The sequence below is a fragment of the Ochotona curzoniae genome, unplaced genomic scaffold (genome assembly GCF_017591425.1).
Source record: "Ochotona curzoniae isolate NIBS_2020 unplaced genomic scaffold, NIBS_Ocur_1.0 contig_2692, whole genome shotgun sequence".
Taxonomy (NCBI): Eukaryota; Metazoa; Chordata; class Mammalia; order Lagomorpha; family Ochotonidae; genus Ochotona; species Ochotona curzoniae.
Window position 1 is genome coordinate 851,955 of NW_024465556.1, and position 1,153,433 is coordinate 2,005,387.

At 40.2% G+C, this 1,153,433-nt stretch overlaps 13 protein-coding genes, 3 long non-coding RNA genes, 2 other non-coding genes and 2 pseudogenes across 30 annotated transcripts in view; 8 read left to right on the top strand and 12 right to left on the bottom strand.

The window, feature by feature from the left end:
- The first annotated feature begins 9,290 nt into the window (after positions 1 to 9,290).
- Positions 9,291 to 35,939, top strand: ANKRD22 (ankyrin repeat domain 22). 2 transcript variants are annotated; one of them, XM_040975758.1, is made up of 6 exons: positions 9,291 to 9,615; positions 26,327 to 26,518; positions 29,061 to 29,168; positions 32,094 to 32,171; positions 34,963 to 35,061; positions 35,367 to 35,939. In XM_040975758.1, exons 1-6 carry the CDS (start codon positions 9,595 to 9,597, stop codon positions 35,442 to 35,444), a joined length of 576 nt encoding a protein of 191 aa, XP_040831692.1. In that variant the 5' UTR covers positions 9,291 to 9,594; the 3' UTR covers positions 35,445 to 35,939. The 2 variants fall into 2 exon arrangements, with proteins under 2 accessions (XP_040831692.1, XP_040831693.1); XM_040975759.1 differs by lacking the exon at positions 9,291 to 9,615 and adding an exon at positions 18,560 to 18,843.
- Positions 35,940 to 37,574: 1,635 nt separating this feature from the next.
- On the bottom strand, positions 37,575 to 50,943 carry LIPM (lipase family member M). Its single transcript, XM_040975756.1, has 9 exons — positions 50,627 to 50,943; positions 47,951 to 48,068; positions 45,325 to 45,523; positions 44,394 to 44,503; positions 41,430 to 41,566; positions 41,146 to 41,292; positions 39,699 to 39,770; positions 38,854 to 38,925; positions 37,575 to 37,868 (listed from the first exon to the last, which is right to left on the bottom strand). The coding sequence occupies exons 1-9, from the start codon at positions 50,768 to 50,770 to the stop codon at positions 37,599 to 37,601; spliced, it is 1,269 nt and encodes a 422-aa protein (XP_040831690.1). The 5' UTR covers positions 50,771 to 50,943; the 3' UTR covers positions 37,575 to 37,598.
- A 14,057-nt stretch (positions 50,944 to 65,000) lies between these two features.
- Positions 65,001 to 80,774, bottom strand: LIPN (lipase family member N). The gene is made up of 9 exons (XM_040975757.1): positions 80,624 to 80,774; positions 79,936 to 80,053; positions 77,391 to 77,589; positions 74,784 to 74,893; positions 72,791 to 72,927; positions 70,887 to 71,033; positions 69,541 to 69,612; positions 68,987 to 69,058; positions 65,001 to 66,159 (listed from the first exon to the last, which is right to left on the bottom strand). The coding sequence occupies exons 1-9, from the start codon at positions 80,756 to 80,758 to the stop codon at positions 65,926 to 65,928; spliced, it is 1,224 nt and encodes a 407-aa protein (XP_040831691.1). The 5' UTR covers positions 80,759 to 80,774; the 3' UTR covers positions 65,001 to 65,925.
- Positions 80,775 to 91,991: 11,217 nt separating this feature from the next.
- LIPK (lipase family member K) lies at positions 91,992 to 115,088 on the bottom strand. The gene is made up of 9 exons (XM_040976037.1): positions 114,984 to 115,088; positions 112,603 to 112,720; positions 109,321 to 109,519; positions 107,976 to 108,085; positions 106,682 to 106,818; positions 101,073 to 101,219; positions 98,763 to 98,834; positions 95,935 to 96,006; positions 91,992 to 92,264 (listed from the first exon to the last, which is right to left on the bottom strand). Exons 1-9 carry the CDS (start codon positions 115,086 to 115,088, stop codon positions 91,992 to 91,994), a joined length of 1,233 nt encoding a protein of 410 aa, XP_040831971.1.
- Positions 110,649 to 110,755, top strand: LOC121153531. Its single transcript, XR_005883411.1, has one exon. It is a non-coding gene; the product is annotated as a U6 spliceosomal RNA (small nuclear RNA).
- An 8,996-nt stretch (positions 115,089 to 124,084) lies between the features above and the next one.
- Positions 124,085 to 146,647, top strand: LOC121153315. Its single transcript, XR_005883380.1, has 3 exons — positions 124,085 to 124,175; positions 141,527 to 141,711; positions 146,583 to 146,647. It is a non-coding gene; the product is annotated as an uncharacterized LOC121153315 (long non-coding RNA).
- Positions 135,980 to 147,380, bottom strand: LIPF (lipase F, gastric type). 2 transcript variants are annotated; one of them, XM_040975763.1, is made up of 9 exons: positions 147,276 to 147,380; positions 146,991 to 147,108; positions 145,972 to 146,071; positions 144,719 to 144,828; positions 142,327 to 142,463; positions 140,274 to 140,420; positions 138,579 to 138,650; positions 138,080 to 138,151; positions 135,980 to 136,216 (listed from the first exon to the last, which is right to left on the bottom strand). In XM_040975763.1, exons 1-9 carry the CDS (start codon positions 147,378 to 147,380, stop codon positions 135,980 to 135,982), a joined length of 1,098 nt encoding a protein of 365 aa, XP_040831697.1. The 2 variants fall into 2 exon arrangements, with proteins under 2 accessions (XP_040831697.1, XP_040831696.1); XM_040975762.1 differs by having other exon boundaries at positions 145,972 to 146,170.
- A 21,263-nt stretch (positions 147,381 to 168,643) lies between these two features.
- LIPJ (lipase family member J) lies at positions 168,644 to 194,272 on the bottom strand. Of its 2 annotated transcripts, XM_040975760.1 has the most exons (11): positions 194,154 to 194,272; positions 191,536 to 191,589; positions 186,925 to 187,036; positions 185,753 to 185,870; positions 181,299 to 181,497; positions 180,348 to 180,457; positions 179,350 to 179,486; positions 178,273 to 178,419; positions 177,048 to 177,119; positions 170,187 to 170,258; positions 168,644 to 168,941 (listed from the first exon to the last, which is right to left on the bottom strand). In XM_040975760.1, exons 3-11 carry the CDS (start codon positions 187,027 to 187,029, stop codon positions 168,708 to 168,710), a joined length of 1,194 nt encoding a protein of 397 aa, XP_040831694.1. In that variant the 5' UTR covers positions 187,030 to 187,036; positions 191,536 to 191,589; positions 194,154 to 194,272; the 3' UTR covers positions 168,644 to 168,707. The 2 variants fall into 2 exon arrangements, with proteins under 2 accessions (XP_040831694.1, XP_040831695.1); XM_040975761.1 differs by lacking the exons at positions 191,536 to 191,589; positions 194,154 to 194,272 and having other exon boundaries at positions 186,925 to 187,058.
- A 3,188-nt stretch (positions 194,273 to 197,460) lies between these two features.
- Positions 197,461 to 431,781, top strand: RNLS (renalase, FAD dependent amine oxidase). Its single transcript, XM_040975764.1, has 7 exons — positions 197,461 to 197,578; positions 198,602 to 198,707; positions 199,616 to 199,758; positions 210,152 to 210,310; positions 376,550 to 376,723; positions 405,803 to 405,978; positions 431,360 to 431,781. The coding sequence occupies exons 1-7, from the start codon at positions 197,461 to 197,463 to the stop codon at positions 431,510 to 431,512; spliced, it is 1,029 nt and encodes a 342-aa protein (XP_040831698.1). The 3' UTR covers positions 431,513 to 431,781.
- Positions 263,076 to 263,182, bottom strand: LOC121153533. Its single transcript, XR_005883413.1, has one exon. It is a non-coding gene; the product is annotated as a U6 spliceosomal RNA (small nuclear RNA).
- LOC121153317 lies at positions 290,720 to 678,073 on the bottom strand. 4 transcript variants are annotated; one of them, XR_005883383.1, is made up of 8 exons: positions 634,133 to 634,367; positions 631,404 to 631,489; positions 561,207 to 561,384; positions 472,619 to 472,761; positions 453,656 to 453,751; positions 304,326 to 304,408; positions 297,119 to 297,258; positions 290,720 to 290,916 (listed from the first exon to the last, which is right to left on the bottom strand). It is a non-coding gene; the product is annotated as an uncharacterized LOC121153317 (long non-coding RNA). The 4 variants fall into 4 exon arrangements; XR_005883384.1 differs by lacking the exon at positions 290,720 to 290,916 and adding an exon at positions 677,944 to 678,073 and having other exon boundaries at positions 296,809 to 297,258; positions 634,133 to 634,283; XR_005883382.1 differs by lacking the exon at positions 290,720 to 290,916 and adding an exon at positions 604,926 to 605,081 and having other exon boundaries at positions 296,809 to 297,258.
- A 56,935-nt stretch (positions 678,074 to 735,008) lies between these two features.
- PTEN (phosphatase and tensin homolog) lies at positions 735,009 to 817,332 on the bottom strand. Its single transcript, XM_040975765.1, has 9 exons — positions 816,165 to 817,332; positions 793,306 to 793,390; positions 773,339 to 773,383; positions 767,475 to 767,518; positions 765,214 to 765,452; positions 750,731 to 750,872; positions 745,118 to 745,284; positions 742,340 to 742,564; positions 735,009 to 738,479 (listed from the first exon to the last, which is right to left on the bottom strand). Exons 1-9 carry the CDS (start codon positions 816,241 to 816,243, stop codon positions 738,294 to 738,296), a joined length of 1,212 nt encoding a protein of 403 aa, XP_040831699.1. The 5' UTR covers positions 816,244 to 817,332; the 3' UTR covers positions 735,009 to 738,293.
- Positions 817,333 to 840,962: 23,630 nt separating this feature from the next.
- Positions 840,963 to 881,992, top strand: ATAD1 (ATPase family AAA domain containing 1). Of its 3 annotated transcripts, none has more exons than XM_040975771.1 (10): positions 840,963 to 841,147; positions 860,087 to 860,261; positions 864,084 to 864,182; positions 865,536 to 865,656; positions 869,558 to 869,758; positions 872,056 to 872,162; positions 874,378 to 874,467; positions 876,843 to 876,893; positions 878,589 to 878,722; positions 880,272 to 881,992. In XM_040975771.1, exons 2-10 carry the CDS (start codon positions 860,100 to 860,102, stop codon positions 880,390 to 880,392), a joined length of 1,086 nt encoding a protein of 361 aa, XP_040831705.1. In that variant the 5' UTR covers positions 840,963 to 841,147; positions 860,087 to 860,099; the 3' UTR covers positions 880,393 to 881,992. The 3 variants fall into 3 exon arrangements, with proteins under 3 accessions (XP_040831705.1, XP_040831706.1, XP_040831707.1); XM_040975772.1 differs by lacking the exon at positions 840,963 to 841,147 and adding an exon at positions 854,197 to 854,262; XM_040975773.1 differs by lacking the exon at positions 840,963 to 841,147 and adding an exon at positions 855,458 to 855,919.
- A 3,684-nt stretch (positions 881,993 to 885,676) lies between these two features.
- Positions 885,677 to 1,004,444, bottom strand: PAPSS2 (3'-phosphoadenosine 5'-phosphosulfate synthase 2). The gene is made up of 13 exons (XM_040976038.1): positions 1,004,334 to 1,004,444; positions 1,001,701 to 1,001,781; positions 909,603 to 909,717; positions 906,280 to 906,515; positions 904,873 to 905,011; positions 903,933 to 904,051; positions 903,692 to 903,805; positions 902,187 to 902,298; positions 894,584 to 894,789; positions 890,718 to 890,853; positions 889,483 to 889,751; positions 887,948 to 888,177; positions 885,677 to 887,370 (listed from the first exon to the last, which is right to left on the bottom strand). Exons 1-13 carry the CDS (start codon positions 1,004,442 to 1,004,444, stop codon positions 887,229 to 887,231), a joined length of 2,010 nt encoding a protein of 669 aa, XP_040831972.1. The 3' UTR covers positions 885,677 to 887,228.
- LOC121153529 lies at positions 983,308 to 983,438 on the bottom strand (annotated as a pseudogene).
- A 1,722-nt stretch (positions 1,004,445 to 1,006,166) lies between the features above and the next one.
- Positions 1,006,167 to 1,006,703, top strand: LOC121153322 (60S ribosomal protein L23a-like). The gene has a single exon (XM_040975774.1). The coding sequence runs from the start codon at positions 1,006,181 to 1,006,183 to the stop codon at positions 1,006,646 to 1,006,648; it is 468 nt and encodes a 155-aa protein (XP_040831708.1). The 5' UTR covers positions 1,006,167 to 1,006,180; the 3' UTR covers positions 1,006,649 to 1,006,703.
- Positions 1,006,704 to 1,036,153: 29,450 nt separating this feature from the next.
- On the bottom strand, positions 1,036,154 to 1,077,182 carry MINPP1 (multiple inositol-polyphosphate phosphatase 1). Of its 5 annotated transcripts, XM_040975770.1 has the most exons (6): positions 1,077,171 to 1,077,182; positions 1,070,835 to 1,070,841; positions 1,064,212 to 1,064,409; positions 1,058,143 to 1,058,240; positions 1,053,674 to 1,053,807; positions 1,036,154 to 1,037,499 (listed from the first exon to the last, which is right to left on the bottom strand). In XM_040975770.1, exons 3-6 carry the CDS (start codon positions 1,064,405 to 1,064,407, stop codon positions 1,037,103 to 1,037,105), a joined length of 825 nt encoding a protein of 274 aa, XP_040831704.1. In that variant the 5' UTR covers positions 1,064,408 to 1,064,409; positions 1,070,835 to 1,070,841; positions 1,077,171 to 1,077,182; the 3' UTR covers positions 1,036,154 to 1,037,102. The 5 variants fall into 5 exon arrangements, with proteins under 5 accessions (XP_040831704.1, XP_040831700.1, XP_040831703.1 ...); XM_040975766.1 differs by lacking the exons at positions 1,070,835 to 1,070,841; positions 1,077,171 to 1,077,182 and adding an exon at positions 1,067,418 to 1,068,152; XM_040975769.1 differs by lacking the exons at positions 1,070,835 to 1,070,841; positions 1,077,171 to 1,077,182 and adding an exon at positions 1,067,252 to 1,067,272.
- On the top strand, positions 1,074,199 to 1,115,642 carry LOC121153323. Its single transcript, XR_005883385.1, has 4 exons — positions 1,074,199 to 1,074,286; positions 1,078,197 to 1,078,273; positions 1,110,585 to 1,110,689; positions 1,115,303 to 1,115,642. It is a non-coding gene; the product is annotated as an uncharacterized LOC121153323 (long non-coding RNA).
- A 3,802-nt stretch (positions 1,115,643 to 1,119,444) lies between these two features.
- Positions 1,119,445 to 1,124,122, top strand: LOC121153449 (annotated as a pseudogene).
- A 28,875-nt stretch (positions 1,124,123 to 1,152,997) lies between these two features.
- LOC121153451 (basic proline-rich protein-like) overlaps positions 1,152,998 to 1,153,433 on the bottom strand; it is an 864-nt gene continuing 428 nt past the window's right edge. The window contains exon 1 of the mRNA XM_040976039.1: positions 1,152,998 to 1,153,433. This exon is cut by the window's right edge and continues 428 nt beyond it. Coding sequence (XP_040831973.1) covers positions 1,152,998 to 1,153,433 — 436 coding nt within the window.

Below are 1,153,433 nucleotides of genomic sequence, written 5' to 3' on the forward strand. Positions count from 1 at the left end.
GATTAATTTAAAATTTACTGTATATGGATGAAAGTCATTTTCCATTCAATTTTTGTTTATAGTTGTTTAAACTAATGTCCTTTTGCCTCTTTTTAAAGCTCTTTTTATTTTAAAGGCAGAAGTACAGAGAGAGAAAGAAGGAAAGAGAGACATGTTCCATCTGCTAGTTGCAAATGGATGCAACAGATGGAGTTAGGCTGGTCCAAAACCAGGAGCCAGGAGCTTCTTCCTTGCCTTCTGTGTGAGTGCAGATGCAAGGACTTGGGCCAATCACTTCTGCTTTCTTAGGCTATTAGCAGGGACCTGGATTGCAAGTACAGCATTCCAGACTTGAACCAGTGCCCACATGGCATATTGGTGTTGCAGATAGAGGCTTAACTTGCAACATCATAGCTCCAGCCCCAGGGTTTTTTTACATCTTAAACTTCTTTTTTTAAAAAAAGATTTATTTATTTTTATTGCCAAGTCAGAAATATGGAGAGGAGGAGAGACAGAAAGGAAGGCTTCCATCTGCCGAATCACTCTCCAAGTGGCTGCAATAGCCAGAGCTAAGCTGATCCAAAGCTAGGAGCCAGGAACCTCTTCTAGGTCTCCCAGGTGGGTTCAGGGTCCCAAGGCTTTGGGCCATACTCTACTACTTTCCCAGGCAACAAACAGGGAGCTGGATGGAAAACAGGACCACCAAAATTAGAACCAGTGCCCATATGGGATCCTGACACATTCAATGTGAGGACTTTAGGTACTAGACTATCATGCTGGGCCCACATGTTCAACTGTTTATTCAGTGAAATAAACTAAGCCTTTTTTGCTGTAATATAAATTTATAATATGGTATCTTGAGTCATGTTATAATAGATAAAGCTACCGCCTCTGATGCTGGGATCCCATATGGGCATCCGTTTGAGTTCTGGATGCTCCATTTCCAATCCATCTCCCTGGTCATGTGCCTCAGAAAACAGCAAGTGGCTTAAATCCTGGGGCTCCAACCCCCCTGTAGGAGACCTAGTTAAAGCTTTTGGCTCCCAGCGTCTGCCAAGCCACCCCTGATTGTTGCAGCCATTTTAGAGTAAACCAGTAGATAGAAGATTTCTCCTTCTCCTTCTAACCATCTCTGTAATGTTTCCTTCCAAATAAATACATCTTTAAAATTAAATATGTTATCTCTAAAACTAAAAATAGAAAAGGAGAGGGAAAGAGGATGGGAAGGAGACAGGAAGGGAGGAAGAGAATATTTTATTCTTACGGTTGTATCCATGAATTCTATAGAATCTGTTAAAAACTAATTAAACTTCAAATAAAAAATAATGAGACATGGGACACCAGATATCTAAAGATGCTTAGGTGAGCCTAGCTAAGCAAGGTCTGGAAACAGTGAAACCATGTGACAGCAAGAAATCTACTTGTCTCTAAGGACCACAGTGCTTTAAAGGGAAAAGCCTGCAGTTGCTTGGTGATAACAGGAGTATGCAGTAGTGTAGAGAAGGGTTTAGTACAGTAGTGTACTAATAGTGTACAATGGTGTAGAGTTTAATTCAGGCTAACCTGGGTTAAACTTTAGGCTGTGGCACTCGGCCCCTACCATAGAGAATTGCTGACTGTATTGAAGATGTTAACACATGTAAAACTCTTGGCATATTCCCTGGCTCAATAAGCACACTGTGTCTGTCTGAGGATGTCATGTGTATATATATTGTGTGTGTATAGCAAAATTTGGGGCCTATTTTTCTTATCTTGCAAGTTTTAAGGTTTTTATTCTGAAGATGAAAACATCAGTTGCAATCAGTTGGAATTAAACCCTTTTCATTGCACCTTTCTCTGGAACCTTGTGGCAGTTTTCCCAAACTGTCCCCCATGAAATGTAACTACCACAAATATTCTATTTACCTTTCATGTCTTTGAAGTGAATCAGAATATTCTACCCCAATTGGGACAAAGATTATTTTAGTATGAAGACATGTGATATTTAACCAATCCAGGAAACATCGAGGGGGCAGACTGCTTGGAGTTTCACATTTCTCACTAAAATAGCAACCTCTGGAAAGTTAAGACTCTGTAAAGTCTCTTCAGGGAGTATCTACTCCCAGAATGGAGAAATAAATAAAATCTACCCAAATCTCTTCAGGGGAGTTTCGTGGTCTTGAAAGAAATGGAAAGACCACATATGTCTATGGAAAAATATTTTAGAAAAATGTTCTTATTTCCTGGTTGTTCTCTTGAGAACTAATTGATCCTCCTCAAAAGTTCTTGCTCCTTTTAGGCTGTTCAAATGGTCTGTAAGCTACAAATTTGCTCTGCTTCCAGTTACTCTCCCTTCTGCGCCCCCTTGTGTACACACGAGGGATGTGTAAACAAAAATTTTTCTATCCTGTTAATCTGTCCTTTCCCGGTTGGATGTGCAAGCTCTGGGACTCAACATAAGCAGGTTGAGGAAATGGTTTTTCCCTGTCCTATGTGCTTTGTATCGATGTGTGCTGTCTTCCTACATGTTATAAAACTCTTTTCCTCCCCTTTATAACAGTTGTCATATCTTGGGGTAAAAAATATTACCCCTCAGAGAATGCATGACGCATCAGTTGAAGGAGGAGACTCATCCAAGTGCTGAACTAAGGAAGAAAGATGTAGTGCTGATGAAATTTAATAGATCAAAATTGTGATGCCAGGGCCCGGCGCGGTGGCGCAAGTGGTTAAGTCCTCGCCTTGCACGCCCGGGATCCCATATGGGCGCCGGTTCTAATCCCGGCAGCCCCGCTTCCCTTCCAGCTCCCTGCCTGTGGCCTGGGAAAGCAGTTGAGGACGGCCCAAAGCTTTGGGACCCTGCACCCGCGTGGGAGACCCGGAAGAGGCTCCTGGCTTCGGATCGGCATAGTATCGACCCGTTGCGGCTCACTTGGGGAGTGAATCATCGGATGGAAGATCTTCCTCTCTGTATCTCCTCTCTGTATATCCGCCTTTCCAATAAAAAATAATAAAAATAAATCTTTAAAAAAAAAAATTGTGATGCCAGAAATTCACACACAAACATTAACCTTTACTTCATGATTTATTTGCAATACAAACAAATAGGCTTCTCCCCAAATCTCCAGACTGAAACGTAGGCACAGCTGTTTCAAGCTGTTAAGGAGAGAACAGCTACTCCTTACACAACCTCATGACCTCACGTGAAGATTTAAAAAAGTCTCAAAAGCCCAAGGACACTTAAACATAAACATAAAATTGCGTTTACAGGTAGATAAAAATTGTCATTGTCTCCTCTTTTTTTTTTTTAAGATTTATTTATTTATTGGAAAGTCAGATATACAGAGAGGAGGAGAGACAGAGAGGAAGATCTTCCGTCTAATGATTCACTCCCCAAGTGAGCGCAAAGGCTGATGTTATGCCGATCCGAAGCCAGGATCCAGGAGCCTCTTCCGGGTCACCCACACGGGTGCAGGGTCACAAAGCTTTGGGCTGTCCTCAGCTGCTTTCCCAGGCCAGAAGCAGGGAGCTGGATGGGAAGTGGTGCAGCTGGGATTAGAACCAGCGCCATATGGGATCCCAGCATGTTCAAGGTGAGGACTTTAGCCGCTAGGCCACCGCGCTGGGCCCGTCATTGTCTCCTTTATGCTTTGTGTTGGAAAAAAAAAAAGTCCCCTTTTATCAAAATGACCCTGTATCTCCTGCTTCAGAATCATCTGGAATGCTGTTTAAATGCAGATCCCAAACTCTTAGCCTGGATATTTGGTTATTTACCTCTGATGTGGGTGTGGGGTGTGGGCAATTTATGTTTAGTAAGCTCCTGAGTTAGCAATAGCGTGGAGAAGGGAGTGATACTAACTGCAACACCAGGAAAAATGCCTAGAGGGATTCCTGGGTGCCAGACACCAAAAATTCCTGGCTATTCCAGGGAATTTGACCAGTACCTAATTTCTTCACACCATGAAAAGTAAGGGTCATACTACATGCAATTTTATTTTAGAAAGAAACATGTGTGGTATTTCTTATTCTTTAAATGCAATGCAGAATTCTTATATGTTACTTTCACTAGTGTTTTTTTCAAATATTATGTCACATGACAGAGTGTAACTTATAGGGCAAGACAGGTAAAATAGGAGAAAGAGGCAAAAGAACGTTGGAAAAAATCTCCTACTAGTGTGCCTGGTGGCCTCTGTCAAGTGCAGCTGTCTTATGCGATTTTTACATCTTTTTGATGATGCGTGAGTACTTTCGAAGTAATTTTCAGAGTGTCATGGCATAATATTTTATTTCGGTGAATTGGTCTGTTCCCTTGTTTTGGCAGGTTTGTGATCTAGGAAGAGAGAGATCTTTTGATTTGATAGTGTGGTAGATGATACTAATTCTTTCAAGTTCTGCCTTTATTCCGTGATAAATGGATGACTGCAAAGTTCTGGGCTTTATGAAGAACTGGGAACTAAGTTAGTTCCTAAAAAAGAAAGGGTAAGACTCTGGCCAGTAGAGGCTGCCAGCCGTGACCTTAACAACATTTTAGTTTAAAAACTAGAAAAGGGAGACAAGCCCTTCCCTCTCAACCTAACCCTTTACTGTTAGCAGAAAAGCCTGGTGGGTTCTTTCCTCAACTTAGTATAGAAATAAAAAGCCGGGAATCTGTTGCAGACAGAAAAGTTTATTTGCAAAGGGACCAGGTGAGCAGGGAAGGGAGGAGGAAGGGAAAGCACCTCCCGAGAGAAAGCCGGGCAGTGGGCTGCCTCCGAGGGAGAGAGACACCAAAGGTTTGAGGAAGGGTCTTGGGATTTTAAGCATTCCCTGACCCCTCCTTGCTGGGCGGGAACCTACAGGTAAGATGTTCCCCATTGGTGGACGCTTAATCAGTTAGTAAGTGAGTGGGCAATGCTGGTGCCGCCCACCTGAAGGTGTGGCCAAAGACCTCAGCAGGCCTGGATGGTCTCACTACTACAGAATCATTAACTACAAATGCTTGAGAGAGCATTTCACAGGCTCGATGTTCTGTTATGGGCTTCAGTGATCATCACAGATGATGGTCCACAGGAAACTGAGATATAGCATCTCTTTATTTAACACTAGGGTGCAAGGAATAAGAGACACCTGTAGTGAAAAATTTAAAGTAGCAGCACCCTCCATTCCAGGTCAGAGTTTTTAACTCACTGAACAATGTAACCTACGGGGTGGGATTTTAGCTTGGTGATGAAGTTGCTGGTTAAGTGCATGTCCCTTTGTGGAGTGTCTGGATTCAAGGTCTGACTCTGGGTTCCTGCTAACACAGAGCCTAAAAGGCAGTGATGACAGCTCAAGTAGGGTCTTGCCACTGCAGGACATACCTGGCATGTGCTGCTTGTGGCTCCTGAGCTTCCCCAACCCAGTCCTCTTTACTGGCTTTTGGGAATTGAGCAAGCGAGAGCTCCCTAATCTGTCCACCTGCCTGTCCAGTGCAGCACAGTTCTTCAAGAATAGAGTTCTTTTCCTTCTTACATATTTTTCCCTGAAGGTATATAAATAAGCTCCCTTGTCTCAAAGTTGTTAGGAGTCCCAAAAGTTAGGAAAAACAAGTTACAGCGTTCTGACGACTGTGGGGCCTTGAGCATGAGTTGTATTCCTTACGCTGTCATTAGAGAACATGGGGACAATTAGTATTGCAAGTACATGGTAGCGATTGGCATAGAAATAAAGCACACCATGGAATTAAGCATTGCATAAGTGCCAAGTGATTAAATGACCTATTTCACATTTAAATTGATACTGTCTGCATTTTTAGTAAGGGATGGCTAACACCATTTCCTCCAAGTTACCACAAATTTCTTTTTTTTCCCATTAAATGCAAAGTTGATTTGAATTTGATAAAAGTGTTTTAAGTCTTCTGAGTATGATAGTAAATTTAATTAAGACCTGGCCTGAAGAATCCCTGAGCAGACAGAGCCAGTTAGGCTTCTTACATAATCCTAACCTTGCTTGATTTGCAGACATACACAAAGTTGGAGAGGATTAATTGTGAGTTCATCAATTAAAAAAAATGAAACACAGGGCAAGCAATTAGGCACTGCCTGCTAACTCATACACCTGGGGACTTTCCCGCACGGCTGACGGTGTAAGGCTACTGGGTAAGTGTACAGTCCTTTTCTTAGCTCTGCTTCTGTGTTTTACCCGATACTTTGAAGAGCCATTGAACTGCTTTTGGTTGATGCTACCTAATTCTTGAGTCATTGTTTGCTTAAATAAACATTCTAAAATCTTGCTGCGTCTCATTTTTCCTTTTAAAAGGAGGAATGTGGAAACAATGGTCTTACCCACTTTCTTGTAGCTCTTGACCCTCTGTGTCCTAATCAACTATGTAAAGATCATCAGAATAAAATAATAATAATAAAAATAAAAGAGAAAAAAAGGTTTCCAACAGCAATTTTACTTAGTTTTTTTCTAGTCATTTTTACCTGTTTTTTTATGATTATGTTTATATAAGTTAAGAAGGTGCATGCCCATGTGGACCACTGATTAGGGTCCTTTCACCTTTAATTCCTATGTTGGTTTAGGCCAGGATTTCCCTTTTTCAGCCTTTTTTTCTTGCTTTTTTCTGGGCCAGAGGATTCTCTATTGTGAGAGGCCCTGCTTTACCCCAAAGGGTGTTTGGCAGCGTTCCTGGACTTCATCTCTCAGATACAGCGGCATGCTCCCATGCCTGATAGTGACTGCCAAAAATGTCTCCATTATCACCAAATGTCTTCAATTTTCAGTTAAATAACACTCAGCTTTTTCGTGTATGGATGTCCCTGAAATAGTTCAGAAATGTACTTGAAATCTGAATTTAATTGAATGTCTTGAGTTTTTGTTAGCTAAATCTGGAGGTGTTCCTGGGGCCGAGATCAACTCTGAGGAGACCCATTGGCCTAACACTGTCTTGCCAATTGTAATGTGTCAATTGTCTTTAGTATTGGTTTAACAGTCAACTCTACAATCCACTTTTTACAGTTATAATAAGTACTGTGTTTCTATTACCTGGTGCCACCAGGAAAGAAATGCAGAGTCCAATTAAAGAATTTAGCCCGGTTATGGGGAAAGAAGTTGCAGGAAGTTGACAGCATCCTTGGCTAACTGGCAGTGAAATGAAGGGCTGTATCCCTACAAATAAGTAAAAGCAGTTTACAAAAAGAGGCTGGAGTGGTTTACTAAAGATTTGCCTAGGTACCTAAGGTACTTGTTTTTCTAAGACACTAGGAAGGCAATCAAATCCTTCAGATGCAAAGGTCATGCAAAATCAAACCTAGTGGAAGAGCACGTGAGCTGCTGCAATCTGGTTGGGTATTACAGACTTCCCTTTCCTCCAACAGAGTTGGCTAGTGCTTGAACTCTTGAGCTCAGTGCTAAGTTCTTGCTAGAGTATGCCATCCTGGGTTGGAAAGCACAGTATGTCCATCAGTGAAGCAGGAGGAATTTCTCTCTATGCACAGGCATCAGATCCTAGTCTGTAACCTTTGATCACTAAAGAATCTTAATTTATTGGGACCATATCAGTTTGCTTGGATTGTTTGTTTCATGGGTGGACATGTGTATATGAATGAAGAGGGGAATAGATTAATTGTGGGAAAGTTTTAAACTTATTAGGTTTAGATACAATGTGGAAGTGGTATCATATAAAGTCTACAAAATGTTTATATTGTTTAAAAGATTTGGTGTATTAGCATGATTAACCAAATCTATTGTTGATTCAATTTAAACACTAGAATGACTCCTTTTAGACAGTGAATGATTGGTTTTAGACAGTGCATGATTTTTAGTGCAATGGAATGATTGATTTTAGATATTTTTAAAAGATTTTTAAATTTTTATTGGAAAGGCTGATATACAGAGAGAAGGAGATACAGAGAGGAAGATCCAAGTGGCTGCAGTAGCTGGAGCTGAGCTGAGCTTCCTCCAGATCTCCCACACAGGCACAGGGTCCCAAGGCTTTGGGCTATTATCGATTGCTTTTCCAGGCCACAGGCATGGAGCTGGATGGGAAATGGAGCAGCCAGGATTAGGACCAGTGCCCATATGAGATCCCAGCATGTGCAAGGCAAGGACTTAGTCACTAAGCTACTGCATCGGGCCCAGACATTTCTCTTGAAGATTTATATTTATTTGAAAGGCAGATTTTCTAAAGAGTAGAGATAGATTGAAGGTCTTCCATCTGCTAATTCACTCTCCAGATGGCCACAATGGCCAGAGCTGCGATGATCCCAAGCTGGGAGCCAGGCCTCTTCCAGACAGATCTCAAGGACTTGGGCCATCCTCCACTGCTTTCCCAGTCTCTTAGCAGGGAGCTAGATTGGAAGTGGAGCAGCCGGAACACAAACTGATGCTCACATTGGAAGCTCAGTGCCACAGGAAAGAAGGATTAACTTGCTGTGTGACTGCACCACCCAGACGCATTTTTATATATACTCACAAAGGGAGAGTGAGAAAGAAAGCAAGAGAGGAGAGAAGAGGAGAAAAGTTCCTGGTTACTCCATCAAGTACCTACAAAAGCCAGGACTTGGGCCAGGCCAATTTCTTACATGAGTGACAGGACCAATCACTCAGGGCGTCATCCTCTTATTCCTGGGAGTATTCGTAGGAATAGGAATCAGAAATGGGGAACCAGGACTTGAACCAGCATTCCAACAGGGGATGCTGACATTGAAAGTGGCAACTTGATCTTATGCACCATGACACTTGCTCCAAGACTTACAGTTTTGAAATGCAAGGATACAGAATACTTTGGCTTAATTTATACACCATATTGTAATATTTGAAACATCTTCAGGTTTATTATATTTGTAGCTAGAGAGTAAAATCTTGGTCATTAGGAATCAGGAAGAGCAAGGAGGAGGGGTTAAGAGGGTATTTGTGTAATGGTTAGCAGAATTCTCATGCTTTGTGACCCAGTGGGGTGAATACAGTTTACAGCAATTTATGATACATTTTGTAAAGGAATAGAAGACAGAAGTCTCACTTCACAACACGAAATTGTCATTTTTAGTGGCTTGGAAAAAATAACTATTCTGATGCTTTCACCTCACACTTTCTACGTGTGTGTTTTGAATTAACATATTGTATCCCATGAACAGATGTAGTTATTATGTGCTGATTAAAACTTTAAAATATTTTATTTCCTTGGTTTACAGGGATTTTTGTAAATGGCAGGGAAAGTATTACTTGTTGGGCTGAGAATTTTGAAAACTCTTTGCCAGACATATATAGGCTCTAGTCTTTCTCAATGGCACAGAAAACTGTATTTCAATTAGGAAATATCGTGAGAATAGTATCCTATTTTGAACCGGAGTCCTTCTCCCTTCCCCCAATATTAGTTCCCTGTTTTGTGCATGCTGCCACCGGCAGGGTAAACATGAGTCAGAAACCGGCTCCTTGGGGCTGTAACATTAGATGATACACCTCTTGGGTCATTACCCAGTAAACCAATGCCCTTCTTTGGGCTGGGCCCTCTGAAAGGTGTTGCTGCTGCCTGTGTAGCTGAAAGAGCGCTCACAAGGAACGAGACGGTTTGGGCTGTCGGGACCTTTCTCAACCAGGAAGGAATTTGACATTCATTAGAAATAAACTCTGGAAGATTCTAGAAGCTCTGGAAGTCAAGTCAGCCTGTGAAGGACCAGCATGGGAATCCTGTACTCTGAGGTATGGCCCCTGTCTGGGAGGAGGAGTCCCAAGGTGTTACAGCTGTTCAGACTTTTCAAAAGCAATTTCCTCTACTTGTGTCCTTTTCCTCTGCTTAACTTTCTGTGTTAGAGATAAGTTATTTAAAAAAAAAAAGGAGCAGCAGCAGCAGAGACTTGAATGTTAATCTTTTCGATGGGGAAAGAGAAAATTGTCACTAACTAGATTTTCTATTCATCTCAAAGACCGACAGTTTCTTCTGTGGGACCATGTGAACAGAGTAACCAGCCTTCTGGTGATGGTTAAAAAGGAAAATGACCTCTAGCAATGGCCAAGCTATCACCGTAGAGGAATGGGCTAAAACAATATGTTTGCAGTATGTTGAGTTTTTTTCACTTTTGATGTATTCAAAAATAGTTGAAATAACTTCTTGGAATCAAGCAGATTTTTAGTAGTTTTCAAAAGCATAAGAGAGTAACATCTAGCCTAAGTAAGTGCAAGAGGCGTAGCTGCCTCATTACTCATTACTTACTCTGCCGCCTCTGTGGTATAAGAACTCGTTAGTCTGCATTCCACCGCAGCTGTCCAAGGGCACCTCCATGGGTAGTTCTGAATTTCCAGTATTAAAGGCAATGTATTCCCAGTTATTTCCATTGGAAATGCACTGCTTGGCTTATCATTTTTAAGGTCTTGCTCAGTGCCTTTGGTATCAGGAAGAGATCCTGTTATGAAAATGACAGAAACGTGTAATGTTGTAAACTGCTGTTCCTGTAATTCTTACAGTTGAGATTGCTCAAGTGTCAGGGAGAAGAACTTATGTAAAATGCAGCTTCAAGAATCTTTAACTGGAGAGTCTGTGTCACTTGTCTTATGTAGGATCCAGAAACACTATACTAGCCTGGTGCTTTCAAGTTGTAGTGTGCACGTGGATTGCCTGAAGACCTTGTCAATTACAGACTGTGTTTTTGTGGGTGTAAGACAGAAGATAATGTATTTGAGTTCCCTGATGCTTTTACTGGTGGCCTATGGATTCCATGGTGAGTAGCCAGAAAGCCTTGGAAACAGCTTCATTGTATGGCAGTCTCAGGGTGGGTGTTTGGCTCAGCCATTGAACTGCTATGCAGGATGCGCACTGCCCATCCTGGAGTACCTGGGTATGAGACCTGCTGCTCTCTCTCATCTGTCTTCCTACTAATGCACACCCTGAGCGGCAGCAGATGGATCTAGTCCAGCTCAAGTCCACGGATCTTAGTCACCTGTGTGAGACATCAAGATGGAGTTCTGGGTTCCTGGCTTTGCCCTGGCCCAATTCTCGGTGTTAGGGGAAATTGGGGGTGGTGGTGGCAGTGAATCAGTGTATAGGAGATTCTCTGTCTCTCTCTGTCTGTGCCATCAGATAAATAAAATGATTTCTTATAAAGAAAAGTTTGGTAAAAGCAGTGCAGTTATGTATTGGTTGGTTGTTGCTTCATCAAATGATAAAGTTGAGCCAAGGGAAAGCAAGGCAATTGAAAGAATGTTGAATTCCTTCCAAGTATCAGTGAAAATATTTACACAAGTTTAAGGTGTGTTTAACTTTTTAGATGTATTAATAACTGAGTAACTTGGGATTTTTAAAATTAAATTCAAAAATGCAGCAACCACATACACACACATATACTCACACTTCTCTTAAAATGCTCTAACTTACCTGGAAGCTCATAGGTAATTATTTAACGCATGTAATTAGTAGTGGATCAAGGATAGTGGAAGATAATTGTTGAAATATATGGCATTGCCACAAAACCCAGTATCACAGGTGGGATCAGTCTTAGCTATACAATTTCATTCTGCTCAGCTTGTCCATTTACTGTACTACTAACCATATTCATGTGAAACACCTGGAAAGTCTTGGTCATTTCCAGCCATTTCTCCTGGGGCAAATGATTTCTTAACTGCAGAATTGTCAAATTTTTAATACTCACATTGTCAAATTTTTTATACCTAGACTGACATTGTTCATTGAGATAGGGATGTAAAGTGCTAGAGAGATGAGTTCTTTTCGATTAAAAGAATTTTTTTTTCTGTTTTTCTGTTGCATGTGGGAGTTATGTGTAAATTGGAAAAAAAGTATATAGTCTCAGCCCCAGGTTCAAATGCAGAAAGTAGGAACCCTTGCATCTATACTTTTAAAGTGATTGAAAGCTCTGGAATTATCTCTTAAATACTTGAACAGGGCTTACTCAGATATTGCAGGCCAGTCTCTTAGTGTTTCCTGCATGTAAGGACTGTGAGCCACTGGCCAACGAGGGGAAAGAAGCCTGCACCATCCCCGGTTCTGTGCTGCCTTGGAGAACTTGTTTGCCATAAATCTTAGTGAAATTCTGATTTCCACTTCTTGGAAATCTCATCTAGACCGGACTCTTAGTCTTATTTTTCCTTAGACCCTTGCATTGTTGACCATTATACAATCTCTGTCTCTCTAAATAAATACATATATTTATTTCAAAAAGAACCAGCTTTGGAGACAGTAGTTCTAGGTATAGTCCAGCTATAACAAACTGGAGTTTTAAACAAGACTGATTCATCTAAACTGTTGTTAGGCACATTTGTTCTTGTTTGTCCTTTCCCAGATGTTCACAGGAGCTGAAATCAGGGCACGATCTTGTTCCCTCTCGAAGGTGGCAGAGCTCAGGATTTGAGCGATCTCTGCTCTTCCCCAGGGTGTTTGTTATTAGGTACTCATATTGGAAGTGGAGCCAGGACTGAAACCGTAGTCTCCATTATGGGATGCAGGTATTCCAAGCAATTGCTTGCTCCTCAAATGGAGCATTTCGTAAAAATAATATAATAATTTAAACTTTTGGAAGATTAATGGGAAGAGTCTAGTTGTGAGAAGGACACACAAGACAAATACATTGAATCACACAACCTTGATCCTTTGGTAATGGATCCATTATCAGGTAACAGATTTAACACAGAGAAAAGGGCACGTGTCTCTGAGATGACTATTAAGAAGCACACAATATCCAGGGACAGCAATCAGGGTGAGCAGAGCTTCCTCGGAAAGCTGGGGCATCAGGGGAGGAAGGCAAGAACTGAGATGTTACTAAAAGGGAAGCATTACACCAAGGGGGAGGAAAGCCTAAAGTTTAGTTCTGATTGTTCCAGGAGCTCTGTAGGACTTTTCAGGACGTCGTTTAAGTTCTTGAGTCAGCTTGAAACTATTAAATAAGAGAGCTTATGTGGATCTGGTACAGCACTTAACATTATGCCATTCTGTGATAGTGAAACACAAAAGGCAAGGAGATTGAGAAAAAGGCCTCCCATAAAATCTTACCAGTTCAGTCTTCCTTGTTCATATATTTAACTCCTGCAAACATTTGACGTTCTACATGTAAAGAGTACCCAAGAGTCTCTGTTCCAGTTGATTTGCTAATTTGTTCTTGTGTACTATAGATAATTTTAGGAGGAAATGACTATTATATGAAAAGAAATCAGGACTGAAAATTGATATACACTTGTTCATTCCTTCACCCACCCATTTCTTTGCTCAGCAATATTTATTGAGCAAATACCATAGAGCAGGCATGTGCTAGTTCCTGATATATAATGTTAAATAACAGAGTGTTCCCTGGCCTCTAGGAGTTAATAATGTAAGCATATACATATAGATGTATATAGTAATTATACATGTAGTATACAGTATATATATAAATATAGACTGTATATATGCATGTATGTATAGAATTTAAATAGTAACTATCAACAGTGAAAGAATCAAGGCAGCATCATGAAAATGGGGCACATGTAAGAGGGATGAGGAGGAGTGTTTCTGTTTCACTAGATTTGACCTGGAAGGCTCCTGATGAGTAGTGACATTTGATCTGAGTCTGGTGAACTGAGTCTAGTCTTGGGAATCTTGGGGAAACAGTGTCCCAGACAGAGAGAATGTGTGTGTGTGTGTGTGTGTGTGTGTGTGTGTGTGTGTGTGTGTGTGTGTGTGTGTGGAAAGTAACACAAGTGAAGCTGGGCTTGAATAATTTAGGGAGTGGTGTATGAAGTTTGTCTGGGGTAAGATCAGTTTATCTAGGTGCAGAAAATAAGAGGCAGTATGGTCTCTGTGGAATTAAAAGACTAGTAAATCTTACTAAAATTTGTTGATACCCAGGGTTCTGCCTTACACTAGCCATTACGTGCGGTGTTAATTAGATGAGGAGACAGAGTGGACAGATGAATGGATAACATTTCAAGCTCCACTGGACATGTTATGTTAGAGAAATACATGAGACTACTGGGCAGTGATGGAAGTGCGATAGGGAAAGCTAGCTCCAAGGAGAGGTAAGAAGTAATAATTAGGAGGTATCTGCATATAGATGGTAATTAAACCATGGGAAATTATGAGTTCAGAAAGGCAGAAAATGAAGATCTAGAGGATACATGGTCATCACGGGAAGGTGTGGTTTTCCAAGAGAAATATGCGAATATTATAGGACAGTTGGAAGTCCTTCCTTGTTCTAGAAATGGAAACTTCTATCTATGAAGTTAGCTGATCAGCGCTGAGTGCATTCAGAGAGAAGAAATATGAATTTCCCTGGTTCTTTGCAATGATAGAGTGGACAAAATAGTTTGTTCCCTAGAAATTAGGCTTTTCTAAGAGAGGTATTACAATGGTAGTTAAGAAGCCAGCCTTTGGAGTAGGGCAGACAGGGCTTCAACTTTGTTTCTTTCTTTCTTGGAAAGTCAGATATATAGAGAGGACAAGACACAGAGAGGAAGACCTGTCCACTGGTTTACTCCCCAAGTGGTCGCAACAGCCGGAGCTGAGTTGATCTTCTTCCAGGTCTTCCACATGGGTGCAGGGTCAAGGCTTTGGGTTTTCCCAGGCCACAAGCAGGGAGCTAGATGGAAAGCAGGGCTGCCGGGATTAGAACTGGCACCTACATAGGATCCAGGCATGTGCAAGATGAGGACTTTAGCCACCAGGCTATCGCACCAGGCCCCAAATTTCATCTTCACTAACATCAGGGAGAAAGAGTAAGGGAATAACATCACTTGTCCTTCCACCCACAAGAAGCTTGTTTTCAAGGAAGAGAAAGTAATTTTATTTGAATATACCTCCTGGCAGCTATATGTATCATGCAATAGTAAACTTTCTAAGTTAGATTAAGCTAGGGTTTAATAGGTTCAAGAAATTCCATTTGGTTTTTCTTTCCCTACGTGGTTTTACAAAGGGCCATCTAGACTATTTGGATGAGAAAAGGCACAAATATATTCCTTTCTTTTAACATTTTATAAAATCTAAGCAGTCATATTTAATTAAAATCTTTTTGTTTTAAAAACCTCTTTATACATAGTTCCCCTACTCTTAAAAGCATTAAGGTCACAAATACCTTTTATTATTATTACTTTTAAGAAAAACATCTTAGGAGAGGAGAAGGGGAAATATTTTCTACTTTGGAGCCTGGAACATACTGCAACAAAATGGTTTGCATACTAACTAACCCAAAACTGAAGTTCTAAGCTTAAGGTGAGTGAGGATGAGGGCAAGAAACCCAGTGGCTCCAGGGCTGCTCTCCCGTGGACGCCAGGCTCCGACTGAGAAGCTGTGGTCCTTACACATTGGGATGAAGGGCTAGAGTGAGAAAAATTAACCTCAGTGTAAGACATAATAAAAACCACTTATCTGTATGTTATTGAAAGCACAAGTAAAAATAAGGCCAATGAAATTTCCTGTGAACAGGGATTGGTAAATGAGTATTCGCATATTCATATATTGGTAAATGAATATTCATATACTCATATATGATATATATACATACACATGCATACATATATATTATTACTACTTTTCAATGTGTGACATGTGTATGGTTGTCTTCATACGTTTACTTATATGCTACTCTGCTAACAGATTTTTTTAGATAAGACTTAGGGGATTTTAATGATTTTGCTAGATTGACCAAAGGCTGGGAAGGACTGTCACTGATTATCATGTAGGATGTGGGTATAAGTAGGTTTTTCCATCTTTGTAGCCCTAGAGCCTGTCATAGTCTTAACAAGTCCTGAGAATTCAAAGTCTGTTCAGCTGAACTGAAAAAAAAAATTAGCCAAGGACTGTAGAAACTTCCAGTGCTTTTGTGAATAAACTTTACTAGGGCTTAGTACATAGAGTTGCATGAAGGCTCAGAAAACCTTATGGGTTAGAATATTGACTCTTGAGTCAGATAGATCAGAGCATGAATTCTAGTTCTGCTACTTCCTGGCTAAAAATAATTTTCAGCCTCAGTGCCCTCATCTGTCTGGTGTGGTAACACTAGGCCTGCTTCAAGATAGCTAGAAAGCTTACATGAAGTGTTGCTGAGGTGCTTAGCCTTGTAGCTGTCTATACAAGCGGGATATTATTCCCGTTATTTATTATTTCTCTCCAAAGATGCCTTACACATTCATACTTAGTGCAAAAAAAGGTCAGTTGCGCCCACTGAGTGTTTGGAGACATAGGCTTTCTGAGAGTTCAAGTTTTGTATTCCTCTCCAGTTTAGTCTTGTTCAAAGTTGGGAAAGGCAGTGTGCAGAAATCTTGGGATAGTGCTGACAGCAAGAAGAAACTTCTTCCCTCTCTCTGGCCCCTGCAGACCCAGGAGAAAAACAAAAAACTGAAACATTTATCCCATCCACCTTGCTCCATACCTTGACCCTCCTTATGCTAATCAGAGCTCCACATGGGCATGCATCCCTCTAAACTCTGTAAGCAATATTAGATTTAAAATTAGGGCCCAGCGCGATGGCACAGTGGTTAAGGTCCTCGCCTTGCACACCCGGGATCCCATATGGGCGCCGGTTCTAATTCCCGGCAGCCCCGCTTCCCATCCAGCTCCCCGCCTGTGGCCCAGGAAAGCAGTCAAGGATGGCCCAAAGCTTTGGGACCCTGCACCTGCATGGGAGACCCGAAAGAGGCTCCTGGCTTCGGATTGGCTCAGCTCCAGCCGTTGTGGCCGCCTGGGGAGTGAATCATTGGATGGAAGCTCTTCCTCTCTGTCTCTCCTCTCTGTATATCCGCCTTTCCAATAAAATAAAAATAAATAAATAGATATAAAATTAAAAATTTTTGAAAAAGAAATCTTGGTGTGTTAAAAAGTAAACAGAAGCACAATAAAACTCTGTAAAGTGTTTACCGAGGAAGCAGTAGTTCACACATTGGAGATCAGCAAAGCAGAGATGGTTCGGGGACTGCTTGGAGGGAACCACAAAAGGAAGAGCAGAAAATGCTTGATTGTTCCCATCACATGGTTACCTTCTTTGGTTCATCCCACTGGAGAGTCTCTAAGAATATAGGTTGGCATGGAGTTTCAGATTTTTTTATTTTTATTTGGATATTTACAAGTGACGGCTCAAGCTTTGCTTAGGTTTGTAAATCAAGCTATGTTATAGTCACTTGCCGGCTCTCTATACTCAGCAGTTCTTCAAGCCTGGTCTCTGTTGCCTCAACGGGAATGCATGTCAGTTTCTCTTAAACTGGATGAAACTGGTTATACTCAGCTGGATTTTATGTGTGAAAGCTGGCTTTGCCTAATTGTTATTTCCATGACTTCTACATAGCAGCTTGAAATGAGCAGAATTGGAGCAATTCCATCAAGGAAACTGAAGCATGCCTCATGAAAGGTTTCTTCATCTCCCCTGCTTCAAGAGAACTCAGTGTTGTTCCACTGGGGAGCCTAGCACTGCTGCCCTTCTCAGTGCTCAAGTTACCTGTGGGCTGATGTGGTCAGGGAACATCAGGGCCTCTGATTCACTCGTTTCCAGCAGCCAGAAGCCATCCTTGCTCTACCCTGTCTCCCTGTCACAAAAGTGAAAGCTTTCTTAACTTCTGGCTTTCATCACTCTGACTTCAGAGTGTGGGATGTTCCAGAATCTGAGTGGTGTCAACAAGCTTCTTAAATCAGTGGTCATGGCTGAGTTATGAAACAGACTGGTTGGCCCCTGGGCCTTGATTTGGAGAACCTAGATCTCTGTCAAAGATTTCCCCAAGTGATAGTCATTAAAGAACAACAAAAATGAGGGAAAGCTGCTGTGCCACATTATTCTTGCTGCTCTCATCAGTCATTGCCGTACCACCACCCCGTTGTTCCACAGAAGTCACCGAGACAACTCAGCACTGAAGCATTTATTTGCCTACATGTTCAGGGTCTAGGCACAGCAGCAGGCTTCAGGGAGCTGGGAACCTTAGAGCATGCCAGGCCCAACTCCTTGCTGGATGACAGCTGAAAGACAGCAGTGTTGGTGGAAGGGTTGCAGAGCTTGCAGTGTCTGTGAGTTTCAGGAGGCACAACAGAACATGGAAGCCAAGTGACTGGGTGAAGACCAGCAACCCAACTTCTGTGCCGATTGATAGGATCGAGGTTTTCATGCATGTGCACCTTCAGATCACGCAGATTGGTTATACTGCATTTGGAGTCCAATTCTGACATTGTTCATTTTTTTAAAGATTTATTTTTTTATTGCAAAGTCAGATGTATGTAGAGAGGAGGAGAGAAAGTGAGAAATATCTTCCGTCTGATGATTCACTCCCCAAGTGACTGCAGTGGCCGGTGCTGTGCCGATCTGAAGCTAGGACCAGGAGCTCTTCTGGGTCTCCTGTGCAGGTGGCAGGGTCCCAAGGCTTTGGGCCGTCCTCGACTGCTTTCCCAGGCCACAAGCAGGGAGCTGGATGAAAAGTGAATCAGCTGGGACTAGAACCGGCCCCCATATGGGATCCCAGCACGTTCAAGGTGAGGACTTTACCCACTAGGCCACAGAGTTGGGCCCGACATTGTTCATTTTTAAGAACTAGTCACTACTGGTATTTGAGGTTAATTTGGATTTCCTCTTCTATACACAGATTGTTCACAACGTGTGGTCTAAGTAACAGTAATTGGTGACAATGAGAAATCCAACAGTCTTTTTGGTAGTAAGGTGGATGCATTAAATCCCATCCTGGCCACTTTGTTTTTTCTGTCGGTTCTCTTCCTGTAGCAGCTTCTGTCTTTTGCTTTCCGTTTTCTTCTTCCAGACACCTTCTTTTTTGAGATGTTGCAGTCATGATGTCCAGGGAGCCAGTGAAAATAGTAACTCTTCCTTAGGTTGGAGTCATGCCCAGCAGATCCGATGTGTAAAAACTCACAACTGAGCTGGAAAACATTCGTGAGCATTCGTTATTGCTGTGATCAGAATCCTGTGGGCTCTGGGATGGCTTTGTGCTAAAGTTTTCATGGGAATCATATGGTCTGAACCAGTATCTCTGCAAGTGGTTGCTTCTCCCACTCTTCCAGTTGCTTCTATTCATGTTTTTGTTTGGAAGCTCCTTTCTAGCTCCCATTACACCCATCTTGGCAAGCATAACTCTCAGAAAATGTTACAGGATGTTTTGGGTGGGTGTGGCAGAGTAGAAAGCACGGTATGAAGAACATAAGGGCAACAAGCAGGTAGCCCAGACACAGAAGTGAGGAACTGCTGGATCTGAGATGTGAGAGCAGGTAGAACTCCATGGTTAGCATGCATTTAGCCCATCAGGAGGGGCTGTGACAGTCAAACACTGCAGACAATCTACTCTCTAGGAGAGGAGGAACATTAGATGCAATTTCCATAATGAGATGTGCAATTTAAAGTGTTAAAGCCAAGTGCTGTGATAGAGTGTATCTGGGCTGGGAGACAGTCGTGTTAGGCTGTGGTGTGGGAAGACCCCTCTGAGGTGATTACAGGTGGGCTGCTGCTTAATGTGGCCTTAGCCAAAAGTTATCCGTGTAGCTCAACAAGCAATTGCAAAGATGTAAAGGTAGAAATGAACGTGGAATGCTCCAGAAATAGCTGTTATAGTATGAGCGAAGAGGAGAGGGATAGTTGAGGTTGGAATTCTCTGCTGGGCTATGTTGATCAATCCTGTATTGAAATTGCACAGAGCACAGATTTCGCAAGGAGTGTTTGCAGGTTAGTCCGTGTGAACACAGGCATACTGATGGAAAATATTACTTCTCAGTCTTTCCCCTCCTACCAATCTGTCCTCCTCTGGATCTTCACTGCAATTTGGCTTTTGCCAGGCATCATCGTACCTCCCTTGTGGTGGCCATGTCCTCACACCACTACCGCATTATGATCATGACTTCATTTATTAATTTAAATTTTTGCTTACGATCTTTTTTTCACCTTATCGCTTCTATCTGGCCCTCTATGGTCCATTTCCATTTTCCTGGAGTGCAATTTCTCATCCCTGTCCGTTTTCAGTGACCGCCATATCCACCAGACTTCATTCTGTTTTCTTGAAAACAATCTCTATCCTAAATGAGCCCCTCAACACAGCCATTCTTGACTCTCATCCTTGACAAGTTCATCTGTGACATCTCTTATCACAGCTCTGTGGCCAGCCACTTCACCTCTGAACCCGTGTATGCTGACTCTGTGTTGTTCCTCTCAGGCTTTCTGTTTGCTCATTTCTTTTTCCAACTCCGTTTGTCTCCCTCTGTTTTCCACATGGTGTTCGATAAGCCCTATTTCCACGGTAAACCACTTACTCTTCCTTACCTGACAGATATTTCTTAACCCTTTTTCTTTGCCCCTCAACACTTTCTGCATTTTCCAACCATAGATTTGTTGAAGAAACCCACAAACCTGTGCTGTATGCTGAGCCAACTGCAGAGTTTTACTGTATCTCTACAAGCTGATGCCTGAAGATACTGATTTTTTTGAGAAACAAGGTTTATTTATTTGAAGGCCAGAGTTGCAGACAGAGTTGCAAACAAAGAGGGAGAGAGATCTTTTATCCATTGGTTTACTCCTCAAATGTCCTCATCTCCCAGGCAGGTACAAGTCCCATGCATTTGGTCTATCCCCTGCTGCTTTCCCAGGCGTGTTAGCAGGGACCTGGATCGGAAGAGTACAGCTGCACCTTGAACAGGCGCCCATGTGGGATGCCAGTGCTGCAGACCATGACTTAAACCACTGTGCCACAGTGCAGACCCCAAGACATTTCACATTTTGGTTCATCTCACATAGACACTTTTAATTTTGACTGTCCCAAGTCTTCCCCCACGTGGAGGGAGAGGTAAAGCCTCATCTACCCTTCATCACATCTTCTCTGTCAATCATTCATTCATCTGTTTAAACACCAGTGTTGGAGCCAGTGCAATATACTCCCATCCCACATGTCTGTTCTTTCTGTTTTGCATTATCATTTAAGTCAGAATTGCCCTGTGTGGTAATGCAGATATTTGCATTTCTTTATATACTGTCACTCTCTTTGAGCAATTATCTAATTTTTTGTAACCACCCTCTCCAGCTTCATTGGCTCCTGACACTTTAATAATTATATGATTGAGGGCTTCTCATTATGAGTCAGATCTAAGCTGAGTGCTTCCTCTACCCAGTCACATTTAGTTCTTATTGTAACTGAATAAGAAAGGAGTGATTTTTAAATGAAGAAGGAAGCTGATACCAAGAGTTTAATAAATTGAGCAAATAGTATAGCTGTTAGGTGGTGGAGTATAACTTGGAATGTGGAAGGTTTGCTTCAGCAGCTGGCATGTATAACCACCTGAGAACAACATCTCATTTGGCAGAAGCCAGTTTGTGAATAGGCACCCCAATGGGATGCTGATGCCACAGGGCAGAGGGTTAGCTTTCTGTGCCACCATGACAGCCTCTCTGCCCCAAGAGATATTTTGAAGGCTGAAGTAGAGGCAGAACATATGCATTCAGAAGCAATGCCATTGATGTGACTCCTAGTCCTACTAGTTATGAGTTGAGTGACTTTGGGCAAGAAGTACAGTCTGGCATGATCTCTTTTTTTTTTTTTTTGCAAAATAGGTATAATCATATTACATAATTTACAGAATTGTGATGGCAAATGAAATAACTTAGTCCTCAGTAAATGTCAGCAGAACTTTGAATTTATTGATTGACGTAGCAAAAGTGTATTGAATGCCTGCTCTATGTCGGGCACTATGCTGGGTGCTGTGACAAACAGAGCGCTGGACAAGAACAGATGTAATTCCTGTCCTCTTGTAGCTTACCTTCTTGTTGGAGGGATGATTGCGGATGATACTGTCTTAGTCCATGTTTTGCTGCTAGACCTGAATAACACTGACCAGGTAATTTATGATGAAAAGGAGTTTATCAGCTGATAGTTCTGAAGAGTGGAAGTCCACCAATGAAAGGCTAGCACCTGGGCAGAGTCTTCCTGTAGTGTCATTCTATGGTGGGAGGGGCAAGGGCAAAGGAGGAGGGGAAGGGAAGAAAGAGGAGGCCAGACGTGTCCTTTAAAAAAATGATTTGGGAGGCAGAGGAACAGGGCTAAAAAGAGAGAGAAAGATTATGTGTGGAGTGGGAGATTAAGAAAAATAGTACTTCCATCTGCTCATTCTCCCGCAAATGCCTACCAGGGTCAGGGGTGGATCACAATGAAGCCAGGAACCTGGAACTCCTGGGTCTCACAGATGGGCGGCTGGGACCTAAATGCCTGAGCCATCATTCCCCACTTCCCAGGGTATACACTAGTAGGAAGATAGACTTGGAAGCAGAGTCAGCACTTGAACTCAAGCATTCTAATATGGGGTGAAGGTGTCACAGTGGCATCTTCACCACTGCACAGTAAACCAGCGGAGATCCAGTTTGCAGCTCATGAATTTGGGGGGATATATTCAAACCACAACAGACACACATTTATTTGGATACAGCTTGTGACCAAGGAAGTAGCAGAAGTTTCATTTGGGCACCAAAGAAGTTTCCAGCAGGGGCGTCACATGGGAGGTTGTGTTTTGTGGATGGACTGGAGCCTGATGGACGAGGCCAGGAGAGGTAAGACCAGTTAGGGTTACATTAGGATACAATTTTCCTGATGTAAGAAGGCACTGAGCTAGGGCGTTAACAGTAACGAGGGTCAGGGCGTTCTGAGAATTAGAGGATGATATCAGCTCAGTGTCCCCAATGCATTTTTTTCTAAGCCAGGATGCCTCTAAGTTATAGGAATTTCAGAGGATCAGAAAGGTTCATAATAAATTTATGAACAAATGGACGGCCCTTTCCCCCTTTTCTATTCTCTTAAGCTCTCCTTCCATCTTTTGCTGGTGCTTCCCTGACACTGGGTTTCCCCCTAGTGGATACAATATGTAATAGCAGGCTCTTTTAGCTGAGAAATTCACACGTGGAATAGCTTACATATTTCGACTGAGACAAGAATATGCTTTTCTGTGTTTGGATCTAAGAGACCGAGGCATGATGAAAGAAAATAGGCAAATAGTTTAGGTAATATTGCTCAAACAAAATTAAGACATTCTTAAAGGCTCCAAGTGATTCTTGCTGGAAAATATTCCACTTTTGCCTTTTCTCTCTTCAATTCACTTTCAGTAAAGTGTTCGAACATCCACAAAAGAAGGACCTTGGCTCTGTAAGTCCAGGCAAGGTAGGCAACATATTTAAGGGAAATGGCATGTGTGATGTATACAGAGTGGCAGGACAGTGGAGAACTTTAACCTCTGCCACTAACAGTTAATTGTTGTGGGGATGTGGGCTTTGTGCTGTCAAAAATCTCAATTTTTAAAGATAATCTTGAAAGCTAGACTATTATATAAACTACTCCAGTGTTCCAATTGTAATTCAGGTATCTGAGAAAAAAATAACAGCGTTATCAGAGTAATTGGTCTGCTCCCAAACATATCATCAGTATTAATCATTTCAAGTACATTCATGATTACAGTTTCACTGAAAGTCAATGAAATTTTCTAAAAAGAATAATGAAACTAGTCTTTCATGTAAAGATTAACCTATATAAGATGAAGGCTTGTATTCCTCTCCTGTAATTTTATTATTTGATCAAAATATTCTTGTTTTATCTTCATTTGTGTTCAAATATCTTTTACAAAATGACAGTATTCCTGCCAGTGGGTTTAATTGGCAAACATGAAGCGTTGATAACTGTTATTTTGCTGCATTTAGCTTTGTCTTACTTGTTATTAAGATCCAGATGAGGACCGTTCTGCTGAGACAGTGGTAGTTCATTGAAGGGTTTTAGGCACTTTCTGTGCTGAAATAGCCCTAGGCCTGAAGAGGAATGTGAAGGCTTGCTGGTTGAGATTAGAGTAGCAGGAATTCTAGAATGTGACGGCCTGACGTAGCTGTCTCCTCACTGCCTTATTCCGTGATTGAGAATGCTGAGACATACCGGGCGCAGAGTTGAGCATGGCTAACCAGTCACCAGCAGAGCTGCTATTCTGCTTCCTGTTTCTGATCCCAGCTACCTGTCGGTTCATGTGCCCTGGTTCTTTCTGTATCAGCCGGATTGTACCCTGCCACTCTGCCCCACCCAGTTGATGAGCGTCCTGTAAAACAGGAATACTTCAGGGCAATAGGAGAGGTGATTTGTCTAATTTTGCATTTTAAGTAAAATTTGAAACCTGTGTATCGGGTTTCATTTTGGGGTATGAAAGTTTGCCTCTGAGATGCTATAGGGTAGATCGTCCTTTAGTATGTTGTTTTCATGTATATGATAGTTCACTTATTTTTTTTTATCATCTCCTTTTTTTTAATTGTTATTAACATTGTATTATGTGATACAGTTTTATAGGCACTGGGGATTCCTCCCACCCCTCCCATACCCCTCCCCCCATGGTGGATTCCTCCACCTTGCTGCATAACCACAGTTCAAGTTCAGTTGAGATTCCTTCCTTGCAAGCATATACCTAGCATAAAGTCCAGTGTCTTATTGTCCAGATAAGTTCACTTATTGTGATGTTTGACTACATAAGAATACGAATTGTTTAGAAAATATGATCACTTCACTTTCTCCCCGGTCTGGCCCAGCTTCTACAGGAAAGGACATGCTTTAAACATTTTCTTAGTGTTTGTGTGTTATATTCTTTTTTTTTCTAGCACCTAACTCTGTGTGCCAGAGAGATTATAACTCCTTATTAAATTTAAAATGCTTAATAAGCATCAATAAGAAGTTAAATAAATTGAGCACTTCTATGGGCCAAGTATTATTCTACATAGCTTCTCAACATTACCAAAAAAAAAAGAAAAGAAAAGCCTCATTTTGTTGTCGTTTAGAAAAGTTCCACATTAGAATCTGTCTTCAACATTTGCTGCTTTCCCAGTACTGTGGTGCCCAGTGCGCTATTGTGAAGAATACACTGTGGAATCAGATGGATATACCCTGTGTTCCAGATGGAGCTGGAAGTCTGAACTGCAGTGATGACACACACTTGCCTCAAACTTCTCTGCTTCGTGGGAACCTGAGACATTTTCTAATTAATTAAGAAAAGGGTTGTGCTATGCCAGTTGTCGAAAAGGAGAAATTTAGTATTGGTACTTGAAAAAGACATCTTGGATACCATAAAGATTAAGTGACACCATAAGGATGAATTCACATAAGGAGTGGGGAAAGTATTTTATGTGGTCAAGACAGAGAATCAGACAGAAGGAATGGAATGATGGGCATTTTAATAGCAAAAATCCAGAGGGCTGGAACAGAGGGGGAAACCTGTCAGGATGAGGCTATCTGGCTTTGCAAAGCTCTTAAAATGCTTTCTGTACATATAACATAACCAAATGTGGCTATAGTTACCTAATAACTTATGTAGTTATTTGTATACTGTTCTAAGTCCTACCTTTCCCTCTGCGCTGACTCTGAATCCTGGGGCATCCAGGTATTGTTCTGTCACTTAGTATCATCTTAATCTTCGCCATATACATGCGTTTTCTGAATAGCCAGTCCATTAATGGACACAATACACAGTGGGGTGTGTGTGCGTGCGCTTAGTCAGATTGCTAGTACTTACTCCACTTACTCATGGAGTCATTTATCTGATAATTATTTCTGGATTCCAAGCAGTTTAGAAAAATCTAAGAGGTTCCTTCTTGGCTTAAGTTTGTTCTAGGCTTAAGGCTAAACAAAGCTGATAACCCTCAGATTTTAATTACTAAACAATATAGTGCAATTTAGAAATGCTTGTATTTTAAATTATTATGCAATGATTTTTAAAAATTTTTGTCATTTAATTTTACATAAATTTCTTTTTAAAAATTAGTTTTCTGGGTCCGGCTACGTGGCCTAGCGGTTTAAGTCCTCACCTTGAACGCGCCTGGGATCCCATATGGACACCGGTTCTAATCCTGGCAGCTCCGCTTCCCATCCAGCTTCATGCTTGTGGCCTGGGAAAGCAGTCGAGGACAGCCCAAAGCTTTGGTACCCTGCATCTGTGTGGGAAACCCGGAAAAAGTTCCTGACTCCTGACTTAGGATCGGCATAGCATCGGCCGTTGCACTCACTTGGGGAGTGAATCATCGGACAGAAGATCTTCCTCTCTGTCTCTCCTCCTTTCTGTATATCCGCCTTTCCAATAAATAAATCTTTTTTTAAAAATTAGCTTTCTTTATTCGAAAGGCAGAGAAACGTGGTAAGAAAAGGATAGGCAGGTATCTTTCCTCCAGGGCTTCACTCCACAAATTCCTGCCAACCAGACAGAGCTGGTTCAGGCTGAGAGCAGAAGCCGGTGCTCCATTTGAGTTTCCAGTGTGGGTGGAAGTAAGGAAGGGACACAGACACTTGAGACATCACCTACTGCTTGCCATCAGCACTAACAGGAAACTGGATGGGAAACAGAGGAGAAAATCCAGGCACATCTGCACGGGACATGGCTCTCCCAAGAGGTGGCCTGACCTGCTGCACCGTACGCTCGTTCTGCAATGACGAGTACATGTCAGAATGTGTTTGTTTTTTCTCTGCCCAGCCCATCTGCCAGGCAGCCTATCAGAATGACTTTGGTCAAGTGTGGCGGTGGGTGAAGGAGGACAACGGCTATGTCAATGTTCAAGATGGCTTTAATGGAGACACTCCCCTGATCTGTGCTTGCAGACGTGGGCACACAAGAATTGTGTCCTTCCTCTTAAAAAGAAATGCCGATGTGAACCTCAGAAATCAGGTAAGGCTGTTACATGTGTTGTGTGTGCAGTAGTTCAGAATTATTCCTTTCTTTTTGATCACTGAAAGTAATGAATTCCATTTCTCATTGATTGCAGCTCCTAATATTGACAATTTCTTTTTAAAATCTTGTTTTAGAGAGCCTGACACATACAATCCCATTTCCTAAAGTCAAAATGCAAAATAAAGCATCAATTCCTGCAGATATATTTTGTGATGAATTTTGTCTGTGAATCTGAGGAGGAAGGAAAGGTCCACTCATTTGGTGGGATGAAACTTTCTCTCCTGTCCTCTTTCTTCTCCTTCCTCTCTCCTCTTTCTTGCTATTTCAAAAGTAATGGGAAAGATTTCCATAAAAAGAAATAATGACTTTGTGATGCTATCCAATTGGATAGATCTTTTATTGAGTATGTTAATGTCCTGATCTTCAGAGAGTCCTGTAATAGGATAGTAGAATGCTAATGAGACATTTACCAAGGACAAGTAAGATCGTGGAATTGAGGCTTCTTAAATCTTCATGGGAAAGAATAAAGAATGTGTTTTAAAGACGTGATAGGAGCTTTCTCAGGATCAAGAAAGAGCAAGCTATGTATGTATTGTCCTGAATATCCTTGCAGAATCCCTTCTCAAGACCTTGCATCTACATCATAGCAAAAGCAAATAGTTAAATAGTAGGCATCAATTGTTGCTATTATTAGGAATTCCCTCTAGCCACTCTTGCGCATTGGATGAGAAAGCATGAAGAGCCCCACTTGTCCCTTCCAAGTCACTGTAAAGATGGCTCATTGCAAGTAACGGAGTATTATCAGAAAATTGGTCACTGCTGGACTTTCTTGCACATGTCTACTGTTTTCAGCTTCATTGAGCTTTCATACGTACCATCCTGTTCTGAATTTAATGTATAGGTATCTTGGTAGAATATGGCATGTATTCCTGGGAAGTAGCAGAGGAGCCAGGGATGTAGAGATATCTTGAGCAGCAGTGCCTGCCTGTGACTATGGAGTGGATGCCGATCATCGCTGTGCACATACTGTTGAGGGGGGAAAAGGGAGGGAGATGGGAGACGTGGAGGAGTGAGGGAAATGTGGGTGTCTTCTGGAAGATATGCCTATGCAGCACACGACATCTGTTCTCTATATTAATCTCATTTTTTAAGTGTTCTTTTACTGCAGCACAACTTGGCAGCACATTAGGAAAAGCATTAGTATTTTTTATACCTGGGATTTTAGTTTTTAGAAACATAAGCAAAAGACAAATTTAAGGATGTCGATAAAGCGTTGTGGGTGCAGATGTTCAGGCAACACTATTCATAAAAATGGGACTTTAGAAACATAAAATATCCTGTTGGTAAGGTTTGACTAAGTAAATTAGGATGGCTCCATTCAGTAGACATCAGTCTGGCCACTGTGCTCACAGGGAGAACTTCAACAACTTCTATTACTCTTATTTTTAGTTTTATTTTTCCACAGACTCTTTGAAGTGTCCTGGTGTATTTAAAAATATTGAACAACATGAGAAATGTACATGTTCTAAGTGTGCATTTCTTAGCTGAAGGAAAAAAGGCAAGGTATAATTTTGGATGTATACCGTGGTCCTGCATTTTAAATATTCCACATGTATATATTTAAGAAGAAAAAAAAGCAAACTGTCAACAGTTAACCCTGTCCTGTTTGATAATGGTTGATATCTCATTATATTGTTGGCTAGTTTTCAAAATTTACTTTAATATTTGGAAACATAAAGCATGTTCTACAGAAGAACAGTGTGTGACCCAAGTAGGGAATTGGTCTCCCTTTTTCTCACTTGCCTGCCTGCTCTTCCTACTGATTTGGCTGATGTTCCAATTATATTGTAACCTGGTTTGCATTATACTTAGTTGTACAAGATTCTCTCTACCTTTGATTATGAAGTTGTGGCAACCCCTTAACATCTGCCACTTGATAGCTAGTCACATATTTGAAAAATGTAATTATTTATATTCTTCTAAGACTGCCTATGCGCATGTAGGAATATGGGGAAAGTGCCAATGCATTACATTTTCCTTTAAACATAGCACAAAATGGATAATTGTGTACCATACATGATTAATATATAAGTATAGCTTTTCATACTCACCTCAATACTGAGCCTATATCTTAGTATACTGTTTCCCCCCAAAACTGAGTATGAGAATCAGTCTTTCGATGACTCAGAATGTCTGTCTCTTCTGTCATTTTTCAGTGGCTCTTCTTCAGCTTTTCTCTCTTACACTAGGTTGTGTTCAGTTGTTGATCACTAGGTACACGAATTTATTATTTAGGGATACCCCACAGAAGGAAGTGCAATGAGGAGCAAAATGTATTTACCCTGATTTGAAAATTATGGAATACATACATATATCAGGAAATTACATGATACCTAAATATCTATACAATTTTTATCTGTCCATTAAAAATGAAAAAAAAAATAAGAAAGAGCAAACTTCACTTTCCAGTTTATAATCTGAACGTATGGGATCTGAAATGCAATGTCCTATTAAGAAAAATCCTTTCCTTCATTTTTAGAAAGAGAGAACCTGCTTGCATTATGCGGTGAAGAAAAGGTTTACCTTTTTTGATTATCTGCTCATCATCCTCCTGATGCCTGTTCTGCTGATTGGGTACTTCCTCATGGTGAGTAGAGCAGTGGGGCACAGGGGAGACCGTGGGGGGAGCCAGGCATGACTCCTGACTTTCTGCCGGGTAAGATGTGAAGACATAGTAGAGGTTCCCAGAATACGTACAGATGTTACGATTGAAATAAAACAAGAAGAAAGGTAGCTAAAGCAGTTCACCAATGATAAAATAATCTTTGCAATGTTTATTTACAAAAGTAATTTAGATTGCTTCCCAGCCTTTTGGCTAAGATCAAGTATAAAAGCAATCTAGAGTTCAAAAATGCTACACATAAAAAAAAAAGCTAAAGAGATGGAGATGCTAATAATTCTGAATTGATTGGCACTTGCTGCATACTTTTACTGAAATACCACCCTACACCCATAAAGATGGGCAGTTTTACCTGGTAGTTAAAAATAAAAGGTAAAAAGAAGTCATAAAAAATTATTGTTCACTGAAAAATCACCTGAAGGAAGACAAAAGTTCTGTGTTAAAAAAAATTCTCTTCCTCCTGTGTCTCTCCTATATAAAGTAGAGGAGTATATTTTTTTTATATATTTCTCTGTCTGATTTTTAAGGGCACACCTTTTGTGAATTAAAAACATATTTCAAGAGTCACTTCTAGAAGCAAACACAAAAGATATTGAGATGTGAAACCCATCTTTCATCTTGATTGATTTATTCATGCTTGATAGCATCTTGCAGGCAATAATTTTCCTGAAGAAATATGGAGTTGGTGTGGCATTGCAGTCTGTTTATTTTTTATCTGCTTCAAAGTGACCAAGCATTTGAACCATCATCTACTGCCTCCCAGGCAGAAGGTATTAGTAAAGGTGATAGGAAGTAGAGTATTCTGCACTTGAACTCCAACATGGGGTGCCAGCGTTCCAGATTTAACCCACTGGGCCACAATGTCTGCCTCTGGCCACTTCCACTTTGGGGATGACTCAACAGGTGCCTAATTTACTCTGGCTGAATAACTCAGCTCCAGCCTTTTTTGTGCTGAAAGGAAGTGGACATTAGTTGACTTTTTTAGCATGAACTTTGGAACAAAGTCCACAAGTCGAAAATGCTACGTCTTTGGGTAGTAAATGTTACAGCTTTGGAGGAATTGTAATTAAATGTGAAAAATGCTGATTTTGATGATTGAGTTTATGGGAGTGATGAAAATTTTTAATTCACTAATAAATACATGATCTGCTTATAACTGTGAGGCGTTCTTAAAATTATTCTAAGTGTATATGGCACGTGTTCAGCCTAGCAGTTAAGATACCAATGAAGATTCTCCCACCTTATATCAGAGTACCTGGATTGAGTTCCTGGCTCTATCTACTGACTCCAGCTTCATGTTAATGTAGACCTTGCAAGCAGAGGTAATGGTTCAGGTGACTGATCTCCTGCCATTCATGTAGGGTATATGAATTCAGTTCCTGCCGTGGTCCAGACCCATCCCCAGCTACTGGCAATATTTGGAGAGTAAAATGGTAAATGGGTGATCTCTCCTACTCTCTTCATCTACTTCCCTCCCTCCTTCCCTGTCTCTCCTTCTTTTGCCCTCATTCGTGTGTGTGTGTGTGTACATGCCTTTCAAAATGAGAGAGATTAACTTTAAAGCCAAAATAATTTGTGGTGTCTTTAATAATATACAGCACTTGAATATCTGAGGAGAGAAGGAATCTGTCATCCATTTTTCAAGGAAAAAAAATACAGCTGTGATTAGAAAAGCTCACTCAGCATTTGTTGCCACACAATCTGTTAGAAGGTGGGAACTTGGGGAAGAATGACTGACTGCAATGAAGAAGCCATCTGACATGGCACAAATACCTCACTTATTGCCAGAGCTGGGAATTGTGAAGCTGTGAAAAATGAGGAAAAGGTGGCGTGAGAGGGACTATCAGCGAAAGAGCCAGTAATGCTTGAATTGCTTCTGAGAAGGGGATAGGAGAGACAGTTTGGAAGTTGACCCAGGGAGGATGCATAAGGAGAGAAGACACCTGAATGAGGCCTCCTGGGTGAGGAAGGGGCTGAACTTCAGACCTGCACCCCATGAGCAATATGCTTTGCTTACTCCACTAGTATTGGTGGAAAACTTCAACTGGCACTTGTTCAGAACCTCAAGGGCTTTGAAAGAATAAGTGCATTTTGCAGGTGTCCTAGCTTAAGTCATTTGTTGGTTTAATCCTTCAGCTTACTATTAATGGGACTGTTATGTGCCAGACACTGTGTCTGAAATACCCATAGTCCTTGCCCGTGTTAAAGTTAGGGATGGTGGGAAGAGTGATTAATCAAATGACAGCACCACATGTAGAGTGACCATGAAGCAGATGATACACAGAGAGGTGAGGGGTGAAGAAAGCCTTGGAAAAAGGGTGTCACTTGGTCAGGAAGGGTGGGAAATCTATCTCAGGTGGAGGAAAAGAGGCATGGATCGGGACTGCAGTGTGAAAGATGAATTTGCCAGGCCAAGTAGGAAGTGTCTTGACAGTAATTCTCTGCGACTGGAGAGCCCGATGGAAATCTAAATCTATTAAGGGCCTGTGCAACTAACGCCAGGGGAGCAGATGTAGACGGAGAGAAGGCGAGGGCTAGGGCCCAAGTAGGGGTTTGTGGGCCTTGATGAAGAGTTTATGGTTGTTCCCAGAGGAATTAGAGGTTACTGAAGAGTTTTGAGGCAAGAAGGGACAGACAAGTACTGTGACAACTGTCAACAATGTTTGGTTGGTCTAAGTTGGGGCCTGAGAACATGCATTTCTAACAGTGTCCGGGTACTGTTCTGTAAGCATACCCCGAGGACTGCAGCTCTCACTGGTATAAACGGGCTGACAAGGTGGAGAGAATTTTTAAAAGATGTACAGAAATGTCAGAATTAAAATTCAGTCTGTGGACACAAAATGAAGGAGATGCTTGCCAGTAAACTTCTCTTCCCCTTCCTGTGTATAACAGGTGTCAAAGACTAAGCAGAACGAGGCCCTGGTACGGATGCTACTTGATGCTGGTGTTGACGTTAACGCTACTGATTGTGTAAGTCTGCGTTTTTAGCCATTTTTATTAAAAGTCCCTAATGTGGTCCTTGCAGGTGATTTTTTTCGTCATCAGTAAGTTTGCTTTGATTTTACGTTTAGTTTTGTTTTTCACTGCCGTCAGGTGACCTTGAGATTCTCCATGTTCTTCCACTAAATTTAAATAAAAATCATTATTGATAATAGGACATGGCTCATAAAACTGGGCTTTACTGTTGGTGAGAAGTAAAGTCCAATACAAACTCTTGACAACAAAATGCCATTCTTATCACTTAAGAAATAGTGAAGTCACCACACCCAAATGTAACTGTAGGCATTCCAGTACTTATACAAGTTTGGCAAGTTACAAGCTTATTCTGCACTGTTTTCTCATCTATAAAATGGCAGTACTAATAGTATTCACTTTATAGGCCTGGCTTATGTGAAGCACTGTGCAGAGTGACTGGCAAACACTAGGACCGAATGTTAACAGCTGCTGCTGAAGCTAGATCCCAATCTGAGATTAGATTGGAACTCACTGATAAAAGATGCTTTCTTTATTAGCTAAAGATAGATAAGACAGGGAGCTAAAAATACCAAAACAACAACAACAACAACAAAAATGCCAGAACAGCGATAGTGTCAGCTGGCTTCTATCTGTATGCACTTCTCAGGCTTTGTTACACATGAACTCCTGCGCCCTCATGCATCTCCCCACTTCCATGACTATAATGGGTTAGAAGTTTACTTCCTTTTCTTGTGATGTTTTCCTTTATTAGGCTGATTGAATAAGATTTTAGATGACCAGTTCTTTATTTGAAAAGTGGGCATGCTGAAATTTGATTCCAAGAAAGAAGTATGGTATTTGTGATCCCTAATTCCTATGTACACGTCCCTTGGTGTGTGTAATGCCGTTGTTCTATAACAGGGAGTATGCCCCCATCCCTGTTCATTAACTACATGCTTTTATTTTTGTTCGTATTATCCCACTCAGATACAGGAAAGTAGTGGTATTTGTGCCTGTGTGTGTGAGAGAGCAAGGGAGACCATGAGAACACATTTATGAAATTGCAAATAGTACAGACTACCAGTATACATCATTATTCTTCTTGATACCTTTGAAAGGTATTCACAGATTAATAAAGATAAAACATTTAAAATGCATTTTCTTAATCTTTGCCTTTAGATTTGTGGATTTGAGATTATATCAGTAACTAAAACTTCTCTAGTATATTTTCCCAGTTATTTGTCTTTATCTTTAGGTAGAGATCTTACATTCCTATGCACACACACGTGAGCAAGTAGTGACACCATTTCTTCCAAAAAACACTTCTCAGATAAGAAGTATTGAGATTTAACTCTAAGTAATGCAGTGTTTTGTATTTTTTTGTAATTGTGTGTTATTTATTTTACATGGAAAAGGTCAAGGCCACATTTTCCAATTACTGTGCTGTCATTAAATAAAAATATGATCCCAGCTTTGTCTTACATGATGTTAGAAGACTGCTAATTTTGTTAGTGTTTTAATTCTTTTAGAGCTTTTCAAAAAGACTTTATTTATTTGAAAGACAAAGTTACACAGAGAAAGGGACAGTCAGAAATCTTCCCTCCGCTGGTTCATATGTCCAATGGCTGCAAAGGCTAGAGTGGGGCCAGGCCAAATCCAGGACTTAGGAGATTTTTCTGGGTCTCCCACTTGGCTCAGAGGCCTAAGGACTATTTTCCAAATGTGTATTACCAGGGAGCTGGGTTGGGAGTAGAACAGTAGGAACACAAACTAGTGCCCATGTAGGATGCTGCTGCAGCTGGCAACTTGACACACCACACAACAGTACCCAATTCTATAAGTCTTGACAGTCATGGATGTTATCTCTTCATTTAATGAAACCGTTCATTCTTGGCTGATTTTTGAAAGGCAAAAACAAAAACAAAAAACCTCTAACAAATATTCCAGCTATCAATTTTTGAACTATAATAAGTAAGTGCTTAAATTAATGTCAGAAGATTATATCTGCTACTTATAAATCATAATATGGACTCTAACAAACCAAATGTGAGTTTCTCAAGATGCTGTGAGGACAGCAATGTTCTCTAGTGAAATAAACATTTGCCTCTTCAGACTGTGAGGATTTTAATCAAGAACACCAGAGGATAATATTTGCAGAAAGTTCCATGTGGAAAAGAAACTAACAACATGTAGGCTGTGATTGCCTGTGTGCACCGAGTTCTACAGAGAAGCATGGCATAATTCAACATCAAACTTTTTATGAGTTGCATTCTCCAGTTTGGAACAGAAAATGATAAATGAAGATATTGACAGCTCATAGAGTATTAGTTCACATAAACCCCTAGGCAGAAAAGTGGACTTTTTATTTATATAAGGAGTGTGGAAGCAATAAGAGGAGGGCTCCTATCTACTCTTGAGATGTCAACATGGATCAGGACTGTAGCCAGAAGCCAGGAATTCTGTCCAGGTCTCTTGCATGCATGACAGGAGTCTAATTACCTGAGGCATCACCACCTTGTCTAGGTGTGCATTGGTAGGAATCTGGAGTCAAGAACCAGATCTGGAATCAAACCTAGGCCCCTGGATATGGGACACAAGGATCTTCCTGCAAGGCACAGTGCCCACTTCGAAGAGGAAAGCTTTTTAAGTCTAGGAACTAGAGGTGCTCATTGATAGTTCCCAGATTGTCTTGTTTGTCTATCTGTACGCTGCAAAGTGAAAAAACAAATGTGAGCTTCAGAAACCACAGGCTGTAGTTGCGGAGCTCCTGACTGATGAGCTGTGAGGTTGGCCTTTTCTGTTTCAGTACGGCTGCACTGCATTGCATTATGCCTGCGAAATGAAAAACCAGACTCTTATCCCTCTGCTCCTGGGAGCCCATGCAGACCCCACAATAAAGAATAAGGTAAGTTAATAAATGTGCAGAAAAACAAAAACAAAGGAAGAATTTGGGAGGCCCCAGGCTGGTGTCCTGCTGGCAGCATAGTTTTCTGGTTTAGGCCTTACAAACAAGTTAATTGTCTCTTATATTAATAACAGTAAAATTGTCCCCATTGAAGTTAGCAAATTGATTCTATTATTAGAATTGAATGGCATTTAAAGCCTTTACAAGCCTGAAGATTAATCAGTCTTGACAGTTGACCAGACCTTTCACATTGGCATTTGACCCTATTGGAAATAAACAGTTGTAACTTCTTCTTTTGTACTTAGCACGGTGAGAGCTCATTGGACATTGCACGGAGATTAAAATTTTCCCAGATTGAATTCATGCTAAGGAAAGCATCATGATGATCCGTGTGAACTCAAGAACGGGTCATAGGCAGAGCTGAAGAACTGGATTCTATCTCCACCTTGGACTGTTGGTCTCTGAGCTTCCCCACCTGGACACCGCAGTTTTTTAGGAATGATGATGGTTGCCATGGTTGTCTTCGAAGAGCCTTTTACTTATTGTGTGGTTTGCTCACTGGAGGTCACCACGGCCATAGTATTTCTAGAGGAGACATCAAACTTGTCGGAATCTCCATGCAGTCGAAAAGCAGATGTTTCAAAGTCGGTCACTTCTAAAGAAGAGGTTCAGAGTTACCTGAGAGACCCTGCCTTCTTCTGGCTTTATCACATTATCAAGGACTGTCTCTGCCACACCTTAGCAGGCAAGCTGTCCTTCAAGAGGAAGAGTCAAAGTGTGTACATTTGTGTAGAAGCATGTATGTTTGTGACTTCAGTGACTCACATGTAAATATTCTTTGCTGGAACAACTTCAATAAAAATGTCTCTCAGATGTTAGTGGTGGGTTGTTTGTGTACCACAGAATGGGCAAATATTACAGAATTCTCATATTTTTCACTTTTCAGAGAGCTTGTTTACCAGCAAATCGGTAGATATATTGATACCAGTTTACACATAAAAAGCCATCTTGATTTGAGTAAGACCTTGTAAGTATCAAAACACTTTTTAAAGAATATGTTTATGATCCTTTATAAAGGAGTTGGTAAACAAGTGTTTCTCATCTTTTCACTGATAACATTTAAGATAGTATTGTGGCATAATTGGTTAAGCCACTACTTGTGATGCCAGCATCCCATGTCAAAATGCTAGTTTGAGTCTCAGCCACTCTACTTCCAATTCACATTCCTGCAAAAGGTGGCCTAATCACCTGGGCCCCAGCTGTCCGTGTGCTTCAGCCTGACCTGGCCCTGGCCATAGCAGCCATATGGGAAGTGAACCACAGGATGAAAGATTTCCCTCTGTTTGTAAACTAAGCCACACAATATATGATAATAAATACAGTCTAAGAATGAAATATTTACTGTCTTTAAACAAAAGTCTAATAAACAGCAAAACCAGGAATATATTTTTAATTATATGCAGGCTCTTAAGGCACCTATTTTGTGAAGGAAATAGTAGACTTGTATTCTGATGACATTAAATGTATCTTAATAATTTATGTAAGATCCATTAACATTGAACTGAGTTTCTAGGTGACTTTGGGGAACCAAAAAAGAAAATACACACCTGTGTATCTTCAACAGTATGTGTTCAACTTAAACAAATGTATCTCTTGCTTTGTTTCAGAGCAGATTTTGCAAAATAATATGAAAATCACAGCTATTATTTTTGACCAATTGTAAAAATTGAACAATTTGCTAAATAAATAAGTTAGCATTTTGTAAATGAATTGGAAGGACTGCGTAACAGTAACTGTGAAGATCAGAGGATAAGCTACAGGATAATTTGCTTAATTGTCTTCATGGCTTTTAATTTTGGGAAGCATGAAAGAGAACCAGAAATGTCTAGTTATTAGTTTCCCAGCAACAGGCTGTATGTAGACTCTCAAACAAGACCGAACTGGAGCCTAGGTACTGACATGCATATCTTAATGCACTTAGGGGACAACTCACAAATATCCCACAACATTCTTTCAGTTAAGATCCAACTATGAAACTCAGTACTTTTTAGGATTTCATCCGTAATACACATTGCTTTTTATTGCTATGTTCAAAGCAGCTTGGCTTCCTGACATAAAATTGTGTCTTTATGGCAACAAGTAATATCTAGTTTGTTGTCAAAGTCAGCAACAATCCAGAGATTCAAGATCTTGCAGTCTGTGCCAATTTGCCATTTTATTTTACTGCTCCAAACATGGAAGTTTATGTGAACAGCATAGAGAATCTCTACATACTTCCTGGCTATCAGGTAAAATCTCTTCAAGGTGGTGGAATATAACGTAGCACCAGGCATCTGTGTTCATCCATTGAATGCTTCCACACCAATGAGGTAAATGTTGGTTGAGTCCCAAATGCAGAAGTTTGAAGAAATACTTCTGTCCTCTTTTTCACCAGCATGGTGGGCTTCCAGTATTAGACATCCTCCTTGCAATCTTCTATTCATGACCCTGGTCCTGTCTACCCTGAGGTTAGGAAGACTTGTCAGCCTCAGGTTGTTTCATGGTGTGACTTTGCACGTTCCCTCGGAAAGGTTGTTTTCTTCCTGTTGCATCAGATCTATGATTTCATTGTACATCCTGTCAGGAGCATCCAACCCCCAGATAAAATCTATGTGAGCCCATTCAGGGATGTTCTTGTGGTAGATGAGGTTGGTTACTTCCGAGAGCAGTGTTTTCACATCCTCTGGATTTGAGAGCCAGTCCTGGCCACCTGTCCACATTGCTGTAGGGACCGTCATATCGCTGACTTTGTATCGAATAGGAGTTGGCTGGAGAAATAGAACAGCTTTTAGTTCTGGGTAATAGTTGAACTTCCAAACTCATAATGGGCATTTTAAATAAAGATAAGGATTTTGATGGATATAGAAGTAGAACTACCTATATATACAATTAGCTGATAGCAGCAATTGAATTTGATCTGCAAGGGTATTGTATAATGTGTCTGATTTTCTAGCATTTTGTATCTAGACTTATGTGCAGGAGTGGATGTTAAGACTTATGGAATACTCTTTAAAGCCAAACTAGGCTGCATCTAGTCCACTCTCTCTGGTTTTGCTTATATGATCAGTGGTTATTTACACGCATATGTGCTAATTAACAATATTCAATAAAAATTTTACACTCAAAAGAGTGTACTTGTCCAAAAGAGGATACGTGTCCATTTCCCATTCTGCACACTTCTAATTTTATTACGTATTATTTTTCTGCAACTTAGGAATCACAGATTCACTGAATGTGTGTTCAGGAAAAAAACTTAAGAATCACATAATCCAGTCATTTTTAAGTTTTATGGATAAAATCTGAGGCCCGGAGAATCAGTGCAGCCAACTCACTCAAGTTTATAGTGTAGAAGCAAGGCTGGCACAGTCATCCTCATCCACTATCCCCTGTCCTTTATATGGTACCGTGAAACAACTGCCTCTCCACCATCTCTCTTTGTTTCTTTTAATACTAAAAGGATCCTTCTGAAATGCACCATGGACCACTGGCTTCCCCAGACGGAATCTTCCCTGTTTTGCTTCTGAGAAGCTGGTGCCTGTTCACAGAGCAGTGTCAGCTAGGGGAAAAGCCCCCTACTCTGTCATAGAAGCAGAGAAACCTCTTAACTAAGCTATGAAGCTCCCATTTTCAAATAAACTTAAATCTGAACTATCACTTTCTGCTTGATCACTCATGTTTTCTCACTCTAGAATGTGTGTTCCTCACAGATTTCCAAACAGTATATTCTCAGCAGTTGATAGTTGAGCGTCTCACCTGGTTGCCTTTCTCCAGATTCTTGGTCTCACTCCCCCAGTCAAATGCCCGGAGTTCTCCAGAACTCACTGCCTAAAAGGAAGCAAACATCTATGAGATAGTCCAAGATGTACCTAATTAAGAGTGTTGGTGGTAGACATGCTCATCAGGTCTGCCCTTGTGAGGGGTGCAGAGAGAAAAACTGTCGAAGCTTCTGTTTCATCTTGGGATGATATTTAAAAAGGTAGAAAAGTAAGGATGCGGGGGGGTCTTTGAAGGAGAAAGATCACCGAAATAATTTTTTACCACTCCAGGAAGTTCACCTATTTGGTACAATTAAAAGATTATAAAAGCAGAGCACCTCTGAAATTGTGCAATATGAAGATATCGGGTATTGGAGATCAAAGTTTAATCCAACTAAGAATACTTCAGTTTTGATCATACAATCTCAGATACTGTATAGCCATCACCTTACGTATGCCTTTTTTCTCCTGAGACTGCTGCCATAAAGAACTGCTGTGGAAATTCCTTTGTCCAATTAGGCCTACCCTAGTATTCTGGTTTCCACTTGATCAGGCTGCTGGAAAAACTGAAGAGTAGGTTGTTGAAATACTGTCTCCTCTTGCCAGTCCCCCTCAGGTGACCAGTGATGGATTGGGACTGTCTTAATGCACACATTTAAGAAGTCCCTTCCCCTCAGCTTCTGAGAAGTTTCAATGAGCTAGATTAAATTCAGTTGAAACAGCATTCACCAGATTATATTTAGTTTTAGCATAAATGCAAACGAACTCTTGGTTTGCCAAAGGACATCCTTTAGTATTTTAGCAAAATGTACATGTTTTTAGCGAACACTGCTTCATGCTTACCTGGCTCCAGTGAAGAATGTTTTGTACAGATGTTCCAGCAGGAGAATGGGCAACATACACATTTGCTCGACTCTGTAACAAAGTACGAGTGGTTTTTTGGGAAAACTCATAATATGTCATTCTTATCAAGGCAAAATCTCTAGGGAGTCTAAGAAAAGGGACCATTAATAAATTATCAGAAATTTTTAATGAAATGTTAATGTACAAGTAAATAACACTAAATATAACCCTGTGTTTTAGAATAGCTTCTCATTGGAGCTCTGACAACTTCTTTTAAAAAAGCTTACTGAAGTGGGTTCTAGAGATGATTCTGTATTAAAATCCTAGAACTACTATTTAATTTCTAGGTGATTTTGGACTGTTTATTCCACCAACTCTCAATGAACTAAAATGTAAAGTGGGGATATAGACCATTGTTGTCTCACCTACTTGTTATAAGGAACAATAATAGCCTGGCACATAGTAAATGGTTATTAGATGGTGCCTATAAGTCAAATTATTGACTGAAAAAGGAAGGAAAAGTTCTTCAGAAATGAGTATACATTACCCCGGCTGCTGAAAGTGATGCTGGCCGACTACCCTCCTTTGTCAGCCTTCTGTAGTGTTTGTCCCAGCTGCGAAGAGATCTCACCTAATGCCTCCCCTCTCAGTGATGTGGTCTGCATGAAGTGGTTAATTGATGTGGGGATAGAAAGACCCGATCTTCTTCCACCCTCCCAACTTGAAATAACTCTGAAGGGCAACCTATCCTCACACATTTTTGTAGGTTCAATTGAGGTTCCTACTGAGACTGCATCACAAGTTGAATTTCACATCTCCCAAAACCTGTTTCCTCCCATTCTTTAGGTATCATCGCAAGAACGGAACCCCAAATCACTCTGCATTTTAATCTCCATTCCAGATGGAGTGGTTCCCTAGAAACTCACTCAAGTCACCTCAGCTGTCAGTTAAGCCTGAGCCCAAGTGAAGCTCCCAAGAGATTTTGTCAATGAACTTAAACTTCAAACCTACAGGGCTTGTGTATACAAGGGATTAGAGACACATGCATAATAGTCTTTGTTGACAGCCATGTTCTGGTCACTTTTTTTTAAACTTCTTTAAAAATCTGATTTCAGATCTATTTTATTTTCTTCACTGCCATGAATACAGGAGTTTCTAAAACATCTATGGGAAATAAGTCTTATGAATCAGCTATGTATAGATTTCAGGTTTTTGCTTTAATTTCATTTTTCCACAAATGTTTTCAAGTACCCTCATGTAAGCTGTGACATTTAGTGCCATAATATGAACCTTGCCTCATGCTCATTCCCTCATTTCCTTACCATTTTGAAACCAGGGAGCACATCATTTCTCTATTTCCACTGATATCAGCATAGCTATAAGGGGTGGCATTCATAACCCTTGGCTTTGCCATAGAGTCTTGAGGAATCAGTAGATTCCTACTTACCATGTTCATGTTATTGGTGTTGAATCCTCCCAGAAGTAGGATGATATTGCTACAAATCTGGTCAAGAATCATCTGACCACAGAGGTAAATAACAAGTTGCCTGAGAAACCTGGTCTGATACAGAAATTCTTTTTTACCAAACAACCCCTGTAAAATACAAGGTGAAATGACAGACATGACATGATAGGTAGAAAAAGAAGTGCCTCATTTATAAATGTATGTTTAGGATATAGACCTGGAAGACTCTTCTATATATACATAGAATGATCTGCGGTACCTCATACCTTGATCATCATGTCTGGCAGCAACAAAAATTTGGTCCCAGGGCTTTTTGAATATTTGACAGTGGCAATTGGTGCTAAAGCAAAATACATTTTGATTTTCTTAGCCAGCTCTGGCATAGTAGAGAATGCAATAAATCCTACAAGAGAAGAAACATGTCAATATGGATATTGAATATAGTATAACTTATAAATTTTGCAATTAACTGTTACCAAGATTATTCAGTAACTATGTGTGATTACGCCTTAGTTCTCCTGTAAAATTTGATTGAGGGCAATGGTAAAAACTGTTCTGTGTTTCCTATGAAACCTAGCCATTTGCTTTTTTTAAATTATTATTTTATTTTGATAACCTTTACGTAATTGAATAGTGCAGAAAGTGTGTAGGGCTACAGGAAAGTTGGTAAGACCATTGTTTCCACAGCCATTTGCTTTTAAGTAGTAGATATTCATTGAAAAAAAAAAAAACTCAGAATTAAGGAAATTGCCTAGTTTGCTAGTAAGTTTGTTGAGATAACAAGGCTTTTGTTTCTTGACTCCCAACTCTTCAAGAACCCAAACTGTAACAGTTTAGCAGGCAGATTGTCCAATGAACTTTTTTTTAAAAATTTCTGTTGCACATTTGGTATGAGACCTTGGTTAAACAAGGGCGCTCCTAATGTGTATACCGAAAGTATTTCTTGAAATGCCACTCTTTGCAGGTGATGTATGTAGGACATAGTGGAGAAAAAGTCTGTTGCACAGAGGTATGGCCATTAGATTTGAAACATTGTATGCCTGTTTCACAAGAGCCTGTGTGCTTTTTACCTAGTCTAACATTTGCGGTTGCATGGGTAGGAGAGGAGGGCTAAGCAGAGAAAACTAGAATCACACAGTCTTGGTTGAGTTCCCTAGAGATGAGTGGGTTCTGAGAAGGCGCCTTTCCTGCCTTTGATTAGTTTTGGTAGCCACATGCAAAGGTGGGCCTCAAGATGATTTGTGTCCTCTTGCCCTCCCAATTATTGCACTGTAGGTCTGAGCTAGTAATATATGAAGCTAGGTCCATCTTAATTCCAAACATAATACAAATCCCCTCAAATGTCAAGATCTGAAAACTCTAGATCATGTTTTCCATTACTTCTAGATCATTACTTCTGCCATAAGAGAAGTTCAGGTTCTCCCTCTTACCAGCTCCATGGTTTATCAACTGAAGAATCCAAGAATCCTACTGGGTTTTTTTGTTTTTGTTTGTTTTGTTTTGCCTTTTCCCTCCTCTGAAATACTATCTAGCCTCATTGTTAACAGTTTAATTTTCATCTCTGATGAAATGGTTTGAGGAGAGACAAAATCTTTTAAAGGGCCTCTGAATATCATTAGAGTTGGACAGCCATATAACACCCTAACTATCTGTAAAGGGCAAAGTGAGAGTTTGACTGGAACTTGCTAATATTATTGAGAAAATAAGGAAATGAAAATGTAGACATTAAGTTTCATTTATTCTCTAGAAAAAAATTCATAAAAAATGAGCCACCTGAACTGACCCTTAGTTCCAACAGTCCTTCAGCACCTGGACTTCCTGATTAATAACTCAGTTTTATTTTTCACATAATGGGATTGTGACTGGTGGGAAAGTTCCACAGGAAATGAATCTTTGGCAGCAAAAAGAATACCCAAGTGGCTCCAATGTTATGTCTCCCCCAACAGATACTGACAATAGCATTATTATTTATGCAAACAAGAAAAGGAGAAGAATTAAAACAGTCAGCCACTCTGCTATGGCTGTCTACTTTGGAGTTAGGCTAGTTTCATATGGTAATCTACACGAGCTTTCTGCAAAACGAAAGTGGATCCAGTCCATATATAATTGAGTGTTTGCCAAGCATGTGTGCTTTGTGTCTCCAGTGTGTTTGCTAGCAGTAGACTATCAACTTGGAACACGGGAAGCTTCATTAGAAGATCTTACACAAATATGAGTTTTCTTGTTAAAATTATGACTTTCTTTTCTCTTGAAATTTGTCAGAATGAATACTCTCTTCCTTACTTCCTTGAGGACAGAACCTAAACCTCAGTTAGTTCAGGCATGTGGCCATTCTTCCTGGGGATGAAAAGCTAAAAATCATTAACTTAGCTTGAGGATAGCCTTTAGTCATCATTGTTGACTTCTGTAGACTCAGACTACCTGAAAGTCAGTCCCAAGACCAAATTGGCTGGGCAGTTTGTGTGTTGAGTAAATGGGGAAAAAAAATGTTCCTTGAATTAGTTAAAGCCAGTCTCTAGAAAACATAAGAAGCTCTTCTCAGTCCTCCCATGACCTTCCTTCATCCCAGTGTAAATCAAGCACCTTTTTTTCCCTAATGATTTTGGTCTGATACAGGGCGGCCAGGAAAGCCATGGTCTACACTCTCACCTCCCCATGAAAGTGCTCTGTATTCTGCAGGGACCATGCGTTAAGATCTCTGACAAATTCATCAAAAACAAAAGGATTTCAGCATATAATTCCAGACACTGGTGTTAGAATGTAAAGAGGAAGATCTGAGTGATATTTATACCAGATCTGTTTTGTATATGATAGTGCTATTTATTGATCACTTGTCATGAGGCAGACACTAAATTTGCATTTATTTATACTATGTGCTGGGAACTTCTCTTAAAACTCTGTTCGGATTTCTGCCATTGTAGAGCTCACATACATCATCATATGCATTAGACCAAACACCTGTACCACTTCTAAGAGGAAGATGAGGAAACTGAGGCTAGGGATGTACATAATTCCACAGGAATAGTTATCTTGTGTACTGCATAAGTCAAGGCAAGGCTCTTGCTCTTTCTACCACGCCCCAGGCCTCTCTCAATCCGGTTTCTCTTTCCTGTAGCCCCAACAGATAGTGAAAAGGAAACGGCCTGATCAGAGAGTAATGTGACATGAATGTTCTTAGGCATAATTTGTGTTTCTTCTGAGCATACAAACCTGCTTTTCTGTGAACCTACCCATGGTGGTTCCCTGTGAATAGCCAATATAATAGATATTTTCCTGGCCCGTTTTCTGCAAAATAAAGTTTATCACTGCAGGAAGGTCAAACCTAGCCATCTCATCATAACTACAAAGGGAAAAGAGAAAGTTAATGAACAATTATAATCAAGAACAGACAAAACCACCTTGAGGATTTACCTATAATCAATGCCTGAGTCAATCCTGATAGCATGCTTCTGTACCCCTTACATCACTCAGAACAGACTTGTTCCCACCCTGTAATGCTCACAGGGGTCTCAGGGCTCACAGGCTTTCAAAAATGGTAGTTTCTGCAGATGTTACCTCAGAGTGATGATCATCTTCAGTATTTATTGAGCACATGACCCACCTCCTGGTGGAAAGGCCCTGTTACACTGTTACCAGCAAAACTACAAGTCCATAAGATTCATTTACAGCAAAAGCACCAAGAGTACTGCAGGTACTCTTCTGTTATGGATATTAAAACAGGTTTAATGTCATTGGTAACTTAAAATACCAAAAATATTTTTCTGAGACCATTATGTGTCCAGTTGAAGGTCCCCAAAGCTTAATCATTTAATTTGTTTTAGTGCTGCCTGATCTCATCTCCTCTGGAGGTACTAGCCCTTGTCATTACTCATGGAAGAGTTAGCTCCAGGATAACCACCTACAGGTTAGTGGAATACCCTTTTCAAATTCCAATACCAATCACCCAACATCACCCCTCATTCTCATCTCACTTGCCAGACCCAAGCTTCTGTATGGGGAACTCAATATCCCTTATTCCTTCCCCCCAAAATGTAATTATTAAGAAAACTAGGTCAGAATATTGATGATATGACCTAAATGAATTACCCAGGAATCACAATTATTTACTCAATTCTCTCAAAGAGATTCCATTTCAACCTCACTTCTCTAGATTTCACATACCTGAAAGCCCAGAACTCATCCTGGTCTATGGAGAGTGTCTTGTGTTTCCGAGACCATGTATTTCCCCGGCTGTTCCCCATCCACACGTCAAAGCCAGCATCCGCCAGAATGAAGCCCAGGCTGTTGTTGGGTAGGTTGGAGATCCAATTGCTAGCATCTCCAAGTAGGCCATGCTGCAGTAATACCACAGGCCTGGCACCTGCAGAATTGATAACATTCCAACTATGTAAAAATGTTCTCTACCTTTCTTATTATCTCTTAATGTGCAGAAGCATTCCAATCAAGCAAAGCTATGATCAGATCTCCATTAAGATGCTTGATAGCTTAATTATTGTGGCTGGTTGCTTAACCTTTTAATACAAGAATTTCCTCAGAAGTAAAAAGGCATTTTTGCTCTGCTTACCAAGATAGATTTTAAGAAATAGATGATAAAATGCTTAGCAAAGAAACACTCAGTGAAATTCAACTTTACTTTTTTTTTAAAAAAAGATTTATTTATTTTTATTGTAAAGTCAGATATACAGAGAGAAGCAGATATACAGAGAGGAAGATCTTCCATCCGATGATTCACTCCCCAAGTGAACACAACGGCCAGTGCCATGCTGATCCAAAGCCAGGAGCCAGGAACTTCCTCCAGGTCTCTCATGCGGGTACAGGGTCCTAAGGCTTTGGACCGTCCTCGATTGCTTTCCCAGGCTACAAGCAGGGAGTTGGATGGGAAGTGGAGCTGCTGGGATTAGAACCAGTGCCCATCTGGGACCCCAGTGCATTCAAGGCGAGGACTTTATCCACTAGCCCACGCAGCCGGGCCCAACTTTACTAGTTTTTGTGTGTGTATGTAATTATTATTATTATTATTGGATTTTTCTGGTTTTCTCACAAAATATTGGAATTGCTCCAGGAGATAACATAGTATTATGATTAAGATGAATGAGTATCTATGATTTACAATTAAGATTTGTGACTATATAAATGGCCTTCATGTTAAAAGAACTCACAGCCAGATTGAGAATGCGCTAACTATTCAAATGCAAGCAAATCTGAACATCAAAATAAGTCGTAAGAGTAATGAATGATTGAATAATTTAAGAATCACTTCCTTGAAGACAGTGGGAGCTGCAGGAACAATATCAGCCACAAGAGGGAAGTATTTTGCACCAATTGGACCGAAAAGGCTGGTCCTGCTATTTTGAATAAGTTAACAACCAAGGAACGTTGCATTAAATATCTGATGAAATACTGGTTCAAGTGGAGAAGGGTAAGTTCAGAGGCACTAAGTTGGAGACATTATGGAAATATAAGTCATAGATGTGTAAAAAGAGTTAAAGGCCTTATAACCAAAAAGCTACAGGAATACAGTCTAAATAAAACAGTATGCCGAATCAGTGGTTCTAAGATCTTTCTGTCTTTGCTCCTCTCTGTATATCTGACTTTATAATAAAAAAGAAAAATAAAAAAAGAACATGGGATGTAATTGTGGATAGAATCTAATCTAAATGCAACATACTAACTAGACCTAACAGTTTTTTTGTGGGGAGGGCAAGTAAATTATTTAACCTTTGTGAGTGGCAGGTTTTTTAATCATGATTGATGCAAATAAAAGCATTCAAACTTTCACCCAGAAAATAAAAAGAACCCAGGAAATGATGGTATGTATACGCATGGCAGATGATGTAGTGGCCACTGTAAACAGACTGAAAAAGTAAAAGGAACACACTCAAATAGGAGATGGACACAATTTTAGTTAGTCATCAAGATTAATTTTTGAAACAACAGAAATAGCTGAAAAGTTTCATATGCAAAAGGTAGAATTATACAGATTAAGCAAACATGTACAAACAGGTTTTTAAAATGTACAAATAGATTCTGATTCTTAAAGAATTAACATCTTAGGGGTCTGGGCAAGATAGTCTAATGGCAAAAACTGCTCACTTTGAATGCACCGGGATCCAGCAGAGGTGCAGGTTCTAATCCCGGCAACCCTGCTTCCCATCCAGCTCCCTGCTTGTGGCCTGGGAAAGCAGATAAGGATGGGCCAAGTTGCACCCATGAGGGAGACCCAGTAGAGGCTCCTGGCTCCTGGCTTTGGATCAGTACAGCTCTGGTCATTGTGGCTGCTTGGGGAGTGAATCAACGGACAGCAGGATGGAAGATCTTCCTCCCTGTCTCTCCTCCTCTCTGTATGCCTGACTTTCCAATAAAAATAAATAAATCTTTTAAAAAAATTAACATCTTAAATCTTTGAATGTTGGGGTGTGCAGGGATGGGCACCAGGTGCTATACTTGAGTTTGTATTCTTCAGGATGAGTGATTGGTGTAGTTCACCCCAAAACTAGTAAGTGAATGTTCTACAGGATTTATGTTGGAAGGGTTTAGGGTAATGTCTTAAATTTTAGAAAGAGCCAAGAAATGGGTATTATTTTATGTTGACTTGAGATGAATGAAGGCTGTGGGGTGGTTTAGGACCATACTGATGTAGACTTTGTAGAACTGGCAGCATCCTTTGACATGACAAATGGAATCCAGTGTATACTAAGCACATAGGTCTGTTGTGCATAGTCAAGCCACAGTGGAGAGATAACAACAGGGAAAGTTGCCATGTTGGCATGATGTGAGATCAGCATACCTGCCTTCTTGGCTTGCAGTAAGCCTTGAGGGATTCTGTTGACAGAAAGGATATACCCATCTTCAGTTGTGACTTCGTATTCCTCACAGGGATACCCTTTGTGTTGGATGATCTCACTCTATGGAAAAAAATAAAACCATAAAATTTCCTTTGCATTCAGTTCTATATGTCTGTATTTTCGTTGATCCAGAAGTAAGCATAGATTTCTGGAGACTATAGACAAGAAATTCCTTGATTTTCATTAGCTAATCATGCTATCTTAGAAAAAATCAGTGAATGTCTCCAGAGCTCACTTTCATAATTTTAAATATGGAATCCGAAGAACAACCATGATTCTCCAAGTTTGGGCCCCGGCGTCAAATAATTAGTATTATTTGGGTATTTATAAGAAGTAAATATCATCATTGTCTTAGCAAACCAGCTAAGTCAGAAAATGTGAATACAAACCAACAATTTGTGATCTAAAAAACTCTTTAGGAGATCCTGATAGAATATTTGAGAGCCTCAAACCAGAAAAATTATTGTGAAAACTGAGTATGCATCAGGATCATCCATGGCATGTAAGCATATTAATTCCTACACCCTGTTTCAAGCTAGAGATCAAGTGGTTGCAATGCAACTCGTAGGGTGCCTATTCCAGAATAACTAATGACAGTCACGGGACTGAGCATTCTCCAAAGCCACAGACTGAAGAGCAGTGATTATTGTCATTTTCTAGGGTGAATATCCATAATACATTTGAGGAAAACTACAAAAAAATTACCAAAATAAACTTATCTTTTAATTCTATTTCCCAGAAGAAGTTTAAAGTTACTTCATATAATCTTTTTTACCTTTTGAAAATGGTGCGTTCTTAGCTATTTGTGCTATTCCATATACCGACCTATTTGCTCTTTTCTTAAGTAACTCTGATTCATTTTGTAGACTTCAGAAAAACCTTCCTAAGTGAGTTCGTTTTCTTTATTTTATGCTGTCTTATTTCAACTCTAATTACTCTTGCATGAAGTAATGAGTGCCTGCCTTTAAGCTCCATGAAATCCTGGTCTTTGATATTTTTAGATCTTCCTATAATATCAGTGCACAGCACAGTATAAGGGTTTTGTAGGTGCTCAATAAATACTTGATAATAAAAATCCATGTGTCCAGTTATATATTAAAGTATGAACTAGAGCATAATTAATATTTGTCAGTACATACAGTAAAACAAATCCAGACTCTGAGCCAGTTTTGTTACCATGTTACTGAATTTACACCACTAGTTACATGAATTTTCTATTTTACTTTGGCTTTCCATACTTAATTGCTCAACAGCAGAATCCAATTCTGTGGGACTTAGTGTTTGGGTTCCTGAAATCCCGAAAGTGTAGTGTTAGGAGATCCCAGTGCATGGCGCCTGGGAAATTTTCTTTCTTTCTGTCTGTCTGCAGATAAAGTGATTCTCTCACCAAAACAAATTAAAAAAAAAAAAAAAAGAAAACATAGGGATGAGTGTGGGACACTTTCAAGACCAGGAGAATAGTTCCCAAGTATCAACATCAATGAGGTAGCTGTCTGGAGAAACCATCAAAGACAGTCAATAAATGGAATGGTCAAAGCAATGCTGCTTTTAACACCATGCAGATACAAAATGTTTTTTTAATGGCTTGTAAGAATTTTTAGACCTATACAAGGGAGTTTCTGTGAAAATCTGTATGTGTGAATTTTGAAGTTCTCCTTTCTGTGAAAAAGTCTATGGAATGTGAATATTACATGCATTGTCTTACTCTTGTGGAGTTTGTCTCTCTTCCTTCTCGTCTGAGATTTTACTGTCTCATGCTTATAATTATACACAGTGTGTATGTATGCAGACCTGAATTTAAATTGTAACTCCACTGTGTACCAATGGTGTGGCATTGTTTAACTTGCTTGACCTCTTTAATTTCAGTTCCTTGGTTTGAAAAATGTTGAGTGATCCTATCCACTGCCTAGGGTACAAAACATGAAGAAATGAAACTAAATGAAATGAAACAAAATTAAGTAGATTATTTTCCTCTTTTATCAAAATGACTGCTTTGGTACAAGTGCTACCATGTGATGGTCATCACTAAAACCTAATTTAGAATTTGTAAATAATATCCTCTGCTGGAATGCACGATTCTCAAGGATACCTACTGAGACATAGCATCATGCCTTTATTGTACTCTGAAGAGTGTCTTTCTGGTCCCGCTCAGGGTTCTTTAACCATGAATCAACAGTTACTAGTCCGAAACACCACAAAAAGTATAGATTAGAAGGTGTAGGATGATACTTAAATGTGGATGACCTAATAGCAAGAAGTGAGATTGGCATCTTCACAACATAGAAGACAAAAGTGGAAATAATCATCATCTGGGGCTAAACATTTTTCAACTATTTTTCTGCTCGTACAGTGAGCTCCAGTGCTCAAGAAGAAAACGCATTGAAGTACAAAAGGATTACATCATGTTTCCAAGGTTACCGAATTTGTTTGAGGTGTTCAGGTCACCTAACAGCTAGTTTAGCATTCTTTCTAGTAAAGTAAATTGCTTTCTCATTACATTTTTCTGAACATCACAACTATGTATAAATATAATACCTAATGCAAATAAAACATATATGAAAACATTAACATGTAAGGCACTTCTTTCCCCCCAAATAGTATGGAAAATACTGACTTACAACATTCATGAAAGCTTCTGGGTCCACAGCTTTGGTTGGCATATGTCCCGAATTCACATTGCTTTGAAAGAAATACGCCACCAGAATCAGAAGCCACATCTCCACTCTGTGTGAAACAATCCATGCTCTTAAGATTTCTGACATGGTCCAACATGCGCATTTATTTTTTCTTGGCACGATAGCAACTACGTCTCAAGTCAGAGAAGGATTTGTGGGTTTAAAAACTCTTTCCTATGTTTTTCAGCTGTAATCCCTTCTCCAAATGTTCAAGAGACTTAAGTAAACTTGGTTGACAGGTACAGAAGGAAACCAAGTAGACTGGAGACACTGTCCAGGATGTCCCAATACCATCTGGCTCCTCCTCCTCCTCCCTCACACAACTTGTAATCACCCATCCTTTAGCTTTAAGGTGTGTAGAGCTTTCTCTGATGCAACCTGGAGTTTCATGAGTGTTTCACAGCTCATAAAGCCTCTGCTCTTCCACCAGCAGGTAGTTAGAACCACAAAGAATGTCTCTCCCCTCCCCCAACTCTAGTTTTTATCATTCTTTGACTAGCGCACCATACAGAAACTGCAGAAAGCATGGCAAATTTCCTTTGTCACCACCTAGGGTTTCAATAATCACTGTTCTTTGGAGTGAAGAACAAATGTAGTGATACATACTTTAACATAAAATGTTAACAATGTTAACAAAATTTGTATTGTGGAGTAGTTCTTCCATATTTAGCCTATTTCTGCTAGTTCAATCAAATAGATGTACATAAAGCTTCTATTGTGGATTATATCAATTATTTAATTTGAGAAGATGGTTAGGTGGATACCTGGTAATTCATCTGCATTAGCTAAGCTGGAGAGTTATTGAGTGGCAATCTAGTTGTTTTCAAGAACAGAAGGCTCCAGTTTAGTTAACTTTGAAGTGATGTTAGCAATTTGTTAGTCTACTAATAATAGAGCAGGCCAGGAGGGTATTTTTTTCTGTCATTCTTAGTGACGAATGTGTTAAAAATAACTGAAAAAATTCAATTGTTTCTCTTCTTTTACATGAACTCTTCAGAGCTGAACTAACAGCAGCCATCACGAGTTCAGATTTTGGAATGTGGTGGTGAAGGAGCTGAAACTGGAAAGATGAGTCTGTGAGAATGGATCTTCCCACATGACTCAGGCTCATCCACCTTGACTGGTTGGACAGGTGTGGAGTGGTACACCCACAGTCCTTATCTGACCAATCTGAATAGCCTCACTATTGTTGATGCTGCTGGAGAGGAGGGGTTTGACCTAATTAGAAGAGCAGGGAGAGCCCTGCTCTAAGCACCGGCTTGCTGTGTAGTTATACAAATGGGATTTCAGTAACAACCTTGCCACCCACCCACTATTGACCTTTTAGGATTTTAAATTGTTACATAGTTGGAAAAAGATAACTTCTCGTTCAATTTTGTTTTCAGAAATAAGAAGATGTGTTACATGACTTGCCCAACAAGGTGGAGCTGAATTAAAATTCAGGTACTTTTATTCATTGCATTACATTATAACCAGATGGGAAAATGTAATATTTCAAGTCTTCAATGCAGCACCTACCCTCAGAAAGCACTTATACTGGTCTCTGCAAATTATCTTTAGATCAAAGAGCTACATTTTGAATCAACATTAAATAAACATAATGTTCTCCACTGCAGAATTTGAGCAGTGACATTAGCAACCAACAGCCCATGGAAAGATCAAAAGCATTGTACACAGAAGACAGTTCCCTTTTCAGACTTCCAGCTTTGAGCAGTGCATCTGGAGCGATTTATCTCTCATTGTCTTTTAAAAAATGTGTACAAAGTTGGCAGATTTACTAATTTTCAGATACAGATTTAGGAGCATAGTGATTGCTTTTGCCCCCTCCTTCCTGTGTGCATTTCCCACCCACCTTTCTTCTTCCTTATTTTTTTCCTCCCTTATTTCTGCAATGGTATATTTTCATTTCACTTTGCAGTCACTGGCTGGACACTCCATTAGGTAAAGATATCAACACGTAGCAAAGAGAAAAAACAACTTACTATTCCTCGGGCATATCGGCAAAAATTGTAAACAGTAATTGAATCACAGGATGTCAGTGTTACTCCTATAGATTACATGATTTTTGTACTGTGTATTAGTTAACACAGGTGAGGGGAAGCATATTATAGTTGTCTTTTTGGGACTGGCTTTATTTATAAGTGGCTTATATCAAGGAATTCTGTGACCTGTTAAAATGGGTTTTTACCATTCCTATGCATAAATAAGTGTGATCCGAATACCCTTGCTCTTGAAGCTAAAAAAAAAAAATGTGGGGGGTGGGGAAGGGAGTGAATTAGAAATCAAAACACAGAAATCCAACAGGTCACTAAGGAGAAACTGAAAAAGAAATCAAACAGAAAATGAACCTCTGGCCCTAACATTGAGTGTAAAAATTGTAAAAACTGAAACCATAATGAAGTACTGTCTTCATCAATTTTCTGTTGATATAGCAGAATCCCTGATTCTGGATCACGTACAAAGAGATGAAGTTTATTTAGCTTGCTGTCCTGGAGCTTTGTCTGAGGTTGGATGGCCCTGTTTCTTCAGCCCTGCTGAGCGCCTCTTGGTGGATGGCATCTCAGTGATGGGAGTTTGTGTGACAGCAATCACAGGGCAAATAGAAAGTCAGCGAGTCTCAAGGGCCAACTTTGCTCTTCCTACCATCACTCCTCCTTGAAAGACCAGCACTAATCCCTTGTGACGCCTGAGTTCCCAGGGACTTAATTACTTAGCACTGGGCCCCACCTTTTCTTGAGGAAATTTCTGGTACAGACACAGCTGTGGTGATTTAAAGTTTCAAATTTATTTCTACAGTAGGTTTAAGTAATTCATAATGTGGTTTAAAGCTTTAATCATAGGCTTTACAGATTATTCAGTTCAATGTCACTTTTGCTTATTCATTTAAAATTATAAAATAAAGTAAGTTAATGAAGTTATAAAATGCATATTTGTGGCAAAATTTCAGAGTGAATCTATGTAGACGGAGCTACACATCCTACTTTTCTTCTGAAATATTCCTGTGAACAATTTTATGTTTATTTTTCAAGGCATTTTTCTATGTTTATATAATTACATAACTAGAAAAAATATGTGGTATTACTTATGTAGTAGATAATAAAATTGGCTGAGGCATCTTGGTTGTATGAGTATAGGTCTGAAGAAAAAAAATAAATCATGGGCACCTCATTATTTATTTATTTATTTATTTATTTATTTTTATTGGAAAGGCAGATGTACAGAGAGGAGGAGAGACAGAGAGGAAGATCTTCCATCCTATGATTCACTCCCCAAGTGACCACAATAGCTGGTGCTGTGCCAATCCAAAGCCAGGAGCCAGGAACTTCTTTCCGGGTCTCCCACACAGGTGCAGGGTCCCAAAGCTCTAGGCCATCCTCAACTGCTTTTCCAGGTCACAAGTAGGGAGTTGGATGGGAAGTGGAGCTGCCGGGATTAGAACTGGCGTCCATATGGGATCCGAGGTGCTTTCAAGGTGAGGACCTTAATCGCTACACTATCGCGCCGGGCCCCATCATTTATTTTTTAAATCAGTATTTTAAATCATTGCCTTTTGGTATCTTCTGACAAATTTCCCAAAAGTTATTTGTATAAGATTTAGGAGTTGCTGTCTCTTTTCTAAGCGAGAAAAACAAAAATGCAAACTGTCCTCAATATGTTAGGAACGAAGCTAGTTCATTTCTATGAGATGCTTCCCGTTCTCTAGGACACTGAAATACTTCATTCCTATTAGCGTTCAAACAGATCATTTGTTTCCCAGGACAATTTACTACACTAGTGTACTGTTTGTTCTTCAACAGGCCAGGTGGAACTGCAATTTTCAAACCTGACTTTACCTGTCACCATCAAGAACCTAATTGATAATGAGTTCAAGTCTGCCCAACTCAGGCTGTATATGCAATGTCTCCAGATTAGGAATCCAGAAATCTGTACTTTTACTAGGATAGCTGATTAATTCTGAGGGAGAGCTTGCATTGGGTCCATTGCTGTCCACACACACACACACACACACACACACACGCACGCACGCATGCACAGGCCCTACTGTTCCTGTAGGGTGAGATAGCTGAGTAACTCAGAGGCAAATTCTCCCAGATTTGCTCTTTCCTGAAGAGGGAATTGATCCCAGAAAGTGAAGACAGAATTTCCTTCATGTTACAGATTCCCCTGTGTGCACCAGCATTAACACTGTGGTAAAATGATGATTCATAATAATATGACCCCTTTCAGGCTTAAAATTTACAAGCGGAAACTAGGAGAGTTGAAAGCCTACACATGCCGGTTACTAATTTCCATGATGATAGTTTATGCTGATTCTATTTTCTTTCATCTCAAAGTGGATTTAAACATTCATTAAGCATCATAAAACCAATTTGACTTTCAGAAGCAAAGATAGCAAAGTGTAGAGAATAAGATCACCTCGGTTGGTCTGTCCGAGGCCAATCTGTCCTATTTTTGGAGGCATTTTCCTGCACCTATCATTTCCTGTGTACACATTATACATCAAATTGGAAAACATCAGTCCCCATATTTTCTCTAGCTTCTGCTAGAGACTTACATTACACATTCCTTTTCTGTCCTGTATAATTGAAGCTAATTGGAGTTGTTTAAAACTTTTGATTGTGTAATAATGATTATGTCTTCAGCTACTTATCTAGGATGATTTTACCATATCATGTGTGCCAAGTAAGAATGAAACACTAAAAAGTGTTGTTGAGGTGCATGTCACCAAATGGTGTTTTTTTGTAACCCATTTCTGCTTTTGGGGATCATCAGAAGTGCTTCAGCCTTAGTACTTTACTTCATAATGTATGATGACTAAATTTGTGTTTCATATGATAAACTTATACTGCTACTCATTTATTTTATGCATGTTAGAGACTAAGTTATTACTTGTTTAATTTCTTTTTGTTTCCAAAAATGTTCAAAAATCCTTGGGTGAGATGGTTTCTATAATCTGTTCCTCCTGTGACAGTTTATCCATGTCCTTACAAAGAAAATTGGACAGTATCTGCTTACATCATTACCTATTGTGGTATTTGAAATTTTGGTGTACATCATAGAGAAACTGCTGAACATTTTAATCTGGGAATACTAAGAGGACAGTCAGGCATGTGTGTCTTCTACACTGTGGGTTTAGAGTCTGTCAGAGAACAGCATGAAATACTCCAAACCTTTGTGTAGTGGATTGACTGATGGAGGGTGTCTGCCAAAGAAACTGAAATGCAGATGCTGTATCTGCCCTGGTTAACTGGGGACAAAGGTGTATAGAGGTTTAATTCTGCTGTCCTGCCCTGATTTTTAAAATGATCACATGATAGGGCTCTAATATGTCAAGGCTGGCAAAACTTGGCAGATGATCTAGATATTTTACAAATGTGACAGCTCAGGCACAGGTTAGGAAAACAGCCTGCCCAAATGTTTATGATCATCTTTGCATGTTGGTGGCAAAGGTAAGCAAGAGGCAATAGAGAATGAGAAGAAAATAGGGAACAGAAAGGAAACAGAAAAAAGAGATACTTTCTGTCACATCACTAGGATTTGGAGAATATCCCAGCAACATTCATCTGGCCTTTTAAAGTTTAAATAAGTGGCACAGTATTCAGAAATGCCACTGGTTTCAGTACATTTTGGCATTTGGATTGAGGTCTTGAGCTGTCTTCTACCTTTTCAGAGCGTATCTGCAGGCTGCCTCTTTCATCTTGTAACTAATTCTGGCTTCTATAGTTCCTAGAAGCCAATCCCCAGAGGTTCCTGTTTTGGGTGTTGATTTATTGTTCAGAGGAACTTTCCAAAAGGAAAAAAATACAGCTGATTCTTCATCTTGTTAATATACTCCAACAAAACAATCTAAGCAAACAACAACAACAAAATCAAGAAACTTTATGAGCAAGTTTTTAAAACAATACCCTTAGAGTTATAGAGGAAAATTGTACCCCATCAAACTTGTAATATACCAAATAAATAGAATAACAGATTAGAAAAAGACTCCAGCTGCCAATGAGTTCTTAAAATTTTTTCCTAGAACTGTTAGGAAAATTCTAACTGACCCTTAAAAACACAGTACCAGTTAGAGAGTCCCTCCTAGAAGAGATAATGGAGAAGAGTGGAATCCAACAAACCTATGTTCAAATCCAGCTCTACCTTTCACCAGGTAGGGTCCCTTTTAAAACTTTCCATTTGTTTCCATCTGAATGATAATAACGTAACAACAGCTTCCTTGCAAATAGCTGTAAAGCCTGAAAGGTTATACGTGATAAGCATAGCATAGCAGAGTGACTGGCACATCCAAGCTGTTTAACAGGTTGTTGCCATTAATAGTTATTATTACTAGAATGACTGTAAGTTTGTAGGCTTGTAATAGAAAATATTACAAATTAACCTGGTTATTTAGCAATTTTCTACCTCATTTTTTTTTCAGTAAAAATATATGGAGGGGCCCGGGACAAGTGATCTGAAGATTAGAATATGTTTTCAGTAGTTACAGTTTGCTGAACTACGTTTAGCTAAAGCTGCTATGCCTGGGACTTGGCTGTTGCAATCATCATAGATTTTGCTACGCCAGTACTTACTGAATGATCTGGATAAGCAAAGCAGAAATTTACCCTAATGTTCTACATACTGGTTACCTGCATTGGTTCAAGCATCCAGTCTGTTGTTTGCTGACTGTGCCATGAGACCTCTTTAAAACAGGCAGACTGTGAAATGACTTTTTACCACAAATATTGTCCTTCTACTCTCCCTTCCTACAATCTGGAAACAAAGACACAAGATCTTTTTTTTAACATTTATTTAAATATCCCTATGGGGAGTGAAGTTCCAAAACCACTTCTTCCCCATAAGGAATTCCATCATTTCCAGAGTGTAACATTCTCTTCTCTTTCTCTGTCACATGGGCAAGTCAATATAGGGGAACATGTTCTCTTTCTGATCCCAGAAAATACAAATACATATATTCATACATCTTTCCCACCACAAATATTAAAATCTATCTTGCCTCATTTTGTTCAACCAAACTTAGAATGAATTTCTTTCAAATATTCTACGTGAATTTTGATAAATCTCTGGTGTAAAATGTGCTAACATATAGAAAAGTTTATTCTTAACTCAAATTTATTTTGAAGAGTAACTTGTGCTTAACAAAAATAATTGCAGGGAAATATTGAAAAATTAGATATAACACTAATAGCCAAGTGAGTGAAAAGGTTACTCACTTTCTAAATTCATTTTTGCAGCAGAATATTATTTAGTCTTCACAAAGATATTGTGTAGAGTGATATAGACAATGAAAAAGTGTTCGTAATATGTTTATAAGGAAAGTGAAGGTTGGAAATCAATATTAATTGAATGATTTTTGAGTTATAAATGGATATGAGTAGAAATAGGAGAGGAGAAGTCTATCTTAATATTAGACACATAGGTTTCTCTGAATGGTGAGTAAAACCTTTTGTGTTGGCTTCTGTTGTATTAAACACTTTAGTTTTGGCAGTTAGACAAAAGCATTATAGATAATTATGTTCCGTCCAGGAAACTACTCTAAGCCGATTTTAGTCTAAGAAAAAAGCAATTAGTTTGAAAATAGAAGGAATCAGAAACATGACCCACCTCAGTGCAGAGTCCATTTTCTGAAGGACGGCTGCTTCAGGAATGGTGCCTGCTCAGATGTATGCTGGAGAATAAAGGTTTGGGCAGTTGAGGAAATGGGATGGTGTGAGCATGCAGAGCTTCCCCTGTAATCAGCCATCACTGTGACAACCAGCTTTACTGCCCTGAGCCAGATGTCTTCGGCAGTTGCTTTAATTTCTGGAGCTCATTTTTCCTGTTTGTCTAGTGGAGTTCATTGGGCTGCATGTGTGAAAATGCGCAGTGAGCCTGGGACTATGGAAGATTTTAGCTGACGTGTGGGCATGCTGTTAAATGACATTGAATCGCATGGTCTAAGTTTTAGTCTCCATATTAGCTTCCTAGTGCTGCCATACCACAAACTCAGTGGCTTAAAATAATTTATGGTTATTCTATTACATTTTACAGGTTATAGTACTACGGGCCAAGGTATCAGTGGTGCTGTATTCCTTCTGGTGATTTTATTGGGCAATCCATTTTCTTGTCTTTTTCAGATTCTGGAGACTGCCTGCTTTCCACTCCCACCTCTGGTTTGATTATAATCTCTTGGTTTTTGATTTTGTGATTACATTTAGCCTACTTAGTTAACGAGGCCAAACTCCCTACCTTAAGGCCTTTGACTTAATCATACGCACAAAGTTCTTTTGTGTATAAGATAGTATCCTCAGCTTTCCAAGAATAGGATATGAACACCCTAAAGAGGCTGTTGTCCATCCTACTTTTTGAGTGTGCTGCATGGAAAGTCTAGCCAGGGCTTATGTCTTTCTTCCTAGCATTTACTAATCTGACTTGCACACAAAAGACAGGCAGTTCTAAAAGTCAAGTGGTCTGACTTGACATTTTATTCTTGTAATGTTATTATGACCTTCAAGTTTTGGCAAGTTATATTTTCTCTCCTCTTCAATACTTGCAATTATGACATAAATTTTTAAGGGATTATTTTTTTATTTGATGGGCAGAGTTAGAGAGGGAGGAAGAAAGAGAGAGTGGAATCTTTTATCCACTGATTCATCCTCCAAATGGCCGTAATGGCCGCAGTGGGGCTGAGCAGAAGCTGGTAGCCAGAAGCTTCTTTTGGGCCGAGGACTTGAATCATCTTTCACTGTTTTCCCAGTCCTTTAGCGGGGAGCTGGATCAGAAGGGGAGCTGCTAGAGGCTTAAACTAGTGCACATACAGGATGATGGCACTGTAGACAGAGGTTTAGCTTGATATGCTGTGACACTGGCCCTGCATAACATTTTTTTTTTATTTTAAAAAGATTTGGTTTATTTTTTTAATTTGAAAGTCAAATTTACAGAGAGAAGAAGAGGCAGAGAGAAAGATCTTCCATTTGCTGGTTCACTCCCCAAGTGACTCCAATGACTGGAGCTGAGCTGATCCAAAGCTAGGAGCCAGGAGCTTCTTCTGGGCCTCTCGTGTGGGTGCAGGGTCCCAAGGCTTTGGGCCATCCTCTACTGCTTTCCCAGGCCGCAAGCAGGGAGCAGGAAGAGAAGTGGAGCAACTTGGATACAAACTGGCTCCCATATGGGATCCTAGCATATGCATAGTGAGAACTTTAGCCACGAGTTTATCATGCCAGGCCCCATACATTTTTTACACAAGTGTTTAAGTGAATGAATTGACTTTGAGTTTTTTAAACAGAAAATATGTCTGACATGCACATGTGATGCTGTGAGTGAGGAAAGTGAATGGCAACTATTCGGACAATATTACATGGTAGATACTACCCTGCTTCAATTTAGAGCAGAATCAAATGGTTGATGGTATGTGTGTTCTTCAGTTAGCTCTGCACAGGGAATGAAACTCCACTTCCTTTCTGCTGCTTTTGAGGATTGGTTCTGTATATAAATAGAGGGCAGACCGGTAAGAGAGGGCGATAACTTACTACAAGCTCTCTTCAAAAACAACAACAACAAAAAATCATTCATTTTACTCACAAATAACAGAATTAGTCAGAAGATTTCCATCTGACTACTTCTGTTATTTATTGGGCCCTGGCTTTGTACAAAATTTTTTGAAAGACTTACTAAGAGATAAAGTTAAGCTGTAGAACTCACATGGTCTATGCTAATGTACTACAAATAAGAGCAATTCAAGGAGTTAGGCACAGGGGAAAATTAGAAACAAAATGTAGGAAAATTCAAATATGGGTTTTTAAGCAGAAGATAGAATAGATGAAAACAGGGAAGCTCAAGGAATTCTTCCTGGTGAAGGTAGTTTTTTTTTGGGGGGGTGGGGGTGGGAGACTCTACAAGGAATGTCTCAAGAGGCATCTGAGAGTGAGAGCATCATCATTGCCAATGCTTAGTTTATCCCTTAATGTACAAACTACTTCCTAGACACTTGCTGGGGGATCGATATTTATGTATCATGCTAATTGTCTCAAGGTTTCGACACTGGCTTTCTTATACTCAAATTACATAAGTATAAACGGTTGCTCATAGTGACTCAGTTACTTTCCCAAGACCCCGTATTTTGCAGTTAGTAGATATTAGTTGTAAATGTTCCCAGATTACAGCATCGGTAAGCCTCCCTTGCAATAAGCTAATCTTAGTGACCTTTACCAATAATTGTTTCTTCCAGACTTGAGCTGATTCAGCTTTGCTTAAATGAATCCACTTAACCTGGAGTGAACCCATTCTTGTTGAGTCCCTTCTTTCTAGGTCTTACCCTGAATATTCCAACCATTAGATCTTTCTCAGATGGTGAAAGTTTCACATGAATACAGTAACTAAGAGTCACATGTGGGTGTTAAACTGAAGACTGAATTTTTCATTTGATTTGAATTTACTAAAATTTATGTAGACACATGAGGCTTGTGGATAATGTATTTTGGCCAGATCTAAACTATATGGGATATGAATTGACTTATGAAATACTTATAGTTTTAAAAAAATCATCCAACCCAACACTTCATTTTAGAGATGAGGAAAAATGAGAGCCAGAAAAAAAATTACTTCCTCAGGGTAAAACAAGATATTTCGGTAAATATCAGATCAAGTAAACTTGATTCCAAATGCATGATTGTCTCATGTTGGAGACAGGCATTATGGAGTTTAACATTTTTCAACCTATGTACTTGTTTTATGCTCTAGAAGAAAGGAATTCAGGGAAGAGAATCGTGTGGAGTAATTCGAGGACAATGTTTATATGCCTATGGAGACAAGGCAGCTGGTCTCCAAAAACTACTCAGGGAAGAGGTGATTGCCATTAAAGGCTGGCAAAAAAATGATGAAAAGCTGATGAAGATACAGTATCTTGTTGGGGAGTGCCCTGACATTTTAGATGAGCTAATGCTAAAAAGAAATACTGGGGAAAAATTCAATATTGAAATTAAAACAATACAGCAAAAATACAAGTAAAGATAAAAAGTGTTTTTCATATGAGACATTTACAATGCATAAACATCTACTCATATGTTATGCATCATAATGCATATATATAATTATTTTTAATCATAATTAGAATCTATGGAATTTTAAATTAAATAAATGGTGGTTTGAAAAAGCACCAAATTGATATAACTTTATGTTGTGACAAAAATGGAAGTAAGAATAGGTATTCACTGCAGTATAGTTTGGTTTTTTATATTTGTTTTCACTTTATTTGAAAGGGAGGAGAGAAAAACGGAGAGAGACAAAAAGAAAGAAAACCTTTGTAAGGCCAAAATAATTCAGTTCTTCCATGTTGGTGTGGAGGACACAAGTACCTCCCAGGTCTTTACTAGCAGGAAGCTGCTTGGAAGGGGAGCAGGTGGCACTCACACCCAAGACTGGGAAATGGGAAGACGGCCTCCCAAGTGGCCTAACTCCACCTCTCCATAGGTTTCTGGGGTTGAGATTTTTCTTTATAGAAATAAAATAGCATGCAGTACCCAAGAAAATTGGATAAGGTTTTTTTTTTAAAGTGCAAGAAAACTATACATAGTTTAAAATGCTGGAAGCTATAGAGCAAGTAATTGAATAACTGTTTTAGTGATCCTGAGAACAACTTAATTACTAAAACTGTAAATCAGAGAAAACAACATGAGAACTGTCACAGATATAGAGAAAATCAAAACCAGGTAGAGATGACAAGTTCCTTTATTTGTTTAGAAGATTAAATCAGGCACATAGAAACACCAATTGTGAAAAAGTATCCTACAAGAAAGGAGTCACTATAAAATTATGGTGAAGGGGAGGTGCCTTTACAAACATATGCTTGTTAAATATTTTTACTTTTATGGAGGAAACAAGACAAACCACAATAATATGAAATAAACAGAGAAGTAGAAAAATAATAATTGTCATAAAATAACATCAGGCTACTTACAAATATATAAATACAAAGACAACTTTAGACTGCTCAGGTATAATGCTAAATTTCACAAAACAATAGAAAAAATGACTCCAGAACTTTGTACTAAGAAGATATTTTGGCTTTTGGGTTAAACCATCGAGAAGGCATTTCTAGACCTACAGGGTCACTCAATGTTCAATTTCATTTACTGAATCAATTTCATTTACTGAAAACTAATACTTGAAAAAAACATACATACTTGTGGCTAAGGAATATGACAAAAAGTGGGAAAAAGTTCAATCTGGATAAACATAAACAACTATGGAGGCATGGATATGTATTATAACAATGCAAAAAAATCACTTAAAATATCTACTTAGTATCATACTATCCTTATAATTTTGTAATTTTGTATCAAGTATGTGTATTTTATTACAATATGAATAGGCACTTCATTGTAATCTTAAAGCATTCTCAGTTTCCAGTTATATGAATGACAAATTCATTCATATAATTGTCATATGGTCAGAAATTGTTGCCCTATCCCACACTGAACTGTTGGCTTTTGTTATCTCTGTTCCGAGCTTCTGTTCTCTGCTGCACACTGCTGGAGCCATGCTGTGGCTCACGCCAAGACCAGGAGTTCATGACTCATTGCAGAGCTTTCAGGGTTCTTTTTGTTGCAAACAGAACAGAGTGGCAAAATAGGGAAGATATTATTCAATCATACACATAATTTGATGAAGCTTATCAAGAGCATCTTCTATTCAAAACAAATCATCTTTCTTAGATCAGCTGATGATTTTTCTAGGAAAGCAATGCAGCCAAGATGGCAAACAAAGGTTCAAGGTACAGAGAGAAGGAAGGTGGACACCAGAATTCCTCCACAGACAGAAGTTAGGAGCGCTCTGGGTGTCAAGGGGCTGAGGGAGTAACATGAAACATTCTTGAATCTGTATTTCATAGAAATCATGCTATTTTTCAAAGAATTTACCTTTTTGTACCTGTAAAACAATGAAAATAGAAAAAAAAAAGTCCTGGAGATTTTATTTATGCTTGGGGTAAGATTTGCAATGATTACACAACATCGTACTGTTTATTTGGGTTGGCTCTCAGGCTGATGTGCTGATACTGATGAAGGTTTTGATGGGCTAAAGATCTGTCATACCTTGACAATGGCTGAAGGAAGTATTCTATAATCTGTTAGCACAGGAAAGCCAGAAGGCACTTTCACTCTATCCCAAAACATTTTTTAAATCATTATAATTGTAAAATGTAAAACCACATCCATGTTTCTAAGGTCTAAATAGCAAATTAAATCTTGAGTGGAAAATGGTGACGTGAGACACTCACAGTCTCTGTGGTCCCTGAAGATGTCAGCACAGGGAAGGAAATTAGTTTTGAATTGGACTAAGCAATTATTCAAATTAATCCATCAGAATTGAGGATTTTCCATTTTCATGTCACTTTGCTGAGCAATGATAAGTCCAAAGAAGTCAGAACTTGAAAGTTCAGAACAGTGGCTGAGTAGTTGAATAAATTGGCATATCCATACTTTGACTTTTCACTGCTGAGCAAGGTGACCTGAAGGTACAAAACCCTCCTTTCTGATGGGTTAATTTAAATTAAGCTGTAAAAAGAAGAAGAAGAGGAGGAGGGGGAGAGGGAGGAGGGGGAAGAGGGGAGGGAGAGGAGGAGGAAGAAGAAGAAGAAAACTTAATATTTGTAACAATTCAGATGTATTTCAAGGTGACCTTAAGGTACAAAACCCTCCTTTCTGATGGGTTAATTTAAATTAAGCTGTAAAGGAGGAGAAGGAGAAGAAGAAGAGTTAATGTTTGTAACAATTCAGATGTATCTCAAGGACATTACACTGAGTGAAAAAGCCCATATCAAAAGATCTCATTCTGCATGGTTCCATTTATGCAACGTTAGAGGAATGGAGAGCAGATTAGGGGTTGTTAGGGGTTCTTTTTGAGACCCATTCAAGGCATTGCATGAGAATAATTTCCTGTGTTATCCTCTAAGAGAGTCATCTAATCATTCAATATTACATGTATGATTGAGTACTATACATGATCTGAAATAGATAAAAATGATTTTTGAAGAAAATATGGATATTCAATTGATTTAATACCATTTAATGAGCACCCTATCCTTATGTACTGATGTGTTGTAGTATGAATTGTATTTTTAACTATGAATTACCATTATCGTATACTTATTAACTGCTTATAATTTATGGAAGTCTCAGGTGAAGGTGTCTTTATTTTGATTGTCAAGTTTTCTTCTGTAGGCAGTCATATAGCAGAATTACACTGTGCTACAGCAAACATGTATAAATTGCTTTCTCCTAGTCTTCTTCACTTTGGAGGTTTTTCTTATTAGTTTCTTATAAATAAGCTTCATACACGTAACTCAGTTCAGAAAAAGCATGGAATACATTTATTTAATGTGTAATTAAAATTAATGTCGAAATTAGTCTTTAATGAAACAAAATAATCACTACCATGTAAACAATTTTTTTGAAATATTTAAGAAATCATCCATCATTTAATACCCTGATGCAGCTAATTTTATTTTTATATGCTTCGGTCCTCATTGTGCTGAAGTGTTTTCTAAAGTTATACAGTTAGTTCATATTTGTGTATGAGTAAAATAATTCTACATTCTTCTTCATGTTTTTACATAGTATTATGAGTAGTTTCCCATATTGCTTCATGATTTTCATTGTGATCATTGCTCCGTATCAATGTGTGTCTATTAAATTGATGCATACTGGTGTTGAGGGCAGCCAGCAGCCTGTGCATCTGCCAGCAGGGCTGGGCAGGGTAGTGTCAGGTCTGTGAGTTCTGGATTATTGCGGATCCACTTGCTTGTAGAATATAGCAGGAAGGGATTACTCTGCCTCAGGAAACTTGGCCAGATTCAGTCTTCCCCCAGAATCCTTTCCCCACCATTTTCTATCAGTCTGGGTGATATTTTCCAAATAGGACAGTACTAAATTTCCTTTTTTAGGTAAAATCTTGGATGGTTTCCTATTACTTTTAGGATGAAGGAATAACATTGATAACATTTATATGCCAAATCTGACTTCTGCTTCCATCTTAGCTTAACTTTACACTGTTTTCATTTGTCAGTTTTTCATGAAATTTTCTAATGTTTCAAAGAAGTAAAAGATTGTTAAGTCAGCATTATGTCATGACAAGCAGTGAAGTATTCATATGATCTTAAACGGTATCAAGAGTGCTGGGGGCATCCTCGCTATTCATTGCTACTTCTTTTCAGAAAGAAACAAATGGACTTGCAAGAAATTTTTAACTGAAAAGTAGATGCATTACATTTAGTGATATTCCTTCATTAAAGCTATGATTTTACTATACATCCGTTGTGCAGCATCAAGACCCCAGACAAAATCAAAGTGGTTCCAATCTGGAATTAATTTGAAGTAACGAAGATTCCTGATTTGGGGAAGTATCCTGGTCACATCCCTGGGTGTGATAAGGATATCATGACCACCAGCCCAAATAGCAGTAGGCACATTCATGGTTGTCAAGTCATATAGTGGGGGATGGCTCTGTAAAAAAGAAATAGAGCACTTGTGAACAAGACCCTCGTAGCAACAACTGAGTTGGGATAAATAGAAAGGCTGCTTACTGAGCATCGGCTATGGTTCTCTCTGTGTTGAGTACCAAGTGAAATGGGGAAGAAGCTTGTATGGCTGCTTGCCTTCACAGAATTTATAAAAGAGGGAACAAGGCATAACAGCTAAACAAACATTTATAGCGTGTGCTAAATTCTATCAAATATTTCCAATAGATAGTGGAAGTAAAAGCAATAAAGAAATTATTCCCAGCTGGTAAATTCATATAAACAGGAGTCATTTGAAATGACTGCGGAGCTACCACTCACTGGGTTTGATTGAGATAGAGTGAGAGCTGCTGTGGGAGCAAGAAGTGTTTGCAGATCATGAATGTGAATGCCAAGCTTCCCATGTAACTTAAAAAAAAACCCAAAAAACAAAAAAGTTAAGGTTCCATAGCAGGATGTGAAGTTGGAGGTAAAGAGTCAAGATCTGAATATCAGGTAAAGGAATTTGGATAACTTTCAGAAGTTTGGGGAATTAGGCAGTGTTGTTTTACCAACAGCCATCTTATATCACCTACTTTGGGCAACGATTAGTAAGATGGTTTTAGGAAGAAGTAGATTGAATGTGAGTCCTAAAATTAAAAAAAAAAACACTAGGAAGTTAATATATGAATGGCTAAATTGAAACTATGGAAATCGCTAAATTCTTTAAAGAAGAAACAGAATTGTGAATAATTCTGGAGGAAGGCCAAAAATTCCAGAGTGATAAATGGAAGAGTGGTGGGATCAAAGGTAGCCATCAACCCAAAGGAAAAGTCAGAAAGCACTGCATGATGGAAGTTAAAGTGAGGCACATGAGTTCCAAGAAGGGAACAGTAGGATGCAACACGTGGAAGTCGACCATTGGATTTGTCAATCAAAAGCCATGCATAATACCAAATAGAGTAGCTATATGGAATGATCAAGACCAAAGCGGTAATTTTTAAGGTTCCAGAATGAGCAGAAGAGAAAAAGTTCTTTTAGATGTTGAAAAGCATTGCTAAAACTAAGGTGACAGAATGATACTTTGATTCAATTGATAGGTTAAAGGAAGTTTCATTCCCGTGTCTTTCATAAGAGGTAGGAGTGCACTTAAGATAATAAAATGATCCAGGAGGAGAGGGAGGTGGGAGGAGATGGGATGAGGAACACGGGAATGGGATAATTTGGAAAATAATAGGAACTTCATTTTCTAATACAGAAAGAAGGAATCCTGAATGAACCATTTCAAAGTAGTTAAGAGAAGCTTAAAATTTTCATTCATGCTACAGTTATTGAGTACATTATGTAGCAGATACACTGCTAAGTGTGAAAGGACTAGTGAAAAAAATGATAAAAGAATTCCCTACTGTAAGGAAGCTGACATAGGTTAATTCTGTTGTACTCAATCATACAGTGGGAACAGAGTTAGTGCTCAAAAATTAAGAAGAGTGCAAATCTCTGAGACAATTTTTTTTAAAGGAATGTGACAAAAGTTGGTTACATACAAATGAATAAAAAGCCCAAAACAAACTAAACAGGATTGGCCAGGAGCAGGATAGCACCAGCTACACTTCAACACGTTCGCATACCTTAGATATTGACACTCTCACATTGCTTAGAGCGTGACTGTGACTCAGAATAACGTATGTGTGTGTTGCTCCATTTTTAAAATGTAAACAACATATAATACGATCAATAAAAATAATGGAAGAAAAATAGAGCTCTTTACAGCTCTGTATTGATCCATCTCCTTCCTCCTTTCTTCCATTCTCTGAAAGTAACCACTTTGGCATTTGCAGATTATTTTCTTTCTGAGCTGTTCTAAACATTTCCAAATATGTGCTTGTATACAGTCAGAGGCAGAAGAAAATCTTTGGAGATAATAGAAAATGTTCTGTATCTGAATTATGGTAAAATTGTGCTAATGAATAATTTTTCAAAATGCATCAAAAACATAAAATTAGTTTTATATGTAAGGCATATCTTAAGTAATTAAAAATAAAGAACAAGTATAGTCTAACTTTTGTTGAATTTGGAGCTAGTAGAAATATTCCTCTAATAATTTAGTTCAGTACTATGAAATTAACCAGTGTGATTGACTGTTTTGATGCTCAGAAACAACTTAGTTGTTCTGTATTTGTACTAGTAGTGCCTTTGAAAAGATTAGTTTGATAAAAAGTTAGGGTAATATATTTATTTCATATTTAGACCTAACCTCTAACTATAAGAACAGAAAAGTGGTGGCAGGGATGAACAAACATATACTACTTAATAAATGTTCACATTTTGATATGTGAAGTTATTTGAAAAAAGATATTGTAAGCCTCATCTCAATGGTTTTGGTTAATATCTTTAAAACTGCCTTTGAAACCTCATTTTTTTTTCAGCTGAGTCAAGAAGTATTTATTTGTTTATTCTGTCAAGATTCTCATGAAACAATTTCCATTTTCATGTAGACATTAAAATTGTGTGAAGAAGTCTATCAGAATATCATTTACTTTTTTTCTAGAGTTATACACAAAATAGCAAAATCATTATATGAAAGAAGTATAATGCTAAAAATTCCAGCTAATACATCAATATGTATGCTAACATATCTAGTTATTTCTAGGCATACTCTTACGCTTCTTTTATTTCTAAAATTCAAATGAGTACAAGTTAAATTAGACGTCTTTTAAAAATCTCTATCTGTGCACATCCAAACCACCAATTTCCAGAAAGGATTCTTAGCATTCTCAAGTAGTTTGATTGTAATTTCTCAAAATCTCCATTCTGGAACCCGTTGAGTAGCTCACCTGATTGTAGTGGTGCATATTCTCAGCTTCACTTCCCCAGTCATAAGCTCTGAATTCATCAGATCTGTAAAGCTGAAATAAATGGTTTATAGGAAAGAAATTGCAACAGTAGGAATCATAACAGCTAACAGCAAATCTAAGAAAAATCCCATATACAGGTGATTTTTATGAAATTATCATTGTGAAAAATGGGGTCCCATTGAAAGGGGACAATGGTCTACCTCGGTTTAGAGGAAAAACAGCAAGATTCATTAGAAAAGTCTAATCCCATATATTTCCTATCAGGGGGAGTCTCCGCTCCCCTGAGACGTCTCAATGTATTTCTTTTCCTCCTGTAGGCCTATTTTACAAAGCTGGATGTAAGATGGGTTCATTTAGCTCACTCATTTGATCTGCACCATGGAGTCCTTTCTCTTAAAATTCAGAGAAATTTAAGCATAAATATGAAAACAATGACACCTTGAAAGCCAGTCACGAAGCTCCTTCCTGTGGGACTGTCAACAGGGCCAATTCTAACTTTGTATGAATAATGAAAATATTGACAAAGACTCCACCTGTTTTATATGCAGAATGTTCTGAACTGAAGATCCAGTGGGAGCATGTGCCATATATACATCCATTCGACTCTAGGAGAAACAAAACCATGTTAAACCAATGGCCACCCAATAAAATAATTGTGTTCTGAAAATGAGTAAACGAATGCTGAGGTTTTTGAGAGCCATGAGGCAGAATAATCTAGATAAATATGTATTTATGCCAGGTGCTACAATGTGAGTAAACCATGGGTTGACTACTGGAAAGGATTGTTTGAGACTAAACCTGCAACAGCTCTGAATCTGTAAGATTTGCTTATTTTGAAGAGGCTACAGCAATAGATAGGCATCAAGGATCAAAGCAAGTATGAGTGGAGGTGGTACATGTGCACTCTCAAAAATCAGTAGGGCAGAAAATCTGAAGGCTCTAAGGTTATTATCAAATTTATAGATTTAGACAAGTTACTTAAAATCTGTGAGTTTCTGGTTTTATTTATCAAAATAACTTACAAAACATCATATTACCAACCTGCTGAACTTTTGCAAAAGTAAATCTATAAGCCAATTCTTTTCAAATTATTCCAATCTTTGAAATAGTGATCATCACTCAATGTCTTGGATTATAATTAACCTAATCCCATAAGAAATCACTAAAAATCTACTTTATGACAAGCAGGCTTTGATCAATGGTTATTCAGAGATCTTAGTCTAACATAATATAGCCTCTAATAGAACAGAAGTGGTCTTGGCTGGTTGAGGACTGGTTTCTTGTAACTGGATTCACTGCAGCAGTCTTGTTGGCTGACCTTTGGAATATAATAGGACAATTTAACAGAACAAGGCTGCAAATGTAACCTCCCCTTTCTAATTGTTAAGTTCTCAATAACAGGAAATATAATTGATGAAACAGGACTGCTACTGCTTCATAGAAAGTGGATTCTACTGACCTTACATCGTGTTGTACATTTTCCAAGTAATGAGTTTTCTTTGAGATCATCATTACCCACAAAGGAAAGCTCATGAAATAAGTGCAATACTTGTATGAGCTTCTCTTCTTTTCCAGAATTTTGTTTTTCCACTAATGTATTCACACACAATATATTTACATTATATATACTAAGTTGTGGCTGACTGTGGACATGTGAGAAACTACCACCTACTCTAGAACATTCGGTTTCTCAACTTTAGCCCAATATAGAAGAATGAAGCATTCTTTTCTAGACTACTATCTTAGTATATTTCTGTTCATAGGAGATATCTGCCTTTAAGGTTTGGAATCCCGTATGAGTTAATATAATATAGTAGACATATCAGTATTAATTAAGGGAAAGTTAGAATTATCAAAAGGCACATTTGTTTATACATACCATATTCATATTTTTTGTATTAGCTCCAGCCCATAAGGATACAAATGTACTACATATCATCCATAGCATTTTATTATTGCAGATTTTAGTAGAAGGAATTTTCCCATTCTTAAATTCTAAAAAGAAACCTTTGGTACCAAAAAGAGCCTGTGAAAATAAATAAATAAATAAATAAATATATATATATTCTCAAGAACCATTCAGACTTTCATATTTTATAACTCATTCAGACTTGGGGGATATATTACTGTTGTATTTGCTGTTTTGATTAAATGAACAACTCATTCAGGAAGTGACTTACATGTCTATCTTCAAACAAGAAAGATCCCCACACATTATTCACATAGATTGTAATGATTCTAAACCTCAAATTTCTTCTCCACAGTGAAGCTCTCTTGTATTGTCTAATCAGTGATTGTCAATGTTTATGTCTCTCTGTTGGCAAGAAAGGTGCAACAATTTCTTCTTGAGGCTAAATATTACATTGATGAGGTAGGAAAAGCATAGTTTCCCATGTTGTCTGTGTGCACATTTGGCTTCCTATTACTGTCCCGGAATAGCTAGATCTCACACTGAAAAGCAGAGAATAAAATAGTAAAGGAAGAGTGTTACAGAGCACCAAGATTAGATAGAATCATCAGGACAGGGTGGTTAAAACTTGTGGGTCTTAAGAAAGGAACTTTGAAGGATGGTGTTGCTGTGCAGGTTAAGAAAGCTTGGGGCAGGGGAAAGCTACAATTGAAGTCTAGGCATGTCCGAGGGCAACTGAATAGGAAACAGCATGTGTTTTAAAGAGGCAGGGATTTTTGCCATAGGAAACCGGTAAGTTAAGAACATTGCTTGCCCTATGGCTCATCTAGGTAGAAAGGGAAATACAAATGAAATAGATGTAGTTACATTTAGATGAGTGTACCTATGAATTTAACAAATTAGCTTATTCATGTGTAGATGACATTCAGAACTTATGACAACACATTTTGATACAGAACTATTAGCCACACAAAAGGGAACCTACGTAATTTCTGCTTACAGTATACAATACATTAAGTCATAGCAAACCAATCATTAGGCCCTAAGGAAATTTTTCCTTGTGTTAGTTCTCAAATTATTATTTTTCCATTCCCGACACTCCACCCTAAACCATGGACTCATCTGCTTGTGTATGAATTATGGTGATACTCTAATTGGTCTTCATTTTGGCCCCAAACCATTTTTCCCAATACCCCTAATTAAAAAGGTAATTGTGGTAAAAATATTTTGGTCTGTAGCCATGACCTTCATAGAGAAATAAAAACAAACAAGAAAAGGTCACCTCTTTAATGGATAAAATTTCAAATTTGTTGTTGAAAAAAAAAAAACGGATCCTTTCTACCTTTGAAAAATCCCAAATGATTTTTTAATGAGTTCTTGGCTCTGAATTCTTAGCTTTAGTACCTTGTGGCAAGCTGTCCCTGAAAGGGGACAGATAAGTTATTACACTTATCTAGTGCCAGTGTCAGCAATGTCAATGATCATAAGAAACTTGAAAAGTATCTTTTCTTGGAGAGGGGGCATTGTGAATTCACCAAATTGTCCAATGATGCTGAAGAAGAGAGTTTGTGAGTAGACCATCTAGTGATCTGAGCTCAGTGAGAAATTCAGACATGTACTTGGCCCTGTTAGTGACCTAGAGTAGTAAATTGTGTATGGGACCTGTGGGTACTATGCACAGACCTTCACACATGAGTACACACACACACACACACACACACACACACACACACACACACACACACAGTCATAGAATGTTTCCTATAGATTCTGTACATTTCTTATTTCCCTTCATAAAAGATTGAAAAAATATTTCAATTTAATGATCCAAAATGCACTGTTTAGGTAAATTTTGGCTAAAAAGAGTAGCCTACCTTGATTATGGAATTTGGAAGCCGAAAAAAACTGGTGAAAATGCTTGTGGGATATTTGAATGAAACCACTGGTCCCAAGGCAAAATTCATTTTGATTCTTTGTGCCAGTTCAGGCATGGTGGAAAAGGCTACAAATCCTGAGAGAATGGGAAAGACAACCTTATAAAAACGAGAAATACTCAAACAATATTTCTACTAACAAAAATGGGGTTCTGTGTAACAGTTTTTGTTCCATTGAAGTGAATCTGGGGAAAAATCTGGAGGTTCTTGTGGGTTATTTTGCCAAGACAACAGCCTTCAAGTCCTTTCTAATTTCTTCATTTTCTCTTGTATTGTCAAACTGTATTTGCACTTCGTTGGAGGAGATGGAGTAGTCGGCAGTGAGCAGGGAAGCAGCAACTCTAGGCAACTTCACTTTGCAAGCAGGCGCTAAATGAAAAAATAGCTTAAATATTTGACTGAAAAAAATTGATAAAATGTTCTGAATTCTGTATTTGAAAATGTGTGGAGATGAATTTGGGGGGTGGTGGCCACACTCATTTGAGAGAGAGAGAGAGCTCTTCTGACATAGAGTGCCTTGGGGCTTGGGTTGTTGAATATCCTGCAAACAGTAGATCCTTCCCCTATATAAAAATTACTATATCTCAAATTCTTACTGAAAAATGCCATGATGACCCAAATGTATTCCAATTCTCTTTTTTTCATTGAGAACAAATACAAGAACAAACCTAAATCACAAGCAATTTTTCATATTCAGATCAAGTCTTTCTCATGTTACAAAGGATCATTAAAAAGTTCACAGAAAATGCATATAATGAAAAAAAAAACCACACATAGCTTTAAATTTTTTTCCACTGAAATAAATATCTTTTAATCACATTTTCACTTGAACTTCTTGAGGTATCTTTGTAAAAAGTCCCTCCAAAAATCAGTTCAGAGTGAGCCTGTTTGAATCTATGTCCTGCCTCTTAGTGCTAGGAGGCTTTGGTCAAGTCACTAATTTGTGTGGGCTTCTGTTTCCTCTGCTATCAGAAGGGGGCAATAGTAGAAGGGTTCGTGTTAAGGATGGCAGAAGATTTTTTTGGTTCCTACACAGAATGAGTACTCAATATCATATATGTGTGGTATAACTGCCTATCAATGGTTTTTGGATTTCCTGTTGGTTCTTAGATACTTTTTTAGTACATGCTTACTGTCTAATCTTCATGGTCTACTCAACCTTTAAACTGCCTATCCATATAAATTACTGATCAACGTTAAGTTTAGTGTTGACAATAGTGATAATAAAATTGTTAAGAATTTTTGATTTGTTGCATTTATAGTGCATTTTTACGTGGCTTACTCCCTTAAAGTTGGAATCTTTGCATTAGTATGAGTCCTTTAGACTTTTATTTGGAATTAGATTTTTTACTTCTTTCCATAAAAATTCTATGTAATTATTAAGTAATTTTTAAAGAAAAGAGGACAATTTTATCAAAAAAACTTTTAAAATTACAGAATAGTATTTATATTTAATTACTTTTCTATAAATATTAAGTCACATGCTAAATAAATAAGTAAACCCAGTTGATTTATTAAAGTAAGCTTTTGTGTAAAATTCATCAACATGTGGCCCTATCTTTCCTGTTTGATGAAATTTAACACTGTCACTTTTTATTTTATTTCAATCCGATTGGGCACTGACCAAAGTAGGGTTGATATATATTCATCATCCTTTGCAGTTTTGTTATGGTATTGGACTTCACTTTTGCAGCTTAGAAGGAAACTAGAAATTTGTCACTTAGGATGGCCTCTTCAGATTCATTTCACTTCTGGAAATTTTCATTGCTATTATTATTGTGCAGCTGTGAGATAAATGTTTGCCCAACAGAGTCTCAGAACTGCAGAATCACAGTCACTTAGCATATCATGGGGCATTTTACATAGCAGTTATTCTATTCCAGTTTACAGGGTGCTAGCAAGACTCTACCAATATTGAACCTTGCAGACATACCTATTGTAGTGCCAAGTGAATGTCCAATGAAATGCAGCTTCTGTTGACCAGTTTTATTTACAATGAAGTCTATTGTACTTGGGAGATCATATTTGGCCATTTCATCAAAACTGCAAAAATAAAAGAAAGACTTATAAATAAATATCTCTAAGTAGAAAACTCTAAACTTGCTCACTTTTTTACATGCAGAATTTTACATTACCTACACATTCGGTGTGTATTTTATTATTTATTCAATTAGGTGAATGTTAGAATAGCTTTTTCTTAATTTTCATAGCTTGTTTCTAATAACAGGAACTATTTCAAGACTTGTGGATACCACCAGAAGTTCAGCCTCCTTCTTTTCCCTTTTCATTGCTTGCCTTCCTTTCCCCTTCTTTTTCCTATTTAATTTGCATGGCTGGACTACTAATTCCCCAGTGGGATTTCGTGACTCTTAGGATAATATAATATAATATAATATAATATAATATAATATAATATAATATAATATAATATAATATAATATAATTAGATACTGTTTACAATCATGATCCTACCTGTGCTGTTACTTTTCATGTTACTTAAATGCTCAGAGCCCAAGTTTCTTACTTGAGAAATGACAGGGTAGTGCCTGCTCTACAGAGTTGCATTTGAGTTGATAATGTCAAAGAATGAGTTTGGTTCCTAGTAGACATTTAATAATGTGTTGATTTGTTTTGGGTTTCCATTGATATAAATACATATTCAACATATCCCCTCATTCCATACTGCCATTTCAGTTATATTTTAAAATGAGAAACTAAAAGGCCTGTAAAATAGTGGGTCAAGTCAAGTACCCATGAGCTACAGTTGTTTTTATTAAAGGACATGTGAAGCAATCTCTGAATTGGTACTTCTAAAATCAGAGACTTGCTGTAATGGCTGCAGGGGTGTGGAACGCCCAGCTGTTGGATCCTGTAAGTCCTGTAGAATCATTTGATCTGGCCTTGCCAAGGCAACAGCAGGTAGAACTTAAAATGCAATAAATATGTTTCAGGGTAATTTTTAAAGTTTAATAGATCTATTTTCATTATTTTAATTTAATTTAAATAAAAACATAATCTCAGGTTCATCATACTCCTTTTTCAAGGTTGCAGAATGAAATTTATTATCTTTTTGTTGTTTTTTATTAGTATAAACGGAATGAATTTTATGCATTCTATAGTTTCAAGAAGCTAATCTCACTTCTCTCACCCTTCTCTTCTCCCCCAAATCCCAGTCTCTCCTTCTCCTCTCTTCAACAGTTTTTGCTAAGAAAAAATTTTAATCCAGTCTATATTTGCAGACTTAATTCACTATAAATAATAACTTTGAACAAATTTGAAAAATACAATTCCACAGGCATATAAATAAGGGCTCAAAATAACAATCATATTCCTAAATCAACATTTCATTTCTATATGTTGTATTTTGTAGTCTATCTTAACTATCACATATTAGAGAAAATATATGAAATTTGTGTTTTTGAGACTGACTTATTTCACCAGACATAATGGCTTCCAATTGCATCCCTTTTGTTAAAAAAGACAGGATTTCACTGAAGATGATGATTTTGATTGTTGTTGTTATCCAATGTTGTTATCCAAATAGATTTTAGCAGTAAAAATGTTCTCCCCACCCCTGCAATTAAGGAATGTCCAAACTACCAGGAAAAACCAGTGACACAAATATTTACTGACCTTGACCCTTCTCTAGAGCTTTGATCCTAACAAATTTTTCTATCTCTTATCTGCTCTGAATATGTCAGTGAGTGCTGGATATTTCATTGCAATAATAAGCAGGTTTGCAAACCAATGGTTTAAGTCCCACGAATGAAGACTATTGCAGGCATCGGCCTATTCTCTGGTGCCAGCAGAAAAAAATGCCCTTTGAAAGAAGTTATCTCCATATCAAGAGGTTCTTCTTCCTTGCTTTTAGCCATGCTTCAAAAAACTCATATTAGAGTTTTCTTAGAAATAATATTCTGTACAACCGCAATCATAGTTTCTCTAAATACATAGTGCTGCTACGCATCAGCTTTGCAATACTGATTGGCCCTGCAAGAGATAAAATTTCTGGAAGTATTTACTAGAAGGATGGTAAGCTTCCTGAGGTGAGGCTTTGGGAATGTCACTGAATGCGCAGAACCTAGCTCAAGTATAGAGTGCATTGATAAATATTGGTTGAAGAAGATGTGTGAATTGGACACAGGGGTTTCCTGAATATTGCTTTGGGACATACCTATGTAGTATTACAGGTTCTTGTTGTGGCCTGATGGATAAAGTCACCACCTATTTGGGTGCCACTTTCAGTCCAGACTGAAAAGCTTCACTTCCAATCAATACTCCTTGCTAACATACCTGGGAAAGCAGCAGAGGAGAGCCCAGATGCTTGGGCCCCTGCACCCATGTGGCAGATCAGGAAGAAAAATGGTGAGAATCTGTAAAAATTAAAGCTGTTTTCTGTTTCTCTCCTTGGAGATGCTAGTAGAAATGCCGAGGAACTCCATATCACTCCATATACATTGTAATAATACCAGACACACTATTTTATTTATTTAAAGAAATTGTCCCAACCTTCATCTTATTTGTACTTATGTCAGTTTACCTAAAGGCCCAAAATGCCTCTTCATTGGCTGAGAGTGTCTTGTGTTTTCTTGACCAAGTGTTCCCCCGACTGTTTCCCATCCATACATCATAGCCTGCATCTGCTAGAAGGAATCCAAGGCTGCCATTGGCAAAATTCTCCAGCCAATAGGTGTTATCTGCAAACAGGGCATGCTGCAGGTACACAACTGGCCGGGGATCTGAAGCAGATGAATGGGGGAAAGAGACAATTTATGATAAATTGACTATGCCTGAAACATTATAGACCCCTACCCAGAACAAAAAGCCAAACAATATCCAATTTTCCTCTTGTTAACTTCCGTTTCTTGACTACATACTTTGGCACTAAGCAGATAGATTTTTATGCATTAACTTATTTGATTCTTAGAATTACTTTAAAATGCAGTTTTTAATAGAAGTAAAATTAAAAATAAATAAATAAATAAAATTAAATGCCGCATTTGTTTCAAAGAGCCTCATTTGATGGATGTGAAAACCAGACCTTACAATAACTAAGTAACCTTTCTAGGAGTCATCAGCTGGCGAAGCTCAGAGCAGCAATGAAAACTCAGCCCTGTCTTAAGCCAAAGCACATGCTTGTAACGTCCCCGTTCCCTGTCATGCATAGACAGTCACTGACTTAAGATGGTTTCACAAGAGATTTTCTGACTTCACCATGAGGTGAAATAGAGGTGCATTTGGTTGAAACAACACTTCCAATTTTGTATTTGCTAAGATCCTTTCCCACAATGCTAGACAGTGATAGTGGTCACAATGCCTGTTTATGAGAGCCTGAGAGTAAACAATAGACACTGTGTATTATGTTCCTAAGCCATGATGTTCAGTAGGTTAGGTAAGAGGTATTCTAACTATATTGGTATAATGGTTTATCAGGACATAAACCCCATTGGAGATCAAGGTGTGTTTGTGTACTGGCCATGGCCTACAAGAATGCAATATGTGTTGAAGGAGTCCTATTAGTTTTCCAGCAAAAAAGAGGAGGTGAATGCTAATGGGAACAACAGAGGCAAATGAATGAGGGAAAGAGACAACTTATGATAAATGGACTACACCTGAAACATTACTGAAACCTACCCAGAACAAAAAGCCAAACTATATTCATTTTTCCTCCTTTGTTTCTCTTCAAGCCTTGGCTCACCCGAGAGCATTTGAAAACTTCAGGAACCAGCTTATTGTCCCTCACCAGCTCCCAAATTTGGGAGGTGAGAGTATTCAGGCAAGTGGGAAGAACCAAGCTGATGATTCAGAAAGGTGCCCTAAATTAACAGCTAATAGCATAGGTTCTGGAGCCAGGTTGTTGAGCTTACATTCTGGTTCTGTCACTTGTATGTGTGTGACTTGGAGTCTGTTACGAGCTGTCATGATTGAATTTCATCATCTGTGAAATTGAGTCTTAGTGTTATCCATGTCATAGCACTGCTGGGAGCATTGGCTGACTTATAGTATTTAGAACTGCACCTTGTGGTGCAGTGGGTTAAGCTGCTGCTTGTGACACCTTGATCCCATGTCAGAGTACAAGTTCCAGTGCTGCCTTTTCTGCTTCCAATCCAGCTTTCAGATAATGCCCCTAGGAAGAGAGTGAAAAGTGGCCCAAGAACTTGGACCCTTGCCATCCTATGAGGAGACCATGATTGAATTCCTTCCGGTCACTATTTTTTTACCTCATCTTGGCCAACTGCAAATGTTGCAGACATCTGGGAGTTAATCAGTAGATAAAAGATCTGTCTCTCTCTCCACCCTCTCTCTCTGCCTTTGTTATTCTGCCTTTCAAGTAAATTTTTTAGAAATTGGTTTTAGTCCCAAATCTTTCTAAAATTGCCTTTCCAATAAAAATAAATAGATCCTCTTTTAAAAAAGAAATTCTTGGGCCCGGCGCGGTGGCGCAGTGGTTAAGCTTCGTGGTAAGCAATTGCTGTAAGTAATACCTCATTGAGCCTCGGTAGCTACTCTGCTAACTCTTATTTTTCCCTCTTCAGAGGCTGTGCCAAGAGTAGAATTCCCTGCTTTTGCATAGCTTTCCCTGTGTTCTAGGATTCAAGCCATGTTCAAACTAAGATCTTTCATTCTACAAACTGTGTCTTAAAGTGTATGTGAATGTCAAAGTTTTCATTCAGAAAAGCCATTGTCATTTCATATGCTTTTCCAACTAGAGGAGGGAAGCTTGATTTTAGAGAGAAGGTAGCTCATTGTCAACCTGATCCATCCCTGAAAATCTTTCAGCAGTAAGGAAATCCACTTTCCTGGAACACATAGAGTCAGTTATGAGATACCAATGTCGGCTGCACCCTGGCATTTACATTCTAGAAAGAAAGCCCACTTGTTTTTAGCAAGATCAGTCTTGCCTGTTGTATTTTTAGATTTTTTGTCTAGAAGGAAAAGAATAAGATTCCCTCTTAAATTTGTTAAATTAATCCAAATCTGATAAATCCGCCTTATTTTGTTAATACCGTCACTTTCTGGATAAGTAGGCAGCACTAAGTTTGAATGGTATACTCTCCTCCTTCCGAAGAAGGGCGTATCCGTACCTGTGCTCCCATGCTGACTTCTCCCGTGGGGAATTCTATTGATGCAGAGTATGTATCCGTCCTTGGTGGTGACATCATACTCCTCGCTGGGGTAGCCATTGTAGGTGATGATCTCACTCTGCCCAGTGGAAATAGAGGCACCAGTTGTACTTCACTGAAGGTTTGCACCGAGAGCCAGCACACAGCATCTGGTGTGTGCTAAGCAGAAGGAATTATTATGTGGAATCTCTAGCCCAAGGCAACTAAAATTGTTTTACAAAATGCCTTGATAAAAAGTAAATGGGACTTGAGAAAATATCTACTACCGGCAAATACTCGAGTCGTTCTTTGTGATACAGCTACTTTCTCAAGTCAGTTTTTTAAAATATATTCTTGTTGCTTTAAAGGTAATACAATTATAGTTCTAGACAATTGGAAGGCAGTCATCTATCATCCTAATGGCTTCATATTCTTAATATAAATTTAAAAGAGGAAGTGATGCTGTCAGTTAATTCTGCTTGCATTACTACATGTGTTTGTTATTCAACCAAAAGAGCAGATCTGCCTAGCTTGATTCTTACAGATGTAGTAAGTACCATTTTGCCTACTCTTTTATCTGACATGTTCTGCTGTCCAAAAGAGTCTTGATAATCTCACCACACCTTACTCCTGCTTCATTTGATGTTCTTTAGAATGTCTCATGACTTACAGTATTCATCCACACTTCAGGATTTACTTCATTTTCCAAATCAAAAAATCCATCAGCATTTAAAGTTCCACAAATCAAACAAGTTGTTGTTAAAAACAGCCACATCGTGAAAATGCCTGGCATAAAACATTTCATATTCACAGATTAATTTTTCATTCCTGTTGACTAATGAAATGAAAATAGCACCCTAATATTTGTACAACTCTCTGGGAAAACAGATAATACTATAAGGGGATAAATACAGTGAACAAATCGGAGTACGATTCATCTATGTTTGCACATAGAATTTACCTTGACAAAATCAAATTCTGAAAATCAAACGAATTTAATCTAACATGCAAGCTTGTTTTGGTCTCATTTTACTTGAAGTTTTCAATTATTTCGAGTATTTATTCACATAGGAGTTAGCGGAAATTGCCTAAACATTCAGAGGGCAAGTTGCTGTATCATATATCCATCCATCCCAGGAGCCCTCAAAGCAAAGAGTAACATACAGGTGACGCCTCCCTTAAAAAATAAATAAGCAGATAGGTATAATAATTTCATTAAATTTCCAGTGATGTGATCACTGGTCATGGACACTGTGGGTCAAATTTTGTCAATTTCAGTTTGCAATCCCCCATCCTTGCTGTGGTTCAAAATCTTGTCTCCTTAGGGGCTGGTCACCACCATAACTGTGTAAGTCTCTTTTGATGTGAATTTTGCAGTCAATCTGACTGAAGTTGAAGTGCAGCCTCACCAAGGAGAGGATCTTTAGCTTCAGGCTAGCTACTTATGAAATTTGTTTCTTAGGGTTTTCTTGTTAGTAAAATCATGCTAATACTTTGACTTGCTCATAAGGACACAGTGTGAATTAAGTGACAGAAAAGGTAGACACATTCAATGTATTTTAAGTTCCTAAATACTTTCACACTGTTTCTTAGTCTAAAAATAAATCAGAATAATATCAGAGAGTCTTTACTTAAACAAAGTAACATGGGGCTTATAAAAATACAGAATTCACTTTTGAAGCTAAGTAGCTTTCCATGTACTTACTATACAGTTGAAGGTGGCTGTATACCTGTGTAGATGTATTGCAGTTTAATTTAAAAGTAATAATTGAATCTATTCAATTCTTACTTTATGTTAAGCACTAGTCTAAATACTTCATATATGTTATTTAAACCTCAAAGAATAATACCAGTGTTGTGGCATAGCAAGTAAAACTGCCACTTGCAGTGCCAGCATCCCATATGGGCATTGGTTTAAAGACCCAGCTGTTTCACCTCCAGTAATTGTTTCCCTGCTAATGAGCATGGAAAAGCAGCAGAGGATGGCACAACTCCTTAAGCTCTTCATCCTTGTGGGAGACCTGGAAGAAACTCAGGCCTCTAGGCTTCAGATTGGCTCAGTTCCAGCCAATCTGAGTAAATGGAGAGAGTAAACTAGCCATTTGAAACAGATTCTCTCTCTCTCTCTCTTTCTGCTTTCCCCTCACTCTCTGCCTCTCTCCTTCCCCCCTTTCAATACCTCTGACTTTCAAACAGATAAATTATTTTTTTAAAGAAATAGCTCCATGAGCAATTTATACTCTTATTACCCTCATTCTATCAATGAAAACAGCAAGAGCTTAGAGAGATTTAAAACCTATCCACGGTCATAGAACCATCAAAAGACAGTTCCTGTATGAACAGGCAGGCAGTCCCACTTCAGAGTCCTGGCACCTGACTGCCATGCCCAGCCTGCCTCCCAGTTGTGATAAATGTCCATCTTACCCAGAAAGCTGAACTTCCCTTGCTCCTGAGGACTTCTGATTGACGAGGAACTTCTGAACTTTTGCTTTTGGCATCAGGCTAAAGAGTGAGAGATGGCTGTAGTGACAGTTACAAACTAGAGAGCTGAGAAACAGGAAGCTGGTGGAAATGAGGAAATTGTGGCCCGTGACACATCCAAGGCGTCTCCCTGACACAACAAATGCTATAATGCACCCGCAGTTACCAGTTGACTGAATCATTCAGTTTCCATTTAGTCTATGAGTACTGCAAGACGCTTCAGTGACATTTTCAAACCAATGTATCAGGCAGAGAAGTGAAAAGCATTCTGGATCCTAATGACAGAATCAGAAATAAGAGAATCTCCCTTCCCAACCTCACAGCAAAGCTAGGAGAATTAAATGAACAATGTATGTGAAAGTACCCATGTCAATCGTGTAGGGTGTAGGCATGTGTGTTTTTGTAACTCCACTGAGAAAATGATGTAATCCTGACTCTCAGCTAAAGCCAGAGGGAGTTTACAAATTGCATTGTGGTAGAGCACTGGTTCACATGCCAGAAGGGTTAAACCTGCTGTCTACCTAGGCTGCAACCATGTAGCGATTGCCTTAAACAATGTAGGAATGGGAGCCTGAAGAGATAATGATGGAAATTCTGTTCTAAACTTCACATGACATACTGATAAAGGAGGCACACGCACTTCAGTTTTCTACCTCTCTTTATATGCCCACGTAGTCTGCATCCTACCTGGATTTCTTCCATCTATCACATGAAGAACTGGAAAAACTAATTTGGTATCGACTACCGTATCAGAGTTTCAGTCTTTTAGTTTGGAGGTATTCTCAAATCATTTTAGAATGAAAGATAAATGCATTTGTCCAAATCTTAGAATCAGTCAAGGGGGAAACTTCATGTCAGTTAAGGGTGGAATGAAAGGAAGCAATGTGCTTACAGATACAGAGAAAATCCACATGTACTCCATAGTGTGCGATGAAAGACTTACTCATCTTTGTTCTGACAGTAGGGTAGCATGGCTGTGTGGACTTGCTTGGGATCACTCATGGCTTGTAACCTTGAAGCCAACCCTTTCTAACAAAACTTGAATGGACTTCTCACAGAAATTATGTTTCTATGAAGCATAATTTATTCTTCTTTGATTTCATAGAAATGGAATGCATGTAGTTCAACTTCTTGGGTCTTTATAGATTCTAGATTAGCCCATACCTCCAAAAATTTATATGCCATTCAATTATTATGCTCCTTTATCTGCCTTGAGGGTTAGCTCAATAATCTGAAGAATTTTTCTAATACTTCTGCTTTGTATAGAAATAAATCTGTATTAAACTATAGGTAGTCAAACTCTCCCACAAACTCTCTTTATAGAAATTTGCCATTATACTTAAGTATTCAGTACATAATAAATGTTGTATAGTGTTAAACATAACAGTAGTATTTATGTAATGTGTAACTGTCAAATAAATATACATGAATTTCAAACCTTCTTGAGTTGGACCACAAATATTGCTTTTATTTCATTTTCATGAACTTTGTAAATATCTATACATGATAGTATGCATTATTGTTATGTATGGTAATGGTTATGCTAAAATTAATAGGAGATAATTGGAACTTCTTCCTTGACCTAGTGAAAAACCAAATGATAGATCGTACTTTCTGGAAACTCAAAATTTTCCTATAAAATGATGATGTTAAAATGAGAAAAAGATCTTGGGAAAAATGAAAATTATGGAAAAATTTTTTAAAAGGACTGTGATATTTATGGTCTTTCTTTTTTAAATATAAGAGGCAGAAAGGGAAAAAGAGAGAGATATTCTATCCTCTTGTTCATGTCCCAAACGACCACAACGGCAGGATTGGTCCAGGACCAATAGCTGGGAGCCGTTAGCTCAAAGGCTGGCAGAAACTCAGTTACTTGGACTTTACGGTTGTTTCTCAGAGTTCACACTAGCAGAAAGCTGGAATCAGAGCAAGAACTTGGAATTCAATGCATATACTCTGGTGTGAGATGCAGGATTAAGTGCCTGCTTTGTAACATAATTTAATCCTAGAATCTTAATACAGCCTGAGCAAATGATTTAATGGTAACTTCCCTTTCAGTTATGAAGATGGCTGAACGAACATATATGTTTGAATAAAAGTATTGTCTATGTGAGTGGTTCTCCAATGTTCTAATTCAAAATGCATTTGTTATTTTAATATGCTAAACTGATTTATTATTTTTCTCAACTTCTGACTATGCTCTAAAGAGCAAATAATTTTTCCTCTGAAAGCAAGCCAAAGTTGAAAAGATTAGCTTGTAACCAACAAAATGAAAAATTATAAAAAACTTTTGTAAAAAGTAACTATTTGATGTCTCACACATTTGAGACAAATTTTATCCCAGATTAAAAAATTTAATATGGTCAGAATCCAAAATTTGTCCCTTACTAGAAAATATATCTAATCCATTTTGCGTCTCAAGATTCAAATAGGGATCAATAGAATGAGTGTGTATATATAAATATTTATGTATGTATATATATATTCCTAAAATGATTAATTAGCATACTTTGGCTTGAGGAGAACTTTAAATCACATGCTAAAATTTTAACTTTTTATTCATAAAGCAAGTTAGCACTGTTCATGTTCGTGTCAATATCCGTAATACCACAGCCATGTAATAAAGCAGTGTGACTGTGAAGAAAAGGCAGAAAAAGAAATGACAAGTAGTTTTGGAGATCATAAACATCCAAGATTTTAAAGGTCCTGAATCTTTCTAGTAGGCTAATAAAATGCAGAACCATCTCAATCCAACATGATCAAAGCATAGATGACTTAGATTTGAAGAAAAGTTGCCGTCCAAAGTTCTGGCAGCTGTCCTTGGTGACACCCATGTTCTGGAATGGCAGGGTCAAGACTGTTTTTGGCAAAGGTCAAAGCTTTGTGCAGAGGCAGAGGAAGGCCTGTAGCATTGAATAGAAGGAAAGTTACGCCATCTGTGTCTCTAAGCAGGTTCACCTGCTTGGTGCTTGCTTAATATTAAGAATTTGTAAATGACATTTTCCTGTAGCTCATTTTGTATTGAGTACTTTGCAGGGAGTTTATTCAACTAAAAGCTGTCTTTTTAAAATGTATAGTACATTTAACCAGGAGTTCAAGTTTATCTTATTTTAGATAGTTTTGATCTGTTCTTTTATGTCTACATAAGTTGTGATTGGAATGTGCACATTTCAGTGGCTGCTTTGTTATATAATCCTTATTTCCTCTTATTACCTAATAATCTATTTTTTAAACTGCAGTTCGATAATCTTCAAGTCTCATCGACAATCTTGAAAGTTGTCAAGTGATGTCAGCGTCAGAGCGGTTTAAGTTCATTCCTCACTAGTGACCATTACCACTGAAACTTTGCTGAGTGAGTCAGTGAATATGTGAATCAAGTTAGAATCACAGAGAATACAGCTTAAATGCTGGGTAATATTTGTAGTATTATGATTTAAAACTAAAATGAATTATTAATTCCTTATTGAGCACGTACTACATGTTAGGTGTTCCATTTGCTGTAATACCATCCAGTTAGTCTGGAACATCTTCTGTATGTCTTTACTCTCAATGGTGTTTTAAAGGAAATTGTTCTCAACATTTCCTACTGAGTCCAACAGAAAATAGGGCAGTTTAGTTTTTGACTAAATTGAATTGGATACACCATTATCTATAGATTGTTTGCTATGTTAATAAAATTGAAACTCATATCTTGATACTAGCTTTCTCCTATTAAGATTTACATCCTTGCATCTGCTGACCAACGCGACACAATCTGATAACTTTCACACAGCTCGATGTTCTTTTATTCCTCCAGGTACTTAAATATCTTGGTGATTCTAATATGTATTATTTATTTGAGAGGCAGATACAATGAGAGAGAGAGAGAGAAAAGGGGGAGAAAATATGTGTATGTTTTCCCATTTACTGATTCTTTTCCAAATGTTTGCAATACCAGGATTGGGCCTGGAAGGTAGGAACACAGCCCCGGCCTTCCAGGTACAATGAGGAATCCAGGTGCTTGAGCCATTGCCACTGCCTCCTCGGGTCTGTGCAGGTGGGCAGCCAGAGCCAAGAGTCAGAGCTGAACCCAGACACTTTGACATGAGACACAGGTAACCGAAAGCATCCCTACCATTAAGCCATTCCCATCCTGAGAAATCGGATAAATACAGAATTATTCACATTTTTCTGCTAATAAAACATTTTCTGTTTTATTCTTATCTCTGTATCAGCACTATCTAGCAGAAGTACAATGTGAACTACACATAAAAATGAAATTGGCTGATAGCTACATTAAAATGTTATAACAAAATAGGTACATTTTAATCATGTATTTTGGCTTAAATCCCGCCTGTCTCTTCAGGGTTTGCTTTTTTCTTTTTGCTTTTTGTGATGCAGTTCCATAGGTGCAGGGATCGCCCTTCCGCCACCTTCCCCTCCGATTCTACCTCCCAACGTCTTCTACATCATTACAGTAGTTTACTTCTTCATTCAATCAACAAGTTAAATGGTATAATTTTACCATGTAATCAGCATTATTGTCAGCAATACTTTCTGTTCTGTTTTCATCCTCATTTTTCTTTTTTTGGAAAGTCAGATAAACAGACTGGAGGAAAGACAGGGAGGAAGATCTTCCATCCAATGATTCACTCCCCAGTTGGCCACAACAGTTGCAGCTGAGCTCATCTGAAGCCAGGATCTTCTTCCAGGTTTCCCATGAGGCTGCAGGATCCCAAGGCTTTGGGCCATCTTTGACTGCTTTCCCAGGCTTCAAACAGGGAGCTGGATGGGAAGTGGAGCCTGCCAGGACATGAACTGATGCCCATCTGGGATGCTGGTGCATGCAAGATGAGGACTTTAGCTGCTAGGCTACTGCACTGGGCCCCATCCTAAATTTTTGGAACCTGGTGTCTGTAGTACATTGTGTGCCCATCTCAGTTAGAGCTGGCTGCATTGAAAGTGCTTGAGAGCCAGATCTGGGTGCTGGTGGGTGTGGGTGACAGTGCAACATTATCTATCAGTGCTGCGTCATTTAATTTTCTTTTTTTTTTTAAACCAGATTCTTATTTTTCAATATAGTACTCATGCTAAGTCTATAGCATGCATGACATATTTGACCTGAATTGAATATCTGGCAGATTTCCTACTGTCTGAATAAACAAGCATGTCATTTTGGGTGCTTGGTTTTTGTTCCTCAACTGAGAGTTGAGGCTTATTTGAGTCCAGAATAAGAAACCATTTGTATCAATAGTTACTGGCAGTGTTTTATCAAAAACACAACATGCACTAATGTTTTTAATGATAGTGTGTCTAGAAACAGAGCTTATTGGTAACGTGGCAGATAAAAGGTGAAAGTATTACTTAACATGTTTTTTTTTTGAAGACTTGGAGTTTTCTTGTAGAATGTCATTGAAATGGTTATACAGTCCTTTATGTGAAAGGCAGCTCCCTGGCTCTCGCTCTTCCGAGAAGGTTGACTGAGAAATCATAACAACAATGTATGTAGATCATGGCTTCCTTGAGAGTTTTAGCCTTGAGATCTTGAATATCATCCAAATTTGCATCTTGTGACCAAATCCCTGATCTGGAACTGAGAAAATGTCTGTGCTTTCCTAGTTTTGTGTTGTCAAATAGCCATGCAATAGTTTTGTCCAGTTTCATTTCTACATGGGTCATCTAAGTATTCTAAAATTAGATTCCCCGTTATACATTTAATGAATTCTCCATATTGCAGATTATGTTTTAAGCGCTCTCAAGATTAAAATCATCCAATCACTTTGCTTTAAAAGTCTTGTGAGTAGGTACAAAGGCTTAAAATCAGGCTCTTCCTACCTCTTTAAGCACATCTTGCCCTCCTTGCTTTCTTTCTCCCTGAGTTTTATTTTCTCTATTAAGCCCAGCTCCTTGCCACCTAAAATGATCCTTGCCTGTAACATCTGGCAGATGTTGGAAATTTCAGCCAAAATCTCTTGTCCTTGGAGAAGATGTGTCTGCACACCAGATGAGACTACACCTCCTTTTGCTAGACTCATCACAGTTATAATTAAATATTTAAATAGGTAAGGAGTTACAGAGTAGCCTGCCATTCTCATTAGTCATCGCTCTATAAACTCCTCTTGGGCAATAGCAGTGTCTACTCTGTTGTTCCTTTGTTTTGAATGCCTAGCTAGTTCTTGATAGACACAACATGATAATATAGGGATTAAGAGCTTGGGTACCAAAATAAAAAATTCTGTAATTCAGACAATAATTACTTCAGGCTGAGTTGCCCAATATTTCTAAAGTTAATAGTTCTAAATTTCACAGATGAGGTGAGAACAGCGTACTTTTAGAAGGCTATCATGAATATTAAATGATATAATTCATGAAAGTGCTTACACTCTTGTTCTCTGGCATTAGTGAGCTTGAATGATTGTGAATGTGAACTTTTATCAAATCATATACTTCCACAGTTTTGCTCCCTTCTCTGTACACCAGAAACATTATAGGGAAAATGTATGTGTGTCTTATTAAAAATGTGATACAGTTGTATTTGATAGTTATAGCTTCTGAGAAAAATTAATAGTGTTTTGGATTATGCTCTGCAGCCTCTCGTAAGAAGCAGCTGCATGACTCAACATGTGAAGTGCTGTTATTTCTGGGACACGAGACATGCGTGGCTGTCAGGATATGCCAGTCTGACATGGCACAGATGCCAAAGAAGTGTCCCCACCCCTGTGGAGACTTTTGCTTTACATCCAGCCAGCTTTTCTTTTCAAGGCTCAGAAATCCTTTAATCCCCTTTATGTCACATACCTGACCCTTTATTTATGCCAAGAAATTCTTAAGAAATAAGTTTTAGCCAAGCCATATTATATATTGTGACAGTATCCAAATTTCTAATCAAAGGCTTCACAACAGTGAGGAAACTCCCAGGTATTAAAGGACTATCTGTTGATCACAGACTGTGCTGGAATGATAGCGAATGCAATCATGAATGAGATAGCCATGGTCTCGGTCATCCTCCAAGGTCATTTGGGGGCCAAGTAATCCCTACACGGATTCTTTCCCTGTCTGACTTTCCATTGCTTCCTTTACAATTTACATTCTCCTCCTGTGGGGAAGGAGCTGAAAGGAAATACCTTTCAACTTTCTGTGATCTCATTCTTTGAGTTTCATAACTACCTTGTGTCTTAATTCATGGGCACTTATGTCCATTAAAATATGTTGTTAATTTTCACTTTTGTATAACTATATTGACACCTCAGCCACTACCTTATTTTTTAAAGATTTATTTATTTTACTTGGAAGTCAGAGTTACAGAGAGACAGAAGGAGAGGGAGATTTTCCATTGGCTTGTTCATGCCCCAAATGTCCATTATGGCCCAAATTGGTCTAGTTTCATGCTGGGGGCCAGGAGATTTTTCCAGGTCTCCCATGTGCGTACAGGGGCCAGAGGCCTTCAGCTGCTCTCTGCTGCTTTCCCAGGCCTTCAGCAGAGAGCAGAATGGGAAGTGGAGCAGCTGGGATTCAAACTGATGCCAACCTAGGATGCCAGTGCCACAGAGCTCTAGTATTCTATGCCACTGCATTGGCCATGACCACTAAATTAAAGCATATAGAAATGATTTGGGCAATTGCTAGAACATAGTTGTTCTAGTTGCTTGCTATGTGACCATGGGTACCATAGTTATTTCTGATACTTAGTTTCTTGAAATATAAGACAGGGATACTAATATATAACTCATAAACTATTGTGAGGACCCAGTGAGATAATATGTGCCTTATAGATAACTTGGCACACAGAAGTAATTCGATAAATACTGATTCCCTTGCCCCATGTACACAGTCAATACCCTTTTTGTTTTTACTATAGCTGATAGCATGGCAGTGGATAAAATATTGCAGATTATTTAACTGATTATCTGAATAAATGGAGAATAATTGATTAGCAAATACTATTATATTGGCAATATTGTACCATGAGAAGCTAAAAGGCATCATGGTTAATCAAGAGTTTTGGCCTCTGTCGTGGAATAGCTTTGGGTTCATACCTCTGCCACTTTAGAAAGTTATTAACTTTGCAGACTTTTACTCTTCTTGCTAATCAAATGGGAGAAGCACAAATTCCATCCACAAGACCGTTGTGAAAAAACAAGATAATGAACAGAAAACACTAAGATAGCGCTTTGTAAGTGCTAACTGCTTAAGAGCATTAAAAAGAGACTATTTTTGTTCACATTAAGATAAAATGTAACCAAGTCTCAGGATATCAAGATTAAGCAGGACTCTAAAACAGCGAAGAGAGAGGCAAAACGCTGAGCAAAACACCTAGCCTCAGTGACTTCTGGGTCCGTGTCAACTGGTCTAACACACGTGATTAGATGTCTGGAAAAATGGGGATGTGGGAAAGATTTGGAGAGATAATGGCGATCGTATTTCCAGCCATGATAAAAGCTAACACTGGCAGAAGTATAAAGCTCATTCAGTCTTAATCATAGTTCACATTAGAACCAAGTAAAATATTACTCAAATTATCAGGAATCATGGAAGGAAGACAAGAAAAGTATACAAAGTAGGAAGATGGGAATCTTCACACTTATCCGATATTATGCACGCCAGCATTTTTAAAGCACTGAGTCACCAAAAAATGAATATGAATCATGTCCACATAAAATTCTATTGTCAGGAGAAAATATCTTTTAGTGATGAAAGCAAAATGAAGATTTTTTTTTGTCTGTTTGAAGACAAGCAACTATATATATATACAGTCACTGATATAACCAATCACTGGCAGATGTGCAAAGCTGGAAATATTTGAGGAAGTTTACTAGGCCAAAGGGAAATAAGTGAAATAAGGAATAAGTTCTATCAAACTCTCAAATATAGAGAGAGCAATTATTATTCTCATTGCAAAATATTGATAATGCTCTTATGTCATTTTACATCTAGTCATAATAATGATAGAATTATAGTTTATATTGCTGTTAACAAACTACTATGAACTTAGCATCTCAAAACAACACACATTTTTTATTGCATCATTGTTTCTATGAGCCAGGAGCTCACAATTTCCACTTAGCCAGGTCTTCTGCTCAGGTTTTCATCAGATTGCAATTAAGGTATAGTGCAGGTTACTTTATCCATGTTAAGCTTTGCTACAAAAATAGCAGGCTTGTAAGTTTATTCCGGTTTGAAGTAGAATTTTTTTTTTCTGTGGCTGTGTGATGGGGTATCCGTTTTTTGTTTGTTTTGTTTGTTATCTGCTGGAAATCACCCTCACATCCTAGAATCCATGAGGAGTTCCTCACAAGACGGGTTTCAAAAATCTTTTTTTTTTTCATTAAGCTTTCAAGTAGAAGCACTTTTCTAGTCTGTGAAAACGGGTTGTATCATGTAGTGCACCTGGAGAGTGACCGCCCATCACCTTTGCCTTACCAAGGCTGTGGCATCTGTCTCCTTTACCAACGCTGTGGGTTAGTCGGAAATCTCAAGTTCTACTGACGCTCAAGGACAGAGGATCACACAAAGGCTTAGACAGTAGAGGGCAAAAAGATCACCTGGGATAATTGTGGTTTTTGTCCCATTTATTATTATCAAAATCCACTTGCTTGGAGAAAAAAATATTGACAATTTTGTGAATATTCCTTCATCAATCTGATTATGTCTTGGTAAATTTCCTGGGGTGCATCCATTCCCAGGTAAAAATCCACATGATTGTAGTATGGTATCATCTTGTAATAGATGAGGTTTGCAATTTTGGGCAGTAAAATCTCAATATCCTTGGGATCAGCCACAATATCCTGCCCGCCACTCCACACTGCTGTTGGAACTTCAATCTTAGTAACGTCATATGAAGGAGGTGTAGGCTAAACACATAAAAAAAGATTTTTCTTTAAGTCCTTAATGATAACTGTGTTACAGAAACAACATGAACTCTCAATGATTAAGCATTTCTATCGCCTGTCAAAAGTGTGCAGTCAGGATATAGTTATTATGATGTAATTATCACAATGTGAAAAACAATTGAAAACACTTTTGTACATGAATACGGATTGAATTTAAAAGACAGCCATTATATTCCTGATCCACTTTGGAGGAAAAGGGACAGATTCCTACAGGAAGAGGCTTATTATTTTATGAAAGATCCTCTTTCAGATAGCATTTTATTTGAAATAAAGTAAAATGTTGGATGGATAAGTGCCCCTTTCTAAACACAGAAATCTGTGCTTAACTAGCGAATGGCATAAGAGCATCCACAGACTTCTTCCAAAGCACTGACACCAATTCATGAAAACAAGTACTTGAAATGTGAAGTTAAAAAGAGCAGAGTATTATAGAGACTGAGTGGCTGCAATGCCAATTATTTCGTCGTAAGGAGTGAATTATTTTTCTATACTACATCTCTCTCAAGCTTTGGAATTAAATATGTATATTGTCTGTTTTTCTACTGGGAAAAAATTATAGAACCAGGAAGAACATGCCTCGTGTTTTCTCCAAAAATTCATATGTTGAAGTCCTTACTTCCAATGTGACTCTATTTGAAGATAAGCATTTAAAGGGATCATTAAAATGAAATCAAGCTCATAAAGGATGGAGTCCTAGCCCAATAGTGTTACACTGTAATAAAAAGAGGAAGTTTCACTTCTCTTTCCAGGAATGTACACCAAGTGAAGGAGTGACCACATATGAAGGAGGCAGTAGTCTGTAAGCCAGAAATGAGCTCCCATGGAACCTGAGTATGCTGAGGCCATGATGTTTTATAATGACAGCTCAAGCAAATTTATACACTGTAGTTTTCCAGGAGAGAAAATTTTGGGTGTTTTCATCTTCATGAGATGATGTATATTTGAGTTGGTAGATGATGTTTACCTTAACTGGAATGTTACATAATGTTTGCATGCACTGAGACATCACATGGTGCCCTATAAATACATACAATTTTATGTCACTTGAAAATATAAAATGAGAGTTGAAAAAATCAACAGATGGAGTTCATTATTCTTGAGAAATGATGTGTAGCAAAAACAGAGCTTGTTTTTCCTTTTTTCAAACTATGAATAAAATGACACTCATCACCACTTTCCCCAACACCCAAATACAAGATAATTAGCATCAAGATTAGGAGCAAGAGAAAACATGCACAAAGGTGTAGCACCTAATTAAACTGTGACCTTGGCCAGGGATGAGTTCGTTGGGGAGCTAGAAAAGTGCTCTGTAAGAGACCCTAAGTGACTGTGCACCTGGAGTACCATTAAAAGAGAGACATTCAAGCTCAGCACATTGGCATAGTCATTCTGGGCCTTACTGTCTTATATTACCGTGATTCTTTGAGACTTAGGATTAAATGACAAATGAGAACACGGAGCTTTTGAGAAGGTAGTATAAATGGCAGAGAAGTGAGTCAGTGCATGCCAAGGGAAGCTGGGATCTAGAATGCATGGTGAATGACCTCAAAAGCAAACTGGGAAATGTGGGGCCTGCCTCTCCTGGCTCTATAGTGGTTTTTTTTTTCAGTAGAACATAAAATATAGATATTTAATTGCAAATATTTTAAAGGATGTAGTATAGAAAAATAGGGCAACATAGAGGTAGCCACAAACATCAACAAGTTTTCAGGCATAACATTTATCTAAGGAACTCTTAAAATCAAAGAATCTGTACTCCAGTGATTTACTCAACTAAGGATGAAAGCGGTCATGTAGAAGAATCACAAAATATAAATGAAAATAAAGATTTGGATTCACATGGTTTTCAATAGCTTATGATTAAGACATTTTAAAATTTATTTTTAATTGACAAAATTTATATATGTATATATATATATGCATATATATTTATCTAGAAAGCTTATTTAAACTTACTTTCTTAGTAACACTTACTTATGGTTATGTTGGTAATTATACCTAACTAATGTTGCTATCAATTGTAGTTGTGACTGAGGCAATGCCTTTTAAGCATGAGTTTATTTGGTATTTGAGGTTTTCCTTTTTATCCTTGATAGGCCCCAAGGAAAAGATGCACAAATGAATCTGAATCATCATGTACTCAAGATTGTGGTTGAATCTCTAAGAAGAATGATTAAGCTGATGGCGTGATCTCTCATTCAAGCAGGTGAGTATCACTGGGCAGAGCCATCCTCTAAAAAGCCTTCCCTGGAGCCAGCATTTGGCAGAGTGGTTAAGATACCCTGTCGCTTACCAGGGCGCTGGGTTTCAACTTCCAGCTGTGGCTCCTGACCTTGGTTTCCTACCAATGCAGACATGAGGAACTAGCAGTGGTGGTTCATGTGTCTCAAAATTAATACAGGAAAAAAACCCAACTTTTTTCTAAAGTAGCTATGCAGTATACTCTTGCCAAGAAAAGTAATTCATTAATTACAACAGAAAATAGTACTTTGACACAGGTATGTGTCCACATCTACTTCTTTCACAAATAACTAAGCAGTTTAGAAGAAAAGACAAATTTCTTATCCATCATTAAGCATTCCTGCTTGTAGCTATCATGATGGCACTGAAAATTACCGATTAATATTTTCCAAATTTCCGTATCTCGGTATCATTGATGACTTCCCCTTCAGGTTGAACTCAGTCTGTCAGCTAGAAGCCAAAGTTTTGACTGAATTCTCTTACATACTAGGGGGAAAAAAGTAGCAAAGCACACTTCCCTTTAATACCAAATTGTTGCTCTTTAGGTTTTAATACATACTGTTGGGAGATATCCTGCCACTCCGTTTCCTGGCATATGGCACCTTCTCTTTCTGAAGGTGATGTTTCTGACTGCTCTATCTTTAATGATCTAGTTTTTAAGAAGTTGTAGTAGAGGTGAGGAATGGGCTGTGCAGTTAAGATGCCTCTTGGGACATCTCTTATTGGAATGCCTGGTTTCATGTCCCTCACTCTCAGTTCCAACTTCCTGCTATAGTACACCCTGGCAGCAGCAGGTGTTGGCCCAGATAGCTGTGCGGGAGACCAGGACTGAGTTAGATGGCCCAGTCAAAGCTGTTCCTGCTATTCAGAAAGTGAAATAGAAGGTGGCAGTCAGAATCTCTTTCTCTTCGTCTCTCTCTCGTCAGTCAAATAAATAAATATACTTTTAAGTTGTTAGTACATCGAATCTTGAAGAACTATCAGGAATCAGACCCAGACACATCATGGTGGGATACATGTATCTTGGGTCTAGGCAAAGTATCTTCCTCCATTTTTTCCCTGCCAATTTTTTTTTTTTTTTTGAGAAAAAAATAAGTGTAGTGGAAAAAGAATAGATTTAAAAGCCAGGAACCCCTAGGTGATTTTCTGTTTACATACTAGCCAATTAACTGGCCTGTCAGGCTCTGGAAAAATGGGAGTAATACTTACCTTGCAAAGTCACTTTAAGCATCATAAATAATGATATCGCACATGATAAGAACCCAACAAGTAGCGTGTGACAACAATAGTTACCCAGGGGGATGAATGGGAAGCAGTTGATGCTTAATAAGTTGGTACTATTTTTATTAGTTCATTTACAGGTAAGTTACTATGAAAAATTCCATTTTACCTGCTGGAAATGCAAGTTATTTTGATCAGGATTTCCCCAGTCAAAACCTTGGAACTGACCAGAATTAGCAACCTAAAATAAAATAAAAATAGCAAATACATTAATGTGATATAAGAAAATACTGTCCACCTAAAGATAACAGAAAGCAACTATATAAAGAAGATTGATATTGTGCTATGCTATTTAGGCAAATAAGGATAATTTCAATGAAGAATAATAAATCAAAAATCAAATAGCAGTCATGATAAGAACTTGCTATTAATTTGCAGAATTAGATGAAAAGTACCACCTTTCATTCTCTACCCAGTGAAAATCCTCAGACAGTAAAGTTTCAATGCCACATATAGAAGATTTTTGTGCTTTTTTCTTTCCTCTTTGGAAAATAAAAAACAGTATAATGGGGGTGACATGTTACGCTGCCACCTGCAAAGCTAGCACCGCGTAGGAGGACCTGTTCTTGTCCTGGCTGCACCAGTTCTGATCCAGCTCTATGATAATACACCGGGAGGCAGAGGACAATGTTCCAAGTGTTTGTGCTCCTGTCACCCATGTAAGAGACCTGGATGGAGGTTTAGGCTCCTGACTCTGGCCTGGTTCAGCCCTGGCATTGTGCGCCTTTTGAGAGTGAGCCAGAGAGTAGAAGACTTCTCTCCCTTTCTCTGTAACTCTGCCGTTCAAATAAATGAATAGATAATACATAGAAAATATTCTAAAAGTTTGCATGAGAGAAGTTGAACATCTTTAAAACTGTGCTGATTTGGTTGATATAAGTTATTATGACAATATATTCTATCCTTTAACAGTATTGTGGTTGAAAGGAATTTTCATCCCCTGAGTTCCCCTATTTCCTCCATGTGAGGCCTGCAGAGTCAGGTCAGGCTGCCTGCTGTGTCACAAGGCAGCCAGGGGCTGGGTGTCTGAGATGCACCCAGTCACTGGCGTGGCTTTCTGGTGTTTCGGCTTCAGAGATGAGGAGAGGAGCACTCACACTTCTAGGGTTTTCCTTTCCCGATGCTTGTCAGTCCTGCCTGTTGAGGAGGCAGATCATTTTCCCTCTTTCCTCCAAGCACTTTATTGATTTTTCATAGCCTACCCCCCCATGGATTTATTTTTCCCTTAGTTTGATGTTCACATTTTCTCTACTCATAGATTTAATCCTGGTTTTTTATTTTACAAATATTTTCAAACTGTTAAATCAGTCTTGAGACTAGAATACTGGACTTTGCACCATTTTTTTCCTACCAGTAATGTCAGTACACACAGGAGTGATGATCTCGTGACTGTAGCTGAGGAACTAAACTGCTCTTACAACGTGGGGGAAAACAGTGTGGGGAGAGGGAGATAGAGGAAAGGGGAATCTCTGAGCCTAAGCAACTGTGTCATGAAAAGTAAAGAATTAAAAAATATTTCACTATGATTTATGTTTATGGGCAGCAGTCTGTTTTTAAATTCTGTGTTCTTTGCAACAAGAAGCAGTAGAATGTGCTGGTTAAGAATTTGGTCTCAGGCCCGGCGCGATGGCCTAGTGGCTAAAGTCCTTGCCTTGAACGTGCTGGGATCCCATATGGGTGCTGATTTTAATCCCAGCAGCTCCACTTCCCATCCAGCTCCCTGCTTGTGGCCTGGGAAAGCAGTCGAGCATGGCCCAAAGCCTTGGGACCCTGCACCCGCATGGGAGTCCTGGAGGAAGTTCCTGGCTCCTGGCTTTGGATCGGCATAGCATCCAGCTGTTGTTGTCACTTGGGGAATGAATCATCAGATGGAAGATCTTCCTCTCTCTCTCCTCCTCTCTGTATATCTGACTTGCCAATAAAAATAAAGAAATCTTTAAAAAGAAAAAACAAATTTGGTATCTGTCATCAAAAGAACTTGGTTTGATTCCAGGTTTGGTGGCTGAAGCTTTGATAAAGGATAAGATATTTATGAGATGTGAATAATAACATTCTTTCCTTCAATTGTGAAACTTCAGGAAGGCCATGCATGAAAAACATACAGCACTTACTAATAGGTCTTTGATTCATATTACCACATGTTGGATATCTTATCCAAAATTTTGTGACCATAAGTTTCAGATTTCAAATTTAATAAGATATTAAGTTAAATGCAATCCCTAGAGATCTCAGATGTACTCAATCTTTCTGTACTCTTTCTGTCGTAGATAGACACATACACAGACCCAACATTTCACGTATGCATGTTTTGTTCTCTCTTTAAAGAGATGAAACTAAAACCAGTGGCCCAGAATAAAGGTAGAAGTTTCATAATGGAAGAATAAAAAAATAGATGCAAATGCAGAAAATTGTACCAGTTGAACTTGATTTATTTCTAATCTGTGAATGTTGAGTAAGAAATAAAACAAATAGATTATTAAATAAAACCAAAGATTTTAACTGAGGATAAAACATAACCTCCTAATCAATTTGAATCTTCCCCTAGCATTTAATTTGCTCTTAATAAAACATTCTTGCCACATTTTGAAACATCTCTTACACCAATTACAGCATGAACAGATCTTTCTGGAATAGGCTTATTATTTTATAAAAGGTTGTATCAGAGCTAAGGATTCCACAAGATTAGAAATGTGGGCCTTGCCTTGAAAGGGAACTGTGGAATAATCTAAGGTAGAGAACTTGACATAAGCAGAGAACAGGCTTTTAATTCCAACCTTAAGAACAAGGAGAACAGGATGGGGGAGAGAAATCAAAATGAGTCATGGCCGATTCCAGAACACCAGGGGGCAATGGCAGTTGCCTGCAGAAACCCCTGGGAGTGCTCCTCAGGGTCTTGCAGAGGTAGCAATGTGTCCATCAAGAATAGGAGGCATGTACCTGGGCCCAGTGCAGCATATTCTGAACAGATGTTCCCGCAAGGGTCTGTGAGAAATAAACATCCAAGCGACTCTGCAAAGAAATTGTTTTCTAGTGGTAAGTCATGTTATACCACAAGCAAGCACTGGAAGAAATTTGAATAGATTATTTTTATTCTTTCTTCTTTCTTCTTTTTTTTAGAAAAAGAAGTCACATGTCACACTCTTAGAAGATATAGTAACCAAAGTGCATCTTTTTAACAACTTTCTCCTGCCTCAGCTGTTTCTGTGTCTGAAGCAGTCTTCATCAAGCCCACAGAGGGCCTACCTACTAAAGACGGAAGGTAAGGCGTGCAGAGTACCTTTCCAGAGTTTTGTAGGTCCAGAAGAGCAGGCAGTTGAGATATAAAAACCTCAGTGAGCTATTATTTTCCCTTTGCTATGCCCCCAAAGACTTTCAGAACCAAATCCATCATTTGACACTGAACACAGACTTGAATGTTTCCTTTTGCTTTCTGATTTTAAAATGGGATAAATATTCTATGTAGTTCTTTGAAAGTTTGTAGGATATAATTTACCTGGCATATTTAAATTCAATCTGTATAAACTTACTTGATATATTGATATTTTAAATTCATTTTAATAATATAAGAGTTATTTTTCAACCCATGTGCATCAAAAACTTGAGAGTAGCGTACAGATTTAACTCCCATACACAGCAAGAATCTATATTCATAATTGACAGTAGAATTGATATTTTCATTTTAATTTACTTCTAGTTTATGTAATCTTATTTTTTTTCCTTCCTCTACTTGCTAACTCATATCAGAAAGTTAAGATTGTATCAGTGAAGTGAAAGATTATGCTATTGTATTGATTTGGGAAAAAATAATAAGGGGACAGATAGGAAGGGGAGGGGAACTCCCTATGCTTCCAATCCTATATGGTGAAAACTATTCATTTTATATAATTAAAGATAGGAATGAAAAAATATTGGCAAAAAAGAAATGTGACTACTCCACTTTCTGTCAGAATAAAATATACACTAGATTTCAAAAACTTAGTGTTTGAAAAAGAATGTGAAATATTGAATATTTTACACTGAATATACACTGAAAAAAAAAAGAGCAAGTGAAATATACTAAAAAGTAAAAGAAACAAAAAACAGAACACAAGAAAACTTCTTGTGACTCTAAGTACATAACCTGTTGTGAGCTATGTCAACTCTAAAATCAAGTTCTGAATATGTACATTTCTCCTGAAGTTTCATGAATGTTTTCATATTTCTGAATAGGTAACCCTGTATAGAACAGCAGGATGCTATCCTATTTCACAACCCAGCCCTTACTAGTAAGACAGCAGTGATCGATCTGGGCCTTTGGGAAATGATTAAACTAGATCATTAGATCTGAGTCCCCAGGACTGAGTGCTGGTGGCTGAATGCTGATGGTGATGCTGGAAGGAGACTGAAGAGACCCAGACCTGGACAGCTGTACTCCCAGGCTCTCCTGCGATGCCCCACCCCACCTCCGTGTTCCCCAGCAGAAGGCCATCACCGCATGAGGCACCTGGGTCTCGTACTTCCAGGACCTGGAGGCCCAATAAACCTCTTCCTTGTAGGTGAGCCTGTCTGAGACATTTCATAAGGGTGACAGAAGCCGACTGTCTTTAGCTCCCCAAACGTATTTCTACTCTCACTAGGAAGTAGACAGGGTTGTTTTTTTTTTTTTCTCTTTCCTCCATCTACTCTTCGAGTCAACTAGAAGTAACTAGGGAAATACAGTAGTTCAGTTCAGTTAGAAATGATGTCTGAGAACCCCCACATCGATCCCTCTCCTTATTCTTTGAAGCGACAATGTAGCAGGCACTGCGCAGTCCTCCCTCTGTCTCTTTGGCTTAAGGAATAAGTTTCACAAAGTAGCTACTTCGGAGATACTAGTATGTGGAAAATTGGTTTTAAAAATCCAGGTGCCTAGGATCTGTTTCTGAGCTGTTGCTTCAATGGGTCTCAGAGAGGGCTCAGTTACAGCAACATTAATCACAAAGGCTCAGCTTTAGCTTACGTGAAAAACTTTTCAGTGGTGGCACTTTAACCAACAGAAAGGATTGGTAAGATTTTCCTTTTTGTCAGTAAATCCTTCTTGCCAAACTCTCCCTGTAAAAGTTCGGATTCTTGGCCTTGATTGAAAACTATACCTGCACATACTGATAACAGTTCTAGGAACAACAACAACAACAAAATTGGTTTGACCTGTTTCCGTGCGATCCAGACTGGATTTTCATGACCTTTGACAGCAGAGTTGCTTTCCCAGACCCGACTACTTGTACATACCATGTTTAAGTTTTTTGCATTAAATCCAGCCAAGGCAAATAAGAAGTTGCTGCAAGCGCGATGGAATACCTTCCGGTTGCACACTTTGGTGGCGATGAACTGATCAAACTTGGTTTGAGAGCGGAACATTTTATCACCAAACAAAATCTGCAAAATCAATTTAAAATGCACCACTGAGTTTCACGATGTGGAGGTCAGGAATGGAGAATGAGTCATAACAAACGAGGACTGGGCAGCAGGTTATATGTGCTTCGTGCTGGTGTCCAGTGAAACCACAAAGTTTGCTTAAGTTTGCCAGTGAAGTCCTCTCAGTTAGTTCTTGGTACTTTTGCTCAAGAATTTTTGATTGAAGGTATTTTGGGCACCATTCCCCGCAGGAAGTTATTAAGGCTTTGGAGTAAGACCTGTGTGTAGGATCCTGGATTCTGTCTCTAACAAGTTAGGAAAATGTTCATTTTCTATTGTCTTAAATTTTCTCAAGTATAAAATGGTAACATTGATATCCAGTGAACAGAATTTTTATGCAATTAACAAGTCATTTTTGAAAGACATCTAGTGCCATGCAAGTATTTAAAAAACTGTAACTGTTATTAGAATTAGTGACTGATACAGACTTAATGAGCCATTCCTTTCAGAATCTTCTAATGAACTCCTTCTAGATACAAAAGTCTAACTCAAAGGTATGAATCTCTACCAGTGAGATTTCAGGCAATGTTGTAAGTTGAGTTTGTATTTTAAATTTTAGAAATTGTCAAACTCTGTTCATATAAATCCAAGTTTATTTTTATTGCACAATAGTTTTATAATCTTAAGGCAAAAAAGCTATATAAGAAGTTAAAAATGCATTTTTTAGTTCTTAAAACTTTTGGAAAAATCCACACAAGTATTCCCTGGAATGCTTTAATTGCAACTAAGAAACAATGCTAATTGACTTGTACAAGTTCTTCAATGTTACTGGGAAGCAGGAGCTAGTAGAGTTCTGCTAGGTGTAAGTATTCAGATGGCGAATCTGAAAATGACTGTATTTTACAGTCAAAAGCAAGAGAAGGAAAAAAGGAAGGAACAGAAAGATAAAAGAAGATGAGAGAACCACAGCATGTTCAGCTGTTCAGATAAGATGTTTTGATTCTTTACATCTGCAGAGTCATAAAAAAAAAATGATTCTCATTCTGGCATCTTCATGTGGTCGTAGTTACCAAGACGCTTGACTCAATTACCAGATCTAACTCACTTCTCAAACCTGAACTCTTCCCGTGTGTCTTTCACCATGAGAATTTATTAATAGCAGCAAAGACTCATTATGTGGACTTAACATTTCCTAAAATGTTGATATCTATTTGATGTCCTCAAGTATGACAACCTAAATAGATTATCATATGAATAAATAAATGAGGTAAGAGGTAAACTCTGATTTTAAACACTGAATATTTTTTATTTTCATTTGCCAAACCATTCTCATTCATCCTGTGCCTTTCAGAAAACCTACTTGAAAGGAAACATCCAGTACGTAGAAGTACTGAGCCAGCAAAACATGATGCTTAGATCCACTATCATGTTTTAGTTTTGTATTGATAGTTGCCTTTCCCAAATATGGGGTATAGCATTGTGATAAGTTCTGACTACATCACTCTTGTTCTATAACAATACACAAAACTCACAAAAACTACTGTAAATTTACTCAAGGATGAATCATTTCTCCTCACACAAACTGCAAGAAAAGACAGGGAAATCAGGCCAGCCAGGAGAGAGAATAGCAATCACATTGACCCGCAGCTGTAATTCCCTCTTGGTCCTGGAGGGGGCACGCTTGCTACACAGTATCAAATAAGCTTCCCTATTGGAGTTCTTTAGAAACTTGTCAGAATCAGAAAAGGCACTCTTCTGATGCATGGGCCCATGCCAGGGTGCATGTTTCGGCAAGCAGAATAGGGTTGACTTGACCTCTCAATAGCCTACGTAGAGAGGCACCCAGTGCATGTGTGCCTGGGGATCTGGGACTGAGTTCCTTCTACCTGATTCAACTTATCGTGTCTATGCCCTATATGAGTCAACTTACGAGACATAAAAGAACAGAAAGAAATGGTTTGTTGATGAAAAGAAAGTCTCTCTGGGACATTCTCTAAAATCATACAATGACTCAAAAAGCAATTCAATAAAATCTTAAAAACTAAAATCACATTGAGCATCTTTTCTGACTATACTGTAATAAAACTACAAATCAGTGACAAAAATTTTGGAAAGTTTAAAAACACATGTAAATTTGAAAACTCACTCCTGAAAAACCAATGAATCAATGAAGAAATTAAGAAGAAAAAAATTTTCATTAAAATAATTTAATTAAAATATTTAAAATCTTAATTTTGTGAAAATAAATGATAATTTAAAGATCAATATACCAAAACACATAGGATATCACCAAAGCAAACTAAATGGGAAGTTTGTAACAATTATGCCTACCTCAAAAAAAGCAGGAGGAGCCCAAATAATTTATTGTTGTCCCACAAAGATCTAAAAAAGATGACAACATACTGAAATGAAAAGGAATATACAGAAAGAAAAAAAGACCAGAGAATAAATATGTGAAATAGTGATTAAAGAAATACTTTAAAAATCAATGAACAGGCTTGCTATTTTCTTTAAAAAAAGATAAAATTGACAAACTTAACTAGACTAAAAAAAGAAGAAATCAGAGACAAAAAAGGAGATGTTTAGTTGATATCACACAAATGCAAAAGATTGTTAGAGACTGTTTTGAAAACTGCACACCAAGAAATCTGACAAGTCAGAATAGATAAATTCCTGGGCACACGTGCACACATAACCATGCATCCACATCTCTGTGCCCTGGCCTCTTTCCAAGGCTAAATCATTAGGAAATAGCAAGGCAGAACAATCACAAAATAACCAGTTCGGATCAAAGGAAATCTCAGAAGCAGATTGCTTCATGCTGAATTCTGCAAAACTTAAAGAAAAACTAATAGCAGTTGTCTTCAAATTATTCCAAAAAATAAAAAATAAAGAAGGAATTCTTCCAAATTCATTCTATAGAACCAGTGAAACCAGACGATCAACAATAAGACAATCTACATATATGTAGATATGCAAACCTATGTGAAAAAAATTCTCAGTGAAATGCTAACAAATCAAATCTAACAGCATATTAAGAATATTATCCATACTGATCAATTGAGATTTATTTCAAGGGGACAAGGATATTGCATATATGAAAATTAATGTGATATAGCAGGCTAAAAAAATTCTAAAATAATTTATCATTTCAATAGGTGAAGAAAATATGGGGTATTTTTTAACAATAATAAACACCTTTTCTTGATTAAAATATCAGGTGTAGAAGAAATGTACCTCAAAATAGCAAAAGTCATTTAAAAAATCCATAATTAGCATTATGTTGAATGGTGGAAAATTAGCAGTTTTCTCTCTAAATACTAGGGTAACACAGGGATTCCAATTTCATAAGTTTTATCTAAATACTATTAGAAGTTCTCACCACAAGAAAGAAATGAAATGCAAATTATAAAGAAAGAAAAAATTGTGGTTGCTTGCAGGTAACATAATCTTACACATAGGAAACCCCAAAAAGCTCGACTAAAAATCTATCAGAAAAGAATTTTCCATAAAACTCCACAAGCACAGGAAACACAAAAAATAGACATGTGGAATTACATCAAACTAAAAAGTGTCTGTGAAGAGACAACCTATGGAAAATATTCTTCTCATCTGATAAGTGATTAATATCCAGAATATAGAAGGAACTCAAGTGATTCAATAGCAAAGACACTCATAATCTACTTAAGAAATGAGCAAAAGACATTTCTCAAAATAATATGGTTATGGTTTGGGTGGTGAAGGTCTCTTGGGGTATATATGTTAGAAGCTTGGTCCCAAGATGGTGGGACGCAATGCGGGGTCCTCAGGTCATTAGGGTGCACTCTTGGAAGGGAGCTAAAAGTGAGAAAGTGGTTAAAGAATTCTGAGGTGGACCCAGCCACTCCCTCTGCTTCCTGGTTTGCTATGTAATCCTCCCCTGCATGCACTCCTACCATCTCTATCCATGGGCCTGCAAATCAGTGGGACTGCCTGCCTTTGGATTTGAATCCCCCAAACTCTGCTTTGGGTATTTCATTGTGATAATGAAAAGATGACTACTACAAAGACATATGATTGTCCAAGACATATTGAAAGATCCTCGGTATAAATGGTCACCATGGAAGTGCCAATCAAAACCACAGTGACGTATCGCCTCACTGCAGTTAGAATGATTATTATCAAAAAAGACAAAAGACAGCAGGACTATGAAAGATGTGGAGAAAAGGAAAGCCTTCTCCGCAAATCATTAACATAAAGAAACATTATGAAACATAGTATGGAGGTTCCTCAGGAAACTTTGAATAAAAATACCAAATAACTGAGCAATCTCATGACTGGCTATAGCTAAAAAGTAGGTAAAATTAATAATTCTGTTGAGAGACATCAAAACTCCCATGCTTCTTGCTGAACTATATGTGATAACTGAGTAATCAAAGAATCTAAGTAGTCATCAACAGATACATGGAGTGTGATAGAATATGCTTTCGCCATAAAAATATGAGATCCTGTCACTTACAACAACATGAATAGAATTCAAGGACCTTATGATAAATGAAATCAGTAAGTCAGACACTGAAAGACAAATACTGCTTGACTTCACTCAAATGTTGAATCTAAATCTTCATCTCAGAGAAACTGGGTTTGGAATAGTGAGCCCAAATTCAAATACCATCTCATCTAAAATGTCTGTGATTCCAACAGTTCCAAGTATTTTCATTTTTCTTTGAGTTGATCTAGAAATTTATTTCCTCTATCATTATGACACTGGAATTTCTATTAGGGATTAGCGAGTCATGTGCAATATTTCCTCCACTGGAAATATCATTTTTCTGTTGGAGTTAGAAAGGGAAGTATTTCTAAAATTAAAAAGTTGATCAAGTCATTTCTCTGCTAAATATTCTTCAGTGACTCACCACCATTAACAGAACAATGCATTAACTCCTTGACGTTATCTGTCCTGTATTAATTGTTCCATACACTATTCTTGTTTAAATCTGCTACTACTCTGACATACACTCAAATTTTCAGTTTTATCAACTGTTTGGAATGTCTTTTTATAGAGATAACTATATCCTGATGCCAGGATTTTAGAATAAGTTAACACCTAAGCATCAAGTAGCAAATCATAGTCATAGGATTTAAACACATGAAACCTGACTTCATTTAACAAACTCCACTACAATGTTCCTGAAAAATGAATGGTTCTAAGAGAAATTTAATCTACTAAACTTAACCAACCAATCAAATCAGCTTGGTTTAGTGTCCATTGAGGAATGGTACAAAGAAAAGGCTTCTAGACACAGCTAAAGACAACGGGGCACAATGGCATCCTTGTGAGCTTCTTAAACCCCGCTATTGAGATGGATTCCCCTCAGGAACCCCATGTTGATAGCTGGAACACCTATTATAGTCTCAGATATTTGTAAAACGCCTTTTGTTTCCTGAATTAAAAAGAATAGGAATTTTCGTGCTTAAAATTTAAACTCAAGGAAATCACCTACCTTGGCTACTCTTCTAGGGAGAGTTTTGAATTTCTGCAAAGGATTTTGAGAATATTTCAGTGTGATAACTGGAGCAAGTGCAAAATATATCTTAATCCTTTTAGCCAGTTCTGGATTTGTAGAGAATGCTACAAAAGCTAAAAGGAAAAAGAAATCAATTTATCCATTTATGGCAATTGGACATCGATTATATACATTTTAATTGGAACTAGAGGTATCCACATTGAAAACAAAACAAAAGCAATTTAGAGTTTGTAATGAGAAATTTCCGAATTTCTCAAGGGTGAAATTAGCTAACTCAAGACAAAGTGAGTTTCCTGTCTCTTGGGAGTACAAATTACTTGTACAAAGTGTTGAAAGGAGAGTTCACACACTCATTGTGGAGCATGTCTTCAACTCTAAGGACCTTTGCAGCCTAATAGTCTTTGGCCTGAGACAAGACTGGACTGTCAGCTTACCATTAACCAGTTACATGAAAGTCACTTCCCCTCTAGGAGTTATCTCAGTTTGTAACTACAGGCAACCAAATTCTTAAATGACGATGATTATGATACATGTATACACACATTCGTATCTGTAAGTATGAAATGTAAAGTGTTACTCGGCCCTATCCATCGTCAGAAAGGATTCTCACATTCAGCAATTTGTAAAGCAATAGCATAACATATTTATCACTTCTAACGAAACAATGAATGTAAGATGTGTCATACGGGATAGGCATGGAAGTGCCAAAAATCTAATAAGGATCAAAATACAGAAAACCAACTGGTGGGGAAAAAAATCTGGTATTGTGCAAGCTTCCACCTAAATGGAAAACAGTGAGTGGAACTGCCTCGAGGCATGACAGACATGATCCTGCTCCCATCTTGTTTATGCCTCCCTGGCACCAAACAAATTGCAGTGCATAAACACAGAGTTAAGTAATTGGCTTCTTTATTTTATCTTTCTTTCTGTTCTCCAGATTATGGGATCATCAAGGAAAGAATGAATATCCTGTTTGTCTCTGCTTCTCCAGCAGGTAAGCCAATGTCTTACAAATGTTTGTAGAACAGATCAGTGAGTAATTCTCTCTCAGTCTGATCTATCAACTCTTATATTTGGTGTAAGGAAAAATATTCCTATTGTTATATCCCTATTGCTATTGCTTTATTTACTCTTCAGACACCTGGCAGTGAAAATAGTTTTGCAATTAAAATACACAACGTAGGGACTGCAGAGAAATAATAAATAATGGTCTTCTTCCCACATGGAAGAAGAGTTTATGGTACACGGACTGCATCTTCTCCAAACATACCTATGGTGGTGCCCTGGGAGTGACCCACGTAGTACAGTTGCTCTTGTCCAGTTTTCTCTGTGATAAAATTGATTGTGGCTGGAAGGTCATATTTAGCCATCTCATCAAAACTGCCAAAAACAGCAACAGAGTTGGAAAAGACATCTTACTGTTAGTTCTATGATATCAATATATTCATTGTAGACATTTTGTTAGCTATAGCACTGGAGTTAAATCCTGGCATAGCACATCTACGCACATTTGGAGGATATCAACTTGACTGTAAGAAACAACACTCTTAAAAATTGAATCAGAAAAATAGGATTTGTAAAGCCTGTTGCTCCTAAGGCTGTGCATATTCCATACAGTCCCATAGTAGATTCACCAAACTCACATGAAAACAACAACAAAATTACTTGGAATCTTAATCTGTAAAACAGAATAATAAAGCAAGTCTCAATCTGTCTCCACTAAATCATAGTTTCCAGAGAAGTGTCTGGTAATCTGCATATGTATCATTGGCCTCAGGAGGTTTCAACCTTGTGCATATTTTAGGAAACACTCAGCAGCAGATCATCTTGTCATCTTCATTACTGCAATAACACAAGTGCACTGGGGTGTGGAATTAAGAAATGTCAGGCGGCTTCCAGAAAGAATACAGGAATGAGGTCAAGAAGAGAAAACATCGCTAGTGGCCTTGAAGGATGGATCTTGGCTTCTATGCAAGTGCATGTGTTTGTCCCTGTGACCAAGGAGGTCAACTCCTGAAGCCTCTGGCAGCATCATGCTCCTTTACCCTCTCTGAGATCACGACACACATGTATACAGAGCAAGAGCAGGAAGGAAGCAGAGGTCTGAAAACAGGTCTCAGTGCCCTAGGGAGGGCATTTCTGCTGAGCTGTGAACACCTGGATAGAGGAAGAGAATTTGAAAAGCAAGGGGGAAATCCAGCAGGTTCCTTTTTTTTAAAAATTAAGATTTACTTATTTTTATTGCCAAGTCAGATATTCAGAGAAGAGGCAAGACAGAGAGGAAGATCTTCTGTCTGATGATTCACTCCCCAGTGGCCACAAAGGCCAGAGCTGTGCCAATCCGAAGCCAGGAACCCGGAGCTTCTTCCAGATCTCCCACATGAGTGCAGGGTCCCAAGGCTTTGGGCCGTCCTCGACTGCTTCCCCAGGCCACAAGCAGGGAGCTGGATGGGAAGCGGGGCTGTCGGGATAAGAACCAGTGCCCATATAGGATCCTGGTGTGTACAAGGCGAGGACATTAGCCACTAGGCTACCATGCCAGGCCCATCCCACAGCAGTTTATGCATGTAAATGAGCCAGGTACACATTATATCCATTACCAAGGATCTCCTTACCTGAAAGCCCAGTATTCTGAAGACTTTGGTGACAATTTCAGATGTTTTCTGGACCAAGTATTCCCTCGGCTATTCCCTAACCACACATCATAACCATTATCTGCCAGAAGGAAAGCCAGGCTGTTGTTGGGCAGGTTGGAAATCCAATCAGTGGCTGATGAAATCATGCCATGCTGCAAATACACAGCAGGCCTGGGGTCTGCAAAAGACAGGCAGCAAGAGTTTATATCTAGACGTCCGCAGTATGCATACGAAAATTCTCTTTCCTGATTTCCTTAGTGTTGAAATGAAAATAATTGACAGAATTTGAACCCTGTCAAGTCTGGGATCTGATGCCCTCTGATCTACTTATTTGTTTTGTTTTTAAAGATTTTTTTTTATTGGAAAGTCAGACTTGCAGAGAGTAGGAGAGACAGAGAGAATAATTCTCCATCTGCTGGTTTACTCTGCAAGTGTTTGCAACAGCCAGAGCTGAGCTGATCTGAAGCCAGGAGTTAGGAGCCTCTGTTGGGTCTTCCACGTGGGTGCAGGGACCTAAGGCTTTGGGCTATCCTCAACTACTTTCCCAGGCCACAAGCAGGGGGCTGGATGGGAAGTGGAGCAGCTGGGATTAGAACCAGTGCCTACATGGGATCCCGGCACATGCAAGGTGAGAACTTTAGCCATTAGGCTACTGTGCCAGGCCCTGATCTATTTATTCCAACAAGTTATATATCTACTGTGTGCCATTCGTTTAATTTGTAAAACTATAACTACATATATTTACATTGTTTTATGTAGGTACTAGAGTCAGATTGCTTAAAAATCTATTCTGTTAACACTAATCCTTTTGTACCTTGGTTAACCCATCTGTATATCAAGAATAATAATATGCTTTCATAGGGAAGTTATAAGGATTTCATTGGAATTAGGACTCATAAAAGACTTCCCAACAAAACAAATATTGGCTCAATTATTCTATTAAGGTTTATAATATTAAATTTCTTAAGATTTTTATTAAAAATCTTAGAGGTTTTGTCAAAATAAGAAAAGCAATAATTAAAGTGCATTTTGAAAAATATTTACTGAAAACCAAGAGCAGTGTTATATTCTTCAGGCACTGACGCATTTTATTTCAACTGTTAGAAAGTAAAAATTAAGATTATGAGTAGAATTTTATAGAATAGAAAATTGTTAGCTTGTTATAAAAATCCTACTGTTCATGTAGAATTCAAACATTTTAATGAAGGGATAAAAAAAAATTAAGAAAGTGAGACACTGGTGTTGAAAAAGAAAGAAAAGGGGGGAAAGAATCCAGTTTTCATCTGTTGTATAAGTGATTTGTGACAGTGCTCACTTCGGCAGCACATATACTAAAATTGGAACAATACAGAGAAGATTAGCATGGCCCCTGCGCAAGGAGAACACGCAAATTCGTGAAGCGTTCCGTATTTTTTACTGCAAAAAATATGGAGGTATTCAATATGGGGGGAGGCTTTTTGGAAGGGTTGGGGGAATCCCAGAGGCTATGAAAATGTGTCATAAAATGAAATAAAAAAATAAATAAATAAAGGATTTATGATGCTGGGTTAGCACCTCGGCTTCCTAAGAAATCTGGGAGTGTGCAGGTTAAAGCAGGAGCTGGGAGAGTTGGCATGTTGTGTAAAGCAGGGAACGAGGAGTCATTACTAACTCCGTCACAGTGAGTTTCTGCCAGATAATCGTCTCAGCACAGCACCTCTCTCTTTTTCTGGTCTGAACCCGTGGGCATTTCATTGTGGACGCAGCTTGGCAGGTTCATTTTTTTAAATAAATAAGAGAAAAGTTCAGAGACCTTTTAAAGTTCTAGTGAGTGTTTTCAAAAGAAATGCAATTATTGTAAGAAATGCTGGCTCCAAAAAATTACCATTATTTCTCATTAAAAATTTTTTTTTCTTTCTTAATAATGAACTCTTGAGACATCTTGTTATGTAACACATCAAGGAAAATGAAGCAACTGGGATATGACACATAGAAACTGTCTCTGGTCAATGAATCACTCTTCTATATTTTTAAAATGGGGTGACGAGAGAGAAACACTCCCCCAAATGCCCTCAACATGCCAATGGTGGAACAATCTGAAGTTAGGAGCCTGGGACTCATTCTGGTCCTCTCACATGGCTGGCAGGGATCCAAGTACTTGAGCCATCCTTGCTACTTCCAAGGGTGCATATTAGTAGGAAGCTGAAATTAGAAGCAGAGGTTAGAATCAAAGCCAGCACTACGATATGGGATGCAGGCATCCCAAATGGCTTCTTAATTGCTGTCCCAGTACCTGTTGTGGAGTCATTCCTGTTTCCACAGATGCAGCTTCTATTGTAGGAGCCAGGAGTGACTCTGATACACTGTGAGCAGGGTACTGAGAGGGTCATCCTTACTGGCTTGTGTGGAGCATTGATTGTAAGTGGGTTACATACAGTCAGAAGGTAATCTAATAGTATAAGGTTCTATTTTTCAGACCCGGATTTGAGTACTGTTGAAGCTAAGAGGTGCTTTCGGATTAGACAGAGTCAGGAGGTGAAAGTGATAAGGCTTAGTGATTGGGTACATACGCAAAGTGAGGCAGAAGATGGTCATTCCCAGTTTTGTGGTTTTCAAAACTTGTTTCTGTATTTTGGAGAAGGACCAAGTAAACAATGAATATAAAGATGGTTTTCAGTTTCAAAGAATTATTCTAAATAAGTTAGGAGGTTGGAGTGATATTGATAGAGACACAGGAGACAGTTGAGACCTGAGGCAGCATAGCCAGAGACACAAAGGAGCAAGAATAGACGATTCAAACCTGACTTGTAAGCCTGATGTGCAGAGGGATGATGCCTGGAGCAAAATGGCCCCTGTACTCAAAAACAAAGCTGAGACAGTGAAAACCAGGCCGGAGGTGGTGACAGCTCCAGTTACCTAATTCCCAGCAATGGGAAGGTCACTGATGACTAACTGACATGTTTGCAAAAACTCTGTACACTTTCTTTATAACCCAGGGGATATAAACTCCTAGGTAACGTCTCCTTAATGGTTTTCCCACTATGAGAGCTTTCCTTTCCTTCCATCCTCTACTTGCCCCTCTTTGTTCATGCTCCACGTTCTTGGTGGTTGTGGCACAGGGACCCAAATGACCAGAACTGCAGATTCTGACAGCAGTATTTTCCTCCTTTGATAGAAGGGACTGTGACTTCTTTCAAAGCAAAAGCTGCCATACTGTTACCAAAACATTCAGACATCTCTGTTTTCAGTATTTCTTATTTCATAGCAAAGCAAAAGCCATACCTGGCTTCCGTTGGCATTCTTTTCCATGAGGAATCCTGTAAATTCCAAGGATATAACCATCTTGTGTCACAACATCGTACTTTTCATAAGGATAGCCCCAGTAAGAAATAATCTGACTCTAAAAAGTGGAAAGAGAAAAACATAGACTTTCATGATGTGACCTCTTTACTTTTACACATGGATTACATGTATACTTTAAATTGCAAACTAATGTGAACCCACCTATGTGTCAGAACAGTATACAGTGTAAAAAAAATGATGATTTGTTGAGAATTTCCAGAAGGAGTTGCATGTAAAGGCATGGGCAAATTACGGTGAGTTCACCCAGCATTCTTGTTTGTTTTAAGTGGTTGCTGGTTAGGCCTGTGGGACTGATAATATTAATGCACTCCAATTCTTCTCAGAATGCTTTAATATATGGTCAACTAATGAGAGAAGCTCCAGGAGGTTGCCAGTAATCTATGGCTAGTAACTAATAAGCTGTTATCAAACTTAGACCAGAAGAGAGAAGGGAGGAAACAGTACCAGAAGGAGAAAAACAACAGGTCACCTTAAAAGTGGCAGCTTGTCTAAGCTGACTTCCCAAAGATGGAAACAAGGCAGTGGAAAACTTGACCTCAGTCTCATTTCTATCCAGGTCTAGATCAAGGCTTTCATTTGTTGAAAAAAAACTGAACAAAAGGCCAAAGAAGCTTGGTGACCTAGAACTCACAGGCTGTCCATCTTGACAGAAAAAATATATAAAAGAGCAAAGAGTTGAAGGCACCAAGAGATGATTCCCGACCCACAGTTAAAGAAGGGAGAGGAATCTTGCACTCATTAATCATCTTGTATCTATAGGTTTCAAATGTCTTGTATGACTAATCTTTGCAAGAAGCCTTGGAGACGAAATTGCATTCATTTTACATTTTAGAAAACTGACATTCAGGGAGATGAATAAATAGTCCAAAATTATAGGAAGATTAAGGGCATGCTTAATGCTGAAATAAGTATAACCCCCAAACCTGTGCTCTTATCACAAGACTGAGCATCATACTGTGTCAGACCACAATGCATGTATACGTTATGGAGCTCCTTGTTGCCCAGACCCTGGAGAAGGACTGCAGGGCCCTGCGATCCTGCTCTTCCTCTTACTGTCTGTGTGCCTTGGTGTGCGTTCCCCAGCTTTCCTGTCTTTCTGATACTATTAGGGATAATACTGTAACCTCTGCATGCTTGTTGTTAGGATCCCATGCAAAATTTCATGAGAAGTGTCTGGCTCAAAATAAATGCTTGGGATTTTCATGATTATGCAAAGATGCAAAGCCAAGAAGCACTCAGACTAGAAAGGAAAGGAATGTGTGTGAATCTAAGAGGAAAAGGGAAAGTAGATTCAAGGAAACATGTTCATGGGTTAGGAGTTCATGACTGTGGGAGGAGACCGAGTACATACTGAGAACTGTGGAGAAAGGACCAACAAGACCCGCTAACTGACAGTTGCACTCTGAAATTCTGACATGAGCCCTGATGGGGATGAGTGTATCAACAGTGTAGGAGCCGGAGGTAAAGCTCATAGTGAATGTTTTGTCATTCGGCTTCTGTTTATTTGATTTGGGGGCAGAACTATGCCATCCCTCTCAGGGTATAAATTCCTGGGTGTTAAGACATTTTTGAATATAAGCAACAGAAAGCCACCATAGCTTGAAAATCTAAAAATAAACTTTTATAACTTACATAATGAAGATATTGATCCATAATAACTCAGAAGAACCCAAGGACATTTTCTAGAGATTGAGAGAATTCAGTCATGAACCTGCTGTTCAGGACATCCCCAATAGGTGGTAGCTCGTTCTACCAGGATATGGAATATAACTGTTCCAACTTTGGTTAAATTTGTCAACTCTGGGCCCAGTGCCATGGCCTAGCGGCTAAAGTCCTTGCCTTGAACGTGCTGGGATCCCATATGGGTGCTGGTTCTAATCCCAGCAGCTCCACTTCCCATCCAGCTCTCTGCTTGTGGCCTGAGAAAGCAGTCAAGGACAGCCCAAAGCCTTGGGACCCTGCACCTGCGTGGGAGACTTGGAGGAAATTCCTGGCTCCTGGCTTCGGATTGGTGCAGTACCAGCCATTGTGGTCACTTGGGGAGTAAATCATCGGATGGAAGACCTTCCTCTCTGTCTCTCTTCCTCTCTGTATATCTGACTTTGCAACAAAAATAAATAAATCTTTTAAAAAAAAATTGTCAACTCTTGGATTAGTTAGCTATCCCAAAGAGCAGAGGAAGATGCAAAGATATATAAATTATGGCACTAATTGAAAACTAGATAGAAACACAAATTTTGTCTAAAATTATGACAATTACTAAACCCTTACTGTATTTTACTACTTATTGAGTGACTTACAATATTCATCTTAGCTTCAGGATTTGTGGTGCTGCTTTTCTTACTGCTGCCTACTGGTCCATGAAGAAGTATTATCCAGCATGCTGCGGCTAAAAGCTGCCACATTTGGGGATCTTCCTGAGAAGGGAAATGTTGACAAATCGGGAGTCAGAGATATTCTACTGAGTGAAATCTGGTGCAATATTTTCATAGCACCATTCTGAAAGAGAGAAAAAAGTTTTTTTCTAAGTTGTATTTTAACCAATAATATACCAACTTATAATTACAAAAAGTATGAAATGGTGACTTTTTAGTAAGAAATACAGAGAAGGAAGAAAGGAAAAGAAAGAAGGAAGAAGGGATAAAAATGGGAGGAAAGGAAGGAAAAAAAAGAAGGAAGACCAATTCTTCAGTAGAAAAAAACTAAAAAAAAAAAAAAGAAAATATTGAAACAGATAATTCCTAGAAAAAGAAATATTATTAATAATAAGTTAGTAAAAAAGCATCTAAAATCTCTAGTTATCGAATAAATTGATTCTTTTTTTCTTATTGTGGAAATGAACACTGGTACAATCCTTAAAATAAGAAGTTTGTTAACATATCCCACAAATTCAATACTAATATCTTCATCAAATAATTTTATTTCCAGAAATCAATCTGAAACAAAAGTAATGTATATACAAGCACCATGTATAAAACTATTCTTTGTGATATATCTTTATATAGTGCAATTTCCCTAAATAAGGGATTTGTGAAATGAATCATGAGTACAGAAGAATGGGATATCAGTCATCCCATATTACATTTATGTATGAAGTATGAACATTTTTATTGTGCAATATTAAGTGAAACCAATACACAACAATATGCAATTAATTTGAACTCAGTGATGAGGCAAACTATAAATAGAAAGAACCTAAATAAATTTTAATTTTTTCTTATGTTTGGATGATAAATATTTGCATGATCTTATCCTCTTTTTATAGTAGTTCACATATGGTCTAAATTTTCTATATTTAGTATTACATTATGATAAAAAAACTTTTGAACATGAAATTTTAAATTATGAAAATTACAAGGGAAAATATCTAAGGTTAAAAACAGGCAATCCAATAATTTTGTGAAGAAAATGCAGAAGAAGACATTTATGTAGAGAACTCTCCACTTACTAGTAACAGCCACCACAAAAAGCAGATGGTCAAGTATGTTAGAAAATGCTGTCAGCTCTGTTCTGTAGGGAAAAAAAAAAATTTTTTTTTATATAATAATTTCATTCTTCTGGTATGAAAAGTTCCATAAATTCTCTGGGAGTTTTTCTAAAGTCATAACCTCTATTGATTACATGTATTAATGTATATTATTATTTAATTAACACATACAAAACTAGCTGTTAATATTAGCTTAATTATATATTAAATATCTAGGTATATATTAATATAATATGACATATCAGTTAATTTGTATTCATATAGCTTACTTCTGGTACATAATTTTGACAGTGATAAGAATACCACCCCTGGGCTTGACGCGGTAGCCTAGTGGCTAAAATCATCGCCTTGCATCCACTGGGATCTTATATGGGTACTGGGTTGAATCCCAGCAGTCCTGTTTTTCATCTAGCTCCCTGCTTGTGGCTTGGGAAAGCAGTGGAGGAAGCCCTAAAGCCTTGGGACCCTATACCCACTTGAGAGACCCAGGAGAGACTCCTGGCTCCTGGCTTTAAATTGCCTCAGTTCTGGCCGTTGCAGCCACTTGGCGAGTGAGTTAGCAGTGGATGGAGGATCTTCCTTTTTGTCTCTCCTCCTTTCTGTATATCTTACTTTCCAATAAAAATAAAGTGTAAAAAAAAATACCACCAGCAACAGCAATAATTGTTATGTACATTGTGATTATGCATTGAACACGGATTATGTTTCAAAAAATATGTCAGCCATACATTTTCTCATTTTATTCTCAAAATAATTTCAAGGAATAATAAGGGTCATCTGGGTGTACTTAAAATAAGACTAGATCTTACAGATGCCAAAAAGATAGTCAAGTTACTTGAGCACAAAGGAATTGTTTGTACGCTTTTTTCTCTTAACCACTCAGTCCTCTTGGAATAGATTTACTGGATCCCTCTGGCTGTCATGTGCCTGATTACTATATATTCAAAAATATATCATAGACCATAGGCATTATAATCATCATTAAAAGCAATGAGGACTTCTTTTTATAAAACATAACTGTTTATTTGAAAGAGAGGGAGAGAATTGGGGACAGAATTAGGGAGGGGTGAGGGAGGGAGCAGGAGAGGGCAGGGGAATGGGAGGGAAGGGGAGGTGGGGAGAGAGAAAGAGAAGGAAACAGAGAAATTTTCTATCAGTGGTTCATTACTCAGATGCTCCCTATGGGCTGGTTGGGGTCAGGCCAGAGCTGGAAATTGGAAACTTTATATATAGCTCCAACACAAGTGGTAAGAACACAGCTGCTTGATCCATGACTGCTACCTTCCAGAATCTACTTTACCAGAAAGGTGAAGTCAGGAGGCAGAACCAGGAATCAAGCCCACATGGGATAAATTCCTGCCTCTGACAGTAAGCTGCAGTATATTTTGAACCTTGATTACATCCTTAATCTGTGATTCTGTCTTAGGAGGAGGTAGGAAGATTTTATAGACTAGACCTTTTACCTCAATTAATATGAACTGAGATCCACTGGTTTCAGCCACTAACAGGTGAACCTGCAATCCAAGGCAAGAGAAAATCCAGTGCTTTTCTAAAATGGCCAAGCCAGGCAGCCTGTGGCATTTGTAATGGCTCTGGGGACCAGGTAAAGTTGCCAGTATGTATTCTGCTTGTAGAACTGGAGTCTAGCCCCTGGCACAGGGGCGCACTGGTTATTAAAGTCTGTCTTCTGCAGCATGGCAGAGAGCCCATCAGCTGCTTTTGCCCCATTCCCTGACTGGTTCTAGATATGGAAGGGTGACACACCCATAGAGACATGTCCTTATGTGTTCCATTTTGCCTGGAGTGACAGGCTGAATCCAAACAGGCTTTCTGTAGTTTGCTGTTATTAAGCATGTATTATCTGTTTTGTCCTATCTAAACCTCATGGTATTAACCATAATTGTTGAGTAGGTTTGCTTGAATCAGGTTCTTGTCTTTAATGACACTCTAAGAGTCCTTTTCTTTTTTCTGTTTCTATGACAGCTGTCTGGAGACTACTGCCCTCTCATGGGTACCATATTGACATCTTTATGGTTCACACTAATGTCTATAAAAATATTAAACCAAGAAAAGAGCAGACATTATAGTTGTTGGGAAAATCATAGTATTTTAAAATGAGATCCATAGTCACAAGTATCCATATTAAAGCAATATAGATTATATTTATTATATATTTATATAGAGAGAATGTAATGATTTATGGCTGCTTGCATTGTGGCATAATGGGTGAGACTGCTAGACTCTTTGCTGATAGCCTAGGAAAAGTAGTGGAAGATGGTCCAAATGTTGTATTGATATATCACTCTAAACCAGCATTTCACTCTGCTATACTGCAAGCCAGTGTCCCTGAAGATCTCTCTAAAAAGAACTTTGAGGTAAGCATGCTGAACCAAATGTGTGTGTGTGTGTGTTGCATATATGACTTGCTTGGAGAGTTACAGACCATATATATACATATGCTATATGCTAGTCTTAGAATCAAAATACTGTTGAACTTTGTTGAACATAGTTTCATTAGACCTTGGAATTTTATGGCTTGAATAGCACCAATGATATGTATTATGCCCCAAATTTTGTATATATAAAAAACTCAGTGGGGGAAATCTTGCCTTGATATTTCATTTACCTCCTTCCCCCAAAATTCAATATAATGAAAGACAGTCTAAAAAGATGCCAGTCATCTAAAATCAGAAATTCACCCTTTGTGGTCTGTGGTGGAGACAACTGCCACTGTCTTACAGAATGTGTTTACAAAAAAGACAGAATCAGAAATATGACCCCTTGTTAGATTCCTCCTTGTTCAAAAATCTCCTTTCTTCAGTAGTTGGCTTGGTTTTTTTTTCCACATAGATGCTGCAGCTATGGGGAAATATGAACCTTTTGAAAAAAGTTTTGCCTTACTACATTGTTAAATCTCTTACTGGATTTAAATAATTTACATCAAATGCAAGTGAAAATATGCAGGCAGCTCTCATATATAATGACTCTTTCACCAACAAATACACTCATGATAAAATCAAGGATACTAGTTTCTCAACAAAAAATATCGGAAATAATAGAAACTTTTATTCATCTTTTTCATTGTCCCATGATAGGAACTGTCAGGTTCAACAAGTAAATAATCAACTAGAGTGTATGTCATTGTGTGGACAGCATTCTTAATTAAGCTACATCCTCATTCTCAACTTAAATCTGAAATGGAAGTGAAAATTGGACTCATTATGTCAGCATTTAGAGCCCCAAAAGAGTTCTAGTGTGCTTTTGGTTGGAAAGCATACATGCGCACACACACACACACACACACACACACACACACACACACACACACACACACAGGTTTTACATATGGCTCTGTGATTATTCTTGGTTTACTCAATGGTGAAATAAAACCATGGTTCAATCCCTTAATGCTTCATGAAACTTTATGAGGAAAAATTCTAGCTGTGTTTTCCGGAGGCTACGGCGGCCTGTAGACTGGAGCTCTCTGGTTTTCAGCTGGTGATCTCACTGAAGTCGCACACTTTAGACACTTAATAATATTGCCTATCACTGTTGTCATTATTCCTGTAATTGTGTGACTTTTGACACTGGGTTTAATTTCCTCAAAGTTAATTTCACTACCCATTTCATGGGGGGGGCATAATAATAGTTACCTGCAAGACTAGTTCAAGATGATAGAAGATGCTGTGATATACCAGAAATAAATCAACTCTGCAGGACATATAGCAATGCTTGGCTCTGCTTACTGGTAGCTATTGTCATGCACCTTCTGTTGTAGAGGAATCCCTTCATAAACCTCATTTATAAACTTCTTAAAGCTGATATCCATATTTTGGTTTTTTTTGCCTGACATTTATAGCTTATCTGTGTTCCCTTTCCATTTTGGATATGGCACAATTACTTCAATTGAGTTGGGAAAAATGATACCATTGTTTCTTATCATTTAAACATAGTTGAGAATTTTCTTTTCTACTTATAATAATAATTTTCACTTTTGACTATACAGAGTAGCCCTCTTAATTTCTAATTTTTATATCAATAATATGCTTCATCATTATAATGATTATTTTCACATGGGAAGAAATGTCAGGTTAGAATTTAAACAAAAGCTATTTTACTCAGTATTCTTTTCATTGAAGCTTATTGCCTCTTGTGAAATTATTCCAAATATATTAATCGATGTTAGAACATTACTCAAAGTGTTGGTAGACTTTACAAAGTTTGGGCATAATATAACTCTTTGAAATACTAGAGTAGAAATTTCTCCTTAACATAATTGAGTACAGCATTTAAAGTGGAATGGGGCCCCCAACACAAGAATGTATCCAGCGCATGTAGGTATCCTGTCAATCAAATGAAAGAAATTCGGGCTAAATCTTGTGTGAACATACACATGAAATCTAAACATCATGCTTGACTTTTCACAGTTTACTAAGATATAAAAATTTCTATAAAAATGTTATGTATCTGTGAAAGGAACAAGGATAATATTAGTATAAGTAACCATATTCTCTCTCTTAACATTGACAGTGTGCTCTTCTGTTCTATCTTTTCTTTATTAATGAGCTCGGAAGGATAAAGATAAGAAATCTATGAGGAGAGAGAATGTGAGAAGAAGAAAGCAATTTCATGATAGATAATTATTTGAACAAAAGTATGAAAGATTCAAATTTATAATGACTCACTGTTACTTATATGATGATAAACAAACCACAAGTTCAGAGTCTCCTCCCCGTGAGGAAGGAAAAGACAGAAAGCAAGAAAAGTTGAAAAGGGAAAGAAAAGAAGGAAGGAAAGATGGAGGGAGAGAGGGTTGGAAGGTAAGAAAGGATCAGACATTGAATAATACAGATTTGGAAACCTAGCTACCATTTCTTTCCTGGTTTGATAGGCTGTGTTTGGACAATTTCCCCACGTTTAGCTGTTGGTAAGCAATGCTCCTACTGGATACAAAAGGCACTTAAGCCATGTTTCTTACTGAGGAATTAGCAGAAAAGTTTATGGCGTTTGTACATTCAGCTTATATTTATTCAGCAAAGCAAATAATACATCAGTGTTTTCCCAACTGTGCACAGATGTGGAATTAGAAGTTACTGGGGGTGAGTAAATGCCGAAGACAGAGGGCATATAATTTGGATCTTTATTTTCCTTTGTGTGATAAAACATGGGGCCCAAACTACATGTCTCTAACAGTTTACTTCATAAAGTGCTTTCTGGGATCCAAAGAGCTAACATTAAATTATATTTAAATAATGAAGGATTGTAAACTTCAAGAATAAAAAGTAGCCTGCATCTTCTTTATAGAAAGAGCTGAGAGCAGGAAGTGAATGTCACTTGCTATGTGCCTGAGCTCACTGAAACGCAGTGAAAAACCAAGACTCTTTGTGCCCCTTCAGTGAACATACGTGGGCAGGGGCAGAGAGACATTCTTAACAAAGTTGGTGTTTACAACCAAGGCTTAATAGAAGCTCTGAGAGCTTGTCCCTGGGTTAACTATTTAAATTAGCTGGATTACAAAACAGACGAATTCCACAATCAAACCTGTTCCCTATCTCCTCCTGTCTGCTCCTGTGCTTCTGTGTGAGAACTTTGGTGTTCTGGTTTCCAGCTCGACCGTTTGGTAGTCACATTCTTCTATCTCCATTCCATGTCTTCCATTCAAGGCTTTCTCTCTCTAATCATACTCATTCCTTCAGGTGTCTCTTCACAACTGCTTTCATATATTCTTCAGATGGAAAAGAAATACAAATCTATGTCTTAGTTATAATCTCACTTTACCTGACAGTTCAATCACGTCCACTTTGGGTCCAGTGCAATAGCCTATTGGCTAAATCCTCACCTTAGAATCACTGGGATCCCATATGGGTGCTGGTTCATGTCCGGCTGCTCCACCTCCCATTCAGCTACCTGCTTGTGGCCTGGGAAAGTAATAAAAAATGGCCCAAAGCCTTGAGACCCTGCATCTACATGGGAGACCCAGAAGAAGTTTCTGGCTTGGGATGGGCTCGGTTCCAGCCATTTCAGGCACTTAGGAAGTGAATTGGGATGGAAGATGTTTCTCTCTGTAAATTTAACTTTCCAATCAAAATAAATAAACCTTTAAAAAAAATCTACTTTGTTGTATTTTTTAAACTGTTACTATGGCATGCCTCTAAATGAAATCCTTCTTTTTGCTTTCCTCAATTCCTTTTTCATCATTTCAATTCTGGATTGTTCTGTTCAACATTATGAAAGCTAGAAACTTGATTTTGTTACATTCTCTGCTTTCTCTAAACTCTAACATCAATCTTACAAAATCAGGTTCTTCTTTCCAAGATTAGCAAACTGAATCCAACAGACATCAGAAACTGTGCAACTAATCAACTGGGCTTTGTCTCAGAGTTGCAAAGAAGGTACAATGCACACAAGTCAATAAGTGTAATAAAAAGCACCGGCAAAATGAAGAGCAAAAACCATGTTATCGTCTCAACAGACACAAAGAAATCATCAGATAGGATTCAGCATACCTTCAAGATAATTTTCAACCAATTAGGCTTAGACGCAACATACTCTAAATAAGAAATGCTCTCTTCCTCTCTGTCTTTCCTCCTCCCTGTATATCTAACTTACCAATTTAAAGAAATGACCCCGAGTGGTAACCTAGTGGTTAAAGTCTTCACCTTGCATGTTCTGGGATCCCACATGGGCTAAGGTTCTAATCCCAGTAGCTCCACTTCCCATCCAGCTCCCTGCTTGTGGCCTGCGTGGGAGACCCAGAAGAGGCTCCTGGCTTCTGGCTTCAGACTGACACGCACAGTTCCGGCTATTGAGGTCGCTTGGGGAATGAATCATTGGAGGGGTGATCTTCCTCTCTGTCTCTGCTCCTCTCCATATATCTAACTATCCAATTAAAATAATAATAATAATAATAATAATAATAATAATAATAATAATAATAATAACAAATGCTGTACACATGTCCCACACATCAGCAATATTATAATGAATGGAGAGAAGTTGAAAATATTTCCCTTAAGATGTGGAAAAAGACAAAGATGTCCATTTTCAGCAATCTTACTCAACATAGTATTGGAAGTCTTAGCAAGAGCAGTTAGAGAAGGAAAAAAAAAGAGCATTCAAAATCAGAAATGAGAAATTCAAAATATGTGTGGTTACAGATAATTTTAAGAGAAAGAGTATTGTTATAGACAAAGAGAGATATTTTATATCAATTCATCTGAAAGACAAGCCAGTCATTAAGAAAACAATCAATCCAAAATATGTTGGTGACTAATAATAGGATTTCAGACTATATGAGATTTCATGATCTCTTCCAGCTTTGATGGTGCTAGGCACCAGACAACAATACTCCCAAAAGAATGAGACTTGAACCCACTCAGTTCTTTGATAAGAGATCAGAAGGCCTCCTTCTGATGCAACCTCAATAATAATGCCTCACCCTGCCCTGCTCTCCTAACTGCTGCCCTGGTTTTCCGACTGTAACAAGCCGTTGAACCAGAATTTCTTTTTTTCCAAACAATAAAAGCTAGAAAAGTCACTCTTGCCCTTTTTTTTCCTGAAAGCCCTCCTTTCAGAAAGGTCACGCCACATATCTGCAAGGACAGAATGTTGCATAGAAAGGGGAAGAAAAATAGCAACAGACGGGCTATGCTTGCTTTCTCTACCCCGGTCTGTAGTATTACATCATACTTTTTTCTCCAGTCACATTTCTACATAGATGGTCCCTCATCAGTGTAATAATACAAATATGTATGTTTTCTTGGAACTTTAGGAATCCTCATTTTTGAAGGCTCTAATGTCATATAAAACTTAATCAAATAAATTTGCTATACTTGCTTTGCTTAATCTGTTTATTTTTTCTAATAGACTTGTTGGCCACATCTTTCATATTGAATGAGGAAAGATATCCCATCATTCCAGCCCCTGGAGTTTCCGGTCTTCTCCATGGGATATTGGGACACCTGCAAATGAGATCCTGGGACAACTGCCAAAAAACAAAGCCAAGGTAAATTTCTTTTTTTAACCAAAACCATCTTTTGTAGGTCTGTGCCTACACTTTATGGTAAATTTTGTGGGGGTGGGGGTTTATTTCTCCCTTTCTTAACTTTAATAGGAGAAAAGTATGTGAATGAACAAGTTGAAGAAGAGACTCTGTTGATTTTTTTTTTTTAATCAGGGATATGGGGAGAACAGGAATTCTCTTTTCTGATGCTTTGCATCCAAAATATGCTCTTTGTTTTGTTTGTCTCCATTTTTGTTGTTGTTTATTACAAAAAGGAGACTATAGGGCAAGAACACATATGGCTTTAGAGCCTACTATTTGAGCCAACCTCAAAGACTTGGAGTTCATGCTTCTGATCAGACCACAAAATTGGTCTGTATGGCCAACATTTGCCATGTAAAATTTGCTCAAGATCAAAACTGTATAATGTTTGTGTGCATCATCTTACTTTTATACCCTAAGAAGTTGTTTTTGTGAAGAAGTGAGAATTTTGACAGATCATATCTTGAACCCACTCTGAAAAAACTGGAAACTCAAAGGTTAAATAAGTGTCATTCTCTTTGTGGGACCATCCTAAGCTTTCAGGGTAATCTAAAGAAGTTCCATTTGCTATCTTAACTTTTGTTACCTGAGAAAGTTGAGTGCCAGAAAGGTCTGCCCAGTTGTCTGGGACTGGTAACACATCATATTTTTGTGGAAGACCGGAGACACCATCCACAAAACACTAATCTGTAGCACTCATGGCTTCAAGGATGTTTACCTACTTCCATTTGTTTCTGGGTATAATTATTTGGGATCACGGGTGTTGCATCTTTTACCACCTCTGCAGAAATTCCTTTTGATTTCATGTAAAGATTTATTCTGGGTCTGGAGAATTATCTCCTGCTTTTTTTTTTTCATGAAGAGACTTATTAGACGGGCTTACACAAGGGTAAATACATGATAGAAAAGCCTCGTTGTCAATGTCCAAACAGCCAGTTCTTTGATTTGGAAAGATTTATGTAGTTGGAAGAAAATTGAGAACTCTTACTTTAATTGTCCTGTTTGTAATTATGGAAAAATAAAACTAAAAGAGGGAAAATTTTTTAAGAAGCTTCTATAGTCAATTATCCGCTTAATTAGAATAGCAGGTTCTGGAAGCAGTCCAAGCACACACACAGAGAATGGATACACAACTTTGTTATATGTATGCAACAAAATGATACTCCGTGACATATTTGACAGTGTGGGAAAAAATATCACAATTACGATGAGAGAAAACAACTTAGTTCAAAATAATTCATTCCCAAGAATTCCACTTCTGTGAAGATTAACAACAGAGGGACTGAGTCCATAGGAATAGAAATAATACAAGTGGTTATTTGATGGAGAATCTTAATGTAAAATTATAGAAGCAACTCCTAACGTGATAGCGGTACTTGATGTCTTCATTGAAATTGTCAAGATTCATATGATCGTATGATTAAGAGTGGGGCATTTTGCCGAGGTGTTTATAACCTACTTAAGAACAGGAAAGCCGTGTTGCAAAGCAGGTGTGTTCTGGGATTACTAGGGCATAGATCAGCACAACTTATTTGAAGCCATATTACTTACTATATTTACTAGAAGTTCTAAATAACATTCATATCTTATGCCCCAGAAACTAAACTTCATAAATTTATACTAAGAAAATTAATTCCCATCTTGAAGATAGAGGAGAGCAGAGATTTTTTTGTAGAAGATTGGTTATATTCTTATCACTTACATAAAAAAATAAAATGAAAACATTTCAAGGAAAATTCAGTAAACTATAATCTTACAGATAAAACCATTGACTTGATAAAGGCCACGTAATTACCTTAGAACGTATTCATAATATTACATAAAATGGAAGCAGTGGTTTCTGGAAGGAGAACTAGATACAGTGCAATTCCTCACATTACAGAAATCAATGGCTTACAAAATGTAAAGAGTTTGAAAGAGTGGGATTCTGGTCCTTTGACTGCCATGTACACTATTTCAGTACAATTTCTGAAAATTTCTGGCTCCACGAAGGTTCTTATTTTTTAACTCTGCAAAGAAATATAATCTAACTCATTCCTTTTCTGGGGGATTGTGGTAGGTTACCAAAAAAAACAAACCAAAACAAACAAACAAAAAAAACAAATACAGGACTCCCTAATAAAGCAGCAGTTGGCAATATTGATATCCTCTTCCAAGGCAATTCACCTCTTCAAATCAGATAGTTTCAATTGTTTGCTTTAAAATACTTGAGTTGTTAGCAGTTAGATCACAAAAGTAGCTGGTGTTGAAGCACCATTATGTGATTTGTGACAAAGAGGATTTAGAGATTATTCAAAGAATTGAATGACATTAGGTAACCATGATTTCTTAGCACATATAGCCATTGTTAAACTGGGCAAAAATTGATGACATTTTTAGTTGTATTATGCTAATAATCATCATCATCAATGGATATATGAATTGATAGGAAGAGATCTATTCATATCATAAGGAATTATCACTACTGAAATTTTACTTTAATTGCATAATTGTATTCATTAAATGTTCAATAAGTTTATCATTCTTTGACTAATTATATGCTAATAAAAATGAAAATTAGGGCCCGGCGGGCACTATAGCTTAGTGGTTAAGGTCCTTGCCTTGAATGCACCAGGATCCCATATGGGCAACAGTTCTAATCCCTGCAGATCCACTTCCCAACCAGCTCCCAGCTTGTGGCCTGGGAAAGCAGTGGAGGATGGCCCAAAGCTTTGGGACCATGCACCACTTGGGAGACCCAAAAGAAGTTCCTGGCTCCTGGCTTTTGATCAGCTCAGCTCCAGCCGTTGCAGCCACTTGGGGAGTGAATCATCAGACAGAATATCTTTCCATCTGTCTCTCCTCCTCTCTGTACATCTGCCTTTCCAATAATAAATACATAAAAATAAATAAATCTTTTTTTAAAATGAGAATTAATTTAAAAATTAAAATGCAACCTATGGTAGCAGGAAAACAGTGATTTTTTAATGCATGTATACTTTTTGTAGCAAAGAAGAATTTATTCATCAATAAAGCAATAGCAAACAAGGGGATATACTATTTAGGATATATATCTGTGAAAATAGATGAAGCATCAAAGACCATCCAGGCCTGCTGAGGTCTTTGGCCACACCTTCAGGTGGGCGGCACCAGCGTTGCCCGCTCACTTACTAACTGATTAAGCGTCCACCAATGGGGAACATCTTACCTGTAAGTTCCCGCCCAGCAAGGAGGGGTCAGGGAATGCTTAAAATCCCAAGACCCTTCCTCAAACCTTTGGTGTCTCTCTCCCTCGGAGGCAGCCCACCGCCCGGCTTTCTCTTGGGAGGTGCTTTCCCTTCCTCCTCCCTTCCCTGCTCACCTGGTCCCTTTGCAAATAAACTTTTCTGTCTGCAACAGATTCCCGGCTTTTTATTTCTATACTAAGCTGAGGAAAGAACCCACCAGGCTTTTCTGGTAACACATCCATAGAAAAAAAGTGAAATAAGAATATGATCTTATGGATAAAAATTATAAAAGGTATAAAACTTAAGTATATTCAATGTGATATTTTCCCAATGGATAATATTAGATGTCAAGTGACTATTTTATTGAATTTAATACTAATCATAATAATTTTATTTTACATTGTTAATATTTACAAAGTGCCATAAAATAAGTCTTTAGAAACTATTTAAAATTGTAACAAAAATTTCTGTGTCAACTTTAAAATTTGTCAGTAGTTACAGAATTATTGAAAATTTGAACAATAAAATAAAAAATAGTTTTTATTCAGCAGATATATGAGTTAAGATTTGCTTTATAAATTTCTAAAAAAAAGATCTCGGTTCATAAAAACTGCTGGAAGTGTTAGTCCAAATGAAGGATTTGCTAGGTAGTTGTTTACAAATTAGAATGTTTTGGCACCTGACACACTTTTCTTTTTGCAAGGCATGTTCAATCAAAAAAATGATCTGGGCCTTAGAAAAATGTCGATTTTTGTCTTGTCCCTACGTTGGCTTCTTTTAGAAAGCCCTGGCACTCTTCACCTTTTACAAACAGAGACTCACATCACACAACCATAAGTAGTAATGCAGATCAGAACTAGGTGTAAGTTGCTTTTGCTTTTCTTCTTTGTGAGTGAAACACTTAGTGGATTAGAAAAAGTGAGGAGAGTGAGATTAGTCAGTGAATGAAAGCAGCTTCTTATTTAGTAGCAGCTCCAGGCTTACATTTGAGGAGTAAATATCTTTGCATTAGAGGAAGAAAAACTGGGCAGATCAGATAGGACCTTAAAATACATTAAGAGGACAATGGTTCTATGCGGCAAATCTAGAGTAGAAGCAGAAACACAAATTCTTAGGGTTAATTGGAAATAACATGTGCAAGGGAGAAAAGAAAAATGAATAGCAAACATTTAAAGGGTACTATAGTTCACATCTTTACCATAATATGAAGGACAAAGCACTTGTTCTCCAAATTATTATTATTTCAAATGTTTAAATAATAGAAAACAAACCAGAAACTTTTATTTTCCCTCTCCATTTCATTATAAAGTAAAAATATTAGACTTTTATTTTACATTATTAGTGAAGGGAAATAGAAATAAGTTGTATTGAAATGAAATAAAGCAAGTCCTATATTGCAGTCTTGAAATGTTGTTCCATATATTTTCAACCTGAAATGTTAAGCATGCTAAAACGACTAGTCTTTTTTTAAACATAAAGACTGGAGAAAGTTGCTTATTTGTACAAGTAGAAAACAAGGAATTGTTTTATAAAAACAAACCAACAACAACTACTGGATATATGAAATTAATGAGGAAATCTTCACTCTGTCTATGGGAATTTTACGCCATAAATTGAGCTCATCCCCATCTTCCTCCCTTCAGATGCAGAACTGCATTTTAGAGACATAGAGGAGCATGTTACTGACAAAATCATCCGCATTCACGCAAAACATTGTTTTCATCCCTCACTCCCTTGATCTTTTCATTATTGATAATTGTGTGTCTCTCAGAAAATATCAGAAAGGTGCTCACTCATAATTTCCAAAAGCATAGGTCACCAGCTCACCAGTCATTTAATTCACACTACCCTACAGACTTTTCTGCTGCTAAGAAAGAATATTGTGATCTAGGCTGTTGGAATAAGACAATAAAAAGCTTTCTTAAAAAGCTAATGAATTTTAAAAACATGAATCTGAAGTTATTTCTCAAACTCCTACAGGTACAACTGAAAACAAAGGTCCATGAAAATATCTAGTGCTAGATCCTCCTAGGCTCGAATCGTGACACTCGGTCTGTTCTCTAAATGCTAAAGTTTTCCAAAAGGAAAGACTCACCCTGACATACCTAGAAAACTCTAATATGACTTTACCACTTGGGGTAGTCACATTGTGCTCCTGCTATCTCTCGCTTCACGTGGTAGAGTAAAAACGCAATACCCCTCACCAGTATTCACCAAAGATTTCCCACGTCTCACTGACATTAGAACAATAGCTATTACCGGATCTCTTAAGTTTCTGAGTGATTGTCGTCAAGACCTTGTAGCTTCAGCTTGAGTCCAAGCTCTTCCAGAGACAGCTGTCAGTGGAACATGCTCTGTTTTAAACAGCTCAGAAGATGTCGCAATCAAGAGTTTCTCAACTGGAGGCCAATTAATCATGGCTTAAAATATGTCAAGTGCCGTGGGGGCAGTCTCGTTAGGCGAGTTCTCAGCCAATGACGGGAAAGACAGTGTTAATGGAACCTTCAGTCCTGGTCCTGCCAAGTCAGCCCTTGAGTTCTGTGCCTCGAGGTCAGAGGGATTGGAAGCCTTTCAGCAAAGTATAGACACTCCCTCCAGAAAATAGAAATGTGAACCCAGTCGTATAGGTTAAAAAAAGTTTCTAGTGCCCCCACTCAGTTCCAGCTGTCACTTTCCCAGTTATTGTTTTGACCTTTCTTTCTTCTATCTTGTTTTGTAGACTGAGTTTTAAAACATCAGGAAATGTAGGAAATTTTGTATTCAATCACACCTCTTCTACACAAATGGTCTCCTTCAAATCCACCAGAGAACTAAAGATGAAAATCCAGGCTCTTTATAGTTCTTCAATCTCTCTCTCTCTTTCTCTTTCTCTCTCTCTCTCTCTCTCTCTCTCTCACACACACACACACACACACACACAGACACACAGACACACACACACACACACACACACACACACACACACACACACACACACACAGTCAACTTCTACATCCGCAATCAGTGCAGGTTTAATACTAGAAAAATCATGAGGAATCTTGGCACTGAATACATTTCTATCTGTACTAGGGAATCGTAAGGAAAAATAACAAAGTTGTAGATCTGATTTGACAAATTGAAGCCAGGCTTTTAAAGTGATTCTTAAATTTCAATTTTCCACGTATACAAGTCCTCTGAAGGAGACTATCCCTGAACGGATTGTTGAAATTGCGACATTGGTTCAGATGATATGTACACACTCAGATCGCAGAAGAGAAATGACTGCAAACTCACCTCTATGAAAACTTGCTTCTAAGGTAGACAGTCAGAACTTAGTGGCATGAGGTCGATTTAAGCATATTTTAAAAGAAATATTTACTTATTTTTATTTGAAAGATTTACAGAGGGAAGCAGAGAGATCTGCCATCCACTGGTTCAGTTGGCTGGCTGAATGAACCTTCTGACGCTGGGAGGCGGAAGCCTCTTCTGAGTTTCCCATGTGGGTGGAAGATGGATGGGAAGTGGAGCAGCTGGGACTTGAACACCTGTCCATATGGGAGCCTGTACTTGTGGGCAAAGGAGGCCATGGCAATGGCCCCTAACTTAAACTTCTTTAAGTATCTTTAAGTTGTAGGTATTTGAAGACTAAGCCAGCAGAAGGATCTCTCTCTATTTCTTTCTTCCTCTCTTCCTCTCTCCCCACCTTGTCAGTCTGCCTTTAAAAAATATAAATTTTTAGATAAAATAAACAGGGAAAAAGCAATGTGCAAGAAAATCGGAAAATTCTGTGTAGAGAAAATTTAAACAAATTAAAATAATGCTTGAAGACAGTGTATAATTAGAACAATACTTTGATAAAAGATAATTTAGCAGTGCACTCATAGGAAACCCTATATGCTGTGTTCTTAGATTATTGAAGCACATTAGCTTTACAGATATTTCCAGATGAAATGAAAAACTTCATTGTGGAATGTAAATCATCAACCTAAACTCCAGAAGTAATAGAACACTTGAACTGATCTTAGAAGAAATGTGGAGGGCAATTAAAGATTTCTTCATGAAGAAAGCATTAGACCTGAAGAACTTATAAATTTAGAATTTTATCAGACTATCAGGGAAGAGAATTCCTTTGCTACACAAATGCAGAGCATAAAACAAATGACATTTTCCTAATGCTTCTGATAAGCCAGAATGATATTAAAAGTTTTTGAAATGCTGAAGTTAGTTACAAGCCCTGCTTACATGTAAATATTTATATACTAATATTTGCATGTTAATACTAAATAAAGTATTAGAAAGTAGGGTGCATTCTGACATTGCAAAGGTAGAATGATGCAACAGTCTTTTACAATAAAAACATACTTTAAAATTGGAACTTAACATAATAAAGGCTTGACTAAGATTTGTTCAAGAAGAATGGATTATTTCCCATCTGGTATTATAAAGATTAATTAAACATTTGGAACTAAATTAAGCTTTACCATATTTTAAATATTAAAAGAAATTCCCAGAGAATTAAAGATTCAAATATCAAGTGAATCAACGTAAAATTTTTTGAAAGTGGGTAAATTAAAAAAAAATTTAAAACATATCGATGACCGGATCCTGTGTAATAGCCTAGCAGCACCAGGATCCCACAAGGGTGCAGGTTCTAATCCCAGCAGCCCTGCTTCCCATCCAGCCTCCTGCTTGTAACCTAGCAAAGCAGTAGAGGATGGCCCAGAGCCTTGGGACCCTGCACCCACATGGGAGACCCAGAAAGAGGCTCTGGGCTCCTGGCCATCCTCCTGTGGGACTAAAAGCAGAATTCATGGTAATGAATCATTAATAGATGAAGGAATGCAAGATTTCAATATTTCTGTGTTTTTACAAATGCCAGGGAGCTTCAAAAGCAATTAATTTATCTGATGTTTTAAAATTTTATTTATGTAAAAACATCCAAAATCCGCATTACTTCAAATTACAAATTTAGGAGCATGGTGGTGCTTTTACTTTGAGAAGTAAGAATTAGGGTTGGCTTTGCTCCATTTCCTATCCAGCTGCCTGCTAATGATGTGGAAAAAGAAGCAGCAGATGGCGCCTACAACCCACGTGGGACATCAGGTGAAACCCTTGTTCCTGACTCCCACAGGCGACCATTTCAGCCATCTGGATACTAAGCCATCTGATAAAAGAGTTCTTTCTCTCCTTTGCCCCATTCTCCCCTCCCGCCATCATTGTCTCTCTATAACTCTTTCAAAGAAATAAATATATCTTTAAAAAATAGTTGAAATTAACGGGAAGTTTACAGCAGAACTTAGGTTAGAACTGACTTCTTGTACCATGTTCATGTTACTATGTTACAGTTTCAACCACAAGTCGTGAAGAATACTCTGTGTATATAAGTGCATGCATATAAAATTGTACCTGTAAAATTGTGAAAGCTGCATTGGAAAACATTCAGTAACATAAGTGAATTTAGGCATTTTCTTGACTGAGATTTTCACTTGTAAGGTGATTGGGATGTACAAGCTTTAAGAATGTCTTTGTCAACAGGGAAACTGGGTGTTGGTAATAAGAACCAAGTATTCTAAAATGTGTGCCTCAAACACAGCAATGAGCTGATGACTCGGGGCATCGGAACTTATGAGCAACTTAGTGTGCACAAAAGCATCTCTTGAGGGCAGCAAGAATAACCAGTTCTTTCCTTCTCGCCTTCTCATTTGGGCTACATAGTACAGAGAGCCCCATTCTTAACTGAACTTAACATCAACTGACTGTTGATGAATTATACCTGCAAAGTAATGCTATTTTTTAAACAAATTAAATTTGAATATTATTTATTAGAAAGTATTATTTATTTGCCCAGGCTGGGCAAAGCAGGAAGCTGGACTCAGGAGTGTTAACAGCATGCAAACCAGCACTCTGTCACGGGACGTGGCTGTCTTCACTGCTCAGCCAAATACCTGCCCCAGAAACATGGTGTGACAAAAGCAGATCACAATCACCTACTTTTGGTAACAAGGATGTAAAGGTTGTAGCTAAAGTACGCAACGTACAATATAGCTTCCGATCATTTATGGGTTATTAATTTGGTGACTTAAAATATTGGTCCATTTACGGATTGGAGTCGCTGAAACCCTGGTCGCACTGTTTTCCGTGAAACTGTAAATACATATTCATGGTTTCTCAACTTGGTAAATCGATATAATATTGCTAATTTTGAATTATTTTTTCTGGCTATCATCCCACCAAGTCATAAGCAAAGTACTAATTTTTCCATCCCCTCCGCATATAAAGTTCTCTAAGGCCTAATTCTTGGTGTTTTTCATTTTTAGATAGTCTTTTTTTTTCTTTCATTTTTTAAGTTTAATGACTTAACATACTTAGTGGACAAAGACGTGCATTGATTTTTAGCTAAGTGTCCCTGGTTAGAAGAAAAACACGAGCAGTCTCCAAATCTAACCTGCCCTCTAGTGGCAAGTCTGGGTGCTGCCATAGTTTCTAAGGCTTAAAATAAAATGGTTGTGGGGTTATTTTAAATAACAGAACTCCCTCCACCCCAAAGCATTATTTATTACATAGCCTACTCTGAATATTTATTGAATTTGCTTCATAAAAGTTCAATATTAGAACTGTAAGACCACAACACTGCAGGATTTGAGCCAATTGTAATATAACCACAAAGCATATTTCCTTATTAGTGGCATAGATTTCTAGATGTTTTGGTAATCTGAAATATCTAAATATTGTCTGGTCACTTGAGACTCAGGTTTGATTTTGAAAGATTATTACAACCGATAGAGGAAAGTATTTTTTAAGATTTATTTATTTTTGTTGCAAAGTCAGATATACAGAGAGGAGGAGAGACAGAGAGGAAGATCATCCGTCTGATGATTCACTCCCCAAGTGAGTGCAACAGCCGGTGCTGCGCCGATCCGAAGCTGGGAACCAGGAACTTCTTCTGGGTCTCCCACATGGGTGCAGGGTCCCAAATTTTTGGGCCGTCCTCGACTGCTTTCCCAGGCCACAAGCAGGGAGCTGGATGGGAAGTGGAGCTGCCAGGATTAGAACCGGCGCCTATATGGGATCCCGGCGCGCTCAAGGTGAGGACTTGAGCCACTAGACCGTGCTGCCAGGCCCCAGAGGAAAGTTTTAATCAGTGAAAAATATAAATGATAATAGATGATAGATGGATAGACAGACACTCGTACACAATCTTTATACAGTGCCTGGCGTCTGAACTCCAACCAATGCATCCTTTAGCTGTGAACTAAAGTGTCATTAACAACAGTATTATTTGTGAAACTTCTGTTTTAATTATTAAGATAATATCAAAGGTAGGGTACAAAGGACTATAGATAAAACCTACCACATTGTAATATGTGAGGATTGTCTCTATTAAGAGATATTGTAGTTACTTATAATTTGGAATTGTTTTTGATTTTGAGGCATAACCAAATGAAAGCAAGTCATTGTGCCAAGGAACACAGTCTGTTTAGCTGACTCAACATTATGACTCTCCAAGTAGGGATTCCTAACTAACAACATGGGTACCAGCTAGGAAGTTATTCAGAAAGCCAGTTCAGACTCACACCTGACCTGCTGAATCAGCAACACTGAGTTTTGCCTTCAGCAGTTTGTGTTAGAGCAGTAACAGTAAGATGATGTCAACAGGCTATCTCCCAGGGAGCTGCTTTGCTTCTCAGATCAGTTTTTGTTTTCCAGTAACTTTCCGTGAATGCTTACTCAGAAAGCAGCCATGTAATACAAAGGTGGGATCCTTCTCCAGGGTAGAGAACAGGTTTACTCCTGACTATTCTAATAAGTTAAAAAAAAAAAAGATGGGGTCATAGCTGTGGCACTGTGCATAAAGCTGTCACCTAAAACATCAGGATCCTACATGTGCACCGGTTTGAGAAGTTAGTGGGAATGGCTCTGGATCCTGCAGTTAGTTGCCAGCGTGGTGGCAATAATTGCAGAGTAGTTTACTTGCGTTTCATGTTTTGTGGTCAAAGCCCAAAAAGGTGAGAGGGCAGAGCCAGGGCAGTTACAGTAGGTACGTGCTTTATTACCCAACTTCCTGAATCCAGCTTGAGGTTACCTGTGGCTTCCCAACCTACCCTGGCTTTCCTTTCCTTGGGAAGTGAAAGTGAGATGACCTCATTTCAGTTAAATCTCAATTGGCTTTTTTGGTTTTTTTTCCCTGGGGTTAGCCATACAAAGAGCAAATAATAGCATCACTGTACTGATGGAGAGACTGAGTGTTCTGCCAGTACAAAGTGATTTAGTCAGAATGAAGCATGCCTAGGTGGAGTTAATATTCAGTCCCAGACTGGAAATGGAATATAGTGCTTGCAAGAAAAGTTTCACCTCCCTAGCAATAGGTTCTTTTTGGTGTTTCTAGATAACTTTCCAACTAAAAGAAATCAAAGTTCCTTATATTGGAAAAAAAAAATGAAAATGACCAGAGTTTTGTTCATGCAATATATTTCTAAAGTCAGAATTACAGACAGAAGTAAAAGATGTAACACATTACAGATCACTGTGTAGGAGAGAAGAATTTCAGGAAAATAAGGGGATGATTCTTAAAATCCAGAACTACTTATTATCTTTATCCATCATAGAAATCATTTCATTGTAGACTTCTTGAGGAGCATTCATTGCCCAGATAAAATCCAAGTGGTTATAAGGAAGGATCTCCTTGTGGTAAATCAGATTAGAGAGTTTCGGAAGCAAAAGGTCAACATCTTCAGGATCAGCCAACAAGTCTTGGCCGCCACTCCACACTGCAGTTGGCACGTTCATGGCTGTCACATTGTAGTAGGGAGGTGTGGGCTAAAAAGTATGAATAGGAAAAAATGTGAATTTCAGTAACCATGCTAGTAGGAGTTATTCTTTGATAGAAGGTGTGATGTTCCCTAACTCAGTTTGGTAAGCAGATTCTAACACTGTCCAGAGAAAGCCACTTTTGTCCACACAGGAAGGTGGATGCAATATGTTTTAGACTTAAATGTTTCTCAATTTTGATAGGCCTACCCAATCACCTGAGGATGCTATTCAAACAAAATAAGGATTCAGTACATTGGGGTAGTACCTGGCTATTCTGCATTTGTGATATTTTTGGCTGTTGATGTCATGTCCCAAACTACCCTATGAACAGCAAAGCTTTAGATAGCAATTCTTATAAGCTAAAAATTGGAATTTCAATTCAAGCTCCACAAAGTGGATTTGATTAATTTAAAGCTGTAATAAGTTTTATTTTTCTACGCAAACATTCTGAAGTGTGAACTCAAAAAGTAGTGAATTGTTTCTTTTGGCTTTGACTTAAAATAAACTTACTAGTAAAATCAGAAGATAGATCTGTCAGTTTAATTATTGAGCAATATTTGTTGAAAGCTTGTCTGATGTTGCTAAATGTTGTTTCTATGATTAGGAATCTTATCATAAACCCATTATTCCTCTTTCTGGAGAATCACCGTTAACACACGGATTTAAGGAGATTTATAAACAAGGGAGGAGAAAATCACTTCTAAAGGTCCTACCATCCAGATAATTGTTAGAATTTTTTAAGATTAGACTTTCAAGAATACTAATCCCACACGCTAAGCTTCCGTTTTGTACCTCCATGTAATAGTTTGCCATAGCAAAACATTTTCTGTCACATTTTAAAAAATATTTTAATACTTCCTGTTCCGTTTCCTCATATGAAGAAAGTCTTGGTGGTTGGGTCTTCCAAGGTCTCACTTGAGTGTCAAAGCTAATGCTCCCACTTAGAGGGAGGCTGAAACAAAGCTTTCTGGGCAAGGATTGGAGAAGGATTTGAGAAGGTATTTTCAAAAGAAATTTGGTCACATAGTGTTCTGAAAATCTCTTTAAAGACATCAGTAAGGTATTATAAAGGAGAAATAAGATCTCTGCACAAAGGATGTTGTTATGAAGACAAATTCCTTCCAACTTATGAGTCATAAAAAAGATGAAAGTTTGTAGAGTTGTTCAAGCATTACTTGGAGAAGAAAATAAAATTAGTAGTGGGTGAAAAGGAAGAAGATAGTATTTAAAAATAATGTCACTCGGATCCTTCTCTGGTCTGAATTTAGTCTCTTAAAAGGTGAAAGTTTACCTGGTTTCTTGAGTCCGGTAGAGAGATGAATAGAGTATTGCCCAAATTCATAGTGGCAGTTAACAGGATGAGCTGCAATGCTTAAGCATTTGGTGCCACAAGTATAAGGATTGCTTAACGTGCACCTGTTATTCCACAAGGCATCTGTCTGCTGCAAAATATTTCCAGCCTGCCCATGATGCAAACCCATGGTCTTTTCTTATTAAAAGAAATAGAGCAATGTGTCCCAGGAAAACCACTCCTCTGGCTGTCATTAGTGAACAGTGGTGTTTAACAAAACCCATGTCATGAACAGTTCAAATGACCAGTTTGCTGTACCAGTTAATGGCACTTCATACAGGAGGGAACAGTGTTCTGGGGGACTGGGATACTGGGGTGCTCTGTGTATTGGCGGTAGGTTGGTGATAACTTCTCACACAGGAAGGGTTTTTGGAGGGCAGCTTGAATCAGCAGCATGGCTTGGGTCCCATGAGAAAAGGAGCCTTCAACATTTCTTTACAAAACCTATACATAGGTATCATCATTGTCACATTTAACTTTCTGTTTTTCAAATCTAATGTCAACTTTATGTGCCTTACCTGATTGAAGTGTTCTATGTTCAGGACTGGGTTTCCCCAGTTATAAGCTTGAAAATTCCCAGATTTAACAGCCTAATGCAAAAACAACAACAAACAAAACCGCACAAACAGATTGAAATTCTCCTTATTAGATGAAAAATAAAACCAAACATTCCCATGTAGTTTGTTTTTAATTTAAGCAATTATTGGAAAATATTTTTCCCATTGTAAAATTTTTTTATTAAGCTTTTAGAATAAAGCATTTCTGCACATTTAAATGCAGCTCTGACTTAAACAATTTTTCCTCCATATCAGGTCATAAAAATCATCCATTCCTTTGCTATCAAAGCACTGATTTCCGTAACATTTACATGAATTGATTGTTTTTTTATGTAGCAGTCTTATGCCAAAGTCATTACCTGCCAGGAGTATTTGGTAGAGCATTTTAAGAATATGCTTTAGATAAATGCAAAGTGCTTAGGTCTCAGGAACAGGTTTAACAGGATTCGAGAAACGGTACCTGGGTCCAGTGGAGCATGTTCTGCACAGACGTTCCCGCTGGATTGTGTGCTACATACACGTCCAAGCGACTCTGGAAGCCACACACACAAATACATGTATGTACTTAGCTTCTCAAAAAATGCTGAGACCTAGGTTTCCTGATCCAGATTTAGGGGAAGGATATGAACAGTATAGCTGTATGTCACTGTAAAATTTCCAACGTACAGCTATATCTGTCATCTTCATTTTTAGCCACCCAATGATCACTCATCTCTATTTTATTAAAATGGAAAGTAGAGCTTAAGGTAGGCCGGAGAAGCCCAGTGTCCCACATTGAAGAGAGCAGAGTCAGAGTGTAAGTCTCTGAAATTCTTAAAATGTTAGTCTTCTGTACTTAGCACAATAGTCCAGCAAATTAAGTATTCTCACATTGCAAAGTCACAGAAATCTAATATATAGAAATTTATATATATATGAGTGTATATATTTTCAATTTTGTCCTCCTGCCAAGGGCCTTAATCCACCCTGCTTAGATCCCAGGTGGTAAACGTAAGCACCCTTTTGGGATTACACAGATTGATTCTTGGTGGGCTTCAGTGCCCCTGCATGAATGACCATGGACAAACCAACACATCAGTTCTTTTCGTAGGGAATTGGAACCGCTCTCCATATGATTTTCATGCAGAAAACATCTCTAATTCCCTATGGTTCTTGTGCCTCTAGTTTACTGTCATTTTCCCATAAAGCTCTCTCTCATTATGCAATACTGCTTTTTCTTCATACGATAAGGCCGATTTGTTCAACTTCCTCTACAAAATGACAAACATATCCAGACTCGTGGGGGACTTTTTTTTTTCACGGGGGGAACCAAAGAGTTTCTTCCTTCATAAAATATCCAGAGATAGTTACTATTGAGGGAAAAAACTGAAACCAGGAGCTTTATCTGTGTTTTCACCAGTGTTTGTAGATCTATACCTTCATTCCAACGCACTTGATTTTCTAAGGTATTCGAGAGCTTGTGACTAAACTGAGTTGTTGGACAGGGACAGTTGAAGATATGTAATAGTCACTTTTATTCTACGTGTTTTACATATATTGCCTCACTTGACTTTCACAATAAACCAAATGTTTTTGTGGATGAGGAAACTAAGATCAAAAGTTTTAAATAATTTACAAAGGTATGGTTTGGATTTAGGCTGACCTTAACTATGTACCAACCTCAACTAAATGCTAAATGACTGAAAATTTAAATTAAAAATAATTGAATACGGTTTTAGAAAAGCAATTTCTCTGAAATGTGCTTTTTGAAATTTATGGGAATGACAATCAGCATTTTGAATGCTTACAAGACTATTTGTTCAATGCCTAGTCTTTAAGTTTTTTCGCAAAAAAAGATCAAATACATGTTGCGTCCTTTCCTTCATAGAATTTAAATGTCACAGCAATTAGTTAACAGCTCACAAGGAAATCATGAGTCGGCTTTGTTTTTTTTCTGTCTGCTCTTAATTTAGCTCAGGGACAATGGAAGGGAGAGAGATGAAGAACAAAATTGAGAGCCGTGGCATGATTTTTTTCACACTCGCTCAGGTATCATAGACAGTTCCAGAGCTACTCCTAGATGTCACAAAATACTACTTCCACACATGATTGCTATTTTATAAAGTATTATTTCAATCAACAGCTGTTTGGAATATTCAGAAATGCAAATACAAACCATGTTCAAATTTTTGCTGTCAAAGCCACAAATGATAAATAAGGCGTTGCTGCAGATGGCATTCAGCGTCTCACGGGTACACACTTGCGTGGCGAGAAATTTGTCAAAGAAATTTTGTGGGAAGAATATTTTATCACCAAATATAGCCTGCAAAATACAAGCATCATTAGGTGGATTGCAGAATTCAGGCTTCAGAAATGATTCGTTCATTTTTCTAATGGGCTTCTGCAGATGCGATCAGGCTAGTGGTATTTTCTTATTCCTACATGCTGTTTCTTATTGAATCTCAGATTGAACTTTTGAAATACACAGAGCGGAGAGCAGTGTTGGGTGGGCACTGTCACCCTGCGAGCTGGACTGTCCACCACTGTCACCCTGCTAGCTGGACTGTCCACCGCGAGACAGTGTATGACACAGAGTTATCACCTCTCTTATGCCCATTATGGAATACATTGATAAAACCTGGCAGACTGCCACAGTTATGAGACATGCAATTTCAATCTTGAATTCTGAAAAGATCAGGGTGGAACATGTTGGTCTGAGCCATATTTTTAGCAGAATCTTTAGGGAAGCAGCTGGATTTAGTTGCTTAAGGATTAAAAAGATTTGCTACAAATGGTTTGGAGGAAAGGAGATATTTTATTATCTCCATTACACATATAAGGAAACATGAATTAATCAGTTGGTATCTTACACTAAGTAGAACTAAATCATGTAATCTGTAATCATGTGAATCATGTGATTCATGTAAGTCTGTAATCCCAAACCAAGTCTCTGCCTTGAGTTTGAATGCTTTTTGCCTTTTTCGTGCACTCTCTGAATTTCCTATTCAAAAATCTGGGTATAACGTGTACTGGATCAATTTACCAATAAAAACAAAACTAATCACAGAATTTTAGTCTTCAAAGAAAAGTTTTAAGTCAAGTTTGACTATAAGTACAGTCTCCTAGGCTTCAGATATATATTAACACAATGTGAAAAGAAATAGATAATTTAAAAGGGCAATAGTAATATTGTACTTTATACTGACTGGTTTTCCTCCAGGGTAGTGGTGTGTGTGTGTGTGTGTGTGTGCACATGCATGCATCTGCACTTGTGCATGGTGCTTTCAGTGATTGGAATCAGTGTACTAAGCATCAGAAAAAAAAAACAAAAGATATTTGGAGCAAGTGTTCAGCCCAGTTAGTTAGGAAACCTGAATCTCTATTGGAGCGCCGTGTGGTTTGAATCTTTTCTCCAACTCCTGACTCCAGATTCCTGCCAGTGAAGAGCTTGGGAGGCAGCAGTGATGACTGAAGGAACCTGGTTCCTGCCATCTGCCGTGGAGGCTGGGATTGGTTACCTACTTCTACCTGGTCCAGCTTCTGTAGGAATTTGGAGAGTGAGCCAACTGATGGGAGCATTCTCCTCTATCACCCACAATCTCTCAAACAAATAAGTAAGTAATAAATACATTTTTGAAAATATTGATCATTTTCTGCCAGCATGTCTATAGGATGAAACACTTAATACTTGTGGTTTTGAGATGAGTCCCTGTCACTGTCCCATGAAATCCCCATTGCAAGCGGAAGGAGCTTCTAGGGAAGGCAGGAGCGTTTGATGAGAAGCCTCAAGCCATTGGCTCACACAGCCATGCATTTCTTTTTTTCTCTGTCTCCCCTTCCCTTTCCATTTTTTTCCTTTTCTATTTCTAGTTTCTATAGCCCTCCTAGGTTAAGCTGCTTAATTAACAGTTTTGCTTTGTTTTTATTCCTGATCCCTTACACCAGTAGTGAAATTTCAACTGACAGTTATGAAATGTGAGCAAATGAAATAAAATATGAAGAAGCAAGACATTCATAAGCACAGCTAGTCTGCAGAAAGCTAGTCAAGAACAAACAAATGGGGCTCTCACAGATGGTACAGGGGATTTGATGAAGGTCATTGTTATTAAATTCATATATTGGTGAACAGAACCATTTTTTATGGTCTACCAGTTGTTCTATTGTCCTTCTGTGAATTTGAACTTATGAGCAACTAGATGTCTTATATTTAATGAAAGAGCGTCACATACCTTGAACATGGTTGGAGAAACGTATTTAAGTTTGTTTATAAGGCTCTTTGTGTACTTCACAGTGGCAACTGGAGCTAATGCATAAAAAGTTTTGATTCTTTCAGCCAGCTTGGGAATTGTAGAAAAAGCAATGAAACCTGAAATAAACAAGGAATCATTTAAAGGGAAAAAAACTCATATACATGTGTGTGTATGCTTGTGTGTGCAGGCACTTTTCTGTTTGCATGTGTGTGATATTATAAAAGCATGCATTGTGGCATTTTCACATGTATTTCACATGTATGATATTATCTTGGATCTACTGAGAGTGACATTTGACATAACCTGAAAATTTATGACTTTTCTTTGGTAACTGTAATCAGATTTGAGTATATTTATTTGATTTTTGATAATTTTTTTGTGTGAAACACAGCCAGAACTTAAATTTATAATAAGCTATTTAAAATTACTTTTTTCTGACCTTAGAAAATATACCACATTTTGGATAATAATGATCATAAGATATAGATTGTGACAAATGAAAATTCATTGTCATTTCATCACAATTAGATTATTAATACTTAACGTAAGTAGAATATGGAGTAGAAATTTTAGAAGTAGAAGTTTAAATTAAAACCAAACTGTATTTAAATTATGATTCTGTTGTTTATTAACCTTTTGATTTTGGATTAGTTATCAAATCTTAAAGAGCTTCTATTTCCTGCCTGAATTTTGGAGTTAGTAATGAGTACTACATTAGTTTTCTTTCTTTGTTTCTTGCTTTCTTCTTCTTCTTTTTTTTTTTTAACAACTTAAGGTGGCAAATCATGTAAAGAATTTACCATGATACCTTAAAAAAGCAGATATTTGATAGGTTAGTAACTAAGAAAATTCAAACATATATACCCAGTAAACACAGAGCGTTTGTCTGGAACTAATTGTTTATATGGGCAGTAATGTATTAGCAGACTAGGATAGCACCAAAATGTTAATAAGTTGGACTGTCTATAGTCAAACTACATAGAACAAGATGTTTCATTATTAGTAGTGACAAATCGATGAGTCTCAAAAATGACTTGAAGAAAAAACAAACAAAACCTTCCAGATAGGCTTGCATCTAGGCTCACTGGGTTAAACTAAGCAGTATGTGGTGCTTGCGTCCCTTAGAGGTGCTGGTTCTTGTCCCAGCTGCTCCACTTCTGTTCCTACTCCCTGCTAATGGCCTGGAAAAGGAGCAGAGCCTGGCCTAAGTGCTTCAGGCACTGCCATTCCGTTTACCAGAGGTAAAGCCCTGTGGATCCTGGCTTTGGCCTGGCCCAGCCATGACTGCTATGGCCGTCTGGGCAGTTAGGGAGTGACCAAGTGGATGAAGGATCTCTCTCTCTTTCTTTGTCCTGTGTAATTCTGCATTTCAAGTAAATAAGTACATACATACATACATCTTTAAAAAAAGAAGAAGAAACATGCTGACCCTGACCATGGATGGATCACTGCCACAGTCACAGCTGACATCATTACTGCATCCATGTCGCCATCATGTTCAGCATGGGTTATTGAACGAGTTCTCTAAGAGAGTCTGTATGCTCTCCTTTCCTTATTATTCAGCAACTAGAGGGATTCCATGACAAATGACTCAACTCCTCCATTCTAAATCCGTGTGGTTTCCTTCTGTACCCTGTGAAAGCAGATAGCCCTGCAGTACCAAAGAGTCCTGTGCAGTGTGCCCTCCTCAGCTTCTGTAATTAATACTCTCTCTCCTGCCCTCTCTTGGACTCATCCACATGGCTTTTTAGCATGCTAGGTATGCTCCAGCTTCAGATACTGTAAACTTTGTCTTCTCTCTTCCTGGTACTTCAGTCGGCGAGGCATATACACGCCCCATTCCCTCACCTCCTTCATCCCTTACTATCTAAAATCACAGCAGCCCTCGAGCAACCCCTGCTACTCTTCTTTGATTGGTTTTCTGTCCATAACATTGCCATTACCTATTATATTATATCTTTTACTTTATTTTTGTTATTTTCTTTGACTCGTCACACTAGAACGTAAATCACATGGATATTTTAATCTATCATATTTATTGCTATATATTTTGGACGCATCAAAGGCTCTCTATCGATGTGTTTGGGCAAACAGAATAAATTTAATATAGGAAATATATACTGCTGACAAGGGGTAAGAACACCTTAGTTGACATCTGAACCACATTATTGGTAACAACCCATATTAACTAGTACAAATTATTCGCCCATCAATACAAAACCAGTAAAACACATTTTCCCTGTGTCATTGGATTGCTGTAGACATTATCTTGTAGAATGAATGGAAAACAATGTGTCTACCTGTATGTCTGCCATAACCACTAGGAAGTGATCCACAATGGTTAAGCTATGGAGCCATCACCTATACTTACCAATGGTGGTGCCCTGGGAGTGACCCACGTAATACAGCTTTTCCTGTCCAGTTTTCTCAACAATGAAGTCGATTGTGGCTGGAAGATCGAATTTAGCCATTTCATCAAAGCTGCAAGAAAATAAAAGGCAGAGTAAAGTGGAACTCATTTCCTTAAAATCGTTTCTAAAAATTCAACATAATTCTAAATAAAGCCCCCTTTGAGATGTAGAAATGTAGATGCACTTTCTCTAAACGTTACTACTTAAGGACCATTAGTGAGTGATGAATGCCCTTTGGGATGGTTTCTTATAAACAACTGACATCATTTCTGAAGCTCAGCATTACAGCCGCAATTTAATCCAAACAAGGTATAAGGTAAAAATGATTTCTATCCCTGAAATGAAATGTCACATTTAATAAGCATTTATATGCCACATTCTGGGGCTGTTTAATACGAATTTTGCTCTTTTTTTCTTATTTTTCACAAATAAGCAAGAGTGGCTTTTTTAAAAAAATGAAAATGAATTATACAGCTCTCCAGTTTGAAACTTTTCAGTGGCTTCTCATTGCTTCTAGAATTTCCTCCAAGCATCACAGAGCACTCCCGGATTTGGGTCTGGCTAAATATCCTTCTTATCCTTCTACATTATCCCCTCTCGTTCTTCATTACACTCAAGATGCATAAATTTCCTCTCAGCTCCTGGAACTCTGAAACATTTTTGTGCGTCAACCAAAATCTCTTCTGTTCTACATCCCCATCACTACTTCCCAGAATAAGGCACAAGGTGCCCAGCAACAGGAGGTAGAATAAAAACGGCTTTCTTGGGATGGATGTTTGACCAAGAGATTAAGATGCTGTGTGGAATATTCACAACCAGCATTAAAAGATCTGGGTTCAAACCCAGATTCCACCTCTAGTTCACTTAAAAGTATGTATGTTGAGAGGCATCAGTGATTGCTCAAGGAGTTAGACCCCCTGCCACACACCTGGGAAGCACAGACTGAGTTGCTGACTCTCTGCTTTGGCCTTGTCCAACCCCTACTGCTGCAGACACTTGGGGAGTGAACCCACACATGGAGGCATTCTCTCTATTTATCTTGTTTATCTCTCTCTCTCCCCCCTTCCCACCTTCCTCCTCAAAAATAAAGACTTCCTTCTCCTGCTGAGGGTGTGATTGGTTTAAATGGCACCAGGTTGGAAGAAGGTGGATGACCAAGCTTTACAGCTCAATATTTGTTAATTGTCCATTTCAAATTAATCCCCTTCTTTACCTGAAAGCCCAAAATTCAACGGTGTCTGGTGAATAGTATATATTTCTTCTGGACCAAGTGTTTCCTCGGCTGTTCCCCAGCCACACATCATAGCCAGAATCTGCCAGAATAAAGGCCAAGCTGTTGTTGGGCAGGTTGGCGATCCAGTTTGAGGCTGAGGCAAGCAAGCCGTGCTGCAACAGTACAACAGGTCTCTGGCCTACAAAAGAAAATTGGTTCAAAACCTCATAAACGTGTTTCTTGTTTTAAGGTTGACATGAACTCAGAAGCAGGCTTTCATGTGACTAGAATTAAACACATCTGATTGAGTTGAACATTTTCACAATACTGTCTTAACTGTGCTAATGATTTTTCAGCTTATTGCTATCTCAGATGCCCAAACCTACAACCTACAATCTTGCAGTTTATATATATTCAATGTGGTGTATGCCAATTGTACTTTGGTAAATGATTGATAAACATAGCCAAAAAAATTTCAGCGTGATGTTATTAAAGTAGGCCATGAATAGAAAAGTCATGGGTAGCCTTTATTTTTCTTGAAATTCAAAATATTTCTATAATGAGAAAAAGAAATTCTTGTTGTATATCACAAACATCCTTTATCTATTTAGGAAATGAGCTTCAAAGTGCTCACCTATCCGTTCCATTGGAACATGGGCGCTGGCTACCACCTCCTGACACTCCAGGATTCAGGTAAGTTATGCGTTCTGTGAATAGCTTCTCTTAACTAGATTAGGTGCCTTCAGCAGTACAACTTGTATGGTTGTAGTATTGAGCTTATCATACATTATTATTGTTTTATATATCTTATTGACTTGATGATGTTCTCTTTGAAGACTGAAGGGATGACTTAGTTGTTGCATTTATAGAATAAGCAAATCTTATTCATTCTTTAGTAAGAAGTGAAAGGAGGGAATGAAACGATGGAGGAGTCAGCGAGGAAGGAGAGGGAAATTAGAAAGAAGGAAGATGAAAGAGTAAAAAGGAAAGAGAGGGAAAGGAGGAAGAGAAGCTTATACCTCTATTTCCTGAATTTTTCTTCCCATAAGGAATTCTGTTGACCTCAAGAATGTATCCGTCTTCAGTCACAACATCATATTTTTCACTTGGGTATCCCCAGTAGGAAATCATCTGGCTCTAGGCGAGAAAAAACCACAGCTTTGTTTTAGTTCCCCTTTTGAATCCATGTAATGGTATATTGATAATTATTTTTAATTCGTCACATAAAAGTTTAAATTCATCACAAGTCTGAATCATGGTACTATGTCTTAGTTTAAGAGATTTTGTTTTCCCCAGTAACTTACAATATTCATATGCACTTCAGGGCTTGTAGGTTCTAATTTTCCAAAGAGGCCATGTGTAACTCCCAGCACAGATAGCAATGTGGTCACTGGTAAAAGCACCCACATTTTGGGCTGACCTGAAACAAAAAAAAATAGTCCACCCCAAAGTTAACCTGTTTCACTAATGCAATGCTAATATTTTGCAGAAGCTTTCCTGTCATGCAAAGTAGAGCATGTTTGAGCCTGATTATATTCTGTTGAGCAATAAACTGTGGTGTGTGCATGTCAGCAGAAATCTAAATATCGAATATGTTTTCACTCTGTCTCTATTTGTTAAAGAACATTTCTCACTTGATTTTCAAACTGCATTGAAGGAATCTTAATTGGCAAAACATGTCTTCCAGTTGTCTGACATAACTTCCTATTTTTATGATGCCTTCTGTTTAAGACTTTTTGCCAACTTTTTGATAGCTCCCAAATGGGTTAGGGTATATGGTTATTTGACTTTTCTAGATTTGTCCTTCATATAACATGCATTTAAGTCTATTTTTAAAATAGATTTTTAAAAAGAACTATGATTTTTTAAGAAATGGTTTATAATAGCAATTTGACAAATATTTACTGATTTGAGGTTATTATGTGGATTTAGAACTGTAATTACTTGCTCAAAAAGTTACCATATTTAGAGTAATGTGTGAATTCAATTTTATGCAATTTATTTATTTATTTTGGCTGACATTATCATATTGAAATTACCTATGTATTTCTTTAGTTATAAAGCAACACAGGTCAAGTGCAGTAGAGCCTGTGACAAAAATGCGCTTGTTATATAATAAATGATTTTTTTTATATTGAAGATAGTCTAATTGATGATCCTACTAGATACAAAACCTCATAAAAGAAATGTATATTGGCTTCTGGGCAGGCAGTTGGCACAGCAGTGAAGAAGATACAACTTGGGTTATCAGCATGCCTGGATTTGAGCTCTGACTCCACTTTTGACTTCAATTTTCTAGTAGTGTGCACCCTGGGAAACAGCAGATAATGCCTAAGTATTTGGGCCCCTGCCATCCACAGGAGACACCTAGAATATGTGTTGTGCTCTTAGCTTCAGCCTGGTCTAGTTCCAGCTTGTTGTGGGCTTTTGGGCAGTGAACCAGAATATGGAAGATCTCTGTATGTCTGTTTCTACCTTTCAGGTGAATGAACAAATAGGCTTGCCTGCTTTAAAATTTATCCTCCTGTGGGTCAAGATATAGTCCTTGGCATAACTAGAGATTCTACACACACTCCAATTACTAGAATGGTTTTACTCTTCCCTTTAATTTTTACATTTTGAAAAAAAATATATTGATTAATTGAGAGAGAGATTTTTATCTGCTAGTTCACACTCTAGGTTGTAAACTGGACAGGACTGGCTGAGTTAGGCTGAAACCAGTAGCCAGGAGCTTTATCCCAGTCTTTCACAAGGGTAGCAGGAGCCCAAACACTTGGGGTATCTTCTACTGTCTTTCCCAGGTCATTAGTGGGGAGCTGCTATACAAGTTGAGCAGCCCAGGACATGAAGAGATGACCACATGGGACGCTGGTATTAAAGATGGTCACTTTGCTTACTACACTACAACAGGGAACCCCCAATTTTTTACTTTTTAATTGAAATTTCAACTTATAAATTTTTTTAAAGGGTTATTTCAATAGAACTTTACCCTTCTAACTCTGAAATGGCAATTGCTACTTGTTTCTTAGTAGAGGCAATAATTGATATTAGACACAAAACTTCTAAACATTCTTCTAAGTTGTCGTGAACTTCAAATTAGAGTATAAAGTTGATAGAAGAGTCTCAAGAGAAAAGTGATAATCTGTAGGGATTCCATATGAAGGACAATTTTGAATTCACTTTTAGTGTTTAATATATAGATTATTAAATAAAATTGTTGACTCTATGTTGGGAGCAATATTGGGAGATCACACAGAGAAAATTTTATAACTTATTTATTTGTATTTATTTGAAAGGCAGAGACAGTAGTTTTTCATTCAATAATCCATTTCCCAAATGCCACAATAGCTGGGGCTGTCTTGACCAGGTTCAATCCAAAAATTGTGTGTGTGTGAGAGAGAGAGAGAGAGAGAGAGAGAGAGAGAGAGAGAGAGCTCTTCCATCTATTGCTTCACTTGCCAAGCAGCCACAACAGCCAGGGCTGCACCAGCTCAGCCAGAAGCCAGTCACTTTATCCCAGTCTTCTGTATGAGTGTAGACCCAAGCACTTGGGCCATTTTCTAGTGTGAAACAACTGGGACACAAACTTTCACCCTTTGATGTGATGCTCGCATTACAAGAAATGGTTTAATCTGATATGCAACAATGCCAGCCCCTTCCTCCTTCAATTTATGATCTTACTTTCCTGCTAATACAGAACCTGGGATGCATCATTAAAAGCTTAAATAATTAAATCACTGTTATTCACGGGAGACCCAGATTACATTCTCAACTCTTGGCCTCAGAGTTAGCCCAGCTTCAGCCACTGTAGGCACCTGGAGAGCAAACCACCAGACACGGACTCCCTCTTATTCCATTTGTTTATCTGCCTCTCAAATAAATAAAGTATTTTGAATTTTTAAAAAAATTAACGTAACTAAGAATTTCATGTTCCTGAAAAGTATTAGTCACATTCTAGAGGAATAAGCTACACATTTTAAATGCACAGAATTATATAGATGAATATGCAACAAATAACAAAACCTTTACAATTGTAGCAATTAAGTTAAAAAACAATTTTCTCGCAGATGTTATACTTACAGCCTTCGCAGAAGAGTAGGATTAGGTGTCGCTGGAAATTTTCTATTTCGCTTAATGTCGCACTTGCTTCTTATATACAAAATCTTTAACAGCTGCCTGAATTACTCATCAGCTGATAAAATTATACTAGGATCTCAATATCTGGGCATCATCAAATGTTAAAAGGACAAACCTTAAAATCAAATACTGTTTTCTCTTTCACATAATATTTAATTCACACTTTTAATAAATATTGGCCAAAGGGGCTGTAATGATTGAAAATGGTTTAGGAAACAATAAATTGATTCTTGATAACTTAAATATATAAAACTGTTGATCCAAATGCACACAAATGAGTATATAACTTGGCTCTGAGCTAAAAGCATTCTTTAAAAATGTATTGCATGTGCAAATCAGACTAGAGGATTAAATAAGTGAATGTGATCAGCAGAGATTAGAGTTTTATTATGGTCTTTGACCATGGTTTCTAACTCTGTAGATAATGGCCTTCCCATATTCAAAGCCCAGCCCTTGACATTTAAAACATATCGGTTAGTGTTCTGTTCTTTGTAAAACATCTATTGGCTAGAGTTTGAATAACGTGAATGTGTTGATAAAGGGATTGTACAAATAAAAATTTTATTTCCAAGTATAATTGATTCACTTATAGTTCATTGTAAAAGAAAGAGAATTATATTTTGACTATAAAAATCATTTGTAGTTTATTTTTAGAAATCTCACTTTGGTTATTAGTACTTAAGTGCTGTTGAAATATTATATCCCAGAAATATTACATAAAAGATTACATATATTTATTACTGAAAAGAACAAAATGGTAAACTTTAAACTGACACATTGCCGTCAAGTCCCATAATAATACCCTGAGTGGAGTTACATCATTTGAATAAACTAGGAAAAGAATCTGTATATATCAAATACCATATGTATTTATGTATTTTTATATATTCAAGCCTCACATTCCCTCAACTCTGGTGGAGTGTTAATAAAAGCAGAAAAAGTTTCAAAAGGAAAGGTGGTGACACATTTTCCAAAGGATTGAGACAGAAGGGAAGCTTCTGTTGTCCTTATATGATTTGCATTAACTACCAGAAGGTATGATGTGAAGAAGCTTAGAGTTTCTTCACAAAGTACTCTCCAGAGACTTATGCAAGATGTTCTTCTTTTGGCTTTTTATTATTATAACAAAAATGACTTATAATCAGAATATTTGTAAGAAATGAAAATCATCCTAATAGGCTGAAAGAGGACTTGTTAATAGGGGATGGTGCAGACAAATGCTTGTAAATGCCTAAATCTATGACTCCCTAGGAATAAATCTGTCATTGTGTTTCTAGTTTTTTTTTTTTAAAAAGATGTATTTATTTTTATTTGAAAGTGGAGCCATGGAGAGAAAGGAGAGAGAAAGAGAAATATGTCCCATCTCCAAATGGTTCCAGTGGGCTGGAACTGGGTTGATAAAGAGCAAGGCGCCAGGAGCTTCTTCTGTGTCTCCCACATGTGTATAAGGACCCAAGGACTTGAGTCATCCTGCAGTGCTTTCCCAGCCCATGAGAAGGCAGCTGGATCAGAAGTGGAGCATCCAGAGCTTACCCTGGCACACATATGAAATGCTGGCAACAGAGTTGGAAACTTAGCCTGCTATGTGAGGGTGCCAGCCCCTAAGTTTTCTAGTTTTACACATACACTCATGCCCATGAGAGCTTTGTTTCTCTAATGTCATTTTCCCTTTTCCAAAACTCACTGTCTTCCACGGGTCTCAGCTGAACCAGTAGTTCCCATAGAAAAGCCATCTTGATGCATTTTCTAACCATTAATATTAGACTGGGGACTCCTTTCATTCATGCTGTGGAATCCTAGATTGACTTCTGTTTTTAGGACTGATCACTTGACAGGTCATTATGTCTCTTCATTTGGACACACATGCACATACACATGTACTTCTTAAAGTATATTATTTATATGATTATTTATTAATTTTCAACTACTTAAAAGATTTAGAGAAAATATCTCCCATGCGTTCCCTCTCTGCAACAGTTAGGGAGGACTGGAAAAGTACAAAGCCCAGAGCCTAGAACGCCATCTTCACGTCCCACCTGGATGGCGGAAGCCCAAGCTCCTGAACCATCATCTGTTGCTTTTCATGACACATTCGTGTGAAGCTTTAGTGGAAGCAAAGTAGCCAGATGGCAATTTAAGATTTGTGCGAGTTTTTTTTCATGGAAACTGTTTTGAGCCTTACATATATGGGACACATATTAACAAACAGCTTTGAGGTATTTAATATTTGGCACCTTAATTAGGCGAAATAAAAACACCGATCTAAAGTTGAGTCAGACTGTAGTGGTAAAAATCCAAGGGCAGAAGGAATGACTGGAAAGAGACACGGGCTTTGTGGTTCTGGGTAAGTCACTTAGTCACTGGGACTTTTTTTCATGTGATGAACCACATACTATAACAGCTATCTGATAGGTTTCTCATATGAAAGACCTGGTTGCTTTTGTGGCTCGCTACATTTAACTCAAGACTCCCTCTCACTTCAAATGCCCTCTCCTGTTTGAGTACTGTGTTGAGCACCTCTCTGTATTGCCTGGCAAGGTACGTGCACCTTTCCTCTGACTCCCGGTAGTTCCTGTACATTACTGAACTAGTAGTACTTTCTGTGTTTTTTATTTGTTTGTTTTAATGATTTATTTATTTATCTGAAAGGTAGAGTTATATATAGAGAAAAACAAAGAGTAAGTGTGACAGAGCAAAGAAGAGAGAGAAACAAAGAGACAGAATCTCCCATTCGCTCACTGTTCACTTCTCATGTGGCCACAGCAGAATGGACCAGGCCAAAACTGGGACGAGAGCTTTTTCCAGGTCTCACATGTGCGTGCAGAGGCCCAAATACTTGGGGCACCTTTCACTGCTTTCCCAGGTTGATTGTCAGTCAGCGGGATTGGAAATGGAGCAGCTAGGACTTAAACCGACATCCATGTAGGATGCCAGGATTACGGGTCATGGTTTAACTCACTATATCACAACAGTGGCCCCAACCTATACGTTCCGGTTCTCCCACATGGATCAGTCTCAAGTGTGCTAGCACTGCAGCCAGCAGCTAAGCCTGTTGTGGCACAACACTGGCCTTTAGGTTTAATTTTCTAGGAATTTATTCCTTTGAAAGAGGTGGCAAAACAAGAAGATGAAGACTTCCAGGGCCCAGCGGCGTGGCTTAGTGGCTAAACAGCTTGCCTTGAACGCACCAGGATCCTATATGGTCGCCGGTTCTAATCCCGGCTGCTCCACTTCCCATTCAGCTCTCTGCTTGTGGCCTGGGAAAGCAGTCGAGGACGGCCCAAAGCCTTGGGACCCTGCACCCATGTGGGAGACCCAGACGAAGTTCCTGGTTCCCAGCTTCAGATCGGCATAGCACCGGTGGTTGCGGTCACTTGGGGAGTGAATCATCGGACGGAAGATTTTCCTCTCTGTCTCTCCTACTCTCTGTATATCTGACTTTCCAATAAAAATAAATAAATCTTAAAAAAAAAAAAAGACTTCCAACGTTCAGTTCCTGTCCCCAAATGGGAACATAAATATGGCTGTGATTTGTATGCAATGGCATATAAGCACTGGGAAAGCATTAGATCACTGCCAAAAGAAGCTCAATTTGGACAATATATTAGAATTTTCTAGAAGAACTTTAAAATAATAGTGTTTGAATTCTACTCATTTGAGAAACTCTTTTTTGTTGTTGTGACAAGCTGAGAGATAGTCAGAAAGTGTGCAGGTCATGATTTTTTAATACTTTATAGAATTTCCTATTGCATCAAGAAGTTTAAAAACAACCATCCTACTTGATCATATAAAGGGAGTGTAACAGAATAAGAAAAACAGTTTTTCTCTCAGAAACCTGGGACTTTCATAGACATTTCAAATTCTCTTACTCCATGTAATGTAATTCTCAGCCACTTCCCACTTTCATTGTTAATCTTCAAAATTTTTAATTCTGTTTTTATTCAAAAAGACTTTTAACTTAATAAAGGAAAATTCAGTCCAAACATGTTAGCTGAATTTTAACCTGATTATAGTGAAATTAATTTTAACCTAGGACCACATGTCTTCTTTGAACAAGGAAATACATAGATGTATAAATGTTATTATGAAATGAGCTCAGCAAGAGCAATGAAAGGGCACTTTTCCTTGATAAGGCTGTATTAATCATACCCAAAATGTTACCCTACAGAGTTGTTCCCTGACTAATCTGGCTAATGAGTCACTTTGGGAATTAGGTATACCTTCAAACTCTTAAGCTGCTGAACCTCTCAATTGCAAAATATGTACACACAGGCACATGAAGTCATTTCTGTAATTTTGGAGAGTTTATGCTGAATGCCTGAAGCCCATGTATATTGAAAATGCCTGAAACGTTCACCTATTAGGAGCTGACCTATTTGTAGTGTAGACTGTCATCTTTTGGTTCAACATTTTTTTTAAATTTGATAGTGTGAAGGGCTAAATTTTTAGATGTGTAAAATAGAGAGGTTAAACTTATGCTCTGTGGGCCTGGCATGATAGCCTAGTGGTTAATTCCTCGCCTTGCATGCACTGAGAACCCATATGGGCACTAGTTTGTATCCTGGCTGCTCCACTTTCTGTCCAGCTCCCTGCTTGTGGCCTGGGAAAGCAGTGGAGGACAGCCCAAAGCCTTGGGACCCTGCACCTGCATGGGAGACCCAGAAGAAGCTCCTGGCTCCTGGCTCTGGATCAGCTCAACTCCAGCCATTGAGGTTATTTGGGGAGTGAATCAGCAGATGGAAGATCTTTCTCTCTGTATCTACTTCTCGGTATATCTGACTTTCCAATAAAAATAAATAATAAAAATAAAAAAATAATTCTTTAAAAAATTACTTTGTAATAAACTCACCTCTGTCTTTACATTCAGCTGTTTTCCAGGCCCTACAGTTTTTGTCTCTGAGGCCTCTATTTTTTTTTCATTTATTTTGATTGTTATTTCTCTTATCCTATTCTATACATTTGTTACTCCTCGTCTAGCATCTGTGCTGTCTCTGTTAACTGGTTTTCTAGCTGCAGATATACTGCTATTCAATGCATCCCATAAGGATGTGAGTTTGATGCAGTGGTTAGAAAACCACTGGGATACAATACATTCTGCATTACAGTGCTGGGTTCAAGTCTTGGTTCTGCTTTCCCATCTGGCTTCCTGAAAAATGTATACCTGATGAGGCATCGAGTGATGGCGCAAGCATTGGAGTATCTTCCACCAATATGAGGTACCTAGATTGAGTTCAGGGATTCTTGCTTCATCCTGGCCTAATCTGAGTTGTGGGTATCTGACAGAGGGAACCATCTCTCTCTCTCTCTCTCTCTCTCTCTCTTTTCACTCCTCCCCTTCCTCCCTTTCTCTCTTCCCCCTCTCTCCCTGTATGTGTGTGTATGCCTTTCAAATAAATGAAATTGCATTTTAGATTTTAAAAATTCATTAGCAGCAAACTATTGTTCAATGTAAATCGTAAAGTGCAAGTCAAGTTATGGCACCATTGGCTGGTAAACTTGCCATTTTCCCATTGTCTCAGGAATAGACTTTAAAGACTTTACATAGCAACGAATGTATTTCATTCAATAAATAGGCACTTTAAGAAAATCCTCTTTGCTGATCTTTTTCCTGTGCTCTCTATCACACTTTTGTGATTGTAAAACTCATTTTTGCCCTTAAATGTCCTCTGGTTTGCACTGTTTCCTAATAATTTGAGAATATACCCTATTAGTTCAAGAGAATGAATTACATTAGGAATTATAATTATATCACTCTGGAGAACAGTGCAGGAGTTTTCACTCAGCAGGTGGTTAGTATTCTAGATATTAAATTAGATTATTTCCTGCATCATTTCACTAATATATGAGATAAGTTTTGCTGCCTAGCAAGAGTTTATTTGATTGTCTTCATTAAGAGTTCATAAGCTTATCTTCATTAAATTTCAAACTTTGTCATTTGGAGGGGATTACCTTGTTAAAACTCCTCTTTGAAACCTGGAGTAATTCTGCATATGACATTATGCAGGGCAGTTTTTGTAGGCAGTGGTCACATACATTTGTATGTGTTTGTGTTTATGTCCTTCTAAGAATTGTTTCATAAGTTCCATTAGATATTCAAATTTGTCTTCCACCCATAAAAAGGTTAAGAATCCTATGACTGGTTTATATGTCACTATTCCTCATAGAAAAATTCTGTCTTGTTCGTAAATGCATGAATGAGATTAAATGGTAATGGAAAACAGAAAGAAAAGTTATTTATGATTAGGAAGGGAAGGATTCCATGTAGGTAAAAATCATTTCCCAAAAGGTTTTTATGCAGTAGGAAGTCAGTGCCAGCACTGGAAAATAATACAGGCCGTAAGTGTGGTGATGATAATTGCTGTAACACGATTTCGGTAAACACCAGGAGCTGGGACCTGCACTCAGTTCTTCCCGTGGGTGGCAGAGGCTTCTGGGTTAAGCCCTCCCCTGCCGTCTCTTCGGCTCATTAGTAGAAACTGGAGGAAGAGTGAAAGTGGCACTCAATTGCAGGCACTCTGAGTGTCCCAAGTGGTGATTTAATTCATTGTGCCAAAAATCACACTCCTGGAATGTCTTTGAAAGCATATGAAAGATCTTAATATTAAGGGGAAAAATTCAATTGGAAATAAAAATCTGTAACTTTGCATCTGGTTGTTTCATTTATTTGATAATGTCTCAGCATGCACCATGTTCTTAGAACAAATCCAGAAGATTGTAGGAAGGTAGCGACAGAAAGGAAGTGAAGTTATCATTTGATAGCTAACATTTTTAGGGTCAGACAGTGAGCCTTTTTTCTAGCAGTACTTTTGGAAATTTCCATTACCACAGAACAGGTGGTCACAAAAGGTTGTCAAGAAATATAGTAAATAGACATAAAGAAAATAGGTTTTATAAGCAACCATACTTAAAAGAACATTAGTTCTTTGTAAAGCCATGGTTTTCTAGAAGAGAGGTGTATTTTATTTGTTATTGCTAAAAATAAAGTAGTTTTAAACTATATAACTTTTAGAAGAAAAACCCTTTGGATATTAGCCAAATGTGAAAAGTCCACACCAGAATAACCCGGTTACGTCTGGCAAGCTACCTAGTGCCCTTACACACAAAGACTGAGATTAGATAAAGAAAAATATTATTTCTAATCATTAACACAACAGTAAAGTAGATTATCAAAAATTAAACCAGATGTGCAGTGTTGACTTTCCTGAAGAGACAAAGATAGGTGTGTTTTGGAATGTCTAGCTAAAGAACATTTCAGGTTGCTGGCTATTCTCCGGCTTGGCCAATTTGTCCTGAACTGATCTCCTAGGAACAAAGATGAAGATGTTGATCTCAAAGTCAACATGTTCCAGCCCTGGTTTCGCAAAGGTGTGCCTTCCACCGCCCCCCTTCTGAAAACACTTAAAGATGAATGATTTTGAAGGAATCTCTAACATAAAAAAGACAGATAAGAGTTGAGGAAGGAAAGTGAGGAGGCTTTACCCAAGAGGCAGACATATTTGAATGAAATTAGGGAAAGGGCATTGGGGAGAAAAAAATTGTTATATATGCTAGTTAATGATTTACAGCAGGCTGTAATGCCCAATCAACACTCAAGTATGATGGTACTACGAAAATTCATGGAAAAAAATAAAGTTAGAAGATACAGTTATATTGATGAGAATTATTTTTAAAATCCAGGCAGTTTTCTCATAATGTAAGGTTTATTTATTTTTATTTGAAGGCTAGATATACAGAGAGAAGGAGATACAGAGAAAAAGATTTCCCGTCCACTGATTCACTCCCCAAGCATCCACAATGGCCTGAGCTGAGCCAACCTGAAGCCATCCTTGACTGCTTTCCCAGGCCTCAAGCAGGGAACTGGGTGAGAAGTGGAGTAGCTGGGGCACGGAGTGTCACTCATATGGGGTCCTGGCACGTGCAGGGTGAGGAATTAGCCACTAGGCCACCTCAACAGCCCCTCAACTTTTAAAAAAAAATAAAAGGTGTGTTTATTTGAAAGGCAGAGTTACAGAGAGTGAGATATAGAATCTTCCATCCATTGGTTCACTCCTCATAGGCCTACAGTAGGTGAGACTGAGGCAGAGTGAAGCCAGCAACTTTGTCTAAGTCTCCCATGTGAGTGGTAGGAGCTAAACACTTGGGCTGTTTTCTACTGCTTTCCTCAAGCCATTAGCAGGGAGCTGGATTGGTAGTGGAGCAGGGCAGGACGCTAATACCCAAATGGGATACTGGTATCACACGCAATAGTTATACCCACTATGCCAGAACACTAGCCCTGCTACTAACGTTTTAAAATTTTTTGTACTTTTCTTATTTTTATTAACACAAAGAGAACAGGTGTAATGTATTTGATAGGTGCCATTCAAGAAGGCAGTTACTGATTTTCTTTGTTCATCTTCCTGCCCGTCACCCCATCCTCTTCCTTGTCTTCAATATCATTTGCAGACAAAATTTGAATCTGCTCTATATTCACAGGCTTAATTTGCCATTAATCACAATGTTGAGCAAATGACAGTAAAAATACAAGACTGCATTTCCATTTGAATCTAAACATGTGTTAAAATTGACAATCCTATCCCAAAATGACCTTTTCATTGCTACACATTTTTGTGTGTTCTACATTAGCTGCCATTTATCCAAAAAAAATATGGTATGTGTCTTTTTGAGACTGGATTATTTCACTAAGCATAATGGTTTCCACTTGTATCCATTTTGTTGCAAAAGATAGGATTTTTTCTTTTCTTTTTTTTAAGTAAGTAGCAATCCATAGTGTATATATGCCACATTTCTTTGCCAGCCATCTGTTAATGGGCACCTGGGTTGATTCTGATTCTTAACTACAGTGAATTGAGCTGTAATAAATATGGTGGTTCAAATAAATCTCTCAAATGCTAATTGCATATTTAGGTACATTCCCAATAGTGGGATGGCTGGGTCATAAGGTAGATCTGTTTTCAAAACTTTTGAATAATCTCCATAGTATCCTCCAGTAACTTTCCAAATATCCCTCCTAATGTGAATAAATTTCAAATAATTTTTAAGCAAAATAAACTTTTATGTGTGTATTCTATTTCACACAGTCATCTCAAGTATTTTCATATCTGGCAGAAATGCAAAATGTATCTTTGGCTCTATCATGAGATAATGGAAATGGATCAAGTAGATTCAAAATATTGTTTCCATTAGCTCTAGACAATACTTTGTATATTATCTGTGTTTTTATGTGCATTATTGTGCTTAGTAATTGGAGTCAATCTGTTAGTTAGCCAGTAGGTATCATATTCAGTTAACAAATAAGAAAACTGGCTCAAATAGGTTTCATTAGCTAGGTCCATGCACTGGCCTTTGATGATTGGAGGCAGTGAAAGCCGAGATCCTGATTATGGACATAGCACATCTTCTTTCCACTCTCAAGTTTTTTCTCAGCCCCCACCAAAACTCACTGTATTGGCAGGGCTACAACACCTGTTGGTCTGAATGTGAACTGGATTGGGAGAGAGCTAGGCTGGGTTAACTGACTCTGTCCACTCGTGCAGGCATGGGCCAGAATAAGGGCAAGCTGATTGGGCTTTGCCGCAGCATCAGCTGGCAAGTACTGGGGCTGGGAGCAAGTCCTGTCTAGCTAGACTCTAGAATCACCTGGAAAGTGCAAGATCCAGGACTGGGAGTGGGCCCAGTAGGGAAATTGTTAGCACCCCTCTGCTGGGCTGTAACTCCTACTGGTGAACATGAAAATCAGGAATGGGGGCGGGCCTAGCTGGAGAGGTGGTGGCATCTGCTGGCATGAGTGTGGGCTGGAGGGTGGAGTCGGTTGGAATGAGTTAGGATTCAATACCCAATCATATCTGCAAGTCCACTGCACTTGCTGGCAGGCATAGAGACCAGGGCTGGGGGCCAGCTCAGCAGGGGTTACTGGGGGTCACTCTGACTGGGCTACATCTCTTCATGATGTACATGAGAGCTGACTGTGTAGAGGACAGGTTAGAGCTGGGCCACAGCACCCATTGGTTTGTCTAAGAAATGGGACTGCAAATAGATCTGACAAAAATGACAAATGGGTGACAAAATGAACTGGACGTTATACAGGTGGGGTCACATGCAAAAGATAGGTCTGAGATCACCTCAGATGAGATTTCTTTGAGGATCCCCCCCCCCAACCACTGGACTCCTAACTCCAACCATGGGGAGAGTGGCAGGACCTGTGGTCTGACAATGGAGTGCATCTGTCAAAACTGGACCTCCTCAGTGGCTTTAATGGAGCAGTGGATGGCATACCAAGAAGCACATGGAGGATTTGGTAGACCGTTGGAGCCCTCAGAGGACACCTGGTACCACAGCAGAGGAAGGAAGGCAGAACAAATTGATCAACTACCCCAGGGAAACATCACAGGAAATATCTGAGCAAACAGAAACTCAGTCTGCCAATGGATCTTGGAAAGATACCCTCATCTTTGCATCTACAAGTTTGACAACATTTCAGAATATCGAAACCAATTGAGCAGAACCCTTGGAGCATGCTCCACACTGGGGGCTTCGGGATGACATCAGGTGGCTGTTCCCCATCCCTGGGTACTAAGGCGGTTGGGAGACTGGGTGTTAGTTCTCCTCTTATTCCTCCCCATTCCCCAAATACAAGAAGAAGGAAAAGAATATGTGGAAATAATAATCTCACTCACTTTCCCCTGATCATAGAACCTCCCCACCCTAAACAACTATGTAAATATCACCAATAATAAAATTTTTAAAAAAATATAAATCTTTTTTAAAAAGTCACTGTGTCAGTTTCTAAGCTGATATAGTGAAAAATATGATATCAGATAGGGCTGTAATAGAGAAGAATAAAATTCTTTTTTTTTAAAGATTTATTTTATTTTTATTGGAAAGGCGGATATACAGAGAGGAGAGACAGAGAGGAAGATCTTCCCTCCGATAATTCACTCCCTAAGTGGCCGCAACGGCTGGAACTGAGCCAATCCAAAGCCAGGAGCCTCTTCCCGGCCTCCCACATGAGTGCAGGGTCCCAAGGCTTTGGGCCGTCCTCCACTGCTTTCCCAGGCCACAAGCAGGGAGCTGGATGGGAAGCGGGGCTGCCGGGATTAGAACCGGCTCCCATATGGGATCCCGGGCATGCAAGGCGAGGACCTTAACCACTACGCCATTGCACCAGGCCCAAGAATAAAATTCTTAAGCCCTTCCCACTATCCATTTCCACACCTTATGATTTATAGTTATTTTCTTCTTGTATTTTTACTTTTTTTTCTTTCCATACCTTCAGCATCCAAATTTCCCCTTCTTGGTAAGCATCAGTCATATTGAATTATAACTTACCCACTTCATCATATTTAACTTGATTACCTTTGTAAGGACTCTAAATCCAAATATAGTCACATTCTGAGTTAATGAAAGGCAAAACTTCAGTGTGTGAATTTTGGAGAAAGCAGTTCAGTCCGTGTCACTAATCATAAAATAGTGACTTCATTTTATATTTGTAAATATATATTTATGCAACATTTTTTAGATAAGCCTGTCATTTAAAAAAAATAAACAAGAAATAACACCTTATACCTTCATGTTGAAACTTAAGGTTTTTTAATTTTCTTCAGTTTGTTTTCCTTGTTGCAAGTATGGAAATGGATGATTAGGAGGACCTTAGGAATGTGATTCTGTTCTATTAAAGTCCTATCTGATACCATATTTTTTACTCTATCAGCTTAGAAAATTAGGAATTGGAACCATTTTATGATATTATTAAGCCTAGCAAATGCAGAGAGTTCACTTGTCAACTTTCCAAGTTTTCTAAGGGAAAGCAAGTAAGAGTGGAACATCCAAATTCATGTAATACCCACAAGTCTTCATGTTTTAGATTTCTAAGACCAAAGAAGCTAAGTGAAAAGTTGAGAGGAATTCAAGGATTCAAGACTCAGTGCATCTTAAAGTAGTTGCTTAATAACTTGATTAGAAGTGTTTTAGATAAAATCAAAGCTTCATATCATCACAAAACCAAAGAAATGTTGAGGAAAACCAAGCATTGCTATGTGTACTATAACAGGAAGGCTAATAAGCAAAAATCTTTTCTTCTTTTTGCAGAATTTTAGAAGACTTGATTACCTTTTGTTTAAAAATATTCTGCTGTTGGAATGCTTAACAGACAACTGCAGGACACAGATTGAGAGATTTGTCCTCCTAAAATTCAAGAATTAGATTTTTCCCACCTTGGAAAAGGTCGCAAATAATGGCAACACAAGCAAAGCAGAACATTCGGAAATTAGTGTCCATAATAAAATCTTAACTTTCTTTTCTGCTTATAATGAAAAGCTCATTGAGACCTAATTGTCCCTTGTGAACATTAGAAACCTCTATAAATGCCTTTAATGTAGATCAGCGTGTTGGGAGACTAGAGGTTAGTCATGTCAGATAGAGTTTCAAAGTTAATCATACTGTTATCATATAATGTTATTTAAGCAAATAGAAAAGAAAACAAATAAAATATATCTAATTTAAACATTCTTTCTTGAAACACGTTATTTAAGAAATAAAATCAATAGGTAGGTAAAGCTAAATTGATTATTTAATCAAATAATATCACCTGTTAGTTAACATTTATAACTGCCTAGAATCTGATTTGGTATCTTGAGATATTCCAAGACATGATGCCTGAAAATTTTTCTGGCCAGTAGTTAATTCTAGGTTTATGTTATTTATAGAAAAGTAAAAAACAATTAAAATTATAACTATTATTAAGATATTTCATAAATGTGGATAAACTACAGCTTAGTTCAACTAATGCTCTTCCAATATCAGAGCCTTTTGAGCTGATTATGCTCACAATTTTTAAAATATTTATTTTTGTATGAAAGGCAGATTTACAGAGAGAAGGAGAGTTAGAGACAGAGGGGTATTCCATCTGCTAGTTCACCCTCCAGATGACCCCAGTGGACAGAGCAGAGCTGATCTGAAGTTAGGAACCAGGAACCTCTGGGTCTCCCATGTAGCTGCTGGGCCCCAAGGACTTAAGCCATCCTCCACTGCTTTCCTAGTTTATAAACATGAGCTGGAGTGGAAATGGAGCAATTGGAATTTGAATTGGTGCCCATATGGGATGCTGGCAGTTTGCAGGTGGAGGATTCGCTTGCTGAGCCACCATTCCAGCCCCGGTTGGTCTAGTGAACCTTACATATACCCTGCAACTGCAAGGAATTTTAAAGAAAGCTATTGTGTTCACAGCTACAAAAGCTCAAAATTCAAACACATGAGGCCCCTTTCCCTTAATCCAGAATAAAATCTCCATAAAGGATGGCATTATTTCGATTTGTCTCAGTGATATACAAGCCACTTGCAAAGACAAGAATAGCAGCTGTCTCTTCAAAGGCTACACAATAACTGTGATCCATAGTTATTGTTATTTGGGGAGTGCTGTTCAGCATTGGAAAACAGAATTTAATAAATTTCTGTATTCCCTGTACTCATGATATCATTCTCTTTTTAAGGATATGATAATTGTGTTAAAATCCATAATTGAAGATAAAAATGCCTTTGAAATTATTAAACCCATTATTTAACCTCAGTGTTACTCTTAAACAATAATAGATTTTTATTAGATCCGCCCAGATTTACATTAATCTTAAAGCTTCAAGTTTTTGTTGGAACATGGTTAAAAGGAATGAAGAAAATAATGGAATAGGAAGTTAGTGTAGCTCAGTTGCCTTGGGGACCTTCATGTAACTCCCTCTCCAAGGCCTTTGTGTGTCTTTCACTGGGTGAGCTGTTTCAAGGTAGTTTGCATGCCAAGATAAAACAAGCCATCAAAAGACAGATCTACAATGATCAGAAGGAATGGTTAATTCCTCTCCCAGGCCATGTATTTCTACCAATCAGCAAATGCAGTTTTAAAATTTGTATCTAAAAGAGGAAGTGTCTGCCAAGGAGATGAACGTGGAGCCTCTTATCCTTTGGAAGAGTCAGGCAGAAATAGGAGTCTGAAAACAGTCTCAAGATTGAAAACTTAGAAGCAATTCCTGGGTTAATGAATGAATATATCCAAGGATTTTTTGAGTGTATTGGAGAAAGAGGAATAAAATGTCTGATACTTTAGTAAACTTTGAATTGTGTGATAACAGAAATGAAAATAATCTTCCAGGTCCAGATATATCCACGTGTTATTTAAACAAAGTCAAGGATAAGAATAACATCCTATGTGATGGAGTACTGGGGTCTACCATATTCAGATGTGGGGGTACAATGCAACGTGCATTCCTGCTTCCAAACGAAAGGGGTACTCCAAATGAAATTGATGGAAATGTACAGACAATAGGATGCTGGACTGCCTGACACTGTCTGTACCAGCAATGTCGGGGAACACTTGAATAAGAGACTGATGGAATCATGACTCCTTACAAAGGACTATACTATTGTAGCAACATGGGGAAAATCTGTCGTGGGGGGTGGGTGTTTGGGGGGAATCCCAAATTAAATTAAATTTAATTTAAAACAAAGAATAACATCCTATGAAACCTAGAAAGAAATTAATCCTGACTGAACACAGACAATATAAAATGTTTGAACTCTGAGGTTAAGGACTCTCTTAGATAGATCAAAATATGTAGTATTCTATGTCTTTTTAATATGAAGGGAATTTCATAAACTTCTTATTGCAGAGTTTTTGATCATTTTACATAACTATTTTCACATTTAAAACCCTGCTGGATTTCTTTTTATCCTTGGATAACCTTCTCTGAGCAAATTAATTTCTGATACTCAAATCTTATCTCTCTCCTACATATTTTCCTGATTTGAACTGGTAAACCCTAACCTAATATCCCACCTTCTCATTTTTCTTCCTGCTGTCTATCTGCTCTTTGTATTCTGGTTCCAGGAAGCCAACCAGCTTGTGATATCAGGGATAAAGAATTAGTATAATGAAAAGATGTTGATATACATATTCTTCTATTTTGGGGAACACATTTATCTACAATTTGTTCAGCATATTAAGTGTGGTATTACCAGGTTATAGGGTATGAGTATTTCCAATATCGGGAGTCAGTAACTAAATTTTCTAAAGTGTTTTGTCAGTTTCTGTTCTTACCAACAAGATAAATTTCCAGTTGTTCCACATCTTCTCCCAATATTTCATATTTCCAGGCTTTTACTGTTAGTTGTTCTGTCAATTCATTATTCTTTTCAATTGCGAACCATCTCTTGAAATGTCTACTGTTATTTTGAATTTTCTTTTTTTACAAAGTTTCTGTGTGTGGTCCCTTATCATAAGACCGCCTGTTATTTCCATACAAATTCATATCAAGAGTCTCCCCATAAATACACAGATCTAAAAAAAAAATCTGTTTTACTAATTACAACAAATGGATACAGACTAAAATCAGCGAGAGTACTCATAGGTAAACCTGGGAGAAAGCAGACATACACTTCCAGATGGACAATTCCAGTGCAGTATCATGCAGATGTGTTTAATTCTCAAAAACAACTGCAAAGTGCTTTCAGCCAGAGAAGCACACCCAGACAGGTGCCCAGGGCGCCATGGAGTGAGTCCCAGAGGTGACTGACTGCCCTCAACAACTCAGACTCTTGTCCCCAAAGGAAAGCTGGTGTTTGCCATGAATCATATTTTTAGCATAAACTATCGAAGTGTCACCACATAGCTTAACACCTAAAGCCATTCTTATCAAGCAGACTATTCCAAGGACTCAAAGTTCATAAAATGGGAGGGGACAGTTATAAAAATATTCTTAGAATTGTGTAGAGTTAAGCAACCCAGGCTGCTGAGGTAACTCCTGTGCAAATTTGTAGAAATGATTTGTATATTATAGACTGAAGTTCATTTCTTTTGAGTTATAGCCATTATCATCTATTATATGCTTGGCTTTCCATTGTCTTGATAAACAGAAGTTCTTCAGTTTATTTTAAAATTTTTAATGGATTTATAGAAATTGTTCCTATTTATGGGGTTCTGTGTGACATTTCATTAATATATATATACTCTATCATATACAAAGTAAACACATTTATCATTACAGACATTTGACAATTCTTCATTGTGAAAACATCCCAAATCCTGTGTTTTGCTTAGAAAAGTTCTACATATGATCTGTTGTCATTCTACTATGCATTCGAAGCCCAGAACTTCTCGTTACCTAACTAGAACTTAGTACTGTCATCCACTTTTCCTATCTTCCCCCACCGACTTCTTTCCCCAGCCTCCAGGAGCCATCGTTATATTATTAACTCCTGCGAGATCATGTGTTTTTCAGATTCCGCATATGGGTTAAATTGTGTAGTGCTTGTCTTTCTGTAACTTAACACAATGACCTTCAGTTCCTTCCATGTTGTTCCAAATGACAAAGTTGCATGCTTTTATGGCCTTTATGTTCCATTGTGCATATGTATCACATTTCTTTTCTTCATTCATGAGGGGATGTACACTTGGGTTCTTCGCATTTCCTGGTTGTTGTATTGCTGCAGTATACGGAACAGTTCAGGTATCTGTCCAACAGATGGATTTCATTTCCCTCAGAGATGGGATTGCCTTCCTGCATGGTAGTTCCGTGTTTAGGTTTTTGAGATACCTCTATACTGTTTTCCACAATAGCTGTGCTAATTTATATCCCTGCCACAAGGTGCAAGTGTTCTTTTTCCACATCTGCAATAGTTCTTGAAAATAGTCCTTCTTGAATCTGGTGCAATGGCTCAATGGGTAAATCCTCATCTTGCAAGTACTGGGATCTTATATGAGTGCTGGTTCATGTCCCAGCTCCCTGTATCCATTCAGCTCCTTGACAGTGGCCTGGGTAAGCACTGGAGGATGACCCAAAGCCTTTAGACCCATGTGGGAGAACTTGGAAGAAGCTCCTGGCTCCTGGCTTTGAATCGGCTCAGCAACAGCCATTGTAGACATTTGTGGAGTGAACCAGCAGGTTTAAGATCTGTCTATCTCTTCACTAATCTGATCTACCTTTCCAATAAAATAAATCTTAAAAAACGATGGCTCAGTGGCTAAATCCTCACTGTCTATGTGCTGGAATATCAGATGGGCGCTGGTTTGGCTCCCAGCTGCTCCAATTCCCTCCACTTCCCACCCAGCTCCGTGTTTGTGGCCTGGGAGGGCAGTAGAGGAAGGCCCAAAGCCTTGGGCTGCTGCACCTGCATGGGAAACTAGGAGGAAGCTCCTGGCTTCAGATCAGTTCAGTCAAGTCATTTCAGTCACTTGAGGAGTGACCCAGTGGACAGAAGATCTTTCTCTCTGTCTCTTCTGCTTTCTGTAAATCTGCCTTTTCAGTAAAAATAAAGAAAAATCTTAAAAAAAAAAAAAAAGAATCTTACTAAAGTGAGATATCTCACTTACTGTTTTGATATTGTTTTGACTTTAGTGATGTGTAAGAATATTTTAATTTACCTATTGATAACTTAAATGTCTTTCTTTGATAAACAGCTGCTTAGCTCTACTTCCCAGTATTAAATTTCACCTTATGTTTTCTATTTTGTTGTTTGAGGTCCTTATATCATAGATTGCATTTATTAATATTACCTTGTCATCCAAACGTTAGACCCCTTCCCTTCTTCCAGCAGTCCCTTTAACTTATCTATACTTGTGTATAGGAAACTCTTGGATTATTTTGGTTCCTTTTTTTAAAAAATTTCTTTCTGAGAGGCAGATGTTTGGAGAGAGACAGAGAGGTGAATTATCTCCTGATTCAATCCCCAAATAGCCACAAAAGCCAGAGCAGAACTTCTGGATCTCTCACATGTGTGTAGGGACCATAGGACTTGAGCCATCCTCCATTGTTTTTCCAGACCATAGGTAGAGAGCTGGATAGGAAGTAGAGAAGCTTGGTACTCAAACTAGCATCCATATGGGATGCTGGCACTGCAGGCAAAGGATTAGTCTGATAAGCCACTGTGCCAGTCCCAAACTTTTGGATTTTCATGCACTAAACCACATTGTATATCTGGTGAAATTATCTTTAGATCTGTATAGCAGGGGATATATTTCAGTCATTGCTACTCTAATCATACACTAGGTTTGACAGGTAACTTTAGGTTTCTTCAGACTGTACCTATAGCAAGTGACCTCATTGTAGTTTCCATGATACCTTATCTTCTGCAGCCTGGCCTAAGTGTTCACAAGGTCCCAGTAGTATACTCACATTCATATTCGTTTCTCCTGAGACTCCTTTATGTAACTCAGAAAATGTTTTACTTTTTCTTTCAGTATAGAAAAATTAACTTTCCTATCACTGAGTATTCCTTTAAACTCTTTGTAATGATTTAATGTAAGCTCACATTCTTTTGAAATAAAAGTTTATAAAATCACCTTATGCAATAGGAAGCATTTATATTTCCTGGTTTTTTTTAATATTTGTTGTTTAGAAACTCAATAGGCTCTTTTGTAATAATTTATAGTTTTCATTTTGTCTGAAATGATAAATGCCACCAATTTAATGGCTGAAGGGCGAAGGAGCAAATAGTGAAAACAGCAGAAAATTACACACTTGATTTAAGAAAGTGAAAACAAATAGACATGGTAAGAAAAAGTAATGGGACTTTAATAAGAATGTTATAGATCCACAATCCTGGAGTCTCATGGTTCGTCACGGGTTGACCTGCATAATTGCAACAATTTCACGGTAAACTTGCTCGTAGGCATCCATCCCAAACAAAAAGTCTATATGATTATAGTAAGAAATAGTTTTATGGTAAATGTGGTATTTGATTTCTGATCGTAAAGTTTCAACATCTTCTGGGTCAGCCAGCAAATCTTGTTCACCATTCCAAGTGGCGGTTGGCACTGTCATATTTGTCACACTGTACAATGGGGATGTTGTCTAGAAAAAGAAAAAAAAACAAGGAAAAAAGTTTTCACAGGAAATGATACCTTAGAAGGCCACAGTTATTAATTTTTAAGTTAGGAACTGAAACATTATTTTTAAATATGTTAGATCTTGTGGATTAAATTTAATGGGATTATGCAAGCCAGAGAATATGGAAGAATTGGTATTACAGATTTTACTTACCAAAAAGTACATAAATAAGTACCAGGTATTTTGTTGTAGTTTGAAATATCCAAACTTCCATTGAAGTAGTTTCAGTATTACCTTAAAGTCTAAGAATATTTTTTTAAAGATTTATTTTTTTTTTTTAGTTGGAAAGTCAGATATACAGAGAGGAGGAGAGACAGAGAGGAAGATCTTCCATCCAATTATTCACTCCCTAAGTGGCCACAATGGTAAGAGCTGTGTCAGTCCGAAGCCAGGGACCGGAAGCCTCTTTCTGGTCTCCCACACAGGTGCAGGGTCCCAAGGCCTTCGACTGTCCTTGACTGTTTTCCCTGGCCACAAGCAGGGAGCTGGATTGGAAGTGGGGCTGTTGGGATTGGAACTGATTCCTATATGGGATCCTGGCATGTGCAAGGCAAGGACTTTAGCCTCTAGGCTACTGCGCTGGGCCTGAAGTCTAAGACTATTTTTTTAAACATTTTCCAGTATGTTTATCAGTGAATTATAAATACTGGAAGTCAGTTTCAACTCTGATCTCATTGAAATTGATCCTCAAATTTTACTTAACACGTACATGAACAAAGCACATCTGGCATGAAATTTGGCTGAGGCAGACAAGCACAGAGAAGCATAAAATCAAAGTCAGATTTGGGCAGGTTTCCTACATTCTTATCAACATTTAAGCTTTTACTACTTATACAAGTCTCTGACTTCCCGAACAAACTGCTTTTAGGGCCAAAAATATACTATACCTTTTATTTTGTATTTTATCAAGTATAGAGCCATGTGTATCACAAGCACAATATTTTTCCTCTTGAGAGTTATACATGTGCCTATAGCCTGTCAATTTCTTTAAGTTTATGTAGGACATTGGTTGTTAACATATGTGCAAAACATAGAAAAGCTACTTCAGTTGAGTGTGACAATATGGAACCAAACAGAACGATCCCTATCTGCTTGTCTTTCCTCGTGTTATAAAGTCCTGAGGATTTATGGATGATCTTTAATCTGTAGCAAAATCATATGAACCAGTAAGGAAGACAGATGACATCTGGCTTATCCACAATTATGTACCTGATTGAAATGAAGCAAGTTCAGTTCAGGACTTCCCCAGTCAAAGGCTTTCAAACGACTAGAATATAAAAGCTGCAAGGAAATTAACAATAAAATCGTAACACTTGTTCATCACAGTGGCAGGTAATGAATGTTAGGGATGTGCTACATCTGTTCATTTCTGCTAGTATTGGTTTAGGTGGATTTCTTTTGGGTAGTGTAAAAGATGGGAAGGCTCGGGGACTCAGAGAGCGGGGTGACAGTATTGGAATTGAAAGAATATGCTTTTATCATTCTCATGCAAATTTCCATATTCACAAGGTAGTTTACAACCCAGAGGGGAACCTGTTTTGGGGATCATGTGAGACCTCTTCCAAAACCCTTAGTTTCTTCAGTGGGGGCCAAAAAATGAATTCTTGCACTGGGACTGAGTCAACACGGGTTCAAACACTGGGCTTCAGAGCCCAGGAGGTCATCCCTTGCTTTGTGCCTTCACACCCTCAGCCTTTTCACTCCTGTTTACCTTGACATGATTAAATCTAATTGAGTGATGCCATTTCCCCTAACTAAGTTTTCATTACAATGTCAAACTCTCAGATGGACCATCTTTTGCATTCCAAAAAGTCTTGTAAGGCGTCAGATAGTCCCAACCTTCCAACACTCCTCAATTCCTGAAACTCCCTCTGCTTTCTGGAATTCCAGCATCAGCCAGATGTAAAATGTTTCTCTGTTTGATACTTTAATTTCTTGCTTTAATTGCAAACTGGCTTTCTCTGAGACTTCTTTTTGTTTCTCTTTCTCTCAAGTGGCACTATCTTTTTTTCTCCCATCTACCAAGCATCATTGAGATCATTGGATTATTTTTTTCTCGTTATATCGTCTTTCAGAAAACTCTCACTTCTTTCCCCTCAAGGGGTTTATTCCAAACTCTGAGTTTCTCATGTCATTCATTCACTATACTTTGCTGTTTGTGTCAATTGTTAAGCTGCTTTTTATTTCCTGTTGGCTTTTAAGTTTTTTTGAGTTCCTCTCCATTGATCTAGTCTTTCAACCTGCACCAAACATTGACATAACAATATAATATGCAGCAAATAGAATAAACCCTTGGGTACCAGTGATCCCTCCAAAATCTAGTTTTTAATTCATCCTCCTTTAAAAAAAAAATGCCTGCTAATCTTCAATTTTAAGGCCTTGAATCCATTCATGCTGTCAGTTGGTTATTACACTTTAGTCCCTTGATGTCCTTTTTCTTATGCTTACCCAGATAAATTCCAATAATAATTAAAAATATTCACTTACATTACACAATAATTTTCCACTTCTATTATACCATCCTACTTGCTTCACAAAAACACATTCTAATCTCCACCAACTACATGCTTATAATAATGAGACCAAACAAAATATGGGGAAAAATGCAAAACTGTGCAAACGTAATCACTTTAAATTTGCTATTGCAAATCTCTTGTGGGAAATTAATTTTGCCCTACAACCATGTTCCAATTCTGTTGTTTATTTATTCTCCCACTCATTTAGGCAAATTACTTCATAGTGCCTCTTCTTTACACTAATTTCTCTCCACACTCTCTCCTTTTAAACATTATTGTTGTCCTTGTCCATGACACAGTTTGTAGATTTAAGGATTCCCGCCTTCCCTTCCCCCTTTTTCCCCTCTCACCTTCCCCTCCCACTATTCCTCCCACCCCATATTATAGCAGTATAATCCTCCAGCAATAGTTCCAAGTTCAGCATTCTGCTATGCACATGTACCATTGCACAGAAGGTATAGACAAAGGCAGAAAGTCCAGTATCATATTATTGAGATATATTTAACTGTTTCACTGGGAACCCTTCTTTTATTGAGGAGTAGAAATGCATAGTGCAAGGTATCTTCACTTCCAGGTATGCTGGCCTCCGTTATACAGTTCCTCTGTGAGATCTATGAGAGGACATTTGTCCTTTGGGGATTGGCTTATTTTATTGAGCATAATGATCTCCAGTTGGGACCATTTTGATGCAAATGATAGAATTTCATTCTTTTTAATGGTTGAGGAGTGTTCCCTGGTGTAGATATACCACAGTTTCTTTATCCAATCCTCTTTGGTCATCTGGGCTATTTCCATGTATTGGCTATTGTGGAGTGTGCTATATTGTGTATAAATATAAGGTTGTAGGTCTCGTTCTCATATGCAGATTTCACTTTCTTTATATATATTTCCAGGAATGGGATAGCTGGCTTATTTATTGAAACTTTGTTTCCTGTTTCAACAAAATGCTAAAAAGCAATCATAAAAGATCTTAATTTAGGGATTTACAAATCAATTTTCACATCAAAAAAAAGGAAGACAAAGCTTTCTTTTAATTGAAGCTACTCTGTTTCTTATTAGATCCTATCTATCCAAGCACTTTATTCTTTTTCTCTCCTATTTCATGTAATTTCTCATCTTTACAGATGAAGGTACTAGTTATTTCTTTGACAGATAAACAGGTGACAAATAGACGGATAAACAGATAATACCAAACTGCCTGTGTCTTATTACCAGAACCCTTGACCAGCAAGCTTACTTTTTTCATAACAAAATTCCACAGAATTCTATCTGCAATTCCTCTTGCAGTGATTTTCAGTTATAGCTAAATACGCACAGAATGTTTTATTTATCTATTTAAGGTCCAATTTGATGACATTTGTATCATTGTTCATCTTTCCTTGATCTAGTTTCATTATAGCTTGTCCTATACCTCTATCTAGTGATGTACCAGAGGTGTATATCAGGAGCCAATTGCAGGCATCCATTCCCATCTGAGGATAGTGGCGTGACTTGGTAAGTTGAAATCAACCATGGTAGAAAAGGTTGCACCACTTAAACAGGCAATACCCTTACCATGAGAACCAGTTCTTAAACATTTACTGGAAAATCCCATTTGCATCTCTCTATCAAAACCTTAACATTGTTGTTTATAGCGCTTGTGAATTCTTTTTGCATGTTGAATATGATGGTTAGTAATGTATTAAGACTTAGATATAGAATAGGTTGAAATTATATTTTTGCAAAAAAAAATTAAAGCAAAAAAGAATGGAAGGAAGATCGGGGATTGAGACAGAGAAAAGAACAGAGAGGTATGGTTGCTCCTGAAAATCATGAAAACTGTTCTTTTTATACTAAAATAAGTTTTAAAAGAGGCAACAAACAAACAAAAACTCCTTTTACCTAAAAAATCCTGGATTAAATGAGGCATCTTTTCACCCCAACTACAATGATTATCATCCAAAAATCAAAACACAGTGAATTCTGGTGGAGATAAGGAGGAAAATGTATCCTAACCCACTGTTGATGGCAATGCAGACTAGTACAGCCATTATGAAAGAAACTCTACTGAGATTTAAAAATAGACTCTTGGAAATTTATCCAAATGAAAAGAATCAGCATATCAAAGAGTTATTTGTACACTCACATTTATTACAGCTCAATTCATAATACTTAAGCTATGAAGCCAACCCAGGTATCCATCAACTGATAACTGAATAAAGAAAATGTGGCACAAGAATACTACTCAGCCATAAAAAAGTAATGAAATCTTGTCTTTTGCAACAAAATGGATGCAACTAGAAACTCTTCTGCTTATTGCAATAAGCCAGTTTTGAAAAGATAGATATGTATTTTCTCTAGTATGTGTTAACTAATATAGGACATACAAAAGTATGGCAATGAAATGAGGACTGACAAGATGACAAATCAGGTTAACCCTCTGCCTTTAGCATCATGTTCCCATGAGGGCTCCAGTTCATGTCCCAGCTGCTCCACTATAATCGACCTCCCTGCTACAGGCCCTGGGACACAGCTGAGGAATGGCTGAAGTCCTTAGGTTCCTACAACCATGTGAGAGACCTGGAAGAAGCTCCTGGCTTCTGTCTTTAGACCCATCCCTGCTTCTGTCATTGCCACCACATGGGGAATTAATCAGCTTTTGTAAAACTTTTCTCTATCTTCCTTTCTGTAAAATCTACATTTCAAATAAAAATAAGATATATTTTTTAAAATGTGGGTATGAAATAATCATTTTGGGGTAGGATTGATGTTTTAGTCCTTGTTTATGCTTCAGTGGAGATGTGGTCTTTTTATTGTTTTAAATTATGATTAGTAGCAAATAAGCCTGCAAATAGTGAATGTTTCCAAATTATGTCTGTACAAATACAGTTAAAGAGAGGGAAAGGAGACAGGGCCGGCGGGGAGCAGGGGAGAGAGGGAAATGAGATTGTCTTCCTGGAGCTGCACCTATGGGATGTGTAAGATATGCTCTCTTTATATTAACAATAACATACTGACCACTTCTGAGTTTTCTCGTATTATCTATCAGTGGCACTTCATGCAATTGTTCATTCCCACATTCTTGAGAACCTTTCTTTACTTAGGTTTTAGAATATCATAATTTCTTGATGTTAATTTTTCACTTAATGCTGTTTTAGCCAACTTGACCAGTTCAGCTTCTGAAGCCTGACTTCCTAATTTTTCACATCTCTGCATCATTGTTCATCTTCTCTATGTCTATGCTCACTTAGTTTGCATGCTCACCTATGAATTTTAAATACTATATTCAAAAGGCCTGTTTTGTTTAAAAGTCTGTACTAAATCATAGGTTCCAGTCTCAACAGCTTACTAAAACTCATTGCTTGAATATCTAAAACTTAACATCTCCAAAATGAGATTTTACCTATCCTCCAAACTTATAAATTCTCCTATCTCCTTTAATTTTTTTTTCATTGCTTAGATCAGAACTAGTATTGCTAAAATTATTAACTTATTGCTAAAAATATTTTCATTACTTAAATCAAGAATTTTAGTATCATCTAAAATTCTTCTTTTCTTGCTCAAGAACCTCAACCTAAGACCTGAAACCATAAAATTATTAGTGGAAAATATAGGGTAAATGCTGTAATAATTGGCCTAGACAAGCTACCTGGGTAAGACTCTAAAAGCACTGGGAATAAAAGCAAAAACAAGGAGGATCATGTCAAGCTACAAAACTCATGAACAGCAAATGAAACGTTTAACAGAGTGAAAAGAGAATAAACAATGGGAGAGAATATTTGTAAGCTACACATTTCAATAACATATGTTCTAGAATATACACAGAGTTCGGAAACTCAGTGATAACATCAAAGCAAACAATTCAGCAAGGAAGTGGGTGAAGGGCAAGAATAGACGTTTTGCCAAGAGTGAAACACAGAAGGCCAGCAGGCACATGGAAACAGGCTCAGGATCATTCGCCGTCATGGGAATGTAAATACAAACCACAATGACATATCACCTCACTTTAGTTAGAATGACCATTATTAAAAAAATGTTGGTGAGGATACAGATAAAAGTGTGCCATAATATAATGTTGGTGGGAATGAAAATTGACACAAACATTATGGAAAACATAATGCCGTTTAAGAGAAAATCAGGTAATGAGGGTTTGCTTCTTTCTGTGAGGGCCCAGCTGACAACTGCCACTTGGAATCATAAAGTAGGTTCTCACCCAGACGTTGAATATTCTAGGGCCTTGATCTTAGAGCTTCCAGCATCCAGAACTGTGAGAAACAGATTCCTACTGTTATAAGCTACCAGATTTGTGGTATTCTGCCGTCGCAGCCTGAACGGATGGAGGCAGCAGAGGTCCACTTTGCTAATCCCCTGATGTCCTACCTCCTTCAAGCCTTTTCTCAGCGTCCCATTAGTCTCACCCCTAAACTCACTCCCACTTTCACAAGGGTAGCATCCTCTTTCTAGCATACCTGATCTGTTTTCCATATTCTTATCCAATCCCATTTTCACACAGCTTTTCTCCTCTTATGAAAATTTTAACAAAGATTTCATTCTATGCTTAGTGTTCATTCTTTGTATATCTGCCAAAAGGGTGTAACCTTATGGAATACAGGAGCTTGTCTCTTGTTTACAGTATATTTCATAAGCATAGACCAGTACAAGGCTGGAAGGTGCTGAATAAATTTCGCTACCAATGATAAATGAATGCAAAGGCTGCTCAGATTTTCTTGGCTCACCCATCAACAGACATAAACTAAATGTAAAGTTAGGATAAATATTTTAATAATTCATAACAAATGATCATTGCAGATTAAAATATTATGTAAATGAGAAAGCTTTTGCTATTGATACTTTAATTTTATTGTGTTGGTTAACTTCAAAGTACAGTCATAATGATGATGCTGTTTAATTTTCAAACATTTTTGTTAGTTATGTCATAGAATTATTATTAATTCTATTTAAAAATTTAGGAGACCAAGGAAGACTAAATGAGCTCTTCAAGGCCACAGATAAGCTAAGGTTTAAAGAAAGGGTATATTGTTTGGTCCTTTGCTTTAAGCAAAGTGCCCTTTCTGTTCTGTTATCTTGGCTTTCAAAATTAAGATTGCTTTCCCACTGGAGTTTTTTTTTTTATCAAGATCATTCATTGAACAAATATTAGCTGAGTATCTACAATACACTAGGAATTGTTGGCCTTAGAAATACAAATGTTAATATGATTGTCCAGATGTCAACAATGTTAAAGAGAAAATGTAGCCTCAATGGTCTCTTTTCCTCAAGACTTTGAAGGAGTTATCAGGGAAACTGTGGCCTAGTTTTACAGTTTCATGTCTTTGTTTTTAAGGAGAAACTTTGAAACTATGGGTGCATAACTCTATTCACTGTTTAGACTTAAGAAAATTAATAGATTATGATATTAATGTGTTTTAAAAACTATTATAGGAAATATGCAAATAAATGCTAATTTCAGAACATCCTCCCAAATTTATCATCCTAGGGCAGTGCTGAGATCCTTAGAACAATAAGTTGAACTGTGAGTAATGTAAATTAAATTGTGTGCAAATGCACTTCATACCTGACTCCAGTGGACCATGTTTTGAACAGATGTTCCTGCTGGGTTATGTGAGAAATATACATCCAAGCGACTCTGAGGAGTTTTAAAAAAACATTTTATTCTTATTTTAAGCAGAGAAAGCATAATATTTTATATTTAATGAACTAAGCTATTTCGAAGACATTTGAAAACAATTTTACTAAAATATTAATAAATCTAGCCATAAATGATTAAACACATAAATGTATTTATTAAATTTTCATCTAAGAATGAAGAAAGATCCTGAAATTGAACAAAATTAACTTGTCCCTGTGACATGGTAGTGTACTTGAGAACTGAAAAAATATTCTCTTTCTTGGAATGTATAAACTGTTCATTATTGAGAAGTTACTTTTAAACATCTATTAATATAAAGAGATCAGATTACATGTTTTCATAAAGAAAACTTTGAGAAGTCCTTAAAAAACCTTATACAGAAACCCACTATTACCACAAATACACAACTTGCATTGCTAAATCTGGAGTTTAAAATATAATAAAGATATCTTAATGTCCACATTTAATTTATTTTATTTGTTTGTAAGGCAAAGTGACAGGGGATGGGGGAAGAAAAAGAAATCTTTAATCCATTGGCTCATTCCCCAAATGGTCACCCAGGCCAAGGAAAGCCTGGAGCTAGAAACTCAGTCATGGCTCTCCAAGAACGTGGAACTGCCAACATCTTTAACAGAATGTGCATAAAATGCCTTGTAACAGTAGTTTGATGACAACCAATTTATACTCCAAGGCAACTGATGAGCTGTAGAGGCTTGAAGGGTACAAGAGACAAAGTAATTATGAAAGGATCATAACTGAGGGAAGAAGTGTTAGGATCCAGCAGACAGGAGGAGTTAATGGGAATCTAGTGACTAACAAAAGACCAAAACAAGAGAAATCTCAGGAAACTAGTCACCAACAGCAAAAGCTAATAAAGAAGCCCATCACAGAAACTGCTCTCTAGTCTTTACAGACAGCAAAATACATAGGGAAGTGAAATAATTCCAATATGTCAATGCAAACTAGTTGCACAAATCAGTCTTGTAGTCAAATCAGTTCACCATCCAACTAATATATATGTATATTTTATATATTATATATATGTTTGTATATGAATCACACAATGACACACAAAGTATAATGTAAGACACTTATAAAGGCTACTTCCTGAGAATGGCAAAAATTCATTTTGAGTATCACTTGTTCTTACCATATTTAAGTTCTCTTGGTCATATCCATATATCATAAACAAGTTTCCAACACAAATCTTTTCAAAAATTGGTAGGGGACATAGCTTTGAACCAATAAATTTGTTAAATGAGGTTTTGGGTAAGAAGTCTTTGTCACCAGAAAATGCCTGTAAAATAAATTTATTTTTGTGTATGGAAGATCACAAAAATTACAAAACAAATGATACAGTGGAGCGGGCCTTTACCTTGGTTAAGACTTCCATGTAGGATTGGGACTTGACTCCAGCTGCCTTCTACTGCCAACCCTAGGGGGCAGCAGTGATGACCCAGGCAATCCTGCTGCCCACGTGGAAGCCTGGATTGCATTTCTAACTCCCAGCCTCAGACTAGCTGAGTTCCAGCTGACACAGGCATTTTAGGGAATAAGGTCTTTAGATGACTTAAACTTCAGTTGGTCTCTGTTTCTCTAGCATCCTTTAATTGATATGGTGAGTTTATTATGTATATAGCCAAATGACAAATTATTTCATAGCAACTTAAAATTTTTAATTAAGAAAAATTTTTGGAATAAAGCTGTAGAAATGATTTGACTACTAGATTTTCTCTCCCGATGTATTTAAAAGTATAGTGAGCAAAATTCTATTTCTTTGTAGAAACCTTTGTATGTGGGAGCTTGTAGAAAATTAAAAAACAAGAAAATTTCACTGCGCATTAGCTGTGTTGCAAATGCAATTTTTATCAAATTTTGCTTAAATATTTGTTAAACTAAATGAAACAAATTATAAAGTACTATGATTATAATATTTTTATTTTAAAATACATATGAATGAAATTGAACATCTTTTCATTTGATTATTACTTATAATGCTTCCTTATTTTTCTGCCCAGTTGTGGTCTTTTTACTTTTTACTTATTGAAGCCATTAGGATTTCACTATAATATGAAATTTAAAAACATGATCTCAGTGAAGCACATAATAGTTAAAATATATTTCACACGTGTGGCTATGCAGACAGAGTTAAGGCCCCTTATTTTGAAAGCACAGAACAGTTGTTATTTTTGTGTTATTAATGACGAAAACAAAAGGTAAAACTTACCTTGATTATTGGCTTCACCTTGTATGCCATTTTAAGTAAAGGACATTTTGTGTGTACAATAGAAAAAACTGGTGCTAAGGCAAAAAATATTTTAATTTTTTCAGCTATCTTTGGTAATGTGGAAAATGCTATGAAAGCTGAAAGTAAATAAGATATGATTCAGTAATTCAGTAAACTACTAGTAAGCTATTCCTTACAGGTAAAAAATAGTACTACAGAGAATAAGAGTAAGCCCCAAAATACAGTTTCTAAATAATTATTCATTTATTTCTTGACTCAGCAATTTTTTCAGTCATCTGTGGCACTACATTGATCACAATATATTGTCAGCAACTCGGATAATAAAACAGTATGAAAGTGTTAATTTAGCAATAAATCAGACCTGTAACAGCGTAAGTTAAAAACCGGGAATAAAATTGATCATTTGTATAACTGACAATGATGAAAGTGAGGTGAAATTTTCAGAAATACAAATTTTGCATGTTAGGTGAGGGGCCTATCACACAGTCTTAATATCACTTTCAGTATATTTTAAAACTAAATGCTTTGATTCTATACACATAAGGTAATAAAAATCAGGTTGAATTTATTATTTAGAGTTACTAGTATGAAAAGAATCATCTTTTCCCTTCTTGTCATCAAGTTAGTACTTACATATCTGTGTTTTAATTGCCAGTTTTTCTTTTTCAGTTGTTCTGAGAAGCTAAGAACTCAGAGCATTTATATCGTGTTAGTCCACTCTCTTTTATTACTCAGGTTTTAGACATCCTAGGTTCCAAATAATCAAACAGCTAGAAGTAATTTGGACGGAAAAACCATACACATGTTTAGTAAATATCAGTTCTAAATGACTGTGGAAAATGGAATTAAGATTATTCCCAAAAATGCTATTTCTAATATGAATTAGATTGTTCTTATAAGAAAATTGTACTCTTCATTGTAGTATCTCTAACCTTATAGTAATTATAGATATATAGCAATATTCTTTCTTGGCATACCTATGGTTGTGCCCTGTGAATGGCCTATATAAAATATCTCCTCTTGTCCAGTTTGTTTCACAACAAAATCAATGGAGGCTGGAATGTCATATTTAGCCATTTCATCAAAACTATAAAAGACAAAGGAAAATAAAAAGGGTACTTTATTTTTTTGAAGATTTATTTTATTTTTATTGCAAAGTCAGATATACAGAGAGGAAGATTTTTCATCCATTGATTCACTCCCCAGGTGACCGCAACGGCCGGAACTGAGCATATCTGAAGCCAGGAGCCAGGAGCTTCCAGGTCTCCCATGCAGGTGCAGGGTCCCAAAGCTTGGGCCGTCCTTGACTGCTTTCCCAGGCCACAAGCAGGGAGCTGGAAGGGAAGCGGGGCCGCCAGGATAAGAACTGTGTCCATAGGGGATCCCGGTACATTCAGATGAGGACTTTAGCTACTAGGCCACTGCGCCAGGGTCAGGGTACTTTATCTCAATGCCATAATTAATTTGAGGGTAATTGGTAGGTAAACAAATAAAGGCGAAATTCAACCTTCTGAATATTATCAAGAAGTTATAAGGTACAATGTACCTGTTAAACAGGGTCTTCTGTGTGGAAATCAAAATCAAGGAGAATTGATACCTACAATTTTATAAAACAGTTTTATAAAAGAGGGCATTTTATATTCAAAATGCAGTAAGCCATATTTATGAATTATAGACCAGAAAGTAGTTTAAGCAAAGACACAGCTAGCCTATTAACTACTATGTAAGAAAGAATGGCTGCTGAAAAAAGAGAAGCTCAAAGTCAGACAATCATTCTAAATAAATAAATTTACATATATTTTAAATATTTTTGGAAAAGTCCTGAACTGAGCAAAGAGTCAGACATATGTTTTATTTTACTTTATTGAAAAAGAAAATTAAGCGTTCAGTACAACCATAAAATAAAAATTACTTCATTTTACTTGTACCTGAAAGCCCAGAATTCTTTGGAATTGGTTTTTAGGTACCTATGTTTCCTGGACCAGGTACTCCCTCTGCTGTTTCCCATCCACACATCATAACCAGCGTCTGCCAGCACAAAGCCCAGGCTATTGTTGGGGAGATTGGAGACCCAGCTGCTGGCAGATGTGAGCAGACCATGTTGCAAATACACAACAAGTCTCTGAGCTGGAAAAGAAAAGCAAAAAATCTCCTTAAATTTTTTTGGTTTCTACACAAAAGTTTCTTCTCTGAATTCAAACTATTTTTTTGTAAAAGAAAAAAAACCAGAAGTAATAGTTATTATTAATTATTTCAAAAGCAGAGTTTCAGAGCCATAGGTAGTCACAGAGAGAGAGGTCTTCATCTGTTGTTTCACTGTCTATCTGGCTGCAACAGCAAGGGCTGAGCCAGGCTGAAGCCAAGAGCTGGCACTTCATCCAGGTTCCTCACAGGGGGAGCTGCTCAAATGCTCAGGCCCTGTTCATTGCTTTCACAGGTGAATTCGCAGACAGCTGGATTGCAAATAGAGTAGCTAAAATCAAACCACTGCTCAGACATCAGGCTCTAACTTCACAAGTGGTGGCTTAATTCACTGAGCTGCAATGGAGGCTACTCAATTCAAACTTCTAATATTAACAGTTTGAAGAAATTTTAAAATTTCAAAATATTTTAAATTGTTCATAGAAGTTCAATAAAGTTATTAATGTTTAATCTCATTGTATATCTGAACTAGTTAATAGAGTTCTCTAATGGAAGTCAACATTGCAATGTGGCAGGTTAAGTCACTGTTTGCAACATCAGCAATCCCAGTCATAGTGTTAGTTTGAGTCCCATCTGCACTTTTTCCAAATCCAGCTCCATGCTAATGTGCCTGGAGGACAGTGGATGATGGCCCACCTGCCATCTATATAGGAGATCCAGATGGAATTCCATGTAATGGGTTATAGTCAAAATGTAGGTACATAAAAATATTGTATAAAATTGGTTTCAGACTGTATGTAATAAGTGTATATGACATACAAATGCATTTAATGTTTAAAGTTGCATTGTGTCTTAAAGACAGTTTATTCTTAAGTGCATTTACAAAAAAAATACAAAATATAAGACCCTCCTATTTCTTAGCATTTCAGATGAGAATATATACACATATTCTCACTTACCCCTATATCATAAGGGATAATTTGTTCACAGGAGACTCTACTATGCCATACTCTACTTTGACAAGAGATTTAACAAGGTCAGAGCTTTCATAGCACAGTCCTCATATTCCTCTGAGTTCTATCAGAAATTTAGAAAACTCAAAAATTGCGACAGCACATTATAGAGGAAAGGATGAAAAGGGTTAGAGTATAGGAATGGGAATGTTAAATCACTCTAGTGAAAAAGATCAGAACACCTGCCAGCTCATTAACCTTACTTGGAAGGGTTTAAAGGGTACACATTCCATTTATGAGATTCATTCCTTTCTTTTCCTCTCTCTCTCCTTCCTTCCTTCCTTCCTTCCTTCCTTCCTTCCTTCCTTCCTTCCTTCCTTCCTTTCTTTTCTTTTCTTTCTTTCTGTAGGTGAATAGGACAACTGGAGATATTACAGCTCAAAACCAGAGAGCTATTTCTCTCGTTTGTGGGATATGGTGTCACTCCCACTCCAGTAATGTAAAATAACTGAACCAAACTCAAATAATGGCCTTTCAAAAACACATCAGAACATTACGTTCATAGAGCCAAAATCTGGATCCACTCTAAAAAGAGAAAGATGCTTCAAGACAAAGGCAGACATGAACCCTCCTTTGTTGGAGATGTATAAAAATAGTTTAGGTATGCTTGCAAGACATTGTGAAGTTCCCAGGTATAGCAGAAATTCAGAAAGTACACACTTTCCTGGAAACCTTTCCCAAGAACCCAACTGGATAGTCACAGAAAAAATTTCTGAAAGTCTTACAAAAGTATCTATTGTGACACTGACCTGTGGGAGGGAATAAAAACTATCTGGAAGGGACAAGTAGGTTTGCTCAGATCTTTGCCCTTATTTGCCTTCCAGAAGAATACTCAATCTCTGCCGAGTTTATGTGTGTAGTGGGACAATGGGTATGAAGAATCCAGGAAAAGCAGCAAACTCTGTGTCTAGTGCAGAAGCAGCACTAACCATTCAAGGATACAGGAAGAAATAGACAACAGAGTGTAGACAGCCACTGTTTTCAGACATCTAGACAATGAGGTCATGAAAATAATAGTCATAGTAACAGAGATAGGCTAACCAGTGATCCATCCCTATAAAGTCCCTCACGAAGGCAAACTGAGCTTCTGTCAGTGAAGTATGTCTGAAGAGACCTGATACGCTACCTCTTCTCCAGGAGATCAAAGTAGACACTGGAAAAATTGTTGAGTTCACTGAACACTTCTAATGCTCATGAAGATTACTGCACTATGACTAGGATTGATACACATTTTTGCTATGTTCACATCCAGCAGCAAGGGTTCACAGAAGATCTAAAATATTACCACAGAACCATTCACAGCATTATCCCAAATCAAGGGATCCATTTCATGTCATAGAAGATGCACCCATGTATGATGGTATACAATCATAGTATTTATGGCCTCACCGTATGGCCCCATCCAGAGACTGTCATCCTGTTGGAAGGACAACACATCTTTTGAAGGGTAAGTGAAGATGATGAGGCTTCCTGAGTGGTCTTTTCACAATTCACTATAAACCTTAAACAAATGGCCACAGTACACTATGGATTTCTTGACTCTGAGGAACAGGGTAGGATTCATCATCACCCAGGGATGTACGCCTACTGTTCTCACAATTTTAGATCCTACAGATCCAGAAGCTTTGATTCCCACAGAGCAAATGCGTGCATTCAGATATGGTAAGCATCCTGAAAAGCAAGTATGCTTCCTAGTTGGTCAGTTTAGGCTCCTGAGTATGGATGGCAAGGAGGCAGAAAAATGGATTACCATACCTGCAAGGGCTACTTGACCTTGATCAATCAAAAGAAGTAGGGTTGCTGATATAAATTGAGGAAAGTGAAAAAAATATATATTTTTTATTCAGGCCATCTATTGAAGTATCTTTTGTTATTCCTGTTCCTTATTTTTACTGTTCATAGATATAAGCATGACCTAATATATATAGTAATCCATAAGGATAAGGGCCTGGTTTATGCTGTCAGGCAAACTAGCTGAAAGGGAACAAAATGTAAAGTGAGAAGTGAGGAGGGGATTTCTGAGGAGTTAGAGCACTCGTGTTGATAATGGTTCACTGTTTCTTCTCTTTGTGTAGACTTGCTCTCTGCCTAATAAGAATTGCCTCATCCAGGATATTACATTGTTTTTTCTAGAAGTAGCCTTCAGGCAATGAATGAATAATATTGGAAGACAAAAAGCTGACTCCCTAACTTCAAAGTGGGACCATCTGCTATAGGCAGTAAATAACATCCATGCCTCTGAGTTTGCTGAAACCCAGCTGAGACCACATCCTTCTCAACCTCTTTCCCCTCTTTGTATCCCAATAAGAACATTACTTTTTCTTGAAAGTAATCCTTCAGCTAATCATATGCACCCAAATTCCTCTCACAGGCTCTGCTCCTAACACATTCTATCACACCTGCTGTATTTTAAAATCATCTTTAAACATCTTATTGTAGTACTTGCAACATGAAGATCTACTTTGAGAAATACTATTATGTAAAATATGTGCTAAAATTTTCTGCCTATTAGATATGTTTTTTGTAAGTATCCAAAACTGAATTGAGGTTGTTTCAAAGTATAGTCTTCTCTGAAGTGTACTTTAGTAATCAAGTAAGAACCACTATTCTTTAAGAAAGTTTTTTTTTTTTTTCAGGGAGAAAATCTAAAGAGAAAAGAAAAACAAAAAACTTTGGCTTATATTTGGCCAGTTAATCACATTAGAAAAGTAGTTTATTCCATATTCTGTTAGTGAGTGTTAGATGTAGGATTACAGTTCAGGTCCGTTGACAACTGGACAGTGTTTTGTGCCACTCTCTACTGACACCAATATACCTTGTGTTGCATAGCCCTGGGCTGCTGCCAACCAGTCTGTCTATTATTCGAGGATTGAATCAGACACAGAAGGAAGTTTTAACATCCTTCCTTCAATTCCACAAAATAATAATACTATGACATTTGAAAACAGTCTCACCCTTATCAAAGAAAATTCTAGAGAATAAACATATACAGTGATTCACAAATAAGCCTGGGAGGATTAATTTGTGTTCCACTAAATTTTGAAACTTCTCTGTAAACAGGAAGCTAGTGGAGATTTTCTTCTTGACACCTGTCTGGTGATGCTCGTCTCTGTGAGAGGCTAATTATTCATTTAACATCAACATTCTTACTCTTAGAACATGGGGGGAAAAGTGGTAAAGAACTCAGGCTCCAGATAGTCACCCCTTTATCCTCAGTTGAATATTACCTGAGTTATTGTTATTTGCTTTTCCATAAGGAATTCTATAAAGTCCCAGGATATAGCCATCTTCAGTTACAATATCATACTTTTCATCAGGATAGCCCCAGTAGGATATAATTTGGCTCTGGATAAAGAAAAAAAAAAAGCAAATCTTTTAGCAAATATTATTAGCTGATTAAGTTAAAGGGTGTATGTTTTCTAACCCATTATATAATCATAAGTCATGGTTTTTTTCTCTCAACCTCAGTCCTGCTGTTTTTAATTTCCTCTGATTTACTGATTCAAGCAGATAATAAGTGTTGTAAGCATTGAACAAGCCCTGATCTTGCACATCGGGAATTCAACAACAAAAAATGAAAATAAACAAAACCCCCCCTCCAAACTCTTATCCTCAAAAAGCAGTCTCAAAAACTAGACCACTAATTTCCCCCAAGTTCAATAATTCACTTTCGCCTACTCATCCAAATACAATTTAAAAATGTATGTGTATCTGCAAAAGCTTGCATATCCATGTATGTTCTCATCTTACATGTGGTATCTTTTATATTTGTGACTATGTAAAGAGCAGAAGTCCTCCATGAAGATATAGATACATACATGAGTATATATATGTATATATATATATTTAATTTTTAACTTTTATTTATTTTAGGGAGTGGAGAGAGGGAGGAAGGAATGGAGGGACAGGGATGAAGAGAGAGAGAGCATTCTCATCTACTGGTTCTCTCCTTGAGCAGCTGTAACAACCAAGGATAAGCCAGATCATGCCAGGAGTGAGAAACTCAGTCCAGGTCTCAATGGGTGGTAGGGACGCAACCACTAAACCATCACCTGGTGACTCCAGAGGTGTCCATTATCAGGAATCTGAATGGGAGCAAAACTGAGACTGGAACCACAGGCATTCAGATACAGGATGCAAGTGTTTTTAATTCTAGGCCACATGCCTATTCTGCCCCCGTTTGTATGTATTTCATTATAGAGATTGAGTAGGTTGAAAGGAAAACTGTAAGCTATGAAATAGCAGGTGAAAAATATTATTTTACCTGTCACTATATATAAGTGTAGGTATGTATTTGTGTGGTTATAAGTCTATTATCTTAAAAATTCCAACCCTTGAAGATATTAAGCTTTATTTATCTGATATCTCAGCAGCCTTGATTTATTTCCTAACAACTCACAATATTCATGTTTGCTTCAGGATTTACAGATCTTCGATTTCGAAAGGCACCATGGCTATTTCCAAAAGGTAGGATGAAACACATCACCATGAAAAGACACCACATTTGAGATCTATGCACAAAATAAATAAATAAATAAATAAGTGCTGGTATTACTAAAATTAAGGCAAATAATCATGTGATGTAGGAAATATTAAAGCTAGCTAATTGTATATAAAACTGGAAGTGCAGATTTAAATTTGGGGTCAATTTCTAAGTCCAGCATCTTCTCACTGCCTTATTTTAAAACAGAAATTCCTTATTGGGAATCTCTGGCAAAGCAATGTACAGCCCCATTTTGAGAGCTTTATTGTTTATTTCATGTCAGTTGATGTCTGAAGTAATGATGCAGTAGTATTCTTACCACAATAACATTTATTTAAACAATATTTACTGCTTGCTTTCTTAATGGGCAGGAGTGAAACAGTCAGATTTAGAAGCTTGGATAACTTCCATTTAACTTCTTTAGGTCTGAATTTTATTTTGCTTGCAGAAATATGTATTTTGACTCTCCTAAATTCTGAGCAATCAGGACATGTAAATTCTTTCTAGAAAAGTAAGAAACCATTTAATTAGAGAAGCTCCCACCCATCTTTTCCCCTTAAAAGCACAACTTCCAAGAAGCAACACATTTTGTAAGTCATACTCAGCATTCTACCTGGGAGGATGTTGCACATGGATTTTAAATTCTTGAGCTCCACAACTAAGTAGGTGTCTTAAAACAGGTTAGTTAACCTCTGTGAGCAACAGATTCCCTACCTATAGATTACAAAGAATGCCTACTTCTCAAGGTTGTTATGGAAGCTTAATTTGCTATTTGTTATAACATATTTTTTAGCATAAAAGCCATCACAATAAAATCCTTACTAGCAATTTAGGAATATACTTTTCATGCAGATAATCAATATATTTCTCTGATCTCTTGTCAAAGACTAGGTGGCTGTGCATGTGTGGGCTCTCTTCCAATACTTCTATTCTGCTTCATTGATCTTCCTCGTTGTTTTCATACCGGTACCAGCCTGTTTTGATTACCATCCTAAGGTCTGGGATTATGATCCCTCCGGATCAGTTCTTATTCTACAATATAGTTTTAGGTATTGGTGATTTCTTGCATTTCCAGATGAATTTTTAAATCCTTTTTTCCAGCTCTGTGAAGAAAGTTCTTGAGATTTTGATGGGAATCACATTGAATCTGTACATTATTTTTGGTAATATGGAAATTTATGTTGACTCTGCCCATCCAGGAACATGGTCTGTTTCTCCATTTTTAAAAGTATTATTAGTTTTTTCAGTGTTTTGTAATTTTCTTCAAGCAGATCTTTCACATTTTTAGTGATTATTCCAAAGTATTTAATTGTCACCTTTGTTATTTTCAAAGACATCACACTGACTAGTTCCTTTTCAGCCCTGGAGTTGTGTATATATACTAGGGCCATTGACTTATGTTCATTTATTTTGTACCCTGCCACCTTACCAAACTCATAAGTTCTAACAGTCTCTGCATTGAGTCTTTTGGTTCTCCTATGTATAGAACCATGTTGTCTGCAGTTTGCCTTCCTCCTTTCCAATTTTAATTCCTTTAACTTCTTTTTATTGCTTAATAGCTATAGTGAGGACTTCCAGTACTATGTTAAATAGCAGTGGCAATAGTGGGCATTCTTATGTTATTCCAAATCTTATTGGGGAAGTTCCCAATATTTCCCCATTCAGTATGATGTTGCCATTGAGTTTTTCATAAATCACTTTGATTATATTATAGAATGTTCCTTGTGTGCATATCTTGCTTCTAGTTTTTATTGAATGCTTTCTCTGCATCTATTGAGACTATCACATGATTTTTTCCTCACTTTCTTAATGTGATGTATCACATTTATAGATTTGTGTATGTTAAACCATCCTTGCATATCAGGAATAAATTCCGCCTGATCTGGGTGAATGATGTCTCTGATGTATTGTATATTCTGTTGGCTAGTATTTTGTTGAAGATTTTAGTGTCTATGTTCATCATGGATATTGGTCTGTATTTTTCTCTGTTGTGTCTCTATTTTTGATATTACAGTGATGTTGACCTCATAGAAAGAGTTTGGAAGGATTGCCTCCCTTTCTCTTGTTTTGAACAGCTTATGAAGAATTGGGGTTAGTTCTACTTGGAATGCTTTGTAGAATTCTGGGCCTGGCCTTTTCTTTATTGGCAGGGCTTTAATTACTGATCTGATCTCTGCCTTGGACACAGGCTTATTTAGATTTGCTGTTGCCTCATGATTTAGTTTTGGTAGGTGGTATGTATCCTGGAATCTATTAATTTCTTGGAAGTCTTCTGATTTTTTGGCATAGAGTTCCTTGTAATAATTCGAAATTATTTTCTGTATGGTTGTGGTATCTGTTGTCATGTTCCCTTTTGCATCTTTGATACTCTTTTTTTTAAAAAAGATTTATTTTTATTATTTTTTTTATTGGAAAGTCAGATATACAGAGAGGAGAGACAGAGAGGAAGATCTTCTGTCTGATGATTCACTCCCCAAGTGAGCACAACGGCCGATGCTATGCCGATCCAAAGCCAGGAGCCTCTTCTGGGTCTCCCACGCGGGTGCAGGGTCCCAAAGCCCTGGGCTGTCCTTGACTGCTTTCCCGGGTCACAGGCAGGGAGCTGGAAGGGCTGCTGGGATAGAACCGGCGCCCATATGGGATCCCGGGCGTGCAAGGCGAGGACCTTAACCACTGCGCCACCGCGCCGGGCCCAGCATCTTTGATACTCTTAATTCTTGTCTTCTCTCACTTTGTGTGTATGTGTGTGTGTGTGGGAGAGAGAGTTGGGCCAGTGAGGTGTCTATTCTGTTTATTTTCTCAAAAACCACCTTGTTGTTCAATTGACTTTGTGTATTGTTCTATTGGTCTGTATTTGCTTTATTTCCTCACTTATTTTGATTACTTATTTTTTTGTTGATCTTGGGATTCTTTTGCTGTTATTTTTCTTCAGGTGTATGCTTTTCTATTTGGAACACATGCTGTATGCCCAAGCCACCAGGCAGTTCCTGCCGCTGATGTGGGTGCCTCTGTGCGTCTTCCCTCTCCTCTGGTGTTTTGCTGGTAATTTCTGTGTGGTCTGGGGCTATGGAGGTTACTGTGGTGCAGGGACACAGGCTATTTGCCCACTTGGGCTGAGATCTCCGACCAGTCCTGTCCACAGCCCAGGGAACTGTGCATTGTAGCAGATCTGTGTACTTTTGCCAAGACTGCTCAAAGTGTTCAGCTTGCCAGTTTTCCAGTTACCATGGTTGCTTGGGTGCGGATGTGCGGATGTGCGTGCCTCCACGGGTCTCCACTCCCCTGTGTTCTTTTGCTCCAGTGGCTCTTTCTGTTGGTGGCTGAGTGACCTGGGTTTTCACTGCAGCTCACACTGAGATTTGTGAAGCTGCTCCCCATCCAGACTCAGTGATCCAATATCTCCCTTCTGGGTGGTTCCAGAATCTCCCAAGGGGTTTATTGCACAAACCCTCCAGGTGTTTGTGAGTTCCTCCCTCTGCTGGATCACTCCCCTTTCCAATGGCTTGTTCCCCAGTGGTGTGGCCACCCTAATATGGGGATGGGCGAAGGGCGATTGATTTGGGGCCTGTGGATTTCTGCACTAGAGCCTCCTTTAACCAGTGTTTTCTCCTATGCCTTTTTGCCTGCCACTGTGTTCTGGGGGAGGCTCCTGTTCTCTTTCCACTGGCTCGAAATTCACTAGGCTTTTGTCTGTGGTCAGGGTGCTTTCTTATAGCTCCACTATGCTCTCCTTCCTCTTGGGTTGCTGGCTGCATCTTTGGACATTTTCAGTAGTTTCCCCCCATCTCTGTGGCTCCTACTTCCCTCTGGCGGCCTCCAGGGAGCTTCATTTACCCCACCCAGTGGTTTTTCTTCTTCAGCTCTTTATGCCACCTAGTTTTGTCTCCTAGTTCTCTCCGCACTCTGCCACCCTGTTTGACCATCTTGTCCCCTATTTGTGTTTGGTTTTATGAAGCACATTTGTACAGAAAATTATCATGGCTACCATTGTTTAGTGTATTCAGGAAACATCTACAAATTCTGAGAATCTTTTCCAATTTAGGGACACTTGTCAAAGACAGAAAGCAATAAATTTTGTGTTCTCTCATATCATTGGCAAATCAGGGAAAAATTTTAATAGGCCTACTGCATTGTTACTGTAAATTAAAAACTGTCCTGAAACACTCTAATGATCAAATATGTAATAATCAAAGAAAATATCATGTTTTCATGCTTTTTCACCAATATCATGCTGAAAGGAAAACACATTTATTTATTACCTTGCCAAAAAGGAGTCGGAGTTTATGTTGAAATGAAAACTTTTCAAAATTCCATTCAGCAACAAAAAGATTTATACATTTTTGTAGCATGGTTCAATTTGGTTATTTTTAAAAATTCTAAATAAAATGTTATATAAACTGGCTACAAAAATTATGAACAAATATGTAAAAATGATCTAAGTATTTTTAGTAAATTTAGGCTTTTCAACTATAATGTGAATTTCATATTAATAGTACTAGGTTGACATGAGATATTAAGTATACTTACACAGATGGAGTTTTCAAATTGATACGCTTTTGCTTCAAAGTGTAATAAACTCTTCTAAAGAAAATGAAAAATTTTGTTTAAGTGTATGCAAATAAAAGAGGAAAACTAGGATCAACTGATAGTTGGGTTATTTAAAACTTTTTATAAGTTTAGAAAAATTCAGATGTGTGAAATGACTGCTATTAAATTATATGTAAATTTTATGGGCTCTATAAAAACAGGTCAGGATGTATGATAAAAATGCAGTTCCTAGGTTGAGACATTTTAAATGCACAATGAATTTTGAAAGCTTAGGAAGGAAAGGATTATAAGACCTCATTAATAATGCTTCTAGAGCTTACATGTTGAAATGATTATTTACATATAAAGAGTTGCTATTTATTGAGCTCATGCAAAATATCAAAGAAATAATCACTGGTTATAAATGAAAATATCTTTTTGGTCAATAAACCTTATACCTAATGCACTGAGTAATTATAATCATTTCAACTTCTATCACTCACCATAAATTTCCCTCCATGCTGGCTGCCTGGTAAAATACTTTTCCATGGAATGATCACTGGTACTTCATTTAGTTTAGAGGAAAAGTTTCATAGATGAACATATTCAAAGATGAATAGGGAATAGAAAATATAGTTTTGCAGCAGGCACTAAAACTCAAGTAGGGAAAATTTGAAATAATTTTTTAAAGATTATCATCCAGTTGGCAAAGTACTTAAACAAAATAGAGTATCAGACTTCTATATTATTAACTATGTTTATATAATTTATATGAAATTGACATCTTGAAACCTGATTATTTTTATAGCACTGGTCAATACTCCTGAAACAGAGTGGTCTTTATGTTTTCTACTTGTAGTCCTTTTTTAGTGGAGAATTAAGCTTCAGACTGTAAAGAAAACTAGACGCATGTCATCACAAAAGTTAAAAGAAAAATAAAAGAAGGAAAAGGGAGAGAGGAAACTATTGTTATGCTCTTAAAACTGTATATGTAAAATATATGAAATCTGTTCTCTTCAAAAAGAAAATTGATCTATATCAACTACAATAGATTTAATTTTTATTTAGTTTGTTATTAAAATGATTGGTTTGACTTTATACACAGTATATAACAATGAAAAACACTAGGCCAAACCTATGAGGTCTTGCTTGGTTTTAGTTGTCTGATACATGTGTCTTTATGGATTGTGCTTCCTTTAGCAATGATTGCTAGGTGGAACGGTAAGGAAGTTTGAAAAAGAATGTTTATGGAAAAATAAAACCAACGAGAACATTAAAAAACTCTCACTGCAAAGCCAAACCCAGCTTCCTGTCATTGGACAGGCAATTTTTCCACACAGCAATCCAAATACATCTGGACATGGACAAAAATGGTGACACAGCCGCAGGGTAAGGGTAGTTTTGCTCACTGGTGTGTCCTTTACAGGCAGTAAACAACGACAAAACTGCAGTGCACACTCAACAAACACATCAGAAGAATTAGTTGAGGAAAATCCATAAATCTGTTATCCCTTTTTGTTAAAAAAATATTTTCTGTAAACATTATATGAATATAATTATGTGTGAAAAATATCTGCATTAAGTTACCATTACAATTGTTATTCACATGTAATTAAAACATGTTATAAATTTTGAAAAATAATTATTTGAACATAGAAAGTAGTCTCTTGGCAGAAATATATCTCTTAATGAATATTGCTTGACTGAGACCCAGAGTAGCATCAAATTAATTCTTACTTAACAGGCATAATTTTTAAGAGTCTTTGTTCACATGCTAAGTTGATAGCAGTAAAAAGACTTGTGTTAAAGCAATGTCAGTTCTGTGAAATTTTTAAATTGCATGTCAAAAATATAATGATTCATCATGGAAAATGATTCTTAATTTGTAGTCATTACATTAGGTTCTTCTTTAATTTTGTTGAAAGCAAAGAAATAGAAATCCAATTAGGTGGCATTAACATGTGAAAGTTTGTCTTTGGAATAATTCACATTTTCAATGTCAATTCCAGTGTTTAAAAATGTTGCATTTGAGATATCTAATTTTACTCTCTAAGATAATGGTTCATAAAATCAGAGACAAATGAGATTTTTCTTTTGTAGAGTCTTAAAAAGCAATTGTGACAAAGAAGCAGAAGAGTTCTGAGTCTGCACACATAAAGAAAACATAAGGAGATAAATGTGTCAATTACCCTCATTTAATTAGTACACTTATACATAGATATCAAAACATCACTGTATCCCATTATTAATTTTAAAAATAAAAACATATTAAATATTGTGGAAGTCAAGTAAATGATCAACTACAAAAAGCAATCTGGAAAGATAATAAGAAATGATAAGACTAAACATCTTCAATTTTTTTAGTTAAATTTGTTTCATTGATAATCTTTTGAAATCTTTTAAAAATATAGACTTTTGTAATGTAAATTATATTAATTTTGGTTTCATGGCATCTACCAACTGCTAAAAATATCATCTGTGATTATTCAAAGTATCAATAACAAAGTTACATGAGGACAGACAGCTGCACAGCACACTACTAAATATCCTCATTACACCAGTAAGAAGGCACTCTCTAGATAAAGACATTAAATAATAAAATCATCCAACTGAGTTACCATGAAACATATCTTGCTTTAAGAATTATCCTCAAAAGTCTGGTATACTTCCTGGGCAGAGTTAGTGAACCTTCATAGTTTCTGAGAGTTCTAACTTTGATTCTAGTTTCCAAGGATACTGTATTGAATATTACAACGTTTCTACTGCTCAAATTCTAGTACGATAAAGATAATTCATAAATAACCAGTAAGCTTAAAAAAAAAAGCAATGTGGCTTCTTAAAATGACTAAGTGATATAAAGAAACTAGAACAAATTATAAGGGGAAAAAAAAATATTTGGGTGCCTGTTTTAGGTTAAACGCTAGAGGACCCTTTTAGTGACTCAAACTGAACTCCAGTCACCATGAACAATCATGAAGTAGTAAAAAAGGTGATAAAGAGAAGTTGGCTGTGAAGAATAATAATTATTATAATTATTAGGATGGGAACTAGTCAGGCTATTTTGTAGTCCTAATTTTCCCTAGGTGAATTTGCCATTCTTACATCCCCAAAAAGATGCACTAAAACCAGAGGCCAAACATGGGCCTACCATCCTATAGTTGTAGATCTAGGCTAACATATAGAAGGCTGGAAGGTAATGAAAAATTGTGGGCCTAGAATGATGTCCCAAAGGCTAAATCCTCGCCTTGCATGTGCTGGGATCCCACGTGGGCTCCAGTTCATGGCCCAGCGGCCCCGCTTCCCATCCAGCTCCCTGCTTGTGGCCTGAGAAATCAGTCAGGTATGACCAAAGCCTTGGGAACCTGAACATGTGTGAGAGACCTGGAAGAAGCTCCTGACTCCTGGCTTTGGATCGGCTCAGCTCTGGCCGTTGCGCTCACTTGGGGAGTGAATCAACGGATGGGAGATCTTTCACTCTGTATCTCCTCTCTGTAAATCTGCCTTTCCAATAAAAACAAATCTTTAAACAAACAAAAAAACATATGCTGCCAGGCCACCTCTCTTTGCTGCTTGTAACACTGAACATACTAGAAAACCATTTAAAAGGGCATAAGAAAGAAAAAAAAGAGTTAATGACTAATGCAAATTCACAACTATAAAATCAAAAAATTGTTCTATACTCAAATATAATAAGCTAAGCAAAAAAAGGAAAGCACAAAAATTGAGTTTATCTATAGGAGAAGCCATATGTAGAGTCCCCTCAAAAAAGATATAAACAAAATTTGGGAAAATATTACTGAATATTCATTCTTTATGGCAATTCAGTGCAATGGAAATTAAATCTGTACGAAACTGAAAAGTATAGAATGTGGTTAAGCATAGTAGTAACTTGTCAGATAAGAGCAGACACAAGTAGGAAAATCAATAATAAGCTATAATAATTTGTGTAAAAATCAAAACTTACTTGAATTCATGTACTAAAGTTATTGCAACTTAATTTTCTGAATGTTAAATGTCCACAGTTGGCAAGAGTGCCCACCCCCCCCCCCCAAAAAAAAAGCTAACACACACTCCAATCCTCAAGCATTTCAATACATTGCTTCTGGAATTTAATTTGTACAATCTTTGTGTATTACAATATGATGGGCTTGCATTTAAGAAATGGTGGAAAATTGGTCCAAACAGAATTAATAAATATCAAGGAGGGTATTTGACATCATGGTTGAGATGTTGCTTGGCATACCTGTCCCCTGTCAGAGTGCCTTGCTTCTGCTTACAGTTCCGCTTTCCAGCACTGCCCAACCGGGAGGCTCAGGTCCCGGGTCTGTCACCTACCTGACATACCTGAAATGAGTTCTGACTCCTGGCTTCTGCCTGGCCTAGTCCCTGCGCTTGAAGACATTTAAAATAACAAACAGAATCCCTGTTTCCTTTTTTTAAAAATGCATATTTTAAATGATACATTATAGCAGGTGATTTTGCTTAGCCAAGATGATCTATTAGCAGACAGGAAGGAGCAAAGATGATGAGAAAGCAGAAACAGTCTGAAAAGACCATGAAGAATGGTTATAGCTTTAATTTTGAAATGCTCTGTAACGCTGGACACAGCTCACTATAACTTGCTCTATCTACTTTGCAAAATGGCAATGGCAGAGGGCAACTGATTGCTTCAAATGTCATTCCTACTAGTCAATTTTAAGATCTTAAGGCATTCCATAACTATCTTATTTTTTAAGCTTCTAATATTAGAGAAATATTTTAAGCTAGACTGTAAGGAACTTGGTGGTAGTTATTTGTTAACTTGGCTCTTTCCAGCATATTAGCCTTGCTTTGTTTATAAAACAAAAAGGTTACAAATGTATACACTTTATAAAACAGATGAAATTGGTAGAACATCTGTCTCCCCTCACGTTTCTTCAATAGTGAGCGTGTATGTAAGGAAAAGACTGGGATTATACCATACTCTTGTAGTCTATATTTTTCATGTAGTTCATTATATAGTAAGGAACTCATCCATTTACCAATTTATTTACCAAATGGTCTCAACAGTCAAGGCCTGGGCCGGCCAAAGCCGGGAGCCTGGAACTCCCATCTGGTATCCCATATGACTGGCCGGGCCCTGAGCATTTAAACCATCAACTGCTGCGTTTCCAGAATAAAACATGGAGCTGGACCAGAACCGGAGCAGCCTGAGCTCAAAGCGGGGCTCTCATGGGGGATGCCAACTTGGAGGTAGCTGCTTAACTCTTGGACCATAGTCAGGATTCAGAATTTAAAGAGACGAATGCTCTACACTTTCCAGGTGACTCGGAGGGCTACATTATTCACATTCACAGATGGGGAAACAGATTCAGGAAGGTCACGTATTTTACACAAGTCTTTAAGAGGCTCCCTAATATCAATACTTTTCTCTTTCCTGTAAATAATAACAATTCAGGCCTCAGCTCAAAGTGTGCCCTGGCATCGCTGGAACGTTCTCTCTCCTTCCCACAATTCAGATCCCAAAACAATAGCAATGATCCCAACAGGCACAGCCCTCATAGTCATGTTTTCTCTTGTGGTGAGCACGGCGCTGTGACAAAGGCAGGTCACCTACAGGAGTTCCAGGCTTTTCCGGGCCAGGCCATACCAGGCGAGGCCCAGGGGGTGGCATTTTTTTCTGGCGCCACCGGCCGGCCTTCCAAACCAGCCGGCGGCCCTCAGGCCTCGCGCCAGGTGAAAGCCGCGCTGCTCCTCGGGCCGCAGCCCCGTTAGCGTTGGAGGCATCCCAGCTGGGCCGGCCTCGGGGCTCCAACCGTCTCCTCTCCGCCCCCGGCACGCGGGCCGCCGCCGGGTCCGCCCAGGGCGCGGGGCCCGGGGGTGGAGCGCACCGGCTCGGGCCCGCCGGCCTCGCCGCCGAGACTCGGGCCCTCGGGCCCTTCAGCCATGGCGCGGGTGCTCATCGTGGGCGCCGGGCTGACGGGAAGCCTGTGCGCTGCGCTGCTGAGCAGGGAGACGGGCCGGCCTCTGCACCTCGCCGTGTGGGACCAGGCGAGGGAGTGCGGTAGGTGGTGGGGGTGGTGTCCACCTGGGAGGAGGCAGGTGTTTCCGGGCGTCTCAGGTGTCCTGAATTCGCACGCTCATTATGAAGAAAGAGAAATATCCATGCTCGGCTCCCGGGCCCTGCCGGCGCTGCGCCCTGCGTCACGTGCGGGGAGGTTTCCCGCGGCCGCGCGCAGGGCCCGGGGAGGGCGCGTGTGGGGGTGCGGACCCCAGGCCTCCGGGAGGGCCTCTGCAGGCGGAGCAAAGGGGTCCTCGACTCTTGCTGACCTCACCTTGCTGTGTTTCCGCCACAGCCGTTCCTGATGATGCCGCCCTCTCCTCTTGGCCCATCTGTGCCTTGGCAACTTTTCCCAGAATCTGAGGCTCCCAAGAGCACTCAGGAGACCAAAACTTCAGGGACATCTGATTTGCAGGATCCTGTCATCCTCAGGAATGACATTCTGGGAATGAGAAAGCCTGCCTTCTTGGATTCATTCTGGTCTTTTCATTTGTCCTTTGGTTTTGTTTATCCGTTACTGCCTTCTATGCAAGTTAACAAATAATGTAAAATTCGCACGTATTTGTGTGGGACTACGGGAAGACATTTTAAGAGAAGTAAGCCAGACACAGAAAGGTAATCACTGCTTCATCTCATTCATGTGCAGAGCCAAAAAAGTTCGATGTCATAGAGATTGAAAGAATGAAAAGCCTACTTATGGAAGGCTGGGGGAGGGAGAGAGGGGAAGGTTGGTTTTGAGGATGCCGAGTTACCTTTAGGTAAGAGGAAAAACCTTCTAGTACGGTGTAGGATGACTATGTTTCAGAAAGGCTAGAAGTTAGGATTTTCAACACCAAGAAATTATAACTGAGGAATAGATACGCTTACCAAATTGTTAATTATCTCATGTCCCTGTTAGATGACAAAGGTGTCAATTTAAAAGAATGTTTAATATATTTGTAAAATATCTGGAGCAAAGGGGAAGAATTATTTTGATTGAAAAAAATAAGCTCATTTTAAAGCACATTTCCCTTCGGATTCGTTCAGGCGGAAGAATGTCTACAGCCCGCAGTCCTCATAGTCCACAGTGCACGGCTGACCTGGGCGCTCAGTACATCACCTGCACGCCACACTATGCCGCAAAGCACCAGAGGTGAGTTAGCAGCAAGGGGTGTTCGACATACCGAGATGCAAATCATCCATTTTTTTTTTTGCACAAACTGACTGTCATTGTTGTAGATGGCGTTGTACCCACTGGAGCCAATACAAAGGAGTGCTATGAACTGATCAGATTTGAAAGTCTTTATTGCCCCTGGCAGTGGTGGAGAGTGGGTTCATGGGTTCGTGCCCCAAAGATCTCTCCACCTGAACTACAGAACAGAAAGGTTTATAAAGACAGACACCCCAAACCAGGAGGGGGTGTGGGGGACTGAGTTAACACTGGGATAAACAATGCAAAACAAAACTACTGCTTGTTGCTGAACCAAGTGGAACTCATTTTTCTCCTTAGTTATGCTTGAACAGCCCAGCCAGAGGGGTTCCAGCATTCTTGCCCAGCAGTATGAGTTCTGAGCTGGGCTGCAGTCTCACACAAGATGGAGCCCAGCTCAACATGGAGGCCCATGTTAACCAGGTTATTTCAGTAAAGAAGCTGTGGCATTTGCCTATTGGGATTGCGTGAAGGTTAATTGGGAAGATGCATGGATTAAAGTAAGGGCTCAATAAATATCGACAACTGTGTTCGTGCTGAGGAAGAAAACAGGTGTGGTGAAATTCCATCTTAATTTAATTTAAGTTGATATACTGAATCCTTTTCTGCTCATTTTCTTTGGTCTTAATCCTGCGACATGTGGAGAAGCAGGTTATCTAGCTAATGTCAGCAAGCATCTGTGGCTGTGACAGTTTTATATATTATACGTGTTATTTTACAGACACGCTTTGATCATGAAGATTTCTAACTATGATTTGGAATTATAGTCTCTTAGGAGTCTTGGAAGAGAATTCAGTATTTTTAGAGCTAATTGTGTATATTTACATGATGTATGTCTTGATTTATTTCAGTTTCTATGATGAACTGTTAGGTCATGGCATTTTGAAGCCGTTGACTGCTCCCATAGAAGGGATGGTGGTGAAAGAAGGAGACCTCAACTTTGTGGCACCTGAAGGGATTTCTTCAGTTGTTAAGCATTACTTGAGAGAATCAGGTGGGCATAATGTTCCCTATTCTTCCTTTTAGAATCAGTATTTTATTCTGTTAGTCAGCTCTTTGCCTTTTTTATGTGAATATCATTACCTTTGCCCATATGCTGTTAGGATTTTTGGTTTGTTCCTGACATGTTCTAAGAGCATTTTTAAAGTAGGTGTTCTTTAAAAAGTAGAACTTTTCTTGAATGATAGATGATTTGCTTTTTAGAACAAAATGATAAATCCTAGTTAAGTACTGCACTCAAGAAAAAATATGCTGTTTGTTTTACTTTATTATCCATTTCTAGAATAATTACTGTTCTGATCTTCATCAAATATTACGTGTTGAGAATCTCAGCATTTCTGACCCTGGGAATTAGAGAAGTCAGTGACAGAATACAACGTGAGAACATGAGTAACATCCTCGTTAGATCATTCCTTCATCCCAGAGTTAGTCATCAGTCTCCAAAGTAACAGAGCCAGTAGGATATGTACTTATCCTGCCATGTATGCGAAGTTTAACCCGTTGTGGATTGAAATAGGCATTTCTAAAAACCCCAGAAAGTTCCAGAATGCGAAGCTTGAATTTGTCACACCTGAAGCACTGTGCTTCATATGGGGGATGTAATGAGAAGTCGACACGCCCTGCTGCTGTTTTGTAGATTCTCGGCCTCCAACACATTTCTTCTAAACGTTGTTTGCTTTGGAGCTCACTCATGTACTATGTAGATGGGCCTAGAATGGTTGTGTCTATAATGAACATGGGTTGATTTACTAGACGATCATTTTCCCTAAACGACACAACTATTTCTATAGTATTTACATTGCATCAGTTATTAGAAGTCATCTAGAGATGATTTAAGGCATGTTGCTTTATTTAGTCTACGAATTTAGAAATAGCTTCCACAAGCATTCCTGGAACACTGGTTAAATATCTGGGCACCCCAGGGTTCAGTCAGGTTAAGATGAGCTGTTCTGGAGGGTGGCACTGTCGGACGGACATTTCTGTGGAGGTCACCATCAGCTTCATGGAATGCTACCATGTCACTGCTGAAAGTGTAACTTCCATCATGATTTTAACGTGACCTGAGTGAGGTGTACATGCTTTTTGAAATCCTCATAACTTACGAACCGCACCACACATCCACAGCTTTGTAAATACATCGTTTCATTCATTCCGTACTTACTGAGTTCTTACGGAGCAGGTGTTCCAGCAGCGGGGCGTTCTTTGAATGCTTTCCGCTTATGTTAGGGGTTTGGACAATGTTTTTCAATTTTGCTTTGGTAGTGCTTGACGTAAGAGTTTACATTTCATGATATTTTAGCTCTCATATAACCTAAGAGTATCTTGTATATAGTGGCAATGGTAATATAAATTTCTAACATTTAAATAGCTTATATATATTAAATGCCTATCAATTCTAATTCGGCTTACACTGAATGTATAGATTGCTGTGAGTAGTATGGACATTGTGATATTCTTCCGATCTGTGAACGTGGAGATGTTTCCCTTTTTTGTGTCCTTCTGTTTCTTTCTTCAGTGTTTTGTGATTTTCATTATATGAACCTTTCACTACTTGATTAATTTATTCCAAGTAATTTACACTTTTTAATCTTTTCAAATGGTACTATTCTTTTTTAAAAGATTTTATTTTATGTTTATTGGAAAGTCAGATATATGGAGAGGAGAAGAGACAGAGAGGAAGATCTTCCATCTAATGATTCACTCCGCAAGTGAACACAATGGTCATTGCTGCATGATCCAAAGCCAGGAGCCAGGAACTTCTTCCGGGTCTACCACGTGCGTGCAGGGTTCCAAGGCTTTGGGCCGTCCTCGACTGTTTTTCCAGGCCACTAGCAGGGAGCTGGATGGGAAGCAGGGTTGCCAGGATTAGAACCAGCGCCCATATGGGATCCCAGTGGATACAAGGCAAGGACCTTAGCCACTAGGCTACTGCTCTGGGCCCTCAAATGGTACTATTCTTACAAGTTCTTTCTTGACTATGGCATTGTTTATGTATGTGATGGCCATTAAATTTTGTGTGTTTTTATGTCCTCCAAACTTTAACAAACACTTATGAGTTTGTTATCTCATAATAGTCTAAACTGAACTATATATATATATACACATATATATACACATGTATACACTGCGTATAGTATATATATATATATATATATCTCATGCCATCTGCAAAACAGGAAATGTTTGACTTCATCCTTTCAAATTTGTATCCCTTTGCTATCTTTTTCTTGCCTAATGGCTCTGGCTCAGACTTTCAGAACTATATCCAAGCAGCTTCTGCGCTGCATGGTAACACTTAACAAAGTGAAGAGGCATCTGACGGAATAGGAGAAGGTATTTGCAAACTGAGCAACTGATATTTCATCCAGGATCTATAAAGGGCTCAAGAAAGTTAACATCAAAACAGTCCAGTTAAGAAATGGACAAAAGGGGCCCGGAGCGATGGCACAGTGGTTAAGGTCCTCGCCTTGCACACATGGGATCCCATATGGGCGCCGGTTCTAATCCCGGCAGCCCTGCTTCCCATCCAGCTCCCTGCCTGTGGCCCGGGAAAGCAGTCGAGGACGGCCCAGAGCTTTGGGACCCTGCACCCGCGTGGGAGATCCGGAAGAGGCTCCTGGCTTTGGATTGGCTCAGCTCCAGCCGTGGTGGCCACCTGGGGAGTGAATCATCGGACGGAAGATCTTCTTCTCTGTCTCTCCTCTTCTCTGTATATCTGACTTTCCAATAAAAATAAAATAAATCTTTAAAAAGAAAGAAATGGACAAAAGAAATGAAGAGGCATTTTTCAAAGAGTAAAATGCAGATAACCCACAGATCCATTTTATGCACAGGATAACTAGCCATCAGGGAAATGCAAATAAAAGCCACAGTCACCTCACCCCAGTTGTAATGACTATCATCCAGAAATACCAAAGAAAATAAATTCTGGCAAGTATTTGTGGAAAAGATAGTCCAACACACTGTTGGTGGAAATGTGAACTAGAACCATCGTTGTGGAAGACAATATGGAGATTGCTCAGAAGTCTGAGAATAGATCTTTCATATGATGCAGCCAGCCACTCCTGGGAATTTACTCAAAGGAAATGAAATCACTATACACACTACAAAGTTTTGTATATATGTAAATAAAAAGTTTCAGCACTTATATTTTGTATAATAGAAACACATTTGCTGTTATAGAATATATGAACTGTCTTAGTCTTCTAATATCTTTATAAGAACGTGCAAATTTTTCAAAAAACACTATTACATATAAAGTACATGGAAAAGAGCAGAGAACAAAACGTGGTCCCTATCTCTGCTCATATGGCATAGTGGGGATGTAGTTATTAAACTGTGCACAGAAAAAATATGTAATACTCAAGAAAAAGAGTGAGCATTGTGAGAGCGTTTTAAGAAAAGAAGCTAACACAATGGAGGTTTTAAAGTAGGGTGGCAGGGACACCTACCTGAGAAAGAGTTTCATGGCTAAAGGTGATCAAGTGTGAAATATGCTGAGAGTTGAGGAGTGCATGTTTCATGCAGTGAGTCCACCAGATTTTGGCTTTCCTGATGTAGGAATTTCATACATTCAGGGGATGAAAAAGTCATTGTTGGGATCAGCAAGTGGTGTTGTAGGCTAATCCTCTGTCTACTAGCACTAACACCCCATATGGGTCCCTGTTCATCTCCTGGCTTCTCCACTTCCCATCCAACTCGCTGCTTGTGGCCTGGGAATGCAGAGGAGGATGGTCCAAAACCCTGGGACTCTGTACCCAAGTGGGGGACTGGGAAGAAGCTGCAAGCTCCCAGCTTTGGATAGGCTCATTTCTGGGTGTTTTAAGTACGCAGGAAGTCACTGAGGAGTGTAATGTAAGAAAGAGAAGTCAACTTTAGTGAGCTCAAAAGTGGCTCTTAAGACAATATATCAAGTTTTAAAATGGGAGGTTTCCAAAGCCCATGTATTTTAACATATGTTTTAAAAAGCTGTTATTTTTACATGGAAATACCATCATCTTAGAAATTTCATTCCAAGAAATTAGAAAGCAAAACCTATTGGTAATTAAGGGTAGCTGTACAGTTTCCCCTGGACCATTTCCCCTCCTCTTTTAGAGACTACTCTCAGGGGCTTTTTGCCATTTGGGATGTTAGAATCGGGACTTTGCACCTGTTCCAGTGCCTCTCACACTTTGGAGTGCATCATGACCAAGCTGAAACCTTGCGTGGATTGTTAGACCTAATGCCCAATTTTCTGATTCAGGATGATTGGGTTGTGAGAATGTGCAGTTTTAGTTACAGGTTCTGCTGGTCTGGAAACGATAATTAAAGAACCCGTGACATACACCTTACGGAATACGTTAGAGATATTTCTAAGACATTCCGCTGGGCATGGAAAATTTTCTGAGATAGTGTATTCCAATGTGAACACATAATGCTGTTTTTGGAGGCATATTATGTGAAGATATAAATAAGCAAGACACATCTAATAAGTTGACTTATGTTTTGAGACTGGCCCATGACTAAGTGAGATGAGACAGCCTAAATAATTAAAACAGAATAAAGTACAACTTTTTTGTGTGTTATAAGAGATGGTGTGTGTTAATAGAAAGAAGTGATTATTTGCATCTTCCTCAAATAGAAACCTTAGAATAAAGTCCTCAGGAAAGTTAGACAACCAGCTCTAGTCTTTGAACACAATTTTTCTTACTACCTCAGAGACTCACTGCTTGGAATATGCTAACACCGTATTCCTTCTAACATTTGAATTTGTTTCACAAATTTGAGCAGCAGTGGAAGAGGTAGAGTAAAGGTGTTACTGGGTTAGATAGAGCATAATTAGAGTAGACAGCTGTTTTGGTTGTGTCCAAATGAGTGATGAAAGGTGCAGATGCTGGAAGGTCAGCCAGGAAGGACCACAGGAGCTCGAGTGGCTCGATCAAGCAAAACTTGATGGACAAAGTTGTTCAAGGTTCAGTTAAGCTGATTATTTGGTAACAAGAAGCAAGAGATTGCTTCTAGTTGTCTGTACTTTTTATCTAATTCATTTCTTTCATTTTTATACATGAGGCTGAATAAAAGTAAATTGTATTTTAAGTCGAAGTCTTTAAAAAATTGGAATGTGAATGCCACGTGTACTAATGACCCAATTTTCTTTTAGCTTGTGAACTATTGATATTATTGATCTTGGGTTATTTTTACTGAATGTTTCTGGTTTTTATTTTTAAAAATTAAACATACCAAGTTGTTAACACTTCCATTTTATTGATGATATTCCATAGTTAGGAACCTTACCTTCACTGATGACAGTACCAAGTAGCCAGTGCTTGTGCCTTTGCTAGTCACTCATCACGGCTGAGATTCGTATTGATGATGGATCTGTAAATAAATTCATTTTAGCCTTCACATAAAGGAGAAAACATGCAATAATTGTATTTCTGTGTCTGACTCATTTAACATAATGATCTCCAGTCGTATCCATATTGCTGGAAAAGACAAAATTTCTATTTTTAATCGGTGAATAATTGTCCATTGTGTATAATGCTGCAGTAAAAATGGACTGTAGGTATCTTCTATATGTTGATTTTACTTTCTATACATATATATGTATATCCAAAGAAAGTTAAATCAATGCACACACACACACACACCAAGAAGTGAAATAGCTGGTTCATATGTTAGGTCTATTTTTTAAGTTAAAGAATGTCCTTATGTTCAATTGAAGAGAGTTTGATAATCATATGTCTTGGTGAAGATCACTTTTGATCAAGCCTGTTGGGAGTTCTGTGTCCCTCCTGGATCTTGTTTCCCAATTCTTTCTCCAGATTAGGGAAATTTTCCTTTATTATTTCATTAAATACATTTGCAAACTCAGCTTCTCTTTCTGCACCTTCCGGGACTCCCATAACTCTTATATTTGGCCTCTTAACAGTGTCTTTCAATTCTTGAATACTTTTTTTGGCCTGATCCAGCTCTGCTTCCAGCTTTTTGTTTGCTTCCCGTTGGTGACAGTAGATATCTGCCAATTCTGAGATTTTTTCTTCTGCTTGCTTCATTCTATTTTGGAGACTCTCCACTGTACTTGTAATTTGCTCTACTGTGTTCTTAATTTCTGATATACCAGCCTTGATTTCCTTTACTGCTTCCTTAAATTCTTTGAACTCTTGCATGAGCTTCTCATTTTTGACCAGAATCTTCAAAGTGAGTCTTATGGATTCTGTGTCCCCCATTTTCTCGATGTCTCCCTCAGTTAACTCTGAGGTTGGCATAGGGTTTTGCTCCTTTGCAGGGGAGTGCTCAGTAATGTTCAATGTGCCTTTGTCTCTTCTTTTGCTCTTGATCATTGTACTTCTGGTTATCAGGGTCTTCTTCTTGGGTAGGGCAGGTTTCTAAGCTGTGTCACCCACAGGTCTACAATGCAATTTTACTTATTGCAGTTGGCACACAACTTTTTGCTTGCAGCCACTTGTGCCACAACCTCCAGCGAGTTCCAGGTCTGGGTTCTTATGTCAGATATCCACCGTGGTTTCCACAGCCTCAGCTCTTGGCTCACCACTCTCCACCTCCTGTGATACTGTGCTGAGGCTGCACCATTGTCTCTGCAACCTTTCTCCCTCTTCTGGTTGGAGTGGGTTCCAGGATTAGAGAGACACCAGGTGTCCTATCTAGTTAGGTTGTTGGTGGCGCTGATCTTGTCGGAACCTGTTGGACGCTAGGTCTGGGTGCCACACGGACCTGTTTTGACGAGTACAATGTCACAGTTGGTATTGTTTTCCTGTGAGACCTCAGCAAGCTCTCGTGAGCTCAGCACATGCGCAGTCCTCTATTGTCCCCTGCAGTCCCAAAGCTATTGCCACAGTGCGCAAAATGGCGCCTGAAGCACCACCACTACAGTTCCTGATCTGCTGGCCGCGAGATCTGAGGGCTACCCACACCTGCCCCGGGTGGAACCCGTAGAATGCCACGTCGTTGCAGTTCACCGAGTCAGAAATAAGCTCACTCCCTGCTCAGAGCATGCTCAGTCCTTTCCCTTGCCCTTTTCTCCTTACGCAAAATGATGCCCAATTCAGCTCTAGAGGGCTGACTGGGCTATGAAATTCACTCTGTTCTCGCACTGCCTGAGATTTGCTGCTCTGTCTCTGCCCCTGGTCCAATCAAAGGGACCAGCAGGACGGACAGTACTTTGTCTGGGTTCTCCTCCCAAGCTCCCAGTGAAAGTCCCTTCCCACCTGGTTGCTGGTGGAGTTCGGACTGCTGTTGGAGTTCAGATCGCCTGCTGGAGTATCATTCACTGCAACACCACACTGCTGTGCCCGCTGCTTTCCTGTGTCTGCCAGTCTCCAGGTACCCCTCTGCTGTTGTTCTGTCCTTTCCTATTTCCTGAAATATGTCCTCTCTGCTTCATCCTGATTAAATGTTTTTCCATCTGATTAAACGTGTCCTTACCCTATTCCGCCATCTTGATTCTCCCCGTGAAAAACATCAATTGACATATAAAGGAATGCCAATTAATCTCACAGGAGATCTCTCACAGGAAACTCTACAGGCAAGAAGAGAATGGAGTGACATATTCCAGATTCTAAAAGAAAAAAATTGTCGGCCTAGGATAACATACCCAGCAAAGCTTTCATCTTTGAAAATGAAATAAAATTCTTCCAGAGTAAAGAAAAGCTAAAAGAATTTGCCTCTTCCAAACCTGCCCTACAAATGATACTTCAAGAAGTTCTCTTGACAGAGAAGAGGAATAGCACCCACCAAAACCAAAGGCAAATGGGAAGAACATCCCAGTAAAATGACAACAGAAGACTAAACCAATGAACAACCCATTCCTAAAATGACAGGACCAAAGTACCACCTATGTATATTTAACTCTGAATGTAAATTGCTTAAGCTCAATCAAACATCATAGATTAGTAGACTGGATTTAAAAACAAAACCCATCTGTTTATTGTCTGGAGGAGACACACTCCAACCAAGATCAGCGGAAACTCTATCACATGGGTTTTGTTGTTTTCTGTTGGTTTCATCTCTTCAAAACACTTTCTTCTGATTAAATCATTCAATGACTCGTAGATCATACAGTGGCATCATTTTCTTCAAGAAGGTTCTTGATTTTCACTTCTTCAGCTACACGTTAGACATTTAATAGCATGTTGTTTAACTTCTTGGTCTTGTTAATTTCTTTTTTCTCTCGGATGTTGATTTTGTTTTGTGGCTCTTCATTTAAGGGAAGCTATAGTAGTTGTGTAATGGAGACTGTCTTATCTAGTAACATGTCATTTAACTTCATGACATTGTAAATTTCTGTTTTTCTTTCTATTGTTGATTTTGTATCATGACTTTTCATTTAAGGGAATGTACAGTAGTTATGTAATGGAGACTAACAACCAGATGTGAGGATGCAGTGTGGTATGCATTTCTGTTTCCAGACAAAGATGGACTTGCAGTGAAACTGTTTATATTATATTTTGACAATAGGATTCTGGACTCTCTGCCATTGTCCATGCCCGCAATGATGAACATATGACTGAGTATGAAGAACTATATGTTAGTAATAATATAAAGGAACTGGGGGGGAGGGAATTGGAGAGGGGATAAGGGAATATGGAACTGTATCATAAAATGACAGCAATAATAAAATGTGAAAAAAAGTTAAAGAATGTCTACAGTGTTCTTTATAATGGCTGTACTAATCTATCTTTTCACTACCAGTTTATTAATGTTCCCTTTTCTTCACATCCTCACTGGCCTTTATTTATTCATTTTGATGATAGATATTCTAATTGGCATGAAGTATTATATCACTGTGGTTTTGATTTGCATATTCCTGATGGTATTTGATACTGTGTGTTTATTCATTCTTGCTCTCCATTTTTATTGCACCTTTGAAAAAGAATGCTTACTTATATCTATTTTTAACTGGACTGTTCATTTTGCTGTTCAGTTTTTTTGTGTTCCTTGTGTATTAATCCTTTGCTATATGTATACTCTAAATGTTTTTCCCTTCTGTCAATTCACATGTTTACTGGTTGTTTCTCTGTGTAAACTTCTTTGTTTGCTATAATTTCTTTGTTTACTTTTGTTTTTATTGCCTTGTGATTTGAGATCTCACTCAGTAAAAGGATTGCCTAAGCCCGTGTATTTTCCTGTTTCCTTCTCACGGTTTCATAAATGCAGAGCCTATATGTCTTTGACCCATTTTGAGTTGGTTTTTATATAAGGTGAGATGTAGAAATCTTGTTTCTGATTTCTGTATGTGGAAATTCAGCACGATTTAATGAAGAGACTGTCATTTCTCTATGCAATACTTTTGTCCAAGACAAGTTGGCTATGGATGAAGAAGAATAAGCCCGTGCATGTGCACACACACTCACACAATGGAAATGTTTCTCATGTTCATGGATCAAAGGAATATTATTAAATGCCCATACTGTCTGAGGCAATTTTTAGATTCAACACAGTCCTCAATGAAATACCAACACTTTTCACTGAGGTAGTAACAATAATCCTAAAATTTGTGTGGAAACGCAAAAGACCCTGAATAACCAGACAAATCTTGAACAAATCTTGAACAACAACAAAAATGAATGGAGATATCATGGTGCCAGATTTGAAGACATGATACGGATGCATTATAACCAAAGAGAATTGTGTTGACATAAAACCCAGATTCATAATTCCCTCATTAAAACTAATATTGATGAAATCTTTAGTATGTGCCATCTACTGTGCTATATTGCTAAAGACTATAAATAAAAGCAAAAGTTATAATCTCTTTTATAGATTTTATAGATTAAAAATAAAAGGCAAATCATTGCTAAAATAGTTTCACTAACAGTCTGTGAGGACAGTTGTAATGGAGGGTATGTTAGGTTATGTCTTCCTGTTCTTCCTAATGAAAATAATCTATTCATGGGGACTTGGACTTTCCTGAAAGACTCATTTTAAGATCCTTTAATAGGGACTAGGGGACATGATTAGAAAGAATTACTTGCCAACAGCTTTATTTTAATGTATACTTGCTCTATAAACATGACAAACTTTAGAGTCAGCTAAATGTGATTTCCAGCCATGCATCACATTTTTCAATCTGTGAAATAAATTGCTATAATCTTACCAAATTTTTAGCATATGGTGGATTCTTAATGAAAGGTGGGTGTGGTTACTTATTTTAGTTATTACTAGTTGTGGCAGTGCTTTTTCCCCTGTAGAGGCACTGCTAGGGGGACCCAGGGGTGCTAGAGAGGAGGATTCGCACCAGGTTTAAAGGAAAACAAAGAGAACTCTGAGTTGTGGAGGAATGGCATGATTGCTTTGACTGCTTCAGTGGAACCAGCGTGTGACTCTTCACTCTCCCTTTGTTCGAATGGGAAATCCTCATAAGGTGAACATTTCTGTTTTTGGAGCAGGTGCAGAAGTCCACTTCAGCCACTGTGTGACCCAGATCAACAAGAGGAATGACAAGTGGGAAGTCTCCAAGGAAACAGGCTCCCCTGAGTGGTTTGATGTCGTTGTCCTCACGATGCCGGTCCCTCAGATTCTGCAGCTCCAGGGTGACATCATGAACCGTGAGTCTGCTTCTGCCATTGGTCTGGCTCCGGGAATAGGGCTGCTTTGTCAGAGTGTGAAATTTGATCTGACTCTTAGTAAAGGATGTATGATTAATTTCATTGATTTGCAAACTTTAGAAATTAATAATACAACCCAGATCTTAATATCATAGAAATTCATAGATTTTTCTTTAACCATTAAGAGTTTAATGGTTTTTTTGATTAACCCTGCCTTGAAATAGCTGGTATTAAATGCATTGTGGTTTGGCTTAAAATTGAGCGGTCTCATTGTGGGCATTGTAGAGAAACACAAAGTGATATGATGAAGTATTTGTTTGGGTTACCTTTTGTTGTTATTGGCTACCCCTTAGGTGCTCACTTCAGTCTGAGACATTTGCCTAGCCCTGTTGTGAGACCAGAGGATGTGGTGGGGGTGGGGTGTGAGAAAACTGTGCTGAAAGGGTTAAAATTACGCTGAAACCACCAAAGTTACAATAAGAGTGCTAAAATGTGTAGGACTCTGGCTGAAGGAATACAGGTTGTTCTTGCTAAAGATACCAAAGGTATAATTTGAGGAGGAATATGACAGCTTATTGCTAAGTCTAAAATCATATTTTCTTTAGCACTCTGGGTATCATTATTCCACAATCCTGAATCTACTTTCACATGAACAAAAACTACCAACTCAGTGTAATTTTTTTTTTCCACAAAGGAGAAATGTTTGTTATACCAATCTGTGCAATGGCAGGTGGGAAGTCTCAAGGAAACACACTGCCCTGAGTAGTCTCACCTTGGTTTACCTTCTGTTACAGTTCTGCAGGCTTCCGAGAAAGCATTCGTTTTTTGGTTTCAAATTTCATTAGGCCGGTGTATTGGGGGGAGGATGGGAATGGACAAACACTCAGCTGTTGGCAAGGAAAGCTGGGAAATGTGAAAGGGGATGAGGAAACTGCAGTGGGAGGAACTTGAGCTAAGCACGGTGTCTGTATGTCATCTCTGTTTATTTACCATCAGCTTCCTCACCAACACAGTTCATGTGAAGGTGTTGAAAGTATTATTAAATACCATAATTGTTGATGCATTGCACTTCCATTTTCTAACTCATAGTATCAATAGACTCTGTACTGAGTCACTGAAAACTATTGAGTTCAGAGGGTTATTAACTATTTAATAATCTGATTAGAATTCATAACTTAGGGTATTTTTTTAAAAAGCTGCTCTTCTGTTGCAGCTTTTTATGCTTCATGTGTTTTTATGTGTGTATAGTATTTGGGTAGTACTTTGAAATGGATACATTTATTTGTTCATATCTCATGTAGTGAATAAATAGGTAATAGAAAACAATTCCTGTATTGTAAATGATGCTACGTTGAGTTATGAAAATTCAGTTTTATGTCTGCAATGTTGTAGGTTAAAAGTGGCTGTCGAGTGGCAGTTTCTTATGGTTCAGCCTGCATACTAAATGCAGACATGCAGCTTGGGAAAGAATACACGGACAAGGCAGCACTTACTGATGTGGATCTGAAGCTTCCCAGGGAGTTTTGGCACTAGTTTAGTGTGCATTCATTGCATATGTCATTGCTGCTTTCTTGACTTCTTGCTATTTCTAATTCCAAAGTCCTTTGAAAGTGTGCCATGAATTATTGATAAGCCTTTGTTATCACAGTTGTTTTTGCTTTTCATCTTTCAAGTTGGCATCATTTTATCCTTTGTGTTTAGCTCTTCCTTCAGCATTATTGACTTTGCGTTTAGAGGTTAACTTCTGTGCACTTTATATTTAATACATATGATGTGAGTGTGTGGAGAGTTTTATTTCCCATCTTCCTACTGAATAGGCTTTGCTACCCAGATTAGCCCATTTAGAAACAACCTTTACACGCATATGTCATTCCTGATGTTCTAAGGCAGCCATGGAGTCCGGAGCTACGTGGGGTGGGAGTGTCAGCGAAAAGCAAATGTGGGGAGGCTGGCGGCTGACATTGCTGCAGTGAGCACCGGGGGAGGATTCTGGTGTGAGAAACAAGGGCACATGTTGAGGAGGACAGATGCTACCCATTCTGGAGGTAGGTACACTTGCTCAGCTAGCTTCCAACATACCAGTTCTCCTTACTTTAAATATTGCAATCCTAGCTGACAGTGTTCATTTTAACCGTAGAAAACTCAGTTATAGAGGACCTTGTTGCTGTCCTCTGGTCTCACCTTTTAATCCTTACGTAAAACACATCACTTTATGGAGATGTGATTGAAGCTTGAAACACTAAAGCAGTTTAATATGTAAAATTTGGTGAGTTTGGGGATAAGCACGCAGCTCTAGAACAACTCGCACGGCCTGTGCTATAACCACATGCGTCACCTGGCAGTTTCCTTCTCCACTCTGTTTTTGCTGTTAGTTTTCTGTCTTAAGATTTCCCTGTTAACCATGTTTTAAGTATATAATGTCATTAATTATAATCACTGTGCTGTGTGGTGGCTCTCTAGGTCTTACTAGATAATTATGTAACTACAGCTTTGTCTTTTGACCAAAGCTTTTTGTTTTTATTCCCTCTCCCAAGTCCCTGTATTAGGAGTATCACAAACAGTTCTAGGTTGGAGAAGTTCCAGGTTCGTGAGAAGACTATCCTTGGATTGGATTAATTCCATCAGGTTCATTGTACATCTGCCCAAGATTGAAATTTCAGACAGAGGGTATTCTCTTGTTTTAGCATGTCTGTTGCGTTAGCTTCCATGAATTAGTTTTGTGTTAGTTTTAGTTTGTTTGCTTTGTATCAGCTTATTAACTTTTTTTTAAGAAAGATTTAATTTATTTTTATTGGGAAGTCAGATATGCAGAGAGGAGGAGAGACAGAGGAAGATCTTCCGTCTGATGATTCACTCCCCAAGCAGCCACAAAGGCTGGAGCTGAGCCAATTTGAAGCCCGGAGCAGGAGCCTCTTCTTGGTCTCCCATGCTGGTGCAGGGCCCTAAGGCTTTGGGCCGTCCTCTACTGCTTTCCCAGTCCAGAAGCAGGGAGCTGGATGCAAAGTGGGGCTGCTGGGATTAGAACCGGTGCCTATATGGGTTCCTGGCACATTCAAGGCGAGGACTTTAGCCACTAGGCTATCGCATCGCGCTGGTCAGCTTGTTATTTTTCAAATAATAGGTTGCTTCTGCTGTGATATTCTGTTGAGCAGGTAGGAAGAGTGCTCTAAATCATAACCAGGAATGTGAGTTGGCATCTTCATTGGTGCTCCAACTGCCCTCTCTTTGCTTCATCTAATGTCTTCTGGGAAGGCCAGTCTTGTGGATTTTAAAATTGAAGTCACAAATCTCTCCTATTGAAAAACACATTGAAACCTTGACTTTAAATTTGGAATATTTTTCTGCTCAACATCTGAATGTCTGAAAAATCTGTTCAGGTGATTGAACAATGTGCCTGGAGGCTAAGTCTTATTTTTCTTAAAGGTTAAATATGCTCACATTTTTGCTATTTAGGTCTGTAAAATTCCAGAGAAGGATATCCATTTATGAAGCTGTGTATTGCCATCTAATGGTTGCATTGTATATTGCAGTTTCCCCGTTGAAAGCTAAACTAGAGAGAACTGTGAAGAGATGATTGAGACAGACTAGCTCCACAGTACGGTTCACAAAACTGTGCATCATGGGGAAACAAATTTAGGCACGTGAGGATCAACTTACCCCAAGGTGCTTGATGAATTAGTGGAAGAATTGCAGATATTTTTTAGGCCTCACTCTTTTTGATAGCAGCTGTGAATATCAGCATGCCTTTAACTTTCAGTTTTTCTTCTCATTCTCTTTTTTCCTCTCTTCTAAATTGCATCCCACATTTAGGATTAATGTGCATACCATCTCTTGCATCAAATAATTCCATTCACATTATAATGAGATATGGATTTTCTGTTGTAGAAGTCTATTTTTAAATGTTTTTACAAATATTAGAGTTTATTTTATTTAAAGGAGAGATGGAGAGACAGATATTTTTCATCTGCTGGTTCATTCCCCCAGAATGCTCGAAAAATCTGGGCACGTTCCATGCTGTAGCAAGTAGTCCGAACTGAGCCTGAATCCGCCATGTGAAGGCGGAGACCCACGCCCCTAAGCTGTCCTCTGCCGCCGCTCTCACAGCACGCTAGCAGGAGTCCCGGGTCTGGAGCTGGACCTGGGATTTGAACCAGGCGGTTGGGAGGGAGGAATGCAGGCAGCCCTAGTGTCGTCATAATGGCTGCTTCACATGCCTACCTTCTAGATTTTGCTAGATATCTAGAAGCAGTAGAATGATTTCTTTGGGTAACTATTACATTGATTGCATTATCCTAACTGAGAAAATAGGGAATATTGAAGTGTGATGCAAGCGGACCTTTTGTGATTTACCCTCTGGATCTATAGTTGTGTCTATTTATACTAATGTCACAAAGGTTAGTCTCCATTACTCCTCGAAGCGGCCCCAGGCGCTGCTGTCCTCCCCTCTGTGCCTCGCTCAGTCTGTGACTCCAGCGTCTGCCGTGGTAGTGGCCGTTCTGCACAACTCTGCGGCATACGCTTTAGCTTAGGCGATCTCATCAGTCAAACGTGTCATGCAGATAGAGCACTCCAGAGCATCCCTCTCATTTTTAGTTGGAAAAAAAAATGTAAGGGGAACTTCTGTCAAAATTTTGATTTTTAACGTTTGTATAGGCCACATAAATCTTTTTTTTAAGGTAGATTTATAAATATATTTGAAAGAGTTAGAAGAACACACACATCTTCCATCTGTTTCACATCCCAGGAGACCAGCATGGCCAGGGCAGATGCAAGCCGAAGACGGGGGCCAGACAACAGGGGCTCATACATGTGGACCCTCTTCTGTTGCTTTCTCTAGGTCACAAGAGGGTAGCAGGATCACAAGGGAATCAGCTGTGCCCTGAACCAGTGCCCCTGTGGGCTGCATATGTTGTGGGCAGTGGCTTTGCCTGGAATGCTCCAATGCCAGTCCTGTGACTCTGTGTCTTTCATTAGCACCTCTGGGTTAAAGCTCAGGTCTAATGGGAATCAGGCCTGTTTAAGATCTTACTGTCCTTACTTTTCAGTATCTGTCCCAGTACGTTATAAAAGCATGAAGAAGGATCTTGAGTACGGCACTTTCCCTACGCAGCAGCAGGCACTGCGTCACACACACCCCCATGTGCCACATGTAACTGTTCGGCACATACGTCATGGTACTGCAGGAAAATCATGCATCCTGGAAGAGTGACAAACTTATAACTAGAAGGAATGTTGAGGTCCATCGCTGCTTCTACCCAAATTGTAGAGATTAGGCATTTACAGTGTGACCTGCCCGATACAAGACCGTGCGGCTTACCAGGGACTGGAGAAGAGAGAATGACCAGGAAAAAGGAGGCACCTTTCAAATACCGTTAGCTGCATTTCTCGTTTTGTTGTCGATGAGTGCTTTCATGAGGCCATAATGAAATATCTGGGCCTAATTCCCACATACTTGATCTTGGTGCTGTAGTTCTTCCATTTGCTGTAAGCAGAGTGGTACAGGCCACGGAGATGTGGGAGAAGCCTTGTAGCACCAAGTAGGGAATGATGGACCCTGGAAGGGTTCTTCCCCTGCACTGTGTCGCCTCTCACATAGGGTTCTTCAAACTTTTCTAACATCTTTAGATGAAAGTAATGCAAGCTTTTGAATATCTCCTAAGTAATAGATTTTCTTAATAATTTGATATTCTACTGTATATCCTTAAGATCAGTTTGATTTTTTTTTTCTTAGCACAGAAATTGGAGACACTTGGTCTCAAGCTCAAATCTCCTTATGAGGGCTGCCTCTGCTTTGCCTTTGTTCACTGCATATGTGCTCCAGCCCCTAGAGGATGGATTTTTAGAAGTCAGAACCACATCCTTCCAAGCAGAGATGTGGCTGGCTGTCTCTGCGGAGGGGAGTAGGGATAAATGTGCTCGGGTGCTCGGATCTTTCTCTGCTCATACACTTCATGTTACAGACCAAGGGACTGATCCCCAATAAGACCTTTGGAAGCACAGGAGTGAAGGCCAAAGTCAGGTCTATGAAGGAGAGCCACAGATCAGAAGAGGATCTGTGAAACAGGCAAGTAGAATTGATCTACTTTATTTAGAAGCCTAGTCTGTCAGGGGTTCCTCTTGTACATGTTTTCAAAAAGCACCCCCCCTTTTTTTTGCAGTAACCCCAGACATAGTGTGTGCTCTCCATTCTTTAGGATGCAGCTCTGTGTTCTTCTCCGTCTGGGCCCATAAGCTCAAGGTCTTCTCTGTCCCATTGCTTAGGAAAAACACCTTGAAACTTCTGTAACACCTGGAACTCTCAGCACTGGCTGCTCCATAGAATGTAAAGAGCATGGATCTAGACAGTCAGCCATTGTTTGTAACCAAGATGTGCCACTTGCAGTCTCAGAGAGCTGGAGCAAGCTGCCTAACTTCTCTGAACTCTGGTTTCCATGTCTGAACACTGAGGATAAATGACCCATCTTCTATACATAAGATTACTTAGAGTATGCAATGAAATGACATAAGTAGAGGATTTTAGAAGTGTCTTTGGCATGTATTGAGCCCAAAGCCCATTAATACTGCCAGTAACTATTTCAGTATTTTTGAATTCTTTATTTATATGAATGAGATGTTTACATAAAGAGTAGGGTGCTTAGTATTGGAGATTAAGTGAAGGTGACTTTTTTGGGGGGGTATTTACAAATAGAATTCAATGAAAACAGTGAAACAACATAATTTCAAAACTTAATTGAAACTGAATCACTTTTATAAAAAGGGTTAGTCACTCTTTGAGCTTTTTACAAGTCAACAGTGATGTTTTTATGAGTCACCTTTCTAGGAAGGAGTCACAGGTTTGCTCTTTCCAAGCTCCTCTGTACCCCTTATCCCAAAACATGTTATGTGGAGGAAATAAGAGCCTCATCATAACATCCACTCTCCCCCACGTGACCTGTCTTGTCCACTATTCATAGAATGTCTCTTGTGTCTGACGAAGCGCCGTTACGGATTGCTTCTTAAAAGTTGTCATGTCTCTGCCGTTGTTCTAGATGGCAGCTCAAGTAAATGGAGAAGACAGTGAACATTTCACAGGCATTCTCATGAAGCTGAGAGAGTGGGTGGAGCAATGACTGATGGGCCTTGCTTTGAGCAGATGTGTGAATGTATTGTATGTGGGGTAACTCATGTGGAAGTATGCTAATAGAGTGATGCAGTGAGCACTGGTCTTGAATGGGAAAATAGCCCTGAGAGTCTTAGTAGCTAGTTCATAATAGCAGTCAAATGTGTGCCTACCAAGAGACAGCCAGAAAAATCCTGGCTACCCATTGTATTGCAAACAAATGGGAAACATTACTTTACCCTGTACAAAACTGTAGTGTGTTTGTGTCAGGAATACTGTGTGGTTAGCTTGACTTGGAGCCTGCGACATTAGTGTAAAATGAATATCTGATGCTTTATTTCTCTAATAGTCACAAACTTTGTGCTCTGAACAATCTCTCTAGCAACGTAATAAGAGACTCCATCCTAGTCATCATTAGAGTTTCTCCCTAGCCCTTGGGATCAATCAAAAATTGCATGCTATTAGAGTTCTTGGACAAGTGGGAGGTGTAGGATGTAGGTCAGTGTAGTTGTCATTATGGCTGCTCCTCTACGGCATGCATGGCGTGGGCCTGGCTCTGGTCTCTGATGTTAGAATTTATTTGAATTATCAATTATTATTTGAATTACTATTTTAAAGACATAGTACTTGTTTACTTACTATAGTAGTTAAAAAAGTTTCAGTAAATTTTCTCTTTCCAAATACTTTCTTCAGCTTCAGCCTTCTCAGTCTCAGATGACAGTCTTGCTTTTCGTTTTTCTTGAAGAACGAGTCACCCAAAGGGGACTTCTACACGCTCTCCCCCTTCCACCTCCAAAGGTATCCTCTCCCTAAGCTTTCCTTTTAATTGTCTTAGGAAAACTATCTGGATAGCACCCAAGTCCTATTCTCTGTCTCTCACTCAAGCCCAAGACTTCTGTAAATATTTAGCATTGTTCCTACCGTGTCAATTTCTCAGTTTCTGCTAGCCTGCTCCCATGAGCACACAAAATACACCCCATCTTAGAAATACAGCACACGGCACTAAATGACCATTCTTGCTCTCTACTCGCAACTCTTATTCTTTGTTCTTTCTTAGAAAAACTTGATGGAGCAATAACACCCCGGAAGGCAAAAAATTGGTGATTTTTTTTAAAGGCATTACATTGTTAATATTTTTGGGACTTGCGTGATGGCTCAGTGGTTAAATCCTCACCTTGCATGTGCTAGGATCTGGTATGGGCACTGGTATGTGTGCCAGCTACTCCGTTTCCCGTCCACCTCCCAGCCTGTGGCCTAAGAAATTAGTTGAGGACAGCCCAAAGCCTTGGGACCCTGCACCTGCATGGGAAACCTGGAAGATGCTCCAGGCTCCTGGCTTCAGCTCAGCTCAGCTCCAGCCATTGCAGTCACTTGGAGAGTAAACTAGCAAGTAGAAGATCTTCCTCTCTGTTTTTCCTTCTCTCTATAAATCTGCCTTTCCAATTATAAAGAAACAAATCTTTAAAACAAAGTTTCATGGACAGGACAGAATAAGGGAAAAAACTTTAAAAAAAAATCTTAGGTTTTGCTAATTATGGTTTGATCAATCTACAATGTGTTCATATTGTCAAAACATGACATTAAAATCTGTAAATATATATTTATTACTTATCAATTAAAGGTAAAATATGGAAAAGTGAAGGCTTCTTAGGGGGGTAATCATGACTTAATTTGAAAAACTCTGGTCTAAACTCATGATCTCAATGTCCTCTCTTACCTTTGATTTTCCCTGGTAGCTTCCTCCAGCCTGGCTTCGATTCCCGACAGCCTACAGGAGCCTGCATTATCAGTGCCTCCTTTGCCCTCCATATTGCTCCATCCAGTGACTGCTACACAGTAACATTCAGCAGAGCTGGTCACATGTTTGTCAAATTACATTCTTGGTCTGTAAGACAACCTCGGTGCTTGGCTTTCCCCTTCTCTCACTGGCCTTTTCCTTCTCAGTCTTTCTTGCTGGTTGCTTTTATTGTGTAGTCCCTAAAGGTGACTTTTTTTTAATTTTTTTGAGCTCTGTCTTGAATCTCTCTGATAGTCCCATGGCTTTCAAACCACCTTCCCATTGATTGCTCTAAAATGCATTTACAGTCTGGTCACTGCTCCTTAAATCTCTGCTACTCATCAGTCTAAGCATCTCACTTGAATACTTGATAAACATGGAAATCCACTTCCTGCTCTTGATTCCCAGGACACCATCTGCTTCATAAGCCTGCTCCTCCCTCTGTCATGCTCTGTATTTAATCCATTAGCAAATTCAAAGGCAGCTGTACCTTTGAAACCGAAGTTTCTCTTGTAATTTTGATCCTTGAGAAGTAACACAATTGGGGATTCCTTGTAAATTTGCAACATGGCTTGTATTGGTACAGTAATGTCATCTCCATTTATGGCCTTTTTTTTAAAAAAAAAAGATTTTTTTTTTTTTAAAGATTTATTTTTATTATTTTTTCATTGGAAAGGCGGATATACAGAGAGGAGAGACAGAGAGGAAGATCTTCCATCCGATGATTCACTCCCCAAGTGAGCGCAACGGCCGATGCTATGCCGGTCCGAAGCCAGGAGACTCTTCTGGGTCTCCCACACGGGTGCAGGTTCCCAAAGCTTTGGGCCGTCCTCGACTGCTTTCCCAGGCCACAGGCAGGGAGCTGGAAGGGAAGCGGGGCTGCCGGGATTAGAACCGGCGCCCATATGGGATCCCGGGCGTGCAAGGCGAGGACCTTTAACCACTTGCGCCACCGCGCCGGGCCCAAAAAAAAAAGATTTATTTTTATTGCAAAATCAGATATGCAGAGACTAGGAGAGAGAGAGAGAGAGGAAGATCTTCTGCCTGATGATTCCCCAAGTGACCACAATGGCTGTAGCTGAACTGATCCGAAGCTAGGATCCAAGAAATTCTTCTGAGTCTCCCATATGGGTGCAGGGTCCCAAGGCTTTGGGCTGTCCTCAACTGCTTTCCCAGGCCACAAGCACGGAGCTGGATGGGGAGTGGAGCTGCCAGGATTAGAACTGGCACCCATATGGGATCACGGCACGTTCAAGGCAAGGACTTTATGCATTAGGTCACTGTGCCGCCCCCTCCCTTTTTTTAAAGATGTATTTGTTTATTTGAAAGGCAGAGTGTCAGAGAGAGGGATTCAGAGATTGTCCATCTTTGCTTCGCTCCCCAGATGTCCACAACAGCTGGGGCTGCACCAGGCTGGCTCTCCCAGGTGGGTGACAGGAGCCCAAATGTTTGGACCATTTTTCTGCTGCTTTAGAGCACATTGGCATGGATTTGGAGCAGAAGTGGAGCAGCCAGGACTCAAAGTAGCCCTCAGACGGGATTTGTTCTGGCCTCTGTTTTCCATTATCAGTTCACTCGGTAAGCCAGTTGCTATTACACTCTAATTTCTACACAGCTGTAAGAAGAAAACCACTCCTCAGATATTATACAAATGATACTATTCCTGAAGTGGCATTCCGTATGATGTGGAGTAAAGTGCAGTGACTTTATCAGGGCACACGGAGATCTACGTAGTCGCATCTCCTGCTTCCCCTCTGTTCTTGTCACCTACCACTGCACTGCCTTGTACTCTTAGGCCAGCCACACTGGCCTTCTTAGGAACCTGCCATTCCTTGAGGTTTACTTATTTATTTGAAAATAAGAGGTTGGGACGGAGAAGAGAGATCTTTCCCACTCGCTGGTTAACTTCCCAAATGCCTATTACAGCTGGTCTGGGTCAGGCTGCTGTCAGGAGCCTGGAACTCTGCTCCGGTTTGAGACATGGGTGACAGGCACTCAACTGCATCAGCCACCTCCTGCTGCCTCCCAAGTGGGCCTTCACAGCAAGGTGGATTGGTGAAGAGAGTGCAGACTCGGTCCCAGGAACTCCAAAAGGGATGTGAGCATCCCAACTGGATCTTAAATGGCTTGCAGAAAACACCCGTGCCGGGCCGGTCCTGCTTGCAGCTCCTTCTGGTTGGCTGTCCCTGCAGATTCCCACGACACACTTTCAGTGCCCTCAGCTGTGTGCTAGGTCCAAGCCTCCTCGTGACAGACTGCTCACACCGTGTCCTGGAGCACCCCTCGTGATGACTACTCCTCCGCTCTTGTCTCATGCATTTCCCCAGCGCTGACTCTCAGAGTTTTTATGTCTCCTGCTCCCACTGGGAGAGAGGTCACTTGGAGGTTTGACTCTTTGGTCCGCCGCAGTACCCAAGGTGTCCAGCATGTAGCAGCTGGCCAACAGATGGTTGCATAATAAAAATGAGTTCAGCGTCTGAGTAAAAGATGACAGCTGGCATGTAAAAAACTTCAACTGGATTTTGATTTCTTAGAGTAAAATCTCAGATTCTCATCTATTTGACAACATCGTAAGTTACCAAAAAACTAACAACTCCCCGACGCACAGATTTCCTTTGGGTTTTTAGGAGGCAACAGCATTTAAAGAGCTTCCTCAGACCAACAGTGATTTCTGTATTAGTGAGAATTAGAAAGTATACTGCGCCAACTCTTCAAATACTTTTTGGATTTTTCTCTTTTGTTCTTTCCTACAAAGCCAACATTCAAATCAGATTGAAAATAAGGCCAGATTCTGGCGTGAATGTTTCCAAAATGATGGACAGTCCAAGGTCCAAATGGCAGATAGCCATGCCTCAAAAATCTGATGTGACAAAACTCAAGACTTGTTAAAATTCATCTATGAAAAGCAAAATGAATTTGAAATCTGTCAGGTGAAGAGTGTTGAAATTTCTACCATTCTTTTCCTTTTTTTTTTTTGTTTACTTACTAAAACATTTTAAAAGGGCCTATAAAGCTGTACATATGTATGGGAGACCATCTGATGTTTCAGCATGTATATGTAAACTGAATAATGTTCAATCAAGATAAAGGTGTGTATTTCCACATACATTTAATACTTATTGTATGAAAAATATGTGCTTTTCCTTTTTCTAGAGATGTGGTTCTTTTCCTATAGTTACCCTAATGTGCTAAAGAACCCCAGGACCCCTTACTTTAATCTAGGTATTATGTAGTATTTGTTAATCAATTTCCCCATCCCTTGCCTCCAACAGGCATCATTATGCTTCTAGTTCCTATGAGATCACCTCTATTTTTAGACTCTTTTTAGTATACACTGCTTGAAAATTAGTACCAATTGCATTTCTTAGTGGGGTTTAGCACATTTTATTTGAATCTTTAGAGATACCTGACAGAGAAACAAAAATCTTAATTCTGAAATTTCTTCACCCTTTAAAATGTCTCTGCCAGCTCAAGTGGGAAAAAGTTTAATTCAATTCAGTTGATGACTCAGTCGGTGATAATGACGCAGTTCGGTAAATTATAGCTCTCTGTTCCTTCATCTCTCCCCATCTCTAGTATTGACATTTATTTTTAAAACCTTTCTATTAGCAAAGGACTATTAATGGAAACAGAATTCCAAATTCTGAGGGAAGTGCAGTCAGTAAGGCAACGTGAAGACAAGGTCTTCTGTTAGAGCAGGAACATGGTGGCTCTATTTAAAACAGCACACATCTGCTGATGGCGTGGTATCTAAGAGCAGAGATGTGGAAATATTTACATCTTTGATGCTTTTACAGCAAGCACATATGTGAGTCCAGTGTGCAGGAATTGGAAAGAGCCGTGCTATAATTACTGAATCCTGGAGTTGAGCATTCTAAAGTTGGCTCTAACACTCACGAGCTATGTACCTTAGGGAAGTGGTTTAATTTCCCTAAGCCTCACCTTTGTGTAAGATACGGAAAGTAAGGCTTTTCATGAAATGGTGGTGTACAATACATAATAGAGTGAAAGTAATTCCTTGATAGAACAATATTCACAAAATGGTGTTTGATGCTGGAATTACCATCATCTTAAGGGCTATCCTTATTTTTTTTTAAAGATTTATTGGAAAGTCAGATCTACGTAGAGGAGGAGAGACAGAGAGGAAGATCTTCCCTCTGTTGATTCATTCCCCAAGCGGCTACAGCAGCTGGAACTGAGCCAATCTGAAGCCAGGAGCTTCTTCTGAGTCTCCCATGCGGGTGCAGGGTCCCAAAACTTTGGGCCATCTTTGACTGCTTTCCCAGGCCACAGGCAGGGAGCTGGATGGGAAACGGGGCTGCCGGGATTGGAACCGGCACCTATATGGGATCCCAATGGTGCATGCAAAGCAAGGACTTCAGCTGCTAAGCTACCACTCTAGGCCCCAACACTATTTTTTTCCCACCACAACTAATTGATTCACCAAATGGACCCTTACCTAGGGAAACTCCCTCTGTTCTGCCAGGACTGGGGGTAGAGAGGCAGCCTAAATTATATGGGGTCAGGTTGCCTTAAACTCCAGGAGAATGAAGTCTCTGCTGTCTCCTCTGACTCCGCTGACTGTGGATGGGCTGCCTCTCGGTCATGCAGGGAGATGTGATGCAGCCAACGCCCAGTCTCTGCCATTATACCCAGAACTAGCTGAACATGACCAGTAACTGAGGTTAAAAATAAAAGGTGGGGCCCAGCGTGATAGCCTAGTGACTAAATCATTGCCTTGCATGCACTGAGATCCGATGTGGGCTCTGGTTTGTGTCCTGACTGTTCCACTTCCCATCCAGCTCCCTGCTTGTGGCCTGGGAAAGCAGTCGAGGATGGCCCAAAGCCCTGGGACCCTGCACCCATGTGGGAGATCCAGAAGAAGCTCCTGGCTTCCTATCAGTTCAGCTCTGGCCATTGCAGCCACTTGGGGAGTAAGTCAGTGAGTGGAAGCTCTTTCTTTCTGATTTACCTTCTCTCTGTTTATCTGCCTTTCCAATAAAAATAAGTAAATCTTAAAAACTGAAGATCAAGCCTTCAAATATAAACGTAATTTAATGGTAATAATTTGCAAAATTGAGATCTTAGTTCTTAAATTTCCAGGGAGCCCAAACAAGCAGCTAATTTCAGAAGTTTAGAAACTGAATTATTTCCCCTCCTATGGAGATGTTCTGCTGAAGAAAATCAGTGAAGCGTGTTAGTTGATGAGTAAAGAGCTTGTTTCCTGTGCTTTGAATTAAAATCTTTTCAGCAAAATGCCAAGGAAATAAAAATAAGAAATGAAACTTCTTTTAGTAAAAGGAGTTGGTTCACACTTTTCCAGCAAGGAGAGTGGGAGAATTTGGAAGATGTGTTTAAAATGTTCAAAGTATTCATCATGAGTAATATTTCAGCACATATACTACAAGTTCTGAGGAAATACATTTTTGGACTATGGTTTACTGATGTTTTAAGTGTCTTCTTAAGGAGGGTGTATATGAATGCTAAGCGCCTTTTGAATAATACTCTCCAAAGTCTTACAGTAAGAGTTTTCTTTCTTGCAGTTTAAGAAACTTAACTCAGTTTACGTTACTGTCAATGAAATTAGCCAGGTTGTGGAAGGTAGATTTAGTATTTCTGGTTAACTCAGACTCCTATTGCTTAACAAATGTCCACCTTCAAGGCTTTCAAAGATCTGCCCCAAATTCATACTTTCAATTTTATCTCCTAAAATTCCTCCCCACGAATCCTGATTCCCAGCAAACCGATCTGTTCTCAGCCCCTACAGTACAAACTTTAACAAAAATTTTCACCTTTTATCTAAGACCATTTTTCTTCCAAAGCGTTCTCTAAATTTCCTTTAGGACACATGTCATATTCTGTTGTATTCATTTATTAAATACAAACAGGTGTTACCAGGTATGTGGCACCTGTAAGACATCATGGGAAAAACAGGAATAGCAAGTCCCTGTTACTGTGTTTCTTATTCTACCAGGAAAACCCCGTGTTACATAATGGATTGAATCATTAATACATTGCAGTTGTGCTAAGTACCAAAAATACGAGGTATTGGAAACTAGGATGACATGTAAAGGGAGCAATGACTAAGTCCTGGAAATCAGGAAGACTTTAAGGTAGTGGTTTTGAACTGAGTTGAAGGATGGACAGGGAACTGAATTGGGACAAAGGGGATGCCAGTGAGGCAATTTTCTTGGTGGAGGCCTGATTACCATGAAATTCTTGTAGTTTAATTGAGATACAATAAGGAAAGTGTTACTTTCCAGACATTAACACTTTTTTTGCAACAGTAATTCTTTTTTTTTTTAAGGTTCCTTTTTGCTTGAAAGGTAGAATTACAGAGGAAGGGAGAGAGAAAGAATATCTTCCGTCCACTGGTTCACACTTCCCAAATGGCTGCAGTGGCCAGAGCTGAGCTAGTCTAGTCTGAAGTTGGGAGCCAGGAGCTTCTTCTGGATCTCCCATATGGGTGTAGGCCTAAGGCTTTAGACCATCCTCTGCTGTTTTCCTAGACCTTAGCAGGAAGCAGGGTCAGAAGTGCAATAGCCAGGGCTCAAAGTGGTGCCAGTATGGGATCCTGGCATCTCAGATGGAGGATCAGCCTGCTTCACCACCATTCCAGACCTGTCAACAGTATTACTTCTTCATATTAGCTTTTCTCTCTGTAAAACTGCAGTTACGAAAGGAAGAAATTTGAGATATGACTAGTCACAACCTTAGCCCTAGGAGCCCCACGACATAGTCAACATAGGATGAAGACTCAAGGGAAGTGAGACCTCTACCTTGTGCAGCGTGTCATGTTCCTGGAGGCAAGGCCTCCCAACGTGAAAGCAGAGGGAGGTCACTTTTCTTTCTTGGGATTCCCCCTGACCCCAGGAGGGCTCTCACAGGAATGATGGAGGCCTGTTCCCTGGCTAACCCTTAGTGAAGGACAGACCCACGGGCAGGTCGTGGAGCAGAGCTCCGCTGGTGGTGCTGCCTCGTGTAAGAGAAGGAGCTCCTGACACCATCATAAAGGTTGATGGGAAGCTGAGCGCTGCCCACCAGCCTAAAGCACAACATACACCCTCCACATATGCACAGACAGCAGGAGTGACCTGCAGATGCTTTCAGGCTGCAACACACACAGATGACCACCATGTGGCAGTGTTGGAATGGTCTCTGAAAGTCGTACATCAGTTGAGAGTAGGTCTCTGCAGCCACTGCAAGTGCGTCCCAGGATTATACTTTTCTTTAGATTGTTACGTTTGCCATACAGAATAATAGACATGGATAGGCAGTATTCTGTTACAGTTCTTGTGGATAAATTGTCAGAATGAACTGCAATTCTCAAGAAGCATAAAGAAAACGTAGTCACTGGATGTGACTAACTGTAGGTCGTTGCCGTGGGAAATTTTGTCATTTTTTCAAAATTCTTTTAGGCTAAGATTCTCATTCTTTCCTTAACAAATCACTTTCCCGAAAGAGTAAACTGTCGAATCATGGAGGTTGCACTTTCATAGCTGTAGTTGCACAAGCACAACTTTGTAAATTAAAAATTGATTTTGCTATGACTTTATAGCTATTATTTGAATAAAATAGAACCATAATTTTGACTGTTTTACAACTTTCATAGAGAATTTTCTTTGTCCAGTGAGCATACCTGATAGAATGAGGTTTAAGCTATCTCCCAATTGGTGTCTTTGTATGCCTGTGTCCCTTTTCTTCAGCATATCTTAAAGTAGATACCATGCATGGTGATTGAAACCTTTGTATAATGTAATATGGAGAAAATGATGAACACAATATTTATTATCAAACAGTACATCTATGAAGTTTTTTTTTTACTTGTGACTATTGTTCTTAAACATGTATGTTCTTGGTACTCTTCTACCTTTTATATTTGCTCTCATTGCACTAACTTTGAAGTGGGTGTGGGTTCCTAGGTTCACACCGCTGAGTGTGTTCTAGTTACCAGTGACACACATGATTCTTTCCAGTGCTACCTGTATCCTAGGACATGTCCCAGACTTTGGAGTTTTGTCAGTTACTGAGCCCCAGTGCTAGTTCCCGAGGAGCATGTGGTGGAAAGAGTTGCCCACTGCATTTCTCATTCAGTTCCTCTGAACTTCTTTACAGTGGGGCTTGAGCATAACTGGTCATTTCTTCCTAGTGCTGGTTCTGCTCATGTTTAGCTACAAAACTCTGGCATTTTTACTTCACCTCTCTGAGTCACTGATTTTTCTTTTGTGCAATTGGGGTAAAAATGCATACCTCATCATTGGGATGACTAAATGAGATATAATGTTAAGCATCTAGTAAATTTCTGGTACACTGATTGATGAAGGGAACTGCTGCTGTTTAACTTGTTGTTATAGGCTTGGCACTTAAATGGTAAGACACCAATTTTGGTTCTCTCTTACTCCATTGCTGCTATTCATTCTTCTAACACATGGTCAGATGGGAATTTAGAACCAAAGTATGTAACAATAGCTCTAACATATGAGCATCTATAATATGCGGCATATGTTGTATCTTTTCATTAATCTCAAATGAGCACAATTGTTATGATCCCTGCTGTTTTAAGGGGAAGTACAAGAAGATAGCAGGTGCTTTCTATGCCTACAAAACTGCCTGCTAGAGTAGCCAAATGCTGATTGCAGTGACATTGTCACCAAAGTCCCTTTTAACACTAACATGTTCTAATTGCTTCTGAACAATGAGTATATATTATGATCACAAACAGTAGAAGTTTTCATTTGGGCACAAACTCAAAATCTATACCAACGATGTCATTAATCTAAACATAAAGAGATCTGAATTTTTATAATATAGGTGTAACTATTTATGTATAGACCAAAGTTCCCTCAGTTGTTCTCAGATATTGCCAACCCTATAAGTCACATTTTTTTGTTATCAGTTAAAGTAAAATTCTTAAGAGGAAATATACACCTTCCTTCTTAAGCTTTTAAAAATATTTGTAAAATTATGACAAACATTTATCATTTTGATTTCTAATAATTGTAATATTTTGGCAAACTTTGGAAATCTCTGCTGGCTTCTTTATGGTAGTTTTGTGTGTTCGTTTAGTTCTTGGTTTCTGTTAAGCTGAAGACATCAGGCACAAAATAAAAATAGTGGAAATGAGGATATGGACACTGTGATCCATGGAGCACAGTGCTGAACCATTACCTTTTGGGTTTGTTTTAGCAAGAATTCCTGGTTTGGAGATATGTATTTTCATTTGAAAAACTGAACAAACTGTGTGTGTGTGTGTGTGTGTGTGTGTGTGTGTGTGACTGCTGCTTGAAGTGTGACTTATTTAGACACACGTCCATAGAATGTAGATGTCAGAGAGTGTGCTTATAAGATGTTACTGTGGGTGGGTGAGAAAGAAATATTGTTATTTACAAACACCTTGATTAACAAGCTTACACCTTTCTTGAATACATTAGATTTGGGGGGAGAAAAAGACAATTATTCAGACAGGATTCTGCTGTGGATTTTGAAAATAATAATGATAATGGTTTCTCTATCATTGACTAAACTGGAGTCTTTCTGTTACCTTGCAATACCCCTAAGTAAAGCGTTCTTAAAGGAGTGAATTGCTAATTGAATGAGAAAATATGCACTTGGTTATACTTTTCACACAATTAGGAGAAAATAAGATTCCCTCTACTTGTAGTGCAGTAAATCACTAAAATTATTCTCCTAGGCTAAATGAAACTTGATATCCCCTTTGATTAACATCTCCCCTGTCCTCACTCCCTGTCCACTCCAGTCTCTAGAAACCACCTTTCTACTGTTTCTATGAAACTGACTTTCCACACTCCTCGTGGAAGTGAGATCATGTGGTTTTCCATGTCTGGCTCATTTCACAGAGCAGTGTGTGCTCCAGTTTCATCCTTGCTGACTTGAATGACAGAACTTCGGTCTTCATCAAGGCTATCTAATATTCCATTGTGCGTGTACAGTTTCATCATTATCCATTCTTCTACTGAGGAACACTGAGGTTGCTTCAACATCTTGGCTATTGTGAATTATCCTGAAATGAAAATGGGAATGTAGATATTTCTTAAAGACATCAGTTTGGACTAAAATGTAAAGTCACAACTGGTAAAAACGTGCTGTCCTACCTATGTAACTCTCAAAGAATCCATAACTTCAGTGTAAAGCAGAACCTGCTGCGCAACCCTGAGAAGTAGTTCTCAATGCATCCGATAACAAAGCCAATTTATTATTTTGCTAGTATATACTTTTGATAGAACAGTGTTTCTTTTCTATTTAGTAATTCAACCTAGGGATTTTGCTTCTTTCTAGCTTTATTGAGACAAAATAAAAAAATAAAAATTGTATATAGTTGTAGTTGTTTGATAGGAAGAGAGAGGGGGTGGGAAAGACAAAGGGGGCAAGCGCACACTGATACCCTGTTTCGCTGTCTAAACACCTGTGCTGGGAGGCAGGAGCACAGTGCAGCACTCCCACCTGGGGAGCAGGAGCTCAGGGACCTGAAGCACCACCACTGCTTCCAGGGGCTCTGTACATCAGGATGCACGTCAGGATGCGGGAGTCAGGTGGTGGTTGGACAGAGGCACTCTGACATGGTCCTCAGGCCTCTTAACCAGTGTCTGAACTGCGGCATCAAATGCCTTTACCGTAAAAACTGTGTGTATTTAAACAATACGTTATTATTATTATTATTATTTTAACTGGAAAGTCAGATATACAGAGAGAAGAGGCACAGAGCAAGATCATCCCTCCTATGATTCACTGCCCAAGTGGCTGCAACAGCTGGGGCTGTGCTGATCTGAAGCCAGGAGCCAAGAGCTTCTTCTGGGGCTTCCACATGGGTGCAGGCTCGCAAGGCTTTGGGCTGTGCTCGAATGCTTTCCCAGGCCACAAGCTGGGAACTGCATGGGAAGCGGATGGGATCCTGATGCATGCAAGGTGAGGACTTTAGCCACTAGGTTGTTGCACTGAGTCCAATATTGTTTTGATTCTCATATACATTGTGGATCTTGTGAAATGGCTTCCAGTGTCAAAGTAGGTAACACATACTGTATGGTAATGATTCATTCTTAGTAAATGGTCTTGTTTTACAGCAGTGTGAAGAGGTCCTTTCTGTTATGTCTACTTAAAGATGAGGAAATTGAGGGTTAAGCCATGTCTAAAGTCACACGGCCAGTAGGTAAACTGGGACTGGGAACAAAGCGTTCTGAATCCAGGGCCAGGTGTAATTAATATAACACACTGCTTGTATCAGTACTGTTTCTCACTGCTAATGTCTCACAAGTTTCCAGCTGTAAGTAGAACTAGGAAGGGGAAGAATGCACAGCATTTCTCTTTCTATGTGTTGACACCCAGGACAGGAGTCAGAAAAATGGCCCTTTCAAAATATCCATGCGCTAATTCCAAGAAGCGGTGAATAGATTACCTGATGTGTTGAGAGGTACTTTGCAGTAAAGATGAAGTTAGGGCATTGGAGATGGGAAGATGATCCTGAATTATCCAGTGAGCCCGATGTAATCTCAACGGTCCTTCAAGTGAAAACGGGAGGGAGCAGGGTCAGACTCGGAGAAGGAAGTGTGCTGACCCGGGCAGGAAGGCACAGGGTGGCAGGTGCTCGTTTGGGGATGAAAGAGCTTGCACAGCCTTTGGGAGTGGAAAGGGCAGGAAGCAGCTCCCCTCTGGAGTCTTTGCTGTTCCAGACTTGTGACCTGTGGAAGTGTCAGCTAAAACATCTGTTATTTTAAGCCACTATGTGTGTAATAATGTGTTACAGTAATAGTAGAAAAGTCATATACCCCAAATTCTCCTCCATTAGCGTTAGTGCTTAAATGAAAGTAGTTTGTTCTCACCATTAGGATGATAGTCATAGCAGAACACTGTAACTATTTGTTTTTAAAGATTTATTCATTTTCATTGGAAAGGCGGATATACAGAGAGGAGGGGAGAGAGAGAGGGAGATCTTCCATCCGGTGAATCATTCCCCAACCGGCTGCAACGGTCCATGCTACGCTAATCTGAAACCAGGAGCTCTTCTGGGTCTCCCACGCAGGTGCAGGGTCCCAAGGCTTTGGGCCGTCCTTGACTGCTTTCCCAGGCCACAAGCAGGGAGCTGGATGGGAAGCAGGGCTGCTAGGATTAGAACCGGTGCCCATATGGGATCTCGGCGCGTGCAAGGTGAGGCTTTAACTACTACACTACTGCTCCGGGCCCCACTGTAACTATTTCTAACCAATTGCTCTGTATAGGACCCTGTTGTGATGAGTTTTTCTTTCTTCCTATAAATGATTCCAGTTGAATGCATTCTCTGAAGCTTTTGAAGAATTTTTATATCCTTATAATTTTGCTGAGCCAAGTACTAATAGTATAGCTATTTCTAAGGAAGTTTAAGCAATTCACATAGAAATGACTAGTAACTGATTTGAGACCATTTTTCTTTGCCATTTGGTGAGAAAGGTTTATTTCTACATATGAGATTATTTATACAATCCTACCCATAATAGGAAGGATAAAAATTGCTTTAAAGTTTCAAAATCTTGATATTTTGGAAATGTGTTCACTTGAACCAATGCAGCATATTTTATCTGTTATTAGTCGCAGCTAGCATATTGCAAGCTTGTGTATGTTGGTAGATTTTGCAAATCTTCTAATTTGTGCCCGGCACGGTAGCCTAGTGGTTAAATCCTCACCCTACTCATGCTGGGATCCCATATGGGCACTGGTTCATGTCCACTTTCCATCCAGCTCCCTGCTTGTGTCCTGGGACGACAGTCGAGGACGGCCCAAAGCCTTGGGACCCTATACCCATGTGGGAGACCGGGAGGAAGCTGCTGGCTCCTGGCTTCGGATCAGCTCGGCTCCAGCCATTGTGACCACTTGAAGAGTGAAGCAGTGGGCAGAAGATGTATCTGTCTCTCCTCCTCTCTGCATCTGACTTTCCAATAAAAATAAACCTCATTTATAATGTTTGAATAAAAATTTGTTTTTAAATTTCATAAAGTTCATGTTACTGTACCAGTGTAACATGTATATGCTATGTCAGTGAGGAGCACTTTTGTATCTGCTTCTGTTTTACACTTGAACTTGCAGTGTATTCTTTCCATTATTTCTATCATTAATCTACATGAAAAGAAGGGAAACAATTTGAAAGTAAATAGATAAAAGCAGAGAGACTTGAACTAAGGACGTGACATCTGTGAAGATTGTAGGAGTTAATATCCTGGTATGAGGATTGCTTCAGAATAACGAAATGAAGAGGCTAACATCCATTTCTCCTCGACATTTTATTCCTAACAGTAATTCATGCAGACACTATAAATTTAGCTCAACAGGATTTATTGGGCATCTGCTCTGGGTACACCACAGTCTTTCCGTAATTCCTTCATTTACACAGTATACTCTGTTGTCTGTTGTTTTGGTTTCCTGGTAAGAAATTTCCTTAGGACTTGAAACTTCATGTTGCCTTTGAAGTAGTGTTGTTGAATGTTCTAAGATTTATTACCCAGAAATTTTATTTAGCCTGCTCAATAATAAGATTATGGCTAGTGAAGAAAGATTTTAACATTTCCTGCCTGCATAAATTTCTTGTTTAATCACTGACATATGACAAAAGTTTTATGAAGCATGAATTTAAAAATTTCTACTTTTTCCTCATGAGAAGCCAATATTCTGGACTATTTTTTAGCCATTATTAGAAGTTTCTTTGGGGATAATGTTTTTGTTGACATTCTTTTTGAAAGAAAGTAGAAAAACACTGTAATAAACACAAAGGCAAAACTTAATACTCTACTTGCTTTCAACATAAATTGAAAAACATAAGTTGCTGAACTCTGTTGTTAGCTGTGTAGCATTTTAAAAGTCACCTTTATTTTAGGATTTATTTTCATTTCTGCTTACAGTAGGTTAAAAGCACAAACAATTTTCTTTTTGTAAGTTAAGATGTTTCAATGGGCAGCAATGCTAAAATACTCTTCAGCACTTGTAAATTATTAAACAATAAGATATTAAAACCTGAATATGGAGCTATATCTCAATATAAGTAAGCCTTAAGCAATCATATATACTTGTGATAGAGAATTAGGTAGTTTTTTTTTTAATTTAAACTTTTTATAAATTATTCCTTTATTTAAAAAACGAAATGATCAAAGAAGAAGAGAGAGGAGAGAATGTGACTCTGTGCCACCTGTTGGTTTGCACATCAAATGCCCTCAGCAGTAAAGTGCAGGCCAGACTGAGACCAGGATCTGTCAGGAACTCCATCTGCATCTCCCGTGTTGATGGCAGGAACCCAAGTATTTGGAGCATCATCTGCTTCCTCCCGAGGACCTGCAAAGGAAGCTGGGTTGGAAGCAGAGCCGGGTCCGTTCCAGGCATTCCGCTGGGACATGTAGGCATCCAAGTACCATGGTTACCATAATGCATTAACAGTTCCTCTCCCAGATATAATTTATTTAAGAGAGAATTTAGTTTGTAATTTTAACCACTAGACACCCCATTAACTCACCTAAATTACAGTGTGTGTGTGATATGTATGTGTGTGGGGGGTGTGTGTGTGTCTATATGTGTTCTTACGTGTAGATGCTTTGGCAATTACCAATATCTGAACTTCTTTTCCTCACTTTTTCACACATGAGATAAGAGAGACCCAGAATAGGAATGGATCGGCTCTGAAGGGGAGGCTGGGACATAGAGAAGGGATCAATGGCAACACCAGCTCAGCAAATTATCAGGAGGAAATGGATTGTTTCAGAGAGGCCTTTGGAAAACAGAGTGAAGAGGTAGGAGTGTCCAGATTAGGTCAGTTTAAGTAAGCCTGCATATTTTTCAAAGCACTTTTAAAAAAAGAACTTATTATGGAGGTGCTTGTATGCCAGCTAAAAGTTGCTTTAATTCGGCAATAGCATTTCCCTTATTGTTCTATGTTAAGAAAGGAATGGTTTTATACCCTTCAATGGAGATACTCATGAGAACCCAGGATATTTTTATTGTATTTTGTGATTACAGTTGGAGGTGGCTGCTTATCTCATTTCTTGTAAAACTCAGAGGGAAGCTTTGCAAGGCCGTATTCTTCAGCAGTGATTGCTGCGTCTGTTATCTGCGCTTGAGCCTTGGGCAACTCAGCAGCCGCCACGCTTTGGCATCGCTTGTGCTTTGCAGCCCATTACGTGCTGCTGTCTAGTGCCCCTGATAAGAGTTTCCAAATGCTTTGCTGATTTACACTGACTGGAACTGTCCCATCCCTTCCTAGCAGCTGAACGTGGAATATCAGTCATTCAGCCTTTCCTGCGTCGTGCACTGCCTTCTCCATGATGTCACTGCTGCCACACTAAGTGTGGCTTCCCATAGATAGGAAAAAGTTGGTGCTGGAATTGTATACCCTCTCTGGAAGGCTTTTACCTATTATCTTTTTAAACGGAACACAGGCAAACACCAGTTAATTTTTTCAGATGCTGTAAATGAGTCCAGAACAGAAACAGAAAGGGAAATCGGTGCACCTCACATGGTTGACTGCTTGGGCTCACTGTCTGTCTACCAGAAGGCCTGCACCTGTTGGCACCTGTTGGCACCTGTTGTGAGGAACGAAAGTACTCCATTCAGCTTCCTGTACAGGATAACCAGGTTTAAGACTTAAGGCCGATTGGGAGAGAGGGTCTGCCTTATTATAATGGGACACTACTCCACTCACTGTAACCTGAAATTTTTGTATGACAGGGATTTGTCTTTAACCAAGGCATGTAACTAAGCAGAAAAGTCAGTATAAACAGACCCGGTCGGCACTAACAGGTCCCCCAAGCAAAATGTAAAGGTGCCTCTCCTGTCTTTAGCCACCTGACCCAGATGTGCCTCAGTATGTCCTGGAGTGTGCTACAGGGAACATCACTTAATACTGGCATCCTTTGCATCCTCTCCAGTTCCCATAACACCCCCCACTGTCCATCTCCGTCTCCTCACCACCTCCACCACACAGGGTGACACTACAGCCTCGCAGGCTTCCTCTGTCAGGCATCCTTAAATAAACATCAAAGGCAGGAAGTTCTCTTTTGTACCTTAGTTTGACTCAGAGGGGCACTACAAAGATATTTGTTTTTGCTTCAAGGGTCAATTTGTCAAACCCAGATTTGACAAGAATATAGAAATTTAAATTGTAAATTTGAAGAAGTGCTCTTATTAGAGTCAGTTGTCTTCCCAGGTAAACAAAGTTTAAATGACTTACTTCTAACACCAATTTTCTCATCCTGATTTCTTGATTCCCAAAGCAGTGTAGTACAATGTGTTCTCAAGACTAATTCTTGCGAGTCTAGAAAGTTTCATTCACTTCTTGTTTTGTTGCTACTTGTTGAAGATCAGAGAGGCCAAATGTGTCAGAAACTGGGTCGTTTGCATGACATACTGTATATTAGTTAGAAAGGCTATGTGGGATACAACAATGTGTTTCATCCTGTGTTAGCACTGGGTTTTAGACCATGGCCAATGTTCTGTTTTCATTGAGAAAATCCAGAATCTGCCAAAATCAACATGAAGTAAATGAATTGTGTGGCCATGAGACAAAATTAAGACATGTGCACCGACATGTTCCTTCCAATTGTTATTTAAGGAGTGGCTTTTTATTTTAAATATTAAACCTTTAATTGGAACCTAGAAAACTCCTAATTTGTGATTTCTGTTAAGGGGTAACAGTATGGCAACTTAGCCACTGACTGGGATACCAGTCACCCACATCCTTGTGTTTGGGTTCAGCTGCCATGATTGGATCCTTCCCACCGCATTGGAGGCACTGCTGAGGCATGGCCTTGCTCCAGCCCCAGACAGAGAACAGGAACACCTGTCTCTTAAAACAAGCAAACAAAAAGACAAACATGTATTGATTTATATGTCATTCTGAATTCACTCATAAAGTTTAAAATTTTCTCTTGGTAAAATAGAAATATTCAGGGTACAGTTTCTGTAGTCATCTCCTTCACCATGTTTGGTAGAAATTGGCATTTTTTCCAACAGATATCTGGTGCAAGAGTGGGCACTGCTTCGGATGCCCCCACCTCAGACCAGAGTGCCTTGCTTGAGTCCTTGTTTTCTAATTTGGGCTTTCTATCAGTGCGTTTCCTGGGAAGCAAAGAACTCTGGCTCGAGGAGTTGGATCCCTGCCAGATGGAAGACCTGGATTGAGTTCCAGGTTCCTGACTTCAGGCTGGCCTATCCTTAGCAAACCTTTTTCTGTCTTTCTCTGATTCTCTGCCTTTCAAATAAAATAATAAATGATAAATTTTATAGAAAAACACTTGTCATTTTTTAAATCTAAGCTATATTGTGGAATTTTAGTTTCAAGCTAGTTAAGAATTGTGTAGATTGGGGGAGGAAAGAGATCTATAGAGACTGCGTTGTATCATGATGCGACTCCTCCTGATTATTGTGTTATAACCCAGAGTTCCCAAAATTCAGTGTCTGGGTGAAGGTAGCACATTATCCTTCTGGCTAGTGAATTACCATACACATGTCTTAATCTAAATTTAGTGAAGAAATTGTATGTGGCATGCATGTAAAGGAATGACTTGTATTTTAAATTACATGTAAGTATTGAAAGTATCTGTTGTTCTTGAGAGAGTTGCTGTGTAAAGTTTCACTTCACAATTACAGACTTTTGTCTTTTGGAATGTCACACATGAGAACGGATGGGAATTTTGAGCCACAATGGAAAAATTCTTAAAATTGCTATTGTAGTCGCACATTCTTTGAAATACACACCTACTTCACTTGTCATGGCCTGAATAAGTTTGATTCATCTAAAGCTATTTTTCACTCTCAGAAGGGGCAGATGTTCTATACTACAGCTACTCAGAAGAATAAGCTACACTCTCTAAAAGCAATTCCAGAATGGAATCATTTGCAAAATGATTGCAGTAATAGTAATGAAACAGCACAATTATCTGGATACTTTAAGCTCCAAGTTTGTTGAAAAAAGTGTACTGTCATAGGTTTATGACCACCTTGGAGCATGAGGTGGTGGGTGTCTCATCTTATAAAGCTTTTTTCGCTTTTATGCACCTAAAGAAAATTGTTGTTCTGCTCGGTTCCATAAAGGCTTATGAAATGCTTGTCTTTTATCAGGCAGACATTTGCGATCTTACAATTTTGCCTGAAAGCACAGCACGTCATAGTTGTTCCACAAGCATTGGTTTTTTAAAGCATTGGTTTTAAATCCTTTAGTAAGAAGGATTTAACAAAACAGGATTTACAGAATATGAAAGGTAATCAGTTTTGAATACTTTAGCATAATATTACTTTTGTATTTAAAATTATATCTCTTGTGTAGTCAGTAACTAATTTAACTCATCTGTTATAGTTTGTAGTTAATATTTACAAGAGCATCTTGTTTACGGATTGTAGTTCAAAATCTAATGCTGTAATATAAAATGCATAATTAGATCATGAACAACATTCGATACGCTGAAATATCTTGATGGGTATATGAATTCTTACGTTAAATATTTTGAATGATTTAAGGAGTGTATTACACTGATTCTAGAATCAGATTCAGGAAGTATTAGATGTCCATATGACAAAATTACCTTAGTAACCTACAGGAATTAGTTCATAGCATACATGTACGGAGCCCTTATTGTGGCCCTGGATGCTGCTGTAGATATGGTAATATGGTAGGGAAACGGATAGCATCCTTGTACATACCTTGCATTCCAGTGTCCGTGGGGACCTAGAGAGAACAGACTAAAGCAGGCCACTATCAGTGGCTGTTGTGTGGGAAAGCTGTCATGCCACACAGCTGAGTCTGGTTCTTTATTTTAGACTGTAATGGTTTGGACTGCTGTTCCTCCTGGATTAAAATTTATGCCATGATTTCCTGAAACTTCCTTTGCCATCTTAACTGCTTATAATTTACCCTCTCTCCCACCCTTGCCCCATACTCTTTGTATTTTCACCATTGGTTACTCTGCATGAAAATATTTTGTTTGTCACAAAATCTTTTAAGTCTAAGTTAGAGTTTATTGAGTTTTAGAAGAATCTGAGCTGCATGTGTACAAAGTACAGTGCAGACTTGAATGGTCATACAGAAGAGAATATAGCTCATCTGAAGGTCTTTTATAGACTAAATTTTAATTAGGCTTAAAATTTTTAGTTTAAAATTGAGTAGACCTTTGCCTGAATTAGCTGGGTAATTTGTCAACTGTCTGCTTGAGTCTTTGTAGCAACAGCTTCTACATGTTTTGAAACGGCAGTTTATATTCATGCTGGTTTAGCGCTTAGGTTTTCTGGCTGTCACAAAATGCGTCACCCCGTTAAAAAAGAGACTCAATTTTGTTTATGGAAGCAGAGGACAAAATGAAATTATAAATCTGGCAGACACCCCGTTTGACCACCTCCTTTTGGGGAAAAGTAATTCCAGAGAATTAAACAGGGACTGTTAACTGTTTTCTTAAACATTTTCCATGAAGAAGGTGGTATAATTTCCTTTATTATACTATGCTGGCAGTCACACTAAGTGTGAACACTGATTTTACTAGGACTGATAATCACTAGTAAAGCAAAAATGTTTCCTTATTTTTTTTCCAGTTATGCTTTTACACTTTGCTGAGTACATCAGTAAAAGCATAGCAGGAGATTGTGAGGCAAGATAAATGGTGATCAAATACAACCCTTCTCCAAAGGTTAACAAGGTCACATCAGTGCTTTTTTTTTTTTTTTTGAAGTTTCAGAATACTTATGGATTTTGATTGTAGTGACAAAGCACAGCTGTCTGTAGTCAGCTTTTTAAAAATAAAGTGCTCTTTTAAAACCTGTATTTCAAATTTGGCAAACTTCTGGGTTGAAATCACAACTCTTTTTACATGTATGCTGGACACTTAAGCACATTTGAGGGAATCACAGGTTAATGTCCAGAGATAGACTGCCTCCAGTAGGAATCACAAATCAGTAAATAAAAGCCCCAACTGGCACTCTGTATCTGAGGATTGTTTTGAAATCATATATAAATTCCTTACTTCCATGTAGTTGTGCTACATTAATCATCTCCTAACATCCATTAAATTTTCCCAAGTGATTTGAGAAGTACAAAAAGTTTGTACAAGATACCATTTTTAGTTTTTTCTCTAACATCCTCTGGGGACCAAGTTTGGAAAGTTATCCTACAAAATAACAATCATCATCATCAGCTGCAGCAGCAGCATTCTCATCCTGCGTTTTATCAGAGAGAGACAGAGAGAGAGAGAGATCTATCTTGGAAAATGCACATTCAGTCAGGACATGTCTTGCTGAATGACTGCTAATAGAACCAGCGCCCTGAACAAGGAGTGGAGCGCTAGTTCCCTGAGCAGCCCACCGGACAGTCACTGACTCTCCAGTTCTGCCAATCAAGGGGCCCTTGCCCTGACTTCCAGCAGGATGGATTCTTTTTTTGCCCGTTGCACTTGATCTGATAGTACCTACTCTGATGTATTTAGTTTAAGTTAGCATTGTTTCTGAGAGTTACCTTAAGGTTGTAGGTACTTGGAAGTCATTCATTCTCACTGCTATGTGGTGTTACATTGAATGGCTATTGTCACAGCAGGGAGCTGTGCCACAAGAAAACTGCAGGCTAAGAACTGGCACCCATATGGGTGGCTGGCCTTACAGATGGCAGCTTTCCCACTGTGCTACTATACCACAATGCCGGCCCAAGCATTTATTTTTATTTTAATTTTTTTAATTTTGGGATGATAGCCGTTATAAGTGGAGTGAAGTGATACCATTATGCTTTTTATTGGCGTTACCTGATGACTAGTAATCCAAAGCAGTTCTCTCCTGTCTATTGGATATCTATATTAGATATTTTCTCTGATTTGTGATGTATTGTTATATACATATATGTATGTGTGTGTATATATTGTATAACATCTAAATCAAGGCAAACATATCTGTATCCTCAAATATTATTCATTTCTTTATGGTAAAACATTGAAGATCCTTTTTGCTGGCTTTTTTTGTTGTTGTTGTTGTTTTTAATTAACAGTGCATTATCGTTAGTCACACTACTTTTCGGCAAAATCCCCAAATTTCTTACTCCTTTCTATCTGTAACATAGTACTCGTTAGTCAACCTTGCACTGTCACTCCCTGCCCAACCCCCTTAGTCTCTGGAAACATCTGTTACGCTCAACTTCAGTGAGGTAAGTATTTTTAGATTCTACATGTATGTGGGATCATGCAGTGCTTGTCTTTGTGCCTGGCTTATTTCACTTAATGTGATGCCCTCCAGGTTTATCTGTGTTGTCCTAAGAGGGAGGATTTCCTCCTTTAGTAGTTCAGTAGTATTCTGTTATACAGATGAAGCTAGCTCAAGGGTGGGGAACATTTGTCTCACAGGCCTCCTAAGGCCCGTGAAATCATTTGATGTAGCCCTGCAAGGCAGCTGCAGGTAAGACTTGAAATTCAATAAGCTAATTCAGCATGTTAATTTTTAAATGAACAATTTTGAATGGTACATGAATGATTATATAAATACCTAAATGGAACTAACTTTCCTTGCTTCCTTCCTTCCCCTCCCCCCCCCGATTATATATTCATGTCCTAGATAGTTGCATTTTTCTTTAGGTTTGTGATGTTTGTCTTAATTTTGTTTTAATTGCTCCTTTGGATAACATTCTACTGTGCATTCTGTAGTACTCTCCGAACTCTAGTGACTTGAATATTTGTTCTTTGCAGTCTATCCTACAGTTTTCATAAAATGTCTTCATTCATTGAAGTTCTTTCGCTGCTTTTTCTTTTGACATTGACTTTTCAAAAAGTCTGTCAGGCTCATTGATTTCTTTTCTCTATTCTCTATTCTCTATTCTGTTCTATTCTATTCTATTCCTGCCTAATATTGCATCTTTCATTTCATGTATACATTTCACCTCAATGATTTCTGAGGTGTTCAGGATTATTTCAGTCTATATTAAATTGCTGTTACAGTATTAACATGGTTTTCCATTTTCTTGATGCTCATCGAGTTTTCTTAAAACAGCTATTTTGAATTATCCATTTGAGAAATTGCAGGCATCAGTTGAAATATGATTTGTTATTTTGTTCATTGGCTAAGGTCATGGTTTTTCAAATGGTTTTACTGGCATGCAATAGCATCTAATTATTAGATTATGTATATAATCCTGTCTTCATATTCTGGATATATTTGTGCCTATCCTTTCAGAAATTTTAAGTCATCTGTTTATTTCCTCTGAGCCTTTGTTCAATTTTGCTATGTCAGGACAAGATGGCACTCCCAAGTGTAGATTTGCTGGTGGTTGTTTTCATGATTTCACCTGTAGAGATGCCCCCAGTCCCATGCTTGTTCCAAATCCACTGTCTGTCGCTGTCATACTTACAGTGAACTGAAAGATATGTGTGAAAGTTTTAGTCCATACTCACGAGCCTCTACCTGATTCTAGGTTAGATCTGAATGCCTTAACACAGCTATCAGTCTGTGTCTAAACTGTAGACCCCTTAAAATGATTTTTCATGGGTATGTACCTCTCTGTGGAGGGACCTGCTGCAGGTTCCTATGTAATGGCCTAGCACCCTGCTCACTTTTCTTTACTCACACAGTGCTACTCTGCGTTGAGCAGCCTGGGATTGTAGGTGAAGTGGTATGGACAATCCTATGACCATCCTCTCATTTGTGATAGACTGTGCCTGGGACTCAAAGCCTCCAGAGACTGGTGTAACACAGGGGTAAGCTCAGTGCTCTCTCTTTTGAGATGTCTGCTGCTGAGGTGTGCTTGTTGACCCGTGGTCACTACAGCAAGCTTATAGGTGTTTCTGGGATCAGCTGGAGCCATGAGTCTCTACCTGATACTGGGCTGGTTCCAGATTTCTGTATTCAGGTACTGGCCTAGAGCCAGGGAAAATTAGGGCTTAACCTATAATGATGTCATTATATTTATATATGTATATAAAATATTATAATATATAACATATAATGTCACACATAATTATATGGAAAATATATTGGAACTTATATTTTAGTGTAAACATTTATTAAATTGTTTTGTTTATATTATATGAAATGTAAACATTTATATTTATAAATAAATATATAATTATATGTAATATATATAAATTAGGACTCAACCTATAATGATATCATTATATATGGATATGTATTAGTTTATAATATGTTATTATATATAGATACAGTTATATAATGATAAATCTATAAATATAGCCTTTCCTAACTCAACAGCTGTTGTCTGCTCCTTGTCTTCTGCCTAAGGTTGTGAAGCAGAGGTACATTGACTATCCAGATGCCCAGTATTGCTCACTTGGGTGTAATAGTTGCTGGGTGTGTGTAATATTGCTAATGTAGTCCAGGCCCGCATGAGGCGGCACTTCCTCCATGGGAAACATGTCTGTCCATGATGGAAAGGCTTCCATCCAGTCCTCTGAAAGGTCAGACCTCCATTTGAGAACACTCAGCTGGTGATAGGAGCATTTAGGCATTATCTAGTGCTGTGTCTGTATCAGGATATCGTCTGATGATAAGGGATGGAGAAAAGAATGTAGTCACCTTCCAGCTTTCCATGTAAGCTTTTCTACTTCTAATCTCTGCCTCTGGTATCTCCAGTTCATGAGCCTGTGTGAAGTTGTGTGCTCTGTGCTGCTGTTGAGTTCTTATTGCTTCCTTCTTTTGCAAACTTGGAACTCAGCTGCTTCTCTCATGGTGGGCAAAATGAAAACAAACACACTCTATATTCCTGCTTATTTTCCGTTCATTTTAATATGAATTACAAACTTGGCCTTAATGGATTAATTGTATTTTATTCAAAGTGGTAGTTAATGTATTGCTGCTGCTTTATTTTTTCTAAATCAAAAGACCTATTCCACAGACCCTGCTTTGGATTTTCATTGGTAATAGTTGGGTTTCTTTGGATCATTATAAGATTGTGCAGATGAAGTAGATTTAAACAAGAATACTTTGTTCTGTTCCTTATACTTTGGTAAGCAGCTTCACTTAGTTTTAACATCATGCCACAAATCTTGATTGGCCTTTGTGGGCACTGAGCCAAGTTTTCCGTGAATCATCCTGTGATTTCCTAAGGAACTCTGGAGGCCTGGGCAGTTAATGCAGATCTGTATTATTACTAGGAGGTATTATAATCTCTAGTGTCTGCTAAAAGTGTGATTTAATGTTACACAGGAATGCAGATATGAAACATCATGTGATGTTTTTACTAGCCTTATTGTATCCCACACCAATACTTCAGTAAAATGAATAAATAGTGGTATTCTTCACCACCTTTTGCCTGAATTGATTTTCTTTGTGGGTAAATTTCTATTTGAAGTACTTTAGTAGCAAACTCCAATATCTTATTTTGTAACAGAATGTGATATGGAAGATCCGAAGATGATTTTCTTCTAAACAGAACCCATTTGAATATCAGTGTCATATTTGTATCTGGAGTACCTACACATTTAAACTGTAATCTCAAACCTTTGGAGCATGATTTGTAAACACAGGTCTGAATTAACAAACTTTTTAAAAAAATTAACTAAAAATGAGTCATGCCAAAAACATTCTTAGAGAACACACCCTCCCCTTAGCTTTGGGTGTTGCTCTGCATTGCTGTAGATTAAGGCATCTGATCTGTTTCATTACTTAGGTGCTCTATATGATGATTTAAGGTATCCTGGAGTCTATTTATAAAAACATGAAGATAAATTTATATTATTATGGAAAGTGACATTTTATAGGTTCCCTTATTTCACATAGAGTATATTTTGTGTCTGACATGATCAATAGGATTTTTATGGGATGGGATATACAATGAAACAATTATTAACTATGGTATTAACTCTTTGGTTCAAGGATTTTTTTCTCCCCCACCCTAACTCCTCACTCATTCTCTCTGTCCCCACCCCAACACAGATACACACTCACATGCACATACACATACACACTTATGAACAGCATGAAACCTGTTTTTCTCCTTTAGATAACTTGAGCAACTAAAATTGAAGTTAATATGTGGAGTTTAGATATTGTTTATCATTGGATTGCCAGTTGCCAGTTGGTGTGTTTCCTGGTTTTGGACCAGAGTACGGGTTTTCAGTCCTTGAGGTATATTGGAAGGTTTTATATATCATTAGCATTTCACCCATGACCACATGTAGTGTCGATGCTTGCACTGATAAGCAAGAAGGTTATATAACCCAGTACTTTCCAATAGTACTTCCTGTATTCTGGGTCAGCCACAAATTACAAATGACTGCTGAGTATTTTAAATGTGGCTGATTTCCCATATTAAAAAAAGATAAAGCATCAGGGGAAGAGTAATAATGAGGACTCTTGTGATACGAACACTGTTTTGTTCTTAATTTGATTATTATGAGTGTGATCAGAGAACAAAAGTTACATTTATCTGTTCACAAATGTGCATTTCTTGGGATATGTACTGTATTCCAGTGTAAATATTTCAAAACAACTTTGTGAAATGTGGCTTGTGTAACTAAGTTACTGAATTATAATTTTGTGCAATTTTTAATCAATTTCAATTTAAATAGCCAATGAAATATTGTGTTACAATTTCCTGAGAACATATAACATGATTAATTTGTTTTTACTAGATGGTTTTCTTTATAAAACCATTGTTTCTCTTAACTTTAGAACAGGTTAGAATTTCATTCATTTGTCTACCCAATTATGATACTATATACTGTACTGTGTTTAGCAAGTTTTCCACACTGAATTTCATGCCAAATAAATGAAACCCCTCTTAAGGTTTATGTTGTACATAAATATGAAATAGGCCTATTGAAGTCAGAGAGGCAGATGGATTTGTTGCTATCAGGGAACAGGATGGAAAGAATATGGCTCAAAAAGCCATCAAAGACAATGCCTGGAGCCTGGAAAAGAAGACAGAAGCCAAGAGATTTGAAGACTTTAAACCTAACTAATTAGGCTGAAGGAATAATATATGATCAGAAACTTCCAGAAAACGAGTTCAAAATGCTGCAACAGAAACAGGGCAAAAGCCAGGCAGAAATCACTGCAAATTTAGCACAGAAAGCTGCACATCTAAGGTCGCTGCTATTCAACGAGACAGGACTGTTCTACAATACAGCTGAGTGACAGCAACTCTCAAGTAGAATGCATCCAATAAACAGATGTGGACTGGCGGAGGTATGTGCCTGCCAGTCGCTCATTTCCCTTAAAGGAGGAAGGAGTGAATTTGTAACTTGAGTATGATTTGCTATTTCACAGGTGTTTTTGACTCTGCTGTTGACTTGAAAATCCAAGCTATCCTTCTGCATTTCCACACAGTATTTACAAAGGACTTTCCATGGCTTCTTCTCTGAACTCAGTTTCCAACCAAGGAGCTGTAGCCACTAGTGAGGTTTTCAAATCTAGAAAAAGATGGAAGAGTCACTTTTCATTTTTGTTCTTTGCAACTTAAAAAATCAAAGGTGAGGATGAATTACACCTAAATATTCCTGAGCTTGGAATACGAAATAAAATAATCCCTTGCTCCTAAGTAAGAAATGCGATGAAATAACACATTAATGAAAATGCCAACATTTGATCACTTTGCCGTATAGGCTTAAATTGAATGATTCTGTTTAGGTGCATTGTATTTCTTAGTTTGAAAAAGTCTGTAAATATTTAGTTCTGTGCTGTAATAAAGACTAGAGTGTCCTTTCAAATTTGGTGAAAAGTATGGGTGACAGAATCAAGTTGTTTTCTGAATGGCACAGCGACGTGTATACAGACCATCTCTGTAGCTAAAACAGCATTATTTTTAAAGACATGCCATGAAGTTCCAAAGGCTCAGTGTTCCTCATTTTATGACTCATGTAAAGTGACTTCCCGCAGACCTTATTGTTTAACTGCACATGTGATGCTTTTCATAAGTCTATTTCTAGTTTGTTCATAGAAGTGTTCCCTCTCTCCCGAACACATGTTTAGGTATCTAAAAGGGTACTCCAGAAAGTTCACGGAAAGTAGAATTGTTGAGTTTATTTTGGTGCTGAAAGCGTTTGATACATATGCCTAACTTTTTATAATACGCATAAGCCGTGAGCTTTTTTGAAAACTCCGTAGCTGCGTGCTCCTGTTGAAGGGGGTTGGGGAAGCTGGGAAATGCTGCTGCCTCTTTGGGGCCTGCCGGGGGGTTCTGAGAGAGAAACCTCTCAGAGTGCATTTTTACCTGTCCTGTCGGCAGCAAAACACTTGCTGACCATGTTGGCCAAATACTCTAGTTTTTGCTTATCAGCTTTTCTTAAGTTAAACAGATGGTCTTTCTTGTGTGTGTATGTGTTTTTTTTTTTTTTTCGAGTTTGGGTTTCTTAATGATATTTTTTGGTTTCTGTTCTTTTAATCTCATTGATTAGTACCGCTGGGATTCCTGCTGAATCCTCCTTAGAGGTTTTACCTTGTGGGGCTGAAGTTGTAAGCTAATAAATATACTTACTCTTCCAGAGGATTCATCGGGGCTGAGCCTAAAGGGTGACTATCTTGTATTTCCTATCAATGGCATGCAGAAGATATTTTTGAATAAAACTTTCATTAATAGCATAACTTCATTGACTTGTATGCAGTCAGCAGTTTTCACAGGAGGAAGAGTTTTTGGATCATAGTCACTACCAGGCTGGCTAGATCTTGATTGATTCAGAATGGTTTTGCTTAGAAAAATCCATACTACTGAATCTTTAATGTTGTATCTATTTGCCAACACCCACAACTTAGTTGACAATAAGAATTCTTGTTCCGTATTCCAATTCTCATAACGAGTTGTGTGGTTCTAAATCTCTGTGATCTGCCATTCATTTATTTTTCAATACGTTCATCAAATCCCTATAAACCAGCACTGCCTGTCCGACCATGCACATCATTAGTATATTGATAAATACTATGAAAACACACCACAGACTTGTTTCTGCTCAAGGCAGATATGCCTTGGCTTCCTTTCAGGGAAATGCAGTTAATGAACTATGAAAAAGTGCACATTAGAATCTGAATCTTCAAAGACAGCATCAGAATGATGTTGTGGTCTAGGAGCAGTCAGTGAGTGGAGCTTGCCAGAGCTTGTTTCAGCATTTGCTCCAGGGTGACAGTGAAGCAAGAATTACTGTTTCTTGGGTAACACCGTTTAACAAGACTTAAGATGGAAACAAGTCCACTTACTGCCTAAAATCTAAGCCTATTTTTCTCTTCGTTCACCCTGGCACCTGCCACCTGCTTTTTACGCCTCACAGAGCAGATTCTTTTTTTTTTTTTAAGGTTTTATTTATTTTTTATTGGAAAGTCAGATATACAGAGAGGAGGAGAGACAGAAAGGAAGATCTTCCCTCTGATGATTCACTCCCCAAATGACCAGAACGGCTGGAGCTGCACTGATCTGAAGCCAGAAGCCAGGAGCTCTTTTGGGTCTCCCACGCAGGTGCAGGGTCCTAAGACTTCGAGCTGTCCTCAGCTGCTTTCCCAGGCCGCAAGCAGGGAGCTTGATAGGAAGCGGGGCTGCCAGGATTAGAACTGGCACCCATATGGGATCCTAGCTCATGCAAGGCAAGGACTTTAATCACTAAACTATTGTGCTGGGCCCTCACAGAGCAGATTCTGCATATTAAGAATCTGATAGAACTGGAAGCAATTATCCCTTTTCAGAGCCTCCACTTACAGAAAAACAATAGGCAAAGCTGGTACTTATGAAATGTTTAGCCAAGGAGGCAGTGTTGGGTGTGCCCGGCTTAATAAATAGTGTCTAAATCCCAGATGGGTGCCAGTTCATGTCCCAGATGCTCCACTTCCCATCCAGCTCCCTGCCAGTGGCCTGGGAAAGCAGTAGAGAATGGCCCAAAGCCTTGGATCCTGTGCCCACATGGGAGACCTGGAAGAAGCTCCTGGCTTCTGGCTTTGGATCAATCAGATCAGCTCAGCTCTGGCCATTGCAGCCACTTGGGAGTAAATCAGTGGGCAATAGATCTTTCTCTATATCTTGTCCTCTCTATATATCTGCCTTCCCAATAAAAATAAAATTTTTTTATTTAAGAAGCAGCAGCAACTGACAAACACATTAGGTATCATTAAATACCCTAAAGACTAGGCTTCAAAGAAATTTTATTTTAAATAAAGCTGTATTTTAAATTAGTTTGGATTCTTGAAGTATTATGTCTTTTTTAATTGGAAAGGCAGATTTACAGAGAGAAGGAGAGAAAGAAAGAAAAATTTCCGTCTACTTGTTCACTTCCCAAATGAGCTTGTAGTTGAGGCCTTCTGAAGCCAGAAGCCAGGAACTCCCTCCAGTTCTCCCACATGGCTGCAGGGTCTGAAGGCTTTGTGTCATCCCCCACTGCTTTCCCAGGCCACAAATGGAGCCAATTGGAAAGTGGAGCAGCCAGGACATAAACCAGAGCCCATATGGGATGCTGGCACTTGCAGGTGAAAGATTAGCTAGTTGAGCCATCATGCCTAGTAGAAGCTATTTGACATTTTTAAAAGGGGAAAGCAGGTGTTAGAAAGCAGGTATGTGTTTTATTTTTTTTTCTTAAGATAAAGAAATTATAACTGATCCTGTGAAAGTGTTGTCTTGATGTGTAGTGAGCACTAAATGAGTTTGCATGTGTGAGGTGAAAACATATAAAATCCTTTTACACAATGCCTGGAATTTAGATGTGTTTGGTAAATAGCAGTATGTACTTCTGATCTCCCCTGTAAACCCACAAAATGCTTACACCTCAGGGTCGGATAAAAGTGGGACATTGGCAAGGCTGAGGAGGAAGAGCCGGTCGGGCCTAAGGACACCTCAGATCTCACTTGTGGGGATTTGTGAATCTGAGAACTCTTGGAAGGATCCCAGTTTCCAGCCACAGGACCCAGATGTGGTTAAAAACCCTCCAGATGATCTGAAGATCATTCAAGCTTTCCAATGACTAATGTGAGGGATGAGAAAAATAATGATTTTCTGTTTTGTTTAAACAAACAAACCCTAAAGTGTTTTCTTTGTCCAGGGATATACCCTGGTCAAATGGGAAGAGAACTGGGATGAGAGCTAGTACTGGATGTAGCTGCACTAACCTGTTTCCCGGGTACCCAGTAGAAACTGAGATTTTCTGTTTGTAGCTACTGTGGCTATTGAAAGAAATGATGCAATTATACCTATGGACTGACCTGTGCAGGGTGAACTCATCCCTTCCCACTCAAATCAGTGATCCCGAACCCCAGATTTACCCTTGATTTTAATTTTCTACCCGCATATAATGTAGCTACTACATGCAAGACACTGTTAGTTATTCCAAAGCTTTTGCAGTTCAGTCTAATGATAAGATGAACAATAAGCCAAGTGTGCCAATGTTTATTCCATTATAATTTGTTGTCAGAAACAAAAATTGTATGTTTTGAGGGTTTCCAATATGACTTAATAACCCAATTTACATAATAGAATCCTAGACTTATATTTTAGCTAGTTTTTTTCATATTGATGTATTGAAATAATGTTTTCTCTGATATTAATGCATGAAAGCGTATTGTAGGGAATAGAAATCTGTTACCTGCAGGTATAAATGAACAGATGCATGCTGCATTTTGCCTGTGGGTTATATTATACATATTCATGTTTCTTACTGTTATGAATAAATGTGTGTTCCTTTTAATGCCAAGCTTTCTGAAAGCCTTTTTCTAATGTATTTTAACAAACAGCTTAAATCTTAAATTTTTAAGCTGTTGCATTGAGGACTTGTTTTCATCATGGTCTAAGTTGGCTGAAATGCCAATGAAGAAGCATCCAAAGGCCTTTCTGTTTGGCAGTGCTAAAAAGAAAAATCTTTCTTAACCATGTTTTTTTAAAAAAACAGCTTTTAGTTTAATTTCATTTGGGATTAGGGTCTGTCCTAGTTACATACTTCAGCAAATTAAGATTTATAACAGGAAAATCTTCGTATTAGGCAGAGCTATAATCCATTCAATTTCTCGTACAAAATTTAGTATTCTTTTTCAATTGCTTTGAGAATTGCCCCTCAAAATCTTCTTATGTAGGCAATCAGTTCTAGTTAGGTTAGAAAATATCTGTTAAATTAGAAAAGTATGTGACTGTGTTTGGCATTTCACTTTTCCCAGTTAACTTAGACTTTCAGGCATTGTGTCTGTAAGAAGTCAGAGAAATCTCTTTAATTGAATGGCGTATGTGTCTATGTTAAAAGATTATGGAAATAACTTTTTAAATTTATCAACATTCCTATATATGTATGTTGTGTGTGTGTGTGTGCTTGTATTTATAAAGCAAAAGAACATTGTCAGTTTACATTATATACCACATTAAATAAATAACAGTATAAATCTTGGAGAAATCAGATTTTCAAAGCATTACTAAAACATTAAACCTTTATACATGGCCTCAACTGAATGATATTTTTCCCTTTTTATAGCCATTGTTATGGACATACAAGGGGAGTGTTGATTTTATTAATAAATGGTGCATCAAATAAGTGCATTTTAAAAAAAAGTTGATACACTTCTTTATTATATGAAGTTTCTAATAACAAGTTCTGTACACAGGGCAATAGATTTATGTGCAATGAATTTATAATGGTTTCCCAAATGTTCATATTTAAATATCAACCATTGTGAAAGGAGTAAAGCTCTCAAAGGTTATCTTTCTGATTAACAGCTTTCACCATTCCTAGCTGAGTGATTTTATGGTCTGTCAGGGAAATTAACCATGTCACCTCTAGATCATAGCTATTGTAATATAGGCAGAAAATAATTTCACACATTCAGTCTTATTTTGAAATGAAAAACAGACAAAACTTGATTCCACTTAATGATTTCTGTAATGTCAAATATATATTGACTTTGCCAAATCTGTAGGGAATGAATAGTTTGTCAAAGTCAGTTTATAATTTTTAGTACAAAACTACAGCTGTCATCCCATATGAAACCTATGACCATAAAAACACTACCAAGGACTTCATGTCCTATGATTAATTTTTCTTTTTTCATAAAACCATTGAGTACGCCATTGTGGTAAATTTCATCCTGTAAGAAAAACATCTCTGAGAAACTAACTCAGTAGTAAAATAGGAAATAGTAAATCAGAAAAATACCAGTTTTCTATGCAGACTAAAAATTATAGGGACTTCTCAACACTCTCCAAAATGAAATACTACAATGAGTGTCTGTGCCTCCTTCAACTTGAGTGGCTTATTACAATCAGACTAGCTTCTCATATCATGTAAATCTACTATAGTTTATAACTTAAATCTATGAGAATTATAACCAAGACTCTTTTCCAAGCAAAATCAAATTTAATTATGTGTTTATATTGTAATCTAGAGAATAGAGATTTCACTTTAAAATGATCTTAATCTCTTGCCCTGAGTGGAATATAAAGAATTATTTTTTCTTAGTGGTGACATACTTGCTAGGATACATGAATGCTCCCATATGTCTCTTACGATCCACATCTAAATACTCCTACCTTAGCTATCCTTATTTTATAGATAAATTAGTTTGATAAGGTAAACAAAATACCATGCTGGCTTGCTCCCAGTTCTGTAGATAGAAGTCAAGAACAAGGTATTGATAAGCTTTGATCATTTGATTCCTCTCTTTCTGGCAGGCAGTGGCTGCCTTCCGCCTGTGGGGTTTTTGATTTTGTTTGGTTGGTTGGTTAGTTTGTGCGTGTATCCCAGTGGCTCTCTGTGATTCCAGATTTTGCCTTATTGAATGATGCCAGTCAGTTGGGTTAGGGTCTCTCTCAATGGCCTTGTTTTATCTTAATCACATCTTTTAAGGCCCTATCTTATATTACGGCCACATTCTAAGGCAGCTGTGTTTGGAGCCTTAACACTGGACGTTTGGGAGTGTATAGTTCATTCTTATTATTATTAATATTATTATTGGAAAGGCAGATATACAGAGAAGAGAGACAAAGATCTTCCATCTGCTGGTTCCCTCCCCAAGAGACCCTAGAGGCCAGAGCTGTGCCGATCCTAGCCAGGAGCTTCTTCTGGGTCTCTCACATGGACACATTGTCCCAGTTGAGGTGGAACAGCAAGTAATGGTGGACTATTAATATCTATTTGTGGAAAGGGAAGAATCTGTAAGATATATGGTGAAGTGAAATAAAAATGTCAAAGATTAGGTACACCACCATTTAGCTATACTCTCTCTAAAAGAAAGTGGTAAACATTGGAAAACAAAATTATAGCCTGTAATGGGGGAAGTTAATCTATAGAATAGAGTGGATATTTGAGAATTAAATGTCTGAAAATGATTTAGGCGGAGTGTACATACATATTTTTGAATATTGAATTCTACATTTTTAAAAACATAGATTGGTTGGACCACAAAAACCAACCCAAGAAATGTGAATGGTGAAGGCAACATGAAGGCCCAAAAGGAACACAATAGTACATTAATTATAGACTGAGAAGGAAGGGAAGATGGGTGAAATGCCTGAAAAAGAATTGAGAAGAATGATGGTAACATGATTTGAAAACACAGAGAAGCAGTTTAATGAAATAAGGAAATCGGTATATGTCATAAAGAAGAAATTCTGTAAGGAGATACTTGAAAAAATATATTAGAAATGAAAATCAATAAATCAAATAAAAAAATGCACTAGAAAGCCTTAATAATATCTTGGTGGGTAACAAGAAAGACTATCCCATTTAGAAGATAGATCTTTTGAAGTGTCTCAGTCAGATGAAGCGAAAAGTTATACAGATAAAAGCTATTGTCGAGAATCTATGGGATACTATCACTTGGCCAAATATATAAGTGTGGCCGATTGGGGAGTGAACCAGTGAACAGAAAATCTTTCTCTCTGTCTATCCTCTCTGTAAATCTGACTTTCTAATAAGAAAAAATGTGAATAAAATCTTAAAAAAAAAATAGAAAACCCATTCAGTGAAATAATAGAAAAATTCCCAAATTTGAGTAAAGACAAACATCGGAATACAGGAAGCACAAGGAACCTCAAATAAATAAGATTAGAAAAGATCCTCGCCTTGACGCATTGTAATCAAAGTTTCAAAAGTAAGACACAAAGAGAATATCCTAAAGTTTGCAAGAGGGAATGCCAGATCACCTTGAAAGGAATTTACATCATCCTATAAGATTTTCAATAAAAGTTGCACATGCCAGGAGAGAATGAAGAGAACCAGTCCATGTCCTAAAAGAAAAAAAGAAAAAAGAAATTCTTCCACTCCAGATTTCTTAAAAAAAAAAAAAAAAAAATTAGGGTCTCATTCTCACAGTAAGGTGAAATAAACATCTAAGATAAGCAAAAATTAAAAAGAATTTGTCGCCACCCTCCCTAGGAACCTTACAAATTCTCCAATTAACAGCTATAGACTGACAAAATGCATATGTATTTTGACTACAAAGTCCATTATTCACTAATAAAGAAATAAACAGGTTGAAAATGAAAGAATGGAAAAGATATTACATGCAAATGGAATTGGAAAGGGAATTGGGGTGACAATTATCAGACAAGTAGGCTTTAAGGCAAAAATTGTTAAAAAGAGGAAGAAGCTTATTCTGTAATGATTAAGGGATCATTTTGACAAGAGGATTAGGTTATAGCTAAATGTATATGTACCCAATGATAGGGTACTTAGAAAGACATAAAGTCCAATGCAATGATTGGAACTTCAACACCCCACTTTCATCAATGATTACGAGTAGTTGACTGCTGAGAACTTGCTCTATACCAGAATTTTCCCAACTTTGTTGAAATATTTAGTACACTACATGCTATTTTTTTTAATTCTCATTTTTGTGTTTACAATAATGTATACTCTTTGGTAGTGAAATTTACCTCCCATTTTAGAATATGCACTTTATTCTTTTTCATTTAAATATTGTTACTGATTTCCATTTAAGGTTGATTTTGCAGTGCTGTTTATAAAAGTAAAATGTTTGAAACAATCTGAATATCAACAGTTGGCAATTTGGTTAAGTAGATTATTGTACATTTTACGTATTATGCAAAGGTTTTCTGTCAACTTTCAAGGGTATTAATCACCTCTATGTTAAATCCAGTGTTAATCTTCAGGCCTTCATTGTATTTAACCTAGGTCACTGTTGTGCATAAATCATTGTTACTCCTTAATAGTCTTCACTGACCTCAGGGTATCTTTACTCTTCAGCCTCTGTCTTCATTTTCTCTTATCTTTTGGCCTATAAATGTTGCAATATGTCACGATTTATTGCAATATTTTTTGCTTTACCTCGGTCGAGACCCTCCACATCCAGTCTCAGAACTTTAAAGTCCCAGATTTCTATCATCTGCATGGATTTATCCCCTGAACTCTGGTTTACCTCAGGAATTCCACCTGCTTGTCTAATAAGTACATCAAACTGAAATTATCCAAGATACATTTCAGAATCCCCAGTCGCAATTTCGTCCTCCCATATTCTTCCCTAGGACAGACAATCGCAATTCTGATTTGACTCTGCAGGTCAAAAACCTATGGTGTTATCCTAGACTCTGCTCTTGCACACTCCAGATGTTCATCGTCCAGGGAGGGAGGAGCTGTGCCAGTCACACTGACCTGTGTGTCACTGAGAGCTGACTCGTCACAGGTGAGGAAGCCAGGAACCTAGCGATGGCTGCCCTGTGGCAAGGGAGGTGGCCATGTCCCCAATGCATCCATGCATTATTCCTCACCTTCGTCTCCATTCACATGTCCCCATTGCTTCCACTTTATACCTCAGTTTTATGTTTTAAAAGTAGACATTTTAACTGTATTACCTCATCATCTTTTTATGTAGATTAAAATTTTAAATTATGTAAGGTGCCTGTTAGTGACAAAAATGGGCCCATAATGAGTATTGTTACTTTGCCATTATTTGTTTTGATTTCCAGTAACTCAAATCTATTGTTTTTACGATAGATTACTGCTATATAGTAGAGACAGTGCATCCTTACTCAGTGAAGCGTTTTAGGGACATGAGCGGTTTGGCCAAACTTTTATTCTGAAGTTACTTATGAGTCAGAGAAAATTTTAATTGACACTATTACCTAATTCTTTGCTGGATTCAATAATTGAAGAATTTAAAACATTTTAAAAGCTTTTTCTATGCTATTTTTGCAAGTTTATGTCATAATAGTATGCATTATTTGCCCAAATATATTTTTTAAATTTCCTAAATATGTAATCCTATCTTCTGTCACATGGAGCAGTTACATATTTATTAGTCCAAGTGTACATTTAATTTATATGAATATTGTTATTCTAATGAAAAGCATATGGTTCTCTAAAGATTTAGAATAAATTTGACCATTTTATAAAATGTAAAATGATTGAGACTTCCAATCTTATTTTCTAAATGTTCATTTCTATCAAACTTCAATAAGCACATGTACTTCATAAATTAAAATTACTTACAGTGGTCATTTGGAATAGTTGGAAAGGATTCCGTGAAAAATCTATCAGAATTGGAATGGACGTTGATAGGTCATCTTGGCAGAAAAGCCCTAAATTATTCCAGGTCAATGATAATGATTCTTAATACTTTGAAACATATTTGAGGAAGAAATGATATATGGCAGTTGGTGTCTTATTTTAGTACTTATTAATCGTAAGTGTGAGGAAATCTGTCCCTACAGGTGTGACTCTTTAAGCCTCACTGCCTCCTCCCCCTGCACCGGGCCTTTATTGTGTCCTTGGTGGAAAATGGATCCTCTGCTCAATAACCATTTGCATTTGTTCTTCAGTTCTTTTCTTTCATTTTTCAAACTAAACTGTTCTTAAAGTGACAAAGTAACCATTTTGTAGCAGCTTGTAAAAGACACTCAAATGCTTACACTTTCATTCTGAATTCAAATGAGATTAGCAGCGTCCTTTCCCTTTGCGTTTTCTTTCTTTCTTTCTGCCATTAATTCTGTTACTTAACAAGTACTTCCTCCAAACCTACTCACCCCAGTCCCCAATAGGAAGTTTTAGGAATGCAGTGCTTTAAAAAGAAGTGCCCATCATCTATTTTCTTACAGAACTCATGTACAGGCGCATTTCTCTCCATTCTTTGGAATCGTGGGCAGCAATTACCTGCCCATGTGTGTTGAAGTCAAAGAGTAGTCTTTCGCAAAACTCATGATCATTCTTAGAGAAAAAGACATGACACATTCATCTTCTTAATGAGACATTGAACATCAAAATGCTGTGGGGTATTTTTTTTTTTTTTTCTGTATTACTTCATGAGGTAAAACCTAAGGAGGAGTTCAGTTCTGGAATGTGGGAGAAAGACTCCACTGAGCAGTACTTGGTGAGGTTTATTAACCAGCCCTTTTGGAGCTGGTGCATTGGCATAACAGACTAATCCTCTGCCTGTGGTGCTGGCATCCCAAATGGGTACCAGTTTTAGCCCTAGCTGCTTCACTTCAGATTCAGTTTCCTGTTAGTGGCCTAGAGAAGCGATAGAGGATGGCCCAAGGCTTTGGACTCCTACACCCATGTGGGAGATCTGGAAGAAGCTCCTGACTCCTGGCTTCAAACCAGCCCAGTTCTGGCCATGGCAGCTATTTGGGGAACCATCAGATGGAAGGAAACCCTCCCTCTCTTCCTCCTTCCTTCCTTCTCTCCCTCCCCTGTTCCCTCTTCTCTCCTTCATTCTCTCTCTGTCTCTCTCTAAATCTGACTTAAAGTAAAATAGAACTAGTTCTTCTGTTCCTCCTCCTGGGCCACCACCAAAGTGAGTCTAGCTAAGGAAAAAGTTGTTTTAAAATTATTGTTTCCCAGCACTATGGGGAACTGTGTAGTGCCATTGAAAAAGGATAGAAAATGATAGTAGATCAGTAAGTGGGGAGTTAAATTTACAGAATAAGCTAACAATAGGAGTATTTGACACAGTCATTGCTAGAGCTTTTTCAAATGCCAGTTTATTTTTGGGGGAGGGGGAGTTGTTTTGTTTTTTGTATTAACAGTATCTCAAAAGGTCATTCCTTAGATGGATTAGAATAATGGAGGAAAAACAGTGAAAGGGATATAGGTTTCCACTGCAAGATAAAAATAAGGTCTTTCACTTCACCAAACTATACAGAAATTTAAAAATGACCATTGGCACTGATGACATCAAAGTATTCCTGTTATCAGCTGTTAATGCCACACAATGATCATCACCAAGGACTCACAAAAGACTGAGAAGATGCTAGTGAGGGCCGTCAGGATCATAGGAGACCCTGATGCTGCTTCTCAGCAGCAGCAACAAGCTGAGCCATGTTGTTGGAGCACATACTGTTGACCTGCGTTACACACTGTGGCCGAGACCTTCGTTTGTATTAGCTTATTGAATAATCACAACATTACCCATGTGTTAGGCAGTTACTGATAACCCCATCTCAGAGAAATAAAGGCGCACAGGAGTGATGTCCTCTCACTGTGTTCCACAGTGTGTAAGTAGTGGGTTATTCAAATTCAGGGAGGTAATGTGTGTATAGTATGCAATCATACCCCCAAAATTAGGATTATTCTCCAGAGTCCCTGACCTTTTGCCTCACACCACAACTGTCAGTTTCAAGCTGTTCATCACTTGTAATTTGTTGTTTTCCCCAAGTCTAGTATAGATGCAGCTGGCAACTGAAGACAGGGTAAGAGTCTTAATAAAAGGCTTCAAAATAATGTTTGCTTATAGTGGAGAGACCCTTCCAGATTAAAATTTAGATTTTCAAAGAATGGTGATTCATTTTGCAGCTGCGATTGCTAACTATTAACTGATTAACCCCTTTGACTGTTGGCTCTTTAAAGTTACAGAAATATCCAGTTAATCTCACACTTACCAATTGTAGAGACATTGGATTTACATATAATCACAGCTCAAAATGATGCTTATGAATGTAATAACCGGTTACATCTTTGTATCAGTAGATTCAGTTTCCTAATGGCCAGTAATTTTTAACTCTCGATGTGTGTGCATTGAAATTAAATATTCAGTATGATCTTTTGAAGTTTACATTGGAAAGTACTTCAAAAAACTATCAGCACAACAAATTATAATGTACTGCTTCTCTTTTTTTAATGTAATCCTCTGTGAGTTTTGCTCCTTACAATTCTTTCATCGGTGCAGATGTTAGCAGCTCACATGGGAAAGCTAAAAAAATACCTCCTCATAAAAGCTGTGGAAGAAAGTTAGCAATAGTTCATGTGTTTTAATTTAGGGAAAGTGTATTGCTATTGGTGGTACAGTTGCTCAAGAAAGTTGATTGTAAAAGGAAAGGTTTAATATTTCTATAACTCTGACCTATCATTGCACTTTCTGGTTGATTTGTTTGCAGCTGATTTGTTTTAGAGATGTTACATAAATCTTTCTGTTGTGCTTTTCAATAGATTTTCTGAATTACCAGGAAAAATATTCTAAGAAAATTATTACATTTACATATTATACTCATTTTGTTTGCACATTGTGTGTGTGTGTGTGTGTCTGAATCTTTGGGGAATATAGGCCTCAGACTGTGTATCCATATATAATTATGTCCCACATTTCCCCTCATAGCTCTTGATTTGACTGATGGCTAACAGTAAATATATATAATTATTCTTTCATGCAACTTGGCCGTTAGCAGTGATTTTCATAGCCGTAATTTTAACCGCTGAGGCTGCAAGTCAAGATTCATCACTTTTATTAGGATGCCGAACCTTAAAGGCTTGTGGTTGATGGTGTTGTTAACTCTGTGCATTTCTTAGACGGAAAACTGGAAGTACAGCATTTTTTAATATTGCCCACATGTGGGTGGCTATAAAATACAGGAATGAAAAGTCAGTAGCTGACTAACCAGGTTCTCTCAATCCACTTCAGTGATTAAACATTTTAGTGGCTTCAGGCTGTTTTAATTTTTGCAAAAAAAAAAAAAAAGAATTTATAGAATATTTTGTTCGTTGACTTCTTCATTTTTGGTATTTTAGAAATCTCATTTTTTTCAGTATGTAGACTTTTTTGCATTAATTTTTGTTCAATTTCTTGTGAAAATGCTCAAAATTATACAAACATTGAACCATGGCATTTATATGTCCTGTGCCTTAATGTATCATTTGTTACCAGTATTTCAGACCTTTTTCCTTTCCATCATGTTTTTTTCCTTTCCTTACACCTTTTATTCATTTTGCTTTGTTTTCTTGAACAATTTGAAAGTTGTACACTTAATGATATTTTATGTATTTTAACATTCATTAGCAAAAAACAGATTATTCTTTTTTATAATCACAATATAAGAAGTAAAGACTACTGTATACTATAACTAGCATGTAATCATACTTAAACTTTATCTTAAATAATTTCATAATTTTCTTCTTCTTTTATGTTTGGGATCTGTTTAAATACACCCAACATGCTAGGTTGTTCAGTTGCTTAGACTTTAATCTAACAATTTCCTCCCACGAACTTCCTGGCTCCATGTTTTTTTCTTTGTGGTCTTGAATTATTTCAAGAATTTAGGGCAGTTAATCATCTGGATCTGTTGCACTGTTTTTTGATTAAGCTTTGCTAAAACAATAGTCCTCAAACTTCTGCTTCTAGAAGGTTTGTTAAACATAGATTGCTTTCAGGCCCACCCACTAGGCTCTCAGTAGCTTTGTGTTGGAGCACAGTTCACTGGCAATGCCAATGCTTCTGTCCAGGAACTATACTGTGACAGCTGTTCAACATTTGGGACACAGGTAACGTGTGTTGTATTTATTGCAACACAACGAGGGCACATTATGAAAGCGAGTTGCCCTTGTAATGACAGAGTTTGATCATTAGGTTAAAATGATGACTAGTAATATATCTTTGCATTATAATGCTATATATTTTTTCTTTTTTTGTATTTATTAAGTTATTGTGACATGATTCCCCCAAATTAATAAGTGACCTGTGAGGAAAAGAAATTTGTGTTCCTAAACAACCAACTTTTAGCATACAGTGATCTTTCTTAACTGAATCAGCTGTCATTATTATTGAACAGTTTTTGGACCACTGTTCACCCGTTCTTCTATCCACTCTGGCTTCTGCCCCAAATAGTCCCTTCTCTCTCTGCCTTGTTTCCTTTTTTCCCTCCCTCGCCCTTCCTCTTTCACATACATGTAGTTTCAGTCTCATATTCTCTCTCTCTGTCTCTCTCTCTCTCACACACACACAGACTTCATTCTCTCTCCCCTTCTTTGTCTCAGACTCATCTATCTTTTGAGTTTAGTTATATTTATTCATTTCAGATTTCAACAAAAACATTTATTTCTTTTACTTTCCTCTTTATGCAAAATATTATATGCATACTCTGACAATTTTTTTCCTCTTACCCAGATATCTGAGGCTCTAATGATGGTTCTAGATTATAAGTCAATTTGTGAAATTATAACTACCTATTGTAAATACCTATTATAAAAAGGGATTGTCTGAAATCTGCTATATAATTTCTCCTAAATGAAGACTATAATCTTATTCCAAAGAAGGGAATTTATAAAATTAATAAAATTTATTTAATTAAAATGCATAAGGATAGCGATCTAAACATTTTTTTTAAAGATTTATTTTATTTTTATTAGAAAGGCAGATATACAGAGAGGAGAGACAGAGAGGAAGATCTTCCATCCGATGATTTAGTCCCTAAGTGAGCGCAGCGGCCGGTGCTATGCCGATCTGAAGCCAGGAGGCTCTTCCGGGTCTCCCATATGGGATCCCGGGTGTGCAAGGCGAGGACCTTAACCACTGCGCCATCGTGCCGGGCCCTAAAAATTATTTAGAGTGAGAGAAATGAGTAGAGTGATCAGTTAAAAAAGTTTGGCCACAAGTTGTGATGTTGGATAATGAATAGATACTGTGGAACTCAATATTATTCAATCCATTTATTCTTGTTGTTTTGTTTTTTCTTGAGCTGTATCACTTGTGTCATTAAAATTTTTGTTTTTATTTTATTTTATCATATAGAATCATATTAAATACATTGTGTACATTTTTGAGCCTTTTCCATATGAAAAGGTAAAAAAAGAAATATTTTTAATTTTCTATCTTTAAAGATTTATTATGGAAAGGGAATATAAGCACTTTTGTTCACTGGAAAGAAAAAGATCTGTTCTTCTGATAAAGTTTTATGAGTAGTCAAACAGAATATTAGGTTCCTAAAATACAGTCTTTTTTTTTTTTGGATACAGTTACAGAACTTTAGTATGCATAAGAATCATGTATAGAGCTTGGTAGAATGTCCAATATCTCAATACTTCTCATAATAATTTAGAGTGCCTTGGCATAATTAAAAGTTTACATTCTAAACCCTCCCTAAGTTTCCAGTTCCAGTGTATCTCATTGTGATGTACATTCTTCTATGTGGATTTGCCTTGAGAGCATTGTCACAAACGATGGATTATCATAGTTACAAAGATTCTAGGCTGTGTTTCCTACAGAAGCTTGCAAACTAGCAGAGAAGGGCAATGTTCAGTAAGTGCTATAATAGGAATAAACAGCGCTGGACTAATTCCATATTCTCTTGCTAGCTGACAGTAGCAAGTGAGGATCATGTGGGAGCAATTTGTTGTCTGGATGAGTTGGAGTAAGGGGGAACTTTGAAAATGTAGAGGAATATACTATCATTTGTTTTTCTAAAGAATTAAATATTTCAAACTCAGCAAGTGCCGAAATTTTCTTTTTTAGATGATGTATTTGATGAATGCTAATTGACTGTAGAGGTAATTGACTATAGAGGATTCAGTATATTTTGAAAACAAAATGTACAAATGGCAAATATAGTATAAGATGAGCACACTGCAGTTCAGAGGATCAAGTAAGTTCGGTATCATGGTAGACCTTAGGGAAGCTCAATTGCAATAGGCAGGCAAATTTAGCATTTTAATTTTTCAGATCTATTCTGAAACGTTCACAAATAAGGTTATTAAGAACCTAGAAGATTGAGAACCCAAGTGTCATTATCAGTCTGCCTCATTCCTGAATTAAAATGTTTTCTATGTAGCATTTTATACTCTTCTGTATCTGCTGTGAAATTTTCACTTTTTTTAACAGCTGAATTTGTGATGATACCCTTGTTTTGGTAAAAAGAATACAGCTTTAAAGGTGATGACTTTTACAACTAATTCATAGCTGTAAATCATGTAACATATCCATAAGTGGTCAAATGCTTTATCTTTTAATGTAGAATTCAATTACTACTGATGGTGCTATTTTTTTTTTCTAACACTAGTAAGGCAAGAGAAAGCTACTCCTTGTCAATCAGTGAAGTTAGCAGTACTTACTTATTGTTGTATGTGTATTTAAAATACATTATGCAACATGTACCAGCTCCTAAATTAAGACTATAATGTTATGCCAAAGAAGGGAGATTTTAGGGTACTGGAAAGCAAATTCAGTTAATCCAGTTGCTAGACCAAGTTAGATTATATGTCATCTGCTACTATTCTGTTTGTGATGAATGATTCATCTCTTATCTTAAATGTGGAGAATCCAACGATTTTTAACAGCCAGGCTGAAATCTTTCAGAGGTAGTGGGTTATGAGGAGTTGGGGGATTAATCCTGATGATGGACAATTACATTCGTCCCCATTTTGAAAGAAATGTCAGCACTAAATAGAATCACTTCCTGGTGTGTTAGCAGTGTTCAAGAAGTGCTTTTTGTTCTGAATGAAATCAAAGAAGGATGAAAGATCTCTCTTGCATGACTTTGACATTTTGAAAAGTTTGGGACTGGATGATTACTTTTAAACTTGGGATTTAAATCTGTATGATATTTCCTCATGACTAAGCTAGGGTTCTGCTTTTTAAATTGTTTTCCTGATGTGAAATTATGTCCTTTGCTGTAAAATATGTCAGAAGGGACATAGTGTGGCTTTGTAATATTAATTTGGAAGGGTTACCTAATGAAGGTGATGTTTGTCGAGGAGTCCCAACAGTTAGAAAAGTAAATTTCTCAACACATATGTTGACACGTGTGAAATATTCTGTTTCTCATCAGATTAATTTTTTTTAATTGAAAAAATGTGGAATGCTTCACAAATTTGGGTGTCATCCTTGCACCGGGGCCATGCTAATCTTGTGTGTATCATTCCAGTTTTAGCATAGGTGCTGCCAAAGCGAGCACTCATTCACTGTTTTTAGCATCATTCAGCAATTCTTGTCTGAACCATACCCAGATAAATCTTATTTCTTTAACCAGGACTTAACTGTTCTTTCTCTCTCTCCTGAATGGTTCCTTGAAAACAGTTTTATAACTCTACTGTATTCAAAGTTTCTTTCAAAGTTTTAGTTAGTTGACTCAGAAAAAAAAAAAAAAGAAGGAAGAAAGAAGGAAAATCTTCCGTTGGTGTAAACAGAGACCTGGTGTTGTGCCTCTCCCTCCTCGTCTTTGGACAGGTGCTTGTTCTCTCCCAGAACTTTTACTGGATTAAGCTATCAGTTTGTAATAGAAGATATTTCATATGACATTTATGGTTTGTCCTAGATTTTCCTCTGTCTATAACTAGTTTTCAACAAAACTTTTTTTTTTAAATGACCACACTCTCAAATCCTTCCATTTACAAATCTTAAATTTAGGCATTTCATTTTTCTCTTTGTTAAAGACTTTTTCCTTTTTCTTACTGTTTTAAATCCATGGCTCTTGGTCTCTAAATCTGCTATGGCCTGTTTATATCTCCTTTATTTAAACTTCTAAAAACCATCATCAGGGCTTTTAAAACTTCTTTCAGTATGAACTATTCTAATTTTAAGCCTAGTTTCCAGTGGTTGTCATTTTTGTTTTGTTTTTCTTGAAATGCAGTTTACCACCAATGGGCTAATTCTGTACTACTTGGGTCTAATCCTTCTGCTTCCAGGGAACTGATTTGTGTCCATTGGTCTGTGTTACTGTTTTTAAATTTCAGTTGTATTTCTCCACTGTTTGTAACAAGTTCACTTTGTCTTAAAAAAAAAAACTTAAAAAATTGGTTATTTTTGTATTGATATATTTCCCAGAACATTCAATTAGAGGTTCTTAGTATGTTTTCTTTCCCACCTTTTAGAATTCGCTTTCCTCTTGTGGTTTCTATGGCTGTGTTTATATTCCCACAAAAGTTCTCCATGGTGTCCCTCATAAGAAACAGAAGGTACCTTGCAGGGCACAAGCTTGAGATCTTTCCTGGCTACACATCATAGGAAGATGCTTTCTTGAACTTACCTGCTACATCCTGAGCTGTGTTGCAAATATTTGCTTATCCCAGTGGAAATCTTTCTCTTCCCTGCAGTCAAATGTACCTTATACAGACTGCTGGGTATTGTGCATTTCACGTGAGAGAATTCTGCAGAACGTGGCCATAGATAGCCTAAGAGCCTGTGAAGTCGTGTGTGTAAATTTGTGTGCTTTTCAGAGATGGTTTATAGTTTCACCGAATTCTCAAAAGCATCCCTCTTCCCTTTTTCAAGTTCTGGTTCAAGTTCATATCCTCCAGGATCCAAATCCAGCCAGGCAATTTGGCTATTTCTTCCTCTCTTCCCTCCTCTCTTCTCTCCCTCCTTCCCTCCCTTCCTTTCGTCTGAAGAAGCAGGTCGTCACTTCACAGATTCTTCCTTCTGCCGTGCCGTTCCTGGAGCACATGCTGAGTTTACCCTTTGCCAGGTTACCCAAATTCTGAATAATTTCCTTGCCAGTTTTACATCCTTTTGTTATAATATTCCAAAGAACTGTTTTTCAATTCTCAAATCTTGTCAATCCCTTAATTCCAGTGGTTTTAAATAATGTCTTGGATTAACTCTGTTGAGCAATTGCTCTCCTTTTTTCATTGACAGATAATTTCAAGTGGTTTCCTCTTAAAAATGTCTTTGTGGGGGTGCTTCTCTCCCAGAAAGTGCATAAATGTTCTTTCCGCTCTTCCTTCTGTCCCCTTGGCCTTCTGCAACCCAGCTGGAAGGCAAAACAGAGAAGTTAAAAATGTGTGTCTCCTTTCCTTTTCTGTCTTCTGCATCCCCCTTCACAACTTTTAAAAACTGCTTTCCTCTAACCTGCCCCAGTTTTTCAGATCTGTACTCTTTCCTCCCTTCAAAGTTTTCACTTCAAGCTGACACCTGACATTTATCAAAATCCTGAACCTGAAAAAAAAAATGCTGAGATCCACATTTGCAAACTCTTTTATTTCCACCTCTGTTGCCCTTAACCTTGCATTTCTTGTTAGGCAGGCTTTGCCCTTGTGTAACTTCAGTAAGATTGCACCGTGCCTCCCTTACTCCGGCCTTTCCTCTTCCTCTGTCGCCCCTTCTATCCACACACTGCCTTCTCTCACTTCTGCTACTACTTTCTCCCCTTTCTTCACAAATTTCTCTCCTTGCTCATTCCCCACTGATAGTCTAATTCCTCCTCTCTCAGTATGTTCCACTCTCTTAAATGAAAGTAACTTATTTTGACAGTATCCCAAGGAGGTAGTGAGAATAGATACAGTGCGTACTGTATTTTACCAAGAGAATAATAATAATGGAAGCTTGCAAAGTTTAACCATCTAACCCAAACTCTCCTTGTCATATTCAGTTTAGCTAATGACCTCCCTTCCCTCATGGATCTGCAGGTGGAGATAACAAACTGAGGCTAATGTCCTAAGAACAACTATATGCACCCTTTCCAGAAAGATCAATTTCATGTTTTTACAACAAACCATGCAAAGCTTGAAGAATTCCTGAAAAAAAATCTTTGTCCAGAAGTTGGACCAGTTTATTATTTAACATTACTTAAAAAGAGCATATCTAATTTAGGTAATGGAAATTTTCCTTTCATCAGTGAGAATTGAACCTGTCATAAGAGAGGCTGTTTTAATTACTGTGGAGCACTGTTTTCTTCACATGCTGAACTGAAGGAAAGTCTTAGCATATATGAAAGCTGAAGTGAGGATGGTGTCTAGATTATACAGACATAGTGATGGTGTGAGTGCTCGAAAATTGTTTGCTATATTCTTTTTCCTTAAAGATTTTTAATTTTTTATTGGGAAGGCAGGTTTATAACAAAAGAGAGACAGAAAGATCTTCCATCCACTGATTTACTCCTTAAGTGGCCACAACAGCAGAGACTGAGCTGGTCCTAAGCTAGGAGGCTGAAACTTCCTCGGGGTCTCCCATGCAGGTCCAGGGTCTCAAGGCTCTGGGCCATCTCCAACTGCTTTCCCAGGCTGGGAGCTGGATAGGAAGCAGAGCAGTCAGGATCCAAAATGGCACCCCTATGGGATCCAAGTGAATGCGAGGTGAGGATTAAGCCACTAAGCCATCATGCCAGGCCTATGTGTAGTATACTTTTAAGAAACTGTAAAAGGACTGCAGAGTAAATAGTTGGGTGTTGTCTTATTGTCTCAAATGTCTGGCTGTCTGTTGAATTAAAAGGACCCAAACTTCAGTCTGTTGTAGAGAAAGAGTTCATGACTGATTTTAGTAAACATCTAGCAGAATTACCTCCAGATTACACCACTCATATAGCAATGGGAATGAAAATTGAGCCAAGCTCTCCAAACCCACATCTCTTGCTCTTTTGATGTATCTCCATCATCACTGGTAATATTACTCCTTGAAATTAGTTCCTCTGCCAGGCCAGATTTCATATGGATCACTCATATTGATAAAGAAGCAATTTTCAAGTAATCTCGAGTCTCTTCAGAAGCAATACAACAAGTATTTTCTTTAATTACAACTTTAAGAAAAAAATTAATTTGAGAAGCAGGGAGAAAGCTTCTGCCTGCTCTTTTACCTCCTAAATGTACAAAACAATCAGGGTTGAATCAGGTCAAACTCAGAAACCAGGAACTCCATCTGAGTCTCCCATATGGAAGGGACAAAACCACTTGAGCTATAATCTGTTGTCTATTCAGGGTGGGCATTACTGGGAAATTGGATCAGAAACAACTGAACTTCAAATAAATGATTTAATGAGATCTAATGGAAATAATAAATGGGATTCCATTCATTGTAAGATTTTTACTGATTTAAATCACTAGTGTTAATGCTTTCTACTTTTGCTGTATCCCTCACTGACTCAGAAGTGCCAGAAGGGTCAGCATGAAATGTTTTACTAGTTGTTTAGGTGAGCAAATATTCAACCTGTGTACTATGTGATAAGCAAGTAGAATCCTCTAACATTTTTTCATATTTTTTTTTACAACCCAGTTGTTAATAATTTTCCAAAATACTTTTCTATATAATTTCTTACTGTGGAAATCTCTCTCCACTGAAACTAATAGCAGTACTGTTAAAATCTGAGTATCCTTTCAAAATCTTTTACCATTAATATATGTGCTTATCAGAATCTACATGTTCACTGTTTTCTTTTGTGTGTTTCTACTGTTCATGTCACTGCATGGCTCTTGGTATTCGTATTATAATAGTCTCACAATGGGCAATAGGTTTTGTCACAGTTTAATTTTAGGGTTAGAAGTCAAAACATAGTCACTAAATTGTCTTCAAATATTTTCCATCTTGTTTATGATCAGCCAATATTCAGAACTATTTAGGAAATTTTTATGAGCCAATTGTCAGTGGTGGTAAAAAGTAACATTCATAAATATAACCCAGCCCCCATTACAGTTAAGGAAGCAATGAAAACATTTGGGATTTCTGCCTATCAAGATTTGACCCTATTATCAAAGGTAGGACAAAGAAGATAGGAGAGATGAAAGGAAAGGAAATTATATTATCCCACAAAACAGACCTGAACTTGTAGGTATATCTGTGTAATATAAGACAATAGTATTGAACTGTGGTAGAAAAAGATAAGAAAATATGTCCGACCATCTTAAAAAATAAATGCTCAGAGAATAATACGAGACTCTACAAGAGAACAGTTTGCTGAGTGTTAAAAAAATCATAGAATATTTAATGTCATACCTATTCATTGACCAGTAACTCATGTTCTACTTATATACTACTTTTTGTTCTTAAATATAATGTCTGTTAACATCAGGTAATGTGCTGCATCAGATGGGGGAAAACAAGATTATAATGTGCTTAAGCTTCTATTAAATATCCATTTGCCACATTAATTATCTACTCTGCAAGGATATCAAAAGATCTGTCATTGATGGAAAAATTTATAATACACATAACCCCTATTAAACAGCCATTTATTATCTATTCTAACTATACATCAGATTATCATGAATGGTTCATTTAAAGATGGCTTACAAATATATACCTGCCAGAGCAGACATGATGTGTTCTGGTAGGGTAATAAAACATGAGAGTCCATTATACTGATTTGATTTACCATATAATAGAAAAAGTTGAGCACTATAAAATGTCAGTTCATGTAGGTCACACTTGCTCACAAATGTTTTGAGTCATAAAGTATACTTAAATTGCTTCATACATTTCTTGCAGTTTTTATAAATCTCATACTCAAAACTTTGAGTACAGAGTAGATTGCTATAAATATTGAGAGAGAAAATAGCATTTCTCTGTTGTAGTTCCGCTTCCCCACTTTCAGGGAGCATCTAATAATCATTTTAGTCAATATCTGGGGATGACAGGGTTGAAGAAGAATAATTGGATACTTGTTCATTCACATAAAAAGGGCAGAGGCTGCCCTCAATACCCACCCGTGGGACATTTTCTGACATTTCTTAAGAGGACGAAATACTGTCCTAAACATTATGCAAAAATTAAAGCAGGGATGAAGGAGGGGAGTGAAGGGATGCGAGGAAGTGGGAGGGGGTAGGTATGGTCATCTTCATAGTACTGCACCTCTGAACTACATGAAATTTACTCTCTATATATTAATAAAGATTAAACAAAAACACAGTGGAATGTCTTTCCGAGAGTGTACCCTGGGAAGTGCTGAGTGCAGAGGCAATGGGACTGGGGGCCAAGGTGCTGATAAAATGCATTCAAGACGTTCTTGTACATTCTGTTTTCATTAGGAAATACACAAAGCATATTAGTGTATAAAAAGCTTTTCTATAAATTATTTAACTTTCTTTTTTTCAAAGGATTAAATTTTTAGCCATTATAACCTCTTACGTGTTTCACTTTGATCCTTTTTTAGAAATATTTTTTCATTCTAACATCGATTAGCATATTAAGAGAAGTAATATTCTCTTATAAGAAAAAGGGGGATGAGATCTTTTCTTCTTTCGTTTGTGTCCCCTGCTCCTCTTCTTCACATCATGACCACCTCTTTGAGATCTGCTGTGTTTTATCAGCATCCTCACATGTAGCCAATTGTATTTCTCCTTTCATGTGTCTCTTAGGCGTATGGAGAGTGGATAGAACATTTTTCAGCAATATTGGTTAATGATGAGAAAGCTTAATAAATAATAGAGTACACTGCTGAAAGTTAGTTTTCATTTAATGAGGTTTTTGAAATACAGTCCAGACTTGTTAGACAGGCTTTTTGAAAATGGTCGGTAGTCACTTGGTCATTACTAGCTTTAACACGTTCATAAGATAGTGGAAACTTTTTCTACCTTAGTTCAACATCCTAAGTTTCTGTGACATTCAAAACACAAGTCCTAAACATTAGTCCTGAACATTTTTCGGACTACTTTTTTATAGTTCTAGAACTGAAAATCCTGACCTTCTGAAGGTTTCCTCTGTGTACCCAAGCCTCATCCGAATAGGATTTAATAGGGCCCTAACTCAGGCCCACTCCCCTTCCAGGACAAGATGATAAGCAGGTGCAGGAATGCCACTGTCATCTTAAAATATGCATCATCTGACTATGAATGCTGAAACCAATGCCTTTTCCTGTCTTTAGTTCATTTTACAATCAGTGGGAATAAAGGCGGTCTGGGAAGGTCAAAAAGAAACTTAGTGTGAGATGCCAGAGAGGAACTTCTACCATTTTCATTGTTACCTGAAGCCAAACTGACTGTTCCGCTCCACTTCTTCTTCAACAACGAAACGATGCAACTTGTCATTCACGCGTTTGCTGTGACCAGACGTCATTTTTCAAACCCTAAAGGTGTTTTGTATTTTGTTAGAGATATGAAGATTCGTATGAAATATTTTTATGGCACATTGTAGCAGGATACCATGGAAAGCTGTCAGAGTTATAATTCCATCTGGGATGAGGTTACATTGTTATTTCATACTTGTCAGCCATTTTATTTTTCATTTTACATATAATTGGAATTTACCTACATTTATTTTTTTTGGTCTGCAATAAAAATATTTCCACTAAGGATTTGAAATAACCTGGTAGGACTTTGACTTTTTTTTCTCTCTCTCACCTTTAGGTTTTACTATATTGTAGCTTGTAGGTACTTAGTATGCTTATTCATATAGATGTCACTTCAGGAAAATGTAGAAGTAGTTTCAAGTAATAAATGACTTACCAATTTTGCTTCTGATTTTAAGTAAGAAACTGATACATAAATGCTAAAGAGTCTGTATCTGATCAACTGCTCATTAAAATGAATGAATGGGGCCCAGTGTAGTAGCCTAGTGGCTAAAGTCCTCACCTTGCACATGGTAGGATTCCATTTAGGTGTCAGTTCTAATCCCGGAGACCGTGCTTCGCATCCAGCTCCCTGCTTGTGACCTGGGAAAGCAGTTGAGGATGGCCAAAAGCTTTGAGATCCTGCGCCTGCGTGGGAGACACAGAAGAAGCTCCAGGCTCCTGGCTTCAGATTGGCTCAACACTGGCCTTTGCGGCCTTTAGCTAATGAATCATTAGAGAAATTATCTTACTCTCTGTCTCTTCCTGCTCTCTGTTTACCTACCTTGGCACTAAAAATAAATAAATCTTTTAAAAACGTGAACGAAGGAGACTCAGGTGTTTGACCTAGCAGCTCAGACAACCCCCTCCCAGGTTGACTTTGTTCTTAGTTTGTGTTTCTCACTTCAGCTTCTGTGCAAAACAATGTAACAGCCCAAGTAATTGGGTTCCTTGCACTCACATGGGGGACAGAGTTGAGAATAAACCAATAGACAGCATTCTCTCTGTGTATGCGTGCTTCTCAAAGTAAAACTAGAAATTTTGAATGATTAAAAAAATCATATTAAGTCATCCTTGAGAAGTCTTTTCTATTTTTAAAGTAGACTGTTACTGCAACTTGCAGTACATTTATGCTTAGGAAAACTGGAAGTCATTATTCCTGCCACAAAGTATGCTTTACATTTTCTAATCATAAACAGTAATCGTCATCTTAAAAAGCCAAATAGCTTTCTATTTAATTTATTTACAGAATTATGGCAGTGTTCACCTCATGCGTTCTCAGTTCCTATATGTTCATATGGCAGGAACTCATGCACACGATTTTAGGAAATTGAGCACAGAAAAAAAATATTTTAATGAAAATTACACAATAGAAAATTTGGTTACAAATAAGCTAACTAAATGTATAGTGTATTTGTTTCTTTCAAGACAACCTCTATTTGAGATTTTATAAACTTCTAAATAATTCATGAGAAAATCCACTAATTCAGTTTCTAAAACTATAGCTTGCTTCAGAATCAACAAATCATATCATTTGGATAGCCATTAGTAGAGCAATTGAAATTAGCATTTTTGAAATATTTTCCCACTGTGAGGTCCAGGCAAAGAACCATAGAGAAAGTTCACTGTTTAAAGGTTTTTGAGAGCCTTTTCCCAATACAGCTGCTCCCTCATGCCATTCCTTGGAGCCTCCTGGCAGTATCTCATCTCTGGTTCCTCAATAAAGGAAATCAATAACTCATAAAAGTCAATGGTGCAATCATGACTAGACTTTTGAATTTTTCTTCTTTTTTTTTTTTTTAAATTGCAACCTGCCTGGTTTGTTCTAGTGCACAAAAAGCTCCAGGAAACAAACTGATAGTGAAAACATGATTTAAATCAGATGAACTAAGGTTTACCATTCTAATATACTTGGCCTCGGGTAGAATTAGCTAACTTATGCATCCCTAAGTCAGGACTGGGTCATTGCTGTGGCCCTCCCTTATAGGGTGGTGTGTGTGTGTGTGTGAGAGAGAGAGAGAGAGAGAGAGAGAGAGAGAGAGAGAATATGAATATGGGAAACTTAAATGATGGGCTCTTTCCTATTAACTTTTAATTTGAGTTACCTTGGGAACCATAAGGTCTATGTTCATTTTGGCCTTCTACTTGTTTACACAATGGTAACAGCTTCAATATGCGTATGCTCTTGTATTCATATTGGCCTCATTACACAAAGCATTGGCTGTAATGTTCTTGTACCCAATTTATTGCTTGGGTCCATGTACCTGGGTACCATGGTGATAAAGTGCTGTTGAAATATATAAGCAATCATCTGGTGTGCTGCAGGATTGATTTTTTTTTTTTCCTTTTCTGGACAAAGAGTAGTCCTCTTAAAAGCAATGGAAATAATAGGACACCACTGTTTGCTTTATGTGAATAGCAGTGACAAAACAAAGATGCCATTTAATTAATGACTTTGCTTAGACAATGACTATTTCCAGGGACCGAAAGTATTGAAAACCTTACTGACGTCTTCATGTATAGAACACAGCCCTCTTTTTCCTCCCGGTTTGGAATTGGGAGATATTGAAAAGAGAGATCTGACCTTAGGTCTGTAACGGAACCCTTGGATTTCAAGGTCAGAACACTGCAGAAGGAAGATCCTTATTTGATCTTCATTGGTCTATCCTGAAGAGCACATCAGTTTAAAAGAGGACACACGGTCTGAACTGACTGCAAAGAACCTTTTGTTTTTCAAGTGTTTTAAGTATTCAGATGCATAAATTTCATTTTGAAAATTGGCAACTTTTCCATTCACAACCACGACCCAAATTCCTCCTTCAAACATTTAATTGAAGGCACAGTACTTCACTTTCTGCTTTTACTTAACAGTGTGGCACACTCATTTTTTGTGGCAGTAATAATGGAAAATTTTGCTTTTCTACATTTGTTGCTCTATTAGCCTTCAGCCTCTTTCTTCGTATTAATTTAATTTCTCATTTTACTTTTTCATATTTTAATACTTTTTTTTAATTTGCATCTTGGACTTTTGTTCATACTCACTTCATTGAACTTCTTCTGGCCCTTGTTTTAATTGACCAGATTCATTGAATTATACTTGAAATAGATAACTTGTACATATTTGAACTGTATAATAAGTTTTAAATGTGTGTATATTTGCAAAGCTATTTATAAGAGCATATCCATCACTTCCAAAGATGTTATTATTATTCTTTATAACTCATTCCCGCTCCTATTCTCCAACCAGTGAACCGCTTTCTGTAAATAGGCTTCCACATTCTAGGATTTTTATACAAATTAAATCATACAGTATATATCTTCTCTTTTTGTCTCCTTTTTTAAAAAAAGATTTATTTTTATTGGAAAGTCAGATATACAGAGAGGAAGAGAGAGAGAGAGGAAGATCTTCCATCTGCTGACCCACTCCCCAAGTGGCCACAATGGCTAGAGCTGAGCCACTCCAAAGCCAGGAGCCAGGAACTTCTAGGTCTGCCATGCAGGGTCCCAAGGCTTCGGGCCATCCTTAACTGCCTTCCCAGGACACAAGCAGGGAGCTGGATGGAAAGCAGGGCTGCAGGGATCAGAACTGACACCCATATGGGATCCCAGCACACGCAAGGCAAGGACTTTAGCCACTTGGCTACCATGCCAGGTCCAGTCCTTTCCTTTTTTTAAGTTGCCTAACAGTCCTTTCCTGTTTAAGTGCTGATTTGTATCCTTTGTGTAGATACACATCTGTCAATGGGAATTTAGGCTTTCCAGTCTGGGGCTTTAACAAGTTAGTGTGACAAGTCTTTGTATGTTTTTCTAAGTATTTTCTTTGTATATATTTCCTTTCCTGTTGAGTACATTCCTAGCAATGAAATGGCTGGATTATATGTTAGTTGCATCCTACTGTTTCAAGTAAATTTTCCCATTATTTTGCAAATGCTTTCCCATTTTGCATTCCCACCAGTTGTGGGAGAAAGGACAAGTTCCTCCATTTTGCCAACGTACTCTACTAAGTAAGTCTATCATTTTAGCTGTTTCAGTAAGTGTGCTGGTATCTCACCACATTTTGGGGCTGTCCTCCACTGCTTTCCCAGGCCACAGGCAGGGAGCTGGATGGGAAGCGGGGCTGCTGGGATCAGAACCAGCGCCCATATGGGATCCCGGCGGGTTCAAGGCGAGGACCCTAACCGCTGTGATACCGTGTCAGACCCTATCTCACCACATTTTTAACTTATGTTTTCCTAATGATTAAAGATACAGAGCAACATTCCTATGTCGGTCTTGGTAAAGTGTGGATTAAATTTTTTTTTTGGTGGGGTGTGGAGTAGTTTGTTTCTGACAATTGAGTTTTGAGTGCTTTTTACACATAGTATAGATTCTCGGTCCTTTTTTATATACTTAATTTAAAACATTTTCTCTTCATCTGTGGCTATCTTTCTCTTTCCTTAATTGTGTTTTGAAGAACAGAAGTTTCTAACTTCACACCACATTTTATATAGTACCACTTTATTTTAGCACTTTTTAATTCTGGAAACAGAAATATTTACTATTAAAGATTTGCCTTGAATCTTATTTAAAAACCAATGTGCCTATTTGTTAAAATTTTTATTAGCTTTTTTTTAAAAAATAAATTTATTTATCTATTTGAAAAGCAGATATAGAAATCAGGGAGGAGGACAGAGAGCGACAGATATTTTTCATCTACTGTTTCACTCCCCGAATGGGCACGGCAGTCATTCTGGGCCCAGGCTGCAGCGAGGAGGCATCAGCTGCTTCTCCGATGCGAGTTCAGGGGCCTAAGCGCTTGGAACTTGTTCTGCCGCTTTCCCGTATATCATGGAGTTGTATTGGAAGTTCAGTAGGTGGGATTGGAATTGGTGCCCACATAGGAAGCCAGTGTGGCAGGTAGTAGTTTTATGCACTGCACCACAGGTTATTCAAATATGAGTTATAAACAGACTATTCAAATATGGCTAGCCTGCAAAATGGTCTGCCACCTAGAACAAAAATACTGTTTTCAAAGTAATGATTTGTAAGGTTAATTATAGATGAATTAGACATATATTTTTAATTGTGTATACTTTTACCCAGCCTAGTATGGGCAGTGCCTGTCAATAGCTGAAATGAATAGTTACTTGGCATGACAGCTTTGGAGGAAAGCTATTAAGACCTTAAATTTTTTTTATAGTTGTATTTTTTGTATCATAACAATTTTTCAAACTTGTATTCAAGAATTTATATAGACTTGGTTTTAATTTTAATTAAATATATGAGCCTTTTCAATTCTTAGGCATAATATCAGATATTGATCAACATCTTTTGCTTTAAATATGGATATCCAGCTTTTCTAGAATATAAATTAGTGTTTTTCCACTGAACTTCCTTTGAACATTGCCCCAAATCAGTTGCCTTATTATATACATGAGGGTGTTACTGGACTCTTTATTCTGCTTCACTGACCTCATTGTCTATTTTTACTCCAATACCACTTTGTCTTGGTTTCTTCTAGTTTTACAGTAGGTCTTGAAATCTAATATTTCTCCAAATCTTTTCTTCCTTTTGAAGTTTTGTAAAGTTGAGGTGCTTTCAATTTCCTTATGAGTTTTAGAGCAAGTTTCTCAGCTTTTACAAACAATCTCTGAGGTTCTGATTGGGATCATGTATTATCCGTAGGCCAATTTACATATCATGGACACTCAGCATTGTTGAGTGCTCTGACTCATGAATAAGCATCAAATAATATGAAATGCTTAGAGATAATTCTGATAAAATATGTGAGATAAATACACGAAAACCATAAACTATAATGAGAAAACGTAGTCTTTTAAAATGGAAACTGATTCTTCAGCTGGCCATTTAAAATTTTTCCATTTGCATTTTTACATGCAATTTTTTGTTTTTCCCTATTTAGATGTGTACTAGTTGTCTCTACTTTTAGTTGCAAATGGAAAAATGATTGAAGGAAATTTTAGAAAAGTAGTATTTATAAATATTCTACTCCTTTAATCAGTAGCTACAAAATAAGACACCTGAAGGGTTTGTAGGAAAATAAAATTAAAATAAATGAATTTTAGTATAAAATGATTTAAATGTATGCATAAATTTTCATACTACATATTATCCGTGAACTTTTTGAAGGTATGTAACAATAGTCAGGAAATTTGTCTTTCTCTTCTTTCATTTTCCTTTGCCTTGACACTTTTCTCATTATCTTCTGTGAAAGCAGTCATGGAAAGAAGATGTGAGACTGAATTTTTTTTGTCCTTTTATTACAACTTTTTATGGGAAATAAGATACGTACTGCTGTGTTTATGATTCGTCTATATCTGTCCTGTCCTCATTCATTGTCATTGTTGTAGATGAGTGAGAGTTGACAATACTGAAGAATCATTTAAATGTCAAGTGCTGATTTCTAAATCTGTCAGTTTTGTCAGTGAATACTCAAAACACATGTGCAGTTCTCAAGAGAAAGCCTGTCTTTTGGAAGAAGAAATTATCCTAGAGAGGATATGATGGGAAATATCATTATGCTCTTAAAGCTGTATATATGAAATATTAAAAAATTATTAAAAATTCATGGAAAATAGTGAAATGAAGAGGGAGATTTGAAGGAGGAAGGATGGTAATCAACTACAGCTGTCTTCCTAGAATATTATAGGAAATTCATTGAATTTGTTATCTTTATAAAAACAATTTTAAAAACAAATTTGAAATTGGTTAAATTACCTAATAGAGTTGACTTAATCATTAAGATTGAAACAATTATTGAAACCCTCAGTTTCTGTGGTGTTTCATCTTTTCATTTTAAAATATTTATTTACATAAGCAGAACAAATGTCATGTATTTCACAATATAGATTTGGAGCATAGTAACACTTCCCAACCTGTTACCTTCCTGCCCATTTTTCTCACCGACCCTCCACCTCCCTTATTTCTTGTTTTTTTTTAAGAATCTGGATGGGTCGGGGGGAACCTTTCTCAACAGACTAGACAAAGGTTTTCAGCAATAGTCGAATCTAAAATGTCAATTTTGCTCATATAGATTACATTTTTTGGTACTTTCTGTGTTAATCACCACAGATCAGAGAGAATATATCATATTTGTCTTTTGAAGACTGGCTTATTTCACTAATTGTAATTTCCAATTGCATCCATTTGTTGCAAAAGATAGGATTTCATTCTTGTTTTGATTGAGTAGTTTTCCATAATTAAATGTACCACATTTCTTTACATAGTCATACATTAGTGGGCATCTGGGTTGATTCAATTTCTCAGCTATTGTGAGTGAAACTGCTATAAACATGAGTGTACAAATTGCTGATTTTGTTTGAGTAAATTCTCAGGAGTGGGATGGCTGGGTCATATGGTAGATTTGTTTTCAGGTCTTTGAGGAATCTTCATATTGTCTACCTTAATGGTTCTACTTGTCTACATTCCAACTAACAGTGGATCAGGGTACCTTTCTCCCCACCTCCTTGCCATCATATATCTTTTTTCATTTTTGGAAGATAGCCATTTCCATTCCTACTGGGATGAAATAAAACCTTTGTGGCTTTGATTTGCCTTTCTCTAATGGCTATTCATGCTGAGCATTTTTAAGCTTTATTTATTGTTTGAGCCTTTGTATTTCGTCCTTTGAAAAATGTCCTCTTTATATCCTTTTCCCATTTCTAAACTGTTTATTTTGTTGTTTAGTTTCTTGAGCTCTTTATAAATCCTGGATATTAATATTCTATCAGTCACATAATTTGCAAATATTTTCTCCCATTCTGTTGGTTGTCTCTTCACTTTGTTGACAGTTTTCTTTCGTAGAAGCTGCTTAGCTTAATATAATCCCATTTATTTGTGCTTTAATTGCCTGTGCTTCTGGCTTCTTCTTCGATGATGAGTATGACTTGCTGACTGTCCTCCATTATTTTCATCTAGTAATTTGATGGTATCATATTGTAGATATGGATCCTGAATCCATTTAGAGCTGATTTTTGTATCAAGTTTAAGGCATGCATACTTCATACTTCTGATCTAATTTTCTTAGCACTGTTTGTTGAACAGTGTCCTTTCTCCCTGGTTTGAGTTTGCTTTGCTTCTCAAAAATTAGTTGGTAGTAGATGTGTGGTTTAGTGTCTTGAATTTCCAATATTGCATTGATCGACATTTCTCTGTGGCAATATCTGTCCTTTTGAATACAGCTGCCCTGCAGTTCGTCTTGAACTCTTGGATTGTGAAGCGTTCAGCTTTGTTTTTGTTGTTTATTCCAGATCTCTTGTGTTTCCATGTGAATTTTAGCATCATTTTCTTCTAGATCTGAGAAGAATATCAGATATTTTGATTTGGATTCTATGGAATTTCTAACTTGGTTTTTGTAGTATAGATGTTTTGATGATATTAATTTTACCAATCCATGAGCATGGTGAATTTTTCCACTTTTTGGTGACATCTTCTATTTCATTAATATTTTATCATTTTCATGACAGAGAACTCATATCCTTGATTAGTTTTGTTTCAACATGTTTAAATGGTTCTTGCAACTGTTGTGACTGGGACTGATGCTACAAGTTTTTTCTCAACCATGGAATTATTTGTATACAAAGGCTCTTGATTTTTGTGTGTGTGTGCTAATATTATATACTGCACTTTTACCAAAAAATGAGTTCCAGTAGTTTCTTAACATAGCGAATCATCACATTATGTAGAGAGAATAACATCATCTGCAAACAGTGATAATGTGACTTCTACCTTGTAATTTGTATCTCTTTGATTTCCTTTCCTTGCATAATGGCTCTGGCTAAAGCTTCTCAGAACATATTGAACAAGCAGCAAAATGGGCATCTTTATCAGGTTCCAGGTCTTAACCTAAATGTTTCCTAGCTTTCACCCATTCAGTATGATGCTGGCTGAGGGTTTTTCATATATTGTCTTGATTGTGTTGTGAAATGGTCCTTTACCCAATTTGTTTACGCTTTTTTTTAAATCATGAAAGGGTGTATACTTTATCAAATGTTTTCTGTATCTGCTGAGTTGATCATATGGTTTTTATTCTCCAGCTCCTTAATGTGGTGTATTGCATTTCTTGCTTTGCATATGTTGAACCATCCCACATGCCAGGGATAAATCCCAGTTGGTCTGAGTGAATGGTTCTTTCTAACGTGTAATAGAGTTGAATTAGCTAATATTTTGTTGAAGATTTTTGCATCTATATTTATCATGGATATTGGTTTATTCTCTTTCTTTATTGTGTCTATTTCTGGATTCAGAATTAAGATGATTCTGGACTCAGAGGAGAAGTCTGGGAGGATTCTCTCCCTTTAGTGGTTTTGGATAGTTTGAGGAGAATTGGAGTTACTTCTTCAAAAGTGTGTAGGGTGGGGCAAAGATGGTGGAATAGGGTAAGGACAAGTTTAAGCAGATGGAGAACCATTAGCCAAGGTGAAGTGGAGGGGACATGATTCTGGGAAATAAGTGAGGACAGAGAGAAACCTGGAAACCCATGAACACAGGAAAGCAGCAGAGAGAGTGGAACAGTGTTGCAGTGACCAGATAACTCAGTAGTGATCAGCAATGAGAACTCCGTCAGTGGCAAGGTGGGAAAGGGTGTTCATTGAAGGTGAACTCAGGCATAGAACACATCCTGCTGATTTGCTTAATCTGACCAAGAGTAGCAGCACAGGCACTCACAGCCAAAATAAGCAAATGGGATGGCATGAAACTAAGAAGCTTCCATGCTGCAAATAAAATGATCAACAAAGTGAAGAAGCAGCCATCAGAGTTGGAGAAAATCTTTGCACACTACACAGCCAATAGGGGAGTTTTTTGTCTAGTTGTTCTGTTGATAGATGAAAGTGGGGTGTTGAAAGTAGAGTGTTGAAATCCCCTCTTATTGTTGAATTGGAGTCTAGGTGTTTTTTTGGATCCATTAACTTTGTTTTAAATTGCCAGACACTCAGGCATTGGGTGCATATGCATTTATTACAGTCCAATATGGCTGTTTAATTGATCCTTTAGTCATCTTACTTGGAGACTTTCTGCCTTCACATTCTTTCATAATGATGACTCTGATTCTCTGCTTCTGTGTGTAGCACATCCTTAAGCATCATTTGTCCGTCTGGGTGATTAGTGATGAATTCTTTCTGTTTTGTAAGGTTTTTATATTATCTCCCTTTATAAACGAGAGCTTTTCAGGGTGTAGTATTCTGGGTCGACAGTGCTCAGGTGTGCTGCAGCAGTCCAGAGTGATACCCAGGTTGGGCACAGTAGCTGTCCTCTATTGTCAGCCAGTGGGAGGGTATGATCTCATTGTTGGTATATCACTGCCTGATCTCCTCTCTGCCCAGGTTATAAATGCTCAGGGAGAGCCTGTGTTGGGAACACATCTGCTCATGCATTCACAAGGATGGCAGAACAGAACCATCAGCAATGGTCCACCCCAGGCTATCAGGGAGTGCTGAGCCTCTGAAGGCAAACAGAGATAGAGTGATTGCTCAGAATCCCAACCTCATTCCATGCTTTATGTGCATATTTTGCATTGAATTAGCACTGGCACGGGAAGCAGGAGATCCACTCTTTATCCCATTAGGATGTTCCTTACATAGAGACTGTCAAGGCATTCCCAGAGCCAGATGCCTGTTTGAGAGCAAGTGCCATCTTAAGGTGTAACAATCTCCCAGGACCCTTGTGGGGGAATTCTAAGCCAGAAATGTGCTCTTGTTTCCCAGGTTTAGGTTGGCCCTCTGACCCATGTTTTGCCACATGTTAGATTCAAAGTCTGTGTGATGTTTATGAAATCTGTAAATGACATTATAGATTCAGTAACCATCAGTTTAAAAACAATTACAGCTGACAGGAAAATTCTCTAAGTAGTGTTTACCAAAAAAAAAAAATCCATCTTTAGGAAAATGAAATAAAAGGAACTTTTGCCAGCATTTCTTGGGGCCTAATATGGACTGAGCCCTTGAGCCTTAGAATACAAAGATGAAAAGTCAATACCTTAATCTTTAGAATTTTGAGTAGTGGCTAAGGGAGAAGACATACCTAGAAAGTGTGCTTTCCCAAAACAAAAATTGTAAAGTGGACCAGCCTGGGCAGAGGCAAACAAGTAAGTGCTTTGCAGTGGACTATTAGCATATCATAATTGAAAAACTTTTGAGTCTTGAGGATGGAACCGATACTCACACAAGATATGTGTATAACTTCAGTCTCGTCAGCAGCTGATCTTTATACAATTACAGCAGTCCTATCTAGGAATTCGGTTTAAAAATTAAAACCAGAATGTTTTAGAGCAAGAAAATAGAGGACGCATATTAGTGGCTGCATTTCACAAGAAGGCAGCTTTCACAGATGTAGTCCAGGCAAGTTACTAAACAGTGAACAAACAGCAAAAATAAAATGCAACAACAAAAGCTTTCAAGGGGAAAAGTCAGAATCCTGAGTCATTAAAATATCCTACTTAAAATGTTCAATTTTCAACAGAAGTTAAGACATGTAAAAAAAAAAATAGTGTGACTAAGGAAAAAAGCTATTGGTGGAAGCTGTCTCTGAGTATTCCCAGATGGTGGATTTAGTAGACAGAGACTTCAAAGCAACTATTACAAGCATGTTCCCCAAACTCAATGATTTTAGGGTTTAAAGAATTATAGGATATGACTCAGCAAGTAATAAATGAGGAGATAGAAATTATAAAAAGAAAAAAGCATCTAATGGAAATTCTGGATTTTAAAATGGAACCTGAAATAAAAAACTCACTATATCAGTCATCTGGTTTGAGATGGAAGCAGAGAGAATCAGTGTCTTCGCCATCAGTCAATAGAAATGATCCAATCTAGAGACCATAGAAAGGGGGAGAAAGGCTGACAGGAGATGAGGAGTTCCTGGGCTCTGCAGTGGGCATTGAAGACATGTGGGACAGCACTGCATATATTAGTACACAGGTAACAAGAAAAAGAAAGTAAGAAAATGAGTGATGCAGGATTGGCCAAAATGTTCCTAAATTTGAAAATCAACATTACAATCAGAAACTCATTGAACCCCAAGTCTGTACAACTTGAAGCTCATGCTGGTCAATTGGTTGAAAATAAGAAAAAAAAACCCTGGAAATCAAGAAGAAAAAAAATCTGGAAATAAAGAATTGATGCAATTAAACTTCTCAGGTGAAAGAATGGAGTGCAGAAACAAATTGAATGAATCAAGAATAAAAATGGAATAAGAATTTATGAAACAAAACTAGCCTTAAAAACTGTATTAAGTATCAAAGACTAAAAGAATTACTTCCTTTTTGAATTTATCTTCTTTAAAAAGGCAAAGAGACAGATATTTCCTTTATGGGTTTATTCTGCAACTTCTTTAAACACCCAGGACGGAATCAGGCTGAATCCAGGAACCAAAAGTTGATCGGAATCTCCAACATGGTGGTAGGGAACCAAGAGCTCAAACCATTATCTGCTGCCTGTCATGATGGATCACTGTAGGAAGCTAGAATGGAAGCAGAAATTGGAAGCTGTGACTTGAGCCTAGCACTCTGATAACATCATGGAAGCCTCCCAGCTGCCAACCACTATGCCCAATGCCTGCCCTGAGAGAATTAATTTTGTACAGGCCTGCCTTAGAAGAATGTCAGGAAGTGTTTGATAACTCAAGTTTACACAATAAGATGGAAGGTGGGGCAAGTATTTGGCACAGTTTTAAGGTGCCCCTTGCGATGCTTACCTCCTGTATCAGAGTGCCTGTGTCCAAACCCAGCTCCAGTTCCATTCCCAGCCGCCTGCCCACGCAGACCTGGGAGGCAGCAGCGACAGCTCAAATGTCTGGGCCCATGTCATGCATATTAAAAACCATGACTGAATCCCTAGCTGCTGACTGACCTGACCCAACCCCTGCTGCTTTTGGAGATTTGGGAGATGAACCAGTGGAGAATAGATCCCTGTCTGTCTGGTACTCTCTGTATCTTTCTCTTTGCCTTTGAAATAAACAAAATTATATTTATGGAGGGGGGGGGAGGCACCAAAAATTATGTTTATAAGGAGAAAATTCACAGAAAAAAAATGTGTTCTATGCTTCAAATGCCATTTTTCCATGAACTTTTTGAGGAATCCTCAGATGTAAGTTAGTATAAAGGCACTACATGTATATAAATGGTCCTTGGTTTCATGAGGTCTTAATGTATGACATTCGGCCTTATCGTGGTATAAACATGCTATGTATTCAGTGGAAATTGTACTTTGGATTGTGAATTTTGATTTGTTTCATAGGCTAGCTGAATGAAGTCTTACACAGTTTTATTCTGAGTTATAGCTCCTAGCCAGGCACCCAACGAGGGGAGTAAACTACTCTCAAAATGCAGAGTCCAGGATTGCAATGCTGTTATGTTTGACAGTAAGATGTGTTAAATACACTTTCAGCTTACAATGGGTTCTTGATAACACTTCATCAAAAGTCACAGAAGATATTTACTCTGCTCATACCGTGACTTCTAAAAACATGCTTCTATAATTATTAAAGTTATTGCTGAATCTACTACTGTTAGGTTCGTATATATTTACACTCATATATATGACAGGAACAGCAAAAAGTGAGGGAGAAGATGGAATTATAAAGGAGCCATTTTCTATATTTAATGGCAATTATAACTAGTAATTTGACTATGAAAATTCAAGATACATAATTATGTTATTCATTTAGAAAATGACTCCAAGTAAAATCATTTTTTTAAAAGAATATAGAAATTAAAATGATGCACCAGAGACATACTTAGGAATAAAAAGGCAGTAAATGAGTAGTAGGATAAAAGGACAAAAGACATGAAACAAATTGAAATGAAAATTCAGCCATGCTGATTAAATGTAAATGTTCTAAACATTTTCATCAAAAAGCATAGACTGGCAAATGAAAGTAAAGATGCTATCTATAGAAACAATTTACATTCAAAGGCATATGTAGACTAGATGGATGGAAAAGATGTATCATGTAAGCAATAACTCCCCAAACTCTACATAGATGTATCAGTATCAGAATAAATAAACTTTAAAAAAAAATTATGCTTACTCTGAGGTGTAGAAAGATAGAGGGCCTTCCTCTTTGTTGGCTAACTTTGCCCTAGAGTGACCTGGGTTTAATCTGAGAGCTGGGCACTCAAAATAGGTATCCCACGTGAACGGCAGAAAATCAACTACTTGAGTCATAACTGTTACATTCCAGTATCTGCATCAGTACAGATATGGAAGTAGAGCCCATCTGGTACCATGATGTGGAGTGTAGGCTTCCCTTCCTCACAAGAATTCATCACAATTCCCACTATTTGGTGACAGTATCAACAAATGATAAATAGAAATTAATAACAAAGAACAGGAAAGACAAAATAAAAAGTAAAAAAAAATAACTACTATTTCTTATGTGTAGAACAAAGATTCTACACAATGATCCCAGAGAGCTCTTGTACCTTTAGTTAACATTTTTTTTTGTAGTCTCTGAATTATCACAGGTTAGGTAAAATATGTAATAACTACGTTTTTCACAATGATTCACCCAACTGAACCTAATCATTTCCAGTTGCACCCATTCAGTTGCAAAAAAGGCACCATTCTTTCTATGAGCAATTTTCATTTTGTATATGTATGGCATTTTCTTCATCCAGTCATACGTTAATGGGCATCTGGGTTGATTTCATTTCTTAGCTATTGTGAATTGAGCTGCTATAAACATGAGTGTGCAAATTACTATTTCAAATGGTGATTTAATTTCTTTTGGGTAAATTCCCAGGAGTGGGATGGCTGGGTCATGTGGTAGATCTGTTTTCAGATCTATGAGGAATCTTCCTAATGTCAACCTTACTGGGTCTACACTCCCACCAGTAGGTTAGGTACCTTTCTCCCCACCTCCTTGTCATCATTGATTTCTGGTTTTTTTTGGATGATAGTGTTCTAACTGGGATGAGGTGAAGCCTGATTGTGGTTTTGATTTACATTTCCCTGATGACTTGTTATGCTGAGCATTTTTTTCTCATGTGTTTGACCATTTGCACTTTATCCTTTTAAAATTTCCTGTGTTTGTCCTTTTGTCATTTCTCCCTGAATTATTTGCTTTGTTGTTGTTTTGAGCTATTTATAGATCCTGATATTAATCCTGTATTAGTTGCATAATTTGCAGACATTTTCTTTCTGTTGGTGGTCTCTTTATTTCCTTTGCTGTGCCTAGGTTAATATAATCCCTTTGTTTTTGTTTTGACTACCTGTGCTTTTGGGGTCTTTGCCACAAAGTCCTTGACTATATCTATATTTGAGAGTTGCCTTGCTATTTTCCCTCAAGTATTCAGTGGTATCAGGTCATAGATTTAGATCTTTGATCCATTTAGAGTTGACTTTTGTAAAAGATGTATAGTAGGGATTTTGTTTCAGAATTCTGCACATTTAGATCCAACTTCCCAAGCACCATTTGTTGGAGAAAGTATCCTTTCTCCTTGCTTTGATTTGATTCACTTGTCAAAAATTCATTGGTTGCAGATATTTGGGTTAATGTCTGGGATTTCTAATTTATTCATTGATGTTTTGAATGCTGCTCTGTAATATGTCTTAAAGCTGCATTGGGCACAATACTCGAGTTTATGTTGTTTAAGATCGCTTTAACTCTTTGGGGTCTCTCGTGTTCCCATAGGCATTTTAACATTGTTTTTCTAAATCTGAAAAGAAAGTCATCAGTATTTTGGTTGGGATTGGGTTTGTACATTTTGATATTAATTCTACCAATCAACGAACATAGCAGGTTTTTCCATGTTTTGGTGTCTTCTATTTCTTTTAATGTTTTGTAATTTTAACTGTAGGTCCCTCACATTATTGGTTAAATTTATTTCAGTGTATTTAAATGTTTTTCATCTATTGTGAATGGGACTGATCTTACAAGTTGTCTCTCAGCTAGGGTGTCACATATAATCTATATAGAATTCTCTTTTAACACTACTTTTGTGTCTCATAAGTTTTCATATATTCTGTCATCCTCATTGTTTTCTAACAATTTTTTTTATTTCCTTTTTAACATGTACAATCCAGTGTTAATTCAGTCATGTTTGCTCAGTTCTGTTGTTATACTTTCTAGGGCTTCTTTTGTTGTTGACTTACAGTTTAATTCCATAATGGTCAGAAAAAGTACATGGTATAATTTCCATTTTTTAATGATTTACTGAAGCTTGCTTTATGGCATGCAGTCTATCTAGTTTTCATGAACTGATGAATGAAATATGTATTCTGTATCTCTGGCATGGAATGTTTTATAGATAATAATCTGTCCATTGATGAAAATGGAGTATTCAGGTCTCCCATTATTATTGCAGTGGTGTCTGTTTTTCCCTTTTGATCCAAAAGTAATTGTTTTAAGTATCCAGGTGCTCGGACATTGGATGTATACACATTCACAGTAGTTACTTCTTGTTGATTTGATCCTATGATTACTATGCAATGCTGTTCATAAAGTCTAATTTTTAGGGTATTAGAATGACTACACCTGATTGTCTTTCCTTTCTTTCCATTGGCAGGGAATATTTTTCCCTCCTTTCACTTTAAAACCTTATGTATATTGGTTGGTGGGGCAATCATTCATTTCTCACATGCACATTTTAAAATATTTATATTTAACTGTGAAAAGCTTAAGTATAGTGTATTGTAGTGAAACTCATTTCTGATCATGCTTATTTTGGCTTCCTGTCTTTCCTGTTCTTGAATATCCCTTTCTTTCTCCATATTAGGGAAGTTTTCAGTTATTATTTCACTGAACTGGGTTTTCAAACAAATATTTTTTATTAGAGGGGCAAATTTACAGAGTAAATTTACAGGGCAAAATATTCCATCCACTGGTTTATTCCTCAGTGATTGGAGCTGAGCTGATCCAAAGCCAAGAGCTTCCAGATATTCCAGGCTATAAGCAGGGAACTGCATTGGAAGTGCAGTGGGATGCTGATATTGCAAGGTGAAGGATTATCATGTGGAGCTACCATGCAAGCACCTGTATGTGGCCTTCGAATCCAGTCTCACTTTCCATAACTTCAGGAACTCCTGAGACATAGGCTTGGTCATTTGATGATGTCATGTAACTCTTGGACATGTTTTTGGTTTTGTTCAATTCTTCATCTCACTTTTGTCTGAATTTTTTCCCAGTATCTTCTAGCTCAGATTCTTTCTTCCTTTCCAACTCAGTTGTTAAAACTTTCCACTATATTTTTAATTTGGCATACTGAATTCATTTCAATTTGATTTCTCTTCAAAGTTGCCATCTTATGGGAGAGCTTTTCCTTCATGTCTTGAAAGTATTTTTTTAACTACTGCATCTCCCTGTTTTGGGATAACCTCATGATCATTGTTTTTGAATTCATATTTAAGCATTTCATCAATTTCTTCATCTTTTTCATTCATAACATTGTGGTGGTGGTGCATTCCTGTGGGGGAGTCATATTGCCTCAATTGCCCATGTTTCTATGTGTCTCTGCTTGTTTTTGATCGTCTACCAGCCCTAGTCTTACTCTTCTGATAACTTTTATCTTTGAATGATGTCTTTTGGCTTGGTATCATGACTACTCCTTCAGTGGATATCTGGATGTATGAATGCGGTGTAGGTAGCCTGCTGAGTTCTGATCTCAAGAGTTGGATGAGAATCCAGGTGGGGAATGGTGGGTCCTCCTGTCTTTTCAGCACTGGAGAAGCAGTGATGTCAACTCTGGGAGAGTCCTGCCTGACCTCCTTTCTTTCGAGGCCGTCCTTGCTGAAGGTAGCCCACAGTAGCTAGAACCCCGTCATTGCCAGCACACGCAAACACAATAGATCTCTGAAGTTCTCTGTGTGCCTAGCGACCAACCCATATAGCACATAATCATTCAGGGACTAAATTCCCACATTGTGTTGAAGACTCCACAGTTACAGGGCGCTGAAGCTCCCTTCAGCTGCAAGAGACTGTTTGCTGAAGTTGGGAGCAGCGTTTCTTACTCCACCTTTTTTGGGTACTCTGCCTTAGCTCACACAGCCCCTCCTCTCAGGGCCTGTTGAAAAAATGGTAGGAATTGGGGTGTGTCTACATGCCTCCACCATCAGGTGCCCAGTTCTGACAAAGTCAGAGGGGAGCATGGATTTAGCCATTCCACAGAACCCACTAATTGAATGAGCAGTGCAAAGTCATGCCTATACCACAGTGCAGGAGCAGTAGCTGGCATTCAGACTGGGGACTTCACCACTGGTTATGGCACCCTGTAGAATGGGAGAAAGGAGTAGGTTCCTCCACCTACAGTTACCTGTTAGGCTCTTTGTCTTGCTCCAGCACTCCTCCAAACCCACAGTGAGTGTGGGTCGTGAGATTCTAGGCCTGTGCTGTCTGCATTCAGCTCCTGTTTTTCCGTAGGCCCAAGCATCTGCCTCTCCTGTGACCCCCGACACAGTGACTTGGCTGAAATGGTGGTGAGGCACTGACCTGCCCTGCCCAGTCAATCACAAGGAGTGCTTGGCGAGTTCTTTCTTCCCATCTCATGGAGTTTCACTATTTTGCTCTGCTTCCTAGCAGGAAATTTCTTTCAGCTAACTCTCTGGAGACATATCACTCCCCATTTCTCTGCAGGTTAGTAGCTGCTCACTGCCAGGCACAGCCACGTTAAAAAAAAAAAAAAGGCAGCAACCCAGTTTTCATCAGCATCCTCATCCCACCATCATCTTCATCCCACCATCATCTTCATCCCTATTCTCATTATGTAAAGCATCATCACCATCATTGTCATGTTCTCCATGTTTCTCTCCATCGTTGGCATTACTGTCATCTCCGTTATACCCATTTCCACCCTCATCTCTAACTTCAGCATTGTCTCCCTCACCTTCTTCCATCTTGTAACTTTTGGTGTGAATGGAAGCAAATATTTAGTTTCCATCATTGCCTGAAGGTGATGGTATCTGCTTTGCTGCCTTGTTACCTATCTGCTAACAAATCCTGAATATCAACACTTAGTAACAAATAAACACAAATAATAATTTTCTGAATAGTTGTTAACTTAGATCGTATTGTATCATTTTAATAAGATAGTTGTCTGTCGCCGAATGATATTGATACAAACATAATTTTTGAATTAGTCTTGTTTTTGATTAATCCTAAAATGATGGGCATTGTAGTATAGTGAGTTAAGCTGCTACTCAAATAGTTAATTTAACCGAAATTATGGTCAAGGTTCTGTAATCTATTTCTAAAGAGTCTACATGAAAGAGTTGAGATAGGAAAGAGTAGTCATTTCTCCATTCTTGGATTGCCAAAATACTGGGGCAAATAGATACAAAAACTCAAACTAGGCATAAATAGCAAAGGCAGTGTTGTTCCTAAGATTAACTGAAATCAAGTTTAAAGTTCTCTTGAGTAGGAGCTATAGCTGTTTAAATGCTTTATGCTGTGCATATCACAACAGCTAAGTGAACAATCATAGTAAGGTCCCTTTTTTGAGAAGTCAGCCTATTGTATCATTTCTTTGTTAAGATTTATTTATTTTTATTGAAAATTCAGATATACAGAGAGGAGAGAGAGAGGAAGATCTTCCGTCGCTGATTCACTCCCCAAGCGGCTGCGACGGCTGGAGTCGAGCCAATCCAAAGTCAGGAGCCAGGAGCTTTCTCTGAGTCTCCCATGCAGGTGCAGGGTCCCAAGGCTTTGGGCTGTCCTCGACTGCTTTCCCAGGCCATAAGCAGGGAGCTGGATGGAAAGCCAGGTCTCAGGGATTAGAACCAGATCCCAAAGGGGATCCCGGTGCACTCAAGGCAAGGACTTTAGCTGCTAGGCCATCGCACTGGGCCGTGAAGATGAGTTTTTTTTAAAACACCAAGTTAGTGAGGACCTTATTTCTGTTTTGAAATACTGCAAGATTATTTATAAAGTAGCTTAGATGTTGCTTTTCACTATGTTGTTTTCCCATTAATCTGCTTTTCTATGGGAGTGGTATTGAAATTATTCTCTTATCCCCTTTCTGGTGATACGAACTTCACCAAGATTCTGGGAGATGGGGAGAGTGTACCGAGTGGAAAAATATATGAATCACTAGCCAGTACTCATTTGCAAATTGTTTACTAGCCAATGATAGGTTAGACATTTGGAATAAAGATGTAAAAACTTTTACACTAATTTCATGTTGTTTTGGTAGTCTTAGATGATACCTGTACTTAAAAAAATCCTAATCTTCAGTTGAATTCAAAGTTTTAGAAAAATGTTAAGACAGCAAAAAATAAATTCAATCCTTCAGCATATGGGTTTATAGAGCTGCAATTCTGAGACCTTAAGTGATATACTATAAAGTGACATCTTATTCTTAGGTTAGTTTGAGAGGAACTGATTTGAAATTATGTATGTTCCACTCAGGACTTTTGAGAATTACATTCTGAAGTTCAGGTAAATGTAGTGCACATCATCTTGTCTCCTGAGCTCATAAACCCTTGGATTTGTAGAGGATTTGCCCAAAATTGTGATTCTATGGAGGATGCATCATAAAAACTATTTCACAGCTGTTTTTAACTTTTCAGTCACTGCTCACATTAAGGAACTTGAAAAGGTTATGGTAATTAGAACTAAAAGAGTATTTTAGTATAAAAACATCTTGAAATTTATGTATGGTGTTTTCATGAGACGTATGTTCCATGAACTGTTTGATAGACTGGTTTGGTAGCTCCAGTACAGCACTATTGTTGTCAAAACTTAATTTTCCCCTTAGTTTTAAGTGTCTGGAGCATAGCCCACAGTGTTGCTGTGATAACCAATGTCAACATTTTTTTAAATTCCTTACGTAATTTTTATTTTTTTAAAAAAAGGCTGACAAATGCTCAAGAGATAAAACCGCATCCCCTGGAAGCCAGAGGCCATGTTTTCCCTAAGGTTCTGAATCTTCAGAGAGATGATATGAAGGGTGTTTCTGCAGTTCCTCTGAGGGAAGTCTTGACAATAATTGCTTTCAATCACTTCTTGGCCTAGGAAGCAGAGATTAGGAATCAGTGTTGGAATGAATTTGAAATGGAAAGGTAATTTTAGGGCTACTTCTAGAAGATGGAGGAAAAGAAAGGGAAACTGTGATTTTTTTAAAAAAAAAATTGTTGTTGCAGTGGTACTTAAAGAAACTTAAGAAGTGGCCCTTGAAATACTATCAAATATCAGAGGCTCTAAAGCTAGCATCTCATCCCAGTAACAATTCTTATGGTGGAGCCTGCTTCACTTCCTAGCAGATTGGTTTCTCTTATTTTTTAAGCCAGCTTTTTCTATTCCAGATTTCTTTCCTTTGAGTTCAATAAGATTAAACCAATTCCGTTGGTACCTGGTTATCACTTACAGCTTAGGGCAGCTATGAAGTGTGGAGGAGGTGGAAATCCCAATGAAATTGTTCAGTCTTGATGAACATGGAAACAGAACTTCAAGTTTGTGGGAGCCCCAAGGAGACCCCATTGTTCCTCCCCGAGTGCACATCCTTCCTCACCCCTCATCACATCTCTCATAGCGTACTCTTTCTCTTCTGTCGGATCTGTTTCCCCATTGTCTGCCCCACCCTGCTGTCTTCCAGTTAATGCAGCAGTCTGCTATCTTAGGCATGGGAAAGCTGATAGCTCTCTGCATCTCTGCACTACTCTTTATTTCCCCTTTCCTGTTGTTGTGAAGTTCTTATGCAAGGTATTCCATTTCCTTGCCACCTCTCCTCTCCTTGTTTCCAGGCATCTGGCTTTAATCATAATGACGGCAGCAAGAGTTGCCTGTGTGCTACTCTGCACCAGAGACAGTGCTTAGCCGTTGGCACTGTGGCTTCTCTGAACGCTCAGATATTTCTACTACTACAGCTTTGCAAATGATGTTTTCAGGCTTAGGTCAAGCAGTTTACTACACATACATTATCAGCATGGCTAGGATAGAGCCCGGGTACCATAGATGTCCGTACATTTTCTTAGCGACCTCATTGTATAGAGAGCATTTCCTATGTTTCCGAGTAAACCTCCCAACTGGAAGAGGTTACTGTAGTTCATGTAGCATATTTACTATTAGCTAGAAGTGTCATTACCTTCATACAGTACATTTGTAAATTTGTGGAAGTATTTGGTTGTGGGAATACTGGAGGTGTCAATGCAACTGACATTCCGTGTCTAGTAGAAGGCTGTAGTGGTGGGAACTGTCCTAGAAGGCTGAGAACAGCTCATGCAGCATAAGGATTATGCCTAAAAGACTAATAATACTCTCTTCAGAAACACTGATAATGAATGAAAATCTAATAGTGATTTCAGAAAGCCCTAAATAACTTCCCCGAATCTGGAGCCATAAATCAAATTGAGATCTGTTTGGCTCTAAAGCTTATGCTTATTTCACTTGATTCAACTTCATCTAACAGAACCTTGAAATATTATGTATAATTTGATTTGCTCACAGAATTATCATATTTTATATGCAACATCTCATATATAATTTGTTTAGAGAATGGTTAACTGATTTCCTGATTGAATGTTCTTTTAATACATTTAATGGGGATAGCATGTGTTACAGTATTTGCCAGCTTTTCAGAAGGATGTTAAAACTTAATGAAAGAAACCATCAAAATTATATTAAACAAAGAAAACTTCATAATTCTGGAGTGTATTTCTTCTGTACCATTAGCCAGGAACAGAAGGGACCCACTTAGGAATGAGGATTGGGACCAGTTTGCTGAAGAGGATGAGAAGAAGAAAAATGTACTTTCCATTTTATTCAATTAGTATTACATGCTGAGCTCTGAGCTGTCAGTTGCAATGTCTGCTTCTTCTTGCGTTTTAAAAGTCTCCTCCATAAACATTCCAAGGTTTAAAGAGTTGCACAAATTAAAATGAGAATCTTTGTGTAGATAAAAGCACCTCTTTAATGTACTTCCTAATATTTGGAAATTAAATAACGTAAGTATGTAATATGATAGGTCTTCCAAAAGTTCATGAAAAATACAAGTCATAAAAATATGCATCAATTAAAAATTTAAATCAACCTAAATCAACTTAATTTTTTCATCCCAGTTTTTCCCAGCAACTCTATGAATTTCTCATACTTAATATCAGTATTTGTGCTTAAGTTGTATAAATAATTAAATGTAGTCTTAGCTGCTGCAACTGCCAGGGCTGAGCCAGTCCAGAGCCAGGAGCCAGAAACATGTTCCAGATCTCCCACATGGGTATAGGGTCCTAAGGCTTTGGGCATCCTCTACTGTTTTCCCAGGCCACATGCAGGGAGCTAGATTGGAAGTGCAGCTGGGACACAAGCTGGCGCCCGTCTGGGATCCCAGTAGATGCATGGTAAAGATTTAGCCAATAAGCTATTGCACTGGGCCCAATTGTAGAAAATTTAGAAATCAAATAAAATTCTAAGAAAATATTGACCTATAGACTGAGGTATTATTTCCATAGTGTTAAATTGCTATTCTGAAAGGACATACCATTCAGCTCCAAGGATATAGGATGGGAACAAGACTTCCTGTAAGAGCAGTGATGGTCACTCCTTTCTCGTTAAGTTCTTGCAGCCATCCAGAGAAGCTCATGTGAAGAGGTGATATGCATATCAGGTAACAACGAGAGGTCCTGATGTAGAAACTTCATTTCCTTCCCAACGAAGCTGGTAGCTATTTATGTGATTCTGTAGGGATAATTTTACGACTCTGCAAGGGGCATACCCATTTACAAGAGCACCAGGCTGAGGGAATCCTAAAGTTCTGGTTCTTAGCAGTCTTTGCAATCCTCCTGGTGTAGATGTTACTTACCAGTCCAGGGTCAGTTTTAGGGTACTTCATGTTGATGTCAACCTAGTTGTCCTATCTTGTCATCGAGTAACCAGGTAATTAAAGGTTAAATTCTCATGCAGAATCGAGGATCAAGATTTTTGTTAACTTTTTATTCACATTCTTGAACATAATTGTCGAGATGTGATCATTTTTTAAACTGAATCCTCAAAAGTAGGATTGTTAAGTCAGAAAGAATAACTAGGAAACTCCTGATGAATATGAGTTCAGCTATAGAAAAGCATATCAAATCAACATGCTTTGGGGAGTATACCCTTGTCTCACTTGGTCCTCTGCCTTAACTTGTCAATATCACTTCTTGTTACTGTCTTCCTGATAATTCCCCTTCAAGCCCCGTTAAGGCATTCTGCCATTTCATTTCATTCCTTGGCTAACATTTGTGATTTAGGCTTATCCTCCAACTGGAGTGATCTCATTTTTCTAATGAATTTCATGATTTATTTTTTGAAATATATTAGACATGTTTTCTCACTTTAGAATGATGTCCAACCATGGTTCCTCCTGAACACTCTTTGAAGTAGAATTCTGAACTCACTTGTGTCCTGCCCACAGTAGTGTTCTGAAGGCTAACTCAATGCTTTTCAGGTAGTGTTATTGTTAGGTGGCTATGTCTCTGTCATAACATGTGCGATGTTTCAATAGCTAGAGATTAGCTCTGTGATGCTTTATTTCAGAGCACTTTGTTAGTCTATGGTGCAGGCACTGTTAACTGCATTGCCAGTGTCTAGACCTATACCTGCAATAATTATTGCTTGAATGAATCAGGATCAAGTAAAAAGTCATTATTCTCATGAATTACACATTTTAAAAAGGGAAAATAAATTAGAAAGAAAAACCATTAGATATAAGTGTAATGAAGCTAATTAGCACGAGGATGATGTAATCAAATACCAAGTGGCTCCTTTATATTGGGGTGGTCAAGGAAGGTTTTGCAGAAGTGTCAAGCTGGCATTAGTGTACATAGACATTAGCCATGGAAAACTTGAGAAGTTAAACTCATCAAGTAAAACAACCTCAACCTTTTTAGAAAACAAACAGTGGCTCTGTATTCTTTTTTCTTGGCATTTCTTTTTCTTGGCATTCATCAAAGACTAGCAAAACAGATAATGCTGTAAGACCAGCAAGGTGAACCTGAAGAAAGATAATGTTCAGAAACTTGTAGTGACTGGTACACCATGAATGTTGTTAAGTCATAACTCATTCTAGGCTTTGTCTCCCACCTCCTCCATGATTCTGCATCCTGATTCTCCATCTCTCCTGGTCCCAGATCATGGAAAACTATATTGATTACTATAGCCATTCCAAGCTCTTTCCTAACAGTCTTACATGAGTTCCAACGAACCTATTGAAAATATCATCTGCTCTACATTCCATTAAATAAAATTAGATAAGCAGTATTAGTGATTAAGTTTGAAAAGAACAGGGTGGAATTTATCAAATGGTTTTCTGTAAAGCTTTCTTTGACTCAAAGATCTTATTAATATACAGAATCTAATTTGACAGGTTTAGGAATGGTCAAGAAATATGCTTTTAGGTAATGCCCACTCATGCTTCTAGTCTCATGGTCCTCACTTAAATAAGAGGACATATATTTTATAGAGTATAGGCAAGGACTGCTTTGAGTTTGGGCTGCCCATTGGAATCCACTAAAGAATGTTTAAATCTCTGATGCCCATTTTGCACCCAAAATCACTAAATGTGAATTCACAATGTGGAACTCATGAGTTGTTTTTAAATTCCCAAGTGATTCTAGCGTTTGAGAAGCACTGGCTTAGGGGGCAAAGGGTTGGGAAATTTTTTTCATTCTATTTCTCAGATCATAGACCCAACTCTAAAGCCATTGATGAGGCTCTCAGTGTTCTTTTAACATCTTTACAGATTTTTTAGAGAAATGATAAAGTAGTAGTTATTTTTCCTAGGAAATCTGTGTGCTAAAAGTTTAAATTTTCTTCTTCCATTGTTTGTGCTTTCTCCTCTAAGAGAAGGATGTAGTTCTTTCTTGCCCTTAAGCTGCTGAAATTTAAACTCTTACTATTAATGCTGAATTCTTTTGAAACAATTTTTCCTTTTTTTTTTTTAAATGCTGAGCAAATTGAGGCTACACAGTAGAGGAAAGAGGAAGACTCTACTTGGCCTTTGCCTTACAGCTCAACAAAAGGAAATAATGGAGTCTGAGGTTTGGGATAAATATGGTTGTGTCATGCTAGTGTTCTTTCTAAACTCTCAACTGATGAAAAAAGATTATACCCTACTGGAGCCCACTGTAATTAACTCTCGGACATCATTTCCATTATAAATCTAAGTTTTAAGAGGTTTCTTACTCAGCTGTAAAATTTTGCTCTAGGCTATGACTTGGCTATAGACGGTTTCAGCTTGAAAGAGGTTTTTAATATAAAAAAGCTTTTTTTTTTTCATTGAGTAAGTGGTGTGGTTTCAAAAGGAATGAAGTAACCACTGTGCCTATTCTTTGCATCTTCTCTTTTTCCCAAGATTTTTTTTATTTCTAGCAAGTGAGACCTAGTTTGTTCACATATTTTCAAATCAAATGTTTAAATTATAAAACATTTGGGGGACTTTCTGAATGAAGGAAGTGCATTTTGATGGTCACTACCAAATAAAAAGGGAGACAGATGGTCTCTGCTATTTTTTAATTTGTACTTCTAGGGTGGGGCAAGACTCTTCTTTGAAGACACTGAGTCTGTTGCTCATTTTTGTCGAAGGGAGGGGTGGTTGCAAAAGAAAAAAGCTAAACCAAACAATAGGGAGTGTATTCATTATATAGGTGCTTTTGCTGAAAAATTCCCAAGTGATTTCTAGGATGTCTGTCTGAACTACATCTTAAAATAAACATTGATTAATTTCATGGCAGAAGTATTGGTTTCTGATGATTGGTATTGGAGAATTTTACTAGGAAAACCTCCCCAAGGAATCATTGCCTTTCTCTGGGATAGCTTATTCTGTTGTGAGTTTATTAAGGAGGATAATCTTAAATTTTCTCAGTGTGCATCTCTCATTGGCCTCCTAACAAATGTCCTTTTCCTTCTAAGACTGTCCCCTTTCCTTCTAAGACTGTCATGTCCAATTGTAGAATAAAGTCCACTTCTACATTGGGGCCCAAGGACTCTAGCCTACTGAATTTCATCATTGGCTAGTAGTAGTTCATTTGAGACTTCACAACTTCATGTGTTCCAACAGACTTCACCTAAAAATAACTGAAGCAGATTATTTATAAAGCATATTTCAGTAATTGGAAGTATTCCCTTTGAAGGAGCAAATGTTATGAAATCTTAACATAAAGCTTTACATGGGCAGATGTTTTAGCACAGTGGATTGCCTTTGATGGCTACATCAGTTGTTAGATAACTGGGTTTGATTCTTACCTTTCTCTCTATTTCCAGTGAAGCTTCTTGCTGCTGGACCCGGGAGTCAGCAGGCAACATCTCAGGAACTTGGCCTTGTGTCACCCTCTTGGGACACAGTGAGGTTCTGAGCTTCCATCTCTACTTTGGCGCAGCTCTAGCTGTGGGTGTGGGGTGGGGAATTTCAGGAAGTGAAGTAGAAGATGCAAAATCTTGAGTTTATTCTCTCTCCATGTCCCTCCCTCTTTCTCTTTCTGTTACTATACCTTTTCACATAAGTAAAACTAACTGTAAAAAGAATCTTCCATAAATGGGGCTGGAATTCTAGCAGAGTGGCTAAAGCCTCTTCCTACAATGCTATATCCCGTATGTGCACTGGTTTGAGTCCCCGGTGCCATACTTCTTATCTAGCTCCCAGCTGATGGCCTGGTAAAAGCAGAAAATGACCCTAATTACTTGAGTCCCTGCCCCCTATGTGGGAAAAAGCTCCTGGTTGTGGCCTGGCCATTGTGTACATCTTGGGGTGAGCCAGTAGATAGAAGTTCTGTTTCTTCCTCCCTCTCTTTCTTACTAGAATTCTTTGAAAGAATTAAATAATTAAAAAATAATAATGAATAAATAACAGGTCTGCTGTGGTAGCCTAGTGGCTAAAGTCCTTGCCTTGCAACCATTAGGATCCCATATGGGTGCCAGTTCATATCTTGGCTGCTCCACTTTGCATCCAGCTCCCTGCTTGTGGCCTGGGAGAGCAGTCAAGGACGGCCCAAAGCCTTAGGATCCTGTCCCTGTGTGGAAGACCTGGAAGAAGTTCATGACTCCTGACTTTAAATCATCTCAGCTCTGGCCATTGCAGCCACTTAAGGAATGAAGCAGCATAAGGAAAGTCTTTCTCTCTGTCTCTCCTGTGTTAGTTTCATTGAAAGACAGATATACAAAGTAAATACATCTTTACCAAAAAAAAAAAAAAAAAAAAAAAAGGTGTCCATAAGCAACTACTGATAGAAAAACTTTAAAGTGCAGTTGTAGTTCGTATATTATCTCTGGAAAATGATCTGTGACCCTTGTTCGCCCTTCTCCCTACCTATCTGCACCAAATGGTCCTCCTTCACCACTGTTTTGTCCTCCATATCACCCAAACATGACCCCCCTGAATTTTGTCTGTCTTCTCTACCATCTGGGCTGTGATGTGGTCTTAGTGCTGTGCAATTCCCTGATGAGACCGTTGCTGGAACTCAACAGTTATTTGGTATATAAATCAATGACTGAATGGAGATAACAGAATTGAAACATAGGAGTTATCTAAACACTGATTTGTAACTCATTTCCCAGTATTTTATAATGCATTCTGATTTTTGTCAAATATTTGTGGAAGGGTAGAAATGCCCTTATTTTGAGAAGGGTACATTGGCTTTGTAGTAGCTATAATAGGACTAGGATTAATACTTAACATTTCTTGAGGAGTGAGTTAATTGTATACTATTAGAAGCTCCTCTCCTGTCTTTATAACTGCTTATGCTGTGGATACTGCTAACTGTATCAGCCATGTTTTAAAGATAAAGAGACTGAACGACTTACCTGAGTCACCACAACTACTTGTTCAGACAGCCATTCTCACATGAGCCACCTTTAGGGACGAGGCTGCTTGGATAGCCTGAATACATCACTGATGTCCTTCCCACGAGCACCTTAAGACACACTGCGATGATGAATCAGGAGAATGCCAGTTTTCAGCCTTTGGTTTGGCAGCCACCATAGTCCCTGTGAAATCCCTTTTCTTTCATGTCTGTGTCTTTGTAGCATGCACATGTTTTTCTTTCCATTTCTAGCTGTTAGTGTTTTATAACCTGAGGAGCTTGAAGAGGCAGCTGCATTGTTAATGTAAGCCATTACCACCAAGATTTCTTCTGTTTTAGAACCTCATCATTTGCTACAAGTTCTGGTTTAAGTTTTCCTCACATCTTACTGCTGACAGTTTTAGCTGTCTCCTGGGTACTGATGGAGATATGATGGTTTCTGTCATTGTCTAAGATCATTTGCTGTTTTGTGTAGTACAACTTGCTCACATAGGTTCACTCTGCTTCCACTCTGTTTCTGGCCCCACTGGGCTATAAAATCATTTGTGGCCTGCGAAAGCAGTGGAGCCTGGCCGAAAGCCTTGGGACCCTGAACCTTTCTTGGAAACCCAGAGGAGGCTCCTAGCTTCCGATCTGCTCCGATCCTGCCTTTGCAGCCATTTGGGGAGTGAACCATTTGGGGATTGAACACCTTTCCCTCTTTGTCTCTCCTTCTGTCATATATCTGCCTGATCAATAAAAATATACGTTTTTAAAAAATGAATTTGATACCACTAGGACTTTAAGGATAGCAAAATAGCAGTTCTCAATCATTTGCTTTTATTAAATCAATGCATTAAGGTTGCGTTTTTTTCACTAAGAAGAAAATTATAAGCAGGGATTCTTTTGTTAACTTGGAGAAAAGTGTATTTTTCTCGTCATCACTGCTTTCCCTTGCTGATGATAGCAATTTATAGTGCTTTTCTTATGGGCTTTTTTTCCTGAGCTCTTGTTTTGAAGCATGGATATGAGCAAGTTTTACAAACCATGAGTCACAGCCAATATCAAGACATATTCTGGGGGCTACTGTTGTACTTCAGTGGGTGGAATTAGTATCTGTGAAGACAGCAATGCATAGGGGTGCTGGTTTGTGTCTTAACTACTCCACATTGAATCCAGCTCCCCGTTTATGGCCCAAGCACTTGGTTTCCTGCCACCCACATGGGAAATCTAGATAAAGTTCTGGCTTCTGCTTGGCCTGTCCTTGGCCATTTCAAAGAGGTATGGACCAGCAGATGGAAAATCTCTCTCCCTCTGTCTAATTCTGACATTCAAATAAATAATAACTAGCTTTAAAAAGATTTAGGAGACAGAATATCTTTCAATTTTTTGAAGATTTATTTATTTTTATTAGAAAGGCAGATGTACAGAGAGAAAGAGATACAAAGACCTTCCAACTGCTGATTCACTACTCAAGTGATCATAATGGCCTGAGCTGAGCCAATGCAAAGCCAGGAGCTTCTTCAGGGTCTCCCATGCAGGTGGAGGGTCCCAAGGCTTTGGGCCGTCTTTTACTACTTTCCCAGGCCAGAAGCAGGGAGCTGGATAGGAAGTGGAGCAGCTGGGAAATGAAGTGACACCCATTTGGGATCCCAGTGCTAGAAGTGAGAGGATTACCCACTTGAGCCATCACACTGGGCTGTAAAGCTACTTTGGCCAAAGTTTTTGTGTGTGTGTGATCTGGTAGCTATTTGGAAATTAAGCATTTGCTAAGCACAGAGTTTATTGTGGCCAAAGCCGAGGCTAGACTTTCGATCTTCACCTATCCACTTCAATGTTCTTTCTGTTGCTCTATATCTTTGAAGTGTGTTTAGTTGAGATAGCCTATAACACACCTTAAGAAAATAAGTTTCTGAAAAATTTTATAATAAGAACTTATTGGAAGCTGGAAATCCTAATAAACTCAAGTTTCAAAGAAAAAAACTGTCACACATACACACAGTAGCTTTTCAAGAAGCTGACATAAAGGTATAGGCAAATTACATTTTCTAGCCCAATATAATACTGCTCTAAAATTAAGTTTGAAAAGTTCAATAGCATCAATTGTATAGTGTGTAAGAGGAGTTACTACTTACAGAAACTCGAGAAGACCAATAATCTTCCAGTACAATGAGCTAGTGTCCAAATAACACATTGGGCAATACTGGGGCTTGAGATTTCAATACATGGCTTCAACCTAGAGCACTCTATATAATAAAGGTTAAATCTCTGTTGAGCTAGATCAAACTGGAAACCCTTAACAATATGGTTTCCTGTTTATATTTGTCACTTGCATTTTCTTTTATAGATAAACTTTAAGTTAATCATTCAGTTCTACTAAATTATCATAAATGTTTAAATAAATAAAGTTCCTATAATCAAGACTAATTCCTGGAAATTTAGGGAAAAGTGAGTACATCATCCTGATATATTGAACTGGTTTTCACAGGTATTCTTCATCACTTGTCTTAGCAAGACAAACATTTTCATTTACTCTGGGTGATTTTTTGATAAATTCATCCTTAACTTCTAATCTCAGTGCATTCAAAGGGTTATTCAGAAGGCAGCCTTCTACATCTGCCTAGGCATGTTAATAGTCCCTTCTCTGTGCTTCAACAACATTCAATACAAGTCTCCATTATTCTGTTTTTTGCATTCACTAAACCCATTTTTGTTCTTGTGTTTAATTCCTCCATTAGCCTGTAAGTAACTGGAGGCAAGAATTGCTTGTAAAAGAGTATATTATTTATTTTCCTAGCACCTGGCATAATGCTTGGTGTCTAAGGCTTGGGATACTTTAAACACGCAATCATAGTTTAGTAAATATGGAACCAACCTGGAAGCAGATCCTGGTTTTTTGCTTGTTTTGAGCTAGAGAGGTAGAACAAGATGTAGAAATCTCCCATTCACTTGATCTGCTCCTGCAGTGTACATAATAGCTGGGGTTGGGCCAGCCTGAAGGTAGGAACTCACTGTGCCTCGTATAAGTGCCATGATTTGGGACATTACCCACTACTCCCTCGGATGTGCATCATCAGGAAGCTAGAAGGAACAGAGCCAGAACTTGAAGTCAGGGTCTCACAGCTGAGAAGCAGGCATCCCAAGAGGCCTCCTCCGGGTCTCCCACACAGGTGCAGGGTCCCAAGGCTTTGGGCTGTCCTCGACTGCTTTCCCAGGCCAAAAGCAGGGAGCTGGATGGGAAGCAGGGCTGCTGGGATTAGAACCAGTTTCCATATTGGATCCTGGTGTGTTCAAGGTGAGGACTTTAGCTGCTAGGCCATCACGCCAGGCTCCAATTTGGGGAACTTTAAAGTCTGAACTGAATTGATAGCTGAAAGATGTGCATTCTTATACTAAAGAAGCAGAGCCCAACCAAAAGAAGCCAGAAGCTTCATCCAGTTCTATGGTCTGGGCATTAGCAACCTTTACTTCCTGCCTGAGCTCTGAATAAATCCTGAACCCGAGACAGAACCCGACTTCAGTAGTTCATGGTCCAAGGAAACCATCTGATCGTTGCTAGGATCTCAGCACAAAGGGCCGACCAGCACTATGGACAAACATTTTGAGAAGCCCCTTAGGAGGTGGGGTGATTACGCAAAGTTTCTTCGCTGTACCCCTTCTGCTAAATATCTGCACGTCCCCTTTGACAGAGTCCCTAGTCCTGACTTTGCTACCCTTTCAGATACAGTACTGACAGACCTTCTCCCTTAAGACTAGGGGAACACAGTGAAGTCCTGCTACAGATCAGGAATGAAGTCAACTCTCTCCTGCAGCAGCTGAACATCAGTGTAACTTTAAACAAGATCAGTGGTGAATGAGATGGAAAATGCTAGGAACAAAAGTGAGCCCAGAAGCTGTAAGAAAAGGGGAAGCAGGGGAGAATTTTAACTTATGTAGTAGCTCTAAATTTCTAGGTTAATTATCTTCTACATTCATGCATGCACTTTGCTATTTTCTTTATTAGAATCCGTATACCAGTCACTGTGCTAGCCATTGGGAACAGAACTTTAAGACAGAAACAGTATCGTTTTTTTCTCTTTTATGGAGGCTGAATTCTAGTGGGAAAGGCAGATAAGATAGTCACAGATTGGTGCTGGTGTTGCGGCATAGCTGGTTAAGACACTACCTGTAACACCAGCATCCCATATGGGTACTAGTTTATGTCCTAGTTGTCCTACTACCAATCTAATCCCCTGCTACTGTACCTGGGAAAGCAATGGAAGATGACCCGAGTCCTTGGGCCTACAACTACATGGCACACTTGGCCAGAACTCTTGTTCTTGGCTGTGGACCTGCCCTGCCCCTTATAGTCATCTGGAAATTGAACTACTGGATAGAAAATACCTTTCTGTGTCTCTCTGTCACTCTGTCTTTAAAAAAAAAAAACAGATTTATTATTTTAACAAAAAAAAAAGATTCTGATTGATGTAATAACAATACAAAACAAGTGGTATGTTAGCAAATCAGGAGGTTGTGGAATCTAAGCAGATCTGGCAGGGCCGGTCCAAGGCAATGACATTTCTGCTGAGGATGAGGATAAAGGATGAATAGGAGCCAAGGCAGAAGGAACAGCAAATGTAAAGACAGCAAGAGCTCTTATGTTTATATCTCACAACAGTTGATGAGGTCATTATTCTTTCTTTACTACTAAATGAATAGATTCCTACAGAGGGGGTGTCTATACACGTTTTGCCTGGCCGCATCCCTTTCTTGTAAGAAGGCAAAGTTTCTTTGGCCATCTTAGCCTTAGGCTCCTCTTACATAAGTGGAAACTAAAAACTAATCTTTCAGAGGGATCTTATAGTTAGTCAATAAACTAACTAGTATCACGCTGAACTCTACCAATTTCCATCACTTTTCAGCTCACACACTATTTGCTGTCTTACACAGCTAGGCTAAAAGAGCCCATAAAATGTCCAGGATATGAAGTAATTATTTGCTGGCCACGAATTTCTGAGCCAAGTTCTAGGGGTCACCTCAATTTCAGTTCAAATAGTCCATTTAGTGTTGGTAAAGGTCTAGAGTGATCTGATGCCCTTTAATTGCAAGCACAGTTGATGTAGGAACACAAGTATCTTTCAGTGAACATGGGGTTGACCTGATCACTCAAGTCAGCTGGAAAGAAGTCAGCAGTGCATTGCTTTCTCTGACACCAGTGAACACTGTTTGTCCTCTATGATGCAGTGGAAACAGAGAGGAACTGGCCTAACCTTCACTTTCCTTTGCAACTAAAACTGAAAACTTTGATTTTCTTAATGGTGTCCTGGGGAGTGTGACCTAAACCATAATTAACTGACAAGCTCCTGAAGTCCATGGACTGTTCTTAGTAGTAGAAGTTCACACATTATTGCTATAGCACAATGCCAGACAAAAATAAAATGCTTCATAAGGGTCGTTATGAATTGCCTCTTTCTTAAACCCAGTGTTTTCAATAAAAGGTAGCACATTTGATTTTGTGGCATGGCTGAGAGAAAGAACACCAAATTTCACAATGAACAGAGTTAATCTCTCTACACATCAGAACGTATTTCTATCAAATGATCTAACTGCTGGAAAATAGAGGAGTTACAAAATTCATCTTATTAATAGCAATGTGAAAAAAATATATATAAAGGAGAGCAGGAATCTTTTCCCACCTTAAAAGATTTATGGAAACAGTCATTTTCCTGTCTTCTCTCACCCACACTTCACTGCCAGATGTCCTCTCTTCCTTGCATAACTACAAGAAAAAAAGCATGCATGCATGAGTGCACTTCGTGCCATAGGTTCCTATTGCTGAGGTTAATCTTCAATTGATGGAAGGTCACTGGAAGCATTACGTCAAAGTCCTAGCTCACAGGGCTCATGCTGCCACATACTCTAATCTTCATTTTCTCCCTTTAGTTGGAGTAATTTTCTACTTCCCATTTTTTATAAGCTATTTTCTAGTGTTCCCTGGGGAAATATGCCCTTTGACTTCTAGCCAGAGGTTTTTGCCTAAAATATAAACCACACAAAACTAAAATTGGGAACACATTTGTTCTTTTCCAAGCTAAGCTAGACTGCTAATGTTTATTATTATTATTATTATTATTATTATCCCATAACTAATACCAGTCTTCATTTGAAAGCCTTTGTGTGCAGTATCTTTCTATATCCTGAAGGGAGAAAGAAGGACAAGATAGGACGATTTTCAGAATTTGTAACACACTGAACTCAGTACATACAAAGAAAAGAATATTAGCCTTGCCAAGTGATATGTCCTTGCCTTAAAAGATGTGTGCCACAAATGCCATTCACACTTCATTGGTGAAACACAAAAGACTTGTCCAGGCTGCAGCAACTGAAGAAAAACTAGGTGTGCTGCTGTGAGGAGCTGGGCCCTAAGGTCTGGGTAATGTTTATGTAGCCAATGTTTGGAGATGGAGAGGAGGGAAACCTATACGCAAGTGTTGAGCCTCATTAGAAGGAAGCGCTCTTTACAATCTGCTCAGAACAGAAACTTGCGTGTGCTCAGTTCATTCCTTCTGCCACACATGCACTGCACCCAGTTGGAGGGTTTTACGAATGAACAGTGAAAACAAGCTGAAGCCTAAGTAGCCAACATGTCGTATTGAAAGACTGATCTAACCCAGATGAAGCTAGATTCCCTCTCACAACTGCACCACAGTGGGTATCCTGGGATGACAGGCTCCTAGAAGAAAAAATTATTTCGGATGACAAATCAGGAGAAATATCGCCCCCCCCCCCCAGGTTACCATTCATGTTGCAGGTACATCTTTATTATTATTTTTTTTTTGCCTTGGATCTAGTTGCTTATCACTATCATTTATGATACAGTTCCATAGGTCCTAGAATTTCCCTTACTCGCTCCCTAAGTCCTCTCTCCCCCACACTCTGAGTTCCCCTATATTACTATAGTATAGTTTTTCATAAACTGTCATATGTCCATCATTGTGGGCATGGACAGTGGCAGGTAATCCAGTATTCTATTGTCAAGATATAGTTAACAATTTCATTGGGAGTCCATTTTTGATCTGGAAGTAGAGATGCATACTGCATTGTATCCTCACATCTGGATATGATAGTCTCAATTACACAGTTACTATACATCTCCTTAAATGAAAAACCACAATACTAATCAACAACAGGAAGAAAAATAGAAATTTACAACACCATGAGGTTAAATAACATGCGACTGGATATGATAGTCTCCATTACACAGTTATTGTACATCCCTTAAATAAAAAGTCAAAAAACAAAATCAACAAGAGAAATAAAAATTAAAAACATAATGTTAAATAACATGCTACTAAATGACTATTGTGTTGCTGAAAAATGAAAAATATCAAAAACCTTCTTGAATGATGCTACTTATATGATCTGAGTCAGTGAAGAATGTAATAGGAAAATTGTTTTGAAGAAATGAAACTAAAAAACATCAAAATCCATGAGATATAGATTCTGCTGATCTTTGTTGGTGAGATATGTCTCCTGTAGGCAACAAATAGATGGGTTTTGTTTTAATCCAGTCCACTAAATCTATGATGGTTGATGAATTTGAGCCATTTACATTCAGGGTTATATGAATGGGTGGTAATTTGGTCCTGTCATTTTCACAATGGGTTGTTCATTGATTTAGTCTTCTGTTATTTTACTGGGATGGTCTTCACATTTGTGTTTGGTTTTGTTGGGTGCTATTCCTCTTCTATCACGAGAATGTCTTTAAGTATCATTTGTAGGGCAGGTTTGTAGGTGGCATATTTGTTTAACTTTTCTTTGCTGTGGAAGAATTTTATTTCATCTTCAAAGACAAAGGAAAGCTTTGCTGGGTGCGTTATCCTGGGCCGACAATTTTTTGCTTTTAGAATCTGGAATATGTCACTCTTCTGGCCAGTAGAGATTCCTGTGAGAGGTCTCCTGTGAGTTTAATTGGCATTCCTTGATATGTCAGTTGATTTTTTTTCACATGCACATTTAAGGATCATTTCCTTATCTTGGATTGGAGAGAGCTTGATGATCACGTGTCTTGGTGAAGATTGCTTTTTGTCAAGCCTGTTTGGAGTTCTGTGTCCCTCCTGGATGTTGTTTCCCACTACTTTTTCTAGATCAGGGGAAATTTCCCTTATTATTTCATTAAATATATTTGTTAACCCGGTTTTTCTTTCTGCACCTTCTGGGACTCCACTAACTTATATTTGGCCCCAAGCCTGCCTTCACGGAAGAGATTAGTAATATCCTGTTTGCACCAGTAGGTGGCACAACTCCCAGCACCAGCTGTTGTGAGGTCAAATGTAGCTGCAAAACTTCCACAGCTACTAGAGAAGGCCTGTTTACTGAGAGCTCTGGAGGCCCAGTTATGGAGACACCTGGATGGTCAACAGTGATCGGACAGGGAGTCAGGCAAGGGAAAGGAGTAAATACTAGAATAAAATGTACCTGCTGGGTCTGGGATAAAACGCAGCACCGTCTCCTACAAATGACCAAACAACAACAGAAACCCATGGACCCTGCTTCCTGTCTTTGTCTTGGGCCTTACTTCAGAAATAGTGCCTTGTATTGATTTGACTGTCATTGCATTCATTCAGCATAAGATCCATTATGTTCACTGTGAATGTGGGGGCTATAATAGACTGCACTGCTTTGTTTTGCATTTAAGGTGGCAAATGATTTCCCTTAATGATCTGCATAATCTTCATCTTCATAGTCTCCCCTCCCCGCCCCCCGCCGATGTTTTTCTCCTTGAGGTGGACCAGTGCTTCGGATAATGAGCTCCCCTTTAGCGTTATGATTTTGTTACACTTTATTACTTCCTTTAGCCACATAATTCCCTGAGCTCTTTACAAAAACAGCTATTCAGTTTGTGCAGCAATTGTGGTGTTTGGGATCAGTTGAGTCACTTAAACAGCAAAGTGAATGGAGCACTCCTTTAAGCTAAAATTCTGCAAGCACTAGTGGACCAGCAGAACCAAACTCCTGAATTTTGATGGGGGAATAAACTTTTAAGGTTTTAGAAGAGCTTCCAGGATCTTGGCGAGAGCATTATTTTTTTTCCCTTCTAAAACATGTAGATTGTGTTTTATTTGGCTGGGGGTGGGGGTGAACTATATAAATCTTACCAATATTTCTCAATAGGATTCTTCCAAAAGCCATTGATTGTGCAAGAAGGCAGTGAAGGAGAACTTTCAAATTGTAAGAATTATTGTAAACTATTATTTACCCTTGTAAACCACAAACTCCCCGATTTCTTTTTTTTTTTTACCCGCATTTCTTTTGTAACCTATTTGGAAGGGCCATCACTGGCAGCCCTGACCTTGATTTGGTTTTGATTGAACACTTCAGATATAAGAATAATGAGACTAGAGGGTAGGTTCCTGATGGCCCTGAGGCTACTATGAAATAGGTGTCATCAGAGCCTCTACTCGGGGTCGGTTTCAAGACCAGCCACCACTGTGTACCCAGGATATGTGACACAGTTGGCGTCAGTACTGCTGTAGGAGTTGTGCAGCGTGAGGCCATGTCTGAGGCAGAGGACTTTATTTCTGTACCAGGATTCATCTCGGCTCTAGTAAATTGCTACTTGTCCTTGGACAGTCATATAACCTCGGAATTGCCTTACCTACAAGGAACCCCCCATGGTCATTTCAGTTTCTGAAATGACATCACACTCATGTTATATTTTCCTAGTATTTCTTTAGAAACGTGTTTCCAAAATAGTTCAGCTATAAGAAAAAGTGAGTACAAGCACACATTCTTGTAAAAGGAAATTGAAGTATACTAAGCACAGATGTTAGAATTAAAAGCCTATTGTTTCAAATATCTAATTTTTCCATGAATTCAGTGCTTTTGCATACACATAATCAAAGAAAGAGGCAATAGAAACAAAAGCATGCTCGAATAATATATCATGGGAACTGAAAGAGCTTTAATTTTGCTCAAGATTTGTGTGCTTATCAACAGTTTAGGACACAGTTTGGAGTACCTTGATTTCTAGAGCTCAGAATGGGGAGGAATACCATGGAAAGACCCCATACGGATTCATTTAGTTGCAGCAGGAGAGACAAGAGCCTCCTGGCAATAGGAACACACATGATTCCCTTCCAAATCAAGAATTCTGCTTAGGACCAGCTTTATCAAGGACCGTTCTGGCTAACATCTTGCGCAGCCTTTTGCATTCCCAACCCCATCAGTTAAAACTTGTCCATGTTCAGTGCAGCTAACGTCACTTGTGAGCTGAAAATGGAGGTAGACTATGTTCACTTTCAAACATAAATAGTATGTGATGAAGGGGTGTGCATTGAGATACAGGGATACTGGAGTTTAGTTCTGTTTTCTGGAAAATAAAGACTCTCTAAATGATACCTTTAAGAGAAACACTGTTTTGAGTATTCTGCTTTTTTCTCTACAGAAAAAGGTGGAGGGGGGTAGAGCTTAAAATGAATTGTAAATTCACAAAGTTAAAAGGTCAGTGTAAAGAATTCCTTGACTTCATTAGTTTTAAAACATGTGAACTTTTTGCTTTAGAAAGTTAGAACTTTGTTTTCTCGAAATTTTTTTAGAAACTAAACTTTTTTTTTTTTAAACTTTGTTTGCCCATGATTCTAATGAACCCGTAACAGCCAATCTCTGGTATTCCTGTTTACTTCCTTTCCAGGGTTAGCTGACTTACCCGCTACTCTGTGCATCCATAATGTCTTAACACATAGCGCAGAGATTAAATGGTCATTTTGTTGTTTCTCTAGCTTCTACAGACACTTTAAGATTTATTTTTATTGGAAAGTCAGATATACATAGAAGAGGGGAGAGAGAAGATCTTCTATCCAATAATTTACTCCCCAAGTGTCTGCAACAGCCAGATCTGAGCTAGGAGTCCGGAGCTGCTTCCGGGTCTCCCACACAGGTGCAGAGTCCCAAGGCTTGTGGCCTGGGAAGCAGTCGAGGAAAGCTCAGAGCAGAGAGCTGGATGGGAAGCAGGGCTGCCAGGATTAGAACCAGTGCTCATATGGGATCCCAGCACATGAAAGGTGAGAACTTTAGCAGCTAGGCTATCATGCTGGACCCCAGCCACTAGTATTTTTATGTTTCTTTTTAATTTCTTCAGTCTTTTCTGCCAGTTCCCAGCATAATTTGTGACATGTAAAAGTACTCCATAAATAAATGGTTTCATTTGTTTCAACAGTTATGTAATTCAAATAGTTAGTAAAACCTGGACCTATTTTCAGTATTTAAAGAAACTTTCAGAGAAAATAGGCACAGATTGTACCCTTTACTTAGATGTTCTCAGCAGACTTGCCTGAATTCCTACCTTTATCCCCATGCAGACAGTTCTAATACTTGCTTCTTTGGTCACGGGGGAAAGAAATCTGATAAACCTATCCACATTGAGTTGTAATTGACTTTAATATGTCTCCCCTGAGTCATTTAACCACTTCTGTTTTATTGGAGCTCCAAGTAATTCTTGCTTAGGCTTTATAACTTTCGGTAAATAGTTGACCTGGTAGGAGGCTTGAGGTTATAATCACATACCTGACCTCTCTAAATTATAACCATTGAACAGAGCTACAAAGAGCCATGCACATGTGCACATGCCATGGCATTATAACTAGAACCTCAACGGGCTCTTACAGAGCAGAACCCCTGCTGAGATGAGATGTGGGGAGAAAAAGGCTTCTACAGGAAGCTGCAGTTGGCGCTTCCTGTCACTTCTCCAAACATCAACGTATCAACTACCTGTGGGAAAATTTGGGTCTATAAAATCGATTCAGTGCATATTTCTCTAATCATACCACCAAAATATCCCCGTATTTTCACCAGAGTGTTTGTAATGCACAGATCCACTAATTTCTCTTTTGCTTTATCTTGATTCCTAATTGTTAGATTGCTCTGATGAATACTCCATTTTGAATTTCTCTGAGTCCCTCCTCTCTCACTATTCATTCTTACAGATTCTTCTTCTTATTTTTTTAAGTCATCCCTAAGTGGCAGAGTTTTCCAGGTTTTTTTTTTTTCGATAAGTTTTCTTCTCTCTGTACTGATCAGCAATCTCATCTCCTGCCATAGGTTCTATTCTTATCTGTAATTCCAGTAACCCCATGAAATCTATTTTGCCAGCCTAGCGCAACCAAGAATACATATTCCAGATCCACATACTATTATGTGATAATGGGTAATGTAGATATAAAACTAAGATTCTTTGCCTTTAAGTAATACGTTATGTAAGCAGTGTGGAGGGTGATACACAAGGAATATTTTGGGAACACTAAACAATGAAGCTTACATCAAACAGGAGACTTAAAGAACTTAGAAGATATTGTTGATCATTCTAAAATGTTATTTAGCAGTGAGCATTAGTGCATGGCAGAGTAATGATACATTAGCAGAGGGTGTATACAGAAGAAACAAATGTCCGGAAAGCAGCTTTTGGTCAGTATTTTTATCCAGGAAGGTATGGCTCTGGGGCGAATAATGCTTTTAGATGGATATATGTCTGGGGAAATTAAAGAAGCTGGGTTGGACCCAGAAGGAACTTAAATTAGCCTTCAGTCTTAGCAAAACCTCATCTGATGACAGTGTGTTGTATCTGGAATGTCCCATTGAAGTTCCTCACTTGGGTCAAAGAAACAGGTCTTTAAATTCCCATATCAACCATTCAGCAATGGTCACCTTTGAGAAACAACATGGCTTTTGTAGAGTAGAGCTTTTTGGAGCTTAGAAAGTATGACTCAGAGTGATCCCACTAATAGCTGTTAATTTCCAATGCTTCTGAAAGCAGAATATGTAAGTATCTTAAATCTGAAGAATAGATTGAGCAAAATACCATTGCATCTATTAAAACATACTACTTATGGGCCCTGTGCAGTGGCCTTGCAACTAAAATCCTTGCCTTGAACGCGACAGGATCCCATATGGGCGCTGGTTCTAATCCCGGCCGCTCTACTTCCCATCTAGCTCCCTGCTTGTGGCCTTGGAAAGCAGAGTCCCAAGGATTTGGGCCATCCTGTCTCTCCTCCTCTCTGTGTATCTGACTTTGTAATAAAAATAAATAAATCTTATATACACACACACACACACTACTTGTGCTATTTGCTTCCTTATTTGCTTGCTTCATATAATGTCCTAGATATTAAAGAAAATTTGTAGGATGAACTAGAGTTCAAACCACTGCAGCTTAACTAGGGGCTATATTTGATACTCATCCTCTTCTTTGCACTATCCCTCAGCATCAACCAACAGCTCTGCCCAGGTAGATGGCTTATACATGATCATCTAGATCCTTGCAACTAAGGGATTTGAGTCCTATGACCACCCCCTTCCTTTTTAGATCGTGGAGGTTGAACTTGTCTCCTTATCACTAAAATACAGCAAGAGAACACTACGAGACACTCAAGCTGCCTTGCATAAAGGGCTTTCTTTTTTCCTGATGATTCTGTCAGAATGTCCATATTTTCCTGATCCTGTGGCTCTTTTGTCAACAAGCATGAACTGCTGGCAAAAGCTGTAGCTCGAAATCTAGTTGGAGTCCTGTCATATCATTTATGGCAAGTATTTCCCCTTTGAAAATCAGAATCTCTAAATTACAGAGCCCGGAGTTGCAGAATTAACTGAATCACTTGGTGGTGGTGGTAAATGCAAATAATAATTCTTGCACCCCTTGGTTCTCAAGTTTTATATCTACTAGGAGACATATGGTAAACTTGAGTCTACACTACATCCTGGGGATGGAACCCCTTCCTCACAACGAGTCTCCGCTGAAGTGATACTATGTCTTTTTAAAAGGACTTACTGATTTGAAAGGAAGAGCTTGAGAAGGAAGTGGCAGAGGGAGAGGATGGCAAGATCTTCTATCCACTGGTTCATTCCACAAATGTCCACAACAGTCATTTCTGGACCAGGCCAAGAACTCTATCCAGACCTCTATCCTGACACTTGGGTCGTCATCCGCCTTCCCAGGTGTATTAACAGAAGCAAGAAGAGAGGTGCCCAGCCCTCACATATGGGATGCTGGCATTGCAAGTGTCACAATGTCAGCCTGTCTAGCAACTTCAAGGATGTATGCTAACTTATCACATCATTATATCGTGTTTTTTATGTACCTTTAGTGTGGCAGAGATTGCAATAGGCACCATGGTTTCCACTTTATATACTGATAATGCAACTATCACTTGATACCATCTCTGGAGCACATCCTCCAGTCATGCCCTTTCCTTCTCCTAAGCCACGTTTTACCTGCCTTTTAACAGCCCTCTCAAATTCTTTCTTTTGCAAACCCTTCTGATAGCTCTCCTCACCCTTACCTCTCTTTGCTGTTGCTTATCTTCATAAATCGGATTTACAAAATAGCTTTGTGGAGAAAAGTGAGCTTTGGGCGAGTTTTACTGGATCAAGGAATTCAAGTTTTGGAGGGGGTGTTTTATTCCCTCCGGGGGGAAACCACATAAATGAAGAAGCAAATACAGGTAGGATTACAAGTATCTAATTACGCCCAGAAGAACTAGGATCTGGTGCTCAGGGAGGGTGGGCATGGAGAGTTGAGATTAGTACGCATGTACTCAACAAGTTCATGGAAAAATATAAAGTTATGTTTATTTTAGTGCAAAAATTCTTCAAAGCCCTGCTCAGTTTTTTTTTCTATAATATGCATTTGTTGTGACCTTTTTAAGGATTATAGGCATGGATTTCAAGTATCCACCAAGATAAACTTTATCTTAATTCTAATTTTCAGAAGTTTGAAGTACTTTCATGTTAAAGAAATCAAGAATGCATTTTTATGATTACCACGTTTTGAACCTTAACCTATGGATAATGAAGTTTTAAATTTTTTGTCATTTATTTTTATTTTACTTGGAAGTTAGAGAGGAGTGTGAGAAAGAGAGCTCCTGTCTGCCGGTTCACTCCACAGATACCCACCCACAAGACACAGAGCTGTTCCATACTGAAGCCAGGAGCCCCCAACTCTATCAAGTAATCAATTACGTTGCAAAGAGCCAAGTACTTGAGCCATCGTCTGCTGCCTCCCAGAGTGAGCAATCACCCAAAGTAGCCGGGGCGCAAACCAGGCAGGCACCCTGATATGGGATTGTAGACTTTCCAAGTAGCAAGTTAACCACTGTGCCATGTGCATGATCCCGTAAGTGGGCTTTTAAGAGGGTACTGACACGTAAAATATACTAGAATCATTTTTGGCCACAGTATGCATAAAAGAAAACAATTGTAAGATTCATGTCGGGAGTCATCCAAAGAATACAAAGGAAGGATAGGAAGATACAGATGTTTTACTGAAGTCAGTGATTAGCTCTGTAAAATGATGGAGAAAGCAAAAAGAACAAAATGATACACAGAAGTATTATCCTACATGTGTAAGGATGCTTTGCAGTTTATATAACATATGGTTTAGGACTCATGCGAACACCTGTCTCTGAAGAAAAGATTCTGAACTTAGGCATTCCAAAGAAATGCTCGCAGCCTCCTGTCACGTCACGTGGGTTTGCTGCTTCTGTCGCAGGGAGGCAAGCTGTCAGGCGACTACCACCACTGAGTAGAGTAACCCAGCCACCTCTGCTTCAGAGGAGCTATTTTCTTCCTTGCACACAAGAAAATTCGTGTTGACTGCGTGGGTAAGTAAAATTATAGCTAGGAGCTGTTCTTCTCAGGAGCTCCATTAAGACCTGTCAAGATTTCCCACTTCCTTTCTCTGTTTATTAGCCACAGAATAAACATTATACATTTGTTTGCAGCCCTAGCATCTCCAGCCCGTCTTGGATTTTGCTTGATTTTATTTCTTCTGATGCTTAGAGATTGGTTTCTTCCCCTCAGAAAACAGAGTCCCTGAATTACTTAGGATGGGAAGGGAGCCCTCATGGCTGTGTCTGCAAGCACAATGTGAATGAAAAGAACAAACCCATGCCTCTCTTTAGAAATAGAATGGATTGCAAATATCCCCAAACATGAAGCACTTGGTATTCCAGAGTTAGCTTTCCCCTCTTCCATGCAGAGAGAGCAACCCTGAATGCTGCAAATATGCTCGGAGACTTCTCAGACCCCTAAGTAATTTGCCTTTCAGTATCAGTTTTTTAAAATGTTAAGAAAAATGCCCGCTTCCACTTCCGAGCGCAATCATGTGCTCCTCTCCTTTTTTAATCACCATGATAGCGTGGCACGATTTCAGTGAATCACGACTTCAGAGTCTAGGTAGGTGGGAAGGAAGAGCTCATTCTAAATTAAAGTGCTGCATAGTTAGGAACCCAGGGAATTGGAAGGGAAAATTAAGTGAATTTTCAGTTCAAGAGATTGTTCAATTAGGAGCTTATACATTTCTGTGTGTTCCCAGAAGTATATTAATCAGTAGAAAAAAGAAGTATTTTCCCCATTTATCAATTCATAAATTGGATTTTAATTCATTATATTCAATAGAAAGAACTACATATATAAGTAATGCCTATATCAGTATTATTTTTGAGAAGAGACACTTTCTATTTTTCTTACTCAACTCTGAGTTACATAGGTTATTTGCACACATTTAAACTTCAAAAAATTGTCACCTTTAAACAGTGTGCATTGATAATTAGCATCCATCCCTCCTTCATCCCTCTGAAGTGATTCTGAACTTACTGGGTAGCCACCCTCCCCCAAGCATTCCAGGAAGACCAAAGGAGAGAGTATGTTGAATGTTCAAAGCCACATACAAGCAGACTCTCCTTCAGTGATTGTAGGTGGATTTAGTTTAGGTCCTGGGATATAGGTTCAGCCTAAAAGAATGGATTTACACTGCACACTTGGAAGACATTTTCTTTGATCAAGGAAGTATGTGGTCTTCATTGCTACCCAGAGGTATCTAAACACAGTGAAAAAGAGACCTAGGAATAAATTTATACCAGAGACCATAGAGACAAGGGATAAAAAGGATTTACTCCAGAAGGTAGATATGGCCAGTGATCAGCCAAACTCTCAGTCTTGGCCCTGTGTTGCTTCCTGCTATATGGAGCAGTTTTATTATTTAACTCAAAGAAAGGGAGTTCTCTTTTTTTGCAGTAATAAATATCCCGAATTATATGTGTGGGACTAAAAATTTCTTTTCAACTCTGAGTAGACCCTGCAAGTACATAATTGAAGGCTGCCTCAGTGTTTGCTGGGAGTAATACCAACCACGGATTAATGTCAGACCTGAAAAATCTCTATCCATTATGTTTTGGCTGGAGCACTGTGTATCCACAGAGGTGCTTGTCATTAGGATGTCAAGATGACTGGCTTCTTACATCATGTACATTCCCGTAAGTGTGTGTGAGTACCATTTCTTGAGTACTCTGCAATGTGACTTAACATCTGTCGTACAGACTTACGCTACTAAGAATGAAAGTTGGAGGTGAAGATACAGTCCTTTCCCTCAGATAATTTTTAGTGGGAGCAACACAGATAGGCACCACTGTTATACAGCAGTCAGTTTTTGGAGGGATAGTATAGCATACTCAGTGGTCTTTGAGACAGACTTGATTACTTCCTAGAGGAAGAATTAGAGCTATCAGATGAGAAATAACAAATGACCTAAATATGAGTTAGCAAGGTTTCAAGAAGTGAGGAAAAGGCATTGTAGAGAGTTGGAAATTTTACTTGACTGAATTAACTGAAAATACATCTTGGTGCATAAACTAGATCAGAGCTAGGAAAGGTGGTGACGGTTACTTTGGCCTAGTCTATGCACTCTACTCTAGAACTTGGTCTCCTTACTTTGAGTAGTCATCAGAAATGGTCTTCTAACTGACATGTCATGACTCTACAAATGCCTCAACAGTTGCCAGTACTACAATCTACTTCATTATTTTAACCATGAACCTATTACAGTACCCTTTGCTCAAAATCCCACCCTTTTTTCTGTGTTCCTTTTTGAAGTGTGTTGAGTACCTCCTGGAATCCATCCTAAAATTCAGAAATGTTTCCATAGATAATAAATTTAGTGGCAGGATATCCTTTATTTTCCCCCAAACAACTCTGGTTCTGAAACTAACTAGTATTGTATTTTCTATCATCTGATATAGTCACCTAGGATTGTTGGAACTCATAATACTGGCTGTAAGCATAAGGTTAAGTTAAATGACAGTTGCAACAGCTAGAGTATAAGATTCCATTTCTCATTGAATATCCCCTAACAGGACACTAAAATTTAAAGCAGACAGTGTAATGATAGTTATGTAGATTTTCATGATTGAAAAAGAGGGTACAGTTTGGTGTCCTTTTCAGATTGAGTTTGATATATGAGAAATAGGAAGTAAACCAGCTAAAAAACAATAGGGAGACAGTCTGTTGTGTTGCGCATTGAGTATGTTGAATTGACCTATGTATATCAGTGCAAGTTGACTTTGGGCTGTAGGTCCTCAGAGTTAAGATCCCTCTAGTAAAATCAGACAGCTGGTGATTATTGTTGTTGGCAAAATACAGAAATGAATTCTGGTTACTTAACAAATGGTAATTTATTATAAAAAGATGGATGTACATGAGAGTTATAGTTCAAAGAATAAGACGGAGATTAGAGGAGTGGGCTTGAAAATGGACAGAAATCCTGGGGCCTCCAGCAGACCAAGGAGAAAGGAAGAGCAGCCGAAGACTCCAGTAAACATCTCAGTTCACAATGGGGCAGTAAAGCTTATCATATATACTCCTTCCATTCTTACACCAGAGGTTTAAGATGAAAGGCAAAGGGTGAGAATACTTCAGATTCCTGCCTACTTCCCAGTGGGAAAGGAAAGAAACAAAGGATCTTTTTTACTTCTTAACGAGGAACCACACTCTGACTACTGTGTAGCAATAATAGAGCAATTCCCACAAGATGGCTTTAGAATGGCACAACAGATGCTGGGCAGCTCAACACAGACATATGGTCCCATAGGTAAGATATGGTATCTTCAGATACAAATAGCATAGATTTTCACTCAAATTTCCTTTAGAAAGATGAAAGAAGTCAAAAGTTGGGACAGTCTAAGACTAGTGAATCAACAGCTCCATGAAATCACTAAGTTTTAGGTTATTTCCATCTTCCACCTCTGCCAACTTGAGTGTTGATTTTTCCCTTCAAGCACCAGGAATGGATCACCATTATTGGCTTCAACTGCTAGCATTCTCTCTAATCCCTGAAAATCAGGGCAAAGTCTGTCTTGCATGAGTTATGAGTCACATAGGGGTTAACTGCATAATCAAATAAAGCATGAAGCAAGGTGTCCAACTTGGAACATTATCCTGGAATATGGAAATCTTTTGTAGAAAACTGATCTAGTATATAAACTGTAAATCTTATTTCCCACTAAGACATAAATTTTGGCTATAATTGTACTTTTATTAACAAATATATTCATTTTTAAGAAACTATTTTGAACTGTAACTTTGACTAACATTGTCGATAGAAAATTTAATCCCATCCATTCTGGGATTTTTAAATTTGTGTACTAGAGAGAAGGAGAAAAGGAGAACAACAGTGGCTCCCATCTACTGGTTCACTCAATGAATGTATGTGAAGAGTACAGAGGCTGAAGAACTTCATCCAGGAAGTACTCAATCATATGAGCTATCACCACTGCCTCTCAGAGTCTATAAACAAAGAAGCTGGAACCAAGAGCTGGGTATCAAACCCCAGGACTCTGACTTGAGAAGCAGTTATCTTAGCCAGCATCTTGACCACTAAGCCAGGAGTCTACCCAATTTGAGGGGCTTTTAATGCCATATTTTATTAGTATTCTTTCTACATACAAATGTTAAAGAAAGGTTGGCATAACTGGAGGACTAGAAAGTCAGCCAAGTAAGATGGTTGTCTGCCCTTTTCCTTTTGATGGATGCTTCTTCATGCCACTCACAAATTCAAGTCCTCAATTCATTAGCTTCCTACCATGAGATCCTTATTCCAAAAAAGAGGACTGAATGCCCTAATTTTTATGACTAGTGTTTGATCAGGGCCTAATGTGCAATTTTCCTTCTTGTTCATGAGGTTGTTTTGTATTGTAAATTATACATTAGCCTCCAAAGAGCTCTGAGCATCACCTCCAGTATCTGTGTGCTTCATCAATAAATTATGCCATTTCAACAATATGCAAATTCTTATCAGCATTTTTGGTCTTGAAATTGCAAACGTCAAATTTGTATGAATAATATATATAAATGTGGATGGTGTCTGAAAATGCGTTTTATTATTGGACATTTAATGGTAATGAAGTATACTCATGAGTTACATGAGCTCATTGTAAGAATCTTCAAATGAATACCAAGATGTCCTGTATTCTTCTCTTAAAAACAACGAATTCTGAGAGAAAACGACCAACTTGAAAGGCAAAAGATAGTTTTGGAGAACATCTCTGTAAAAAGGCACTTAACAGTTTACCTGCACTTATAGCTCTGTGGATACAAAAAATGGTCTGTCGCCTGGAAACCTGAGGTACTTGACAATTGAAAATCACTTTGCAGGCAGTGTACATGTTAAGTGACAGAAGCTTAGACTGATTAAGAAATATTATTGTAACCAGCTTTGTGAAGCCTGACAGAACAAAAATATAAAACTTCCTTAAATCCGTGGATTTGCTACATGAAAGCTGGAATTCTCATTTAAACCCCCCCAGCTTCTCTGTGAACAGAAGGAAAGACAGGAGCGGTTAGGCATTGGCTCTCTGACTGAGTCAGCTTTGGCTCACACATACTGTTTCAGTGGGCCTAGGTTCCAGTTCCGATTCCCTGCTGCCGTGTAGTATGGGTGGCAGCAGAGATGCCGCAACGTAGCCGACCTGGATTAAGTTCCAGGCTTCCTGCTTGGCCTGCATCTGGCTGCCATGGGCATTTAGAAAGTGAAAGCATGGATTAAAGATCTATTGTATCTGTGTATATGTGCATGTGCACACACACACATCCTTTTTAAATGAATGAATCAAAGGGGCTACAGAGATTTTTTTTTTTGGAGGATAAGGATTGAGAGACTACAGGATGAGTTTACTGCTGATGGTCTATATGTATCTTACATTGCAGATCCTATGTAGCTCCTGCAACCATCCCATTCTCACGTAATGAGAATAGCAAGTTATCACATCAACCCCAGAATGAGCCCACAAGACCAGTTCAGTAGCTGTCTCTTTCTGAATAGCAGGTGATGAATCCCTCTTTAGTTCCCTGTATCACTTGTCTACTTCTCCTTTGACTTCATACTTCTCTCACTTAAACCTATCGAGTGTCATCACTCTACCCCATGATCTTTTCACCCTCCTTTCCTGGTTCCTCCAACCTAGCTCCTTTCCTTATCATATGCTCTGACAAAAAGCCAACACAGAGAAGAGAGATTGACCTTCACATACTGGTTCATTCATTTTGCACCTTGCAGATAGGTCATTTATTCTCATTTTACTGATAATAGGGTAGGTAACAATTATAGTCAACTTCCTAATCCTGAGTTCTTTATTATAACCAAATGGTAAAATAGCTTTTTTATTGTCACTCCCTTACATGATTAGCATTGGGTTAGACAATTCTTCATGCTTTCCCTTTCTTCCTCTCAAGAAACACAGTAGTGGTTCCTTGCACTATTCTACCTCATGTTCTTTGTGTCTTTGTTACTTTCTGTCTGTACTGTACCTGTGTTCTTTTTGCCGTGTAACCATGCACTGGGATGTTTTTTGTGTTGCTCTGAAGTTTTGCATTACAAATTTCTTCATTGCTCGTCTTATATGAATCTTCTTACTTTATGGCTCTGCAATTTGCAACATTCTCCTTAGAGGGACTGGCATTGTAGAGCACACTAAGCTACCATTTGTGATGCTGGCATACTATTATCAGAGTGCTGCTTCAAGTCCCAGCTGCTCCCTCTGACGCAGCCTACAGTTAGTGTAACTTGGGGGGCAACCAAGGTGGCTCACATGCTTGAGTCCCTGCCACTAGTTCCTATAGGAAAGCAGGATGAAGTTCCTGGCTCTGTTTAGAGAATGAATCAGTGGATAAAAGATTTCTCTCTTTTTTTGGTGTTCTCTGTGTCACTCTGCCTTTCAAACAAATTTTTCTTAAAAAGACTCTTCTTAGGGTCAATTCTGTAGTGTGGTGAGTAAACCCAGCAGCTGTGTTGTCAGTATCATGTGGATGCCAATTCACATCATATCCCAGCTATTCCACTTCTGGTTCTGCTTCCTGTTAATAGTCTGGAGAAAGCATCAGAAAATGATGCCAAGTACTCTTGTGAGAGATGGATAAGCATTCAATTAAAAATTTCTGTGTGTGTGACTATCTTCCTCTTTTTAACTGATTTTCAAATAAATAAAATATTATATACATATACATACACACTCTGGGACCAGCTCAATAACTCAAGTGATTATTTTTCAGCCAGAAAGAACTGGCATCTCATATGGGTGCCAGTTCATATCCAAGCTGCTCCACTTCCAATTCAGCTCCCTTGTTATGGCTTGGGAAGGCAGTGCAAGACAACCGACAATGTTGGAATCCTGCAGCCTCATGGCAGACCTGGAAGAAACTGCTGGCTCCTGGCTTTGGATTGAGCTCAGCCCCAGTTGCCATGGCCACGTGGGGAGTGAGCCAGCAGATGGAAGATCCTTCTCAGTCTTTCCTTCTCTGTGAATCTGCCTTTCTGATCAATAAAAAATAAATACATCTTTAAAAAAATTACTATCCTTAGAATGTTGTTTTGATTTGAAGTATTCATAGTTCCCTTAATTCTGTGTCCTTACCTTATATTTGTTAACTTTTTAATCTTCATGTTGATTCTATTTTACATTTGAATGTTTGGGAATTTCATTCTCATTTGTCTCAGTGTTTGATAATGTTTTCTGAGGAGTGGAGAAGATGCTGCTTCTGTATGTTTTCTTGAATAGATGGAATAGGGCACATGAGTTTGCCTTATTGGGTGTTAGAAACTGTCTCTGATGTATTAGATTTCTTGCCTCTCCTAAAGGGCTCCAGATATTCAAAGTACTGTTTCAGCAAATGGACTGACAAAGTAACAAGACACCTTATTGGAACTTAACTTAGCAACTAAGCACATGGACATGCTTCTGCTACTTACGTTAGTTTTACATTAAGCAGAAGGCATTTTTAACTGTGTTCACCTTCCTGAGGCACTCTTCTGATTGTGTTAGGAGGGATGGGTTTCTCTAGGTATTTCAAGCCTTTGGAAATGAGTCAAACTTTCTAGTCCTTTGATAACGCAAGTATTTTCTACAACTGTGTAATGTTATTAAAGAAATGATTCATTTGTTTGAGAATAAAGGCCAACAGACAGATTAAAGGAACGAATCAGTAGATAAAGATCAGTCTCTTATCTCTGCAACAACTTGGGCAGAAAAAAAAAAAATCAAAGAGCCCAGAAATGCATCCTGGTCTCCCACATTAGCATCAGGGGCCTCAAGTATGTGAGCTCATCCTCCTTTACCTCTCTGGGTGTGCATTAGCAGGAAGCTGGGTCAGAAGTATATTCGCCAGCACTGTAACCAGGCACTGTGATATAGGATTCTGGGTTGCAACTTACCCTGCTGTACCACAAAACCTGCTGTGGTCTACAACTTGTAAAATATCTTTTATACAATATCAAGGGATTTGCTATAGAAAGTTGATTGCATCCAGGAATATCCCTATTTCAATTAAGTTGTACTCTTACTTCACACAGTAAATAAGTATGCTTAATAAATAGCTATATTAACTATTAAGTATATTTAACTTAAATAATGTATTCAGGTTCTAGTTTCTCCAACCAAGTTTCCCAGTGCCAAAGCCTGGGTTCTCATATTCAATATAGGCTTTGTGTTTTCTGATTAGCTATAATCTGAAAAGGCCTGTATTGATAATCAAATACAGTAGTACATTTGGTTCACATAATATAACCTCTAAAGTATCATGACTATTATTCTCAGTTTATTAATAAGGAAACATAAATTTTCAGTGACTGGTCCAGGTGGCATGTGGAATATATTTTTATGTTTTATGGTAAAATTCTCCTTGGCATATAATATGAATTCAAAATAAAAGGAAAAGGTTATACATCATGCCTGCCCTTCATTCTAAGAACTCCAAGTATATAATTTTTCAGTAGAGCCCACATTTTCTAATTCTCAGCCAGTCTTAAGTATCCTTTGGATATTTGACCTTGAACCTGTTGTACCACTTTATCAAGATCTTGTTAGTACAAAAATATATACATCCTTACTCTACTGGGAAATTACAAGCGGTCAGACCTAACTTTTTTTTAAACTATATCAAGTAATGCATTGATGTTTCAGGCAAACATACATCAAACAATTAGCCCTTAGGTTAGCAAAAGATTTCCAATATGGCCTCATGCTCCTAAAGTTATGTATCTGTTAAAGAATAGCTGTAAAATGTGCTAGGAAATGAAACAAACAGCTATATCGAAGAGAAAATACTGACAAATCAGAAGCTCAGCTGGGGAGTTTGATAGGCCAGGAAGCCACTGCACACTTCAAATACCACCAAGCTTCTTTCAAGCAACCACATGTACTGCAGGCTTCCAAAAGATTGTCACCACCATATATTCACAGAGCTATCAACCCATTTGTTCCTACTCCTTACTGCTGTTGTAGCAATAATAAGTAAGAATGTAAATAACAAACTGCCTACATTATATATTACCGAATTGACTAGAGATACTTCAGTAAAATTTCCACTTGAAATCTATAAAACATGAAATATGCTATTTAGAATTAAATAGTAAGGTAAGTGAACATGCTCTCAGAATCTAACTCAGTGAGTTACCATGACTTGTCCTGATGCTGATTCCAGTGATCAGAGGATGAAACGAGAACTCAAGAGCCAAAATCTGTCTCTGAACCCACATTGTTCCAATACCTCACCTCACTTCCCCAGTAATGGTCTGAACAGAAACTCTAGACCACTGGGATTTTTCCATACCACCTCCCCGTCCTCAAGTGGGGACCTTCACTTTGTAGTTGGTAGGCTTCAGGATTCACTAACATCAGACTATTGGAATGTCTTGTTCTGCCTCCCAGCTCATCTGACCAATACATTTAGCAGAAAATGACAGATATGTAAAACTGAATGTGACATTTTCCCATGTTTATGGAAAGAATAATTTCATTCCTATGACCTCTAAATTTACATGACCTTTAGTCGGTTATTTTGAGAGTGAGTAATATGTTGCCTGAGTTAACACTATTTCTGATTTTCAAAGCTTAATAAATTCAGTATGGGGCTGCATAAGTTATACATCATTTAAAACAAAGGATTTTTAGCTGTTTAAACATCTTGCTCCAGTGCTCTGGCATTTTGGTGCATTTTCAACTTGATCTTTTTGGTGCATTCATTTTAATGAACCCTCCCCAAAATGAAGACAAACATGTAACTACAGAGTTTTACAAGGGGTAAGATTTATATATTCCTTGGTATTTGGTTCAAAAATTTTAAATCTAAAAGCCCTGTAAAGCCACTAAAATAACAAAAAAACAAGGGTTATAGCTCAAAGCCAACAAAGGACATTAAAATGAAAATCATAAAATGTTCTCAGTTAATATAAAATATATTAAAAGGAAAAATGGAAATGAGGATAGATGGAGGGAAAAAGAAAACAAGTAGTAAGTAACAGGCTCAATTCAAGCATACCTCTAACAATACTGAATGGTAAATAGCCTATGTGAGTGTAAAATGTCAAAATATTTAAAGCCAAGATTTATTAAATAAGTACATCTTTTAAAAATTCAGTTATACTCGAAAGGGTTACAGAAAGAGCAAGAAAGTCAGAAAGATATTCTGTCTGCTGGTTCATTCCCTAAATGGCCACAATGGCCAGAGATAGGCTGGTCTAAAGCCAAGATTCTTCTGGTTGTTCCACATGGGTGCACTGGCCCAAGGTCTTGGGCCCTCTTCTGCCTCTTTTCCCAGGTCATTAGCAGAGGCCAGATCAGAAATGGAGGAGCTGGGACTAAAAATGGTGTCCATATGGGATGTCAGCACTGCAGGTGGAAGATTAGTGTCCTACACCATTGCCCTAGCTCCCAAACTGACATTGTGGCATAGCATGCTTAAGCTGCTCCTGCAGTGCTGGTATGCCATATGGGTGATGGTTCATATCCAGCTGCTCCACTTTTGATCCACCTCCCTGCTGATGCACCTGGGAAAGCAGCACAGACAGCCCAACTGCTTAGACTTCTGTATTCATGTGGGAGACACAGAGAAATCTCTGGCTCCCGTATTCCAGCTACCCTCGTTCCAACCAGTGTAGTCGTTTGATCTAGCAGAAGTGCTCACCCTCTGCGCTCTTCCCTCACGCTCTACCTCCCTCCCTGCTCTTCTCTCACTCTGCCTTTCAAATACATGTAATATTTAAAACAAATACACTGCCAAGAAGAAATATATGACTATGAAGGTACATAGAAAGAAACAATATGTACTTTACTAGCACACATGAAAAAAAAGCTGCAGAGGCTATATTAACATGAGACAAAATAGATCTCAGAACATAATTAATAATGATAAATAGGCCACTTTAAGATTCCAGAATAATTCCAAATGCACATATTCCTAATTAGTTTCAAAATACATAGGGAAAAAGACTTAATAAAGCCACAGGGGTAATGGACAAATTCATAATTTTTGCAAGGTATCCATGCTGTTCTATTAATACATAAAACAAGAAAATATAAAACCATCAATAATACATTTAGCATTGCCAGTCTGTGACTTGTGGAATGCCCCACCCAAGAATGGAAAAAATACACATTGTTTTAAAATGTGCATGGTAAATTTCCCATTATAGACCTGATTTAGAAAATGTCGTAAAATTGTAATAACTAGATTTTGTAATATTGGCATAAAAATGGATAGACAGATCAATAGATTTTAATAGAAATAATTCCATATAGATATAAATAACCTTTTAAATATTTATTGTGTTAAAAGAGAAGGATGACAGAATAAAGAATGAAGAAAGATATTTACTCCATTCTCCTGCCTAATGGTCCCAACAGCTCGATCTGGGGAGACCAAAATGGGAGCCATGAACTTTATCGTGGTCTCTCACAGTTGGCAGAGGCTCAACTGGTTGTCTCATCTCCCCTGCCTACTCAGGTGCACTGGGAGGAAGGTGGATCAGAAGTAAGCAGCCAGGACTTCAACTGGCACACTATTACGGGTTGCTGGTGTTCAGAGTGGCAGCTTACTCCATGGCCCTACAATACCAGGCAGCAAATGATTTCTAACACAGATGCCAAGGAAATTCAATGGGGAAAAGTCTTTTCAATAAGTAGTCTTGTAACAACTGGATGACTTATATTTTTAAAACATTATATAAAATTAAAAAACAAAACAATGAACTGATAGGGCTACATATGTATGTAAAAATTAGATGAAAGTGAATCAAAAGTATATATATATATAAAATCTAAAATTATAAAATCTTAATAGGAAAGAAATATTTTGGAGTACGACAGAAGTTTCTTAATTTTAACACTAGAAGTATGAACTGTAGAAGAAAAAACTGATTAATTCAATTTGGCCTCAGGAGGTGACTTGAGTCACTCTTGCCCTAAACCCTGGAAGAGAGACCAAATTGAACTCCATTCATTCAACATTCATGTACAAGAAGCTAACATTTAATGATGTTCCTAGAATTTTTTTTGAACATTTAAATATAGCAGTGATGACTGAGCTTTGCACAAGCTCTGTGCAAGCCTAACAGATGGATTTTCTACCTATTATCTTAGTTATACAGCTGCCTTCTTAAAGAGGATATTGCCACTCTATCCTTCTTGCGTGAGTAAACTGAGGCTCAGAGAGATTCAGTTATTTGCCCAAGATAACATTGCTGGGAAGCGATAGAACCTCGATTCTGTTTCATTTTTCTTTTTTGTTTGCTTATGGTCTTTGTGTTTTTACAGACTGGTGAAGTAGTCCCTAACTTTTATAAAGAAGCTTCCTTAAGCCAGTTCTGGCTAGATGACAATAGTCTTCCACAGCAGCAGAATATTACATAGTAAGCATTGATCTTTGCGACCTATCATGGCTACCTTCCATTGTCTGCAATTGTGGCTAAAGGGAAAAGATGCATGACCAATTGCCTTTTCCACCTTGAAGAGGGATAAATGTGCTCAGCCTTTAGTGACACGTTACCACTCTGTACTCAGGCCACTGAAAGTTAATGTAATTCCCAGTGTGACCACCAAATACCCATTGGATAACCCCTTCACCCAGTAGGATCTGACCCCATATTCCTCTGATGTTGTCTAAATAGATAACTCACTTCAGGGAGCCTGCCTTTGAATTCAGTGCTCTTGGCACTTGCCCCAGTTCTTGTAATAGCCACACACCCCAGGGGTAAAGTAATGGATCTCTCGCAATCTGGCTGTCCCCTTTGTTTCTCTTTCCCATTTGTTTATTCATACGGGATTGTCCTTTGAGAATGGCACAAAGTGGAAAGGATAATCTCATCCTACTATCCACTCAAAGGGTGGAAACCCCGTAGACAGCCTTATCCGTCTCAGTCAGATTAGTCTTCGGTTGTGCTGCTAGACAGTTAAGCCATTGAAAAGCCTACATAGAGCGTCATTAACAAGCAGATTTACACCAGCACATTTACTGCAAAGGACAATGCCCGAGAGAGGAGACTGAATAAAAGTAAAACTTGCAGGACATAGTTAGCTGTTTACCGTTTGGGGGAGGGTGAACATTTTATAAAGTGATCCAGCATAAATACAAAATGGTATTTTCTTATTCTTTTTGAAAATGAATCCTACTGCTTTTGAAAATGTGTTCAGCATCATGGGTGCACATCATCTCAAGAAATGGAAATGGAGCATGATTGAGAAACTAGGACTGGAAATATTGAAAGTGTCACATATGGGTCTTTTGTCTAAGGTCAGTTTTTGTCCTGTTTACTCTGTACACTGTGTCCTTCTCTTGTGTCCTGGATATGCTTAGCCTGTAGTAATCTGGTAAGAGTCAAGTTTTCTACTGTCGTTTGGTAGCAACAACATACTATAAAGACAGCATGGGTGTACCTCAGCTGCTTCTGCCACTTATCAGCTCTTTGACCTGGGGAAAGCTATTTAACCAAGCAGTTGACTTGGTTCATATGAAATGAGGTCACAACCCATGGGTTAACCCATTGTTAAGACCACAAGCATTAGTTTGACATGTGAGAAATGATGGACATATAGAAAACATCCAATAAGCAGTGTCTATCTTTTCCCTTAATGAGTTTAAGAATATAATTTCTCTCTATTCTATGTAATGTTGGGTACATTTACTGCATTTGTTTGAAACAGTAAATCTGATTTGGCAGTCAGAAACTTAGCAGGAATAATAGTCTCTAACTCCTGCACTTTGTGTTAATTATTGTTTTCTGTTCTGGTAACTTGAAATGAGCTGCAATTTTCAGTTCTGCTTCCAGGGAATTTTTAACATGAAACCTGTCAAATGGTAAGCTATTTTATTTTAAGGATTGCTAATATGCAAATATTAGATATTGAAAACTGATCAACAGCTTCCACATCTATGGCAGATGCAGAGGCTTGGAGTAGCCAAGATCCCAAATAGTGCAGGTTTGAGAATGCCATTAAGTGCCAGGCACTCCTGTCACATATCCTTCTCTCCTCAATGCCATGTCCTGACCATTCCAGCCCAGCCTAGCTGTTCATATCCCCACGGAACAAGTGCAAAAAAAGATAAACTCCAGCAATCCACAAGGCCTGAGGTAATCGCAGATGTAATCAATATGTAGAGTGATGATATAGATTAGTCAATCAGATTCTTGCTAATTGTGTGAATTATGGTAGAGATGAAATCAATCTGCCTTTATTTAAACCTCTTCAATTCACTTTTTCTAAATGGAATGAGAATAGTACCAATGAGGCCTACTAGGCATGCTCCATCACTATTAAATGCTTATTTCGAGAAACTAATCCCTGTGTACCTTTATTTTCACCACAATGTAATGCAAAGAAAACAATGTAGGCTCTTTACATCCATTCAGTCCTCTCATTGTAGCTTCTGTTAAGTTTAACTGATCTTTAATTAATACTCTTCTGAAGGCTTCCCCTTCCCTTGGACCCCCATATGCCATAGCATCTTTACACATATGAGAAAGGCATGTGGCATGTTAATTAGGAACAGGTCCAGTGTGAACCTTGGCTCCTCCGCTTACTGACATCTGTGCCTTGGCCAACTTTAACCGCTGGGTCCATGAAAATAGTACCTTTCTCGTGGGCTGTTAGGTTGACTACACACATTTAAACCGCTTGAACACTGTGAGGCAAGTGATATATGTTCTGACTATGATTAAATGCTGACAATGAGAGCTCTAAAATATAATAATTTTTCTCTCTTCTGAAATAATTCACTCAGGAATCCAACCCAAATTTCCTATTTTGAGGATTTTTTTTTTTGCCCTTAATGTCTTCCTCTCCCCTACCCCAAATTGCAAAAGATGGAGCTATGTTTTCTGTACATGAGGTACAACTCTCATATGTTGACCAAACATTCATCCTACATTGCAGTATTGAAGATGCAAATGGGTGATAATGAGTCCTTCCCAGACTTTCCCTGTTTTCTCCTTATTCGAGGTGTTTCACTGAAACAGGATTTTAGTGAGTTGCGTAAGATGCCTCAACTTTGATAACAGCAGTTATTATGTACTTGTACCAATTCTCATGTGCTTCTGTGTTTCCTGTAGACTGTTTACATTTTCCTGGGGGAAAGGACAATATCCCCACCACAGTATACTGTAGTAGTGACATTCAGTACATGATCACGTAACTGAATGGATGGATGCAGTCACATTTAGAGTATAGTACTCTATCCCTGCCTTCTTCAGCACAGCTCAGCTTCCAAGCTAGTTTTGTATTAATCCTGAAACACTTCATTCCAGGATATTCTCATGTATTCATGTTCTGGATATTTATTCTAGGTTCATCATTCCTGCCACAGTTCATTGCTTGCCCACCCTAGAACTACTTTATGATCTCCTTTCTCCATGCCTACCTCTAATTTTGTGAAACCATCTTTGTTGAAGGTCTTCCCTGCTTTTTTACTCATTTTTAGATCACACATGAACTTTTTTTTCTCTACTACAAGCTATTTCACTAGCTTTTGGCTGCTTGTGGTAATTGCTGTCTAAATCAATTAGCTATAACAACATTTACTATCAAGTATTTTTAGGTATTTTACAGGAAAAAGCTCTAACCAGATTTTAAATTTCTCAGTGAGCAAACATTGATGCTTCTACATCTAGCTTTGTACTTCAGACTTGGGTACACTAACCACTGGGATGCTTTTAGGGCGACTTCCTCTTAACCATCTGAAAACATACTACAAGGAAATATAAAGCTGTTTTAGTTGTGGGTTAATAAGAAGATTAGGTTCATCAGAACAAAGATGGAAGTTGCCACTAGAATTCAGCATTTTGATTATGCTTTCACTTTTATTCGGTTTGAGGAATGCTTTTGTTTCACTCGTGCTTTGGATTGGGCACAATGTGATAAGAGCCTTTCACTTTAAGTCCAGTTTCATGAGCAGATAAAACTCTACTGGAGAATTGTTTAGTTTGCAATGAAATATTTCAAAACAAACCATGACACAACTAATGCATCTCTGCCATCTGTTCTGATGCTGTGTGGGTAAGGCACAGCTCCCTTCCTTCTCTTCAATCCTTTCAGGAACATGCTGTTAATGACAGTGGTGCAGATACTGCCCAGATTCACAGGATTGAGATATATGTTTGTGCATTTTGCTTATTTCAGTATAGTGAGCTACCAAATCAAAAGCAGAATCGAAAAACCAAAAATGAGCAGCATGTTCCTGGTTTTTGCCTAGCTCAAACCTGGCTATTCTGATCATTCAAAGAGTAACCTACCAAATGAAAGATTTCTGCCTGTCACTCTACCTTTCAAATAAATAAATAAATATTGTTAAAACACAGATGAATGAGTAAAAGAAAAGCATTTCAGCCATTGCTTCAAATCTCAGAGCAGTTAGGATGGTAACTCTTCTTGTGTCAAAAATTAAAGTTGGGAGTGGACCAGCAGACTGAGGATTTGTCCCTCTGCGTCTCCTTCTCTATGTGTATCTGCCTTCCCAGTAATAATAATAATAATAAACTAAATCTTTAAAAAAAGAATCAAAGTTGTTTATGGCATTGGACATATCCTTTTTCTTGTGGCCAGGAGTATCTGGTCCTATGTGTTTCTCTTACTGATTCACACATTTTTTAAAAGATGTATTTATTTTTACTTGAAAGGCAGGTTTACAGAGAAGGAGAGAAAGATGCTCCATCCACTGGTTCATTCCCCACATGGCCACAACATCCAGAGCTAAGCTGATCCAAAGCCAGGAGCCTCTCTGGGTCTCCTGCAGGGGTGCATGAACCTGTGCCATCCTCTGCTTTCCCAGGTCATATGCAGGGAGATGAATGGGGACGTGGAGCTGCCAGGACATGAACTGGTGACCATATGGGATGTGGGCATTTACAGGTGTAGGATTAGCCTGTTGAGCCACCATGCCAATCCCATCATGCATCAAAAACTTTAAAGCCTGTTTTGAGAGTACTGTTACATGAGTAATCTGTGGGCATTGCATGGAGACTAGATCAGTAGTTTCCTACACTTATTATCCTATTAACAGTTGCCTTTGATTGTATATGCACAAGAGAACAGTGTGCCATTTGTTTCATGGTATGACCAAACACTTTAGGATTGCTGTGGGATGCCTCAAGTCATCAGCTGGGCAAAGAGCCATCTCCTCCAACTAGCCTCTGCTTCAGGTCACTTTGGCACACTGCATCTGAGAGACTGACAGTCCACAAACTTCACAAAATGACATTAAAGTTATCTATCCCTGTCTTCCAGGAATCAGTCTCTTTCTGTTCCCATTCCTAGAGCATTCCCTTTATTCCCGTGATGGTCTTCTAGAAGCATCATTGAGAACAGGCATTTTGCACATGCGGTCTCTATCTCCATTTTTCACTCACTCATCATTCAATGGCACATAGTAGAAGCAGCTGCTATATGCCAGGCACTAGGAGGATGCTTTAGTTTTGGGGCAATTGAATGAAACAATGAATTTATTTTGGTGCAATTTTTCTTATAATTTTTCTGTAATTTTTTTCACACTACATGTTTTCAGTGAACTTTGAGGGACTGTCATCTGCATAAAATGTCAAATATTTGGCAGCAAAATGAATTTTAGTTCCATCTTTTGTGGAATTTTAGCTGTATCCCCCTATTACTTCTTGTGTGAGCAAGACAAAAATCTCAGCTTTCAGGGACCTTCAATCCCATTGCAGGGAATAAGAAAGTGATACGAGCTATGAGGAAAAATGCAATAGGCTAAGGGAGAAAGCAGAGGGGCAGGGTAAGAAGGGTGGTGAAAAGGTTTTGCCCAAGAGATGGAAAAACAGACCCAAGAAGGACAGACGATTAGGTCTTGCTCACACACGTACTGAGTGGCTGAGCCAGCTTGTCTGGTTTGAGAGCCTCACACTCTCGGCCACTACCCCAGGCTGTGCTGTTACTCCTATGTTGCCCTATAATGGATATCTGACAGTATTTCCAAGGGTGGAAGGGCTAACTGCTGTCCCCACAAAAATTCACAAATCCCCCTAAGGATTTCAGAGCATACATTACAAATACATAGTTCTATCAGTTCCAAGTAGACCGGCTTAGGCCCGTGTTACAACATAATGAATAAAGGCAAAGTCTGAAATGCTAGCATTCCACATGGGCGCTATTTCAAGTCCTAGCTGCTCCAGTTCCAATTCAGCTCCCTGCTAATGGCCCTGGAAAGCAGCAGAAGATGGCCCAAGCACTTGTGCCTGTGCTACCTACATGATAGACCTGGAAAAAGCTCCTAACTCGTGGTCTGATTCCCTGAGCCCTGACCATCGGTAGCTACTGGGGAGTGAAACAACAGGTGGAAGATCTCAATCTTTCCTTGGATCTCTAAATTTGATATAGAGCTTCAAAAAAAAAAAAAAAGACCAACATAAATTACCAGATAATATGCCATGATTGCCAGTACAGTCATTTATTAATCTGTTATCTTTTTAAGCATTTGCATAAGTGTTTGAATAGTGTGTCCATTAGTATATTATAAGTAGTTCTTACATAAATAGATGCTCACATCTATAATCTCAGCATTGCACCCCTTGTTCAAAAACGCAGCCCTCTCAATGTTCCTTCAGATGTGGTGAATGCTACAGAATTAACAAAGTCAGCCCTTGTCCATTTCCAAGAAATTAGCTTCTAAAGAAATGTTGCAAGCACTGGCTGTACCACAACGTCTATTAATAATACTCTTGGGTCCTGATAAATAGAACATGTTCTTAGAATATTAGAGATAGGGTAAATGCTGACCAGTCATGTGTCAGCATATATGCAACATATGCACAAATCTGTGGAGACTGTTCCTGCTGTCTTTTTGTAACTCAGGGTCATTATTAGTGTTATTAGGGAAGATAAAAATTAGACCTCATGCAAAATGCTTAGCAGCATGAAGACAGTAAATATCTTTCCTGAAAGTGGAAATAATTCTCAGTGATTTTGGATTCATCACCAATGTTCTTTTCATTTCATGTGTTTTATAAAGACTCCCAATTGGAAAAATGTCAATTGCTGTGTGATAGCCCAGGACAGCAAATTTCTTCCATTGTCAGTTTAAGAAAGAAAAAAAATCTTGTCTTTTATGTGATTGCTCTCAAATTTCTCACATAAGAAATGCTAAATTTTGAAAAAAAGTAAACTTTCAAACTCAAGATCAGCCAATTGTCTAGTCACAGATATGGAACACACTATCTGTGCGTAGTTAATCCTCAGAATGCCCAGGCACTTGAAAGAAAAACTAAGGAAGGTACAGCACATATCCTTTGAGGGAAATTCAAGCCCATCCAAAAATTGCACTTCTCATTCCTTAAAGGAAACACTGAAAAGTCCAAATATCTTTACTGTTTCTCTATATGCCATTGACTGGTTTTTGAGACAGTAGATAAAATTGTATAACTTCTAGAAACTTTTTTTTCTAGTTGCTAATTTATATCCATATTTTTTCAACATAAGATCGATTTTAAAACAAATATATTGGGCCTGGTACAACAGCCTAGTGGCTAAAGTCCTTGCCTTGCATGTACCAGGATCCCATATAGGTGCTGGTTCCTATCCTTGCGGCCTCGCTCCCCATCCAGCTCCCTGCTTGTGACCTGGGAAAGCAGTCAAGGATGGTCCAAAGCCTGGAAGACATGGGAGACCTGGAAGAGGCGTCTGGTTCCTGGGTTCAGATTGTCTCAGCTGCAGCCATTGTGACCAGTTAGGGAGTGAATCAGCAGATGGGGAATCTTCCTCTCTGTCTCTCCTGCTCTCTGTATATCTGCCTTTCCAATAAAAACAAATCTTAAAAAAATACATTGAATAAGAGTGCTAATGGAAAACATGATGAAGTGTCAGCGGATAATGCATTCTCCTTATTTCTATACGAATGCTACCTTTACTTACTTAGATTTCTTTCAATGTTTGAGATAATGTTTTGAGCAGAACAGAAGCTAATGAAATAAACACACTGTTTCTCTTGCCCAAAACCTTGTCCTTTTAAAAACATGCTAGGCCTGGAAAAAAAATTTTTTTTTCAAAAATAGTACCTTTGGGGAGCCAAGTCAAGACATGTACCATTGATGAAATTACAGTAAGGCATGACTTTTTTGAGAGATAGAGAGAACAATGCTGTAAGGGTTTTTATGAGAACCTTCTTAAAGGAAGAGGGATGGAAGATAAAAATGTTCTAGGTACAGCAACGACCAGCAGCAACATGGTTGGAATATATCAGTGGACCCAGCGTTGAATCAGGAAAACACACAGTGGGAGGGAAGCATCTGATCTTGGTTATCCAGAGCTTAGACACCAAGCTGATCAGCAGGTTGTGCTGCCATCTGCAGCACCAGCATCCCCTGCGGACAAAATATTATGCCCCTTACTGCCCCACTTCCATTCCAGATCCCACTAATGTGCCTGGCATGGCAACGAAAGATGACCTGAGTGCTCAAATTCCTACTATCCATGTAGGAGGTTCAGACAAGCTCCTAGTTTCCATATGGCTGGGCCAGGTTGTTGCACCCATTTGGAGAGTGAACCAGAGGATGGGACGTCTGACTTTCTCCATCTCCTTCTTTGTGTAACTTCAAAGAAGTAAATACATCTTATTTAGGCATGCAGTATTTTGGTATAGCAGGTAAGGCTACCACCTGTGGCACCAGCACCCTATATGGGCACCAGTTTGAATTCCAGCTACTACAATTCTGATTCAGTCCTCTACTAATGTGCCTAGGAAAGCAGCAGAAAATGGCCAAGTTTTTGGGCTCCTGTCACCCACATAGGAGACTGAGAAGTTCTGACTCCTGACTTGATACTGACCCAACTCATTCACTCACTCACTCTCCCTCCCATATTGAAGAGCCTGTATCCCAACTTTGCTTCCAACCCAGCTTCCTGCTAATGTGCACCCTGTGTGGCAACAAATGACAACTCAAATAGGCAAATCTCAGCAACCCATATTGAAGAACCAGAGTGAATTTCCACCTCCTGGCTTTAGCCTGTACCAGTCCTGGCTGTTACGAGTATTTGAGAAATAAATCAGTGGACAGTTTGTTCTCTCCCTTTCAAATAAATTGGCAGTAAACAGCTTTTAAGAGGAAGGAATTAGGATTTCTTTTATCAGCATTAAGACAGCAGTCGCAGGATTTTAACTGATCACATACATAATGGGACAAAGGGATATTTTGGGAAGATGAACCCAATATATAATACAATGTGAATTAGAAAGTAGAGTGATTAGAGACAAATGAATTAATTAGGAAACAGCTTCCCAAGTCCAGACTTACATAGTACAGACTAGGGATAAGACAATGCAAAGAAACACATCAGTGAAGATAGGGGACCCACCCAGAGCGCAGGAGATAAGGCCATATCAGAAGGGACTCCCTATTGAAGACTGAGTAACTGGCTGATTGTTGAACCCATACTTGTTAACTATTGCTAATGTAATTAAAAGCTATCTTTCCTCCCTGAGGTAAATGAAGAACATCTTTTGTTCTGTGACTAGGGGTTTGAACAGGAGGGACAGTGCATACAGACTCCTGAGATATGGGTAAAATGGCCCTAGCAATATGAACAATGCTCCTTGACCCCCTGAAACCCATTAAGGAAGGGAGAGGCTTTTCATAAAAAGGGAGTTGGGTGTTTGGTTTCTTCTCCAAATTGCTGTTTAGCTTGGAGACAACAGTGGGCTTGTTCCTGCAGTCGTCTGGTCCACCAAGAAACTGTTACCGTCCTCATCAGAAGTGGCATATACATCCATTGGTCAGTTTAAACTCAATCAGATGCAAAGTAACCAGGCACACAGTTCAGGTGTTCAGACATAAGAAAACTTCCAAAACATATCCAAGGCCAATCACCCTTACATTTCAAGTACAGCACTGGTCTTGAAACTCAAACTGATGTTGTAGGCTGAATGGTGTCCCCTCCCCAAATGTGTCTACATCCTATTATCTGGAGCCCATGAATGTTATTTTGCTTGGGAAAGTGGTCTTTGCAAATGTAATTAAACAAAGGACCTGAACTCCTGAGATCATCCTGGATTATTCAGTTGGGCCCTAAATGCAATAAAGAATCCCCTTAGAAGAGAGACAGAGCAAAAAGCAATTTAACAACAGAGGCAGAGACTTTAGCAATACAGCCACAAGCCAAACAGCCAGCCCCTGCCAGAAACAAGTATAGACTATATTCTCCTTAGAGACTCTGGTTTCCATAACAGTGAAGGAATAAATTCTTACTGCTTTAAGCCATCAGGTTTCTGGTAGTATTTACACTAAACTAAGATAATGTGTTAACAGTCCGCATTATCTGGCTTTATACTACTGGCTCATTAGTTGTAATGGGGCCAGAGCTATGGCTTAATGGGTTAAGTTGTTCCTTGCAGTGCTGGGGCCAGGTACTTGGGCCATCATCTGATGCCTCTTTAGGCACATGAGCAGGAATCTGGATCCAGAAGTAGAGCAGCCAGGACCGAAATGTCCCCTGCTATGGGATGCTAGCATTGCAGGCAGCAGCCTAGTTCTCTATGCCAAGGTGCACGCCCAGAAATGATTGCTAAGTGTGTAAGTGCCTAATGTATCCTAGGCCTTCTACCGGTTGTTATAGAGATTTCCTCATTTAATTCACACAAAAATATTTTAAACTACAGTTTTACAAGTGGCCACAGAAATTAAAACCACATAAATTAAAACTTGTAGTCAGGATTCACCTGCCCCAACTCTCAGCCCAGTGTTTGTGAGCGCCACATGTGCAGTAGGGAAAGAAATCACAAGGAAGAAGAAAACGGAGTTCAACATCTGAAAATCAACCTGTGGGTTTTTATAAGTGTATTTTAGTGGGAGTGTTTTTGCTTCTTTTTGATGGCTGCATCTTTTAAAATACAGGAATAAGAAAAAACAGGAATCAAAATTGGAAAATAAAGAAAGCCTTTGACAAAAAAAAAAAGTGTGGCTTCAGTCCAATTTTCCTTTGTTCAGCCACCCAAAAGGTCAGCCGTGGGATGGTAAGAGGATCGGCTGGGTCTCAGAAGACTGGCGTCTCACAGGTCAGCCGCATACACTTCCTAGCAATGACCTTATCAGTGATTTTTTTAAACATTTATTTTTATTGGAAAGGCAGATTTACAGAGAGAAGGACAAAGATCTTCCATTTGCTGATTCACTCCCCAAGTGGCCACAGTGGCTGGAGCCGAGCCGATCTGAAGCCAGGAACTACGACTGCGTCTCCCATGCTAGCACAGGTTCCGAAGGCCTTGGGCTATTCTCGACTGCCTTCCTAGACCACAAGCAGAGAGCTGGATGGGAATTGGAGCCACAGTGACATGAACAGGTACCCATATGGGATCCTGGTTCATGCAAGGCCCTCGCCTTTAGCCACTAGGCTACCCTCTGGGTCCCTTATCCAAGATTTCTAAGACACTTTCGGGATTATATTCATGGTCCCTGTAAGCCAAAGCCAGTTCTGCATTTAGAAATTTTAGAATCATTAGTTTACTTAGAAAGGAAGACCTTCAAGGAATGCCATTTGCATAGCAATGGCACTGTGGGTATTTAGATGGCGTATCTGTAGGTAGGAGAGAGCTGTTCCTACCCCATCTTAAGCCACTGGGACCCTGTGGTAGACTTCAACAAATAATCCCAAGTCCCTCAGCTTCGGACAAAGCCCTAAGCAATCTGGATCTCTGTCTCAGAGTCTTTTACAGAATTACTTTTAGGGGAATATCCAAAGTGGCTTAAAAAGGTAGTTTTTAAAATAAAGAATCCTTCCCTGGGATCTTATAGGTTATCTTCTTCAATCTGTGACTCGTAGCATTGTCTCTAATATTTAAGAAGACTTCTTTTCCCAGAATCATAAACACCATGTGTAGTTTATACTAAATTGTATACCCACATATCCTAAAAGTATTGCAGATTTAGTAAATGCAGTGTTTGAAGCAATTAACATCCTGACTCTATGGTCAGATTTGACAATTCCACGAAAAAGTTACTAATGCAGAGAAAAAGAAGAAGTGTGTGATTAATTCTTATCTCAAATTAGAGCCATTTCAGCATTCATTTATGAGTTTCCTATGGTGTATTTTAAAAGCCCTCGATGAGACAAACATTGCCATCTTGAATGACCAAAGTTGAGGAAACACTGCTGTTTCAGTGACATAATGATGGGTTAAGGTAAACTACAATATGCTAGACAGCAAAACATGCCTTTGGGGTCAGCGCTGGGGCATAACGGGTTAAGCTGTTGCCTGCAGTGTTGATAGCCCAAATCAGCACCAGTTTAAATCTTGTCTTCTCCACTTCCAGTCAAGGTTCCTGCGAATTTGCTTGGGAGATTAGCAGAAGATATCCTAAGTCCTTGAGTCCTGCATGCATGTGGGACCCCTGCACTCATGTGGGAGACCTAGAGGAAGCCCCTACCTTTGGCCTGGGCCAGTCATTACAGTTGCAGCCTTTTGGGGAGCAAACCAGCAGATGGAAGATCTCCCTTCCTTCCTCCCCTCTCTGTAACTCTACCTTTCAAATTAATAAAATGACTCTTTAAAAATGCTTATTTTCTAAGCTATCTGCTATGCTCTGCCTAACTTGCATGTTGTATGAGAGTCAAGAGGACCCTGTGTCAGGAGTCAAGGTTGGATTCATATCCCAGATGTGCTCCATATCAGCCAAGTGACCTGAGGAAAGTCGGTTTTTACCGGAACCTTTTTTCTCTAACTGCTAATCAGAATTAAGTACTTCTGTTTACCAAAGTGGTTTGAAATAACCAGTTAAAACCTTTATCGTGTATAGGTATACAGTTTTTAAAATTCTGTCGAAGGTTTAACTTTATCAAGGGCAAAACATTGCTGCCTATTGCTGCATCTCCAAGGTTTTTAAAAGAAAGAAAATTTCACTGTTTCCTTTCTTAACTCACTGAATGATTGAGAAACCTTAAATTCATTTTATGTTGATGTCTTTACATATTATAAGAGTCCTTAGATAGCCACTTCAAATAACTTGGAAAAGTGAGTAATTAGTATAGAAAGTGATGCAGGATTGTCAACATAGTCACATAATTAATAAACATAGTCACACATTCTTTTACAACGATGGTCTTTCCAGTATATAACACCCAGGCAAAAACAACAAAAAAGCAAAAAGCAAATATTCCCGCCAAAAAACTTACTGATAGCCTGAGCTTTAAATTTTATGAAGTTAAAGTGAGCAACATTTTAAATGCACCCCTTTGTTCCTATCCTTTGAGCTGGAGTTCTTGGCATTGTCATAAGAAGGTAGGCATTGAAAGGGCTATGGCTCAGATTTCAGAATCTGGATTTTCAGGATCTGCAGAACAAGAGTACCATTCTATTCAGCACTGTTGGTACTTTGACCTTTTGGGAAAACATGCTGTGTTATCTTCCACACTGTTATACCATATTTGAATTTGCCTTTCACATTAAAATAATTAGACTAGTTACAAGCTCTTCTATGTTTACTGATAAAAATTCTCCATAAATATGGATTCATCATTTCAAAAATGGATTTTAAATCCAAATTCCAATTAACTGTGACACTTCACACCAAGATTTTTCTCACTGTGTGATGCATATAAAAGGAAAAAACAAGTTTTAAGAGTTTAGGGATTACCTTCCCTAATCACATGTATAAATTTAAGTCTTAGGCTACTGAACAATACTATGGTCTTTTAACCTTTGGCTATTGAGGAGACTTTGAAATTTAAAAGCATAAAATATTAATTCAAACAGTATAATATCTCCAAAAAAATGCACTATGAAGTAAAAATAACTTAGTCAAGCTCCCACTCTCTGCCCCTCCCCAAACATATAAAAAAGGTTGAGGATTCTCATCCTATACCACTCTGAGAATTCCCATAGGGAAATCTGTGAAAGAATTTAGAAACCTCCCTTGCGGAAATTCTCACAGAACTCCATAGGATGAGAATCCGGTTTATAAACAAAAACACATTAAACTCTTTAAGATTTGATCTTTGCCCTCAGCTGACCCAGATGTTAACCGGCAATCCATGATCGTGAGGCCCCAATACTCGGTCTCTGAATTCAGACAGCCAGCAACTGCACTGCCAAACGGGAGCATAAGTGAGTTGATAAATTGTTCCATCCTTCTGCATGCAGTTTCCAGTAGGGTGCGGCTTGGGATACAAAGGATGAATCTGATCTTAAACAAAGGATAATATGATAGATAATATGATAATAATCATGTCTGCATATGTGGGTTGCTTTAAGTAAATTATATATGCCTGTGGTAAACATTTTAGACACATGAAATTTAGTTAAAATTCTCAAAAAAGAGACTATGCCAATGAAGATACCTCGCATATTTTTCTTCACAAAGCAAAACTGAAGAATGAGGTCAGGTTATCAGGTAACAATTGAATCATTCTGAAATCCTCACTGTGCTATTTTCCCTAAGCATAGCAGAGTGGGGGTGTTCCTGCCTCATAATTTGTAGGGCAGAGTTGCTGCGATGCAAATGCAGAACTGAAGTGAAAGCTGCACTCTCACAAGTCCAGACACAGGGTTTGTGAAGATGGAAGGACGACAAGGCAGGCAGTGACCCACAGGTCAGCACCAGAGAGGAGTGTGAAGCCAGATCTGTCACTGGGAGGAAGAAATCTACAAGACCAGAACTGCTGGGAAACCTTCATGTCATCTCCTCCCCCATCTGCGCGTAACTTTCACGTCAATCAATCTATGAGCATCCTAGTCTGCAAACCGGAATAGGTCACCTTAACGGAAGGTGATGGCTGACGCTGTTTTTCAAGGGTGCGCAGGTGTACATTGTATAATCCTAACATCGACCTGATACATTTAAGATAATTCTCACCATTTCACAGACAGTGAAACTGACGCTTTAAAAGATCTAGTGATTCTCTAAGTAATAAATGTGCACAAAGCCAATTTTTATTTTTGAGTATTTTTACAGAAATGCATACCAACAACAAGGTATTCACTGAATTGATCAGCTGATTAAAGAGAAAAAAATCATTTGAAAAAGCACCAGAGAATTCCATCTCGTACGTGGCAGAGTTGAAGTTTGACTTAGTAGCCCAGCCAACTTGCTGAAAACTAATAATCTGGCTTTTGAATGTAAACACAACCCCAACGCACTGTTGAATTTCAGTTCTTTCAAATTCCGTGAGTGTTTCTTACACTTCATAATGAGCCCTAGTTATTTTGAACACAGATTGTTTATTTGGGGAGGGGCAGGGGCAGACACGATTTCAGGACTTTTTCCCTCATAGGTTCATTTGCCCATTTGCTCATGACCTTCCACCATTGATCCTCAGCAAGATTGTTGCCTTTCCAATATCCTGGAGAATTTTTGTTCAAAGCTGAATCATATCATTATGCCAGGAGCACAGTCTGCCCAAGATCTCATGATTGGTGTGCTGCCCATCTGGATGGAAGTGGAAAATTGGTAGAAAGAAGCTTTGGAAACTAGAGATTTGGGAGCACTTTTTTTTTAGTCTCCTCTCTGTCTTTCCTAGAGTTTGAGATACCAACAACTGACTTCCCGCCTGCCCCTGTCAGAAGTGCTTCTCTCTGCCCCAAACCAAACTTCTAATTATTTAAAGCAATAAATCCGAGAGGCGCAGAAGCAACCTGGTAAACTAATTACAACCGATTTGAAAGATGAGTTTGGTTAGCCAAATGAATTCTTAACAGGCAGGTTGACTGTGCATTTCTGTGCAAGTCTTCTACGATTCCTAACTCCCACACTGTGTCTCTTTAAAGTAAGAGTTAACAAGTTTCAAAAAGTTTCCTGTTGCTGCATTTCACAATGAAGGACCTTTTGCTTTTGATTTTTCCATGCACAGAGTTAGCAAAATACATAGGTAGCATTTTGCAGTTTCACATATGAAGACATCCATCATCAAAGTCAAATCTGTCAAATCAATCGTCTCAAGCAGAAGTTCCTCTTTAGGGAACTAGTAAATGATACATATAATGGGTTACCGCATTAACACCACATGATGTATACAGTTGTAGAACAAAACACAAAAATAAAACTATGCTGTTAAGCCCATCTTTGAATAACAGCCTCTTCCTTTGTAACTTCAGTTTCTTCATTACTAAAATTAAGCCATTTGAATTTTCTAATCCCTAATTTACCTTCAATTCTAGACTCTTTAACCAGCTCTTTTTGTTACACTCAGAGTATGGTTACAATCCTCCAATGGTAGTATTGCAATTTCTCAAAATAAGCTTACGTTACCAGAGAAGAACAGATGATCTACCTTTGGTGTATTTCTCCAAACAGATTAAAAATATTTTTGATGCCTGTCTATCACAAAGCAAACAAAAACTCCTATGGTTGTTCAAAATGGGAGGTGTATGCACTTAAAACCAGCATAAATAATGACTTATGACATTAATTTCTTCCTATAGAGAATGTTTTCCATTGATTGAAGTGCAGCTGTGACTCTGGAGACTTTTGATGTGCGATACAAAATTAGGTCAGGCTTCTCGGTGACTTTCCTATTAAACACAAGTGATGAATTCAAGATGTTTACGTGGGGGAAATTTCATCACCATTTACAATAGAAACAGAATAGATGGAGTCTCCTCTACCTAGCTAAATCATCTAAAACATTTCTGAGCCTGAGAATTGGAGACAAAGCAAACAAGTCATATTTGCCAACCAAAACAACCACTGAGGCATAGCAAAGAGATACCTGAAAGAGGAAGGAAGAGGTCTATAAACTTAAATGGAAAATATGACCCCACCGTCTCACTTCAATGATACTTAGAGTTTGGGCCCCGCTACAAATAGAGCAGTGAGCATTTGGTCAACTCCATGGAGGAGACTACGAGTATCAAATAGTGATGGTGTGAGACTAAATTCATGTGAAAATCATTAGTGTAATATCAGGTATGTGAGAAATCCTTAAAAGTTAACTCTAGGAAAGTAGGAAGCATGCTACTGCTCACTTGTCATACTACAATTCCAACTAGTGCTGTTGCCACACAGCTGCCTAATATTTGTGTAACATAAATAAATATTGGAAATTAAGTTCCAGTAGTATGAATCAAAGAAGCTGTAGGCCAGCAAAAGCTCTTAACAGATTTGGACCACAAGCTTTAGATGGGTGAAGAGGAACAGGGAAGGCAAAAAGAACAAGAAAAAGGCATTTACGGTCGGAGCATACTGGAAGCATTTGAGTGGGAACCGGGAGACCTTTGTCTCCAACCACCGCCTTTAATGCATTATGTGACCTCAAGCAGAGACTGACTTCATATTTTCCTCTTACTGACATTTTCTCCAGCTTTTGAAGGGACTTGAGTTTTTTTTTTTTCTTTTTTAACAAAATAGTGAAGTTATACTTCCCCTTTGGAGCTGAACATCGCCAACTGATCTGTGACCAAAATATAGGCTTCAGACATCTCTGTAGTTTGTCAGAATCAGTGGTAAGGCTGAGCATTTTTTACACAAATGTATCAGCATATACAGTATTTAAAAGCTTCTATTCCATAGTTTCAAATCCTGAATTGTTGCATACTGAGACATAATCAAAGCACAGATGGCACATCACACAGTATTTAGCATCATTTCATCTTCTTTGTTGTCTAATGCCAAGAGGCTAACCCACCTCCTGACTTATTCATCTCTCTTATCTGTGCTTCCTGACTTCGGGCAATCTCCCCTTACTGAAACTACTGGACTCCACTGCCATCTATGATATTTGAACATTGTTCAGTTTTTTTCAGCTTTTGCTATAGTACTTGGTATTACTGATCCTTGTGTCTATATTACTATTCCTATATTCCCTACTTTTCCTGTCCATAATACAGTGTGTCCCAAAACGTTCTCAAAGGAGCACAGGTTACAGAGATATTAATCTAAAGCTATAATTTTTCATTCAATGAACCTAAGAAAAGTTGTTTAAACAAAATCATGGTTTTCATTTGTAAGATGAGATACTTAGAGCTTCATTCCAACACCTTCCTTATGTGTCTGAGGGTTTCACAAGGTACAGCCTTGTGCCTGGCACACAGTACAATAGTGGGGACAAGGTAAAGATTCTGTTTGGGTCCCCTGTGCCCACATTTGCACCTGAGGCATTCTCACCTCTCCCCTGCTTTCATATTTTTATGATTGCTATTCACTCTCCACTTGTGGACTTGCTATAATGCAAATCAGATATATCACTTTTCTTGTTAAACTTAGTCAGTGGAATTCTTTGACCTAAAGGACACGTCCACATTTATCAATATGGTGTGACCCAAGTTCGTCCCTGCAACTTCATTAACCGCAATAGCCTTCCTCTTTCTTCACTGAATTTCTTGTAGTTCTGAGAGTGGTTCATGCACTCACACTTCTCCATGCCTCACGCCAAAGGGAATGCCTTTTCCCTCCTTTTCTGCCTGCAAAAGCTCTGTATGTTCTCTAAGATTCAGCTCACTATTACATCTTTGTGAAGTCTTCCTAAATAGACTTAGCTCTCCCTCTGGAGTACTTCAATATTACCTAAATCAGACATTATATTTCAAGCGTTACTTTTGCTTATCTATCTTTCAAATTTATTTATTTACTGTTAGAGACTTCACAGAGGCCTGGTGACCTTTGATATTGGCAGGAGACGTTTTAAGCCTTTTTATGCTAATGTAAATTTACAATGTAATTTCAAAAACCAAAGAAAGAAGAAGCAAATAGGGTAGGAAAGAGGAAGGCAGAGGGTGAGAGGGAAAGAATATCATTACATTTTTAGAATTATGTTCTTAGAATGTTCTTCAAACCCTATCTTAGGCCCAGTATGATGGCTCAGTAATCACACCCTCATCTTGGAAATGCCAGCATTCCGTATGAGCATCCATATGTGGGTCCCAGCTGCTGCACTTCCTATTGAACTCCTCGCTTGTGACCTAGGAAAGCAGCTGAGGAAGGTCCAAAGTGTTGGGTCCCCGCACTCATGTGGGAGACCCAAAACAAGCTCCTGGCTCCTGGCTCCTGGCTTCAGACAGGATCAGCTCCTTCCATTGTGCCCACTTGGGGAGTGAACCAGCAAATGAAAAATCTTTCTCTGTGTCGCTCATTCTCTCTATAAATGCAATCTGCCCTTTCAATAAAAATCTTAAAAAGTAGAATCTGGTAAACATTGTTTAAAATTAGTTTAAAAATTAGAGAATAAAGCCTGCTCAGTGCAGAACTCAAAGCTATTGAGATGACAAACTTTAAATTTATCTTAAAAAATCATAAAATGATGCTTTAATAACAGCTGTCACTTATCAAAGATGAAATTCAACTCTGTCAATAGTAGTTTTCAAGTTAATTGGTAGAATTCTGTGGCTTACAACCAAATATGTTTAGAAGGTTAGTGTGGTATCATTATGTGTACAGTGAATTTAGGGGCTTCACTAGCTTACATAATACTTTGAAAAATCTGGAGTGATATATATTTTTGGATGTAAGAGGAAATGGCCTACAAATTGAAGATTTCTTAAAGTGGAGAAGATGTGATAATAAAATCACCATGCTAGAGAGGCCCTAATGACTCACAAAATCTTTCAAGGCTCTACCGAAATCATTTGGAACTGAAATTAATGATTCATATACATGATGGCTTTTTTGGATAACTAAGAAAGGAATCATGATTCATCTGATATTAGTAACTGCACTTTGTTCTAATAGCACAGGGTGGAGAACTGCGTTTTTAATGCCTTGAGACGTGTGTTTTTGCATATGATCTTTTCCTGATTTGGGATCCCACATGGAAAATAGGGCTAATTAACTTAACTTCCTAATTGTATTACTATGAAAATGTTCATATGTAATACCTCATTCCTGATCCCTCTGGTTAGAAATGCTATTTCAGTGTGCATTAACTAATGACCTGAAAGATACGGTGCAAATTTTTCTTTGTTCTTATCTATACTATGTGTAACACAGCTTTACACAGTAGATAATTTCTAGACCTGTTCAACAGTTTGTTATAGAGACTTTTGGTAAACAAAATCATTTATTTAAATTGCATTTTTCAGAAATCAATCTCATGAAGGTTTGTTCGACACATTATTTAAAACATGTCCATTTAGAATAAAACACTTTTGATAGAGAAATAATTTGCTAAAAAGCCTAAAATAATTTCTGAACAAGGAATCTAAAAAATATAAATAAGCCAAGAAGTTATTTCCAAATGAAAAAAATTGTGTTATGAAAAGCACCAAATAAAGAATCTGGTAACTTCAGTCCATTCAAGTTGGTAATGAAATAACCTCTAGACTCAGTAATTCATAAATAAACATCCTGCTAACAGTTCTGAAGGCTGGGAAGACCGAGATCAAGATGCTAGCAGATCTGGATCGGATGTAGTTCCTCTTCACATTAACATTGCCTTCTTGCTAAGTTTTCATGTAATGGAAGGAATAAGGCAGCTCCTTACATCTTTTGTAAGGGTTCCCCTAAAATTCTTATTACTGTCACATTAGGTAGGAAAAATTTCTTATCACACGACTTGTGTGGAACACCAACATTCAGATGATAAAAGCAGTATTGTGTCTAAAATGTGGGCAGGGAGAAGTTTCCTCATTACATAATGCTTACAGAATAAACCCAAAACGATGAATAGAAATGAAAAATAAATGTTGTCACTTAATTGAGCAAGTTTTTCCCTCTCCCAAAGCCACCAAGATTATCTTTCTAAATGTATTTTGATCATTTTCCAGAGAATCCTTAACTGTAGTTTACAAAGTAGAGGTTGAACACATTTAATAAATTCATTTATATCAAATGTATCATCTCTTTTTAAGAACTTGCTTTTTCATTTTCTGCAGCACACTGCTGTGGATGGGAGTAGTGGATTGGGGGTAAAGGCCAGTACTCAAATACATAAATAAGTAAATAAAACAGCAAAGCAGCAGAGAGGTCGACAGGTCATCATTGTCATTTATGTTTCATACATAAAAACAGATTTCAGCGTGTCACACAACAGATACTAATACTGGAGCCAGGAGTCTCCCAATAATAACTTTCAAAGCAGGAAGCAGCCATCCCACCTGACGACCAACAAATGTCATTCTCTATGTTTAAGGCTAACAGCTGTAGTTGGACAACCACTGTGGCTGCTGAGGTAGAGCTATGGTGTTTGCCACTGTACTCCTAACCCTTGATAAGTATTTGACCTACTAAATGGACCTAGAGTTGGTCTGTTCTTTATTTCTTTATACTAAACTCCTAATTTTTACCTTTCCTTCTTTTATTATTATGATTTTAGCTGTTATCCTAATTCATGACTCACTTTCCTCCTCTATACTCTTGGTAATTCTCTTCCAATACATCACTCATGTATAGCACAACTACATTGCTTTAAAAATTTATTTTTAATATTGTTTACATATTTGGGAGCAATGCACACTCAATTGAGCCTCCAGTTAAGGTGGGACAAATATTTCAGTTTTGACAGCCAGCTCACCTAGGCCAGCAAAGGATGTCGAGTGTCTAGTGAGAGTATGGAAAGCAGAGAAAGTTGGACAACTTTCCCAGGCAAGCTTTACATCATGTTTCTGGGTCTATGGATGCACTGACGTGGGCTTGGACACTCAAAGAGACCTTGGAAAGATTTTCTCAGTGCTGGTGCAATGAAGCCAGTGACATCTCAGAACTATCAAAATTACTCAAGTAACACACTCAAAACACTTTCCCACAGCAGGGTCTCCCAGACATATTAAATGACCACCTCCCATCCCCCTGGTAGTGCTGAATTCTGAAAGCAAGGAGCAGTCTGCTCTTATTGCCCCACTGTGAACACGGGAGGAAAAAACCTAATTCATTTTTCACTTTCTCATCATAAAGCAAATTTATACAGTACAGCCACAGAGAAGAGATTACAAACTAAACTAAACCAGCAACGAAAACAAGCCAGTCTTCAGCACATTGCATTTCTTTATCCTTGGGGAGAATGACTAATCATTCAGCAGAGACTTTTTTTTTCCATTGGTTGTGGGCTGTCAGAACACGTGAACCTAAAGCTTAATAAGAATTTTTGATGTTGATGATTATGATAGCTCAAGGAAGCAGGAAATTGAAAGAATCAGAGAAGGATATGAGACTTAATCTATGTCTGCCAGGTTTGTATCTGGAGTCAACACCAAAGCAATCTAGTTTTACCCACATCTCTACGGTCTGAACATACGGCACGAGATACACATCATTGGTTCTCCTTACAGCTTCCAGAAGGCTACAGTAAAAATCACAAGGTAGTCATCTTCCTGGTGCTTTTGGATCCCCAAAGCAGCAGCCTTTTCAAATTTCCCAGGTGCCAGAAGTTTTTCCTAAGCCTAACTATAATTCTCCCTTCTGTAATATGATCCCTGACTCTACCCAGCTGACTAAACTCCTTATCTTCATCTGGGTATTTCTTGGCCTATTTGAAGACTGTTGTTACATCTTCCCTCCACTCTAGCATTTCATATCCAAATGAACTTAGTTCCCTTCGCCTATGCTGTAACCCTTTCAGCACTTTCATGTCTGTGAGATAATCCCTAAGTGCACTGCATTTAGCCTAAATTACCCAAGAATAAAATAGGTAGAGTTGGCACAGTGCTAAATCAAGTCTGACTTATCTCCTCATGGTTTCTCTTTGCTACAGTTATTTTTGTCCCTTGGGTTATCAAGCTTGTTAATGGTAGAAAAAGAAATTCCAATTCCTTCATTATATAAATGATGAATCTGAGGTTCAGAATCATTTGTCCAAGGTCAGAAAGAGCCCCACCTAAGAGGCAGAATTACCACCGAGGTCAATGGATGTGCAGTCTTCCACAACATATGGAACCTTTTCAACCATGTGTCATGTACAATGAGAAAATTGACACTAGGACTGTCAAATGGGAGAGATGTAGGAGTTAGAACTGTAAGTTTGCAAGACTTTTTAAAATTACCATATTATCAACGAATATAATAGGAAAGACTAGACCGTCATATTAAGCTAGGCAACTTTAGTTTCTTTACCACCCCAAACTCAATTAAGAACCTGTTAGTTAACTTTTCTAAGATTTAAAAAAAAAAAATTATTGGAAAGTCAAATATACAGAGAGGAGGAGAGACAGAGAGGAAGATCTTCCATCCTCTGTTTCATACCTAAGTGACCACAACAGCTAGAGATTCGTCTATCAGAAGCCAGGAAACTGTTCTAGATCTCCCAGGTGGGTGCAGGGTCCCAAGGCTTTGGGCCATCTTCTACTGCTCTCACAGGCTGCAAGCAGGGAGCTGGATAGGAAGTGGAGCAGCCGGGGCATGACCCAGGGTCCAGATGGGATGCCGGCACATGCAAGGCGAGGGCTTTAGCCACCAGGCTACCACCTGGGCCCTCCTGTAGCATTTTTGTTGTAACTAAAGATTGTTTCTGCTGTATGGCTTCTGCAGATTACAAATGCTGAGTACCTCCCTATGGTGTCACTTAGCACGTCCAGCTGAACCTTGCTTTTCCTGTAAATTCATGGCTAGATCTGAAGACTTGACGTGTTTCTTGTCTGGGTGGCAGAAGTCAAGGAGATACTGGTAGAACCACTTTGATAACTGACTGCATTTTTTCTAATCAAGAGAGAAGCTGTTATCCACGACTGGCGATGGTTACCGAGATCCATCCGTTCACTAAGGATTAGAAAAAGTGAGATTTCCTCTCATAGGCTAAAAAGCATTCTAAGAACATTCTACTCTTTAATTGCTCATTAGAACTTAATATCTTATCATTATTTGGTTGCATAGAGCTTAGTATTTCAGAGAATGTTCAATAATAGTCCAGGTAAGCAATATTTTCTGAGTTCTTACATCTTCAAATAGGTTCCTATTGAAGATTATTTTAGTTAGATATCAAAATTCACTGTTCATATGATTGCTCCTTTCAATATTTTAAAGGGATATCTCTTTGTCTTCTGCATGAATGTCAACGTCTTAATTCATTATTAATGGCCTGGTGTTTTGCCCTGGTGCCTTCCAAATGTATCTTTTTTTTCCCCCTAGAATCCTTTCCTCACTCTTTTAGGAAATAAAGCTGCAACCAAAATATAATACAAAACATTGCCTTTTATTTCCTAGAGGCTTACTAAAATCAGCCATACATGTAATAACATGTAAACTAAGATATAACTGTAAAACAAAATAGCTCATCATAATTATAATACTTGATAAACACACAATTTTGATTTTTCAAGGAAATAGTCTGAGTAACTTATTTCTAGTAAATATTTGGAATATCACATTCCAGTATTTAGGATTTTGACATTCTGAAGTTTTGAGTAATAAGAAAACATTAATTCTCTTCAAATGTTCTATATTTGAAGACAAAATTGCTAAATGCATGTTATTAAAAAAACATGTCACATTCTGGTTAATTTACTATAAACATGGATAAATTATTCAACATTACTTATGAGCAATTTATGATTTTTGCTTTATGTAAAGCAGGTTGATTTTTATTTATATTTTATCACATTGATTTCTCAATTGATTCTCTAATCAGAAGTGTATTTCTTCTAATCAGTTTCTCTGTTAAATGTGGATTTTAGCATACTAATCATTATTAGCATAAATGATGGGAAAAAGGAGGCCCTGGAACTTAACACTCAACATAATATGAATTATTGTTTCCCATAGGAAAATTAAAATGCTTGTTGGAGGACAAAAGTAATTAGTATTTAAACTATGATACCTAATAATATTTTAGAAACTATATAAATACATGGAAGAACTTGAGTTATATGATTGTGAAAATTTAATCTCATTTTAAACATATTTAAGTCACATTATATCAATAGAGAGAACTGTCAAGAATTGACAAAAAAAAAGTCTTTCAATGAATAGCAAAACTCCTGAATGAGGAGAAATTAATTTGTGAATCCTCCCAATGAGTAATGATTTTTTGTGTTTCAATGGCATGTTAATTGCTTGTGAGGTCATTCATGCAAAATACGTGTATTTTGCACCCAGTGCCAACCACTGGGATCCCATGTGGGCACTGGTTCTTGTACTGGCATCTCCACTTCCCATCCAGCTCCCTGCTTGTGGCCTGGGAGAACAGTGGAGGATGGCCCAAAGTCTTGGCACCCAAATGGGAAACCCAAAAGCCGCTGCTGGCTCCTGGCTTTGAAATAGCTCAGCTCTGGCCGTTGCGGCCATTTGGGGAATGAACCAACTAGTGGAATATCTTGCTCTCTTTTTCTCCTTTTCTGTGTAAATTTGCTCTTCCAATAAAAATAAGTAAGTCTTAAAAATACATGCACTTTTTTTTTTTTACAACTTTTACATGCTAAGATAATACTACCCTTACATCTTGACAAATATGATCTAGTAGATGACCCAGATTTTAAAAACAGTAAGATGCTATGGGATATGTTGCAAAATAAAACTACAGTAGAGGATAGAAATGCCATTTGGCAGGAACTGTTAAAGAATTCACCCAGAGTGATTAGAATGAGGCTGTGACAGAGAGAGGCGGTGCACACACATGGGGATGTGGTGTTCAGTTCAGTGTGCCAAGACCAGAGAATTTAAGCAAGGAAGAATGAAACTAAAAAGGTCAGAGGACCACAGGGATTCCTGCATGTCCCACCGAAGAAACATCTTGCAGACTGGCAGTTCTTGATTCTTTCAAATTCTATGACAAGCTGAATACTGGCCATCCAATTCATTTATCAGGGGCTATTGTTTGGAATTTTTAAATGTTACCAAGTATCCTGGTGAAGCAGGAGGAAAATGATCCAGTCAAGGAGGAAGCGATGTGACCCCATAGATTCAGACTAAGTGGCCACACGGCAGGGAAGGCCGGCATTCCTCATGAGCCGGAAGACGTAGGGTGAGAGATTAGCTCTTCATTTTAGATCTTTCTTGTTTTTATTATAAGCACTTATATCTACATGTTTACCTCTAAGCACCATTAGTCTACATACCATCAAGGCTGATAATGTTCATTTTTATTTCTAAGTATCTCTTTTAACATTTCTCATAATATGCACATGAGATTTTTAGGTACACATCACTTCACACCTATACATTTGTTAATCTCTAATTGCAATACAGTATGGCAATTTCTAAAATTAAAATCCCCCTCTTCCTAGGGGCTCCTTAAAGTTGCTATTTGTTGTTGCTGCTAGTTTGTGGGGTTTTTTTTTTAAAGTAATTTTTTGATGCCTTGTTCCATTCACATGGGTGGCCAATGGGTGTGTCTGGTGGCTTATCATTGGATAATAACTGGACAGAAAGTCCATAGATGTTTAGAGCCCGTAAGTCCTCCAGCATCTGCCAAGATTTCGATGTGCATTTGGAACGTGTTTCAATGCTGTAGTAGGCAGTGTTCAAGCCTGCCTTAGCTTTCACTTCCTGCTTTGCAAAGAACCACGAGGTCAGAAGGAGGTGAGAGTTGAAGTCCTCCTCAGGTCTTTCCTGAGTCTGCGCCTAGCACTGGAGGTACATTCCCATGCAAAGGATTGGCCTTGTCGATTCCAGCTGTGTCAGTGCTTTTCCAGTCTCCCTAGGAATTTACCTTTCTTTCCTCAAGCTTTCCTTTTAAGCTTCTGGCAAGTTGGTTATTTTGCTCTATTATCTTCTGCCTCAGGAAGCTGCGATGTTAAGCAATTGCCCCTGACTCTTTTCTGCCATGATAAAAATTGTTTTCATCTAGTACAATATTGTTGGCACTGGAGCAGCTCTGATCCAAGTCACATACAGTGTGCTGAGTGAGACAGGCAAGTCAAATAAGTAGAATTTTAGGGGAATGGATCTTGGAACAAGGCCTAGCCCAGGTCTACCTTCCCTATTAGGTTTGCAGTCTGTTGATTTTCAAGATCATTACAGAAGTGGAAGAGAGAAAAAAATGGATATGGAGCAAGGTAAAAAAAAAATCCAGTCCTTTTTTGTTTTTAGTTGAACATCTAGCTAGTGAAAATTTCACCTGATTGCTGTAAACTTTTGATTGATTTTCAAAGTTCTCTCTGAATCTGTCACTGTTTGCTTGGCTTTTAAGAGGGAGGGGTTTTTTTGATTTCCTTTTTTCTGCCATTTTCATCATTACTTCTGTTCTCTGCTAGTTGCAGATTTTTTTTTCTATTAAGATCTTTACCCTATTGAAATGTAACTATTAGATAATAACCTACCAATACATGTCACTTCAAACTTATGAATATGATTGCCTAATTTTAACATAAGAATATATTCACAGTTATAGATTTAGAAGTAACTAAGGAGCCTGACACACCAATTTAAAATGTCACCAATACCATGTATGGTATGAACATTAAAGGACTCAAGAATAATGAACAGTGCAAGTGAAACAAAGTGAAGTTCTCCTTCAGTTTTGCCTTGAGTTTATATTCCTGTGTCTGTATCTATTAAAACCATGCAAAAAGTGTGGTTTTTTTTTTCATAAAAAGCTGAACTTGGCCCTAGGCTTAAATTATTAAATTATTATGTACCCCAGGTTGATGAAAGTTTACTGTCTCCCTGTTATGGCTTGTACTCGCTGGCTCTCTATTTAAGGGGATGCCAAATGGAAGGATAGCAGAGACGGATATGTTCAGATATGCAGTAAGTCTCTATGCAGCCAGAGTAAAGATGGACTCCCAGTGAAACAGCTGGGGATGCCCTGACAGGAGGATGCTGGACTCTCTGACATTGTCCCTGTCTGCGTGGTCAGGAGCCACTTCAGTAACAGCATGATAGATTTATGACTGTTCATGAAGGACACCCATTGTAAAACCAGAGGGGAAATCAATGGGGAGGAGGATGGGAAATCTCAGAGCCTATTAAAACTATACAATAATTGTAAAACTTTTAATAAAAATAAATAGTACGTAGTTTTAACTATGTGGATTATATGTAAGACAGTAAAAAAGCAGCATGATATGCAATTGCCCTTCATATCCCTGGCCAATATTCACTGAGTATCAGTTCCACAATCATTTAGAAATCTTGAGACATTTTCACCACACACATATAAAAGTCCCTCACAAACTGCCCCTAGGGGGCAGTACCTCTCCTTTGAGAACCACTGCTTGGATGAGTCGTTGGTCGTTTTCGAGAGCTTTTTGTATTGTTTGTATCCCAAGCACACCAAGCTTCTTAGGGCCCAGTAAATAAATAAGAGCAACAAGCTGATCCAATGTAATTAGGCTATAGTGACGACTTTTACACCACATATTACATTATAGAAAACTTGAATACTGAAATCATCACTAAATAAGTTGCAGACACTTTGGATGCTCACACACTTTTTCCTTTTTTTATTCTGATTTTGAGTGAGTTTTATGTAGTGCCTTTGGATGATCAAATACAGAAATGAGTCTACTCGGAGTAACATTGCTTCCCTCTGTCTCGTGAGCCACTGTCCTCAAGGAACCCTAAAGTCTTACTGGAATTGGTTCTAAATTCTTTGAGCTGAATCCCTGTGGTGTGTGGCCTATATTGTCTCCAAGGGACCTCCATGTTATACCCTGCTGGGGATTTGTGCATTTTTCTATAATGGAGTCTCACAATCTCAGCCACGACAGTTTTAAGGAATTGACACTGGCACCTTTGCTTTTTGATGGATACATAATATTTTCCACAAATCTGACGAGGAATCTAGTGACAAAATCCCTATTAATTGAATCTCCGCTGCTTCTTGATAAACCAATACCAGATTCTATTCCCCTTTGTATTTAGGTTACTTATGAATATAATTGCACATATGGCAATTGCATCCTGTTCATTTGACCTAATGAATGTTGCTAGGTATTGTGAAATGCTGTGACTCCGGCTCTTATTCTAACAGATTTGGGATTTCATGCTTCTATCATAGCCCTGTCCCTGCAGCTGCTACCTGCTGTCCCTCGAATCTGCAAGCACATATTGAGGCATGCACATCTTTCAGTCCCTCAGTAGCAAGAGCATCCTGCTTCTTGTCATAGACATTTATGCTTTAAATTATTTCTTTCATTTCTGCAAATAGCGGTGAAATTTTCACTGGCAATTTAGCTTTTCGAATGTCAGAATTTTATTCCACCAGAGGGCACCATGGTAGCTTTACCAAGATATTTGTAATCATTCGGTTAAGAAGTCCCCAAAATAGGATTGTGAAACAAATGAATGTAATTAAAACAGCAGCACCTTTGACCAAGGTATTTATCTCATTGTGGCTTTAAAATGTCCCTAGAATGATTTTTCTAAGGTACATTAATCTCTGAGGAATAACTGATAAATCAGATAACAGACACTCACTATATCCAATCTGTGGGCTCTGCAAACCATCCACGTAACAGCATGGTTCTGGCTCCGAAAGTGAATAAATGCCTTTCAAATCCCAGGAAGCAAACCAGTGTCACACTCCCTACATGCTGCAAGATGTATGTATGGAAAGGTCCAATTTCAAGGTGGATCTCAATTATTTGTTACTAACAAATCTTGAGCGAATTTGTATCTCCCTTTAGTCCAAGTCAAAGAAAATTCTAATCCTTTCTCCCAGAAATTTCCACAGAACTTCCTAAATTACAACAGCTATATCCAACTTTACAAATTCTTACCAGGCATTAACAAATAGCAGGGTACAAACAGCAATTAAGGGATCTGTGTGCTCCGTTGCTGCGGTCTTTAGCATGCAGGGGATGCTAGTGTTCAATATTCCTTCATTCATTCGTTCAGCACATTGTTACTGAATGTCTCCTACGTACTACTGACACGGGCCCCGACAGTACAGTGCTGAGGGAGATGTATCTAATGGAGCCAGATGACTCACAAAGAGACACATGAAAAGGCGATGGTAAACAGGAATCAAATTAAAACATGCATTATTTCAGGTTGACAGATCTCAGGGAGTTAATCGAAAGTTACTGTTGAGAATGGAGGAGAAATCTTACAGCAGCTTTTACTGGTGCTGATTGTAGCAGACAAACGAAAGAGTAGCTTTGTGATGACATGGAGATGGGGAGCAGCAAAACTGAAGGCTGTTCATCTGAAAAGAGTACAGTGTGTGAATATCCAAGAGAGGCTTGTGTGTCCACAGCAGTGAGTCCTAGGCAGGTGGAGGCCCAGGGCACTGGGGCCAGAGGTTTTTGAGTTTTATTCTGCAGGCAAATTTTAAGCAGAATATTTTAATTTAGAAAATGGATTTGAAAGAGAAGAGGGGAGAGTTGGAGAAAAGGAAGTGCAAAAATAAAGTAGAGAAATGGTCTGGGAATTAGAATGGTTCAGAAGCAGAAAACGGTGATAATTGTGGGTGTGAACACAAGCAGTGTGACCCAAGGTACATTTTAGGAAAGGAATCTACACGACTTGCCAATGAAGCAGACATGGGAGGAAACGGCAGGGATGACTGACAGGCTTTTAGCACCTACATGATAGGTGCAAAAGGACCGTGATATTCCCAGGGCTGCCCTCTCAGCTCCAAAACACAACCCTTATTTATGCCATGCTCATCCCCTCTTAAATGTCCACAGAGATGTTTTCCGTGTTTGCATTTTCAAGGTCTGTGGTCTCCACCTTCTGCATCTCTCACTCAACTACAGGCCGATGTGGCTTCTGATTTCTGTCTCTCTCAAAGAACCCGCTGCTCACCCTGCCACAGGACAACTCCCTAAACTTGAGTCACACTGAAAGTATTGAATTTGCAGCTGAAGGCCTTAGCTAATTTTTATAATAGCTGGGTAACCAGAAGCATATATTTAATCTTTGCAAGCCCTTAGGTCCTTATGAAAACAGCATCAAGGATTACACATGAAAGTATTTTATAACCTGTAAGCAATTACATAAGTAGATTTTGCTATTCTTGTTTTCATCTCAGGCACTAGCTCTGTGACAAATAAGCTGCCATTCATTTTTGCCCTGTTCTCTTCCATTTTCTTTTTGCCTGCTTATAATGTCTCCTGTCCCTTCTGCCACAGAAATTTGCTTTCCTGAAAAAGCCTGGTTATTTGGAGACATCATCACCAGCCAATCAGAGCTCACCATTCCTTCTGGCTTTTCAGCCAATCAGATGTAAGCTCCAGGTCTCTTTTCAATGTTGCTAGGGTTTCAGGTCTACTTCTGAAAGCTGACTTGCTTGCTTTCTGTTATTTCTCTCTCTCTCTCTCCCCCTTTCCTTCCCTCCCTCCCTCACACTCAGGCCGACACACACACACACACACACACACACACACACACACACACACTTCCTCCCTTCCCCCACCCCCTTTCTCGATTTGGAGCAATTCCAAATGCCTAAGCCTTCCGGAAGTTTGGGTTATGGATAAGCAAGGTTTGACTGTATTTTTTTTTTCCCCTTGAGAAATAGAGAACAACACTTCAATGTTCAATAGTAAAACAAGTGTTTCAGCAGCTTAATGTCCCTTGATTACATAAAATTTTGGCTATTGGAGATTTTTGGTCTATAAGTTGACTTTTATTCAGATGCATTACAGGATAAACTGGTATCAGATGTGACAGTGAAACATCGCCTTACCTGAGTATCTTACGAGGGTATTTTTTTTTCAAATGAGTGCAACATATTTTAAGTCTCTTCCAGTTTTAACTGATAAATGCCCATAAAGGCATTGTGTTATTATGCCCCTGCTTCTAGAACTTTTGGTGCTGAGATTATTAGGAAAAATTTGTCGTGGTTTTGGAATTGGAACTTAATCACTTGTGTGGGTGTCCTCTTGGTCACATCCCACTTATCTCGAGAAACTCAGTAATATGGGAAAGTCAGCTAGAAACCCTCCCTTCGCAGAGGATCCAAGGGTCCATCTTTAAATGCTCCGAAACCGAATATGCTGGAAAGATTCCCTCTACCTTCCAAAATGCTAATACATTTGATAGGGAAAAATAACAAGTTATGCCTTTCTCATAACCTTTGCCACCTACTTAAAAACTGAAACAGTACAATAATTTGCAGTTTAAAATGACAAAGAGAAGTGGCAGAAAGCCAGAGTTCCGTCAGGAAGGTTTAGAAGAGCTTAATGATTAACAAATGGGTCACTGCCTCCAGGCCGTGACCTTTAGAACCAATTTTAGCCTTTTGGACATGTTCCTTCAAGTCCTGTGTCTCAAGAACAAAAAAGTAAGATTCCCTAACGGCACAGCACCTCCCATTCAAACAAAGGACCCAGAGAAGCCCAGGTGGTGGTGAATAGCCTTTCTGATAACGTGCAATCTGTCCTAAACACAGTATTCACAACTGTTAAATCAGATTTTTGTTCGAGTTTAGGAAAGGTCCTAAGCTACCGCATATCCTGCAGGTGAAATGTACGAAATTCGGTTAACATGGTAACAGCTCTAAAAATACCTAGGCTACAGTTTAACCACAGAGTTTCCTCCTCAACGTCAAAGAGCCACCATCAAGAGCTGTTCGAAAGTGCAACAAAAGCAATCTGTGTCGGACTTTGTGCAAGCTGGCTGTTAAATCAGGCCTGGCAGTGGCAATCTGCAGCCACAATGCATCAGAGTAATAATTAAGTTTTGCAAGCCTGCACAGCAGAGCACAAGCCAGCTAAGAAAATGTGAAGTTGATCAATTTTTTTTTTTGCCTTCCTTCAACCTGTTTCTTTGCCCCCACCCCCACTCCCAGGTGGGCCAAGCAGGGCGTGGCAGGGACACAGAGACAGAGTCACCACAATAAAACCACAGAACCCCACCCAGAGAAAGACCAAGTGGAGGAGGGGCAGGCTGCCCCTGCTCTTCCAGTAGCCTCTGCACTCGCTTCCCATTGAAGATGCACTCGACTTAGTATCATGAATTCAAGTTTTGCTACGGTGGCCCCTTCCTGGGCAGAGGCAGAGAGAACGGGATCAAATTTTGCTTGATGCCTCTCACCTTAACAAGTTGCAAACACATTAAGTTCTTTCGCATAAAAGCTTCGCTATACAGGGTAAGAAATCTTACTAAATTCTGTTGCGTCTACACTGCCAGATGTAATAATAGTTGATACTCAAAATTTCAGATAAATAATGAATAATGTAATTCAAGTATATCTCGTGCAATACCTGATATAAAAATATGCTATTTATCTGAAATTCAAGTTTGACTGCAGTTCCTATATTTTATCTGGCAACTATAATAAAGTGTTTTGATTACCTTCCTACCTCATATTCTCTATCATGCAAACCCAATTAGCTAGTTGATTTTTGTTGGTTGTTTTCTTTAAAGTGTTTTGACTTACTTTGTTTTGCTTTGACTTTTAAACTTTGGGGCAATTTAGAGCTGCAAGGGCCAGAGTAAATGGACTACTTTGCGCTAAGCCCATTCTTCCTTGAACTGTGGCTTAATCTGTTGGATACGTCATCTTTTCTATCCTTGTATCATCTTGTAGTGCAAGAGTTCTTAAAAGTAACATTCCAAAGAGAAGGATAATAAACTTAAGATGTTACATGACTGGACAAAGGTCACACAGCTAACAAGCAACAAAGTGGAACACGCCAAGGGAATATAACCCCAAACAGATGCCTCAACTTCATAGTGCTTCTGCCTTTGTCACATTTCAATGTTTTGCCTATTAATTATGCGAGATATTTTCATAAGCAACACAATACATAAATTTTGTAACAAGTGAAAATCTGGCAACTGAATTGCCAACTCTTCAGCTCCTTCTAAGAAGCGAACTTTCATGGATCTCTTTCCTGTAATTGAACCTCGAAGCCCACTTCTGAATGCTCTCCACTTAAGCTATTTCAGGCGTTTTCCATATATTGGGTCAATGCTTAAATCCTGTGGCATATAGGTGGTGTGTAGATAGGATCTTGTCTTACACATGAGAAGACTGAGGTTAAGTTAACTTCCTCGAAGCCATACAACTGAGGCTTTCCAGAGCCAGGAAGAGCAAATTTAAATGCTGGTTAGTTCACTTTCCAGTATATGGCCTTGGAAAGGCTGGAACTTCAATTTTTCCATACTATCAAGTCAAAGTATGCACAAGAAAAAACCTTTGCACATAATAAGCAGCCAACATACAATGATTTTGAGACTTACCTTTACTGGGTACTTTTAAGATCAGGTATCAAGGAAATCAAGAGCATATTCTAGGCCAGGGATTGACAGCATTTTTCCATAGAGGAACAAAGAATAAATACAAGACTTTGCAACTCAATAGGAAATGTCATGAATATTAGGTAGATAGTTACATGACTGAATATAAAAATCTCTTTGAGTCTTGAATGACAAAAATTGAAATAACTAAATTTCTCTAAGATAAATCTAACTGAAAGAAAGGAATTATTTTGGGGGGAAAGAGATTATACCTCAAGTTTTCAGCTAGCCTTTCCAATCATCAGTTGCCCATGTTCAATCTGTTAATGCTGATTTGTAATGAGATTTTGCATATTCCATTTTTTAAAATGTCTTTTCATACAAATAAGCACTGCCAAATACTAATATCTGTCCATGACCATATGATTTTGATAAATTACAATCGTTCTACAGAAGGCACATAAAAAATTTTATTAGAATTTTCTTTTAATATCTGCCATTTAGCAGGTCATTGATTATTTCCAATTGAAGGATAGTTGAAGCTCCTCAACGGAACAGATTTTGTAATACAGAAATTTCAACAACTTTCATCAAGATCCAATAAAGAAATTTTACTCGTACTATAGTCTAGGATCAGAAAAAAAAAGTATCTCCTGCATACATGGGAAGATCTTACTTTTTGTGAAAGATTTATTTATTTTACTGGAAAGTCAGATTTACAGAGAGAAAAGAGATGAAGATGTTCTGTCTGCTGGTTCACTCCCTAAGTGGCCAAAACAGCAGAGCTGAGCCAATCTGAAGCCAGAAGTCTGGAGTCTCCTCCGGAACTCCCATGTAATGGAGGTCCCAAGGCTTTGGGCCATTCTCAGACTTTCTCTTCACCTGGTAACTGAGTTGATATATTTATAATTTATGTAACAAAACTAGGATCAGTACGAAAGTAGTTCCAAAAAGTTCATGGCAAATAGAATTACAGGTTTCAGTGCAAAAAAATATGTTTTGAAACCCATATAAAATTTCTTCATAGAACACATTTCCCCTGAACTTCTTGAAGATGCCATTTTTGTTGGACACATGAGTGAGACAGACAACCCATGAATCAAAGAGGCAAAGATTATGAGCAGGCAGTAACAGAGGAAACCCAAATGGTCAATAAGCACATAAAAAGAGAATTGTTGTGACTTTTTTTGTTGTACTATGACAGACCATTTAAAAGTTTTAAATAAAACAATTGTTTTATGTCAAGAACTGTGGGTCAGAAATTTGGACAAATTCCTATGTTGAGCAGAGATGAACTGGCCACAGTGTCTAGGATCTCAGCTGCAAAGACTCAGAAGGCAGGTGACTCAACAGCTGGGGGCCGCTATCTTCTGGAGACATCTTCACTCCTCAGTGCGTGGGTGAACACTAGCGTAGGCTGGAGCTGTCTACCAGAAACCTACATAGTCTCGGCGAGTGTCCTGACATTCTTTACAACACGGCAAATAGGTTCCAAGATTGAAACTCCTAAGAGAATTAATCATAAATTGTAGAAGGTTTTATGGCCAGACTCGAAAGTCAGCATTGTCAGTTCTGCGTTAGTCACAGACACTGCTAAACTGAAGGGACAGTATCACAGACCTATATCTAGAAATGATGAAAGCATGTCAAAGTCACTTTTAACAAAATCATAGTGTATAGGGGATGCTGTCGCCTTCATTTCAGAAAAATCTATCTGGTATTATCATTTTCAGAAATATGTAAGTAACTAGAAACCATTTGCCAGATCATGTCACTATCCTTCCCAGTTTTCATTCACTATTTGGAAGAAATATTTGGGATAGGCAGGAGCAGAAGACAAGAAAAATACCAATCTTAGTCTGAATGTTAGCACTGTTTTCAGCATAGAAATCCAGATGCCCATGTCCCACACAGGAGTGTCTCAGCCAGCTTGCTGCTAGTGTGGACCCTGGAGGCAGCAATGATGGTTCCAGTGGTTGGGTTCTTAACACAGAGGAGAACACATATTGCTTGCCTGCCTGCTGGTCTTAGTCATGGTCTGCAGCTGATCATTGCAGAAATTTTGATGTTGAACAAGTGATGGGAGCAACTTTTCTCTTGCTTTTTCTTGTTTTGCTTGCTTCTCTTTTAAAAGAAGTTTTTAAAAATCCAGTTTGTTCTAGATGGAATTCCTTGGCTCAAGAGAGTATTAAAATGGGTCATTTTATTAAAATGTGAAAAGTATTTTGCAATGCTGCTTAAATAGCTTTAAGCACTAGTTTATATTAAATTTTCTGCTCTTGATTTAACTCGGTCTTGTACATTAAAGTGCATAGTCCAACAAACATAAATTTGTTGCTTTACCCTATACTTGTCTTTTGAAAAACAGTAATAATTTTTCCCTCTTATACTTACTCTGTGTGTGTGTGAGTGTGTGTGTGAGTGTGTGTGTGTGAGAGAGGACAGCAGAAGTAAAATGCCTTATTTTATCTGAGCTTTATAAAGAATATTTTGAAATTATGGAACAAGAATCTCAAAATTAACATTTCCTATTTGATAAGCCTTGCAAATATTATTTTGATCAAAGAAAATATTCCTCTAAAACAAGTTATTATGCTTACTAAATGATGCCTGGTAGTAATAGGTTAATATTTCTGAGTGAAGGTAAAAATGTTATAGAGACTCGTGCTGTGTGACAGCAAGTTAAGCCATCACCTGCAGCTCTAGCATCCCATATGGGCACCAGTTTCAAAACTGGCTACTCCACTTGTAATCCAGCTCCCTGCACATGTACTTGGGAAAGCAGCGGAAATGATGCAAGTGCTTAGGCCATTGCATCCATGTAGGATACCTGAAAGAAGCTCTTGGCTTTGGACTGGCTTGGCCCTCGCCCAGCTCCAGCCTTTGCTGCCATTTGGGGAATAAACTGGCAGATGGACGTGCTCTCTGTGTCTGTCCCTCCTTCTCTCTGGGACTCTGCCTTTCAAATAAATAAATAATGATGTAACATTCTGCTTATATCATAGGATAATATCCCTTCCAAGATGATTAAGCAGATAATGATTTTAAAAGATAAGTTTATAAGTTTTATAATCTTACCATGATTATTTGAGTGTTTTAATATTGCAAATGCAATTGGATTTCATATTTTCTGTATCTGTGAAACTTAATATTAATTGTGGGGTAACTGCAGTATGTACACATTTCACACAGCTGGACAGATATATTTACTATGATGCAAACTACATAGAACTATTGATTTTTGTACCTTCTATAATAGAAATGAAGCCATGGATTCCAGAACCAGCAAAAGACAATGAAGACCACATGTTTTTCTCAGCCAGGCAAGAGAAATAGACTTTCTTTCCCCACAATACCATCTTTGATACTTTCAAGAGAATATTCATTTGCAATTACTAATGAAATAGAAACTCCAAATTAACAATTTGCAAAGTTAAATGTCTCACTGTGACTTAAGATCTTCTATATTACCTGTAAGAAGTATTTTATTTGCTGCACCATTCAATTTCTCAATATGCATTATTTGAAATACAGGCAAATTAATTTTTCTATAGGATGCCGGTCTGATTTTCTCCTTTTGCAACTTGTCCCTGAGTCTTTATGCTGCAAGTCAGCTGGCACTGAGAAATTAATGGTGATTGATACAGATTGCCAATCATTTCCTATTGCAGTCTCTCTCAGTCTATGAACTCTGTCTTAATATCTTATTTCAAATTAACTTGAAATATACAAAACAAAATCACCACGCATTAATACAGAGTTTCCATATAGCTCTACCCCATTCATCCTGTGAAGTCTATGAATTCTTCTGGTAATCTGATCGTTTCAAATTAGAATCATCATCTTACATACTATGCCAGGCAATCATGGAGCACAAATATCACTCATGCACAAATACAGTAGAGGGGCAAACAACTGAGTCGAAGCAATTTCTCTATTTAGATTGGACACTGCTTTCTAAGAGAAAGCCAAATAAGGAGGTCGATTGATTGTTCTGTGAGACTCTGAGGGGGATTTCAGAGACCTCTTGGAATTTGTGGTCTTTATGACTTCGACTTTTACCTCCAAAAACATGTAGGTTTCCTTATCCTATATCACTAAATATTAAAGCCAGTTTCAATTGATTTGGTGGTAGGTTTTTCTTTCCCCCTGTTATTGTGGCTGTGGACAGTTACATAAATGGAATAAAAGAGAAAGTGAGAAAAAGAGACAATTTGGTGAGCTAAGGAGAAACCTTCCAGGGATGACTGAACAGAGTAATCTGACATTTTCACAGACATAAAAATGTGTGTGTGTGTGTGTACGTATATGTATATACACGTTTTGAGAAGTAAAGGGACTGTACAGCGAGCTATCAAATGAGAAACCTTGGTTCAGGACAGGTGGAAACAAGGTGATGCAGGTTTGTACTAGAGAGCAAGAGGTGGAAAGTGCTAAGAAAAGGACATCAGACATCCATCCGAGCAGAACAACGTCTGTGCATCCTGGCCTGGGGGTGGGGTTGGGGGTAGGATAAGTGTCATTTGACTCAAAGGGAAGCATGTATTGGTCATCTATAAGAGGATACTGGCTTCCACTTAGGGTAGAACCAAACCTCTCTGAAAAGATTACTGCAGGTAATTAACTTGTAGGCTCCCAGACTGGTACTACCTAGAGCTTTTGTTCCCAAGTTCAGTTTATTTGCATTGGCATTAGCTAAGCATGATGGGGGAGTTATTGCGTAAGCAGCAAGAAGCTAGCGATGTGCACGGTGCAAGATGAGCCTGTCTTTAGTGTCAGAGCTTCCACCATCAGCCCCTGCCATTTTGCCCCATTATCAGACATTTCAGGTCCTTGTACACACTGCCTCCTGATTTCTAAAACTTTAAGTGCTTTTCAATTAGAATATTAATTCTCAAAGTCACAGTTTGCCACAGTTTAAAGTAACTCTAGCCATAAATATAAAAATCTATATCTATATAAAACTATGAGATGACATGTAATAAAGTTTTTATTGTTATGGATTTTAGAATCACTATATTGCTCATGAATTGCATGGCCATAAAGTAATTAAACGAATAGGCTGAAAAGGCTGACTGTAAAATATGTATGATATTCTGTGACATTTTGTATAATAACCTACACAGCGCCTTATTTTCATATTCCTTCCCATCTGAAGTTTGGCACTTTTCCCCTTCAAAGCAGTAACGACATAATAGTCTAAAAAGTTTAGAATGCATAAAAATAAGGTGAGCATTTTTTCAATGCTTTTCATTGTGGTTTCTATACTTAATATGTGTTTTCAAACTATAATAGTAAAGCCAGAGCTGGTGGTACAGCAAGCTAACCATCTACCCTGTGGCATACCATATGGGAACTGCATCCAGACTGCTCCATTTTTTAAGATTTATTTTGTCGGAAAGTCAGATACATAAAGGAGGAGACACAGAGAGGAAGATCTTCCATCCGATGATTCACTCCAAGCAACTGCAATGGCTAGAACTGTGCTGATCTGAAGCCAGGAGCCCAGAGCCTCTTCAGGTTTCCCACACAGGTGCAGGGTTCCAAGACTTTGGGCCAACCTTGACTGCCTTTCCAGGCCACAAGCAGGGAGCTGGATGGGAAGCAGGGCCACTAGGATTAGAACCGGCTCACATGTGGGATTCCAGCCTGTGCCAAGGCAAGGATTTTAGCAGCTAGGTTACTGTGCCGGACTCGGGCTAATCCAGTTTTTGAAAAAAAAATGTTTATACAGTTGGTAAGGATACATGTCCTTGTGGGCCTCTGATAGGGGTGGGGAGAGTCAAGTATTTAGGAAGCTGGGTAGGATGTTTGTCTTTTTTTTTTTTTTCTCCTGTGTTTGCAAAGAGAAGAGGACCACTTCTTGCAATCAAACTACATCAGTGTCAGGGATGGGAGATGGTCATTTGCTGATGCCCTAGCAACCCCAGAGTGGGGAAGAGCATTCGGAGGGTATTGCTTGAGTGGTTTTGGTAACCCTGGGATGTTGTTGGTTTCATTGCTTCAAGGTTGAGAATATCTTTCCAAGTTCTGTTGGTTGACAAAGTACCTTAGTGCATCCACAGGCCCAGGAACATGCTACAAATCTTGGGCAGGAGAGTTATCCAACCTGTTCTGCTTTCCATGCTCTAACAAGGCAGTTGACGTCTCCTGCTGGCCTAGATGCATCCTGGCTCTCTGCTTATGGCCCTAGAAAGCAGTGGAGGAGGGCACAAGTCCTTGTAATGACATGGAAGACCTGGAAAACACCTGGTTTCTGGTTTCAGATCAGCTCGTCTTTGGCCATTGCTGACATCTGCAGTCTGAACCAGTAGATAGAAGACTTTCTATCTCTCTTTCTGTAAAATCTCCCTTTCCAATAAAAATACATAAATCATCAAAAAAGCAAAGCCAACTCCATTTACATTCTGAAATTCACAAAGGTTTCCAAGGATAAAACTAATAGCCATGGTAGTATTACTGTATATCTCAGTGTTTTATCTGTGCTGGACTCTGCTGTTTATTCAGAGATATTTTGTAGTGACTCACAAATGCTGGAAGCACAGTGAAGTTGTAATAAGCAATTTCTGGTAATTCATTGTGCATTTTTTGAGAACAGATTCCTAAGTCCTATGATTAGCACTTGTTGCTATGGAAACAATTGGAGCTCCACGGGACCTCCAGATCTAGAGGAAAGTGGGCAGTGAGTTTGTAAAGCAATTGATTCTCCATGTCCCTAGAAGTCCTAAGGTTTTATGAAAAGCCAGCTGTAGCCACACATGCACGGTCTAATACTCTTTCAATAACCATTGCATGCCAACAGCAAGAAGCAAGAGAAAGCTGGACCACAAAAGAAAATACTGCTTTTTTCTTAGTATGTTGTTCTTAATACAGGTTCAGGGAGATAATAGAAAACTCTCCCAGACTGCTGGCGATATGAGGGGTCGTTAGGGTGGTCACACAGTGGGCTCGACTCATTTCCTAGGCCGGGAACACCTTAACAATTTGGGTCTTCACAGTACTGCAACCATCTGTTAGCTAGAATATCACAGTGTTAATTCTGAAGGCTTTTCAATTTTTTCCTGATGTGTAGTACACACACAGACACCTCAGATGCTTCTTATGAGGATCGATTTGTTACTTCTTACTTATTTGAAATGTAGAGTGACAGAGATAAAGGGAGAAATAAGGGAAAACAGGGAGAGATCTCCACCCCCTGTTTTATTCCCAAAATAGCCACAGCAGCCAGGCTGAAGCCAGGAGCCAGGAACTCCATCCAGGTACAGCACTGAGTGTCAAGGGCCTAAGTACTTGGGCCATATCCTGCTGTCTTCCTGGGCCCAACAACAGTAAGTGGGATCACCAGCTGAATAGCTTAAAACTTGAACTGGCATTCTGACATAGGGTACTGTCCTTGCATGCTTAATTCAATCTACCCACATTGCTGCTCTTTCCCTCCCCCACAACATGTTTCTAAAGTCAAGTACAGTAAATTAGGGTTTTGAAATGTGCTATTGTGTGCTAGGTATTGTATTAGTCGCTGAATAATTACCTCATTTAATTTTTAACAGTCCCTTATGTGATGGTGATGAGCATGATTATATAGAAAAATGGATACCTAAAAAGATATTAATGAACAAGATCAATTAGATTAAATTTCAGAACTAGAATTCAAACCCAAATTTTCTGACTCTAGAGAAGCCTCTCAGGATAAAAGAAATATTTCCACAGGGGACTCTCATACAGCTACGACTGCTGAAATCTGTCACCAGTAAACTCTAGATTTATTGCTTGCCAAAACTATTTCTGAAGCAGTGCTCAGTGTCTGATGACTTCTATACCTATAGAGTCCAGGTAAACATTCAATTTATTCCATGGGAAGTGAAACGAGCCTGATTCAGTGATATTTTACAGGAAAGAAATGACTCAAAAGTGGTAGCATTGCAAACTCTGGACTGGCCTGCTAAGAGAATTAGGGAAAATCCATCTTTTTAGCACTATTTCTGCAGCTACTGTAAGTAAAAAGAAACCAGCTATTTTGGTGAAGATACACTTGTTTTTGTATATTCACAAAACTAGATAGTCTAAATTTTCCATCAGTGTCTGTCTTGGGGTTCAAGATACATGCTAAAAATAAATCAAGAACAGGTTCCTTTGACCAGAATGAAGTTAGCTATAACACAGATTGATTTCCTAACTTGAAGTATACTTCAACTGAGGTCCTTCACATCCACTGGCAAATCAGGAAATAAACAACCCGTACAATTAGCTGTAAACATCAGATCTTCTGGCAGGAGGTTAAGGCTTTGGATAGCAAACATCAATGTGAAATGTGTCTACCATGAACCATGATATTATAAGTGAATGCCATGTTAGTGCTAAAAGGCATTTGTTTCATGTCAGTATCAAAACATTTTATTCATCATCATGCTGAAGGAAACAATACCAGGTAAAGAGAAAGACAGTTGAAAACATTATCTTGCTCACCGAAGAAATACAAGCCTTCATCAATTGCAAAATGTTCTCACTCCACTTACTCTCAGACCCAAGTGTTTGTTTTTCAGAGGTCAGTTTGTACCAGTACATAAGAGTAATTGTGTCATTCTTTGCTTTATAATGATTTGTTAGAAGAAACTAAAAGAAAGTATAAATATTGTTTCAATCATGGACCAAGCAATAAACCGCACAGAAAATTTGTATTGTGAAAAACTAAATTTCAAAGCATTTTGTCTTATTTATTTTTAAATAATCTTACTTACTTGATTAGGGCACAAAGGGTCAAGGGCTACAGGAAAGTGGGCAACATCACCGCCTCCACACTAATATCATCAGTTTTTTTCCTGCCAAAGCATTTTCTTTACATCAAACTTGCCTTACATTCTTCTTTTTGACTGACTTTGCAAAGTACTCTTTCAGATGGTGCGGTCACAAGGTTTTACTGAGAGAAGTTAATGAAGATGAAAAAAATGTTAATAAAACCTACCCACTATCATGATGAGATATGATATGATATGATTTGATATATGATATCATGATTATGATAGTGGGTAGGTTTCAGGCAATTAGCCAAAGATGGTACAGCAACTTGGCTTCAACAGACAGGAAGCCATGACTTCTCCCAGGCCCAAATACTTTAAGGAAGAACAGAAAATTGAAGTACACACAATGCGCAGGAAAAACTGACACACATGGAGAACCTCTGTAATCCATCACTCACTAATAAAATCAATTTAATAACATGAAGACTCTAATAGACCAATTGGCAAAAGCACATGAAAGGATTACTTTTTAAAAGTGAAAATGCACAGAGGCTCGTACATATGTGAAAAATGTTTACTCATATTGTGCTACAACCAAGATGAGGTTTTTTCCCTTTCAAATTATTCCCCTAAAAAAGAGAATAATGGAGGCATGAATATGGTGAAATTAGGTCTTGTGTACTGTTAATGGAAACTTTAAATTGGTGAGTCTAAAAATCAATTCCACAGTAATTATACTTAAGTAATTCTGTTTTAAGGAAATAATTAGAAATGCAGATAAGGATCTATGCACAAAATGTACAATACAGCCTTAGCAATTATAATCGTGGAAGAGGAAACAAATGGCTAACATTTAATGAAATGTCCAAGCAAATTGAATAATATCCATTTCTTCAAAATATTTTTTTGTTGTTTTGAAAGAGACAAAAAGGAGAAACACAATGGACAGACACGGAGATCTTCCATCTTGTGGTTCATTCCCCAAAGGCCTGCGATAGTTGGGGCTGAGTCAGATTGAAGTCAAATGCCCAGGTTAGGGGTCTCTCACCCAGCTGGCAGAAACCCAAGGCTTTGCGCCATCACCTGCGACTTTCCGGGATGTGCACTAACAGGAACCCTGAATCCAATGTCAAGCAGGAGCTCATGCTCAGGCACCCCAACTGGGATACAAGCATCTGAGTTCTGCCAAGTGTCTACCCTTTGCCCCACATCATCTATTTCATTAAGTTCCATGGTAGTATTAGTTCATGTAATTTTTTGCTAATGACAAAATTTGGTAGGTCAAATTTTATGTACAGTATAATCACAACCAAATTTGGGCAAATATCAGAGTGTTAATTGCTACCTCTTTTTCTGGATAATAAGACTGTAGTAATGGTTCTTTTGATTTTTCCCATCCTACATACACTTTAAAATTTTTGTAGAAAGAGTCTATATTCATTAATTTTTTTAAATGTTCATGTTGTATTGGTCATTGTCCTAGGACCCACTCTTTTATTTGTATATTTTTACTTTTAAAACAGTTGAATAATAAAGCTATTGGCTGATTAGTTAGAAGAGAGGAAAAAGTGTCATTGTTCATTTGATTGCTTTACCTCACATTATCTCTTCAAGCAATGGGGTTCAAGGTTCCCCTGCCTCTTAAATATCATCCAATACCCCATGTAAGGGAAATCAATACACCTTTCAGACAATTTTTAAAAATCAAAAAGTCTGAGGACATTTTTTATAACCTTGTAGGTTAATTAGAGGGAGTTCTTAAATGGGACCAAAAATAGTGCTAACTATAAATGGAAAAGATGATAAACTGGGCTAAACCAAATTAAAACTGTTTATCAAACCACAATATGAAGATGGTAAAGAGAGAAGCCACAAAGAGTTCCTATACTTCATCTGTGTTATTTATCTAGATATTTAAAAAAAAACTCCTGCACAAGCAATAAAAATGCAGAAAACCCAAAAGAAAAAAGAGCAAAGATTGTATAGGTAATCATAAAAGGATATTTGAATTACAAACACAGAAATCTTGACAAATATTATTCATAATGGAAAGAAAATTAAATCCAGTGTGATGAGATCACTCACCCCAGATTGAGAAGACCGATAGGAAATATGGACAGAGGTGTACACCAGGTGAACTTTCACTGAGTCCTGGTCAAAGTACCAACTGGCACAACCACCTTAAAAACCTACTTGACAATATCAACAGAAGCCAAATATCTGAACTCACTGTCCAGGGAAGTCTTAACACCAACACTTAACAGTATTTTCCTCCCAAAATCATCTAGATAGGTTCTGAATAATTTAATTCTACACAACTGTATATAACCCAAATTTCTACCAATGCTGAAATAAAGTATATACATAGAACTATGCTACAATGAGAATTAACAACTCCACATGATAGATATTTATGTCACAAATATAACGCTGAATGAAAACACACATAAAGAACATATATCATTTCATTGCATTATTGTGAAGTTCAAACACAGATAAGTGATCTATGGTACTAGGATTTAAGATGACCAAGTACCTATGAGAAGTGACCTGGAGTACCTCAAAGAGGGAGGAGGTGGCTTTTCAGGTCCCAGTAGTGTTTGTTTCTTCCTTGTGAATGGTTATTAAGAGGCCTTCCTTCTCCTGTCAGCTCAGATTGACTGAGTCCATTTTGCTTGGATGGTGTGAACCCCTGTTTCTTAGGAAACTAGCCTACTTGGAGACTGTGCTATCATCTCATGATTTCTTGGGTCAGATATTGGTAGTAAACAGTTCAGGTTTTTGGTTCGGTGACACAGAACATCAGCATGAGTGATTCCACTTGGGAGCAGTCTGCCCACACCTAGTACAAAAGCTCAATGCAAATCAACCTCTCCTCATTTCTACTTAACAATATGCATCCAGGTTTACATTTACATATATACATGTGCATGTGCATATGTACATATTTCATCTACAATATAGCCACTTTAAAAGAAAAGATTTTTATTTCAAATGAAAATTTATAGAGCAAAGGAGAGACAGAAAGATCTTCCATTACCGATCACAAACAAGAAGCCTTCATCTAGGTCTACCACCCGGGTGCAGGGTCCCCCAGGGCTTGAGCCATCCTCAGCTACCTACCCAGGATATAAGCAGGGAGCTGGATCAGAGGTGGAGCAGCAGGGACATGAACTGGCAGCCATATGGGAAGCCAGTGTTTGAAGGTAATGGATTAGACTGTTAAACCACAGCACTGACCCCCATACAGACACTTCTAACCCCTTCTCCTGTTGTGTCAAATCCAAGACCACTGCAACTGCATCAGCTTTTACCCAAGTTCCACCTTTGCATCCCTATAGTCTTTAACTATAGGCAGAATGATCAATTTTAAAGATTTATTTATTTGAAAATTATAGAGAGCTGAAGAGATGGAGATCTTCCATCTGCTGCTTCCCTCGCCAAATGGCCACAACGGACAAAAGTTGTGCCAACATGAAGTCAGGAGCTTCATCTGGATCTCCTGTGTGGTAGTAGCAGGGCCCAAACACTTGTGACATCTTCAGCTGCTTTCCGCAGGCCATTTGCAGGGAGTTGGATTGGAAGTGGAATAGCCAAAACATGAACCAACATCATATGGGATGCTGGCATCATAGGTGGTGGCTTTATTGGCTAGCCCCCAGAATGACCATTTTTAAGAAAAGCCAGTGGTCAGTATTGTGGTGTAGCTAGCCTTTGCCATGGTTCTAGTATCCCACTTGGGTACTGGTTCGAAACCCAGCTGTTCCACTTCTGTTCCAGCTTCCTGATAATGTACCTAGAAAAGTATAAGATGGCCCAAGTACTTAGGCCCCTGTATCCACATGGGAGATTTGAAAGACATTCCAAGTTCCTATGTTAGGAATGGCCCAGCTCTGGCTATTTCAGGACTGAATATTACGATAATTTGTCTGTGCAAATCTGACTTTCAAATAAATGCTTGAAAAGAGAGAGAGGTCACATCATACCTGTCCTTGATTCCTAACCCATGGTAGTTTCCCAATGAATCAGAATACTCTCTCAGAATAAATCTCACCTACAACTATCACTCTGTGCTTGTTATCAACTAAAATATCATTGACATGGTTATTTATGTGTATGTTGGCCCCTCTACCGCTGCTATGAAAGCCACATGAGAGGAAGGCCTTTGTCTTACATCCCTGCTACCTATAAGAATGCCTGGTGCAAGTAGAGGATGGATAGATGGATGAGTGGGGAGGTCAGAGTGTCACCAAAACATCATAGGAAATAGTGTGTATCATTGGTCCTCTTTTAGTTTAGGCAAGTAGGAGAAAATGGAATTATTTATATGTTAGGAACACAGCCTAGGTCTGCTTCTCTTTCCTCCCCCGCTCCTCCACCTCAATGCTTCTCCACCTCCTAAGTCCACACAAACACACCACACATACATGTGCACATAAACAGACAAGTGCATACACATGCACTTAAACTCATGGTCAGAAATGCAATGAAACAGGCAGGATTCTAATAGCAATATGAATGACTGTCTTTACTACAATGTTTAGCCAAGTTACATCATAATTATATGAATGCATTTTATTGAATCAGTAGCACACATACACAGACAGAAGTTATAGAATTATAGATATTATCAAAATATATGTAATAATTAGATGTTATATAACCCTACTAGCTGAGAATTAAATGAAAATACTAACCAAGGAAAGATTTATTACATTGGGATCAGGGATTATTGCTTAAGTTGTGCTTGGGGATATTTGTCCTTTCTGAATATATGATAACAAAAAATTTATTTTCCATAGCAAACAGTATGTATTTGCAAACTCTGGCTGTTCCTTCAGTATTCTGCATGGGAAATATTTTCAAGGAAACTGAGATGACTTCATTCATCCTGTCTGCACTGTGCAATCCAAACCTTCTCAGGTCCTCAAGCCAAACTGCCTGTGTGTGACTTTCTGCAGAATTTGAGATGCTTTCAGTTGAAAGTCTCACCTCCCCGTTCTCAGAATTGTCAAGACCTCAGAGCATACAAGAGTGCCTGAGGTTAATTACTGTTTCTATACAGATATCAATTACCTTTTCAAGGGGCTATCCAGTGGGATTTGTCTCTCCACAGCTTGTCTGAAAACTAGCTAAATGTGCAAATATGGTTATGGAAGGAGAAGGAGGTCCAATTCAGTTGTCAACCTAGTTGACCTTTCAGCTTAAAAAAAAAAAATCTAAGGCCTTTTCAGTTGCTAGATAGCTGACTCAACACTTTGGTTTGGTTAGTTTGAGGTTTTATGTTTGGTTGGTTTTTAAATTTTTTTTTTAAATGGGAAAGTTAGTTACATATCCTCCAAGATCTTCTACCTCCTCACATTCCACAAAGAGGAAACCTGACATCAGCCAGAACTTGCAAAGCTAATTAAATAACAAGACCCCACATCCATTCAGTGTATTGGAGTCAATGTCACAAGATCATTTGTTCAACCAAGTAGTTAAAACTATTAATAAGGCAGGAAACGATGGTCCAAAAGAATGAAGGCTTTTCCTTCTGAGAACAAGTAACTGCCATTCTCATAGGAGAAAATGGTACAGAAGTTCCTGTTTAAGCTCAGACATACAGATCAGAAGGGGAGACTTTGGGGAAAAAACTCCAAGGCAGAGACTCTGGCTTCATCTCGACAGCCCAGTTTGGAGGCTGTGTCACCCAGGGTAAGCGATACAGCCTCTCTGATTCTCCACTTTTGAAGGTTATCAATGAGGATGGTGCAAGCACATGTCCTGCCAGCACTTTATGAAATGTGTTTTTTTAAAAACAAAAATTTCACAGCCATTACTCTAAATGTTTTGTAGCTTTCAATGTCTATGATGATTACTGTTATTAAATAATTATTTGACGATCCTGCCCATTTCTACTTTCAAAAGCCATTTCCCTAAGATTTAGTCAAAGTAGTCCCCCCATCTTTGAGATCTCGTTATTCCAAATGTTTTAGTTTAAGGGCATTTTTCACATAAATGAGGATTTTCCCATGTTCCGTGCCTAAAGTAGCTGAGGTCTTCAGGACACAAATATGGCCTTCTGGAGCAAACACTGTAGTGCAGCATATTTGGCTGCTGCCTGCAGTACTAGCATCCCATATGAGCACTGGCTCGAGCTCCAGCTGCTCCACTTTCTATTTAGCTCTTTGTCAATGGCTGGGGAAAGCAGCAGAGGCTGACTCAATTCCTTGGGCCCCAGAGCCCATGTGGGAGATCTGGAGGAGGTACCAGGCTCCTGGCTTTGACCTCAGCCATTACCTCAGCCCTTGTGCGAGTGAGCCAGCAGCTGGAAGGTCTCTGTCTCTGCTTCTCTCGTAACTGTCCCTTTTAAATAAATATACCTCTAAAGAAACAGGCTGGTGCAGAGGCCTACCAGGCTAATCCTTAAAGTGCAATGCCAGCATCCCATATATGCTCCCCTGGTGTCTCAGCTACTCCACCCAGCTCTCTTGTTCATGACATAGGAAATCAGCAGAGGATGGCACAAGGTCTTAGGTCCTTGCACCTGTGTGGAAGGCCCAGAGGAATTTTCTGGCTCTTGGCTTTGGACTGGCTTAGCTCCAAGCATTGCAGCCATTTGGGGAGTGTAGCAGCAGATGGAAGCTGTTTGTCTTTCATTCTCCCTGTAATTTTGCCTTTCAAATAAAAATACATAAATCTTGAAAGAAAAAAAGATGGCCTTCTTTTAAAAAATCAAGTTTTTAATGCTTTGCACAGAAAATAGGCAGTTGTGAAATCTTGAAAGTAGAAGGACTAGAGATGGGAACTATAGAATAGGGGAAATTTGTTTTTTCACCCAAGAATGGAACCAGGTCTCATTTTCCTGAATAATTTCCTGTCTAGAAACACCATACATAACTACCCTTCTACATGCTATTTCATGCAACTCTTGCAATGCATTTATGCATTCTGTAATATCACCACTTAGACAAGAAAGCTACAATCAGTATAATGTACCAGTGTCATGTACATAGCAGGTGACTGAATCAAGGTTTGAACCAAAAGCTGTCCAATTCCTTTTCCAAGCCTCTTCCACTTGTTAATTAATCACTTATTGTCTACATTTCAACACACTATGAGTGTCTTTGTTTGCCTTTCTCTTTGCAGTTTTGTTCTTAGTGCACCTGCAATAAGCTAGTGGCCTGTAACCGAGATTACACAGGTGTGGTCTCTGCCTAGGTAACTACTACAATGCACTGGCAGAGAAGATGATAGGTAAACAAGTCACTTCATGACACAGAAGGACTTAAGAGGTCCAAACAAACAGAACATGTTTAGCACTGAAAGTGACCTTAAAAGACTTGTTATAAGTGAAATGTTTGTGGCAAGTATGTAGCAGGGACAGTGATTCATAGCAACAGTGTATAAAATCTATAAAGTTGCCAAATGGTCCTGGTAGAATAACTGGAAAACCAGACTAGACAAGCAACTCAGGCCCATGTTTTGAGAGCCTGGAATGTTGATGAAAACATTAGGACCTTCACTTTGAATGTAAACAAATTGCCACAGTGTCGGTCATCATTCTGAAAAGAAATTAGAGATGAGGCTGCGTATTAATGGAAGGAGAGGGAATTTGCTTACAGGAGTTCTGGATGTACTGAAAGATGATATTTTTCACTTCTGATTTCCTTTATTTTTTCTTCCACAGTAATTAGTGAATGCCAGAGACAACAACTAGAGTCTGTGAGCTACTCCTCTCGCTACGCTCTGGGCCTCTTTTATGAAGCTGGCACGAAGATTGATGTCCCATGGGCTGGGCAGTACATCACCAGTAATCCCTGCATACGCTTTGTCTCCATTGATAATAAGAAGCGCAATATAGGTCAGTACCCCCATTATTTCCCTTAAATACAGTAACAATGGTGGGTGTAGATCATGAAAAATGCTGTTTAATTGAGTGTTACCATTCTGAATAGAGCAAGCATTTAACTCCAAGCCACAGGGGATAAAATTTAATGTCACATTTGCCTAGTCATAAAATACATAGTGAAACCAGCAAAGTTTTCCAGAAAATCATTCACCACATGGTATTAATGAATTCAGGAAAATAGTGTCAGGAGGTTTTAGATTTCAAAATAGCCCAGGTTTGATTGCTTTAAAATATATCTACCTATATGCAAGTGTAGCTTTCATCTTGGAGATTTTTTTTATCTTATTTTGGCTTTTTTTTAAAGATGTGTTAAGTGCTATTCTACTTCCCGTGCTAGCAATAAAAAGTTAATTTATGAAAAACCAAGATCATTGTATTGTTTACTTAAATTTCTTCTGGAAAAATGTATCAAAAACTTTGTGAACAGTGTAACTAAAATGATGGGTAAAATGTTTCATGAGGGTTTGACTAGAATGCATTAAATACAAGCTATTCCATACCTTTCTTCAAGATAGTAATAAAAAGTAGATTTTGAGTTCCAAGAAAAGCAGAAGGGATTCATTTCAGGCAAAAGGGTGAAAGCAAATTCCTACATCTAAGACTGCGGTGACACTAAGATACTGCTTTTCATAAAGTGCTTGGATCTAAAATGGCTGGCCTCTTGAAAAGAGTCACTATTTCAGTTTGTTGCAGCATTTTATAGCGTGGTGATGGTTTCATTAAGCCATTAGTTCAGGGTCCTGCTTGATAACATCACCAGCTAACATTTCTTGGCTTTCCAAAACTTTATAATAGAAGCGGCCTGCAGTATTTTTTTCCCCTTAATCAGAGTGCAGGATCTTAGAAAAATGTTTCTTTTAGAACTTAAAATTCCCTAAGGGCTAGACTGTTTATGTTAACACGATACCGCATATATGTCCAATCATCAGTTCATGAAATGCCTCATAATAGCAGTGGACTAACTGTTTAACCCCATAACTGCTGTGCTCTAAGAAAAAAAAATCCTGCTCGTCTCATGCTATGCCACAAATTAGACATTTTCTTTTATGCATTGTCTCAAAGACAGGATATCTTTGAGGATTTATTAAGCTGCATGTAATGGGAAAAGTCTAAATTTGTATAAACCATGTAGGGAAATTTGTTACGTTACCGATTTGGGGATAAATTTGTATCCTCAAATTCCTGTGTTGAAACCCTAATCCCCTGTTATATTTGCCGACAGAGCTTTTAGGATAATTAAGATTAAATAAGAGCATAACGCTGGGGTCCTGACCCTACAGCATTGCTAGTTTTATAAGAAAAGTAAGAGGGTATCTCTCTCTGTCCCCATGTACACACACCAAGGAAAAGCCTTGTGAGCACCCACCCAGAAGTTGACCGATGGAATAGAGCCCTCAGTGACAGCTTCATCATGAACTTCTCAGCTGTCAAAACTGAAAGAAATGCCTGTTGGAGCACTCAGATGTGGGTATTTTGCTACAGTAGCATAAACCGAGTAGACTAAAAGATGACCCAAAGAGGACACAAGGGAGATGTTATGATGGCTTGATTCAGGAACTAAGCAACTCCCTTAGGAAGCCAAGTTGCACCTTTCTCTGTTGCCTTCCACTCAGTAACAACCCTCAAGGGACTGGCAGTAAGATGATAGTAACTGTTGGGGTCACACAAAACCCAGCATGCAGCTTGGGAATGGGAGAGATTACCTCCGATTCTTCCCCTTCCTAAGAATCACAAAGATTTTTCCAGAAGTTCCCTAACAAACTTCTGGTGCTTCACAGGCCAGAGTGACACACCTGATCAATTCAAAACCAGATACTGACAAGATGGTTGTAGATACCCCCTGGAACTGGTGTTAGACATTTGAGTTCATAGCTACCTGGATGAATAATAAAAAAGGAAAAAAGTAGTGGTTGATGGACTGGCAATCCATAATGCCCTTTGTCTTCAAGGAGTCCCATCTCACATTCTGGAGAGTTGGCTTTCAGCGCTAACTCTGGAACGTAAGAGTCATATGTTCAAACTTACAAGTCCCTTAAAATTACATGACATTTTACAAAATGACAAAACTTTCAATAAATTCAGTACAACTATTTTCTGTCAGTAGATTACTTAACCTGGCCTTATCCTAAGGAGTAGTTGGTTTGCATCTGTAAAACAAAGTGGTATTTTGTAATATGAAAGACAGAAAGGAAAAAAACAGCCATGACTTTTAAAGTAAATCCACAGTACCAATGGAGTAGGATGGGAGAGAAAGGCCCCACATTACAGTCCAGTAATTTTACAAAATTGTATAAATCTGAATACAGAAGATATTAGAAACTACGTGATTGGTAGTATTGGCAATAGGGAAAAATGTGATTATTATCAATTTTAAAACTGGAAAGCCAGATATTTTGAAAGTTGTTTTTCCTATAGTCCATGGTGGTTCTGATTTAGCTAGAAAAAAAAAACATGCTTCCCTTTCCAATTGTATGGAAGAAATTAACTTTTGAGTTAAACAAATTTTAAATTGTGTCAGACCTGCAGCAATGACATTTCCTAAAATATGAAGTAGTTGGATTTTATGTTAACTATTTTCCCAACCATCTGGAGACCAGAGTACTGAGTATGCCTTGCTGAATTCACATAGTGTACATGCCTGTAGAATGCAGCTTCGCTGTTATATACATTTTTAATCTAGGTCAGTAACTAATATTTCATTATGCCACTAATTTCCTCTGCCTCTCTTTTTACCTTCAAAATAAATGGTAGTTTTAAAAATGGGCTAGCAGAGTCAAATATACAAAACATCGTGTGCTGCTAAATTTTGAAGCAAAATAAGGGATCAGAAAGGCTCAGACCAGACCAAGGTCAAGGCGTAAGCATGTGTCTGATGTCAAGAGTAGATAGTTTGTATAGAGAGCCACAACTAGTACCTAAGTTCTCTTAGGCAAAGTGCTAATTTCCACGATGTGCGAATCTACTTTGGAAAGCCAGTAGTTATAGGCACAGCCCAATATACTCGTGTTTGTGTTTTCTAAATGTATTGTACAGAACATTTGTTTTTCCCTGAAATGCTCTTCAAGAATGGATTCTGTCAACAGAAATGTTTGCAAAATGCCATTAACTTTATTCCTGTGTTGCAAAATCTCAGGAACTCATACACTATTAAAAGATTTTTTTTAATTAATTTTATTGGAAAAGCAGATTTACATATTTTATTTGGACAAAACCTACCAACATTGTCGAGATGGTTTCCCCCAGACATAATTGGAGAAATATTGACTGGATTTTACTTTTTGTCCTTCATGTATGAACAGGAATTGCACACCAGATAAGTAGGCTGGAGAGTACTGACCCCAAGGAAGTCAATATCTGCAGTGTTTGGGATGTGAGGGAGTGCCCTAGTTGCTGGTGAGCTAAAATCCTAGTAGGGTGAAAAGGGAGAGTTTTTGTAAAAAAAATTTATATATATGTATGTACATATATATGTAATTTGTATATATATAGCCATTAGTCCTTTGGAAAGTGAGTCATTTGCATATATATGTATATGCAAAAACTTTAATGGCCTGAACATGACTGGAGTTTCTCACAGGAAGTTCACACAGGTGTTGATGATGGGTAGGTGATTTCCTTTAATGAAGCTGTTAAGGAACCTAGGCTCTTTTCCCATCATTTGGCTCCTCCAGCTTCATCAGGCAGCTCACAGAGTTACTGCACTCTTAAGAAAATTATTAGATGGGAAAGAGAATGAAACAACACATGAGCGATTTCTAGGGGCGGACCTGGAATGGTCCATTTCTGAAGTGCTTACGATCTATTGGTTAGAATGCAATTAAGCAAACACACCTAATTTGGAAGAGAAGCTGGATCTCAGGTCTTCCCAAGAATGTAAGAATGAAAAAAGTGAATTTGGTTAGCAGCTGGCCATTTCTGCTACAATACTTACTATAGATTCTTCTGTAAAGGAGACATATTAGGTATGCATTCATGATACGGATTTCAAACACCAGTGCAGTAGGTAGCTTCCCCCGGGACAAAAACAGAGTGTTTCCAAGACTGGATCTAGGCTCAGTAACATAGAATCTTGCCAACAATTAACAATGTCTGTTGTGCAGAGAATATAGTGAGCAACATTTATCTTCCAAGAAGATCTCTGAGGTCTCTTTCAAAGGTCCTAAGTTCTCTCCTTCATCTACTAGCTGTGTGATACTGGATAAATTAAGCCATGTGTTTTCTCATCAATAAGATGAGGAAAATAAATTGCTTTGAATATATAAAGATCATCGTATGGCACTTAAGTCAGTACTAATGATGCCTACTGTTAAATAAGTCTTCACTTTGGATATTGTATGCTACAGAGTCACCAGCTGAGACTCCAGCATCCCACTTGGGAAACCCATTCAAATCCAGGCTGCTCTACTTCCAGTCAAGTTCCCTGTTAATGCACGTGGAAAGGCAACAGAGTATGATCCCAGTGCTTGGGCCCCTACTCCCACATGGGAGATCCAGAGGAAGCTCCTGGTCTGGAACTGGCCCACCTCTAGCCATTAGTCCTTTGGAAAGTGAGGCAGCAGATAGAAGATCAATCTCTCCCCCTGTCCACTGTGTGTGTGTGTGTGTGCTCACGCTCTGCCTAAGTAGTTTTTAAACATTCAAAGAAAGGGTTAATAAAAAACTATGCATAGGATGGTACTGAGGATATTAATACATTATGCACATCTAAAAGTGTGCTTGCCAATGGTCCTAATCATGTAGCTTTCAATATCTGATAAAACAAAATGATATAATCCACCCAGTAACAATACAAGAAAAAAAATTTTTATATAGGATTTTCCTTTCCAAGGATTTTATTGCTAGGATCATTGAGTTGCAAGCATTAATGACTTACAGAAGAGGCAGACTGATTCCATGGCTATTAATTAAATCACTTTTTAAAAAGGCATATTATGAATTTCTGTAGATACTTAGGATGGACGCTGTCCCTCAAATCTAGTCATTACCTTGGGATCACTTAAGGAAGTTCGTGATTGTTCCATTTAAGGAATTGCCAACACAAGAATAGTCTGTTTGTATTAAAATAAATGTGGAATTATTTGAATTTAGAATATACCTTTCAGGAGTGCATTTCTGCAAGTAGAAAAAAAGCAGGAGAATAAAGAAAACAAAAAATAAATCTTATTTCTAGAATATGCTTTTGGTTTAAAGTATCAGTACTCAGATAAAAATGTAAATATCAGAGCTCCTCAATAAAATAACCATCATCATCTAAAAATAAAAGTCGTAATTTGTATAATAGACAGTTGTAATTCAATTATGTAACTGATGCATCCTATATAAATATGTTGGGTCAATTTCATTATCAGCAGTCAAATAATAATTGCAAACATCCATCTCACTATTACAACAATGGCACAGAGTCACATGGTTAGACCATATCCTGGAGTGATATTTTCAAGAGGAAAAAATATAGCAGTATTGGGCGAAAATCTGTGTTTGTGTATACTCATATTTGTACATAAATATCTGTAAATGTAAGGAGCTGAATTCATTTTCTAGGAATGTTTGAAAGTTTTATTTTGTTGCAAGACATTGGAAATCCATACATAGTTTTCATAATATAGATTTTCTAAGAATTTTTTGAAAATCCCATGTATGAACTCAAAAATTTCCAGCAAATTTTTTTTACTCCTTTTTATGAACATTTTGAAATGTACTGTGTCTATATGCATTTCATAGTTATGATGTGTGTGCATATACTTACCTACAATATGACTGTACATCACATATAAAAATATTTGTTATTTGAATAGGTGGTTATAAAATCTTTCATGTAATATTTTCCACTTTCAAAAACAAAAAAGTCTTTGATTAGAGAATGAACTAACTCAGCCCATTTTGTAAGAACACTTGCACGCAAAGTTAAAGCAAACAATAGACCTCTTTCAGCTTCTGGTTTCCCTGTCAAGCTGTCCCAATGGGAAAGATTTACATCTTAGATAACACTTGTCTGCCCACTTATCAGGCAACTTAACTCATTATTGAAAACAGGGCCAGAAATGCAAAGAAAGTAGATAGCCATCTAAAATAAACTTTGAAAATATCATGTGGCATATATTACTGGGAAATATTTATGAGTTATGATGTAGACAGCATACATGTAGAAGATACATGCACACACACACACACACACACAGAGTGAAGAGGCTTCTAAAAGTTCCTAAGGGATAGTGTTTAACCTAGCAGTTAAAACACCTGTTAGGATGCCCAGGTCCCACAGAGTACCTGGTTTCAAGTACCGGCTCCAGCATGGCATCACCTTCGTGCTAAGCAGTTGAGTGTTTCACCCAACTGGGAGACCTGGGTTGACTTGCAGGATCCTGGATCTAGGGCCTTAGCTTGTGCCGGCATTGTGGAACAAAACCCTACATGAAAGCACTGTCAAACACTTCTCTCTCCTCTCTCCACCTTACCCCCTCCCACCTCATCTTGTACCTCTAAAATAGATTAAAATGCTGTTGGGGGAAAAAAAATGTGGATTTTTCCATCAACTTTTTGAAGTTACCTCATGTGTAACTAAAATTTTATTGCAGCAAAATGGCAAAACTAAAATCCTGAGTGCATGATTTATGCTTTTCATTCTGAATGCATTCTATTTATTTAATTATTACATTGATTTCAGAATTTAACTCCATTTTCTGCAAACTCCTAAGTGCTCTGTGTGTGCCAGGTAGTTTGCTGAGAATTTAGGAATCCACAATCCCTACTCACTTGACAGGTACTTTCATCAAGTCTGCTTCAATGAGACATTCTAAAGGAAACAGGAGTGGATGTATAAATGTCTTTTGAACCAGTGATTTGCAATTCAGCAAGAATTTTCATGAATATCAAGTGAAGCACTCATCTATGCAATAAAGTGTCAGATATATCTGATTAAAATTAGTATTGTTATAATACCTTATAATAATACTATGAACTTTCAAGGAAACACTAATGATTTTTTGCCAGCATGTATCAAATAATCTTTCTTTAGGTGAGGAAATTAAAGATGGCGGCTACAGAACATTTAATAGTGAATAAATCAGAAACTTTAGTATGACCTATTATTTCTCTTCTGGAGATGCCCCAATTTCAGTCAATGTGACTCAGTCAGGAAATATCCAAGAAGCAACGAGTAAAAGCGTGAATCAAGTCTGCAGGCTAAGCCTGGCATTTCCAAGCAATTCCAAATCATGGAGATCTACAAGGAGAGTAGAACTCTAGCTGAGCCTCACAGTGGCCTAAGCAGTTGGACCATCTTCCACTGCTTTCCTGGGCACATGAGCCAGAAGCAGAGCAATGGGCTTCCCACTCATGCCACATGGAATACCACGGCTGCAGGCTTCAGCCCAACCTATGACACTAATGAAATTTCAGCGTTAAATGCTCTAAATCCCTGTTCATCTGACTGTTTCACTTGCCCTGTTCTCTGGGACTACTACTAGAATTTTCACTTGTGATATTGCCCTTAATTTGTCACCATGAGGCTGAAATTTGCAAAGGGTTCTTTGGATTGTCCATGAATTAACTCAGAATAATAGAGCCAAATATGTTAGTAACTGAGAGTTGTTTCAACTCCCTGCTAATGGGGGTGAAAGCAAGAATGGACTCTGTCCCCTGCTTATAATGAAAAACTGCAGATCTAAGATTTGCAGGTACGTCATGGATGATAGCAACAGAAAACAGAAAAAGGCCACCACCTCTGGTGGTGCCAATTTAGGAAGGAAACAGCAAGGAGAAACTACACTGTGTTGGCTTTGTGAAGAGGTATGATTGCCATTGTAAAGCAATAAGAGCAAAACATCAGCAAGAAACACAGGTGGGAATTTCCCCTGTTCTCTGACTTCCCCAAACAGCAATGTAATTGTTCTCTAATAAAACAACAGTGTTTAATGTATAATCAGCTGTTTTGTGCTATTTATCACTTTAAGTCCTTTCTAACAGGATGGTCCTGGGCCCTAGTGTGACTGTTTAGTGGCTAATCCTCGCCGTGCATGCACTAAGATTCTATGTGGACACCAGTTCATATCCTGACTGCCCTACTTCTCATCCAGCTCCCTGCTTGTAGCCTGGGAAAGCAGTAGAGGATTCTGCAAAGCCTTCAGACCCTGCACCTTCATGGGAGAACCAAAAGAAGCTCCTGGCTTTGGATCAGCCCAGCTCCAGTCATTGCAGCCAATTGGGAGTGAACCAGCAGATGAAAGAGCTTTCTGTCTCTCCATCTCCGTTAAGTTTTTTTTTTTTTGATTGGAAAAGCAGATTAATAACAGGATTGTCTTTTCATAGGCCCAATACCCAAAAAGATTAAAAACTACTTTTGGTGTAGGAAGAAAAAATGGACACAGTCTGTGGCACTGGAGAGGGTCAACAGCAAAGAATGGGAAATAAAAGGAAAATTATGCCAAGAAGCTCTGCCTTGATGCAAAGGCTTAAAATTTAAACTGCTTATGGTATATTTGTGACCCTTTTGCAACTCATTACAACCTCGCCATGGCTCCAGTATGAGCAACTGCCTTTTATCAATGTTTTTAAACATTTACATATTTATTTTATTTGAAAGGAAGAAAGAAAGATTTTTCACTTTCTGGTTGACTCCTCAGATGCCTGCAATAGCCAGAGCTGGGCCAGGTTGAAACCAAGACTCTAAATTCCAAAAGTGTGGCAGGGACCCAAAAACTGGAGCCACCAGGTGCTGCCTCCTAGGGTGCACATCAGCAGGAAGCTGGATCGGAAGCAGAGCAACTAGGACTCCATTGGGGTATTCCAATGCCAGTGTCTCAACCAGCAAACTGCTGTGTCAAATATCTACCTTGTATTTTTGAATTTACAAATTGTTCTTTAAATTCTGATTAGTAAGTAAGTCTTTTATGGGGCATGTCCAATATTTCAACACATGCACAGTGCTTACCTATCAAGGCACCTACCCTTTCCATTTGTTTTTCAGAGTCCAGAATGCTAACCATTACACTATGGAACCTCCATTTGTTTTTGATGCCTACTAACACTTCCCCTGATCTTCATAGAATATAAATACTGTCCTAATACTGTACTACACTAGTGCTGTTATTCCTCCCAGACCATGTTTTCAGGTACTTATTAGCAAACATATTTGCTTTTTCTTTGTGTAGGGAGGTTAGAAATCAAGATATCCCAGGAACTTTTTGAAATTCTAGAATGTAATTGTATAGCAACTTAATGGTTCTTTTAGATTCATTTGCAGAAATTTAGATTAAATTAAATAAATTAAATAAATAAATGATTAAATAAATGGAAATCCTCACATTTACTGGAGAACATTATTTTGAATTGCGACAGCCTCCTCACTCCCAAAGCTCAGCCAGCTATTTCCATAATTACTGCAGCCATGTCAGCCTGTTGAGATGCAAGTTAGAAAAGGCTCTCTGTGGGACTGAGCCATTTCAATGGATCCTGAAGTGAAGTCCTCACTACAGCCTGAAGGGAAGCTGTCAACACTCTGGGTTATAAGCCAGGACTCAAAATGATGTAAACTGCTCTACTTCCCAGACAAGCGTCTGGTTTTCATCATTCTGGAGGCATCTCAAAACCTTTGCAGGCTGAGAACAGTGTTGTAAAACTGTTAAAACTCAGACAGCTTATGAGCCTCTGGTCCCGAGAAGCAATCAGCACTTGAGCTGGATGAGACCTTGACAAGTCTTCACTCTGGTCCTTTTTGTCTCGAACCCTGACAACCACGATCCCCAAGCCTTTCCTTTGCTTAGAGATGCCTCAGAAATGATTTCAGCACTTTCTTTTGCTGTCAAGAATTGTTCTGCAGATCAGTTTAAATGTTTCATAGGCCAAAATAATTGATATGCTAGGACGGAAAAGCTTGCTACTTTCTCCAAAATTAGAAGTCATCTCCTTTAATGAGAGTACTGCTGTTATCCATCATCCATGGAATCAATCCGATGATCCCTCCTAACTTTATCAAGATGGAAAATAAGATATCAATGCTAACATGATCGTAAGGTAGCAGTGACCATTTGATTCTCAGTAAATAATTGCTGAGCCAGTCATTCTTTAAGAAACTTTGAAATGGCTTCCCAGAGCATAAAGCAGTATTAAGATTTAATACTTCAGCTGTGGGCAACAAAAAGCAATATGTAGTCAGCGAATGGTTTACCTCTACAACAACCCAGGTATTTGTTCCAACTACCCTTTAGTGTATATCAGCTGAATAGTTTTCTATTTAATTGCTGGGCGTGGAAGCCACTGAGGAGCATATTTGAGTCCTTGGCTCAACCACAAGTGTCCTTTTGGATACACCAAGTCTACAATATTAGAAATATTTGACTCAATAGTGCTGCCAGTAAAACTGGAAATTTTACCAAGCCCTCATCTTCAATAGGTACAGGTAGTCTCAGTAACAATTTTGCCAAGATCCCTGGGGAATATACATCTGCTTTGAATGATTTCCTGTGACACAGACCTTGATGTCCAAGGTTACACTTCAAAGAACCCCACTGTTCTCTTTGAGAAAGATATTCCTTTTTAGTACCTAGTTTGAAAACTGTGTTGCAATTGAGATTTTTAACACAGAAAGTATGTGATAAGCTCTGCTTTCTGTTGCTGGTTAGCACTTTTTTCATGTCAGAATATTAAAATCAAATTATATCTTAAAAGAAATCTTATCATAAATTTGAGTTTATCCTGACCCAAGCTTAGTGAGTGATGAATTCTTCATTCTACAATTCATGAATTCATTTTTATTATCATGTGTGGTCAAATGTAACTTGTATTATTCAGCACATGGCAATGGATTTTAAAATCTCACAGAACTAGTTGCCAACTGTAACTCAACATTTAAAATGAGGTTAAATCACATTATACAGCTATCTCTGCACATTAAAAAATGGTAAGATACCAGAATGTATGAGATTTAACTAATAGGTTTCAAAGTAGTCAACTAATAGCTTACAACGCCGTGTAAGTTTCTTAATCTCTTTAAGTTTCACTTACCTATTACTATAGGATATTATCTCCCAGAAGTGTTTTAAGGATTATGCGAGATACTGTTCTCCAAACTTCTATTATGACTGGCACACAGTCAGTACATAAGTGGAAACTTTCTTTGTGTCACATATGAATTACTTTGCGATTTTAATTCATCAGTTATATCTACTTTCTACGTTTAGAGACAAAGAAGGCAAGAATGCAGGTTTAGTTAGGTATTATCTTTTCTGTAAATAATACCTGTTGGGATAGCAAAGGAATATTCCATCACCTGAATAAGGAGTTAAATATTAGTTGCAGTTCTTTCTGTGATATATGAAATCACTTTAAAATTTTTCAAAAGACATTTTAAAGGTTAATACATTATGAAGTCAGTCATCAGCAAATCAAAGGGCTGTGAGTAATTCAAGAAAGTAAATTTCAAAGTCTGACTATAGAACCTCACCACAAGAAATCACTTTTTTTTGTTTCATAAGTACTTTATCTCAGTAGCATTTGTAATTCAGTACAGAATCATTCATCTGCCTTTTTTCCCCAGCCATGACATTATTGCACCAATTCAGTCTAAGGAGCCCTTGGTTTATTACCAGTGAGTTTAAGTGACCCAAAAAGGCTTTGATGTGCCTTCTGAGTCATTTGTGGGTCCTGCTATTTTTAATGATTGTTATACCAACAGACTTCACATATGTGCTCATTCATATCATGAGCAAAAACCACAGGTACAGCATGGGGCTTGAACTCCCCGCATAATATACATGAATATTAAACACTGAAATCTGAAAATAATCTATTTAAATTCCATTAATATTTATAATTCATCTTTGAGGCTAGGGGAATTCTGTGTAAAATATTCCAAATTCATGTTTGTGAGAATGAGGAATCTTTGAATTTAAAACATACTTTCCTCACCAAAATTTGTGTTATAAATATACCTAGCAAATTCATTGTTCTACTTCCTTAAAAATATTTAAGTTGAAAAAGGAATTTTAGAACCTTAACCCACCTAATCCTAATCTTTTATCAAAAACAGGAAAACTTGTTTGTTCCCTTCTTTAGCATGTTCATTCTAATGGTTTCCAGGAGTAGATAATACTATCATAATATTTAATCCTTTCAACATATTTTCCTGGAATACTCCTCAGGTGTGATGTTGGGATGTGTGTAGAGGTGGAAGGGGAGGTAGAGTGTCAAAATTTACTAAGACTAATTCTACTTATCTTGACCACAATAACTCTGGATTTCCTCTACAAATGGGGAAGAAACATTTTGACTGTATACATAACAACTTTACCTTCCAATTAGTCTTAGTTTTTGACCTGCCTGTTTTATAATGTCAAGGCAAAAAACTTTAATGAACAGAATGAGCCAGAGCCAAGACTTAAGGTAAGAGCCTCTAGCCCAGGGTTGTATTTCATGCATTCACAAAATCCTTTCGAACAGTTGTAAATCTAAAGCTGAACCCAATCACACAACCACAGCAATGAAATGGTATCTTCAGAGCCAAATTGGAGTGCTGGCTCAAGGGGAGAACTTTTGTCTAATACAACAAAATAGTCCAATCATAATACCACCCACCTAACACATAGGGCATGGTGTTTTCTGGGCAAAACTAACAAGGGGTGGCTATGTACTGCTAGTGAACCTTAGGAAAGTAGAGAATTTGAATAGATTGTTGTCATAGAAAATTCTTTACACTCTGTGGGAGGAGAACTCCAGGGAGAGCCTGGAAAACCAAGCACGATTTAGGACAAATACACTGCTCTGGGGACATGAGTGAGGCCCAATTAAAAGGCTATTGAAACGTTTCCACTTTTTTTGCTTTTGGCAGTGCAAATCAAAGCCTGAAAATGTCCTTGTGTCCCAGGATAAATAGGCGTTCTCATAAAACTTGGGAGGTCTTAGCCAAAGGAAAAAAAAATATCTCCAACAGATCATGGAGTATATGCAATGCTACTGCATGTGGCCTGTTCTTTAAGTAGAATGTATGGAATCTTTAATAGCATCAGTGAGTGAAAACCGGGGAAAGATTTTAGCCCTGGACAGAAAGTAAAATTTCGAATACACTTGTTACAGTTGTTTAGAAAAAAAAAAAAAACTATTTTAACACCAAATTTAGCATGTGCAATTGTGGCTATCGATTGCCTACCTTCAAGTTTCAACTTGTGCTTCTTCCAGTCTTCCTTGTTTCTGAAAATGGAGGCACCCTTCTCATCGGTAGAAGCCATCTAGTACGCACATGACTCCATTTCAAATCCTTATCACGTCCTACAGGTGCTGAATGACCTTACACAGCAATCAGAAAACTTTCTTCTAAAAAGGCCAAGTAAATACTTAGTCTGTGGCAGCAGCTCAGACCTATTGAGTTAATCGTAAGCTGCAGACATTAAAGAAATGACCAGTCCTGCATTCCAATAAAGCTTCATTTACAAATGGAAGGGGCAGGCCAGATTTGACCAGAGCACCATAATTTGCCAAATTCTGATTTAGTGATGCTTACCAGTCTTTTTTAAGACAGTTTTACTTTGCTTTCTCAGCCTAGTGTGTCTCAGTGTGTTACTTTTACAACTTTTACAACATCCATGCACTCTTGTACACACTAAATTCTCAGGGACTATACAGTGATTTATTTACATGTTCACTTTTTAATGTTTGTTTTATCTTCAAATTATGTGCTTAATGCATAGATAAAGTTGTTTTGCTCATGCCTAAGCAGTCAGCCCTTGGTCCAATGCTTAATATATGGTAAGTTCTTACCAAAATTCACATTCTATGAATAGTAAGTGAATGAGATCTGATTGAAACGTCAGAGAGGAAAATGAAAGAACAGTGTGAGCATATCAGATTTGAAAAATGAGATACTTTCCTTTTAGTCCATTTATTCCCAAGGTGTATTAGATTTTAAATTCTATTTTGAAAAAGGAGTAGAAATTGGAATGAATTGTTGTTTATTTTCATGCCAGAAGTTTTGAAATCCATGAGTGGTTTTTCATAGAACACATCTTCCATGAACTAGAGAACCCGTTGTACTTGAAACAAGGAGTATGTGTGATCAGCATGATAAATAGGCATGCCCCCAAATATTAATGCTACAAAAGCACTTGTGGTTGACACACTGTGGCTTTAAATGTCAGCTGCATGTTGGGCAGCCCTGCTTCATCTTGTAGCTCTGACTTATGCAACGTGAGCCCCAGTGGTCAGCATGGAGTTAAGAAAGAAATGGAAGAGCCACAACAGCTCTCAATAGCATTGGCCTAGATGTGACATGCTTCACTTGCCCTCCTAGTCCACTGATCAGATATAGTTACCTGGCTCCAACTTGGCTGCACTGCCAGACAATATTAAGAAATGTATCTGGATTATTTTTTATATTAAGCAAAACTAAGTGAAAGTATTATGGTCTATATAAATTAGCTTACTTTAAGTAGCATATCTTAGCAATTCACCCAATTTATGCTAGTGTCTCACTTTTAAAAATAATTTTCTGCTCTGAGCATGATTCTTATCTACCCATATACTGTATATACTTTGTCATTTTTGAAGAATTACATGGTGTATCTCCTTTTTAAAAAATAAAAGAGGATTGAAAATTGATTGTAGGGAAATGACCTTTATAAGCAAAGAATATATGTAAGGTACTTCTGCCCCACCCCCCACTAAGTTATTTATGACTACATCAGGCAATGTCCTCGGTGTTGAGATAAGTTAGCATTCTTTTTTTATTCACTATAGTCATATTCCTTCACAATAATGCAAAGTAAGAATTCCTAATAAAAATTAATAGTATTTAACTGATACTCTGGTTCCTTTTTTCCTGCCACCTTATTCAACTGAAATTGAGAACATGTAGTTTAAATTCTAGACAATGGGATGTTTGCAAAAGTAAAGTAGTGGCATCTCAATGAGACGTATTTTTGTAGTTGGCCAATCCTAGTTAGGCCTTTATATTTGTCCAAGTATGGCTCACGAATTGCTAAAGGCCTAACTTTACTTTTATGGAGACAATTATTAATTTTGACTCCTTATCTCCATCAAAGAGTAGAAACCCTAAACTAGTTGGGAATTAGTTTTTCTGAAGCTTGTCCCCCTTATATTTAAAGCTTGCCTATAGGTATTTCTGAGTTTTGAAAAACCAGATATACTTTCATGCGTATAAAAGTAGAAGTCAGAAAAATAAGGGAGAGGGATGGACTCGAACACAAAGCATGGGCTGTGTGGAACATTGCCCTGTGGCAGAACTTGAGGTGGCACCCTGCAGCGGGGATTCTGTGCATCTGCAAGGGTCTATCTTCATTATTAAATCTGGAAATTTTGCTTCTATGGCTTTCCACAACAGAAACCTTCCAGAAATTTATTCTTCCGTAGAGGTCAAAATTATCTGAAAAATGATGCTTTCAAATTCAAAACCGAAACATGATTGGACTAATCAAAGAAATCTCAAATCCCAACAATAGAAGGTGAGAGGATGAGATGTTACTTCTGTCACCTAGAAATGTTTATGAGTTACACTCTCATTCGCATACATGTCTGCATAAAGGATATCCCGCTACCTTTGACTATAGTGTTATATACATATGTATTCACTCATATGCACACTAAGATGGGTCTCAAAAATCAAGCAGCTGTGTTTATCCTTTGCTTCTTATGTGGAAATAGATTCTAACAAAGAGAAGTGTCTTGTCATTTGCATTTAGGACAACTTATGTCAGGAATCTCAAGAGTAAAAAGAAATGAAATTTAAAACCATAATAGCAGTCCTCAACCTTTTAAATTCCATATCCATCATCTTTATGAAGACAGTCACTGTCAGCTAGGCTCCATGCTAAGTACTTCACATGTTTTATTGCATCTAATCTTTCTGACAACCCCTATGGACTCTTAGTTTCCTTGTGTATGAAATGGGGATAAGAAAAATTAAGTGAAACCATGACTTGAGCCTGAACTTTTTGTCTACAAATCATACTTTTCCATAGAAGAAAAAAAGCCTTTACGCTGGTAATCCTAATTAAAAAGTCCCCAAGGAAACATCTCTTTCCCTGCCTTCTGTGTTGCAACACATTGAGACTGATACCTGGAAACGACGCTTTGCACTTTCATCATTTTCCCCAAATTATACTGTCATTTGTATATTGAAAATACTGACTCTTGGAATGTATCTCCTTATGAGGATTGTGACACCACATGTCTGCTGTGGACTTGACTTGCTCATTGCACTCCTTTCCCATGTTTGCATCAGTTGAGGTCTCTGTACATGCCTGCCTTGAGCTCCATCCCTATCACAGCTGAACTGTTGAACATTTTAGAAAGGGAAGGAACTTTGGAACCTAATTTTCCTACTGTCACTCTCATGACCGATGTTGATGCTCATACCAACTGCATGATTCATAAAGATAACTCAAGTTATTATGGATCTCAGGGGGACCAGTGTTTCCTCGCAGCAAAGACCACACGTGAGACTACATGTTAAGACAGTGGTATTGTTTTATGGGCAAACTTCAATTTTTGGAAAGTAAATGTTCCCAATCCTTGGTGTGCTTATTTATAGACTGGTAGGTGTGTCTTTCCACACAGCTGTGGCCCTCCTCAATCCATTTCAGTCCATGTTTATGGTCTGTCAGAAACTATTCTAGGGGTGGGCTAAGCAGCTATTGAGCACCAGCATCCTATCTGGGCACCAGTTCTGATCCCAGCTGTTGCACTTTTGATTCAGCTCCCTACTAATAGCCTTTGAAAGCAGTGGAGATTAGGCCAAGTTCTTAGGCCCCTTGCACTCACTAGGGGAGTGCTGGAGGAAGCACCTGGTTTAAGATCTACCCAGCTTGGACTGCTGCAGCAGTTTGGATAATGAACCAGTAGATACAATCCTTCTCCCCCTCCTCTCTGAAATCCTGCCCCTGAAAAATCTTTTTCTAAAGGCTTCATCTATTTAGGATACCTTCATACTGTAAATGACTTAAAACTTAATCCAGGTGGGGTATGCGTAATAACAGGATACAAGATTGAGTTTGTTGAAATTGAAAAATTTGGAGTAAAACCAGGCAAGTCTTCTTGGATTGTCAGCATCACACACACTTAGCTTCTGTCCACTTGTCTGTTGGGTTGGATTTATTGTGGTGTCACATTCTTCCAAGAATTTCCATGTCAAATCTAAACAAAAGAGCCCATTTTCTCAAAGTTTATCACTAATCCTGGATTTCAATCTTATTGACCCAATTGGCCAGCCTTCAGTTATATTCCCATGGATGAACCAATCACAGTGGCCAGGAGTGATGTATTAACCAATTGGAACCTAAGCCACTGTCATTCAGGTTCAAAGTGGAGGAGGCATGATTCCTTTAAAACAGGAGTTGGGTATTAACAAAACAAAAAAAGACAGTGGATACCCATCCACAAACTCATTTTCCCAACTAGTCTAACTAGTATGAAGCTCACCAATGGTGCCATCCCATCTTTCTAAAAGGCATCAGGTTTCAAATATTACACAGGAGACCTTTACTTACAAATTGTCTTGAACCCCAGTTTTGTAGGAAAAGAAATATCACAGTGAATTTGCAGGTGTCATAGGCACTTTTTCCCCTCGCTGAAGAATATGATCCCCTATCCTCAGGACTAGCCATGCCTATCTTCCTTCTCCCCTACTTAATTTTATGATTCCATTCATTATGTCCTCTTGTATAAATTCTTACCTATTTTGAGTATTTGGCTCAAAAACTTCATCTTATGTCTTAACTGTTGGGGTTTGAGAGTTCTCATCTCAGGAAATTATCCCTAATATCTCAGTCCAATCCACATTAACAACTTCCTGACCCCCTCCCCATAGCCTCAGTTCAGCACACACAAGTATGGTAACATGTTGTTCATTATTCAGGTAGTTTGGATTGCCAGTCAATGTTATATACTCCCTCAGCTGGCTGGAGACAGCAAAACATGCTGTTCTGTGAACAATTTTCCATTGTTTACTGGAAGATTATTTCCTAAATTTGTATACATTTACTTATGTTGAAGCTATGGAGAAACATTTTACAAGATTATAAGTATGAACTTTTGGGGGAATTCTCATTTTATTTTCAATTCATCGTGTGGGGTTCTACACACTTGTTTATGTTTAACTAAATGCCTATTAGAATGGTTATCTTATATGGAGTTGTTTAGAACATATCTGTGTCTTGTTAAACATAAGAAATCCAAACATATGTAGCCTAGGATAACAATGATTACAGATACACATGTGTATTTGTTTTAAAAATTTTCCCTTCCTGGCCTTTATTTAAAATAGCAAGCACACACATTCACGATTTGTTAGTACATACACGCCTAGAATCAACAAGTCAAAAAAGACCTTCAGAAGAGAGGAAGCTAGCAGGTGTGTGTCAGCTTGTAAAAATCGAGCATTTCTAACTCAACAGAAAAGTTTGTTAGGGTGACCTGTGGAACCAGAGCTGTAACTGTTGAGCTGCGAGTATTCCTTGAAGTCAGCTTCTCTGGGAGCTCTTGCTTTGCCCAGTGTTTGAGCCTGTGTTGCTTAACAGATGATGCAGAAAGCTTTCTGTGTCTACTCCTGCTCTTTAGGTGCTCAGAACTGAGCCATACCAACTATTCTAAAAACATTGATCAGTTAGCATTTGTTAGACCTGAGATAGGTATTAGAAAGCTTAACACACTAACAACATCCTGCCTAAATAAAGAACTGAATTTTTTCAACATACTTCCTATTTATTGCTAAAAATCAGCCCTTAGTGAGGTTTTAGTTGGCAGGGGATCACTGGGCAACACTTGTACAATTCCAAGCCCAGGATAAAGCAATTTTGAATCAATTCAGCCTCATTACTGCTGTGTTTTCTATCTAAGGACTAACTGGAGTGAGTTTTAGACTGATGGACAAATACAGCTACTGGGTTAGTTCTTCACCTCCTTAAAGTAACAAACAGAAAATGGATGCTGTGGCTGACATTGTACTTTAATATGTTGACGCTGCTGCTTCCAAGCCAGCATCCCGTGTCCGGGTGCTACTGAAGTCTACTTGTGATTTAGCTTCTGCTTGTTGTACCTGATAAGGCAGCTAATTATCACCAAGCTTTCTGAGTACTTGCTCACCTTGTAAGGGGCCCAGATTGAGTTACAGGCTCCTGGTCTGGGCCTGGCCTACTCTGATTGTTGGAGTCATTCCAGAAGTAAACCAACTCATGAAAGATCTGTAGTTTTTCTCTAGCTCTTACTGTGCATCCCTCCTTCCTTGTCTTCCATTTGTTACTTGATTAACAAATAAGTTTTTTAAAGACAACACCTTTGGGCCTACATTTAGAAACAACTCTATTGCAGCACACTAAATGAACAAGAGAAAAGTCAAAGTATGCAGAAAAATTCTGGTGGAACAGCCATTAGCCCTGGAGAGTAGAAGGTGTAAGTACAGGTCTCAGAAAATGCTTTCACTTTTCACTTTATGCCCTTTAATTGTGCTTCAGTAACGTTTTTCATAGTTTTGCAATTCAGGTAAAAGTAGTGTAGAAGATACTGAAGCAGTACATAATCACATTAGGGGACCATCAGAATTTGATTTGTTTGAAACACACGTATCAGACATACATTCACCCAAAGACTTCTGTGGTTGTTTTGTGTAGCTTTCACTAGTAATGGCATGAAACATCCTATGAAAAATACTGAATGAGAAATACGGCAACCAACCTAAAGTTACATGCCAGCGGAGGAAGGAGATAGAATTTCCGACTCAAGATCCGAAACTCGACTAATGCTTGGCTTGGACAAAGGACCTGGATTGCTCATACTACACTCATTGCTCATGTTGTATCTTGGTTCTGGCACTGGGGTGGGGAAAATAACCATCCAGAACTTCCTGTAAATGCTGAATGACCTATCAGGTTTGTTTGTAATAAAAATAAATCTTCCAAAACCAACCAAAGTCAGATTTACAGAAAAAGGGACAGAAAGATTCTCCATCCACTGGTTCACTCCAAGTTGCTGCAATGGCCAGAGTTGAGCCAACCCAAAGTCAGGAGCTTCTTTGGGGTCTCCCACACGGATGCAGGGTCCCAAGGCTTTGGGCCATCCCCTACTGCTTTCCTAAGCTACATACAAGTAGGGATCTGAATGGGAAGTGCAGCAACCAGGATATAAACTGCCTCCTATGTTGGACCCTGGTGCTTGTAATGTGAGGATTTAGCCACTGAACCATCAGCCTGGGCCCAGTATCAGTTTTCTAAGAGTTATCAAGTATAACCTTCACCCAGATGGGCTAGTACAATGGCTCAACTGACTCATCTTCCACCTGCAAGCTCCAGCATCCCATATGGGAGCCAGTTTGTGCCCTGGCTGCTCCACTTCCCATCCAGCTCCCTGCATGAGCCCAGGAAGGGTATGGGTTCCTGGCATCCACATAGGAATCCTAGATTTGATTCTTGTCTCCTGGCTTCTGCCTGACCCAGCCCTGGCTGTTTTGGGCCTTTGGGAAACAAAGCAGAGGAAAAGATTTCTCTGTCTGCATTGTAATCATCTCATCTGCATCATTTCTTCCTTTCTAGTAGATATTTTACCTTTAAAAAGGAATGAAAAGACTATCAGATAATTTTGTTGCCAAATGGCTGACAATAAATTTAGCCATTTATTTTTCTGAATCTTTTACAGGTGATTTAGTTTCTCCTATTCTTGTTACATTATTTTCAGTTAACACAATACTACCATTTCATCAGATACTGTCATCTTTACTTTTCTCAAATGAGGCTATTTATTTAAATTTCTTCAAGGTTTTCACTGGAAAGTTAAAACAACTTCAGTTATCAATTAAGATAATCCCTACCTTCAGGGAAGTCATGTGGAAGACCATAAGGCAAAGACTTCTCAAAGATAGGATAAAAATGAGCTAAAGGAAAAGGTTGTAAGCCATCATTATTCTGTGCCCATCTGCACCATCACTTCAGAAGTACACACTGGCAGAACTTTACTCTTCAGTTAAGATCATAACACTGTGTGGAATGAATAAAAGCATTTATAGGAAAAGTCCCTGCATCTGATAAGGTTAGCTGTGGATTATCTGGAACATATAGAGATATGAAGGTTTAATGTTAGGCTTTGTAAATTGTATCTTAGAAGTCAGTTTGACTGACTAGGCTGCAGCTCCCACTGATTTATGTGAGGGCCGAGTATGTGCTGGGCATAACCAGGCTGGACTGCAACACCCAATAGTTACAGTGGAAGTCGGGGCTGAAAACAGAACCAAGCCAGCAATTGCAACCACCAGCTGATTGGGTCGATGGACTGTGCCAGGCCCTGTGCTTGCTAGAACACAGAAGAATCTGGTCTGGGAATACATCAAAGTTTCTTTGGGGATCCCCTCAATCGAAATGCTGGATGCAGAACCCTAACCAAGAAAAGACAGAAGACAGAACAAGTCAATCAACCACCTTAGCTTTGTGTTGGCAGCGAAATACTGGGCAAATGGAGATTCATTGACTGTGTCAGTCAGTGAATTCTTCAATGACCTCATCGTGCTTGGAGTGGCGAGACTGGCAGCGATTCATAACTGGTAAACTATCAAAACCACTTGAGCAATTATCTCAGAGCATGCCCCACATCTGGAACTTGGGGTGGGTGGGAAACTGGGTGGGGCTTCTCCCTCAATATTCCCCTTTACCTCAGATACATGAAGGAAACAACATGGAAATAATAGTCTTACCCACTTCCCTATAGTCCTTGAACCTTCTTACCCTAATTAACTATGTAAAGATTGTCAAAAATAATAAAATAGTCAGTTTGAGATTCATTTTTTGTATAGCAAATAAAAACCTGCAGGTGTTCCTAGTTCTTGATCGTGAATAGTGAGGCGTAGTTCCCATTCTGAGTGGGTGGCAGACAACCAGAACTGCAATACTGCAGCCAGTGAGTAGAATGCCAAATGGCACAGAACTGTTTGGATTGGCTCTGCTGGACAGATAGAAAGATGCCTCTCTCCCTCCCTATCTCCGAATCTCTTCCTTTTCTCCCTCTCAAGGGAGAGGGACATTTGTTACTTGATTAACTGGAGTGGTTGACTTCTCCTTCATTGCAGCTGCTACTGAGCCACAGAGTCATATGAAAGTGCTTAATTGTAACAAGTACTTTCATGACTGGAGGGCAAGGATATTAAGCCAGTTCCACAAATAAAGGAGAGGGGGACACTGCCAGGAGAGCGAGCTGACTTGTACTGCAGGCTTCAGCTCTTTGTCCAGTGCTGTGCACATGCATCTGTTCTCCAGATTTCACTGTGCATGCTGCCACTATCAAGCCACTCAGTAGATGGCTGTTATCTTTGCATTTTTCATGTTTCATGGTGATGTAAACTTGATGTCCCCAATTGTGTCTCATTGCTACAGTGTTCTATAGCCACCTATGTGCTCATTTGGTTGAGCCACCCACTTCCTGATGCTCTCCATCAGCAGCTATAATGGATGCTGCTCTTTAAATTTCTAACTTCCATCTTCTTTGTTAGACATGGAATTATTGCCGCCCTTAAAAAAAAAATCAACTTCTATTCCTTTACTGATTCTGCCAAAAATAAAGCTTTTCTAATAGGCTCACTTTCTGACATTTGTATGTGAATAGGGTGTCTTGGTGCGTTTGAATGTTTACTAAAAAGCTAGAGGAGTGCATTTGTAAGATTTGCTGTGATTCCTAAAGACACACATTCTTAGTGCGGATATGGAAGCAGGAATTAAGAAATGGTGAGAAATTGGGCTTAGTGAAGTAGAATGGAGTTTTTCCAATATATACAATTTTATGCACAAGATTAATACTGGATTAACTTCCCATTTCTTGGTTAAATTTATATTATCTTGAATACTTACTATGGTTTAGGATTTAAAATAGAGGTAGCTGTTCTGGTTTGTTACCTATTCTGGGGTATTTTAATTGCTGTAGTTTGTGATGCATTTAAATACATGCAAAACAAGCCCTCGCTCATTTAGTCTTTAAAAAAATAAAAGTGGTCTCAAAATACATCTTTTCCAAGCTTTAAATGTTCTTATTGACTTTTTTTCCTTGAGTTCTTTTGTTAAATTGCAGGAAATCTTGCAAAATTCTTAAGTATTTTTCAATTAGTTAATATTGATATTAAAACTTTTAAAAATTCACATGTGTTACTCCTCATTTTGAGTTTAATGTAATTTTCCTTTTTAATTATTTTTTCATCTTTATCATATACCAGCCAAAGCAGTATTATAGATTACAATGTTAACAATCTTAGTTTATTTCTCATTTTACTGTAAAAGCATTAATTCATTGAAAGGATGATACAAATCACATTAAGTTATTGTCTCATTCCAAGCTAATCACCTTGTTCTTAGTTTTTCTAAGACTTGACATTAATTTTAATGGAAACCTTAAGTATATAACTATATTGAAATGTCTTATCTAATATGATGTACAATATTAATAGTTGGAAACCCTGTATGATGGATTGTACTTCTCGCAGCATTTATATCTTGAGTGTGACAGACTTTCTACAGCCGACAGTATACTAGCTTAACATTTGAAAGAAGTCACAGATATAGTAAATAAATCCTAAACTGATTTGTTAAAAGTTGATATTTTGAATATGCTTTCACTTTCCTTTAGGTTTAGTTTATGCTGATTTTCTTTTCACTTGGGTCCATTTTGTGAGATCTGATTTTATTAGCTTGGCTTGGATACTCCTCTGGCCATAAAGATTTTCTCTGTATTTCATATCCTATCTGGCACAGGAGGAAAATGGGGTTGCTTGCCTGTCTCCAAGTGGAGTGGAAAAGACAGATGACATGTTTCCCTTGAGAGGCCAAACCACAAATCTACCCTTAGGCAGGTTTGGTGCCAGAATTCATTTTGCCAGCATGTTGTATAAATCTAGTTAAAGTGGTCATGGGCACTATTGCCCCAAGGCATCTGGCAGAAACAAAAGCCAATCTCCAACGCAACACTCGTTAAACTCGGGCCTCAAAGAACTTCTTGGATAAAGTTCCTAGGAACCTGAGCTGATAAGAGTAAGGACATCAGTCCATTTTTATCAATATCTACGTATATATGTGAAGCACCACACAAGGAAACATGTCAGCATGATCAACAGTCATCTAAAACTGCAAAAATGGAATCAATCATACGAAACCTGCAGATTTTAGAATAACCAAGCACATAATACAAATCGACTACATTAAATATAATTAAATAAATGGAAGACTACCAATGGCATAATGTGAGCAAAACAAATAGATTACGCAGATTTGAAAAGTTCAATAGCACATATTATGAAAAATACTTCTTAAATTTTTAGGCTTATTATTCGAAGGATAAAGATATTGGCTAAATTTTCGTTTATATTTAATATGAATGCTTCTATTTGTGTATACCCCTGAGAAATATAAGCCATGTAACTTTCAAAGTATTAGGAGAAAGTAGCAATAAGGAATAAAAATGGTTTAATCAAAATAAGTTTGAAAAAAAAAAAAAACAATTAAAAGAGCAGGAGCGGCCCATTGCCACCTCAGTGAAGACAAGTATTTGGGATGCCCAGAAGCCATCTGAAAGTCTGTTTCAAGCCCCGGTATCTGTTTCCAATCCAACTTGTTGCCAATGCTCTGGGAAGGTAGAAGGTAACAGTGTAAGTCCTCAGATGGGTGCCACCCACATGAGCAACCTGAGCTGTGTGCCAAGTGCCTCGCTCCAGCTGGTTCCAGTCCTAGCTGTCAGGAGCCTCTGGGGATTGGCAGAAACCTAGGGGACTTGAACCAATAAGTAATGTTTGCTTCTAAGATGAGGTTCCGGAAATGGATGGTGGTTATGATTACACAACAGTGCTAGTGTACTTATTGTCACAGAACAAAACACCTCAAATTGGTTCAAACAGTAACCTGTGTGTAGAAAGTACTCCACCACAATGGAGAGCCCGCAGCCCCTGGAACAGGCCACGTGGTGCAGCATTGAAGAGGACAGTTGCGATGTCTACATCCCACAGAGCACCTGCCTTCAGGTTCCAGCTCCTCTTCCGATTCAAGCGTCCTGCTGTTGCGCACCCTGGCAGGAAGCAGATAATGCTCAAGCACGTAGGTCCCTGCAGTCTTTGTGGGAAACCCAGACCGACTTCCAGTTTCCTAGCTTCAGCCTGGCTGCATTATGGCTGTTGCAACAATTTGAGGGTTGAACGAGCAGATGGAAATTAAAGTTTTATCTGCCTTTTCACCCTTCTGTCTTTCAAATAAAAAGTTAAAGTAAATAAATCAGTTATACCCAAGAATAATCTGCCATTGTTTCTGGGTATTTAAGTAATAATCCATCTTGGGCCCGGCGGTATGGCCTAGTGGCTGGGATCCTCGCCTTGAACGTGCCGGGATCTCATATGGGCACTGGTTCTAATCCCGGCGCTCCACTTCCCATCCAGCTCCCTGCTTGTGGCCTGGGAAAGCAGTTGAGGACAGCCCAAAGCTTTGGGACACTGCACCTGTGTGGAAGACCTGAAAGAGGTTCCTGGATCCTGGCTTTGGATCGGCATAGCATCGGCCATTGAGGCTCACTTGGGGAGTGAATCATCGGACGGAAGATCTTCCTCTCTGTATATATGACTTTGTAATGAAAAAAAATAAGTCTTTAAAAAAAATAATGCCATGACAGATCAATTGTGTCATCCCCTTTTGAAATTTGTTTTTATTGGAAAAATCAGATATACAGAGAGGAGTAGAGACAGAGAGGAAGATCTTCTGTCCACTGATTCACTCCAAGTGGTCTCAGTGCCTGGAACTGAGTTGGTCTGAAGCCAGGAGCTTCAGGGTCTCCCACACGGTGCAGGGTCCCAAGGCTTTGGGCCGTCCTCCACTGCTTTCCCAGGCCACAAGCCTCCAGACACGAATCAGCACCCCATGGGATCCCAGTGCGTGCAAGGTGAGAACTTCAGCCAATAGGCTACCACTTAGGCTTTGGTGTCATCCCTTTCAAAAACCATTCTGAACCATAGCACAGAGGTCAAAATGAGATTATCACTTAGGAATGCATTATAATTAATGTACCACTTTATATTAGGTAGACTTTTTTGTAGCTTAACCCATTTAATCCCTGCGACAACTTTCTATGGTAAATAGTATTACTCCCTTTTAATTGATGTAAGAAAGTGTATCTTGAGAGATTAAGCTGTCAGAGACTACAGTGCTATTTATCATTCGGGGTTCAAATACTTATCTTCTGACTCTGTAGCAACTGATCTCCCACAGTACAGAAATACTCGTCAGCTTACTATGAACTCGACTTTTAATATGCCCAAAGCAAAGAGCAATGCTTGTTCAACTGAATAAAGGAAAAGATAGCATCATTAGCTTCCCAGTGACCAAAGAATAATGATTACACTAAATGTGTGCTCTGAATCCTATTAACATATTTGTGGCTTTTTATAATGCACTATTTCTAAACCTAGGTCACGTTTGAACTCTAGCTGGCTCTTTGTATCTTTTAGATGTCAGGTTCTAAAAATACCTTGTAATGTGGGGCTGAGGTAGCTTTCCACTAACCTCATTGTTGTAGAGTATAGCTATTCAATTTTAATTTACTTTTTTTTTTTAAAAAAATCAACCAATTCTAACAGCAAAAAACCAAACAAACAACAACAACAAAAAAAGTAGCCGGATTAGCCAAGAACTATTTCACTTTGGGTCTTAAATTTTGTATTGTTCTCCTGGGAGAGGATAGCAGATATAAACAAAGAAGGCTGACATGGTACCATCACTGGTCTTAGGGACTTAACAAATCTTCCCCACCCCCGAACAAAGAGCTGGATCAGTGCAACCTCTGATCTTCAACACTCAGAAAACCTTCCTTTCCCCTTGAAGCCTGCCATTCATAGGTCAGCTCAGAGCCCCAGCTCTCTAGTTCACAATGTCAACCAGGTAGTTTTCGCCAACTCTGGGAAAGATTCTGCACCTCCCAGAAGACCAGTGGCATTGACACACTTTGCTGGCAGCAAGACTTTCTGAATTTATTAAATGATACCAACACGGGTGGTATTCCCTGAAGGAGCATTAGATTGTACGCCCAGGGTCCTTGCCTCTGTGCACTGAGAAGTCCCGTGACAGGTCAGATATTGAAGGCACAAAGAGATAGCCCTTCTGTTTTGTTCTTCAAGTTGTGCTGCTACTGTGAGGGAAAGCAGTGAACACTGCCTGTCACTGGGCTTGCCTTGCTACACCCTCACAGCGTATATGGGGACATGTTATGGAAGCATCACTGTACTTTCCCTTGCATTTTGCAGTAAATATTAAGATGGCATAATTTCTCAAGCTGAACACAATGGAAATAAAAGTACTTTATAGGTGTTAACTATTCTCAATAACCTGGAAGTTCTTTTTGTATCTAGCTAATTGTTTTCATTCCCATAGCTTAGATTTATAAGCCAAATATGTTAAGAATTTCATGTGCAATGTTTTTGGTTTTTAACCTTCTATCACTGACTTAAGGGATACACAATACTTTTCCTCATTTAGTGCGTGTGCACACACACAGAAGTAGGTTTTTATCAAGTAAGTAAAGTCATTTCAGTCCTTGTTTTCTTTGCCTCATTGTGCCTAGCTAGCTCAACAGATTATTGTATTATCTTTTACAATCTCCAGTTTTAGAATTTCAGAATCAGGCTTGCCATCTCCTGGCAATATCTTATACACATTAACATTTTCAAGAAAATGAAAACTGACTTTGTTACATTTCAAGTATTTGTTGGTGTATTTCAGATATCTTATCTTGTTTATCTATACTTTTGCTTTTACACAATCTAAATACCAGACAATACTGTTATGTAATGGCCATTTATAACTAGTTATTAGAACAGTGAAAGACAGAAAGTCATTATGAGACTAGAGAACAACAACAACAACAACAAAAAAATCAATGGCAAATAAAACTAAAATTTTTACAAGTTATGAATGGGGAAACATGTCTAATGCTGGTTAAAGATAACTCATTGTGAGAACAAATCTGTTTAAGAATTTTTATTTTTTTTTTGAGATTTATTTGCTTGTTTGAAAGGTGGAGTCATAGAAAGAAGGACAGACAGAGATAATCCATCCACTGCTTCACTGTGTATGTCACCAGAACTCAACCCAAAACCAGGAGCTTCTCCAGGGTCACCTACATGGGTGGCAGGGGTCCAGGTCATTGGGCCATCCTCCACTGCTTGCTTTTCTGGGCACATGAGCAGGAAGATGGATTGGAATTTGAACAGCTAGGATTCAAACTGGTAACCATATGGAATAGCGGAGTCTCAGGCGGCAGTTTTAACCACTATGCTGCCACAGCCTGGGCCCCAGAACTGATTTCTTTTTGGAAGTGTCAAAGATGAATTATTCTACCAAGTATCTATTAAATATATACTTTGTTTTTAAGAGTTGAAGCATGATGCCTGTGCATAAGAGAAATGGACCCTGCCCTAAAGAGACTGCAATTTAGCAGATGAAAGATGAAATTGAATAGGTCCAGGAAGTATATGTTAAATATATTTCTTATCCTTTTTTCCAGTTCTGTAGCAACGCCCAACAGTTTGGACTCTAAGACACATGTTCGGGGTGGTTGTTTGGTACAGCAATTAAGATACCACTTAGAATCCTTGCATCCCATATAGGAATGTCTGGATTTTAGTCCTGGCTCTGCTTCCAAATCCATATTCCTGCTGATGTGCACCTTTTGAGACAGCTCAAGTTGCTGGGTCCCTGCCACCAACCTGGGAGACAGAGTAAACTCCAGGCTCCAGCTTCAGCTTGGCCCAGACCTGACTCTTTTAGGTATTTGGGGTATCAGCAGATGGATAATCTTGCTGTCTCTCCCTCCTCCATCTTTCAAATAAATTAAAATATATTTTGATTGTCTTCTTCAGAGAAACTGGATTTTGAATTTCAGACGCAATCTACTTGATGCTTCGATGATTGGCATCATTTTCCCCTCCGCTTATTGCCAATTATTGTGCTCAGCCCCTACCAAAGACTGAAATACAGGGAGTTGCTTTCTTGTTTCCCATTTTAAGATGTATCTTTGTATTCTCTTGTACCACAGAGTCTTCAGAAATTGGACCTTCCATTGTGGTTCACACCACTGTTCCATTTGGACTTGCACACTTGGAACACAGCATGGAAGAAGTACAGGAGTTAATAATGCAGCAACTGGAACACATCTTGCCAGGTTTGCCTAAGCCAGCTGCTACCCAGTGCCAGAAATGGACATACTCACAGGTAATCAAGGAACCCACTGGGATGAAAACAATTGTCTTAGTCAACCAACAGAACCTTGCTCTTTTATCCTTTGTCATTTTCTATTAAGAGGTAATGATAATGTTGGAGCAAACATGCTTGCCCAGCTAATGTATGCAACTTCTACAGGTTTAATTATCCTACCAGCTTGCAGTAACAACTACATGGAATTTTAACCAATGTTATGTTCAAATTCTAACATCGTGAAGCATGCTGAAATTCTGGGGTTTCCTAGTCAGGCACAAGGCAGGTTATCAAAATGCAGCCGTTTCTCTGGGGTTTTTCTAAATCAGAACTGTGGTTGCATGAAAACCACTATATCCTCTCAAATTTTTGCACTATGTCAAATTAACTCTGCAAATGCATTTTACTACCACGATCTTCATTTTTATTAAGTTCCCACTTTGGTTTTGACTGTTGTCAGTAAGATTTTTAGGGGAGAAAATCAAATACCTATACACAACAGTAAGGTGAACCATTTTCTTAAGTTAGATCATTCGGTCAGATAGAACATAGACGTCCTTATACGAAGTAAATATTGATTCTCTTAAGATGCTGCCTAAGAGTATTGGTAGAGACAGTCTTTAATGAGAAGCAGTAAGTTGTCTGTTCCTTTCTTCTGAGACCATTGATTAACTGACTTAACAGCACCACTAGTCATGCAAGATGTGGAAAAAAAAATGCTGTTATAGGAAACGGCAGAAAAAATTGTGTATTTTAAAGGGCTTTTCAAAATCATAGGAAATGGTAAATTACTTCCTAAAGTACTGCAGTGAGTCTATATGTTTATATACATCTTCAAGTTAAATTATACAGTGAACTTTTTGGGGAAATATTTACTTAGAAGTAAAATGGTCACTTTAGAAGACCCAGCCTTTTCTTCTTTTTATTCAGAAACAGCAGTATTTAGAGGTCTCTAAATGCTATTTAACTTAGTTTTAAGTTTGCTTGATCTAAAACCCAGGCAAATAATCTTGATATAATTTGATGCTAGATCTGTGCAACAGTTCTATTACAATTTATAAAGTTACTTTAAGAAAAAGGTTGTGGGGGGGTCTCATCAACTGAAAGTTTAAAATCTACTTGTTTCTTAAAACTCTGATGTGCTCACATAAAGAGATTTGTCCTATCAAAAACATTCTAGTCAAAGTTGTACAATCTCATAAAATTTAATTTAAAAATCTTTGAACGCTATGTACATCCAAGCCCTAATGATGATTTTATTACAATTTCGATATTGAAATTATCCCATTGCATTTACAACCCTCTAATTGTGAAATCTACATCGAATGAGCCGCCTTAAAAGGGACTTTGTAATTTTTCAGTGTTGAATTGAGCATTTTCCAGTTGTCATATACTTCTCAGAGTTCCCCAAGCGTTTTATAGAACACAGCATCATTTACCACAAAGATCTCCGCCGCATTGTAATATTACCAGAATTATACAGGCCGTTTTCTAAGGTGACATATATGTAACTAATTAATGGTAAAGAGACTTAGTATTTAGCTGGTTAGTTTCCAGTTATTCTTCCTTAGAGAGCGTTTCTCCAGTGCCTTTAAAATGCCCATCTTAACCTTTGGCATTTGACACAGCTGTATGTACTCCTTTCCCTTGTCATCCACATACAAATGATCCACCTTTAGTAAACCCACATTTGTTTGTACGGGAGTGTTACCAGCTTAAGTACAGAACTGAAGGGAAGCATCATGCTGGACCAGAAACAAGAGCAATGAGGAAACAATCAGCTGATGCCAAGTTGGGGGATACCCCAGCCACCCACAGGCTCTTCCAGCCTAGGGCCCCTTGTGGTTTTTTTCTCCTCTCTTTCAGACACCACCCTTCTCCTGTTCATCACACTCCACCCCTTTCTTCTGGTTATCCTTCTCTGTAAAAGCAAATGACAGAACCAACGCATCCTAATTTTATGAAAATCTCAAATGGGTCACAGACCCAATTGCCAGTCTCAGCCACTAGGAGATGTGGACCATTCCCCATCCTAGACCCCTCAGGCTTAAAAGATTGCTCCACATCCATTTTATCCCCACTCCTTTCCTCTACATTCACAACACCCTGGCACACACTTCTATGGAGAACAGGCGGGAAGAGAAACTAAGAGGCATAGCAATGATGAGCACCTGTGAAGTACCAGGCCCAGGTGATTCGAAGACGCAATCTTTAATGTGGAAAGTAGTTTTGTAAGGGACAGTGAGAGATACCACTACACACAAAGGATGGCCCAAATGCACAACACTGACAATGCTGGTGACACTGTACAGCAACAGAGCTTCCATTTATTGCTCTGGGATTACAAAATGGGTGTGGCCACTTCAGAGAGCGATTTGGTAGTTTCTTACAAAACTCAGCATACTCTTAATTCTGTGCTCAAGCTATCTTAATACTAAGTGAAGCTGAAAACATGTCCACACAGAAACCTGCATGTAATTTGCCAATAGTATGGAAGCAACCAGAGTGTCCTTCAGTAGACAAATGAATAAGCATACTGTAGCACATCCACACAAAGCAATATTTTTCAACACTAAAAACACATGAACTGCCTGTGCAAGAGACACGGAAAGAGATCATCTTGGATATGCTTACATGTTATAGTATTCCGACTTCCTGTAGCTTCCTACGAAAAACGAAATTATGTGAAGAGTGAAAAATGACAGGTGGCTTTCAGAAGTTAGAGCAGCAAAGAGCATTTGCAAAATGGTGGAAATGCTCTTTTATACTACAACGATGAATACGTTGCCCATAGAACACTCAACATCAGCCCCAGTGGACACCTGAGACTCTCGCTGACCACTTCCTGTTCATGCAGATACGCCACTCAGAATAGATGTACCACTCTAGTCAGAGAAGTCGATAGAGCCATGGAAATTTCCATATCTTTCTCAGCTTATCCAGGACCCTAGAACTGCCCTTAAAAAAAGTCTTTATAAAAATGTTTTAACAATTAAATCCAAATAAGACACTGTACTTAGTGATAAATCCCACATAGGTCATTTTTAAAAGCAGTTTTATAAAGTTAACCCACCCTAGTGATGTGAAAACAAAGCCTCAAAGAGATGAAAATAACTTCGTCGTGGTCCTAGGGCTAGTAAAGACATGTTTATCCTTTCCACACTTTACACAGCTTGTTCCTGTTGGTATCGAAACAAATGCCAGAAGCTTAAAAGAACAGAAACGTATTCACTTACAGTTCTGGAGATCATACGTCTAAGACGGGTCTCGTCCATTCCCACGCTTTCTTTGAGAAGTGCCCACATCCTCTGGCCCGAGCTCCTGCCTCCATCTTCAAGGACAGCAACGCCAGAGCAATGCTTCTCACACCGCAGCCCTCCGACCTTCTGCCTCTCTTCTTTTTAAGTACTGTTGGGATTACATTAGTTTCACCTGGGAGATCTGGGCTGCTCTCCCCCACCAGATTCACCTCGTTAGTCATTTCCATTGTATTTGCAACCTTAAATCTTCCCTTCCAAATAACATAACATATTTACAACTTTTCTAGGAATGTGGATACCAGTTGCAGGGACTTTCAGCCTGCAACACCCACCCTCCTCCACCTCTACAATCCCTTGTTCAATGGCTTTGATGAGGCAGTGTCTGCCACTTGTCCACACAGAACTTTGGGAGAGATGGTCCTTTAAGGTTTGAGCCGCAGCAGGCAAATGGCTGCTGACTCAGAGAGAGGAGAGTTCTGTGTGATGGCTGTCTTGGTTCCCTGGTGCGCTCTTGTCCCGGTTGTAGCTCTCAAGTCACCTACCCACGGTGGCGGCATGTTTGTTCATTTACTCATTTTTTTTCCAGTAAACATGCAGCGAATCCCTACCATATTCCTGATACTCAGTTCCTCAGGCACGAGAGACTACTGTTTGCTGAAGGCTTCCTCCTAAGACACTAGCTTGAATTTTGCCCTTAAGACACTGGCACATTCTTAGGACTGGCTGGTCTTCAGTCAGGAAAGGGGCACATGAGAAGGCAGGCAGGTTTCAAAGATTAGGGTGCTGCTTCTGGTGCCTCTCATTTTAAGTCTGAGTAAACAACTAAGCAGTTGGTTCAAAGGAACCTAGCAAAAATAAGGGCAGGGGTTTTTTTTATGGTCCTTTATTCCTCCTTTTTGCAGCTATTTTCCATCATTATTTGAATGTTTAGTTATTTTAAGTTGTTGATGCTCAGTCTGTAATTCAGTGATCAAGGCTCCTACAACAAAGGTGTACTAACTCTTTCATCAAAGGAAGGGTAGGAAAAGCCTTCCCACATGCAGACAGGGAGCACTGAGTCTGTGTGGTAGCCCTAGTGGCTTACATCACTATTATTGCCTGTGTTTTCTTTTGGATTAGTGTCTATCATGATTGCTTTCTCAGACTGAGAGAAATGTCTGATTTGCTTTCAGGTTTAATTTTCCCCATCTTCTTTCAGTTTCAGAAAACGTTAATGGCCCTTTTCTTCCACTTTATTTAGCTCACTCACACAGTTAAAAATGACCTAATGTGTTTTTAAATGTTAAACTCAGAGGAATTTCAGTGGGAGGGGAGGTAGTGATGAATACATTGGTATTAGTGGATTCAGACTAACCTGTTACGCGTGTGCAATAGTTAGAAAACACACAGTTGTCTTCTAAACTTGTGTTTTTCACTTCATGCTTTGTCCTAAAACCATGCCTTTACATTCCTCCTTTTTTATTAAACAGTGTGTCTAACGCTACGAGCATGAAGACTCTCTTAATTAAAGTACAAAGCTAAACATCTAATCACAAAAACTGCATAAAATTATGAGGATTTATCAGAAATCTAATGTTCCTCTATGAGTTTAGAGTTAGCAACACCTGTTGTAAATTGTTTTAAAAAGAACACAAAAAAAGCCCTACAGCCCCTAATGATCCACTCTTGGCATGTTGTTGAAGTAAGAGAAACACAATCTAGTGATCAAAAGCAATTTAAGATAATTCATCTTTGCTGAGACTTCTTTCAGGACTTTAAAGTTCTCCATAATGGCTGTGCTAACGTTCATTCCCACAGACAATATATGAACATTCTCTTCTCTCCATATCCTTGCCAGTATTTGCTATCAGTTGTCGTTGTAACATTATGTATTTGAAAGAGTTACACACAAATTGAAAGAGACAGTGAGAAAGATATTCTATCCACTGGTTCACTTCTCCAAGTGGCCGCAATGGCCGGAGCTGAGCCGATCCAAAGCCAGGAGCCAGAAGGCTCTTCCGAGTCTCCTGTGTGAATGCAAGGGCCCTAGAACTTGGACCATCCCCTACTGTTTTCCCAGGCCATAGACAGAGAGCTAAATTGTATGTGGGGAAACTAGGACTTGAACCCGCATCCATACAGATTGCCAGTGCTTGTATGCAAATTAGTCTGTTGAGCCAAGATGCTGACTCATTTGCCCATTTCTTAACTAAATTGTTTGGTTTTGAATTTTCTGAATATAGACACAAGAGATGTTCCTCACTCCATCCCACATACCTCAGCCTATTCTTCTTGTCATCTGTGCCTTTGTAACATCCCTTATAGGAAACCTAAGTAAGAATTGCCCTGAGTTTTCTGGGCCCCTCTAGCAAATTACTCGAACACGCAGAGGATGCCTGATGACTCCAATGACAGAAGCTTTAAGTAAACATGCGTGTGTCAAGTGGAGGCAGGTTGGTGGGAACGAGCCTATCTTTGGGCAGGTGGTAATAGATTTGAATTAGGGGACAGCCAGCTGGCATCTACTGTGAAGCTAACTGCTTCCTTGTTGGTCAGAAGACATCCCCACACCTTTTAGGATCACTGGGACGATCTGTGCTGTGAGCATATTGTAGAGGAAACTGAGAAACATTTGTATCCCCGCACTCGTGTTTATTAAACCCAATAGGCATGTTGTCTAGTTCCTTTCCACTAGAATCAATGTCTTCCGGTTCAGCCCTCCACTAGTCCCATGACTTTGCTATGTGTAATTTATAATTCCTGGATGTTTAATAATGTGTTATCATGATCTTGGACTTGAAGGTCAGACAGACCTTAGTTTAAGCCCAGGTTCTGTGTGTGCTTTGGGGCCAGGGAATTTTGACGGTGAGCCTTAGCGTCCTCCTCAATAACAACAATGAAACCTACCCATTCCAATTGTAGTTAGAAGTGAAATGAGAGGACACAATAGAAATGATCTAACTCACAGGCTGGTCTGAAACCAGTTCTCAACGTTACTAGGTAGTGGTAGTCAGAAGTGGGAGGGGTAAAGAAGAGGCAGGGTCAAGGGACTTCCAGCGTCAATTCCTGGTAGATTAGCTATGCATCCCTCCTTGTCTTGATTACCTCTCTTCATGCCCACTGCTGCCCCGCATTTATTTTTCTATCCACTCTTCCCTTTCAGAGTTCTTCTATTTCTTCTCTGTTTTGCATGTTAAATGGTTCTGGACAGGGATGTTTCACAAAGACCGCTTGAATGCCACAGGCTGTGACACTCTGTCATACCCTAAGCAGTTACTGAAGAATATCAGAATATCAGGTGAGATAAAAGTTGTAGCTCTCTGAAGAGAAAGGGAACTCTTGACCACTTATGGATTTCTTGGTGTTTTGTTGTTAAAGGCAATTTGGTTTCTTGCCAGTCCTTCCTATGCTAACTTGCACATTTTCCAGCATTTGGAAATTTAACACATTTGTGCCATGAGTCAGTATTCCCTGGCATGAAATGATGACCTTAAGAGCACTTCTGCTTGTGCACTATATGTTATAATGACATTTAGAGGGCCAAAATAGGCCCTTTGGGATTGCTGAACTGTGTCACCACCCAATCCACCAACAGCAAGACACTTCATGGTTTTCAGTTCTAAGCTTCCATTGTATTATCTCCCACCTCTTTCTCTCTAGCACCTACCTAACCATGTTCCTCCATTTATGATAAAGTAGTACATGTGTGTGCTGAGAACTTCTGATGATTGAAGTAAAGATGCACACTCACAATTTAATTAAACTTCATAAGGCCAGGTATGTCCGCTTTTCACACCACAAAATCTTACATATTAAATGAATCATTTTTCTCAGATAATAAGATCTGCCTTTCCATACATTTTTTATAGCACTCATCCAAACCTACCAGTTATTTTGAAAAGCACTCCTTTATAGAAATATTTTAAAAGAGTCTGTGCAACTTTTTCTGAGCACATGCTATATACACAATCATGTGCGCTCAATATGAATCCATTGACTTGGATGGGAAGATGTTATTACATGGACACGAATGCTCTGATAGAAATAAGCTCTATTCCAGCTTAGTTTCTTAAAGTGCAAATGTACTTGGACTATTTCAATCAGACACAAGCATTATGCCACAAAACTAACACACAAAAATGTTTTGTTGGCAGGGACTATTTATACTCACATTAGAAATTAACAATATTGACTCATTTCATTCAATACACAATTGCTGAACTCCTACTATGGGCCAGACATTCCTCAGGATAGCATCAAAGAGAAGCTCCTTTCTTCAAAGGTGAGGGTAGCTGATGAGCAGATTATCAGGATGGAGTGAAGTTTGCTCTATGAAAAGTACACACAGTACATTTTGTGATCAGAGAGAAGTCAAGAAGAGGAAGCAGAAGATGTCACTCGAGTTAAAGCCTGCACCATGAGGAAGTCAGAAAGTAAAGGAAATGATGTTGGAACAATGTTCCAGCAACACACAGTGCACTTCCCCAGAGGCAAAAGAGGCCAGGGGCATTTGAGGTGTGGCCAGTAAATCTGTTTGGCAAAGATCACAGAGTGCAATGTGGGATGGCCAGCCTGGAGAGATGCGCTGGAGGAGCTGCTGCTCTGCTGAGCTGACATGTCTCGACATGACAGCTCAGTCCAGCTCAGTTACTGCCAACGCTCTCTGGCAGGGACGCTGTCATTACCACAACCAGAAGTGTCTAGAATAGAGAGGGGCTGTACTGGGTCTAGTTTCAGACCTCTTAATCCCTCTTTCTACCTTGGTCTTTGGCATCAATTGTTGTCACCTTCCTAGGTGACATGATAGTCCACGTAAGAGTTTTGTATTCTTTTTCTCCCCTTTCATATGCTACTTCAGTCACTCCATGTGTCTTCCTCATGCTCTGTAACTTGCTTTGTCCTTCACATAGGTGGGAAAGTTGAGGTTTAGGGATCTCGGGGATCTGGTGTGAAGCGGAAGTAGAACTCAGTGACATCCTAGTTTTTAAATACCTCTTTTCTATCAGTAATTTTTTGAGTCCTGACTTTCCACAGATTCGATATATCCTTATATCATCTTCATTTTTACTGTTGTCAAATAGGAAATAATTAGCATTCATACTCTTATTTTAGAAATCTCTTTTATACTTGTTTTCATTTGATTGTCACACTCTTGACAGGTCAGTAACTAAATATTATCTTTGTTTTCAGTAAGAAACTGAAGTTCCTATGCAATATTTTGTCTGAAGTGATGCAATCAGTAAGCAACAAAAAAAATTAGAGCACATAACTTTCAATTCAAAAGCCTATATTTCACACTAAATAAAAAATTAACTGAAAATGAGTTATAACCCTAAACATAACATCTTCCACTATAATTTTAAATGAAAGCAGTGAGATACCCTGATGATCTTTGAACTGGCAGACATTTCTTAGAACACAAACTCCAGAAGAAGGAACTGTTAAAACGAGCTCGATGAGACACTGAACTTTGAAAGAAATTGTTAGGGAAATGAAAAGATGGTCAGAGACCTAAAGAAAATGTTTACAAAGCATAAAACTCATGACGCAAGACTGGTGTCCTGGATATATAAAAGACCCCTTACAAATCAGTAGTGAAAAGTACCAGTCCAGTTATTTAAAAATTAGCAAATATTTGGAGGAGTACTTCACACAAGAAGAAACATTAATGTAACAATGAAAAACGGTTCTACACTAAAAAGTATAAAATACTGCTGAAAGAATGTAAAGACTCATATGAAAAGATACCACACATTCAAAGAGTTAATATTTTTAATATAGCAGTAATACCCAAAGTCCTTTATAAGCTCATTACAATCTCTGTCAAAATCTCAGTGGCCTTTATAGACATGAACAAGCTCATTCCAAAACTCATACGGGATTTCAAGGGTCCTTGAATATCCAAAACAGCATTGATAAAGAACAATTTAGGTGGATTCATATTCCCTGACTTCAAAACATACTATCAAGTTAAGTAACAAAAAATATGATACTTACAAAAGGATAGGCATAGGTAAGTGGGACAGAACTGAGAGTCCACAAATAAACCCATGCCTGATAGTCACCCGATTTCCAAGAATGTTCCCGAGAATACTCTAGCGGAAGATATGCCATAAACATATGGCACTGGAACAAATGGATAACCACATACAAAAGAATGAAGCTGGCCATTTACTGCAAACTATATACAAAAATATGTAAACAGAAAATCTGAAAGTACAGGCTAAAGTCATAAAACTCCCGGAAGAAAACAGCAGCAAATCTTCACGGCCTTTGATTTGGCGATCGTTTCTTAGGTATAACATGAAAATATAAGTAACAACAAAAAAGGATTAATTTGGATTTCACTAAAATGGTAAACTTCCTTGTGTCAAAATGTTATCAAAAAGGTGAAAAGACAACAAGAAAGGGGCAAGATATTTTTGAATCGCATATCTAATAAGAATCTACTGCGCAGACGTATAAAGGACTCTCGCAGCTGAACAACAGAAAAACTATCCTGTTACAAGGGTGAGCATTTGATGTAGCTTTTGTGAGTCCCCGAAGGACTACTGTCTCCCATGTTGGATACTTGAGTTCATGCCCCAGCTCTGCTTCTCATTCCAGCTCCCTGGGACATACATACCCTGGGAAACAGCCATGAGGGTTCGAGTACTTAAGGTCAGTGCTCATAGCATCATTTGGGGAAAGAACCAGAGGAGAGAAGAGCTCTTCCTGCCACTTAACTTTTTTATAGTGAAAATAAATGAAGCTTTATTAAAAAGTAAAATGACAAAAAGACTTGAATACACATCTTGTCAAAGAACGAATGCAAATAGCCAATCAGAACAGGAAAAGATGCCCTACATCACCACCCACTAGGAAAATGCAAATTAAACCACAATTAGGTGCCATTTCACACCCATTAAGATGACTACGATTTTTAAAATGCAAAATAACCAATTAGAGGGGGCATGAAAAAAATAAAATTCTTGTGATTTACTCAACAAATTCAATAAATGTGGACAACTATTTGGATATTCAATAAGTTAAATATGAAATTATAATATAACTGAACAGTTCCACTCCTAAATATATACTCAAAAGAATTTTAAAAAGTGTGTTCCTAAAAGCTGCACATATACATTCAAAGCAGCACTATTCAAAATAGTTAATAGTTGGAAGCAACTCAAATGCCCATCAATTGAATACTGGATAAACAGAATGTGACATATCCATTCAATGGAATATTATCCACCCATAAGAAACGATGAAGTTTCGATAGACTGAGTGAAAAAGCCATGAATGAGTCCATCTATATGAATATCCAGGATCAGCAAGTCCATATACCCAAAGTAGAGAGTATTTGCCAGTGGCTGAAACTCTTGGTAAATTTGATCTTTAGTGTATTTTACCATTTATAAAAAAGAGATGTGGCTGGCAAGTGAACTACACAAAAAGATATTGAAAATCTTGGTCATTAGAGTGAGATGCCATGACATATCTACAAGAATGACTCAAACAAAAACTCTAAAAATGTCACAAGCTGATAGGGACGTGAGCATCTGGAACTCACACATGTCACAGGCAGTATTGCACAACAGTATAGTCACTTTGGGGAAAGCTGGAAGTTTCTCACAAAGTTAGAGATATAGTCTACTATGGGACACAGAAATCCCATTCTTTGGGATGAAAGGAAATCAAATATCCACATAAAAAACACATATGCAAATGATCAGATTAGTTTTCTTAACAATTGCAAAAAAAAAAGCACCTGAAAATAGCCCAAATAGTCATCACCTGGTACCTGAATTAAAAGATGTTATGTGTCCCTAAATGCAAAGCTATGCAGTGATAAAAGGAATAAATTAATATTATTTGCATGGGTGGCTCTCACAAGCATTATTCTAAGTAGAAGAAATCAGATTGAAACTGTTTACATGAGTTCTGGAAGAGCCAAAATTCGTGCTGTCAAAAGATGTATGGGGAAGCTGGTCAAGGGGTTGTGATTACGAGGTGTGGATTAAAGGACATAAGGGAATTTTAGAGGGGTGCAGAAGTGTTCTCTACATTATTTATGAGCAGTTGTATTAAGGCTTATGGAACAGTAAGCATCAAAAGGGATGAATTTTACTGTATATGATTTATGCCTCAATCAGGCAAACTTTTAAAAACTACCATTTGTGTGCTTTACTCTGTGTGACTGCCTCTGCAGGGAACATGAGTAGTCCTTTTATTTTCACAGAATTAAAGCAGAAGGAAGGCTTTTCTGGACCTGGAAATGAAGCTAACTATACTTCTTGCTGCCATCACCTCCCAGTCCCTACATAAATCTGGGTATTCCATTCAATATGAGTGAGAACCATAAAGTCAGTGGCCATACTTTGAGGTTGGCATGAAGAATGGAAAAGGAATTAGAGATGAGAGGCAGAAAGTTTCCAATTGGTGGAAAATTTAGCAGCTAGAAACTTGACCAGGGGCAAAAAGTAGTAATGTTGAGTCTCAGATACAGAGGCAAGTGATTTTTTTTTTGTTTTTTTTTTCTTTTAAACATGTATTCATATATTTGAAAGGCAGAATAACAAAGAAAATGAGAGAATTTTCCATCTGCTGATTCACTTCTCATATTGCCAGAGCAGCTGAGGTTGGGCCAGTCTATAGCCAAGAGCCAGCATTTCCACCCAAGTTCCCATTTGGATGCTAGAAACCCAAGTTTTGGAGCCATTATCCACTGTTTCCCAGGCACAGTATCAGGGAGTAGACACCAAGTAGCCAGGACCAGAACCAGCCCTTTGTGGATGCAAGGTGTCCAAGCAGCAGCTTCATCCATTGTATCACACTGCCTACCCCTGATTTTCAATTTCTCTCTAAAATCACCGTCAAAAGCATTTTGGTCCTCTGCATCTTAGAATCCCAAGTAACTATATCCTTAAAGATACTGTAGTGGAACATTTATATACAAATGACAACAAAGGACTCCAAGTCTGTAAAACCACCTTACACAGTCTGTGTTTTGTACCCTCACTCCTTTTTCAGTGTTCAGCAGTTGTTAGGGGAAAAAAGATACTTGAAGAATTAATAGATGAATATGCTAAAACTCACTGAAGGCAGAAGAGTTTCCTATTAAATTAAAAGCTCTAAAGGGAAATGTAATGCCACTGCTGTTTTGTCTGTTATTACCGCAACCGTGCTAGGGAAGCCATATCTCATTCTTTATTGTGTGCTTGTTCTGAGCAAGTGCTCATCAAAATAGGCTGCGCTGGTGTTTTCAGGACTTGAAAAGACAGGATAGATCTAACAGATTCAATGTAGACCTCAGCAATTAAATATACAATTTCAGCAAAGTATGTCCTTTGCAGTTGAAGCACACTAAAGCTGCTGCATGGATCATATAATTGATTTGTGGCACGTTCTGCCTGCATCTATCCAATGGTTTATTAAAATGGAATAGACAAATACCAATAAAGTGAAAAGCTCCACAGAGAATTGACCAAACCGCATCACTTGCTTCATACATAGTGTTCCAACCAATAGCAGTTTTATACCTGTACTGCCAGAGCAGGGTTCTGAAGCTGGAAGACCACAACATAAGCCAGCCTTTCCCTTAAGTACAACAAAGACACAGGTTTACGAAATCATCATTAAATATAATAAAACACTGGAGAGACAAGTAGAGTAGTGGAGAGTCTAGATAATGAAGACAAAACAAAGAACCAATTAAGAAGATGCCATTTCTGCAGGAAAGCACTATGTTTAGATAAAGAACTCTCTCTTTTTAAAGATTCATTTATTTTATTGGAAAGTCAGATATATAGATAGGAAAGACAGAGGAAGATCTTCCATCTGATGATTTACTCCCCTAGTGACCACGATGGCTGGAGCTAAGCCAATCTGAAGCCAGGAGCCTCTTCCGCGTCTCCCACATGGGTGCAGGGTCCAAAGACTTTAGGCTGTCCTCAGCTGCTTTCCCAGGCCACAAACAGGGAGCTGGATGGAAAGTAGAGCCGCCAGGACACAAACTAGCACCCATGTAGGATCTGGGCTGTGCAAGGTGAGGACTTTAGCCATTAGGCTAACATACCAGGTCCTAGATAAAGGTCTTTATAAATATTTAAAGCCATATCAGACAATAATAGAGCACCTAGGGCCTCAAAACTCATGGTCTAGGGCTGGCATGGTGATACAGTATGTTAAGTCACACCAGCACCCTGTATCAGAGTATAGGTCAAGTCCCAATTATTCCACTTTTGATTCAGCTTCTTGCTAATGAACTGCATGCTGGCATAAGCGCCTGGGTCCTTGCCACCCATGTGAGAGATGTGGAAGGAGTTCCTGGCTCTGGCCTGGCCTGGCCTGGCCTGGCTGTTGCAGATGCTTCAGGTATGAACCACCAGATGAAAGATTCTCTCTGAATTTCCCATGTGAATGCAGAACTCCAAGTATTTGAGCCATAACTTGCTGCCTTTCAGGGTGTGCCTTAGTAGAAATCCAGAATTAGAAACCAAACCAGGATTTGAACCCAAGCACTCTAAATAGGATGTTGGCATCTCAAAGTTTAGTTTAACCATTGTGCCAGTTTTCCAACCCACCAAAATAATCTTGATCATCACTTTTCTTAATAAAGTAGCAAATATATCCCATCCATATAATTACTGGCAGGCCAAAAAGTATGAGTTTAGAAAGTGAACTATTTGAATAAAAATGTTTGTAAAATATAGCCAAAATTACCTACATAACGCAAACAGGGTTATTCCTTTTCCCTCTGACATCTAGAACTGTCAGAAACATAGAAAGGATTATTTAGAATTTATACCTCTGAATGTCCACAGCAACTTGGCCATATTCTGTGGTGACAGCACAGGCTGTACATCCCACAAATATATAAATTTATATGTGCACACTCATTTAGTTATATTCTCGAGACTGTTAAAGGTTTTCTTTACAATGGCACTTCAAGAAATGAAGATGAGTTGGCTATGTAGAAGACAACATCTCTACTTCCTGTTTGAAATTCATGCACATTCAAATACTCATGGTGCCTTTGTCTGCCAAAGTGAGCCAGAAGCACAGAATTCTCCACTTTCTGCTGGTGATGACATATGTGCTAGAGCAAGGATGGGGAGTACCAAAATAGCTGTCCTTGGCACAGTGACTGCTCAAGAACTGGCTTAGAATGGGAAAGAATCAAATGCAATAAAACAGAAGGAGGTTAAAAAGTGGTAATTTGGAAATGAGAGGCAAAATTTAGAGTTTGCGAAACCGAACAAAATTATTGTAATAGAGAGGAAATATTTTGCACAAAGACCATTGGAGCACTGAAATTTTAAATTTCAGAAGTTTGAATTTGCTTTTTGTTGGCCCACATGTATACATTCTTTGAGCAAACATTTACTCAACATGAGCCATACAATGGAGTAATAGATACCACAAATACAAAGATGAATACAACACAACCCCCAGAGCTTGCTCTTTTGAAGACTCAAAAGACTTTTAAACATCAAATGTCTCTCAATAAATTGCATTTGGTTGAGTTAACTCTAGAAGAAACAGCAAACCCCAGAGAGACTCTTTTAAAATAGGGGAAGGGGACAAAAACATTACATTTTGATTTTGACCAATAGAAAACATCGCGTGCATTTTAAAAAATCTGTATTCAACTTTCATTTCCAAGATTTTCCTTTGGAATATCATGGAAACTCACTTAGTGGATGTTCGCTGTTGACACAGTCCTAAAGCCCCATCTTTCTCAGAATGCTTGGACTAATTATGCATCTATAAATACTCATATAAACAGACATTTTCATTGACATCACAGTACTAGTCTCCCCTTCATTTATTTATGCATCTCTCTGTTTTTGTAAACACATTATGACAGTTACTATAATAAGTGCCTTGAAAACATGGGAAGGATAGTGAGATACATACAGAGAATTAATACCAACCACATTTATGCTCCAGGGCATATGTGATTTGAAGGTAGTTATTTACTGTATATTTGAGTCTTTTTTCCCCCTAATCTCTGTTTTTCTCCAAAACTTTTATGATATTACCACAATATCTAGCCTCAAGTGAGCAAAGAATGTATTATCCCAGATTGCAGTTCTGTCAGGATTAATATTTGTATAAGAGAAAGTTGTGCAGATCTCTTGGAAACAAATTTTTCACAAGAGTGCATCCCATTGTTGAGTGTTACTGGTCGGCCTGCCAAGCCTGAAGTCAGCTTCCAGTGGCACCTGAGATTACAGATGCCTTTTCAAAGCTTCCCTCGGCTCCTCCCTTGCCCCCATGCTTCCTCCTGGTGGAAATCATTTGCCAGGCTGATGGAGATTCTGTGCTCTTAGCCACATCAATCCACTCCCCAGAGCGCTGGTTCTGAGTTTTCATATTACAGACAAGTAAAGTTCCTCTAAATGTTTTGTGAATTGATATAATATTGCCATCTTTTAAATCTGCAGTTAAAATTTTTAAAGAAAACAGTTATAAGAATGTGAAAAATAAAACAAAATTAGTGAAAATACAACCTCATCGCAAGCCTATAAAAATTATAAATATACTTTTAGCTCTCTGAGAACCTTGTAATTCTTGTTTTTTCTCCTCTTGCCATGAATTGCTTTTTGGGAACCACTACTTTCATGCTTTGCAGAAGGGCTATAAAAGAATAAGCTAAGCAAATATTTAATTTCTGCTGTTTATGTACCATGGCATGGGCTCTGGTTTACACTGACAGCTGAGTAGAGGAAGTCAAGGAAGTGAGAAATTGTATGAATCAACTCCATGCTGTCTCAGCCTTCATTGCTATTTATTATTGCAAGTGTGGTCCGTACCCCTCACACACAGTGAACGAGTTACAGAGATTAGCACTCAGAGCCTGCCTCGGTCAACATGGGGGAAACTAGGAGACAACACAATTTCCCTAAACTTGAGACAACTGAAGCAGAGTAACCCTCAGAAACTAGCATGGATAAAAGTATTTTTTAAATGATGGCTTAAGAATCTCTATCTGCTACTGTCAAGATTATTGCTTACCCAACACTTATTATATGATCCACAAGAAACTAATGCATTGGGGAAAAAAGCAGTAACATTATCTAATCTTTACTGTTGGCCTTGTGGTCTACTGTGTGACTCCACTACCTGTAATGCTGGCATCACATTGGGGTGCTGGTTTGAGTCCCATCAGCTCCACTTCCAATTCAGTTCCCTGTTAATGCACCTGGGAATGCAGTAAGGATGTTCCAAGTGCTTGAAACTCTAAAACCATGGCTGGTAACCTGGATGAAACTCCTGGCTTCTGTCTGACCCTGCCCTGTTATGGGTTGTTGGGAGTGAACCAGAGGATGGAAGATCACTCATGCTCTCTGTGTTGCTCCTTCTCTCTCTGTACTCCACTTTTTAAATAAATAAATAACTCTTAAACACACAATCTTCAAAACATGATCTAGCCTTTTATAGTGCTTGACAGTTTTTAAATGTGACCTCTCCCATCTAATGGTTCATCCTTTATCTGAGCGGAAGGACTCTCAAAGATAGAATCAACCCCTAAGTAACATATCAACTCCCAGACAGACTGACTCTTGTGTTGCAAATTGGTAAGAGGTCACTGTGTGATACACTCAGGGTTTCAGGGGAGGAGGCTTTACACCTTGACCCAAGGGAGACAGCATAGCTGCAAGTCTGCTGACTGGCTCCCTAGGGGAGCTGCCATGGGGGTTTTCTTGGTTTGAAGAGGCATGGCCACACCCCAACTCTGGCTTACACTTTGGTTTACACCCTTCTTGGTGTTCTGCACAGGTGCAGCTGTGTGTGTATATGAGTGTGTTTGCACATGACATACTCAAAAGGGTAGTGTTACTCACTACCACCACCCAGCAAGTTATATATTGATGGTACTGGCCTATTCTGGGCTTGCGTGCATGGGAGGGGAAGTCCCTGACAGGGCACTCGGGGGTCTTCTGCAGTGACGATCAGGACACCCCTTGCTCCTGATTGATTAGGAGCTAGAGATGGGGTGGATGCCTGTGTGGTCTGAAAGGGCTTGATTTAGTGAAGCCCGTTTCTATTCTTATATAAATGGTCTTTTTTTTTGTATGCTCACATATATAATAAAGTTTGCTTTATAGACACAGTAAGAGTTTCACAATAGCTAATAACTAAATCAAATAATCATGACAATTTACCATGTTAAAATTCCCATAAATACGCCCCTGTCTTATGACTGACACAAGGAAGAAAGGTCTGCTGGCCACGGGGGTGATTCACATCCTCCAGAGAGTGAAGTGGGAAGGTTTGGGAGGAACAGCGTCAGATCCCGCACACCACACAAAACAGTGTACAATTTAACATTTGTGAATTATTTCTTTCTGGGATTCCATTTAATATTTTTGGACTAAGTTAATTATGGGTAACTGTAACTGCAGGTAAGGGGGAAGGGATAACTCCTGCATATACAGATTTCAGTGCTATCTCTGTTTTCAGACATCTGTCGGAATTCTTGGAAGGTATTCCACATGAATACTAAGTACTGCGTGAGGTATAGAAGGTCATTGTCAAGGGAATTATATTGCTTTCAAGCAGGATTGTATTTTGAAGCAGTTGAAGTAAGATTCCTTCCAAGGCAAAGCCTTACGAAAGGTGAAGGCTTAAGGGGGGAGACATCTGAAAACCTAAAGAGATATCTTACTTTTATGTGGCTATTTTAGTGGGTCTTCCACCACATCTCACTCTTGAACAGAGCTGCAAGTACAGAAGACAAAACACAAAGACATTTGCCCCATGCTAGAAAGATGAACTGAAGAAAGAAGGCTGCATCTGACTTTATATTTTTAGTTTAGAGCACAACGGTCTGCTTTGGAGGTGAGCAGCATCTCAGCGGAGCAGCAAAACTGCAGAGCTGATGTTGTGAGGAATGGGATGCTGTCATTGAAGTGTCTGAGCGCACATCAAATGCAGCGGTCACCTTACCACGGCATTTGTTGCTGTTGGTACCAGGGCTTGGTTCAGAGTTCCTTAGGTTTTGGGTCTTCTACTCTAACTCTATTTTTTTGTGTGTGTGTTTTTACAGGGTGGGAGGAAGTCCTGATATTTTTGTGTGCAATTCTGTAGCACTAGCACTATTACCAAAACATCTGTACTTTCACACTGCACACAAAACCTCTCACACACTCATACAAAGGGCAGTGATCTGAAGCAGGTTTTTAAATTACTAGAAAGGATCATATTTGGACTTCTGTCATAGAGGAGGGGGTTTTATGTGCTGCTAGCATTAAATAGCACTGATTTGGAGAATGGCAATGTATCAGGCTATCATGTATTAGTGGGAAAAAAGAAGAAGAACAGTAAAGAATATCTGATTCCTTGATTTCTGATTACATGCTCACTCTGCAGTCTTCAAATCTAGGGGTGGCATACAGGGTTTCTCTCAAGTACCAGCCTCAGTTGACTGCTAGTGGCTGCCTGAGGCACTGAAGTGAGAAGGATGCTGAGGCCACTTCTGGGCTATGTGAGAAAAAAAATGCCACAGATGATTAGTTATGTCTGTCAGCAGTTGCCACACGTGTCACCTCAACAATCTATGATACAGTTGGGGAAATTTGCCCGCCAAGATGAATGGGCTAGGAAGACAACCAGACTGAGTTCTGGAATCGGTACATTTACCTTTGTAATGGAATGTATCGATTCTCTGATAATCAGTTGGTCTCACTAGAGACTGCTCATTTGGACATACTAAGAAAATGGAGGGTTTAAAACCAGCAATGCTGAAGGTATTAGAAATACAGCCACTACTAAAATGGTGTTGATTAAATGATTTTGCCATTCATTATCTTTTGACTGGTTACACATTCACTATTAGATACTCATTCTATCTCTTTTCTTATCCAATTCATGTTTCATCAGTTGTTAGGTGCCACCAAGTGAGCATGTGCCAGGAAACAGGAAAGTTATGATTTTCACACATAGAAACTTAGTTATTTCTGGTGATGTTCCAGTGGGCAGCTGTAACCTCTTGATATTTCCTTAGCAAATTACTTAAGGACTATTTGAATTGAGAGTATGAGAACTAATTGCTGTCTGAAAACGTTTATCTCCTACTGAAGAAAAAAATTCATAATCCAGACTTGTAGAACAGATGTCAGTAACTCAGAAGAAAACCCCAGAAAGTAAGAAATGCCACATTGCCAGTGCTCTGGGCACCACAGAGTGCAAGTTATGTGATAAAGAGCACGGACATGCAACATCAACAAGTCTTGAATTATAGAGTAATTTAGGGAAGTCACACTCTGAATGGGAAGACATTTTTGGAAAGGTTTAACTAATGGAATGCCCCATTACATTTGCAAAAGACTCACATGTAGTACCTAAAAGCTTTCCTGCATGAACCTTAAAAGGTGTAAGATTCAGCTTTGTGGTTACATAGAGGTACCATTTTTCTCACTTGTACATAGAATATCAGTGTGCCTTCCAGTTGATGGTGCCTTGACTTCAACAAAGTGTAGTATATATTACACTTGTCATACCCATGAGAAAATGTGACAGCAAGATCTCAGCTATTCATAGGTTACTGTCCAAGTTCCCTCAGGAAGTTGGTTACACATCTGAGATTACAGTTTATGAGCTCTTAATTACTGATGAATCTACTTGAACATCACTCAATGTCACATCTCAGAAAGTTTGGGGGCCAGCACAGTAGCTCAACAGGCTACTCCTCCATCTGCAAAAGCCAGAATCCCATAGGGGCACTGGTTCATCTCCCGGCTGTTCCACTTCAAATCCAGCCCTGTAATCACTGCCTGGGAAAGCATGGACTAAGTCTTTGAGACCCAGAAAGAAGCTCCTGGCTCCTGGCTTCAGAATGGCTCAACTCCAGCCATTGGGACAATCTGGAGAGTGAATCAGTGGATGAAAGATCCCTCTCTCTCTCTCTCTCCTTCTCTTTGCAAATCTAGGTTTCAAATAAAAATCAATAATTCTTTAAAAAAGGTCCTTATTAAGCTGAAGCATATATACATGATAGCTTTTAACCATGCTTTGAAATATTTTGCTTTAAAGATGAAAAGAAAAGAAAAAAGGAAGGAAGGGAGAAAATCATATTTGCTGGTTCATTTCCCAAATGCTTCTGTGGAAAGGGCTGGGTTAAGGTTAGGTGTGTAATGAAGATCTGCCGTGAGCATGTCAGGAATCCAGTTACTCAGGTCAGCACTACTCGCAGGAAGCCAGGATCAAGAGCTGGAGTTAGGACGCAGAACCAGGTACTCTGATGTGGGACACAGGCATCCTAAGTGCTAAGCTCAAAGTCCATCCCCTTTTACTATTTATGACCCACAGAGTCAGAAAGTTTGTTTGGTTCAGCTTAATGCACACGTAAGAGATGTTTACAGTAACACACCACTAACAATCTTCTGAACACGACAGCTCTTCCATGGGAGTTTCTGCCCAGCCCTGTAGGAGCCTCTCAGGAACACCTTTTGTGTAGCTGGTTGCCCATAAAGACCTTCATTGGATCAACTCAATAAACATTTATTGCACACTTTAATAGGGACTAGGCATTGTCCTTGGCCTGGGATACAAAGATTAGCAAATCACACACCTACACTGAGGAGCATGCAATCTAGGAAGAGAGACAGGCATGGGCATAATTAGTGCAAAATTGCAAGTGACATAATACAAATAATAACACACTAAAAAAGCACCTGCCCCAGCTGGCAAGAGGGTCTCTGAGCAGGTAACATTTGTGCTGAGTCTTGAAGGGTGAGCAGTGCACCTGTAGACAAGAAGGGGATTTATACAGCCTCACCCAGAAGAAGGATGCATGCAGGAAGCACCACAATGACAGGTGTGGAAAAGCTCATGGTGTGTGTGTGTGTGTGTGTGTGTGTGTGTGTGTGTGTGTGTGTGTGTGTGTGTGTGTGTGTGTCTGTGTTTAGGATGCATGCCAATGAGAGAAGTGATGGGAAGCATAACTAGAATGGAATTAAGATCTTTTTTGGAAAGTCTCTCCAGGTGGCTCTAAGGACCTTGCATTGTATGTGGCAGATAAAGAAAAATTACACACATCTACATGAATTTAAATCTCTTAGAAGAGGAACCACTTTTTGAGCTTTGAGTTCATCTACCTCATCATCATTCTCAGTTTATGGACACACAGCAACTCCAGAGCAGGCAAACTTTTTCTTTTTTTTCCTTACCAGCTCTGGCCTGAATGTGAGCCACAGCAACCTGGATTTCGAAGGGGCATGTTCCAGCCCTGACATCGCAGTCATTGAGCTGTGGTCTCTCACTGCGGCTGCAAGCATAGCCAAGACCACGGTGTCGTGAGAATTTGTGGCTTTGACAATTCAGGGCTCCTCCACTGCAGGCTGCCTTACTCCACTTGGGTGAGGGAGCTTGCCAACACCCACCCTGTGTTTTCATATTTTCGTCATTGGATAATTGCAAAGTGGGTGATTCCACCTCAATGCAGTGAGATTGATTTCATCCAAACTGCCGCCTGGCTAATCAGTGGCCCAGTTTTGCAGCCATGTGTTCTGGCATCTGGCATTACCACTCATCAAAGCAAATTACACAGCACCAATAGATCACCAAGTTATGACGGGGCAAAATTTTGTCCCTTAAGCTCCCTCTTGCTTAATGCTTGAATATTTAAATATCACAATTTATCTGTACATGGATGTCAGCTGGAATATATAAAGACATAATCATAAATTTATAAATACATATATTTTTATAAATTATACATAAATATATGCATGTAATATGAATATGTAGCAATTAGTTATCTCATTTATATAAATTTTCTAGATTCATAAAGCTAAGAGACTATCAAAATTTTTGTCTTAAAACTTACACATTGGGGCCCAGTGCGGTAGCCTAGTGGCTAAAGTCCTTGCCTTGCATACACCGGGACCCCATATGGGCACCAGTTCTAACCCCGGCAGCCTCACTTCCCATCCAGCTCCCTGTTGTGGCCTGGGAAAGCAGTCAAGAACGGCCCAAAGCCTTGGGACCCTGCACCTGTGTGACAGACCCAGAAGAGGCTCCTGGTTCCTGGCTTCAGATCAGCATAGCAATTGCTGGGGAAGTGAACCAACAGACCAAAGATCTTCCTCTCCGTATCTCCTCCTCTCTGTATATCTGACTTTCCAATAAAAAAATAAATCTTTAAATAATTATACATTGATAGACACACATGTCTACATATGAATCAGTTATTCCATTTATATAAATTTCCAAGTGCCAAAAGCTAAGGGACTACCAGACATTTTTTTTCTTTAAGTAGATTCTGAACATATTTGGAGTGTGAGTTCTGGAGTCAGTATATCCTGTTCAGATCCCTGATCCTTTATCTACTGGCATTCCATCTTTCTGAATCATGAGGTTAGAATAATAGTATCTACCTCATGGGCTGCCGTGTGCATTACATGGGTGGTGTTCATCTAAAGCATTTGATATGCAGTGATCATTTGAGAAATACTAACAAATAGCACTTTATGCACATTAGAAGTGGTTCTGAACACTGAACCATCCTTGCAAACATGAACAGTGCAGAACAACCAATTGCTCATGTGTTCCAGACCTATTATTAAGAGCCAGAATGTGACTTACTCTCCCCTAAATGGCCCAGGCTGCCAGCCTTCTTCCCAGTCCTTTTTTTAAGTGGGGGAAAAAACAACCTTTATATACAGAAATTCTTGCTTTCAGACTTTGATTTGTCACATTCTGAAACTGCCAACAAGAAACCTAGAAGTTTCTTCCACCAGTAGTGTTTCATTTACAGATGAAACAGTCTAATTTGTTAAAATTCTAACGCAGAAGGTAGAAAACTCTAGTTGAATACCCAAGTCCGTTTACCATAAGTCCTTTCTATTTTAGGTACTCAAAGATTTTATCTGATTTCAAGATTACCTGCTATGTCTATGATAAGCAATGTTGCTATAAAATGGTCTCCAGAAAAGACAGGGTGTATTCCTAATGTTAGGTCTGGATCTGAGTGCTATTGGTCTCCAGAGGTCCTCAAAGAGTCCAACAAAAACTAAAACAAAAGCTGTATTTCCTCATTTTTTTTTAAGTGAAGTATTGCATACAAAAAAAAAGTAACAGTGCAAAGTTTTTCTGCTTTGCAAACTGTAAATACAGATACTAACTTAGCCTATCTGGGACCAAAATCTCAGTACCACAATCCAAATAGCATTTATTATATTTCTTGGCTTTTTTTTAAGAAGCGAAAAGACATTGGTGTGTCTCTCTCCCTCCCCTTTCGAGAGGCACCCCACCTCCCAGCTTCCTCTCCAGAGGTGCTTCCCCCTCCCTGCTCACCTGGTCCCTCTGCAAGTAAGCTTTTCTATCTGCAACAACAACAACAAGAAGCAGAAAGACAAAAGAAGGGATAGATCCTGTGATTCATTCCCTACAATCCACCTACAAATGACCATGATAGCCACGGCTGGACTGGGGCTAAAGCCCAGAACCAGAAACAAAATCCAAATCAGCCAAGTAGATCGAAGGAATTCAGTGATTTGATCCATCACTGTTATCTCTCAGGATTTGCATTAAAAGGAAACTGGAGTTGGGAGATGAAATAAGATACGCAACCTAGGCATTCTGATACAAGATACAGGCATCATACTATGCATGGCAGCCAGTAGCCAAAATGCTCGCCGCTTCTTAGTTTTAAAGAAAATCTTGAGGGATATCACTCTATTTCAATTTCATGGAAAATCCATGAAAGCATTTGTGTACAAGACCAGAACTGCCATACGGTAGTCAATGTGAGCGCTATCTCCTAAAATTGTGCAGTAAAGCAGTCCTGAGGAAACACGCAATAGATTATTAATTTTTGGAATTCTAGTGCTTCAGTGGTCAAGTCATTGCAGTGTTCAAGACAATTACCTTCATCTCCAACCAAGAGTATCTTTTCTGGGAATAACCTCTGTTTTTTTTTTTTTTGTATCAAACATAATAAACTCAGTTCTACAGAATAAATCTCTGATTTCAGTGGATCTCTCCCATGGTGGACTCAAAATTAGTAAATTCCCCAATTTCAATATTTTAAAAAATTTACTAGGGCTTATATGTTAAAACTTTGAAACACTGTGTCCCTCTTCTTTGCCACATCCTTCCCCCAGTCAACCTTCTCCAGCGCGCGCACACACACGCGCACACACACACACACACACACACACACACACACAAAGTGACTGCTCCAAGTACCCTTTTTTCTCTCTTGCCCATAGACTATAGACATTTGCATATGCTCTTCCCTCTCCTTGAAATTATTCCTGTTTCCTTGACTGAAGACTCCCACCATCACATTCATGCATTGATTGTCACAGACGAATTCATTCATTTAAGACTGTGTGCCAGTGGGACCCACTGTGGTGCTTAACAGACAACAGAAGAAAGTGTTTCGTTGCTTTGGAGTCAGTCTTCATCTCAGGACCAAGACCTCCGAGAGGACAGGAATACGCGGTTTTAAAATTCTCTGATCTAGTTTCCAGTGTACAAGTGCTCAACAAATAAATATGTGAGGAAGGTAGGAAGAAGTAATGCATGGAAGGTTGGAAAGGAGATTATATTGGTCAAGAAAGGAAGGAGGAGAGAGGGAAGAAAGAAGAGTGTCTTGGTCCTTTCAACTTATTGCATGAGAAAACCAGGGCTGAGTGCCCTTTAAACAGCAGAAATTGATCTGTCACATTGCCAGAGGCTAGAAAGATCAAGATGAGGGTGCCAGCAGATTCCATGTATGATGAGGATCCATGTTTTCAGGTGGTAACTTTCTGGATTTAGGCTCACACAGACCAACAAGCTCCCTTGGACCTGCTGTGTAAGGGCGCTAACCTCATTCAAGACATCAGAGACCTCATGGCCTTTCACGTCTAAAAAGGCTCTTAACTCTGAAGACCATCACCTTAAGGGTTACAGTTTCAGTATATGAATTTCCAGAAGACCATAGCACTTGCTAATTTTGATGTTCACCATATCTGATTGTCTTACCTAAAAACTGAAAATTTCAACATCTTAGGAGTATAAACTCTTGGACTAAGGGAAGAGTTTAGGGAGGGGTTTTGGGTTCTTTACTCTCGTTATGCTGATTTCTCCAAGTGAAGACATTTTTCCTGGTGGGGTATTGCCATGACATCACAGTAGAGTACAGAAGGCAAATTATAATCTTTCTTTTACTCTTTCAGGTTACAAGTGCTGCTGCCAATTCCACTGGCCAAATGACTCTTCATCTCAAACCTCTCCTCGTGTGTGGAGGGGATGGATTTACTCATTCCAACTTTGATGGCTGTATCACATCTGCCCTTTGTGTTCTACAGGCTCTCAAAAATTATATCTAATATTCATGTCTTTTTTCTCCACATCCACTTTGGGGTTTTGTTATCATAATTTTCTTTCATTGATTACTGATTACATACTATTGATTTGCTTTTGACTGTGTTGAGGGAAGTTACTAGAAAATTGCTCTTCACTTATTTTCAATGTTTATTTGGCATATCAAATCAATTTTATAATTTTAAAAAGTACAGCTTTTGCTGTGATGAAAAGTCCTTGTACTTTATAACTTTCCCCCACTTTTCTGAATTACCATAGCTACTCCTTCTTGAAGGAAAAGTAGTGCTTAAGACCTTCTCCCCAAATTATATTAAATCAAAATATCAGTTCAAATGCCAAAGCCTTTATTATCCTCTTGAAAATTTCAATGCCTTGCAGTGAAAAAGCACTATCCAGGCCTCATTTTAAATCCTCAAATGTGTCCCTGGATCAATATTTTTATAACTTACTGAACCATTTGATTTCTTCAAACTGTGAGTAAGAGCATCATTTTTGTTTCTCAAGTATCTCCCTAGATAGTAAGTGATCCTGAAATGTGATTCATACATAAGGAGTCCTCAGAAAATTCATTAAAAAATGCTTATGATGACAAAACTTGACATGAATCTCATTTTTTTCACCAAAATAGACATCTTTATTTCCATATATTCCATGAACTTCCTAAAGTTCCTTTGTTTGTTATCCTCCCAGGATCACAGTTTTGAGAGTAAAGAAATGTCCCTTTAAATTTTCAGAGAAAAAATAATTCAATAATTCAATAATTCAGTTTAGTTTCCCAAGTCATCGTACTTTTGACCCTGAAAACAAATATGGAAGAAGTTAAATAGAACCAGAGAGGAAATATATCGATCTTTACCTTCTGCTGTCCCCAGTGACTGGTGCTATTTATTACTTTATGGACTTTCCAACAGGAACTGTGGCATTTAGACTCTGTCAAGTTTAATGAATTTTTGTTTCTCAAAAGAAAAAAAACTCTCCAAACCAGAAAATAGATATAGCTAATATAGTCTGGTATTTACCAACTTCGAGGTTCAGCATATTACCTACATGCTTCAGTGGTTGGACCCCAAGACTGGCTGCCTGGAGAGAAACTGATCCACAGTCTTCCAAATACGCTACCTGTTGTTCATTTGAAAAGCACAATGATGAATTTTATTTTATCATTCTGAAAGGAAATCATTCTGGCCCCTCAAACTAAAAACTGTCCAGCAAAAGATTTTTATTGGTAGTGTTTAAAGTGTCACTTGACCTCTGTCCTACACACACACACACAGAGAGGCACATCTGCTAGTGGATCTACAGAATGGGATTTATGATTCTGTGGCTTTTGATTACCATGGTTCCTTAATTCATTATATTGTTAAAAATAAATTCAAATACCTGCTTGATTAATGTCACTTATTTTTAACTCAAAGAAAGGAAAAAGAAAATGGATGCAGTCTTTGGATCAAAGTGATTTTCCATCATTTTAAGTGTATTTTTAAAATAAATATAATTCTGAAGCGGTTTGACTAAAAGTATCCTGACACTTTATGAATAAGTCTGTATTTATGCCATGAATTTTTATCATCCAGAGGAGATACAATTTACAAGGTAGAGTTACTTAAAGTATTAGCCTAAGCCATTAACTAATGACTTCTAATATCTGCTCATTCCAAATAATTCTGTGTGTTTTGATAAAATGAGAAAAAACTCAACACTGCTTAACATGCAGATCATTGCCACTTTGCTATTCTTAGAATTTTGAAAATTGTTTTACCTTTAGATTTTTCACTTGCCTCTTTTCCTTAGAAATGACACAGTTAAGGAAATGTGTCTCCTGCTGGAAGTCATTCTAGGGGGCTGTGAAACTCAGGGTGTCAAGGTGCCCCCAAAAGACCCCAGGGTCAAGGTCCCCAACTCCCCGGGCAGATGCAGGTCAGCAGCAGCATCTGGCACCATCACTGAGGTGTGTGTATGTCAGTCCTGCAGGACCACACATCATGACGGTATTTCAAGACAAGAACTTGTATTAATCAAGCCAGCCAAGGAAGGCTGCTCTGTTTTGAAAGGAGTGCATGCAAGTGAGAAACGGATTGAGCTGTGGGGTGATTTAATACTTGTTAGCTGATAAATATAGCCTTTGCAGGAATAAAGCTTTATGATGCAGTGTTGAAAAGCTTAATTACTGGACTGTCTGTGCATGTCTTGCTCAGGCAGCAAGGTTGACAAATTATAGCAATGGAATAGTATTTTTCACCTTTGGCATTTCTGAGGGGGAAAAAGTAATGTCTAAAAACACTGGGAAAGCAGTAATAATCCAAGACCAGATATTACTGAAAGCAAAAAAAAAAAAAGATACTTCATTGAGTCACCAAGACTTCTATGCAAAATGCCATGGTCTCCACCCCCTCGCCTACTCACCGCCTTAGGAAGTGAAGAGAACAAGCACAATTTTGCATTTGTCCTTTTTACCTTACCCAAGCATGTAAGAGTGTGTGAGTGTGTGTGTGTGTGTGTGTGTGTGTGTGCACTTGTGTATGCATCTATTATATGTGTGTATGTGTGTATATATATATGTATTTAGATCTATATATTTATAGGTACATATATATATCTCCAAGCATGTGAGTATATATATGTATGTATGTATATATGTGTGTATATATATACACACACACACAAACACATATATATATGTTCATCTCCCTTTTCATCTTCCCAGCAACCCTGTGAGAAAAACAGAGCAGGAAAATCTCATTCACATTTAACACACAAGGAAACTGAGGCCCAGGCCTTGGCCAATCAAGGTCATATCATGATATGCCAGGACAAGGACGCAGGCCTCCCGTGACCCATTTCGGTTTATGGGCACCATGCTGCTGGCAGATGAACATGATAATTAAAGCTGAACTGAAATATGAGTTGGGGGTGCAGGCGGCTCCATGTGGTCCTCTTATTGATGTTTCATTGCAGAGAGCAAGTGCTAATCCCGATGTGAAATGTATAGGAGTCTAACATGAGATAAAGTCTCCATAAGTATGGGCGAAGTGATTTATACTCCTGTTATTTTCATTTGCTGCTTTATTTCCTTCTTTGGGAGGCACTTGCTGTGAGAAATAGCTGTATTCTAATGACACTGGATTTCAGCTCAGCAGTAGTTGGTTAGCAAGTACATTCACTCCGCATCCACCCTTTCTCTCTGCATTCCTCTTTGTTTCCCTTATTTCATTATCTTCTGGTTTCTGCCATATTTCCTCTTCTTTTACTTTCTCTTGTGCCTCTTCTCCTAGCCTCTCAAGTCTCCACCCTTGGCTAAACTTGGCATATAAATGCAGTCGCATTATTATTCATAGTATATGTTGCTGTTGTTGCTGTTCCTAGCATTTAAAGTATTTGATCCTTTTGTCAAAAGTTGATTGGACAGTCTTTCAGTTGACTTTAAAAACTGACACAAGAATTTAACACTGGCTGTAAGTTTCAGGGATTTTAGTGCTAATAACCTTTAAAACACTATGTAGCTTTTTTTTTTTTTTCACTCTCCCTGTCTCATGCAAAAGGTAGTACCAGGCTCTCTGGTGAGCATCAGGGAACATAATTAGCAAACCCCACCTCAAGATTCTGCTCAGAAGAAGACACATGGAGTGGAAGACAGGATAACAGTTGGTTAAGAAACAGGGCCCGGCGCGGTGGCGCAAGTGGTTAAAGGTCCTCGCATTGCACGCCCGGGATCCCATATGGGCACTGGTTCTAATCCCGGCAGCCCTGCTTCCCTTCCAGCTCCCTGCCTGTGGCCTGGGAAAGCAGTCGAGGACAGCCCAAAGCTTTGGGAACCTGCACCCGCGTGGGAGACCCGGAAGAGGCTCCTGGCTTCGGATCGGCATAGTATTGGCCCGTTGCGCTCACTTGGGGAGTGAATCATCGGACGGAAGATCTTCCTCTCTGTCTCTCCTCTCTGTATATCCGCCTTTCCAATGAAAAAATAATAAAAATAAATCTTTTAAAAAAAACAGTTGGTTAAGAAACAGCCACTAAGATGTTCTAATTCATGATGCTGGGGAATCAAGAAAAATGCTTCCTCAGAAGAGAGAATCCCTAAACAGATATGGAAATACATGAACCAAGCACACCCAGCAACATTTCTCCCTCCGTGCCATCCTGGGCGACAGGGGCTGACTTCAGGAGTCCAAACTGCAAAAATCAGTGTAGACAGGCCAGCATCCCATGTTAGAGCACCAGTTCAAATCCCAGCTACCATGCTTCCCATGCATGCTCCCTGCTAATATGTCCAGGAAGGCCTCAGAAGATGGGCCACCTACATGAGAGACCCAGATGGAACACTGGGCTCCTTGCTTCTGCCTACTCCAACTCCAGCTGCTGTAACCATTTGAGGAGTTCATCAACAAATGGAAGATCTCTTTTTTTTTTCTCTTTCTCTCTTGGTGTCATTTTACCTTTCAAAAAAATAGAAGAAATCCTTAAAATAAATGAGTTCCTTCTGTGGAGAAGAGTCAGTGGAGCACAGAAAGCAGTCTGTGATAGAAGAAAAGCTGCAGCAAGCCTCAGATTATCTGTGGTAGGGCTCAGCTCGTACAGTGCTATCTGGAATGCACTGGTGTTTCAGCCAATGTCATCTGACCAAGGAAATCAGGGAAGATTGAATAATATTGCAATCTGTGTTTCCTACTTAACAGAAAGTAACTGCTGTCCACTGAAGAACTCATAGCAGAATCCATTAAAAAAAAAAAAAGCCTGCAAGAAAGAGTCTCTAAGAAACTGCTCATTTTAAAGCCATATAGAATTATACAACTTGCAATGTCTAATCTTAGAGGGGCCTGGGGAGCATTTAGACCAGTTATTTGTTATCTTAGATTTCAAACCTATTGATAAGCTATGTAAAGCATTGGATCATTTACTAACAACAATAAAAAGAATTATGCATATATGCAAATACAAATTATATACCATTTAGATACCTGTTTCTATAAATAAAGTTTTATTGGAACACAGCCTTACTTACTCATTTGTATATAGTCTGGGACTGTTTTTGCAGTACAATAGTGAAGTGTTTAGAACAAAGCCCATATGGCTTCCATTTTAAAATAGGATCCTCCAGGAAAAAGTTTGCTGACTCCTGTAGAAAGGAGGTACAAATCCCCTAGAATCTATTTGTGGCCATTCAGGGACTCACGCACCAGAGAGAGAAACACACTGAATCTCAATTCTCTCAGGCTGTAAATTCTGACTTATTGCAGATTCACACATCTGGTCCCTTGTTACCTGATCCTGTACCCCGTTGTAAATCCTTCAAGGCAAGCCTATGAAGTTACATAGATGGGTGTTTCAATCTAGACTTTTCTCCTCATTGTGTGACCTTGTGGCAGTTACATAATCTCTTAGCCCCTTTCATCATCTGAAATATGAGTTAACGGTAGCTATGCCATAAGCTTACTGTGAAGCTTAACTATATATTGGACCTTAGAAGAAAGCAAGACATGTAGAAAGTGCTTAATAAATGGTGAGAACAACAGTAAGGTTGCTGATAAAGGGGAGGAGGAGGAACACAAAGAGAAATTGTGCATTGGTAGCAAACATGGTGGAACTTAGAAATAAAGCTCTATGGAAGATTTTTTTATTTGTTTCGAGATTATTTCCTTTCAGTGGAAAGGCATAATTTCATAAAGAAAGACAGACACAGAAAGAAACATCTTCCATTGGATGGTTCACCTGCCACTTGGTTGCAATAGCCAGAGCTGAGCTGATCTTAAGCCAGGAGCCAGGAGCTTCTAACAGTTCTTTCACACGGGTGCCAGGGCCCAAGGACCTGGGGCATTCTCTGCCCTTTTCCAAACTGTAACAGTCAGGTAACAAACCAGTATCCATATGGGATGCTGGCACAAGTTAGCTTACTATGCCATGTTGCTAGCTCCAGAAGGTTGTTTTAAAGCTTTCATGCAGTGCACACATTTTGCCTAGCGGATTAGGTAGCTGCATCATGCATCAGAATATGTGGATTTAATGCCCAGATCTAGCTCCTGAATACATCTTTCTACTACAGTGAACCCTGGGAGGCAGAAGTATTGGCCCAAATAGTTGTTGTCCTGCCACCCATCTTGCAGGCCTTGATTGAGTTCCTAGCTTCCATTCCAGCACCAGTTGTTTCAAGCAGACATATGTGGAGTGAACCTCTCTCTCCTCTCTCTTCTCTCTCTCCTCTTCCTCTTCTCTCTCTCCTCTCTCCTCTTCTCCCTCTAGCAAACTGGAATACAAAGAAAAAAAAAACACCTTTGCATGATAGAATACTGGTCTACCAGAGACCAGGTACAGGTCACTTGTTTTCTTATTGCAAGAAGAAGAAAACTTGCTTAGGGAAAACATGGTTGCTTTAATGTAGCCTTTGGAAAGAAACCAGGAAAGGTCATTACCAGGCATGCATATGATGTAAAATACAAGCATTCTCTTGTATCTTTTTCCTTAGCAAGCGCACGTACTGAATGCAAAGAATTGCATGCTTGGATTGGATTCTACTGAAGATTATTTACTTAATCTTTGAAACACTGTGAAATCTAGAAGTGACTTATTTTACATTCTTAACATGTTTGCCTCAGTATGCAGTTTCATTTCCTGTCCATTTTAAATAGTCCAATTCCTGGTTGGCTCATGTCATCCTGCATCTAGTATTTAGCTGACATGGGATTCTGAACCAGTTTTTTTATGTCTCTGAGACTCAGGGTCCTCATTTACAAGATATGGATATTAATTTTAACCTCCTTAGTACTGTTTTGAATGTTATTACATATAAAGTTTTCAGCACTGTGCCCTGCATACAGAAAAGATTCAATAAATGCCAGCTGTCGTTGCCGTTATAATTGGTGAAATATCACCTAGGAAAATGATCCCCTTTGATGGCCATCACTGCACACTGCAGACCTAGCCAGGAAGCCAGTTCAGTGTTTGTAGAACACACTAGGGACTGTAGTCAAGCATGCTGTGAAATTGACATTCATGTGAATGATTTTTCTTTTAAAATTCTTATTCTTGGGCCCAGCACAGTGGCCTAGCAGCTAAAGTCCTCGCCTTGAAGGTGCCAGAATCCCATCTGGGTGCCAGTTCTAATCCCTGCAGCCTCACTTCTCATCCAGTTCCCTGCTTGTGGCCTGGGAAAGCAGTGGAGGACGGCCCATAGCCTCGGGACCCTGCACCCACATAGGAGACCCGGAAGAAGCTCTGGGTTCCTGGCTTTGGATTGGCTTATTTCCAGCCATTACAGCTGCTTGGGGAGTGACTCATCAGATGGAATATCTTTCTCTCTCCTCTCCTCTCTGTATGTTTGACTTCACAATAAAAATAAATGAATCTTGGGGGGAAAAGGAAATTCTTACTCTTGGATTAATGGATGCAGGAATGCATGCATGCTATGATTTGTTGTCATGCTCCCTAACGGATCATGCAAGGTGCTCTGTTCTTCCGCAGCTGATCCTTCCTGATATCCACTTGTTCAATATCTACTTGTACCCACAGTGCAAGATCCACAAAAGTAGGGCCTAGCCTGGCAGAGGTAAATGTCTGTTGATCCAATGAATGAATGAGTTCAACTAACTGCAATTTCCTTTCTACTTTCAATATGTACGAGAGGAAAGCATTAATGAAGCAGAATTATCCCATAGAATGAAAATGTATGAGCTTTATCTTCAACAGAGGAGATCATTGCAACAGTACTTATATTTTCCATGTGTGGTTTATATTCAAAGTCATTAGGCAATCCCAGATAGTCCATTCTTTCTGCTGATTCACGTTATTTTGTGGGGGGCAGGGAGAAGGTGAATGAGCTGTTTTACCCTATAAAATAATTTACTAAAACTCACACTTCCTTTCTCACCATTTTGCCTAGTATATAAAGTTTTCTGCTGAGGAAGCCAGAATTTTGAGAAGAAAATGCACCTGAGTACACAAACCTGCTGAGTCTGACTTATGGAGTTCTACTTGAAAAGCTGAAGTCATATATACTGAGACATCTCCAAATTATAAATAATTGAATTACCTGGAGAATGGTGAATCCTGATCATTATTAACTAGAAATTCCTTTTTGTGTTAATTCTAGCATTGCTTCTTTTCTCAGAATACATGACTTCAGTTGTTGCTATATTGCTAGTATAAATGGTGTAGACAACCTAATGAAGTCCAATTGATCTTGTACAGGCCTGAAGTCAAGATTTCATTAGATTGCAGTAAGCTTCATGGAGACAAAGGTTTGTTTTTCCTTTCATGTCAGAATCTCTAGTATCTATAACAGTGCCTGGCATGTATTGAATGAATGACTGAAGAATATTGATGCCATCAAGAATTAGCAACCTCTACAGTCTTACGTAATTAACTGATGAGGCCAAAATTTGAAAAAAAAAATCAAGTCTTAATTATTTACGTAAGTTTCATACATGTAGCCAACTGAATTTTAACAAAAGTGCTCTGACTATACAGTGGAACAAGGATAACTTTTTAAACAAACGGTGCTGACAAAATACATGTAGAGGAATGAAACTGAATCCATATCCTTACCACATACAAAAACCAATACAGTCCAAAGACCAAAATGTAGGACCTGAGACTGAGAAGTTTCCAGAAGGAAACTGAGGAAACACTCTAAGACAATGATGTAGTGTTGTCTGCACTGCTGACATCATACACAGGTGCCGATTTGAGTCCTGGCTGCTCTGCTTCCAATCCTGCCTATTAATGTGCCTAGGAAAGCAGCGGAGGATTGCCCAAATGCTTGGGATTCTGTACCCAAGGGAGAGTCCCAGAAAAAGCTCTCTGTCTGTCAATCTGTCTCTACTTCTCTCTCGCTCTGTAATTCCTTGAAATAAACAAATATTTTTACAAACTAAAAATAGACTTGCCATACAATGCAGCAATCCTGCTACTGAGTATATACTCAAAAGACTTGAACACGATGAAGCAGAGGTACCTTAACCCTGCGTTTATAACACTGTTCACAACAGTCAAAATGTGTAGTCCACCACGGTGCTCATTATCAGATGAATAAATAAAGCAAATGTGGTGTATATGCATAATGGAACAGTATTTAGTTATACGAAAAAAAAAAAAAAAACCCTTACCATTTGCAGCAGAAAGGACTCAACCAGAGGACATCAGGTTGAGTGAAATAAGCGAAACCCAGAAAGACAGGTAACACATGTCCTACTTTCTTTGTGGGATCTAAAACTTAAGCAACAAACAGGCCTAAAAGGTAAACAGAAATATCCGGGTATATTAGCATTGCTCCACAAATAGTTTTGTAAAACCTTGTTTTATACTTTTGTCTAACCAATGATTATAGAATGTTATACTACTATAGTTTTAATGGTGTGTTAATACTTCAAAATTGCTGTATATTGGCGAAATGTTTAGTTTTCCAGTCAATAATTGCTTATAGCCATAGACTGTGTTTCCACTGAATTAGTCTTTTTGCTGTTTACTTGATATTTTTAAAAATTTATTTATTTACTTATTTATTTATTTGAAGATTAAGGTTACAGAGAAAGAGAAAGAAATAGAGATCTTCCATCTCCTATTCCCCTACCCAGCTGGCCACAACAGCCAAGACTGGGCCAGGCTGAAGCCAGGAGCCAGGAGCTTCCTCCAGGTCTCCCAAACATGTTCAGAGGCCCAAATGCTTGAGGCATCGTCTGCTGCTTTTCCCAGGTCATTAGCATGGAACTGGATCAGATGTGGAGCAGCTGTGCAATGTACAAGCACCCGCATGTGAGGCCAGCATTGCAAGCAGTGACTTTACTTGCTACACCACAGTGCCAGCCCTCATTAAACTTCTGGTTTGGTAAAGAATTAGGCCTTTTTGTTGTATGTAAATTTAAAATACATGATCTTAAAAACTAAAAAGAAAAGAAGGGAAAAATTAAAGCAGTAGGAAGGAGGGAAGAAGAGAATGCCATTATGTACTTAGAACTGTATCTACACATCACACTGAACACTTTAAAAAGTAATTTCAACAATAGGAAGAAAAATAGAAATTTACAATGTCATGAAGTCAAATAACATGTTACTAGATATGAGAGTCTCCATTACACAGCTACTATACATCCCCTTAAATGAAAAGCCACAAAACAAAATCAACAACAGGAAGAAAAAAAAAAAACAAAGCAAAACAAAATCAACAACAGGAAGAAAAAAGAAATGAACAACACCATGAAGTTAAATACATGCTACTGAATGACTAATGTGTCACTGAAGAAAAAAAATAGAAAATCAAGATCTGGACAGGTTACAGTACCTGCCAGCACACATGTAGGTCAGTTCTGGGTGTGGGTCAGGCCTGGCCAGTTCATAACACCCACTCACATATAACCAGGATTGGGGTGCAGCACCAGCCAGTTCACACTAGGGCCAGGACTAAAAGCTGGCTGGACTGGGATAGGCTGCAGCACCCACCAGCATGAGCTGGGCACAGACTGGGCCAGACTAGGTTATTGAACCCTCCAGCAAATGCCAAGGGTTTTGAGTCCAGTAATGGAGCAGCACAAGCTCCCCTGCTCCCACTGGTGAATGTAATAACTGGGACTAGGAGCAAACTAGACCAGGCAGGGCTACAACACCTGTTGGCCTGCATGTGAGCTGGATTAGGGGAGAGCCAGACTGAGCTAAGTGACTGAATCCACTGGTTCATGCATGAGCCAGAGTAAGTGCGGTCTGGTCAGGTTTTCCCACAGCATTGGCTACCAGGTGCTGGGACCATGGGTAAGTCCTGTCAGGATAAACCACAGCACCACTTAGAAAGTGCAAGATCTGGGGCTAGGAGTGGGCTTAGTAGGCAAACTGCGGGCACACTTCTGATGGGCTGCAGCTCTCACTGGTAAACTTGGGAACCAGAGCTGGAGGCAGTCTTGGCTGGACAGGAGTGGCACGCACTGGCATGAATGTGGACTGGATAGTGGGGTTGGTCAGGCTGAGCTAGGCTCCTACACCCATTAATGTGGAGAGAGCCGAAAGGGATGTGGGACAAACTGGGCCAGTCTGTTGCACATACCAGCATGAGCATGAACTGAGGCTGGGGGAGAACAGTGGGAGTTTGTGGGGTCTTTCTGACTAGGCTGCAGTTCCCAATGGCATGCATAGTGTTGAGTGTGTGGTGGGCAGGAATGGGCTGTGATGCACCATCTACTGGTTTGCATATGAGATGAGGTTGGGGACAGAACTGACCAGATGACTGCAACCACCAGTGTGTGTGTAGGCTCATGTGGGTGATGGATTGAGCTGGACCCTGTACTAGCTGATGCACACAGGAGTCAGTTCTGGGGTCACCTCTGATGAGGTTTCTTTGAGGACCCCCACAACTGGGCCACTGGACTCAGAACTCCAACCATGGGGCAAAAAATTACAGGATTGTGGTCTGACCATGAAGAGTACGTGTCAAAACTGGGTCTCTTCAGTTGTTGAAGCCTGTGCAGCAGATTGCATGCCCAGATGCACAAGGGGAACATGTCAACCAGTTTATTGAGGCCTGCGGAGGACATCTAGTACCATGGAGGGCAGAACAAAATGGACCACTCTCCCAGCCAAGCTTTGACAGTGAGTATTTGGGTGAGTAGAGACTCTAAGGGGGACCACGTCAGCCTATGGACCTTGGAAGGATTTCCTCATCCTTGGATCGGCAAGATCAACATCATTCCAGAACGATCAAAACCATTTAAGCAGAACCCTCAGAGCATGCTCCACATTGGAGACCCTGGGTTGATACCAGGTGATTGTCCCCCATTCCTGAGTATGGAGGTGGTTGGGAGGTTTGGTTCAGTTTCTCCCCTTACCTCCCCCTTCCTCCCGATACAGGAGGAAAAAAAAAATTTAGAAACAATGGTCTCTGTCACTTTTCCCTAACCCTCAATCTTTCTCACCCTGATCAACTCTGTAAGCATTATTTAAATAACAATAAGAAGAAGAAGAAGAGGAGGAAAGCATTATTTAACAAGTTGTTAAAGGAGAGCTACAGAGTTATTTGGTTAAAAAGTTCAAATGTTACTCTATGTTCTTATCAAACATCAAAATTCCCAGATTGATTAGAGGCAGAGGAGCCTGATATATAGTAGTGTAGTGGCCGAGTTCCTTGCCTGGCATGCTCTGGGATCCTATATGGGTACTTGGTCATGTCTCAGCAGCTGCATTTCCCTTTCATTTGCCTGTCTGTGGCCTGGGAAGGCAGTGGAGGATGGTCCAATGCTTTGGGATCTTACGCCTGTGTGGGAGACCCAAAGCAATCTCCTTGCTCCTGGCTTTGGATTGCCTCAGCTCAGCTCTAGATGTTGAGGCTACATGGGGAGTGAACTTGTAAACAGAGGATCCTTCTGTTCTCTCTCTGTAGATCTGACTTTTCAATAAAAGATACAATTTAAAAAAAGAAATAATAATAATATATATATATACATATTTTCCCCATACAAAAAAGGAATAAAATAGAGACAATGTTTAGCTTACCTCTTGTCCAGTAAAGAATTGTTAGGTATTAAATCATAAACAGATTTATTTGTTTGATTACATTGTAAACTTTAAAAGTGAAAAGATTACAAACCAGCTTTGATTAATATGCTTACCAAAAAAGTAAAATGTATTTTCAATGTAGAAAAAGCTTAACAAAAGTTAAAATGTTTGCTCTTTTTAAAAATGACACAGAAAGAAGTAAAAGTACATCTCTATTCCCTGCTAGTTTCTCCCTTGGGTCAAAAACAATCATTTAGTTAGTATGTACATACCCCTTTAAAAATGGCAATGTTTTCTGACTTTTTGACTTTAAAAACACAGTGTAGGGCCCAGCGCAATGGCGCAGTGGTTAAGGTCCTCGCCTTGCACGCCCGGGATCCCATATGGGCACCGGTTCTAATCCTGGCAGCCCCGCTTCCCTTCCAGCTCCCTGCCTGTGGCCCGGGAAAGCAGTGGAGGACAGCCCAAAGCTTTGGGACCCTGCACCCGCGTGGGAGACCCGGAAGAGGCTCCTGGCTTTGGATCGGCATAGCATCGGCCCGTTGCGCTCACTTGGGGAGTGAATCATCGGACGGAATATCTTCCTCTCTGTATATCTGCCTTTCCAATAAAAATAAAATAAATCTTTAAAAAAAGCACAGTGTAGGTTGTCAGTTGGAATTTTTGCTCCCTGCTGTTATATTTTAATATTTTTCCTTATCAGTAATACATGGGTCTGGTTCATTCCCTTTCATTACGGTATACTCTTCCATTTTATGAATATTTTACAGCTTCTTTATTCATTTTCTCATTGAGGAACATTAATCCTGCCTCAAATTTTAATTATTGCAAGTATAACAAAAATCTTGCACAAGCCTCTTTTAATTCTTTTGTAAAAGTTTTTAAATGGAAAAATGTTAAAATTTTCTAGAACTGAGTTTGGGGTTCAAGAGAATATGTTGATTATTTATATATACTTTTTAAATTTAAATAATTAGTAATAACACAATAAAAAGAAACAATTAAAAAAATCTCAAAACCAAATGCTGAAATTGCTTCATAATTAAAATAGGACCTATAAGTACTTTGCTTAAATGACTAATTTCAGAGAGAAAGACTGTTAGATTAAAAGTAATACAAATCTTTGCCTAAGAAGCTTGCAATATGTATCAAACATGATACATTTAAAGATGCGTTTTTAAATTCAGTAACTCCACATTTGTTAATCTAGCTTAAACAAATAATCAAAAATGCAGTTACTGATTTTTCAATGTATTTATTTATACATTGGTTAAAACAGTGGGAAATGGAAAAAGTCTAATTAACACTCACAGGAAATAACTGAATAAATTTTTGCAGACTAAAGCAGTAGAATTTAAAGCACTCAATTTTAAAATGTACTTCCAAAAGCACATTTCTGTGTTTTTTCCTGTTGTTGATTTTGTTTTATTGCTTTTTATTTAAGGGAATGTATAGTAACTGTGTCATGTGTGTTTTTGAGTGTATGCTTGTATATATATACATAATATATGAATATTTTAAATATTACATTAATTATATGAATACTTGTATACATTTTATATGAATTATATATCTGATTGACTATATATTAACATGTGAAATCATTTATTTATAATATATTATGTATACTATTTTTATATGAACTATAGATTATATATTACATGTTGTATACTATGCATGGAACATATATTTATACAATTTATATGTTGTAAATATAATATATAGTATATATAGACATATATATGAACTAAAAGAAAATATACTTAATATAAAGTCCTGAAGGTGCTAGGGCTTTGACAGACATTTGTTCTATGTTCTGTATTATTATGCATGGACAGCAGCCAACTGACCCTGTTTATAAGTGCTGTAGAAGGCAGAACCCAATCGCAGTTGGAAAGATATCAAAGCCAAGATCAGAAATTTCTAACAAGCCAAACTGGTCAACATGAAGCACACCTCTGCAGGCTTCTCTGCCACCTCAGACATGTTCCAGCAGCCCCTGGGTGACCACCATCCAGGGTTTTCTACAGAGGGATGAGGTTGTAAGAGTGGTGCTTCCCTCCCCTGGCTGGGCCCCAGCAACACCTGAGATAGAGAACCCAGACTCCTGGGCCACAGGTTCTGTTCAGGAATCCTGAAGCCAGAGGTCTGTGCTGTCCAGATCTGCATTTGTGGCTCTCTACCCCCAGAGCTACAGTTGTAGCACAGATTCTATATCTGAGAATTTTTAGATTGTAAGACTTATTTTTTAAGTTAATTAATTTTATTACTTTATGATACAGTTCCACAGGCTCTGGGATTTCCCCTCCCTATTCCTCAAATGCCCTTCTCCCTAATGATTTCCCCTATATTATTACAACAGTATAATCCTTTGTCAACAGCCATCATTCTGCTATTTAAGTGTATCCTTGCATTAGAGACATGGACATTGGCACAGAGTCCAGCATCCTATTTTCAAGATGTATTTCATTGCTTCACTGGGAGTCCATCTTTGATTTGGAAGTAGACTTGCACAATGCATTGTGTTTTCACATCTGGATATGAGAGTCCACATTACACAGTTACTATAACAACAGGAAAAAACACAAAAATTCACAGCAACACGTAGTTAAATAACATGCTACTAAGTGCCCAATGTGCTGCTGAAGAAATGAAAAAGAAATTAAGAACCTTTTTGGAGAAAATGATGCTACAGTATGAACTATGTGTCACTGAAGAAATTAATAAAAATCTTTTTGAAGAAATGAAAATACAAGAAAAAGAAAAACAAAAATATCAAAACCATTATGATGTACCAAAACAGCATTGAAAGGGGCATTTATAACATCAGGTTTTTACAGAAATTCAAAATATCTCAAATAACTGCTCTAATAATGCATCTCAAGCACTTATTAAAAAAGGAAAACAAACAAGAAGTAATAAATGATAAAAATCACAGCAAAAATAAATGGAATTGGAACTAGAAAACTACAAATTGCAACAAGAGGCATTTTTTAAGAGGATGAGTAAAACAAACTTTTAGACTAGCAAAAAAAAAAAGTGGTCACCAAGTATAATCGTGGTCACCAAGTATAATCAGAAATGAAAAAAAAATCTGAAGATACTAGTAACATGATGTTATCTTGCTGAATGTATCCTTCGATCATTATGTGATGTCCTTCTTCATCTCTTTTAATGTTTTTCATATCAAAGTCTATATTATCTGATATAAGACTGGCTATACCAGCTCACTATTCCATTAGCTTGGAATATCTTTTTCCATCCTTTTAAGATGTGTCTACTGTAGGCAACAGATGGGTTTTGGTTTTTTTTTATCCAGTCTGCTAATCTATAACACTTGATTAATGAGTTTATGCCATTAAGTTTACATTCAGAGTTAAGTCCTGTCATATTAGCAACGAGATGTTCATTGTCTGATTTCATTTTCTTTTCCTGTTATATTGGCACATAATTCACATTTGCCTTTGGTCTTGGTAGGTACTATTCTTTCAACAGAACATATTTAAGTATTATTTGTAGGGCAAGTCTGGAAAAGGCAAATTTTTAAGCTCTTCTTTACAGTGGAAGAATTTTATTTCATTTTCAAAGACAAAGGAAAGCTTTACTGGGTATGTTGTTATTTTTAGATACTGGAAAATGTTGTTATTATTATTATTTTAGATACTAGAAAATTATTATTATTTTAGATACTCCTTTCTCTTCTAGCCTGTAGAATTTCTCTGAGAGGTCAGCTTTGAGTCTGAATGAAGTTCCTCTATATGTTAATAGATTTTTTCTTGTTCATATATTTAAGGATCTTTTCCCCTGTGCTCAACTGAAGAGAACTTGCTTATCTTGCATTGTGATGAAGACCACTTTTGGCCAACCTTATTAGGAGTTTTGTGCCCCTCCAAATACAGATTTGAAGACTTCTAAGGATTCTTCCAGTGTGGAGATTCATAGCAATTCTACAGTTCAAAGGTCTAGCCACATCTGATAACTCATTTTGTAAAACCAACAGCAGAAACACAGAAAGAAAGAGAGGTGTGGCTGCCGATGGAGAATGGAATGACTTGAAGATCAATCCTACTCACTGTTTACGAATTTAGAGGCTTAGCCTCTGATCTAGAGAGCCTCAAATTTTAACCACACAGAAAAGGGGAGTATTGTTTACCACTCACTCTCAAATCATTCAGAAATGAAACACATTGGCCATATGGACAAATAGAAAAAAGAAGGTACTTAGAAGACAGGAAACAAGGGTAAGAAGAGAGAAGATGGGAATATAGAAAAGTGGGAAATTAAGGGAAGGAATAAATGAGGATCTTCGTCCCACTTTTTAATCTTTTCAATAAGCTTGAAGCTTCATGAAAATAAAATGTTACCCCCAAAAGAGAACTAAGCTACACCAAAACTAATTGAAATCTACACATCTGAATTAAAATCACCAGGGGCACTTTTTCATGGACTCATCCATTCCACTGACACTGATCAAACACCTATTCTGCTTCTGCACGGGGCTCTCTGTTCAAAGCACTTTGGATGATCAGGGATGAAAACATGTCCTGGCCTCTTAGTGGTTACATTTGAGTTTGGTTTCCACAAAATGCAGATTCTTGGGTCCCCGGCTGAGTGAATTAGAATCTCTGGAGAAGGGCCCAGGAATTCACATCGTATAAATATTCCGACAGAGTTGCTCGTGGTCACTAAGGCAGAGTTGTTTTCAAAATGTGAGCTTTGACCTGTAAGTAGTTTGTTACAGCAATTTAATGAGCCTAGAAGTATTTTTTTATTTTAATAAAGTAAGGTGGGGGTAAAGAACAAAAAAAGAAAATTAAGATGCTGAGATGGGAACAAAAAAATCCTAGTGTCTCATAAAACTTATTTCCATTCTCTGGGTCACACAATCAACTGGGTTTCATATCAAAAATCCTTACCAGAAAAAGTCATGCAAGAAGACACATCATGTAAAAGACATGGCAATGCTGTCCTCTACATGTTATGTAAAAGACATGACAATGCCCTGCACCCAGTAGTCCTCACTTCGTACAGATCGTACAGATCGGAGGGTGCTGAGAGGCTGGGACACATGGACCACCTGCGGAGGCACTGTTGTTCCAGCTAGCTGACTCACTGGGAATATCCCCAAGTGCTAGAGCACTTCCTTTGTTCTTGTGGGTTGAGCCCAAGCTGCACTCTCCCACAGATGGCAACGTCTGCGGCACATGTTACATCATTTTCTTGGATAGACATGACACAGCACAGCACACTATCTGTCCTGGAAGTCCATGGCAGAGGTAAAGCAGGGACCCAAAGCACCCCTGGGACCACGTTTCTGTTTACTGAGGTTCTTGGTGAGGCAATAGGAGCATAGGGTAAAACATAACCCATGTTCCCATGTTTCAGGCTCCATGCAGGATATTTCAGATGCCTCATCTCAGATGAAACTACATATAATCCAGACTTTCCAACCCTGATGAGAAATAGTAGCTGTATTAAATGAAAATGAAAGAGGACGAGGTGAACAAACCCGATTGAGACAAGCCTAGCCACTGTCCCAGGTGCTCTGGGAACTCGAGCACTTGCTGAGTCTAGCAAACCAGGGATGTTCCTGTGATGTACCTAGGAGTCAGCAAGGAAGTTTAGTGGTTGCTAAGAAGTCCAAAGGCTAGTTCAGCATTCACAGTCCCTCCACAGGTTCTGCTGAGGGCAGCCACAGGTGAGTCATACACCACGCAGAAAAGTAGAAATAGGCCCATGAGGTCAGAGACACACTGCTTTCCAATGTGTGGCAAGACTGTTGCATGAGGAACTGAAAATAGAATGACTCAAAACAAAACCTGGTGCCCCCACCAGGATGATTCCTTCCCTGACCCAAGTCTGGGAAGTGTCACCAGTGAAACCTTCAGAAATCAGAGTTTCTCATCAGAGAAGAACACAACTAGATATTCTCAGAGGTGCTCAGTGGCGTTTTTACCACACTGGAAGCCAAGCCCCTTCTCCACCTTGAGGTGGTTTGAACCAAATCACTGAAATGCTTGGCTCTGTGTGGTTGTGGTAGAAAGGCTCTCTATCAAAGGCTGATTCCAACACCACAAGCTGAAGATAAATAAGAGAGGAAATGAACAAGACTCTGCCCTCATGGTGACCCCCTGGACCTAAATCTTCTCTAGACCTCAGAATATCAAACAGGCCAGCAGCCCTGTAGGAGCCGTCAGTGTAGGAACAGTATGGGAGTTTCTTCAGCCTGCAGGAGCCTTATTCTCTGGAAATTAAGAGAAATCCCAAAGGAAGTTCTTGTCTGAATCTCCAAAGCAAGGGGCTTGCTTATTCATCCTTGCTTTAAATGAAAACATTCCTTTCAAAAAATATAATCCAGGAAAGGTACGTTTGCATTCACTTGAGAGTCAGAATACTAAACTTGAGATTTTTAGAATTCAAGAAATGTCATCTCCCACCAACTAGTCAAAGCAAAAAAGCAAATAAAACAGAAGCACAGGCGCCTTCTTTCCCTGTAGATGTTGGTTATGGATTCAAATGGCAATCAGTATGGAGATTTGCTTCTCAGCAGATACATCATGAAAGTGATGCTTGGAACCAGGCTCACTCTGCTTGTGGAGCAGGTTGACACAATGATTCCCTTCCTGAAACAGTGTCAGCAGCTAAGGCTGAAGGCATCCAGTTCAACAAACCAGACATGGCCTTTAACTGCCTTGGGAGTATCCAGCATGCAGACTGAGCCAAAGTCTGTTAAATCCTAAGAATAACAAGACACCAGAAGCACACAGGTTGGTTGACAGAGATTACAGGTAGAAATGGGTACCAATGTTTCTTCTACTCTCTCTCCTCTTGTCAAAGAGACAGTGTCATGCCCAGAACTTGTGTTGACCTCAGAGTTTAGGAGCCTTTCTTTAAACTGGTTTAACAAAATGGGCTCTTCTTCTCAGTGTGTCATCATAAACATGAAGGGTTTCAGTACAAGAAGTGAACTTCAAACCCTGTTATTGTCATGGAATTAATTTTTTAAATGTTGTATCACTAAATCCTTCCATCAATCAACCAACTAACCACACAGAGATCTGCATTTTTAGGCTGAAACAGGAATCCGACTGGGTTCCTGTGAGAGTCCCTCAAAGTAGTTTAAATCATAAGTAAGGGGAACTCCTCCTGCCCTTGCTACCTGAGTCCCTGACCTTGTGGCAGACACCCCTTATACATCTATGGCATTTGGTGATGGTCCATTTTGAGGCAGTCACTCAAACAATGCATCAAACTGGAGGCCCCTTTTCAGAATGTGCTCCCTCCAATAATGAGGTAGATTAGATCTCCAGATTGACAATGGCTAAGAGTGACAACTCATACTTGACTGTTTCTCTCATTTTCTGCCAAAGCAATAACGATGCAATGAAGAAATATGAAAGTAGGGTGGGGGTACAATTAAATTACCTTTTTGCCTAGGGCCTTTGTATAGTATAGTAAACCCATTTTCATATAGCTGCTTTATCTTCAAGAACCACTTACTGTGGTCAACACAGTGTGTAAGCACTGAAGATAGAGCCTCTATGTGAGTTCATATCTACTCCTCATGAATTCCAAGTTATTATTTTATTCAATCTTATGGTTATCAAGGCTAAAGAAGCTGAAATACTTAATTCACCTGGTTTTTGCATTATACTGATTTTTCCTGCAGAGAGACTTGGCTTCTTTCACTTTCACTGATCTTTTATTATAGATTTTAATAATTATCAGACTTGCAAACATTTGTCACATTTCCCTATCAACAAGTGCCTTTCTATGCAGATATCTAGGACAGTGTGTGTGTGGCAGGAGGAGAAGTTGGAAGAAGCAAGGTCCCCCGTCGATGATCCGAACCTATGCTCGCAGTCCGTCGTCCCCTAAGCAGCCTTACATCAGTGAACCCGTGATGGCCAAACCACTATAACTACCTCAACCCCCCCCCCTTCCCCCCACATCCTAATCAACTATTGACCAAGTTATTGGGACCTTCTCCATAAATACCGGTGTTGGCAAGTGTGCCCAATCCCACGTCAAACAAAGTCATGATTTATTCAAGCCATTAACTTTAGATCAACCATGCATTATCCAAGGCCCTCTCAGATACCTGCCCACCTTTCCACCTATCCCCCCTTATAGCCCTCCTGCGGTGCTAAGCACTTGCTCCCGAAGGCAACACTGAGATATATCTCTACATGTCTCACCAGCCACCTGTACCATAGCGATCCAACCACCCAAAAAGTTTATTCAAACTATCCCTAATCAAATAAAACTCACTAACCTTAACCATCCACACTCTTTCTGTACCACCCTATCAAACACATACTGCATATTGTAATAATACCATTACCTAAACAAATAGTTACTACCCAACCCCTAAATACTAATGCCTCCCCACACCCTCATTAACATACACAAAAACACCATACAAAATTAACCCTTGAAATCAAATTAAAAAAGCAACTCCCCACCCCAACAAATTTGAAACCCTATAACATACCCAAAACCTTTAATTCATATTACACCCACATTTATATTAATAGTCCCAACAACACTACCCCCCCCCCTAAACACCTCCAATTTGTATACCTTATATAACTACAAACCAAATTCACAACCACAATATACCCACCACCCAACCATTACTAAATTCCAACCACAACATATTGCCCCCATATTTCTATTCACATTAATACCACACATATAATTTAGGATCCAGCCAAGAAGGATGTTAAATGGTCTGAGTGAAATGAGAACCTTTTCCCCAACGAATGATAATCACACAAAACACCAATATTATCAGCACCAGGAAGGTTCAGAGGATACAGTTAGGCATTAATACAATCAAATCCAGGAACTGTGGTAGCCTTGAAAGGAGATGCCATCAGTGTCCTAGTAGGAGAATCTAGATGGGCAAGATTGACATTTTGAGATTTGATTATTGTTTACAGTCTTTGTCTAAACTCTGGTGGAATAGTAAGTGGCTTTATTTTTTCTGCTTGCTATATGTTGAAATCTTTTTCCTAAGGGAGTGGTAAGTCTGTGATTGTAGGGAAATGAGAATATGCCACCGTCAACATTTTTAAAGAGAAAAAAAGAAGTAAGGAAGGGAGTGGGTAGGGAATGTGGGCAGGTGGGAACTATCACTACGCTCTTAACTCTTCATTGTGAAATATGTGAAATTTGTTCACTTCATACAAATACAATGTTTTTCAAAATAGAAGAATCTAAATGAAGTTTTAAAGTATAGGAACTATGTGTAAATATGCGATTGTCCTGTATACTTCTTGTGACCATTGCTACTCATTCATAGAACTTCTATGAGGATGAACAAAACAAACACCAAAGTTTCTCCCATAAATCCATAGAATTCAGTTTCCTGCCCAAGATAGTTAAAATTGAACTTTGTCTGAGAACAGCTCAGCCCTATCAGGCTCTCCTATGTTCAGAATGTGAATTTTGAGCTCCTTTAGAAGGCCTTGCATTATGTCCCTTCCCAAACTTCCATATTCAGATTCCTCCCTGCCTCACTGAGCACTTTCATCAAAGATTATCTTTTAAAATGCACCCAAACTAAAACATGAAGGTCTGAGCATACTGTTCAGATGTCTGCAATCAGTAGATTTTTACTTTTTAGTGAAGTCTAAAGTGTATTTTAGGAGAATTTACCTCTAGGTGTCCAGTCATACCTTGTGTTTATGGCATCACTAAAGCGTTTCTTCTGGGATTTGCAGAAATGTATTACCACGCAGCTGCCAAGCTTCCATGGTCTTCACATGGGAGATCTGTAATTTATTAAATATAGAACTTAGAGTGAATCTATCCAGATGCTCTGAAAAGACACCAAAACCAAGGGGTGAGCAGTGATCAGCATGGAGAGGGAGTCTTGGTCAAGAATTGGGAGAATGGGGCCTGGCGCGGTGGTGCAAGTGGTTAAAGGTCCTCATCTTGCACGCCCGGGATCCCATATGGGCGCCGGTTCTAATCCCGGCAGCCCCGCTTCCCTTCCAGCTCCCTGCCTGTGGCCTGGGAAAGCAGTCGAGGATGGCCCAAAGCTTTGGGAACCTGCACCCTGTGGGAGACCTGGAAGAGGCTCCTGGCTTCGGATCGGCATAGTATCGGCCCATTGCGCTCACTTGGGGAGTGAATCATCGGACGGAAGATCTTCCTCTCTGTCTCTCCTCTCTGTATATCCGCCTTTCCAATGAAAAAATAATAAAAATAAAATCTAAAAAAAAAAAAAAGAATTGGGAGAATGATTTTGATAGCAGCCTCTTCAGTGATCCAGACATTGCCTTTTGGGCTCCAAAGCTCTGAAGAACATAAGCTTCAAAAGTGAATTCCCATCAGCCTGTATTTTCTTTTTCCCTGGGGATTATTGCATGAAATCTGCTACAAGTTCAGTGTTTATCTTATTGGGAGTCATCTTTTTTTTTTTTCTTAAGGCAGATTTACCAAGAGAAGGAGAGGAACGTCAGAAAGATTTTCCTTCTGCTGATTCACTCCCCAAGTGGCTGAGCTGATCCGAAGCCAAGAGCCAGAAACTTCCTCCAGTACTCCCACAAGAGTTCAGAATCCCAAGGCTTTGGGTCATCTTTGACTACTCTCCCAGGCCAAAAACAGGGAGCTGGAAGGGAAGTGGAGCAGCTAGGACATGGACTGGCACCCATATGGGATCCTGGCACATGCGAGGAAGAGGATTTTAGCCACTAGGCTGCTCACTCAGGTCTGGGAGTCACAATCTTTAGTGTGAGAGAGGAGCTTCCAAGGAAAAGACTTCCCTGTTCATCTAAGGGACCTCATGGCTCACCAGAAGATGACTACTAGCCTGACACAAAGGCTCTCAGATGTGCCCACACACTCCAAGTTTTACCAGCCCATTTTCTGCCAATAAAGGACCATCTGTACACAACCCAAGAGATGACAATCTTTACGATCCTTTCTGAAAATGCCAGTAACAGCAGGGGACTTCTAATAAATACTAGGAAATGATGGAAAGAAGTTCTTTCACCAGAAGAACGATGAAATGATTTCCACTCAGGCCATCTATGAGAAAACCAAAACCATCCTCTACTCAAAATGGAGAGGTAAATCAGTTACAACCACCAATATTAATTGTGTATTTTGGTGTGATCTAATTTTATACCTATAACAACACTCTCAAGAAGGGATTATCATCATCCTCTATGGAAAGGTGATGACCCCTACTCCCATTCATTTGTCTAAATTAAACTGAGCCTTGAACTCAGGTCATTCAGACTTCTGAGCCTACAAGATGAACCAAATTTCCCACTTTCCCAATCAATGCAATCAGGCCGTGTGAAGCTCATACAATTGGAAGTAGGGATAGAGAGAGAAGTTTTTTTCAAGAATGAATACAATGATGATGGCAAAATTCAATAAAAGGCCTTGGAAGTGGTTCATCAAAGGAGAGAGGCAGCAATGGAAACTTCATAAGCTTCACATTAAACCCACTTTTGACTGTGATGATGCTTCTACTCCAACAACGTGAATATGAACAATCATTGCTCTTCATATTGGAATACACAGATAACCCACTTGGCTTAATATTTTAGAATTTCCAGTAGGATAGCAAAAATTGTTTTTAGAAACCCAGAAACCCCACATGCCCTGTTTCCAGCTGCCAGGCACTTTCTGTACATCCAAGTCGCATCCCACCTGTTCCCATTCTCTTCTTGAAATCTCACCTGCTTTAGTTTTTTTTTTTCTAGTTATCCTTCCACCTAGATTGTTTCCACTTCTCTTTGAACTTAATAATAATTGTTGTTACAACTCGCCCTTCCTATGTGTATTTTAGGCATTGCTATACGTTGTATACTCACTGCCTATGAAAAAGCCTGTTGTCATTTTTCAAGTGAGGAAATGCACACCCTTAGGAAGTAGGCATTTTGTCTCAGAAATTCATATTCTTAACCACTAGCCACAGGTCCTCAAGTAGCCTGGGTGGATCAGACATTAACATAAGCAGATTCCTTAAAGGACAGAATGAAGTATAATAAGTTTACAATGCTTTGCAATGAGCAATATAGAAGGCTAGGTATTCTGTGAGTCACAAACCTTGTCAGAATTCCCTTCTGGTATTTTTGGATAGAGTACGAACAAGAATATATTATGAGTCAAATCAGCAATTCTAAGATGTGGAAGACCTTGAAATGTGTAAAACTGTGAAGTGTATTTTTCCCTAGATGGCAAATTTTGTAGCCCAAAGGATAAGCTTGGAAATGCCTGAATTTCCTCACTTATTAAAAATATTTTACAGTCATTTTCAAGCTACCTGTTCAATATGCTACTCCTGAAAACCAGTAGCCAATAGGGAATGGTACATGGAAACCAGGCAGGGCTTTAAACTAATTAAACTTACTTGGCCCCTTACTTGGGGATACAGCACCAAAGTCATGGAGGGGGTACATTTCTGAGTCATGTTCCTTAAACTTGAACATCTAACACAGTCTCAAAATTTGCCTAATTTAACCCTTTAATTTACACCTGAAATCCACAAGATCCTGAGATGCCAAAAGTCACAGTGCTCATGATCATCACTTCTTCCATAAACTCATTCAACAGATCATAGGAAGAAGTGAGAAGACTTTCCACTGTGTGAGGAGCACACAGGTACAGCATCCATCAACTCACAGTTGTGTAAAAATTCCCATCTATTGCACAGACAGACAAAATCTTCCTGGACTTGGCTTGCCTATTCACTGTCACCTGTCACAATTCCTCAGCAGAAACTTCCTTCCTTTACATTTCCTAGAAAGGATTCATTATGCTTCCCAACCTTTGCGTAGCTTTCTCCAGCCAGCTTGCTTCTCCACATATTCTTTACAATGAATGTTTGCCTCACACTGAAGCTTTTACTCATCCTCCCCAGCACTCCTCCAGAAACGATCACTTTTATTTCTCTTCTGTTCTCTCAACACATAGTTCTCAGGAATTTGGGTGCTTCCCATGTTGTAATTTAGTTACTGGCATTGGTTCTTGCCATTAAACTCCAAACTTCTTATATGTAGAGAGCCAATACTGGTCACATTTTAACTACCTCATGGATATTGAAGGATGTCATCATCAAAATAACACTTAATATTTAGAATGTTGTAGGGATAACATTCTAAAAAGAGAATATGGTCCAGATAGAAATCACCATTCTTCTTCTTGAGCATATGCACTGTCTTCCATCCATCCCTTTTTGGCTGAGCAAAAGTGGCAGTGTCATCTCCATGGAGAATCACCAAGAGTATGTACTCTTTTTCTATGCAGTTGTTGGTCTCAAATCCTTGTGTTGGCCAGGCAACAACATAAGGCAGAAAGGGGATTCACATTTTGTCAACACCGATTCAGAAAGAGGAACAAAATCAATCATCTTCCACACTGAATATTCTGCTTATTACTTTCCTTCCATTTACAGCCATTGTCAAAACTAATAGAGCAGCTATTTTTTCAGCAAATAGCTTAGCCAATTCTCCCTAACTTGTATTCATATCTGCTGATATCTCCATTGTATACACCTATCTCAGGTCTTAGAATTTGTTGACAAGAACCCTGGTAGGTTTGCACAGATAAAGCATTCGTTTTTTTTTTTTAATTTAAAGCAACCAAAACATATTGGTCTATGCAATTTCCAGTTGGATTTATGAAAGTCACTGAAGGAGATCTCTTTTGGTTTCTGCTAAGTAAGTAATTTTAAATACCAAACATCAATGTTGTGTCTGCTCTCTTCGCCAGTGTTATCAATGAGTTAATACAGTACAAAAATTATGGAAGATGTGAATACAACTTTAAGGCTAAACAAAACATTGCTATTTGTCTAATTCAGTCCAAAGAATCTTTGATGATTGCTTGAAAGACACAGGTAAGATATACAATGTCAGACTGGTACTGTACTAGCTAGTGTTTAAGAGCAAGGTTTCAAAATTAACAAGTTAACACTTAAATTCTACCTTTTACTTGTTTCATGGCTGTGGTCAGGTTATTTAATCTAGTTTTATTATTTACAAAATAGATTTAAAAAGCTACCTTCATTTGGTTATTATAAGCATTACATCCTTATATAAACTCAAGTAGAAAGAACCTTGGCATACTTAACTTGATATCTGATAAGCATGATGAAAAGTAGTATGAAGTCAGCCATAAGTAACACCTGCTCATCCACATAGCTTAGGTTGAAAAAAAATCAGAATAAGTGACAGGAGAAGTAGCAGCTGGATGCAAAGAAACCAACTCAAGTTTATTTACTTTCACATTTATTGTTATTTTGGGAAAAACTGATGGCAGAAAATTGAGGAGTGGCCACAGGTAGAGGTTATATCCTCTTAACTTGGAAACCCAGGATTGGGAGGCTACTAGAACTTAGTTCACAGTCTCAGGGCTCAAATCAATTTTTTAATTCTTAAAACTCTAGCTTTCATTTTTATCCTTTCTGGTATGCCGTGCATCTATATTTTTATCCCTCTATATGCTTGGAAAAATATTTAGCATGCTCTGCATGCCATTGCTTACCTGGCATTTCAACATGATACACTTTTGATTGGTAACTATAGATCAGAGCATTGAAATCCTCCTCATTTAGTTTGTAGGTATAGATGGAACACTATTTATTTCCCAGATTTCTGTAAGTAGATGTTTAAACTGTTTCCAGTAGAATTTGTATGCCTGGCCTCTACACACATAATCACACATTCTTACCACCCATTCAAACTGAGAAAATAAGGCCTGGGGCCATAAGCCCTGGGGGGTTAGGGGTCAGGCAGAACCAGGGGCGCCTGGCCCAGGTCCTTGTGCTCGCATGTGCAGTTGGTACTGGGTCTGTGAGTTATGATGGCAGTGGTCTGGTGGGACCTGAGTCACCTGGCCGTGGGTCTTCCTGCAAGAACTATCCTCAGTGGAAAAGACAGAGCAGTAGACAACAGGCAATGATGCACATGGAATAGCAGCCCATTGTGGCCTCAGAGGATGTTCAGTACCATGGCAGAGAAGGGAGAACAGAACAAATTGGACAACTACCCCAGCCAAATGATGACAGCAAAAATTGAATTGGAGGGCCCCGGCCAATATCCTAACTGCTAAAGTCCTTGCCTTGGATGCCCCAGGATCCTATATGGGCACCAGTTCTAATCCTGGCAGCCCCACTTCCCATCCTGCTCCCTGCTTGTGGCCTGGGAATGCAGCCAAATATGGCCTAGAGCCCTGGGACCCTGCACCCGAATAGGAGACCCGGAAGAAGCTCGTGGCCTCTGGCTTTGGATTGGCTCAGCTCCAGCCATTGCAGATGCTTGAGGAGTGAACCATAGAATGGAATATCTTTCTGTCTCTCCTCCTTTCTGTATATCTGACTTTGCAATAAAAATAAATCTAAAAAAATCTGATCGGAGACTGTAAGGTTGACTATGTCAGCCAATGGACATTGGAAAGGTTTTCCTCATCCTTGGGTCAGCAAGACTGAGAACATTTTGGAACTACTGAAACCACCAAGGCAGTACCTGCAAGTGTGCACCGCATCAGGACCCTGGGTGGATAACAGTGCATCTCCCTATCCCTGGGTATGGGGGCAGTTGAGAGGCTGGGTATAGCTCCTCCCCTTATCTCCTTTCTTCCCCCAGAAACAGAAACAGAAAATTTGGAAACAGTGATCACAGCCACTTTTCCCTAACCCTTGATCAGTCCCACTCTGATCAACTATGTAAACATCATCAGAAATAATTTTTAAACGGTTGGAATTCACATTACAGATTTCTTGTATATATATCCACCATATTACATATATATCCACTATATTACACACATATACACACATATATACATATGCACATATACACACACACATATATATATAAATTTGCTACCTCTTACTCCAGTTCCAATTAAAAGTCAGACTCTCATAGATGTTGATGTAATGATTTCTGCCAAGTTGGAAATGAAGACTGTCTTTCTCAGTATGATGAGAATCTGGATCTCAGAAGCTCCTCCCTCCTCTGTCTTCAGAGCTTCACCTTGCTAGCTGGACACAGGTGCAACTGCACAGTCTTCTCAAACACAACTGGTCTTAGTCAATAGCTCCTCGTTTTTTTGTAGGCAACAAGTACACTATTTTGTTATGTTCTAGACCACACTTTAATGATAAAATGTAGGTTAGCATTTGCTAATGCTCTACAGAACCAGAAAAATAACTAAAGTGTACAAGACAGTTTGGGGGTCCCCAATGTTCTTTAGCTTGAGAGAGCTGAGCTAGTAACAGAGCAACAAAGGCTGTTCTTTCCTGTGTGCTGAAAAGCATTGTCCACAGTGCCTTAGGTCTCTGGTGAAGGGATGAGTTTGTGTTTTCCTATTTCTACACATGACAAAGGTGGAAGACACCCAAGGTAACGTCACCAGTGCAGAAGATGATCAAAGACATTCCTTAAATGTCACTCACCCCCACTCTTAAGCCTAAGATTTGTTCCTAATCATTTCCTTATCTCACCCTGCCATTGTGATTTGCCAGTTTTCCCATTACTTTGATTCATCCATGGGTAAAAAGGAAGAATTAATATTTACAGTTATCAAACCATGACTGCACTTTTCATGGAGCTCTCCAATGAGCAGGAACGACCATGACTGGCTGGCATACCAAGGCTACATAGTTGACACACATCATCCCATGCATTTCCCACAGCAGTTCTAAGAAAAAAAAGTGACAGTGTAACCTGATTTGCTGTCAGAAAAGCTGAGGTTCAGAAAAATGAGCCAAGTGGGCCAAAAACTATCAGAGAGAGTGAAATATAGAGTCAAGGTTTAAATCCGATTCCAAAGGCTGCTCTTTCTACAAGTCAAATTACATTGAAGTGAAAGATACAGAATTCATAGCCGTGAACATTTACCTGCAGTATCTAGAGTCCCTCAAAGTGTATGCCTAAAAGAATCTTAGCATCAGTGTCGTGGTCCATCAGTATTTGTCACGTATCCCTTATATTCTACCAAAAATCTGATAGGAAACCTATTTCATTTTAGAGCCCCTTTCACTCCTTCATCTATCATTGCATTTTGTTGTCCCAGAAACACTATGGTGTTTGTGACAAGCAAACAGGCGCACATTACTTGATTAATCAATTATAAACTTCCCTGACGTTTCATCCAGGGTTGCATATTTATGCTTATGTGATTTAGTTACTTGGTTTGGTTTGGTGGGGTTAAAAAAAAAGTGTTTGTTCTAACCCAACACACAACACAGACCTCCTTTGTAGGTATATCATTTTCCCTTTTCTTCTACCAACACACCTGAAATGCATGGTCATGGGTTGGCTTATAATTTTACGCAACAGATTTGGAAATCCATGGCTTGAAAGAAAATATCATAAACTAAAAGACATTTTCTCCAGGAAGTCAAGAAGTGGCAGTATTATAATTCTTGATGCAGGAATCCACATGAGATTTTCTCGGTGGTCTTATAGAGTTCATTTCTGCTTCTCACTATTACGCTATGCCCAAATCTACTTTCCTAGATACAGACCTCTGAGCCTGAAATTTACAAATTGAGCCCAAGGGATTCAATGGCACTAGCTGAGTTTGGTGTATTTCCAGTTTATCATCATTTCATGCATTATGTGTTCATCACAGTGCATAAGAAATTGTGAGCCAAGCCTACTCTGTCACCTTTACCAATTGCCCATCAACTTCCTCTGAAGGTATTTCTGGTCTCAAAGAATGATTGACTTCTGTTATGGACTGAGTAAGATTTGGCTCCCCAAATCATGCAGATGTTTTGGCTCTAAAGTCTTATGTCATGGCTAATGGATTAATGATTGATGAATGAAGGGTGGAGACTTAATCCAATTACAGTGTCTGAAAGAGAGGTGGTTGGGAAATTATTGAACAGGATTAGGCTGCTAGGGTACAGATCTGTGATCAAAAGATGACTAATAAAGACAGATCATGGACAAGGAGCAAGAGTATGCTCCCTGAGTTATTTTGACTTCCTGGATCACCACATGGTTTTCCATCCATCATCCATCCCTTTATTCAGGTGCAAAAGAGCCAACCAACCTTGGATGATTCTTCTTCTTCTTTTTTTTTTGAAAGAAATAATTGTTTTTATCAGAAAGATCAGATTTAAGGAGAGAAAGAGTGGCAGAAAATTTTTCTTTTTCTGCAGACTCTCTCCCCAATGGCCACCATGGTCAGAGCTGATCCAATTTGAAGCCAGGAGCTTCTTCTGGGTTTCCCATGGTGCTGGAGGGTTCCAAGGCACTGGGCCATTCTCTGCTGCCTTCTGAGGCCACAAGCAGGGAGCTGGATGAGAAATCGAGTTGCCTGAACACCAACTGGTACCCATATGGGATCCCAGCACTTGCAAGGTGAGAGTTATCCATTGAACCATTGCACCAGGCCCTAATCTTGGATTCTGAACCTCCAAACTGTGAGTTGTAATAAAGTTTCTTCTTCTATAAGAAGATCCTCTCATATATTTTAACTAAAGTAGTGACAAGCAAACTGACACAGCTTTCTACAAATTTTGAGAATGAAGTGTTGCCTTGATAGAGATGCAACAAAATTCCTCCACCAATTTCCTCCTACCATTCTCGGACAGGGCAACAGTGACTCTTGGGCTCTGTCCTAAAATTGTTTTACAGTTAACTGACATTCAAGCTATAATGAGGTTATAATGTGATTTGCATTGATTTGAAGCTGCCATCCGAATGAGCTCATAAGTATGTCAAAACCTCAGTAAATAAAGATCTGATTTTAAAAGTGGAGAACATGGAAGATGGAAAAATTAGAAGAAGGGACCAGAAACAATACAAGCTCAGCAGGGAAATTTTAGACATCAAACACTTTTTTTTTTATACACAAAATATCAAAGGTCACTAGTCTCCCACATCAAAAACACAGGCAATTTTTAAAAAGGCCAATCCAGTGCAAGTCTTGAAACACAACTAAAATATGTGTTTTTCAAAGAAGTTTTGGAAATAATTTTAATTTTGTGCTAAAGAATGGAGAAGATTTTGGAATGATTTTGATTTTGTTATTCTTAAAGAATGGAGAAGATTCTGGAATAATTTAAATTTTGTTGTTCTTAATGAATGGAGGAGGAACCATGTCAGAGGAGTAAGGGGAGAGTTTGGCATCGCAACCCAAACTGAGCGGTTGAGATCTAAATAAGGATCATGAAATTGAACATTCCAGAGTCATTTTCATTTGCAGGCCTGAGATGCCACCCATGGGGCAGACTCCAGAGGTTAGCTTTGTGCCTCTTTGTCAAGAACTAGCAATCCCTTTTGAACTCAAGGCTAAATGCAGCACATAACACCTCACCCAGATTCCCCCGCCACATTTATCCTGGCAACAGTTTGACAAGCAGGTGAGGTTTAGTTGAAGATTGGTGTGATCATTCTGAAAATGTCCCTTGGCACATATCAGCTTTTCGGAGGGAGGCGGAAGGAGACGGAAGGTCCCCGCCAACCCTAACTGGAATCACTTGCTCTCTTCCACATCTGCAGCTGAGTCCTCCTCCTTGGGGAGTTGTCCAAATAAATGTGATTTTAAACATCTGTCAGCTAAATCAGAGCTCCAAATTTAGAACTTGGGAACATGATGTGGATTTGTGATGATCGCTGGAGAACACGGGAGCCACAGAGGAAGCTCACATGAGACCGGTCGGGTGGTACTTGGGTTGGCAAGTTTGTCCATGACACATTGAATTTGGCTGCACATTCACGAAAGTTATGTAAAGGGAAAGAGTGACCAATTTCTTGCAAACAGCTTTCTGAGTTGCTATATAAGCCCAATAGCAGCAAGTAGAAAGCTTTCCACGGGAGACATAGACTATGCTCTGATCCAATCACTAGCCTGGGCTTTAAAAAAAATCCCTTATGGGTTGCTTTTGCCTAAAGTGGCTGAAACTATTTTCTGCACTGAGCGCTCTTTCTGTTCCCGTTCCAGCTGTCATTTCATTCCACTGCATCTATCCCAAAGGAAGAGAAATGCCACGCACAGCCATGGTTCTTACATGCCACCCTCAAGGATGTCAGATAGCACCTGACAGTCATAGTATGGCTCTTTTCCTCCATTGGACTGATATTTCTTTGAGGCTGAGCTGTTGTTGGAAGAAATCAGTAAACCCCTCTCCACGGTGAGGCCAGCCCCCAGGTGACTGGGCAGGACTTTGTATGGCATATGGGGATGTATAACCATTCCATTAGTTCCTGAGATCTTCATGCTTATGAATAGAGACACAGGGAGAAACAATTTTGCAATTCAACATGTGTTCTTATAATTTACTAACAGAGATGAAGACTTACACATCTGCTCCATGTGGATTACTATATAACATCACAGCCTCTAATATGCATTGATTAAGTCTTCTCCAATTTGTCAATTAGTTAGTTCTCCCTCCCTTGAGCTTTTGACTTAGTCTGTGTATGTCCCTTCTACTGTTAGTGTGTAGTGTCATTGGAAAGTGTCCTCAAGTGTCACCATGACCGCTAAAGAGACAGACACAGCACTTTATTTATCTTGGATTCCCAGGACCATGGTTGACCATGGTAGAACCAAAATGGTGGTGCTGGATGAGTCAATGGATGAACAATAAACACTCATTTGAACTGCATAAGAATTTTCCATTTCAAGGCAAAGAAATATGGCTCTGATACATAAAGATGGCAAGTGGAAAACCCTTAAATATGTACCATAGATAAACCACCAGTGGAATGTACAGATATTCCTGACTGTAGGGATTGACTCAGCACAGGCTTACTTCGCTGTTGGCGAGAAGATGGGTCTGTCTGAGCTAAACACTGCCACATGGCAGCAGGCCTGGCAGGACACAGGTTGGGCAGTATCATCTCTATGGCATTCTTAAAGGGAGTTAGGCAGGAAGGATTTTCAGCTGTAAAGTGCTTTCTTGCTGGCCCCTGAGATTAAAGTATTTGAAATTTATTCTTGGAAAATCTGGTGATTCTTCCATTCTTCCCACTTATGATGGCAATACTTACTCAGGAGGCCAATAAGGGAATAGTTAAGACCACAGAACCATAGCATCAGACTGATTGGGATTCTAATTCAGGGTATAATTTAATAAGGTATATTACCACAGAAAAATGTCCATATGCTGACTGTCAAACAAGCTTGCCAGGTATTTAAAGTGATGAAATACCACTGAGTTAAGTATCTGGCATACAATAAACATTTAGTGTAGTCAATATTATCACCATTCCTATAATTAGTTTGGACTCTTGTTTGCCAGTGATAAACATGAGGTAAGTCTGACTGAAGCAAAAAGTACAGGCGTGGGGCCCGGCGCGGTGGCGCAAGTGGCTAAGTCCTCGCCTAGCATGCCCGGGATCCCATATGGGCGCCGGTTCTAATCCCGGCAGCCCCGCTTCCCTTCCAGCTCCCTGCCTGTGGCCTGGGAAGGCAGTCGAGGACGGCCCAAAGCTTTGGGACCCTGCACCCGCGTGGGAGACCCGGAAGAGGCTCCTGGCTTCGGATCGGCATAGCATCGGCCCATTGCGCTCACTTGGGGAGTGAATCATCGGACGGAAGATCTTCCTCTCTGTCTCTCCTCTCTGTATATCCGCCTTTCCAATGAAAAAATAATAAAAATAAATCTTAAAAAAAAAAAAGTACAGGCGTGTCTCATGGATACCAAGAGCAGGAAGTTCGGCACCTGCTTCAGGTGACCTTCTTGATCTTCTGTGTGTATCTGCCTCATGCTCCGCCCGTGGCTGCTGCTTCTCTAATGTCTCACTATAACTGCAGTAATTCTGCCTCCAAAACCCCAAGCTGACATAGCTGACATGCTACCTGGAGAGACCAACAGGAATCCCTGCCTTGCCCTTACTGCACAATTCCAGGGGAAAGACTCAAACGGACTCAAACTGACTCAAACAACTGTTCATGCAGCTTGGTGAGGGTCAGGCATTGGAGAATGCCAAGGTCTACTTACACGGCACCCTCCTGGGGCCTGCTCACCACCCAGGAGGCAGGCCAAAAGCAATGGCATTTGGATGCTTGGGGGAGAAATTGTGAACTGAGTAGATACGTAGAAAGCATCTTTAAACTAGAAAATGGAAACTGGGAACTTGAAAATATAAAGGGATGAATGCTTGGTGCACCAGCATGCTGTTTGTGATGCCTACATTTATTTAGGAGTACCTGGGTCCTGTTGCAGTTCTCCTTCCATTCCAGTTTCCTGCTAATGCACACCCAGGGAGGAGCATGCAATGACCCAAGTAGGAAAAGTGGATGGAGTTTCAGTCTCCTTGCTAACTACAGCTGATATGGGCTTTTGGAAATGAACCAGGGGCTAAAAGGGCTCTCTTTCACTCTGCCTTTCAAATAAGTACATATATAAATATAGTAAAGAAACGTGTAGAACATTTTTTGGGGGGGAAAGAATAACACCAAATATACTATACTCACTTACACATGTAAAGGTTTATAGAGAAAACAAAGAAATTTTAAGTTATATAGTGATGATTTTTTAATGCTCTTTGATTTAATGGCAGGACTTTGTTTATTGTAGAAAGCTCCTAGCAGGATTAATAGCCCTTGAGCCCCTGGCATCTCACACCTTAACAAGGATTAGCTGACAACTGGCTGAGAGCCAGGTCTCATGGGGACAGGCTCAGATCAAGAGGCAGAGGGTGGAGGTGGCAGCTGCAAAATAAAAAAAAATGCCAAGGGCGCTGGAAGCCAAGCTTGTTGCTCCTCACAATGTGGGCATACTAAGGGCCCTCTCTTCCTGCAAAGGCAGAAATCTGGCTCAGAATTCTGAAACCCACCATAGTTTTTCACAGAATGTCAGGAAATTCCAGGCTGGAGACAGGGCAGCAACTAGAAAACTCCCTTGGTAATAGAAAAGCATTGGGAACACTGAAAAGGCACTGCATGGTTTACAGGGCATGACCAGTGCCAATTTCCAAAGGCCCCAAAGACATCATATAGAAGTGTTTCTATAGAAACTACTAATCCTGCACCCACCCCAGCAGCCTTGCAGCCCAGCTGGCACTCTGTTCCCAGTTCCTGCCCCTGGGCTCAGGGAGGATAACCTGGGAAAAGTATTTCCATTTGTCTCTGGCACCCAGCTTCTTCTTGCCTGAATGTCAACGTGCTGTTCCTTCTAAGGTTTCCCTCCAGGATTGGGTAAGACAGATGGTCACATTCATGCTAAAGGCTCATGAAGCAACTTTATGAGCATTGTGAGAGCTTAACTCCTACCCAGAGATGGACCTCTGAGACTCTCGTCTGGACAGTGACCGAGGATCTCAATGGGTAAGATCTGCCTGCAGAGAACTCACAGTGTTTTTGAAATTGCTCAAGCTGGCTACTCCGAGACATTGCCCAAATGTTCCCTTAAACACTGCTTTTATCTTCGGCAAAGCTCTATGCAGCCAACGCTCCAGAAGTATTCACTTCAGCCTGAGGGCTGTGAGTGTTCAAGGTCTAGGCATTGAAACATCCTTGAGTTTTGCTGTGGGAATCCACGTCCTTCTGTTCCCATGGCCATTGCCTTAATGGAAATCTTGAATATTACCAACTTACACAATGGAGCAGTGTTTATTCACAGGGCAGGCCCCTGTTTCCTACAAAGTGTAGAATTACAAGGTCATCTATATAACACATTTTAAAAATAGTCAATATATGGGGACTGGTATTGTGGTGTAGGGGGTTAAGCCAGCTCCTGTGATACAAATATCCTATGTGGGTGCGGTTCGAGTCACAGGTGTGCCATTTCTGATTCAGCCCCCTGATGATGTGCCTGAGGCAGCAATGGATGATGGCCCAACTAGTTGGGTTCCCACCAGCATACGAGAAACTTAGATGGAGTTCCTGGTTCCCAGCTTCAGCCTGGCTCAGCTTTGGTCACTGTAGCCCTCTGGGGAGTGAACCAATAGATGGAAGGCCTGTATCTTTGCTCTCAAACTAACAAAAAAAATACACCTTTGAAAAATAGGCATATATGATTATTCGTTATGGCAGTCAATTAACTGAGTACCTACTATATGCCTGGTAGGTGGCTGTAAGAGAATGTGTATAAAATAATCATTAAGAATCAGTCATGTTTAAAATACACATAGTCTACTAAAGGACACAGATAACTAAGGCAGCAGTAGGAGATAACAATACTAACTAGTTTAAGGATAGGGTAACTGGCACATGAGAGAGACTTGACAGGATCATGGAAGTGCCAGAGAGGGTTTTCTAGGATCAGTTTTACAGGGTTATAACAGGAACAAAGGACAGGTGAGGATGAAGGTGAGGAGGAGAAGTGCAGCCCCAGATCCAGCTGCAGCTCCTGGCCCAGCTATCATTAAGCCAGGCAAAAGCACAACTCGGGGGTGGGACATTGGTGCACATGTCATGTTTGTGCCGGAACTGGATGGCAATGGGGATTTCAGATTTAAAAATGAACATAAAATCTCCTCTTCCAGGAATTGTCATGAAATTGGACTTTCTGATTGACAGCTTAGAGAACTTATCATAACAGGTTAGATTAATCTGAAATATACCTATGAACTACATGGCATACTTATTCCATGCCTGGCAGGGAGGAGTGAGAGAGAAATCAGTTTAAAGACCAAGACATATTCGAAAGGGTGTGGGGGAGGAGGAAGGGAAAAAGGAAAAGATATCTAGTATGCTGGCTAGATCCCACTACAGTTTATGAGTGTGTACCTGCTTATTTTTAACATACAGGTTAAAAAAGAATCCTGAATCATCTTGGCTGTATCTTGATCAAATTTCTGTCACAGGGCACATTACAGAGCAATTTGTTACAAAGCAGTAGAATCAGAATTGCAAGTGTGAAATTGTGAAGAAGTCATGCAAAGCATTGAGGAAACTCAAAGACTAGCAATGGCAAGAAATCAAGTTCTCTGTCTCCTGGCCTGGAAGTCTAGATATTAATAGGCTCAGAGTCCAATACCACTGGGTAGAAGTTAGGTATAGGACATCTTCCAGAAAAACAGAAACAGCAGGAGAAACACTGAAGACCTGAAGATCTAACAGAGGGAAGAAACATACCCCGAGTTCTCTCTTTCTATCCTGGTATCTTCTGCTGTCTGTCTCCCATTGGCGCAACCCAGCCAATGACCTTGACAGCACAATCTGTAAGGTTCACTGTCTTTCAGTACAGAGCAGAATATTGTCAAATCTATGAAGTCCCCATGTTCGTTCCCATCTCTAGGTCCTCACTTACACTATTATCATTCTCTCCCTACTTTAGCTGACCACCTTCTCACCCATCACACTTCTACCCACATGTCATTCCTCAGAAGCCTTCTCTGACAATGGAGGCCAGGTGCCTCCATCACATCTATCACGCTGGCACTCGGTCCTTTGCTTGTGCTTCTGCCTTTTCTCAGAATAAAACCCCCTGTCCTTTTTAGGAGACTGTCTGAGCCTGCTTCTGCCCTTCCCAGTCTCATCTCTCTGATTATCATCACCTTCTTTCAGCCCCTTAAACCTATCTCAGTACTTTGGCACACATCTTTCTCTAGCATGACTTTTTCACTGCTTTGCTTGGTTAATTCCTTCGAGAGTCCTATTACTCAAAAGGAAGTTGGGCCTGACATGACAACCTCTCACCTATCCTGCACTTCAAGGTGTTTGTCATGCTATCATACTAATTACATATTACTTGTGTGCTTATGTGCTTAATATCTTATTCGCCACTACGGCAAATTTCAGCCATCATACCATGTCTGGAAGCAGTTCCATGAATACTTAGTGAATGAGTTAAACACTTATTACATGAGTTTACATGGATATGGCTTTGGGGACATGGGAAAATATCAAATAGATTTTGTTTAGAGACTGAAAAAAATCATGAACTATTAATGTCTTTAACATTCATAAAGTTCACAGCTCCTCTCTTCTTTCCTGCTAGCTTCACACACTACAAGTGACACTGGTGGACATCAGAGTTACTGATAGTTAGACTCAAATTAGAAATGAGACTAAAAAAAAAAGGTCAAACAAAACAGCCAGACAAACTGAGTGGTTTTTTTGTTTGTTAGTTTGTCTACTGCTGCGCAAAACCAGTACTGATAAAGCCAGTCTGAGAGACAAATAGGGGAATGTACTCTGGACCAAGATTTACTCTGGACCAAGTCTTCAGTGTGCATCAGAAATACCTAGGGGACCTCTCTGAGGGTTCTGTCCCCAGAGAGTATCAATCAATGGTTCTGGAGTGAGATCTACACTTTTGTACTTTTAGCAAGCTCCTTCCAGGAGGCTGGATGCTAACCCAACTTTGGTCCACGTTTTTAGTAGCAGTAATGGGGAGTTCACAAACCATTGTGGATGCCACCTGGAACCCACAATTGAAGCATGACTGAACTTTGTATTTTTTACCAGTTCCTCCCACAATTGGTAAAATACTGCTTTCAAGTGTGTGCTTTTAAACTTGGCTGCCCATTGGAAACTCCTGGGGGGCTTTTAAAAACTACAAATGCCAACATCTCACCCTTAAAGACTTGAATAGGATGGATTTGGAGCACACACAGCGAGAGCAGAAGGTTTAAGGCCGTAAGTGATTTGATACACATAAAAGCTTGAGATCAACGGATCTAGCACAGAAATCCTCAGATTGAAATGACAACAAAATCATCCAGATGACTTCTGAAACCAGGGAATGCTTGGCCAAACCCTCAGTTCCTGATCCCTAATTCCAAAGAGCTGTGGCCTTGAAATCTGCATTATTAACAAGTTCTCAAGGGTTGCTGATGTTGCAGTTGCAAAGACCATGCTTTGAGACTCATGTCTTCCAGACGAACAGAACCCAGCAGGCTGACCAGCCTCGTCCTTAGGCAACATATTCATCAGTGAAACCCATCCTTTTGGGTCCTAGACTTGGGCTATCATGGAGCCCAACCAAGGTCATCTTTCTAGTGTTGTTCCATTGAGTCATGCAATGAACTGTGTGTCCACAACCCCAGGTATTAATAAAAAGTTCTTTTGCCCATCATTATTTACTTTGCATCTATGAAGGTACTTCAAAAACTTGGTGGAAAATAGAACTGAAAGCTAAGTTTGGAGCTTTTGGTTTCTCCATGGTAGTTAAGCCCATTCCCCACACTGGAGTGCCTGGGTGTGATTCCTGGTTGTGGCTCACAGCTGCAGCTTCTCAGCAGTGCAGGTGCTGGACAGTGGCAGTAGCAGTCATATCTCAAGTAACTCGGTTCCTGCCATTTGTGGGATTCTGGGATTGAGTTTCTAGCTCCCAACTCAATCCTTTGGGCCAACCCAAGCCATCTTGGACATTTGGGGATTGAACAACTAATTTTATCAGACAGAATGTGTCTGTTTCACAAACTGATAAAAGACAGTGAGTTGGTTCTGTTGCAAAAAAAAAAAAAATTAAACCCACCTATTGCCTTAGCTTGTATGTTTTTTTCATGAAATGTTTGAACATCCTTGTTTTCCTCTCAGTGATTTTCAGGAAAAGGAGGCTAATACAGAATAGGATCTAGGTATTTCTGTGTCCTTGGCCAGAGACCATCTTAATCTCACCATGATTTGCAACAGAACAATACACATGATAGTTATTTGGGTCAACTGCTTACCATTTTTGCTTAATTACCATATAGTGAAAAAAATTAGTCAAAACACATGTCAGATCAGCTTGCATGAGCTTTATTTGATTACAACAGTAACCTCCATTCTGTTTGCTAACCTTCACGCCTGGTTACACATGTAAAATGGTTGTCTGCTCACAACTTAAAGACATCAGAAGGAACCCTGGGTGTTAGAGACATGGTGAATTATATAACGCATTGATTTCCTGCAGTAAGAAATAGTTAAAGCTATAATTGCTGTTTTGCAAAGTCTGCTCTTGAACACGAATTCTCCTTGCTTCCAACATCCTAGCCCTGAGAGAGATGAGGAGCAAAAGGAGAAGGAGCAGGATGGGAGATGGGGTTTATGTAAACATGATAAATCTATTATATAACCTACATTACACACTAGACATGTTGAAAAAAAATTCTCGATCCAGAGCAACTGCTGCAAATCACACATCACTGATTACATGGCAGTATTCCTGGCGGGAAAGCCAGAAGTAGTGAAGGATGGATTTTAGCATGTCCTATGTGCTTATTTATGGTGCAGCACATCATCAAACAACACTTCACAGGCTCTAAGCTGGCGAACCGGAGGGCTTTGAAGAGAAATAATGAGCTGAGAGGTTCATGGCATGCTATTAAAAGTTTGTGATTGGATTTGGAAAATCAGATGGGTCTCCAAGGGAAAGGGACCATTTCAGAGCTGTTGCACTTAGAATATTTTTTTTTGAGCCCCTGGGCAGATATTTACGAGAAAGGAGAGTTGTTTTTGTCTCAAGTCCAGGTTCTGCCTCTGCTGTGTAGGGAGGAAGCTGCTTTGCGCTGCAGACCTGGATTCCTGGAATATCCATGATGTCACCTTTTTCTACTGATCTGCCCACCACCGCACAGAAGCGCACTATTAGCTCTGCAAGGCAGCAGCTTAGTTCTCCCACAAGTGGGCTGCAATTCCAGCCCGAAGCCAGTGAGAGATTTCACAGCCACTGAATAGCTCAAGGTACTGTGGAGTCAGCAAGATCAGGATGAGACCCACATCTTAGGAGCAAAATGATAAACAGAAAGAGAAGCTGCATGGATGTCTAGCTTTGGGGTTACCTGGTGCGTAACTTCCAGATGAAGTCTTTAGTCTTCTTGTTTGATGGCCTGGGTTTTTGTCTTTGAGATTTCCAGTGCTTTTCCGGCATTGGTGAGGAAGGAGAGCACCCTGCTCCTGATGGTGAATCAGGGAGTTCCTGTCCCTGAATTAGAAAGCAGACATTTTAGGATATGACTTCATAAAAGAGAACAGCACTTGAAAAAGAAAAAAAAAATACACACGTACACAGTAACGCATAAGTAGGCCAGCCCAGGATGAATCCGTGGTTAAGCCATTGTTCCCACTGTAGATGACACTTTAACTCTTGGAATCCCAGAGACTTACTACACACAGGCTGCATGGAGACAGAGCGCTGCAGCTGCTGCCAGAAAGCCAGGCTGCGCTGCCGGCTGCCTCCGGGAGGTCTGGCAACCCCCGCTTAGGAAGGCTCGGTCCTGAGCTCCTGACAGCCCAGAACCGCACCTGAGATGTTCTGTCTACCTCCCGTCTCCCTGTCAGTCCCATCGTAACGAACGGTTACTATGAATGAACAATGAAGCTGAGCACTCACACCTCGAGAGATTATTCATGGGCATTAGGGAGAAAAGGGTGGGTGTGGGGATTGAGGTTGTTATTCGAATCAAAAGCATCAACTGTTGTTTCTTTTCAGTGCTGTTCACAGAAGTCACATGGATGATGGTGATACCATTTCAAGCCTGCTCCAATCAAACCCTGAGATGTTTCGTATGGGCAAAGCTGTTCCCATTTTCCTTTTTTCCTCACTCTCTCACCACTGTGGGAAAATGAACTTATTTCAGTCACCCCTGACATCTGACCACTCAACTGATCACGAGGACATTGTGGCAAACCACAGCTCAGCTTGAAATGATCTCTTTCAGGCATAGTTCCTGTGCCTTACGTGGCTCGACCCCTGCCTCCAGGCGGCAGCTTCCCTCCATGTGGGGGGAGGGGCATTTTTCTCTTTGCTCCCTCTGCTCTCAGACGGGTCTTGCACTAGAATCTTTCGATTGGAATTGTCCTCAAACTAAGCTGAAGGCAAAGATAATGCCAGTGTCCCCAGGTCAAATGCCCAAAGTGGCACAACAATGCATGGTGTCCTTTTTTTAAGAAAGAAAAAAAATTAAAAACCAAAAAGCGTGAACACTTCAAACATCCTACAAAGCAGGGAAGGGAGCAGGGAGGGAAAGAGCCAATTGTCTTCATGAAGAGCAAGATGATCCAGCAGAGTTTATACAGATTCCTTCTGTTCGAATCATCTTGTTTTTTCCTAGCTGTTTTACACCTCCACAATCCTGCCATCTGCCCACTCTAAAGCAACACAGCAAAGCATTCCAAAAACAATTGCTGAAAGCAAATAATCTTTGATCAAACCCAAAGACAATTTTTTTTTCCCTCTAGCCTTTGGATCACCGCTATTTTTCCTGGAGAGAACAGAGTGTGACGTGGCCCAGAGGTTCCTGCTGTGGTTGGCTTGCTGCCTGAGAAGACCCCTGGCACGCTGTCACACCGGCAGGCTGATGAGAGAGGACTCGGTGTACTGATCTGGCTGCCCTCTTGGCCGAGGAGGGAGGAGGGGGTGGGCGGTGCCCTGGGCAGTTCTGTCCTACGCGGATCTGGTCTGTGTCACTGGAATATAGGTCAGCCTCTGCTGGATGACTTGAAGCAGGCTGGGAGCAAGCAGAGCCTGGGTATGTTCCAGGGCCCCCTCACTCACTTCATGCCCAGAACACATTAACAAGCCTCACTGTGATAAGGGCAGACAAAATCAGCCTTTTTACTTTACACACAAACGCTGGGGAAATAAATGTAAAGCTTAGCAAAGGCTTTATCAGTCCTCGGGTCAGGCCAAGATGAAGGTCAAATGCAGCTGCTAACCATTCACGCTTCCCACAAGGACTTTCCCTCAACCTCTGCTTTGGATAGTGGACTGGATGGGCAGTGTACATGTAGCTGTCAAGGGCGATCTGACAAACAAAATGACTCTGAATTACTGAGCAGTTCAGGTGGAGAAAGAGAGGACAGAAGAAGTTTTCTTTCCAACAGCAAAATGAGGAGTCTGTGAAAGAGCTGTTGGCCTCTCCAAGAGGTGATTACTTTAAAGGAACATTGGCAAATGCTTGAAACTCAACATGCGGGCTTGGTGATCTCCCTGCCCCCCACAGTTCATGGACGGATAAAGACATTACACGCATTGGATTCTTCCTATGAATTAAAATATCCGTGGCCTGAGTTTTGATACCAAAGGCTGCCAAGTTAGTGATGACCACACAGAAAAGAGGGATGGAGGACTAAGGTTTTGCCTTTTGGAAAATGTAGAAAAATGTTCACACACCAAAAAAAAAAAGTTCCGTCAGGTGTCCAACGTCAGAGGACAGTGCATGCTCAGTGTGAAACTCAAGACTCCTGGATCCCAGGGTCTAATTGTGTTTTGACTGAAGCAACATAAATAAAATAGATTAATGTTAGGGTGTTGTTCCAGGTGAACAAATTAAAGCAACAAGTACAGCTTCAAGGAAAATGGGATTATCTTTAATCAGGCTGTTGTTGAGTGTCATATATCTGATAACTATGAATTTATCCTATACACAGTAAGTATGCATCTGTCATGCAAGTTCAATTAAAAACACTATCTGCTTTTCCTGGTTTGGTATGGGTAACGTCCCCAACATGTGATGTGATGGAGGCCTCAGAGGAACGTAGCTGGTCAGATGGAGTCTCCCTTGCTGTACAGGTGATATTTACCCTGACTAAAGTCCTGCTTTAAAGTGTAAGCAGAGAGCTGAGATTCAAACCCTAGTTCACCAACTCCCTTTTGGGTTTCACAACCATTCAGTTCCCTGCCTGAAACAGCGTCTTGTTTTATATATTTACATCTAGGTCACTTGCTGTAAAAGTTCCCGTGGGGCGGCGGGGGGGAGGGGGGGAAGCTGAGATCAGCTCTATTTTAATAAGGGTTCTTCGAACTATCTGCTTATAATATTTTGCCCAAATACATAGGTTCTAAGATGTATTGGGTTCCTCATGAAGTATTATCATCCTTTCTCATTAAATAGTGGGTACATGTGTAAATAAACTGTGAGTACGACATCATAATCCTATAATCTGATTAAAATCTGCTCCAGTATTTTAAAGGCATTGAAATGTCCAGCCATAAAATAGTTTGGACCTTATAAGATGAAAATATTGACTTAAATGCTAGAGAGTTAAAAATGTTAACAAGAAGGTGATTTAATGCTAAGTGCATATTGACAAGGCAGAAAGAGGAAAGTTAATTTAGTCAGCGCCTTGGTTGGAGGACTTGGATGCCAACCTTTCTTAAAATAGAGAAAAAGGACATAGTGTAATCTTGTCTCTATTTTTGCCTTTCCTGTTTCAAAAAGGAAAGATATGAGGATAGGAGAAATAAGTTAAATGTTCTAGGAATACAGAGATGAAAAATAGAATATACCAACCCTCAAGGATCTCATGGTCGAGTAGGGAAGGCAAATACTTAACACAGTGCAATGACAGATGGGAAAAGAGGGATCTGTGCAAGATACTAAACAGACTGGAGAAGGAAGCCATCTCCCTGGGGAGAGAGAGGAAAGAAAGGGGGGTAGAGGGAGGAAAACATGAAGTGGAATTTAAAGACTTTGACCACGGGCCCAGAGTAGTAGCTCAACGGCTAAATCCTCACCTTACAAGCACCAGGATCCTATTTGAGTGCCAGTTTGTGTCCTGGCTGCTCCTTTTCCCATCCAGTTCCCGGCTTGTGGCCTGGGAAAGCAGTTGAGGATGACCCAAGCCTGGGCCCTTGCACCCATATGGGAGACGTGGAAACAGCTCCTGGCTTCGGTTCAGCTCAGCTCCAGCCATTGCAGCCATTTGGGGAGTGAATCAGAGGATGGAAGATCTTTCTGTCTTTCCTTCTCTGCATAAATCTGATCTGCTTTTCCAATAAAAATAAGTAAATCTTTTTTTTTAAAAAAAGACTTTGACTAAGTGGATAATGGAAGAAGGAAGAAAAGTTGGTATAAAGGCACAGAGCATGAAACACAGCGATGTTTCCGTTGCATCAGATTGGGAATCTGATATTACTGGGGAGTAGAGCCAACACAAGCAAATGTGGAGAAAAGGAACCAGTGAAGGAGTTAGGAGGCTACAGCTGGTGGTGCAGTGAGGCTGGTGGATTTAAAAAAAAACAGATTTGAGTTTTCGAAAAATTACTCTTGTGATGGCCAAGAATGAATGACTGGTCATCTGATCAACAAATGAAAAGCTGGTTGTTTTAAAAAAGCAATTAAGTAGACCAACTCCTGGCATGATTGTTGTTTTTTTTAAAAAAAAAATGCAGCGATAACAGTACAAAATATGAATTCAGACACTAAAACAGAAAAAAGCATTTAAAAATCATAAGAGAATCACATGAACAACTTTAAATGAGTGTATTTAAACCCTTAGACACACTGTACAATTTTTTTAGAAAGCCTAAGTTACAGAAATTGATACAAGAAGAAATTGACAAAGAATAAACCAATAAACTCACAATGAACAAGGATAAAATAACTGTGATCATAAACATGCCACAAAAGAATATTAGCCTCAGATGATTGTAGGAACATATGCATCTAAATATTTAAAGAAGAACAAATAATCCCTAATAAGTAATCATTAAGAAGAATAAAAAAACATTTTAAAATATTTTACCAATAACTATTTTACAAAGTCATTTTAGTCCTCATGCCAAAGTAATCTATGGACAGAATGTGAACCAATCTCACACACAGATATGCAAAAATATTAAGCAAATAACAGCAAGTAATAGAATTGACAGTATTCAAATATCACAAAAATATGGCATGCAAGGATTGTTTACACTATAAAGCCAATGAGGAGTTCATCATACTGACTTTAAAGTACACAATGGGAAATCAAAAAACATTCAATGAAAGTCTCTTTCTGTACATGATTTCTTCAAAAAATGCTGACTATTATGATCATAGCTACATGACTTATTCAGTTCTAATTTGGGTAAAAGGTAATCTAAGCTTTCATAAAAGAAAAAAACAAATAAGACAAAAAAGAATTTGTTTGAAAAGGAAAGAGAATAGAAATAAAGAGGATAATAGGGAAGCAATCACTGTGACAAATCCAGGTATAAGATCTGAGATGCCAGGGCCTGGACCAAGGCCCCAGTGGTTAAAGGCACAGGAGAAGCCATAGCTTGGTGACAATTAAGAGATCAATACAGAGTGATGCTTGGTTTGATGTGGGCGGATGACTGTAATGAAGGAAAGGGACTCTTTAGTTCTCTGAACTAGGCAGCTGTGAGGATGGGAATTCAATCAACACTAGGAAATGCAGTCTGAAATTAGCAAGGCTCTCTTTCACATACAAGGGGATGGAAGTTGGGGATGGTTAATTATTTTAAAAATCCAATGTAAGAGAGCTTTGGCCATTACTGGACTTCAATTACCATCATGAGAAAAACAGGGAAAGGTAAGAAAGCAGGAAGAGAGAGAGGAAGGGAAGGAGAGAAGGAGGGGAGGGAAAAAGAGAGAGAGAAAAATAAGGAAAGGAAGGAAGGAAAAAAGGAAGTCCTATGGACTTTTGCATGGCTTGGCAGAGCTGCCACTCAAGTAATATTCTACTCACCTAGAGCAACCAACTGTTTATCCACTGTGTGGATAAGAGGCAAGAGTTTCGAATGCCCAGAATCACATAAATAAGAAAAATGTTGATTATCTTGGCAGCACTTAGGCAAGAGCCTAAGTGATAGTAACATGAGTGTTAAAAATATTTTCTAATATTCAAAACAGAACAAACAGGAAAAGATCTTTTTATTTTCTTTCATGTCTTCTTAAAAAGAGAAAAAGGCTTATTTTACTCATTTTTGAAGAGTTAGAAAAGGGGAAGTGATAGAGACATGTTCCATACTCTAGCTCACTCCCCAAACAGCCACATGGCCAGGGTTTGGCCAGGCCAAAGCCAGGAGCCAGGTGGTTCATCCGCGTCTCCAACATGAAGTAGGGACTTAAGGACTTGGTCCACCTCCTGCTGCTTTCCCAGGCACACTAACAGGGATCGAGATACGAAGTAGAGCAGCTGGGATTCAAACTAGTGCCAATATGGATACTGACATTTCAGGTGGCAGCTTAACCCATTATACCACAATGTCCGCTTTCAATTTTCTTAAATCTTGTTCTATTGTAGATTTTGCTTTTGATAAATAGCTATTACATTTTCTGATTCAACGTTAAGCTTTGTGCTTCAGAGATTTAAGTTTCATAAGAAATGTTCATTTTCTATCTTCAACAATCCTCACAGGAGGCACTGTCTTCACATGCTAACAGCTACTAAAATGTAGGTGGGAGGAGCCAGCATTATGGTCCAGTGGGTTAAGCTGCTGCCTGTGATGCCAACATCCCCTGTGAGTGTAAGTTTGAGTCCTGCTGCTCCAGTTTCAATTTGTCTCCCTGCTGACGCACTTAAGAAAGCAGTGCTTATGCCCTTACCATACACGTAGGAAACCCAGCTGGAATTCTAGGTTCCTGGTTTTGGCTTTGGTCATTGAGGCCAACTGGAAGGTGAACTGGCAGATGGAAGCACACTCGTGTGCTCTCTCTCTCTCTTCTCTCTCTGTGTAATTCTCCAAAATAAATATATATATTTTTAAGTTTGCAGGAAAACTGCATTAAAACATAAATTTACTTCGGGGCAATTTTTGTTTTTAAATATCTGCCCAGGTTTTTCTAGTATACATACTACACAAATTATTTGAAGACCTCTCAATGCCTCCCCAATTATATTGTAAATATGAGCATGAATCAAAATGTATACAAGCTAACCAAAGCAAATCACCATTCTATTCTGCATGTGCAAAGCAAAGCATTAAAGATGATTATTGCTAACCACTTCCATCCTGCCTGAGAAAGGAGTGGACATCACAGAACATGGAGGGCCACTTCCTAAGCAGATACCCTGCAGGTGCTATCCAGCAGTAGCCAAGATACTTTTAAAAATATTGATCTTCTTCAAGATGGTGGAAGATGATGATGCTGACTTAATGTGACTTTCAAAAAACTTCACTCAGGCATGAGTTGGGTGTTGACTACCGCAAAAGTATGAGTGTGTCATCTAGAGTTTGGCTAATTGTTTTATAACTACCTGGTGCTCACATTTCAAGCTAAGGGAGGTCAGATTTAAGATGCCATTACCCAGGGACCAAATGGATCAGAGGGAGAATGTACTAGAACCACTTGCCAGAAGCAATCTCCTGCTGATCCAGTCAAAGTGGCACAATCCACAGCAGGACAAAGGAACTTTTGAAAGGGACTTGAAAAAGAGCTCAGTTACTCTGTGGTTAACCCATCAAAGGCGCCTTCCTGTAACCCAGAGGACAACAGGCCTCGACATGTGCTGGCCATTTGGAGAACAGATTCATAGAGCGCAGATCAAACACTTCAGGAGAGCCCCTTTCTTTGAGAAGATGGAGCCTTATGAAAATCATTAAGCAACTCATTGATATTTATTTGCTTATTCTATGCTTCGGCAACGCAAGCAGAAAGATGAGGACGAGAGCCACTGACCTAGTTTCAGAGGCCCTAGTTCAGGAAAGGATTCCCTTACATGCCTCATTTTAAAGAGCCTTTTAAGAGGACATTGTACCACACAGCTGGCATAGAAAAGCCACCTTGGCTTGCTTCAACTGTGTATTAAATTAACAACAAACTCAAGCTTCTTAGAAATCTAGAAATTGTTAGGCAGTTAGAGATATGTCATAGAGCTTAAAAAAATTGCAATCTCAGAACATTAAGTAAAAAAAAAAAATCCAAATATCTTTCTTTCTCAGTCTGTATCACTCTATAATGAACTCCCATCCAAGCCTCAGAAAATACACGTGGTTCTCCACCTGCCTGTCAATCTCCCCAACCCTACTGAATCTGAGCTCCATTTAAAAGTATAAGTCCATATTTTCCCTTCGGGATTACCAGGTTATTGTGTAGGAATCTCTTCTAAATCAGCATCACTCCACCATCTGGTAAAGGGAATTCCTCTTGTTCTAAGCTTTAAGGAAGCAGTCTCCTAACTTCAGGAGCCTCCTAACTTTAACTGCTCCTTCTCTCAGATGCAAAGTGCCCATGATCAAAGAAAGGTTCAGCAAAGTGCCCTCCTTTCTGCTTTTTAGTCTTCAGGTGATGTGCTCTTCTCAGCTGTGTTGAGGGGCTGGGTAGAAGCTCTGAGAAGGATCGCAGGCTGGCTCTCAGGACTTGGGCCCAGCCTCTCGCAGAACATCACAGAGGTTGCAAAATCTGTCCCCAGATAGTCAACACATATGTTCCAAAATTCATTATGTTCCAAAATTAAAAAACAAATTTGAAAAATCCAGCACGGGTTCTTGCACAAAGCAGATACTCAAGGAAAACTTGTTGACTATTGAATTTGCTAGCTGTTAAATAAGAGAAATACAGTCTGGATTGAGCCACATGGCAGCTGAAAATGTTAGGAAGACATTTGTCCCTAGTTTGCCATGAAACAACTCTCAAAAATGAACTACTTAAACCAAGCCCTGTGTTTAAAGAACAACTGTCTCAAAACACTTCATGATTTGGGGAGAGGGGCTATCACTTGGTCTTGAATGGCTAATTGACTTTTTGTTATCTCTCCAACTATGTGATCCGCAAAGGGAAGGTTTCTGTTTTATTATTTATTTACTTACCTAATTTGCGTAACTCCCTGCAGATATAACATGGATTCTAGCCCAAAGCAGCTACTAAACAATTGTTGATGGATTCATTTGCGTGCCAGTAGGTATTAGAGAAACAGTTTGGTTTGTACCATATGGCACTACAGCTGAGGGTATACAAAAGACACTGTTCTGTGCTACTTTATTGTAAGCCTGAACATGGAAAAAGTATTGTCTTAAAAGAAATATTTTTGTCGTGGTTTTATGTTAGCTTTGGACTCCAGAATTTAAAAGGAAAAAATGTTTTATGCAATACAATAGCAATTACATAAATGTTATTATTGCAAATATCATAATACTGCTGTAACATTTTCTGTCACCTGACAGCAATGTTGGTTAATGCCTAAAAGGCCCTAGACAGCCATTTCTAGGAGGCAGACAAAATTTAATTATGCTTCCTTCTCAATGAACTAATGAAGCTTCTCAAAGCAGCTATGGCTTCATCTTCCATAGGTTTAATTACTCTTAGTCAACTGTTATCTAAAAATATTGATATTTGTCTTGACTCTTCCAAGACAAATAGACCATACTAACATACCTTTTTTTTGTCATATTTATTCTATGTTATTATTATTGTCCATCTCCTATAGCAATTAAACTTTATCCCCAGTATGTATCTATAGGGAAAAAAATCAAGAATATGCAAGATGTGGTTCTATTTGGGGTTCCAGGCATCCACTGGAGGTCTTGGAATTCATATGCACAGGTGAGGTGAAACAATGGTACAAGATCTTGCTTATGATTTTTTGTATAGAGAGTAAGAAAAAGCAGGGAAGGGGAGATGAGGGGAAAGGAAGAGAAGGAGAGGAGAGGAGAGGAGAGGAGAGGAGAGGAGAGGAGAGGAGAGGAGAGGAGAGGAGAGGAGAGAGAAGGAGAGGAGAGGAGAGAGAAGGAGAGGAGAGGAGAGGAGGGGGAGGAGAGGAGGGGGAGGAGAGAAGAGGAGGGAGAGGGGAGAGGAGGGAGAGGGAGGGGAGGGGAAGGGAAGGGAGAGGATGGGGAGGGGAGAGGAGGGGAGGGAAGTGGAGAGAGGAGGAAAGGAAGAAAGGGAAGGGAAGGAGAGGAGAAGGAGGAAAAAATCTTTTTAAGTGCACACATGCTTTAACTACTTGCTACTGATATGTACACATATTAAATATGTCAACATAGGGAAGTTAAAAGAAATACCAAGCCAAAAAGTGGAATTTGAAGATCATTTCTTCCTAAGACTTTATGATCAGTAATTACTTTGCTCCATGCTGTGTCACTTCCAAATCTAAGAAAAACCCACTCTGGTGATCTTTTTAAACTTTATATCTATGGAACAGCTTTGAACCTAGCTGAGTTTCAAATGGAAAAAAAAAAATTCTAAAAGAAGCAGGGAAACGGACCTTCACAGAAGCTTGCACTTAATGGCAGTTGGAACAATAACTTTCTTCACAGCATTTATGGATTCTGTACAGTGGACTCAACAGTGCCTCATTTTATCATTCATGGAGGCAGGAACTGCCTGCTTTATTTGCACAAGGCTGGCACATGGTAGATAACTCAACTCCTAATTCTTGAATAAATAAATTATCACATTAACCCTATGAAATGATAGCACACTGTTTGTTTACAGGAAAACTGAAGTCGGAAGAGACAAAGTAATTTTGTCTGAGGTCTTGGTAGAACCCTAAATTGCACTGCTTAGCATCTGTGCCGGGTGATCTCTTAGTGTGGACCACCCTCTTCATTGTATGTGCAAAGCTACTTTCAAGTATAGCCCTTCCTTTGCCAGGTAGTTTAAACTCTTTTGATCTCTTGACATTAGCTAAATAGAAAGTTGAATCACCAATGCCTATAAAATGGTATAACCCCATGAGCTTTTTTCTAAATCAGGAAATGAGTACTTAGGCACTCAGAAAGCCAGCCCAGAACTCTACCTCCTGTTTCTATACCAAGACTTCCTTGACTTGGAACATACTTTCTATGACCAGAAGTATACCCAAAGACTTTGTGGGCTGCCAAAGCCTCCACCTCTTTCTTAAAGAAACCAGACTCTTTCCTTGTCCAGATGTTATGACAAAGTAAGCAAAACCAATCACTTTCAATACAATGCTATGTCACTGTCTTCTGAAAATTCTGGAAACTATGCTGTATCTTAAAGGGCAGTAGCAATACTCTACTTAAAGATCAAAAATTTCCAAAGAGGTAGAGATAAAGTAATCAGGGATTAGCAAAGATGTACTATAATAATTTCTTAATTATGTAAATGTGTTATAGTCACATACATACATCCCATAGTTATAAGAGCTCAAAATGACACAGGACTACCAAATCCAAAACCTATGTTACAGTGAAATTCATTATACTAGGATTCAAAATGCCTACTACTTAGAGAATACGAATGAAACAGAAGAGTGTTTATTAGATCTCAGTTCATATTAATTATTTTAATTGAATCTACACAATGACAAAAGCAATATATTAACAAAAACAATTTGTAGGGAAAAACAATAGTAGATTAATTGTAATATAAGTGGAAGAATTCCTGGAATCTATGTATATGAATAATAAGGGGAGATTGATTCGACCATATTCTTTTTAAAATTTTTATCTACCAAACTTTGTTGAATGAGTTAATTTAACTGAAAGAGTAGCAAATAGAAAGAAAGAGATGGAGGAAAAGATATTCCATCTGCTGATTCACTCCCGAAGTGGGCACAATGGCTAGGGCCATACCAGGTCAAAGCTAGGAGCCAAACTCTGTCTGGATCTCCCAAGTAGGTGGCAAGGGCCCAAGCATGTGGGCCATGATTGGCTACTTTCCCAGGCACATTAACAAGGAGCTGGATGGGATGTGGGCCAGCCAGAATTCATTATCAGAGGTCAGCATTGCAAGTGTTGGCCTAATGTGCTGTGCTACAATGCTGGTTGCTTAAAAAAGTTTTTTAAGCGACGTAAAAATTGTACTCATTTGGGGTTGGCATGGTGGCACAGTCAGCTAATCCTCTGCCCATGGCACTGATATCCCATATCGGTGCCAGTTCGTGTTCTGGCTGCTCCATTTCTAACTCAGCTTCCTGTAAATGGTCTGAGAATGTGATAGAGGATGGCCCAAATCCTTGGGCCCCGGCAACTATGCGGGAGATCTGGAAGAAGCTCAGCTACTGCAGCCATGTAGGGAATGAAACATACATCTCCTTAAACACTTAACATTTCTTTGCAGTGAAAACATTCAAAATCTTCTAGTTTTGTTGACTTTTTTAGAGGAACATACAGTACATTAACAATATGCATTAGAACTATTGTACATTAGAACCCAGAACTTCTTACTCTTCTCTGGCTATATCTTAGTATCCAATCATCAGCCTTTCCCCCTTCTTCCTCCCCTGTCCTCCACCAGCCTCTGGTAGCTACCATTCATTTCTAACTTCCTATGAGTTAGATCATTTAATACTTGTTTTTCTGTTTTGCTTATTTATCTTAACATAATGACCCTCAGTTCCATCCATATTGTTGTAAATGATAAAATTTTATCCTTTTCATGGCCAAATAGCATTCCATTGTATCCATGTACCTCATTTTTATTTATTCATTTATCAATGGTTAGACACTTTCTTTACTTTCAGTTCTTGGCAATTGGGAATAGTGTGGCAATAAATATGTTCACGTAGATGATGCAGCAACAGGACAATTTTACTTCTCTCGCATATATGCTCCATAGCAGGACTGCTAGGTTCACTTTAGTTCTCGTGCTTGTTCCTTTCTTTTAGTAGCTTCCAGACTGCTTTACACAACGCCTATGTTAATTTACATTACTACCAACAGTATGTGAGAGTTCCTTTTTTCCCCACATACTCAAAAGCACTTGTTGTGTTTTGTCTTTTTAATGATAGCCAATCTAACAGAAGTGAGGTGACACCTCACTGCTGCTTTGATTGACATTTCCCTGAAGATGAATGATAGTTGAAGACTTGACCATATAATGAATATTGCAGTTGAGAAAGAGCATATGAGTTAGCTAGAAGGCTGCTATTCGTTCACATTCAGCAAGATGCTATATGCAAGGCACACATCATGGGTCTGGTACATGGGTTTCATGTTTTGCTTTAGGCCTCCCATGTTAGTCATTGATATCCCTAGGATATTCCAAGAGGAGGAAATGTTATAATAAAATTGGTCCTGCTTGTCTGCTTTGGATGTCTCCCCTGATATGCCTGTGCTTTTCATTAGTGAAATTCATTCTGAGTCTATGTTAGAGAATGAGTTTATTTCTACATGAAACACAATAAAATACCAAATATAAAATAAATCTTCTGCACTATTCCCAAAGTCATGAAATCATATCTATTCTACAAAGCTCATTTTGCATGTCAACTCCTCCTTTAAAATCTTTCTGATTTCTCCTTGAAGCAAACATTCTCTCCCTTCTGTGAGCATTTTATAAACTTTGGCTGGTCAGGACACTCACCCAGCTCTGCCTCTTTTGTTACTATCTCCTTGCCTTATCCCCTTTTAGATTTTTAGTCCCTTAAAGGTAGGAATTGACCTTATCTTTGCATTTCAGGGCATTGAACCCTGAAACTCAATATGAGAGTGTTGAGTTGCAGTGAATTGTGACCCACCCTGACTACCAGGCCCTCAGCCAGTTTTACACGGCAAGATACAATGGGGCCTTGTATTTGCCACCGTGCACACCCACGAACATACACACACGTACATCTGCAAACATGGGGACACTTAGTTCCTTGGCAGATGCTCATTCTCCCAGGGTGTCTTCTCTTTCTCAGAGGCTTCTCTGACAGCTGGCCCGCTGCTGATTAGATGGGGCACCCCTGGGAAAGGTCCAACACCACAGCACGTGGCTAGATTCCTGGGCCAGGAACCAAGGGAGGAGAAGGGTCCAAGCAGGAGAGCCCCAAGGCCAGAAGTGTGCTTGCAGATTTAAAAATGAAAAGCAGGGATGGGGGGTGGCTGTCTGGTTCACACTATAGAGTACTGCCTCTCCCTTCTTGTCCTTCTCAAGCCTCTTCCTTTTCTCTGTCCACACCCAGGACTCCATTGTCACTGGGTCTTGCAGAGCTTGGAATTCAAAGTTAATCCTTAGGGAAGGGCCTTAGCTCCAGGGAGGGCAGGGTCCTGTCCCACTTCCTCTGGGGAATGCTTCCACCAGATGCTGTGGTGGCAGTGCTTGCCACTCTTTATTAAATACAAATTAGACTGACCAATTTTCAAGAAACTTTTAGTGAAAAGTTGATTTTCTCACTTCCCTAAACCTTCCAGATACTTCCCAGATCCTGAAAGGAGTATTATTGCCATTGTTATTATTTACAGATTCCCACATCATCTGTTAAAACTTTTCTTAAAGGAACAAAACAAAGCCAGCAACTGCCAGAATATGTCCTGAGTTGCTGCTTCCTGCAAAAGAACAAAGTAACTTGTGGTTGGGCAGCAAGATGGGGGGCGATGGGCTTCTGTGTTTGTTCAAGCAAGATGGTCCGAGTCAGCAAATTCAAATGCAGAAGCAATCTAAATTTCACGGACACAATGGATAGAGTGTTAATGTAAGTATGTCTCTCACATGGCATGGTATCTATTTGTGCTTAAATGTGATCTGTTGTTTATTTGCTCTTTATTTCATCAGGCAACATGTTAGCCCAGAGAAGTCGGGACAGTCAAGAGATTTCAACCAACAAAAGTTTCTTTTAAAGCCCTGGCTGAATGGCTTTGGACGACATTTCCACTCAGGCCCTGCATTTTCCCTGGAGTGTGAGCTCAGTGTCATGGAAAAACAATTGGGAAAAGGAGCAGTCAGTGAACATTCCCTTCCTAGCCCTTAGCAGCCTGTGGCAAACTGCTCCCAGTCAACCAGCTGCAGAGAGAAGAGGCTTTCTCTTTTAAGATGGCTGTCCCCTCCCCTTCAACAATTCAGCTGTTTCTTGGATTTGCTGGAGAGCTGCTCTAGCTAATTGTTTGCAGACTGCAGTCCAACCGGCCTGCCAACTGTGGAGGCGGTGTGGCGAAGCTGAGCACCAGAGTTGGGGGCTTGGAGTCAGAAAAATTGCTGGTTTGAAATTCCGGCTCTGACATTTCTCACCTGGGAAACATCAGGCAAGTCGCTTAACCTCTCTGGGCCTCAATTGCAGCCATTTAGAAAATCCAGGTGTTCATGAAACTGAGGTGAGAATAACTTGAAATTGGACGATGTCCATGGCAAACTATAGTACCTGATAGATAGTTTTTATTCTGTCAATGTCACACATCACAAGTGAGGCTTGGAATTGATTCCATTTGGGCACCACCTTGGAAATGCAAGAGCCTGGACTCTAGAGGGCTGTGAAGCCCTCATCCACCAAGAAGGGATAACTTGGTTGTGCACTGGCTCCATCACCGACCTACAACAACCCCTACCAGGCCTGCCCCCTGCCCTGGTTCCCATGCTTGCCCGTATGTACTGCAGACTTGCCTGGTCTGTCCCACATCCTATTCAGCTCTGCTACATGCCAATGTGCACTGAAACCTGGTTCAACCCAACCGGGTCCACTATCTAGCCCACATACATGCTGGTGGGTGCCATTCTGTTCAGCCAGGTCTGCCCCAGTCCTGGTTTTCATGCCCTCCAAGAGGGTGGTGCCCACTATTTCCCTCCTGGGCCCACTCCTGGATCATGCCCTCTCCAGGTGGTTCTGTAGTATAACTTGACAGAATTAGTCCCCAGCTCATCTCAAATTATTTCCTTGCCAGTGTTCAGGGGGAGTCATCCTCAAGCCTCTCTCAACTTGTTACTGTTGTCGTCAAATGTGTTACCTTAGGTTGATAGAAAGTAGAAACTTGCCATTAGCTGATTACCTACAAGGAAGTACCTTATCCTGTGCTAAGAATTTTATTCCACTGAATCTTTCATCAAACCCATTTTACAGAGTAGTTGACTGAGGCTCAGATAGCATGTTGGTTTTTCAGAGTCACCATAACAAAATATTAGATCAGTCAGTTTTTTTTTTTTTATCCAGGAAAATGTATTTTCTCATGGTCTGGAGTCTGGAAGTCAGCAATTAGTATATCCACAGGATTCTTCCTCTCCCCCTCTTTCTCCTGGTTGGGAGATGACTGCTTTCTCACTACGCCTTCACGTAGTCCCTCTTCTGTGCACACACATGCTTACATCCTTGTCCTCCCATTTATGAGCAGTCATCTTAGATGAAGGGTCCACCACAATGACTACATGTAAGCTTAATTATCTCTTTTAGGACTCTTCTCCAGTTACAGTCACATTCTGAGGTACTGAGGGTTAGGATGTAAACTTTTGGTGACAATTTCGGGTGGACCCAATGCAGCCCATAATGTCAGGTGTAATATTTTTCCCAGGTCATACTGCGGAGTGCCCTGAGAATTTATGACTCCTCATCATGTCTGTGGTCTCCAAAGCCCATGGACCTTTACATCTTGTGCCTGCCACTTTTGCTTCCCAGCTGACGCAACCCACCAACCAGGGACACAAATAAAGGAAGACACGGTAGTTCCCAACTTTCCTTCAGTATTTGATCCCATAACAAAAAGCCTGGATGGCAAAGAAACAAGAACATAAATGACTATACTCTCCATCATCAATGTTAAAGAAATATTAATTCCCTTTCTTCCTTATGAACTAGGTCTAAAGCAACATATAAAATGTGGCATAAGAAGACAAAAAAGAAAACATGATATAGTTGCAAAGAAAGGAAATACTACAATCGGGGAGGCTGGGGCCAAAGGTTAGGAGAGAGGATTGAGCCACAGACTATAGAATCAGGTGAAGTGTAAAGAAGATGCTAGGGCCCAGCGTGATGGCTCAGTGTCTAAATCCTTGACTTGAACACACCAGGATCCCATATGGGTGTTGGTTCATGTCCCAGCTACTCCACTTCCCTTCCAGCTCCCTCCTTGTGGCCTGGGAAAGCAATAGAGAATGGCCAAAAGCCTTGGGACCCTGTACCCATGCGAGAGACCCTGAAGAAGTTCCTGACTGCTGGATGCAGATCAGCTCAGCCCTGGCCATTGCGCTTACTTGAAGAGTAAACTAGTGTACGGAAGGTCTTTTCACCTCTCCTTTTCTCTGTAAATTTGTCTTTCCAACAACAACAAGATCTTAGCAAGAGGGAGACAGACAGAGAGAAGAAGAGAGAGAGAGAGAGATGCTTACACAAAAGAATCAAATTTTCTGAGTGTGAATTCCAGCTCTAGTACCTTGGGGCTATGTTACCATCATGAGTAATATGCTTATCCTGGATTGTTTTATCTTTGAAATGTGAATGTAGATTGGGCACCCTTAAGCTGAAAATGGAAAACCAAATTGTTCCAAGTTCCTCAACTTGTTTTAGGTGCTAACACAACACAGAAGAAAATCTAACCGCTAAAGAGATGGGTCACAGTAAAAATAAGAGCATAGAAGCACTGTCAGGCTGTGTGTATGAGGTATCTATGAAACTTAAGTGAATTCTGTATTTAGACTTGGGTCTCCTACTCATGCTATTACATACATGCAAATATTTCAAAATCCAAAAAAAAAATCTGAAAATTTATTTCACTTCTGATTGTAACCATTCCAGATAAGGGATGCTCAGCTTGTACTGGCAATTGTATGAATTTCAGACTTCTTGTAAAGAATCAATAGAGTAATCCCAATCATTTTAGAACAGTGCTGACACACAACTCTAGCTTGATAAATGTTAGCTATTAGTATCTAAGAAGTCTCTGCAAACTGGTAGGACTTTCAAAAGCACAGAAAATAATTTGTGAGAAGGACAGATGATGTCATTCTGGGATTGACCTGAAATGTGTGGATGTTGAATCTGGACTTCGTTTTATACATAATGGAGCTGAGGAAGCCTTTTGAACAGTGGCTGTGACATTATTCCTAGAAGGTTTGTGCTGTACAAATATTGTTCTCATCAAGATGTATAAGAAGGATTGGAGGAAGAAAAGGCATGACAGAGCAGTGGGAGCAGAAGGTGTGAGAAAAGAACAGATGAGAAGTAATATAATCATAAAGCAGAAACGGTCACCTAGGCTGATAAGGGAATGGAGACCGAGGAGATGGAGCAAGACAGGGAGAAAATGAGATAGAGAGAAAAAAATGAAACTGCAGAGACACAAGCTTGGCTTCCAACTGCATGGCATTTGTCAAGAGAAAGAATTGAAGTTCTAGCTCTAAAGTACATGGGTAGACTTTGTATTGTATCTCCCAATGTTTCTAATACCAATCCCTTCCTTGCTTATAACAGAAAAAGGTTTTACTTAAATGTTCATTCTCTTCTAAGTGTTCAGTGTTGCAAAGAAAATTCACTCATCCTCAGTTCTCCGAGTGAAGTCAAGATTCGTCCAAGCCTTTCTGGGTGGCTTGCTGGTGACTGGACTCAGGATGAGTATATGGAAATGTTTTCAACAATACAGAAGCAAAGAAGGTAGAAACAACACAGCTATCCGTGAACTGAGAATGGACAAACCAAGTACGTTATATTCATATGGTAGAATATGACCTAACAATAATAAGAAGAAAATGTTACTTGATGGTACAGTATAAACAAGCACCAGAACATTATGCTAAGTAAAGCAAGCCAAATACGAAGGCTACATACTGTATGAAACCACTTAAATGAACTGCAGAGAACAGTGACTCCACTGAGACAGAAAACGATGATTTCCAGGCGTTAGAGGAACAAGAAGTAGAGATTAATGGATGAAATACTTCTCTGTGGCAATCAAGGAATTCCAACATTTATTGTAGAGACGGCTACACAATTTTGTGAATATTCCAAAAAAAATTTTTTTACTATATACTTTTAAAAAGTGAATTTTACATTATGTGAATTATACCTCAATGAATCTATTACGTGTTTTTTGATTTTTATTTATTTTTTTTTAGAATAAAGATAAGAATACTAGGAGAATTTTCTGGAAAATAGCTCATTGCTATCAAGCCAAAACACAAAAGGGAAGTTTCTCTTCTAGATATGGAAATCTTAATATAATCACCGACTGTGACAGAAATCTAACTACCCATCTGGGAAGACAACAGGTATCAGAATTGCTGCACCAGACAAAGATGAGAAAAGTACCTCAACTTCATTTTTTTTTTTTTGTCACTTGTATCCAGGGCATACTGACTACTACAGCTCTATTAGCAAATAGCACTGGATTAGTTAGTTCCTCCAAAACCATAAATGTATGTCATCCAAAACTGCCAGTTTAATCCAAGTGAAAGAGTAATTCTAGGTATGAAGAAAGGAATGAGTTGATTGACTGATAAGTTCCCAGAGAGAACTTACAGAGACTAAAGAGATGTGCAAACTACCTGGATTCTCTCGACTAGCTAGGACAAAGAGGAAGATAAATTAGAGACTGAGAAAAAGAGGTTGTAAAAAGACAAGGGAATCTTGGAAAACACTGCAAATGCTGTCTTGCAAACCAAAAGGAATTTAGAAAGAGGGGCATTAGAATTTGGGTTGACTCTACAAAGGAACCAAAGAGGAAGTAGCATAGATAGTATGGGTAGATAGATGAGTGTAAAGTTGTTGTAAGAAAAAGTTGAAACAAAAATGAAGAGAGTATTAGTAGAACAATGGAGACAAAAGGCAAATTTTAGGAGATGAAAGGTTGGGCAGCAAATTGACACTGATGAAGGCATGGTGTCTCTTCATGGAAGCCAGGTAGTTGTGAAAGGCATTCCTGTATTCCTCTTGTCTGAAACACTCCACTTGCAGTCATATGCGAGGTAGTACTAACTCAGTGCCTGTGTGCTAGGCAAGAACCACACGGCAGCCCTTCGGTGAAATGAGAAGGGAGACATTTCTGAACCAAGGCAGTGAAAAACTCACTTTCAATTCTTCATTCTCTCTTTCTCTTCCCACAGTGGTAACAGATGTGCCCAGGTGACAAAAGCAAAAGATGGTAGATTCCCTGACTTCTGGATCACTGGATACAGGTACTGTCAACGAAAGTCACATCTTCCATGGTTACTGCACACCCAAGAATTAAGCACTTGTTAAGACACAGGGACCCAAGGCTGGCTTGAATTACAGCATAACCTAATCCCCTTTTTATAAGTAGATGCTGAATGGGAACAAAGACAGGAAAGAGGCAAAAGATATCAGCAAAGGCAAGGGAGAAAGGTTTGTGGGTTTTGTTTTAGAAGTTTTATATTTTTGTGGTAAGACCCAAGCACATTTGTTGGGAAAGTAGAAGGGGCCAGAAGAGAGGCAGGGGCTCAGAGATGACACAGCACTGTTGTAAAGAAATCAGAAATGATGGCCATCCATTAGCCAAAAGGTACATCTCAGCTCTTCTACTTTCAAGAGAGGAAGACAAAATCCAGACACTGAATGGATGGATATCAGGTAGTTTGAGCTGGACAGGAAAGTTGAGAAAACCCACTCTCATCAGCCTGTGCACTTGATTTCTGAGATGGGAAGGCTTAGCAGAGGCTGGAATTTGGAATCCTGACCATGGAGCAATTTCAAGAGATGACGAACGTCTACGACTGAAATAACCAAGCATGCGATGATCGCCTTGGCGTGTCAGCCTCCTGGCAGCTGTCCACGGAAGAGGACTGGTACAGGCTGTGTTTCACTGCTCCGGTTTAAATTCTATAGGCATTTCTTAGACACAAAACCATTATGATTTAAATAGTAAAGTCATACCCAGAAAGGGTTATAATTCTTTTTCAACTTCTAGTCATCCACCCCCACATTTCCTCCATGTCCCATAACTAGATTAGTTATTCCATTGACAGGCGAGTGCTTGGTCCCCTCACACGACACTTGCTGTGTTCTGTTCACGGTGCACTCCTGATGAACTATGAGCCACACACTTGCTTCAGAGATGGAACTCTTATTCCCAAATTGCTGACATTCGCTAAGGATTCTGGGTTCATCACTCTCTATCATGGCATTTTTTTTTATTGAATAGTCTCTTGGAGAATCAGAGAAGTAGATTTAGTTATTAGTTCTTTACCACATTATATTTCATCCTCAAGTATTTTTTTCTTCACCTCTTTGATGTTACTCTAAGTTTCAGTTTCTTCAAAGTGAATATTTGGATTATTACCAAAGGCTACTCACTACTACGCATAAGCCATTACTATATCTAGACTGAGGATGTATTTTCACAGTGGCACCACCACGCCCCAAATCTCTTTTGATTTAAAATAATGATTGGCAAGCATTTTCTGAAATGGATCAAATAGTACATATTTTTAGCTTTGTGGGCCATATGAATTCTGCTGCAATTATTCAACAGTCTCCATCACATGCAAGCAGCCTAATATGTACATAAATACTAAGTGAATGAGTATGACTGTGTTCAAATAAAACTTTATCTTTAAAAACAGCCCTTTGTCTACCCACTGGCAACCCTTGTCAACCCTAGTTTAAAGTATAGGTTGGCCAGAAGGTGTCAGGGAAACTGACAGCTAGAAAACCAGTATCTTCAAATTTTCATCTCTTGGATGGAAAAAAAGATACTATTCTCTTGGATTTTTTAATTTCCTCTATAGGCAAGAGTATGATATTTTTCCTGTTTCTAATATATTCTTTTTAAGTTTCAAGAGTCCTCCTTTTGATAAGAAAAATGATAAAATCATTAGAATTTAATTCAGAAAGAAAAGGCTAAATGGCTAAAAACCAGAGGGTGAAAATATCACTTATTTGTCAAGACAGCCTCTTTGGAGACTGATTTACCCAGACATTGAATTGATTATACGATATGTAGAGTAAAAACAAATTTGCTGACCTTCCTTTCAGAGATCAAAGGTTAAATTCATAGCCTGTAGGATGGTTCTGTTAAATTACTCCCGAGATGTCTAGTGACATATTTTTAAAAAATATTTCTCTCCAGTTTTATCAAGTGTTCTTTGTGTTCTGGAAACACAATTTGGAGTCCTAACTGGAGCTGAGCCCTCATAAGTCTTAGTTGAAATTCCTCTCCAGCTACTTCCAAGAACATATGGTTAGTTGGGAAAGGCATTAATTGCAGAGGCTAATATCTCTGGGTCTACATATTTATACTATTCACCTTATGCTGTATAGCCAATGGTTGCATAAACCATACATAGATAAAGAGCTAAAATTGCCAATTTGATGTCCTTGACATTGGGCTGAATAAATATGCCTTAGATTGTAATGTCTGGCAGTAACTGAATGTGCCTGTTTTTTTTCTTTGCCTCTGAGCAGAGCCTCAGCTTAGAGCTCTAAAATTTTTAAAATTAGGAAAGGTGCACAAAAATTTTTCCGAAGCAACAACTTTTAAAAAAGGAAATAGGATATTTTTTTTTTGCCCACTTCATAATAAACTTCTAGGAAATCCTGCAGTAGCAAAAGTTCACAAAACTCATTTTGTGATGAAGTTCTGCTAGGTCTTAGTGAGATGAAAAAAGAATCCGGATGTTGATGTAAGTATTATAGATACGTATTAACTTATTTTAAAGGTTTATTGACACACATAGGGAGAGGTCTCCCACCCACTGGTTGGCCATAACAGCCAGAGCTAGAACAAAGCCAGGAGCTAATAATTTCATCCTGGTCTCCCATGTGGGTTGCAGAGTCCCTATACCTGGGCCATTCCAAGTGCATTAATAGGAAACTGGATCACATGAGAAGTAGGCTGGGCCCGGATCAGCACTCCAATATGAGATGCTGCCATCACAAGGAATAGCTCCTTCCTCTGGGCCACAACAGCAGCCTTACTGCTATATTCCCTTTAAAAAATCATCCTCTTGGGCCCAGCGCGGTGGCGCAAGTGGTTAAAGGTCCTCGCCTTGCACGCCAGGGATCCCATATGGGCGCCAGTTCTAATCCCGGCAGCCCCGCTTCCCTTCCAGCTCCCTGCCTGTGGCCTGGGAAAGCAGTCGAGGACAGCCCAAAGCTTTGGGACCCTGCACCCGCGTGGGAGACCCGGAAGAGGCTCCTGGCTTCGGACTGGCATAGTATCAGCCTGTTGTGCTCACTTGGGGAGTGAATCATCTCTCTCTGTATATCCGCCTTGCCAATAAAAAAATAATAATAATAAATCTTTAAAAAAATCATCCTCTCAATAAATTAAGGATCATATTTATTTTTATGGTAAACAAAAGTTTTTGCTAATTCTAATTAAATAATTTACTAGCTCACACATATCATTCCATGCATATAGCACTCACTTCTGATTGTAGCATGAGCCAAATCAATGGTGGTCTGGTCATGGCAGTTTCAGTAAGATTCTTCCTATACAATAGAATAGCCTCCTACTGTGTAAATGGAGAGTAATATGTCTACACTTGTGGGGAAGACTAAGTGAGATGATGCAGGAAACACACTAGTTATTGGCATAAAGTAGGTGTTCAATAATTTCATTGTTCTTATTTTAGTTATACATGCAAAAGAGATAAAACTGGCTGATTTTATTCACAAACTATTTTGAATTTTTAAGCTAAACTGATGAATTGCTTAGATTTTTGTCAATCAAATGGCTGAAAGCTGTCTATTAAAACTGCCACCTTCCATTTGAGATAATGCTTATATGTTTGCATGTGATCCTAAAAGGTGACAAATTATAAAATGACACCATGCTTCCATTGAGAGGCAGAAAGACATCAGAAGAGATGTTTGCTTCAAACTCTCTACCACTGAAAGCCATCACTAAGGCATATGTTTGCTCCAGCAATTAGGATGCCAACACCCCGTATCACGGCATCTGGGTTTGATACCTGGCTCTGGCTTCTGTCTTCAGCTGCATTGAATGCAGACCTTAGAGAACAGTCATAATGTCAGTCTGTGAGTCGTTCTCTCTGTCTCAACTTCCTCTTCCTCTCTTTTTCTCCTCCTTCCAAAAAGTCAATAAATGGACATAATAATTAAAAAAAAAATACCAAGTGATGATCAGATATGCAGGTCTGATCAAGAAAATGAAAGACTTTAGCCTGGAGCCCCTGTGAGCAAGGCTCAAATCTGTATACCGGTAAGGGTTCCCTTCCACCAGAATAGGGAGGCCTAAAAGACCCCATCTCTCCTCAAATAAAGATATCTCCCAAGCCTGAAATAAACAACTTCAACTGCAGTTAATCTTTTCTCACTAAGTGAAAAGGGCAGCAGGACTGATGGGTTCGGGCCCAGGACCCTTGTACATGACATCTATTTTTTTGTTTGTTTGTTTTCTCACAGAAAAAGATCCAGTGAGCATTTCCTTCTTGGGGTTGGCAGAACACAGAATGGAAGCAGAGCATCTGAAGCTTCCTATGAAGCATATATTTTGTACTTTGGGGGAAGGAGTAAAGGATAGGCTTGTGTGAAACCTGGTAAAAGCAACCCCTGCCCCCAGAAAAACAATGAACATTGACATATCCACAATAATGCACGTAACTCAAGGCAGTAAAGAGCTCCTATGAGCCCCAAATCAGAATCTCACTTAATGCTGGCATTGTGGTATAGCCAGAATACTGCCTCAAGTCTGGTAACTCCACTTCCAATCCAGCTTCCTGCTAATGCACCTGGGAAGGCAGTAAAAAACAGCCCAAGTACTTGCACCCCTGCCATCATGTAAGAGAGCAAATTTGAGTTCCTAGCACATGATTTTGGCTTGGCCCAGTCCTAGTTGTCTCAGACATTTGGGAAGTGAACTAGCGAATGGAAGATCTCTCCCTCCACCTCTCTCTACCACTCTGACTTTCAAGTGAACAATTCTTCAAAACACACAAACACACACACACACACAATAAAGAACCCTCACCTGATTGTTGGAACTAGTCATCAACATGTATGTCAGTCAGATAAAGCTGTAGGATATCAGTCAACTCTTCATGACATAGAAGGAGCAAGAACCCATGCAATGTAGCCCAAGAATAGAAGGGGGTTGTTTTATCAACAGCCAGACTGTGGAGACAGTGTCCAAACCCAGCCACACTTCCTAGACTGGAACTAGAATCTGGGACTTGGAAAGCACTGCTTCTCTTTCTCAAGCCCATGACAGCTTTTCCTCATACCTTTTCATTATTCATGACTCTTTAGTGGCTGAATGTGTTCCCCTACTTCCCAAATTCATATACTGAAACTTAATCACCAAGTGTTGAACATCCAGGGCCTTCTGTTGCTACAAATCCCACATTCCTTGATTTAACCGATTGAGCACCAAAAACATTTTGGGGCAAAAATTTGTCTGAATTAAACACAAGAAGACTTTTTCCTTGCCATTGTTTCCTAAGCAAAATAGTCTGACAACTATTTGCATAGAATTTACATCATATTAGGTATTATAATTAATACAGCTATGATTAAAAGTATATGGTAAAGCATGTATAGGCTATATGCAAATATTTTGCCTTTAATATCTTTGGATTTGGATAGACAGGGAGGGAAGCAGGCTCTGGAACAATTCCGCCAGTAATACTGAAGGACAACCAGAATAAGATGTGGGGATTGGTACAGGGGTGGACTGAGCATGGTCTCCTTGCCCTCTGTTGTGTTAGAACAACACAGGAAGTTACAGTCTATGGAGCAGAGAGCCCTCACTAGGTACTACATCTGCTGGCACTTTGATCTTGAACTTCCTGACCTCTGAAATTGTGAGCAATAATTTTCTGTCATTCATACATTACCAGGTCTCAGATATTTTGATAGAGCCAACTGCATAGACAAGCATACTCTATGTGTACCCACACTATTCCTCTATTTCTCCTCCTGCCATTTGTCTCTGAGTAACCATTGGGGGTTTGGCCCAATACAGCTACCTTAGTCCAAATCTTCGCTTTTTTCTCTGCACTCCAGTGTTTATACGAACTGAAATCTGTCTTCCTGTGATTAAAATATTCTCCTAGGGGCCAGTGCCATGGCATCAAGCTTAAACCTCCACTTGTGGTGCCAGCATTCCATATGGGCATTGGTTCATATCCCAGCTGTTTCACTTCTGATTCAGCTTCCTGCTAATGTGCCTCAGAGGGCAGCAGACGATGGCTCAGGTCCACGGGCCCCTGGTACCCAGGAGATCCAAGGGACATTTCTAACTCCTGGCTTCAGATTGGCTCACCTCTGGCCAAGAGGAATGGACCAGCTCATGGAAGATCTCTTGATGTAACTCTTTCAAGTAAAAATAGATCTTAAAAACAAATCAAAAGCCTTCCTAAAAGATGGGTCCTGGCAGTAGAGCTCCCTTTGGGGTCAGATGAATTGAGCCACTGTAGCCCAGAGTGGGGAGGACAGGAGCTCTCCACTTGGTACCCAGGCTTACTCATTTCAGGTCAGAACACAACTGCAGAAGGTTAGCCTGTGGTATGCTGCAGTCTCCAGAAGGGCTGGGGGATACACTGGTTAAAAAAAAATCTTTGCAAGTCTATCCCCACCAGGGAAAAGAAAATCAAAAGTCATGTCCATCTAGAAGATACTTACTCGTGGAATTTTTTCAGACTGTGCATAAATTCCTGGTTTCACATTTTGCCTAAGTCTTTTGGAAAAATCATCCAACAGGGCTTGTGCCTGTTTCATGCTTGTTTTATTTTATCTGGCAGCAACATGAAGATCAGGTTGTGAATAAAAACCTCGTTCTGTCCTTTGTACATTTCAGTAAGCCTTATGTGTTGTTCCTATCTTCCTTTTTAGCAGTCAAGCCCAGGCATGCTTCACACTCCTTCTGTGAGAATAGTCTAGTTCATTTCTAAATCTTGCTTTCTCATAGCCAAAAAGTAAAACTGACATTAGAAACAAGGTGACGGAATGTGGGGAAGGTATATGTCCCTCACCAGTTGATTCTACCAATGAATGTTTGCAACGGTCTTTTCTTGATGCTCTTTAAGGATAAACTGTTGGGAAATCTGAAACATGTTCATGGAGATGACAGGAAGGAGAAGGGCTGACAGAGCTGAGTTTAGGCTCTGCTTCTAATAACCTGTGTGTCCTCAGGAGAGCCACATAACCACTTTGCACCTCTCTCTCTCCTCATTAATCTTCTAGGACTCAAAGTGCCTTGTACTTCTGGGCTGGCTTGAGGACACAATGATATGAGAACGTGCTCCCAGGAAAGTGTCTTGATGAGTTGAGGATATGCATCAAACAATGGAAAACTCCAGTCTCAGGGATAAAAATCCCTCCTACACGCAGGAAGCTGACTAAAGCTTCCTCCTTGGTCGCCTCAGAGGCAGACAGGTTCAGGCGCTTTGTGTTAGCCATGCACTGACTGACTGTTCAGCTTGCCTACAGTCTTGTGAACAGATCACAACATCTTCACACCCCTCAACTGGTGCTTGGATCAATCCCTGCAAAAGTGGATATTTCTCTGACAGTCGTCTAAGAGCTTAACCAGTCAGCTTAACCAGCCTTCATACCAGTCATTCATCAGGCATTGTGGCGGGCCACAGTCTTATCATAAAACAATAACAACTGTATTTCAAGTAACATTTACACCAATGATGTCATCCAGCATGTACAACAACTCCCTGAAATACATGTGATCATTCTTTCTCTGTTTTGTAACTAAAGAGCCCAGGTAGAGATGGTCAAGCAAGTTGTCAGAGGTTAAACAGTCCTCCAAACTCTAAAGAGTTCATAATATTCTGAGTGGTTTATAACACACTAACCCTGACATAGAGTGAAGCACCCTGGTCCAGGGCTGAGGGCTGAGGGAACTCAGATGTGGCCTTGATTATTTTCTCTCAGTAGGATGACTCAGAGAGAAGTGAACAGGTAGGTTGAAGTTTGGGTGTAAAGCTAGTCAAACTTCCCTTGTCACCATCCAATTGAGCTCTACTTCCCAGTATTTTACATGTGATCCCCGAGCCATCTTTTTCCTGAGTTGTAAGAAAAGGAAACAACAACCACCTACCTCAGTTGAATGGTAAAATATTTAGTGCCTAATATTATTATAAACTATCCACCATCTATCTTTCTAACCAGGATGTACTCACTCACCTTCGGGCAGCTCACAACATCTCAAACCCTGGAGATCCTGTAGCATGATGATAACAGATAGATTTCGTAGGCCTACTCCAATGCTCCTGGAGTGGATGATGCTACAACACTACATTTGGAAGAAGCCCAGTGCTTTCAAATACTGATGGAAAAATGTACTGCAAATTATTGTGGCACCTGCTTACAGTGGGATTGATGGCAACAATGTGACTTCTATTTCAGAAACTGATCCAACATGGAAGAAACAACACTCCAACATGAAGACCAAGTTTCCCTCAAGTCACTTAGCAAAATTACCCGGGTCCAGGAAACTTTCCCTAGCACCTTAACTCCTGCTCAGTGGTAACTGGTGCTCACAGGACCAACAGTAAAATAAGCCAGCTAGAGAGTACATTATGTTCAATGCAGTGCTTGTGTTAAGTGTATATCATTCTAATTCCTTGAAAGCATCTGATTCCTGTAATGCACTCTGTTGATTTGGCTATCTGATTATCCAGAGTGTTCGCTGCCTCAGCTGGATGATAGCAAATAGCCCTCCTCTGCACATAACAATTTATCCCAGACAAGAGAAAAGAAGATAGACAGGTCAAGGGCTGCATCCTTTTTACCGAAGGGCCAGTGACAAACATTGATGTGATGGTGCTGTTTGCCAGTCTGACCTGCTCTTGTCAGGAAACTGACAAAATAAAAGGCATTGGAAGAATGATGGCGCTCTAAACAGCAAGCTCAGTGAAGCTAAACTGTGGTGAGCAGAGATTTCATCATCTCTAAACATTCCTGAAGCATAAGCTAAGCAAGATGTGAACCCTAGAATCAAGGTAGAGAGGTGGAGAGGAGGGTATGCCAGGCAGGGAACTGCAGGGGCAGAGGCTTGCTGGTCAAAAGTTTCATGAGGAAATGACATAAAAGTAAGTTTCTTTGGGTGCCCAAAAGTTGAAGCCCAATATTGTTTTCCTTAATATGCATTTTCCTTGAGCATTTTCAAGATCCCCTCATACAAAGGTTTGCTGGCGAAGAGGCAGGGAGCACTTCGAAGGGGCTTGTATGGTGATAGAGTGTAACAGAGAAGCAAATACGCCACAGTAGAAAGAACCTGGAGTCTGCACCAAGATGGATCCATAACTCAATCCTGTCTCCATCACTTAGCAGATGAAAGATGCCAATGCACAGCTTTCCTTGGAATCTGGCCTCCCAGCTTCCTCACCATAAGACAATCACACCTTGTCTTTCAGGGTAGTGTGAAAGCTGAGTGAGTTAATTATGTCAAACACTCATACTGCTTTTAGTGGGTACTTCACAAATAGTCAAGTCATATAATTAATGAACATGTTGGTTTAGCACATTTTGTGGGGAAAGCAACCCTTGCCAAAAATTGAGAAGCCCCGAGTTCTTGTCCCAGTTCCATCACAAATACACTAGCACTGTGGCTTCTCTGATCTATATACCTTAAGACTAAATAAGTCCAAAAAATGATTTTATTTAAACTTGTTGGGATGGGGCTGGTATTATAGCCTAGTATTTTAACCCTACACCCTGTGGAGCCAGCATTCCATCTGGCTGCCGATTCATGTCTGACCACTCCACTTCTGATCCAACTCTCTACTTATGGCCCGGGAAAACAGCAGAGGACGGCCCAGGTCCTTGGGCCCCTGCACCCACATTGGAGACTTGCTAGAAGCTCCCAGCTCCTGGCTTCAGGTCAGCTCATTTCTGGTCATTGTGGTATTTGAGGGAGTGAACCAGTAGATTGAAACATGCTCTTCCTATCTTTCCCTCTGTAACTCTGCCTTTCAGACAAAATGAAATAAATCTTCTAAACAAACAAAATGTTCAGGACCCCATCTTTCTATCTAAGGAAGACTGATTAGATTGTTTTTGATGATTATAAAAAAAGATAAAAATTAAAAAAAAAATAACCTAGGAGGCTTACTCTCCAAATAGCCACAACAACCAGGGCTGAGCTATGTCCAAGTCAGGAGCCGAGAACTCAGTCCATGTCTCCATATAGGTCTCAGGAATCCAATTATGAGCCACCATTGCTGCCACCCAGGATCTGCATCAGCAGTCAGAGATGGCCATCAAATCCAGGTTTTCCATTTGGGACATGGGCATCTTAGTACTAGGCCAAACCCTTTGACCAACAATGTTCTTTTTATAGTCCTGTTTGATATAGCTAAAAGCACACACTCTGATTTGAGCACTATCCTGGACATGAGACCGAACTGTCAGACGTTCATAGAACCTGGCCCTTGACCTCAGCAGTCCCTGGGCTGTATCATGCCCAAAATCTAAACCATGCACACCCAGAGATCCTGCCACAATCCACTCCTTCAAGTTGATTCCAAGCAAAAGGAAAGCACGTTTTAGAATAGGGGACAGTCCAGGAGAAAGTGAGGCCTGGGAACACCCCAGCCTCTTATTCATATGGGCTGTCTTCACTAACACTTTCCATCCTCTGGGTTTTCAGATTTTCTCAATAGTGCCCCAAGGGCTGCCATTCAAGGACTTAAGCCTCTTGGCTACCTTAAAGGTCCCATTGTCCTTGGCCCTGCTTTGTGGTTTTCAGGTGGTCCCCAGTCCATTCAGCAGGAAGGGCATGGGGGGAGGACAGCAGCATAGTTCAGGAACTGTCATGGGTTTTCCCAGCTTCCTGTTCCCCAGAGGCCACACCCCAGAAGGATGGGGCTCAGCCCTGCCAAAGGGCCAGAGGACCCAGGAGCAACGAGACAGTCACAGTTGGAAGACATGAGTTCAAAAGGAAATAGCACAAGCTGCAAGGAATTGATGTGTCTTTAATGCTTTAAATATGCCTGCTTTTGTTTATTTTTTTAAATCTCAATGAGTAACAGACACTGAATGGTAAATCAGATTTCTCTCCCTTCCCCCTTCTGTGCTCCAGCTTAAGAGACTTTTCACATGGCCTTTAAAGATAAAACATCAGAAGGCCCCGGCCCTGTGCCCAGGAGGCAGGGAAGGCAGCCACTGGACTGGGGGAGGGACAATGGAAGGGCTCACTTTTCAGCCCTCCCCCAAGAGGTAGGAATCAGGCAGGCAACACACAGACAACATTTGTTGGGAGCTGATAAAAGTAATGAGTTATAAGAACCAGAAAAGCAAGGGCACCTCTCTGTAATTGACTGAGTGTCAATAGGAGATCACTACAGGTTCCTACCCAGAGGACCATTCCTAAAAACATTCTCTTGATGGAAGATATTTCTAGCATCTCTTCTTGCTGCAGATTTTAAAAAGAAGAAGGGAGGGCTCATCTATCCTCTAGTAGATCAAATTCAGATTTTTAGCACGGATTGGGGTATGCTTGAAACTATGCTTTACTCAAATAACTGGAATATTTTTAGTATCACCCAATTCCATATATCTATATATCCATTTATACAAAAATAATTCTTAAATACCTATGGTGAGAGACCAGTTGCTGTTACCTGCAAAACCCACATGCATATTAATTCAAGCCCTGAGTGCTCCACTTCCAAACCAGCTCCCTGTTAACAAACCTGGGAAAACAGCAGCAGATGAGTCAAGTACTTGGGCACCTGCCACCCTGACAGCAGATCTGAATGGAATTTCTGGCTCCTGACTTTGGCCTGGCTCAGCTCAGGCCATTGCATGATTTTGGGCAGTTAACCAGTTAACGGAAAATTTTCTTTCTCTCTCTCTCTCTGTGAGTGACTGAGTGAGAGGTGTGTGTGTAAAACTCTACCTCTTGAATAAATAATCTTTAAAAAAAATACCTACTATGTTTCCATCCTTCTGGGAGACAGAAAAGAGGAAGATCTCAATCGTGTCATCAACATAACTGTATGAGAATGTGTTAAGAAGAAAAACACAAACTATGACACAGCTAAGTGTCCACGGACTTGTATGGACATTATGTCATACACACAATGTGTTGAACTCTCAAAGATCTGGCAATGTCTGGAAAGGACAGGGGTGTTTGGAGCTGATGCCAAGGAAACAACACTAGCTGGGGAGAGATTGGCAAAGATTTGGAAGAAGGCATGGAGAGAGCGCTTGAAGGACGTTGGAGATATTGAATGCTGGCAATATCTCAGCCGAAAATATTCAAAAACTGTCCTGGAAGCCAAGGGAAGCCATCCTGAACTTGAAGAGAGAATCCAGCACTTGAGGCGGTATTGAGAAAGCAATTTGGCCATACTGTTTGAGTTTGTTGGAGACTAGCGATTTTGAACAAGGAGAGGACATTCGGGGCATTCATAGATGAGAGGCTGCATAAGGCAGGGTCTATTCTCATAGTGGCTTTCCATTGCCCCTTTCAAACATTCCAGGGCCCAGCCAGCCCTGGAATGGTCTTTCCAATTCCTGCTTATGACAGGAAATGACTTCTTCTGGTGCCTAAAAAGAGCCTGAAGACTAGAACAAACCCCCCGGGAACGTGTGCTTCCCATCTGCAGCCCACATTTCCGGCAGCCCGCCCACCACTGTGGAAAGGAGGATTAATGAGGTGCAGACTGCCTAAGGCCTACCCTTATAGTATTCATTTTTCTTGGAAATGTCTGAGGTTCTACAATCCCATTCTAATCCCATATGCTATACTTAACTGCTGGCTTGACAGGTACGGGACTGGTTGTTGGGACCAGCATCCACCACCTTCATTCCATGTCGAGGCTAGGACACAGTGGGCAGGTGGGTACTCATTCCAAGTGGCATCCATTAGCCCCAGGAGCCTAGCTCTCCAGCACTCATCACAAAGCAGGAGACAAACAAACAAATTTTTAAAAATGGGGGCATCCTTTAATTGTTTCCTTTTCTTTTTTTTTCTAAATTTGAAGACAACTGTTTTTCTCAAATAGCAAACTGAATCAAATTTCTGAGTTTCAAAAATCATAAGAATTTTTATTCACTTTATGTTCCAATCCAGGGCCATGCAACCCAGCTATCTGGAATATATCTAAAGAAAATGAAATCTGCATATGAGAAAGGTATCTGTAATCTTATATTTACAGTAGCACAATCTACAATAGTGAAGACATGGAAATAACACAGATGCCCATGGAAAGAGGAACGGATAAAGCAACTGTAGCATATTTATTTGATGGAATACTACTCAGTCATTGAAAAGAATGAAATTCTATCATTTTCAATAAAATGATCCCAACTACAGACGATTATGCTCAGTGAAATAAGCAAATCCAAAAACGACAAATATCGTATTTTCTCTCTGATATCAAACAAAATACAAGATCAATGGATATATAGGTGAACATCCACGTTCATATATTCCTATAGATGAACTGTGTAATAGAGACTAACATTGCCAAGTAAAGATACATTGCAGTATGCCTCTCTACTACTGAATAAAAGGAGGACTTCTAATTAAACTATCAAATACATCTTAACAATAGGAGGCTGGACTTTCTACCATTGCCTATACCTACAATGTCATGAAACACTTAAATACCAGAATGTTGGACTTGTGGCTGTTGCTGAAGGACTAAACTATTATAATAATATGGGATAAAAAACATGAGGGAGGGAAATAAAGGAGATAGGAGGGGAAATTCCTGAACCTATAGAACCATATCATGAAAAAAAAGTACATAAATCTGGGAACCATCATACATTTTTTAGCTAACTGATGAAAAAGTGATTTCTGTAAATTTTGAATCCATGTGCTTCCAGAAGACTTGCAATTCATTCAGTGTTCCTGAACAGTCCCATGCCGTTTAATGGTCTGCTGCTTCACTCTTAGTTGCTAGTCACCAGTAAAGCTGTAGTTGCCCCCCAGTATCAATTACTGAGGGTGTCAGTTGCTGGGGTATGGCGCAATGGTGGTTTTAGAAATGTCTCGAAAGGTTTATTTAACAACTGCCCGCAACAGTTTCTTAAAAGGCAACTGCTTTTCCCTCAGGCCTGATCACTGTGAAACAGTCCTGCATCCTGAATAGGATAGCTTCTAGGCCAACTGGACTGCCAGAATACCTGGGGCCTTTTCTGATTATCTGAAAAGACCAAAAATGGAATAAAACATTGCCATAATAGTCAAAGAGAAAAATAATGCAATATCAATGAAAGTAATGATATGATACCCCTGGATAAGATGGTGGCTTCCTCAGGCCTTGATAACTCAGTTTGCACTGGTTTTTCAGGTTCACCTCTCCTGACAGCCCAGGCCTTTGTCCTACAGTGAGCACAGAAGACAGGAAAAATGGGTGGGGGGTGGAAGGGAGGGCACTCGGCAGCTGAGATAGGGGTCTGCTGTGTTTTGTTGTCTTAAGTGTTCTACCATGATCCCAGGTCCCTGGCTATAATGACTGGGTCAGAGACAGGTATGTTAACAATTCTAGACAGTGACAGGTTCAAAATTCTGCCAAACATTTGTAGCAGAGAAATTCAGCTTTGTTTTCTTACAGGATCTGAAAATTAGAGGATGTACTACCACCACTGCCCAGGACACACGAGACTGAAGCCAACCATAGCAGAAGGCAGGCCAAGAAATGGGGAAACTGAGTCCTGATAATCCCTGGGAGCCCCAAGTCCAGCTGTGCCTACCCCTGGCTCCTCGACAGTACAAGCCGAGAAATTCTCATTTTTGTTGTAACTGGTTTAAGTTAGGATTTTGTGACTTGCAAATTGCAGTGACCTAATGATACAAATATCTAAGATCAAAAACAAGCAAATTCAAGAAAAAGCTCGATTTACACTAGTTGTAAGCAAATCAGGCAGAGTTCTGTGATCACAGATTAAGGCCCAGCATAACTGCTTGTTCAACCAAAAACCTCTACAAGCTGATCTGCAGAATCAAGAAATATTTTCAGGCAAAAGAAAGCAAACTGATAAAACATCCCACTTGTCCTATGCAGCCATGCTGTTTCGACTGGGGAGTTTCAAGAGAGAAGCTAGAACCCAGTGTGGTAGCCTAGTGGCTAAAATCCTCACCTTGAACATGCCAGGATCCCATATGAACACCAGTTCTAATTCCAGTTGCTCCACTTCCCATCCAGTCCCTGCTTGTGGCCTGGGAAAGCAGTTGAGGAAGGCCCAAAACCTTGGGACCCTGCCTCCACATGGGAGACCCAGAAGAGCTCCTGTCTCCTGGCTTCAGATCAGCGTAGCTCAGACCACTGCCGTCACTTGGGGAGTGAATCATCAGATGGAAGAGCTTCCTCTCTATCTCTCCTCCTTTCTGTATATCTGACTTTACAATAAACAAATGTTTTAAAAAGAGAGAGAGAGAAGCTAGAGGAGTAATCTGAATTAAAAATGGTGACTCCAGCAGGCACATGGAGCAATGCATGAGAGTTCCAGACGACCAGAGGGCTCTTTTGTGCCTGGACTTGACAAGAAAAGCACTCATGTTGAATGAGGGTGCATGGAGCAATTGCATGTTTTAGGGCTTCTTACTTGCAAGGTCCCCACAAACTTGGGAAGGTGCCTTTTGAAGGAGTGTGATTCTTTCAGCAGACAAGCAGAAAGCAGTGACAAATGGGGAACTGTAGTTTTATGAAATGGGAACTTTCTAAAGCCAGATGCATTAGGAATTCGGAACTAGCAGATAACAATACACTTATTGTTTAATTCCTAATAGGACTCCTACCCCTTAAATGATTTTTAATCTTATATTGAATAGTATACTTTTAAAAAAAAAAGGGGGGGTTTGAATCTTTTTTGAACTTAGCATAAAATCACTTTATCACAGAACTGAGTTATCTTCCTCCCCAGTGGGCCATGTCGCTTGAATTGGGGATAGAGCAGAGGAGATGGGTGCTCTCAAACCTGACCTCCCTGGGTGAAGAGTTCCAGCAAATGTGCAAACCAGTGCTTGCCTAGCCCACAAGGCTGAGTCAGTCCTTCTTCACAAGATTAAAACAGAAGAAGAGTAAGAAAAGCCATAAAATGCTGTAACTGTTCTATTATGATGTGCGTAGCAAGTACCACGTAGGCAGAGGGGAGACAAAAAGCCCAGCCAGTTTGCAAATACTGGAAAGGTCAAACAATCCACGTAGCTATGATGAGTGGATAGCAGATACTTTGGCTGCATGATTCCTGAACCTTATTCGTATGGAGAGTCAGTGGTTGTTTGGATAAGAATGTTAAACTGGGATGAATATGAGCCACACTATTCAGAGCAACAAGAGTGGAAAATTGCACAACTGAACATTTTCTTAGCCTTCAGGGCCCAGGGTCATAATTCGTAGGGATCACTGCGCTGGCTGGAACCCTGACTATTTACTAAGCACTGACAGATTCTTCAATGTTGTACAAGAAGGAGAAAAGTCCCAGCCCCTCCCATGGGAGTGATAATATACATTAGGCAGGCCAAGAATCCAACATACTAGAGACAAGGTGTGGTTGCAAAGTAATGACAGGGCATTTTTTAAAATAAAAATGCCGGAACTTACTGTTCAAAAGAGCTACTCTGCAAATCCATCACCTCAGGGTATGGTACAATTAGTTCAGAGAGATGTCTGTGGCTCAAACATTTTTAGAAGCTGTCTTTAGACTCAAAAGGCTGTGTGATATAGTAAAACAACCACAAATCTGAATTCTGACCATTACCAGCTGCATGACCATCGGCAAGTTTCCTAATTCATCGGCTCCATGGAATTTTCTTGTAAAATGGAGATAAGACAACACTGCACAGCTTTTTGAGGATCAATGAGCTGCATCCTGAAGAGTACCCCATCTTAAAGTGCTTTTCAGGATGAAGCTCATCTTAAAGGACCCCATCTTAAAGGCGACCTACCACTCTAGGCAGCATTAATAACAGTTACATGTAAGTTCATTTTCAAGATAAAATCAGTCTTGTTAGGTTAATGGTAGAACGTTTTTGGCCAGCAGTAGGATTAACTCAATTGAATACTTTCTCCATCTTCCAACTTAGTCATTGTGTCAATTTCTTACAGTTTCCCTAACAAAATACCCACAGTGCATGGTTGAGCAACAAGCACCCATAAGGTTAAAAGTAGTAACGTACTGCTCAGGCTACATGCTTTTCTGTCCTTTAGCTCTAGTGGCTGTCCCAGTATCTGGCATTCCTTGGTTTACAGATAGCTAAATTTTCTGCTCTCATCATCATGTAGTATTCTTTCATATGTCTCTGTATTTTTATCTATTCCTCTTCACATAAGGACACTAGTCATAGCAGATTTTAGGGGTCCATCCTACTCCAGTATTATCTCATCTTTGTGATTATAACTCTAATAATCTTATTTTCAGATAGGATTATTTATATTCTTAGAATCTGAAAATATCAATTGGGGGGCCACATTCTTTGACACATAATAGTCACAAAATCAAAGTCTGAAAAAAGATAAATGCTTTTTATTCTGAAGATGTTCAAAATTTAATGCAAGTTTCGCAAAAGCTAGCAAAAGAGGGGCTGGCATTGTGGTTTAACACACAGATCCTCAACCTTCAAGCTCCAGCATACCATATTTGCACAGGCTCTTGTCCTGGTTGCTCTACTTCTTATCCATCTCCCTGCTTGTAGCCTGGAAAAGCAATGGAAGTTGGCCCAGGTACTTGGAACTGTGCACAACCATGTGTGAGACCCAGAAGGGGCTCCTGGCTTTGGATCAGCTCAGCTGATCCATTGTAGCCATTTGGGGGAGGAAAACAGCAGATGGAAGATCTTTCTCTCTGTCTCCTTCTCCTTGTAAAATCTGCCTAATAAAAATAAACATTAAAAACATTTTTAAAGCCAGCAAAAGGACCTGTGATTCTGGCATCTGACATGGGTATTGCTTTATGGTCTTGCTGCTATGTTTTTGATTCACTTCTCTGCTAATAGCTTAAGAAAAGTAGCAGGTGATAAAAAAAAAGGGTCCCTGCTGCCTCTTCTTAGAAAACCCACCGAAAGCTCAAGTAGTCATAGCCAAAATAAACAAATGTAACTACATCAAACTAAGAAGCTTCTGTACAGCAAAGGAAACAGTCAACAAAGCGAACAGGAAACCAACAAGTGGGTGAAAATCTTCGCACAGTACAGAACAGATAGGGGTCTAATATTCAAGAGCTTCAGAAACTCAGCCATGGCAAATCAAAACTGCACCATGGTAAAAAATTCAAAAAAAAAATTCTTAAATCAATCTTTCCCACTGTTATTCCCATCTCCAAACAACTACAGATCTATTTTCTGTAATTTCTGTCCTTTACCTGGGTTTAGAGATTTATATAAATGAAATCATACCATATATGCCTTTTAGGCTCTTATTTTTTTCTCAGCATAATTGTTTGCAGACCCTTTCATGTAATTGTGCACATCAACAGTTCATTCCTTTATATTGCCAAGCAGTATTCCATTGTACATTCATATCCCAGTTATATATATACAAATATATATTCATATATATGTATGTGTATATATACAAATTTTTCCTAGCTTGAGGCTACTAAAAGTAAAATTGATGTAACATTTGTTAAATCTTTGAATCGATGCTTTGTCTCTCACATACCTAGGAATGGAACTGCTGCATCATATTTGGCCAAATGTTTTAACTTTCAAGGAACTGCCAATTTTTTCATAATGACTGTACCACTTTACATTCAAAGCATGAGTTCCATTTGCTCTGCTTGCTAACATTTGGGATGTTCCATCTTTTTAACTTTAGCTATTCTAATAGCTGAGTTGTGTTTCATTGGGGTTTAATTTGCATTCTCCCAATGACCAGTTCAACCGAGCATCTTTTCATGTGTTTATTTACTCTTTGTATATGTGTTGGATGAAATGTCTTTCTAAGACTTCTGCCTTTTGGGGTTTATTTATTTTCTTATTTATGATTTTGACAGTCCTTTATATAACTGTAATCTGTACACTTGTCTTTTATCAGATACATGATTTTCAAGCATTTTCTTCCAGTCTGTGATTTGTCTCCTCATCTTTGAATTCATCTAACAGTGTCTTTCAAAGACAAAAGTTTATAATTTTGCTGAAGTCAAACATCTTTTGCTCCCGTAATGGATCATGACTTTGGTGTTCCATTTAAGGAATCTTTGTCTAATACAAGATCATAAAGATGTCCTCTTATGTTTTCCTATAGATAATATCCCTATTCCAAAATGCTGGAAATAATTTTAAATTTTATGAGAGTTCAGTGAAGGCCAAGAACACATCTGTGGGATCTATTTAGCCTATTTATAAGCTTTTATATGTAGGATGGTCCCTCACAACCTTAACTGCATGATGCAAGACTGACAGTCCCTTGCTTAAGTTTTTCAGAACATAACACATTTCACAAGAAATTGACATTATTTTTATACAGAGTCATCTTTTATCTTTTAAAGATTTACTTTATATTCCCCAGCTGGAGAGAGCTCCCTAGGTTGCATTGTATCTAGGTGAGTGTTATCTTGCTGGGAAAAAAGCAAAATGGGTGGGCATTCTGGACTGGCTAATGTCAAATGTATGTGTGCCAGCATAGCTGCCTATTCTTTTTTAAGAGGTATGTGGGGGGGTGGGGTGGGGGAGGTATATGCTGGCACACTGGTAGACAAGATATGGAACCTGTGCCTGAGTGTGTGTGGGCCCTGGGTAGGCAGGCAGGACCATAGGCTGGTATGCTACACTGTAGGAGGACCAGGTTTGGGGATTTGTGTGCTTGCAGGAAGAGGGGGTGGTTGTGGATTGCTCAGGAAAGGGGTCTTCAGGTGTGTGGGAGGGAGGACTGCTGTGGGAGAACATGACAGGTAAGGAATGACTTTGGAGGGCCTTTCACCAACTAGGCTACTGCATTTGCAGATTAACAAAGCAGCTGAGACTGGATAATTTGGTGGAGAGAAACTGGAGGACCTTTCAGGGCCAAACCAATATATCTTCCCATGTGGGAAACCTAGGCTGGGGTTGTTTGTATCAATCACCACCTACAAGTACACATGAAAGTCATGGTTGGGGAAGACTACTTGACAGGACTCAACCACAGTATCCGCCAGTGAGTGTCAGTGTAGAGGGTGGACCATGTTAGGTTGCACCATGACACTAACCAGCATGTGACAGAAGTAGATCTGGGAGCAGATTCTGTGGGAGATTTGTGGACTCACCCCTTGGGACTGCCATACTGGCTGGTTTGGTCAAGGGCTGGGATTGGTGACTAGCTAGGCATGACCATGAAACTTACCAGCACTCATGGTCACTGGGGCTGGAAACAGGCCAGACTGATCTGGGTTGCAGCATATTCAGGCACACCCAAGAATTGAGTGTGGGGCAGGCTGAGCCTCAACATCCACCAGCACACACAAAGGCCAAGACTGTGCCCAGTAAGGACCTAGTGCCTGCTGGCACATGTGAAATCTGGGTCTGGGAGTGGGTCTGTTGGGAGAACTTGGGGAACTCTCCTAATGGGCCGTAACTTCCACTAGTGAGTGTGTGAGTCAGGGCTAGGTGTTGGTCAGGTAGAACAGAGCTGCTTTATTTGTCAGCAGGCATGTGGGTTGACTTACGGGGAGGGAAGGGTGAACTTGGCAGGGCCAAGCCAAACTATAGCACACTGACATGCACAAAAGCCAGGATGGGGTGCAGGCCATGCTGGGCTAGACTAGGCTATCAAACCTACTGGTTTCCATGAAAGCTAAAGATTGAAGCCGGTTGGGAAGGGCTAGGTTGTAGCACCCACCAATGAGAGGGATGGGGGCAGGCCAGGCCAGGCAAGGTACAGCATCTGACGCAAATGTCAAGTGAAGTGATGGGTTATGCTTGGCTGGGTCAGAGCAACCACTAGCACATGCAGGATCTGTAGCTGGGAGCCACCCGTGTCGAGGAAATGAAAGGACACAACTGCTGGGCTGTGCTTCCCATTGGTGAGTGCAAGAGTTGGAATGGGAGTGGCAAACTGGGCTGACATGGCTGCAGTATCCCTCGGCATGCATGTGGACTGGTTCTGGGATTTTCCAGACTGGGCTAGGCTCTAGCACCTGCTGGTGGTTGCAGGAGCCAGGGTAGGTATAAGACAGGCGGGGCTAGGTCTCAATACCTACTGAGCCATGCAAGAGCTGGGTCTGAGGGGTGGGCCAGGCAGAGATGACTGGGTTTGGTAAGAGCTGGAATGGTTTTAGGCCAGTTAAGCAAGGCCACTGTTCATGCCAGGAGGTGGGCCAAATCAGGTTAGGCCAAGAACCCACAGGTGTGCATGAGATCTGCCACTAGGTGACCCTGAGGAACTTATCAGGATGCAACCCTTGCAGGTGAGAGCAAGAATCAAGGCTAAGAGTAGAGCAGACCAGACCAGTTTATAGTACCTGATGGCATACATGTGGGCCAGGTCTGAAGGAAAGCCAAGTTGGGCCAGTTTATAACACCCAATGGCAGATGTGAGAATTAAGATGGGATGCAGGGCAGGCCGGGTTGGGCTACAACATGAGCCAGTTCATATTAGGGCTGGGACAGGTGACAGTAGAGTCTGGGTTGGGTTGCAGCATCCACCAGTATGAGCTGGAATGGGGGCAGACTGGGCCAAGCCTGGCTGTGGCACTGACCAGTGAATGCCAAAGTGAGGTGGGCCATGTCAGACTGGGCCATAGCATCCACCAGCAATACATAAAGCTGCGGGGTTGGGGGAGAAGAGGGGCAGGGCGGGTTGGGGCAGGTAGATGCATGAGCCTGGTTGAGGGACTGCAAGAACTCCCCTGCTGGACCACTGCTTCTGCTACAGAGCATGAAAGCTGGGACTTGGGGCAGACCAGACTGGACAGGACTATAAAGCCCATTGGTGTGCATATGAGCTGGATTAGTGGTAGAGCCAGGGGTCCTGTCTGGTGAGGTTCCTTTAAGGACCCTGCAACTGGACCACTGGACTCAGAACTCCAACCATGGGGGAAAAATTCACAGGATTCTGGTCTGACCATTTAGAGTATGTGTCAGAACTGGGTCTCCTCAGTTGTTGAAGCCTGTGCAGCAGACAGCATGCCCAAATGTACATGGAGAGCATGACAGATCTTTGAGGCCTGCAGAGAACAGCTAATACCATGGAGGGCAGAATAAAATGGTCAACTCTCCCGGCCAAGATCTAACAGTGAGTATTTGGGTGAGTAGAGACTCTAAGGGAGACTATGACAGCCAATGGACCTTGGAAGGTTTCCTCCACCCTGGAGCAATGAAATCAACAGCATCTAAGAAGTATCAAAACCATTTAAGCAGAACCCTCAGAACATGCTCCATATTGGGGACCCCAGAATGACATTGGGTAGCCATCACCTATCCCTGGGTACTGATGCAGTTCAGCTGGTAGGAACAGCCTTCACCCTCTCTCTCCACACTTTCCCCTGATACAGGAAGAAAAAAGGAGATCGGAAACAGTTGTCTCATCCACTTTCCCCCATTCTTCAACCCTCTCACCTCTAATCAGTAGTCCACATGGGCACACATCCTTCTTAACTATGTAAACATCATCCAAAATAAAATGCTTATTATATATATTTTTAAAAGATTTATTTTTATCTTTTATTTTTATTGGAAAGGCATATCAGATTTCTATAGAAAGGAGAGACAGAGAAAGAGCTTCCATCCACTGGTTCATTCTTCAAGTGGACACAATGGCTGGAGCTGATGCGATTCTAAACCAGGAACTTCTTCTGGGTCTCCCATGTGGGCACAGGGTCCCAAGGCATTTGGCCATCCATTGTTGCTTTCCCAGGTCACAGGCAAGCAGCTGAATGGGAAGTGGAGCAGGCAGACACGAACTAGCTTCTATATTAGATGGTGGTGCCACAGGCTGAGGTTTGATTTGCAATGCCACTGCACCAGCCCAAAGCTCCTGGATTTAACATAGCTCAGCCCTGGCCATTGCAGCCACTCGTGGCCTGAACCAGCAAATGGAAAATCTCTCTCATTCTCTTTCTTTTCCTCTCCTGCTAACTCTGCTGCTCAAATACATAAAATAAATCTTTAAAACAACAACAAATCTATCACAGGTCACCTCCTGCCAAATTTTAGCTAATGAGAACACTGGGGAAGGACAGACATTTGAGGAAGAGACAGGGAAATTAGACTTCTCTGCTTAAATTGTGCTTTCAGGAAATCAGGGTCCATGCCAGTTGGAACGCTTTATTCTTCAGGGTTATTCTAGAACTCAAGAAGGTAATTTCAAAAGCACTTGGCTAATTAAATGCTCTTTTTTCAACTGAGCTCTCCAGGATAATATTTTTAATTCATTGAAAGAGATAAAATTCTGGCCCCAGGCCAGAATTTTAAATGTTTAAAAACATTTTTGTGTAGTCAACAGAAACTGTTCTTAACCCCACTGGCATTATTTTGTCGATCTACCTGTGAGGCAGGAAATTAGTTACCTAAATTCACGTGCCATCTTTCACTGTTGCAATGACTGAGACACAATCCTGAGCCTCTAGAAACAGTGTTTTTGGAAAAGTGAAAATTTTCCATTTGCCCCCACACATTCATGCCCTCTCCCACGGAATTTGCAGTATTCTCAAAGTTGGCGGGTCGCTTCTCCTTCTAAACTCATGCCAGGTTACTACATTAAAAAAAAGAAAGAAAGAAAAAAGAAAGGTTGACAGCTTCCGGGCTTCCAGTAAGTCAACAGGTAAGACCTGAGTACCAGATGGAACCCCTCCCATCCTTGAGTGTGCACTAGCCATCAATCCCTTGGGTATCTTCATATTTCTTTCATTATACTAATATCAGCTGTTGGTCAGTTCAACACAGACAAAAACGAAGCAACTGATTTTTGTAATTCATCCAAGTGGAAACAAAATTTGAACTCTAAATAAAAATGAACTGAGGAATAACTTGCCAAACAAATTCTATTACAGCAGAATATGAAGCAGCTACATAGATCTAGATTATATAAGTGGGAAGTCTTATATGTCCTTTACAGCAAAGTTCACTGAAACACAGGAATTGGGGACTTCTTTTTTTTCTTTCTGAAGTATTGGGAGGGGTGAGAGTTTAGCAGGGGAAAAAAATTTCTAATTTCATTGCATCTACCAAGACACTGCACACTGTTGCGAAAAGCAGACACAACATTTTACCAGGAACTCAAACTGATAGTCACATGGAATGGTTGTGTCCACAGGCACCAGCTTAACTCACTGCGCCAGAACACCAGCATAGAAAAAGCAAATTTTTTTTTCAATACTTACTTATTGATAGATTTCTTCTTTATTGGAAAGTCAGATGTACAGAGAGGAGGAGAGACAGAAGAATATCTTCCATCTGATGATTCACTCCCCAAGTGACCACAACAGCTGGTGCTGTGCCAATCTGAAGTCAGAAGCCAGGAGCTTCTTCCAGGTCTCCCACACAGGTACAGAGTCCCAAAGCTTTGGGCTGTCCTCAATTGCTTTCTCAGATCACAAGCAGGGAGCCGGATGGAACATGAACCCACCAAGATTAGAATTGTTGCCCCTATGGGATCCTGGCGCGCACACAAGGCAATGACCCCAGCCTGTAGGCTACCGCTCCAGACCCAGAAAAGTAAATTTGAAAGTGTAAAAAATGATAAGGCAGAATTTGATCAAGAGCCACAGAATGGGGCCCAGACCCCAGAGTGTGAGAAGAGAGACTGCTAGTTGAAGGAACAGCTCAAGCCATTGCTTCCTTGATTATTAGTTGGGTGAAACTTCATTTCTTCATCTGCCAAGTGTGAACACTTAGGATTCTTACCTCAAGGAATAATGATGTGCATTCTATGAGAAAATACTTGCAAAAGGCTGAACTTCATGCCTAGTAAGCAGCTGCGAATAACTGGCCTTCTGTTGTGTCTGCTATCATTACCCAGCTAGAATTACCTTTATTTTAACTAGATGATAGTAATGTTATTATAGTTGTTAATATATGGGATAACACTGCTAACATTAAGATTACCATCTTCTTATGTACCTGTGTATTCCTATATTCAATATAGTTATAATATCAATTAGTAAAAAGCTAATAGTACAACAACACTATTTGTAAGGTAGAAACACTTCCTGGAGAATTTGGTATTTGAACTAAACCTGAAGACATTTAGGCAGTATTGGGCTCTTGGGTATCCCAGGAACAAAAATGGGCATTTTCATCTGCATGTCTCTGCTTGGTGGCAAGTCTTGCTGTCTCCAAGGCACAGGAGCACTTACAGAAGTTTCTGTTGCTAAAGGGTTAAAGTGGAATTGGCCAGGATTCCAGACTGTCAAGGATGAAGGAGACAAAGGAATGTGTGCTGCATGAATTCCCTTGGTCACTGCTTTCCCATATTGCGTGCCTGGTTTCCCCAGCCTGAAATCCCCAAAGCGAGCAGAGGCAGCCTGATCAGAGTGCTCAACACACTAGAAATAGTCACTGCACAAACATGATACTATTTTATGTTGAAAACAAATTCCCCTTTGGGACTGCCGCTCAGCTCTGTTGGCACCTGGTGGACCCTTTGGGACTGCCACTCAACTCTGTTGGCACCTGGTGGATCCTTTAATATTTAAGTTTTTCCATCTTCAAAGATCCACATCAGAGTCTTTCCTGAGGCTGAGGACTGAATGTACTTGCATCTGGGATTTTCCCTGTGACCAGCAAACCCTAAAGGGGGGATGTTTCACACATAAAAGAAATTTGAAAGGGAGAAGATAGAGGATGACGGGAGTTGAGGGGAGGGAATGGAGTGTGGAGCTCTAAAACCACACAGTTAGATTTAAGTGAGCCCTCTTCTGCCTCTGCCCCCCATTCTCTTTAGACACCTATAAAACAGCGTGCATCGGTGTCCGTGTTTGTGCTGTGAGAGAGAACAGTATAACCACATCCCAAAAATGTTCCATGAAACTTGTTTGTGAAATAAACCTAAAGCAATTGTTTCTCAACTATTGTGAGAACAAAAACTACCCTGAAAACCACTGAAAATTTGTATTTCCACTGAAAAGCCTAACCCAGGTGGTCCAGGACAGAGCTCTGGAATCCATAGTTTCGAGGAGCAGCCCATGTAATTCTGATTCAAATGGTCCTTGAACCACTCTGGAGAATTCTGGCCTGTGGTTTAGCATTTGTCTCTCTTAAAATGCATTCTTTTTTCTATTCATGTTGGAGTAACATCTATTTTGCTCAGTTTTCTCACTAACCAAGAAGGTTTTTTTTTTTTTTCCCATGTTGGGAGTTTAGTCTCCCAACGTTAGAGTGCCTTTTTCTTGACTAGGACTGGATCAAATGTAATGGGGACTACATTATCCTGGGCCCCCCAAAAAGAATCACAGAGAAAACCAGAAAGATTCCCTCTCGAGTTTCCCTCCTTTCAATGGAGGGAAGTCAGTTGACCTAGACTATCCTGTGAGTTGCTCCTTTCTAGTGAAGTTCAAAGATAATGTGGTCAGCTTCTGCAGAGAGCTTGTGGCCACAGCAACTAGCCCTGGTGCAGTGTGAGGAATCTTAGACGTGGTTTTCTAGGCCTATAACCAAGAGGGTAGGATTAAACAGGACAGGGGCACAGGATCACAGGCTGAAACTCAAAATAGCCAACTTCCTTGCGCTTGTTTTTCATGAAACCTTGTTGTACAGTGCTACACTAAGAGGGATCAGATCACATTGACAAGGAAAGTCATGACAAACCAGTCAGAGTCAGATTTGCAAACATACAACATAGGAAGATGTGTGGGGTTAGAGCTGAAGGGCCCACCTTCCCCTGCTTTTTCATCCTGAATATATATATTTAAGGACCCCCAAGAAGGAGGCCCATCATGGAGTGGGGCTGCAGGTTGGGAAAGGAACAATGAGAGACAAAATGCAGAGGTACTAGAACCAGGGTCAGCAACAGGTATCTTCATAAGAAGCTTGAAGACCAGAAACATCCCATCTAGTGAAGTCTCAAATCTGTTAAACTGAGCTCACAATTGAGTTCTATAGTAAGTGGCTATAGGGAGGTCTGATGTCATAACATCTCTGGAATTCAGTGTTTTTCTGTGAAATGTAAGAATCACATCTAATGATATCTAAGACTTCTATCAGTTCAAACAATCTAAGAATAAATGCTTTGTCTAAACCACACTTGAAAATTTTCTTAGGATCAGCTACAATGATCTCGAGAAGTTGAAATATTGGTTAGCCATTATTATACAACAAACTTCTCCAGAAACCTGGTAGCTTAGTGCAACCATGTTATTTTGGTTGTAATTTGGTGAGTCAAAAATTTCAGAAGGTGGGCTGACATTGTTGTGTAGCAGGTAACACTGCACTCTGATGCTGGCATCACAAATGGGATCTGGTTCATGTACTGGATGTTCTGCATCCAATCCTACTCCCTGCTAATGCACCTGAGAAAAGCAGCAGCAGATGGCTCAAGTGTCTGTGCCCCTGTACTCACGTGAAAGACCCAGATGAAGCTCCTGGCTCCTGCCTTTGGCCTAGCCAGCCCTAGCTAGTGTGGCCATTTGGTGAGTGAATGGACAGGTGGAAGGTCTCTTTCTGTCTTTCCTCTCTCTGTAACTCTGCCTTTCAAAATAAATGAATACATCTTTTTTTTTAAAAAAAAAAAAAGAGCCAGAAGATGAAATGTGTGATTTATCTCTGCTCCTGTTATGGTTAGCTGTAGCAACTGGAGGTAGAGAACCCATTCCTCAGTTCGGGGCTCGGTTCTTCACTCACTGTTCTGATGCCACAGTGTCCTGCATTGCCACACCTCATCCTGTCTCTCTTCCAGGGCCTCTCCATGGGCTTGGACTTCTCACAGCACAGCAAACTCTGGATAGTCACATTTTTTACATAGAGTCTCACTGTTCCCATGGACCAGAGCAAATGTCACTGCCACTATTGCTACCCACCAGAATGTCACCAGCCAACCCAGAATCCACCACTCCATGGAAGGGCTGTCAGAATTAACCCTCTTTAATCTGCTACAAATCACATTTAAGGAGAAAATTCTCTCATGGAAAAAAATACTTGGTATTGATTCATCTGGTTTTATATTTGTAGTGAAGGAAAAATAGAATGACATAGAGAATGTTTTCCTTGTTTAACTAATAGTTGAACATGAAATACGGTTATGAATAGATCACTTTTTAGAATATTTTGTATTTAAACTTTTCACACATGGAGAAAAAAGAAATTAATTTCCAAAGTGATTAAGCGTCCCAACACCAGTGATTATTTTTTTAAAAATGTTTGAGGGCTTCTTTCATGAAATGTTAAAAATCCAGTCATCTAAAAACAACCAAGACTTTGACCAGTGGTTGTTTGATGGCCTCTGACCTCCACACTCAGAAAACAAGCTCATGGCTAACAGAGGTCAGGGACATGAAGACACTGTAAATAGATCAAAACTATTTTCAAAAAAACAACTGATGGCTGAAAAAAAGAGAGCGAGAGAGCATTTTAATGGGACCAGCTTTCATCTCTGAAAATGGTGAGTTCTTGGCTGCTTTAGACAAAGAGTGGCCCTGGGAAGCAGAGAAGTAGCCAGCCACTCCATGAACCCAGAATTGTTCCCAGGGGCCACTCGAGGAGCTGGGAGATAAGCTCATGGCTCACTGCTGTGTTTGCAGTACTCACTGTGACACAGATGCCACCCTTGCAGCCAACACACAAATAGGGCTTTGTTGCTTTGGGTGCAGCAAATTCTTTACCATGAATAATCTGCTACAACAAATGCTCCCTTCAGACCCTTCTCTGTTCTTGAGAGTATTTCAGTTCCCAGGAGAAAAGGAATCAGTGCTCAGTAGGAATTAAATGCTAGAAAGGCTTTCTTTAAACACTGTAACAGAGGAAACGGAATGACATGATTTGTCCTACTAGAACCGCGCAAGGAATAACAGAATGAACTCTGGACCTAGACACAAAGATTGACAGCAATAAGAAGGAGCACAGCAGAGACATAAGATACCTGGGCTCTGAAGTTATCTGCTGTGTTTCTCTCCATGCCTCCTCCCTTCCCATCACTTAGGCGCATGACCAAACATTGCAGGGAATGAAAGGAATCAGAGAAACATCTGCTAAAGGATTAAAGAAGCCGATTCCCATGGTAAACACTGTCCATGGTAAATACCCGAAACATTGGCTGTCTTTCACTTTCACCATTATCTCCCATCAAAGACACACCCTACTCTTCAGATGTAAAAAGAAAGTGTAGCTTCTTCACACTTTCATTTTTCTTTACACTCCTCCTGAGTACCCCCCAGAGTAGTTGCCTCCCTCTCTTCTGCCTTCAATGCCTTCCTAGGAAGATGATCTTGCTTAGCATCTAGATTCTCTCCCTCTGCAGTTCACCAGACAGCCCAAGTGCACCAAGGGGAAAGGTGGGTCTGGAACCATTTTGTCCTCCCTGGGTCATGCTTATTTCTATGTGTGGTATGGTTTTCCCTGCTCTGATACTGACTACACTGACAGACACTGGCAACCAGGCATCTGCAGGGCATTGGCCTTTCCAGCACAGGAATCCCATCATCAGGACATACTGGAACTTTCTGATGTCTTCCTTACCATGTGCAACCCACAGAAAGCCAAGAACCATGCCTCAGGCTCATCGATTCATAATCTCCCTCCATCTGAGCTCCCTAATCACTGCCATTCCTCTCCGGGTGCCTCCTAGGACAGTGGTTACTAGGAGGGAGAAGAGGAACAATTCTACTTCTGGGAAATATTAGGCAATATCTAGAGACATTTTTGCTTGTCATAGTGGAGGAGCTACTGTTGGACAGAGATGCTATTGACCCTACAGAGACAGGACAGCTAGTCACCAGTAGTGAACAATCTGCTCCCAAATGTCAGTAGTGCTGAGGTTGAACAAAAACTGTTCTAGAGGTTTACAGCACCTTTAGGACACACCACACACATGGCAGGCCACTACATCAAGAAACACAATTTCCCTTTCACCTACAGCAATGCCTCCCCCTATGCACTAGTCCATGGTTCCACTCTGAGATTGGAGGAAGATGAGATGTAAGGACAGGGTATTGCTGCACCCTGCCCTGCCTATGTGTCCTCTGATGCTCTTTCTTGACTGGGCACAGAAACACATGGCTTTCCCAGCTTTCCTGTGCGGCAGAGACTTCTCCAACATCCACTCTTCACTCTCCATTTCAAGGTAGCATTTGATCTGGACCAAATTGGTAGGATGAGTACAAAGAGAGGCTGACATCACTGAGGAAAGATTAACTAGAAGATATTTCAAAAATATTTTAACATTTATTAATATTAATAAATGTTATATAACCAGCTTCTTACCTTATACTGGCATAAGACTTAATGAAATATGTATTGAATGGAACTACTTACATTATAAAGAATTTATTACTAAGGGGTGAGCATATGGCCTAGCAGTTAAGACACCCATTAAGAAGCTTCCCTCCCACACTGAAGTGCTTGAGATTGACTTCCAACTCCAACTCCTGATTTCAGCTCTCTCCTAATGCAGATTCTGGAAGGAGGCAGTGATGGCTTGACTGTGGTTGGGGCCCATCACTGATGTGAGAAACCTGCCCTGAAACATTGGCTCCTGGCTTTGGCTTGGAGCGATTGCAAGCATTAGGCATTTGGGTGGTTAATCAGTCCCCTCCTGCTCTCTCCCAGCCAAGGAACTGGAACATTGTCCCTGTAACCCACATTTTTAAGGGCCAAAGCAAGTCACAAGTTAGTGAGAAACCTGACTCTGCTTCTTGTGGCAGGGAATAGAAAGTCACTTGCCAAAGGGTATAGATAAAAGAATAACTAAAGATGACATGTTCTGACATGGGAATGTATGTTACCATGAAGATGATGGACAGAGAAGAAACGATCTGTAAAAGCCATTAGCCATCAAAAGATCTGCCAGAAAGGACTTTGCATATGAATAATAACACATTTCCTTATTTCTTCAATGGAGATAATGAAAGACAAACCCTCTCTCCCTCCCACTTTCCACTTCCTTTTCCTTAAAATGTCTACAAAATTGTAGGTTACCAAAATATTAGGCCAGGTTGGCTACAAAATGGAGATCACTTTTGTCTGAAATTTTAGCCATCTATAAAAGTAGCCTTAGGTCAATTTCAGTGAAAACCACATCCCTCAACATTTGGGTCTCAGTGTTTCTCCCACTTGGCATTTTAGCTACACAGCTATAATCTGTAAACGGAGACAGCAGCCTAACTTGACCATCAGGAATAAGCATCCTAATAAAACAAAAACTGAATGCTCCCAGAGACATAAATTGGAAAGGACTGGGGCTAAATTTTATTGCAGAAAGTCAGGACAGGTCTCTAGTCGTATTTCTGGATATAGCTATATTTACATTTTGTGTGTTGGCCAAGCATTTCTATGATGGGGGTGTTTTGGAACCCAGGAGAGACAATTCCAGAGGAAAACTCGATCGGTCTGTCTTTTCAACAGAGACCATTTTCTCTCCCATGCTGTTCAGACACACTCACTACAGTGCCAATTATGCCAGATCCCAAGAGGTAAGGAAACGGGATGGGATCCTTCCCCTCACCCCCCCAAGCCCAGGGTACGTGTAGCATCTGGGTTTACTGCTGTCAGTCTCTTCTGACATTAGGAAATGTCTTCATGAAGCTTCTTTTCCCTTCTTTTCCCCAAACTTTGGGGCCTGCAGGATTGTATAGGCTTGCCTTCCAATCAGCAAGTAGTTACCAAACTCCCATGCTCATATCACCAAGCAATATAACATCACAAAAGAAAAGAGAGAGAGAGAGACAGAGAAACTGTTTTCTGCACACACACACACACACACACACACACACACACACACACAAAAGCAGCATAATTTGTCTATTCATGACCTCAGTGTTCCAATGGTTTTAGTTGCACTATAACTGGAGGGTAGAGGGTTAAGAATTTGGGGCTTTGCTTATAAAAACAGACTCAAATAAGATAGAATCACTAATTTAGAAGCAATTAGGATGCATTTTATCTTATTCTTTTGCCAGAAGTACCTTATCTGAGCTCACTTTCCTTTTTACTTTTTCTTTTAGGTCACAAAAATATCTTCTTCTAGGTCAAGAAAAAAAAAAGAGATGCAGGCCAAGGGTGCTGGCGATGGTTGTGAAGGATGTCCACATTTGGCCCCAACACTTATCAGATCCGATCATTCTACAACCTCAAGTCTGCCTGATCAACTTCACGTTCTGGTGGGAGTTTTCTCATGAACATATGGATTGTGTTAGTGTTTAGGAGGCAGTAACATTAAAAAGAAAACAAAGATACAGTATTTTTTTTATCATATAAAGGCCTACTTCCTCTCCCCACCCCTCCTTTTTTGGTGCTATTTAATATACGACCTCTGGTTATTTAAAAATGAATACTTTTTTGAAAAGAAAAGAAAAACAAATAAACACTGCTATCTAATGCAGTGGTTCTCAAACTCTTTAGTGCACAAGAATCTCTTTGGGGGTTTGTCAAAAATCCATATCTTAACACAGTAGGCCTGGCAAATAGCCCAGAAATCTCCACTTCTAAATTCTCTCCTTGAAAGATGTGGTTCAGCTACAAGATATTGAAAATCACTGGTCTGATTACCTTTCTTATTGTCTTTAGCTTATTTTTATGTCACTTACATACTGTTTGTTCTTTCTCCTTTTATTTTTCCTTTTTAATTATTCACTTATTTATTCAAGAGGCAGAGGTAGAGTATTCATTCATTTCCCGAGAATGCCTGCAATGGCCAAAGCCAGGAGCCAGAAACTCAGTCTACCCAGCTGGATAAGGAACCCAGTGACCTGAGCTTCCAGGGTGTACAATAACAGTAGACTGGAAGCAGGAGCCAGCAGGCCATCACACCCAGGCACCCCTGTATTAGATCCAGGAGTCCTAGCCGACATCCTGACCATGAGGTCACACCTCGCCCAATTTAACAGAAGTAGTGCATGACCCTGTGTGGCATGGTTCTGCTTTTTTCAGAAAACATTTGCCTCTCTTTAGTTAAATTCATTTGTTATGGGTTGCAGAAGAAAGACATCATCTGAGTTGTCAGAGACGATCTGAGCTACTTGGACTCAGAGTGAAACACTGCAGGCAGTTCGACTCCTGCTTTGGCGCTAGGAACAAATTTCCCCTGTACATTTAGCAATGTCTGACCACATTTGGAAATATCACAGTTGCAACACAGAAAGAACAGTGATGAAGGGTCCTACTTTCTGAGTTAACTATTTTGATTTGGTCAGCCCACAATATATAGCAAATATTAGGTTATACACCACTATAATTTTTATTTGTAAGAAAATTAATCAATTAAAAATGGAAGAAGACACATATAATGGAAATGGTAAATGAAACAACTTCCTAGGACACAAACCTGAGAGCTGAGTACAAACTATAATTCATGAATTTCTGCAACATGTCCCCCTTTGCCATGGCAGGTAGACACATCATACAACGCTCATCCCACTAAGGGGCTCTTTTGAGTTACAGTTAATGAGAGATAAGTAATGAACTCCTTTTGAAAGCTGCTCTGGGTGGGAAAAGCAGCAAGTTACCCCACAATACCAGAAGCTGCCAAAGTCCCCACAAAAGGAACATGAATTCTGCCCCTACGTATGTCATTGCGGCTGAACCAAGCCTCCTAGCAGGTCTAAGAACAGGAACCCTTACAGAAAGCTCCTGGCATGGTACTCTGCCTTCCCATTCAAGCCCTGGCTCAGGCCAGGAAGAGCTGGCACAGGCCTGCCATTTAAACTACCAGCTTTGCTCCAACCTGGACCAGACCCTCCCTGGATCATTCTGCCAGGAGAGGCATGTTGGGTGTGTCATGGAGATGGCTGCACACAATATGGTAGACACAGCTGACTTGATTGCTTCTCAAGAGGAAATCCAATGCTGAGACAAGCTTTCCAGAATGCGATCTATGATCTAAGATGAAGGAAAATAAACAAGGCAGGAGCAAGGGAGAGAGGAAGAGGAGTGAACATATAGTCAGGACATTGCCAAATCAACCCAAATCATAACGGGTTTATAGCATGCAAGGGAAACAGAGCTGTTACACTACATGAAAATCTAAGGAAAGATTGTTGGGAAAGAATTAAAAGCCTTGATACCCTACTAGAGAGATTCTGTTTCACTTCATGTATACTCATAAATCATCATCTACAAACAGAAAGATGGGAAGCCGAGTTAATTCACCCTTCAAATGTACTCCTGTATGAAATCCACATTTGTTCTAAGGCTCATGCATATTTTCTCTGTGTGTCTTGATCTCTGTTTTGCCTACATTAGTCTTGAGCTCTAGCTAGATACAGAGCCCTCCGGTTCATGCTGTGGTGCAGGGAGAAGAATTCAGACACGGCAGCAGGTTGTTCAGATCAGAGGAGAGAATGAGTGAGAAACTCAGGTTTGAGAAACTGACAGAGTGAAGCAGGTTACCCACATCAGCAAAGATGATATTGTGAAAATCTAGGGAGCCAAATAAGAGCTGGAGGAATGAGATGAGTGTGTGAAAATGAAAATAGGAACTATCAGCTCAGTGGGTCCAAGCTGCGGTAGAGAGAGTGCTGCTGGGTAGGAACTCCAATCACAGCCTCCCCCCCTTCCTCTCTTTTCCATTGTTATTATCTCAAAAAGTAATTCTCCCAGGTTCAAGTTAAACTCATCACTGGTTTTTCATGTGAAAAGTCCTCAAAAAGTTCCTAGAAAATGTATGTATAAAAAAATGCATGCATGAATTCTCAAATTTTTGCACCAAAATATACTATACTTTTAACCCCATTTTCTAGGAACTTTTTAAAGTGTTCTTCAAGAAAATGTATTGCTATATCTCAATAGATATTAGAATAATTATCCTTCATAGCTGCTTAACCTAAAATGCAGAAAGGATAAATTTTGACACTTCAAACATCACAAAAGTAAAATATATATAATGATAAATTGATAAGCCTGGAAAAATAGTGTTCACATGTTATCCTCTTCTAAAGCTTTATCAGCTTTGTGGTTCAACTAGTTAAGCCATCACTTGGGCCATTGGCAACCCATATTGGAGCACTGTTGCTTTTTTAAGATTTTTTAAAGATTTATTTATCCTTATTGGAAAGGCAGATCACATTTACAGAAAGAAAAACAAGGAAAGATCTTCCATCCACTGATTCATTCTCCAGATGGCCACAATGGGCAGAGCTGAGCCAATCCAAAGCCAGGAGCTTCTTCTGAGTCTCCCACACAGATGCAGGGTCCCAAGTCTTTGGGCTATCCTCCACTGGCTTCCCAGACAACAAGCAGGGAGCTGGATGGGAAGTGACACCCCATTTAGCATCCCACAGCTTACAAGGTGAGGATTTAGCCACTGAGCCATTGCACCAGGCCTGGAGCACTGTTTCAAGTTACAGCTGCTCCTCTTCCTGTCCAGCTCCTTGGTAATGTACCCTAGGAAGGCATTGGAAGAAAACCCAAGTATTTGGGTCCATAAAACACCTGTAGGAGACCTGGATGGAGTTCCAAGCTTCAGTCTGACCTGACCCAGCTCTTGCCCTTGGGCCATTTTGGAAGTGAACCAGCAGATAAAAAAGCTCCCTCGCTGTGTTTGTCCCTTTTTCTCTGTCAATCTCCCTTTTAAATAAATAAACAAAAATAAAGTCATATCTGAAACATTTAGAAAATGCACATCTTTTCATCTATCCATCTAGACACACACTGTTCATTTAGTTATATATATTTAAAATCACAATGCATGAAAGTGATTATCTTGACGCCCTTAGAATAGTTGTGAATATCAAGATAGCTTAAATTGGTAGAACTTGACACTCCAAAACAAACCAAAAAAAAAAAAATGTTGAGAATGGAGAACTTAATTTCAAATAATCATTTAGTTATGATCGAGCACTCCAAGTAGAAAGTAGAACTTGCATCTCTGTCACCAGTGAAGGAACGTTTCCACTGACATCGTTTTAGGAGATCGCTCTCCTTTAAAGTAAGGCCCTGGAACCCACAAAAATTCAGGGCTTTCGAAGAGTGTTTAAAAGGAGACTCCGAGTGTGTGCCCACTGTAACTGAAAAGCAAAGGTCAGATGGACAGTGGACTCTAAAGCACTGTGTTCTTCCTACTTGTATTGTCTGGCAGATGACTATAGACGTAACTGTCTTCTATTGTGCATTTCCTGGAAGTTGAAGCTGGATTTGGAAGAGCGAAATAACTCATTTTTAAATAAACCCTCAAAAGCATGCAAATTAGTATTGAGACTGTAATCATGTAAAACTTCAGCCACTGGTTGCATTGTCTGGATTGTTTACATAGTACAAACAAGTGCTTTTGGACTTGGGTCCAAAGAAAAAGCCATGTCACTATAATTTCTGTTTGGTAGACACAGCACAATAGTCTGCTCTAAACCATGTTTTAATTTTTTTTTAAAAAAGGTATTGTAATAAAAAAATCTGACATCATAAATGTCATATGAATAGCTTTATATATATACATTTAAAAACTCTAATGGTAAAGAAAGGATATTTTCAAAAACACTAAAGCTGAATTTTCCTTATTAAAAAAAGAGGTAAGTGTGGAAGCTACTGAATATCAAGTAAATTGAAGTACTTTTTTAAGGATTTTAACAAAAAACAAATTTAATAGCAACAAATTTATTTTCAAGAACCCAGCATATATCAAATAAAAATACTAATATTTCAGGGACAATAGTGCAAGATATATGCTTCTTTTGTGCAAATTTAACACTGTATTCATGAATATAAAATATTAGCATTAATATCAGTATACTAAATGCCCATTGTGTCCATGAGAAAGGATTGACAGGAGTTTTAGAGTCATAACGTTTTGTTTAAGAGTGAGAAAATAGGGTATTTGCTGAATTGGGGGGAAAATTATTGCTTACAAATTTTCAAGTTCCCTTAGAACAAAAAAGTGGATCTCGATCCTGTGAATGTGACTCTGAATAAGCAAAGTTGTGCAATGCTAATATTTCTCCAAATCCCAGTGGATTAACACAGAAAGGCATATTTTCTTATTCCCCCAAGACCATTACAGGTGCAGGAAGTTTCCCAGCTACTCACAGATTCTGTTACCTCTTAAAGCTGTGAAACCTGAACACAGAGCTTCAGGATCATTCTGACTGCAAAGGAGAAAGCAGCAGTGTGGGCTGGCTCCTGCAGGAGCTGAAAGCCATAAAGAATGTCTCTCCCATCAAATGACCTTAATCTGCTTGTGTCAGAATGTGTTTCAGAACCTGAAGGTTAATCTCCTGGGGGATTCCCTCCAGTCTCCTTTCCATTGGTTAGATCTGAGGAATACCTATAGTAGCTGCCACGCTCATATCCAAACAAAATACTCCTGACCCCCATGATGCTCCAGTCTCATCTTTTGTTACTGTTGTTGTTGTTACTGTTTCTGAAGAGCCTTCTTAGCAGACTCCAACATCTTCGAGCCTGCAAAAGGACAGGGTGAGGATACCTGGTTCCCTGTCAACTCCTAGAGGGATGACACATTTTTAGCATCAGGAACATGCTAATTAGATAGTATTGAGATCTGAGTGTTCAATGTGGCAAAGGACTGGTTTTGTGTATTTCTGTAGAGTTTGCTTGGTATTACCGCTTTCTCTTTCAGATGGCGGGGGGGGGTGGGGGGAGTACTGATGATAATTTTATGATTCTATAAATAATACCTGAACTGTGTATTTCTGCCTTCATTCTTAACAGCCTCAGTCAAGTATGGCCACTGGAACCCCTACCATTCTCAGAATGAGGGGAGTGCATTATTGCAGGCAATGGGTTTGTTCTTTCTTAATCTTTTTTTTCCGGGTTTAAAATTTGCTCACTTTTTTTTTTAACCACGGAGAAATTTTCATACAATACTTTTTAACAGAGTTAGCTAAGAACACATCCTAAGTGGGAAACATTACATGTGTTACCAAGTGACATTGACATGTCACTGAAGTGCACAAGCAATTGCAATGCACTTTACCCGGCAGAGTGAACTCTCAAGGTGCTGGATGGGTATCCACGATTCCTGTCCAGTCTCCAAGAACTTGCACACAGTGACTCCAATGATCTACTGGGTTTCCACAGAGAGAAAGAGATGAACAGTAATGGAGTGCAAAAAGTACCTTCTTTGAGGAAATGGGGCTGTGTGAATTAAATAATGAGGCGAGAGTATTTGACCATGCATTTATATGATCTATGATATTTCTGGGAGATATTAAGTCTACCCTGGTGGCTTCAAAGAATGGAGTAAGCAGCTCTCTAGCTGATCGAAGATACAAGAAACAAGAGTAATTTTCTAACACAGCTGCTTCCATCACTCCCACTCCCTTGCTTGGCTTTCCAATCTCTGCCCATTTACTAAAGTTTAAGGGGATTTTGTTTCCCAAGTCTGCTTAAATTCTCTGCCTAGTGTCTGCACATCAAGCTGGAAAAGTCTGTATTATTTTTTTTAACAGATTTCACTTTATTTATTTACTTTTCTTATCTCTTCTGGGTTTCACTCATCATCTCTGGATGGGTTTCATCAGAAATGCATGGTTGAGCAATACTGTGCAGGAAAGAAAAGTGTGGGGACCTATTTCCTGGAAATACTCATAGACGTTTGGTGAGAAAAACACATCTCCATTAAAACTGATTAATGAAACCCAAACTAGGAGATGTTTTTGGCAATTTTCCAGTGTGCTTGGTAATATTTTCTATTGAAGGCCACTGATTAAAATTGTATTAGTTTTTGTAGCCCACTGATGCAAATGTAGTATTACATTTTGTCTGGCCTTATCCTAGACTGCGATTTCTTTTCTCTCCAACTCCTCATCATGTAAGAGTTCTTGAAATATGTAACACTGATGCTAAAATACTTGGTTGATTCATGAAGCGTAGTCAGAGAACGTGTCCCATTGAATATCTACTCTAGTTACTTATATGACAAAATTGACAAAATGAGATGTGAAAGGTGAGTTGGATTCATATCATGGAACATAATGAGGGTTGTGCGCAAGAACTGAAAGGTATTAAACAGAAACTAAAGAGTCCTTAAAAATAATGAGGCAGGGGCCAGTGCAGTGGCACCACAGGCTAATCCTTTGTCCTGAAGTGCTGGCATCCCATATGGGTGCCAATCTGTATCCTGGTTACTCCATTTCTTGTCTAGCTCTCTGTTTATGGCCTGGGAAAGTAGAGGAGGATGGCCCAAGTCATTGAGCCCGGGCATCCATGTGGAAGACCCAGAAGAAGCTCCTGGCTCCCAGTTTCAGTTCAGCTCAACTCTGGCCATTGCAGCCATTTGGGGAGTGAACCAGTGGATAGAAGATTTTCTCTCTCTCTCTCTCCTTTTCTCTCTCTATTTCTCCTCTCTCTGTAAACATCTGCCTTTCAAGTTTTAAAAAAATCTTTAAAAAGTAATGAAGCAGAGATAGTATATTATTCTAGCTCTGTTTTAATAAGAGAATGGATTGGAAAGAATATATAAATGAGTAAAGAAGTATAGTTAAGAGGAGAAATGTTTAAATGAGACCAAAACTAGAAATAGCTAGTATGAGAAAGAAGGAGGTAGGTTAAGAGATATCTCAATAGAAAAACAAAAATATCCTAGTGATCAACAGAATGGGTGTTATGAGCAGTAAAAGTGAAAACTACAGAGACAAATCATTTACTAATGATTCTGTGTCATGTGGCTAGCAAATCACACCAAATTTCCAGATCTCCCTCCTCCATATTTGCTTTTTATGGCACAGCTACTTTGACTTCACTAGATCATTGACAATCTGTGTAAGTTCTGTGTGACTTTGACTTCAGTTTCTGATTAGTTGGTGTGAATGGAAAGGCAATAGGAGATTTCAAAAGGCCCCACTCCTCCCTTATCTCAATGGCCTTGACACTGAACAAAGGCATGGTGACAAGCATGGTAAATACAGGGTTACTGAGAATAACCTGACTCTTCTCCACATTTCTGAGTATTGATACATTGGTGGCCAAAAAGCCATTTGAACACTTATTATCTGATGTGCCCCAGGACCAAGGAACAGATTTATGGTTGTAACAAAGTGTCCCATAATTGTGAACTCTTGAAGACAAACTTACATATCGCTAGATTACCTTGGCGTGTCATTTATGAGTAATAAGAACAAATACATGCAGTATCTGGAAATCTTCTTGGACTGTTGCTCAGGTGACCTATTTGATTATGCCAAAATGATAGGTCACCTTAGCTCAATAGAATAGGGTCACAGACAAAATAATAGCTTCTATGAAATATATAGAAAGAGAGGTAACCAAATTTTGAATATTCTTTCTCATTCATTTGGCTGGGAGAAAAGGGATAGAAAGACATAACAATGTTCCCCAGCATGACCATTCAAAACAAACTTAAAAACAAATACACCTTGACTAGACAGTTCCACTGTCTCCCCAGGAAATGTTCACTGAAGAACATGTAAGATACTAGAGAGAATAGGAAGCAAAATGTATGTTCAAAGAACTAAATGACAATTCAAGGGACCCTACAATAAGTGTCTATGGATATTATAAGAAGTAAGTGACCTGGTCATGCAAGGCATCATCAAGGAACTAGAACTGGAATGAAGCCTTTAGAAAAAGGAACCTCACAAATAAGTAGAGAATAAGAGGCAGTACAAGAACCTGAGAAACAGGAGCACAGCAGAAAGCCTCTGTGTGGACCAGGCAGAACACATCATTCAAACCGGCTCCAGCAAGAGGAATTTATTGGCTCAGGCCACTAACAAATCCATGTTTAAGGGATTTAAATGCCACTACCAGAATGCTCTCTTCATTCTCTCAGATATACTTTTTACAGTATTGGCTTCACTTTCAGAAATGCATTCAATATGTTGCACTACAGAGGCTCGGGTGGTCAGAAGCTCACAGCCTGCTTCTGAATTGTTTTATCAACACAGTACATTGTATCACTTCTCTCCCCACCAAAATTCTCATGAGTTTCATTGATTAAACCACATAGAACATTTGTTTTCTAGCCCCTTTCCAATCACTGTAGTCAAGATAACAATGTTGTTTTAGCAACAACAATAACAACAACAAAAATGGCCATAGGTCATTCAATGGTTTGCTCCATGGAATGGTGCCAAGCATAGCTGGCTACTGTTGGATGTTAAAGAACAGCCAAAAGAACAGAAGACTATCCCAGCATTAATGTACTTGAATATGTAGACTAATTTGAGAACAACAAAAATTTTCATGGAATGCTGAAAATATATGAGGAAAAAAATAACAAGATAAGTTCAATAATAAATGTATTACGATTTTTGCTGCAAAATATCAGAAATCTCTGAATATTTTTGAATAGGGTAGTGCCGTTTTGGGCTCAAACGATACTCTGATTTCAAATATCCAACAAGAAAAGTTTGCTGAATACATTGAGGTTACCTGTTCTGCATCACAAAAACTTATATCTCTTTCTCTCTTATACACATACATATTTCTTATATATAATTCTGATATTTGTAAATAAAATGTGATGCTAGATCCCCCCAGAGACTTTTAATATTTAAAAATATTATAGTGAGTCCTTCTGTAAAATGGATCATTTCCTAATGTAACTATATTCTGTATTATTTATTATTCATCATTTGAATATAGCCGAGTTACCCTTCAGTTTGACTCTCATGCATTTTTGAATCAGAAAAGTATGATCAGCATGCAACTCCAGAAAAGAACAACCAACCAAAATGTTCAACGTGTTCTCTAAAACCAAATGTTTTTTCAAACTTTAAGCCATCCTAAACATGAAAGATGAGAGCTGGCTTATTGCTGGGAACATAGCTAAGGTACATCAGTCACCTAGGGTGATATTTTTTTTTTCCCTAAATCCTCCATCTACATTAGTTGCCTTCCAATCAACAATTCCAAGTTCTGCTGTGGCTGAATGTATTTGAGCATAGCTACCCTTGAGGCTCATAAAAGAGGCAGTTAGCCTCTGACCAATTCCGACTAATGTATATGGAAAGAACTCCATAAAATAAACATGCTTCAAGTAGTTTGCCCAGTAATGGATATTTGGCCTATCCCCCACCCTTCCCTAATGCCAGTACAAGTGGTGTTTGAAGAGCAAAGCAAATTCTGTTTTGGTCCCAAAGCTTGATCTGATGCACTTTGACTAACGTTCCAAACTTTAGGGAGCAACTTCACCATAGAGACCTTCTCAAGCAGCTCCTGAATTGGCCATTATTCCACTAATGTAGCAATTATCTCAATTTACAGAGAAAACACAAAGGCTTCTGTGGCCAGCTGAAGAAGTCAGCATTATGCTGTATACACTATGGAAACCAAATGTCTAGAACCAATAGCTAAAAGAAAGAAACAGGGGCCATCATTTATCTCTTTGACCTACAGTAAGTCATAAAATTATGTTCCATAAATGCACATTAAGACCCTAAAGGTTTCATATCCCTTGGTCCAAGAGCTCCTCTTAAGTGAATTCATCCTAAAACAATAATAAAACATACTTATGAATTTAGTCACAAAAATTTTGATTGTAGCCTCACTTCATTAGTGGAAACTTTTAATGATCTAGATATTCAGTAATAAAAGCCTTGGTTTTCTATTTCTGTTATGTTATGAAAGACTTGGTGGATAAAAACAACACCAGTTTCACAAAACTCTATAGGTCTGGAATCCAGTGGGCTTGTGTGGTCTTCTGAGCTTTGAGATTTCCCCAAGTCCAAATCCAGGTATCAGCAAGACTACTGTTCCTTGTAGTAGCTGTAGGATAAAACAGATCTCTGTCTCCTTTCAGTAAGTAGAATCAAGGTACCAATTTTCTTTCTCTCAGCTAAGGAGACATCCATCCTTTAGAGACCCCCTCCATTTCCAGGTGAACAGCCCACCTTGAGCCTTCATGCTATGAGAGTGGAGCCAATCCTTGCCACGTTCAGACTCTCCGACCACACTCGTACTTCCTTCCTCCACAGTGAGAACCCTAACCTTGGGCCTACACTGTGTGATGAACCAGGATACCCTTCCTGTCCTAAAGCTGGCAGCTTTCATTCCATCTGCAATATTCCTTTCATCCAGGAAATGTAACATACTCATAGATGCCTGGGATGGGGGCATGTTGACCTTGAAGGCCCACCACAAGAGTATATCAATGAAGAAAGAAACATTTACAGACTTACACAGAAGATGAGTAAATGCAACAGTGTTAAGCTATTTAAAGGCCTGTGAAAATGCTAATATTAACATTGAAAGTTATTAATGTTCAAAAAGCCGATTGTTCAGTCGTATCAGTTCAGGTTCATCCCATGTTTTGGTGAAGAAAAAAGAGAGTTTGGCATGCCTGTGTATTTATCTTCATTTGTTCAATATTTATGTCTCCATTCAGGTAAGAGGTCTGCTCAAGAACATTGAGTGCTTATTTTTGAGACTGGAAATTAAGGGTGGATATTTTTTAGACCAATACATATTTTTGAAATTACCTAAAATGAGTTACGTATAGCATCTATAGCAGACATGCATAGAACTTAAGGTTCAAAACTGTCCCTTAGAAACTGAATTTAGGGGTGACACTTTGCCAGCTGGCTGACCCACTGAAAGTACCCAAAACTGTTTCTCTAGATGCTGTGGTATCCTTGTCTCACAGAACTAAACCTAGTTCCCATGGATGACCCAGTCCCAGCCAGCCTGCTTCAATCCTGAGAAATCTTCACCCTAGTAGCTAGTAGACCAAATTGTAAGAAAAGAACACCACTGACTCTCTACAGCGACAGTAATATATGACTGCTTAATGTCATTTCTGAGAAATTTCTGACCTGGTACAGCCAGGCACATCCATATGTCCATGTTGGGATTCAGTCCCAACTGAAAATTGTTTAAATTTCAGATAGCTAAAAATAAGTCTTTCTCCTCCTTTTGGTTTTAAAGTATAAGCAGATCTAGCTTTTGATGTACAAAGCTTATAAATGAAACAATTTGCTGTCCCCACCCAAAGACAACTAATGCAGCCTCAGAAAGAAGGGTCTATCTTTGACAGTTTACTCTACATTCTAACTGTGGTTTCTGTAAGAACATACTGTATACAAACTTTGTTCCTAAGATTATTTCTGTTGGTGCCAAATTGACTTCAATTCACAAAAATCATGTGGTGCATTCCCATGTAACTTGGATGTTTGTTCTAAGGAAAACAGAGGGTTCCCCACCTCCTTTCAGCAACCATTCCTGTTTATGGAAGATCTAGCTCCACACTGGAGATCATACTTAGAATCAATCACCAAATACAGGATTGATTCTCAGAAGAATTCTTAGCAAAGACTTTGACCCCTACCCAAGTGTACAATGCAGACTGTGCACTTTCAGTAACAGAACAACAGGGAATCTGGCAGCATTGGAGGTAAAGGGTTTGGGCTCTCTTATCAAAATCATGGGGTACAGAATGCTTGCCTGCAAATCCTCTCTGACCTTCTTCTGCCATGTGACTCAGTTATTTAACTTCTGCATGATCCAATCTGTGAAAGGCAGATAATATTGCCTACATCTTAGGACTTGTTGTGAAGTTGATGTGAATTAGGCTGACAAAATGTTTGGAACTAGGAGCACTGTCTAGAATATGTCAGTTCCTATAAGAGATCTGCATAAAAGAGTTGAATAGTGTTGTTTTAGGATATTATCCATGATAAGAGAGAAACAAAAAAAAGTTTATTACAAAAAGCTCTGTCCATTTCAAGACACTGATGTTTTATTAATTAGCCAGAAGCTGTCATACAACAGAGCCTTTTAATTACCTCTCCCATCCACTGTAAGCTTCCTCCCTTGAATATCTGTTTAATTCATTCTCTTATTTCATTCAAGATTCTGCAACCAACTCTCCATGAAGTCCACCCTGATCACCCATTTTGATATTACATCCTTCCCTGTCTGGTACTCTGCTTCTCCCAAGTATTCCTTTTTAGTAAGAATTAAATCAAATGGAAAAACACTTAATGGTTCTGGCTTGGGGGGCAGGGTGTTACAAACTAAAATGCCCCTTGTATCTTATATTATGTCCATGTCCATGTAATAACATGGAGCTTTCTTATATTCTTTATTTGCTGCTGTTTGCATTGATAACTTTCTTTCCCAATAAAAACTCACACTTCAAAAAAAAAAAAAATCCAAAGTCCAATTAACATGGCACAGGCTTTGGCTTTGGCAAAAGACCCAGGGTCAATGTTGAGCACATACAGAAAAACATCACATGGAGAGCCAGGAGGCCCACAAAGAGTGGGTGGGCCCAAACTCGGGCTTTCACGACAACCCTGCCATGAGAACTCAAAGGGTCTGTGAGAACTAATTTCTGAGGGCACAATCCCAGTGACCTTCAGACCTCCCACTGGGCCCCACCTCTCAAAGATTCCAGCACCTCCCAATGATGCCATCCCTGGGGACCAAGACATTAACACATGGGACTTGGAGGACATTCAACACCCAAGTTTGAGTAAATAGCACTTGACTTTTTGTTGATCTCTATAAATATTTGTTCTGTGAGTAAATGGCCACACCCCCAAGAGGGGAGGCTTGGTATAAAATAGGCGGAAAGGATATTATAAAACTTCAGCTCACGATTCCCACTGCAGTTATAAAGGGGACCCAAAATCGTGTGTGTGTGTGTGTTTATTTCTTCTGCTGTGGTCCCCATAGAAGTTACAGAGAGCCTTTGGATGGTAGTTTCCATTTTGACCATCCCTCAGGATGAACTCCCTTCGCATTTCCATGAATGGGAGATGAAAATCAGGTGACTGCTCAAGACTCACTTGGACAGAAAGCACCAGGTTTCCCAGAGCAGATGTGGTCACAAGCAATTGGATTAGCAATTTAGTGCTTACCTGCTCATAGATAGTGACTTAATAAGACCTTTGGGTGAGTTACACTGAAGGCTGCTACAAAATCCCAGGATGTTAATTATTATTTTGTTAAAGTTATCTACAGAAATCTGTAACAAGACTTTCCTAGTTTGATCCAGTGACTAACAATTAAATATATATATATTTATTATATATTTTTAAATATATTATTAAATATATATACATACACATATGTTTTGTATAATTCCACATTTTAAAACTAACAGAATGTTCTTTTAGGGGTAGTAAAGTGGTAAAGTAGTATACAAGTGGCAATATTGGAGCGAGACCTGATGGTGCTTAAGCTATAAACATTACCCACACCTTTGGACAGAGTGAAGTTCACTTTGCTTCTGGCAAACCCTTGGGGCAGTGGCTGCTCAATAGTGTTAGTTTGCTGCTAGGTTTTCTGGTTGGTTCTGGGAAATGGGACTGTCCATAGAAGATGTAAATCTTATCTGTCTCTCTTCTGCCCCATGAGAGACAGATAAGCTCAACTTGAATCCCTAATTCGGAAGTCTTCCATTGGACTGCTATGAATTCATTGATTGGGGATGCTTTTGGTTGCTGCTTATATTATTTAAGGTCTAATTTAAGTTGTTATAATAAAGTGACCCAAAACATCAGTGACATAAACAAAATAGAAATTTATTCTGTCTCAATTAATGGTCCAGATGTCTCCAGAACAAGGAAAATAAAGCTACTTTGCCATCTTTAATGCAAAGCTTGCATGGCTGAGTTCAGGTTCAGCTCTCACCATCCCATCTGTGTCCCTGAAAGATGGAAAAAGGAAATCACCTGCAGAGCCCACACCCACGCTTGAAAGGACAGAATGTGGAAGAGGCTGTCATCATGTCTACCCGGACTCCATTGCCAAGAGCTGATGACAACTAGTTGTAAAAGAATCCTAAAACTGGAGTCCTGATCCTAACTGACCTAGGTCTAACTACTAGAAGAAAATTCCACTAGTAAAGGAAAAGGAAAACGGATGCTGGAGAACCGTATCCATCACAGATCTCTTCTCCAGTCATTCAAATATCCATTCACACCTGTCCTCCCACTAATTCAACACAATGTTCTATCTAGTTCTTGCCCCAGGTCTTGGACCTTGATTGAAAAGCCACTTTTTCTATCAAATCTAAATGTGGTTTCTCACTGGTAAGGCATTATCTCACATATACACACACCACCACAACCAACAACACCACCACCAGCTCCACCACCCCACATGGCAGAGTGAATTACATTCTGAAACTTCTATTAGGAAAAAAAGAAAGGCTATAACACAGCAGCTCTTTATCCATAGCAATCATTCAAGTCTCCCTCTCTAGGATAAACACATTTCTTTGGATTCTGCTCCTGCCTTCTGGGAAATTCTTCTTTCTTGTCACCTCAGAAATGGATGTTGAAGCTCATTCTCTCTTTAGAAACAGTACAGCTTTTGTAACTCATGTCTTACTGGGACATATTAGCTGTACTGGGGGATGTTTTAGGCATGGAAGAATTATAGGCGTCTGGAGCTGAGACTTGTGGTTTCTTCAGTAATTAAATTCCTTAAAAATATTTTTAGGCTTTTAGTTATTTGGTTCCATGCATATATAACTACAGCCAAAGAGCTCATCCAAAGGTTTTTTTTTTTTTTTTTTTTTTTCAAACTGACCTTTTACTGGCTTTTGTGCTCCACCTCTCTCTCGGTCACTCTCTGTCTCTGTCTCTCTCTCCTTTCCCTCATGCCCCCAGCTGTTTACTAATTGTGACTTCCTTGAGACCTGAGACAAAAAGTTTGAATGATCAGGCAATACTCCTAAACTGACTTTATGATATTGGGTTAACCCTATTTAAATCTAAAAATCTTATTGGGAAGTGATGGCATATTCCTGAGGCTATAACATTATCTTGTGCTACAGCTGCTCATTTTGAATGTGAGTCACCTGTTCTAACTAGTCTGACATCATCGATCCAAAGTTGGCAAGAAATTTCTAGAATGCATCAGCATCTGGTTTTTTGGGTTTTTTTTTTTTTGGTTTGTTTCTTTTGTTTGTTTGTTTGGACTAATTTCACCAAAGTTCCTAGACCTGGAAGCAGACAGTCTGTCTTCTGATGTTTCACTGGAAACCATTTTTTTTTTCTAACTATTTTGCCAAGTCATAAAAAGAATCACCAGATTCCCAATGTGCAATGCTTTTTTTTTTTTTTCCTTCTGCTGCCCAGCAACTAAGCCACATATTTTGGGTTTCTTTGTGGCAATAGCCCAATGACAGCAAAGTCCCATGTTAGAAAGGATACAGCATAAGCTGCTGTCACCATGTAACTCAGAGTGCAATGACTTAAACAAGGCTTTTTTTTCCAATGATTTTAAGACATAAATATTTCCTCTGAATAAGAACGCAGTTTATAATCAATGGCATTTTAGTATTGTGTCATTGCTGAATTGACCGTGCGTGTTTTTCTTCTTGAGGTCACATAAATTGATAGTACTTTTGCCATGTATGGTACCTCGGGTTTCTTTTGTCTCTCACATTGCAGCGTCAAGCCAGGACTAGCAGGGTAGCTCTACCGTCCTCAACATATGATTCTTGTACTTAGGTCCATAGCAGCTGCTATAGATCTTCCATCACTATCAGCCATCAAAAATGAAGAAGGTGGAAATAAAGTGCCTGCTCATTCCTTTTATGGGCACAACCTAGACGCAACATCTGTCATTCCTACCACATTCATTGGCTGACTTAAGTCATCTTCACACAGAGCTCGAAAGGGACCTATATCCAGACAACAATATCACCATTTTTTAAAGATAGGAAATTGGCAATCACCCTTTTTTTAAACAGAGGAAATTGGCCTTTTCTATTACTCTGCCTTCCAACTTCTATTTCATTAGCTATGGCATTATCTCCAAATTCACTATCCCATCATCAGCCCAACATGGGACTCGGTTTCTTGATCTCCCAAAATCCATGACCTCAAAGCAACCTACACAAACAGAAAAAGACTACACTTCGGGCCAACATGGTGGTTCAACAGTTTGTTGATTCTCCACTTGTGAGTGCCAGCGTCCTATACGGATGCCTGTACATGACCCTGCTGCTCCACTTCAAGTATAGCTCTGCTTGTGGCCTGGGAGAGCAACAGAGACCTTGGGACCCTGCCTCCATGTTAGAGGCCCAAAGGAAGCTCCTGATTCACAGCTTTGGACTGGCTCAATTCTAGCCATTTGGGAAGTGCACCAGCAGATGGGAGATTCTATCTCTCTGCTTCTCTTCTCTCTGTAAATCTGCCCTTTGAATACAAATAAATAAATCTTAAAAAATTAATAGAGTATACTGAAGTCAAGACAATAAGGAGACAAAATTCCCATTAGAACAATAAAGGAAACGAACCTGAATAACAGACAGGTCTGTTCTTAGGAGTCTGTCCATGACCTAGACTTTCCCATTCCTTTCATTTTCTCCCACACCTTACCCTCTCTTCTGTCTGCTTTCTCCTCATGTACTCTCATCATTGAGCTTTTACCCAGTGTGGAATACTTTGCTCTCAGCCACTTTCCTTTAGCCCTGTTAAGCCTTGCTTTAGAAGTTTCACTATTATCCTGAGCAGCTTATTAAGGTCTTGTCCTCCAGAAACATAGATTCCTTCTCTGAAAGGACTGCTGATATTCTGATGGAGCCAACTAACAAAGGCAACAATCTTACCATCCTGCTTCAGAAGACAATCAGGAGACCCAGATAATATGTACAAGAAGTCAACTAGTTGTCTAAAGTTCTATCAGATACCCAACATGGATAAGTGCTAAATGTTATCTTAAAACTTTATGAGGCATTTTGAAAACAAGCACATAAAGTGGTATTTATTTTCTGCTTTGTAAGTCCTCTACTAATATAATATTCTGTATTGTCCATCAGTTTCCTCACCAAGGTCTTGAACAATGATAACACCACCACACAGCAATGAAAACATCTGCTCAGTTGTAAGGTCTATGTAGCTCTTCCTTGCATGCCAGCCAGCAGGCACTGAAGGACCCATAGCTTCAGCAGCCATTTATCCTTCTCTTTGTATTTTAGCTACTCATTTTCTCTTTCCTGATACTATAGATATTCCCTTTCCCAAGATTTTATTTGAGCTAGTAACTGTCCATCAGTACTGGCATTAAAGCACACAAGACCCATCCAGCTCAGGACCCGACACTATGGATAATTTTCATTCGGCTTTCCCAGCATCTGCAACTCACTGCCATGCTTGGGAGTTCCCACTGAGACAGATCTCAGATCCTGCCACAGACATGGTGTTTAGCATGCCTCCCCCAGGATCCTTTAATCCTGGACATCTGAGGGGTGGTGGTGGCCTCATGCCACTCATTGTCAGCCTGCAGGTTTGGGTCAGTTCCTGTAAGTTTGGGTCAATTCCCGTAATGGTTGAATCACTCCAGCAACAACCCCTTTTAATAAGAACTAGAGTCTTAGGTTTGCTTTCATGGAATTGTATGTGAATGCCTCATATAGTCAAAAGAAAAGAAACTCTGCATGCCTGTATTTAAATGTTGTCAGGGCTTCCCGCTCACTCTAACTCCATCCAGATGTGGGCACTCTGTGCCCATGTAAATGAGATGGCTTGCTTTCTTTTTGGCCTTATTGAGAATCTGCACTCTGACTCACATAGGAAAAAAAAAATGGAAAGAATGTGCGGCAACTACACACAGGACATGCTATTTTAATAGTACAAGCTCTGTTAAAGGAAACATCAGTGCTTTTGTGTGGCAAACAATGGCATTTGCATTCAGAGGGGCTAGACACTATTGCTCAGTCTGCTCCATGTCAACGATGGCCTTTCGTCCTGGATGTCAGCTATTCCCATAGCTGAATTTCTGGTTCGGGTTCTAAGTATTCTTGACTAGCAGCCACATCTGTTCTCTGCCGCCAGCCTTGCTGTGGTGACTTTCTAAAAGGGAAGAATTATTTTGAGATAATGGGCCTTCTGTAGTGCCTACAGCATTTTCCATTCTTTGCCTCTCTCTCTCTCTCTCTCTCTCTCAAGTAGTGAACTGCAGTCAGGCAAATGTGGGCACCAAAAAACTCTGAACACAAAAAGCAATTCACATTGCCCATCATGTTTTCTGTTGCACAGAGTGGCTCATTTAAAACACATCCCACTAAAGGGCCATTTCACTAAATTAGGCTGTTACCAACTGGAAAAAAAAAAAGAAGAGAAGAAGAAAAAAGGCAGCCCATCTCCTTTTGCAATTCTTGACTTGCTCACTGATTGTTCTTTGGAAAAGCCTGTTCCATGCCTGACAAAATGGAATTGGTCTTCAGTCTACCTTAACCTCAAACTTACCTTTGTCCTTTGAGATAGCTACAGGGAGAACACCCACAAAAGGAATGATGGCGCCTTTTCAAACGGATTGTGTTTCAGAACAGTGCTAAACCTCATGCCAGCCCTGACAGAAATGCACCGACCCTCTCAACTCAGATCTTGTCCTTGTAAGGGAAACTTGATATGTATAGTGTTATATACCCCTGACTACATAGAAGGCCAAGAAATTAAACAGAATAAATTATAACTAATATGCACATGTCATTGGGACACAAATGCCTCACAACAATAGTAGCACATGACGCTGGCCAAGCTCCTGCTGTGTACAAAGTACTTTCCTATGCAATGTCACATTTGATCCCTGCAACCATTCTCTGAAGTCTCACAGGACAAGTTTGCTTCACAGAGAAGGAAAGTGAAACATGGATGGGAGCATTGACTCCCCCACTATTTCAGAGCTCACCACAAGAGGAGCAGGGGAACAGGGCTTCAGGTTTCCAAGTCTACAACTTACCTCACCACATTCTAACCCAACTCCTCAGAATCCATATCTTCATCCTCTGATTGGCTAACTATTGTGCGCCATGCACCTCCCTCCAGTGATGAGATTTCAGTCCTGGTGGTTCTTTTGGAGCAGTACAACCATCTGTCTCATTCTGCCTGGAACTCTTAGTGCTAAACTGGTGCTGACCTGGGCAAACCAGGCACTGCTCACCCCACAGGCCAGACTTCCAGGATCCTCAGGGCTTCCTGTCCAGGTGAAACTTCCCACACTTGGCAAACAGTACTCAGGAAAGGTATGCTCTTTCCAGAAGATATCCTCAGCAATTGCTTTCAGGAAATTGAGGAGAATCAAATATCTTAACCTTCTGAGATCTTTGTATTTACAAAAGAGTATCTCCATAGAATTGCCCTAGCAAGGCACAGTGCCAGCTGATTCAATGAACCGTCCCAGGCCAATAACTCCAGAGCCATCTTGACCCAGGCGGTCAGACGACCGCTCTCCTACCTTGCTGGAGTGAAACCCTGTGAAAATGTGTGACCACTGGGAGAGTAGCAAGTTGAGTAACAAGGAAGAAAATAAAAGACTTTGCCATGACTTTTCCTTCCAATGATCTTGAATACTTGGAGATGACTCATCTCTGATGACCAAGTTTTACCCACTGAGGAGAGACTAATGCTGGAATTTAAACATAATTTTTGTGCACTAGATACCCTCTTGCTCAAAACCAAATAGAGCCACTATTCTCCATACCTTCAGTGCTAAATCCAGCCTGGTTCTCTCTCTGTAGATCAGCTCAAATGTGGCAAAATCAACTGGTACACTTAACAATATTCCTACTTTGAGACTCAGACATTTTTCTTTGAGAAGTTTTAATGGAAGAAAACAGACATAAATGATAACATATTCCCCATAATAGGGTCATGCTGCCACACAAACACAGCTGAAAGTGTCCCACAAGTGGCAGCTCCATCACTGTGAATAGGCCAGACTGAGCAAGTTTAGTGTTAAAAGCATGTAGAGATAGAGACGTAGAGTCAAGGCTATTATCTTGAGTCTGTCCCTGTCCAACCCCATAGAAAGAGCATGTATAAGGCCTTAGAATAAGGAGGGAATTGGACAGAAATGGGGGAAGTTATTTCACTGAACTCTGTGATATCTCGAGCCCCAGGAAGCAGTCCCTTGGGAACCTCTTGGGAAAAGGCAAGTCATGAAATGAAAGAGCTGTTCTATCCATCCTGTCACAAGACTATAAAGTTTTAGCACCATGCGACCAGGCAGCCACTAGCAAAGAAATTCTGTACACAGTGTAAGGGGGAGTGGCAAGAGTTCTGTTAAAATCATGAGGAAGGCCCTACCCTGGTGGCTGAGGTAGCTGAACAACAAGAGAGACAGTTACGGAAAGGGTGATTCCTGCACACAGGTGAATCAGCTCCAGAAACACAGAAGAAAAACCCTGGAAACCACGTGGAGTTGAGCTGGAGTCAAGTCACTTGGATTCCTCCCCATAGTGTATAACATGACACACCAGAGTCCAAAGTGAGAGATGACTTACAGAAGGTAGAACACAGGGATTATTAAGCAAACATTAAAAATGATTGTCTATGGCAGGGATTTGGTGTCACAGGTAGAAGGCCTCTTGGGATGTCTACATCTCATTATCAGAGAGCTAGACATCCATAGCATGTCCCAGCTCCATTCTGAGCCCGTTTCCTGCTAATGCATGCCCTGGGAAGCAGTAGATGTTGGCTTAAGCACTTGATTTTCTGTCATCCATCTAGGAAACTCAGATTTGAGTCCCCATCCCCTGAGCTTTGTCATAGCCCAACTTCTGCTGTTGCGTACATTTGGAGAATTTAAATTAAAGGAAAAGTAAATAGTTTTAAAAAATGGTACTCCAAACATAGTCACAAGCCCAATAGTGCTATTTAAGTGTATCATGTAGGTGTAGGCAATGGTAAAAATCTAGCATCCCATTGTCAAGGTATATTTAACAGTTTCATTGGGAGTCCTCCTTGTATTCAGGAATAGAGATGCATATCGCAATGTATCTTCACTTCCCAGTATGCTCCATTATACAACTCATCTATGAGAATACATGTATATGCTTATTTATCTACATATCTATTTGTTTTGTATTTTGTATGAAGGTTGGCTTATATTAGAGAACAATGATATTTGTCCTTTCATGACTGGCTTATCTCACTGAGCGTGATGGACTAGTTGGGACCATTTTGTTGCAAATGGAAGAATTACATTCATTTTAATGGCTGTGTTATATTATGGTGCAGGAAGGGAGGATGGTAAGGGTGGAAAGGGAAGAGGGACTCTATACAAAACTATATCGTGGAAAATAATAATAAAATATACAAAAAATGGAACTCCATGTAAAATTTATCTACAAAAATATGACATATAATATTAAGTCTATAAGTTTTTAATGCACATATATATTTACTATTTGTTTTTACTTATTTATGTATATACACATGCATGCTCATATACAATACATGTACCGACACACATAGATACCCCAAACTCTGCCAGACAATAAAAGAAAACAGTGAATATTTTTCTCTCCATTGCTACTAAGTTCTTTGGGAAGAAATCCTTTATCTGTCTTGTTCCCTTTGATATTCAAAAAATCTAGGACTATGTATTATACTATTTCATATATGTTTCTCAGAGAGCAGACTCTTACCAGAACAAACCCTAAAAACTAGACCTTTAGAACATTCCCTAGTCATTTTAAGGAGCCTCCAAAAGGATGTCTGATGTCTCCTGCAATGGGCCAGCATCAGCATCTCCCCTGGCCATTTTTCTCCTGATGCATCTGTTCAAACTCTTTTACAGAAAAACACCACAAACTCCATAGCCTATGGTAAAAATCCCATCATCTGTGCTAATAATTGACTTCCAATCCTTGAAATGTGAAAATATTGCTGGGTTTGATTCAGAGGTGAGAAAAACATCTCACTTTCCAATCCTGCACATTTGTCACCCGGACACAAGCAGTTCCGCTTTTCCCAGGGATCAGCCTTTTCTCTGGGGGCAGTTCTGTGTTTGGTCCTCCTCTTTCTAATTCTAAAAGTTCAAAGTCATCCAAACTGTCAAAAGTGTTTCTTCCCTAGTAAGGACTACTTAGAACACACAATACTTGCTATTTCTGCTACAAGAAAATATAATTCCCCTCCCCAAACTAAGTTCCCAGTGAATGTTCCTGTAGTGGGCATCCATATTAATGCATCCAACTGCAACAAAACAAAGTGCATTGATGTATGAATACCTGTGCCAGGCTACTGTCTAGAACATTAATGTGCTGTACATACATTTTCTAGAAGGAAGAATTTTGAATATTTTCATCTAAAAAAAAGGGTAAATGCTTGAAGAGATAGAGATGTTCACCTGAATTTGAACCATATACAACCTATACAAATATCAAATTATCACAGGGTACCATAAAAATATGTACAACTAGTTAATTTTTTAAAGGAGCTTTTTCTTCCTAAGCATTTTCTGTGTGTACAGGTGCAAGTCTGGCTTTATTTTATGTGATAAAGTGCCTTTTGGCTTTGCCTTTTACTGAACCACAGGATTATGATTATGTGAGATTTTAGGGTACTTCCATTCATACAGGACAACTTCAAAGGCATGGTTACAGATTTCAAAGCAGAACATGAGCTATGTTCTTCAACTGTGTAAAACCTATCCTATTGAATCCTGCATAAGTTTATACATCTTTATCATTCAGCAAGATATTTTTATTTGTTTGATCCACATTATATTTTGCTTTAGTGTTCTCCTCATTTTCTTTTGCCTTCAGCTGATGTCTAAATTTCCTCAAACACTCTGGTTAAAATTAGTTATTTATTAAGAACTAGTAGCGTGACCATCTCAGACACTCTGCCTTTCTATTTGGTTCCCACTCTAAGTTCACCACAGCTCATTCTAGCCTCTTCCTGAAAAAGCAAATCAAACAGGCCAAAGTAAAGCAGCACCAGAACTCAAGATAAGTGAGACTGGAGGGCAACTGTGAGGGTAGAGCACAGTGTTCTAGCATGGTGGTGTAGGAATAAGAAGTGGCCATGGCAGAAGATTCGTTCATGATGGCTGCTGATGAGCCATCTATGTAAATCACAGGGATTACCGCGCAAAGTCAAAAAAGCTAAAAGAGCTAACAAAGCAACATTTGATTGCAAACACTTTGGCCTTGGGCCTAAATAGAAAACTCTGCTAAGAGTTTGGGATAGTCTGTGTGAAATACAGTTGGAAAAAAAAAGTAATTTATGTTTATAAGCTGGATAAACTTGGATAACACAGAGATATTCTCAGGCTGAGTCATATACCAGAGCAAAGATGATTAGAATTGCCCATTGGAAAGAAATAGGAAACAGCCAGGAAGAAACTTGAGGCTGAACTTGTTTTTTAAGTGCAAACAAAATACACCAATAGAAATTTATATTTTGCATTAAAGGGGAGGTGTATAAATGAAATAATATATTCATAAATTCTGAAATTGTTCACATAACCCTGAGAAGCTCCCACCAAATGGTACTTGCTCTCTTGAAGTGATGGAGATGTACGTGAGTCAGTGTGTTTTGTGCCAGGCAGCAATTTTCAACTAGAGATGGCCACTGGGAGGGACCGCCCTGACCTACATAAACAGGAGCCCCAGGACACCTGTGGAAAATATCATCCAAGCCACAGTGATGCTAGAAATGAAGTGATTTCATTTCTCAGTGAGAGGAAGTATAAGAGAAAGCATTTTGAATATTTCCTTATCAGATATGTTTAAGTTGTTTAAGAGGCAGATGCAATGTATGTGTGTGTGAAAGAGAGAGAGGGAGAGAGAAGCCTCTTTCACACTTGGGTTCACTCTCCCAAACGCCTGCAATGGTCAGCTGAGTCAGAAGGAAGCCAGGAATGAGGAACTCAATCTGGGTCAGTTGGTCTGGGTCACTCACATAAGTGACAAGAACTCAACTGCTTGAGCCATTCATGCCCTACTTCCTCCCAAGGTGCATGTTATCAGAAATTTGGAATTATGAGTGAAGCCAGGCTTTCAATCCAGGCATGTCAAGTATGGATTGCAGGCATCCCAAGCAGCATCTTAACTGTTATACGAAATGCCTTTCCCCCACCTCTTACCAAAGACTTAGAAAGAAATGTTTCTCCCCAAGTAGAGGTCATACCAATACCATGAATATATTATAAATAAAAATAATGTCAAACTCAAGCTAAAAAAGATCTCCAAGATCTTCTGGCCAAAGACGCCAGGGGTCAGCACTATCAGGAGAAGTAGCTTAAGACATATTGGAGGTCACAGAACTCATTACAGCTTAGAAAAAGGTTGGCCAGAAAAGCCAAGTGGGAAGATGTGGGGTCAGTAACAGACTCTAGTATGTCCTACACAGTAGATCTAGAAACTATTAAGATTATACATTATACTATAGACACGCAGATCTTTATAGTAGACTTTTTTTAAATTATTGCTTATTGTTCTCCATGATACAGTTTTCTAGTTATAGGGGTTCCCCCTCCCTTTCCTTTCTCTCTCTCCACCTTCCTTTCCTACTTTACCAATCCATATTATTATAGCACTATAGTCCTGCAGCAACAGCCACAATTTCAACACTCTGTTACCCATGTGCACTATGGCATTCTAGGTATGCACAAAGGCAGAAAATCTAGCATTATATTACTGAGGTACAGACTTTTGTAAGCATTGTCTCAGTTAATTTCAGAAATTGAAGGACCTCTCAAAATCTAGTCTACATCAATTCTTTTTTTTTAAATAATGTTTTTTTTAAATTGGGAAGGCAGATATACAGAGAGGAGATACAGAGAGAAAGAACTTCCATTCACTGATTTACTCCCCAGGTGGCCACACTGACCAGAGCCAAGCCGATCCAAAGCCAGGAGTCAGGAAACCCTTCCTCCAGGTCTCCCACATGGGTGCAGGGTCCCAAGGCTTTAGGCCATCCTCTTCTGCTCTCCCAGGCCACAAGCAGGGAGCTGGGTGGAAAGTGCTGGGATATGAACCAGCACCCATATGGGATCCCAGTGGAAATCTGGCGAGGATTTAACCACTAGGCTACATAACTCTGGAAAGCAGTAGTTGTATCTCAGCTAATTGGGTCACTGCCTCCCACCTACATAGAAGATTTGGGTTGTGTTCCCACTCCTGGCTTTAACTCTGGCCTGATCCCAGCCACCACCCAGCATTTGTGGAATAGCTGGGACTATTTTTCTCTCCCCCAGCAATTCTAATTAATCACTGAATTGAATTTTTGAATAAACAAACATTGACTTTCAAATATTAATATAGGAACCAAAGCAAAAACCATGCAGCATTTCAACTGCTGTTTTAAAACCAGTGAGCATTCAGTACACGTTACTTATTTTATAGAAAGTATTCATAGGCCTTGGATTGATATTATCATCTGTGTTACAAGTGAGGCCGTAAGTGCTCAAAACTGGCTTGCCATTTTGTAAGAGTTCAGGCTCTCAGAGAAACTTCCACAGTCAAAAGTAACAAGACTCTGAACAATGGCATTCTGAGTTCAGAGCTGGTAGAAGGGCAGAGCAGCAATTGCATTTCAGACATCTAAGTGAAGGGAAACTCGAACAGCACGTCTCTTGGTGTGTGCTCTGTATCATCGGGGCAGCACCACTCCCATTTCCATCCGTCTTTCAGTTGGGAGGATTTCAGGAGAGAATAAGATCCAAAAAGAGAAAAAAAGGACACTGCCCAGAGGAGAAATACATGCCACAGGCGGCTGGACACTCACTCAAGCGCAAGCCGGTGTGTGGTAAGAATCAAAAGCAGCAGAGCCAAGTGCACATGGCTGCCCCTGTCATTCCTCGCAGCTTGTCCTGGGAACACAGACTTTCTGGAATCCCCGTAGACTGTGACTCACAGTGGAAAGAGCTGAGAACTTACTGTTTATATAAAGCACCCAGAGCTTTTTGAAAAATTACCATTACTGTTGCAATGAAAGCACCTTCCTGGATCGTGGGCATCCTTGCCTCTTTAAGTGAAGCTCACAGTGTGTAACCTAGCCTTTCCTCGCCAACTGGAGAACATCCTGAACATCCATTTCTTACACTGGGCTGTATGCCCTCATGTTCTTGGGATATTCTGGAGCATATTTGGAAGAGGTTCCCGTTAAATTAAATATTTCGATTACTGATGGCTTTCTTAGTACTTCAGTGAAATTCTTTGGATATTATTTTGTCTTGCTGATAAACCCCAGTGCTATCTTGCTTTGTCTGCCCATATCTGCCTTTCGTTCTCTCCAAATGCCCTAAGCTTTCTTTTTCTCATCTACTATGGAAAGCCAAGTTTTGTAAAAAAAAAAAAAAAAAAAAAGTAAAGGTTATAAAGTAAGTACAAATAACACTTTTAAAGGGTAAGTTTTATGATACGTGAATTATATCTCAATAAAACTATTTTTAAAATGCATCACAGACTATAAAATCTTTTTTAAAAAGTCAAGATACCATTACACTGTTTATACTGATAATAAACTATTTCACTCTTTCATTTAGAAATGAAAGAACACAGAAGGGCTTGGGATGAGAAATCCCTCCATAGGTTTTATTCCTAAGACTTTGAATGATCACCTGAGACATTTGCTTTGTCTTTATTCAGGTGTTTGATTGAATTTGTTTGTAGTCCTGATAGTGAAATTAATTTTATTTAGATATGGTATGCTTGTACTTGTCTTGACCAAACTTTCCTCATATCATTTACTTATTCATTTAGCATTTTTGGTTGGCCTACTATGTGCAAGACCCTAGAAATAAACATGAGTTTCCAAGATTCATGAACAAAGGATTCCTTGCAGGAATTTTAGCTATAAATCTCTCAAAAGTATGAGTTTTAATGCTTCCTTAGTATTTCCCATAATTATTCAAAGAATCCTGAATCCAGTCATTTCCCAGAGATGCATCCAAATGAACTAAGAGAGTGCCAAATGTTGGAAAGCTGGTACAACGGGAAGTAGGGATCCCTGGTCAAAGAGAATACCTAGAAGTAAAGAGAGAGCTGAATTTAGTTCTTGCATTCTGTCAACACATTCTCAAAGAACCCTGATCCTTGTTATTCAAAGCAAGTTTGCTCAGAACAGTAGAGGCAGTAGCAGCAGCATCACCTGGTAGTATATCAGAAAATGCCACATCTTTGGCCACACCCAAGACCTATTAAATTAGAAGTCGTTTTTTAACAAGATGATTCATATTCTCATGAAAGTTGGAGAAGTGCTGATCTAGATCACTGTGCACAGAACATGCTCAGAACACCTGGCACTCCACCAAACTGCCATCATTACAGCTTTGAGGTCCTTGAGACGAACAATGGCCAACATGAGAGGCCACCATGTGACACAGACTCATCCCTCTGGCCAGGAAGGAGAGACGGTCTTGGGGATGCTGAGCAGATGTTCAGCATTCCTCTTGAACAGACACAGACAACTGCTGTTCCGTTCACCGGGCCTGTTAGGTTCAATAACTGCTCTCCAGTGACTCATCTGTTCGTACACATGTGTTGTAATTTTCTCTAAAGACCAAGTTGTCAGCAGCATTCAAAGCTGGGTCTTTCCCTTTGTTGCAAAACTTCACCCATAATTCCTGGAACTACCTCTCCCCCTGCCCAACCAGCTCAAATTTTCCTCTAGTTTCATTCATCCATTCATTCTCTCAAAAAGCACTCACTGAGTGCTTCCTGTGTGTTAGGTACTGCAAGCATCTCCCATTCAGTAATCCCTTGGTAAACTTGATGATCCCAATCAATTTCCCTTCTATACCAACCAGCTTGCTTGCTTTCCTTTAACACTTGTTCCTATTTCCTGCACAACTTGAAAAGGACTTTTTTAAAGTAGAAAATATGGCCTTTATCCATGCAAAACTAAAACAATTATTGAGGAGTTAAGATATACAATTTTGGAACAGAACAGATTTTCAAAACCACAAAGGGTTGATATATGCTGTACTAAAACAAGCACGAAGTCAAAAATGAGTCAGATGTTCATTAGCTCACTTCAGAGTCCTAGGCAAGGCTCTTTCCAATTTTTCATTTTCCTAATAACTAAAAAAAAAATTGATCAGGGCATCTGATCGCAGAAGAGTGAACCAACAATAGGCCAACACTGTGCCATGATGGATTAAGCCGTGTCTTACACTACCAACATCCCATATCAGAGTGCCTGTTACAGGTTTGGCTACTTGGTGCCTACTCTGGCTTCCTACTAATACATCAAGGAAGGCAGCAGATGACAGCCCAAGTACTTGGGATTTTGCCACCCATGTGGGAGACCCAGATGGATGGAGTTCCTTGCTCTTGTCTTTGGTCTGGCCCAGCCTTGACTGTCACATCCATTTAAGGAATGAATTATGAGTGATGGGAGATGTCTCTGTGTGTGTCTCTTCCTGTCACTTACTACATTTCAAATAAGTAAATAAAACATCTAAAAACATATCCAACAATTTGTACTCCATGTGTGGCATCCTAAATACATATACAGAGAGAAATGATGATGGGGCTCATGGAAAGAAATAAGTAATATGAGTTTGGATTAGGAAAATAGTACAGTAGCAAGAGCAAGTTGGTGAATCCCAACAATGTAGGGGCTTATTTGTTGTTTCAGTGTGAGACCATTCATGTATTACAAGTACAGGGATATACTTCTCTCTGTTTCTGTCTATGGACATATTTATTTCTGCTGTGCTTCCATTATACCTCCCTTTAGGTACAGTCCTCTCCCCCTTGGGTTGAGAGGAAAAAAAGAAAGAAAAGAAAAAAAATTAATAAAATGAAATAGTGAGCCTTCATCTCCATAAAGTTGTCAGACTCGAAGCAGGGGTATCGATGCCACACTAGGGTGGCACAAAGGAATGTCCAATATCTTGCTGTAGAAATTAATGCTAAGATATGACCAACGTGGTTCAAATAGGAGTACAGTACAGACTAGATCATTGTTACCAATGGGTGGTAGTAATAACAGTGATAAGAGGGATATTAATAATCTCAGGTGATCATATGCAATCTCTCATGAATTATTGATTCATAGGTTACATTATAACATCTTATTCTGTGTAGTGCAGATAGCTTGGAGGTGCAATAATATGCAATTTACAGGTACAATTTTTAGATTTGATATCGTATTATCCTATATTAAGGCAAACATATGATATCTGACCTTTTGGGATTGACTCATTTCCCTGAGCATAATAGTTTCCAGTTGGGCCTATTTGACCACAAAGAAATGTATTTCATTTTTTTTAGATAGCTGAGTAGTATTCCATAGAGTAGATGAACCACAGTTTCCTTATCCAGTCTTCTGCTGATGAGCATTTCGGTTGCTTCCATGTTTTTGCGATTATTGATTTGCTGCTATGAACATAGGGGTGCATATTGCTTTCTCGTGTAACAGGTCTTTTGGATATAGTCCTAAATTTGGTATTGCTGGGACATATGGCAGGAGGATTTTCAGTTGTCTGAGTATTTTTCATACTAACTTCCAGAGGCTACACCAGCCTGCAATCCCACCAATAGTATAGCAAGGTTCCTTTTACCCCACATCCTTGCCAGCAAGTGTTATTGGTGATTTCCTGTATGTGAGCCATTCTTACTGGAGTTTGGTGGCATCTCAGTGATGTTTTTATTTGGATTTCCCTTATTACCAGGGAGCTTAAGCATTTTTTCACATGCCTGTTAGCCATTGGATTTGTTCCTTTGTAATGTGTCTATATTAGGTTGATTTTTAAGTTGATAATCTTGCATGACCTACAAATGATATTCTAACTATCCAAGTGGCTCTTGGCAGGAAAAAAGTTTCCCTGCCCCTGTGCAACAAGTGAGGATCTCTTTGACCTTCAGTTTTCTCGTTTGTGAAGGACTATTACAAATGAATATAAATGTAGCACCTACTGCATAGGATTATCATGATCATTCAGGGCAATTCACATAAAGTCCTTGGCGCAGTACCTGATATGATGAGGGCAATGATGGTGATGTTTCACAAAAAGTGTTTGTAGAACATAAAGACCCATCCCAGAGAATGAACTTTAAGTCAGAGTTGGAAAAGCCAACTGGATTATGAAATGAACTGCACGAGGACTGACCGAGAAGTAGGAAAGAGAGGAACACAGGCGGTTGATGGACAACTCTGCTGACTAGAAGGGAGGAAAAAGCCTCTGCTTGAGAGGAAGAGTAGAGAATGATACCTCGGACATTTCTGTGCAGATGATGAAGAGACCGAAGTCAGGGAGACCAGGCAAAAACCCATAGTCACCCCTGGGGAAAACCCTGAGGTTCACACAACAGAGCAAGCCATCCTCTGGAGTACCCCAAGGATCTCTTCAAGATCCTCTCCAGAAAATTCCTCTTGGCCTTTTACACACACATGTTTAGCATTTCTTCCCACTCCAGTCAGACCTGGAGGAAACAAGCAACTGTGCCCATGTGCATGGACGTTATGTGAGGAGCTGAGCTCACATCCTGTGTCTGAGTTCTGAGTCAGAGAATCCCGTAAGAAGTTATTGAGGTTTGCTAAAGCATGCCATGTCACTTTCAGCTGAACTGTTCGTCACTGGGTAAGAGCAGGTTCTTAGCCCTACGGGCATGGCTAGGCCTCTGCAGTGCCATGTGGTTGCTATTATAGAACCTAAACAATGAGCCAGTGGCTCATACAACCTGCCTCCATCCTGCTTTTCTTCCTGGTTTGCACAGACTGCCTCGGATGACCATAAGAGGAAAACACTATTTCTTAGAGTCATCTCACAGGTGAACATGTAAAAGAACACTACATGATTACAGACCAAATTGACCAGAACCTTGCTCCCCGAGTTATTACTGGTTGTTCCTAGGAATGCAGCATTTGGACTTGGTGCATTCTGGGGGTACAGGCTCTGCTTTCACACTTCCTGGATAACAAACATTATCCTGGCCCTGCAATAAAAACAGTCACATGACACGTAACATACAGAGAGGTGCCTGGTGAGGTGGGACTTCAGCACAACAGTTCAGCAATACGTATCACCCCACACACATGTACATTCCCACATTGTGGTAAACTATTACCACTGGCCTGGTAATCTGCCAGAGAAAAGATTGATGGATGATAGATGAGCACTTTTGAAGTAATACACATAGCAGCCATGTCCCCATGATCACAACCAAGTGGAGCATTGAGCCAACTGCATATAAGAGGAGTTTCCTTGAGGCCTTCACAGGAGCTTTCTCTATCTCTAGCCTTCCTAACCTTAATTCCTATGTTGGACAAGTGATTACTCAGGGCTGGCTGCATTAACCATGGTCCCAAATGCTTAGAGGAATTCCACAATGTCCCTGATAAGTCATCTGGTAGGTGTGACAGAGGAGATAGTGACGACTGAGCAGGATGGTGGAGATGGGGATAATGTGGCAGCCAAACAGCCACCTGTGGTGTCATCACAGAGGGCCTGAGGTCCCTGACACTGAGCACCCCAGCAAATGCAGCATTCCACACTCAGGGGCCCCTTCCCTATCAATCTTCTGTCTTCCCATCTCCCACCCTAACATTCTAGAAGGTATTTCCTGAAATAGACAGTAACCAGTTACTCTTGAAGTGATGCTCTCTTAGTTATTTTGTGACTCACCCACTCTGTTCTCAACCGTTCTTTCTCCTTTCCTAAATAACAGCTCCAACACTGAATGTAACAGCACTAACAGCAGCTGATACTGAGGCCCAAATTTCTAAACAGAATCTAGGGAACTAAGGTCCTTCGTTGAACCCAGCAATACACAAAATGGTTTTGTCAGAATTGGTTGGGGGGGAGGGTGAAGTGGGTGTCCACAGAGACACTTGAGCAGCAATGGAAAGGCTCAAGGGGGTTATCTTTCCTCCATAGAAGCTATGTTCTTATCTTTCATTAACTGCACTTTCACGTGAGAATTCTCAAAAACAGGACATAACTGAGAAACATTCCCCAGATCAGTGACTGGAGCGTGTAGCGTTTAGTACTTGACATGTACCATGCATGGAACCTAAAGATCCAAAAATGAGTAAGACGACTTCATTCTAAAAGACACAACATCAAGAGGCAAACTCTGTCTCCCCTTCACAGACTACAGGGGAGACAGATGTGTACACAAGCCACAGTGTTTATCATTGTAGACGCCAAGCCAAAAGACATGGGTTTGAAACCTTGTGACCACAGTCCAGTGTTTAAACTTTGTGCCTCCTTTTTCCACTTATAAAGTGGGGATAATCATAGTAACTTCCTAATTTCGTGATTACGTGGGCTTAGTAATGAGTACAGCCAAAGCAGATAGTGTCACAGTGTGAGTATTGTATAGATGTTTTTTAAAAGAGTAGTGAGCTGAGTACATTTGTGCACTAGCTGTCTGGCATTGCTCAGAAGATAGTGATGGATTCAGAGTGAAGGAGTCAGTCAGATTCAAAGAAGGCAACACTTGTGATGGGTTTTGATGTTTTGCAGACAGATGAGCAGTCAATGAGGTTTCTGGACAAAATTCTTACAAGGTGTATTTTCTGATTTGAGATTGATTCAGAGCCAAAGTCCTAGTAAACCATCAATATTGGATGGAGGTTAGTAGAATATTTCACTAAAGTCTATAGCAAAAAGTGCAAGATTACAAATATTAGAACAGTGATGTACTAGAAAAGCATAGCAACAGGATGGTGGCAGTAGAGCCCTGATGTTAGCATTGGCCCATCTCTAGGGTGTCAATCCGCCCATCACAGTTGATGGTCTGAGCCAGCAGTGTTGTCAAAGGACATGTGAAATCCCTAGGACTGTGGGAGCTGACTCCTAGAGAACTGGCACAACAGGTAGAGGGAGCTGTCTGGGAACTAGAGGGTTTGGGTCTCCTCTTGTCAGTGTCTTTTGAGGTAGCTGAGACTTTAGACTTTTTAAAAACTATTTATTTTAGGTTCTATTGTCAATACTTGGACATTTCACAATATGTCACAATATTAGTCAGTGTAACTATATGTAACTTTTTCAACATTTAATGTTTCTTTATGGCAAAACATTTAAAATCTATCCTAATTTTTATTCCTTTTCCTTTTTTTTTTTTGTTTTATGATGTAGTTCCATAGACTCTAGGATTTCTGTTCCCCTCCCCAAGTTTACTCCCCCCCCCCATTTATTTCCCCTTTAGTATTACAATGGGTGGTCCTTCATAAACGGTTATAAGTTCATCATTCTGCTATTGAAGTGTTTCTCCATATTATGGGCATAGACAATGTTGAAATATTCAGCATCCTATTGTCAGGATATCTTCAACTGTTTAACTGGGAGTCCATTGTGATGTAGTAGTTTGGCAATGAACAAAACGTGACTTTTGCATTCAGTAAGATCAAATGATAGCTAAGACTTGAGCCTCTGTTTTCTCATCTCTGAAATAAATATCATCATCATCATCATCATCTCAATGCCTGATGGTTGCTATGAAGATTAAAAATAGGGCAATCTGTCCAGCACAGAATCTGGCGTGTACAATTGTCCAATAAATAATAACCCTTACTAATATTATAATTATTTATATCATTATACAATACAAGGGAGAGTATTCATTAGTTTCCTAAATTAGGAGGGATCTGCAGTCAGAACATTAGAAATCAAAGCATTTTGTGTTGCTTTTCTGCCATTATTTATATCAAGTATTCTGGCATACAAAACACATTCATTATTGCCCTGACACCCTGTACTGTCTTGTGAGGCCAGCAGAACAAGCCTGCTCCAACTCACAGTGAGAAAGGCCTGCGCAAGAAACAGTAAGGGTTTGTCTAGGTTGACAGCCAATTAGGGAGAAAGCTGAGGCCAAGGAGGACGCCCCCTTTGGGGTGGTTATGTTCTCTTTACCCCCTCACAATGGGCTTTCATTAGGTTGCTCTTCCACTAAATCAACAGTGAAGCTTCATCTTTGGATATCTACCACTATATTAAATAAGTTCTGCTGGTCCCAAGATGAATCAAAGAAAAGGCTTGCCCTCTAACCAAAATAATTCAGGAAAACATTCCACTGAGCCTCCAGGGAATTTAACAGAAAATAGTTTACCTACTATGTGCCACTCAACATTTTAAGAATTGTGTTCACAAACAAGATAACCAAATTTAAAACAGAACCACCATTTTCACTTGAGCTGTCATGCCCAAAATTAGTGCACAGACTATCAGAAGACTAGTGTTAAAACGGTTAAAATACATTTTTTTAAGTACTACTTTTTTTACTGGTTGAAAGCTGTTTCGTTTTTCAAATTAACTTCCCTGCTAATCAGATGAGCAAGTATGCGAAAAGAAACCTAAATCGGACACCAGTGCATGACTTAGACAATGAAAGAAAACCTCTTCACTTTTGGGGAATCTGGGTCTCAGAATTCTTCCTCTAGTTCTGCTTTGACCCCAGCCACTGTGAGAAGATATAAAACACCATGGGTTCCAGAATGTTCTGTCCTTGGAAGATCTCCATTTGGAGTTTTTTAGCCAAATGTCCCATTAATTCCCCTATGACTAAGGAAGTTTGGGGTCAACATAACTTGGGGTCTACAGGGATTACAGAAAAGGGACTGGGTGCAGAGTTCACACCAAGACCGCATGTTTCAGAATCTTGGGGGAAAGCCAGATCCTGCTACAGGGATCCAGAAGGGAATCAACTCAAGAAAGCTTTTTCCAAATAAAATTTTTCTGAAATGAATATTGTTGTTGTTCTACTACCAAAAGTAACAGTAGCTACCACTTAATAAGAAACAGATGTGTGCCAAGGACTTTACCCATACTGCTTCTAGTCCTTGTAAATAATAAAACTGCAAGGTATAATTCTCTTTTTAATAAAAAGATTGAGGCAAGGATTTCAGTAATTTCTCCAAGGTCACAGTAGCAGCAGAGATAGCATTTGAGACCAAGGCTGTTCCGATTCCTCTTTCCTCTGTAGTTCTGCTCCCTTACCCAACATCTTCCTTCCCCAGCACCATCATCCCCAACTAAATGAGACTAGCCCTCAAAATTGTGTGTCTGCACAGGAAGTCCCAATTGTTGGCTTAAATATTTTTACTAATTATCACCTCCACACCCAGCACTATATTAGGCAATGAGGAATGTAAAGAAGAATTCTAGGGTTTGATATCCTTGACATGGAAAAAAATGTACTTTGTTGAACACTTTCCCCTCCTTTGTCAATGATTTCTTCTGGCCGCTAGACATGACACAAAGATTACAGCCTCTTTCTAAAGCTATGGAGAGATAAATGAAATATTCTGTTGACTCAAAAGTCATAACTTGGGGCTGGCACTGTGATTTAGCAGGTGAAACCACTACCTGTAGCTCACACCAGTATCCCAGATGAGCATCAGTTTGAGTCCTAGCTGCTCCATTTCTGCTCCGGTTTCCTGTTAATGCAAAACAGCAAAATATGGCCCAAGTGCTTGGGTTCCTGCCAACCACATGGGAGACCCAAAAGAAGCTCCTGGCTCCTGCCGTTGGATCAGTCCAGTTCTTGCTGTTGAAGCCATTGGAGAAATGAGCCAGCAAATGGAAGATCTCTGTTTTATTCCCTCTTTCTCCGTTTTCCTCCCTCCTGCTGATCCTCCCTCCCTCTCTTTCTTTCTTTCAAATAAATAAATCTTAAGAAATAATGGTGGAAAACTTTTCTAAAAAATGTCATAACTATATTAATAATCATGACTTTCACATGTCCCCAAACATGGGGATTCATCTTAGAGTTAGAATTTTTCTATTTATTTCCACAATTTAATTATGAGACTCCTGAGATTTTAAAATAATTTAAAAATTTTACTTGTTTATTTGAAAAAGAAATAGGTAAAAAAAAATCTACCTACTATTTCAATCTGCAAATGTCCACAATGGCTGAAAGTTGGCTCAAGTTGAAGTCAGGAGACAGGAGCTCCTAAACCAGCCATGAGTGGGTGGCAGGAACCAAGGACTTGAGGCATCACTCCTTGCCTCCCAGGTTCACAGTAGCAGGAAGCCCGTGTCAGGAGCAGAGCCAGGATCAACCACAGGCACTCACATATGGAATGTGGGTATTCAACCAGTTTCACCCGCCATGCCAGATGCCTGTCCCATAGAGTGATTGATTTAAAAAGCATTTATCAAGAAACCTGAGTCATTGACTGCATTATATTTTTAAGAAAATACCAAGCCTTCTCTTACCGTGTTTTGCATTACATGATTGAATTTCCTGTGAAAATTACCCTGAGATTCTTTGTTGGAACTAGTTATGGATTCATAGTACCATAAGAAGGGTGGTTTGAATTGCACTGTTCAATGATCTAAAGCAGAGGGTAAGAGCCAATAGGGGCCCTAAAGGGAGGGAGAAGCAATAGTATTTTGAAAACAAACAAAAAATCCAAACCCCCCACATATTCATATTATAATACAATAACATATTTGCCAAATGAAAAACTGCTTTCACAACATAGACTTTGAAAGAAAAACTTGAATAATAATTCCTTTGCTAGTGAGGACTAAGCATTAAAAAGATCAGATTGGGAAACATTGCCTCACATGTCTAGGAGTTAATTGGAGATACATCAGCTTACCCCCCGTCTTTGAATCCATGGCCAAGTTCTCGAATCCATGCAAAGACTTGTTCTGTTTGCAAAACTCCAAATCATCATTTTAGAAACTGCATTACAGATGTTTGTTTTGCATTTTTAAAACTTTTTCATCTTCACTTAAGAGAGAAGTAAACCAACATTTTCCATCTCTCTAAATGGCCTGGGAGAAAGAAAAACATGAATAAATTATATTCTAATGGATTGTTGATGATTTCTACACATCCACCTGGATCTGACTCAACTCACAAAGTAAAGAATCTAAAACACGCCCACTTCACAGAGCAGGAATGTCTACTAAGTCTACTCTCCACTTGCACACCATTGGAAATAGATGCTGGCCATTAACTGCACTGATTCAAGGTTTGAATCCTTGCATCTCTGTTACTCACCACCATCCCTTGTCTCTGAGGCAGGAAACTTCAACGGATCAACATGCCACCTTTTAAAAAATTCTTATTTGTCAGTTATTTTACAGCAGAACCTTGGTGGGAGGGGACATGGAGCTAAGATATACTAACAGTTCATAACCAGTTTTCCAAACTAATGGAAAAAATAATTATTTACTGATAGCATGGAAGGGTAACCAGGCTGAGGATGAATGTAAATCCATCTCTCCGATGGCAATGAGGACAAAGTGAGATTTAGACCATGACATTCCAAGTGACTGGGAGTAAGACTACATGTCACAATAGGTAGGGAGAATCAGACACTGGTCCTGCATGTACAAGAAAAATCAATACTGAACATTGTCACCAAAGTATTCATTCTTTAGATAACCTAGATGAAATATAAAATTTATGATTCCCTTTGGCAATTTTCACCATATTTTTATATGTCAGGACCTCTCTGAGATCCTAGTTAAGACTTTAAAGATGGAGCCCAGTGGCGTGGCCTAGCAGCTAATGTCCTCGCTTGGAACGTGCCGGGATCCCACATGGGCACTGGTTCTAATCCCGGCAGCTCCACTTCACATTCAGCTCCCTGTTTGTGGCCTGGGAAAGCAGTCAAGGACAGCCCAAAGCCTTGGAACCCTGCACCTGTGTGGGAGACCCGGAAGGATGTTTCTGGAAGAGGCTCCTGGCTTTGGATCGGTGCAGCACCAGCCGTTGAGCTCACTTGGAGAGTGAATCATCGGATGGAAGATCTTCCTCTCTATCTCTCCTCCTCTCTGTATATCTGACTTTGTAATAAAATAAATCTTTTAAAAACAATAGACTTCAAAGATGGAAAGATGTGGGTACATGGGTACAAAACAGAAGTAGAACACCTAAGATTCAAATAAACACTTCTTGACACAAGAAAGAAAATGACTCTTAGAAAAGATACATAAACCCACTGATGCCTGCATACATTTAACCATCATTTTCTTCTTCTAAGGTATCTTTATATCATGAATCTGCCCGAAATTTCATTTGAAAAGTATTCATACAGCTAAAAATATATATGTATTGCAAATTTCATGTAATTGCCTCCTAGTAAAAATAATTTTAAAAACTAAACAGAAAATTAAAAATATTTTAGTAAGTATATTAGAAGGAAACAGTCCTGAATTCCTGGGATAATGTCTAAGAAAGGGCAGAACACGAGGAGACAAACCCATATTTCACAGTTGCTTGGTCCAAAGAGCATTTACCAGGGTAGACCAAAGGCCGTAAGTGTGTACTGCACTGTGGTTGATCTATAGGCAGGTAAGTCAGAAGGCAGGGACTGCCCAGATGGCTTCTCTGATTAATTACGTACCAAAGGTCACCCAGACTCCCAACAAACTTAGAGTTTGGGTGTACATATTTCGAATGGGCTAGACAATATCAAAATTTGAACTTCAGCCATGGTGTTGTGGCATTGTGGCTAAAGTCATTGCTTGCAATGCATGCATTCCACATCAGAGTTCAAGTCCTGGCTACTCTACTTCCAGTCTAGGTCCATGCAAATACTTTTGGGAAGCAGCAGATGATAAATCAAATATGTGAGTGCCTGCCATGCCTGTGGGAGACCTTGATGCACTTCCTGACTCCCAGATTCAGCCTCACCCACCCCAGCTAAGGCAGCCGTCTGAAGACTAAACCAGTACATGATCTCTACCTCGCTCTCCTTCTGTCTGCCTTTGACTTAAAAATACAAATAAAATGGGAACATGGATTTAGGCCATCTCACACTGATCTTCCCCCATGTGGCTAAGTAAATCATATCCCCTCTGAAAGCAATTTTTCATATCCCAGCATCAGTCCAAAAAGAAATGCAATAGATATGTCTAGTATGCAATGCCCAGATCGATTTATGATGATGAATAAAATGAAGATTAGCCCAGGAAGGATGGTGGGAGGACAGCAGGGGTCACAAGGAAGTCTTTGGGGAATTAGATACGTGATCTGTGCAATGGTTACATGGGTAAGCAGTAAACAAGGATAAGCACACGAGACTGGCACACTTTCCCACAGATATTATACTCACATTTTTAAATGTTTTAATGCATAGTGACCAGCACATAAGTCACAAATTATTAGGCAATTAGAAAGCAAAATTCTAGGAAAAGGAATTAAAAATAAATTACAAAAAAGAGAAACAAAAACACTTACTGCAATGTACTTATAATTTTTTTAAAGAATGATTTATTTTTTAAAAGAATTATTTATTTTTATTGGAAAGGCAGATATACAGAGAGCAGGAGAGACAGAGAGAAAGATCTTCCATCAGATGGTTTACTCCCCAAGCGGCCGCAACAGCTGGAGCTGAGCCAATCTGAAGCCAGGAGCTAGGAGCTTCTTCCAGGTCTCCCACATGAGTACAGGGTCCCAAGGCTTTGGGCCATCCTCGACTGCTTTCCCAGGCCACAGAAAATGTATTTAAGACACATTTTTAAATACTTCAGAGACTGGGAAACTTTAATAAATGGCTATACAATTTGAAAAATCAATCCTGTTGGGCCAGGTAGCCTAGTGGCTAAAGTCCTCATCTTGCACGCGCTAGGATTCTATATGGGCACTGGTTCATGTTCCTGTGGTCCTGCTTCCCATCCAGCTCCCAGCTTGTGGCCTGAGAAAGCAGTCAAGGATGGCTCAAAGCATTGGAACCCTGCACCCATGTGGGAGACCCAGAGAGCTCCTGGCTCCTGGCTTCGGATCGGCAGAGCTCCGGCCATTGTGGTCACTTGGGGAGTGAATTATCAGATGGAAGATCTTCCTGTCTGTCTCTCCTCCTTTATATATATATATATATATATATATATATATATATATTTGACTTTGCAATAAAAATAAATAAATCTTTGAAAAAAAATGAATATCACAAACTCATTAAGTAAAGAAGGGAAATAGCAAGCATTGGAACAAAAATCAATAATAAAAATAAAAAGCCAGTAGAGAGTATCAACAAAACTGGAGATTGATTCTCTAAAAAAAAAAAAAATGCTAGCAAAATAAAGTAATGGTAAATCTGACCATTTTTTAAAAAAGATAACAAATATGTCATGAACGGAAAATATATGACCTCACAACAACTCCTGCTGGTATCATAAAAAATGACAATGTCAACCATAAATTTATGCCAATAGATTAATTTTAGAAGGAGTAAAACATTTTCTTGAAAAAGTTAGCTTTGCAAGACTGACACAAGAAGAAACATACAACGCAAGCCTGGCCTAAAGCCGGGCTTTTTTCACATGTTGTACGAAGTGGAAGTAAAGGAAAGAAAAGGTGTTTCTTAACCCCTGTGGTCGGACCAGCAAAGCAATTCACTCTGAATGAGGAAAATCATATAGTAAACTTGGTCTCAAAGCAAATTTGCTAGTTGACTAAAGCGATACAGAACATGAATTACACATAATGACCTGGCCTTTGATTGAAGAGGAGGCTTGTGCCATGCTCTTACGATGGCACTACAGCTGCTGCTCCTCAGGGCCAGTGGCAGCCACTTTATGCACGTGGGTGGGAAGATCCTGAGGCTGACAGCCAGGTGTCTCCAGGGACAAGCTGGCGTTGCTAGGAACCTGCTTATCAAACTTCATCAAGACTCACAAGCTCTGGTTACACATCGCTCTCCTGGACAACCTTTGCCAAATACACACTGTGGAGAAAGCCTGGTACAGAACAGCTCTCCTTGTATAATAACCATATTTTGAAACTTGAGTAGGTAGAGTTGCTGAACAGAGTTCTACCAAGGATGTACTCCACGGCCAATAGCCCCGCGGGTTTTGCAGGGGCAACCAATTCTACAACAGCACGAAGGAAGCCAAACCCATGGTGATTGTGTCTTTCAGCAAGTAGACACTGGCAAATGTGGAGCACAAAGAAATGTTAGCTTTAAAAAGGTCGTTATGAGGCTCTGTGGAAGGGTAGGTTTTGTTTCCTGTGTCTCTACCAACATGTAGAATTTCATCAACATTGTGACCTCTTCAGGGACTTCTTCGTTTCCTATTCAATCGCTGACAATTGCAGGCTGAATCTTTATTGTGTCCAATGATTCAGAAATGAGGTTCCAGATCGCTGAGTTTGTGACTTCATGTTTTAAACAGATTCTTGGTCAGAGTATCAGGTTCTAAATTGTTGGATTCGAGGACAAGAATAGCTTCTTATTGCTATCTGAGTCAACACCTAAACTTCTAAACTCAAAAGAACATAGTGCGGTCTCTCTGTGACTTGTAAGTATCATGAAAGACAGATATTATATCAGAGTAGCTGGCTACATTTGGGATTTTATCAATGGAATTTGGCTAAAATCCTAAGAGCGATTTATGCAGATGCTTTTCTATGCAGTAAGCACTGTGTAGTTAGAGGAAAAAACTGAACTCAACCCTCAGTTCTGCCACCTCCCAGCTCTACGGCCTGGGCTGAGTCATGCAACTTCAATACGTTGTATTTTCTTCTTTTGTTAAAAAAAAAAATTGAACAGCAGTTTTACATATCTACTTAAGAATGGTTTTGGGGGCCTGTCACATTGGCCTAGCAGCTGAAGCCTTTGCCTTGCATCCACTGGGATCCCATGTGGGCACCGGTTCTGATCCCAGTGGCCCTGCTTCCCATCCAGCTCCCTGCCTGTGGCCTGAGAAAGCAGTTGAGGATGGCCCAAAGCCTTGGGACCCTGCACCCATGTGGGGGAAGTAGAGGAGGTTCCTGGATCCTGGCTTTGGATCAGCACAGCTCCAGTCTTTGTGGCTGCTTGGGGAGTGAATCATCAGATGGAAGATCTTCCTCTCTGTCTCTCTTCCTCTCTGCATAATTGACTTTCCAGTAAAAATAAATAAATCTTTTAAAAAATGGTTTTTAAAGTTAGAAATGATGATTATAAAGCTTATAGCCACTGCCTGGGAAATGATAATAACCGTTGAATAAATGACTGGGGAATTCTATTTTGATATATGACATATTTACATTAGTAATGCTAGGGTCTCATGAGTATAATTTTTATTATATTTTTATCCTTTTGCTAGGCTCTCTGTTTTATCTTGAGTGGAAGGATCCCAGGCTGATACATTTTTCCATCACTTTGATGCATCAAGTATAATTTCTTTTATGATCTCTGAACTTACCCAAGTGGACTGGACCAAAAGCATTCTACAGATATAATGAAATACTAGTTCAATTCCTTGATCCTTTCTAAAATTATTTTTATTAAGATTGATTCTGGTAAACATATCAATCACATCTTACAATTAGTTTATAAAATCAACAGCATTTTACAAATAGATTTTAAGACTACCTATACTGTAATACAATTGAAATTAATATACTTATTTTTAATTACTAAGATGATCTCCCTAAAGACAAAATATTCTCAACTTCAAAAAACATAAACGCACACACATAAATAAAATGAATAAGCTGGCTGTAGTTCAATTTAAAATGTGTTTAGTAGAAAATGAATCAGTGTGGTTCAATTCATCGGCAAATTAAAGAACCATATTATTTTACAGAGGAAAAGAAGCATTTTTCAACAAAATTCAACATTTATTCATGATGAATTTATATAAAATTAAATGAGTACATACATATTTTCAGGAATATTTTAGCCCTAACAAACTTCAACTTTATAGTGAAGTAATCTCCTTAATATAAGGGAAAAAAGATTAAAAAAAAAAAAAACCTATGACAAAAATGTTATGTTTAATGCCTCAGTCTTAAAGTCTTCCTGTTTAAGATCAGAAAAAAAGATAAGGGTGAAATTTTCCTTCTCTGCTACTGGTCAATGTACTGAAGGACCTAGGCAGCACAATCAGGAAAAAAAAAAAAAAAGAGAGAGAGAGAGAGAGAGAGAGATTCCAGATAAAAGAAATGGGAAAAAAAGATGCAATGCTGTCATTATTCAAAAATGATGGGATTTTGAACACAGAAAACCTAAAGGAAACTGCACTTAAATCACTAGCATTAATAACAGATTTAGAGGCCTGATGCCATAGCCTAGTAGCTAAACAGCTTGCCTTGCACATGCCAGGACCCCACAATAGCACCGGATCATATCTCTGCAACCCTGCTTCCCTTCTAGCTCCCTGCCTGTGGCCCGGGAAAGCAGTCCAGGACGGCCCAAAGCCTTGGGACCCTGCATCCGCGTGGAGACCCGGAAGAGCTCCTGGTTTCAGTTTAGCTTAGCTCTGGCCATTGTGGCCACTTGGGAAGTGAACCAATGGTTGCAAGATCTTCATCGCTGTCTCTCCTGCTCTCTGCATATCTGACTTTCCAATAAAAATTTAAAAATCATTTAAAAAAAAACCCACAGGATTTAGGGGCCAGTGTGGTGGCATGGCACACTAATCCTCCACCTTCAGTACTGGTATCCTAAATGAGTGCCAGTTTGTGCCCAACTGCTTTAAATCTGATCCCAGGTCCCTGATCATGGCTTGGGAAAGCAGCAAAGGGTGGATCAAATTCTTGGGCCCCTGCGCCCACATGAGAAACCCAGGGGAAATATCTGGCTCCTGACTTCAGCTCAGCTCTGGTCACTGCAGCCATCTGAATGTGAACCAATAGATGGAGGATCTCCCTCTCTGTCTCTTCCCTCTCTGTAAAATCTGCCTTTAAGATAAATTTTAAAATATGACAGGAGTTATTTTTCTGCTTTATTTATTTTGAAAGGCAGGAGGAGAGCAGGAGAGAGAAATCTTCCATCCAGTGCTTCACTGTCCAGATGGCCACAATGGTCAGGCTACATCAGGCCTCAATGACCACAATGGCCATGGCTGGACCAGGCCCAAGGCTTGAGTCAGGATCCTCATCTGGCTTTCCCAGGAACTGGCAGGGACCCAAGCACATGTGTATCTTAACTGCTTTTCCCGGGCCATCAGAAGGCAGCTGAGTCACATGCAGAGCAGTTAGATCACAGACCAGTGCCCATTTGGGATGCTGACAAGGCAAAAAGTGGCTTTACAGTTCCATTACGATGCTGGCCCCAATAACACATTCTGAGGTGCTTCAGGAGCCACGGATTATAGTACAGACATGGCCAAGTCCAAGAATCACAGCGTACATTTAACTAATGCCACGAATGACACAGAATGTCATCAAGTAATTCTGGAAACAAAGATAGGAATCTCCCAAGGGGTGGACCCCAAGTTCTGGATGAATGTGTGTTTTGCCAAGAAGTACAATAATGGCCTGAAGAAGATGCAGGGAACGGGACCAAGGCTACAGGTGCACTTGTTGAGGCTGTTGAGGCCTTTGTCGAGGCTTTGGAAGGTAAGACCATGATCCCAAAGTCTGCCTAGTACCAGCTCACTTGACCTGCCTGCACTGCCCAGCCCATGCTCAATGACACACTCCCACCTGCACTGACAAGGGTCTTGGGCTATCCTAGGCAAAGTTCAAGGCTAAAAGAAAGTTGAAGACCCAAGCCCAAAGCAAGAGCAGCACAGGAGCAGTCCCAAACCAAAGCCTCTAGCCCAGCTTCAAGCTGCAGCTGCAGTTCAGTTCAGTTGACTTACAGGTCAAGGCTCAGGCTCCCTAAGGGGCAAGGACCCAAGATGGCTCATAGCAAAGACCTCTGTCTACCAACACCTAGACAGATTGCTGTGCTAGCTGTACGAGCAAGCCTAAGGAAGGGCTTCTTAAGAAAAAAAAAAAAGTAGCAGCAGGATTTAGTATGTTTACTGGATACAGAATCAATTATATTATGATAACAAATAGAAATTTTGAAAACATATCATCTACCAACACATCAAAAATACCAAATTCCTAAGAAAGAATCTATAAAATAAATATGAGACAGCTAGAGGCAAACATTAGAAATCCTTACTGGGAGTCTCCAAGATATATTCCATGCTCAAGGATGGGAAAACACTATTACAAAAATGTCATTTTTCAATATATCTAAAAAAATCATAATTCCAATGAAAACTCACCTGGAATGTCTGTGAAATTTAACAGCCTAGTTCTAAATCTGTTTATGGTGGTCAAAGGGAAAAGAGGAGCAAATCTGCCTTCAAACAGAAGAACGAGGGTTAAGGAGTGAGTTCAATCAGATATCAAATCTCACGATAAAGCTGCAGTCAGTGTGACAGTGACCCAATGCAAACGGAACAGCGAGGCAGGACTCAAACAGACACATGCAAGCATGGATTCTGTCCACAAGTTGTGGTTGTGGAAGCGAGAGGGGAAAAGATGGTTTCTCAGGCAAGATGAAAATGGAGCACTTAGGTATCCTCAGAGAGAAATGCTGGTAGATCTTTACCTGCACCACTTATCCAACAAAATTCACAATTGCAGAACTAAATGTGAACAAAAAAATAAAGCTTTCAGAAGATAATACACAAATTTTTAGTCTCATGAGATAGTGGATCAATTTTTACATAAGATTAAGAAAGCAGTTTTGGTATTTAACAACTTTATACAATTCAATGCCTTAAAATTCATGATTCCTTTATTGGAAAACATCACATTGTCAGTGAAAAACCAGAGCTATGGAGTGACTGAAATTATTTGAAAGACATCTACCTACCAGGGTAAATAAAAAACACCTTCAAATCAAATTTTGAAAGATAAAATTTAAATAGACACAAAGGCATTCATGAGCAGACACTTCCCCAAGAGTAAATCCAAATGGTCAATAAACATGGGAAAAAGTGGTCATCATTAATAACCAAGGAAATGAAAATCAAAACCACAGTGGAATACCACTACCACGCACATACAACAGACTGGCAAAAGATTAAAGGCTGCACAGCCAGGAGTTGGCCAGCATACGATGGGAGTGACAAATGACACTTCAGAAAGCACTTTGACTTAATGTGTGTACATATCTTGTGACCCAGCAATCCCACAGCTGGGCATATGCCCTATATTAAGAAACTCCCACCCAAGTACAGCAGCATAAGTAATGGTTATACAGCGGGACTATAACAACCCAAAAAGGAGAACCTGCATGTGCACTGGATAATGTGTACATACATTGTGGTATAATACCACATTGGAAAGCTAAAGAGAAATGAAAGTGAGAAAATGACAGCTACATACATCATTATGAATGACTCTTACAACATTCTATTTATATAAAGCAAGTGTGAGAGATGCAAATTTGATAATCAAATTATATAGAAGATCAAAGAGATGATTGCATCATATTGAGGATGGTGATTCCCTCCAGGGACAAGGGAGAAAACTGCCACCCTGAAAGACCCAGGAAACTTCTAGAAGGCTGCCAGAATTCTATCTATTGACATAAACACGACACATAAATTCTTGCATTATGTTGTTGACACTACTGTGCAAGTTTTATGTACTTTTCTGTATACATACATTCCAACTTTTAAAGGATTCAACAAAGAAGAGAAAATTAAGTTATTAGGACCCATCATTGTTAAGATTTCTTCCATGACTTAATTTTTGTTCTTTTTCATTTTTGTTTCAACTGCAAACCAGAAAGTTGGCAGCAGGTGGAAAGGGGGAAGGAGGGACTTGACATCATCTCTCAGATGTTCTGGCTTTTCAGAGTCACCATAGAAGATACGTACCTAATCTTTTCCACCTAATTAGCAATTGTAAATTTCAAAGCTCCCCGAAGGCTAAAAATTTTTTTAAAAAATTATTACCATTCCAAAATGCTCCCCATTGAATCTACAGGGATAAATAACAAATTAAGGGGGGGGGAAACCCTTTTAATATTTAGAGACAAGCTATGTGAATTTTTCTGGGAGATCTAGAGGTCAATGGCCAGGTCTTTGCCCAAACCAGACCCTTAAGTTGGCTGAATGTTTTTTTTATTATGAGAACAAGTGTATGTACACACACACACACACACACACACACACACACACACACACACCCATATGTATTACCTCCTCCTAAGTTACTTATCAATGCTGAACTCTGTTACCACAGATTTTTCAGGAAGAAGTTAATTAGTCAAGGCACATACTTAGAAGCTTCAGCCCTCCTTGGAGCCAACAGAGGTTACGTTCTTCGACACAAAGTTCAGCACATGCAAATCATATCTATGCCCAAGTCCGAGCCCTGACAGCTATCACGTTTCCCTCCAAAAGCAGAATAGACTAGTGACTTTGGCTGATCGATCAGGTAACAAAACTGAGCAAAGAGTTTGAGTTAGACATTTTGACGAAGGACTGAAAAAGCCAGCATCCTTACTTGGAAGATCCTTGAGAAGATAGTCATACGTAAGCAGGCCATTACGACATAATGAGAATAACCATCTTTATACACAGTTGGGTTAAGTACAGGGATAGCTCTAGAAAACCAACTAAGGCACAGAAATTGTCATCAAAGATGTAGTAACTGACCTGTGTTCGATGATACCAGAATGCTTGAGGATGTCATTTGATTGGAAGGAAAGTCATAAACTTTTTTTTAAAGATTCATATAAACAGAGAGGAGAGACAAAGACAAAGTTCTTTCATCTGTTAATTCACTCCCCAAGCTGCTGCAACAGCTGGAGCTGTGCCAATCTGAAGCCAGCAGCCAGCCACCTCTTCCAGGTCTCCCACATGGGTGCAGGATCCAAGGCTTTAGGCCATCCCCAATACCTTCCCAGACCACAATCAGGGAGCTGGATGGGAAACGGGGCTGCTGTGATTAGAACTGGTGCCCATATGGGATCCTGGTGCATGCAAGGTGAGGACTTTAGCCACTAGGTTATGATGCCAGGCCCAGTCATAAACTTTTAACACCATAAATCTAATGCCTTGGAAGTTTCTAACAGACGCTTCAAGACATTATCTGATGCTATCTGGGAACTCCAAAAAACAACCCACTGTACAGTTTTACATTGCAGTGGCTATTGTTGAAGTTGTCATTTCACTGACTTTACGAGTGAATTTATTTTTTAAATGTATCTATTTTCATAATATTTGAAAGTCACAGAGAGAGAGTGTCAGTGGGTCAGAGAGAGCTCTTCCACCCCTAGTTCACTTCACAAATTCCCGTAACAGCCAGGATGGGGCCAAGTCAAAGCCAGGAGTCCAGAATTCCACTTGAGCCCCTGCATAGGTAGCAGAGACCCACGTGTGTTGGTCTTCATCACTACCTTGGGGATTTACATTAACAGAAGGCTAGATCAGAAGTGGAGGAGCCAGGGTTTGAATCAGGTGCTCAGATATGGAATGTTGCCCATGGTAACTTAACGATACACCAAACACTGATCCATCATGTAACTATAAAGCAAGTATGCGTCTTTTTCAACGGCTAGGTTTTAAAGCCTGTGCTTACAGGGAAAACTTTCAAATGATCAAAAATACCCTTCAAAGAAAACCTGGCCTTATTTCTGTATTACAGCATACATTATTTTGTATATAGTCAGCCTTATATGGTAATTCTTAAAATTATTCAAGTACAAGGATTAGGCCCAACATGATAGCCTCGTGGCTAAATCCTCACCTTGTATGCACCAGGATATGGACATTGGTTCATATCCCACCTTACCCACTTCTCATCCATCTCCTAGCTTGTGGCCTGGGAGAGAAGTAGAGAATGGCCCAAAGCTTTGGGACCCTGCATCCAAGTGGGGGAACTAGAGGAGGCTCCTGGCTTTGGATCAGCACAGTTCTGGCTGTTTCAACCACTTGGGGAGTGAATCATCAGATGGAAGATTTTCCTCTCTGTCTCTCCTCCTCTCTGTACATCTGGCTTTCCAATAAAATAAAATAAACCTTTAAAAATGAAAGTACAAGGATTCGAGAGGTAGACTAAAAACATCAAAAAGGGGAAAGTTTCATTGAAAATGTCAGGGGAACAAAATACTGCCTTTAACTTAATTTAAAAACTTCTGAGAATGCATGGAAAATGGTTGGAGAATTCTGTATTATTCAAGTTTGCATTCAACGTTTGGTCCATCCATTTTAACCTTATTGTCTCTAACTTTAAAAAGGTATCCCAAAAAGTCAGTGAGAAAATAAAAAATAAATTAGCTTTGGTGCAAAGAAGATCTTAAATACATGCAGTTTTATTACAATACATATTTGTATTTGGTGTTTTTAACTCCATTTTTCTCTGAACTTTTTGAAACTCCCTTGTTATTTCTAACCTTAGTCATTTGTTATGGCAAATTAATCTTATGAGGGAAGTTAGAGCTTAACATCAGTGTGGAATGACCTGTTTCTCCAAAGTACTTTCTTTAAGAGTACATGGTGAGGTATGGTGCAGTAGCCTACTGGCTAAATTCCTTGCCTTGCATGCACCAGGATCCCATATGGGCAGTGATTCTAATCCCGGCTGCTCTACTTCCCTTCCAGCTCCCTGCTTGTGGCTTGGGAAAGCGGTTAGAGGATGGCCCAAAGCCTTGGACCTGCACCCACATGGGAGACCCAGAAGAAGCTCCTGGATCCTAGCTTCAGATTGGCTCAGCTCCGGCTATTGTGGCCACTTGGGGAGTGAATCATCAGATGGAAGAGCTTCCTCTCTGTCTCTCCTCCTCTCTATATAACTGCCTTTCCAAAAAAAAGAAAAAGAATCTTTAAAAAAACAACTTGTAAAAAAAAAGTGCATGGTGAATGAGACTGACAAAGCATCATCTTGGTGATTTTTTTCCTATCATCCACCAAATGATGGTAGTTTGGTGCCTTTGAGCACGATTTCTGGAAACACATGTCTTGCCTCCTCTGAAAGCAAAAAAGTTTAAGTAGGGGAAGTTCTTACAGGATCACACCTAAAGCTTACACTTACTTTACAATAAGAACAGATCCTGGACTTTAGAGTTTGGAGATCACTTCATTTAATTCTATGTGTACAAGGGGTGAAGGGTATGACATGACAAAAAAAGAAGCTGACCAGTAGATGTGCACTGTGGTCTCAGCTCTGCCCCAGGAAAACCACCTTACCCATGTGCCCCAAGCTTACCTACCTGTGACTGGAGACCTCGACTATGTCAGCAAACTACGATTCCATCTAACGGGCAAAGACTGTCAGTCTCTCCATGCCTCACTCTTCTCATTTGTAACATGAGAACAATACCTAAAATATATTGTGAAGATTCAATGTGGTAAAAAAAAAAAATTGATGAGTGTTTGTGTGTTTTTGTAACAGTTTCTGAAACTAGGTCTGCACCTGGTAAAATTAGCCATGATATGGAATAGTATTGCCCTTGGCTGTGATTCTTCTCTCCTGTAAGATCCAAACAATGCAACACAAGATAGATTTTCAGAAGTTACTCAGTAATTACCAGTTAATTCCACATTTCTCAAGCTTCTGTTGACCTTAACTATCTAAGCCAAGTCGGATGCCTAACCTCCCACACACAGCACAATGCGCCATTTTCCAAAAGGACAGACCCTCATGCTTACCACACTGCTACACCTCAAAGATATTAAAAAAAAAAAAAAATAGCTACCAATTCAATGGTGGTGCAAACAATTCCCCACCTCTGTTCAGTTTATTCTAATGAGATAAAGGTGTTTGGAGAAGCAGTCCAATCAAGAACAATTTAAACTGTACAAAAAGACCAAGACTTTCCAGTGTAACCCATCAGGTTATTCACTCAAAGGAACATTTCTGAGTCAGAGAGCTACAGCCTGGCCTACACAAAAGCCTTCGGGTGCCTTCATCAGGAAGTAGGCCCTGTGTCACTTCCAGCGTCCCTTCTAGCTCTAAAAGTCCTGTCTTGCACTGGCTAATAATACATTCAAAGCATAGGCAGCCAGATAGGAACCGGGTGATGGGCAAGGATCTCTATTTATGGTATTCGCCCCAGAACTGCGTAGTCTGGGTCGGGGCCAGAGAGTCCTACAAACCACTTTCTTTGCCCTGCACTGAGGGCTTTCCCATGGCTGATTACCTTTAACACTGACTAGGATTCAATTTTCTAGACTGGTTTGCTTTCCCAGATTCATAATTTTCAACTTCCTCAGAGCAGCCACTTTGTTTTCCAAGCTAGCGTGGCCACATCTGTGGCCCTGGCTTCTGCAGAAACTACATTGCAGTTTGGTCCTTGAGACTCCCCTACTACCCTGTACCTTTGTGATTTTAATCTGTCTTCATTTTAAAACAGATAGGAAGGTGGATGGCATGGATGACATTCAATCCCTCCAATTAACATCTTTTAAGAGCAATCCCTTCCTGTCTCCAGTCTATGTGAGAGGAAGAATAAAGGCCTGCATTATGTCACACAGTGGCTAAAAAGAAACACTTTGCGCTGTGTCACTGGGGACAGTCCCTGCAAAACCAGAATGTCTAGTCACTTCGGCCCATAACAACAAGAAAAAAAAGTATCGCATAACTAGGACAAGTGCTGGTGCAGACAACGATCCCAATTGCATGGCTAAGCCCTGACACAGCCACCGGGTGAGTGGGGCCACATTCAAACACAGCAATTAAAGGAGCACATCAGGAGGAGAAAACAGTGAAGTCTTCCGTTTCCTTTTCTTTCCTCCCTTCCTTTGTCAGAAAGACCCGAGAAAGTACGGGATCAAGAAAAGGAGTGGACAGTACTCCGTGGCCAATTTGCAGAGTTCTCCTTGCATACAATCAGCAGAACTATTTCTTCCTAAGTAACCTGAACCATGCCTTGGCCTCACAAACTGCTACCCCTGGGAGCCAGGCTCATGGCATCCTAGTGGGCAAGGCCCTACTTTCTGCCAATGTGTTTATGGTTTGCACAGAGAAAAATGATAGCATTTTCGTGAGCAGAAGAAAGTCCCTGGTGAGCAGCCAGGCGGCGTTCTAGCCTTCTATCAGTTGGTTGCCATGAAGGGCAGTTGAGCCCTTGAGGCTTACCCAGCTGTTCTGGAAGGGTAAGATAGTCAGGTGGAGCACAGTGGTGATTGGGGGTGACGGAGGAGCTAACATTTTCCCTGGGCTCTCAACTTTGGTGTGAAGCAGTTTACAACTAATACCTTGTTAAACACACTTGGTACTCGTAGCAAGAGCTTCTGCTAGTAACTTCATCTTTCAGATAAAGAAACTTCAGCATAGAGGTATGATAAAATGAACCCAAGATCATCGAACTAGAAAACTGCCATGTCTAATTAATATCACATCTTCTATACATTCTTCCTTTCAGCATCCTTGGCTAGAATTTATGTCTTGACCTTCTTTCAGAAAGACCACAGCAAGTTGTGCTTACGCCAAAACACAAAAGTCGCAACCCAGTAATAGATGCTACGTGTATTTCAATAAAGGCATATGGTGTTCACAAGTTAATATATGATCTCATTTTGTCCACACAACATGGGGAAGGGAAGGGAATGGAAGGTTAATTCTTTTATTTCTAAAATCCCTTAGAAATAATATTCAGTGACTCAGCATTCCCCATGATTAAACTTTTAAAAGTTTTTTTTCCAAACAATAATAATCAAGATAGAGTAGGTCAACAATATTACCCATTAGTGGAGGAGAAACAGGCCATTTTGTTTGGGGCACGATCCTGGTGTGGGCTTGGAGAGGAAAGGTGCATTATGAAACCACAGGGATGGCAGCCAGCACCACCTCAGAGCTTGGAGACTCCTGGGCACGAGGCATGTCTGAGTGTTTGCTCTGCCTTATCTTTCCCAGCTCCTGAACACTAAGAGCTCTGAAGAATAAGCCATATCTGAAGTTGATATAGTCCTTAAATTGCCATTCTCTTCATTGTTTGCACTCTTACCTCTAGCAAGTGGTATAAAACCACAGGATCTTAGGGCACTCTGTGGTGCAGTGATCCAATCCCTGCTCCTCTACTTTTAAGACATAGGACTTTCAACAAACTACCTCACCAGTCTGAATCTCAATACTTCCATGTGAAATATGGGAATATTGGTTGAGAAGTTTTAATAAAATACTCTTGACAGTTACTAAAAACAGGACACAATCCTCATTTCTGTCACTAACTTTTGTGAATAATCACAACTGATAACACAAGGATCTGACACTTTTTAAAAATCCTTGATAAGTATCTAGGCCCCCATCATTCATGTGGATAACCTAGAATGTGTTCCTAGTTCCTGGCTCTGGCCCCAGCCCAGCCAGAGCCATGGCAGACATTTGGGAAATGAACCAGTCAATGAGAGCTTTGGCTCCTCTTTCTTTCTTCCTCTCAAGTAAAGGGAAAAAAATACTTTCAGAAGTGAAAAAAAACTCTGATAAAATTTCATATTGGTCACATTAGGTCACATAGCATCAAGAAACTACCTCAAGGGTTTTGACTGTGCTTAAAAATAGTAACCAATAGATTGCACTGAATGCATACTTCACTGTGTCAAAAACTGCTCATGTGGAAGTTCCTCAACTCATTTGTTCTTGAATAACCTTAACATTTTAATAACAAAAAAGCAAATTTAAAATGTCTTCTAATAGAACAAAGAGTTCCTAGGTAGTAGAATATTTGAATGGAAGGGCAAGACATGTAGCCTTGATATTTAAGGCTCGTGAGAGACTTACTGAAAAGCTTCTGAAATCAAGCAAATCTGTATTTGAATTCTGTTACTTGTTATATATAATATGGTGGATATTATTTTACCTCTGCATGCCTCAATTCCCTCAAATGGAAATTTGGAGTACTACAACCTAACCCATAAGTTGTAAAGACTGTATGGGGATCCAGATGAGATCCTTTCTCAGTAATATTTCTGAACATAGTAAGTGACCAATACATTTTGCTGAATGATGGTACTGGTGATGGTTGTGGTGAGGGAGCCACAAAAGGATAGTGATGATGGTGTTGAGAGTCAGGGGGTTCTGGTAATCCACGATGCTAGAATCTCTCCATATACTCTCTGCCAGCAGTGCTCTCTCCTCAGCAAATAGCCACTCAAACTCCCAACACATGCAGTTGCCTATTGTATGTTTGTTTCTATACAAAGCTTTCCTACAATATGGTAACCTCCTGGGAAGATTATTGTTATTCTTATTCTTTGTATCCCCAGTGTCTGCTGCAGTGCCAAGCCCATAACTGTTTCTTTGTGTTTTGGAAATGAGTGGTTAGTGAATGAAGGGATGAATGAATGAAATGTCCATAATGCAATAAGCATTTTAAGAAGCACCATCATACTCAAAAAATCCAGTATAACACATGTGAAGAGAAAGGGAGAAAGAAGGTTGGTCAGACTTTGATTCTCATGTTTACAGAGGATAGGACAAAGAAAGATTGGATGCAGCCACAAATAATACAACTCTTATTAAACAGATGCAGCTCACTTCCAATTCTTTGAAATCAGAAAAATCACATTATACAAATACATGCAAAATCACCAAACTCTCAATTTGGTATTTATTAGAGTTGACAAACACTGTCAAACTGCTGTAACTGTTATGCTATCTCAATATGTAACAGTAGCAGCTGTTGGCCTGATAGTGGTTTATAGGCCACATTTTGAGCAGTATTGATATGTCATACAATAACTCAATTGTTTTAACAATGACAATAGTGGGAAATTAGGGCAAGAGGTTTTTAGGAGACAAGTTATTTGAGAACCAAGCCTACTGAACTATAACGTATTTGATTCAAAACTTACCTATCCCTCAGACTAAAAAATTCTATTCTGCTCCAAGCCCTACTTTCTTGAAAATATAGGCCACATTTACTGTTCCACTCAATTATCCTGCTAGAACTATTTCAAATTCCAGAACAGAAAAGAACCTATTGTACTTTTCCATACTTTTGTTGCATTACTGTATCCTGCAATGTGGGATTGCTGCACATCCCTTCTGTCCCATTGATTTCAAGCTCTTAAAGGGCAAGAATTTGATCACACTCAGCTTTGCATTCTCAACAGAACCTACTAAAAGCATTAGCCAAGGTATACATTCAATAACTACTTGCAGAAATAGTGGGGGAAAATGAAGTAATGAATGAACAAATGTACCAACTGCCACTCAGGGCCTCCACACAGATGATTGGGATGCATTGTGTTTTCACTTATTTGATATCAAAGGTTAATGTTTCCCTTCAAACTTGAGCTGCTGGAATCACTTAATTTTTCTATTCTTGGTCCACATGTGAAATTCCAACCAACATCAAATGCAAGTTTGATTAAACAGACCAGGAACAGCTTGTGTGATGGATGTCAATTCCCCCCAGGGCAGGATGTGGGTCTGGAAACCAGAAGACTTGACACCACAGAGCTGAAATGTCTCAAATTGAGTCTATGTCTTCTGCCCAAAGAAAGTGAGGTGGGTGTAGTGCACTCCCAAAATCAGAAACAACGCCACCCTCAGGAGTCTGCATCAAGTCGTCAGATTCTGAGCCTGTCCCTTTTCTCCTTTATCTTTCCCACTCCTTTTTAAATTATTTGATTTACTCTCTATCACGAGAGGGGGAAATGAGGAATTCATCAGTGTTGCAAAAATATTGCTTACCTAAGGAGGCAAAAGGACAAAGCCCAGTGAGCTTCCCGGATCACCCTAGCTCCGCAGAAGCTCTGGCTGCCCTTGAACCTGGCTTCCTGGAGCAGCTGGTTCCCAAGATGCTGCAGGCAGTTAGAGCTCTCTGGTGAGTGATCACAAAGCTCCTGGGAGGAGGCCCAACTGGGATTGCTTCCAAACTGTGTCTGCACCACCTGTAACTCTTCAGTACATATGCCTGCCAGAAGACTGGCCCAGGCCGAGGGAGGGGAGGAGGGAAGCACTGCCATTCCAGAAAGAACCCCAGCCAGCCTTGACAGCAGAAGGGTGTCCTTGTGAGTTGGGAAAGAGTCAGGGCTTCCAGCTAAGGGCACCTTACCAGCCCTGGTATGCAGGTCTGGGCTCTGTGCCTACACAGCCTGCCCCAACTTGCCCAGAGGAGGGAGAGAGGCCAGGGAAAGATGGGAAAGGTGTTGCTTTCCCACCTCCTCCCAGTTCCAGCCAGCTCAAGTCTCCTTTGAAGTTTTGAGCCAGAAGGCATGGCCAGTACTAAAGCTATTTTTTTTTTCAGTGAGCCTCGGGGATTCAGGTTCTGTATCTCCCTCAGGAAAGCAGACCAGTATAAATCAAAGCATGGGGCCATGGCCATGACTCTGGATTTACAAACCCAAAGAAGTTATTCAGCTTTTCTAAACCTTGGAGTTTCTATTTGTGAAATGGCATTAATATAACCCAAAATCTCTCCATCTCAGCACTATTCATATTTCCAACTGCTACAATTTTATGGGAGTGGGGCAGGATGGGGGGGAGAGTCCTATGCATTACAGAGTGCTTAACTGCATTTCTGGCCCACCCCTACCTGCCAGTGCTACTCTCTCCGTTCCAGTAGTGACTCTAGACATTCCTAACATGTGCTGTAGGCTGAAGAGGGCTGAACTGCCTCCAGTTGAGAGTCATTATAACTCAACCAGATTTTTAGCATTGGCATTTTATGCATATTATTATCCAAATAGAGTGAAGTATCTCTGAATCAATGAAGGAATTATTAACTCCTAGAATAGACACCATTTCCATACACACACATCCCCCCAGCATTTGCTGCAACACACTGAGCGCTGCTCCCAATGGACTATCAGGACTGTTAAGCCTTAAGTTAGACTACATACAAAGTAAATTGAAAGTTGACACCCTCAGAAGTAGGCCTTAAACCTTGACAGGCAAAGAGTGGGTCAATAACTTCCACATCTTCCTGTCCCCTTAGTTGGGGTCCTTCTGAGGTGTATTTTGCGCTGGCTTCCAGAAATGTCTACTCCCACCAGACCTCAGTGCCTGCCACTGCATCTCACCGCACAGCACACCATTCCATCTCATTTCTCTACACTCATCAGAATTTTCTAAAATCACTTCCCAAAACTTTGCACAACTTTATCTTTTATGTGGTTCTCTTATTCACCTAACATATAAAAGTTCTGTCTTTAATTTCTGTAAATGTCCTACCTTGCTGATTCATCAAGTTTCTCGACAGTACTAACCCAGGTCATGGTGTTGTGCAATGTTTGATTTTTTTTAAGTAGAACAAATAAGCCACTGTTCAGCTCTGGACACTAACAGCCGATGCAGCCAACGTGATCTCAGGGCAGGCAGAAAATAAGAGTTTCTGATTTTCATTTCTCATTTGGTCCTAAGCCAAACTGATGTCTCACATAGCTTCCTTCTTAAATGTTCCTCTAGGGTAACTGGCATTTGCACCCTATCAAAGTGCCTGGGTTCGAGTCTCAGCTCTGCTTGATTCCAGCTTCCTGTTAGTGCACATCCTGGGAGGCAGCAGGTGACGGATCACATAGGTTTATCCTGACACCACATGGAGACCTTGTTGGAGTTCCCAGCTACTGGCTATGGCCTGGCCAAACCCCAAACGTTGTGGGCATTTAAAGAGTGAACCAACAAATAGGAGTGCTCTCTCTTCTCTCTCTCTTTCTCATAATTAAAAGAAAACACACATCAGATCATGTCAAATATGGACCTACTAGTCTACTGTAACTACAGTCCCTAAAACCACACCTAACACACAACAGACCTTATGATAATTACTAAGTGAATTTCACTCTCATGCTTAAAATCTTTAGATGTTTCCTTGTGTTATCATTAAAGGATAAAGATGAAATTCCTTAAAACAGTACATATGCAAGAGGCTTTAGGATTCATTCCTAGATTCCCACTTCATTTCTTACCACTTCTCAATTCCCCTTACTCAAAAAACACACACACACACACACATATATGATCCACATTTTGACCATCCCACACTGTTTAAGGCCCCTAGAATAGCATGTTGGGGTTTGTTTATTAAGTGGTGCAAATAAGGCACTGTGGCCATGCTTTTGCATGTATCTGTCTCAACTTAGGTTGTCTTTTCTGGATCTTTTTGCCGATGATACCAACAGGTTCTTCATCAGGCTATTCAACACTGTCTTCTTCTGTATATTTCCTGATCTCTTTGAGTAAAGGTGCCCTTTTTCCTGTCCCATTATATTACCACAATTTTGGGTTTGCTCATAAATAAGCCACTTTAGGGAGAAAGAAGACCTTGTGAGAAGGGACCATGTGTTTGCAGGTGTTTTCAATGCCTAAGATACTGCAGGTGCTCTAAAATGTAAGTGCATCTGCCTTCGTGGAAAGGTCTTGATTGTTTTCTATAATGATATTTCAAGAGATTCTAGTGTGTTATCCTCATTCCCCTAAAACAGCAACTGACTTCCACAGAGAGAAAATACTGGTGAATCCCAGAAACCGCATACTTGTTAAATACCTTCAAATAGTCAAAGCACAATTACATGAACTACATTATCTAGGATTCCTACTTCTATCACCAACGGGAAGGAGCTAGTGCCTTGACCGAGGAACAATGTGACCAGCTCCGGGAGTCTATTAAGATTCCATGAATGAAAATCAACTCTTCCCACACTGAAAAACCAGGCAGGTGGCAGGAATGAGAACCTGGAAGAACTCTTTGGAAGTGGTTCTCTTCCTTGGGTTGAGCTCTGTGAATTCAACATAGATTATGATAATCTCGATGTGAGGCCACAGTCTTAGAGCTGGTACTCAGTACCAGTGAGCTGATTTTATAGAAACAAAGGATAGAAAACAAGAGAACAAAAAGATGTGCTGGCTCTGTTCTAAAGACTCAGTTAATCCACACCAAAATCATCCGAAAAAAAGAAGGCCCTAGCTGGGATGCAACGACCCCTTTAAATTTTTCCACCTCTTGCCTCCCAACAAAGCAGGCTAATGTGACACAGACACTACCATTATATGCACACACTTACACACAGAGAAATTGGATAAAATCTGATCAAGGGTAAAAAAAATATATATTGGCAATGGAAAACTTAAATAAAAGCTCTCATTATATTGACCCAATCATGTGACAAGCACACACTGAACATCTACTTGTATGACCAGCTTACGTACCTGGAGGAGCTCATTTATTCCTGAAAAAATGACAATACTTAAAAGGAGCACGTGCCCTCTTACTCAACATGTCTTGTTGATTACTGTATTCTATCAGTAAGGAGAGTCTCCCTTCTGAAGGCTGTTTCACTGAGCACAGAATCAAAGTCCATTTTCAAAGAAATAGAAGATCTATATCCTCTATCAGGGCTATCTGCTATTTTCCCTCATAATCTTTAAATACCTTAACAAATATCTTAACAAAGGTTCTACTCATTTCACAAATGGTCATGCTACCGCTACATAATTACTCCATTTCTTTCATGTCTTGAGTCATTGGAACATCCGTATCTCTGAAGAGAAACCTGAATTAAATAGGAATGTGATCTTTTTCTTTCTCTCTTTCTGGAAGTTGTTTCCATTGGACAGCATATGTGTACATGTTCCATCACAACTGCATGACAGCAGACTGAGCTGACAGTTGTTTAGGATGTGATTCCAGGGTTAGGACCAATGATGACCATGAAAACTCTAGGAGGAAATAGAGGCAGCAGCTAGAACTTCCTCATAAAAGAAACCATAGAACCACCACATGCCCAACATAGAAGGAATTCCCAAAGACCACAAACAAGCCAAAAAGCTTAAGTGACAGCTAGAAACCAGAGAACAACTTGAATTGTGCAAGTTGAGAAAACTGGGAGCAGGAGCCATGCCCGGATCCAAGTATCCTGAGACACACAGCAGGTTCTCTTTCCTGTTCCATATTTCTTTGCATCATGCATTTCCATTACTGAACCCCTCAGCTTCCTGAACAAGCTTGCCTTTCACTGGCATACATTATAATTAGTATTATGTTTCAGCCAACATTTTAGATGAACTAGAGGAAGAATTTAATGTCTTTTTCCTTGCAAGTACTATACCATGCCTTGTTTCTTTGCCATGAGTAAACCCATACAAATTTTATCACAAGACTCTAAAATTCCTTACTCAGAGCCTTCCAGATAAGTAAACAAGTGATTAGGGACAGAGTAGAGATTGGTCCTACACCTCCTTGACTTGCTTTACATCATATCTTCTATTCATTAAACATTGCCAAGCCCCTATGTTTCTCAGAGATATCTGAGAGGGGAAATGATGGATTCCTTCACTGAAGTCTCAAGATAATCACTTCCAGCTCAATATACCACATAATAACCCATTCTATGTGTTGAATATGAACATAGACCACCTTCTTAAGCAGAGACCTTCCTGTGACCAACTTCTCTTGCTACAGATAAACATGAATCCAGGTGACATAACTACTTCTGCTGTTACATATTATTGCCTATAGGGCTCCACAAAAGGAGAGGTAACTCCCTTTTTATGTTTAGTATGCCAAGGGTGCTCAAATGTCACCTTTATTTTGACAGTATTTCAAAGGAGGACTTTAATGGCATATTGTGTTCTAGAAAGATTTGTATTATGCTAAGGTCCAGTGCCTTTCTATGTTGTTTCTATTCATGAGCTAATTGCTCCTAAATGGGGGTGGGGGTGGAGAAGTGTTTCTTAAAAAAAAAAAAAGCAATGGAAAAATGTTAGAATTCCAGCAGAAAAGTACAGGGTAGGATAGCTTGGCAAAACTGCGTGACCACCACTAGTGATTTAAGCTTGGTTTTACTTTAATCCACAGCCCTAACACTTCCCTTCTGCAGAGACTCCATCCTAACGAACAGTTTCAACTTGCATGTACTTCTCTTACTCTTTGATATACAAAGGACATTCAGAAAGCTCCAGAGAGTAGAATTCAAGTGTACATTTGCTTGCAAAATAGTTGAAAGTCATAAATAGCTTTTTGTAACATGCATTTCCCATGAATTTTTGAGATTCATGCCTACAATATGACAAATAATTCAGTCTTTAGGCAAATTATCAGCTGAATTTAGACAGAAAGAACACACAAATGGCACAGCTAGCAAAAACAAATTGGAAGGAACGAAGGAACGAAGGAAAGAAGGAAGGATGGACGGATGGCTCCCCTGGCCATTTAGTGCTAGGAAAGACTATCAATCAGCAAGCCAGTTTATAGTACACGGTGGTGCAACAAGTTAGAGCCAAAATATTTTCAATCCTATTGACAGTCATTGCTAGAAATAACTATCAGAGTATGTAACTAAAACGCCTACTGCAGTGTTAGTGAGTATGGAGTATAGAGGATCTAGATACATGAGAAAATGAGGGTGTTCAATGCCATGTTAACTACAATAAGAGAAGGTTGTGGGACAAAAACTGGTAACAATCTCGATGCCCAACAATAGGGCTGTAATATAGTGAAACAGTATAGTGAATCCACAGCTAGTAGAAATAGTAACCATGAAATGTGTTGAAGATGGGAAAATGTTTACATAAAATTTTGAAGGATAGAAATTATGCTAGAACAATTTGAAAATATGGTTTTCTTGCTTAAAAGGCTCAGTGTCTTGCCACTCCTTTCTGCAACCATGAGGCCCTTCCTTGTCTGGGTCCCACCTACCTTTCCAACTTTCACTCATCCCACCCCCTGTGTTCTCTGGCTGTGAGCCTCCAACCTCAGAGTTTGCCTCAACACGTTCCTCACAGCATTTGCTGAGGCATCGCTTCCTCCCAAGGACTCACGGTCTTCCCCACAACAAGGCTCGGATCTCAGCATTTTCACACTGCATTACAATGAACTGTGAGCTTTTTGGTTGTCCCAAGTGGACTAGAAGCTCCTTCTCAACTGACCTCATGTCTATCTGCCTTTTACTGCTGTGTCCTATAAATCAGCACAGTGGCTGGCAGGTGGTGGGGCTCAATGGATCTGTACTGGGTGAATGAGTAAACACAACGATAATCAATGTGCAAATGAGTGAGGCAAGCAATGAATAAAGATTATTTCTGATGGCCTCTGTGCTATCAAAGTTGAGTGAATAATTGGATGCATGCATACTGCATGCAATGCATCAGAAATAAGAAGGGAAGATAAAACATGAAGACATGAGCCTTGTGAGGCCCTCAAACTATGTCCAAAACCATGGCAATCTGGAAGGACAAGTTCAAATTCAGGACCCCTCGGAGTTCTTCACAGGCAGGATGCAGGAGAGAAAAGCCTAGAGCCCAAGACTGCTTCTTGCCCCCAACCATCTCAGACCACAGATCTTGCTCACATTAGTACAGACCGCTGTGGCCACCGGCTCAAACTTCATCCTGCTGGAGTGGCCTCCTGACACACACTCAGAACTGAGGAGTGTGATAGCCCAGAAGAATGGGCTCCATGTGGGCACAGTCCCGTAGTCCCATAGCAAAAGTGTAGTAGAAGAGGAGCCAGAGCTGGGTTCCGCCCAGGTTCACAGGCAGCATTGCTAACTTTCTTCCTGCTCAGGAGTGCTTTGAGGAAGATGCCCAGGAAGAAACATCTGCAGAACAAGATGACCAGCATCTCCCCTGAACCATGGGATTTTAACTGAAGTCGCCCACTGAGGAGGGACAGTCCCCGGAAGCTGCAAATAGCTGCCCTGGAAGACTCCCTAGAGGCACAGAACCTCCAGAGGGGAACTCCAGAGTGACCTGGGGAGGACTTTTTCCACCTCTGCTGCATCAATTAGGGAAGGTCAGCAAAGACTAGAAAGATATTCAAGACCCACATTATCTCTGGTTGGTTTGCTCCATGTAAATAATAACTTGATGGTTGTAAGCAGATTCTGTATTATCAATAGTATGATTCCAACCTGCTTCATAGCTCCTCAGCTAGCTGGAAGTATAGTTTTTAGTTGTAATAGCTAAACCTGTCAGAATTTATTTTGCTAAAACTAACAGAATGCTACAGGTCAGATTAATTATTATGAAAAATTCAAGTAAGCAAGAGCCATATGTGGCACTATTTAAAAAGAGAGAGAGAGAGAGAAAGACCACAGTAGCACATATGGCTGGGAACAAGTAATGTCCCCTGCACCACACATGCATGACACCATCATGCTCTTCAATTCCTGCCATCGTGGCCATCGCACAGCAGGAACCCCTTGTTCTCCCCACCAAACTTCCCCATCTCCTCTGTTGTCTCAGCCCAGGTGCCTGGGATACCTAAGTAGTATTGTCTGTCTCCAAAGGTCTTGGTTAACAGAAGTGTTGGTAAACCTGGAAGTTGAAGCTTTTCTTTTAAATAAAAGAAGTTATTTATTAAGACAGAATTGTTTTCAGAAGGGGTTACACAGCACACTCAACTGTATGCTACATGCAATGTAAACACAAAGATTCAGAAAGTTTCAGAATTACAGGGTAAGTGCAATGATGCAGCAAGTTAATCTTCTGTATGCCATGTTGGCATCCCACAAAGGCATCAGTTCAAGTCCTAGCTGCTCCATTTTTGACCTAGCTCCCTGCTAATGGCCTGGCATAGCAGTAAAAGCTGACCCAAGCACCTGAGTTTCTGTACCCATATGGGAGACCTGGAAGAAGTTCCTAGCTTCTTGCCCAGGCCTGACTATTGTGTCTATTTGGGGAGTGAAATAGCAGATGAAGATCTCTTCAGCTCTCTCTGTAACTTTACTTTCAGGTAAGTAAATAAATATCTTTTAAAAAAAGAATTACATACTAAAGAAATACTAAGAAAACAGGGGTAAATTCACATGATAAAATGAGGAAAGAAGATATGCTTCTATAAAAGAAACATAATAAGAAACAAAGAAAATGAACAGATAACAAAAACAAAAGTAGATGGCATGCCCCACCTCTGGCCTGTTCACTCAGTAGTTGGGGACTGAGAGCAGCACCTTGTTTAGGATCAGGCGTGCTGGGTTAGCACCCAATCTACTCTCCCTCTTATGTGATAGTGACAAGTTGACTTTATCTAAGTCTCTATTTTCTTACCTGTAAAATGGGCATAATAACATCTGTTTCTCTTGTGTGCCTATTGGAAGAAGGACATGATCCATGCAAAGATACTCAGCCAGGCAAAAACTAATCCAAACAGCAAAAGCTCAATCAAAATTTACAAATGCTTTCATTTTCTTGTCATTGACAGACAATGGGTTTAGCAGAAGAGCATGCCATTTAAGTCAGAAAATCTAAATCTGCCACTGGCTATGGAACTTTGTGTTAGACCTCTTTTCTCGTCCTCTGTTTCCTTATCAACACATTGAGGCTAATCACACCCATGCCGCAGAGCTGTTGCAGGCTTAGGAAGCTACTACGTGGAGAAAGTGCTGGCAAACTACAGGGAGACAGGAAAGCATCATTGAAGGTAATCATCTCCAAGCTAGCCCACAACCTCTGGAAATGCTGGACAGCGGCCATCTTCATGAATTTGTTCAGAATAGGGGCTGTCCAGACAGTTGAGTCATACCTAAAAGCATCTGAAGGGTAGAACAATGCTGAGCGAAAATCGACTCCGCACTGGAGATGCCTAGACTCAGAGGGGTCTGAGCTGTACCACAGAACAGCATTCACAAAGGAATTGACTGATGAGTGTACCTAATGACTGAGCACCCTTCGGATGGATGATTTTTTTTTAAATTCTTAAAGTCATTATGCATAGCTTCTTTCTAGACCTGAGGTCTACAATGATGTCTTTCCCTTGAAACCAAATCCTCAATGCTGTGGTTTGTCCCTACCAAAACTCATGTAGAAAGGTACTGGTCAATGTCAGATTCTAAGAGGCAATGGGGGCCTGTGGGAGGTGACTGTAATCATGGTGGCTCTGTTCTTTTGAAAAGATTAATCTATATCCCATAGGAGTGGGCTGAATACAAGAATAAGTTTGTGACCAAGTATATTTGGCTTTCCTCGGCTCTGTATTAATGCTTGTCTCCGTGTGATATCTTCCATTCATGCATGTTTGTGCCACTGCCACAAGGCCCATGCTTTTGAACTTGCAAAATTGTCCATCAAAAGGAAGCTCTTTGCTCTGTAAGGAATCCAGTCTCAGATATTCTGCTAGAGCAACAGCAAAAGGACTAAGGTAACCAGAGTGAAGCTGCCGACACTGCACAACGGCAGCCGCTCTGAGGCCAGCCAGACCTGGCCTTGTAACCTGACCACCTGGCTCCGACCATGGAATTTTTCAACCTCTGGTCTCAGCTCTTGGCTAACAATGATGCCCTCTGAAGGCCCTTCCAGCCTGGTCACTCTCCCAGGGAAAGGGAACAGATTATTTACACACAACTCTTCTCTTTTGAATTCTGGGGCCTGGGGTGTGTAAAGCATTTTTATCCTAACTTTTCAAAAGCTCTGGGGGACATATAAAACTGGAACATGCAAAGAGGAGAATGGATATTAAAGAAAAATGAAAGGAGAGGGCAGGGAAAGAGTGCCCTGTCTGCCCACATTTTGCCTTCTCAGGTGAAGGAGGAGGCAGGGTAGCCCCACAGATGCAGCTGAGTGGCTCTGAGGAGGAAGCATTTTGGGGAAGCAGCAGCCTGCCAAGTTCATGGCAGCTGCCAAGTCCTAGGGAGGTGGCCCCTATCAAAGAGATCGGTCTTGGCTGACCAGAGAGAGAGCAGCACTCCTCGGGTTCCTTTGGCCTGAGCAAGGGGCCATTGGCCAGCACCTGCAGCCATGGGTGAAGACCAGGCTGAAGGCTCAGAGCCACAGGCTGGCCCAGGCTTCTCGGCCCCAGCTTCCTCCACGGGCTCTATTCTCATTTCCTCCGAGCTGTGGCTAAAGAGAAAGCATCTCCTCTAAACAAAGAAGCCCTCTTGTCTGTCTACTTCAGCATTTCTCTTGATTGGGGGGTAGCTATAGCTCAGCCTTGAGCTCCTCCAGCTTTCAGGAACTCACTTCAAGTTCTCCCCTTCTCCTCATCCACCTGCCGTGCACTGCCTCCTCCGCCCCTCCCTCCCCTCTCTTTTCTTCCTTCTCTGCTTCCCTCACCACCCCTCCCATTCTCTTCTCCACACTCCTTCCTTGCCCCTGACCTTCCCTCCCTCTCTCTCTCATTCTCCATCAGTCAGATTCTCCGGTTCCCAGTCCATCGCTTTGAGCTGCCTTTGTGGGGACTTGCTGACTTCTCTGTCCCTGACCTTGAGAACTCTGAAGGGAGATTAAAATCATATGTGTAACCACCAAAAGGCCCAGCTGTGGACTGGGAGAGAATAAGATATAGAGAACAATAACTCATGTGTAAGTAAGTGTGATGACAAAACAATATTCATGGGAATTGTCTAAGACTGCGGCTTACCTCTATATAGCCTCCACACAGCCTCATGCTGTGCCTAGCACATGAAACACACGCAGCAAATATTTCTTGAATATATGCCTGAAGCAGTGAGTGAATGAATGCAGAAATAACTCACTAGTGGCAGATGCATACACAACTGTCCACTGAGCTAGAGAGCAGAGATGAGTGGCTTTGGAGACTCTTGCAAATTCTCAAGCAGAAGTATATAGTTTTAGTGTAAGTATTAGCAAAATGTAAATTCTGTTACAAAGCTCTGCCCTGGTCCATGGCTATCACGGTTTGGTTATGTTACTGCTTATCTCGATCAACTATCTTTTGTAAATACAGGTTGAATTCCAGACCACAGCTTTTCTGTTCACAAAGCCACTGACTGCTTCTGTACTGTGGCCCTAGGTTACTTTATCTGTCCCCTCTTCCCTCAACTTGTTTGGCTCACCTAACTCATTCTTTCAAAACATGTTTGCTTCATCCCTTGTATTTGCTAATCTTTGTGCTGAGCACTTTATACATATTATCTCATTTAGTATAGATGCCCTCACCTTTCTGATTTGGAAATTGAGGTAATAGCTGGTTAAACAGATTCACCAATGATCCCTACTTGCCCACTACTTGAAATAGTGCCCAAGAAATGGTTCTTGCAGTTTTTAAGACAGGACAGTCCCAGGCAAAACCATCCCAGTTTGCCTGTGACTGGGGAATTTCCCAGGATCTGAAACTTTTAGGGCTACAACTGGGAAAGCCCCATGCAAACTGGATGCATTGGTTGCCCTACTCTAGTCACATGCCCAAAGCCACACAGCTGGTTCACATGAGAGTCAGAACACCTCATCTGATTTAGAGGCCCCATTTTTAGCCTCCTGCCTCATCCAACCAGCATCAAATATTACATGTCTGGTATTCCTAATATACCCAATAGCCACTTCACACCCCAAATTACACTTCCAAAATATCTCCTCCCCTAAAACTAAATGTGTTGGCTTCAGTTCCATTAAGCAATACCTGAAATTCCCAGTAAGCCTGCCAGTCATGCTCCACTTGCTGACCTGGGTCTTGCAGCTGCAAACCTCTGGTTCACCTCCACAACTTAAGAGTAGTTTGAAGATCGCTCAGATCTTTCCCTTTCTTGTAGTTTCTTCTACTACAATCCTGGCCCGGGTTCCCAGAACCAACAGGTTTCTCTGCCTCTGAATATTCATCCAGCACACTACTCTAAGATTCATTTTCTGCAAGGACAGACCAGAAAGAGAATTAACAAGACAGCCTTGCACCATATTAGAAAGCTAAGACAAAGAGAAATCAATGACAATTCCAAGGCTGCACTGTGGCAGGGCCCAGCATAGCAGTCACATCTTCCTAAACTACAGCCTGCGTGGGTTTCAAGGCACCTGCTCTTAAGTCTCCTGCTGTTCCCCTAGCCACAAGGCAAATCCAGGTCCTGCATCTGGAGATGCCCCAACCTTCCAGCCTTCCCAGTAAGCCAGGCGTACCTAACTAGATGGATCTGGGTCTTGCAGCCGTAAACCTCTGGTTTACCTCCACATCCGCTCTTCTAGTCGTGCCTGTTTTCCCTCCTCTCATGACTGAAGTTTACTGAGCACCTGCTATGGAGCAGTCTCACCCCAGAGAGGATAAAGTTTACGATGGTGCAAGTCTCCAAATCAGCAACTTTTCTGTGCTTCAGTTTCTACCACCTCAGGGACCCTCTCCCATCCCTTTCTAGAATATGCCCTGTCAATGTCATGACTTTTGGCATTTAAGCTACTCAGTCTCACTTTCCTTCTGTTCCTGTGGATGAGTCTTGGTTTCTTATTAAGGTTGGCAGATCTTAGGGATATTGGAAAGCCTTCCTTCTGCTCTCCTCAACACATCTGCCCTTGTGAGGGATGTAGAATTGCTGCATGGGAATTACTTGTTGAGCTGAATTAAATTGGTCATAACAGATTCTCTATCACAAGCAATTCTATGCAACACCCTTTCCCTCCTCCCCCACTCTGATTCCAGCATACATAGCAGACAAAAAGTGGACTGCATTGCTATTTTCATTACAGTCTAAGAAGATAAGAACTGACATCAAATTGACCCATTTACATTTCTTTTTTTCCACTGCGGAGGAGAAACCCGCCTCCTTCCCTGGGATCTTCCTCCCCCTCCAGACATCTTGAAGAATCTAATCACCATCTTCTGAACCTCCCTGTCACCTTCCACCCCCTCAACCCAATGCACAAACCACTTCACATACTGAAACAAAACTCAGATTGCTAAAGTTCAAGAAGCAAAAAAAAAAAAAAAAAAAGCAATTGACTCATTTTTTGCTTGACTCAAAAGACTCTGGGTTTTCTAGAGCAGTCCCAACACCCCTTACAGGGGCCTGTTCTTGACTCCAAGGTTGATCAAGGGAGTTCCTGCCTCCCCAGCCAGATCAAACAATGGGCCACCAATCACGCTGTGGCATAACCTTGGGCTGCTAAGTGGCTTCACTGCTCTGGGTTTTGGATCTTTCGGCTACCGGGAACCCAGCATCCTTACAGGCTCTGCAAGGACCCCTCGGCTCCTACCGTGGTGACTGGCTTTCTTCTCAATCCTGGGCTCCCTCCACAGCCCACCCAAGTCTAAAAACACTCCCCAAAACTCTTCCATTGCCAACACAGCTCTTTTGCTGCCAGTATAAAAGGGGAAAAAAGATTTCTTCTTCTTCTGTCTTTATAAATTCCACATTCAGACAAACTCATGAAAATGACTAGTTCTTCAAAGATGGAGAAGATCTAGAAAAAGGGCAAATGGACCTCAGGAGGTCTTAGCTGTTCCTTGGAGGTAAAGCTACTCTTAGAAGTGTGGTGGTTTGATTTCAGCATGTCCTCCCAATCCCAAGCCAGTGAGCATTTCCGAGTCGAGCAGTCAGTAGATCCTAGGAGGTTTCTGAAAAGCCAAGGCTAGCTTGGGCCATTCATGGATTCTTCCCCCAACTCCTTTAGATGACACATAAAGCAATGGGATTCAACTGGCTTTTCTAATGGAAAACTCCCTCGGCAAAACAGAACAAAAAAATGGTAGAAACTCTAACTGCCTTCCAAGGAGAGTGGATTTTCAAAACTTAGAAGTCTTTCGGATCTGCTTAGTACTTCCTGAGTCTGAATATACAAATTAACCCAGAGTAAAGTGTAGGAAAAGAAACAGGGAAGGGCTGAATTGCTCTGTGTGACTAATTCGAAAATTCAGAATTTGTGAGAATAATCCAAGAAGGAGGGGATGAGAAAGGAAGCAAGAGATGAAGAGAAGAACCAGCACACACAATGGGGCTAAGGCTGTATGTGCAGGGCAGCGAGCAGGGCAACAGCTCAGAGCCAATCAGAAACTGGATGGCTATTTTCAGTATGTAACTGTGCCCTGTCACTGTAAGAACCCCTATCTTCCTTGCAAAATATCCTGTCTAATGTCTTCTACCAATTTCCATGAATGAGTGGGGATTTCTGTTTGTCTGCGTTGGTGGGACTCTGGGGAGAGGCTCCGTTTCAGATATGAGTCAACGTGGACTAGAAGAGCTGAAAGAGAGCCACAGAACAGAAACACAGGAGTTAAAAGCCAGGGGAGATGGTTAAAAAAAATCATCACCCCTAGAGAATCTGCAGACATCACCAGATGTCCACAGCATACTCAATTGGTAGTTCTAGCTCATCTTATCTAAATATCAATTGGAAGGGATATTCCCTGCATGCACGCCCCACTGGAAAAAGAACAAAGCAAAGGCTTAAGGAAGGCACCGGGCCAGGTCTCTGCCCTGATGGAGAGGAAGGCTGGCTGACAAGCTGGAAAGACAGCCGCTGACTCTGAGGGGAATGGCCATGCACTCAGAGCACTCTCTGCAGTGAAGGACGCTGACCAGGAGCATCTGCTCCAATGAAGTATGCATTTCTATTGATGGTCCAGTGATTTCACATAGAATATTTGGAACAATCGAAAGACCATGGCATCCCCAAGATGGAAAATGGTTTTCTCATATATCCAGGGCCTGCCCGTGTGCTTTGGGAAAAACTCAACCCAGAAAAGGAGATCCTGGTGAAGCGCCAAATTCCTGGGCACCAGGTTTTTACAAACCCAAAGAAGAATGGTGGCAGCCACAGAAATAATCTGCCTTCCAGAACTTGCCATCTGGAGAGAAACAGAGAGAAGGAGCAGGCGACCAGCACACATTCCAATCTACCAGGGGCCCGAGGCCTCCACCTTTCCATGGATTAAGCTTTCAACTTGGTTCCATTTTCCACCATACATGCACAGAACATTCAATTAAAACCAGGCACTGTCTGGTTTTAACACGGACAACACAAACAACAGGGATAAGGCCAACAGGCAAGGCCCAGCTCTCTTGGATGGAACATCGATGATAACAAGGGTGAAAGCAGATAAACAGATGGGATTGGTTTTGATACTATCAAGTATCCTATGAGTCAAACAGAGCAAAGAACTCTGCCGGGGAACAATGTGGGGTGGGGACTTCTTTAGAAAGTGGTTAAGGAAGGCCTCTCTGAAAAGGCCCCTGAGCTAAAATGAGAGTCCTGAGAAGGACCCAGCTTTGCTGGGGAAGGCATCCTCCAAATAAGGGAGAAGGAGCAAAGGCCCTGGGGCAGGCAGAGGCAACAGTGGGGCGGAGCTGGTGGGGAGGTAAGCCAGGGCAGCAAGCCCTGAGGCAGGTTCTGCAGGCCTCTGTAAGCTTGAGGCGGCAGATCCCAGTGGGCAGGCATCTGGCACCCTGTGCAGGACAGGAGAAGCTGGGGGAGAGGTAGAGTCAGGGAGGAAGAAAGTTCATCCAGGAAAAGAGGCCCAGTGAGCTCAGCACCAACAAAAGAAGTGCCAGGAGCAGTGCTTACCACGCAGAGCCACCAGATGGCTCTGTGAGGGGATTGCCAGCCTGACTGCCTCCTCCCTTGGCTGAAGTTTTTTTCCTGTTCCAAGGTAGACTTTGTCCCAATGAACAAAAGCTTCTTTTGCACTTACAACAAGAATCAACACCATTAACGCCACAGGGGTAAGTCACCTTTGCTATCCTGAGGGCTAAAAGATACAACGCTTATCACCTTGGGTTCCCTCCAGGCTCCATTCCCAAGCTTTTACTTTCTAAAGCCCTGGGCTCTTCTGACAGGCGTGTTCCCCCTTCTTTCCAGATGGACAATACCAGGAACAAAGGAGTTTCCTAAGCCTGGGCCCCCAAGAGCCTAATTACCCAAGAAGTATGACTTCAGAGCACTTCAAAACTGTGGAGTGGTGTTGTATAGGATTAGGTCTGGGAGAGTGAGGGGCCAGAATGGAAAAAGCGGACTCTTTTCATGAGCTCCCCTTGCAATAGTTCACACTTCCACTAAAGGCAAGAACTACTGCAGACCACCTACTACACACTGGCCCTGGACACGTGTGTTTGATGTGAAAGCAGGATCCTTGGCAACTAACCTTAGGAAGCCCAATCCGCAGGACTTGTGGGTGACTCAATCTACCTCATCAAAAAGCCAGTGCTCAGGGACTTTATGTGTGTGTGTGTGGGGTGGGGGGTGGTTCTGAGAAACCAAAGGGCAAAATGATTGTTGGCCATGGGAATTTGGGCAGCTGGAGTACTTCTGCTTCTTTTACATCCACTGGAAGTAGCCTCGCCTTCACCTCACTGAGTTTCCCCATGCCTGGGGACACATGGTAGGGGCGTTCAGATCTGTGACCTTCACACGAGACAGGAGCTTCCAGAGTCCTATGTGCTTGCATCCCCAGCTTCTCTCACGGAGCATGGCTCCTGACAGGCCTTCAATGCTCACTGAACCCAGTCATGACCCAGGAGAGAGTCTGGACCAAATACAACATCGGGTTAAGTTGGATCTGATTGAATCAAACATCCCAGACCAGGCCTTACACATGCATATCCCTGAATGGAGTGTGTGCACGCTGGGTTTATTTTTGTCTCAAGGTTAGGAGTTAGAAGTTTAGAATTTTAAGGCCCCTTTATCCACAGATCCATTCCATCTCCATGTCGTCACATTTAACAAGATAGAGGATGCAATGGGACCTGCCTTAAATGTAAATCTGCCAGAGCAACACATACATACAGATATTATGAAGCCCTTTTCAGAAGTGAGAAGAATAAAGACACAGGTCCAGCACAATGGTTAAGATGCTACAAATAAAGGGTTCCTTGTGACTGATATGGAAAATCTGGATGTAGTCACTGACTCATGGCTTCATCCTGGCTTAGCAGTGGTAAACATTTGGGGAGTGAACTAACAGATGGCAGTTCTCTCTCTCTCTCTCTCTCTGCCTCTCAAATAAAAATTTAAAATAAAAGTGACAAAAGTAAGACCAAGAGAGGCTAAGTAATCTGCATAATGTCACACTGTCCAACAGTGGATCTGCCAGGATTAAACTTGGCCAAAATGATCCTGCTACAAGTACATTAGGAAACACTTCTTTGCTGTTCTAGAACACAAAAATGTTCCAGTTATGCCTACTAAAATCACAATCACTGGGGATTGGATATTTTTTTTTAACAAGCTCCCTGGTGGAGTCTAACATCTGGACTTGAGAGCCACTAACCCTCAGGCTAGTAGAGAAAGCTTCTGGCTCTGGAAGAGGCTAGTGGTGAGCACAAATGGACCCTGTCCCAAGAATAAGAGGATAAATTACAGAAAGATCTGACCTGGATAAAGATGACCAGCATTCCCTTCTCCTTTGGACATCAGGCCTATGATGTGGGCTTCCATTGCCAGGGGTCTATGCAGCCAGCATAATGCTGTAGGCAGGCACTAAAGCAGGTGTCAAAGGGCTGAAGTTTTGCTTTAATCAACATCTTTACTGGTCACATTGTGGCTAGAACTCAGGAATCTTCCTGTGACAGTGGGCAAGAATAAATGAGTGGGTGAACATAGACACACAGACAGAGGTGGAAAAGAAGGGAATAATATTGCTAAATATATATTTCTATATAGAATGTTTGTTTGCTGTATATTCTGTGCACCCATACACCCACACATGAAAGTATTTCAAAAAATTCATAGAAAATGTGTATTATGGAAAGCATGCATATATTTTTAAAAATTGCATCAAAATAAACTTAGCCTTTTAATTCCATTTTCCTGTGAATTCTTGGAAGTGCCCTCACACTGAACAGAATTGTTCACAATACCCTGCTTGCTGCCTGTCCCTGCCCGAGGTGCACACACACTCACAGGACGTGCACATCATCATCGCGTTCGTTCTAACAAGCCCCAGTGGACAAACTAAGGGGAAGACATAATCCTGGCACCTCAAGTTGTATTATTTTTCTACCTGCCCTACTGAAAAACATAAAAGCCATAAGGGGCCTTTGGTTAATTGCTTTCAGCACAGCAGAGGGAGACAGGCCTGGTGTGCGAGTCTGGCATCGTCTCATGAAATGTCACAGGTGTCATTTCTCAGCCACATGTGGGAGCATGAGACATGACAGGGAGACCCTCTAAACCCAGCCCACAAGCTGTCACTGTTGAAGGAGCTCTAGTCTTCTCCTGGGGTGGCCGGCAGTACATAGCATTTTGGTAAGACGAACATTCCCAAGAGGCCCTAAGAACCCCTGGTTCTGATCACACGCCTCCCCAGGCAGCCCTCTTTAAGTGGCTCCCAACAGCCTCCATTCTGTCCAAATCAAAAGGGCCAGAAGCCAGCCCCTTCCTCGGGGATCCCCTCACACCGAGCAGCACCCCCTGATGTGTCTTTGCAGCATTCTCACCATCCAGCCCTTCACACACTGAAGAGTTCTTTTAACTGAATTTGAGTGGAATCTTGGTTAAATGTCACCAGAGCCAGCCTGCTAAACCTGGGATAGTAGGAATCATACCTTTTCATTCAACAGTGACAGGCACTGTGTCTGCCCACTTGTATCTGCCCATGTAATCAGTCACAAACTGGCTTGATGACCCATCCCAACATATCAGGGTCATCTCCTGATTTCCCCACACCTATACCTATGTCCCATCAAATCTACTTTTCATTCACACCTGTCTTTTGCGTATTTTTATGTTCTTCCTTTAAGTAATGGACATTATCTTCATCTAAGGACAGCAACAAGCAAAGAAAACAGAATAAATCCTGAAGACATATTTTACATACTGTAAAACTATACACACAACGTTGGGCAGCTGTCTCCACTAATGCCAGAATATTTGTGCCATCCCAAAAAGAAACCATAACTCCACATGCCTCTCTTGCTCCAGATCATCACATCCATCAGTCTACGCTTTTTGTTTCTATAGATTTGCCTATTCTCTATATGGTAGTTAAATGAATTTTATAACACACATTTTATGTCTGGCTTCATTCACTTAGCTCATGTATTAGTAGCATGTGTGTAATAGCATGTAATATAGCATGTATCATGTATAACATGTAATATAGTGTGTAATAGCATGTATTAGTACTTCATTCCTCTTCATGTCTGAACAATACTCGACAGTATGGCTATACCATATTTTTCTTATTCATCAGTACTGGGCATTTGGGTTACTTCCACTGTTTGGTTATTACAAACACTGCTTTCGCTAAGTATTCATGCACAATCTTTGGCACGAACACATTTTCACTAGCTTTGGGTATATACTTAGGAACAGAATTGCTATGTTTGACTTTGGAAGATGTTTGTCATTTCCTCACCAAGTGTTTGCACTATTGCACATTCCCACCTTCAGTATCTAAGGATTACAATTTTTCTAACCCTTGCCAACACCTCACTGTACAATAATGACAACTGCCATTCTACCGGGTATAAAATGGTATGCCACTGTAGTTTTTTCTCATAAAGATTTATTTATTTTTATTGGAAAGTCAGATATACAGAGAGGAGGAGAGACAGATAGGAAAGATCTTCCGCCCACTGGTTCACTCCTCACATGGCCACAGTAGCCGGAGATGAGCTGATCCTGAGCCAGGAGGCAGGATCCTCTTCTGGGCATCCCACATGAGTATGAGGTCCCAAGGCCTTGGGCCATCCTCGACTGCTTTCCCAGGCCACAAGCAGAGAGCTGGATGGGAAGCAGGGCCACCGGGACATGATCCGGTCCCCATACGGGATCCTGACACACAAGGTGTGAACTTTAGCAGCCAGGCTAACGCTCCAGGCCTATCACTGATTTGCATTTCTCCAATGACTAATGATGGCTAAACATCTTTTCTTGTACTTTTTGGCTATTTATATATTCTTATGGAGAAAGGTCTACTCAAATTTTTAATCATTTTTAATTGGGTTATTTTATTTGTCTTCTACTGTTGAGTCGTTGAGCATTCTTACATACTCTATGTACTATACTCTCATTACAGATCTGATTTGTAATTATTTCCCACCTTCCAGGGGTTGTTTTTTCACTTTGTGGTAGCATCCCTGAAAGTTGAATTTTGATGAAGTTTAGTTTATTTTAGGTTACTTACACACTTTAGGGACCATATCTAAGAAAGGCATCATTGCCCAATCCAAGGCACAAAGATAAACATTTCTGCATTTGTTCAAAGTCTTGTATTTAGATCTATGGGCAATTTTGAGTTAACTTTTAAATATGGTGTGAAGTAGGTGGTCAGGATTCATTCTTTTGCACATGCATATTTTTTATCCCAGTATAACTGCTAAAAAAATTACCCCCATTGAATTGTGTTAGCCAGGAAATGGTTTTGAAATTATTTATCAATTTTTACTTCAAAAGTAAAAACACAGAGAGATCTTCTATCAACAGCTTTATTGCCCACCATTCAGGACTCAGCCAGACCAAAGTCAAGAGAGAAAAATTCAGTCCACAGCATGAGTGGTGAGAACCCAAGTGTTTGACCCATCAGCTGCTCCTCTCAGCATGTGTATTAACAGAAAACTGGAATTGGAAACAGAACTGGGACTTAAATCCAACTGAAGTTTGATTTGAGATGCAGGTATCTCAAGAGTAACCTTAACCTTTGTTCCAAAGGTCTAATCCAAGAAAAAACCTTTTTTAAGACAATAACGATCTGATGCACTGGTCATGGTAGACCTCCACCACCACCACTGCAGCCTAGGGTGATGAGCTTGAATATTTTGTGTGAAACATCTGTGAGCATGTTGGCCCATGTCTTTCTAGTTGTATCAGTAGTTTTTAAATTTAAGGTAAGACACCCAGTAAGACTGAGGACTTTTTATTATATATTATATTATATTATATTATATTATATTATATTATATTATATTATATTATATTATATTATATTATCAACCTCAGGAACTAGGTTGACTCCCCCTCTGTCCTCCTTCCCTGAGTCCATCCATGGCCCAGGCTCCAAGTAACACCTTTCGACACAGACAGCTCACACTGTGTTTTGTTTGACTGTATAGCCCTACTCTCCCCTTCCAACTCCCCATTTTCACCCAGCTTTTAGAAGTGTGCACCTAGTTCACGGGCATCTCATATTCAACTCGTTCAATGTGTCATTTTCCCTCCTACCACCCAGATCAGACCCCAACTTCTCCTTTTCTGGTCACAGCACTGTAGTTCCCATAACCCAGGGATAAATCTCAAAGTCATCTTCACTTCTTGTTCCTCTCACCACCCCTCCACAGCATCTGATCATTCTCCAGGTTTACATAATCATTCCTTTATCCTGACCATCTACTGGTACCCTGTCTGAGCCAAGTTCTTACTCTGCAGTCTGGGCTGAGGCAATAGAGGTCTCTGCCCTTACTTGCTTCTTGCTCAGCTCCTCATTTTCTAATTTATTAGAACACCAGATGTACTAGCTAAAAGAACAGTTCTGAGCATTTAACTTCTGGCTCAAATAAATAAATAAATAAATAAATTTCAGTGGCTTGTCATGGTCCCTCAAGTTCAGTAAACACCCAACTACTCAGGAATCCAAGGACCTCATTTCTCTGGCTCCAGCCTGTCACATGGCCTCCTCTCCCAGTTCTCCCCAGAGACTCTGTGTTCCAGCCAAAGGTATCACCACTGACATTCTCTGCATTTCTGTGCCTTCTGCCTTCACTTGCTGCTTTGCCACCACCCTCAGCAAGCTAACCCTGCTGAATCTTCCAGCCCATCCCAAATGTGATCAACTCCATTCAGCTTAGCTGATAGCTCAGCTGAAGGAAGAACCACCTCATCATTCATCTCTGTGATCTACTCATTTTTGTGTGACATTGCCTATTGCATTCCTCACCCCTCTCAGCAGATGGCATAATGCCTTGACCGACATTCTTCCTTGACAGATCCTGGTCACATTCAGCAGGGACTCACATAAGGGAACAGGAATCAGAATCACTTGGAGAACTTTACCAAAACACTCCGCTTGAATTCTAGACCTCAGTATTTTCTAAAAGTTTCCACTGTTGATTCTGATGTGGCTCTTGTCAAATCCACAAAGGTTACTAGATACTGAACATTTGCTCTGTACCAGGCCGTGTGTATGTATCATTTTATCTAGCTCTCACAGCTAGCGATATTTTCCCAACATCTTCATAAGGAAACTTAGGCTTAAAGGAGCTTTTTTTTTTTTCTGCCTCAGGTGGGCCACTTGTGAAGAAATACAAGTTCCTGAAAATCACTTAAAATTTATTTCAATAATTTTATCAGAGATTTTCCAGAAAAATTTATATCCACATTTAGTAATTTTGAACTGGTTTCCCTTTTCTTAACTTTGTGGCCCTGGCTAAGTTTTTGCCCTCTCAGTACATTGATGTCCTCTTCTACAGACTGAGATGATGCCATTGGAAACAAGCATCAGTCCAATGCACTTCTTAGTACCAAACAACTGTGGCCTGAGGAGCTCTGCAGTTGAAATAAGTCACAAGGAAGGCTGACTCCGGGTTTTTGGGGCAAGGCTAACATTGACGAATAAAATTTTACTGAGGGACTTTTCGCTATCAGGAATTGGAGAAGTAAACAGAGATAGGGTCTCCCACACATGAGTAGGACAATTTTTGTTACTTTGACCAGGGCCACCCTCCCCACAGAGGAGTTTTCCCCTCAGCTTGGTGGCCTGAGGCTTCCTTGGGGAACTGCCTGTGCCAGGGCTTTTCTGCTTCTGAGCTTAGGAGTGGCCTGTGTGTCTACATCACCACATTCCTCTCCCAGACAGAGAGAAATAAGAAGCAGCTTTGGGGTTTGATCACTTTTACCACTGCCTGGAATCTCATAGTTCTCCACTTCCCTATGACATTAACCAAACATGGTCTAGTTCTGCTTTCTCTCTGTGCTGAGTGTACTTGAGGTAGGGAAATGAGATGATGATAAAGGATTGTAATGTGTTCTCTTGCAGCCAGGACATAGATGTGTGAAGTTATCTCAGCTATTGCAGCTTACATTGAACTGAAAGTGCTATTTTAACTCTTATGTAACATTTTATGCAGTATTGAGAGACAGATCCCCTTTGCTAGCTAGTTAATTCCTGCCCCTGTCTCCCAAAGCCCCTAATGGCCAGGGCTGGACCAGGACCAAAACCAGGAGTGAAGAACTCAATCTAGGCTTGCACACAGATGACACGACCCAATAACTTAAAGCATCACCACTCCCATGGTGTTTACTGAAGGAAACTAGAATCAAGGGCTCGAGCCAGGAATCAAACAGGATGTGGGATGCGAGCATCCTAATGGAGTTTCACAAATGGCTGGCCTGGGTTTATAGTATTCTTTCAGGTAATCACATGCACTATTAGGATAGAATTATTGCTCCCACTTCATAAAGGAAAAAACAGAACCTCCGAGTTTGCATAATTTTCCCAAGGCCACACAGTTAATGATCTGCTTCATTGCCTGGAACTTCTGGGAATCTCTTTGAAAGAAAATAGACATTGTAGAGAGGGACAGAAAAAGGACATCTCTGGCCATCCTCTTTCCTTCTTACTCCTTGCCTAGAATTCAGACATTATGCTAGAGGACAAGCAGCCATACTATGACTTTGAACCTGGAAACCACACAGAAAAAGATAGCGAAGCACAAAAACAGAAGTCTATGCCACTGTGTTTTCTTGCAACACCACACTAGCCCCAAGCAACTAACCTTTCTCCGTTAGCTTTGTGCTATGTTTAAGATACAATATGTTTCCCTATGGAGGGTTTAAGGCCGTCTCTCCTGGTGATGATTAGTGTTTGCTTACCAGGAGAGATTATACATATTTGCATTCTTTGTTTCAAGATTTATTTGGTTTTATTGGAAAGTCAGATTTATAGAGAGTAGAGACAGAAAATTTTCCATCCACTGGTTCACTCCCCAAGTGGCTACAATGGCTGGAGCTGAGCCAATCTGAAGCCAGGAGCGAGGAGCTTCTTCTGGGTCTCCCATGCAGGTGTGGGGTCCCAAGGCTTTGGGTCATGCTCCATTGCTTTCCCAGGCCACAAGCAAGCAGCTGGATAGGAAGTGGAGCAGCCAGGATACAAACCGGCACCCACATGGGATCCCAGTATGTGCTAGGCAAGGACTTTAGCCACTAGACTACCATGACAGGTCCCACATTTGCATTCTTACAGCCTAACTGGGGAGAAATGCATGATCACTTTGGATTTGGTGAATTCTTACGGTTGTCCTAAGAGAGTTTCAGGGTAAATGGAGACTGTTTACAACTGTCTGACCTAGGTGGCAGGATCACTCCATTGGAGGGCCTCCACAACTTCACAATTGCTTTTTCCAGAAACAGCATGTGGGAAGAGAAATTTGTTTTCAATGCTTATCCTTTAATCCCAATTTTTCTCTTTCCTTTAGTTAAAGGACCTCCTGGAAGACACATTTGTTCTTTACCCACATTCTTAGTTCAATGATGTTTCCAGTCTCCTAGGAGAAGATTACATTTGACCTTTGCTTGCCTTCTAAAACCATTGTTCTTAGGCCATACAGCATCTCCTGGCTTAGAGTCCTTGTACTATATGAAGTTGCAAGTGGATGAAGTCAGGGCAAAATCCTTTCCTTTGAGGAAATACCAAGCATCCTTGCACAGTTGAGTAGGGAAAGGGAAGGGTTTGATAGAGGGAGGAACAAAGGGGAGGACTGGGAATGAACCCTTGTTGAACGTCCACAGTGTGGGCTATGTATTGTCCTCTTTGCTAGGTCTTATATTCTCAAGTCAATCCTTAGCTAGGCTCATCCAAGCACTGTTATTCCTCAGTGCTAACTGGTCAGGCCACGCCTTAGGAAATGATAGCAAAAGCATGTGGACTCAGATGGGCTTCACTCAAAGTCCATGACTTCCCATTATACCTACATGGGTGCACTGGCATGCCAAGCATACTGGAAAGTCCATCCTACTCAGATTATCAGATTACCAACTTAGCAAATGTGAAAAATACAGAGGGAAAAGGTCACTTGTGAATTTACAGCCCAGCATACTATGTGACTCTGAGCTAGCTCCTTACCTATGCCATGGGTTATTCTCATTCATAAAATGGGAATGAAAATCTTACCTACTACAGAGTTGTTGCAGAGATGGAATGAGAAGGAAGTCTTAAAGCACCAGCTTCTACAGAGGAAGCTGGCATAGCTGTTATAAGGAAAGGCTGCATCCTATGTCCAAGTGCCTGAGTTTGATTCTTGGATCCACTTTGGAGTTCACCTTCCTGCTGATAAGAACGAAGTGGGCTGCCATCATGACCCAAGTAGTTGGGTTAGTTGTTTTCCTGCCATCCACGTGGGTGATCCAGATGTAGTTCCAGGCTTTTGGTTTCACTATGGCCCAGCCTGGCTATTGTGGGCATTTGAGAATGGAAACTCAGATTAAAGATTCTCTTTCTCTTGCCTTCCCTCCCTCCTTCCTTTTCAAATAGGGAAAGGGAACATTTCAAATAAATGTTCATCTTTAAAGCTCTGCCTTTAAAAAATTCATTTTTTAGATATATATATTATTTTGAACTTTCGAATTATGTGTTACACTTTCATATAGACTGGGATTTCCCCCAAACTCCTATCCCCAGACAGATTTTCCCCATTTTGCTACAGTGGTATAATCCTTCATAAAGAATTATAATTCCATCAGTCCCTTATTTAAATGTACCCCAACATTGCTGGTACAAAGTCAGACAGTCCAGCATCCCATTGCCTACACTTGTCCAACAGTTTCTTTGGGAATCTGTCTTTCGTCTGGAAGCAGGGATGCATGTTGCATTATACCCCCACATCTGGATATGGTAGACCACAGTACTCCATCATTATACATTTCCATAATTGAGAAGCCATGAAACAAGGCCAACAACTGGTATGAGAACAACAGCCTCAACAAGCGATGTCTGGGAGAATGAGGTAGATTCTTGCGGTTAAGAAGACTGATGGGCGTTACCTCTTAATATTTCCAATTCTGTGTAGTAAGTTTAGTCCAAAGTTTAGAATTTACTTTGTTTAATTTACTCTTTCTCCAACTGGAGTGACCTATCCAAAGTTTACAAAAGTGCCATGGAAGCAAGGGCCATTCAGCAGCCTTTGCTTCCCTGAATTCTGGGAAGCAGCCAAAAGGGACATGGGATGTAGGAATGTTCTAAACCTGTTGCATTTTTTTTCTTCAGTGTGTTGCAAGAATCCAGTATATTTTTCCATTGATAATGTGCACATTGCTCTCCTGACTACATTTTAAAGTACGTAGTTATTACTAAGAAGTCATTTCATTCTAGTTCTTCTCATTGGTATGTTACGTGCACCAGTTCATTAACCTATCTGCGTAGAGTGTTGCTTTTAATACATAGAAAGTCATGCATAAAATACTTGCTATATCCTTTCAGAGACAAACCAATTGTACATTTCTAGAAACATTATACCCAACATTCAGCTCTATTAGCAATCACGTAAATAATTTAAAAACTGAACAGCAAAACTTATTTGCTCACAATTAGAAATGAAAAGAATGAGTAAGTCATTCAACCAGCAGGATTATAAATTTTCCCAATGGTTTGTCACTCTGAGAAATACAAGTGTACTAGCCTAAAAAGATTTAGCAAAAAACCACAAGATTGGATGTTAAGGATGCACAAGGCACAGGTGTGCTGGAAGAAAACTCAATTTTTAAATTTACCTAGGGCTAAGTCCTCAGGAGAAAATAGCAGCGTGGTTAACAGGAAAGCTGGTTCAGGTTTAACTGCTCTGAAGCAGTTTTCATAAAATCACTGGATTAAAAAATTAACTTTTAAAAGTTGAGGTTGTCAACACATACTTTTGTCAAAGAAGAATTTCAAATACAGAAAAGTTATCACTCAGCCACCACATTTCAGTCATGAAATGGGACCCTTTACCAATATAAAAATAAGAGGGACTTAATTTTGGAGTAAAAGACAGTTCTTAACATTAGATAAATGAATGAAGTGGAAACCTCACTGCCTGGCATTACTTTCCTCATTTCCTCAGGCATCAGTGAAGCCTGTCCCACACTGGCACCAATCCAGGGCATAGCGTTTGGGAAGGACTGCCTTAGCACCATCTCTTCTGGTTCCCTCAAGGGGCTTAGGGTGTCACTCCCCTTCTCTGAGGTTTAGTTATCATCCATGAGATGGAAATAATGTAAACCCGTGTGCCTACCTCACAGGACTTGGCCAAATGAGCTCAATGACACATACAAAGGATCTCTGAAAAGGGTCAAGAATTAGACCAATGTCCAGAGTTGTTATTCTTTCTCTGTTCAAGTTCATAGGCACTGTCCCTGTTAAGCAAGCACAAACTGATAGTTGATCATGGAGAAACAGCACAACTGCTGAGGGATGGCGACTTTGTCCACCCTTTTTTTTTCTGGGCTAGCACCACTCAAACTAGGTCACAAATGGGCATCTTCTTTACCAATTTCAAACATTCCAAAAGAACTGCCAGAAATTCAACATGCAGCCCTTTGCAGACAACACCGTGCACTCGCCTCTGTATCTGTGTACCTGGGAACAATGCTAGGAACAGAACAGGGCAGCAGCAGTTGCTGAATGAATGAATGAATAAGCCTGGGAGTTGAGCACCAGGAAGACTTTGTTCAGTGCATTATACTAACGTCTTTAGCCATTTAACAGAAGGAAAACTGCTAACTCCTGGGGAGGTTAGCAAATCTTTCTATATAAAAAAGAAGATGTGTCTACCTTTATATGTAGAATGTTTGATATATATTTAAATTGCTAGTTGGAATTTAAAGTGGTACAGCTCTTTTGAAAAAACATTTGAACACTTTCTCAAAAATTAATCATGGAATTATCAAATACTACTCCTAAATATATATATGCAAGAGAAATGAACATGTCACATGAAAATCTGTAAAAGAATTCTCATGGCCGAATTATTCATAACAGCCAAACAATGGAAACAACTGAGATGTCCACAAACCAATGAGTAAACAATACACGACAGATCTAAGCTGTGCAATATTATTTGGCAATAAAAAGAATGAAGCATTATTATCTTCTCCAACATGAATTAAATTTGAAAACATTATGCTAAGTCAAAGTAGCTAGACAAACCACATATTGGGTTAAGCTACTGAAATGTTGGCTCCTGTATTTAATTTTTACACCCCAAATGGGCTCCAGCTCCAGCTCTAGATGTTCCACTTCTAATCCAGCTAACTGCTAATCTGCCTAGGAAGGCAGCAGAAGATGGGCCAAGTATTTGGGCCCCTGACACTTATGTAGGAGACCTGGATGGAGTTCCAGGATCCTGGCTTTGACCCAGCCCAACCCAAGTCAGTGCAACCATTTGGAAACTGAACCAGCAGACAGAAGATCTCTCTTTCTCTCTTGTATGCACTCTCTCCCTAATTCTGCCTTTCAGATAAATAAATATTTTTCAGAAAAAATAAATAAAACACTGTAGGAAACAAAAAATTTGTGAACAAATGGAATTATATTTCACTGAGTTAGCTTTAAGCAAATAGTTCCAAAGTATGTGTCCCGGAACTAGAGTTATTAAAATATGTAATAGCCTTATTCCTTTTATAGCAGGTAATTGGAGACTATACACTAAGTTAGTGGCGAATATTGCATACCCAATAATTGATGCATGAATGAATACATTTGAAAAGCCCACATTCACTTTCCTTAGAGACAATATTTTTGGAAACAGCAGGAAAAGCTGTCAAACTTTACTCCCAAAATCAAAAAGAAAAACCAAGATAGTGACCCAGTAAAATAAACAAGCTCGAGATCCTTGATCAGAGGGCTCTCAAGCCTTGAGACTATTTTCAAAGCTCAAGAGTACTAAACAAGTTACTTCAATCAGAAATTTCCAAATGTGGTAAAACTTTCAGCTTTATCAAAGACAATCTTGAAATCTTTATAAAGTACTCAAAATAAAATAGATATTATTTTATTATTTATTTTATTGGAAAGGCAGATATGCAGAGAGCGGGAGAGACAGAGAGAAAGATCTTCCACCCGATGATTCACTCACCAAGCGGCCACAACAGCCAGAGCCGAGCCAAGCCGAGCCCAAGCCAAGAGCCAGGAGCCTCTTCCGGGTCTCCCACACAGGTACAGGGTCCCAAAGCTTTGGGCCATCCTTGACTGCTTTTCCAGGCCACAAGCAGGGAGCAGGATGGAAAGTGAGGCCGTAGAGATCAGAACCAGTGCCCATATGTGATCCCGGCATGTGCAAGGCGAGGACCTTAGATTAGGTTACCATGCCTGGCCCAATAGATATCTTTAAACAGTTAAGTCAAATCTATTTTCAGGGGCTGGCCTAGCAGCTCTACAAACTAATCTTCTGCCTGCAGTGCTGGCATCCCACAATTGATCTTAGCCAAAAGACGAAGAAGCAATAGCACTGGCATCCCATATGGGTGCCAATTTGAGTCCTGACTGCTCTACTTCCCATCTAGTTCCCTCCCAATAGCCTGGGAAAGCAGCAAAAGATGGCTCAAGTCTGGATCCTGGGTTCAGATCAGCTCAACTCTGGCTGTTGCAGTCATTTAAGAAGTGAGCCAGATGATGAAAGACCTCTCTCTCTCCCTCTGTAAAACCATCTCTCAGACAAAAACAAATCTTAAAAAGAATAATGAAAATCCATTCTCAACATCATACAAAGAAAATTAAGGGCATAATTCCTGGCCAGTAAACAGTAATAGAACTCCAAAAAGATTTAGAATGATGGCATTGAAACAATCATATCTGAAACTTCTTCAACTACAATGAACAGTTACAAAGGTCCAGAAAATTGTACAATTAATGGATACCTGATTTGGGACGTGAGTCCCCAGCACCAAGTAATTTATGTGGTATCATAAATGAGGAAACCAAGAGCCAGAAACTCAGAGCAAGCAGTTTAAGGCCACCCTGGGAGTTATGAACAAAACTGAAGCCTAGAATCCAGACTTCAAAATTTCCAACTTTGTGTTTTCTCATTCCATTTTTTAAGTAGCCTTTAAAAGAATTCTGTGTACTAAGGTGTTTTCTAATCATATGGGATATGCCAAGAAAAAAATGGAATTTTAATGCACATAAGGTAGCCATAATTCAAAAATGTTATAAACAGCTTAAGTGAAGGTTTGCCCCAGGTTCAATTTTAAAAAATATTTCTCACTGTTACATAGGTTCCCCACTTTGGTACTGATGCTTGGAACTACTGAAAATGTTGCAACTCTTCCCATAAACATAGTTATCCCCTTTAGGTGGACAAATCCAGCCTTAAAAACACAACCTTTGTGAATGGCTTTCATTCTTTGCGTTGTTGAAGGTAGAGTGCAAAGAATGGAGCAAATCAGCTTGGGCTCCAGGCTTTGGCAAAAGCAAGTCACACCATTTACAGCAGAACTGAGAAAGATATAATCTGAAAATTTGGCTGTGTGTTTATTTTTCTAAGGCACAAGTGAAGTGTTTGTGGGAGGTAACACCACATGGCAAAGTGTAGGCTCCTCTGGAGGCAGAGGAGAAACTACAGAGGCAACGCAGTTTTACCTGCTGGCAACAACTCAGTCTTCTCATTAAAATAAAAAAAGTCCCCATTCTCCTTTGGAGGACACCCGCGACACTTGGACAGAAATGAATTTTACCATCACTTCCCTCACCAATGCAAAGCAGGGGTCATGTGACTGAGGTCTAATCAACCAGAATATCCCAGCTCCCACCACCCCCACTGGTCCAAGAATGGCCATTTGGAAAAGGCAAGCCAGTGAGACTCCATGGCCAAGAGTTTATTCAAGAAATCTCTTTTCCTACTCAGCTCACAAATCCGAGGAGCCACCAAGCTTAGTCCATGGCCAGAGACTACCAGGGGCTTGATGTTCAAAGGCAAAAGAGAGAGAACCAAGCCAAGAGATGGTAAGCAAGAGAAACATAGGACGAATGGAGACTCACTGGAAACCCAAAGATTGAACCACTTGGATTAAAAATTATCTCAGGCCACTAGTTAAGACAGCTCTTTTTACTAAATTTGGAGTCTGTCTCTTGCACTAAAGATAGACAATACTGTGTAGGGGCTCAGCAAACTCTGAAAGCAGACAAACGAAGTGCAGGTCCTGGCTCGGCTGCTTACTGAGCCTTTAAGCACGTTATATAACACTCTAGATAGTGGTTTTCCCTATCCGAAGAATGAAAGCAGCACTCTCTACTACTGAAAACCATGAATAGTAGCTCATCTATCTAAAGCAGCTGCCCATATTCAGTAAATATGAGCTTGAATTTTTTTTAATGAATGAACTAATTAAAGCAATTCTGTGCTTGCTGTTGAATGCTATGTTACTACAAAACTATTTCCTTTTTATGCAGTTTCACTACGACATGAAGGAAAGTTGGTCTTTCAGTAGCTCCTCACGGGAGGCACAAAAATGTGTATAATGTTTTCTGATGTTTCTAAGGAGTTTGGAACCACAAAGGACAAATGCTTGTGATTGTTTACTAAGAAAATAAAGAATGCTGTTATATGGCTCATGTTCTTCATATTCAAGGCAAACTAAGGCAAAACAAAGTCTTTAATCCTGAACATGAAAAACCCTGAAAGAAACCAAAATAAGATAAGCGACTGATAAATATTATCTGAATATTATTAAAGTTTTCTTCTATTTGCCTCAATTTCCATATGCATTTCAGTGAGCATTAACTCTACTCTAAACGTTTTATTGTCTGCATGTATCCTAACCACATCATTCAACTTCCAGAGTGTTGGTTTCAGAATTGGAGAATGATAGTCCATTAGAAGTAAAAGATATAACCATGACCATTTTATGCAACTCTCATTTTGCAAAGGGAAAGAAACTTGTCCAAGATCAGACAGCTAGACACTGGTTGCACTGGTATTATAGCCCGGCTTCTCCACTAATTAAGAAAAGTCTTTGTAGGAGACACTGTTGATTGGACCACTTGTTAGGTTAATTCTACCAGTCTTTCAAGGATTTATTTAAATATGACCTCCTCAAAAAACCTTCCTCTGGATATCAACTGGAAGAAATCTTTCCAACCATTCACTCCTTAGCACCTGGCTTTTTCTTTTATTATTGCTCTTGTGACCTTGTGACCATACAGCAGGGTTAGTTTCTACAAGTTAGTTTCTTGAAAGGGGATTTATATCTTGTTCATGTTTCTTTCCTCAGCATCTACACTACACCCTAGAATATAGTAAGCACTTGATAAATGATTGCTGACAAATGAATTATTATGTCACTTTATTTTCTGTAAGTCAGTTGGCTTACTTTGAGACTAGAACTCAGTTGCATAAGAAGAAAAGTCATTACCATATGATCTGAGCTGGATACAAAGCAGACAGCATTTTCCCAGTTCTTCAGCATTTAGGAGGGACTCTATGACAAATTCTGGCCAAAGGCTTCTAGGCAAAGTGGCCCCTCTAGTTCTGCCTTTCACCACATGAGCACCAAGAAGCCACAGACGAGAAGGAAACCTGAAAGGAAGCAGCCATCACCTGAAGGGAGCAGCCACACCTGGTGTGAACGGGAGAGGTGTGTCTGTTGTATGTAGCCACTCGACGTGGGGCTCCTTTGCTGCTAAAGTCAAGCCCAGTCTAGACAGACTGAAACAGACTTTGTGACAGCGACTGCTGGTCACAGTCAATTAGGGCACAATCCTTACTTTCGGCTGAAGCTGCAGTGTATCACCTTACATTATCTGTCAGACAGGAAAGATTCCTGGACATTAGCAGCCACTGCTAGAGGGTCCCTTTCCTGTTTCTCCCTGGGATTCAAATGTAGTGCTTGGAGCTCCAGTAGCCATGTTAGTTCATGAGATGTCTTTGACAGTAGACATCACAAACTAAATGTAATGGGTACCATGTTGGGCTGAACCAGGTCCTGTATGGAGTTGCTGCACTAAGCTAAGACTGCCCTATCTTTGAATTTTTATTGAAGAAAATTAAACTCGCATGTTTTTAGCGGTATAGTTAGATCCATGTTATTCATAGACATACATAATTCTTCATTGATTCAAAAGTTCTGGTCATAGATTCCCAAAGAAAGTCATTGAACTGACCAATGAATGAGGTATAAAAAGAGTCCTACTTTCAGGGTTTATTTATTCATTTACTTGAAAAGCAGAGAGAGAAGAGAAATCTTCCATCTCCTGGTTCACTCCTCCAAATGGCCATGATGGCTGCCAACCATCCAGGCCCACGCCAGGTACCAGGGAGCACTTCCTCCATGGCTTTCCATGAGCATTAGCAAGGAGCCGGATTGGAAGCAGAGGAGCTGACTCAGATTGGTGCTCCAATGAGATGCTATGCTATCATCGCAAACAACAACTTAACCTGCTGTACCTCAGAGTACTGTTTAACATGGGACCACACTGGGGAAGAACAACATTGCATTCCACCTCCATGATCTGAGTAACTGCAGAAAAATTTGATCACTTCTTAAATCTATTATCTTTAATGTTTTTTCTACATTTGAAAGCTCTGAGGGCAATGTAACACAAATCAAACCTTCCAGCATAATTCCAAGTATCTTAAATGTAATCATAAGATGAGATTGATTGAATGTTAAACCGGAAAGACTAAAAAGAGCAAAATGACTTGGTGTCTCACATTGTTAGGGAACATTTTTTTAAAAAATTAAAATATGAAGCATTCTAGCATTCTTCCTGGAGAAGCTACTTTTGAGAGGCTGTTAGAATTTAAGCACCAGGGATGTTTAAAACGGGCATAACAAAGTGTTTATTATTATTATTCTCGGGGACTTATCCACCTTCATTAAGTTTCATTATGAATGTGTCTGCCATTACTTTAATACGAACTGACACAAAAATTGCACCTGATTCCAAAGGAAAATGTAACATTCAGAATCACCAAAGACTTTTGTTCTTTCCTCTATTAATCTTCCAAACTAATACACTGGCTCATTTCACCTTAGTTACATGCTTTTCAAAATCTAGCTTTCACAAAAGTAAAGCAAAAGCAAATTTATAAACTCATGCAATCACTGTCACCACTAAGTTTCTTCTTCAAATAAACACACTTTAAAAAACCATCAAAACCCACTCCTCTGACAACGGGTACAAATTCCATCTCATTTAATCCTACCATGCAGCTTCTTACAAGACTGGATGATGTTCCTCTTCCTGTGACCAATGGAGAATCTGAAATGGAAGCGTTTCCAATAATAGCCATTTTAGGGCACCTGAACCAGCAAAAACTGGAAACATAGGGCAAGGATCGTGTTCCCAGAAGAAAAAAGTTCATTATCAGCCTTGGAATACGAGTGACAAGCGTATCATTTTCACTGTGAAATTTCTCATGAGGTCTTTCACCTACAACTGTTCCTAGAAAACTCTGTAATGCATGTGCCCTTTTGCTCACTATCTTATCAGCTGTCCAGCGCTGGCATTTCAGGGTAGAATAGGGTTATGACCAAGCAGACACTATTTTGAATTTTCTTGTACTAATATGACTAAACATCTTTTCAAAAGGAAACATGTCATTTCTAAAATAATTCTCGCTTCATTAAAATTTTTTAGATGACAAAGGCTTTAAGTCCTAGAGTTCATTTAAACTGGAAATTCTTAGGTGTCTGATATTTTTTATAGCCAGCCCCTGCATGCGTAAGAGAGTCAAACATTCAGAACAGAAAGATCTGAGCTTCCCTAACTGCACCTGCTACCAACTGTGTGAATTTAGAGAAGTTACTGAACCTCTCAGCCTGTTTCTTCATATGCAAAATGAAGTCAACACTCCGTTTAATCCGATATGGTTATTGTTAACAGTTGAACAACATAAAATACTTAACAAAATACCCAGCAATAGGAAAAAACGCAACAAACAGTAGCTATTGCTAAAGCATTTCTCTTTCTTTTCAGCTGATAGAACTTGGAAAAATCACTAAGGGACAAACTCAGAAATTCTTGGAATTATTGCCAGATGCAGATACTAACTAGGGCCTCTGTGGGTTCAGGCCATTCTGAACAGCAACATTTTTGGTCCAAGTGGGTAAGGCAGGCACATAGTTTATGAATGTGGGCTCTGAGATCCATCCCCAGGAATTTAAAACTACAATTGGCAGACTGATGCCTATTGCATGTCTACATCGACCATGCCACCCAGAGAGACTAAATCCTTTACAATAAACTGCTCCAGATTGCAACCTCTTTTCCCCCTACCAGACATGCACAAAAATGAATCCATATGTACATTTTAAGCAGTAGTTAAAAATAATGGTGACATCAGACACTGTACAATTACAGGCAAAAAGAGTGTCCCAGAGGAGGGTAGAAGTACTCACTGAAGACAAGATTTTGAAGGATGAGTAGGAGTTTGATACATCACTAAGGGAGAATAGACACATTGAATGAACAAAAGCATGACAAAACTTCAAAAGTAATGAGCAGTGAATGGTGGAAAAGGAATAGCCAGTGTAGGAAGATGTGAGGATGGGACAAGATAGAAGAATCTACAGAAACGAACCCGATGGAGTCCAGGTCTCTGAGTGGAACGGTGTCTGGTGCAGAAAGCTGGTCAGTAAATATCTTTAACTACACTGGTGAATGCATAAACAAAATGGAATTCTCATGTGATTTATCTGGCTGGGTGCACTGGAGGAAAGAGTTGAGGCTTGACGCCCAAATAGGAGGTTACTACGAGAGTCCGAGGAGACCAAGTAGTAAACCAGAGTATGGAAGCATATAAGAATATAGGCACTGATGCAAGAAATACAATGCAAGAAGTGTAAGAATTTGGAGATTGGAGCCTGGCACAGTAGCTTAGCGACTAAAGTCCTTGCCTAACATGCAGCAAGATTCCATATGGGCACCAGTTCATATCTTAGCTGCTCCACTTCCCATTCATCCCCCTGCTTGTGGCCTGGGAAAGCAGTCAAGGACAGCCCAAAGCCTTGGAACCCTGCACCTGTGTGGGAGACCTGAAAGAAGCTACTGGCTCCTGGCTTTTGATTGGCTCAGCCCCAGCTGTTGTGGCCTCTTAGGGAGTGGACCAGCAGCTGGATGATCTTTCTTTCTGTTTCTCCTTTCCTTCTTTTTGTAAATCTGCCTTTCCAATATTGTTTTTAATCTGCAAAAAAAAAAAAAAGAAAAGAAAAACGAATTTGGAGGTTGGCTGCAGAGTGGGAGGAAGGTAGATTCCAAAGGGCTACTAGTTTGGGGCCTGGTTCATGGCTATGTGAGACAGCAGTAAGCTCAGGATGCTAAGGTTAGGAGTGGCAACTCCCTAAGTCTATATTGCACATGAAAGGTGATCAACAGGCAGCCAAGTGTGGCTTTCCTGTCCCCCATGAATATAAGAGTGTAGGAACAAACCAGAAGACATGGAGTCCTCCACAAGGAAACACTGATGGCCGATGGCCACATCAAACTCTTTTGAAGTAAACCTGTTCCTTTAGACAACATCAAAAATAACGTTAAGCTTTAAACACAGAATTCCAGCAAGACAGATTCAGCAAACACTTGAAAGGTTTGTTGCAAATCTGGTATCAGTGTGACTAGTATATGTAGAAGCCTTTATGAGGGCTACTGGTGTGGGGTCCCAAACACACCTGCATCAGAACCACCTGGGTGCAGGGCCCAGGAATCTGCATATCTAGTTTCTTTCTCAAGTCATTCTGAATTTCAATGGATGTCATAGGCCACTTTCTGTTGCTGTCGCAGCATTTCTGGGATTGGGTAATCGATATAAAAAAGGGTTTGTTTTAACCTACAATTCTGGATAAACCAAGAACACAGCACAAGCATCTACTTCACTTCTGGTGAAGGCTTCATGGCAGTTCAACTTACAATGGAAATTAGAAGGGGATGCAATTGAAGCAGAGGAGAGAATGTGTGTGAGAGCAAGAAGAGGGGTCTGTCTCACTTTACAACAATTCATTCTTAAAGTTACCTCCTTTCCAGGGAACCACAGGAATCCCTTCACATAGGTGAAACCTCCAGGACATAACGATCTCTTAATGGTCCTGCCACCTCCCGATACCACCGCACTAGAGACAAAGACTTCAGATGCATTTCAGTCCAGGCAAACCACACTCAGACCACAGCATGGAGAAGATTCACCAATATGGGGTGAGGAAGATTCCCACTATCCCACCTACGTGGCCTTTCAATCTACTCCCACAGGAATCTACCTAGTCCTAGGGGTGACAGGCTACAGAACAGTGAGGATTCAAATCCTGGCTCTTATCAGCTGTCTGTGTTTGGCTGGATCATTGAATTCCCCAGTCACTTAATGTCTCTAACATTCTGTTGTCAGACAGAATAATCACAGTGTGCCTTTGTGGGGGTTCCAAAGAGGACTATTTGCATTAATGCATATGTAGAACAGTTTTCACTACAGGCAGTATAGTATGCTTGGGCCAGGTCATTGTGCAGATCTATGTTGTGCGTCACAGGACCCCAGAGGACTCCACAACCCGATGCTGGCAGCCCTCTCAACCATGACGATCAATTACCTCTCCTGATATTACCCAAGGTCCTCTGGCAGGGGGAAGAATCACCCCTAGTGAGAATCACTGACACAGGACAGTGGTAAATGCCAGCATCTCTTTAGCATTTGCTAAAAATAGTGCTGAAAGCTCTGTGTTTCAGCTCAAACCTTCAGCTCCAGCTCAGAGTGCTCAATACCTTGCCTGAAGTCACTCAGCCAGCAAATTGTGAGGAGGCCCTGCAAGCAAACCAGCCTGTTGCTGAGGCCTGAGAGCCTGTTGTGCTGGCCTGGTGCCAAATAACCGTGTTCTTACCAACTGGCTGTCGGGGACACAGGCCTCATCACACTTCTCCCAATGGATAAGGGAAAAGTTGCAGTCCCCAGCATCCCTGTAGTGGAGCATTATGGCCATAAACTGATCCTGACTCCTGAACTTGTGCAATGGCATGGAATAAACTCCAATTCACAGAAACTGACCCCTTTGATCCTCTGCACGTGCAGCTGTCATGAATGGATCACTCCCAAATTGTTCTCTTTGTCTTCTTATGAATGGTCCCATACCCACAACATAAACACAAGTTAGTCCTCAGCCTCACTCCTGCTCTAGGAGGTCATGGAAGTGCTACAGGCCTTTGGGGACTCATCAGCCACATTTTCTAAAGCAGAGCAGTGTACGAAAGTTAGAGATGAAGCATGCGAATCTTCCAAGCTGGCATTGCAGCTGAGGTGCTTTGAAGAAAGTCCTGCCAAGCTTGAACTGAAAAATCAGCAAGAACCTGAACAAGTAGTTAATATACAAAGTCACCTTCCTCTTCTAGCAAGCTGCATTTCCATCTGTGTCATCATACATAGGTTAAGAGCTCTGGTGTTGAAAGATGTGGGTTTGATTCCCTTACACATCACTCACTCGCTATATGATTTTTCAACCACATATCTCACTGCTCGGAGCCTCTACTCCTTCGTCTGCAAGTGGGGATCAGAATGGCTATACCATAGATCTCCCCGAGGTTGAAGTGAATTGAGATATATTTAACACTTAGAGCAGTGCCTGCATACAATAAGCTCTTTAATACTGTCTTTTATAATAGGAAAAAAAAAAGCATTACTTGCCCATAATAGTTGCTAAAATATAAGTTTGGCCAATGCACTTTTCAAACAGAGGTGCTAGGCAAAATGTTCCTAATAAGAGTTCAACCCCCTGTCCTGTGGTTGTTATTCACTCCCAGGACTCCTTAAGAACACACTAGCTCAGTACTTCACAAGATATAAAAGATAATCACACAGGACTGAGGTACTCCGCTACACTGAGAAAAGGGGAGAAGGAGGTGGATTTCACACCCAGGTATCAAAAAGAGCACAGAGAGACAGCTATGGTGAGGGCCAGGTGTTTCAGGACGCGGTGCTGTACGCACAATGCTGAGAACGCACCGTCATCATGCTCATGGGCCTCAGAGGATCCCTCCCACCCCGAAGCACGACTCAGATAATACTGTTCAGGCCAAACAGGCACCAGTGGCTCCTTTTTTTAGCTCCTGCCTCCAACAAATGCAAGCACTGAAAGTCATGCCTAGTGCCTCCCCTCGGAAACTACGAAATAGAAACTTTCAAAAGATAATCTCCTGTCTAACCGCATTGCTTGTGTCATTTCATAATTCTAAGCTTTCATAACCTACATTTCCCGGGGTAGCTGGCATGATGAAAGTGCGTGTAATTTGCTCAAGAAAGTTTTAAAGAGGAATCTGGGAGTTTCTTAGTTTCTTGGGTGAATTGAGTCAATCTTCAAAGAAAATTGAGGGTACCTCAGAAAGTTTGCAAAACCATTTGAAAATTCAAGCATAAATGTTTTTTGTAATACATATTTTTCATAAAGTTTTAAAATACCATTTCTCTCTCTTTCTCTCTCTCTCTCTCTCTCTCTCTCTTTGAATGGCAAAGACAGTGAAATCTCTCCTCCTACCTGGCAACTCACTTCCACTCCCCAGCTGGGATTGGCCAGACTAAAGCCAGAAATCAGAAACAGCCCAGGTCCCTTCCCATGGATGGCAGCACACCCACTTCAGTGACCGCCTTTCAGATGTCCATACTAGCAGGAAGCTAGAAATGGAAATGGAGTAGGCACTCAAACTGCGGCACCCCAATATGGGATGTGAGTATCCCAGGCAGTGTTGCAACCAGGCACCAAAAACCTCTTCCCCATACATTGAAACACTCTCATTCACGAAGCTTCAATTTCGGTTTTCAGGGGTGTCCTCACTTCCTGGAATTCTCACGTAGCTACCTCCCACCATCTTGTTACTTTTCATCAGAATCCCTATTCTGTGTTTCAAAGTGGATTTCTTCATGGGGACGCCAAACCTCCTATTCTGACCTCATATTTTCAGTCATATTATTTTCCCTTTGGCCTGGAAAGTGAAGTTGAGTCTCCTCTATTCCAAAAATGTTAGGTTAGGTTAGGTTAGGTTAGGTTAGGTTAGGTTAGGTTAGGTTAGGTTAGGTTAGGTTAGGTTAGGTTAGGAAAATCACTACCAAGAAAAGTTCTCTAACCCTTACACACCCTTCAAGTTTATTCAATTTTCTCACTATCATGAGTTCACACATGCTGATGCTGGACTGGCTAGCTGTGAGGCATCTGAGAAAACTCAATTTCCCAGGCCTACCTACTAAAGATTTGACTCAGGAGGTCTGTATTTTTTAAAATCCTTCCAAGTGATTAGAATGCTCAGCCAAGTTTAAAAACCACCCTGCGTGTATCTCATCACTACCACCCACTCTGAGCACCTGCTAAGCTGCTTGCTCACTGCTGAATTCACACTCTCAAGAGTCACCAGTGACTCCTAACTGCCATCGTCAGTTGCTCCTTCTCAGAGCTCATGCGGTGCACTCTCTTTACCTGTTCTGTGAGTCTTCGGCCCATGCTATGACTACATGGGTCAGCACCCCTAGTCTTCTCCACACCCTCTCCCTCTTCTTGTCCCCAGACTCATGAACAAGTCTCACACCATGGTTTCTGCTGCTCCATTTTTGGATAGCTCATCCAGCCTTTAGGGGCCTAGAAACTGACTTCCCAGGCCTCTCTCCTGTGCCAACTGCTCTCCTGAACTAGACAGCTCTTTATTTATGGTTTCCTCCTTCAATTTACTATGCCCTAAGCCATTTCCCCAAAACTAATCATCCCTGAAATCCTAACCCAGCCAACAGCATCATTTCTCCAAAATCCACTGTCACAGTTTTGAAAGGTCTCTTGCCACTCCTCTCTCTCCACCCTTGTACTCACACTTTGAGTATTCCTTTGTGATAGTTATAGTAAGTTCTGGCACATCTCCTCTTCCCCTAGAGCCTTTATTTGAGCTGTCTCTCAGCTCAGCATCCTCTCTCCACTTGCATCTCCATTTCTCTATTCCTTGAACTCTTCTAAGTCCTGTACCAATTTCTGTCTACTAATGTCAGCTCTGCTCTGGTCTTCATCAGCACCTATCTTCCATTCTACCCATGTGGCACTTACCACTACATGAATGGAAATGTTTTGTCCTCTCACATTCCATCCCTACCATTGAACTATGAGGTTTGGAGAAGGACAAGAACACAAATAGCTCTTTAACACTCCACCTTATAGCACTATTCTCATGATAAATATTGACAAAATAGCAAAAATCTTTTTTGCCATCTCAAAGGCAATACTAGCCCTAATTATTGGCATCAAAGACAAGAGTCTAAAGGACCAAGTTCTACTCAGCAGCTGGAACAGGTCCCACAAGGCCCTCCTGACACAACATGCAGGCAGGCTTCCCCTTTCTCACAGGCCTGTGCTTCACACCACCATGTTTGAACTGACAAGCAGCTGCTGAGTGCCAAAGCAAACACCCACGCCAGCTGTACCAAAAAAACAAATTCCAATGTGTCTTGCAGCCCACCCTCTGCCACCCACTGCCAATGGTGTCTCCTGTCCTGGAGAGATTGCACATCTCTTTCTTTTCCATTCTTGGCTGCCCTCTTTTGTACATGTGTTTGAGTGCTGGGTAACCAGGACCCTGCCATTAAGTGGAAACAGTAAACAAATAAGAGAGGCAGGCATGATTGCATTCCTATTGCTTGGTAGGGTCAGTGGAGAGTGGAGGATAGCTAGGAGAGCAGAGTTAAGGGCAGCTGCTATACTGGAACTTTGCCCCAACTGCTGGAAACCGTGGTCAATGCACTCAACTTCTTCTAGTAGCATTCTTCCTATGTGAGGAAGCCCCAGCCCTGGACGGCACACCTGAGTTGGTTTTCCAGAGTGTGTGTGTGCTCCTTCCTCACTGCCTCATGATGTATTCATGCACACAGGAGACACGCAGTACGTACCCTGGTGACCACCAGAACTGGGTACACCAGACTATCTCACTCTCTTGTTCTTGCACGCACCAAAATACTGTGTTTTGGTGGAAGCTTTCGGTGATGGTCATTTAACATTTTTTCTGTATCTTCTAATTTTTCCACAATCTCATGAATTACCTATGTAATTATAACAATAGTCTGATAATCATGGAAAAAGCGTGTATACGTAGACCTCAAGTTACAGTGGTATGGATTATGACTTTTCAGCTTTACAATGGTTTTAAAGAGACTTGCACTCAAGAGAAACTGGGCTTAAAATTTTGATCTTTTCCCCAGGCCAGCAGTGCAATGCACAGGGCTCAGACACAAAACGCAAGAGCAGCACTGAGCTGCAGCCCCTAGTCAGCCACACAACCACAAGGGGAAACAGTCAATGCCCTCCAGGGTACCAAGTTGCTAAGATGTGATGCTCTCTAGGTTGGGTGTATTCTACATTTTTTACTTACATTTTCCATCCACAATGAGTTTATTGGGACATGACCCAGTTCTAAGTTGAGAAGCATCTGCATTATTCATCCATTCACGTCATTCTTGTTGAGTCAGATGATGCCTTTATAATTTGCTGAATCTGCTCACCATCCACTGCCAGACCAATCTGCAGCCCTAGACTCTTTAATGTTCTCTGAGCATGCATCCCAGGGAGCAAGATGTTGGAGACCAGGAGCACAAAATGTCCAAAGTCTTCCATAGCAAAACCATTCTCAGACTAAAGTGACTCTAGGCAACAATGATCCCCTAAAAGAACACAGAAAGGCATTTCAAGCAGGTTGGCTTAGCACACCGAGCTTGTTCCTGCCACTCTAAAAGAGCATCCTGCGGCTGTTTCCTGGAAGTGCAGACTGACTACCTAGGGCATGCATGGGGATGCCTGTCTTTGCTCCCCCAGTTTAGACACCACTTAGGAAACAGGAGTAAAATAAGACACAGGTCTAGTGCACCCCCAAGGGACCTTGAAATGACGAACTATGTCTTTACATACTAAAAGAGAAAAGCGTTCAAGAAGTATGAAACAAATATCAAGAAGAATAATGTAATCCTGTTTTCATAAAAGAATAAAACTATACTTTGATATATATGTAAATGCATAGAAAATGTGTAATATAAATAGAATATGTAAATGCATAGAAAATGTGTAATATAAACAGAAATTATTTCTCGGAAAAGGAGGACTATAGCAAAGCAAATGAGATCTTTCTTTTGTAAGACAGAATGGTTCTCTGCCTATATATTTTGAAAAATTAAAAATTTTTTAAATAATTTAAGAAATATATAACCCAGGGTAATAAATGACATAGGTAGCTTCTTCTCCATGCTTGAAAATAAGGAAATTACTTTTTGAGTAAGGAGAAAAAAAACAACTTCCAATAACGCACTTCTTTTATTCATCAGCAAATCCTGCTGGCTCTCCTTCAGAACATAGGTAGAACTCCATCACGTCACACTAGCTCCCTGCTCTGCAGTGTCTAAGCTTCACTGTTGCACACATGTGTGACTGCAATGCCTCCTGGGCTGTCCACGCTCCATCCTTTTGTTTGTACCATTTATTTTCCACACTGCTGATCCTGAAAACTGCTACTTGGCTTGAAAAAACCTACAGTGACTTTTCACATCACCCAGAGGAGAATCCCTATAAGCCTGCAGAGATCTCTATAACCTCCCCTGCAAACCCTTCTCCTACTGCACATAGCTCCATATGAATTGGCCTCTGTTGTCCCTTGAACTCTACAGACACACTCCAGCCCCAGCATATTGGGACCAACCACTTCTTCCACCTGGATGCTCTCTCCTCAAATGGTCCAATCATTTTTCTCGGTCTTAAGATCTTCACTCATATACCATCCCCATGACCAGGCCTTCTGATTGCCTGAACATTGCCACCTCCTCTTTCAGCTTTGTATGTATGTATTTATTTATTTAGCCATCATCAAACACACTAGGTATTTTGTTTTATTTTGATCATTGCTTAACTCCACCACCCGTACTCGAAAAAAATTCCACTGGGGGCCTTGGAACAGTGGCCTAGTGGCTAAAATCCTTGCTTTGAACATGCCAGGATCCCATATGGGTGCTGGGTCTAATCCCAGCAGCCCCATTTCCCATCCAACTCCCTGCTTGTGGCCTGGGAAAGCAGTGGAGCACAGACCAAAGCCTTGGGACCCTGCACCCATGTCGGAGACCTGGAAGAACTCCTGGCTTGGGATTGGCACAGCGCCTGCCATTGCTGTCACTTGGGGAGTGAATCATCAGATGGAAGATCTTCCTCCCTGTCTCTCCTCCTCTCTGTCTCTCTGTATATCTGACTTTGCAATAAAAATAAATAAATCTTAAAAAAAGTTCCACTGGAAAAGAGTTTAGGTTTTGTGATTGCTGTTTGTTTGCTTGTTTTCTTAAAAATAAATAAAGAAAGAAGTAAGAGTCAGATAGAGTTTCTGCCCACCGGTTTACTTACAAAATGCCTGTGAGAGTGGGGATTGGGCCAGGCTGAAGCCAAGGCTAGGGAACTCAATCCAGTCCTCCCATGGGGGTGCCAGGTACACAATTACTTCAACCATCACCACAATCTCCCAGAGCCGTGATGCAGGCATCTTTACCATCATTTTAACCACAAGGCTAAATGTCCTCCTTGCTGATTTGTTTTTAAACAGTTTTCTTTTCCATGTGTGGTATATTAGCATCTAGATCCATTCATGCACCATATTAGTTGCTCAATCACATTGGGGTTTTGTTGTTGTTGTGGAACAATGACATTTAAACAAGCTTTGTGATTTACATCATTAACCAATGAATCAAGCTAGTTTCCTTATACAGGGAAGCCATCTCCTTCTATCAGGAAGACTCAACGCTACTGGGTTGGAAAGCCCAGGAATTTTGCACACTTGGCAGGGAGAGATTGCGCAATGGCACTCACAGCTCCTTATGGTGGGTAAGCTGCACCTCTGTTGACCCTGTCTGGTAAGGATTAGATTAGCATTGATCTTCTATATTTGGAGAGAGACTGCATACACACCACTGTAGCAGAGAAAGGAGGCCATCCCAGGCATGAGAATGTGGAGCTGTTGCACAAACTCCAGAAAAGGAGCCCATCTCAAGCCAACAAGAAAAGGCAATTGACCTATTAAGCCACAAGGAAGGAAAAGAAAAGCCTAAAAACTAGAGTAAATGAGGAAAGAAAAAATGGATCTACACGCATGACATACAGAAAAGACATGTTGGCAAGAACATGTTCAGGGTGGGTTTACCTGAAGTCTCAATAGATAACAAATACTCACACCACTGCTTATCAGCTCCTGGCACTGAAGCAAGTTGTTCTGTCTGAGCTCAGCCATGGTGCTTCTCAGATGCTTCAATCAGAACTCACTGAGCCTCTACTTATAAAAGGAAGTAGGAGGGCATGAACATGACTTTGAAGTGAGTCGTGTGTTCCAATATTCCCACCTGTCTGTCAGCAACTCAACTCTGGTCAAGGATATAAGCTTCATCAAACATTCCAGTATAACATCTGGAGTAGAAATGATATACTACATATATTGACATATATGTCACTGGCAAACAATGGACCCCCAATAAATAGAAGCAGTGGTCATTAGTAGCCATAGTAGTTGTAGTAGTAGTGCTGTCTTTAGTATTCATCTGTAGCCACAGAAAATGAGTTAAGGGTGAGTAAATGATACAGAATAATGGTTAATTCACCTCACAGCTCTAGAGATCTGGAGTCAAGCAGTCACATCTGGTGAGCTCCTTATGCTGGTAAAAGCTCTTTGCAGAGTCCCAAGGCAACACAGCACAGCACATATGAAGACCTGTGTAATACTGCTACCTCCTCTTACAAAGACACTAATGTGACCATAGGGATCCCATCCTCATGACCTCATCTAATCCTAAGACCCTATCTCCAGATGCAGTAGTGGGATTAACTTTAACCTCTTATATTTTAGGATGAGTTTTAGTGGGACAAACAAACATACTAAAGACTATTGATGATACCACCATAACAGTGCTAGCCATTGCTAATCCAACTCTAATTTGAGCTGGGATACTCAGGGTTTTGTTTGTCTGTGGTATTGTTTTTGCTTTGCTTTTTTGGAAAAATGGTAGACATCTCTTGGGAAATGGAATACAGTCTGTTCTATCATGATGAGCTATTCCTTTAAAAAATTACATAATCAACCAGTTTTAAGTTATTTTTTAAGATGTATTTATTTTTATTGGTAACCAGATTTGTAGAAAGAAGGAAAGGACAAAAAGATATTCTATCCACTGGTTCACTCCCCAAGTAGCCACATTGGCCAGAGCTGAATCAATCCAAAGCCAGGAGCCAGGAGCTTCTTCCAGGTCTCCCACATGGCTGCAGAGTCCCAAGGCTTTGGGCCATCCTCTAATGTTTTCCCAGAAAACAAGCAGGGAACTGGATGGGAAGTTGAGCAACTGAGACACTAACCAGTGTTCATATGGGATCCCAGTACAAAGAAGGCAAGAATTTAGCCACTGAGCCATTGTGCTGGGTCCATAATGAGCTATTTCTTTCCCAGACAAGTCTGAGGCCCATTACCAGTGATCAGAACAGTGAAATCAAGGCGTCATTTTGCTTCACAGTCATTTCCAACTGTGGCTGAATGTAAGACACCAATTGCAAGCCCTACAGCCACTCGCCATCTTGTAAACCCAAAGAAGAATCTAAATCTGATCAAGTTACTCTTCTCAAAGCCTTGGATAGTCTCTAGTTTGTAACGGAAAAGACCAAATCTCTGCTCAAGGCCCTCAAAGAGGACCCATCAAGAGGTATTACCCATCTCTTCACCCTATGTGGACCACCCCCATCTTCTGCCATGTTCTCTAGCTCACCAACTCCTCTGCAGCTTAGCCCCTCTCCCAGCTGCTTACTGCCATCCCCTCGGGTCCCAACAGAAACATCTTCTTAAAGGAAGATTTACTCAACCTTGAGACTGGGTTAGTCCCTGAATCAGAGGATTACATGGAACCAATACTTTTGTTGTTATTGTTTGACAGGTATCATATTACTATTATTTTATTTTTCATGTGATTTCACTTAATATCAAGTTTCATAAGGGTGATGACCTGGTAGTCCTTGATCATGGTAAAACAGTTCCCAGAACCTAGTTGGGCTGGGCTGGGCTGGGCTGAGCACAGATACCACTGTAACAGGGGCAGGTTATGGCACTATGAGTTAAACTGCTGCTTGGGAAGTCTGTGTCCCACATCAGAGTGCCTGGTTTGAGTTCTGGCTCTCCTGCTTCTGGTCCACCTTTCTGCCACATTGCCTTAGTATAATGACCCACATACTTGGGTTCTTGCCACTCATGTGGAAGATACAGGTGGACACCCTAATTTCTGGTTTCAGCATATCCTAGCTCTGGCTCTAAGGACTATTTGGGGATTGAACCAATGGGTAGAAGATTTATTCTCTCTCATCACTCAGCCTTTAAAATGCATAAATAAATCTTTAAAAAAGAAACTGCTAGAAGTAATACCACCTACCACATTGCAAAGATAGTATAAAAAATGACAGTAACTCTTCAGTGTTATTTTATATCTTCATGGCATATTTTAAAATATTGTATAAATACTTTAAAATATGTTATTAAAATTGATTTTATGTGATCAATTTTCTTTCATGATGTCGTTTTGGAGATTTTTAACTTGCATAACATGATATTTCTTTAGATTGGAGCTTCCCTACTATGTTGGTTTAGAGAAAGATGAGTTTAAAAAGATGCTATCCAAGCCAGAGCCAACCAAGTTTTAAACAGATATCACAGTGGCCCATATTCAGAAGGAAGGGACATGAAAAAACTATTATATTAAAACCTGAAGTGGCAGCCACTGGAGTAATATTGAACATTGTGAACAAGAAGCGCCATTTATCACCTCCACTGATAGCTCTAATGTTCCTCATGTGGCATTTCCAACCAGGAGGGAGTTGTAGATTGTGCCGACTGCCTCTTTCAGGCTGCGTTGCTGGGCATAACAGCTGAATGAGCAACGACATGATGATAGAGACTATAAATTACTCTGCCTTCCTGAAGTGCTGGTCCCTCCATAGATCTTACAAATTCTCACACATGCTAATTAAATTTTTCACAATAGCCTACAAGGTTGAAAACTCACCTTCATTGGTGAAAAAGAGTATGGAGATTTGCCTAAGGCCACAGAACTAAGCAGTCCAGATGAAGAGAGGAAGACGCTACGCTAGACCGCTTTGCTTCTCTCTGATGATGGCAGCCAGTTAACAAAAACTTACTCTTTCTTCAAGAGTGCCAGCCCTTACCATCCTTAAATAGCCTTTTGCCTTGAATGTTATACTTTGCTGAGTGAACAAAGAACTGATTTTACCAAGTACTTCAATGAAGAGCAGATGGCTAAGAAGCAAAGTTCAAGTTGACAGATTTTTAGCATTTTTTGCCAGAAGTAGGATTTCAACCCTTGCTGCTCAAATGTGATACACTCAGCAGCAGCTTCGGCAATGACACCTGGGATTGTATTAGAATTGCAGAACCTAAGTAAGGGTGTGCTCTGGGCCAGCTGAATGAATATGGGCCTTTCCATGACTCTTCAGGATTTGAATGTACATTCAAGACTGAGAAACATTGACTGGGAGACTTAGGTGATAATGTCAACTTTTTTTTATTAGGAGTCATTTAAGAAATTCACTTCTCGGGCCTGGCGCAGTGGCACAGTGGTTAAAGGTCCTCACCTTGCACGCCCGGGATCCCATATGGGCGCCGGTTCTAATCCCGGCAGCCCCGCTTCCCTTCCAGCTCCCTGCCTGTGGCCTGGGAAAGCAGTCGAGGACGGCCCAAAGCTTTGGGAACCTGCACCTGCATGGGAGACCCGGAAGAGGCTCCTGGCTTGGGATCGGCATAGTATTGGCCCGTTGCACTCACTTGGGGAGTGAATCATCGGACGGAAGATCTTCCTCTCTGTCTCTCCTCTCTGTATATCCGCCTTTCCAATAAAAAATTAATAAAAATAAATCTTTTAAAAAAAAAAGAAATTCACTTCTCTCCTCTGAACATCTGTGAGCTTCTAAACATCTCTCTTCCCCTCTCTCACACACATACAAAAGAGCAGGGTAGGGAGGGAGGGAAATATAGGGAGAGAGAGAGATGCTTCTTTGTAAGGCTCTCATTTTCCCATTCCCAGTGACATTAGATTGCACATGGGCATAGGTTGCCATGGTGCCTATTTATCTTCAACTTCATGTAACCTTGGCACACCATTACTCAATAGCTATTTGATTTGCAGGGCTGTACAGACTCTAAGGCCTACAGAGAATAGGCAAGCAACAAGAATGAAAACAGTCATGCTTGTTTCAGTAAGGCATTTCCATGTATTTTCTTGCAGTACAGATATATTTAGTTAGCTTATTACAAGGCATGAGGAAAGTCATTACAGGGGCTGGCTGGTGCTGCGGCATTAGGTTAAGCTCCTGTCCACAGTACCAACATCCCATTGTAGGACTGGCTTTAGTCCTGGCTGCCCCACTTCTGATCCAGCTCCCTGCTAATATTCCCGGGAAAGCAAAAGATGGCCCAACTCCTTGGACTTCCTACACCCACCTGGGAGACCTAGGAGAAGATCCAGGCTCCTGGATTCAAACCAACCCAGCTCTGGTCATTGCAGTCATTTTGAAAAACTTTCTTTTTTGTCTCTCTCTCTCTTTCTGTAAATCTGCCTTTCAAATGAAAAATGAGTAAGTCTTAAAAAAATAGTCATAACTGTGGCAAGGCATTTGTACAACAGCTATGTCACTGCTTGAGATCCCCATATCTCATATCAGAGTGCCTGGGTTAACTGTTTCCAATTCCAGCTTCCTGTTAATGCATAATCCAAGACAAGGGATGAGGGGCAAGAAGAGAAGAACAGATGATGGCTTATGTATGTAGAACCTGCCATCCATGCATGACACCCAGATTGAATTAAAGGCTCCTGGCTTTAGCCTGCACCAGCCCTATTAGCTGTTTTAGGCGTTAGAGAAGCGAACCAGCAGATGGCTGATCCCTTGATCAATCAATCAATCAATCTCTCTCTCTCCACCCTCCCCTGCCTTGCACAATAAATATTTTTAGAAGTCCTTGCTTTGACAAAGTAATATGTTTAGTTCTATTTTTCGTAATACCATCTATCTTTTATCTTCTCATTTTTGGTAGAAAAAGAAGATCCAAGTTTCATTTAACAGCACAGGCCCTACAGGGCTCTGTACTACCAGCGGTGTGGCCTGCACAGATGGAGAACACAGGCTGACGTGGCTGGCGATCCCTGCACCCACCATTGTCTTCCTGTGGGAATTTGTGTCCATTTGACCAGATCCTCCCACTTCTTACAGAGAAACCAGAAATCTGGATTTTTATGTGAAATCTCCCATATTTTTTTTAAACATTGACAACTAATTGAATTTCTGCAAACACTGTGCAGGCCAAACAAAACACATGTGCAAGCCAAAGTATACACCCTCTGGACTGTGGTTTCAATGTCTCTTAGAGCAAAGTTGCAAAAGATGACATCTTACTGCTTTAGCTCAGGATAGATGTCTACTCACAATCACATGAAATAGGTTCCCACTGCATCATCACTCAGAAGGAGCACAGCCTAGACCTGCCCTTGGAACTGCCAGGAAGGGAACTTCTCCCAGTGAGGCCACAGCAATATACGTTTGCACCGACAAGTATAAAAATAGGAGATCCTGGAGGATAATGAACCGCACACGTTTTTTAAAGCTAGGCCTATTTAGGTATAAATCCACCCTTTTAACACAGAGTTCCATAAGGTTTGACATATGTATGCAATCATGTAACCACCACCACTGCCATAATCCATCAGCCACAAAATTTCCCTATGTGCCCCTTTGCAGACATCCCCCACCCTTAGCCTCTGGCCACCACTGGTATGCTCTCGTTCCCTATAGGCTTGCTTTTCCAGAATGCAATCATGTAGTTTATAGCCTTTTGAGTCTGGCTTCTTCCACCCACAATAACACATTGAAGTTTCAACCATGTTATTGCATATATCAGCAGCGCCTTTCCTTCTGGTGCTGAGTGACTTTCCATTGTATAGATGTGCCACAGTTTGCTTGCACTTTCATCAATGAGAGCATGTTTGGTGATTGTGCCTTGTAGCTACTATAAACCTCTACTGAGAGGCCTTGTGTGAACATGGTTTTCCCAACTCCTAGGTCTCTACCTAGGAATGGTGTCCTGGGTTCTGTGGTACCAAAGCCTATACTCTCTTGTTGAGAAATCACAATATTGTTTTTCCAAAGTGGCTGGCTCATTTTCACATTTCTAACAATAAAATTTGAGAACTTTCATTGTTCTGTATTCTCTCACATGCTTGCTACTGTCAGCATTAGTTTTGCTTTGCTTCATTGTTTCTGATTCCTTATGACAGGGATGTAGTACCTACCTATTTTTGATGAATAGTGCTAGCCTAAATCTAGGGTCTCACCATAAACAATTAAAAGCAATTTCTGACACAACGCCTTATACTCAAACCTATCCAGCTTCACTATACTCACAGTATGATATGATAAAATGATTTTAATCCCATCAAATTCAAATCCTTCTAACATTGACTTAAGGTCATTCTGCTGTTGGATGAAGACAATGTTGCTGAAGAGATAATGATAAATGCCAAAAGAGAAAAGCTACTTTGAATCACTCTTTCACCCATCACTCTTTCACCTGTAACAAACAATACACTGAAACCAAATGGAACCATGCTATGAGTGGTAAAGTTTGGCTTACCTCTTAGTGGTGCTTGGTCAGACCAGAGCTGGAGCCCAGCTGCAGAGGAGGCCTCACCTCTCAACCTGGATTGCACTTGACAGGTTCTGTAAAAGATGCAAAGGAGGCATGCAGTATACATTTCCCGGCAATAAACGGAAACGCTTCTGTCCAGCATCTAGATACGTACATCTTCCTTTCACAAACATCATTGGAAATGCCTTTCCTCTCTGCCTCCACGTTACACAAATCCAGCTTTTTTCATTGTACAAAATCACAGAGACACAATGCTGCTTCATTCAAATGAGATGGACTAACTACTGGCAACGATCGATTTTCAGGTAGTTTGGTTCATTCTTCCCTACCAAATGATTCCACTATTCTGTAATTGTATTTTCTCATAATAAAGGTGTCTGGCAAAACTGAGGCACTCTGTTCTGAAATTATATAAAAGTAAAAATTGCCCACAACTTAAGAGTTGCTATAGATGGGATCACTGGCCACAATTCATCATCCTTTCCTATATTGACATGTCTATCACCATATGACTTTGCAGCCTTTCTCACTAACAGGAAGAATAAATGTTTCTTCCCACCGACTTTGGATTTAGCTATATAACTTGCTCTAATAGAATGAATCAGAAACTATAGAATGCTAGATGACAACTCCAGTGGCCAATGTATTTCTGCTTCTAGACATATGCCTCCTACCATCATCATGATAAAGACATACACTAACTGACCTACTGGTCCCAGGACAATAATGAGCAAGATGACACTGGGCAGAGCTACCCAGTGAAAACCAGCCTACATCAACTACACCCCAGCCGATTATACGATCATTAGCAATGGTAACTGTTGTTTCCAGCCAGACGTTTTTTGGATTAGTTTGCTAAGTAGCAAAAGCTGACAATGTAAGCACATTCTTGCATTATTCATTTTACCTAAAGAAAAATTGTATCAGTTGTCCAGGGTCCCAGAATTTTGTATGCTTTCCTTATGTGGTTCATTCATAAGGCAAAAAGTGTTTTAGAAACTATAGAAACGGACCCGGTGCAATGGTTCAACAGCTAAATCCTCACCTTGCAAGGCCCAGGATCCCATATGAACATCAGTTTGTGCCCTGGCTGCTCTACTTCCCATCCAGCTCCCTGCTTGTGGCCTGGGAAAACAGTAAAGGATGGCCCAAAGCCTTTGGACCAGGCCATGCACCCATGTGAGAGACCTGGAAGAAGCTCCTGGCTTTCAATCGGCTCAGCTCTGGGCTTTGCAGTTGCTTAGGGAGTGAACCAGAGAATGGAAGATCTTTCTCTGTATTTCTCCTTCTCTCTGAATCTGACTTTCCAATAAAAATAAATCCATCTTTTTTTTTTTTAAAAAAAAAAAGAAGCTATAAAAGGAGAAACATTGGAGAGATCCAAATATCAGTTGGGAGGCAATTTCTCTTACACACACTGCCTTATCCTGCCTTATTGATCCTCTTCACTGCTGACACAGCCAGTCAGGGCAGAGCCAGTCAGAGAAGTGTCACAGATAGTTCCACCTCTACCTCTTCCTCTTGCAACTTTCCTCTGTCTTTCCCTGGCATGGTCTCACAACCAGTAAATAATTTTGCTACCCAAGGGTTATCTGACAATATCCAGAAACATTTTGGTTGTCACACTGGTTGGGCAGCAAACAGGCTCTCACTGTCAGCTGTTGGGTAGCAATAGGGTATACTGCTATGCTCTACAGAGCACAGGAAATCCCTCAATGAAAAATCTAGCCCAAATATCCCCAGTGCTAAGGCTGAGAAATGTATTAAGTTGAAAAGTATTTGTGGATTCTTCCCCCTGAGAGTAAGTTTAAGTCTGACAAATATGTTGAAAGCTTATTAAATTCATAAAACCTACTCCTTTCTGAAAAGCGGAGGCCAATCTTTTGGTATACAGTGCATAATAAATACAAATTCACACTTTTTACCAAGTATAAATGACTTTTCCACAAATATACAGAGCGAGGATTACAAAGATGTTTTTTAAAGTTCATGGAAATTGGATCACAATGATTTTATTTTGGTATGAAAAATATTTTTAAATCCATGCATAGGTTTTTCCCAATATACATTCTCCATGAATATTTGAATCACTCTGATAAGTTGACTGAAGAAGTGTTTGAATATTTCTGTACATCTAGAAATATCCCTCATACCTTAAATCTTAATCTCATTTTATTCTGAACATTTTTAATGAATAAATAGTCAAAAGTTTTCATTCATGATCAGTCTTCCCCGCCTCATGCCAAGGTCTCCAGAGGTTTATGACGCAGCAGTCACAGGGTCTGGGGCACACAGCCACGGAGGGAACTTGTTGCATTACAACAATATACTTTGGTGTTTTAGTAACTGAACCCTCTTAATAATATCCTGGGGAGACCAGCTTAATATTGAATTCTCACCTCAATGTTTTGTATCTTTGCCAAGAAAAATAACCTATAGCTCAAAATAGTTGAGAATTAATGTGGACCTCATGCTCATTTAGTTGAATTCTAAGTGTGGAATGGTACACTCAAAGGTGTTTCTGATGAAAGACCATATTTAGTTAGAATGTCTAAAATGACGGAACTGGCAAAGCTCAAAGCAACTCCAAAGATCCATTGCAGGAAGGTTTTCAATGCATTAATGTGTGATGGATTCCATGGGAACACTTCTGAAGATGCTAGGAATTTTAAGATAGATTGAGAATTCAAAAAGGTCTTGGGTATTGTACTCACCACTGGGAGGTCAGAATTTCAAATCACAAGGACTGAAGTTACAGAGGCAGAGCAATACAGCCAGAAGCAGGCTAATGGGCCCAGACATCAAGATTTAAGGGATATAGGGTTGGAAAACTGGATCTTGGTACAGTCATTTTCCAGCCATGTTCTGTGGGGAAGACAAAGAAAGAAAATCAAGGCCATTAGAGCAGCCTAACAGAGTTGAGGTTGAGGCTTGCAGTGATATTTTTCAAGAGCCTGATTAGTGTTAAGTTGTACCAAGTTTAAGTAAACAACATATTGCTGAGTTAGCTTTCTTACACAACAAGTCAGTTCACTACATAAAGAGGCGGAACTTCAGACTGACACAGTACATGTTCTGGCAGACTTCTGTGTAAGCGCCACAGAGCCATGAGATTCCATAGCGCCTCACAGCAGAAAGCAAAGAGGCCAAACGTGTTCCAGGCATCAGAATTCCTACTCTACTTCAACCAAGGAAAACTCCACTGAATCTGCTTTGAACGCAGGATGTCTGCCTAACTTTTCATGTGCAACAAGATAGACTCTGAGGCTTAACAGCATTCAGAAAACAATATGTGAAGAGGAAGTTCTCCCTGGTTAGCAAGGAATGCTGCTAGAATGATAAATATGATCAGATCCTGATATCAAAAGCAAGGGTCTTTGAGAGATTAGTAAACTGACAATATGCTATCCCTGTATATCAGAAATTTCTTCCCTTATTTCATTCATCCGTGAAATACCATTTATTGTCCTTTAGATGACATATTTGAGAAAAGAGTGGTATTTTTCATATATTTATTGCTTATAATGAGAGCCATAAACTATGACTTCCCCGGGTATATCAAAATATTTGATAGCTCTAATTGAAGCAGCTACTTAATTATGTTAACGTGGTCTTGATGGCAAAGATAGACTCTCACTTCAGCTTGAGTGTGAATTTCAGTTGCATTGACAGGAGGGGCTAGCACAATGGCTCAGTGGCTAAATCCTTACCTTGAATGTGCTGGCCCCCCACATGGCTATCATTTTGTGTCCTGGCTGCTCCCGTTCCCATCCAGCTCTCTGGTTGTAGCCTGGGAGAGCAGTCAAGGATGGCCCAGAGCCTGGGGACCCTGTGCCCACATGAGAGACCTGGAAGAAGCTCCTGGCCTCTGGCTTTGGTTTGGCTCAGCTCCAGCCGTTGTGACCACTTGTGGAGTAAGCCAGTGGACAGAATCTCTTTCTCTGTCTCTCCTTCTCTCTGTGGCACTGCCTTTGCATTAAAGGTAAACAGATCTTTAAAAAAGCAAAAAGGCATGGGAAAATTAATTAATACATCTGGACTGACTACACAACTAAGACCCCTGGTGTCCACTAAGTGGAATAGGGGAAGCAAAAACTTTGAATTCACTATAATTTCAACATCACGAGCTTGTGTCATAGGCCTTCCCTCTATCGGAGTTGACAATATAGAAAAGGGGTAATTTGAAGCACTTGTGCTGAAATCACTTAAAACACAGAGAAACTTAATGTGTGTCAAGGCTTGTGTAGTAGGACCAGCAATACATTTTCTCCTTGATCTACAGCTCCAAATACTCTGCTCTCTCCGGGGTGTCTGTCTATTTCTATACCTCTTCGTTACCATTGCGGGCTACCACCAAGCGGCCCCACCCCACCCAAAGCAGTCCATATTCTGTTTGGGTGATAGTTAGCACATCTAACCACTTCACTGAAAAACCAACAAGAAGAAACCACCAGTGAGAGCGAAAGTCAGCTTATTACAAGTTCTGGCTGCCTCGCAGCTTGTGTTTGTTCACTGACTTTGCCAGAAAGTTTCCTTCTGACAGGAGGAAATTTACAACTTTCCTTGAGCTGCCAAATCATCACCCAGCAGACTCCTCCTATTACTTTTCCTCTGCTACCCATCAATGGCTTTCTTCTGGTATGTTGAACAAAAATATTCAAACCACACATAAGTGTGACCCATACCAGCCACATAGAACTTACCTGTCAGTCACGGCCCACACTTGGCAATTGAGAGCAACAACACAAGTGGCCAATAATTATTATGGCAGAAAAGTTGGAAGAAGAAATTTACGATTTTCAATCTAAATGATTGGCATTGTGTATTACTAAAAAACTGAGCTCCAAGTCAGAAACAGAAAATTGTAAGAAAAAAAAGTAGATTAGAGGCTCTGAGATACAAATCAAAAAACATTTTCTTAGGGTGGGAATTTGGCCTAGCAATTAAGAGCCTGCCAATCAGAGTGTCTTGATGCAGGTCTCAACTTTGCTCCTGATTCCAGTGTAAGAAACAGGGGGAATGATAGCTCAAGCACTTGGGTCCCCATCACCTATGTGGGAGATCTGGATTGAGTTTCCAGTTTCTGGCCCAACCTGAAACATCATATGCAGGTGACATATACGGAGGTTTCTCTCACTGTCTCTGTCACTCTAAAATAAATAGTCAAAAAAAAAAAAGCTGCTGCTCATATTAAGTGTCAGCCCAAACAGGCAGCTTGAAGGTATGGTTTAGTAAGAGAATGGCATGGCTTCAATGCCAATACAATCTATTCAAACCTCAAAGTCACAGAAGGAAAGGATTCCGATGAGATCCATACCAGTCTGTGATGAGGGTGACAGAAGGTGTGATGGAGTGTGCGGTCTGAAAGCAGCAGCTGTGGAATACCTTTTCTCATCTTATCTAGTGCACATTTAAATTATACTTCTTGAAACTATTTTCACCTCCTTGCTTTGTCCCTTGGTTTCAACTGTTTCTGAAACTCTTCCTTTTTCTCACCCAACTTCTTCCCCATCACCTCGCAACTGGTAACACTATTTGTGCAGGGACTCAACACAAGCGCGTGTGCGCACGCGTGCGCGCACACACCCACACACACACACACACACACATTTTCATCTTTAAAATCAGGGATTACAGGTGAGGCTCCTCAGGAATGATGGGACCTAGGATTTACGCAGAGATTTATAAGCTCCTTCCATATGCATTATCTCATTTATCTTCCCAATGATTCTGGACAGTGGTCACTGGTGGCAGCACTGGTGCCACTTCATTGCCAGATGAGGCCTTTCCTACCCACTGTACTTCATAGCCTGCCAGAACACCTAGGGCATTGTCCTTTATAAGGCTGAAGCTACCAACTACAGCATCCTGGCACCTGGAGACATAAGAGAGGCTAGCTTGGTACCCGAGGACCACAATGATGCAAGTTTTCCCTTTAATTTCCTGCTTTTGAGCCTGGAACAACCATGGAGACCACAGACATGTCAGATTTGACCTAGATTTTCTGGGAATAGCATCTGCTTGGCCTTCCCCCAACCTGTTACTTCCCTCTGCCTTCCATGTTTCCATGGTGGCCTCAGAGACTGCTCGGGGAAGTTGAGTAGGGTGGAAGATAGGCAGTGAGGTATGGGGGGGAAGGGGCTGCAGGATTATCTAGATTCTGGATTGGCTTCTGCCTCTATGTGTGGATGTATAAAACATGTCATCTGTATGTGCCGTATGCCATGCATCTTTAATCTTTCAGAGGTTCCTCACCTGCTCAATAACTCACTGGCTTAAACCAGGAAAGACTGACAGGATTCTAATGCATGGAGTCTGGATCCATGTTTTACAGGTCCTCAAAAGGTTTATGGAAATACATCATGTAATGCTATCCACAGATTTCAAAGAATTTGTACAAAATGTATGTATCAAGGCAAACATTTAGCCTAGCTGTTCTTAGTCCATATTGGAGTGCCTGGATTGAATAATCAGCCCCATCTCCTGACTCTAGCTTCCTGCTAATAGGAGAGCGTGAGAGGCAGCCATGCAGGCCTCAGTCAATGGCTGCTGTCATGCATGTGAGAGACCTGCAGAGAGCATCCCCAGCTCCTGGCTTTTGCTGGGGTCAGTTCTGGATATTACAGACATTTCAGAGTTGAACCAGTAAAAAGAAACAGAGTCTACTCTCTCTTTCTCTCTCTCCCTTCCCCCACCCTCCCAAATATTTGTTCATTTATATTTACTTATTTATAAGCACTTACATTTTCCATTTTCCCATGAACTCTTTAAAGTATCATCATAAGGCCTTATGACTTGAACACAGCTTATGTCACACTTGTTCACCTTGTTAGCATTAAAATGCACCACATATACCTAAGATACAGCCTAATTTATACCCATAATCCAGGCATAATTTGTAGTAACATCTCCATTCATTCTCAAAGGTTCTACATAATAGATAAATAAGATGGATAGCCTATCTAAGACATGAGATCAAAGGCTGCAGAATTACAGAATTTCTATGCTGAAAAGAAGGTCAAAGTTTAAGCTCAAACACCCCCAAATCCCCAACCCATTACCTGGCATCATCTTGCAAACATCATGAAAGAATTTGAGCTCTTGGGCATGGTGCAATGGCTCAGTTCGCTAACCCTCCCTTTTCAAGTGCTGGGATTCTATACGGGTGCACTATGTGTCCTTGATAATGCACTTCCCATCCAGTTCCCTGCTTGTGGCCTAAGAAACCACAGGAGGATAGCCCATCCTTGGAACCATGAACCCTCATTGGAGACCCAGAAGAAGCTGCCAGCTCCTGGCATCAAATCAGCTCAGCTCCAACCATGTGGCCACTTGGAAAGTCAACCAGCAGATGGAAGATCTGTCTCCCCTCCTCTCTGTAAATCTGCTTTTCCAATAAAGATAAAAAAAGGTAAAGAAATTGAGCTCTATTAAGCAGCATATTGGAACTCATGCTTTATAAAGATTTCAAGTCACTTTGTATGTGTTTCTGTTCTGTCTCCATAGCTCACAGCACTGGAAGACATCATACAAGTTCGTAAAGGGAGGTGGAATCACTTGCCCTGTAAAATGCAGGGACACTTGGCAGAAAGGAGAGAGAACTAGTATTTCTGAGTATCCACCACACGCTATCTCTGTGATGTGTTCCCTCCAGTGTATCCTGTTGGAAGCAACACTGGGAAATGGGTAATTTCCTGTTCTACTTATGAGAAAACTATAAAGCAAGAAAGGTACAAACCAACGTCAACAGGGTGGGACTTGAACTCCAGTCCTCCAGACCCTTAAGCCCAAGAATGCTGCTCCTGCTGGTACCTGAAGCCTCTCTCCCTTACTTTCCCTACTCTTTCCTACTGATGCCTGAGAAGGAAAAAGCAAAAGACATCACCAATGGCTTGCACCAGACCACCTCTCCCACAGGCTGTCAAATGTCTAAAGCACAAACTTCCTTCATTGAAAGTAGAGACATAAAGCTCCCCTAAAGAAATTCTCTTTCAAGTGACCTCCAGCTATGTCAAACATCAAAGGATACTGACAGGAGAACAAAGTGATTGGATGAGTTCAGTATTCTTTTGAACGGTAAGGTTAGAGACAGTAGGGAAACTCAGAACTGCTCTGTGGCCCAGGTGCGACATAACCATGCCCTCATTTCCTGTCTGTGATATCAGTCCAGAGCCATTATTCTCTTCAGAGGTGCTCAAATCTAGACACATTTATGGCTGGCCACAGAAAAGATCAAAAGGTCTGGGGAAATTGCAAAACCTTTCTCAGGCACTGAGTGCTGGAAATGTTTCCACAGCATGTGGCGGGGACAAGTGGACAGAACAGTGAGGGAGCAGCCCCCAAGGAGCTGGCAGAAGAAGCAACAAGTCAGGGCTGGCTACACCCAGGCGAACTGCTGCTGCAGCAGCCCATTGAGGCTAAAGGCCAAGAGTGATGAAAAATTCGTCCCACTCTATGACTTCGTGTGGTTTCTGTTTCTATACAACAACATACCTAAGGCTGGCTGATTTATGAAGGGTGGAAGTTTATTTGGCTCAGATTTGAGACTTAGGCTGAAAATTGAAGAGCAGGTTGCCAACATCTGCTCGGCATCTGGTAAGGGCCTTCTTGCTGCATCATTACATGCTGGAGGGCAGGCCAAGGGGTGGCACAGAGCAGGTGTACTAGCTCGGGTCTCCTTCTTCATCCTCTAAAGTCATCATGGAGATCCTTCCCTCCCCCAGAACTTCAAATCCTAATTACTCACCCAAATACTCATCCACAAGAACCATGTAACATCCAAACTTGAATGTCTAATACATAAACTTTTGGAAGAAGTATTCAAACCACAGCAGTCCATTAAATCAAGAGACACAAGAGGCAAGTCCAGAGTGAACCAAAACATTGGCAGAGTTATTAATTTTCCCTTAAAATGTGTATGTGCCATTTCATGCATATGCACATGTGATGTCTCTGTTCTACAACTGAAAAATAATAGCAAAGTGCCTACGATTCAGGCCTGACAAAGATAGTCCTGCCTCCTGGTCTGATGAAGCACCCAAGGTCACAGTGTCTGTAAGTTCTGTTTCAAAGTATTTTGAGGCAAACTAGAATAGATAGACAGAGAACAGCAAGGAAAGCTTAGAAACAGACAGGAAACAGTCAGCGGGGAGGCACTTATAACTCACTGGGTGTGACACAAAGATTAGTTACTCCTCACTAGGGTACTGAAGATTTCTCTGCACACACCTTCTAAAACTGTTCACCTAAACTGTTGACATATCTCTTGTTAGAGTTATAATAGAGTTAGACTACGCGAAAAACAGCCAGGTTCAGCAAAATCATGCTTCAACACTATAAACTGCTAAATACTAAAATTAAAATAGACATGAGACAGCTGAATAGTAATCTATAGCCATTTTAAAGTGTACAGAACCCAGTTGTATATAAATAATTGAAATCTCAATGTAGAAGTCACAGGATGTGGTTCAGAACTTGCATTCTTTTTTTCCCCCTCTCTTTTAACAACATGTTGGTTACTCAATACCATGTCAACCAATTCCATAACGTTATAAATTGTTACTGATGTAATGTCAGGGCTTTTAATTGATGGGGATGATACACTGCCGGCTCTACCTTCAGACCAGAGATGGTCTCACCAAGAAACTGTTGAACTTATCTGGACAATAAGATACTGGACTTCATGCTTGGTAGATGCTTGCAATGAAAGAATCTCAACTGAATTTGAACTGTGGTAATGCAACAAGGTAGAGGAATCCACCATGGGGGGAGGGGCAATCCCAGCACCTATAAAACTGTGTCACATAATGCAATGTAATCAATTTTTAAAAAAAAATATTTTGAGGCAACATGGCCTACAAGACAGAGCAGCTCAGAGGCCAAGTTCAAGTACTGTTAGGATAACAAGTAAGATTTTCCAATGTCACCCTTGTATTGTTACATGGTTAAAATATGCAGCTATTTTATATATGTTTGATAAATTTTTTAAAGATTTATTTTATTTTCATTGGAAAATCAGATATACAGAGAGGAGGAGAGACAGAGAAGATCTTCTGCCAGTTGACTCACTTCAAGCAGCTGCAACAGCCAGAGCTGAACAAGTCCGAAGCCAGGAGCCAGAAGCCTCTTTCAGATCTTCCACCCGAGTGCAGCAACCCAAGACCTTGGGCTGTCCTCAACTGCTTCCCCAGGCCACAAGCAGGGAGCTAGATGGGAAACAGTGCTGCTGAGATTAGAACCAGTGCCCATATGGGATCCTGGCACCTGCAAGGCGAGGACTTTAGCCATTAGGCTACCACACCAGGCCCAAGTGTGATGAATTTTTATAGCTTAAGACAAGGTTAGAGAACAAGGGTGAGTGAACTCAAAAAATATTAAGGAAGTAAGAGTGGAGGCAGTGCAAAGAAATAAAGGTTTGATGACTGAGCGCATGTCAAAATAAAAACGCAAGTGACCTTTTCAAAGGTAAAGGGGTCTGATTGTCACCTCGATGGGTATGTGCTCATTCACCCCGGCAATGGCGTGAAAGCAACTGTTGTGTTGGTGGCACTGCTCTGACTGTACATATTTGTGCAGATGGCTTGGCTGGCATCCAGAACACACTGTGTGCTGGGGCCGTAGGGAGTGTTACCAAGAGTGAGACCTAGTCCCTGGTCTAAAGAGAGTATAATTTAATGCGAATGAAAAGACAAGTACACTAATAACTGGAAAACGGTGTAAGCCCCAAAGTGGAGGTACAAAATCCCTCAGAAGAGGCTCAAAGGAGGGATAAGTCATGCCTGCTGCACAAGGTCAAGGAAAACTTCATGGAGATTTCAGATGGCATTTGAGATAAGCTGGGAACGAGGAGTAGAATTTCAACAACTGCCCAAAAAAGGGAGAGGCGCAGGCAACATTCCAGAGGGGGAGAGATGCTTGAGCAATGGTACAGAAAGCAGAAAGTAACATGAGCATAGAAAGTCCCTTCCATCTCTTTAGCTGGGATGTAGAATGCCAAGTCAGATGATTAGGTGGGGCTCTGGCTAACGATATTCTATGCAATGTGACGGCAACAAATTGAGGCAGTGAGACTAATGGGGAGCTTAAAATAATGTTGGAGCTACTCACGCTGTAGGAAATTAAACCTAAAAATGGGATGGTGATAAGGACCTGTCATCCTGAGCATTGTTGGTTTGATGGCCAAGGGGAAATGTAGTAACTGTATGAATCTCAGGTATCAAAATACTTTCTTTGAAGACAGATTCTCTAGAATCTGAGAACTGATTAAAAGAGAGGAAAACACAGCGAAGACCCAAAGAGACCTGGATGTGTGGGCCTTTCTGCCGCTCTGAGGACACACGTGTGCTCAAGTTATTGAACAAAGCAACCTCCTGTAAAGAACATGGTGTAAATGCCCACAGACATCAGACGCTGTCAGGAGGAAAAAACACGGGAAGTGAAAGGAAGACTCAGAGAACTGTCCTTATTTAATTCTGACATGCAAATTGAAACAAAGAAACCAAATAGACATGTACCAAATATCAATAGATAACCATTAATAGTTTTGAAAAATAATGATGAGTATTTCAGAACATAATCTTGAGAAATTCTTTTTATAGCCAAAAATTAACAAAACCAAGAGTTTGGAGTTGTTGGAGAATATTAAGTAATATAGAATCCTATAAAAAAAAAAGACCCACAAAAGTAATCTGGCCCTAGTTCCTGTAAATGTGACTTTATTTGGAAAAGTCTTTGTAGATGTGATTGAATTCAGGGTCTTGGGATTGCAGGCACCATGCCGGCGGGCCCTAAACACCATCACCTACAACCTTATTGAGGGATAGTTGGTAGAGAGTGGAAGACACAAAAAGTGTAACACGGAAAGGTAGCAGTAAAAGATGCTGGCCTTGAAGATTGGAATGAAAGCCACAAAGGAAGAAGGCCAGCACCCTGGAGAGACTAGAAGAGGCAAGGGATACATTCTCACCTGAAACCTCTCAAGGAACTGCAGAATACTTCGTAAATCCCTCGGTTTTGATTGAGAATGCTATTAGACTTCAGCCTTCTGAATTGTGACATGACACACCTCCGTTGCTTTAAGCTATCAGATGTGTATTAATGTGTCCCAGCAGCCACAGGAAACAATATAAAAACAAAGTGAGAATTTTATGTCCAACTAAGATACCACCAGAAGCAGCTATACAACTTAAGAAGGACTGAAAATGTCCCTTAGCCTATCTTCTTGTTCATCACATGAGCTAATATCTGTCTTGCAGAGTTGTGTCAAGATCAGGTGAGTAAATATAGTGTCAATTCTGGAAACAAAAATGTAAATGCTTATCCCACATATCTGAGTATCCTCACTACCCAAAGCACATGAATGAAGCAAAATAAAATATTTAATTGGTTGGAAGTAGAACAAAGACTTTTAAAGTGTTTCAAATGTAGGATATAAGCAATGGAGAATTTCAATTCAGGATTAAGACATTCATTCAGCATCTGTAGTAAGCCTGAAAACTTGCTAGGATCTAAAGGTATAAATATGAAAAAAAAAAATCTCCCCCATGGCAGATGTTCTGCATTTTAACAGAACACTAAATTCTAAAAGTTATATTCAAAGACCAAAATGAACCCAAGATCAAATACTATATACCATACCTACTATCTCCATTCTCCATTCCTTACCCCAAATTTAGACTTACTGAGCTTGTATCACATAGTTTATTAGCAGGATTTAGTGCCTTGAATTAACTGACTTGCCTTCAATTATTCCAATCCTTTTCAAACTCTTTTTATATATATACTGTTTAACCTTGGGGAAAAATGGAAGAACATCCTTGCCATCCCCTTAGGGCTATGATGATATTTGAATGTATTAAGAGATGGCAAGTGCCAGTATGATTGTGGTAGGCAAAACAATGACTCCTCATAAATGCCTACTCCCTATATTCCAGGACCTATTTTTAGGACATTTACCTAGCAAAATATCTTGCAGATATAAGTAAAGTCACAAACTTTGAGAATGAAAGATTATTTTGAATCATCATGGTAAACCCCAAATTAATCACAATTCAACTTAAAAGCAGAGTTCCTGGCCAGCAGAGATCAGAGACAGACTGAAAATGGAGGACTGCTGGGATGTACTATTGCAGGAGTGAAAGAGGCAGGAAAAGCACCAGCAGCTCCCAAGACCAGAAAGGCCAAGGGCTGCAGGGTCTCCAGTTCATCCTCTCTCGCTTCTCCTGCATTCACCAGGCAGGAGGACTCAGTGTTTCTGCAAAAAGCCGTCAGTGTTGTGTTAGCACATCATGTCTCTCTATAGCTTAAAGCCTTCCAGATTTCCCCATTACACAGAATAACCTAAAAAACCATGTTCCCACGGTCTTCAGGACACAACCTAAACCCTGTTCCTCCTCTCTGACCATCTCTCTCTCTGTTCTACTCCTTACTAACTGTGCACCAAACACTAACTGGCTCTGGGGTACACCAGGCACTTGTAGCCTGAGGACATTTGCACTGACAGTTTTCTTCCTCTGAAGTCCCCTTCCTTCCTGTCCACATAGCTTGTTCACTAACTCCTAGTGATCTTCACTCCAACATTACCTTCTTCTTGAGCCCTAACCCAACATCCCTACTAATACTGCAATACTTCGCAACCAAACACTCCTATCCTCCTTCTCCTCTTTAGCTTCCCCCATCACAATTCCACCTCCTAGTATGTGAACTTTTTTGTTTACTTGGTTTTCTCCATTGGAATATAAGCCTTGAGGGCTCATCACAAAAGACATGATAAATATCTCCTGGATGAACAAATCGATAATTACACAAATATACAATCAAGAAATGAAGATCAGCATGGCCTCAAAATAAAGACATATTCTTTTAGCCACAGATGGGAAATGAAGCTAAGAGGGGAATAATTGACCTGGCATTGAAGCTGAGGCTATGATCAGCTGCTTGCCTGACCTTGCCAATCCAATCAACTCACAGGAGGAGTAGGAACATGACCAAGGGGTCCCACGACCCAACCCCTGTCTTCTTCCATGGAGAGAGCTAGCATTCTGAAAGCTTGGCCTTCCGGTTTCAGCCAGCCTCTAGAGACCATAAGAACAGGCTGCCTCGACATTGCAGTACTTCCACTTCCAGATGCAGGAAAGAGCAGGAAGTACAGTGGTATGTGAAAACTGAGAAAAAGGAAGAATTAAACCCACTACGTGCAAGAGGTCCATAGACTTCCTCCACAGCCTGTCAAAACATACAAGCTTCACAGAGAGCCCAGGAGTCCCATGGCAAAAGCACAAAAACCAAAGCAAATGCATTCACACTCATTCGGCCAACATTGATTTATTCAGGGTCAGCAGCAACCCAGCTAAAACCATGCCTGTTCCCTGTCCATTGAGCTGACATTTGCTGGAGATATAACATTAGGGTAAATCTAGTTCAGGCTCTATTTATCCAACTTCCACATGGAACAGGCTATTTCCCATGGGGTCTCCAAGGAGCATCTTAGATTATGAGATTGTTCGCAGGGTTCAGGATAAACTTCAGAATTAGTCACAGTTACTGGATAAATGTAATCCTCTGAAAAGAAGACTGTGCTTAGTGTAAACAGAGCAGTATCCTCAGCACTTAGCATGTTACGCCATACTCTCAACACACACGATACCTTTAAAAATTAAAGCCTCATCTTCTTCCTTTGTAAAATGGGATTGTAACAGTCATCTCATGGGACTGTGTAAGGACTGCATGGGGAAATGGAGGGTGTTGAGTGCTCATGCAGTCTGTGAGAAGTACTCACGTCAGGTGCACTGTAATGTGGAGGGCAATGATGATGAGTCCATGGAGATTTCACAAGCTCCGGGTCAACTATTACATATTCTTCTTCCTACTGACTTGCTCAAACCTGAAATTCTGAACTCAGCTTGGACCCAAGCTGGATCTCAGAGTGTTGGTTTTCTCTTGGAAAAAAAAAAAAATCCTGTTGAGCCAAGAACTCTGGAAAGGGGAAGGATGTGTTTAACACTCCAGCTCCCAGGGTGATTGGCAGCAGAACTGAAACAGCATGAGTCAGCACAGCCTATCTCGTTTCACTGGGGGTGGAGGCCTGTGGCCTTCCCTCGCTACTGCTGGACACTGGTAAGAAACAAGGGCAGAGTCGAAAAATATTTCTGCAGTCAGGATATTGATTTAAGTGTCATTGTCGCATATTCAAACTCTTGGGTTCAACAGCTGGCTCCAGCCCCAGACTTCTGCCTCCTGTTAGTGATTAGGTTCATGTGATTAGGTTGAGATATTGTCCTGGGAGACCTAATCTGAATTCCTAAACCCTCAATGTTTGCCCCAACACTGGCCAACAGCTTTTTTGTACACCGGGGGGGGGGTGGGGGAGGAAGGGTTGAACCAACCAATGGGAACTTTGTCTCTCTCTCTCTCTCTTTCTCTCTCTGTCCTATTATCTCTCTCTCTCTCTCTTTGCCCCTTAATTTTTTTCAAAAAAGAAAGTGAATGTCATTGGGACATTTTCCCAGCCTCCTCTATTAAGTTCTCAAAGCTCAAAAAGGTTGAAAGAGATCCAGCTAAGCAGTTCTTGAAGTTGACATCCACGGGTCCTCCTACCAGTGTTTGAGCGTCAAATGAAGACTCAAGTCCTTCTAGAAGCTAAACTCCCTAAGGATCCCTCACTGCTCCAGAGGTCCAGCTTAGTACCTAAGTATTTACTTGAGTAAGAAAGGATAGATCTCTCAGGTTCAAGCTGAGCTCTGCCACTTTGGAATACTCTGCTTTCTGTTTCGCAGCACAACCAAACTGCATGGGAAGCCCCTTCCAGGTTAAGGGGCAAACGGCTGAGTTCAACGCTAAAGATGCTTGTGGAAGGGTTCTGTGAGGATAGGCTACCAGCAGGCTCATTGGCCATGATCATTTCAGAAGTGGTTGCTGACGCAAGTGGGTTTGCCATAGGCAGTTTGAGAATGTCTTCTCAAACAGAAAATACAATGACACACGATTTCAAACAACTGTCACTATTAGCAGAGTTTAGTCATTTGTTACTTTTTTTTTTCCTTCTTGCACATATAACTAACTGCTCTAATTAACAAAAGCAACTTAGTCATGGGTTCCTCTGCTTTTATCTTAGGACTATGTGGCAGAGGAGACTCCTGAGTTTCACTTCTCTAAATAACCAATTCCTCTGTGTTCTGGGGGCCATCACAGCTGGGAAGGAGGAGAGACATGTCAGGCACAGCTCACAGGACCAATGTCAAGACTTCTCAATGAGAGGTTAGTATTCTTCACCTATTCATGCTGTCACTGGGATGTGCAATACACACTCACTGAGCTAGGTGCTGAGAAGGCAGGCACAGGGGAGCAACAGGCAGGCTTCCGCGAAGGGGGCACTCATATGGCATCTCCAAAAATGGCCAAGAGCTTACCAACCCCAGGAGTGATGAAGCAACATTCCAGGTACACAGACTTGGCCTCATATTTTTTACTTTGCTTGATTTTTTTAAAAGCTGCCTGAACCACTTAGGGAAACTTACAGTTGCCTCTCAAAGGGTAGAGAAAGGTGCATCTTCCTGAGGTCTTTACATTTTTTCAGGGTGGGAATTGTTTACTCAGCTGTCTCCTAGGCAACACTTTCAATCAGCTCTGCTATTTGACAAAAAGAGAGGAAGATGAGCACCCTTCAACAGCCCAGCTGTAAGGAAGGTGACTTCACCCTCTTCCTCCACCTTGGTTCTGAAATTGAGAAACCCCGAGGTGACCACAGCTCTAGGCCACTGGGTGCAAAAATGGGAAATGCCTCTTACCAGGTCCTCCGTTGAGTTTAACCAGAATCTTCTGCCTATAGATTTGGGAACTCAGTGGTTTGACCATCTTGCACGTAAGCCATATGCACTGGTCCTAAGGAGCCCAGTGAGTAACAATTCAATTCAGAGTTCACTGAACCTTCTGGTTTTAGAAGGAAATTACTGGTAATCAATTGCAGCAAGCACACAGGCCCAGGGCCAGGAAGAGAAAAATCACTTTAATGGGCAAAGCAGATGTTGCTAAATTCATTGCAAAAGTAAGATGGGCACAGAGCCAGGCCTTACATGAGAGATGCTGATCTGTTCTCCTGAATGAGGAAAACAGAGACACATCAAAAGGAGGGTTCTGTGAGGGAAACCAGAGGTCTGTGTCCCTGTTAGCTTAAATCAAAGAAAATGCACTCAGGTGTTCAGGTCTCCCCTATCACAAGACTTAAGTCTGTTAACAGCTCATAAGACATTTAAACAAATCCAGAGTACTAGCTAAAACCATCTGGGGAATCTTTGTTCTGTTCTTTAGGAGAATACGTGGCAGAGCCAATAGAGCACAGAATCTGGCCTCAAATGTTTCCTCTACCCATGTTGGTTCTACCATCAAAAAATCCTAAGACTGGGAAAACTTCATCCTGTTCAGTGTCAGTTCTCTCATCTACAACATGGCCTAGTCTCATCCAGCATGTCACAGCAGTGATGGAAATCAGCCACAATGTCAACAGCTGGTGAGAGGTGTACTTTTGCACTAAGATGTGTTCAGAACCGTGACCAGACTGGCAACACCAGGATGTAGGGAGAGCTGGTTAATGACCAACTCTAGGGGCAAGTAAGTGATAATGGGGAGTTACTGGTCCAATATCAACAGGCTGGTCCCACTGTCTCTCGGTGATGGACTACTTTACAGGACAGTGGTTGTCTTACATGTTTTAGGGATGGAATCTCTTCCAAACCTATACAAGTCCAGAGAGTGAGAGCACAGTGGCACAGCCCGAGAAAGGTCACTGGGTATCACTAAATATTTTCATAAGGTTGTTTTAAATATAAACCTAACAGGAGGCAAATATGATGCACCAAGCCTGATAGATTATCTAATTCTCATTCATTCATCAAGAACCAGCCAGATTCTTTTAGCTCTCACTGCCTCTAACTCCTCACATTTTTCCCAGGTTTATTTCAATGGCTGTCCATCCTTTTTGGAACAAGACATATTGGACATTCAGCTCACTCATTAAACACTTTAAATGCCACTTGTTCAATTCTCTGCTCCATAATGATAAATGTTAGATGGATCTTCATCTAAATCACATGGGTCATCCCCATTTTGTAACTCCCTCAAGTTTAAGCACAGATCTTGCAATACAGAAACCAAAATCCAGAGAAAACAGTGGCTTGTTATTTGACTAGTGAATTTGTTTCAGCCAGTACCCTAGCCCTTCCTAACCCTCGGTACCATTACCTGTAAGTAGAAGACAAAAACAACATCTCCCTTCTAGGGGCTGTGCAAAGATTTCATCTGATCAGTCCTGGAAAATGTTTAGCATTATAGTGTTGAGTGGCAATAGTCAACCTCCTGGAAGCTTTTTAGCCCAAGTGCAAAGAACATCGAATTGCCTTCACATTCCCCTGAGATTTCCAAACCTCAGGCTATTTCCACAGAGTGGCCACTCTGCAGAAAGCTGTGTCCTATGAAAGTATGTTTCCGAGTTGCCATCAGTTTTAGAATGTTCCCGATAAGCCAGTCAAGCTGTGCAGAGGCTTTGGCAGCAAAATTTCTGGGGGCTGGTGAGAGGAGGATGTTTACCAGAGTGTAAAGGCCAAGTCCTAAGCAGAGTAGATTTTGGCCCAGATAGACCCCGAGAAGGCACTTTTGCCAAGCACGGACTCCATTCTCGGGTCCTGAAGTCAGCGTCAGAAACTAAACAAACCTTCCCGGTTCACATGTGTTTACTTTTGGCCAAATGCAACTTCCTGTTTGAAAGGAAAAGGGCAGTAAAGCTTTCTATAGCCTTCTCGGACATAAAGTCTCTCCTGCAAACAATTGATTTGCTAAGCATAAATGAATCCAACATGCACAATGGGGATCTCCCTTCCTTCAGAAACGGTTCATGTTTCAATAAGAAAAGTACTCAACAAAACCAAAACAAATATTTTTTCAACTGCTGGCCCCTGAGGATTGTTTAGACCATTTCGTCTCCTGAGAGCGAGAGAAACAGGCCTCAGGAGGGAGCCCAGCTCCATGTGCTACGTTAGAGAAGTAGCCTCATCACACTTGGGGGTTGAGATTTCAGTCACACAGAAAGTCAGAAAGTTTAAGTTCCCACAGCCACTCAAACCGCATTCCCCAGCGCGAAAACAGAATCACAGGGTCTCTCATTGCATGACTATGTCCCAAGGCACGTATGTCTTTGAGAATCCCCAAACTCCCCATGCCTGTTTCCGAGCAGGAAAGCTGACAGACAATCCCTCAGAAGCACGCCATAAGCCTTTTGCAAGGATTTAAGATAAACAGCTGTTTATTGTTATTATTTTAGCGAGACAGAGTACTCAAATCAAATTTCTTACATGGGTAGCAGGGACCCAACTTGTTGAGCCATCACCTACTGCCCTCCCAGGACTAATTAGCAAGAGGCCAGAATCTATATCACAGCTGGGCCTCAAACCGAGGCAGCACCGATGCAAGATTCAGGCATCTTTACCACCATGCTACATGCCTATCGCCAAGATGACTTATTCTATAACTTAAGTGGGTGTGGAAGAAGGGAGCTTCTACAATGAATTTTTACAGCATCTGGAAAAGTTAACATAAAATACAGAACTTAGGTTTATTTATGATGAAAGCGCTTTCCACAGTCTTGTGTCTGTTGTAAAATACTGAATTTGTAAAGGATTTCAAAAATCAGATAACCTCCCCCTGCCCATTTCCACAACAAACCATATAAATAATACAGATGAACAGTGCAAAGGCTGGAGAAGTTTGCTCCCTACACTGTAAACTTCTTGCAGAAAAGGCAAGAACTATTTTGCTTATTTTCCCTTTATGACAGCACCAAGAGCACTGTAAGGACCAAGGAAGGGATAAAGGTGTTTAGCAAAATCAAGACCAGCCCTTAATGCTGTGAGTGCCACAATTTTAACCCTTGTGTGTCCACTGGATTCTAAGCTCCTGGAGAGTTGAAGTCACTTCCATTTCTTTCCGATCACCACACCCTACACACCAGACTTCACAAGCATTTAATTATAACATTTTCTATGAGTTGAGGAATGAGTGGATGAGGTAGACAAAAGCACATGAAGGATATAATTAAATACAAATAGCTTTCTGGTTTTCAGTATGAACCTGCCTAAAAGGTGACATTCTTCCCATTTCTAGGATGCTAGCCTTAACAAGCCAGCATATCCCATAAAGTCCTTTGACTTTCAGGTGCAATGGGATACTCTACAAAATAAGAGACTATTATAACAGACACCATATCATCTGCCCCCTCCCAATGGAGCCAGTTATCTCTCTACAAATCAAAGCATCAAGTGCAACATCTACTTAAGCTATTAATACAAATGGGTCTGTCTTGCCTCATACAATGTCTTGTTTATTTTACCACAACTCCTCTTCCAGTGTACGTTACCCAGTTTTGGAACTTAACACTTTGCATGACTTTACACTCACAGGCATGTGGTAGCCTTGTCTGGAATATATGTCACTATCACCGTGCTTAGCATGACCACTACATCACCACTTTCACTATTGCAGCATCACTAGCATCACCACCACCACTGTAACCCACTACCAGCACCATTCAAAACAATCAGTCCCACCACCATCACTTCTTCTCTACCATCTTACCACTACCCCATCCAATTAGGGCAAAATACTCCCCCTTCCTCTCTCAAGAGCCAGTGAAACGGAACTTCCTAAGGCCCCCCAGAGTTTGCTTCCCAGCTGTTCTCTCAGCTCCAACAATCACTTGTTCTCAAATACAGAATTGCCTCTAGCATGGTGCATTGTAGTTTATTGAATTGCACATCCTTTCCAGTGGCCCCTAACCTTCGCTGGTCCCTGAATCCATGACTAAAAGGAAATATTAAGGAGAGTCTGAGCGCACAGTGCAGAGCAGCCAGCGTCAAGAGGAAGGAAATGTGTGAGGGCTGGTGCCACAGTGGGGAGTGGGGTGCCTCTCTCCATGTCAGGGCGGCAGGTCTCAGGAGTTACTATGTCCTCCAGAAAAAGTACAGCATGAACTATTTTTTTAAGCCAGTCTCTTCACCTTTCTCACTCTCTCCCTTTCAAGAGTCCTTTAATACAGTTACAGAGCACCTGTCCAATTTTAAGACCACAGATGTGTTGCAGAGACCAACAATGAAACCATTCTCCCAAAGGACTAAATACGTTCAGGCAAGGTTGAATGGAAAGAGAGACTGGAGGTCAGGGAAGACTTCCAAAGAAAGGAAGGTTTTGCCTGCGGCCCTGCCAGGGAGGTCTGGACAGGTAAGGTGAAAGGAGAAGAGCACTTCATGATGAGGAAGCAGGTCCTTTTGTTTTTCTCACATGTGTCTGTCTTGTTCCCACCCAGCCCCTGCCACTTGCCACTCCCTCTACCTGGAGGCTCGGCTCCCAGGACTTGACTCGGTTCCTCTTCACCCACGTCTCTGCTCAGATGTCCCTTAGCAGAGAAACCTTCAGTAACTTACAACTCAACCTAAATGATCCTCCTCCCAGCACTCTGCAACACTAGGCTTCTCAAGCAATTTGCCAGCCAATCAGGAGGGGAATCTTGTTTAAACGCTGATCCTAATTCAGCACGCCTGGGTGACTAATGACCATCTACATTTTTAACAGGCTCCCTGGTAATAATAAACAGCTGGTCAAGCAACCATGCTTCAGGTGGCATAGCTATAGCCCATCATTGTGTCATCACTTCCATAGCTCTAATCACTGTATAACATCATCTTATTTGTTATTCCATATTTTTTACTTATTTTCACTTTGTTTGAAAGATAGAGAGATGGGAAGATAGAGATCTTCCATTCACTGATTTACACCCCATTTGCTCACAATAGCCAGTATTGGGCCAGGCTGAAGCCAGGAGCCCAGAACTCCATCCCAATCTCCTGTGTGGGTGACAGGGCCCCAAGTGCCTTCGCCATCATCTGCTGCCTCCCAAGATGTGCATTAGCAAAAAGTTGGATTGAAAATCAAGCTAAGTCTTAAAGCTGGTACTCCCATATGGAATTTAGGTGTTGCAAGTGGAAACTTCACTATCTAACCCAAGTTAATTGCTGCACACTTGTTCATTAATTCTTTCAGTTATTGTGCTCACATACAGATCTTCTCCACTAGAATATGAGTTCCATGAAATCAGTTATACTTTTTTTGTCTTTTGCATCACTGTGTCACCAGAACTTGGCATACAGTAGTTACATATCAGATATGATGGAATGTGCAAGTGAAGGAATGAGAAGGAGTTCTAGGCCTCCAGAATAGAACATCAGCACCTCATACCAGTGACCGTGGTAGGCAGCTGAGGATTGGCACCCGCCCTGTCGGCTGTGAGTCAGCATACAGCCCAGGCTTTCAGGGTTCCTTCCTCCTTCCTGACACCAGCCGCCATTATGAGCTCAGCTCAGCTCAGGGAACGCACTGTTCTTTCCTACTCAGCTTCTAATGAATGTGAGTCCTTAGTGTTCCCAGTCACAGCTTCTCGCTCTGCCTGAACCTTGACTCAATGGAATTCGTGATTTCAGCACCACATTTTCTTTCACCTTTGACTTTTCCTAGGCCCTGGGATCTATAACTCAACTATGTTTTCAAAATAATTTTTTTCAAAGCCCTGGCTGGTTAGATTCTGCTTCTTGGCTCATTCTGCTGATCAGTAAGCCTTTACCTTGGGAGTCAGAGCACTTTCCATTTTGCATCTTTTCCAAACCACTTCCTTTCTATAAACACGCTTTTTCTGCCTGACTCCAGAAGAACAAATCATCATTGCAAGCACTACAACGAATCATCTAGAGGTAGAGTGCTGGGCCTGGTATGGGGAATCCCAGAGGACAGTCCCTGGAGACCTAAAGTCTAATCACAGAGGAAAAGTAGCCTACACACTAAAAAAGAAATACCTCAACCAGAACATAAGTGACAAATGGGTAATATACAAAACAGTGTGCTATGAAGAATGCATTAGGCCCAGGCACTATAGTTTGCTTCATAATTATTATAATATTTAATTTTAATACTTTATTATGAAAGGCAGAGAGACAGAGAAACACAAACAGAGAGAGAGAGAGAGAGTACACCCACTGGCTCATTCCCCAAAGGTGTACAGTATCCAAGACCAGACCAAGCCGAAGCCAGGAGCCCAAAACTCAGTGTGGGTGCCTGACAGGGGTGGCAGAAATTCAGCATTTTTTTTTCAGGGTGAACAGACAGCAAGCTAGATCAGGAGCAGAGTAACCAGCACTCAAATGAAGTACTTTGATATGAAGTGTGAGTATCCCAAAGATGACTTAACTATCGTGCCAACGCCAATCCCTAAAATGTTTCATTATACACAATCACACTCACTTTTTTATGATCACACACAAAAATCATACTCACTTGTGGCATACAGTGTGACACTTCAATAAAGCATACAATGCATAATGATCACATCAGGGTCCTTGACATATCTATCAGCTCAAATGTCTACTATTTCTTAGGGTTAGGACATTCAAAATCCTCTCTATGGGCTACTTTGAAACACACACTTATTGTCAATCGCAGTTACCCTTTTTGCAATCAAACATTAGCAGTTATTCCTCCTATCTGTTTGCACTGAATATCTTTAACCATCCTCTCTCCATCCTCCCTTTCTCCCATCTTTAAGCTGCTCTGGTAACCACTATTGTCTCTGCTTCTATAAAATCAACTTCTTAAGCCTGCACATGTGAGGACATGAAATATTTGCCTTTCTGTTCTTGACTTCTTTCACTTAACATAATGTCTTCCAGTTTACTCATGTTTCTGGAATTGACAGACATTTCAACTTTATGGCTGGATATACTTCACTGTGTGTATGAACAATATTTTCTTTATCCATTCACACATTGGTGGACACTTGAGTTGTACCCATATTTGGCTTTGTGGATAGCATTTCAAAATCTCTTCAATAAATTTATTTTGTTGCCTTTGGATATCCAGTCATGGCATTACTAGATCACGAGATAGCTCTAGTTCTAAATTGCTGAGGAATCTGTACAGTTTTCTCAATAGCTGTACTAATTGGCATTGCCAAAGTGCATGAGACCTCGCTTCCTTCACATCCTCAATAGTATTTGCTTTTCAGTGATAGCCATTCTAACTGGAGTGAGGTGATATTTCATTGATTTGCCCTTCCCTGATAATTAGTGATGCTGAATATTATTTCATAGGCTTGTTAGTCATTTTCATATCTTATTTAGAGAAATTTTATTCAGGACATTAACATGTAAAAAACATTTATTTTTATTGAAAAGACAGATCAGAATTATCAAGAGAAGGAGAAACAGAGAGGGAAAAATATTCCATCTGCTGGCTCACTCCCGAAATGGCTGCAAAGACCACAGCTGAGCTGATCCAAGCCAAGAGCCAGGAACCAGGAGCTTTTTCCAGGTCTACCACACTGGTGTAGGGTCCCAAGGCTGTAGGTCATCTTCTACTGCTTATCCAGACCACAAAGATGGAGCTGGAAAGGAAATAAACTAGCCAAGACATGAACCGGAACCCATATGGGATCCTGGTGCTTCCAAGGTGAGGATTTAGCCTTGAGCCATCACTCCTGGTCCTATTAACACATTTTTAGCTGACTTTTATTTTGCATTATTTTTCTGTTGAGTTTGAGCTCTTTGTATATTCTGTATATTAATCCCTTGTGATTAATAGTAGTTGACAAATAGTTTTCTTCTATTCTGCAGATTGCCTATTAGGAAATTTGCTTTGTCAACACCCCTTTGCCAGTCTGCTTCAACGAGACATCCCTGATCTTCAAGTAGCTCTTCCCTCCTTACCTCTAAATGTTGATGAGCTCAAGGTGTCAACGTGGGCTTTCCCCTCTTCAGTCCCTATATAATCCTGCTCTGGAAAGGCTCACTCATTTGCATGACTTTAAATACCATCTTTGCTGACAATCATCTCTGAATGGCAGGACTATACAACCAAGCATTTGGTTAACATCACCGCAGACATCCCAAGCTTAATGTATCGGAAAGTTAGATCCTCTCTGTTGCTCGCTCTCTTAAATACATCTATATATACATGTGTACTGGTATATATCACCCCATTAAGGTCTGCTCCCTTATCTGGATTTTCATTTAGACATATTGGGAGGGGGCAGGGGTGTTTGGAATTCTCATTTCTCATTCAGCCAGTATCAATCAGAAATGAAATTAATGATATGTAAGCACAATTTAATTTGTATGCTAGCATCTCATATCAAAATGCTAATTCAAGTCCTGGATGCTCTCCTTCCAAACCAGATCCTGCTAATGCACGTGGAAAAGCACAAGAATATTTGGAAGATCAAGATCAAGATGAAGTTCCTGGATCCTGGCTTTGGCTTGGCCCAACAATGGCTGCTGTAGCTGTTTGGGGAAGTGAGCCAGTAGATGAAAGACTCACTCTGTGTGTGTGTGTGTGTGTGTGTGTTTAAAACTCTTCCAAATAATTTTTATAATTTTTTAAAAAAGAAATCTCTCCATATGTATAATATTTTTCTATTTGAAATACTTTCCATACTAGGTTGCTAGACTCCTTAGAGGCAGAATTTGCAGCTACAGAGAGCTAATAATTTTACAATTTTTCTCCAGTTATGGAAGTAATATGCATTTATTATAGAAAAGGTAGAGAGTACAGAGAGCAATAAGAGGGAAATTATGCAACAATGCTATGAACATTAAGAGAGGCTTTGTCCAAAAGGAAGCTTCCCGTGTTCCGGTCGGAAGAGATGGCAGAAGAGCAACACCAATGACTCGGCACCCAGGTTGGCCACAGGAAGTGACTTGTTAATTCCAGGAAGACACTGCAGTGTGACACTAGAAAGTCACTCCATCATCCCATGCTTGGTTTCCTCATCAAAGGGGGATTCCTATCTATGGTTCTCAAAATGTGCTCCCTGGGTCTTTGGGGAGCCTCTTTAGAGAATGGAGGCACAGTGCCTTGCATTCTGCCACTGGTCTCCAGGAAGCAGAGGTCCATGGTGATCTGCTCTTCTGATTGTGCTGGCTATTTTCAGTTGTTTGTTCTGCATAACAAACAGGGAACTTCACACAAGATTGCAATGCATTTTCCAGGATTTCCATCAAGGCACTTCCAACTTTGAGAGTGTCTCTGTCTTTTGGTACAAATCAATACAATCATGAATCGTATATAACTGAAAACTCCTTTTCCTATGCACCTAGAGAATGTTCCTGAAGATTGTGAAAGTATTCAAGCATCTGAATAGGAACACTTAGAATAGCTGAGCTATAGCTGTGTGGCTTCGGCCAAATCACTTTAACTCCCCATGTTTACACTTCCTCACCCATCTCATACTCCACTGGATGAACAGACAATAAAATTGCAGCATTTACACAAAAGTGCCTAATGCACAACAAAGAATAAGACAGCAGCTTACATTTCCTGACTCCTTACAGTGAGCCATGATCTGGGCTTCCGTCTGATAGGCATTTCATCATTTCACCTGCACACAAGCCTATGAAACTGACACTTTTGTTTATTAACTATTATCTATTTTTATCCCCTGTTATAGACAGGAAACTGAGGCTTAATGAGGACACATAATTTTCTTCCAGTTTTACCCAGATGTTGGAATTGTACCCAAGTAGTCAAATGCATAAGGCTGTGCTATATGATGAATTATGATCACAATACTAATACTAACTGCAGCTCATCTAGTGTGAGGGCTTGCTGTAGGGAAAATACTGTTATAAAAAATTTTGTCTTGTTTAGTTCTCATAGCAAGCCCACGTGGCAAGCACAGCCTTTACAGATTAGCAAGCTGAGGCACAGACAGGAGATGCTATAATACGTCTCTTTTTGAGTGTTTGCTTGGAACGAGCTTCTACTCTTCAGGTAGTTCTTTGTCAGAAAGTAAAAACCTGGGCAATTAATTGTCCAATGAATCCTTCTGAAATGTGAAATAAAGAATTATGCTCTAAAATGAGAAGACTCAGGGCAATGGAGCCTTGAACTTATGTTCCCATCTCAACTCTGCACAACAGCTGGGGCTTCACCCAGCTAAAGCTGGCAGCTCACCCCAGGCACCCATCACAGGAAGCGAGGACCCAGTCACTGGCTTCTCCCAAGTTGCACACCATCAGGCAGCTGGAATGAGCAGTGGAGCTGCAACTCGAACCAAGTACTCCTAAGTGATTCTTTTAGGTCCAATGCCAGCCCCCACCCTGCCCAATGTGAAACTTTCCCTTCACCCTTTGTACCCAGCCTCCATACTGTAATCTGTCCCACTAAAGTTCCTTCAGTAGTTCCCCCATGACTACAGAATAAACACCAAGCTTCGCACTCCATACTTATTTCCAGCCTCACCTGCTGGCTTCAATGTCTACTCAAACATCAACAAATCACCGAGTAGCTCTCATCCACACTGTCACTTTCACATTTGTGTCTTTTGTACCTGTTCTCTCATCATAGAAATCTCTTCCTGTCTGACTAACTTCTCCTCTTCCTTCCTTGAATAGCCAACTAAACCCACATATCCCCACTTGGGGCTCCTAGCAGTCCCTGCACTTCTAGTAGATTGAGTTAGTTGGAGCTGTGCACATGACTGTCTACCCCACCACACCATTTCCCGAGAGCAGGAACAACCAATATTTTATTCTTCTCTATATCTATGTCATACATATGGCAGTGTGTGATACACAGTAAGCAAATAGTAAAGAATCAAACCAAAAGCAAGGAATTAAAGATGATAGTGGACAGTATGTAAATGTTTAGCAGGCTGTTGGTTATAATTAACTTTCAGTGACCTCCTACAAGTTTGAGTAACTACATTAAGCAGCTAACATGAAGCATTTTCTTTTTTTAATTTTTATTGGAAAGGTGGATATAGAGAGAGGAGAAGAGATAGAGAGAAAGATCTTCCTTCTGATGGTTCACTCCCCAAGTGACCACAACAGCCGGTGCTATGGCGATCCCAATCCAGGAGCCAGGAGCTCTTCCAGGTCTCCCACACAGGTGCGGAGTCCCAAGGCTTTAGGGCATCCTCGACTGCTTTCCCAAGCCACAAGCGGGGAGCTAGATGAGAGGTGAGGCCACCGGGATTAGAACCAGCGACCATATGGCATCCTGACATGTGCAAGGCGAGTACCTTAACAACTACGCTATTGCACAGGGCCCATGAAGTATTTTCTATTCTAAATTTTTACCTCAGCGGATTTTCATAAAGCCCTATGAGTTGGATGCTACTGCTATCCCCATTTTACAGATGTGAGAAGTGAGAGAAACTAAGCAACTTGCCCAGGGTCATAGATCTAGTAAGGAGTAGGACTGTAGTTTGAATCTGACTCCAACATCAAGTTCTTAATAACTGCAAGTCTGGAATGCTAGCCAGCAAATGTATATCACAAGCTCAAGGCAAGAGCCACCAGCGTTGCATGCAGTAGAGTAAAAATAAGAGAACAAATGCCTTTCTTAGACAAATCACAGTACCAATGCACAGTATTAACTGTCAGTGCATCACAGGTGTCAACAAGTGAGTTGCCTGGCTGAACCTCTGTGTGTAGCTCTGATCCACTGAAATGAGAAACTGAAACTGACATTATGGTCAAGTCCACTGAAGCCTTCATTTGGTCGTTGTGGGAAAAGTTCTGGGAGTCAAACAGACCTATTTAAATCTCAACTGTGGGCCTGGCATGATAGCCTAGTAGCTAAATCCTTAGCTTGTATCTGCCCAGATCCCAAATGGGAGCCAGTTCATATCCCAGCTGCTCCCTTTCTCATCCAGCTCCCTGCTCGTATCCTGGGAAAGCACTGGAGGATAGCCTAAAGCTTTGGGACCCTGTACCTGCATGGGAAACCCAGAAGAAGCTCCCAGCTGTAGCCTTCAGGTCAGCTCAACCCTGGCTGTTGGCAGCCACTTGGCGGGGGTGGGGAGGTGAATCGGCAAGTAGAAGGTCTTTCATTCTGTGTCTCCTTCTCTGTATATCTGCTTTTCCAATAAAACAAAAAAAATCTGTTAAAAATCTCAATTGCATCCACTGCAAATTATTGATCCTCTGTAGCAATCAATATTCTTGTCTGCAGACCAGAGCTAATGACATTTAACTTGGTTTAAAGATTAAAACAAAGATTAAAGATGTGCCTGATACACAGAAAACACTCCGGGTATCCACTGTAGTTATTGTGATGTTAAATGTCATCAAACACCACACCAGAACTCATCCCAGGAGGAAGAAGTCACACAGCCTGCATGGCTGCTGGGAACGTGGACCTCTTGAGAAGATACCCTCAGAGCGGTCTACATTCTGAGCTGCACATTTGTTATAAGCAATGGGAAATGCCCAGCAGGATGCAGGATGTAGTCTGACAAACAGGCCTGGAAGAACTGGTTTCACTTCTTTTGATTTCACTTTAACAGCTCACGCTTCAGATATATAAGGAGAAAACAGAAAATAAGACCTCTCAGAAAGACACATCCCTGCCCGGCCCTTATCAGGGTGCTATTAAAGAATCCTTTCCAACCTGACCCCAGGGAGAGGTCATGCTTGCAATCCCCTGAAGTCTAATCACTGGTTCTGGAACAACAGCTCTTAGTCACAGTCTTCACAGCACCTGTTCCCAGCCACTAGGCATGGCAAGTAATGGATCTGGGTACTGTTTTATAGCCTTCCTCACAACCTGTCCCTCAAGAATCTCTAAAGAAATGGTCTGATCTACCCAGGCCATCATTAGACTAAGTTGACATGGGTTGGAGTGAGTTCAACGATTGACAGGAAAAGACTGAAGGACCTTTCCCAGCCATCAACCTCTGGGGAAGGAGTCCTTTCCTCTGCCCTGGCTGTCTTCTCTCCACGTCTTTCCCACTGCGCTCACCTCTCCCACCTCTCCCCGTCCAAGAACATCATGTTGTGCAAACACAGACCAGCATGACAGGCAGTTATAGTTCCCAGGGGTGGGATGTGCCTGATACATGGAAAATACTCGTCCCACACTTTCCCCACCATGCCTGCTTTGAGAAAATCAGCTTTAATGTTCCCAAGAATGCAACTACAGAGAACATCAAGGAGTATCAGTACACCTCATTGATTCAACTGCAATAATAAAAATAACTAGCATTTCTTGATTGTTTCCTGTGTCTCAGGATCTCTGCGGAGAGCTTGTTTTGTACCTCTAATTTTTTTATTGTGATAAAATACATGCAACATAAAATCATCTAAGCCCTTTTTAAAGAGTACAGGTCAGTGTTATTAAGTACATGCATAGGAGCCAGCACAACACTCAACTAGCTAATCCTTCCTTTGTAAGCATTGGCACCCATATGGTTACTGGTTCCTGTCCCAGCTGCTCTACTTCCCATCCAGCTCCCTGCCTGTGGCCGGGGAAAGCAGTGGAGGATGGCCCAAAGCCTTGGAGCCATAGAAGAAACTCCTGGCTTCAACTCAACTCAACTCCAGTCATTGCAGCCACTTGTGGAGTGAACTAGTGGATTGAAGATCTTTGTCTCTCCTTCTCTTTATGAATCTGCCTTCCCAATAAAAATCAATAAGTCCTTTAAGAAATAAAGTACATTCATAGAGTTTTACAACCATCCCATTATCCATCCCCAAAAGCCTTTTCACTTAAAAAATAACACTAAAAGGCTGTTGAGCGCTTTCTATTTATATTATTCAATTGGATCCTTAGAATAATCTGAAGCAGAATCCCCACTCTTTTAACCAAGGAAACAGAACCTGAAAGACAATAGGTAACTAAAATCAATTACACAGGGAGGAAGGAAAGTTATGTTTAAAACCAAGTGTCTGGGCTCCAGTACCAGCTGTGTTTCTAACTCCGGCTTCCTGTTAACGAACACAGCGGTAACCAGCAGTAATGACTCAAGTAGTTGAGTCGTTGCCACCTATGCAGGAGACCAGGTCTGAGTTCCCAACCGGCTCCCATCTTTGGCCGCACTGGGGCTATTGCTGACATTTAGGAAATGAACTAGCAGGTGACATCCCATTCGCTCTCTCGCTCTCGACCTCTCAAGCAACTAAATAATGTTTTAAATATCAGATGTAGAAAAAGATGAAACTCAATGTGTTGAAATTTCCCTTAGTAATCTCATCCACAACTCAATGAAAAAGTTTTCTGGCTGCTCTGTAACAAAATACTCAAAGGACTCACTTCAAATTAGGTGACAGCATCTGAGGGATCCTATGTCTCTTTGAGAAAGATTCACAAACTCTGCCCAGATGGCCATTTCTTTTACCAAGCTGCACCCACAGCTGGCATTAAGCAGCGAAACGTGGCAGTCTAGCCCGAAGCCCTACCCCAGACAAGGAGTCTGCGCCACTCTGCAGCTGGGCTTCAGGCGGCCCAATCCCTAATCTGTTCTGTCTATTCCCTGCTGTCCAGGCATTCTGAAGATGCTCAAGTCCAATATTGTCCCTAGAAGTCCTGTGATGTGAAGCTGAGGAGTCAAAATCCCCTCCTGGTACCACTGTTTGGAATTGGTTTGTGGGCCTCAGCCTCAGCAGGGCAACATCAGTTTTAGAAGTTTACAATGCCAGGACAGACAACAAAGCTCTGCCTGTCACCTAGCTGCTGGCACCACTGAGACAATGCAGACCTCTGAATAATAAATGAAAGTTCTGGTTTCATGCACACTCGACACATGGGATTACCCTCTTCCAGACACACAATGCACCGGCAGTTCCGTAGGTCGTAGTTACCAGGCACTAGAACAAGGCGACGTACAGTAGTTCATTTAACTCCCACATCCACTCTGTGAAGTTCACAGACTAGAGAACAGCAGTCTAGAGAAAAGTCACTTGCTTGCTATCTCACAGCTACTTTGTGCCAGGTCTGACACGCCTACTCTTAACAGTTACTTTAAAATCCACAAGAAAATAAGGGAACCAACATCTAAGTCTTCAGCACAGCCCAATGAAGACATTTCTACAAAGACAAAACTCCAAGATGGATGCTATAGCACATTCAGGTCTGGGTTTCCCTGCCTGTTGTGCTCCACACATTTGCAAATTTTTTTAGATTTTTTTTGTTATTTTTATTGCAAAGTCAGAGAGACAGAGAGGAGGAGAGACAGAGAGGAAGATCTTCCGTCCGATGATTCACTCCCCCAAGTGACCACAATAGCCTGTGCTGTGCCGATCCAAAGCCATGAGCCAGGAACTTCCTCCAGGTCTCCCACACGGGTACAGGGTCCCAAGGCTTTGGGCCATTGGGCCATCCTCGACTGCTTTTCCAGGCCACAAATAGGGAGCTGGATGGGAAGTGGAGCTGCCGGGATTAGAACCGGCACCCATATGGGATCCCAGCGAGTTCAAGGTGAGGACTTTAGCCGCTAGGCCAGCATGCCAGGCCTGACATTTGCAATTTTTTAAAAGCAGCTCTTTGCTAGTGGTGAAGCCCACAACACCAACTCAATCAGGGATTATCTAAAATGAGCAAATGGAGATTTTTTTTTTCCTCTGATCCTTGGTCTTCAGATTGAAGACAGGTGGTGTCTGCATCTTTCACAGGAACCATTTCTTTTTTAGGAACCATTTCTGTCCAAGATCACACATGCATAAAGAAGCAAGCAGAATACAGGAACTAACATAAAATATTTCAGTGTTGCCAGGAGGAAATCCTGCTGCTTTAATCTTTGGAAATTTATCTGTTTTTCTGAGTCCCCAAAACTTAAGAAAAGCCGGGCATAACACTTGGGAAATGGGGGAAAATACAATAATTTCTTTTTGACCATAAATAAGCTTAGCTACCAACAGAATTGCATTATTGGTCTAAAGGAATTTGGTGGCATCAATAAAGAACAAGAACAGAAAGAGCTAACACATGCAGTTGAAATTTAAGGCCAATGTTTCCTAGAACTGGGAGAGGCACATGTAGAAGTTATATCCAGTCAGTCAGTCTTGCCCATGGTGTGGTACCCTATTATAATTACATGTTTGCAGTCCTGTTTGCTGATGACAGGGAGTTGTTTGTCAAAAGCAAGAATAGTACTCTTAAATGTGTATGCATATACTTCCTAAAAATCCTGTAATGGTATTTCAAAACTAAACTTTGGGTAAAACAAAATAAGTTCTTCAGTTGCCAGCTTCAATATTAAAAGCACTACCCAGTAATGTTTGCTGGCATTCTCAGGTCCCTAACCCCTTGCTATATGCTGCAGTCCTCTGCAAACACTCCTGAACTTGATGATTCTTATTTATTAAACACATTCTTTTAGATATCCATGATAATAAACAAACAGCATGAGGAATGTTTAAATAGTTTCAGCATAACTTAGGATCTTTTGAGCAATTCCCAAAGAATTCCTATGAGTTGAGATTTCTCATTTCCAAAGATAAACACCTGTTAAAAATTTAGAAACACTGGAATTTTTTAAAACTATTTTTCACTTATTTCAGAAGTAGAGCAGCAGACAGATCCCACCTCCCATCTGCTGGTTCATTCCCCAAATGCCTGCGATGGCTGAGGTTGGGGTGTGGCAGAAGCAGGGAAGAAGTGCAAACTCAATCCAGTCTGTCACATGGTGGCAGGGGTCCAACCACTTGAGCTGTTACTGTTGCCTGCCAGGCTCCGCTCTGCTCAAAAGCTGGAAGTGGAGGCTAGAGCTAGGATCTGAAGCCAGACACTTCCACCATGGGGGCATCTTAACCACTTCACTTCTTTTCTGTGTCCTTGGGACCCTTTCCTCCACTGCATTTACACAGGGCCACTCACTTATTGTTTACCTGCACGTAGAAGTAAGGTAAATAAAGTTCTATGTGCATTGAAGAAACAAAGTAATTTTAGGTGAAATTTTACCAAAAGAATGTCACTAATACAGAAAACTATGTTGTGTGCACTTTAAGAAATTTCTTCATTTATAAAGGCAACTCATTCCCAGAGTTCACCGATTCAAAGGTTTTCCTTATGCAGCTACTGTCCGGAAAAAACAGAATATTCAACACGCAGGTAATCTTGGTGGGAAAACCCAGGCAAATGTTTTCCCATCCATTTAGTAATGTGAACTCAAGTGTTACTAAATGTAGTATGACATACTTTTCATTCCCATTTTATTTTATTAACAAATCCAAGTTTTCCTTCAAAAAAAAAAAAGAGGGCACATTGATGGACCTTCTCTAAAGGAAACAAACAGTAGCTCTCACAGTACCAATAGCAGCTGCAGGCAAAGACTTGCTCGGGCCTCAAGCAATCCCCACCCCCTTGGGGCCTGGCACAAGTGGTCCAAGCAGAAGGGCCTGATTCTCACTCTGCAGAAAGTGGAAAGCCCTTGGGAGACTCACACGGTGCTTCAGGAAAAGCTTGTGTCTCTTTTGCATGGGATGATGCTGTCATCTGTTAGCCAGCTGTTGGCCCATGACTGAAAACACCTCTCTACAATCCAGTTTTATGTTTTTCATTGATTTTTCCCTATGGGGAAAGAGGCTGTGAAACAATATTATATAAATGACCGAGAGGTGGGAGACTAGGAAGAAGCCAGAGATGAAGGTATGTATGGACAAATCATTGAACCTCAGTCTCCCATCTGCAACATAAGGGTAAATTAACACCGAAGAACAGGCACCAATTATTATCATAAACATTAGCTCTCCATCAGCATCATCATTACCGCCACTGCCGCCATCCCCATCATCATCTCAGTGGCAGCGATGCGGGGCCACCATAGCATGCTTCGCTACTGTCTCTTGGAATCCCACACCACAGACAGCGCCTTAGCATTTTTCACAGAATTCCTCAACATGTCTTCTCCAACAAACAAAGAATCCAGTCAGAACTTTAGAATCCAGAACAGGAGTTTATTGAAAAAGTCATAAATAAATAAGAAAGCTCAGGGTGTGGACTAGGAAAACATATGAGGTGTTCATGCCAGTACAATGACTGGAAAGTTTTCATTTAAATCTGGTGGAGCATCTTTTGGTTTAGCCCTTCATTGCCCACAGGTGCTAATCCATTCCATTTGGACCCCTTGACAAATGCAAGATGCCAAGACATATCCTTGATTAAATCCACGTTAAGAGAAGTGCCTCTCCAAGGACTACGTCTAGATCATCTGCGCCTTACTGAATTCATCTTTTACCTCCACGTGGATTCTCTAGGAGCAATCCTCTTCAGAAGTTCCCCTCTTGGGTTTTTAGAGAACTTTTTGGCTTGAACTCTTCCTAAAATTAAAGTCAACTGCTGTTGCTCTCAGAGGCAGCGATATTTCACTCTGGCCAGAGCTATCACGGACACATCCCAAACCACAGAAGTTCTTATTGTTTAAACTGTCTTAAGCAGCTGTTAAAACATACCCGCAGATATCAAAGCCACTCTAATTAACTTCCTGCTTCTCTGGGACTTCAAAGTCTTTCAAAAAGTTTTAAATAGAGTTTTTATAGAGAATTTGACCTAATATTTAAGGAAAATCTTGCAGGCCTGCCCAAGAGACTGTAGCTTCTTCCTTGCCGGTCCCCTCCTACTCCCCCCTAGCCCACAGGATCTTAACAGTCCTAAGACCTGAGCAAATTCCTGAATCTGCCGTAACCCACAAAGTGGATCTCTTTATCCGTATCCATCATTTTTCTCAGGATGATTGTACGTATCCTTTCTGAATCAGCTTCCCTGCCCCAGCCCTTCTCATCCTGGCCACCCTCTGCTCGGTCTGCCAGATGTACCTCCAACGCCCCTTCTTGGGGAGGTTCCCCTTTGCTCTCCTTTCTCTGGCACCCACACAATATCCTCATCACTACTCAGCGCTCATGATGATAAATTAGAATATCTGTGTATGTGTCCATTTCCCCGTCTAAACAGCAAGGTTCACAGGGCAGGGGCTGGTTCGTATTCATCACGGGGCTCCCACAACCTAGCACAGGTCTGCCTGTCCACAGCAGGGCTCAAGAGATGCGTGATAAATGGGCTGAAGTCCTGGCTCTCCCTGGGGCAGGCCCTGTTGTGCTTTCAACCTATCCATTCCACACTGACTTTGATCTCTATCCCCAGGCATTACATATGCCCCATATTAAACTCTTACGCCAGGGAAACATTGCTCTAAGTTGCTGTATCGTCTAAATTAGTCAAAACTTGGAAATGAGGCAAAAACACAGGTTGGTGGCAAGGGCATTCAAGGATTTTCTAAGACATGCTGTATTCATATCCTTAATTATTGCTGACTAAGGGTGCCTGGTTTACGGTAGTTACCTATTACATTGCAGATCTTTGTCCCATAAAGATACAATTTCTCGCCGGTAGAATAGATAACCCCAATGATTGATGCTCTTTAGGACATTCATCAGTTAATACATAATCCAGCAATCTGATCCCAACATCTAAAATTATCATTGTCTATAAATATCCTTAGCTATTAGTCTCTGAATAAGTAATAACATCACCAGTTCCTTCTATGAATGACTTAGGGACAATCTGGACTTACACTTCTTTCATAATTTTCCTATCTTTTTTTTTTAATTGGAAAGTCAGCTATACAGAGAGGAGGAAGACAGAGAAGATTATCTGTTTGCCAATTCACTCCCCATGTGGCCACAATGGCTGGAGCTGAACTGATTCGAAGCCAGGAGCCCAGAGCCTCTTCTGGGTCTCCCATGTAGGTACAGAGTTCCAAGGCTTTGGGCTTTCCTTGACTGCTTTCCCAGGCCACAAGCAGAGAGCTGGATGGGAAGTGGGGCCACCGGGATTCGAACTAATACTCATATGAATATTGCAAACTAGTGCATGCAAGGTGAGGCCCTTAGCTGCTAGGCTACTGCTCTGGGCCTAATTCTCTTACCTTTTTTTACACATTTTCTAGAGTCCAGTGTGACAACGTAAAACCAAAAGATCAACAAGGTGGGTCACACAGTGGGAAGGCAAGAGTCTGGCTCTACTAGAAACTTTTTATAACCTCCCTTTCGCTTGCACATCAAACAGGACCATCTCCTAATTCCCAGGGTTATTGTGTTCTTCCCCGGGTTATTGATATAAGCAAAGGGGACAACTGATTTAAAGAGCTTTGGAAAAGTTTAACATACCAGCTGCCACTTCCTTCACACATCTTGAAAAGCCAAGGCCCTGGTGTTTCCCAGAAAATAAAGGTAGAAAATTGGAAAATACGGGAAAAGCCTGGAGTGGACACAGACAGGAAGAAACTGCAACCACCTTCTCAAAAAGCCACCATCTCCTCTCATCCAGACATCAGCAAGAATTCTCTAAGGCTTCCACTCTTACCTCTGTCCCCATCCATTCTCCGCTCGGCAGCTGGTGTGCTTTCAAAACTAGGAAGATCACGTCATACCCCTGTTTCAAGCCTTCCAGGGACTTTCCAACACCAGGATAAAATTTAACCTCCTTGTCTTGGCCTGCAGGGCACTGCCTGATCCAGTCCTGCACCTAACTATAAATTCATCTCAGGCCTTTCTCCTCCTGGACTTCGTTCCACTGCCTACACAGATGTCAATAGCTCCCCAGGGTCATTCTGCTTTCTCAGCCCACGATCTTTGCTCTTGTCGCTGCTTCTGCCTGAAGTACCACAGCCCCCTTGCTTTACCTGCGTTCCTTGGATGGTCACTTACATTACATCCTACCAGGAAGACCATTCCTGCCCACCACTTGTTTTTTAATGTATCTTCAGTCTTCCAGTACTTAACAACAGGGCTATATTCTGAGAAAATGAATCATTAGAGAAGATTTTGTCATCAAGTGACAATCAAAATAATTTCACACAAACCTAGATAACCCACAAAACACCTAGGTCATTTGTACATACATGTGATATAGCTAATGCATCCAGGAGCCATGGTGAACAACATGAGGTTAGGGGCATGCATTTGGACCAGCGGTTAGGATACCCACATCACACATCATAGGATCTGTGTTTAATATCCAGCTCCTAATGTCAGGGTCCTACTCTTGTAGACCCTGGAAAAGTATTAAATAGGTTCCTGCCAACCGCGTGGGAAATCTGGACTGAATTCCTGACTTTCATTCTCAGCTTCAGAACCAGTGCATGGGAAGCCTGTGTGTATGTGTGTGTGTGTGTGTGTGTGCGCGCGTGCGCACGTGTGTCTTTCTCTAAGTGAAAATTTTCTGGGAGTTCAGCCATGGGGCTTGGGTGGTTGGAGTTTCTGGCAGCATGGTGGCTTCTGGGGGTACCTGAGCCATGTCAGACTCAACGCTTGTGGCCCTAGCCAAGGCCATTGCTGCCAAGCTGTAAGCAAGTCCTGGGCTTTGGCTGGCCAGCGTGGGGCTGGACTCCACCCACTGGCTGCCCAGCAGTGAGCTCTAGAGACCTGGGGATATGTAACTGCTGCCTAGGGGAACCCATGCATAAGGCCACCGTGCGTGCAAGTAAGGAATGAATCCTATATGACTCCCAGTGATGGGGTCACTGTATTTACAGGCAAGTAAGGGGACTGAGACCCAGTGGTTTGGAGGGGAGAGTCCAGAAGATCTGTATAAGTTAGACTGAATCAACAGCCCACATGGGTGTCCTGAGGGAGGCAGTTAGTAAAGAACATCACTGACTATCACACACCAGTCCACACAAAAGCTGGGGTCTGTCTGGTAGGGCTAGATCCCAGTATCTGACTGAGTGCTGGAACAGGGGAAGGGTCACAATAGGCAAGGTCTTGACACTAGCCAGCACACGAAGGAACCAAGTCCAGGGGTAGTTAAGTGGAAATACAAGTCCTGCTGATTAGCTCAAAAGTTGGGGTAGCAATGGGTTGAACTAGGTATGAACATGGAACCCACCAATGCTTACGGGTACTGGGGCCAAGAAAAGGCTGGGCAAGTCCAAGCTGCAGCACCTGCATGTCCATTCTAAAACAGGGTGTGGGGTAGGCCAGGCTACAACATCCTCTAGCTTATACAAAGGCTAAGACAGAGGAGCAGGCTATGCCAAGCAAGGGTCTAGCACCTGCTGGTGCAGGTGAGATCTGGGTCAGGGAGTGGACCAAGTGGGGGAACCTGGGAAACTCCCCTATGGGGTAAGAGAGAGCTCCTGCTGGTCAGCACATGGTCCAGGCCTGAGAGTTTGACAGGCTGGGCAGGGTAACTCCAATTGTTGACTAATGTGTAGGTTGGTTTTAGAGGGGGCAAACCTTAGTTCACTGGAAGAGCAGAAATCAGGCTGGAGCACAGGTCAAGCTGGACTAGGCTGTTACACCTACCAGTTTACATGAGCCAGGGATGGGAGCATACTGAGTATGGCCATGTTCCAGCACCCTCCAGCAAGTGGTGGGACTAGAGGCCAGCTGGGTCAGACTACAACATCCAAAGCAAACGTCATGACAGGTGAGGGGTTATGCCAAGCTGGGTCACAGCGACCACTGCCATGTGCAAGATCTATACCTGGGAACAGACCTGGTTGGGGAGCTAAGGCAACGTCCTGGCTAGGTTGTGGTACATACTGGTAAGCTCAGAGGCTGGAACAGAAGCCATGTTCTGGTCTGGACATGGCTGCAGTGTTCTTTGACACAAGTGTGGACTGGGGCTGAGTGCACCAGACTGGGCTAGACCCCTCACCCACTGGTGCTCATGAGAACCAAGGTAGGTATAAGATGGGCTAGGCTAGGTTTTTGCCCTTGCTGAACCAGGTGTGAGCTATATCTGCATGTGGACCAGGCTTGACTGGGCTGTAGCGCCAACAATAATAACTGGAATGGGTTGAAGGCTGGTCAGGAAAAGCCACTGTTCATGCTAAGACAGGAGATGGACTAAGTAGGGCTGACCCATGGATACATGGGTATGCACAAGATCTGGCATTGGGAGAGATGCTGATGGAGGAGCTTGAGCAACTCTTCTGTTGGGACATAGTCCCTGTAGGTGAGTGCAAGAATAACAATGGGGAGCAGTCCAGACCAGGCCAGGGAACAGTACCAAGTGGCATACATTTGGCACAGGTCGGCGGTGAACCAGGCTGGGTCTGTTCACATCACCTGCAAGCAAATACAAGCACTAGAATGAAGTGTAGGTCAGACCAGGTTCGGTTGCAACACATGCCAGTACACTTGAGGGCTGGGACTGGGTGCCAGCTGGGCTGGGCTAAACTGTTCCCCAACGAGCATGAGCTGGGATTGGGGGTGGGCTGGGTCAAGCCAGACTACAGCAACCACTGGCAAAAACCAAGGTGAGGCAGGCCATGCCAGACCAGGCCACTGCACCTAACCAGCACACACAAGACCTGGGGGGAGGGGGCAAAGCTGGTAGAGGGGGTGCATGGGGCTCCCCTGCTGGATCACCGTTCCTACTGGAGAGTGAGTTGGGATGAGAGCAGACCAGACTGGGCAGAGCTACAATACCTGTTGGCCTTATGCAAGCTGGACCAGGGAAAAGTCAGGCTGGGTTGACTGCTCCTACTGGTACACGCATTAGTCAGAATGGGTGTGGGTTGGTTGGGCTCTGCCACAGCATCAGCTGGCAGATGCTGGCACTGGGGGCTAATTCTGCCAAGCCAAACTACAGAACCACCTGGAGAGTGCTTGATCCAGGAGTGGGAGTGGGCTCAGTAGGGAAACAGTGGGCACCTCCCTCTTGGGTTGCCACTTCGACTGGTGAGCATGAGAACCAGGACTGGGGCAGGCATGGCTAGAAAGAGAGTGGCACCTGCCAGCACATGTGTGGGCTGGATAGTGGGGCTGGTTGGGTTGAACTAGGCTTTAATACCCATTGACATGTATGAGAGCTGAATGGGATGTGGGACAGACAAGACCAGTTTGCTGTACATACTGTCAAGCATGGAAACCAGGGCAGGGGGCGTGTCTGGTGGGGGTTACTATAGGGTGCTCCAACTAGGTTGTAGCTCCCACTGGTTTGTGTGGTGGCTAAGTGTGTAATGGGCAGGATCAGGTTGGACTCTTAATATCCATTGGTTTGTGTAGAAGATGGGGCTGGAGGCACAACTGATCCAGTATTTGCAACCACCAGCAAATGCATAGGCTGATTGGGGCAACGGTCTGTGCCGGACCCTGTACTGGCAAGCACAAACAAGAATTTGGTCTGGGATCACTTCTGATGAAGTTTCCTTGGGGATCCCCCCAAACAAACTGCTGGACTCAGAACCCTAACATTGAAGAGAAGTTGCAGGTTCCATGATCTGATCATGGAGTGCATGTGTCAAAGCTGAACCTCCTCAGCAGCTCAAGCAGAGCAATGGACAGCATATCCAAGTGCACATGGAGAATATAACAATCCATCGGAACCTGCATAGAACACCTAATACCACAACAGAGGACAGAACAAATTGATCAACTACCCCAGCCAAGTGTTGGCAGTAAAAATCTGGACAAGTAGGGATGCTAAGGTGGACTATGTCAGCCAGCAGATTCTGGAGAGATCTCATCATGCTTGGAATGGCGAGATTGGCAGCAATTCATAACAGATAAACCATCGAAACCACTTGAGTAATGCCCTCAGCGCATGTCCCACATCAGGACCCTGGGATGAATGGGAGGGTAGGTGTGGCTTTTCCCTTTGTCTCTCCCTTCCCCCAGATACAGGAAGGGAAAAAGAGAATGTGGAAATGATGGTCTTACTTTCCTGCAGCCCATGATCCTTTGAGCAGCTAACCAATTATGTAAAGATCATTAAAAAATACTTTAATCAAAAAATTTCTAAAAAACAGCATTAAATTGAGTATAAGAACCATTCAGCACACAGAATAAGCACAAGATGTAGGTGGCTTCTGCCAGCATAACACAGCCACTGTTTCACAAAATATTTTCTTTGTAAATAGAAGTATATTTTAAAATAATGATGAAAAGTATAAAATGCCTAATATATAAACCAGTAAGTAGCCATGCTTTAGCATCATTGAGCATTATGCATTTTCTGCAACTGTATGTCATGTTTTTAGACACCTGGTACCCAGTAGATTTATTGACATGAGCATCACCACAAACACACGGCTGACATTTTGCACCACCACCTGAGGTTGGCTGCAATGTCAGTAGGCAAGAAGAATTGTTCACTTTCATTATCAGATTATGAGACAAGTGCTGCACACATAGCTTGTCATCAGCTGGCATGCTGTTACATGTCACAATGCCATTAGTCTCTCTGGCCACCTCCTTCTTTTCTTTCCAAGTATTCCTGAAGGTGTGAATATAATGATGTGCTGTCTGTGCCACTCCCAGACTATAGATACCAAGACTAGCAGATACTGAGGCTTATGTATGTTTTGGTGTGTGGCACTTAGTAGGTGCTTAAAAACACATGTTTTGAATAAGCGAGGATGAAAGCACAAGACAACCAGCCGGCTCCAGAATGCACAGCCAACACTGCACACAAGGCAGGGAAAAGGGGCGATGCACAGGATGTGCCTCAAGCCTCAGTGAGCACCCCCTCACCCTCGGGTGGGTAATCAGTACCAAAGAGAGGGAAAGGAAGGACAAAGTCAAGAGCACACAAATCCTGCCAGGTTTACAAAGCTCAAGAACCATGCCGGTCAGAAAGGCTGCACTCCAGGACAAGTCTCAACAGGCCTCTTCGCTGACACACCCTTCGCTAACCCCAAAGAGGCTGCCTCTGGGGTAAGAATAGCCCTTCCTACCAAGAATTCAGTGCTCCCCAGAAACACCACTGCAACTCTACTCCAGGGCTGCTTTTTGAAGCAGATGAAAGAAACAACCTACTGGAACTTAAGAGTGCTTCAACAGCAAGATGGGCAGAGTGCCTTGGGGCCACCTGCACAACTCCTCCTGCCCGGGCTTGCTGTGGGGTGTCCAATTACACAGCTCAGTCTCCCCAAGCCAGTTTCTTAATCCGAGCCCAAGGGCACAGCTCCCTCTCCTAGGGCTGCAGGTTTTACAATGCCTGTGATGGCTCCTTCCGACCACTCAAATGTCCCCACCCAAGGCTGATGACAGTGGTGGCCAGGGCCATGTGGGTCAGCCTCATCTCTGTGTGCAAAGATTCTTTCCTAAGTCCCACTTCCTCCACCAGGGACCACCTGGTGGGCTTGTCTCCACTCTGCCCTTTCCGATCAAGAATATCAAACAGCTACGAAAGAGGCTTAGGGCAGCAAAAACCTGCTTCCTGGGAAACTGTCTGATTGTAGAAAGGCCAAAGTTGATGCCATTCACCCTGTGGCTGGCTCCCATACAGCTGTCTTGAGAACAGAAGCTTCTGGAAACTGCCTTTCTGGCAGTCCTTTCCAGCAAAGGTTTGGGTCAGTAGCAATGCTGAGGACAGGATACTGACAGGATTGTCTTGCTTCAGGGGTTCTTGAGTTACAACTCAAGATACCCCCATGGCAGGCACCCTGGCCGGAAACGCCTATCTCTATCTTTCCAACAGGAAAAGCATTTTTGTCCACACCCACCCACCTGCCACAGGCAATCAGAGGTCACCTGCAGGCTTTGAGACCAGGACCCAACTGCTGTCATCCTCCTTGCCCAAGCCTCAAGTCCTATCTCAGGAATCCAGACAGTTGTTCTTATCACTCCAAAGCTTTGCATCTAAGAAGCTATACTTCTCCCCAGCAAATTACACTCTCCAAACTCCTTAAAACTCAGAAAGCTACACATATGAACTTATTGCCATGCTTTGTTTAAATTTTTTTCCCCTCAAATATTCTTGTGGCCAAAAATAGAACATTTTCCGTTCTGGGGAACAAGCAGCATCCATGGGAATTAGAGTAGAGCTTCATGCTTCTGCAAAAAAAAAAATTCTTACCAGACGCGCACACTCACATTCACACACTCACACACACAAGCTGCTCACAGAGCTCTAAAGCTGGCTTTTGTAGGTACAGTGTGATCAGGGGCCAAAGAGCCTCTGTTTATTTTCTATCCAAGAAAAATAGCCGAGAAAAGCAGAGGGCATCTCAAAAATGCTTTGTAGAAAAATAACTTCATCTAGTGCCGTCCAACTCTTATCCCACCCACCACCTTCCCAGAATTCTCCTTAAGACATTCTCTTCTAAAAATCCAAAGCTTTCTCCAGTACAAAGTTCATGGCCCTTATTCCAGCAGGCCAGTATCAGATGATTAACCATGAGGTCTCTCTACGCTAGTACTGCTTCAATAATTTCAGCAATGGCAAATTTAGGAAAATGTTTTCAGTCTTCAGCATTGTCCACATGAATGAGTACTGTCAAACTTGGTACATCAGAATCACAGTCACTCAGAAGACATGCTACCAGCACAAGTCAGAGGAATGTTTCACACATTCTGAACTGTTTAGAAAGTTGATTATCTTCAGCATGTCAGTCCCCTTCCTTAACAGGACTTTCATGGCTACAGTGATACTTCAAGTGTTTGAATATGCAGCCCACTGAACATTCTCTCCTCCTTTAGGAGGTTTGCCAGGGCTGTGTCCTCATAACTGGGAAGAATTTAGTCATTGTTCAGAAAAATGAGAGACGTCTTTGGATCTATTGGGACTGACTAATGAAAGGATGGTAGAGAGTGAAGGAAAAGCCAAGAAATTGGGGGAGGAAGAAAGAAAGAGTATGAAATAAGGAGACAAAGTAGAAAAAAAGATAAGAATTCAAATGTCAGATACTAATTGATGGTGGATGGAACAGAAAAGCGGGTGGGGGGCTTGGGAAAGCATGGGAAGAAGAGTAAACAGAGAGGAAGAGGGGAAAGGAGGAGGGAAGCAACATAATCTAGTGGTTAAAGATCAGTTATTTACCATCTGGATTATATTGGGCCAGTTCGCCACTCTGAGCCTCAATTATCTCTGGTCTAAAGTGGAGCTAACAGAATCCCACCGGGACACATGTGGATTAAATGAGTTAATACCTAAGGTACTCAAAACAATGTCTGGTGTTCAAAGAGCATTCAATTAATGTTAGCTATTATTATTACTGAAAGACATATATGTAGCATGTCTTCATTAGACAGCATTTGATAGCAAGTCAGGCCCCTAGTTATTCTATCCTTGAATTCTTCTAGCGTTTACAGAGGCCAGGTGAGTGCCGAAAAAGAAAGGACTGCAGGGGCCCGGCGCGGTGGCGCAGTGGTTAAGGTCCTCACCTTGCACGCCCGGGATCCCATATGGGCGCCGGTTCTAATCCCGGCAGCCCCGCTTGCCTTCCAGCTCCCTGCTTGTGGCCTGGGAAAGCAGTCGAGGACAGCCCAAAGCTTTGGGAACCTGCACCCGCGTGGGAGACCCGGAAGAGGCTCCTGGCTTTGGATCGGCATAGCATCGACCCGTTGCGCTCACTTGGGGAGTGAATCATCGGACGGAAGATCTTCCTCTCTGTCTCTCCTCTCCTTGCTGTATATCTGCCTTTCCAATGAAAAAAATAATAAAAATAAATCTTTAAAAAAAAAAGGAAGGACTGCAGGATCACAACGAAGATGCTACCAAGAACTCGCAACAAGAGATCAGTTTACAGCTTGCCTACAGTTTGTCACCTCCAAACTCATGTTAGAGTTAAATTTCCATTGTGAAATAGCAAGTAGATGGAAACTTACTGAGAGGCAGAGCCTTTGGGATATGGCTAGAATTAGCTAAGGTCATGGTTGAATCTTGGTGTCTTTGTAAGATCAGACACACAGACACATGCCCCAACTTAGAACATTTGCAAGCAGATGCATGCCTTGACCATGCACATGCCAAAATTAATGCTTTTCCTTTAAAATTTGCCCAGGATATAATATTGTGCTATTAGAAAAAAAAAAGAGTCAGTACCCCAAGCTATATGAGAAGGAATTTGTAGATTCCAATTTGTCACAACCTCTCTTTTCAATTCCAACGCTCCACTCATTCAACAAATACTGTCCAGACACCTCCTGAAGCCTGCACATACACAGTCCTGGTGTGGCTCGTCTTTCTAGCATCAGTTTCAATTCCTTCCAGAAACCTCACTGTTTGGTAGCGGCACCAGGGCAATTACTCAATTGACATTCTTTGCTCTTCAGATCCTGCTCTTCTGCATTTGGTTAACTTTGTCTGCGCAGCCTGGAACTCCCTTTCCCATGTCCTGCATTGAGTGGATATTAGTCATCTGTCTAGGCCAAACATTGTGTTGGATGTTGTGCCTTCCCCTTTCTTCTCGCCAACCATCCAGCAGGTCCCGGTGGCATATACAGCAAATATGTACAAATATGTACAGCAAATATGTACAAATATGTACAGCAAATATGTACAGCAAATAAGTCAGAGCTTACATTGACTGTGCTCTCCAAGGATGACGTTTTGAATTTCTGATTCCTGTGTATATGATCTTATTTGGAATTAGGGCCTTTAGAGAAGTAGGCAACCAAGTTAAAACAAGGTCATGAGGGTGGGCTCCAATCTAACCCTTGCCCTTACTGAAAGGGAAAAGTTGGACATAGAAACACACTTGCAAATAGAGGGACTGGAGTAATGGATTTACAAGTCCAAGGTTTTTAGCCACCACTGGCAGCCAGGAGAGAGACATAGACTCATTTTTCTCTTGCAGAAACAGGTAACCGCCAGAGCTGTAAGACGTTAAGTGTCTGTCATTAAGTGTCACGCAGTTTGGGACACTTTGTTGCATCAGCCTCAGGAAACATGTGTGCTTGGTTTCCATGGAAGAGCCTGGAGGTCAAGGACTAAGGCCAAGTTACCTGACCTGGGACACAAAAGACTCCCTGCATTCTTCCTAAGGTACCTTTTAGGAGTCCACTGTCGCCGTCCCGCAGCGACAGTAAAATGACGAGGAATCTCGAGGGCCTGGAATCGCCACCGCAACCGGCACACACACACACTGAACGAACACGGGAACAAGAAAGGAGCCACGAACGAAAAGAGTTTTATTGCCGAAAACGGGCTGCTTATATACAGTTCTCCACCAATCACTTCTCCCCGTGGGTCCACTGGGCGCTACCTGATAGGCCGGTAGCTATGACATAATCGCTAGCCTATCCCTGTGACTTCCTGTTTATCTGCTGGCGAGACAAATCCCGCCTCCTGGCCCTCGGCCAGGCGCCATCTTGCGGTGGCCCCTCATACACGTGAGGTCGGCCGCTCCCCACAGTCCACATTGTAGAGCAGGGGTTGAGAAACCCTGGCTTATAGGCCAGATCTAGCCTGCCGCCTATTCTGGTAAATAAAGCTTTATTGGAACATAGCCATGCTCATTCGTTTGTTTTGTCTGTGGCTGATTTCACGCCATAACCGCAGAATCGAGTAGTTTCAAGAGAGACCATACGGCCCACAAAGCCTTAAATATTTACTCTCTGGTCTTTTACCAGAAAAATTTTTACTGACCCCTGGTCTAGAAGAAACAGAACCAAAATAAAACATAGCAAAGAATAGACTGAGTTCTATGACAAAGCAAACGGGTGCCCAATAGAGAACAATGGGTTGAATCAGTCTTTAGAGATAGGGTAACATCTAAAGTGAGAGGAATTTTCCTCTCTGTGGTGCTATCCGAACTGATAAGCTGTGCAGTGGAGTTGCAGAATAGCTAGGAGTTAGAATGGTAGAGCTAATGGGGAGTGGTAGTGAGAGGGCGGAAAATGACAAGTTATCTGCACAGTGGACCAGACTGGCCAGTGAAATTGCCAAAGGGAAACATCCACTCACCAAGCCTTGCTGAGAAGTCAGATACATAGATTTGGGGTTTAACATCACAAAGCCCTCAGAGACAAAAGCTGCTCACTCAAAAAAAAAAAAAAACAAACAAACCATGAGAAAGGAGAGTTGCATAGGAAACCTAGGGAAACCTCAAAACACTAATGCCAGGCTCAGAAGAGGACAAGCCTTTTTAGGTTTTTTAGTGGAAAGGAGAGATGGGAAGAAAGCAGGGAAGTAGGGTACAGCACTCAAATGCTGCCAGAGGCCAGGAGATAGAGCAACCAAGAGGTCACATGGCCTGGGGCAGCAATCTTAATTCCTCCGTGGCACAAATGATTACTCTAGCTGAATCATAAGGAAGAACATATAGTTGATTATTGTCATACAAAGAGGGGGAGAAAGGAAAGCAAAGGGAAAGGGAAGGGAGGGAGAGAAAAGAGAAGAGAAGAGGAAAAGCAAAGGAAAGGAAATGGAAGAGAAGGAAAAAAAGTGGGAGAGAGGGAGGGAGGCACACAGGAAGGAAGGAAAGAAGGAACACATAAAAATTGCAGTAATGGAGCTGAAATGAATGTTTTACCCAAAAGTTTAAATGGTACTCTTTTTCTGAATCAACTCTACCTTTTGTCTAAATTCTGCAGCGGACCTAAAAAAAAAAGATCTTGCCATTTGAGGTAACATGGGTGAATTTATGCTGACTGAAGTAAGCCAGACACAGAAAGCAATACCTCATGATTTCACCTCTATGTGGAATGTGTAGAAACTGAACTCAGAGAAGCAGAGAGCAGGCAATTGCCAAGGTTGTGAGATGGGACAGGAATAAAGCTGTCAGAGGGTGCAAAATTTCAGCTGCAAGACGCCTAAGTTCTGGAGATCTAACACACAACCTTCCAACCACAGTTACGTTGTGGACCATAAAGCTGAGGCTTGCTTACAGAGTGTGTTTGCCCCCCCACACACACACAGAGCTGTCTGAGACAAAGGCTATGTCCAATTATTAATAATCACTTCACAATCTACACATGGATCAAAACATCACTTTCGATAGTTTAAATATATACAATTTTTATGTGTCAATTACACCTCAATAAAGCTGAAGGGGAAAAAATTAAATTCAGCAAGACTGAAAATTAATCAAATGCATATGACCCATTCCTTTAGACAGCACCAGCCAAGTCAACAACTGACTTAGAGCCCATTAACAGGTTTTAAAGTAATCCCAGCTACAAATTATCAACTGCCTGCCCCTTGCCAGGTGCTGTGCAAGTTGCTTCAGCAAGGTGGCTTCATTTGCTCTTTCACTAAAATTTTGGGTATGTGTAGAATAAAACACAACCTGCATTTTTTTTTTCAGATGAACTACACAAATACCTACCATTTTAGGAAGGGACAGAACAGGCCCTCCCCCGCAGGAAGCGAATCCATGTCATTTTGATTATTTCCTCTCTACCACCAAGTATTAAATTATGAACTTTACACAGCATGACTCATTTAAGTCTCCTAACAATCCGTGTGGAAAAGAGAGGGTGGTAAGGAACTTAGAGATGTTCAAAACCATGTGAAAGGTCAGCACTAGTGAAAAAGCTCTTGCTTCTCCAAAGAAACATCGCAGAATTCAGAAACCAAGTGCTGAGCTATTAAAAAGTAAAGAGCAATCAAAGCCAAAGCAAAATAAAAGAAAATAATTCCAGGTACCTTCTAAGACTTCTCTGAGGAGTTCCTCAACCAACCAGCCAGCTGCTAGGCCGCAGTCCCGGATGAGGTCACTGCCCAAACGGGGAGCAAAGCTGAAGCTCCTCTTTCCCTCTGGAACTCCAAGTCAGTGCTCTCAGGCGTGCTGCAGGGCCTTGCGGGCGAGGGAACTCCTCTAAGTGCTAATCACACAAGCCATTCAGCTGAGAAGGATCCTGGTAAAGACTCGGAAAAAATGCTTCAGGTGTCCAAACTTACTCCTTGGCTTTGGGAGGACTTTGTTCTGCAAATCCTCACCTGCCTTGCATGTTTCCTGCTGCACCTGGACAAGGTTATTCAACCAGGCTCTCTCTCCCTGCTCTCACCCCTGCTTTCCTTCCACAAGCAAAATCCCACCTCTGAAATGTGGGTGATCCTCACAGAAACGACACTGACAGAGCAGGCGAAAGAGCAAAGCAAAAGGTCCCTAAAATCAGTCAATGTTCACAACATTTGATGGAAGACACAAAAATAAATCACGTGTTCTTTATCATGATTCTAATGAGGGATCAGCATTCTTTGCCTTTGACTAGGATAAAATAAAATACTCCTACTCTGCTGGTGGAAGTTCTCACTGCTTCTAGAATTATCCTGGCAAGGTTCAGCAAGAGCTTTGAGAGAAGTCAAGCCCTTTAACCACAGAAGTCTCCTGGTAAGGATATAAATTTAAGAAAAAGCTCCAGAAAAACAGACTAAGAAAAAGAATGGGAAGTATTGCAGAAACTCTGGGTTCATGGTGCCTGTTGTCTGACACGCAGATAAGCTTCTTAATTGCTGTATGCCTCAGTTTCTCCATCTACAAAATGAAAAGGAGAAATCAAAGTAACATCATGTTTATTGCCAACAAAAACAAAACAAGGAAAGCGAACAAAACTTCAGCCTGATCTGCTCAATGATAGCATGCAGGTTGCTTGCATCCAAGGTAGGAAGATGCTAAAGATACCAAGATGTTCATCATGATATTGTTTATTATGAGGGGAAAAAATTGTTGAAAAGTAATTTCAACAGTGAGAATGGTGACATAAATGATACTTTTATATAATAAAAATCATTCGGAATGGTGTTTTCAGAGAGGAATGAATGAGAAGTGAAAAACTCAGCAAATAATGTGAAACACAAATGGAGACTGAGCCATTGCAGGCACTGCCTGTTCCTGATTCCGGCATGACTTTGTCATGGATGATGAATGCAGTCTTTGCCCAGATTCCCTCTTGGAGTACATCGCCCTCCCCAGCTGCTGGGAATATCATTGCTGATCGCTCACAGCTGCATCCCTCATGGGGGGATTGTGCTTGGCCTTAGGAAACAGAACCATCCAAAATAGACCGCTCTGTGTGGGTGAGAGACAGCAACATGCTGATTTGGGGTTGCACGGGTCCACCCACTTACCTTACTTTGGGACAGCTCTCAAAGGCTGTCCTGGCACCAGAGCTGCCCCTTTGATGAGCTTTGTCTCAGTTACGACCACACTTAGAGTCCATCTGCCTTTGCACAGCCCAGTCCTCCTTTACTTTCTTGGAGGCTGGGGGAAGAGGGGGAGGGAATCCTCACTCATAAATATTCAGCAGGCAGCTCTGGGAGTCTGTCCAGAGAACCCAACCTGATATTTTGATGTCACAATACAATGAAGAGAAGGAACAGAGTGGAATTACACAGCACTGAAACCACTCTGCATGATGCCAAAATGGTGGATAGATGTCATAATAATAAGTTAGTCCAAACCCAAAGGAAATAGACAGGGGAAACTTAGTGCAAACTCCTGACTTGAGGTGATAAGGCCACATCACAGCCAAGTTCATCAGTGGGGTCACTCACACATGTACCACTCAGATTAGGTGTGTTGATAATGGGGAACTATGCATGCACTGGGGGAGGGAGAAAGGAAGGCTCTGACTCCAATTTTGCTGTAATCCTAAAATAGCTTTAAAAAAATGCTGCACCCTGTGGCAACAGCTTCCCATATGATCACCAGTTTGAGTCCCAGCTACTCTACTTTCAGTCCAGTTCCCTGGTAGTGTACCTGGGAAAGCCACAGAAGATGGCCCAAGTCTCTGCACCCACATGGGAGGCCAGGAAGAAGTTCCTGGCTGCTTGTTTAGGGTTTCAGATCAGTCCAGCTCCATCCATGGTGACCATCTGGGGAGTGAACGGGAGGATAGAAGATATCTCTCACTGGCTCTCCCTGTTTCTCTAACTCAGCCTTTCAAATAAACACATAGATCTTTAAAAAGAGAGAAAGTGAAGCAGTTTTACTCTCCTAATATCTCTAAACAATTAAATTTTTAAAAATACTGGAATCTGTGAGACACAAAGTTTCAAGATCTTGCAAATTCTGTTTAATAATCTGTTATTTAAGGGTTTTTGTTTTTTGTTTTTGTTTTAAGAAAGAATTGTTTATTTTTATTGAAAGGCAGATTCACACAGAGGAGAGACAAAAAGAGCTTCCATTCCCTGGTTCACTCCCCAAATAGCTGTAATGGCTAGAGCTGAGCCAATCTGAAGCCAGGAGCTTTCTGTGGCTCTCCCACATGGGTGCAGGGTCCCAAGGCCTTGGGCTGTTCTCCATTGCTTTCCCAGGCTATAAGCAGGGAGCTATTTTGGAAGTGGAGCAGTTGGGACATGAATTGGCACCATTATGGGATACCAGCTTGCAAGGTGAGAATTTAGCCACTGCGCTATTGTGCCAGGGCCTGGGGTTCTTTTTTTTAAATACTTCTTTTTGGTGGTTTTTGTTATTTTTTGCTTGGTTTTGTTGTGTTTCGTGGGTTTTTAAAAATCCATTTGAAAGGATTTGAAAGACCAAGAGGAGCCTCATCTGCTGATTCGCTCCCCATGTACCCTCAACAGTACTTAGCTGGGACAAAAGCTATGAGGTAGCAACTCAATCCAGGAGACCCACACGACCCACACGGATGGCAGGGGTTCAGTCACTTAAGCCATCATCATTATCTCCCGAGGTCCTCATCAGCAGAAAATTACAATCAGGAGCAGAACTCAGGCTCCACACTGTGGGATACAGACATCCTAACTGATGTCCTAACCATTGGGCAAACACCCACCCTCCATGCCTTCTTTAACAAGTAACATGACATTGTTTTAAAAGAGGCAGAGTCCTAACTGGATTGCTAGAATGAATTATACCCTTGAATTTCAACACATAGGTTTGACTCTTCTTCTTCTTTATCTCAGACTAGATTTTCTTTGAAATCATGCAAATATTTCAATCCAAAAGTTATCACTAGTAGGTCATGAGACTAGATTAAATATAAACATGCACGGGGCCCGGCGCGGTGGCACAGTGGTTAAGGTCCTCGCCTTGCATGCCCGGGATCCCATATGGGCGCCGGTTCTATCCCGGTGGCCCCGCTTCCCTTCCAGCTCCCCGCCTGTGGCCCGGGAAAGCAGTGGAGGACGGCCCAAAGCCTTGGGACCCTGCACCCGCGTGGGAGACCCGGAAGAGGCTCCTGGCTTCGGATCGGCATAGCATCAGCCCGTTGCGCTCACTTGGGGAGTGAATCATCAGATGGAAGCTCTTCCTCTCTGTCTCTCCTCTCTGTGTATCCGCCTTTCCAATACAAAAAAAATAAAAATAAATCTTTAAAATATATATATATATATAAACATGCACACTTGGGAGTTGTAGGCAGGATCTTCAAAAAGTTTGTGGTCCATGGAATGATAAGTTTATTTTGATGCAAAACCATTTGGAAATCTGTGCATAGTTTTTTGTTTTGTTTTTCTTTGCTTGTTAGTTTGTTTTTGTAATTAACAATTTGCATTGACTTTTCAAGGCCTCCTCACTTAGGCATTTTAACCTGGGCCTCACTGCAGTTAATCTTCATGTTCCTATGATTTGTCCTAGCTTCAAATCCAGTTCCTCACCCTTGGGGAACTGCTCACATAGTTGTGCTAGTTGCTACTTGCACAAGAAAATCAACCTTGTGGTTTTAAAGCAGCACATCGGGGTCCTATTTTTTTTAATCTTGTCCATCTGTCCACTTACCACACTGTCCATGACACATTGGTGCCCTGGTTTTTTATCTTGTCCATCTGTCCACTCAATCTCCTGTCTGCTCAGATTTGATTCTGAGTATCACTAAAAGACTCCATCCTTCTTGCTTGAAGAAATACAACTTTATCTCATGGAGAATACTGAAAAGAATGTGCCGGATCCTCAATCGTCATTGCTAATGGGACCAGAAAAAGCCATCAAGAGCCATGGAAGCTGGAGGTAAAGGGACGCACTTGCACTTTATACCACCCTCAGCTCGGCATCACTGTCACCACTGCAAGTCGAGAAAGAAACAGGCAAAGCTTTCAGCTGGTTTTCCTGCATCAATTGTTCTGCAAAAATGTACAGATTCTTTCATCAGTGACCCTGGAACAGCTGGCACAGCCTGGTGTGATACAAGGTATCCAGGCACAATGTTTCCAATTTAAAGACAATAGCTTGGCTTTCCTTCTGTGTCTCTCTCTCTCTTTCTCTCTCTCTCTCTCTCTCTTCCTATTTCTCCTTCCCTTTCTCCCTCTCTTTGGCCATCTTAGGGGAGGCATTTGGCCTCTTTACGATATCCGTTTAAATGCCCACGTTCCACTTTGGAGTGTCTGGATTTGGTCTTGGCTCTGAATCCTGAGTCCAGTTTCTTGCTAATATGCACCCTAGGAAGCAGTGAGGATGGCTTGAATAAAGGGATTCCTACCTTTCAAATGGGGGCACATGGATTGTGTTCCTGGCTTCTAGCTTCAACCTGCCCATCCCCGGACATCACAGAGACTTGGGGAATGAACAAGTAAATGGAAGTGCTCTCTCATTCTCTCTCTTAAAAAAAGAGAGAGTGTATGTATGTATGCATGTATATTTTATTTGAAAGGCAGATTCACATAGAGAAGGAAAAACAGAGAAAGAATCTTTCATCCACTGGTTCACTCCCCAAGTGGCCACAACATTTGGGGCTATGAGAATCCAAAGTTAAGGAGCCGGGAGCTCCTTCTGGGTCTCTAATGTGGGTGCATTGAGCAACACTACTCTGCTTTCCTGGGCCCCAAAGCAGGGGGCTGGATGGGAAGTGAAACAACCAGAACACGAACCAGTGCCCATCTGGGATGCTGGCACTTGCAGGTGGAGGATTAGCCAATTGAGCTATCATGCAAACATGCTGCACTCCCTCTCTCTCTCAAACAAATAAAATAATAAGTGAATAAATTACAGTGTAATATTTCAAGAACTCTCTTCTAAGAGTTTATCACAAAGTGGTTAGAAACACAGAGAAACTTCCATGAAAAGAGCTATTAATCACAATGCTACTATTTATTTGTAGTAACAGCCAGAATAAGAAACTAGATGCTCCAAGCCAGAAAAATGGTTGAATAAACTCTGCTTTATATTAAACTCATCTTTCAGAAGACTTTATAAGGGAAAAGTATAAAATGAGGAAAGCAGGGGTATTCACTGTATGATGTAATGTGTACTACATAAAAAATAGACACAACTCACATAAGCAGTAAAAATTATCTAGAAGCAAAGACAAGTTGTCACTAAGTGGCATTGTCTTAGAGTGAGATCCTTACGTGATTATTTTCCCCTTTCTCCACCTTCTGTGTTACCAACTTGCTATAATGGGTTGGGGGAGGATAGACTTTACATTAAAGAGAGGGAGAGAGAGAGAGAGAGAGAGGAGAAAGGAGTGGGTGCCTGCACTTTCACCCTGGCTTCTGAGGTGACCAAGAAAAGCGAAAGAACATCTGATGGGATCACAGAAACCAGACACCGGAGTGCTGAGATGGATGACAGAAAGCCAGCAGCATAAGAAAAGCCAGCCAGTTAATGTGGACCTAAGACAACAAGTTAAAAGAAGAGTGACAGGGTAGGCACAAGGGGGAACTTGCACCGGGATGATATTTTGGAATGTTCGCCAGTGTGACTTGCTCAGGTTTCTCTTCACCCAGACCTTTCTTCCACTTAGTCATCTGTGTGTTCTGAGACACTTTTTTTTTTTTTCAGAAAACAGAAAATCCTTGAGTCTATCCTTGGCCTTTGTTTTCAAGCAGAAAGCCACCAAGGAGGAAAGGAATTTGGGTATGAAATAAAAGACAGATTGGCTGGCCGTCAAAATTGGAAAACACTGCCCAGTCTAGGAGGAAGGGGACATGTGGAGAGGAGGCTAAGAGAAGATAGACACTTCTGGGTTCTGGGCAGTAGATCCTGGAGCCTGGCCTCTCCTGTGACCATGCAGGAATGGAGGAGAAAGACCGCAACGCCCTTACAGGCTTGAACATCATGGGGCCCTTTTCCCAGGCAGAATCCTCAGAGAGGGAGAGGTGTCATGAAAGATATAAACAGTCCAAAGCAGCCAGCTGTTTTCCCCACTCCAAAGTGATGCAGAGGACAAGCTGGATTCCTGCATGCTTGGCAGGGGTGAATTCTACCAGTGCTCAGCTACCCAGCAGGATCACTGGGGCCAGCATGCTATGCAGATTCCAGAGTCACCAAGTGACCCAGGGCCTGCTCCCAGGCATTTCAGGTCCTGGGAGGTATATCCAAGGGGCATGCAGAAGCAGCAGAAAGCTCTGTAGGAGATTGACCCCTGGATCTCTGCCTACTGGGCCTATATGGGAGGTCCCAAGGTTGTGGCACACCATGTTCCTGAGGAGAACTCCCTGGCAACAGTCTTGGCTCACCAACCTGACCTGATCACTGGCCATTCAGGTGAGAGCAGTGGGCTGCACCCTAGTTTCTCTTCTCTGTCCTTGGACAAGCTGTGCTGGGACTTCCTTGATAAGTAGCTCTCAGAAGTCAGTGCAGTCCCACATTGCCTGCCAGCCAAACGTAGTGTGCTTGACCTGCTGCATACCTACCAGCCATGTGTGTTGTACGTGACCTGCTACGTGATTGGAGGGTCCAGAGATATAGACAAGCCTTCTAGCCACTTACACTCTCATTGTTGGGTGGGAGAACTGTCAGGAGACACCCTTCTGCCTTCCCCTCTTGGATATGCCTGATCAGACTGTCACTGGTGGTTCATGCTGACGAACGCCACTCGCCTCATCCCCTTGGTGGTCTTGGGGTCCTGCTAGTCAGAAAACCCCTGAGAAAGATCCACCCAGCTCAGAGCAGGTTCTGAGATTGCAGACAAAAGGCCCTGTACCCAAGCCCTACGCTGTGTGCCCTCCTGATCAGGAGCAGACAGAAAAATGGCCATCTTAAGGTCTGTGACGGTAAATGATGCTCTACAGTTACACTGCCCCCAGGCCGAGGAGTGGTTTTAGAAAAGGCCCCAAATGCAAGGAGAGCATGGAAAGGCAATTTGCTTAGCCAATTGAACGTCTCATTCCCCACATCCAAAGGAATGACAACTCAAATGCAAAATTTGTTATTTCAATGACACTAAGATCCCATTGATCACAAAGATGCATCATGAATTGCTGTACTACTAAGAAAGATGTCTCCACTTAATCCACAAAAGAATTTCTCATTACTCAGAATTTTTGCTTTCTCTTTGCTGGAAAATCTTTTAGACTTACTGAAACAAAGATTTTCATTGTAATCATTCCTGTACATATATTAAAAAGGAAAATTTAGAATTTCCCCCCCCCAAAAATCTTTTCCGATTCTAGCTCTTCTGAATTTGTGTTTACATTTTCCTCCACACTATTGAATTCTGTGCTAATGATCAAACAGTTCTCAAATTAGTCCCTCTGTGTACTCCAAGTGTTCTACAACCTTCCACACCCATTGTGGAAGAGTAATGTGGGGCATTCCAGCTTGACATGTACTAACAGGTAAAATCTTTTCTATAACTCAGAAACACAGGGTATCACAGATTCTTACACTTACAGCAATCAACTTCTGCTACCCTGCACGAGTATTTTGCCTTCACACTGGAAGTATCACACACATCCATTTTTCTGTCCCTTCGAAAATGATCTTTTCAGGCTGACCCTTAACTAGGTAATGAGTCTTTCAGATGAAAAACAAACAAACAAACAAAAAAACAGGTTATACCCTTCCCTTCACATTGTGACAGCATTTTTAAAAGAACTCATCGGGCAGGCGAGTATAGACATGAGATTAACAGCTTGGCCTTGAAGTCCAGATGACATGGACGTGAGTCCCGGATCTGTGCTATGTATTGCACATGTTGCACATCAATTATTTGATCCCCAGGGAATTCAGGGAGACAAGCCAGCTTCTCACTAAAGTCTTAAGTCATTTCCTTTTCAGGCATAGAAGGAAACCCTAGTTCCCAGTGCCCTGTGCATAGATGAAGCCATGCAATCAATTTCTAGCCAGCAACATTTGAGCAGAAGGGATACACCACTTGTAGGCCTGGATTCTATCTCTTCCTGTGCAATCCTCTACATCCTGTCTCCTCTCTCATCAGCTGCCACCACATTCAAGAGGACCCAAGGGGAAATTCTATAAACCCTGGAATATGGTGGCACTTCCATTCGGAGGGCATGTGAATTCCTCAGTAGCTAAGAGAAGCAGGCCACCTTGACCACTAAACTACAGGGGAATGAGCTGACAACAAGGCTCTATGTCACAGTGGTTATCTGCCTCGATATAACACGAGTCTGTGTGCCCCAGCTTCCACTTCTATGACAAAGACTGAATCTGCTACTGACAGGAGTTGGCACGATGCCTGGCATACAATAAATGCTGAATAATAATGGCTTTGTTGCCGTTGTTGGCATTAGCATTACTACTACTGAGGCAAGAAAATACATAGATTTTCAACAAGCAGGTAGCTTTCTGCAGCATGTATTAAAGAGAAGTAAAAACTTCTATAAATATCAGCTGATAAGACTATATGTAAAGTGAAATTTACCCATTGCATTTCCAGATGTTGAGAATAAAGACCTTGAAATAAGGAAGTGCCTGACTCATGAGCAAGCAGAGGGGGTTAAGGACCTGTGTCACACTCAGAGGGGCAGCAGAAGCTGGGAGAAGAGAAATCCAGATGAGGCCAGAACTGAAAGTGCTCCCCTGAGCCACACTGGGCAATGTTTCTCAGCAGTTTCTCAGGGAAGAGGAAGTGGTTGTCATCATCAAATTCTACTCCCCGAGTATGTAACAGTTAAGTAAACACAGAACTAAATCCTTGGACTTCTTAGCAAGCAGCAGGGTTTGGTTATCATTGGGTTCCTTTAATGTTTCCATAAAGTCTGCCATTATTTGATCCCTCCAAGGCCGCAATGAAAACACATCCTCACCTGCTATTTGGAGTTCATTCTGGTAAATCAAATGGCTCCTCCTTGTTAAAGCTTTAACAAACTTTATTTCTAAGTGTTTACAACACATTCTATGCTGTAGGCCTTTGAGACTTTCCCAAGCCAGTCTCATCACTTGTTTTTTTCATTCAAGAAACATGGTTTGAGTGCCTGTTCTGTGACATTGTGTCAGCTACCAGACACAGAACATGAGCGAAAATCATGTCATTCTTACCCCCTTTGTTCTTACATCTTGATGTGGGTGGTGGAAAGAAACCAGAAATGTGTCAACAAATACATGCATAATTGCGTATGTAGAAAAAAGTGCTCTGAAAGTGAAAAAAGAAAAGAGGAAATCATGATGTTCTGTTGGAGAAGATAAGGAGGCAGGGATGCAGAGATCCTCTGGGCAGACCTGCCTATCACAAGACACGGGAGTGAGCCAGGGACTAAGTGCTCCAAAGCACAAAGATCTCGGGCAGGAGAGGAGGTATTTTAAACAACTGCTAGGGCCCAAGAATTGAACAAACAGGAATAATATGACCCAAAATGAGATTCGGGGAGGGAAGAGGGCATTTGGCCTAGTTATTAAGATGCTAACATCCACATCTGAATACCTGAATTCAATATTCAGCTTTGCTCCTGGCTCCAGCTTCCTAAGACAGCAGCCCCTGGGAGGCAGTAATGACAATTTAGCCTATGTAGTTACTGCCACACACAGATTGCATTTCCAGCTTTGTCTACAGCATTTGAAAAGTAGCCTAAATGAAATGTGTGTGTGCGTGTGCGCGTGTCATGTGTGTGTCATGTGTGGGTCAACCTCTCAAAAAAAATGACATGAAGTGGCACTGGAAAAATAAGTAAAGAGCTAGGAGGTATCACAACAACACGTGGGTACCTAGGCAAAGACCTGTCTGAGGGCCTTTTCAACTGCAGTGCAGAGGCTTTGAGTGCTGTGAAGTGATGTGATTTGTAACGGTTCAAGTTCATTCAAGACTGCAAGGTGGACAACTGATTGGTGCAGATAGCAGAAAAAGATACATTAGAAGGTTGTTTAATTCCCCAAGCAAGACAGGGTGACACGCTGGGTTCTCAAGGTGTAATGACAATGAAAGAAAGGGCATTCTTGAGAGAAATCTTGGAAGTAAATGCTTCGGGACTTGCTGATTAAGGAGTGAGGACAAGAGAAACATAAAGGTCAACCTGTGAATTTCCTGCCTGTCATAAGAACAAATATTTTACTGACCTAGGAAAAGGGAGGAAGAGAGTGGCTTGGGAAACAGGGAAATCAAAAATTCATTTTGAATTTGTTAGTTTGGACATACCGCATAAGTCAAAGATTCCAGCCTGACTTTACTCTTTCCTAACAGTAATTCCCTGATCATCAGTTTGAACTTTCTGCTGTCTCATGGATGCCTGCGATGACAGGAAAAGTCTTTCTTAAAGTCTTGCTCCCTACTGTCTGTCTATCACAATCAAATCAGTGAATTCCTACCCTGATTTTACTGCCAAGCCATTTCCATCATTTGTTGGAACTACCACAGGGTAGCACTGAATGAGAATTAAAAGGGGAAAACTTTGGATTCACTCATTTCAGATGTTTGGCTCTGCATTCCCCACTGACTGGCTGGGTGATTGAGCATACCAGCTAACCTCTCTGAGGCTCAGTTTCCCATTGACAAAACGATACCATCAACCCATTGTGGCAGAAATTGCTATCTGTGTGCCTAATACTGATTTTTCTCTTCATTCTTATGAAATTCCAGTTTTATTTCGGGCAAAAAATGTGCCCTGTCGAAATGCTCAACCATTCTGCTATTTTTCTCAAGGTACGGAGTGATCCACTGACATTATTATAACACACAGTGAAGGAATTTGGGATTTTGGGGAAAGCTTTGCGTTTCTCACATCAAGGCCTCACTGTTCCTTCTTCATCCTGCCTTAAACACGAACGCTTGGAAAGGGTGGCTGTCTCAATCATGCAGCAAAGAATCGGGGGGCAGAAGTGTGGAGTCGTCTGTGTTCCTGGGCTCCGCAACTAAGGCAACCAACTCCAGGATTTGTGTGCTGTAGTGTAACTAAGCAAGCATGGTTAAGCAAGCGCCGTTCAGCATATCTGCTTGCCAATTAGCAACTATATTCCAACTAACACATTTACTTCATGGACTGATTTGATAAGTGTTAAATATGTCCCAAATGTCCGCATATCTGATGGTAATTCATTTGGTACTATCACCTTGTTAATAACCATTTTGACCTTGTACCCTCCATAGAATGCCCATGCCTTCAAAAAGGGGATTCCCACAGCTGTTGGCAGTCATCCAGGAAGCTAGCCTTTCTCTTGCACAGAGCATGACTTCCTATCTGAGTCTGACTTTCTTCTTTTTCCTACATCTAAGACTTTAGTTCATCCACGCTGACATTTTTTCCTATGGTCTTTTTTAAAAATAAATTTTTTCGTGTGTGTTTGAGGTGTATAACATGACATGAGGATGGATAGATGATAAGACATAAATGTTTTGATAGTGAGGGAAATGAACATATCCATACCTCATAGAGTGACCCATATTTTTGTTTTTATAAGGGTAGTTAAAATCTATTGATTTAACATCAGTCCTAAAAATAATATGAATTTATTACCTGTGAGCTTCATAATATGGATTATATATTCACACATGTCCATCCTATATACTGCTACTCTATGTCTTCGTATATATATCTCATTTCCCCCAACACCACTCTAGTAACTACTCTCTTGTTCTCTCTCTATGTGTGTGTGTGTATATAGATATAGGTTTAATTTTTAAACATATCCCATCTCTAAGAGATATCATATTTTCCTTTCTTGGTCTGGCTTATCTCATTGACTGTAATGTCTTCTGAACGTAACACATGTTAGGAGGAGATCTCATTTCTTTATAAAAAGGAGCAATATTCCTCTGTATATATGCCAAAATTCCTTTACCCACTCACCTATTTATGGCCACGTAGGTTGTTTCCATATCTAGGCGATTGTGTGATGCTGTGACAACAATGGGATGCTGCTTTCTTTTACCAGGTGGTGAGTTCACTTCATCTGGATATGTGTTCAAAATAAGGATTTCATGTATAGAGTAGCCCACGGCCTACTGTGGTAGCCTAGTGGCTAAAGCCCTTGCTTTGCATGCGCCAGGATACCATATGGATGCCGGTTCTAATCTTGGAAGCCCTACTTCCCATCCAGTTTCCTGCTTGTGGCCTGGGAAAGCAGTCAAGAATGTCCCTAAGCCTTGGGACTCTGCACCCATGTGGGGGACCCAGAAGAGGTTCCAGGTCCCTGGCTTCGGATCAGCTCAGCTTTGGCTGTTTCAGCCACTTGGGGAACAAATCATCAGATGGAAGATCTTCCTCTAGGTCTCTCCTGCTCTCTGTATGTCTGCCTTTCCAATAAAAATAAATAAAATCTTTATTTGTCTCAATGGCCTCTCAGGCTGTCCCCAAACTTGTAGTGTCCAAAAAACTTGAGAATGTTGGGGAATTATCTCGTTATGAACACCATTTGTCAGTCACCATTTAGTCCATTTCCTGCTCCTGGAGCAAACTACTCTATTAGCTCACAATTCTGAGGTTGGAAAGCCAGCAGGCAGCATCTACTCAGCTCCAGTGATGGTTCCATGGCAGATGGCACCCACTGACAGTGTGTTCAAAAGCAACAGCCTGATAGGACAGAAAATCAGAGGGATTCAGAGGTCAGACTGCCTCTTTTTGTTGTCCCTTTCTCTCAAGAAAACCAGAATCCCTTCCAGGAGCAGCATCCCTGTGGAGCTGGGCTCTCTGCTCTGGGCTCCACCACGTTCTCCCCCACACCCACACCACTGAGAACCAAGCGTCCAGCACTTAAGCAGCTGAGGTGCACACTCAGACCCCATCCAAACCACAGCACCAAGCCTTTATGGTAGCTCAGGCATCTTAAACCAATTCTCAGGGTTTTCCACCTTTTGGGGAGAGCGAATCATGGCTCAGCTTCCTTTTACTATCCTCAGAAAGTAACACAAGACTCATAGTTACTACTTAAGAGCCAAGATAACATTCTAAAAGCATACAAAGGAAATGCATGAAAAGGAAATGCTGAGGCAGACATTGTGGTGCAGTGAGTAAAACACCAGTTATAACATTCACATCCCATATCAGAATACCAGTTTGAATCCTGACTACTGCACTTGTAACCCAGTTTCCTACTAATGTGCCAGGGAAGGAGAATATGACAGTTGAAGTATATGGATCCCTACCACCTGTACCCATATGCAGATGGCGTTCCTGACTTTAAGATGGCCTAGTACTGAATGCTGTGATCATTTGAAGAGCAAACCATTGGTGGGAAGCTTGTGCGCTCTCTCTCTTTCAGATAGATAGATAGATAGATAAAGTTTTTAGTATATGTGCTGCTGAAGCAAGCACCAGATAAAGTTTTTAAAAGAGAGAAAGGAAAGTGTTTTCAAGTCGGCAATATCCACCTATGGAAATGCAGTTGCGAGTGACTGAACCTAATATGAAAGTGGCTTACCACTTATGAGAAATGACAAGAGCCTCTTTTGCCACTGAGTCAAGTCTCTGGCAAACAATCCTTGAGAAATCCAGATTTGCACTGGGATTTGAAACTTCCCATCCCCTTGTGTTTCATCAGCTGCTTTGAGTTACTTTGAAAGAAACACATTTTTAATGAGAAATTTTTGACAGAGAATGTAGTACAGATGTAATTCTTTGGAATAATTATTTCCTTTGTTGATGGCTTTTTTTTTCACAGTACTCGCTTGCAATTAAATAAAGCAGTAATTAAAACTCTAAATTCACTCAAACACACTCTACCATCAGTAACTTCCAGTGACTGTTCAAATGCTGTTGTGGGAAAAAAAATGTCTTACGGGGCCATTGGGATGAGTCAACTGGCTGATTCTCCCCTTGTAAGTACCAGGATCCCACATAGGTGCCAGTTCATGTCCTGTCTGCCCCACTTCCCATCCAGCTGCCTGGTTATGGCATGGGAAAGCAGCTGCGGATGGCCCAAAGCCTGGAACCATGCGCCTGTGTGGGAGATGCAGAAGAAGCTCCTGGCTCCTGGCTTCGGATCGGCTCAGCTCCAGCCATTGTGGCCATCTGGGGAGTGAACCAGCAGATGGGAGACATTTCTTTCTCTGTCTCTCCTTCTCTTTGTAAATCTGCCTTTCCAATAAAAAACAATAAATAAATCTTTAAAAAGAGAACTTTCCCCTAATGCTCACACCACTCCAACAGTATCACGTTGTTTCCCACAGCGCTGATTATCTCTTAAGAAGAAAAAAAAATGTCTTAGGAGAGATGTACTGTGCTAAACCGAAGGCCTTAGAGATCTCTATTTTGGAGTCATAAATTGATAATATGCAAGAACATTCTAAATGATAACAAAATTACCACAGTGAGATAAAAGGCCAAGGTTATAGGTCATAGGATAGCTTAATCCAAGACAGAAAGAGGAGGTTTTTTGAAATTTCTATACAAATTACAAGTACAATGAATTTAGTGGCATGCATGTTGCAGACATAGACCAAATGGCTTCCCCCAGTGTAGACACGAATCATTCAGCCTGATTTAGCTGGGACATAAGCATATCATTGTGGGTCTCTTCCTAGTGGAGCCAAGCTTTATTCAGATTTGATGTTAGCTCATCAACTGAGTGTTTGAAACTCTTAAAGCAATTTAAGAACAATTTTCCTTCCCTCTTTTCTTCCCTCTCTCTTCCCTCCTCATCCTCTGGCATTTCCTGTTGTCCTAGAACAAGCCAACATTGTTTCAACAGTACAAGCAGACACTTCCAAGGGTCCACAGACCACTTCCTGGGCCCACATGAGCACGCCTCTGGAATTTCTCTCATTTACTCCTTTCTTGTTCTCTTTTACTAAATTCAAACTTTTAAAAAATGATTACTAATGCAATAGTGGTCCTGACTTCCACCCCATCCTTACTTCAATCCTCATCACACAGGGCTTCCGAATTAATACTCCTTATGGGCATCCAATGAACCACTTTCTGCCCATCCCCCTTGTCCATGTCACTCCAATGCTTCCTTTGCTTCCCCCACAGACACTGTAGGTTTTAGTCCTAAGTTATCGTCTGATTCAGTGGGTATCTTTCCCATTCAAGCATCTCAGACAAATAAAATTAACCTCTGTTTGCCATCTGTTTACATACATTATATATGCACTATATTGGTCCACAGAGTTTCCTACAACGAGGAAGGGAAGCTAGGAGCATCTGGTTGGTGATAGAGTTTTAAATCCTCCACTGCTCATCTGAAGGTGAATTTCCTACATTGTATATATTTTACGCCAGTAATTATACACTTTGAAAAAGAGAGAGAAGCAGAGATCTATCACCTGCTGGCTCACTCTCCAGAAATACTCACGTAGCAAACAGGCAGAGAGGCTCCTTGACACATGAGCACCCTGAACCAGGCATGCCGGGGTTAGATGTGGCTGTCCCAAGCAGCATTCTACCCACCGCACCAAACTTTGCCCCATGAGAGGGCTGTTTGGTCACAACAACACACAAACACATTGAAAAAGCAAAGACACAGAGAGGCTTGCAGAAGGCCCAGGAAAGGAAACCATAACACGTCTTGAACCAGGAAAACCTTCACAAACCAAGATCATTTTGTCTTTTTCGCATGCAGCAACATGTTTCCCTGTCTCATCCCTTCCTGTGCCACACTGCCGTCTCTTTTTGGTCACCATAGTCTTTCTTCACTCATAACTTTAACTTGCATTTGGCCTCTTTGTCCCAACTTTACCTATGCTTTTCACGTCTGTTCTCCAATTGACTCAGTGCTACAACTCCTCCTTTCCAAGAAAGCAATGTGATTTATCCAAACATACATTTTTTTAAGATTTTTTTTTCTTGGAAAGTAGGATATACAGAGAGGAGGAGAGACAGAGAGGAAGATCTTCCTTCCATTGTTGATTCACTCCCCAAGTGACTGCAAAGGCCGATGCTGCGCCGATCCCAAGCCAGGAGCCAGGAGCCTCTTCCAGGTCTCCCACATGGGTGCAAGGTCCCAAGACTTTGGGCCGTCCTCGACTGCTTTCCCAGGCCACAGGCAGGGAGCTGGATGGAAAGCAGGGCTTTTGGAATTAGAACCGGCACCCATATGGGATCCTGGCATGTTCAAAGCGAGGACTTTAGCCGCTAGGCTACTGCACCAGGCTCCCAAACATATTTTAAGTAAGGCTACTGGCTGTCCTATGACTCTCTGGCTCGGTCATGCCTACAAAGCTTTGTCATGTATATGTGTTCGGGTGTTCGTAATAGAGACATAAAATGGGATACCTGTGAACAAACACTATAATTTCCTTCCTTTTTTTTTTTTCTTTCCGGAAGGAGTTGTGGTTGGGTCAGACTATGAGACCTCACTCACTGGTCCAATGACAGGGTGGTGCAGAACTTGGCTGTGGCAGCCTAGAAATCATGTCAAAGTTTCCCAGCTCTCCCTTCAGTGAGCAGATTTGGGGGTTACAAGAAACACAGTAGTTACTCTCACAACTGTGGGGTCCAGTTTTTAGGCTGTTTGTTACCTTATTCTGTAGTTAATACTAAGAAAGCCTTTAAAACCGTGCACTCACAGAAAGCTCAGCTCCCGAAGTCTGTTAAACGCTTTAACTGGGTGGAGAGGAGCTCCCACATACGGAATTCATTAGCCTATGCCTCATTCGCAAGCACCAAGATGCACCTGCGGAATAGTGGCACTTCTAGGTATGAACTGAGCACATTCACAGCTACCATCCACAAGAACATCATTTCCTCACAGACACCAACAATCCTTAAACTGAGATTCAAGGAACACTGTCAAATTTGAAGTATTTCAGAATCAACTCACTGTAATCACAGAGTTAGGATTCAAAATGCTGCACTGGAGATTAGCCATCTCTGAATTTCCCTTTTGACGTGTTGAGCTGGTGGCAAGAAGCCCTGTGGTGTGTGTGTGCCTGGTGATGGAGCTGGTACAGAGCCAAGGTCCTGGTCTCTCTCTGGTTGCCCAGGGCTTCCTGCCGGGTGGCTACAACATGTGTCTGGCAGCCTGACCAGGAAGATGACTCTCCCCAGGCCCTGGCTCTCTGCGGGATGGGTGAGGTTGTGGAGAGTGGTGAAAATTCTTACCATGCCTGGAAACAAGAACTAAGAAAAAATACTCCGGTCTATTCATCTTGCCATTCTTGGGGTACAAGACACCCTCTCATGACTCAGGGTCCTGCTCGTCACCCTATTCAGCAATGACAACAGGAGACTGGCTGAAGCAATGAGGAACAAGAAAGGGATGGGGCCTGAAGTCCTAGCAGCTGAAGTCCTTGCCTTGCACGCACCAGGATCACTTATGGCCACCGGTTCGTGTCCCGGTGGCTCTACTTCCCACCTAGCCCTCTGCCTGTGGCCTAGGAAGCAAGTTGAGGATGGCCCAAAGCCATGGGACCCTGCACCTGTGCGGGAGACCAGGAGGAGGCTCCTCGCTCCTGGCTCCTGGCTTCAGATTGGCTCAGCTCTGACCATAGCAGCCTCTTGGGGAACACATCATCAGATAGAAGATCTTCCTCTCTTGACAGGCATTGTTGAGGATTATTTTTATTCTATTCTGGCCATTAAACTCTAATATTTTTGAGGTGAAAAATGTATGTTTCATTTATCTATGTCCACAATCCTCAACACTGTATATACGTGTGTGTGTGATACATTGTGATATAATATATAATTATATTACATAAATGTGTCATAACAAAAATAATAAACATATACTAAAATTGTTAAATTAAAAAAAAGATCTTCCTCTCTGTCTCTCCTCCTCTCTGTATGTCTGACTTTCCAACACAAAAAAAGAAAGGAAAAAGAAAAAATAAAAGGATGAAAGCAACCTCCCTTAGTTAAGAAATGTGTTTATTTCATTAAAATAAAAGAGCTTGGAAATGATCTAAATAAAGGTCAAAAAGTGCCATGCTAAAAATTCAACATCAATACCTGGATTTTTAAGAAAATATTTTAGTAATCCCCAAATTAAGGGGATAAAGATCTAACCCAAAGAAGACAAAGAAGAGTCACACAAAACAAACCAAGTATGACACACGTGAGCAAAGGGCTGAGACTTAGCAACATCAGAAATACATAGGGAATCACCTTTCTCACTCTTTTTTAAAAAGATTTATTTATGTGTTTGTTTCTTTGTTTTGGAAAGGCAGATTTACAGAGGGAGATCACAGTGACCAAGCTGAGCCGATCAAAGCTCGGATCCAGGAGCTTCTTCTGGGTCTCCCACGTGGCTACTGGGTCCCAAAGCTTTGGATCATCCTCTAGTGCTTTCCCAGGCCACAAGCAGGGAGCTGGATGGGAAGTGGAGCAGCTGGGATGCAAACCAGCACCCACATGGGATTCTGGCGCTTGCAAGGGGAGGATCAGCCAACTGAACCATCACACCTGACCCAACCATGCGCTCGTAATCAGACATGATATCTCACCCAATAATATAAGACAATAAAAAAAAATAGCTTTTGGAAATGAGACAAATTTGTTGTTTGTATTTAATGGCATTTGTTTAGCTAAAAACTCGAAAAAACATGAATCTAAAACACGGTTATCCAAAAAGCTGTCATAGGACAGAACATCCTACTCCAGGCACAGTATCTCTAATCCAGCAGCACCTGTACTGAAATGAATCCAAAGAATACACTGCACACAGGAGACCCTCCTGAGCAGATTCTCTCTGAAGCTGCAGAATAATCCCAATGAGCCCCGGGAAATAGGACAAATTCTCATCGGTGACTAGAAATCATGAGTGTAACTAACAACGTATACAAGAGGAAAATACTGTTCAGAACAGAAGCTGAACAAACACAAAAAGAAAGGGCTGTTGACCCATGAATGCATGATTAATACTTCATAAGAAAATCTTACTACTGCACTGACACAGGGAGAACATTGGGAAATTGAATCCAAAAGGGAATAACACTAAGAGAATAATAAAAACTCTGATGAAATTTAACTTAGTCTGAGTGTCCTAAGCAAATATACTTGCTGTTTTTTACACAGAAATTATTTATGTGACTACAACAATAATAGATTAAGGTAAAAAAAAAAAGTAAAAACATTAATGGAGCTTTATTAACGCATTTAGCAATTTTCAATACACATTCCACCTTAAAAACTGAAAATAAAATGAAAACTTTTTTTTAAGACATATTTATTTTTATTACAAAGTCAGATATACAGAGGAAGAGAGACAGAGAGGAAGATCTTCCACCTATGATTCACTCCCCAAGTGACAGCCGAAGCCAGGAGCCAAGAACCTCCTCCAGGTCTCTCACAAAGGTGCAGAGTCCCAAGGCTTTGGGCCATCCTCGATTGCTTTCCCAGGCCACAAGCAGGGAGCTGGATGGAAAGTGGAACAGCCGGGATTGGAACCAGCGCCCATATGGGATCCTGGCTTGTTCAAGGTGAGGACTTTAGCCACTAGGCCACGCCACCAGGCCCGAAACTAAAGTGAAAAATTTTAACAAAATTTAATAGAACAGGACATTTGACAGAAGCCTATAGAACATACCACGTCAGGGGCCCAGAGCTTAGCTTGGTGGCTAAAGTCCACCCCTTGCACACTCCCGGATCCCACATGGGCACCGGTTCGTATTATGGCTGTTACACTTTCCATCCGGCTTCCTGCTTGTGGCCTGGGAAAGTCTAAAGCCCTGGTACCCTGCACCCTTGTGGGAGACCAGAAAGAAATTCCTGAATTCGGATTGGCTCAGCTCTAACCTTGCCATCCTCCTGGGGAGTGAACCAGCAAATGGAAGACCTCTGACTCTTTTGCTTTGTGTAAATTTGACTTTCCAATAAAAAAGTTCCCACTAAGATTTAAAAAACAAAAAAACTTTTTTTCAAAAGCCGGAAAACCTACTACCCCTGAAGTAGTCAAATATTTTGCTACCATTACTAATAAATTATACAAGGAATGCAAATACAGAAGAAAACCAGATACCTATATTTCATCCTATACAAAATTCAATTCAAAATCTATCAAAGACCCCAACAGCCTAGGTAATACCAGCAAAAATAAACAAATAGGATTTCATCAAACTCAAATGCTGCTTCCTACCGAGGGAACAATAAACAGAGTAAATAGACAACTAACAGTATAGGAAAAGATACCTGCCAAATATGCATATGATAAAGGATCAACACCCAAGAGATAGACAGAAAGAAAAAAAATTCAACAACCAAGCATAAATTTCAGTTAGGAAATGGCAAAGACTCTGAATAGACACTTGTGAAAAAATATAATAGCCCAGAAACACATGAAAAAACATTCAGTATATCAAACCATCAAAGTAACATAAAGAAAAGCCACCACAATATATGCTTTCTACCAATTATTATAAAAAGACAAAAAAAAAAAAAGCTGGCAAGATTGTGGAGAAAGGAAAGCTTAACACACTGTTGGTGAGAATGCAGTTGAGTACATCTATTATGGAAGTTCAGCAGTTCCTCAAAAAACTCCAAATGGATCTACTGGATGACTCAGCTGTCCTGTGTCTGGGAAGCTATCCAAAGGAAATGAAGTCAGCCCAAGAAGGAGATGCCCGCACTGCCATGTTAGTGCAGCCCTGGGTGGAATAGGAAAGATACAGATTCTGCCTGAATGTCTATCAGTGGATGAATGGTTAAGGACTATATACTATATATCAAATTATATGCCTAAATATAGTGGAATAATACTGAGCCATTAAAAAGAATAAGATCCAGACATTTATAACAACATTATGAATTATAGGCCATTATGCTAAGTGAAATAAGCCAGATGCAGAAAAACAAATGCCCTATGTTTTCTCTCATATAAAGAAGTTTGCAAACAGTGTGTGTGTGTATATGTAAGTACATATTATATAAATACAAATGCCATATTATTTAGTATGTGTTTATAAGTGTTATCTGTACCTCTTATATGATAACATACCCTTGTTTTCACATTATATATCCTTGATCTTGAATGCCAAGTAGCCCATCACTACAGCCACTCTTGCTTTTTGTGTTTGTACTTTCCTTGTATCTTTGATTCTCAAACTTGCCAAATCTCTTTAATTGATGCATCTCTTACATTTAGTATACTGTTGGACTTACCAAATGTCCCATCCTAAAAGCCACTTTATCTTTAAAAAAAAGTTTTGGGCTGTCCTCCACTGCTTTCCAAAGCTACAAGCAGAGTGCTGGATGGGAGGCAGGGCTGCCAGGATTTGAATCAGTGCCCATGTGGGATCATGGTACGTGTAAGGCAAGGACTTTACCCTCTAGGCTACCGTGCCAGGCCTGAAGATAATATGATTCTTTACATGAACCAATAAATTAAAAGCATAAATCTAATGGTAATAATTGTAATAATCAGGACACTCAAAAATACATTATTGATACCATAAATATTTTTTAAATAAATAAAACCAGAACATTGAAGAATGCTATGGAGAACAAAAGAAAACCTAACGGGCCCGGTGCGATGGCACAGTGGTTAAGGTCCTCGCCTTACATGCCTGGGATTCCATATGGGCGCCAGTTCCAATCCTGGCAGCCCCGCTTCCCTTCCAGCTCCCTGCCTGTGGCCTGGGAAAGCAGTCGTGGACAGCCCAAAGCCTTGGGACCTTGCACCCATGTGGGGGACCCGGAAGAGGTTCCTGGCTTGGGATTGGCTCAGCTCCAGCCATTGCGGCCACCTGGGGAGTGAATCAACAATGGACGGAAGATCTTCCTCTCTGTCTCTCCTCTCGGTATATCTGCCTTTCCAATAAAAATAAAATAAATCTTAAAAAAAAGGAAAACCTAAATAAATAGTGATTACACACTATTTAAATGGAACTATATCTTTTTGTTAAAAGTTAATCAAAATTCCAACAGAAACTTTTCTAGAACTTGACAAACAATCTAAATTTCATGTGCAGGAAAATGAATGAAAGGAGCTAAGACTTTTAAGCCATAACTGTAAGGGGGAACTTGATAAATATGAAAAAGTTAAGTTAAAATGTATACTATCAGCACTTCTAGTCCCAGCTGCTCCCAACCTAGATCTGTGCTAATGCGCCTGGGAAAGCAGTGGAAGATGGCCCAAGTGCCTGCCCCTAATACCCAAATCAGACACCGGGAAGGAGTTCCAGGCTTCTAGCTTCAGCCTGGCCTGACCCTGGCTACTATGACCATTTGAGGAGTGAACCAGTGCACACAGATTTTCTCTCTCTCTCTGGTTCTCTGTGTGTCTCTGTCTTTGTATGTCTCTGCCATGCTGCTTTTCCAATAAAAATACAAATATTTTTAAGAAGATATTTCACTAAAACAAAGTACTTCATATGCAATATGTATAAGACAACTTAGACTATTTTAAAAGTGGCATTTCAGAGCAGTGGGGAAAGAAGTCACAGTACTGTAAATAATGGACATCTGCTACATCTCTACCTCATGACACATTAAAAGCCTATTCCCCATAAAAAACAAAGTGTTAACAAATTTTAAATATGCAAAATAGGAAGTATTCTTTTTCAACCTGATGAATGTTTAGGTAATAGAAAAAAAGCCAAAAGAGTGATGTTGATTATATAAAAATATAAGCATGTATATACAAAGAGATACCATTAAAATGTTTTTTGAATCAGTCAACAGACTGAGAGAATATATGTCCAGCAATGGGTATCTACTTATCATTTTGAGAACTAACTACAAATAAATAAACCAAAAAGTGGAACAACTAAGTCACAACAGAAAAAAAAACAAAGATGATAAATTCGAGGTTTACTCAAACTCATTCAAGTCAGGAAAATGTGAATAAAGACAAAGAAAAGCAGTTCCTCCGTAAGAGGAAAAGAGCTCAAAATATTAATAATATCCAGTATCAGCAAACCTGTCAAGAAACGTTATTACTGGAAGTAAAATTTTACAGCCATGGTAAAACTATTCTGCAGAACAACTTGGAAGCATGCAACTAACATTCCCACAACATGTAGAAACATTTTTTAAAAAGTATAAAAGTATGAGTTGAAGATTTTTTTTATTTGAAAGGCAGGTATTCAAAGAGACAGTCCCCATAAGCACCCCTACAACAGCCCAGGATGGGCCAAGTCCAACACTCAATCCACATTTCCTATAAGGTTGGCAGCTGCCCACACACTTGAACCGTGACCTGCTGCCTGCTAGGATGTGCATTAGTGGGAAGTTGGAATTGCAAACAGAACCAGGACTCAAACCTGGGCACTTCTCTACCGAATGTAAATATCCCAAGTGATACTTTCATCACTTTGCTAAATGCCCAGCCCTGGAGTGTGACTTTATTTGTACGTAGTGCATCAAATCAGTGACACACGTTGGCTGACCTCATGAACACCCTGTTTACCATTCCTCACTGCTGCAAATGAAAGAGGGCCACCCTAAGTTTGTGGCTTGACTTTTCAGCTTCCTTTGCTGACAGCTTCAGTGTCTAACAGATACAGAAACTAATAATAGCAAAACTTAACACCCTTTTCATTGCCACTCTCAGCAGCAGTGTGACTATTCCAGCTACCAACTACCAGTTCCAGGACCAGTACATGACAGGAGTACTCCAACAGGAGCACTGTGACCAGATGGCAGTCATTTTCACTATTTATTGAAACTCCTGGGTATGAAACTCAATTTAAAGAGCATTTATGTAGACACCAAGGTGCTGGGGATACAGAGATGTACAAAATATACTTTGTGATCTCAATGAAAGTCTATCTTTGTTTTTGCTTCTACTACAGACACCGTGATAATTATGATTCCTGGAGCAAACACCATTACTCTAAACTAGGGGTTCTCAAAATAGAATCTTAGAACATCAGCAACAGCATCTCCTGAGTCTCAGGCCCCACCACAAACCTATTCAATCAGAATCTCTTGGACGGAAAGAGAATTCTGGTTGTACTATTGCACTATTCTGTATAGTAAGCATTAAGCAATACCTGTTTCTCTTGTGAAAGTTTTATTCAGGATTGCTTGCAAATACAAAATAAACTACCCTAGGGGGCCAGTGTGCAGGTTAAGTGCCACTTGTAGTGCCAACATCCAATATCAGAATGTCGGTTCCAGTAGGATGCGGCTGCTACCCTTCCATCCCGGCTCCCTGCTAATGTTCCGGGGAAGGCAATGGAGGATGGCCCAAGGATCTGGGCTGCACCTGCCTACATAGCAGACCCTGAGTGAGTTCCTGGCTCCTGGATTTAGGCTGGCCCAGCTCTGGCTTTGCAGCCATTTGAGGAATGAACCAAACACATGGAATCTCCCTCCTTCTTCCCTCCCCCCTCAGCCCCGGTCAAATAAATAAAAAAATAAACAAATCCGCTGCAAAAAAATCTACAATTGGTATTCTAACCATTAAAAAACAAAAGGCAAGAAACATTTTGCACATGTAACTATCAGAAAAAACCTGTTATCATGGTGCCACTCCATGCAACACTCCTTTGTTGCAATCCATGCACAATTCCTCTTTGAACTCTTTTTATTATCTCACACACATATCATATTGCAATGATCAATTCAATACATATTTTTTTCATTCTTGAACTAAATCCACACAATAAATGTCCAGGCATGGGATGACTGTGTGGGACAATAATAGGGACATCTTTATAGTTCTTGATGCACAACTGTCCTGCTGCTCTTCAAATGGATTTCTCAAATGATGCCAAAAACCCTATTAATGTAACAGTAACATCATCAACTTCCCCCCAATAGGGCACAATCATTAAATTTTGATGTGCAAAAATATTGCCTCAGGGCCATTCTGTTTCCTAATGAGGTTGTAGATCTTTCCCGTGCCTTTCTCTGATATCCAAACTGCCTCTTACGTGATTCATCTGTGGGTGATTCCTTCATTATCACAGACAGCACTTAGAAAGCACCTACTCACTTTCCTCCTAGAGTCTGGAAACAGCAGGTCTAGGAGACTGTGCTGAAAGTTCCTAGACCAAACTCCTGATATTCTAGACACAAAGCAGGAGGCATCCTACAATTTCCACACTTCTATGGTGGGACCTTCTTGCGTGGCAGCCTCGGGGTGTCCTTCCCGTCATTGGAAGAAGACACTGTGCTTCGCCACATTGATTCTTTTTCTGTTTTTCTTTTTTAAGACTTATTTATTTTTATTTGAAAGGCAGATTTTACACAGAGAGAAGGAGACACACAGAGAGAGACAGAGAGAGAGAGAGAGAGAGAGAGAGAGAGATCTTCCATTCACTGCTTTATTCCCCAAAATGGCCACAAAGGTCAGGACTGAGCTGATTTAAAGCTGGGAACCAGGAATTTTCTCTGGGTCTCCCAGGTGGGTGCAGTGGTCCAAGGATTGGGTCACCCTCTGCTGCTTTCCCAGGCCATAAACAGGGTGCTGGATTTGGAAGCGGAGCAGCCAGGACAAAAACCATTGTCCATATAGGATGGCAGCAATAACAGACAGAAGATTCATCTACTCTGCCAGCCCCACCCCACCCCCCAGATAGATTCCTAGTAGAACCAGGAGTTGGAGGTCAACTTCTGCCTCAAATGTTAGGACTACTTCCCACTCAGGAGAGTGAGGGTGTATTGCTCAGGTCATTTAGTAGAATCCATTGAGATACTTTGCAGAAATCCTTCCCAATAGACTCTGTGAACTGAGGCTGTCTATAGCAAAAGATCCTATTTGAGCCACTTTGTCCTGAATAGAAGGTCACTTGTAGGAAAGGAGCTGAGGGTAGGAGATGAAGGCGCACACTGAAAGAAAATAAAAGACTGCTTGGAGAAGAAAAGCTTACGTTACCATCTGGGAATTACAAACAGCTCTGTGGGATTACCACATCAATGTGTAGGAGCAATGGAGTAGATGAGGAGACTTGGGTCCTTGACCAGGACTGGCGAGGGCTGGTGGCAGCGGGGGTGGGGGAGCTTCAAAGTTTCTACCAGAACTATGGCGAATGAAAGTGTGATACAGAGTGAGAAGGAGGTTGACTAGGAGAAGACAAAAACAGGAGAAGAGCTTAGCTTGCTAGGGCAGGGAGTACACAGAGGATCGGGCAGTCTCCAGTACTGAGCGTGCAGAACGTGGGGATCCAGATGCAATCCTCTGGGCAGAGCAGAACAGAAGCCTCCTGTGTAGGTACAGGGAGGCATGCACAGGACCACTCCCAGTGTATGCATGTTTAAAATTCCACAACGGAAAATTGTAAGGCCCCCCCATTAAGATAGAGATATTAATATTTCATATAAACCCATTACTTCTTCACTGTGCCCTGCCTTCATAAGTGAATGATTTCACACCTTTTCACTTTATTGCCTCCCATACATCTACCTCAACTCAACACCTTTGAACAAGCCAGATTCTTACACATAACAAACTCAACATATTTCTTTAGAATCTTGTGTAGATCTTTGTTCTATTAATTACATGCTATTTTTAAATTGTTATTTGAGAGTCAGAGAAAACCAAGAGAAACAGACAGAAATCTATCTGCTAGTTTACCCTCTCAAATGCCTTTGAGAGCTGGGGCTGGGTCAGGTCAAATTCAATCTAGGATATCAAACATGGGTGACAGGTCCCCAATCCTTGATCCATCATCTGCTGCCTCCCAGGGCATACGTAAGGAAGAAGAGGAAATCAGCAAGCGCCAGGAGTAGAACCTGAGCATTCCAACATGCAGGCATTCCAACCGGTACTAACCACTGTACCCAAACTCAGCACTTCAAAAACCAAACACCTCTTTTCCTACCCCTGTTCTTCTCCTACATCCTATTTTCATGATTGTCACTGTTGTCCAACAAGTTACCCAAAAGAGAAACCTAAGAGTCATATTGTGGGTGGTCTCCACTTTCACCACCAGTCATTTTGCAGCACTTGTTGGCTTTATGAATGTATTGCTCTGTGTACTGAACAGCTTTTGATGATTTCCATTCTGTTCTCCATTCCCATTTCCACTGTCCCTAGCTGACAGATTCATGCTGTCACACCAACTCTGTAATAGTAGGGAAAACCAAGTTTTATTTTTCATACACATAGTGATTCAGCATAATATTCACATCACATATTCTAGGGGGGTTCAAGACAGCAGAAAGACCTATACTGACAACAATGATAATAGTTCCATGACTTGGTATCCAAGATCTCATTCTAATCAGCCAGCAGAACAGAAAGCCTTAAGGAACATGAAGTCTTACTGAGCCTGAGTAAGATGTGGCACAAGTTACTTTCACACACATTCTGCAGACCATTTTAAGGTCACACAGCCACAGCTAACTACAGTAGAAAAGAAGATTGTGATGTTGCCATGTAGCCAGACTGAAGAGCACACTTCGGAAAAGGGTTGCTTTTTCTCTGTCAAGTATCTTGCCACTCTTTACATTGCTACCTTTGTGGTCTCTCATGAAATTTGATCATATTTGGAAAGTCACTGAGTACGTGATCAACGCCTTTAACTCTCTTCAAAAGCCTTCAGTGGCTCTTCATTAATTAACAGGTGAACCGTGTGACTGCTTGTTGTGTTAAGGCCAACCCAGTACATGCCATTCTCTGCCTTTCGGTGATTGCCAATTAGACTAGGCCAGTGACTGCTGCCCAGATCAGCCACATTCTCTCACGTCGTGTCTCTATACACACATTTCTTCCCATAAAACACCCCGCAAACATCAGATCGAGAGCCCCTTCCTCAGGAAGCCTGACATCTCCACTTCCACCCCAAGTACTTAGGTGTTTGACTCTTCCTGCTCTAAAGCACCTTGCAGTGACCTCTATTCAGCAGTAATTGTGGTACCTTGTGACCCAGAGCTTGTATAACCTGCACATCCTCTAACACAGTGGCTGAAAGGCCCATTGCCTCCCCATTAGCAGTGGGGGTGATGAACATTTTGGCAGTTTAACATTTTGCATTTCATATTTCACCAGCATTGGTTGAGCATTTGACATGGCACTGAACAGCTATTTTGGAGGCCCACATTCTATATCAGAATGCTTGGGTTCTGACTTTGTTCCTGATTCCAGCTTCCAGCCAATGAGCTCCCTGAGAGGCAGATGATGGCTCGAATATTTAGGATCCTGCTACCTAAATGGAAGACCTGGATTAAGTTCCTGACTCCTGGGTCCAGTGCAATAGTCTAATGGCTAAAGTCCTTGCCTTGCAATCCTGGGACCTCATATGAGTACTAGTTCATATCCACTTCCCTTCCAGGTCCCTGTTTGTGGCCTGGGTAGGCAATAAAGAATGGCCCAAGTCCTTGGAACTCTGTTCCTGCATGGGATACCGGGAAGGAGCTCCTGACTCCCAGCTCTGGCTGATGCAGCCACTTGGGGAGTGAATAAGCAGAAGGACAATCCTTCACTCTGTATCTCCTTCTCTCTCTGTAATTCTAACTTTCCAATAAAAATAAGGAAATCTTAAAAAAAAAAAAAAAGGCTTATGGCTCCCTGGTTTTGACCTTGTAAAGCCTTGGTTTTTACAGGCACGCAGGGAGTGAATCTGTCTGATTCATTGTGTGTGTGTATTTAAAATAAATAAAATATCTTTAAAAGTGCATAAATTCTAACAGCTTATAGAAGTTCAGCAAAAAAATAAAAAGCAATATATAGAGATGACCACAAAGATAAAAACAGGCATGCATCACTAAACAACAGGACAGCATTCAACCATTGTGTAAATATCAGAGTGTGCTTACAAAAACCTAGGATGTACAGCCTGCTACACACCTAGTTTATAGGGCATGAGAGTATTTCAAAAATCATGAAAATGGAATTAAAAGGTAAGTTTATTTTGGTGCAAAAACCATAATAGAAATTTTCCATGAACTTGTTAGAGCCCACCATACCACCGATGTATAATCAGTCCATGGTTGAGTGAAACACCTGTTATACAGCAGATGACTGACTGTACAACATTCCCTCTTCCTCTAGGAGTAGTAGCACTCCACTGACATCCCTCTACCCAAGCAGGGCCTTGGGGGTTACCTTATTTCCCAATCTACCTATCACCAAACTCTGCATATGCCCCTATGGGAGATGCCCTGCTCTCTGTGTTCTCTGCCCTAACAAGTTACATCATTCTTCCTTATAACCTGCAGTTAATGAACCACCTTCTCTTCAGGTTCTCACTGCAAACCACCTTTTCACAGGGTGTAGTACTGGTAGAAACTCTGAATTCCACTCTCACCAGCACAGCCAGTCCTGGTCAGGGCTGGAAGTCTCCCTACACTCAGCCCATGGGTTCCCATGTGCTGATGCTCCAACCAACCGGAGTGGTTTGTAATTCCCTGATGGTGACATAAGCTTTTCCCCTCCAAGTCTTTCACCCCCTTTCAGTGCGTGCTTTCATTCCTACCCTTGGCTCCTTTCCTACCAGTGACCTTCTATTCAGGACAAAGTGGCTCATATAGGACATTTTGCTCCAGGCAGCTCCAGCCCACAGAGATTGGTTCAATCTCTTAAAGCCTGTACTGCAAGGAGCTACATCAGCACTGATCATGGGATGGCCAGAGCTCATGCTTCTTCATTCAGTGCCCATCCACGGTCTTGCTCTATCCCCACTCTGCTGTGTGGCAAGCAATGCTTCCCAGCTTCACTCTCCTCTCACTTTGGATAGGTTTAACCAACGAAGGACAGTGTGCAAGGAACAGAAAGCTCAAAGACTAAAGTAAATAAACCTTCCTCTCTTCTCACCCTCAGCTTTGTGTGAGGATCGGGACAGAACAAAAATAGCACATCTGCTCCTTGCCTTCCCACCTGCCCCTCCCCCCGATTAAGAATCAGCTTCCAGGGCCCAGCGCGGTGGCGCAAGTGGTTAAGGTCCTCACCTTGCACGCCCGGGATCCCATATGGGCGCCGGTTCTATCCCGGTGGCCCCGCTTCCCTTCCAGCTCCCTACCTGTGGCCCAGGAAAGCAGTCAAGGACAGCCCAAAGCTTTGGGACCCTGCACCCGCGTGGGAGACCTGGAAGAGGCTCCTGGCTTCGGATCGGCATAGCACCGGCCATTGCGCTCACTTGGGGAGTGAATCATCGGACGGAAGATCTTCCTCTCTGTCTCTCCTCTCTGTATATCCGCCTTTCCAATAAAAAAATAATAAAAAAAATAAATAAATCTTTAAAAAGAATCAGCTTCCACCAGTCAAGCCCTCCGGGTTCCAGCTCTCACCCCTGGATTCTAACACCACCTCCTTTGGCTGTGTCCCTTGCCTAGAGCAAAGGCAATTTCCTACTCTTACTAATCCCTGGGTTGCCTCAACATCTTCTTTGCCAGATCACAAAAACAAATTGTCTGCATTAAATTCCCTCTGATTTAAAGAGTAAAGTGGAGTGGGCATTTGGCTTAATGGTTAATACACCAGTTGGAACGCTTGCTTCCCAGAGCACAGTGCCTAAGTTCCATTCGCAACTCTGCTCTTAACTCCAGCTGCCCCCTGCCCAACATGTCCCCTGGGAGGCAGCCGGGAAGGTCTCAGGTGTCTGGGTTCCCGGCATCCTCATGGGAGATCTAGATTGTGTTTCTCGATCCGAGCTTGACTCTGACCGGAATGTTGAGAGGATTTGGGTGTGAACTGATGTATATTCTCCCTCCTTTCCTTTCAAATAAAATTTAAAAATAAAAAAGATAGTTGCTGGCATAACTGGATTGCAAATAGATAAGTATACTTTCACATATTTTTCATATATATGTACATATACATAAATACATAGAAATACAAAGAGACTTCCAAGATTACATGGAAAATTTATATTACCTTTTACTTCCACTGTCCATGAACTTTTGAAGGCCTTTTGTGCATGAATGTGTATAGTTATGTGTGAGAGAGTTATCGCCACTCAACCAAAATTTTCAAAGACATGTATGTAATCAGTGCTTCATAAATATTCATTTGAAAGAACACGTAGAGTTCTACTAAGCTCTGTCTTAAGTCAATCAAACTTCATGCATGTTTAATTCTATATGTTAGGGGTAGAGATAGAATTACATCTCTAGAGAGGTGAGCGGCTTCCATGCACACGAAGCATTCTAATCAGGCAAACCAAGAAAGAAGTAAGCCAAACTCAGAACCCTATGCAGTGGTCTCCACAGGAACAGGCTGGAAATTCTTCCAAACTAACCCTGACCTCGGCTTTCTTACTAGGCTGAACCAGTATTCCATTAAAAGTTCTGCCACAAAATGAGGCATTATTTCCTTATGATTCACTTTACCCAAAAGCCTCCAGCTTCCCGGAATTTGTGTTAAGCAGTAGCGTTCAAAGATGATAATATTTACCAACAATCCCTGGGGCACTACCCTACATTTTCCTAAAACAAAAAGAAGATTATTATGTCCATATTTCTCATTTCTACAGGCCTTTGCATATATTAGTTCTTCTTCTTCTGGCATTAAGTAGTAACATGTTAAATTAGAAGAATTGCTCTATTGTGTTTTAAACATCAGTTAGCAACTACGGTTGACCAGTCGGCTCTCTGACATTCTCATGAACATCTTACTCAGCATGTGGGTACTAATTTTACAATTGCTTTGAGAAATGCTGGTCAAAGGCAGATGAACAGAAACAGATTCTTAAAAATCTGATTTTTATCAATTTCCCATAATCACCTACCCATTTCTATATGCCTGCTTCATCAAAACCAAGTACTGATGTTTCACGTTAGGGTAGAAAGGGCGGAAATGATTCTGTGACATCCAGGGACTCTGTGATGGTAACTTGCTATTTTTTTTCCTCCGTGGTCTTTTCCCCTATACTTTTCTAGTATTTTGAAGGTGTGCCTTATCACATTTCCTACTGCTCATGCAGTGGTACATCAACATTGCAGCTTTTCAGCAAGATTTAGCTCAGATATCAACAGCTCCACTGAAACTTCCTCCGGGCCACCCTGCCCAACAAAATCCTTCTGACTCCCATGTAGTCCATTCGCTCTAATATTTTACATTGTGTTATGGACATTACTATCTATGTTTTAGCATTTCTCCTGAATTACAACACCATGTTTTTTATCATTGCTTATATGAGTGTTTTTAAGATGTATTTATTTATTATTGGAAAGGCAGATCCACGGAGAGAAGGAGAGACAAAGAGAAAGATCTTCTGTCCACTGATTCACTTCCCCAAGTGATCACAATAGCAGAAGCTGAGCTGATCCAAAGCCAGGAGTCAGGAGCCAGAATCCTCCTCCAGTTCTCCCATGTAGGTGCATGATCTCCTTTGGCCCATCCCTTACTGCTTTCCCAGGCCACAAGCAGGGAGCTGGATGGGAAGTGGAGCAGCTGGGATACAGACTGGCACCCATATGGAATGCCAACACATGCAAGGTGAAGATGTTAGCCACTATGCTACTGTGCTGGACCCAAGCACCTACTATTTAAAACAGGTGCAGTGGGCATAGTGAGAGGCTTATATGCTTATAGTTCATATGCTATAAACTTCTATGCTGATAGCTCGTGACTTTGTGAAACTTATACTCTAGTGATAAACATGAGTTTCCTGGACAACTGAAAAGTAATTAATGCCATAAAAGCCTAAATCCAAACATGAACAACATATTTCTAGGTGTGATTAATTTCACATTAATTTTATACATATACCTACATATCTGGATCACTCAGTTCAGAAATATTTTTGTTCCGTTTGTCATTTCCCTTTCAAAATCATCAATTTCTCATTGGCTATGTCATTATTACTACCTTCTAAAGGAAACTTACAGAATTTTCCTTGTAATTCTCTAATTACCTGAATTTTTCCTCTATGCTTCCAAAAGTTTTCTCTTTCTCATATTTAATCCAACAATTGATTAGTCTGCCCTGTCGATTTTGATTCCCCTTGCTTCTATATCACCATCCTATCTGTTAAGCTTTATTTGTTCTTACACACTGACTTTTACTTCTTTAAGATTTATTTATCTATTTACTTAGAAACACAGTGTTACATGGAGAAAAAGAGGCAGAGAGAGAGATCTTTCATCTTATTGGCTTACTCCCTAGACAGCCACATGGCCAGTGCTGGACCAGGCCAAAGCAAGGAGCGAGGGGATTTAAGTGCCTATCTCCAGTGGATCATGTTCTGCTGCTTTTCCCAGGCCATTAACAGGGAACTGGATCAGAAGTGGAGCAGCTGTGACATGAACTGGCACCGATTTGGAATGCTGGCATCACAGACACTGGTTTTACCCACTATACCACAACACCAGCCACATACACATTGGTCTTATACTTCCCGATTATTCTCACTCTTTTGCCTTGCCATACCTCTCTTGTCTTTTATTCAAAGAAATCAAGATTTTCTTAGTACTTTGAAAATGCTAAATAATCCTTAAAATATAGTTTCCCTTCTACATTTTGCTTACGTTTGACTTTGAAATGTTGCAATAACCCCTTATTTTATGTGGCAAATTTTTTCCATGTATCCTATTTTTGGTTTGGTTTGGCTTGCTTGCTATTTGTGAATTTTTGAAGTCATTCATTTAATTAATACACTTACTAAGGATCTCTACAGGATATATTCTGAACGGATATGATAAAAAAAATTCCTAGCACTAGTGTGCAATTTTATCTTCTGGTAAATATTTAATGTTAATTGGGGGACCTTTGAAGAAAAAGAAGAGTCCAGTGAGACAGAATACCTTCACATTGGATGATTGGCTAAACCTCTGGAGAAGTGACATTTAAGATGAGACGTGAAGGATGAAAAGGAGCAAGGCATGCAAAGAAAAGTGAACAAAAGTTAAACTAGGCTAAGATAACAGTGCACACAAGTTCCCTGAGGCCAAGACACTTCTGTTCTTGCAGCTTTCGTCAAGATTCTGGAGATGAGTGAGGGGAGAAAATAAAACTCAGGACATTTCCAAGCTTTGCACAAGTTGGATGTTCTTGTAAATACTAGAACTTCCTAGGGGTCTTTAATAAACGGGGATAACATGGTTTTACTGTGTTTTCAAGTTCATATGGAGTGACTGCTGTCTGCAGAGTGGGAGGATATTAAAGAAGTAGAATCAGAGGGCCAATGAAGAAACCCTGCCGGTGCCCGGCGTGGTAGACTAGCAGCTAATGTCCTCACCTTGCTTGTGCCGGGATCCCATATGGGCAGCGGTTCTAATACCTGCAGCTCCACTTCCCATCCAGTTCCCTGCTTGTAGCCTGGGAAAGCAGTGGAGGATGGCCCAAAGCCTTGGGATCTTGCACCCATGTGGGAGACTTGGAGAAAGTTCTTGGCTCCTGGCTTCGGATTGGAGCAGCACCGGCCATTGCGGTCAATTGGGAAGTGAATCAGCATACAGAAGATCTTCTTCTCTGCATATCTGACTTTGCAATAAAAATAAAATAAACCTTTAAAAAATAAAAAATTATAACAAAATCATAAAAATAAATAAATCTTTCAAAAAATAAACTCTGCTGGTAATCCAAATAAGAGAGCATAGTCATGTGCATTCATTACAATAAGATTTGAATTGTATTTTGGAATTAGAATATTGGACTGGATAGATGAGATCAAATGTGAGGTGAAGGGAGTTTTTAAAAATGACAAATAAATTACTAGGCTTTGGGCTTGAACAGATGTATGTTGCTGCTATTTATTGAAATGAGAAAAAGTACAAAAAGAACAAATCCATGTCCAGTCAAGTCCTGACATGGCTGAATTTGATATGGATACAAAAAAAAAATAGACAAGATTGAGACTCTAAGGAGATAAAGGAGGGGGACACACAAGCGTTGGGTCACCAGAATACAGAAGCCATCTCACATCATCTACGTGATTAAGGCCTGAGGACTGGCTGAATTTACAGAAGCCTAAAAAGAAAAGTCTTTTAGGAAGAAGCAGTGATCTACTTCATTGCAAATGACAAAGTCAAAATATTTCTGCATTTTTTCCTCTCAGAAATATTTTCCAGACAAGAAAATACAAATTCCAACTTTGCCAATTGCAAGAACCCAATGTAAACCCGAGAAGCGTAAAGATGGAGGGAGTGAGAATAGTGATTATGTTAGAATACTCAGAAAAAGTGAAACTTGAGAGCTTGCAGTGAGAGTCTGACAAGAACAAAGCCCATTTGCTCTGCCAACCTCTGAAAGAGGCAGAAAGTAAAGCTGTCTGATACTGAAGGGGAACATTACAGAGACTGGGGCCTCTGGCTCTTGGATCTCTCACTTTGCAGTTCGAATGGACAACGAAAGCATCGCCAGACATTTCTGTTAATATAACAAAAGAAACCCAAGGGAAATGTCAAAAGAATTGAAGATGGGATATAGATGAGATTAAAGGGAAAGAAATCTTGACATTTAAAAAATGAAATTATTCTCCTCAGATTGATTGGGATATGTCTTTAAATCAATAACAAAAGTCACATAAAATGCAAAGAAAATAAGATCCCCTAAGTATGTACTCTGAGCTTCAGTTTTCTCATCGGAAAACCAGGATTCTGTCATCAGAATGTAATTCATTTTCCAAAGAGCCTTCATTCATGATGAAAGTAGAGTAATTATGGCCTTATTAAGAAATATACAAGTTTTTCTTAAAATTAAAGAGAGAGATACTGGAAATGAAGATATAACTAAAAGGCCTTTACAAAAATCAACAGGGAGCGAGCATTTGGTACAACAATCCTAATACCTCTTGAGATGTTTGCATGCCACACCTGAGTACGTGGGTTCAAGTCCCAGCACCCACTTGCATTTTGACTTTCCTATTAATGCACACTTGGCCAGGCAGCACGGGATGGCTCAAGTATTCGGATCACTGACAGCCACATGGAAGATCCCAGAGCTCTAAGCTCTTTGACCTGACCCAGGCCTCATGTAATAGGTATTAGTTACCAGAAAGCAGAATAAAAAAAAGAAAATATTTTTAAAACAATAACTGTAGCCATTCAGAATAGGAGTTCAGGAAGAAAGAAAAAAAATGATGAAAAAGTTAATTTACATGCACATGTCGACACTTTATTCCCAAGATGGAAAGACAATTATTTTTACACAAGCCGAATTTTTAAGAATTGCTATGAGACGTGATTGTGAAATTTTAGCACTCCAAAAATAAAAAGATCCAGAAACCTTTAATTGAGAAAAAAGAAAGCTTCTATGAAAGAATCAAAAATACAGATGTAGTTCTATCAGGGGCAGCAGCCTAGAGTAAAAGTTAGGAATGTGACTTCCAGATTTCAGTCTTGACTTTATTTTATGCTAGCAATGTGATCTGGCACAATTAATCCTTTATGGGGGAGGGAAAATGGCATTAATTACAGTGTTACTGGTATTGTAATGCAATGGGTTAATATGGGTATTAGTTAATGTCCCGGATGTTCCACTTCCAATTCAGCTCCCTGCTAATGGCCAGGACACAGCAACAGAGAATGGCCCAGGTGTTTAGGCCGCTGTGGTTTCGGAGGAGACCAGGATGAAATTCCTGACTGCTATCTTAGGCCTGGCCCCTCTCTGACTGCTTCTGCCATCTGGGGAGTGAACCAGTAGATGGAAGACCTCTCTCTGTGTCTCTCCCATTCTCTCTATAACTCTGTGTTTCAAATAAGTAAATAAAACTTATTTTAAAATTAAAGTATCTACTCCAATGTTGATAAGATTAGTTTGTATTTATAAAGTGCTCAGAACAGTGTCTGATGACTAACAGCTGCTATTTTTAAGTGTTTGCTAAATAAGTTTACAGAATACAACTTGAACAGGTCTTCCAAATTTTGAGGGTGAGTTTCTGCATGGAAGCCAATATCTAACTAAGTCTCTGAAGCAGGCATGAAAATACTAAAAACATCTTATCAGACATGCAAAATCTAAACAAAAAATTCACTTCATCTGTATGTTTTCTCAGGTAATTCAGGTATTATGAGCAGTACAAAAAAAGAGTTTCACAATAAGAAGATTCGGTAGCTAGGAAATAAGGAATCTAAGACATGAGAAAGAGTAAAGATGAATTGTAGGATAGCAGACTGAGAGAGGAACCAGGGATGAGCAAAGAATCAAAATAAATGGAATGGATAGATTTCTGCCCAATTTGACTATGAGACATATTATATTGAAAGAAAGGAGAAACGTTAGCCAGGAATACTAGTAAAAGAAAGGAACAGCTGAAAATAAATCAGGCAATTACTGACTACAGAAAAACAAAAAGTTGTGTAAGAAAGGACCCAACAGAAACAATACTTGGCAGAGAGAAATATTTATTGAGTCCCCTGGTACAAATAACAGTGATTTTGTTAAAAACAGTGAATGTTGTCCAGAGAATTGGAAAGGGATAAGGTTGGAAGATGAGAAATATGTGCATTTGATAGCATCTACAATACAATCTGTAAAATTAGAATATTGATATAGTATTTAGAAATATGGAGGCAAATACCAGCACAGATATTTCACCTAAGTAGAATGCATAGATTCCCTTGAGTTTCATCATTGATCCCTAGCAACACTTAGAATCTTCGATACCCAACCTGAGGGCTAGTGATACGTCCTCCCATAACCATTCCAGAAGAATTCAAAAGAAGTCTGGAAAGACTGGAAGCCAGACCTGCCTAGATGAACAAGCCCAGCCTTGCCATTGGACTTTCCTAGTTCATCCTCTGTCCTAGGAGAGCAGGTTTCCATATTTAATTTGTGATCGGATTTGGTGGCTCACTTACTTGGAATGGGTGCCAATCTCTTGATGGGAAAGTGGGCATTGATTCCTCTCCAGCTTGGGGAAGTCCTCGTATGCTTGCACATGAAGCTCTTAGTTTCTAAGAAGACAGAAGAGTCCCAACGTGCTCTTGGCTGCTCTGAACTGTATGTCAAGCTTTTGTCAAATTCACATTTCCCCTTGTCACCACTTACTCAAATCTCTTTCAATTAAGGAGTTCCAACAGGATTTCCAGAATTTACTTTCTGCTCTTTCACTTCAGTGTGGTCCCATTTCACCATATCTAGTAGAAATTCTTTGGATTTTATGAACTGTTTTTTGCTCTCGTCCTTGGTTTCAAAACAAATTGGTTGGAAGTTAGGGGCTTTTTTGTTTGTTTTGCTTTTTTGTTTTGTTTTTTTTCCTGTCTCTTGGCAATTTCCAATTCTAAGAAAAGTTTCAGAAACTTACACATAAGGTACCATCTTTCTCACAAGTTTGTTGCAAGATTTTTCCAATCTTCTAAGTGTGCCTAACTCGTGTCTAAATATTCCTGCAAAGTGCAATAAATCATGAATAATGAAAATAAGAATTTTCAAATTCACAACTTAAAAAGGGACATTTACATTTTAATGTGTCTCAAATAAAGCTCCCCTAGTCTTGTATTCAGTTATATACTGTTAAAAAAGATGTTTGGGGCCCGGCGGCATGGCCTAGCAGCTAAAGTCCTCACCTTGAACAAGCCAGGATCCCATATGGGTGCAGGTCCTAATCCCAGCAGCTCCACTTCCCATCTAGCTCCCTACCTGTGGCCTGGGAAAGCAGCCGAGAACTGCCCAAAGCCTTGGGACCCTGCACCCGCGTGGGAGACCTGGAGGAGGTTCCTGGTTCCCTGCTTCGACTCGGCGCAGCACCGGCTGTTGCGTTCACTTGGGGAGTGAATCGTCGGATGGATGATCTTCCTCTCTGTATCTCCTCCTCTCTGTATATCTGACTTTGCAATAAAAATAAATAAATACATCTTTTTTTTTTTAAAAAAAAAAAGGATGCTTGACAAACAGTGTAATAGAGACTAGAGTACAGGACACAAAGAACTGCAGTATGCTTCTCCACTCCTGAATAAAAGAAAGATCTCCAATGAAACTTTAAGTATGCCTTGACAAGATCCTAGAGTCTCTGCCATTGTCCATACCTACAGTATCACAATACATGTAAACAGCACAATGCTGGAATTGTGACTGCAGCTGAAAGACGATATTATTATAAGATACAGGAAAAATGGTGAGGAAGCAAGGAGAGAAAGCAGAGGGAATGTAGAGAAAGCTAGAGTGGAAACCCAAGACCTACAAAACTGTATAATGGAAAATAATAATAATAGAAAATAATAAATTTTAAAATCTTTAAGAGTGTTTAACTTCTAATACAAACAAAATAGGATATATTCACAAAATCAAATGCCATTTAGCCATGAAAAGAAATCAGGTATAACTCAGACAAAACATGAAAACTCTATACAAAGTGAAAGCCGTCTCACAGTATAGGCCATATAAATGCATTTGCATGAGATGTTCAACATGCACAATGCTATAGAGACATCAGTGCCAGGAAACCGGGAAAAAGAAAAAGAGGGTGAATGCTAATGAATACAGATGATGAAAAGGTTTTGGAATTTTTAAAATGGTGATGGCTACACCACTTTCTGCATACACTAAAAACCACTGACATATATATTTCAAAGGGTGAGTTTTATGTATGAATTACATCTCTGGAAAAAATTTTAATACAATCTGGAGGCTTCAGACTTGTTGACAAACTTTGAGCCACAGCAAGCACAAATGCATACAAACAAGAATCCACAGAGCTATGCGCAAAGTGCCAGACCCTGAGGTTGCCTAGTCCCATACTCCATGAGAACACTTCAAAAACTTCACAAAATTATTTGAAATGCTTACATATACGTGATCTCCTAAAAGTTCATGAAAATATGTGCTATGAAAAATTATTTAGGAGTTTCAAAAGATTTTCACACTAAAACGAACATATATACTGATTGTGTCTTTTGCCAATCCATAAAAATTCCTAACAGCAGTTGTCTCCAGGAAGACTTAGCTAGGGAATGTGTGACAGGGTGATAGAAACTTTTACTAACTGTTCTGACTTTAAACCATGTGAACTGCATGTCCAATAAAGATAAATTTAAAAAATTACATGAACTTTTTCTACTTTTGTCTTATTCCATATTTACAAATGCATTCTTCAGCATAATTGGGGGTTTACCTATTTCTCTTTTCAATTCTATTGGGTTTTATTTCATGTATTTGAAACCACCTTTTGAGTTTCATGTATAGTCAAAATAGTTAAGGCTTCTTGGTGATTTGGCCATTTTTCATTAGGAAATCTCTTTCTTTAACCTTGTAATATTTTGTGTTTATTTTACATTGCCTGATACTAATACAGCCATTCCAATTTGCTTTTTAAAGTTGTTTTCATTTGAAAGATAATGAGACAGAAACAGAGAGAGATATTCTATTAATCAGTTCTCTCTGCCTAATGCCCACCATAGCCAAAGCTAGTCGGGCTAACATGCCAGCAGCCCATCACTCAGCTTTCATAGCATAGACTGAAATACTTAAGTTATCACCTGCTGCCTGCCTGGATGCACATTAGCAGAAAACTGGAATCAGAAGTGGAGGTGAGATGCAGTCCCAGGCTCTCCGATACAAAAGCATCCCAAACAGCCACAGCAGCGGTGCCTGAAGCACACCCCACGCTCTCTTCTGACCATCAGTTGCACAGTAAACATCTTCTTATTCCTCTATTTTTAACCTGTTTTTATTTTACATGAAAAGTCAGTTACAATAGACAGTAAAACTGTTACTGTCAATAGCACATAGCTGAGTATTGCTCTTGTTTTTCTCTAATCACATAACCTTTCTTTCAAGTTTAAGATCATTTACAGTTAATGTAGTATCAATATGATTTAATTCATATTTGCCTTATTACTATTTTTCACTTGTTCCTTGTTCACTGTTTTCCTGTTTTCTTTTGGATTATTTAAGTATTTTTATTTTTGCATTTAACTTTACTAATGGCTTAATACATTCACCTTTTTGTTTTCATAGTAGTGTCATTGTCTAGAGTTTACAATATCTGTCTTTAACAGACAAGTTTACTTATGAACAATATTACTCAACTACAAATATTAGTATAAACATTTTGTAATATATTTCTATTGCTTCTTCCCCATCCTTTGCACTGTTCTTTTATTTCCTATGATAATGCTGTTATTATTTTAAATAATCAATAACTGTGATAGTCAATTTTATTTGTCAGCCTGACTGAGCCTGATGTCAAATATTTGGCCAAACATTAATCTCGATGTTTTTATGAAGGTCTTTTTAGATGAGATGAACATTTAAATTAATGGGCTTTGAATAAGAAGACTACTCACTATAATGTGGGTGCTCCTCATGTTATCAGTTGATGGTCTTAATAGAAAAAAGACTGACTTCCCCTAAGCAGAAGGAATTCCATCAGTAGATACACTACTGTAGTTAATTGTGCTACTAGATTTAGCCAGGGGCTCCCAAGTGGTTAGGTAAAAATTACTGTAGGTGTGTCTGTGTGGTGGTTGTTTCTGGATGAGATTCACTTTTGAATTGGTAAGACTATCTGCTCTCCAGGTTTTAGTGGAGCTTATACTGGAGGCCTGAGTAGGATTTTAAAAAGGAGGGTGGGGGAAGTGGGGTGAGGTGGAGAATTTGCTCTCTGTATGACAGTCTGAACGCAAGGGCAAAAGCCTTCTTCAGCAGGATTTAAGCCATCAGCTCTCCTGGTCCTCATGCCTTCAGACTTGCACAGACTTAACTGCTCCCGTAAGATTCCAGCACCTGCTTTGGAATCAAATCACCACTCTTCCTTCGATTTCAAGCCTTTCGGACCACTCATCAGATGTTGGAATTACTGATACTCCAAAACTGTGAGAGCCAGTTCTTAGAAATAAATCCTTTCTGTCATTTATATGGATACAGTTAGCAATACCAGTACTGGTACACAGACAAGTGGTAATACAATTATATTTCAGTAAAATTTTACAATGATAGAAAATATATTTTCTGTTTAGCTACAGCTTTACTATTTCTAGTGTTCTGAATTTCCTTGCTAAATACAAACATGAAACTACTGTCCCTCTGCAAATATGCTAGCAATGATTGTTTTCTTTGTTTGGAAACAGTTTCTATTCCCTTCCATTTTCAAAAGAAATAGTTTCACTGAGTTCTTGTTGCTAGACTAACCTTTCTTTCCTTTCTTTCTGCTCTTTGATAATATCATGCTATTGTCCTCCAGCCTACACAGTTTATGATAAGAAACCTATTGTCCTTCTTTGTTCCTGTTATGTATTTCCTTCCCCACTGATTTTCAGCAATTTGATTGTATTGTACTTTAATGCGGTTTTATTTATGTGTATTCTGCTTGCACTTCACTGAATTTCTTGTCTCTGAGAGCTTGTAATTTCCATCAAATCCCTAAGTTTTGTAGTTATTATTTCATGGACTGTTTTTTGGCTCTTTATTCTTTCCTTTTTGTGACATCGATTTCGTAGTATTTCCCACAACTCATTGAATCTTTAATCATTTTGGCTTTCAGTCTTTTCCACTGTTTTGTCTCAGAAAATATCTACTTCTATGCCCTCATGTTTCCTAATAACTTATCCATAGTTTCTAAATAGTATTACTTTCATTCACTTTTATTTATTATATTTTATTTATTCACACACTTTTATTTATTATAGTTTCAGATCTATAATGTGTATTTACCTCTTTTAAAAATGTCTTCCATTTATCTTTTCAATTATCTCATTTTCTTTTATACCCTTTAACATGAAATCTATATTAACTCATTAAAATTCTTTATTAATTTCATCATCTTCACTATTCCTGGCCCTGTTCCTATTGGTTGTCTTTTACCAATAATATGATTACACCCTGGCTCCTACATCTAAGGCTAATTGGTCATGTTCGTTTGGGTCCTACTTTCTGGCTATCTGGTCTTTCCCTTTGGTCTACTTGCCCATTCATTCACCAACACCTCACTGTTTTGGTTAATATACATTTGCAATAAGACTTGAAATTGGGTACTGTAGGTCATTCAACTTTATTTTTTTCCTTCCATACTATAGTGGCTATTCTGGATCTTTTTCTTCTCTCTATAACATAATCAATCCTGTGGTATGAAACATGAATACTTCATGTGGGTTTAAGAAAAAGTAGGTTGCATTACCGATGAAAGCTTCAGGAGTTTGAAGAGAGAGAATATGTAAAATAGTTATCTCTGAGAATGAGAAAGTAAAAGAAACAGAAAAATCTGAAAGAACTGCCGATGGAAACTTATTTCTGATTTACCAACCAAAACATTAAGGAAGGGAAAGTAAAATAAATTAAGAAAGTGCTACAAGAGATTGATTATAATGTTCTCTGGTACAGATGGCTGTGAAGATCTGTAAGAATACAAGGCGGAGGGCCCAGAGCAGTTGCCTAGCAGCTATAGTCCTCAACTTACATGTGCCAGGATCCCATATGGGCACCAGTTTGTGTCCCAGTGGCCCTGCTTTTCATCCAGCTTCTTGCTTGTGGCCTGAGAAAGCAGTTGAGAATGGCCCAAAGCCTTGGGACTCTTCACCTGTGTGGGAGACCTGGAAGAAGCTCTAGGTTCCTGGCTTCAGATTGGCTCAGCTCCAGCTGTTGCAGTCGCTTGGGGAGTGAAACATCGGACGGAAGATCTTCCTCTCTGTCTCTCCTCTCTGTATATCTGACTTTCCAATAAATAAATACATCTTTAAAAAAAAAACATGGTGAATCAATCTTTCCTAAATAAACTATGAGTGATATAAGAAAATCATGTATGGGGGTCAGGCACGGAAGCCTAGCAGCTATAGTTCTCACCTTGAACACACCGGGATCCCATATGGGTGCCATTTCTAATCCCAGCTGCCCCACTTCCCATCCAGCTCCCTGCTTATGGCCTGGGAAAGCAGTTGAGGACGGCCCAAACTCTTGGAACCCTTCACCCATGTGGGAGGCCTGGAAGAGGCTCCTGGCTCCTGGCTCCTGGCTTCGGGTCAGCTGAGCTCCAGATGTTGTGGCTGCTTGTGCAGTGAATGATTGGATGGGAAGATCTTCCTCTCTGTCTTACCTCCTCTCTTTTTATCTGACTTTCCAATAAAAATAAACAAATCATTAAAAAAAGAAAATCATGTATGGGAAAAGGATATATTTAAAGAACAAGGTAGTTTAATGGGTTTGAATGGAACAATACAACTATTTTTATCTTACATGATTATACTTCAAAAAATTCATGGAAAATGTCATTAAAAGGTTAATTTCTTGTGATGAGAAAAACAAAATCCAGTCATCATTTTTTTTTATAATGTGCATTTTCAGTGAACTTAAAATGTATTTATTTATTTGTTTGAGAGGCTGAGGAAAAAGCGAGGCTTAGGGAGGTTGGGGAGAGAGCTCTGTATCCTGCTGATACATTTCCCTTCCCAAAAAACTGTGGATCAAAGCTGGGCCCTGGGGACTCAGTCCAAGTCCCCAGGTGTGTGGAAGGAATTCAGTTCCCTCTCAGGGTTTATAGTAACAGGAAGCAGGTGCCAGGAGGCAGATTTGGGAATCAAATCCAGGTACTGTGAAGTATGACACCAGCATCTTCACTGAAAACCTTCCACGAACTCTGAAGATCCTTGTCTACAAAAAGGTCATGAGGGCTCCCAATTCTATATTGCATTTAATCTGTAAGAAACTGTAACTTGACCAGTTTGATAGTCTTAAATAAGAACATCTATAATATTCTGAAGAAATGGCTTTTAAAATACCTCTTCTTTGGAATTATGTATATGTGTCAGGACACATTTTGTTCATATACTACAACCAAAACAACATGTTGCAACAGATCAGATGCACCAACTATGAAAACTCAACTCCTTTCTATTAAGTAAGCATTAAAGACATTTGAAGAACTGACTCCTGAAAAGAAGAAAAGCCACCTTTCTCAGTAAAATTCTCATTTTGGAAAATGTTTTTTGTCAGTAAAATTTTATATATATTAATAGATAATGAGCTTATCAGCGGTATGTTTAAATTAATAGAAATATACCAGATCATAAATAGTGTTATATTTTAATTTCAAATATGATAAATGGTGACAACAAAAAGTCTTGGAAATACTCAAGAAATTTTAAGAGTGCACAGGACTCCTAAAACCAGGAAGCCTGAAAACTGCTGCTTATACAACCGTTCTACCCATTTCAGTTTGAAGACTGCACTCTTTAAAGATGAAAGGTCTCATTAAGTTTTTATAGAAAGAACATATATAGCACGGAGGTTAATGGCCCAGGCTTGGCAATCAAATTGACCTGGATTTCAATCCTGGCTCTGTGTTCAACACACCATGAACTTCTCTGTACTGTCACTCCTCAAATATAAGGATACCTCAAAAAGTGTGAAAAGAGAAAGAAGTTTCTTTGGGTGCCAAAAAATTTGAAATTCCCATATAATGGTTTCACAATAATCATTTCTGTGAAGTTTTTTGAAGTATCCTCATTTAAGATAAAAATAATTGTACTTTCCATTTTATAAAGATTAAAGGGCAACACTTGTTAAACACTTAAACTCGGGATTATCATTACCATGACAAGAATTTATACTACTTTTCACAGTGATAAGGTTCTAATAAAACAATGAGAACGCTGCAAAACCTTGACGATCCCTTTTTTCACTGGAAAGTCATTTTTCCAAACCTAACACTAGCTCAGGTTTCTTTTATTCTCACCTTAATATTTTCTCATGACAGATTCCTTGGTTAAAGCAGCATTAAACACTACATCTTTTTCTGTTACAACAATGAAAAGCATGCATTGTGCCTAAATGATAAGTCAGTTTTTATAGGACCTTTTTTGAAGTACATTGCTTTTGGAAAAATACCAAGTTCATGTCAAGCACCTGAGCAAAGCAAATAGCATATCCTGACTCTAAAGATGAGCTATAAAATCTACCTGGTGATGACTCGGCTTTGCTTCAAAATTGATCTTACTCAAGGGTACACTCTACCGAATCCAATCAGCAAGCTCTCCTTTGCCCATGAATACCTGAGATGAGGTAAGCCTCACACAGCACATGTGAAACATCTTCCTATGTACTAAGCTGCGCAATATTGTTAACATTTTCATGATTGTCACAGTTGTAGCTGTGACAATGTACATTTCTGACTCAGTTTAACTGAAAAACAGCACGAATTTCTCATTTGTGCCTGTGTCACATTAATGCATTTGGGTTAGTATCTTATTAAGTTTCATCTACTTTTAAGATTCTAAAGCTGTTGCTAAAACTAGATTTGTATCATGTTATCTTCATGTTCACTTAGTCTTACCTGTGTTTGTTTGTCCGTTGCCCATCCAGTGTGTTCTTTCAATTTCAGATTTGTACTTTTAGTTATGTCCATGTAGCTCTTTTTTAGAAGTCTGCTTCTCAGATGAAAACATATTCCCATCCAAGTATGTTTATCTAATGAGTACTGATTACAATTACTGTTTTTAACATCAGATCCTTAGAACATTTGGAGTATTCTGCAGTTGGCATCTCTATATTGTCCTTTTCTTGGAAACTGATCATATTTTCTTGGTTCTCCCAGGTAAGCAACATTGGAAACTATGTTGCATAGATCGTGGGTCCTGGTAGAATTTTCTGGAAGATGTGTGATGGATTGATTCAGACAAGGAACACAAGCTCAGATAGTGAAGTCCTTTCACTCCCTGTGATTGGTGATTCTCATCTCAGTTTTGATTTTCAAGTCTTTGCTCTGCTACTTTGGGCTTGTCCTGGACAAGTCCACCCCAGGGTGAGCCTAGTACTTGCAGATATTCAAACACAGAGTTAAAGAGGCTTCCTTGGACCCAGCACAATGGCCCAGCGGCTAAATCCTAGCTTTGCACATGCCTGGATCCCCTGTGGGTGCTGCTTTGTTTTCCTGCTGCTCTACTTCCCTTCCAGCACCCTGCTTGTTGTTTGGGAAAGCAGCCAAGGATGGTCCAAAGCCTTGGGGCCCTGCACCTGTGCAGGAGACCAGGAAGAAGCTCCTGGCTCTTGGTTTCAAGTTGGCTCAGCTCCAGCCATTGCAGCCATGTGGGGAGTGAACCAATGGATGGAAGATCTTTTTGTCTCTCTTCTCTGTAAAACCTCCTTTCCGACAAAAATTATAAATAATCTATAAAGAGACTTCCTCCTCAGGATTGTCCAGTCTCCGCATCCTTGCCCTCTATCCTGTGCCCTCCAGTCTACATCAGATTTTTGCCCCAGCTCCTTAGGGTGGATGTTTGAAATTTTGTGTTGTTGATGCTCATTACACCAGCATTATTCAGCTCCATAAGTGTGGCCTGCCCTTGGGGCAAAGATGTTAAGGGGGGGAAAAAAAAGCAAATGGGAAACATCCACCTGCCACCTTGGCTTGACTAGCTAATCCTCCACACCTCCAAGTACTGACATCTCAAATGGGCATCAATTTGTATTCAAGTTGCTCCACTTCCATCCAGCTCCCTGCTTATGGCATGAGGAATCAGTGGAAGACGGCCTAAAACCCTGGGATCAGTACAGCACTGGTCGTTGTTGCTATCTGGGGAGTGAACCAGCAGGTGGAAGATTTTTCTCTTTCTGTTTCTCCTTCTCTCCATACATCTGCCTTCCCAAATTAGTAAATCTAAAACAAAAATGACAACAACAAAACCAGGAACCATCCTCATACAAGTTGTTTTTCCAGGTTTTGACTCTCCCTCATAATCTGTGTGCTTTTGTTTACTCTTCTGAATTCTTACTCTTCCAAATACTCTTGGTTGTCATCTACAAAAGAGACAGGATTTAGTGGTTTTATTCTATCTTGGTTTTAACCCAAAGTTTCCCCGCCTGCCTCTTCCCGATTGATCTTTCCCCCTTTGTCCTATCCTGTTCTCTGCTCTGTTTTTCCCTCTGTGGGGTCATAAAGGGCCAGGCCATTGCACACGCTGCTCAGTCTATTGCTCCACTCTGAAAGGTAAGCTCCATAACCTCTTCTTTTACATTACTGCAATTCTAATTTGACACAGTAAGCAAGCAACACATCCTTGTTGACCTGTTTGAGATCTGCTGACTTTAAACAGCCTAGGCATTCTAGTTCAAAGCTCAAGTGTATTTGGTGTATTTCACACAAAACTAGCAACTGCAAGAGCTCTTCTTCTGAGTCTTAATATATACACTAACATTGCACCATCTTACTGGTCAAGAAATTTCCAAAATACATTTTCTCTTTTATAGCTTACATAGTGAACAAAGGAGATGACACGGCCAGCAGTCTCCATGTGTTAGCCACACGCTGCTGAAACCTCACCTTCTTCTCCGTGGAGGCTTGTCACACCCATTTCCCACAAGGCTCCTGTCCTCACTCTCCCACCAAGCACATTGACGACCACTTGTATGCCAGACTCCCACTTGTATGCCAGACTCCGAAAGGCATTAAACCTTTCCAGAGATCACCATGCACTCTGAGGCCCAACCCAAATGCCACTTATTTGCATATTCAACTGGGATACCACTACCTCTAATTCTTAAAGGAGTGACCCAAGCTTCCCAGCTGAGAACAGCAGTCTTAGCAAAACACCAAGTAGAAGCTCTCTTTCCTCATGGGCGGAAGCTGTATGCACCTGCTTTTGAATGTGTGCTGCATTTTAAATGAGTTCTGCTCCCCTTGTTTGTGTTTCTGACTTGAATTCATCTTTCACATTGGGAAACAAAAATTTATAATAAACTCACCTGGGGCCTTATGACGTTCTATATCTCATGGTGGCTATCTTAGCATTGCTGAGACTGTTTAGTACATGCTTGAAGGTTTTCTGATTTTATTCTTTTTTCCTGTTTATTGGCTTGTAGGTTTTCTGAAGTATAACTTTCACTCTTCATTATTATTAGTTGAAAGGCAGGGTTACAGAGAGACAGAATTTTCATCCACAGGTTCATTTTTTGCTGTAGCAAAAGCCTGCCCTTACAATCCTCTTTCTGGATTTTTATGGAAACAATGGCTTGTCTTCTCTACAAACAGCTAAACACATAAAATAGCATCTGCTGAGTGTGATGAGAAAATTTCACGTTATGCTATGCCCTATACTTCATTAAAGACTAAGCATTATTTTCCCTTTGAACATTCATTTGATAGAATAATCATATAATTTAATATGAATTACAATGATCATACATTGTAAACAAACTATTAGCTGAATAACTGTAGGATCACTTGTAGTTTGCTTGTGAAAGATGACCCTGTAAAATGTTGGGCTTTCCTGGCAATGACAGGTCATGAAAATATTGAATAAAACTAGAAGCTTTATAATTTTTCTATGTATTTGTGGAATTTAAGCATCTTCCTCATAGGCAAAAAGGAATGGAAAAGCACATTCTATTTCAAAAACATGGTTAAAGTTCATAAATATAAACTAAGATTCCCTAATAGTTTTTCAATGTCAATATGTGTTCTGATATCAAAGTAATTAAACTACTTTACCACTAAATTTTTACTGAAATGCTGGCACAGATTATTTTTACACACTTTATTTTTACTAAATTTCATACGTATGGGTTACATTTAATTGGATATACAAGTGGGGTGCAAAAGTTCATGGAAAATGGAAGAGGTAATTCTGGAACAAAGAATTTTGAAAACTCATGCATACAAGTATAACTAAATTTTTTTCTACCCTTAGGACTTTTTAAAAAGTAAACACAACAGTAATAGCAGGACTATATCTTTGAAAATTAGGTTTGAAGCCTATATGCTGATGTTTAAAAGAGCAACTTATCTGACCACTTGAATGTACTTTCAAATTCCAGTGCGGCAGGTTGAGGAAACATTCCATATAAACTTCTACTCTATAATCCAAGCCCAAAGGATATGTACGATACACATATTTTCTCTTATATTCAGATAGCTTCAATCATCTCTAAAGGAAAACAACAAATGGTGTCTCATTAGACAGAATTACAGCAAGATGAAACTGTCCAAGGAAATGTCTTTAAATATCGTTTCAAAACTTAATTTTAAATGAAGGGTTGTAATAAATACCTAATGGAAGAAATTGATTAGCTAATAAAAAGTTAATAATGTCCTGTTAGATAACCACAAAGTCCTGCTCTGTCAAATTATTTTAAGTATATTATTTCCTCTTGATCACAAAGTTAAACTGGGACTCTGAGGTGGAGAGAAGCTGGTTCTTTTTTGGGGGAAAAAATGTCTTCGGCTATTTAATTATGAGTCTTTCCCCAGAATTTTTCGTTTGTAAGAATTAAACATATCACACTAGACCATAAATCCCATACCTTCTCAATTAAACTTTATAACCTGTTTCCCATCAATAATCAAAAATGACATTTCCTTTCAGCTTGACAAACACTGAAATTTGACGGAACTTTTTCTTCTGAAAAGTGATTTGTTTTCAAATAATATCCATACCATTCTCACTTAAAAGAAACTGAAAACCAAACTTGGTCCAGAGAATGAAGAGGAATGGGTTGTATAGTTTGTCAACCCTATTTAAAAATGTTTTAGAATATAGTGATAATTTGGGGGACAAATTAGTCGAAATTTTCTTCTGAGATAGGCCAGCATTAATTTTAAACACACACGCATCAATACATAGAGCTGTATAAACTGAGAAAAATTATACATTAAGATTCTGAGTACATCATGCTGTGTGAAGGTGACTACTCCACTGCCACTGCTTTGGGAGTCTGCTCAAATGTCACCTTTCCAGACATGACTTCTCTCCATCCTGCAGTCATCTCCGTAGCTACCTCTCCCTGTAGCACTTACCCTTTATGTCTGGCATGCTTATAAGTTAAATATCTATTTTCCTTCACCAAATTGAAAGTTCCAGGAGGGGAGTTATCTGTCACTAACCCTGACATCACAAGCATTCAGAGCAGTGCCTGACACCCACAAGGCACTCCAGATTACTGAAGGGTTGTAAAGATGTCCTTTTATTATTTTTTAAAATCCTGCTTCATTTTGAACACCCTCTTAATTGCACAAGAACCCATTCTCTGATCTTATCAAAGTTTTGCATTAGACACAATGTAACATGTTGTGATAAGAAACTGTCTCAAACTATCAGTGTAAATTCTCACTCATCCTAAAGTCTAAGCTTGGGGAAATGGAGAACTTGTGGCAGTCCTACTCCATAAACTAAATGGATAGCTAAGCTAGCACCTTCAGGAAAGTCACCATAGCAGTGAGTGAATGGTACTGGGGATTTTTTCATGGCCTTGACTTCAGTGTCGTCACCTTTAATTCCAAGGAAGAGGATGGAAATGTAGGGAAGTATATGTTACGCTAGTTGATGATCACATTATAAAGCATGCCTCATTTTGCAGCTTGTTACCACCTTTTCTAATTATTTAACTAAAGCCTATTTCTTCTGCTAGGGTATAAAAATCTTGAAGGGCAAGATTTGGGTGTGCCGTTTTTGATCACTGATGTATTTCAAACACCTGCTATGTACAACAGACTGGTAAATATTTGTTGGGCGAATAAAAAGTTTAAAACAAAATAGTCAAAATAATTAAATTTTAATTTTTTAAAGGAAAAATACTCTCCATAGGAAGGCATTTTGAATTTTATGTCCATCAATAGCCAAATGGATCTTGATATAAACATTTCTAATATGTCAACTTTGGTTTAATGCACAGCTTTAAAAATAACTCATTAATGCACACATCAAGGATGCTACTAACAAATTCATTACTATCCGAATTCACTATGTTTCAAAGATCATCCAAGGTTAACATTTTCATTACAATGAACTGAGAAACTCCAGTGAGAAATGCTTGCCTGCATCAGACTATTTAATCGCTAACGTTAATGTCTAGCACTCTTGAAAGTCTAATTCACTCACACATACCACACACCCACACACACACTGATAAACTGCCCATCTGGGCATGAGGGCGATTTAATGGAAAAACAAAATAGAAACTGAAAGAACAATTGTAAACATGGGATATCATTTGGATAATGATAGAGTAGGCAGAAAAACCCTAAAGGTGCACAAAAATAATAGGGGTGATACGCTACAGAAAACCACATCTAAAACATTTTAAGAATTTCATCACAGTGAACAGACTTGAAGAACGGAAACATCAGAGCCTTGCTCCATTCCACACCAACAAAATCACCAACCATCCTAAGGACAGATGGGAATTTACATACAACAGAGAAGATATAAATTATTTAAATTTTAAAAATAAAAATATAAATCCTTGTTAAACATGGCATTTAAAAATATGCAGCATTCATTTAAAAATGTAATGCTCAAAGATGGCAGTTAACTTCATTCCTATGTGTAAAAATGCTTTAGAAATACCAACACATTGGTTTAGAAGTCACAGGCTGCCCTCAGCTCATTTTTTTTTTTAACCAAACTTCTTGTTATTGTGAAGAATTAGTTGCATGCTCTAAGCCCAGTATAAACTAAAATTCCAGAATTCAAGGTGAACCATTCACAAAATATTAAGTTCCTTTGCCTCCTTACCCTCTCCACCACCACCCAACAGATGTTAAACATTAAACTAATTTTCTCTAAATAGCTGTTTGGAAACTACATGGAAAAAGATCATCTCTCTTTTTCAATATCTAGGGGAAACAGAAAGGTGATAAACTTCACTACTAATACAATGCCTCACATATTCTATTTTAAAATGGCTTTTGAAGAGAAATATCCACAATATGAAGCTTGCTCGTGCTAAATTAAGAAACTGTTTTAGGCTTATTACCACCCAACACCAGCAACATTTCAACATTCATTATTAACCCACTGAATTGGAAAGGACTCCGAGTTCAAAGTTTTGGGAGCCTGCATCTTCGGCATGAGCAAGTAATCAAATCACTGTCCTTTTTCCAAGGCAATAGAACATTCTACAAACTCATGATGGAAACACTAAGCTAACGACCTTGAGAGTACATACAGCATACTTTCATTTTTAAAGAAAATATATACATCTGTATAGATAAACTGATTGTATGGTCACTGAAGTACTTAACTTCAGGTGGTGGGAGTGGGCTGTTTTCTTGCACATGAAGAGGAGTCTCAAAACAGCTCAACAACCAAACTACTCCGTCCTTTTTTGCCTTCACATCACACTTGTAAAGCTACTAACAATGAATTTGTCGGAGTGACTATGTTCTGACAGAAGAAAGAAGAGTTCTTTGAAAGACAGAAAAAACTGATCTGCTGTAAATTAAAGACCAATAAGCAATTTGCTCATAAGGACTCTCATAACTATGTAATTCTGTAGGGAATACCACTTCAAATTTCTTTCCCCCCCACCCCCCGCCATTTTGTGGACTACATTTTAGGTATTTTCCTTTAACTGGTTTTTATTTCCACTCACAAATATTTTTCTCTATACTAGCAGCAATAGCTAAAAGTTACGCATAAGGCAATTAACACAAAGTTTTAGATATGTAGTTAATTATCCAGCAGAAATTAAAAGAACCAAAACTGTTTTTTGAGAACAGTAAATTAACCAGATGTAAGGGTCTTGATTTTTGATAAGCCTTTGGAAGCCTGCGTGTTCAATACTGGTGATTTAAAAATTCTCAATGGAAATGGCGATGGCATTCATTGAACCAAGACACCTCACATTACAGTGAAGACATAAAAAGCCAGTAAATTCCCATTTTTCAAACATCCCACCAAAATATATTCTTACAAAAGACCTGAAGACTTGAGTATAGTTTTTAACTATACTTATATCTAAAAAATCTACCCCCAAAAAAACAACAAAAAACCAACAGTGTACACATACTCATACCTCTTAACGTTATTATATATTCACATTTGCTTTTAAAAAATTACATGGAGAAAATGTAAACTTGAAGTAACATTGAATTTTTTACGTTAATGGTCTTTTTTTTTTTTCAGAACATTTGCAGAAGCTACATTTTCACTTACCACCTTACTATGCTTTGTTTAACGGCTACGTCTTTCAGTCTCTTAGCTTTCAAGAATGTTAGGAGTAAGGTAAAATTCAAGTATACATAGTCCTTTAGACTATTCTGGAATATCATCGTTTAAATGGCACAAGTCACAGTGAATATTTAAAACTTTCTGTATGTTGATGACAGAATATAGGATTATTGGGGGGAGGGAGTGGGAAGGAAAAGCCACAAGATTGAAATTCAGTATCAAATCTATTCTGGGGAAGAATCTTCAAACACCTGGCTTAACACAACAAAAATATGCACAATTTTCTAGAAATCTTTACTTTCTCAAGGTTACAATACTATTTAATGTATTTGGAACAATTTTAAGTGTTAACTATAGCCCCAAGAGTAAATGTGTCTATTAAAAACAAGTAAACAAAAACTTTACTCCGAAGATGACAAAAGGGCATGCTTTTCTAAAACTAGGTTTTGAAGGACAGCAGAAAAATGAATGTACAGAAAATTTCTTAATCATATTTGGCTGCCCATGAGTCAAAATCTCAATGGATTGAATAATTTTAAATTATAAATACTGTCATTTAATAAAACACCCACACAATGACAAGAATGAGACTTTAATCAGTTTTAAGTGGAGTTTATAACACTAAGAGATAAAGGGTTGTTAACAAACACAATAACAAATGGACATCTGATTGGTATGAGGCATTATCCTGTACACATTATTGGTTTTGTTGTTTGTGTATCCTCAGTGCATAGCATTTACACACAGAGCCACTGCTGCACAGCACAAGAGTATCTGAAGAGGCTGACTCAGAGTAAGGCTGTTTAACAGACTGGATTTTTTTTTTTTTTAGTATATATATATTCTATATGAAAACAGATTGAACTTTTGAACTGGCAGGTAGAAGGCAACTCTGCCAAAGACTACAGTTAAAGCCCCCACTTTAGTGCACAGTTCCACCCCTTCCATCTGCATGCATGATACATTAACAGTATTTAAAGGTAAACGAGGCACTTTGTGGCAACCACAGCCATCGTTATGAACATATTGCACAAATTTTCTAGAACTAAACATGTAATTTGTACCCTACCTTTATTTTTTAAAGCTGAAAACATTTGATGCTGCCGGTAAACTCCACTTAAGGTTTATAACCTGTGCCACAGCAAAGAATGGTGATGCTATTTATTCAACGACCCTTTTGTAATTATGGCAAAAAAAATGTCCAAGAGGAGCTACAGAGGACTTTAGATGGTACAGGGTCCAATCTGTACACTTTCTTCAAAGGTATGCCTTCATGTAACTTTGGACATTTTTTTAAGCTGTTGCACATCCAAAAAGTCTAAGAGAACATTCCAGAAACTCGGGAGATATTACCTACAGAATGCATTTCAAGCTGATTATGAATACTGTCATAAATAAAGTTTTAATTAGGACTTGAAAACCTTTCAGTCATAGCAATTCTTGTCAAATCCAATGGGGATGGTAACTGAAATAAAGAAAGGAGAGTATGTATAATATATATTTATATATATAATATATATATAATGCCATTTTTCCATTTCCAATGACTACACCATAAAATGTAAGCAAGGCTTCTCAAAAACACTGAAACATTCAAAATCAAAACCCTCATTCAGACCTTCACATTCCAAAGGAAAAATAGTAACAGTGCAAAAGCCCATTATAATATGTCATTATTTATGACCTGGCCCTCCATGTTACATATTGGAACAATACAAGTTATGTTTTAATATAGTGTGCCCAAAACTGTAACAAAGAACAGTATTAATATCTTTAAAACACAAATAGCTGAGTTTCCTTTTAGTCAACAATTTTCAGCTCTTATGAAAGACAAGGTGACATATAAATTTCAATGGTGAATCTTAGGAATGGTTGTCTCTAACTTTACCCATTTAACTTATGAGCAGTCAATCAATATTCTATATTATCAATGCTTAAATATAAATGTGTAAATCCTAAGAGCTTTGTTAAAAATTTAAAAATTGTATTGGCTGAATGAAACTGATGAGGTATGGAAAATGTCAATATTATCTACTAAGAATATTTTAGATGAAGTTCTGCCCAATCTATTCATTATCAAACTCTATAAATGCTGCTCTAGGTCCTATGCAATCTGTTTGTAAATTAACTAGGTCAGACCACAGCTAGTGAACAATTTCAGCACCAGTAAGTTATTCAAAATGGGATTTTATATCATTAAGAAATACAATGGCTGGATATTCAAATGTCAAGATCAAGGTATAATTTGAAAGACACCAAATTCCTGGGGGGGAGGGAGGAATCCTCTTTCATAGTATCTTCACCTTAAGCTTTACAATAGTAGTTGTACTCTGCTTGAAATAATACGCAGTCTGGGAATATCAAATGTATAATGCTATTTAAGAAATTGAAAGCCCTAGTCCCAAGTCTAGCACTATGAAATGATTCAACACTGCACAATGAAAAAATCTATTCTTTCAATAGCAAATTGAAAAAGCAAATGTAGGACATTTCTACTGAACAATTACATGCCTTATTATTTGTGCAGTGTTGAAATTTACTGTAACTCTAATTTCCTTTTTAACACAATGTCTTTTTTTAATAAACATTATATGTATTCAGTATTCAAGTAAAATTCCCTAACAGTTAATGACATTTAAAAAATGTGCAAAACTGCAAAACTCATTATAATAGAATGTGTAAGGTCAAAAGGGTGGGACGGCTGACAGCTATTGGATTGAATAAGTGCATCATAAATCTTTAAAGAAAAAAATGCTTACTGTAGGATCTCAAATTGAAATTTCCTGTGCAGCATTTTAAAGTATTTTACATATAATGAGAGAAAAAGGAAGCTTGCAGGCAGCATCTGAAGCATCCACAGTAGGTATATGATTGAAAACTTAAAAAGTGTAAAATTGTTGACTGATGTAGGTACTAATAGCATCTGACTTTTAGCACTGGCCTTGATTACACAAGAGATGGAGCAGTCATTACAATTGAGAAAACATATTTAATAAATCATTGTCAATTTTCATAATGTTTCAAGCCCGTTCTTTGTTGATAGCCTCCACATTTATATGGTTAAGTCATTGTTGCTGTGTTTCTTATCTATAACCACTTTTTAAAATATCCCTTCATCTGTGGATTAAGATGTTGCAAAAGGTTCATTCCTATACCCCAAAACAGATTTCACTCACTCTAGCTGCCTTTTCTAGCACCAATATGCTTTTTAAAAAAATGCACAAACAACAAGCAATGACAGTGGCCAATTCCTCAAATGTCCAGATTAGTAACTGCAGCATGCTAAAGAAAGGTGTAAATAGCTGGAGATGGTATATGGTCCAGAGTCCAGCACTAGATATAATCCTTTCTGAGCATCTCCTCTATTCCCCTTACCTGAATATATGCATTAGAATGTAACAAAACTTTAGAAGTTTATCTTAGCCAACTGCAAACTTATCTGTTGCCACAAGTGCAAAGGGGTAGGACATGAACCTGTGTTCACAAAGCTCTTTAGCCACTTCAATTGGTGACAGAACACAAAAGGAAAAATTCCTACGTATACACATCAGTCTGTCTCCACTTTTTATAAAACTGGAATAAAATGGGAAAGTGCCATCTTTATTTATCCTAATTGAATTTTAAATGTCCTTTTGACACAAAAAGGTATATACATGACACAGCTACATAACCTTTTTTCAACTGGACAACAAGTGTCAAAACCCTGTGGATGTATAGGGTAAAACAAGATTGGTCAGGAAAAGAGAATTGTTCCTATAACTGGTAATCTGACACAATGTCCTATTGCCATTAAAAAAAAAGGTCCATTTTCAGTTTATTCAAGTTTGTTTTCATGGCATATTATCTCTCTCAATAAAAAATTCAGACTTTCGTAATTTGTGTATGTTGATCTTCATCAAAGGGTTCATTCTCTGGATCAGAGTCAGTGGTGTCAGAATATCTATAATGATCAGGTTCATTGTCACTAACATCTGGCGTTACAGAAGTTGAACTGCTAGCCTCAGGATTTGATGGCTCCTCTACTGTTTTTGTGAAATACAGCTTCACCTAGAGAGAGAAGAGAAAATTTTCAATGAAAATCCATAAATAAGACTGTCTTAAGTTACTCAGATGTAAATTTTTAACAGATTCATCTTTAAGTACTGTAACAAACATGATCTTTGAAAAGCAAGTCCCTTGGGACTGGCAGTGTAGTCAGTGCATTAAGCTTCCGTCTATAACACCAGCATCCCATAAGGGTGGCAAGCCAGAGTTCAGTTGCTCCACTTCCAAGCTAGCCCCCTCTAATGTACCTGGGAAGGGCAGTGAGAGACAGCCTACGTGCCTGACTCTTGCCACCCAAGTGGGAGAAGTGGAAGAAGCTCCTGGTTGCTGGCTTCAGCCTGGCCAAGTCCTGGCCATGGTAGTCATTTGGGGGGTGAACCAGTGGATGAAGGATCTTTCCCTGTCTCTCCCCTTCCTGTGTAATGTTTCCAAATAAGTTAAAAATAAAAATAAGAAAAAGGTGCCTTTGAGTGATCATATTACTTCTAAGAGTAATATGTATTCTTTCCATGTACTGAAGAGGTAAACTGGAGTGTTAGCATTCATGTACTCATTTTTTTGAAGATTTATTTATTTTTATTACGAAGTCAGATATACAGAGAGGAGGAGAGACAGAGAGGAAGATCTTCCATCCGATGATTCACTCCCCATGTGACTGCAATGGCCAGTGCTGCGACGATCCGAAGCTGGGAACCAAGAACCTCTTCCAGGTCTCCCACACAGGTGCAGGGTCCCAAGGCCTTGGGCCGCCCTCAACTGCTTTTCCAGGCCACAAGCAGGGAGCTGGATGGGAAATGCAGCTGCTGGGATTAGAAACAGCGCCCATATGGAATTCTGGCGCATTCAAGGTGAGGACTTTAGCCACTAGGCCACTCCGCTGGGCCCCAGGTACTCATTTCTAAGAAATGTAAGCTACATGCTTTAATAACTATAAAAATGCAGACTGAATGCTATTGTTTATTCACATAAGAATTTTTCAATCATAAAATTCAACCGACAAATAACTTAGCTCCAAAGGAATGTTATTTGTTTGGCATAGAAAGGCAGAGACAGACAGACAGACAGAGCTCCCACCCATGATGCCTAGGACTGGGTCCAGGACAAGGCTGGGAGCCACAAACTCAATCCAGGCCTCCCATGTAAGTGGCAGGGACGCAAGTACTTAACTATTAGTGCTGTCTCCCAGAGTGCATATTAGAGGACAGCAGAACTGTAAGTAGAGGGTGAACTTGAACCTAGGCCAAGGACCTTCACTTGTATACTCAAAATCATCACAAAAACACCACCATGTATAATGTATCCCGATTTTTGAGGAAAGGTAACCAAGGCTCAGGGAAGGTTAGGGAACTTGCCAAAGGCCGCATATCTAGTAGGTAGTGGATGTGTGGGATTTAAAATAATTCTAACAGGATCCCTAGCTCATTTTCTCTATAACCCCTCTCTTATTACTCAACAGCCATTATCAATTATTTCTTACACAAAAATACACTCTGTTCATAAATTCTTTACGTCTACCTACAAAATACCACATACACATAATGTGACAGCTCGTTCTTACCCTCACTGTCACTATTCTAAGTCCAATCACTACCTCTCCTATTACTAAATCACTCTATCAGCCTCTAAACTAGCTCCAAATTCTTGCTCCCTTCCCCTACTTTCCTCATCAGTCTGTATTTTAAAGAAGTAAACATTTAAAAGCAACATTAAGATAACACCATTTCTAAACTGTAAAATCCTATATCTTCACACGCAGACTGGTTTTCTTCCCTATTTTTCCTTTAGTCACGGACTCAAACTGACACCACTTTTCAAACACTGAGCTCACTTCTGTCTCTAGACTTCTACATCTTCTTTTCTCCTCTTACCATCTGTTGGTATAGTTCATTCTCTCATTTAAGTTTCTACTTGAATATCATTAGTCTGGTCAAACCTTCTGTAACCATGCTAGCATCTCCAGAAAAAGACAAAACCAACAGGACTTTTCTCAATTCCACCCCTGTTTTTTCATAGCATTTACCATGCATGATATGACATATTTGCTTACTAACATAGTTTTCATTTGTAATTACAAACATAAAATCTTTTATGGTATCAATATAGGAAACTATAAAACCAGAGTAAAAAAATAATTTGAAAGTCAATGCTTGGAACTGTACTTAGGAAATACATGAAATGTTTTTTTTTAGATTAATAAAAATTAAAAACAGTACCAAAAGTCACTGGTTAAGGAAAATGAAAATTTAGAAAAGAGGAGGAAAACCTGTAGATTCACTTAAAAATTATTTGAAAGAATTACAGAGGCAGAGAAAGAGAGAAGGAGAGACAGAGAGTCTCCATTTGCTTACTGATTCCCTAGATGTGTCCAAGCAAGGAGCCAGCAGCTCTCCCCTTGGGATGGCAGGGTCCCAAACACAAAGTGGTGCCCATTTGGGACACCCACAAAGCAGGCATTGGGTTAATCCAACACACCATAATTCCATCCTCCCTTTAGTATTTATTTATTTAATAACCTTTAGATTCTAAAACAATCTTCTAAACACTTGCATGTAAGCCATACCCCTACAGTATGACTAGCAATGTTTTAATGGTTATACACTATGGTAATTCAAGACATTTACAAATATGTTCTCAAAAAGAGAAAAAAGTGTATGGTAAAAGAAAGAGGCAAAGGGTAAATCATTCTGGCTTAACAGATTAAGCTCAACTTGTGACTCTAGAATCTGGCATTCACATGGGTATAAATTATACTTTAGCCTGCTCCACTCCTGGTCTAGCTCCCTGTTAATGAACTGGGAAAAGCAGAGGATGATGGCATGAGTGTTAGGGCCCCCTCCACCTGCATGGGTACTCCAGAAGCAGCATTTGCTGATGATTTTGGCCCAGCCAGGCCTGGCCATCAAAACCTTCTGAGAGTGAATTAGCAATGGAAGCTCTCTCTCTTATTTCCAATTTGAAAAAAAAAAAATTAAATCCTTTGGTTAAAAAAACAAGAGTGGGGGGAATCAAATAGAATAAAAAAAAAAAAAAAAAAAAGAAAAGAAAAAAAGTGACCAAAAATCATTTTGAAATGTTTGCAAGTCAGATATTTTACTTTGAAGAATTTATATCTATAAATATAAATACACGCACACATATCACAGACAAAAAATTGAATAATTCTATGACATAATATGAGGAAACAGAAAAGAGTTTTAAGCAGGAGTAATAGGAGAAGACAATGGTGAAGGACTATATAAAGGTCAGAGGAAAAGCTAGGGTGGAGAGGCACAGGAAGACGGAAAAGGATTGATAAGACCAAAAGCAGAAACTTACATTTGGAAGGACTGAAGAGAGACCACTGTGACTAAATCTCAGAGAGCAAACAGAAATGGCTATGGGTGCAAAAGGTACGCCTGCGCCTAATTATTCAAATGTTCGCAGCACCTAACAGCTCTTTAAAAGTGCAAAAAGGAGGTGACACAAGAAAGCCTATTTGTGAGCAATAGGGAGTAAAAGCACAGACTGTACTGGAAGCAGTGAAATTTCCAATGTGAATCATTCCCAAACATCTGGATTTATACCTATTTCTTTCTCTCCACCCTGCCTACATCTATTTCACAAACCATCCACTTAATTCTCAAACCCTCTGTCCCAGATTTCACCAAACAAAAAAGGTGAAGGAAGCATGCAATTTCTTTGACTCTGCGTGTCATACTGACATTGCATTAGAAACATTCAGGATACTCATTCTTAAACATTTCCTCTAAACAATACATCATGTATTTGAAAATTACCCAGCCAAGTTCTTCATTTATATACCTGGAATTAAAACACACATACAGGCATGTAAACACTGACTATCCAAGGTGATATTAACTGACCTTAAAATTTGGAGAGAAGTATCGGTTGGCCTTGTCTTTATTTGCTTTGTCAAGATCGTTTTTTGTTAAAGTAAGTACTAGATACTCCTTGTCATTATCTGCACGCTCTATACTGCAAATACTATCAATTTCTTGATCACATAGACTTCCATTTTCTACTTTTTCGGAGGTTTCCTCTGGTCCTGGTATGAAGAACGTATTTACCCAAAAGTGAAACATTTTGTCCTACAAGAAAAGGGAAGAAATGACTAATTTTTTCTTTCAGATGTCACATATATTTTAAAAAATCAGCCCCCCAAATTCAAATTATTCATCATTTGGTATTCTGAATGAAAATAAACACAAATGCTATTACTACTACTACTATTTGACAATCCGCAGGTTAACTATTGCATTCTTATTCAGAGTTGATTTTTCTATTCTAATTGTAGATAACATTAAGATAATTATCTTAACCTTTAATGTAAAATAACTCCTATCTACTCCAATACTAGCTTTAGAATTAGTCTGAGTTATTTTTAGGCACAAACAAAATGAAGGTATGATTTAATTTTCTTTATATTTTAATCAGCTACCTAATTCAAGATGGACTTCAACAGAAGTCCCTGGGAGGTTAGTGTAACTGCCTGCGCAGATTTACTTCCTAGCAATATACTGCCTTTACTCTCTTACATGATAATGTATGCCTGAAAACCTTCATAATAAAATATAAGGAGAAGGGCTCCTTTGATTTTTTTTTCTTCTAAAATTCCTGTTTTAAAAACTCACTTGTTCGAAATCATACGCCTTTTTAATCAAAAAACACACCCAAAGTGCTTCATTGCAAACTTTTTGATCAACATGTAAACTTGGTTCATGTGACAATTAATAAATATTATAATCTAATGAGTCCAGCATGATATATCAGGAAGTGATACATTTGCAGTGCCAGCATCCCATACAGGTGCTGGTTTGTGTTCAGCTGCTCTGCTTCTCATCTAGCTTCATGATAGTGGTTCGAGAAAGCAACAGGGTACAGTCCAAGTCCTTGGGACCCTGCACCTGCATGAGAGACCAGGGAAAGCTCTTGACTCCCAGCTTTGGATGTTGTAAGCATTTGGGGTGTGAACCAGAGAACAGAAGATCTTTGTCTTTCTCTATTTCAAGTAAAATAAATAAACCTTTTAAAAATATATATATGTCCTAGTGCTTTAAATTGCCATTTAATTTTATAATTCTAATTTGTTTTCAAATCTTATGTTTTTTTGTATCCAAGAAGATAGGATGCCTAAGGATCTTCTATCTTAAATTTCATTGTATTTCTTAACAAAATATAGCAGGGGAGTTTTATTTTAACAAATCTTTTCATTATTAATTTCAAACATTTTGCAGTCACTACATTAGTACTGTGATTTTATGTAGAATCATAACAAAGCAATTTCAATTCCTTATGTGCTCTGATTACACAAAAATTGACATTGTTTATTTAAATCATTCAAGACATTCAAATACAGCTTGGGGACAAAATCACATAAAATGGAGATTTATATAAAATGCATCAGAAGTATTTAATTTAATCTTTAATTTTACATGTGCTTATTTAAAATAGAGGTGAGAACAGAAAAAAGAATTAGTACATTCCTAAAGGGAAATGGTGGTGTGGATGCCTATTTTTAAAGACAAAAGATAAAATTTTATGTGTTCAGTCTCATGATGGGTAAGGATTTAATAAATGTTACTATTCATTTTTAATTTTAAAACATTTGCTAACATTTCTTGCATTCTCAAAAACAACTTACCAAGTTATCAAAATATTTTTAATTTTCATTTATACAGAAGAGGTAAGAAATGAGTTTCTAATGATTCTTTTGCAGTTACTTGGACTCTAGAAAAAATTATGTTTCTTCTAATAAGTAAATATACTATATAACAAAACTATTTATTTTCTTTACAATAAAAAGAAAAAGCTAAAAATGGAAGAAACTCAATCCTACAATGACGCTTTCTAAAATTTGGCAATATGCTAACTAATTTATTTACAAAGCAGGTAACTTAGTGCTTTCCTTCTATTACTCCCTAAAAATGTATATGCCTTAAATCTCAATGTTCACACATAACATTTTAAACAAAATAATCTATTTTACAATGAGCTCTTGATTTTCTCTAAAGAAAATAAAAAGCCAACTGCCCCAACTTTCAAAATGAGTATTTAAGTAATACTCCATTTCACTCTTTATTACTTCCTCTTCATATTTATTTCTTTCCAACCAAAAAATTAAATATGCACTAAATCCTGGAAAACTAAACTTATAATAACCCATTTCCAAGAAACATAAACCAAAGCAGAGAAGTTTATGTCCTTAAAGAAAACCACAGGGAAAAGATTTCTGTCCATAAAATAACATTTTCAAAATATAAAGTCTGATTCTAGTTTCCTCCTAATTAGTTATCCTTTAAGACATTTTTTTTGCTGATTAAATACCATATGTAACCAATCTTCATTATTTCCACAAATTTCTTTGCGTAACTTTAAGAAAATTCATCTCATGTTACAATGCCATTTGGTCTTTTCCTTCTAACAGGATGATTTACCAATACAACCCGTCAATGCCAAAGTCAGCAAATAACCTGCAGATCTTATGGGAAAATATTTACAGCTCAATGGATATCATTCATAAATCTTATAGACTTATCTTTAAAGTTTAATTTCTGCCTAACCAGAAGCTTTAGGAAAATATCAGAAGTTGCTCTTCAACATATAATTAAGATTTTTATTCACAATGGAAATAAAGGGCAAACCTTTTTAAGCATCTTGTTCTGTTTGTGGAAGAACTCTACTTTGATGTCACCACACACAGGCAATGGCTGAGGGAACTCAAAGTACATGAACTTGTCTTCCCGTCGTGTGGGTCCTGAATTGGAGGAATATATCTTCACCTTTAGCTGGCAGACCACAAACTGAGGATCTGCGTAATTAAATACACACTAATATCATTTCACAGAAAACAGTTTTTTAACTTTCAAACTTTCAAAAAACATTTTATGATCAACAATATACAAAAAATTATAATCATGCATTTACAATCCTCATTGAAAAAAATTAATGGAAATACATCAGATCCAAATATAATCAATACAAGAATGTTTTACAATTAGAACACTCAAAATAAGATTCCATTATTGGTATAGAAGCCAATTCCTAGTTCATGAATCCTAAGTCTAAGATTAGACTTCTAACAAATAGCATAGTACTTGTAATATCAAAAGTTTATATAAAAATTATACTAAAACTATGTGAAATATTTAAAGCATTAAAATAATACAAAAACTCTTTTGAAATACTTGTGTACTGTCCAAAAGCTAATTTTTAGACAAGTATTTGTTGGAGCATCCTGAACACTCTAGCAGGTAAAAAAATTACTAAATAAAAACCATTACGTGCCAATAGTAAAAAAACAGAATATAATCTAGTCAGCTATATTAGGGCCTATAAAAATATGCTTATTTGTAAAATTACTAACTGCCATAAATTTTACCCATATTTTACATTTCATTTTGAAAGTTTTACAAAGCCACCATCAAAAGAAACAGGAAGAATGGAAGTGATTTGAAATGTCTGCAAAGAAATGTTAACAGACATCAAATGAAAATCACAATACAACTTCCACCAAAACATTCCGTTTTCATAGACAGTTATTTTGACTTTAAAGTACTGGCATCATACAACTTCTCAAACTGACATACTTTAATACCAACAATTCAACTATAAGTTGGTAAAATATGGGAAAGATGGATTGTGTACTTCAATTTACTCATAAACTTCTTTTATAAAGATATTAATGATAGCAGATCCTAGAACTTTAAAAAGTTTAACTCCCAAATAATGTGATAAGAGAAAACTAAAAACTCACTAAGAAACTAACACTAGGAAGCAGGTGCAAAAGGTAACAAAGATTGGCAAAAAACAGAAATATGAGCTTGTATAAAGTGCGAGCAGTGTGTGTGTACACACATTTATGTATAAAACATAAAATTGTCAGTACCAAAAGGCACCATTATCCTTAAAGATGAAGAAAGCAAAATGTCATGTTTTGCTCAGTGTGACCAACAACTGAGAACAAGGAATGGCTAAACCAAGTCAAGTGAAATTTCTGGTAACTGAACTGCTGCTTCACCTACGTATTTAAATCAGTACAGCAATCACCTAAGAAACAGTATGTTTGATAAAAGCATTTGGGACTAAACTAGTATGTATTTATTAGATATTTTTCTTAAGAATCAGCTAACCCCCCAAATAAGGAAATATTATACCAATAATCTGTCAATAAATTTCACTTCTTTGATCGAAGGGTCAAGCCACAATGAGTCTTTTAATTAAGACTTTCTGTAATACTGGAAACACTTTAGGTAACACTGCAAACTCTAGCTTAAAGAAGCAAATGGACAAGTATAATTTCAAATCAATGACAAATTTAACCAGGATAAAATGTCTTACAAGCTTAGTAATAGAAATTCCATCAATTTAAAATTTAACAATCTAACAGTAAGAGCCAAATCCCAAACTACAATAAAATATGTATGTTCAGAAATTTTAGAGTTGTATAAATAACTCACAAGCTAAATACAAATTAATGTTAGAAATTCCCCTAAAAACTACGCTAAGGATGTTTTAATAACTGTTTTGTTAGATGACTTAAGCAAGGGCCAGTATTACAGCACAGCAACTTAAGCCCCGGGCTTGTAATGCTGAAATCCCACACCAGGTGCAGACTAAAGTTTTAGCTGCTGCTCTTCTGATTTGTCTTCCTGCTAATGCTCCTGGAAAGGCAACAAACAGCAGCCCAAGTACGCGGGCCCCTGCCACTCACGTCGGAAACCAAGATGGAGTTCTGGAGTAACTGACCCAAGCCTAGACTAAACCTGGCTAGTACAAACCTAGGAGTAGGAAACTTCTGGACATCTTTTCCTCTGTTGCTCTACATTTGAAATAACAAAGCTCTTCATAGGAAAAGGGAAAAGAAAGGAAGGAAAAGAAACCAAGAGAAGAAAAGAAAAAGAAAGAGGAAAAGGAGAAGGAAAAGGAACGGAACGGAACGGAAAGGAAAGGAAAGGAAAGGAAAGGAAAGGAAAGGAAAGGAAAGGAAAGGAAAGGAAAGGAAAGGAAAGGAAAGAAAAGGAAAGGAAAGGAAAGAGGGAGGGAGGGAGGAAAAGAAGGAGGAAGGGAGGGAAAGAGAGAAGGAAGAAAAATCACTAAGTCGGGGCCAGGGCTGGGGCACAGAAAGCTAAAGATACCTCGTAAAATCAGTATCCTAAATTAGAGTGACAGTTTCAGTCATACCTGCCCTGCTTCTAATACCACTCCCTGCTAATGCTCCTGGGAAGGCAGCCAAGGATTGTCCAAGTCCATGAGCCCCAGACACCTGTGTGAGACCTGCATGGAGTTCCTGGAATGTGCCTTTGGCCTGGCCCAGCTCTAGGAGTTGGAGCCATTTGAAGGAGTAAAGCAGCAGTTGGAAGGTCTTCTCTCTCCCTCTCACTCTGCATTTCAAATAAATAAATCTCAAAATGAATCAAAAATTTAAATAATCACCAAGAAAAATAATCTTTTCTAAAACATGATTTTCACATTTTGGAAAGATAAGCTCTAACTTATCAGAAGTTCAACATCTGTATGATCATGTTGACTTCTAAGACACAATTCTGATATACACGCTTTTGATAGGATTATGTTCTAGAAGAGACCCACACCTAGTAAACAAAAATCAGAACAAAATTTTCTTGGGTTATATATACTGAAATGATCTAAATGGAAAAACATGTTGATCATTTTTTATTTTAAACAATTTTCCTTGTCTTGGAACTACTAAGGCAAGTAAAAGAAAGAATGTTAACATCTGACACCTTTGCAGAAGATCCTTCATTTTTCATTACTAATTTTCTTTTGTTCTCTTTAATCTAAGTTGCCATGACTCACCCTTGGCTTTTCTCCAAGCCTTCATAGCCATAAAATCTATACAATGTTTACTTGTAAGGCTTAATTCTCTTTCCTGGTGCTTCGTAAAACATAAAAATGTATTTCTTACTGGATTTAAACCTTTATTTTCAAAGATCCACTGAGTAACTTATGTGAACAGCTTTTATCAGATATAACTTTTATCAGATATATTTAAACCAATGTACCTCTAACTCAGATTTATTTTTCTTTCTTCTCTCTGTTGATCACTGACTCAACCGTGATCAATATTTCAACAAAATCTTTGGATATAACTGACAACAAAAACCTCACAATACCCCTCCATCCCCTGGACTTTCCCTGGACTGCCCTAACACATCTGGTTTCAGACAGGTCACATTACTGGCTTCTGGTACACTGATTTTCTCCCATATAATAACAACTTTTATACAACTATTTTTAAAACATGGCTTAAATATCTAGTATTATCGCGACACCAAAGTATTTAACAAATCAACTCTGACATCCCCACCTCCCAAGTCACTCCACATTCCATTCCTACACTATTCTGTATCATTGTATTTATTTTTTGCCCACTTCATTTCCTTTTGCTATGTTTCATCCAAGCTATTTTCTTTTGCCTGCAATATTTCCTTAGGTACCAATATCATCTAAACTGTACAATTTCTCAAGTATTCAATACAGATCTCTGAACTTCCTTCGTGAAATTGCCTGCAACCCCTAAAACTTTTTTTTTATTGTATTTACAGTTTATGTGTATAATCTTTTTTTTTTAAACATTATTCCCTACTCAGTTTGAAATCACAATGCAAAAACAAGGAACTAAAAATTAGGAAAGACTAAAAGGGTTTCATTAGTTACTAATTTTTAAGACTAGAAGTTAAAGGTAATACTGTGAGAACGACAACAACAACAAAAAAAAAAAAAGGAAAAAGAAAAGAGAAAGGGACATATAGGGAAAACAAACCAGCATGTAAATGTAGTATCGCAGAATGAAACCAAGAAAAGATTCTTAATAGAGAAGCTACTGTGAACAAATTGTATCAGCTAGTATTATTGACCTGAATATTCTCTTTTCCTTAATACTCCCATATTCTTATACCTTTCTCAGGGCTCTTAGACTGATGCCCATACTACTGAAAAGAATAAGAATCTCTTCTTCCTTTTTTCCCCTCTCCTCTACGAGGGCAAGTTCCTGTGTCAATCACCTCTAGTAGCCCAGGGCCTTGCACTGAGCAGTTCTTAAAATTGTACTGAGGTTAAAACAAAAAAATCAGTGTTCTTCAGAAACCTTCAATATGCTATGTTAATAAATCTGTGGCCTTTGACAAAACTGTCCTGCTCTGAGAATGAGGGGAGATGGTGATTATATGACTAAAATATGTGACATCAATTGACTTATTTTCAGGGTAAAAAAATGACTTAGGAATTGAAAAATATTTAATCACATTAATATTTTCAAAAAACAGAGCTGGAAACTAAAGTATTAGCAAATTATAAACTATAATCAAAATATCAGAAGTCTTAAAAAAAATGAAATGGTTGTTATTTAGAAACTACTCTAAATGCTGGTGCAATATATTTCTTAAACAGGGAACCTGATTATTGCCCGTTCTATTTAATAGTTCTAGCATTACAAAACTCTGCTACAATAAAAAGCAGCAGTCATCCAATGTTTTGTAGGGCTGCGTAATATTTCCTTCTGTGTATTCTTCCTTTCCACCAGCACAGCTAAAAACACTGGCTAAGGGAAGCAAACAAGTTAGGATATCCAAGTTGGGTTCCCAGAGGCTAGAGTCAGAGAAAGCGATCAAGTAAAGGCAGACATCAGTGACATCCATAAGCTTCAAATTTCCTTCATTTTATGGATGAGTAACTCACACACAGGTAGATGATACTGCTAGGATTACATTGTACATTAACAAAACATCCTAAAACTAGGTTTCCCTGAACTCTGTACACGGATTCACTTCCACTCTTCACTCAAACTTCAGTTTACTGCCGTGTCTCATTTCTCTGATCCATTTACCAAATCCTCTCACTGATACTACCAATACCTAGTCTTTCGAAGATATTAAAGAATTCAGCCCTGCCCCAAGATCAGTAAATTGAATCCCACTACCACTCTCCTGTCATCTTTCTGACAAAATGGGCTTTTACTCATCTGGGCAGAATTCGGACTACACTTGGTGGCTACAGCACAGAATATTTCTTTCTAAAATAAAATTTGGCTTCAAGAACATAAAAACCCATTGTTCTTAGTTTCTTTGCTCCAATAAACTAAACAACGGAACTAAGCAATTAACTCAAATATTTCAGAAATACACTCTCTGCTGCATAAATACAAAATATGGTAAATTTTTTTCTAGATTCTTATATATACTTCTAGATAGGATAAGTGTTCCATACACGGAAGAATGAGAATTCAGAGCACTTACTGCAAGTTCCGCCACTGAACATTGGAATAGTTTCAAACATCATCTTGTGAAACAACAGTGCCACTGGTCTATAATCCAGGTGATTCTTTAACAGGTAGCTATAATAATACACATAGCGCCTCTGACTGGGAATAGTTACTCCCTGGTGGACAGAAAAAAAAAAAAAAAAAAAGAGAAGCCAAATTCAAAAAAAAAGTTCCATTACAGTTATTTCACTAAATTGCTATAGTAACTAAGCTGTACTCATTAAGGAACACAAGTATACATAAGTTTGACCTGATATGATTAATCAATAATCCGCCTTTGAGTAAATCAGAGTAATACCAATAAAAGGAAAGTGTCAGTGTAACTTTTCTTCCTTAAGATATATTATAACATCTCATTTATTCAAAGATCATAATAATCTCTGCCCAAGAACCCAATAAACAAAGGCCACTGGCATGTTATTAAAAAATCTGGCCAAGGGCCTCTGTACTACAGTAACGCTTTTTTATACTTGGGGTTCCCCCCAAGGATTTATGAACCTTTTAATTACAAAACACATAGTTTCTCACAATCGTGGGTATCTCTATTCCAGAGGAAAGCATAGTAGACTACACAAACTAGACAGAGGTCTGTAGGAGACAAAACCAGCAGGAGCACGAAGTGACGCAGGCCCCAGAGCCCCATAAACACAGCAGGAGCACACACTTGATGTCACTGCTCGCAAGCAACAATTCCACTAACCAAAGTCCTGAAACACATCCTTATGCTACAGACATGGAATGTTTTGGGAAAGGCTTAAGTATTGCAAATGCTTAAAATATATATAACTGAGGTGGTATTTAAGAGGGGAACCTATGTGATGTAAAAACAATGAGTGCAATGTATGCAACATTGTATTCACTAACGATGCTGAAAAATGAAGCACTTATTTAAAGGCTTTTATTTAGAAATGTAAGCCAGATAACGTTAAGAGGCCAGTCTACCACCATCCACATTGGAGACCTGCATGAAGCACCCAGTCCCCAGCTTCATCCATGCTTAGTTGTGGCCATGTGGAGAATCAACCAAAAGATGGAAGACATGTAAATTTCCCCAGTATACTGAAAACTCCAGAAACAAAAATCCTTTTTTCTTGTTTAGCACAAAGCCCCCAGCATGATTTAAAAATAATTAACTCTATCTAGACAGATGTATAGGAATGTCAAAAAATGATTATATACTACTTCAAATCATGACAAAAGTGATGTAAGATTTTACCTATACTAAAAAAACCCAAACATTCTGTAGTTGAAACTTGGATTCAAATGCAAAATCCAACTTGGTTCCTCTAGAAAATGAGGGGAATAAAAATATAAACACCATTTTCTTAACAGGAGTCTCATTAGGGCTAAGCACCAAATGCACAGACATAAAAATGTACTAACTCTTCAAAATGGAACAAAAATACTAATTAATAGTTTTAAAATTCATACTTATATTTAAGATGTAATTTCGGAAAAACCTTAATTTTATTTCTATTTTTTTGAAGAAGAAGAAGAAGAAGAAGAAAAAGTAGTAATGGATTACTACTTTGAAAATGGTTACAAAAAAACAACATTCAGGGCCTGAAATAGTAGCCTAGTGGCTAAAGTCCTTGCCTTGCATGCACCAGGATCCAATATGGGCACCAGTACATAACACAGCTGTTTGTTCCATTTCCTTTCCCTTCTAGCTCCCTGCTTATGGCCTAGGAAAGCAGTAGAGGATGGCCTAACGCCTTGGAACTCTATACCCACATGGGAGACCCGGAGGAGGTTCCTGGCTTCAAATCAGTTCAGCTCTGGCCATTGAGGGCACTTGGAGAGTGAACTAGCAAAAGGAAGAGCTCTCTGTATCTCCTCTCTATGTATCTGACTTTCCAATAAAATTTTAAAAAAAAATGTTTTTAAGATGCATTAAAAAACATTAAAATTATTTTTTAGGGCCCGGTGTGATAACCCAGTGACTAAATCCTTGACTTGTGTGAACCTGACCGCATATGGTACCAGATGGTGTCCTGGCTGCTCCACTTCCCATCCAGCTCCCTGCTTGCGGCCTGGGAAAGCAGTCAAGGACGGCCCAAAGCCTTGGGATCCTGCACCAATGTGTGAGACCCAGAAGAAGCTCCTGGATTCGGATTAGTTCAATTCTGGCTGTTATGTCACTTGGCTAGTGAACTAGCAGATGGAAGATCTTTCTCTGTCTCTCCTTATCTCTGTAAATCTGACTTTCCAATTAAAATAATTCTTAGAAAAATTTTTTCAAATGTTTCAAGATAAGCTAAAAGTTTATTATAGTACATTTTCCCCATAACTTCAAAAAATAACTTATTATTCATATTTATCAAGTAAAAACAATTATTAAATGTTAGGGAAGCAGCAGGTAGAAGATAAATGAAAAGGATACTTCAGTGAACTTATGAAGTGACTGCCTAGTCAAAACATTAAATAAAACATTTTTTTTAAATCAATGCAAGTCTACAAAATCAGGCAATCAAGCATTTACTGGATTTTTTTTTCTCTTAGTCTTCATTTTGGCACAAATTTATGTGAATAAAAAGGTTTTTTAAAGCTTTAAGTTTTTAAGTCTCAAGTAATTATACTTATAAGGCAGGTGTAATAATACACTCAGTTAATCTTCATGAAAAAGACTGGGTAGAATGCACACTAAACTATTGTCAACACCGGGCAAGTAGTTTATATGTATAGCTGAACCAAAACTACTGACACAAAAGCACACTTTAAATTTTAACAAGTTTATTATACTTTACTATAATTGTTATTTTCCCATTTCTTCTTAACTACTTTGCAATTCTTATCTATATAACTGTTGCTTGTCAAAATCTCACATTCAGTGCTCTTCAAAAATTAAAGAGTTGGAAGGTCTGCTTGTGTGTGGCACAGCACTGAACGTTCCCTCCTCATCTTACACAGCAGTGATGTATACTTACTAAAATACCCTGTAATCTAGGATTTGAAAAGAATTACAAAAATAAATATTGCAACTATAATATTTCAAATATAGTTCCTGAATATACACTGAAAACTGCTTTATGTAGCTGACTTATTTACAGTATTTTCATTATAAAGATTCAATTTATAACTTTTTAATCTAAAAAATTATGTCTTTCACATATTTATTTTTTATATGAATAGAGAATGTACTTTAAACTCAAAACTTTACATTAAAAACAACATTTTTCTCAAATTTTCCACTCTTCATTTAAATTGAAGCTAATAAAAGCTAGTTTTAGTCACTGACCAAGAACTTCCAAGTTAAACTGCTTAAAAAGAAACTTTATCCCAAACATACGGTTCAACTCTCCCACCAGTAACTCTCCAGTCTTAAATGTAAGGAAAATTACTTACTTATATTCTCAACCAGTGTCCACGAAATATTAACTTACACTTTGTTTCAGTGTACTCTTACCAACTCTTGACTATCATAATTCCAGTGCTTTGTTCATCTCATCTTTTGCCATCCTGACCTAGATATAATCCTTAATGATTTGTGTTCCTTCTGCTTTACTAGAAACCCAGATATCATCCAGTATGAACACACTCAAAATTCCATTCTCGGGCCCCGGCGCGGTGGCGCAAGTGGTTAAGTCCTCGCCTTGCACCCCCGGGATCCCATATGGGCGCCGGTTCTAGTCCCGGCAGCCCCGCTTCCCTTCCAGCTCCCTGCCTGTGGCCTGGGAAAGCAGTCGAGGACGGCCCAAAGCTCTGGGACCCTGCACCCGCGTGGGAGACCCGGAAGAGGCTCCTGGCTTCGGATCGGCATAGTATCGGCTGTTGTGGCTCACTTGGGGAGTGAATCATCGGACGGAAGATCTTCCTCTCTGTCTCTCCTCTCTGTATATCTGCCTTTCCAATAAAAAATAATAAAAATAAATCTTTAAAATTCCATTCTCCCATCCAAAGATCTCTTCTTCATTCTTAACATTTCAAAGAGCATTTCATAGTTTAATATTAAATTTCCACATTGGGCGAGTGATCTACTAATTACCTCTTTTCCAGCAACTGCTTTGTTTCTCCTTACCTACTATATCTGCCTCAAACTGGGTTCAGATAGCCTTTACTCCTTTTTCAAAACAAGCAAACAATTTAGAGAGCAAAACCCCACATTCTCTCCAGACTTCTTAATCCTCTCAAACTAGCATCCTTCTTCTCAATCCAACAACAAAATCTCTTTTACTTCTAACCCAAAGAAATCAAATATCAATGGTCATTAATGCTCCCTCTTTCTTTTATTTCCTTCCCTTTCTTTCTTAAGTTTACTTATTTATTTGAAAAGCAGGGTTACAGAGAGGGAGGGAGAGAGATCTTCTACCTGCTCATTCATTACTCAAACGGCTGAAATGGTGAGATTTGGACAGATTTAAACTAGGAGCTTCTTCTGGGTTTCCTATGTGGGTCAGGGGCCCTAGCAATTGGGTCATATTCCACTGCTTTCTTAGGCACAATAGCATGCAGCTAGATCAGAGTGGAGCAGCTAGGACTTGAACTGGTGCCCATATGAGATGTTGGTGCCACAGGCAAGCACCCATCAATGCTGCAAGCAAATTTCTATTGTTTCTCTAGCCTCGTCCTGCCCTGTGGCAGCCATTCTGAAACTCCCTGCTCCTGTTAGAAGACTTCTCTACTGGTGTCTTCTACTTATACTGGCGGTCTCTTCTTTTCTGGTTCCTAAACATAGACATATCTAAAATATTTTTCTTTTTTTTTTTGTCAATATGATCTATTCCAGCACTTGTTATCAATTTAACATAGTAACCCTAAAATTAATCTCTTTCAATGATATTATTCCTATCTTCTAAGCACAAAATTTTCCGCACTTAGTCGGATGCATCTACATGGAAATCCCAGGAATACACTATTCACTACTTTTTCCGGCACCAGAGGCCAAAACTTCTCCTAATAACTACCACCACTGCCAACTGAGCCTTTATCATGTCCTTGGTATTCCTGCAAATAATGGCTTCAGAAATACTGAATACTGATAAAACCTGGCAAGGCAGGTACTGCTGCTAACACTCTTAGGACAGATAAGACAAGATCACACATGTGGTAAGTAAAAGAACTGGATTCTATTCTAGCACTCAAATTCCTGAGTTACCATTCCAGCATAAAATCTTGCCGTCTTGCTACAAGAAAAGACAGCTGAGAAAAAGCAGTGATACAGACAGTGGGATTGAAAAAAGGAGCAAACCCTAACACTATGGTAAAGCTCTAGGCAGCACAGTAATGATGGGAGATCTATCAATCAGCAAATTCACTACCTGGCATACATACACATACATACATGAATGTTCAAACACATGTATACATATACATACTCAAAAATGGGAGATAAATCACAAATTAAGTTCACTTAGAAAATCAATTTTCAATTCCTACAAATGAACATTGTTACCCAAATCTAGAACCTGACTCCAAAATGCTACTCAAAATGATCAATTCTGGATTCTATCATCTATTTCAGTTTCTTTTCTATTATTTTATAATAGCCAACTTATCAGCTTTTGAATGATCTATTTTTCACAATCTTTTCACACCCCTCTTGGATTAATTTTATAACAATGTAAGGTTATTTACACCATTGATGGCACTAAGGCACAGTATGCAAAGCCGCCACATGGGACGGCAGCATTTAATGGAATGCGAGAAGAGAGTAGATGATGGTTCAAGTGTTTTGGTCCCTACCACCCAAGTGGATACCCGTATGGAAATCTGGGATCCTGGCTTTAGTGTGGTTCAGCTCTGATTGCAGCTGACTTTTGAGAAAGGGAACCAATGGGTTTAAGATCTGTCTCTCCTTCTCTATGTCACACTGCCTTATAAATGAACAAATGACTTCAGTTTTATTAAACTGAAATTAAGGGAGTTTACAATATTGATAACTTTTGTGGACAATAAAAAAAACCACATTTAGTGGGTGATTGTTATTATTTAAGCCACGTGTATATGTTACTTTGTGTCTTTGTGGGGTGTATTAAAGGTTTTTACTATCACTGGTCTTCTATCATTTTTTCCAGCTTCTGATGTTGACATTCTCAGGTCATCACCTCCAACATGTATTTGCAATCTAGATGTGTTCAATTACAACAGTGGTGTCATAGTGGGTAAAGACATCACCACCCCATGTGAGTACGGTTTGGTTCAAGAACTGCCTTCTCTATTTCCAGGAGAGCTCCCAGCTAAAGTCCCTGGGAAGCAGCACACGATGACCCAAGTCATTTGGCCCCTGCACCCACATGAACATCCAAAAAGAAGTTCCTGTGGCTCCTGGTTTCAAGCTGACCCAACTCTCGCCACTGTGCTCATCTGGGGTATTAACTAGCAGATGGAAGACTGCGTTCTTTCCCTCTGCAATTTTTTTCAAATAAATGAAGTCTTTTTTAAAAAGGTAATTTTCTGCTTCATTAACATTTTCAGTGGTACTTTTAAATTCAGAAACAATGGCGATAAATAGCTCAATATAATAATGTTTGCCTGAAGTTTTATGATTTGCATTTCAGAACAATCATAGTGTGAATATTACAGGAAAGTAATTCAACAAAGGAAGAAATATGGCTATTTGCCAATATTTCAGATATATTCCTGCTATAATTTTGTAAGATATGTATTATCACCTCTATTTTTAAGCAGTCATACTGCACATAATTACTTTGTTCAAAACCAGGATCTGCCTCTAAATGTGATTCTTAGCTAAACCTTCTACTCATATACCCTGAATTTTACTACTTTCATCTCTGAAGAATCTTTAAAATTGGGGTTATTACAGGGTTTTATTTCTAAATAATTTTAAGCCATGTGTTAAAGAGCAGTGTATAAAGAGCAGGATCTTTGAAAACGTGAGGCAGACAACTGATCGTTTTCTTCTCCATCCACACCCTCTTTCCCTCGCTGACTTCTCTTTGTACGCTACCACTTACTCTGGATCTGAGGGTGTCGGACCTTTTTCTTCATCTCAAGACACACAACAAAACCAGAGAATTCCATTCCTCGACAAGCATTTTGGCTCCAGAATGGGAACATGTTCTAATTCAAGGAAATAAGAACACAACTTGACATTTTTTTGCTCCAATTGTAGCCTTCTTCTCACTAAGCTGGTAGAATACAAACTAAAACTACTAAGAACATGCCTTGCCATGATTTGGGAAGAGCCTCCACGAAAATAAAGCATATACAGAAGAAAGACGATCAGATGACAGGGAGGAGAGAGATCCCTGAACTGCTGAGCACCTAGACACAGCTAGGAGCTTTTAAACCACATAGTCAACCAATGTATGCTTTTGTTTAAGCTACTGTGAATTATGTGATCTAAAACTAAAAAAGTGTTGTTTATATATTATAAAGCAAAAGCTTCCCATTTCCTTTCTAAGTTTCTATTCATACTGTGGGGATTAAAATAATAAAGAAAAATGTCAACAGTATAATGAAGTTGAGTAGAAAAAAATCAAATGAGTTTAAGGTTAGGAGAAACTGTTTTTGAGCTATTATACAACTTCAGACACCGATACTTGGAGATGTCTCTTATCATTTATATTACAACGTTTGAATTAAATAAATGTTGGGAACCTTCGTGATATAAAATTCCACAATTTTATAAAACTACAAGTATAGGGGCCCGGCGGTGTGGCCTAGCAGCTAAAGTCCTCGTCTTGAACACCTGGGATCCCACATGGGCGCCAGTTCTAGTCCCGGCAGCTCCACTTCCCATCCAGCCTGGGAAAGCAGTCGAGGACAGCCCAAAGCCTTGGGACCCTGCACCCGTGTGGGATATCTGGAAGAAGTTCCTGGATCCTGACTTTGGATCGGCATAGCATCAGCTGTTACGCTCATTTGGGGAGTGAATCATTAGATGGAAGATTTTCCTCTCTGTCTCTCCTCCTCTCTGTATATCTGACTTTCCAATAAATAAATAAATCTTAAAAAAAAAAAGAAACTACAAGCATATTACAAATGGGTAACACACTTAAATAGCATGTATCAGAAATAATAAGAAATAACAATAAAAATGCTGGCAGTCAGCATAGCAAGTGGCATCCCATATGGACTCTGGCTCATGTTTCGGCTGCTCCATTTCTCATCCAGCATCCTATTGGTAGCCTGGGAAAGCAGCAGCAGATGACCCAAGTGCTCATGTCCCTGCAACCCGTATAGGAGACTCAGAAGAAGTTTGCTGCTTCTAAGTTTGGCCTAGCCCAGACTTGTCTGATGTAGCCATTTGGGAAGTAAACCAGTGGATGGAAGAACTTTCTCTCTGTGTAACCCTTTATTTTATTATTTTTAAAAAATCTATTTATATATACTGGAAAAGCAAATGTACAGAGAGGAGGAGAGACAGAGAGGAAGATCTGTCCACTGGTTCACTTTCTAAGTGGCACCAATGGTGGGAACTGAGCCAATTCGAAGCCAGTAGCCTCTTCCTGGTCTCCCAAACAGGTGCAGAGTCCCAGGGTTTGGGCCATTCCCTACTGCTTTCCCAGGCCACAAGCAAAGAGCTGGATGGGAAAGTGGAGCAGCTAGGATAAAAAACTGGCACCCTTATGGGATATTGGTATGTCTATGGCAAAGATTCAGCCACTGAGCCATCCTGTTGGGCCTGACAAATAAATCTTAAAAGAACAAAGAAAAATACATTTTTATAATTTGTTTTGCTTTAAATAAGAGGTAATTAGGAAAAAAATGTCATTAGGTTATAATACAAAGACATTAAATAAACGAATTCCCCAGAAAACTAAACAAGCTTCTAGACAGTCAATTGGCCTGTAAGTTTATCTGTCAAGATGCTCACATACATACTGAAGTGTCTGGATTTGACAGCTAGCTTTGGCCCCTGATTCCATAATGCAGACTGGGGAAGGTAGACATAATGAGTCAAACAGATTTCTGCCAACCATGTGGGAGACTTGGATCTGGTTCCTAGTTATACTCATCAGAGGGTCAAAAAACAGATACGAGTTCTCTGTCTTGCTCAAATAAATAAATTTTAAAAAAACTTTCTTAAGATCAAGTTAAAATTGTTTCAAGAGGACTGAAGTCCTCAAAAACAGAAGCTTGATGAACTAATATACATATTTCACAGTATAATGGAATACTATCTGCAGTAACTGGTTTGAAAACACAGCAAAAGAAAATCAATGCTTCCTTTATTTGACACCATTCTGGAAGGAAGACAACAAAAGGGAAAGAGTAGCAATGATTACAGCTGTTTGTTACATCACACAAGTGTAGCTATTTTAGTGAACTAAGAAGTTTAGGAAATGCTTCCAAAATAAATGCCTATCACCATTTGTTTTTTCTTGATGGCTTTCTTTGGAATCATATCCCACACTTTAATAAAGGAAAATACCAAGTGCACAAATGACTGACACCTGGGGAAGTATAAGAGTTGACTCCCTATTTTTAAGTTTGTCACCTTCCATGAAGGGGTTATGTCATAAAAAGTGAATTATCAGTTGTTTGATGTCCCTCATCATTTCAAATGTAAGGAATTATTTTAAGCATTAAATCAAGATGTTATTAAGGTATTCAAACCTAAGGAATATATGTAACATAATGCTACATTTTATGGTCAGTTTCCTCTCAGTAACTTTGCACCTGATTTGTACCATATCTGATGAAGAAATGCAAAAATTTTGAGCCATATTGCTTTCAAGAGTCTGCAAAGTCTACAGTTGGCTTCATAACAATCTCACACGGGGCTTGCCAATTCACTATGTATCTTCTCTTCACCTTACAGGGAAACTGAATTGACCATTTTAATGCCTAGCATATCTTCCCATTGACAAGTTAAATCACTTTTTTTGTTAGCAGACTTGTCTTGGATATAATTTGAACTACAAACAAAAAGAAACTATAATGAAGCTTAAAAATGTATAGGATTGATTCTTAATCCCTGAACATCAGGAGATGGACTATCCCAACTGCTTCTAATAGGGCAACTTTCAGGAATAGCATCACCTAACTATTCTAAGAAATAAATTACCTACATAAAATAGGATTGTATGCTTAAATAGATGGGTACGTGTACAGGAAAAGGGAGGAAAAGAAGAGAGTAAGCTTAGTAAGAAAAAGCCTAGATCTCCACCATTAAAAAACCTTTATTTGCCCCAACTTTGATAGGCTACTAACTCCAAACACTAAAATCACACAAACATGATAAATTTGAGTATATCAGAAATATTCAAATGTATTTATAATTTGTAGAAAAAGTAAAATGTTTCACTACCATTCATTTAAAAAAAAAAGTCATCTTTTTTCCCATAAAATTATGAAGAGGGCACAGAAGTTTTCTAAGTAGCACCTCTTTTTAGTATATGATTTCTCCATATGACCAAGTACCAGCTTTTATCAAATGTATGTATGGTGACAAAAAGTAAAAACGAATTCCTGCTTTAGAGTCCCCTTTGGAAACTTCAAGAAGCATGAACATTTCCACATTGGTGAAGTTTCTTCCCCATCGCCCAAAAAACTTATCCTAAAAATTCTCAGTATTCTGTAGACAGAAAGTAAACCTTTCTTTATGACAACACAATGGGTTTTGCTGTCCTTTTATTACAGCAGAAATCTGTTAATGTCACTCACTGCTTTGTTCATCAGGACACCCTGTAAGACTCTATCTAACATCAACCCTGAAAGGAATCTTATCTACAATTATGAAAGTATTCTACCACTTCACAACTACCAAGCTTTGAATAACAGCCTGTGCAAGAGGAAACTGCCATTTAAAAAAAAAAAATTCAGGCCCAGAGCAGTAGCCTAGTAGCTAAAGTTCTCACGTTGTATACACTGTGATCCCATATGGGTGCCAGTTTGTATCCTGGCTGCACCATTTCCCTTTCAGCTCCCTGGACTGGGAAAGCAGTAAAGGATGGCGCAAAGCCTTGGGACCCTGCTCCAGCATGGGAGACAAGGAAGAAGCTTTCTTTCTCTGTCCGTCCTCTTTGTAAATCTGATTTTCCAATAAAATTAAATATCTTTAAAAAAACAAAAAAACTACTGTTATGGAAGTTGCCAAATACAGAAGGTGAAGACTGAATCAAGAACTCCACAAGAGGTTTTGCAAAGAAATGGGAACAATTCTATGCTACATAGAAGTTTACTGATTCTCAGAAGACAAATTCTACACCCAGCTCTTGTTGGACACTTAATAAACACAAATGCTTACAAAGTTTAACTCTTCAACCACAAAACAGAAAAACACAGTCACACACCTGTCCTTTCCAATATTAATCACTGCTAAAAATTTTGCCGAAAAGGTATCTCATTAACTTGAAGGCAAGAAAATGATGCAATATTATTTGAATAGTCTCAGAATTCTTAATTCTTGACAAAAGCCTGCTATCATTGCACAAAAGAATCTGCAGATTCTATTTGCACAATAGCATTTTTTTGCATTTGCACAAAAAAAGCAAAAATTGTTGATAACAAATTTTTTATGAAAGTTGTGATACTAAAGATAATGACAGTTTCAACTTATTTTTAAGTTAAACTAGAGCAGTGCTTGCACTTAATTTTATAACGAGCAAAATTAAAGCTTAATTTTAGTAGTGTGCACCAACTGAATTTATTCATTACTGAATAAAATAGTTTGCCACTCATTTTCATGGAAGGAGGAAAATAATCCTTATAAGATTCCTCTTCCACGCTATTTTTAAAAATTTTTATGCAACTAAAAAATTCAAACAAAATTTTTTTGATTGATGTATATCATGCACATTTTATTGAGGGGATTTATAGTCTTCAACAAAATTTTTAAAGAGTTTACATGCCTCTATATTTTTTAAGATTTATTTTTACTTTTATTGGAAAGTCAGATATACAGAGAGGAGGACAGACAAAGAGGAAGATCTTTCATCCAATGATTCACTTCCCAAGTGGCCACAATGGCTGGAGCTGTGCTGAACTGAAGCTAGGAGCCCAGAACCTCTTCTGGGTCTCCCACGTGGGTGCAGGGTCCCAAAGCTTTGGGCCATCCTCGACTGCTTTCCCAGGCCACAAGCAGGAAACAGGGCTGCCAGGATTAGAACTGGCGGCAATATGGGATCTTGGCACATACAAAGCGAGAACTTTAGCCACGAGGCTACCTCACAGGGCCCTTAGTTCTTCTATTTTAAATTGATTGTTGTGGTTTCTTATAAAAATAATTTTGGTCTGCTTTCCACAAAATGTCTGTTGTTGATTAACCATGTCTTAAATTCAAACCCCCATTTCTGCTACTTTAATTTTACTCTTGCCTCTATGCTTTTTTTAACAGTCTCTTTCTCTATTTTGCCCTGCATTTATTCATTCACATGTTAAACTAACTTTCTAACTTATAATCAGCAAATGCAACTGTTTCCCTCTAAATGAAAACGGGATGAAAAAAAAATCTACAGATCCTTGGCTCCAAAGCTCACTCTAGTGTTACCACTGCATGAGTATAAGGAAGTCCACTGTAATCTCCAAAATTCATCAAAATCTTACAGTAATATGATTCAATTTTACAAGAAATCATCAATAACTCGGTACTTCTATCTATATACCAAAAAAGTCACAAACACAGAAAACAAGAAATGATGGGGTAGGTATGGTGGCTCAACAAGCTCGTTCTCTGCCTTACAGTGCCGCCATCCCATCTGAATGTTGGTTCTAGTGCAGGTTGCTGTGCTTCCTATCTCGCTCTCTGCTTAAGCCCTGGGAAAGCAGCAGAATATGATGACTCAAGCGTTGGGTCGCTGTACCCATGTGGGAGACCTGGAAGAGACTCCTGACTTCAGCAGCCTCAGCTCTGGCCATCACAGCCATGTGGGAAGTGAATCAGCACACTGAAGACCTCTCGATACCTCTCCTTCTCAATGTAAGTAATCTGACTTTTAAATAAAGATAAAGAAAATTTTTTGTAAAGATTTCTTTTTTTTTTAATTTTATTGGAAAGTCAGATATAAAGAGAGGAGGAGACAGAGAGGAAGATCTTCCGTTCATTGATTCACTCCCCAAGTGGCCACAATGGTCAGAGCTGACCCAATCCAAAGCCAGGAGACTGGAGCTTCTTCCAGGTCTCCCACACGGGTGCAGGGTCCCAAGGCTTTGGGCCGTCCCTCGACTGCTTTCCCAGGCCACAAGCAGGGAGCTGAATGGGAAGCGGGGCCACCAGGATTAGAACAAGTGCCTAAATGGGATCCTGGCGCATGCAAGGCGAGTATCTTAGCTGCTAGGCTACTGCACCAGGCCCCAAGAGAAATAGATCTTAAAAGTAAGAGCGAGATGAGGAGAGGGACTGGGATTATTGATGGATATCATAACCTCGATTTCCGTTCTGAAGTCGAATTAAGTAAAAATTGGCTTAACCTGGAGAAAAAAGTCCTGATTCTAAAAATTTCAAAAACTACAAATGTTTAATATAACATTGTTCTGTTTCCCATCCACAGAATGCTCTACATAAGTTTTTCCATCCATCTGGAGTGATTTAGAATATGTTATTCTGGGAAATGGAGAGGTACCTAAAATTGGTTTCTATCGAATGTTAACAAGTTTTTTCTTATTTTACCACTCAACAAAATAGATTTCTTAACAACTCATTGTAAAAATTATCCAATGAATAGGCTGTTTGCTTTCAAATATACTGCAAAATTTGTCACAGACTCAACAATCTTTAATTTCGTGAATACCAAAAGAATTGCAGATCAATGCAACTATAACACTTAAGAATGTGAAGATCAAAGATAATTCTTGCTTTTTAGAAGCACAAATCAACTTCACTATGTACTGGTATTCAAATTGTTCTAGTGCAATAAATTCTAAACCAAGTTTCAGAAATGTGAAGCTTCATCATGTTTGCTCTTTTAAAATGCTACATTATAAGGATTTCATGATACTAAAACTCCAATACAATTAACAGCTAAAATTTGTAAACCTGATATGAATATGGCAGCATGAAGAGAAAAATAATAAATGAATGCATTATTTGCTCATTCAGAAGTTGAAGCAATAACAGACTTTTAAAATTCAGAAGAAAAAATGAAAATCAGCAATTATCTTTTTAAAAGGTGTTTTCCAGAAACTGGAGGTAATGGGTTGGGGTCATGGGGATAGTGAATGGGGAGATATTGCTGAAAGGCTACTAAGTTTCAGTTAAACAAAATAAAAGTCTGGAACTGACTAAACAACATGGTGACTATAGTAAATAATAATTTACTATGCACCTGAAAGCTGCTGAGAGGAAATCATAAATGTTCTCACCACTGGACATGCAGTAGAGGACAAGTTTGTAAAGGACTGATATGCTACTAGCTTGACTGTAATAATCTTTTCATAATACACATATATACAAAAATAAAACATCAGATACCATCAATATATAACATATGCATGATTTTTATTTGTCAATTATACCTCAAGAAAGCAGGAAGGAAAGGACCAGGAAGAAAAAAAAATCTATTTCAACGAATTCTTACATTTAAAGAGAGGAAAACATCAAACTCAACTTACCTTTTTGTCTCTGGTCCTTACTTCTCCATAAAAATCTAGGGCCTCTTGTGCCTTTAAAAATTTGCCCCGATGTAATAAATATGCACAAATCATTACACCAGTTCGTCCCTTTCCAGCTTTACAGTGAATTGCTGCAACATGATTGTCATCTTCACTTAGCCATTGGTCAAGATCTTCACAAAATGGTTTGATAAGTTCTAGTTGTGGTGGGTTATGGTCTTCAAAAGGATATTGTGCAACTGTGGAAAAAAGATAATGTCAGAGTTAGATAAGCATCTCTTCTAAATTTTTAAATTAAAAGTATGTAAACTTTAGAAATGTTGCAGATCAACGTACTGGATGTTTAAAAAAAAGTAGTGAAAAAAAAATCCATTAACTGCTAACTTTCTAGGTTTTGAATCTTTTCTTCATATCTCTTACATGCACTAACCTGACAGGAAAAGTCAAGAATTACTGTCTCTACTTTATGCACAAGGAAATTATACTAAACGGGGACATAGAGCAGGGCACATTTTATAACCAGTAGAGCTGGACCCAAAATGAAATGTCACATAATCCTTACATAAGAACTCTCAATGAATTTTCTAACAAAAGAAGTAATAATGTTTATCACCAGAATATTTCAAATAAAGTATAGATAACTAATAGAATCAATTACTGAAAGGACTGAATTTTAAATTTCATAAAAGAAAAATATTATATGTGTTATTTAAATGTGGTCTTGCAAATGTTAGTGTTTTCCACATGACTTAAAAAGCAGTAACAGAAGAAACAAAAAAATTACTTACAAAAAGTACAGAATTGTAGTAAAGTTGACCAAGTGAGGTTTCAGGCCTTTTTACATGAATTATTGAGAATTCAAGATTCTCCTATTCCCTATAGTCAGAGTTGAGGCTTTTTAAAAATTATTCTAGAAATAGAATTTTAGATACATCACTATTTTTTTCTAAGATTTATATTATTTTTATTGCAAAGTCAGATATACACAGAGAGGAGGAGAAACAGAGAGAAAGATCTTCTGTCCAATGATTCACTCCCCAAGTCACCGCAACAGCCGGTGCTGTGCTGATCCAAAGCCAGGAGCCCAAATCCTCTTCCAGGTCTCCCATGTGGGTGCAGGGTCCCAAGGCTTTGGGCCGTCCATGACTGCTTTCCCAGGCCACAAGCAGGGAACTGAATGGGAAGTGGGGCTGCCGGGATAGAACCAGCACCCACATGGGATCCCAGAGCTTTCAAGGCAAGGACTTTAGCTGCTAGGCCACCCAGCACCAGGCCCCAGGGATACATCACTATTAAATCTTACCTTCTTAGTTTGTACCTTGGGTCCAGCCTACTAAAGGTCTTAAAAATCCTACCCGTTGTTTGCATCATCTATGTCACCAGTGTGACACAGGATGCAATCTATCATTAAGTCCTTTGCTATGATGGGAGAGTTCTTGTGGTAGGCAGTAACTACTGTTAGAAAGAGTCAGGAGAGTTTTCACTCAGTCATCTGTAATACCAATCCATCGTCACTTTTGCAGGGTCACAAAAGCATCCGGAACAATTTGCTAAAACTAGATAAACCTTAACTAGGGCATGCTTTGCCTAGGAAGCAGTAGTCTCAGCTCAACAACAGCAACAACAAAGATTCTTGCTGAGTCTCTATTGGTTCTCAGTCAAGGTGCCTCAAGTGTCTAAAAGTTCATTCTGGAGCCCTCAGCAGCAATCAATGGCAAGTATGTATATCAACTTGTACCTCATGTCACTCACTATTTTTTGAACTGCCTTGTCTGCCATGCCTCTCATGGTTTTACCTTAATCATTGTTTAAGGAATACATGAGGAAGTTCCCGGAGATTCCAGAAAAGAATTTACCAGTGGTCAGGGTAGAATTCATTTAAAACAGTTTCAGCAGATTCCATTTTCCCATAATATTATATCTGTACCATCTTTTAAGTCATTCCAATATAGATGTGTTAATTAGAATTACTTTCTAGTCTCACTGTCACACAAAATCTTCCAAACTGAAAAATCCTTCTTTATTATAATGGTCTAGGAATTTTTACTTCTTAAAAATATCCTATACTTCAACCTGCCTGATACTAGTGACAGTAGGTTCATGGATACTTACTTCCTAAAGCACAACAACAAAATGATTTTTTCAAATTGTTTAAGGCAATCCTTATCACAGATATTTACCTCAGTAATAAACTGAATGATTCATTAAATAGGCGAACCACTTTAAGTTATACAACATCTAACCATTTACATAATACTTACCTCTGCAGTTAAATTTGGCGGTGTCATAATGCCTTTCAGCACATCTACAAGAAAAGTTTAAACAGGGCATTACCATTCTGTATTTAGAAGGAAAAGCATTAATATTAACAAAATTTACTGAACCTTTATAATGTACCAGGTATTGATGCAAGGTGTTTTGTATTCACTTCATTTAATCCCAATAATTTTGTTGTAGGTATTGTTACTATTCCTAATTTATAATTAAGAAAAGTGACAGTTAAACAGTTACATGTATGCTATCTCACCATATACATTTCATTTAAAAAGTTGTGATATTACTAACAAACATCACTGCAAATTCATCTGCATGTTTACATTTCAACTTTTTCTATAGAATTTTGTATGCTAAGGAAATATTATCTTTGCACAAGTACTCAAATAATAGACCAGGTTTGACATTATATCAACTTCACAATGGAACACATCCAATTCTCCAACCATTACTAAAAAAGATGTTAAAAAACAGTAAAAACACAAGGGAAAAGAACAGTAGAGAAAAATGGAATGATATTAATCTACTTGGAAACACAAACAGCCTAAAATAATAAAGGAATAAATAAAATCAATATAAACTTTAAAAATGCTGATAGTATTACAAGAGAATGTTAATATATGTATTTGCCTTTTTAACAGTAGAGGTATTTGTCATTGTGTTCTGATTTACTTGTCACTAACAGGCCATGATTAAAGTAAATGATGAATAGGTTCTGAAAGGGATACCACGTCAAATGTAATCAGCTCAATCCTGGTAAACCCAACTATTATCCAAGCTAATCTTCAGAAAATTATTTTAAATAAAAACTTAAGTATTTGGCTGATTGTTCTTTAGCCAGTAATTCTAAAATTCCCAAGAATCAAAACAACTAACACTTTAAGTTTATGGCAAACTGAGTTGAGCCAAGATTATGAGATTGTATATAGTCTTTAATCAACACACTTAGGAGTCAAATATTTGCAAACTAAGAAAATGAGTACCCAAACACTATCAGACCCAAGTGTGCCAAGGATGTGAATGTGGGCCTGTATTATGGTTAGAGATCCTGCAAACATTTATATAGTTCCTTTACTCCAAAGTTTCAAAATAAGATTCACAAAGGTGGAACTAATTACAAACAAACTGCAACTCATTGAGTTCTAATTGGCGAGACCTGAAATAACTCAACTTTCACAATTATCACTCCAAAACAAATAAGTTTTTTCCTCTTTGGTGAAGTCTATTACATTGAGTTTTGCTGGAAAAAAAATTTACTTAGTAATGACAAATGCTCAAATTTGCATCTTGGCTAAGTAATTTCATACTCACTAATATAAAAAACTGACCAAGAAACTAGTAGCTTCAATACCTTTTCCAATAGATTAAAGAGGAAATATGACCAGTAGTGCAGAATGCAAACAGAGTACAGATAAGGGGGTGGCAGGAATAAAGGACTATGAAATAAGGCTAAGAACCTGATTTCAACACAGCTCAAGAGAAAATAAACATAGCTTTGAAGCTTCATTTTTTCTGAACTTTCCATACTTTCTCAGGATTTCAAGAGACTTGGTTTAAAATAGCCTTCATAAAATAATTCTCAAAAATTACAAGATTAATATAAAGAGAAGAAAGTGGACATGAAAGTCAATAATATCTTCCAGGCTTTTAACTGATCAGGATGATATTCTGCCAGCTCTACCTTCGGACCAGAGATGGTCTCCCCAAGAAACCACTGAATTTATCTGGACAATTAGATACTGGACTCTTTGCTTGGTATATGTTGGCAATGAAAGAATCTCAACTGAATTTGATCTGTAATACTGCAACAAGGTGGAGGAATCCACCACAGGGGAAAGGTATGGGGAGGGGGTGGGGAATCCCAGAGCCTATGAAACTGTGTCACATAATGCAATGTAATTAATTTTAAAAAAATCTCCCAGACAAATTCATCTTACAAAGAAATTTGCCCGTTTGTTGCTTTACCCTCATTACCACATGACAAAGATGAGATTATTCTCATTTTATGAGACAGTTAATATTTAAGAATACTTTTCTCCAAATCATCACATGTAAATGAAACATAGGAACTCAGTGATCACAAAAGTCAAATTTTTCTACTACTGCTTTATACTTCCACTTATAACAACAAAATCCAAAAGCAGTCATAAATTTTAATCACTATGAATAATTCTTATAAGAGCAGGTTTGTCAAGAAAGGTAGAGCAATCAAACTGTGATTAAAAAAAAAAAGTTTCATAAACTGTTACAGATAGGTAGACACGGGAGCCTAGGCTGGGACTGGTAGTGAGCAGAGTGCTCAGGGAAGGGCTGGAAGTCCAGCAGGTAAAACTGTTTTGAAAATCTTCTCAGATGAATGCCATTCCTACAAAACTTAGCTTCCTTTTAATTTTTTTCATGATATATATGAAATACACTTCTCAATAAACCAAAATGAAAGAAACACATATGGCAAATAGGATTTTTAACTGTTTAACATTTAGATTAACTCAAAATATGTAACTCTTTTATTATTACTTCAAGTGACTTATATGAAACAAGATAAATGAAGCATTGAGACAGAGTTCTTATGAAGCAGCAGACAGAACCTCAGGGGAACAGGAAAAGCTTCCAGAGTAGTGAGGAGATTTAGCACAGAATTATTTCTTCAACGAAGGCATCCTTATCTTACAAAAAAAATTTAATACATAAGATTAACAACAAAATACTGATCATAAAGTGATGGAGTATGTCAAGCAGAAAATGGAGTGCAATACAACAAACAGTTAAATAGTTTCCAGTGAACACTTAAGTTCCTCAAAAGGCAAACACCAACACAATCTGTTTCTTGACTTCCCTTCTTCCCCATTCCTACAAGAATACAAATTATGCTGCAGAATAAACAAAATCATTTGCACAAGATGATTAATATAACAAAGTGCTGGTATGCCTGGATGCAGTTAACTAATTGTAACCTTCCCTAAAATAACTTTTTTAATACCAGAAGAAGCTATAAACAGATGCAGTTAATTATTAGCAAGTCAACATGAAGGATTTTTTTCCATATAAATATATCAAAATTGCTATAAAATGTTTAATATAGCAATCAATATGGTATGTTTAGACTATTTTAAGATCTTTACATTTATATGTTTGCAAAAACATATGTATCACATGTAACTGCTAACCTAAAAATAAGACAAAATACACACACGTGATGCTTGCCGGACTCACCCAGAACCATATATTTAAGTAGGGTAAAAAGAAAGGAAGACTAATAAAGTGATATCAGAAATCGAGATGTTCTACAACGTAATTCCAGAAACTCCTGAAGTGAAAAAGTTGGGGAGGTTGAAACAAATGAACATAAAACATAAAGGGGATGCTGGCATAAAGAGTGGGTGATCTGCCACCACATGTACCTGGATGACCTTGATCAACTCACTTAACTTCTCTAGGCCTCAGATTCCCCATCTGTAAAATGAGAAGTTTGAACTAAATGATCTCCTCCAGGAATTTTCCAGTCCTGAAAGTCTATGAGTCCATGTGGGGAAGGGGAATTAAAATACAGTTTAAAAGTTATTTCCCTCCCCCCCCCAAAGTTACTCTCAACTAATAGATGTACATCAACCTGGGAGTCCAATGTTTCAAAACACAAAAACAAACAGACAGCAATGTTCCCGGGCTACCCCCTAATGACAACTTTAACCATAACAATATAAATGACCTACAATACTGCTAGAACAAGCCTAAGAGCCAAGTTTTGGAAGCAGGAAGCCACTACATACAGGAATGAAAAGAATTTCCTTCCCTTTCTTTGGACATGTAAAAGCGGAATGAAACTCTGACAAAGGCAGAATTTGTTTGCAGTGTCTCCCAATCTCCTTTGTGCAACCCTGAATCTCCAATCCTGAGAGTGGAAGCCTGAAAGGTCTTTAATTTAATGGATCTAAGGTTTGTTTAATGGATTGCAACTTTTGATAGTCTTGGACTTTTGTCTTTAATTTCAGAATCCCATTGTTCAAAAAGCTCAAAGCTTTGCAGTTCTTATTTTCTTCCAAAGATTCACTATGGCACTGTTTTACCTCATCACTACATTTTCTACAACGCAGATCACTTAAGAGAAGCTATTCAAGAAAAAAGGAAGGCCCTAAAAGCACACATCACTGAAACTCAAACACCTTTTGCTTTCTTTTTATCTCGTTACCTATTATCGAAGCAACACCCCTCACTCAACACAATCTGCTCATGATGAATTTCCTGCCATATTTCTAAATACTAGTATGCAAACATACTGCTTACTTGCCACTCTTTCCATCTGGTATATGTCATTTCCTCTCCTTGGAGGTCCACAGTCAACCTTCACTCACTCTTATCAGTCTCCTGCTTCTACTCTGGACACCATCCCATCAAAACTTTATTAGAAGACTTCCCTATTGCGTTCACTGTCCTTCCCTATTATTTCCACTATCCTTTTCATCATTCTCTCCTACACGGGGGGTTGCTTTTATATTATTTTGTATTATAAGACCATAAATTACTCTAGGACTAGAATTGTCTTTTTCAACATTGTGGCTCCCTTTTACAGCATGAGCTAAATACAGAACAAATGTTCTTCCTCAAATCTGAGGAATCCACAAAAGCTCACTAGAAGTACTCTGCACATTTCTGAAGTATTACTAGGAGAGAGATATTATTGAAGGTTTAAAAAGAACACTCTTCAAGCCAAGGAAGCAGAGGTAATCTTTCAACCTTTTTGGCAGAAACTTATATGCCCACTGGGGAAAAAGAAAATTTCGCTTTTTTAACATTTGATGAAAAATTCTAAGAGTGAATTAGCAGGCTCAGTGCGGTAACCTAGTGGTTAAAGTCCTCACTTTGCATGCACCGGGATCCCAAAGGGGCACTGGTTCACGTCCTAGCTGCCTCACTTCCCATCCAGCTCTCTGACTGTGGCCTGGGAAAACAGGGGAGGATGGCCCAAAGCCTTGGGAAGCTGCACCCACATGGGAGACCCAGAAGAAACTCCTAGCTTTGGATCAGCTCAGCTCTGGCCATGATGGGAACTAGGAGAGCAAGCCAGAAGATCTTTCTGTCTTTCCTTCACTCTGTAAATTGACTTTCTGATAAAAATAAATCAGTGTTTTTTTAAAATAAGAGCGAATTAGTACATGTAATTTCCCACAGAAAAGTTTTACTGTTGTGTAATTTATAGATGCCTCCTGGAAAAAGCACGTATTTCATGTACCATTTCAGAATATGGTCAGTATTTGGGGGTGGAAAAACAGCTTTCAAGTGCAAAAATTGTAAAGTATTTCCTTTCTTTTTCTCCTTTTAATATCTCTAATCAAAGTCAAAAGAAAAAAAAAAACAGAAAGTTAAGGTTCAACTCTCTAACAGGTGAGCAATTGTTAAAGCCCTGTTCCAAATAAGAGAAAATCCAATTCAATATTTTTGAGAACCTATTTTTTATACATAGAGAATACCTATTGCTGTTGACCCTAGAGACAGAAAATAAGCAAAATTATATTGACACTGTATAATACCTCCATGAAGATTCATTAACGAAGTTTTAATAGAAGTTCTGCAGTAAATTATACACTTCACATTACTACACAACTACCAGCTCAAAGATGGGCTAAAGGCCAAGTCATTTGAAGCAGATTAAGTAACATGAAACCATGCCAACATTGTTTTACCTCATCACTAGGCTTTCTAAATGACCAAACAATGCTTTCATGTAGACTTCTTGCACTAACAGTTTAAGAAATATAATTTTCTTAAAATACATCTTTTCTTACTCTAATAAGAAAATAACTTTTACTTAATAATTAGATGATTTGCAAACATACAAAGAGGAAAATATACTTACAGATTGTATATCTTGTAATGGTTTTTATGCTTTGAATCCAAAAACCTTAAAACAAAACAAACAAAAAGCCACCATTAACAAAAATCAGCTAACACTTGAAACTACATTAATATATCAAGGAAAACCAAGATCTGCCATGTTAAGTAAAAAATAAGTAACCACATGAGTCTTTCCTCAATGGATATGAAGTAGTACTTATGTTATTCTTAAGCAATTACTGCATTTTAGATTTATATAACGCCGCCAGAGCTTTTCACAGACTGAACATGCTCATAAGTTTGTCTTCAGCCTAATAATGAGATTGAGTATTCAGAAATAACATCTTTAAAAACCAAGATTAGCATTTAGCATTTATTCACCTGGCTTATACATGATTTGCAACAAAGTTACATGCAACCAAGACTTTTTGAAAAACAAAACCTAAAAACTATCAAAGTAAATAGAATTTATCAGAATAAAAAGTCAAATGGAAAACAGAAGACTGAAAAAAAGACAGGTTCCAGAGAGTTGAATATATGATTTTGTGTTCAAAACAAAGCAAAATAAAACATTCAGAAGGAACAATAAAATATCCCAAACTAAAAGATGTTTTCAAACCAAAGGAGTACATTAGTCGGCAAACTAATGGAAACAGGCCCAAATAGAAACATTCGAAATCTCTGAGTACCAAGGAGACAGGAGACTTAAAGCTACCTGAGGAAAAAACAAAAAAACAAAAAACCACACATTTTATAAAAAAAAAAGTCTAAAAACAAAACATTATTACCCCTTTTAAAGGCAACACCAGTCTCCAAGAACAACTGGGCAAAACTGTTCTTAGGTTTTGAAGGAAAAAATTTCCTGTCTAATATTCTATACCAAGACATTGTATAAATCCAGTGAGAATATACAATAAAGGCATTTCAAAATCTTCAATAATTTGCTTCCCATACACTTGCCCTAGAAATGACTAAGAGATGTGTTCCACAAAAACATAAATCAAAGTACATGAAAGAATATGGCAAATGGCAGGAACTGAAGAATCCAACTCAGCGGAAGAGCAGAGAATCCTTGTTAATGACAGTGAAGGGATAGCTCAAGCTGACTGCCACAAAGCAAGCTTACAGTTACTAATTCAGGTTACTGTACATCAGAAGGTTTTTGAAGCTGTGCTCAGTATGTTAAGAAATTTATAAAGTTAGGGGCATTTTTATGAACACATTAAAATCGATATCACAAAGAGCTAAAAGTGACATGAAAGACACAAATCCAGCAAGAACAGAAAAAGCAGACTTACAATATCCTGTATTGCTTCATTATGGATTACATTTATCTGGTTATAATCACATAAAGACTCAATATTGTTATAACCAAATTTACTGGAACAGGGAATAGCACAGGAAGGGTGTGTGTGTGTGTGTATGTGTGTGTGTGTGTGTGGTGAGAGTAGTGAAAAAGAGTCCATGAACTTAAAAAAGATCATGCTACACAGTGGTATAGCAGTACCTCTATGTCAGTGATAGAAATGATAGCACTTTGCATCATGTAGGCCATGATCCTTAAGAAAAAAAGAAACATGAGGTGGTCTCTTATAAATGTGAACCTAGAGGCTCTTTTCTGACACAGAAAAGGAAACAGAACTGAACTTCAACAAGGATTTTCAATGAAGTTAAGAGCAGATCTGAGTTCTGGGTTGCGAGGCAGTTGCTATTCTTGAAGCATGTAGGGAAGAAGGGATGAACAGGAATGGAGATCAAAGAAGTGTGACGGACTTCACTTGGCCTGAATATGTTCTAAGCCTGACAGTTACCACATCTACCGTTAATTTAAATGGAACCTGGCACCTGATGAAAATAACAATCCATATTCCTTATAACAATTCAACATACAGTAAAATTATTACATAGAAAAAGCAGAAAAGCATGACTCATAACCAAGGAAAAGGAAAGAGAAAAAAAAAAGAAAAACGAAAAAGCAAACAATAAACAGATTCCAAGATGACTCAGATTCAGACTTAACACACAATGGCTTTAAAGCAGCTATTATCAATATTTACAGGGTGTAAAGAAAAAGGATATGATGAACGAAAAGTTGGAAAGTTTCAACAAGAAACAGCAAATAGGGAAAACAGAAATTTTAGACTTTAAAAGCACAGTAGAAAAATCTACTGGATATTCTCAACAGAAAACAGCAAATTACAGAGGAAAAGTATGGTAGATTGTATTCACCAAAAATTTGTGTAGGCATGTGCAGCGTGACAAGCAGTATAATAGACAGGGTTTTTAAACAAAAACAACATACACACTCCAGCTACTGAAAACCACAATCAAGAATGTTCCTGCCAACTTGAGAAATCAAATGCAGAACCAGCCTTCATTTTAAGGTATCTCATGTGTAAAACAGCCCAGTACTGGGCAGTTCCCACTAATCATAAAGATGTGAAAAAAGAAAAATTAGCATCTAAAAAAGCAAAATAATTACATGTTTGCTACAACTTTCAGTAACTAACTTGTTATTGGGTAATCATATGTATTTCCCCTGCTGTATTTATGTTTAATGAACATTCGCTCTTAAAACTTACCGTAACTACAGCTGCTGCCACTGTTAATACTTAACTGGAGTTTTTGAAAACATAATGGAACTCCAAACATTCTAATGCTTAAGTACTGTCTCGTGACCAGCTACAGATCATTTAAATTCTGAGCTAGATATATATTCAATACAAGAAAAGCGGCACACTATCTGGGTGAACATGTACTTATAACTCTTACCTGCACAGTACTATTACATTACCTCATGTTACACAGAAAAATGAAATCAACAGCTTTTTATACAATTCCACTGAGAAATAAGGACTCCCTGTATTCAAAACAAAATTCTATTGTCTTTTAATAAGTATAAAAATGAAGGGAAATGGAAATACGGAGGAAGTGACCTAATAAACAGCCAAATATTTCTCTAAAGAAGTCTCATTTTGTGTGTTTCTCAAAGTGCATGAGAATTCCAGTGGATCCATAACTTGCCAACCCTTGTTAACCCTTCAAGATTTAGCCATTCTAGTAAACATAAAACAGCATCTCACTGTTTTAAATTGCCCTTGTTGAATGGTTTTAAATATCTTTTTATATATTCTTTTGTGATGTTTCTATTTATATTTATGCACTTCTCTTACGGGGTTATTTTGTCATTATGAAGTTGTAATGTTATCTTTACACACTGCAGTCAAGTAAGAAACCTGTTATGAATATTTCCTACAACATGGTGCTTGCTTTTTCTTAATTGTATCTTTCACACAATCAACATTTTTAATGCTGATGAAATCCAATTTGTCCATTCTTACATGGTTAATTTTATATATAGTAAAAAATCCCTTAACCACACGCAAAGATACTCCTCCTGTCTTTATTTCTAAGACTTATACCTTTAGATCTAACTTTTTAGATTTCCAACAACTTTTTGTTTGTTTCTTCACGATTATTTCATTTTTATTGGTAAGGCAGATTCAGAGACAGGAAGACTCTCTCCAAATGACCACATCAGCTGGAGTTAGGTCAATACAAAGCCAGGAGCCAGGAGCTTCTTCCAGGTTCTCTACATGGGTGCAGGTGCCACGGGTTTGGACAATCCTCCCCTGCCTTTCCAGACCATAGGCAGGGAGTTCGATGGGAAGCAGAGTAGCCAGGAAGCAAACCCACGCCAGTATGGCATGTTTGCACCTGCAGTTGGGGAATTAGCCAATTGAGCCATCCCACCAGTTTCATATAATGACTTATTTTTTATATGACAAGAACTATTACTCAAGGTTCATCTCGTGTTGATCCAGTATCACCTGCTTAAAAACTAATCTTCCCTACAAAATAATCTCAACAAAATCTTTATTAAAAATTAATTTGTTTTTCTGACATTTCTACTCTGTTCTACCATCAGTGGTATATAACCCAGCATTTTTACCCTTTTTTATTTATTTATTTATTTTAAAGATTTATTTTTATTATTTTGTTATTGGAAAGGCGGATATACAGAGAGGAGAGACAGAGAGGAAGATCTTCCGTCCGATGATTCACTCCCCAAGTGAGCCACAACAGCCGATACTATGCCGATCCGAAGCCAGGAGCCTCTTCTGGGTCTCCCACGTGGGTGCAGGGTCCCAAAGCTTTGGGCCGTCCTTGACTGCTTTCCCAGGCCACAGGCAGGGAGCTGGAAGGGAAGCGGGGCTGCCGGGATCGAACCGGCACCCATATGGGATCCCGGGCGTTCAAGGGGAGGACCTTAACCACTTGTGCCACCGCGCCGGGGCCCTACCCTTTTTTATTTAACCAAGAAAAATTAACATACTTGTCCATAAAAGTCTCATACATGAATCCTCATAGCAGCAATATTCATAGCAGACATAAATGGGTGGGCACTATCTATACATAGCAGGTTAAACATCCCCTCGGGATGCCTGCATCTGACACAGCACAGCCTGGTTTGAGTGGCAGTCACTTAGCTGTTCCAACCCAACTGCTGAAATATTTCAGAAGCAGTGGATAATGGTTCAAATGCTTGGGTCCCTCGTTGCCACACACAAAGAAATCTGGATGACATTCCTGGCTCCTGGCTTTGGTCTGAACAAGCCTGGTTGCTGTGGACATCTGGGGAATGAACCAGTGAATGGAGGATCTCTTTCCCTCTCTCTCTGTCACTCTGACCTTCAAATAAATTAACTGGAAAAACAAACATAAAACAAAAAAATTAGATCTAAACTGTAATAACCCAAATGTCCACCAGTGAATGGAAAAATGATGACACTGTGTACACAACACTACTCAGCAATAAAAACAACAGATCAATTACGGTCAAGCTTTCGTATCTGTGAAGCCTAGATCTTCCAAATAAAAATATTTCTGAAAAAAAAAAAAATCATATCTACAGAGCAAGCATTCAGCCTGTTGTTGAGGCCTGCACTGCACACTAGGGTTCCTCCTGGTTTTAATGCTCAACTCCTGACTCCAGCTTCCCTCTAATGCAGATCTTGGGAGGCAGCAGTAATGGCCCAATTATCCAAGTTTCTGCCATCCTTGTGGAGACCAGGATTACATTCGCAGTTCTTTGTTCTTACAATACTTGTTACAGGCATGTGGAATGAACCAATGGGAGCTCTGCCTTTCAAATGAATTAATAAAAGTTGTATTGGTAGTGAGCATATTCCGTCATTTCCTCAGGACAGAGCTACGTATACATATTTACATATATACAGTATTTACATTGTAGTAGATACTGTAAATAATCTATAGAGATGATGTAAAGTGACTGGGAGGATAGAGGTAAAATTATATAAATACACTACATGGTTTTATTTAAGAGACCCGAGCTGAACATTCATAGATGTTGGTATCTGCAAGGGGTCCTAACACCATTCCCCAAGAAATAGGAAGATTGCTATGATGATGCAATCAACAACAGGAATACATTTCAAAACATAATGCTAACAGAAAGACACCAGACACAAAAAATATTGGATTACCACATTTACTGTAAATTCTAGATTAGGCAAAAATAGAAAGCAGATTAAAGACTGCTTGGGGCCAGATTTGGGCAATGACTGCAAATGTGCATGAGGAAACTTTCTATAATACAAATGTTCTAAATCTTGATTGTAACGGTATTTAAATGAGAGCTGTGTACATCTATTTCAAACTCACTGAACACTACACTTAAAATGGACACTTGTACATTTTATTGCATAGAAGTTAATACAAAGTTCTCAAAGGTAATATGAATATCCTTTAATTTATAAATACCAATTTTTAAAATGCAGTTTGCTTTTGAAAAAAATCTCAAAGCTATTTTAATTAATACCAGAGTACAGCAATAGAAGGAACATAGCACCTTCAGAAGCAGAACTTCTTAGAATGAACAGCATGTCCAGAAAAGCAGTGATGAACAGAACTTTCCTCACTAATGAAACTGTTCTATGCTCAGACTGCCCAGTAACCACTAGCCACAAGTAGCTCCTGAGCATTTGAGGCATACATTTAGTACAAATGACTAAACTTATGCTATTACAATTAACTTAAACATAATCCTAAAGAGCTAGTTGCAATTTGCATATATTATACAGGAAGAGGTCTTAACAAAAAAAAAAAATCCTATGGAAAGAAACACACTAGAACATATGCTTTCTAGTCAAGCAACAAAGTATACTCAGTGCACCACGGCTAGGTAAGCCTCAGCCTGAGGCACCAGCATCCCAATTCCAGTTTTGGCTGTTTCACATAAGAGCCAGCTCCCTGCTTATTATCTGGGAAAGCAGTAGAAGATGGTCCAAGTCCTTGGGCCCCTGCACCCATATTAAAGACTGGGAAGAAGCTTCTGCCAAGATCCTGGCTTCGGACTGGCTCAGCTTCAGCTGTTGAAGCCACTTGAGTGATCCATCAGGGGAAAGACTCTTTAACTCTGTCTTTAAAGTGTTTTTAAAAAGAAAAGATATAAGCATATTCTTGGAATAAAGCATAAGACTGGAATAGAAGAAAGATACTGTCAAAATACCTACTATTTTCAACTATGTGTAGTTTGTAACAAATTCATTATAAGCTTGATTAATTAACATTAGAGTAATAAGAATAAAGCAAAAATACAACCCTGGACATTTTTCTAACTACAAATGAAGAACAAATTTGAGTGGAAATACCAGGAAACAAGGAAAAGTATTCATGTAATTTTAGAGTTTGTATTAGAAAAGGAAGGAAATACTGGCATAGTTAGATATGATACCAATCAGTAAAACAGATTTCAAAAGCTTCATTTAAATAACAGGCTATAAATTCTTGACTCAATCTAAAAGGAAAGTCTATGGAGAGGCTTTAAAAACCAAAATTCTGTGAAGAAGATTGCAAATAATTTTAGTTTAAAATAGGCAAAGGAAGAAAATAAAATTTTCAAAAAAAAGAAAAGAAAAGAAAATTTTCTAAAAACAAGCAACACAGTAGCAGAGAATCTGCCCCCAGATTTAGATGTACCTTTCAGGTTTAATATCACCAACTGCCCAAAATATGGGAAAAACATCATAGGTGAATATGAAACAATATCATATACACAGACCATAAAAATAAAAGCAACAGGCTTGAGGTAGAAGTGAACATTCAGATCTGAAAGAACAATAACACAACTAAAATTCCACAAGTTATACAGCTACATATTGCTAAAGGCAAGGTGGGGGGAGGATTCAAGAACTAACTAAATTCCCTTTCCACATCCATCTTCTCTAAGAATATTCCTTGATGATATAAAAACTTTTCCCCCTTTGGATTAAAAGGATTTTCTAGTTGCTACCTTAAACTTACTACTTCTTACTTAATAGCCATCAACCAAAAAATTTTGAATCTGTGTAATTATAGATGAGATGCACAAGTCATAAATCAGTAATTCAAACTTGCAAAACAACATTAAGACACATACATGAAACTGTTTATTAGATTGTCTTCAATCTGGCACCCTGATTTTTTTTTAATTTGTTATATTTTCATTTGAAAGTCAAAGTTACAGAGAGGAAGACAGAAAACCTTTTATCTGCTTGTTCGATCCAAAGCCAGGACCCAAGAGCTTCTTCTGACTCTCCCCAGTGGGTTCACAGCTGCAAGAACCTGAGCCAGCTTCCACTGCTTCCCCAGGTCATAAGCAGGGAGCCAGATCAGAAGAAAAGCAGCTGAACTTAAACCACTGTACATAAAGGATTGTTGGCCCCAGAATCCTGACTTCTTTGACAACATTTTCCTATAATTTGACTGAGAGCTGATAAAATTGTACTTTTTTTGGGTATTTCCTTGTTTATACTTCACAGTTAGCTAGCACTGTAGAAAACAGGAGACTAATAGGTGAATAAACAATTTACTTTTAAAAAGATAGTACAGCACTTAAAGGGGGTGGGGCAGCTGTATTCTCTCAAAGAACTCTGATATTACTTAGGGAAACATTTACTATGGCTGTCCCTCCCACTTCCTCCTCTCCCCAACACTTTCAAGCCCACAGTTGGCTTACTGTCTTAGAAGCCTACTACAACAGGAAGGTAGAAAAAAGCAAGAAAATAGCACTTTCCAAGGGGAAATGGGAGACATTTTCTGTAGAAACTCAGAAAATATCTATAATATTATGATATAAAGTTATATGCAAAACAGATAAATAACATTCCTAAAACTTGGATAACCTAAAGTAAAATCTTTCAGTGTAACTGTACCACAGTTTTGTCATTTCAGCATATAAAAATCTGAATTCAGTAATGACTCAAAGATTTGTAAATAAACATTTTTTACTTACGAGTTTTATGAAATATATCTAAATAGGCTGCAAAAACACATTGTAAAATAATTTTTTTCTCAAATTAATATATATACAAAGTTCACCATAAAAAATGAGTCAAGAGCCTGGCACTATGGCTCAGTGGCTAAAATATCATCTTACAAGCTCCAGGACCTGACATAGGTGCCAGTTTGTGTCCCAGGTGCTTGACTTCCCATTTAGTTTCCTGCTTGTGGCTTGGGAAAGCACTAAAGGATGCCCCAAAGCCTTGGGACCCTGCACCTGCGTGGGAGACCCGCAAGAAGCTTCTGGCTTTGGACTGGCTCAGCTCCAACTGTTGCGGCCACTTGGGGAATGGAATAGTGGATGCAAAATCTTCTGGACTCTCCTTCTCTCAGTAAATCTGACCTATAATTCTAGTAAAAATCTATTTTTTTTAAGATTTATTTTTATTTTTATTGGAAAGGAAGATTTACAGAGGAGAGACAGAAAGATCTTCCATCCACTTGTTCACCCCCTAAATGGTTGCAATGGCCAGAGCTAAGCTGATCCAAAGTCAGGAGCCAAGAGCTTCTTCGGGGTCTCCTACTTGGGTACAGTGTTCCAAGGCCACTAAGCCAGTGTGCTGAGCTCAAAAATAAACAAATCTTTTAAAAAAAAAAAAAAAGCCAAAGCAAATTGCATGAACAAAGTATCAGGCATCGATTTCTCAGCTTACACAATAACGGAGTCAGCAAAATCTGTCAAATGCAACTGCTGTGCAACTCTGGTGTAATATTTAAAGATACCCATTTCGAAGGGCAGTAAATGCAAGTTGGTTAGGGACAACTTCAGCTCAGATTTCCAGTAAGTTACTCACTCCTCACAACAGGCAGGATGAACACACTCTAAAATGGCCTATCCTTAGCTGTGGACTCCCCAGCTGGCAATAATGATTTTTTTCCCTCAAAATCAGAAATTATGTGTTTGTATAGTTAAGGGCTGTTTGTGATCACTGATAGAGAAGCAGGCTACCATTATTGCACACCCACAGTGTTCAAGGATTTTAAAATCCAGAGCCTAAGATATTTATTAAGGACAATGACACAAAAATGAAATCCCACATACAAAAGATTCAGAAAATAATCACATATAACAGAGAAAAGTATCAGCTGTAAAGATGTTAAATTTATCTTTAACACAGATAATAGTACAATAAAAAATAAATAAGCCAAAGTATCAACAAAACCCGAAGTACAGAAGAATATGATTTCCAGATAGCATGCCACGAGATCCTAACTAGTTTTCAGTCAAAAAAAAAAAAAAAAAAGTTACAAGGCAAAACACCCAGAAATGAGGAAAAAGAAATCAACTACAAACGTCTCTGAAAGAACATATGGCAAATTTATTACACTAAAACTTTAAAACAATCCTCTTAAAAAAACAAATAGGCTGGGGCAATGGCATGAAAAACTAATCTTTCACCTGCTCACACCAGCTTCCTATACACAAACCCACTTGTGCCTTGGCTGTTCCATTTCCTCCTCTCTGTAAATCTGATCTGTCTTTCCAATAAAAATAAATTTATTTTATCTTATTGAAAAGGCAGATTTACAGATTTACAGGCCTATAGCCTGGAAGAGCAGCAGAGAATGACCCAAGGCCTTGAGCCCCTTTGCCAACATGAAAGACCCAAAGAAGCTCCTGGCTCCCAGTTTCATATCAACTCAGCTCTGACCATTGTTGTCATTTGGGAAGTGAACCAGCTGATAGAAAACCCCTCTCTTTGTCTCTTCTCTCTATATATAAAAGTTGCCTTTACAATACAAATAAACCTAAAACAAATTTTTTTTCAAAGACAAGACTTACAGAGAGAGAAGAGATAGGTCTTCCATTTGCTGATTCACTTCCCAAAAGGCCACAAGGACCAGGCCTAGGCCAAGCCAACGTCAAGTGCCTGAAACTCCATCTGGATCCTCCTACTACAACTATCTTAAAGACAATCAACATGATAAAGGAACACAAAAGACAAGGTCAAGAAAATGATGTATAAGCAGCATGGAAATACAGAGAAACATAAAAAGGAACCATTAAAGAAATTCTGGAACTGAAAAACACAATAACTAGAATAAGAATTTCCTGTAAGATTTTTAAAGGAGACTTGAGCAGGCAGAAAAAAGCAAGCAGGAATTTGGAAGGCAGGACAATTAAAAATATCAAGTTTGAGGAACAAAGAGAAAATAAGTCCAATGGACCTATGGGATACCACCAAGCAGACTAACACATGTACTCTGGGAATCCTAGAGATTATGTGAACAAATAAAGACCAAAACTTCTCAAATATAATGAAAATAAATATAAGCATTCAAAATACTTAGTGAACTCCAAGTAGAAAATTCTGGAAGAATCATGTAAACTATTCCTAATTACTAAAAATCATCTTTTCCTGAATTCAATGGAAAACATAATGGCCATGCAAAGCTTCCAGCCATTGCCAACTGGTGGTAAATCTCTAGCTCAGTCAGTCAAGGATTTTCCTATTTAGCTAGGCAAGAAATGATGCCCTGAATCAGTACAAAAAAGTTATGGAAGACAAATCTACCTTCCATCTTTAACCTCCCATAAAAATTAAGCGACACAAATCTCCTGAGGGCAGGCAGAGCAAAAGATATGAGTAGGCTAAGAAGCAGCAAAGAATCAATTCTTTTTTTTTTTTTTAAAGATTTATTTTTATTATTTTTTCATTGGAAAGGCGGATATACAGAGAGGAGAGACAGAGAGGAAGGTCTTCCGTCCGATGATTCACTCCCCAAGTGAGCGCAACGGGCCGATACTATGCCGATCCGAAGCCAGGAGCCTCTTCCGGGTCTCCCACGCGGGTGCAGGTTCCCAAAGCTTTGGGCTGTCCTCTGCTGCTTTCCCAGGCCACAGGCAGGGAGCTGGAAGGGAAGCGGGGCTGCCGGGATTAGAACCGGCGCCCATATGGGATCCCGGGCGTGCAAGGCGAGGACCTTTAACCACTTGCGCCACCGCGCCGGGCCCAAGAATCAATTCTTAACACCCAAGCTGTATATACCACCAAAATCCTATCACCTTCCATGCTATTTCAATAGGGATAGATTTGACACACCTACTCCTCATCATGCAGCTACGTCTAACTTTCTACCACACATTCAATGCCATAACACCTTCCCAAAGACCACCAGATGTTACAACACCATCCCTTTGTTCCAAGCACCACACCTTGTCCTATAAAAAGACCTATAGGATAATACTAGGTGAGGGCACTTCTCCTCATGAGGTTGCCTCCTTTCACATCTGAACATAAAACATTTCCTTTCAATAAATCCTGTTTTTTTCCTTTCCTTTAGAGAAGCAGAGGGGTGAGAGCAGAAATTACATAAATGGCTTAAGCTTTCTAATCCTAAGACAAACTGGTAGAATATATATGAAAATACAGTCCAAATACACACAGTTTACAAGAGACCCATTTTAGATACAAGATACTAAGAGGTTGAAGGCTGAAAGAGAATATATTCTATGTAGCTAATTGTCAAAAAAAAAAAGGAGGGTAGAATATTATATCAGCTAAAACACAATTTTGGGGGAAAAAAGGAGCGGGGGATAAGAGGCTTAAGTAGAAAATGGGAACAGAGATGAAACCTCTAGTAACGGGCACCAGATAGTGGCTGAAGGAGGTGCCAGCTGGGATGCCTGTAACCCATGTCAGAGAACCTGGATGTGAGTGGTTCTAATGCCAATTCCAGCTTCTAGCTGGCAAGCAGCCTAAAAGGTAACAGTGGTAACCAAAGTAACTGTGTCACTGTCATTCTTGTAGAAGACCGGTAGGATTCTTGGGTCTTTAGGGAGTGACCAAACATATAAAAGCTCTTGGAGGAGTGGGGTGAGAAGGGCTGGGAGCCAATAAGATGGCTCAATGACTAAATCGTCACCCTCCAAGCCCCCAGGATGCTACATGGGTACCGGTTCATGCCTCAGCTGCTCCACTTCCCATTCAGCTTTTTGATTATGGCCTGCGAAAGCAGGAGAGGATAGTCCAAAGCCATTGGATTCTGCACCCATGCCCAAGGCTCTTGGGTACAGGCTTCAGATCGGCTCCAGCCACTATGGACATTTGGGGAGTGAGTCAGGTGATGGAAGATCTTTCTCTTTGTCTCTCCTTCTCTCTGTAAATCTGAATTGCCTTTCCAATAAAAATAAATCTTTTTTTAAAGCTGCTATTTCTAAAAAAAAAAAAAAAAAAAAGTAGCAGCCTTTAAATACTTAACAATTCTTCCAGCTTTCCAGAATATGAAAAAGAACATTTCCTAACATATTCTATGGGCAAGAATTTCCCTGAAAGCATTCGGATATACATACTACAAGAAATTACAATATCCCTGATGAACACAAAACAATGATGCAAAATCTTCAGCACATTACCAATTGAATTTTGTAGCATATTGGAACAACTATACACAAAGATCAAGTAAAGGTTATTCCTCAAACACAAGGATGGTTCAACATACTAGAACACATAAAAAAACAAAAATAAGGAAAAAGAAAATGTCATACATTATATTAACAAAACAAGGGGGAAAAAAACACATGGTCATGTCCATTAGTACAGAAAGGAATTTTATCATTTCATGATAAAAACATTCAACAAATCAAGAATAAAAGGAAATAATTCCTAAAAAATTAAATTAGGGTAAAAAAAAAATCACCTAATATAATATGACACTTAATTCTAAAAGAACCAAGATGCATATTCATCATAGTATTTAATGTTCAATGTTGCAAATAATAAAGTCATGTCAAATTTGTTAGCAGAGGACATGATTTTATCTGTAACTCTCTAACAAAACAAAAGCTAATTTAGTGAAGAAAAATAGGCCAAATGTTTTTTTTTTCAAAATTTAACCAGATATGAAACTATCAGTTATATTTCTATATACTAACAATAAATAATGAAATTAAAGAAACTGGCTTACAACAACATTGAAACAAAATACTAAGGAATTAACCAACGGCCGGAGCTGAGCCGATCCGAAGCAGGAGCCCGGAGCTGCTTCTTGGTCTCCCATGAGAGTGCAGGGTTAGAAATGATACAACTGCAGACGATCACCGGCAAACAGAAATGTGAAACAGCACCAACAGACCAACTTTGCAAAACGTGACAGAAACCAGTTTTTTTTAATGTGAGACTTCCTGATTTTTAAATACAAGTATAAGCAATAATCCCAATTACAAATACTGAATACAAATCAACTCTGTTATGTCAAAGGATATTGCCATACTAGGTTAGCCCAACTTCCTAGTTTCTGTCCTCGGATATGCAAGATAATACTGCTATTAAGAGAATGGAATCTTAACAAACATAAATTCAATCTTCAGCCTCACTATTTACCAGCTAAGACATTTATGGAAGTTAACTCCTCTTAAATAATCTATAACATGGGGCTAGATTTACTGCAGAGATTTTTATGATGGTACATGTGAACTGTTTGTACAACTAAAATACATGTAAACAGTATGTAAATACAATGTTACCTCAAAAAAAATATTTTGTGCTTGAGGCAAAGCGTGTGACAGGGAAAGCTTTCATCTGCAGGTTCCCTACTTAAATGCCTATAACCGTTGGCATCAGGTCAGGTTAATGCTAGCTTACCTCTTAATCCCATATTCCCATAAACTTTTTGAAATACTGATCAATGTACAATAAATATTACCTATTTTTAAAAATCCCAAAAAGGTGGACTGGTGCTTATAATATAAACATGGGCTAATCCACCAAAGCTCCCAATTTGTAAGGAAATAGGGCTAACAAAAGAAGTGGGAGAGAGCCAATGGAAACAGTGATTCTTCTGGGGTGATAAGAATGTTTTGGAATTTTATAGTGGTGGTGGCTGCACTAACTCTGATTGCATTGTAAAGGAACTAAATGTCACCGGAGCACACACTGTAAAACTGTTAATTTTGTGTTAAATGAATTTCAACTAAACACTTCAAACAAATGAAAAACAGGGAAGAAAACAGGCAGAGTCAGAAATTATTAGAAAGGGAGAACAGAAGAAATTTTCTTTCTCCTCAATTGCTTCAAACTTTTCCTGAAGTAATCCCTTCTCAAATATTTTTAAACTGAATAGTCAATAATAATAATGTCAGAAAAACAAATACTTTCCTCTTATTCAAAAATTAATTAAGGTTTATTGAGAGATCAACATAATATAAAGAAAAACATTTTCTTGAAAAAAAATACATATACATGCAGCACAAAAGGGAAAACGTAGTCTCTTAAATTGTAACATAGTGGCTTATACCTGGACACAAAACAATTAATGATGCCCATGTCTTCTTTAAAATTCATTTTTTCGGGCCCAGTGGCGTGGCCTAGCAGCTAAAGTCCTCGCCTTGAACGCCCTGGGATCCCATATGGGTGCCGGTTCTAATCCCAGCAGCTCCACTTCCCATCCAGCTCCCTGCTTGTGGCCTGGGAAAGCAGCCAAGGATGGCCCAAAGCCTTGGGACCCTGCACCCGTGTGGGAGACCCGGAAGAAGTTCCTGCCTCCTGGCTTCAGATCGGCATAGCATTGACCATTGCGCTCACTTGGGGAGTGAATCATCAGCTGGAAGATATTCCTCTCTGTCTCTCCTCCTCTCTGTATATCTGACTTTCCAATAAAATAAATAAATCAAAAAAATTTTTTTTATTTTTTCTTTTTTGACAGAGAATTCTCATCTGCTGGTTCTCTTCCTAAATCTCTACATTATCAGAGTCTGGTTACAAGTCAAAGTCAGGGCACTCAATTCAGATCTCCCAAATGAGTGGAAAGGATTCAATTTCTTGAACCATCAGCAGCACTTCCATGGTCCCATGGTCTTCCATCCACTGGCTCACTTCAAATGGCAGCAGTGACCAAAGCCGAATCAAACCGAAGCCATGAGCTGCTTCCGAGTATCCCAGGTAGGTACAAGGAACCAAGGACTTGGGTCATTCTTCACTACTTTCCCACACCTTAGGCAGGATGTTGGATCAGAAATGAAGCAGTTAGGATACAAACCAGCACCCACATCAGATACTGATGCCACAGACAAGAGGTTTAGCTTGCTATGCCACCACACAGGCCCCAAAATTCCTTTTTCAAAAATCACTAACAGAAGAGCCAGCTTGTGATGGACTAAGCCAGACCCTGCACTGGCTGGCACACACAGGAGTCAGGTCTGGGGACATCACAGCTGAGTCCAACTGGCCCACTGTACTCAAAACTCTGACACACGGGAAAAAAAATCACAGGCTCTGTGGTCTGACCTTGGAATGCACGTATCCGAACTGGGCCTCCTCAGTCGCTGATGTCTGTGCAGCATATGACAGCTCAATGAGGCCTGCAGAGGGTATTTAACACCATGGCAGAGGATGGAGGGTAGAACAAATTGTTTAACTCTCCTGGTCAAGCTTTGACAGCAAGTATCCAGGAGAGTGGACACTCAGGTGGATTACATTAGTCCATGGACCTTGGAAAGAATTCCTCAACCTTGGAGCAACAAAATCAACAGCGTCTCAGAACTACTGAAGCCACTTAAGCAGTACCGTCAGAACATACTCCACATCAGGGATCCTAGACATCCAGTGGCCATCCCCTGTATCTGGGTACTGATGTGGTTAGACTGGCATTATAGGAAGAAAAAACTGAAAGCAACTGTCTCATCCACTTTCCCCTATAACTTGACACTCCCCATCCTAATCAGTGGTCCCAAGTGAATATATCCTTTTTAACTGTAAACAACATCACAAGTTAAAAAAAATTTTTTTTAAATAAGGAGTTCCATAACCATTTTCTTATAATAAATACAGGGTTTTCCCACAAAAAATAAATAAATAAATAAAGGAGAGGAAGGGAGTTAGTTCCTATTGATGTAAACAGGGAAAAATATTTTTATATGCATCTTATAAACATTTTTAGTATTTCCCAAATTATGCACCATGGAACACTTTTAAAGATACTACCTCAAGTTTTAAAAAAGAAAGAGGGGTTATTACAAAAAGGAAATTCTCAGTCCTGGGAGATTCAGAATGCACATTGGCATTTCAAATGTTCTGCATTAAGAAAGCCAGGTCACTTCATTTAAGCCTACATTTTTCTGATTTATTAAGGAAAAAGAAAAACCAGTTCTTAAGCTGCACCTCATAGACATATGAAGTACCAATTTGTTTTAAGACCAACAGATTTATATCTGATAACATCTAATCCAGACAAATTCAGTAATAACCTGAAGCTCATATTAGCACATTTTTATCAAAGAATAATCAACTATCTGAATAAAACTCCATTTCACATTACCAGCAGGTCAGGGTGAAAGCTAAAGGTAAGGAAAAAAAAAAAAAAAGGAAGGTAGTAAATAGGACAAGGAAAACCAAGAAAAAACAATTTAGAGGAGTTAGCCCTTTAACTTTCCTTCTCTGAGATGTCCTTACCCTGGCCCGCCAATTCTGACTGCTTATTATGCAAAACATCTGCAGCAGATATTAAAAAGCATTTTCAGCTTGCCTCATTTTTCCTCCTCATCTATTCTAGGAGAATATTTGTATATACATGTTTTACCTACATATCTGCTTATCTTGAATTTTCCATAATATTGGGGAGAACATAGGATTTGTCCTTTTAGGATTAATTTATTTCATTGAGCAAGAAAGTCTCCAGTTGGGACCATTTTACTGCAAATGGTAAAATTTCATTCTTTTTTATGGCTTGACTAGTATTCCATGGAGTAGATGTACCACAGCTTCTTTATCCAACCCTCTTTCTATGGATATCTGTGTTGTTTCCATGTCTTCACTACTGTGGATTTTGCTGCTGTAACATAGGGCTGCAGGTCACTTTTTCCTATGCAGGTTTCACTTCCCTTGGATATATTCCCAGAAATCGGATAGCTGGGTAATACAGCAGATCAATTTTCAATTGTCTCAGCACTCTCCATCCTGATTTCCACAATGGCTACACTAGCCTACCCTCTACCAGCAGTGGAAAAGGGCACCTTTCTCCCCACAATCACGCCAGCAGATGTTGTTAGTAGAGTTCTGAACATAGGCCAGTCTCACTAGAGTTAAGTGGAACCTCAGTGTAGTTTTATTTATATTTCCCTGAGCTAGGGAGCCTGTGCACTTTCTCATAAGTCAATCAGCCATTGGATTTTTCTTTTGAAAAATTTCTGCTCATTTCCTTTGCCCATTTCTTCACAGGGTTGTCTGTTTTGCTGTTATTGAGTTTTTGAAGCTCTTTGTAAATCCTGAATATCAATCCCTACCTGTTCTGTGGTTAAAAATTTTCTCCCTTTCTATTGGTTGCTCCTTCGATTCTTTGTTCCTTTGCTGTACAGAAACTGCTTAATTAGTTCTAGTCCCATTTGCTTATTTTGGCTTTGGCTGCCTGAGCTTTTGGTAACTTTTCTAAGTCTTTACCAATGCCTATATAAGACAGAGTGCCTCCTATGTTTTCCTCTAATAGTTTATGGTTTCTGAGTGCAGATTTAAGTTCTTAATCCATTTAGAGCTGATTTTTATATAGGTGATTTTTTAAGTTGTTACATGGGGCTGACCCATTGGTACTGTAGCAAGGTAATCCTTTGTCTGTAGTGGTGCTGGCACCCCAGGTGGTGACAGTTCAAATCCTGGCTGCTCCATTTCTGATCCAGTTCCCTGATAATGGCTGAAGTGCTTGGGCCTATGCACCTACACAGGAGACCGAAGAAACTCCTGGCCAGAGACAGACTCAGCTCCCTCCAGTCAATTCTAACCATTTAGGGAGTGAAACAGTTGTTTGTTCCTCCCTCTTTCTCTGTAACTCTTTCAAGAAAAATGAATAAATGTTTAAAAAAAATTGTAAGGCAATATAAAATAAACCAGATAAAGCTAGACAGAATAAACTCAGATCTTGATTACTGCCTAATTACTCATTACTGGCTACAAAAGTAAATTCCATAATTCACAAACATAATGTTTGCATGATGATGAAGGAACAAAATGCTTCTATAATATGAAGTTTGATAATCTCAACCTACTTAAGGTCTGAAATTTGGCTTTAATGGTAATCTATAAGATGATCAGTCATCTCCAGTGATTAATTCACACTCAGAAAAGGCCAATGAAAAAAACAATAGCATACCAGATATACTTCACCACAAAGATATCCTGCGGTAATAAGAAACTCATCCTCTATCAGAGTACTCCAGCTCTTTTATGGTCTAACGACAGGGCTAATCTGTCTTCACTGGATTTGTACTTCATTGAATATAGAATTACAGGGATGTGGAACACATGATCCTGTGAGGTATTTCTTCAGGCCATAAAGACCCCTGATAAACATTCCCATATCACAGCAGAGAATAAACATGTCTGCTGATTCTAAAGTACTTGTTCGTTTTCTAGAATTTTTAGTATCTTTTAATTCAAAATCTACTTCCCTCATTTTTTTCTCTATAGTCCACTGCATTTCTGTACATGTGCCATCACTGACTCACAGTTCTATCAAATTACTAGATCCCATGAGTTTTCAAAGCAAGGCATCTTTCCACCATGGCCTGCCTATTATGAGCAAGCAAATTTATTTCTGTTTTTAAGTTTTTGAAAAGTACCACTGACACCACTGGGGACTTTGGGGGGAGATAGTGAAACTCAATTCTAAAAACAATAAGTACTATAAAAATTCAATAGAAAATAATCTGATACTACATAAACATAAATTGTGGAATCTAGGCAAATTACTAAAACTCAACCATGTAGAAAATAATTTAGGGCCAGATTATGAAAAGGTGGAGATTTATACACTCACAAAACAATTATACACAGTTGCTACATCTGCATAATGCTTTACAAAGTTTTTCCCAATTCTTTATTACCTTTAATTTGTATCATCATCAGACATTTGAATTCAAAGCTTCAGGAATCACATTGGTTTGGCAACATAGGTGATTATTGCTATAGCCCTTCAGGTACACTCACATCCCTAAAAATTGCTCCACATAAAAACTGGGCCCAGCAAAATCGCCTGGTGCCTAAAGTACTCGTGTTGCATGCACTAGGATCCCATATGGTCGCCAGTTCTAATCCCGGCAGCCCCACTCCCTATCCAGCTCCCTGCTTGTGGCCTGGAAAAGCAGTTAGGCACTACCGGAGTCTTGGGTTCCTGCATCCACGCAGTAGACCTAGAAGAAGGTCCAGGCCCCTGGCTGTGGATTGGCTCAGCTCTGGCCATTGTGAAGGCTTGGGGATCAAACCAACGGACAGAGGATTTTCCTCTCTATATGCATGACTTTCAATAGATAGATAGACAGGTAAATCTTTATTAAAAAAGACATGCTACCAGTCATCAACACCTTAGGAGGAAGACACTAAAGTGAACACTTCCGCCAGGAACTTTCAAGTCTATTCATTCACCTTGAAATAAAAGAAAAATTTAACTTTAACAGAATCTAGCTATTAGCCTGGTGAAGGTTATTTTATGGAATCACAATATTATACAAGGTAAGATTTTTCAGATCAGGATTTATTAGAACCATAAAGCTTAAATAAGCAAATAAACAAACAAACAAATAAATATACAGCAACAGTATAACAAGATAAAATTTACACTGTATGTATTTTCTTCTGTGGTTTTAAAAAACTTTTTAATTAAAAGCACAAACATTCATAAAACATGTCAATATATGAAATAAAAATTCCAAAGAGCTCTTACCTTACTACGTCATCGATATTGTTCCTGTATACGCCTTCAAGCCTTTCTGCAGGAAAGCCCATAGCAATAATGTTCGGATAAATATCTGCATACTTAAGTTAAGGAAATAACTGAAACATGCAGGAATACAAATATGCACATTTTAAAAATATGTATTAATTATAAAGAGGAAAACTTTCCTCTTTAGCGCTTCAGCAATAAATAGTCAGCAAGCCTATTTATCTAAAACCAGTCATTTGTCATTTTAAAATACTGATAAATACATTATTTTAAAAAAAGATCCCCAATTATATGACAAAATAATTTTCAAACATCTATACTTAGGTACATTAAGAATATGCTTAAGAGAAAAGACAATTTCCACATTTACTATATTTAGTTACATAACAAAATGGAAAAATCTTATACTTCATAAATCCCTACACATCAAGTAAAAATGCAATCAAATTTAAAACATGAAAAGATGCTACAACTCTAAATTTTCAAGGTTGCAAAAAGATACCATGTACAGAAAAAAGTACGACTAAGGAAGTGAGACTTAAGACTGGCTATCCTAACCAGCTGTGATATCTGAACATGTCTTAACACTCTAGACCTTGGATTTCTGAATCCACATGATGAGTAGGTTCAAGGTTTCCTCCTGCTCTTATATCTTGGGAGTTCATAATGAAATAGGATAGAAACTTTATTATTCTCACTTTTAATCAATGTAATCCTTACTTAACATATGCGTTACATTCACTTACATTACAAACCATAGTTGGTATTATAAACAAACCTTCACACTCAGGAAGAAATCATATCCAAGCAGCTATAAAAATCCACAATTTCCATAATTCTTGCTCATCACACTGGCTTTTCTTGAATTCCACCTATCCTTAATAATTTCATGGTTTTGTTAAAACATTTTAATTAATTTTATAACACAAGTTTCACAGGCTCAAGGATCACCCCATTGGCTCCCCTCATGGTTTCCTGATCCAGATCTTTGCAGCCAAAGCCATGTCTACAGGCTCCCTTCCAGAATCGCTCTAGATTTCTGCCTACCTATTTCTGAACTCAAAATACAAATGAAAATTCATAGAATCACTCACACACACACACACACACACACACACGAGCGCGTGCACCACAGAGCTCTCTTTAAAAACACAACCACACATTGAAACTAGGCAGGTTTCAAAACAGAATGAATAGTATGATACCATTTTGATGAAAGAATATATCAATATATATTTACAAACAACAGTAAAAAATCACTAAGAACAAATAAAAATGTCAAAGAGTTCAGATTTTATATGTTAGTTTTTTAAAAATTTTTTCAGGGACTGGAGCAGTGGCATAGCACCCTAATCCTCCACCTCAGAGCCAGCAACCCATATGGGCATCTGGTTCGAGTTCCGCTTCTAACCCAGCTCTCTGCTCACAGCCTGGAAAAGCAGCAGAGATTGCCCCTGGATTCCTGCACTAGCTGGAAGCTCTGGAAGCAGTTCTGGCTGTTGCAACCACTTGGAATATGATCCAGTAAATGGTGTATCTCTATATATAAATAAATCCCTTAATTAAAAAAAAAAGCTACAATTCACCTGGCACTATTTCTCTAATAGAATTTTTTAGGTTGCATACAGGTTATAATTATCTCTGTATCTATTTAAAGTGTCATGTGAAGGTTAGCATCACGGTGTACTAGGATAAGCCTCCCCTGAGGTGCTGGGATTGCACCGAGAGGCACTGGTTCAAATCCCAGTCTAACTTCTGACGCAGCTCCGTGTTACTGGTCTGGGGAAGCAGCAGAGAATGGCCACTGCACCCATGTGGGAAGATCCATACAGGAAGCTCCTGGCCTCCGGCCTCAAACCAGTGCAGCTCTGGCCTTTGCAGCCACCAGGGGAGTGACTCGTACATCAACTTCCTTCCCTCTTTCAAATAAAATAAATCTTTCAAAAAAATTGTGAAGTATCATGCCAAAACACTGTCTTTCCCTGTATGACTTAGAATCAACTCTACAGTTTTTTTAAATGATGAATTCATAATAAAAGCATCTAAGACTTAAATAATACTCATTACATGCCAAAAACAATTTTTATCACTTCAAGAACACATACATTCACCACAAACCTCAATGGAATTTTAACATAGACTCCAAAATAAACCATTAGGAATATCACTTTAACATCATACAAACTGCTGCCATCTATTCTACTCACATAAGAGGGCAGTTTCACCTAAAAATAAAACTTTTATTCCATTATTAAAATGTTTGGTATAATACATGTATTCACAAGGGGGAAAAAAAAAAGGCAGGAGAGCAGAGGCTGAGCCAAGCCTAAAGCAACACAATTCTTAAAACTCAACAGACTTTACTTTGTAAACTCGGCCTGGAACAGGAATGTTAAGAGGACAGGAAATAGCAGAAACTTACGAGGTACTAGAAGCTGCAGCAGGGAGCCCAAAGCTGGGGCCGCCAGCTACCACCATTCTGGAATTTGGATCCAAAAAGCTAAACATTCATTTTTGTTTAAAAACATAAACTGCTATCACCTAGGATTTTTTTAAACAATGTAAGAGTTATTTTATTACAAGAACCATTATGACCGATAACAAACCTATCTAACAATATATCTCACAAGAATGCTACTTTCTCCTTACAAAAAGGCATAGAAGTACAGAATCCTCTGAAATGTGGTGATTTTAATTAAGAGCTAACTCAAAGTCATTCTTGCACTACAAATACTAATTAATATTTCAAAGAATCTGACTCACTTTTAAAATAACCATTTGTGCATAACTATATGTAACTGGGTATTTTCTACTCTGTAAACTCAGCACCCCCTTACATCATTCACATAATTTTTCAAACATATATTGAACATTCTGCACAAGCAGCACTGAGAATAAAGACTAAGTAAGCAAGCACTGCCCTTAAGGAGTTCCCAGTCTAACAGGGAAGAGACACACAGAACAACCTTGGCGAAGGTCCTATGACATGAAAGACTAAATACTTTAAGAGTTAAGGAAAGAGGGTTTAATTTTGAGGAAGCACAGATAAAGTATCACCAAAAAAGGCATTATGTCAGACAATCCTTAACAGGTTAATTCAGACATCAGTGGAAGAAACAAGCGTGATCGTTCCAATGTTCCAAGTAGAGGCCGGAGCAGATACACAAATGCATAACATATTCAGGAACTAGCAGCCTAACATAACTCACAAAGCTGCAAGAGGAGGGAGGCAGGGCTGAAAGCATAGGTGTAGTCTTAAGGATGCCACGGCATAGAGCTCAGCTAATCACACATAAAAGGAACCAAAGGCCAAGGTCAACTTGGGGACGGCCTGCAGAGCAAGTCTTCTTTCATATGATATTATTTTCCTTACATTCTCACCTTCCTTACATATTAAATAGTTGAGATTTTGGCGTCTATATCCCAAGGACACTCTACTTATTGCTGAGTTTGTGCTAGAAGGTATTCCCAGTCTGAACATGTTTCCCATTTAATCTAATAATCCTACAAAATAATATTAGTTTTTCATGACTAGACAGGGGCAAGCACTGTAGTGCAGCATGTTCACAGATGCCACCTGCAATGCCAGTACCTGGCATGGGAGCTAGTAAACAGGAGGTCATGCCCAAGTTATACAATGCCAATACAGGGACTGGTTTCGACGTGGAAGAGAGGGTCCTGGCACCAAGCACCTTCGTGAACCAGGACAACACTGTGCATGAGTATATACAGTTTTCAATAAAACCGGCCTTAATCTACACTTACTGGATAGTCTTCTGAAGATGTATTTAATTTTTGATCTCATGAATTTCAATTAATAAGTCTAAGGAATTATACTAACTGGGTCACTAAAGGAAGCCAAGATATTTCTGGTATCTGGAAATATTTTCACAGAACCAATGTAGTATAAATGGTTAAAAACATGTTTTTAGAGCCAACTTGCCTGGACTTACCCCAGCTTCACTTACTATATAACCTCAGACAAGTATTCTCTGTGCCTGCTTCCTAAGTAAAATGGAGCTAATTAAAAATACTTGTTTATAGCAACATTATGAGGATTAAATATGTGAATACAACAATGATACAACATAGTGACAGGTGTCTATCACCTGAACCAATAGTACAGCTTCATTTGTTAAGAGCCCACAAAATTTTTTTAACTGACAATGACTTGTGACTAACCTAATCTTTCTAGACAACAAAGCCTGATAGAAAACATATACTTTGAAGGCTTTTACAGTAATTTGTCTTTTATTTAATTTTTATTGGAAAGTCAATTTTTTTTTTGCAGTGAAGGAGAGACAGATCTTCCATCCACAGGCTCATTCTCCAAGTGGCCATAACGGCTGGAGCTGAGCCAATGTGAAGACAGGATCCAGGAGCTTCTTCCAGGTCTCCCACGCAGGTGCAGGGTCACATGGCTTTGGGCCATCCTTAAATGCATTCCCAGGCCACAAGCAGGGAACTGGATGCGATGGGGTTACCAAGATTAGAACCAGTGCCCATATGGGATCCCGGAACATACAAGGCAAGGACTTGAGTGACCAATCTATCATGCCAGGCCCAGCAACTTGTCTTTTAATCATCCTCTTTAGTAAGTGTAGTTTTTTTTTAATTTATTGATTCTAATTTTTTAATTTTATCGCACAATTCAGTATAGTCTGGGATTCCACACCCCTCAATTTCTAGCCCCCTGTAGAATGACATTATGATCCTGGAAGGTCAGTGAGCACAGGATTACAATTCATTGGATAATATTTGTATGATAACAACCAATGGATACCTTTTGTATAACTGATTGGATATCATTTGTATGAGAACAGTTGAGTGGACAGCATGTGAATGAGAACACCTGGTGAAATATACAAAACAAAAGGAGTCCCAAACAAAAGTATAGAAACACTTGATGGGTTTTGTTCATAAGCTCAATACCTCCTCCCTTATCCAATATGACCCTCATTTTGGATAGTCTGATGCCACTAATAAACTTTGGCTTTTGACTATCAGTCAGAGTCCACGTGTGTTATTATCGGCCCCACCCACCAAGTCCATCACTGCAAGTGCAACACCCCCAACTGATTTTTTCCCATATTGTCACAACAGTACATTTCTTCATAAAAAGTTACAATTCCAGGGCCCAGCGTGGAGGCCTAGCAGCTAAAGTCCTTGCCTTGAACGCCCTGGGATCCCATATGCACACCGGTTCTAATCCCGGCAGCCCCACCTCCCATCCAGCTCCCGCTTGTGGCCTGGGAAAGCAGTTGAGGACAACCCAAGGCCTTGGGACCTGCGTGGGAGACTTGCACTTTCATTACAAGTCCATCTTTTGTTTGGAAGTAGGGACGCATGTTGCATTATCTTCAAACCTGGATATGGCAGTGAATTCTCTGTCACTACACATTCCAGCTTGCAGAATGGTTTCCCTATATTAGAGAGAACATTATGGCATTTGTCTTTTTGAGACTGACTTATTTGACTGAGCATATTAGTTTCCAGTTGGGACCATCTACTTGCCAATTGTATAATTTCATTCTTTTTAGTGGCTGGATAATATTCCATGCAGTAGATGTACCATACACAAAATATTATTTCAAAAGAAAAAGCTATTTTTGTTCCTACTATCTGTAACTACTATATTCACAGTAAGAAGGGAGGTGGAAGAAACATGTAGTTCCTAGTTATGCCCAGGTTGGATGCTCACCACAGCTGCTACAGATCTGACAATCAGTAGCCTAGCCTTCCTCCTCCCACATCTGAGCAGACTGTCTCTTCCTTGTTCTGAGATATAACTTGTATGTAATCAAATACACCTATCAGCTTAGTCTGGTAAGTTCTGATAAAAGCATAAACCAGATATGATTAGTCTTAATTTTGGTGCTACAAAAATTTCATTTCACCACAAAGAATGCTTCAAAGACAACTATTAACACATGATAAGTCCGTTCACAAAGTCAATTTAATCCACAACATAACTGACCCATTATTATTACTTGACGTGGCTAAGTAAACTTTTATTGGTTGGTCAAATTCTGACTTGAAACATAAACATTTTCCTTCATCTAACAAAATCTTTCATTAAACAACTTCCAAGCTAAGATCTAAATACAAAACATCTACCTTATCTCAAATCTGTATTTATATCAATAGTTTTGAAACAGAAATTAAATGCAATTTTCAAACGGGATATCACAGCCAAATGTAGCTGTCTAAACTTTTTAAGAAAAGTATTCTTGACATATATGCTGAATGGTAAAGCAGGTTATCAATTAAAGGTAAAGTCATTATAAAAATTTCTTTGTAGTATAGTACTAAACAAAACTAAGGGCCCGGTGTGATAGCCTAGTGGCTAAAGTCCTCACCTTGCACACACTGGGATCCCATATGGGTGCAGCTCACGTCCCTGCAGCCCCGCTTCCCATCCAGCTCCCTGCTTGTGGCCTGGGAAGGCAGTAGAGAATGGCCCAAAGCCTTGAGACACTGCACCCGCGAGGGAGATTCCAAAGAAGCTCCTGGCCACGGATCAGCTCAGCACTGGCTACTGTAGCCACCTGGGGCGTGAACCAGCCTATCTAAGATCTGTCTGTCTGTCCTTTTCTCTGTAAAATCTGCCTTTCCAATAAAACTAAATTAAAAAAAAAAAACTATGTCTATTCCTAAACAATGTATAAACTAGACTGGAGTGGAAATACAAACCAAGTCACTCATTAGCCATAACTACTGTAAGAAAAATTACTTGTATATACCACTAAATTATTTTGGAATTAAATTAGCTGAAAGTTTCAGTATCATATTAATATAATGAGAAATGATAACAAGAACAGCCAAGAGAGCAGCTTCGCCATTCAAGTATCTCCCAGGAAAGGCTGGAGTCTTCTCCCTGCTGTCAGTGCTTTCAACCAGTTAGGGAGCCTGTGCAGGAAAGCTGAGGCTTACCTCAGCACTCTTAATAGGTTTAACAAACACTTAAAAGCATGTCACAGTTATATCCATGCTAATACTTCCAATTACGCTCCAAGTATTATTCTCAAGAATTTGCATTTAATCAAAGTTTTTTTCTTAATGTCTTGATAAATTTTGTTTTTCCTTGTTCAGTAGGCTGAACACTGCTAATGGCTATGGTGTGTAAACTGAAGATTCAGGTTGAAAAACAGAACTAGCAGTTCCTTCAATTCTCCAGTTGATAAAGTACTAACTGTTATTTAATAACAATTTTCCCTCATGTATAAAGCATATAAGCCTTCTTGTAGAGAACAAATTAGCACAGCCAAAAACTATTTTCTAAAATAGAGAAATTGGGACATAGGCATAAAAGCTTCTTCTATGAATATTATGACAAAGTGGTCCAAAAAGTGAGATTTTTAAGAATAAAGAAGTAACAGTCAGGAACAATACAAGAACATCTAAATATTTACTGGGGGCCTGCCCTTGAACTAAGCAAGTGATACAAGCTATTATTTGATATAGCACATTGAGGGTCAAGCCCCTACTTTACAACTTAAAGCCTTAAGTTACTCAATTTCTGGCTCCAAAATTTTGTTGTGTTTTTCTATGAAATATTATCACTCACTTTTAACAGCTTCACTGCTTGTTTCAAGAACCAAACATGGTGGGGGGTCAGCACCGTGGCCAAGCTAAGCCTCCACATGCTGCACCAGCAACCCAACCCAGCTGCTCCACTGCCAATCCAGCTTCCAGCTGATGTACCTGGGAAAGCGGTGGAGGATGGCCCAAGCCCATAGCTCCCTGAACCCCCATGGCACACCTGGAGTAACTCCTGAATTCAGACATGCTCAGCTCTGGCTATTGTGGCAATTTGGAGAGTGAATCAATGGATGGAAGAGTTCTTTCACTCCATGACTCTTCCTTTCAAATGAAAAAAAAAAAAGAAAAAAAGAAAATCTTAAAAAGAAAAGGCAAGATATCTGGAAACATCTGCAAATCTATAAAATGCAAAGGTTTCTACAATTCTAAGTAAGGTAATTATTCATAGAGGTGATATGACTTTAAAATGGCCATTATTTCAATTTAATTGTCCTAGCACAAGCCAGTATTCTGTCTTATAATTAAATTGCAAATAAAAAAGAAATCAGGATTTTAATAAACTTAATTCACGTTAGCTTTAAATTTAGGATCCCTTTAACACTTTTTAGTTATCTGCCAGCAGTGCCAATTCAAAAGGAAAAAAGGCTGCCAAATAATCTGCAAACATTACTGAAGTCTGCTACTTCTCCAAACGATCTTAACCTCACATTTTTCATGTCTGAACCTACAATTAGGTTGGCACATTATTTTTTTGCTTGAAATTTAGAAATAAATTTACCTTATACTCTTCAAAGTAACTTCAAGAATAGTTCATGTTTCTACTTAGTTGCATTATTTTAAACTGGCTCACTTGGCAAGAAATCTATAACCCATCACAAAGAACTTTAAAAATGTTGCATCTCTTAACCCAGAAATTCCATTCTAGCAATACACTGGAAGAAAACAAACAAAAAAGTAATCTATTCAAATATATTTATAACTGAGCTGTGGGTAAAAGAAAAAAAGTGAACTCCAAAAAGTACAATAAGTAACTATGGTATTTAACGTTGCCTGAAAAAGTATTACCTATATTAGCCTTAAAAATGCTGACAGGTAAAGATTACATTCGTTAAAAGCATGCCACTGAATAGTGTAAGAATAGTTACAACTCTTTATAATGTGCACATATGCATTAACAAAAGGGAAGATATTTCCCCAGTAATACTCAGTGACATTATTTTTTTGCCAACTCAACTCCTAAATATAAGAATTTTTAATCAGAACATATATATTAAGATTACACTCTGATGAAAATTTTAGCTTTTAAAGAATCAAAGCATTCCAAACTTCAATTAAAATAGGCAAATGAAACATCAGAAAATGTATATTATCTTGTCACTGATTATGATAGCAACACACCAAAATCCAAGATACAGTTTACTGGAGCATTTTTATCAGATTAACTAATTCAATTATCTTTTCATTTCATAGCAGCTACTAATTGTTTAATGTACCTACAACTGATCAGTTGACATCTGTAAACCTCTGAAAGTTAAGCTGCCCAACAAACTGGCTTTAACGAGTATACCAAACAATTACCTTCTTCCTAGGCCTCTGCATGAATACGATAAGAATGGCTTCCTGTTTCAGAACTCTGTTACTGTTAAAATACGCACACACCCTCTCTACAGTTGTATTCCCACTAAAAAATACCTAAGACTGACCACTAATGACAAATCAAAATGTGGACCTAGCATTCCTAACAACATTCAACAAATTACTAGTTTTAAGGATATGTATTAGACACATTTGTCTAGAGTGCTATACACTTAAAACTAAACCAAATGCTAATATTTAGTAATTATCCACAAAAAAAATCAGAATTGATGCAATCATACCATTCTTAAGAGAGTATCTTTTATGCTCAAATCTTTAATTGCAAAGTTAAAATCTACAAGTTACTTATGTTTAATCATTACGCTTCTTTTACTAGAAGAGATTATGTTAAAACACTCAGGGTTAGGGTACTCTGTAATCTCTTCGCCAAAAGCTACAATGACTTTCATAGCAAAAAGATAATTCAAACAGGTAAAATGCAGAAGCTACTAACAGTAATTTGAGAACAAAAACCCAGTAATACTTAATGCCAATTCATCCAGAAATTGCACTCTGAAAAATATACATGTTTATAAAATTCCCATCTGTATGTATCCTGAAAATATAGTCATGAACCAACCAATATTCAAACTCAACTATGCACCAGGGATTAAGAAAACAATCTTTTAATACAAATGTGTCGACAGTAAATGGGCTTGTTTTTTCCCAGTCAGCCAAAACTGCAAAATTTCTAAACTTGTTCTTCAATTTACCTTTCAAAATCTGTTAATCTGAAGCCGTTTGAGAAATGTGTGGTAGACTGCTTGATTCTTTTCATTTGGCTTTAATGTAAGAAAAGTAATCTCTATTCTATACTACAAGCCAGGAAATCATTTGGAAACTGCTTGCTTTCTTCCCAGCTGGCAAAAATAGCTTTGCCGAAGTGCAGTATTTTAGTTTACAAAGAAACAATATGAGCTGGAAATACGTAAATTTTAAAATATGAAAGCATATATATTTCACTATCATATTAAAAAGATTGTTACTCCTTTTTAAATGCCCTGTTCTAAAACTGCATAATGATCTATTTCCAATGAAAATATAAAATCCTATCATTTTTTCTACTGCCTTAATAAAATACACAAAAACTCTTGAGATTACACATACATTATATATTCCAAATTTATATTCTGAAAGCTAATATGCAATTTTAAAACACACTGATAAATAAGATTAAGTACACTGCTTGAGGAACTATCTAAATTTTAATAAGCTACCTATCAATATTATTTCAGTGATATACCATTTTAGTCTATTGCAAATTAGGGGGAAAAACACAATTACTCATCATGATTTGTTGTGTAATATGATATCCAAAGAATATATTCTTTGTATATACTAAAGAACATACAAAATATTTAGTAAATAAGCTTATAAAAAACAAGGTTAATACACAAGACACCAAAAAGATAACCAGGCAGAAGAGAGGGAGGGGCAGGAATGAAATAACAAACAGGAATTCATCTATCTCACACCATTTAAATATTACTAATTAAACAGAACTAGTAAATACTTTTCATCTTCTAATATTTGGATAAAAATCTCACCTGTTTTATACCTAACTGAAGTATGACAAATTTATGCACACATTATCCGTTCTTTCAAAACCAGTCCAAAAGAGTATCCTTTTCATGACCCACAATCCAATATTATTCTGAATAATGTTTAAAAACTGATGCTAGTGAAGAAATCTATTTTCCTCACAATCATTAATCTGAAAATTGACATGCATTTTACAGAAAAAAAAATTTACAAGCAAATTATACCTAAACTTGAATATTATTTTTGACCAAATTAGTCACTTGGTATGACAAACTCAAGAAAATTAAAACAAAGGGTAACAACATAAATAACACAAAATAGATTAAAATTAAACAAATTCCAGCTTCTATCAAAACAAATATACTATTTCAAAGAATTACATGCATTTTGGTAAGTTCAAGCTCTTGGAAAAGGTCTATGGTGAAACAATGTCTATGGTGGTCAAAATGCATTCAAGATTTAGGTGGCAGAAAAAATTTTAAGTACTAAGGAAGTTCTTAACAAAATTAGTTTTCTGATTTTTATTAAGATAAATTTCTGAGTAAGTAGGCTTCCTAAGGAAAACTATACTTCAAAATCTTGTATAATTCAGTATCTCAAGTTAAAGCATGATGCTTCCCCTTGAAGAGCGAAACCTTGTAGAACAAGCCAACCTTTCACTACATCTTCAGTTCTGAACCAATCTTATTTTAGCAGAATAATATAAACACTAGCATGAACTATTAAGTTGCATTTTTGGTAACTTAAATTTGTAGTTTAAACTTTGGTATCAATCTCAAAAAATTAATAGTAGATGATACCAAAAACCAAGGTGTCAAAATCACTTTATATCACTAAATTATCTTAACTTACCCCTACATTTGAGTAACAGATGGCAGGCCTTGGTTCTTGGACACTACACACAAAATCACAATCTGTGTGACCTTTTCAGTATTAAAAAGAATCCAAATAGCCTAAATAGCCAGTACCTTAGCACATTTTATGATACTGCACAAATCATGACCACAACCTAGAAATAAAAAAACTACATCATGCTTTTAGCATACTAAGTTATTTTACAGAAGATTCCCACTATCTAATCCATGGAAGCTAACCAAATGTTAGATTGCTTCTTAAGTTTATGGAAAAAAAAAAGATAGCTTGCTTACACATGCACTCACACATACATTTTTACAATCACTAACATTTTCACTAACATTCAAAGAGGTATATACCAAACCCAGATCAAATTCCCTTTAGTTCGGGGGCTGAAACAATTTTACCTCATTAGGAAAAATGCTACGCTTAACAAGTAGCAGGGTTTTTAAAAGGAGAATATGTTAAATGAACATACACATCATTGATAATTATTTGCTAGTAAGGTTAAAATATTATTTCTATTTTAGAATAATACTTAAGAATAAACAAAATCTGACAAATGACTAATAAATTTAACTTATTTATCATCACAGCTAATACTAATTCCAAATGTAAATGCACAGAAAACCTTGCTCAATTAATATTACATCAATCGCCTAGGCAACTGTGCAACTAGTAACCATATCACTCTAATTCTGCTTCAGGGAACAGCAACATCATCACCAACCCAACACCCCTTCTGAGTGGAGAAGGAAAGCAGCAAGATTATCATCACTCAATTATAAAAATGATGTGACAGTTTCTCATATTATTCTATTCCCACTTTAATTTCAACAGAGTATAACATTCTGGTAAACCTAATTATGTCTCAAGTGAAAATACTTTAAGTAGTATTAAATGTACACCGTTCCTATAAGTAATTTAGAGAAAAATAAAGCTCCAGAACTTCAGCTACTTACTTTTCTGTGTAGCTGATTATTATTTTTGTAAATCAAAATCAAGAAAAGTATCCAAATATGTAGGTCCTCTCAACCCATGCTAAAGAAATAACAAATGCAAATATGCTTAATATTTAACTACAAAAAATAAAAAAATTTTCTGATTTTTCCACATAAAGTAATTAAAAAGGCAATTTATAAAGAGTATGGATATGGTGTTTCATCGAAAAAAATATATGCCAATCAAGTACATGAACAAGATTAAAATATACATATTAAAATAAAACTGGAAGTTAATATGTAAAGTTTTAGCTAAGTATAACACCATATAATTTTTTAATTCTCTTAGTCATGTTTTCATAAAAGAAATTTTCTTAAGTACAGTAAGCAAATTGGAGTTCTTCATTCATTACTAATTCATTACTTAACATCATAAGCCCTTTTCAGTCAAAATCCAGCAATGACTACAAATTTCTGAAGTTACCAGATGATAAACCATCCTGGTTTAACGTGTTTATCAGGATCTGAATATCTCATAAATTCAAAAAGAATCATGATAGTCAAACGTAATTTTCATAGGAAGATTTAGAAAAATAAGGCCTTGACATTTCCTTCTCCAATATGCAAGTGACAGGCAAAGTAAATTGTAAAATCAAGCAAACAGAAAAAAATGAGAGCGAACACTCTATTTCTAGAACACTTTCGTAATAATGTTTATCTGCCCTAAAAGCAAAACAACAAAATCCCGAATGCACTGAAGCTACTCCCTTGGAACCCTCCCATCTCCAGCCTAATCTAACACTGCATTCCAACTTTTCCTAACCACTTCATTAATAATCAGTTTTTCCTTTAGATAAATATTTTAATTTAGCAGGCAGACATGTAACTTTACAGCCTATAAAAAGACACAGGTATCAGAAAACCTCAGTCCTATTTTCTCAATCTGGAAAGATTTGAGAAGTTTTTATTATGTGTCAGAAATTTGTCATTTTACATCAGTACATTTAACTTTACGGCACCTGATTATAACAAAAGCTTAAGGTTAAAAAAGTAGAAGATTTAAGAATTCCTTCAACAATTACATCTGTAACCAAGTATCTCCCAAACCCCTTCACAAAATTAAAATAATACTTTGAGAAAACCGACATACATCTTTCATTGCTCTTTTATCAAAGTATACCATTCTGTTAGCAGCTCTATGTAAGTTTCCTGAATATTAAATACAATACATAATACTTACAAGTGTTTATTGAAAGCATTTCCAACCTTTTCCAGCAGAGATTCAAAGTGACACTTTCTCAATCAGCCAAAGAACACAAAAGCCCTCTTCAAACACATCTTCTCCGTTATCAGGGTTACCTTTCCTGGACAAAGTTCTTATTATAAAGAATGCTAGCCATGCCGCAGTCAGAAAACCTAGAGAGTAGGCCTAGCAACATCACGCTTTAGCAATTTGACCTTCTTCAGTACCACAACCTGAAGGCAAAATTACTCTGATCAAATACAACACTCATCACGCATCGGACACTGGATGCAGCATTTGGGACCAGATCAATCTTTCCTGGGAGTGGGAGGGAGAAGCCCTGTGCGCTGCAGCATGGTTGGCCAGCATCCCTTGCCTCAACTCTCAATGCCAACAGCATGCCCTGCCACCGCCATTATGCCCACCAAAATGCCTCCAGACATTGCCAAAAGTCCCAGAGGTCGTAGGAGGGGATCATTCGAAATAGACAACCGATATTTAGAAAATACCTAATGTGTACTAGTAACAAACTCCAAAAAAATCTAAGTTTTACCTCACCTTTTAGATGTGAAGCTAGGATTCATTAAGGTAGAGTGCTGTGTATCTTTTCACATAGAACCAAGGAGTGGCTGGGCAGAGTTTATAACTAAACGTTAAGTCTTGGTGACTTCATATTATGGCTATTTCCTTTCCATTATGCTGCCTTTCTAAAGTCACTACCTCATCTGAAAATCAGGATGTTTCCCAAGCTGAGCCATTTAGCATTTACAGTTATGAAATGAATGCACTAAAATTTGATTTGAAAGAGTATCATATATTAAGACTTTGGGACTCAGCATGGTAGCCTAGTGACTTAAGTCCTCACTGCATGTGCCAGGATCCCATTTGGGCGCCAGTTCATTTTACGGCTGCTTTCCTACCCATCCAACTCCTTGCTTGTGGCCTGGGAAAGCAGTCGAGGATGGCCCAAAGCCATGGGATCCTGCACTCATATGGGAGACCTGGAAGAAGCTCCTGGATCCTGGCTTCAGATTGGCTCAGCTCTGGCCATTGCAGCCACTTGGGGAGTGAAGCATCAGATGGAAGATCTTTATTTAGGTCTCTCCTTCTCTAAGAAAACCTAACTCTCCAATAAAAATCAACAATTTTTGGGGGGGGAGGGGAGAACTGGTGCCAGAAAATATAAATCAATTATTTTCATTTTATGGGCTTGAAAAGCAGCAGAGGATGGGTCAAGTCCCTGTGGATCCCTGCAACCACGTGGGAGCCCAGGAGGAAACTTATGGCTTCTGGCAATGGTCAGCTACGCTCCCGCTGTTATGGCCATTTGGGGGAAATCAGCAGATGATGATCTGTCTCTCTTCTCTTTGCATAAAATCTGTCTTTCAAATAAAAAACAAAAGATAAGTCTTAAAAAAAAGTACACATTTTTGGGGCATCATGGTGCAGTAGCCTAAGCCTCCACCTCTGGCACCTGCATCCCATATGGGCACAGGTTAGCGTCCTGTGGTTCCACTTCCCATCCAGCCCGTCTGTGGCCTGGGAAAGCAGCAGAGGAAAGCCCAAGCCCTCGGCTCCCTGCACCTACTTGAGAGGCCCAGAAGAAACTCCAGGCTTCAGATGCGCTCGGGCAGCTGCAGCTCCGTAGGGAGTGAACTAGCAGATGGAAGACCAAGATCTCTCTCTCTCTCTCTCCATCTCCCTCTATCTTTCCTTTTCTCTATAGCTCTTAAGAGAAAACGAACCTGAAAAAAAAAGAAAAGAGAAAAGACTGATTCTGAAGTCCCAACTCAGACCTAGTAAATTTCAAACTCTGGGGAAGAAGCCAGCCCTCCAGTATGTTCTAATACACACAAAAGCTTCAGAACTATTGTGTCAGTGATGTAACAAGAAAAAATAATCCATTAGGTACCAAAAAATCCTACATTCTTTATTTGGACTCAATTTCCTACTAGTCCTTTTTTAAAAAATTGTATCTACTAGTCTTTAACAATTAATCAATGTTCTATAGCAACTATTGCTCTTAAAATGTAAAACAAGGAAAAAAGGACAACTTGGTTCTGCCTGCCTAAAGTTGCCTCTGTTCTTTGCAAAATCAAATTGCCTAATGATTCAAGAAAAGATTCTGTTAATCCAAAAACAGTAAAGAAACACAATACATGCTATTCCCAATGCATCAGTTTAAAAAAATAATAAACTTTCGACTCAAGCCTGCAGTATCTTTCATAGACGATTATGCCAAAATGTTGAATAACTTTTACAACATGTCAAAATCAGCCTGCAAAGCACTGTTTTCATGTTACAGTGGGAGAAAAACTCAAAAACTCCGGCACTTCACTTTATATCATACAAATACAGAATAACCCCGGAGTGAAGAAAAGTATTCCCCAAGTTTCATATTAAAAGTAGTTCTCAATTTTATTTCATCTTCAATCTAGAATACCCACAACACTCAAAAGGCCTCTCACTTATTCAAGAGACAGAAGATGGAAAAGAAATCTTCCGTTTATTTCACAGCAGAAGTTTATACCTTTCAATATATAAACTGTGTTTATTAAGCAACATACAACTTCAGGCCAAAAAATACCTGATTCAAACCACACACTGCATTTCATAATACCCTAAGCAGATACATCCTTTAAAGACCAAAAACATTAAACATAACAAAAAAATTAATCTTTACAATCACTACTGAAAAAGAACCTTATTGTACTTTACCCTGAATACCTACAAAAATCAAAGGAAATGAAAGCTGAAACTATTCTGAAGGGCTTTTGTAATAGTAAACAATGCAAGACTTAGGAAATTATATAAAACAAAAGATAGATGCGTGCAAAAATAGATTTAGATTGATTTGGACAACTCAGATAGACTCAAGTATCAAGATGCACAATTTAATTCCATAACCTAGACTGAGATCAAAACACAGCTAGCTTACAAAATACATCGTAACACACATAAAAGTCACATAATTAGGTACATATATAGATAGAATGCCATTCACTCTGCAATACACAGGCAAAAAAAAAAAAAAAAACCACCAAAAATCTAGGATGTACTATTGTGGATGCTGTCATACAGCTGGAAAACCAGTACTTGTTCAAGGAAAAAAGACGTGTGGGGTGGGGATGGATGGCCGTAGGGAAAGGTGATCCCTTCACATATGTAATCGCCTCCACTGGGTGGATAACCACGGGCTCATTCCACCTTACCCCAGCCTCGACAATACAGGAAACCAAGAAGAAAAGTCCTTCAGATTCCTCTCCCCGATTCTAGGTCCTAGATTACATTAAAAACGGGGCCGAATCGTAGGTTCCACATTGGATGTAAGCTCCTATGTTTATGCATTACAGATCTTAGTAAATGTCTTACTGTAATGAACGTAACCTGGATGACTGCACACAAACTTGAATTTCAAAAAAAAAAAGTGCTAGGAATTAATTTTTATTGATAAAAAAAGCTTACATAACTTGTATCATAGTTTTATTTCATCTGAGGCAGACTACTGTGAATAAAAATATATATTTCAGCTGATCCATATTCAACACAAAGGAATATTTAATTTTTAAAAATTCTATTTTATTACACTGTAATAGAATGTTTTTACGTAACTTTAATATTTTAAGCCAAATATCACCTGTTAGTATGATTTGCTGTTTCTGGTCAGTACCTTAAGTGAGCCAAGCTTTACAGTCTATTTCTTACATCAGGGCAACCCAGAGTTCCTAAAGCAATATCCCTTTTTGTAGTTATTTTTAGGAATACTCCTATAATATAAAAACATTTGTATTTTGAACCTATTAAACTTTTAACATGCTCCAAACTGAGGAAATTCAAGGGCAATTACTTCTTAACCTACAAACGAAAATACAAATAAATTCTCAACAGAGGTCATTTGAAATCATAATTTTTAAGGGCAAGAACTGCCATTTAATTGTGTATCATTATTGCAGGTACTAGGCAAAACGACTGAATTATATACATAATCTCATGGATTCTTCAAGACAAGCTTTATGGATAGCTACCAATAATAGATCATACTGAAAAAAAGTCAAAGTTCTCCAGCAACTATGTGGCAGAGCCAGGATTACAACATAAGCAGTCTAGCTCCAGAGCCCAGGATGCCTGCCTAAACCTAAAATGAAACAATGTACTCATTTAGAATGTAGTTAGAAGTGATACTCAATGATTTAAAATAGATTTAAACATATTTTAAAACCATAAAACAATATCCTCCATACTGTTCTTTCCAAACAGGAGAAAGCTGATATTCTAGAATATCAAAAACAAGGATTTGCTGACTTTGCATCTATTTACATACAAAGAAAATTCAAATGTTTGTAAAGTCAGATTTACTACTCATATCTGAAGTCATAGCTACATCAATAAATGTTTAACAATGTTCCACACAAAACATACAGGTCAAGAATACCTTTGCTGACAGGTAGTCGTCCCATCTCTCTCTCATTAATCTCAACAAGTATATGTTTAATGTCTCATAGCTGTCTACCCAAGTCCTAACGACAAGTGCTGAAAATAAAGAGTCTGTCTTAACTATAATGAATTAAGTTAAAATGTATCATCTCAAATTAATTTACCTCTAAGTTAGACAGTTTTTCTTCTTATACCAGTACTGACAATAGCCTTTTCTATTCCAGTGCAAATTATTTCAAAAGAATAAAAATGGCTAATACCACCTCTGCCACCAATGAAGAAAACTCAAAAAATTAAGGAAAAGGTAAACTAAAAACAAAAAACCCCAAAACACAGTAATTTCATGTTTTCTAACAAATGAAGATTTCTTTTACACCAGCAAAAGCATACACACATATGTATTCAATACTTACAAAGAAAACAATTCAGAACAAAATACTTTTAATAGAGCAAAAACCAAATAGAGCAGGAATGTGGCCTATAACAAAAAGAATGAAAGATATCCATTTGCTCAGCAAATTTTCACCAACTTAGCCTAACCCCAACATTATCGGTATTTCTGTTAACAACTGCATTAATTTCAAAGCTATCAGACAGAGAACAACAGAAAGTACCAATTATAGTATTACTTTTTGTATTACTTACACACGGATATAAATACACTAAGTCACTATTTTCCGAGCAAAACCAAAATACATCTTTTTTTAATGAGTTGGAGCCATAAAAATGAATTATCTAACATTAACTTTGAAAATCAAACTTATCTAAAAACAGCAAGGCAGAGGGACAGAGACACAGCGTCATTCAACAGCAAAGTGAGAAGCAGTGAGCTCTACGCAGCCTAACTGAAGGACTCTTTTAAGCCCATGGCATTATCAGAAAAAAGGAGTAATACAAAAAGTATCCTCAGTTACGTTAGGAACACATCTTGCGGGAGCTGAGTCCTTGCCGCCTGGCAGAGGCCTAGTGACAAACGGTCACCTGTGCGCGCTGCGGCAGCTCCCTCTTCCACCTGAAGGCTCACGCACTATCAGTGTAAAAACACGTCCTCCAACCCGCCTTCCTAACCATGGAGATTAAAAGACTGAGATTACAAATTTAATAGAAAGTTTACTCAGAGTGAATTAATACTGAAACTCTGAATTGATTTTCCCACAATGAATATGCCTTCAATTAGAAGTTACTTAAATGATCTGATTATTCCAGAACTGGCACTTAAAATTCTTTTAAAAAGTATTACGCTGTCAGCAAGGTTTGAAAATAAGAATCAAAGATTTTAACTTCCTAAAGGTTATTCCTTAACATCTAAGAGTTTACATGTGTTATGAAAAGCAGATAAACTGCTCCATACAAGTTTCACATCATCATCTTTCTCATTAAAATTAAACAATGTAAATGTGAAACATACAGATACACCTTTTCTTAGTATATAAAACTAAGTCTAAAAAGCAAAATGGTTATAATTCGGCATGTTTTCTCTGAAACCATTCCATGTAAGCAGCACACAGAAATCTGCACTGATCACTGTTGTGTAAACCCTTTACGATGTATGATTATAAACTCCTTTTTTTCTTCTATTATGAACTACAAACTGCGCCTTTCAGATGCACTTTATTCTTGAGTACACTTTATGGAAAACGAAGTTGACATATTATCACACAGCAATGAGGTGGTGGTCCAGTCTCATTTTTCAGGAAAGAAATAATAGCTTAGCAGACACAAAGCAATGTAGAATACAAACTGAATATAATGTTTCTTAAGACCTCACATTTAATTTCAATAATCACTTACCTTGGGAGATACAATCTCTAAGTTCAACAGTCACCGCCCTCCGCACAAGTTAAAAATATTCCCTGTGCAGAACAGTGCTTGGAAAGATGCAAATCTATCAAACTATAAAAATACAACAGAAGCCTAAAGTTTCCACATTACACTAAATTTTTACGGCCTCACATCTCACTACTGTTATCCAGACTGACATTAACAAAACCAAATAAAATTTTAGCACCCAATTTTGCAAAATAACTTAAATTTGACCTATCACCTTCAATCTTTCTCTTAGAAATATCTTCATCAAAGTTTTCTTTATTAAACATACTCTAATGACTACTTTCATAAAGGCATTTGACTTTTAATAGGCTAGCTGTTGAAACATATTTGAACCTGCCATAAAGTCTTCAATGGCCATTTTAATTCCTTCCCTTCTTCTCCCTCTGGCACGCACTCTCTTTCACACACACACACACACACACACACACACACTCTGAAGTGAAAACTGGAAAACCTAAGGAATTCGGTATATTAAAATGACTGAAAATGCAATGAACAAAAAAAGCAAGGCTTTTGCTGACTTTTTCCTTGCTGATTTTTTTCACACTTAATATCTGCCTCAATAAAATCGTAACTCCAGAAATTTAAGCTTTCAGTCATTTCACATCATTTTTGACGCTGCTTTCTATGCATACTCTAGGCAATTTTACAGAAAGTTCCAACACACATAAATTTCACATTGTACTCTGAAATCAAAGCAGAAACTACCAATCACTTCATGGGTCACATAAAAGAAGCTGGGAAAAGCATTTTTCAGGTACAGTGACTCTTGCAATTTTAAGTCAAATGAGAAGAGTAAAATCATAACCATATTTTGAGTGCTGAAAGGTATCTGTCCACCAGAATTCCAGTAATTTTTTTTTGAGTGGGGATTTTACAAAAAAAAAAATTAATGTGCTTTTTATATATCTAGATGATGGTCACTGAGTCCCATTAATAGTAAAGCTGCCTTTAAAATAAGTCACAAATCAGGGGGGAAAAATTTCCATAATTTACCTTCCAGGCAAGCTGATCAAGAAGTATGTTTTCTCGATTAATTCAGAATCCAAACTTTCTAAACACTCCTTTAAAATGCTGTTTTGAACTTAACCGAGAACTGAACTTTGTAAAGCTACTTCCGCATTAAGTTTTTATCTTCGCTTTAAACAAAAACTTTGGCAAAGTTACGTGCAGGTGACAGGATCCCAATAATCTCTTTCAGTACAAACTACTTTCTTACCAAAAAATTCTCCCCACAATTTTTAGCAGAGCCTAGGGACACTTTAGTTGTTTCTACTTTTAAACAAAACATTTAGTGCTATTTGCTAAGAAATGATTTTCAGCAACAATACCATATAAAAGCTCAAGCAATCACATATATAACCTTAATCAGACAGCATCTGCAGCCACAACTCACAAGCTTTCCAGAGGCCTGACAGAGCCCCGACGCTTCAGGCAGCTCAGACCAGCGACTGCATTCTCTTCTCACCCAGCTCAGACACGCCTGTCTACCAAGAACTCTCAATTCCTGTCAATACTTTCCATTCAGCAAAAAAGGAGGGCTGTATCCCCATCCTCGACCAAAACCAGGCTGCTGCACCTGAAACTGCAAATATACCAAAGCTCCTCTGTAACCACTAACTTCTGAAGTAACGAAGACCCAACTTTTTAAACAACCAAAACTACACACCCTTGAAATTCTTGGGTTTCTGTCTTATTCAACAAGCTGACTCAGGACATTCAATCTGCCACACGAGAAAAGCTAACACACCTACAATCTGAAGCTGCAGGCACCGCTCTTGGTAGCATTTCTGGATATGAGCTGGTAGACTGTATTTGACATTGCACGGTTATCAGACCAGAATTCACCCCAAGGTGACAGAGGATCTGAAACCTAGAGCAGGTGAGTACTAACTCGGGCATCACAGCACCGACACAGTGGGAGCCCAGGCTTAGCCTCTGCAGCTACTACCTGCTGCACACAGGAACCCTGAGCCCACACATCACCGTCCTCAGGGGCCAAAAACCACTCAATCTCCCGCTCCATCAAGAACAGAACATTCAACATAAACCGCTCCCAAAATGCAAATTTCACTCCGGAGCCTACCTCACCCACCAAGACAGAAAACGGCTAATTTAACGAGAGACTCAGCCAGAACACCTTACAAGGTGCACGATGGCACGACTGATTCCAAACTATAAAACTTGTAAGTGCACTTCCAAGTGGTAATTAACTTCGTTGAAACACACAAATCTACTTTTGCTCTCCCGTGCACACCATTCACGCTGAACATGCTTTAGCTTCTGAACTTAAACCCCCATCAGCCCGCAATCCGCGTTTCTGAAGGTTCTAACAATGCGACGACCAGGAAACTACAAATCACTGCACGATTTCTGATGCAACCTTGCGGACATGCAAGGTTAATTTTCATTTTCATCTCATCTATACCCTCGATCTGGGGGGCCAAGCAAAGAATGAATCGGCTGCATCCCCCAGCGTCTACTTGGTCGTTCACATAGAAAGCCCGGATCACCGAGCCCACTAATCCACCGACCGACAGTGCACACGGCATTCGGCAGGAACGGACAATGGCCCAGGGGAAGGCGCCGGCATACGTGCACCACGAAACCAATCAGTGCCTTGACACTTGCAACCGGGCACGCATTCCGTCGAGCCCAACACGCCCTGCTTGGTAGAATACCCCGAAAAAGACACACACACATACACACACACACACACACACACCCCTTGCTCCCGAAATCTGCCCGGGGCTCGAGGGAAGAGCCTCCCCAAAGGAGGGACGTTAGGCAGGAGAGTGACAGAAAGGCAAAGGAGCTGCCGCCGCAGAAATGGATACAGGTCAAGTCTAAGTCGAATCCATCCTCTTGATATCTCCTTTTGTTTCTGCTAACGATCTCTTTGATGATGGCTGTCATGTCTGGGAGCCTGTGGCTGAAGAAGAAGGAGGAGAGAGATGGCAGAAGCTGCTGGTGGCGGGGCTTCTTGTGCAGGATGGAAATGGCTCTGGACTTGGCGGTAGCTGCTGCTGATGCCCCTCGCTCTGCTGCCGCTGGGCTCTGGACCGCAGCCGGGTAATGGCTGCTGCGACGGCGGCTGCTGGATGGTGGCAGCGACGGGGCCTGCTTCTCCTCAGCAGCCAGAGGCCTGGCAGCGGCGGCGGCAGCGGAATGGGGAGCAGACGGATAATCCTCGGCACGGCTTTCTCCTGCGGCGGCCTCCGGAGCCCGGGCCAGGGACGGTGGAGCGGCGGCGGCGGAGCAGGAGGAGCAGGCGGAGGAGGAGGGGAGGTTTAAGACCGGCCCGGGTCCCTGGATGTGCCGCCGCCGCCGCCGCCGCCGTGTTGGAGGCAGGAGGAGGGGAGAGACCAACTCTCCGGCGTTCCCAGCCTTCGAAATGGTGACAGGCGGCTCCGACCCCCTCCCCGGAGCTGCAGCCCCCGCGGCCGCCGCCGCCGCCGCCGCCTCGGCCCCGCGCTCCAGGAGCGGGAGGTGCCGCCGCCGCGCCTCAGCCGGCTCCCGCCCGAGCCCGCGGCTTCCACCTTCCCTCGCCAGAGAAGCCGGGCGAGAGGCTGCACGGTTAGAAGAGGAGACGAAGAGGAGGAGGAGGAGGCGAGGAACGCCGCCGCGGCCGCCGCGGCAGGCCGGTCGGCTCCCGCAGGGCACTGGCCCCGCGGCTGCTCACAGGCGCTGAGAGGGGCTCTGGGCCGCGGCCACCGCCGTCTCTCATCTCCCTCGCCTGAGCCGGGGCCTGGCCTCACAGCGGCTCAACTCTCAAACTTCCATCATGGCTGCAGCTTCCGAGAGGAGAGAACTGAGCGCAGCCGCGTCCCGGCGCCCGGGCACGTATCCTGCCGCAGTGCACAAAGAGTCCCGCCACATCACCGTCGCCAGCCTGCCCGCCCCCTCCGCCGCCGCGCCGGGAACCCGGGCGCCTCGACCGCCCGAGGGGAGGCGGGGGCTGGGAGGGGGCGAGCCCGCGGCGGCCGGGGCCGGGCTGGGGGCGGGCGGCGGGCAGGGCCTGGCCGGGGGTCGGGGCGCTCCCGGGCCGAGCGCGGCCGCCCGCCTGCCGGCCCCCACCGAGCACGCCCAGGGGGACGGCCGCGGGGCTGGCTCGGGCTTGCTGCGAGGCGCCCGCCCGTCGCCGCACCGGCCTCGGCCGTCTTGTGCACAGTCTGAGGCGGGACGTGGGTGTTGGGGGTGTGTGTGTGTGGAAGACGTGGGGAGCCGGGACGGGGTGCACGATCCCAAGTGAGACGGGGGCGCGGGGCGCCGACGGGGCCCGTGCGCGGGTGGACGGCGCCGGCGGGCTGAGGGCGAGCGCGGGCCCCGGGAGGACACCCCCTCCCCGGCCGCCGTGGCGGGGCGAGGACGGGCACACGCGGCCGGCGCCGCCTCGGAGAGGGTCCCAGGCCTTGGCGGGCCCTCGGCCGCCCCCCGTGTCCTCAAGGTGTCTCAGCACAAAGGACAGCCCCCCCTCCTCGGCCCGCCATTGTGTCTCCCCGTTCACAGGCCCCACTGCTCGCTTCCCCGGCTACTCGGTTCATTTGCCCGGAAAGCGAAAGCTCGCAGCCGGGCGCGCTGGGGGGCACCGCGTCGCCCCCCGACACCCCACGGGCCGCAAGCTGCCTGAGGAGGAGGAGGAGGGCGGACGGCGGCCCCGGGGACGGGACGAGCCCCCCAGGGCTCTCCCCGGGACCCCCGAGAGCTGACCATCAGCACCCCGGGCTCCAGGGCGGCTCTCGGAGCGCGCTCGGGCGCCGTCCTCCCAAGCCGCCTCGCCCCGCCCTCTTTTCTTTCTTTTTTTTTTTTTTTCTTGGCCACCGTGAAAACCCGGCCGCTGGATCGGCCGGGGCCAGGAGGGCGCAGACCGGCCGGGGCGCGCCTCCAGGCCCGGACGGCCGAGCCCGAGCGGCGGGGACAGGACGGTGGGACGCGGCAGCCCGGAGACGGGGCGGGGCGAGGAGCCCGAGGAGGGTTCAAAAGGGGGTGGAAGGATACACTGGCCACCGTCGGAACTACTTTCGGGGGAGGTCACGTGTGTTCCTAGTTGGGGAACTTTCCAAATTCCCACTCCCCTAAGGATCGCTCCAGGGAGGAAGCGCTCCGCCGGCCCTGCCCCTGGTGCTCCCGCCTGACGCAGGCCTGGACGGCCCTTCGGGGTCGAGGCTGGACGGAGCGGCTCACCCGAGCGCTGTCGGCCCAGGGCTCGGGGAGATGGTTACACAAGCGCTCCTATCCGAGCACGTGCCTCCCGCTTCCCCGCCCCGCTGGTCGCGACCAAGAGTCAGTCCCACCCTTCGCCTGCTACCCACGACGCGAGCTCTTCTTTGCTTGACGAGAGCCCTTCCAACCGTGAGAGAAGGGGCCAGGCTGGAGGGCTCTGGCTCCTCTCCGTCGCCGGTTAGGGTGAGCCCTTCAGATGGCGTGCTCTCGGGGCAGAAGGCAAGCTCCCGCTGCAGCCTGCTGTGCGGCTTCGCAGGTGTTGCAACCAGCTGAGTCGCTGCCCCTGCGCTGGCGAGCACGCCCCACCCACTGTAGACTTATCTGGTCTAGTCCATGGCTGTGTGCCCAGAACAGACCTGTCAAGTCCTCGCGCCGCCCCGACTGGCTGACCTAACCCGGTGAGAGAGCTAGTCCCGAAATGCTGAGACCTGGACCGGCAGCGCCCCTCCAGCCCTTCCCCGCGACGGGCACAGCGGTCAGCCTCGGAGCAAGGGGTCCGTGCGCCCTGGAGAGAATGGGCTTCAGTCAACACCAACCTCGGAATCCCACCCCCGCCCCAGTTGCGTTTTTTATTCTCTCCTGAGGTCGTAGAGCGACAGGCAAAAAAAAAAAAAACACACACACACACAATGAGTTCAGAAATACGTGTCTTGACACCGAGGCTGAAGCCCTGGGTTGTTTTTGAAATCTGAGAAAATAAGGATCGATTAGCATGTATGTTACAAATATCATTGTGACTAGATGCCTAGAAAGGTCTAAAGAGACTTTTCTTATGAAAAAAGAAAATCGTACGTGTGTACATCATTACAAGCGGTCCCTGAACACTGGAAGCCTCAGGAGGCCTCGTTCAGCAAGCCACCGGCCATTGCCTAGCTCCAGGACCATTAAACCGGGGGTATCTACAGATTCCTCGGGCTACATAAAGCTGCGTTCATATGCAGCCTGCTTATTTTAAGTTGCACTGGAGGAGTTAGCAAGCTGCCGGAGGCCTCAGCAGAAGGCTGAGGAGCCAGGACACGGGGTGCGTGCAGCTGGTCAGCTCTGGGGAGCCAGGGGCCATTAGGTGGAAAAGGAAATGCGGGGCAGTCCAGAAAGAAAAGAAGGGCCTCCCTTGGGCTGGTTGCTACGCAAATCCTGTCGGCACAGCGGGAGAGTTCATTATTTTACAAATGACCTAGGATCCCGAGTTTCGGCACACAGTAAACACCTGAGCTGGGCTGCTAGGGAGGGCGAGGGGAAATGCAGAGTTCACTGCCGGGAGGTGGCCTGCGGACGCCGTGCCAGGGCCCACCATGGTTTCTCGGGTTGCCAGGCTGTCCTCGGAGCACCTGCTCGCTCAGCCTCTCGCCTGGACCTACGCTGGTTAGTCTCCAGCACCTGCTGCTTTGCAAAATTCCTCTCCTTGCTGCCCTGAGGCAGGAGCAGAAAGGCTCGTCCGGGATTCCCACGGACCCCAGCGTGCTGCCACGAGGGCTCAGCCTGCAAGCACTTCCAGCTGAAGGAAGCCAATGGAAAGGGGGCTTTGCTGCTTCCCTCCACATCCGCTCCCTTGCCTGCTCTCTCTAGTGGTGAATGAAAGAACGAGCGACGCCGGCAGGCTTCTCACCACCCCGACGGCAGCGTGAGGTGGCTCCAAACCTCCCCTCATCCCTTCCTGGGGCTGTGTTCCCTACAGAAATAAGGACGGATCTTTTCTCAATGTTTATACTTTTCTTCATCCCCCCCCCCACTTTTACTCAAAGGCTGTTTTACCCAAAGGGTAGAAGTAAAACTTCTAAATAACTGACAAACCTAATATAAAGAAAAAAATAAAATTGGATTTTAAATTCAGTCAAAACCAGGTGCTTGAGTGTCTAGATACTGCAGTACTAATTCCCAAGTACTGCGTTTCCTGACCTGTCTACATTCAGAGAGACCTGGGGAGAAAGAGGAACTTGTAACAAAAGGAGACTGGTGTGCACCTTCGGGGAGGCTCTGTAATCATTAGCGAACATGATAAACCAGCTTTAATTATAGTTTCTAACAGCTTCTTCCAAAACTGGTACTCCACCCAAACAATGCACCCCCAAATTCCTATTTTCTTTGATACATGAAGTGCACATGAGCAAGACAGCTGATGTGCTGTAGCTTGAACCTGCTGCTAAAATGCGGCTTGTGTGAGCCACGTTTGGTACAGTGCCTTCCTCCTCTCCCACAGTGGCCTTTCAAAAGAGATTTAAACCCGTGGTTTTAATTGCTAAGCAATCTTCTCTATTTTTATCTGTTTAACCTGTATTTTCCAAATAGGATAGAACAAATATATATATACATATATATTTGTATTGTTGTGTGTATATATCTATATCTATCTATCTATATATGCTTAAATTGAAACTGTCTCATTCTGCCAAGGATTTGAAAGCTTTTCCTTTACTTCATTGTCCCAGGAACAAACACTGTTGTTTTTCAATTTGCCCAAGACGTTCCCCAGGGGCGCTGCTTCGGGTCATTTGAATAACTCATGAAAGGGCATGTTCCATTACTGTCTGTGATCTCCTTCTGTTGGCGATAGGAGCATGCAGGGAGTCACACCTCTCCTAAAAATGATTCCTAGAAACAAACCAAAAGCAAAGACTAAATGGTTTTGTCTGTAATATCGTTCAGCTCTGCTTTGTGTAGAATATCCTCCAAAAAACTCCACTACCGGCTGAGAATTTAATTAGCAATAGAATGTTTTCTATTTTGAATCTTATAATTTCATAATTTGCCGACTCTTCTGCTTTACATGCATATTTCTGCAAGATTAACATATTTCATAAAATTTTATTAAAATTCAATGAAATAAAATTGATAATGTATTTTTTTTACACAAACACATTGGAAGAATAGCAGGGAGAAGATAACATGATTTCTGATTTTCTCTTTTCATATGTTGTTTTCTTTTTGGCTTAAAGTTACCTTACAATGATCACTTATTTTCATAAGGCAAAAAAAAAACTGGCTATCCAATAGAGTTAAAGCTAAAGATAAACAATAGCAAAAGAATATTAACCTGGCAGGACTTCAACTTGCTTTATTTTTAAATAACTAAGTACAATAAGGAATTTCTAGCACTATAAACTAATTAATGGTCTGTTCAGTGTGTTCCACCATAGAAATACATGAAAATATCTTTCATAGCTGGAGATGTCAAACAGCGGATACATTGTGTTTTATCCTGAATGCTATATCTTCCCTAGGTCAGCTGCCTCAATCACATTTATTTATCACTTTGCATGATTTAATAACTTTGCTGCTCAAAAAAAAAATCCTCCAGAAATAATTATATAGTATCTGTGTATCACCACTTTTCTTGATTCAAGACAGTGCAATTAGTATATGACTCCAGAGAGTTAAGAGTTAAACGAACCCCCAAGTCCCCAATTCCATTTTACAAAGGAGGATGCTAAACCCCAAAGGGTTTTATTCACCCAGATTGCATAGAGTTCAGTAAAGGATCCGTGCTTATACCAGGGAAATTCCTGACACCACATCAGTGAATAAAGATGAAAAGAAAACCCAGCTTTTATAGAAAGCGAAACAAATGAATTTGAGATGTTGACTAGAGATGGCTTTTAATGGCATTTCCGAGCCTTGGACAGGAGTGAACAAAGGGAAAAGATAGATTGGCTAAGGGGTTAGGAGAACATGTCCCTTTACGTGAACGTGTCCCCTTGGTGTCCTGAAATTAGCCTCCCGGTTCAAATGCGAAACATAACTTGCCACAAGTTAAAAGTTTGCTTGTTCCTTCTCAGTTTCTAAAATCAGTGGAAGAATGTCTTCAAAACCAGGATGTAAGGGAGGCAGCCCTTAGATGTAATCTCAATGAAAAGGGTTGGGCTCTCCTGAAACACCAACACCCACTGGGTACAGGGAAATGCTGCCACCTGCTGGAAAGTGCTGTCAACTACAGCGCTGCCACACAGCATCAAAGCAGCGTCCTTGGTGCCTCATGCCTGAAATTCAGTTAATAGACCTTTGCAATTGGAGGCAAAGTCAGTACAAAGAGAAAGTTCATTAAGCCAATTTATTCTGGAGAAAGTCTATTTTGTCTCTAGTATGAGACGGTAGAGGATTGCAAGCTTCCTTTCTTCCATAGTATTCTAGTATTTTGATATGTAGGTTTCCAGCTTTGAAATTTTTTTCTTCAAAAACCTAGATATCAAAATACTAGAATGTAAATGTTTCAGGCCACGTAAAAGTAACGGGATACAAAGACAAAGAAATCCAGTTTATTCAAGTAATACATGCATATGGATCAAACTGCCATGCAAATGTTCGCAAAGGCGGGGGAGTAACTGATACTTCATGTATCAGTTGTACTTCTCAGCGTTTGTCTTTTCTCCATCCTTTCACTCCTTTCTCCTGTCTCTTGCCATTCATTGTTCCTGTTTCCATTTTCCTCCTCCTCACCTCTATATTTCAGAATTCCCCACATTATTATACAAGAAACTGCTGTGTCTGGGAAGACAGAGAGGAAGAGAATATAGAACTGCAAACTCACCAGTTCACATCGCAGCAGTGCTACCGTGTCATGCCTTCTGGTTTTCAACCACACGAATGTAGTATTTTTATAGTTAATGTATTTGAGCCTGCTGTTGGTACCCACTGGTAAGCCTTTATGTAACTTTAAATGCCTTGATTGCATTCTTCATATTTAACGGCCCAGCTAGGAGCCAGGAACTTCTCCCTCCCATACGGGTGCAGGGTCCCAAGTACTGAGGCATTCTTCGCTTTTCTAGGCTGCGTGCAGGGAGCTGGATGGGAGTGGAGCAGCTGGGACATGAATGGGCACCCATATGGGATCCCAGTGCTTGAAAGATGAGAATTTAGCCATTGAACCACTGTGCCAGGTCCATACCTCAAAATCTTAACACATTTCATGAAATTGTAGGGTTGGGAGAAAGCTAATGTACAGAAATTTTCCAATTTCTTTTTTTTATGATTGATTTATTTTTATTGGAAAGACAGATATACAGAGAGGAGGAGAGACAGAGAGGAAGGTCTTCCAACCAATGGTTCACTCCCCAAGTGAGCGCAATGGCTGGAGCTGAGCCAATCCAAAGCCAGGAGCCAGGAGCTTCTTCCGGGTCTCCCACACAGGTGCAGGCTCCCAAGGCTTTGGGCCATCTTCCACTGCTTTCCCAGGCCACAAGCAGGGAGCTGGATGGGAAGCAGGGCCACCGGGATTAGAACAAGTGACCATATGGTATCCCGGCCATGCAAGGCAAGGACTTTAACCACTATGCTATCGCGCCGGGCCCATGAATTCTGGGTCTTATTTGAAATTTGTTTTCTGGAAATTGTTTTCTGGAAAGTGTTTTTGCTTGTTTGTTTTACTGTTTGTTTGTTTGTTTTGAGTGCAGCACACAGCCATCAACTGCTGCACATCTTGGGACCACTTTCTTGCTTGATCACCTCTTGAACCAAGGAGAGATGCTTTAATTAAGTTGTTCCTTATTAATAATATGTTCTGGTGGGTTTCTAATTGTAAAGTAGGAATGTCTACATTTCCAGTCCAGTTTGTTTTACAATGTTGGTGCATTAGTCCTATTAACTAGTGAACTTCTCCTGATGGTTCGAATGGGACACACAACATTTTTTTGTCTTTAGAGTAAAACTAAACTATGCTCTACCTGAGAAGAGCTATTGTTCCATTTTTGAAATGTACTTTCCTTTTTGACCACATCCGTATACATTTCCAAATCGGGAATTTTTTTGCCCTAAGAATGTGCTGTCTTGATAACTTACCAGGTTTTGGTATGTTTTCAGAAAGTTGGTTAGGCAATTCTGACCCCTGGTTCTCCCTGATTTCACCCAATAGTTCTAAAAAAAAAAAAAAAAAAAAAAAAAAAAAAAAAAAAAAGATTTATTTATTTTTATTGGAAAAGCAGATATACAAAGAGGAGGAGAGACAGAGAGGAAGATCTTCCATCCAATGATTTACTCCCTAAGCAGCCGCAATGGTTGGAGCTGAGGCAGTCCGAAGCCAGGAGCCAGGAGCTTCTTCCAGGTCTCCCACTCGGGTGCAAGGTCCCAAGGCTTTTGGCCATCCGCCACTGTTTTCCTAGGCCACCAGCAGAAAACTGGATGGAAGTGGGGCTGCCGGGATTAGAACTGGTGCCCATGTGGAATTCCGGTGTGTTCAAGACGAGGACTTTGGCCACCAGGCTACACTATCACATCGGGCCCTGTGCCCAATATTTCTAACAGCTTTCTCCACTATAAACCTCCATTTTTTTTTTCAATTAGCACAGAGGGAGACTTTAAAAGAATTTGTGCCTAGGACACAAAGTATGAACCAATGGCAGTGCAGCATCTTGGGCGATATATGTACCAGTGATGCTCTTAATGAAAGGAGTATGAATGTCATGAGTAAATGTACATCCAGAAGTTGTCACAAACCAAGGATAGAAAGAAATTGAGATTTATGAATATCTATTTATTTTGATTGGAAAGGCAGATCAGACTTATGGAGAGGAGACAGAGAAATATCTTTCCTTCTCTGGCTCACTCCCCAAATGGCCACAACAACTGAGCTGAGCCAATCCAAAACCAGGAGCCTCTTCCAGGTCTCCCACACAGGGTCCCAAGGCTTTGAGCCGTCCTCCACTGCTTCCCCAGGCCAGAAGCAAGTAGCTGGATGGGAAGTGGAGAAGCTGGGACACAAACTGGCACTCTTATGGGATTTTGGTACATGCAAGTTGAGGATTTAGCCATTGAGCCATTGCACTGGGCCCAAAAATTATGCTTTTCACAGACTCTTATTGGTTGCCAACTGCTTAAATAAAGTGACTGGAATGTTCATGATGTTAGATGACTCATATCACTCATATATATGGTTTAAAAAAAAAAGATTTATTTTTATTGCAAAGCCAGATATACAGAGAGGAGGAGAGACAGAGAGGAAGATCTTCCATCCAATGGTTCACTCCCCAAGTGACTACAACGACCAGTGCTATGCCAATCCAACGCCAGGAGCCAGGAACCTCCTCCAGGTCTCCTATGCAGGTACATGATCTCAAGGCTTTGGGCCGTCCTCGACTGCTTTCCCAGGCCACAAGCAGGGAGCTAGATGGGAAGTGGAGCTGCCGGGATTAGAACTGGCACCAATATGGGATCCTGGTGCATTCAAGGCGAGGACTTTAGCCACTAGGCCACGGCACCGGGCCATGTATATGGATTTTTAGAGGGACTATTCTGGAATCCTTGAGAGGCAAGAAAATGTCCTCAGTATGAGGCTAGATGAAAGAGTCCACAGCTTAGGAGACAGCAACTCCAGCCATTACAGGTTTGAGTAAAAATGTCAGAGTAGTGGTCTTCAAAAAAGATAATAAGGGGCCTGGCGGCATAGCCTAGTGGCTAAGGTCCTTTCCTTGAATGAGCCAGGATCCCATATGGTCGCCAGTTCTAATCCCGGCAGCTCCACTTCTCTCTAACTCTCCTCCTCTCTGTAAATCTTTCCAAAAAAAAATATATATATTGCTTAAAAAAAAAGATAATAAGGCATTTCACTTTGAGGGAATCAATTCCAGCTTTTTAGTTTCCTTAAATTCTCCCTCTTAAGTACATAAGAAGCAGGAAAGTGATCCTGGGGGTCCTTGTCCCGCCTCACCATGATTCCCTTCACGGTGGTGCTTTCTCTGCTTTTAAAATGGGAAAGCATGCTCATCTCCATCTGAATGCCGAAATGATGTGCAATTGGCCCTCCTTGTTTGCGGGCTCCACAATTCTTAGGTTCAGTTACTTGTGGATTGAAAATACTTAGGGAAAAAACATGGCACTTGAACTGAACCTGTACAATATTTTTCTTGTCCTTGCACTGTAAGCAATGTAGTGTAAGAACTATTTGCATATGTTTTATTGGCTGGATTGTAAGCTGATGTGTACAACAGAGCACAGGCCTTTGGTGTAGCAGATAAGACACTGCCAGGGGTACTTGCATGCCATTTCAGGGGTCCTGGTTTGAGTCCTGGCTTATATATTTCTGACCCTGCTTCCTGCTACCTTGCACAGTAATAGTCCAAGTACTTAGCTAAGGGTTCCTGGCTTCAGCCACACCCTGTCCTGGCTTTTGTGGCCTTTGTGGGAGCAAACCAGTGGATGGAAAATATTTCTCTTTAGCTCGCTCTCTCTCACTCTTCCTCACAAACAACTGGGTCCCTATCACCTACAAGGAGACACAGATTGAGCTCAGCTCCTGCTGTGTCCTGGCCCAGCCCTGGCTACGGCAGACACTGGGGAGATTCTCATTTCTCTATTTCTATCTGAAAAGAATACACGAGATATGTATAGATTACATGCAAATACTGTATCATTTTATGTAAGGGACTTCATGCAGTCTCAGATTTTGGTGTCCTCTAGAATCCAGAGATATCAAAGAATAACTGGATGGCCCCCAAGTAATGATATTGGTGCTGAGAAGTCAAATAATTTTTACTAACAAACTCAATAAAGTTAGAATATTTCATGTTAATTTTCTTTCTGATAAATTGAAGATTTATTCAGATTGCTCCCTGACATATCATTAGGATTACCACATGCAGTTATGACATATAATTGGGAAAGCTTTTAAATAAATGACTACAATTATTGCCAACTGCCATCTACGTATCTGTGTGAATAATATTACTCAGTGATGCTGAACTTCTTTATGGAAATATGTAAAATTCACTTATAATACACAAACCTATTTTTAAAAGGCTCCAGTGATTTATTTTATGTTTAATAATTATCAACACCTAAGGCACTTAATGGGTCAACTATAAACTGAAAAACAGTGATAATTTATAAGTTTTTAAATCATCAGATGAATTCTTAGGCTTTTCTAGCTCAGCTAGAAAAGGTCTTATTTATGAGACAGTGCAGTGAAGACTGAAAGCAAGGTTTCAGTCTGCTGGACAGCAGGTAGCAGCTCCCTTTTAATCTACTTGTTGAGAAGGTTCATGTGGATGTGCTAAACGCAGAATGATAAAGGTGGGTGGGAAATATGCAGAAAGACCTGTTGGTAAAGTCACATATTTACAATGGATTGCCTTAGCAGGTTGGAACGTCTCGGGTGAGGGGCCTGCCTAAGCTGAGGCTGGGGCAGCCCGATACTGGCCAATAAAGATTTCACTGGTTTTTAAATTATCTGTATGTGCCCAGTTTCACCAAGTTCGGGATTGACTATTTATGCTTCAGTGGCCTGACAGTTCCTAACAAATGCAGTATTTTAATACAAAGAGAGCAGAAAAAAAAAAACTTTTGGTGTCTCATGGAAAAGGGTCGTGGAGGAGGGAGAACTAGCGGAGTGGGACACCAACATCTCCATGGTTACTTCGTGCCGACAGCAGGCTTGGGAAAGTAGTTCTTCCTCTCACAGTGCTGGAACTCAGGAGCAGATACTGGCTGGTCCTGGATGCCTCTTAGCAAGAATGTATTGTGAGCACGGGTTTAAGTGAGATTTTGGATCAGAGAATGAACAAATCACTTAGTAGCCAAAAGACACAAAGCCCTAGAGATACAAGAAGAAAAACTGTAATGAGGGAAATGGCAAAGGCAGCCGAGGTAGCCAGGGTGGGTTTGAAACCAGTTTTTTCAAGATTCAGAAGTTCGCTGTTGAATTTTAGATCTAGGTTGCAAGCAGCATCCCAAACAGTAGGGCAGCAATCTTCCACTAAGGATAAACAGACGCCTCTTTCTGCTGTTAACAGGGCCAAGCCCCATGGGTTTTATCAGTTTATTGATGCAAAGCAGTCCGTTTGTTCTTGAACCTTGAGATATTCCATCTAAGCTGCCTTGCACATCTTTAGAAAGAAGGTGCAAAGCACTCCTACCCCATGCCCATCCCAGCAGCAACTGCTACAGTTGGCTAGAAGGAGAATTAGGGTGAAGCTCTTTCATAGCAAGTATCTATGGTTGCATGAACCAGTAGGAATTGGTTATTTGAAATTATGTTAACATTAGGAGACAGGATAAGGGTGCAAACTCTGATCTAGGTCATGCAAAGGCAGAGATTAGTGTCAGTCCCACAAAGGAAAAAGATCTCTATTTATGGAACCAGTTTGTCAGATCGATAGAAAGCAAGTGATGAAATGGTTAAATGTCTCATGTTGTCACTGGTTCATTATCCTGGATCTTGAGGCACCTGCGAAGGGTTGCTGGGAGTCTTCATGGTTAACTTCACTTGCTCTTGATGATATATTTTCATAAAGTGTAAAATGTTTATGTGTGTCTATGAGAAACCAATTGGCAAGTTTTTGAATGTGTTTAAAAGAAGGCACTGTGTCATTAGCATCTCTGAGGCAGGTTGTCAGGGAAATAACCCATGCTGTGTAGAGAAGCAGCCTACACAAAGCTGGGAGTCAGGGTTAGAAGAGTTGTGGACGGAGAGTTGGGGAGACTGAGACCAAGGTCCAGTTGTGTGAATTTGCTATGAACCTGGGGAGGAGATGTAATAATTAAGCCAGTGAGGGTGGTGCCCCGAGGGGCTAGATAATCCCAACCACGACACCATAAACTCAGCAAGGATATCTCCTCAAAACAACATCCCAGGCCCAGTGTGATAGCCTAGTGGCTAAAGTCCTTACCTTGCACATACCAGGATCCCATGTGGGCCCCAGTTTATGTCCCAGCTACTCTACTTCCCATCCAGCTCCCTGCTTGTGGCCCGGGAAAGCAGGACAGGACATCCCAAAGCCTGAGACCCTGAATCTGCTTGGGAGACCTGGAAGAAGCTCCTGGCTCCCAGCTCCGGGCTCCCGGCTCCCGGCTCCCGGCTCCCGGCTCCCGGCTCCTGGCTTCGGATTGGTTTAGCTCCGGCCATTGAGGCCACTTGGAGGGTTAACCAGCACACAGAAAATCTTTCTCTCTGTTTCTCCTTCTCTCTGTGAATCTACCTTTCCAAGAAAAATAAATAAATCTTTAAAAAAAAAAAAGTCTTAGGAGACAAATGATCCCCTTGATGCAAAAACAGGCCCTGGCAAGAAGTAGCTTGTTAGTGACAACAGAGCCAAGAACCGGCACGTTAATATATGGGAATCTGATACTCAACATATAGTCTGCAAAGAACTGAATGGTCTGGTCTTGCGTGTGGCATCAGATAGTTTCTAAGGAGAGATTTTTCTGCAACTGAAAATGTTGATCCATTTTTTTTGTTTTAACAGAAAGGTGTTCTCTGGTGTTGACCAAAGTGAGTTGAGGAGCAGGAACTATAGTATAAGACAAGGAAAATAGGGTGAGGCATCTCTAGGATCCTTTGCAAGATTTGTGTTTGTATTTCATTTCAAACCAAGAAGGTGAGATTGGATCTGCATGGTGGCAGAGCATGCTAATTCTCCACCTGCAGTGCTGGCATCCCATGTGGGCACTGGTTCATAACTCACTTGCATCCCTTTTTATCAGCTTCCTGATTATAGCCTTGCAAAACAGCAGAAGATGGCCATAAGTTCTGGGATCCTGCACCCAAGTAGGAGATCCAGAAGAGGTTTCTAGCCCCTGGCTTCAGATTGGCTCAACTCCAGTGGCTACAGCCATTTAGGGAGTAAACCAGCAGATGAAAGATTTCTCTCTCTCTCCTTCTCTATATAAATCTGCCTTTCCAGTTTAAAAAAAAATGATATTTGGCAAGAAGGTCCTGATGGGGAACTGGTAAGGAGGGAAGCAGTCAAGAGAAACAGTATAAAAATCATCTTTGGGGTGTTTGAGCACAGAATAAGAGGAGCAACTCAACGAAACAGAAATGCACTCAAAACTATGATCAGTAAAATCATCCTGCAGGAAATGGTCCCATAGTAAAGGTTAGAGTTGCTGTTCTGTTTGAACAGAGAGATGACAGCCTTCAAAAAAGTTCAGGGCAAAATTATAGAACAGTCCAGGATCAGACATGAGTGAGCACGTCTGCTTCTTCAGAATCCTCTGGAATAGCACTGAGACAAAGAAGGGTGGACATCAAGGCCTGTGGTCACCACCTGTTGTGGCCTTCTCTGGTTGGGGCAAGTTTCAACCTGCAAGTGAATTCAGGAAGGAAATCCTGACAGTTCGGTAGCTGTGGCGATCGCTAAAGGAGCAACTAAGGTCCACGGCAACTACGTCCGAGTAGAGCTTTAGGAGGAAGGAGTTTGTGAAACAGCGAAGGAATTGGTGAGCCTGTGACAATACAGAAATGTAGTCTCTAAGGGAGGAAGGTGAGGAGGGGAAATTACCTAAAATGAAAGGGCAACTGTGTATGTGAATTCCAAAGGGCTAATCAGATATGAAGGGTACAGTGTGGTACAAAGTTGCATACGCATAGTGAGACAGACAGAAAGCTCAGCAGGTTGGGTTTGGGGCATGAGTTTTATGAGATGATCTTAGAGATGCCATTTGCTCTTTCCCCCATGCCTGAGGACTTTGGAGCTCCCAGCTTATGGCTAAGTTGGTGAATGTCCCCTGAGTAATTTGAGAAATAAAAGACAGTCCATTATCCAATGGGAAGTGGGGAAGACCAAATTGGGGGATGATTTCTATCATAAGAAATGTTATCACTGTATCTTCTCTGATGACCTAGGGTAAGCCTCACCCACCCAGGAAAGTTATATACAAAGGTAACAATCTTTTTTACAAAAGGCATATTGGTAAAGCCTATTCACCAGTCCTGTGCAAGTGTTTTCTCTCTTGCATAGTGGCTTGGGAAGGAGTCAGGTCTGAGCTAACCATGCAGAAAGGCCTTTTAGTAAACAAGATGGGATTGCTTGAGTGCTGGCAGAGAGGTCTAAGGAGAGATAAAGATAATCAATACACAGGAAAGCAGGAGATGAAGGGTTTTGTTCCCTACATGAAACTGCTTGTAGAGGGAAGTGAGAAGACCAAGGGTCCCCTATTTTAGAAGTAATATTTGATAATTCTTAAGACGCTAGCCATCCAGTGTAAATTCTCACTATAAAGACAAATTGGTCTCCTCTCCACCTCCCCACCCCTGTCCCCTGGTGAATATTAGGGAGGTCAGAGGAGGAAGGCTCTGAGCAAGAAAGTTGCTACAAAGTGGGTTTGGACAGCCTGGCGTTTTGTTACCCTGTCTGCTTTGTTATTTCCCAAGAACATGAAAGAATTTTCCCCTTTGATGTTCTCCATAGAGGAGGACGGCTGCGTGTTGTGGGAGGATTGGCACCTGGAGCTATTTTAGATGGAGGGTGCCAATGATGACAGGGTTGCCCCCATCCTCTTTTTTTTTTTTTTTTTTTTTGCCAAACAGGAGAATGAAACTATATGAGATGATAGAAGTATTTAGAGTCTGTGTATATATTTACTTCTAGACCTTTGCCCAGAGTGAGGGCTCAGGTAAGAACAATAAGCCCTGTGTGCTGTGAAGGTATGCTAAAGGACTTGGCTATAGAGTTGATAGCGATGATGGCCTAGCCTGCCTAAGAGGACATGTTAACCTTGGTTGAGCTTCTGTCTTTAAACAGAGAGGAGAGGGCTTTGGTAAAGGGGGATCACAAAGATTGGGGAAGGAACTTAGGAACAGACTTCATCACAGTTAAGTTGGAGGACTTTAGAGTCAGTGATAGTAGGAGTCAGGAGACTGATCATTTTAAGAGAAGGGCAAGTCTGGAGTGTAATATTAGGGTTGTGTGGAAGAATGGCATGAAAGGTTCATAAGTGGGTAGCCAAGATTATGAAGATAATCTGGTGGGATAAAAGGGTCTGAATAGAGTGTGAGATGCGTACAGTGAGGTTTAAAACAAATAATTTGGGGCTTTCTAATATCAGCCATAAAGCTGTGGCAAAAGTACAGAGACAGGTTGGCCAGTGCTGCACAGTTTCTTCCTGTTGCTTTGAGAAATAAGCTACCAATTGAATATAATGGCCAGAAAACCAGGCCTGTAGTTCAAATACAAAACCCCTCTTAGGGCCTATATATAAATGAAAGAGTTTAAAGCGACTGGGGAGAGAAAGGGCTGGGTCTGAAATAAGGACATTTTTCAGTTGCATGAAGGCCATCCTGATAGAAGCCAGGGATTTAAGGGGTCACAGGTGTCCAGAGGCTACCTAATATGGGAGAGAGTTAGTCTAGTGAGAAGAATAAATTTGGTTTCCACTTATGGAAGAAATTGGCCAGTCTGAAGGAGTACAGTTAGTTTAAATTTGATTGTGGAATTGAAATTTATTCAACTAAATAGTTAGTCTTGGGTAAGAACCTTTATGCAGATGTAATATGTAATACTAAAAAATAACTCGTGTTTTTAAAAACTGACTCTTTTAGGGGGAAATTCAATATGCCCGGTGTGCTAGGATATCAATGTGAAATACATTACATTAAGGAAGAACCAGACCACCAAGACCATCCACATACTCTGCAATGTAAGGACCACAGGCAGAGGCCATTGATAAAGCCTGTCCCTAGAAATGTGGGGTTGTCCCCAAACCCCTGAGGAGCACTGTCCATATTGGATGCAGAGAAGTTATAGTAGAAGGGTATATCCATCTGAAAGCAAAAAGATCTTGAGAAGAAGCATTGAGTGGGACAGTAAACAAAGCATCTTTAAAATCTATAACAATGAAATATGTAGTGTTGGGGATTGGAATAAAAGAGGAAGATGAATGGTTGGGGACAATGAGAACTATATAGCTTCCTTTATGATGCATAAAATTTGCAGTATGTGGTATATTTCATCAGGTTTTTTTTTTTTACAAGAAGGATGTTTTATAAGGAGACTGACAGTAGCCCATGGTCAATATGCTGAAACTCCTGCAATCTACATTGTAGATTGAGAAGATATTGAGGTTTGTTATAGATTGAGGAGCAATCCTCAAGGGATGTTTTTATAGGGGTATAGTGGAAGAAAACAAGGGGTGCTTGATGTCTCAAATAAGGAAGGTCTACCTGACTAGGATATATAAAAGCTGTAAAAAGTTTGGGGTATCAGGGAGATGGGGCTAGTGATAAGAGAGTAGGCAAATGTGGGTCAGAGATCTGTAAAATGATGGTGGAGTGTAATTTAACCCAAGGATAATTCTACCCAAGAAGGTAGGGCGAGGAAGCAGTGATGGTAGATCCTGTTGATCAAATGAGAGTGTGAGTCCTGTACAGCTGTGAAAGTTGGCCATTGAGCCTCATAATCAAGAAAGGAATGGCCAGAGCTCTGTATGTTCTCTTAAAGCTGTCTTCCTCCCATATTCAGGAGACAAGCGATTGCTTACCTGTATATTCATATTTGTCATTTTTTTATAGAAAGGCAGATTTACAGAGAAGGAGAGACAGAAAGAAAGATCTTCCATCCTCTGATTCACTCCCCAAGTGGCCACAGTGGCCGGAACTGAGCCAAACCTAAGCAAGGATCCAAGAGCTTCTTCCAGGTCTTCCATGTGGGTGCAGGGTGTCAAGGCTTTGGGCCATCTTGATTGCTTTTGCAGGCCACAAGCATGGGAAGAGTGGCTCCAGGAACATGTCCATATGGGATACTAGCATGTGCAAGGTGAGGACTTTAGCCACTAGGCTACCACACTGGGCTGCTGCTTACCTGTATTTTAAAACTAAACATGGGGTCCTGTGCTGTTGTGTGGTACAACAAGCCATTACTTGCTGTACCATCATCTCATATGGGTGCCAGTTCAAGTCCTGGCTGCTCTGTTTTCAATCCAACTCCCTGCTAATGTGCCCAGAAAGCACAGAAAATGGTCCAAGTGCTTGGGCCCTGCACCCACATGGAAGACCCAGAAAAAGCTCCTGGTTCCTGGCTTTAGACCTGCCAGCTCTGGCTGTCGTGGCCATCAAGGGAGTAAAACAGCAGATAGAGAGATCATCTCTGTGTCTTTGTCTGTCTCGCTCTAGCTCTGCCTTTCAAATTAAAAATTATAATGATGGTAATGATGAGGGTTCTCAAACCCATGCCTTGTCAATCCTCGAGGGCCAGTCCAAGAAGGGACAATTCCAGCTCAGGGATGGGTTGAACACAGTGGCCTTGCTTCCAGAGACATTACTCAGACTTCTGTGTCCCTTGGCTTCATACATCAGGCCCCAGTGGAGCTTAGAGATTAGTACAAGCTCTTTCCCAGTGAACTTCCATTTTGCATCTGAAGCAAGGTCCCTGGAGGATCTGAGGGTCATTAGCAGGCTTCTTCTCCTGGCTCCCCTGAACTGCAAAGCCAGTAGCTGGCATTCAACCTGATCTCACTTTAGCTTTTTTTTTTTAAATTTATTTCCCTCTCTTTATTATTAAAGAACCTGAAAGTAAATATTTTGAGGTTCTTTTTAGGGGTCTCTGCCTCATCTAAATTTTGGAGAAGAAATGAGCATGAAGATAAAGTCTCCCAACCTCTAATTACTGACTTAAGCTGTCTCACAAAAAGCCTCAAAGTTTTCAACAGAGTTTTGAATGACTTCTGGAATTTTATCATAATTTACTTCCTTAAAGGCAGCATTTTCCATTCCCATAAAATACAGATTAGTGAGCGGAGTATTTAATTCCATTTGGTGTCATTGTGTAGCTGAGAGGGTCCTGTTTCTGTAAAAAGTTGGCAGAAGCTATGGCAGCAGTCTGGACGTGAATCTTTTCTGTGGATGTGACAGAAGAGGAAATAATAATTTAAACATCCTAACAGGCGAGGGTATAGAAGGAGTGAGAATGCCTTGGTGTAATGGGTAGGATCTGTGGTATAGGAGACTAGGTGCCTTTTAATTTGGGACAGATTAGAAAGAATACAACATGGACATTAACAATAGCCTCTCCCAGCCACCTCACAGAGGAGCAACATAAGGATGGGTCGTGAAGGGTGTGTAGCTGTAAATGGCAGCTGACGTGAGCATAGACACCTATGGACAGGCGAAGGGAGGAGGAAGGAGAAGAGTGGGGAGAAGGGGCCTGAGCAGCAAGTTTAAAGGAGGGGACTATTCCTCAGACAGCACACCTGCTGAGAGCACAAATGGACTGTAGGGGTGGAAAAGGAGAGTGAGTGGGAGAAGAAAGAGATGGGGAAGAAGCAGCTTAGAAGAAGACTCAGAAGACAAGAAGCCTTGGGAGGTTCTAATAAGGTCCAAGAGCAGAAGGAAATGGAAGGCCATGAGTGGCAGGATCAAAGTCAGCCTGATTTCAGAGGCTTGGGAGTTTGAAATTTGGCATTTTCCCCTAAGGAGAAAATCTCATAAGTGGTGACAGATTGGCAGAGTGAGGAATAATTACAGAGACAGAAGAATGCCATACACAGGGAACCTCATGTTACTTTCTATTACGACTGATAAAGTTGTCTAGGTCTCAGAGAATTGGGGGACAAAAAGTTTCATTGTTGTTGAATTTATATATTGTGACCAGACAAGATTAGAGAAAAAGATGAGTCTCTTCGGCTTAATTTTCCCTTCTGGATACAGTCTTAAGATTATAGAGGAAACACCTAGCAGATGAGTCTTTGAGTAGCCATCAGAGTGTTTCCCATATGGAGAGGGTATGGGGTGAGTCCTAGACAGCCAACTCAGTTAGAAGGAGGGAGGGGTCCCTCTTGGGTTACCACTCCCACAGGAGGGCATGAAAACTAGGACAGGGGCTGGGGTGGCTAAACAGAAAGGCACTCAACATCCGTGAGGGCTGGATAGTTGAGCTGGTTAGATGGAACTAAGCTTTAATATCCATCGACATGTATGAGAGCCAAATGGGATGTGGGACAGAGTGGACTACTGCTACACATACTGGCAAACCAGGGTAGGGGGCGGGCCTGGTGGGGGTTATTGTAGGTGGCTCTGACTAGGCTGCAGCTCCCATTGGTTTATGTGAGGGCCAAATATGTGCTGGGCAGAACCAGGCTGGACTACAACGCCCATTGGTTCCAGTGGAAGTCGGGGCTGAAAACAGAACCAAGCCAGCAATTGCAACCATCAGCTGATTAGGGCGATGGACTGTGCCGGGCCCTGTGCTTGCTAGTACATACAAGAATCTGGTCTGGGAACACCTCAAAGTTTCTTTGGGGATCTCCCTAATCGAAATACCGGACTCAGAACCCTAACTAAGACAGAAGACAGAACAAGTCAATCAACCACCTCACCTATATGTTGGCAGTGAAATACTGGGCAAATGGAGACTCTAAGATGGACTATGTCAATCAGTGGATTCTTCAATGAACTCATCGTGCTTGGAGTGGCAAGACTGGCAGCTATTCATAACTGTTGAACTATCAAAACCACTTGAGCAAGACCCTCAGAGCATGCCCCACATCTGGGACCTGGGGTGGGTGGGAAACTGGGTGGGGCTTCTCTCTCAATGTCCCCCTTTACCTCAGATACATGAAGGAAACAATATGGAAATAATAGTTTTACCCACTTTCCTATAGCCCTTGATCCTTTTTACCCTAATTAACTATGTAAAGATTGTCAAAAAATATAATAAAAAATGAAAGAAAAAGAAGGAGGGAGCGGGCAGGCATCCCCAGATCTCTTACTACTATTAACAATGTTAGACCACCTCTTAACTTCAAGCGCCTCTCCAGTATTACAGAGATTGGGCCAGAAAAGCACAGCTCCTTGGAGGCAGACAGGGAGTTTGACCTAGCACTAGGAGTTTTGGAGAGGAGTTAAAAGCACAGAGGAAGTTGAGCCCCGTGCAATAGCCTAGTGGCTAAATCCTCACGTTGTATCTGTCAGGATCCCATATGGGTGCCAGTTTGTGTCCCAGCAAAGCAGCAATAGATGGCCCAAAGCCCTGGAACCTTGTGCTCACATGGGAAACCTGTAAGAAGCTCCTGGCTTCTGGTGTCAGAACAGCTCAGCTCTGGCCATTGTGGACACTTGGGGAGTGAACTAGCAGACAGAAGATTTTTCTCTCTGTAAATCTGCCTCTCCAATAAAAATAAATACATTTTTTAAAAAGTGCAGCAAGGCCCTCTGGAGGAATCTCAAAGACTCCTCATGTTCCCCAGGATCATGACCCATGTGGTATGTCAAAGGAGCAGGGAAAAGCCAGAGATTCTCCAGGGACAGGTGCCTTCAAAATTACATCTCCAGGTTCAGTCCCAAAAGCTGCCTTTCAGGATTCCCTGGGTCCAAGCAAGGTACAGGGGCAACCAATCAATGTGGGAAAGGCTTTATTTAGGTGAGGCAGCCCAGTAGGATGTGGAAGTGCAGTTTTCAGATCTGCCTTTTAAAATCTACAACTTTGGAGGGGTCGTGTGGACCTGTGTAGTGCAACACTGACCGACTGTGATCAGATGGGTGGGAAAGCTGCAGAAAGGCCCCTTGGTAAAGCCACTTGTTTACAATGGCTTGTCTTAGCAGTTTGGAATGTCTCAGGTGAAGTAGGGCTTACAAAGCCCTTGCCTGATGCTAGGCAATAAGAACTCTACTCTCATTTCTCATTATCTATCTGTGCCCAATTTCACCTGTGCCTCCATGGACTAACAGAACCTAATAGAGACTTTACACAGTTTACATTCTTTATTTAAATTTATTGTAGAGAAGTATGATGGGTTCATTATCAGTAAAACATATTCACAGGAGCAGGTGTTTGACCTATTAAGATGTGACTCGGGCTGCCACGCCCAGGTCAGAGAATCTGGAGCCTCAACTCTGCTCCTGATTTCAGCTTCCTGCTCACAGGCACCCTGGGAAGTACCAAGTGCTGTGTTAGCTACCTATGTGGGAGACTTGGATTGATGACAGTCTCCTGGCTTTGGTCTGGACCAGCCCTTGCCAATGCCAACGTTTGGGGAGTAAACCAGCTGATGGTAGCTCTGTCTCTCACATAAGTTAAATGCATACACTAATTATTTTAAAAGATACATTTCTTTTTAAAAAGATTTGTGAGGCTGCCATATGGTGCAGCAAGTCAAGCTGCCTTTTGCAACATAAGCAACCTATATGAATGCCAGTTCAAATTCTGGCTGCTTCACTTTTCCGATGCAGCTCCCTGCTATGGTGCCTGGGAAAGCAGCAGCAGACGGCTCCAGTCCTTGGATTCCTGTCACCCATGTGGGAGACCTGGGCTAAACTGGCTTTGACCTGCTCAGTTACAAGCATCGTGCAGTCATTTGGGGAGTAAGACAGAAGAAGATGGAAAACGTCTTTTTCTGTTCCTCTGCCTCTCAAATAAGTAAATATTTTTAAAAATTCACACATACTGTATATTACATTTGAATAAAAATTGGAGGCAGAATTTGGAAAGAAAATTCAGAAAGAACAAAAAATGGTATAAATTTTCACACAGTAAGATAAGCTTATTTTTAGGTTTTGCTAGGTAGTTAGGAGTCTCAAGCAGGGAATTGGAAGGGAAGTAGAGCAGCCAAGATACTAACGCCTGTATAGGATACTGTAGAAGATACTGGCGCCTGTATAGGATACTGTATAAGATACTGGCGCCTGTATAGGATCCTGGAGTATGCAAGGTAAGGCAGGCTTTAGTCACCAGGCTATGGCACCTGGCTTTAAACTTAGCTTTTTTTTTTTTTAAGATTTATTTTATTTTTATTGCAAAGTCAGATATACAGAGAGGAGGAGAGACAGAGAGGAAGATCTTCCGCCTATGATTCACTCCCCAAGTGGCTGCAAAGGTCAGAGCTGCATCGATCCGAAGTTAGGAGCCAGGAACTTCCTCCAGATCGCCCACGCGGGTACAGGGTCCTAAGGCTTTGAGCCGTCCTTGACTGCTTTCCCAGGCCATAAGCAGGGAGCTGGATGGGAAGTGGAGCTGCCAGGATTAGAACCAGTGCCACACATATGGGATCCTGGTACGTTCAAGGCAAGGACTTTAGCTGGTAGGCTACCATGTGGGCCCTAAGCTTAGCTTTTAATTGCATTTTTTTTTTACCTTTTGAAGTCCTCTTATAATCACTGATAACAACCCTGGAACATAGCAAGCACTATGGGAAATCAGCTGCTAGCAAGTATAGATACTAGGTCTCAGTTGTACTTCCTTTGTTGCTATCTCTAACACCTTGCATACTGTTTAATATGTGGCAAGTTTTTAGTAAACGCTAACTAAATGGTCTTAAATCAATACAGTGTGAGACATAAGAAAACAAGGATTCTTCTGGTCCTATGTCCCAGTGAAAAAATACTTTTAAATAGTTTCATGTCTTTTATTAGTTAATCCTACCTCATGGCAAGTTTTTTTCTGAAGCCTTTATTTATTTAAAGGACAGTGTTATGTTTGTAGGCAGCCAGTTTAAGGCCATGAGTTTGGAAACCACACCTCCTCCACCTATGTAATCCTTTCTGCCCACCTGTGAGTCAAATGATGCTCACCTATCATCACTTAGAATTGAGAGGGGGTGGTATTGCACTGTTGTGTAACCACACCCCTTGCAAGCCCCCACAAGGGCCCATGATGGGGAGGGGCTCTCTTCCTTGGTCACATGCGTCTGTCACCCTTGCACTCCTACTCTAAAGTCTCCGTGGTACCTGCTTGTTCTCTGGCTTCCCGCAGACAGACTCCGAGAAGAGGTAGCCCCTGAATATGGCCCATGTATGTCTGTATTCTTCACCCTCTGTTCACTGCTTGGGCGAGTCAGCAAAGATACAAATGCTAAGTGTTTTGTATTTCCAGTTTGTGCATTTACAAGAGTTGTAGAAGTGAGGCCTAGCAGTAATGGAATGTGAACAGAGAAGCCAGGAAGAGATGAGTGCTTGCAGTTTTATCAGTATATCCAGGTTGTTCACTGTGCTTCTCTTAGGATAATTAATATTGCTGAGGAAGCTGGAACATAGGTCTTTAGTTTAACAGACAGATTTCACAGTAATGACCATTTCTTCTCCTTTCCGGGATTTAATTCAGACTGGACTGCCATTTTGACTTTTCATTTGCTAATATCTGTTATCAGATGAATGATAGCTAGTACCTACAGTTAGTAATTAGAAATATATGATTCTGAACATGCTGGTGGTTCCTAGAGTAATGGGCACTGCCATTGCCAAGTTTGGCTAACTACCACTCCTAAGTACCTCCTATTCTTGTCTGGCATGATCTCTCGCATATTCTGCAACAAAAGAGTTACAAAGAGACAAAGAGAGAGGGAGTATAGAAAGAGAGAGATCTTCTACTTGCTTGTTCACTCCCCAAATGGCCACAACAGCCAAACACTGGAGGGTCTGAGGCCAGGAGCCAGGAACCTCCCACAGGTCTCCACATGGGTGCAGGGGCTCAAGGACTTGGGCGCCCCCTGCTGCTTTCCCATACAAATTAGCAGGGGGCTGGACTGGAAATAGAATAGCTGGGACTCAAATTGGCATCTTTATGGGATGTCAGCATCTCAGGCGATGGCTTTATATGTTACACCACAATGCCAACCCCATGTTGATGTTTCAGTTAGGATCTCTACTAAGCTGTCCCGGCTTCTGAGGCACTCTAGAGTTAAAGCTTGGTGTTGTGAGAACAACCGAATTCCATATTCTAGTCACATGATTCTCTGAAGTCACATGACCAGCATTGTGACAGCAAGAATGCACAGAATCTCTTTTCTTCCCCAATTCAAAGTTCTCTGTGGGGGAAAGCTTTGAGAGTTGTCATCTCCCCCATGGCCTCTACAGCTCCCTGAGGAATATCTCCTACAAACTAGAAAGATGCTAGATTCTGCTAAACTGTGCAAAGGGCAAGCCAACACCGGCTTCCTGAGAACCAACTTCAATCACAGCTGTCAGAAGGTACGGTACTGTTGAAAGTCAAACCTTCATCTAGAGTCTCTCAGTTAAGCTCGACAATTCCAATCTACATCTTCATTTTTGCTTCAGTGAAGCTGTTTCTACTGAAGTTCGTTGGAAGCTAATACACACACACACACATATATAATGTAATTTCTATTATATAAATATAGAATATATCAAGTTCTTTGGAGTCTAATATATAGTACATATTATATGTAAGTTTATATTTGTATATCTTCTATATTTAACATACATATTCACATTTATTGTATATTTTAGATATGATTATTATAAAATGCAATAATATATACATTATAAAATATATAACAAGCATCACATATATTAGCCTCCAAGGAACTTTATACTTATAAATAAATAATGTACTGGGGCAAGCCCTTCCACCTTTGTACTTCCCCAAAGCCTACAGATGAAATGCTTTTACATATCAGATAAAGTATCTTACTCAGTGACTAAAAAAACTACTCATTTTTTCAAATATAAGCATAAACATACAGACACAACTTATCAAGTGACTATAATATAGACCTGAAAGAGTAATGCCCATATGCCACTTTTTCGTGTTGTGTTATATAAACTTTTCTTCTTAAGTTTTGGTTGGGATACTATCTGGAAAGACATTAATCATTATTTTCATCTGGAGAGAGCAAGTATCATACTTAGTTAATATTCTCTGCCCTGAAGAAACCCAAAGGTAGTGTGGAATGAAGCCTTGAGAACTAGAAACCAACACATCCAACCACCAAAACTTCCTAGAATCTGGACACTTCATCTCATTTAATAGAGTAATCTTTCTATTTCACATTAAGTTCTGATGAAATAATTTTTGATATTTATCTAAGATAGAAGTGGCCAAATCACAACTGAGGCTTAATTTCATCAATTGTCCTGATTAATTCTGGAAAAAAATGCAATGGTTTAACAAAATTCTAGTGTGGGAGAGAAAAATTAGAGTGTTCCTATTCAAGGTCTAGGTTCAGAAATAACCTTTTTAATCCAAAAGGAGTCAAATAGAGTTAATTCATGTCTTGGGCCACGAGTGACAGAGCTACAGATGGCTCTAAGGAGAATAACATGAAGAGGCTGCACACAAAGGGGATGTTAGCATGCTTGCACAGTGCATACAAGGAAAAGATGGGAGATGCAGATTGGTTTTAAAAAAAAAAAGGCATTGCTTTCAAGCCCAGTGTGATGGCTTGGTGGCTAAAACCTCACCTTGCTAGTGTTGGAATTTCATATGGGCACTTGTGTTTGGGGTGCTCCACTTCCCATCCAGCTCCCTGCTTATGGTCTGGGAAAGCAGTCAAGGGTAACTCAAAGCTTTGGGACCCTGCACACATGTGGGAGACCCAGGAGAAGCTCCTGGCCCCTGATCAACTCAGCTCTGGCTGTTGAGACCACCTCAGAAATGAACAGCAGTTAGAAGATTTTCTCTCCTTCTATCTATAAATTGGCCTTTCCAATAAAATCAATATAAGTATAAAGTTTCATATTCCTGAATTTACTTTCCAGAGCATGATATTTAAAAACAGAGGTAAAATGCCTTTTGTCTTAATGAAAGTGGTAAAGGGACACAAATGAAGTGGTAAATCATGTCCTTATTTCTCTGTTGTTCTTTGGCTATTTTCAATTAAAACATGAATCATAGCACAAGCTACATGGTTTGTTTTCAGAATTTCTAACAGTAAACTCCCATTAGTGGAGAGTAGAAATGGTTACATTCCTTAAAGTGGTCAAGAAAATTTTTTAAATTAGGCTAATGAGAAAGCAAGAAATAATTGTACCCTTAGTTGCTCCCAAGTTTACCTTCTAAATGCCACAATTTGCTGTGAAACATAGCTTATTTAATAATATCCAAACTTCCTTCTTAAGTTCTTGATGCAGTCATTATTATTATGCATTGATACTTAATGCTTCCCATTGCTTTTTTGCTAGTATCATTTGTTCAAGTCTAGGAAGCATACTTTCTAGTTAGCTAGTCCTTCTGCAAGTGAAGGACATAATTTTTTTGAAAGATTTAATTATTTTTTTTGGAAAGATATATCAGATTTATGAAGAGAAGGAATGACAGAAAGATCTTCCATCCCAAATGGCTGCAATGGTAAGAACTGAGCTGATCCAAAATCAGGAATCAGGAGCTTCTTCAAGGTCTCCCATACAGTTGAGGGTCCCAAGGCAATGGGCCATCCTCCAGGGTGCTTTCCAAGCCAAAAACAGGGATCTAGATCGAAAGTGGAGCTGCTAGGACATGAACGAGTGCTAAAATGGGATCTCATTGCTTGCAGGGGGAGGATTAGCCAATTGAGCTATCATGCCAGGCCTAGGACATCATTTTCCTGGGAGCAGCTTCCTACTATTATCTTCCACTTATCTGGAGGGCGGACAGTTGGGGTAGAGAGTAACAGTTCTCTTCTGCCTTCACCAACCCACAGATGTGACCATATGGCTGGGGATGAAGTGGGGATGAGAGCATGGATAATTAGTTAGAAGGCCCTAATTTGAAGGAAGAATGCTCAAACATATAAACACAGACATCAGATTTTTAACTCCAGGCAGGTAAATGTAAAGCCAAATTATAATGAAACCATGGCTGATGAGTTAGTGGCTGACTAAAGATTACTACAGAAATCTTCGCAGCAATGTTAAAGCATACTCAGAGTTCAAAATCAGCATTGTTTGTTGAGTTCCAAATAGAAAGAAAATCCAAATCAAAGCTTTTTCACACTAAAATCAGAATGAATCATAGAATCATATCATTACAAAATTCTCTGGATCATCACAATGTCAGAGGAATGGGGAAAGAAGATTCTTGAAGGCCAGCGTATGAAGAGAACATGAAGACAGACTATGGAAAGTCAGTCCTTCTGGCACAAGGAGCATTAAGTCATAGATTGGGCAACGTAAAAAATGGAACACAGTCCAGTCAGAAGCTTAAGAAAATCTAAACAGGATCTTAAGACTACTTTTAGCTAAAAATCATTAACATCTCTTCTACTTTTCATAAAACAGCCCCAGAGAAGAAAGCACTATTGGAAAGTCAATCTTTTTATTTTGCCTCCCTTTCTATCTAGGTTTTCTGACTGCTCATTAACCAGAGAACTCAGGAGACAAACAAATGGGTGTTGCCATGTCTCTGGCACTGGGCCTTATTTGAGCTTTCAAACCTCTCACAATAAGGCTGGTATTTAAATTTAAGAAGCAGCAGACTATACACTAGAAAGATTTTGAAGCTGAATGGGAATTTAAATTCTGCCAATTTAGGATACTTACTTGTTTCCTGTACTTCTTGAATTCAGTTACAGGCTTCCCCACAACCCCTTACCACTTAGTTTTGTTTTTCTGGTTCCAAAAGCAATGACAATAAACAGGGAGGGAAGAGAGATTTTAATATTTAATAAAGTTTGTTATTTATTTATTTTTGTTGGAAAGGCAGATATACAGAGAGAAGGAGAGACAGAAAGACATTCCATCCATTGATTCATTCCCAAGTGGCTGTAATGGCTGGAGTTGAGTTGATCTGAAGCTAGGAGCCAGAAGCCAGGAGCTTCTTCCAGATCTCTCACATGGGTGCAGGGTCCCAGGGCTTTGGGCCATCCTCTACTGCTTTCCCAGGCCACAGGCAGGGAGCTGGATGGGAAGTGGAGCAGCCAGAATTGGAACCAGCACCTATGTGGGATCCCAGTAATTGCAAGGCGAGGACTTTAGCCACCAGGCTACCATGCCAGGCCCTAGGTCTTGCATTTGTAATGAAATGTTTTACTCCATAACTTTATGACAGCAAGAATTATAAGCTCAATAAATGGCTGTTAATATTCAAGATGGAAATAACAACCAAAATTAATAACAGCCAACATTTCTTCAGTGAACTAAGAAATATCCACACATGGGGTCATAAGGATGGAAACTTATAGGATTTAAAGAGCTATCAGAAACAGTTTGTAAACTCCTGGTGGGTGTGTCTCAGCCAGACAGTTGTATTCCTGGTGGGAATAAGAGATTTAAGTGGTTAAGCAAACACAAGGCATAGCCTTTGTACAAGTCAAAGAAGATGAATATTTCAGATAAGAAACCATGGTTGGAAAGTAGATAAAGTCCTCCTGCAAACACAAAGAAGATATAAAAAAACCCATTGACCTTATAGACTTCTGAGGATGAGAGCACATCACTTCATACTTTCATAGAAATATTACCCTAAGGTCCCAGAGTGGTAGCCTAGTGGCTAAAGTCCTCATCTTGCATGCACTAGGATCCCATATGGGCACTAGTTCCTGCCTGTGGCCTGGGAAAGCAGTAGAGGTCAGCTCAAAGCCATGGGACCCTGCATGCATGTAGGAGACCAGGAAGAAACTCCTGGCTCCTGGCTTCAGATTGGCTCAGCTCTGGCCATTGCAGCAACTTGGGGTGTGAATCAGTGGATGGAAGCTCTTTTTCTCTGTCTCTCCTCTCTGTAAATCTGACTTTCCAACAAAAATAAATAAATCTTTTTTAAAAAAGAAATATTACCTTAGTGTTACAGCAGCAAGCTTATTGACACCTGCTAAGTGCCAGGCATTGAGCTGCATGATTTACATGCAATGTCTCGTTTCATTCTCCTTGCAAATCCATAGCAGGTATACTGTTACTGCTCCTATGCTCATTATGAGGAAACTGAGGCTTGGGAGTATAAGTAGCTTGTTGAAAGTAATGTGATGAATAAATATCAGATCTTAAATTCAAGCTCAGGCCTATGAAGTCCATGTTGTTAAACCCTGCAAATATCAAAGCTCTCTGACTGGACTGGTTTACATTGGACACATCAGGATCAGGAATAGAATTGTCATGACAGGGCAGTCGTATGGTTATGGTCAACAGATCGATTTTCTCTGCATACTATCTAGATCTTCTATATTTCCTTCCTTTTCTTCCTCCATGCTCAGGATAAATCCATAGGAATGGAGCCCCCAAAAGTCCTATTTTATGTTACAACTTTGTAAAACCCCTCCTCTGCCCTAGGCATCCTAGTTTCTCAAGAAGGTCACAGCTGATAGGAGAATATAGTTTCCAACTATAACCTTTGTAAACTGACTAATATCCCAGTGCTGGGCACACTGAATTACAGGTCCTAATAGAATGAACACAGATTTTAGTCTGTGCCTAGAAAAAAAAAAGGATTTCAAATTTTTCTCGTCCATTTCAGTTTCACATATGCTTCAAAGTTAGAAGTTATTTGCGGGAAAGAGAAGTTTTACAAAACCTTAATTTAAAAATTTTTAACACCAGTACATTTTATTTTCCAGATACTTCCAAGGGCATTTTCCTAGAATCAGGTAAATGAGAGCGAGCAAGTGACCTACTTAAGAGCAAAAATTGCTTCAGGTTATAAAGCATGGGAAGCCAAGTGCATCTTGGAAACCACAGCATCTGGTCTTGTTTCATGCCTCATCTATCAGTCTGTTGTTACAGGAATTGGGAATTAACATTTCAATAACCGTTTCTTCTATTTTGGCTAATGAATTCATACCTTTCTGCTATGAATTGCCCAATCCTTTCCATCTCCTTCCCCATTTATAAAACTATATGGGGGAGGCATTTATAAGGATCTGAAATGAATCCCAGAAAAAAAATCATTGATCTATGCTTTATAACATTTGCTAATGAGGCTACATTTAAAGTTTAAATATCTTGAAGCAATTCTATTTTTAATTAATTTGGATTTTGCACAGAGTACTATCATTTGAGTAGGTTATTTTTAGCACTGTATTAAAATTAAACAACAAACTATTGTGGCTGTTAGATAAATTATTAGGTCCTAGGATGCGTTTTTTGGTAACAGAAGCTATGAAAAAGAAATAATTAGCAGTATTGATCACCAAAAATGGCTATACAAAAATGCTAAGATTTTGGGGGGATTGATGCCATTGCAGGATAAGACAAAAAATGACACCTTTTCATATATGCGCTTAAAGTCAGTATAGAGTTTACTTTGTAGATTTACAACATTTTTTTTACATTGCTGCTGTGTTTTAGCTCTCTATGTATTTTTTAATGTTTATTTGCTTATTTTTATTTATGTGAAAGGCACAAAGGTAAGGTAACAGATCATGAGAGATCTTCCTGTCTGCTGGCTCACACTCCAGTGCCTGTAACGACCAGATCTGAGCCAGGTTGAAGGCAGGAACTCAGAACTCAAGTCACATTGCCCACCTGGGTATAGGGTCCCAAGAAGTTAAGCCAGCACCTGCTGCTGCCCAGGAAGGGAGCTCATTAACTGGAAGCTGAATCAACCCTGCGGCAGCCAGCACTTAAGCCAGGCACTCTGATAAGGGATTCAGCATCCCAACTTGTGAGGCAACCACAGCAATACACATGCCTCAGTACTTCTCAGGAAACAGAGCTACCAGAACAGCATTCTATCTTCACTAATCCACTGATATTTTAGTTTTCTATTAGTTTTGTCTGAAGCTCCATCTTATTCTTCCTGTTGCAAGTCCAAATACTTAAATTTTGTCTTACTGCTTTGGTTGGTAATTCATATTTTTGCTTTACTTTTCTTTCTTTATCCATTTTATTTCATTTTGTCAAAATAATAATCGATTATTCTTTTCCAGTGAAATATCTTTTTTTAAAAAAAAAAAAGGTTCATTTATTTACTTATTTTGAGAAACAGCAGTATAACAGAGAGGAGGAGAGACAGAGAGAGAGAGACGCTCCATTCTTTGGTTCACTCCCCAAATAGTGGCAACTGGTGAAGCGAGGCTGGTCTGAAACTAGGAGCCAGAGCTTCTTCAGGGTCTCCCAAGTGGCTCTAGTGGCCAAGGCCTCGGGCCACCCTCCATTACTTTCTCAGGCCATTTGCAGGGAGGCAGATTGGAAGTACAGCAAGGACTCAAACTGGCCCCAATATGGGATGCTGGCAGAGCAGGAAGAAGCCTAACTTGCTATGCTTTGACACTGAACCCCCATGAACTATCATAAAAACACCAAGGTTCCACGTATTTGTCACAGAGGCATAATTACCACTGTATAGTTACATTCATATGTTGAAGTACTGCCCTTAACAAATCACTATCAAGTGAATTTCTAATGAGCAATGAATGAAGTCTACTATGGCTACTTCAGATATTTTTTGTTGCTGTTGTTCACAAAAGGGAATTTTGCTGCTAATTTCATCCTGAGGGCTTCCCTGATTTGATTTTCTTTTCTAATTTGAGAGGCAACTTAAAAATAGCTCAAATGGTTAAAGCGCATGTTGACGCAGTAGGTTAGTCCTCCACCCTGTGGCATTTGCACCCCATTTGGGTGCCAGTTTGTGTGCTCGCTGCTCTACTTCCGAACTAGTGTCTCTGCTTATGGCCTTAGAAAGCAGCAGATGACCCAGTTCCCTGGGACCTTGCACCCACATGGGGAACCCAGAGAAAGCTCCAGACTCCCAGTTTCAGATCAGCTCATCTCTGGCTGTTGTGGCCATCTGGAGAGTGAACCAGTGGATAGAAGATCTTCTCTGTCATTCCTAGCCCTGTTAACAAAAAAAAAAAAAAAAGAAAGAAAGAAAAGAAAAAACATTCAGATGAATACATGAGTTTTTAGTCTGGGGTGGTGGATATTTTTGTAAAACTACTTTACTTACTGGGCTCAGCGCAATAATCTAGCAGCTAAAGTCCCCAGCTTGCACACGCCAAGATCCCAAATGGGCGTCAGTTATAATCCTGACAGACCTGCTTCCCATCCAGCTCCCTGCTTATGGCCTGGGAAAGCAGTTGAGGATGGCCCACAACCTTGGGACCCTGCACTCATGTGGGAGATCTGGAAGAAGCTCCTGGCTTTGGATCAGCTCATCTCTAGCCATTGCGGCCACTTGAGGGAGTGAATCATCTGACAGAAGGTCTTGCTTTCTGTTTCTCCTCTCTGTATATGACTTTCAAGTAAGAAAAAAAAAAAAACTTAAAAAAATACTTTACTCACTCAGGCAGTTTCTCAAAATATGTTCCAAAATGACTTCTGAATCACTACTGATGTTTAGGTGTTGACTGATGGAAAAATCAATTGGCTAAACAACAAAAAAAACAAGTTAGGAAGTACAAAATCAGGGGGCCAGACTGTGTCCTGTCTTGGTGTATTCTCGCCTGGTAGAGATCTCACATGGTTAATAAATTGCATATTCCTTCCCAAAATCTAGGAGCAGTGGAGTGGGTGCTTTAAAGGCTAGGTTCTAAGAATCTGCATCTTGCCAATCTGTCAAGTGAATATCTATACCTAATGAGATTCAAGAACAGCTAATCAAAGGAACTTTCTTAGACTAAATATTCAGTACAATTAAAAAATATCTTTTTAAAAGATTAAAAAAAATATCTTAAACAACTTCCACTGGTTTGCATGGGGCCAAGTGTGAGGTGGGCAGGATTAGGTTGGCCTGCAACACCCATTAGTTTGTGTAGAAGACAGGGCTGGAGACAACTGACCCAGCAATTGCAATTAACATTGTGTGTGTAGGCTAATTTTGGCAGTGGACTGTACCGGACTCTGCACTGGCATGCACACACAAAAATCAGATCTGGGATCACCTCAAATGAAGTTGCTTTGGGAATCCCCCTCAACTGAACCACTGGACTCAGAACTCCAACCATGGAGGAAATTGCAGGTTCCATGGTCTGAGCGTGGAGTGCATGTGTCAGAGTTGGGTCTCCTCAGTGGCTTCGACTGAGCAGTGGACAGCATATCCAGATGCGCATGGAGGATATGGCAGCACACTGGAGCCTACAGAGGACACCTGGTACCACAACAGAGGATGGAGGACAGAACAAATTCATCAACTATCCCAGCCAAGAGCTGGCAGTGAATACCTGGGCAAACATAGGCTCTAAGGTGAAATATGTCAGCCAGTCGATTCTGGAGAGATTTCATCTTGATTGGAGTGGCAAGATCGGCAGCAATACAGAACTGATGAACTATCAAAACCACTTGAGCAGTGCCCTCGGAGCACGCTCCACATAAGGACCCAGGGATGGATGGGAGGCTGGAGTGGTTTCTCCCCTTTTCTCTCCCCAGATACAGGAAGGAAAAAAGAGAATATGAAAACTGTAGTCTCACCCGCTTTCCTCTAGCCCTTGACCCTTCACATCCTAATCAAATATGTAAAAATTATCAAAAATAAAATTTCCACAATAAAATTTATTTTAAAAATTATTATTGGACAGAGAGATTTACAGAGGGAGATTTTTCCATGTGCTGGTTTACTCCCTAATTGGCTTTAGTAGCTAGAGATGAGTTCATCCAAGGCCAGGAGTCAGGAGCTTCTTCCCGGTCTCTCACATGGGTGCAGGGTCTCAAGACTTCGGACTGTCCTCAACTGCTTTCCCAGACCACAAGCAGGGAGCTGGATGGGAAGTGGATCACTCAGGAAATGAACCGGCACCCATATGGGATCCTGGCACATGCAAGGTGAGGACTTTAGCCACTTCGTTACTGTGCTGGTGCCCAATATATTTACCTTTGCACTACAACAAACTAATTACACTGCCACTCAATAACAAAAGGACAAAGATTGATGTCATCAGGGAGAAATACAATACTGCATCTTTTTTATTAAAAGAAAAAATGGGTGGGCACCAGCACAGTAGCCTAGTGGCTGAAGTCCTCGCCTTTCAACCACTGGGATCCCACATAGGTACTGGTTCATATTCCAGTCACCCTGCTTCCCATTCAGCTCCCTGCCTGTGGCCTGGGAAGGCAGTCGAGGAGGGTCCAAATTCTTGGGACCCTGCACCCGTGTGGGAAACTCAGAAGAAGCTCGTATCTCCTGGCTTTGGATTAGCTCAGCTTTGGCTGATGTGGACACTTGGGGAGTGAATCAGGGGATGGAAGATCTTCTCTGTCTCTTCTCCTCTCTGTATATCTGACTTTCCAATAAAAATTTAAAAAATTTTTTTAAAGATTTATTTTATTTTTATTGGAAAGGCGGATATACAGAGAGGAGACAGAGAGGAAGATCTTCCGTCCGATGATTCACTCCCCAAGTGAGCGCAACGGCCGATGCTATGCCGATCCGAAGCCAGGAGACTCTTCCGGGTCTCCCATACGGGTGCAGGGTCCCAAAGCTTTGGGCTGTCCTCGACTGCTTTCCCGGGCCACAGGCAGGGAGCTGGATGGGAAGCGGGGCCGCTGAGATTAGAACCGGCGCCCATATGGGATCCCGGGCATGCAATGCGAGGACTTTAGCCACTGCGCCACCGCGCCGGGCCCTAAAAATAAAAAAATGTTAACAAAATGTGTAGGTGTGTGTGAGAGAGAGAGAGATAAAGAATGTGAGAGACAGACACCTTCCATTCTCTAGTTCACTCTCCAATGTAGGAATTCAACCTAGGTCTCCCACATGAGTGTCAAAGATCAAACTACTTGAGCTGCTGCCTTCCAGGATTCGTGAGTAGCAATCTGAATTGGAGGTAGAGCTAGAAATTAAACCCTGGCATTATAATACAGTATGCAAACATCTATACTAAATATAACAAGTATTTTTAATATCTTCATTCTAACAGAGAAGGCCCAGAAAGTCTACCAAAAAAAAATTGTTGCTATAACTTCCTAAAATTGTGTATAATTAATTACTTATTGGGCCCCTGCTATGGACCAAATATGGTATTTTGTGTTGCCAGGGATTATATAATGCTATCCTGTGACGAAAGGCATATGTTCCCTCCACTCTACTGTGGAAGAATCTCATTGAATTAATGTTTGCTGGAAATGATCTTACATGATGTGTGATAAGATAGTGATACGAAGTGTTAGAATCCAGACGTATGAGATTTCCTGAGAATTTACTAAAAAAAAAAACATTAGGATAAAAAATATTAGTTTAGGCACTTCATTTACACTCAAATCACTGCAGAGGATTATGAATGAGCAGCAGCATATTTTTTAACATTAAAAAAACCCTTTTTTTCCCCCAAATTTGCTATTTTTTCTTATTGTTTCTGGGGGAAGGGAAGAGAAGACAAAGGGGCAAACCACTCACGACTTTCCAAATGTCTCAGTACCCAGGGATGAGGAACCGCCACCTCACATCAACCCAGAGTCTCAGTGTGGACATACTCCGAGGGTTCTGCCCAAGTGGTTTGGAGATTTGTTTTTGTACATATGGATTCTTGGTCAGCCTTGATGAATCTATCCAGCAGTTTCCTTTTCTGTACATGAAGCAAAGGAATTGAAACTCCATGGAACCCTACTCAGCGTTCCATTGAGGATATCCTTAGTAGGGGTCAACACTTCCTCGCAATTTGCCCGAGATTCTGTTCTAGCACTGAAAGTCCTACAGCCCCAAAACTAACCAAGAGGGTAGCAACCCTGGTTCCTACAGCAAGGCTGATTGCATTCTTAGATGGAGCAGTTCCACTCAATAAATGATGGAAATGCATTACCATCTTGATTTTCTCGGCTCCTTTTCCTTGCTGGTGAGTATGGCTACTTTAGTGGGTCCTTAACCCTAAAGTTCTTTCTTCCACACCCCGCCCCCATCCCTGTTGAGCCACATCCTTGCATCTTTCCCAGCAATGGCCTGGGGTTGTGATCATCCCAGGCGCTCAGTGGAAGAGTCCTCTATTACAACGGGCCCTGTACACATTAGTTCTGAGAGCACTGTCCTCCAACAATTCTTCCTGTTCCCCAAGTTTTACCTCCCTTTCTAGATAGCCATTCCAGCACTCCTAAACCTGGCTTTCCATCATCTTTTAAAAATAATATCATGAATGTAGGCACATACATATATGTTAAAGCACCTCAAAGACAAAAAGGGATGGTGCGAAACACAAAACAATCCAATTCCACTCTAATTCTCGTCAATGACCTTAGCCATTCACACATCACTGTCAACCCACCCTTATCCTCTAAAGCCTTGTGGGGTTTTGTCATTTCACACTGTTTCCTCTTTGAACTAGATTTAAAACTTAATAACAACTCACTATTTGAAAGAGAAAATGTGCAGGATTTGAATTAGAGACCCAAGTGCCAATGAAATTGAGACACTTAGTAGGTACATGAACATAAGAATGCTCCTCACTTGAAGGTTTAAAATTTGGTCATCTATAAAAAGAGAAAAAATGACAGCTTTTCCACCAAAAAAAATTTTTTTTTTGAGGAATTCAGATTATGGATGTAAAACAAAAAGCAGCCTATTGCCCTTCCCCAGTATATATGCGCCAAATCATACCTCATCATCTCGCTGCAGTATTATATGCTTCTAACAGCAGGATTTGGTAATGCAATCATGAGGTTGCAGAATTCTTTAGCTACCAAAGACGATCCCTAAAACTAAGAAACACAAACTGTCTTACCGAGTAAGACAGGGAGGGCGACATCACGGTCTCACCCGCTCCCCGTGAAGGAAGTGATGCTGCTTGCATCTGGGCATAGGGTCTTTTGTCATCTCGTCCCCATACAGTCTGCAGACTCAGGAGGCGCTGGTTTTCAGACTTTGTCTCTGGGGATTTCTCACGTCACGTCGCTCATGCTGGAAAGGGGAAGTCATTCAAAAGGCAAAATCTACAGAGCCCGCCAGCATGGGCTGCCAAATCCTGCAGCCCAGGGATTGTGAGGTGCCATCCCTAGGGGTCGTGCGCAGGGTGGGGGCTGGGGATTCACCCCAGAAACTGGAAAGCAGATGGTGAATGGGGTGCTGAAGAATAGAAGCCTGAGGGTTTGCTCGGGGTAGTGGCGGGGAACTGGAATCAGGCAGTTAGGGAAGAATTCACGTTCCCCTGAAGGCGCCCAGATGAGTCAGGGTTGCGACCAGAGAACTCAGTCAGGACTGGGATGTGATGCGACAACTGTCTTCCCAGCTCAGTCCCTGACACTCGCTAGCTGCACTCAGAGCTCGGCCAGTGCTGTGGCTGAGAGACACCGGCTGTGGCGGACAGGCTCTGCCCCGAGGGTCGCCTGCCCTGTCAGGTGCGCGGCGACGCGCCCTCCGGCTCGCGGTCCTGGCAGCCCGGCGCGCGCGCGGGCCGCGCATGCTCGGCGGGAGGAAGGGGCGGGCCGCGGCTCGCGCCGGAAGTGCCCTGTCCCAGGCGGCGTTTTCTTCCCGTGCGAGGCCGACTGTGGGCTGCTCCAGCCGCTGCTTGTGTCCCGGGGTGAGTAGCGGCTTCCCGCGGGGTCTCGAGCGGCCGAGGCGGGATTCGGCTGGGCTCGCTTAGCGTCGCGCTGGAGCTAGCAAGGTCACCTCGCCCTCCCGCCACTTGCCACCTCATTGCCCCACCACCCCCTCCCGGTGCCCGGCAGCCCTAGTTGGGTTACGGATTCACCTCCAAGGGCGTCCCGGGCCTCGCCTGGGCTTGCTGCCCGGTCCGTGCCCCCCAGATCGCCATGGGCACGGGCCACAGGACTGGTGCGGTTCCCGAGAGAACCTCTGTGAGCATCCCGTCCCCGTGGCGGCTTGGGGGGGTGGGTCGTCCTGGGTGACCTCGGACCCTAGCTAGGGCGGTGGGCGCGAACCGGGTCTGGGTGTTGCACAGGCGCTCCGGTCACCTTGTGCAAGAACGAGGGTGGAGGCTCGGGACGGGAGCACGCCGTCGCGGAGGAGGGGGGCCTCCCTGACAGCCCGAGCTCCGCGTGGAGGTTGGCGGGCCTTGGGGGTGCTGATGCCGGCTCGGCTGTGCGTGCTCTCGGGGGCCCCGAACCTGTCAGTAAACTACTCGTGAACAAGGTAGCACCCTGCAGTGCACAGAGCCCCTTGCAACACAACCTACTGGGTGCCTGTGCTTGTCTAATAGAGAATTCCGAATATTGGCGTGGTTGTGCATGGCCCTGTGCATCTGTACGTGGTTGCGTGGTTGTTTGTTGAAACACCTTCCCTGCCTCCTCCTATCGTGGACACAGCGTCTATTCTGTGTTTTCGCTGTAGTGGTATTGATATTGTAAGTGCTCCCTTTGCCAAATGTATCAGTGTCTTGTGGTTGGTACTGGCAGGTGACTGCGGGACAAAATACACAAAAAAGTTTCAGTTTCGCTTCAGAATTTTGAAGTCATTAGAAGAGACATAGGTAGGTCCCTAAGATATGAAAGTTAATGATTTCACAACAGGAAGATATAGACATGGATTTGGATGCTGATATTCTTTGTACAATTTGAAAACAAAAGTAAGTGGTAACTATTTTCTTGATTGGGGATGTGCTGGTAACAGACCTAATTTGTTCATGTAGTTCAGTGATCATCCAGTAGGTGTCAGTTTTGTCACTGACTGAGGACGATAATATTGGGATGTTACCAATTTTCCCAGTCAGAGTCCTTATCTTGCATATTGGGTTATTTTCAGTTATGAATATTACCCATAAAATGATGCCATGCATTCTGCTTGCACTTTCAACGTTGTTGCAGTAAATAGTGGAGAAGGGGAAGATTGGGTAATCCATTTCCTGTAATCCATGCTGATGGGAGGCAGCACCCTTTGATTTGTGACCTGAGGAGAGATTCTTAGTTGGCTTCTTTCTTCTGGCACCGTTTTTTTCCCTTTATGCTGAGGGAATAACTGGGCGGTGTGTTCCTCAGGTATCTTGGCCATTGATTTGTAGGCATTAATAACTGTTAAATGAATTGGATCACTTTATATAGATCAATTTCTTCATCCAAAATGAAGGCATTCAGTTTTGAATTGTCAAGTTTGATTCCAGGAATGTAATTGCTGTGAATGAATGATATCTAATTATAGACAAGTGTGGAGCCTTGACGGTTGGAAGCCTGTTCGCTGTCTGGCAGTGATGGACTTGGCGCACGGAGCTGATAACCACACGTGTGAGTCAGGGTCCCATGGCTTTGGGCCGTCCTTGACTGCTTTCCCAGGCCACAGGCAGGGAGCTGGATGGGAAGCAGGGCCACCTGGATACAAACCAGCGCCCATATGGGATCCCGGCACATGCAAGGCAAAGACTTTAGCTGCTAGGCTACTGCCCAGGGCCCGAAGCTTTTTAGTGTGTTAGATAATTATAAAGATGGATAAGATATATTTTATAAGGATTTAAACTTAATTAAAATAAAGAATAGTAATTGTTAAAAATAAGGCATTTCTCCAGATAGTAATAGGGTTATAATAATACCAAGGATTAATGTAATCTGAGAGACTTTGTGAAGTGAATGAGATTGGTTTTTGACTGCTCTTAGATGAATGATGTGGCTCATTCAGGACACAAAGCAGATTGTATGTGCAGCGTTTTCAGATGGCACCTGGCTCCAGCTAAGTGAGATGGGATGGGGAGAGAATGCTTAAAAGTCACTCATTGGACAGAGGTTAGCATAACCTTGATTGCTTGGAAATTGTGTAAAGAGGTAAGTTTTGGGATCGTCTGATTAGGAGAAGTGCATATTTTTCTTAATGAATGGGCCATGACTTAGGAGGTATTAAAAATTGTAGGTACTGAGCCTGGCGCAGTAGCCTAGTGGCTAAATTCCTCACCTTGCATGCTCCAGGGTCCCATATGGGTGCCTGGATACTCCCCTTCCTATCCAGCTCCCTGCTTATAACCTGGGAAAGCAGCAGAGGATGGCCCAAAGCCTTGGGACCCTGCACTCACAGGAGAGACTCAGAAGAAGCTCCTGGCTTCAGATCAGCTCAGCTCTGGCCATTTCACAGCCACTTGGGGAGTGAACCAGCGGATGGAAGATCTTTCTGTATCTCCTTCACTCTGCTTGTCCAACAAGTGAATCTTTTTTTTTTTTTTTTTTTAAATGTAGAGTCTCTTCTAGGGGGATAGTGGTGAAGAGGATCTTTAATTTGTGGTAATAGGTACAGAGAAGCAGGCCTGGCAGGATGGCTCAGTGGTTAAATTCTTGCTTTGCAAGTGCCGGGATCTCATATGGGCACCAGTTTGTTTGTGTCCTGGCTGCTCCACTTCCCATCTAGCTCCCTGCCTGTGCTTGGGAAGTGGTGGAGGACGACAGAAACCACTGGGACGCTGCATCTATGCGGTAGATGTGAAAGAAGCTCCTGACTTCGGATGGATTCATCTGTGTGCATTGCTGCCACTTGGGGGTGAACCAGTGAATGGAAGGTCTTTCCTGTCTCTCCTTCTCTCCATAAAATCTGATGTGCTTTTCCAGTAAAAATAAATAAATCTTTAACAACAACAATAAAAAAAGAGGGCCTTGTGCAGTAGCCTAGTGGCTAAAGTCCTTCCCTTACATGCACCAGTGTTGGTTCATGTGCTGATGGCCAGCTCCCTGGCTGTGGCCTGGGAAAGCAGTTGGCGATCGCCCAAAACCTTGGGACCCTGCAGCCACATGGGAGACCCAGAGGAGGCTCCTGGCTTTATTGTTCCAATTTTAATACATGTGCTGGCAAAGCAAGTGCCTGGCTCCTGGCTTCAGATTGGCTCAGCTCCAGCTTGATGACTGCTTGGGGAGCGAATCAGCAGATGGAGAATCTTTCAGTCTTTCCTCCTCTCTGTATATCTTCCTTTCCAATAAATAAGTAAGTCTTTTAAAAAGAGAGAAGCAGTGTGTTTGAGAAATAATAAGTGGTTTTTTTCTTTAAGAAACGCAGAGACATGAGGAGAGCAGCTGTCATCCGCCCCAGGTTCACTCCCAGCGGCCACCACCCGCCACAACTGGGTTACTCCGTCGAGTCTCACACAGTGGTGACGGGCCCATCCTCAGGCATTAGTGGGGAGCTGCATCTGAAGTGGAGCAGCCAGGACTTGAGCCAGTGCTTGCATGTCACAGGCAGTGACCCCTGCCACTCACAGCGTAGCCCCTGCAGGACCTAGTTTTTACCTGTCATGGAGCCATCTTTAGAAATTCAGATTTGTTCATTTTCACCAGTACAAAATATGTGTTCATTTTTCCTATCCCACAGCACTCTGCACAGTCTTATTCTGAGAGTTCAGTGGCATGATTTGGAGCTGAGATCCTGTTTCTCAAATGTGATACTTGCATCATCCACAACAAATTTATTCTGGGTAGTTGCTGCTTTTGATAGTGGAGTTGTATTTCTCTTGAAGTAGCTATTGGTACTGTTATGTAAAAGCAAGCTTGGTACTTCCTGTTATTCTTGGTTTCTAGGATGAGTGCTACATTCTTCTGGTTGTTTTGTTGATTAAATATTTTAAAAAACTGATTTTTTATGGAAAGTCAGATATATGGAGAGGAAGTGAGACAGAGAGGAAGATGTTCTGTCCAGTGATTCACTCCCTAAGCGGCCGCAATGGCCAGAGCTGAGCCAATCTGAAGCCAGGAGCCAGGAGCTTCTTCCTGGTCTCCCACTCGGGTGCAGGGTCCCAAGTCCTTGGGCCGTCCTCGACTGCTTTCCCGGGCCACAAGCAGGGAGCTGGATGGGAAGTGGAGCTACCAGGATTAGAACTGGCTGCCCACATGAGATCCCAGGGCATTCAAGGCAAGGACTTTAGCCAGTAGATTAGCGTGCTGGGCCCCATGTTGATTCTATTTTTTGAAGTTCTGTTGTTTTCTATTTAGTTGGATTTGTGGAAGTAATAGGCTGGCTACAAAAATTTAATGTCAGTTATTCAGAAAATGACATGTTTCAATTTAAGACTTTTAAGACCTTTCAGGGTGGTTATGAAGAAAGCATCAATTCACAGTTTGAATTTTACCCTTAAGTGTTTTTTTTGGAAGGCAGAGTTACGGAGAGTGACAGGGAAAGACTGAAATCTTCTGTCTGCTGGTTCACTGTCCAAATGGCTGCAGCACCGGAGCTGGGGCTGACTGAAGCCAGGAACCAGAAGCTTCTTCCTGGTCCCGTGTAATTACAGAGGCTCAAGCACTTAGGTTTTCCAGGCAGAGAGCTGGATCGGAAGTGTAGCTCCGGGGACAGGACCAGGCAACCATACGGACGCCAGCAGTGCTGTTTGTGAGCTGACATCCTGTGTTACCGTGTCAGCCCCCTGGATTTCACTTGTAAAAATTACCTTGTATACATGACACTAATAGAAGAAACTCTGACTGTTAAATTAGTAAAATATGTCATTGTCAGGCTTCTTGTTGTCAGTTGCATTCGTGTTATATCGGTTGGTTTTCAAGACTTTTTGAAATAGTTATTTAAAACTAATTTTAAAAAACACTTGAAGATGTTTACTGTATTTTTCAAATGGAAATATTACTTCTACTAAATACCTGTTTCTATTCTACCTAAATGTACTTGTTAACATTTAAACATTCTTTTCTTGGAGCTGGCACTGTGGCATGCAGGCAGCCGCTGCTATGGGCTGCCAGGATTCTGGCTACTCCACTTTTTTTTTTTAATTTATTTTTATTGCAAAGTCAGATATATATAGAGAGGAGAAGAGACCGAGAGGAAGATCCTCCATCGTATGATTTCATTCCGCAAGTGACTGTAACAGCCTCAGCAGCACTGATCCAAAGCCAGGAGTCAGGAGCTCTTCCGGGTCTCCCCTCAGATGCAAGGTCCTAAGGCTTTGGGCCGTCCTCTACTGCTTTCCCAGGCCACAAGCAGGATGGGAAGCGGGGCCACCAGGATTAGAACCGGCGCCCATATGGGATCCTGGCATGGTCAAGCCAAGGACTTTAGTCACTAGGCTATCGCATTGGGCCCTGGCTGCTCCACTTCTGATCCAGCTCCCTGTTCATGCAACCGGGAAGGCAGTGGAGAAGTGCCTGAGTCCTTGGTCCCCAGCATCCTTGTAGGAGACATGGAAGAGGCTCCTGGCTCTTGGCTTCAGATTGATCCATATCCCGCCATTGTGGCTATTTGAGGAGTGAGCCAGTGAATGGAGCATCTCTGTGTCTCTTGTTCTCTCTTTCTTTGAAATGCTGCCATTCAAATAAAAAAAAAATAAATAAATGAGACTTTTTAAGATAACTTTTAAAAATGAGATACTTTTTAAAGGCAGGTCATATTTCAATTTGACCAGAAGTTAGCTTAAGTTACTTTACCAGTTTTCCAATTTAATGACTTTCTTACTACTCAGTAATTTCTGTTTGTGTTTAAAGGTTAACAATCAAGATGGTACATGCTGAAGCCTTTTCTCGCCCCTTGAGTCGGAATGAAGTTGTTGGCTTAATTTTCCGCTTGACGATATTTGGCGCAGTGACGTACTTTACTATTAAGTGGATGGTAGATGCGATTGATCCGACGAGAAAGCAAAAAGTAGAAGCTCAGAAACAGGTATGGTTGAAATGTTCTTGACATCATGTTTTCTGTGGCTACACATATTTCCACCCTAAACTAAGAATGCGATAGTCAAAAACCGATGAGAAGCTCCGCGAGACCTGTATCACCATGTGTTCACACACACATTTAATTATTATTTCGTAATATATTCATTTTTTAAGTCATTTCACTTGTGGTGAACTTCCCCATTAAAATGTTGTCAGCTTATAAACAAAGGAGACGGTGACTGAGAAGCTGTCAGTCTCAGATTCACAGACTAGAGTGGAATCTAGGAAATTGCTATGAAAAGTTGTCGATTACTAATGTAAATTAAATTTTTTTCTTTTTTCCACTGGTGCTTCTTGTGGTCATTGCTTTATTGGGATGATATTTCTGCTTGGTTTCTGTTCATCCTCAAAAAATAAAAGCCTTAACAGAATATTGAGGTTTCTCCTGCCATTTAAGGGCAATTTGTTCATTTAACCTAATGTGTTGTGATACTAATTCACTCAGTAAACATTTGTTGAGTTCCAAGTAAATGCTTGATGCTGAGGTAAAAAGAGGAATAAATTTTGATCTTTCAGAATGCCATAGGCTAGTACAGGAAATAGTGATGCAAATAAATTCCTTTTTTATTAGTATTGCGTAGCTCTTCAATCAGTCAGAAGTTAAAACCAGTTTAGTAAAGAATATAGGAACTCTCTGAAAAGCAGCTTGGACAGTTTTGAATTTATTCCCTGGGATTGATTATACATAGTAATCTCCAGTTCTAGATTATGTTATCAATATTCATAACACTCTGGAAATCAGATGGGTGTAAAGTTTCTTTAGGAATGTTTGATTAAGGCCTGGCGTGGGAGTGTAATGGTTAAGGTCCTTGCCTTGAATGCGTCGGGATACCATATGGGCGCCAGTTCTAATCCCAGCAGCTCCACTTCCCATCCAGCTCCCTGCTTATGACCTGGGAAAGCAGTAGAGGACAGCCCAAAGCCTTGGGACCCTGCACCTGCATGGGAGACCCAGCAGAAGTTCCTGGCTCCTGGCTTCAGATTGGCGCAGCACAGGTCATTGCGGCCATCTTCTGTGGACATAGAATGTGCCTGTTAGTGGCCTGGTTGCACTCAAAGCAGAAGCAGTAATCCGGAAATACTTTCTTATTGGATCAAATAGGGTGTTTGTAAATAATTTGTAGGCTGAAACCTGGAAAACTTCCAATATGTGAAATGTGGAATATTTAATTGGTGCTGAGAGGAGATTTTGTAGGCTGTGCTGCAGCTAGGTTATATTTAGATATAGTGGAGTTTGGTGATGTGTGATGAAGAGAGTGGGCTAATTGAAAATGTGTGCATTACTTATGGGCTTTTAAGTGTAGGACAAATAAGTTGTAGTGTAACTTATAAATGTAACATTTTATTTAATATATCATTAAGGCTACTGTTTTCCTGAGATTGTGGTTTAGTATTCAGAGGCCAGGAAGGAATCAGAACTGAGAATTCTTCAGACACAGGAAGGTCACAAACTGTGTCCTTAGTTATTGAACTTAATGCCTTCCTATTTTTAGTCATGGCATCATGCTCTTCAAAATTTTATTCCTGTTTGAGAGACACAATAGCTCGATTTTTTTGTGAAGGGTATTTATACTAAAACCTTAATAACTAGAACCTTCAATTGGCAGGTATTTTTAACAGCAACCATCACAGCATGCCAATTTGGAATAACGAACGTTTGCATAGTGAACAGCATTGTCAGTTATGTGGCCGTCAGCATTAGGGTTTCTTGGAGCTGAAACTTTGTAAAATCAGTAAAACTGAAAAAGGAGATTTATAAGGAACAAACAAGAGGCGATAAGGAAAGAAAAGCAGTAAGAGGAAAGTCAAAGGAAAGAAGGCTTAGTGCAGTGTTGGTTTATGTACTTAGGCACATACTGACCAGAGCACCAGGGGGTCAAAGCCATCTTCTATAATGGTTTTCAGGATGCATGTGATAAAATCCAAGGAAAAAGATACAGGAACACTGATGCTGAAAGAAGGTTGCTGTCTCTGTGTGTTTAGAAAGAAACCTATCTTTGGGAGGGTTTTTTTTTTTGGTGGTTGTTCAAAATTTATTTTTAGTGGAAAGTCATATTTACAGAGAGAAGATAGAAAAATCTTCCATCTGTTGGTTCACTTCCCCAAGTGGCTGCAATGGCTGGTGCTGAGCTGATCCGAAGCCAGGAGCCAGGAGCCTCTTCCAGGGCTCCCATGCAGGAGCAGGGTCCCAAGGTCATCCTCTCTTGCTTTCCCAGGCCATAAGCAGGGAGCTGGATGGGAAGTGGGGCCACTGGGATTAGAACTGGCGCCCATATGGTATCCCGGGGCATGCTCAAGGCGAGGACTTTAGCCACTGCACTAGCACGCTGGACCCAAGTCCTTTACTTTCTTACCATAAAGACAGCACTTTCAGGGATGCACTTTAGGAAACAAGCAAACACTGACTATTAAAAAATGTAATTTTGTTTTTAGGCTGTGAACAATAAAGCAGTATATAAACAGCCATGTTTTGAGTAGTTCCATCAGGACTTGTGTTTTTCTAGTTTAAAGTTTAGAGGCAGAGCCTCACGTGTGAAGCTAGACAACTGGGTAACTTGTTCCTGGGATGCAGCTGGGTAGTGTAGTTATGGTGTGTTTTCTGGTATTTGTTTTTTGTCTAGTTGTTACCTGTGTTCTGCCATTCCTGAAAAGGATTGTGTGTTTGAATGTAATAGGAGCTTTGAAATTAGACAGATCAAGGTTTGAGCTAAGGTAACACCACTTCCTAGATGTATAATCTTAGTAATTCTTAGAATTCTCTGGGCCTGGAGTTCCTTATCTGTGAAATATAAATAATCAGAATGGTTTTAGTGTGGATTGTAAAGTATCTACCACATAGTGGAGAAGCCATCGTTAAAATGGGCTTCTATTTCAGAAGAGACCATCAGTAAAGTTGACAAGATAGCACTTCTGTCTCTGAAAACTAAACAATGTAATTGATTATTCTTTTTTGGAAAATTCTAGATAAAAAACAAAAGCTGTTATTTCAAGCAAGCGGCAGTTGCAGCGTAGAGGGTATTTTGAGGGCAGTGTTGTGTGTGGTGCCAGTAAGTGCCAGGGATTGAGTCCTGCCTCCGCTTCGGGTCCAGCTTTCTGCTACTGCAGCTGGGAAGCTGCAGATGATGACCAGATGATGACCAGGTGCTTGGTTCCTGCCTCCCACGGAGAACAAGGTGCCTGGTGCTTTTGGCTCCTGCCTTCAGGCTAGCCCAGACCCAGCTGTTGCAGGCATTTGGGGAGTGAACCAGTGGATGTAAAATTTTTTCTTTTGTTTTTCCTTTCGAATAAATTGGTTTTTAAAAAATCTATTTGGGAGAACTGACAATAGAGAAGAGATAGGGTGTTATTGACAGTTTAGGATTTGGAAAAAGGAGCTTTCTTCTGCCTCATTGAATGTGTAGCATGTCCCTGCTACAGCTGTCACTAAATACGGACGGCATGCCCAGGTGTCACAACCAAAAATATTCAGATATTATGAAATGACTCCCTGGGCAAAATACCTCTGGTCGAAAGCCACTGTTCTAGAATATTGCCTAAAGAACACATATGCAATGTGTTCACATTTGTAGCAGTATAATCAAAAATGAATGAGCTTAGAATCTTTACCTAATTGCTCACAATGGGGAACAGTAGCATTAAAGGACCTAGAATATCCCTGGAAATTCTTGTATGTTTATTCTTCATTATTTAGGTTTTACATTGTATCTATTTTGAACTGCCAGTATCTAAATATCAAATGAAAGGATGTTGCTTGTTTTTTTCTTTCTAGGCAGAAAAATTAATGAAGCAGATTGGGGTGAAAAATGTGAAGCTTTCAGAATATGAAATGAGTATTGCTGCTCATCTAGTAGACCCTCTCAACATGCATGTGCGTATCTTTAATCTTAAAACTACTTTGTGTGGTGGTTCTATGTCAGTGGTCTTGAAGAACCAGATTCAGTGATTATCTTAGATGAATCAAGGACTCAGCATATAGTCCTGCTCAGGGGAGTATATACACCAGACAGGTACAAGGCACAATCAGCAGAGGCAACAGGGCAAGGACTGAAGAGTAGACAAAGCCAGGTCAAAGGTTTCATGACTTCTCTCCAAGTGGAATAATGCAGAGTGGGATTTATCATTGCATCAAGTTGTGTAAGTGCAAGCTGAGTTTCTGGCCTGGAAGCACACTTGTATCTGCCAAAACAGCTGATCACCGAAAGCCTTACTGTTTTTCCTAACAGTTAAGCACAGTAAACTGCTCCAGTTGGGGAGTGGTAGGATCTTCCCAAAAACCAAATTCCAAGATAATTTCCTCTTTGAGTCTAGCCTGAAGACAGATGGCAATACCTGTTCATAAGAGTTTTCTTTTGAGGATCAGACTATATAAGCTCAGAGTTCCAAAATGAATTTCTATAACAGCTATAAATATACTAGACGATTTAATATTATTATATTGCTATAAGTAGTATGAAGTATGATATTCCCATCTCCAATCTAACATGTAGTCTACAGAATTATTTAGTATCTATATATGTAACAGAGACATATACATTCTATAATAAAGCCTCCATCTGAATTTGATTTATGAATTTACACATCTAAGTAGCTATTACCAATGGACAACTTGTTGCCACAATACATGTTGTGAGTTCTTTTTCAAATTTGGTTGCTGGCTTCTGCCTTCCTTTCTTTTCTGTTTTCTTTGTATTGTTTAGTTGTAAGGAAAATAAATATGATAAAAAGTAGTTTCCTGTTTCCATTCTACTTACTATGCCAGCTTAAAGCTCTGTTGATTATTCCTTTAAATCTCTTTTAATTAGTTTATCCACCAAAAATTTAGAAGATGAGTCAGAAGGTTTTTCTTTCTCCATTTTGAAAATATGTAAACCCTAATTACTAATAAATGTAATTTTACTTTTAAGAGATAAAACTCAAAAGTTCGCTTTGTTGGTTATAGACCGTTTTCTAAAATTGATTCCTATTGTGTTTAAAGATAGCCTGTATGAAGTAGCATTCATGGTGATCCCTATCAGCGAAAGCTAAATTGGTTCTTAGTCCTTTTGTGTGGCAGGGTGCTTATTTTTTCCTCATAAATGGAACTTATTCAATTTGCCAGATCCTGATAGATCTATCAAAGATCTTGGAGTCTTTAACCTAGGGATTTTTTTTTTAATAATAGGAAGTTGATTGGCAAATTTCTTTGTCCAATGTTATAGCAGTTTATTAATACTTTTACCAGGTTACTTGGAGTGATATAGCAGGTCTAGATGATGTCATTACGGATCTGAAGGATACAGTCATCTTACCTATCAAAAAGAAGCATTTATTTGAGAACTCTAGACTTCTGCAGCCTCCAAAGGGTATGGTAAAAATTTATATTTGCCTCAAATATTGTCTATAAGCACATTAAAACATTTTGCCTTTATAGAGCTGGCTTTTGTGAAATCCTGTTTTGAAAGAATGCTGAAATCCAGTGATTTGTTTTGTGTTTTATTTTTTTGTTAAGATTTATTTGCGTTTTTAAAAGTGACTGAAGGACTGGGAGACCGAGATACTCCATTCCCTGTTTTACTACCTAAAAGCCAGCAGTAGCTGGGGCGAGACCAGGTCCGAGATGAGACAAGGGACTCGGGGGCTGCTCTCTGGGTGGTGGTGCCCGAGGGAGTGAGCCATAACCTGTTGCTTTCAGGTCCGTTGGTGGGAGGTCAACTGGGGGTAAAGGATAACTGGACTAGAACCAGGGACTCCTACCTGTAATGTGGGCATCCCAAGCCGTGACCTAACATGCCCTGTGCCCTAATGTCCACTTCTAATTCATCACTCCTTCAGCTTCTGAAATACAGATAAATTCCTTTCCCGGGGTTACCTGTTAAAATAACTCCCTTTGTCAAAGTAATTTTTATTACTTCAAAACAAAGTAGAATTTAGAAAGTTAAAAATCCAAAGTTAAGATATGAGCTTTCCCATTCATTTTCAAATAAAGACATATATTTGTTATTTCACAACTCTAGTAATTTATTTTCCTGCTGGTGATATTAATTATCTTTTTTAAAGTACAGTGATTCTATATAGGAAATAATGAGCTGGAAATGCAACACAATTATTTAAAGGGAAATTTCCCAATTTGTAACTAACAGTCACTTTGAAAATGTAGAAATGAAGGGCAGGTGCAGTGGCTCCTGGCTTCAGATCAGCTCAGCTTCACCACTGTGACCATTAGGAGAGTGGTTCAGTGATGAAAGATCTCTCTGTCTCTCCTTTCTGTAAAAATCTACCCCTTCCAGTAGAGAGAAATAAACCTTAAAAAAAAGAAAGAAAGGGCCCGGCGCGGTGGCGCAAGTGGTTAAAGGTCCTCGCTTTGCACGCCCGGGATCCCATATGGGCGCCGGTTCTAATCCCGGCAGCCCCGCTTCCCTTCCAGCTCTCTGCCTGTGGCCCCGGAAAGCAGTCGAGGACGGCCCAAAGCTTTGGGAACCTGCACCCGCGTGGGAGACCCGGAAGAGGCTCCTGGCTTCGGATCGGCATAGCATCGGCCCGTTGCGCTCACTTGGGGAGTGAATGATCGGACGGAAGATCTTCCTCTCTGTCTCTCCTCTCTGTATATCTGCCTTTCCAATAAAAAAATAATAAAAATAAATCTTAAAAAAAAAAGAAAGAAAAATATAGAGATGAAAATGAGATGCTTATAATTGTATTCTTAAATATTGTCTCAAATTTGCATGTTGCTCATAAGTATTTCTTCAAATTAAAGCTCTTTTATGTATTACCAATCAAAACCATCTTAGAAGGGGATTTAAACCATCTGGTTCACTCTCCAGATGGCCACCAATGGCCAGGACCGGGCCATGCCGAAGCCAGGAGCTTCATTCCGATTTCCCACATAGGTGAGGATGACAGAGGCTTTTCCCAGGTCATTGGAAGTGGAAGGGCAGGGACGTGAACAAGTACCCCTACAGGATGTCAGCATTGCAAGTGGCGGCTTCACCCTCTACACCACAGTCCCAGCCCCTCTGTAAAACAAAGAATAAAACATTGTTTATTAAAATTGGCTGCTAAAGTATCTGATTAAGCTCAAGAAACTAGTTAACAAGCTTGCAAAAGTAATAAATCCTTTGCCTCACATTGATTTGCCAAATCACCCTTCATATTTATTAATACTATAGATGTTTTAAGGCAAAAGATAAAAAGATGCTACCTTAAATACTGTTGTTAGATTGACTGATGTGTCAGGTGAGACACCATAAATCTTTTTAGCATTAATATGAGTGTAAGTTTAATGAATAATCACATAGTTGTCACCAAGGTGAAGAAGTGAGATAATGATGGTTCCTCATGTTCTCTTCATCTGTCATAGTTCCATCCACCAGAAAATTATGAGACCCGGAGAGTCTCATTGAGTATAGAATCTTCAGACGCTAGTAACAGTTCAATCAATAATACTAGTTGCAATCCATGCAAGAGAAAAATTGGAAAAACTTCCACTAAGAAATGCCCAAACTAAACAAGTAGAAGTAAAATACTCAAAGTGAGATGTGAATACTTTGAGATGCACATTATGAAACTACTGTGTATATATACTTATGACATAGGGCGTAGCTGCAGTGTATACAAAATTTGGAGGCTTTTGCTTCAATGCTTTGTTCTAAAAGATGAGGTTTAAGTAATATGCATTTAGAAGTTTGCTAATAGATGCACATTCCATGTTAAAGTCTATGATCAAAATGCTGAAACGTAGTCATTCAAGCATCTGTAGTCATCCTGTGTTTTCAGCTTTAAATGAAATGACATTGGATTTCTGTTATTTGTTGTTTCACATAGCTATCCCAAAGAAAAGTGTCAAGAGAATGTTCAAAGTATAATCAAATAAATAAATACATTTTAAGCACTTAAATGTAAGATTGGGACAAGTGCTTGGCATCTTAGTTAAGATGCCAGTAGAGATCCCTGCATCCCGCACTGGAGGGTCTGATTTTAATTCTCTGCTTCTGGTTTCCTGGGTGACATCCGTTGTGGCTCATCTGTTTGGGTTCCTGCCAGGGTGGGAAGCCTGGTTGAGCTCTCAGCTTTTGGCTCACACGCTGGCTAGGACCTAGCCACATTATATTTGGGAATTGACAAATCACATAGCAATGATCTCTCTGTCTCTGCCTGCCTGCCTAGCAAATAAGTGAAAAAGTTTGAAGAAGTGCTTGAAGTGACAATGTGTTCTGTCAGCACGTACCTGAGTTTGGGTCCTGGCTCTGTTCCAGATTTCAATTTTCTACTTTTATGTCATCTCTGAGTCATCAGGTGATGGCACCAGGGGTTGGGTCTCTGCTACCACATGGGAGACCTGAATCCAACTCCCGGCTGCACACTTCACCCTGGCCCAATCTGGCTGGTACCAGCTGGTGGAAGGGGAGCTAATAGATTGGATTTTCTGTCTCTCTCTTGCAAGTGAAATAAATAAATTTTAAAAAAACTTCAGTTTTCTCAGCTCAGGAGCCTAGTGGCTGAGGTCCTCATGTTGCATATGCTGGGATCACATATGGGTGCCGATTCATATCCTGGTTGCTCCACTTTCCATCCAGCTCCCTGCTTGTGGCTTGGGAAAGCAATTGAGAACAGCCCAAAGCTTTGGGAGACCTGGAAGAAGTTCCTGGCTTCAAATAGCACAATTAAAGCCATTGCAGCCACTTGAGGAGTGAATCAATGGATGGAAGATCTTTCTGTCTTTCCTTCACTCTGTAAACCTGACTTTCCAATAAAAATTAAAAAAAAATATATTTAAAAAAGGAAACACAACTTCAGTTTTATTCTTTACAAATTAAAGCAGAAGTGATCGTTTTTGTCTCTTTTAGGAAAAGAGCGTTATTTGTTTAGATAAAGGCACATGTCCTTTTGGCTAAACTTGAGTCTGAGCATTAGCAAAGTGGTGTTTACCAGTCTGTAGTTACAGAGGTAATGAACATTAGATAATTTTGTTTTTCCACCATTGATAGAGTGGAGTGATTTTAGATTGTAATTATGCTTTTTATGAAAGGAACGGGCATGATGATGCTGCAACCCCCAAACGCATGTCCTGGGTAACATTGAAGAACATAGCATCTTTTCTCTTTATTACCTTGTCCTAAAAGAAGCATCGTTGAAACACAGAATTAACCCAAAACACAGGTGGATGTTAGGAAAAATATATGTGCAGAATTAGTATTATTGATTATCAGATAAACTAAGCAGCTATTATTATCTTAAAGGTATTCATGACATACTGTTCATTTCCAGGTGTGCTTCTCTATGGCCCTCCAGGCTGTGGTAAAACGCTGATTGCCAAGGCCACAGCCAAAGAAGCAGGCTGCCGATTCATTAACCTTCAGCCTTCAACACTGACCGACAAGTGGTACGGAGAATCTCAGAAGTTGGCGGCTGCTGTTTTCTCCCTTGCCATAAAGCTGCAGCCATCCATCATCTTTATAGATGAAATAGGTATGGTGTGTGTCCTGTGTGAACATTTGAAAGAACCATTTTTTAAAGTGATAATGAGATAACCAGATTTAACTTTTAGTATTTATCAACCCTTATTAATAAAAGATATAAACCTGCATCTTAATATGCCTGTTTGCTATGTGGATTACTTCTTTGGTAAGATGTCTGCTCATATTTTTTGCACATTTTAAAATTGGGTTGTTTGTTATGTTGCTGAATTTTAAGATTTTTTTGTTATACTTTGGATGCAAGTTCTTGTCCTTTTTTTTAAGCTTCTTATGGGTGAATTTTGTAAGATTTACTTATTTTAGTTTGGAAGGCAGAGTTACAGAGCAAAGGAGAGACAGAATCTTCCATTTGCTGTTTTCCTCCCCTCAAAGCCACAAAGGCTAGCAATGATCCAGTCTGACGCCAGGAGCTTCCTCTGGGTCTCCTCCATGGGTGCAGAGGCCGAAGGACTTGAGCAATCCTCTGCTGCTCTCCCGGCCCTTAGCAGGGAGCTGGATCAGAAGTGGAGCATCCCACAGGGGTTGCCGGCAGTGCAGACGGAGGCTTAGCTTACTTTGTCATGGTGCAAGCCCCTGGGTATAAATCTTTTTCCAAATATAGATATGTCTTTTTCAAATAGTGCTTTCTTTCTTCTTTTTTTTCCCCTCTTTTTTGGACAATGCTTTCTGCAGAGCAGTATTTATAAAAAATTGTTTTTTTCTTGAGGACTCATGTTTTTGGTGTTGTATGTGGAAACTCATCATTGAAACCAAGGTCATCTCTAATGTGACCTTCTAGAAGTTTAAATATACTCTATTTTGAGTTTATTTTTGTGAGAGGTCCATGGTTTGTTCTACCTCTACTTTTCATTTTAACATATGACATCCAGTTGTTAGCACCATTTCTCAGATGTGCATGAGCTACTAAAATGTTTTTTTTATTCGACTTTTGTTAATACTTGTGTGTGTCTGTTTCCTTGTTGAGTACTTTTATCATTTTGAGTAGTTCCAGCACATAGTTGGGTAAATACTTAGAAGCACCATCATTGAATCATATGATAGTATTTTACCTTTACTCTAGTGTCTTAACCATGTACTCGGAGAGAGCACTAATCATTCATGCTGATAGAATTATTAAATGCATATTTATACTTATCTGGCATTTTAAAGTTTTCATATTATTTCATTCAGTCATCTTGTCAAAACTACTACTTAGTGATATAGATAATAAATGGAAGTCAGGTAAATTGTTAAAGTTTCTCTCTAAAAATAAGCAAATTAGGGGCCAGTGCTGTGGCTCAACAGGTAAATCCTCTACCTCCAAGTGCAAGGATTTCATGTGAGTACGGTTCAAATCTCAGCTGCTCCACTTCCCATCCAGCTCCCTGTTTGTGGCCTCTGAGGAGGATGGTGAGAAAGTGGAGGATGGCCCAAGTGCCTGGGGCCTGTGCCCACATGGGAGAGCTGGAGGAGGGCCCTGGCTCTGAGTGGGCTCAGTTACACCTGCTTAGGTAGTGAACAAGCGCATGGAGGATCCTTTTCTTTTTGACTCTCTTTCTCTAATTCTGCCTTTCAAAAAGGAATGCATAAATCTTTAAAAAAGCAAGATATCTGCCTTTCAAATAAATAGTTAAAAAAAAACAAGCACATTATAAATATTCTGAACTTTTACCTGCAAGTCGATTAGTTCAATTATGGAGCAGATTGTATGAGATTGGAACTACATTAGAGCATTAGCATTGTGTTTAAGTCCCTCTCTGAGAGATAACAAGAGTCATTATCATTCTGATATATCCCCAAGGCTTTTTGCCATGCATGCCATATACAATATATATATGTGCATGCTCGCATGTGCTTTTTAATTGTTTTCTGTCCTAGATATTCCCAGTTAATTGTGGGTTGAGCATTTTTGCATGTTGATTTTGTTTATTGTCTGGTAAGTATGTGGGGGAAAGCATGTAACACCATAATGAAAAACACGTAGTGTTCAGCTGGCCAGTACAGGGAGAGGCAAGGCACGAAGGTGTTCTGTAAGGCTTTCTTTCGACCCTTTTCTAGCCTCTCCGCACCAGATCTTTTGCTTGTTATATATATGTGAGCATGCGTGCATTTTTAAGAAAAACAAAAGATTGTAAATTGTGTTTTGCTAACAATTTACTAAGACTCTTATAAAATAGAATAATATCTGAAAAGTCATAATTAACTCTCTTGTAATCTCTTGCCAAGTGGTCAGTTTTTGATGAAATTACACCCAGTTATATAAAGTGGATAGTTTGTTATTAACTTCTGAAGTTATTGACCTTCTTCTAGACTCCTTTCTAAGAAACCGTTCCAGTTCTGACCATGAAGCTACAGCCATGATGAAAGCTCAGTTTATGAGTCTCTGGGATGGACTGGACACGGATCACAGCTGCCAGGTACCTCTGTAGAGAAGGGGGTGGGCTGCTTGTTACATTGTTGTTTGAGATTGCTTTTTGTTTTTTGGTGGTTTTTTTTTTTTTTTTTGCTTTTTCATAACTTGCATACTTACCATTAAGTCATGGAGAATGAAAAGGATATCATTTGTATAAGTTTCATCCAGTTTGAAGATGTGCTGTGTAACAGAACACCAACTTATGGCCTGAGTGTCTGAGACAGATGCAAAAACCAGAAAAGAGTAATACCTTTTCCGGGAATTCTCAGAAGCACTGAGCCAAGTGAGAGGAAGGGGCTAGGTCTGAGGATATTTGGTACATGATTCTTTCAGTATTCTTTCTGTTTGCTTGACGGTTATTTTCTTTTATTTTTAAAAAAGATTGATTTTTTTTAATTGGAAAGTCAGGTTTACAGAGAGGAGAGACAGAAAAATCCTCTATCTGCTGGTTCACTCCCCAAGTGGCTGCAACAGCCAGAGCTGAGCTGATCTGAAGCCAGAAGCCTCTTCCAGGTCTCCCACGTGGGTGCAGGGTCCCAAGGCTTTGGACCATCCTCAGCTGCTTTCCCAGGACACAGGCAGGGAGCTGGATGGGAAGGAGAGCAGCCAGGGCATTAACCAGTGCCCATATATGATCTCCAGGGCTTGCAAGGTGAAGACTTCAGCCACTAGGCTACCACACTGGGTCCAACAGTTACTTTTGATTGCTGCCATAATTTCTTAGAGTCTTTACTCTGTTCTTAATGTCCCTTATTTCATTTTACCATGTTCATTAGTTGCTGAAACTCAGTCACTTTTTCCTATTGCGTGACATGTGCCTCTGTGCAGGGATCTGCCCTTTATACAAGATGCTCTCTGGCTTGAACTTTCCCCTGCAAGACCTTGAAAGTGCATCTCAGTTGTCTTGATAGGCCTCCAGAGAGAAAGCCAGCTCAATTTTCAGTTTTGTTCTTTGGGTTTTCAGTTTCATTTAGTTCTTGGCCTCTGGATAGCCTCTATTTTCTGACCAAATGACATACTTTTTAACATGCATCCATTGAGCAACCATTTCTTTTTTTCTTTTTTTTTTTTTTCATTTTTTAAAATATATTTTGATGATCTTTACATAGTTGATTAGGGCTCAAAGGGTCAAGGGCTACAGGAAAGTGGGTAAGACCATTACTTCCACATTCTCCTTTCCTTCCTGTATCTGGGGAAGGGAAGAGACAAAGGGAGAAGCCACCCCCACCCCCAACTATCCCAGGTCCCCAACATGGGGCATGCTCCGAGGGCACTGCTCAAGTGGTTTCAATAGTTCAACTGTTTTGAATTGCTGTCAGTCTTGCCATTCCAAACACGATGAAATCTCTTGAGAATCCACTGGCTGACATAGTGCACCTTAGAGTCTCCGCTTGCCCAGATTATCACTGCCAATGCTTGGCTGGGCTAGTTGATCAATTTGTTCTGTCCTCTGTTCAGGTACCAAGTGTCCTATGCAGGCTCCAGTGTACTGCCACTCGTCCATGTGCACCTGGATGTGCTGTCCACTGCTCTGACTGAGCCACTAGAAGGCTTAGCTTTGACACATGAGCAACCATCTCTTACAAAATACAGTAGTTTGGGGCCTGGCGTGGTAGTCTAGTGGCTAAAGTCCTCATCTTATATGCGCCAGGATCCCATATGGGCGCTGGCCCATGTCCCGGTGACCTCGCTTCCCATCCAGCTCCCTGCTTGTGGCCTGGGAAAGCAGTCGAGGAAGGTCCAAAACTTTGGGACCCTGCTCCCATGTGGGAGACCCAGAGGAGGCTCTGAGCTCAGGGCTTCGGATCGGCTCGGCCTCGGCCATTGTGGCCACTTGGGGAGTGAACCATCTGACAAAAGATCTTCCTATCTTCTCTTCTCTGTGTATCTGACTTTTCAATTAAAAAAAAATCTTTAAAAAACAAAATGCAGTAATTAAAAAAAATCCTTATAATTGTTCAGTAAAGGTATTAGTAACTGAATGTTACATATTTTAGTTTCTAAAAGTGAAATATATTAGTCTTTCCAGTTGTGCCTTTTTATCTATTTAGAATTACATTGTCTTATGTATAAATGTTTGATAATGTTGTATGAAGGTCAGGTTTCTCTTCAATGGTTGTAAGATGTATTTCGTCTTTTCATATTCTAAACCCTAGAAATAATGATTTCAAGGAATACTGTTGGTAGATTAATACCTTCTGTTTCCTTTGTATACTTAGGTCATAGTGATGGGAGCTACTAATCGTCCTCAGGACCTTGACTCGGCTATCATGAGAAGAATGCCCACGAGATTTCACATCAACCAGCCGGTAGGTGTTCTTGCTTGATAATAGTGAACAGTTACAAATTCATCCTTTTAACGGTTCTTCACTGGTTTAAAGAAGGAGCTGTTTAGTTTTATAGGATTTATTACAGACAGGAAGGAATGGGGCAGGATACAATGTTCTCTACGTTCTTTTCCTTGTTTTTTTTTTAATTCTGAAAACATTGTATTTGCTCCTCTCCCAACTTTATAATTATTTCAGGTTTGCCCAGGTAGGATTGTAATTTACTTTAGGATGTAGCAATTCAACCAGGGAAGAAGATAACGTAAGAAAATCCGAATTACAGTTTGAGAGTAACATTGCATAAAATTGGCGAGATGGAGAACATTTTCCAAATCAGTACTTCCCACTGCCATGATTAATGATTCAAGGAGCTAAGTGTGTGATTATTTAGCAAGTGATCCCTTTTTTCCAGAATTTTGTTACTGTCAGTTAAGTACCCTTACGTTAATAGTCAGAAGTTGATTCTCTATAATTTTTGTGCAGATTCCTCAGATCTGGAATTTTGTGTGCTTTTAAAGGCTAAAGCCAATTTTCTTGGGATGTATATTCTGTGCAATCAGTGTGTTGCATTTATAGTCATTTAGAGAAATGTAGTTTATCATTTCTTTCAGGTTTTGAAGTAAAAATACCATAACTCTGTCCATAATCTTTGGTTAAAAACCAGTTGTCTAGGTTACTGTGAACATGTGTCCTAAAGATGCCCAGCTGTGGCCTCCTGGATTACTGCTGTCCTGTGCCCGTTAGAGCTCTGCCCTCTGATCTCTCTGAGGCTGTGCCCATGCTTAGCCACTCTTTAAAGGAATGGAGAAAATTTTAACAAAGGGGAGTACAAAATATATTTGGTATGATTAATACTGAGCATCAGCGTGTCTCACACCTGCTGGTGAGTGGGACAAACGCCCCTGCTTCCAAGGATCCTGATCAGGGGAAGTAGGCTCACGAATGAATTGTGTGAAGTATGTTTACAAAGAGCTGTTTAAGGAACTGAGCCTGTGATGATGGTGAAAGTTAGTGACTCTGGGAGGGTCAGTAGAGTTCACAGAATCCAGCTGGGCCTTGAAGGATGGCGGGAGTTTCAGGGGCAAGTGAAACAGAGAGGCATTCCTGTCGTAATGAACAAGAGCCAGGTGTGGAAGCAGTATTGTGATGTGATGTGTGGCTCATTCAGATAACGCACCAGGAGACGAGGAACATGGACTGCTGCTGGGTTCAGATGAGCTTAGTATGATTCGTATTAAACATTTTGTTTTTTCAATCAGGAATTGTAGTACAATAGACAGCTGAAGTTTTTGACATAAAGTAGAATAAGCTGCCATAAGGAATTATTAAGGTTGTAAGTTACCAAAATGAGTTGTAATCAAATTTGTTATACATTTGTTTACCATTAACAGAAATGAATTTCATAACCCCCCTTTCATCCTGTTTTTAGTGAACATACATTCATTATAGGGTAGATTTATTCTTGTATAAATCATAAACTATATACGTGTATGTAACATAAGTCATATGCTGTTTATAGCATTATATACAATCATTTTCTATATGATTAACCTTAACATGAAGTTCCTGCACAAGTTAAATGCTTATTAACAAAGTGGTTACTGGTGTTCATATAACATACCAAATTAACATTCCTGCTGGACACACCTGAATTACAGGAGCAGTAGGGACTTTTGTCTTGTGTTTTCATGCAGTTTGATTTGATTTTCATTGTAACTAGCTCTGTTTTGTAAGTGGTGGTGGGAATAAGTATAAACTCAAGAATAATTTCTAAAAGCATTTGTATTTACTGCATGTGACTATGTAACGTATTCCTAAAAAGGAGGTAAGTATAGTTTTAATAATATGCAGCATTCCTGGAGAGAAAAGCGTAGAGACATGTCAACAAATATGTTCTTAACACTAGGTAAAACTTCTGGCATTTAGTGAACAATTCACTGATAATAAGTGAATTTCTGAAATGGAAGAACTTAAGGAATATAGTTGCCACCTCTTAGTTCCTTACGAACAGTCTGTTGGCAAGGGAGTTTTCATAAGTCTCCTAAGTGAAGGAAACAGTGAACGAAGATGGAGAGCTCATACAAAGGCAGGATGCACGTCATGGGTGTGACAGTCATGCATCATGTACTCGGGATCGTTGAGGACATGTTGTCTCCCAGACATGGTGCCAGGAACTGGCGATAGAGAATCCCAAATCCAGGGAAGGAAAACCACTGTCGCTGAGTCTCAGAGCTAGACCTCGCCTGACGCCTTCTGTAGGTACTGTCATTGGAGAAATAATAGGAAACCAACTGACCCACTCCAATCTCCCCATATTTTTTCAAAGAAATCTTTACCAGATATTTTCCTGTTTTCAGGCTCTTAAACAAAGAGAAGCAATTCTGAAACTTATCTTGAAAAATGAAAATGTAAGTGGAAAATTAAAATTCTCTCTGATACTATAGATATTTGTAAGTTTGCTTATGTTTATAAAGTCATTTTTACTTTATAAATTACTATAAAACTCTTGGCTGCTCATGTAACTGAATAGCTGTGGTATTTTTGAACTGAACATAATTTGCTTAGGTTATTAAAGGACTGAATACCTGTAGACTGTGTCTACAGATTAAAGTACTCTGACACTTCGGTGTTATCTTGTTGAAAATACATATATTTTTGTAAAGAAGGATTTTCTCCGCTTTTTAAATTTAAATACATGTTTCAAATGATGCCCTCCCTGTTTTTCTTCTGTATTCCTTAATGTTGGCATTATGCCTGTACAAGCAATATACAGCATTGTTATTCTTCTTTCCTTTTTTTTACATAAGCTCTGTGATGTAGCCATTCTTTTTGTCACTTACTTTTGAGGTTTTGTTCACATTGGCATATAGTTTATTTAAACCATTCCCCCTCCATATATTGTATAAAATTCCATTGTATAATTATACTGTGATTTGTTTAATCAATATCATGTTGAGGAACATTTGAGTTAAATCTGACCTTTCATTACTAGAAAAATACAATTTTGAATAGCTTTCTACAGATGTCATTTCATTCTTTCTAGAAATGATAATATGGTGAACTAATGAGCTATTGCCAAATGGCTCATGCCAGTTTATTCTTAGGCCAAATGATTATCTCCTGAGTTTTTATTTGTATCCTTAGCAATGAAATAAACATTAAAATATTAAGAGGCATTTAAAGGTGGAATTTATAGCACATTGAATCATTTAGCAGGTAAGATCATAAATACTTTTTTACTCGCTCATTTTCTTTGCTAATCTGTACATAAGCCGGTGTAAGTTTTGTTAGAACACTCTCTTAATTCGCTTGATACCAAGCTTAGGTTGGAGAGTAAATAGGTGCTAAATTAGTGTTGAGGTAGTAAAAATGCAGAGTAGATTTTGTTAGTAATAGGCTCTGGACTCAAAAATGCAGATTCTTTGCTAAGTATATTGAATATTTTCTAGCAGAGAGTCAGCTTCATACCTTCCTGAGAGGTGCCAAAGTGAATCCAACAGTATTTAAGTATCTTTTTTTTTAAGAGCCCCATTGTGTCACAGTGTAACAAGTAAGATTTAATTTCTGTCTCAGTAATGATAACAGATACTGAAAAACAAATTACGATTTTCTAGGCTTTTATTTTTTTAACGATTTATTTATTTTTATTGGAAAGTCAGATATACAAAGAGGAGAGACAGAGAGGAACATCTTCTGTCTGATGATTCACTCCCCAAGTGACCGCAACGGCCAGAGCTGAGCCAATCCAAAGCCAGAAGCCTCTTCCAGGTCTCCCATGCAGGTGCAGGGTCCCAAGGCTTTGGGCAGTTCTCGGCTGCTTTCCCAGGCCACAAGCAGGGAGCTGGCTTGGAAGTAGGGCTGCTGGGATTAGAACCGTCACCCATATGGGATCCTAGCACGATCAAGGTGAGGACTTTAGCTACAAGGCTATCACGCCAGGCCTGATTTTCTAGGCTTTTATGATTTTAAAACCTTATATAAATTGGAAATACTATTTGATTCTTCTCTGCTATACAGTATGTACAACTTTAAGACATATTTGAGGAATCATTTGTAGTATAATATGTATTTTATTTATTAAGCATGTTTCCTGTTTGTTTCAGGTGGATAGGCACGTAGACCTGTTAGAAGTTGCCCAGGCAACTGATGGGTTTTCAGGAAGTGACCTGAAAGAGATGTGTCGGGATGCTGCACTCCTCTGTGTTAGGGAATATGTTAATTCCACATCAGAAGAAAGGTAGGTCTATTCAGATAGGATTTCTTAGAGTGATCTACAATATTTGTTAAAACTTCTTAGAGCTTGTAGATTAGTTCCTTTTATTTTGTTTCATAATAGCAAATCCTGACTTGTAGAATAAAAGAGGAGTCTAAATTAGCAGGTATTCCACTCTACCCCACGTATGTTATCATGCCATTTTTCTACTAGAAAATTCTGAAAATAAATGGAGAAGAGTCATGAGGAAGAACTATCCATGAACAAAAATTCTGAATTTCTCCTGATAGAGCTGACAGCAAGCTGGGCTTGCCCGTTTCTATTAGGCACTAAGGGTTGTCCTGCACTCCTAGGTTGCTTCTGCATGTGGAAGTGTAGGGAGAGCAGGATGGTGAGGGCTAGGCTTCTGCTCGTTAGCAGTCATGTAAGTACTAAAACTGCGGATTTGGCTTGACACCAGTCTCAAACTGTGCTGACCCTGAACTTTACTACGAGCCTCGTGGCGGCAGAGATGCCAGAGGTCTGGAGCGATTCCGCCTCAGGGGACCTGGTCTCTTAAGGAAATTTCCCAAAGTCCACCTGCCCTGACCCAGTGTTACACTAAGTTCCTTTATGGAATATTAGCCTTCTGTTACTGTGAGTAATCCAGTGTGCTTTGGGATGTAGTGTTTAAGTTTACCCCTTTCTTATCTGAGGTTTTTATTCCTATGTTGTTCACCTGTGGTGTAGTTGCTTATTTACAGAGTGTTCTCTGGCAAGCTTAGCCACAAAATGGTTTTTTTTGGTTTTTTTGACTTTTTGGTTTTTGGTGTTGGAAAGGTTGCATGGAGTCAGCCCTGTTGGTGCTCCTTCAGGACCGTCCTGAGGCGCTTTGCAGGAGTCGGGCGAGTCAGTCACAGTAATAAGCGAAGGCCTGCTTTCCTAATGCCTCAGACCCTGAGAAGGTTATGTTTCCATATGAAAAGTTGGGCTGATAGCTTAGGTTATTAAAATGTTTTCCCTGAATCTTTTTCCCTGTATGTGTATGAATTACACAGGAGGCATAAAATGATGAATTTTATTTTTCTCGTTGAAACGGGTAAGACGTGGCTTAGGTGGGTTTTTGTAAGAGGAAAAAATTCATGAAAGCTAAGCATGTAAATAAGTATATACATAAGAAGACTATTTTTTCATTCCAATTTTCACGGGAATACATTTTAATTTCTTTATTATTGACCTTACAAACTCATTTGGATAAATTGACACGTTTAAACTGTTTAACATTTTCTTGGTACAGCAATATTTCATGTTTTTGTGCTTGCTATGAAGTGTGATTTTAGCTAACATTTTACCTTACCACTGCTTAGCAGTCATTGCTTTCTCAAACCTGCTTGGGCTCGTGTGTTTGTAGGTAATTCCTGGGAGAATCTGCATGGGGCTGTTAGTTGTTGTCTTTGGGAACGACCTTATCGCTAGAACCTTTTATACAGTTGAAAACAATTTTTTTTTTGCCAGATACATCTTTCTTTAATCTTGTTAAATATTTTTGCGTGACAAGGTGTATGAATATTTGGTTGTTTTGCTTGCATTGTAGCCATGATGAAGATGAAATCCGGCCTGTGCAACAGCAGGACCTGCATCGGGCAGTTGAAAAGATGAAGAAATCAAAGGATGCGGCGTTTCAGAATGTTTTAACACATGTCTGTTTAGATTAAGAGTAAAGATCATTTGTACTGTTCAGTGATGTAGTTTGATGTGCCCTCTTACCAGTTAGTAGAAACAGAATGGAAGGAGTGCTCTGTGAACAGTGAGGGAGTTCAATGTGTGTGGTTTTATACTTTGCATTCTAAGTTATTGAGACACAACTATGATATAAACGGTATTACTACTTGTCAGAATCATGAGGAGGAACAGTTTGATCCAGCCTGCGTGTGGGTGCCTGTGTTTGACCTCTTTAGCCATATGTTGTCACAGCCTTATAGAATCTAAGCTGGTCTTAAAGTAATACATGATTCATCAGGTCTAGTGAGAAGTGGGAATGTGATTAGAGGTGCTGGTTCCCAGGTGTGTGTGTGTGTGAGTGTGCGTGTGTATGTATGTATGTATTAAATGTATATATCCACACATTTTATATCAACATTCTGTAGATATGTTTGAATACAGAAACTTTTTTTTACCCCAGCTACTGAATCCAAAAGTACCACATAGTATATAGCAAAACAGGTTTAATGCTGTGTCTGAAAGGTACAGTGATTCAGCCATTGCCAGGTGTTGTTTCAGCCTTTTTAATTTGGGAATTTCTCTGCTGCAGTTGTCGGGATAATCAGTACTTGTTCAGTGATGAGCCCTGAATGGTTGTTAGGCAGTCCTGTAATCAACAGAGTTCACTTTTTCTGCAAGCACATTGATGAACAGACTTTGTTGAGAGTTTTGAGTTGATTGAAATGGGTTTTAGAAACTTCAGTGTCCTTCTGTACAGGTGTGAAATTTTCCTTTCCTCATTTAATGTAACAGAGTTCTGTTGTAACCATGTTTTTCAAATGTTGTTTTAAAGGTACATGTTCTTTAATCAGAAACTGTTACTAAATGTGTTAAAAAAAATACTCATTTTGTAATTAGAATTTTTAGTTTTCTTATTATCAGGAGTGCCCTAGTTAAGAACAGGCATACACCTCAAAGCCCTCATATTGTATCTGTAGTCATTTGATGTTATGTGAAGCACACACATATGAAAGAAAATTTTTCCAAAAATCTATCAGTGTTTTGTTACAGGCAATTAAGCCCATCGGGAAGAAAATGGCACCACACAATCTTGTGGTGCCTTCTGAATCATCAGAAAGATTAAACCATGCCTCATGGTCTTGTTTTTGTTGCATTTCTTTGAAATCTTCAGTCTTTATTCATGAGTCACTGGACTAACTTCTCTGATGTCTTTCATGAGAACTTACTGGATAGTTTACTATTCGCTTGTACTTTGAATGGTGTATAAAGATTGCAGAATAATTTGGATAACAAGTATCCAAAATATCTGAAGATAATGAAAAATGGAATGCAAAATACAAGATACCAGAAAAAAATTGTCCCATTTTTAATAACATTATTAGACTTAATTTTATAAATGTATAATAAAAGGGTCCTACATTATTTTTCCATCTTTTAATCCTTGGTCTTTTCAAGTTACTTCAAATTTTCTGGGGTATTTTAAGTTTGTAGAGCTTGTATTGGATGATTTTTATCTTCAGATGGAAATTCTAGAATTCTGTTCATTCTGTCTTTAATGTGAACTTCAGTAAACATTTAATTTTCACATGGCAATGTGTTGCATGAAAATTAGGGGTGACGTATCCTTTATACTTTTCATTTTCTCAAATTCAGAGTAGTAGGGGTGGTAGTTATTGCATTTGCCTGGATTTTAAAAGGTTGGTTTTTTGTTTGCTTGTTTGTTTGTTAAGATTTATTATTTACTTGAAAGGCAGAAAGAGAGAAACGGTTCACTCATTGGTTCACTCTGCACAAAGACCACACAGCCAGGCCTGGATCAAGTTGAAGCCAGGAGCCTGAACTTCCACGTCTCTTGTTGTGGGTAGCGGGTCCCAAGTACTTGGGCATCTTAACACTGTTTTCCCAGGTACATTGTTAGGAAACTGGGTTAGAAGAGGAGCAGCCAGGACTCAAACTGGTATGGTGTAATGGGATCCTGGAACAGTAACTGAACTTGCTGCGCCAGAGCGCACTGCATGTTTGCGTGGTTTAATCATCAGATGAAGTAAGAGCCATGCTCCATTCCCAAATGCATAACCCAGCTAAGCATGTTAAGGCTATAAAGTAGCTGAAGAAACTGTGGTTTCTAGAATTTTCAAGAACTTATTACTGTTAATGTAAAATCTCTCTCTCTCTCTTTAGGGGTGCATTTTAATTATGTAGCTGGATTCTAAGATCTAAGACAATTCATTGTGTCAAACAATGAAGAGTCCTGGATCTAGAATCAGATTGCTTGAGTTCTGTTAATTGTATTCCTTTAGACTGGGTACCTTTTCGAGTCTGTTTCTCAGCTACAAAATGGGATAATAGTGACACCCAGATTAAAGGATCAAATATGATCATCCACAGGAAGGTATTTCAAATGATTTGTAGGAAAATGGAATTAAAAGTGTGTTGCAAAAAAAAAAATCTTGAAATCCATGCATAATCTCTTCATAATGTATATATGTCTCATGAGTGCTCTCATCTGAAGCACTAGGCACAGTGCCTGGCAGCATTGTTCTCAGCTGCTAGCAATCTATGACTGTTCCTACCTACTGCTGCACATGCCCTGCTGAGCAGGCGCAGTCTTCAAGCATTCTGCTTGTTTAAACCATTTCTATTACCCCTAACCCTGTGCTCTAGAGATTGAGGACGGAAGGCTCACTTGTGTGATGGAGCTTCAGAAAAGCTTCCCTGTTGGAAGGCCTCTGATAAGCCTGGCCTATCTCAGGTGGAGTTTAAATACTCAATAACAATCAAATCAGTGTCATCTTTACTGGTTCTTTTTCTACCCTCCCCCCCCCCCCCCCCGTCTCTGCCATTAAGTCCTCGCATTGGCTAGTAGACCCCGAATTTATCATGTTACTAAGTGCTGAGCTGGTTATGAACCACAGTAACCTAACCTTAGTAGCTATAACTTGGGCATGGTACTGGTTTAAAAATTGTACATGTACTTGTGTAAAAGTGGCAGTACGATCTCATTGGTAGGATGTTTCTTAGTGAAGCTGTATGGATTGTGGATATGTTATAGTTCTCTTCTGGACACAGAAGCTAGGTAAGATAGTAGTAGTATTTTTTGGCGATGGTGGGAGGGAGGGGGCTTCTCCTAAAATAGAATACTGCAAAGAATCTAATATCCTGTGGGATTAAAACTCCAGCAGCAACTTGATGTGGACTCATTAGATGTTATTGCTGGGGCTGGCATGTATTAAGGTTACGGGTCTACCCTGCTGAGCAGCTCAGCCCCAAAGCTAAAACCAACCCAAACTGAAAATCAGACATGGTGTGGGATGTACCACACTGTTCAAAAAAATGTTAACATAGCTACCAGAAATTTGAAGAGTGACTTAAGTGCACAAATTGAGGATGGCAGTTACAATCCAGTAAAACAAAGGCTTTTGCAGGCTGATGAGGGTTGGGGGTGGGCATGGATATAGATAATAAAGGATACGCAAAGTTAGAATTCCTTTAGAAGCGGCCAGTTTTAGCTTAAGCAATAAAGGCTTTATTTGAAGGACATGAGGAGTTGATGAGATCAAAGGGAAGCTAAAGTGTCACATTTAGGACAGAAACTGGGAAAGCTTCAGATTTTTTTTTTAAGGAGAAAATGTTCAATAATCTTGCCTTTATTCCTCCACTCTATCAAATACACTGTTTAAATTGCCCAGTCGATTCAGAGTCCTGAAAGTAAATGTCCAAACCCAGCCAAAACCCACAAAAGGAGCTCTTGGAACTTTGCAAGAAGGACCCCCCAAACTCTAGCCAGTGACTGTTGATTTTTAATAATGTGTATAAAACTAGAGTAGAAGCAAAAAATAGTCCTTTGGAGTGCATATTGTAAAAAGGCTTGCATATCATTTGGTGATGTGTACCGTGAATGGGCCAATAATAGTTAATATTCTCCAAAGAACCAAACGTGTTTATTCTTTCAGTATCTGCACCATAGAGATCTTATGTTGGCTCACTCCCAAAATCGTCACAATGGCCAGAGCCAGTCTGATCCAAAGGTGGGAGCCAGGAGCTCCTTTTGTGTCTTCCAAGTGGGTGAGGGGGCCCAAATCCTTGGGCCATCTTCTGCTGCCCTCCTAGGCCATTAGCAGGGAGCTGGATCAGAAGTGGAGCAGCTAAGGATACAGACTGCTTCCTATATGGGATGTTGATGCTGCAGATAGAGGAATAGCCTACTATGCCAGCCCCAGATCTTGGTACTTTATGCCTATTCATAGATAATGGAAAATTGTGTCACTGAAAAAGCTGTACTATTGTTCTAACAAACCTTTAGACAAGAATAGTTGATCTGGTGTCAGGCTAATTGGCTGATTTCCTGCCTGTAAGGAAAGTTTTGTTGAGGATCAGTGCTAGATATAAAAGATACCCAATAGGAAAGAGGAAAATGGACAGAAAAGAATGATGTTATTATTGTCATATAACCTAGGCTTGTTTATTCTTCACAGGGGAGATGGTTTGGATATGGCCTAATGAAAATTAGTGTTGCTAAATTAAGGCCCACCACCATTATCAAAGCACATGATTTAAGTATGCTTTTCCTGGACCTTTTTCTCCCTACACTAAATATTCTCACATACTTCCTCAGTGCCACCTACGATGCCTGCCTTGCTTTTTCCTACCGAGGAAGATCTGGGGAAGAAAGAGGGAAGAGCTACAAAGGGCAGGTTGGAGTTGGTTCTTAGGCCAGTTTTATTTGGGGTGAGAATCGGGAACAAAAAGCTGCAGGAAGCCTTCAAGATTGGAGTGGATCAGGGAGTCAAGGAGGACAGAAGATGCTGCCAGACCTGACAGTACAGGTGGAAACAGCCGTCTTTGCTTGGTACTCAGAAAGGCAGCAGCTGCTGAGGTTAACAGAGGTGGTGAGCACGGTTAAGGGAAAAAATGCAACGTCTTCCAAACCTGCAGGTGAAGCACCTTGGAGAAGCTTCGATGTGTTCCTTCAAGAGAAAGGGAGGCATTGGATGGCAGTTTGGTTTCTTTAGATAGGGGTCTGGAAGAGATCTGCTCCTGCGAGGGATGCTGCCAAGGCCCCTGAGCAGCCCAGTCCCTCCTGAAGAGCACCACAATTGGATGGCTCATGCTGGGGGTCCCCGACATCTCGATATTTGAAAACACCTACAAAGGCAGACTCTCGCTTACGGCTGTAGAGTTGCTGCTGCTGGCTGTCTCCAATGATAGGAAACCACAAAGCCCTCAGTCATGTGGCCAGTCACACCCAGTTTCAGGTACTCGAGACTCACTCAGCCCCTGTTTTGAGACATTTATTAAGATAAGAACAGGCATCAGTTGTACATAGAAAACAATCATTTGCATAAATGTGCTACACCAGAAGGGCAATTTTAAATAGATTTTTAAAAATCGTAAAGTACATTTGGTTAAGGCACTATATCCTGTCATTTCAATAAATACACTTTAAAAAGGCAACACTGAGTGCCTATGAATGTTGCTGTGGCCATTGAAAGAAATTAATCCCCAAAAGAAGTTTATCATTTAAAATCAAAAATAGTGAGAATATGAAAAAATCAGTTTTCTCTTTCCTATCTCGGTCTCTTCCAGAGAGATCTATGTATAAAAGGTGCTGTGTCTTCATAATTACTAGCCAGCAATGAATTGTGCATTTAGTACAAAAGATTGCCTCTAAGGAAATAAATCCAACAGAGGGTGTCTCAAAACAGCTCTTGTCTTTGGAAAAATCTGAGGATTTGTTTCCAACTAGAGTAAACTGAAAGGAGTTTAGAACATTCTAGAGCTTTTGTTACCCAAGAAGGCTGCTTGCATGCACCCTCTGTTCAAGAAGCTTTGTGAAGCGCCCGAGAGGCGACCAGGTTCCTGTGATGTCCGGGGTCCACAGACATTGAGATGTGCAGTCAGGTGGCCTAAGTGCTCACTGTGCATGGGAACCTGCTAAGGATGCCCTACCTTGCATTTTATTACAGTGTTCTGCACCTGTGCAGCCACCGCGTCTCAGTGTGTTTTTCTGTCAAGTGAAAGGTTAACGTTCAACATTTACTGCAGTCTTTCCAGTTCTAGCATCTTACTAGTTGGATGGTGTAACATATTCTTAGGTTATAGCTGATACTGTGTAGTCAGACAGGCCCAGCCTCTCTGTGGAACACAGTGAGCACAGCAAAAGAGGAAGAAAAATCACTTTTCACAACATCGCCAGACTACGAGCCCTTCTGTGCAAATCCTTGCATCAGTATACACTACAATTGTTAGAAGTCATCGTTTAAATGGAGTTACGTTCTTCATAGATCACAAGGATTAAATTCACATTATCATACGCTTGGGTTCTCTGGTCAAATAAGACTACATAAAAGCATGAGGTAAAATAGAAACAAGATACTGATTTGAGCCCCAGCTCATTTATGGTGATATTTTTTCTTTAGGGGCAGAAGGAGAGTCCCTTGTATGGAAGAAGCTGCCCCTCTGACTTACTTCATTACTGATGCTGGAAGAATGCAGGTTGGCAAGATTTAAGCTGGAAAAATATGCTTTACTTTCTGGCGAGTAAATGATACACAATAAAAGCTTTTAAGAAATCTGGGTCCTACCTGCTCAATGAAGTAGAAATATAGCTAGCTTTATTCTGAAATGTGTAACAATATTGCTTTCACTTACTAAGATTCGGTCTTCAGATTAACTTTATATTTTGGAGTTGTCTTATTTTTGTCTCCCTATAAAATACTAACTTCAAAATCAGTCATTGAGAAGCAACTGCATATAAAGCATCTAATCACAAAAATAGAAAAGGTGATCAAAGAGCACTTCGGAAAGAAACTCCAACAGCAAAAAGCACTTAGTTTTTCTTCTCCAGGGACCTGTAGTAATCTGTCAGGACTTTCCACGCTTTGGGCGCCATGAAGCCGTCTGGAGGATTTTCTCCTTCCCTGGCGAGCTTTCTCATGCGAGTTCCCGAGATGAAGTCAAACTCATTGTGCCTGTCACAGGGTGGCAACAAAGAACTCATTGTACATGAAATAACATCTGCCTTAACGATTCCTGGAGTAGGTTATTGGTTCTTAGACAACTTTTCTTTCTGCATGACTGCACCTTCAAACATGGCAAATAGAGTGTACCTTCGGGAAATAATAGTCGCTACCACTGTGCTTACTGCATCTCTAACCTCTTCGTGAACAGTGTCTTGAGGCAAGAGATTCAGAATTCTTTCTCAGCCCACTTTCGTAATGCCCAGCATGAGGAGTGAGTGCACTGCAAAGACTCATCTGATCTTGTGTCTACAGTCCTCTTCCACTTAATGTGTCCAGGGACTCAGTATGTGTTCAAGCTCACACGCTGAAACAGAGCTATTTTTGGACTACCTGCTTCGTGCAAGTGGCTCTGCTATAACTTTAAGGGTTTTGTAATGTGTAAGAACTAGTTTTGACAATGATGGGATTCTCATTCCATTTGGGAACAAGTAGAAGTGCACTGGAGAGTTCCCCCAAAGGCCAAAATTTTGCCTGATCATTCTATGTGTACAGACATTATTTTTAGCATTTTCCTCTGAAAACATACCTTGCTGGATCATAGAAGTCCATGGCTTTCTTGGCTTTGTTGTAGGCAGCCACTCGGAATGGAATGATTTCCACAGAGGTGAGGCCGGGGGCCATGCTTAACACCTTGCCCCCATGAGTGGGTTCATACAGGTCCTTCTTGGTCTCTGGGTGGGGCATTCCTGCTGGATCTCTGCCCACAATGTAGAAATTTGCCCCTGCAATCATCCTGGACCTGCAGTGCCACTGCACCTAGGAAACATTACATAAAGGACGTGCTGTGGGGATGCCTTCATTCTGCTTCACAAGTGATTCAGTCATGGGTGTCTACTAAAAGTTACAACAAAGTCAGTGAGGTTCTAAGGCACTGTGCTCTCTGCTGTGAGCTTGCTTGTGTTGGACAGATGGGCCAGGGGTCTTCAGGATACGAATCTCCCCTCATAACACTCTGGGTTATATTTCCTCACACCCTCATACCCTCTTCCAGACAGACAAGCAGCTCAGGAACACTCAACTCTCCTAAACAATAACATCAGTTTCACTCCTTATTCAGACACAGGAAACTCCAACATCTGACTATCTGCCAATAGTGAGTGAATTGCCAATCATATCCAGCCATTGATCCCAGCTCAAAACAACACTTGTTTAAAATTTAGATAATAGGGCCCGGCGCGGTGGCGCAAGTGGTTAAAGGTCCTCGCCTTGCACGCCCGGGATCCCATATGGGCGCCGGTTCTAATCCCGGCAGCCCCGCTTCCCTTCCAGCTCCCTGCCTGTGGCCTGGGAAAGCAGTCGAGGACAGCCCAAAGCTTTGGGAACCTGCACCCGCGTGGGAGACCCGGAAGAGGCTCCTGGCTTCGGATTGGCATAGTATCGGCCCGTTGCGCTCACTTGGGGAGTGAATCATCGGACGGAAGATCTTCCTCTCTGTCTCTCCTCTCTCTGTATATCCGCCTTTCCAATGAAAAAATAATAAAAAATAAATCTTTAAAAAAAAAATTTAGATAATAACAAAGGATGGAGAAGAGAGTTAAGGGTCTGGAGTTGTAATCTGCTGGAAAATTCATTCAACTCCATGTGTGGCATTTGAAAGTGTTAAGACCCTTTCAATTTATTACTTCCACTAGACTCATTCAAATCTATCACGCTGATGGTACAGGGGGTTTTAGGGAACTGCTATTTGATAAGATCGCCATGTTAGGATGAAAAGGAGTCATTTATCTTTTCAAGGCATCCTCTCAAATAGTTCCCAGCGCAGGGTCAGTCAGAGTAACTGGAATGACTGAAATGGAGCATTAGGTTATGACTCAGTCAAACTTCATTATCTACCTCATTGACACCACATACAGTACTCTTAAGAGCAGCATACAGGAGCTTTGGTCTGATGTTTCCAACAGTTTTATAAATGTTAAATGCTAACAGTAGTAAAGGAGATAAAGGAGAGCATCTAGAAGATCCCAGAATCTGCTCTCAGGAAGAAAGCCCAGAGACCCATAATTCCCAGTACAGTTTGAACCTGCCCTCCTACATCCCACAGCCCATCAGGGGATCTCTTACCTCTGTGGGACCAGCGTACAGCATAGGAGATGGAAAGATGGCAACAATGGTTGACTTAGGATCCAGGACCCCTTCCTCAAGCACAGCAGTATGCTGCTTCATCCGCCAGGCCAGCGGCACATCATCATCCTTGGTCCAGCCGCCCAGGGGGTGCAGCAGCAGCACAGGGTGCTTGTAGCCTCTCTCCAGGAGCCGGCGGCGAGTGTCCTGCATCAGCAGAGCATGGCCATTGTGGACAGGATTGCGCAACTGGAATGCAAACACGGCATCTGGGAAAGGCAAGCAGAAAAGCTGAGGTCAAAAAAATGCTAGATAAGAAGGTGGTGTTAGGTTAATTGTTCTGTATGTTCATTAAATCTATTTGTTTTTGATTAGTCCAACAGCAATAACCAATACTGGGTTGCTCAGATGGAGGAAGATGCAAAGACAGGCAATGAAAACCTTACTTAGGAATGCAAACAGCTGGTGGAAAGGCCTTTCCTGCAAACCAAGGCTCCAACAGGGCTGTCACTGCACAATCCTCCTGGACGCTGCCCGTCTACTGTCCCCAGGGAGATGGGTCATTCTGATGGGATGTTTTCTGGGGTTTGTGCAAGGGGAAACAATCTGCAGATATCATAAGCATTTTACCTATATTTCAAAGAGATCTTCAAAACTACTCCACTTAAGAATGGACTCATGAGAACCTTAGAGCTTTTTTTTTTTGATGAAATGTATTTTATATATATCCATTATTAAAAAAAAACCAGGGAAATATAGAAAAGCCCAAAGCAGATTACCTTTAAAAAAAAAAAACCTGCAGATAATCCTCTCAGTACATTTTTTTCTCTTCTTTTTGAAAATATACAGAGTCAAAATCGTGCCCTCATCTAGATCCCAAGATGTAGCTGCTGCTAGCTGTATTTTGGTATTTGTGATGCCTGAAACTTTGGCACTCTCTGCACAGAAGTTGGTTAGAATTTGAAAACCTGTTGTTAAATTTTGCATTGTTTTCCACAATGCACCAGTGCTACAGCATGCTGTTCCCCTTCATACACTGTAGGTAGCTTTCTGAGTCCGTGTGTATTTGTAATTAGCATGTGGATATGGTACAACTAAAACAGTTTCTGTATCAGATGGATGAGTAAAAAGATGTTTACAGTTTTTTAAGCTGTAAAAATGCTGATTCCTGATGCTTTCTTTCATCACAGGGCGGTTACGAGTAGTAACTGATTCACCAGAGCCAGCCTACATACCAGCATTCATCTCTTTACATTTCTGTTTGAGCTCCAAAGGCGTCAGACGGTACTGGTCCAGCCCATCATTCCACCGTATCCTCTCGAGAACCTGAAGGTCCCCACCAACCAGCCAATCCCCACTTTCCATCACCATCTAGAAAGAACATTGTGGAAGTTGTCAACGATTAGCAGTGGTTTCTATTTTGCATGAAAAAGGTGCTCCTTCCCTGAACCAACCTTGAGTTACTGGCACAGCATTTCTTTGAACTTTGGTTTCTTCTCCACTTGTGCGCTTAAAAATTATTGAAAACTTCTACATGAATTGTTGTTTATGTCAGGGCTATTTATTGTTTTATATTAAAAATTCAAACTGAGAAACTTTATTCACTCATTTAAAATTAACATTGGTAAGCCTATGATTAACATAAGTAACATTTAAAATACTCCCACCCCCTCAAAAAAATAGGAACAATGGCATTGATATACATGTTTTTAAATCTCTTTACTCTCTAGATTCTAAGGTCCTGTGCATTTAATCTGAATAATGTATTGTTTAAACTCGAGTATATAAAGAAAATCCAATTAGGCATAGGAAGTTGAAAAAGAGAAAGGCACTTAAATAAAACTTAATTTTAAAAAACCACATTTTTAAACACCACTGCTAGGCTTGTCTGAAGGTTTTCTGGATACTGGGAAAGGGCCAGTCAAGTTCACAGATACTAGTAAAAATTTTCTAGAATGTCTTTGCTTTAAACCTCAAAGTCTATCATTAACAACTACTACTCTCAGCTGTTTTTCTTGAATGATGGGTTCTCTTTATTCATTTTGGGAAATGTCTTCCAAATACCCAACTCTAAATAACCACATAATTTGTTACTAATTTTTTCAAGTGAAATGGTATTCTGTGGGCGGGGGAGGAATAAAGTGTTTTTGTCAGCTCAGCTAATCACACAAGCACTTTCCCTTGACACAACTGTTGGGCACGGATACATGCGGCAGAAGTACTTTAGTGCACATTTCTTCTTTTTATAAATTTTAAAAGACATGGATTTTATTAAAATACAAAGGTTAAGGTTGATAGTCATGTCTTTTCTGCAAATGCATGGCAATAAAGAGTAATGATGAAAAGCAATGACCGCGTAATTGGCCGTCACTGTCTAACATAGCAATCAGCTTACTTGCCATTGGTTCTGGACCAGCAGTGCAAATATCAATGCAATGAAGGACATAAAATGACTTAGTGTCATGAACACAGTGTTGGGCTTGGAAATTTTCTGCAGAGTCAGGGGGCTCTGAGAGTTTGGTGAACTATACTTCAAAAAGCTAGTCCAGCTTCAGTCATTGTGGACGTTTGGGGAGTGAACCAGGAGATAGGAGCTGCTCTGTGTCTCAAATTTTAAAAAATATTTAAAACTTACATACAATGTGTGGATCTTTACTTGTCTCCCTTCCCTAAACTTCATAAATGGCAGGTGTCAGCCTGGTGTGAAGAATGTCAAAACAACATAGACAAAAAAGGGACAACTTCTGTTTTGCCTATAAAGTTAACTTCCACCTGGTATTGAAGTATAACCAATTATACAGCTATATATCCTGACAAATGCTAATCCTCAATTAAGGAAGTGTTAATCCTAGTAAGGTGCGGAATTGGTTTATAATTCTTTCCCTTATCACACTCCATTGTCAGAGCAGCTTTGCCGCCTCAGTGTTGTCAGAGAAGAGGGAAGCCAGGCCAAGAACCTCTTGATTTAAAATACTTACTAAAATACTGACAGAGATGACGGTGGCAATGCTCCAGTTCCTATTCCCCATTAGGGCCCTCAAGTGGGGTTCATAATGGACGACCTGCATTCCACAGGGGGTTAGAGCAATGATCTACAGAGAGCCATTTTGCCCCATCTGGTGGTATCTGAAAGTATCTGAGATGCTATGCAATTTACAACGCGGGTGTTGGGGTCAGGGATATGTGTGTGTGTGTATTTATGGTCTCCTTTCTAAAGTCTGTGCTCAGTAAGACTGTGAAAAATATTTTCAAACTCCCATACCTATACACTCCTCATTGCGAGTTAGATGACAGTTCTGAATTACAATCACCAAATCTGTGGGGATGCAGTAACTCATTCTGAACGCTAGAGGCCCACCTAATACCGTATTGCTCTAACGGCGAGGGCCGCATTGAACCCACTTTGTTCCCCATCCAGCCTTTTAAAAAGCATATCCGAAGATCAATGCTGAAACCAAACACGTCTCCTCCAGCTGGTTCCGCCATCCACAGAATTGTCTGAGAAGGGAAGTCCAGTGGATAATCCAGGGCTTGGCCTACGAGGCCCTACCTCCATCCAAAGACAGAAGAGGCGCCACAGTTTGGAAATTACAGAACTGAATGCACCAAGAAAAATGAGGAACATCTTAGGGAGTCTAGAGAAGCAGTGAAAGAAGAATTGTGCTTGGAGTCCTAGGCGATAGCAGTGTGAGCTGGCGGTGAGGACGAGCTCCAACACCAGGCTGAGGACACAGCTGTGGTGACTGGCTTGAAGAAGGCCAGGAGAAGACTGAAAAGCAGCAGCCTGGGGAGGGCAGGCGATGAGCATGGAGTGAGAGCAGCAGCTGAGGGGGAGATGGTATAAAGGACACAGAAAGGCAGAGAGGGGAAAAAAAGAAAAAGAACAGCTCCCGTGTGAATGGCTTTTCCTAGGAAAGGTAACCATGAGGAGGTCTGGAGAAGGCAACGGAGAAGTAACGTGCTCCGATGGAAGAGTCTATGTTCATTTCTGTGATATCTGTTGGAGTAAAAGAATCTGGAACTGTAAGGACACTGGGGCTCTGTAGAGTTAACATCCTCGTTTCCAGGTCAGCGAGGGCAGTTTCACTGCGGGCAAATGCACTTGGCTGGCTTCCGGAAGCCAGGACTCAAATCCAGGATTCCTGCCAAGCAGCTTCCTCCGGCTGGCTGCATCCACCGCCTCTCCTCTGTGGCCTCCCATGCTGACAAAGTAGTATCACTTTCAGAAGGGAAGTATCCACTGATTGGCAGGTGTTTCACCAGTGCTTACCAGGGCTGGGTTCCACATTGGAGCACCTGAGTCCAGCGCCTGGCTCTGGCTCCTAGCTCCAGCCGCCTGCTGGTGCAGACTCTGGCACCCAGCACCCGCAGTTTCAATCATCAGGTCCCTGCCACTCCGGTGGCAGACTTGAATTTCTATTTCCTGGTTTTGGCCCATCACAGTCCTCGACAATGTGGCATCTCAGCAGTGACCCAGCAGATGGAAGCAGTTGGAAGCATGTACTCTCTGTTTCTCTCCCTCCCTTTCTCTCTCTCTACCTTTCAAATAAATATGAAGGGGAAAACACTTCAAAATAAAAAAGGAGAAGAAGAACAAGAAAACATGTCCTGATGAAAATGTGCTGTCTGTCCTGATTTCTGTGTACTGAAAAATGTCATTAACCTCTGCCCCGGCCAGAGAGCATAAACTCTGAGTGTTCTTTCCAGTGATTGGTTGAATTCATTCTGGGTGAGGATATTTATTTTCCTGGTGCCTATTCAAAACAGATAAGGGTGCAAACCAGAGCAGTGATGGTTTGTGTAGCTCCAGCTCCAGCTTGGTTCCATTGCTCATGATACCAGAATAAATCTCATTCTGTTTAGCTGGGGATGTTAGCCAGTACAGAAACTTGGGACTTAATGAGGTCAGTGAGACATATCCTTAAATGGCCAGACATTTCTTTGTAAAAAGCTCTGTTAGGGCAAATTTGTAAAACATATCTGCAAAATGCAATCTGTCGTCTAGCCTCGGTTGTTCTTAGTCCTCTGTGAAATAACTGAAAACAATGATTTTTTACTCAGTTGCAACAGAACATGAGAGCACAAAGACTTAACAACTTACTTTGATATGGGGGTGTTTTTCACACGTTGTGCCCCACATACGGGAGCAGCGCTCCTCTTTCCTGTGTTCAAAGAACTCAGGGTCTTGCAAGATGGCCACCCGCCGTCCACCGTAAGTCAACACAAACTTGCTGCACCCTTCCAGCCGCGTCTTGTCGTCCGTGGAGACGGGCAGCACGATGGGAATGCTCATGTTGATCACTCCATCTGTGGAAGAGAACCATGCTGTGTGTAAATACCAGGTCCACGTTGTGCCATCCTTTAAGGATGACTCGGATGCCCACAGTGTCTCCTGTGTGGCCTTTCCTTCCAAGACAGTAAAAGCCAAAGTCAATGTGGTTGTGTCAGCTGCAACTAGTTCTCTAGCGCTGATGAGGGTCCTCGAGGGATTTCCCAAAGTAGGAGATGAAATATATGTGAAAAGTAGACTGAATTTCTAATCACAGAGGTGGCCTCATTAGGTGACTAAGGGGCCTACGGGATGGATGTATCCCTCCAAGCTCCACTGAATTCTCTTTATAAAGATTAATCCTGACCTCCATGTCCTGGGAAATTGTAAGTCTTTAAAAAGGTTCTGGCATGGTAGCCTAGCAGCTTAAGTCCTTGCCTTGCATGCACCAGGATCCCATGTGGATACTGGTTCATTTCCCAGCTACTCCACTTCCCATCCAGCTCCCTGCTTGTGGCCTGGGAAAGCAGTTGAGGATGGCCTAAAGCCTTGGGACCCTGCACCCACGTGGGAGACCCGAAGGAGGCTCTGGGTTGCTGGCTTCGGATTGCATCAGTTCCAGCCATAGCAGCCACTTGGGGAGTGAATCTGTGGACAGATCTTCCTCTCTGTATATCTGACTTTCCAATAAACAAATAAATAAATAAATAAATAAATAAATAAATAAATAAATAAGCCATCCCCAAACATCTCCAGTCTCTCTTATAAAAAATGAACCTTATAACAATGTTAAATAAGTCTTGGGTTTTATTTTAAGCTTAAGATGCTGCTTGGGATTCCTGCATCCAACATCAGAGTGTCTGAATTCAAGTCCCAGTTCCACTGTCAATTCCAGCTTCTCACTGATGCAGCTCTTGCGAAGCATCAGTGCCAGCTTGCGTCCTTGCCACCTGGAGAGAGACCTAGAGTGAGTTCTGGGCTTATGGCTTCAGCCTGGCCTAATCTGAGGTTGTAGGCATTTAAGGAGTGAACCAACAGATAAGAGATATCTGCCTCTCTAATAAATAAATAAACTTTACAGCATTTAAAGTATAAAAAATGACAAGGTCATTTTTAAGAGTTCCTGTATAAGCCCCTCTCTCCTGTATTGAAAAAGGATTTAAGTCAACCAAATGCGCTGACTCCTCAGTATGAAGCACAATGAGTCCGAGAGAACGGATGGAATGTAGTGTTCAGAGAAGTCACATTTCCAGCAACAAGAAATATCAAATGAAAGCTTGATGGCAAAGGAAGACACTGGAGAACACTTTTTAAAACAGACATAAAACTGATGGTAATTTTATGTATCAACTTGGCCATGCCACAGTACCTAGATATTAAACATTATTGTAGATGAGTTTGTGGTCATGTTTTTATATGGCAATAATATCAGCAGACTGTATAAAACAAATTACCTTCCATAAATATAGGTGGACCTATTTCGATCAGTCTGAATGAAAAAGGACTGGGGTGAAATATACCCGGGACAAGCGAAATTCTGCCAGAAAACAGCTTTTGTTTTAGAAGAGAAAAACAGTCAGGAAGGCACACAGGGGGAGCCCCACTGTCCCCACTGCTGGTTTCTTTCCTAAATGCCTACACAACCCAGGCCCTGGGGGGAGTCATGAGCTGGAAACTCCGTTCAGGGCTCTACATCTGGTGGCAGACATCAACTAGTGGAGCCATTACCTGCTGCCTCCCAGGGTGGATTAGCAGGAAGCTGGATTCAAATTCCAGCACACCATTATGGATTAAGGCGCTCCAAGGAGTACCCCACTGTTGGATATTTAAAAGGTAAATACTTGGCTCCCTAAACAAGGAAAAATCTCTTTTGCTTTTAAAAAAATGTTGAGAGGCAGAGAGACAGAGAGCTCCCATCTGCTGCTTTACTCCCCAAATGCTGCAGCAGTATGGACTAGGGCCAGGGTCAGGATGCAGGGACACAGTCCAGGTGTCCAATGGGAGCAATAGGGACCTGGTCCCTTGAGTCGTCACCCACTGCCTCCCAGGTTTTGCTTTGGTGGTTTCTCCCAGGTTTCTAGCTTTGCAAAGCTAGAGCCGGGCTTTGAATCGTGGCACTCCTTTATGAGCTGTGGGAATCAACCACTAAGCTAAATACCCTCGCCTAAGACACCATTTCTTGATGCCAGATAATGTAAAGGAAAAAAAAGAAAAGAAATCAGCAAACTTCCCTTTGTAATGTTATCCTGATATTGTAACAAATATGCCGGTCACTCAGTTATATTTGCAGGTGAGAAAATAAAGACCCACGATGGAGCATGGTAACACAAAACATAGGGGAAAATTTTGTAGGGATTACAAAGTATTTAGAGAATGAGAGAGAGATGTATAAGGAAAACATTTGGCTCCAGACAAAGCAAACACAGTTATTAATGGATTCGAGGACATTCAAATCTAACATTGAAAACAGCTTTGATTTAAATTCTACTCCTTTAAGGCATGCGGAAGGCTCTCTCCAGTAGCTGTAAAAATAATTTTCCAGGCATGTCATTTTTCACTTGTTAAACACTCTTCCAAAGTCACTAGGACCTAAGGAATGTCACGGGATGGAGGCAGCAGATCCAGAAACAAAGAAATGCAATCCGTCATGAAGTCCTGTCCCGTGCTTTGGGACCATTGGCAAGCCACAGGTGAACCGCTGCGCACAGACAGCAGTGCTTCTCACTCAAAGTCTGTTTCAGTGTTCACGAGCATTTAGAGCAGCGAGCCGTTTGCAGAGAACACTGAGCTCAGAGTGGATTGATTATCCGCCACATGGCTCAGAGGAAGACTACAATATTCAGTAAACAGTGGCTGGCTCAAAAAAAACAAAAAAACAAAAAAACAAACAAATGCTGAAGCCAGCCATGTGGGAAGAAACCTGGCCCCACTTGCGACCTGCCTGCAGCCTTCTTTTCCACCACATAAGTAATCCACATGGCAATCCAAGAGATACTTGGCTTGGCTGCTGCAGCCGATTCCTTCAGAACACTGGGTTCCGGCCTAGTGTACCGTCCTGGCCTTGTGTGCAATTCCACAATGATTAAACAGCACTCCCCAGCAGGTTGTCAGGACAGGAGAGCTGGGCAACTGCAGGATGTTCCAGAAAGGAGTTCCACAGCATACTAATGCTAACTGTTTCTGCAGGACAGTGACTGCAGTTGCACACGGGAGTAGTCCATTTTCAGTGGTTTCCCTATCTTTGTCAACTTCCTTAACACATGAACAAATCAAACCGTGCTAAAACATCTTCCATGGCTTTGCACATGGACTGGGAGTGTCAGTCTTTTCCTTCACGGGCTTGAGCTGGGGCAGGGGCTGCCTGGATGATCTGACTGTGGAAACTCTCTTGGCAAGACAACTGTGTTGCTATTTATCTTTTAACCATGCTAAGTCCAAAAGATATCTCCCTGTTTCACTGAATACTTTTCCTTATGTTGTAATTTTCAAGGTTTTCTGTTTTAGCCTTAGTAAATGTGCATATTGGTTGGATACTTGGGGCTCTCAGCAAGAACTAAATTTCTCTTTATTGCTTAGTGAGGTGCTTTTTTTTTTCTCTTTTCAAAAAAAGAGAAAACAACGTTGCTAAAATTCCAGTGACAGATATCTACAGAACTTTACCTTTTCATTCCTGTACGGTGCAGCAGTTATAGTCACAGCAAATGTGTATGTATTCTTAGTGTGATAACTTGAATCATGATAACTTAAAATTAAATTCATGCACAATCACACATTGCAAAGTATGATCATACACAATCCAACCAGGCACATCCACTTTCAATTGCATTAAAAATGAATTTGGCCTCCATCAATCAAAAATGTTGCATAAATGCAATTTAAAAATTCCAGATTTATGAAACGAAACAAGAGCCAACAGGCAGGATCACAAAATTTTAGACACTCATGAATAAAATGCACAATTATTTAGAAAAATTTACTTTTGTCAGTTATTTACAACATTACAAACAGCAGCTGCATTTGATCCAGAATTTTTCCTGTTATTTATATTCCACTCAACAAAAGAATGGATTATTATTGTATTATAACTGGTTGGATCATGAACTGATGGCAATTCCAGCTGGTTAAATTCAGATTTCTTAAAGACATATTCTTAACCATTTCAAATTAAATAATGTATCCAATTACAATAATTTAACCATTTGTGAAGTTAAAGTACATACCATGAAGGATGATGCCTAGAGAAATACAAACACAGTTAAAAAACAAGTTTGGAACTCTGCAAAATAATCTTAAAGCAACAGTGTCAAGGAATGAAGTTTCTATTATAACAGCTCATACACACAACATATAAATATTTGGGGCCTATCTAGTATACTACTTTTAAAAAGTGGGGAAAAATAGCAAAAAAGAAAAATAGTTGGTGAAATGAGGATTTGTGTGGATCATCATTTAATACAACTCCAAAGCGCTATTCAGATAATAATTTTAAATAATTATTTATAAAAAACACTTGTAGCCTCCTCTGACTTCATCAAGATGATACCTTTTCCAAATACGAGATTCCATCACGAACAGATACATAATGGCTCACAAACTGGCTTTGGGAGACAGTGTAGAAGTAAACTGCCTTAGAACATTCTGGAATCTCAAATGTTTAGAGATCATGAAAGGACAGAGTGATAACGATACCACTAGAGGAAAATTCCTCACCTGACCTCATGTGTTGGAGCACAGTTGAATATGCAGATGTGCTAAAAATATTCTATAAAAATAGACCTTCAGGTAATGTATGCAAAGTGTCTATAAAACATAAATGAATTGTGTGCTTAGATGGGTTCTATCCCAAAGATACATCATTGTGTATATGTAAATACTCTAATATTAAAAGAAAATAAAGAGTTGATATCTTAGAAAGAACCATTTCACAACTACTGTTGTGATGGGGAGAATTCTCCAGCGTATGACCAGTTGTGTTCCCTGCGCCAGCAAGCTGATTTGTCATCACAGCAGTTAGACAAGTCCTGGCATACAGGGGCATTCGAGAAGTAAACTTTCAATATTCCAGTGAGTGAGGTATTGTTATTAACATCTCTAATATGTAATCGAGGCAACTGTCTGTCTATACTTACATGGCCCAGGTTTATAGCTCATCACTCATATCAGAACCCAGTTTGACTCCACGGCTCACACTCTTACTCATTCAATATTCTCTCTCTGCCAGGCCACAGCTACACAGACACGGAGAGGAACAGAGGTACGCATCATATCTCTGCTGCCTGTTTTTACTGCTTGATTCACAAAGAGGTTGGGGCAGCTTCTGGTGGGTGGGGGGCAGTATGCAGAGCTTAGAACCCCACCCTCCTGGGCCTGCAGACATTATGTCTAATGAACTCTGGGTGTGGAGGTGGATGACTTCAGCCACCAGAGAATTCCCTAAGGAGAAAAGGAGTCTTACAGAAAGTCCCAGAAACTGACCCTGCAGATCGGAAGAGAGTAGGAATTATAGAACTGCACATCTCATCTGGACATAGCCATCCAGGATAATGAGCATAGTCACAAGAGGATAATGAACCATGAGTTGTCTCACTCAGTTCTCTAATATTACAGTTCTCAAACAACTTTCTAAAGAATCCTCAGCTGAGGCCAGCACAGAGAAAGGGAAGAATCTACGGACTGCCACAGCCCTGTGAGTACCAAGAACCAAGAACCTTTGTGGCGAAGCATATGGGCAGGATCTGCAGCATTGTGGGCACAGACAGCCACACAGAGCCAGGTAGGAGGTGGCATGTATCTGTGTGTCTGACTCAGGGGCACAGGACATAGTGCAGAGTGATTCCCAGATATGTGCATATAGGTTTAGGAAAGGACTAGGATTTCCATATGAACAGACAGAACTTGAAACCAGTGGGATTCAAGCATTAATGCGAAGGTGATCTCATGTATATCTCCAGGCTGGTGGGTTGGGTAGGGCTAGGCATCTAACTTTTTGGATCACAAGACCTTTTATGCATCTATCAAAAGTTCTAAATTCTTAAACAAAGAAAATGCCCTCTCCCCTCCTCAAAACAAACACCAGTCTTGCTTAACTCAGGGTGCTTTTTGTTCGGCCTCACTGAAGTTCTTGATGTCACGTGGATGCCCCCGGTTCCTGCGAACACTGACCTCTGTGACTACAACTGCCACCCTGGTATTTTCCTTCATTGAACAAGGACTTGTGGAAGGTCAACAGCAGTGTATACAATGAAATCCCCTTCTTTCAGGGCGATTCACTTGTTTTTTGGCTACAGCTCTGGTGTGGATGCTGAGTAAAGCTCTTATTTCTCCAGTGAGTCTGTGTTCAGCATGTGCCCAAGGCAAGGCATCCAGATTAACACCAGCCTTGCCTGTGTGCACATCCTGGCCTTGCGGATTCTATTGGCATGCTTATTATTGTTTAGGCAATGTAGAAATACTATGTCCTTTTGGAATATTATTTAATCTGAGAAATAAAGATATTGGCTTATGGGGCATTAACAGTTATAGCAGAGGAACTGCCTATTTTAATCACCGTTTGAGTTTTGAGCCTAGCTTTATGCCACATTCCTTAAGCAACAGCACAAGTTGAGAACAGGAACATGAAGTTCTTTCCAAAAAAAGAACATATTTGATTTTTCTTCCTCAAAGATTTGGAGCCCTGCTCAATTTTGCAAATTCAGTGTAACTCCACCACCATCTCTTCCTCCCTTGGCAGCCATTCCCCGAAATCTTCAAGTAAGTAAACAAATTGTATCTGATAAGCCCCAACACAAAATGATCATAAAAAGTTCAGGAATTCTTCTGAATAACACATGCTTCTGACCTTGACCAACCTAGTTTCTAAAAGCTACTTTGTCTATGCCCGCAGAGCTTCCTAACTCTCCCTTGTCAGAGTGCAGCAGATGGAATCACCATAACGTATTCTATGTATGGGAGTGAACCTGGACACTTCAACGTCCACCAAGCAAAGCAGCTGTCTTAATAATGCTTGATAAGACCAACCTGGAGGATGGGGGGTACCAAGGGAGTCAGCAAAATGTGCTGTGCATACAGGGGCTGCCCCAGCATGGTCCCTCTCAATACAAGAACAGCAAACAGCAGGTGGAGGGGAAAGAGGATTAACCTCTTGCCTTCATGTGCAAGAGAAACCTTCATTTTCAGTTCTTTAGTTTTAAACAACCAGTAGCCCTTTAAGAACAACAACCAAAAAAAAAAAAATCCCCAAATGGAAGCTTAGGCATAATAGAATTGAACACCCCATAAGTGATAAAAAAATTTTGTCACAATAAGATTGACAAGCCAAAAATGAACATTTCCTGTTTTGGTGAAACTTTTCAGAAATAAGTTTTTTATTACTAATTAAGGGTATGAAACAAAACAACTAAGCAACAATAAAAACAACAAAGAAAAACAAACATACCATCTAAGAGGGTGCCAAAATGCATCGCCTGCAAGTACTCCTTCTCCCGCATGAAACCTTTCAGGGGTGTGGCCCAGCCTTCACTCAACACTTGGACCCACTGAAGGTCCAGCTGCAAAACACCAAAGCAGGTGAACATTTCCATAAGTTGTTCTTCAGGCATCTCACCCAGCACAGTGCCTTCTGAGACAGCTGACAGGAGCTGGAGGCAGAACCTTTTACATTTTAACTGTCTGAATTTTTTATGTTGACCCACGATCCAAGGACCAGACAGATTTAAGTCTAGAACTCTCCTATGGAAGAGTAATAAAAAGATTTCTAAATGAAATGATTTATCCAAACCCTTTAAGCTCTATCTAACCCTACACTGCTGATTTTGTCTCTTACCAACCCTCCTTTGCCTGTCCTTTACCTTTTGTTCTTTATTACACAAAAATTCTGGTTTGGCTGATTTTTTTCCACCATGTGGACAAACAGTTGGCTATAAGGTAGGGTCCCAAATTATTAGCGAGAGAGAGAAAACCCTTCTAACTCTGGCTCCTGGCACTCAAGGAACTTGGATCTTCTTCTGCTTTCTGGTTGGGGCCTTTCACCAACAATGCTAGACAGTGGGTCATCTAAATACATGTGGTACCCATCCTCCTCTCCACCTGCAGATTTTTATTCATCCTTGAAAACCTGGCAGCCAGTCATGGCTCTAAAATCCTTCCTGCTGTGCCTATAACCAAAAAATTAATCACTGGATTTTGTGAAGTTCTTGTGGAACATTATATTATTGGAACTAAAACACCACCCTGTAATTACAGTTATGTATCTACTGTCTGGCTGGAGGTCCGGGGCGTTCAGAATTTATTCCATGCAGTTGACAATACTGTTTTTAAAAAGCTGATGGCTTATCAGTAGCTGAAGTAGTTTCCCTAAATTACTCTAGCTTTTAGAAATCTCTACTGCTTTAATGGAGAACAAAAATATTCCAGTAAAGACTTGATCTTTTACTACAGACCAGCTAACACTGATTCACAGAACAGCATACACAGCACAGTTCAGCACTGGAATTGCATCTGACACTGTCCAGGTGGCAGAATCAGTGCAACCAGGGCTATCACTGTCTTCAGATTAGACTCTCCCTTGTGAAGATAAGAGTAGAGCAGTTCAAGGCATTTGTATAATTTGTTTTCTTCAAATTCCTTTACAACTGCCCAAGAAGTCATTTACCTTCTCAACAAACTGTGATCTTGGTCACTGCCAACAAATTATTATCAGCCTGAAGGCTGACCCTTGCAAAGCTGAATATACAAAGATAGCTGCATAAAAATGATCCATACATAAACAGAAGTTACTTTCACGGTCTGCCTCTGCACATTGTATTGATCAATGCTGTGTAACAACTCTTGATGAGAGACAGGCTTGTAGAAGAGGTTTACAAAATGGCAAAAATGCAGTGATTTTACAGTATCTGTAACGTTATTATAATGACTGGGAATGATCACAGTGCACCCTCTTACCTTGGTAATTGACAGTGAAGGGAGAGTTTCAGCCTCAGCTTGAACTTGGTCAAGTTTGTTTTCAGGCACAAAGAGCTCAATGATGCCTTTGATGACAGTGTGTGGTACAATGTTCTGCAATGAAGCAAAATTGATAATAAATAAAATTAAAACCACAAAAAGAATGCTTCCATAAAAGCAGCCTGGATGATCTTCCATGACTTTTATTAAATTGAAAACAAGGGCTCATTAGCCTACTCACCTGCTCTTGTAGAAGTTCCACTACCTGCTGAACACACTCACTTACTGAGGATAAGTTGGTTTTAAGCACACACTCCGGGGTTTCGGGTTTCTCATAATCAGAATCAATACCTGTAAATCCTGCAAAACAGGAGAGTAAAAGAAAGAATTACAGCTAGACTGACAGACGGCTTGTGTGATCAATTGCTTGGCTGGCTGACTTGGCAGAGGTAGACAGCTGTCATCTACTGGTTTTGCACCCCAGATGCCTGCTACGGCAAGAACGGGCTGAGCAGAACCCAGAAACTAAGCACTCAGTCCAGGTGTCCCAGGCAGGGACTTGATGATTTAAACCATCACCTGGCAGGGTCAGCGTTGGCCAGAAGCTGGAATCAGGAGCTGAGCTAGGAATCAGAGCCAGGTGCTGTTGAGAGCAGACGTCACCACTGCTTTCACTGCTAGACCAGAAACCCACCCCAGAGAAAAATCCTTTTAATCAAAAAGGCAGTAACATATGTGGGAATGATGTGTTAAACTGAACACCCATCTTTGACTTCCAACAATGGGTAAGAAGTTACACAGCTGTTATTTTTAACATGGAAAACTCAAGCCATCAAAAAAAAATCTAAGTACAAACCACTGACAACTGGTTAACACTGAAAAGAAAAGCAAGGGGAAATTCGGAAACACCATCCTGCCTGCCTACTCACAGACACCTGTATTTCAGTTCTCTCAACTTTGCTGCTATAGCAGAGTGACACTTCTTGAAGAACAAACCAAAACCCTGCCTTTTAATAAACCCACACACATAGTGCAAATAGTATGATTTAGTAAAAAGCTGTGAACATTACATGCAATTTTGTAAAACATAATTTGAGACTTCAGACAGACTCTGAGGCCAGAATAAATACGGATCTGCAGTCTGAATAATTGACAAAGGGATGGCTAGCTTATTCCCATACCTTTAATTTCCCCAGCCCGGGCTCGTTTGTAGAGGCCTTTTACATCTCTGCTTTCACAAATACTTAGAGGTGCATCTACAAATATTTCAAAGAATGGCAGTCCTGCTGATTCATGGATTTTGCGGGCATTCTCACGATCCTGAAAAACAACACACTTAAGGATATAAGTGGAGGTTTCTATGGTATGAATGAATTCCCCAAGCTTTATATCTTCCACATTTTATTCATAAATTCATGTTTTGGAGGTGGGACTGTGGAAGGCCATCAGGACCAGTTAAGGCTAACAGGGTCGCATCCCCACAGTGGGTGGGAGTGGACGGCTTTACAGCCTGGGCGACCTGAGCTGATGCCTGCCCACTCTGTTGTACAGCACTGTGTCCTGATGCCCTAACAAAGCGTTCACCAGATGCCAAGGTCATGTTCTTAAGACTGACAGTATTCAGAATCTTCAGTTGATCAAACTTCTATTCTCCATAAATACCCCAGGCTGTGGTATCTTGTTAATACAACAGAAAATGGACTAAGACAAAATTCCATAGTACAATTCTTAATCGCACCACATTGTATGTTCTGTTGTCTGTTAAGCTCGAGATAGCGTTGGGATTTGTCCTCTGTCGTGTTCAGAGAAAGACCAGAAGCCTTGCTCTGGTAAACACAGCTTTATCAGGAACATGCAGAGAAAACTAGAGAAAACCAGTAAAGTGGGAACATTTTAGCCAAAGCAAGTATTCAAAGTACATGGCACATTTTTGGTAACTCCCCAAAGTCTCTTGTTTTAAAACAAGAAGCGTGATACTCTACCTCAGTGACGTCAATACTAAACACACATAACCCAATGCTTTGGCCGCTTTTTTCTTGACTCAGCTAAACATTCTTTTCAAACATTTGATTGCTGAATGTTAAGAGTTGTTCTTGTTTAACTTTTTTCTTCTGTTCAACTCTAACCAGATACCCCTAATGGCAATGAGAGTGACAGGGTTAATGTCAATTGCAGACCTGGAATTTGGAAGTAAGGGAATTCTTCTTTATGTTAAACAGAGGAAAAATGAGGGAGCACGTGAGGGAGAGCAACGGTAGGCGGACGGAAAGCACAACGCTGCTTTGCACCTTCCTTGCGTCCAACTTCTTTTCCTAACAGTTTGGAAGTCCTTTTGAACGTACTCACGCTGTCTGCAGGTATCGTGTGCAGTTCCAAAGCTTTCTGGAGTCTTTTATTTTGAGGAGACAGAGACAGAGAGAGGAGAGGGAGAGAAAGAGCTCCCTTCTGCTGGTTCATTCTTTCAATCTGCAGCAGCCAGGGTTTGACTCGGGGCAGAGCCAGGAGCTGCGAGCACAGCGAAGAACTGAATGACACAGAACGCAGTGTCTTAGCTGTCGGCTTAAGTGCTTGTTCCCCAAACATTTTACCTTGGCGAAAGGAGAGATGAAGCTGGTGATGCAGATCAGACCAGCATCTGCGAATAGCTTTGCCACTTCGGCAATCCGGCGGATGTTTTCTTCTCTGTCTCCGGCAGAGAAGCCGAGGTTCTTGTTAAGCCCATGACGGACATTGTCACCATCCAGGGAGTAACAAGGGATGCCGTGGGAGACGAGGTATTCTTCCAGAGCAAAGCTTATTGTTGTCTTTCCAGCACCTGAAAGTCCTATAAAAAGCAGGCAAGATACACTGCTATTGTCCCAGATTGTTCTGAACTGAGCCTGCACTTCTCAGCATTAACTACTTCTCATTACAATCACTTGATCGAACTTAAATCAAAGCCATCACAGCATGATGGACTTGGGAAAATTAACAAAAGACACACATTGTGAAACTGGAGGGGAGGAGAGAAGGGAAGAGAGGGAACTTGGGGGAGGCAGAAGGAAGAGCCCAGCACCAATTAAACTGTATCAAAAAACAATAAAATAAATAAATAGATAAATAAATTAATTAAAATCAAAGCCATCAAAATCCAGAAAAAACAATAACTTATTACACATCAAGCACTTGTTTTTTTTATTTTTTTTAAAGATTGTTTTTTTATTACAAAGTCAGATATACAGAGAGGAGGAGAGACAGAGAGGAAGATCTTCTGTCCGATGATTCACTCCCTGAGTGGCCACAAAGGCTGGTGCTGCGCCGAACTGGAGCCAGGAGCCAGGAACTTCCTCCAGGTCTCCCACACGGGCACAGGGTCCCAAAGCTTTGGGCCATCCTCCACTGCTTTCCCAGGCCACAAGCAGGGAGCTGGATGGGAAGTGGAGCTGCCCAGATTAGAACCGTCACCCATATGGGATCCTGGCACGTTCAAGGTGAGGAGTTTAGCCACTAGGCCACAGTGGCAGGCCTGAAGCACTTGTATTTCTTAAAAAGATGTATTTTTACTGGAAAGGCAGATTTATAGAAAGAAGAAGAGACAGAGAGAAAGATCTTACTTCTGCTGGTTTACCCCCCAAGTGGCTGCAATGGCTGGAGCTAAGCAGAGCTGAAGCTAGAAGCCAGGAACTTCTACAGGTCTCCCAGGTGGGTGCAGGGTGTCAGAGCCTTGCGCCATGATCTACTGCTTTCCCAGGCCACAGGCAGGGAGCTGCATGGGCAGTGGAGCAGCCAAGACACGAACCAGTGCCCATATGGGATCCCAGCACTTGCAAGGTGAGGATTTAGCCTCTAGGCTATTGTGCCAGGCGCAAAACTTGCACTTATCTTAAATGCCTTATTTTTCATTTGGTCATGTCAAACATGAGACAGATACTCTCTTTATTCTCATCTTTCACATAAGAAAACTGTGACTTAAAGAGGCAAATGGCTTGTCCAAAGACACACAGCTAATGTAGGTGGAGCTGGGATCCAACTTCGTGTCTCTGGATGTGAAGTATCTGGTGTCTTTAGATCTCTTTAATCAACCATCTACCTCTGTGACATGAGAATAAAAAATAAATATACAGAAAGTGAATCTTGGGTCTGGGAAAGCAGTTTAGGATGGCCCAAAGCCTTGGGACTCTGTACCTGTTTGTGAGACCTGGGGGAGGTTCCTGGATCCTGGCTTCAAGTCGGCGCAGTGCAAGCCATTGCACTCACTTGGGGCATGAATCATCGGACAGAGGATCTTCCTCTGTCTCTCCTCCTCTCTGTATATCTGACTTTACTATAAAAATAAAACAAATTTAAAAAAAATAAAATAGAAAATAAAAAGTTAGTCTTAAATCATTTGTTTACTTAATTTGTAAAGAAGAATTAGAGAGAGAATATCTTCTATCCAGTGGCTCACTCCTCAAATGGCAACAACACTCAAACTATGTCAGGCTGAAACAAGAGCCTGGATCTCTCACTGGGGTGGCAGGGGTCCAGTCCCTTGGGCCACCTTCTGCTGCTTTCCTAGGTACATTGGCTGGCACCCACAGGAGATGCTGGCATCACGGGCAGTGGCTTAATCTGTGAAACCACAATGCTGACCACCGGATGATTTAAGAGAAAAACAGAGAAAATCTACTCTTTAGAGTCCTTTTTCCTCTTTGTCTAGAGCTCTTTTTCTTTTCAGGGGAAATCCACATTAGGTAAAATGGATTTTGTGGATACATACCAACACAAAAGTTATTTTTGCAAATAAGCCTCTCATGGAGGCAAACATAAAATGAGTGAAGTTTTTGGAACACAGCCGTACTCACTACCTCAAACCAGGTCTCTCGGAGGGAGCTGGGGCCAATATTTCAGGCATAGTGGCAGGCGACTGCTGTAGATGTGAATACAGCAGGCTCCCGGCCCGATGTCTATTCTCACCTGGAGTTTAGGCATGAATGGAATCAGGAGACCAAAGCCGCTAGGAAGAAACCTGCTAAAAAGCAACAGTAGGACTGATTTGGACAGGAGACAGAAGAGCAAGAAAGGAGACAAGGCAGAGCCTTGCCTGCCATATTGAGAGGTGTCTGTCTGTGAATAGAGAGTAACACAGGCACTGATTTCACAGATAAACGTAGTTTCATGCCTGGGCTTATTTCCATTTGAAAAGTCATGTCTATGAGATGAATGAACTTGGCTTGTCCTTCTGAGTCCAGGCGCTGTAGACTTACTCCGCAGGGAATGCCTTCCTCTACCTTGTACTCGGAATATAAGGTAACAGCCCACCACTGGGCAGGGAGAGGCAGCTCTGTCCCTAATCCCCAGCTCTGACACTTGTGACTGTAAGAATGCAAGAAAAAGAGGATTCATGAAGTCACCTCAGTGGGAGTAAGCTTTGCCCATCAATAAGAAGGAACTTTCATGCAAACGGAAATCACTCATGTTCTTTCTAGCACAGACTGTAAGGTTTGTTAAGTTAGTTTCAAGTGAGATAGACCCTTAGGATGTCAGAATACTGGAAAACCATAGGAAAAATTTGACATCTTATGATGGCCAATTGCTTGGTATCTTTGAAAAGCCCCATTCATAAGGGCCAGTTTCGAGGCATAGAGTGACTGAATCCCCAGGGGCTGGAAACAGATGTTCCATCCTTGCTGCCAAAAACGAGAAAACTGCTGGACAGCTGCTTTCTGCGACTTGATCAGACTGTGTTTTTACAATCAGATCTTGCTCTTTTTCTCTCTGGTAGAGTTAGGATTGACACCCAAATGTTACATGTGCAATCTGATCACCATAAAACTGTGTGTCACATCAGCTTTTGATCCAAACACTGAGAAATACAAATACATGATGCATATATTGATGTTGAAATGGATATTAGATATTGAAGTGGAGAGAGAGAGAGAATATGGCATACCTGTTAGCCACACCGTACAGCCTCGGAATCCACCCTTTGTTCCAACCACTTGCCCTCTCTTGTTCCTGCTCACATGGTGGGCTTGGTAGACTACGTTTGTGGACTTCTGGCTTTCCTGTAAAACAAAATAATATCAAGCACAATATTCATTTAATAAAATACATATTTACTACTGGGGTAATACAAATCCACTTGAAATTTTCATTTGCAAAAATGACATATATAACAAATCATATAAAAGATGTTTTGGAAAAGGCTTACTCTTATCCCTCCTAATATAAGCTTTAATCACCTCTGCCCATTACTCTGAACCATTAGGCACATGGATGCATTTCTCACAGCTGTGAGTATATATACTGCTTTCTCCATTCCCGTCACTTACTTAGTGTTACTCATGCCTTTTTCTTTGCACAAAATGCTTTAGATAGATAGATAGATAGATTATTGTGTAATAGTTCATAGGAGGGCCCGGTGCGGTGGCGCAGTCGTGCAGTGGTTAAGGTCCTCACCTTGCACGCCCGGGATCCCATATGGGTGCCGGTTCTATCCCAGCAGCCCCGCTTCCCTTCCAGATCCCTGCCTGTGGCCAGGGAAAGCAGTGGAGGACGGCCCAAAGCCTTTGGGACCCTGCACCCACGTGGGAGACCCGGAAGAGGCTCCTGGCTTCGGACTGGCATAGCATCGGCCGTTGCGCTCACTTGGGGAGTGAATCATCAGACGGAAGATCTTCCTCTCTGTCTCTCCTCTCTGTATATCTGCCTTTCCAATTAAAAAAAAAATCTTAAAAAAAAATAGTTCATGGGATTATGCAACACTAGCTGTTAAATAACCTCCTCTTCTACAGTTGGCAGAACATCAGCTCTTAATTCTGCTTGTTTAAAACCAAGCACTGCCTTTAAAGTGCCCATTAGGACCTTCTGAGACTATAATTCAAGTTAGACAATTTGTGAAGCTATGCAACAGGCATGGTTTTAACCTTTGCACCTTAGGTGATGGTTGGGGAAAATGTCTGTTCCTAGAAAATGGAAGTTTTCTCCAAGTCATATGGATTTGAACCAAGAAGAGCCCAAGAGTGCTCCGACAGCCCAAGTGGCCTCAATGGCTGGAGCTAGGATGAGCTGAAGCTAGCAGCCAGGAGCTTCTTCAGGTCTCCACATGAGTGCAAGGTCCTAGGGCTTTGGGACATCCTCTACTGCTTTCCCAGGTCACAGGCAGGGAGCTGGATGGGAAGTGGAGCGGCCAGGACATGAGCCAGTGCCCATATGGGATCCCAGCGCTTGCAAGGCAAGAATTAAACCACTGCGCACAAATCTTCTAATCTTCCAAAAGCCCAGCAGAAATGGAAATGCCCTGGTTATTAGCCTTGGAGATGGATTAAAATATCAAATGCTTTTATTTTGACTGCAATAAAATCAACCTGGTGAGGTCACATACAATCTAGTCTTGATTCTTAACTCAGGCTGGAAAGTGTGTGTCCACTGAATAAAAAAGAATGGCTCAATAAATGCAGTTTTTGGTATAGTTCTCTCTTTAATACCTTATGATCATAAGAGTGGGAGAAACTGCAAGGAAATTTAAACAAAAAGACTGAGCATTACCCATATCTGTTATATGTTACCTGAATTTCTAATGACAGACATAGGTTTCTGAACCTTAAAAATCAATAAGCCTTGTGCATATAAACACAGATGTACAGCCAGTGGGGCTGTATTTCTCCTGGGCAAACAAATCCCTTAAAGCTATGCTATGTTCTTCTTCACAACTGATAATAAAATTACTATCTTTTTTTTAAAAAATCTATTTCCTTGCTAATTAATGCCACTAAATTACAGTGCACTGTGTCCTAATATCAGGCCTAAAAGTCAGTTTATTTCCTTATTTCTTGTTGCTCTGAATAGGTTTCTTGAGCTCCTACCATGTGTCAGGGGGAATTCTAGAGATTACAAACATGGTGCTAACCAAGAAGAATCCCTTTTATTCTTGGCATGCAGGAATGGTTCAATGTATGCAAATCAATAATTGTGATATATCACATTAAGATATTGAAAAACAAAAACCATATGATCATCTCAATAGATGCAGATAAGGCATTTGTTAAAATCCAACACCACTTCATGCTAAAAACCCTAAGCAAGATAGGTATAAAAGTAACATTCCACAACACAACCAAAGCAATATATATATATTATATATATTTATATATATATAAAACTCAATGCCAGCATCTTACTAAATGGGGAAAGATTAGAAGCTTTTCCACTAAGATCTGGAACTAGACAAGGGTGTCCACGCTCATCAGTGCTATTCAATATAGTATTATAAGTCCTTACCAGAGCTATTAGGCAAAAAAAAACAAATTAAAGGAATTCAAATCAGAAATGAGGGATTGAAATTATCCGTGTTTGCAGATTATATGATTCTCTACTTAGGAGACTCAAAAGACTCAGTCAAGAGACTACTGGAGCTCATAAGAGACTTTGGCAGGGTAGCAGGATACAAAATTAATGAACACAAATTGATGGCACTAGTATATACAAATAAATCCATGATTGAGAAAAAAATTGTAAGTACAATCTCCTTAAATAGTGGAGAGAAATCTTACATACCTAGAGTTAATCTAACCAAATATGTGGAAGACCTGTATGATGAAAACTATAAAACATTAAAGAAAGAGAAGGACATTAAAAGATGGAGAAACATACCATGTTCCTGAATTGACAGAATCAACATCATCAAATGTCCATATTACTGAAAGTAATATATAGAATCAGCACAATCCCAATCAAAATCCCAACAACATTCTTCTCAGAAACAGAAAAGAAGATACAGAACTTCATCTGCAAACACAAGAGACCAGAATAGTCAAAAGTATCCTGAAGAATAAAAATCAAGCTGGAGGAATCGCAAGTCTGGACTCAAGACATACTACAGAGCAGTGGTCACCAAAATAGTCTGGCACTGGTACAGAAACAGATAAAAAGATCAGTGGAACAGAACAGAAACACCAGAAAAGAGCCCACACATGTATAGTAAACTAATCTTTGACAAGAAAACTGGAAACAATCCAGGGAAAAGTCTAGTTTCTTCAACAAATGCCCTTGGGACAAGAAGATAGCAGCCTGCAGAAGTAAAAATCAAGACCCCCCCCACCTATCACCTTATACTAAAATCAGCTCTAAATGGATCAAGGACTTAAATCTGCACCCAGAAACCATCAAACTGTTAGAGGAAAATACAGGAAACACTTTCCAAGATATAGGAATGCGGAAAGACTTCTTGAAAAAGACACCAAACCACAGATCGTCAAAGCCAAAATAAGCAATCCAGATTACATCAAACTAAAACCTTCTGTACAGAAAAGGAAATGATCATCAAAGAAAGTAATCAATCAACAGAATAGGAGAAAATATTTGCACACTACACAACTGATAGGGGACTAATATCCAGGATTTACAAAGAGCTTCAGAAACTCAATGACAGCAAAACAATCCTGTGAAGAAATAGACAAAGGAAATGAACAGACATTTTTCAAAAGAACAAATTCAAACGGCTAAGAGATATATGAAGAAATACTCAAGCTCCCTGGCTATCAGGAAAATACAAATTAAAAATACATTGAGATTTCACCCAATTCCAGTGAGATTGGCCTACATTTGGAATTCTATCTACTATACTTTCTGGCATGAATGTAGGGGGAAAGGTGCCCTCCTTAGGCTACTACAACCACTATGGAAGTTAGTATGCTAGTGCTATCAGAACTGAAAATTGAAAAAAAAAAAAACTGAAAATTGATCTGCTATATAATTCAGCTGTCCCACTTCTGGGAATATTTCCAAAGAAGTAAAATCTGCATGTGAGAAAATGATCTGTAATCCTATGTTTACATGATCTACAATAATTAAGACATGGAAACAACCCAGATGCCCATCAAAAGAGGGGTGGAGAAAGAAACTGTGGTACATCTACTCTATGGCATACTACTCAGCCACTAAAAAGAATGAAATTCTACCATTTGCAACAAAATGGTCCCAACTAGAGACCATTATGCTCAGTAAAATAAGTCAATCCCAAAAGGACAAATATTATATGTTTTCTCTGACATAAGGCAACCTTCATGTAAAATACAAGATCAATAGGTAAGCATGTATACAAGTATATTTATCTAGATGAGCTCTATAATGTAGATAAGATAACATGAAGTGGAGATACACTGCAGTATGCACCTCTACTTTTGAATAAAAGATGAACTCCCAATGAAACTGTTAACTACATCTTGACAATAGAATCCTGGACTTTCTACCGTTCTCTATACCTACAATGTCAGGTGCGGAATGATAGACTTGTGGCTGTTGTTGAGAAACTAAAATATTGTTACAATATAGAGGGAAACTGTTGGGGGAAGAAAGTGTGGGTAGGTGGGAGGGGAGATCTCTGAGCCTAAGAAACTGTATCATGAAAAAATCAATAATTTACATTTACAAAATAAAGAAGAATCCCTACCATCACTGTGGAGAGAAAGATAGGAAGGTCACACAATTGGGGTCCCAAATCCTGCGAGTGGGAAAGAGGAGGCTTGAATATTTATACTGAATCTTTTATATCAAGATACATAAAGCACATCTGGAACTCTAGAGCAAAAAAACAACCCAGTAGAAGTAGGTGAAAGATTGGAATAGTCACTTAACACTGAAAGGAATCAGGGGCAGTTAAGAAGCATGCAGCGTTCAGAAAGTCCTCAGGTGTCAGAGAAATGCAAATTGAAATAAAAAGACATGTCACTGATCATATAAATGGCAACGAAGATGCACTCCCGTGTGCTCCTAGAAAGTGCAGACATAAAGTCACACATTCCTTCTGGAACAAAACCTGGACAATTCTTACAATACTAAAACATTCACCTCTTTCACGGGGTAGCCATTGCAACCATGGGTGTCTACTCAAAAGAAATGGCAACATGGATTCACATATTTCTGTAGAAAAGCTCTCAGACTCCTTATTTGGCTAAAAGATAGAAACAGCCAAGTGTCCGTTAATAGGAAAACTGATAAAAACAAAAGGAAAGGAAACCCTAAAGTGCAGAACAGTCTTAGACAAGAATAATACTCAGCAATAGAATGGAAGGGCCATCGATAACAGCCAGCATGAATGATAACAAATGAGTAGCATTATGTGAGTCAAAAGAAACTTACAGGAAAAAAAATTTATTATTTACTGTATGATGTCATTTATATCAGTCCCCAAATAGAGAAACTAATCCCCCATGTCAGAGCAGCAGTTGCCTCTGGGGTGATGGCAGTGCCGTCCATCTTGATAAGGGCCTGCACACACAGTGTTTTTACTGCTGGAACTCACTGAATGTACATTTGACATGCGTAGTGATGGCATGTTAACCCCATCACACACAAAAACTTCATAACACATAACAAAGGCCATGGAGAAAGTAAGCAAATAAGAAAGCACACAAGATTTCAGACAGTGGAGTTAACACTGTTCAGTGTATCTGTGCTCACGGAAGAGGACTCTGAACCCAATTCCAGACTGTTACAATCTAAGGTGCTGCTGTCCATCTGTGCACATGGACACTCCCCGAAGTTTCACTTGCCTATGGAGACAATTGCTTCCCTTGCTTGTGGCCGCTTCTTCTCCATATGGCCAGAGTTTCAGAATAAGTTCCAGACTGTTAATCTTCTGTGAGAACCTTGTTATGATCCTGATAACTGCCTTGCCAACAAGATCTTCATTTTCAGAAACAGGCCAGAATTCACCCAGAGGAACCGCTCTAACATAATTAACATTTAACCTCTCAAATTTAGATATTTAATAGTTACATCTTTTAAAATTATTTTCATTGATTTGAAAGACAAAAAGATGATCACACACACATTTTCCACCCACTGATTCACCCTTCAAGTGTCTGTAACAAGCAGGGTTGGTCCAGGCCAAAACAAGGAGCCAGGAGCTCAACCTGTGTCCTCAAAGCAGGTGGCAGGAAACCTTGCACTTTAGCCGCCACCTGCTCCTTCAAAGAAGTGCATTAGCAGGCAGCTGCAATGGCAGTAGAGATAAGACTCAAACTGAGGCACTTCCAATTAGGATTTGGACATCCCGAGTGGCATCTCCACCAGTGTGTCAAACCCCAACTCATTTGCACTATATTTTAATCCTGAGTTTTTGCACAATTTTTGATAAATCCAGTAATGTTTAAATGAACAAAATATTTTCAGATGGCCAGGTACTCAGCTGTTTTCCTTCAGCTGTGCATATTATTTATTTTAAAAGCAAAACTCGATGTTTTGCAAAAGGCAAGCAAATAAAACAGAAGCAGACATTTTAAATGATATTTGAACTGCAAATGGGTGGAGCAGCCAAGAAAAACTTTGCCCTCACTGGAAGTTTTACATTCTCCTAAGGAGCATATGATGTTCCGTTCTTTGGAAATAAAGTGGCTATCGCACAAAGGATTCTCTCAATAGAAAAGCAAACATATGGAACAGGAAAACAGCTCCACCTTCCTCTTTGTAAAGAGTACACAGACCCTCACTAATTTAATAAACTCAGCAGAAACTAGCCCAGAAACCACAACGTTGGTGGCATATTTCTATTCTAGGACCCCAGGGGAAAAAATTGCAAAAAAATTCCTACCTTCTTCCAGGTCACTGTCCCAGAAAAACCTCCCTCCTACATGCACAGAAATAGCATGAGTGTTGATTTCAGAGTTAACACACCTGGATTTAACCTGCTTAACAGTCTACTGGCTCTGTGACCTGGAGTGAATTATTAATGTCTGTGTGACCTGGAGCAAATTATTAATTTAAGCCTCCACTTCCTCATCTATGAAATGGGGATAAGAATGCTCTCTTTACAGGGCTACCGAAAGGATTAAATAAGTTCAGAATCTACATTAAAATAGAAAAGAAATACAAAAGCTTTGTAGGAAGTTGCACACCAGTCCCAAGTGGCATCTAATCCAGCCTGGAGAAATGAGAGTGGCTTGAGATCTAAATCACCCAGGGCTGGGAGGATTCTGAAAGTTCTGGTCCACTGTAAGGCAGGGCTGGAGAGATGGGGTTCATGGTCAAATCTGGCAGTGGACAGGACAGCCCTTTCTGCAGAGGAAGAGCTTTACAAACACGCATGCACGTACACACTCAGCACGGCTATGGTTCTAGGTCAGACTGTTCAAGCTCAACAGAGCAGGCTCCCGCACTGAGTGCACACACACACACACACACACACTTGAAGGCTGCTCCCTCTACCCGATGCTGCCCTTGTTTGCATTGTCTCAGAGTCACCAACGCTTTGTTGCAAGGACAGCACACTGGCCTTTGACTCAGAACAGCCTCACGAGTTCATCCGAGGTCAGGCCTTGTCACCTGGCCTGGGGTTGCGGTGTGTGCCTGCCAGGCCCACCCCTCATTCCTATTGGTAGTGCAGAAAGGGGAGGACCCAAGTGGCTTCTGGAGCTCAGGGTGGGGTACTCCAGGTCTCGGCAGAGAGCCTCAGCCTTGACTTTGATGACCACACACAAAAAAAATACCCTAGGGGAAAGAGTTCAAATGGCTTCACAGTAGGGCAAGGCATCACAGGGCCAAATCCATGCTGCATGTCACAGTACGGGGCGTCATGAAAGGGAAGCTCTGAGGGGAAGAGGAAGCTGGCAGCCTCACAGGTTGAGTTTTGCAATGCTCAAAGGCGGTTTTTGTGTGTAGTTTTCTTTTTGTTTGCTTCATTTTTTTTTTTTTTAGTTTTGCATGCTGCTAATAAAGAATTAGCAGGTGCCTTTAAATTTTCCCTATTCCCTCTTGTTCCCCCGACATAGTGCACAGAAATCTGCTTTACTTCTCTGGTTGCAACTCCATTCTGTCTTGTCTGGACTTAGCCCTCGCTGCTCCTGGCTATTGTTTCCATTGTTCTCTTACAGATGAAGAGTATTCCAAACTGCCCCACTCATCAGTGTACAGTGTGAATATCAGTTGTCAGAAGCAGCAACCTCAGTTATCTATCAGGCCCATAGCAGAATCTCTACTTTCATATGCATCATCTCACATACTATACCAAGTCTGGGAGCTGTGATTCATTTATAGATCCGATAACTACGTGCAGATGTGTCAGGGATACGGTTGACATCGCATACCTCGAACACGCAGGACACACATAAGTTATGTCCAGTTCTTAGTCTTGTACAACAAATCTCATTTTCAACCCCAGATGTATGATTTTTGTGTTAAAATTTCTCACTAAGAATCTTAACATTTATTTACTAGAAAGGCAGAGCAGGAGGGGGGAAGAGAAAGAATGAAAAGAAAAGAGAGAGAGAAGAAGAGAGAGAGGAGGAAAGAGAGATATATCTTCTATCCATTGGTTGACTCTCCAAAAGGCTGCACAGTAAGATGTGGACCAGACCAAAGCCAGGAACCAGAGACTCTATTCTAGTGTCTCACTTGGGTGGTAGGGATCAAAGGACTTGAGTCATCATCTGTTGCCTTCCCAGGCACATCAGCAGGAAGTTGGGTTGGAAGTGAAGCAGCTGGGGCTGGAATTAGGCCTTATAATCTTAGAAGCCAGTATTACAAGCAACCAGCTTAATCTTGCTGTACCACAATGCCACCCTATTCTCACTGAGAATTAAATGAGGTAATATATATTAAAGCAGAGGAAGATGACCCAAGTGCTTGGACCCCTGCCACCCATATGGAAAAACTAGATAGAGTTTCAAGCTCTTGTTTTTGGCTTACCTCAGCCCTGGCTTTGGCCTTTTAGGGAGTAAACTAGCAACTGGGAGATCTCTCTATCTCTCTCTTTATCAATCTGCCTTTCAAATAAAATAATAAACCCTTAATTAAAATACACTGCACACACACACCTCTCTTCCTTTGCTGCTGGCACCTGTGCTGAGCCTACTGTAGCATCTACTCAAGTGTATACCATGCCTCAGGGACAGAATCATGTCCCACACAGGGACAGCACACTGGGCTGGCTGGGCACAAGCCTGAGCCAGTCTAACCTTCATAGCTTGCATAGTTGGATTCCCTTTCTCCATATGAGGAAACTACTATAACACTGCATATAGAAAGACAAACAACAAAATTAGTACTCAAAATCATCAAGATCATCAAAACCAAGAGAAAGTCTGGGAAACTTTACTTCCAGAAAAGGCTAAAGGAAACTTGACAGCCAAATGTGATGTGGGCTGGATTATTAGCAAAAATTAAGGAATTTGAAGAAAGTACAGACTTCAATGAATAACATTGTATCTTCAATTCATTACAAGTGACAATGTACAACATCAAAGTTCTTAATTAGGACAATCCATGTGTAAGTATACATGGAAATTCTTAGTATAATTTTCTCATACTTTCTGTTAATCGGAAACTAAAAAAAAAAACTTAAGAGCAATTTAACTGAACCTTAGCAGTAAGCAATATTTTGAAAAATCCAAGTATTTCCTAGTTACTTTAAGTTTTGCCCAGCTATATTCTTTATCTTTCCTTAACATATTTTTTAAATAATTAATTTCATCATTTTATTTTTTATTTGAGGAATAAAAATGCATGAGGTTATAGGAGAAATCTTGCAGCATATTATGGAGTAAAGCAGAGATGGAAAATAAACACATGGGATATAACACTTAGGAACACATATGTCAAGTGTGGACACAGACACACTATTACAGACATTGTTTAAAAATATTACAAAAGAGGGCCCGGCACAGTGGCCTAGCAGCTAAAGTCCTCACCTTCAACCCGCTGGGATTCCATATGGGCGACGGTTCTAATCCTGGCAGCCCTATTCCCATCCAGCTCCCTGCTTGTGGCCTGGGAAAGCAGTCGAGGACGGCCCAAGGACTTGGGACCCTGCACCCGAGTGGGAGACCCGGAAGAGATTCCTGGTTCCTGGCTTCGGATCAGCGCAGCACCAGCCGTTGAGGTCACTTAGGGTGTGAATCATCGGATGGAAGATCTTCCTCTGTCTCGCCTCCTCTCTGTATATCTGCCTTTGTGATAAAAATAACTAAATCTTTAAAAAACATATATATTCCATATATACATATATATGGAAAGGAGAAGAGGCAGAGAGAAAGATCTTCCCTCTGTTGATTCACTCCCCAATCACTCCCTGAGTGATCTCAACAGCCACAGCTGTGTCAATCCGAAGCCTGAAGCCTGAAGCCTCCTCCAGGTCCCCCACGCTGGTGCAGGGCCCCAAGGCTTTGGGCCGTCCTCCACTGCTTTCTCAAACCACAAGCAGGGAGCTGGATGGGAAGTGGAGCTGCCGGGATTAGAACCGGCGCCCACATGGGATCCTGGCACACTCAAGGCAAGGACTTTGGTTGCTACGCTGCCATGCTAGGCCCCCAAATAAGACTCTAGTTTGAGAGAAAACTAACAAGGCCCAATTGTGTCCTTCCTGGGCCTCGCTGTCCCTCCAAAATGGAGATGAGGATACTTTCATATGTACCCTCTTAATTATCCAAAAAGAGGGATTTGAGCAAATAAAAAGAAAGATCTGAAATTCCATCAATGGGAAAAGTTCAAAAGCACCACATTGTCAGAAACAGGAAAATGGATGAGAAATAGTAAAGGGTTTATTGTAGTGTAAAAGAATAGTTAGAAAAAATAATCTTGGAATTGCATGGGCCAGGGATGGAGAATTACACAGCTGGGTACACAGAACCTCAGGAAAGGAGTTATTACACACACACACACACATGCTTATCCATCATGGCCGCTGGCTCCAAAGCCAGAATCAGTGACTTGGGTGGACATAACTCAAACTTCTACTGAGAAGCAGGTGAAAAGGTAGCAAAGGTGAAGATTCCATTCTACTAGGGGCCGCAATTTCCTAATGTGCTGGACTGGTTTTAAAATATATCCTTATGGGCAAGAGTCCTTTTTATTTTTTTAAATTATTTTTTATATTTGAAAGGCAGAGAAAAGAGAAGAGACAGGGAGGTCTTCTATCTACTGGTTTACTCCCCAAATGGCTGTGACAGCCAGAGCTGGGCCAGCCCAAAGCCAGGATCCACGAGGGTTTTTTTTTCCAGGATCTCCCAAATGGGTGCAGGGATCCCAGGATTTGGGCTATTCTCTACTGTCTTCCCAAGCAATAACAGGTTAAGCCTCTGCCTGAGACTCCCTGCTAATGATCTGGGAAAGCAATGGAAAATGGCCCAAATGCTTGAATCCCTGCCACCCTCACAGGAGATCCAGATGTTCCTGGCTCCTGGCTTCGGACCAGCCCATTTTAGGCAGTGAAACCATCTGGAAAGTGAATCAACAGGTAGAACTCTTTATCTTTCCTTTTCTCTGCAACTCTGTATTTCAAATAAATAAATCAATAGAAGTTTAAAAAAGAGTGGGGCTAGAGGGGCTCAGAGCTGCCTCATCTTTTTCCTGTCATGTGAATTTACAGCAAGAAGGTCACCTTCACCTGAGACAGTATCTGCTAATGTGGTGATCTTGAACTTTTCAGTCTAGAACCATGAGGAGTTCTGTCACTTTTAAGCCACCTGGTGGGAGGTATTTTGACATAGCAGCTTGCATGGAAAAGGACATGGATGCAGCTCAGACCCACCTGATGAGATTTGCATAATCTTCTTGCCTACATGCTGTAACCTCATCTGGCTACACCACCTGCCCCTGCTATGAATAGACACCTCACTTTGCTCGTTGATTGTGTGGGCCTTATTCCTGGGCACAGTCCCCCATGAATGCTACTCCTTGTGCATAGTCTTCCTGGCCGTCAGCTTGAGCCCCTTCACTGATTTCCAGCTCGAATTGTCTTCCAGTTGGCATTGAAACTCATTTTCTAAAACACCCTTAAGCGGGGTGCTTCCCTATTAAAAACTTGCACTGGCTCCCTTTTACCTGAATAAAATCCAACCTCTTAGCTTGGGACTTTTTATTTTATTAAATTTTAAATATGAGGGGTGGACGTACAGAAGACAGTGAGCTCCCCTCTGCTGACTTATTCCTTAAATGTCCACAGCCTGAATTTAAAGAAGGTCTGTCATATGTGTTGCCAACCAGCAGTCATTATCACTTCTTCTTGGGGTCTGCATTAGCAGGAAGCTGGAGTTAGGAGCCAGAGGTGGATGGTAAGAAGGCATTGCAACAACAGGCCCATTCACTGTTGTCCCCAACATCAGGTCAAACCCTGGTCCTGCTGAGCTTAGAATCTGTGACTTTGCACTAGCAGGTCCCCTGGACCTTGTCAACCTCATTTGCTATTCTCAGATATGGAACTTCTGGTCTGGGGAGCAGGTCTATTCATGGTTTTTTTTTTTTTTTAACATAACTAGCTGTGTGCCTTTTTTCCATCAGGTTGTCCTACCTGGAGCTGTCTCTCCAAGTCTTCAGTAACCACACAGGGTCTGATTTTTAACCAGCATCAACTGCACAGGTTCAAACTGCCTTCCTTGATGCCTTTCTCTGAACTACTGTTGGATCCAGTGGCTCTTACCTGGATATTTTAGGCTACACCTTATGTTTTAGATTTGTAGTCATCAATATTATGTTTTGTAGCTCATTGTCAGTGTGTTCCTACAGCTCTGAGTTCCTAACAGGGCTCAGCTAAGAGGAAATGATGTGGATTTCAAGGTTGAATAGTTTGGAGTCCAAATTCTGGCTCCACAGGAACCTTGAACAAATAAAGCCTAATATTTCTCAATCCCATAAAATTGTGGGATTATACTTCTTGCTAATTGCTGCAAGGATTAAAAAGAGGTGACAAGTGAGGAGTGCTTGGACTCTATTAGATGCTCAGCAATATTTCTTGGATGAGTAACAGAAGTTTAAAAAAATATCTGTCAGCTGGCTAATATGTATTATTTTAAACAAACTCTGATCATCCTCAGCACATGTATTTCAGTATCAGTATTCATTAAATAAAGTCACATTTCAACACGTTATCTATGGTGACAGCCACTTGTGTGCTGTGTGCTGAAGTCTCGTTATAAGGAGACCTGATGTGGACAGTTTTCTTACTGATACCACCATAGACACAGCCAAAGGACTCTGATTGTGATGGGAACAGAGTTCTCATTGTTCTGCCATCAGCATTCATGTTCTCCATTCACTCCTTGGTGGCATCCACTTGCTTCCAAGGTAGGCTGAGGCATCTCAAATCTCTATATTCAATATCCAAATTTCTGGTGGCATGATCAAGATGGAATTCATTTTCATATCATCATCTCTTGCTCTTCTCCCCATACTCCTCACTCCTGGCAAGGACCTGGGGCTTTCTCCATAAACGAAGCCAGGAATCATCCTATCGCTGGGCTCCTTCATTTGTAAACAAAAACAAAAACACTTATCCAACAACAAATACTGTGGATTTTATCTAAGAATTACCCTTTAAACCATCCTCCTACTGTTACTTAGCTAATTGGCTCTGGAAACATTCCTAGCAGTCTTCAAATAGTCCCTATCTCTTGTCATCACATCACCTTCCTTCTGCCAGAAAAAAACTCCCTTACTAACAATCCAGCAGTAGGGGTGGCCTCTGGCGTAGCAGTCAACATACTGCTTATGGCTCCTATTAGGGTTCCTGAGTTCAAGTCCCAATATTGTTCCCAATTTCAGCTTCCAGCTAATGTACACCTTAAGGGCTAACTAGGTGGGAAACTTGGATTGAGTTCCCAGCTCTTGGTGCTGGCCTGGCTCAGCCTGCCTGCTGCAGGCATTTGGGTAGTGAACCAGCAGGTAAGAGCGCTCTCCTCTAAATAAATAAACACATACGCAAATAAAGACTTCCAAAAATGCCTAGTAATCTGTGTAGTTTTTAGGGTGGTATTCACAGACTTCACCTTGAGACTGTAACCACACTTGCCACTCTCCAGCCTCTCCTTCTGCCCTCTTGGCAGTTACACAGATCCCATATGGCAGCCCAGAAAAAGCTTTTTTTTTTTCATGCTACAAGCATGTTCCTTGCTTGGAATGTTCTTCCTCTCTCCTTACCTGCTTAATCACTAAGGTGTGGTATAAGCACTGTCATGGGGCTTTGGCTAATCTTCTCACCCACAAACACACTTAGCAACTTCCTCCTCTAACCACACAGTATCCTATTTCTCCAGATTCCATTTTCCAAACTTACCCAATTGCAAAGACTCTCACAGGCTACTTAAAATATATATATATAAATTTCCAGATTCCCGCCCAAGAAATTTTAACTCAACTGGTTTGGAGTGAGGTCCAAAAAACTGTTGTGGTTTGCTTTGTTTGTCTTAAAGTGTCCTGGGGAGATTTTTAATGATTAGGCAAATCTAGGGAATTCTCATAATGTTTAATTATGGATATTCAATGATATGTCCACTTCACCAAATGGGAGTTCTGTAAGGGATACTCTGCTTATATTTGTTTTTGAATCCATGTAACCTGGAATGTTGTAGGGGTTTACAAATGTACTGGATGGATGTTAATTATTCTCTTTCAAAGTAATTTGTTGCACCTAAGATAGTTGGTAAACTGAGTTAGTTATTCAAGTGTCTGTTATGGTCAAAGGTGGAGAGCCAGGAGCAGAGAAGGTCTTAGAAAAATGTGTATGACAAAATGGTAGAACTATAAGAACGGGGGATTTACAGCATTGGGAGTGGCCATGCTTGTTGGTACTGTAAGATGAGTTCAACGATATTAATAAAAATCCCTGCGTGGAAAGACAGATATTCTTGTTCCTCTCACCCCACGCCCCTCAATTGGATGTATATTTCCTGGAAGAAGCAGAATGGTGCACAAGCGAAGAATATAAACAACAAGGTCAGAGCGCCTGTCCGCACCTCCTGACTCTGCCTGCCACATGCCCTGCAACAAATTACTTAATCTCTTGGTTCCTACATTAATAAAAAGATTTTAATAACAGATGCCATCTTACCACAATCTTGTGAGGACTACATGAGTAAATGTACGTAAAAATAGCACAGGACTTGGCTACTAGTTAAGCTATTAATGTTTGCTAGAGTAAGAAAAACAGTTAGTGCTGATGATAATTTAGTTATTACCAATAAAATAACTGCAATAACAATAATTAAGTTCATAGAATCAGTCAAGTATTTAGACAGCTGGTGCTCAGGCTTTGCTCAAGCTTCCCCTGTCATAACACACAGCGTGGGCAGACTCTCATCGGGTGGGCACGTGGTGCAGCACTTAGGATGCCATTTGGAATGCCTGTATTAATTCTTTCAATTTTTTTCTTAAGGCTTACTTATCTTGGAAAGGAAAGGAGAGAGAAAGAGAGAGAGAAAGAGAAAGAGAGAGGGAGAGAGATCTATTTGCTGGTTCACTCCCAATTGATCACTAATGGCCTCAAATCCAACTCTTCTTATTCCAGATTGAGCAATCTTTTGGGATCTTAAGAACTCCATTTATGGCCTGGCACAATAGCTTCAGTGGCTAAATCATCACCATGCACGCACTGGGATCCCATATGGGCACTAGTTCATGTCCCACCCTGCTTGTGGCCTGGGACCCTGGCACTCACTCATGGGAGACCCAAAAGAAGCTCCTAGCTCCTGGCTCTGGCTTCAGATGGGCTCAGTTTCAGCCAGTGCGGCCACTTGGGGAGTGAAAAAACAGACAGAAGATCTTTCTGTCTCCTTCTCTCTGTAAATTTGCCTTTCTAACAAAAATGAATAAATCTTTAAAAAAAAATTCAGTTTAGAAATAAGCCTACACAGGGCAAATAAGTTGTCAGAAGTTATTGTGGCTTCCTTATAAAGATGCCCTTGGACTGACACACAAAACACAATGATTTAAAAAAAAACACACAATGATAAACAAATGCTGCCAAAAGAAGCCAGGTTTTGTTTTTCTAGATAATACAGCCAGGGTTGTAGCGAACATGTGTATTACATTCACATGGCATCCCTATCCTATCTACTTAGACCTGGCTCCTGGAAATTACCTACATCTATCTACCCCAGATCCCTTCCTGGATTGTACTTGACCCATTTTCTTCTCCTTCTGTGTTCATCCAGAGCCTTCATGGAAATCACCCTTGCCTAGCTGGTTTGATCCTTGCTCACCTGCCAGCCCCGTCATAGTTCATTGGTTGGCCTCCTCTGAGGCATCTCCGGTAGCTTGCCATCTCATCTCTCACCACGCCCCTGCTTCACAGTCCACACAGTAGGCAGTCGCTCCAACACTCAAGCTCCCTCTTGCCTAGGCACATGCCAATCCACTTTTGTTTTACTTTCTTGGTGAATAAGTAGTTATAGCCATGTGGTCAAACACTTTCCTGGCCTGCCAGCTTCTTCAACAAATGTACACATCTTCTCTTACACACTATTACACACATTCCTCCTCTAGATAGAGCTTGCTAAATTTTGTCATATCAGTACAGAGTTTGGGTATTTAATTTCACCCTTAAATAATGTTCTGTGGAATTGATATAACTATTTCCTTTTTGATGATAGTTGAATGGCTTCCAAGTTTTTACCATCAAACTCTTTTTACTTGATCAAATTCAGTTCAGCAAACAATGCTGCAAATGGTAATGTTATATTTCATTTCTTGCACAAGAAACAGTTTTGTAGGACTAATTCTTGGATGTGGGATTACTAAATCCATCAAGATAGCCCTTGCAATATTAACAAATATGACCAAATTGCCTTCTACAGAAGATTATATCAATTTATACTCCCATCAGAAATGATGGAGTTCCAAGTTCCCAACAGCATTGGCACAAAGTGGGTTTCTGCCAACTTGATGGAAGAAAAACAGTACTGACATTTCAGCTTATGTAAGTTGGAATTTCTGTTACTATAAGTGATAGCTGGGTTGGTGCTATGGCTCAACAGATTAATCTTTCACCCTGTAGCACCAGCATTCCATATGGGCACCAATTCATATCCTGGCTATTCCACTTCTCATCCAGCTCCCTGCTTATGGTCTAGCAAAGCAGTGGAGGACGGTCCAGAGCCTTGGAACATTGCACCTGTATAGGACACCAGGAAGAGGCTTCTGGATCTTGGCTTTGGATCACCTCAGTTCTGGCCATTGTCGCAAATTTTGGGGAAAGAATCAGTGCATGGAAGATCTTTCTCTCTTTCTTTTAGTAAAGCTGCCTTTCAAATAAAACTAAATAAATCTTTAAAAATGAGTGATACTGCCCATATTTATTAAGTTTTGTGACTATTGTTTTGAGCCCTCATAGTCTTTACTCATTTTTCTATTTCATTATTGGTCTTTTCTTATGATTTACATGAATCCTTTACTAGGTAGACTTCTCATAAGTTCTTTATATTCTTCATGTCAGTGTTGTTTATGATTTTATTCACAAGATTGCTTGTCACATGGTTTTAGTTTTGTTCTAATGTGGTCAAATTTATGAATGCATCTTTTCACTTGGGACCTCAATTGTTCTGGCTGTATTACTGTTCAGATACAGTGGGATTGAATGTGAACACCACTTTGAGCAAGTCAGAAAAATAGAGAGGTTGCTTTAGTTAGTCTTAAAAGGAAGTCCAAAAAAATAAAGAGTGGTTGGGCTATTCCTTGAAAATTTCCATAGTTTTTCAGGCTTTTCCTCTGAAGAAGAGAGGGCATATACTCCCAGTGAAAAGTAGTATATTAACAACCTTATAATCCTGAGATCTGATAAATGTGTTATTATATTAAATCTATTTACATTTCATCATTATATTTTGAAAAATAGTAAAACAAACTCTAACAATGAAAACTTTCATGTACCTAATTTTGACAATAAAAACACACATCAATTTTATATGTAATGTTATGATGAATGAAAATACTATCAGTTATGAATTCCTTGGAAGAAAAATATAGAACAAATGTTCAGTAACTTTTACTTTATACTAAAGCTCCAGGTATAACTGAATAATTAGTAAACATCCCTTTCTCCTTGATCAAACTCAATTCAGTCAGATATGTGATATATTTAATTAGAACATTAGAATAGGGTGGGTCTCAGGACGGGGCGTCTCATGCCTGGATCCCGGACGGCCGCCATGGGCACATGGTGAGCCGTTCTCCCCGGGCCTGCTGGGTTTCGGGGGCCGCTTCCTTCGGGGTGAGTAGACCGAGGGGGGGAGGCCTCCGGGACTGGGCAGGTCCGGGGCCCACCCGCCGCCTTCATGGGGCGGTGAATGGGATTTGGGAGGGGCGCGACCTTGGGCCTGGGTTATTTAAACCTCCAGCAGCCTCCTGGCAGCTGGTGGGTCTCAGGACGGGGCATCTCATGCCTGGATCCCGGACGGCCGCCATGGGCACATGGTGAGCCGTTCTCCCCGGGCGGCCAGTGCGCCATTGGTGCCAGGCTCTGCCTGCTGGCCGCCCGGCCCGGGAGCTCTGGGGATTTGGTTCTTTGAGTTGCTGCTTAATTAGCTCCAGGTTGAACCCATTGTGCTTCTTGGACCTGAAACAGGCAGTAACTCTTCCTTAGCAAAACTTGTAATCACTAATAATGCTGAGCACCAAATACCAGTCATGCAGAAGCTATGGCTTGGGGCTTGTCCTGCACAAGTAGCTCCAACAGCTGGCCAAAGTGTCAACTGGTAATGGAACAGAGTAGATTAGGCACGACTGAGCAAACCTTAGCCCACAAGTAAAACTAGAAACCAGGAGGGAGCAGAGGTCATGCCGAGCTAGGCTCTTGTACCTGCTGGTCTGTGGGAGCCTGGGACACTAAGCCACAGTGTCTAAGGCAGAGTTCGGGACAGGGGAGGGGCTGTGCCAAGCTGAGTCAGAGCATCCATTGGCAGGCATGTGATCTATGGCTGGGAACAGACCCGGTTGGGGAGCAAAGGGGACAACCCTAGCTGGGCTGAGGTTCCCACCAAGAGGCGCGTGGCCTGGAAGGGGGCTGCGTTCTGATCTGGAAACAGTTGTAGTCTCCCTTGGCACAAGTGTGGACTGGGATTGAATGCACCGAACTGGGCCAGACCCCGACTCCCCCTGGTGTTCTGGAGGACCAGGGCAGATGTGGGATGGACTAGGCAGGGTCTCAAACCCCTACTGAGCCATGTGTGAGCCATACGTGGGTATGGGCAAACCATGTCTGGGCTGGAACACCCAACAGCAAGAACCAGATTGGGTTGAAGGCCAGTCAGGAAAAGCCACAGTTCCTGCTATGACAGGAGGTGGACTGAGTAGGGTTGGCTCATGGACCCACTGGTAAGCGTGAAACCTGGCAGTGGGAGAGGTTCTGATGGAGGAGCCTGGGCAACTCCTCTGGCAGGGCACAGACCCAGCAGGTAAACGCAAGAAACATGATAGGAAACAGCCCAGAAAAAGCCACGGAAAACTACCCACTGGCATACAATTGGCAGACGTGGGGGCAAGACCAGGCTGAATCTGTCCACGTCATCCACTGGCAAATCCAGGCACCAGTGTGGGTCGACCCAGGTTCGGTCGCAACAAAGACTAGTGCACATTATGGAATGCCGAGGTGAGGTTGCCTGTACCGGAAGGGACCACAGCGCCCAACCAGCCTGAGAACAAGAAAGGAAGTGGGCAGAGCTGGCAGGGGAATAAGGGAGGGTTCCTTTGCTGGACAGCTACTTCCACAGGAGAGCATGGGCTGGGATGGGGGCAGACCAGACTAGGCAGAGCTACCACACCTGTGCGCCTCATGTGGACTAGATCAGGGAAAGGCCAGGCTGGGCGGATTATTCCTACTGGTGCAAACAAAATTAAAGTGGGCGAGGTTTGTTTGGGCAGCATCAACTGGAATCTGGGAGTGGGAGAGGCCTGGGAGGGAAATAGTGGGCTCATCCCTCTTGGGTTACCACTTCCATGGGAGGACATAAAACTAAGACAGCGGCTGGGGTGGAATGGGATGTGGGACAGACTGGATTACTGCTACACTTACTGGCAAACCAGGGTAGGGGGTGGGCCTGGTTGGGGTTATTGTGGGTCGCTCCAACCTAGGCTACAGCTCCTGCTGGTTTATGTGAGGGCCAAGTATGTGCTGGGCAGAACCAGGCTGGACTGCAACACCCATTGGTTCCAGTGGAAGTCGGGAGTGAAAACAGAACCAACCCAGGAATTGCAACCACCAGCTGATTGGAGCGATGGACGGTGCCAGGCCCTGTACTTGTTAGCACATACAAGAAGTTTCTTTGGAGATCTTCCTAATCTAAATGCTGGACTCAGAACCATAACGAAGAAAAGAGAGAAGACAGAACAGGTCAACCAACCATCTCAGCTATGATGGACTATGTCAATCAGTGGATTTTTCAAAGATCTCATAGTGCTTGGAGTGGCAAGATTGACAGTGATTCATAACTGTGGCAATATCAAGACCACTTGAGCAAGAACCTCAGAGCATGCCCTATATCCAGGACCTGGGGAGGGTGGGAAATTGGGTGGGCTTTTCCCTTAAATACCCCCCTTTGAATATGAAGCTAACAATATGGAAAACATACTAGTATTATCCACTTTCCTGTAGCCCTTGAACCTTCTTACCCTAATTAACTATGTAAAGAATGTCAAAATAAAATTTATTAATAAGAAAAAAAAAAAAAGCTAAGTGCAAAACTCAGAAAAAAAAAAAGAAAGTTAATCAAACTTTCAATAAATATAATTTGTATTGAAAAAAAAAAGAACATTAGAATAAAACCATATATAGAGGAAGACAGAGAATATTATATCTAATAGGTCAATGTAAATCATATAATTTAAAAACATAAAATGTACATAATAGTATTCAATGTATTATTTGAATCATTACTTCTTTTTTGTTTGTTTATTTTGTTTTTTTCATTTTTCATTTTTCTATCACTTCTTTTTGCAAAGGGAGTGCTCTTTTACATATTTGCAATCCTAATCCACATATTCAATAAATTGACTAATTAAAATCCAAAATAAGATATACTAGTTGCATTATATTTTTATATCTGTTTAACTGCATTCCCATCCAGGGAATAGCAGCCTCAATCCATCATGTTGTGTACTTCCTTATTCCTTTTATCAATTTTTTTGAAAAAATATTTATTAAGTATCAGCTTTATGCTTGAAAGTGAGCTAGAGACTTCAGATACAACAGCCAAAGACAGGGACCCAAGACCCACAGTTCCTGAGATCACCTCTGAGCCCCACAATCACATCAAATGTATTTAGCAATTATTATTTTTATTAAAACTGCTGCAATTATATTGAAAATTATAATTATTGAAATGGCTGCAAACATATTGAAAACCTAGTTCGATTTTTCCAAGTGTAATGAATAAAAATACAATATGACCTAAGAAATATTTGGGACATGTTCAGTTCCAAAAATAATCATTGATGTCTGGAATTCAAATGTAACTGTATATGCCACATTTTACCTGGCGTCCTAAGTGTCTACTTCTCAAGCAAGAAGCCCTTTCTTGCATTTATTACCTGCATTGGATATATTCAGCACTGAAGCTATTTCTCTCTACCTCATTGTTTTTGGTACTCCACTGACAAAATTCTGTCATTAGGGATTCTTTCAAAAGAAATGGGATTATCTTCTGGCATGAGTCAGAGGGGATGCTATAAAGGTCTTCATTCCCAATTATAGCTGCATTATGGGAGAGCTGCTCAAGAATCTACACTGTGGGGTGGGCACTGTGGAGAAGCAGGCTAAGTCATCACTGAGAATGCCCACACCCCATATGAGAGGGCCAGTTTGAGCACCATGGCAACAACTGCTGATTCGCTTTCCTGCTGGTTTGCCTGTGAAGTAGTGGATGACAGGCTAAGTACCTGAGTTTCTGTTACCCAAATGTGAGTACTGGGATGGAGCTCCTGGCTCTTGGCTTCAGCCTGGCCCAGCCCAAGCTGTTGTAGCCAAGAGAGCGAAATTGCAAATGGAAGGAATCCTTCCCTCTTTCATTCTGTGTTTCAAACAAAGTCATTAGAAAGAGAGAATCTGTAGTTATACAGTCAGTTCTGAGATTGCAGACTTAATAATTTTCAAAGTAAAGATCATTTTTCCATCAAGATCTAATTTCAGGCTCTGACTACAATTTTTCAGCTTTTGCATGTTACCTTGAAATGAGTTGGATTTTGTTCATTGCCTAGAAAGAGTTTGAAGGTTATATACAAAACCCAGGGCAGAGCTTGTGGGCAGGGCATAAGAAGGATTATATGCAGATACTGGGGCAAAGAGAAGGTAATTTTAGACTCTAGAACAACAGAGTTCAGAAGTTCCTAGATACTGCACCCTCCCTTTCTATCAGCCAGTGAGTAAAGGGATCTCTAGTTTTATTTATTTATTTTTCTGCTTGTTGGAAAACTGCCACTTTCTTCCTGGCTGGCACCGCTCACTGTTTCTGTTGTGGAAAGGGGTGCCTGCAAGAAAAGGACAAAGTTCTACAGAGACCAGCTTGAACATTTAGCTTTTACAAAATGCCTTTTAGAAAGAATTTTTTTAACCTATCTCACATACCATCTCACCCCATCACCTTTGTCCCTAAAAAACAAAACCAAAACTTCTATCCACACTCAAAACCTGTCAAAAACTGCTTCTTTTGCAGAACAGGAAATAGGGTGTGCAACTTGTCTTGTATGGGTTATTTGAACTCTGACAGGGGGAGATGGAGGCCTTCTTGGTGCTCCTCCACCTGAATGTTTCCCAGCAAGCAGCTAGGAGAAATATTGGTTTGGGAGAAATCCATATTTTCTGAAAAACTGTAAAATAGAAGTTTTGAAACCAAAGACACACTAACAAAAAGACAAAGTGCTAAACTCAGCTATAAAATGAAAGTCCCAGCATGGGACCACAAAGGGCTCAGCTGGAGTTCCCACAAATCAGGTGAGCTAATGGGGTCCCCTGAGAAAGCCCTTACTCTAAACACAGAAAATCTGACCCAGTACAAACCTTTATTCCCAGGAGTAGGGATGAGTCAACATGTAGCCTGGTGATCTGGATTTGTGTCCTGTGCCAGCTCTGACAGCCTCACATTTGAATCGTTTCGAGAGATTCGAAAAGAAAGAGAAAGAGATCAAATAATTGCTTCACTGCAGAGCTCAGTCACTCGCAGAGTCATGAAGGAGAAAGTGACAGTGGGGAGTCGGGTACTTGGGCTCAAGGCTTGGCTTAGCCATATGATGACTTGTATGATCTAAAGTGATAAAGTGAGCTTGAAACAGGTCAGAAGTCTGTTGGCTCAGCCAGCAACTGGCAGTTAGTGTGATGACGAGAAAACATAGTAAAAAGTGATAAAAAAATTTTTAAAGATTTTAGTTACTATTTTTATTTGAAAGATTTACAGAGAGAGACAGACACAGAAAGATGCTCCATCCATGATTCATTCCCTAAATGGTCACAACAGCCAGCGTTGAGCCAATCTGAAACTAGGAGCTTCTTCCAGGTCTCCGGGGTTTCCAAGGCTTTGGGTCAAACTCTTCTGCTTTCCCAGGCCACAAGCAGGGGGTTGTATAGCAAAAGGAGAGGCCAGGACAAAAACCGGCACCCATATGGTAGAAGACTAGCCTGCTGAGCCATGGTGTCAGCCCCTTGAAGTGACAACTTTTATTTATTTATTTTTTAAAGATTTATTTTATTTTTGTTGCAAAGTCAGATATACAGAGAGGAGAAAACACAGAGAGGAAGTACTGCCATCCGTTGATTCACTCCCTAAGTGACCACAATGGCCAGTGCTGCGCTGATATAAAGCCAGGAGCCAGGAACCTTCTCTAAATCTCCCATGCAGGTGCAGGTCCCAAGGCCTTGGGCCGTCCTCAACTGCTTTCCCAGGCCACAAGCAGGGAGCTGGATGGGAAGCGGGGCTGCCAGGATTAGAACCAGCACCCATATGGGATCCCGGCACATTCAAGGCGAGGGCTTTAGCCGCTAAACAACCACACCAGGCCCAAAGTGATGAATTTTAAAGATACTCATAGCCTCAGTCTCCCAGTTTGTAAAATGGATGGAATAATGCCACATACCTTACAGCACAGCCATCAATATTTACAGATTCTAACTGCCAGTCAACAGCAGGCTAGGTAAATAAATCATGGTGTCTTTACATAACTGAAACCTACACAGCAATGTAGATGAACAAAGGACAACTATACACAACAATAAGGATGGTTTTCACTAGCAATGCTGAAAGGAAGATTCAAAAGAGCTCAGCTGTGTGACTCCATTTATCTTAAGTCCTCAAGCTAGCAAAGCAAATGAGTGAGGGTGTGCAAAGACAAAGTGGACATCTTGAGATGGCTGCCCGGGCGCTGGAGAAGACACAATGTGATTGGGACCCGACAGGAGCACAGGTGAGTTGCTCCCTGCAGACTTAGGCCCAGCATCAGTAGACTGGCTGGAGAGCCTGAGCAACACGGCCTACCTCTGCAACTGCAACTGGAATGACAGCATGGTCTAAACATGTTATCTAACATGGTTTAATCACATATTCCATTCCACAGACAACTTTCATACCTACAGAAGTGAAACTTCTGTGACAATTGACCAGCCTGGTGAGCCAAAAACCCATTCCCTGAGGGGAAAGACGAGGACAAAAAAAAAAAAAAAGACCCAAAACAAAATGCAAAAATCAAAATAGAACTAATCTGAAGGGCTGGTTTGGGTCTCCATTGATCATGCATTAAAACTCTTATGCGGGCCTGGCGTGATAGCGTAGTGGTTAAGGTCCTCACCTTGCACGTGCTGGAATCCCATATGGGTACTGGTTCTAATCCCACTGGCCCTGCTTCCCATACAGCTCCCTGCTTGTGGCCTGGGAATGCAGTTGAGGACAGCCCAAGGCCTTGGGACCCTGCACCCATGTGGGAGACCGGGAGGAGTCTCCTGGCTTCGGATTGGCTCAGCTCCAGCCGTGGTGGCCGCTTGGGGAGTGAACCATCAGATGGAAGATCTTCCCTATGTCTCTGCTCTCTATATATCTGCCTTTCCAATAAATAAAAATAATAATAATAAATGTTAAAAAAAAACCTTATGCAACTCTTGATCTTCCTGCACTTTGTTAACAACCTGTACTGATACAATTTAATAATAAATGAGAGTCAAAAGGCTGTACCGATTGCACATCACTTCTCTCTCAGAAGGTAGTGGATTCAAGACTGCCATGGTTTGGTGAGGGTCTAAGTATGTTACGTGCTGGAAGTCTGGTCCACAGTGTGCTGATAGGCAGGTGGTGGAAGACAACTTCAAGTCTCCTCCACTATGAATGAAGAATGTTCTCCCTCAGACTAAGTCTTGTCTGGCAGGAGTGGATTAATTTCCTCGAGATCAGGGTGTTACAAAGAGAGCCAGCCTGGTCCTTCCTGACTCTCTTCCTTCTCCCTGCACATCTCTAACACTGATTCCCACCAATGTGATGCTGTCTACTGGCAGGCCTTACCACAGCCAAGCATAAGCTGGCACCACACTCTGGGAGTTCCTGCAGAGTGAGCTAAACAAAACGTTTTTTCTTTATAAAGTACATTTCTAGGCATTTTGTTATGGCAATACAAAACAGACTGCCTCTAAGATGTCTCCTCCGAATTAGTGGGCGCTTAAAACAGCTATTAGTGAGGCTAAGTCTCTGACCATGCATTTTAACCTTCATGAACCCACATGGAAGACAAAATGCTCGAGTTCCAGTGACTGTCATCTTATATCACCATGTAGCAACCCCTCCCACTAATGAAGGCTGATGCCGCGGAATCCTGTTTGGAAACACACAACACACACACACACACACACACACACACTGTAGAACTAATGCTTGACAAATCATTGTGGATTCATGCGGTTCTGGGCCTAATCTGGAATACTCTGCATCTCTCAAAGAGTCTACTGAGAAAGCACAGAAAGCATCCATGTTTCAAACCTTCTTTACACTCTATACGTAGTCACTGGCTGGAAGAGAGAAGTAACAGATGCTCTGTCTTTCTTGGCTTGGCACTACCTCGGGATGTCTGTAGTTGACCCTGTTTTCCTGTAAGCTTCTTCTAAGCCTTCCAGTGGTCCACATGGAGAGTAAGGAGAGGGCAGCTCTGTGTTCGCTCAGTATGTTTCCTAAAATCTACGTGGTGGACAACACTTTCATTTGATGAACATGGCTTGATATGGATCATAGGAATTTACCATTTCATGATTGTTTCTGGTGATATTTTCTCTTTTTTTGAAATCTATTTTTATAGAGATCATAACTTTTCTCTAATACAAATCATGTATATGATTATCAAATATAAAGTTTCCATCTTAAGGAAACTTCTTACGTCTGAGCTGCGTGGATTCCGTGTGCTTCCCTCCAAGTTGTCCCTCTGCTTACAGGAGTGCAGGAGGAGAGAAGGGTGTTCTCTAGAACAGGTGTTCTCACCTGTTCTCTAGACTGCAGGGTCCAGCTACCCGAGAAACGTTAAACAGTGAGTCTATTTTGGACATCATTACCAAAGTGGAAACTTGGATCAGTGAGTCAGTTTCTCCTTTATTTCTTTTTCCCTCTCCTCCTCCACTCCTTTTCCTTACCCTCCACATCTGTCTTTCACCCTTCCCTTTCTCTCCTTTCCTGCTTTTTTTCTTGTTTTCATTTTTAAATGAACAGGGCATTGGTTAATGTTGGATAGAAATGTAAATCTGAATTTCATTGAATGAGTAAAATAAAATATGTGAAAAGCATGGATGACATTTATACTTCTCAAAATTAAACTGATTTTTTTTCTATTATTGACAAAGATTTCATGGTCTCTGTGTTGATAATTCCAGATTGAATCAGAACACACACATTAAGCATAACAAATATTCACTCAAATTAACTGAGAACACAAACCGTTGAGGATAGTTTCATGACAATTCATTCAGTGCGGCCGAATGACGGGGTGTGTGAGTTGTCATATTATTTGTCAGTAACAGTAGAGCCGACCTACCTCACTGGGGGCACTAAAAAATCCAAGAGCTTACTGACTGGGAATTCTTTTTGAAAGAATTATCTGAGACTCCTGAAGTTAGAAGCAACAACTATAAAATATATATATTTACTGTTATTTGAAGTGTAGACAAGAGACAGGAATCTACCACAGTGATTCTACAGTGGCCTGGGACTGGGCCAGGTAAAAGCCAGGAGCCCAGGACTCTATTTGGGGCCTCCTTTTGGATGGCTGGGACCTAGGTACTCGAACCATCATTGCTAGGGTATGCATTAGCAGGAAGTTGGGATCTGAAACAAAGCCAGGACTCAACTTGGGCACTCAAATATAGAATATGTTTACCCTAAGTACCCAGTTTGATTCCTAAGAACTTAATCTAATGAAAATAAGGAACAAATTATAAATGATGAGGCTGAATTGTATTGACACTCCATAAACTGCTTTGATATTACTCTGCTTTCTACGTGGGCAGGATGCAGAATCAGAGGCCTGGGCATTGGTCAAATGAGGTCGGGTAATGCTAGTTGGGTTTTCAACAGTACAGGCTTGACCATCTAGTACAGTCTGGCTGCCCTTCTTATAAAAGGAGGGGGAAAATAAGTGCTTAAAATAAAAGATTCAGTGGCTAAGGAGAAAAACAGGAAAAGACATAGCATCAGGTAGTACATAGTTTTTTCAAAGACCAATTCTCTTTCCCTCTAACTCCCTCACATTCACACCTACCACATAATTACTCTGGTCTATAAAAGGAACAATTTTCATTTCATGCAGCTACCTAGTTCCACATGGCTAGAGAACAGACTCCCACTGTTTGAACAACCTCAGGAGAGAAGGAAGAAGGCCAGGCATTCACTGCTACTTGGGCACCGCACTTCACTTCTGTTGAGCACAAATTCACATCCTACACAGCAAGTATCACCTCTAGGAATTCTACCCATTCTCAATGGTGCAACTTCCTTGAGGGGCATTAGTGACTTGAAATAATTTCAGGACAGTAAACCCTCCTAGAATGCCTTAGGATTTCGGGAATATGTATCAGGGCATGTATCATGACACAGCAAGTTAAGCTGCCCCTTGAAATGCCTGTATCCAATATCAGATGACCTGTTGTGTCCCAGCTGCTCTGTTTCTGATTTAGCTATCTGTTACTGCATCTCAAGAGAGAGCTGGTGATTGCCCAAAGTGCTTCGCCACTCCCAGCCAAGAGGGAGATCCACTTAGACCTCTCAGCACTCAGCTATGGCCTGGGCTAGAGCCAACTGTTGTGGTCATATGTGGGGTAAACCAGCTTACACAAGTTTTCTTTCTATTCTTCAATGTCTGTAACTGTGTCTTTCAAATAAATATTTAAAATGAAAAAAAAAAACATTAGACTAAGTGAAAAAATCAAAGGAACTACTTATTGTATTATTTCATTTGTAAGAAATATCTGCAAAAGCAAAACACCTGGAGATCTAAAGGAGTTCCTTGAGATTTGGGGTACAAATCGGAATGGCTGCAAATGGCCCCAAGGACCCTTTTGGTGTGACACGATAGTCTAAAACTAGGTTATGAAGATGGCTACACAATGGTAAATTTGCTGGGAATCTTTGAATTGTGCGATCAAGATGGGATGAATTCTATGATGTATAAATCATTCCTTAATAAACTATTTTCTAAAGATTTTTTTATTAGAAAGGCAGATTTACAGAGAGAAGGAGAGACAGAAAGATCTTCCATCTGCTGGTTCACTCCCCAAGTGGCCACAATAATTGGAACTGAGCCAATCTGAAGCCAACAGCCAGGAACTTTTTCCATGTTTCCCACATAGGTGCAGGATTCCAAAGCTTTGGACCATTCTATCCTGCTTTCCTAGGCCCCAAGCAGGGAGCTAGATGGGAGGTGGAGCAATTGGGATACATATTGGCACCCATATTAGATCTCAGTGCATGCAAGATGAGGACTTTAGCCACTAGGCTACTGTGCCAGGCCCCACAATAAAACAATTTTAAAGAAAACTTCTTTAATTCTTGGAAGAAACCTTGAGCAAACCCATCTCGCTCTCATTTAGAATTTCTTCAGATTCTTACAGTAGTTCCAAAATACATAATTTTTATCTATGACAAAGACCACACACAACATTTCAGCTTGACTCTCATTTTTTTGGTAACAACAGAAAATAACAACAACAACAAAATCTTTTCCATTTGTTAGTCCCTATTCTGATGAGTCTGTGGTAGGCATGGTTTCAAGAATTTCAAAGCCTGGGCTGAGCTCTGCCAGGCTCACCAATGCTCAAGTTCCAGCCCCGAGACACTGGTAAATCACTGGAATGTTCACAGATATTACACAGCAGGGCATCTCAATAGCAGCATTACTGGCATTTTGAGCCCGACTTCTTTGTTTCGTGGGGTTGTCTCGTGCATGGTAGGGTGACTAGCAGCAAACTCGCCCTGCTTTTCAATTGTAACGAGTAGAAAAATGTCTCCAAATATTGCTAGCCAAACGTACCACTCCCCTTGGAGGGGACAAAGTCACCTCAGTTGAGAACCACTGCTATACAGCAAGGAGAATGGCCCAATTCCAATTGTGCTAAAAAAATTTATGGATGACTCAGAAATACAACCTGGAATAAAATCAGCCATAAACAGGAGAGCATATAATGTGCTATTCCATTGATAAAACCCCCAAACAGGCAAAGCTAAGCAGAATGATTATCTAGGTGCGTGAGAACATGACTTAAAGGAGCCTCAGGGATTTAGGAAGTATCCTGTTTCCTAATCTAGATGCTGGCTACTCAAGTCTGTTTAAATCATGAGAAGTGATTGAGCAGTGCACTTAAGATTTATGTGTTCTTCTGCAGGTAAAATACACATAAATAAAAAGCCTTTTAAAAAATAGCCCACTGTTGCTATAACACAGAGGCCATTTAAGGTGCTTCAGGGGGCAGTATCCAGCTTCCTAATCCATCCCTTCCCAGGCCTCCATGGCTCCCTTGGGCCGCCCTGAGCTGTCTCACAGAAATGCAGTATGATTTGTTGATGAATGAAAGCCTGTTTCTGAGGTGTTTCTTTATCGAGGTGCCAAAGTCAAGAAAGTGACCATCTCCACACACACACACACACACACACACACACACACACACACACACACACACACATCATCTCACTTTGAATTCATACTAGCAAAACACAGATTCTTCAGTGTGCTTTCAGTGTAAAACTGAGCTCAAGTGAGGCCACATAAAGGAAGATTGACTTCAATGCTGAAGAATATAACGCATGTAACTCCAATATCTCCGAGTACTACAAGTGCCCCTTTAGTAACACAGGTGCCCTGTGGGATACTGCTGATGGCTGAAGCTGTCAGTTGCAGTAGTGAGGAATGAGTTGTGCTGACTCACTCCTGCTCTCGCTCCTGTTTAGGATCTCTCCTGACCAACACCTTGCCCTTGTAGATAGTGCATGAGGGATAAGGATAGAGATTGCAACCTTTGACCTAGACAGAGTTAGGTGATAACAAACTCAGGCCTGAGAATCTAACCCATAACTACTCAATATACTCTCCACACAACTTCTCTAAGCCTCAGGATTACTATGAGCAACTAAACTTCACATAGGTAGATATTTCCAGATAAGTAAGAGGAAGGCAATTTTCCATGGCTCTTTTGTATCTCTGTGCCGTCTTGTGAGCAGGAGGCTGAGTCCCACTGATTCAGACTGTCAGATGTTTGAACAGTGAGCAATGCTGGAAGCTGGCGATCAAGGGTTAACCTGCTTACTGACCTTTCAGGCTCAGGCTCAAGTTCCCCGAGTGACCATTCCTTTGGTGGAATGCTGGTATGGTATCCATTTAGATGCGTTTCTGGGAGTTGGAAGTAAGGGAAGCTGACATGTGCACTGCTGCGCTTACCGCTTACTGTGCCCTAGGAATGAAGTGCTTGTCTCTGACTTGCACATCCCATGTTTTCTACTAGCATTTATGCTAATTTACTAGATTATCAGTGGGTGGTATCTTAGGCTCTTCGCAGTTCTTGGCCATAAAAATAATGGGTACTTCAAAAACCTTACAGGAGACAGAATGAAAACATCATTTATTTCTGTGCAAAAAAAAAAAAAAAAAAAAAAAGCTGAAATCCATGCACAAATTTTTCCATGAACTTTTTGAGGAATCCTTCATATGTTATTTATATATTTTCCAAATTTTATAATGCTGAAAAATAAATTTCTTAGTAGATCAATTCTGTTTACCTGAGGCAATAATGTTCTCAGTTTACTATTTATTCATCCACAGTCTATGTATATTAAGAAAGATGTATCTTTTTCTTTTTTCACCATTTTACAATGTTTGCATTATACCATTTTCCCTTATTAAGTGCTTGCAGATCTTTCCATATTTGTACTTATAGAGAATGCCTTTATATTTTCTACAAATTAGTTCAATTTATGGCTATATCATAGTAAATGAAATAGTATAGAATATACACTTCAACAGTCTTCTTGTTGTTTGGTATTTATGTTGTTCCCAAACTGTTAGTAAATTATGTCAAAAATATTCTTGCATATCATCTTACCCTTTTGCAAGACCTCGGTAGAAAATTGTCATAATTTGAATTGCTAGCACATAGGATATAGCACTTTTATTTAAACTGTGCTAGGTATTCCCAACAGCTTCTAGGGAAGTTGTGCTAGCATGTGTATCTTCTAACAATGTTTTAGAGTGCCTGTTCATATGGCTTTGCCAATACGATATGTCAGCTAAAACTTTTACGCGTGCTAAGCCAGGAGGTGAAAACTAAATTTCATACTTTTAATTTGTATTTCCTATAGTGAATGAGATTATGCATTTTAAATATGTTTCAGAGTTTTCTGTATTTCTTTTTCTGTGAATTCTCATATTTTTCCCAATTTTTCCTAAGTATTGCTATCTTATTAAAATATCAATTTACAAGGACTCTATGTGTTTTGGAAAACAGTCTCATATCTTCTATAAGTTACAAACTACTATTCGGAATGCTGCCTTTGGACTTAGTTTTAACTTAAAAATTTTAGCATATAATTAAAAATTTTATATTTTAAAATGTTTTTTAAATATACACTTAGTTTTACTTGAAAAGCAGGTTTTACAGAAAGAGAAAGAAAGAAGGTCTTCTATCTGCTAGTTCACTCCCCAGTGGCCACAATGGTCAGAGCTGAGTTGATCTGAAGCTGGGAGCCAGAGCTTCCTCCACGTCTTCTATGTGGGTAGAGGGACCCAAAGACCTGGGTCATCCTCCACTGCTTTCCCAAGTCACAGGCAGAGAGCTAGATGGGAAGTGAAACAGCCAGAACATAAACTGGCACCTATATGGGATCCTGGCACCACAGGGCATAGGATTATCTTGATGTGCCATCACATTAGTCCCTAAAAATGTCTGATGGCATCTGAATGTATGTCACACTGAAAAAGTCCTCCCAACTGAGACTATAAAAGATCTGTGTTTTCTTCTTTTATAGTTCCAGTGGATGTTTAAGTCTTTGCTTCATCAATTTTTTTAAGCTAGCTCTTAAAGCATATATTTAAATGACGTGGGCATTCAGTGAGTGGTTCAGATGCTCACTTCTGTGGTCGAGGTGCCTGGGTTCCGTTCCTGGTTCAAGCTTCCTGTTAATGCATACCCTGAGACGCCACAGGTGAGGGCTCAAGAGGCTGAGGGCATGAAACTCTCAGAAGAGATCAGCTTCTACTGTGCCAGGCCTCAGCCACTGTGAAAAATTGGGGGGTGAACGGGGGTGCGATCTTTCTCTCTCTCTCCCTCAAATAAATAAAAATTTAAAAGAAAGAAAATAAAATATTCTTTCAGTCACAAGCTAAGCATGTTTTCTTAAAAAAAAAAAGATGATTTCTCAACCCAGTGGTTACATTTTTTAAATTCTCCCTCCTGAGCCCAGTGCGATGGCACAGTGGCTAATCCTCACCTTGTACACTCTAGGATCCTATATGGATGCCAGTTCCTGTCTCAGCTGCTCTACTTCATCCAGCTCCCTGCCTGTGACCTGCAAAAGCAGTCAAGGATGGCCCAAAGCCTTGGGACCCTGCACTGCCATGGGATGCCTGGAAGAAGCTCCTGGCTCCTGGGTTTGGATTGGCTCAGCTCCAGCCATTGTAGCCACTTGGAAAGTGAACCAGTGGACAGAAGATCTTTCTCTCTGTCCTTCCTTATCTCTGTAAATCTGCCTTTTCAATAAATAAATAAATATGTATTTTTTTAAAAGCCTCCTTCCTCTTGTGGGTGTGGACTTATGACCTTAGATACCCAGGCAGTATAAACTTTATAGAGTGACTGTTGATTTCCTATAGGTAGAGGCTAGCTTCCAGTGGTAACGACACAAGGACTTTGTTGTAGAAAATCCTGAACATGAAGATAAGCAGGAAATGCACAGTTTCCTTGAGAGGCAGCTCACGTCACTCTCCGTGCTTGTCCCACAGCGGGACTGCTGCGAGCGCTTGGCAGAGAACGCTGCCTTTAAAATCACCTTCGTTTAAAAAAAAAAAAAAAAGCCACGTCAGATGGTCTTTGTCATTTTTGGTTTCAAAATATCCTGAAATTTATGTTCCATCCTAATTGCTGCTTGGTAGAATTAAAGGGAAAGGAAAAATTGTTTCTTTTGAGCATATCAGTTTTAAAATGGTTGTGACAAAATTCATTTCAAAATAATACTTAAGGAAAAATGAAGTATAAACAAGGTGATATTCTGAAAAGAACTGTAATTTGAGAAGTTGCATTAAAGGTTGGTATTGTATCCCAGCCATTTCAACGCTGCCTGCAATGCCGGCATTGGATGTTGATTGGACTACAAATCCAATCCCAGCTTGTCCTGCTTTTGATCAACTACCAGCTAATGTGTGTGGGAAGGCAGAGGAGGATGACCAAACACCTGGACCTCTGCCATCCACGCAGTAGATCAGGATGTAGTTCCTAACTCCTGGTTTCAGTGTGACCAATCCCTGGTTATTGCAGTAGCAATGAACCAATGGGTGGAACATCTTTCTCTTTCTCTATCTCTCTCTCTCTTCCTCCTTCCCTCTCCCTTTCCTTCTCTCTGTCACTTTGCCTTTCAAATAAATTAATCTCAAAAAAGAATTTGAATTAGCTGAGCCAACTGATCTTACTAAGCCTAAATATGGACATTTTCATTTATTTACTACATTAAGATCAAAATAATCCCTGTGAAGATAAGGCAATAAATTTTTAATTTTTAAACTTATGAGCTAAACAAAGTTGATAGAAAACTCATGAGCACATAAACCAAGGGTAGAAATCTAGGAGCTTGGTTGTAAAAGGTACAAAGATTATAAATTAATTTGATTAATTCTAAGCAATTTATGTGACTGATATAAAATATAAATAGAAAATATTTCTGCCTATGAAATAGTGACACATTTTTCTCAGAAATGTGAGACCACAGCTAACGCACTGATCAAAGGCAGGTTCATCTGTGTAGAGTCCTGAATGTTCCTGCCTAAAGAATGGGACAAAGAGACCTTTTTAGGTTAATCTCATTCCAACATGAAAGGAACAACAATGAGGTCTGAAGATTTGACAGTCTCAAGAATTACAAACTACCCACTGAAGCCATTCACCCAATTGTGATTAGGGAATAAGGCAAATTCCCAAAGATAAACAGTCCCCAAAGCCAAGAGCAGCTGATTAAGAAAGGGGTGGTCTCCAGTTTCTCCAAGCATGCTCTCAGTTCAGTTGTTCCTGATAAAAACAGGGTAAGGACAGAAAATTTGGAAATGTTCCAGCTGGAATATTTTTCTTTTTTTTTTTCAAGATTTATTTTATTGTTATTTGAAAAGCATATTTACAGAAAGAAAGACAGAAAGGGGAAAAAGACCTTCCATCTGTTGGTTTACTCCCCAGATGACTGCAACAGCTGGAGCTGAGCTCATCTGAAACCAGAAGCCAAAGAGTTTCTTCTGGGCCTCCCATGTGGGTGCAGTGTTCCAAGGACTTGAGCCATCCTCTGCTGTCCTCCCAGGCCGGTAAGCAAGGAGCTGGATGGGAAGAGGAGCAGCCAGGACATGAAGCAGTGCCCATAGGCTGGAACTGCAGATAAAGACAGCCTCCTATGCCATGGTGCCAGCTCCTGGAATATTTGTCTGAATATTCAATGAGGAATATAGTTTTTTTTAAGATTTATTTTATTTTTATTGGATAGGCAGATATACACAGAGGAGAGACAGAGAGGAAGATCTTTCATCCGATGATTCACTCCCCAGATGGCCGCAATGGCTGGAGCTGAGCCAATCTGAAGTCAGGAGCCTCTTCCGGGTCTCCAAAGCGGGTGCAGGGTTCCAAAGCTTTGGGCCGTCCTCGGCTGCTTTCCCAGGCCACAGGCAGGGAGCTGGATTGGAAGCGGGGCTGCCGGGATTAGAGCCAGCACCCATATGGGATCCTGGGCATGCTAGGCGAGGACCTTAACCACTGTGCCATCATGCCAGGCCCAGGAATATAGTTTTCACATAAATGTACATTCCCTCGTACACGATCTCACATTTTTCAAAAAACTCTAGATAGGGTTGATGTCATTCTGAAATAGAGAAAATGTCTTTTACTTTTTCTCTTTTTTTGAAAATATCTTTTTTTTTAAGATTTATTTATTTTTGTTGCAAAGTCAGATATACACAGAGGAGGAGAGACAAAGAGGAAGATCTTCTATCCGATGATTCACTTCCCAAGTGGCCACAAAGGCTGGAGCTGAGCCAATCTGAAGCTGGGTGCCAGGAGCTCTTCCAGGTGTCCCACATGGATGCAGGGTCCCAAGGCTTTGGGCCAGGGCCGCCAGGATTAGAACCGGCACCCATATGGGATCCCGGTGCATTCAAGGTGAGGACTTTAGCCGTTAGGCCACTGCACCAGGCCCAAAATGTCTTTTACTATATAGCTGTTGGCCCTGGTGCTTTGAAGAAGGCAATTGGATCAGACTATGATTCTCAAACCTGGCTGAATCAAGAAACCTCAAAAGCAACTTGCCCAGAATTTCCCAGCACCCCAACACAGACCAGCCAAATGAGAGTCTCTGGAAGAGGGATCCAGGAATCAATATTTTGTGAAATGTAGCAAGCTGAGAAACACTGGATGACATAATCTCTAAGATCCCACCCAGACCTCAGTAAAGTAAAAGAAGCATTAAGAACACCAGCATCATGAATGGAAAATGAGAAAGCATAAGACCTGAGCAGGGACAAATGAATTCTAACCAGTGATTGGCAGCACTTAAAATGTTAGCAGAAAACTATATTTAAGCAATGACCCTTGGCTTCTCTATTCATGAGCAGTAAATAAGCCAGACTTAGTGAAAACAACAAACATGTTCAAGGCACAAACCACATGATACGTGGTAACATTTGTAGTTTTCATCTAACACTGCACTTATGAAATAGATACACAGCAAGTTTCAAGAATGCCAACTACTTCAATCTTTTTAATACAAACTACAATTCAAATAGTGTGAAGTAGTAGGTTTTTAATTTCTCAACAAAAAATATAAATAGTATACGACGGTAACAACCAAGATAATGAATTTTTAAAGGTTTTTGTTTGTTTGTTTTTATTTGAAATAAATAATTATAGAAAGAAGGTAAGACAGAGGGAGATCTCCAATCCACTGGTTCATTCCAAAATGGCCAAAACGGATGGTCCTGGGTCTGTTTGAAGCCAGGAGCCTGGGGCTTCTTCCAGGTCTCCCACATGGATGCCAAGGACTTGGGCCACTTTCTGCTGTTCTACTAGGCCATTTCAGGCAATTGGACTGGAAGTGGAACAGCGGGACTCAAACTGGCACCCTACAGGATACTAGCACCACAGGCAGAGAATTAACCTGCTATACCTTGGTGCCAGCCTCACCAAGATGAGTAAGTTATGAAACACAAACACTCCCTCCTTTATGGAAGAAAGAGGTAATACTAAATTATAATAGCCAATGTCCTGAGGCTGTGATTGAGAAGATATTAAAGTCAATCGCTTGAGATAAGTCATTTGAATGAGGCCTAATAAAAGACAACTAAGACCAGACAGAAGAAAAAGAAAACTCTTCCTCATATAATCTGATGTCATGAGTTTTAGCCAATAGGGCATTAGTTTGTAAGTTGCAGATCCTAGACTTTGGCCCTGGAAGAGGGGACAACAAATTCCCTGAAACTGCATAGCTTGATTGTCGTGTGTATGTGTGCGCACACATGAGTATGGCCTTCCACAGACATTTCTTATCTACTTTTGAGTCAAGAAGACCTTTGGTAGCCAGCCTATGGACTCCCTTGCAGGACAGAGTCATGTTTCTAAATGTGTAGAATACAAAGGTTTGAAAGGACATAGTAATCTAAATGTTTTTTTAAAAAATTATAGCCCAGTAATAAATATGCTCATTTATCATGCATTAAACAACAAGATCTAACTATGTAGATAAACAGCTAACAGTAACAATCTTAACTTTGTAGTAATAAAAAGCATAAAATCTTTTTGCAATATCTGTAACAACAAAATAACGTGATGAAGCGAACTGGGTTTCTATTGGTGACACAGTCATAAAGTTTGCTAAGGTTGCTATGTCAGTTGCCTCTGGTCATAATATGAGGTGTTAATTTCTGTTAGGGGTTTCACAATCCTCCTGAATTCTCTGATCTAAATCTTTACCCGTCTTGAAAATGGTTATTCCTAAACCTCCAGAAATTGTGGAATATCGGGCCCTAAGTCCTCTGCAAACAACCACTGTGCTGACCCTGCATGCCCCAGTCACCTGAAAAAGGTAATAGAGGGCTCTGAGACGTTCTGAGACAACAAGTCAATTAACCTTCCATGTTCTACATAGTCCCTTTACGATGCGCAGTAGTGCACGAGGAATATAAAGCTCAGGAATAGCTCATGAACCAGAAGCAGCCAAGAGGGGCAGGCCTTTGGGGCAGCAGTTAAGATGAGACACCTGCAATCCCATATTAGTGGTGTCTGTGCTGGAATTTCAGTTCCATTTCTGATTTCAACTTCCTGTTAAAGTATATGCTTGGAGATGACAGGTAATGGCTCAATAACTTGGATCCATGACCCACAAGGGAAACTGATGGCATTTTGGGCTCTTATTTGTCCTGGCTCAGTCTTGGCTGTGGTGGGCATTTGAGGAGTGAAACTCAAATTTGAGTGGCATTTGAGTGGATGAATGATCTTTGTCTCTGTCTCTCTGCCTTTGAAATAAATTTTTAGAAATATGTCTTTAAGATTAAAAAGAAGTGGCAGAGAGAAAGAAAAAGCAAAACTGGATGGCCCAACTCTGAAACCAGTGTCAAAAAAAAAAAAAAGTGAGATACAAGTTCCCATCTAAGCTTTCTGGCAAGCACCTTGAAGAGGGAAATCTACACTCACAGAGTTCAGCTGCCAAAGGAATATAACTGTCTTTCTCCACAAAATGCTGAGAAAAACACAACCCTTCTGTCTGCAGACTACACAGAAATTCAGAAACTTCCCCAGGGGATCTTCATCAAGAGCATACTTTATAATGAGAACCCCACAGACCTTTCTAGCCAGCTGCTATAATTTAATGAACAATAACCTCAACAATAGACACAATAATGAATTCCACAGAACTTTTGAGAAACACAGTGCTTTCATAAAAAACCAAAACAGTGGCAATATGCCAAACATAACTCAGGAGCTTTCAGGAAGGACAGTGAGGTACTGGCTCTCTGAATGCAAACACTGAGTGCCCAGCAGACAGGCCGTGGGTCTCAGTCCCTGAGCTGGACAGTGCCTCCACACTGATTGCAGGAGGAGACAGACTTTCCTTAAAGGATCAGACAATATACATTATCAACCTTTAAGGCTTCATACTCCTGGTTCCAGATATCCATCCTTACTCAGAAAGCACCAATAAACTTTATTTATAAGCAGTGAAATTTGAATTTCATATGCTTTTCACATATCATGTAATATAATTCTCCCCTTAAGTTCCCCATGTTCCTCCCTGTCCAAATCTTTTACAAATGTAAAACCCATTCTTAAATTATACCAGGGGACTGATCTGGCACTCGGGGAGTAATCTGCTAACCCCCAGTCTTCAAGAATCAGTTTTCCTCCCAGATAGCTTCTTGATTTTGCTACCCTCTTTTTCTTAAGTGTCTGAATATAAATGCTTTCTAGGTAGTATCTACAATGATGCACAAAGCCAAAATACACATCTGACACGGCTCCATGATTCTTGTATTCCATGTAAACAAGAAGATAACCCAGGATAAATCAGCAGCAAAGAAATGGTTACATTTCTAGCACCTTCATTAAAATGAACATATATGCACACAAAGCACAGACAAATTTGAATGCATAACTCGCTCTTTTTCAGTGATCATGGTTTTTACAAACATGTATAAAAATAAGTATGGTTAGTTAGGTAGCTTAATTCATGCATTTTTATCACTTAATAGCACCGGATCTCCAAATGAAAATGAGGCCAAATCATGTTTCACAACACACAGTTAACTTGGTGTAATCCCAGTTAAAACTCCCCTTCATTCCTAACATCATTCAGGTATCACTGAGTTTCTGTCTGTTCTCAGAGACAAAATGTCAGACTATGCCACTGGACTTAGCACATTTGGGGTGTCAGTATTACGATCTGGCCCACAAGAAACTCACATGGGATTTACTGCATCTCTTTAGTGTTCTTAGATATTTGTAATGCTTATAACTACCCATTATGAAGAGCTTCTAAAATAATTAGCTACTACAAATAATTATCTAATTAATTATGTTAGTGTCCTCATATCTGATTTGGAAGACATAAAACTACCCATTGTTAAGAGCTGTTAAAATAATTAATAACTGTAGGAATAAGTTTTGACAAGTATGATGAAAGAAAGGGATTATGCAAGCCCAGGGGAACCTGCTATATACACAGGGGAGATGGCTATCACCCTCCTGGAAATAAAACACACATCAGTGCATGGTTCTTGCGATGTAAAACTCCACTCAGAAAACGCTCAAAGCCATTCAATCACAGTGCTTAACAGAGGTCTTCCTCTACTTCCTAACACCCTCCCTGCTGATGTCCTGCTGTAGACTGTGCGTTGCTGCCTCTGCATACTTTAATATTCTTTTGCAATTGCTTCTGCTAATGGGGTTGTGTAGACGATACGGGCCCCTTGATTCACAAAACACTACAATTCCGTTCTGAATGAAACCTCTAGTACATTGAGAGAAGCGGCCCATCGCTGTGGGGCTTGACAACCTGTAACTCATGAATGCTCAACTGTGCCTCACTCCCATAATGAAAAGGGCAGGGTCTAGGGTTACATGTAAGTCACTGCAATTATTGCTAAGGACACTTCCTCTTGAGTGCATGCATTCACCCACCAGAACACTGAAGCCTTGTACTAGGAAGGAGAAACATCAGATTTGGTTCCAAACAACACTGTTGCTAAAACTGGCCACAGAGCTACGTCCGAACTAACATTTATTGCCTTTTAATGGCAGTAGCTAAAATTCACATATTCTTAAGATTATAAAACATTCCCAAAAGTTCCTTCAAAAAATCACTTTCGGGGCCCGGCGCGGTGGCGCAAGTGGTTAAGTCCTCGCCTTGCAACCCCGGGATCCCATATGGGCGCCGGTTCTAATCCCGGCAGCCCCGCTTCCCTTCCAGCTCCCTGCTTGTGGCCTGGGAAAGCAGTGGAGGACTACCCAAAGCTTTGGGAACCTGCACCCGTGTGGGAGACCCGGAAGAGGCTCCTGGCTTCGGATCGGCATAGTATCGGCCCGTTGCGCTCACTTGGGGAGTGAATCATCGGACGGAAGATCTTCCTCTCTCTCTCTCTCCTCTCTCTGTATATCCGCCTTTCCAATGAAAAAATAATAAAAATAAATCTAAAAAAAAAAAAAAATCACTTTCAAGCCACCCCACCATCTTTTCAGTTTCTTCACTGCACTACTTTGCCTCCAATAAGACAACACTGAAATTTATGCTTAATAATCAAAATATCCTTCATTCTCACAGTCATGGTGTCACTATATCCACTACGTTAACCAGAAAACCAAACAGAGTGACTACAAAGATGGCATTCATGATCCAGCTCCTAAGGCAATCTGTTTAATCTCAACAAGCTTCAGAGTTCTAAACTATGACACAGGGATAAGAACACCAACTCTATCATGGGCTACTGTGAGGATGAGTCAGGCTACTGTATAAAGAGTCCTTAGATAACAGTGTGTTTTCATTCTTCACTAAGGAAACCTGTCTGGATACACAAGGTGCCATTGTGAAGCTCAAGGGAGTTTACTACGTCAACAAGACTTAAGACGTAGTGTGACGTCTTTTACCAGATCTTTTAATCACGGCCTCAACACCAAGAAGAAAACAAAGGGGCCCAGGTATTTTTGATGACTCAGGGCTTTCCATCCACTAAATTCCACTATCTATACAGGTTAGCCTCTGCTTTTGACAGGGTTTGTATAGCACTGTGATGACATGGTTACTGTGACTGCACTTCCATGCAGTAACCACTATTATTTTAATCTAAGTAATGTAACTCACTCATCTCCTGTAAAAGACTCCACTTTAGGCCTGGCATGGTAGCCTAGTAACTAAAGTATTTTGCACATACCGGGATCCCATATGGGGACCAGTTCTAATCCCGGCAGCCTGCTTCCCATCCAGCTCCCTGCTTGTGGCCTGAGAAAGCAGTTGAGGATGCATCAAGGCTTTGGGCTCTGCACCTGTGTGGGAGACCTGATCCTGGTTCCTGACTTTGGATCAGCTCAGCTCCAGCTATTGCGGCCACTTAGGGTGTGGATCAGCGGATGAAAGATCTTCCTGTCTGTATATCTGACTTTCCAATAAGAATAAATAAAATATTTTTTAAAAATTAAAAGACTCCACTTTGCTCTCCTGCGATGCATCTGCCAACACTGCCCTCTTCAACATGAACATGGACATTACCCTCTTACACCGTGATCTCCTGGGAGCTCATCACAGTGCTTAGCATTGAGACACTGTCCCAGGACTGCTGAAAAATCTGGACTTTCCTAACCCAGGATAAGAGACTAAAACAACTCTCCAAATCTTTCTTCAAAACCTCACGAAAGATGTCTTTTATGATCTCACAATTTCTAGGCACTTCACATCGACCCCAAGGAAATGCAAGCACTAGCTCAATGCCAACATCCTGAAGCCTTGAACTCCAGCTGAGACAAATTTGAACAATGTGAAAGATTCATGGGTGGCCTGCTTTCCTTTTATCACCTACAAATCATAGTTATGGGGCCCGGCGCGGTGGCGCAGTGGTTAAGGTCCTCGCCTTGCACGCCCGGGATCCCACATGGGCGCCGGTTATATCCCGGCAGCCCTGCTTCCCTTCCAGCTCCCTGCCTGTGGCCCGGGAAAGCAGACGAGGACAGCCCAAAGCCTTGGGACCCTGCATCCATGTGGGAGACCCGGAAGAGGCTCCTGGCTTCGGATCGGCATAGCATCGGCCGTTGCACTCACTTAGGGAGTGAATCATCGGACGGAAGATCTTCCTCTCTGTCTCTCCTCTCTGTATATCCACCTTTCCAATAAAAAATAATAAAAACAAATCTTTTTAAAAAATCATAGTTATAAGTTGGCTCAAGCATTATAGCTTTAGTGGAAAAAAAATCATTCTGTTCACGTTTGTTGAATATTGACATAGTAGTAAAGACGAACAATAAAAACTACTATTATACTTGCTGAGTTTGAGAACAAAAAAAATTTCTAAGTACTTATTTTATTTTATCATAAGGAAAGAAATGTGTGTGATAACATGAATTTGCCAATACCTCCCATTCATTTTATCTCTACATAGAATTCATTATTATTATCTTGAGATATTAGCAGGAGATTGCTGCCAAAATACTTTACAAATGAAGCAGTAAGACATTATTAGTTACCCAGCATGACTGTTTGCAATTTGGCATTAAGTTTCATTCTCTGTATGAAATAAACAACTTCTTTAAACACAGAGAAGCCTTTCCTTTGGGTAGCTCTCGAAAGACTCATTTCAGTTAAATGAGATCCCTTCTGACTATCTGCTCACAAGCTTTCTTGATGAGATGGTTAGGACTAAATGAGTTAATACCCAGGACAGCTCTCTTCTGGCACCAGCTGCATCAGTGCTCAATAGATGCTGACAAAAAACAGATCAGAGGAAAGCAGGAATTTTATTTTTAAAAAGTTCTAAATTAAAGCAAAACTTCATATGCATATTCCACAGTTGAAATTTTAATATCTAGTTTAATTTTATCTCTTCTTAGTCATTTGGCTCATTCAACACAGGACTAAATGTAAATGTAATTTTTCTTCTTTTTTTTTAAGTAAACACTCAAAACATTGTCATATTAATGATTCAATAGTACAAGAGCTGTAATTACGCACTGAATTCAGGAAAGGACTCTCTCCAGGACTCAACAATACAGGTCGATGGACTCACAGGACCATATCATTACTGCAATCAGACTTTCTGGCACTTCAGGAGTTTAAAAAACAACAGAAATGGATGGATTTAGAGATAAAATTGAACGGAAGTTTCCACATAAAACTGAATTTGGTCTAACTTGAATTCTGCATTGTCTGCTATTTATCACTGACATCTCATTTTTGATAAAAATAAACTGTTGGAAAAAGTGCGGGGAAGCGTGAATGTTGGGGGAGTAGATTGAATTTTCTAAAGATAAAGCCTGCCAGTCAAAAGCACTGCAAAAGCATGAAGTCACATCTTTCTGATATTGTCTTTCGGTCTGAATTTTCTGTTTCTAGAATGTTTAAAATCTTAAGAAAATGTTTCTTGGTTTAAAAAACAAAAGCAGAAGAAGAAACAAAGGTGTGGGAAACAGACAGGGCCCTCTGCAAGGACAAGTGACAGAGAAGAGCAGGTGTGTGGTCAGGTGATCAGGGTCCTGGCTTTCACAGCACATCAGTCAGGAGGCCAGTAAGGCTTCTCTTCCACGTCATTTGTCAACCAAGCGCAGTGTAAAATGCTCAAAGACAGCGGGTTCTTCGTTTTTCTTCCAGAAATAAAATGCTGGAACTATTTGGAAATACCCATTCACACACACTTTTCAAATAGGAACAGCCTGAACAAAAAGTCAACAATTTTAAAGCTTAGTAGAAAACTTAATAAGCAAAAAGAAAGATTTTGAAATGTAAGAAAAGTCCCTTGGGGATTTTATTATTTCTGGCTTGAGGCCACTTGGAGACTTACTAGGCAGAAAATTAATGGGATATAAAAGTTATGGGTGGGTGTTTCAATTAGAAGAAGTAAATACTGTATTAAGAAAAGACTTAAAGACAGTAGGAAATAGAATATGTAAAGAATAGAAGGCTTTAGTAGCTATGGGTAATTGTGACAAGCAGAGTTCCTGGTTTGGTCACTCAGCAAAGATTTGTTTAGTGAATAAAGCAAACACATATGTAAGTAAGAGTTTTGCCAAGAATTAAAGACAGAAAGGATTTTAGAAACCTCTGGAAAATTAAAGTAAGGTCTAAGGATGTAGAGGACCAAAAAGTTAATCTAGTTTTCCAACATTAGCAAAGTCGTGAAACAAATAAAAAAAATTAAAAATCACCATGGATGTCTAGAGTTGCCAATTTTGCTTCAAACTGGGAAGGCACAAATCATCCACAAATAGTATTTAGAGAAGGGTGTAGAATAATATGGCCTAAAGGTATAAATGTCAGATTTTATTATAAGTGTCTTAAACTGCAAAGTCTTCAAATGATTTAAAAGCACACACCTGGCATACACTTTTTAAAAATAGTAATTACAGTATTATTAGACTGATGTAGATAACTGGTGGATAAAAATCACTATTTTTTTTATCACAAAACAAACATGAAGCAAATGTTAACTGGATAGTTATAGAGAAATGAGCATTCTTAGTGATGTAGCAATTGATATATGTACATAATTAGAAAATTAGAAAATTTTGTAAAAGACCACAGCTTAGTATTTGGTAAAAGAGAGACTGAGTTTCTCATGCTTATGTTACGATCATGCTGCCAATATCAGTTACAGCAAAATCAACTTCAGGAGCAAATTTGACACGCAGAAAGAACCACTGATAAGATTTTAAAGGAAGTCAAATCACCACCGGATGGAAGTCATTTGACATACCATATGTCATGAGGAGGAAGTTGTATTTCAAGTTTTAATACAGTGATTCTTGCAAAGAGACAAATGTTTTCATCCTGTGAATACCAATTTATGCTAAACTGAAAAGTCAGCTGGTGATTAAAAAGGAAAAAAAAAAGACAAGAGATTCATTACAAGTTCAATGCTTCCAGATTCATTACAAATCCAATTATCCTTTCTGGATAGTTCTGTTTCATGTTTACTAGACAAGAAGCAAAAGGAACCCAGATACCAGTGTGAGTGTGAACAACACTGTGGTGTCTTAGTCCTCATGCTGGGCTTAGGGGAGCAGAGGTAGGTCAGATTTAGGGTCCCTGAGAAGAGGGTGCACTGGGTCTGCTTCTGATCTCAGAGTGGAAGAGGTACAGGTGGCTGCAGCAGTTCCAGAGCTCGTCAAAATCTCAGCGTGGTCACATCAAAGCAGAAGCTCAGTTCCCACAAACAAGCAAGAGTCAAGAGCTTTAACCCACCTGGCCAAGTTTCTCCTGGAGCCCCAGCGACACAATAACCTGTGGCTACTCATGCTGAAACTGAGGGCCCTTTCAGGCAGGAATGTACTTGAACTGAACCCACATTAGGGATCAGCCAAGCAAAGGCACATTTCTAAGGCCTAGGGCAGCAGGATGAGAGGGTAGTAGTTAGCAGTCCCCAGACTAGGTTGTAAGGAAACGGAAGTTGAATTAAGTATTTTCTAACTAACTATCTGACTTATGTTCATTTGTTCTTAAAAATTCTCCCTTTTGACACAGTTATGGTGAGGTTCAAGTATGGTATGAAATACTACTTGGGAATTGCCAAGATGTCTGTTTCCAGCATTAACAGTTTAGGTTGCTCAGGCAGATCTTCCACTGAAAATAACTAAAACTGTTGGTTATTATATTAAATAATCCAATTTTCAAAGAGCAAATACCTGATGAAATATGAAGAAACTCTCAGGCCAAACTCTGGGGGGATACACATACCCAGATTGAAACACACAGGCAAGCACTTTTCTCTCTCCAGGGGCATACTCGAAGCCGATCTGACAGCATCAGTGGGGAAGGTGGAACAGAAACCAAACCCCAAGATGCACATAAATGGGGAGAATGAACAGACCCTCCTCACGGATAGGGGTGAACTTGAATAAACACAGCTCCCACTCCAAGACCCTACAACCACAAGCCCACCACCTCCCACAAGGCAGCTGCCTTGGCACAGAGAGCGTACAGAAGGAGGAGCTAGGTCCCTGGATGCACAAGCCCGCCCTTGTGTGCAAAATTACAACCCAAGTTCATATCACCTGGGTGGTCTAAAAAAGTAGTGAATGTAAGGTAAAGTGGTCTGGGACTAGAAGTGCTGGCCTGGCACCTGGCAGAAACAAAAGCAAACCCCCTGAGGGGTAGGGGTGGAGGTGGAGTGGGAGGCCATTCATTTTAAACCTCAAAGAATCCCTGCAAGTAACTTTCAGCAGTAGTGACAAATACCTGGCTGACAATAACCAGGCTCACGGGAACAGATAGGAGAGGAGAGGGAGGGAGCTAAGCTCAGAAGCTGAGAGCAAATGCACCCTCTAATGAATTCGGGAACCATTCATTTGTTCAATAAATATTTATGAAGCACCTACTCTGCGTCAGGTTTCATGCCAGGGATGGGCAGATGTGCTGTTCCCACTGTCACATGAATGGATGATTCAAGGGCTGAAAGGTTGCTTGAGCTCCCATTACACCTGTTTATTTAGTTTCTGAGTTTGCCTAGGACGTCCAGACACAAAGGCTAATGGACACCCATTACTATTCATTGACAAATTTGGAAACAGGCAGTAATCTCTTAAGACTAAGATTGACATCGTGGAGTCCTCACACAGATTTTCATTCCCTATTGATCCCATGGTGAAGCTGAGCCCAATTATGCCATGAGTAAACCAGAGTCACGTGTGCTAAGAAAGTGAGTAAGAGAAAAGTAAGAGAGAAGCCTAAGTTAGTTGCATTTACCTTTAACTGTAGCCCAGATGATCTAACAAATGGTGATTTAGGAATAACAGCATGAATTAGGGCACATTGATTTGAAAGTAAATAAGGAAACAGTTGATGGAAACAGGAAAGGTGGAGAGAAGTTAATTAAATATTTACTTACATGTAGATTGCCTTTCTTAACCAAAGCTGTTGGCGAAAATGTGCTCACATGGTAGTTGGATTACTTTGGTGTGTCTATACTAACCATTATCCGGTGTCCTTAACACAGCTTTTCACATTAAAGATTCAAATAGTCACGCCTGAATGCTTGAGTCTGTTTTCTTAAATACCCTACCAGTTGCTATTTTTTCAATCTGCACAATACCATGACACGTGCTTTCTTAGGTACGCCACATCACAGCCATGTAGCAGAATACTAATGATAGATGAGGTAATCACGCGGGTTACATCCTGGTGGACAGACCTGAACTGAAACTGCGCCCTGTCCCTGCCACTGCTGCTCTCTGGAAGGGGCTCAGTGTTTGGGGCTGTTGCCGAGCGGAGTTGAAATTGAATGATTCTGAGTGCCTGGTCCAGGGTATATTTGTGCCTGTTCCTTCCAAAGGCTGCTCATCCAAAGAAACTCTACCTTCCAAAGAAATCCACATTTTGACTTAGGAGGTGCATTCTATAGCTTTAACAAGTAGCTACTTTCAGAAAAATGAATGTAGTAGGGGACAGAACTTTACACTGAAGAAGTAGACAATCCTTTACCTCTAGGGTGAACTTTATGGTTTCATTACTCCTTCATTCCTTTTTAACCAATGGCGTAGAAAGTAATTGAATTTCTCAAGCAGTTTTTTTTTTTTAAAGACTGAGTTTGAAATATCTAGTATTGCTATAGACCTTGAAACACAATCCAAGAATCTCCATGGGAAAAGGGCTCTGATCTTTGTCTTCCCTTTTCTGTACAATCCTCTCCCAGCAATTGGTCTCTTTGTCTGTGTGTCCAGAGCAGCCGTCTTTTTTTAGAAAAGATTTATTTTATTTTTATCGGAAATTCAGATATACAGGGAGGAGGAGAGACAGAGGAAGATCTTCCATCCATTGATTCACTCCCCAAGGGGTCACAATGGCCAGAACTGAGCCAATCTGAAGCCAACAGCCCAGAGCCTCTTCTGGGTCTCCCACGCAGGTGTAGGATCCCAAGGCTTTGGGCCATCCTCAACTGCTTTTCCAGTCCACAAGCAGGGAGCCGGACCGGAAGTGGAGCTGCGGGGATTAGAACTGGCATCCATATGGGATCCCTGCGTGTTCAAAGCGAGGACTTTAGCCACTAGGCTACTATGCTGGGCCTTGTCTTTTCTTCTTTTTTTTTTTTTTAAGTTTCCGATGGCATTAGCACAAACGGGATATGCTACTGTCCTTAAAAAAAAGAACATTTTTTTTTTTTTTCTCAAACTTAAGACAAAAATCATCCTGGACATTTTCATTTATATCAAGACTACAGTCTTTTTGGTGTAGTCTGAACTGAAAGCCAATATTCATCCAGAGGATTCTAGCAAAAAAAGTGTGGGAAAGATGACCCCCGTATGCCATCTGGCCCACAGCAGAGGCTCAACAAGCATCTGAAGTTGCTGCTGTGTGCACCAATCCCAGATTGTGTTGCAAATAATGTAATAAATCCTAAAAATCCCTCAGAAGGCTAGCTGAGCCGCACTCCTAAGCTAGCTTCCTGCTCCTCAAATAATTGATTAGTTCAGAGGTCACACAGGTGAACAGATTTTGGTCTGATTTGCCAGGTTTCAAAACACATTTTGAGTTAACACTTAAGGCTTAAGAGATATCTTCTATATTAATAAGCCACATTCACTCGGTGCTCTAATGAGCACCGTGAAGACCTCTCCGGGAATTCATGTCGGTGACTGGATTGTAACTGATTGGCCACACTAAAAATTCAGAAGTCCCGTTTCAGTTTACTGTTTCCAGGTTTTAATTTAATCTTACACAGAACACACATTCGATCAAAAGAAGAAGGTGCAAAATGTGTGCTTACAGACACCAAACCCCACCCCTAATACTTCTCCTTCAGAATGTGCAGGGCCTCGTGATGCATGTATGGCGTCCTGGCCCACAAACTCCACAGGCTCTTGCTGACAGAAGCCAGGAAGACAAATCACTTCTTCCTTTCCCACTAATATTGAACTGCTCTCCCTGCCCCAGCCCTCCCATTAGAACTCGCCAGGAATTCTTTTTTTTTTTTTTTTAATTTATTTTTGCTGTATGATAACAGTTCCATAGGTGCCATGAATTCTTAATGTGAATAAAACTCCACTAATTTTAAAAGCTTGCCATTGGGACCACTGCAGAAGTATAGCAAGTCACCACCTGCAATGGCTTTCACCCCACATAGGCACCAGTTCAAGTCCCAGGTGCGTCATTTCTAGTCCCTGCTTGCAGCCAAGGAAAGCACCAGAGAATGGCCCAAGCTCTTAGGCCTCTGCATCCAAGTGGCAGACCCTGAAGAAGTTTCTGCCTCCCATCTTTGGTTTGGCCCAGCTCTGGCCATTGCAGCCCTTTGGGGAGTGAACCAGCAGATAGAAGATTTCTCTCTGTCTCTCTGTAATTCTGAGTTTAAAGTGAAATGAAATTTGAAAAAAAAAAAAAAAGAATCTTAAAAAAAAACACAAAAGCTTGCCATTTAGACAATACCACTTAGGACCTCGCAGAAACTAATCAAATGAAATGGGGAAAAAAAAATGCAAGTTATTTTCACTTAATATTTTCAAAAGTTGAGAGTCAGGCCATTTTAAATTCAACCCCAAGTTGGGCACTGTGCCCAGCAGTTCAAGCTGCTGCTGGGGATGCCTGAGGGCCAGCTGGGGGTCTGCTTCTCTGCCTCTGGTCCAGCTCGTGGGTAATGTCTGTAAAACAGGAGAAGATGGCCCAACTACTTGCCTCCCAGGCACCCACATGGTAGAACCAGATGCGATTTCTGGCTCTTGGATGTAGGGGTCATTTGTGGGAGTGAGACGGCAGCAGTTAAGTGCCACCTGGCACATCTGCCCCATATCGGAGTCCCTGGTTTGCATCCACTTCCTGCTAAAGCACACCATGGGAGGCAGCAGCCGATGGCTCAGTGCTTGGGAGCCTGACAGCCACAGGGGCGCCCTGTCCGAGTCCTAGGCTCCTGGCTTCGGCCTGGCCAACAGGCTCTCACAGGCTTTGTCTACTCTGCCTTTCAAATACACAAAAATGTTTTTAAAAATAAAATCATCCCCAAGGAGGTAGCTGAACTTCAACTACTATTCCTTCCCAAATTGATGCTACCTTCCTTCTGGTCCAGTCCCCTCACCTCCAGCTGGTTCGCACTGAGCAGAGATTACCACCCTTCTCAATTGCTGCTCACTGGACATCTGCAGCCCTCACATGGGCTCACCGCTCTCCTGCCCCTCTTCTGGTCTCTCTCACCTCTTCCCCAGTCCACCACAAACACTGGACTCCTCGGGAGTAAGTACTGTATAAGAATGGCAATAAACACGAACTGTGTGCAGGCCCAAGTCTAACTTCGTGAGGGAGGTCCCCCATGTAGCAGCTACAACAGTCAGCTGATGCTTGCAGTGTCGGGGTGAAGAGTAGATGTCTCGGGGAAAGCGTGCCTGAACCTAGGTTTATGGGGCAACTCAGATGCTCACATCTATAAGGTTCCTTCCAATGCGAGGAGTTCGTGACCACTGCCGTCAACCCTCACCACCACTACCACCAGCATTACTGGAGTCAGACTGACAAGCAGAATGCTGCCATTTTTAAAGATACAACATTTCAAGGCGCCTATGCTCCCAGCTAAATGTGAAAGGAACTTTCCCCGCTGAGGCATCCTCCTATTTCACACTAAAAGGAGCCAACTCACCCTCATGCTGACGAAACCACGCCCCCTCATAGCAGTTCCCTTCATCTTACTCATCAGGTCAAAGGACCACCTCGCCCCTCCCCGTCTTGAACTCGGGTTATTACCCCGTGCCAAAAAGGAGCAGAATCAAGCTAGAGGGTTAAATTCTGCCAATGTAGAAACACGATCTCCTCCAGTGATCCTTCTGGTTTTTGATTCTTTTTTTTCTTTTTTGCACGTAAGTGTCATGAGGATCTATGGCATGGGGGTTCTATGGACAGAACCCTAGTGGCAGTCGCTGTCGTGTGCCCAGCGATCAGACCTGGCAGAACCGGAGTCGGTTCAGCCTACCACCCACTCGGCTCGCGCCGGCATTTACAGAAGAAAAAGCGCGTCTGGAATCGTTCTGGGGGCAAGAGATTTCCCACTTCTGGTTCTAGCGCCCGCTCCGCAAGCCCGGGAGGTCTCTCCGCCACCACAACTGGCGTGGGTTCTCCGGGGCGGAGTGGGGCTGCCCCGGGAATCGCGCACCCAGTCGCGCCTTCCAGCTCCCCCTGGCACGCTCCCTCCTCTTCCTCCGGGGCTCCCCTTCCCGGCACCCGCGCCTCCTCCCGGGGAGACTGGAACTTGAGGTCCCCCGAGGAAGGGGAGCGGTGGGGGAGCGGCGCGGAGGGAATGGAGAGGCGGGCAGGCGGCTCGGAGCCTACCGTCTTCTGCTTCTTGACCCCCGACATGCTGGCTGGCGGCTGCGGAGCTCGGGTACCGGATCGGCGACGCAAAGGGCGCACGGATGTCGGTGGCGGCTGCCAGACTCCCGGGAAGGAGGTATAAAAGGGCTCCCGCAGACACGTCGCACTTCCCTTGACCAGCCCCCTTCTACTCCTCCTCCCGCCGCTCCTCTCCGCCCCGTCGGCTCCGCCAGCAGCGCCCAGCCCCGGGGACCCGGCCGCCGCCTGGGCGGGGTCCCCCGGCCCGGCCCTCTCCTCGCGGGCGCGCGCCCCTCCGACTGCGTCCCGGAGCTGGACCCTGCCATCGGAGCCACAGACGGGTGCCGCCGTGTGCCCTAGCCACCCGAGAAGGTTCCGGGGCGTCCTCCACCTCTCACCGCATCCCGGAGGCTTCAAGGAAGCCTGCCGGCCTTTGGCAACAAGACCTGTTTTTGGCTAAAAGTAAAGGTGGTTGAAGTCGCCGGGTGGTTGGCATGGTTTTTGAGGGCACCGACGCGCAGCTCTTCGCGTGCAGTAACAATCCCCTACCCCCATCCGTCCTTATGTATTGATGCAATCTACGGTCAGCTAGGTTTTGCCTTAAGCCGCAAATCCTGCTTTCTCCCCACTTTACAAACAAGACAGCTGAGGATCTAGCACCCTGCCAAGATTACATTAAAACTCCGCAGGGCAGGCCGTCTACACCAACTTCCACGGCCTGCTCGCCATGCACCAGGCATCATACTAAGGAATGGATCCAAAAGTGTTCCAGCAGTAGTAAGAAATACTGCGTGTTCAGCAATTAGGATAGACCGGTGGGGAGAAGCAGGGAGAGTGGGCACAGGCTGAAGGGACCTATGGTCTAGACCCCAGAGCCCTGAGGATTTTTGTCAGGTGTCAACAGAAGGCAATCCTCTGAAAGAAGTCAAATACCATGGGCTAGCAGAGGTAAGGAGCAGAGCAGCAAATAGGGACAGGCACTTGGCCAGGCCCAGCTCAATAAGACAGCACACTTCTACCTGTGGTCTTCCTTCTCTGCAAGAGCTGGAGAAACTACGTGTGAAGAGGTGAGAGATAGAACCCAATTGTATTTCTGCCAGCTCTCCAGGCACTCCAACATCAAACGCACACCTCCACGGGAAGGCAAAGCTGACAGGCAGCCTGCTGGCCAAGGGAGCCCTGTGCTATGACTGCTTATTTTCCTACTCATTTTAACCACTGGCCTCCAATGTGAGCAGCTAGGAGGCAAATTATGGAAGTGAGCTTTTATTCTGTACACAAACTAGCATTTTTTTAAAAAAAGCTGCTGTGAAGTTTAAATAGCAACAACTTGTTCTTAATTGGGAAAACATCCTCTTACATGAATTCCAGTCCTATCTCAGTTCCTGCAGGGCCCACCCTAAGAGAGAGGATTAAGGCTGTATTGAGAAATCATGCAATTTATGTGACTGCTGTGTTTTTCATATTGCTTTATTATTATTTTTTATTATTTTTACTGTGTACTTGAGACAGAAGGAAGTTAAGGGCAAATCTCTAAGGGCTGCTTCCTGGAAAAGATACATATGACTGTTTAGATCTGAGAAGTATGTGATGGTTGAGACTGTGCTGTCCAATCTCCCTCCTCTTGTATCTTCCATTGGAGCAAAGTTAAAACAGGTGATCGGAGAAGGGGGCTAACTCAAGCCCAGTTACTGAGTAGAGGCAGAACTGAGACACCAGCCTGGGTGGGCCAGCTCCCCAAGTGCTCTAACCACGGAATCACTCAGCTTGTATATTTCATTCATATTCAAGGAGTGTTTTCAAACAGGTTGTTTTTGTTTTTTGGAATTTCAAAGACTTACGAAATTGGAGTTTTTAGCTTCCTGGGATTCAAACTAGGATTTCGTGACTTTTTTTTTCAAAGCACTGATAGTGTGTTTAGTGATAATTTGGCATGATAATCACTGAAAAGTATAAAACCCCAAATTCTTTCTTGCTTTCTCAGGGCCACTCTTTTTTTTTTTTTTAAGATTTATTTATTCTTACTGGAAAGGCAGATATACATAGAGGAGGAGAGACAGAGAGGAAGATCTTCCATCTGATGGTTCACTCTCCAAGTGAGCGCAACAGCTAGTACTGCGCCAAACCAAACCCAGGAGCCAGAAGCTCTTCCGGGTCTCCCATGTGGGTGCAGGGTCCCAAGGCTTTGGGCCATCCTCAACTGCTTTCCCAGGCCACAAGCAGGGAGCTGGATGGGAAGCGGGGCCGCCAGGATTAGAACCGGCGCCCATATGGGATGGGATCCTGGCACGTACAAGGTGAGGATTTTAACCACTACGCTATTGCGCGAGCCCCAGGGCATGAAGCTTTTTAAAGTCTTGAATTCTTTTACCTCTGGCTCACTCTTGCTTCTAGGAGACTGTATTCCTTTTGAAAGCATATGAACAACTAGACAATTTTTGGAGTCTGTGAGATTCTGGAACCTGGGAACTGGGAGGAGCCTCACTTTGCCAGTGGGGTTCTGCTGTCCACATGCACACCTCTCCAGAACTTCCTCACCACTGTGCCTTCAGGATGCTCCTGTAAACCACCACCCACTCCGGGCCTAGCGGCTAAAGTCCTCACCTTGAACGCGCCAGGATCCCATATGGGCGCCGGTTCTAATCCCGGCAGCTCCACTTCCCATCCAGCTCTCTGCTTGTGGCCTGGGAAAGCAGTTGAGGATGGCCCAAAGCCGTGGGACCCTGCACCCATGTGGGAGACCTAGAGGAAGTTCCTGGCTCCTGGCTCCAGATCGGCGCAGCCCTGGCCTTTGTGGCCACTTGGGGAGTGAATCATCGGACGGAAGATCGTCCTCTCTGTCTCTCCTCCTCTCTGTATATCTGACTTTCCAATAAATAAATCTTTAAAAAAAAAAAAAAACACCACCCACTCCAGTGTGGCAACTGAAACTGCTGAACAGTACTGGCAACATGGGCAGTTGGGCCTTTGCCAGCCCGGCCACTAGGAACACCTCCACCACCACCTTCATCATCATCACTACAACCACTAACTACCCCCCAACCCCCCACCCCCATCCCCTTTTCTTTCTTCCAGTAATTGGCTGGATTCAAATAATCTGATGAAATAGTGATCACTGATTGATCCTTTTATTGATTTGAAAGTGGAACTCACTTGTCACCTCTTCCAAATAAATGGGGAAGAATACCAAGAATGTTTGTGTAGGGGAGGTGCGCTGCTTGTTTAGGAGGCAAGGTCCACATTTGGGGGCATCTGGCGAAGGCACTGCCCCTGGGTGAATGCAGCTACGTTGCCCCCTAGAGGTTGTACTGTATCACTTGTAAAACAGACCTAACTGTTGAAAGCCCCCTGCACAAAAAAAATGCACATAATCCCATTGAGCAAAATGTTTTTAGTCAAAGTCCTCTAGTACCACAACACTCTTTCTAGTGCAGGTGTCACCATGATGAGCCAGACCTTGCTCCTATCTTTAAAAAACTTACAACCTATTGCAGACAATCTCCTTCTCCCTATCATTTTAATGTAATACATGATTGGGGGGAAAAAGAATAAATGTAGGTTTTTTGACTCGAAACAAATACTCTTCACTATATTTGATAGCAGCTAAAGAATTCTATTGTGGCATGAGTGTACTGACAAGAGTTCATAAACCATTTTCATTGGCCATCTTCAACCATTTCCAATTTGTGGTTTTATAAAGTTGAGTTAGGAATTAATGGCCTTTAAGAAACAACCTGGGAAGAGATTCCTTCAGTGTCGCTACAGTTTCTTCCTACCTTTGTCTGTTTTCTTGGCTACAGCTAATCCAAAAGAAGAATTCAGCAGCTTATCTTTCCAAAACCCTTTTTGTTTTCATTCATTTGCTATTCATTTAAGTAATATCTTATTTAAGAATATTACACTACTAAGTACAACTGGCATAAATAGGTTTGAGAATAAACATAGTAAGAGCCCCAAAGCACCCGGTTTAGGTGCAGGAGGGTGTGGACATTCCAGTGCACCCTAGCACTGAAAACCCCTGCTCCTGTGGACATCAGTCACTGCATTTTTTTTTTCTTTAGAAGACATGGAAAGTATGGATTATATAGGTCAGTCAGCTGAAAGAGAGGATATTGTGAAAACTCAAAGGAGGAACATCAAGTTCAACCATGGAAGGAGACAGGGAAGATGATCTATAAATTGGAGCTTTAAAAAAAATGGTAGGGTTTCATCAAATCTTCTGACTCCAAAGGGAGTGGTGTACAAATCTGAAAATTTAAAGGCAGAGAGATGTGGAAATAACACGGTATATTCAGAAAATTACAACTACTGCTGCTTTTAGACGACATAATAGAGGAGTGGGAAGGTTATAGCAGAGGACGTTGAGCATAATCCGGCAGCAACATGGTCTTGCACATTCTCCAACACCAGAGAGTGTTGGTCATGTGACTGGTCTTCCCTTGTTCCATTAGTACTTCTTAGATAGTCAAGGATGGGCCAAGGATGGGCAGCTGCTGTCAGCTGGGGGAGAGAATATGTACATGAATAACTCCAAGGAAATGTGATAGGTGCTGAAATGAAGGGATATTAGGGTGGGCAGGGGCAGCACATGTGCACCCACACACCCACCCACCTGCACAAAAGCAACGACTGCTGGACCATGGAGAGATGTCTGTGGATGGTGGTATATACTCTGTGTTTTGAGGATAACAGGAAGCTGGATAGCAGAACAATCTCTACTACTGATGGATCACATGGCCTGAGCTGCATGAAGTATGCACTTCCTAACTAGTTGTTCCTTGTGTCTCCTTCATTAAGTGTCCCATTCTACCCTTAAAGCCCCAAACATAGTACATGGAGGTAAACTACCAAGAGGCAGACATTGCAATGGCAATACTGACTCCATCACCAAGCAACCACCCAGAGAGCTTAGTCAGTCACAGGAAAAGGCCACATTCCCAAGCAAAAGTCCCGTTCTTCTGCCATTCCTTGCCTGGAATCCAGTCCAGTAATTACACAGACTTTGATTTAGTCTAAACTGAAATGTAGCTAGTAGCATACTCACACATTACACAAAGTGTAAACAACTAGAGTATTTAAACTTGTTCATTCCAAATCTCAAAAACCTTCAGTAATAATTAGAGTTACTTATAGTTAATGGCAGGCCAATCAGTCACTTCAGTTAATTAATTAGCTCAATTTTTCATCCTTCAACTGGTTCTTGCAAAGGTGTTTACCAGGTGGAAAAAAACTTAACCTATTATTGGGAAACTTAGTTTTTAGAGAAATATCCAACTAAATTTAGCTAGACTTTAAGAATTATTATTATTATCATTATTAGAAAGGCAAGTGAGAAAGGGCGCTCTCATCCGCTGGCTCACTCTTCAGATGTCCACAGTAAGTGGAACTAGGTCAGGCCAAGCACTCATTCCAGGTCTCTGGCAGAGACCCAGCTACTTGTGTCATCATGGCTGTTGCTAGGAAGGTAGAATAAGGAGGGGCAGGTATGGAACCCAGACATTCGATATGGACCAGACACCCACCCCCATGAACCAAAGATTTTAAATAAGAAAAAGGGGAAGAAAGAAAAAGGCAGAGAAAGTTAAAAAAAAAAAAAAAGGAGAAAAGAAAGGAGGTCGAAAATGAGATATTTGGCTTAAATCTGAGCTAATATCATAAATCAGTTAAAATTAATTAAAGGATAGACACAGCTCATTTTAAAATAGCTTATGTGGGATTATACAGCAAGTACTTTATTTTTAAGCAAAACTTAATAGTGTGGTGATATATAATTAAATGATATAATTATGAGGGAAAATCATAGAAACTGTAAATGGATAATTAACACGTGAAGAAACAAAACATAATATGCTAAACATAACTTAGTCCATTAGTGAATTGTAGACTTTCCAAAAGGGCTGTATAAGTTGGGCACTCACACCATAGAAAAATGAGTAAAAAAAATTAAAAAGCCCATCTTTTTTTTTTTTCCTCTCTGTACTCCTTCCTGTTTTCCCTTCCTCCTTTCTGTTTCTCCTTTAGGTAAAAAAAAATGTAAAACCCGTGGTGGTTTCCAACTTACGGGCCTTTGATCACTTGAAAGTATTATCAGAGTTTATATAAATTTTAACATTTTCTGAAAAATTAATAAGTTTACATATATATTGCAATTTTTCAAATGTATAGAGGTCCTATAATAAAGAATAAAGTTCATGGACTCGTGTTATAGTGTAACACATAAAGCCACCACCTGCAATGCTAGATCCCATATGGCTGTCAGTTCAAGTCCCAGCTGCTCCACTTCCTATTCAGCTCCCTGTTAAGGCATCTGGGAAAGCAGGAGAAGATGGCTCAAGTCCGTGGGACCCTGCACTCATGCTGGAGACACAGATGAAACTTCAGGCTCCTTGTTTCAGCTTGGCTCAGCTACAGATATTACCACCATTTGGGAAGTAAAAATTAGGGACTATTGCCCATAATAATAAAAACATATATATTGGCCAACATTAATATATGTACTACTAAAAGAATCTTATGCTTTAACTGTTAGCCATCAAACAAATATGAGGCTAATTCAAAAGTTCAAAACAGAGATGAAATGAAAAGATAAAACCTTTGGCGCAAAGAAATTAAAACATATCTATATTTTTTTCATAATACTCATTTTCTACAACTTTTTGGAGACACCTTGTATGCCTGATTGCAACTTTGCTTTGCACTTAAATAAACTTCCGTTTTAACTTCATTTTCCACAACTTTTTCCAGTCTCCTTGTGCAATAGCTTATTTTGACAGAGATAATTTAAGTTGAACAACCTCTCTTGGGACTGATATAATTACTATCTTAGTGGACCACTGTAAAACTATGAAGGGTGCATGAATACTTTCTTTTTTTTTTAGGATTAATTAATTAATTAATTTTTATTTATTATATCTACAAAGTCAGATATACAGAGAGGAGGAGAGACAGAGAGGAAGATCTTCCATCTGATGATTCACTCCCCAAGTGACCGCAAAGACCAGTGCTGCGCTGATCCAAAGCCAGGAGCCAGGAGCTTCTTCCAGTTCTCCCACATGGGTACAGGCAGCCCTTAACTGCTTTTGCAGGCCTCAAGCAGGGAGCTGGATGGGAAGTGGAGCTGCCGGGATTAGAACTGGTGCCAATATGGAATCCTGGCAGATGCAAGGTGAGGACTTTAGCCACTAGGCTACTGTGCCAGGCCCGTGAATAGTTTGATAAGGTGCTGAGTAAGGTTTAATAGATGCACAGAGCTAAGCTGAGTCAGACGTAACTATCTAGAATTTAAGATTTCAGGGCTGATAGGAAACTTTTTTAAAAAGAGGTATATTTATTGATTTTTATTAGAAAGACAGATTTACAGGGAGAAGGAGATACAGAAAGATCTTTTATCTGTTGGTTTATTCCCCTGGAGCTTAATCAATCCAAAGCCAGGAGCCAGGAGCTTCTTCCGGGTCCTCCACGTGGGTGCAGGGTCCCAAGGCTTTGGGCTATCCTTGACTGCTTTTGCAGGCCACAAGCAGGGAGTTAGATAGAAGTGGGATTAAAACTGGTACCAATATGGTATCCTGGCACATGCAAGGTGAGGACATTAGCCACTAGGCTATTGTGTCAGGCCTGATGGGAAAATTCTTATAATCTTTGGGCTTACTTCTTTTTTTTTTCTTAAAGATTTACTTATTTTTATTGTAAAGTCAGATATACAGAGAGGAGGAGAGACAGAAAGGAAGATCTTCCATCCACTGATTCACTTCCCAAGTGGCCGCCAGCAGCTGGAGCTGAACCAATCTGAAGCTGGGTGCCAGGAGCTTCTTCCAGGACTCCCATGTGGGTGCAGGGTCCCAAGGCTTTGGGCCATCCTCAACTGCTTTCCCAGGCCACAAGCAGGGAGCTGGATGGGAAGCAGAGCTGCCGGGATTAGAACTGGCGCCCATACGTGATCCTGGTGTGTGCAAGGCGAGCACTGAGGCTGCTAGGCTACCACGCCAGGCCCTTACTTTGGTTTTAAAGGTATAAAATAGAAATGACTCTTCCCCCAAATTTGAATGTGCTCCAAAATATCAAAATGTGGTAAAAATGTTCAGGTTACCACGCAACTAGCTTTCAGCTAGCATCACAGTTGCCAACTGAGATTTAGCAGATTCAGGGGAAAGCCTTTGCTCCCCATGCTTTGTCCCAGAGTGTAAACTTCCATTTGTAAAAATAAAGAATTTTCCATTTGTGAGGATGACCCCACTCTTGTTTCTGGAACCAATAGGTGGAGTGCAGCTCTCAATAGTTGATGGAGAGTTAGCACTGAAGTCAGCCTGCCTGCACAAAGCACAGAAAGTATTTTCCCCCATCAGTTCCCCTGGTCACCAGCAGTTATCTTTTCCACAATTTACCAACCCTAGGAACCCAATATCCTTGTCTTGTCACTTCTCCAACATTTATCATACTTCATCAAAATGATACACAAGTTTTTAGATTTTCACTCATTTGGGAATTTGCTTCTTTCCTGTGTAGCCCCCTTTCCCCCATGTACATGCAAAAATGAACTTTTTCTTGGGTTCTTTTTTTCGCTTTAATCGGGAGCTTCCAGATGCTAAATGTAAGAGAGTGGAGGAAAATGTATTCCTTCCCTGTGCCTGGAATTGCTTTGCCTACATCTCAGCATTGCTAGAACCTTAGAGCTTTTCTCACGAGTATAGGGAGTTTTCACCAGTTTATTGTTGCCATGCCTAGTACAAACATGACGACGGCTGGGGGTAAACTGAGGCCTGCACTTGTGGCCTTTCAGGAGGCCACAGTTTAGTACTAATATTGATCCTCTCTACTGTGAATTCCACATAGCAAACCGATTCCCACAGAATCCAATGTTTTTATTTTTGCCAAATGCTCTAATTCTCAGTTAACCCATGAGCATAAATCAGGCATGAGCTGACATGTGATTGCATCCTAATCTACTGATTCCTCTCCCAATAAACTTAGCACCATTAAATCTGACACATGATCTACTACTAAGCCATTTATCATTCACATGTAAATTATACTCACTAAATTGAGTTTCCTTTTGCAATCAGCTGGGACTTCACCTGCTCTCCAACAACACAGGCAGCCTCTTTGCTGAATAACAGCTTTGAGCTATAGAAGGGTATTTTCTCAGTTTTCTGTGTTTGCCTCAACGTGCTGGCTACATGAATATCCCATTCTAAAAATTACATTATTGCACAGAGCCTCTCCCAATCTCATGAAAGCTAATAGCTAGTTCGCTGATCTCACAAAGGAACTCAGGGATGGTACTCCATAGCTGTCTGACTGATGCACTCTGATTCTGGGGCAGGGGTGATTACTGCCAGGATTGGCATAGGCTTGTTGGATGGCAGATGTCCTCTGAGATGCTCCTCTTTGTCCCCATGCCCTGCCTTGAGAATGGGCTTCACAAATGACTGGCTTTGTAGGTCATCATATAGGAAGGTGAAGGGTTGCCATTTCCAAAATGAAAATTCAAAAAGACTGACTCCATTTCCCCAGTCCCTCCAGCTGTATCCTTGGCTCTGCCTGAGAACAGCTGGCTGCCTCGTTGCAAGTTGCCTTATGGAGATGATCACAGGAGAAGGAGCTCCTGTCTCCATCTCACAGCCAGGGACCACCTGCAGCCTGCCAAGGGTCATACACGCAAGCTTGAAATGGAATCCTCCTAAAGTCAAAGCCCCAGAGGAGTCCACAGCCCTGCATGATCTCAAAGGCAGCCTTGTCAGAGATTTCAAGGTGGAAATTCCCAGCTAAGCCACCCTGACACTTACAGAAAATTTAAGATTATCAATGTTTGTTGCTTTAAGCCACTAAGTTTCTAATAAAACAGATAATTCATATTATGTACATTACTGCAAATGAAAGAGTGTTAGCACCTGTATTACACAGATGACATGAACAGCTCTGAACATTTGAATAAGTTCTCCAGGTTTGCCTGTCTCTTTGTAGGAAAGGGGCTCATCCGGGCTCCTCTCCAGCTCTGTGTTCTCCACTTCACTCTGTCTGCTGCCCCGGGGTACCTTGAAACAGTAACATGTTGCAGTCCCAGCTAAAGGCAGGGAAGCAGTGCCTATCTTCACACACACACACACACACACACCTGGACATTCCACATCAGATCACATGGCTCCTCAGATCAGGTACTTCATTAAATTGCTCAACAAATTACTCTTTTTTGTACCTTGGGTGAGACTGTTATCTCAGCTCTAAGTGCGTCTACATTCCTTGAGATTTTACTTGCACCATCCCTGCAGAAGGACAGCCAGTTTTTCCAAAGGGGGATCACAAGACTATTTCTTTTTCTATCTGAAAGAAATTCACCATACTCACATATTCTGTCTTGGTATGAACCAAAGACAGTTTCATATTTTTCAAGTAAGGGAATGGTATTTCAATCTTGCAGCATACACAAAGGGCTTTTCCCCACCCCTGTGAATAAACTTTATAGAATAAATTAGAGTGAGCGCACTGGCAGGAGTTTGTGGCATTTACAAGTCATTCAATCCTGGAGTGGTACTATGTTAGGAAGTGCAAAAAGGAAATTCTATGTCTTGCTAAGTTAATTATTAAATGCTTACCACTCCTTCTCACTGTGTTCACACTAGTAGGTGAGATTTTTGTGCCCACCAAAATGAGTCAACCAAGTTAGAAGTTTTTGGGGATAGAACTGAAATGAAATGCCAATAAGCTAACATGTGTGAACTTGCAGGACACACAAAAACACAAATTTGTGTGTAACAGGAGTCGTAAAATTATTATACAAGATTACTTCACAATGTTTGGGGGAAATGGAATTAGAACATAAATTTAAAAGACTTATTTCAGTGCAAAATTTTTAAAAAATTCATGCACAGTATTTTTCATAAAATGTGTTTTAGAAACCTTTTTGAAAAACCCTGCATATGCATAGATTTCAAATGTTTTTGCACCAAATAAACTTATTTGAAAATTTCATTTATTATGAACATCTAAACCTTAAAAACCTATTTGAATAGGAAACTATTATTTTAATTCATTTGTCTCATTACAAGCACTGTGGTGCTGACATGGATAGTAGGTGAGTTCAAGATACAAACACTTCAAGAATTTATGGAGATATGAAAATCTCTCCAACTGATACATAGTGTTGTTTTCAAATACATTTGGAAAGAAAACTATCTGCAGGACATTGTAAATTATTTTCTCTGCCTAAAAAATATTCTCAGATCTTAAGAAAATCTTAAGAAAATCTTTCAAGAAAAAGATTCATCTATTTTTACAGAAAGGCAGAATTATAGAGCAAAGGAGAAATAGAAATAAAGATTTTCCATCTGCTAGTTCACTTCCCAAGTGGCTGCAATAGCTGAAGCTGAGCTTACCCGAAGTCAGAGCCAGGAGCTTCTTCTGGGTCTCTCATGTGGGCACAGGGTCCCAAGGCCTTGGGCCATCCTCAAACATTTGCCCAGGCCACAAACAGGGAGCTGGATGGGAAGTGGAGCAGCCAGTACACAAACCAGTGCCCACATGGGATCCTGGTGCATGCAATGTGAGGAATTCTACCAATAGGCTATCTTGTCGGGCCCCATCATTTCAATTTTTAATTCCTTAAAATAAATTCTACTTTATGACATTTAAAAATACCATCAACAACTGGAACTATTTCTCAGCTCCTGAACTTTTTTTCATTTAACCTGTGATGAAGAGGTATAAACCCTATGCTTAGCCATTTAAGGGGCTGACAGATCATTTCCAAATGTGGCTACCCCATTTAACAGTCCCATCGGCAATGGATGAGGGTTCCAGTTTTTGCATATAACCACCCACACATACAACAGTCTGTCTTTATAGTCATACCAGTGAGTGTGAAGTAGTATTCCATGATTTTGTTTCGCATATTCCTAATTGTCAATGATGTTGACCATCCTTTCACATGCTTATTGGCCATTTAAATGACTCTCTTGGAAAACTTTCTGTTCATTACTCATTTCTTAACTGCTTCAGTTTCTCCTCTCATGGGAAAACTTACTGTTAACAGTTTATCACTAGCTTTATTTACTTTGTTACAATTCACAATCTCCAGCAAATAATGAAAACATATTTATGAAGTACATGAATCAAGGATTGGTTATTTATTTCATCAACATTTGTGGTAGATTGAATCAGCAGTTAAGCCTCCATTTGGAATGCCTACATCACACATCGGGGTTCCTGGGTTTGCATCCCAGCTGCACACCCAGTTTCAGGTTCCTGCTAATGTGTACCCTGGAAAACAACACGTGATGGCTCAAGTAGTTTGGTCCCTGCCAACCATGAGGGATACCTGGAATGAGTTTCCCAGCTCTGGCTTTGGCCTGGGCTGGCCCAACCCAGGCTGCTTCAGGGAATCTGGGAAATGAATCAGTGGATAAAACATTTCTGTTTATTTTTCTACCTTAAAAAAAAAGTAAAGAAATAAATGTTTAATGTACTGATCTTCATAGAGAGCTCAAAGTTCATTGCAAGTGAAGTTGCCTTGGATCTAACAGACTTAACTAAAGGCACCATTTAACCTTCAAAGTGCTCTTCTATGAATCACGATAAAGTCATTTATAGAATATTAGATTAAAAAGGATGCAGAAATAAGCACATTAATGAAACAGGACAGTCACATAGCATGACTTAGAGTCTTCAAAACCCAAACAGGACAACCAAACATCATTTACCTGGGTCAGTCTTGTTTTAGAACTCAAAGTCCTGGGCCTGGCATGGTGTTCCCAATGGCTAAATCATCACTGCAAACACCAGGATCCCATACGGACACCGGTTTGTGTCCTGATTGCTCTGCTTCCTAACTACCTCCAATCTGTGGCCTGGGAAAGCAGCCAAGAATGACCTAAAGCCTTGGGACCCTGCACTTGCATGAGAGACCTGGAAGAAGCTCCTGGCTGCTGGCTTCAGATGTGCTCATCTGAGGAACTAACCACAGCGGATGAAAGATCTTCCCTTTGCCTCTCCTTCTCTCTGTAAACCTGATCTGCCTTTCCAATAAAAATATATAAACATTAAAAAAATCCAGAGAAATCTCTCAGTCCTGAGTAAGCCGGTCAATCAGTCATGCCAGAGCTGCACTCATTCTCCTAGCTATAGGTGATAATTCTAGTGATAGTGATTACCACAGATGATGAAGTTATAAATATGGATGCAGCGAAGGACTCATATAGTCCCTGCTAACAGCAAGGATTTGAGTTCTGGTCCTGCTATTTATTCCCTGGCCTGTGAAGTCTGGCACACTCCTTTACTTCTGAGAGCCCCAGGGAAGATCAGTTGAGATTCAGTGGGGTAGGATGGTCAGATTTAGTGTAGATTAAGTTCAAAAGTCATGTGACCTAAAAAAATCCAGAGGGGTAACAGAGTTCTTACTCTCATTTCTAACAAAAGAATTCTGAGATCACTAAATGAAAGAACACCTACTGGAATTGAATTATTTCCCATATACTATAGAAACAAATAAAAGTCCAACAGACTTTCAAAGACAAGATTTGATTCAGTTAATGATAATGCCTGGTTTGCAACTGAAAGTTACAAATGGACAATGCTTCTATATGCCAATTCAAGAACATTTTCCACCTGGTTCTGAGAAAATGAATATGCAGAAGACGTGGAAGAGCAAAGTAGCTTCATAAAAAATAACTTAAACTTTCTATTAATAGCTGAGAAAAAGGCAATTATGCTGGAAAGCTGTTGGAGGTAAGACATTATAACTGCAGAAAATGAAAGTCAGGAATACACCAGGATAATCAGAAATGGGTGAGATTTAAGCTTTTCAATGGGAAGAAAGAGGTGTCACTTTGCCCTGAGTCTTCATTAATTCTACAGGACTTTCCTTATTCAGTTGATGGCAAGCACAATGCAGAGTGTTAGCGGTACAGCTGCCATTGTCCCTTGGAGAGAATCCACTTCCCCTCTTCCTGATGGTAGCACCTGGATTTTGCTTTGGGAAGCCACCAAATCCCTGCTCTTAGTTCATGTGGTTTTCTTCTGCCATCCCTTCCTTACATCCTGTCCACCACTACCACCACTAACCATGGATAGTGCAGGGTTATCAGGCATAGGCTTAGGCTCTGGCCACAGTGTTGTGCCAGGCAGTCAAAAAAAAAAAAAAAGAAAAGAAAAGAAAAAAGCAATCCTGTGACTTCTTCAAAAGAACTATTGAAAGATGAAGGCCTCTGCTCAGGGGAGGCCACAACCATGAGAATTTAAGGTTGAGGTTGCTAGGAAGCCAATGGGCAACAGAAACAAAAGCAGAACTGAGAAAGACAGATTCTGGGTAACATCATTTGGATGCTAGATCCAGATAATATGTAAAACAGATGAAAGGATCTTCTCCGGAATAGTGTGTGTGTGTGTGTGTGTGTGTGTGTGTGTGTGCGCGCTCTAAGAACTAAAACTTTACTTTTTTGCCTCAAATCTATTTAGTGTTATGTCTGTCACTAGAAACCAGAATTCCTCTAATCAATAGAAGAAACACAAGACTATTCCTATACATAAGTGCTGCCATCCATTCCAGATAGGCAGGTACATCACCATAATACAATCATTTACTTAGCGAGGGGTCCTATGATCAGGTTCATACCCACTATGATGGGGTGGGGATGTGGAAAGACATAGATGACATGGGAGAAAAATCCTAGCACTGCAAAAGATCTTAGAAGTTATCCTTATGAATCCTATGTCACAGACTCTGAAACCTAGACTTATCAAGAAATGCAAGGGAAGAAAGTTTCTAAACCTAGTGAAAGCACTTTTTTTTAAAGTAAAAATTACTGAAGGTACTTTTTACTAAAAGTAATTTTGTTAGTAGCTCTTTTCCTCACTATTCAAAGTATTCATTTTATAGTATTTGTTTTTAAAAATTCACTTCTACATATTAATAATAAAAATTCATTAAATATAAGGCCAAGAATGACATAAAAACACCCATAAACACCCATCAAGCAAAGATACCCACTGTTCCAAATCCAGTCACTGTTAAAATCTCCCTTCACAAACTATTTATTCATTGTTTTATAAAAGTGAAATCATTTTCTAATCTTGTGAAATTTAGTGCTACATCACAATATCCACCCTTGTTAATAGAAATTCTACAAACTTTTTAATTGGGTATATCATTTATTTACCCAATGTGTTCTTAATTAAGGCTGCTTCCTTAAACACTGAGAAGTCATATTTAATTAAAAATCCTGGGAGCAGCATTTCTTACTACATGCAGTGCAGAGATGGATATCCTCAAAGATAAATTTTTGTGGCCATCCTGAATGTTTCTTTGGGAAAAATTGCCATCCACTCAATTACTAGATCAAAGAGATCACATACTTTAAAAGCTCCCAGAGCAATTTTTGGTCACATAGCTCAGTATTTTACAACACATATTTAACCTTTACTAGAAGGGGCAGAAAACTGAAGTCAGCTGCATACAAGAAGCAACGTGTATTATAATTGCAAGGGTTGTATTCTATTCCTAATACAAAGAGCACAGGGGCACAGAGAATCATTTCATTGAGCCAAAAAACTTCCGACAGAGGAAGAGAGACACAGACATACACTGTGTACTTGTTAATGAGTAACATGTCATAAAATCTGAGCAGTAAGGTATCAAGAAGTTATAAACAGGAAGAGAGCTCATGGCCCTCAACCTGTCTTTAAGGCCATCCATTAGACTGTCTGCTGACAGAAGCACAGTGCTTTCAGACTAAATTCTTTACAGAGGTATTCAAGTCTTTTAGGATATGACGACTGAGGCATATTTGGAATTTCGTGCCTACCTCACCTGTCATTTGTTCCAATGCACCTAATACTGCAGATGCAGCCACTGTTCACTCAAGGTAACCCACATGGGATCTGCTGTACTCCTTGGTCTATATTGTTGTGATCCTCTAATTAAAACCTTGCCATTCTTCCAGGCTCCAAAGCCAACCAACACACCACAAAACTTCCAAGTTTATCCAACAAGGCTGTCCTCCCAGGGTTTATTCCATAGTTGACCATGAGACACAGGGTGTTCCCAGGCACAGTGGGCTTCTTAGAGGCAGGGATATGTCTTGGAATTTATTATCATGCAGTTTCGTGCTTTGCACAGACATCACCAAATAGATGTGTGTGGAATAATATTTTTCATTAATGCACAGAACTGACTAATTAGCAGCACTGTATCTGAATTACCCTCCATCATCATGCTACCATGTTGGTCGCTCTGCTCTTGATCCCAAGCAGTCATGCTTAGTAAGTGGTGTTGTTACTTTTCACGAATCTCAGCTTGAAACACAGTCTTTCAGCATTTACTGGCAGTGTGAAATTTATGTTATGCTTAGATACATTCTGGAAATATTTGAAATTGAACATTATCGTTTGTTTCAAAGAACATGAATAGCAACTGTAGTAAAAAACTGGACTAAATAAATGTACTTGTGTTTCCCTTTCCCGCTCCCCTCAACACACACACATACAAATCTGTTGGCTGAATGCAATCTTCTCCTTAACAGAGCTCCATGAAATGACTCTCTGGTGCACCAGTGACAGAATCATTTTGGAAGAGGTTTTAGAAAGCCTGACTTGTTGTTGGGACCTCAGTACAACAGGAACCAAGAGAGCCTTGTCCAGCTATTGAATTGCTTTTTATGCCTTCACTTTGCCTGAAGCAGCTAAAGAATGTGGCTCAGAGTGTTTCTGTACACGCTGTGGGTAGCTGGTATGAGTGAGGCTGACATCAGACACTTGTCAATAAATAAACTGGTTGTACATTTCCTAGGCTGCCTCACAATGCATGCTGTACAGAAACACAGGGATTTTCAGCACAGATGTGTCTGTAAACATTTGGAGCTGGCGTTTGGGACTGCGTTATAAGCAGCAGCTTGTCTGCATTTCTAAGCAAGGACTGAGCACCTCTCTCCCACATGTTCACCCACCGCTTGCTGAGGCTTACAGCTGGAAGCTGCCACAAAGCAAGGATCGGATCACATTCCTTTCCGGCTTCAGGGTGCTGTGAGCGCTGTAGAGGTGCTAGTCTATAGAAATCAATGAGTTCTGTGTACTCTCTGCAATAAGAGAACCACACAGAGAAGAAACTGGGATGTGGGTCTCCAGGGACTGACAGCCTGACCAAAGCGTGCGATATGTGAGCTGGATTGGGAAGAACAAACAAGGTTTTGCAAGTGGTCAGAGTGCAAAGGGTAGCAGGGGCAGATGGAGTGGTGTGTATGGAGGCACACGAGCATGAAGGAAACCTACTCAGTGCCAGGAATTATGGTGAGGTAGAGGTAGGAGCCGAGGCTAGTGGAAAGGAAAGGCAGGTTTCCAAAGGGCCATGGCTGTGTGGGGCTGCTTCATCAACGGCAAACGGCTAGCGAAACACCTCAAGTCAGGAAGACGCTGCGTCTGTGGGGATCATCTCAAGTTGGTCCTCCAAGACCAGGTCCCCCTTTTCCAGGCTCTGCACCCTGTGTGCTGTGAGGCAAAGCTCCACGCGTGGCATGAAGAGACTCCCTTTCCCCAAGCCTGCTTGGTTGCAGGTGGCAGGCACTGGCAGCAAACCACAGAAGGAAGACAGAGGGTTTAGGTGCTATATCAATCAGGGTCCTCTGAAGATACAGAACCAAAAATAGCACACACGTACACACCGACAGAAATGGAGACACAGAGAGAAAGAATTGTTTCAACCTACAGTAAGAACCACCAGTACAGCCATCTGCAGTTCATGCTGCCAACAGGCTGCATAGCCAGAGCAGGGCCTATCTGCAGACTTTAGTCCAAAGGCAATCAGGAGGCCTAACTCCTGCCCCTTGGAGGAACCAAAGTCCTTTGTTCTACAGAGGCCTTTGTTGGATTATGTATGGCTCACCCACTTTATGTAATGAAATTTGTCTCACTAGAAATTTACCAATGTAGGTATTAGTCACACATAAAGAATTCCTTCACAGCCACAACAAGTATGGTGTTTAAGCAAAATCTGCCTTCTGTGAGCCGGCCACGTTGGCACATAAACCTAACAACTACAGACACCATGGCTTCTCTGCCAGCCTGAAGAAGTCTTGGCTGTAATCCTCCATGGAGAACCGCCATTCCCTGTCCTCTTGTGCCATAATGCCCTGCCACTCTCTCCTCATCCATTGTGTTTCCTCAGCACTTTCCTTATCAAGAGCATGGGATTCTCAGGCACCAGTCAGACCAGGGTCATTTGGGGTGAAGTTGATTACTAATTTCCAAAATTCACTTAAAACTGATGGCAGCAGACTCTCAGAGGCAGGTGATGGAAATCTGTGTTTTAAGAGATATTTTGTAGACTGCATGCCTTGAATGGCCTTGTTACAAAGTCTTTCCGGATCACACTGTAGCTAAGATCAATGAAGACATCAGTCAACTCATGGCAATTTGGACATTTAGGACTAGTGGCTAAATCCTTGCCTTGCATGTGCCAGGGTGCCATATGGGCGCTGGTTCATGTCCTGGCTGCTCTACTTCCCATTCAGCTCCACGCTTGTGTCCTAGGAAAGCAGTAGAGGATGACCCAAACTCTTGGGACCCTGAACTCTCTTTGGAGACCTGGAAGAAGCTCCTAGCTCCTAGCTCCTAGCTTTGGCTCTAGCTGTTGCAGGCACTTGGGGAATGACCCAGTGGATGGAAGATCTTTCTCTCTGTGTCCTCTTTTTCTCTGTAAATCTGACTTTCCAATAAAAACAATAAATCTTTTTCTAAAAAACTGGTTGGGTAACTTTGTCAGAAGAAATATCTGAACCCAGAGGCAATCCCTTAGATGACTGGACTAACTTTGGTTAAAAAGTACAACTATGAAATTTGTAGGTGGTAAATGTTTGGTGGGGAATTGAATGTGGTGGCTAAAACAAAGTCAAGATTCTAAAGAGGCACAATAGGTCCCAACACTTCCCTAAAAGCAGTAAGGTTAGAAGTAGTCAAAATAAGTGTACTCCTTCATTCAGATTGATTAAGTAAATCATAGAAATAAAAGAAAGAACTTACCTAGTAATTATTGACGTAAAAAGGATCCTAATAGGTTTGCTGATCACTAATATAAGCCAACAGCTAAATGCAGCTAGCAAAGCACCCTAAGCAATCTTAACCTACACTCCTATTAACAAGAAAGGGCAACAAGAAGGAAGAAGTGACACAGCAGAGTTCTCTGTCTGGCCAGGGTGGGGCTGAGGTGTGTGCACCCTGGGAAACCACAGAGAAAGACAAGCAACGGAGAGAGGTATGTGGAGGAACCTAATGAGGGTGAAGAGTTCTAAAGTCAAGGCCCTCAGAAAATGGAGTTTAGGAAAAAAAAGGATAGCATCTTGAAGGAAAAAAAAGATAGAATACCTGAACCCATTTGAAAATCTTGGCAACTCCTGTCTGAAAGAGAATGACTTAGTCTTAAGTGACTTCAAATGGGCAGAAGTAGGATAAATGAATGGAACTCACAAGGAGGCAACAGTTGTTAGCGTGTATGGAAGGATGATAAGGCTGGATTTGACAGTGCAACAAGAGTCTGAAGAAAGATTTACCTCTATGCTCCTGCAAATATCCAGGAATCTGTAGTACAGATAGGATTATTTTTGAGATAGATTTGTTTGCTCGCTTCCTTTCTTTCTTCCTCTCTCTCTACTTCCTTCCTTTCTTTGGCAGAGAGAGAGAGAGAAAGAGAGAGCACGTACTTTGATTCGCTGGTTCACTTCCCAAATGCCCCTAACTCTCAGCTGGGCCTGGGCCAAGCCAAAGCCAGGAACCAGGAACTCCATGTTGGCCTCCCATGTGGGTGACAGGCATCTAAGTACTTGAACCATCATCTGCTGCCTTCCCAGGTGTATAAGGAAGAAGCTGGACGAGAAGCAGAGCAGCCAGGACTCCAAATGGCACTGTAATGTGGGATGCTGGGGTCGTGAGCAGCAGCTCCATCATGGCACCGCAGCACTGATCCTAGAAATGATTCTGCTCACTGGATGCTGGACTAGATGGCCTCTTACATCCTCCCAGCTGAAAGGGGTTTAAAATTCCGACAACGTATAGAAAATGATGTGTCCTCATCTTCAAGAGGGTTTTGCTTTCTTTCCTTCTTAATCAAAAACAGTATAATTATGCACAGGTTTTAAAGCTTTCTTGATGGTAGTATGCTTAAAATAATATGTTGCCATAGGAGAATTTTTTTGGTTTATTCACGTTATTTTCCATTAACTGGCTATACAATATCAATAATAATTAATAATGATAATGGATAACACATACAATGCTATGTGTCAGTCACTGATGTTAGCATATTGTAGCTTGCTGAACACTAATCACAACACTACAAACTAAGTGAGAGTATTCTTGTTTCACAGATGAAATAAACTGAGCCTCACAGATACTGAATAATTCCCCTGGGGGTTACATAGAGACCTCAGTGAGGGGCAAAGCCTGATTCAAATTTAAACATCCTTGCTGCAACACTGTGACTCCTAAAGACTCCCTGCTCCAATAGAAACAGTCTCAGAGCTGACTTCCCATCAGGCACAATGCCTAGAACACCACAAAATGTTTTAATTCTTCTAAATGTTTAGTTTCTTCTAAAATCAAGAGGGGAAAAAAGTGGATTTAGAATTGATTTGAAAAAAATGTGTTGTTTTGTTTTTTTCCTCACACCAAGGAGGGGGAAAAAGAATTTTAGGACTCATGAAAATTCTTTGCAGTGAGAGAGGGCCTGCGAAGGCAAAGTGTGTAGCACTCGTTAACGTCAGTATGTGCCTCTGATGGTTCTACCTGCAGGGAATTTCAAAACACATTTCTTTGGAAGAGTGGCATTTTAACTCAGCCTTGAGATCAAGTTGGTACTTTCACACGCTTTGAAGTGACTCTTGGTGAAAAGAAGTGATGGAGAGGGCATTCCAGGTGCAGGCAAGGACTTGATCAAAGGAATGAATGCAGGGAAACAGCAAATATGAAGCCAGCATGGGTGTGGGGAGGAGATGAATATGACGGTCAGAAACGGTTTATTGCTGGAAGAATTGGACCTCTAGAGAATGATAGGAGGAAAACTGTTTGGATTAGGGCAAAAGAATGCAAAGTCCAGAAAGGGAAATAATGTGAGAAAGACTGATGAAGGGAGGCTTGAGAGTCATAAGGCATCCAACTGCTTCTGAGGAAAACAGCATTCACTCCGGCTGGCCAGCGAAAGAACCGTGCTGTTTTGCAAGGCAGATACAAAATACTTCCCAGAACTGGAAGTAGCATGGGCAAGCAAAGATCTCTTTTAGGGAAATCTGATGTGCTAAGTCTATGAGATGGAGTTTTGATGTGATAAGAGGATTTTTTGATGTGGAAGGAGCTGGAACCTATGAGTCAAAATTTAAAAGCTGTTTATACACTTACAACTCAGAGCAGAAAAGACGGAGGGCTTACAGCCCAGACTCAAATTCTCTATATTTCTGCTGCACTTAGTTTTCCAGGTAAGCAAGCATGTATTTATGCAAATTTCAAGAGGGAGAAACGATACCGCTGGAGCTCAACAAACATTAAAAGCAAGTATTTTTGAAAGAGATGTCTACTTTGTAGTGGTATGTACTCTTACACATGCCCATCCAGACCCCTCTCCCCACACTTTAAAGCACCTTCCTCTGTCAAGTACCCGTAGGTCTGGGATTCAGACTGGGACTCACTTGGCCACATTCCCATTTTCTCCTCTGTGGAATTTCTCTGGGTCTCTGCCCCCTACATGAGGGATTGACCGGAAGGAGCAGTAGGATTCACACTCGTGGGATTACTTAAGGGATCAATGACTTGAATGGCTTTTGCCTGAGTCCCTTTTCAAGGGATCAAACCAGATTGGATCTGAGACTGACAGAACATTGCTAGGTAATGAGTGTAACATACAACACACACACACACACACACACACACACACACACACACACATACATACAAATATTTTTAAAGATTTATTTACACTTATTGGAAAGGTAGGTTTACAAAGAGAAGGAGAAACAGAGAGAAAGATCTTCCTTTTGCTGTTCACTCCCCTAATGGCCACAATGGCTGGAGCTGAGCCAATCCCAAGGCAAGAGTAAGGATCTTCTGCCAGGTCTTCCATGCAGGTGCAGGGTCAAGACATTGGACCTTCCTCTGGTGCTTTCCCAGGCCACAAGCAAGGAGCTGGATGGGAAGTGCTTGAAGCAGCCAGGACATGCACTGGCATCCATATGGGATCCTGACACTCAAAGAGGGAGGATTAGCTAATGGAGCCATTGTGCTGGGCCCATATGCAAGTAACAATCTTGTGACTTAGGTACAATTTGGAAAAAGTTTTCAATTAGCAATTGTCATGCCTCAGATAAACCTCATTGGCAACGATACTGCCACTGCGCAAAGCTGGAGTTGGGTACAATTTGTATAGCGTTTAATTTGCAAATTTAAAATGTATATCGATTTATATCAAAATATATGCACAGGACTTCAATATTCCAGGGGTGTCCTTGCTTATAGGTAAGTTATCTGAAATAAATGTGCAAATGGAAACAAAACTGCCTTTTCCAAAAGGCTTGGGAAAGGAAAGTCATTTGAATCTCTACCAGAGACAGGAAAGAATTTATATATCTATACATAGTAATTATGTCACAAACTACAAATCTGTTGAAACTGCTCCTATAAATTCAGAGTCAGATAACCCAAAAGGGTGACTCTCAGAGTCTAGAATACACCCCTACCACCCAGAAGCTACACTGACGATGATAGCTGATTGACTGATATGTGCAAGCACTAAACTAAATTTTAAAGATTTATTTATTATTTCTATTGGAAAGGCAGATTTACTGAAAGAGAGACTGAGAGAAAGATCTTCCTTCCCCTGGTTCACTTCCCAAGTGGCTGCACCAGCAGGAGCTGAACCAGTCCAGAACTAGAAGTCAGGAGCTTCTTTCAGGTCTCCCATGTAGGTGCTGGATCCCAAGGCTTTGGGCCATCCTCTACCGCTTTCCCAGACCACAAACAGTGAGCTAGATGGGAAGGCGATCAGCCAGGACACAAATTGGCACCTATATGGGATCTTGGTGCAGGCAAGGCAAAGACTTTAGCCACTAGGCCATTAAGCTGAACCCTGTACTAAATTTATAAAAACATGAGTTCACTGAATTCTTAGAACTCTAAAATGTCATGATAATTGTCTTCATTGTACATATGATAAAACTGAGTCAGAGAAGGCAACACGCCCAAGATTAGTGACCCAGCAAATGTTCCAGGATTCAAAGCCATGTCAGAAGCCAAAGTCCTTGTCCTCACTCAGAAGGCCATCCTGAAATCTGCTCAACAATGGACTGACTGCTTTGTCACTGTAGATAAAAGTCCATCATCTTGAAATTGGCTTTATGCATAATCATGTTGATAGGATAATCAGAAACCCTACACTAATCTCACCATCTCCAGGCTTGAGTGCTTGTCTTGGTAACCAAGCTCCTGGTTTATTTCCTATCATCTTGTCATTACCTTGACACCTCTTCCAGACAAGGCACTCCATTTAGTTCCCCACCTCCGGCGTCCCCTTGTTCTTGCACCAGCCATACCTGAGCTCCTGTTTTAGGTGCATCAACAAGTATTTCAGCTCTTTTAGAACTAAGGTAACTCATTCTTTCTTCTTTAATTTTTTAGGGACTCAACTTTTCTCCATTTACCTATTCTGTCATCCCTAGAACTGATCTGATGATCAGGGCTTGCTCATAGGCAGGATGGGATTGGGCTCTGAAAGTGTGCTTGGTTCAGGCCTAGCCATCCTTCTTTCAAATATATGCTTCTTTTCAGTCTCATCTCTTGTGTCAAAATCCAAATGCAGGGAGCCGGCATTTCTGCCTGTAGTGTTGGCATCCCATACGAGCAGGGGTTCAAGTCCCTGCAGCTTTACTTCTGATCTAGCTCCTTGCTAATGGCCTGGAAAAGTAGTAGAGGAAGGCCCAAAAGCTTGGGCCCCTGCATCCACCCACACTGGAGAATGGGAAGAAGTTCCTTCCCACTTCCAGCCCTTGTTGTCATTTGAGGAAGGAACTTATTTCTCCCATTCATTCATTCATTCATTCATTCTCTCTCTCTCTCCCTTTCTTCCCTCCCTCCATCCCTGTTGTACCTATGCCCTTCAAATAAAAATAAATCACTAAAAAATTCAAATGCACTTATTTTTTATTTGCTACCCTTCTGCCTTCAAAAGCACAGTAACATCATTCCAAATGCCATGTTTCAGTATCTGCTTCCACCTTCTCTCCTCTTTCTGTAAGTCAAAGACTTGAAGACGCAGCAGGGTTTGATACAGAGTTAAGATGGGGGCTGGTAATGTGACTTAGCAAGTGTAGCCACCACCTGTGATGCTGGCATCCCAGATAGGTGTCAGTTTTGTGTTTCGGCTGCCCCATTCCTAATCCAGTTCCCTGATATTAGTGACTTGGGAAAAGCAATGGAGACAGCCTAAGTACTTGCGCCCCTGCCATGCATGCAAAGGACCTGGATAACATTCCTGGCTCCTGGCTCAACCTTGACTGATGTAGCTACTTAGGGAGAGAACTAGGCCTCTATTTATATAACTCTTTCAAGTAAATAAATCTTTAAAACAGAAGAAGACAAAGTTGGGACAACGAATCCCACACCCCAAAGTGCCTAGGTTTGAGTTTTGACCCTGATCCCAATTCCAACTTTCTGTTAATACACAGCCTAGAAGGCTGATGCTGGAGCAAGTAGTTCAATCTGGGTTACTAAGTGGAAGACTCTGCTTGAGTGCCCGCTCCTGGCTTCAGCCTGGCTCCCCACTTCTAGCTTTCACAAAACATTGCTGCTGGGAACACATTTACCTCAGCTTGCCTTCATAGCTGTTTATTTACTTTTTATGATTATTTTTGTATCCCAGAGATGGCCTGAACCAACCTAATAACTGAACTACTGGAACTAGAACTCTGAGATACAGAAGACAGTCAGGAAAAGGGAGAGAAATGCCATTAGTAGGAATGCCATTTGTACAGTCAGGGGTGCTTCTGTAACAACAATGGATTCCAAGAGAGCATCAGGGAATTATTTCAGACATGTAATACAAGTTAAAGAAATGTCTTTGGAAAAGACAACAAACAGATGCCAAATACCCTGAGTTCAATTTGTGAATTCAATTCTGCAATCCAAACCATTTAAAAAAAATAATTTCTCGGGCCCAGCGGTGTGGCCTAGCGGCTTAAGTCCTCGCCTTAAACGCGCCAGGATCCCATATGGGCACCGGTTCTAATCCCGGCTGCTTCACTTCCCATCCAGCTCCCTGCTTGTGGCCTGGGAAAGCAGTCGAGGACAGCCCAAAGCTTTGGGATCCTGCACCTGCGTGGGAGACCTGGAGGAGTTTCCTGGATCCTGGCTTCGGATCGGCATAGCATCGACCGTTACACTCACTTGGGGAGTGAATCATCGGATGGAAGATCTGTCTCTCCTCTTCTCTGTATATCTGACTTTCCAATAAATAAATAAATCTTTAAAAAAAAATAATTTCTCAGTTTAAGAAAAATAAAGATTCACCTAAATCTATTAATACATTAGAGTCACTTCTTAATAAATTATTTTAGTCTTTGGGAATTTAGAATATAATCATCAAACAGTATGTCTATTTCCATACTCACTATGAACATATTGTATTGCCAATACACTCGACTCCTAAATTTACACAAGGACAGTGAGATAAGACTTCATTTCATGCGTGTGCTCCAAAGAGAGGTAGATGCACTATCACAATGTAGACTCAAAATCCCTTAGAAGATAATCTTAAATCATCCTCAGATGCCTCCAGGTGCCCAGCAGAAGCAAATGCAAATATTTCCTACAGCATACCTCCTCAGGTCAGGCCTGAAGTAACTCTCAGACAGAAGAAAATATTGGAGCTCAAAATCTATTTAGAAAGAAAGAAACAAACAAACAAACAAACAAAAAACTTCAAGAAAAGTAAGCTACCAAAAACAAGAGACAGCACAGGCAACAAATGATATAAGCATCCCATAAAAATTTCACATTTTAAAATTACTGGATAAAACATTTGATATATGGACAGAAACAAAAATAGGAGAGCACAAAGTTAGGCAGACAGCTTTGAAGTGGAATTTCTGAAACTGAGAACTAACAAAGTTGAAAAATAAAAACAGAGAAGCACTAAACAGCAGCCTCGCGTTAGTTGGCAGTGAATCAAAGACCACCAAAGAAAAACGCAGACAATCCACCCAGAGCTTCCTATGCAGCCAGGGAGCCGGCTGAGCTTGAGCTTGGCAGAGGCTCTAACACAAGCAGCTGAATGGAAAAGCTTTATAGTGACAGGAATCCTTTGATTGGAGGTGCTGGCAAAGGGAAGATGGGAGAAGCTAACTAGCACTCATCATTTTATGCAATAGGTTTGAGACACACAGCTCGTCTCTGCTTGCTACTCAGTTCTCTGGCTTTTGCTGAGAGAGAAAATAGGAAAGTTGGCAGTTGTCAATCAAATCATGGCGATTCTAGGCAGATCATTGTAAAGGTTACAGTTTGGCGTCCTGGGCTTCTTGCGTGGATCAGAATTCTACTAGAATGTGCCATTTGGTTCCTTACATGTTCTGTCTCTCTTTGGGGAGAACTGGTGAACCAGAACAGATCTGCAAAAATAAATTTAAAAAGGTAAACTGGGCCCGACATGGTAGCCTAGTGGCTAAAGTCCTCGCCTTGCACATGCCAGGATCCCATATAGGCGCCAGTTCTAATCCTGGCAGCCCCACTTCCCATCCAGCTCCCTGCTTGTGGCCTGGGAAAGCAACTGAGTGGGCCAATGGTTAGAGCTAAGCCAATCTGAAGCCAGGAGCCAGAAGCTCATCTGGATCTCCCACGCGAGTGCAGGGTCCCAAGGCTTTGGGTCATCCTCAACTGCTTTCCCAGGCCACAAGCAGGGAGCTGGATGGGAAGTAGAGCTGCCAGGATTAGAACCGGCGCCCATATGGGATCCCAGCGTGTTCAAGGTAAATACTTTAGCCACTAGGCTACTGCACCAGGCCCCTAAGGCACTTTTTAAAGAGAAATATATCTATAAAAGTTATAGTTTAAGTCTATACGTTAAATTTCCAAGGGTTACCACCAACACTATACAAATTAAATGTATGCCCTCGAAACTCACAAAGGATAAGAAAATGGAATGAGAGAGAGAGAAAAAAAATGTTAATCAATCTAAAAGAAGAAAAAAAGCAGATGGAAAATAGGGGGAAAGGCAGAAACGGCAGGGGAAACAAATGGATAAGAGAAGTCTTCAAAAATGCAGATACTCTTTTGATTCTATTTTCCATGAATTTTCTGAAGTGCATATATGTAACAGATTGGCAAAACAAACCCAAATACATCACTGACCATCAATAAGATCAAGGGAGTGGATGGCAGTCAAAAGTCACAGACTCTCAGAATGTGTAGATCAAGGAGGAAATTCAGGTACGTGCTGTCTGCAGACTCTGTACCTAAAACAATATCTTTTCCTTGGAATAAGGCATAACCACAGGCATAAAATTTTCCATGAGTTCTCTGGGTTCTTCTAGAAAATTCCTGAGCCAACCCCTGAAGTTGTGGTTGTCAGAAGTGAAAGCAGTCTTGGGGTACTCTTCTCTGTCCTGAAATTCCTGGTAATTAATGTGTGGGGGGACTGTGGAGACTGTGCTCACAGTGTTTTATTTTGGCTAACTCTGGGCAAACATTTACAAAAATTCACTAAGCTACAAAACAAGTCTCAACAAATTTAAGGACCAGTGGCCTGCAGAGTCCTTTCCGAAAGCAACACAACTAACTTAGGAATCAACAATAACAAATAAATCATCGTATACATAAAAACTTTAAATCACACTATTGGTTTATGGATCAACATGAAAATTGTAGGGAAATTAGAAAATATTTGATTGTGAATGATACAAAACTAGTGATACTTGCAGATACAACTAAATCAGGTCCTAGAGCCAGGTCTTCAAAAACTTCGGAAAAAAAGTTAAAATCAATAACATCTAACTTAGTGGTTTTGGGAAAGAATACCAAAATTACCTCTAAAAAGGTCAAATGAAGAACAACTAAGGTAGACAAAGGCAAAAATACCCAGCAAATAAAAATGTATGGCGTACTTAAAAAAATCTTGTGGGAAGTAGAATTACGAATGCATTTATTTTTACACAAAAATGTTTAAAATTCATTTATACTTATACAGTTTTAACTACTGTTATGCTCACAAGATGGATATTCAGCTTAAACATATTTGCCCCATGTAATTGTCGATTGAAGAGAATACAAATAACACATACAAAATACCCATAAAAGTAAAAATCCAATATTTATAACATTTCCCAGAATATTCATTTCAGAAATAAATTCAGTCTTCTGCAAAACAGCAAACCAAGAAACCCGAGTTACTGAAAGGCCATGCTGTAAATTAACGGAGATATTTTCATTGCTGTGTGGTTTTTGTTGCTACAATTACAACAAACACCTTTTAAAAACTCTCACAGTTGCCTTTTCAAAAACTTTAAAAGAAATTTGCTAACTTGTTATAAAAAATTTCTAAAGCCAGTGTTTTAAGGAGTTTTAAATAACATGTTTGTCCTTTTAAAAAGAATTTATTTATGTTTATTATTTATAATGCAGAGTCACAGGGAGTGGAGAGAGAGAGAGATCTTTCACATACTGGTTCACTCTCCAAATAGTTACAATGGCCATAGCTGAGTTGGTCAGGAGTCAGGAGCTTCCTCCAGGTTTCCCTTGTAGGTGTAGGGGCCCCAGGACCCAAGCCATACTTTAGAGAGTTTTGTTTTGTTTTAAAATACTACAAAACAGGGGGATTAGAAAGAAGTATTTCACTATTTGGTTTGCAGGAACAACTTACCAGCATCACTAGCTAAATCTCCAGCCAATCATCTGAATAACTGGTAGATGTGATAGAAAATAATGGTAGATTTTGATGTAATTCTCTCTCTGATATCTGATTTTTTTCCAGCTGAGACACACACACACACACACACACACACACACACACACACACACACACACACACACACACACAGAGCAGGAGTAGGGGAAGATAGGCCAGGAACTGGTACAATGACTCAACCTGCTAATCTTCCACCTCCAAGCACCAGGATCCCATATGGGCACCAATTCATGTTCTGGCCGCTCCACTTCCCATTCACCTCCATGCCTGCAGCCTGGGAAAGCAGTCGAGGATGGCCCAAAACCCTGGCACCCTGCACCCACATAGGAGACCTGGAGGAAGCTCCAGGCTCCTGGCTCCTGACTTCAGATTGGCTCAGCTTCAGCTGCAGCAACCATTTGAGGAGTCAAACAGCAAATGGAAGTTTTCTCTCTGTATTTCCTTCTCTCTGTAAATCAGCCTTTCTTTCTTTCTTTCTTTCTGTTTTTTTTTTTTTTTTTTTTTTTTATGAAACAGTTCCATAGGCTCCTGGTATTTTCCTTATCCCCTCCCGAATTCCCACCCCCCCCACTAGTTCCCCTATATCATTACTAAAGTATAGTTCTTCATACACAGTCATGTGTCCATCATTGCAGGCATGGACAATAGCAGAGTCCAGCATCCTATTGTCAAGGTATAGTAAACTGTTTCATTGGGAGTCCATCTTTGTCTGGAAGCAGAAATGCATACCACACTACATCCTCACATCTGGATATGTTAGTCTCCATTTCACAGCTACTGTACATCCCCTCAAATGGAAAATCATAATACAACATCAACAATAGAAAAATAGAAATTTACAATGCCATGAAGTTAAATAACATGTTACTAGATATAATATTCTCCATTACATAGCTACTATACATCCCCTTAAATGAAAAGCCACAAAACAAAATCAACATCAAGAAGAAAAAAGAAATTAACAACACCAAGAAGTTAAATGACATGCTACTGAATGACTAACATGTCGCTGAAGGAATAAAAATCAAGAACCTTCTTGCAGAAAATGATGCTACTGTATGATCTATGAGTCATTGAAGAGATCAGCTCAGCTCCAGCCATTGCGGCCACTTGGGGAGTGAATCATTGGACGGAAGATATTTCTCTCTGTCTTTCCTCTTCTCTCTATATATGTGACTTTGCAATAAAAATAAAGCTTAAAAAAAAAAAGATGTTCTCTTGACAGAGAGGAGGAATAGCACCAAACAAAACCAAAGGCAAATGTGAAAAACATCCCAATAAAATGACAACAGAAGACTAAACCAACGAACGACCCATTCCTAAAATGACAGGACCAAAGTACCACCCATTTATATTTAATTCTGAATGTAAATGGCTTAAGCTCAATCAAACGTCATAGATTAGTAGACTGGATTAACAAACAAGTCTCATCTATTTATTGTCTAGAAGAGACACACTTCAACAAAGATCAGTGGAAACTATATCTTATGGATTTGATTTTTTCTTGTTGTTGGTATTATTTCTTCAAAACACTTTTTTGTGATTAAATTCTTCAGTGACTCATAGATCATACAGTAGCATCATAGTCTTCAAGAAGGTTCTTGATTTTTCTTTTACATTTCTTCAGTGATACATTAGTCATTCAGTAGCATGTTATTTAACTTCATGGTGTTGTTCATTTCTTTTTTTTTCTTCCTGTTGTTAATTTTATCTTGTGGCTTTTCATTTAAGGGGATGTATAATAGCTGTGTAATGGAGAATATCATATCTAGTAACATGTTATTTAGCTTCATGGCATTGTAAATTTGCAATTTTCTTCCTGTTCATTTTGTATTGTGGCTTTTCATTTAGGGGTATATACAGTAGCTGTGAAATGGAGACTAACATATCCAGATGTTAGGATACAATGCAGTATGCATCTCTACTTCCAGACAAAGATGGACTCCCAATGAAACAGTTTACTATCTGACAATAGGATGCTGGACTCTCTGCCATTGTCCATGCCTGCAATGATGGACACATGACTGTGTATGAAGAACTATACTTTAGTAATGTTATAGGAGGTGGGAATTCGGGAGGAGATAAGGGAAATCCCACGATCTATGGAACTGTTTCATAAAATGATAATAATAACAAGAGTAATAATAATAATAGTAGTAATAAATAAAAGATTTTTTAAAAGGAAAAAAAAAGAATGGGGGCCAGGCGCGATAGTCTAGCAGCTTAAGTCCTCGCTTTGCACACGCCAGGATCCCATATGGGCACAGGTTATAATTCTGGCAGCCCTGCTTTCCATACAGTTCTATGCCTGTGGCCTGGGAAAGCAGTCGAGGATGGCTCAAAGCATCAGGACCCTGCACCCATGTGGGAGACTCAAAAGAGGATCTGGGTTCCTGGCTTCAGATCAGCACAGCACGGGCCATTGCAGCCACTTAGGCAGTGAATTATCAGATGGAAAATCTTCTCTGCCTCTCTTCCTCTTTGTATTTCTGACTTTCTAATAATAATGATAAAAAAGAATGGTGGCATATCCACACAAAGAAAAACTATTTGATCATCAAGAATAAGGAAGTTACAACTGGGACAAACACTAAAAAAAACCCACTTCTTTTTAAAATTCCATATTGTATCATCCTGCTTATGGGATATGTCTAAGATAGGTAAATTATAGACAGAAAACATATTAGTGGTGGCCAGGAGCATGGCAGGGAAAGAAATGGGAAGCAACCAAAAATGAACATGAGTTTTTGGGATAATAAGAATACTCTAACATTAGATGGTGGTGATGTTTGCAAAATTTTGTTAACATACTGAAATTTACTTAAATAAAACCTCAATAAAAATTTTTTTTTAAAAAAAACAAGCTTTGTGTGGGGATGGTGTGATGGATCAATCCTCTGCTTGCATGCGCTGCATCCCTTATGGACATTGGTTTCTGTCCCGGCTGCTCCACTCCTCATCCAGCTCCCTGCTCGTAGCCTGGAAAAGCAGTGAAGGATGGCCCAAAGATTTGGGACCCTGCACTTGTTTGGGAGACCTGGAAGAGGCTTCTGGTTACTGGCTTCAGATCAGCTCAGTTCAGGCTGAGCGTGGCCATTTGGAGAGTGGATGGAAGACATCTCTGTCTTTCCCTCTCCGTGCGTGTGTGACTCTGCTTTTTAAATATATAAACAAACCTTTTAAAAATGTATTGTAATAAACTGAAGGATATAAAATGTTTAATGCAAGCATCAAAAAGGTACGTTTTTTTATAGAAAGAAGTATATTTAATCATGTTACATGCACTAGCAAATCTGGTGAGTTTTGTACTGTTGCTGACTTGAGTGTACCTTTAATTCTCATTTTTATCTTATCCACTAAACACTTAACCCAGGTCTGTTTTAGACTGTACCTGAAACAGTAATGCAGAAGTACAAGGATATGTTTTCTCACTATGGAAATATGCATATATTGCAGATTTAGGCATGAGGTTTTTCATTAAAGGGAGGCACAACCAGCTGAGTTGTGGGGGTCACTGTTTTAATATCTAGTTATATGACAGGAAAGAAACCACAAGGAAATTTATGTAAGAAACTCAGGAAGAGGTAGAGACATTCCACATTGTGTTCTGTTAGGAACACAAGGGTACTGTTCATGTGTGATTATAATGAAGGTGATTCTGAAGGTTCCTGCTGGAAAACCCTCTGAAGGATACATACACACACTTTATGAACTTTAACACAGCTTCAGTTTTTCACTACAGGACAGCAAATGGTACTACACAAATTTCCACTCTGTGATGCCTCACAGAAGAGAGTCCCACCTTCTACAGACTGTACTAAAAATACACCTTTTCAGAAGAATAATATTACAGTTCTTTCTTCAGCCATGTCTCTGACTACTAGCCAGATACTGGCACCTCTTAGCAAGGCATCCATTTTCTCCTCCTTGCTTACCCTGGAAACAAACAGAGTGGTGTCCTTGTAGTCTGTAATCTGGCCTCTTGAAATGTTTGCCTGACCTCATTATCCAGAACATTCTGTTAATGTAGTCTGCTACACAGCACTGAGTCTGTGAAGGACACTCCCTTGAAAGTGACAAACCGAAATAGAATGATCCGTCTAGCCAAGCTTGCAAAATACTGTTGCCAGGTTGCCACTGGTTTAAAGAAAATGTGTGAGCAGCAGCCTGGCAAGCTGGCCACAGTCCTCTATTCCTGAAACTTTGCTGTGAGCACTTTTACACAAGAACCCCAGTTAGAAAGTCTGCTCTTTGCTGCCACACCTGCCCCTGGCTGTTGTGTGCTGGTTGCAGCCTCCAGCTTGCAACAGGGCTGTACATCCCTTCCTCGCCCCTAACCAATGCCGGCTAGTTGGTTTTCACATATAATGTCCTTTCTTCTAGCAGTGTGTTACTGTGGGAAGGACATCCAAACAACTTGTGTTTAAATCCTAGGCTTCTATTCCCTAGCCTTGGGAGAATCACTTCACTTCTCTAATCCTTGGTATTCTCATCTGTAAAACAGAGATGGGGCAACTACTGCAAATGGTGCTGGTGAGCTGAAAGAAGAGAACAGATTTGAAGACAGCACAGTGTCTGACACATAGAAGGTACTCAACAAGGGGCTGACCTTTTGGGGGGAATCAGGAATGTAGGATGTGAGATGGCCTCTGTCCATTATCTCCAAACACAACACAGACACTGCTGGCATTGCTTAACCCAGGGCCATAGCCATGTATCTTTCTTCTGCATAAGAAATCTTTACTTAGTCATTTTTTAAAAAATGAAATCCTGATATTTGCAACAAAATGTTTGGAACTGGAAATCGTTAATCAAAATAAGCCAGACCCAAAAACACAAACATCACCTGTTTCCTCTTATTTATAGAAGCTACTACATAGAAAGAACTAAACAACAACAACAACAACAAGACACCCTGGGCCTGGCATGATGGCTCAGTTGGCTAAATCCTCACCTTCTCTCCTTGCAAGCCCAGGGATCCCATACTGGCACTGGTTCATGGCCCCACTTCCCCAGCTTCCTGCTTATAACCTGAGAAAGCAGCAGAGGGTGGCCCAAGTCCTTGGGACCCTGCACTCACATGGGAGACTCAAAAGATGCTCCTGGCTTTGGATCGGCTCACCTTTGGCCACTGTAGTCGTCTGGGGAATGAGCCAGTGGATCAGAGATCTTGTCTCTTTTACTTGTCTCTCCTTCTCTCCATAAACCTAATCTGCCTCTCCAAAAAAATAAATAAATAAATAAATCTTTATAAAAAATAAACCCACAAATAAATCTTGATTGTATCTGAGCTTGGGAACCATTGAAGGCAGAATCTGAGATTATTCTTGCATGGGAATGTTTCTTTGGAAGATGATCAAGGGCCAGGAATGAAGGAGGGATAAAGCAGAGTACAAAAGATCAAATGCAGGATGTGTCATCAAGATCACGGCTCTGGGCAGAGGAACTGGATTATACCAGGACCCTCGAAGAACTGTGCAGAGTGACAGTTACGTTGAAGGAGGGTACACAGGACCATTGTGCTGCAATGGCCAATGGTTCCAAGTCCATAAGTTAGCTGAATGCTCCCTTGTCTCTGCTGCTTTGAAGAAGCTCAAGAGAAAAGGCAAGTGTGTGGGCTGCAAGCAAAAGAAAACCAGGGAACTCTGCACCCCAGCTAGGACCAGCAAGACAACTGGTGGGAGCCAATGCCGAACAAAGAGATGGGGCTGCTTGTTGAAAAAGCAAGGATTTCAAGGCAGCATCAGGAAGACAGCAGACTGAATATGGAAACCTTTTAAATGAGGGTTCCTGTGAAATTATGCTATTGCTATACTTCAAGAAGGCAGCCCTAACTCTAGGCACAGTTAAAACTTGAAACAATTTTTTTAAAGTTTATTTTATTTATTTGAAGGACCAAGTTACAGAGAGAGGGGAGAGGAAACTTGGAAAGAGAAATCTTACATTTTCTGATTCACTCCCCAAATGGCTGCAATAGCCAGGGCTAAAACAGACCAAAGGAAGGAGCCAAAAGTTTCAACCAGGTCTACAACATACATGCAGGGGACCAAGGACTTGGGCCACTGTTTGCTGCTTTTCCAGGTGCACAGGCAGGGAGCTAGATCAGAAGTGTAGCAGCCAGGATTTGAACTGGCACCCATGTGGGATGCCAGAGTCGCAGTCAGCAGTTCAACTTGCTGTGATACAGTGTTGGTCCCAGAACATGCCCATCTTAACTAGAAGGGTAACAAGATGGACATAACTGGTCTAGATCAATCTTAGTTCAACAGTACATAACAGGTACATTGCCACCACTGTCTGACACCTTCCCAGGCCATATGGAAAGAGCTAAAAATGGGAAGTAGAACAGTTGGGACATGAATTGGTACTCATAAGGGATATGATGCTTGAAGGTGAAGGATTAGCCTATTGACCCGTGATACTGGTGCCAGAATAAATCTTCTTATAAAATAGATGTTTTGAGGTGAAGGGAGCTCCCAGCAGCATGGGGGCTGCTGAGGGTACCTGAGCTAGGTTGGACTCAATGCTTGGGGCCCTAGCTTCAGCCACCTCTGCCAAGTGGTGAGCAAGTCTAAGACTTGCCTAGGCCCGAGAGTTTTCTACCTTCACAGTAAGTACACTGTGAAAGAATCTCTTGGGAGCTCAGATTGGTCCCTGGCTCTCCGCCTGCCACCACCACCTTGGGCTTGTGGGCAGCCAGAGTGCCAACTGGTGCTAGGCTCTGCCCAAGTTGCAGCCTGGTGGAAAGCTCTGGGATCCTGGAGGTGTGGAATTACTGCCTAGGGCCATCCATGGATAAGGCCACTGTGTATGTAGTTGACAAATAACTCTTGAGGGACTTCAACCACAGGGTCACTGTATCTGCAGGTAAGTGAGGGGACTGAGACCTGAAGGTTTGGAGGGAGAGATCGGAAGATCTTCCTGAGTCAGACTGATATACCAGCTAACATTGGAGTCTTGAGTAGGGCTTGTTAGCATGGAACATTGCTGACCACCACATGCCAGTCCACATGATAGCTAGGGCTGGGGACCTGTCTAGCAGGGCTAGATCCCAGTACCAGACTGAATGTCAGAACAGGAGATGGATCACATTAGGCAGGGCCATGACACTAACCAGCACACGAGATAACCAGGTCCAGGGGGTAGATTCTGTGAAGGATTTGAGTGCCAAGCCCTATGGAAATGCAAGTCCTGCTGGTTAGCTCAAGAGTTGGGGTGGTGATTGGCTAAGCTAGGTGTGACAATGGAACCTGCCAACACTCACAGGTACAGAGACCAAGAAAAGTCTGGGCAGATCCAGGCTGCAGCACCTACATGTGCATCCTAAAACAGGGTGTGGGGCTGGCAGGACTGCAACATTCACCAGCTCATACAAGTAGGGACAGGCTATGCTGGACAAGGACTTAATACCTGCTTGCATGGATGAGATCTGGGTCTGGGAGTGGGCCAAGTAGGGGAACTAGGGAAATTTCCTTAGTGGGTCATAGCTCCCACAGGTGAGCATGTGGTCCAGGCCTGGGGGTTTTGATAAGCTGGGTAAGGTAGCTGCAGCTGTTGGCTAATATGTGGGTTGGTTTTGGAAGGTAGACCAAGCAGAACTGAGCAAACCTTAGCTCATTGGCAAGTCCAGAAAGTGGGCTGGAGTGCAGGTCATGTTGGGCTAGGCTGTCACACCTACTGGTTTGCATGAGCCAAGGCTGGGAGCAGACTGAACAAGGCCAGGTTCCAGCACCCACCAGTGAGAGCTGGGACTGGGGGCAGGCCAGGTCAGACCAAGTTACAGCATTCAAAGGCAAAGGCCAAGACAGGTAAGGGGCTATGCCAAGCTGGGTCAGAGTAACCACTGGTACTTGCAAGATAAATGGCTGGGATTAGGTCTGGTTGGATAGCTAAGGGGACACCCTGGCTGGGTTGTGGTTCCCACTGGTGAGTACATGGGCCAGAAAGTGGGGTGGGAACTATGTTCTGGTCTGGATATGGCTGTAAGTCCCTCAGCAAAAATGAAGACTGGGTCTGGGGTGTGCTGGACTGGGCTATATCCCAGCACACACTGGTACTTGTGAGAAATGTGGTAGGTGTAAGACAGGCTAGACTAGGCCTTTGTCCCTGAGGAGCCAGGTGTGAGCTGTGTCTGCTTGTGGACCAGGCTTGGTTGGGCAGTAATACCCAACAGTAAAAACCACAATGGGTTGAAGGCTGATCAGGAAAGGCCATTGTTCCTGCTAGAACAGGAGGTGGACTGAGTAGGGCTGGCCCATAGACCTGCCCATGTGCATGAAATCTGACATTGGGAGAGGTTCTGATGCATGAGTTTGGGCAATTCCTCTGTTGGGACACAGTCCCTGCAGGTAAGCGCAAGAACCATGACAGGAAGCAGCCCAGAATAGGCTAGGGAATGGTACCCACCAGCATACATTTGGTGCAGGTCAGGGGTGAACCAGGTTGGTCTAGTTCACATCACCAGCTGGTGAATCCAAGCACCAGAATGGAGTGTTGATTTGGCTGGGTTTGGTCACAACACATGCCAGTTCACGTGAGGGTTGGGACTGGGTGCCACCTAGGCTGGGCTAGTCTGTAACCCCACCAGAACTGGAATTGGGGTAGGCTGGGTCCAGCCAGGCAACAGCATGCACTGGCAAATGCCGAGTTGAGGTGGCAGGCCATGCCAGACTGGGCCACAGCACCCAACCAGCACAGGTGAGACTGGAGGATGAGGGGACAAAGCCAGTAGAGGAGGTGTGAGTTGGGATGGGAGCAGACCAGACTAAGGAGTGCTACAACACCAGTTGGCTTTATATGTGAGCTGGGTCAGGGAAAAGCCAGGCTAGACTGACTGTTCCTACTGGTGCAAGCATAAGCCAGAGTGGGTATGTGCTGTTTGGGCTCTGCCACAGCATCAACTGGCAGATACTGGCATTGGGGGCTAATTCTGTCAAGTCAAACTGCAGAACTACCTGGGGAATGTAGGATCCGGAGGTGGGAGTGAGCCCAATAGGAAAGCAGTGGGCATCTCCCTCTTGAGTTTCCACTCTGTCTGGTGAGCATGATAACCAGGGTGGGGGCAGGCATGGCTAGACAGAGTGGCACCCACTAGCACGTGTGTGGGCTTGATAGTGGGGCTGGTTGGGTTGAACTAGGCTTCAATGCCCATTGACATGTATGAGAACTGAAGGGGATGTGGGACAAACTTGAAAAGTTTGCTCTATATCCTGGCAAGCACAGGGATCAGGGTAGGGGTGGGCCTGGTGGGGGTTAGTGTGGGTTGCTCCAACTAGGCTGCAACTCCTACTGGTTTACATGAGGGCCGAGAGTGTTGGTTTGTTTAGAAGACAAGGCTGGAGGCAGCACTGACCCAGCAGCTGCAACCAGCATGTGCATAAGCTGATTTGGGCAACAAACTGTGCTGGATCCTGTACTGGCAAGCACACACAAGAATCTGGTCTGGGATCACAACAGACGAAGTTTCTTTGGGAATCCCTCCAACTGAACTACTAGACTCAGAACCCCATCCATGAAGAGAATTGCAGGTTCCAGGGTCTGATTGTGGATGAGTCAGAGCTGGGCCTCCTCAGTGGCCTAGACGGAACAGTGGCCTAGACGGAGCAGTGGCCAGTATATCCAGGTGCACATGGAGGAATGACAGTACATTGCAGCCTGTGGAGGACCATGACAGAGGACAGAACAGATTGATCAACTATCCCAGCCAAGTGTTGGCAGTGAATATTTGAGCAAACGGAGACTTTAAGGTGGACTATGTCAGCTGGAGGAGTCTGGAGAGCTAGACAGTCTGGAGAGATTTTGTTGTGCTTGGAGTGGCGAGATTGGCCACAGCATCAACTGGCAGATAATTTAGAACAGCTTAACTATCAAAACCTCATGAGCAAGACTCTCAGAGCATGCCTCACATCAGGCACTCTGGGGTGATGTCAGATGGCTGTCCTTTATTCCAGCATGCATAGGTGTTTGGGAGGCTGGGTGTGGCTTCTCTGCTTGTCTCCCTCATCCCCCAGATACAGGAAGGGGAAAAAAAAGAATGTGGAAATGGTGCTTTCACTCACCTTCCTTTAGCTCTTGACTCTTATCACCCTAATCAACTATCATTAATAATAAATATAATTAATAATAAAAATATTTATTTATTTCAAAAGGAAATAGAAGAGAGAAAGAGAAATCTTCCTTTCACCAGTTCATTCTCTAAACAGCAGCAACGGTCAGGGCTAGACCAGAGAGAAGTAGTTGGCTCTCCATTTAGGCCTCCCACTTGGGTGGCAGGGGACCAAGCACTTAGGTTATTCTCTTATAATTTTCCAGCTTAATAGCAGGACCTGTATGGAAAGCAGAGCATCCAGGACTTGAACCAGTGCCCATATGGGATGCCCACATTGGATGCAGCAGTTCAACCCCTTATGCCATAGTGCAGGCTCCAAAATGTTCATTTGATTAATAGGCTCTTCACACTTCATCTTAGCCAAAAGGCTGAGGAGCAATGATTAATAGGCTCTTAAACAGTAGTAAATGAGCATTCTCTTAACCCTGTAAGTCTAGGGATAGTGTGTTATACAGCAATAGCTAATGGACAAAACCCAAAGAGGCAATGAACTGGTGTTCAACCATTTTTATGTTCTTATTACACACCTTAAACTGCTCATATTTGATAAGAATCTAGATTTTCATGGTAATCCCATAAGTTGTTTATGTATTTTCTCACTTTTAAAATAATACGTTGCTCTCTATATTTGCATATTTTGGAGAGGCAAAGTTTTATGTAATTATTTTGTTTAAATGGCGATTAGGAAACTTGTCTAACAGCAGAATGTTTTTTCTGGTATTAGGTCAATCCACCATCTTGCCCAAAGCTGAGAGACCCTGCTTCCAGTGGGGTTGTCAGAGATGACTGTGACCTTGGGCCGGGCCACAGTCCCTCTGTGTTTCTCTCCTCTTTCCTGTGCACAAAAAACATCATCCTAGGGGATGCTGAATGCTTGTATCTACCACGACTGACCTGGTACAAGTTCTGTACAAGAGCAGAATAATCACAGGTTTGTGAACAAAATTATCCCTGGCGCAAAGTGCCCAGAAAGCTTGAGTCAGTTCTATGATCATCTGGAAAATTCTGAAACTGACTGCCCAGAAGCAATGTATAATAAGGGTATCTGTTGAAAACAACCAGGTTTCAATGAGGTGATTCACTTCACAGACTGGAAGGAGAAAGTTGGGTAATGGGTATGTTTGATTTTCCTAAGCTTTAAAATAAAGTTTAGAAAAGCTATTTTTTAAGCTGAAACCTCAGACCAATAGTTCATGTGGTACAGTGGCTCATTAAACAGATGGCAAATATAAATAGATCTAACATGTATGCATCACTTTCACTATATAAGATGTTCTCTAACAAAAAGTTTCTAATAAAATTTGCTTTGGAATATCGCTAGTAACTTTAATTTGTGGTTTCAACAGGACTTAAAAAAATCTTTCTGCTGGCTCATTTGACATTTAAAAAAATACTGTTCCCCTTGCCACACTTAATGCTAATCCACTTATAAAACAGACTTTATAGTGAAAAAAATATATTCTGATAATGCCTCTGATAATAATGCAAGGCAAGCTCCCTGCCTCTTGATGCATTTGTTTCTAGGACGACTTCGTGACAGAACAATCCTTCCGAACACACACACCGAGAAAAACAAGCAGTAGCAGCAAAACTTACCCAAAGAACTTACATATAAGACTGTTGTTCTGCACCGCCAGTTCACCGCTGGCAAGACACTCTGCTTGTAAAGTGACGTAGGAGGTAAGGTGCTCTAGCAGCAGTGAGCTCAGAAACTCCCAGCAAGCAGCTCAGTGGTTTTTGTCTTTGTGGTTTTTGAAACTTTGTGGACAAAATTCTAGCATATCGATGATTATTTCAAAGTGCTCTCTGAAAGAAAGAACAAATCAAACCCCAAGAAAAGTAAACATTTAGAGAATAAAATCCCACCTGGGGGGCAAAAAGAGAAAGGGAATTACTATCCACAATGATGAAACTGTCAAAGCAACAGTAAACCTTGCTTTTGTGAAACTGGCTTATTACAGGACGTTTCATTAGCAAGTATAAATAAAGGCTCATTCTACCTAATCAGAACCAGTTGCTTCATGTTTTGGTTTATTCCATATTGATTGAGCAAGAAGCGAGCGACACTTAAGGTTTCTTACTGTAGCTTCAGGTAACTGAAGTTACTTAGAGCTCCCAGTGAGGTTCCCGTGGCAGATTGGAGTTAATAAAGCAGAAAAGCAAATTATTTCTCTTCTCAATTCAGGTACAGCTCTGTTTACTCATGTCTGTTATCAACTCCTAAAGATAGAAATCTGTTCTCATTTGCTAGGACTGATTCTGTGTTACTGTTTAAGCTTCAGATTATAAACTAACGAAATGCCCAGGATCATGGCCTCTGTATTTTGCATGGTTTTTGCATGTAAATATTCCATCCACAAACATTTGTGCACAGCAAACAGATCTTGTTTTACGTGTCCTTTGAGTTTTGCTTTGTTTTGGCCAAGTTTTGAAAAGAAAAAAAAAAAAGAGGACAACTTCCATTCTCTATAGAAATCTAATTTCTTAAAACTATTTTCTGAGTAAAATATATTTGAGACTCTTCAGTGTAACCCTTTCATGCTATTCCTTGAGAATATGGAAAATAGAGGGATAAGGTATTTTTGCTTTTCCCCATCTTTTGAAGCTTCCAATCTCCTAGACTTTTACTTCAGTTTAATCCCCTCAGAAACAAACTTCATTTGTTGGGTACTTAGGAATCCTGAGCTTAGGGGGTTAACACTGTGTTCTCAAAATCCTGAAAGATACATATTTATGTGGTGTAGGAATGAAAAGCAGGGGGAAAAAGAGAAAATTCGAAACTACAACATGCAGGATGATACCAGAATCAACTAGAGATGTTAAAATGATAAACATGGCTGTTAAAAGTTTTAATTTGATAGATGAGCTTAATGGCAGCTTTAATACTGCTAAAGAGGCAATGAGTAAACTGGAAGTTAAAAAAAAAAAACAAAACACAACACTTCAGTAACCAGAACGTAATGTATAGAGAAATGTTGATTAAGTAAAAGTTCAATGTAGATGGCACATTCAAGCCTGTCAATATGTAAGTGATAACATCAGAAGTAAAGAAAGGTATTGAACCATCAGAAGGAAAAACACATAATAACTATAAGAACAAGCACGAGATTGCTGGCAACACTGGAGGCCGGAGGCTTCTAGAGAAGATAAATTTGGATCCAACATTCTGGATCTCTCCCAAACATCGTGCAAAGTGTTAAGGCAAAATAAAATTTGAGAACATTTAGCATCCATAGATTAGACTTTACCTCTGCAAGGAAAGAAGTTAATTCAAAGGAAAAATGCAAAAAGTCACAGTGAGAAATTCTTGAAAATGCGGCGATGGGGTGGACATTCTGCACAGCAGTTGAGATGCCACTTGGGACACCTGTTTCACATGGTGGAATGCCTGGGCTTGAGTCCTGGATCTGATTTTGATTCCTGCTTACTGTTAATGTGTATCCTGGGTAACAGTAGGGGATGGCCCATATTTGGGTCCCTGTCACTCAAGCAGAAGACTGCATTGAGCTCTGGGTTCCTGCTTTGAACCTGGCTCTATCAAACTGTTAGAGGCATTTGAGAAGTAAACGAACAGATAAAAAAAAAAAAGACTCTCTCGAGAAGCTCTCTCTTTCACACAAAATGAAAATTCTCAAAATGTTCAATATAATGAGTCAAAATTAGCAATGTCTTCAAAATGATACATTTTGAAACAATTATTTCAGCACTTTCTGAAGCTTTCTGCACCCTCATACTTCTCAGCTACTTGAAGCCATAATTAACACTTCTACGAAAGTCAACAGTGTATGAATTTTTAGCAGAAGTATCCCAATGCATGTTAACCAACACAGCCTTCATGCTAATCACTCAGGTTTTATCCTCACCTGTTGAGGCAAATGCCCATACATTTCTGTAATGTGTTAAAAGTTATTTTTCAAGTTGTTCAGATTACGGACAAGAAAACAAGAGGACATACACACTCACTGCCTTGCTAGATCCCCTCACTGTCTATACAGTTCAACATCCTGACTCTCCCTGGTCTTGTATGTATGTACTATTTTATCCATTTTAATTCCCAGATTCCTACTAGAAACAAATTTTTAAAAGCAAATGTATTCAGTAAAAATTTGTGCATTCTGATCTATTTAATCTGACTTCCTGCTGGATTCAACCAGGATATAAAGGGTATATCTTTATAAAGGGTATAAATTCTAGCTATTTAACATCTGTGTAAATGGATGTCAACCTCAGATCTGCACCTACAGAATGATGCTTCTTGCCCCGCTGACCCCCTTGGTAATGAGGAGCCTCCTGCATCCTGGGCAGACTCCACCCACAAACATCTTGGCCTTTTAGGACTTCGTACAGATCCATCCATCTTTTTGGCTGGTGTGATTTAGCTGTCTACTGCTGTGCCACAAATTTCTGCAAAATTTAGCAAGTTAGAACAAACAACTTTCACCGTCTTATAACCAATGTGCGTCAGGAATCGTCCTGGCTTGGCTGGATGCCTTTGCCTCAGTGTCTCCCCCAGGCTACACAGAGTCACGGAGTTTGTCAGAATGCACACCACGCCCTCTCTTGTATATGAAGAATCTAATGAAGTCAAACTTGAAACAGAAGAACATGAGACAGATGACTTTCAGAGGTTGCAGTGCGGGTGGGGAAGGGGTTGAAGAAGGGATAAATGTGGTCCAAAAGTGCAAAATGTAACTTGGATAAAAGAAATAAGCTCTGGCATTCTCTGACACAGCACAATAACTTTACTTAACACTGCATATTTCTTTTTTCCTTTTTAATTTTTTTTAATATTTTTACTGGAAAGTCAGATATACATAGAGGAGGAGAGACAAAGAGGAAGATCTTCCATTGCTGATTCATTCCCTAAGTGGCTGTAACGGCCAGAGTTGCATTGATCTGAAGACAGGAGCCCGGAGCTTCTTCCGGGTCTCCCAGGCAGGTGAAGGGTCCCATGGCTTTGGGCCATCCTTGATTATTTTCCCAAGCTGCAAGCAGGGAGTTGGGTGGGAAGTGGGGCTGCCAGGATTAGAACTGGCACGCATATGGGATATTGATGCATGCAAGGCAAGGACTTTAGTCACTAGGCTACCATGCTGGGCCCAACATTGCATATTTCAAAGTAGTTTAAAAGAGAGGATTTAAAATATTCTTGCCACAAAGAAATGATAAATATTGGAGACAACAGATGTTTATTAGCCTATTTTGGTCACTCCACAATATTTATAGATACTGAAACACCACATTGCCACCCAGAAATATATTTGTCAACTAAATATAATTTTTCCATCTTTTAAAAATAATTATTTTATATTGATAATCTTTGCATAGTTGATTAGGGTACAAAGGCTCAAAGGCTACAGGAAAGTGGGTAAGACCATTGTTTCCACAATTTCTTTCTCTTTTTTTTTTTTTTTTCTGTATCTGGGGTAAGGGGGAGACAAAGGGAAATATATTTTTTTTAAAGATTTACTTATTTTTATTGGAAAGTCAGATATACAGAGAAGAGGAGAGACAGAGAGGATGATTTTTCATCTGCTGATTCACTTCCCAAGTGGCCTCAACGGCCGGAGCTGCATTGATCCGAAGCCAGGAGCCAGGAGCCTCTTCCGTGTCTCCCACGTGGGTGCAGGGTCCCAAGGCTTTGGGTCATCCTCGACTGCTTTCCCAGGCCACAAGCAGGGAGCGGGATGGAAAACAGTGCTTCCAGGATGAGAACCAGCACCCATATGGGATCCCCGTGTGTGCAAGGCAAGGACTTAAGCCGCTAGACTACTACACAGGCCTAAATATAATTTTTTTTAAAATGCCCTTTGGAGCTGCCATTAACTTAAGTTTCCTTGAAGGAGGTTCTGTTCTGAGCTTTCTCATGTGCCCGATGCCAGGACTCATGTTCTCATGAGGACTTCCTCATGGGCTGCAATACTACACGGCAGCTGCCTTTTCCTAGAGTGAGAGATTCAAAAAAGACAGATACAGGACCAAATCGCCACCCGTTCATATTAACCCCAAATGTAAATGGCTTAAGCTCATCAATCAAACAACACAGATTAGTAGACTGGATTAAAAAAACAAAAGTCCTTTTTACCAAGATGGCGCCGAAGGCGAAGAAGGAAGCTCCCGCTCCTCCCAAAGCCGAAGCCAAAGCCAAGGCCCTGAAGGCCAAGAAGGCGGTGCTGAAAGGTGTCCACAGCCACAAGAAGAAGATCCGCACGTCGCCCACCTTCCGGAGGCCCAAGACGCAGCGCCTGCGCCGGCAGCCCAAATACCCCCGCAAGAGCGCCCCCAGGAGGAATAAGCTTGACCACTATGCCATCATCAAGTTCCCCCTGACCACAGAGTCCGCTATGAAGAAGATAGAAGACAACAACACACTGGTGTTCATTGTGGATGTCAAGGCCAACAAGCATCAGATCAAACAAGCCGTGAAGAAGCTCTATGACATTGATGTGGCCAAAGTCAATACCCTGATCAGGCCCGATGGAGAAAAGAAGGCGTACGTGCGGTTGGCTCCCGATTATGATGCTCTGGATGTTGCCAACAAAATTGGGATCATCTAAACTGCATCCAGCTCTCTCTCTATTCTAAATATATGTTTTTCACCATAAAAAAAAAGTCATCTATTTGTCGCCTACAGAAGATCTATCTCACCAATAAAGATAAGTGAAAACTACATCTCATGGATTTTTATTTTTTAATTCAGCTTCATCTCTTCAAAACATTTGCTTCCTCATTAAATTCTTCACTGACTCATGGATCAGGCAGCAGTATCATTTTCTTCAAGAAGATTCTTGATTTTCTTTTTGTTTCTTCAGTGACACATTAGTCACTCAGTAGCATGCTATTTAACTTCATAGTGTTTTTAATTCTTTTCCTCTTGTTTTTGTTTTGTGGCTCTTCATTTAAGGGGATGTACAGTAACTGTGTAATGGAGACTATCATATCCAGATGTTAGGATACAATGTAGCATGCATCTCTGCCTCCAGACAAACATGAATTCCCAATGAAACTGTTTACAATATCTTGACAATAGGATGCTGGACTCTCTGCCATTGTCCATGCCTGCAATGATGGACATATGACTGTGTATGAACAACTACCCTATAATAACAATTTAGGGGAATTCAGTGGGTGGGGGATGGAGCTTAGGGATGGGGTAAGGGAAATCCCAGGGCCTATAGAACAATACTATTAAATGATAATAATAATTTTAAAAAGTTAAAAAAAGAAAAGCACTGTGTTCCAGTTGATCATTCTCCTTATTAATAATACTTATATAAACTTGGCTGTTTTCTAATTTAATTTATTATTCAAGAATGAGAGAGGCAGGAGTTGATGCAGCAGCTGAAATGTGTTTGGCATGCATTACGTTGCATTATGTGACACAGTTTCATAGGCTCTGGGATTCCCCCAACCCTTCCCTGTGCCCTCCCCGCATGGTGGATTCCTCCACCTTGTTGTAATAATACAGTTCAAATTAAGTCAAGATTCTTTCTTTGCAAACATATACCAAGCACAGAGTCCAGCATCTTATTGTCCAGATAAATTCAACAGTTTCTTGGGGAGACCATCTCTGGTCTGAAGGCAGAGCTGGCAGAATGTCATAGCGATCAATTGAAAGCCCTAGCACAACATTAACAACAATTTACAACATTATGGAATTGACATGGTATTGAGTGATCAATATGTTAAAATAATGCAAGTTCTTAACCACATCCTGTGATTACTTCATTGACATTTCAATTTTAGTTTATACACAGAACCAGCTGCTATACACCTTAAAGTAGCTATAGGATACTATTCAGCTGTCTTATGTCTATTTTTATCTTAGTATTTAGCAGTTTCTTGTGTTGACACATAATTTTACTGAACTTGGCAGATTTTAGGATAGTCTAAACTGGCTTTTAAATCTAACAAGGCATTTGTCAACAGTTGAGGTGCAGAACAGTTTTAGGAGGGGTGTTAAGAGAAATCTTCAATACCCTAGCAAGGAGTAACTAATCTTTGTGTCCTACCTAATAAGGTATGTGTGGATCCACGCTGACCGTTTCCTGTTTGGTTCTAAGCTTTCCTTGTATTTCTCTGTCTATCTATTCTAATTTGGCGGTGGGTGCTTTACAAGTGCTAAATAAAAAGTATTCCGAGTGAAGAGAGAGAGAGAGAGTCCAAAACTGAAGCTGTAGTATTTTTATAACCTAATCTCAGAAGTGGCATCTCATCATTTCAGCCGTGTTCTCTTGTTCCAGGTGAGTCATACCTGTTCTCAGATATAGTACACTCACGCAAAAAGATGGTTTACACAGAGCCATGAAGGCCAAATTTACAAACTGGCATTATCTGATGGCTGGCTTAATTGTCCAGCAAACATGTCTAACCCCAATGATGAGGCCAACTTAGAAATCCCTGCTACAAGGTTGCTGGTAATTTACATACAACAACAACTACTTCTAAGTCTTGGCTGATCCTTTTCCTATGCTTGCATCATAAATTGTGTCCCCTCATGATCTATCAAAACTTCATCAATCTTCTCTCATCTGCTCTCTCATCCATGAAGCCTTTCTTTGTGTTTCTTAATCCGACGTAAGTGCTTCCTTGTTCAAAATCTGAAACATTTTGCTTGTGCCATGTTGACAGTGTCAGTCAGTTTCTGGTTTTGTTTGTTTACTCTAATTTTAACAATCCCATACAGAACATTGACTGGCCCATTGAGCAATAATAATTTCATTTTAATTCAGCTCAGAAGAATGAAGTGTGTAAATTTTGTATGTTTGTTTGTTTTGGTGGTTCCTCTGCGAATCCAGGGAGAAATAACAGAGGGAAAAAGCTGCAGAGTCTTCCCTAAACCTTTTCTACTCATTTTCTGTCATGGTGCCCTGCCCACACAATCAGCAGAATATGACAAGACTAGGATATGAAAATGTGTGTGGGTACCACAAGAGAAGGGACTTTAAATTTTATTTATGTCTTCATTTTCACTATTTCTTGAAAGGCAGAGAGAGATTTTTCCATCACTGTTTCGCCCCTCAAATGCCCACAAGAGCCAGGCTGAGCCAGCACGAAATTATGTGCTGGCATGTTGATCTGGTCGCATATGGGTGATAAGTACCCAAGTACTTGGTCATCACCTTCTGCCTCCTGGACTATGCACTGGCAGAAAGCTGGACCAGAAGCAGGCACTCTGCTATGGGCCGTAGGTGTCCCAAGTGATATCTTAACTACTGTGCCAAATACCTGCCCAAAGAAAGAGAACTCTAAAGTTTGAGGTTCCAACTTAACCAGTGAGTGAGGTCAACCATCAACTGGAAAGGGAGTCCTTAAAAGGAACAGATATGTCTTTAGTTTGTTGAGAATGGTAGATGTACTATAATGATGGAAGAGAGCTAAAAGGACTTAAGAAAGATTCAGCACTAGACAGTCACACGACATAAGGATACTCACAGCTATCACTTACCTACCAGGTACATTAAATACTTTTTTTTTTTCACTATTTACACTATTTCATTTTATTATCATGAGATGGGGAAATTTTATTTCAGACAGATAAAATATTACATCCTAGACCCCAGCTAGGAAGTACTAAACTAGGAGGACTCCAGTGAAGGTCTTCCTGACTGTCAAGATCTGTGCTTTCAATTGTTATTATTATGCCTTTTCAGCAAATAATATGAAATGAAGTAGAAGGTCGTCTACCTGAAAACAATAGTCAAACGCTCTTAGAAGGCTAGGCCCCAGGAAAATTGACAGTTGCCTATTCCTTTCATATATGTATGCATTTATTTTATTCACCCATTTGGTCATTTTGAAAATAGATGGTGGCAATGATTTTGTAGCCCTTAGAATTTAATTATTGCCACTGAACTGCAAGCTTAAAACTGTTTCAATGGCAAATTTTATGTTACACAGATTTTACCACAATAATAACATAATATAATCACCTACCTTAGTTTATTAAGAGAAGATACTCTGGTTTCATTGGTTGAAAACCTATGGAGGCACACAGAGGGCCTTTCCCTTCCCCTTCTGGTGGTCATCCCACAGTCCTGACCATTTCATATTCTAAAACTGCAACCTTTCCAGTTTCGCAAGAGATGAGAATCAGGTAATCCTGGGGTCTCTAGCATTCCATGAAGAACTCAACAATGCCACACATTCATGTTACCCAGTTCGCCACTCCACTCTCTGACATACTATAACCCCTGCAACACGAAGCTGGTGCTTTCAGATGATTGAAAGCTTCTTAGTTATTTATAGAAAAGGCTTTGGATGTAAGAAAAAAATTAGAATAAATTAGATATTTGTTTGTAAGACTGATCTTTTGATCGACTACATCAGTCAGAGGACATTGGGAGGGTTGCCTCACTCCTGGATCAGAGAAATCAAGAGCATATCAGGACTATCCAAACCACTTGTTCAGAACCCTCAGAACATGCACTACATGGGGACCCAGGGTTGATGTTGAGTGGCAGCTCCCCATCCCTGGGTACTGGGACATGTGGCAGGGTGGGTGTGGCTTCCCTCCTTTGTCCCAGAGACAAGAAGAAATGAAAAATTTGGAAACAATAATTTCATCCACTTTTCCCTAACCTTCAATCCCTCCCACCCTGGTCAACAATGTAATCATTACCAAAAATAAAAAAAATTTTTTAGAAAGCTGGGTAATGAAATTAAAAACAAAGATTAAAAAGAAAGGCTGACATTTTAGCCTTCTCAAATGTATCTTATTTGCCGGTCTTATTGCTCAAGTGATAATTACTAGCCTTTGTGGGATTCATGGTTTTGACCAAGGTCTTTATGTATATTCAGGTGATTCCAGTTTTGAAGCTATTATCCCATGTAATGTAGTAACTTTCCCAGGAAAAAAGTAAGTATAAATCCATTTGTTAACACACTTGTTGCTCTGTATTTGTGGAGGAGGATCTATTATTATATTGGCCTCTGAGCAGCTGCCTCTATAAATCCTCATAGTTACAGTACATAAAATTTTTATGACTATCTCCTAACCATTAAATAATTAATGAGTTTCCAAGAATTAAGCTGAATCCGGTTTCATGTTTCTGTTCCAACTGTGACAGCCGCTCTTGCCTTCCATTGGCATAACGAGAAAAAAATTCCCTAACATTATACTTTCAGAAGAAACTTCCTATCATCACACTTTAAGCATACAGGTAAAGTAAAAATAAAACATATGTCATTTATCTGGCATTTTCATGTCCAGTTTGGTCAGACAAGAGCATTAGGACAACTGGATAGTGATGACATAAATCAGGCTTGTAGAGTCAGTCTGTTTTGCAGGTCTAACATTCCAAAGGTTTCCAAGTAGGGAATTTTCTAATCTGCTTTATTTGCATTGGAATAGACTTGTAGGCACTTTTTTTTTCTCTTCGCCTATTGTACTCACCAGCTTCTGAAGAATGAAAAATGCTCCCTGTGCAAATTATTCTGTTTATACAGAATCCAGAAGCCTCCTGACATTCCACTTTCAGCCCTTGTCTCCTTCCCTCTCTTGTTGGTTTTCGCCCCATTAGAGATCAAACTGTCTTATTGAAGGTAGAGTCCTAGAGTTCAAGCTCAGGGCCTGACATTCAATGAATGGACTGAGCTACATGCTTCTCCTAAACCTACACTGTGCATTCCAGCCTCCTTATCTTAGCTTTTATCACCTGTCTCAACTCCTCAAACACCCTCCTCACCCCCATTATAACTATTTATATAAGCAAACTGGATCCTTCCTTGAAGTATCAATTTCAGTTCCAACTTCTTCCTTCTTTCCTTCCATCCTCTCCTCCCACTCTCTCTCCTTCCCTTTTTCTTCCTTCCTTCCTTCTTCACTCACTCACACCCTCCTTTTCTCCTTCGTTCCTTCCATTTTTTAAGGAAGACCTATTAGCCCACCTCTTGGAGATCACCCTCTCCTTTGGTGTCTGTCATCACTTGTCTCCTGCTTTATTATTTATAGTTTGTATCAATGGCTGGCACTAGTCAGCAAGTATCTATGTGCCCTCTCTGAACAGATGCACCTTACACCAGGGCACACGGTTGCGGGGCAGAGAACAGACTAATCTCAGCCCTTATTCACCTGCTAGCTGCATGCCCTTTTTGGAGCAGTGAACCACCTGCATAGGCAGTGGCATGGTAGCTGATTCCAAACCTCTTTCTTAATCAGACACCCAGGGCAAGGACTTCGGCCTCCTCCTTACTTTCTCTGACCACCCCCCCCCCCACTCACCTTTTATAGCTTATTTCATTTTAAACCCTGTTTTATATTTCAAGACTTTAGTACCTCATTGCCTCCTTTTATATTATAAACACTGCTACAATTGCTTATAGTTTTTGACTGAGTCTTGCTAATTATTGAGCTTTTTTTTAAATTAAGCATGATTGTCAAGAGAAATACTCATAAAAAAATTATCTGAATGAAGCTAGCATGCCTGTTTTTCACAATGCCCTTACTTAGCTACAACTTATATAACATAAAAGGTATCCTTTTAAAGTGTCATCTATGTTGTAGTCAGACCCTTAAATTATCATACAAGTCTAGAATATTTTCCACACTTAAAACCCCTCCAAACACATTTCTCTCGCTTCTTTTATGTTTCTGCCAAATACTCATCCACTTCTGGATCTTTCTCTGTGGATCTTTTTATTCTGGCCATTTCATACAAATGTACTCACATTACATTTGATCTTTTGTGATTACAAAAGATTCCTCCTCCATTTAGCATGTATTTGAGAAACTCCTCCTGTTTCTCACTGTAGGTGAATTGGATTTCTCACTTTCCCTTTAGAACAACTTCCACACAGCCATGGAGAGGAGCTGACTCTCCTCTCCAGTGAGTTCTGTTCTAATTTGCTTTTCAGTTTAGGCACTTGAAACCTGACCAACCAATAGTGGACAAGAAAGCAAGTATTGTAAAAACACAGGAGCTCCTAACAGAATGACAGGAGGATAAGGGTGTAGAAGAGTAAATTCCCCCAACAGGGCTATGTTTCCCCAAGTGCGAAGAAGACACTGTAATCTGAAACAGTGAGTGTCCATGTCATTACTGACTTTGAAGATCAAATAGCAGCAGAGTTCTGGTCTTTAAATGTTTTATAATAGCCTTTGGGTCAAAGCATCAAAGTCTTTTACTCTCTGGCTAAATAAAAACAGTACATAGTTATTATCTTTATGCATATTAGTGCTATTCTTGGTGCTGGCTATCTATTTAGACAATATACAGCATTCTGCTTGTAATTATCACTGCCCAATCTCAGCAAAAAGGATTCTGACAAAACATTTAACTCAGAGGTCACCACAAGGCAATACACAGACCTGATTTCACCTTAAAGCACTCACTATTTAGCTCACAAAGTGAAGACATTCTTTTAAAGCATCAGTTATTTTTGTTTACTAAAAAATCTAGAAATTTCACAAAGAAGTTTGAATGCCTAGCTTCTCTTGAAAAATCAAATCGTTTGCTGCATCAGGCCCTTATCTCCAAACACACTCTTTGATTTGAATTTTTAATTACTTGATGACTTTTATTAATTGGAAAGGCAGAGAGAGTCAGAGATCCTTCTTCCAATAGTTTACTCCTCTTTGTCCAAAGCAATTAGGACTGAGTTAGGAAAAAGCCAGAAACCAGGTCTCCCACATGCCTGACAGGGACCCAGTTATTCAAGCCTTTACCTGCTGGCCTCCCAAGTATGCACTGTCAGGAAGCTAGACATGAGGTTGGGATTCGGACCTGAGCAATCTAGTATGGGATGGGATGTGAGCATCCTAAGCGCTATTATAACCCCTGCACCAAACGTTCACCCTACGGCCATCTTCAGTCTTCCACTGACACCTGCCATCACTATGCAGCTCCTTGGTTTCTACAGGTGTATGCGTTTGTAACTCTCGGCTTGCACTACTGTCATCACTAGGCAGTATCTGAGGAAGCATATACCAATTAACCAAATCAGTTTTCAACCACTGTGGCTGTGCTGACACTCACAAATGGGTGATTTCCTCTTACAGTTGAATAAAATAAGACTGTTACAGGGGCAACGAAAGTTTATGATCATTTTGCTGTCAGAGCCTCATTTAACATCTAGGCAGATGAGACAGCATAAATCCTATGAAAATTCAAATTCTCTTCATCACATCTCAAAGCAGTTGAATCCCCAGATGGCTTTAACCAATTCCTGTTGGAGGATGAATTTATCTAGAGCTACTCCGTATTCATTCACCAGTTATTACAAAAACTGCTTTTAGCCTGAAGTAATATAAAAATTCTTTTTCTAATTTAAGGTTATCTGGTTATTATCTTACTAAAATTTATTATAAGAAGTTTACAATCTTGCTTTTGTATACTAATCAACACAATGCAGAGTGGTGTTCTGTTATATTTAGCTCATGTCCTTATGACCCAAAAGGCCAAAGTACTGGGCAATCTTGCCCAATGACATGAAGACAGACACTGCAATAGCACTCAAGTCCTTCAGTCCACAACTCTGCCTCCTCCAGGGACAATCTAAATCTAAAGAATGATTATTTGAGAACATGACGTTCCGGATACCTTGTCCAAACCAGGATTATCTAAAAGGTCATCCTCACCTCAGGGTTCCCAATGAGATTGCGTCAGGCCTTTATTGGGACTGTATCTCAGTTCAAATTCTGCCTGATTTTGCTTCCTGTTATCCTGTCCACAGGTGCAGACCACAGGCACTCCTTGGTAAACTCCTGAACTCTGATCTCCAGCTCAGACCCAGCTTTGCAGAAGTCCAAGCTGAGGGATTTGTGTGAAGGGGTTGAGGGGACTGTGACATGAGGGTGTCATTACAGAGCGAAGGGGAAGAAGCGGGTAGAGCTGAGCACACGACTCAGATTTTGGAGCAGGGGCAAGTTAGAAAGTGGGGCGTTTCTGAAAGCCCAGCAGGAAAGCTTCCATTATCGCGGGCCAGGACTTCTGCAGGGCAGAAACCAAGCAACACTGATTGCCTTTCATCTTCTTCCCATTAAAATGCTCATGAACCCAAAGAAAGGAAATGAGAAGTTACTGTGGCATTAGGTCCAGAGGCACAACGTAGCCCTCAACCAGATGTGGGAAGGATGTCCTTGACCAAAGCCTGGGGCATAAAGGAAGGGCTCTAAGTGGGGGGACGGGGCCAATAAGAGATGCTACAGAATGACTAGGATTATTCTCCCCCAAAATAAAGAAGAAGCAGTTTTCAAGACCAGAAGTCCTAGCTCTTGAGGTGCAAGCGCTCTATACCTTCCAGTGAACAGATGCAGAATAAATAAACAGCAATAAGCTGTCTGAGGTTGAGCTTGGTGCTTTACAAACCCACTCTCCCAATCTGAGATGCAAATGGAGGATTCTAAACATTGACTGCTTCCCCATGACAATAGGCATTTACCAACATTAAACAAAGTTCTTCTTCAAGGATAGCTGATACTTAAAAAGTGATGGCAGAAGCCTACAAAACATTATAAAACATAAACAAGTTACTCTGGCACTCAAAGTTATCTATTTTTAAAAATTTGTATTTATGTTTATTTTTTTGAAGGAGATCTCCCACTGATTGATTTACCACCAAATGCCTGCAATAGTCAGGGGCTAAGTGGGGCCAAAGCCAGGAGCCTAAAACTCAATCCAAATCTCACATATGGAGGGCAGAGATCCAAGTGCTTGAATAATCATCTGCTCAGGTACATGTGTGCACATGAGAAAGTTGGATCAGAAACAGAGCAACCAGGTCTTAAGAACCAGGTTAAGATCCAAGTGGCGGGCCCAGTGCAGTAGCCTAGTGGCTAAAGTCCTCACTTTACACATGCTGGGATCCCATATGGGTACTGGATCTAATTCCAGCTCCCTGCTTATGGCCTGGGGAAGCAGTCAAGAACAGCCCAAAAGCCTTGGGACCCTGCACTTGCATGGGAGACCCGAAAGAGGTTCTGGGCTCCTGGCTTTGAATCGGCTCAGCTCCAGCTGTTGCATCCACTTGAAGAGTGAATCATCAGATGGACAATTTTCTCTGTCTCTCCTCCTCTCTGTATACCTGACTTTCCAATAAAAAAACATAATAAATCTTTTTAAAAAATATCCAAGTGGCATCTTAAAAGGCCTGCACCATTCAAAATTTTCAGAGAAACACATGTTTGGAAATTACTTCTCAAAGAAATATAGTACATATATTCCTGGAAACATCAGGTGTGCACTACCAACATTTAGGAAAAAGTACATTTTTTAAAATAAGAGATGGATAAGAACAGATAGAGCAAAAGTGAAATTAGAGATCAAAAGAACTACATGAGATAAAGATGTGACTGTTTTAAGAAACTATAAGCACAATCAAAATTAACTCATCCTACAGATGGGGAAGAACTGAGGCAGTGACTTGAAGAATATGTTTGAGAAGACCTCCCAAGAAGTGTGAGGAAAAAAAGAGCTGAAAATATGAGAAAAATGTGGACCACAGAGTAGAGACTCAACAGAAAGATAATATTTATTCCTAAAACACCAGCCAGAACAAACAGAAGCAATAAATTAACAACAGAAAACTTTCCTGGTATGAAGCAGTACCACAGTGTGCAGAACTCAACAGCCATCACAAATCTAGCAAAAGAAAAACTCCATGGGAAAAAATGAACTTGTTACTTTTTTTTCATTTTTGAAGTGTTTTTAAAAAACAAGTGATCAACAAAAAAATAAAAGTAGGCATAACCCCAAACTTTCTTTATCTCATTATGTGTAGGAAGGAGGGCTGATGGAAAAAACAAGATAGCATCTATGTTTGGATTGTTGAAGTGATTCCTGATAAAGCAGTTTGAATCCCAGAAAGCTAAAAACTCCAATTTCGTAAGAAGTTACATCTGATAGCTCTGATAATTTCTTAGACTTGCCTCTCATCTTTATGCCATGTACAAAGTGAATGTTGTCAGGTGGCACACCATGAAATCCTTACATTAAAGGGTCAGTGAGCACACCACCATTGGTTTGACTGTTTTGAATCTCACTGTCTTTCATCTTTGACACAACTGGCCTATTAGGTCATCTGTAGAGCTATATATATATAAAAAGATATATTTTATCTCTGGCCATACGTAGATTAATCCTCTATTACTGCCCTCAAAAGATAGCACAACTATGGTGGCTTCAAACATTTCATACTTATCTTCTTACCTTTCTGGAAGCCTGAAGTCTGCCATAGTTCGGGACATTAACAAATGCTTTTGAAGCTCTAGGAGAACCTGTTTTCTTGCTGTCTCCTGCTTCTACAGGTCACCCACCATTCTAACGCATGGACTTTTCAGTCTTCAAAGCCAGCAGCAGCTAGTGCAGTGCTTATCCCCTCTCAACACTCTGAGCTTTCTTAAGGCTTCTTTCTTCCGTATTTAAGGACCCCTGTGACTGTACTGGGCCTACCTGGATAATGAAGCTAATCCGCCTCTCTAAAGTTGTTGATGAAAACTTAATAGTAGCATCATTGTCTTCAAGAAGGTTTTTGATTTTCTTTTTCATTTCTTCAGTGACACATTAGTCATTCAGTAACATGTCATTTTACTTCATGGTGTTGTTCATTTCTTTTTCCTTCCTGTTGTTGATTTTGTTTTGTGGCTTTTTCATTTTACCAGATGTATAGTAGCTGCTTAATGGAAACTGTCCTATCTAGTAATATGTTATTTAACTTCATGGCATTGTAACTTTCTATTTTTCTTCCTGTTGTTGATTTTGTATTGTGACTTTTCATTTAAGGGGATGTACAGTAACTGTGTAATGGAGACTAATATCTAGATGTGAGGATATAATGTAGTATACATCTCCACTTCCAGACAAAGATGGGCTTACAATGAAACTGTTTACTATATCTTGACAATAGGATGCTAGACTCTCTGCCATTGTCCATGCCTGCAACGATGGACATATGACTGAGTATGAATGCAGGGGAACTCGGTTGCGGGGGTGGGTAGAACTGGAGAGGGAATAAGGGAAATGTCATAAAATGGTAATAATAATAAATTTTAAAAGATAAAAAAATTAAGAAAAAATTAATTCCATTGGCTGTCTTAATTCTCTCTGCCATGTAACCTAACAGATTCACAGGTTTCAGGGGATTGTGATGTGAACATTTTTGGGAGTTTAAAGACAACAGTAAGTTTCTCTGATTTTGCTTCTGGTATTATTCTAATATCTCCACAGAATATTAATTTTAAAAAGTTAAAATTCCCCCACCATTCCACAAAAGTTTTACACTGTCTCCTATATTTTATACAACTACTACAAATACAGTTGACCCATTGTGAGTTGATTTTTATGCAGAGTGTATATCACCTGGGTTCTGTTTCATATTTCTGTATGAGGAGATCCAATTTTCCCAACACAATTTGTTGAGGAGAGTGTCCTTTGCTAAGGGAGTGATTTTATCTCTTCATGTGGATTAATTTCTAGGATCTCTAATCTGTTTCATTGGTCCACATGTTTATTTTTATGCTAGTATCAGGCTGGGTTGATTATCACTGCTCTGTATTGTATCTTGAAATCTGGTAACGCGGTGCCTTCAGTTTTGTTTTTATTGTTTTTAAGATTGCCTTAGTTATTCAGGGTCTTTTGTGTTCCCGTTTAACTTCTATATCTGATAAGAATGGCCTAAGTATTTTGACTGATATCACAGAAATGGATAGATTTCTGGGATAAATACAATTTTACTCAAATTAAGACTTGAAAACAGCAAAAATCTGAACAGACCAATAACCAAGGATCAGATGGCTTCACTGTTGAATTCTACCAAAGTTTTGAAGAACTAATCCCAACTCCTAAACTATTTAAAACCATTGAAAGGGAAGGAATGCCCCAAACTCCTTCTGTGAGACCAGAATCGCCTTAGTTTCAAAACCACAAGATACAAGAAAGAAAGACAGCTACAGACCAATATCTCTGATGAACATAGATGTTAACATCCTGCATAAATACTAGCTAGCTGAATCCAGCAACACCTAAGAAGATAATTCACCCAGACCAAGTAGGATTCACATGTGCGATGCAAGGATGGTTCAACACATATAAAGCAATAAATGTGATATATCATGCTAATAAACTGAAGAATAAAAACCATATGACTATCTCAATAGATACAGACTCAACATTTGATAAAATACAGCATCCTTGGGCCTAGCGCAGTAGCCTAGTGGCTAAAGTCCTTGTCTTGAATGTGCCAGGGTCCTATGTGGGCACCGGTCCTAATCCTGGTAGCTCCGCTTCCCATCCAGCTCCCTGTTTGTGGCCTAGGTAAGCAGTTGAGGACAGGCCAAAAGACTTGGGACCCTGAACCTGCATGGGAGGCCCTGAAGAGGCTCCGGGTTCCTGGCTTCGGATTGGCTAAGCTCCAGCTGTTGTAGCTGCTTGGGGAGTGAAACATCAGGCAAAAGATGTTCTTCTCTGTCTCTCTCTCTCTCTGTATCCTGACTTTCCAGTAAAAAATAAATAAATCTTAAAAAAAAAAAAACCTAAGCAAATCGTGTATAGAAGGGACATACCTCAGCACAATTAAGGCACAAGTAAGACATACTCAGAGCCAGTACCATATTAATAGGGAAAAAGCAGAATCAGTTCCCCTAAGATCCAGAACCAGATAAGCATATCCACTTTCACCGTTACTATTCAATGGAAATTTTAAAGCCATTAGAGAGCAAAAAGAAATCAGAAGGATACAAACAGTAAAAAAGGAAGTCAAATTATTTCTGTTTAGAGATAACATGAATCTATACGTAGGAGAAGCACAAGACTCCACTAAGAGATTATTAAGTCATAAGACAGTTTGACAAAGTTGCCGGATGTAAAATTCACACAAACCAAGAGCCTTTCTTACACAAACAGTAGCATGGCTAAGAAAGAACTTGTTAGACTGGTACATTTATATTAGCTACAGAAAATTTTAACACCATAGGATAAATTTAACCAAGGATATGAAAGATCTATATAATGAGAATTACAAAACATCAAGGAAATAAGTAGAAGGTACCCAAAAAAGGAAAAATCTTCCATGTTCATGGATTGGAAGAATGAAAATCGTTAAAGTACCCAAAGCAATTTACAGATTCAGTGCAATTCCAACCAAAGTTTCCCTTTCCTAAAATAATTTTTTAAAGTTTTTTTTTATATTGGAAATGCAGACTTACAGAGAGAAGGAGAGACAGAGAGAAAGATTTTCCATCCACTGGTTCACTCCCCAAGTGGCTGCAATGGAGCTGAGCTTAGTCGATTCGAAGCTAAGAGCCAGGAGATTCTTCTGGGTCTCCCACATGGATGCAGGGTCAAAGGTTCTGGGTCATCCTCCACTGCTTTTTCAGGCCAAAAGTACAGAGCTAGAAAGGAAGTGAAGTAGCTGGGATGCAAACCAGTTCCCACATGAGATCCCACCACATATAAGGCAAAGACTTTAGCTACTAAGCTACTGTGCTGGGCCCCAAAGTCTCCCTTTTATCACAAATTATTTTTTAGTGAAATTTTGCAATACCTTATATAAAAATTAAATTAAATGGATAAAATATATAAAACTATGAAATCACTGGAAGAAAACTCAGTAGAAATACTTCAAAATATCGGCACAGAAATTACTCTTTTTTGGGGTGTGTGGGGGAAGATCCCAAAAACAAAGTCACCAAAAGCAAAACTAAACCTATAAGAAAAGAGCAAACTAAAGTGCCTCTGCAGAGGGAGAGAAAACATCTGCAGACTGTTCATCTGACAGGAGATTAACACTCAGAATATATAAAGAACTCCCAAAACTCAACAGTAAGTAAGTGAATAAATAAGTGGTTAGAAATATGCCAATGATCTGAATAACCATTTTTAAAAAAGAACCAATTATATATCAAAAAGTTAAACACAATCATCAAAGGGAAGCAAATAAAAAACACAGTGAAATATCATACCATTCAGGTTGGAACATAGGAAATGATAGGGACTAAAACAAAGCAAAACAAATTCCACACATCAGGTTTTTGGTCTAATGGTTAGGACCCCTGGGCCTCACATCAGAACGGCTGGGTTCAAGTCCTGGCTCAATTCTGGATTCCAATTTCCTGCTACCACAGATCTAAGACGGCATAACCTCGTGGCTCCATGACGGCGTGCCTGCTCGCCACATGGGAGATGCGGATTGAGTTCCCAGCCCTGTCAGTCCTGGTCACTGTAAGCATTTGAAGAGTACAACAGCAAGTGGAAAAGTGCACTTTCTTTACCTCCTTCCTTGCCTCCATCCTTCTTTCCATCTCTGCTTCTCAAATTTTTTTTTTAAAAAGGCCAAATAAAATTAAAAATAACAAATGCAAGAAAGAATGTGGAGAAAAAAAGTGAACACTTATGACAGCTGGTGGAAGTATAAATTAATACAGCCCATAGGGAAAATGATAGAGGTGTCTCCAAAAACTGAAAATGGAGCTACCATATGATACAGCTATCCTGTCAACAGATATATGTCCAAAGAAAATGAAATCAGAATATCAAAGATACAGCTGCATTCATATGTTTATTTACTGAACTATATAAATAATAGCCAAGATCTACTTGGCTAAGGTATCCATTAGCAGATGAACCAACAACAAAAAAATGTATATACACATACATTACTTTTCCAGTGCCTTCAATGAGAGTGGAGCCTCAGTAAGCACTCAGCAAAAGTCTAAAAGATGAAATCCAAATTCTGCACATACAATTTAGATGAACTCCTATGGAATCACCAACTAGAAGACAATGAAAATTGCTCCTGGCTGTCTGAAAAATATCATCAGAAAATGGATATCAAAAGCTGAGCTTTAACCCAGAAACTAAAATCTTTTTGCTATTTAATGTGGAAACAATATTACCAAGTACATCAGGATGCTGTCATTCTGTGACCTTTGACACAGTCATAATATGTGATTGCATAGCTACCTTGAATATAACTTTTCAAAAAGATTTATTTTTATTGGAAAAGCAGATTTACAGAAAAAAAGGAGACACAGAAACATAGATCTTCCATCCACTGGTTCACTCCCCAAATGGGCACAATGGCCAAAACTGAGTTGATCTGAAGCCAGGAGCATCCTTCAGATCTCCTACATGGGTGCAGGGTCCCAAGGCTTGGGCCATCCTCGACCACCTTCCCAGGCCACAAGCAGGGAGCTAGAAGGGAAGTGAAGTAGCTGGGACATGAACTGGCACCCACAGATGCTCCCAGTGCTTGCAAGGGGAGGATCAACCAGCTGTGCCATCACATCAGGCTCTGTACATAGCATTTGAGAATGAACTAGCTTTAGTAAATATTCATAAGTAACTGGAATGCAAAGAGGGAGCACTGGAAAAAAAATCAGCCTCCCCTTTTTAGCTTAGCTAAATTCAAAACAGTCATTTTCAGAAGCACATTTAGTGTGAAAAATGAAGTCACTTTATATGCTAAAGATGTGTTTGCCATATAAAGTTATTATTATTATTTTCTTGAATATTCTACAGTTTTCTACAAAACATCTAAAGCATCACTATAATTCTAAATGAATACAAGGATTTTCTGTGTCTTTTCTCCTTTAGGGAGAGACATTAATGATTTTCCAAGGGCACCTGATTAATTAATAAAAAGAAATACAGTAGTCTTGTCCCTTGGCTGACAACATTCTCTCTCTCTTTCTACAACCATTCGTTTTTTCCACTCGAGCTGATACTTTCCAGATAAAAATAATTACTGGGGGCATGTGTTTAGTCTAGTGGCTCTGATAGCCTCATTCCACAGAAAACCTGGTTCAATGTCCAGCTCTAGCTCCTGGTCCCAGCTTCCAGACATTGGGAGGCAGTAGTAGTGGTTCAAGCACTTGGTTCCTGCCACAAAATGGGAAGCCTGAACTTAGCCCCCAGTTCCAGCACTGGCGCACCCCTGCCTGTTGTGGGCATTCAGAAAGTAAACCAGTGGAGGGGCACTATGGTTGGCTGTCTCTCTTCTACTCTCACTTCCTCCACTTTTCCAGGGGAAAATTTTTTTAAACAGAAAAACAAACAAAAACAAGACAAAACAAAATTTAAAAACCCCATACCAGTGAGCTAATAACCTTTCTACAATTATATATATATATGCTACAAGAGGTTGCTATAAAACATATGCTAGTCAGAAAGTGTTAGAAATTATTAACCCACTGTGAAACTCAGACCTAGAGCATTTCTGTTAAAACAAATAGTGATGAGATCCAAATGGCATCTATCCTTAGGTGAAAGTGCAGAAGCATACACAATCATTCAGGAAAACATCTTATTCTTTCACACTGAGGAACTGAATGGACACAGTCATCTGTTATATTGAACAAAGCTTCAAGTCAAGAAGAAGTCTAATGGGATTCTAAATAGCAACTGTGTAGAGATTGGTGTTCCTCAAGGCACAGAGACTTTTTTCCACCCTCAGAAGCAAATTCCTTCTGGATGTCAGCCAGCCAGGGGCCGCTGTAAGAATGCCATTTGCTGTTTCCCAGTATTGTGAAAGGGAAGGCTATACAAGCCTTAAGATCCAAAATGGAGTCCTTTGTGTCAACCCTAAAAACATAATAACCAGAAGCTTGAGGTTTACAAAAGTAGGGTTCTTATGCATGAATGCCTGATAGTAACTATCCCAGAACATGTTGTTAGAACTACAAGTTTGCACAGCAGTCACCACATCCTCACACAGGAAAAGTGCCAGAAGACACCTGTCTTGCAACTCTTCAATCTCAGACTAACGTCATACTGACTACTCATGGAGGGGCCCAAATAGTAGTTCCAAAATATCAACTGTAATTCTATTCATTTTTTCCTTTAAAAAACTTCCTCTTGCTCAACTTCCTTGACTCTACCCACAGTTAGCTATGGTATGCATGTTCATCTGGAAAGCTTGCATTTCCTGGATCATTATCATCACTCTTTGAAGAATCTGATACTTTTTTTTCTCTTTAATTTGGGCTGCCAGAACGTACATGGGGAGAAGGAAGACAAACACGATGGATGGGAATGCTTGCTCCATAGTCAGATTGCAGAAATTTGGCTCCTAGACTTAATCTTTCCTGTCAACACAGTGTTTTCTTTTCCTCAAGTCTCATTTCGCTCATCTGTAAAGGGAGATAATTACCATATCTATCTCCTAGGTTACTGTGTGGATCAAGAAGCCCATTAGATCCTCTTGCTATTCTTCCTTGATCTAAGCATGACTGAAATAAAAAGGAGATGGATGATGTGTCAGCATCTGCCCACAGCCTTCCCCAGACTTCCATGAATAATGTAAGTCATACGAAAAAGGCACAGAGATTTACACAGAGCAGAATGGATGGCGGAGACTCAGGATTCCCAAAGTTTCTCTCCTTCCTGGTTTCTGGCCTTGCAGTCCTTCCCACTTTAGGTTCTTGAAAGAAACTAAAGCAAAAGCACAAAGACTAGCCAAATGCGTGTTAGAAGACCTTGGACCAAATCCTTGCACAGGCCTGGTGGATTGGGCTGACCAGTTCAGAAGATCTTTATGCATTTTGCACTAAGGCAGACCTAGAGCCAACACCTACCCGCTTCCCCGCTGCACTGCCGAAGGTCCTTCCTCCCAAAACCCGCACTCTGGTTTCTCTGGCTCCAACAATTAAGAAAAGGGTATCTAGGAAGAACTATCAAGTTGGCAAAGAAGCAGCTTATTCACAGAAGGGATGTGGATGATCCTCGCCTAGAGCTCAAGGAATGAGCAGCAACTCAGAGAGACAGAACATCAGAACACAGTCAAGAGCAACTACCCAGCTGAGCTTAGATCTTCAGGTTGTTCAGTTCATTTGACTCCTTTCATTGAGCCTCTAATCTGTGCACATGTGGTAGAGACTGAAACCTTACCAATCTTTCAATCAAGAAGATTCACACGCTTGATGCCTCGCACCTTAAATTTGCTCCTCACTCTGTCAGAGCAGAACTGCATCAGACCTCAGCCCAAACTGTAGCAAGGTGGGAAGCAGAAGAGAGGGAAGGAAAGTGAAGGACAATTAGATAGCCACAGCCAGCACATACAACCCAGAGAAATACCAAGAGCTTGGGAGGTGTTCTTGCTTGTTTCCACTGTTGTCACAGGTGGGAATACAAAGTGGTTGCCGGCAGGCTTGAGTGTGGACTGTGAAGAGACAGAAGCCTCTTCTCTCTCAGTTGAGTCACAATAAGCTCTAGACATCACTGGAGTGTCATTAAGCCCCAAGTAGGAAATCAGTTGATATAAAAGGAGAGAGGAAGTAGTTTTCATAAGACAGGACAGTTTCAGATTCAGTCAGATGATCCATACTTGTGTGCTTTGAAAAATTAATTGCCTGCTTTCCATCCCAAGCAGGAAGATTTTTTTTTTAAAGATTTATTTTTATTATTTTTTCATTGGAAAGGCAGATATACAGAGAGGAGAGACAGAGAGGAAGATCTTCCGTCCAATGATTCACTCCCCAAGTGAGCGCAACAGGCCGATACTATGCCAGTCCGAAGCCAGGAGCCTCTTCCGGGTCTCCCACGCGGGTGCAGGGTCCCAAAGCTTTGGGCTGTCCTCGACTGCTTTCCCAGGCCACAGGCAGGGAGCTGGAAGGGAAGCGGGGCTGCTGGGATTAGAACTGGCGCCCATATGGGATCCCGGGCGTTCAAGGTGAGGACCTTTAACCACTTGCGCCACCGCGCCGGGCCCATGCAGCAAGATTTTTAGCACAAGATTAGTCAACATCATTAATAATCTACTCAAAAGCACTACGTGGAAATGAAGTCTGAATTCTAGAGACAGGAGGTGCCCCACTAGAGGCCAGCATTTGGCCTAGCAGCTAGGATTGTAGCATGCCACATCCGAATGCCCAAGCACAACTCCAGATTCTAGCTCCTTACTACATCCTCTGACTAATGCAGACCCTGGGATGCAGCGATGATGACTCAAATAGTTGATATCCTGCCATCCTTATGGGAGACTTGGGTTGAATTCCCAGCCCTGGTTTTACTCTCTCTTCACTGCCAGCTGCTGTGGGCATGTGGGGAGTAAGCCAGTGTGTAGGTACTCTGTTTCCTTCTCAAATTAAAAAAAAAAAAAAAAGAAACTTTTTAAAAAGATGATCTACCAGATGATTTTTACCAAACCAACTCAAATTATCAGTTAGGTCCCTGATGTAAACAGAGGCATGATGGAAGCAGAGCTTGGCATAGAAGCAACTGATTTTTTTCAGCTTATTCCTTTAAATTCCCTATTACTTATTCTTGATGAACTTTCAAGTTTAAACAGGTAAGGGGCCTGGCATGGGGGTATAGCAAGCTAATCTTCTACCTGTAGCACTAGCATCCCATTTGGGTGCCGGTTTATGTTATAGCTGCTTCACTTCCAATCCAGCTCTCTGCTTATGGCATGGCAAAGCAGTGGAGGATGACAGCCAAAAGCCCTGGGACTCTGCACCCATATGGGAGACCAGGAAGAAGGCCCTGGCTCAGGTTTGCATCAGATCAGCTCTGGCTATAGCTGCCATCTGGGGAGTAAACCACTGGATGAAAGACTTATTTTCTTTTTCTCCTCTCTCTATAAAAAAAGAAATCTGCCTTTCAAATAAAAAAGTATTTTTTAAATTTACATGTGCTTAATACCAATGTTTTTTACTTTTCCTTCTGGGCTTTGAAACTGACATCAACCACCAGCACCTCTGCATGAACACAACAAATAGAATTAGAGAAGGTATATGTGGTAGGGAGGGGGAAGAAATCTCCAGACCTCATGATGCAAGTGTATTTTAATTACTCTATATGCCCTTTAGAAATTTCTTTTCAGATAAGATTAAAACAGAGATTGAGTTTCTGACAATCATTGCTAGAAAGTGTCTGTCTCAATTTCTGCCCTTTGTTCCTTCAGTGAAAACTGACTTCTGAGTCATGGAGGTTCAACTTTTGAAATCACAACTGAACTTACTTTTCAGATACTGAAAAGTGGTGTAAGAGCAAGGCTACTCAGAACGACATTCGGATAACTCTCCAACTTGGTGGTTACAGGGCTGGGTGGGAGATGTGTCAGCCTGTGGACTGGAATTTCTGAGTCTTCACTGTTTATGGCAAGGACAGCTGTTGGGAAGCAGGGAACATGGAGTCCAAGTACCCTATGCTACACACCTGAGTACTCAGGTTGTAAGTTACATACACTACAGAATTTAGAATTAGAACGGAGTTCAAAGAAGTGGTTCAATAGTCTTTGCAGATGAATGAACGGAGGAAGAAGTTCAGTAACTTTTTCCCAATTTGGAGGTAGCTACCAAAATTACAAATACATAATTCGATTTCTGGGAAAGATGACCTACTAAGTCCATACTTTGACATGCCCCTCTGTTCAAACAGTAATAATTCAAATATATTTTTTAAAAATTTCAAGGGCCTTAAGGGTGTAAACAGTGAAATGAACTGATGCTTCTGGCTAGGAAGCAGGCAGTGGTGGCTGGTCTCTCATCTATGAACGTCCCAAGTGAAACAGGAAATTAATGACTCACTGCTTGAAAGAAGGGTCAAGGGACTCCAAGGATAGGGGGAAAAAAAGCCACCTCTTGCTCTCCCACTTTTAGGAATTCCCAATTAAGAGGAAGCAGCAGGCCTTAAAAGGCATAACAGTAAACAAACTGGCCTAGGAAGTCAAAGCTTGTGACTTGGAAAGGCTTCATGACACAGAAACGCTTCCCCAGTGCTGTGACAGAGCACAGGGTTTTAGACTGGGTATCTTGACTGTGGCAACTATAAAAACACTAAACAGGTAGAAGTGAGAAAAAGAAAGAGAAAAAGGCGACACAGATGAACACAATTTGTATGCTAAATAAGTGTGCTAAAGATATTCCAAACAAAATCTGCTAAGAAAAAAGAGCAACAAAAACAACATGAGAAGATGAATTTGTCCTGGATAAAGTTAGATTTTTTATTTACCTTTTTTAAAAGGCAGATTTGCAGGGAGGAGGATAGATAGACAAATATCTTCCATCTGTTGGTTCACTCCCCAAGTGGCTATAACAGCCAGAGCTGAGTTGATCTGAAGCCAGACATGTCTTCCAGGTCTCCCACATGGATGTGGGGTCTCAAGGCTTTGGGTCATCCTCCACTGTTTTTCCAAGGTATAAGCAAAGAGCTGGATGGGAAGTGGAGCAACTGGGACACAAAGTGGTGCCCAGAAGGGCTACTGATGTCACAGAGTGGAAGATCAGCCTGTTGAGCCAGGTGCTGGCCCCAGATGAAATTAATTTTATGGAACAAGCTGAAAAATATTCTAACTAGAATTATCAAACAGGTAAAATTCAACTTGAGTTTTCCTTAAAAAAAAAAGTTTTTATTTGAAAGGTACAAAGAGACATAAGAGAGTTCTCTCATCCGCTGGTTTGCTTACCAAATGGCTTTAAGAGTTAGCATTCGGCCAGACTACAGCCAGGAGCCCAGACCTCCATCCATGTCTCCCACAAGGATAGGAGGGAATCCAGTACTTGAGTGATCACTGTTGGTGGCCAGGATGTGCAGTACTAGGAAGCTAGAACTGGGAGCAGAGCTAGGACTCAAATTCAAGGACTCTGAATATTGTATTGTGAGCATTTTAACCACTGTACCAAACATTTACTTCTAGCTTCAATATTCAGAGAAAATAAGATGAAACAAAAAGAAGAAGAAACAAAATTATATAAACAGGGGCTAATGTGGTAGGATAGGTCATAGACTGGTTTGAGACCTGGATATTCCACTTCTGATCCCATACACTGCTGATGCACCTTGGGAAAGCAGATGATGCCCCAAGTGCTTGGCCCACTATACCCACTTGGGAGACACAGAAGCAGCTCTGGGTTCCTGTCTTCAAACTGATATAGCCCCAGCTGATGTAACATTTAGGGAGTGAAGCAGTGGAGACAAGATCTCTGTCTATTCCCTTTCTTTCTATAACTCTTTAAAATATAATTTAAAAAACCATTTTGAAAAAAAGGATTTATTTATTTCCTTACTGGAAAGTCTGACTTACAGAAAAAGGAGAGACAAAGATTTTCCTTCTTCTGGTTCATTTCCCAAGTGGTCACAATGGCCGGAGCTGAGCCGATCCAAAGCTAGGAGCCAGGGGCTTCCTCTGGGTCTCCTGTGCAGGTGTGAGATCTCAAGGCTTTGGGTCATCCTTGACAGCTTTCCCAGGTCACAAGCAGGGAGCTGGATGGGAAGTGGTGCAGCCAGGACATCAACCAGCACTGACAGGAATTCTGGCGCTTGCAAAGTAAGGATTTAGCCATTGAGCCATTGCGCCAGGCCCCATTTTTTAATTTTTTCAATTTTGTTTGAAAGGCAGAGCAACAGAAAAGAGATGGGGGGGGGGATGCAGATTCTACATAAAAACAGAGGAAGTAACTGAATCCAGAGGTCTCACAAAGAACAGGTTTCCTGAACAGCTCCCTCTGCCCGACCCCAACCAAAGTTCAGGAAAATGAACTAGCAAGAGATGTACAGGGAAGACATCAACATTGAAGTATCCAGGTGATACCACACCTTAAGTGGCAATGTTATCACTGAGAGATCAAGTTCCACTGTCAGGTCCTCTGATGGGGAAATACTTTCTAGCAATGTCTGTAACAAGATTCTGCTGACATAGAACAACAGGGTGGTCATGTGGTATTTGTTGTAACACACTGCTAATGCAAAAATGGCCAAAATGGCGTACTTGGTTCATGTGATGGAACGGGGTACACACTGCTTCAATGGGATAACATATGCCATATGTCTTTGGCAAGTCAGCAGCAGTTAATTGTCTTTTTCCATCCTGCTTAGAATCCTGCATTGTGAATACCTGGTAGAGAATCTGCCAGCTGTCACTGTGTATATACTCAGGAAGCCTGGCTTATAGACTTAATATGCGAGTTATAGGAGTGAAGCTACACGGGTTAGGATTAAGTAAATGACAGATGTGCTATCTGAATGAAGATGGGAGTGGTGACAAAGATCACAGTCACATAATCCTAACTCAAGTACACAATTCATCCGGAAACTTCCAACGGCTGAGGATATCTGAAGATGTATTGTTTCAAAGACAGGACTAACACCTTATTAGCAAATACAGTATGTACTTAAATATTTGAGGGCACAAAATACTTTATTTCCAGTACCCAATACCATGCTTAAGGTACAATTACTGCTCAAAAGGGTTCTGTAATAAAAGCAATGGAAAATATTTGCCATTATTCTAGTTCCCATTACTCCTGAATTCAAACAACTGAATTTCCAAAAAGAATCTGAATTTTGATCTGCTTAGGACTATTTCAAATAGATTATTTTTAGAAGAAAGTGGTAAGGTTTATTAGAAGTTGAGGAATACAGACACATGTGGGCAATGTTCAGGGAGAGTGGGCCAGGAAAAGTTAAGAGAGCGCCTCCATGGGGAGAGAAATAGTCACATAGAATTTTAAATAATCATCTAAAATACAAGAATCAACGCAGCTACCCTCCTGTTTAAATTAGAAAGCCTTCTAGAACAGGTGCATTGTGCAGTCAGCTGGGCCTAGAGAGACAGAAGAAACTGACTGGCTTGGGCCATCTTCAAGGCTCTGATCATAACACACTTCCTTCTTTCTACCTACTACAACTTCAGACCTCAGGACCTGGGACCAAGAGCCACAGAAAAGCACAAGAACTGCAATGTTAAGAACAGTTGTATTTTTACATCAGTGATGAGCACTGAAGAAACAACCTACAGACAAAATGTTCCAAGTAAATCATGTCCAAATTCTTCTTTAAAGTTTTAAATTATTCATTTGAAAGGTAAAGTTATAGAGAGGGGCCTTCCACCTACTGGCTAAAGAGCCCTAACAGTCAAGACCGGGCCAGGCCAAAGCCAGGATCTGAGTCACCCACATGGGTGTAGGAGCCCAAGTATTTGGGCTCTCCTCCATTGCTTTCCCAGGCACACAGGTAAGCAGCTGGATCAAAGTGGACCAGCTGGGACTTCAATTAATGTCTGCCTGTAGAGCATGCTGGCATCATAAGTAGCAGCTTTACTTACTACACCACAATGCTGGCCCCTAATTCCACTTCCACCACTGAAATTGCTGTAACAAATTTGAACAGTGCTTTTGAAAAGTGTCTCATTACTCCTGACTTCATAATTCTATGAAGGTTAAGTGGGATAACAGGTAACAGTACATCATCTACAGTAATTCCCCAGTAACAATGACTAATTAATACACATGACTTACAGATAACCTAATTCACATTAGATACACTGTTGAGGACTGAGAATTACAAAGCACTCTTACATTTTGCTTCGTAAGGGACATGGTCTTTCTCTTAAGCTTGGACTTTAGACACCCTTCTTTGAGTAAATAGCTAAGTGTCCATGCAGTCAGATCTATAAAGGTGCTTATAAAATATATAAAATAGAAGAGTTTTCAGATCTGTTAAATCAGTGCTTTGAAACATCAGGTAGGTCAAGGGACTGGAGGAGTCTTCTAGTCACGCTTCTAGCTATTTTCAAGAGCTAAGCTGACAGCAGCCAGACTTGAAAAGCAAGTACTACTGACCCACGTACCTCACGAGGTGACTGAGGCAAAAAGAAGCATCTCTATGAAAAATGCCACAGGGTTGCCAACGCTATCACATTTTCCTTGCTACAGAAACCTGAAGCCTTTCAGCCAGACTCATGGAAGGAATGTGCATCTCAATCTGTGAGCTACGCATAAGGTTAGCAAGGGAACAGCAAAAGGCTGCTGGCTTCTATTCCACTTTTTCAATGTCTTGTGCCAAGGATCTCAGTTTCTCTTTTCAGTAACACCATACTGAAGCAGCAAGAGAAGCTGTGAGATTCCACTTTTTTGTTTTGTTTCCTCCACTGTCAGTAGCATTTTGGTAGATTAAGGAGACTACAAACTATAACTGAAAACATAAAATAGAAAACCAGGTTCCCATCCTTATCTGTATAAGGGGAGCAACACTTCACACTAAAAACAAGCATCGTTATGTCACACCAAGACTGCTCTTCCTGCTCTCTCAAGAAGGCAAGAAATAGGGGGAAAATATAAGGAAAAGAAAATAATGGGCCTTACAAGGTCAGCAATGCTCATTAGAGCAAAAAAAAAAGTCTCTAATGAGCTTTTTTGTTTACATGTATTCTTACACGTGTTTCACCAAAATACACTTAAGTAATCTACATCATACAATTTCTCCCAAAAGAATTTTTTGGAAGTTTCCACAAGCACCCACCACTGTTCAATGTCCAACAAAGATACACACAGAATCAAATTTGGTAGGATAAAGTCTTAAAAAAAGGAAAGACAAATCCATATTGTCATACTAACTTAACTTCTTACACTAGTTATTTTAGGAATAATGTAAAATGAATATTATAAATTAAGCTTTGTTATGATATCAGGAGTGTTCTCCAAATCAGAAAGCTGTATTATAGTGAACACATATTTGTTGTACTAGTACCACAAAGTGTAAACCTAAACTGTTTGGGTTTGAATGGCTTGATATTTGGGAATACAGTACCTGGAAAATCTTGAATGAACACTAATTTTAAAAATAAAATTCAGAACACTTTTATATTAAGATGTATTAGTTCAATGGCGATAAAACATTCGAAATTTTAAGTTAACCTGCCAAGTTACCAGCTTTTCATGCAGTGAAACCATCATACAAAACCATTCATAAACACAAACACAGACTTTTTTTTTTCCTGGCAGATTGAAGCAGCCAGCTAATCCTCCGCCTAAAGTGCCAGCATCCTATATGAGCTTCTGTTCCGGTCCTAACTGCTTCCAATCCAACTCCCTGCTTATAGCACAGGAAAGCACCAGAGGATGGCTCAAGTTCTTGGGCCCCTGCACCCACATGAGACCCAAAGAAAGGTCCTGGCTTCCAGATTCAGACTGGCTCAGCTCCTTGCATTGTGGCCCTTTGGAGAGAGAACTAACAGATGGGGAGATCTCTCTCCTTCTCTACATAAATTTTTCAAATAAATCTTACAGAGAGAAGGAAAAAAAAAGCTGACCAGGTTGAGAAGAAGTTTAAGAGTAGAACAGATTCCCAGGTGAGTGGAAGAAAATGTGTGAGACAAAAAGAATGGTTAGAGAACTGAGAATCCTGTGATACAAATTCAAGACAAAAGCCAGATATGAGCAAATCATATAGCAGTGTTTTAGCTCACAGTTGGCAAAAGGCAGTCAAATTTTAAGGATCATTAATGAACCACATGAAATGCCATGTTGGAGAAATGTGCACCCAAGATTTATACTTGATGTATTAGTTGAGCTGTGTGTAACTCATAAACCTCAGAAAACAGGCATCGGTTATGCAGCTGGAAAAGAAAAGCACTCGGAGTTATTGCAAAGGTTGATTACGCCTGAAAAAACAAAGCCGTTTTTTCTTTACACATTGATTTTTGTTTTCAGTGTTAAAATTAAGTTCAAGACTATTTAAAAAGACGTTATCAAGTGAGTGTGTGATAGCAGAAGCTTCAAAGAGATATAATCAGAATGAACTAAGTACAATATCATGCACACATCAAGTCGCAGATTAGACAGAAAAACACCTAATGGCAGCAGACATTAAGCAATGAACCAAAATATCACAAACAAAAAGGATCAAATATTGCCTTAATTGGGCAATTTGGCCAGCTATTATGAAAAAAATCCTTCTTCGGCAAAAACCATTTCTCAAAGTTCATCTCTTCATATCCTGGGTAAGATCACATTTTCATCATGAGATTCTTCATTTTCAGCCATTTCCTAAATATGAATCACAGTACCAGTGTAATATTACCACCTTTGCACCACTAGCAGAAGGGGGGCATACTTACTTCCCCAATCCTGAACTATCTTATTGTATCACACGTCTTTATACAATCAAAGATCACTGTATGATCTTATTCAATCATTAAATCAATTTTTATAAAACTTATGTGGTCTTTTTATAAAGTATTCAAGGAGTGGATATAAATCAGTTAAAATGTCACACACCCTATAAATTTAAGTTCTTTGAAGAAAACCTCTTCTAATAAAAGAACTATGCTCATTCACTTTTTTTTAAGATTTATTTTATATTTATTGGAAAGTCGTATCTACAGAGAATAGAGAGAGCTCTTCCATCTGCTGGTTCACTCCCCCAGTGGCTGTAACGGCTGGAGCTGAGCTTATCCATACCCAGGAGTCAGGAGCCTCCTTCGGGTCTCCTACATGGATGCAGAGTCCCTGGCTTATATGAGATCCAGAGGCTTGAAGAAGATTAGTCAGTTGCATCATTGCGCTAGGCCCATCACAATAAATTTTTAATTCCATTTCCCATACTTTTTGAAATATCCTTGAATATACTGCAATCTTTAAATGTAGCTTATCTCTTGATTTTTAAAAATGTAGAATTTTGAGAGACAGAAAGCAACGGCGGACTCCAATCTGCTGGCTCACTCCCCAAATGTCCCAACAGACCCCTGCGAGGACTTGGTGGAGCTGAAGCCAGGAACTCCCAGTTGAGTAGCAGCAGCCCAGTCCACATGAGCCATCAGCACTTTCTACCAGGATCCACATTAGCAGAGAGCTGCAACCAGGAGCAGAGGCTGGTGTGCAATCAGGCACATGCCCACGTGGGACGTGACCAACTCCACCACAGTGCTAACCTCTGTATCAAATGTCTGCCCTTGCCAAGAGTCTTCCTTTTTTGGGTTTTTTTGTTTTGTTTTATTTATTTTTATTGGAAAGGCAGATTTACAGAGAGGAGGAGAGACAGAGAGAAAGATCTTCCATCCACTAGTTTACTCCCCAAGTTGCCACAGCAGCTGGAGCTGAGCCCATCCGAAGCCAGGGGCCAGGAGCTTCTTCCAGATTTCCCACATGGGTGCAGGTCTCAAGGCCTTAGGCCATTCTGTACTGCTTTCCCCAGCCACAAGCAGGGAGCTGGAAGGGAATGGAGCAACTGGGACATGAACCAGTGCCCATATGGAATCCTGGTGAATGCAAGGCAAGTACTTTAGCCACTAGGCTACAGTACCAGGACCACCATGAATCTTTTACTCACTGATTAGTGCTACCAGAATTACAGATCTGTTCAAAAAGGTATTAGCAAAGTCACATAAACTCCACAGCAAATGAAATTTTAAAGGTATTCCAGTCTTATTTTGCAAGAATGAATGCAACAAGGTTTTATGATCAACAGAAAAAAAAAGTATCAACATGTGAAAAATATTAACCTTAAATCTGTAAATAATATCACTAAGAAAAAAAGCCACAAAAATAAAAAAAAAAGTACATAATAAACTGATTAAACATCATCCAGAAAACATTTTAACTCTCAGGACCACAAATAATCCTATTTCATTTTGATTTTTATTGAAGCTGAAAAGAAATTTTTCATTTTTTACACCTGAAATTTGGTAGAGTATCCTAATCCTGGTTATGGTAATTTACACATACACACACACACACACACACACACACAATTAGTTTGTTTATTTTCCTATGGGCTGGCCAATCAAGAGTAAACTACGGAAAAACTCCTGCAGTAGATTCTAGCAAATGGATTTCACTGCATATTATTTGGTAAGAATAATCATGTTTTTAAGCAAAAATCCTAAATAGCTCCTTAAATACACGATCTTCACAGCGACAATGGGCACTGTCATTGTGGCATAGCAGGTAAAGCTGTCACCTCCAAGTGACATAGCACATAGGTGCCAGTTCAAATGCTAGCTGTTCCACTTCCTCTTACTTCTTTTGATTAGCTCTCTGTTAATAATGTGTCTGGGAAAGCAGCAGAGGAAGACACAAGGACTTGTGCCCCTGCACCCACACGGCAGACTGGAAAAAGCTCCTGGCTCCTGGCTCCACTTCGGTTTAGCTCTGACTATTGCAGCCATTTGGGGAGTCAATAAGTAATAGAAGATCTCTCTCATTCCTTCTCTCTCTGTAACTGTACCTTCCAAATAAAATAAAAGTTAAAAGATTAAGTTTAAGTGGTCACGAATTAAAATTAAATGGATTATCTATAATCCATTTATTTGAGGAAATTGTTGAGTAGTTACTTGAAATTCTAACCCTTTACTGTTTAAAATGTAACAAGAACAGTAAAAAAAAAAAAGGAAGAAAAAAAAACTCTGGTAAGTAAAGTCATAAGAATTTTATTACAGCAAACAGATCTCATGGTATTTGACACAACTCAACTATTTCTTCAAAATAGGCTCAATTTCATGAAAACAAAGCAAGCCATAATGAAGTTTTTATTGGAAAAAAAAATCCCCAACCAACCAAAAATACATCTCATATAACAAAATACAAAGCCAGAGAGCAATGTGATAACAAGATAGCTAAGCAACAATTTTAAAAGTTTTCATTCCATCCATCTGACTTGTTACTGGTTCTGTTGGTCCTTCCATTGCTATATATGTAAAAGCTGTATGGTAATCTATGACAACTTTTCAAGACTTACTAGAAGCTTAAGGAAATAACTGAAAAAGTACCGCAGTATTTTATAAATAGTAGCAACAAAAATATTTTTTATCTTGCTTCAGTGAACATATCTTGAAATCAGACTGTTTTATAATAGTTTCAAATTCTCATCTACAAAAATGTTTTCTTCCCAAGTGATGCTATGCTTATAATCAAAATATTTCTGAATAATAAAGACAATTAATACTGCAACTGTCCTACCTGAGGGGAAAATGCAAACTGTAGCACATTTGGTAAAGTCCCCAGGTTCAGTTCAACCACGTGACCAGTTGCAAATTAGCATTTTACTTTGCTACTAAAGGTTTTTTTCAAGTATCATTTGAAATCACAATTTATCTCAGTGTGAGGTTTCCTATGTAAGCAGGAAGAATTTTATTTCTGTTAACATCTGCAGTGCCAGCTGTTGCCTGGGACAGATATGTTTCCCCTTAAAAGAGCTGCTCCAGTGAAGAATCATTTCTTACATATATTGTCCAGACACCCTCCCCCAATTTTTTTCTATGGAAAAAAATGTGAAAGCTTTTTGCAATCAACGGATTGCCTACCTCTTAAGCATGTAATCACCCCTACAGTTTGCTTAAGATTTACAAGTTTTCTTCAGTTGCTCACAGCTCATCAGATGTGCTGTTCACCTTCGGTAATTCACATTCTTCACTGTTCTGACAACCCTGAAGGATGTCCTTATAATGGTTCTTCAGATCTTCATACAAAGAAGCAGTCTCCTGCGAGTGAGCCAAGGGTAACACCTTTTCATTCAGTAACATCTGCACTTGGAATTCTTCTTTAGGAGTCTTAGCATTCTCACAATGGTAAAGCACAAAGATCAGGTTCGAGGCGTAAGGTACAATGTGGCCACTTCGGAACTTCCGGTGCATTTGTTCCTTATAATTATAAGCTGTCAGGGGTTCCTTGTCTTTGAAGTAGCCCATGAGAGAAAGCAGTGGTAGAAGAGTTTCTGCATGACCAAACTGGAGAATGACTGGAGAAGAAATTGGTTGAGACCTTAAAAGAAACATGAGGGGAAAAAAAAGAGAATATATATTCACAGTACAGAACAATGTCTCATTTGTAACTTGTTCAATTTCTTCTCATTTTTAAAGTTTAAATAGTTCCGTGGTTTGTTTTGTTTTGTTTTATCTTCTTATATATCACTCAAGCAAATGGCTGAAATTCTGTGTGGCAAAAAACAGAACCTTGTACATTGGAAGTCACGTTTCAAAATCCAGGATCACTCTCATGACGTTAATCCATCTAAAATACTGTACTTGCAAAGTATGCTGCGTATAAGAGAACTTGAAGCAGATATTTCAACACTATTGCCTTTTATAACTGAAACTAAGCCAACTGGCCCTTAGTAAATAGGCTACTTCATGGAGCTCTTCAGAATAAATTTTAAATGTTATTACTATTTTTTTAAAAAATAAGGATAAACATCATTCAGTAATTTTTTTTTTGTTAATATCAAGTCTGAACAATGAATGGTAATTCATGTAACGCTCTGATGATTTACAAGACCCAATCTGTGTATAAAATCCAGAACAGAGCCAGGGAAGCAGAAAGAGGTAACACACCCATGCCAACACAGCATGTCCCTGTGCTAGAAGTAGGAGCTTACACAGCGCCAGAAACAGAAACTGCTTTCAACACTATCAGCTAAGGTATTTTTCTTCAAGTTCTTTTTTTTTTTTCCCCTGTAACTTTTTCCTGGTAAAGAAATCTTTTTACAAGAAGCAATGAATGACTGCTTAGCTCTTTTCCAACTTTTATAGAACAAATACGACTCCTGTTCTTAAATACAGTTTGTAAATCTATTTACCCAAAACCAGCCATCTGACTTCTTGCCAGTCACTTTCCACGTCGACTTATAACTTAAGTGTATCTGGATTTCTAGGACAGACACAGAAGTGTTGGATCATCCTGATTCCCCACATGAAAACAGAGAGCAAGTCCAAAACCCATGAGAAACATTCACAAATAATGAAGTGGAAAAGTAACCCCATCAGCCACTAGATAGCCTCAAGAATCACATATCACCTCAAGAATCACATATCATCAGCGTCTGCTGGAGAAAGCAGAGAGAAACCAGAGCTGAATTGAGGACAGAACCCCAAACAGCCTATTTGTATTTGCTTGAAATGGCAGGGGGCCACCCTGAGGGAGCTGCTGAAGCCAGAAGGTATCAGCCTATTCTAGTACTTGGTGAGGGTGAGGCAGGTTAGGCGAGGGTCCTGGAGAAATCTAGTCCTGGTGCACATCCCAAGCAGGGCCCACACTGCACAGAAACTGCCGGGCATGGGGCCAAGCATAGGCAGGAATGAATAGCAGAGACAAAGGGAAGAGCAGGTTCAGAGGAGAGCAAACCCCACACACCTGCAAGGCACCCACATGGGGAAAAGGAACTCTGAGACTAGCAATGCAATCTGATGCAGGCCTGCTTCTAAGACAGAGATGGGGAACCTTAACTCTTGCCAAGGGTCATGCAGGTAGCTATGTCATCATTTACAGGCCATGAAAACTTATCAACTTAAAAATTAGCCTGCTACAAATGTATTAAATTTCAAGTCCTACTTGTGAATGCCAGAACAAATGATTTCCTACATGGCCTGCAGGTGAGACATTACCCACTCCTGCTATTCTAAATGGTCCCAGAAACTGAACACATATTAACACAGACAAAAGGAAAGAAGCAAAGTGAAATCCATACAGAAAACAAAGCTATGCAACAGGGGTTGACACAGTGGTGCAGCATGCCAATCCCTCTGCCCTGTGGTGCCAGCCATATGGTCACTGATTGATGTTCCACCTGCTCCACTTCCAAGCCAGCTTTCTGCTCACAGCCTGGGAAAGCAGTGGGGGAGTGGTCCAAGTTCTCTGGCCCCTGCACCCACATGGGAGACCTGAAAGAAGCTCTTGGCATCTAGCTTCAGAACACTTCAGCTCTGGCTATTACGGCCATTTAGAAAGTGAATCAGTGGATAGAAGACTTTCTCTGTCTCTTTCCTCTCTGTAAAAATTTGCCTTTCAAATAAAAACAAATCTTAAAAAAACAAACTTACGGTAGAAATACCCATTTAGGAAACTGAGACACTATAATACAATATTTCAAAATAAACTAAAGAATAAATATTCACTATTTTGAGACTAATATTCTTTGAAAGATGTAAAATTCCAAAGCCATTCATCAAAAGGACATTCTAAGTCCCTCACCATCATTATTACACATTATTTAGGCCATCAAAAGTAATGAAAACCAGGGCCTAGTGAGGTAGCGTAGTGGTTAAATCCTCACCTTACACGCACTGAGATCCCCTAGTGGTGCCAGTTCATGTCCCGGTTGATTCTCTTCCCATCCAGCTCCCTGCCTCTGGCCTGGAAGGCAGTACAGGATGGGCCAAAAGCCTTGGGACCTGCACCCACGTGGGAAACCTGGAGAAAGCTCCTGGCTTCACACTGGCTCAGCTCTGGCCATTGCTGCCACTTGGGAGGGAATCAGCAAATAGAAGATCTTTTTCTCTGTCTCTATAAATCTGCCTTTCCAATGAAAATAAATGAATCTTAAAAAAAATAAATTAAAAAAAAATGTAAGTACTCAAAACCACACCCAGCACGATGGCTCAATGCCTCAACTTGCAAGTGCCAGGATCCCATATGGTTCATGTCCAGGCGAAAACTATTGTGTTCAGTTATCTAAAATGGGAGGACTTTTCAAAGGTCCACATGGGTAATCTATTGAATGCAACAGGTCCTATCATTCCATGCTAAGTGCAACGTACAGCTCTTCTTTTTAAGAGGGTGGGGGAGGGATTTGAGGGTAAAAGAATAAAAACACAAACCATTTTCTTGGATCTTGCAGACTAGTATCTAAGTGCTACGGGAACCCAGAGAAGGGAAGTGAATTCTGTGCAAGAAGAACTGAAGGTCTTGCTGAGGAGGTAGCGTCTGAACAGGGTCCTGAATACATTCTTAATGTGTGTCATAATCAGATGAGATACTCATCACTACAGGCTTCGTAGCTGCTTCATACGATGATGTAGATATTTTAAACTTATTTGAAAGACAGTTACAGAGAAAGGGGACACACACACAGAGATCTTCCATCCACTGGTTCACTCCTCAGATGGTTACAATGGCCAGGGCTGGACCAATCCTAAGACAGGAGCTTCATCCAAGCCACTCATGTGGGTGCAGTGGCCCAAGTATTTGGGGGATCTTCTGCTGTTTCCCAGGTGCATTAGCAGAAAGATGGATTAGAAGCAAAGCAGCCATGACTCCAATCAGAGCCTGTATGGGATGCCAGCACTTCAGACAGTGATTTCATCAGCAACACCACAATGCTAGCCCCCCAAATCAGTATTTTAATGCTGCAGCTTCATTGATTATTTTAAATTATTTTAAGTGAAATCAGTTTTTATATGAGAAACACAGTATTTCAGTATACTAGTTAAGGACGACTATATTGTTAGTAGTTGGCAACAAGGTTCCTGTTACAAAAATATGGACTGGCCATGCAATATGCAATTTGGTCAAAGTACACGTAAAATCCTACAGAATAAGAACATTGATTATTTCTTAAATAAAGCATCAGTTTTATACAAGAATGTAAAAAAGGCAAAGATCACACTTTCAGGCTTTTCATCTGAAATGAATATGCAATAAAAACTTGAATAAAGAGATACTGTCCTATAAAAACTCAGCATCAACCATGTGAGGTGATGAACAGAGCAGAAATACTATTTCAGGAACATACTATATGACTAACTGCCTCCTACAGTTACGGGAAAGATGTCTCTATGAGGTTAACAAGACCTGCTTCTTTCTCTTAGTAATTCTTACTACATTTATTGCCTTATATTCTCAACTTTGAATTCAATTTGATTGGTAATAAAGACTGTTTGCACCTAAATTTTCATTCTAGTGATGAAAATAGGGATATTTCATGGAACTCTGTATCTAGGCCAAATCTCCAGTGAGTCAGAAATAGCTACCTGACACCCCACTGACAAGCACTCCGAGTTGTAGTCAGAACTGATATGAAAAGATTCCGTATTTGCCACACACACTCTTTCCCATAAATACTGGCCTCTCCATCGTCTCCCTGATTTTCCAGACAGACCTAAAATCAGTTTGGCCATTTCCAGGGTACCAATTATAAGTCACTGTAACCTAAGCACATTTGAGTTAATATTATGATGTTACATTTTTGCTTTCTGACAATAACTTCACTACTGGTCAGGTGTATTAAAAGCAACACAAATACACCTATGTGTATTATACACCTATATAATCAATCACCTAAAGGAAAAATGCACAAACTATTCCTATTTTCATGTGCACCAATCTTTACTGGACATAGAATAAAAAAGATCTTGATTGGTTTGGTTTATGTCTTCCTCAAAAAAAAAAAGTCAAGAAACAAGACTCAAAAACATGGAACAAGCAAGATTTATTTCAGAAAGAACTCATTCATAAAACTTTTTAAAAAGAAGCCCTATTCTTATAGTTAGAATGTGATTTAGTCCCCCAAACTCATATATATGTTTCATCCCCAAAGTCTCATTCATGTTACTGGTGAACAGATTAATGTTAAAAGGTTGATGGATTAAAGGTTTAAGATTTTATCTACCTACAGCATCTGCAAGATGGGCCTCGTGGGAGCTCTTTAGGTCACTGAGGAATAACCTCAGAAGGCAGTATTAGATCAGGCAAGCAGTTCAGGCTTCTGGCTCACTATGTGATCATCTCTGCCATTCTCAAGCCACACTAGATACTTAAACCAAAAATCAGCCTGCCTAGGGTCCAAGAAACACCTGAAGCCAACCTTATTCCTTCCTTCCTAAGTCTCTCAGGTATTTTGCTCAAAGTAACAAAAGGCCCACTATTAATATTTTATTACATATGCTGCCAACATGAACATTGCATTAAAATGCTAAAGGGAACAAAAATTATTTTTAAGTAGCTATGCAAGGCATACATAGTTTTTAAGAAAGCAAATTTTATTTTTTTGTTTAATCATTTTTACTAAATGTCTAGGTTGAAGTTTTAAGGCTAGGAAGCAGAATTTAGTACAAGTCACATCTAAAAAAGTATTAAGCAATTTTTGCTTATTTCAAAAGTACTCCCACTAAGTAACAACTTGAAGTTCAAATAATTGAGGTTTAAAACATAAATTTCTTTCTTCACTATTTTGTTTTTCCTATCCTGAATTCAATTTCTTTACCCTTAGTGGCTCAAGTGAAAACTAGAATAAAGACAACAAAATAATTTTTATTATGCCCTCCAAAAAGCCTTTTTTCTCACGGCTGCCAAGAAACGTGAAGCGCTAACTCATAATTTGAGGTATATAATCCAAGAACTTACCTAATAATTTTCTGCCATGTAAAGGATACTTCAAAGAAGTACATAGAAACTACACATGGTTTCAGATTTTTTTTTTGCACCAAAATACATTTTTTAACTTTGTAAACAATTTTAAATATTTTTTTATCTGACAGGCAGGGAGACAGAGAAATAGAGGGCTGCCACTCACTGTTCAGTCCCCAAATGTCTTCAACATCAGGAACTGGACCAGATTTAAAACAGGCGTTGGGAACTCAATCTAGGTCTCCCACTGGCGTGTCAGGGACCTAATAACTTTAGCCATTACCAGCTGCCCCCAAGATGCCCATCAGCAGGAAGGCAGAATCAGAAGCAGACCCAGGATTCCAACCTAGGATGGGCACTACAGTATGGGGTGTGGGCATCCCAAGAGACACTTTAATTTGCACTGAATGCCTGCCCCAAACTTACCTTCTAATTCCATTTTCCAACAAACTTTTTTGAAGAACCCTCTTAAAGTTCAAATCAGGGGTCCATTTACAACTAACAATGTAATGATGCTTTTTAACAAGAAAGGATAAACAAGCAAACTGATTCCTACCACACTGAAACTCACTACAAGAAAAATACCAAGCTCTGGTATATTAAAAAGCTATTCCCATGGAGGTGTCTGTGACCATAAGTAGTTTATTTTCCCTCTAGAAGGTTAATCTAATCCCTCTTAAACACCTGCACAGGCTCGTTATGTTTTTTGTCCTTCGTTAAGACTGAACTCAAATTTCTATTTTCTCTGGCCAAGTTAAGTGGAGTAAGTGTTAAATGGAAAAACATATCACATTTTCTTTTACATAAAATCGAAACATCAAATATGGGACTTGCATCATTCTGCTAGAAACTTAAAGAGTTGTGGGGTTTGTGTGTGTACGTTTACAATAGTATTTTTCTGTTTCTTTTCATAACTTTAAGCATCTCAAAGCAAATATATAAGAGTAGTTATTGTCCAATTTTCACTAAAAGCATCATCCAGGTTTTTACAAAATATATCAGTAATTTCTGCAAGAAATTGACTTGTTTTCGTATCTAAGAACATGGTTACTCTTTGCTTTGTGCATAACTCACATTAAAATTTAAAGAATTCAATCTGGTTCCAAGCCACTTATTTCTTAGGAATTGATGTACTCTGGTTGTTAGAAAATGCCCACGCTATATGAAAGAGCCACAGTCACAGTTTTTCTGTTAGTACACTGAAACCCCAAGCATGTCACAAGGACTCTGCTGGATTGCATTCCCAATCTCCTCCAAAGCAGAGGCGGTCTGTGGTTAGGACCAAAACACTGGCAGCAGCAAACTGGTGTGAGCATTTGCGTGAGTAAGAGAGCAGGTGCCTGCGCGGGGGGCAGTGGGAGGGTTATAAAGTAGGTAGATAGAGGACAAAAGGGGAAGAAATGGGAAATGAGTTACTTCTGTTACATGACTCTCTATATATGGCTGCTGGATATTACTTTGTCATCAAGTGACTGAAAATACAAAGATTAATTTATTCTACTCTATCAATAGCCCCACATAGCCTTCTGAGCCACTGCCATTCAGTGAACAGAGTTGAGATTCAGGGTGCCATGAGTAAATGGACCAAACTTTTTTTCTTTTAAAAGAAAAAAAAATAAGAATGAAAATTTTTGGCAGGAAGACATAAATATTTTTTTTTTAAGATTTATTTTTTTTATTATTTTTTCATTGGAAAGGCGGATATACAGAGAGGAGAGACAGAGAGGAAGATCTTCCGTCCGATGATTCACTCCCCAAGTGAGCGCAACGGGCCGATACTATGCCAGTCCGAAGCCAGGAGCCTCTTCTGGGTCTCCCACGCAGGTGCAGGGTCCCAAAGCTTTGGGCTGTCCTCAACTGCTTTCCCAGGCCACAGGCAGGGAGCTGGAAGGGAAGCGGGGCTGCCGGGATTAGAACCGGCGCCCATATGGGATCCCGGGCGTGCAAGGCGAGGACCTTTAACCACTTGCGCCACCGCGCCGGGCCCGACATAAATATTTTTAAGGAATGCCTGTCAAGAGACCCAACATACTCAATATCCACTGCAACTGTGGTTCTTAACTTTTGAGGAGCATAAAATCATTTCAGAATTTGACTAAGCTATTTGAGAACTAAAAGAAAAAACATGCACACTCATAAAAACCTGGATCCAGTTTTAGGAGATGCTCTACAGTCAGGACTCTGTGCTATATACCTTAGAATCTTCCATCCTGAGAATATTACACCTACAATTCTCCTGAATTTCCAAAGATTGGCTATTTTTATTCTAATGAATTCTGTACTTAAAACATGTAACATATGAATTATTTTAAAATACTTAATATCAAGTAAAGAATAATTCAGATGTCCAACAACTGGTTTTGAATCTGTCTATTTTTCATGCATATTTGTTTCTGATGGTATTTTCTGTGACCTGACTACCTATAATGATTTCTTACTTTGGGACTCTCAGCAAAATAGCGTCCCACAGAACAGGGAACACAGAAGCACAGAATGGAACAACATCTTTTACTCTGCTCTAATTTTAAAACAAGCATTAATCTTGGGACAAAACCACTTTAAAGGTGTACACTGCCCTGAACTGTGGGCAATGGCCTACATTGTCTTGTACCTAGACAAGTGTTATACTGCTGGAAAAAAAGCAGGCACCCTGGGCCTGGTTAATGCCAAATCTGTGTTAACCATACCAGTGTGCCAGCCTATTAGCCTATAGTCACCTAGCCTATTCTATCTTTTTTTCCCTAAAGATGGAGGGGGAGGCCACGGGTGCCAGGTATGTGAGCCTGGGTACTTAGTCCCACCTGCATGTTGAGTCCCAGGACTGTGAGTCTGGTGGAGGGGGCTCTGGCAAGGCCCAGGTCAGGTGGCCTGAGCACCAATGCTGCTGGGTGAAGTCCAGAGGCGTGCTTGTGGATGCTTAGTTGTAACGATGCAGGGTGTCTGGGGGATGGCACAGGTCAGAGTGTGCAGGGACATGAGGGCTCATGTCCAGGATCAGTGGACTGACCACAGAGTGCATGTGTCAGAACGGGCCACCTCAGTGGAAAAGACAAGCAGTGGGTGGCAGGCCCAAATGCACACGGAGGATTATGGCAGTGCACTGGGGTCTGCAGAAGATATACAGCACTACAGCAGAGAAAAGAGGGCAGAACAAACTGGACAACTACCCCAATCAAGTGATGACAGCAAATATCTGGGTGAATGGAGTCTCTAAGGTCAACCATGTCAGCCAAAGGACCTTGAAAGGAAAATTTACTCATCCTTGTACCAGTGAGAACGACAGCATTTCAGAACTAAAGAAAACACTTAAGCAGAATCCTCAGAGCACGATCCACATCGGGGATGCTGAGTTGTTATCAAGTGGCCGTTCCCTATTCCTGATTACTGGGACAATTGGGAGGCTGGGTGCGGATTCTCCCCTCATCTTCCCCCCAAGACAGAGGAAAAAGAAAAAGAAAATTCGGAAACAATGGTTTTACCCACTTTCCCCTAACTCTTGATCTTTCCCACCCTGATCAACTATGTAAACATCATGAAAAATTGAAAAAAAGAATATACATTTCATTAAAAACACTGGAAAATGTATATAACACAAACATAAGAAAAAATAAATAATCTATACGAATGTACAGAAACCATCAGAATGTCTTAGGGTTATGATCCAGTCAACTCTTATGTTACCTTATTTCATTTTTTTTAAAGATGTGCTTGTTTGTTTTATTTATTGGAAAGGCTGATATAAAAAGAGGAGATACAGAAAAAAAGATCTTCCAGCCACTGGTTCACTCCCCCAGGTGATCCCAACAGCCAGAAGTCAGCAGATCCAAAGCCAGGAGCCAGGAACTTCTGGGTCTTCCACAAGAGTGCAGGGTCCCAAGACCTTGGGCCATCCTCTACTGCTTTCCCAGGCCACAAGCAGGGAGTTAGATGGGAAGTGAAACTGCTGGGATTAGAACCAGCGCCCATACGGGATCCCAGCATGTTCAAGGCAAGAACTTTAGCTGCTAGGCCACGCTGCCGGTCCACCCCCCCCAAAAAAAATATTTACTTTGAAGTCTGAAATTGCATCACTAAATCTGGGTTGATTATAACGCATGTGTTCAAAATAGGTAAAATATACAAAACAAATACTTAAAAGTCATTCAAAAAGCTTAACCAGAAAAATAATAATTGCATGTTTTTCCCCCAAATGCACTCAGCTAGATCTTTCTAAGCTCTTAATTCATGTTTCACACTCAACTGATATTACTTCAAGTATATTTTTAAACATGATCCAGGCATATCAGATAGAGCTTTATACAACTCATAATTCCCCGGCTTATGTAAGTGCACAAATAAGCAACATGAACCAGCAGAGATATGAGATGCTTTGGGAAGAAAATCACCATAAAAAAAGGCTTTATTTCAGGTCATCTTATACCTCTGATTGCAACATCAAATCCAGCGAGCACATGGAGAACCATCAACAACAGCTTAACAAAAATCAAGAACAGAAAGAACACCATCAGCATAAAGCTTTTCTCAAGCAAAACTACACAGAAGTAGAATAAGGGGATCAGACTTACCATTCCACCTCAAAGTACTAGAAAGTCAAACCAAAACAGACGAAAGAACAGTTTTCAGAAATTCAACACGTGACACTGGGGGAGAAAAGGAAAGGAAATGAGGTGTTCCCACTCACCACCTAGTTTGCAGGCACATAAAGAGGAAGCCTGAACAGCAGGGCAACCATGAGACGGGAGTGAGAATTCAGGGAAGCCATGCTGGCTTGATCCACAGGACGCAGTACCAGAGAAGAGACCCTGGAGAGAGCGCTGCAGCTCAGCAGGGGCTTCCCTCCTGTTTCCAGCAGGCATTACTCAGCACAACCATGAGAGAAAACCACAGATCTGAAGGAAAACAGCTGTAAAGGAACAGGCAAAAAAATTCTCAAAGCTAACATAGGGGGCAGGAACAGTATGTGTTCACTTAGCCAACTAGGAAAACTTCAACATAAACAGGATATAATACAGATACTGGGGAGGAAATGCCTTAATGGTAGTACAAAAATCAGCTCATCAAAAGCTGTTATTAACTAGATGCCTGTCAAAAGAGGAATGAATAAAGAAACTGCGGTGTATCTTGTCCATGGAATACTACTAAGCCATTAAAAATGAAATTCTATCATTTACAACAAAATGATCCCAATCAAAGACTCTCATGGTCAGTGAAATAACCTAATCCCAATGGACAAACCATACATTCTCTGATATAAGGCAACTTTCATGTAAAACACAAGACAAACAGGTACACAGGTAAACATGTATATACATATATTCTCATAGATGAATTATAAAATAGAGACTAGCATTCCAGGAAGCGAATATATATTGAATATGCAATTATACTCTCAAATAAAAGAAAAACTCCTAACAAAACTGTTAAATACTTCTTGACAATCGGATGCTAGACTTTATACCACTATTTATATCTACAATGCCATGATGCACTTAGATAGCAGAATGATAGACATGTGAATGCTGATGAAGCCTTATACAACTGAATAATATGGGGGAAAACAGTGTGGGGAGGAAGGGGAAATCCCTGTGCTTACGGAATCATATCATGAAAACAATTTTTAAAAAGGTGTTATGGGGGCCCGATGTGGTGGCCTAGCAGCTAAAGTCTCGCCTTGAACACGCTGGGATCCCATATGGGCGCAGGTTCTAATTCCGGCAGTTCCACTTCCCATCCAGTTCCCTGCTTATGGCCTTGGAAAGCAGTGGAGGACGGCCCAAAGCTTTGGGACACTGCACCTGCATGGGAGACCTGGAGGAGTTTCCTGGATCCTGGCTCCAGATCGGCACAGCACCGGCCGTTGCGGTCGTTTGGGGAGTGAATCATCAGATGGATGGTCTTTCTCTCTTTCTTTCCTCCTCTCTGTATATCTGACTTTCCAATAAAAATAAATAAATTTTTTTTAAAAGATTTATTTATTTTTATTGGAAAGGCGGATATACACAGAGGAGAGACAGAGGAAGATCTTCCATCTGATGATTCACTCCCCAGGTGAGCAGCACAAAGGCCGATGCTATGCCAGTCCGAAGCCAGGAGCCTCTTCCAGGTCTCCCACGTGGGTGCAGGGTCCCAAAGTCTTGGGCCGTCCTCGACTGTTTTCCCAGGCCACAGGCAGGAAGCTGGATGGGAAGCAGGGCCGCCAGGATTAGAACCGGAGCCCATATGGGATCCCAGGCGTGCAAGGCGAGGACCTTAACCGCTGCGCCACCGTGCCGGGCCCAAAATAAATAAATCTTTAACAACAACAACAACGAAAAGGTGTTATGGGCCCAGTGTGGTAGGTGGAAGCTAAAGTCTTTGCCTAACACACGCAGGGATCCCATATCAGGCACCAGTTCTAATCCCAACAGCCCCACTTCCCATCCAGCTCCCTGCTTGTGGCCTGGGAAAGCAGTCAAGGATGGCCCAAAGCCTTGGGACCCTGCACCCATGTGACAGATCCGGAAGAAGCTCTGGGCTCTTGTCTTCAGATCAGCTCAGCTCCAGCCATTGCGGCCACTTGGGGAGTGAATCATCAGATGGAAGATCTTCCTCTTTGTCTCTCCCCCTCTCTGTATATCTGACTTTCCAATAAAAATAAATAAATCTTTAAAAATAAATAAAATAAAAAGGTGTTACTAAAAAAGCAAATCACAAACTATGAAAAGTATTTGCAAAGGTTAAATCTAACAAGCAACTTATATCTAGTATATAAATAACTCCTACAATGACAATAATGGAGAATACAACTCAAATTTAAAAATGGGCAAAAAAAATTAAAGTGGGCAGAAAGATTTGAACAGGCTTTACCATAGTGGTTAACATATACGGTAAACAATTAGAAGAAAAGATGCAATCACTAGCTACCAGGGAAGCACAAGGCCTACTATAAGACTCAGCTAAAATGTGAGATTGGAACTCTCAAACACTGATAGAAAAAGTTCAACAGTTCAGAAGAAGTTCATAAGTTCATAAAAAGTGCATAAGAAGCAAAAATCTCCCCTATAAGATAAGCTAGTTTAGTGGCTAAGCTACCACGCACGAAGCCTGATATCCCACATCGAAGGGCTTGGGTTCAAGGCTCAGTTCCAGCTCCTGACTTCAGCACCCTGCTAATGTAGACCATGCAAAGTAACAGATGGCTAGAAGTCACTGGGTTCTTAACACTTGCGCGGAAGTCCTGGCCTGCGTTCCTGACTTTGGCCCAGCCTACCTGTGGCCATACATTCACCTGGGAGATAAACAAGCAGACAAAAGGTCTCACTATTTTCCGACCTGTCCCTTTCTATTTCTGAAATATAAAAAAGTAAACAAATAAGAAACTACATTTAACTATTTCATCCCTAGACTACATCCAAGAGAAAACACATATGCATACAAAGCCCTGAATATTTATAGCTGTTTTATTTGTAATAGCCCTAAAAGCAGAAGCAATTGAAATATCCACCAGAAATAATCAGTGATAAAGTTAGACATGAGATACCAGTCTTTAAAATGAATGAGCTATGGATACAGATAGCAATATAGATGGATTCTATAATCAATATTCTTCATCAAAGAGGCCAAACCAAAAAATGTACATTCTGTAATAGTTACCGTACATAAAATTGCAAAGTATACTGAGTAATCTATAAGGACGGAAAGCAAAGCATCAGTTGCCTGGAATGGGAAATAGTGACAGTGTAATTGAGACTATCATATCCAGATGTGAAGATACAATGCAGTACGCATCTCTATTTCCAAATCAAAGATGGACGCCCAATGAAACTGTTGGACATATCTAGACAATCAGATGCTGGACCATCTGGCCTTGTCTGCACTAGCAATGTCAGATCACACTGAAATATCAGACTGATGAAGTTATGATGACTGCTTAAGAAGGACTACATTATTGTAATAATATGAGAAAAATCAGTAAGAGAGTAGGAATTTGGGGAAGAGGTAGGGAAATCCCAGACCCAATGGAATTGTACCATATATAGGGGAAAAAAAAGTAGGGTAGGCTGGACTTAACTGCTCTCCAAAATGGAATGTTAGCATCACAATGTCAGCCCCCAAAATTTAGTCTCAACTTCAAGATTTCAGTTATAATAATAAAAAAAGCCTAACCCTCCCCTCCCCCAAATTTAAATGGCCACCACAGAACTTTGGACAGGCCAGAAATTTTATTTTAATTGCAGTGATCATGTCACAGGTTGTAGCAATTCATCAAATTGCCCACTTTAAATATGTGCAGTTCACTTTATTACATCAGTTATAGCTCCCAATAAAAGCTGTAGAAAATATTATACTAAAACAAGTACTAGCAGCTGATATTGAGATTAATGAAAAGTCTTCAGTGGCCTGCCTCAGACTCTTTTTTCCCCATTTAACCCCTAATAAATCCCATAATCTAAATGAATCTTAACACTTAACACTAAATGAATCTATTAACACTTGTGTTTTTATCTGTTCAGTGCTGCTATATAATCTCCTTAACAGGACAAAAGTTCTTTGAGATAACTAAGATATGCTTATTTATTTGTATAAATTCTACTGCCTATACCTACATAATAACCTGAACATAGCAAACACTCAAAAAGTAACTGCAAAAAAGCTCTGTATTTAAATAGATCTGGGCCCAGCGCGGTGGCGCAAGTGGTTAAGGTCCTCGCCTTGAACGCCTGGGATCCCATATGGGCTCCGGTTCTATCCCGGCAGCCCCGCTTCCCTTCCAGCTCCCTGCCTGTGGCCCGGGAAAGCAGTCGAGGACGGCCCAAGACTTTGGGACCCTGCACCCTGTGGGAGACCCAGAAGAGGCTCCTGGCTTCGGATCGGCATAGCATCGGCCGTTGTGCTCACTTGGGGAGTGAATCATCGGATGGAAGATCTTCCTCTCTGTCTCTCCTCTCTGTATATCCGCCTTTCCAATAAAAAAATAATAAAAATAAATCTTAAATAGATCTGTCCAGTTTTTTTAAACAAAAAAATCTTACACACCAGTATCCTAATTTAAGAGATGTCCAAGCACTGACAATCACAATCCACACAATCTTCTCAACACAAACATTAAAAGACAAATAACAAACTTTAAAATCAGCATCTAGAAGACAGATTAAGTATATTTTTTAACACAGAGAAAACCATATACCTAGTATGACTTATTTCCAAATGTTGTTCCACTGAAACCATCAAACTGACTGACTTAGCATCCCCCATCAAACACTCTCTTTTCAGTCCCAGACAGATCTTGATCTATCTTCTTCCTTCTTAGAACATTCTCATCAGTCCTCTCCAACCAAATTCTACCTAGACAATTGTCATGATGGTGTCAGTACTTAAAGAATGAGTATAACAATCAATTCCATGGAACAACAGTTATTAAAAATCAAGGGGTGTGTGTGTATCAGCTGAAACCAGGCTTGTCTCAGTTATGCTCTTAGAATTTGCACAGAGTAAGCGTACGCCCCAAATATAGCAAGAACAGATAATGGCAATAAATTTGAGAGTAATTCCAAAAATGTTGGATACAATTCAGTAATAAGTTGAAAAATACGTATCAATGGAAAATAATTGCAGAAATAATAACTAATATATTAATAAACTAACATTAAACAACCTCTGCTTACCTACAATAAAATGCATATAATAGGTAATTAGAATGGAATGAAAGAAGATAAAACAACACAATGTACAACAGTGTTCCACTATTATAACAGCAGAATTGCATATTCTTTCTTAATATGCTGAAAGTTATACCAACAGGTATAGAAGATGCCCCATGGGGCTGGAATAAAGAATCATCTGCAGGTTTGTGGCTTGGGTTTCTTGGAAGATAATAAGAGCACAGACTACAAGAACAATGGGAGCACTAACAATATCCTATTCACTGCTCTAGACACTAAGGAGACAACAAGGAACGGAACAAGCCCTAGAGCCCACACTCGACAACCGAGTGGGAGTCAAAACTTAGGTACTGGAAAGGCAACTGGACATTTGAACCAGCACTCAAATATAGCCAATCTAGTTTTATAAATTTTTGTCTTATTTGGCTAGTAGTTCTCAGCAATCTACACTAGGATTCCTGATGTTCCAGGTTAAAGTGCATGGAATACTGACATCAGAAAGTCATAACAAAAAGACCTAGAATTTCCATATGTTCCTAGAAACTTTGAATACCAAGGTACCTACCCTCTTATAAAGAGTGGGACCTCAGGCAGACGAGCAAAACAGGTACATATTATACCACTACACATTATTTCAATGCTGCCACCTTATGTTAAAACATGGAACTACACAATCTAAAGAAATATTCAATTACAAAACCTGAAAATAGTAAAAGATTAAAGAGTTAACTGGAGGATTAAAAAAAGTTAACATATTAGTCATTTAATGGCTGTAACAGTCTTTAAAAGAACGTTAACAAAGGCCTTATAATGAGAAAATGTCCTTTAAAACAAAAACATTTGGCACTTTCAAAACAAGAGTTGTAGGAGAAGGTTCATAATCATATTATTTATAATGGCAAAAAACAAAAACTAAATGCCTCCAAGCAAAAGTAGATAATATAAACTGTAGCATATTCACCATCATTGTACTGCTGTCAAAAAAAAGAAACTGGCTACATACAAAGTTTCAGAATAAACAGGATTCCAAGCACAGCATACTGTTTGAGTGTATCAACCAATAAAACGCTTTTTAAAAATCACATGCAAACCTTATTTTTATCATTCATTCTAATACATTTAATACAAAGCTTGATAGTCAGCTCAAAATGTACTTCTATTTTTTTAATTTTTACCTCTGTTTTTGCTCAACTGCTCTGTCCAAGTGCTGAAAGATATCTTGAAACAACGTGCAACTGGACCGACTATTAATAGTATAACCATGTCCTCTCTTCCAGTACTGTTTCAGATCATTTAAATATTCTAATACCTGAAAAGAAAAAAATTTTAAAATCATTTTAACATGCTGTCATCAATATAACAATATTTCCTGATTTTATAAAGATTCTTTATAAAAGCTATACTGTCTAATTATTATCCTACACAAAATATATCAGATTTTTCATATTCATTGGTTTATAACCGTCATTTCAAGTATTTAGGAATTAGCCACATGGTCAATGACACAGAGATTTCTGCTGCATTACATATTTGATCCAGGAGAATACTAGGGATTGGAAGTAAAAGCAGTTTAGTAAATCCACATAAGCCGGTATTCATGACAATTCAGGAGAATGGGTTAAGAACAAGCATTCATCACACGTTTCTTCTAAAATTATATTAAGATGATAGTGACGAAACAGGAAAAACACAGAGAAGTTTTATATTTATTTGTTCATTATAGCACAGAAAGATTCCAACAGTGAATTGGGATTTTGACAAGATAGAAAATAAGTTACTTTGGTTCATAAATCAGTTTGCCAAAAATACTAATAAAAGTATTGTAAGGATATGGGACATGAGTCTGAACGGAGGAAAGTATACCGCTATAGACATTTCAGAAAGCAAGACAGCAAAATCTAGGGAAGCACATATACTCTACGCACAAACTCTCAGATCCATTTAACCCTACTTTTTACACATTAATGTTTACACAGGAACACAGCAGAGACTCTACAGGAACGTCTTAGAGGAACTAAACCCCTCCTGGAAATACCTACATTCCACTAGTAGATAGTAACTATCAAACAAACTAAGGTATACATATTCTGTGCAATACTTCACAGTTATCACAGAAGTTACATAATGAGATAATTGACACAACAGATTTTCAAGACACACTGCTGAGTGAAAAGTGGGTTAAGATTAATAAACAGCATAACTTCATTTATTACCAAAACACTAACATAAATACACATGGCACCCTTAACGTTTGAAGAATTACACAAACTATAAGTAAAATCATAGCAAAGTGCTTGAAAGGTAAACGTCAAAACTGACACAAGCTGAGGGGTCAGGGCTCAGTTTGTGAGGTGTTAAAAGGGATCAGGAGGGCAGAGCATCAGAAGAGAAAGCTAGGCAGGAGTCTCATAAACCTGTGAACCAGATGGCAGATCTCAATCCCCGTTTCTTTGCCTTTGAAATAAATTTAAAATAAATGTATTAACCTCAAAGTCAGCAAAAGATAGATCTTCAAAGCATGAGTTACCTGGAGGAGCAAAAAAAAAAAAACAAAAAAACAACAATCTTTCCCTGGAAACAGCCCCTCTGACAGTTTGTGTGACACAAGGTCAGATGGTCAGTGCAAGTAATCAAACTGAAAGAATCCTAATCCTTCTTGCATATGCGCTCATCTGGGCTAGCTAAAACAAGGGGCCAGCGTTGGTGGGCTAATCTAACACCTCTGATGCCACATTCCCACATCAGAATACCAATTCTAGTGTTTTGCTGCTGATCAAGCTCCATGCTATTGTTCCTGGGAAGACAGCAACAAATCAGCCAATGCTTGCGCCCTTGCCACTGATGTAGACCTGAATGTCCACAGCAACATTGTTCATAACAGCCCTAAATTGAAAACAAAATCTCTACCAATAACATAATGAATAAATCATCATACATACATAATGGAATAGCAAACAGCAAAGAAAATATTCCTACATGCAATGGAATGAATAAAACCTTAAAAGCATAATGCTGAAAATGTACAAAAAACATGTACCTGCTTGCTGAGTCTATTACACAAGATTCAAAAACAGAAAAAGATAAATTGCTTCTTAGGAAAAAAAAACAGAGTAATATATATTTATCATACTGAAGAAAAAAGTAAAAACACAATAATGGGGAAATGATCAGAGAGGAAAAACTGAAAAACTAAGTTTGTTGATCTCTGCACATCCGAATGACATGAATGATCTTTATAGTAAAAATATTAAATACCAACACAGATCTAGAAGAAACAGAAACTCTAGATATATCTATTACAGTGGAAAAATACAAAGATGCAAAAAAGGATATCCTACAGAAAAGCATTAGTTTACGGATCTTTTTAAATTTTTCCTTTTTATTTCTATTTTACTTGAAAGGCAAAGAGATGGAGTGCCAAAGTTTCAACTTCTAGCTCTACTTCCATTCAGTCTGCTGCTAATGTATGCCATAGTCGAGGACCTAGGCCCCCGCTACCCATATGGGAGACCCCATTGAGTTCCAGGCTCAGCTTCAGCCCAGCCCACCACTTGATGTTGTAGGTATTTGGAAAGGAAACCAGCAGATGAAGATTAATCTCTCTTTGCCTTTCAAAGAAGTAAAAAGAATTTTCCTTAAAAAAAAAGTAAATATATATAGTGAACACAACAGATGCCTGCCATTGTGTCTCTATGTTACTCTGTATGTCTTATGAATACGCTATATGGCAAAAACAAATTTGAAGCTGTGATCAGCAAGGGATCCTTGAAATGGGGAGAAAATTCTGAAGTATAAGGGGTTACAACGTAATCAGAAGATTCCTTCAGTCAGGGTTACAGAGGTGTTGTAGGGAGAAGACGCAGTGATAGCAAGGAGCCTCTAGAAACTAGAAGAGCAAGGTATGCTCCTTCCCTGCAGGCTCCAGAAACAAGGCTTCCCTCACTCCCTTGATTTCACCCTCATTTTGGATGTGTGATCTCCAGAACGCTAAAGAAAATAGATCTGCATTGTTTTAGTTCACTAATCTGAGGTCATTTATTACAATAGCACAAAAACGAACATAAAACACTAGGGAGAGAGATTAACTATCAGTGATATACAGTACAGAAATACAAGCAGGTGATCAGGGGATGAATAAACAGAGGTTGGCTATGGCCTGAGAAACACACGGTCACTGTGAGGGAAGCAGGCTGTATTTAACCCAGAAATGACCGATCTTCAAAATAAGAGGCCACATGATAGAGTTCTCAGAAAAGGAAAGGAACAGACGTGGCGACAGGCAGGTGAATTTGCCCAAATACTCCAACACCTAGATTAACTGGGTAGGTAAATTCTGTTAAAAAGTGAATTTCCCTTTTGCCAAGACCCACCCATACACAACACTGAAGATCACTTCAATCATGTTCTTCCCTTGGAATCAACCTGAGCAGAGAGAAAGGGAGTTATTCCCAGTGAGTGGCCCTGTAAGCCTCCGTTTATACCTACACTGGCATAAATATTAGCAGTGCCCATTCCACTTCTAAAAGTAGAATTTATAATACAAGCTGCATGACCATCCAAGGCACAAAGCACATCACAGGAAGAGAGACCAGGGAGCCCCTGAATTACACAGAGGGTGAGGAGGATGCTGGGTACTCAAGGCAGCAAAACAAGGAGGCCACCAGAGCCTAGAGCACTGAAGGGAAATACCATATACCTCCTCACTACTGGTCTCCAGCACCCCACAGCAACCACCTACAGAGTCCTTTCCCTGCAAACCATACTCACACACTAGCACAGGAATCATCTTATTACTGTATTCTATTGTTGATTCCTGAAGTTCCTGACAACATAATCATGTGTTGATCTTCCACACTGGGTTGGTAAAATTATTTCAGCTTAAAAATTCCACTCTGTCTGGCAAACAGTATGCTTCTACACAAACTCTGAAATTAAATATTGAAGTTCATCATCAATTTCCATGAGAAATACCTAAGGTTTAATATGTATGCAAGATGTCACAAATCCATATCCTGAGCGATAAGAGCTTAAAATTGCTTAACAAAATAATATTCTCCTACCCCATCTCTGATACCTAACATCCCAAAGTTGACCTGAATTTATCTCCTACAGCCAGTAGAGGCTGAAAGTCAGAAACATGAATAAAGAAAAAGGAAAAAGACAAAAAAAAAAAAAGGAAATGAAGTATGCAGGAAAGAACTGTAGATGAATTACTGCCACCACCAGGTGGAACACAGAAGCCAATTCTCATGAAAACAGTCAGAGACAGGACTCCAAAAAATCATTTATCCTTGCAAAACTGACTTCCTATAAAAACAGATATTTGGATTATACCAACTCAATGATGCCGTCCACTAGTAAAATCTGATGAAGGGATAAACAGATTTTTAATTGGGTGGACCTAGAAATACAATCACCATGGAAAAACATGTTTTCCAGAGTTCTATGAACCCGAACTGTTTATTATAAATAAGTGACATTTAGTTGAACAAACATATCTCTTTATTAAAAAGTCAGAAGTTAGCCACAAAACAGTTTATGCTGCCTAACTATTTTCAGAAAAAGTGACCTCAAGTAACAAAAACCAACATCATGCAAACATAAACAAACAAATAAGCAAAGAAACTAAAAAATTAACACTTACCTTTGCATCATCTATGTCAAAAACATCACACCAAGGAGACTTAGTACCTTTAATTGCCAGGTCAAATGAACAGGTGAAAAAAGCTACCTGAATTAAATCTGGGAGGAAAAAAGTAAAAATGTGTGGGTTATTATTTCCCGCAAGCTTTTAAAGGTTAAATATCCATAGAAGCCTGTGCATGGTATAGTTGAAAAAACTATGTATTTCTAGCTTGGTAAAGGAACTATTTGGGTTTTCCTGGCTAACAAAGAATTAAAAGGCTTGCACTATAGCATTTTAAAGAGGTAGAAGTGGAACCATCAGGAAGACAATTAAGGAGTCATAGACCACAATGAAACTAAGAAACTTTCTGTAAATAATAACATAATGCTTTAAAAAATTTTGTTGTTGTTGTTAAGAGCATATTTGCCTAGCAAGCCCAACAAACACTGTGGGCCTAAGGACTCCACAATGTAAAACTTAACTTGATTTGTTAAATTTAGAGGAGTGGAGAAGGGGGACAAAACAAATACCTTTTAAACCTATATAATTCATAGTACATTTATTATGAAAAATAGAAAGAGAAGGCCAGAGAGGGGGAAAAGAAGACTGCAGAAGATGGAGCAGAAGGATGAGTAGTGAGGGAGACATGAGAAAGATGAAACAAAGATCATGGAAAAAACAACACACTGAAGAGGAAGAGAAAGGCTGGTAGCACTGCTTTTTCAAACTAAGCTGCTCACACGATTTCAGATTTCAGAATAACTTACTGGGATTTTTTACATTACTAATCTTTGATTCTACTACCTGCAGCCACATTGGCGCTGAAGAGAAGAGATAAAGAAACATGTGCTTAGATTGCAAAAGGTAGTGTTGACAGCAACAAACATTGCTGCTCTCTAGTCAATGGGAAGGGGATGAAGTGTGACGCCAGAGAAAGAAGTCACGTGCAGGAGTTGTCTTCATTGCTCTTTCTTCAGTATTATTACCCTTCCTATTTTTCAAAGAAAAATGGACCAAAACCTAATTGTATGCCTTGGGTACTATTCTGAACTTAAAGAGTTCCCCCTAAGCAATACAGAGTGCAAAAAAAGGAGTGGATCTTTGAAAATATACACTGAAGCTGCAGTGAGTATTGCAGCATGGTATGTTAAACCACCAGTTAGAATACCGGGATCCCACATCAGAGTGTTTGAAATGGAGTCCACCTCTGCATCTGGTCCAACTTTTTGTTAACACGCATCCTGGGAGGCAAGAGTGACGGTTCAAGTATGTGGGTTCCTGCCACCCAAGAGAGTGGGAACCAACAGTTGGAAGCTGTCTTGTCCCCGCCCCCCCCCACACCTCTCTTCCACATCACTGTCTTTTAAAATAAATAAATCCCAAATAAATTTTTGTTCATCTAAAGGAAAGGTTTTGTAATGTAAACATCTAAAATAAGTATCATGTATATTAGGTAAAAGGTACTGGCTCATTTATCAGACTTAAAGTTCAAGTTAAAAACCACAAAAGTCAGGCTCAACAGTGTCTTGTTTAACCAAAAAAAAAAAAAAAGGCTGATGAAAAAGAAGTTCACCAAAAAGCTCTCTGAAGTATAAGCGGGGAAAGCCTTGAGATCAGATCTGATGTCATGTGTTCTGATTATGCCATTCATTATCCTGGAAAAATCACTCGGGCTCCTGGGGTCTCAGTGTCCCCAGCTATAAAATATGAAGGCAAGACAACCTTCATTGGCAAACTAAAGCTCTGACTCATTCCTTCTGACTTTTCTTTTGTAGATTTATTTAGCTGAAGCATTTCTGTACATTGAGAGAGATATTACACCCATTGCTTCACTCCTCAAATGGCTGCACAAACAGAGGCTGGTATACGCCAAAGCCAGGACCCCAGAAATCCACCTGAACATCCTAAGCTTTCATGTCATCCTCCATATCCTTCCCAGGGGTATCAGCAGGAAGCTGCAGAAGTGCAGCAGCCAAGACTTGAATGGGCACTCCAGTGTGGGATGCTGGCGCCAAAACAGCTGCTTACCCTGTACCACAATTTGAGTTCTCGCTATATAACAGATGTGAATGTCAATCAAAAGCACTATAAATATACCTAAGATAAGCAACAAATTAAGAAAAAGCACTAGCAATACACAATAAGAACTAATCTTTTGTCAGGGAGAACCAAAAGCTATGTAATTAGGGCCCGGTGCAATAGTGTAGTGGTTAAATCCTCACCTTGCGTGCACTGGGATCCCATATGGTCTCCAGTTCTAATCCCAGCGGCCCCACTTCCCATCTAGCTCCCTGCTTCTGGCCTGGGTAAGCAGTCAAGGACAGCCCAAAGCCTTGGGACCCTGCACCTGCATGAGAGACCTGGAAGAGCTCGTGGCTCCTGGCTTCAGATTGGCTCAGCACTAACTGTTGCACTCACTTGGGGAGTGAATCATTGGATGGAAGATCTTCCTCTCTGTATATCCATCTTTCCAATAAAAATAAATAAATGTTAAAAAAAATTACATAATTAATACATTCACAACACCTAAAGGGTCCCTATGCTCAATGAGATGGGCAGTAAAACTACCCATTATAAAACAGGTCAGGTTTTTATGAAGTTATACTTCTCAAAACAAATCAAAAGCTAACAAACATAGGGGGCGGATAATGCTAATTTTTGGAAATAATTGGAGAAACACATATTAAAGCTAGATACCACTGTGCGTGGAACAAATTAGTAAAAATTAAAACAACATCTGCGAGTTGGATGTAAAACTGGAAAATCAGGAATCTTATGAAGTACTGATACAATATTTACTTTCAGAGAACAATTTTCAAGTATATGTTAAGATGTGAAACAAGCATCGTTGTTAATCCAATCATTATGGCCATTTTATAAAGAAACTCTCAAGAACGTTTGCTGCAAGCCAGAGCTAAAAACTAGGAAAAACTTCAGTAGGAAATCGTTTTCTTTTAAGAAGATGGATCATATGAGTTCCAGCCTCTTAAAAGCAGTAAAATTTGCTAAGTTTTTATTAGCACTGAACCAGAAACTAAGTCATATATCCAAGAACCTGCATGGAATATGAAAGAATGTACAGATTCATATCAATACATACATTGTTAAGTAAGATTGAATTACAGAAAACACATACCATACACACATCTAAGTTTAAAATTATATTCAAATAGCTCAAATATTTACTGAGAAACTCTCCTGTTAGACACTGCACTAAAAGCCTTGAATGAACTAACACACATAATCCTTTCAATGATCCTATGGGTAAGCATAATACCTATATCCATTATACAGCAAAGGACACTGGCATAGAGATACTAAGGAAGTGGCTAAAAATCTAATACTAGAGTAAGGTCAAAATGCAAATACAAACAATCCAGAATACACAATTTTAACCACTATGCTTGTATTTTCTCCTAGCTCCCATTAGTAAAATGCAAATAATCTTTACCTGCATTTGAAAAGTTTAATAAAGATTTTCAACAATCTAAATGTTCATGGAGCAAATAATGACTAGATACTAGCAGAGCAATATAACAGAATTCCAAATACAGGGCCTGTAATCAAAATACTAAATAAGGATTCAGCACCATGGTATAGCAAATTTACCCTCAACTTGCAGCACTGGCATCCCATATAGATACTAGTTCAAGTCCCAGTGGCACCACTTTTGATCCAGCTCCCTGCTAGGAGCCGGGAAAGCAGGTAAAGATACGCTTTGGTCCCTGCACCCATACAGGAGGCTCAGAAGAAGCTCCAGGCTTTGGACTGGCCTGCTCTGGCCCTTGCTGCCATCTGGGGAATAAACCAACAGACAGAACACATCTCTCTTTCCCTCTCTCTCCCCTGTCCTCTCTGTATACCTCTACTTTCCAAATAAAAATAATCCCTTTAAAAATTAAAAAACACAAAGTTGTACATAAAAATTAAAATTCAGACTCATACTTTCTACTCATATTCTTAAAAGTTTGGAAATCTGCAAAACTATACTCCATATATATACACAGAAACATATAGAAACAGTCTTAGAATAAGTGCTAAATTCCTGACACTGATCACCTGTGGAGAGAAAAAGACGAAGAAATCCAGGAAAGGAACTACTGGGCCTCAGTAGTCTTCTAACTTCATCCATTTAAAAGGCACAGAGATGGGCCTGACACAGTCGCCTAGCAGATAAGTCCCTGCCTTGTACACACGAGGATCCCATATGGTCACTGGGTCTAATCCTGGCGGCTCCACTTCCCATCTAGCTCCCTGCTTGTGGCCTGGGAAAGCAGTTGACCCTGAACCCGTGTGGCAGACCCAGAAGAGGCTCCAGGCTCCTGGCTTGAGATCGGCTTAGCTTCGGCCGTTGTGGCCATTATGGGAGTGAATCAATGAACAGAAGATCTTCCTCTCTGTCTCTCCTCCCCTCTGTATATCTGACTTTGCAATAGAAATAAATAAATCTTAAAAAAAAAAAGGTACAAAGACACAGATCTCTATCTGCTGTGCTTTTTCCACGCATAAGCAGTAGCGGAAGCTAAGCCAGGCTGATAACAGGAACTCAATCCAGGTCTCCCACCTGGTGGCGGGGACGCAAGAAGTTGAGTCATCACCTGCTGCCTCCCAGGGTGTGCCTCGGCAGGAATCGGAGTGGAAGCAGGGCCTGGACATGGAGCCAGACGCTGTATTTGGGATGCTTGACAGGTAATTATAATGCCCAACCTTGGTTCTCAATTGTAACGTACTGTCTAAGCATCTTAATTTGATTCTTTATTTCAAAGGCAGAACTACAGAGAAAGACAGTAAGATCTTGTGTCAGTTGGTTCACTCCCCAAAAAGAGCAAGAGACAGAGCTGGGCCAGATCAAAGCCAGGAGCTGTTGCCAAGAATCTTACCCAGCTGTAGGGCACCTGGGGCAACTGCTGCCGCCGCCCCAGTCACAACAGCTAGAGCAGAAGAGGGGCAGCCAGAACTCAAACCAGTGCCCATATGGGACACTGGTGTAGCAGGCAACAGCTTTACCCACTACATCACATTGCTGGCCCTGGCATCTTCAGTTTTTGACCCTTATAAAGCCCCCAGGATCCATAATTAACGGGTTCTAATTTCATTTCTTCTTTTCTCTAACATTTCCTACTTTCAGTGTTTTTGGTAAATGATTCATAATGTAATGAAATATCCAGACACTTAAATTTGTCAATATTTGCTCTACAGATAATGAATTTCCAGAAAAGAGAAATAAATCTGATTTTCTTAATTCCCCATGGTTAGAGAACCATGTGCCCCAGTTTCCTAGCTACCTTCTCAGTATAGTTACTAAGTGTTCTCAAAAGGTCCCAGTTTGGATGACAAAGTACACAGATTACTCACTGCAATACCTTTTGGCCTGACTGCTCACCATCTCACCATCTCTATGGATAAAATCCTCAAACAACATGACTCCACTCAGCTATTCACTTTCTAAAACTTATCATAAGATAACATGTGAGAAGGATTTCTCTACTTTTTGAAAAGACATAATTTATTTGGAAGGCAGAGTCACAGAGAGGGGGGAAAGACACACAGAGGTGGAGACAGACAGAGACAGAAAGCAAATTTTCCATTCAGTGGTTCACTCTCCAAATAGCTGCAACAGCCAATGCTGGTTGCAATGCAACCAAAGCCAGGACTCTCATTTGGGTCTCCCACAAACATATAGACGACCAAGCACTTGGGCCATTTTCTGTTGCTTTCCCAGCAGGCGGCTGGAAGTGGGGCAGCTAGTACTTGAACCAGTGTCCATATGAGATGCCACAACACTGGCCCTGATTTTTCTAGTTGTACCATTTAATGAAGCAATAATTTAGAAAATGTTTGCCTTAAACTTAAAATTGAGTCCTCCAAAAAAAAATACACCAAGAATGGGTTTACATCAATAAACAAAACCCACAGAATATGAACATAAAAATAGCAAGCATGAGTGTTACAATGTTCTTGATCCCTTATCTTCTTAACAAATCCAATTACTGGCCTTTAAGAAGAATAGCTATTTTCTTAGTTTGTCATTCTCACAGCTCAAAATTATAACGCCAAAGTTCAAATGAGAAATAATAAGCACATTACCTGCATTTAAATCATTTACTGGAACTTGTAAAGCAGCTGCAACTTTTCTTAAAATCTTCTGCATTTCTGGTCCAGTTTTGAAGGCTTCTACGTGGTAAAGAGCCGTAGCATTCCTTTCCACTTCAGTTAAAAATTTTTCACAATAATCAAAGAACCTCATCAGTTTATCATTAATCCTCGGAGGCCCACACTCCATATCTGAAAGTAATACAAAAAAGTTCACATACCATAAATCACTTGACATGAATGACAATTTCAAACTGCTAAAAAATTCTATTTCAGGTATGAATGAGGAAGACAACTTAACCCACATGTCTAAAATAAGCATATACTAGAAAAAAGGCTGACATTATTTCTCATGTACAGTAGTTGTATGGCCTGAGGATGCTAAAATGATGAAAACACAACATTGATCCATTCATTTATATAATGATAGCACTACTACACAACAAAAAAAGGTAACTAGATGTCTTCAGTTGAAAAAAGTGTTTTTTAATTAATTAGTGTGTTTATTTCTAGCAGAAAGGCAGATTTACAGAGAGAAGGAGATAGAGAAAGATCTTCCATCTGCTGGCTCACTCCCAAAGAGGCTACAATGGCTGGGGCTGAGCTGATCCAAAGCTAGGAGCCAGGGGCTTCCTCTCAGTCTCCCACACGGTGCAGGATCCCAAGGATTTGCACCATCCTCAACTGCTTTCCCAGGCCACAAACAGAGAGCTGGATAGGAAATGGAGCAGCCGGAATACAAACGGTGCTCATATGGGATCCTGGCACATGTAAGGCAAGGGACTAATTTTAAACTTGGTGAAATGCACTATTTCCCCAATTCAGCAACAGATATGCATTAGAAAAGTATTTATCATTATTCAACTACTGGAGTATCTGCTAACAATTTACCATGAAAAGAGAAACTACACAATTTGCATACATAAAATCTGAGAAAAATTTAATGTAGTTAACACCACTGTTTTGGCTATGTGTGCAAAATAAAATCCAGCTGTCTAATTATGTCCATTGAAATGGAATTTCTGCCTAAGTTAAATACTAACTGGATTAAGTTCTTAAGAAACTATCTTGACTAGGAAAATAAGAACTTTGTCATCTTCTTCTGTGGTTTAAAGTGTGATTTCCTGAGTGGATCTGAATATTTCATCCTTGTCTAACTACTGTTCTTTAAACAAAAGCACTGTTCTGTTTCTATTAAGAATACACACTCTAATTCAGTGGCCTCCCTCAAAAGCCCAAATACACACAACAGGCAAAACAATTGTCTAGGATGATAATGAAGTGACTGGGCAAAGCACGCAATCCGGAGGCTGAATACAATGGAAGGTGGGCTTGTCCTGAACTCTGGCCACCCTTGCTTTGTACTCTGAAGCAAATGCCAATGTTTGCAATGCCATCCCAAGGCAAGAATTCATTAATTCCAAGGGTTGCATTATACAACTATGTTCCGCTTCACCATTCAGTTAATTCTGAGGGATTTATGGGGAATTTTCACCCATGTGAAGGGGAAACATCCAACTGTAATTACAATGCATGATTCAACAAGTGACTAAACACAAGAGAGCCAAATGAGTTATCCACAAAGCAACGGATAACACAACACACAGCAAGTGTGTAGACAGTTCAAATGCTGCTGGAGAAAGATGAAACATCAATGTAGAGTTTATTTTTTTGCTTGGGCTTTGAAGTTAAGCTTCCTCATTTGAACTCTGACTTTAAAACTAACTGCAAGAACTATCAACTATCAGCTTGTTCACCTTCTTAAGCCAGCAATGCCACGTGCTTTTATTTCTTGATTTACTAAAGGAGACCTGGAAATTGTATATATAGTGTTAATAATTAAGAAAACAAGCTCTGGGACCAGAGCGATAGCCTAGTGGCTAAATCATCTGGTATCCCATATGGGGGTGCTGGTTTGCATTCCGGCTGCTCCACTTCCCATCCAGCTCCCTGATTGTGGTCTGGGAAAGCAGTCGAGGACAGCCCAAAGCCTTGGGATGCAGCACCCATGTGGGAGACCCAAAGGAGGCTCCTGGCTCCAGGTTTCAGATCAGCTCATCTCTGACCATCTCTGACCCTTGTGGCCACTTGGGGAGTGAGCCAGCAGATGGAAGATCTTTCTTTCTGTATCTCCTTCTCTCTGTAAATCTGCCTTTCCACTAAAAGTAAATACATCTTTTTTAGAGGGTTTTTTCCCCCCCAAGAACTCCTGGTTCCTTTATGAAAATAGGCTGGGCGAAGTTTTTGTGTTTGTGTTTCAATGTTCTCATCTGTGAGACCAGGGATGTGGTGCGGGCATGGAGAGGGCAAAGACCAAGTTCAGAAAGAAGCTGTAATGGTTAAGAAAAAAAAGATAAGGCATGTGTGACACATAACACTGTTAAGTGGTCACTAGCATATCGGTCGGGTCTGTGGCTACTGGAACATTTCCTGAGGGAAATAGCACCATTCCGAGAAAACAGAGCTCCCTAACTCTGGGCCTGTCTCTAGCCTTCAAACTAGAGATGCAATGAAGAGAAGCATACTCTTCCACCCAGTCTGTTTATGTGAAATAAAGGGGCCCCACTACAGGATTTCTCAAATTCTAACAAAGCGGAATTCCCAGGATAAATTAGTAAGCTACTGTGACCCAGGACTAAAGCCACGAGGAGAGCTCTGCAGGAAATAAGGGAACAGCAGAAAAGCAAGCCACAGTCACCTCAGCAGCAGCCGTCTAGAACTAAACAGCTGAAAAACCAGCAAGTCAATCAAAACCCACAAGTATCAAAAGCAACACCTGTGGAATAACGCTCTAGATTGGGCTTTTAGAAAGCACACCCAATTATAAAACTGCCAGCCAGGGAACCGGAGGCGAAATGCGGTGGAGCTCAGACAGGAAGCAATTCAATTTGTTTAGGGATGGCAGATGAAAAATTATTTATTTGGGAAAGAGACGGTGTCCCTCTTTTCCCACTAAATGTCCAACATCCACCACATCGCGTTTGGGCCGCAGTAAAAAGGCGCCAATACCTGAGGCAAGAATAAGCAAACACACCTCAGAGAAGGGAGACTGCCAAGTCTGGACCATCGCGCCCGAGGAGGACAGAGCCCGGAGGACTGGGGGAACAGAGGGAAGTGAGAGGTCGGGGCTCAGAGGGACTCCTCCATCCCCGGGGGAGGACCGAGAGGACTGAGGACGCACAAGCGCCCCGGGCGGTCACCTGCGACGTCGGGCGGCGGTAACCCGGGGTGGTAGTGCTGCCACAGCCCCTGCAGGAAGGCGGCGCCGCTGTCCACGCAGCGGTGCTTGGAGCTGGTGAGCAGCCGCAGGCGGCCGTAGTTCTCCCGGCTAAAGAGGGCCGGGAAGAGCGAGGCCAGACGCAGCGCCAGCTGCCGCATGTCCTGCCGCCCCTTCTCCACCAGCTGCCCGTCCATCCAGTCCGCGTACTCCAGCGGCCAGTTGGCCAGCGCGGCGCCCAGGTCGCGTCCGCCCGTGCCATCGCCGGGGCCGCGGGCCTGCAGCAGCCCGTGCAGCTGCCTCAGCTTGCGGATCTGTTTAGCCGTGGGATAACGGGTGCCATGGCGGATGAGGGCGACCAGCTGCACGGGGGTGCAGGTGCCGTCCAGCAACTCCGGATCCCGCCGCGGAGCTTCGGGGTCCAGGACCAACCCGGGGTTGACATCCTCGTAGCGAGTCTTGGTACCGAAGTAGGGGCTCAACACCGAGGCCGCCGGGTCGCTAGGCCCCAGGAGAGAGCAGCGCGCGAGCGACGACAGCAACGCCGCAGCCAGGGCCACGCCGGGCGCTACGGAGGCCCCGAGGAGGCGGCCGGGATGCCGGAGCATGGTGCGGCGAGCCCGCCGAGGGCTGCGCTCCGGCAGCAGACGCCTAACTTCCGGCTCCGGGGGCCAGGAGGCGGGCCCGAAGGCCGCTTCCGGTGTTTCGCGTCGTCGTGAGGCGCTGCGCTTCTCCCTCTCTGTCGAGCCTCGCGGAGGGCGGTGTGTGTGTGGGCACAGCAGGAGCTGAGGCTCCGAAGGGAACGGCGAAAACACCCCTCCAAAAAGCCTGGGGCCGCCGAGGCTGAGGTGGAGCCGGAGGAGGTGGAGCCGGAGTCGGCGGAGCGGCAGCGTGGGCGAGTTTCTCTGAGCCGGCGCCTCGGGCACTGACTCATAGACGCCTCCCTCGCTGTTGTTTCGCCCGCAGTGGGAATGCAGCCCCGGCCACGCCTGAGCCTCCGAGGTTGACAGATGAGAGTCTTCTGTCACCTTCTGTCCTCCCTTTCCATGAGGGATTTGGCAAGTGTAGTCCCTGAGCGAACCATGTCAAATCCGTGTGTTGAACTGCAGAGCACAAAGATGCCTCTGGAAGCCCAAGGTATTTCTCCCGTTTGAGTTTGAAAATAATGAAGTTACAACTCCACAGTCGACAGAATACAGTTCTCCAGAAATTGGAGTTCTGAAGCTTTGGGATCGTCCTGACCTGGATTAGCAGAAGCTGACAGACCAGTGAGAGAGAGCGAAAGTTGGGTGCTTGCTGATCCCGAAGGCCTGCCAAGGAGAGACATAGTTGACCGTGACAGCTTGGGCCCATTGAGTCATAGCTCGACAGATTCCCTCCTTCATTAAGCAGGAAGCAAACTTGCACTTTGTTAACCGCCCCTGAGGTCCCACACGCTAACTGAACAGTTCACTAGTGAACACAGCTGCTCGATCTTTGCCTAACCCAAAAGTCATAAATCTGAACAATATCCCTGTTCATACACTTGAGCCCCAGTTTATATGCTACTTGGGAAAAGGATGGGTTATTAAAAAGCTCCAAATTGAAGGAAGTTTGGAGCATGTTTTTCTAGGTGTATGTAGCTTTTCCCCTCAAAGCTAATAATGCATTGCTTTTCAAAAGCACCATCCTTTACCCTTAGTCTCTTAGGTTAAATATCTTTCTCGTTCAAAGAGATACACCTCTAAAATTAATCATGATGAGAATTTTAAAATTAAGCATAGATTGAAGCTTGAAACCTGAAAACTTTAAGACATGCTTTAGGGCAACAAGTATTTTACATATTTTGTAGAAAGTCAGTGCCTGATTGCATGTCAGTGAGAAAGTTTGAATATTTAGTGAATATGTAGTGCTGCTTTGTAGACTTTCTAATCACTGTGCTTTGTAGCCTGACCTCGGGTTTTCTAAGCTCTTCAGCAAAGTGAATCTCACCATGTTTCCCTTAACGGTGATCACCTCTCATAGCCTTAAAAGCTAGCAGGACTTCCCAAGGCATCATTCATTTCTAAATGATGAAGAACTTGTGAGAGATGCTATTCAAACTACTAGCAAAACCTGTTGCACACATTCTTACACATTAAGTACATATCTAGCCTAATTTTATTATCCTTCCCCTGCTCCCTCATTTGTTAGTTTTATGCATTTCATATAGTAGGCAAAACACTTCAGTCCTTTCGATATAATGCCAAGATAACAATGATAAGTAAAACTCAGTAACCCCTTGATATTTGTCACTAGGGAAAAGGTACATATAATATAAAGATTATAAAAAAAAAAAAAAACCTCCGGATCCAGACTCCAAATTCTGTCATTTATTAACTGAGTGACCTTCAGAAGTTAAATAAATTCTTTGAGCCTTAATTTCTTTCAAAATTAACAATATTAGAACCAACACTATAGGAATAGCAATAGAATCAGAGAGCTGTATTTAAAACTCATCTAGAAGGTTCCTATAAGTTGTATTTTTATCATATAAAGTTATTCCTATGCTAAAATACTTAACTGTCTAGCAGTTACATTGTATATACTTACATCTCTTAAACATTAAAACAAGTGACTTCCATAGGCAAGATATGTCCAAAGATCAAAGATTTATAACTTCTGTGATAATCAAAATCCACCCAGAATATTTGGATTATTTCTTTCTTTGACTAATGAGCAGCCTTTGAAATTGCCCTATTTATTTTAGAAAAAAAGATTTGAGAGGCAAAGTAAAACACAAATAGAACTTTCATCTACTACTTCACTCCCCAAGTGCCTACAATAGCTAGGAGTTACTTTAGCAGCCTCCCAAGATCAAGATCTTCATTAGTAGATAACCTGAGTCAGAATTCAGAATTAGGTGTCAAATCCAGGTGGTCAGTTATGAGACAAAGGTATCCTGATCTGCTTCTTTACTGCTTAGGCCTTATTACCCTTTGAGAAATGAGCCCAACTGGTTGAATCAAGTGGGATTTGCATGGTACAAAACATGGATATCCCCCTCTGAAGGCATCATGGGTGGATTCCTTTCCTTAAAGGAGGTTCTGGGCATGCAGCAATACTTTTGATAAATGTATCACAGTATGAGAAAGAATAGAAAAGTAATGATACAACATGCTTGAAGAGATAGGGAGAGGATGGAGTCCAGAGCACAGATGGAGAACTTGTTTTGGAATGGAAGAAGGACCTCATCTTCTTAAAGAAGATTTATTTCTTTATTGAAAAGTTAGATTTACAGAGCAAAGGAGATCTGGAAAGAGGATAGAAAGAGGATGGATCTTTCATCCACTGATTCACTGATTAGCCAGTTAAGCCATCATGCTGACCCATGGAACTTTATTTTCTTAGGGAAGATTGTGATGCCTGAACATGTGGATACATTTGCACTTGTTACGAGAGGTAATACGTGAAACAAAAAAGACCTCCATTTCTTATGTAGAGGCAAAATGGGGGAACCACTGTCAAGTCTTGGAATGTGGAAATGGCTTTGATTTGCAACTAAGGGAAGTGGGAAAGTGAGAAAAAATGATGTGTCATTAAGAACAGTGGAGCCTGGCACAGTAGCCTAGTGGCCAAAGTCCTCACCTAGCATGCATCAGAATCCCATAAGGATGCCAGTTCTAATCCTAGCAGCCCCATTTCCCATCCAGCTCCCTGCTTGTCTGGGAAAGCAGTCGAGGATGGCCCAAGGCCTTGGGACCCTTTACCTGCATGGCAGACTCAGAAGAGGTTCCTGGCTCCTGGCTTCAGGTTGACTCAGCTCCAGCCATTGCAGCTGCTTGGGGAGTGAATCAGTGGACAGAAAGTTTTTCTCTCTGTCTCTCCTCCTCTCTGTATATCTTACTTTGCAATAAAAATAAATAAATATTTTTTAAAAGTGGGGAAACAAGTAACCCATTGAATGGTTAGCTCTGAAGATCCAACAGAGTAGAAGATTTGAGTTGCTAGTGGTTTGCCATAGATCAACATGCTAGAATCAATAATTGAAGTGAGAAATCAAACCTAGTACTCTTATGTGAGGTTCAGCCATTGCATCAATGTCTTAGCTAGTAGACAGATTAAACACACCTCAGGACTTTTACCAATCGCAGTCTTAAAGTTTTACCATATTTTTCTATAAATCCTCAGTACTAACGTTTTACGCTATTCTTCACTGGACTTCCAAAGTAATTAGTCTGCTGTTAGAATTCTTTGGTGTCTTAATAGTATTTTAAGTTATAACCATCTGCTGTACTTTAAAAAAGGCCACTAGGGAAGATGCTTTCCTAGTGGAGAAATAACAAAGAAAAAAAAATTCTGTAGGTTCTCCATGTAAATATTTATAATATTAAGAACTATGTTGGTGGGTTGAGTCCAGTCTGTTCAGAGGTGCAGGTCTCTGAATCTCCAAGCCATGTGGCTGTGGCTGGAAGAACCTGTGCTGGGTCAGGCTTCCTGCTGGGGATCCTAGCTCCCAGCTACTGCTGCCAAGCCGTGGACAAATCCTGGACTTGTCCAAGCCTTGGCTCCAAGAATTTCCTCTGTCCACAACAGTCATGCTGTGGACAGATCTTGGGGATGATTCTGGGGCATGCTCAGGATCATGGCTCTACCAACTGCGACCATGTTGGTGGGCAGAGTTCAGACAGGACTGGGGACAGAACTGACCCAGTAATTGTAGCCACCAGCATATACATAAGCTGATTGGTGCAATGTACTGTGCTGGCCCTGTAGTGGCAAGCACACACAAGCATCAGGTCTGGGATCACCTCAGATGATGTGTCCTTGGGGATCCCCCAATCAAACTGCTGGACTTAGAACCCCATCCATGAAGAGAATTGCAGGTTCCATGGTCTGAGCGTGGAGTGCATGTGTCAGAACTGGGCCTCCCCAGTGGCTCAGATGGAGTAGCCAGTATATCTAGGTTCACATGGAGAATATAGCAGAACATTGGATTCTGCAGAGGACACCTGGTACCATAACAGAGAATGGAGGACAGAACAAATTGATCAACTACCACAGCCAAGTGTTTGCATTGAATATCTGGGCAAATGGAGACTATGTTCAACCAGTAGACTATGTCAACCAGTAGATTTAGAAGAAATTTCATCATGCTTGAAATGGCAAGATCGGCAGTAATTCAGAACTGTAGAACTACTGAAACCTCACTAACAGGACCCTCAGAGCATGCGGCACATTGCGGACCCTGGGGTGGTATTGGGTGGCTGTCCTCCATTCAACGGTACAGAGGCATTTGGGATGCTGGGTATGGCTTCTCTCCTTGTCTCCTATTTTCCCCAAGATACAGGAAGGCAGAAAAGAATGTGGAAATGGTGATTTCACTCACCTTCCTGTAGCCCTTGACCCTTACCACCCTAATCAACTATATAAAAATCATCAAAATTAAAAATAATTCATAATTTGAAAAAAGAACATTGACTGCCCAGGGAGTGCAGAGTTCCTGACTTACACAGGACTGTTCCCCTCAGCATATCCCTGCAGACCCACAAGCATGCACATGTGTGTGCTGGCACATTCTCCCTAGTTGGAATGTCAAGGAGTCCTGGGAAAGTATCTGGGAGGAAGTGAACCACATATTCCTGGCCCAAATAAAGTATCCCTAAAATAAATCCACTCTGCCCTCTGCCTAGGGGTGAAGGAATGTGACAATGCTGCTGCCCATGCACAAGAATCAAATCACCGTATAAAATGAACACATTGTTTAGCACCAAATTTTACTTACTTAGTTACCACTACCACTTAACATTTTCTTTTTAAAGGTATTATGGAACTTGATCACTTTTAACATTTGTTGTACTATGTTTGAGGTTTGCCAATTAAAAGGACAGAAGGAATTATTTTAAAACTAGTGCTAGGTAGTGGATCTATAACTCAAAAAGTTGCTGAGCAAGGCGGAAGGCACAGTAAGATTTGAAGAGGAATCTCGCTTGCTAGATCTCTGAAAGTGCCACCTTCGTTGCTCAGTCGGGCAGTGCTGCAGCCGACTTCTTACAAAATAGCAAGTTGTTTATTTTGAAGAGTATATGGTCCATTTTTTTTTTCGCAGAGAAATAGAATCAGCATTCTTTCCTCCACCCGACTTTGGTGGGTGAAAGTGTTCTGATGACAGTCATTCACTATTCCTTTATTATAATTGACTCCATTCCTTTTTATTTGGAAGTGTCTGTGTGGGTTATGAAACGAGTCTGAACAGTAGTAACAATGGCCCAAATTACTTTTTATTTTTCAAATTCAGTCCAAAGTGAAAAAATAAAATGTTCCTCCAAAACTGTTCTCAATATTCATATTTTGCAATTAGAGTATGAGTATTCTTTGAAAAATTATTATGTTGCTGGTTTCTAAGCCTGAGAAAATAAAGACATAGTACAGCCCAAAACAAAACAAAAAATGGACTCTGAAATTAGACTTTGTGGCTTACAAATGTCAGCTTCATCACTTAATAAGTGATAAAGTGACATTTTCTTGCTTTTTTCCCATCTATAAAGTGAAAATAATACCTATGTCGTATAATGGTTGAGAAAATTAAATGAGACAGTTTACGTTAAGATTTCAATCCTTTGCTCTAAATAAATACCAGTTACTTTGGTTAAAGTTTAAGTCCTTCTTATTGCTGCTTCTCTTTTCATGAAGTAAACTGACAATTGTCAGGTTTTCAGAGATACCTGTTATCTCACAGCTGCAGTAAGCAACTACCTTGGTGCCTGTGCCAAGAAAGTTTGAACTCTACTATCTTACTTCCCTGCTGTTGGCTTCACATCTCTGTTGACATTTGTCAGTTGGTGATTTGCCTTCTGTTGCAGAAGAAGGCAACAGATGAGTCCTCGAATATGGGTGAGTGATCCTTGCTTCAATGCCTTCATCTTGCTTGAATGTGGAGGCCACATGGATCACAAGCTCCAAAGACTGTAGGATACCTTTTCTCAAAAGAACTGCACCATCACTGACAGTTAACCACTAGTTCTCCAGCATGTCAGCGCTCAGTGGAATTGCTGAAGGTTGTGTTTCCATGGATGTAGAAAAGTTTTGCTGAATCAAATATAACCATGGAAATGATTTTGAATTATTTTGGTACACCCTGCAAGAGAAGTTATTTTGCAATGACAAAATTTCACTTCTGGATTTCTGACACATCCTCAGACCTTAAGGTTATAACTCTTTCCATCAAGTTTTGGTTCTAGATCACCCACAGACTAGTTAAGGAACTAGTTATAAAATTATCATAGGTTTAAATGGTAATATTTTTTATATTCATTGCTATTTTCATTTAATAGAGGGAATCCAAAGTTGTATACTTTCTAGTTTGTTACAAACAGTGGTTTTCTTGGATAAATTTGGGTTGTTGCTTAGCACCATTATTTCCTCCAGAAGGCCCCACAATCCAAAATATATTGTTATCCCATCACAAAGATAAATAACGAGTTTCCACTTAGTAAAAATAAATCTCTCCCTTTTGTATTTTTGAAGAACATTGATAGTGTTTACAGTGGTATTAGCATCCTGTTTTTCTCTGAAACTGGAAAAATCTCTTTGAGCAGTTGGGTCTTTCTGACAATTATTTAGCTGACTTTAAAGCTATTAGGGTCAGGCCCAGTGCAGTGCCCTAGCAGCTAAAGTCCTCTCCTTGAATATGCCAGGATGCCATATGGGTGCCTGTTCTAATCCTGTCTGCTCCACTTCCCATCCAGCGCCCTGCTTCTGGCCTGGGAAAGCAGTCAAGGAGAGCCCAAAGCCTTGAGACCCTGCACCCACATGGGAGATCCAGATGAGCTCCTGGCTCCTAGCTTCAGATTGGCTCAGCCAATTTGAAATGGCTCCAGCCATGTCAGCTTCTTGGGGAGTGAATCACTGGAAGCACGATCTTCCTTTCTGTTTCTCCTCCTCTCTCTGTATATCTGACATTGCAATAAAAAAAAATAGTTAAAACTCTAAAGCTATTAGTGTCTCCTTAGTCCAAAAAAATAGAATACTTTAAGAACAGAAGTTCTAGGTTTTTAAAAAATATTTCTCTATGAGGAAGACAATTTTCATTTGTCCATTTTTGTGTTGCCTCAACAGATCATGCGTGAATTGATTTATCTTTCGGTTTTTGCTCAGTTTTGTCATAGCAAAAATCCATCTTGCTTGGATTAAGTTGCTTTGGCTATATTAACATACCAGTAGATATTAAAACCCAGACATTATTTAAGTCAGAAAAGCCCGATAGATATCTATGGATTCCCAGACTTGGTTGCAATCACTTCCTAAACAGGACAGTTCACACTTTAAATGGTTGCAACCATTATAGCTCCATAGCAACATTTTTATTATTCCATCTTACCCATCCTGTTTGACTTCCTGTACTACTTACTCGGATTATATACACTCAAAGATAAAAGGCAGGTGCTGCTACATAACCCATTAATTAATTAATTAATTAATACCTTAAGTGCAGGTGTTATGGTAAAAATATTCATCTCGGGCCCGGCGCGGTGGCGCAAGTGGTTAAAGGTCCTCGCCTTGAACGCCCGGGATCCCATATGGGCACCGGTTCTAATCCCAGCAGCCCCGCTTCCCTTCCAGCTCCCTGCCTGTGGCCTGGGAAAGCAGTCAAGGACGGCCCAAAGCTTTGGGACCCTGCACCCGCGTGGGAGACCCAGAAGAGGCTCCTGGCTTCGGATCGGCATAGTATCGACCCGTTGCGCTCACTTGGGGAGTGAATCATTGGACGGAAGATCTTCCTCTCTGTCTCTCCTCTCTGTATATCCGCCTTTCCAATAAAAAAATAATAAAAATAAATCTTAAAAAAAAATATTCATCTCATATCTTATAGTAAATGTATTGTCAGCAATTATTTGTTGAAAGGTTCTATGGCTTACTTGTTAAATGAATAAATGAAAATAGAAGCAAGCAAGCAGTATGGGAAGCCAAAATATAGAAATAATATTATTTTGCATTTATACAGTGTAATTATCTCATTTTATCTTCCCAGCTATCCCATGACACTGTAAAGCAATAATTACATTATATTGAGGAAATAGAAATCGAGTAGGAATTTAGATGTCTGACCTAAAGTATTCCAAACCGTATTCAGCAGAACCAGTTCTAGATTGTGATCTATGAAGACAGAGCTATCCTTGTGTTTCTCTTCCTCATACCTACCATATAACTAACATGTCGATATCGGCTTCAAGTTGCATACATTGGATGAATTCATAGAAATAAACTACCAAACCTCATTCAAGGAGAAAAAAAATCTAAACAGACATGTTAATAAGCAAGAAGATTCAGTTAGTGATCAAATACCTCCAAATAACTTTACTGGTAAATTCTACCAGACATCTTTTTAAAGCTTTATTTATTTATTTTTGTTTAGAAGGCAGATTTACACAGAGAGACAGACAGATCTTCTACATGCTGATTCACTCCCAAATGGTCAAGCAACCAGAGCTGAGCCCATCAGAAGCCAGGAGCTCGGAGTTACTTCTAGGTCTTCCACATGGGTGCAGGGACCCAAGTATTTGTGCCATCTGTTTTCCCAGGTCATAAGCAGGGAGCTGGATCAGAAGTGGAGCATCCAGGACTCAAACTGACACCCACATGGGATGCCCATACTGCTAGCGGAGGCTTAGCCTATTACGTCCTGGTGCCTGAGCCCCATGAGACATTTTAAAAAGATAACACTAATCCTTCTCAAATTCTTCCTGTAAATAAAAAGAAGCATGGAATACATTCTAACTCATCTATGACACCACATTACTCAACACAACTAGACAAAGATATGAAACCTACAACCTTTATGACTGTAGATCCAAAAATCTTCATCAAAAGACTAGCAAATTAAATTCAGCAACATATTAAAAGTAATATATTCTATGATCAAGTGGGATTTATCCTAGAATATTACTAATGGTTCAATATCTAAATCAATGTATTACATTACATTGATAGAATAAAGGAAAGAAAAAATATGATTTATCAATGTGGAAAAGCAAAAAAAGCTCAATTTTTTAAATAGGTAGAGTATTAGACATTTTTCTAAAAAAGAAAAATAAAAGACACATGCAGACATGCCAAATGGGACCACAATGAGATACCACTTTGCACCTACTTGCTTGGCTATCATTAAAAAAAAAAGAAGAAGAAAAGAAATAATGTTAGAAAAGATGTGAAGATATTAGAGCCCTCATACAATCCTGCAATGAATATAAAGTGGTATGTTCACTGAGGAAAACAATTTGATAATTCATCAAAAAGCTACACATAAAATTACCTTGGACCCAGCATTTCCATTCCTAGGTATGCATCCCCAAAAATAGAAAATGATATCTTAAACGATTACTTATACATCAGTGTATTAATTTTTCACAATAACTGAAATATAGAAAAACTCATATCTATTAAACATAAACAGATGAACAAAATACAGAATGTACAAGCAGAAGACTATTAAAGCCATAAGAAAGAATGAAGTCATGATACATGTTACAACATAGATAAATGTTGAAGATAGTATGCTAAGTGTAGTAAGCCACATACAAAGAGATATACTGTATGATAATACTTACATGAAATATTTAGAATAGACATTAATAGAGATAATAGGTGATTATTGAACTGGGAGAGAGGAAACAAAAGTTATTTCTTGGTACAGTTTGTAGTATGAAAGTGTTTTGGAAATAGAGGTGATGGTAATTTAACACTGAATATGATTAATGCCATTATAATGTCTATTTACAAATCTGTAAATTGTATATTATTACAGGTTAAATATAGAAAATGGGACCAGAAATGCTTCATATTCTAGACTTGCGGGAATTTTGGAATTTGCACATGTATGAGGTATGTTGAGAATAAGACCAAAATTCAAATATGAAATTTATTCATGTCTCACGTGCACTCAAGGGCTGAAGGTAGTTTTACAGAATGTGTCTACTACAGTTGTGTTTTGATTGCAACCTATCCCATAAGGTCAGGTGTGGAATTTTCTGCTTGGAATTTGCCATGCCACAAGTGTCATCATATTGGTGCTCAGGAATTTTCAAACTTTGAAGTGTTTTTTATTTCAGATGTTTGGGTTTGGGATGCTTGTATACATTTTTTAATCACACATTCACAAACACAGTGAAGAACTGGTTTTACAAGTTGAATACAGTGTTGGGGCTATGAAGTAACTTACCTGCAGGATCAATGTTGAAATAAATTGTTTGCCTCTCAGTTTAGCTTCTTTAACCTAACACATGTTTGTTATGAAACTGTAGCAAGTAGTTCTAATATAACATTGATAAACAGAAAAACTATACTGTGATCAGAAATGATGTTATTTGTATTATCTGGTGGTGTCTAAAGAAAAATAAGTTTCTTTAATGCAAGATAAGATATTAGAAATTTTTTCATTGATTCTGTGGAAATTTAAGGCTTATTTCTAGAAGTTGAGCCACCTTGATTTAGAAAAAACTAACTGTAGTAAACAGAATAGTTGCCCTCATTCTTTCCACATGCAAGTCTCTTGAACCTATGAATGTCATGTGGCAAAAGGGACAGCACAAATGTGATTAAGTTAGAGATCCTGGGATAAAACCTTGCCGTGGTTGACCCTCGGTCATCACATGGATTATTATGAAATAAGTAATAGAAGACTAAAACAAGGATGCCCTGACCAGACTCAAGGAATTTGGGCAGCCTCTAGAAGCTACAGCAGCCAAGGAAACGGACTCCTCTTCTGGCCTTTCAAAAGAAAAGGAGCCTTGCTGACTCATTTTTTTTTCTTTAAAAATGTGCACTTACTTATTTTCATTTACTTGAAATTTAGAGCAAGATTTAGAGCAGGAGAGAGAGAAAGAAAAAAACATTTAGAGCAAGAGAGAGAGAAAGAAAAAAAAAAACAGAGAAAAGAGGCCTTCCATTAGTTGGTTTTCTCCTCAATGCTCATAGCATCCAGAGCTAGGCCATACTGAAACTCAGAACCAGGGGCTTCCTCTGGACACTAACTCATGACCATATGAGATCCTTGCACTTGCAAGGCAAGGATTTAGCCACTGGGCCAACAATAGTCATTTTGATACTGTTTCAGAGTTGGAGATTCATAACCAGGTAATTTGAAAAGAAGATTCTACTTTCTTAAAATTTCTAAGTTACTTTGTATATTTTCTATATTAAAAACTTGTCCATAGTTAACATTACTACTGAGTGTTAGGCATTAATATTATTTGTTGAAGTTTTAATCTTATATTCTGTATGAGTGGAATATTTACTGCAACATATATGTATATAATATATATTTACATCTTGGAAACAGTAGCAAATCTAGAAGACACTGAAGAGACATAAGTACTTAACACTGGCAATTTGTACTTGCTGTCCTATTTTACTTTAGAATACAGTAAATTTTTTTTTAATTTAAGTCTCAAAGAACATTGTTAAATATTTTATGATTCAGAGTATAGATGGGAGATAGCTTAATACACAAAATAAAAACAAAGAATGAGGAATTGAAATTATCTCAATTTATAAATGACATGATTCTCTGCTTAGGAGAATCAAATGACTCAGTCAAATGACTATTGGAACTCATAAGAGACTTTGGCAGGGTAGCAGGATACAAAATTAATGAACACAAATCAGTGCCACTTGTGTACACAAATAAATCCATGGCTGAGAAAGAAATTGTAAGTACAGTCCCTTTTAAAATAGTGGAGAGGAATCTTAAATATCTAGAAATTAATTTAACTAAATATGTGAAAGACCTCTGATGAAAACTATAAAACATTAAAGAAAGAAACAGAAGACATTAAAAGATGGAGAAACATACCATATTCCTGGATTGGCAGAATCAACATCATCAAAATGTCTATATTACTGAAAGTAATATACAGAATCAGTGCAATCCCAATCAAAATCCCAACAACATCCTTTTCAAAAATAGAAAAGAAGATACAGAACTTCACCTGCAAACACAAGAGACCAGAATAGTCAAAACTATCCTTAAGAATAAAAATCAAGGGCCCGGCGCGGTGGCACAGTGGTTAAGGTCCTCGCCTTGAACGCCCGGGATCCCATATGGGCGCCGGTTCTAATCCCGGCAGCCCCGCTTCCCATCCAGCTCCCTGCCTGTGGCCTGGGAAAGCAGTCGAGGATGGCCCAAAGCTTTGGGACCCTGCACCTGCGCGGGAGACCCGGAGGAGACTCCTGGCTTCGGATCGGCATAGCATCGGCCTGTTGCGCTCACTTGGGGAGTGAATCATCGGATGGAAGATCTTCCTCTCTGTCTCTCCTCTCTGTATATCCGCCTTTCCAATAAAAATAAAATAAATCTTTAAAAAAAAAAGAATAAAAATCAAGCTGGAGCAATCACAAGTCTGAACCTCAAGACATACTACAGAGCAGTGGTCACCAAAATAGTCTTGTACTGGTACAGAAACAGATAAAAAGATCAATGAAACAGAATAGAAACACCAGAAGGGAGCCCACACATGTATAATAAACTAATCTTTGACAAGAAAACTGAAAACAATCCAGGGAAACATCCTGGTCTCTTCAATAAATGCTGTGGACACAATTGGATAGCAGCTTGAAGAAGTGAGAAGCAAGACCCACACCTGTCACCTTATACAAAGACAGCCCTAAATGGATTAAGGACCTAAATCTACACCCAGAAGCCATCAAACTATTAAAGGAAAATATAGGAAGCATTCTCCAAGATATAGGAATGTGGAAAGACTTCTTGGAAAAGACACCAAAACACAGGCAAAGACAAAAAACAAATGGGACTACATCAAACTAAAAAGCTTCTGTACAGCAAAGAAAACTGTTAACAAAGTGAAGAAGCAAGCAACAGAATGGGAGAAAATATTTGCACACTACACAACTAATTGGGGACTAATACCCAGGATTTACAAATAGCTTCAGAAACACAAGGACAATAAAAATAAACAAAAACCATGTGAAGAAATGGGTGAAGGAAATAAATATTTTCCAAAAGAACAAATTCAAATGGCTAATAAACGTAACAAAAGATGCTCAAGCTTCCTAGTCACCAGTGAGATACAAATGAAAACCATACTGAGCTTCTGCCTAACTCCAGTGAGATTTGGAACTCTACTAATAACAAGTGCTGCGTGGATGTGGGGAGAAAGGTACCATCCTTCGCTGCTGTTGGGAGTGTAGGCCTGCACAGTCACTATGGAAATCAGGATGAAGACTGCTTAGAGAATTGCAAATAAACCTGCCATATGACCCAGCTATCCCACTCCTTGGAATATATCCAAAGAAAATGAAAACCGCATCATATGAGAAGGGGATTTGTAAGCCTATATTTATAGCAGTAGAATCTGCAATAGCAAAGACATGGAAATAATCCAGATGCTCGTCCAAAGAGAAGTTGTTAAAGAAACCTTGGTACATTTACTCCATGGAATATTACTGAGCCATTACAAAAATGAAATCATGCCATTTCCAACTGGATGATCCCAACTAGAGGTCATTATGCTCAGTGAAATAAGCCAATCCCAAAAGGACAAATACCATATGTTCTCTCTAATACAAAGCAGCCTTCATGCAAACTGTGTGCTCAGTAACCCTTTCCATACTGCTTTTGCTGTATCCCAAGTGTTTTGATGTTTTTGTTTTCATTTTCATTTCTTCCAAATAGTTTCTTTTCTCTTGTCAAATTCATCACTGGCTCATGATTGTGCAATGGCATCATTTTACCCAAGAGGCTTTTGTGTTTTCTTTTCTTCACCCATGTGTTGGTTATTCAGTGGCATATTTTTCAACTTCATGGTGCTGTAATTTTTTGTTTTATCTTCATGCCTGTTGCTAACTGTGTTTTGTGGCTCCTCATTGAAAGAAAATTCTAGTTATGGCATAGTAGAGATTATCATATTCAGATGTGAAGATACAATACAGTATGCATCCCTACTTCCAAAGAGGGACTCCCAATGAAACTGTCAGACATGTCTAGACAATAGGATGCTAAATGTCAGGGCACACTTTACTAACAGACTGATGGACTTATGACTGCTTATGACGGACTATACTATTGTAATAATATGAGGAAAATCAGTTGGGGAATGGGAACCAGGGGCGGGGGGATGGAATCCCAAGCCTTATGGAATTGTACCATAAAATTCAAAATAAAAATAAATAAATAAATGTCCAAAACAAAACCAAAAATGTTTCTTGATTCTTAACGTTTGGACTGACGACTGTGATATAATTTCTGCCCTCAAACCAAACACCCATGGTAAGTTATCTATGCTTAACATGAGCAGTAACTGAAGCACTTAGGGTTAAGCACTTAGATGTCATAGAACAGAAGAGGTAAGGAAAGTATAAAGTGATAAGGTGCCAGCCAGTTCAGTGTGGCTAAATTAGATAGTACAATACTGACAGCAAAAGCTTGTCAGAACAGAAGGGTGCCAAATAACAGATAACTGTGAGCCCATGTTACCCAACCTCCTAAGATAAAAACACTAGGTTTTTATCCATAATGAAAATACATTCTTATGAGAAATTAAACACTAAATAGTCATGTAAATTGTTTTGTTCATTTGTTTATTCTACAGTTATTTACTGGGTGGCTCCTTGGTAGTTTTAGGGTTTCAGAATTAACCCAAAGCAAATTTGTAAAGTGGGATATTTGATTTCAGTCGCTTCATCATATTCTACCTATGTTCTTTCTTCAGTCTCAGACTTCCCTTTTTTTATTAGGGTTTGGAAATTAGAAAATATCAACATAAAGACTTCAGTGGTAGGGATGGCATGGCTGTTTAGAATCAAATATTGTGTTTGGAGGGGAGAGTGAAGGCATGTTCGGGAAAGAAATGATACCAAACAGTTTAAGTTTTGTAAAAATGGATGAAATATTGGTGTTCTGCTGCTTTCCATGTCTGTCAGTCTCCATGTGCCCCTCTGCTGTCGTTCTGTCCTCTCCTATTTCCTGGAATGTGTCCTCTCTGCTTTACACTGGCTAATGTTTCTCCATCTGCTTAAATGTGTCCTTACCCTATTCTGCCATCTTGATTCTATTTCTAACTTTTTCAGAAGTTAATATTTCCCGTCATTGTAGACGTCTAAAAGTCTTGTGCACTATGGAATGTCATGATTTAACCTCCACATTTTTTTAAGATTTATGTATTTTTATTGGGAAGGCAGATTTACAGAGGGAAGAAAAGACAGATCTTCCATTCACTGTTTCACCCCCCAAGTGGCCACAATGACTGGAGATGAGCTAATCCCAGGAGCCAGGAGCTTCTTCCAGGTCTCCTGCTTTGGTACAGGATCCCAAGGCTTTGAGCTGTCCTCTAGCGCTTTCTCAGACCACAAGCAGGGAACTAGGTGGAAAGTGGAGCAGCTGGGACAGGAACCAGTGCTCGTATGGTATTCTTGCCCGTGTAAAGCAAGATTTAGCCATTAGGCTACTGCATTGGGTCCTCCAAATCTTAACAATTGAAGATTTAAGTTGCTCTCAGTTACAGAATACAGAAGAATTCAATTACTTTACATTTCTAACCAGATAATGTGACTAAGTTGTTGCATTTCTCAGAGATTTTGAATTGTGTATACTATGGTACTACAAAAGCAACATGGAAAATTGAATAAAATATAAGTTTATTTTGCTGCAAAACATTTTTAAAATGTATGCATGGTTTTTTCACAATACTGACATTCTGTGGAGTTCTGTGGTATGCACTGCTTGTATACCATGAAGTAAAAGTAGAGGACCTTATGATACAATGAATGGAGGATCTATTTCATCTTGAACACACCAAAATAGTTCACATCAGCTCCAAGCAAATCAAGGGTTTAATGTCAGATCGGTGAGGATTCAGATCCTTCCTCAAAAACTACACAGTGTGGAGTGTGAGAGAGATCAAACCGCACCCACGTGACGATGTTAGGAGGAGTGTTGGCCAATCTTGGTGACAGCATCTGCCTACACTGCTGGAGCCACTGTGCCACGGGGCAGCCGCTACATGTTTTTAAGGTCTCATCCTCCAATCAGAGAGACGCACAGGACAAGCCAAAGTTTGCATACATTCAATTAACTAAGTTTCCCTTTAGTTTTATTAATCTACAGTAGTGCAGTAGAGGCAGGAGGGGCTGTGTGCCAGGAGCCTCCAGAGCCATTTCTGTGCTGTCATTTAACTTGTATTGCAGAGGAGGCAGGAGGAGCGTCCGGAGGAACTGTCACCCTCATTCAATTAACGTGGAGGTAGGAGGGACAGAGCGTTGTAGACTCTGTCAATTAACCCTACACGCAGGTGCTAGTCATCAACCTGCTGCACCTCATCACAGTACCTGGGTTCAAAGTCCAAGTTGGCTTTCTGTGTCAAAGTCTTAAGAGTCTCCAAACAAGAATGCAGTGTTTTCTTACGTTAAAACAATGTGATTTCAAATAACAAGGTTTCTAGTAAGATATGTTTTAGAGAACAAAGTTACTCAGCAAGGAAGAAAACAGTCATTACTCAAGGAAGGGGGTTATTATGAGGCTTTCTAGCGTGTCTTTCAGGGAAATAGTTTCTGTGACTTTGCAACTGTCAGTGTTGATTATTTCCAGCCTGAGGAGTGGTGGAACACAATTATTCTTTATAACTCTCAGCGAAAGCTTCACCCAAAAAGAGAACCACCCAATGGAAGCTGAATGGAAGGTGTGCAGGGGAAGAACTTCCCAGTCAGAGAGGAAGTTAAGCATGAAGGTTGTGAACTGGTTCTGGACACATCCTGGAAATGGCCAAACTGATCTATCAAGACCTTAGCCAATACCTTGAATTAATCAATAACTGCATATAAATATACCAGATCATCACAGTTTACCCTATAAAAATGAACAGTTATCTGTCAAGAAAATGTTGTAAACTAAGAAGATGTTGACTTGGTGCTTTGGTGTTACCTGAATTATACCTGTCATTGATTTATTAGATAATCAAGTACTGGAACTCATCCTGATATGGCTTCTGTTTTATTCATTGCTTTGCATCACCTGTATCCATCTAATTAGATGTTTCTCTCTCAGTTACCAGTGACAGAAGCTAGCGAATATTTTTTTCATTGTGAAATATTTAAATGATACAAACATACATGTGACATTACAGCACTAAGGAGATATTTTAAAATTTTGTTCCAAGCCTGTGTTTCATTCGCATCATTTTCCTGTGCCCTTGTTAATGCAGATATCCAGGGAATGAACCAAAAACAGGAGTGTTTTTCTCTCTCTCTGTACCCTGGTCCCCCTATGGTATCTACCTGTAAAAAAATTCTTAAGAAACAGAGCAGTATGAAAAGGCAGCCCACAGTCAGAAAGAAAACATCCCTACTCTTGCTGAACATTTCAGGCAGTGAAACATACATGAACACACCAATGGTCTTACTTCCCTCTAATCCTTACTCCCCATTTCCATTCATTCATTTTTCTACATTGGTCCTGGCTGTCCTCTGGTACCTAACGTTGGGCTAGGCAGAAGCGACTCCTGAAGCAGCTAAGTGTATCTGGAAACAAGAGAGCTTATCACAAGCCTGGAACACCTGGTAACCTTGGAACACCAAGCAGCAGAAAGAGTCCTGCTGCTATTTCTCCTTCCTGCCTGCCTCTGGCCACCAACAACAGAAGAGAGCTTCACTAGCCTTGACGCTATCTTTGCTGAGGCCAAGCAGACACTCCCCTCCAGAAATGCTTGAAATGTTGAGTCTGTGGAAGATCAACACCCACCATGATGATACATCACAATCACAAGCAACTGAGGAGCTGCCACCTTCTCCCATCCCTCGTACCTAAGATGTATAAAACCCCAGAGCTGTGTACCCTGGGCAGCCATTTCCTCACATGGTAACTCTGCCGTTTGGAAATGGTCCCAGCCTTTGCCCTACCAAGCAGCAGGCTCTCTCTCTCTCTCTCTCTTACTCTCTCTCTCACCCCACCTCCTATCTCTCTGCTCCCTTTTATCTCCACAGCCACCTGTGTTGCTGATATAAACACCTCTGGGTAACTGACTGAGTCTGGGTTTTTAGGTTTGTGGAAATAAAAGCTAACACCTAATCTTGTTAGCTTGAGGTTTACCTTTCTAGAATTTGTTTTCTTTTCATGTATGAATATGTATGTGTTTTCCTGGATACACTTCTTTCTTATTTGAGGAATAACATAGTCTGATTATTTTTATAAGTATATACTTATTTGATAGTGTTGCAGAGACAGAGAAAGGGACAGAGACAACTTCCATCCCTTGTTCACTCTTCAGATGCCTCAACGGCCATCTCAGTGGGTCAGGGCAAAGCCGGAAGCCAGGAGCTTACTCCAGTCTCGCACATTGGTAGCAGGGACCCAAGAATTTGAGCCACCTTCTGCTGCTTTCCCAGACCATTAACATGGAGCTGCATGGGAAATGGAGAAGCCATGATTACAGCCCATAAGGGATGCTGGTATTGCAGGTGGCAGCTTTACCTACCATGCCACACTGCCAGCTCTTCTAGATACTCTTTTGTACTTTTTCTTTCTCACAAAATATTAAACCCTGGAAATCTCTCTCCTGGGAATCTTGCTTGTTGTGGCTGGCATTGTGGCACAGGTTGTTAAGCTACCACCTGTAACACCAGCATCCCATACAGGTATCAGTTCAAGTCATGGCTGCTCTGCTTCCCCATCTGCAAGCCTAGAAATGCACGTGGCAAAGCAGCAGGAGATGGCCAAGGGTTTGGGCCCCTGCCAGCTGTGGAGGAGAGCTGGATGAAGCTCCAGACTCCTTGCTTTAGTCTGGCCCAGCCCCAACCATTGTCTCCACTTGGAGAGTGAAACAGAGGGTGCAGGATCTGTCTCTGTCTCTCCCTTTCTCTAACTCTTTCTGTCAAATAAATAAACCAGTAAGTGTTCTTTATTTAAAATAAATAAAGGAATTAGGAATTATACATCTAATTTATCTTTTCTGCTCAACAAAACTCCACAGGAGAAGGAATTGGATGTTTAGTATTTGCTTCTGTACCTACAGTATTTAATGTACAATGTGCCTCATAAAAGTTTGCATAAATGTTTAATAACCTCGTGAGCATTTATGTAAACAAAATTCAGTGAAACACACTGAGTTAAGATTCTAGTAAAAAGTAATTACATATTCTTATTTCTTTTTTTTTTTAAGACTTACGTATTTTTATTGGAAAGGCAGATGTACAGAGAGGAGGAGAGACAGAGAGGAACATCATCTGTCCGATGGTTCACTCCCCAAGTGAGCGCAATGGCTGGAGCTGAGCCCATCTGAAGCCAGGAGCCAGGAGCTTCTTCCAGATTTCCCACATGGGTGCAGGGTCCCAAGGCTTTGGGCCATCCTCTACTGCTTTCCCAGGCCGCAAGCAGGGAGCTGGATGGGAAGCAGGGCCACTGGGATTAGAACCAACGACCATATGGGATCCTGGCACGTACAAGGCGAAGACCTTAACCACTATGCTATTGCACCGGGCCCTACATATTCTTACTTCAAGACATCCTGGAAGGAAAATCTTGATGGAGAACTGATTGTTCAGTACAGTATTGTTGCAGCTTCCAGGACTTTTTTCACAAGCTAGTACTGACTTTGTCATGTTTATTGATGATCTGGGATTTACAATAGAAATGGAAATGCTAATGAGGTTTTTGGCTCTAGTAATAAGATGTATTAGAGATAACTCAAGAGAATAAATCTGCCCTGCATTACATTAAAATTCATCTCTTAGAAAAATGATATAGTATGGTTGACTAGAGATGAAGCTAATTTATCAGTTTATTTAGATGATGCACATTCCACAAACATCACTTTTCTAAAATTAAACCTAAATAGGGCCCGGCTTGGTGGCCTAGCAGCTAAAGTCCTTGCCTTCAATGCACCGGGATCCCATATGGAAGCTGCTCTAATCCCAGCAGCCCCACTTCCCATCCAGCTCCCTGCCTGTGGCCTGGGAAAGCAGCAGAGGGCAGCCCAAAGCCTTGGGACCCTGCACCCGTGTGGGAGACCTGGAGGAAGTTCCTGGCTCCTGGCTTTGGATCAGAGCAGCTCTAGCTATTGTGGTCACTTGGGGAGTGAGTCATCAGATGGAAGATCTCGCTCTCTGTATATCTGACTTTGCAATCAAAATAAATCTTTTTTAAAAAATCAAACCTGAATATACAACAATTTGGAACGCATTATTGCTAAGACTGCTCATTTGGTTGAACCCCCTTGAGCAGCTGGAAATTTTTAAAAAGAAAAAAAATTGCCTACTATCATTTATCCCAATGCTAAATATGCCAGTGGATCGCTTTGATTCATTTATTTTCATAATTTATCCCTCATGAAAAATATTACCCAAAAATGTTTATGAAAGTCAATGAAACCTAAAGGGAAAAAAATTGGAATTAAAGAGGAACAATTTAGAGGAAGGCAGTCATTGATTGAAGAAGAAAAATTAAAAGAATGATAGGAATGTCTTCAGGTATTAAATTTGACAATGTCAAAACTACTTTTCTTTATTTATATCTATATAAAATATTGTATATATTTTAGAATTTGAGCACACTTGGAAATCAGTATGGAAGAATGTTAGCATTCCAGGGTATACGTTCTCCCAGAGAAGAGAGATTCATAGAGTGTTTTAGCAGTTCATAACTTGCTCTGAAAGAAGCCATACGCATGCGCCTGGATTTTAATCACAGATACTAAAACTAGGGAAGAATCTCAGGTGATTATTCAGATTACTTGTGGTCTTTCAGTTCTGAAACATTCCATAGACATGCCATGTATCCAAGTGTAAATTTGAAAAGACAGATACTACAACTCCTCTTAGTAACCCAACCATCTTCTCTTCCTCTTCATTCTCTATTTCCAGAGGATTACACTTTAAAAAAAAAACTTAAAAAAAATTTTTTTGAAAGAGTTAGAGAGAGAGGGAGAAACTGAGAGAAATTTACCTTCTGCTGCTTCACTTCCGGTGTCTGGGCCAGGATGAAGCCAGGAGCCAGAAGTCAGGAGCTTCTTTAGGTTCCTGCAGGTGCATGCTGTGGGCCATCCTCCGCTGTTTCTCCAGGCACTTTAGCAGAGACCTGGATTAGAAACGGAGTAGCCAGAATCCAAACTGTGCCCATATGAGATGCGGACATTACATGTCATGACTTTACCCACTATGGCTAAACACCCTCCCCCAGAGCATTACAATTCTAAAATGCCTTTTGAATTCTTGATTTTATCATTCCATCACTACTGCCCTTATCATATTCAGGGAGCCCTCTAAATGGTATCCTTTTATTCAGGTTTTGTCTTTTTCAATACATCCTCCATTCTACCGCTACTTAACATCTCATAGTGAATATTTACTTATATGACTTCCTTACTACTAAGAAACAATTGATGGTTTACTACTGCTTAAAAAGTTCTAGGAGTGTGCATTTAGCCAAGCAGTTAAGATGCTTACTTTGGTATTCCTGAATTCAGTTCCTGTTCCAAATAGCTACTTCTTTTACTACTAGGAGGTAGCAATTATGCTTAAGTAGCTGGGTTTCTGCCACCCATATGGGAGAATACACACACACAGGGAGAAAGAGAGAAAAAAGGAGAGCAAAAGTGAGAGTGAGAGATCTTCCACTTGCTGATTCACCTTCTTTTTCTTGTGTTATTATTTTCATTTATAGTGATTTTTACATAGTTGATTAGGGTGATTAGGATCAAGGGCTACAGGAAGGTGAATGAGATCACCATTTCCACATTCTGTTTTTCCTTCCTATATCTGGGGGGAAGGGGAAGACAAGGAGAAAAGCCACACCCAGCCTCCTAAACGCCTCTGCACCCTTGGATGGAGGAAAACCACCCAGGGTCCCCGATATGGGGCATGCTCTGAGGGTCCTGCTCATGAGGTTTCGATAGTTCAACAGTTCTGAATTACTGCTGATCTCGCCATTCCAGGCATGATGAAATTTTTCCAGAATCCACTGGTTGACGTAGTCTACCTTGGAGTCTGTTTTCCCAGATACTCAATGCCAACACTTGACTGTAGTAGTTTATATGCTGTCCATTGCTCCACTGAGGAAGCTCAGCTCTGACACATGTACTCCACAGTCAGACCATGGAACCTGCAATTCTCTTCATGGATGGGCTTCTGAGTTCAGCAATTCAGTTGGGGGGCTCCCCAAAGAAACATCATCTGAGCTGATCCCAGACCTGATTCTTGTGTGTGCTTGCCAATACAGGGTTTGGCACAGTCTGAGGCCAAATAAGCTTATGCATATACTGGGTGGAGGTTCCCACCAAGGAGCACGGGGCTGGAATGGGGGCTATGTTCTGATCAGGATACGGTTGTACTCCAGCCTGGTTTCTGCTCTTGCTGGTGAGCTAAGGTTTGCTCAGCCCTGCCCAGTCTGACCTCTTCCAAAACCAACCCACCCATTAGCCAACAGTTGGAGCTACCTTGCCCAGCTTGCGGGACTACCAGGCCTGAATCACAGGCTCACCCACGGACGCGATGACCCCACAACTTGGCCCACCTCCAGACCCAGATCTCACATATACCAGCAGGTGCTAGCTCTTGGATGGTATAGCCTGCCCTCCTACTTGGCCTTGTATGAACTGGAGGATATTGTGGCCTGGCCTGCACCACCCCACACCCTGCTTTAGGGTGCACGTGTAAGTGCTGCTGTTGCTTGGATCTGCCCAGATTCGTTCCTATACTGAAGCAATCACTGTTTTTTTCAATCACCTTGAACTGCTTGATCAGTTCTACCTTTGTTTTACTGTGGCTTCTCAGCACATGTTGTTCTAGCCTTTGAATTTGATTCTATGTTAACTTGACAAGCATAATTTCGAGCCAAGTAAATCTGCTGTCATTTAGTTCTTTGTCATTGTCCCAGGGATTTTGAGAAAGTAACACTGACTTTCTGTGTGATCATTGAGAAATGAAAGCCCTGAAACACGTTTGCGTGATTATATACACTTGAAATTTAATTACTGTATTTATACCCTTGAAATGGCTCACACGTTAACAAGTATAATTTATAAATTTGAAATGAAACAAAGGTTTGCTCCCCAAGGTCCTTAGAAACCTATATCATGGCACCAGCTTTTGATAAATATTTTCTGTAATTTCACTTAGCAATGAGACAAGGCTCATCTGTCTTCCCAGTCTGCCAGTTGGGGTAGGATTTATGGAATCAGGATACAGAAATCATGATTCATTGATAGGGCAGTTTCTGAATGACGGAGCCACAGCAAGAACCCAGGTGTTTTGACATGAGGAAGAGTCCAGTCAGTGGGTGTTGTGTTCCATGGGGCCACCTGGCTCTTCTGTTTCTATCTGCCATCTTTGAGTTAGTGAAGTGTTGCAACTTTTGCTCTGAATGTCATATGAGGTTAAAACCTTTCTTTGTGTATGTGCTGCTTAGCTTTTATCCAACTGAAACAAGATCAGGCTAGCTTTGCAATGAATTCTGCAAAAACAAAACAAAACAAAACAAAAAAACCAAAGGGAGAAATAGTGACTTAGCAACCTAATCTATAGAGGGAGTATCATTATGAGGCTTCAAATTCATGTCTAATGTTGTCCAGAACTCCTTAGGAGCAATAATAACACAATTCTTATATTCCAAGGAGCTTCTTAAGGTATACTCATCAAAAATGTAAACATTTAAAGTGCTTTTGGTTACATGTAATGTTTTTTGTTATTATGACTCTATGGTTTCTGCTAATCTTGTTTACTGATTTTCAAAAGATTTTTCTTTTTTTTCCATTTTTATTATATTTTTGACAATCTTTACATAGTTAATTAGGATAAAAAGGTTCAAGGGATACAGGAAAGTGGGTAAGACTATTATTTCCACATTGTTTCCTTCATATATCTGAGGTAAAGGGGGATTTTAAGGGAGAAACCCCAACTAATCTCCCGCCCACCCCAGGTCCTTGATGTGGGGCATGCTCCGAGATTCTTGCTCAAGTTTTTTTGATAGTTCAACAGTTATGAATTGCTGCCAATCTCACCACTCCAAGTACGATGAGGTCATTGAAGAATCCCCTGATTGGCATAGTCCATCATAGAGTCTCCATTTGCCCAGTCTTTCACATGGCTGAGGTGGTTGATTGACTTGTTCAGTCCTCTGTCTTTTCATGGTTAGGGTTCTGAGTCCAGCAGTTCGATTGGAGTCTGAGGTGTTCCCAGACCAGATTCTTGTATGTACTAGCAAGTACAGGGCCTGGCACAGTCCATCGCCCTAATCAGCTGGTGGTTGCAATTGCTGGGTTGGTTCTGTTTCTAGTACTGTCTTCCACTGGAACCAATGGGTGTTGCAGTCCAGCCTGGTTCTGCCTAGCACACACTGGGCTCTCACATAAACCAGTGGGAGCTGCAGCCTAGTCAGAGTGACCCACAATAACCCCCACCAGGCCCGCCCCCTATCCTGGTTTGCCAGTATGTACAGCAGACTGGTCCAGTCCATCCCACATCCCATTCAGCTCTCATACTTATCAATGGACATTAAAGCCTAGTTCAACCCAACGAGCCTGACTATCCAGCCCACACACATGCTGTTGGGTGCCTTTCTGTCTAGCCACCCCTGTCCCTGTCCTGGTTTTCGTGCCCTCCAGTGGGGGTGGTAACCCAAGAGGGAGGAGCCTACTATTTCCCTTCTAGGTCACTCCCACTCCCAGATTGTGCACTTTCCAGGTGGTTCTGCAGTTTAACTTGACAGAATTAGCTCCCTGTGCCAGCGCCTGCCAGCTGATGCTGCAGCAAAGCCCAACCAACCCTCACCCACTCTGATTTTATTCTTGCACCAGTAGGAACAGTCAGCCCAGCCTGGCTTTTCCCTGATCTAGCTCACATGAGGTGCACTGCAGTCACATCTGGTACAGGTAACCTCACCTTGACATTCCATAATGTGCACTGTTTTTTTGTTGTGACCAAACCTGGCTCGACCCACACTCTGTTCTGGTGCTCGGATTTGCCAGTGGATGATGTGAACTGATTCAGCCTGGTCTTCCCCTGACCCATGCCAAATGTATGCCAGTGGAAAACTTTCCATGGCCTATTCTGGACTGTTTCCTATCATGCTTCTTGCACTTACCTGCCGGGTCTGTGTCCTGCCAGAGGAGTTGCCCAGGCTCCTCCATCAGAACCTCTCCCAATGTCAGATTTTGCGCATACCAGGGGGTCCATGAGCCAGCCCTACTCAGTTCACCTCCTGTCCTAGCAGAAACAGTGGCTTTTCCTGACTGGCTTTCAACTCATTCTGGTTCTTACTGTTGGATGTTTCAGCCCAGCCACAGCTCGTCACCACCCACATACAGCTCACACATGGCTCAGTAGGGGCTGAGACCTAGCCTAGTCCATCCCACATCTACCCTGGTCCTTCAGAGCACCAGATGGTGTTGGAGTCTAGCCTGGCTTAGTGCATCCAGTTCCAGTCCACACTCGTGCTAAGTGAAACTACAACCGTATCCTGATCAGAACACAGCCCCCATTCCAGCCGCATGCTCCTTGGTGGCAACCTCAACCCAGCTAGGGTGTCCCCTTAGCTCACCAACCAGGCCTATTCCCAGCCATAGATCATGCGCATGCCAGTCGTTGCTCTGACTCAGCTTGGCACAGCCCCTCACTTGTCCCAGCCCTTGCCTTACATACTGTGGTTTAGCATCCCTGGCTCACGCAGACCAGTAGGTGCAAGAGCCTAGCTCAGTATCACCTGTGCTACATCCTGATTTCTAATTTTGCTTGTGGGCTAAGGTTTGCTCAGTCCTTCCCAGTCCACCCTGTTCCATTACCAATCCACACATAAGCCAACCATTGGAGCTTCTTTGCCCAGCTTGTCAGACCCCCAGGTCTAGACCACGGGGTCACCAGTGGGAGCCAAGTTCCTCCACTTAATCCCCTTTCAGACCCAGTTCTCATCTCATACATGCCATTGTGTTTTAGGCCAGTGTCCGGCGTCGTCTAGCCTTCCTATTGGCCTTGTATGAGCTGGTGCATGTTGCAGCCCAGCCCACCCTTCACCCTATTCAGGATGCACATTCAGGTGCTGCTGCCTTGACCAGCCCAGACTGTTGTGGGTTCCTTTACCTGTGAGTGATGGCAGGCTCTTTGGTCACACCTAATTTAGTCCATCATCCCCTCAACCCTTGAGCTAACCAGTGGGGCTAGTATTTCCACGGAGTTTGGCCCACACATTGCCCACAGTATCTACCCTCGGACATGGTTCTCTCGTGTACTACTTAATGTCATGTCTCTGCCTAATATGACCCATTTCCTGATCAATCAACATGTCAGGTAATAGGATATGATCCTAGTAGACAAGCCCCGAGCCTTAGCTTTTGCATGGACTGGTGTTCAATGATTACAAGTACTACACAGTATTTAAAGGAGTTTGGTATATCAGTCTTATCCATAAAGATCATCTGGTCCTTCTCCTCCAACCTACTAGGTCTCATTACCCTCGCAAACCTTCAAAGGAAAAGTTACTCTATTGTTGGGATTCTTTAGGATTGATTGACGTCCCAGAAGTACAGTGGGCTTGACATGGAGATACCTAAGCAGCAATTCAAACCCCAAAACCCCAGAGCAGGCCGCTGGATGGCCAGCAGGCAGAGCCTGGTGTCAAATGGCGCACTGGCCGCCCAGGGACAGGTCACCGCGTGGACGCAGTGGCTGGAATCGGGGCTCCGAGCATGGAGATGATCCCGGCCTGGCACCCACCAGCAGCCAACAGGCTAATGGAAGTTTCAAAGATGTTTATTTTCATTTACGTAAAATGCATAGTAACACAGAGAGAAACAGAGAATCTTGCATCCACTGGTTTACTCTCCAAATGCCCACAATAGCCAGTGTTGGGCTTAGCTAAAGCCAGGTACCAGGAACGCCATACAGATCTTCTATGTGGGATGGCAGGGCCCCATGCACTTGTAGCATTATCTACTGCCTTCTTGGAGACGGTAATAGGAAGTTGCATCAGAAGTAGAGTAGCCAGGATGTAGGCACTCCAATATGGGATATAGGCAAGTGGTAACTTAACCTGCTATGCCAAAATGCCACACCTCTGATTTTTAAAAAGCTCTTTATTTCTTACTTTTTAAATGAAGTTCCATAAGCTGCAGGATTTTTCCACCCTTCCCTCCCAACTTCCTCTCTCCACTGATTTCCCCTATATTGTGAGTCTGTAAAAAGGAAAGAAGACACATGTTTATTTGACATAATCAGTAAATTAAACACCAAAACCTTTTAAAAAGAGACAGGAGGGATGATGCAAGACTGATATTTTGGGACTGGTGTTTTGGCATTGCGGGTAAAGCCACAGCATGTAACACCAGCATCCGCGGTGAGTACCAGTTTGAATCTCAGCTGCCCCACTTATAATCCATCATCCTGCTAATCCATGTAGGAAAACAGCCCAAGTTCTGGGTCCCTGCACCAAGATCAGAGACCTGGATGAAGCTCCAGGCTCTGCCATCTACATGGGAGACCTGGATAAAGCTCTAGGCTCTTGGTTTAGACCTGGCTCAGCCCTGGCCATTGTAGCCATTTGAAGAGTGAACCAACAGATAGAAAATCTCTTCTCTTTTATCTCTTCTTCTTTCTCTATAACTGTGCCTTCCAAATAAATAAATAAATAAATAAATAAATAAACCATTTCTTTTAAAAAAAGTTTTTCCTAGTAAATCATGAGGAAATGTTTTATATTTTCAGCTATATGCTTTGTGAAAATTTTGGTAAAATTTAGTGCCTGGTGCAATAGCATAGTGGTTAAAGTCCTCGCTTTGCATGTGCCAGGATCCCATATGGGTGCCGGTTCTAATCCCAGTAGCCCTGCTTCCCATCCAGCTCCCTGCTTCTGGCCTGGGAAAGCAGTAGAGGACGGCCCAAAGCCTTGGGACCCTATACCCGTGTGGGAGACCCGGAAGAGCTCCTGGCTTTGGATTGGCTCAGCTCCAGCCATGGTGGCCGCTTGGGGAGTGAACCCATGGAACGGAAGATCTTCCTCTTTGTATATCTGCCTTTCCAATTAAAAAATAAATAAATAAATCTTTTAAAAATTAAATATATAGATAAACTAGTATAGCAACAAAAGAAAATATTAAATTGAAGATATTTTAATGGCAATTGTTGACAAAAATTCAATTAAAATACCAATATGAAAATACCAACATTGCAGTGTTTTGGTCAACTGCAGACTATGTATAGGATAATTGTCCCATAAAATGATAACCCCATGCTGAGATCATAGTCATTCTTGTAAGTATTCTTTTTTTTTTATTAATTACATTGCATTATGTGACAGTTTTGTAGGTGCTAAATATTCTTTTTGATGCTACACATTGAAATCCCCCTAGGATGCATTTCTCAGAACATTTCCTTGTCATCAGTCAACTTATGACTGTGGATAACTTCCAAACTAATATTAGGGGAAAGGGGGAAAATTTTCTTAGAAAACAAGAAGGGAAAATAGAAGCAAAAAAAGGAAAACAAAAAGAAATCCACCTAACGAAACCAGGCAAGCTTTGAAAAACAGATGTGAGAATAAAGGGGTTAAAGAAAATCTGCAGACGTACGTGATAGTCTTTATTTAAATAAATTGACGTCTAGCAGTTAAAGTTGAAGACTTAAGCACTTGCCGCGCCAGGATGATCTGGACAAAAGGAAAGAAGACAAGAAAATCACTCCAGAGTGGACCCTGCATGCTTGTCAGCAGATGGCGCTGTCTGCATTGATAGCAAGGCTGCTGTCCGAGGCAGCACTCTACGGAAAACAAAGCCGAAGCATAACCATTCATCCACGTAGAACCAGCTTTCCCAGCCAAGTGTTCGTAGCTGGGGAATTACATACATTCCAGTGTTCAACGTATCTCTCATAATTTTCTGAAGATTTATTTTGCTTATTTGAAAAGCAGATTTGCAGATAGAGAAAGAAATACAAAGATAGACAAGCAAAGAGAATTGGGGAAATTTTCCATCTGCTGGTTCATTCCTCAAATGCTTATATTTCCCAGAGTTGGGCCATACTGAAAGCAGGAACTCCTGGAACTCTCCCTGGGTCTCTCACAAATGTGGCAGGAGCCCAAGCTCCCACTTTCCTGGCACATTAGCAGGAGCTGGATTAGACACCTAACCAGTGGGATTCAAACCAGTGCCCATATAGGATGCTGGTGTCCCAGATGGTGGTTTAATTTTCTGTGCTACAATATGGGCTCATCATTCTAATATTTTTAAATTGAGTGTAATACAACCAACATTTAACTAATACTAATAACGTGCCACTTTTGATCAAACAGAATTCTGGAATGGAAGAAATGTAATAGCCAATGCTAGCATTAAAACAAAATCTATAAAATACCACATTCATATAAAATTTTTCACCCGTGTCTTGATATTCAGTTAAACATTAAATGTGGTATGTCTCAGTTTACACCATTCAAGGTAATTTTATTCTATTTTAATACTTTTAAATTTCTTTAGTCACTATAATTATTATATTTTATTACTTACATAGATAAAGTATATTTCTGTAACTTTGTATATTAAATAAGATGAATAAGTTTTTACTGACCAGGCTGGCTGGCACTGTGCCATAGAATTTTAGAAATGCAAGTGGCAGCCTAACTTGCTATACCATGATTCTGGCCCCTAGTCTAAAAAAACTGAACAACTATTAGCCCAGCTGTGGGAATGCAGACAAACAGAATGAAAACCAAAGGACACAGGGCTGTGAAGGCTAATCTTTAAGAAATTTAGCACCATTCTAAATTTATTACCATCAATTTCATTATCAGTAGGTTTTAGTGCCTCTGGTCTTATTTATTTATTTTTTCTTAGTAGTTCCCATATTCAATAGAAATAGATGGGTGTGAATGTTTTAGATTTAAAAAGTGTCAGTAGATATTTGCACTTATTATGTACTTTTTTTCCTTGAAAAAAGGTGAAAATCAGACAAGGAATTCAGGGCAAAGGAACTGGAAAATATTGATGGCACTCTGGAATAAAGCTGTTATTCCAACTGCCATGTTTCATTATGAATACTGAAACACAAAGCAGACGACCACATCTGTACAAGATTCTGCTACCTTCGATGGGTACAATCCCTACTTGCTCATCATGATTTTAGCTACTCTTTGTGTTGACAGGCACCTTAATCCTCAGATGAAATTATTTCCCGTGACTCCAAAATAATTTAATTGTGAAAAACTGTTATTTAAATCAGTTTTTTTTCTGGTTATTGAACATTTCATAAGAATACGTTTATCTTCATGCAAATGATGGCTTACCAATTCTTTAAAACACCAAAGGCATTTTTCCCAGCATAAAAATAATAAAAGCATCATTGCTATCACATGTTTTATTAACAGAAAATTAACCTTATTTTAAGTGAAAGCAGGAATATAATTAGCTGAGCAAGTGTGACATTTGCCCATGAACTCCTTGTTCACATAACACATCTATTTTGGGAAATCATAAAACTGGAGCAAGACAAAAATATGAGAAGATATTAGGTTTCTCTAACTAGTTATTATTAAGTATTTGGAAATTTAGGTAGCTTTTCTGCAACTTTTTAATATCTATATGAAAAAAAGTTAAAGAATTTAGGAAATAAAATATTGTGTAAATTATTATCAGCAATTGTCTGTTTTACAGAAAATAGATAGGTTGTGATTGGTAAGACAAGACTGAATTACTTGGCTTCTGTCATGCTGTAGCTCTCTATTTTTAACTCTACACTACACATAGTATGAAATTTATCTTTACTTCCTGTTCCTAAAATTTTTTACTTGTTTCAGAGTCTAAAACAATTTGCTGTAAGACTTTAAAAATTTAAGAGTTGAAGTGTGATGGCTCTGTGGTTAAATCCTCACCTTGCGCATGCTGGAATTGCAAATAGGTATCAGTTCATGTTCCGGCTGCTCTGCTTCCCATCCAGCTCCCTGCTTGTGGCCTGGGAAAGCCGCGGAGGATGACTCAAAGCCTTGGGACCCTGCACCTGCATGGGAGGGGCTCCAGGCCCCTGGGATCAGCTTAGTTCCAGCTATTGTGGCCACTTGGGGAGTAAACCAGCAGACAGAAGATATTTCTGTGTCTCTCCTCTCTGTAAATCTGTCTTTCCAACAAAAATATGTAAATCTTTAAAAAAATTTAAGAGCTGATATCCCCAAAATGCTGTTCAACCTTAAATTTGGTAAACCTCTTAGCTCTCAGATATTCATTAAAAATGTAGAATAAAAATAATAAGTTGTGATTGTTGTACAATTAATATATGTCAATCAAAAATAAAAAATGTACTTTGAAAGTGATTATGGTTAACTTCATTGAGGATTTTTACCAGTAATTATTACATTGGAGAGCCTGCCTCTATTGCATATGGTCCTTCTAATATATATCACTCTTAACTCTCTATATAGTTAACTATATATATATAGTTAAGAGTGATTTTATTGCAAAAGACATTATTGCATTTCATTTATGGCCATGTAGTATTCCATCATGAATATACATGTCATAACTTTTTCATCTAGTCATTAGGGGATCTGGGCTGATTCTCTATATTAGCTATTCTCAGTTGATCTGCTATAAACATGGGTGTAGATAAGTCTTCCATATGCTGATTTCATTCCCTATGAGTAAAATCCCAGGAATGTGATGACAGGGTCACATAAATCTGTTTTCAATTTTTTGAGAAATCTCTGTCCTGTCTTATAAAACTCATGTATTAGTTTAAAATCTTTTCTTCAGCATATTGGAGAACTCTTCACCACATCCTTGCCAGCGTTTATTATATTTTGTTATGTCATTCTAACTGGTGTGAGGTAAAGCCCCACTGTGATTTTTATTTGCATCTCCAGGTCTTCTGGACTCTCCCCTCCAAACCACCAGGTCTCAATCCCCTCGCTTACCTGTCAGTATAGTGACCCTGTCGCTGGGAGTCACACAGAATTCATTCCTCACCTAGTGCACTGTGGCCTTATACATGGATGTCCCTAGGTAGCAATTACATATCTCCAAGACCCTAGAGCTCACAGCTGGGCAGCTAGTGGGTGGAGCCCAGTGCCACTTGACACCCAAAAGCCCAAAGCCCAGGACTCGCTTACCATGTGACAACGGTCACCATGGCCAGGGTGCCAAGCATTGAGTTTGACCCCGAGCAGCCATCCTATTTCACCACTATTTTATCCTTTCATATCCTTTACCTGTTTCTTAGACTGTTTTAGTGCTGTTGAGTTTCTTGAGCTCCTTTTATACTCTAGATGCAACTTCTTGCTAGTTTTGTAGTTTGTAAAAATTTTCTCCCTTTCTGTTGACTGACTTTTGTTGTGTTTCCTTTTCAGTGCAGAAATCTCTTGGCTTGTTGTAGGCCTATTTGTGTATTTTTGGTCTTACTGTCTGTACGTTTGGAGTCTTACCTAAGAATTCCCCCTAGGCTAATGTCTTATAGCATTTCCCCTGTGTTTTTCTCTAGTAATTTTATTGTTTTAGGCCTTAAGTTTAGATTTTGACCCATTGTGAGTTGATTTTTTAATAGGGTATAAGATATGCAGGATTTCATAAAGTGTTGGGTAAAAAATTGGATGTCTGTTATGTGCTTCATATATGTGTTTTGCTCTCTGTATGTCTGTGTGCTTATAGAACATAAACATAGTTCAGATTGGAAGAAAACGCAGGGACAATGAATATTTTATGTTATTGTTTCTGAGGACTGAGATTAGAGGTTTGCTCATTTGTTTTAATTTGCTTGAAAGGCAGAGCTACAGAGAGAGAGGTGGAGAAAGGGAGAGGGAGAGAAGGAAGGAGATTTTCTACCTCCTGGCTCACTTCTCAAATGCTCCCCCAAGAGGTGACACCAGGAGCCCAGAATTTCTGGTTCCCAATCACCTGAGCCATCGATGATCTGCCTCCCAAGGTACTTTAGCAGGAAACTGGATTGGAAACTGGTTAGTCAAGACTCCAGTTACCTGCTTCTATGGGATGTGGGTTTCCCAGCAGTGTCTCAATTTGCTGTGTCACAATATCTGCCCTTTTATGGCAGTATTTATTATGTTCCTGTTAGTTCCCAAAACATAGCTGAACACTTGTATGAAAACAGTGCAGAGAAGAAACTTGGGAAATCAAGACAATACATTTTCTTTTGTTTTGGTGCTTTCAACAAGGCATAAATAAATTGACACTGTGATAATATTTTTATTTCCTATCATATATCAGAAATCTCTCATTTCACTGCATATACTTTATCTCCTTTAATTCAACTGTATAGAATATATGTGTGTATGCATTTCACTGTATATTACTCAGTAGTTGTAGTAATGTTAATGATGAACCTGGAAATCCCTGCTTTATGATAGAGCCATTACAAACACAGATAAAAACAGGCAAATAAAAAGTTATGCCTACTGTAAATGGATAGCAGTATAGAGAATGGTTCATCTTTTTCTGCTTTCTAAATTTACCATGATAAAAAGAAATATTCCTATTGGGGGAGAAAAATAAGCTTCAAAAAAGATTTATTTTATTTTATTTTTATGGGAAAGGCAGTTATATAGAGAGGGAGGGAGAGAGAGAGAGAGAAAGCGCTTCCATCTGCTGGTTCACTTCCCAAATGTTTGCAATGACTGCAGCTGAACCATCTGAAGCCAGGAGCCAGGAGTTTCTTTTGGGTCTCCTACACAGATGCAGGCACCCAAGGGCTTGAGCCATTCTCCAGTGCTTTCTCAAGCTATAATCAGGGACCTGGATTGGAAGTGGAGCAGTACTTGAAATTGTGCCAACATGGGATGCCAGTGCTGCAGGCAGAAGCCAGCCTACTATACCATGGCACCAGCCATGAGGAAAAATAAACTTTCAGTAAACAATTCCATACTCTCAGAGTACTAGTATTCAGCAATATATATTCTTTTTTATTTAAGGATTTATTTATTTTTATTGGAAAGTCAGATATTTAGAGAGGAGGAGAGACAGAGAGGAAGATCTGTCCACTGGTTCACTCCCCAAGTGGCCGCAGTGGTTGCGCTGAGCCAATTCAAAGCCAGAAGCCCAGCAGGTTTTTCTGGGTCTCCCACGCGGGAGTGCAGGGTCCCAAGGCTTTGGGCCGTCCTCCACTGCTTTCCCAGGCCACAAGCAGGGAGCTGGATGGGAAGTGGGGCTACCGGGATTAGAACCGGTGCCCATATGGGATCCCGGCACATTCAAAGTGAAGACTTTAGCCACTAGGCTATCACGCCGGGCCTGAGCAATCTATATTCTTAGAGACGTCTGTGAAATGGTGCAGCTGTAGAAGACGTCAAGAAGCAGTGCAGGGATCTGTGAGTGGTTTGCAGAAACGATCACATCTTGTAAGAATGCAGAAGAAGGACATCCAAAAAAAAGAGTAAGTCCTTGTACAGTATCCATTAGAATTGGCCCATTTGTAAACGAGGATTATGCTGACTTGCTCATATGGCAGCTATGAGGACAGAGTTGGTGGTACACCCACTAGTCACCTGGGTAAGAGACACACAGGAAGTTACCCAGGTGACAGTGATGATAAATAGAAATGATGGACTCAAGACACTGTCCAAAGGAATAAAAGGCAAATGCCTGATTTCAGGTCTCAGCTCTGATCCCAGCTCCAGCTTACTGCTAATGTCTCCACTTGGGGAGACAGGGAGACAGCACGCAATGACAGAAGTCCTGGGACCCCTGTCACCCTTTAGGGTCTCCTAAGACCCAGACAGAGCTCTGGGATCTTGGTTTAAATCTAGGCCAACCATAGCTGTTGCAGGCATTTACGCACTAATCCAGCAGATGGATGGGAGATTGCCTCTCTTGGTCTCTCTCTCTCTCCTTCGTGTGTGTGTGTGTGTGTGTGTGTGTGTGTGTGTGTGTGTGTGTGTGTGAAATAATAAATGGAGGCATTAAAGAAACAACAGTGGAGGAAAAGAACACTTTCCTGAGTGGTAGAAAACAGAATCATAGAAACAAGAGTGTTCAGGAATGTCATCAACGTCACAGCCTCAGTAGTCCTGTGGACACTAAGCAGAAGGAAAAGCCATCGCCGCTCTGCTGATTGCATCGCCACTTGAAGCGGTCTGCATCTCCTATTCTTGCATCTAATTACAATGCCCATGAATGAAACCAGTTCGTTCTCTGTCTAATTTGCTATGTTGTTTAAAGGAATTCAAACCTGGTAGCTGAAGGGTGATTGCTAGGAGCCGTTAAATTACCCCTCCCACTGCACACTGCATCCCCATTAAACACTGTATGCAGATAAAGTGATTAAATGAGGGGAAAGAAGCTTAGAGTCATTTTATGAAGAGCTAGGAAAAGACATTAAAATAAGTAGTATAAATAAACCAACTTATTGAGAAAAGGTAAGTTTTAGTTCTTAGAAACAGAAGCCATGGTCTATGTCTTCTTTTTCCTTTCTGAAGCTTTGTCGTCCAGGGATGGAGAAGCTGAGCTAAATGAAGAGTTGAATAGAAAATGCAAAGGAAAGCTGGGTTGTTGGAGAGGCAGCTGTAGAGATCTAGCTGAGGTAGCACTTAGGTACAACTTACGGGGTGTTTTCTCTGCGCTTGGCACTGCCGTGAACATTTCACATCACTAACCAATGTGATCCTCCAGCAACCCTGAGGCAGGACTCTCCTATTCCTAACGGCAGCCAAGAACCGGGGTACATGCAGACAAGAGACTCACCAAGTTCTTCTAGCAGGTGAATAGTGCAGCCAGCATCCCTGTCAGGAGGTCCTGCAGTTACCATGCAGTGTCACCTACTAGTGCTATCAAACTTGCCTCAAAAGACCATGTGTCTGAGAAGTTCAGGAAGGTTCATGAAGTATGTGCCACTGTAATTCATGAAGAGTTAGCAGTGGGCCAGGAAAAAAAAAAAAACCCAGGCAATCAATCTCGAAAGTACAGTATAAAAGGGCCCGGCGGTGTGGCCTAGCAGCTAAAGTCCTCACCTTGAACGCGCCAGGATCCCATATGGGCGCAGGTTCTAATCCCGGCAGCTCCACTTCCCATCCAGCTCCCTGCTTGTGGCCTGGGAAAGCAGTGGAAGACGGCTCAAAGCTTTGGGACCCTGCACCTGTGTGGGAGACCCGGAAGAGGCTCCTGGCTTCGGATTGGCATAGCATCGGCCGTTGCGCTCACTTGGGGAGTGAATCATCGGACGGAAGATCTTCCTCTCTGTCTCTCTTCCTCTCTAAATATCTGACTTTCCAATAAATAAATAAATCTCTCTTTTTTTAAAGTACAGTATAAAAGAAGACAGACACACAAAAAACGACATGTGTGATCCTATTAGATTAACATTCTAGACAAAGCAGAGTATTGCCACAGAACTCTCCCAAAACTGATTGGAGAATTTGGAGAATCCCCAAAGCCATGTCTGGATGGGGCGCAAGCTGAGTATTGACACCAGGGCAGTGGAAGAAGGTAGGGGTTTATTTGCAGTGCTCAGAGCAAGGAGTCAGGTAGCCATCACTCAGTTCTTGGACTCTACAAAGGATTAAAGAGAGTGAATCTCTTAGAATACAGTGGGGGTTGAGCAGAGCATGATCCACTGGTGTGCAGCTCTCTGCCCCTCAGCTCTAGGGCATTCTGTGGTCACCTGGAGGCCAGCATGCCCTTCGAAAGATGCTGTGGTGGCAAAGTGCAATCGAGCCTGGCTAAGGTATATAGGTCAGTCCTGCAAAACATTTCAAAATAGAAATTAGCAGTAGGATGTTGACCATGAGAATGATAATTAAAATTGAATGATAATTAAATTCTGAGCCTTAGACTATGGGGTCCTGGAAGGTCAGCTTGATCTTTCTATCATTCCCTTAATTGAGTCAGTTGGTCTTCACTAAGTTGAGTTGGAATCACCACTGTGAGGAGAGAGGAACTGTGAGGTAAGGGAAACAGACTGGGGCCTGATAAAGTCTGACTCAGAGACATTGAGAAAGACTCAGTTTCACTCTAATGATTCATGGCTGCCTGGAGTTAGAAGAGGAGCTGACTCGTGAAGGGATAAGAAATAGTTTTCAAGGTGGCACCGTGGCACAGCGTATTAAGCCACTGTATGCATCTCTGGCATCCCATGTGGGCATAAGTTAAAGTCCCAGCTGCTACACTTCCGATCCAGCTCTTTGTTAATGCTCCCAGGAGAGCAGCAGAGAATGGCTTGAGTCCTTGGGCACCTGCACTCATATTCGGCCTGGCCGAGTTCTGTCAGCTGTAGCCATCTGGGGAGTGAATCAACAGATAAAAGATCTCTGTCTCTCTATATATAACTTTGAATTTCAGATGGGTAAAAATAACTCTTTAAAACAAATAATTTTTGGAGCAAATTGCTCAGAATAGCAAACTCTAGCTACACACAAATGAAGCTGTCTACTGCCTCCTGCTGGCAGCAACCTGGAACTCCAGGTCCTTCCCTAAGCAGATATTCACCGCTTTTACAGGTGACACATAGTCATATGTTGGCAATGGAAAATGGTCCTAGCTAACACGAAAGAGCTCCTGTGTGCTAGATGCCATCCTGGGAGCTGGATGCATAGTGTGGCATATGAGGGAACCAGATTCCTGCCTTCACGTGTACATTCGGGCAACTCAAGACTTGAATGAACAGAAAAATTAGTAAATTCAGTTCAGATTCCAATAAGGAATAAGCAGTACAAAACGACTGATAACTTAGTTGAGGTGATATAAATATTTCTTTAAATAAGGAGGTCAGAAAAGCTGAGATAGATAGAACATTAAGGGACTATAATTTCAGATACAGGAAGTTGAATAATTATCAACAGGATCAAAATTGAGATAGAAAGTGGTGTTGTGTGAGAAGTTTTTTTGTTGTAGGACTTCATAGAAATATAGATAGGGTTTTTTTTTTGTAGTATTTCCAGGCCTCTAACATTAGACAGGAAATTAAACACAAGACTCCCATAGTTGGGGGAATAAATGAGTATATATATTTAGTTTTATGTGGTGCTGTCACAAAATATCATGGTCTGGGAAACCAACAAATAGAAGGAATTTAGTCCTTATAATTCTGGAAGCTGCAAAGTTCAAGATAAGGCGTCACTAATTTCAGTGTCTGATAAGTGCCTGTTCCATGAATGGAATTGTATTTCTGTGACATCCTCTTCACATGGTAGAATAAAGAAGGGTCAAGGGGGCTTGTTAGTTCCCCGTAGCCCTTTTATAAGGCACTAGTCCATTCATAAGAACAAGGCTCTCATGACCTAATCATTTCCTCATACTATAGTCGAATCAAGGGTTAGATTTCAATATGAACTTTACAGAAGATGCAAATATTCCAATCATATCACACACACATATATATTTATTTTTAAAGATTTATTTATTTTTATTACAAAGTCAGGTATTCAGAGAGGAGGAGAGACAGAGAGGAAGATCTTCCATCCGATGAGTCACTCCCCAAGTAAGCACAACGGCCGGTGCTGTGCCTATCGGAAGCCAGGAGTCTGGAACTTCTTCCAGGTCTCCCATGCATGTGCAGGGTCCCAAGGCTTTGGGCCATCCTCGACTGCTTCCCCAGGCCAGAAGCAGGGAACTGGATCAGAAATGGAGGTGCCAGGATTAGAACCTGTGCCCATATGGGATCTTGGCATGCTCAAGGTGAGGACTTTAGCCGCTAGGCCACCATGCCAGGCCCATCACATGATATTTAGAAGTCCAGAGCTTGATTGAGATGAGAATCTGGGGGAGGATCTAGATGTAGCAATCAGGGTCCTGCAGAACTCCAAAGTTTGAGGTCTGATAGGGAAGGGGGAGAAAGACAAGTATCGAGATCCACAGACGCTTCGTAAAAGGTGTGCGTGTGTGTGTGTGTGTGTGTGTGTGTGCACGCGTGCGCACTTTTGAGCCCTGCACCTGGGCAACAATACTCATCTCAGTTTGCCGTAAGTAAATATTGCCGGGATAACTTCAACAACGCAGATGAGCACTCTCACGGGTCTGCAGAGCAGCAGATGAAGATCCGGGCACTCCCTTTGTTGGCCTCTGGTGAAGGCTGTCTTCCGCTATATAGACAGTTCCCTGTCTGCTGAGCACTCTCTTGGCCAGTTCTCAGTGTGTTATACAGAAAGAGCTTTCTTTGTCTTCCTCTTTTTGGAAGGCCAGAGTCCTGTAGAATTAGAACCCCACTCTTATAATCCCTAAAGAATCTGTCTCTAAGTAAAGTCACACTGAGGATTAGGGATTCAGCATATGAAAGAGGGTGTGTGGAGGAACACAGTTTGGTCCAGCACAACAATAAGGTGTCATGTGAACCAAAGGTACATAGCAGGACCAGTCTTGTCATGTGGCCAAATGTCTATTGCAAAATGACTACATGGCAATGGTTCTGGAAATACGTGCCTTGCAAGTTGTTGCAGCTGTTTGATAAACTGTCATTTCAAACTCCCTCCATGTGCACATGCACACACACAAACACGATCAGCTACGTTTTTAATAATAGAAAAAAGGAACAAGAAATGTCTTATGCAATATACTGTGCTAATGACTCTTCTAAGGCATTTTGCATTCATTACCTCCTCCAGACCTCATTAAGTAAATATAACTCCGTGAAGTAAATATTTTGTTTCATGGACAAGGAAATAGAGATGTCAAGAAGTTAATTTTCTGAAGGTCACACTGCTAGTGAGTGACCTAAAAGGCATGTGAACCCGGGCATTTGGCTTTGAGAGTAGACACTCTGAAAAAAAAAGATTGATTTTAATTTAAAGGTATTGATTTTTTACTTTGAAATGAGAATCATGGGAGGCAGATGGATAGTGGAGAAAAACAGATCTTTGATGTGCTGGTTCAGTCCCCCAGCAGCTGCAATGGAGCTGAGCCAATCTGAAGCTGGGCACCAGGAGCCTCCTACAGCTCTCCTACATGGGTGCAGGGCCCAAATCCTCAAGCCAACTTCTGCCTTCCCAGGCCATCAGCAGAGAGCTGAATCAGAAATGAAGCAGCAAAGACTCAAACCGGTACCCATATGGATTGCCAACACCATAGGTAAAGAATTAGACTCCTATGCCCCTGTGCCAGCCCCAAGAATCTATATTTTTAATCATTATTCCAGCTCTTATTTTTTAGGGATTTACTGAAGATTCTCTGGAGTCATTGGTCTGTATTTAACAAATAGCATCATAGTTTAGTTATATCGTCTCCTATAAGTGTTCACAGTTTGAAAAAATTTCGAACAATGATGTTTCCAGACACATTAGTATCAGAACCTAGGGGGCCCTGAAATCTCACAGAGGCTCTGTATTAGTGTCCTAAAGCTGTCGTAACAGAACAGCACACATCCAAAATCAAAGTGTCAGCAGAGACATGTTCCCACCACAGCGAGAGCCTTCCTGTCTTACCTGCTGGTGGTTTGACCACAGACTTTGACAAACTTGACCCTTGAGGAAGTATTTTCAGGAAGCTATTACTCATTCAAACCTGCAGTGACCTGGCTGGAGCCAGCAACTCCACATTTGACAGCACATGCAGTTACACAGGACACCCAGTTGGAATTCTCGGCTTCTAGCTTTGGCCTAGACTGCTAGCAGCCCTGGCTGCTGCCCTTTTGGGGAGCGAAGCAACAGATAGAAGATATCTCTCCCTATTTCTCTGTGTAACTGTGCCTTTTAAATAAAAAGACATATTTTATGGTCTGATATTATGTTCTAAAAATATGACCCGATTAGCAATTTTACTTCTCAAGGATTTTTTGTACACCATGATTTGATTTTGTTTTTTCATTTGTAAATGACTTTTAAAGTAGGCCCTCCCTGGGCCCAGTGCAATAGCGTAGCAGTTAAGGTCCTCGCCTTGAACGCGCCAGGATCCCATATGGGTGCCGGTTCTAATTCCGGCGGCCCTGCTTCTCATCCAACTCCCTGCTTGTGGCCTGGGAAAGCAATGGAGGATGGCCCAAAGCCTTGGGACCCTGCACCCATGTGGGAGACCTGGAAGAGCTCGTGACTCCTGGCTTCAGATTGGCTCAGCTCGGCCCATTGCGGCTGCTTGGGAAGTGAATCATCGGTTGGAAGATCTTCCTCTCTGTCTCTCCTCTCTCCTTTCCAATAAAAATAACTAAATCTTTCAAAAAATAATAAATAAAATAAAGTAGGCCCTCCCTTTAGGGAACTTTGAGCTTGTAACTTTTTGCTAAACCAGTGGTTTTCAACTGTGGCTGCACATTACAATCTTCTGGAAATTCTTTTTCTTTCTAAGAAATCAACACAGGAATTAAAAGAGACTACTGAATCAAAAGTGGAGCGATGGGGTTTCTGACTTCTAGCTTTGGCGTGGTTTGGTCCCAAATATGTAGGCTTTGGGAAGTCAACCAGGAGATAGAAGATCAATCTCTCTCACTTTCAAACAGATTTAGAAAAAACATTTAAAACAGAACAAAAAGAATACTGAGTCACTTTCAATAAACAAAGAGTAGCATTTTTTAACTCAAAAATGTTCTGAGTGGAAAGGTAAGATTTATAACTGCTTAAGTCTATTCAAAGATAGCCAGATCACCTGGGAGCTTGTTAAAAATGCAGAATCCCCAAATTCACCTCTGAATTGGAAACTATTTTAATCAGACTCCCAGATTACCGCATATGCTCATTAAAATTTGAGTAGCACTAATCTATCTTTACGCACATACCTTATGTTTTGATGTTGGGAGGGATGTTGGGGGGAAGGTAGGCAAAACAAAGGCAGTCCCTAAAACTGAACCTCATTCAGTGATATATTGAAAGCCTGACTATAATGGTCATGATCTTCTCTTATCACGTGCATCCTGTATTTGGATGTTCATATCTTTATTCAAATTGGTATACTTTTATGCTATTATTTCATGTAATAATGTTTCTTAAGTCATTCCTTTTTTCCATACCTTTAAGTATTCCCTAAGCTATACATATTTGGTCATTTTATGGTTCCCCATAGATCCTGAACAATTTTCAGTATTTCTAATTTTCTCGTTTCTTTCTTCTTCTTCCCCTTTATTTTCTTCTCATCCTCTTCTGAGGGAGATAATGCAAAACACAGTTCATCCAGATTTGATTTTCTTTCTTTTGCCTTGCCAAGTGTGTTGTTTTTACATTATTTTTTATTTAACTTATTGAATACCTTATCTCTGTCTATATCTGTCTCTCTTCATAAATCTCTCACCCATGTTATTACTGATTTCCTTATTTCACTTAACTGATTCTCTGTATTTTTTAGTTACATTTTGAATTCTTTTACAGGTGTTTCATCAACCTTCCTTCCTCTGTGATCCAATAAAAATGTATGACTGTATTCCTGCTGGGGAGTCACACGGCCTTCCTGTTGTCATTACTTGTGTTTGGACGGTGAGTTTTGCACATCTTGAGGAGGGTGTTTCTTATTTCTATCTCCTCTGAAAGATTGCTGAAAACTTTATTCCTCGAAATTCGTTTCTGGAGCTTAGTGGATTTCCTAAGGCTTATATTCAAGTAATAGGAGTGTGTTCTTTGCTGGGCCGGAGATTTCTGGCCACCACCACTTGTGGTGGGGCAAGAGTCCAGAGTGTCACCAAAGATGCACATGCTAGAGTGTTTCTGGCTAACGTCAGTGGTGGGAAGGGATGCTGGACCTGTCTAGTGTGGCACCAGTCTCAGCTAACTCACAGCTGAGAGGGAGTTTACTGTGCCAGGATAGCTAACTCGCTTAGGCCTGTCGTCCATGCCAAACATCAGCCCGCTCTGCAAGATCCATCGCTACCATCGAGGAAGCTCAGACAGGGAGGGTACATAGAAACCCAGTCATGGGCCCGGTGCGGTGCCCTAGTGACTAAAGTTCTTGCCTTGAACACACTGGGATCCCATATGGGCTCCGGTTCTAGTCCTGGCAACGCCACTTCCCATTCAGCTCCCTGCTTGTGGCCTGGGAAAGCAGGCCCTAAGCCCTGGAACTGTGTGAGAGACCTGGAAGAAGCTCCTGGCTCCTGGCTTTGGATCGGCGCAGCGCTGGCCGTTGTGGTCACTTGGGGAGTGAATCATGGAATGGAAGATCTCCCTTTCTGTCTCTTCTCCTCTCTGTATATCTGACTTTGTAATAAAAATAAAAGAAATCTTAAAAAAATAGATGAAATCCTTAAAAAAAATAAAAAGAAAGAAAGAAACTCAGTCATGATCCATGATCCACAAACCTCTACACTTCATGGCCTTATGCCCAAACTCCCACGGTCAGAGATACAGGGGCTCAGCCCTCTGCCCTGCAAGCTGGCTTGTCCATCTCCTGAGCCAAGACAGTTTCTCATATGATTTCCTTTTAATCCATATATAAGCCTCTTCTCTCTTACTGGACAGTGTTTCTCTTGAGAGTTTCCTCTGAAAAAGATCTGCCTGGGAATGTCTAGGAATACAGTGTAAAATGCAATTGGAAAAATAGAGTAACAGCATCTAGGAGACATGCCCATTTCTTGTCTTAGTTCTTTAATAAATTTTGAGAAATCATTCCCAGACCCTTAACTTCCTCCTTTAGAGAGTGATAGTTAGAAAATATTTGTACCACTTACTTCAGGTTCTACTCAGGTCCAAATGAAGTAAGATTTGGAAATGTGTTTTGAAATCTTTAAGATGTAGCTTTAGCATGGGCCTGGCGCAGTAGCTCAGCGACTAAAGTCCTCACCTTGCATGCATCTGGATCCCATATGGGCACCAGCTCTATTCCTGGCAGCCCTGCTTCCCATTCAGCTCCCTCCTTGTGGCCTGAGAAAGAAATTGAGGACAGCCGGAGGCTTTGGGACCCTGCACCCACATGGGATACCTGGAAGAGGCTACAGGATCCTGGGTTCAGATCAGCTCAGCTCCAGCCATTGTGGCCACCTGGGAAGTGAATCATCAAACAGAAGATCTTTAAAAAAAAAATGTAGCTTTAGTATCAACACTATTCAGCATTATGGTAAGAAAAAAAAGCAGTGGTTAGTGCTGTGGCATAGCGAGTAAAAGATGCTGCTTGCAGTGCCAGCATCCCAGGTACAGCAATTCCAGCCCAGCTCCCTGCTAATGCCCCTGGAGGAGCAGTGGAGAACTGCCCAAATCTTTGGGACCCTGTATCCAAGTGGGAGACCTCAAAGAAGCTCCGGCTTCTGGCCTCAGATCGGATTAGCCATTTGGGAAGTGTGCCAGAGGATGGAAGATTCTTTACCATTCAAATAAATAAACAGATTTTTAAAAAATACAAGAAAGAATCTGTTCCTAGACGTGACCTCAAAACCTTTTGTGGTAGGGAACCTGGCACCATGGCATGACAGATTAAGTCTCTGGCTTTGATGTTGGCATTCCCTGTGGATGCTGGATTGAGTCTGGCTGTATCACTTTCTGTCCAGCTCTCTGCTAAATGGCCTGGAAAAGCAAAAGATGGCTGAAGTGCTTGGGCACCTACACCCATGCATAAGACTCAGAAGAAGATCCTGTCTCCTGGCTTCACACTGCCTGTTGGGCCATCTGGGGAGTAAAACAACAGATAGAACCTCTTTTTCTCTGGCTCTCCTTCTCTCTCTGTAATTCTGCCTTTCACATAGAAGTAAGTAAATCTTAAAATAAATAAAAATAATGGTGTAGTAAATTAAGCTGCTGCCTATGACACTGGCGTCCCAAATGGGTACTGGTTTTAGTTCTGGTTACTCTACTTCCAATCTGGCTCCCTGCTAATGTGCCTGAGAAAACAGTTTGATGTGGAGCAAGCGATTGGGCCAAGTAATTTCCCTTGTACCCATGTGAGAAGCTCCTGACATTGTTGGGGTCATCTAGAGAATGAGCCAGCAAGTGAAATATTCTCTCCCCGCCCCTTTCTTTCTCTCTCTGTAATTCTGCCTTATAAATAGATACAATATATTTTTTTAAAGAGCCATTTTATACCTGACTACCTGGAGGAATCTCTGAGTTGGTATTGTTTATTACAAAATCAAGAGTGAACTTGGAGACTGGTCTGGACTGAAAACCAACTATATGTGAGAAAGTGATAGGTGCTTCCTGGTAGAGTAATTGAGAGCACCCAGGCAGAATATATTGCTCATTGTAAGGAGGAAAAAAACCTTGGCATTGTGTTCTAAAGACATTCAATGTAAGAACACTCACATTTTATTTTCTGAAACATCTATGCAGTTGTTCAGATCCTAAATATGTGGGATTTTTGCATTTTATAATGTACCTTTCATTCGACATAATTTTTAGCAAAGTAAACACCGTATATACAATATAATGGTTTTATTGATTTGCTTAAATTAGCTGGAGGGGTGTTGGTTCCATCATTAAAATGCATTTCTCAATGTTCCTTAGCTTTAGTAACTGTTTCATTAATTCTTGAGTTCTGTCATCATTCCTCCCCTCCTGTCTCTTTCAATTTCCTATTTAAAATGTTCCAAAATAATTATTGTAAAAATTTCAGAGACATGATGAACCTTTTTATTTGGAAAAAATAAGCCTTCCAAACTCATTCCCAGCTCCTCGTCACAGCACCTAGAATACAGAATGGAAATTCGTACCCTGAGAGTGCCTCAGTGCAGCAGCATCCAGAACAGATGTTTCATTTCGCAACTTTTCCCAATTTATTGTACCTGATATCTCTAGTTCTGTGAGAAGAATACAGCTCTGGGGAATTGCTTCCCATTTTCACTAGCTGGCTGACACAGGGAGACAGGCTGTAGAGGCAGCTTCCATTCACCCCAAGAGAGAAGTTGTCAAATGCTGGTTGTTTATTTTTATACAAGGTAATCAAAGGGAGACAGCTACTGCTGCACACTCCTGTAGCAAAGGCTAGCACCTCTGAACATGTCAGTCCACTACTTGGGATGCAGCGAACTGGATGCACCCACCATGCAAAACATGGCTTAATTCACATCTTCCGTAATGAGTTCTTTGATGAATGCATCTTGGAGTAGAAATTCCTGATTCAAATAACTAAACAGTTACTGATATCATTATTCTCATGGTCATCATTAGAATCTTAAAAGGATGAAAGAGAAAGAAAGGCAGAAGAGTAATATTAACCTCTCTCTTACCCATTGCACTGTAAGCTCCTGAAGGCAGAAATGGTATTTGTGTTTGTTTTTTATATAACTCAAATAATTGTTGTTGTTGTTGTTGTTGTTGTTGTTGTGTTAAGGTAATGGGGAAAATGTCTGTGTTTCGTATGCTCAGATTCTGTGCATAATGATACTTCCCACCCTGCCCTCCCTCCTGCCCATGTCCCTACCCTCCCTACTCCTTCCTTTCTTATTTTCTTCTTCAATTTTTTTATAATGACATACCTTGTTTGTTTTGCAATCATAAGTTTAAGCCTCCATTAAACAAAGAATTCAACAGACATGAAATAGAAAAGCCACTGTTCCTTGAGCTCACCCAGGGCTGTGAACAACAACCTAATCTCGAAATGACATTTTTGGTTACATACATCATGTTTTTTTATATTCGGAATACTAGTTAGCACAAATCAAGGAGAACATATTTTGCCTTTGGGGGATTGGCATTTTTTCCCAAAGCATAATGGTTGTAGATGTGTGGATTAATTTCTGAGGTTTTTATTCTTTTCCCTTGGTCTACATACCTATTTGTGTGCTGGTACTAGGCAATTTTGACTAATAACTACCTTGTATATCTCTTGAAATACAGTACTGTGATGCCTCCAACATGTCCACATAATCAGAGGCCCCAGTCTGCTTGTTACTGGTACTAGTTCGCCAGTTCCTGGGACCCTTTTCTAGCATGAGTGGAACCATGATGTCAGAATGGCTTCGTGCATCTCAAACCCCCAAATTACACTATTCGAGTTTCCTCTTTCCATCACTCTGTTGACAGGTATGCTGTGCTGCTCCTAACTTGTCCTCTGTGCTTCTAGAAGCTTCCCCAGAATCACTGTCCTGGGGTATAGTCTTTGGCCTTGCTCTCCAGCAGAATTCTTACTGTTTCTCTGGTAACACCTTTTCTTCTGTTTTTCAGAGGCAGGACAAGTCTGAGAGGAGCACATCTCACACTGCTCACTCTCTCTCGCCATTGTCCTACTGACATGGTAGGTAGGAGCCTCATGCATTGTGTTTTCTCGGGGACTGAAGACTCTCCCTCCATTTTCAGCCTCCAGGAGCCCAAGACCCTCAGGCATATCTGTTCATCAGTGAAGCTCACTGTGGACCAGGCCCAACAGGGCTCCCAATCTTGCTTGAAATCATAGAATGCACGTCAGTGTTCACAGACCTTCAAGAAACTGAAGGACTTTGGCAGTTGGGTAGGGTTGGTCGGCCCGCAGTGCACAAACAGGCACTAGGGGGCAATATTGTGTCGTGAGATATGTTTGTTAAGCACTTTCAGATCTAACCCAGCCAAATTACCATTGCAACTACAGTTTCCTAATATTTTACAATGGGGATTCATTAATATGTCATAAAAGTTAATTTGTTTATAAGATAAATAAAGCAGGGATATTTCATTGTCAAAATATTTGCTCCTGGAAGACACTATCCAGTTTTTAGAGCATCACTTTCTCTGGTTTTCTCATTTTTTAAAATTTATTTTTGTTGGAAAGGCCAATACAACAGAGAGGAGGAGAGACAGAGAGGAAGATCTTCCATTCCATTGTTCACTCCCCAAGCGACCGCAATGGCTGAAGCTGAGCCAATCCGAAGCCAGGAGCCTTTTCCAGGTCTCCCACGCGGGAGTGTAGAGTCCCAATGCTTTGGACCATCCTTGACTGCTTCCCCAGGCCACAGGCAGGGAACTGGATAGGAAGAGGAGCTTCCAGGATTAGAACCGGCACCCATATGGGATCCAGGCGCGTTCAAGGCGAGGTCTTTAGCCACTATGCTATCGTGCCGGGCCCTTTCTCATTTTTTTTTTTTAATGGTGAAAGAAAAATATTTAGAATTAGCCAGACGACTGAGTTTAGATGATGCTGAGTTTTTTCAGCAACATCCAAAGCATCATAATCAGAAGCTGGTCTAATAATGTATGCCTTGTTCTCTCCATCAGATCTGATCAAGTGTGTATCTGGCTCTATCTATCGGGGTCCCTCGTCCCGTGAGCAAGACCCCGATACAGTAAAGAGTCTTAAAAAAGTTTATTGGTCAAGACTTCAAGCGTTGTGTCAAAGTGAAAGCAGTTACAGCACTTGTAAGATTTATTACAGTAAAGCAAAAGCAGCCTAGTGCTAGCTAGCAATAGCCTTGAAGTGATAGCTCTAGCTCTAGCTCTAGCTCTAGCCTTGAAGCGTGCCTGGTGGAATCTCCTCATTAACTATTTTTCACCCAGACCTTTTTACATTACACAAACCAATCCATACACAGTTCCTCACATCATGTGATAAGCACACCAATCATGACTTAGGTCACGTAGCTTCCCTGCGTGCTCGGCCCAATCCTCAGTAACTTCCCAAAACCTGTTTACCACCTTTGTGCCACGAAGCAATGGTCAGCAAGCGCCATCTTTGAGGCGCAGCTCCGCTCTCCACATCTATCAGTGTCACAGAGTTTCTTGCAAGCTTGCTTGGTCTGTTGCATATTGGTCTCGCTATCCACACGAGAGTGTGTCGTTCTCCTCTGTCTTCTCCATGACTCAGTGCTCAGGGGCGTATTGAAGATGGCCCAGGGGTCACGGTTGCTTCTCCTGAAATGTTCTCACTGGGATATTTGGGATGTTGCCAAAGGCATAGTGTCTTGGGTCGCTGAAACATGGATGACAGAGGTGGGTTTTTTTTTTTTGTTTTTTTGTTTGTTTGTTCCTTTCTTTCTTTGTGATTATGGATGCCTTTCAACACTGCCATCTTGGCTTTCAAGCCTTTGGTCTTTCTAAAGCCTTCAGCACCATCTTGGTGTGTGTGTGTGTATGGGGGGGAGGGCAAGGAGCTTTAAAGCTTTCCTCATAAGCCCAAAGTTATGTGTTTTTGTCAGGCCTTCTCATGGTAGCAAGTGCTTTCTGTGCTGGGGTCTGCAGCGACAGTCACATTCCCCAGAGGATGGAGGGGGGCCAATTGTATCCCAGAAGAAGCAGAAGGCATAGAGACCGTGAAATTGACCCCTAGGACTCAGGGTGTCACAATACTGCCATTAAGTTCCAAGAACCTCCAAATACCCAGGAAGGATTCTGAGCATCACTCTCACTTCCTGCTTGTATTCCCAAGGCTGTTCCAAAGTCTCTCTACCTTTTGCAGGGAAACGGGGCCTTTGAAAATAATGGAATGGCAAAATTGGTGCACACTTTGTACCCCTAATCTATCTGAGCAGCCCAGGGATGGAGCCAAGAAGAACCACCTCTCAGAAGACTCAAGACTTATGGAATATAACTTAAGTCTGGCAACACAACATGACCATGGCTTCTGGGTTCTCCACTGACTGGTACCCTATTAATCTCCCTGAACTTATTTCCTGTCACACCCTCACTCATCCTGTAGTGGTCACTTTGACTTCCATGTTTTTCCCCATAAACAGATATACCTCTATTTGGGGGCCTTCCCATTTGCTGGTCCTCTACCCAGAACACTGTCTCCTAGTTGCTCCTAGTCCTCATACAAGTTTTGCCTCTTATGTCAAGTCTGAACCAGGTCCGACAACACTGCTAACGCCATATAATATTATAAGCCTCATCTTCACCATGCAACACAGCTGGTTTCCCCCCAAACGTCTAATGCCTTCTAATACAATCACTTCCATGCCTGCAATATTTAGTATTCATTGTCTGGATTATCCTACTAAGCTACAAACTCCACAAAGGAAAGAAGTTTGTTTTAATCTGTTGAATGCTGATTCTGCATCCAGTAATATGTATTGAATGTAGAGGAGACTGTCAGTAGTAGTGATAGATTAAATAGTTGAACATGGCATATCTGAGAAAAAATTAAAACTTGATTTAGTCCTTGTTGTTGATGCCAGCACATTATTCCCCAGCAGGACTGGTCCTCTCCAAGGGCCTACAGCCTGGTGGCAGGCAGTCCTTAGTGGAACCTGGACCACAGCACCACCTTTGTGCTTATTCCATAGTAAGCATCCATATTGCTTCTCAGCCTTTTGGCTGAGATCAAGTGTAGCATCCATACCCTGCATGACCTGACCCTGCCACACGATGCCTGGAGCTTGTCTAGTTTCAAAACTCTTCCAAGCCTCAATGTACTTTCTTAGTCTACACCTTCTCCCTGAAATTCCTTCTGTCCACATCAGAGCAGATCTTCAAGCACCTGTTAGTCTCCTGTTTCGTGTCCCTGGGAAGATCTACTGTAAGGCAGAATGTCCTACTCCCCTACCATGCTCCCCTGTGGTAGGAGCTCTTTAATCTGCATATTTTCTGCCATTTGTTAGAGGTAAAGCAGGCCAAAAGTATCCAAAATAATGAACCAGATATTAAAGTTTACACAATGCTGACAGTTGTATTTTCTTATTTGTATTTTTGGACACATTTTGGGGGATATATTTCTATAAAATTATCATGTTTTCTTACATATGTTTTCTTGGGAAAAAGCATCTTCAGAATTTCCCAGTTATGTAACTATTGTATATGATTCTAACAGAAGATATTTAATGGGCCTTGACTGTGTTCAGCACCATAGCGTGTCTCTTCACACACATGATCCATTATTTAGTACAACACCTTAGTGAGATTGGTGCTGCCCACCCCCCCATTTTGTGAAGAAGAAAACTAAGGTCCAGAGAAGATCTATGGCTCCCAAGTGTGTATAACTAGTGGGAGGGAATCTATCTTAAGTTTGAGGTACAGTTTTTATAACTTACGAGTTTAAGTTTTCAACCACTTTATGAAGTGTCTGATGGTACATTGGTGAGGCTGAGAAGCACTCACAAGCACTGGATAGAGGCCTGCCTCCGCTGAAAATCCAGCAATCCTGCTCATAGACGCTAGGAGGCAACAGAGGATGTTTCAAGTGCTTAGATTCCTATCATCCATGTGGGAGACCCAGATGGAGTCCTTGTCTCCTACCCGCAGCTCCATGTTGTGATGGGAGTAATCCAATACAATATTATCTCTCTCTCTCTCTTCTTTCTCCCTCTCTCTCTACCTTTTAAATAAATGAAAATAAACTTTGAAAATAAAATGTAAGAATTTTATTCCTAGATATGAAAAATATCTGAAATGCACATAAGTAAGTATGGTTAAAAATGCTTCTCAGATCATCATTTATCATGGTGATAAATTGGAAACAGCTATATCTAATGGTAGGGAAGTCAGCAGGTAAATTTTAGTCTGTAATATGTTGGAACATGATAGGTATTTGTAATAATATTTTCAAGAAGTTTTATATAATGACAAGTACTTAAGTTTCATTAAAATGAGAAAAGCTACTAAACAGTCTGTTTAAGTAGGCTTCTCGGGAAATAGCATAATATGTGTATGACATTACTTAGATTTACTAGAGTAAGCCATAAATATGAACATGTTATAGACCAAAAGGATCAAATGTCAGAAAATTCATAATGGAGAAAATCTTAAAGCAAATGAGATGAACCATTAATGGTGATTGGTTCTTAGTGAAAGGATCATGAGCAATTTTATTATATTTTTGCATTTCCAAACTGTTGAAATGTGCATGTATTACTTTGCTAATAAGAACATTGCTGAAAAGCAGAAATTTGATAAATACTCCCCTTTCAGTCATTTGACAAAATCATAATGTTAAATGCACTGTTGATTGAGTACCTGAAATGCATCATGCCTGTAACTGCAGCAAATGTGACAATGGCCTAGGATTCCATTTTGTACAGAGTGCAACAGCACTGGGCCCCAAAGACATTTCAAGACAGCAAACTGAAGCAGGAATTGCTTCAGATAACAGATGCCAGACTTGTGCTGCTTAATGCTGATGGAAAGCGATTACTTCATATTTACTGCTTTAGAGATAGGTTTCCAGGACCTTGTTCATTAAGTTTCCAAGAAATGCAAGTGTCATTAAATTCTAATTCTGAGGATAATGGGAAGAGATCTTATATAATAGAAAAAGCGTATGTTTTTGTTAATAGTTGGTCTGAAATAATTTATCAATCTTTTTGTCAAGTTGATGAATAAGCCCATCTATTAATAGGGCCACAAATACTAGAGAATTTATTATTTCAACAATATAGTTTCAAAACTTAATATAACTTTCTTTTATACTTTAACTGTATTTTACGTATATAGAAAAATCATATGAGAATATACTCTAAAATTTTTGTCTGTTATGTATAGATATACATGTGAGTGCTTACTATCTTCCAGGCACTATACTGAGACTTCGTTGAGTAAACAAAACTGACAGGTCTTGAATATCCCAGGATCAGAGAGACAAACATAAAAATCAGTGCAGTAGTATCCATTATGAAAAATGTGGTAAAAGCAATGAATAGGTTGTTGTAAGAAAGAATTAGGCTGAGAAAGAAATAGTCTGAGAATTTAAAACCTACTTAGCATCAAACATCTCTCTGAGGAAGTGACATTTACATAGAAGGATAAGTGGAGGGAAAAATCCTGCCAGGCTTAAGGAAAGAAGTAGCAAGACCCTGACTTAATGAAAAAGAGTTAGATATAAAACAGCACTGATCTGCCTAGAGTTTTATTGGGCAAAAGTTAGTAGTCTAGCGGTGTTCATGAGGTGGGCTTGAGCCGCATGACTTAGACTCCTAGAGGCTGGGCTAAGGATTTGACCTATGTAGAATAGGGATCAACCAGCTTATTTTAAACAAGAAATGTGTGACCACTGCAACATGTTTCAATGTATTATTCTTGTCAAGTTTCCTACTGGGCTCTACTAGGTCCAGACTTGTGCTTGGTAAAATTCTATGCTATCTGGGGTTTATTTTAAAATATTCCAAAGATAAACAAAAAGTGACAAGGAAAAGAAGGATAGATAAAATTGCCGAAATATTGATAATTGTTGAATCTATGTGATAGGTACATGGGAGATGATTATACATTTGTTTGTATTTTGGCATATTTTGAGAATTTCATAATAAAAAATTAAAAATATAGGGAGTGGGCCCAGTGCAGTACTTTAGCGGCTAAAGTCCTCGCCTTGCACGTGCCGGGATCCCATATGGGCGCCGGTTCTAATCCCGGTCGCCCCACTTCCCAGTCAGCTCCCTGCCTGTGGTCTGGGAAAGCAGTTGAGGATGGCCAAAGCCTTGGGACCCTGCACCCGTGTGGAAAACCTGGAAAAACTCGTGGCTCCTGGCTTTGGATCGGCTCAGCTCTTGCTATTGTGGCCACTTGGGAAGTGAATCAGCAAACAGAATATCTTCCTCTCTGTCTCTCCTCCTCTCTGTATATCTGTCTTTCCAGTAAAAATAAGTAAATCTTTAAAAAAAAAAAAAAAAAAAAAGGATGCTTGTGAGTTAGATGGGAACCCCCTAATCAAAGAACTCGATCAGGCTGTGCTTGCTGGATTAGAGCAAGGTTTTCTTTTGTTGTAGGCAGAAATAAGTAGAGAAATCTTGTTTTTCTGAGTCAGATTGATGCCCAGGCACAAAGAAAGTTAGACATGAAAGCCTGTAATTCTGGAGAGAAAGGCAGAGAGACTGAGATGCAACTGCCTGAGTTTCCCTCAGAGTTCTAGGCTTTAAACTCTCATAAACCCAAATCATAGCTCCAATTCTTAGTGTAGACATGGCGCTGTGTCTTTGTAAGAATATTATTTCTCATTTAAGCTAATTTAGTAAATTTTCATAGTGTACTAGCTAAAATACCTTGTTGAAAACAGCAGGAATTTACAGCGTCCTTTTTGCCCCACACACAAAATCTTAAAATCTGGGAAAGGTGTGTCTAGCAATGCCCTGGGGCATTGCTGGTGAGTTTTGTGAAATAAGGCTCTGAGATGTCCATGAATGTATTGACTTTCTTACGGGAAGTCCTTGCAGTACTTATAACTCATCCACAGAAATGACTTCTTTTTAAATATACTGCGATAGATGTCAACATCTTGATGACTCTCACACTTTAAAAAAGAATAAAGACAGCTATTAAATTTTTAAGTTTGACAGCAGGACAGACAGTAATAAAATGATATTAGTCTGAATAACAACCTTTATTTTTAGAATCAAAGTCAGTCAATAATATAATCTCTCCACTTTTATTATGATGATATATGCCACTTACAATATTAAGAATGTCTAACAATTCATTCATTTCAATCATTCCAGTATGTTAAGATATAATACACCAAATGGAAAATCTACCAACAACTCCCATTGCATCCTTGCCTCTTGAACTACTTTTAATTTTTTATGTAGTCAGGCCACTTAAAAATTCCCTCTAAATTCATGTAGTTATATCATACATAGCTTGCAGCACCAAAAAAAAAAAAAAAAAAGATTCTGTAACAGTTGTTGAATATTTCTTTATGCAAAAGTAATGTTAGGGACAGATTTTAAATCATGCAATTTGTCTTAACACATGTGTTATTATATTTGTTAAAAGAAGAAAAAAAAAAACCCACCTGAGCCTAGTGAGATAGCCTAGTGGCTAATCTTCAGCTAGCACGTGCCGGGATGCCATATGGGTGCCAGTTCTTATCTTGGCTGCTCTGCTTTCCATCCAGCTCCCTGCTTGCGGATTGGAAAGCAGTAGAGGATGGCCTTGGGGCCCTGCACCCATGTAGAAGACCTGGAAGAAGCTTCAGATTGGCTCAGCTCTGGCTACTGTGGGAGTGAACCAGTGACAGAAGATCTTTCTGTTGCTCCTTCCCTCTGTAACTTTGCCTTTCCAATAAAAATAAATAAATCTTAAAAAAAAAAAAGACACATGCACAGGGGAACGGCAGGTCTCCTCTCTCCTGCTCAGCACTGAGGACGTGGTGTCCAGGTGCTTCATGAAGGGTGGCCTTGTGGCCCACGTCACTTTTAGACTTCATGCCTGGAATCTGATCCTCACTGAAGATGTCACTGATCAGAACAGGGCTTTGGTGGACGGACCAGTCACATGCGGCAGAAGACAGGCCACACCTTTGATATGCCTGCAGCTGACTTCATTCTTAAGTTTTCACACAGTGCCCACCAGAAGTATGTGTAAAAATCATGGGAGGAAACAGGTATCAGAACAAAATGGGCAGCCACAAGATGGGCCAAGAAGATTGAAACCAGAGAAAGGAAAGCAAAGATGATTGATTTTTGGTGACTTTAAAATCATGAAGGCAAAGAAAATGAGGAACAGAATAATCAAGAATGAAGGTAAGGGTCCCGGCGCGGTGGCGCAGTGGTTAAGGTCCTCGCCTTGCACGAAAAAAGATTTATTATTATTATTATTATTATTTTATTGGAAAGGCAGATATACAAAGAGGAGAGACAGAGAGGAAGATCTTCCATCCGATGATCCACTCCCCAAGTGAGCGCAACGGCTGATGCTATGCCGGTCCGAAGCCAGGAGCCTCTTCCAGGTCTCCCACACAGGTGCAGGGTCCCAAAGCTTTGGGCTGTCCTCGACTGCTTTCCCAGGCCACAGGCAGGGAGCTGGAAGGGAAGCGGGGCTGCTGGGATTAGAACCGGCGCCCATATGGGATCCCGGGCGTGCAAGGCGAGGACCTTAACCACTGCGCCAGCGTGCCAGGCCCTAAAAATAAATCTTTAAAAAAAAAAGGAATGAAGGTAAGAAGCTTCAAAGGACAGTTCTGCCGAAAGCGTCTCCCAAATCACCTGCTCTGAGGGTGCTATGGCTGCAGCAGCTGCTGAAGTTTCAGCAAAGAAAGCGAGTGCTGCAGGCAAGAAGGCTCCAGGCCAGAAGGCAGCACCTGCTCAAGCTAGGAAGGGCCAGATAACTCCAGCCCAGTAAGCACTGCTCCAAAAGCATCCGGCAGAAAAGCATAAAAGACTGTTAGGAGAGTAATGAAACTTCTATTTGACATGAAAAACAAGAAACAAAATCAGAAAACCTCCCAAGACTGAAGAGTGAAATTTCAAAAATCCATTTATTTGGTCTCTTGATGGGGTAGAATTGATGGAAAATAATCAACCCGTATAACGGTGTGATGCCCGTAAGAACCGAATGTTGCCTCTGATACAGAGAAAGAAAAGCCATTTCCAGCATACCAACTCCCTCCCCCTTTCACCCCCACACACGAGTGAAGAGCAAATACACCAAATGAACATATTTGATTTCATGATTTGATTTTTATGATACAACATCTTGTAAATGGAAGCAGATTCTCTAAAAATTACAGTCAGGTGATGATTCACCTCCCTTCTTCTCACCTGAAGTAATTTTGCTGAGAGGCCTTATAAATGGTGGAATCATTCTGACAATAAAATCTTAGGGAGTGTCGTCCATGTCCTGCCCTTACGCTACTCCAACTGACATGCAGCTCCTTATCATTTTAGCTTCAGTATCCATCCCAGGTACAGAAAACACAGTGTGTAACAAGGTGTATCCCCTTAAGCTCACAACTAACATGAAAAGAGCTTATTAGGAGAACAAGGCATATAGCAGTGGAAAGATGAGATGCAGTCAACTTCTGATCCACATTGTGACTCACTTTACCCAGAGGAATCGGGGGAAACTTTCCATGCATAACCCAGATAGGCTGTAGGTGAAGAAAGGAAGCAGGGTAGAGAGTCCTGTTCAGATTTTCATGACTCTACTCTCTCTCTTGAGGAGACACCAACCCTTCACTCTTTGGGGTCAGTCAAAATGGCATTTGCTTTTGAGACCACTTGGCCTGAGTCCTGGGAGAGTTAGGAGACACAAGTGTCAGGGAGCTTAGAATTTTTGCCTCTGTCATGACATTAACCAGAGATCTGGAAATAAAGTAGTCTCTTTGCTTTGTGATGCTGACAACCTGGTTGTGAGGGTCTTGAATTTCTGCAATGCCCATGTTCTCCAGTGCTGACTGACCTCATTTGTGGAGTGGGGCTAATAGGGTCTGCCTCACAGAGTTGTCAGGATATATACACAAGTACAAAAAGTATAAGAGGACTTCGGAGAATCAAGATGGAGGAATAGGATAAGGACATGTTTAAAAAGACAGAGAAACAATTAATCAGGATGAAGCAGAGAGGACATATTTCAGGAAATAGGATAGAACAACAGCAGAGGGGTACCTGGAGACTGACAGACACAGGAGCAGCAGACACAACGGTGTATTGTTGCAGTGACTGATACTCCAGTGGCATTCAGCTAACAGCGATCTGAACTGCACCAGCAGCCGGAACTCCACCAGCAACCAGGTGGGAACCGATTTTCACTGGGAGCTTGGGAGGTAAACCCAGACAAAGAACTGTCCGTCCTGCTGGTCTGTTTGATTTGACCAGGAGCAGAGACAGAGCAGCAGATGGGCAGTGTCAGAACAGCGTGGATTTCACAGCCAAGTCAGCTTCCTAGAGCCGAATTGGGCGCCATTTTGCGTAAGGAGGCAAAGGTAAGGGAAAGAACTGAGCATATGTTGAGCTGGGAGTGAACTCATTTCTGACTCTGTGAATTGCAACGACGTGACATTCTACAGGTTCCACCCAAGACAGGTCTGGGTAGCCCTAAGACCTGATGGCCAGCAGATCAAGAACTCTTGTAGTGGTACATCAGGTGCCATTTTGTACACTGTGGCAATAGCTTTAGGACTGCAAGGGACAGCAATGAACTGCGCATGTGCTGAGCTTGTGAGAACTCACTGAGTTCCTTGGATTGCACTGGTTGGTCCCGCAGGATAATAATACCGGCTGTGGCATCGTACCGGTCAAAATAGGTCCATGTGGCACCCAGACCTAATGTCCAACAGGTTCCGGCAAGATCAGTGCCACCAACAACCTAACTGTATAGGACACCTGGTGTCTCTAATCCTGGAACCTGCTCCAACCGGAAGTGGGAGAAAGGTTGCAGAGACAATGGTGCAGCCTCAGTACGGTATCACAGGAGGTGGAGAGTGGTGAGCCAGGAGCTGGGGCTGTGGAGACCATGGTGGAAATCTAACATAAGAACCCAGACCTGGAACTCGTTGGAAGTTGTGGCACAAGTGGCTGCAAGCAAAAAGTTGTGTGCCAACCGCAATAAGTAAAATCGCATTGTAGACCTGTGGGTGACACAGCTTAGAAACCTGCTCCAAGGAGAAGACTGCTAACCAGAAGTGCAATGACCAAGAGCAAAAGAAGAGACAAAGGCACAATGAATATTACTGAAAACTCCCCTGCAAAGGACCAAAACCCTATGCCAACCTCAGCGTTAACTGAGGGAGACATCACGAAAATGGGGTATAAAGAATTCATAAAACTCATTTTAAAGCTTCTGATCAAAAATGAGAAACACATTCCAAGAGTCCAAAGAATTTAAGGAAGCAATAAAGTAAATCAAGGCTGATCTATCAGAAATTAAGAACACAGTAGAGCGAATTAAAAGTACAATGGAGAGTCTCCAAAATAGAATGAAGCAAGCAGAACAAAGAATCTCAGAATTGGCAGCTATTTCCTATCATCGGGGGAAGCAAACAAAAAGCTGGAAGCAGAGCTGGATCAGGCCAAAAAAAGTATTCAAGAATTGAAAGACACTATTAAGAGGCCAAATGTAAGAGTTATGGAAGGTGCAGAAATGAAGCACCTAGAAATTCACAGAAGCAAACAAACAAAAAAAAATAGTGGTTAATCCATGTCTGAGGGGAAAATCAGGAATATTGATTAATGGATACAGAGCTTCTATATGAAATAGTGAAATTTTTCTGAAGGTAGGTTACACAGCATTGTTGCACTAAATGCCAATGAAATGTGTATTTTAAAGTAAGTTTTATGTTATCTATATTTATTTTGCCACAAATAAAATAATTAAACACACACACACACACACAAAACTGCTTTTTTAGAAAACGTTTTGAAAGCAAGTGAAATTTTTCTAAGTTCTATGAACTCAGCCCCATGACTCTCTGGAATTCAAAAGAAACCCATATAAGGCGATCTGATTGCTGGAGTCTGACTTCTGGAGGGGTTGTCTCCCTCCACCTGCTCTCATTTACTCTCCCTGAGCTAATCTCTGCTCAAATCCCATCAGATTTAGGGGCAAGGCCAAAAATTTGCATTTCTGATAAGCCAGCAAATGAAGCCAAAGCTGCTGGTCCCTGGGTCCCCTCTGGGCAGTGGGGTCTAGAGCAGCAGCTCCCCAGCTGGGCTGTTACTGACCCAGCTGCTGACCTTTTCATGCCTCCTGGTCTACACTCATCAGGCCTGTTCTTCCTCACTACACACACACACACACACACACACACACACACACACACACACACACACACACACACATTCTACCCTCTCTGCTCCAGTGCCTTTACTTTTCTCAGCACACAGGAATGAGTCTCTTGCCTGCTTCTGCACTGTTATCCCCTCTGCAGGAACACACCTCCATTAGTGAACCACCTGGCTCCCCAACTTACTTCCTGTGCCTCCTGCAGGCCTTTGCTGCTATGTCCCCTTCTCAATGTGGCCTTCCCAGGACCTTGTCTGACACTGACCTTGCTTTCTCTCTTGCACTCATCTTTGTCAACATCCCTTTGTATGCTCTTTAATTTGTTACCATTTCCCCTCCATTAGACTGCAGTCTAATCCTCCACAAGCACAGCTTGTTTGGCCTACTTTATCCCTTTAATCTCTTCCTGCACTTAATACATACTGCCTGGTAGGTGCTATGTATTTGTAAGAGTTAAGAAAGTTCCTTTTATGTAGAATAAGCCTTAAAGGGCCAAATACTTAAATTATTTTCTCCCTCTTTTATGCTGGGCAAACTTCCTATGGACTAGCTAATATTTTTTGTTTCTTTATTATTATTTTCTGTAAGGGTCACTTTTTATTCAAATGGTCTACTTATTTACTTATAAGAGAGTAAAAGAATAAGGATATATATATGTACATGTATGTGTGTATATATATGTACATAGAGAGAGAGAAAGCCCATACCAGTTCATGCCCCCAAGTGCCTGCAATGGTGCAATGGCTGGAACTGGATCCAGAGTTGGAGATAGAAGTCAGGAATGCACTCCAAGGTTCCCACAAGCATCAAAAACTGGAGATGGCATCAAAGCCAGACACTCTAATGTAGAGTGGAACACAGGTGCCCTAATCACTAAGCTACATATGTGCTTCGCTTGTCATTTTAAAGCTGCCTTTTCTGGTGATTTCATCCCTCAGCCTTGCTTCTTCCTTTTGTGTTCTGTGTGACCTACTCTGGGAAGAGTGAGTCCAGCTTAAGGTGCTCTTCTGTAACAAAGAAGCTTGTTAAATTCATCTCCTCTGGATAACAAGGCAAATGAGAGTGAGACTCACACATTTGCTTGGGAGGACCCTTGAACACAGAACTTTACACAGATGGCCAGATTAACTACCTCTCTGTCTTTGTCACTAATGTAGGTAAAGAATTGTGTTCAGTTTACTAGGAATTGTTCCCTCTCACTAAAGATCTACTATAGCAAATCACTGGTGGAACAAGGAAAGGTATGAAATTAACTCTCTCATTCTCTCTTTTGCTCTCTCTTCCTAAGGAAACGGGGGGGAAAGCATGGTAACCCAGTGTGGCAAAGATTGCTGCTATTCATCAGTCTTCTGTCTGATTTTCTCTTCCATCCCTCTTTTGCTTTTTGATTACAGCCATGTGTTAGGCACTTGTCTCCTGGGATGGTCATTCCCCATTCCCGGAAAAGTCTGCATCCCCACCTGCCCCAAGATCGCTCTCCTCGCAAGGTTTTCTCCTTCATGGTGTATGCGCTGTAAAGTGCCTGTGGCTACTTCACCACTGACTTAGAACAGACAACTCTCCTCCTCCCACTGTGTTCTCTTCCAGTGCTGACTCTGCTGCTCAGCACTGTCCAGCTTCTTTAGGAGTTGACTTCTTGTCACGGAGGGTGAGGTGGTGGGTGGGGCGGGGGAGGGGTGTTGTGAAGGGGAGAGAGCAGAACCTCCAAACCACCTAATGTTTGGGATCAGGGTTTGGACTGACAACTAAAGTAGGAGTGGTAAGAAATAAAGGTTTTGTGCTATTGTGGTAGACAAGAGGAAATGGTGGTGCTTTCTGGAGGTGATGTGGAGTAGAGAGGATGCTGGGATGCACTACCCAGGCATCTTTCTAGGGAAAACTTACATTCCATTAGGAAAGGACAGGTCTCCTTAGACTTGCTGTTCTTGCTTGCTGCTGGATGATGGGTCTCTGGATAGGATCCCTTGGAACACTGTCTCAGCTGGCTTGAGGTCATGACCTCTGCCCAAGGTGCTGCCAGCAATGAGTATTGGAGATCGGCTTGGTCCCTAGTTAAGGCATCTCCTCGGGTTCAGCTCATTTTCGGAACTCCTCTTTGGCCTACTAAAGTATAATCTGACTTCTCTACATATGTATTCCATCTTCCTTCTTCCCTTCTCTTGCCTGGGTGTTGATTACTAAGGAGCCCTGTAATGAACCTCCAACACATTGATACCATCTATGGTTCCTCAGAGAACTCATCCCTGGCTGTGCTGTCACACAGCCTGCAAGATCTCACTTCTCAACCTTCTAGCCAACCTACATGGTCTTTCTTTTAGATCTTTCTCCCTAGTGAGCTCTCCAGAAAGTGGAGGATCCAAACAGATAACCCAGAAATACAGAATAAAAGGGCCAAGTTTCATGTGGGGACTGGAGATTGAGTTATAAGAAGTGGGCTCAGTGATAAGGCAGAGAACTCCATGTTCTGTGTGTGAGGTGAAGATGAGGTCTTACCCAAGAATTTAGAATTGAGTGTGGAGCTTGTCAAACATCTCTGGATAAGGGCAAGATTAGTCTCCAAGTCTGGGAGCTGGGGACATTTAATGGTGAGGCAGGAGAAGGAAAGAAGATTGGAGCCTCAAAATCTGAGTCTGGTCAATAGGTAAGATACAGAGATGCAGAATTAGGCAAATTATACTTCACATGTACATGGATGTCTGCACAGAGCCACACACACATACACATATACCACTGAGTGTGGGGAAAGAACTGAGCTTAATGGGTTACTATGCACTTAAATTAGCTTCCCTTTCCAAGACACTATCTGCAAAATTAAAGACTAGCTTTTTCATTTAAAAGCTCCCTGATGTAGTCTTCACATTACATATATTATATTTAAGGGGAACAATTTTCCAGGAAGCATAGTGAAAACTAAACATGAGGACAGGATGGAGTGTTAGCCAATGTTAAGAAACAAGAAGAGGAAAAAAGGGGGCGCGGGTGGGAGGAGGTTAGGGTCCTTTTCTGGAGGGGTCTGGTGCCTTTGCTCAGTTTTGTCAGTTGGAGATTTGGTGTTTTGAGGGAATTGCCAGATGTGCTTGGGGAGACAGTAGAAAAATCAGCTCATTTCCTTTGATATCATCTATCCTGTTTACTGTTTTAAACAGATAGGTTTTTTTTGCTGTGGTTAAATTCCAACCTTATCTCGTTAGATGTGAATGTGTGTACAGAAGGTAGTGCTTACAGCAAATCCTAATCTTGGTTTCATCAATGGGCACCTGCCTGCGTCACTCTTGCTTCGTATAGTGCCTTCTTATTTACAAATCTCCAGATTTTTCTCTTGCTGTTTCCTTCTGGTACACGAGGTCTTCAGGTCCCTCTGCAATAACTTTTGTCACCATCACCTGCTCTTTCTTGTGCACTTGCAAGAAGCACACCTGAAAACTGTCCCCAGAAACACAAAGTTTGTGAACATACAAAGGTATGTATACCTTTTGGTTGTAAGAACCATGATGATCTGAAAAATACCACATTGGCAGGAAGTAAATGAGTAAATCACCTGAAGATCATTGTCTTGGTCCAACAGGGCTGCTATGACAAAATACCCTGAATTGGTCAGCTCAAAAGGTATGCATTTATTTGCTCACAGTTTTAGAAGCTGAGAAATTTCAAAAGTAAGTTTTCACAAAAGTTTCTGTAAGAGCTGTCTTTCTTGCTTGAGAATGGCTGTCTTCTTGCCATGTTCTCACATGGCAGAGATAAACTCTCTCACCCTCCCTCCCTCCTCACCGCTTCTTATAAGGCCACAAATCCTATCAAATTAGAACTTTATCCTTATGACCTTATTTAACCCAATTACCTTCCAAAGGCTCAGTCTCTAAGTTGCATTGGAGATTAGGGCTTTAATATGTGCATTTGGGTTGGGTTGTGGGAAGGCAGGAGAGGAGCATAATTCATTCCGTAGCAGTCACCAACATTAAGAGACTAAATACCTAGCTATAGCAGTAATAATATAAAATAGAAACTATTATATATTTTCGCTGAGTGGAATACCGTTATCTTTAGGTTAAAAGAATATTTTATTTCTTTCTAGAATGGCAAAGAATTTTCAGCAACCACGTGATTTCAAAAAAAAAATGTTTACCCTTGGTTCTTTTTTAATCTTTAAAAAAATTCCAAGCCAACAGAAAAGTTAAAAGTAGAATACATCTAGATATAGTCAGGTATCATCAGTAACTAGTGATTTACCATTTCATCTCTTTTTCTTTAACTTTTCTTATTTTCCATGATACAGTTTTGTAGATATAAGGATTTTTTCCTTCCCCTTATCATATCATCTTGTATCCCAGTCACAGCGTGTTAGCTTAGAATGTACTGTAAAGGTCATTTTCATTTCACACACACACACACACACACACACAGTACAAGCAGTCATTAGCTATTCCAAGGCTACTGCTAATGGAGAACTCAACTCTTTTTCAGCCAGCTCCTTTAGTCAGGCACTTCTGGCTGTGCTTACAGTAAGCTGGGACATGACCTTCATAGCTTGCACTTGTTGGCCTTGTATAACCTTCCAGGTAGGTAAACACTAGTCCCAGTTCCTCTGTTACATATTTTAAAAGATTAGAAGATAGTGTTTCTTGGTCCAGCGCAGTGGCCTAGCAGCTAAAGTCCTTGTCTTGAACGTACTGGGATCCCATATGGGCGCCAGTTTTAATCCTGGCAGTTGCACTTCCCATCCAGCTCCCTGCTTGTGGCCTGGGAAAGCAGTAGAGGATGGGCCAAAGCCTTGGGACCCTGCACCCACATGGGAGACCTGGAGGAAGCTCCAGGCTCCTGGTTTTGGATCAGTGCAGCACCGGCTGTTGCGAGCACTTAAGGAGTAAATCATTGGACAAAAGATCTTCCCCCCTCTCTGTCCTCCTCCTATCTGTATATCTGACTTTGCAATATAAATAAATAAATCTTAAAAAAAAAAAAAGAAGAAGATCCTGCTCCTGTCATCTTCTTTACCCTAAGGAAAGAAAGACTTACCAACCCCAATTCTCCATCCTTGCTCCATGCCTTACTGCCTTGGAACAGTAAGAAATCCTCACTTGCTCAAGTGGTAGAGTCACATAAATAATTGCCATTCAAATTCAGTAAAAGTCACGAACCTCTTTGGTTTGCTCTGAGAGAAGCAGCGGAGGATGCCACCAGTCACTGCCGTTGGCTGAGTTTCTGCAATTCATGGAGATTGGGAGTCCCTACAGCTGCCCTCAGATCCATCATTTTCAAAGAAGGTTTTTCAGAACTTGCTAAAGTAGTCCTAAATGCAGTTATAATTTATTACACATTAAGGTCAGCCAAAGGAAGAGGAAACAGGCAGGATCCAATAGAGTCTAAATGCAAAGCTTCCAGTTGCCCTCTCCCAGGAGAGCCGTGGACAGTGTTACCTCCTCTGGCAGTGATGTGGGACAGTATGCACAGAGAATTGCTGGCCAGGGAAGCTGGCTTGAGCCTTGGTGTCCAGAGTATACTAGAGCTTGTTCATATAGATCCTGTTGACCATCAGTAGATAAGGTTTACTACCTGCCTGGCCTTAGCTTCCAGCCCCTGCAGCAGCTAAGCTGATGTTGCATGATCCAAAGGCACACAATAATCGGACTGTTAGTACAGTCTGTCTGGCATGCCATGGAAACCTCAGGTGACGAAGCATTCTTATCAGACAGAACATTCCAGTGGCTTAAAGATTACCTTTTAGTGCAAAGACCAGACCTTTGTTTATACAAAGCCAGTTCTTTCCCCACACAGGACAAAAGAGACATCTTTCTCTTTTACTCCCTGTTGATTTTCCTTGTTCCTGGACATGTGCACTCCATTTTTGCAGAGCAGATGGGTCATGACATGAAGGCAGATCCTGGCTTGTTTTGTGTTACTGTTGTCAGGTTCTGCGGTCAATAAGACCCACACCAGTTATGTGGCAGCAGTGCGGACTCCCTAAGTGCCAGCCAGGCTCTCCAGCCTAGTGTAGTCCAGCCTTGACTATAGGCTTGGTTCAACCCTCACCACAGAAGCTCTGTCACAGCAGATCGTAAGGCTGCCAATCCATCCAAGGTCCTGTAGCTGACACTGGAATGTAAAACAGCACTAACTACCCAAGTCCGTGTGCAGTAACTCTGTACCTTCATTGAGGCATTCACTTTCCTGTTTTTGTCCTTACTGCCTATAAAGGCATTCAGTAAGTACAAAGTTGTACTCACGTGTACTCACAGTTTTGCAAGCTTTCAAGGATCCTTTAGTGATACAGGAGTAAATGTGGCATCTAAACCCTGGCGTTGTGTTGGCAAACACCCCGAAAATGCTGTTGGTATTTATTACAGAGGGAAATAGCCACTTGGGACTAACCTTCGTAATAGCTTCTTAAGGGAACTTGTAATGATTCTAATTGGAAGCCTCTATTTGATTCCCTACAGGATTATCTCATTTAAACCAGAACCTGGAAAGTACTAAATCGTTAAACGAAAGAGTTGAACACACACAGCTAAGGGCAGAGCACTGTGACTTTGTGCCTCACAAAGAAAGTCTTGGGAACTTTTTGACTGCTGCAGTATGTACAAAGGAAACTATGGCTTGGTTATGGGAACAATAAGCTTATTTTTTTAAAAAGACATTTGATACATCAAACTATGAGAATTTCTTTGGGTGGGGCTGATTAGTTGCAAGGGAAGAATGGCAGGCAGGTCAAGGACCACTCTGAGACAAGACCATGTGACTGCCATCAGGCCTGCTCGGAAACTTGGGTACAGTTACTAATTTAAAAATTAGAACTGGGGCCCAGCGCAGTAGCCTCGTGGCTAAAGTCCTTGCTTTGCATGCGCTAGGATGCCATATGGCTGCTGGTTCATATCTCAGCAGCCCCGCTTCCCATCCAGCTCCATTTTTCTGGCCTGGGAAAGCAGTGAAGGACGGCCCAAAGCCTTGGGACCCTGCACCCATGTGGGACACCCATAAGAGGTGGGCTCCTGGCTTCGGATTGGCTCAGCTCCAGCCATTGTGGTCAGTTGGGGAGTGAATCATCAGATGGAGGATCTTTTTCCTCTGTCTTTCCTCCTCTCTGTATATATGACTTTGCAATAAAAATAAGTCTTTAGGAAAAAAATAGATTAAATAAATCTTTTGAAATAAGTTGAACTGAGCTTGAAGAAGGAGTAGAAAATTCTTTTCTTAAGCATAGGCTTTTGAAAGGTATAGCTGATAGCATGAGACTGGATATGAGAAGTAAAGGCATGAATGAGCAGAGACCTAAAGATGGAAGTATGGTGTTCACCTGGGGGGCTTGGAAGGCTGTTTCCTTCAGGCAGAAATTCAGACAGACAAGCTAAGAGGAACTTCCCTGGCTGATGTGGTAATGCAAAGCTTCCTTTTCTACTGTCTCCCACATTGTGAGTATTGCTACCATGTGTCTTGTCTCTCCCTTTTCATTATATGTTTTGATTATGTCTTTGTTGTTGCAGTTGCTCTTTTTGAGAAGCAGAGAAGGAATGAGAGATACACAGAGAGCACTTTCCAAAGGCTCTCAACTGTTGGGGCCGGAGGCAGGAACGGAATCCAGATGGTTGGATATAAATTGCAGGTATCTTAACTAGCAGACCAAATGCCTAACCCTTTGACGGTGTCTTTTTATCTGTTGGTTTCAGCTAACATTTCTGGGGAGATGGGCTTTGATGTTCTCCTCCAGAGCAGTATCACCAGGATGGTAGTGGCAGCCATGAGACTACAGAGAAAATAAGAGGATATAACTCAGAAGTGGAGGTGGTGACTAACAAGCAAGGGAGAGGACAAAAAAGTAGGCCTTTAAATCCTGGGGTCAGCAGTCTAGCAGGAAGCAGTGTGCAGGAAGGAGGAACTGAAGCTGTGGGATGACACAAGGAGGTATCAGTGTACAAAGGTAGGGCAGTAAGAGCTGACATTTATTAAATGCTCAGGCTGAAAGGATAGTCTAGTCTATATGGACAGAAGTTACTCAAAATTTTAACAATCTTTGTATCGCCTCACTTCCAAAAATCCCCACCTCTGAGGAAGAATTTTCTGAAGTCTTCCACTCTGCATCTTCTTGAAGCAAAATCTCAGAAACTCAAAATCCGTTTTGTCATAGGTTTAATATTATTCAACCATGGAAATGAACGTGTAAGTGGGCTGAATTATGAAATGAACATTCCTTCCCATCAGTGTCTAACTTGTGTCTTTCTTACCCTCCCATGGAATCACCACTGTCCTTGTGAATTTGGAATAGTTGCTGCCTCTTGGGACACTCTCCTATTTCTGTTGTTGGTAACCTATTTTTCTGGATGGTAACCTGGACAATATTTTATTTCTCTTTCTCTTTCTCTTGTTTGATCTGTAGAAAAAATTTTTTCTTTTGATCTTTTAAATTTATTTCTATTTTTTAAAGGATTTATTTATTTTTATTGGAAAGACAAATCAGATTTATGGAGAGAAGGAAAGACAGAAAGATCCTGTGTCTGCTGGTTAACTCCCCAAATGGCTGTAACAGCCAAAGGTGAACTGATCCAATCTGAAGCCAGGAACCAGGAACCTCTTTTGTGTCTCCCATGTAGATGCAGGGTCCCAAGGCTTTGGGCCATCCTCTACTGCTTTCCCAGGCCATAAGCAGGGAGTTGGACTGGAAGTGAAGCAACCAGGACACAAGTCAGCATTCACATAGGATCCCAGCCCATGCAAGGTAAGGATCCAGCCATTGAGCCATCACACCATGAAGCCCTATTTTTATTACTCTGGGAACATTGTGTTTTTATAGTAGTTCTTTATTTTCATTCAAATTCAGTACACACTTAAGTCAACTCCCCCACCACCACCCAAGACAACTCAGAGTGTAGGCAAACCTACTAATTCAAGATTACTGCAACTCATTTCCTTCAGGATATAACACTTCTTTTTAACAATAATTATTATTCTAAGAATAGTAAAGATGAGTCTTGGTAGTCAGTGCTGTGGCATAGCATGCTAAGCCTCTAGCTGTGATGCTGTCATCCCATATGAGTGTTAGTTCTAGACGTGGCTGTTCTACTTCCCATCCAGCTCCCTGCTACTAGCCGAGGAAAGCAGCAGAGGACAGTCCAAGTCCTTGGGCCCCTGTACCCTTGTAGGAGACCTGAGGGAGGACCCTGGCTTAGCACTGGCCTAGCTCTGACTTTTGAGATCATTTGGGGAGTAAACCAGCAGATTAAAGAACTCTGTGTGTCTGTCCCCTTTGTGTAACTTTGCCTTTCAAATAAAAATAAATACGTCTTAAAAACAAAATAAAGATGAGTATAAACATGTAACTATCCTTGGAAAAGTGTTTGTTCAACTAATGATTGTTTCTATCAAGGAACAGAATCAATTCTTGTTTGAAAGTTAGATTTGAAAAGGCAATTTGAAATTGAAAGCAAGACTTAAAGCACCAAGGCAGGTTCCCAGAGGGAGTGGAAACCCCAGTCTAATCTGATTCGCCTTCCCATTTTTGCCTTTCACATGAAAGTGGAGTACATTGCTTTCTCTACTTTTCTTTCTCTAAGTTTGAAATCCAATTTAATGTTGGGCATCTTTCCTAAATGGGGTTGCTCTTTTGTTTTTATTATTGTGCACAGACAAAGCTGTATTTATAGAGAATTGGAATAAATTGGGTTTAACATTATTTTCACTGTTATAAAATGTGTTGACTATTTTGAAAAGAACAAAAGAAACCTAGAACAATGTCTATGGAAAATTGCTTTGTACTGTTAAACAAAATCACTCTTACAAAGAAATGTTTCTTTTGAAAAATGAAAACTCTATCATTGATTTAGTACTATACACAGCTATTTGTGCCTAAAAATAACAAATTGTTAGCAAATTCATTAAGTGTGCTCATGCGTATAGTAATATCTGCTTAAAGTGAGACTGTCTTCTATTTATTAGCTATTTCATAAGAGGCAGTTCTGTCCTTTAATTACACAAGCATGCTGTAAATTATAGACTTGGGGGTCTAACTTAGGAGTGTGTTTCACAACTTAGATACAACAGAATCTGAACGAATTTGTAACAGAGATTTCTCACTTATGAATGCCTATTACAGATGACAGGTATTGAAATGACCAAGTGCCCTTAGACAATCAGTTTGTTTCCCCAAGTCCTAGTTGAAGAACAACAACTAGGAGAACTGAAATAATGAGGCTCAGTAGAAATTTAAAGAAATATCTTGATTGATCAATTTTCATCACAACCAAAAATCTAATGAAATGTATTTCATTTTAATCTCTATGGAAGCCACCCATTGAAACCCATGCGTCTCCATCTTGGCTATAAACATTGTAAAGCAGATGTCTGAATTCCTTTTCTGAAGGTTATGATTTAATTGGTCCGGGGTGCAGCCTGAACTTCAGGATTTCTACATGTTCCACAGTAACTGAAATAGAAAATGATTGTGAGCTTTAAAGGTTTACAGCTTGATAGGCTTGGCAGCAATCCCACAGCTGCTGGCAATTTCCCGGTAAGCCTAATGACTTTATTTCAGGCAGCCAATGAATGGTAATGTCTCTTCAGAAAACAAATACCCAAACCCATCCCTTCCTGAGACGAATGGAATAGCAATTTCAGAGAGTGTATTCCTGTTAACAAGGTGTTTTTGTTTGTTTGTTTGTTTGTTTGTTTTTAAGTATCTCCCTCAGTAATTCTAATGTAAGGCCAGAGTTGCAAATCTTTATGAATTATAATTATTTAAACCCAGTTATGGGACACTACTTCAATACTGAGATAACCAAAGAAGCCTAAAGAAGCTAAATGTGGTTATTTGTTTTATTTGAAAATAGAATGACCTTTGAAAGCAGTAGAGGATGATCCTTATGCCTGTGTGGGAGGCCTGGAGCAGGCTTCTGGCTCCTGGCTCCTGGCTCCCAGCTTCAAATCAGCTCAGCTCCATCCATTGCAGCCATTTTGGGAGTGAACCAGCAGATAGAGGATCTTTCTTTCTGTGTCTCTTTCTCTCTGTAAATCTACCTTTTAAAATAAAAATAAATAAATCTTTTAGAAAACGTAGAATGACCTTCTAGTTCTAATTTATAGGACCTAAGAAGTAAGCCCCAGTATCCGGGCAAATTGTATGTGGTTAAAAGAAAACTGGCATTGTGAATACAATCAGTTCAATAATTTCTTACCTAAACATGAAGACTCTTTTTCCCTGTTTCTGATATAGTTGGCCCTCCTATGTAGAGGTAACACATCTAGGAATTAAATGAGCTACAAATTTTAAATGTTTTTTAAAAAATTACATGTGTATTGAACATACACAGACTTCTTATCATTCTCAAACAATACAGTATAATGTTTACATAGTGTAAACATTGTACTTGTTATTATAAGTAATCTATGAATGATTTAAAGTATGCAGGGGAGTATACATAGGTTATATAAAACATGAGTGGTAAAGGAGGAGGATGACATTATTTCCTTCATCTAGACCACTGCAATACATTTTACTTAGTCTTTGCTTTCCCTTCCCTACCTCTAGCATCTTTTCTTTATTTATCAGTACTGCCTTTTATTTTTTAATGTTATCTTTCTTCTTTGTAACTAGTGTATGTTACTGCCGAGAGAAATAGGCATAACCTCATTGTCACCTGTGTATGGTGCACACAGAAATTGCAGTCATACTTACATCTTACTTTTTTAAAAAAATAAATTCATTTTATTTTTTAATGATGTTTACATAGTTAAGAGGGATACATGCCCATGCTCCAGCATCTTTTAGAAAACATAAATATGAATTTCTGTTTTGGGGAAGATGAAGTAGACTTAATTTTTCTTATTCCTTCTACTGACTACTGTAAAAAATAATCATAAGAAAATTCTAAAAAGAACAAAGAAGGCATTTCATCCAAGCACCTTGGGGCCCAAAACAGAACCAAGTTGGGGATTCAACACTCCTTTTGTATTTATTAAGGCAGAGTAACAGAAAGAGAGGGGTAGACCATCCACTGGCTCATTGTCCAAATAGGTACAACATCTGGTGCTAGACCTTGTGGAAACCAAGAGCCAGAAACCTAAATTGGTCTCCACAAGAGTTGTAGGAACTCGAGTACTCAAGCCATCATCTGCTGCTTCCTGGTGAATTAGTGGGACCTCACTAGAAGTGGAGTAGCTAGGACTCAAACTGGCACTTTGACATGCGATGTGGGCATTACGAATGACAGCTTCCTCCACTGTGCCACAATGCTTACTTGCACCCTTAATTTGTATTTTTCAAGATCCATTTTTAAAATCAACTTTTTGAAATTCTCCTGTACATCACTGTTGGGAATGTAAAATGGTACAGCTACTCTGGAAAGGCTTTGATAGTCTCCCTTGTATAACAGTATATGTGCAATTATCACACAGCTCAGAAATTGTACTGTTGGACATTTATCTCGGAGAAGTGAAGACTCTTGTTCACGCAAAAACCTGCACACATGGAGTGAGTGTTTGGTCTGGAAGTTAAGAAATCCATTAGGACAACTGCATCCCATGTCAAAATACCTAGGTTGGATTCTAGGCTTGGAATCAGTAACTGGGTTCCTGTCTTCCACATGGGGCATGTGGATTGAGTTCCTGGCCTCTAGCTTTGGCTCCTTAACCATTGTAGGCATCTGACGAGTAAACCAGTTGATAGAAGCATTTCTGCCTATTAAAATGATCAATCTAGCAAAAAAAAAAAAATCACCACAACCACCCTTATAAACAAACATAGCAACTCTGTTCAAGGGTTATATGATTATATGATTCCTTCTATAATATTTGATTATATTATATGATTATATGATTCCTTCTATAATCTTTGCTAAAACAACAAAATTCTAAAAGTAGAGAACATATAAGTGGTTGCCAGAAGTTAGGGAGTATAGCAGAAGGAATTGGTCCAGTTATAAAAGGCCACAGCAGTAGTTTACGTAGTGTTGGGAATGTTCTGTATCTTCACTGTATCAGTTTTGCAGGAATTATCATTGAGGAAAAATATGATTCACTCTGTATTATTTCTTTTTTTCAAAAAAGAAATTGGAAATTTTTAGTTTAATTTTTATGTATTTATTTGATAGGTGGATCAGACTACAGAAAGGAAGAGAGACAGAGAGAAACCTTCCATCTGTTGGTTCACTCCCCAAATGGCCACAATGGCAGGAGTTGAGACAATCCAAAATTAGGATCCAGGAGCTTCTTCTGGGTCTCCCACACAGGTGCAGGATCCCGAGGCTTTGGGCCATCCTCTACTGCTTTCCTAGGCTACAATCAGGGAGCTGGATGGGAAGCAGTCAGTACATGAACCAGCACCCATTTGAGATCTAAGTGCTTGGAAGGTGAGGATTTATCCATTAAGCCATTGCACCAAGCCCACTCTGCATTATTTCTTATTACTATATGAATATACATTTATTTCAAATTAAAGTTTAATTTTAAAAGTCCCACAAATCTTTCTCTATTACTTCTCTTCAGTAGCTTTTTAAAAACAATTGCATTGGGCCCGGCACAGTGGCCTAGCAGCTAAAGTCTTCACCTTAGATTCACTGGGATCCCATATGGGCGCCAGTTCTAATCCCGGCAGCTCCACTTCCCATCAAGCTCCCTGCTTGTGGCCTGGGAAAGCAGTTGAGGATGGCCAAAGCCTTGGGACCCTGCACCTGTGTGGGATACCTGGAAGAAGTTCCTGGATCCTAGCTTTGGATTGGCATAGCATCGGCCGTTGTGCTCACTTGAGGAGTGAATCACTGGACAGAAAATCTTCCTTCCTGTCTCTCCTCCTCTCTGTATATCTGACTTTCCAATAAATAAATAAATCTTTAAAAATATAAAAAACAAAAAACAATTGCATGTAAGATAAAATAAAAATGCAGTGTTTGGCTAGAACTTAGTGATTGGAACTGTGGTCTCGCCTAGCAATTCTCATCCCTGGCAGCCTATTAGAATTATCCATGGAGCTTATAAAGAATATTGATGCTTGCTGTATTCTAGCTCAATTAAATCAGGATCTCTGGGGGTAACTAGACATTCATTAGTGTGTTTATTTGATTAAAGCCTGTCTAACCACCAAACCATAGACTCCATGAGGTCTGTTTTTGCTCTCCATTGTGTCTCCAAGCAGTTAAATCCTGTCTGTTGTCCAAGAGGTGCTTAGTATTTGTGAAGCAATGGGGTAAGTAGAGGGGAGATAGACCGACTGCTTCCAGGCTCATGCTGTCTCCCTGGATGCACCAGACATGGTGCCACTCTCCAGGTCTCTAGCACAAAACGGTGGTACAAATCTGAGCATTGCTCCAAGAGAGAGCTAACCTGTAAGAATAGAATCTGGAAATGATGATGATGCATCCCACTTCGCAACCAACGGATTTAATGAAAGTGAAACAGAAGCTGACAAGGAGGCTGAAATGACGCATACGCTCTTACTCATGCAGAGATAATAAAAAATGTTTTAAATGTTGATTAGAAAAAAAGTTAAAGGCCATTACAAAGAACAAGGAAAAAGATTTTAGGGGAAGTCACTGGAGGCCAATTTGCGACCTTCAACCACACTAGCCTAAGGTCTCTGTATTGTGCTCATCAAGCCTGAGAAGCGAGCAAAATGCTTCCCTGTAGCACAGTCAGCGAATTCTGAGGTTTTCTTAGGGCTTACACTGTTCTGTCAGGAGCAGGATCTGAGAATTGAACCCAGGTTCTCTGATGTGGAACATGGGCATCCAACTGGCATCCTAATCATCACGCCAGAGGCTCATCACTATCACAACAGTTGTGGTGTGAGCACTGTAGGGATGAAGGAGACTTCTCTTTGTCCCCTGTAGATTCACTGAAATGAACTGCAAATAGTTTAAATAGAAAGATGACAAACATATTTCTTAACATGCAAAAGAGGAAGCAGCACAGCCACAGGGGGAAATGACAGAAATGTGGTTACCCACCTGCCCAGCATGACTCAGAAACATATTATAAATATTTTTATAGGGTAGGAAGAAAATGAAGTAATCCAGGGGAACAATATGTGATTTTTAGGAAAACTGTATGAGCTTAGAAACAAAAAAATGCCCAGGACAAAGCACCTTGGGCTTCAGAAGAATGTGTGTGCTTTAAAAAATTGATTTACTTATTTATTTGGAAGGCAGGGTCAGTGAGTGAGTCAAAGAGAGAGAGAGAGAGAGAGAGAGAGAGAGAAATCTTCCATTTATTGCCAATTCCAAAGTGACCACAAGAGCTGGACTTGGCTAGACTGGAGCCAAGAGATGGGTGCTTCTTCCTTATCTCCTATGTGGATGCAGGGCTCCAGCACTGGGACCATCTTCTGTTACTTTCCCAGGTGCATTAGCAGGGAGCTGGATGGGAAATGGCGCAACTAAGTCTTAGACCAGTGTTAGTCCCTGTGCCAGAGGTGGAGGTTCAGCCTGTGTGCCACAGTGCCAGCTCCGTTTTACTGAATTAAAATAAATAAAAACTTTTGGTTGGGGAAACTTTTTACAAGTATTCCTGAAATTATCAATGTTTCCAGAGGTAAATGGTTGTGAATGGAGCTCTCCTTTCCACACCTTTAATTCTGGCAGCTCTGCTCTTTGGTTTCATAATTTAGACCTGGGAATCTGTTTTTAACCTAATAACCTGAGATAATCTAAGATAATTATGTTTCAGATCTTGCATGCTGATAATAATGCTGATGATACCTTTTCATGTTGGTTCAGCTTAGAGTTTTCCAATTTTACAATAGTGATAAAATGTGCTTACACCACCCTTCTGATTTTTTTTCACCTTTTTAAACCTTCCAGGATGATCTTCAATAAATGTATAATAAGTATATATATAAATAATATTTTATAATCATAATAATTATATAATATTATTTAAAGCCGGTGCTTTAAATTCCTGGCTCTGGAGCTAGGCTCTGCATTTCCCACCAGCCAAAGCAGCTGGCGGGGTGTCTGGATCGATTGGATGCATAGCCCAGGCCAAGATGGCGTCAGCCACTTGGCTGCAGTCAGCGCTTTAAATTCCCAGCTCTGGAATCTTATCTAATTCTAATGGCCTTTATAAAGTTTCATTTCTAAATCCTGCATCTGGATTGTTTCCACCTTATAACTCACATGAGGACTAAATTTAAACATATGAGCCTTCAGGGGACACTCTTAAACCATATCCAAATCATAGCAGATGTATCAAGTACATTTGCACTTACAGCATTTTCAAGTTCTGATGGGTTTATTCAAGATGTAACCTCATCATAAGTGGAGAAGAATCTGTGTATGAATCTGTTCTGTTGAGGCTGAAATTTTAAAGATTTATTTATTTATTTATTTTATTACAAAGTCAGATATACAGAGAGGAGGGGAGACAGAGGGTAAGATCTTCCATCCGATGATTCACTCCCCAAGTGAGCTGCAACGACTGATGCTGTGCCGATCCGAAGCCGGGAACCAGGAACTTCCTCCAGGTCTCCCAAGCGGGTGCAGGGCTCCAAGGCTTTGGCCATCCTCGACTGCTTTCCCAGGGCACAAGCAGGGAGCTTGATGGGAAGTGGAGCTGCCGGGATTAGAACTGGCGCCCATATGGGATCCCGGCGCGTTCAAGGTGAGGACTTTAGCCGCTAGGCCACTGTGCCGGGCCTGAGGCTGAAATTTTAAAAATGCTTTAGCAGAGACTTAAGCGAACAAAAACACTTGTTTAGTGAAGACTGCATGAAACTTGTCTGGCCTGGCTGCTCTGTGATGGCCCCAGCTCTGTCCCTGCCTCTGGTTTCCTGAATGTGGTTCTCACTGAGTTTCCTGGTGCTCACATCCCTGAAGTTGACTAGTTGAACCCTTTCTGTGTTGCCTTTGACTTCACTCCATAGGTTCCTTTACAGAAGGGATTTCTGCTTAAATCTGTAGTTGTCTCAGAGGGCTAAATTAGTAGACTTTACCTATTTTTACCAGTGGGCTGTGTGGGTTCCTTCCTCTTGGTTGGCTGAGTTCCTTAGAAAGTTCTCCAATGTTTTTTCTTCCTTCTTAGAGCCCTATTCTGACCAGCTCTCCAAGGTCATGTGGAGATCATTTAAGCCCTCAACTCAGCAGTATTTTGAGAGGGGACCAACATCTACTGCTTCAGTAGAGAACTGTTCTGTTTAATGACAACATTTACACAGGCATGGTAGCTTCATATTAGTGAAAAATTATGTCTGACAGAAAGCCTACAGAATGCTTCTTGAGATGCACAGGAGACCTAGTACCTATCAGTACCTATCAGATGTGAGCTTTTTTTTTTTTAATTATGTATTTGAAAAACAGAGAGAGACAGAGAGATCTCCATTCACTGGTTTACATCGCAAATGGCCACAATTTCAGGGCTGCAGCAGGCTGAAGTCAGGAGCCTGAAACTCAATGCAGGTCTCCCATGTGGGTAGCAGAGGACCAACTGCTGGATCCATCTTCCCCATCTTTCCCAGGAACTTAACAGGGAGATGGGTTGGAAGTGGAGTAGCTGAGACTCAAACTGACACTCATACAGGATGCTGACATTGCAGGCATTGGTTTAATTCGGTGTTCCACAAAATGCCAGCCCCAGATTAGCATGCTTAAGAATCAACAGCCTATTTTTACCCTGTTAAAGCCCCAGGAATAACCAAACAGCGTGTCATAACTAAATATCTTTACAATTCTCAGTGCCATAGAGATAGCTTGGTCCAAACTACAAGTGGATCACCAAGGCATACATGAAAACAGGGAAGATGGTGAATGGGGAAGAAGTAAGGGCACTGTAGAAAGACACTGACATTTGTGAATTTATTGAGTTTTGTCTGTCTAAAATTTCCTCTTACTTCCATGGTATAAACCTCTCTCCGGTCCTGATGTGGTTACTGGTTATTAATCTCCCTGTGTTCTATAACCACAAAATCTCTTTCACTCACTCATTCCCAAGTTCTCTGCAGATGTAACATCATCCTCAATGCAGACATGAGAAATAAAGACCCTGAGAGTCTCATGGACATTTGGGTGTCATGATTGATTGAATGCAGAAGGAAAAAATGCTTAATGGAGAAATGATTTTATTTATCTACACTGTGGCCATCTTCCACACTTGCAGGATGAACGTGCTTTTTCTAAGAACACACAGGGAGCCCGGCGCGGTGGCGCAGTGGTTAAGGTCCTCGCCTTGCACGCCCGGGATCCCATATGGGCGCCGGTTCTAATCCCGGCAGCCCCGCTTCCCTTCCAGCTCCCTGCCTGTGGCCCGGGAAAGCAGTAGAGGACGGTCCAAGGCATTGGGACCCTGCACCCGCGTGGCAGACCCGGAAGAGGCTCCTGGCTTCGGACTGGCATAGCATGGGCCGTTGCGCTCACTTGGGGAGTGAATCATCGGATGGAAGATCTTCCTCTCTGTCTCTCCTCTCTGTATATCCACCTTTCCAATGAAAAATAATAAAAATAAATCTTTTTAAAAAAAACCTGTGTGTTCTTTTTTATTTATATTTATATATTTTTAAAGATTTATTTTTATTATTATTTTCTTATTGGAAAGGCGGATATACAGAGAGGAGAGACAGAGAGGAAGATCTTCCGTCCGATGATTCATTTTATACCCCAAAAAGTCAGGGTATCAGAGCTCTCTTTACAAAAGCCAGGGCCTTTGTTATAGAAGCTCTACAAAGTCATTATCTTGGGTGAAAGTAACAGTCTCTAGAATTGTCTTTCTTATGTTAATTAAAATTGAAGAAAGTCAGAAAGGGGGAGGGGAGGAATTAACATAGCTATTTACAACCTGAGAAAGGTGAGATGAAATGGCTTTGAGGTTAGGGACATCTTCTGGAGGGAGGCTTGAAGGAGAGAATAGCACTGGGACTTTGTTGCTCCAAGATACATTGCTGCACCAAGTGTTGTTGGCTCGTGATAAGCCTCCTTGTCCACTGATAGCTCAGCTCCATCTCGGCAGGGTATGATGGACACAAAACAATTTTTCTCTGTATTACATGTTAGTATATATGGGTCCTACTAGATCTTTAATGAGTGAATTTATGGATTTGAGGAATTACTTAAACTGGCTGACTTTTTGACATCCTCCAAGTTAAAATGCCTGTCTAGTCTGTCTTTCCATAGGGTTGGCCAGGACAGGAGCAGAAAGCCGTATATTTGATGTGTCAGGAGCTTGTCTTCTTCTGGCATTTGAAAAATGTGTGGTGGTAGTTTTCACTGGGGTATGTTTAAAGACCTTCAAGCCTAGGTTACATCCGTTTCCACTTAAACCAAAAGTTCCAGGGGTGAGAGGCAAGCATCAGTATTTTCAAATTCCTCAAGTATTCCAGGGTCAAGAAGCACTACTTTAAACCTCCAATCTGAGTATACACCAAAATCACCTGGAATGGTTGCTGACATGGTTTGTTGCAACCTACTTATAGTCTCCAACTTGTTTGGTCTAGGTTGGAGCCCAGAGATCTGCATTGTAAGTTCCCATGTTCTTGGTGTGAGGACCAGACACAGAGAGCTGGGAAGGTGAAGTTAACAGTAAAGCTGGTCTCAACTTCACTCAGTTCCTTTCTTTCCTATGAAGTTACAGAGGTTTATGTGAGCTTCTTCCATGTCTTCTCTTAATGCCAACTCACCTAAAAATCAGGCTTTGAAAGGATTCTGAGGCACTTACCATAATCTTTGTTAGGGAAACAAACATTTTAAAAATAAAATTTACTATTCTCAAATTTAGTTATGCCTCTCAATATTCATTTTTGCAAAGCCTTTGGAACAACTCCTCTTTATTGTTTTAAATTACATTATAAAACTTAATAGATGAAGATGAAATTTAGGTCATTATGGTAGTTTCCAGATTCAACAAATAAAAATGAAGAGCAACCAGTTAATGTTGATTTTCAAATAAATTCATACTTTTGCATGCATGTTGTGTGTGTGTAAGTAGGTAACACACAGTATTTCACAACCCTGGCTGGGAACAAATGTTGGAATGAAAAAGAGATAGGTGTGTGCTGTGGTTATCTGGAAAATATCCTATCCATTTGTTTCATGGTTACAAAGAAGTACTTGATCTTGAGTTTGGCATTGAGAGTTCAACAAACATTACCTAGATTGATGTGATGTGATTATATGTGATACAAATAAATCATATAAAAGTACCAAGTGACTTCAAAAGATTTTTAATTAACTTTAGGTCCAGGTTTGTTGTTACCATACTTTGACCATTGCATAACTTGGTGGTTCTTAACTTAGGATTACCCCTTCCCTACCTCCTTCTAAGGAAACATACAGCAATATCTGGAGATAGTTTGGATGTTATAGCTGAATGAGTATCACCAGCAACTGATACATATTTTATAATACACCGGACAATCCCTTACAACCAAGAATTATTTGGTTTCAAAGTCCACAGAGATGAAGTTTAGATGTCTTGATTTGGACCACAGTGCACAGAACTTTAACAATCTGTCATCCAAAAGTTATAGCCATATATCCTGGAGTGGGTTGACATCTCATTCCATCAGCTATGGATGAAAAAAGGATGACTCTTACTTGTTGTAAAGGAAATGGTGGGAGAATTTTGAAGTGTTCCTTAAATATTTACTGAAGAAGGGAAGTGCTATTGAGATTCCAGCCACACCAGTCTTCAGTTGCTTGCTGTAGTCCCTGTAGCATGGCCTAGATTTGGGACCTTTGAAGATTTCATGCAAGAACTATAAAATTTATGTGATTGCACTATGTAAATAATCCCCCCTTTTGTATGGGAGATATAATTTTTGTGTCAACCTTCCAATTAGTGCTGGCCATCCGGGACTGGTTTGCAAGTTGTAGTTGGTAGGGATGTGGACTCCACCTGGATTCACTATTTTGAGCAGTACTGCTTGTGCTGTAGTATTTGTACCTGAAGGAAACTGATTGCTAAACACCACAGTAAATATTCACAACAAATTAAATAGTACCTCCTGTCTTTATGTTTACCTCTAATTAGCTATAAAGCATTAATAGACATATATTCATATTAAATATCTAATTATTTCTCATGATACCCATGGGAAGCAAAGATGGGTGGGTCATGTCATTTCCATTTTAAGAGGCAGTAATTAAACCTTGCCTGAAGTTACACATTGCGTGAACTCCAAGTCTTGACTGTGGTGCAATGTCTGCCAGCTGGTGCAATGTCCTGCTCACAGTATTGATTCATTAGACCTTGGTTAGTGTTCAGGCATAAATGTCTAATTTTAAAATCCTATGAAAACATATATGGCATATTATGAAGAGTAGCCGCTAATCAGAAAATAGTAACATCTCCATTCCTAGTGGTTTATGTTTTTAAAAACGAAAAACAGCAGAACAAAGTAAAAAGTACAAAACGATAAATTTAAGTTCAATATTTAAGACAAATATGCAGAGCTTCAAAAAATTCATGAAAAATCTATATTACAAAAAGTATACATGACTTTTGGTACCAAAATAAACTTACCTTTTAAAAAATTTACTTATTAATCCAAGAGGCAGAGATACAAAGAGTTTCCATCAGCTAATTTACTCTATATATGCCTACTACATAGCTCGGAGCAAAGCCAGGAGCCAGGACCTCAATCCAGGAGTCCCACATGGATGGCAGGAATGACTTTGAGCTATCAGGCTGCCTCCCAGGGTCAGCATTAATAGGAAGCTGGAGTCAGGAGCTGGAGGTAGAAATCAAATCTGGGTACTCTTATAGGCATGGGCATCCCAAGTAACCTCTTAACCACTAGGCCAAACTTGTGCCATGTAAGCCTTTCTTGGTAAAACTTTATTCTTATTATTTATTTTTATTTTGAGAGAGAAACAGACAAACAGAGAGCTTTTATCTGGTGATTCATTCCCTAAAAATCCTCAACAGCAGGGACTGGGCCATGATGAAGCTGGGAGCCAAGAACTCAATCCAGATTTCTCATATGGTTCGCAGGGACCCAAGCATTTGAGCAATTGCTTGCTGCCCTCAGGGTGCTCCCTAGCAGGAAGCTGAGATCTGGAGCAGAGCCAAGACTCAGATGTGGAATGAAGTGATTCAAGTCACATCTCAACTGGTCAGCCAAACTTTCACCTCAACCTTACCTTTTAAATTCATGTTTTCACCAATTTTCTGAAGACCTCATGCATATCATTGATATGGTCATTTAGTAAGTAACTGGAGAGTTAAAACTTACCTGTAAGAAACACATAGAATTGTAAATGATGCAAGATAGCATAAATAGATGCCAAAATATATGTTTAGGGTTTTGTGTCCTGGAAAGGAGAGACATTTTATAAAAGAAATGCAACTGGTGATTTGTCTCAAAACATTAGCAAAGTTTGTTCAAGTGGAACAGAGTGTGTTGGAGAAACAGAATTCAAGTAGGAAAAGGGAGTGATGAATGTTACTTTCTGGAAGAGACAGAAACATGGGAGTTTCCAAGTGCTCCTTTCCTACTATGAGAACTGAGGGCAGAGAACACTCTACTGTAAGCAGAGAGGAAAAACAAAAGTGCCGAGCAGGTAAGTGGGAGACTTGACTGGGTTTCTGTCAGTTCTTTTTTTTTTCTGTGCTTCTGCTGCATCTGTAATCTGTCTTGGTATCTTTTTTTGTTGTTGCTGCTGTTAAGTCAATAAAGAAGCAGTTAGTTAAATCAGGGATTCTAGTAAGGGACACAGAGGACTACTTCCAAATGTAAACCTTGATGTAAATACTGAGAACCCCCCTTGTCTACAGCTAGCTTTTCTGGTCATCCTTGGGTTGGAAGCTGGCTTGTTGGGTTGGCCAGCTGAGTTTAAAGGATAGGTGCTGGTGGTGGGCCGGGAGGGGACCCATGTTGTCTTGCTTCAACTACTCAGGCTACGAGGCTTTGGATTCTTCTGAGACACATTTCCATGAATACAGAGAAACCTTGCTCTCTGAGCATTTATAGGATGAGCACAACTGGATGAAACAACCACAGATAAAACCAGGTAGATTGCCTTCTAAAGGCAGAGAATTCATTTGTATGAAACCGGATCACCTACTTAAGCATAGCTGTTTGGGCAGAGTATTTGCTCTGGTATTATTTATAACATGATGTTTTAATGACAGACTGCAGCTGGAGGTGACTTAAGTTTATTTTGCTCCTTTGTGATCTTGACAGCATTGTAATTCATATTCTGTACTTGAGAATTACTGAAATTTTGTGAGAAATTACTGGTAGAATTGTTTAGTGTTGGGTGGACTGGACAGTTATCTTTATTAATGTTTTTTGTTTACTGATTAAGAAGCATAGGTAAAGTCAATTTCAAGTAGTCTACTCTGAAGTGTCTCCTATAGTGGGTTCACTCAAAATTTATTGTTACTGTTTTTGCGATTTCTCTATATTTTTCCACCTGTATTTACTTTTGGCTATTTTTACATATGGTACACTTATATATGCCATTTTCTCTAAATTAGTTATGAAACTGGCTTTAGTGGAAATATCTTTTTCTATGTATTACATTCATCTCTACATCAGTCACGGAAAGCACTTCAGAAAAGCTTTGTACCTTGAAACATTTCAAACGTACAGAAAATTAGATGAGTACCCTGGCCACACAACTCTAGTAATTTAATATTTTGCAAAACTTACTTCATCTCTACTCTGTGGTGGTGTGGTGAGAAGACATGAGAAAGAAGTTAAAGATTCCTTGAGTCTACACAAGGATGCTCACTTGATCCTGATGTTCCAGAAAACCCATGACTTACAAAACATTCTGCATAAAGAAACACTGGAGAGAAACCCGCCAGCAGTTTTCTGGCACTCCTTTAGTTTGAAGACTGCTTGGCAAGAAACCCAGCTTTCGTTTCACCCTGAGGGTCAAATGGCTGAAAACACCAAGTCCATTAGGACTCTCACAGCCTTGCCCTCAGCCCACACTCCAACCTGTGGCTGCACTGAATTTCAGCTGTTACTGCCGCATGGTAGCAGATGCAATCTCTAAATATCACTGAGAAAAGTGCAGAGGTGAGGAAGCTGGAGTGGAGGACATGATAGAAAGAAAAAATTCTCCTGCTTTGCGGGTGGGGTGGGGGATTGAGGAGAAACTACGTACAAATTCCAAAGCATTTCCTTTAAGAACTTGGGTTACTGCAAAGTAAAGCATGAAGTGCCCTGCAGGGCTTGTGAATCAGATCACAGGATCCACCCAGAGGTCTGATTCTGTCTAGGTGGGCAGAAACCTTGCATTACAGAATCAGACCCCGGGTGATGATGCTGCGGCTTGTCTGAAATTACAAGGGCCCGATTAACTCTTAGGTTGGAGCTCAATCGAAGTCCAGTCCACTATTAACATCTCGACCCAGCAGTCCCAGGGCCCTGCGCTACCAAGCCCTGGCGCACAGCTGGCCTCTGTCCAGATGCAGCTGGCCCATAGGTCACTCCTCCGCCGCGGGGATTCGGTTAGTTAGGCCAGGGAGGGGGGCTGCAGGGGCAGCTGTGTCGCCGTCTTACAGAAGGGGACCCTGGCAACAAGCAGAGACCATCAGCCACCGGAGTGTTGCTCTCTTTCCTTTCGCAGCCGTTGGCTAGTCGAGGGCCACCCCGACGATTCCGGCGCCTCGGGGCGGGACCCGGGCAGGGCAGCAGCCTGTGGAGGAAAGCGTGTCCGGGATGAAGGAGGCTGTGAACGATCCCGGTCCCGTCAGCTCCGGGCCCTGTCCCGAGGGCCCGCGGCACCCCCATGGCCACACGGAAGATGGCTGCCCCGAGCAGCAGAGGACAGTCACGTGTCCCGGCGACACCGCCGCAAGCCCCCTCCCCCGCTAGCCGAGCCAGACGCCGTGACAGGCACAGCCTCCGTGACAGGCGGCCTCCCGGCCGTGAGGCTGGACGCAGGGAGTCCAGGGAGGACGCGGCGGCAGAGGGCCGGCCTGTCCGCCACCGGCCTCGACCGCGGGTGCCGGAGTTCCGCTGGCGGAGCAGAGGGAGACCTTCCTCCGGGCGACCCAGCACCAGGTCTGCGTACTGGGCATGCGCCGCGCTCGCGCCCGGGCGGCCGCTTTCCGGGTTTTCGGTGCAGCGCTTTCGGGGCGGCGGAGGTGGAGCCGGGCCGGAGTGGGGGCGGCCCCGGCCCGCCCCGAGCCTCTCCTCTGCTCTAAGGGCCTGCGGCGTGAGAGTTCTGTTATCTTAGGGGCGGGGAGGAAGAGTCAAATTTAATGCTGAGAGGCTTGAAAGCGAGCCGAAAGGGTTTCAGGACCGTCCGTTTAAAAATGGGTGACCCATCGGGAGCGAGTCACCAACGTCGCAACCCCCGGGCCGGTGGGCCGGAAAGATCCAACACTACTTCACAAACTCGTGCCCCGCCAACCGGCTCCGTCCGGCTGCTCGGTCCCTAACCGTCCAAGCCAGCCCCGGGCTGCCCTCACTGAAACGCGAACGCCCCGGGCCTTCCGCTCCTGCCTGAGGAAAGTCCTGGTCCCCTCAGGTTCCCGTCCCATAGAGGCCGGATAAAAGGGAGGGGGTGGCCCGAGTGTCCTGCGTCCCGACCAGGTCTCCCACAGTCCGCTGAGGAACCCCCAGTGGTCCCCCCCCTCCCGGACCCCGCCCGGCCAGCCCGGCCCGCCCCTCACTCCCCCGGCCTTCTCGAACACCCGGAGAGGCGGACTCTGGTCGCGCGGGAAGCCGGGCCGGCTCGGCCGCGGACTGGGCATGCTCCGCAGCCCGGGAAGGCTCGCGGTGGCAAGTCGGAAGCGTTCGCACCAGCGAGCCGGGCAGCGGCCGGGCAGCGGGCAGGACGCGAACACCACGGCCCGGACAGGCGGCTCTGCCTGGCGCCCGACGAGCCGGGCCTCAGAGCGCGAGCCGGGCGCCAAGCCACGACGCTGCTCTGCCCCGAATTTCTCATTCGGCGGCTGTTGGGGGGTGGTGGGGCTCGGCGAGCGGAATTCCGGCGGCTGCCGCGACTCCGAAACCAGTGAGTCGTGGGGTCGGGGGCGGAGGCCGGGGTGGGCGCGACGGGACGCGGGTGGCGCGGGCCCGGCCTGGGGCGGCCGAGCGGCGGA

Bases quoted from the DNA above. Each gene is read 5' to 3' on its own strand.
- PAPSS2 (XM_040976038.1), bottom strand. From the start codon at position 1,004,444: ATGGATCTGTACGAAGTCCTAAAAGGCCAAGATGTTTGTGGGTGGAGT. The intron at 903,806-903,932 runs GTGAGTAGGCTA...GCTTCATTGCAG, and splicing joins TGGAACTTCTACAAGAGCAG to AACATTGTACCACACACTGT. The intron at 890,854-894,583 runs GTAAGTTGTTAA...TGTTCTTTCTAG, and splicing joins AAAAACACCCCCATATCAAA to ATGGTGATGGAAAGTGGGGA.
- PTEN (XM_040975765.1), bottom strand. From the start codon at position 816,243: ATGACAGCCATCATCAAAGAGATCGTTAGCAGAAACAAAAGGAGATAT. The intron at 750,873-765,213 runs GTAAGTTGAGTT...TCTGTCCACCAG, and splicing joins TAAGGACCAGAGACAAAAAG to GGAGTAACTATTCCCAGTCA. The intron at 738,480-742,339 runs GTCAGTTAATAT...TTCTCTCTCTAG, and splicing joins ACTTCTCTCCAAATTTTAAG to GTGAAGCTGTATTTCACAAA.
- LIPN (XM_040975757.1), bottom strand. From the start codon at position 80,758: ATGAAATGTTTTATGCCAGGCATTTTCACGATGTGGCTGTTTTTAACA. The intron at 72,928-74,783 runs GTATGTCTGCAA...CCATTCTCTCAG, and splicing joins TTCACTTGGCACTACAATAG to GATTTGTAGCCTTTTCCACC. The intron at 71,034-72,790 runs GTAGGCTACTCT...TTATTTTCACAG, and splicing joins TTCCAAATTCCATAATCAAG to GCTCTTTTTGGTACCAAAGG.
- LIPM (XM_040975756.1), bottom strand. From the start codon at position 50,770: ATGTCAGAAATCTTAAGAGCATGGATTGTTTCACACAGAGTGGAGATG. The intron at 45,524-47,950 runs GTATGCTGATCT...TCAATTCTGCAG, and splicing joins ACTGCAAGCCAAGAAGGCAG to GTGCCAGGCCTGTGGTATTA. The intron at 44,504-45,324 runs GTATGTGAAATC...TTCCCTTTGTAG, and splicing joins GATGAGTTCTGGGCTTTCAG to TTATGATGAGATGGCTAGGT.
- MINPP1 (XM_040975766.1), bottom strand. From the start codon at position 1,068,042: ATGCTCCGGCATCCCGGCCGCCTCCTCGGGGCCTCCGTAGCGCCCGGC. The intron at 1,058,241-1,064,211 runs GTAATGTGCTTA...TTTTCCTCCCAG, and splicing joins AGTAAATGATTTAAATGCAG to ATTTAATTCAGGTAGCTTTT. The intron at 1,053,808-1,058,142 runs GTAAGTGTTAAT...TTTTCTTTTCAG, and splicing joins TTGACATAGATGATGCAAAG to GTATTAGAATATTTAAATGA.
- LIPJ (XM_040975760.1), bottom strand. From the start codon at position 187,029: ATGTGGTGTCTTTTCATGGTGATGTGTTTCATCCTACCTTTTGGAAAT. The intron at 185,871-186,924 runs GTGAGTTGTTAG...TTCTTTATCCAG, and splicing joins CTGAAGCAAACATGAATATT to AGCCAAATTATATCCTACTG. The intron at 178,420-179,349 runs GTAAGTTTTACC...TTTATTTTACAG, and splicing joins AGGTGAAGCCAATAATCAAG to GCATTTTCTGGTGACAAAGA.
- LIPK (XM_040976037.1), bottom strand. From the start codon at position 115,088: ATGTGGCAGCTTTTAGCCGCAGCATGCTGGATAATACTTCTTCATGGA. The intron at 109,520-112,602 runs GTATGGCTTTTG...TGTCTTTTGCAG, and splicing joins AGAATGCCAACGGAAGCCAG to ACCCCAGGCCTGCTGTGTAT. The intron at 101,220-106,681 runs GTAGGTGATTTC...TTGATTTTGCAG, and splicing joins TCCCTAGAAGAGTAGCCAAG to ATTTTGTTTGGTGATAAAAT.
- LIPF (XM_040975762.1), bottom strand. From the start codon at position 147,380: ATGTGGGTGCTTTTACCAGTGACCACATTGCTATCTGTGCTGGGAGTT. The intron at 142,464-144,718 runs GTAAGTATAGGT...TGTTTATTTCAG, and splicing joins CTCCCAGGGCACCACCATTG to GTTTCATTGCTTTTTCTACA. The intron at 140,421-142,326 runs GTATGTGACGCT...TGTATTTTGCAG, and splicing joins TTTCTCCAACCATGTTCAAG to GCTATATTTGGTGATAAAAT.
- ATAD1 (XM_040975771.1), top strand. From the start codon at position 860,100: ATGGTACATGCTGAAGCCTTTTCTCGCCCCTTGAGTCGGAATGAAGTT. The intron at 860,262-864,083 runs GTATGGTTGAAA...TTTTCTTTCTAG, and splicing joins AAGTAGAAGCTCAGAAACAG to GCAGAAAAATTAATGAAGCA. The intron at 878,723-880,271 runs GTAGGTCTATTC...CTTGCATTGTAG, and splicing joins AATTCCACATCAGAAGAAAG to CCATGATGAAGATGAAATCC.
- RNLS (XM_040975764.1), top strand. From the start codon at position 197,461: ATGGCGCGGGTGCTCATCGTGGGCGCCGGGCTGACGGGAAGCCTGTGC. The intron at 376,724-405,802 runs GTCAGTACCCCC...CTTGTACCACAG, and splicing joins TAATAAGAAGCGCAATATAG to AGTCTTCAGAAATTGGACCT. The intron at 405,979-431,359 runs GTAATCAAGGAA...TTACTCTTTCAG, and splicing joins AGAAATGGACATACTCACAG to GTTACAAGTGCTGCTGCCAA.
- LOC121153322 (XM_040975774.1), top strand. From the start codon at position 1,006,181: ATGGCGCCGAAGGCGAAGAAGGAAGCTCCCGCTCCTCCCAAAGCCGAA.
- ANKRD22 (XM_040975759.1), top strand. From the start codon at position 18,820: ATGGGAATCATATGGTCTGAACCA. The intron at 18,844-26,326 runs GTATCTCTGCAA...TTCTCTGCCCAG, and splicing joins GAATCATATGGTCTGAACCA to CCCATCTGCCAGGCAGCCTA. The intron at 35,062-35,366 runs GTAAGTTAATAA...TTTTGTACTTAG, and splicing joins ACCCCACAATAAAGAATAAG to CACGGTGAGAGCTCATTGGA.